At 42.1% G+C, this 1,029,750-nt stretch overlaps 7 protein-coding genes and 5 long non-coding RNA genes across 43 annotated transcripts; 7 read left to right on the top strand and 5 right to left on the bottom strand.

The window, feature by feature from the left end:
• Window positions 1-17,748: 17,748 nt before the first annotated feature.
• TNFRSF11A (TNF receptor superfamily member 11a) lies at window positions 17,749-179,602 on the top strand. 8 transcript variants are annotated; one of them, XR_014251745.1, is made up of 11 exons: window positions 17,749-17,905; window positions 41,563-41,644; window positions 43,452-43,577; window positions 47,332-47,475; window positions 50,356-50,449; window positions 51,603-51,694; window positions 53,392-53,505; window positions 56,361-56,413; window positions 58,509-59,268; window positions 77,985-78,102; window positions 179,494-179,602. XR_014251745.1 is itself a non-coding variant. In XM_082416922.1 (10 exons), exons 1-10 carry the CDS (start codon window positions 17,831-17,833, stop codon window positions 72,503-72,505), a joined length of 1,878 nt encoding a protein of 625 aa, XP_082273048.1. In that variant the 5' UTR covers window positions 17,749-17,830; the 3' UTR covers window positions 72,506-74,805. The 8 variants fall into 8 exon arrangements, 5 of the variants coding, with proteins under 5 accessions (XP_082273048.1, XP_082273047.1, XP_082273050.1 ...); XR_014251746.1 differs by lacking the exon at window positions 179,494-179,602 and adding an exon at window positions 162,636-162,701; XR_014251747.1 differs by lacking the exon at window positions 179,494-179,602 and adding an exon at window positions 97,234-100,265.
• On the bottom strand, window positions 163,896-165,859 carry LOC309639569. The gene is made up of 2 exons (XR_014251752.1): window positions 165,447-165,859; window positions 163,896-164,220 (listed from the first exon to the last, which is right to left on the bottom strand). It is a non-coding gene; the product is annotated as an uncharacterized lncRNA (long non-coding RNA).
• On the top strand, window positions 166,052-218,285 carry ZCCHC2 (zinc finger CCHC-type containing 2). 8 transcript variants are annotated; one of them, XR_014251740.1, is made up of 16 exons: window positions 166,052-167,344; window positions 179,494-179,605; window positions 182,203-182,279; window positions 184,559-184,630; window positions 187,661-187,773; window positions 193,313-193,407; window positions 196,002-196,085; window positions 198,002-198,059; window positions 200,141-200,276; window positions 201,756-201,820; window positions 202,211-202,305; window positions 205,563-205,691; window positions 210,244-211,737; window positions 212,658-212,730; window positions 217,054-217,167; window positions 217,995-218,285. XR_014251740.1 is itself a non-coding variant. In XM_082416920.1 (16 exons), exons 1-14 carry the CDS (start codon window positions 166,403-166,405, stop codon window positions 212,723-212,725), a joined length of 3,540 nt encoding a protein of 1,179 aa, XP_082273046.1. In that variant the 5' UTR covers window positions 166,052-166,402; the 3' UTR covers window positions 212,726-212,730; window positions 217,054-217,085; window positions 217,995-218,285. The 8 variants fall into 8 exon arrangements, 3 of the variants coding, with proteins under 3 accessions (XP_082273046.1, XP_082273045.1, XP_082273044.1); XR_014251742.1 differs by having other exon boundaries at window positions 212,658-212,802; window positions 217,054-217,085; XR_014251743.1 differs by having other exon boundaries at window positions 212,658-212,802; window positions 217,054-217,142.
• A 91,329-nt stretch (window positions 218,286-309,614) lies between these two features.
• Window positions 309,615-524,427, top strand: PHLPP1 (PH domain and leucine rich repeat protein phosphatase 1). The gene is made up of 17 exons (XM_082416908.1): window positions 309,615-311,336; window positions 418,948-419,144; window positions 425,464-425,589; window positions 443,850-444,016; window positions 465,793-465,939; window positions 466,555-466,785; window positions 472,278-472,480; window positions 475,304-475,364; window positions 477,951-478,046; window positions 482,028-482,183; window positions 492,248-492,448; window positions 494,967-495,129; window positions 504,928-505,058; window positions 509,446-509,550; window positions 516,849-517,043; window positions 519,478-519,706; window positions 522,273-524,427. The coding sequence occupies exons 1-17, from the start codon at window positions 309,827-309,829 to the stop codon at window positions 523,431-523,433; spliced, it is 5,079 nt and encodes a 1,692-aa protein (XP_082273034.1). The 5' UTR covers window positions 309,615-309,826; the 3' UTR covers window positions 523,434-524,427.
• Window positions 523,821-531,260, bottom strand: LOC309639574. The gene is made up of 2 exons (XR_014251757.1): window positions 531,164-531,260; window positions 523,821-531,129 (listed from the first exon to the last, which is right to left on the bottom strand). It is a non-coding gene; the product is annotated as an uncharacterized lncRNA (long non-coding RNA).
• Window positions 531,261-532,045: 785 nt separating this feature from the next.
• On the top strand, window positions 532,046-692,382 carry LOC309639571. The gene is made up of 4 exons (XR_014251754.1): window positions 532,046-532,085; window positions 532,486-532,780; window positions 618,700-618,818; window positions 684,753-692,382. It is a non-coding gene; the product is annotated as an uncharacterized lncRNA (long non-coding RNA).
• On the bottom strand, window positions 660,671-845,335 carry BCL2 (BCL2 apoptosis regulator). Of its 13 annotated transcripts, none has more exons than XR_014251749.1 (4): window positions 844,187-845,326; window positions 843,125-843,974; window positions 733,971-734,175; window positions 665,914-666,034 (listed from the first exon to the last, which is right to left on the bottom strand). XR_014251749.1 is itself a non-coding variant. In XM_082416937.1 (3 exons), exons 2-3 carry the CDS (start codon window positions 843,689-843,691, stop codon window positions 665,900-665,902), a joined length of 702 nt encoding a protein of 233 aa, XP_082273063.1. In that variant the 5' UTR covers window positions 843,692-843,974; window positions 844,187-845,311; the 3' UTR covers window positions 660,671-665,899. The 13 variants fall into 13 exon arrangements, 11 of the variants coding, with proteins under 11 accessions (XP_082273063.1, XP_082273065.1, XP_082273069.1 ...); XR_014251750.1 differs by lacking the exon at window positions 665,914-666,034 and adding an exon at window positions 721,866-721,963; XM_082416937.1 differs by lacking the exon at window positions 733,971-734,175 and having other exon boundaries at window positions 660,671-666,034; window positions 844,187-845,311.
• On the top strand, window positions 784,573-803,210 carry LOC309639572. Its single transcript, XR_014251755.1, has 2 exons — window positions 784,573-787,197; window positions 787,233-803,210. It is a non-coding gene; the product is annotated as an uncharacterized lncRNA (long non-coding RNA).
• A 5,886-nt stretch (window positions 845,336-851,221) lies between the features above and the next one.
• KDSR (3-ketodihydrosphingosine reductase) lies at window positions 851,222-890,230 on the bottom strand. Of its 4 annotated transcripts, none has more exons than XM_082416931.1 (10): window positions 889,164-889,522; window positions 884,045-884,134; window positions 881,978-882,034; window positions 877,582-877,647; window positions 877,294-877,389; window positions 869,876-870,067; window positions 864,207-864,290; window positions 861,457-861,540; window positions 858,847-858,948; window positions 851,222-851,544 (listed from the first exon to the last, which is right to left on the bottom strand). In XM_082416931.1, the coding sequence occupies exons 1-10, from the start codon at window positions 889,269-889,271 to the stop codon at window positions 851,542-851,544; spliced, it is 882 nt and encodes a 293-aa protein (XP_082273057.1). In that variant the 5' UTR covers window positions 889,272-889,522; the 3' UTR covers window positions 851,222-851,541. The 4 variants fall into 4 exon arrangements, with proteins under 4 accessions (XP_082273057.1, XP_082273056.1, XP_082273059.1 ...); XM_082416930.1 differs by having other exon boundaries at window positions 851,222-855,146; window positions 889,164-889,508; XM_082416933.1 differs by lacking the exon at window positions 869,876-870,067 and having other exon boundaries at window positions 851,222-855,146; window positions 889,164-889,552.
• Window positions 890,231-909,305: 19,075 nt separating this feature from the next.
• On the bottom strand, window positions 909,306-940,100 carry VPS4B (vacuolar protein sorting 4 homolog B). The gene is made up of 11 exons (XM_082416926.1): window positions 939,802-940,100; window positions 928,935-929,046; window positions 927,459-927,615; window positions 924,279-924,346; window positions 920,510-920,629; window positions 917,848-918,004; window positions 917,309-917,457; window positions 916,722-916,803; window positions 915,206-915,425; window positions 912,409-912,549; window positions 909,306-910,794 (listed from the first exon to the last, which is right to left on the bottom strand). Exons 1-11 carry the CDS (start codon window positions 939,826-939,828, stop codon window positions 910,693-910,695), a joined length of 1,335 nt encoding a protein of 444 aa, XP_082273052.1. The 5' UTR covers window positions 939,829-940,100; the 3' UTR covers window positions 909,306-910,692.
• Window positions 940,101-940,163: 63 nt separating this feature from the next.
• LOC309639570 lies at window positions 940,164-954,032 on the top strand. Its single transcript, XR_014251753.1, has 2 exons — window positions 940,164-943,679; window positions 947,728-954,032. It is a non-coding gene; the product is annotated as an uncharacterized lncRNA (long non-coding RNA).
• A 28,954-nt stretch (window positions 954,033-982,986) lies between these two features.
• SERPINB5 (serpin family B member 5) lies at window positions 982,987-1,007,382 on the top strand. 3 transcript variants are annotated; one of them, XM_082416927.1, is made up of 7 exons: window positions 982,987-983,131; window positions 989,048-989,222; window positions 992,022-992,159; window positions 994,687-994,804; window positions 997,555-997,697; window positions 1,002,159-1,002,326; window positions 1,005,626-1,007,382. In XM_082416927.1, exons 2-7 carry the CDS (start codon window positions 989,055-989,057, stop codon window positions 1,006,016-1,006,018), a joined length of 1,128 nt encoding a protein of 375 aa, XP_082273053.1. In that variant the 5' UTR covers window positions 982,987-983,131; window positions 989,048-989,054; the 3' UTR covers window positions 1,006,019-1,007,382. The 3 variants fall into 3 exon arrangements, with proteins under 3 accessions (XP_082273053.1, XP_082273055.1, XP_082273054.1); XM_082416928.1 differs by lacking the exon at window positions 982,987-983,131 and adding an exon at window positions 983,170-983,358; XM_082416929.1 differs by lacking the exon at window positions 1,002,159-1,002,326.
• Window positions 1,007,383-1,029,750: the final 22,368 nt, after the last annotated feature.

Below are 1,029,750 nucleotides of genomic sequence, written 5' to 3'. Positions count from 1 at the left end.
ACTGTAGTAGAATTAGTATGTTTATTACCTGGTGAATAAATATAATGTATTTTTAATGTGATAATTTTTATTAATTTGACTCCATTTATCTAAATGCTAATGGTTTTTTTGGAAAGGCACCAGCTAGCAAGATACACAATATATCTCAAGTGAGTCCCCCTTATTATGCTGTTAAATGTCTTAATGTCAGTATGACTTCCCATTTATTTTCAAGTTGATTTTTATGGTAAAATATGGATTCTTTAAACACAAGACAGTCATTAATCACTGAAACTGCGTGTGTTCTTCCAAAACAAGCTGTAAAACTCCCATCCTCACTCTTTTTAAACAGAAGTAAAAATGATACAAATAAAAGTTAAGTTTGCAAAGTAATGAAAAGTTAATTTGAAATTATGCTCCAAAGCAAGGCAGAGACTAAAATTTTTCAGAAATCCAGAAGTGCCATAGTTAACAATTTTGCTGACTTATTCCAAGAGCGATGCTTGAGTAGTAACACTATCTACCTCTCTATACATAGTATCCTTGACCTTCATTTGTTTCCATCAGCGCGCCTTTTGAAAGATTACTTTGCTAAACATCAGATTGACTTACAACCTGAATGAAGTTGTGAGTAATTTAAGTAATTTTAATGGGATATCAATTCAAGGTGCTATCAAACTTCCTTTTCTTACAGAAAAAAAAAAAAATTGGTTCAAATAGTCTCTGAACTAAAATTTAGGGAGGTGAAATCAGTGTGTGCTGAATTGTCTTTTCATGACCCTGATTTTTAACATAAACTATTTTAGACCATTATTTGACCTTTAAGGACATAACTTTGTCTAGACCTACCTTGTTGATCTTTGAACAGTGATAGCCAACTGCTGCTAACATTTTGTGCTGATTACCAATTTCTTAACTACTTTTTGTGTAAATAATGTATATTTAAAGAGCTTTGTAATTGGTTACTCTAATTCCTAAAATTCTCCAGATTGTCCAGGTAACAATATTCCAACTTTATTTTGGTTGTTAACTCTCTTACAAGCAAACTGTGAAATAAATTTAGCCTTTCATATGAATAGACGTGTTTGAAAGTTGTAATGTAACGTTGCGGTGTACTTGGTTTGGTTACTATTTTATTTCTGTACGTTTAAAAATAATAGGTTAAAGCTGTATGCTACTAATCAAAAATAGTAATTGTATATGCATATTGGTAAAATAATTGGATTTTAGACTATTTTTATACTACATAAGGATGCCCTGCATGCATTTCATCTGTGGAATCTGTGTTCTAATCACAATCTGAGAGTGCCACATCTCATCATTCCTATTTTCCCTTCAGGACTAACTACAGGAAACTTTGTGTTGATTGCCTTCTTTATGGTTTACTTTGTTTGTGTATTTAAAAACATCTTAAAATAAAAATTTCTATTCACTGTAAGAGCATACCAATCATAAAGTACACAATAGTTAATATAAACTTACCACAGTATTTTAAAACTTTATTATGTGTTTTTGATAGTATATAAATAATTCCTTCAGTTCAGTGTGGTGAGGAATGTAAATTATTTGCTTTTCTCCAAAGAGTCTTCAGTAATATCTGGAAAATTCTGTTCAAAGCATGTCTATATTAGAGGACTGTTTGCACGCGGGCTTTCTCTAGTTGCGGTGAGCGGGGGCTACTCTTCGTTGAGGTGCGCAGGCTTCTCATTGCAGTGGCTTCTCTTGTTGCAGGGCACGGGCTCTAGGCACACGGGCTTCAGTAGTTGTGGCTCGCAGGCTCTAGAGCGCACGGACTTCAGTAGTTGTGGCACACGGGCTTAGTTGCTCCGCGGCATGTGGGATCTTCCTGGACCAGGGATCGAACCCGTGTCCCCTGAATTGGCAGGCGGATTCTTAACCACTGCACCACCAGGGAAGTCCTGTTTTACTATTTTAATTCCTTTTATTTTGTTAAAGATTACTCCATTATATTTATTTCAATTAGATCATTTCATGAATAGATTTCTTGAGGGACTTTAATGTAGCAATATTTATGTTGTCTGTAAACTACCATTTTGTGTCATTATAGGTATTAAATTCTTTGTCAGTAATGTTATTTAGGGTTGTCATTTGTTGATAGCAGTCTGCTTTTTAAAATTTTAAACTACTATCTTAGTGGAAAAGCAACCCTCTCTTGAACTGTTGGCATTTGCAACCTTGGATATTTTTAGATATGGATTTTCAAAAAAGCTGGAAATATTATAAATATCTCTATATGAAATATGCATTGTTGAATAGTACTAATAATTTCTCATTGACTTTATGATTTCATAGATGCTTTATCTTTATTTCTGACAATTACTTGACAGTTCTTTAAATTTTTAGCTTTCTCTGTTTGTAAGCTGTCCGTCATGTATCAAATAACGAACTTATAATGAATGCTTTAATTAATAATGTAAATCATTTCCTAATTTATTTTTTATATGGATTTTATAAATATAGTCACCTTTCTAACAAATTCTTTTGTCTTACCATCAAAGAGAATGAAAATAATAATATGCTTTATATTCCTCACAAGACTTTATGAAAATTACATAATAGTAAACCTGAAAGTATTTTAGCACTTCTAAAGTTTTATGAAAGGTCAAAGTGAAATTTTAAATTTTAAATTACTGAATCACTAAAGTGTGGATAACCCCCTCCCTCATACTTTTGTTTTCTAGTAAGTGAACAGGTTACCATGCCAGGCATGATTTACCTAATACTGCAGTAGAAGGCAGAAACTACTTTTGATGGTTACTTTGGCCTACTTTAACCACTCCCAGAGTCACTTCACCTAGTGAAGACTAGTAAGGTAAATTTGCCCTTTAGGGACTTCCCTGGCAGTCCAGTGGTTAAGACTCTGTGCTTCCACTGTAGGGGGCACGAGTTCAATCCCTGGTCAGGCAATTAAGCTCCCACGTGCCGTGTGGTGAAGCCAAAAAAAAATTTTTTTGCTCTTTATTTACTGAAACTTGTGATTAAATTAAAATTTTTTCAAAGACCCAAGTAAATTAGTTTGATAGATTCGTTTTCCATTACGTAAGTTGTTTAGGTTTTGAAAAAGTTTTACCCTCTGCATCCCCACTGTTGTCTGTTAGTACACATTTGATTCTTATAGTAACTAGCTTCGACATGTAGTTTGAATTTCCAGGCTCCCTGTAACTAAACTTTTCATACTGAGGAAAGCAAAATAAGAACTGGCATTTCTTGAAAATAATTGGCTTCTACTGTTATCTAAGAGAAGGAAATCGTTCAGTTAACCATGGACCAATAAAAAAAAAAAAAGAATTCAGGTTTCTTGCTGAAGGTACGGAAGTCTTCATAAGGAGGTAAATGCTACATATCAAATTTGGAGACCATTTTGCTTTCTTTGTCATACTACAGAAATACTTAATATTGTAATCCTCAAGAAATTATGAAGAGGTGACAGAAGACTAGAGATGAACAAATGTCCTGATTTTTAAAAATGAGAAGCCAGTAGATTTTATAAAATGTGGATTCCCACATAGTTCTCAGTTTATATAAAGCCTCTTCAAGTTGGCCCTTTCTGACCACCCAATTCAAAGTAACCGTTGTAATTCCTTCATCAGCCTGGTTTATCTTTTTCATGATTCTTAGCAGCACTCGTTTTCTTATTTTTTACTCTCCGTCTCTCTCACTAGACTCAGCTCCATGAGAGAAAATGTTGTCTATCCTTTTCAACCAGTGTCTCTCCAGTACTTGAAGAATGCCTGGTATATGGTTGGTACTCAACAAATATTGATTGAATGAATTAATGAATTGTTGAGCTTGATATCAATTCTATGTAAGTTTTCTAATTAGATTAAAAGAGTGATTATGAGGATAATCAGAAGTCCCCAAAACAGTATGAGTTTACTGAGACTACATTCTGAACTAACCTAATGTCCTTTTCGTAGAGCCATTATATTTTGATCAGGAGAATTGTGTAGTCTTGTGCATTATGAGCTCAGCAAAGTATTTGACTGTTTCTCTTAATGTCTTTATTTATTTCCAACGTAGAAAATATGGGTAAATAAAATTGCAGATTAAGAGCTGTGCCATGTGCATATGGCCTAAAAAGCTCTCGGAGCTTGTATTCATATCTCTGGCTCCCTGGGCAGCGCCTTTAACAACAAACCTTACCACGTTTCCTAAGCCATTTGTAACTGTAGGGAAACTACCCCTTTCTAAGGATTATAAAGTCATTCACCATTCAACCTGCGTATTATTTTTGGAGTACCTATGTTGTGCTAGGCATGGGATGCAATGAATGAGACCAACAGAGAACAGAGCTTGCAGCCAGGCAAGGAAACAAACAGGTTGAGAGGGAAGGGCTCTGAGGAGGACTTACCTTAATTAGGGTGATTACTTTGGAAGGCCTCTCTAAGGTGACATTGTACCTGAAAACTAGGAAGAATGGGCTTTAACTATTTGGAAATAGGAAGAGAAGAAAGAGCAGTATATGCATAAGCCTTGGTGTATTTAAGGCATTGGAAAAAGAAGGCAAGTGTGGCTGGAGCATTTTGAAATGAGATGGAGTATCAAAAGATGAAATTGGAGAGGGGTATAGCCAGATCACAGAAGGCCTTGAGCACTATGATTAGAAGTTAGAAAGGGAAGCCTTTGCATAGTTGAAGTAGTAGAATGACTTGATCCAATTTGCATTCCGATTAGATATACTTATGCTTTGTAAGAATGCTTTGGAAAAAGGTACGAGTCGAGGCTACAGACAGAAGCTAATGCAGCAATCTAAGCAAGAGATGATGGCAGCTTGGACAAAAATGGAGGGAAAAAGGCTGATCTGAGATATATATATATATATACTTTTTTTGTGTGTGTGTGGCTGTGTTGGGTCTTTGTTGCTGCACGCGGGCTTTCTTTAGTTGCGGCGAGCGGGGGCTACTCTTCATTGCAGTGCGCGGGCTTCTCATTGCGGTGGCTTCTCTTGTTGCGGAGCACGGGTTCTAGGTGTGCGGGCTTCAGTAGTTGTGGCTCACGGGCTCTAGAGTGCAGGCTCAGTAGTTGTGGCTTGAGGGCTTAGTTGCTCCGCGGCATGTGGGATCTTCCCGGACCAGGGCTCGAACCCATGTCCCCTGCATTGGCAGGCGGATTCTTAACCTCTGCGCCACCAGGGAAGTCCCTGAGATATATTTTGAAAGTAGAATTGGCATGACAGGTTGGGTATGAAGAGTGAGGGAAAGAGAAAAACCAAAGATGTAACTGAGATTTCTGTCTGGAATAACTTGAATAAATAATGAGTGATAACAATAGTAAGGAAGTAAGGTAAAGAACAAGTTTTAGGAGTGAATCTACAATTTTGTTTTAGATGTGTCAAATTCGAGATGTCTGAGAGTTACCTGTCTAAATATCAGGAAGTTAGTTATACAGGTCTGGATCTCAACAGAGGTCAGGATTGAAAATATAGATTATGGAGTCAACAATATTTGACTAAATCCATGGAAGTAAATGAGATGGCCCTGGGGAGAGAGTAACCGTGGAGAAGAGTATCCAAGTCTGGGACACTCCCATATTTGGAAATTCAGCAGAGCAAGAGGAACTACTAAGAGGTTCAAGAGGAGTGAGGTAGGAGGGAAACCAAGAAAGTGTGGCATCTTGGAAGCCAAGAGAAGAGTGTTCCAAGGAGGGTCAATTGCTACTCAGTAGTCAGGATGAGGATGGATCTGAAATCTGGTGGAAGATTAAAGTCACTGATGACTTCAATAGTAGTTTCAGTGGATTGGTGGAAATAGAAGCCTGATTGGAGTGGGCTAAAGAGAGACAATGACTAGAGCTGACAGCTCTTTCAAGAAATGTTGCCATAAAGGGGAGCAGAGGTACTGGTAGCTAGAAAGGAACATGAGGTCATGTAGGTACGTTTTTTAACATGAGAAATTAGATCCTGTTCATATGCTGGTGAGAATAAGCCAGTAAATTGAGAGATAGTGATAATGCAACAGCAACAACAGGCAACAACTGCAAGAGTGAAATCCTTGAGAAGGCAAGAGGGGGTGAGATTCAGAGCACAAATGCAGCCTGGCCTCTTTTGTAATTGGAGAGAAAGCAGAGAATAGATACGCTTGGAGGTAATTTGGTAGATTTAGTGGTGGGAAGGTTTGGGGGTTTCCATTTAATTTCTTCTCAGTGAAGTATGAAGCAAAGATATTAGCTTGGCTGGCATGTGGAAAGTATTGGAGGTTTGAGGAGAAAGAAGGTAGAAATGGTTGTCTCCAAGAATGGTAGAGTGAATTATTGAGGGAATTGTAGGATTGCCAAGCAATTTTGAAAGCCCATTTGAGAATAGTAATTATGAATTTAAAGAAAGACAGTTAACACAGTTGTGGTTTTTTGTGTTTTTTTGTTTCTTCCAGACAAAATTAACTGTTCAGGAGCAGATGTGAAGATACACAAAATAAAGTATAACCAGGTCTGGGTTTTTCTAGATGCATAAGAGGAGGAGAAAAGATAAGGACATTAAAGCTCTTGCAAAGAAATGATTATAGTGATGGACCGTAGACTAAACTGGGAAAGGGGGAAAATGAGATATTGGAATGAGGGGGGAAATAAATAATCTGAGGGATGGGTCTCAGTAAAGTAAACAACATGTAAGTGAACTGGAAAGATACTTCCTTTGAGAGTAGAAATGGAAAGCAAATAATATACCTGTTCTATCTCCAGCCTTTAAAGTACAGAGGTTTGTGGGAACAAAATTGAAAAGCCTCCACTTTAAAGAATAGCAGGGAAGGTGATGTCTTAGGGGTAGTCAGGTTTCAGTTAGTATAAGATGAACAAGAGACTCTTCAAGAGAAGAGGTTGAGGAGGTAGATAAGAAATCTGAAAGCACCATGTGTTCCCATGTGCCCAGTGGGTGGTGGGGAAGGGTTAGAGATTAAGTAACTTTAAGGAATGTTCAGAGTAGCTCAGGGGTAAGAGCTCAGGTCAGAAAAAGCTTGGGCTTCTGATGAGTGAGGTAAGTGGGTTTGTGAAATGCAGTAGACTGACAGTCTCTGAGAAAATGGGCCCATTGGGCACCTGTACTCTCTGAAAGTCAAAATGTTCCTGATAGTGGCAAAACTTCAAGTTACTCACCATTAAGTATGCTAGCTAGGGTTTTCGTAGATATTCTTTATAAAGTTGAGGATGTTCCTCTTCTATTCCTAGTTTACTGAGTTTTTATCATAAATAGGTGTTGGATTTTGTCAAGTGTTTTCTTCTGCATTTATTGATATGATCATGTGGTTTTTCTTCTTTAGCCTGTGAATGTGATGGATTTACATAATTGATTTTCAAATGTTGAGTCAGCCTCTCATACCTAAGATGAATCCCACTTGGTTGTGGTGCATAATTCTTTTTATACATTGTTGGAGTCCATTTGCTAATATTTTGTTGAGGATTTTTGTGTCTGTGTTCATGAGAGATATTGGTCTGTAGTTTTCTTTTCTTGTAATGTCTTTGTTTAGTTTTGGTATTAGGGTAACATTGGCCTCATAGAATGAGTTAGGAAGTATTCTCTCTGTTTCTATCTTCTGAAAGAGATGGCAGAGAATTGATAGAATATCTTCTTTAAATGTTTGGTAAGAATTCACCAGTGAACCCATGTGGGACTAGTACTTTCTGTTTTGAAAGGTTATTAACTATTGATTCAGTTTCTTTAATGGATATAGGCCTATTCAGATTGTATCTTGGATGAGTTTTGGCAAATTGTGTCTTTCAAGGAACTGATCCATTTCATCTAGGTTATCAAATTTGTGGGCATAGAGTTGTTCACAGTATTCTTTTATTATCATTTTAATGTCCATGGGATCTGTAGTGATGTCCCCTCTTTCATTTCTGATAATAGTAATTTGTGTCTTCTCTCTTTCATTCTCTCTTTCTCTCTTTCCTGGCTAGAGGATTATTGGTTTCATTGATCTTTTCAAAGAATCAGCTTTTGGTTTTGTTGATTTTTCTCTATTGATTTCCTATTTTCAATTTCAATGATTTCAGCTCTCTTTTAATTTCTTTTTTTCTACTTCTTTGGATTGAATTTGCACTTCTTTTTCTAGTTTTCTAAGGTGGAAGCTTAGATGACTGATTTTATATCTTCTTTTCTAATATATGGATTCAAGGTTGTAAAGTTTCCCACTTAGCACTGCTTAATGCTGCATCTCACAAATTTTGATAAATTTTATTTTCATTTTCATTTAGTTCAAAATATTTTAAAATTTCTCTTGAGGTTTCTTCTTTGGCCCATATGTTATTTAGAAGTTGTTTAATCTCCACGTATTTTGGGATTTTCCAGTTATCTTTCTCTTACTGATTTCTAGTTTAATTCCATTGTGGTCTGAGAACAGATACATCTAACTTCTTTAAAATTTGTTAAGATATGTTTTATGTCCCAGAATATGGTCTATCTTGGTGAATGTTCCATGTGAGCTTGAGAAAAATGTGTTTTCTGCTGTTGTTGAATGAAGTAGCCTACAGATGTCAATTATACCCAGTTAATTGATGGTGTTGTTGAGTTCAACCATGCTCTTATTGATTTTTATGCCTCCTAAATCTGTCCATTTTGAGCGAAGTGTGTTGAAGTCTCCAACTATAATAGTGGATTAATCTATTTCTCCTAGCAGTTCTATTAGTTTTTGCCTCATGTATTTTGATGCTCTGTTATTAGGCACATACACTTTAAGGATTGTTATATCTTCTTGGAGAATTGACTCTTTATCATTACGTAATGCCCCTCTTTATCCCAGACAAAGTTTCCTTTGTCTGAAATCTGCTCTGCCTGAAATTAATATAGCTACTCTCACTTTCTTTTTATTAGTGTTAACATGGCATATCTTTCTCCATCCATTTACTTTTAATCATATGTGTCTTTATATTTAAAATGGATTTCTTGTAGACAACATATAGTTAGGTCTTGTTTTTTGATCCACTCCGACAATCTCTTTTGATTGGTACCTTTAAACCATTGATGTTTAAAGTGATTATTGAGGGACTTCCCTGGTGGTCCAGTGGGTAAGATTCCGTGCTCCCAATGCAGGGGGCCTGGGTTTGATCCCTGGTTGGGGAACTAGATCCCTCATGCCTGCTGCAAGTAAGAGTTCATATGCCGCAACTAAGAGTATGCATGCCACAACTAAGAGTTCATATGCCGCAACTATGAGTCTGTGGGCTGCAACTAAAAGATCCCACATGCTGCAACTAAAGATCCTGCATGCCGCAACAAAGATCCCGCACGCTGCAGCTAAGACCCAGTGCAGCCAAAATAAATAAATAAATAAATAAATAAATAAATATTTTTAAAAACAAAGTGATTATTGATATAATTGGATTAATATCTACCATACTTGTTACTGTCTTCTATTTGTTGTCCTTGTGCTTTGTTCATAGTTTTGTCTTCCACTCTTTTTCTTCTTTTTGTGGTTTTGATTAAGCATTTTGTATGATTTCATTTTCTTCCCTTTCTTAACATATCAATTTTACCTCTTTTTTTTAACTTATTTTAGTGGTTTTCCTAGAGTTTCCAGTATACGTTTACAGCTAATCCAAGTCCACTTTCACATAACACTAGAATGCTTCACAGGTAGTGTGGGTCCCTTATATTAACAAAATAATCCTAATTCCTCCCATCCCTTGTATCATTGCTGTCATTCATTTCACTTATATATAAGCATACATAAGCAATGTATATAATATATACATAAGCACACATATGTATATGATGTATACATAAGCAAACATTGATATTATTTTGAAAAATCTTTATCTGTTAGATTAAGTATAAGAAAAAAGTTTTTATTTTACCTTCACTTATTATTTCTTCAATGCCTTCCTTCATATAAATCTGAGTTTCTGACCTATGTTACTTTCCTTCTCTCTAAATAACTTATTTTAACACTTCTTGCAAGGCAGGCCTGCGGGCAACAATACCATCACTTTTTGTTTGCCTGAGAAAGTCTTTAATTCTCCTTCACTTTTGAAGGGTAATTTCACTGGTTACACAATCCTAGGTTAGTGAGTTATTTCTCAGCATTTTAAAAATGTCTCTCCACTCTCTTCTTGTTTGCATGATTTCTTAGGAGAAGTCAGATATAATTATTATCTCTGCTTCTCTAAAGAGCAAAGATTTTTTTTTCCTCTGGCTTCTTTCAGGATATTTTTCTTTATTTTTGATTTTCTATAGTTTGAAAATGATAAGCGTGTATGTAGTTTTTCTGGCATTTATCCTGATGGGTGTTCTCTGAGCTTCTTGGATCTGTGGTTTGGCATCTGACATTAATTTGGTAAAATCCTCCATCATTATTGGTTCAGTTTTTTCTTCTGTTTCTTTCTCTCTTTCTTCTCTCCTGATATTTCCATTATACATACGTTATAACTTTTGTAGTTGGGTGGTTTTTTTTCAGTCTTTTTTCTGTTTGCTCTTCAATTTTGAGGTATCTACTGATATATCCTCAAGTTCAGAGATTCTTTCCTCAGCCATGTTCAGCCTATTAATAAGCTCATCAAAGGCATTCTTCATTTCTGTACAGTGGTTTTTATCTCTAGCATTTCTTTTTCATTCTTTCCTGGGATTTCTGTCTCTCTGCTTACATTGCCCATCTGTTCTTGCATGCTGTCTACTTTATCCATTAGAGCCCTTACCATATTTATCATAGTTGTTTTTAAATTCCTAGTCTGATTATCACAGCATACCTGCCATGTCTGGTTCTGATGCTTCCTCTGACTCTTCACACTGTGTTTTTTGTCTTTAGTATGCCTTGTAGTTTTTTCCTGATAACCAGACGTGATGTACTAGGTAAGAGCAACTGTTGTAAATAGGCCTTTAGTAATGGAGTGGTAGGTGACAGGGGAAGAGAAACATTCTAGAGTCCTGTGATTAGGTCTTGGTCTTTAGTGAGCCTGTGCCTCTGGACTTCGAACTTCTCAAGTGTTTGTCAGCTTTTTCCTCCCCTCTTAGGTGGGACAGAATGGCAATAGTGGGCTGGAGTTGGGTATTTCCCTTCCCCGGGTTAGGCTCTTATAATACCCAGCAACTTAGGCTCTGAGGTTAACTAGTTTCCTAAGGGCAAGCCTTGTTAGGAAGAACAGAGCACTCTGGTGTATTTCAAAATTGTTTCTTCTCCCCTCCCCCTGCCAGAAGCACAGGAGATTTTTCTCTGACATCTGCTGTGAGAACCTGGTCAAGCTCCTGGAGGTAAAACTCACAAAAGAGTAGGGACCCCTCTATGACTGGGTCCCCTGGAGTTTTTAACTCTCAGACTTATCCACTCTGGGCCTCCAGCAATTGATCAATTACAGTTCTGGTTTTTCTACCCCTGCCCTGGTTCCCACAGAGGTTACAGCTTGTGAGTTTCTGCTCTGGTAACTTGTGATTCTCTGTATTTGCCTGTCAGTCTCTCCAATTTGGGGGGCAGTGGTGTGCCCTGTGACCTCCCTTCTCTTAAATGGATTTAGGAAGATTCACTGATTTTTTCCGTTTGTTCAGCTTTTTACTCATTGGGACAGAGTGGCAACTTCCAAGCTCCCTACATGTGGAACCGGAAACAGGAAGCAGCCCAGATTTTGTTTTTTAATGCAAAACACAGAAAAGAGGGTAAAAGTCATATGGGGCAGAAGGGGAGATGAGAGAGATTGGGCAGAAATGTTATTTGAAGAGAGAGTGGCTAAAAATTTTCTCAAACTAACAAAAAACATCAAGAAGGACAATGAACTACAAGCAGGATAGATTCAAAGAAAACTAAGCCTACATATGTTATAGTAAACCTGCTGGAAAGCAAGTACAAAGAGAAAATCTTAAAAGCAGCAACTGTAAGACTGATAGTTGGCTTATCAACAGAAAACAAAGCAATTATATTTTTTAAATGCTGAAAGAAAATAACTGCCACCCTAGAACTTCAAATGAAGGCAATTTAAGATATTTTTAGACACTGTCCCCCTAGAAAAACGCCCCCAAAACAGAATTTGTTACCAGCAGACTCACACCAAAGAAAAACCAGAAAAAGTTATTCAGGCCAAAGGAAAGTGGTCCTAGGTGGCATCTTAGAGATGCAAAAAGGAATGTGGAGCTATAAAAAAGATAAATATGTGGGCAAATTTTTAAATGTCTTATAGGATTTAAAATATACATACCCAACAAAAAGAGCACAAGGTGGGGACGGGATGTGATTGATGTTAAAGCAGTCTAAGTTTCCTGCATTGCCCAGGAAATAATAAAACTACTACTTTGCATTAGACTTTAACAAGTTAAGGATGCATGTTATAATCTCTAGTTTAAGTAACCATTAAAAGAATGTCAAGCTTGTAGACAGGAAGAATAGAATGATTTTTTTTTAATCTTTTTTTTTTTCATGTAATGGTTTCAAAATATATTAAGTAAACAATTACAGAACTGAAGGAAAAATCATCGTATAATCATAGTGGAAGTTTTGTATGTTCTTAACCCACTCCTCTCAGAAACTGACAGAGAACAAGCAGTTTAAAAATCAGGAAGGACATGAAAGATTTGAACAACACAATTATAAATTTGACCTGATCATCTTATGAAGAAGTCTGTTGCAAAAGACTTGTAGTTGCAAAATACACATTTATTTTCAAGTGTACATGGAGCATTTAACAAATGACGATACGCTGTGTCACAGAGCAAATCTTCTCAACAAGTTTCAAAGGACTGAAATCCTACAGAATATATTATCTGACCACAGCGGAATTAAGTTATAAATTAATAACAAAAAGGTAACTAGAAAATGCCAAATGTTGAAAATGTAAGCAATGTGCTTTCAAAAGAAACCATAGGTTAAGGAAGAAAGGGTAATGAAAGTTAGAAAACATTTTTATTAAATGATGAAAATTCAAAAATATCAAGCTTGTGAGACAAAACTAAAGCCATGCTTAGAGGGAGCTGTACATAAGCTTTAGATACATAGATTAGAAAAGAAGAAAGGCTTAAGGTCAATTATCTCAATTTCAAGAAGTTTGAAAAGAACTGCAAAGTGGAAGAATCAATAAAGATCAGAAATTAATGAAACAGAAAACTCAAAATACAATAGGGAAGATGAACAAAGCTGAAAATTTGATTCTAATTAATTGAACTCTGATTAAACCCCAGCAAGACTAACCAAGAAAAAGAGAAGGCATAAATTACCAGTATTAGACACTAAAAAGAAGAAACCCCTACAAACACTACATTAAAAATATGAGATTTTATGAATGACTGTATACCAGCAAAGTTAAAAGATTAGATGGAATGAACATATTCCTATTTAAAAACAAACACACATATGAACTACTTACCAAAACCAACACAAAAAGAAATAGAAAATCTCTGTGTTCTATATCTATTAAATACAGTGAACTTGTAATTTAAAACCATGCCACAAAGAAACCCCAGTGCCCAAATGGCTTCATCGGTGAATTCTACCAAATATTTAAGGAAAAAAATAACACCATTTATACACCCTTTCAAAGTTCTTCCATATACCTCAATCTTATCCAGCAAAACCCTGACACCAAAACTTGACAAGACCCAATTCAGAAAGGGAATGACAGGCCAATCTCTCTCACAAACAGAGATATGAAATTTCTTATTATATTTGGGTGTCATTATGGGATAGTACTGCACCTTGATTTATCTATGAGTGAACACTGATTTATCAATGGTTTACTTTTGTTTAAAAAGTGTTTTATAGGCAAGATGAGTGGAGGAGCAAACCATAACAGGGTAGGTAATAAAAACATTTGTATTTACTAGTAAGCTTTTACTGAAAGATTCGTGGTCTTACGTTTACTTAATAACTTCGCTTTTTAAGTGTTTGCTTTAGCTCTGCCCAGTAACTATTTTGTATCACCACGTGAAAAAAATTACATAAGCTGATTAATTCTCATTCTTGCGGACATTTATAAGCATTTCATTAACAAGATAGTGTCTATTTTCGGGTGCATAAATAAAGACCATTAAAATGTAATGCTACAAACCATCCACTAGAAACAAAAATGATAGCCACATTTTTATTTTACCTTTTTGATTCTGAAAACTAAACAGTTCCTGCAGAAGTGGGGAGTAGTGGGGATTTCCAGGGTGAGGTGTGCATTATCCATGTAAAATAATTTTCAAATAAACCTACAATGCCTGTATTTGTATAATGTGTTTTATTTTTCCCCAGTACAAATAAAACAATCCACTGTCACCTGATTACTTTTTTAAAATTGGAAATGTTTACCTTTAATAAATGTTAAAACATCTATTATTTAAAATGAATTTTACATTTATTACATATAACCAAAATTTAATTGTACATGTGCCTATAAATGTGGGGCTTATAAAAATCATAAATAACACTTAGTTTCTGTAAGTGATGAGCAATCTCTTTAGCTATAGTGTATGCATCCTTCACTTAATAGAGGAAGATAGTATTTGATTTAACTTACTTCCATGCTTCTCATAATAATGCTATTCATATAGGAAAGATAATGTCCTCAAGCTCATTTTAATGGATCTTGTTGATGACAAGTGTATTCTACATTAACCTTTATAAAATATTTGAATTGAGTGATAGTTCTGTAAATACAGAAAGAGAGTCTTTAAAAGTACTTTCATTTTTTTTCAATTAAACTTGTTTTAGTAGATTTAATATGTTAACATGGGCATTCTGTTGTTCAGAGTGCTTCCAAAACCAGCACACTCACCTCTGGGGCTTTCCAAGCAGAAGTTTTAAGTCCCCTGAACTTTTTTGAAAAAAGAAGGGGTTGATGTTGGAAATGTGCCAGGAGTAACCCTTGGTATTTCTCATAAAGTGCCACAGTGAAAGTACCCTCTCCCACAAGTCAGTTCCTTTTATCCAAATCATAATCTCACACACTACCATTTCCAGAAAGCTGTGTCCACATTCAAGACAACAGTAGGCCAGATAAATATTTTTTAATCTGTTATTTTTTACCATTCCTGTACTTACTTCATCTGGAGTTTTAACATCTGTTTACCAAATTTACAGACTTGTCAGTTAAAATGTAAAAGTACTTTTTCCTCAGTGTAAATAGCTTAGGAACATCAAAAGTTAAAATTAGCAGTTTCTCCTTTTCCTTTTGGAACTCACCTAATGTTAAAAATTAGGTGCTTTAACCTAAGTGTCCATCAACAGATGAATGGATAAAGGAGATGTGATATATATATTGTATGTATATAGATACATATACACACACACACAATGGAATAGTACCCAGCCATAAAAAAGAATGAAATAATGCCATTTGCAGCAACATGGATGGAACTAGAGATTATCATACTAAGTGAAGTTAATCAGACAAAGACAAACATGATATTGCTTATATGTGGAATCTAAAAAAATGATACAAATGAACTTATTTACAAAACAGAAACAGACTTACATAGAAAACAAACTTATGGTTACTAAAGGGGAAAGGGGGAGGAGGGATAAATTTTGAGGATGAGATTGACAGATACACACCACTGTATATAAAATAAACAACAAGGATTTACTGTATAGCGCAGGGAACTATATTCAACATCTTATAATAACCTATAATGGAAAAGAATCTGAAAAAGAATATATATATAACTGAATCACTTTGTTGTACACCTGAAACTAACAAAATATTGTAAATCAACTACAGTTCAATTTTTAAAAACCTGAAAAATAAATTGGTGCTTAGTAAGGCAGAACTCACACTCCAGAGCCAGATAGCCAGGGCTTGAATCCCAGCTCTCTCACTTTTCGGCAAGTGACCCTAGGGCAAGTTATTAACCTCTATGCCTCAGTTTCCTCATCTGTAGAATGGGACTAATGACAGTATTTCTTACAAAGCTGTTGTGAGGATTCAATGAATTTGTAAGTGTAAGGATGCTGTTAGTGTTTGATACTATTATTGTCTCTCCAGAAACTTCCTCTGCTTAGGTAAATAAATCATGTTTCTGATTATTGTTTACAACATGGGATGGAATTACTCTGTAACTTGTTTCCTTTACAATGATATGGAATTGCTTTGTCAAAGGATATTTGCACTTTTTTTTTTTTTTTTTAATCAACACTACCAGACTGCTTTCCAAAAAGCACAAAAGTAACTGGGCAGTGTACCAATCAAGCTGCACAGGAGGGAGTTACAAAGTAAAGCAACTAGCATGATTACAATAGCACAAAGGTGGGAGGGGGAAATGGAAGTATGTCATTCCGAGGTTCTTACAATATACCTGAAGTGGCAGAATTTTATCTGAAGGTAGACTATGATGTCATAGATACATATTGTAAACCCAGAACTAAAAAGAACAAAACAAGAGGTATATAAAATAAGCTAACAATGGGGAAAAACCAGAATCCTAAAAATACTCAAATCATCCAAAAGAAGGTAAGAAAAGAGGGAAAAAAGGAGCAAAGATGGAACAAACAGAAAACAAATAGCAAGACTTAAACTTCACCATATCTATAATCACATTAAATGTGAATGGCCTAAACACTCCAATCAAGAGACAGAGATTGTCAAACTGGATAAATTGAAAAAGCAAGACCCAATTACATGCTGTCACTTTAAATAGACATAGATAAGTAAAATGACAGAATTAGATATACCATGTAAATGCTATTCATAAGAAAGGTGAAGGGCTATACACTATCAGAGGTTTCAGAAACCAAAATTTAACCACCGATCAAGGAGGACATGTAATAACGATAAGAGGATCAATTCATCAAAAAGACATAGTAATCCCGAATGTTCATGCCTCTAATCAGCGCTTCAAAAACATGAAATAAGAAAACTGACAGATCAAGAAAAATAGACAAACCCACAGTTTTTGTTGGAAATTTAGTTTTCTCACAACAAGTAGACAGAAAATCAATATGGGTATTTCAACCAATTTAACCTAATTGACATTTATAAAACACTTCACCAGCCACAGTGAAATACAGTTTTTCCAAGTGCACACGGAATATTCACTAAGATACACCACATGCTAGGCCAAAAGTTGACAAGTTGGTGGTTCTGGAACTCAAAACAATACATTCTATTGACCTGAGGACCAGTTTTCACTCAAAAAAGTTATCTGTGCAAAGGCTTCGGTGTACGTGTGCATCCAGCATCCACCTGGCAGGTGAGGGCAGACGTACTCCTAAGCACGTGAGGCGGGGGACGGAGACAGCGTGGCGGCTGACAGCTCGGAGGAGGCAAGAGGAAGTGGCTTCTGGCCGGAAGACCGAACGAGGGATATGATGAAGCGTGCTCGACGCTATATTGGGTTGATCCTTTCACTGAGCCCTATGGAATCTCCGATGGAGACCCTCTCCTCGTTAACTCTTGGTCGAGGTGCACCTGCTTTGGGAGGCCCCGCCGGGAAGCCTGAGCGCGGGCGCGAGGCGGGCGCGAGGCGGGGGTCAGGCCGCCGGGCTGTCTTCCTTCCCCGGGAATTCGGCCCCGACAGTCCTGGGATGCAGGCCGGCTGCGTCTGTGACCATGAAAGACACCCGAAGGCAGGTCGCAGGCAAACCTGCGTACAGGGGCGCACAGTGCGGCAGAGGACGCGGGCGGCGGGCGTGGAGAGCACCACAGATCGCCCCCGCGACCCTCACCTCCCGGCACCCTCCCCGTCCCCCCCGCCCCCTACAAGGCGCGGGAAGCGGACACCACCCGCCTCGTTCGGGCCCCACCTGGCGGGCGGGCGGGCGGGAACAGGTGCCCGAGGCGGGGCGGGGCCAGGCGGCGGTGGGGCGGGGCCGGGCGTCGGCGGGGCGGGGCGGGGCGGGGCGGGGCCCGGCGGCGGCGGGGACGAGAGACACCGAGGCCCGGGGCTGCCGCGTCGCCTGGGCAGCAGAGGCCGCAGAGCGGGCCGCCCAGCCGGCCCCTCCGCGCCATGGCCCCGCGCGCCCGGCGGCGTCGCCCGCTGCCCGCGCTGCTTGCGCTCTGCGCGCTGCTCGGCCGGCTGCAGGTAAGGAGGGCCGCCCCGGCTACCGCTCCCCGCGCGCCCGGTCCCGCGCCCGACGCCTTCGCGGGAGCTGGGGAAGGACGCGGCGCGGCGGCTGCCCGACGTCCTGAGACCTGGACGGAGCCGCAGGAGCTGAGGATTTGGGGGCGGAGAGGGCGGAGAGCTGGGGGTGCTGCGGGGTGGACGGTGGAAGGAGGGAACGGGCGAGTGGAGGGGAACTGGGGTGCAGAACGGGGAGTTGCGGGACCCCAGCACCCGGACACGGGCGCTTCCGAAAGTCCCACTTAGTGGCAGGCTTTGGTGGTGTCGTTTATTCTCTAAACATTTCTGGAGCGTCTACGAGGTGCCCCCGCAGTGTAGCTGCTGCGGAGACAGCGGCGTGGACACAGACCCTTCCCCCGCGAACAGAAGGAGAAGCGAGGGAAAAATTCGGAGCCGCGGACAGTGTCCACGTTAAGTAACCATCCCACATACGACTTCTCCTTTCGGGCCATTTTGAACCCGCCGGAGCTCCCGGTCCTTCCCTCTAACTGGGCTTCACACCCTCTCCCCGCCTCAGCTTCGCTGGTAGTCTGAAGACTAGAGCGATGCTCGCCTCCCGGGAGTGTGGTGAAACAGGGTTTGGTAGTTTCTTCAGAAAGGCTGACATCGGATTTCTTTCTTATGCTCCCCTCTTTTTTATGTCTCCCTTCTCCCCTCCGACTCCTCCCTACAGTTTAAGGTCCACCGGCTCAGGTTCTGGCCCAGAATGTCATAGAATCACTTGTTCTCAGAACCCCTCTGATGGTGTTAGGACAAAATAGTGTTCACAGTTGGAGAAACCCAGGTACCTGGGGTGCTTCAAGCCAGTAGGGGAGCCAGAAACAGCCCCGTCCTCCATGCGCTCAGCCGGGCTGGGACGGGGACGGGCCGGCGGGCACAGCGGGCAGTGGTTAGTCTCACTGGGGCCAGGCCCTGCTGGCCTGGGGGTGCCAGAACAAGAGCATTTTCCCATGTCCTGTTGTCCTTCCCACCCCAAGTCCTCTCAGAAGAGATTTCTTTACAAGATCACTCGGTACAGTTGCCAAATAAATAAAACCAGTTACTGGTTTTCTGCCCTCCCTGGCGGAGAGCTGTAGTGTAGGAAGCCCAGCACCACAAATACTATGAAAGCCTTGTATACTTGGAAGTCCCTCAGAGGGAAGGGTAAATGTTGGTGGTTTTCTGGGTTTCAGCAGTTTCAGATTTCCCTTCTCTGTAAAGATTGGCTTAGGCTCTTGTTAACAGCTTTCGGGGGAACAGCTCGAAACCCCAAGAAGACAAGGGGAACGGCACTTGGAGAACTGTGTTTGGAGTGAGGAGAAGGGGGAAGCCAGCCTGGGATTAGAGCCTTGACAGAAATAGCAGGAACGTGCTATAAGGCTGGAGCAGACAATTCTCAGGAAGATTCAGTCTATTTCGTTTCTACTGGTATGAGTCTCTAGGAATGGTTGAGGGCAAAGAAGGCGGAAAAGCCTGCTGGAATTTTTCATTTTAAACACTTCAGGTGTTGCTTAATTAAGTGTTCAACAGGTTGGACAGGGTGCTGCCTTATCTGAACCACAGCACTAGGGCTCCAGTGAACAGCTAGCCACCTGAGAAAAACCTGCTCACTACACAGTTTAAAAAAAAGCATCTCACAGTGCTATTGCAAAAACTACATATGTACATATATGTGTAAAATGCAGTATGTTCTAACATGAACTCGTTTGCTATCAAAACATTTATTTCTCAGAGTTATCTTTCAGCAAGTGCTATCTTCCCCCCCACCCCTTTCCCTTTTGACTACTTATATTATGTGCATTTTTAAATCATACCTAAACAGGAAACAATCAAATGATATTGGGATAGCTCTAATCAAATGATATAAGTTTGTGCCCAGTCTCCCCAGTGGAAATCCGTTAATTCTGAAAGGTGGAGCTAGATGTAATGTTGCAGTATTATCCCCCAAAGATACTGTGGTTACAAGCACTCTGTTCAATTACTGCTTCTTTGGCCAACCTGATCTATTAGTTCAAAGAAAGGCATTGCATTGGCGATTAGTTATCACACACTGGGCAAGGCTTAAAGAACTGTTGAGTGTGGAGGATGGGGGAGGTATTGGTTTTGTAAAATAGTTGGCAAAAACAGCTTCTGGAAAGTGCTTTATCTGCAAGTATTGTATTTAGGTTCATTTACATTATATTAAATCGATTTAAACTTACCTGGGGGGCTGTAAGTTTTGCCTTTTAAAACATCTCTGTGATTATATCTCTCTGCGCCTGTGTGAAGGAATCTGAGTTCAGACATAAGAAGAATATTTGCCTACAGAAAAAAACATTTAAAATTGTTATGTTGATAGTTCTGCTGTTTATTCCAAGTAAGAAACTATAGGAGCAGGCTGCTTTCATTGAGGTAATTGATCACACAGCCGTGTTTATCCCTAGTTATCCAAGACCTAAGGGCAGATTCACTCGTGCCCAGGCCAGCAAACATATTTGGGATGTAAAACCTTGTGCTGGTGAGAAACAAGGCGAAGACATAGCTGGGTCTTCACAGGTCACAGTCCAGTCCAGAGGACGAGACAGGTGAAGCAGTGATAATAATAACGCAGACTATGATAACGAGAAGCGCAGAGGGTGGTGGAGGGAAGGAGGGAGTATAGTTGGAGGAATCAGGGAGGACTTTTGGAGGAGGGGGCTTCTGAAGAGGTCTTCGGAGGATGGGTAGGAAATCAAGGGTCAGAGAGGGAATGATTCCAAGAGGCTGTTGTGGGGAAGAAAGCTTTCTATCTGAGAGGGTGGCGTCAGTGGTTTAGGCCTGAAGGAATCTTGCCAAAAAGAGAAAATCCACATAGTTTTATGACTTTATAGATAGCACAAAACTATCTGTAAAGCTAGCTTAATTCAAGAAACCCCACGACAGACAGGACATTAAACATTTATAGTTTTTGAGATAACACTTGTATGGCCCTTGTTGAGATGGTAGTGTAGACTAATCAGAAACAGATAAGCCGCAGGGCCCTGGAAGGCCTGTGGGGAGACCCCGCAGAGGAAATCCCCTGGGTGGGACTGGGTAGGTAGGTGCCCACGCCTGCCCCGGCTGTCTTCCTGCCCTGCCAGCCCATCCTAGTGGGAAGGCTTGGCCATAAGTTACTACTTTGTTTGGAGAATCACAGACTTGGGGATCAGTGTCCTTTTCGTTCATTTTGTTGATAAATATTTCAAATGCCTTCCCTGTTATTTCCTTCCCACCACTTCCCCCGAAAATGGCACATCTGTAATATGAACATATTCTCCGTGTTGATAAGGAAATACGAGCTTGCTTTTTCAGTTATCTACCAGAAATTCATATGCCAGGAAAACTGAAACAATAAAGGTATGTCTTTGAAGGTCAATAAATCAGTGTTTTATGAGGCCATGAAAAGGGGAGTTCCAAACCAGGGCCTCCTTTGCAGAGAGTATTGTTTGAAGAAGGTGCCACGTGAACTTTCTCTGCCAGATCAGTATTAAAATTCCCCCCATGCTATTTTCCTATCTTTGAAGCGCATGGAAAAAGATAGTGGTGTTTTTTCCACATGGTGTGTCCAGAGGATGCTGTCTGGGCCGGTCTCGCTGTGGATGTGGATCTATATCCCGCCCTGACAGTTGCCCTCTCTACAAATGAGTCACCCCCCAGGGCATCTCCCCTCGGGCCAGGTGGCCGCCAGGACAGCTGTGGCCTGTCTGCTGTCTCCCTGCAGCGGCCGCACCCCAGCCCGCAAGGGAAGCGTACCTGACCCCACCTCCCGGCGCCCAGAGCCGGCGTGGGTGGGATTCGCGCGCCAGGTGATTCTCCCTGCGAGCGCCTGTAAATTCTCCACCTGGTTTGTAGGAAGTCGGGCACCTAATCTTCGTGTTTCCCTCTGGCTGCCACGTGGGAGCTTCCTGTAGGACCCACTGCTAGGAACACAGATTAAGCTCAACTCCTCCATTCTACCCCCCAAACCCAAGCGCCGAGCCTGAAGAAATCACGAGTGAGACAGTGGACTTCAGCAGAACAGAAGAGCGAGTGGGTCTGAAGTTCTCAGTGCGCTTTTGAGGTTTAACACTGAGTGGGCGGCGGGCGAGGTTACGCGCAGCCCAGCGGGTTCCTCTGCCCTGGTTCCGAGAGGCGCCGTCAGGCTGTTTCCTGCCCGCGAGCCCGGCGGGCGCGGCTCCCCGGCGCCCTGCCCTCCCTCTCGCCGGGCTCCCCGGCGACCTGCCCTCCCTCTCGTGGGCAGCGGCTGCTGGCCCCGCTCATCGCCCGGCAGCCCCGGCAGCAGTCTCAGCGCGTCTGCGTGCACGTGTGCTAACCCGCTGTCTTTGTCCTGTGCGCCACCGGCGCCCTCCAGCCTCGGATTTCTGTGGGCTGCCACGTCCAGGGCACAGCACTCAACAGTGAGAAAGAGGACTGCGTTTGTGTTAGATGTGCTCGTTTAGCGCAACGAAGCGAGCGCCTCCTCCAGGTGGGCCGCCCTGCAACAGGCTAAGGAGACGGAGAGCAGGGGCATAGCCCTCGTCTCCGGGAAGCGCCCGGCCTAGGTGCGTGCACACAGAATGCAGTGGGACACTCGAGCCATCAAGAGGGCTTTCAGAGTGTGGTGGGCGCCCAGGACAAGAGCGCTTTAACCGGCCTGGAAGTGTCGGCGGAAAGTACCCCCTTTTCCTTACCAAAGCACAGAAAGAGGGGCAAGGGGGCAGCATGTGGGCTAGGTGATCAGGACTGGTTTGTGCTCTGCCTGGTGGTGGGAACGGTGGGGAGGCCAGACCGAGTGCAGCGTTTTCAGGCGACTCTAACGAGGGCAGTGTTCCTGGGCTCCGAGGGCCGGCGGGGGGCGGGAGGCGGAGCCAGCACTCGAGGGCCTTCTGTGCAAGGAAAATAGTTTAGATTTTATCTCCATGTATTGTGAGCTGGGGAGGGACGTGATCAGATGTGGAGGTCACGGGGAAGGGTGCCATGGCGCTGGGGGGAGGAGGGGGTCCGGGGCGTGGTAAGGAGGCCACAGCCCCTGCTTTGGGGAAGAGCTGGTAAAGGCTTGAATCGGGTCAGGAGGGTGGCAAGAGAAAGAAGCGCAGGAGCGATTTCAGAGCCAGCAGGCTGTGCTGGGCGCCGAAGATACGGGGCAAAGGATGTGGTTGGACCTATTATTTAAAAAAAAAAAAAAAATGTGGTAGATGTCAGAACAGAACAACTGACCGTTTGCTTGTATTGTTTCACGGTTTATTAAGGAAACTTCTGTCGCAGTCCAAATCAGAATCACAGCAGGTTCAGGTTCAAGGAAAGAAGGATTGGTTTTTTCCCCAAACAAACAATAAAGAAGGTTGCAATTTAGGATATGGAATCGCATCTGCTTTGGATTATCTTACTGGGAGGCAAAGGTCCTTAGACCCCACTGAGGTAAAAAACAAGCTAAGAGCCCCAAGGCGTTGGCTCTGCAGGAAATTTGTGTGCTCTGGAATTCAGAGCCGTTTCCTGACCTAAAGGTGTCTTTGAATCAGAGGTTCAGGATGTAGGCAGAGTTTTAAAACTCAGGCCTAAAGAGATAAGCAGGCAGTGACCCCCAAAGAGTCCAGCATCAGAGCTGGTGTGGCCTGCGCCGTGGTCTTCCCACGCTGGCCTCAGATAGGTCACCTGCCCCCAGCAGAAGCAGTGTTTACCTTGGACCCACAGCTCAGCAAAAACTTTTTGCTTGCATGAGACACCTTTTCCTGGTGGCTATTAGTGCCTCAGCTGAGTGTTTCCCTTCCTCTCTGCCCACCCCCCTTCTGCTCCCCACTGCAAAAAGTCCTAGGCTAGCAGGTGACACAGAGGCCCGTCTGGCACAAGCAAAGTCAGAGAGCTGCCAGGTTTCCAAGTGGTAGGAAGAACCGACTGCAAAAACTACCCTTTCAGTTCATCGGAGTAATAATAACTCATTACATTTCCTGTGCAGTGTTGAGAGTACAAGAGCCACTTCCTCCAGCTACCAGAAATTTGAAGACTTTCCATTAAAAATGAGGAAGAAAAACTCTAACTTTTTGTGAATGTGATGGTTAAACCTGGCAAGCAGGGAGAGTGGACATGTGCTGTCGCACAAATCCTATTAGCACCGCAGCGTTTGCCAGCCTGGGTTCTCGTTACCCACCCCCAGAATGGGAAATGAGCCACTTTTCTAAGGTTCTGATTTTTAAAAAATATTTGTTCCTTCTTGGAACATACTTAGCAACTAACTTAGAAGTGTATCCTTAAGTAGCACAAACAGCAGCCAAATTCATATCCAGTTGAAAAAAAATCTGTCAAGGGTTCTCAATTTTGTACCCAAGGTAGGAAAACAGGATCATGTCTGAAACGTTCATGGTAATTGAGAATCTGTTCCATTTTTCAAGCCTAGTAGAGATTATTCACACCCACCCTTGCTATTCCAGTGCATTATTTAACAATTCCCAGTGGCAGGAACTTCCCTATAGCAGAATCTAATACTGTGTCACAATTTGACCCCGTTTCCTCAAATTTGTTCTTTCATGGGGGTAAAGATCAGTTGGCCAACGTCTTCTTTATTTTTGTGTTTCTCTCGTTGAAGATTGTCAGCCCACTACTTCCCCTTGCTCGGGTTATTCATGCTACTTCCTTTAACCTCTCTGTCAGCCTTTTTTCCTTTCAATTCTCTGGACCCTGGTTTTGCACTTCCATAAGACCCTCTGGAAAACATCAGACTTACCCCACAGCCTGTGCCCTGGAGAGTTTCCCCACCTAGTAGGGAAAATAAGACACCCCATCTTCAGTTCTTGCAGTTAGGTGGTCTAAAGCTGCCAAGAGCAAGACGTCGCGGGAGCGCAGAGCGCACAGGGTTGCCGTGGAGAGCTGGGCAGGTGGCGCTTGTCTGGGCCTGGAGGGACGGACATGAGTCTGAGGGCACAGTGAGCAGGGGAAGGGGCAGAGGTAGGACAAGCATAGCCAAACAGGAGAAACTCAAGTCCTGTCCGGTTGTCTGGAGCCCAGAGCTGGCCAGAGACCAGGAAAGGCCAAGGCCAGTTGGGGACGGGAGGGGTGCTGATTAGTCACGAACAAACCTCAGGAGGGAGTTGGACTCTGCCCTGTGGAGGGGGGGGCCCTGGACCCAGCATCCGCAGCTGGGAACTTGTTAGAAATGCATGTTCTCGGGCCCCACCCCAGGCCCACTATATCACACACCGTTTAACCACCTCTGCAGGGGATTCTGACGCACACTCAAGTTTGAGAACCGTTGCTGTAGACGTGGGATTCCATAAAAAGATTTTGAGCTCAGCTGTAAGTTAATATATATGGTGAATGTACTAAAAGCACCTGACTCTTGCTGAATCCATCCTGTGTGCCAGGCACGTGCTAGGTGCTTTACATAGATTTTCTCCAATCCTCACTCCACCTTGCCAGGGAGATGAGAAATGTGAGGCACAGAGAGGTCCAGTTTGCACAGCTCATAAGTGGCAGAGCTGGAACCCCTCCCAGGTGTCCGCCCCAGTGGCATGGCCTTAACCCCTCAGGGAAACTGCTTATGCAGTTGCCTATCGGACAGGTAAGCAGCAGAGAAAGAAACTTCCAGGACGTGGTGGGGGACTGGGCAGAAGCAAGCTCTTTTAGCATTTTGGGAAATAGCATAACCAGTTTGCATTCGTGGGGCTCGGCTCAAGGAGGTACATTCATTGAGGCCTTTCTGTTGTTAACTGTCATTGAGCAGAAAGAACACTATGACCTTAAGGCTGAGTTTAAACAGGCACCCTGAACATTCTCAGCATAGGGTCCATGTGCCAGTTGCTCCCTGACTCAGGAGGAAAAGAAATGTGACATTTTGAATCATCTCTGCCACTTCCTGAAGCAAAGGCATCTCTGACTCCTCTATGCCACACACACCCCCACCAGAAATAAACTGTACTGTACCACTGACGATAGCCCTGCTCCTGCGTTTGTCAAGACAGTTCATGGGCCATGTTTATCCCGCTTCTGCCACCTGCCAGGCTCTGTCCTGGATGGGGTGGGGTGGGGGGAAAGTGCCCCTTCTGATGGGCTTAGGTTTTCTGTGTCCCAGTTGGGATCCCTGTGACCAGGCCGTTGAGGTCCTACTTAGGTGTAAAATTACAAATAACCAAAGCACTAGAATGCACAACCAGTCATCTTAACTGCATGGAGCAGTCCTCACGGGCAAGGGAATGCGGGTGTGACCGGCACCCGGCTGCTCTGTGCCTGAACAGCGAGTCCAGGGTGGCCTGGTGAAAGGGGCCTCATCCAGTGTGAGAGGCATTCTGTTCCCAGCACGAGGGACAGCGTAAGAGGCTGGAGCAGCTGTGTTGTGTGTTGATTAGTCGGACCTGTGTTCTATCCCTATTAGAAAAGACAATTTGAGCCCAGGAAGAGATTTCTGATCTTGATTTTGCAACCCCTTTCCCCCAGGGTGTCTCTAATTTTGCCCCCAACTGGTGGAACCTTTCCAAGTCCATGCTTGGGAGTGTGAATTTGATTCAGAGCTAGTAGGAAACCATCATAGTTTTCTGTAAAGGGAAGTTATAAGATCACAACAGTCCTTCAGGAAAAATTATTCATTAATTTACCTAGAATTCGAGCATTTGCTCTGTGTCTGGCACTGTGCCAGTCGGCTTATCACTAACTGTCTGAATGGGCTGCCTTGTCTCTTTGTGAGGAAGCAGAAATATAAGGAAGGGAAAGCCTCAAGCGTGGTGCCTGGCACGCAGTAGGTGTTGCATGAGGGCCGACTCTTTCCCCTCACCCACTCAAGATAAATGGTGTCTGTCTCCAGGGATGGGCGAGGTGGTTCTCAATGTCCATTATGTAAATGGAGACAACTGTACAGCGTTTGGGAATATGAGAAAGTTCTGGCTCTCGGTCTTTAATGTAATCTCTGACCTTGCTACTCAAAGACCAGCAGTGTCAACATCACCTGGGAGCTTGTTAGAAAATCTGCATTTTAAAAAGATTTCCAGTTGATTCTTTTTCACGGTAAGGATTGAGAGGCACTGCTCTGTGAACATGGCAGTGGAGGAGAGTCAGATTCCCGTGCCTGGCACAGTGCAGCGCTTAAAGGTACTGAATAATTTTGGGTGGTTGAGTTCGTTTTTTGTATTTTTAAAATTCTTTATTGGAGTATAATTGCTTTACAATGTTGTGTTAGTTTCTGCTGTATAACAAAGTGATTCAGTTATATGTATACATATATCCCCATATCCCCTCCCTCTTGCGTCTCCCTCCCACCCTCCCTATCCCACCCCTCTAGGTTGTGACAAAGCACTGAGCTGATCTCCCTGTGCTATGCGGCTGCTTCCCACTAGCCATCCATTTTACATTTGGTAGTGTATATATGTGCATGCCACTCTCTCACTTCGTCCCAGCTTACCCTTCCCCCTCCCTGTGTCCTCAAGTCCATTCTCTATGTCTGCGTCTTTATTCCTGTCCTGACCCTAGGTTCATCAGAACCTTTTTTTTTTTTTTTTAGATTCCATATATATGTGTTAGCATACGGTATTTGTTTTTCTCTTTCTGACTTACTTCACTCTGTATGACAGACTCTAGGTCCATCCACCTCACTACAAATAACTCCATTTCGTTTCTTTTTATGGCTGAGTAATATTCCATTGTATATATGTGCCACATCTTCTTTATCCATTCGTCTGTCGATGGACACTTAGGTGGCTTCCACGTCCTGGCTATTGTAAATAGTGCTGCAGTGAACATTGTGGTACATGACTCTTTTTGAATCATGGTTTATTTTTTTAAAAAGTGTAGGTTAGTTGTGGCTGAGACAAGAGAAGATGAAGCGCAACTGTGTTAAAAAAAAAAAAAAGGAAGAAGAGGGACGAGTTCAAACAAGTCCAGGGATAGCACTAGGTGTGGGGTTTAAAGTCTTGAAAAGCAAGATAGATGAAGGGTGCCGAGCAGGGCAATGATTATTCCAGAGGCCAGGGCAGTGGTGTCTGGTGCCCCAGCCACCTCAATGGGGAGGGTCCCCCCGCTGCATCTCCCCCCAGGTCCAGCATCCTGTGGGCACCTGCTCAGTCGCCAGCACTGGCTTAGTCCTTCCGGGAACTTCGAATCTAGTTGAAGTCCTTGGGTGTGGCCCTGTGAGGACATCGGAGGGTGTGAGATGTGGGATACATGAGATACATGGTGGGATACAGGAAGGGTGGAGGGTCTCGTGGGTCAGAGTCCCCGGGCAGGGCTCCCCAGGAGAGGTGGGACGGGCCGAGCCAGGAGAGAGGGCTGGCATTTGGATTGGTGATAGAGGTGGGGAGAGCCGAACAAAGCATGGGGACAGGGTTGACGCAGGAGCAGGCGTGGTTAGTAGAGTGGCGTGTGGGTGGTCAGCAGGCCCGCGGGACACAAAACCAGGTTAGGGGGCTTGGAATGCCGGCAAGTTAACCAAGGATCCTGAGTGGGGGGTGACCCTGAAAGTGGTGTAGGGCCGTCTGTTGAAAAATGCTGGGGACAGGCGAGTGTGGGGAGGGGGCGGTGTGCTGAGGGCCTAGTTGCGAGCTTTCAGTCTACCAGGAGGAGCAGACACACGAAAAACAACCGTAGAGCATCAAAGGGATTGGGACAGGAGACAGTCCTGGTGGATGTGAGACCACCTAGCGCGAGGGGCTGACCAGTCTAGGTGTGAGATCTGAGGTTAAACCAAAGTAGCCAGTGTGGGCGAGTTCATGTGTCAGACTAGTTGACTCAGGCTCCAGGGTTGAGTAGGATGACACGGGTTGGCTGGACGAAATGGAGCGGGATGGGGGCCAGGGGCCGCAGTGTGTTTTAGGCCTAGGATCCAGGGCAGGGCTGCGAGGAGACAGTAGGAGGAGTGGGTTGAGGTGGGACTGAGCACACGCGCGGGCCCGGGGAGCCTCGCTGAGGAGCCGGACTTCATCTTGGCCTTGAACCATCTCTGACCTTGCCACTCAGCATCCAGCAGCGTGAGCATCACCTGAGAGCTTGTTAGAAATGCAGGGTGAGGCCCCGCCCCAGACCTACCCAATGAGGATCACCTTTTAATGAGATTTCCCGGTGATTCTGTGCACTTTTAAGAGGCGGGCGGGGGCAAGTCTAGTCCCTACCCCGGCCACTTTGGGGGCTAACCACCTTATTAGCTTGGTCCACCCCCAGTATGGAGGCAGAGCCGAGGAGGGTCCTTGGCGTCCAGCAGACCAGCACACGCTTGGAAGCACAGGGACCATTAGCGCTTACTACAGGAAAGAAGAGAAAGCAGTTCTCATCTCAAATGAATAGAAGTTAAACAACAAAAAAAAAAATTCAAGAATGGCAAAAAAAGAAATCCTTTCGCACTAGGCGAATAAAGGGGCACTCACTGGAGCCTGTGGGGTGACGGTGTGAGGACAAGGCAAACCCTAACCTTCCTTGGGCCTTCACTTCAGGTAGCCCACGGCTGCAGACTTTTCTCGCCCTTTATCTCCCCGGAAGACAAAGAAACTTGCAATTAAGGTTTTGAGATGCAAAGTTATTTCTTCATTTTCCCGTAGGCCCTATGTTTTCTGGTCTAGGAGCAGAGATAATAAATACATTGGGAGGAAAGTAAGAAGGAGAGTTGAAGAAAAATCAACAGACCTTTGATATGCTCCTGTCTAAATAAGTGCAGCACTTTTTTTCTTAAAGGAGCTTATCTGGAACCAAGGTGGTCAGAGAAGAAAAATACTGATGCGGCCATAAAAAGCAACTTTCAAGACAGCTCATGAAGTCACCTGTAACGTTTGCTAAATTGAAATGGTGGATATACCAAGACTTCTAATAGGCCACAATTACTCTACATTTTTAAGGGTTTTTTTTTTTTTTTCCTTTTTTTAAAAATCAAACCTGACCTGAGTCAGATTTTTTTTTTCTCTGTATAATATCTATTTTTTAAAAATCTGGTGGCAAAACGGTGAAGACAGTAAATTTTATGTTATGAGTATTTTATCACAATTAAGCGTAAAAATTAAAAACTCTTATGGCAAATATTGTATTTCCTGCCTGGTGATAAAAATAGTATGAAGTGCTTATTATTTAAAACGTTATGTCCACTACGAACCTAAAGTCAGTATCACACAGTCCTGGAGCTGCAGGTGCATATTAACTCACGATCTGGGTAAGTTATGTCATCAGTTGTGTGAGTTTATACTCCAGCCTCTCCTCGCTGCGCTAGTCACACAGGCCTTCCTGCTGTTCCTGGTCAAGCCAGGCACACACCCTCCCGGGACGTTTGCAAATGCTTTTTTGTCCACCTGAACTACTCCTCTACCTGACACTCGCTATTAATTTGGCTTGTTCCTTCACTTCATGCAGGTCTCCACTCAAAAAGTCATCTCATCTGATGAGACTCCCCCTCATAATCCCATCACCTCACTTATCCTGGTTTTTTTTTTTTTTTAATTTTTATTTATTTATTTATTTTTGGCTGTGTTGGGTCTTCGTTTCTGTGCGAGGGCTTTCTCTAGTTGCGGCAAGTGGGGGCTACTCTTCATCACGGTGCATGGGCCTCTCACTATCGCGGCCTCTCTTGTTGCGGAGCACGGGCTCCAGACGCGCAGGCTCAGTAATTGTGGCTCACGGGCCTAGTTGCTCCGCGGCATGTGGGATCTTCCTAGACCAGGGCTCGAACCCGTGTCCCCTGCATTGGCAGGCAGATTCTCAACCACTGTGCCACCAGGGAAGCCCGGCAGGCGGATTCTTAACCACTGCGCCACCAGGGAAGCCCTATCCTGTTTTATTTTTTTCATCGCAATCATTCCAACCAGATTCCGTTACATGTTTGTTTACTGTCACTCTTCTCCCAAAAAGTACAATATAAGCAAGGACTCTCTCTGTCTAGTATCTACTGTATCCAAAAAACTTAAAATTGTCTCTGGCACATAGGATGTGTTCAGTTAACTTTTGAGGAGTAAGTGAATGCATATTTAATTTGTTCCACTTTTAGGTTGTAAACTCACTGAGCACGTCTTACTTAAATGCTAAACCTCCTTGATTGTTTTCTAGAGAGCCATGCAGTGATGCTGTTTAGACTGGGAAAGTTCTTCTTAAACAGGAAAATCAAAGATTTCTTTCAAGTTGGTGAAAATGAACCCAAGGGTCCTACAGCCCTCTAATAACCATTCCAGTCCTATATAATAAGTCAGTGCTGTTGACAGCTAAATTGAGTCCTGTGAACAGGTCCATGCAAAATGAAATTACCCCATAAAAATGGGCAAAGGACTTGAGTGGACATTTCTCCAAAACTGGCCAACAGGCACATAAAAAAGATGTTCAGCATCATTAGTCATTAGGGAAATGCAAATCAAAACCACACTGAGAGACCACTTCATACCCATTAGGATCGCTATTACCAAAAAAATGGAAAATAACAAGTGTTGGTAAGGATGTGGAGAAATTGGAACCCTCCCGCATTTCTGGTGGGAATATATTAAAATGGTGCAGCAGCTATGGAAAAAAGTTTGGTAGTTCCTCAAAAAGCTGAACATAGAATGACCATATTTGTGTGCCAGTGTTCACTGCAGCACTACTCACAATAGGGAAAAGGTGGAAACAACCCACGTATCCATCAACAGATGAATGGATAAACAAACTGTGATGTATTCATACAATGGAATATCATTCTGCCATAAAAAGGAATGAAGTTCTGATATATGCTACAATATGGATGAACCTTGAAGACCATGCTAAGTGAAATAAGCCAGACACAAACAGACAAATACTCTATGATTCCACTTATATGGGGTACCTAGAATAGTCAAATTCACAGAGACAGAAAGCAGAATAGAGGTTACCAGGGGCTGGAGAAAATGGGGCATTATTGTTTAACTCCAGGGTTCCCAGGTGGAGGGGAAAATGGGGAGTTACTGTGTAATGGTTAAAAGAGTTTCTGTTTGGGGTGATGAAAATGTTCTACAAAGAGACCATGGTGACGGTTATACAACATCATGAATGTAATTAATGCCACTGAATTGTACACTAAAAAAAAATGGTTTAAATGACAAATTTTGTTTTATATATATATATATATATATACACATATATATATATGTGTATATATATATATAAAATTTTTACCCCAATAAAAAACAGTTTTTAATTAAAGTACCCCCAAAGTTTTTTTAAAAATGGGTTTTCGAAGGACTGGCATAAAAAGACCTAAATTCAGTGTTTCACGATGGAGACAGCCCTTTCTCATCTCCCTGAGATAAGCCACTTTCTTTGCTCCTCCTGCAAGATCCAGACTCCCTACCCTGTTTGTTCATGACAGCTCTTTACATGGCTATTCCTTCCATAAGACACCAGTCATTCCCTCCATCAGACACTGTTCATTGCCAAAAGGAGTTCGCACCTTCTTATTGGCCCTTCTCATTCCACCACTCTTTGCAGTACACTCCATGGCACTGCTAAAAATGACCCCCCTTTCTTCTACAGCTGCCTCTTCCCACAGCCCCACTCCCCTGCCTCCGCATCTGCCCCAGGTCTCACACTGCTCCTCCTCTCCCCCTCCCCCCTCCCAAGCCCCATTCTTCACTCCTCCGCCCTTGCCCCTGCCCTCTGGACTTTGTGCATCTCCCTCTGTGATTCCTTCCCATGTATCCCAGGCCGGGTTCCCTCCCCTTCCCAGTCCGTGAACAGTGAGGGTTGCATCCAGGGACTTGGTGGAACTTGGTCTTTCCAGTGCACCAGGTCTTGTGTTGTCCTGTGGGTCTCTGTCTGTCAGTTTTCTCTCCTCTCTGTCTGCCTGTGTCCTCTGCTGCGACACACTTTGAGAGGGTAGGGATGGACTCATTCCCTTATCCTACACAAGCCAATCCCTTGCACAAATACTGATATATGAGAGCTCAGTAAAGACAGCTTTGAAGGTGTGATGATAGCAGAGCTTTTTAAGAGACCGGTGCTTTGTATTATTAAACCCTAGACCAGGCCGAAATTTGTCTTCTGGTCATAATCATATGAAAAGTCATCTTACAAGATAAGGCAAATGACTCAGGCAAAGGAATGACTGGCCTTACTCTAGTGTCTGCATCGTGAGGAAATCAATTCACAACCCCTTCATGGGGAGTGGTCTGTATGTGGGGAGGGGGTTGATTCATGTTAGTGGGTTTTCAACGAGACCAGCAGGAGCTGACCAGCTGTGATGAACGCCTTCGAGTTGGAGTTCTGAATACTCTTTATCACTGGAAACACGTTCATAAAATGCATTTTAGAATGCCCCAAATCCCTTAGTAGCTGGTCAATTATTATAATAGTATTCATGATGGTCATCATTTTCTTCACATTCTTCTCAAACAGAGACACATCTTTTCATATTGTACCAATCAGAGAACAGTTGAGCCTCACTTTTTTTAATATGTAAATTATTTATTTTTGGCTGCATTGGGTCTTCGTTGCTGTGCGCGGGCTTTCTCTAGTTGTGGTGAGCAGGGGCTACTCTTCGTTGCGGTGCGCGGGCTTCTCCTTGCAGTGGCTTCTCTTGTTGCAGAGCACGGGCTTTAGGTGCACTGGCTTCAGTAGTTGTGGCACCAGGGCTCCGTAGTTGTGGCTCTTGGGCTCTAGAGCACAGGCTCAGGCTCAGTAGTTGTGGCACACGGGCTCAGTTGCTCCACGGCCTGTGGGATCTTTCCGGACCAGGGCTCGAACCCGTGTCTCCTGCATTGGCATGCAGATTCTTAACCACTGCACCACCAGGGAAGTCCCGAGCCTCACTTTTAGCAGCAGAATTTTTTTTTCAAGAGCTGTGTGTAAAATATATTTCTGTAAAGTGAATTGTAGTATTTTGGACACTCAGGGAGTTTTCTATTTAAACCCTCTGATTCTCTGTATCCACTTCCATCATGACTTAGACCACATACCTGGCTTGTATAACGTGGGGTCTTCACACTCTTAACATGTTCCACAGTTCAGTGTTCTCCAGGAAGTGTGCGGGGTGATCTGCTGGGGTGCACAGGAGATCCCCAAAAGCTGCTCCTTTATTTTCTTTGCCTCTTTAATAACATACTATCTTCATAGGTGCCATAGGTAATGTTCTGAAGTATGAAATGTGAAGCTTTGGTTTGTGCAAAAGAAAAACAAGTCTGATGTTTTCTTTGTAAACCTGTAAGCTTGAAATTCTTTCTGCTTGAAATTCTTTCTGCTTGAAATTCTGAGTTTTTCTAAAATGAAAATGTCTAGAAGGGCATTTGGTCATAACTCGATTCTGTCCCAGTTGACAGAAATCACTGACAGAGTCTAGGAAACGCTTTATCAGCAGAAGCTTTGAGTAAGCTCGCTCCTTCCCCAGCCCAGCTTCTGTCCCCATCACTGACTGAAGCTCCAGACAGAAAGCCGCTACCATGACTCGGGCCACCTGCCACCATTTCAGTCTCATGAGAAAGCACTTCTTTATGTGAAGTCAAACATGCTTTAAAAAAAAATAAACCTTTTGGATTAAAAACATGTTTCTCTGGGAATTCCCTGGCGGTGCAGTGGTTAGGACTCCACGCTTCCACTGCAGGGGGCACGAGTTCTATTCCCAGTCAGGGAATTAAGATCCCACAAGCCTCAAGGTGCAGCCAAAAAAAAACCCCCCAAAATCATGTTTTTCCAATTGCCCAGCTGAAACACTCTGCCATCAGCTTTTGTCATCAGAGCCATGTTAAAACTAAACAGGGATGGTACGCTCAGGAAAATTGCCAGGCCTTCAGAATTTTTCTACAAGTCCCTGGTCTCTTTTCCACCCTCTTTCCTTTTTCTGTCACACTCCTTTCCCTCTAGGCCCCCACCAGGGAACAATCTGATAAAAGTAATTGATGTTCACCGATTCTGCCCAGGTGCCCACAGTAGCATCCCCCCTACCGACCGCCATCCAGGTGCGCGCCCCTGTGCTGAGTGAGTGACACAATTCCCGTCCCACCTCATTCCCCCAGCTACCTGCTAGAAAGGTCCTTCGCTTCAGAGTGAGAAAGCAGAGCCTTCATTTTTCCTGAGTATTGCCACTTGCCATTGCTACATCATTTTCCATGAATTATACCATCTCATCCTCACTGCAGTGGGATGGGTGCAATTATTAGCCCCATTTTACAGGTGAAGAGACTGAGGCTTAGAACTGACTTTTTTTTCCCCTTGTCCTCAAATTGTAGAAATGTAGACAGTTTTATTACAGAAATGTCAGGCATTCACCTATCCAGGCCAATCTGGAAGCTCAACTCTAAGAGCTGCCCTGGGTGGAAGAATCCTGTCCTGAAGCCTGCCCTGCCCTAACCGACCAGGGGAGCTACCTGGCCAGGCAGCTTCTTCCGTCTTCACCAGCGCGCTGGTACCATGCTCCCTTCTCCCTGTGTCCTTCTGGCCCTGGCCTCTGGTCTGGTAAATCCCTACATTCTGGCATGTCAGACTTTACTTAAGTTAGTGTTTCATTTCTCCGTTTTCTCTAGAAACCTGCCTTATCTGATGTGCAAGCTCCAAATGATTCCTCTATGATATCCACTTCCAGTTCTGAACCGAGAAGCATGACAGTGGATGCTTTCTTTGCAGTAACAGACATATAACTGTGCCATGTTCAAGAGTAGTAAGCCGGATAAAATAGAGCAGGGCCACTGGAAGCTTCTGGAGAAATGGAGCTAAGAAAGGGACCAAACTGGGCAGGTCCCCTAGAACATCTCAGTTGAAAGGGTCTGTGTTTGGATTCACTAACTGAAATGTTTTTTCTGTTTTTTTAATTATTTATTTATTTATTTTTGGCTGTGTTGGGTCTTCGTTTCTGTGCTAGGGCTTTCTCCAGTTGCGGCAAGCAGGGGCCACTCTTCATCGCGGTGCGCGGGCCTCTCACTGTCGCGGCTTCTCTTGTTGCGGAGCACAGGCTCCAGACGTGCAGGCTCAGTAGTTGTGGCTCACGGGCCTAGTTGCTCCGCGGCATGTGGGATCTTCCCAGACCAGGGCTCGAACCCGTGTCCCGTCCATCGGCAGGCAGATTCTCAACCACTGCGCCACCAGGGAAGCCCCTAACTGAAATGTTTTGAGGGGAGAAACTTAGACCTCGTCTCTGGCCTGACTGCTCAGCCAGCTAAAAAAACAGACATTCAAAGAAATGGACAAGGAACAACATTTGTTTTTCGGTTCCTCTGGTCTGTGACTGAGACCTTTTGTTTGTTGTTCATTTATTTCTAAAAACAAGAGGCTTCAGAGAGAAACAATTTCCTGGTGTGAGACCCTCATAGTAAAGCCGCTTTCTTGGTGTTCTGGGGAACACAGGTCACTAGTCATTGATTTCTATTCTATTCTGGATTAGAGCACTTTTCATTCGTGACTTTCTTTAAGGATATTTTTTTCAAGGGCAGCAGAACTATTAGGTATTATTTTCACACTCAGTAGTTTCTCTCTTAAGAAAAACCACATCTTTCAGTTTGACTGTAACATTCAGAAATTTGATACCATCTTTACTTAATTTACAGCCAAATTCTCAAATATAGTCATGGATGATATCTTATAAAATGAAATCTATGGAAAATCCCTCATTTGTTCTTCTGGGTTGGGTTCTTTTCCCCTTGGTTTGACAGAAGGAGCCAAGCTTCTTTCTGTTTTGTTATATGTCAGCATGAATTTTTAGTAGAGCAGAAAAGTAATTTTAGTATTCGTAATGGCTTTCACTACAATTGGGTTGATTAACAGCACGAAAAATAAATATTTAAGTCCACCTTCCCTCCAGGATTCTGAATACAGATCCTCCGGTCTCTGCAGCTCAGCTCACAGAAATATTTTGTTTCTTCAGCTTGGGGTTTCTCAGGGTTAGACCCAACATGGCATTGCATTGGGAAATAAATCCACGGAGCTTTATAAAGACAATTTTGATTTACAATTTATTATCTGCCTCCGGCCTCCCAAAGCCTTGCACAGACTGTGGACATGCTTATTCCAGAAGAGTTTGTCAGCCGTTAAAATTAAATACCAGCCCGTATGCCCTGAAACAAATATACACATGACACAAAACACACAAGAAAGTGAGGCAACAGCTGGCCAATAAATCAGATGTATTGTCTTGCCATTTTAACTCCTTTATTTAGACGTTCCAAGGAATTTATATGGGGGGAAAGGAAAGGCAGGGGATGTAAAGGATACTTGCTATAAACAGACTCTAGTGTTTCTTTATACATTCAGGGGAAGTCTGTTAGAAAGCAGAAGTTAGTCGATGTAAACTCTGGGGGCCAAACATTACTTCTGTAGTTTATTGATTAAGAACTGTGGTAGGACATGGCTGGTTTTTTATGAGACTTCTAAGTACCATGCATGAATCAAATCGTATTCCCCAAAACACAAGTGCTGCAACAGACCTGATTTTGAATGTATGTGACTGTATTCTTTATTCAATAAATAGACAGTTTAGAAGTGGTTCTGCTTTATTTGCTTCATGAAACCAACGATGGTTCAGAAGCTCTATTGTTTTAGAGGGAAACAGGTCAATCCTGAAGGCAAACTAGACAAAAACGTAGGTAACTCAGTTTGTACGTCTCAACTCGGTCACCAAAGGCCTTCTCTTGCTACATCTTGGGCAAAGAGAGGAGACTGGAGGTGGTTGACAAAATCACCCCATGAACCGAAAATCTGCAGCCTTCTGCTGAATCCCCCCGTTCCCTGGGAGGTTGCTTCCAAAACACTGAAGCAGGAACATGTTTTTATCAAATTACTGTCTTACTAGGATTGCTACCAATAATAAGAGCTACCACCTCATAACCATTGGTAGCTTGGTCTTGGGGGCTCGAGTCAGGCCCAAATTCTGAGCTGTTGGGAGGCAAGGGCCAGAGGACCAGGAGGGGCTTGAGCAGCCTGGTGGCTCTCCCAGCTGCTGTTGAGATGGGAGATGTCAGAGCTAGAATCTGTAGGAAAAAGAAGGGGTCATACCGTATGCTAACACATATATATATTGAATCTAAAAAAAAAAAAAAAGGTTCTGAAGAACCTAGGGGCAGGACAGGAATAAAGATGCAGACCTAGAGAATGAACTTGAGGACACGGGGAGGGGCAAGGGTAAGCTGGGACGAAGTGAGAGAGTGGCATGGACATATATACACTACCAAATGTAAAATAGATAGCTAGTGGGAAGCAGCCGCATAGCACAGGAAGATCAGCTCAGCTTGGTGCTTTGTGACCACCTAGAGGGGTGGGATAGGGAGGGTGGGAGGGTGGGAGGGAGACGCAAGAGGGAGGAGCTATGGGGATATGTGTATATGTATAGCTGATTCACTTTGTTATACAGCAGAAACTAACACACCATTGTAAAGCAATTATACTCCAATAAACATGTTAAAAAAGAAAAAGAAGGGGTCAGACTGGGAGGGGCTGAAGGGCATCCGTTCATTCACATCAAAAAAACGCCAGTCTGGGGATGTACTGGGCAGTCTATCCAGACAGAGAGAGGCTGGTGTCAAGGAGATCCAGCTCAGGCTAACCGGAAACTGAGCCCAAGAAGGTTGGACGCGGAGACTTGGGATCGGGGAGGCAGGCAGGCAGAGCCCGTCTGGTGTGTATCATGGAGGGACAAGTGCGCAGGGGATCAGCAAAAGGTGACAGGCCAGGGTGTCCAAGATCTGGATTTCCTAATAGTTACAAATGCGGGGACTGCAGTGCAGAGAGCAAACCACAGGGTTCCTGGACGTGGAGCTCGGGATCAGAGTGAGACCAGCACAGGGCAAGCTTTACATGCTGTGTGAGGTCCGGGGAGCTGCACACCCTCTAATAAGAGGGTCATCGTAGAGCTGCAGCTCTGCCAGTGGGGGAAAGAAGCAGAGAGCGTCTTAGAAGCAGAGAGGCAGGGCAAGAGAAGGAAAAGAACAACAAAGGCACATCTTGCCTTCTGAAGGTGTAGGCTCCTACAGAGAGTTTTCCAGATTCTTATTTACCCACAAACCACATTTCCTTAACCATAACTATGTATGTATGTTGCCTTTTGAGTTGTATATTTATTGCCATTTTGAAGGTTTGAAGGTGTACTGCAAAGTATCTGATGTAACTCAAGAATAAAGTAGGGTTCAGTTTAAGCTATACCTTAAATTAGATAAATTCCATAATTTTCTGCCTCACCATAGCCAGTTCTCCCAGTAGCAGAATTGCTTATGCAACTTAAAAGATCTGTAATCCTAGAGCTGTGTCAAGCAGACATATCAGTTTTGGAGTGATGAAGGTGTTCCGGAATTAGACAGCAGCGGTGGTTGCACAACTTTGTGAATATACAAAAACAAAACAAAACACTGAATTGCACCCTTTGAAAGGGTGAGTTTCATGGTATGTGAATTATATCTCCATTTTTTAAAAAAGAAGACATGTCCAGGTGTAAAGGCACAGTAAGCTTAGGAGACAGATATGGATTCTAAAGAATAGTCTGTGAAAATCTGTTTAAGAGCTAGGACATCTGGTCACCTCTGGAATCAGTAGCTCCCCCATTTTTGCTAGGAGGTATTACGCTCCTGGGTTAGACGGTGGATGGGTTGAATGAATCACTGCCACTCTCCTCAACGTGTAAACAAATAGTCCACACATTCAGGTCAGTGATGCTCACCAGGTACCAGGATTTGGAGCCCCGGGCACAGCCTGTAGCACCTGACAGAGCTTCTGAGCTGCTGCTTCATGGGAGTCCTTTTACCAAATTCCCCTAAAAAGAAGCTGTGTCTGTAATACAGACAAAGTCTGTGCTTACAGAGACTCTTGCAGCTTTCTTATGGGTCAGAAGCAATCGACCTTTATCTCCAACCACACATTTCTCTTGTTTGCCTTTGTCATCAGCATCGCAGGAGCGCTCACATATCATCAGGCTCAGACAGATCCTGTTTGTGAGACGAAAGTTGCAGTGACCGAATTCAGCTTCACCGTTTTGCCTCTGTGCATCTTTCTTCTGTGTGCACACATTACCGTGCCAGGCACAGAGAAACAGATTCCTATAAAAACAAAGAGAAAAAGAGACCCGAAAGGAGAGGTGGGGTGCTTTCTGTTACATCATTCTTCCTAATGTTCAGTGGGCTCACTGCACTGTCCACCAGACCCCGTCCTGTGGTGAATGCTCGGGGAACATCAATCCATGTTATCAGGGCTCCACGGAGAGTGTTAGACAGGTCTCGGAAGCAAGTCCAAATACAACCTTCCTGGCATACCTGGCTCCAGAAGCACATCTGACCTTCTCATCAGCCTCAGAGTAACTGTCCCTGGCCCCAGCCCTCCTAGAAGCCCTTTACCTGGCCTGGGGGAGGTCGGAGAGGTCCATACTGGGGGCGTCCTGTGCACCCTACTCAGCTAGCCTGGGCTCTTCTGGGTGTGGTGCTCTCTCTGGAAAACTTCCTTCATAACTGAGGTATTGTGAGGATGCACGGCTTCTTCCAAGCTACACTATTTCTACACCTCCCATCCAAGCTCTTTAATAGGCAGGTGAAGCCCTCTGATTGCTCTGACCGTCCTTGGCGTCGTCTCCCGGGACTCTGCTGATGGTTTCCACTGCCAGCCCCACCCGACATGCCACTACAGGCCTCAGTATCCCTGTTTGAACATCTCATACTCTGCCAAAGACAGCTTCCTTGCCCTGCCCCCCACTTCCACGGGCCAGTTCCTTTTTCCTCATCTGGCTGAGTTCTTTTTTATCCTGTGAGCCTGTGCTCACTTGTCACACTCCTTGGGACACCTCCCCTGGCCTGCAGCCGAGGGAGGGACCCGCCTGGCTCCGTCATAGCACTCACCCTGGTGTGCGGAAGTCCCTTGAGGGCAAGGTTGTAACCTTGGATCCCTGGGACCCAGCGGGAAGCGGACCCTTGCTATGCACAGTGTGAAGTCTGTGCAGCTGAGCCCAACGCTTCCACTTCATCGTTCAGTCTGTAACTCCACTGCCTGCCTGTCAACAGGAATGTGCGGGTTTTTTTCTGACACTGAGAAAGCTGATAAAGAAAAGAGCTTTTCTGTGGCAAACTGATAAGAATCTCAGTGATTGTAGGGGACTTGGCTTTTTGTTTTGCTCTGCTTAGATGAGCAGCCTTGGAAATTAATATTGGTATTAGAATCATACAGAAAGGAGACAAGGTTCCAAGAGCTGAAGCAGCTTGTCGGGGATCCCTCAGCCAGCGGACGGTCGGTCAGGGCTCCTGGCTGTAAGCCAGAAGGCTTCCTGTAACCCCTTGCTGTCCCACTTTTTCAGATTCTCTGCATGTTTAAAATTTTAAAAGGTAAGCAGTATTAAGCATCTTTTTAAAATCAGAGCTAGCTTGTAAGACCACAGCTGGCCTCCCCTGGTATAAGACACGTATTAAGAGGCCCCACTCTGTCCTCCTACAGTTTTATGACCAAAGTGGACTGAGCAAACTGTCCACCATGTGATGACACAGAAGTGGGACCAATTTCGTACGTGGGTTGTGTAAAGCGGTTTTCAACCTTCTGTGTACCATTTGTAAATTTCTCTTTCATCCGACCTATTACCATGAGCATGACCGAAATTATTTTAAATGCTTAAATGGATTTTGGTGCCAGAATCATTGGTTTTGTACATTGTTAGGGAGAAATGGGCTAGAATAAGAAAGTGACATCTTTGGGAGGGAGGTGGTATTATCAGGACTGTTTATGGTGATTTCTTACACTTTTCAGAAATGTGAGTCAGTAATTCACTTTTTGTTTTCTCTAGAAAGAACTTGTGCCTAATCTCTACCTGATGCGCATTTTCTCTTTAGGTGACTTTTCAGCTCACCTCTCCGTGTACTAGCGAGAGGCATTACGAGCATCTGGGGCGATGCTGTCGCAAATGTGAACCAGGTTTGTGCTTCGAAACCTCCTGTCATTGTCCTCCAGAAGTGGGTGGGGTTCTTTGTTTAATCTAAGGAACCATTTCTATCCTGCCAGACAAAAAAAGAAATTGGGTAGGTGTTTTACGGCAGTGGCAGGTAGTGGTGTTTGTCACTCTGAAGACAAAAACTTTTCTCTCAGTAGATGAAATCACTTAAAAATCAAGAGCAATTTCAGAAACTGGTACTTAAATTAAGTACATGCTGGACCATGAATTAAGTACCAGCTTTCCAAAACGCTGTTTCTTGAGAAGGCAAGATGGTTGTGTTTTTTTTTTTTAATTAATTAATTTATTTATTTATTTATGGCTGTGTTGGGTCTTCGTTTCTGTGTGAGGGCTTTCTCTAGTTGCGGCAAGTGGGGGCCACTCTTCATCGCGGTGCGCGGGCCTCTCACTGTCGCGGCCTCTCTTGTTGCGGAGCACAGGCTCCAGACGCGCAGGCTCAGTAGTTGTGGCTCACGGGCTTAGTCGCTCCGCGGCATGTGGGATCTTCCCAGACCAGGGCTCGAACCCGTGTCCCCTGCATTGGCAGGCAGATTCTCAACCGCTGCGCCACCAGGGAAGCCCCCCAAGATGGTTTTTGAAACTCTGTTTCAGAAGTTTGTGATTCAAACTCTCAAAATATGAGATACAACTCTTATTTAAAAGTATTATTTTGGGAAATTCCCTGGCAGTCCAGTGGTTAGGACTCGGCACTTTCACTGCCAAGGTCCCAGGTTCGATTCCTGGTGGGAGAACTAAGATCCTGCAAGCCATGCAGTGTGGCCAAAAAAAAAAAAAGTATTATTTTCACAGAAATCAGCAGGGGATGGGGGTGGTAATCTATCCTAGAATCACTGCTAAAAATTGCCGAAACCCTGTTATAACTCCTCCGCACAATACCTGCTGAGGGGTAGATGGTGGACTGGTCACCACTTCCCCAAAGTTGTTCTGCCAGAAGGTGACCAGGTGTTTCTATGGCCTCAGTGAAGCCCCACGTCCAGAGGGTCCTCACTCACTCACTGCTCTGGGGAGAGGAGGAGAGCTTTGAGGAAAAGGTGCTTACCTTATAACAAGATCCTTTAGATATTTCAGCTACAAATATTTTTTTGGGTTCGTAGAATGAAGATCCAGTGATTTTCATGCACGCATGTGTGTGTTTTTATGTGTGTGTGTATTACTCTCTGATCAAACTAAGTTAACCGTGAGCCCACAGTATACTTGGGACAAAAGAAGTTAACTATCCAGGTTGACAGTAGAGGGGTTTTGAAGATGGGAGGGGAGGGGTGAGGGGAAGTTCCTCTTGCTTAGCCCCCAGGGAACCCCTCAAGTTCTGCAGGCACCAGTTTGAAAACCATAGTTCTTTTCCTTAGTCAGCAGAGGTTTGGGGTGGAAGGGGTGGTCTTTTACTTAGAAGATCTAAAAGACTGCCATGAACACAGGCAGAGCAAACCCAGGAGAGGTTATCTGAGCCAGCCCGGAGGCCTGAGGAGCCCTCACTGTGAGATGTGGTCTTATCTCATGTATCAGTCTACCTTTGGGGGATGTCCTGGGATCATGGTCATGTAAGGGCTCCAGTAGATTGGTGCTTTTTTTTTTTTTTTTGGCCACACCCCGTGGCTTGCAGGATCTTAGTTCCCTGACCAGGGATTGAGCCTGGGCCCACAGCAGTGAAAGCACGGAGTCCTTACCACTGGACCACCAGGGAATTCCCAGATTGGTGCATTTTTGTTGATTTGTTGGCTTTTTTGGGAAGGAGTATTTTTGATTGGTGCATGTTTCCCCTTCTAATTTAAGGAAAGTACTTGTCTTCCAAATGCACTGCTACCTCTGAAAGCGTCTGTCTGCCCTGTGGCCCGGATGAATACCTGGACACCTGGAATGAAGAAGATAAATGCTTGCTGCATAAAGTTTGTGATACAGGTGAGTCAGTCATGTTGGAGGCTGTGTGGATAAATGATATTTTTAGATACAGCAATACTGTCTCTTTTAGGGGCCATGGGAAGAAGTTTTGACCACAGACCCCCAGAAAGATGTGCTTCGGATCCCAGAAGGATTGTGTTAAAATTCTTCATGTAGAACTTCTGTTCTGGAATAGTTTTGTTTTGTTTTGTTTTTACTGAAGTATAGGTGATTTACAGTGTTGTGTTAGTTTCAGCTATACAGCAAAGTGATTCAGATATATATATATATATCTGAATATTTATATCTCCGATATTTCCTGTAAAGGGGTTATTAGATCTAGAAGGCTGATCAGAATCTGGGCTTTTCTGCTTGTTTTTGACAAAACTCCTTAAAAGGTGAGCATATGTGGTGATGTCAGTACTCACAAAGTAGCTGCTTCTCTCTCTTTTGGGTGACATTAGCAGCTGTTGATGATCATGGCCTAGATCCATTTTCATTAGGGGCTGCAGAAAGGTGATGTTCTAATTCCATCATCCCTTCTTCCTTTATTGGCTGGAATGCTTTCTAAAGAGAAACTTCCCTCATCAACGGGTTGTTACCCTGAAGTACAGTATATACAGGAAAGGCAGAATGAATGCTTGTAACTTTATTTACCACTTTTCAAAATAATGACTCGATCACCAAGTCGTCTCCAAAGGATTTGTATGAATATTATGAACTCATGCATTTACGTATTTGAGGTGTTTTAATCTGTTGCGGTTACTAGTTTTACTGGTGCTTGGATTATCTCACCTCTCCCAGGTGGCCCCCAAGTCTTTCGATGTGGCCCCCGGTGTCTTTCTGAGCTCTCTTGCTCCCAGCCTCATCTTGGACGTTTCCTGCCCTGAAGCTGGAATCAGCCATTTCTCCAAGGATTTCTCCTTGCTTTCAGCAGAACTTCTTATTTAGCAACTTCAGTCTGGGTGCTGGGAAGGCTCATTGCTACTGGATTGATCCTTGTATATAGGTTTGTTTTTTTTTTTTCAGTAGAGAGAACTAGGAAATAAGCATTTTTCTAAACATCGTAATTTTTCTAAAGTGTTAGAGATAGCTGGCAGATTTTGTCCAGAGAAGGTAACATGGAAACTCCATTGAGCAGAAGCATCTGATCAAGTCTTTTTTCTTTCCCACTGCTTAGTAATGAGCTTGACTCATTGCTGTCTCTTGGAAAGAAAGATTCACTCTGTCTACTGCCAAAATTGATTAAAGCCCCAAACCTAGTGCATTAAGATATTTAAAAATATGTCAAAATTGTTCATAACCACCCAGGCTTATATGCACTTACTTTTTTATGTATATATATAAATTTATTTATTTTATTTACTTATTTTTGATTGTATTGGGTCTTCGTTGCTTCACGCAAGCTTTCTCTAGTTGCGGTGAGCAGGGGCTACTCTTCGTTGGGGTTCGGGGGCTTCTCATTGTGGTGGCTTCTCTTGTTGCGGAGCGTGGGCTCTAGGCGCACGGGCTTCAGTAGTTGTGGCTCGCGGGCTGTAGAGGACAGGTTCAGTAGTTGTGGCGCACGGACTTAGTTGCTCCCCGGCACGTGGGATCTTCCTGGACCAGGGCTCGAACCCGTGTCCCCTGCATTGGCAGGAGGATTCTTAACCTCTGCGCCACCAGGGAAGTCCACATGCACTTACTTTTGAGTGGGATACCGGAATTCGAATTTTCCAAGGAAAATGACACTTGTCTGTATGTTCCAGACAGTATGTCCATGTTTATGCAAGTTGGTCTTGGTGCTTCAGAGCTGACCTGGGCCTCGGAGAGTGGACACAGAAGGGAGTGGAGACTTCTCAGGTTCACCCAGCTCTGGTCTGAAAAGAATGGGAACAGGAAGCATTCCCTCCCTGCTGGTTATAACTTGAGACAGTGAAGGAGGGAACAGGTTTCTGGTTTCTTTGTTTTCTCTTGGAACTCTGTCCTAGGTGGTTCAGGCTGCGATAACAGAATACCACAGATTCAGTGGCTTAAACAACAAATATATATACCGAACAGTTCTGGAGGCTGGAAGTCTGGGATAAGGGTGCCAGCATGGCGGGGTTCTTGGTGTGTCCCCTATTCCTTGTTTCAAGACAGCCACTTTCTCGTGTCCTCACATGGTGGTGAACAGAGAGAGAGCAGAAGCAAGCTTTATGCCATCTCTTATTATAAGGGCACTAATCCCATTCATGGGGGGCTCCACCCTCATGACCTAATCACCTCCCAAAGCCCCCACCTCCTAATATCATCATGCTGTGGGGGGGGGCGGTTTTAGGATTTCAACATATGAATTTTGAGGGGACACAAACATCAGTCCATAACAAACTCTGATAAGTATTCAGAAATATAAAGTACAAGGGCTGTTTGGACAATCCAGGTGAGATGGGGATGTCTAGGAGGAGTAGGAGGTCCGTTTTAAATAAATGTTATTGTGTTGTTTCATGTATGCATGTGTGTGTGCAGGTGATTCTTGTTATTCATGGTAGTTATGTTCTATAAAGTCACCACAAACACTGAGCTAGCAAATACTGAACCACCACTCCTGGGTGGGTGAACATAACCTCATTTTGTATGTGTTTCTGTTTAAAGACACCTTATTTAAGAAATATTTTGATTCATTAACAATGAACTCACAATAAACAGCCTTGAACAAAGTTTATCTGATGTATGGATTTTCTCCAGAAGACACATCATCGCCTTCTTGGACTTAGAAACACTCGACAGCACTTCAGCCCTATGCTTGGGGGCCGTTTTAAACAGTGAACTCACCAATAAAAAACACAAAAATGCCCAAAATAGGACACTAAATAGACCACAAAAAGGACTCTGATTTCCAGTGTGAGAGCTAAAACTAGAAGGCAGTGTCACCCCGTTTGCCCTTGGCGGGGGACATGCATGTCCAGCCAGTGACTCAAAATTTTCGCTGTTCTGCGTGTGTTGGAGAATAACTGCAAAAGCGCCAGGAGTTATTGATTTGGGGGTTACGATTAAATTTTAACCAGTAGGCGAAATTGCCAATATGAACCAGCGAATAATGAGGGTCGACTGTGTGTGAGCATTTACCTCTATTCCACAAAAACTGGAAAGGGCCAGGAGGTTTGAGATAAGGAGAGAGCACTTTGCTGTGTGTTGTGAGAAAAGAGACAACGAACGTGTTATCCTTAGTTTGGGGGGAGAGATTAATTTCCAAGTATGTCGCCAGGCCCAACCTCCTTACTTTGCCGGTATCTAATCCCACAGTGACGCCTGTTTTCAGGACTGAATAATCCTGCGGCCCTGCAGGATCCCAAGATGAACCCCCAGTCTCCAGAAACCCAATCTCTTAGGTCTGATCTAGCATTGGTGTTAAGAATGTTTATCACATTTGAATTTACTAAAACTCAAGAAGCTGTGAAGTCGACTATTTTGCATTCGTCAAAATAGTCAATGATCAGAAACTCCCCAGGCCTTAATCTTCCTACCACCATGAAAACTGACTTTTCAAAAACCACAAGACTCTTAATTATTGAGAGAGAGAGAGGAAAAAAAAACAACAAAACCTTCTGGGGTGTTTTAGTGCCAGCACAGGAAGTGTGAGGGGGAACTTGGGAGTTCCTGAATCCCGGCGTGCTGAGTGATTCATCCGTGCGCTGCGTCCGGGGGGTCTGGGTGGTTTGGGGCTGGTGGTGCTGGAGAGCGAGTGGCACGAGGTGGAAGGTGTGTATCCGCCCTTGCTCCCGCTGCCTCACCGCCCCGTCTTTCTCTCCCGCAGGCAAGGCCCTGGTGGCCGTGGAGCCCGGCAACCGGACGGCTCCGCGGCGCTGCGCCTGCACCGCCGGGTACCACTGGAGCGAGGACTGCCGCTGCTGCCGCCGCAACGCCGAGTGCGCGCCCGGCTTCGGCGCCCGGCTCCCGGGTACGAGCCGGGGTCCCGCGTGTGGCGGCGCTCCCCAAAGCCGTGCAAGTACCCCCAGGCCAAAGCGGCCTCTCAGACGGCTTCCCTGAGTCATCACACTCTGCGGGACCAAGGGGCGCTGGAGGGGGCTGAGGGTTCCCTGGGAACGGACCCCCGGTTGTGCGCCTCCAGGGGAATGTGAGAGCTCGGCCCACGCGCTCTGCTCAAGGCTTCTCCTTCTGAACCTTCCCATGCCCACTAAGGGGGGAACCGGATCATGCAGGGGTCCCCAGACTTTTTTTTAAAACATGTGCACCCTCTTTGGAGAATTTTGAAAAGCCGTGCACCTCCTGCCAAAATTTTAAATAGACAACTAAACATTTTTATTACAAATTGAAAGAGTCGCTTAAGGACTTAGTTTCCAGGGAACTGGAACAGCAGTAAGTTACACTTTCTAAAATATTCAGCGGAATCAAAACATGGGATAGCAACTGAATAGCCATCATCATCCATTTAAAAATGCACCGATCGTCTTTAACTGTTGGAAATTTTATGTAGTTCTTTTCTCTCCTTTGATTTGTACCCATTTCACCTTCCCCACAGAGTTTTATCCTAATGTATTTTTAAGCTCGGGGGGGTTTATACTAATCACCTTTTCATACTCTTTCACATGAAAAAAAATGCACCTATTTGAAATTTTAATTTTTAAAAATTTCTTGTGACTCAGGGTTCTAACCTTAAAAACATTTCTTCTGGACTGAGTTGTTACTACAGTTATTATTATACACAGTTGGTCCAAAAGATGAATATATTATATTTTGCTATACTATAATTATAAAAGTAAAACACAGGGTTGGGAGAATTAAAAATATTATTCATTTCATTTCGTATGGAGGAAAATGTCCATCACAGAGTCTGACACAGTCAGTCCTTCAATTAAACCAGACAGGCTTTCTCGTGGGAAGAAGTCTGACGATTTTTTAATTACTAAAATAAATCTCCCTATGACAGCCTGCTCCCTTCTGAATTCTGGTTCTGAGATATAGGCAAGACCCAGAGCCTTTCCAAAAGTTTGTTAGCTGCATGAAAAAAGGTGCTGGTCCCTTTCTGCTTTTTTTTTTTTTTTTTCTGGTCAGTGTTCTCTCTGCTTTGCTCCTTTGGAAATGGTGCATTCTTCAGCAATAGGTGGAGGGTAGAGGGGGTGACGTGGATGACTGAAAATTTTACCCCTGCCTTGCAGTATATTTGAACTCGGAACAACTGAACCTGATCCCAAATGCCCCATATCTGTTGTCACACCCTTGCCCTTAATAGATAGGGAAAGACAGAAGCTGTAATGAGGTGCTCTGAATGCAGGAGCTTTCCATCACCAATATTTTGACTTGTTGCTTTGTTTGGCATCTCAGAAGTTTGGCACTATGGTAGGATTTGGAGAAGGTATGAAGTGTGCCTTCTTTTGTAAAGTGGGAGTGTGATTGGGAAAGGAAAAAAGAGAAAGGAGAATGTGCAGGATGCCCCCAGCAGGTCAGTGTTACAAAGAGCAGACGTGAAAGTCGTGTCCCTTCCAGCTCTTCGTGCCTTGCAGCCCCTTTAGGAAGTCGCTTTGTTTTTAAGGGTTACTCTTCCAGAGGGTGTTTATCTTTGTAAAAGCTGTTTGAATTAATACGAGTGACTAGATGTTAAATGCACCTTTGTTGATATCATTTCAAGGCAAATCAAATTGCTAGAGTAAGGGGTGGGTACCCTACTTATTGAGGCAATTGCAGAAATCAAGAATGTACTTCCCACTTGACTTTGGACAAAGAAAATGTAATTCCTTATTTTAGGGTTTTATTCATGAAAATAAACCACAGAAGTGCTACTAATTTCAAGAGTAATTTGTGGTTTTGGCACAAGCCAGTTGCTTATTATGATATCACATGGTAGCCAGTGTCCTTCTTTACTGGAATTACCAAAGGGTCATCATGTGTCAATTGCAGTAAAGGTAATAGACATAGGAAATCTGAGACATTTCCTATTTTGATAATGTAGTTAGTGCGGAATATGAGGGAGGTGAAGACAGCTTACTAACCAGGATCAATTCCTGCTTTCAGTGCTATGGCTTAAGGCGGGGGTCCAAAATCCATCCCACCACTTGTGTTTGTGTAAATAGGATGTTATTGGAACACAGCCCCATCCATTTTTTTTTACTCATTATCTGTGACTTCTTTCACACTACAAGTAATTTGCAGAGACCAGAAGGCCTGCAAAGCCTAAGATATTTACTGTATGGCTCTTTATAGAAAACTGTTACTACCAGCCCTTGGTTTAAGAGAAAGAGACCTATAGTGTAGGTTGGTTCGTTTTTTTCTTTTTTCTTTTTTTTGAAAACTTTGTCAACACTCCGATACTTAGACTGGTGAGAGTATTGATCAGAAAGGGTCAAGACAAGAAGTTTCCTTTAAAAGCGGTAAATGGGCTGCCATTCTCTGTACCCAAAGCCTGGTGTAAGCCCCAAAGGGGAGACAGGGGAGAACAGACAGGTGCTTGACTAAAACAAAACAGATAGCAGGCTCCCTGGCCAGGAAACAAAGGATCGGTGACCAGGACGGTGGCTCTGACCGGCAGAGGGTCCGGACCGGAGAGCTGGATCTAATTCAGATCTAATTCAGATCTGGCGTTGGCGCCCTGACACTGAGCCAGTTCCCCTCTGGACACAGTGCTGTCACCTGCTGTGGGGTCTCGGGCCCTCTGAAGTCTGTGAGGACTTCAGCCACCAGCCGCAGGTGGTGAGGGTGGGAATGGGGAGGCAGGACACAGGCGGGGCGCTTTTGATCTCTGGTCCTCTGGACCGTCCTCCTGGCCGATCTCTAAGTGTCCTCGTTTGTCTTGTGTTCTTTTGTCCGTTGGTCTTTTTGACAGTGCAGCTCAACAAGGACACGGTGTGCGAGCCCTGCCTCACAGGCTACTTCTCCGACGCCTCTTCCTCCACAGAGAAGTGCAAACCCTGGACCAAGTAAGTGACAACAAAGGAACCCAGAGGGTTTGTTGATTTTAAACCCAACTCAGCCTCTGCTGTCTCATCTGTTTTGAAAACAGACTGATTCAGTTTGATGAGGCTTCCTCTGGAAGCCAGGTTCACAACAGAAAAAGTCTGTCAATTGGGCGTGAGGGAAATAAACCAGTGCAGCCGATCTTCACCCTGATGTGTGACAGGAGTTGTGTATTGCTTGTTAGATTCAGTTTGACTGAAGCTTTGACTTATAGTTGCAGCTGCTTTTTCCCTTTTTCTAACCTTATTTAGTTGCAAATTACTTAGGATGCATATTATCACTCACCAGTCCCACTTTTCCCAGCTTCCCAGCATCACTGGTTTACTTGTACAAAGATGTGTGTGTGTGTGGTGTATGTGCAAATAGAAGCCTCCTGTTTAAATAAATGTTTACACACTTGAGGGGTTTTTTTCCGCATAATATATCCTGAAGGAAGCTCATTCCATATTAGTTCACTTAGATCTTTGTGGCTTTTTACAGCTACGTAGTATGTCATCATAGAGATGTACCATAATTTATTTAATAAGCTCTCTATTGAGAGTCATTTAAGTGGTTTGCAGTCTTTTGCAGTAGTAAATAAGTTTGCAATGAATCATCTTTTCTATATACTATCTCATGCTTATGTGAGTATATCCAGAGTGAAATTCCTGAGTCCTTTCATGGCATGCTTGTTGTTGAATACTCATAATCAATGTCATGATTCTTTCAGTTCCCAATAAATTAATTCTCGTAAAATATTTATTTTCTGATCCACTTATCCAAGTTTTATTTTGAAAAGATTTTCTGTGTTTTCAGCTTCGAAAGGGTATTCATCCAAAGTTTATCACTTAGCTATGGTAATTGAATTTGGAATCTTCTTTACTGAAGACACCAATCTTTTCTCTTTTGGACCATGCTCTCAGAGTAGTTCTTAGAGAACACTGGCAGTAGTAACTATTGCCTTTGTCCACCTTAATGATGTGTGGATAGACACTGGGGATTCAAACATCCACAAAGACCTGGTTCCTCTCCTGAATGAGCTTGCAATCGAAAGGGATAGAATCTTTTGTAGCTTTTTTTTTTTTTTTTTTAATAAGACTATAAAACCAAAGCTCTTACCTACCTTTCCCCTCACAGCTGTACCATTCTTGGAGAGACAGAAGCACGTCACGGGACCGATAAATCAGATGTGGTTTGTAGTTCTCTTCCACCTACAAAACCACCAAATGGTATGTTGAATAGAGCAGGTTGGTTGGGTAGACGTGCCCCAGTCTAGTCAGCTCTTCTAGATTTCTCCCGAATTACATGCTGTATCCAGAGGCGTCCATTTCTCCCTTTTCATCTCGTCCTATCCGTGGTCAGCTCAGTATTTCATTTTTATTAGTATTTTAATTCCAGATATGTTGTTTATTTGATAATTTTCTACTGTGGAATGGATAACTAGTAATTTATTCGTATATGCCAAAAAAAGAAAGAAAACTGAGGTGCAAACATAAATTAAAATGCCCAAATGTGATAGGATGGTGGTGGTCACCGTGGTCACAGTAGGGTACCTATGGGAGATTTTGGTCACCAGCCAGAGTTAGCAACTTGTTAGAAGATAATTATCATTATTTCTGGAACATCCTGTGGATCAAATCAATCTCAAGTACAGTTTCAATGATTGACAGAAAGTTGACAGTTAATGGCGGAAGCTGCTTACCCAGGTGAGTGAGATGCTGTGAAGGTGGGTCCAGGTATCACAGCACAGGAGGAGGCATAAGTGGCAAGAAAACCTTTCTAATGAGGCAAGAGAACCTAGGCCACAGAGCGATGGGGTTATGAACATTGACTAAGAAAATCAAGGCCTTAGCTTTGACCTTTTGGCAAACAGGAGAACATCAAAGCGTTCTGGATAAGGAATTGCACAGTCAGAGCAGCATTTTAAAAAGACCATTAAGAGCACATTAAAAATAACTGAGGGAATAAAAAATTGTCTTAAAAAAGACAGAAGGAGAGGACTTCCCTGGTGGCGCAGTGGTTGAGAATCCTCCTGCCAATGCAGGGGACACGGGTTCAAGCCCTGGTCTGGGAAGATCCCACATGCCACGGAGCAACTAAGCCCGTGCACCACAACTACTGAGCCTGCACTCTAGAGCCCGTGAGCCACAGCTACTGAACCCGTGTGCCACAACTACTGAAGCCTGTGCACCTAGAGCCCAAGCTCTGCAACAAGAGAAGCCACGGCAATGAGAAACCCACGCACCACAACGAAGAGTAGCCCCCGCTCGCCGCAACTAGAGAAAGCCCGCGTGCAGCATCAAAGACCCAATGCAGCCAAAAAAAAAAAAAAAGAAGGAGAGGAAAGGCAAGAGTCCAGAAACCAGGTCATGTAAACCAAGAGCTTACAGTATAAAGGTACTAGCATTTAAGTGATCAAGGGGGGATGAAAAAAATGGTTGAGTCCACATTGTATTGTAGATGAAGTACCTGAAACACTTCGCAGGATGGCTGTGGCTCTGTTCTCATGACCAGCAAAACCCTGGTGCCATGTTGTTATTTGGAAAGAGATTTGATAAGGGGCTTCCTTTTGCCTCCAGAGCCCATCCCTGGAGAGAGTGAAGTGTTCTGTAGGTAAGCAAAGATGATGGATGGTGTGGTCATCCCTATTAGAGTTATTCTAAAGTAGAAGCATTTAAATACGGTCCTGGGCTGGCCCCTCAGAGCTCTGGCAGCCGGCAGGGCTGGGCTGCATTGTCGATGTCACCTTTCGGAACGGGAGCGCTCCCTGGCAAACCTACAGTCAGGGTCGGGGACCTTCCTATTGCTCGTATTCCACACCAACATCCTTGATTCTGGGGTTTGACTGAAAGGGTTATGTTTTTAAATGGAGAAAGTAAAAATAAACAATCTTTAATGCCATTTTTCTCATTTTCTTCCAACACAGAACCCCAGATTTACTTGCCCAGTTTAATTATTCTGCTTCTCTTCATATCTGTGGCATTAGTTGCTGCTGTCATCTTTGGTGTTTACTATAGGAAAAAAGGGAAAGCACTAACAGGTATTGTGCCTATGGTGGGGTTTGAAAATGAATCTTAAAGCCAATAGATATATTTCTAGATGTATGCTATGAAGAGGCGTATATTGCCCTCTGACTGCCTCTGGTGATCTGTTTAAACTAAGGTGACACACACTTTATACCTAGTTCATTGTTCTCTGGCAAAACAAACAAATGAACAAACGAACAAAAATCCATTGTGCCTGTTTATGTATATGCAAACAAAAATATTCTAGGTGCAGGAAACCAATGACTGTTGTATAGATTATATAGTGTCAGATATACAGAGGTTGCATTTATCCTAGAATACAAACATTTTTAATTACTTAAATTTAATTAATTACTTAATTAAAACAGACAAAATGTTCAGGTAAATGGCAGATGGAAAGTTTTGACTGGGGTGTTACCCTGATAGGTGAATTTAAAATTCTGAAATTAAGTGGTCTTATATTCAGTAAAATGCAGGTGCTTATTCTTAGAATAAATAATCAAGTGTCGTCTTATTTATTGGGAATAGTTTTTCCACAAAAAAAAATTGTTTGATAGTGTCTTTTAACATCACATCCTGTTTGACTTTTATACTACAAAGCTAAAAAGTATAATTTTTAAGAAAGTGTTCAAGGCTTCACTAGGTTTCCTAAACTTAGTGCACATCATTGTCTTTTGAAGCACCTGTGGTCTCACCATCCTTTCCCATCTTCAGTTGCTCACTTGTTTTGTCCGCCTTTGCTTTGCTGTGATTCCATCAGTTCTGTCACAGTCACGTCCATAGACTTCATGAAATCCTGCATCTCTTACTATTTCCATTAACATTCCATCGCCTAATGTAACACTGGGCAACCAAAAGATTAAAGAGGGAAGATGGTGACTGACGATGCCAGTGTTAAGCAGAGAGTATTTGAAGAGGAAAAGTTATAATTAACTTTTTTAAAAGTCTATCATTATTGAATATTGTTATTTAATGCGACTTCACCTCCCCAACATCGGAACTGGGGATTTGAATAATGCATGTTCAGAGATGCTGATGGATTGCTCACTCATATAGCCATGGTTTCATGAGATAAACAGACTCCCAGTGTTTTATTCTTTAGTTTTTTTCTCTGTGATAATCTCTTTTGGCCATATCTTTCCAATGCCAAAGGCAATGGGCCTGCCCATCACTGAGTCGGGATGTGGGACTGTCAGCTTTCTCTTCATCCCTTCATTCAGCACATGTTTTTTGGCCACCAGGGACTGGACAGACACTGGGGTCTCAACACTGAGCAACACAAACAGAGCCAGTGCCCTCATGGAAGAAGCTTCTCTGTGAGCAAGGCAGGGATTGGCCCATAGAATGAGGCTGAGTGTGGAAAAGGAGGTGCAAGAGCTCCAGGGGCGACGGAGTTGTCTGTCCAGCCTCGGGCTCAGCCAGGGCCTCCCAGAGCGGAGGCAGAGGACCTGAGATCTGAAAGACAAGTTGGAATGAACTAGCCCAAGGGGAGCTAAGGAGAATCAAAAGCATTCCATGCAAAGAGAATTGCATGATTGGAGGGAGCAGAGCAAGTTGGGGGGATTGGAAGGTTAGCGCAGCTGGAGCAGAAAGTCAGAACCAGTGTGACATGAAACTGCTACGAAGTGTGCTTCCATCCTGAGCAGAGGGAGGCAAAACAACCCTGTGGTTTTAGTATTTGGCTATTTTAGTAATTAAAACAAATTTGGGGGTACAGAAAGAGTGGATGCAGACCCACCAGTAAGGAGGGCTTTTGCAGTCAACCAGGAGAGAGATTATCATAGTAGTTATGAGTAATTACCACCTCTGTGTACAAATGTTATTTTTAGTATCATCTGTAACTGTCTAGTCCTGATCCCTAAAAAGAAAGAGCTGCAACTTTCCTTTTATTTGGAGTATCTTTATTTTTATATAATTTTAAAGTGATAGAAAATAAGCACGAATAATAATGACGATGATAGTCGTAACTGACATATTAAATATTTATCATGTACCAACACTGCTCTACACATTTTACGTGTCCTAAGTCTCCACAACAGCACTGAGAGGGAGGCATTATTATTTCCCCCATTTTATGATGCAGAAACTGAGGCTCAGAGAGGTTAAATAGACCAGGCAACGTCACATAAGAGGTATCATTACCTATTATGATGACGTCATTATCTTCCAGTGGAGAATGGACAACCTCTTAGCTTTAGTCTTTATAGTGAATTCAACATCAAATATTCAGTGGAGGTGGGATAAAATTTTATCTTTGTATTATATACATTCATAGATTTTTTTTAATTCATAGATTTGACCTTTTAAGCTTCATCAGTTCTATTTTAAAAAGTTAAGGAAGATATACTTTGTACACACCACAGAACATATTCTTTCTTCTGAGAAGCAGCAGGGTGGGGGAAAAGGATTCAGGGCCCACTGGAATTCAGTGGGGCCTGACACAGCATTCTGGCATGCACTTTACTTTTATCATACATATATTTGTGCTAAGTCCCCTAGACCCACGTCACCTTTGTTCCCCTACAATACCTAACAGGGTCCTTAAGAGTCAAAGAAAAATTGCTAAGGGCATGAGAATGTCTAGTCAGAACAGCAGCTCTGACAGCCCTCAGATGTGCCTGAAGGTATTCGATGGAACATTAGGGCATCATATTTGTCTTTACATAGATCAAAAAGTTCTGTTTTTGATAGGAGGAGGAAGATGCCTTCATAGTCTTTAAATTGGTTGATTTTCTTTTAAATGTTTCACTCTCAGATTTGCAGACGATTGTGTTTAAAGACAATATTGATCTGACATAGTGGTCAATAATACTGAATTAGAAATAGGAAATAATAATATGAAGCGCTTATCCTTACTTTGTTTTTCTAGCTAATTTGTGGCACTGGGTCAATGAAGCTTGCGGCCGCCTAAGTGGAAATAAGGTAAATTTAAAAGTCTTAAGTGCCTCCTTTAAGTACTGTTAACAATTTGGGGGAATTCCCTGATGGTCCCGTGGTTAGGACTCAGCGCTTTCACCGTCAGGGCCCGGGTTCCATCCCTGGTCGGGGAACTAAGATCCCACAAAGCCAAGTGCACGAGACCAAAAAAAAAAAAAAAAAAAAAAATTGGCTGATATAACTATTATTAGTCAAATAGTGAATGGGTACTTCCTTGAGAGGATGGAACCTCAAATCCCAGGATTGATCCCCACAGAGTAACCCAAAGCCCAAGTCAGTGCTCATCCTAAATGCTGTTTTCTTTGTATTGCATTCCATTTCTGTCATCTCTGTGCCCATGTACTTTTTATATTATTATTTTAGTGCCAATCTCTATTGCCTAGGACAGATTCCTAGGAGGGAAGAGCGGTCACATTCCTGTACTCTGTAGTTATTTTGGTGGCTTTTAATTTTGGTATAACTTCAAAATTGTCGGAAAGCAGTGAGATAGTACAAAAACTTCCACCTGCCCTATACTCAGATCCACCGATTGTTTATATTTTCACATTGCTTTATTATTTGCTATCTGTACGTTTGTATATGCATATGTATATTTTTTCTCTTGAAGCATTTTTTAAAAATTTATTTATTTAATTAATTTATTTTTTGGCTGCATTGGGTCTTTATTGCTGCATGCGGCTTTCTCTAGTTGTGGCTAGCAGGGGCTACTCTTTGTTGCGGTGCGCGGCCTTCTCATTGCGGTGGATTCTCCTGTTGCGGAGCACGGGCTCTAGGCGCGCGGGCTTCAGTAGCTGTGGCTCGTGGGCTCTAGAGCACAGTCTCAGTAGTTGTGGCACATGGACTTAGTTGCTCCCGGCATGTGGGATCTTCCCGGACTAGGGCTCGAACCTGTGTCCCATGCATTAGCAGGTGGATTCTTAACCACTGTGCTACCAGGGAAGCCCTCTTGAACCATTTTAGAGTGTGTGGCAGACATCATGTTCCTCTACCCTTAAATACTCCCATGTGAATTTCTTGAGAACAAGGACATTCTCTTATATAACCATAGTACCTTTATCAAAATCAAAAAATTTAGTAGTGGTACAATACTATTATATATCAATAATTTACATTTGATCTTAAAATTTCATTAATTATCCCATTATATCCCTTAGGTCTAGGTTCTTAGGTATAAAGATATATAAATTTTTTAAAATTAATTAATTTATTTTTGGCTGCGTTGGGTCTTCGTTGCTGCATGCGGGCTTTCTCTAGTTGCGGCGAGCGGGGGCTACTCTTCGTTGGGGTGCGTGGGCTTCTCATTGCGGTGGCTTCTCTTGTTGCGGAGCACAGGCTCTAGGCACGCGAGCTTCAGTAGTTGTGGCTTGAGACCTCAGTAGTTGTGTTGCACGGGCTTAGTTGCTCCGTGGCATGTGGGATCTTCCCGGACCAGGGCTCGAACCTGTGTCCGCTGCATTGGCAGGCGGATTCTTAACCACTGTGCCACCAGGGAAGTCCCTAAAGATATATAAACTTTAAACCTTGAGTTCATACTGATTTCTCCAATTCTGGTCCCAACACTACAGGATTTATTGTAGTCTTTCTGTAGCTGTATTTGAATCTTCCCTTCTCCAACAGTAAGAAACCCAGCTCCTATTATTCTCAGTATATTTACTCATTTACTCAGTTCCAGAATACACAGAAAGTAGTTTCAGAATCACTAAGCCATATCACAGCAAAAAGCAAAGCTACTAACCAGAGTTCAATATTTGTTTACAGGGGTTTTTAAAAATTTAGATTGAGGGTATAGCCAAAGTCCTGTGTTCTAAAGTTATTTGGGTCAGCTCTCCCCCTTGCTTCAGTGTAAACGTGCTATCCCATTGGAAATGCAGTTAGACTCATCTGATTCTGGTTGTACTCTATCTGAGGGTTCTCCCCACCCGCTAACCTTAAATAACCCAAATAAGGCGACATAGTGAGTGTTCCATCTGTGCTTGTTATGGTGGAAATAATTACTATAAACACCATTTTCAGCCACGTTTAGCAGACCCATGTTCTAACATCGCTGGTATTAATGCTCTGCCTTCTGAATTTAAATCAGCAGGAGTCCTCAGGCAGCAATCTTAGCTGCACTCGTGTGGAAGCCCCGAGTCAGCGTGAAATCTGTGAGGGTGTCTTACTGCTGACTCTGGAACAGAAGATGTTTTCTGAAGATACGTGCTGTCCTGACAGTGGAGGTGCGTGTGCAGGTGGCGGTCCGTGTGCGCCGGGAGAAGACGCTGGGATGCTCACCCTGGTCAGCGAGATTGAGGGGGACCCCTTCAGGCAGATTCCCACGGAAGACGAATACGTGGACAGGCCCCCCCGGACCCCAGACTCTGTATTGTTCCTCACTCAGCCTGGAAGCACATCCACACCGCCTTTCCCTGAACCCCTGGAGGTGGGAGAGAATGACAGTCTAAGCCAGTGCTTCACTGGGACAGAGAGCTTCGTGGATTCCGAAAGCTGCCACTTCGCCGAGCCTCCGTGCAGGACTGACTGGATTCCTATGTCCTCAGAAAAGTACTTGCAAAGAGAAGTGGAGGGTGGCAATTGCCCCCACTGGGCAGCCAGCTCCAACTCTGCAGATGGCTGTGCAGGCTGCAGGAACCCCGCTGGGGAGGACCGGGAACCCCTGATGGGTTGCCCCCAAAGTGGACCCTTGCCCCAGAGCGCCTATGGCATGGGCCTTCCGCCCGAAGCGGCTGATGGGGCAGAGGCGGGAGGCCAGCCCATGGATGGGGCTGATGCACGGCTTCCCAGCTCGATGAGGGGAGGTCCTGGCTCTGGAGGCCCTGCCAGTGACCAGCCACCTGCATCAGGTAAGTGACTCTTCTGGTTTCTCCCTTCTGAGCAAAAAGGCCTGGTCTCTGTGCAGTATCTGAGAACAAGTGTCACATGCCGTTCAGGAAAGAGGGACGCTAACATGGGAAAAGTTCAGCTCGAGCATTTTCTCCTGATAAGCCTCTTTACAGGCTCGGTTTTGAGTCAGTCCACGTGTTGGGTTTGTGGATCGTACCCCTGGGGCTCTCTCTCTTGGTTTATACGTGCCCCATGCCCTTTTGCATTCAGGCCTCTCACAATGGGATTAGACCTCAAATCCCAGCATTGACCCCTGAAGACAATGCCAACATTGACCGCAGGACTGGCTGAAGTCAAGGCATTGCCTCAGGTTTCTGGGTCTGGGTTTTTTCTTTAAAGCGACCTAGGCCTCAAATTTCCCCCCAAAAAAGCTCTTATAAGTTTCAGGACAACAAACAAAATTGTTTAGTTAATCGTTGATTAATTAATATTTATTGAGTGTAGCTTGTTGATTCCGGGCCAAATTAATGGGGCAGTGGCTGTCCTTTGATGCTTTTTATGAGAAGCCCCTTTTATAAACACTGCATAGGATATATTTATGGAACCAGGAGGATGGTTTTACAATTTAAAATCATTATAGAGATTTATTGCTGCACCACTGCTTGAGTGTGAATAGGCCACCAGTTGTAATATTATAACTTTTTTCTGAGAAGGTAAAACATCCTCTGTTTTATTATGTAGTTACAGGGAACTTTTCTGCTGATGGTGAGGGCTTCCTCTGGTTCTGGGGATTGTTTGCTGTATTATGGGAAGGGGTGGTCAGGGAATCTCTGAGAATTTTCTGAAAGCTATAGACCCTCTCTCCAGAAAAATGAATATATGCATATGTACTATTTAAGGGGCTTCACAGAACCCTCCCACTCTCCCAAACCACAAAGCCCGTTCATGGACCACCTTTATCCTGGGATGCTTTTTCTTTTTCTTTCCTGCCTCTTTATTTAGACTGCCACCGGGTCTAGCAGCTGGTCTTTGAATTATTTTATAACTATGAGGTAGCTCAATCGGGCCCTAAATGGAGACTGTTTTGCCCCATGCTGATGATGGCTCCTGGCTTATTGGGTAGAACAATGAATTTGAATCTGTTCTCCAAGGTTTGTGGTTTTGCTGCAACTACACAGATTCACTGATGGGTAAATTCTCTATCAGTTCTCAGTCAAACTGAAAGGAGGAGATAGGCCTGGGGATATTTTTCAAAGAACTGATATGTTTTTCCTCCAGAAGACCTCAACTTTTTTTTTCAAAGATTTTAAGTAATTTCCGTGTCTAAAAGTTTGGCTCTATGGTTCGTTTGCATTGGTCTCTTTCTTTTCTACAGGGTAATTTTCTTCCCACTGGTTGCACACACAGAGAGAACACGAGTATTTGGGGGTGTGGGGAGGAAGGAGGCGGAACCTCAGTGTGGCAGCTGCCACGTCTTGTGACACTGCAGGGGACAGACCTGTTTTTCAGTTGCTAACATCAGGAAGGTGATGTTTGCTGCTGTGTGAAAAGCAGCAGCAGTTCTTGGAAGAACAGCACTGGCCAAAGTGAAAGAGATCAATTTTTTCGTAGTGTCATGAAACCAAAAATGCGGATCCGAGCTCTCCTATAAGGAGTTAAAGCAGTGCCCATCTCTGCTTTTTTTATCTTTTTTTTCTCCAGCACTAAACATCTAGGCGTGGAAAGAAGGAAAAAAAAAAAAAAGTGTGTCATCAACTAAGTGGTATTAATTTGCAAAAAGTTTACACTGCTTTTTCTGTCTTAATCTGGTGCTCAGCCATATAAAACATCCATAGAGAGTTGCCAGCAAGTGGGCCAAATTCATGTTCGCCTGAGGAGAAGTAGCAGCCAGATTGATTTTTGAGGCTGTGCAGGTCTCTCCATAATTACTTCTACATAAACAGGCCTTCTGATTCCTGGTCAAAATAGCACTTTCTCATTATTGCTTTTTTTTAATTGTCATAGTTTATCTTCTATAAAATGTGTGAAAGAGGATGGAGCTTGGGTGAACGTTATAGGTGGGGTTAATCCTACACGATCTCCTGAAAGCCACTGTGCTCTCAGGACTTGAGGGAGGTGACCTTTTTATTGGCTTTTGGATTTTTATATGTGAGTATTTAAGAAGAAAAAAACTTACAACCAAATCAAGTGGTTTCTGCAGAAATGACAGGGTTGGGCGCCACCTAAGTAGGGAAAAGTATCTCCTTTACACCCAGCTTCCTTGTGAAGAGGATGATTGTTCTTCAAACAGCTCCACAAGCCTATCTTTCAAAAATAATACCCGACGGTAAGTCTGTCTTAGCAGTGTCACAGCTCTTAAAGCACAAGGAGAGTTATCAGCAAAAACCAATGAAAGGGGAAAACATACTTGTGGTTTTGTTTTGCGAAACCATGTCTTGATTTACGTCTTAAATTATCCTGATGACATGACGGTGGTTACCTTGGTTACAAGCCCTTTCACCTGGAGTTTGGAGAATTCTGTGTCTAGAAAATGATGTCATGTGAAAGAACAACTTCTTATGATTAATGTGTCACTAGTTGGCCTGTGACTTGCTTCTGGCTCCTGAGATCACTTAATTGGTTCAGACACTTCTGAACTGGAGAGAGGTGTTTGCTCCCAGGGCCCACAACAATTCTTCATGAGCACCAGCTACATGATTCTCTATCACATCTTTACTGAGGTTCCACTGAGACACGGAGACTTGGAAAAGCTTGGAAAACAAGTAGGGATTGGTGCTAGGGAATGGACAACACAAAGAGAATCAATAATTTGAGAAAGCAAGGCCCTCCATGGCCAGCCCCCCTAACCTGCAGCCTGTTGGCGCTCTTCACCTGCTCACCCACCTAAGTTTGGCCAACGCCAGCCTCAGCCATTTTTAGTGGGAATCTCTCACTTTCCTGCTTCTGCACTGTAACAGGTCTCCCCTAGTGTGGCCACTCTGTCCCCACACGGTCCCCTTTTCCAGAGCACCCAGCTCCTCCTGACCTTCAAGTCCCAGCTCAAATGCTGCTTCCTAAACCAGGGATGCATGTTAGCTGCCTGGGTGGCCACTCTCCCTTTCCGTGCCCTCGGCAGCCCCTCGTAATTCGTCTTGGCATCTTTCTCACTGAGCCCAGCACACTCGTACCTTTATCAACAGCCGTCTCTAGGCAGCCACGAACAGTTAGTTGGTAGGAATTGCCGTGACCTTCACCACTCCCGATCTTCCTCGTCTCTCCCATGGCAGCTTACTCACAGTATAAGTGAATAAATGTTCATAAGCTCATTCATTCATTCATTCATTCCTCCATACATCCAGTCATGAATAACTAAAGGAATAAGAGCCCATAGCTTCCTGTTTGTTCCCTAACTCACTCTCAGCCTCCTACCTCTTCGGTCTGTTCAGGGGAGCAGGGGGCCAGGCAGGGGATGGAAGGATGGCCGCTAGCTGTCCTGGGCAGACTTAGGTGTCCTGGGCAGAGGAGGCAGAGATGGCAGAAACAAGGATGCGCTGGTCCATCCAAGTGGCATAGACACACCTAGGCTAATGCCTGGGAGCCAAGGGCACTGGAGGATGAGAGTACACGCCTGACTCCATTGTCCCCCATCCTTGGTCTCCCATCCCTGGGCCCCACCCCGTCCTGAAATGACTATTCTTGACCATCCACTTCCATCCTGAAAGACAGATAAACATTCTCTTACCCCAGTTTTCTTCCCCTTCCTCCCCTCTCCCTGAGCAAAGGACAGTCCTCTGTTTCTAACTTTCTTCTCTCTCCTGTTGCAATGCCATCCACTAACTTGTGTTTGACTTTTAGCTAAGTATCGTAAGGGCAGGTATTAGCTCACTGATTCTATAAGTTAAAAATATTTTTTAATTCAGTTATTTGGTAATAAAATTCAGCATTCATTGATGCTAAAGGTCAATGCATTATTTCAAAATATAAGAAAAATTTGTTCACTGTATCTTTTAGTTTAGCCCTACTTCCCTTCCTTCTATTCTAATGGGGCTCATTTTGGAAGGGTTTCGTTTGTGAGCCATTCTAAGTAATTTTCAAGCATGATTCAGAATGGAACTATTAAATACTGTTTCCCTTCCCATATCATCATAGACCCAGTTTCTTCCAAATGCCTGAAACAGATCTTGCATTTCCATAAAAAGGAAAATCACATGAGAAGCATATGGGTTAAATATAAAATAAGTTTTTAAAAAATTCCAAAAGAACCCAATATAGCCTGGGTAATTTGAGTGGATTTGTGTATATTTTTAGTTCTTTTCCTTGGAAGAAAATCTACATGACAATTGGGTGATATTATTTGCTATAGTTCTTGTGATTTAATATTCATACGTTATGCATTTTAAACAACATAATAAGCCTTTGAGAAGACAAGTATGCATTACCTTGCTTAAAAAATGTAAATTGTGTCAAGGATTGAGTTCTTAAAAGGAATTTTGTTCTCTCTGCCGGAGAAATAGGGATTCCACGGGGCCTGCTATGCAAAGCAGGGGCTTAGCAAACTATAAACATCTTTCTGGTCATGATGAGACACTTCATTTATTCATTGTTTCTGTTGACTTAAAATGCTATTTTTAACTCTCTCAAGTGACCTGAAAATTTTTCTAGCTAAGTCACATTAAATATTAATGTTAAGCCAACCAACCCATTTTAAATGTTAGAAACTCTTCAGGTGTTCTAATTTAATAAAAACCCTCATGTCATGCTAGTTCTCAAATCATCCTTTTGGGTAGCCTTCACATAGAAGTCTATCAATCCCCTTGTGTTCAGAGGCACATTAAGCCTGTTCTGACATCCTGAAGGTTGCATTTTTATCAGTGACATTATAGGTATTAGTTACCAGGTGCTGGCTAAGTGCTTCGTGTAGGTATTACCTTCCCACTTCCTCACAGGAATCCTGTGGGCAAGGTCCTCGCCCAGGACCACAGAGCAAGTCAGCGATGAAACCATGACTCAACTATCTGATTCTGAAGCCTATGCCTTCAACCATGGCACTGTCTCCCCATAAATCAGTGCCAATGTTACTGATTTCATTTGTTTACCGTGCGCTGGAGAATCCTCACTGTGCTGTAGAATAAGGGCAAACTCGGGCTGGGATCATTGGCTACTCAGGCTGAGCACAGGGCAGTGGCCAGGCCAGGCCCAGAAGGTTCCATGGGAAGGGGCGCTAGTGTCTGTGCAGGAGGTGATGGCTACTTTGGCCTCTGAGTCCCCTTTTTTCTGTCAATTGTCTCAGGAAGTTACTGTTTTCACTATCACCGATTCTTTTGGGAGGAAAGCTCTTTCTTCCACGTGCCTCCAACCCCATCTTTTTTTGAAAGTAAAATAAAATTAAAATAAATGCCAGAGGCAGCTTGCTGGGGAAAGCTGGCGGAAAGACAGCTTCGGAGAGTAGGGAAGAGGGAAGTGACGGGCCTGGCTTTGCTCGTATTCCCATAGGTCTGTGGACTAATGGGACCTATGAAAGCCTTAAGCCTTCTTAAGGCATCTTGGACAAGCCTCATGCACCCCATCCCTCCCTTTCCACATTCCCCCCTTAACCAGCCACCAGCAAGGGAGAAGGTCTCCCCTGACATCAGAACATCCTGGGGTTTCCTTGGCTGTCAGTGGAGAGGGCTACCCCTTCCGGGCATGTACCAGCTGCGGAAACCCCGGCAACCATGCTCATTAGGGGGCCCGCAGCACCCACCTTGCTGACATGGGGTCCTTTTGACTCGCCATCCCTGGGCCTTGCCCTCTCAGGTCCATTCACACAACCGTGTAAAACCCTCTGAAAGGCAGAAAGCTGATTTCACGGAACGATTGCTTGTAAACAAGGACAGTTCATGACTGAGGCGTAATACAGGATAAGGATATTACCAACTCATTCAAAACCTTGACCTACTCTAGTGCTACGTTCAACTAGCTGCTGACTTGCATGATGAGAAATGAGATGGTGGGGGATTTGTGTAGAATTACATAGATGAGTGTTCAAAATGGAAACAGTCAGAATGATGGATTATTTCAGCAAAGAAAATAAAAGTTGGTTAGATTGCTAGAGGTAAGTGCCCTTTCAGTCTTCAAGGTATTTTGAAGTCCTTCAACAAGACAGGGATGGAAAGATAGCATGACCGCCCAGTACATTTCCCGAATCTCGTTTCCTGGGGAGTTCCATGAGCACAAACATTACATTCTGGGAGTAATGATGCCAGCATTGTACCTGTGAGAAATTCTGTGCTATTTCCCAAGCATTTTCAAATCCACTGTCTCGTTTGACCCTATGCCATCCTGCTGGCTATTCACGCGTTCATTTATTCATTCATTTAACATTTATCATATGCCTGCTCTGGGCGGCTGCACGCTGCCAGGCTAGCTGGGCTTGAAAATTGATGCTTGTTTCATAAAGAGCAGACCGAGTTGTTAGGTAGTTTGTCCCAATTCCACAGCTAGTGGAGGCCGAGCCAGGGCAGGACCAGAGCTTTCAGGGTCCTGCACTCTCCTCTGTCCCAACCCCATTTCTGTCCCTCCTGTACTTGGGCCGCCACTGAAACCACCACCCTTTTAGTCACCAGTCATGCTCTTCTTTTTTTTTTTTTTTTTAACATCTTTATTGGAGTATAATTGCTTTACAATGGTGTGTTAGTTTCTGCTTTGTAACAAAGTGAATTAGTTATACATATACATATGTTCCCATATCTCTTCCCTCTTGCATCTCCCTCCCTCCCACCCTCTCTATCCCACCCTTCTAGGTGGTCATAAAGCAACCGAGCTGATCTCCCTGTGCTATGCGGCTGCTTCCCACTAGCTATCTGTTTTACGTTTGGTAGTGTATATATGTCCATGCCACTCTCTCACTTTGTCCCAGCTTACCCTTCCCCCTCCCCATATCCTCAAATCCATTCTCTAGTAGGTCTGTGTCTTTATTCCCATCTTGCCCCTAGGTTCTTCATGACCTTTTTTTTTTTTTTTTCTCGGATACGACCCAGCAATCCCACTACTGGGCATATACCCTGAGAAAACCATAATTCAAAAACAGTCATGTACCAAAATGTTCACTGCAGCTCTATTTACAATAGCCAGGACATGGAAGCAACCTAAGTGTCCATCAACAGATGAATGGATAAAGAAGATGTGGCACATATATACAATGGAATATTACTCAGCCATAAAAAGAAACGAAATGGAGTTATTTGTAGTGAGGTGGATGGACCTAGAGTCTGTCATACAGAGTGAAGTAAGTCAGAAAGAGAAAAACAAATACCATATGCTAACACATGTATATGGAACCAGTCATGCTCTTAAGAGAGTGAAACACCACTCTAAGCTGCTAAAGGCTCTTTGCTGTTGAAGTTGAGACAGGTGAGACTAGGATGCCACAGATGTTAGTAGATTACTTGCAGGTGAGTCTGCATTGTGATGAGGCTGGAGAAAGAAGGCTGTTAGACAGTTTTCATCCCTGAAGCCATGTCAGTCATAGAGGGGGAAAAAGAAGCAAGCCTGGAATGCTCATCTGAGGAGGAACTGCGAGCTGGTGTTTGTAATGCAGCCAGCCTGGCACAGAGGGGGCATGCAGTAAATTCCGGATTTGAGGTGTTCCATCACTATTAGTATTGTAATAGTGATCCAGCTTAATCTTAATCTAGCTTCACTTAACCATAGATTAGCCCACATCCTCCTAACCTCTGTAGAGTGGCCTGACGGAAGCCGACAGCACACTGATTACTCACAGCTAATGGGTCACTCTAGGACACCCCGGACCTTCTGCTGCCGCCCACAGAATGGCCACGCTTACTAAAATCCACAGGTCTGCCCAGTCCTATGAGCGTGAGTTGATCCTGTTGTAATTTAAAACTTTAACTGTTGCATTAACTGGTTAAAAAAAAAAATGAAGTTGATAAGCATGAGAATTATTTCTATGAAAACTATTAAGTGCTTCAGGAAGATTCAAAGAATGAGCTGCTAAAATCTTTTTGCTGTTGAAGTTGAGAGGGTGAGGTGATGAAAGGTTGAGGCAATAAAACTCTAGAAGGATTCTGCACTTAGACTACTTGGCAGCTGGCTTGGTTCTCATTTCACTTTAAAGAAACCAAAACGAGATCGGAGGCAAAGCCTGACAGGTATAATTGATACAGTCAGCAGACCTTTTCTCAAAGGAACAAGCCTCAGTTCTCTATCAGAAAGTGGGTGTTGAAAGTTTTATAGCGGGTGGCAAGTGGCTTGAACACCAGGGAAACATCTCATAGAGTCCACATTTTAGGAGCACCGGTGGGTAGCCTCTGCAACTCAAGAGTTTTACCGAACATTGAGTTCTTTATCAATAGAGAAACTTAGATTGGCAAATGTGTCTGCAATATTGAAACATGTCCAACTTATAAGATGTTACCTCCAAAAAGGGTAACATTAAATTAGAGCATCAGTGAGGGGGGGAGGGGGAAACAGAGCAGCACTCCTTATAGCTGTCTGCCACCTGCTACAAAGTTTCCAGAGCCCAGTGAAAAGTGCATATATGAAGCCCCTTGTGCAAAAATTAGTAAGAATTTCAAGATGATGACAACAGAACATTAAACAAGCACGGGGCCCTTCTGAGCATAGGGCCCTGTGCGACTGCACAAGTCACATGCCCCTGAAGATGGCTCTGCTGTCACTTACTCTTACTGGCAAATAAGTAGAGCTTTTTAAAGTTTAGTCTGTACCAGTTTACTACTCTCATAAAAGTCAGTGTGAATGGAACAGACTTGGACTTGATCGAAGGTAGTTTTTGTCATTAATTGTACTTTCGATGAAGAAACACATGAAGAATAAAATTGAGAATCTCATACTCTTTCTAGGTAGCTTTTCTTTACATCCTAATCGTCAGGAATTTAAAGGCCTTTTTTTGGTCCTCCCCTCTGTACTGTGTCCCCTGCAAGAATAATATTCTTGATCCAGTCTATGGATCGAAGAATTACGAAATGTTTAAATATATTTCTTAGGAAAAAGGGTTTGAGTTCCATTTGGAAAAAAATATAGAAAATAAGGATATCGATCCTATAGAATATATCAAAAATATATTGTTGACCATGAGGCAAAGGCATGGAATGACATTTTTTTGTTTTTTGGTTTTTTGGCTGCACGGCATGTGGGATCTTAGTTCCCTGACCAGGGATCAAACCCGTGCCCCTTAACGTTGGAAGCGTGGAGTCTTAACCACTGGACCGCCAGGGAAGTCCCCTGGAATGAAATTCTGAAGAAGAAAAGTTTAACACAAAATCTTGATGTGTAAGATAATGGTTAAAAAAAAAATGGGTTTTTATCTGAGTTCAGACAAACTGAAGAGTCTGATGAGGAAGGTAAACAACAATGGAGTCATGATGATGATTTGCTGGAAAATAAAATTTTAAATGATGGAGAAATTATATATACCATGACATAAACAGATAAATCCATATGAAGAGGACAAAAAAGATATTAAATTCAAGACCATAGATCAATCACGCAGCGGCTAGCACTGCCCTGTGTGTAGGTTTACATGATCTTGAAGAACAATAGAATCATGATGTTCTTCAATGTTGTAATAATAAAAAGCTAAAGGAATTATACCATGAAAAAAATCATACTTTAAAGCAACTTAAATTTGCTGCTCTTATTAAATAATCATGGTATTTTATTTTTTATTTTTATATTTTTTTTTATTTTTTTATTTTTAAACAGTACATTTTAAATTGGAATATGGTCTATGGTATACACATATTATTTTTGATTTCTCACTTTGACTTTTTCTGTTAACTAGTGATCCCTCAACTAGGAAGACTTCTCCTGTGTTACTATGCTCATTCATGCTGCTGCTGCTACAGTAGAGACCTTATATCGGCTCTCAGTTAGTAGTTGTTGAGTTACTTGAAAAAGTCATCTACAACTTCACCTCTTCAACATCTTTTTAAACTTAAAACATATAACTTGCATTCACACATTGATTTTTTAGTATAGGGACATATGTGTTGGCTGAATATAGTTTCCTGAGCCTTTTTCACGTTAACCACACCATCTTAATTTCCAGGCATAACAAGTCTGAATGCAAACTCCTTCTGCATTTTTAAAGTCTCCTTTTCATTTTTTCTTTTAACAGCTGCCTTGCCCACGCCACCACACACCAGTTCAGCAGCTTGCTGATGCCTTTTGTTTTGCATTTAGTGGTTCACATTTATTTGGGTCCTTGCAAAGCATTCACTTTAGTTTTCTTAGAAACATTTGCCTTTTTTTCACACTTACTTACATTTCACAACTTTACATAAAGATACAGACAGACCTTGGAGATACTGCAGGTTCAGTTCCAGGCCACCGCAATAAAGCAAACACCACAATAAAGTGAGTCACACGAATTTTTTTGGTTTCCCAGTGCATATAAAGTTATGTTTACACTATACTGTAGTCTATTAAGTGTGCAATGGCATGTCTAAAAGAATAATGTACATACTCAGTTTAAAAATACTTATTGCCAAAAATGCTAACCATCATCTGACAATGCAGGGTTGCCACAGACCTTCAACTTGTAAAAAACGCAGTATTTTCAAAGCACAGTAAACCCAAGAGCAAGAAAACGAGGTACGCTTGTATTTCATTAGATTTCCTAATAGGTTCAACTAGTTAAAAACAGACTTAAGAACTAACTTGGTAGCTGGTGAGAGCAGAAAGACATAGGCATAATAGAGAGTAGACCTGTAGCGTGGAGTACGCGCGATGTTATGAGCACCTGTCTATGTTTTTTTTTAATTTTTATTTTATATTGGAGGATAGTTGATTCACAGTGTTGTGTTAGTTTCAGGTGTACAGCAAAGCGCTTCAGTTATGCATATACATATATCTATTCTTTTTCAAATTCTTTCCCAATTTAGGTTATTGCGAACATTGAGTAGAGTTACGTATGCTATACAGTAGGTCTCTGTTGGTTATCTATTTTAAATATAGTAGTGTGTATATGTCAATCCCAAACCCCCAATTTATCCTCCCCCTCCACCTTTCCCCTTTGGTAACCATAAGTTTGTTTTCTAAGTCTATGAGTCTGTTTCTGTTTTGTAAACAAGTTCATTTGTATCATTTTTTTTAGATTCCACATTTAAGTGATATCATATGATGTTTGTCTTTCTCTGTCTGACTTAACTTCACTTAGTATGATAATCTCTAGGTCCATCCATGTTGCTGCAAATGGCATTATTTCATTCTTTTTAATGGCTGAGTAATATTCCATTGTATATACGTACCACAATGGATTCTCTTTATCCATTCATTTGTTGATGGACATTTAGGTTGTTTCCATGTGTTGGCTCTTGTAAACAGCACTGCAACGAACACTGGGGTGCATGTATCCTTTCCAACCATAGTTTTCTCTGGATATATGCCCAGGAGTGGGATTGCTGGATCATGTCTGTGTATTTTAGAGGTAATGGAGAACATGGGTCAATCTGCCTAGTTGGTGAATGGAATACTAGCTGTACTTGCCCAAGTCACTTGGGGGAATTAATAGGCAAATAAATCCCTGCCACCACCCATCTAGGAACATCCCCAATACAACTGCCAACGGGAGAAAGAGTGTGAGTCACAAATCCTTCCTTGTGACTTTCAATTTGTTGCTCATATTTGAAATCTCTGTTTTCATTGAAATCCCTGTAATGGGCCACTGTGCCTGTCTCAGGATCTCTGAAGGTACCCTGTGGGTGGAGGGAAGGCTCCTGGTATTTCCTGAATGCTGTTGGTATTTCAGTCAGACCATCCAAAATATGCCTTCCACATCTGGGAGAAATCTCTTCATGGAGAGTAATGACAGAAACGATTTTATTTGTGTAATTATTATTAAGCTTTGTCACAACACAGAAGAAAAAAAAAAAGATGAGGTTAATAGTGAGGCACTGTTTTTATGTTCACCTTCCCTGGTCAGGCTGAAAGATTCTGCTTGTGATGCTGAGTGTTGGGGCATTTCTGCATCTGCTTGGTTTGTGGCATTTATTTTCACCTGGGTCATTTGTAGAGCATCAGTCTTTAACATAGGAGAATAAGAGGTAGTAGGTTTCCTAACAGTTGTTGAACTTTCTATTTGTTTTTCAAAAGGCCCACTAATTAAAGACTGGCTAAATCCAGTCACCCACAAAAAGTGATGGTAGAACCCCCTGAGGACAAAACACCTCCCAGGGATCAGAAGGAAAGAGTGATTTGTAAGATTGTTTTTGTTTGGTTGGTTGGCTTTTCTCCATTTTAGTCTTGTGAATCTCTTTTTTTTCTAGGAGTTTAAAAAAATGTTAAGGAAATTAATTTCTGCTAAATACTGAGCCCGGGTGGCCCCATGGCCCTCCAGGGCTGAGCTTAGGGACCGCTCCAGGGAGGGTGAAAAGATGTGAAAGAGTCTGGTCAGAGAGGAGGCTGGGCTGCGGTGGGCTCCAGGGTCCTAACGGGCAGCAACCTTCGCTGCAGCCTTTGCTTCCCTTCCTGATGCATTTGACCATTGCTGAGCCATTGGCTGTGTTTGCTGCGTATCCATCACGTGCGCACACCCTTTTGCAACATCTGAATCCCGTCTGTGATTCTGCGATGCGGGCGGGCTCTCCTGCCAGTGTCCCCCGAGGTCAATGTGGCCAACGACAGAACTTGAGGATGGCCCACTGTCGTGCTTCTCTTCCCTCGTCTTCTTTCTCTCTCCCTCCCTTTTTCCTTCCTCCACCTCAGTCAGGCCCGGTGAGACGGCAAAGGAAGGAACCCCGGGGAGCGCCCCATGCATTTTAGGAGACGGGTGGGTGAGGCGGGGCCGCCCGTGAGAGGGCTGGGGCGCCAGCGCCCCTCCATTCATTGGGAAACTTTGCTCTCACAAGACCAAGTTCTCGCCCAGAACTGATGATGACTCACCCTCTGCGTGTTCTCTCTTCCTCTCCCCTTGTAGGAAATGTGACTGGAAACAGTAACTCCACGTTTATTTCCAGCGGGCAGGTGATGAATTTCAAGGGCGACATCATCGTGGTCTACGTCAGTCAGAACTCGCAGGAGGGGCCGGCGGGGCCGGGCGGCGGCGCGGGGGAGCCGGTGGGCCGCCCGGTGCAGGAGGAGAGCCCGCCGTGCTGCGACTCGTTCGCCGGCCTCGGGCCGCGCTTCCCGGACACGTGCGCCGGCCTCGAGGTGGGCCCGGGGCTGCAGGAGCGAGGCGCCCCCGGGCCCGACAAGGCCTCGCGGCCGGTGCAGGAGCAGGGGGAGGCCGAGGCCGGCGCGCCCGAGACGCGGCGCTGAGCAGCCGAGAACCCGCTGCGGTTCGCAGCGCCCCTCGGAGCCGCGATGCAGCTGGGCGGGCACGGAGCTGCGGCCCTTCCATCCCGCCCTCTGCGCCGCGCACGTCGGGAGCCGCGTCCCCACCTGACGATGCCGCCGCGCATCCGCGCCTGGGCGGGCCTGAGGGCGGGGCCTGGGATGGGGCGGGGCCGTGGCCCCAGAGGTGTGCCTTGCCGCCCTTCCGTTCGGTACACCTGCATCAAATGACCGGACGTTCTTTATCCATTTTGTTCTAAATAGAATCGGGGACTTTAAAAACAAACAAGCAAACAAAAGTACATTTGCTATTACTACTCACTTCCATCCACAGTCACGTGTCAACTAATTGCACAGGTACACGTTGATCTCGGTTACTCCACTTTTTATCTCCTTCTATAGTTTTTCTTCTTCTACTTCCACCTCCCATTGTTAGTTCATCAGTAGTTTGTCTCTTTATGGCATCTGTTTTTATGGCTGTCCTGTTCTATTTGGGTCTGTATCCCTCCCCCCACCCCGTCCTCCATATTTGATATTTGTATTTCACTGTCTCTCATAACGTTTCTCTTGATACTGTCCGCCCTTTTTTCTTTTTGCTATTTAACGATTTTCTTGAAAAGTCACCTAAGGGTGATGGTCTTCTTTATACGTTTTCTTTTGGTCCCTTCTCACGAGTAGATGCCTGTGTTTGGGTGACGGCGGGGGTGGGGAGAGGTGAGGTATCTGCACTAAGCACTTTTGGAAGAAGGCTGGAAATGTGAAGCCTGGGGGAGGCTCAGAGAGCAAGAGGAGGGACTTTTAGCGTTCGAAAACTTTTCTGAGTTCTCAGTTTTCTAAACGAAGGAAAAGGGGAAACCCCATTTTCCCCCTGAATGTTTTTTAAGTTTGTGTCAATTTCTAGGCAGCACTAAGTTGCAATTCGTGTCTGCCTCCTTTACTCCATCTCAAAATGGTTCATTCCCCCCGGGTGAATGCAGTACCCTTCCCAGCAGAGGCAATCAGGTACTTGGGAAACTAAATCTCTAAAAATCCAAGTTGCTGCACTTGGCATTCTTATTCTTGATGTCTCCCTGGAAAAGATGTGGAAAATGAGTAGGACATGGGATGGCCTGCACACACGGTGAAAGGAAGGTGCCAGGAAAGTTCAAGAAAGGAAGAATAAAGTGCATTTGTTTTCTTTCTAAACAAGAATAGCATAAATGTGTTTAGGCAGTAGGCACCATTTTCTTCCTAAAAAATCGTGTATCTGTAATTTAGCCTTGTAGAAGTGGAAAACATCATTTTCCATGCGTTTACATTAAAAACCAAATCCTTACATTGTGAATTTAAGAAAACTTATCATAGAGGTGCTTTTCTCTTAGCGTCAGTGCTCTTGTGAGGAAACATACAATGTGAGTCAGATTGAAAGGAATTACCTAGGATGTTTCATCTGCTGTGGCCAGTGAGCATTTGTTCTCCTCAAATACTAAAGTTAAAATATCTAAGCACATTAAAATTAATTTTGCAGATCTGGTTGGTTTTAAGAGTGCTGATAGTGGTCACTGCCCAGACTTTAATGGCCACAAATGCCCAGCTGAAGGGAATGATCGTTGATCACTGGTTTCTCCCTGTTGGTTGCAGGTCTCTTGGAATTGCTAGAATAGTAACCATCAATTATGACTTTTAATGGAGAAGCGGAGGTGGTTCTATAATTTATGGGGCTTCTTAGCGGACATGAAAAACTGCAGGAAATAACTGTGTTGCCAGGATGATCCATCGGTGGGAATTTACTGTCTGTGCTGCCCTTTTAGTTCACATCCATCCAAAGAGAGATGTTATAAAAATGGAAGAAACCATTAAACCTTTTGACATGTTAAACAAGTATAGTTCACAAAGGAGAAGGCTGAGCTAAAGACCCAAGTTTCTACTGTGACTGTCATCATCTCACTGATACTTTCCTTTTTTTTCCTATAAAAAGGCACTAATTTTTGACATTTTCCCAAACTAGAGATAACATAAGGATGCTACAGTGAATGTTAAAGTATCTTGAGCTCCTTAAATAAAAGGTGCTAAATAAATACATAAGAATCTACTTTCAGAAAAAGGTAGTATTCTTTCCCACGCTGATCCCTACTGATTCTATATTGATCCAAAGACAATTAAATGATAGGAGGTATATAGCAAATATAGGTCTGTGTGTATTATAGAGATGTATATGACAAATGTAAACAGAATGAAATGAAGACAATAATGAAAAACTGGGGTATGTGATAAAGAGATTATTAAACTTATATTTGATGATAAAATTTTTTTTTCATGGCTTGTTTAAACAAAGCTTTTTGTGAAATAATGATCTGACGTCTTTCTGATCTCTATGATGTGCTGTGGTATCAAATGTTAGTTATATGGTGTCATTGGTAGAAACCTCAACAAGAGTTGGACAGAAAGTGCCTTGTTTTAATAATATATCTACCATTGATCTCATAAGTAAAATTCTTTAAAATGTAGGTTGGCTAGGCAGTGAAAGAGTTGAAACGGAAATGGAGTCTCGTGTTTTCTACCCACACCTAATTCAGCTATCAGAAGTAGGAAGAATTAATTTCTTCTCTCTACCTGCAAGCACAAAGAGTAGTTTGAATGTAAAGTATTGGAACCTTCCTATGGCAAGGGAAAAGAGGGCTCCTGCTGTGTAACAAGCTACCCCAAAACTTAGTGGTTTAAAACAACCACCATTGATCTAGCTCCCAGCCCTGCGGGTTGGCTCAGCTCGGTTGGTTCATTAGGCCTGGACGAGCCCAGCTGGGCTTGCTGACCTGCGTGCGGCCTGCAGGCTGACTGGCTGGGGGAAGGCTGGCCGGACTGAGCCCTGTCCACGCGGTCCCTCGTCCTCCCAGCAGGCTGCCCTGGCCTTCTTCTCATGGTGGTGCCTGGGTTCCGAGAGCAAACAAAACCATATCAGGCTTTTTGAGACCTAGGCTTGAACTGGTGTGCTGTCACTTCTGCCACATTCTGTTGGCCAAAGTAAGACACAGGGTAGCCAGATTGAAGGGGTGAGGACACAGAGTTACAGGGTGACACTGAGAGAGTGGTAGATACCAGGAGGGGAGAATGGGGCCCTTTTGCCCTCTCTACCACGGGAACATTGTTCATAATCAAATGGTGCTGGGGAGAGTGCAGCTGGGAGCAGGAGAGGAACGTTTCCCAGCCCCCAATAAGTGCTTCCTTCTTTGGTGACCAGATTCCTTTGATGCAGAGTACAGTCAATTCCTACAAATGAGAGACTTCCACGTTCATATGTAAGTATTGAGATTCCTTCCAAAGCCAAATATCCATGATGAGGGAACTGGGTCTATGGTACTACTGCATTCCATTGGCACAGATCGTGGAAAAGTGACAATTTGTAAAGTCAAGAAAACTGGTGAGATCCTTTGGGTAGAAGAACCTGCTACATAAACAGATAAACGATGTCCTGTTCACCCTTTAGGCTGATTCAACAAACAAACTCTTTATGGTTAGGTACTCGGCAAAAGGGTGAGCTTGAGCAGAAGTACTGTCTTCGGTGGAAGAGGCATAATTTTGAAATGTTTGCTCTTTGACAGTCTCTGATGGCACATGACTCTCCTTGGCCATCTGCTTTGGGGAGCTCTGGGCATGAGTTGCATAACCTCTTTTTGCGAGAAAGGATAAATCATTCAAAGGCCTAAACATTTGATTGGTGAGTCATCATTTTTATTTAATGTGCTTTTGATGCTTGGGCCCCGAGCATCCCTGAGAAAGGAGATGAAGATAGCTGCAGAGTTCCAAGGAGTCTGGGATGTCCTAGATTTCTGGGGAAGACTGTGGACATTGCTGTGCTCCAGGGCACAAGGAGGGGTTATCTGTGGAATTCCTGACTCCCCAGGGCTGTGCTGGTGAACAGACTACTTTGCAACTACTAAAGCCTTTCCAAAAATAGGTGGGTAGGACTTCCCTGGTATCACAGTGGTTAAGAATCTGCCTGCCAATGCAGGGGACACGGGTTCAAGTCCTGGTCCAGGAAGATCCCACATGCCGCGGTGCAACTAAGCCCGTGCGCCACAACTACTGAGCCTGCGCTCTACAGCTCGCAAGCCACAACTACTGAACCCACGTACCACAACTACTGAGCCCGCATGCCACAACTACTGAAACCTGTGCACCTAGAGCCCATGCTCCGCAACAAGAGAAGCCACTGCAATGAGAAGCCCGCGCACCGCAACGAAGAGTAGCCCCCACTCGCCACAACTAGACAAAGCCCACGTGCAGCAACAAAGACCCAATGCAGCCAAAAGTAAATAAATAAATAAATAAATTTATTTTTAAAAAAATACGTGGGCACCTGAAATTGGGCAGGGGTGGGGTCAGCAGTGGGCACAAGCATGTAAGGTGGTATCACTGAAGCCAAGCTCAGAAGTGCAGGGGAGCCACAGATTCTGGAAACCCTGGACCAATGCTCCCATGGCAGCCCCTGCTAAGGAGCTGAATTAATATAATGAAATGGGTTATTCCTTCCTTCATAACTTTATTCTATTTAATTTAAAAGAATTCCTTAACCCTTTCAGCCTACATTATGGCTTGGTATCACTGTTTATAGTGAAAATTTCTCTAAAAAACTTTTTGTATAGAAATAGTTATATTTATAACTTAGACCCTTCAAATATTATAGCGTAATACCCTTGAGATCCATCCAAGTTATTGGGTACATCAGCAGTTAGTTCATTTTTATTGCTGAGTAGTATCCTGTTGCATGGATGCTTATTCGCCCACACTTGGATTCTTTCCGGCGTAGGGCAATTACAAATAAAGCTGCTATAATAATTTGTGTGGACATGTGTTTTCATTTCTCTTGGGTAAATACCCAGGTGTGGAATTGTGGGATCATATGGTAAATATGTATTTAACTCTATAAGAAACTGTGAAATTGTTTTCCAAAGTGGCTGTACCATTTTACATTCCCTTCATTTCATCAGCAGTGAAGGAGAGTTCCAGTTGCTCCGTATCCTCACCGGCACTCGGTAGCATCAGTTGTTGGTTTATTTTAATTTTAGCCATTCTAATAGATGTCATTGTGACTTTAATTTAATTTACATTTTCAGCCCATGACTGAGCATCTTTTCATATGTTTATTTGGCCATCTTTATCTCTTATTTGGTGAAGTGTGTGTTCGAATCTTTTGCCTATTTTTTAATTGGGTTGTTTATTTTCTTATTGTGTTTTGAAAGTTCTTTATATATTCTGGATATGAGAATATATAGGTTTTTAGGGCCTTTTATTTCAATGACAAAGAAACCATGGAAAAATACATATTTAAAGCTTTTAGAGCATTCTGAAAGTATATTTAATACCGTTAGTAAAAAAGTAAAGATGTCACAATTTTTCATTTTATTAAAAAATTAAGGTTCAGGATATGTATAGCAGTAACATTTTTTCAGAGTAAATGTTTCTACAATAAAACCTCTTTTCACAGTGGGACTCGCAGTGTCAGGGCCCAGAGCCGTCGCTTGCTCTGTGGGCTGCTATGTCCTATAAGGCTTTATGGAATGCATCAGTCACGCTTCTAGGGAGCACATTCACCCATGGAAACTGTGAGTTTTGTGTTTTACATGCTGGTATAAATGTCTTTATTTGGTTGGAAATGTGGAATGTTTTTCTGTTGATATTTTCTGATTTCATTATTTTGTATATTAATAATAATATTATAATAATGAGGTGCTGGGAGAGGGAAACCATGAAAACAAACTCCAAATGCCACCGTCACCTATGTCTGGAAATAGAGGGAGCTGGTAGCCATGGGATAGATTTTGTTATCATGGGAAAGGTGGTCTGGTCTTATGAAGTTAAGGCCAGTTGGTATCTGTTGGCTGGAGTGTAATGGGATCCGTTGTGCCCTGACAAAAATGCTCCGCAGTTGCCCTTGGTCTGCAGAGCTAGTGGAGGGGAGGGCAGTAAGGCTGGGCTGCATGGAGGCCCAGCAGCCTCCTGAGACGTTCCACACTCAGGAGCTTCGTGAAGGATTAAGAGCATCCATGTGAGGTCCCCTGGGAGAAAGGACACCAAGGGTTCTGAAGAGCACTGGACTGGTGCTGAACAGTTGGGGCTGACAGGTGGACACTCCTGCAGGCCCAGCCACGTCCCACTCAGCTCTGGGGACAGTGGCTGAGCATGAGCGAGGTAAGTCCAGCATTATCCCTGGAGGCTCTCCTCCCCTCAACAGCACACAAGTATCTGTATGTGTGGGACAGTGCTCGACAGTGACCAGAGGCCGTGACAGACCACAGCTGAGCTCACTAGCTTTTCTCATCTTCTCTGGGGTATTTGGAAGGAGAACATTTCCCCTTGGGACCAAGTAAGACCTTGGGGTTCTTGGATGCCTGGAGGGGGAGGCTTTAGATGTGAGCTGTTTGACATATGGGGGCTCCAGCAATTAATAGGAAAAAGAAAAGAGGTGCAGCTGTATTTATACTTGCAGCTGGTGAAGCAGGCATGCCAGAGATGGACAGATAATAGAAAAGAGGAATCAGGACTTTATGAATTTGACCACAACTACCCCAAAGAGATCAAAACCTTTCACATGGACTCCACGGCCCGCAGCCCTCCAGGTTCATCCCACACCACCCTCCTCCATTCCAGCTACACTGGTCACCCAGTGCACACGCTGCAGAATGGTGCAGTCAGAGAAAAGAGCACGTGTGAAGGGGTAGGATGTGTGTTCCCCTGGTCCTGACTTCTTCCCTCTGAGATAGACTGGGATGGTATTAGTAGCTCTTTTTTTAACCAATCAGAAAACAAGGACAATCTAGATGGGGAGAGGCCATGCCATGGAGCAGGAGTCACCGATGAGAATGTGTCAGAACCAGGGAAGCTTGTCTCTCTGTGTGTCTGCCCTCCATCCTCCTGCACTCCTCCTTTCCAACTTCCCTGACCTCTTCTCTGTCCCCTAATTCTGTGTCGCTTTCTCCCTCTTTTCCTGTTGCTCAAGCCATTCTCTGTCTCTGTGACTCTTCCCCCAGGCACTTGGTCCACTTCCCCTTTTCCATCCTTCCATGTGGCTCCCACATTCCTTCTTGTTCCCTCAACGCCTCTTCTGTTCCTCCCTGCCTCCTGGGCCCTCAGAGCCTCCCCTGCCCAGATTCCTCATGTCCTGTGTCCGATCCCCGCTCTGGTCCCCTCTGCCAGGTCCTCCATTTCCCTCCTCCACCCCGGGACCTCGGGCTGCAGAGGGTGCTGTGCTGAGGTCTTCTTGCTGAAGCTAAACCTTCTACCCATCACTCTCTTAGAATGTGACTTTTTCTTGGAAATTACCCTGTTTATTCCTCTTGCACCGGTGAGCATATTGCTTTCATGTCAAGGCAAAGTCCAGATCCCATCTTCCTTAGGAAAGGACCCCTCAGACACAAAGGTGGGGTTCGGACTCGAATCTCACCATGCATGTATGGATCCATAGCATTGTGTTTTATTTATTTTTTAATTAATTAGTTTATTTTTGGCTGTGTTGGGTCTTCGTTGCTGCACGCGGGCTTTCTCTAGTTGCGGTGCGCGGGGGCTACTCTTCATTGCGGTGGGTGGGCATCTCATTGTGGTGGCTTCTCTTGTTGCGGAGCACGGGCTCTAGGCACACAGGCTCAGTAGTTGTGGCTCACGGGCTTAGCTGCTCCGCGGCATGGGGAATGTTCCTGGACCAGGGCTTGAACCCGTGTCCCCTGCATTGGCAGGCGGATTCTTAACCACTGCCCCACCAGGGAAGCCCAGCATTGTGTTTTAAATGGTTGTTTAAACCCTTAAAGCCTGCTCAGTGGTAGTTGAAACCAACAACTATTTCTGACTGCCTCAAAGTCAAGCTTGCACAAAGGAACCCACTGTGGTGAAATCAGGTCAATTCAGGGAGGGATTTCAAAAACGAACCTTAGATGTTGGAAGCGCAGGAAGGAGGCAGCTCCAGAGACAGCCCCTCTGTTCTTGCCCCCTCACGTTCCCCCTCAGACTCAGTTTCTCTCTGTCTCCCTCGTAGCTTTGCTATGCGTGGTGCAGGTAATAGCTGCTCTCTTCCCAAATCTTCAGCGCCCAAATCCTTTCATTTCCAGTGTCCACTACCCACTGGCCAGATGTATTTGTGTGTATGTGTATATGTGTATAGATAAACCTTATAGATATAAACTACACCCAGTTTATACATAAGACAGTTCCAAATTCCATGAGATACACTCTCGGTAGCTCAACACAACTTTCCAACCAGGATACCATTCATAGATCACATGGATCAGTCCAATCAGTGGCCAAGGAGGGCCACTAACATAAAACAAGGCACTTGTTTTATGGGACAGTCAGGCCTGTGGGCAGAAATGTGTCCAGAGGAAGATGGAGAATGCTGGACCCCTAAGCCATGTGTAGCCCCGACTGCTGAGGTCTGATAACATGAGCAAACACAGTGAGGACAACATCATTATAGGACTTCCATTCTCTTCCAATTTCTGTTCTATCAATAATGACTCAAGGAAAGATACATCTTTCTAGTTGGAAGACACAATTTAAGGTTCTGCTCTGAAGATGTTGGTGGGAAAGTGGGACTATTTAGAAAAGAGTTCTTTATGTGCCTTCCTTTTTAAAATAAGCATTTTTATTAAGCCAGAGCTGGCTATGCTTCTGAAGGTAAAGTAAGGATAGAGCAGTAATTCCTGACAATATATTACTCAGCCATAAAAGAAGAAGGCAATTCTGCCATTTGCGACAACACGGATGGACCTTGAGGGCAGTATGCTAAGTGAAATAAGTCAGACAGAGAAAGACAAATACTGTGTGATGTCACTTGCATGTGAAATCTAAAAAAGCCAAACTCACAGATACAGAGACCAGAAGTAGTTGCCAGGGGGCTGGAGGTGGGGAAATGGGAGATGCTGGTCAAAGTTACAAAATCCCAGTTATAAGAGGAATAACTTCTGGAGATCTAATGTGCAGCATGGTGACTCTAGTTAACAATACTGTATTGAATACTTGAAAGTTGCTGGGAGAGTAGATCTTAAATGTTCTCATCCCAAAAAATTATGTGAGGTGATGGAGGTGTTAATTAAGTTTATTGTGGTAATCATTTCACAACGTACGTGTGTATCAAATCATCACGTTGTATATGTTAAACTTACGCAATGTTATATGTCAGTCAATAAATCTGGGGAAAAAATAATTCCCAGTGATAAAAGAAACAAACCTTAGGTGCCACGAGAGTTCACATGTCAGGACTGAGGTGCAGTGTGACAGCAGAGCCAGGGGCCCTAAGCTCTGACCAGAATCCTTGCCCAATGCTGAGCTGTCATTCGTCACTAAGCCCCGGCGTCTCACACTGACAGCGGACTCTGCTCTTGACCTTCAATTCCTGCTGTAAATAAATCCACTTGTGGCGGCCTCCGGGGGAGGAGCAGCAGTGATCACTGACAGTCCTCTTACAGGAAGACAAGAATGTGGATTTGACTCAAGGTAAAGAGAGAGCCTCACCTCACGTGGGTTATAGGTAACGTCTGGGCAAATAACGACCATTTGTTGAAGCCACCTGCAAAGTTATATACATATATATATAATCCCATTTAATCATCACAGCAAATCCAAAGTGACTATTGTTATCTTTACAGTAGAGAGAATAGGGTCAGTGAAATTAATGAACTTCCACAAGCTCACAAAACTAGTGTGTGGGTTTTGCACCCAAGCCCCAAGATTTGCGTTCCTGCCCACTATTATAATGACTTTGTGGATTGTAGTCATGTTTATATCCACTCTGTTTTGCTTCCTCTAAAGTGTTCTGTTTTTGGCTATAGCAAAGTTATGTACACTAGAGTAGAACTGATGTAGGTGGAATAAATCAATGATGTGAATATTTTTTTAAAAACCCCAAACCCTCTTATTATAATCAGACTTAGTTTCCCAAATTCATTAGTGAGCCCTAAAACTTTGCATTAGACACTTTATATCCTAAGCATACAGTCTGTTGGCCCTGTGTCCCCAAAGGGATTCCTGTCTGTGAATAAGATGATGCGGGTTATCCTTTTTTCGCACCTAGAGCAAGTGTAGACTCACAGGCAACGTCAGAAGGATGAGCAGCCCCACTGACGGCAGCTCATGGGCACTTGTCTGTGATCGTATCCACTGGGTGAATGCTGCAGGGCCCTATACATCTGTGTCAATGACTGTATGTTCATTACAGCATTTATGATAAATAATGAAACAGCCCCCATGGCATGGTTGAGAGATCTTTAAAGTCGAGCAAATACAAACTCAGCAGTTATCTGACACTTCATATCTGAGCATCCATGGATGGTGTGGGTGGTGAGCAGATGTCCACGGGATCGAGGACCTCTTCCAGGAGGGGCAGATGGTGACCTCTGTTCTCCAAGAGCACTCCAGTCAGTCAGGGCCCTGTCAACCTGTGCATCTGTCTCCTGCTCAGACGGAACAAAGCAGCTGTAGCAGAACATCTGGGCTAGTTATTTGAAGAACAAAGGACCTGCCCGCCTTCCCCACACTTGTTTGCATCAAGAGTGTTAATGAAAGCTTATTCAACATCAGCATGATACTTAGGAAGTCACAAAATGACTGGTTTTAAAATCAGTTTTATTGAGTCAGTATAATTTAGTACCTGCAGTAAAATTCACCTTTTCTAGGACTGCAGTTCTATGAATTCTAACAAATGCATGTCGTCATGTAACCACCACCATAATCAAGACAGCATTTCAACATCTTTGCAAAAGTCCCCCCTTGCTCCTTTGTAGAAAACTGCCCACCTCCCACCAGCCCCTGCCACCTGCAGATCCGTTCTGTGTCCCTAGAGCTTTGCCTTTTCCACCATGGATGGAACCATACAGTGTGCAGCTGTTTGAGTCTGGCCTCTTTCACTTAGCACAGTGTTCGTTTTTGCATGTATCAGTAGTTTGTTCCTTTTTATTGCTGAGTAGTATTCTTTTTGCCTGGATATAGTTTGTTTATCCATTCACCAGATGAGTAACATTTGGGTTATTTTCAGTTTGGGATAATTGTGAATAAAGCTGCTATAAGTCTTCACATCCAGGATTTTGTGTGGATATAGTTTTCATTTCTCTTGAGTAAATACCTAGGAGTGGGATTGTTGGGCTCTCTGGTAAGTGTGTGTTTGCAATATGGCAATGTGTGAGAGTCAGTTACCCACCCTCCCTGCTCACCAGCACTTGGTATTGTCCACAACTTGGCTCTAAACACAGTTTCAAATGTTTACTAATGACGAGCGGACTTTGTATTGTTTTGTGTCCTAAAAGCAAGGCTTCTGAGGGCTTTAGATCTATCCGAAGAAGTTAATAATGAGGTAAATTATTCTGGGTAATTGCCCTCTTAAATTATGGCTTTTTCCCTCTTATTATGTAATTAAAACTTTTACAACCAACATCCTTGATACCCATGCAGTAAGTAGTCTAGCAGTTGATCCTGTGTTCAAGGGGTATTTTTAAACATTCAAATGAGGTTATACTTTCATTAAAAGGAAGCTTTCAACTTCCTTAATGCTGTTTTGAAAAGAATGTGAAGATTCCTATGCTCTGGGGAAAACTGAAACCATAATAAGAACAATGGTAACCTTGGACTGTTCTCATTTGTCTTGTAGGAAATGGCTTTTTTTTTTTAAAGCTAGCTGTGTATATGATACATGTGGATTATCTGCTTCCAGAATTCTGCACAACCAATTTAAAATACATACTGAGTTGTCCCCAATTTGCCTCTAATTCCCCTCATTGCCCAACTGATTTTTTCCTAGTCAATCCAGGCATGCTACAAACAAATTTTAAATAATCAGCATTAGTGCAAAGGGAACATAGTTAGAGAACCAACACTTTGTAATCAAAATAATTATGTAAACCAATATCAAGACAGAGATTCACAGCTTGAAGTAGTCACCATCTTTGGAGCATGGATTGGGCAGTTCTTGGTTACCCAGGGAAATTGAGAGTAATGTGACGTTGTGTCGGCCACAGGGTGACAGGGAAGCACGTGGAGAGCCACCTGGGCAGGACTCTCCCTTCCCCCTTGGCAGCAATTCACAAGCCAAGCGAACATTATTTGTAAAATCAGCACTTTACAAACAAAACATGGAGGCTTCTGTGATGATTTTAACTGATTGTCACTGGTAGAATTGTCGAATGTTTGAATTACTAGGAAGGCAAGGGGCTCCTGGTTTAGTCTCGCTAGAACGGCCTCCAGGTGGGCCCATTGTCTTCAGGCCTGAAGGGCTGACCCGCGAATTGTCAGTTGGGTTCTGACTCTGAACTACTGAAGCCCCACAGAAGCTGAAATGGAGAAGATGGAAGTTTCACAAGTGGCTAGAGTGCTTACCATATCCCTCAGAATTCCAGCAAAATTGTTTCCTCAGTGATTGATCCCAAATAAGAGAGGGAGATGTGAGGAGAGGTTGGAACTAACATTGATTAAGCAACTACTATGTGCTAATTTGTGCTAGAGTCTGTTTCATGAATTTTCAAATTTAATTCTATCAACCACTCATGAGGGAAGTGTTATCTCCCATAACTACGTAGAGCTGGAGAAATTGAGTCTCAGCGAGGTTAGTTAACTTACTCATGTTGCTAATTAAGTGACAAAACTCAGTCCCACCAAATCCGACTCTAGAACTTGTTTCCCACCACCCCACAACTGCCTCCCTGAAGACCTGACAGCATCCCTTCAAAAACCTGCCTTCACTTGGTGTCCCAGGAATACGCAGGCTACCCAGTTAACTTTTCAGATAAACGAGAAATACATTTTCAGTATTTGGATGGCCCAAATATTGCATGAAGCATGAAGATTCTAAAAATTATTCCTTGTTTATCTGAAATGCAAATGTAACTAGGCATCCTCTGTTTCTATTTGCTAAATATAGCAACCCTGGCCCTCACTGAGGCTTTTGGGCCATAATGGAGATGCCAGTAGTCTGCAGGTCACTCTTCACTGCAAAAACATTTTTTCCCGTTGTATATTTTGGGTGGTGGAGTGAGAAGGATGGGCTGTAAAGGAGAGTTCCATGTGAGCACCATCACATGTGTGAAAATAACAAGCATGTCCCTCTTTAAGGATCATAGAACTATGATCGGGCTGGAAAACGCTGGGCTGGATTTCCATGATCCCCACGTGCCTAGTTTAGAGCTTTGCAAAGTTTGTTTCTGTGGAGTCCTAGCCCATGAGCGATTTTGTGGAAAAATAACTTTGGGAAATGCTGCATACGGGACCCCCTGGGAGAGTCCTGGAGCACATTAGATCATTGAAGGTCCTGAGAAATTCTATAGGAAAGACTGCTGTTAACTTTCTGAAGCTGAGAGCTTCTCAATCTCTCCGAAGACCACAGTTGGAGCCCCTGCCTGTGGGATGACTGGTAACCCAGACCTTCCTCAGGTTCCCCTCTGAGAGTGTTTCTGAGAATCTGCAAGGAATATGTGTACGTATACCTTTTTATTTTGGGGGTCTCAGAATGGAGCTGAGCCACCAGTACTCAGCTGCTAACACCGAGCTTCCACAGTCTATAAACCCTTAGAGGTGTCGGCTCTCTGGGCCGGGCTGTCTCCACCTACACGTCACCTCTTTCCACCTTGTCACCTGCTTGCTCAGGCTGCTGGGCTCTGCCATATTGATTTGTCCTGTGTGTAGACACTAGCCTGTTCCTTTATTCCCCTTTTCCAGCACAGAAAAGACAGTCAGCCTGGGAAACCAAACAACTCCCAGTAGTTCAATCGCCTGCGCAGTGCTCCCCGTCAGTGGAGGGCTGGTAGATATTTAACAACTGGATGGAGGCGGCTGCTTTCTCATCTTTGCACTTCCCATGGTGTACATCCCACCATGGCCAGTTTCAAGCTGCCAACTGTGATGTCATTGAATGGAAGTTGGGAAGAGATGTATGGTAGCACACCCTATGTAACCTGATACAGTATTTCCACCAACTGACACATTAGACTTCGAGAATATAGATAATAGAAAAAGTAGTAAAATAATTATGAAGTGATGAGCTCGAGTATTTATTAACTTTGTTTTTAATATAATTTATTTAGTTACACATTTACATAATTTAATTTTTAATGAAGGTCATGTTTATCAATTAGCTTGCAAAATTCCTGAGAAGCTTACAATCATCTACTGCAAGTCCACACAGCCGGCTCTGGTACACACACTACTGCCTCTTCAAGGTGACGTCCTCCTTAGCCTTCAGCCTGGCTCCATTTTGCATGACCTGTAACTCCCACCACCCACCCCTTCCACTTCTCCCACCTCCACCCCAAGCAAAGGAATGCGCTTGAAACCATCTTTGCCCTACCCAGAATCCAGGCTCAACTGCTTCCCCCAGAAACAATCTGCAGATCAGTGAGGACAGATTTTTATATTACCTAGAGGTCCTTTTATCTTGAGCTACCCTATTTCAGAACAGGATATTTGCTCTACTTTCCACAAACCATCAGCGTATTTTTCCCAAAGCAAAAGAATCATCTGCCTCCAAAGATGACTTCTAGCCTCTAGCAGGGAGTCAGCACAATGGAGAACCATTGAGGCTTTAGAGTTTGGGGGTCACTTTTCCCCCCAGGATATCAAGGACTTCAGGATCCAGTCTTAGATGGGGACCCAAGTCTCTCACTCAGGGATCCCTGTCTTCAGTAACTATGGAAGAAAGGCTTTTCCCATATAGGAGGCCCATGGGGGTGTTGTAAGTTGAATTGGGTTCCCCCCAAACATGTTGAAGTCCTAACACCTGGCACCTATAAATGTGACCTTATTTGAGGAGTGGGAGGTTCCTGCCTCCTGTCTTACCACTGTGGACTGCATTGCCCCAAAGAATGTAGAAGCCCACCCAGGACTAAACAGATCCCTCTACATAATTAACCCCTGGGTGGTTCTGTCCTGATCTTAACTTTTCCTTGATTTGTAACCCATGCAAATGAGAATTCACCTCTACTCCAAAGGTTTGTCATTAGCCGTGAACAGCCCTCCTCCTCCCCGCCCCCCCCCATTGCCTCCCAAATAAATCACTTCCCAGAAGGGGCCTCAGAGTTCTGGAAGTCTCAGGATTTAAAATAGTTTACCTTGGAAATTCTTAATTCAGTTGACTTTTTTTTCATAGCAGATGTTATATAAATATTTGATTATTAAAGATATTCTCAATTTGCATAAATGTTTATACCATGTTAAAGGAGATGAGAAGAGAAATGATATAATTACTGCAAACTAATTTTACTAATTATTCAGAGTGTGACATAATCAGTGGTTTCAAAAGAGCAGAGAGAGGGAATTTCCTGGCAGTCCAGTGGTTAAGACTTCATGCTTTCCTTCGATGCCTGGTGGGGGAACTAAGATCCCACAGCAGTGTGGCCAAAAACACAAGAAGAGCGGAGAGAGGCCCCGAGTGCCGAGCGCTGAGGATTCGGGGTGCACGGGGGACCAAGCACTGGGTGTGTGAGGTGGGGGCAGCAGCCAGGGTCCTTCACCAGCGAACTCAGGAGCCAGTGGTGTGGCTGAGCCTTTCCTGGTACCGGCTCCCAGGCCTGCAGTGGTCCCCTGTCCCCAGTCTGGGTGGCCAGGCCCACTACCCCTGGAGTTCTAGGAGAAGATGGAACTCCTGAGCTGACCTAATAAGCTCAGAGGAGGTTGTTGACCAGAAGCCATCACCTCTTTCCATATATTGCATTTGATTATTAGGTCTCAAGTCCTTTTTATTCTATTTATCCTATTATAGACTTTTTTTTTAAATAATGCCATTGATTTGTTTGAAAATGAGTCGTTTAGCCTGTAGAATGTTGTGCATCCGGGGCTTATCTGATTCCTTCCTCGGGCTGTCATTTAACTAGTTCCTCCTACTGTTTCTCCTGTAAAAATAATATTTACAACTAGCATCACGATTAGATTCAGGTTTAATTATTTTAGGCAATTCCTGGGTGGTGGCATGTCCTACTTACTGCATCTTGTCGTGAGATATGTTGTGTCTGACAGTCTCACGTTCTTCTGATGCCTGTGTTCTAGATGGAGCTGCAGATTCAGCTGGTCTGACGATCACTCCATTAGAAAGACTCTTATTTTTTTTAATGGGAATGTTTTATTGTCTTTTCATTCTAGTCAGCAACAAATATTCTAAAGGAGGTCAATACCTCAGAGAAAGAGGAATCTGTATAAGGCAATTCTAAGTAGTCTGTGGTCATTTTTTTTTTGTATTTACTATTTTTTTATTGAAGTATATTTGATGTACAATATCATATAAGTTACAGGTGTACAATATAGTGATTCACAATTCTTAAAGGTTATGCTCCATTTATAGTTATTATAAAATATTGGCTATATTCCTCGTGTTGTACAATATATCCTTGTAGCTTATTTTATACCTAATAATTTGTACCTCTTACTTCCCCACCCATGTATTGCCTCTTCCCCCTTTCCTCTTCCTACTGGTAACCACTGGTTTGTTCTCTATATCTGTGAGTCTGCTTCCTTTTTGTTATATTTGTTGTATTTTTTAGATTCCACATATAAGTGATATCATACAGTATTTGTCTTTCTCTGACTCACTTCACTTAGCATAATGCCCTCCAAGTCCATCCATGTTGTTGCAAATGGCAAGATTTCATTCTTTTTTATGGCTGAGTAGTATTCCACTGTGTGTGTGTGTGTGTGTGTGTGTGTGTGTATATATATATATATATATAAAATATGTGTGTGTGTGTATATATATATATGCCACATCTTCTTTATCCATGTCTGTCCATGGACACTTAAGTTGCTTCCATATCTTGGCAATTGTAAATAATGCTACTATGAACATTGGGGTGCATGTATCTTTTCGAATTAGTGGTTTTGTTTTTTAGAAAGCCTTTATCTTTACGACGTTCTTTCCTAGAAGTGTCATCTCCTCCTGCCCTCAAAAGGCTCACCTGATGGTTGCAGCATCCACCAGTGAGTGCTGCTTAGTTCTATTATTTCAAAGTGGCAAAATGGCAATTATTAAATTCTATTATCCCCTCTAAGGTTATCGGCTAGAAGTCTTTTGTTAAAACAAAAAACCTCTCCTCATCAACTCTTGGGCAGGAATACATTTTAGTGCTATTCTTAAGTGTGTGATATTGCTTGATTAATGTTTATGAAGGTACCTCTAAAGAAAAGCATGATTTAAGCATCCACAGCAGCAGAGTTGGGGGAGAGCCTGGCCTCTGTGACTGTGTGCTTGATGCCTTTCTCTTCTTCCTTGGTCTTTCCAAGGTTAAGCCCTTGGTTAGTGCTTTAAATTGCATTTCCTGCTACATCACTTTGGACCTTCCTATAGCAGTTGTACTATTTGATCTTTGTCTTTAAACTCTATGTCTTGATAGTTTCTCTCCTCTGCCTAAAAATATACAGTCGTTTTCCCTATTCTGGAAAAAAATAAATCCTTCTCTTGTGCTCTAGTGCTGAATTCGTCAGCCTGGCATGAGGCTTCCTTCTGACCTAAGCCTCCCCGTCTCTCCAGCTTGGCTTCCCTTCGTCTCTTCTTACACCTCATGCCTTGGCCCAAACGAATCCTATTATCCCCCCAAAATGGCCTGTGCATTCTTTCCATCACTCTTTTATTCATACCTTCTTCTGCCAGTAACATTCTTCCCAATGTTTGTCAACCCTACCTGTGCTCAAAGACTTGGTTCAAATGCCATGTCTTCATGAAACCATTCCTGGTGATCCTGCCAGAAGAAAAAGATCCTGACCCTGATCGCCCCAGGAAGTGTGTACCTCTTCAGGATATAATCTACTAAACTTTTGAAGAGGATCAACTAAGTGAAAAACGGATTCAAAGAGACAATAACAGACATACACAAAATGTAATGAAATAGAAAATACAGATTAAGGAATAAAGAGGATGTAAGCATACCAACTATTCTGGTGAACAGAGTTGCTGGGCTATGGATCCATTTCTCAGCTTCCCAATAGCTTGAGAAAATGCTTAAATTCTGTGATTTTCATTACTGAAAGAAATCCCTTCAGTTCTGTGGTGTTCTGGGAAAATTTTCTTGGCCCCAATTTCTGAAACAGACTTTCCAGTTGGCTTTATATAGGTGGTGTAGTGAAGAATATTTTATAGCAACTACAGAAGCAAATTTCATATGACCATTTCCTATAGCAACATCAGATAAAAGCTAAGGCAATTAAAGATAATCTTCTAATGGGCTAATCTAATATACTTCAAATATCGAGGCTTCTGGTGTTCTAATCTGATCAAAGGGTAAAACTCAGAATACTTAAAGGAATAAATGGAATGCACAAGCTATATAGACAATCAGCTCTGTTTATCACATTACCAATCCAGTGATAAGAGCTGAGTGAATGCTAGTTTAAACTGAACCTATTGGTGAGAATCTAGAGTGCTTGTCTCCTGTATTGCTGCATGAGGATAGATGCATATAATTTGGAAACCAAGTAAATAGATGGTAGGGTTGATTACCCTCTAAGGGAGTTGAGAAGTTAATCTCTCTTTTCACTCAGATGGAAGGTCATTCTGCCTGTAATTAGCTGTCCAGAAAGCCAGCAGTCCCCTAAAAAGGCAGTTTTTATTGGCTCCTAAAATTGAACACAAGGATCTCTAGAAAAAAAAACATTTTAGGGCCTAGAAATTTTTCAGAATTAAAAAAAAATTCCTACAATAATATAAGACCTCGGTGGTGTTCTCCTAGAACAACTGATTCTCTGCAGTTTGGCTCCTGCCTGCCTCCATGGGAATGGCCCCATGCAAGCTTTCTTTAAGGAATTATTTCGTACCATCCAATTATTCAACATTGGATTTTGGAGAATATCTGACAAAGATGATGATTTGCTTGCTTTAATTTATAAAAAAATTTTATTCTGAAAGATTTCAAAATACACAAAAGTAGAGATAATGTAACAAACCTCCAGCTTCAACAATTATATATATATATTTTTAAATTTGCTTGTTTTTAATTATAACAGTACTAAGCACACATAATAAAAAAAAATCAAAGAATGCCAAAAGACATGAAATTCAAAGTCCCTTCTACCTTCTACCCCAAGATAACCACTTTTACAGTTTCTTGAGTACCCTTTCAGAAATGTTCTGTGTATGTATGTGTGCGCATTTGTCCTTTTAAAAGTTTGATCATAGTGGGGGTTTTTTTAGAGTTTTTATTTTTTCCTCTTTTTCGGCCATGCCCTCGAGGCTTGCGGGATCTTAGTTCCCGACCAAGGATTGAACCCTGACCCTTGGCTGGGAAAGCGCAGAGTCCTAATCACTGGACCACCAGGAAATTCCCATGATCATAGTGTTTTTATATGTTTTTTTTTCTTTTATGCATACTGTTTTTCACCTTTTTAAACTAATAATATACCTTGGAGAGAAAGCCATATCTTTATGTATAAATGCACTTCATACTTTTATTAATAACACTCTTATGTACTCCTAACTATGTACCTGCAATTGCTCATCTTTCTTTACATATTCTTTACTCTTAATTCTCACAACAGCTCTACAAGGCATGTACTATTATCCCATTTTATAGATGGGGAGACTGGGTGGGGAGGTAAAGTAACTCACCTGAAGTTACACAGCTGGTGAGTGTCAGAATCTGTGTCCTTAGCCACCACACTAGCCTGCCTCTGTGTAACACAATGTTGTACATCTGTGTGGTATTCCATTGTGTGGACCTACTATGCTTTATTCCTGTGGGTGGATGTTTAGGTTGTTTCCAATTTTTCTTGCTATCATAAGCAATACTGCTGTGACTTCCATTTAAACACAGATATTTGAACTTGTATTTATTGCCTCTCCCCACTGAAACCCACCAATGTGACAGTAAAAGTGTACACACACATACACACACACACGGACAAAGATAACAGGGAAAACAGATGAAAGCTCTAACATTTGGAAGCTGAAAAGCATATGACTGGATGCAGATGGTAGTTGACTGAGAGCAGATCAGAAAAAGTTGAAACCTTCACTGGTAGCGGGTGAAACCAAGAAGCAGGTCTGTTGGTGTTTTAGAATCCCAGAAAAGCTCGGGCACCTGGAGCCTCTGAAAGAAAGGGTGCAGGTGGGGCTGGGTTTAAAATGTTTGAGATGATAACACTTTAAAATGTTAATAAAGCAGAATATAATCAGCCCTCCAAATCTATGGGTTCTGTATCCATGGAGTCAGTCAACCTCAGATGGAAACTATTCAGGGGAAAATATTCCAGAAAGTTCCCAAAAGCAAAACTTGAATTTGCTGGGAATTCCCTGGCAGTCCAGTGGTTAGGACTCCGTGCTGTCACTGCCGAGGGCCTGGATTCGATCCCTGGGTGGGGAACTAAGATCTCATAAGCTGCGTTGCGTGGCCAAAAAAAAAAGAAAAAAGTCACCACAGAATTTGCTATGCACCAGCAACTATTTACATAGCATTTACATTGTATTAGGTATCGTAAGTAATCTAGAGATGATTTAAACTGTACAGGAAAATATGCATTGGTTACATGCAAATACTCTGCCATTTTATATAAAGGACTTGAGAATCCAAGGATTTTGGTATCTCTGGGGGTCCTGGAACCAATCCCCCAGGGATTCTGAGGGATGACTGTATTGTCATGTCTTTAAGGAAGGATTTCATAAAGAAGACACAAAAGGCACTAATCATTAAAAAAACAAAACTGGTAAATTCAACTACACTGAAAGAACTTCTCTTCATCAAAAGACATCATAGGGGCTTCCCTAGTGGCGCAGTAGTTAAGAATCCGCCTGCCACTGCAGGGGACACGGGTTTGAGCCCTGGTCTGGGAAGATCCCACATGCCGCAGAGCAACTAGCCCGTGTGCCACAACTACTGAGCCTGCACTCTAGAGCCCGCAAGCCACAACTACCGAGCCCACATGCCACAACTACTGAAGCCCGCGTGCCTAGAACCCATGCTCTGCAACAAGAGAAGCCACCGCAATGAGAAGCCTACGCACCACAACGAACAGTAGCCCCCATTCGCCGCAACTAGAGAAAGCCCGTGCACAGCAACAAAGACCCAACGCAGCCAAGAATAAATAAATAAATAAATAGTTTTTTTAAAAAATTAAAAAAAAAAAGACATCATAAAGAACACAAGTGAAAACCAGAATGGGAAAAAATATTTGAAATACATGTAACTTACAAAGGACTAGTATTCAAAATATGTAAAGGATTCCTGGCAATAAGAAAACAAACATTTAAAAAATAAACATAAGACTTAAACAGGTACTTCACAAAAGAGAAAATCCAAATAGTTGATAAACGTGTGAAAAGCTACCCAATGTCATTTTTCATCAAGAAAATGCAGAGTAAAGCTACAATGAGAGATCATTACATACCCAAAAGATTGGCAAATTTTGAACATTTCTAACAATAACAATGGCTGATGAGGAAACAAAGACACAGGCACTTTTTACACTGCTGGTGGGAATGAGAGTCAGGAACAGCCACCAAGGAGAACAGGCTGGTGTTATGACAAAGCTCAAGGTACATATCCCCCATGACCCAGAATTCACTACCAGCTGTACATCCTAGAGAAACCTTTGCAGACATGCAACAGGACACACGAACAAAGAGGGTCCGAGTGTCATTCCTCAAAATAGCCCCAAAGTGGAAACAACCCAAATGTCCATTAACAATAGAATAGATAAGTTCTGGCATAGTCCTTCAGTGGGATACTGTGTGACAGTGAAAATGAATATATGATTCATACAATAATATGGATGTACTATATAAAAAGTAGATAACAAATAGGGACCTACTGTATAGTACAGGGACCTCTACTCAGTATTCTATAATGGCCTATGTAGGAAAAGAATCTAAAAAAGAGTGGATATACGTATATGTATAACTGATTCACTTTGCTGTACCCTTGAAACCAACACAACATTGTAAATCAACTATTCACCAAAGAAACTTTTTAAAAATAATAATAATATGGATGAACTGCAGAAAAAGGTTGAAAAAAAGCAAGGCACACAAAAATGCAATATGATGCCACTTATAAATCTTTTGAAACATCTGGTAAGAGCTGAAAAATATTCTGATAACTTTATTTTATCTAGGTGAGCAAAACACAGAATCTAGAAGTCCCTCAGGGAAATACGTGGAGCCCGAGCTCCAAGCTGTGTCCCGTGGACCTTTCCCAGCATTTCTGTGAATCCCCGATCTCAAGAGGTCTCCTGGCCCTCTGCGTCCGGGCTGGTTCATGCTAATCTGGCCGCCTGCCAGAGCTCTTCTCATCTCTCTGCTGCACCACCCTAGGCAAGAGCCCAGCGGGGCTTTTATTGCCCAGCCCTCTCCCCAAAGGCGCACACGTGCGTGTGTGCGCGCACCGGCACAGCGGACCTGCTGACATGTGGTTGGGTGGGCAGGAGGGTGGACGGAGCCCTGGGCTTAGACTTGGGGTCCTGGCACCATCACCTAAAGGCGTTGTGATCCTGAGCAAGTCACTTAACCCTTTTGCACTTGCACTGTCACCCCCAAAACAAGCATATTAACAGAACCCACTTCATACTGGCTCTTGTGAGAAATAAATGAGGTAAACCACATAGGATGCCAGGCACAGCGTATGTGCCAAATAAATATTCAATATTATCAGCACCTGCAGAAGTACAAATAATGTAAAGGAATGTTATCCGGGCCTCCAGTGCTGGGGATTTCTCACGGGGCGGACTTCTCTGCAGCCTCTGTTATCTTTCGTGTCACTCCCACCCCCAGCCAAGTCTTTCCCAAGGCTGTGCTTTTCCAGTTCTGGACTTGCTTCGCCCCTAGGCTCCGTCTCAGTTCTGTTATTTCTGAGAGCAGTGTCGTCCCCTCCTCAGCCCCTGGCCTGCCTCGGCACAGCCCACAGTACCCGTGTGCCCCTCTAAGTGCAAGGCCATCCACTCCGGGTGACAGCCAACAGGTGAGGCTGAGACACTTCAGTCTCCCTGGCTCGCCGCCCCCCACTGCCCATCCCTCTACGTGGACTGAGCAGGAGGGAATTTATTTTCCCACGGAAATGAATGATGCCACTGCCCTTCAAATGGAGAGGCCACTACAGTCACCTGAGGTCTTAAATAACAAAATTTTCATTCTCGCTTATAAGTAAGCCGGTCCAGGTCCCTGTTTGATTTGCATCCACTGTCCTCTCAGCTAAACAATTCCCGGTGGCGTGGTGAGACTTTGCTCCTTCTGCTACTGTATTTGCAGCTCTCGTCCCTCTGTCGCTGGGTGGCGGCAGTCTATGGAGTCCAAGACTGGTCAGGCCTGAACCTGAACCTGAAGGCACACCGTGTCCCTCTTCCTCAGGAGGGCAATTAAACTGGGGGAGCGACAGAGGGTTCTTATTACGGGAGCCTGGGAGCTCTGGTCTGGCCCACTTGGTACTGAGATTAAAGTGGCCAAACCACAAGGCATGTCTCTGCGTGTTGCTTTTTGGATTTTTTCCCCTGTAAACTAGAAAAGAAAAGGACCTCAAGCCTTGGCGATAAGAAAATTCATTTTGTAAAATGCAGGCCTCTGGGAGCAGGTAATCATAACGTAGGAAAGTGACACGTCAGGACATTTGCTTTAGAAGCCAACCATGCCCATCTCCAAGCAGGTGTGAATTGGTTCCTCATTCAGGAGCAAAACATGTCCTATTACTATATTTTTTTCTAAATCAAATTAAACGTGACCCTGAGCCTCCACTTGACAAGGGTAGTGAGAAGTTCACTACCAGCCAGGTTATGGGGTGCCTCTCTGCCTACCTGGGGAACTGTGAGTCTGTCCAGAAAATGTGGGGAGAGGCCTTTGGTTTTTAGTCCGTCCTTGATGGGGCTCTGGATCCTCACAGGCTTACTGTCCCAGCTCCCGTGGTCCTCAAACGTGGGCTGCCGCATTCTTCCTGAGCGGAGCTTGCACACAGAGGTCTTTAGTCTCATGGTTTAGGGACTGGCCTTCTGGTTATCCCATTGGAATATCCCACTGAGTGCTGTATAGGAAGGGGGTGGGAGGAGAAGTGCACCGCACTCGGGCCTGGAAAATCTAACCCCTCTCTCGGGGGTCACACCGGTGGTTCCTCACTTCCTCAGCCCCCTCAGCCCCTTAGTCGGCTGAGTAATGGTCTCCTAAGATGTCCACATTCTAATTCCAACCTGGGAGCTCCTCCATGGGTGTCCATTTCTGCCTCCCATGGCCAGGGGGCGGGATAAGCCCTTTTACTCCCCAGGGCGACTCCTTAGAGATGTCTGGAGCTGACCCTTGTTCCAGTCCTCAGCACTGAGTTCAGAAACATCCCTGGACCAGGCTGTGCTAGCCTGAATCTGAGGATGCTGAGTGAACTGTGTACTGTAGCCTGTATAACTCTGAGATGGATCAGGTGCGCCCAGCGCAGGTAAGATAGTTCCCGGCATACACGCAAATTAGGCTACATCATGCCTGCTTTAACCATATATAAATGGTTAGGTTTCCAGAAGGTGTTGTGTGACGCTCATTCTCTCAGACCAAATATGCACACCTTTCCCTGATGAGGACTTAATAATCTAAATCTGGGCTGTGGCCATTTACATCTAAATGATTTAAAATTAAATCAAATTTAAAATTCATTTGCTTGGTGGCACTAGCCACGTTTCAAGTGCTCAACAACCATATGTGGCTGGTGGCTACCATATTCGACAGCACAGGTTCGGAACATTTCCATCATCTCAAAGTTCTGCAGGACAGCTCCGATCTAGATGCTTGTACCTCTGTCTTTGATAGTATTTCTGATTTTCCACAGGTCCCCTAGCTGATCTGACCTCCTTCTTGATCCTTTAGAGATGAAATCCTGTTGATGTCATACAAACCATCTCTGAATCTGCTCTTGTCAGAAGTTTGTGAGCCTGTGTTAACATTTGTCATCACAACGTAGACCATCATGCTTCATTTCTTAAGTGCTGGCTTTTCTGACATTTTTGCCGATTTTATATTTTATGCATAATATTTCCTTTCTCAGTCACAGTGATGAATGAAAAATTGTCAAAATTTGGAGAAAAATGTACAAAAACTAAAGAGAGCCATTAGAGAGATGCATTAGCTCGAGGTGTGGGTACTGACTGGCGACTTCTGCTGGCCGTTAGGCAGACATGGATATGAGTTTGGTTATTAATGAGGGCATCATTTATGGTAAAGGAGTTGTGACAGCAAGCGTTACAAGTAGTCATTATATGCCAGTGTTGACTAGACACACTGTAATCGCTACAGCCAACATACTTGATTTCAATGTCTTCATAGCTGGATATTCAAATAAATTGGTAGTTAATGAAGCCATGCCCATTGAAGATTTCAGTCTAGAGTGAAAAATCCATAGTCCTAGTAGAAGGGGATCACCGTGCGGATTTTTTCCCCTTTTCTACCTATGCTGGAGGACTCCTATCAAAGCATCTCAGACTATAGAAATTGCCTTCTCCAAGTGATTTTCAGGGGGGCAAAACCTGTTCTCCTAAAACACTACTTTTAACTATTCAATTAAATCCTCCTTGAAACGTATTTTTGTTAGTCAAATAGCGGCATCATTACTGCCCAGGCAATTCCCCGAGGATCCCCATTAAGGATATTTCTGGGAGTCTTTTTCCTGAAGAGGTAACTCTTTAAAAGTTATGCTCAGACACCTAGAATTTCCCTGAAAGATTACAGGAGAATACTCCTGGCAGGGGTTTGACATTACAGCACATGCTAGCCGGGCTAATAGTTACTACCCATCATCTTATGCAGGAAGGTGCTAGCATACTGTATGAATTTAAATTGAAATTCAGAAATATGACTGGTGTGGTAATGAAAAGATTTTGGCAGAAGCAATGTGGAGCCCTTGACAATTACAGTTGAGAAAATATAGTGAGATGGCTGGAACATCAATTACAAAATAACCTTCCAACTTGACATTTTTGGAATTTCATATTTTCCAGGGTTCCAAACGGGAAGACAGGCTGCTTTAGTAGTCAGACTTATCTTTCAGTATATTCAGTATATTGAGAAGCCAAAGTTAAGGCAAAAACGTAGTACATACTGGACAGAGAGAAGCAGGCAGACATGGGTGCTGGTTGACTGCTGTAGTAAAGGCAAATTCTTGGGGCCAAAGTTTCCAATCTTGTATGAGGTATGAGATAGTAGGAGGTTAAAGACATTGGATCAATCGTTTATTCATGCATTCATTAAATTATTTATATATTCAATTGATTATCTGTTTGTGGAAGAATGGAATTTTCTCTCCCCCTTACAGCCTGCCTTCCTTCTGCTTCTATCCCAGTGTGGAGAAGGTTTTGGAAAGACAGCCGAGCTAGGCAGACATGTTAAATACGATAATATATATTTAGTGGTCAATCTTAGCAAGAAGGGTTTGTTTTGTTCACATCTTGCTCTGAGAAACCCAGAAAGTCTTAGGACTTATGCTAAGCAGGGCAGCAGGGTGGGATGGAGCTCTGCCTTCCTGGACGGAGCAGGATGAATGGCCCCCATGACCCTGTGGGCTACTGCTGGGATGATGCCGGGATCCTGGGGAAGGGGGGGCAAAGGAAGGAGAAAAGGGAGCAGAGAGAGCAGGGACCCTCTCAGGAGCCCAGTGAGGAAGGCTCCCTATGAAGGGACACAGATGGAAAAGGAAAGAAATGTCTGACCCCATCTTTTGGGCCAGAAGGTTCTGTAACCAACACTTGGAAAATTACTGGGAATCATGAAAGAGGAAAGCTAGTATGAATTTTTTCAGGAACTCTTCAAACATAGAAAAGGAGTAGGAATAATATAATGAAGGTCTATGTAGCTATCAAACAAGTTCAATAACCAACAACATGTGGCCAATCTTGTTTCTTTTACACTTCAACCCACTTTCCCCCATCCTCAATGCATTATTTTAAAGAATATTCCAGACAAATATTTCATCTGAAAAATACACCAGTTTGCATCTCTAAAGATAAGACTATTTTTTTAAATTTATTTATTTATTTTTGGCTGCATTGGGTCTTCGTTGCTGCACGCGGGCTTTCTCTAGTTGCGGCGAGCAGGGGCTACTCTTCATTGCGGTGCGCGTGCTTCTCATGGCGGTGGCTTCTCTTGTTGCGGAGCATGGGCTCTAGGCGCGCGGGCTTTAGTAGTTGTGGCACACGGGCTTAGTTGCTCCATGGCATGTGGGATCTTCCCGGACCAAGGCTCGAACCCGTGTCCCCTGCATTGGCAGGCGGATTCCTAGCCACTGTGCCACCAGGGAAGTCCAAGATAAGACTGTTTTAAACATACCATAATATTATCCCATATAAAAATAATAATTCCTTAATATCATCAAATGTCTCCAATTCTCTTATGAACTTTTAACAGTTTGTACAATCCAGGACCCAAACAAGACTCGTACATTGCCATGGGTTAGTATGTCTTTTATGGAGGTTTTAGTCTCTCTCTTCCTCTTCCCTCTCAAAAAAAAAAGAGGGAAAATCGTCGTGCCATCTATTTATTTAAATACACTGCGTCATTTGTCCTATAGATTCTCCTACATTCTGAATTTTTCTGACTATATCCTTGGTGTCATTTAACATGTTTCTCTGTTCTCTGTATTTTTTGTAAAGATACAAAATACCTTTATAAAATTTTTGAAATATTGGCTGGAATTCTTCTATAAAGAGTAACTTGCCCTTAGCAAGTATTTGGTTACCTTAAGGTATCACTTACACAGAAAAGATAAGATACACACTTGATTCTTTCCCCTTATTTACCAGTTTTCAGAATAATGAGTGGTGCCCTAGCAATCTTCTAAAGCGACCAATAGAAGCTTTTTATGAACTCATGGATTTTAACATAATGTATGTGTTTCATTTTAGTAGTTATTATTCTTTTTGATGCTCAAGTTTTCCTATCTTTGGCCAGTGGGAACCACTTCAAACTAGTTTCTGTGTCCTTCAGGCAAAACTCGGTAGTCTTTGAGAGCTTCCTTGATTTCTTGTATAAGAAGATTTTCCAGCTTGGCTTATGCATCCCCTGACTCTGAACTGGAATCCACTATTCCCCAAGGAGCTTGCTTCTTTTTATTGGGAAACAGTATTTAGAGACCCACATTTAGCACTAGGAATACTCATACTTACTGGGTTGGTCATTGTTTTTAGACCTTTTTAATGGAATATCTAGGAAACATTTTTTTTAAAATTTACTTTTGGCTGCATTAGGTCTTTGTTGCTGCACGCGGGCTTTCTTTAGTTGCGTCGAGTGGGAGCTACTATTTGTTGTGGTGCGCAGGCTTCTCATTGTGGTGGCTTCTCTTGTTGCGGAGCATGGGCTCTAGGGCGCGTGGGCTTCAGTAGTTGTGGCGCGGCTCCAGAACGCAGGCTCAGTAGTTGTGGCGCATGGGCTTAGTTGCTCTGTGGCATGTGGGATCTTCCCTGATCAGGGCTTGAACCTGTGTCCCCTGCATTGGCAGGCGGATTCTTAACCACTGCGTCACCAGGGAAGCCCCTAGGAAACAATTTTTAAAAAGATACTGTACATTCTGAGTTCATACTGATATTTGCCATTCAGAATTAGGATTACAGAATTTTTGCTTTGATTTTTCACATTCTTTTCTCTTATACTGAAAATCTTGCTTCCTAATACCATTAACATAATTCCTTATTTGTTTTATCCTACAAATATGTTCAAAATATTAGTTCAAAATAACAATACCACATCATTACCAACAATATGGTTACTGAAAATAAGTTTTCTTTGCGGGTTTTTTTTTCTGGTTTTTGTTGATATTTAAGAGATCATATATATATGTGTATATGTATGTATACATATGTGTGTGTATATATATATATACACATAATATAATAATTAGTGTTTTAAAGTCATTTGCAATAATGACTTTCCATGTGATTAAATTATCAGGTCAACGTACAGTTAGGTTCAGTTGTTTCCCTTTGCTTTTGAGTTTTTTTAAGCTTTTTCCCCATTTTGATTTAATTTTGCTTTTAAATTGTTAAATATATACACAGTTAAAGGTCATAGCCATAAAACAAGGTATCTTTAGAAAAGTCTAGTTATCATTCCCATTCCCTCTCTTGCTTCCCTTTCTCTATAATAATATATTTTGGGGGGTTTTGATTTGCCTTCAATTTTTTTATATAAGAAAACATGTATCTGAATATATATGAATGTATATTTTTTCATTCTTTTGCCTCTTAGAGAAAATGTAACCTATTACATACATTTTCTGCACCTCAGCTGCACCTAAAAATAACTCCCAGTCCTTTTCAGTACATAGAGAAATGCTTCATTCTTTTATAGCTACACAGTATTCTAATGTGTGATGTGCTTTAGTTTACTCAACTGTTTCCCTATTGATGGACAGTTGGGCTATTTCCAGTCTTTTGCTTTTACAAATCGTGTTATAGTGAAAAGTCTTGTGCATATGCATTTCTTATTTTTGAGAGCAGACCTTTGGAATAGATTCCTACAAGTAGGATTGCTAAGTCAAAAGGTAAATGCATGTAGTTTTGCCAGCTATTGCCAAATTCTCATCTGTAGGAACTGCATCGCTTAGCATTTCCACCAGCAATGAGTATGTTCTCCCCTTTTGGATTATTGCCAAAGGGAGTGTCAAAGTAGTCTTAACAGTGAAGCTGAGTTTTTATTTCTTTTTCTATGATCTGTATACTAAGAATTTAATTCCAAAGAAGCAGGACTCCTTTTGGACAGTAACACCTTTGAGGTTGTCAGAGCAGAAAAATCACTCCCTGGCTACATTATATGGTATTGAATAAAGAAGTTTTTCCTATAGCTGGGCTTGAATTGCCAAGCTCTCATTCAGAGTAGCTCAGCCACGGGGAGTTTATACAAAAGGAATGGCCAAAATTCACGGAATAAGAAGCCTCAAAGGGCTCTTTTGAGCAACATGTGCCATTGGCTATCTTTGGAGGCATTTATACCCATCAAATAATCCATGGGCACTTTTTGAGAAGATTGAACCTGCTCTGGAGTTAGAAGTTCTTGGCACAATAAAGAAAACAATGGTTGATACTGAAGGATTAACCGGGTAAACAACATGGTGCTTTCAGTCAAAACTTTATGAAATTCTTACTCTTAAAAGCTCCATCTCATCCTGTGTATGCAAAAGAACCCCAGAAGGAATATTCACAGCATATTATATATATTACCTGTTTGGATTTCAATACTGTACAAATGCTTGCAAAAATATAGATTTGCCTTTCCCTTTCTTTTTGTTTATTTTTGATCAATTTGGCACTCAGTGCTATACCGTGGATCTTTTAAGTGGGGGACTGACTTTACAGAAAGGGTCAATATCACATGTTTACAAAGAAGCACTCACTGAGGATTTGTTTCTCTTGCACTTAATTTTACCAAGTTGCCAGTTAGCATGCTACCAATTTACAGAGCAGTCAACATTTAGTGATGATCTTCTATGGCGTAGAACTGTGCTAGAAGCTGGGCATACGAAGATGACTAATGCCTGGTTCCTTCCCTAGAGGAATTTACCATGTGGTCTGACAGACTGACAGGTAAACACATAAGTTAGAAGCACCTCTGACATGGGACCGTTCAGAATGTATGGTAATTGTTTACATATATTTCTGCTAATAGAGTTTACTCTTTCTTAGACACAGCTTTATTGGGTTAAAATTCACATACCATATAATGCACCCATTTGAAGTGTACAGTTCAGGTGTTTTGTGTGTTTCTGCACATTCACAGAGCTGTGCAATCATCACCACGTTGATTTTAGAACGTTTTCATCATCACAAAATGAGGAGAAACTCCTCATTTTCCTCCAACCTACTCCCCAGCCCTAGGCAACCACTAATTTTCTGTCTCTACAGATTTGCCTTTTATGGATCTTTTAGACAAGGAAATGAAAATGAAGTCACACAATATGTAGTCTTTTGTGGCTGTCTTCTTTCACGTAGCGTATTTTCAAGGTTCATCAGTGTTGTAGTATGTATCAGTACTTCATTCTTTTTTGGGGAGGCAAATAATATTCCATTGATGGATATGCCACATTTTTTGTAGTTGTTTACTGTTCTTTTATTGAGGTGACATTTGTATACAATGAAATGAGCAAATCTTAAATGTGGCTATACCACATTTTTTTATTCACTTATCAGCTGATGAACATTTAGGTTGTTTCCACTTTTTAGCTACATATAAAGTTGTTAAAAATGTTTATGTGCAAGTTTCCGAGTGGACACTTAGTGAAATTACTGGGTTTAACCTTTTGAGAAACAAGCTCACTTAAGGAAGGAGTGCATCTTCATATTCCCAGTATCAAGCGCAGTAGTAGAAATGTATAGTAGGTTCTCAACTCTGTGCTCAAAATTGGCATCCCATTGATTTTCCTGTGTTTTGGAATTGGGAGGGACCTTTGCTGTCAGAAGGCTTATGCTCTGAGTCAGGTGATCATCCAGCCCATGGTTGTGATGTGATATTATACAGTTCACAGTTCTCCATCTTGTTTACATGGTACCATGAGAGCCTTTGCCAAAATCCACATACCTGAGCTCTGTGACTGCCCTCATTTGCTAATCTACTAGTAATCCTATGAAACGGGAAACTGTGGTTAGTTTGGCCATGCCTAGAGCTGAAAACGGACGACTTAATGATAGATTCTAATCTTTAGCCTGGAATGAACACTTCCTTGTCTATCCTTCCCAGATTCCACCTTTCCCCTTTTTCTTAAATGATGACATCGTACTTGTCATTGGGATTTGTCATTTCTCTCTCATCTATCTGGTTCTTCAGACACCACCCTGCACTCACTTCCAGCCCCCCCGCCCCCTGAACATGGTTCATCTGAGCTTGGTGGCCTGTCTGCTCTCACTGTCTCATGAACTCAAGATGTTAAAGCTGGAGGGCCCCTCCCTCTCTGGGTTTCACATCTCGAAGCTTATTTTTATTTTACACTTCCCAGTAGAAAGATCATTTTCCATGATACAGAAACAAAAGCACTATTGAGTAGTTGAGTTGAAGTTCTGAGTAGTTCTGTATTCCTTCGGCAGGTATTTACACTGTCCCTCAAGCGGGGGAGTGGTCTTCCTTGTTCCTTGGCTCTGATTGATCAACAAAGCCCTTGGGATTGGCCACAGTACTTTTCACCAGCCCTGATTGCTGGAGTCTTTAGAACTTCCTGACTTGGTTCTTAAAGGTCCAGGCTCCTCTTGGGTGGCTGGCCACAGGGAAGTCACCCGAGGACTATTTGCCTGTGGGCGCTGTCTTAGAATAATTTCTGTGGTGGGGATGCCCCCTTGTTTCTCTTTTCAGTGGGTCCTAGGGCTGCTCTCCTTCTTAGCTGCCACCAGCCGCTTTTCCCCAGGCTTCCTTCTCCCACTTGCAAGAAGGAGCCCAGCTGCACATCTTTCTTGCTCCTCTCCAACTCTAAATAAGCTTAGAAAATATTTTTGAAGCCATTCAAGGCAATTTAGTGCCCGTAAGGACAGGAAAACAGTCAGAGGAGGGGATTAAAAATAACAGAAAAATTATAAGAAAGCTTTAACATCTATAATAGTCATCCTAGGAACCTATTGTGACAAGATTAAATCTGGATCTACTCTTTCTTAGTCCCCTCATGGGATCAGCAAGTCAGCTCTCCCCAGCCCCTCTATCCCTGTGTTCATTTGTAGGGAGCCCCGTGAGTCCTTCTTCTTATTTATACCTTCCTGCCTTAAATGAAAGATACAGACATTAGGCTATTTGGTTTACAGATCAGAAGTCCTCTCCAAATCTAATAACATTTTTCTTCATCTAGTTTAATTACCTTAATCAATATGTCCCCCTCCCATCTGAGAGCTGGCTGAGCAGCCTTACTGACTTCTGCAGATGCCACCCCATCATGTGGAACTCTGTGAATACTCCATATAACTATATGTGTGTGTATGATGGGTATATACAATTCTTCTTATTCACAGTAGTTTTGGTCTCTAAAGTCACCATGAATGTGAATTGGTGAAACCTGAACCATTGGTCCTAGGGAAAATACGGGCTGAGTTTCCTTCAAGCCTTTGGCCACAACATTTTCTTTCATCAGTGGGTCAATGCATTGCTTTATGCGTGTTTCTGTTTGAAGACACCTTACTTAATATATGTTGTTAGTTAATTACATCGAACTCACAACAGCAGCGCTGTAACTCGCGCCTGAAGGAAGCTTACCCAGCACACGTGTTTTCTCCCGAAGGCACATCACAGCCTTCTTGCACTGAGGAACACTCAACAGCGCACTCCAGCACTACACTGGGGGGCATTTTAAACCGTGAAATCCACAAAAAGCACAAAGGTGTAAAACATGGGACACTAAATAGATGGTGAAAAGGACACTTGTTTACAGTGTGAGAGCGGAAACAAGAAGGCAGAGCCATTGTCTTGTTTCCCCTCAGCTGGGAAGGTGTCACATCAAGTGATTCAATTTTTTGACCACTCTGCACATCTGGGCAAATGACCACAAGTATTGATTTGGGGTTTACAAATAAATTTTAGTGAGTGTGCCAGTTTGCAAATACAGTCAGTCCTTCGTATCGTCTGATTCTGATCTGCAGTGGGTTGAATCCATAGATGCAGAACCTGTGCGGATAAGGAGGGCAAACTGTACTACACCATTTCATATAAAGGACTTGAACATCCATACATTTTGGTAAATCCACGGGGTCCTGTAACCAGTCCCCTAGCAGATACTGAGGGATGACTGTACAGAATCCACGAATAATGAGGTTCAACTCTATACACACATGCACACACATACATATACATACACACATATACACACTCATACACACATATATACACTCATACACACACACACACACACACAACTCCGAGGGCAGATTTCATCTGTCTGTGTTGCACCTACCATGGCACAGGCCATGGGGTTATGTCATTTGGTCATCAGTGTATACACTATACCTTGACCAGCGCCTGGCACATTGTCCAGTGAGGTCAGTCACACACCCACAGAGAGACTGCACTCCATCTACCATCTACTCCAGGTCCATAAAGATTAAGTGTAATTTTATAAACGCTACCAAGTCTATTTAAAGTTGCCCATCACATCTTCAGCTTCACTAGATATATAACTTTTACTATTACAATTTTTACATTGATGTAGCTCTTTATGGATCAAAAACACACTCACGTAGTTTCCAAGCTTATAGTGTCTATTGTACATAGACGGATTGCTGATGTCAATTCCACGTGGCATCACTGTGGAATTTTATTTTCACTTTTAATAAAACCTACAGAAACACTGTGGTGAACAAGGTACTCCATAGGCCCAGTTTTGTGTGTTTTGACTCATTAGTAGTCTGGTTCTGGTTCTATAGCCATTTGGATTTCTAGCACCCAAAGTGGGGAGATGTGTTCACTAACGGATTGGGTAAAGAGTTCAAGATCTTTCGGAGGAGAGAAAATAGGCATATCTCCACCTAGTGGTCAAAAGTAAAATGTGGGAATGTTGAGATGGGTTTAGACCATTAGGTGTCAGTGTATGCACCTAAACTGGGGCTGCTTTTCTTGTGAGTCAAATGCTGGGGAGAGGAAAAAAAAAAAACTAGATTAGTCAAGGAAAATCCACCAGGATTACTGTGAAAAATATAAAGGTAGTCCAGTATGAGCTTTGGAATCATAAATTTGAATCTAAATTCCAGCTTCACCACTAAAGAGCTATGTGATTTGGGGCAAGATCTTAGTTACTCAAGTCTCAGCTTCTTCATCTGTAAAATGGGAATGACAACACCGACAGCATGATTAGTTTAAGAATTAAACAAAATAATGCATATAAACCAATCAGCACAGCGTCTGGAGCATAGAAGACAGTCAGTCAATGACAGGTATCATTATTATGTCTGTTTGAAAGGAGAGATAAAGTATTTCCTTAACACTTAAGTGTTGCATACATGCATGTGTTATCAGTAACAAGGCAATACGGACTGTAAAAAATATAAGTAATGAGTGCTATATGCTTTCGTGCAGTAGGACCTATTGAATTACCTGTCAAATAGATAATGTATTAAATAAGAAGGAATCCTAGATAAAAAGACTGAGAGGAAAGTTTCTACATATTTCACATTGACTCTCCATTTCAATGGAAATGCACAGATTGTGTTAAATGGGTCATATTTATTTTCTTTACGCCCACTAAAAATAAAGGGCAGTAAGTTAGTGACAGATATAAACTGGAAGGGTGTTCCCAATAAATAGTGGACCCTTATTTCCTTTCTAAGGAAACAGCATGTCTTTAAAATATATTTCTGGGACTTTCCTGGCGGTCCAATGGTTAAGACTCTGCTTCCACCGCAGGGAGCACAGGTTTGATCCCTGGTCGGGGAACTAAGATCCCGCATGCCGCACAGCGCGGCCAAAAGAATTTTAAAATTTAAAAAATATATATTTCTAATCCTATCGAAATAATAGTGCATATCATGGTCTTATCTGATGCTGCAAACATAGCCTCATATTACAGAGGTCTGGATGGATGAGAATGTGGGAATTCAGGAAAAGAACCACCAGCATCACCGAGGTGGCCCTGTGTCCATCACCTCTCCCTCACCCTTGTAACTGGCGTTGGTCTTGTGGTTTTCTGCCTGCCATTGTCCCTTCCTATTTCTTGTGGGTTAAATGTACCCCCAAAAAGATATGTTGAAGTCCTAACCCCCGTGCCTGTGAATGTAACCTTATCTGGAAATAGGATTTTGCAGATGTAATCAAGAGTGAGTTAAGATGAGGTCACACTGGAGGAGGGTGAGCCCCAAATCCAATAGGACTGGTGTCCTTATTAGAAGAGCAGAAGAGACCACACAGAGCAGAATGCCACGTGAAGACACCAGCGCGCACAGAGGGAAGACGACGTGAGGACACAGCGCGAGCACCATGTGATGCTGAGGGAGAGACTGGAGTGATGTGTCTACAAGCTAAGGAACAAAAGGGATGGTCGGGAACACCAGAAGCTGGGGAAAGTGCAAGTATCCTCCCCTAGCACCTTCAGAGAGAGCACGGCCCTGCTGACACCTTGATCTTGGACTTGGAGCCTCCAGAGTTGGGAGAGAATACATTTCTGTTGTTTCAAGCCACCAGTTCATGGTATTTTATTAAGGCAGCCCTAGGAAATGAATACACTACTTCTAGCAGAGAGAAATTCCAGAGTGGAATTTCTGGTGGTGGGTGTTTATCTGAACAGTTTTTAATCCCCTGAAATTCTTTTTTTTTTTTAAATTAATTAATTAATTTATGACTGCGTTGGGTCTTCGTTGCTGCGCGCGGGCTTTCTCTAGTTGGGGCGAGCGGGAGCTACTCTTCGTTGCGGTGCGTGGGCTTCTCATTGCGGTGGCTTCTCTTGTGGCAGAGCACGGGCTCTACGCATGAGGGCGTCAGTAGATGTGGCACGCGGGCTCAGTAGTTGTGGCTCGTGGGCTCTAGAGTGCAGGCTCAGTAGTTGTGGCACCCGGGCCTAGTTGCTCCGCGGCATGTGGGATCTTCCCAGACCAGGGATCGAACAGTGTCCCCTGCATTGGCAGGCGGATTCTTAACCACTGCGCCACCAGGGAAGTCCCTCCCCCCGGCTGAAATTCTAACCTTATAAAAGTATAGTGAGCTGCCGTTAAACAAGAGGGATGAGAGGATTGAAATCATTTGTGTTCAGACCACATTAAGCAACAGGTGATGTGCAAAGAATCTAAACATTTAAGATCTTTGAACAACGCCAGCCCGCCTGGGAGGGGAAGAGACAAGGGTTTTCCTCTCTTGATGGCTGAGAGCCAGCTTCTGAAGCCTGGGATGCCGGGTCACCTGTCTGCTTCTGTTTTCATGAGGATAATGCTCACTTAATCTGCGCATGCCTGATCTTTTACGAAAATTTCCAGGACATTGCCTTGTTCTCTCCTCTCCTTCCCTGCTACTTTCCCAGCTGCCTGGGACTCCATCCCAGTGTAAACAGGTCCACTCCGCTCCCCTAGTCAAGGGTAAATGGAACTCAAGCTACTAGGCTGTGAAGAGCCTCGCTCAATTAACGTCCAACTTGTTTAAATCCATAATATGTTAACTCGGCTTATTTGGATTTAGGAAGTGCCCAATCATCCTGTTGACACAGCGCCTGAAATAAGAAGCAAACGCCAAGCCCCTTACACAAAAGGGACTCCCTTGGCAGCATACTGCTGGTATTTGAAAGCACTTCCGCTAGGTGGCGCTCCATTGAAGGTTGGGCCCAGGATCCTGGCGCTTCCCTCTCGGTGTCGGCAGGTAATGGAAGCAATCCCGGAATGAATGAGGAAGTCCAGAAGGCTAAATTGCTCTGACAGATGTAGAAGACGACGTTACTTACCCTTAATCTTCCGATTAGGCAGAACCTCTGACTGCTTCCCTCATTGATAGCCTCCTTTGTGATCAAGTTCCTTCTACCTCCGTCCCTTGAAGGGCTCCGGATCAACACACAACCAAACCATAAGGGCAGGTGGAAACAACTGAACGGGGCTGCGGGGCTAACATAGGAGGTGATTCTCCATCGGGCTTAGCCTGGTGCCCGGCGTGGAAGTGGTTGGGTGGGCAGGGAAGGCTAATGTCAGCATCTCATGAGTGGATGCCCCCTGGTGCTGGCGAACCGGCGAGAACCCTTTGTGCCCATTAACACCCTCTGGATCGTTCAGAGAGGGACCAACTGAGAAAGCTGGGATATTTTCATGTGACAGGATTAAGTGCATTTCCGGTTGGATCTGAGCCAAGTTCTTGCATCCGAAGTATTTAAACATGGAAGTCAGACGGGGTCAGGCTAAAAATAAAAAGGACTAAAAAGTTTAACAAAACAAAACAAAGCAAAAAACAATGAGAAGAGTTCTCTGGCTGCCACCACCGTGTACCTTGAAAGAGGCTTCGCCTTGTATCGACTACAGAAGAGTTTGCGTTTCCTAAGCGACAATGGTTCTGTCGGACACCAGCTTCCTGACGTCCTCCCGATCCCAATTTCCGAGGCTGTAAGTTGGCAAAAATAGTTCTTTTCTTGTGGTGCTGTGATGAGGCCAGGAAGTAAAACATGAAACTCCCTAGCAGGTCCTCAAGAAATAACTCACTCCTTCTTTCCCTGCTGCTCTTCTGAGAAGTTTGGAGGAGAAGGGCTTTATAAACACAAGAGGTTGACATAATCAGTACATACCAATCACCAAAGCAAAGCTGCCAATACTCTGGTACAGATTTTTGCCCTACTTACAACTCGAGCAAATCCTGTCATCCCCACCTTCACCAGCTTCAGTGTTGGTTGTTGGTTTATGAACAGTGGAGAGGGACGCAGGGGGCTCCCTGTTGCTTTCCAATTTGCCAGCAGAATGGCTCTGGGGACAGAGCCAAAAAGACAAAGCCAGGTGTGCTGACTTCCTTAGAATAATCTGAGCACCGGAAGCTCATGGCAAGTGCTCAGTCTGCACCATCCCAGGGACAGGGTGAAATAGACAAATCTGATATTGGGTACCTTCAATTTCTTCTTATGTATCCCTTTCTTTACTCTCTCATTGAAATTGCAGGCCCCCATCGCCTTCCCTTTTCTCCTCTGTTAACACTTGGTCTCAGGAAAAAAATTGATTATCAGTAACCTTATGTCAATGGACATTTGTACACTGCTCTTCACTAGATGAGATTTTCCTCATTTATTCACCACCGAGAAGGTGGTAGGAGTGTTTTGGAAGACAGGGACCTTCTGGTGTCCCTGAAATCACCCCCGAAGGACATGTCTGCCCTTCACTCTACATAGGCTGTTGGAAGCGTGAATGTATTTCAGAAGCCCTTCCCCGGTAACAGGTGGAGGTTTGGAATAGTTGGATAATTGCTACTAGAATTCCTGAAAAATTGCAGCAAATATCCATAAATAAACATTAGATATGAAACACAGATGCTTGGCATTTAACATATTTTAAAAACACTTTACCAATTTCTTTCCTCTTTGCCAATCGTTAGAGTTGCCAAGTGGCTCTTTAAGATTTGACCTGGCCCCGCCTCTGCAATGATGAGACCAGCTCAAGGAAAACACCACCTGAATTCAAACAAGCCAAATGTATATTTGTGCTTGCTTAAATCTCCAGATTTTATTCCACTGCCATGTTGAGCCCGTAAGGAAAGGGTAACCTTAGGATGAAGGACACATGCTTGGCTTTGACAGCTGAGAAGCAAGGACAGGAATGGCAAGTATGGAGCTCCATGTGCCCGCATTCTCTGCTTCCTTTTCCATAGCAGGGATTACTAATCCATCTCATCCTTCCAATTAGAGCTTCAGGTGGTCCCTAGTGAGAGGGCCAAAGCTGTATTCCAATTGTTAAATTCTCTAAGACAGTGCAGAGCAGGTCTCTCAAAAGAAACTACTGGTTGCCCCTAAAATTCCTCCCAACTCCATGTTGTCTGATGCCTAAAATTCTGTCATTAGAACACCCCTTACTGGAGTCCATAGCTTTGGTGCCTACAGGGGCAGACACTATGCTAAGTCCTCTACATATGTTTACTCATTTAATTTTCATAATCTGCTCTTATCTCTATTTTACAGATTAAAAAAATCGTGGCTCAGAGAATGAATTGCCCAAGGTCATACAGCCAGTAAGGGACAGAGCCAGGATATCAAAACTAGGTCTTTTTTTTTTTTTTTTTTTTACAAAAAATAAACAAATTAACTTTAAAAATAAGCAAATTAACTTTATTAAGTTACACTTCAGTCCTTACATTGATTTGTTTATGAAAATATCAAAAACTAGGTCTACACACTACTAGATATAAAATAGATAACTAATAAGAACCTACTGTATAGCACAGGGAACTCTACTCAATACTCTGTAATGGCCTATATGGGAAAAGAATCTAAAAAAATAGTGGATATATGTATATGTGTAACTGATTCACTTTGCTGTACCCATGAAACTAATACAACATTGTAAATCAACGATACTGCAATAAAAATTTAAAAATACAACAAAGTAGGTCTATTTCATCCCTTAAGACCCTCGCTTTCTCCACTGTATCCATCACACGGCCTTCAGTAGGTGAGGATTTGAGAAGGCAGGTGAAGAAAGCATGCGAGGCAGAGGAATTAAATTCCTGAGACAGAAGAGAACAGAAGGCAGGCTGCAGGGCCAGAGATAAACCCCCCAGATTTCACAGTCCTACCTTGGGCTGGTCTTGGTTTGAAATAAGAGAACCTCAGAGTGGAAGATGACATTTCCCCCAGAATCAAGGTACCTGCATCCAACAGGATTCAGCAGACTTTCCCTTTAGGCAGCCCAGAAGAGAAGCAGATGGCAAATATCTGCTGTGTGATAAAGGGTAACCATAGAAATGTAAATATCAGTGTTGGTGCTGTTGTTATTATAAAATTATATATTATTATTATTCTCTTGATACGAGTGAATGTCACATTTAATGGGCAGAAACTCCTAGAATGTTACGCTTGTGCCAGTGGTGGACCTCATGTATTTCACACCTGGAGTGGATTCTTTTTAACAACTCCCCTATCATACAACAAAGTTAGTTTTAGTAATAATCATGAAATTAAAGTATCTATAACAGCAGAGAAAGAAATGCAGGCAATGACATTTTTCTTTTGTTAAACTTCACATAAATAATCATGGTAGTTAAATAAATAAATGAATAAATAAGTAAATAAATAGTACATTACCCCAAAAAGGGAAAAAGTAAATACTTTTAAATTAGTGTCTTTTTTTAAAAATGCCAACTACTTTATTCTTTTCTTTTAAAGATTTTTTTTTTTTTTGATGTGAACCATTTTTTAAAGTCTTTATTGAATTTGTACAACATTGCTTCTGTTTTATGTTTTGGTTTTTTGGCCACGAGGCATGTGGGATCTAGCTCCCCGACCAGGGGGTCGAACCCGCACCCCCTGCATTGGAAGGCGAAGTCTCAACCACTGGACCACCAGGGAAATCCCTTTTTTTTTTTCAAAGAAAAGGTGAAAACCCTTTGCCTCCAAGCTGGTAATAAACAGAACATTACAGTTTTTGTTTTTGAGACTTCTGCAGATTTGTCAACGATTTCATCAAAATTAATCATGAATATTCACATTCAGTACACAACATAGCCAGACTTGTCAATCTAGTTCATAGTTGATTGAGGAATATTTTTCACTTATTTTAATTCCTGAAGTTTTCTCTCACCTGTAACAAGGGACATATAAGTAGTTGGGGAAAGTCTGAAGCATAAAGATAATTTTGACAAAGACCCAGCTCAATCTCATGTCACAGCAAATTCCAGAATCGACAATACAACCTCCTTCTTCAGGATCGATTCTAGCAGCTTTCAAAGGTCTCTGCAGTTGAAAGTTTTTCACTAAAACCCATCACCAGGAAACATCACAAATTTCTGTTGTATTTGGTTCTCAAGTTTCTCTTCTGCCAGAATCAGGGAAAGTGTCGGAATGACGGCAAACTGGACTTATTTGAACCACCAAGTACTTGTCCAGATTCTGGCCACAGTAGCTCAGGCTTCAAACACTGCCCTTTCATCTGGCAAATGTAAGATTGACATCTTCAGTCATTTCTCCTAACATTTCTTCTTTGAATATGATTTTCTTTGAATTTGATTTTCTTTTCTATATAAAATACATATATAGTTTTCTATATAACTGTCCATTTCCTCACCTTTTTTTTTTTGGCAGAAGTAGCAGCCTCTTTCCAGTTTCTTCGCACTGATCTTCCAGGAACAATTTCGAAGCACTGTGTGCCTTGTTCAAGGTGGATTCTGACAGTTTGCAAATATTTTTGTACGCTTACATAGAACGGCAGAATTAAAGTCACTCAAGTTCGCACCTCTGTCTACCATCACCCCCACTGTTAAAGTCTCATGCCCTGTTTGGGAACAAACGCATGTAGCTGAGTCCCCTCCAGGTGACAGCCAAATTAACTTCCACGTGGAATATGTATTAAAGCATAAACAATACAAATGTGCTAATTGAGGCTTAAGTATAGAATATTAAACTCTACAGTAACCACAACTGTTTAGAACGTGGACCAACAAAAGATGATTTGGGGAGGAATCTTGTATCATTTACATTTAGAATTGCCAGTGCATGGTGGTAATGAAAGGCAGACCAACTTTTAGATGGTTTTACTAGCGTTTTAAAATTCTCTACAGCAGGGGTCCCCAACCTTTTTGGCACAAGAGACTGGTTTCATGGAAGACAGTTTTTCCACGGGGGTTGGGGGATAGTTGAGGCAATAACGGGAGCGATGGGGAGGGATGTGGAACAGCCGATGAAGCTCTGCTCCCTCAACCACCGCTCGCCTCCTGCTGCGCGGCCGGTTCCCAACAGGCCGAGGGCTGATACTGGTCCACAGCCTGGGGGTTGGCGACCCCTGTTCTACAGACAGCGCTCCCTCCTCTTCCCCCTGCACCAGGCAGGCTGTTCCCACTTGCCTGCCTTTAACTCACAACCTTTCACCAGAAAATTCAGTGGCCTCATCCCTGGGGTTTGGATCTCAGGACCAACCCCTTTTGCTCCCACGACCCCATGACTTCTTACCGTTAAGCTAGTTTCATTACACAGGATTCAACAGATTTAAACAACGGAAATCCCACAGGTGGATTTTTTTCCTGCTCAAGCTACCACCCTTTCCCTGGGAAGGGACCCGCGGGTATCAAAGTCCAGCTGGCCTCCCTCTAGTCTCAAGGCTCATCTCCCAAAGCCAGCTCTTCACAGGGAAGACGGGCTTTCCCTCCAGCTCCCTGGACATCCTCTTTTTTCCTGGCATGTGGAAAGTAAGGTTCTTGTCCCCTTTTAGCCACTCATTTGGGATCCTGGCAAAAATGACTTTTTCTACTGCTTCCTCACATGCAAACGTTTAACTGAGTAATTTCTAAAGCCCCTGATAGTGTCCTCTGGGGCTGGCCGTGAGGTCAGATGACCTTGGCCGCCGGTCCAGGGCGCCTGCAGACGGTGCCCACGTGGGGAAAGGTCAGCTCCTGGCACCGTCTCTCTCGGAGTGTTCCCCGTCCCGGGGGCACTGCTGACTTTTCAGATTATCACGTTTCCTTGTTTGGCATCCTCAGAACGGTTGGGCCCTGGAGACTTCCAGATGTCTCTCTTTAACAATCAGAGCCGGATTTCCTGGGCAGTGCCCTCCTCATACAAACATTCTTATTTGTCACGGCACTGCCCTCAGACTGTGCAGGAATGATTTCTAAAAGATAACTCCCACTCTGTTCCTAGGCTACACGACTGCTAAGGGTTGAAATTACCCATGGGGGTGCATGCAGCTGCCCTTAGGGACAGAACTGGGACTAAAACATTCCCATCCCCAATTTCTTATTCACTCATCCACCCCCCACTTCAACGAGCTTAGCTCAGGCCTGGCCCAAGCCCAGTAATCCTGGTCACATGTGATACCTAGCATGCACTCAGCTGGAGAGTATAAACAGACAAAGTGCCTTGCCTCTAAGAATTTACGATTCAAAAGTCAACTTGTACGTTGAGTATCAAGATGTCTTTAGAAATAAGAAAAAGTAGTGATAGCATAGAAATAACTTGTTTCTATGACTTTGTATGTTTTTATATCAGGACATAAAAATCTGTCATGTATGTATGGCAACAACATATTTAGGAAATGGTCCAAACAAAGCTATACACCAGGGATGACAGATTTGCGGCACGTGCCCCGAGAGTCCCTGGGGATGTTTGTGGCAGATGGTGACTTTATCGTGACTCTCTTCCCACTTAGCACACAGATGCAGCCTCAGAATCTTTCCTAACACAGCACTCTGCTCAGTCACACGTTTTCTCACCAGATTTCAACTGGATTTGCCATCCCTGCTACAAATTTTAGGTTTATTATTCTAGGAAATATGAAATGAGTGCAGTGTGGATGGTTGGCCCTTTCAGGCAGCTACTCCCTGGTTCTACCTTACCTTCTCTTTTCCCACTCACACCTCCTCCCAGGCCCCAGACAGGTGCTGGAGTCAGCGGATTGCAAGGAAGTGCGTAATCATGGTTTGAAACAGAAGTTACACACCTGAGATGTAGCAAACATTTGCAGGAGTGCCAGCATTTCACTATGGAAATGATTTATTTGCAAGGTACTCCTTCCTCCCACCCCAGGCCCCGGGCCAGATAAGACTCCCTGTCACATGATTCTAATTACCCCATCCCTTTGAGAATAGTAGCTTGAGAAATTATTTCTCAGAGGTATTTGCCGTTTCTCAGAGGACTGCATCTTGAAGACTGAGTCAAGTTGCTTAGAAATTGTTCATGGGAAAATTTCAGCCATAGGAGTAAGCGGTGAGGGAGGTACCAGCTATGCATCCCCTTCCGCGACATCCTCTCTCCCTCCCCTTTCAGCTTAGTCTCACTGTCAACGTTAGGTAATTCCAGAGTTAAGGATCCTTGAGCCCTGTGCTGGGTTGAAATTTCACATTCCCCCAGAACCTCAGAATGTAATTAAGGTAAGGATGGAGATGATCGGGTTCAGGTGGGCCCTAAATCCAACGAGTGTGTCCTTTTAAGAGAAACACGCAGCGCAAGGCCACGTGATGCACTTACAAGCCAGGGAATGCCAAGTGTTGTGAGCAACTGCCTGGGGCCTGGAAGAGGCGAGGAGGTATTTTCCCCTAGAACCTTCAGAGGGAGCGTGGCCCTGCAAACATCTTGAGTTTGGACTTCTGGCCTCTAAAACTGTGAGAAAACACATTTGTGTTATTTTAAGCCACCCAGTTTGTACTAATTTGTTACAGCAGCCTTAGGAAGTGATTACGTTTTCCAAATGCTCTATCTGCTCCCAATTCTTTACTCGGGCTCTGCTCTTGGGAAAGAGGAAATCCAAACCAAGACAGTAGGTATAAATATCCTGAGATTTCAGACTGGGGCACAGTTCTGCTCGCGAAGCAGCTGTGGGCGCCAGCACCTAGCCGTTTCGCTGTAGCCTTTCCGAGCTATAGCCCCTCCCCTAAGCGGCCTGCTCTCGAGCATCAGGGAGGCTGGATGTAAACTGAAGGCCCGCAGCAGCTTTAGGAGCTCGGCCAATGACTTGAGAAAGATGGGGGCAACCGTGGGCTACTGGGTGCTGGAAATAGGGACGTAAAAACATAGGATCCTTTTTGTATGCGATGGTTGCAGTGAGAAGGACCGTGGGGAAGTGGGGCTTAATTTCTTATACCTTGCCTAAACAGATCTTTAACAGGCTTAATCACCAGGTGTTCTATTTCACGTGTATGGTCGTTGGCTGTGAGGATACAGTTAATCAGAACATTTTGTCTGAGAAAACTGCTTTAACGATTAATAGCTCAGAAGGCAACACAAAGGTACTTTTCTTTCTCTTGTTTGATATATTTTTCAAGGTAACATTTCTTACTATTTTTTGAGAGCTCCTGGGTGCAACCGATATTTTGTCTTTAGGGGGAAAAATCCTCAAGCCGTCTTGCCTTTTCCTTAATTTACAATTATCACTAAAAATAATCGGAAAACATCAGCGACTTACGCTGTATGTTTCCATAAACTCAAATAACCAGTTGGCCAATACTCCTTCATCCCCTTTGGAAAAGAAAAATACCTTTTCCAATAAAGCAGTGTCCCCATGAATGATGATTTACATCTCCATGGCACTGTTTATTCCCCTCTGGTGGATGGGAGAGAGGCCATTTTCAGAGCACTGGTAGATTCTAGACAGGACAGTCACCTGGTGTCCTGTGCTCCCAGCCAGCAGGGGCTGGTGTCTGAAGACATCAGGGGTGGAGGGACCAACAGAAGCACATGAAAAGGAGGACAGGACACCTGCCAGCGGAGTCTCTGTGTCCTTGGGTTGCTGCATTTTCATCCACCTTCTTCCCTGGAACAAAGCCCACTTATATGTGCTCATCTGCCTGTTTGCTCCTGGTGCCTCTCTAAGGATGACTCAGAGGCACTGGTGAGCTGAGGACTTTCTGCAGGCTGGCATGGCAGCCATTCGAGCTCTGTAGCAATGATCCGCAGGTAGAGGAAGGCCTGACTGAGTGGGAAGAGAAGGCAGTGAGGCCTCTGGCCTTTCCAAGAAAGGCAGCAGGTGATATCACGCCAAACGAAAGACAGATTGAAATCTTGGGGCTGCTTGCACCTCCTTTCTAGTAGGATCCACTGCCCATCCCACTAACGGAAGAGCTACAGGAAAGCACAGAAAATGGCTGAATTATTGCCACCTGCTAAAGTGGGTTCAGGAAGGGCCATTGTGTATTCTCAAGATATGCACCAAACATATGCTTTATTTTCATGATTTCTTTATTTTTTAATTAATTTATTAATTTATTTATTTTTGGCTGTGTTGGCTCTTCATTGCTGCATGTGGGCTTTCTCTAGTTGAGGCGAGCGGGGGCTACCCTTTGTTGTCATGCATGGGCTTCCCTCTGTTGCAGAGCACAGGCTCTAGGCATGCGGGCTTCAGTAGTTGTGGCACGTGGGCTCAGTAGTTGTGGCTCCCAGGCTCTAGGGCGCAGGCTTAGTAGTTGTGGTGCACGGGCTTAGTTGCTCTGCAGCATGTGGGATCTTCCTGGACCAGGGCTCGAACCCGTGTCCCCTGCATTGGCAGGCAGATTGTTAACCACTGCGCCACCAGGGAAGTCCTGTATTTTCATGATTTCTGAACCATATTTTGATGAACTGGAGTGATTTATTGGTTACATTCCAAATAGAGGTTAATTTGCCCCACCCTGGGTTTCATATTGCCCAGGATGCAGTGTGGAAATTCAGTCACTCCAGAAGGATGGTACCTCCCAAAAAGTCAAGAGAGACTCCCAGAGCTGCCCAGGAAACTGCCATCGTATAGGGTGGGGGGAGGGGACAGGAGCCCCATGGGGGAGTGACCATGACCTAGTCTGGATCTTGACCCGGCTTTTCTACTAACTAGCTATTAACTACTAACTAGCTGTCAGCTGCGGAAACATCCCTCCCTTGGGCTCTGGTTAGCTCACCTGCTGGATGGGCAAGCTGTCCTGTGATTCCCCAGGTGCCAGCTATTCCTAATATTTCCTGATCTTGAAACCCTTTAAGCATCCTGGTTACCCTCAGACCGCTGGACAGAGGCCCAGTGGTTCTCTTGGATGGTTCAAAACCTTCCTAGCCCTGGAAAGCTCATAAATGAGAAAGAAGAGAACTGTATAGCTGGCTGGTCGCCCCTTCCCAAATAGTAAGCTTGAACAGCCACCTTCCTGAGGAGTGGAGAAAACAAATCAGTTAGAAATAAGGGGTAACAGTTCAGGTCAGGAAAGAATTTGCAAGGACAGCTTCAGGAGGGCTGTGAAAGAAGATGAGGGCTGTGGATTTCCTCTTCATAAACTGTCACAAAACTAGAGAAGCAAACTAATAATCATGTTGTCTACGGCATGATTCTGTCAACTGCAGCTGGGAAGGGGCGGGAAAAGAAAAATGCTACCCTCGGCTTCCAATTATGCTATGATAACTGTTTAAATTTTATTGAGTAAATAATTATCTCTGTGGGTTGAACAAAAAAACACAACACAGCATAACACCCATTAGTCATCTGTCTGAGGTAAGGCTTAAATATATATTTAACATATGCGTTTTTCTATTCAGCGCCTTGATGCAGAGCAAGGCATGAGCTATTCATACCTCCAGTGGGTGAATGACTAGTTATTTTGATACATTAGGTTTTTGTTTTCATCTCTTATTAGAATTTTTGTTTGGGGTTTTTAATTTATTTTGCACCAAAGGCCAGAATGGAGGGGAACATACAGGCTTCTCAGTGTGACCTAGGTGAGAACTGGGTGTGTTTTGTAGAAGAGATGCAAACCCAGTGGGTTTTCCCTGGGTCCAGCTCACAAGGAACCAGGGAAGTACATGAATGTGCCTGGAACAAGAAGGGAGGCGGACAGTAGAGCTTCAGACACACTGGTTAGTTTTTTTAAAGAGTAGTTAGAAGCCCTTTTATAATGTCTCTGCTGGGCTGAAAACGAAGGCTTTGTGGACAATAATAGCAGATGCAATGTCAAGAGAAAGGGGAGAGGTGAGCAGTATTTTTCCCTTTTGATTATAAGTCAGATCAAAGCCTGTGTGTGTGGTTGATGTCGATTCGGCTGTTGGTTTAAACTGCAGCTCTCTCTCTGATTAAAAAATGAAGGAAAGGATCATCCTCTGGGGGTGCTGGCCTCCGATGGAAGGTTTCCTACTCTGGAGTTGCTCTCGGTCATGACCACATCTGGGTATTCTCACCCAGCTGGTACAGGTTTAGGGAATTTAAATTGCCGTGGCTGGAAATGGGGGTGATAATGGGGACTTGGGGCTAAAAATAGTAGAGACCTGTCTGTCCTAGCCCAGTGGGGGGCTGTGGAGACTCTGGCAGAGAGATGCTGGAGAACGCAGAGACGGGGTCCCTTGGTGAAGATGGAAAAGTATATGTTGTCATGCTTTAGACAAGTTTAGATAAAGCTGAGCCATTTGATGGTGACAGGGAAGAACTTTCATGGAAATCTTGGGCTACGGGTGGATTACCTCATCATAGGACACCACTCCTTAAAGAACCCCTTCCTCTTGGTTTGCTACTGAGCCTAGTTCCTCATGGGAAAAGAAGGACAAATATATAGGTTTTTGTGCTTTCTTCACCTTTGTTGGCGAAGCCGTCTAGTTCCAGTTTGAATCTTCTGAAAGTGTGAATTGGTGGCTGTGGGTGCCCACCCAGGTGTTCTTTACCTGGCCCGTGCACCTGTCCCCCAGCTGCTCAGGGCACCCGGGAGCTGCCTTGCCTCAGAGGCTACCCCCTACTCCCAGAATCATGCTGCCCCTGCCAGCAGCAGCCTGATGAACTGCCAGGGCACGATGGCAGGGGTACAAAAAGCCGCTCCCCTTACATCAAGATGGCACAGCTCTGCCCTGCAGCTTGTGTTCCAGAGCTTTCTTCAAGTTGAATGAACTTAGATCCCAGTAATTCCTTGGAGAGCTTTGTGCAGGAGGTCATGGTGGCCTGGACAAAACATCCCAGCCTTCTGGCTAGGATCCTGCCTTCAGGACTAGAGGCCTGATTCTCTCCTTGGTGAGGGAGCTGCTTAAGATTTACTCTGACTGTGTTGGGAAAGTAGTATCTACCCTGCATAACCAGCTAACCCCAACGTGCAGCTTTGTAGGAGAATGGTCCTGAGAGTCGAGTGAAGCAGCTGACACAGGGAGAACAGCACGGTCTCCAAGAAAAGACTTGTTACCAAAGCCAGAGCTTAAGGCAGTAATAACAACTTTGATTTATAACAAGAACTATTTGTACATAATCACTAAACTCTTGATTGCACATTCAACAGTACACTTAAATTAGAGGCAAACCAAATCTGGTGACAGAATCTTATTGCAAACAGTCCCATTTAGCCCTTTCCTGCAGTAATCTGGGATCTTGTAGAGCACATTTCAGTATATTGAGCGTTGCCTTTGATGACCGTGGTTCATCCTCATCCTTAAGGAGCTCCTGGTTGAAGGCATAAAACAGTAAACATGATATAATGGCCGTTCTTTAAGTACAGACTGAGATAGGAACAGGGACGGAGGTGCAAATAAATCAGACAGAAAAGGTCAGGGAAAACATCAAAGACGAAGGACTAGGGGAAGGAGAGGAATCCAGATACAAGAGAAGGAATGCCAGGCAAGCCGGGATGGGAGAAGCTTTAGGGTCACTCGTGAGCTGCATTTTACAGTTAAATTCAAATTTAAATTCATAAGCACAGACTGCATATGGGCATTTAAGGTGTGATTGCCACCTGGCATCGTCCCTTGCTATCCTGCAAGGCCCCAGGACCTGCCCCCTACTACCACTTGGACCCCCGCCCGGTCTTTCCACCCATACAGACCTCTTTTCCAGGAAGTTAGATTTATCCAGTGCATCCCCACCCCTACCTCTGGGCCACGATACTCACTGTTCCTTTGGCCTGAAATGCTTCCCCACCCCCCACCCCCGCCCCAGTAGTTTCATGGGCTGTTCCTTCATCTCTTTTAAATCTTTACCCAAATGTCAATTTCTTGGCGAGGACTTTTCTGTCCTTCCTATTTAAAATACAGCTCTACTCACACCCGGCATTCTCTATCCTTTTCCCCTGATTTATGTTTTCAAAGTATTATGCTATGTATTTTATTTGTTATCTATTTTGTAACCTGTGTGTGGGCAAGGACTTATGTCTGTTTTGTTCACTGCCATACACCCCTGACCTAGAACAGTAATTGACTTGTGGTAAAGATTCAATAAATATTCAAGGATTAAATAAAAATAATCTCTTCAGCTATACTAATTTTCTCTTTTACCTACTCAATTGAGGTGTGTTTTGTTAACTTTTATAATTTTTCATTTTTCAAATTGACTTTTTTTCCCATAATCTTCCTCGTCATTGTATAGTCTCTTATTGCTTACTTATTTTGTGATTCCTTTGTTCCGCCTTTAAACATTGATACATCATTATTTTATATTTTTGTGTCCGATTAATTCATTAACCTGAAGGAAGGGAGTTTGATTCTGTGGTTCATAGTTTCTGCTAATTCTCACGCATGGTGGCCTGTTTGCCTGTATTTTTCATGTTGGTTGATTCTGAGCTCATTGGTTGATCTTAATCTGGGGGGCTCCCGAGGGCCTAAGATGGGGATGCTTTTATCCAGAGGAGACTCCAGCACCCCAGACTAACTCGAATCTCCGTTTCCCTTCCCCCCATCCCCTTTCACTGCGGCCTTGGCTTAGCCGGATCATGACGGGGCTAACCCTGGCGGCCGAGCTCAAGACAGCTCTGCCTTCCTTATTGGCTTGTTCCCCAGTGTTCCCACTCTGGGTTCGTCACACTTTTTTTCCCCCTTAACATGAGCCCCACAATGCAATAAAAAGTCTGTTGTATACAGGAGTTAGGTGTTGGATAGGATACAATACTGCTAGACTACATCTCGTTTGTCCTTCTCCCAGGCACTTCCATTGAATTCTAAGCTCTAGTTGGGGTGGTGCTGAAACTGTCTCACGCCTCTTGGTTACCTCTCAACACAGTGCTTCATAAATAGGAAGTGTCCCATTTATAACTCCTGGTGTGTCGGCTAACATTAAACATCAAATCGGGCAAATCAGCATGCTTCAGTTGCGCTCCTTTACGTCAGTGCTCTAGTTCCATGTGGCATGGCCTTCCCTAATTGTTTGAGCTTGAATTCTTCTAAAGAGCTTCCTCCCTTCGCTCACAAGGATTAATGCAATATGGTTGGTACGATCTCACCCGCCACCTCCGAGCCTGCTGCCAGCCGTGGTTTGGAGTGGTTGGGCCTGCATCCCGGAGGCCTGTTTGTTTGTCCTAGTATTCATTACTACTTGGCTCTCCTCCCACTGGCTGCCAGTGCAGAGTTATTTATATCAAATCAGGGAAGCCTTGGTGAGCTTTGCCGTGGTAACTCACATCCTCAGAATGCCTTGCCTCCCTGGGGACTTCACACGTGGTATCCTCGCAGGAAACCCCTACCCCCGGCCCAGGGGGATCTCCTGGTTTCCCTGGGAAGTGGCAGCTGCTCCATCCATCTGCTCCGCCGATAGGGCCTTTGCATTTAGATTAAGAGCTCTGGCCCACAAAACATACAGTGGAACTTATCCAAAGAGGTCGTGTCAGCTGAGTCACGGAGAATAGCATTTAAACTGCCGTCCTGGGGATAGGAGAGTGTCTCCCAGGAGTAGAGCTAGAGCACTGAGTCACGCCTCTCAGCCCAGTGTTACCTGCTCTGTGTCAAAGTGTCAAAGCTTCCAGAAGGAGACACTGCTTAGAAGCCACCAGTCTCCCCCATCCCAGGCTTGCTCTGTGAGCTCTGCAGTTCTGAGACCCACGTGGATCCCCTCCCCGCTCCCCCCCTCCCCCCCCCACCCCCCGCACCGCCCGGAATGATCGAGGCTCATCAATGTCACATTCTGGCTTTAATTCATCAGCCCTCATTTTTTCCCAACCAATACAGCTTCATTACAGTCAGCGTTTCAGTTAGACACAGGATAAACCCAAGCGAAGGTCCTCTGATGTTCTGGCAGCAATCTAACTCAATTAACAAATTAACACGAGTCTACAGGCACAGATCGCTCAAGAAATTAGATCAGCTCTGAAAGAAACCAGGCTGGGGGGAGGGGAGGGTCGATAATCATTTTAAACGAAACGGAACAGACCATTGATGGTCAAATCCATACTCTTGTTGGTGCCCGCAGCAAGCAGCGTCAGAGACATGACACTGGGGAAAGGGCCAGTAGAGAGAATGCATGGCCTGGCAAAATTCTGTGCTGAAAGTAAAATTTCAAATCAAATTAATTTGCAAGTCTGCCCCACACTATCAAATCACTATGCAGGGAAGCTGCTACGAGGAGAGCTGCTTCGTCCTCTAGCCTCTGGGAAGGAGTTTCTGCCAGGGGAATATTGACATTGCTTCACTAGCCCAGTGTTGAAGTTCAGAGGGTGCAGAGAGGTGGCCAGTGTGGGCGGCAAGTTTCAAAACATTCTTTTTGAAACACCCACGGTGCCTAGCATCACAGGCTCTGTGGCAGACAGAATCATCGGTGCTGTTTAACATCCATGGAAGATTGTTCGGATTCTCCCAGTGGGAGAAGACCATTCCAGTTCCAGAAGAGCAAAACTGGCTTCTTTTTCTCTTCAGTGCAGCACTTGTCTCGGTGCACTGTAATTGGTCAGTTTTCCCTTTGCTCTGAAAGATTCCCTCCTCGTTCTCACAAGATTAGTCAGAATAAATATTACAATTTGGACTTTAAGCTTAGAACAACCAGAGGTTAACTATCCCATCATTTTCCTTTCTGGAGAAAAGTAAATAGATTGTGGTTTGTGAGAGTTTCTCCAGAACTTGATGGCGTTCTTTGATAGAGAAACAGTTCCTGTAGACCGGCAGCTCATTCCAAAGATGAAACCTGATACGTAATTTATATTCATTGGTAAACCATTTTAAGGGATTTATTTCATTTGATTTTTATCGTAGAATATGAAAAAATTAGGAATAAAAAACCAAAACCTTTGAAATCTGATTAACCTTATCTGTTTCTCTCCTGTTCCCAAGCCTCCAATATTCTGCTCCTGTCTTAATTATCGGCAATTGGTCTTACTGCTCCACCTAGAAAACAGAAGTTCGTTTCTGATTCCTTCTATGTCCGCCTCCCCCAATCTATTAGGCTGCCTGCATTGGTCCCCTCTTGCTTCAGTTTCCTTCCATTACTCTGATGACCTGTCCTTCCTCCCCATACAAGGTATCCCATCCTCTCCTATCTACTTAAATCTTTGCTTCCATGAGTCTCTGCTCTCTTTTGAGCACTGGGTCCTTCCCACGAGCATACAAATGTGCTGTCATATTTCCTCTTTTAAAAAACCCTCCTGACCCCACGTCCCCTTCCAGCCACAGTCTCACTTCTCTGCTTCCCCTTCACCTCCTTTCTTCCCATTTTCTGCTAAACCCACTGAAACCAGCCTTTTGTTCTCATTACAACAGTGAAACCACTCTTGTCTAAGTCAAAATATGGTCCCCAACGCCAAAGTCCATGCAGTATCCAGTGTCTGAGTTGAGGGTGGTATCTCTACCAGGCCAGTTCTGGGAAAGGTTTTGGGGCATCTTTCCTGTTTCAGAAGCCATTGTCCAAGCCTGGTTCTCTAAGCTTCTGAACGTTGTTGGCACCCTTTTAATAAATTCCATTTTGGATTACATTAGCTAGAGCTGGTTTCTGATGTTTGTAGTAAAGAGCCCTGAACTGATTCACTGGGGGAGCTAGACTGACTTGGTTCTGTGGAGTCATTCTTGGAATACAATGATTTGGGGGATTTCTCCAGGCTCCGCACCACCCGGAGGGGTGGAGTAGTATTGTAGTTCCATCTGCTGAGGGCTGAAGAATGACCTATTACCACCATCAAGACAAACCAGCCTCTCTTCCCAATGGTGCCTCTCTTCCTCCATTTCAGGGTTGACCATGTTCATTCTGTCCAGATTTGGCCATTCAAAAATGGGGCAAACAACCTAAAAATTAAAGTGAGCAAATGATACGAACAGAAAGGGGTTCATAGAAGCAGCACCAATGGCCAATAAACACATGCAAAGATAGTAAAAATTAGTAATTAGGGGCATGCATATTAAAACCCATCAGATTAACAAAACTAAGTCTGGTACTACTGAGCTGATGAGGCGTGGGGCAAGGGGAACTAGAAGATACAGCTCTCTTGAACAGCAAATGGGCAGTAATTAGAAAAGTTAATGCTGTGCAGACCTTTTGACCACAGCTGTATAGAAACCCGAAGGAACTTGCACAAGACTATATGTAGCATTGTTGTTTTTAATGATGATAAACTAGAAACTACCTAAATATTCATCCTTAGAGAGTGGATGAATGGTATATACATACAAAGGAGTATTAACAGCAGCAAAAATCAATGAACTTGAGCTACGTGTTCAACATGAATAAGTTTCATGGACAGTATATGGAACAAAACAAGTTACAGAAAGAAGCATTCAGTATCCTTGTAAAAGTTACAATAAAAAAAAAAGGAAGAAATGCTACATTTTCTTTAGGGATACAAATGTGCATAGTAAAGTATAAGATACATGGGCATGATGGACACTAAATTAGGAATAATTGTTATTTCTGGGTACAGGGGTGTGAAGGTGGAAAGAGGAGGTATAGTAATGAGCAAAAGGCTTTTATGTTTAACAAGTTGGGTTGTGGGTTCACCTTTTTCACATATCTAAAATATTTCATAGTAAAAACTTAATGAAACAAAGGGATTAGGAAGAAGGGGTCAGCCAGAGTGGGTTTCCCAGGTCACTCAGGGGCAGCTACGGGTTTTGCAAACAGTGATTTTTCTAGAAGTTGCCTCGGGATTAATTTGGCCAACATTTCCACCAACATCACCCCATTTCCTGTTTCATGAACTAATGATGCTATTGATACTAAATCTGCCTCCTGCAGCTTAAATTACATGATTTGTTGAGAGGAAATGTGAGCAGCTAGCAATCACTTTGGTTCATTTCATCTTCTCCTTTCCATCTCTTTCCTGTTATGGATTGGATTTGTTTTGGAGAAAAAAAAATAGGTAAATGATTTCTGGCAATGTTTTCTTCTTTCTGAGCTCTTGGTCTTGTGCTCACTAGCCTTCTCCAGCAGCAGTGGAAGAAACAAAGCATTTGAATAAAAGAGGAGGTAGGCTGCTATTGCGGGCTATCGACATCATTGTCCTGTAACAAAAATGATGGGAAAGTTCCATAGCCTGTCCATATCAGGACAATGACCTCTTTCTCCATGAAGAGTCCATTCATAGGTTGGTCAGTTGTAATACAAGGGTAAGACAACACTAGGATGTGGAAAGGACACAAGTACAAACTCTCTCTGGAAATGAATTACTCTTTATCAAATCCTTTCAAATGCCCGTGCCCTTTAACCCAGCAATTCCACTTTTAGAACACTAACCAAAGGAAACAGTCAAATGTTATCAAATATTTATGCCCCCAAATTACAAAACAAACCTAAAGTTCCCAAAAAAGGGCCAGTTAATAAAATTATAGAAAATCCAAATAACGTACAATTAAGCAACCATTGAATATGATATGCATAAGAGTGACAGAGGAGATATAACAACAGTTTAATTGGAAGAAGCAGGATATGAAACTATAACTACAATATCAACTCTGTTCTATACATTTATCTACCATCTGTCTGTCTATGCAGATACATAGGAGAAAATCAGAAATAAAATATATAGGACTGTTAGCAGTAGTGATCTCTGGGTAAAGAAAGGGATTATAGAAATTTAAAAATATACTGTGATGCTTTTGCCAAAGTTTTATACAATGACTATGTACTACTTTAAAAATTAGGGGGAAAGTTATTAAAAGAAAAGCACATTGGATTGAGAAACAGGTAAACGAGGTGGGTTAGAGAATGCTCTTCCACAATTCTCTTCTGGGTCTCCTTGTTCCAGGCTGTAAGCAGAGACCTTAATATCCCTTCCTTGCCCTGGTAGGGAAGCCTGAACTGTATTTGACAAGATGCTGGAGGCTCAGTGTGGACAACTTTGAGAGTATAAACTCCAGAGAGATCCATTCACGGTTGGGGCAGCCGGGGGGGGGTCCCCAAAATACAGTGAGTTTTACCTCCAGGAGCTTAATCAGCTTCCTCTTGCTTCCAGCCGGGGGAAGGGAAAAAGGGACCATTCTGAAATACACCAGAGCGTTCTGTTCTGAACAGAGCTTCTGCCTTCAGGGGAAACTAGTTAGCCAGAGCCTAACCAACTGACCTGGGGAAGGGAAATACCCAACTCCAGGCCTCTCTAGTCATCCTATCCCACTTAAGGGGGGAGAAAAAAAAGTGAGAGACACTTGGGAAGTTCACAATCCAGAGGCACAGGCCCCTGAAGACCGAGACCTAATTGTAGGACCATTGACCATAGCCTCCCCTCCCCCTGCACCTCACCACCACCGAAAGGCCTGTTCAGGGAATTCCCTGGCGGTCCAGTGGTTAGGACTCCTCGCTCTCACTGCTGGGGCCCCAGGTTCCACCCCTGGTTGGGGGACTAAGATCCCACAAGCTGTGCGGTGTGGCCAAAAAAAACCACAAAGGCCTGTTTACATCAATTGCTTTGACCCAGTATATCATGTCTGGCTATCAAGAAAAAATTGTAAGGTATGCCAAAAGGCAAAAAAAAAAAAAAAAAAAAAAAAAAAAAAAAACCGCACGATTTGAAGAGACAGAACAAGTATCAGAACCAGACATGATAGGTATGTTGGGATAACATATCCCAACATATGTTGGGATAATCAGACTGGAAATTGTAAACAACTATGATGAACACGCTAAGGGTTCTAGCGGATAAAGTGGACAGCGGATAAAGAGCAGGTGGGCAATGTCCACAGAGAGATGGAAATCCTAAGAAAGAACCACAAAGAAATGCTAGAGATTAAAAAATCACTACCAGAAATGAATGCTTTTGGTGATCCTATTAGTAAACTGGATATGGCTGAGGAAAGAATCTCTGAGCTGGAGGATATGTCAATAGAATCCTCTAAAACTGAAAAGAGAACAAAGACTTAAAAAAAAAAAACAATATTCAAGGACTGTAGGACAAGTACAAAAGGTATAGCATAATGAGAATATCAGAAGGGGAGGAAAAAAGGTAGAGGAGAACTATTTGAAACAACGACTGAGAATTTCCTCAAATTAGTATCAAACACCAAACCATAGATTTAGGAAGCTCAGAAAACCAAGCAGGATAAATGCTACCCCCAAACTACATCTAGGCATATCATTTTCAAATTACAGAACGTCAGAAATTAAGGAAAAATTCCCGGACTCCCCTGGTGGCGCAGTGGTTAAGAATCCGCCTGCCAATGCGGGGAACACGGGTTTGAGCCCTGGTCCGGGAAGATCCCACAGGCCACGGAGCAACTAAGCCCGTGCACCACAACTACTGAGCCTACATTCTAGAGCCTGTGAGCCACAACTACGGAGCCTGCGTGCCACAACTACTGAAGCCTGCGCGCCTAGAGCCCGTGCTCCGCAACAAGAGAAGCCACTGCAATGAGAAGCCCGCGCACAGCAACGAAGAGTAGCCCCCGCTCACCGCAACTAGGGAAAGCCCGCGCACAGCAAGAAAGACCCAACACAGCCAAAAATAAATAAATAAATTTATTTTTTTTAAAAAAAGTGAAGGAGAAACAAATACCTTCTCAGACAAACAAAAACTGAGAATTTGTTCCTAGTAAACCTGCTGTGCAAGAAATGTTGAAAGAAGTTCTTTAGAGAGAGGGAAAAGAATCCAGGTCAGAAACTTGGATCTGCATAAAGAAAGGAAGAACATCAACATCGAAGGAAGAATAAGTGAAGATAACATAAACTTTTACTTTTCTTATTTTTAATTGCTCTAACAGTTAACATTTTGTTCAAAAAAATAATAGCAACAATGTATTCAATTATATTTGCTTGTGTGCATGTGTATATATATATATTTATATACATATATACTTATATGTGAGTGGAATGAATGACACCAGTGGTACAAGGGACAGGAGGAAAGAATCAGGATGATTTGGTTCTTATAAGGTACTCGTAACACCTGTGAAGTGGTATAGTGTTATTTGAAAGTGAACTTGGAGTCGTTGTAAAAGTATATTGCAAGTTCTACCCCACACACCCAGACTTCTGCAGGGGCATAGTTTATTTAACTGTCTGGTCCATCTTTATTACTCATGACATACCATCATACAAGTGACTCATAAAAATTGGATGCAAAGGAGGGTAGTGTCATTTTTAATCCCTTTAATGTAATGTGATGGGGAAATGAATCATTTATCACAGCAGACAATTGAAAACCACTCAGAAAGAGTGTTCTCTCCTTCCTGAAACTTGGCAGCGGAAGGCTCATTCCCACAGTTTTCTGAAATCTTTGCATCTTTTAAATCTTTGGCAAAGGAAACATCAGATAATTTAAATAACAAAGTTTTTGGGTTCTTTTATCTGTTTTTCGTTTTCAAGCTTCCTCATCAAGGGTCCTAAGAAACAAACTGAAAACGGAATGCAGGTGAGTTGGTCGTTCTGCAGCTGTCAGCATTTCGGGACTTCACTGCAGTGTGAAAAGAGAATAAATTACCTGCTAGCTACCCAGAAGAGAAGGCCCAAGTCTAATTCATCACCCATATTTAACAAAAATACTCTTCTCATCTCTAATGAGGACCTCAGAATATTTTGCAAAGGGAATTGAAACTTCACAGTGACCCAAGGGATAGACATAGTTCAGCTAAATTTGCAACAAAGTAGGGCAAAAAGCATAGGAGACAGGGCCAGGTCAGCCAGTTGGGCCATCCAGATTGGCCAGGCCCCTGCTCCAGCACCTTCCCAAGGCAGCTCGGCCTGAACAGTCACACCACGGTGGCTCCGTGCAAGTATATCAAATATCACTACCCTGAGAATACGCTCACTGTCTCTTTGAGGCTCGTCCTGGTCCCCGACAAACCCACGCTGGTCCTTGCACTGCTCACGCTTAGCACGGAGAAGCAGCCCAACAGAGGCCACTGTCAAGAGCCACCACGCTGTCTTCAGGAGCACAGCCAAGGTGACATTGTGGCAAAGCGGCCACTGGCTGCAGAGACTGATGCCACCGGTATTATGTGGAAGGCTCCTGCTGCTATGATAAGTCGCCAGCTTACCAAGTGAGGAGATTGGATCTGCTCCAGGCAAACCTAAAACCCCCAAAACTAACCAACCAACAACAAGGGGAGTCGTTAAAGCTACTGAAAGCAAACGTCTCCAGCCTTGTTGGTGCATTATGGATTCACATGGCAAAGCACAAGAATGTTTCCAAAGGGTTTTTGATTCAAGGATAAATAGTGGTTCCAGGAGTCTGTCCCTTCAGCATCCAGGCCCGGGAGAGCTTCCAATAAAGAATCTAATAGGCTGACATGAGTTACCCGAATCCAGCCGCTCTTTGCTAACTTTCATTGGCCAACTTCTTCCACCTTTGGTCAACAGGGTGTGAAATTGGGTGGACAGGCCCCAGAACATTGCATGTCACCTCCATCAACGCTGGGGCCGCTTTTGCTCACTGGTTTCTCCAGGAGATCTGTGTGGGGATGGCGTGTTGAGCTGGGCTCTCCAGGGGGCTCCTACGCCTCCCCCTCGGCCTTCCTGCCTCCCACTTTGGGATGCCTGCTGCCCTGGAGGACACAGTCCCTCCCTCCCTCCCTCAGGTTTGGGGTGCGTGATAGAATTTCTTCTCCTTTGCATTCTGTCAGCAATTTGTTGGGTGTCTACTGTGTGTCCAGTCCAAAGCAAAAGGAAAGACTTAGGTATACTCAGTTCTGGAAAATGTCTTATGTTACGTAGGTCCATGTATTTCATATAGAAGCATCCCTCAGTATTCAACTCTATTTACTTCCTGAGTTTTGGAAAGTGATAGCAAGAAATTAGATAGCAAGGGGTGTTCTGTCTCCAAACAGCCCTATTTCCAAAAAATTTTATCTAAATCATTCAATTCCTGAGTAATGAAAAATAAGAACATATCAGAAAAAGGAGGAATTGGTAAGATGCTTCCAGAAGAGCTAGCAAACCAACATCACAGCACAATATTAGTTATCTCCCTAAGGCTTTATTTCCAATTTTTAAAAACATTAATTTGATACAGGGTCCCTCCCAGGAATGGATTTTATGTATTTGTTAAAAATGCTTTATTGTGTCAAATATTAAAAATAACCGTAACTGAAATATTAAATCTTTAAAAATAATACAAAATTCCCATGACCTAACAAACCAACCATTTCATTTGCCATATTTCCTACTAGTCTTTTTTTAATGTATTCCTATTTTATACATAACTGCACAACATAGATGGAATTTTATCGTCTTTCTCCCGTTTTTACCTTAAATCGTAAGCATAAATCACAAATTTCCCATTTTTACCTTAAATCATAAGCATCTATATCAATTTCATGCTTATGAATGTTTACTGATTCATGATATTCAATCTAGTAAATATGCCATAACTTACCTACCATTATTTGCTGTTATAAATATCTGCAATAAAGATCTTCACGTGTGTATCATTTTTTCCTTTGGTGGAATATTTCCTTAGGAAAATTTCTACAATTAGGATTATTGGTCTAAAGGGTCTTTTAAATATTATTTTATTATTTTTGGTAAATTAAAATGTGTTTTGTTTGGAAAATTTCACAACAGCTTTTGAGGTCATGGGGGCACGAGGGTGTTGCAAAACCCAAGGCTGGTGATCCTAGTGGCCGGCGTTGAGTCTGCTCAAGCTATATCACTGGCATAAGGACATACCAGGCTGACCTTTACACACAAAGGAGGGTTTTTAGGAGGCAGACAGAAAAAGAGACTCACATCTAAAACAATACAGACATGGCATACAAATGACTAGACTAGAAAAATGATCTTTTGCCTTCATTGATTTTTGTTTTCTGCTGTTGTACAGCATGTTATGAAAATAGAGTTCCCAGCTTTCATTTATCTGTGACTCATCAGAAAATCTTTTCAACTATGTTCAGAGCCAGCAGTGGGCCTTATAAAAACAGGCACTCAACAAATATTTGTTGAATTGAATTGAAGGGAACTGAATTTTTATAATTTAAAAATTTTCCGATTTCTGCATTGGACATATAGCGTGAGCAAGAAATAGACCACTGTTGTTGTAAGCACAGAGATCTGGGGGGTTTTTGTTACTGAGCATAACCAAGACTCTCTGGGCTGATATACCACTTGTCGTGTGCTTTCTATGAAAAATGGCTAAATGTACAAAGGTATTACGTCATTGTTTATAGTTGCAAAATAAAAGAAACTGGAAATTATTAAGTAAAGGATGCAATTCCACTCAATTTATTATATAATCATTAAAATGAATGTTTATAAAGACCTTGAAATCACATGGAGAATTCTTATAGTGTAAGATTAATTTTAAAGGGAAAACAATATAGATATAGATACATAAAAACATGGTTAACATTACATTAAAATTTATACATATGGAAAAGAAATAAAAGCAATGCAACAAAATAACGATAGCTTTAAATCTGAGAGAACAGAGTTGATTTTTGTCCTTTTTTCTACTTTTCTTAATTTTCTAAGTGTCTTTTGTTTGTTTTTTATAAATTTAGTTTATTTTTTATTTATTTTTGGCTGTGTTGGGTCTTCGTTGCTGTGTGCGGGCTTTCTCTGGCTGCGGTGAGCAGGGACTACTCTTCATTGCGGTGCGCGGGCTTCTCATTGCGGTGGCTTCTCTTGTTGTGGAGCACGGGGTAGGTGCACGGGCTTCAGTAGTTGTGGCACGGGGGCTCAGTAGTTGTGGCGCACGGGCTTAGTTGCTCCGCGGCATGTGGGATCTTCCCGGACCAGGGATGGAACCCACGTCCGCTGCATTGGCAGGTGGATTCTTAACCACTGTGCCACCAGGGAAGTCCCTTTCAAAGTGTTTTTAAAGTGCGTGTCATTCTTTTTTTTGGGAGATTATTTTATTTTATTTATTGGAGTATAGTTGCTTTACAATGTTGTGGGTGCATCATTCTTATAATTAACAAAGCTTTTGCAAAAGACCACTTTGCTTGGGAACCCATTTTTTCTTATCTACTTCTTTTATAGTCATTTCTTCAAGAAATGTTTATTATTGAGCACTTTCTATGTGCTTCTTATGGTTCTACACACCAGAACACAGTTGTGAACAATACAGACAATAATGTTCCTGTTCTCATAGAGCTTACATCTAATGGAAAATTATAAGCAGAAAATTTCCATAATAATCACTTAGGTCAATCATTTTGAGACTTCTTGGAAGGAAAGGAAGGAGAGCGGTATCTATATAAATGGGAAATTGGACCTTGTTTTTTCACCAGATGTTTAAAGATCTGGGTTATTCGTTTTCTGTTTTAATTAAAGTCATTTGCTAACATTTTTTTAAAAATCTGCAATCACTCTTAGGAGTTGTGTCTATGTTTTGCAGTTTTACTTAATATTAATAATTGTTACTAAAATATAGAAAATAAGTTCCAATCAGAATGTTGCTAGAGAGTAACCAGTGTTCTCATCAAGATACTGACCATGGATATGTACAGTATGTGACAGGTATACATTTACTGGAATCCAAGTTTCACAGAAATGTTCAGCTTGATTCTCTGAACTCAGAATCAAAAGCTAGACTCAAAATAGCTGAAAGACATTGTCCCACTGCTGCAGGAAATGAGGGTAACAGAGATTTCCTCTAGCTCTTAGGGCTATCTTCCTATGTTCTCCAGAGCCAGCAAGGAAAGTTGCTCTGATTAACGAAGTTTTTCCCTGAAAGATGTATAAAACATGTAGAAATTAAAAATTAAAAATAATTAGTGGGGTACTCAATCTGGTTTTTAATAACTTTTATTGTTTTACCGATTATAAAAATATGTTCTTTGTAGAAAATATGAATAATGCAGAAAATTAAGAAGACTATAAAGCTCATCTGTAATCCTGGCACAGGATTAAAGAGAACCACTGTTATTATTATGGTGAACCTGTCTGCAACCTTTCTTCTAGAGCAGGGGTTGGCAAGCTTTTTTGGCATAGGGCCAGATAATAAATATTTTAAGCTGTACAGGCAACTACCCACCTCTGGTTAGTGGGAGAGCAGATGTACACAACACCTAAATGAACGAGCGTGGCTCTGTCCCCACAAAACTGCGTTTACAGAAACAGGCAGCACCCCTGATTTGGTCCCGTCCACAGTTTGCCGACCCCCTATTCTAGAGCGTTCAGTTTGGAGAGGGGCAAGCATGGACTTATAAATTCGTATTTCCCCTCGTGCCCTTGACATTTCCATTGCCGTCATCCTAACGGAAGACTCTCATCACTGTTCTCCACGTTCACTGGTCAACATTTACTGAAAGCCTGTGGCTATGTATTTGCGCCTAGAACGCGTTAAGGGAGCCCCCCCCCCAGCCCCCACGTTCCTGCCCTTCTAGGGTTACAGGCCGTCAGGAAACCATTACAGACATGTGAATAATGACAAGCACGCGCAGGAGAGCTGTAGAGTGCTCTGGGAGCGGGTAACAGGAGGGCCCAACCCCATCGGAGGTTCAGAGACAGCTTCCGTGGGAGGGTCAGTGAGGCTGCGATCTGAATGATGAGCGGGGGTGGCCTGGGCCACGTGCTGAGAGAAGGGGGAACAGCAGATGTGAAAGCGGAAATGTGGGACAGCTCACATGGCCAGAGCGCAGAGATGCCGGACAGCCAGTGAGAAGCGCAGGTGGCAGCCAAAATGTGCGGGGCTTTTACACCACCTAAAGCATTTGGACTTGATCCCGTGGGCAGTGGGAAGCCACAGAAGAGCTTTAAGCAGGAGAATCATGAGATCAGCCTTATTCCAGTGGATCCTGAACTCAGTACCCACACCCCAGACCACCAGGAAATCTCCCTTTCAGTCCTTTCGATGCATCGCTGCAGAGGGGTCTTTTAAGTATCCTCATCTTGTCATGGTGCTGCTAAGACACCAGCACCCCATGGCTGTGAAATTAAGTCCAGACTCATAGGTCACCTGACACACCTCCTTAGTCTTGCTTTTCTTCAAAGAAAGACATTTGCTTTTCCCTGTACATATCTCCTATTTCCCCGTCTTCATGATTTGGTGCAAGCTGTTTTCTCTGTCTAGACTGTTCCATAGCACCAAAGAGGAACACTAGAACTGGCTAAAAATTTTATTTTTTCTAAAAGATTTAATTTCCAAAATTAAAAAAATGTAAAGCCTAAAAGAATTAATAATAAACATGGCAATTTTTTACATCTTAATGAAAATATTTATAAAGAATGTAGACATTTTTAAAAATCAGAAATATATATATGGAAAATAAAAAACACCTATAATCTTGCCACCCAGAGGCAATCATTGTTAATATGCGGGGCATTTTCTTACAATTTGTATTTTAGCAGCATTCAACTTGGAAAGTTAAAATGGAACGACCTAAATGCCAGAGTGCTTCTTAGGGAATGAGTACTTTCGACTTACCTGCTTTTTTTTTTTTTTTTTTTTAATTGGCTTTGTTTTTTAAAATAAATTTATTTTATTTATTTATTTTTGGCCATGTTGGGTCTTCGTTGGTGCTGGTGGGCTTTCTCTAGTTGCGGCGAAGGGGGTCTACTCTTCATTGTGGTGCGCGGGCTTCTCATTGCGGTGGCTTCTCTTGTTGCGGAGCACAGGCTCTAGTCACACGGGCTTCAGTAGTTGTGGCACACAAGCTCAATAATTGTGGCTCGTGGGCTCTAGAGCGCAGGCTCAGTAGTTGTGGTGCACAGCTTAGTTGCTCCGCGGCATGTGGGATCTTACCGGACCAGGGCTTGAACCCGTGTCCCCTGCATTGGCAGGCGGATTCTTAACCACTGCACCACCAGGGAAGTCTCAACTTAACTACTTTTAAACAGAAGAGTATAGAGTGTAAATTTTTCTGCAGTGAAAGCAGCAGACTTCCTCCCCTGCCCTGCACATACGTCATTTATGAAGAGAGTGAAGAAGAGAAGAGAAATGGGGAAAGAAGAGAAAGAAAGGGGAGCAGGATGGAGAGAAAAAGGCAGGGGAGAGCAGGGCATGAGCAGAAGAGCAGGAAGTAGAGAGGGCAGAGGAGGAGACAGAAGCAGATTGAGAGTTTCCGAAGAGACAGAGACAGAAATCGATGGAGACATACTGGGAACGAGAAGCTTCCACACATTCTGAAGTGAGAGCTGGATTGTTTGTCTGTCAGCTGCTCAGGGCAAAAGGAAAATAAAGTGGAAACAGATGAAGAGAGATTCAAGTTAGGTAACAGCTAATTCGCCCAGAACTCAGGTCCCGGGAGCCCATGTACAGAGGGCTAACGTGAAGATTTGTTTGTTTGAATATTTTTTTTATGGTAGCATAACATATGGAAAAGTGAACAGGTCATAAATGCACAACTTGACGAGTTTTCACAAAGTAAACACATTAGTGGAACCACTACCCAGGACAGGAAATGGGGCATTCTTAGCACCCCCAAATCTCCCAGTTCGTTTCCTATCCTCCGCCCAGTAATGACCCCTCAAAAAATAATTACTATCCTAACTTCTACATAATGGATTAGTTTTGCCTGTTTGTTTTTGAACCTTGTATTACATTTACATGTAAATTAACTGAGATGGTACCATAAATACTTTTCAGGATCTGGCTTCTTTGGCTCAATATTATGCTTGTGAGATATGTCAGTGTTACTTTGGGTGCAATAGTTCATTGTCATTGACATCACAGTGTTCTGTTGCATGAGTATATAACTATCCCTCTTACTGTTGATGGATATTTGGGATTGTTTCCAATTTATGGCCATTATGAAAAATGCTACTATGACCATTCTGGAACATGTCTTTTAGTGCACACATATTATCTTAGAATTATAATATCTCTTTTTTTTCATACTTATTTATTTGGCTGTGCTGGGTGTCTCAGTTGCAACTCGCGGGATCGTCGCTGCAGCATGCAGGATCCTTCAGCTGCGGCATGCGGGATCCAACTCCCCAACCAGGGACCGAACCCGGGCCCCCTGCATTGGGAGTGTGGAGTCCTAGCCACTGGACCACCAGGGAAGTCCCTATAGTATCTTTTTCAAGTCTGTAAGATCTTTAGCAGCATCTCCTTTTCAGCCCAGATAATAGTGACCTGTGCTAATGGGAGAAGATAGTTGTAGTGTATTCCATACGTGTTTAGAATCTAGAATATTTAAAGAACTCTAACAACTAAAAGACAAACAACCCAATCTAAAATTGGCCAAAGACTTGAATAGACATGTCTCCAAAGAAGATATATAGACAACAAGCACCTTAAAATATGCTCAACATCATTAGTCATTATAGAAATGCAAATCAAAACCACAGTGAGATACCACTTCGTACCAAACTAGGATGGCCATTATAAATAAAGCAAAACAAAAACAGAACCAGAAAGTAACAAGTGTTGGTTAGGATAAGGAGAAATTGGGACCCCTGTACATTGCTGGTAGAAGTGTAAGATGGTACAGCCACTGTGAAAAACAGTCTGGCAGTTCCTCTAAAATGTAAACATAGAATTACCGTATGATCCAGCAATTCCACTCTTAGGTATATACTCAAAAGAACTGAAAACAAGTATTTGTACATGAGTGTTCATAGCAGCAGTATTTACAGTAGGCAGAAACAACCCAAATGTCTGCCAGTGAGTGAATGGATAAACAAAATGTGGTATAGCCACACAATGGAATATTATTCAGCCATAAAAAAGAGTTTGGTTGCACAAATCTGTGAATGTACTAAAATCATTGAAGTATACACTTAAAAAACTTATACTCAGGACCAAACCTGAAGTGCTGAGTGATTCACTAACCTCTAAGTGATCAGTCTATAGCTTATTTTGTACTGTCTCTGGGAGGATGTGAATAAAAAGTGGTTATAAGAAGGGTGTGTTCTAACAGACAGTAGAGCCATAAATTAAAATACTAAAGCTCTGGGTTAATTTCCCACCTTAAATCATGAGTCTGAAGTGAGGTTTGGGGTCTCCTGGAATAGCATCTGGCTGTTCCTAAAGGGAAGGCTCATTAGCTTTGCTTAAACCATTATAATTTGCTTTCAGACCTGTTTGACTTCAGTTAGGAAAGTCATGCAGTGAACAAGCCTGATTGTGAAATATTTATAAACCCTAATATAGCATTTACACTGCTGTTAAGGTATGTTGATAATGTTGAGACTGGCTCAGGGCAACACTGCGTCATAAGGATCATGACAGATTTAATACGTATGGGGTTTTACTCATCTCACCCTCAAATGTTCTTTCTGCCTTTTAAAGGAAATATCCCTCGCAAGGCATTCTTTTATGCTCTTCCCTTCCTTTCCTTTCATTCCGAAGTTTCTACACTTAATGCTGCTTCTCTCCACCAGCTCAAGATCATTCCAGTGTATCTGACGAGAGCTCAAACTTTTAGAAAAGGGATGTTGGAATGCCATCTGCCTAACCATTAGATGTGTCCAGGCAGACACATTGTGGATTATCTCCAGGAAGGAAGAAAAATAGAAGAGAGTCTCAGAACTATTTATACAGCTATACAGCAGGCTTTGGCCTGGAAAATAAGAAACTAGGACTTTAAGGGTTTTGATTGCATTTCCTCTTTCCGGTATTTCATGAAGTTTAAATTATAACCGTCTGTTTCAGAAGATATAAAAATCCTGAATTCCATCTCCTTCCATATTAACAGCATACTAACCCCTTGGGGAATCTTATATCAGTGGAGGTTCTCAGTAATGACTCTCCTAAAATCACAGTGTAAAGCAAGCACTAAGCTACATCTCATTACCTCTCTACCTCATTTGCCTCTTGAATGTAGTGATGAAAAGGGCGTCTAACTCTGAAATGCATCTCCTAATGAGGATGTTTGCCTGTGTACTAACAGTGACATTGTTTTCTGCTTGTTTAATGATGGTGTTGAGGACGGTGATCATGATGGTGATGATGGTAAAAGCTCTCTTTCCTCCAGCTCCTATTAAAGACCATTAAATTACCTACTATTTGGGGCTGATTCTTTTGCTCGTCTTAACTTTTCAAAATATCCCCAAATTATTCCTGGTGAATTCAAAGACATTTTATACTTGGCGATTAATTTAATTTGCTTTCATTCTTATAGCCTACAAGACATCGTGGATGGGAAAAACACCACTCTGAAATTCACCAACTGCAATGAGTCTGATCCCATTCCCCAGTCACCCCTCCCCTCTCAGTTTGATAGGTAATCCTTGGTGCATTTCCAATAAGCTGGAGGGAAAACATGGCATTGTAGCTGCATAAAATAACCTTTTCTGTGGTGCAGAAAGTCACTGAGTTTCTTTTAGTTAATGTGCTAGACTCCGATTTTCTTTCTCAATAGGCTTTCTCCATTCTTCTCTCAGAAACACTTTCTTTTCTTCTTCCCATTAATAAACCTTGATTGAGCATCTACTGTTTTCTAAGCACAGCACTGGGTACTGGAGACACAGAGGTAAACAAAACCTGGTTTTTATCCCTGAGTAATCAAAATCGAATATAGAACAAACCATGTAAATAAATACTCATAACACAGTGAAACAAGAGCCTCATGAGAAAAAAGTTGAATATTGTGGAGGAGGAATGATTCGTAAGCTATAAAATCTTGTTTTTTCTTCGACCATATATGGGTTTCTAGTATTTGATGGTGAATTTATTTTTATTTTATTATTTCATATACCTTTAAAATCTCTGTGTCTTCAAGGCTTATGTTTTTCACCTTTTATTATAACACTCTACCTTTTGTGGGTCTCACAGATAAATATAACCTTTTATTGCATCCATTGGACTTTTATTTGGGATCTAGAAATCAGGTAAAGAGAAAGATTTAGAATGAGTGGTAATGCGGGTAAAAAATCTTGCCGGCATTGCTGAGGTATGAGACAGAATATGCAGTTGTGTCCCACACCCTCCAATAAACATGCTTCAGGCTCTTAGGAGAAAGGCACAACAAAATGAGTCAGAATGCCTGAGAGGGAAACCTCCCCTCTAGCCATAAAGAGAAAAGAGAAAAAGAAAGCTTGGAAGGCTAGAGAGATTTCAGTCATGTGTCTTTCAGGAGAACAACAGGACACACTCCCATGTAAACAATTCACTGACTGCATCATTGTCAAGGTGAAGCATTTTTAAGAACTAAGATGAAAAGCAAGTGAAAGCTACTCAATACACTGTTCCTTCCTATCAGGTCCCTAAACCCATGGGGAGGCTAAAACCAGTGTCTTAGAACGAAATGTAAACACATGTGTAAGGCCTTTGTCTGGGCCTGGGGATGGAGCCAGGGAAGAAAATACAGAAGTATATTACCTGAGAAAGATTAGAGAACAGAAAAGCTCTTCTTATCTTGAAAAGGTAATCACATTCTTGCATAACTGGAATCGCTTAACAACTCATTGTGAGGGAAAGGGAATGAAATGAAATGAATACTAGAAAGAATATTCTGGAAAGCATTTAAGGCCTTGACCAACTACATCATCCACCCTCAGAGTGAGATGTAGAGTTCTAGTCGCCCCACTGTACCTGAGGGGGGTTCATCTTGAGAAGGATTCTTTGCACTGACTGGTGTTTAAGGCAACCTGGTGACAGGTCTCAGGGAAAGAGTCAGTAAGCTTCAGTAATTTTTAAAAGTCAGTTGTCAGAGGCAATGGCTGTCTGTCCATTGGGGCCAACAGCCCACACTTGGGGGCATAAGTAGGGGGTTAGGAATGCTGGCTAGAGACTGCGGAAGGTCGAGATGCTGTGCCTGTGCCAAGTGGCCGCACAGCTGGCGGGGCTCAGCCATGTGGTCAGCCCTGGGGCACTCCACAGGCTCCCCGCAAGCCCCCAAGGGCACCGACGTGAGGCCCTGTGGGACCGGAAGCCACAAGATCCCGCAGGCTTTGGGAAGCCTTTGTTCTGTGACTGCAACTAGATGTCACTGCTTCAGGGCCAGGCTCAGCGGGGCGGGGTTGGAAGGTGGGGAGGGCAGAAGGTTCAAGGGCCCGAGCAGTGGAAACAGCAGGGCAGGTACAGCCCTGAAAGCTACAGTGGAGGGCAGTGACTTCAGGTGGACATTCAAGTGAAGCACCAGGAAGTCCTTCAATGCGACAGACAGTCCAGGAGACCTGACGGTAGCTCCCAAGGAGGGACTTGCCATCACTCACTCCACAGCGAAGGCAGCACAGGCCCTAAGGACGATGGGCAACATTCTCACACGACACCACCTACTTCACGCTCTTCCGGGCCGGGAAAGGCAAAGTGACCTGCTGCTTGTGTTCTGACATCCACAGGATTTCATCCAGCCTGTTTCAATTAGTTGTTTTCACCCTGGCTGTTCATAATGGTGTCCCCAAACTTTCTTTTTTTTTAAATTATTATTATTATTTTATTTATGGCTGTGTTGGGTCTTCGTTTCTGCGCGAGGGCTTTCTCCAGTTGCGGCAAGTGGGGGCCACTCTTCATCGCGGTGCGCGGGCCTCCCATTATCGCGGCCTCTCTTGTTGCAGAGCACAGGCTCCAGACGCGCAGGCTCAGAGATTGTGGCTCACGGGCCCAGCCGCCCCGCGGCACGTGGGATCTTCCCAGACCAGGGCTCGAACCCGTGTCCCCTGCATTGGCAAGCAGACTCTCAACCACTGCGCCACCAGGGAAGTCCCCCAAACTTTCTTGATTGCGTGCTCCACCAACAAAAAAAATGTGAGCATGCACCCCAGTGTGCCTTTATTTATTTATAAATGAATTATAAACATAAGCTCCTGTATGGTATGTATGTTATAAACCATACACAAAAATAGAAATGACAAAAGGATGAGATTAAAAATATATATATAAGTAGAAGTTCTGTTATTTCCTTCCAGTACCCCAGTAAGGTTTCTTGTGCATCTATAGGGTACAGGGGCCCACTTTGAAAGTCACAGAAGATGAAATAGAAAGTATGCATAAAGCACTCTGCCATGTATCCAACCATCATGGTTATCTTCAGAAAAAGCACTTGTACCACCATTTAAGTGGTGAGCTGAACCAACTGCTTTCTTCGTGGAATATCCTTTTTACTTGAAAGAACAACTGGCAACTAGGGTTATTCAGACTTGACTGCTTGGTGGGCATTTTCTTGAAAATGAACCAAGTGAGCTTGTCACACCAAGGGAAAGCAACCGATAATATTTGTTTTGAGCTTTTAGGCAAAAATTAGATTTTTAAAAATCTCGTATCGGACATCATAAGCTTGACAGCATCCCAATACTTAAAGACTTTTCAGATGAGATTGGTGTGGATAATAATGAATGTGGTTTTTTGATATTGTGTAATGAAATGGGTCAACATTTGGAAGAAGTCCACAACTCAGGGAACCAATATTTTCCAAATAGTCAATGCATGATGTTATAAAATTATGCAAGGGTATGGACAGAAGATCCATTCAAAGTGCATGTGTTCCCCCCCTCCGCAATTCAAACACTGAAGCCTAATCCCCAATGTGATGGTATTAGGAGGGGGACCTTGGGAGGTGATTTGATAGGTGATCCTGTCCTCATGAATGGGATTAGTGCTCTGATAAAAGAGACCCCAGAGAGTTCCCTCACCCCTTCTGCCACCTGAGGACACGGTAAAAAGTCTGTGTACGAGGCTCTCACCAAACACTGAATCTGACAGTGCCTTGAACTTGGACTTCCCAGCTTCTAGAACTGTAGAGATAAATTTCTGCTGTTCATAAGCCACCCAGTCTATGGCATTTTTGTTATAGCAGCTTAGTTATAATGAAGTGATTGCACTCATTTAACCACTGGTTATAATTCATCATAAAGTTATAACAATTTTTTTCAGTTTAATTCCACAAAAATATATTCACTTTGTGTTCTTCCTCCATTTTTGCTTTTCTCTGAAATTGCTTTCTGTTCTTTGACCTACAGTAATATCTAAATCACTAAGAAAGACCATAGGACAGTCATACATCAAGAAGATGAAGAATTAAGATAAATACTCAGTTAATTTAAAGGAGAACACTTTGCATGAATGTTTTATGAAGGTTTCTGAGGACGGCAGTGGGGTGGCTCTTCTGATTGGTTGCCTGAGTTCTACATTCATTTAATTCCTCAATGCTGTTATCTGCTTTGAAGATAATGTGGGGATTTTTAAGTGAAAGCAAACAAACAAAAACCTTTATCACTAACATTACCAAAGCAGTATTGTGGAATCATCAAACTAATCTAGAGTAAAAATAAGACTTTTCATACAAATTGCACTTTTCATTCTAATGCTGACGGTGTGCACTGCACAGATCTTTGCTTTGGATTTTGTAACTCTTATAAACCTTGTCTTGGATACAAATAAATCTGTGGCATGTCCAGAGGGTAGCAGGACCACTGGAGATTAGGAAGGCTGTGTGGTAAAGACATTTTTTAAATTTATGAAAAATACTCTACTGTCATGCATACTGGTTTCCTGGGGTTATTTCCATCCTCTTCTTTCAGTACAAGACCCAATCATGTTTATACACAGTGTCTTGGCAAACACGTGGTATTTACCATGTCACGTACACTAGGATGAGAAGTTCAGTCTTGAACTGTACTGCCCAATATCGTAGCCACCAACCATCTGTGGCTATTCAAATTTAAAAGTAAATTAATTAGATTTAAATAAAATGTAAAATTCACCTCCTCATTCTCAACCAGCCACATTTCAAGTGCTCAAGACCTCATATGGCTAGTGGCTACCATACTGGAGAATGCAGATGTACAATATTTCTTTTGTCACAGCAAGTTCTATTGAACAGTGGTTATCTAGAACACAACCTGTAGTTCTCATTTTTTAATAGATGGCTGTATGATGATCATACCTGCTTTTTAAAGAATGTTAGTAATTTGAAAAATTAATTACATTAAAAAAATGAGTTTTTGGAATTCTGTTTACCAACTCATGTTTTTAAACTTAAGTAAAATGAATACAGCAAAAGCATGTATTTGCAGACCAGCTTCTTCCAAGTTGCCTGTTTCACTCTGCCAATGTTCACTGACTCATTCGAAAGTTATTTACCGAGTGCCTTCTGTGTGCCAGGTACTCTTCTGGGCTCTGAAACAAAACGAACAAAATCCCTGGCCTCATGGAGCTTACGGTGTACCCTGTGGGATGAGAGGCAAATACTATTTCTGTTTCCAGGTCCAGACACAAGTATCTGTTTAGGGTATTATGTGCCAAAGCAGGGAACAAAGTGAGAAGATTCCAATTCTCATGTTGTTGCTCATTAAGAAGTCATAGAAAGAGGCAAATACTAAGAATATAACTTCTGATTTTAAAAGACATTCTCATCATCAAAAACAAAACAGCCTTGTAAAAAAATTTAAAATACTAGTCCTGAAAAACCCCATTTGCCTGACAAAGTGTGCCAAGAACTTATGCACATTTTCCAATGTCACCATCTTCCTCCATGGGATCAGAGTATAGACAGCTAGAAGTGGTTTTAGCCTCTTCTGTTCCAGCTTCCCTCCCAGAGCATCCAGCCAGGTAACCGTTTCACCCTTAGCTGGGCACTTTGGATAGCAGAAAGCTCACCAATTTAATGAACAGCAGGGACACATTTTCATCAGTCCTAACTTTTATTATTATTATTATTATTATTACTACAGTATTACATATCCATAGTTCGAAGTTTAGAAACAACAGATAAAAATGAAAATATTAAATTAGTTTTATTCCTGATACCCAGAGAAATAATCACCAAAAGTGTTTTGATATGTTTTCTTCAAGAATTTCTCTCTCTCTCTTTCTCACTCTCTCTTTCCCACATATATATATATATAATGTATATAATATATATATTTCTATCAAACCAAAATGGCACCATTTGTATCTCACTTTTTTTTTTACTTAACCATATAGTACAAATGTATTTTCATTCAAATAAGTATAACTCTCCATCACCATTTTTTTTTTCTTGGTCACGCCACACGGTTTGCAGGATTTTAGTCCCCCAACCAGGGATCAAACCCAGGCCCCTGGCATTGAGAGCGCCGAGTCCTAACCACTGGACTACCAGGGAATTCCCTCTCCATCATCATTTTAATAGCTGTGTAATATTACATTCACTGACTATATTCAATGAGTTATTTAAGGCCTTGTTGTTGAAAGTTTACATTATTCTAAATGTTTCACCATTATAACCAATACACCATTAAACATCCTTGTACATATATCTTTGTGAAGTTGATTTAATTTCAGCGATCAAAATGTAGAAGTGAAATGCCTGGGTCAAAGGTTTGGCACATATTTAAGGCTTTTCATGTAAATCACCAAATTCTGTCCCAGAAAAACTGAACATCTACCCTAATTCCAGCAGTTATGAGAATGCCCCTTTCCCCAGGACTTACCCCAATACTCTTCTTGGGAGAACTTTACCTTTTTTCTAGTTTTCACTCATTTGTGCCCTGCTTGCCCCTGGGACAGCCGTTCTAGTGTTTGAACAAAACCGTCATGTCCCAGCAAAGTCTCCTCCTTTTTAGACCTTACCTCCCTCCAGTATGGATTAATAAATTATTGTCAGCCTGGCACCTGGAGGATCAATAGTTCTGTTCTTGATCTTTTACTGCTCAACATTCTGATAGATGACTTGGAGGAAATTATAAAAAGCATGCTTGCAAATTCTGCTCAACGTTTATTTAGTACCTACCAGATGCCAGGCACGATGCCTTGTTCTTAGGACATAAATATAGACGAGCTCTCTTCCCTGCCCTGGAGGAGCGCATGGTACTATCAGAGCGAGGAGAGTATGATGGGGCTGGACCAGGTGATTGATTTCCAGCATGGCTCACATAGGAAGTCATAATATTTGTGGCAGAGGGCACCGGCCACCCCATCCCTTCCACAGGCTGTAGCACGCTGATTGGGAGACTCTGCTCCGTTCAACAAGTATTTATTGAGCACTGTCTGTGTGTCAGGCTGTGTTCTCCAGAACGATCCCCTAGAAATTAGTTTTTGAAGTGTGCTGCCCTTTCCTCCAGAACAGACACAGCAGAAACATGTTTCCAGTACACTCATACCCAAGTGTCCCCTGCCTTAACTCTGCCTTTCCCCGTGCCGTTATTTATTTTCTCTGACAATTTCCCAAGAGAATTTCTGGCTGACTAATATAAAACCAAACGCATTTTGTAGAGTTCTAGGATGCAAACACATTAACCTTAAAGGGAGATAAGCTGTTTCGAATCCTTTTGGGAGGGGAATGAGGCAGTGTATAAATACCTAAGATGGTAATTCCAAAACTCCACTGTGAAGTATAAATTAGTCTGGAATAGAAAAAGAAATGCTCCAAACTCTAAAACATTCGGCACTTGGTGATTGACAGATGATTCCGTTACTAATATTAAGCCTCCAGGGGCTTCCCTGGTGGCACAGTCGTTGAGAATCTGCCTGCTAATGCAGGGGACACGGGTTCGAGCCCTGGTCTGGGAAGATCCCACATGCCGTGGAGCAACTAGGCCCGTGAGCCACAACTACTGAGCCTGCGCGTCTGCAGCCTGTGCTCCGCAACAAGAGAGGCCACGATAGTGAGAGGCCCGCGCACCGCGATGAAGAGTGGCCCCCGCTTGCCGCAACTAGAGGAAGCCCTTGCACAGCAACAAAGACCCAACACAGCCAAAAAAATAAATAAATAAAATAAATAATAATTAAAAAAAAAAAAAAACCTCCAGAAACTTCTAAACTGTACTCCGAGATCAGCTCTCCCCTATGTCCTATTTCCTTCTGTGCCATGACAGTCAGGTCTCAGATTTACGTTTTCTTCAGAGAATGGGGTTGTTGTACGTTGCAGGAAATCCTCGTGTCTGACAGGATTTAACATAAGAAACAGCTCTCCACTGTGGGCCTCCTGGTCAGATGTCCTGGCGGGGCCAGAAGGACATAGAAAAGTTTACTGTGCTTTGAACTGTTGGGCGTTGGATGCCAAAATCAACAGCCCTTCTTTCCAGAGGAGTACAATCAGCTTGTGATTTGAAGGTTGAAATAATGAAGCATCCCTCATTCAATTTCAGGTTTAAATATTTTACTCTTTGCATTGGTGCCTGACATTTTGCTGGATGCCACAATAGTTTGTGGTTGATTGGAGCAGAGCAGTTGATCTTTGTCTCTGTGTTTTATGAACCATGTCCCACTCACTAGAGGTCAGAGAGTGTGTGTAAGGCTGGCTTTGTCTTCTCACTTTCCTTTCCAGAATCTTAAAGGGAAAGAAACCATGTGCCTGCCTGTCTCCCCTTCCCCTCACTGGTCACGGCCATGAGTGGTTACCAACATTCTAAGCCTTCATTTTCCAAATCAAGCTTTGTTCATACGCTCCACAAACAGCCACCCCTGAGGCTACCCTTGGGCCTAGAAGTGCACACACACCAGCAGTGCAGGACAATTCACTCAGGAGGATGGCAAAAGGGAAAGGCCACGCAGGCCCCGGAAGTGGGCTGGAGACTATTTCCTCAGGGAATTCCAAGGCCTTGGTTTGGAAGGGGAAGCGCCCAGCAGCCTTAGGCAAGACCCCGTAGCCTGTGGGCTCCTTGTCCTCTGAGGAGGGGCCAGGCTGAAGGTGACCAGAGGGGGCTCTTGAGAGCAGACAGCACAGCACAGGGGCACATCTAGTTTGAGTATATGGGCCATACTGCAAACACACACACACACACACACACACACACACACACACTCTTTCTTTTAATTAAAATTTTTATTGAGATAATCGTAGATTCAAATGCAGTTGTAAGAAATTAATATAGAACTTGGACATGTTGCCTGGAGTGTCCACCCACATACATGAAAGGTCCTTCCTGGGGTAAGACGAGAAGAGTGTCAGGGTAGGCCCCGGGCAGAGGCAGGGGATTCTAAATTGGAACATACTTGCCATGTCATTGCGAAGTTATATTTGTCAGGGAAGGAGCATATGAATACCATTTAACAGTTTGTTAGCTTGATTTATATCTGGATTTATAGACCTATGGCATGTGGGCTTCCCTTTGTACCTTTCCCCTGCACCCCTGCAAAGGTTAGGGGTGAACCTAGGGCTGGAGGGGAGTTTATTCCTAAGTTAATTACCCCTAGAGATAGTTTGAAGGTTCTGAAACCTATCTAGAGCAACCTGTTGGGTCCCAGAAAACGTCCTATCCCTCCCTCGGAGAACCTTCTAAGAGTCTGGCAGCCAAGGAAGGAGTTTGCTAGGAGTATTGGGGATGGTGTGTGGAAAACTGGGGTTTGGAGAAAGATTCTCTTGGTAAGACTGAAATGAAGAACTCTTGTTCCCGCAAGATAAATGATCCATGTCTTTTTCTCTGCTTTGGTTGTTTCTTTTGTTCTTGCTCTTTTGGGATTTTCCCTTAGCATCCAAGTAAGATTTCATATGAAAAACTCCTACATGTCTCAGCTAAGCTGAGAGGCTAAGGGGGCGGTGCACTTGTGGGCTTGAGGAAGTGGTGAGGTCAGAGCCCTGGGACGAGGACGGAGGCAGTAGCCAGGGCAGGTGGAGCCCTGGAAACATTTTGTGACCTCTGCTGCCTACAGCAGCTTCAGGAAAGCAGGGTCTGTTCCTGTCCCACCCCGTGCCCAGGGCGTGTGTGTGCTCAGACAATGTTCAATGAACGAACAAATGTCCTCATCTAGCCTGCTACACCAAGTAAACCCTCAATAAATTGTTGAGTTAAAGAATTATTCTCAAGCATTTTAATTAATTAAATAGTACTAATAACTGTGATGAATAAATATGAATGTTACCTGTAAATATAATATATTATAATTATATAAATAATATGCATACACGGTAATAAAATTAAAATATAATTAATAATTGTTAATTTAGTTAAAATTTAAATAGTAAACAATTTATTTAGACCATTTCATTGAATTTATTTAAACTAAATTCACTCCTAGAAAGCTTCACCACTTCATCTAAAGAGAGAGAAAAGCAAATTATGTTACCAAACTGAAAAGAGGGGCTGATCTAAAATAGCTGCAAGCAAATGCATCATAATTTCTTCCTGGTTTAAGCATACGGAGAACTGTGGTCTGAACTGTTTGCAGTGTCCTTGATGGATGTGCCCTTCTGTAAGGTGTTTGCTTGAATCTGTAGAACAAGTTCAACCACCAAGATAAACACCATCGCTTCTAGGCCAGGCCTTCCAAGTATGGCTCCTCAGGTTGTCTCTTTATATATTTATTTCAGGCTCTTGCAAAGGTCCCTAAATTGCTGTCTCAGTATACGTGTTTGCAGTATTTATGCTTAATGTTAACAGCTCTACTCTTTTTTTTTTTTTTTTTTTGCTACAAAGCATTTTATTAGTAAAGTCCAAGATTGTTTAATAAATATATAATGAGTAACGTGTTTAATGTGTAGCATTTTTTTCCTCCAATAGAGATGATCAACACTATTCACATCATTATTTGATTTTTTGCATGCATCCATTTTTGCGATGCATCCTTATTTAGGTTCAATAGAGGACCTATCAAGTTTCTCTCCAGCCCTAAAATACAGGATGCAATTCTATAAATTGAAACTGAATTATTCCCAAACAATAGTGGGTATGTACAGCTCTACTGTTTTATCAAGTTTACCAAGTGCTGTGTATCTGATCTTCGGCCAGAATTTATTGATACATTACCATGACTCAGTGCAAGGCATTCTTATGCATATTTATCCACACCAATTAAAAATGATAAGACGTATAGATCAATGGAATAGAAATGAGAGTCCAGAAATAAACCCATATATCTACGGTTAATTGACAAGGATGTCAAGACAATAAAATGGGGAAAGAACAGTCTTTCAACAAATGGTATTGGGACAGCTGGATATCCACAAGCAAAAGAATGAGCTGGACCTCTATTTTATAGCATATACAAAAATTAACTAAAAAATAGATCAGGGCTTCCCTGGTGGCGCAGTGGTTAAGAATCCGCCAGCCAACGCAGGGGACACGGGTTCGAGCCCTGGTCTGGGAAGATCCCACGTGCTACAGAGCAACTAAGCCCGGGCGCCACAACTACTGAGCCTGTGATCTAGAGCCCGTGAGCCACAACTACTGAAGCCCGCGCACCCTAGAGCCCATGCTCCGCAACAGGAGAAGCCACCGCAATGGGAAGCCCGCGCACGACAAAGAAGAGTAGCCCCCGCTCGCCGCAACTAGAGAAAGCCCACGTGCAGCAACTAAGACCCAACACAGCCAAAAATAAATAAATAAATTTATTAAAAAAAAATAAAAATAGATCAAAGACCTAAATTTAGAAGCTAAAATTATAAAATTCTTAGAAGGAAATATAGGGGTAAATCTTCCTGACTTCAGATTTGGCACTGGATTCTTAGAAATTACATTAAAAGTACAAGCAACAAAAGAACAAACAAATTGGCCTTCATAAAAATTTAAAACTTTTGTGTATTAAAGGGCTATCAAGAAAGTGAAAAGACAATGTACACAATGGGAGAAAATATTTGAAAAAACATGTATCAGATAAGAGACTTGTATCCAGAACATATAAAGAACTCTTGGAACTCAACAACAGAAAGGCAAACAACTAAATTTAAAAATGGGCAAAGAGCCTGATATTTCTCCAAAGATATATAAATGACCAGCAGGCACATGAAAAGATGCTCAACATCATTAGTCATTAAGGAAATGTAAATCAAAACCACAATGAGATATACTTCACACCCAGGAGGATGGCTACAATTACAAAAAAAAAAAAAAAACAAGTGTTGGCAAAGATGTGGAGAAATTGGAACCCTCATTCATTGCTGGTGAGAATGTAAAATGGTTCAGTTGCTGTGGAAAACAGTTTGTCAGTTCCTCAAAAAGTTAAAAATAGAATTACCATATGATCCTAGACTGAAAATAGATACTCCAATAAATACATGTACATGAATGCTCATTACCACACTATTCACAATAGTCAAATGGTGGAAGCAACCCATATGTCCCTCAATGGATAAATGGATAAACAAAATGTGGTATATCCACACAAGGGTATATAACTCAGCCATAATACTACACTGCTATCTGCTGTATCCTACAATGTGGATGAGCCCCCCAAAACATGATGCTAAGTGAATGAAGCCAGACACAAAAGGTCATATCGTGTATGCTTCCATTTATACAATACGTCCAGAATAGGTAAATCCATAGAGACAGAAAAGAAAATTAGTGGTTGCCAGTGGGTATGGGGAGGGGGAATAGGGAGCGACTGCTTAATGGGTACAGGGTTTCCTTTTGAGATGATGCAACTAGATAGAGGTGATTGTTGTACAACATTGTAAGTGTACTAAATACCACTAAACTCTATACTTTTATTTATTTATTTTTTGGCCACGCTGCGCGGCTTGTGAGATCTTTGTTCCCCCACCGGGGATCGAACTGAGGCCCTCAACAGTGGAAACGCAGAGTCCTAACCACTGGCCTGCCAGGGAATTCCCTGAATGCTATACTTTTAAATGGTTACTTTTATGTTATGTGAATTTTACTTCAACAAAATAAAGGGCAAAAAAGACAACCACCAGACCCTTCCTTGCCCCTCTCCCAGGTGCCTCTGTGCAGCTGCTTCTATGGGAACGAGCCTCAGGCTCCACAAACTCCTTCAGGTGCTCAGCCCATCCTCAGGGGCAGGAAGCACAGTGCAGCCCTGTCCTACCATTTACTGGAGTTTAGGGAAAAAATCACGCACACCAGGGCAGTTCCTGGTCTCCCTGTGTCCCCCCTCTTCGTCTCCCCACCAGCCCTCAGCTAAGCAAATCTTGGACGTTGTATCAGGACTGGCTACACAATTTGGGGAGCCCAGTGCAAAGTGAAATTGCCAGGCCCTCTGTGAAAAGATTAAGAATTTCAAGATGGGGATAGCAGAGCATCCAAAGAAGCGTAGGGCTCTTCATTTCTGAGCATGGTGTTCTGTCTGCCCAGGTCATGTGCCCTGGTGGTACCCCACCCCTGTCTCCTGTTTCTGGCTCCGTCGTCACTTTATAGCACTATATAGACCCCCTCTCTGACAACAATGAATGTTGTATCCTGTCCAAGCTGCCTGGGACCACTCAGCTGTCCCCCCAGAGCCACCTTCCAAAGCCAGATCAGTTTAATGTCCTCCCAGCCTTTCCCCTCTCACCCCCTCCCTCACATTGCTTGGCATTCAGTTTGCCTGAGAACTTCAGTGGGCCCAACAGAAACCTCGGCTGCCTCTAGAACTCACTATAGGAACGGGAGAGATGGGCCCTGAATGTGAGGGGGCTGGGAGGAAGCATGGCAAGACTGAGGCCCTGAATCAATGGAGGGGGTCAGGCCTGCTGGTCTCTAAGTCCCCTTAGAACCCTGAGAGTCTATATTGAAACTAGGCCGACGTGTACCGTTATCCCTATTTTCACAGATGAGTAAACTGAGACTCAGAGAGGTTAAGTAACTTCAGCAAGATCACATAGCTGGATACATGTTTCATTTTGAGTCTAAATGTAACTTAGGAAAATTTAAGACATCTTTACTCTTGGTAATACTGGATAATATATAGTTACCTGCTAGAACTCTGTTAAGATCAGGACTTTTTTTTTTCAAATAGCTTTGCTGGCTAAGTTTCAGTTTCATTTCATTTTCTTTCTATCATTTAAGTTTCAGTTCTGTTGTCAGGATATTCTCTTTCCCTTTTTAGTGGTATTATCTGATCCTGTTCATTATAATTGTTCATTTGTGCCCTTGAACCTGGTTAAGATACACAAGTTATTCTATGGCAGATATTCCTAAACAAGAAGTTTAAACAGATTTAAAGCTTAGCATCATGCGTATTTATTCTAGCATTAAGCAAAATGCATCTACTTTACTATTACCATAAAGTTTCCCAGTAGCTGCTTCGGTGTCTATGCATCCATGGCTTAACTTACCCCATCTATACATTCCTTGATATGAAAAGGCCAGCAGGAATCTCTGACACCCTAATCAGCCTTCTGTGAATGAACCATATCCAGGGTTTCTGCCTTTGCCAGAAAAAGGACTGATTGAGAACTTCCTGAACTTGCTGGTATTCTGGCCATAAAGTGGAGGAAAGGAGCCTGTGAGCCTCCTCATTCACAGCTTATTCTCAAATCTATCAAAGCCAAACAGGCCAAGGACTCCATGGGACAACATGAACTGGAAAGTGTGAGGAAAGGACTCGAAATAGTGACCAAGTGGTTAGAAAGCTCTTCAGACTTGACAGCACTTAGGGAAAAAGAAAGATTGAACTTCTATTTAGATAGCCAACACATACTTCAGACGCTAAATCATTAAGATATTTAAACTCTAAAAAATTTCTGCTTGAAACTTGAATCCTTGATGACCCTCTATTTTTTAAAATTAATTAATTAATTATTATTATTATTATTGGTTGCGTTGGGTCTTCATTGCTGTGCAGGCTTTCTCTAGTTGCGGCGAGCGGGGGCTACTCTTTGTTATCGTGCACGGGCTTCTCATTGCGGTGGCTTCTCTTGCTGCGGAGCACGGGCTCTAGCCGCGCGGGCTTCAGTAGTTGTGGTTTGCGGGCTCAGGCTCAGTAGTTGTGGCGCTCGGGCTTAGTTGCTCCGCGGCATGTGGGATCTTCCTGGACCAGGGCTCGAACCCGTGTTCCCTGCATTGGCAGGCGGATTCTTAACCATGGTGCCACCTGGGAAGTCCGATGACCCTGTATTTGAAAGTACATGTTTTTCCTTTCCAAAATTAATATATGCCCCATTTTGACAATTTGGAAAACAGATGAAAGTAGAAAGAGAAAAAAATTCAAATTGTAATTTCACCATTAAAGGTAACTCCTCTTAACATTTTCAGGTATTCTTCTCCATTTCTTTTTTCTACTCATATTTTTTGCATATTGCCTTGACCATGCTACTTGTAAAATTTTATACTCTGATTTTTTTCACTTAACATTATATTATAGCATTTCCCTGTGTTGGTACAAATTTTACTAACCCCATTTTTGTAATGGTTACGTACTATTCTCTCATTTGAATATAATGCATTTGCCATTCACTTATTTTTGGACATTAATATTACAAATTATCCTGTTATGAACATGTTTGCATATAAAGTTTGTGTTTTTGTTTGTTTGTTTTGTTTGTTTTTTAGAATTATTTCCTTAGGAATCATTCCCAGAAATAGGTGTATAGTCAGGCATTCCGTATCTGCGGGTTCTGCAGACACAATTCAACTAACCTCGGATCAAAAATATTCGGAAAAAATAAATTTCAGAAAGTTCCAAAAAGCAGAACTTGAATTTTCCATAGGCTGGCAATTATTTACACAGTATTTACATTGCATTAGGTATTATAAGTAATCTAGAGATGATTTAAAGTATACGAGAGGATGTGCATAGGTTATAGGCAAATACTATGCCATTGTATATAAGGGACCTGAGTATCATCAGATTTAGTATCCAAGGGGGTTCTGGAACCTATACTAAATGGTACAAAAAGTTTTAAGATTCTTGACACATAGTGTCACGTTGCTTTACAAAATGATTGTAGCAGTTTACACTCTAAAGTAACCTATTTAACATCAAGGTTCCTAGCAAAATCAGTTACTTAAAGTTGTTTGAAGCAAATATTCCCTTAAAAGAAGTCTCCCACACATCTAATTTATACAAAAATGTCCTTTATTTTACCTATGCCTCTGAAAGGTTTTTAGCAGTTCACTACTGTGACCATATTTGAATTTAAAGATCAAGCTTTAATCAGTTTATTTGTGTGACATGGAGGCCTAAAGAGGAGTATAGAATGTGGTCTGTGTCCCATAGGATAGACAAGAATTACATATAGAAATAATTGGGGGGAAACAGCATTGCTGAAGTGGGTGGTAAGGGCCCCCATAGTTCGGAGGGAGATGAGACTCACGGGGACTGGAATGCCTGGGGAGACAGGTGAGTTCTGTTCCTCTGGAAGTGGTGGAATCTGACACTGAAGGACGGTAAGACCTAGATAAACACAGATGAGATGAGGAGGGCCTTCGAGACTGGGAAAACAGGATTTACAAAGAAGGTTTGCCATAAAAGGAAATGAGGAGACAGTAGGCTAAAATTTACAAGTGATGTAACCTACATTTGTACACTAAATTCTGATGTTCCATCTCCTGATTTGTACTCAAAGAAGTCAGTCCACATAAGCTCATCTGATTTTAGAGCTAGAAGAGATCTTAGCTCAGCCCAATATCTCCCGTATTCTATATTTTTCAAAGGAGGAAGTAGAAAAGAGTGAAGGATTAGAAGCTATATGTTCTAATTCCTAGAACAGTGCTTTTTCTATGGGGTCCTACACTCAGGCACACCAGATGGGAATCTGACAGAGACCAGGTTTATTTAATGCCTTATATTTATATGTTTAAACACACACACACAACATTCTTACAGAGCCTGGGAAAATAATTGGGGGGAGGGGGGTGCCAGGTAGGAGTAATTATATAGATGTGAAAAGGGGACTGTGTTTTCATCAACTTTAAAGTTTAGTTCCATACCCGTATTAGAATATTTTGTGTGGAATGATTAAATGACACGTAACTAAATATTAGAACTATTTATGTCTTTCATACTTAAGTATATTTAAAGAAAGAGTGCAAATATAATCATCACACAAATTAAACTTTTCCTTTAAGTCTTAATAGAAGTCATTCTGCTAAATTTTATGAGGAATGCAATAAATAATAAGATGGAGGGTGTAGCCCCAGGCAACTCACAATTTAACTGAGAAAATAAGATTTAGAAACATATATCTACAATGTGCATACAGATACACAGATAGCTTTGATACAGATAACTTTTACCTATCTTCTATCACATAATCAGTGTCTTACAAAGAGTAGGTACTTGATACATATTTGCTAAACAAATAAATGAAGGAAGGAAAAAAAGGCCATTTCCAGGTGGAATAGCAATAGGAGAGTTCCTGAAAGAGTGAAGATTTGACATTGGTCCTTGAGAGTGGTTAAGATTTAGAAGAATTAGGAGGATGTAAGAAACATTACAGACAAGGAATGAAACAGAAGTCTAATGTGCCTATTTTTGGCAAGTTAGATAAACGTGCTCTCTGACCACTAAAAATTAACTTTCTTCAACAGATAAATGTGGTATACACAGAGGCATGTGAACATACACGTAGGATAAAATTAACAGTACACCTCACCAAGAGGTGATTTTTAGGGCTAGGGGGAAAATACATTCTAAAAGATAGCACTGAAAAATAAATAAACTGTTTGTCCTCAAAAAAATAAACACAACAAAACAAAAAAACACACCCTGAAAACTTTTCCTCAATTATGTTGCTAAAAACTAGAATAGTCCAGAATAGAAAATATACCATTTCCTGAACAGCCTAAGGGATATTAATGATTAGTGATCACATAGTTGCAAAATACTGGTGGATGCTGATTCTCTGCTGGTGTAAAAGATCTGTCAGTTCAGTTCTGTGAGATTGCATGAGGGCAAAGGTGTTACAAATATACACAGATCACTCACTCTGCACACAATACCTTTGCCCCAAATAACCTTCTGCACCTTTTATACAGTGAAAGAATTAGAGCTACTATTCTAGGCACTAGTTCCTAAAATATAAAGTTGTTCTTTCCTCTTTGCAGAATTTTAAACTATAGGCAAAGACATGTGCTATTTATAGATGCAGAACACATGTAAAGAGTTTTTGTTATAACTTTTTTTTCTGCTAAAAGCATTCGTCTTATTTTGAGTGAAAGGGGGCTTACTAGTTATTTAATCTAAATCCTGAAAGTTGTTTGTACATGTGTGTATATATATGATAACACAGTGTAAAGGACAGGAGGTAGGGGTGTTTACAGTCTCTAAGTGGTAAATGAACCTACATATTCCATGACAAAGGAACCTATACAGGAACCTAAGCAGTAGTAAATCAACCTATATATAACAAGGTTTCTACATTTTGTATGAAGTGGAAACATTAAATAAAGTAGAATGAAAAGTTAGGGATGTATATTGTATCCCTATAGAAAGAACTGGGGGGGGGGCAGGGGGTAAGGCAGGGGCAGGATTACCCAAATGACTGAGGGAGAAGCACAGCAAATGTTTTCCCCAAACAGCAACAATAAAATTGGACAAAATTATCAAAAACAACCATCTCAGTACTCTGTAAATACAAAAAGTTGAGAAGAATTTATTTGAGACAACTATTGAACTTCAGTGAGATCAGTGGAAGTTTGTGGCATTTTAGCCTGGGGCTGCTCCCAGCCACCCCTTTCCTCAGCTTCATGGAGAGGTGGCTCTACTCAGGCAGAGTAAGTGATGAGAGACAGCTGCCAGAGCAGGGCAGCATCCAGTAACATATAAGAAGAATGATACATTATGACCAAGTGGGATTTATCCCAGGAATGTAAGGTTGGTTCAACATCTAAATATCATTTAATATAATACACCATATAATAGAATAAAGTGCATACACCACATGATCACCTCAAAAGACCCAGAAAAATATAGGACAAAATCCAATACCTATTCATGATAAAAACTCTCAGCAAACTAGGACTAGAAAGGGACCTCTGCAGTCTATTAAAGGGCATTTATGAAAAATGTACAACTAACATCATACTCAGCAATGAAAGTCTGAATTTTTTCCCCACTAAATTGGGAATAAGGTAAGGATGTCTACTCTCACCACTTCTATTCAACATTGTGCTAGAAATTCTAGCCAGTGCGGACAGGGAAGAAAAAAAAAAGGCATACTGATCCGAAAGGAAAAATAAAACTTGTCTTTATTCAGACTCATGATCCTGTACGTAAAAAATCTTAAAACACACACGTACACAAACACTCACACAACTAGTAGAATGAACAAGTCAGCAAGGTGCAAACTCCAAGATCAACATACAAAAATCAATTGTATTTCCATATACTAGCAATGAACAATCCAAGATTAAAATTAAGAAATCAACATAGTCTTAAGTTAAAAATGTAGCACCCACAAAACTATAGTGTATAATATATATACCCTGCACAGATATACACACATATGTGTGTGCATACTCAAACACATACAATCACAGGAAAATATTGGAAATAAATTGTATAACAGTTACCTCTAGGCTGTGGAATTATGGTTTACTTAAAAATTTTAATTTTAATCAAATTTTTTTTATTAATCAAAATTTTAATAGTGACTGTGTGTGGCTTTTATAGTCAGGAAACACGTGGTAAATTATTCATTAACTAGATGGTATAATGGTTGAAAACAGTGTAGGGTGGCCAATCAGGGTTTGAATCATGTATCAGTCACCTTCTAGCATGAGACCTTGGGAAAATAGCTTAACATTTTAGTCTCGCTTTTCTCATTTATAAAATGGCATATACCATTTTATAGAATGTCACGAAGATTAATTGGCAGGTGGATTCTTAACCACTGTGCCACCAGGGAAGTCTGATTTTGCACTCTTCTTTAGGAACATTTCTGTCTGAGGATGACCTTGCTTGCATTTGGCTGTGGCCCAGGTTTCCTTCAGAATGCACTGACAAACTGACTCTTGGGACACCTTATGACTCTGCAAGCCATTTCAAGTTGATTCTAACCAGCTTCACTCTCTAATTTTTTGAAAGGTCAATATACTGAGGTAACAAATTCGGAAAACCCATTCTCCATTAGGCTTGTGTTCCTTTTACAAATCTTATTATTCTATTTTATATATAGTTTTAAGGGGACTTTGATTAATGTTTTGTCCCATTGACAAGACCAGTTAATTAAGCAACTTTAGGGACTTCCCTGCTGGTGCAGTGGTTAAGACTCCGAGCTCCCAATGCAGGGGGCCCAGGTTCAATCCCTGGTCGGGGAACTAGACCCCGTGTGCCACAACTAAAACATCCCGCATGCAGCAATGAAGATCCTGCAGGCGGCAACGAAGATCCTGTGTGCCGCAACTAAGACCTGGAGCAGCCAAATAAATAAATAGTTTTTAAAAAGCGACTTTAAATGTGCTAAACTCCATTCATAAATTTAACAAATTTTATTTTTTTACTCATCCTGTGGATGTGTATTTGCAATCGCCATTTTTTCCCACTTTATTTTGAAAAAAAAAAAATCGCACCTAAAGAAAGGTGAAATTGTACAATGTTCACCCATATACCCTTCACCTAGATTTGTCTACTGTTAATATTTTGTCACATTTGCTTTATTTCTCTCTATATAATTTTTAAATTAAAAGATTAAATTGTAGATATCATGACATTTCAACGTTCAGTACTTTGGCATGAACCAACGGAAAACATTTTTCTATAAAACCATGATGTCATTCTCACTCAAGAAAGTTAGCATAGATACAGTAACCATATCAAATAAGAAGTCCATATTCAAATTTACCTAATTATTCCCAAAATGTCTTTTACAGTTTTTTAAACCCAGGATCCAATCATAGATCATGAATTGCATTTGGTTGTCATGTCTCTTTAGTTTTCTTTAAGCTACAACAGTCCCCTGCCTGTGTTTGCTTTTATGACGTTGATATTTTGGATGATTCAGGCCCGTGTCTCGTATAATGTCCCCAATCCAGATTTTGTCTCTTTCCCCATGATTAGATTCAGTGTAGACATTTTGGCAAGAATACTGCAAATAGTGTGTGCTTCCAATGACATCCATGACAGGAGGAGGAATGTTAGACTGTCTCATTATTGGTGATGCTAATCGTGACCACATGGTTAAGGTGGTATCCATCAGATTTATTAATGTAAAAGTACCATCCCTCCCTTTTAATTAAGTGAGGTGTTATTTTGAGGACCTGTGAATGTTTTGCTTCCCAACAACTTTGCACCCAGTGGTGAAAATGCCTGGATCAATTATTGCATTTGGTGGTTGCAAAATGATACTTTCCTCCTAAAATTTTCAGCTGGCGTTCTTCTATAAAGAAGCGCTTTCCATGCACCCTTCCCCCCCCCCCTTTTTCTTTGAGAATCCCTGTGAACTTGGATTCTTTTTTATTCACTGGCTCCATCTTATTCTTTTTGATATTCAAATTCTGCTAGATTTGGCCAGTGGGAGCCCCTTCATGTACCAATTTTATAGAGTTTGTTGGCTCATATGTCCATTTGACATATCCCAGTCATTCTGGGTTTCTGAACCAATTGGAGAGAAGTATGGGCTTTCCTGATTGGGTTACTGTTCAAGATCCACGGAGCTGGCAAAGGTATCCCCCAAGCCACACAGGGTCTTTGGGAGAAGCCTGGATACTTGAAGAAAAAAAAAATCAGGCTTCTTTTATGAAGATGGAAGGGTAAGAGATGGCGGGTTTAAGGTGGGCTGACAATCAACAGCTCACCAATAATCTGATGTTACCATATGTTTAAAGAAGTACACGAACTCAGCAAATTCCATTCCAGAGATGCTGCTGGAGCAGAGGTTATTTTTCTATCTAGCAAGTCAGCCTTCCAGAACTTCAATTCTACCTTTCCACAGGTCCCTAGAAGGCAGTGTGATTTTTTTTGGCGGGGTGGTGGTGGTGGGAGAGAGACAGCCCTTGCCTTTTTGAGCGATTGGGTACAAGGTCTATTTGCAAAGCTACCAAAGAACCACACAAGTGCCTAAGGTCATCCAGCTCCTTAATTTCTAACACAAGTTAGAAGCCTGAGGATTTTCCAAACCAAACCACTTCAGAATCAAGTTTATTTCTGGACAGGCCTCAAAGATTGGTGGATTTCAGGGTTTCTCTAAAAGTTTTGATGTACAAGTGGGAAAACTCGGGCAGCCTGGTCAATCTAAGTCCCTAAGAACCTTTCTGACAAGTGGAACCATAACTCCAGCGAGACTCCGAATTTTACCCGATGGTAGTCTTCCAGAAAAGGTGCCATATACCACAGTATTGGGCATGGACTTCCAGCTGATCAATGAGAATACTGTTACAGCATAAATACTGAGGATTTCTTTTTATCTCAAATCTGTCATATTGGGTGTTTCTGTAAACCTTAAAAAAACTTATCCTTTTAATTTTAAGTATGCAATATTTTTTTCCCTTAAGTTGTATGTCAATGAATAATTTACCTGCGTTGTTTGCAAGACTTTTAGACCAGCTTTTTAACTGTAATCTCTAAAGACAATTTAATATTTAATCTCTTAAAATAAATATGATGTAACAAAAGGAAAATATGTGACCTAACTAAACAAAAAATTGTCTTTGAGGTACCTTAAACTCATGACAACTTAAGTGATCAAAACTATAGATTGTAAGTACAATGACACTGGACACATGTGGGGTGCTTCCACAGCATCCATGTCTCCCTTCTTTCCAACAGCCCTGGATTTCTTTTGTGGGATCCACACAGTTCTGAAGAAGCTGCCTCCACTTCTCTGGCTCCAGGATTGATCAGGAACAGGCATGTAACCGAAGCCAATTCAGTTAGAATAAATCTCAGGACTAGCCTGGCAAGGTTGGGACGCTGATGTTTTCTCTTCCCTGCTAGAGGTGATAAGGGTTCAGGTGATCCCCGGAGCTGTTAGCAGTTACTTTTGGTCCCTGGAGCATTATTCGTTCATTGTTTATTTAACAAACATTTAGTAACAACTACTGTGTTCCAGATGTGAAAATATAAGAGTGAATAAAACATGGTTGTCGATGTTAAGATATTTATATTGTAATGGAGGAAACAGGGAGGTATAATGGGGGAGGGGGCAGATAGGTCAACATTCACAAAGACTAAGAGAACAAATTCTTGGTACGGATCAGGTTAGCTGTTGCAGGATATCATCTGAGGTAGACGTGCGTGTAGCTAGGCATCCTTTATATGGAGTAGATGTCATTACCAGTCTGCCTTGAACCATCCAATTAATTGTGGTTTCAGTGAAATTTCTTGCAGTAACTTAATTGCAAAAGGGTTACAAAGCCTCCTCAATCTTCAACCACTGGCTGGTGTCTTAATCCAAAGTATAATCTTAACTTGAAACCAGTCTTCTGGGTACACCATCTTTCATTGTTAAAGAGGCAAATAAAACAAAGTATATTGAATACGCATAAATATCACCTAGGGACAAGACACAATAGCACATTGTGTCCTTAAAGATGTCTTTTACAGGATATATTCCTCTGAAAGATCTGGATACAAACACACACCCACCATTACCACAGCAATACTATTTGGCCCATCTGAATGATTATATAGAAAATATATAAAATACCAGGGAATCTAGAGCAGGTGTTCCCAAAAGGTAGGCCCGGTGGGAGGAATACCTTCCTAGGATGTCTTATTAGAATCATCTGGATAGTTTTTTCCAATAAACACGCCCACACCTCATCTTGGGATTTCCATCTGGGCCCCTCCCTGTTGTAGTACATTGGTCTTAACTGAAGGTGTTCTCTCTCACTTAGGATGGGGTGGAAAAAAACAGAGGCCTGGTCTAATGAGTAGCGGTATGGAGAGGGACCTCTGAAACCATGTACTGGGGCATAAATAGCAAATTATCCAGCTGATGCATGATGACCAGAATCATTAAATCACTGTGTGTCATGTATGTGTAGGAGCTTTGATCACTGCATTTTCTTTTCTTTTTTTTAAATTAATTAATTTATTTTTGGCCGCGTTGGGTCTTTGTTGCTGCGTGCGGGCTTTCTTTAGTTGCAGCAAGTGGGGGCTACTCTTTGTTGTGGTGGCTTCTCTTGTTGCAGAGCACAGGCTCTAGGCACGCGGGCTTCAGTAGTTGTGGCACGTGGGCTCAGTAGTTGTGGCTCGCGGGCTCTAGAGCGCAGGCTCATTAGTTGTGGCGCACAGGCTTAGTTGTCCCGCAGCATGTGGCATCTTCCCGGACCAGGGCTCGAACCTGTGTCTCCTGCATTGGCAGGCGGATTCTTAACCACTGCGCCACCAGGGAAGTCCACTGCATTTTCTAATATGGACGAAAGATAGAAGGACAAAAGTAATCATCATTGATTACAAATCTGAATTCAGACCCAAAATTTATGGATCAAGTATCGTGGGGAGTTCATACCAAATGGCTTCTTGTTGCCAAGGAAGAGCTGAAGACTGTATGCCTGGACCACCTCGATCCTCATCTAAACAGGGTGACTCACTGTGGACCTGTGAGTATCTAGCAAGATTATTATTGGTTGCCTAAAGTATTTCACCCTAAGCTTCAGAAATGTGGGAACAGATGAGATAGAAGATTGCAGGGCAGGTGAGGTTGACAGCAAGAAAGGGGCAAGGACTGTAATAATAAAAGTCCTTGTAAAGTCTTCTCCTGATTGTAATGATTTCTACATCACACCAAAAGAACACAAGGAAATAGCAAATTACAGGAAAGAATGGCTTTCATGTATTTTACTAATCTCAAGTGTGTTGAAAACAATTGCCTCCCTATTTTATCACTGAAACTGATTTAGGCTTTAGTTCAGCCTTTTACTGAATTATAAATTAGCTTCTTAGGGCATAAAGCTGTGGGGTAAAGAGGGCTCAGCATATGCTCTCCCAACAGATGTCCAAATACTTTCAGAAAGACTTTCGTAAAAAGTGATTCTTTTTTTACATACTGCCACAATATAGCTATAATAGGACTTCCTAATTTAAAACATTAAGGATTTTTTTTTAAACCCACCTTTTTAACGTTAACCCTCAAAAGATCCAGTGGGACCTTAAAAATTTAGGTTCCACTGTTTTTTAAAAAGCAACAAACAGTGAGAGAGAGAGAGAGAGAGAGACATTTTGGAGGTCTTTAAACCTTAAAAATGCAACAAAACTTAAAAAAAAAAAAGAAGTTGAAAGCCTGTCAGGTCACAGGGAATTCGCACCGGCATGGGAATTCAAAATGTTAGCATTAGGCACAGAAACGTTTTGTAGCAAATAAAATAATCCCCCAAAGATGGGGGCTTTGGGGGGCTTTTGCTAACTGTCGTGAAAATAATTTCCAAAGAGCATTACAGACCAGAGGCAACTGTTAGGCCAGGGGCGTCCACACCAGCGCGTCCCGCTTCGGCCCAGAGGCCGTGGAACTCCCGCGGGTCGGGTCGCCCCTGCGCCCCCGGCCTCGCCCCGTGCCGCCCGCGGCCCGGGTGAGCGCTCGCCCGGGATCGAGGTGTCCAGGCCCCCCAGCCCACAGCCGCAGCCCAGCTTCCCCACCCTGTTCCCCGATCCGCAATCCGGAGAGTCGACACAGAGATCCCGGTAAAGCTGCGGTGGGAACTGTCCTGTCGCTGACTTCCAGACAGTCGGCCGGGCTGTGGACCGAAGAAGTGCGGGTTAGCGCGCTCCCTCCGGAGGAAGCCCGGTTCCTGGGACGCGTACCACGCGGCCGCGAAGGGAACCCGGCGGCGCTGTGGGGCGGCGGCCCCCACGATGAGGTAGGGCAGAGTCGGTAGTCACAAGCCGTGCTCGGGCCCTTGGAAAAGGTGCAATTCCCCACTTCCCTCTTCACACGTGGGCCTTGCACCCTCCTCGCTGCGCTCCTGCCCATCTAGCCGCCACCCACGGTCCCACAGCGTCCTCCCCACGACCCGCAGGCAACCACCAGACATTAGGACCACGCGGAAGCCGTCCAGAGGGAAGGCGCCTAGAGGGCAGTTGGGCGTGGCTTCTCGGAGAGAGGCGGGCCCCGGGGGCGGGGAGATCTACGCAACCATTGGTTCGGGCTGCTGATTGGCTGAAGTGCCTGCGTGGAGCCCGCAAGCGTCTCCGCCCGGACCAGCCGCTCCTCCTCTTCTCCCAGCCGCTCGGTCCGCACCGGTTCGCGAGGGAACCGCTCAGGTACCGCCGCCACAGCCCAGTGCGGACGACGGGAGAGGAAGGCGGAAGGAGGACACGCTCGCTCGCTTGCTCTCTCCCACCCGCACCCGGCGCGGAGCCCAGGGGGGAGGAGTCACTGCGGGCACGCCCCGCCTCCGGCCCGGGAAGACTACGCCGGCGACCCCGCTGGCTGGCCACCGCCCCCCTTGCCGGCCGAGACCCGCCCCCGGCCCTCCCTTGGCGGCATGGAGGGGCCCCGCTCCTGACGGCCGCGCCGCCGCCTCGGCCCCCGCCCCTCCTCCTGGCCCCTCCCTCCCGCCCCCGCTCGCATGTCCGCACCGCCTTAGCCGAGGATGCTGAGGATGAAGCTGCCGCTGAAGCCGACGCACCCCGCGGAGCCGCCGCCCGAGGCGGAGGAGCCCGAGGCGGACGCGCGGCCAGGCGCGAAGGCGCCGCCGCGCCGCCGCCGCGACTGCCGTCCCCCGCCGCCGCCGCCGCCGCCGCCGCTCTCGGGCCCGCCGCGGGGCCCCCCGCCACAGCCGCCGCCGCCACCCGGGGGGCTCGGGCAGCCTGTTGCTGGCGGATCGGCGGCGGGGGCGGGCATGCCGAGCGGCGGCGGCGGGCCCACGGCGGCGCTGCGCGAGCAGGAGCGGGTGTATGAGTGGTTCGGGCTGGTGCTGGGCTCGGCGCAGCGCCTGGAGTTCATGTGCGGGCTGCTGGACCTGTGCAACCCGCTGGAGCTGCGCTTCCTCGGCTCGTGCCTGGAGGACTTGGCGCGCAAGGACTACCACTACCTGCGCGACTCGGAGGCCAAGGCCAACGGCCTCTCGGACCCGGGGCCGCTGGCCGACTTCCGAGAGCCCGCCGTGCGCTCGCGCCTCATCGTCTACCTGGCGCTGCTGGGTTCCGAGAACCGTGAGGCCGCCGGCCGCCTGCACCGCCTCCTGCCCCAGGTGGACTCGGTGCTAAAGAGCTTGCGCGCGGCCCGGGGCGACGTCTCACGGGGCGGCGCGGAGGACGAGCCCGGAGAGGACGGCGACAACGAGGAGGACGCCGAGAAGGACGGCTCCGGCCCGGAAGGCGGCGGCGCCGAGCCTCAGCCCGGAGGCGGGCTGGGCTTCAGGGCCCAGGAGGAACTGCTGCTGCTCTTCACCATGGCCTCGCTGCACCCGGCGTTCTCCTTCCACCAGCGGGTCACCCTGAGGGAGCACCTGGAGAGGCTCCGCGCCGCGCTCCGCCGGAGCCCCGAAGACGGGGAGGCGGAGCCGTGCAACTTTGCCGGCCCCAGGGCCCAGGTAAGGCGCGCCAGCCTCCCTGCGCCCGCGGGGCGGTCACTGCCCCGGCGGCCTCCCCGGCCTGCCTTTCGGACGCCCCTTGGCCGAGCCTCACCCCGGCGCAGGTGGCTCGGCATCCCCAGCCCAGGCTCCCAGCCCCAGAACACTAATCTGCGTTTTGCTGGGCCGCTCAGTTGCACTCCGCCCCCCTCCCCCCGCCCCTACACACACGGGTACCCGCCATAACAGAATGCTCTAGAAGTCTCTTCCGTGCCGGAGTTGCCACGGAAAACATGGAGCTCTCAGCCCCGTCCCCCTCTCGGATGAAGGGTCTCGGGACCTTTTTGGCTTTGAGCATCTCGACGTGTTGGGAAAGGCGAAGCGCTAGGGGAGCCTGTGTGTTGGCCGCAGTCAGCCCTGGGCTGAGCTTTCCCTTTCCTGCCGCCTGGCGCTCTGGTCACGTTGTAAAGCTCTGCCTGGCCCCTCGGTGAGGCGTCCTAAAGGTGCGCTCCCGGCGTGTGGCCCTGTCTTTGATACAGAGGGGCTCTTTTTGCTCAGTGTATGCCTGAGTTAAAGGGAGTCGTAGGGTCTTTTGGCTCCTGCTCAGAGAACTTCATGTTCCCAGAAAAACGTCAGATGTGGAGACCCGCGAAATGACTCAGATAAGTCGTAGCGCAGGTTGTCTGGGTAAAGAAACCCCTCCTGGGGCGGTTGGTTATGCCCTTTGCCTCTGGCGTGTCCTGGTTTCTAACGGGTTTGAGTTGTGCTTACACATTTGGGTACGGGGATGTTTGTTGGTCCTTTGCTGAGGCATAAGTGTTTTCTAAAAAGTTATTAAACGCCAAAGTGTAGAAGACGAGAATTAAGATAAGTCATTTGTCGCAAACATTAAAGAAAATAATTTTATATGGCCACGAAAGCAATTTAATAATAATCTAGGCCCAATATAAAGTCCTTGAGCGTCACAATTTTATGGAGTAGTAGCTTTTATTTAGAGTAAAACCCGAACAGTAAGTTTATTTTCGTGGTTCACAACTATTTAAAAAGTATTTATTTGGATGCCATGTTTTTCAACTTGGGTGATCTCCAGGATGATATATTGGAAAGGGGGAGTTTTTTCACTCCTTGCTTGAAAGTTAATTCAACTTATATATCTGCTGCCGTTCAATACCTTGGAATTAAAACTGGGCATTGTATTTCTCTACTGGCTGTGTGGACTCAGCACCCATAGAATCAAAGGAATTTGGGGGCTGGAAGGGATTTAGGGATAATCTAGGCTGAACCCCTCCTTTTTAAAATGAGGCTTCTGTGAGGTGACTAACTCACATTTTAGGACATACTTTATCAAACTCAGATGTAGTAACGCTAGTATCCAGAATTTTCTTGGTGAGCTTGAAATATTATCTTCCAATGTCTATTTACTACTAGCATGCAACTGTGTATACTGATGGTATAAGCCCTTACCACTCTTCTTCAGCCTACTCACTAAAATAATTACAAAAAAATCTTGCGCCCGTCATTAAATTTAGAGAAGCAAGTCTGAACTCAGAAGCAGTACTTATATATCTTTAAAAAAATTTTTTTTCTTGTAATAGTATATATTGTAAAGATAATCTTAGAGCGTAGATATAATCAAAATGCCCCACAGTGGAGCAGTTTATATTATTCCATTCATATCATTCCAACAAGGGTAACCGATTTCTGGTTTTAAATGCTGAGTCTTTTTTTTTGCCTTTAAAATTTGCTTATAGTGTGTTGGAAGGTGACTAGACAAGGAGAGAGAAGCATGAAAACCACAGTAGTGAAATTTTTATCTTGACTGCAGTGTGTGGCCTTTTCTGGCAACCAGTGAGTGCTGGGAAGAGTGGACAAAGTGAGGCTGGGCATCCTGCTATTAATTTCAGCACATCATTACTTCTCAGGCAGTGCCTTGTACTGTGGCCATCAGTAGAAGTGGGGGAATAAATAATAGGGGATACACACACTACAGGTGACACTGAAAGCTATTTCTAGACGTTGGTGTTGTGATGAACTTTTTTTCTCCACTAGTTGTTTAGGGTTACCGTTAACAAGTCACTTACGTCTCACTAAATTGTTACTCCCCCACACTTTCTGCTGGTTGGCGTGGGCTCGGAGGCCCTCAGCTGTGGCTTGTTCTGGCCTTGAAGACATTTCCGTGGATCTTATTGCTCCCAGGCTCTCTCTCTAGAGGCGGCAGATGGGGGTGGATTGATTTCAGTCCCTGTTCACTGCAGTCCAACCCAGCTGTTCCGCGGCCTTGCGCCGTCGATGCACTCGAGGGAGGGACGGCCCACCTCCGAGTCTGCAGGGAGGTGCCCGAGGCTCGCGCCCGAGGGCCGCGCGGTCACGCGCCGCCGCCGACCGGCGGACGGCGACTGGGGGCCCGTCCTGCGGGGCTCCTCCCCTCCCCCGCCCTGTAAGATGGCGGCCGCCCGCTCCCACGTGACTGGCGCTGGCCCCGCCCCCGAGGGAGCGGGCTGAGGACGGGCCGCGCTTCCAAGGGGGTGTCCCTTAGGCCTTCGCTGGGCGAGGCGGAGACGCAGGGTCGAGCGAAGAACCCGGTGGATTGCATGGTGCCCTCTGGGAATGGCAAAGGGGAGTTCTTGTGGCAGCCTTTTTTGGCCCCGGAAGTAACCTTTTAGACCCATACTTGTAACTTTTTCATTGCTTAGGAATAATTCTATTTCTTCACTAGTGTTTTAAGCATCACCTATACTCAATGGATGAAGTAGAACTAATTTTAATTTTCTGTTGGAGTAAGGGTATACTAGCCATGACTTTTATGGGAAGTTTTAGGTTGGTTTGGCTGCAGCAAAGAATACAAACAGTTCACTTAATAAATGCCTTTTGGGAGAGGCTTTTAGAAGATCACAGTTAAGCAGTGATTATTTTAGTAGCAAATGGGAGCTATTGGGTATCCTCCTCCAGTTACTTACATTTTTCTCTGCAGTGGTTTCCTCAGGTAAGGAGAATTCAGGGAAAATCTCACTTATACCGTAAGTTAATATACCATTAATTTTTCTGCAAATTAACTCATGTAATATATATCTTTTTTTTGTTGTTTTTAATTACCTTTTGTGGATTTTTTTGTGGGGTAGGGGACAGGAAGTGTGTTGTAGAGGCTATCAAAGCGTTGAAGAGTGATAGCCATGTTTAGTAGAGCACTAGACTTGGAGGCTTAAATTCCAGCTCTGCCACTTACTTCGTAATATTAACCAGGCCACTTAAATCCGTGAGCCTCACTCTGATCTGTAAAATGGGAATAATAACTTATTCTTAAGGTTATGGTGATTGAATTAAGGAGATACGATGCAAAATAATTCACACTGTCTTGAGCACAAATTCTTTGAGAATGACGTTCAGTGCGTTTTCTTTTCCACTAAGATGCAGCCATCCAGATTGTTACATCAGTTGTTTTCAGGAGTAGGTTTTCTTTTCTTTTCTTTTTTTTTTTTTTACTCTAATAGAAGTCTATACATAATAGTATTTTCTATATTCTCTATTACCATACCTCTAAATTGATTGTTCAGGAAGGATAAGTAATTAAGCTGGTGTGTGAGACACATTTGGGGCAGTTTTGTTAATTCTTACATTGTAAAGATCTGGTATGCTACAGATAAGCCCAAAGGAAGCATTTCTCTGGGTCACAAATCATTAAAATATGTATTTTCCCCATATTGGATTTGGAGATGGGAATAGAGAAAATACATATTTTGAATTTGGATTATCATGAACTCCTGTGCAACCATAATCTACTTAAATCTTTTTCACATTTAGTTAGGATGATGTAAAGCTATTTTGCAGTTTTGTTAAGTTATGTAATTTTTCGTTTATTTCAGAGTACAGCCTGGAATCCATGGATAATTAAACATTTTATGCCTTTTTTATAGAAGCTATTAAATTGGCTGATGTTTAAGCACATTTAATATTTTTGTTCTTCTTGAGAAATATTAAGCTTAATTTTTTTTTTTAAGAAAAGCAAAAAAAGCCTGAACTACCCTCAAAGCAGACTGAGCTTCACTTTTATCAACCGTGTTTCCATTATGGAGGACTGTGTTGTCACAGCGCTCCTTTTCTTCACAGAGAGTGCTTTGTTACACAAGCCGCCTTCATTCAGGCTGTGTAGACAGTCACTCCAGAAGGGAAGTGCCTAATCGGGTGTTTATGTCACAGGTGGCAGAGCTGCTGGGCGCTCAGTAGTCCGTTTCCTTCTGTTCTTCCTATGCTCCAGGGAACGTTTGGCTTTAATGCCCTTCTAAATGTCTTAGTTCATTAGGCCTGTTTAATGCTCATTCAAGAAATAATTTGAGGTCAGGTTTAGGTTTTGAAGAGGTCATTTTTGCAAGTTATTTGGTTTTTCAAGTTTCAGACTGCCTAGTATTGAATGGGGGTCTCATAACCATTTATTGCATGTAACTGCTGTGAAGATGAACGTGATAACGTACATGAAAATGCTTGGTAAACACGAGTGAGATAGGTCAACCCATTTGTCTGTTGATGGTTCCAAGAGTGGATAGCACAATTTGGTTGCAGTGGATGAACAGAAATACAGAAGCCTGAAGAGATGATAGGGGTTGGGTTGCAGAGGGCCTTGAAGGTCAGATGAAAGAAACTGGTTGCAGTGGGAGCAGGTGGAAATTTGTGTGTCTCCCTGAAATGTTCACTGTCACTTTAAATTCATATGTATGAAAAGAATGCATCACTGATTTGTTAAAAAGAAAAAGATCTTCCAGACTCATCCAGTTTTCTCAATGGCACCATTATATTCCTAGTCACTCTGATTTGCTTGATAATCTTAATCCTCTCCACCCTCATATGCTGAATCCACTCTTTTCTCATCCTTGCTCACACCATTCTGTTCTGGGACCTTTATCTCTGATTCCCTTGCTTTCCGCCTTCCGACTTTTTACCTGTTGGATACCACTGCCAGATACATCTTCCTAAAGCAATATTTAATCATATCACGTTTTCTTACAGTGACTGATGGAACGTGGTCTCTAATAGGTCTTTGGACTCAAAATCTTTCTTCTGCTCCTTCCTCTCACGTCTGTTCTTTTATTTAAGGCTGACTCATGCCATCACTTCTTGCATGTTGTTCTCTGGAATTGTCCCTATGGTAATCTTCTCCTAAGAGTCTTTGCTGCCTCTGCATTCCAGTAGCGTGTATATTCTGTGTTACAATTTCGGTACGTATCCTATGATTCTCTTTTTTTTTCTTTAACTTTGAATTATTTTTAACTTAAAATCCAGGGGGGAAGGTCAATTTTATAAGTTCCCCAAAGACTCAGGCATGACGTCTCATTTTTTTTTGTCAACATTGCATATGTTGTAAGTGTTCAGTCAAAATTTCCTATGCTTAGTATATTTCAAATATAGCTCTGAAAAATACCATTATGATTAATTGCTCTAAGACAATTAGAGTGCATCAGGAAGTGATTTTTGGGGGAGGGGGGTTGGTGAATTATCAGCTACTTTATGGTTACTTGCAGCCATGTAGTATAGGCACAGTTGTTTTGGAAATAATAGAAGGAATTGTTCCTTTAGGTAGGAAGCATGGAGCAATATAGATTTGAACTGAAGCTTCAATGAGTGAATGCTGAATAGTTGTGCTTATTAATTATTCTTTCAAAATCAGGTCGTGTGTTATGTACACCACTCCCTAAATTAACTAAGCTTTTGTGTGTAGGGGTGCATGTTGGTGCAAACCTATGGGTGATGTTTTGATAGGACGGAAAAAGTCACAACTTACAAACTGTATTATTGTTTGGGTAGTTGTAGTTACTGTCGCCCAGTGTTGATCTCTGACTCGTGATTTGCTTGAGGGGTGGTGGGAGCCAGATGTGGAATTGAGATAGTACCTTGCTTATGATCTGAAAGTTAAAAACTTTGGTCACTCAAGTGAGCAGTTTATAATCTAAGAATTGTGGGGTTTTTATGTTTCTTGTTAGGAACGTTTAAATGGGGAGAGTTAAGAAGCATAATGTTCCCTCAGTGTAATGGATTTTTGTTTTGGGTATCAAACGCTTGAAATTCTCTAGTGGTCCTGGAAGGAACAGCATGGTCGTGTGTCAGCCACAGTGCTGTGGTGCTTGGAGAAGACTTCCTCAGGAAAGAGGTCAAACACTTACAGAGAGGGTGATGTTGAGTGGTTTTGTTAGTTTGGGGAAGGTGCCTGTTCTCCCAGTCGGTATTAAGCACAAGTCCTAATGCAGTGTTTCCCAACACTAATAATTACCGACCTGTAAGTCACTTTCTGTCAAGGATGCTTCATAAGCTTTATAAGCTACAATTTCCACATGGTCCCAGGAACATTTCTCCACTGGGGGTGAAGGCTGTGCTTCAGCTAGAAGTCCCTGCAGTGCCATTTGGCGGTCAGGCTCCTGAGCCCAGGCTCACCTCCTACCAAGATCCTTTGGTGTCTCCTGTGGGGTGGGGCTGTGTAGGAGAGGGCAGTTTGGTCATATACGGGCTGGGGAGGAGAGACACATCCTCGCTAGATCCTTCTGTACTCATGCTCATGGGTGCGTTCTTTTCAACTCACCCAAGAAACATTCTGGCAAAGTGGGGATTTAAAGATCTGGGGGCTGCTAGCCCAGGGATGTAGCAGTTCTTGTTCAGCCTCCTAATTCCAGGGTAAAAGAAGAGATCTTTCCCCTTCTGTGGTAGGAGAGCAAGAAGGTTGGTAAAGGAAACAGATGCTGATGTTAAAGGGGGGGGGGGTACCCCAGCTTTGGTCTAGGCTGGAAGCCATTACCACTACTCCCTGCATTCTATACCTTTGTAGCTTTGTGGTCCAATAGTTTATATTTTTTCACCAGTCCACCTGTCAACTACAGATGGCGCTATTGAGGTTCAAAGAGCAGAAACACAAAGGGAGTTTCATAAACGTCACACATCCAGGCTGGTTCTCGGGTAAAAACTGCTGCCCTCACTTCTTTCATTCTCTACTCTCCTCATCCCCAGTAGGCTTTTGTATCAGGGTTCTTCTGCTAGATCTTCCCTAATTGTGCATCCTACAGGTTCAGTTCTCTAGAAAAGACGATGACATCGACAATTTTAAGGTTTTTTATTTGTAATAAATTCAGAGCTCCCCAGAATACGTAGAAAGTTACAGTGAGTCAAGTTTCCCACTCCCATCTTTGTTTGCTGCACCCAGTTCCAGGCCACTCCTACTCTATACAGGTAGCCACTGTCAGTTCAGAGATGTCGTGTTAGGAAGAACTTAACAGAGCCAGGTCTTGTCTGTGGGCTGTGATGGCAAAGTGTATACATGGATTCAGTACATAGTTTAGCACTTCCTCCCACATTCAATAACTAGAGCGCGCTTACCCATGCTTTAACATAGTGAATTCTACCACACTCGTCTTGCTGAATCACCTTATTCGCACATTTCTAGTTAAACAGTAAATCACCTAGGAAGTGAGTCCATGATCATAGCAAGAAATCCATGGCATACTGTTTCTAAGCTGCTGATTCATTGCTCCCTCCTTTCTGCACTGTTGGGTCAGTTTTGTTCTTTGCGGCACAACTTTAATACATTTACCGTCCATGTTTCTTCTCACACCAGAACTTGCCTTTTATCAGATGCTATAGATGGATTCAAGGCATTTCTTTGGGTTGGGTTATACTGTTTCACTGAGTAAAGATGAGACAGATATCTGCTTTTCTACCACATCCTCTCAATTAAAGAGACAGACAATAATTCTTAAATTCGCCTCAGCTTCTTCCCTCTTTTTCTACCAAAGTAGATGAAATTTGACATCTCAGTAATGTTTCTAATAATGAATCATTTTCTGACATTCACAGGAAGAGTTTCTATGAATCTTGCTTAAATAATAGCATATGCTTCAGGTACAACCCTGGTTATTTAAAGAAGAGAATCTGATACCTAGAACTGTAACAGATTACCCCAAAACTTAGTGGCTTAAAGCAACAGCCATTTTATTATTATTTCTCATAATTCTGTGGCCCAGGAATTTAGACAGGTAACTAACAGCAGGGGCGACTTGTCTCTACTCCAGGATGTCTGGAGACACAGCTGGGGACTGGGGGCATCTCTCCCCCTCTCCTCTCTCTGCCTGGTCTCTGGCACGGCAGCCTCAGGGGAATTGCACTCCTCACAGGCTGGCTCAGGACTCCAAGAGCAAGTGTTCCCAGAGGCCCAGCTGCAAGGCTTCTTATGACCTATCCATAGCCATCCCGGAACATCCCTTCCATCCCATCCTACTGGTCAGTCAGGTCTCTAAAGTCAGCCCAGATCCACTGGTTGGGGAATTAGACCCACCTTTCAGTGGGAGGAGTATCATAAGTATTTTTGGCTATCTTTCCTCTACCACAAAAACTTAATAGGGTGTTGTTGTTTTATATACTAGTGTTAAATTCTAAGTCTGATTTGATGAGTGTAAAAACTTCTGAAGTTAGTAAAATTAGTAAAAAAAACAAACTAAGAAATTCATTTTCTGCTTTTGTTTTTTGTTTCTTTCTTAGAAAGAATGTCTTGGTATTTTAAAATGTACAGTCCGCATCAAAGGACTAGAGGAAACGTTTAGAACATTGGTAGGTGAGCTAAAATAAACTCTACCTACAGTTTGACCTTTGTTAAAGTAAAATGAGACCAGTGTGATTTTTGTTCCAATGATGTGTTTTCAGAGAAGAGTCTTTTTAGGACTGTCCAGTCACTTGACTATTTCACAAACTTTCTCCACATTTAAGAGATCGCAAGTATGTAATTGTGATGGCTCTACATGTGTAAAGTTGAAATCTGAGCAATCTCTAGAATGAATGAGATACATTACATGACATGTGGATTTGAGCTAGCCAGGAGCACGCCATAGGTCAGAAAAGGCTTTACACACTCAAATGAGTTATAGAAAGGAGAAGGGCACACACATACTAATGCTCTTTTTGTTCCTGTGCATTCTTTTGCTGGCTTAGAATTTTTAAACTTCGTCTTCTTAATCCAAGCAGAGAAAATTCTCCCACTTTCCACTTGGTCCTGATTCTTTTTGTAAAATGCCAATTCTGGCATGTCATCTATATTGCATTTGCATGGGAATCTGAACTTAATAGAAAAAGTGGGCATAATTCCTTCCTGTACGGTTCCATTGAACCACTAGTTTTCAGATTTTATGGCACCTTCTTCTACACAGAGTAAAGCACACGTGACATGGAGAGGGGAGACGGCAGAACCGACCCCCGTTCACGCTGGGACCGATAAACAGCGTGATTCTGATCTCTGTAGCTCATGAGGCGTTAAATTTTTGTTAATAAAATTTAAAATTTTATAGTTTATAAATTTAGTCTAAATGATTTTATAGCATTGGTACATGCTGAGACTTGGTGTTGGGAGGGGGCAGAAAACTTAATTAGATATTTCATGGGTTGACGAACTTAGGTCCTTGGATAGAAACTCAAATACCATTTTTCTGCCTATCTTATTAAACTAGGAGGCTTTTTACTTGGTTGTTAAATTGTGTTCTTTAAAGTAACTTCAGGCTTTAAAGATGTGATTTTGATTGTGAAGCAAACTACTTTCACACAGTTGTTTCAATATAAAATTTGTGGAGACAACATGATAAAATTATTCTTCTTAATTTTTTATTGCGGTAAAATATAATAACAAAATTTGCTGTTTTAACCTTTTTTGAGCATACAGTTCAGTGGCAGTAAGTACGTTCACACTGTTGTGCAACCATCACCACCATCCATCTCCAGAACTTTTCTTTTATCCCACACTGAACCTCTGTATCCATTAAGCAGCTACCCCTCATTCCCCTCTCTCTGAAGCCCCTGGTAGCCACCATTCTACTTTCTCCATGAATTTGACTACTCTGAGTACCCCAGGTAAGTAGAATCATACCGTATTTGTCTTCTTGTGTCTGGCTTATTTCACTTAGCATAATGCCCTCAAGATTCATCCATGTGTCAATTTTATTCCTTTTTAAGGCTGAGTAATGTTCAGTTGTATATATACCACATTTTGTTTATCTGTTCATCAGTGGACATTTGAATTGTTTCCACCTTTTGGCTATTGTGCATAATGCTGCTATGAACATTGGAGTACTAATTATCTGCTTGAGCCTCTGCTTTCAGTTCTTTTGGGTTTATACCTAGGAGTGGAATTGCTGGATCATATGATAATTTTATTTTTTTGAGGAACTGCTGTACTGTCTTCCACAGTGGCTGCACTGTTTTACTCTCCCATCAGCAATGCACAGGGGCTCCAGTTTCTCCACATCTTCACCAGTACTTGTCCGTTTTTTGGATAATAGCCATTCTGATGGGTATGAAGTGGTATCTCATTGTAGTTTTGCTTCGCATTTCCCTAATGAAAACTGTTGTTCCTTTTATATTTTGCATTCATTTATATTTAAAGGTGTTACTTATAATTCATGAACTACATATGAACAGTGTGGAAAATACTCTATATAAAATGGTTGACCTATTCAGCTAAACTTCCAATTTACACAAGTATTTGAGAGGATTACAGTGCTTTATTTTGATTTTTGAAGTATTTACAGCAATTTTAGGCCAATGTGGTTGTATTACTTTGTAGTAAATGATTATATGGTTTGGGTTAGGAAATACTTGATTTTGTTATTGTTGGAAGAATTCCTGTATCCACTTTTTTTTATTCAGTAATATTGAAAGTTGGTGAATGCCATTCGAAAGTTGGATGTTGACTTAAGAGGTCGGTGCTCTCCTTCTTAAGTGTTTCTGTGTAGACAGTCTTTATTTCCTTGGGTTTCTAGAACAAGACATACTGTAAGGCTGAAGCTTTGCTCCCAAGAGTATCTATTATGATGCCTTATTCCTAGAAATAGAGGTGTCAACTGGCAACCCATACTCATTGACAGGCCAGGATGAATGATGAGACTATAGAACAAAATATATTTTTTTAACATCTTTATTGGAGTATAATTGCTTTACAATGGCATGTTAGTTTCTGCTATATAACAAAGTGAATCAGCTATACATATACATTTATCCCCATTTCTCCTCCCTCTTGCGTCTCCCTCCAACCCTCCCTATCCCACCCCTCTAGGTGGTCACAAAGCACGGAGCTGATCTCCCTGTGCTATGCAGCTGCTTCCCACTAGCTATCTATTTTACATTTGGTAGTGTATATATGTCCATGCCACTCACACTTCGTCCCAGCTTACCCTTCCCCCTCCCCGTGTCCTCAAGTCCATTCTCTGTGTCTTTAAATTAGGATTCTTGGAAAGTTTAGGGTCTTCTGTTTACTTCATTTCTTTATACAGTTAAAAAAATTAATGTATATTATTTATTGCAGATTTGCAAAATTGTAATTGGTTCCTGTAACTGAGATAATTTTGGTCTGAGTAGTGTTTTGAGATTCTGAACATAAAGGGGAGGATAAGGTGTGAGTTGTGATAAAGAATTGTGTTAAAGCTGTTTTAATTTTTGGCTTACCCAGTGGGTTATAGTAACAATATATACAAGACAATACTTGAATTCTGAGCCCTGTGTGTAAGATTAGCATGCTCTTCATTACTCCAAGTAGCAGTTCTGGGGTAAAACTTACCTCTAGTTCACTAATAGTAGTGATTGGCTGAGCAAATTCAGATTTAGAGCACCCAGTTGCTATTAGATGGTTTAACATTAATAGTAAACTCATTGTCCACACACATTCTTGTTTAGAATTGTGTATTGATGATACCTTTTAAAAAACTTTTTCCTAACAAAGTATCTTGTTAGACTGTCACTAAGACCAAGTAATGAATAAAAATTGCATAATTATATAAAAAATACAAATACCCTTACATCTGGGGAATAGCATAAAGGGTACCATCTTTTTATATTTATTCCTTCGATCCTGGTTCACTTTGGTAAAGAACTGACATCATTGGCAGTTCTGAATAGCAGTTTGCAAGCTGTCCCAAGAAACTGGGACAGTGAATAATGGATAGAATATTGCCATTAAATGAAGATAAATATTGATACTTCTTTCCCCACTGCTCTGACACTGTACCTTTCTGCTCTTAATGTGTAATCACCTATTTTATCTCTAAAAATTGCTATTAAAATTATTGCTATTAAAAGTAAGACTTTAGTCTGGTTTATTTTTGTGCCATTCACTATTCTTAGTCTCTGATATAGATTAACATGTGCCCCTCTTTCTCCTCTAGAATGACTCTGCTCATGGTGATTATATGCAAAGTAATGAGGCCAGTTTAATGGAACAAGCCCCGATACCTCATGATGGACTTACTGTGGCACCTCATAGAACCCAGCGAGAAGGTATGCTGTATTTTTCCTAAACTTTAAAACATCTGTACACGAAAAGATTGCAGAGTGCTATTGACATTGGTTAACTCACTCCTCTTTCTCCTTTTTGAAGTAGAGATATCCTCCAGGTCCTGGGTTTAGCTCAAATGCCAGCCCTCCCACTTCCTTGAGTCTGTGTCTGGGCTCTGGCTCTGCAGCCCCTGGCCTGTCCCAGCCCACGCTTACTTGGTTCTGCCTTGTGGTCCCTTGTCTTAAATCTGATTGCATACTTCTGGAGGACAAAGACCTTAACCTACTCCCAGAGTATTAGCCTAGTGCTTTATCTGTAGAATGTGCTCGATGTGTACTGAAGAAATTAATTTTACGGAAGTTCGCTGCAAGAGAGTGAAGAAATTCCTTACAAGCCCGTTCTTCCTGCAGTAATGCAGTTTTCAGGAGGACCGGGTGGAGGAGTGAAAGGACGTTGCCACCTGAGAAGAAATGAGTTCAGATACTCTCTTCTCCTCGCATCTGGGGAGCCCGTTAGCCTGTATTGAGGGAAGTCTGAAATGGCAGATGTAGACTGCCACCCGGGCGGCCTCGGAAGGGTGAAGGATGTACACTTAGCATCACACTCAGTTATAGCAGCTTTGAATTGATGTCGTTTTGCTTCCTTTTCATTCCAGTAATAATCCTTTTGTGTGATGCATTTTTCTTCACGGAGGAAAAATAGGTGTGAATGTTTAATGTTTAGAAAATGTTTACAGAATTACCACTTCTATTCAAGACTGTTAAACTACTCGAGTCACGAATGAACTGCTTCAGCCAGGCCCAGTGAGCCTACCAGTAACCTAAAGCAGAGTTTGGTTTTGCAGTGAAGGTCCTTTTTTAAAAAAAAGTAAAGATATTAAAAAAAAAAACATAAAGACTACATCAAAAAGGTAACAATTAACTGTAATGTGGTACTCATAGATGGTTTTTCCTTTATTCTTAATTTGTAAACAAATGTACACAGTCCCTGCTTTTCAGTTTTAATTTATGAGAGTTAGGGGATCTCCCGTTATCAGCCATTTCTCACCACATACCCCTTTGTTTTCCTCATCTTGATTCTGATAGATCACAGCAGGTATAACTCGAAATCAAGGCTGAAGCCATAGCCGTGTTCCCGTACCCACACTGCCCCAGTGGTCCCCTTCCCTAGAAGTAAAGCTGCTTCATATTTTGGAACATTGATTAGTTCAGGTGGTTTTTATTTAATAGCATCATCCTTCATATAATTTAATAGAACAGCTTTTGGAAACAGCAGACTCTCCCTTCCCCACTTTGGCCTTTATCATACTGCAGCAGTTGTGAGCAATTGAAGGCTTCTCACCTGGCTTCTGAGATTTTCTTTTGTCCCATTCTCAACATTTCTCACCCACCAAGGGAAATTGGCCCAGAAGCAGGCCACCAAACACTATAGATTTGGAAAGTTAACACAAAATACTGGTAATGGTATCTCCTTAGTTTATTATGCCTGTTTACCAGCAAATTTCTGTAATCTTATGTTTCCTGCTTTCTCAGTGCCCACCTTCTGTGATCTACAGCAGTCTTAATTCTTCCTGTATACTTTTGTTACTTTGTATATTCTACTTCGCCTATTTTAACTTCTTCTTTTAAGGCAGAGTGAGTCCTTCCCTTTTCTTCTCCATCTCCTGTCCCCCGAATCCAACAGTGACCTTCTGTTGAGTCACTTTCCTAACTTCTTACCTGTGACCTTTATCATCTTCATGACTATTTCTTCTACTTACACCGTGAGCAACAATCTTTTTTTTTTTTTTTTCCTTAAGTCCTTATATTATGCTTAGTAGACTGGCTCTTTTCAATTTGTAAAGAGATTTGCTTGCTAAGGTGATAACTTTTACTGAAGGATGTATGAAATGAGTAGTTTGGGGATTTGCACTTCTGCTTGTTACTTCACGGGTAAGCTGACCATCTTATCTAATTCAATTCAGAGTAATTGTTCTTAAGCCATTAATGTAATTTATAATCACTATTTTATCTGTATAATAAGTTGTGAAAAATTTTGCTACAGTGAACCATCATAGTTCGTTATAATGTTAAGTTTGTGTTACTGTTATATGATATTAAGGGTCACATTCGAGAAAAACAGTTTTTAAATTCTCAATTGGAAGGAAATTTTTACCAGTTCATATTACTTTTGAAGGGTTTTTTCCCCCCAATTAAAAAACAAAAAAACAGAAAAACATTTTCTAGTTTACACCTAATATGCATAAATAACTGAATGACTCTAAAGTGCTGTATTTGTGGTAATCTGAATTAACAGTTCTGAAGATTTCATCTAGAACAATAATCTTCACTGCGGGCGCCTTTTATTATTTATCTTTGGTGCTTAGCAGAGTGCTTGAAATGACTTCAGCCACTCAGCATGCTTAGTGGATATAGAAATAAATTACTTCGTGAATGGACAGCACATTGCTGTGCTTCTGGGTTTTTTTGTTTTATTTCATGATTAAGGCTAGTAGTAAAGATGAAGATAAATAGCTTAATCGTTTGGCTTTGTCAGGTTGGGTAACTGAAATATGTATCTAGTCTCTGTAGAACAAGTCAGCATGTTTTCTTTCTTTCAGCTGTACACATTGAGAAGATAATGTTGAAAGGAGTCCAGAGAAAAAGGGCTGACAAATATTGGGAGTACACCTTCAAAGTAAGCTACTCTCACCCAAAAAGATATCTCATACTATGTTAAATGATCTTTCGGAAAGAATGAAAATTGATCTTTGGAAAAACTTAATGGCAGGTTTGCTAATTTAAGGGAAGCTATACACATGTCTGTGTTTGTCTTAGTTAAGGGAATGTACTGTTTTCAGTATATACTGCATGGTTTGCCAAGTGTTAAAAATTGTATCACATTAAAGTCACTCTGACAGTTTTATTAAAACGAAATAAGAGCCTTAGATTTAAGGTGTAAGATATATCTTTAAAAAGTGAAAGTAAACATTCACCAGTATTTTTAAAAATCAAGATCACAGGCATTGTCTTTTCCTGGTATTTTTCTCCTCCTCTTCTTTCTCCGAGGCTTTGATATTCTGGCCTTTGTTGGCTTTTCTTATCTCTGCTTGCTCTGCTGCCATTCTGTCCTTCACACGGCTTTCTGATTAAGTGCAGAGCCCAGCTCTGTTAGTCCCCACGGCTCCTCTTTGCCTGTTGACTGTGATGTGGATTCCGTGTCCACATCTTCCTTCCCCCCTGCTCGGGCTTCGCTGTCAAGCCCTTTCTTCTGACGTGGGACTGCCCACGCCTGGAAGCCGCGTGGAAGGACGCTGTGTTTCTCTGCATCCTCACTTCACTTCCTACCCAAAGGTGTTGCTTGCCCAACTTTAGCTGTACTTGCCTCACAAAGTCATTTCTAATCCTCCAGCAGAATGTTTTTTCATTCATCCCAGGTGTACCACCATCATCCCTTTCCCAGCTTCTTAATTTGGGTTCCATGATTTTTCTTTCCAGAAGGCTGTCATCTCATAGAGAGCAGGAATCTTCATCCTCTGCATCTCGCCATATCTGACTTGCTTCGTACATTAGTTGGAGTTTCAGGACTCTGGCTTCTGCCTTCTGTGAGAAATATCCTAAATTTTCAAATTTTAAGTCCTTATCTCCATGTTTCACCTATGTTTGGAACATTTAACACAAGCCCCCCTGCTCTCTTCATTCAGTTAGACCAGCTCTCCTTTTGTTGCTGGAGCTCTAAGCGCATTCCTTCCTGAAGGCCTTCAGTGTCCTCTGGCTCTGGAACGATATTCCCCCGGACCCTGGCAGAGCTGACGTCCCTTCAGCTCACACACAGGCTCGACGGCCCCTACTCTGAGGCCTTTCTTGGCACCCGTCTGACCTGCTTCTCCCACCTCCTGCTCCTGCTCCTGCTCCATGCCCAGCTCGTTTTCTTTGGAGCGCTGATCACTGATGGAGCTCCTTGTACATTCATTGGCTCTAATCTGACTCCTGCACTAGACTCTGACCTCAGCCAGCAGAGGCTTCACTGTCTCGTCCACTCCTGTATCCTTTCATAAGAACAGTGTCTGACACAAGTAGCTGCTCAACAAACATTTGAATAATTAAAAATCATTTAAAAGATGTGCCAGTTAATAAGGATATTTGTTTGAGGGTTGCTAGGTAGAATTTTGTATGTATTCTTAAGTATCTGGGTAACTGTGGCATGACTGGTTGGTAAGGCTTATGTATTAGCATAGTTCAAGTATCCACTCAGCTCAAATAATTGTGAAGTAGAAATTATTAGTGGGCTACCATCGAGTCCACTGAGGTAAAGGTATCCAAGAAGTAGGTGGGTAATAGATTTTAGTTCTGGCTCTTCTGCTTACCTAGAGTTGAATCTACGTAAGTTAACCTTTTTGAGTTTTAGTTTCTCCATCTGAAAACGGAGGTAGTCATATCTGCCCCATCTACGTTACTAGGATTGTAAAGCATTAAGATAAAGATGAAATCTTTTCATAAACCATAAGTCCCCATAAAAATGCAATACAGTACTACCAAAGAAGGGCAGTAAACTTGGTATTTCTCTTAAGAATGTATATTTAATAAGTTCCAGGAGATAGAGTTTTTCTTTTTTCTTGGGGCATAGATCTGTGCTGTCGAAGTGTCATTTTAGAGTCCCTACAACTTCACCAAAAGGAACGTAAGACATTTCCCTTTCTGAAAAATTACTAAAGTATAGTCACATTTTTAGAAGACAGCTTGTTTTGAAAACCATGCGCTTTGAAAGGAGTTATTAAAATTTTTTTAAGTAGAATGTCAATATACAGTTAATTTTAACAGTTTTGAAGCAATTATGACAATACCAGATTAACTTTATATTTCTAATTGTTAATCTTGATAACGTTAAATAAGGTCATTTGTTTTACACATGGCTTTTTTCCAGTCAGTTCCTGCCTAAGAAATAACTGTATAACGTGTTTTTTTTTTTTAAATCAGGTAAATTGGTCTGATCTTTCAGTCACGACAGTAACAAAAACCCACCAAGAACTACAGGAATTTCTGCTGAAGGTAAAAGTATAGATTTGTTGTTAAAATGATTTTGACGTGATATACAGCAGGGGTCCCCAAGCCCCGGGCAGCAGGCAGGTAGCGGTCCTCAGCCTGTTAGGAACTGGCCGCGCAGCGGGAGGTGAGTGGCAGTGAGCGAAGCTTCGTCTGCCACTCCCCATTGCTGGCATTACTGCCTGAACCATCCCTCCCGCCACGCCACCCCACCCCACCACGCCCCGTCCCGGTCCATGGAAAAATTTCTTCCACGAAACCGGTCCCTGGTGCCAAAAAGGTTGGGGACCGCTGATACACAGAATCCGAAAACCTTAGTACCAAAACAAACACCAGCAAAATTAAAGCATGTATATAGAGGCTGGCTTACAGCTCTTCATGAACATTGCTGTAGAAGATGTCATGTTATTCTAAACATAGATTTTGTTACCTTACATTACCAATATAAGGAATTGATGGTTTTCCACATTAAAAAAAAGAAAAAAAAAAAAGAGAACCTTATTCCTAGTTCCTTGCTGAGATGTATATTGTTGGTGGCTCTGCGCCTAGCGCCCGACGGGTCTCTCCTCTGGGTTTCCCTGAACTTTATCTACTCTTTGTCTTGACAGATTTCATTTTTCAGTCACAGAATTTCTCTAAAAGTTTAGGTGTTTTTTTAAAAAAAATGCAGCCCGAAATAAATAATTTGCTCTTCAGAATCACAGTAATTAATGGTCCCCCTGCTTAGCCAACATCTGAATATAGTGTTTTTTCCATAGGACCAATGCCTTATCAGGTTATATGAAATAATTGGCAACTAGCGTACTTCTAGGAACGAATTGCCGATTATGAAATATCCTTTCAAGTTTACCATGTCTTTTTTCCTTTTCATCTTCCTTTTAAAATCATCTACAAAAGGTAAGAGCATAAGCTGTCCGCTTGACAACCTGTACATGCTAACTAACGTCTTTGACTTCTGTGGAGGCGGTTGAACTGCACCTAAAGTTTGCTATAGTGAGGAAGGTCAGTGAGTTTACTATAGTGAGTTCGAGGTCAGTGCTTTCCAGTCCTTTTTTCCATATCAGTAGCAGCCTCTGTCCTCCACATCCTGGCCTCCTTCCCATGCTGCTCCTTGACAGCTGTGTCTGCCACCTGTGTTGTTTCTCCTTACCAGAAAGGAAGCTCCATGAAGGTGGGGTTCTTGTTTCATCCTCACTGCTGTATCCACAGTGCGAGAAACAGTACTTAGGACAGGGTCGGAGTTTGAACTCTATGTTGACTGAATGAATGAATGGATTAATGAGGAGAGTTGCAAAAACCAAATTGTAATGAGATTTTGTAGATGGTTATCCGTTAGGCCTCAGTGTTCTTAAAGAAGAACGTGTAGCGAGGTGTGAATGCCTTCCAGCACGCTGAGCTTGTGCTGTGGCTGAGCCGGGGCTCCGGAGGTGGGGGACTGGGTATGCTGGAACAAAGACCAGACAGGTGAGAAAGTTCGGGGGACTGGTATAGAAGACGTGTGTATTTTTAGTGAATGTGCCTTCCTCTAGCACTGGAAGTAGTCCCTGGATATCGAAGATAAAAGCACTTGAAAATAAATCCGTTTGCAAATACTGATGGCTGCATATCCGCACTCTGCCCAGTCACGTGAGCGGTCACTGACCAGGTGAAAATGTATATATTCTCACCTTCCTGTGTTGAGAAGAGCCATCAGTCATTCGGTAGTTGAAACAAGCTTCTCTGCTGAAGCTGGTTTTGGCCGTGTACAGATATTCAGGAGAAATTGTGTTTAAAATGGGTAATGTGATATATGCCTAATGTTCTAAATCTGTATTAAAATGATAACATCAAAGTATAAATACTGAAATGAATGGTCATTTCTTTGTTTGGAAAAATGTGTAGATCCAGAACATGTTTCTTCCTGTTAGTGGTCTGAGGACATGATTTACACAGTGGGTGTGTGGAATGCCAGCAGAGCGTTTGACCTTACCAGGTTAATAAAAGGACCAGGAAGAGCTTCATTCTGTTATAACATCTTGATTCCATAGTCTTACTGTGCCTAAAATAGTAATTCTTACGCTACCTTTGTTAAATGTTCCATTTCTGAATTGTTGACTCAAAATGCTTATTTGTCAGAAGAATATTTACTTTGGGTTCTCCAATTAAAAATTAATATGTAAACTGACAAATTTGTATAGATTGTTATATTCCCGTGGCACCTTAGATAAATGTGTTAATGGTTCTATTCTTAATTTTAGTGAAAGTGCCTGCAGTTCACGAGTTAATTACAAAGACTAGTTATCAAAAGTCAAATTTAAAACTTTGACTTCTTGAAAGACTTGGAAAATTAGTTTTATAAGGGACCAATTTATTAGGCATTTTAATAGGTAAACTAGTTAATAAAAACAAAGTTTTAAGTCATTTTATTTAATTTAAAAATTTTCTTGGTCAACTGATGATTTTTTTGTGATTTCTTGTGCATGGCTCTGAGGCCACCTCCATCACATTGAGGAAAAGGTTCCTAAACCTCCAATTACTCTTTTTATGTAAGATTCAGAGTTTTCACCCCATCTTTCACACCCAGGTCTTTATTTGGTGTGTAGCGTTGACAGCCTGACATGGCCTGAGGTTCACACGTGATACAGAAGGCACAAAAGTGGTAACTACAAAGGCAGAGATCACGTTTTCAGAATACTATTTGAGGATAAAAATAATACTCCCTGTGCTCTGTGAAAGGCTCCATTTCACTAAAGAACCTTGGTGCGGTGTCCTGGGATGGGATGGGAGGGGAGTGCCGGGGGGCCCAGAGCAGGCTTAGCGCTGCCGGCACCCTCGGCCCCTCCCCTTCCCTTGGGACCCTGGAGTTCCCTGTGCAGTGGGTTCCCTGTGCAGTGCCACTTCAGGCTGCAGCCCTATGTCGGGAAGATTTAGAAAAGGAACTGCTTCTGGATGATTTCTGAGTAGGAGGCATTCATCTTCCTTTTGTGCCTCTGGTGTGTGACATATTTGCCAGTAAGTGAGAAACTTAACGTTGGTCGTGCGGTTTTTCTTTCCTAGCTTCCAAAGGAGTTGTCCTCGGAGACTTTTGACAAGACCATCTTAAGAGCCCTGAATCAGGGCTCATTGAAGAGGGAAGAACGGCGGCACCCTGACCTGGAGCCCATCCTGAGGTAACGGTTTACTGGCACCTCCCCGGCAGCCTTACAGGCTGGGCCACGGCCGTCCCGGGGCTGAGGATGGAGTTCTAGGGGAGATCACAGAGATTCCTCCTCTGGAGTACTTTTCAGAATGGACTTTTTATCCTTGTGTTATTTAGATCTAGGCTAGTAGTAGACACCAAACGAATTTCTCGTATCATTGTACTTTTCAGCTGTCTGTTATCATAAAAGTCGTTTCTAAAGTATGCATATATTCAGTGAAACCTCTTATTTTCACCATAAAGTATTTATTGAAAGAGGCCCTTGTCCAAGAGCTCACCTTTGGAGATGGTTTTGGATTTAAGTTGTTGAGTAAGGTTAGGCTAATGGGTGGGAAAGTGAGGGGCGTCCGAGGTCTGCAGTGTGGTTTTGGTCATTGTTGGCGCTCACCCCTCTCTGAGGGCCCCCCTTTAGGAGAGAGAAGCTAAGGAATAACGGCCAAGGGAACAAAGGCTGTTATACTGGAAACTTGCAGTTATCAATAAGTAAAATAAGTGAAAGCAGTGTTGGCGCATATGTGGCTTAGAGTCGGGGCTTAGGTGAGACTGATCTGCCCTCTGAAGCTCAGCGGGCCCAACCTGGGAGGAAGACTTGCTGGGGCAGAGGTGCGGGCCATGTCATGCAGTGACCCTCCTCCCACCCAGGCCCCCTGAGTATTCTCAGGACGGGGTGGGGCTGGGGACAGAAGCAGAAATCCGGGAGGGAGGGTATTTCCATTGTATGACAAGATTTAGGGTGTGATTTGGAAGCAAATGAGGGAAACCAGAGAGGAGATGGAGGGAGTGACTGGGAAAAGGCAGCGGAGCAGAGAGCTGGAGGGTCCGATTCGAAGCCCCCCTATGAGCACGAGCACGATGGAAGGCGTGGAGGGACTGAAGAGTGACCTGGAGGCTGGAGCCAGACGTGGAGCGGCCGGGGAGCAGCTTCAGGGGAGCGCCCCTCCCGCGCAGCCCGCGCACCATGGGCTGTGAGGACTCAGAGGGCACAGTGGGAGGGTCCAGAGAAGGACAGGAGAAGTGGGAGGGGCTGGGTCTCTTGGGGGTGGGCACAGAGAGCATTCCAGGGCTGAGCCGGGGTGGGGTTGGGCGAGGAGGAGTTGGCTGAGCTCCTGAGGCCCCTGTGCTGCTGCTCAAGCATCGGGGGCGTGTGCATCCCTGGGGAGCCTGTTAAAGGGCGGAGTCGTGCCCCACAGTACTGGGGTGAGCGCAGTGCTGGAATTCTAGGCTGCTGGGGGCGCGGGGTCCGCAGAGCACGCCCAAGAGGGTGGCGAGTTCTCAGGCCCCCGCACATACAGGTGGCTCAGGAGGGGCTTGTGCAGCTGTGATACGGGGGTGGGGGGTGGCAGCGCGAGCCTGGTGTCTGCGCTGGGTGACAGCCTCTGGGGAGGGAAGTCATTCGCCCCCGGGTGACGGTGCGGGGAGGCCTGGCCTAATGTTCCAGAGGGTGCACACGTGACAGGTGGCCCGGCAGGGGCGTGAGGCCCAGATGGGGTCAGGAGGGCGTATGCGCAGGGCTCCGAAGGGAGAAGCAGTGACAGTGGGAGACAGATGAGCTTACTACAGGGGGATGGGCCTAGTTAGGGTGTATCTTAAGAATCATGAGAACCAAGTTTCTCTGTTGGAGAAGAGAGTTACGGTATGGAAAGGAGAAAACCAGAATGAACCCTGGAGTGTCTCATTGGAGTTGAAGATATCGGGGCAGACTCACAATTTTCAGTATATATAGGTAGATACAGAAATAGATATGGTTGTGTGTGTACACATGTGTTCCCTGGCTCTGGTCATTGAAAGGGTTGGAAAGCAGCCACACCCCAGTAGCGGTGGGCATCCCTGGTATCCAGAGCTTGACTTGTAACTCCGTTCTCCACTGAACAGAGCTAGGGCTCCTTGGAGGAGAAGCTGATTGCAGGGCTGGAGGAGGAAAAATACAAGATGAGCCCGTTGTGCCAGAGAGCAAGGAAGCGCTCAAGGGATGTTTGGCTCGGTCACGAGGACAGAGGCCAGCCTGAAGGGCTCCTAGTGGTCAAGTCTGGAGCAAATTGAACATCAAAATAAATAATAACAGTAACATTGAATGAAATAGGAAACCATGGGTCTGTGTTGAAATAAATAATAAACGAATAGATTGAACGTTTGAGGACTAGGATATTTACATTGTCAGAGTCATTTCCCAGTGCTTATTACTTCTAAAGGAGGGAGAGTAATTCTGGGTGGAGAAGTCTGACAGATGCTACTTGGATCCAGGAGAGCGAACTTGACTCAGGATCGCCCACCGCACAATAGGCTGCAACGAAGGAGCACTGCCTCACTCCTGTGATACTCCTGCTGTGAACCTAATCTCGAGGAAACAGCAGGCAAACCCAAATTGTGACCATTCCACAAAATATCTGCGCTGTCCTCTTAGAGCCAGGACAGTCGAGGGAGGACTGAGAAGGTAGCACGGCTAGCTGGATGCAGCACAGGATATGAACTGGGTCTTTGTGGTAAAAAGGATACTTTGGGATCAATTGGCAAAATTTAAATGGCATCTGGGGGTTAGGAGGTCATAATTTATCAGTGTTAACGTCCTGATTTTGATTGTAGGAGAATGTCTTTGTAGGAATACTCATGTTTCACCCGGTGTTGGGGCAGCAGAGGTCAGTTATTTACGGTTTAGAAAGAAAATTCTCTTTATTTGCAACTTCTCTGTAAGTTTGAGGTTTTCAGAGGGAAAAAAATACTTCCACAAGGAGCCACTTTCAGAAATTTGGCTCTTGGCCAGCACCACAATTAAGAAGTATGTGTTGGACTCCTTGTTATAGCTTTTAGGGTTCTCCTCAGTTATGATCTCGTGTGTGTGTGTGTGTGTGTGTGTGTGTGTGTGTGTGTGTGTGTGTATAGCCTTTTTACTGTAAAGATGTTATTCAAGCTATTTGTGGAGAATGCAAAGGAAGGTGTAATGTGAAAAGTCCCTAATATCCCTTTCTTCAAGTCTAGTCACTAGAAGTGGCCTTCATTAAAAACTTACATAGCTTTCTAAAAATTTTCTGGGCATGTACACATCCCTGAATTTGTGTATTTGTGTGTATTTCCTTTGCGCAAATGAACTCTCCTTTGCACACTTTTTTGCCATTTAGTCTTTTCATTAAATAATATTGGACGTGGTAAAGCATCAGTACATGTAAAAAGATTGCTGCCTCATTTTTTATTTGCTACATAATGTTCCATTTTTAGTTGTACCGTAACTAAACTAATCAGTGTATTTTATGGCTGTTTTGGTTCTTCCTAAATATTTTAAAACTACAAGAATATTACAGTGACTGTCCACATATATGTTTCTTAACACACTTCTCTGTAAGAGAAATGTCTGGAATTGGAATTTTTGGTCAGAAGTGCAGTGTGCATTTTTTAATATGCGGTACTTCCAGATTACTTCTCAGGAGGCAGCAGCACTTTATACCCTCAGAAGCCTCGTTTTTGCATCTCCTCCACACCTCAGCAGACATGAATACTCTCAGCTTCTCATCTTTGCCAGTCTCTCAAAAAGGAAGACTGTATCTCATTTTAATCTGTATTTGAGTGGCCATTTGTACTTTCCTATGAATGAATTTTTCAGTCCCTTTCACTTTTTTATTGATTACTAGTTTATAAGAGTTATTTGTTAGATAAAAGAAAGGAGCACTGTTTGTCATTATTTCTTGACCATGCAGAAGGTTTAAATTTTTATGTAGTTGGATTTATCAGTCTTCTCTCATATGGGTTCAGGGTTTTGTGTCCAGCTTGAAAAGACTTTTTCTCTTCAAAAATTATATTTTTAAAATGTTTTCTTCATAATACTTCCTTTTAAAAACATCTTTGATTCTTTTGCATGGCTAGCCTGTGGTCTCAACACCATTAATTGGATTTTAGGACACTTATTCTCAGTTTGTGAATTTTAGATTAGTATCGCTATAATTCACCTAAGAAATGTAGCAATTATAAAGGAGGGGGAGAAATGAAAGCGAGAGGTAGGTAATGAATTTATAAGTGAAGTGGAGATTGGATTGGTACAGGACATACTGTACTTCCAAGTACACTGTAAATTAGGAAGATGAAGATATGGCACTGAAATGTACATTTGGGGTTGGACGACTTGTGTTATGTCAAAATGTAATCCTGTTTTTCTTATTTGATTGCTTGAGTAGTTTATGGCCACTTTGGGTTCTAGTTGGGTATAACTGCCATCTTGTGGTTATGCAGCAATGAACCCTGACTTGAGCCTGTATGCTGATTCCAACCAAGCCCCTGCCTTTATCTCAGGTGTGGTTTTCCTATACTGGATATGCCTGTACTTTTGACCAGTTAATTTGGTTTGTAAATGTAACTGGGCAGTAGATGCCTTTGGATTTTAATCCTCAGCCTTAGGTAATGTGTTCAGACCTGGAAATTTAGATTAGCTCCATACTTCGTATCTCAATTTCTCTTCCATCTCTTCATTTCCTCCCTTTGTCTTCCTATTGAATGTTTACCTCCACATTTGAGAACCAAGAAGCAATTTTGTCTAACGTACAAGGCAACTTTGGTCCATAAGGGTCATCTCTTCATATGGTATTTTGATGATTTTTTAACTAATCTGAATGATAGGTCCAAAACCTTGGGGAGACATTAAGAATTAAATTTTTAAATGAGCATTTAAAAGGTTCAAAAGTAATGCAAGGGGGTTTGGATGTTGAGCAGGGTGACAGTTTAATATGCGTATACTATTGGAGTGTCATAACCTTGAAGAATGTTAGTATATTCCCTAAGAAGAAATCGGAACTGAAAGGCCAGATAACTTGTTTAGGGTGATGCAGCTTTTAAGTGATTGAGCTGGTATTCAGATCCCAAGTAAACTTTCCATTAGACTGTGCTGTAACTATGCCCCTTTTGGCAGAGTCCCTTTTGTAGGGAAGACCTCCAGTTGGAATCTTTTAATGACATTAATAAAACATGAGGAAAGCTGTTTTTTTAAAAATAACAGCTTAGAATTGTGGTATGATACATATTGAGGTGAGTCATCAGTCATACCTTAGTCTGTAGTAATACTTGTAACTAACCTGGCCGCTGCGTTCCGTTCGTAGTTCCCAGAACTCCTGCATCCCGAACTTCCCAACCTCTTACTTTCAGACTGTGGGAAGGTGCCTTCATGGTACACCCAAATGATGAAAAGTAACACCTATGAAGAAGGGTAAAGAAGCTGAAGTTGTTTTTCTGAGCAGAAAGGCGACTATTGGACCACTTGGGTAAAAGGCTGAAATAATACATAGTTGGTCAGAATTGAAGCGTTACCACTAGATTATATAAAATTAAAAATAAGCCTGTTCATTAGATTCTTGTAAATAAGTCTTCTATTCACTTCCTCCTATGGGAAATACATTAGAAAATAATATTCTTTTCCTTAGGAAGGCAATTTTTTATACCTGAATTAAACTGCCACTGGGTTTGTTTACAATCTAAACTATCTCGTGGATTTATAGTACATGAAATTAATGAATCTCTTTTCTTTTTATGTGCAGGCAGCTATTTTCAACTTCGTCACGAGCTTTTCTACAGAATCAGAAAGTACACAGCTTTTTTCAGTCCATATCATCAGACCCTTTCCACAGCCTCAGTAAGTGCCCCTCTGCTTCTCTGTAGAAATTTGGCCTTTTCCTTGCTTGGATGTCTTGCTTTACCATGCCATCTTGTATGGGATTGTCACTTTAGTTACGGTCAAGGAATAGTGGCATACAAAATTAGAAACATTTGTGGTTTTTAGTGAATTTTACACTGCAGTTTTAAAGAAAATAACAACAGCTAATGTGACAAAACAGTAATGACCTGTATGCAAAAAGAATATAAAAAAGAGTGTATGTATATATATATATATAACTGATTCACTTTGCTGTACAGCAGAAACTAACACAACACTGTAAATCAGCTATACTCTAGTAAAAATTTAAAAATTTAAAAAAATTTTAAAAAAAGCTAATGTCACAAAACAGACTGATCCCAAGGCAAGGGCCAAGTATCTCAAAGTCGTGTGCATACTGGATCCTCAAGTTCCTTGAGAGATCTGGCTTACAGGTTGTAGAGATGCTTCAGTGCTGCTTGCATGATGGGTAACCTCTCATGATCTGCCCCTGTTCCCATAATGACCTCCCCAGCCTCCCAGGCTGGAAACTCTGGCCTTACTCTTTTCACTTTTCCTCTTTGTATTCAGTCATTTAAAGGCCAAGCCATGCCAGGCAAAGGACATCATCCTTTTTACCCCTCCTCACCAATCCCATTGTTAGTTAGGTCTTTTTTTCACGCATAGACTGTGCAAAGCCTCACTTCTCTCAGATTCTGGTTTCTTACTGTACTATAACCTGTCCTGGGATTATCTCGGGGATCAATTTGTTAATCCTCTATTTAGAACCTTAAACGTTTGCTGTGAAATTCAAGCCCTGCCGTGGGCCCCTTGAGCCGCCTCTCACCTCTCTCAGGCTCCCACTGCTCGCAGGCTTGGCATCCACTCAGGACACCCTGCCGTTTCCTGTCCCAGGGTCTTGGCTCGTTCTGCACCTTATCTTTTGTTACAGCCTGTTAAAATCACACCTGTTTCAGGACCCAACTGAAATAACACCTCCTGAGGATTTCCTAGCTTTCTCTTACGTTCCTGTGTTTTGGTTTTGCCCGCATGTTTTAGCATTCATCATGGTCTGCCTGGAGTTTAGTTTTATACACGTCTATCTCAGCTGCCTTGTTTAGCAAATATTTTGCCAGTAACGTCGATGTGTGCTTTAGGAGAATTTCTGCTAACTTTAAGCACAGCCACTATGGCAAGTCGCTATGTATTTTTCTTGTTTTTTGAATCTTTCCTTCTGCTTTCAACAAAGCCATGTCTCCCTGTACCTAAAGGGGAAAGAAAATGCATTTTTCCTCAGTTTGAAGTGGGAGGAAAAAAAAGAGGTAAAAAAAAAAATAGTATGATTGGATATTTATTGTAACAAAGGGGTTAACTTTTAGTTTTTCTAATCATTTGTGTGTATGTATATATGCCTTAAACATTTTAAACAAAAAGTAGCAACTAGAATTAATGACTCTTCATGACTAAGCCAAGATGAACAACTCCATGTTTAAATTCATGTCTGAATAGTGGCAATAGCTTTTTAAAAAGAGACTCCTGATCATTCTAGAGTCGTTAATAGATTTAACAGTCAGTGCTTTCCACTTGAACCAAGTGTGGTTTTTAATGAATATCTATAAATAGCTTCTTATTCTAAAAAAGCATTGAAGCATGAAGTTAAACTTTTAATTCAGATTTTAGCAGGCTGCCTAGGAAAATGTACCCAAGTGAGTAAGTAGTACACACATAAATAACAGAAAACCCGTCTGGAGAGTTTGGCAGTATCTAAATTACATGAGCAATGCTAAAGAGGCTGGTAGATTTTAAGAGATCAAATCGTTATGAAATCAAAATAGTGTATTAAAGGGTATGTTTTGAGATTGTGGAAAATCTGGTCAGGATGTTCAGATTATTTCACCAAAGAACACATCATTGGCAAAGTTCATTTGCACTTACTCTTTTAAGAAATGACAGCTCTAACTTCCCCTGCCCCCACAATAGAGAGCAATATTCTGTATCCTGACAGCTGAGAGAACAAATGTTAAACTCCTGAATGACTTAAAATGTTGACCTCCAGAAGCCTACTGGTCTGTATTTCAATGGAGACATAATCCAGTGCATCAGGGTGGGTTCCGTGGGTCAGTGCTGGTCCATGATTGCCGGTCACTGGTCTGTGGTAGAAGAACAGGAACAGAGAGGAGACGCTGGGAGTAATCTGACGTTGCCACATTATACTGTCTTTCATAAAAGGAGCGATCCACACGAACTGGAAATTCTGAAAAACCTTACACAGCACAGATAGTTGAGAAGCACTGATCTAGTCCATCTCCTCATTTTGCACAAGAGCATGTGGGGGCAGGCAGATGTGAAGCAACTTGCTTCACCCCTGTGGCTTTTATGGGGAGAGCTGGCTCCATGCTTCAGGGTCCCCACTCCCAGTCCAGGGTTTTGTGCTATGTCCTCTAGCTTTCTTCAAAGTCCTAACTACTAGACATGTTCTCTTTACCATTAACTCTCCACTCTCATCCTCCGTGGGAGAAGAGTAATCATTATATTTGTTTTTCTCACTATTATAATTTTCCCGAAAAGTTAATGGTATTTAATACTTCCCGCAGATAACTTACAATCCAATCTGAAGACTTCTAAGATATTAGAACACTTAAAAGAAGACAGCTCAGAAGCTTCAAGTCAAGAAGAAGGTAAACGCTGATTCACTGGAATAAGTCATTCTGCGTGATATTGTCACAGGGATAGGTAAACAAACCATTAGAACAGATTAAGGAACTGAGAAACAGACATATGGGAACTTGGAATGTGACAGGTGGCCTTACAGAAAAGTGGGGAAAGAATATGCAATAAATGGTATTGGCTGGCTTTCCAGTCAAAAAAAATGTTATATAATTAGATCCCTACTTCTCTTGGGCACAGAAAATTTCAAATGAATAACAAATTATTTGCAACATATATAAACTTAATGTAATATGTAAAATGTAAAACTTAAATTTTTAAATGTTAATAGTCTGGGATGAGAAGGCTTTCTTGACAAGACAGAGCATGACCATAGTGGAGATCTTTCTAATGTAAATTAAAGCTTAACACGTGACAAGAGGTTACCATTCAGAGGACATTTGCAGGATATTTACAGGTGTAAAGACTATACATCCAGACTACAGATTCTTCTAAAAATCACTGAGAAAATCAGTCTGGTCAACAATATGGGGAAAGACAAACATAGGCAGTTCTCACAGAAGAACGTTGAATGGTTCAGCCTCACAAGTAGTCCAGAAAATGCAAACTAAAAGCAATGAGAGGGGCTTCCCTGGTGGTGCAGTGGTTAAGAATCCGCCTGCCAATGCAGGGGACACAGGTTCGAGCCCTGGTCCACGAAGACCCCACATGCCGCGGAGCAACTAAACCCGTGCACCACAACTACTGAGCCTGCGCTCTAGAGCCCGCGAGCCACAACCACTGAGCCCGTGTGCCACAACTACTGAAGCCCGTGTGCCTAGAGCCCGTGCTCTGCAACAAGAGAAGCCACTGCAATGAGAAGCCCGTGCACCGCAACGAAGAGTAGCCCCCCGTTCGCCGCAACTAGAGAAAGCCCGCGTGCAGCAACGGAGACGCAATGCAGCCAAAAATAAATAAATAAAATAATTAAAAAACAATGAGAGATTAGTTCACACTCATCAGATTGGCAAACCATTTTCAAGTCTGACATTATCAAAGATATGAAGTAATGGGAATCCTCATCTACTGTTGATGGGAATTTAAATTGGTACAACTGTTGGTACAACTATTTTGGACAAAAATTTGACACTGTCGTGAAGTTGGAGGTGATTAATGCTACTACCCAGCAGTTCTGCTTCTATGAAAATTGTCGTCCGGGTGTTCAGGGGACAGGGATTCAGGCTCTCCCAGCAGCTTATGGGTAACAGCAAGCACCTGGATGTTAACCCAAATGTTTCAAATGTTAATAAAGTTATAAACAGATTGTGGTACCTTCATGCCAGGTGGCAATTAAAATAAAGGGTATTTATAGTATATTCAAACATGTAGCACCACTGTGTGTTTGTGAATACACACAGGAGTAGTTAAAATAAAAACATGCACTAGATTATTTCAACTAGTTAACCTCTGTAGAGGGAGGGAGCTGAATGGAATGGAGGGAGGCCTTCAGTTGTTTCTGGGATATTTCCTTTCCTAATAAAAAGAGGCAAATACAGAGATACCTGGGAGGTGGGTTCATGGGTGTTGGTTTTATTAATATGTGGTTTTTTGATATTTGAGACACTTCTTTTTTTTTCTCATGGTTAAAAAAGAGCCTGAAATTGAATGTGTGGTTTTGCAGCTTAATGCTCATAGTCAAATTTCGTAGTCTTGGACAAAATTGATTTTGCTATTAGGTGGAACATATTTGAGAGGATATTTAAGGAAATTACTGTGTCTTACTGTGTCTTTGAAAAATTGTTTCTTTAAGGAATTTTCTGTGAAAAATGCTTGGAAGTGCTCTACGTGGTCTGTCAACACTGTTATGGTCACATACATTAGTTGCGTCTTCCTTTTGGATTTTGCAGAAGCATCTGGTATAATAAATTGTTTTTTTCCTCCACTCTAGATGTGTTACAGCACACCATAATCCACAAGAAACATATCGGGAAAAGTCCCCTTGTGAAGTAGGTATCTAGTTCCTAAAACATGAATGACTTTGTGCGTTTTTAAATCAGTGTCACGTTTACTTACTGATGTATTTGGCTATAATTTTGCCGTTTTACTGTTTGCTTGTTATTTGTCTCACCTTTTCTGTGTTTTCCTTTCTCTCCTTTCTTGCTTTTGGGCATTTTTTAAAAATTCTGTTTTTCTCTTCTGTTAGCCTTGATAGTTTTCCATACATTGTTTTTCGATTCTTCTGATGGTTACCTAGAGGTTTTATTCTACATCTTTGACTTAGGAAGGTCTGATATTTGTGCTTGTACCATTTCCCACGTGAGGGCCTTGGATCACTGTAACTTCACTTACCTCCTCCCAGCTTATAAACTGTAGCTGTCATGCATCTTAATTCTGTTTTAAACCTCATGAACCTTTTTGCGTTAATCATTTAGTTTTTACCATTCCACTGTTCTGCATTCCTTCCAGTGTGTCTGAGCGTCCTTCTCACTGAAGAACACTGGAGAATTCCCTGTCATCATATCTGCCAGTAATGAAATCACTTTGTTTTTATCTGGAAAAAAATGTCTATTTTGCCTTCATTTTTGAAAGACTTTTTTGTTCATACGACATAGGACTCCAGGCTGGCAGTTACTTTCTGTTAGTGCTAAGGAGCTCCAGTGTCGCTGTCTCCGGTCTAGTGCCCTTGGTCCTTCACATCATATCCTCTCAACCCAGTTTGATTTCTGCTGCAAGCCACATAAAATCATTTATGTGACTTCTGACCCCCCTCACACTGTGACCATCCCTCCGCAGGCCCTGCCTCGTGACTGTCCGCCTCCTGCCTCAGGGCCCGCGCTGATTCTGTGAGCCTGCTTAGCCCTTGAACCAGCCCAGTTCAGAGCTGCACGTTAATTTGCCCCAGGGGTCAACCCTCAACTGGTGGGGAGCTCCAGCTTCCTGCCCTTTGGGGAGATAATTCTGGGAGGTCCCAGCTGGTTTGAGCCTCTGTCGCTCATAGCGGCAGCCTCACTAATGGACCCACATGCTGGTTTTTCCTCCTTTCCTGTTTCATTCTCCCCACTCCTTGCTCCCACTTCTGGATCACCTCCCAAGTCAACTGTGTCATCCCCAGATTCTGCTTTTAGGGGCAACAGTGGACGGTGGGTATCCATTGTTCTTCAATCTTATTACTGCTCTTTGAAAGTTAGTGTGCTTTTCCAAACTGTGTTTTTGAATTTTCCCATTGTCTGGTTTTCAGCAGTTTCCTATGATACATTTGTAGCTTTCTTTGAATGAGTTCTGCTTCCGAAGTCTGAAGCTTGATACAGTTTTGCTTTAGAGAAGCCCAGGCCATTCTCTCTTCACATAGTGCTTCTGCCTGTTCTCTTGTTCCCTCTTCTGAGGCTCGGGGTGCTTACAGGTTAGACTTTTCACCATGTCCTAGGTGTTCTCTCAAATTTTTTTTGTTTTCCACATTTTTTTCCTCTAGTGTTCCCGTCTATTTTCTCATGGTCAGATTTCCTCTTCAGTGATTTTTTTCATCTGTTTCCATCCATTGAGTTCTTAATTTCAGTTTATTGTACAGTTCTAGAATTTAAATTTGGTTCTTTTTTTATATTTTCCAGTATTCTTCCAAAATTCTGTCGTCTTGTAGTCCTTGACCGATGTGAAACACTGTTAATTCAGAGTCCGTGTCCAATCCCTTCATTCTCTCTGGATTCTCTCTGAGTCTGTTTCTGTTGTGTGTTTCTCTTGGTTTTCAGTCACATTATCCTGTCCCTTCACTTGCCTTAGACACACACAGTACATAGTGGTTCTCTTGAGATTGGGGTTAACACCCCAGCTGTGAGTGGTGCAGGATGAGTCTAAAGACAGACTGTGCTTCTGTTGTCAACCTCCTCAGAGGCGGGTATTAATTATTAAATAGGTAAGAGGTATGAACTGGTTTATTCTTATAGTAGACTTTTTTCCTTAGAGCTGTTGCTAGGCATTCTATAAAAAACTAATATATGGAAGAAAGGGTTAGTAGAGCTTCTTCATTATGAGATGAGAAGGTTAGCTGACTGAGGACAGAGTTTCATACTTGTGTGAACTCTTCTTTTGATAGCACTATTGGTACAAGTTGTTCTCCATTGGATGGGCTTACCATGCAGTATTCTGAACAGAATGGAATCATGGATTGGAGGAAGCAGACCTGCACCACCGTTCAGCACCCGGAGCACTGTGTGGCCTTAGCTGACCAGGTACGGGGGCTTTGTTTTGTCTTCATGCCATACTGTTCAAGCATTGTCACTGCATGAGAGTCGAGTTCTTTAAGCATTATTATGTCAGGTACTGTATCTGGTAAGAAGTAATGAAGGAATGTTTGAATGTAAGACTTCAAAGTTAATTGGTGTACATGATCTAAGCTCTTCTGTGACCTGAAGAAGTGTATATGTATTACTTTATTTTTTTGTTTTTTGTTTTTTTTCAATTTAATTTATTTATTTATTTTTGGCTGTGTTGGGTCTTCGTTGCTGCACACGGACTTTCTCTAGCTGAGGCGAGCGGGGGCTATTCTTCATTGCGGTGCACGGGCTTCTCGTTGCGGTGGCTTCTCTTGTTGCGGAGCACGGGCTGTAGGCGTGCGGGCTTCAGTAGTTGTGGCACGCGTGCTCAGTCGTTGTGGCTCGCGGGTTCTAGAGCGCAGGCTCAGTAGTTGTGACACGTGGGTTTAGCTGCTCCATGGCATGTGGGATCTTCCCGGACCAGGGCTCGAGCCCGTGTCCCCTGCACTGGCAGGCAGATTCTTAACCACTGCGCCATGAGGGAAGCCCCGTATTACTTTTATTGCTCAAAAATATTAGTACATTTTATTGTGATGCCTAAAATGTTTCACTAGGGATGCATTGTTAAGCCAGGTTTTTTGCTTTTGAATTATTCACATTTCAGTCACTGTCTTGCTATTGGTGATGTGAATTTTGAAATGGACCTTCCCTCATGAGTTGTTGGGCCAGTTTACCAGCAGTCCTGAATGTACTTAGGAAATACTTGGTTCTTAGGAGTTGGTGTAATCAGAGAACAGAATGCTCTCAAGTGTGTTTAGGTAACATGGCACCACAGATACATGAGAGATACTTACTGGTACAGCTATGGAGAGAACCACCTTCTCTCTAGAAAATTGAGTTTTATTACTGGCCAACACTCAGATCCAAATGTTAACCTTTACTGGAATGTGTTTTTACGAACTAAAGCATTAAAACATACTTTGAGAAATTGTGTTATCGGAGTCATACTTATTTAATGGCCGGGTTTCAGGTCTGTGTGATTATACTTTTTCTCCCTCTACTTCAGTGCCAGCACCTTTTCTTCTTAGAGTTGACGCAATTGTGTGTTGCAGTTTTACCAACCTGAACTTTACGAGAATATTAGTAAACGTATAGCAAATACCGGTTACTTGACTGTGTTTTATTTTGTGATAAGAAGAAAAAATACACACTCCATTTTAAAAGCAAAATACGAAATAGATATTTTTTCTCATAATTAATATTAAGTATTTGTCAGAATATGCAGATTTTAGTGGGTCAAGTAGGTAACTTCAAAAAAGAGGTTGGAAATAAAAATGTGTTAGAATATACAACTGGGACTGCATCATTTTAATGTTTTGTATCAGAATAAGAGGATACCTACACGAGTATGGTCTCGCTTTAGTCTGATTTTTTTTTTTTTATTCTTTTCCCTAGCATTCAACTGAAAAACGAAGTTTATCTTCAATAAATAAGAAGAAGGGAAAGCCACAAATAGAAAAGTAGGTTCAATTTAATCTTTCCAGTAATAGAAATTGGTAAGAAGAGACAACATTTGATAATGGGCATGTTTAATTTATGTAGTATAAATAGTATTTTTCCATTAGTTTTCTTTATATTTTTACTCTGGACTTAATTTTTTCAGTTCTAAATAATTAACACATGCAGGTGATAAAAATAAAGCTATTGTCAAATATTATATTCAGTTTGGAGGGGCAAAATTCTCAGCCCCGTAAACTAAAGGGTGAATCTTGGATTTACATTGTACCTTACTAAACGTTTTTACTTTAATTATAAAAAAAATTTGAGGGGAATTTTATTAATACTGTACTTAGTGTGTTCTCTAGGGACTCTTATAAACAATGTGGGTAACATGTATACTTTCGGCTTAGGGAGAAAATTAAGAAAACTGACAACAGATTGAACAGTAGAATAAATGGTATTCGAATCTCCGCTCCTCAGCACGCCCACGGTGGTTCTGTGAAAGGTAAGGGTGTTTTGCTTTCAAATACGCGTCACCTAAATATATTTAGCAGGGTACCTATTAGAGTAGGTATTAGGCTGTTGTGTCAAAGCCTGATAACACTTTTTTCCTGCGTTGATGTGAATAGTGATTTCTGAATTAACTCCATTAATACTTCAGAATTGTTTAATGCAGGAAATTTGATTCGGCCACGGAGGTAAATTTCTCCTTTGCCACAGTGACACTCTGGCACCTTTTCCTTCCCCTGGTAGCAGCGGTCTCCTCGATTGTTTCCTTCTCAGCCAATCCCTGCTCCAGAGCAGAGGCCACAGGACCTGCGGGGTCTTTCCACCCTCGTGAAAGCCTGTAGTTCTTGTGTAAAGTCACTTTTAAAAATCTTGTTGACTTTTTCATGTTTTAATGACTGTCCTTTGTGGAGTTTTATGGGACTTCAGGGGAATTCAGACCCTCAGATTTTCGTTGTACTAGATTTGTGTGGCTTCCATCTACCCACCATTATTTTAAGGTCCTTTTATTTTTAAGTGAAAGATTTTATGTTCATTTGACTGAGAAATGTCCCTTGTGCTGGTTCATTGGTAACTTTTCTGTGTTACATTTACCTTCACCACTAATAGTAAAGATTTTTAGAAAAAGAATAAAAGCTCACAGACCTCTAGGAAAGTGTTTGTCCATGTGTGTGTCTAACACATAATGTTGACAGCTGACCCTACAAATACGATTTGTTTAATTTAAATTTTATTCAAATGTTAGTACCTTCAGTTGTGATGCAACATAAATAACCAGAATATATCCATTTTTTTAATGGAGTATATTTTTAAACTAGCTATTTGTTTAGAGAGATTTAATATTGATAAGGAAATATAGTTGCATTTTGACTCTAAAATCATCTGGCCCACTCATTGAATTAATTAACTGAGTGGTCTTTGGGGGGAAAATGACATGGGGGAAAAAACCATGTTTATGAGTATATTGTAACACTTCAGTATCTTTGAGGTTTCCTGTGGTGATGGCAGCTAAAAGGAGTGGGGAGAAGCTAAAATAAGGAAGACAAGAGTTCTCTGTCAGTGGATGATTAGAAATAGCTTCTGCCAGGCCTCCCTGTCTGTTTCCTCCTTCTGGTTTATTTTCTGCACTGTCTTCTAAAGCACACACTAAATCAGGTCATTCTATAGTTGAAATTCCTGTCAAATATATACCACCCTCATGACATCACTCTCTCTCGTCTCTCACATGATTTGGGAACTACGCCAAAAAAGCTTGTAACAGTTCTTTCCCTTTTAGCTTCATATTTTCAGAGAAGTGTGTGGACTTTGATCTCAGACAGATGTGGGTTTGAATCCTTACTCCACCAGTTTCTTAAATTTGTAAAAGAAGAATAATATCTACCTCACCAGACTGTAGAACTTAAATGTGATAACATGAAAAGCATTTAGCTAGTATCAAGCACAGAGGTGTTCAATAATGTGGTTCCTTTTCCCTATTCCAATAAGTTAGAAGAAAACATACGCTGTATAGGCTATTAAGAACTTTTTTTTTTAAACATCTTTATTGGAGTATAATTGCTTTACAGTGGTGTGTTTCTGCTTTATAACAAAGTCAGTCAGCTATACATAAAAATATATCCCCATATCCCCTCCCTCTTGTGTCTCCCTCCCACCCTCCCTATCCCACCCCCTAGGTGGTCACAAGCACCGAGCTGATCTCCCTGTGCTATGTGACTGCTTCCTACTAGCTATCTATAAGAAATTTTGATAACATCTCAGGCTCTAATTCCTTTATTTCTTTATTTTTAAATATTATGAAAGTACAATCTCAGGATTTTTGATTCAAGATTAACCTTTTCTGTCTATTTTGTTCTCTGTATATGTCACTGATTCATATATCTTTATATTTATAGACTACGACTATAAATACATATATCAATACTTTGTACAACTTGTCTTATTGTCTAGTATAGCTCAGATGTTTGCTGGCTCCAACTTAAAGGGAAAACCCTCTATTTATTAATTCCCCTTTGAAATACTAAGGAGTTACCTTTAAGTAGGTGATTACCTTTAAGCATTCAGTAAACTTAAGATATATTTAAGATTTTTTTTAATAGAATAATCACGCATATCATAAATGTAGATACTATATTGAAGCTGAAAATTTTAAATAACTCAAAGATAAGTATTATTTATTTTTAATTTAAAATTTAACTTCTATTTTGAATAATATACATTTATGTAGTTCAAAATTCTGAAGGTACAAAAGGGAACAAAATAAATCCCTCACTGCGTCCCTCCATGTTGTCTTCTCCCCAAAGCAGTCAGTGCTGTTCATCCTCTGTGTTTTTGCAGTATATTTGCTTTTAAAATCTCTTTGAGACATGATAAATAAAACAGTTTGTCTCTCTGTTTAAAAGGGCAATTTGTGGAATAGCCTTTGGCATAGTTATTTCATCCTCACCTTCCAGCCACACCTCTGACTCCAAAGGATCACATATTTTTTTATTATAAAAATTCCAAAGACTCTACACAATTCTGAAGCACCTGGATTGTCAGAAAGGGAAAATTATGTTCAGTATAGATTTACGTTTATGTATTTGGTTCTTTGAAAATTGCAAATTAATATATGACATTTGGTGATTAGAATATTTGCTAGCTATATAATCTAAACAAAATCATTTCATAAATTGATTTTGAGAAATAGCTGCCTTTTTTTATTTTTCTTTTTACATTTCTGAAACTTACTCTTTAGAGTTTCAAAGTCATCACTGCATTTTAGTGAGCAAATCTTGGCTCACTCTATCCCAATGGTTTTGTTTTGGTTTTTTTTCCCCCAGTCCGTCATTTCTGGTTCGAACTCAGGGGTTACTCAGTCTACTCGATGGGAAGCAATTTACTCTTTTAAAGAAAGAATTTTACAACATGCTCTGAGGAGTTAAAATGTATAGACTTAAGAAGTGGCTCAATGTGCTAATATTGGACAGATCCTACAAAGAATCTTATTTCTGATTTTTTGAAGTCGGTTATATTGATTTTTTCCTCTGCCTTTGTTTTAAGAATACATTTGTCCCCCCAAAAAAAAGTCGTCAATTATTTTCAAACAATATTGTGCTTCAGTAATGAATTTTTACCTAGGTCAGAGGCCAGCTTTTTAGGTAATTATAGAAAAACTTGGAAAAAAAAAATTTAAGGGTGTAACTAATTTCTGATGGTTCAATTCAGAAATTTATTTAACTAAACAATTCTATTTTTTAAAAATCACGTGATTTTTAGATGTGAATTTGGACATTGGATCTGGACATGACACATGTGGAGAAACATCTTCAGAGAGTTACAGTTCTCCGTCTAGCCCACGACATGATGGAAGAGAAAGTTTTGAAAGTGAAGAAGAAAAAGACAGAGGTTTGCTCTTTGGAGGGATTTGGGGGTGTCAGAGGAAAATGTGTGCTCTTAAAATCAGTCAAACATAAGTATTTTTATGTTACTGTAAATGTCATTATTGACTTTAATTGGTATAAAGGGTGTCTTGTAGACCACTGACTTAGCAGTTTCTAGTGATGTTGATTTTTTTAAGCCTATTTCACTTCATATGAAATTAAAGAGAAAGAAGACAGTCAAAACAAAATGTGGAGTTAATGCAGAAAGATTGAAAACTTGCATATTGTTAGATGCACATATATTGATAACGTTTATGTCTTCCTGATGGATTGACCCTTTTTATCATTATAAATATCCTTCTTTGTCTCTAATGACAAGTTTTGTCTTAAAATCTATTTTGTCTAATAATAATATAGCCACTTTAGCTCTCTTTTGGGTGTTTGCAGGGTACCTCTTTTTCCATCCTTTTACTTTAAGCCTATTTGTGTCTTTGACTCTAAAGTGTCTCTTAAAGACACCTTATAGTTGGATTATGGTTTTTTAGCAATTCTGCCCATCTCTGCCATTTGATTGGAGTGTTTAACCTATTGAAATTTACTGTAATTACTGATAAGGTAGGATTTACGTCTGCTATTTTGCGCTTTGTTTTCTGTATGTACTATGTCTTCAATTCCACCTTAAATGGAGGCTCAGAGTCAGCCAGAAATGAGAGTTTAGGGCCTTCTTAGGTCTCTCCTGGGCATGCATATATAGCCCTAGATATGAGCATGGCCTTTTAGATTCCCAGGAATATATTGAAGCTTTTCAGAGCTCCCTGTGAACATCTCATTTTCAGTTTTTCCTTTTAAGTTTTTTGGTCAGGCTATTGTTAGCCTCAACCGGTAATGCCAGCCCAGGCCCAGGCAGCCAAATTGTTAAACAGTTGCCACAGATTGATTGTGACAAATGCCCTGTGGGTAAGCAGCTGTTAACACAGAGTGAACTCAAGTTGCCAGACAGATAGTGACGGTTCCTTAGGAAGGTGCTTTTATAGAGTTCCAAATCCATGTTTCTTAGAGTGGCTGCTAGGCTGCTTGTTTTCATCGCTACTGTAGTTGCAAGACTATTCGTTTACAAGGCTACTTCAGAGATGGAGAATGTGAGCAAGAATTAGGGCAAGGTGAAATACCGCAGTGGTTGCTATTCTTACAAGATTCAGCTGTTTTTCTTTAATAAACACTCTTCACATCGCTGCAGGCCTTTAATTGATTTCCAGAGTTCTGAAAAAGTTGATTTTGATAGTTTTTGCCAGGATTTTTGTTGCTTTTATGGAGGAGTGGAGTGTCAGAGGTTCTTACCCTGCCATTCCAGAAATGAGGTGTCAAAAATGTATATGTTGGGACTTCCCTGGTGGTCCAGTGATTAAGACTCCCCCTTCTAATGCAAGGGGTGCGGGGTTTGATCCCTGGTCCGGGAGCTAAGATCCCACATGCCTCGCAGCCAAAAAAAACTGGAAACATAAAAAAACAGAAGCAATATTGTAACAAATTCAATAAAGACTTTAAAAGTGGTCCACAGACACACAAAAAATGTATATGCTGAATGAGGATGTCATTCTTTACAATGATAATGCTATCTGATAACATCTTGGCTATAAACGTCTGAGTAATAACTGTCTTGGTTATAAGGTGTGTCCATGCTGGTGGGCAGTAATAAATGGTTTCTCTTGGGCCACTTAAAGATCATAAAGATCCTTTGACAACAGCATTTCAGACACGTGGCTTTTTCCTGCACGGTCCACAACTCTTCGAGACCTTAGCCTTTGTGTTATAGCGTCAGGTCACATCTTAGGGAGCTATGACAGTGATTCTGCTGCATCACATACAGTTAAAGCCAGTTTTTACTTTGAAGTTATTTTGAAGTCATAACAAATGTAGCATGCAGTGACTACTGCCAGTTCTACTAATCTGAGGCAACACTGCACTTCTGATCTGCAGTTTCCTCCTGAAAGAAGAAAAATGAAAGTAACTGCCCAGAGCTCTTATGAAGGTTAAATGAGAGAATTTTTATGCCTTATCCAGAATAGAGAAGCTTTCCATATGCTATGCTCAGTTCTGTAGGATGTACCAATAATCCATGGCTCTTAAGCTAACAACGCAGATTTGCCTCTTTGTCAGAATTAAGGGTACATCTGCATGCCTAGATGACTTTGCAGCAGTCCTTTCCTGTCATCAGATAGGGTGAGTTGGTGGGCCTGTATAGAGGAGCTTGCCCTTTTTCAGATAGGCTCCGTTATCGTGTGACTAAATGAGCCTTCCCTAAACGAAGTATCATTAAGGGCTCTCTGAAACCAACCAGGGGGGAAAATGTCCACTGTGATAACAAGTGTGGATCATCTTTAGAATTTGGAGTGCATGAAAAGGTTGCTTTGAAAAGCATGGGGCTTTGTTGTTCTTGTTGGTCATAAAGGGGTTTTGTTGTAAGACTTCATACTTTTCAGAGTCAGTGCAAAAATGGAGGACCTCTCTCTAAATAGCTGGGTGAGTCCTTATAATGCTTAGAAAACCATTTGGGATCATGGGGCCATTTGCTATGACTTAAGAAGATTTAAACAAAGCCCAATTCCTATAGAAATTTAATTGATCATCTGAAAAATGTTACAGCTTCTTTTGAACTTAAATGTTTATTTTTAACTCTATACTTGTATGAAGGTACAGATATAAATACAGTGCCTTAAATAAGTTACTAATTTTTGGATACTTTGTGTTTTGCAAAGTTTAACAACAAACTCCTCAGCCATTAAGGAGAGTAAATGTTAGAACCATTTACTCATAAGTTTAATCTTTTCTAATATAAATTATTATTGTTGAATTAATAACATTGTTGACATTCTGTAGGTTGGTTCAGGTTTAACCTTTCTCCAGGAAGACTAGTATGATTTGTTTTTAGTATTGTTTCAAAAAATTTTAGCATCTTAGCTGAATATAACTAGTTATTACCTCAACAAATATAAACATTTTAAGTACACAATGCAATTCTGTTTATATTTGTGAGCAGAAAGATGTTAAATTAGGCACTACATTTAACTGAATGGTCTCTATACATAGTACTGCAGTATCTGGGTTTACGATATTTAAACATTGTGAGTTAGATTTTGTCTTTTGTCCCCTTTATACCAAAAGTCAAGAAATCCAGGGGAAGTCTAGATCGAAGTTATTTCTGTTTACAAGCAGAAGAGTGATGCAGAAATAAAAACAAATGCAGTACAATTTTGTATCTGCCACTTTGCTGTTTTGTTTTAGGAGAAATGGCACTGCTCTCATATTTGTGCTGCTTCTTGTGTTCTAGCACACTTGTTTTATGACTGTAATGGTAGCTTTAAATTTTCTTTCCCCCACTGAAATATTTAAAAGTAAGAATATTTATTCCATTCTAAGAAAACTCTCTTCCCTTCCCTATCTTTGGATATTTGAGTTAAATATAGTCTTTTTTTTTTAAACTTATTTATTTATTTATTTTTGGCTGTGTTGGGTCTTCGTTGCTGCACACGGTCTTTCTCTAGTTGTGGTGTGCAGGCTTCTCGTTGCGGTGGCCTCTCGTTGCAGAGCATGGGCTCTAGGCATGCGGGATTCAGGAGTTACAGCACATGGGCTCAATAGTTGTGGTGCATGGGCTTAGCTGCTCCGTGGCATGTGGGATCTTACCAGACCGGGGCTCGAACCCATGTCCCCATGCATTGGCAGGCGGATTCTTAACCACTGCGCCACCAGGGAAGTCCCGAGTTAAATATAGTCTTGATTGAACTCCTTTAAATTGTATTATTTATGTGAGACAAATGTGAAGACCTCAGGTTTAGTGGTACAGAATATAAATCAAGTGAATTGCCTAAAATTGATTAAGGTTAAAAATATCTGATCCCTTTCTCTGTAATAAAGGTCTGTATTTTATACTGTGCTTCATTCAGTCTCCATTAACGTTTTGTTTCTTACCTCTCCTTGGATTTTTTTTTAATTTAAGATTTAATTTTTTTAGAGCAGTTTTGGGTTTACTGTAAAATTGAGAGAAAGATGCAGAAATTTCCCATGTATTCCCTGCTCTCACACAGATATAGTCTGCCCTGTTAACAACATTGCTCCCTAGAATGGCACATTTTTTACCAAGGATGAACCAGTCTACTTTGACGCATCCTTATCACCCAAAGTCCATGGTTTATCTAAGGGTTCACCTGCAGTGGCTTTGGACAAATGTATGATGATACATATCCATCATTACAGCATCACACAGAGTATTTCCACTGCCCTGAAAACCCCCCGGGCTCTGCCCGTTCATCCTTCTCCGGGGCCCCTACCCCTGGCAGCCAGCAAGCTTTTATTGTTTCCATAGTCTTGCCTCTTTTCCAGACTCTCCATATGTTTACAGTGAAGTCCACAGAAAGCCAGAAATTAAAAGAAGTTCAGCTTGGTAGTCAGGAAGCTTAGGGATACATTTATTAGTCCAAACTTCAGTGTTTATTTTAGATACACTTAAATTTTATTTCTAGCAAGAAGGTTGGGAGATTTTGCTTGTGTTAACATCTACTTATGTTTGTTTCCCTCAGACACAGACAGCAATTCTGAGGATTCTGGAAATCCATCAACAACCAGGTTTACAGGTTATGGTTCTGTCAACCAGACTGTCACTGTCAAGCCACCTGTTCAGATTGCTTCATTAGGAAACGACGATGCAAGCCTCTTAGAAGATCCCTTAAGCTCACCCAAGTATCAGCATATTTCTTTTATGCCAACTTTACACTGTGTCATGCACAATGGTGCCCAGAAGTCTGAGGTGGTCGTTCCTCCACCCAGATCTGCTGATGGTAAAACAATAGGGGTGCTTGTTCCTAGCCCTGTTGCTCTCTCTGCAGGAAGGGAGTCCACGAACTCAACCCCCGTCGGAATACTAGGGCCAACAGCTTCTACTGCAGAATCAGAAAAGCACCTTGAATTACTGGCGTCCCCTTTACCTGTTCCATCAACATTCCTTCCACACAGTAGTACTCCCGCTTTGCACCTCACAATTCAGAGGCTAAAACTGCCGCCGCCGCCGGGATCTTCCGAGAGTTGCACAGTGAACCTCTCCCAGCAACCAACCGGGAGTCTGAGCGTCGGATCACCAAACACTGCCTTTATTCCTGTTCATAATCCAGGTAGTTTTCCAGGATCTCCTGTGGCTGCCACAGACCCCATCACAAAATCTGCATCTCCAGTGGCAGGACTAAATCAAATGGTGCCTCAGATTGAGGGCAACACGGGGACAGCCCCTCAGCCTGCCAATGTGAAGGTAGTTCTTCCAGCAGCCGGCCTCTCGGCCGTACAGCCACCAGCTTCCTACCCCTTGCCAGGCTCTCCCCTTGCGGCCGGGGTGTTACCCAGCCAGAATTCCACCGTCCTCAGCACGGCGGCAACGTCTGCCCAGTCAGCGGGAGCAGGCGTCAGCCAGGCCCAGTCGAGTGTTCCCCCCGCGGTTCCTACCCACACCCCCGGCCCCGCCCCAAGCCCGAGCCCTGCTTTGACACACAGTACTGCGCAGGGCGACAGCACGTCTTACATCAGTGCTGTGGGAAACACGAACGCCAGCGGGACAGTGTTGCCTCCGCAGCAGATGGGCTCAGGTCCTTGTGGTTCCTGTGGGCGAAGGTGCAGCTGTGGGACCAATGGAAACCTTCAGCTAAATAGTTACTATTATCCTAATCCAATGCCTGGACCAATGTACCGAGTCCCATCGTTCTTTACTCTGCCATCCATCTGCAATGGCAGCTACCTCAACCAAGCACATCAGAGCAATGGAAACCAACTTCCTTTTTTTCTGCCTCAGACTCCATATGCAAATGGACTGGTGCATGACCCAGTCATGGGGAGCCAAGCCAACTATGGCATGCAGCAGATGGCAGGATTCGGGAGATTCTATCCTGTGTACCCAGCACCCAATGTAGTTGCCAACACGAGCGGTTCGGGGCCCAAGAAGAACGGGAACGTTTCATGTTACAACTGTGGTGTAAGCGGGCACTATGCGCAGGAGTGTAAGCAGTCGTCCATGGAGGCCAGTCAACAAGGTAATCATGAGAGCTCCCAGAGGACTTGTTTCTGAGTGCCCGTTCCTCCCTCCCCTAGTGATCGCGGTGATCCTGTTGGAGCAGAAAGAGCTGTTGTGTGTTTGTTTACGGAGGTTGTGCTTTCGGTGACAAATCGTAAAATGCAAACGGCAGAACCTAGTGTGGACACACACAGGTCACACACACAGCACAAGGAAGTTCAGAGAAATTCAGTTTCCAATTAAGGAATAAACCATTAAGGCACTTCTTAAGGAATATAATGGGGATTTGCAAATCTCTTGCTAGCAGCACTTTTTTTTAAAGCTACAATCCTATGTCATAGAGTAAGCAAAATTTTTAAATGCTGAAAAACTAGGAAGTGATAGTCATCTGACATGGAAGATTTTTAGTTGTTTGGGTCTATCTATGCATAACCAACTGGCCTCATGCTATACCCTTCCTTCCCAGCAGACGTTTTTTTTTTTCAGTGCTATTGCATTTTAAAAGGAACAAAATATTTAAGCACTGGTTTTTGGAGTAAGGAAATTCAAACTAAGTTTAATATTATTACCACCAGAATAAAGAAATTGTTCTTAAATAAGTACGTGTAAGATACCAAATTCAGTGTAGACCTGAGAAACTGTTACCTTTCACTCACATTAGGCTTTTGTCATTTTGCCAAATCTCAAACAGAAAAAAGTCTTGACTTGGGAGTATGTGCTTGACATTTTTAAGGGAAAATTGAGTTTGATAGCTTTAGGTTGAACTTAAAGCACAAACTTCATTATTACTTTTTAAAAGTCATTTCATGAACCGTTTTGCGGTCAGAGTATTGCAGAAGGAGCAGCGCCTGAGGAGCATGCCCATTTGATATCTTGTAGTGGTTTGTGATGCATTGCATTGTACGCAGTGACTTAGCAGTTCTGTCTTTCCCATTTTAGGCACTTACAGACTGAGATACGCACCTCCCCTCCCCCCTTCTAATGATACGTTGGATTCTGCAGACTGAAACAAGTAAAGCTTGCCTACTTAATACACTGAAGTGTGGGGAGTCATGGTTGGGGTGTGGAGGGGAGGAAAGGAAAGGTATTTTGTTTGTGTTTCTTTGTCTATACATTTCCTAGATTTCTATGCAGTTGGGGTTTTTCATTTCTCTTGTACCAATGTCCAAAACAAGAAAGAATGCATTGCTTTTGAGCCTCTGGTCTCCTGGTACAACAACAGGCTTATCTGTATGATACATGTAATTTAAACATCCAGACAAACTACCAAAAGGAAAATGTTGATGCGTGCTTTTTTTTTTTTTTTTTTACACTGAATACTTGCTGTGTGCAATGTTTACTGAATCTTTAAAACTGTGTATTTGACCTTTTTTAATAACACTGGTGACAGTCCTATGGTTTTGAAAAGAAACTTTGCTTCTTCCCCAGTTTTTCTCACTTTGGTCCTACACTCCGCTTTTCTCCCCCGCCCTCACTCTTTCCAGTGGCCGCAGGAGTGGTTGGCACTGCATTGTCCACACTTTGTAAGCTGCTCTGCATATAAATTGAGGGTAGAATGTTTCACCTTAATCATAAGGGAGAATCGCATTCCCAAAATAGTGTGTATATATGTAATGAACAGCACCACGTAAATACATATATGCAGCGCTTGTTGTCCAAATAAAAATTAAAATAAGTGGAAGAGAGAGGAGGAAGTAAAATCATATGAAACTGAGAAAATATGACATGTGAAGTGGACAAAGAGCTTTTTCTTTAAAAAAAAAAAAAACAAACTTTTTACTTTATCATACTTTTTAGCCTGTTGCTTCAGAGAGACATAAAGTGAACAAACTAGTGTGAGTGTGGTTCTTCTGTGTGTTTGTGTTTGTCATGAAAATCAACAGCCAATTTTACCTGTAGTCTACCACTGTGTCATGTAAAAGAGACACTTGAGTCAAGATTTCTTTTCCTACACCAACTGTTACAGTGTTCCATTGTGTTAAAAATGTGTATGCTTTATTGCAATCTGAACAGAAGCTCTGCGTTTCTACAGAAGTCAGGTATTTGTTCCCTAACTTGTCTCGTAGCAAAGTCACTTTTATAACAGTTTACCACTATGCTTGATTATAATGTGAAAGACTGAATTCTGAGTGTGTTAAGATGGTATGAATCATGTCAGTGTCACATCACTAAGTTTAATGCTGCTGTTTAAAAACAAAAGTTTTTTTTAAAGCCTATCTATGTACTAAATTGCTTCCAGGTAATTTTTGATTTCCTAAAGTGCACTGAGGTTATCTGGAAGACGGGGTGTAGGTTTGGACTGCTGCATCCAACAGCAGTGAGCAGCTACCACTGTAGAGTCGCAGGTCGAGGACTTGGGGTTGGGTTTGTTTCCCCATCCTCAGTACAGGGCAGAATCGACAGATATTTGTTGTGTGGGGTCACGTTGGTGTGCAGCAGAGGAGGAACTTGAATATCATATCTGGTCTCGGTTCAGAAGCCTAACAGATTGCCAGACAAAAGGAAACACTTGAAGAAAGAAGCTTTGTGTAATGCTTCACAGATAGAATTTATATTTATAGCACCAATGTACATTTTGAAACCTTCTTTCCGGGTTGGGAGTTAAAGGGGAAGGAAGGTGGGGGTGTGAAAGGGGGTAGACGAAAGCTTTAATTTAAAAAGAGAAGAAGTCCGAGTAAAGGAAATTATTTTGATTAAATGTATTTTGTTTGATCTGGGTATTTTTGGACCACATTATTAAATTAATTGTTGAGCTGCAGTTGAGTTGTTCACGTGAGAGTTTTGATAAGCCCCATCTGGACCGCGTTGTGAACCACTTGCCAGTTGTACTTTATGGAGCTTATTTTATGATTTAAAAGACTGTACTGTACATAGGAGGTATGTTACCTTCTCCTTATTTGTATGTTTACCATATACTTTGATATTTGAAATGTTATGTACTGGAAAGGCCACTTATATTTCTAGAACAGATTGGATTTTATGCAACCTTTTTTCCTTGAATTAACAGCAATAAAAAAGTGAAAAACGGCTTAAGAATTGTGCTTTATTGCAAATTTTGTACAAGTGAAAGATAGGAGGACATCATACCTGGTGGGTTTGGGGTTTTTTCCCTTTTTAGAGAATCGACCCGTTATTTTCCTGCAATGTGGGTAGTGAATCCCGAAGTTATTTACCATCTGGAAATGTTTCCCACAAGCAGCCTTAATATATATATGGGTCACCTGTGTGACCGCTGAAAGAAGAGTCTGCACTTCTGTGCTTCCTGAGCACACACTGTGTGCCAGAGGGCACCATGGTGGCTCAGACAGAGTCCTTATCACCCGAGAGCGGTGTTTCTGGTTCAGGCCCTCCCTCACCAAAAGCGTAGAGGACCTAACTTACTTCCTCAAATTTGTTAATACCATTTTGTTTTCCAGGCAACTCTCCCAATACAGTACCTTTGATTACATTGGTTCTATCTTCTGTAATCCAGTCTCAAGTCAGTCTTTACACAATCAGTAATTTTATAAGAGATTGTGGGGAGGCGCTTTCCACGTATCCATGCATCAGTCATGTCCTCTGGTGATGACTGATGTCACTCGGCCCAGCCCCTCCAGTTGTCCCCAACGTTCTGTGCAGTGATGGACACTAAGAATGATTGTCCTGAGCCACCTAACGCACGTTCCCTCTGTACCCAGTTGGGCAGTGGGTTTGAAAAGATCACAGGACCCCTGATGGCTTTTCCGTTAGCCAGCAAACAGGCACCTACACGTAACACACGGCAGTTATGGACCCGCCTCCAGTTAACTCACACACCTCCAGTGTCATCACCTGTGTCCCTTAACCAACCCTTCTCCTTCCTTCCCCCACTGTGCAAGGTCACCACTACTATCAATTTCACTATTCCTCTTTTCCCCTCACGTTTTACATCCTCCTTCCCCAAACAGTGTATTTTTACTTTTCTTGAGCTTTATAGAAAGGGTACCCTTTACCTCGTCTTCTGTGACTATCTCTACTCATCTGGTTTTACAGTCCTGATGTTGCATTCCTTCAGTTTATTCATTTTCACTGACTTTACAATATTCCATTGCATTGGGGGAGAACAATACACAAACACACACAATTTATCCATTCTGTCAACAGACATTTTGGTGGTTTTCACTCGTTTGCTCTTGTAAAAGGAGCAGTTTTGTACCAGTCTCCTGGCTTGTATGTGCGAGAGTTTCCTGGGATATACATCTAGGAATGCAAGTGCTGGGTTGTAGGACATGCCAAGTATTCAGTTTTCCCAGATTCGCCATGTGGTTTACACTCTCACCAGCAGCCTGCATGCCCCTCAGTTCACATCCCGATGCTGTGATAGTGCCCGGGGCGGCTTGGCGAGGGAGAAGTAAGTGTAGGCTTGGAGGGGTTTGTGTGAGGCTTCATGGAGGAGGTGAGTGTGGGGGAGAGCCTGACATGACAGTACGGGCGGGGTTTGGACCAATGTGGACCAAGGGACGCGCTCTAGGCAGGTGTGTGTAAAGGCACAGGACCCGAGGTGATGGGTTGTGAGGTCGGGAGGTGACACAGGCAGCTGTCCTAGAGGGAATATCTTGAAAGAGTTACAAGATTTGTGGTTCAGTAGGTAAAATAGAGCCAGACTGGAGAATTTGGAGTTGATTGAATGAAAAATTGGAAGTTGCCAAGTTTTAAGTAGAGAAAAAATACGTTGACGATAGTTTTTGAAAGTGTCGGGTGGTTGAAAGAAGGCTTGCAAGTTGAGAGACCGGTTAGGGTGAGGCGACAGGAAGGAGGAGGATGGAAGGAGCCCTGGGCTTCAGAGCCACGTTTTCCCCACATGGAAGATGAGCTTGTAGAAGTTATGGCTGTGAGGATTACACGATACGTGGGAAAGGTCCAGCGGGATGAAGTAGCACCAAGGAGGCGCCCAAGTGTTAGTTGAATTCCGTTTCAGTGAACAGGAGGAGGATTGTGATTCTGTTTTCAGAGACGAGGAAAGTGCGGACGAGAGTTAAGTCTGTGTGAAGGCAGTGGTTCGCTGGGTGGCAAGGAGCCTGGTAACTGTAGTTCTTCATTATATTAAGCTTAGTTGTTTCAGCTCTATCCACTTACAAAGGACAAAATGTTTCTTGTGCTCAAAAAGTAAATCTATTTGGAGGTAGCTATGGGCTCTATCTCCATGGGCTGAGCCTTGCAGTACCAAAGTAGAACAAGGTCTTACAAGGCAAATCCGCATTTAATTTTTTATGTAAGTGCTAAACATCTAATTTTTCTGAGAAGTTTCCAAAAAGATTAAAGCACAGTGTAAAATAATTTCTCTCTCTCTCTCTCTTTTTTTTTTTTTTTTTAACAGGTAGCATCTAGTACTTGAGCACCACCATCCATGTGAGCTTGGAGGACACCTTTTTTCAATTCTACATACTGATTACAAAAACATTTAAGGTTAAGGCAGTGAAACCAAATGGAGGCAAGCTGTGACAGTAGTTAACCCCATAACCCTTCCATCTGTCCTCTCAAAGGATAAAGAAAAATGCTGACTCCCCCTGCCTACCCCACCCATAGAAAGGGCCCGTTTCTGTCCAGAGAAATGAGTTGAGGTCTGGGGGATGAAGGAAGAGAGAGGTGCCCTGACCTTAAACATGGTGCCTGCACCTCTGGACCTTTCCTCGGGGATGGAAGACAGTCTGAAGTTGGGTTCTATTATGAGAGTGAAGGGCTCTGGGGCCCGAGGTTGAGAGGCAGGTGTAAACTCAGATGAGGGCGTGTTCTCACTGCAGTGCCCTAGACCGCCTGCAGAGGGCAGCACCATCCTTTCCCAGAGCACGCCCATCCGCTTGCACGGTTTGGATACCTAAGGTCAATCGAACATCAGTATTTTAGTATACCACTGCTTATGAATCACAGCTGTTGTACTCATATGTGCAAAAATAACTTTTCCACGTTTCAGGAAAAATTGACCTAATTCTTAAATGCTGTCCTCTTTTGAAAACTGTGAGCCCCTGCATTGGAGCATGGGTACACATGAAGTGAACTCTGTGTATGCAAATGTCTGTCCATCTTGGAAGCAGGATAGCTTTAGGCTCCCTCTTTCCTGCTCTGGAAAGTGGGGTACATCACAAGTGTGGGCACCAAAAATCCTTCCTCCCTGCAGTCACACCTCTTCTTCAGTGACTGCTGGCCTCAAGTCTCCAGAGCTCTTAATTTCAAGATCCTGGTTTGCTACTTGAAATTTGGGGGTAGGGGTGAGGTGGGGGGCTGGGTGGCTCTTCATTGTCTTTCTTTTTCCTCTTGCAGCTCCAACTTGATCCACTGTAAAAGCTCTCGCACGGCCAGCCTCTCACCAAAAGAAATTGCTAATTGGGAAGTGGCGCCACCTGGTGGGGAACGAGGACAATGCAAACAAGCCGACATCATTGCCCACTTGACCTGATGTAGAGAAAATTGAACGTAAGGCAGAAAACATTTGAGATTGTAAACCTGTGCTCAAAACCTTAAAGAATGCAGGCAACTGGCCATAAAAGCAATTTGAGCGGTCTCCTCTTTCAGCCATTGCAATCTCAGTTTGTTATAAACATCTTAAACACATTGATGGTACTTCAGAGTTTCCTTTGCACTGTTCTCTGTGCTTATTGGCCTGCACAACTGTGAAGGGCATGGGGTCTTCCTCCTCCCTGTTTTACAGATTAGGAACTCAGGGTTCAGAGGGGTTAAGTGCCACAGACATGCCGCCAGTGATGAAGGCCAGGCCCCAACTTCAGATTAGTGCTTACCTCCTGCCCCACTTCCTGGCCTGCAACTGCTTCTCCACTGAACCCAGGGCAATGACCTTTTAAACCATACAAAGCGATAGGCACCCATGGTCTTAAGAACCATGGGGCTTCTGGATTCCTGAGAGAGGAGTGGGCTGGGTCCTGGTCAGTCAGAATGTCTCTTTTCTGTATCTCTGTTGAAGGGGTGAGGGAAAGTTTGCAAAGCTGGGAGACCTCAGGCCTTTTAGAACTAGGCTTTCAGCGTTTGCCTGTCTCAGATGAGTTCAAGGAGCAGCAACTGTTGCCTACATCCAAGGTTTGAAACATGCACCAACATACTCTGTTGGAACACTGAGTCTTGCTCTGCAAAGGTTTTTATTATCCCCAGATGTCTCGGTGACTATTGAGCATTTGGTGACTATTCCATTAATTTTAAGACTTCAGAACTTAAGAAATGCAGTAGCAGGGCACACAGAAAAGACACTTCACTGCTGATATTTGCAAAGCTCTGACAGTTATATATAGATTGTCCCAAGCACTCCCTCTACCAGCCACTGCAACTCAAAGACACTCCAAAGACCAAAAATGACGGAGGCAAAGTCACCTTCAAGCAGGAACAGTGACAGTCACACCCACCCCAAAAGCCTTTCTGGATGTTAAGAATGCCACCAGGTCACCTAGTACTCGGTGCACATTCTTGCTAGCGTATCAGGGTTGGGTATTTGTGACACGGTAACTCACTTTTGCATTGGAAGCCTCCATCAGATGAACTTGTACAAGAGGTGGCGCTGGTAAAGCCTTATTTTCAGCACCCACCCACAGTACGCATGACCTTTCTCAGGCTCATTTACAGAATGGTGATAACATCCACTTTGTTAGAATAGTTACAAGGATTGAATCTGGCAAAATACATAAAGCACTCAGCGTCTGGCACACAGTAGGTGCTCAGGAAATTCGTGATGGTGGCGACGCCTTCATGCCCAGCTGGGGGCAGACACATTTCAGCCTCACTGCAGCCATACGAGGTGGGTACTCCGCTCCACCTTACCGTTGGGGAGGTTGAGGCATGAAGGCCGCCCAAGTGTCTGAGGGTACAGAGCGGTTCAGTGGTAGGGCTGGGACTGGTACCCGCCGCTTTTAGCCCCCAGGCTCCTCTAATTCTTTGTGCCCGGGTCACAGGATGCCACAGGCATGGCGTGACAGTGCAGGGCACCCCACATGGGGGTCAGGTAGGCAGGACTCAGGCCGGCTCTGCCGTAAACTCTGTCGTCTTGAACACCTGGCCCTCCTGGACCTTCATTTTTCTTACCCGAAAGCTGAGTGTTGCTTGGAAAAGAGTGGTAGAAACTGAGCTAAATGACCTTAGAATTCTGTGGCTTGAAGCTTACTTTTTCACTTTAAGTGATTTATCAAGTTTTTATAATTCTTTACCTTTACACTTTTGTTTTAACTGATTTGAAGTCCTTTTTGGGTGTGGTCAGGAGCACAAACCCCAGCTGTCACCATGTGCTAACAGGACAGGAAATGTTTCCAGGTCCTTAGGGAACGGCGAGAGAAAAGACCCCAGTTGGGGCTGGCTGGGCACTAGGTGGCAGCACCGGGTTCTGACCGTGTCTGGTCCAGCGGAGGAGCAGGTGCTCTGTCCTCTGTCATCAAGATTCTAGGCTCTCCTCTACTTGTACTGATAAAGTTTTCACTTAGGCGGGCCTTCTAGTCAAAAAACGAAGCTCGCATACTGAGTCCTGTGCTGAAGGACACAGGGTTAGCCGTAGCTCACAGGTCGGCAATGCGTAGAGATGGACAAACTACAGTCCACAGCTAAGAATGGTTTTTACATCTTTAAATGGTTGAAAAGAATACGTTTTCATGACGCATAAAAAATGATATGAAATTCACATTTCAGTGTGCACAAATAAAGTTTCTTGGAACACGGCCACTCGTTTGTCTCGTTGTGGCTGCTTTCATCGGAAATGGCCAAGTTGAGCAGTTACGACACAGACCACATGGCCCTCAGAGCCTGAGGTACTGTCTGCGCCTTTATGGAAAAAGCTTGCCGACCCCTGACACACAGCAACCTTCTCTAAAGGTGCACTCTCCGGTGTCTTTCAGGTCCTACGTGCGAGTGCAGGAATTTCACTCTCTCCTTTTTGCTGCTGGGTCTTCTTAGCAAAATGAGATCACCTCTGGTGCACACATTCCATCAGCCGTTTAGCAAATATCTCTTGGCTGGGAGCTGAGTGTCACGAGGGGCATAACCAGCTACAGCCTGGTCACAAGCTGTGGGATCCCAGCGGGTGGACAGGTGAACTCTGCCTGCTGAGAACTGGGAAAGGGTTTCCAAAGGACAGCATTTCCACTGGGCCAGAAAGGAAGAAGTGAGATATTCTTAGTGAAGAGGTAAAGAGATGGCAAAGAAAATGTCATCGAAGATGGACTTCAGGAGTGTTGGGTAGGGAGGTGAGAGGGTGGGAGGAACAGGCAGGGGCAGGTGCGGGGCAGCAGGGCACAAAGATGGGAGGGAGCCAGGACGGGCAGGGGTTTGGAAGAAAAGAACATGGATTCTTTTGCTCTTGCTGAATTTGTGGTGCTTGAGTGACACCTGGTCATGCAGTGTTTGTCTCACAGTGTGGTCTTGGGTCACCTGCAGCAGAGTCACCTGAAGGGCGTGACTAAAACACGGACTCCTCAACTCTCCCTCCCCCCAAACACACACCTAGAGAATGGAAGTTCCCAATGTATATTTTGGTGGGTGCAGGGGAGGGCAAAGCCGATCCGTCAAGGAAGGCTGAGAAGGAGAATCCAGATAGTGGAGAATGTTCCCTGAAGACCGGAAGATAAACCTGGAGAATGAAATGGTCGTTATTGCCACATACAGTAGAGATCAGGAGGTATGGCCATGAGCTTGACAGTCACGAGGTCACTGGTAACTTTAAGATGACAGTTACAGGGGACTGAGAGGAGAGCCAGAGGAAGACAGACAGAAGGATGTGAGGATGGACAACTAACTTCACTCTAGTTGCTACTTTTTTTTTTTTAATTTATTTTTGGCTGCATTGTGTCCTCGTTGCTGCGCGTGGCATTTCTCTAGTTGTGGCGAGCGGGGGCTACTCTTCATTGCGGTGTGCGGGCTTCTCTTGTTGCGGAGCACGGGCTTTAGGCGTGCAGGCTTCAGTAGTTGTGACATGCAGGCTTAGTAGTTGTGGCTCACGGGCTCTAGAGCGCAGTCTCAGTAGTTGTGGTGCACAGGCTTAGTTGCTCTGTGGCATGTGGGATCTTCCTGGACCAGGGCTCAAACCCGTGTCCCCTGCATTGGCAGGCAGATTCTTAACCACTGTGCAACCAGGGAAGCCCATAGTTGCTACTTATTTTTAAAAGCAGTATAATGTAGTGCTTTGAATCCCAAGGTTGTCACTTGAGCCGGGGCCTCTGAGCAAGTTCCCTTACCTGTAAACAAAGATTACAAGAGTGTCAACCTCCTAGGGTTTTTGTGAGGGTTAAAACGTTCCAACGTGGTGCCAGGCGTACAGGGAGCACTAACACAATGTTATATTTCCTTTAAAAATATTTTCTTATTCAGAACCTGCCTTCCTATTTTAGAGCCTGTCAAAATTAGGCATGCCTCCCTTTGGATTATGACTGTGCTTTGTTCTTTTCTGTTAGCTGCTATTTTTGTTTTACATAATTACAGTCATCCTATACACGCATTTTATATCTTTTTTTGGTTTACAACTGATGAGCCAATATCGACACTTTATTACTAACTAAAGTCCACAGTTTTCATCAAGGTTCACTCTTGGTCTTGTACATTCGGTGGGTTTTGACAAATGTATGATGACATGTATCCAGCATTGTAGTATCATACAGAGTAGTTTCCCTGCCCGAAACATCCCATGCTCTGCCTATTCACCCCTCCCTCCCACCCCTGGCATCCACTGATCTTTTTACTGTCTCTATAGTTCTGCCTTTTCCAGGTGGTCATATAGTTGGAATCACACAGTATGTAGCCTTTTCAAATTGGCTTCTTTCACTTAGTAATATGCATGTAAGTTTCCTCTATCTCTTTTCATGGCTCAATAGCTCTTTTTTTTTTTTTTTTGCTCTGAATAATCCACTGTCTGGATGTGCCAGTTTGTTTATCCAGTCACCTACTGAAGGACATCTTGTCTGCTTCCAGGTTTTGGCAATTATAAATAAAGCTGCTCTAAACATCCATGTGCAGGTTTTTGTGTGGATGTAAGTTTTCATCTTACTTGGGTAAATACCAAAGAGTGCGATTGCTGGATCATATGGTAAGCTATGTTTAGTTTTGTAAGAATCTGCCAAACTGTCTTCCAAAGAGGTGCCCCGTTTTCGTTCCCACCAGCGGTGAACGGGAGTCCTTGTTGCTCCACATCCTTACCAACATTTGTTGTCGTCCTTGGGTGGATTTTAGCCATTACAAGAAGTACGTAGTAGCACCTTATCGTGTGAACTTGCAATTCTCTAATGACACATGATGGGGAGCATTTTTCACGTGTTTGTCTTTTTTGGTGAGGTGTCCAGATCTTTTGCTGATATTTTTAAATTGGGCTGTTTGTTTCCTTATTACTGAGTTTTAAGCATTCTCTATATTTTGGACACCAATCCTTTGTGCTTTGCAAATATTTTCTCCTTAAAAGCATTCTTTTAACCCTTTTTTCTTTTTATTGGGATGAAACGGGAATGTGAGGCCACCAAGGGACAGAGCCCAGAGGGTCCCCCTGCGTCTTTGCTCTTCTCAGACGCAGCGCCAGACATCTCCAGCGGGCATCCGGCAACATGTCAGAAGCAGGATCCCGCGGTGGTTGCCAGGTCCTCAGTCCAGAGCTGGGGGCGCACTTGGCAGCTGGGGTGGGACCCTGGAGGCTTCCAAGTACCTCCTCTGAAGGGACAACGGCAAGATTAAGCGGCTGGGCCACCGCTGGCCCTTTTATTACTTGCCCAGAGAACAGAAATTGTGGGTCTACAGCGACATCCCTTCGTAACTTCTTCAACCTTATTTGGGACACAGAGGACCGAGTTCCTCCCCAGTGTGTTTACGGAGACGTGCACGGCAAAGGAAGCAAGCCGTTTCCACGCCGGGCTTCAAGCAGGGCTGCCGGCGTTGCCTGTGCTCCTCGGTGTGGATGAGCTTCCTATCCGCCAGACACAAACAGACCTTGGCGGGGCCTCGGCGGAACAAGAGACAATAGTGCTTCCCCCAGGATGGAAAGTCGTCACCCCGCAGCGGACGGGAAGTTCAGTTCCACAGAGGGGCTTTGCCTGTGGGTCTTCAGATCCCCCCTCCCACCCCACCCACCTCAGGATAAATTGATGCAATGTCCTAATGCTTCCACATAGCTGAGTATCTTCTCTGAGTTCAGTATCAAAATAGGCATATTTCTGGCTACATTGAAAAACCTGGCGAGGAGGAAGTGAACTACTCTAGAGTGTGTGTGATCCCAGTGGAAATAAATCATTGTGCCCAGCTCGTTCTGAGTCCCAGTTTCCTCTTAAACCAGACTTTCCACCTAATGGAAAGTGGAGGTGTGTTTACTCTAGCAAAGATGGTCTCTTGATTGAATACAGTTGGAAAAGGCCCGTCACGTGGAGGGAAATTGGTGGAGCACGGTGTTTCTCCCAGTGCCGTCTGGGGAGCCCCTTGGGGGGCCTGTGAAATACAGACTCCAGCACTACCACCACCACCCCCGGCCCCCCCTGCACAGGATGCCTGGCGGAGGGCGCAAGAGCGAGCCCTTCACAAGCTCTCCATTCCGATGCACAAAATTTTGAAAATCATTAAGTTAAAAGCACAAACTTCAGAAGCCTAAAAAGCTGGCTTTAGATCTTGACTCTGTCACCCAGTAGCCGTGTGACTTTGGATAAATATTTAAATGGCTTCATTCGTATCTGCAAAATGGGAATAATAACAATGGGGTCGTGGAGACCCCCCAGTGCCTGCACAGCTACCAAAGCTAAAGTGCTTGAAACATGTACTGATACACACAAGAGGTCCTCAGAAGACAAGAAAAGGGGCTTCAGAAAGTGTAGGCTGTCCCCCTCCTCTACTGTGGGGTTTTGTTTGTCTTACACGAAGTAATAATGACTAGCTTTTATCTGAGTCCATATCATGCACCAGGCATTATCCTGAGCACTTCCACGTATTATTAACCCTCAAACAAGCCTATGAAATACGTATAATTATGATACCCACTTTATAGATGGAGAAGTCGAGTCAAGGACAGGTTAAGGAACTTGCCCACTAAGTTGCGAAGTCGGCATTTGAATGCGGGACCTCAGAGCCTGGAGCTCTCTTCTCCTTGGGCCTCTAGCCCTTAAAGACCTGACAGTAAACTGATAGAGAAAAATGGAAGTCCATTTTTCTGGACTTCAGTGGAAGTTTAACTCCTCTTCAGCAACCACATGGTAAGCATAGAATGTTCAAATAATTATTATTGTGGAGCCCAAGGCAGAACAATGTTTTCTCTGACGAGCCTTACAAACAGTATCCTTTCTGAGATGCTCAGTCTAAACCCGAGCTGTCCAATCTGGTAGCCAGTAGCCACAGATAGTTATTTAAATGTAAGTCCATCGATCCCTGGAAGAGACTAGAGAGTCCGGATATAGACCCACACATATGCCAAAAACTGACTATTGACAAAGGTGCCGCGGCAGGTGCAGCCGGCTGACCTCGGACGCCCAGGGACTGACCGGCTGCAGGGCTGCGGGCGGCGGCGGGGCGGGCGAGGAGGGTCCTTCTCAGCGACCCCCGCGGCCTCGGCCCCCCTCCCCCCGTCCGCGTGGACGCCCCTCTGCCCTTCTCCGAACCCATTTTAGGACCGAGAGAGCCGCCCAGGGGATCTTCCCCCGGCGCGCCGCCCCCAGGGGTGTTGTCCTGCCAGAGCTGAGGATGCTAAATGTCCTGACAGAGGCCCGCACCGCCAAGGACGGTCCCTCCGGAAAGGCGACCGGGCCCGGAGCAGGCCCCGCCCCTCCCGCCGGCGCGCGGGGTCCACGTGAGGGCCTCGCCTCGCCCGCCCGCGCTGGGTCCGCGTGAAGGCCTCGCCCCGCCCGCCGGCGCTGGGTCCACGTGAGGGCCTCGCCCCGCCCGCCCGCGCTGGGTCCACGTGGGGGCCTCGCCCCGCCCGCCGGCGCTGGGTCCGCGTGAAGGCCTCGCCCCGCCCGCCCGCGCGTGGGGTCCACGTGAAGGCCTCGCCCCGCCCGCCCGCGCGTGGGGTCCACGTGGAGGCGTCGCCCCGCCCGCCCGCGCTGGGTCCACGTGAAGGCCTCGCCCCGCCCGCCCGCGCGTGGGGTCCACGTGAAGGCCTCGCCCCGCCCGCTCGCGCCTCCTCGGCCTGCGCGGCGGCCCCGAAGAACCGAAGAGCCGGGGAGGTGGGCCCCAACCCCGCGCCACCTGCCCTTCGGAGCGTCAGTGTGTGCGGGTCTCGAAGACGGTGAGAAAGGGGCCTTTCCAGTAGGCTCGGGACAGTTTCCCCAGGGTTGGTCTAGAAAGTGCTCCGCGTCCCTTCAACTGGTTCCCGGCGCCGCAACTGGAACCGTCCTGACCGGGAGGCCAGGACACTTTCCCCTTGGATGGGCTCGTCCCTCTGTGCACGCGGCCCGCCCTCACCCCGGATCCTAATGCCTCAGACTTAGCGTCACAGCTTTTGGTTCCATGCTGAATTGAGCAGGGAGAGATTTGGACCTGGGAATATCCGGAAAACAAGCGGTGTCTGTATCTAACAGACTCTCGGTAAATGTTACAGGAATGAATGAAGTGAGGAACCATCCCCCAGCCGCCACAGTTCCCTTTGTTCTTGCACGAACCAGAAAATGACCTGTGTATTCTGAGTGGGCATTCTAGGACCGCAGCCCTAATGAGAAAGAATTATGAGGACTTTACACTCCTGGGGTTTTTTTTTTCCCCTTGAGACAAGAAAAGGATGTTCAAAGCCATTAACCTCCTTAGAACAAGCAGATAGGAAAGGCGGAAAGCAACGTTTTGAAAACAAAAGCAAATGGCCTTATTTACTTTTAAAAATGATACACGTAAAACATGAAGATATGTTCAAAAAGAATATATTTCTGAAAAGTGTAAACAGTTAAAATCCCTGGTCCTAGAGCCCCAGTCTTAATTCTCTCCCCAGGTGTAACCTCACCCCCCGGCCCTCCTTGCCCTCTGCGCAGCTCCAGCTGCGGGTTTCTGGCTGTTCTCCACGAGGGACAGTCCACCTGCAAGCCTCTTGCTTATTATTCCCTCCACCTGGAAAGCCACCCCCTCCCTTTCGTTTCCCTTTTTTGGGGGAAGGGGTATTTAATTTTATTTGTAAGATAAGTGCACAAAGTGTGCTGCTGGATGAATTTTTACATACTTTTCTGCATATATATTCACCCAGATTCAGATGCAGACCATCTCCAGCACACGAAGCCTGCCCCCCCGTACCTCCCAAAGTCAGTACCCTCCCCAGAGGTAAGCACTGTTCTGACCTCCACCGCGGCAGATTCCTTTTGTCTGTTCCTATAAATGTCCTAACGTCCTTCGGAGTCTCCAGCACTTTCTTTGGGAGCTCATTCCCATCCTCCAGGTCTCAGCTCAGATGTCATCTCCTCTCCTGTTCCTTTCGATACCAGTATCCATAGCAGTATCCTGTGCCTTTCCTTCAGAGCCCTTCACTGTTTGCAATTTGTTTACTTGTTTACTGTTTGTCTCCCCAACTGGAAGGTAAGTGTCCTCTCCTGTTCACTGCTGTCTCCTGAACCCCTAGCCCATTGTCTAGCATATGTAGACAGTCAACAAATATTTATTCAATGAATGCATACATGTGTGAATGAAAGGAAGAAATGCCCCAGGTATCAATTTGTATGGTCCTGAATCCAAAACTAATTATAGTCATCCAAACACGCCAGAGGCCTCTGCGCTGTTGGTTACAAAGACAATATTCACCAAATTCAAATGTGAAGATTTAGAAAGAAATACTGGAGTTGTTCCAGTCTGCCTGGAAGCAAAAAGTGGGCTAATTCTCCCCCTCTATAACAGGATTGCTTTCTCCACCAAGACTGGGCTTTCACTTTATAGTCTTGAATCAATGTTTTATAAAACAACTCCACTTTGGCTACATAAAAAGACTCTCTCAACAGCGGTAGACTCTGTTGGAGTGATAGAGGATGATGGTTTTAAAACTTCCTTTATATTTTGTCATGTTTTAAAAATGAGCACATAATACTTAAAAAAAATTTTTTTTAATTGTGATAAAATATGCATAACATGAAATTTACCATCTTAACAAATTATTTTAAGTGTACATACAGTTGAGTGGTTCTAAGTACCTTCACATTGTTGTGCAGCCCATCTCCAGAACTCTTTTCAGCTTGCAAAACTGAAACTCGGTAGCCATTAAACAAGTCCCCCATCCCCTCTCCCCCCCACCGTCCTTGGCAACCATCATTCTACTTTATGTCTTTATGAATTTGACTACTATGGAACCTTATGTAAGTGGAATCTGTAATACAGTATTTGTCCTAGTGACTGATTTATTTCACTTAGCATAATGTGTTCAAGGTTCATTCGTGTTGTAGCATGTGTGAGAACTTCTTTCCTTTTTCTGGCTGAATAATAGTCCACTGTATGTTAAACCACATTTTGTTTATCCATTCATCCGTCGATGGACACTTGAGTTGCTTCCAACCTTTGGCTATTGTAAATAATGCTGCTGTGAACATGGGTATGTGGGTATATCTTTGAGACCCTGCTTTCAGTTCTTTTGGGTAGTAACCAGAAGTGGAGTTGTTGGATCAGATGATAATTCTGTTTAATTTTTTGAGGAACTGCCATGCTGTTTTCCACAGCATCTGCATCATTTTACATTCCCAGCAGCAGTGCACAAGTGTTCCAGTTTCTCCACATTCTCACCAGCACTTGACATTTTCTGCCTTTTTGATTGCAACCATCCTATGGATGTGAGGTGGTATCTTTTTGTGGTTTTAATTTGTATTTCCCTAATGAAAAATGATGTCGACAGCATCTTTTCATGTGTTTGTTGGCTATATGTATATTTTCTTTGGAGAAATGTCTAGTCAAGGCCTGTGTCCATTTTTCATCAGCTTGTTTGCTTCTGTTGTTGGTGTTGGGTTCTGGGCACGTATTACTTTTAAAATCAGGAAAGAATTTTATTTTATGAAGAAATGGGAAAAATGCATATAGAAAGCCAGTTAAGAGAGTGTGGTGGTTAAAAGCTTTGGGCTCTGGAATTAGAACACTCAGTCACCGTAATTATTGAGTACCTACTGTATAAGTCGGGGTAAGGTAACTACTCTAACATACAACCCTAAAAGTGACCTAGTACGATAAACGGTGCTCGCTTACTTCAAGTCCATGGTGGTCTGAGGCAGAGGTGGGGGAAGGGCAGGACTTATGGAGGGACACTATGTCACTTGGTGACTCTGAGTGACATAGTCATTCAGGGACCTCGGCTGCATCCATCCTGTGACACTTGACATCCTCAACATGTGGCCTCCAAGGTCACCAAAGGACGGGATAAAAGGGAGGATTACACGAGGGCATCGTTTTAGGGACCAGTCTTTGCCTGTATCGCATCAACCTAAAGTTGTGCTTCAGCCTCACCCACTGCAGAAGAGACTGGGAAACATCCTCTTCCTGTGTGCCCAGAAGGAAAGGAAATGGCGTTGTCTCTGCCCCAGTACATCCTTTTGGTCACCAGCCATCTCATTCTCCTTCCCCTCCACACACAGTCTCATCCCCTTCTCTCGGGAGACAACCTAAAGTTACATCCAGGATCTCCGGGTCACGCATTCTTCTCCAGCAGGGCTAGGTTCCGATCCTGTGTTCTGGTGACCAGTGAACTAAGGGGGGGTGAGCTGTCTGCCTGCCCTCCTGACACCCAGCGTACAGAGCTGAAGTAGAAGTGACAGATTCCCATTGAGCAAAGGGAGGGCGCAGTAGCCCCTGGCTCACAGAAGTGACAGATTCCCATTGAGCAAAGGGAGGGCGCAGTAGCCCCTGGCTCACAGAAGTGACAGATTCCCATTGAGCAAAGGGAGGGCGCAGTAGCCCCTGGCTCACAGAAGTGACAGATTCCCATTGAGCAAAGGGAGGGCGCAGTAGCCCCTGGCTCACAGAAGTGACAGATTCTTTCCTGAGAGACAGGTTTTGTGAGGGTTCCCAGCCCTGACAAGGGGAACGTTCCCTTAGGTTTCTGATCTGGCCTCCAAAGGGCACCCCAGCTGCATCTCAAAGGAGTTTCTCCTATTTCATTATCTTCCCTGACGACACCTGAAATTCTCCTTGGGGAGTAAGCCCTTCTCCTTGGCTTCCTCATCCGGTTCTTGGAGCGTTCTTCCTGCTCAGGGAACCCAAAGGGATGTTTTAAGTCTGCTGTGTGCATAGCCAAAGACATTTTCAGGGTGACTTTGTGATTTCTCTGGCAATAATCTTCTCAGAAAGGTAGTGGGCTGAGCGAAATAGGGAAAACTCTGGGAAGGGTAGATTTGAGATGCCGACCGGAAATCCCTGCACAGACGTGGACTAGTTGGATGTAGGAGCCTGGCATCGGGGAGGAGTCCAGGCTGGAGAGATACGTGGGGAGCCATCACCATCTGGCTGGCATTTATCGGGAGGCTGGCACGTGTAGTCAGAAGAGAAGAGGTCCAAAGACTCAGCCTGGGTCCCTCCAGTGGCCAGAGGTGGAGACGAGGGGTGCGTGCCACAAGCCGGGAGATGAAAAGGAGGGCCTGGGAGGTAAGTAAAAATCCAGAAGAGTGTGGTGTCTCAGAATAAGAAAGAAGAACACGTCTCAAGGAGGAGGGTGTCCCCAACTACTCCAGTGGTGCTGAGGGATCAGTAAGATGAGGGCTGAGTGGACGCCTGAGGCGGTCATCGGTGACTTGGGCAAGAGCTGCTCCTCTGGAGCAGTGGAGTGGCAGTCCCACTGAGGTGGGTTCAGCCAACAGTGGGAGGGGAGCATGAGTGGACGTGACTGTGGACGGGGTGGTCTTGCTGTGAAGGGGAGCGGGGACGTGGGCAGGGGTCTGATGCGCAAGGGCAGCAGGGACACTTCGCCCCTGGTAACCGCCCTGAGACGGCGCAGAGGATGTGGCCGGAGCCGCCGGGAGACGGGGCAGCGAGAGCCCGGGGAAGCGAAATGTGTAGAGTGAAAGTAGAGCCAGGGCAGCAGCTGAGAGTGAGGATGAAGAGGCATCTCGGGGGTCCAAGGAGAGAGGAAAATGCTACGCAGGAGTGGTTGGAGAGCGGAGAGTGGGTGGACTCGGGACCTGTGACGCTGAGCGGCAGGAAGGCCCCCCGGACGGCCGTGGTCATGCCTTTAAGGAGAGACACCCTTGCCCCGTCCCTGTCGTGGCTGTGCCTCTTCGGCAGAGCACAGCCACGTGAGCACGGGCGTGGAGCAGGCAGAGCTGGATTTAACCAAGTTTGGGGGTTTTGCCACCGTCGGCTCCCCCGGTTCTCAGGCCTTAGGTTTGGGCTGGAACTACACGCCGGCTTTCCTGGGCCCCCAGCTTGCAGAGGGCAGGTCGTGGGGCTTCTCAGCCTCACCATTGCATGAGCCAGTCCCTCATAATGGATCTCTTTGTGTATATCTACATCCATCCTCTTCGTTCTGTTTCCTGGAGAACCCTGACTAATCCAAGGCGTATTGGGGGAGGTGATGGGGGGGGTGTGGCCGGCTCAGGGAGGAGGGGAAAGTCCAAGCAGGAGCAAGGAGGCGGGAGGACAAGTGTCACTTGAGAGGCTCCGGAGCCGCCGCGCCCGCTGGATGGAGCCAGGCTGAGGTTCCAATGTGCAGGTGAAGAGAGCATTCAGAGAAGAGGTTGCAGTTGTAGGAACTGGGGAACTGGGGGGGAGGGGGTGGAGATGGGGTCGCAGGGCCCGCGGAAGGCTTCGTGCAGTGGGGAAGAGGTTTGGATCGTAGATGTTTAATGAATGCACTGTCCTTCCTCAGGGAGGATAAGAAACTCACCCAGGGTCACCAGACTACTCAGTGACAGGGAAGCGGTCCTGATGCCAAAGCCTGGACTCTCTCCTCTGCGTCCAGGCTTTTCTATGAGAAACACGGAAATCGCTTGTCTGCCTCCTGTTCCAGAAAACCCCAGCACTCCAATCACCTTTCCTTTCCTACTATGGAGAGCCCATGTCGCTCTCTGGGCTCCCAGATCTCTTCAAGATGCTGGATAAAGTCTGCGGATTTTCCGCAGAAAAATGTGCATGTGCACAAAGCCTGTGCATTGCAGGGGTCGTGGACCCTTCAGGATCCATCCGGAGCCCTCAGGTTGACACATCCTGCCCTGTGGCCTCTGAGTGTCAGGAGGTGGAGCTGAGGTGAGCTGGACGTCGATCCTGAAACGAAATGGTCCAGCCGCCCTGATGTGACCGCGACTAGCAGCGCCCAGTTACTAAAGGCCAGGTGGCTAAGCCGCCATTTGGGCACCCCGCTGCCCTGTCGGGATCTCCCTGCAGTTGCCTGGACACCGGGACAAAGGAGGAGACGGCGGATGGAAGTGGGAGGAGTGCCCCTCAGTCGGGAGCCAGCGGTGTGCCTCTGCCACCCGCCGCAGCTCGGGGCTCTTCACGGTGTGTCCTGCTGCACCCAAGAGGTGCTGAGCAGGTCCCCTGGCCTGGCCACGAACTCTTCGGGGCTGCGTCAGCACTCAGCAGACCAGCCCTGTCTGGGAAGCTTCCAGGGACCCCTCTCTGTGGACACAACTCCAAGAAGCTAGGCCTGGCTGGGGGGTAGCTAGGATTTCTTCGTTCCCTGAACCCCAGGGCAGAGCTCCTCCAAGGATGCCTTATGCTCTTGTCTAGTCTCCAAAGTAACAGCCATCTGCACCTGGAAACCACTACTTAACACCTGTGAGGGCAGCAGGAAGGGCAGCCTGTCTGAGGCTTCTGAAAATGTTTGCAGCAAATACCCTCGGGAATTAGCAGAACCTTGAATTAGCTTGCTGGCCAAAAGTGCCTCATACTTCGAGATCCCGCAGGACTCCCTGGATTTCTCTGTCTTTTCATTTAATGCTGGAGAGACCCAGCCATTGTTTCTCGCTCTCGATTCTTTCTCTGGAAAGGAAACAATCCTTTTTCTTTCTCCCCATCCCCTCCTATCCACCCCCCTTTTCACCTAAGAAAATGTAAAAGCTCTCCATACAGTAACTACAGTGAAAGCAGTCCTTAATCTTATCAATGACGACAAGAATAAGGAACACCGAAGTAAAGCAGGTGTCTTTGTCATTAGGGTGTTGAATGTCCTCAGGCTGGATATGCTGAGAAACCAGGACTCGTGTTCTGATGAGAAAACCAAAGCCTGATTTCTAGGCAGTTATTATGTCACCAGATTCCTAGCACCCATGTAGAATAGATCATTTCCTAGTCCAGTAGGAAATGTGCTCTAGTTAGGCTCTTTTCATAGCAAGAGTCTTAAGTTACTGAAAAAAAAAATAAAATAATTTTTTTTTTTATAAAAGGGGGTTTATTTTAAGGATACCCATGACCAGCGAGAACTGGCCTGGGTCACTGTCGGGGGTTGTGAGGGCTCTGCATGGTGGCCGGCAGGACCCCGCTCTCCTGCTCTGAGCCTCTTCTTCTCCCTCTGCTGGATGTTCCTCTCTCCTCCACCCCACTCCCTCAACCGTCCACAGAGCCACTTCCTCAGGAGGTGGCCCATCCCACTCCCTCCCGACCTCCCAGCGTCACACCTCAGATTCCCCTTCCATGGCCAACGGCCTCTTAGCTCCAGTTGCAAAGAGAGAGACAGGTGGCCTGGCCCATGTGATAGTTTTCTGGGGCTGCCCTTGGCTCAGGCCACTTCTGTTCCAGTCAGCTGTGCGGAAGTGTGTCTTATGTGATACAACATGGTGAGAAGTGGGGACAGCTTGCTGCTCCCAGGAAGGGCGTGGATCTGAGGCCCCATGACACGCCTTCCACTACGTAGTATCAATATATTCCCTTCCAATATGATCCAGCTGTCAAAACACACCTCGTCGAAGGCCACGTCTAGTTATTGCCTTAGAATCAATAGGCAGGGCCATTTCAGAAGCCACCGCTCAGCAGAGTCAGTTTCACCCCTGGTTATGTTGAGATCCCTTCTAAATACCCCTCTCCATTCTGTAATCCAGGTACTAAATGGCTCATGTAACCACAGCCAATATAGATCCCATATGACAGTGGCACAGAACTGAAGCAATTGCATGGGCAGAAGGGGAGCCACCTCCTCCACTTGGCTCCTGGACCCACAAATTCCAGTGATGGCAGGGACAGCACCATCATTGTGACTTGTCCCCAGACTGCCCTGAGCCCTGCAGGCACCATCCTAGCCTCATGGTGTGGGACCTCCGCTGTCAGATTGACCACCTGTGGGTGGTGGGAGAATTTGGGAGACCCCATGTGAACTCACTTCTTTGTACTGCAGTGAGTTGTGGTTGCTCAGTGTGACTTCTGGAGCTTCTGCCTGTTGACACGGTTGTGCCACTACATCACAGGGAGAGCTGCCTGGCTTTCCAGCTCTGTTCTGAGGTCTCAGGATAAATTGAGGGACCAAGATTCCCTGCAATGTTTGAGTGAGACATACACCTTTTTATTAGGCTGAGGACTTTTACGATGCTACAGCGCCTGCAGAATGCCTGGGGGCTGCCCATCAGTTCCCATTCTGGAATCTCTTGGCTTATAGATGAATGATTTTGCTTCTCCAGGCGTTTGGATCACCACACCCTTTGGAGTCACCAGCTGTCATAGCCACAACTAGGTCCAAAAGACCACTGCCCTAAGGCCTTTGTTGCTTACCAACAACCTGGGCTGGCCTCCGCATTTTAGTGGAGGTGAGGAAGGGCATAAGAGCCTATCAGCTGAAGTGCTTTTCCTCCTGGATCTGACTTTGACCTTGTTGCATGATTGTAGGCTGGACAGCCTCATCATAGACGCTGTGGGTGGGACAGGCTCTGGGAACACACACTGCAGACTGTCATTATGTTCTATGAAATTCAGCGCCCTTTAAAAATAAACGCGTCCCTTCGGCAAGCTGTCAGTGGGGTGCCATTTCCATCCACGGTACCACCCCGCCCCTCCCGACGCCCCCTGGAGTTGTACACTCTGCTTCCCCAACTGTGCTCCAAACCATCCTCGAGTCTGCTTTTAGGATTCTGCATCTTATAAATGGGGAAACGGAGGCAGAGAACATTTAAGTGATTTGTTCAAGGTAACAGGGCAAGAGTAAGGACTTTAACTTCATAACTTCTAACCCTATTCTGGGCCTTTAGCTTGGCGGGAGCAACTCTTTACACTTTTAGCAGGGAGATGTGTCCACGAGGGCTGGTTCTCAAGAAAGAAAGGATGACATCCTTAGATGCTTAATTAAGAAGGTCACCCCCCTCCTGTCTGGCTCTGCTCCCCAGTCTTGGCTTCCTCATTATCTCGGTTAGAAATTCACTTTGCTTTCTTCCATGCTTATAACACACCGTTCGTTATGTTGGCGGCAGAATGAATAATCCACTCCCAGGCTTGGCCTCCCTTTGTTCCCAGCACTCTGCATCCTCCCTGCCTTTTTCCTCCAGAGATCAAACTCTTTTATGCCTTTTTCTAGTTTCCTTTGATGCGAGCCTTGATGGCTGCGAGGCTGTGCTTGTCAGTTGCTGTTTTAACAACTCAGAGGTCATTTCAGTCCCTGCTTCTGTAGAAATGATGAGTCTGGAGGGAGACAGCCCAGCGGCCTCCCCTTCCTCCCCTCCGTTTGTTTATGTGTTTGCATCAGTCTCTCCTCGGCAGTCATTGTCCTGTATATGAAAATGTGAACCTGATTTTGACAGCTGGCAGTGTCTTTGATATTGGAAGATGTCATTTGGGAAAGAGGGGGAATGACAGCAGATGGGCAGCAGCTGGTCTGCACGGCGGTTGCCCCTGGGCGCAGCTGTGGGTGGCTGGAGTGGGGTTTGGGGGGTGGGAGTGTGTGTGTGCATTTGTCTCTGTTTTGTGTGTTGCCAAGTTCCCCGGGCTGGATATCATCAGGCCACAGCACCGTGCTCCGTCTCGTTAGAACCAGGAGTTCCCGGCACCGGGGAAGAGGGAAGGAGAAAGCGCCAAGAGACAGGGGACGAGAGGAGAGGGGAGCAGCACCCAAAGGTGGAGTCGGAGTGGGGGGGGGCCGGGGGGGAACGGGGAAGACAAGGGGGTGGTGACGGGGAGCTGGGTGCGTGGAGGGGCTGATCGCCCAAGGTGGGCTTTGTCCTGGTCCATTTATAATAAACCTCCACAGACTGGGTGGTTTGTAAACAAGAGACGTTTATTTCTCACCCTTCTGGAGGCTGGAAGTCCAAGGTCAGGGGGCCAGCCTGGTCGGGTTGCAGTGAAGGCCCTCTGCCGTGGACAGCAGGCTCCTGGCTGTGTCCTCGCAGGGAGGAAGGAGGGAGCTCTGTGGGGCGTCTGTAATGAGGCAGCTGATCCCATCCACGAGGGCTCCACCGTCAGGACTAAGCGCCTCCCAAAGGCCCCACCCCTTAATAGCATCACCTTGGCGGGTAGGATCTCAATATGTGAATTTCAGGAGGACAGGCGCATTCAGTGCAGAGCAGGCTCTTTCCCAAGATCGGGCAATTCTCCAACCGTTTGTGCTGATCGGCATCACGGGGCAACTACAGCCTTGGCACAGGGAGAGGGGAGGCTTTAGGGCTCAAGGCTGTCCTTGAGGCTGCAGACAGGGCCCACCTGCTGCCGACCACCCACCCTCATAGCAGCCGGGCCAGGCTCCCATCAGCAAGTGAAGGTGAGAAGCAGAAAGCCATTCGCCAGCTGACCTGCTCTGCGGGCTGCCTGTCTGGTATCCTAAACCTATAAACGTGGGAGAAGTGACTTTCTAGCTCTTTCTCAGGGTCCCAAGGCAGCCAGCGAATGGTCAGTAAGGCTACGATGTTGCTGTTCCCTCAAGACTGTTGGCGCCTGGAGCTGCCTGGCACCGGGATCGGCTCAGGGTCCTCCCGCCCCACACCCCGCTCCTTCCCTCTCCCTCCTTCTGTTTTCGGGTTCCTGTGCTGGGTGGTCCTTGTCACCACCAGCAGCAAGTCCTGCTCTAAGGCCCACAGAGACCAGGGCTGTGCAGGGACATCTGGCCTAGCTCCATCCCTGGGTTTCAAGGGTCAAAACAGGAATCCCAGAGACAGGTGTCTGCTTTATTACATGCAGAGAGAAGCCCTCAAGTAGAGCCAGACACAGGTGCAGGAGTGGACACCCTCCAGGGTCCGTGCCTGGGCCGTCGGCCACAGGACATCAGGAAGGAGGCCCCCTCCTTGGCCTCCTGCCCACAGCTGCCGGAGCTTGCCGGTTCGAACCCAGATTTTCCCACTAAACCAGAGCAGCTGGGAACAAGCCTCTGACCGCAGAGCAGAACCGCAGCCCAGGAGTGTTGGTTGCTGGGGAGGCCCCGAGCCAGTCGGGGTCAGCTGCATCCTCCCCGCAGACTGTGAGCTGAGAACCTGCCGCCCTCCCATGGCTCCCAGAGTCCGGAGTCCCCGCCACTGTCCTGGCTGCATCCCTTCCTGGCAGCCACTTGCGACTCTGCAGGAGTGGGGGGGGGTGAGAGGTCGGTTGTAGGAAGCCTTTCCATCCATGTCACACACAGCTGATAGAAGCTGAGCAATTCCAGGGGGGATTTCTAGCACTTCCTTCAGAAAGTCCTGGCTACACGGCAGGTACACAGAGCGCTGTTCTGAGGCCCAGCTCTCAATCCCATCATCTCGGAGGGAAGAAGGAGCAGGAAGGTGGGAGGGAAACCCGTGGCCGGGGCTGACGCTTCCACAGGCTCCCTGCCCTTGGGTCCTTCTGGTGCCAGAAGTCTCCTGAACTGCTGTCACCTGCCTATGGCCCAGCGGGGATGGGGGCGGGGTCCTGGGGTGGGCTGGCAAGGGAGCAGCCCCCAGGGGACTGAGTCCCTCCTCTGTTCTCAGCCAGCCATGGGGGTGGCTCTGCAGCCTCGGCCGGTGAAACCCCTCCAGGGAGCCTTTGTCTGGCTGGTCTTCTGGACTAGCTTCTCCCAAGTGCCAGCAAGTCAGGCAGAATCCTGAGCTGGGGAAAGTATCAGGGAGACCAGTGGTCCCCAGCATTCAACGTTGCAGAGAGCTCAGGGAAGCACTTACCAAATCTCATAACTAGGAAGTCCCCGAGACAGAGACTGCAGAGGACAGCTGGCCACGGCTCCTTTGGGGATCTTGGCCGAGAAGGCGCGACGTAGGCAAATGGGAGCAGGAGGGACCCAGTGAAGGCATTTGAATGACAAGGAAGGAGGAAACGTAATTTTTTTAAGACTGAAGCGATCAGGAGGCACTAGATATTAGTATTTTGGGAACAGGGCTGCCATACATATCACGACAGTTCATCAGTTCCAACCTCCCTCGCGTGACAGCTGACGTTCACATGTGTGACACACGTCCAGGAGCCAGCTCGTAGCCGGGGAGTGACGTGTGACTCTGTCCCTTCTGTCTGCGCTAAAGAAAGCATCTCAAAACATACGCATCTCAAAACAGTCACATGTGGTAGTGACTTTACTATACAGACAACAGGGTTGAGTCACCTCTAAAATTATTATTAAACTATTGGAATAAACCAAAGACTGATACTTTAACTATTAGTAACAAACTACCTGCAACAGCCCTCTCAGTACATGAACCTATAAGAAGCCTAGTGAGGCTGAAAACTGTGATAGTTCAACCAGTACCCTTGCACACTCACTCTTCCCTTAAAAAAAAATTAATGCAAGCGATTTTCAGAAAAACTTGATAAAACAAAACAGCTATTTGTTTCATAAAAATTCTCTTTGGATACATAGTGATATACACATCAGCTTACAAAGCTATAATCAACATGTACCTATAGTTTCAGGTTCTGCTTTTCTTCACTAAATATTTCATTTACACATTTCCATTTATTGGTATATTCTCACAGTATCTCGTGTCTAAAAATATTTTATTGATTAACATTTTCCTATTATTGAGCATGGGTTGTTTCCCATTATTGTTTTATAAATAGGGCTGCAATGGATTTTTTACTAGAATTGTTGCCATTTTGATGTACCGTTTCCCAAAGTGAAACTACTGGGTGAAAAAGTGTATAAAGCCTTTGACACTGCATCACATATCGTCAGATTCCTCGTCTGCAAGAATAAACTTATTCTTAGTACCACTAGCAATTTATAGATTACCAATTTCTCTTTGGGCCTAACAGAGTTTTCTCTTTCTTTCTCTTTTTGTCCCTGTCCAACCCCACTTCTTTCTTCTTCTGCCTTTTCCTCTCCTTTTTTGTTTAGTAGATATGCAGTATTACATTAAAGAATTGTTTTAGTATTTCTGAAGTTGAAATGAGGGTATAGCCTGCGCTTCTCTTGCCACCTCTCCGTCCTGACAGCCTCATGGCATGCATGTGTTGAACCAAAGAGTGAAGTCTCTTCAAGACCTAAGCCCAGGCGTGCTCAGGAACGCATGTGGCCGGTGAGAAGGGACGTGTATGCCTGGCCCAGGGTGCATCCCCCACAACCCTTAATTCAGTACATGGCAAAGGGTAGCCGGTCAGGAGGTGGGAGGAGTAAGGAGAGTGTGGTGTCCTGGGCCTTTCCAGCCCGAAGCTACGTAGGCTATATGTGGGCTCCTACAGAGCTTTCCTTCCCCTGTCTTCCATTCTGAGTATGGCAACCACGTGTCCTAAATCTGGTAACATTTCAAACATTTGGCCCAGTTGTCCCCATAAAGGGCACCCCTTCTTTTCAGATCATGTGTCCCAAATTTGAATTTGGAAAGTATGGTTACTACTATTTTGGTATATCCGGCTCACCCACTCCACTAGAACGCAATCCTATTAAGAGCAAAGACTGTGTCTTATTCATCATTCCAAACCTGTATCATCCCTTTCCTCCTACCTACCCATCCTTTCATTCTAAAATTGGTTCTACTTGCTCTCTCGTCACTTAGGGAGCTGCTGTTCTTTGAAAATACAGATCCTAAAATAGCACCCGTCTCTCCTTTCTCTTCCGAGGGCTGTGCGTGTCAAAATGGGTTCAGAAAATGTAATTTTCCTTAATGTTTTATATGCGGCACCATAGAAGCTAAAGGCAATAATGTAACCAGTAAGCATTGCCTATCAAATTAATTCTTCTGAATACTTCATGGTGCTGTTGGCAACTGAGTGGTCCTTGAAAGTCACAAATTTCACTGCTTTTGCTTAGTATACAAATTAAAGTTGGCATGGCCAACGAAAGATATTCGCTGTAGGTGTCAATCATATAAAGAGCTTTCAGTGCAGTGCTATGAATTCATAGCTTTCAATAAATATTATAAAGATGAAAATGATAAACACTCTTAGAAATTATGTACTGGTGCAGCATACCCATACAGCAAATCCTCTAAGGTATCAGGGGAAGAATTCTGGCAAATGCTTTGAGTCTAAATGCTTTGCATTCCACTGACTTTATTACAGACCCCAGCACTTAACATTGTCTCCCAGATTCCTCCTCCTAGTATAAGTCTCCAGGAGGCAGTCTGGTTGAATTAGCAGAGTCTTCAATATGTCAGGAGACCATGGCCATCCTTCAACCTACAGCTCAAAATCAAGCTTTTGCTATGGACAGAAACATCTAAAGGGTTAGGTGAATAGGGGTGAAGAAGGTAGCTTAGCATTTATGAAATGGTAAACTTGAACTGGCAGGAATTGTCTTCCACTGTCCACTAGAATTTTTAATTCCCCACCAAAGAACTTGAACCACGAATTCAAGATTAATGAAGAAGCATCCTTTGGAAGGTAGACATCATCTGTCCCATTTGTAGGCTCCCCGGACATCAGCTTAAGTGACTGAAGTGAATCTAGGGTCGTACAAAACATCTTCCCCCGTCTCCTGACTCTACTGCACCAGCCCCAGATGCGGCCTTCTAAGTCCAGACAACTTTATATGTCGCAGCTGTCTTCTGCTGCCCAGAAGTCATGCTTGGACCACTGTGGCTTGCCTGCACTAAGGCCAAGGAGCTTCAGGTCAACCGGCAAGTAGTATCTGTTTTGTTTTTCTCCCAACTTTCTACATGACCTGAGCTCCAGACCTTAAACCTAGCAGGATGGAGCAGGTGGGGGACTCAGCCCGTGTTGGCTCTGAGTCACTGCTCCCAGGGGCCGAAGAGACGGCAAGTCAGGAACCCCAGCCGTGTCGAAGGGTGAGGGGGGGATGTGCACTCAGAAGTCCCAAGAGCACCCATCAGGCAGCCGTCCACATAGAACCCCAGCTGGCCCTCAGGACCAGGGAAGGGGTCTAACACTAGCAAGGAAAGAGTGGGCCTCCGGAGCAGGAAGGGCTGCTGGAGAGAACCGGCTTCTAGGCTGGGCTGCATTGCCAATCAGCTTCAGCAGAGGAGGGAGATTGTGTGACCCAGAAATCCCTATTGGGAGACACTGGCCCTAGTATGGTTCACTCATTCAGCATCTATTCTGAGCTCCTCTCATGGCTGGTCCGTGTCCTGGGAGCTGGGAACACAGCAGTGAGTAAGAAAGGCACAGCTCCTGGCCTTGTGGAAGAAACATTCTGTGAAGGAGGATTTTCAGGAGGAAGAGTTGGGCTCCACTGCAAAATTTAGCAGCTCTAACTGGGCCCCGGAACCAACACCTAAGCTAGTGACTTCATTCTCAACCTGCCAGATTCTTAATCAGTTCCTGCCTTCACCATATTTGGCTCCAGAACAAGATGGGACTGTCTGGGCGGGAGAGCATCTTTGGACTCAGCTGGGGAAACTGGGCAGACGTCTCCAGTGGATTCTGCACACCTGTGTTCATGGTGTCATGATTCACAGTGGCCACAGGTGGAAACAACCCAACCGCACGCTGATGGGGGGAGGAAGGGCTAAACAAAATGTGTCCGATACATACAACGGAATATTAGCCTGAAAGAGGAAGGAAATTCTGACACACGCTGCGGCATGAATGAACCCTGAGGACATTATGCTGATTGAAATAAGTCAGTCACGAAAGGACAAGTACTGTATGATTCCATTCATATGAAATACCTGGAACAGTCAAAGTCATAGAAACAGGAAGTAAGATGGTGGTTGCCAGGGGCTGGGGGAAAGGGCAAATGGAAAATTGGTGCTTAATGGGGACCAAGTTTCAGTTTAGGGGGTTGAAAAATTTCTGGAGATGGATGGTGGTGATGGTTATACAACAGTGTGAATGTAATTAATGCCACTGAACTGAACACTTAAAAATGGTCAGAATGGTAAATTTTATGTTGTGTATATTTTACAATAAAAAAAATTTTTTTTGAACTCATAATAGAGTAGGTAAAGCTTCCTTCAAACTCAAAATTCTTTCCCAGGCCACCTTCCCCACCTGGCCTGTCAACTCCTTGACGTTTGGGAACCTCCCAAAGAATAAACTAACATGTTCTCTAGTGAAACGGAACAAAACAAAACAAGACTGGGAAGAAGCAGAAGCCGGGGAAGTAGTGAGAGATTGACCCTGTCTGTGAGCTTAGCCTGTGCCCATGGCGCCCACGTTTTGTGCCTCAGAATCCCTTGGAGGGCTTGTTAAAACAAGATGACGTTTGCATCGCTAACAAGTTCCCGGGTGATGCTGACGCCGCCGATCCGGTGACCACACACTTTGAGGACCACAGGCCTCAAACCCAACGCTCTTTAAAGTGTCAAAACCACAGACCAGGGATTCTCAGATTTTAGCAAGAAGATTTACGTGGAATGTTGCTTCACTTCCAGAGTCCTGAGCCGTATAGACATGTGTACGTTTTGAAGCTTCCCCAGCTGATTCTGATGCAGTAGGTTTTCATTCCATGGGGTGGTAAATGCAGGAATTAGCCCAGTGGTTCTCAGAGTGTGGCCTGTGAACCAGCAGCACCTGGGCACTGGTTAGAGAACCCATTCTCAGGCCGGGCCCCAGACCTGCTGAGTCAGATACAGCCGGGCAGGGCCCAGCTATCTGCCGGAGCCCGCTTCACACTAACGTCTCAGAACCAGTGAGCTAGATCTTTCGACAGCTTCTTTTTCATTGATATGCTGATGACAAAACCAGGGCTCTTGGACAATCGGATACGTAGTTTCCCGGTGCGTGTAACCAATTCCTGGAAAATGGGACTGTTTATTTTTATTTATTTATTTATTTTAATGTTGACCTGGAAATGTGATTTGTATACTACCAGGGTTGGAAAAGTTAATGAAGAGAATTAGAAATACTCTGGCATCCGAGGCCGCATGTAGCGTAATTCATAGAAACCTCAAGGAGGCAAATTCTGGCTTGGTAAAAGGAAAAGCATTCTTCTGGTTGGAGGGCTCTGGCCGTCCTCTGGGAAGGGTTTTCTTGGGATGCAGTGATTGCAGTCTCACTGGAGGTGTTCCATCTGGATGCCGTGAGGAAATCTAAGAATGAACTAGACTGGGTCAGGGGTTCCCAGATGCCTGTCTGAACAATGTCGGTATCAGAATGACCTGGGGTTGTTTAGATTCTGGAGTCCCCCTCACAAACATTCTGGTTTGGCATAGCTGAGGTGGGACTCTGGCATTGCAGGTTAATTTGGAGTTCTAGGTCTGAGAATTGCTACACCAGACCTATTTGCTGTCCCTTTCCAATTGTACAAAAGAGGATAGAGACGTTAACTTCTAAAGGTTGGAAAATGAGAAAAAGTTAAAGAATTCTCTCCTTCAGAGAAGAAGTTTACATTAAAAAGTAGTGGGGATGGTGGTGCTTTTAGCTCTAAGGGCACCCATAAGACACAAGTTTACAGCAGAAAGGATTTGGATTAAAGGAAGAAAAATTTCTTAGCAAAGAGGATTATTAAACATTGGGATGGGCTAAAAGAGTCGATCCTGGAAGATTCTTCTCCAGAAATTTCTAAAGCTAGGAGGACTTCTCATCTGTTTGGAACCATGTTGGGGATAGTTTAAACCCTCTTCCAGCCCCGATGCTGATGTTCTGATTTACACAACAGGATAGTAAACTAATACAGCCCTCAAGCTTCCAGAAGAGCCGTAATGAAAGCTCCCCTCATTATTAGATTGTTAATAAAACAGTCAGCAAATGGTGAACAGATAAAATACTCCTGCACTTACAAGACAGGGTTTGAATAGGAGGACAATCCAGTTTCTTGTTTTCCTGTCACTTAATCCCCTGTGCACCCACAGCTTTGGTCTGAGCACTCATTCCGTGGGCACCAAGTCTCCAATGCAGAAAAGTAAGAAACTCCTACCTGACAGTATCTTTCTGTGGTCCTGATTTTGAGGTGCAGCTGGAGTTAGGCATCAAGGCCAGCACTGCTGAAAAGGGAAGATCTTAAGGCAAAAAGGGAGGCAGGAAGGAAGGCCCTGAACAAACATAGATATGAATAGCGACTGGCGAGGACAGGCTCCACCCTGGGAGGAAAGTGAGGCTCTGACATCCAGCCAGGGCAGGGACGTGGGACCAAAGGAGAGGCTGCAGTTGCTGCTTTCAAGTCTCTTAAGTACTTCTGCTTCAGGAAAGATAGTCGTAGGGAGACCCTCATATTTTTTCACGTGGAGGCATAAGCAAAACTGATGTCGAGCTTTTGAAAACCCTCCAGAGGTGTCCAGAAGGCTCCCTCAGTCAAGGAGCACGTTTACAAAGGGCAGCATCGCAGTTTAAAACACTGGCCGTGGAGTCAGATGGCTTGGGTTAAATCCCTCCTCTACCACTGGACTGTGGACAAGTTTCTTAACACTTCCAGGCCGCAGTTTTCTTATTTGGAATATGAGGACAGTAAATAGAACTGGATCATTGATGCGATTTCACGAGATGACAGTGACTGAGGGCAGGGGCTGGCACATAAGTGATCGATAAACCTTAGCTCTTAGCACTTTTCTAAAGAAGTGCAGGGCTGAACTCAGATTCACTGAAGCAGGGCCTCCCCAATGCCGGGCTGACACCTGGCACCAGCCTGTGACAGAGTTTTCAGCATCCCTTGGCAAAACGGGAGGGATAATGACAATGTCCTATGTGTGCATGTTGGCACTTGGTTGCTGATGACAGTTTTTTTCCTCAGAGAATGTACAGTGCCCTTTGCTTTTGGAAATAACGAGCATAGTAGGAGGTACTTTCAGTTTCATGTTCTTTTCAGCCTTGATTTTTTTTTTTTTTTTTCTGGTCTATGAAATTCCAAGAATGGGAACCATTCTTCTAAAAGTTAAGGTAAACACAGAGAGGGTTGGGGGAGGCTCTCACTTCTCCTACCAACACAGGCTTCTCAGGTTCTTCCTCCTTATTTATTCATTTTGTGTCCTTGGCCAATTTCTCCCTGCCTTTGAGTATGTTTCTAGGCTTAGTTTCTCCATTGCTTTTGCTCCTGCCCTGGGAGGGTAGCAGAATATGCCGCCCTAGAACATGCCACTTTGGCATAAGGATTATTTTGAGCTGAAGGCAATTGAGAAGAAGCAGATATAAGAAAAGCACTCCACCCTCCCCGTATTCACCTAAAAGCAGGACATAAATTTGTAAAGATGTCTCCCCTCCCCTCTCTACCAGGAAGGACAGAAGTTCAGCACTGGTGACAACTCTATACTCTTAGTAACCTACCTTACAAACTTCCTAACGAACCCTTATCTTCCGTTATTTCCCCATATACTTAACCTTCCCACAGTTTGCCACCCTAGAAACTCAAAGTCCTTTTCCTTTGTCTTGTCACTTCCTTAGACATTTATTTTTCTTTCGTTAAGATGCCATACAAGCCCAAGTTCTGACCACCCCGTGAATCACTCATCTCTGAGTGCCCCCTTGTGCATGTGCGATGCACATGTTAATAAACTTGTTTGTTTTTCTCTTGTTAATCTGTCTTTTGTTAGTCTAATTCACAGGGCCCCAGCCAATGAACCTAGGAGGGGAGAGGGAAACAAAGTTAAGTTTTTCCTCTTCTATACACTTCTGGCCATTTTCTCCCCCTTCCATGCCCCACGTTTTGTTTTGTTTTGTTTTTTTCATTCCCCCTGCTCTGTTTCTCCTCCCCCTCACACACTTCATTTCTGTTCCTGTTTTTGCTCCTGATTCTTTTTTGTACTCACATGCGCTGCATCCCCACGTGTGTCCATTCCCCCAGGTGACTGGTGGAGGACACCCAGGTGCTGTGCCCTGCGGGGCAAACACTCTGCCGTGTCCCCTCCAGACGGAGGTCTGTGCTGAGGACAGAACAACAAAAGAGGACCTTAAGACTGGTCTTGCCGTGTCCAGACAGTGACACGTCATTAATTGAGATGTTCTGTTTCAGCACCGGAGGACGGCTCATTGCCCGTAACCCTTCCAACAAGAGGGACACCTTTTGGGCAATGAACTTGAGGGAGAGAAGTCAGGCTCTGTACACACTCTGAGGATTTGAGCCAAGGCACAGATACAAATCTATGATTTTTGCAGTGTCCTCGAAATTTGGGGGTGAGACATTTCTCCCCTTTAGAGAACCAACTGAGCCAGTGTGTCCTGGTTTGCCTGGGACTTTCCTGGTTTCAGCTCTGAAAGTCCCATGTCCTGGGAAGGCCCTGGCAAACTGGGACAGTTGATCACCGGAGAGCCGATAGTGACCAACGCTCCACTGGACTATTTGTCCAAGATTAGGCACAGGTAGGCCTAAATCCAGAGAATGAAACCAATGAGAAGATATTAAAGGGGCAGCAGTCATTTAACCCAGAGAAGAGAAGGCTAGGGGCGGGGGTGGGCAGGGGCTGTTTTGGTGACGACCGTCACATGTGTGGCGGGCTGGACTGTGGGCACAGCTGCCGTCCATCTCCACCCGAGCTTGAGCTCGGAGCCGGAGGAAGTGGGTGTGAGCAGAGCCCAAACTTACTCACAACGCCGAACTTCCTGACAGTATGTATTCTTAGACACTAGAATGAGTTTCGAAGACACATGAGGTATTGTCCTTGGAGGTCTTCAGCACAGTAAATTCCTAAGGGCTTTAAGAGTTTAGGTGCGGCCCCATATGGTCACCTTATCTTTGATAAAGGAGGCAAGAATATACAGTGGAGAAAAGACAGTCTCTTCAATAAGTGGTGCTGGGAAAACTGGACAGATACATGTAAAAGAATGAAATTAGAACACTCCCTAACACCATACACAAAAATAAACTCAAAATGGATTAAAGACCTAAATATAAGGCCAGACACTATCAAACTCTTAGAGGAAAACATAGGCAGAACACTCTATGACCTAAATCACAGCAAGATCCTTTTTGACCCATCTCCTAGAGAAATGGAAATAAAAACACAAATAAACAAATGGGACCTAACGAAACTTAAAAGCTTTTGCACAGCAAAGGAAACCATAAACAAGACGAAAAGATAACCCTCAGAATGGGAGAAAATATTTGCAAATGAAGCAACTGACAAAGGATTAATCTCCAAGATTTACAAGCAGCTCATGCAGCTCAATATCACAAAAACAAAAAACTCAATCCAAAAATGGGCAGAAGACCTAAATAGACATTTCTCCGAAGAAGATAGACAAATTGCCAACAAACACATGAAAAGAATGCTCAACATCATTAATCATTAGAGAAATACAAACCAAAACTACAATGAGATCATCTCACACCGGTCAGAATGGCCATCATCAAAAAATCTACAAACAGTAAATGCTGGAGAGGGTGTGGAGAAAAGGGAACCCTCTTGTACTGTTGGTGGGAATGTAAATTGATACAGCCACTCTGGAGAACAGTATGGAGGTTTCTTAAAAAACTAAAAATAGAACTACCATACGACCCAGCAATCCCACTACTGGGCATATATCCTGAGAAAACCATAATTCAAAAAGAGTCCTGTACCACAATGTTCATTGCAGCTCTATTTACAATAGCCAGGACATGGAAGCAACCTAAGTGTCCATCAACAGATGAATGGATAAAGAAGATGTGGCACATACATACAATGGAATATTACTCAGCCATAAGAAGAAATGAAATTGAGTTATTTATAGTGAGGTGGATGGACCTAGAGAGTGTCATACAGAGTGAAGTAAGTCAGAAAGAGAAAAACAAATACCGTATGCTAACACATATATATGGAATCTAAAAAACAAACAAAAAGTGGTCATGAAGAACCTAGGGGCAAGATGGGAATAAAGACGCAGACCTACTAGAGAATGGACTTGAGGACACGGGGAGGGGGAAGGGTAAGCTGGGACAAAGTGAGAGAGTGGCATTGACATATATACACTACCAAATGTAAATAGATAGATAGTGGGAAGCAGCTGGCATAGCACAGGGAGATCAGCTTGGTGCTTTGTGACCAGCTAGAGGGGTGGGATAGGGAGGGTGGGAGGGAGGGAGACACAAGAGGGAGGGGATATGGGGATATATGTATATGTATAACGGATTCACTTTGTTATAAAGCAGAAACTAACACACCATTGTAAAGCAGTTATACTCCAATGAAGATGTTAAAAAAAAAAAAAAAGAGTTTAGGTGCGGCCCGAGAGCCGTGGGGATGGACCAAACACTTTTCCAAGTTTCCTTCTGACCCTAGGATTCCGTTTCCGTCCACACGTCTATTATGACTCTGATTAGCGTTCGTGTCCTCTTTTGCCTGTAGTTAAACCTAACGATGACCAGGAAAAAGTGATGTGATTGTGGTCTCGTGGGGAAGTCAGTTGAGCTTCTCCAAAGCATAATGGAGAGGAAAGGTTAGCGTGTTAGTTTGTTTTTCCTAAGGAATGCTTAAATCTAGACAAGGTTATTTATTGGTCAAACAATTTCATGATGGCAATATTAGGAATTTACAACAGGGAAAAATTCCCTGTGATCCTCTTTCTCCAACAGGCTGAGTGACCCACCTTCCCTTTCCACTCACTGGCCTGACATTTCCCCCTGACTTCTTCATGTTTAACCTGGCATCCAACCTGACCCACACAGGACTCGTACATAATGGCAACTGGATCATATTGAGTGATGAGAGTAAAAAGCAAAACAAAACAAATGAAAGAAAAATCCTATGTTATTTCCAGTTTTTAAAGTCAGCTCATTTTCCTTCATAGAATTGTTTCACATTCTGGGAAATCAAGCCGAGCCATCTGGTGAATTGTTGTGGTTAAAATGGTTAGGGTTTTGGGGGTGGTGGGTGCCTGTTGTTTTAGGGATGTTTCCCCCTCTTATGTAAACAGTTCTGTTTGTTGGAAATTGAGCACTACCTACACAAAATCTGAGCATCTTTCCACTATGCTGTTCTGAAATTGTTCCTTATCACTGATCCCAAACCACCAATCCTGAGGTCAGAAGCTGACGGCATACACTCTTTGTCTTCTGATCAACTCCTTACAGGAGTTCCTTGGTATATTAGCGTTCTCCAGGGAAACAGAACCAATAGGATATGTACATATGGAGAGAGAGAGAGAGAGAGAGAGAGAGAGAGAGATTATTTTAAAGAATTGTCTGGCAAGTCCAAAATCTGTAGGATGAGCTGTCAGGCTCATATCCAAAGGCCATCAGGCTGGAGAGAGGTCAGTCTCCATGTTCTTCAGGCCTTTGACTGATTGGATGAGACCCGCCCACAGTGTGGAGGGCAGTCCAATTAAAGGCCACCGATTTAAATGTTAATCTCCTCTAAAATCACTCACAAAACATCGAGAATAATGTTTTACCAAATATCTGGACACCATGGCCCAGCCACGTTGACACATAATATTAATTATGTGTCATTACATTGGATTTTGTCTGTTCCTCATGCTTAGCAGTCTCCCCCATCCTAACCCCGACACTGCCCCCACCCAGCCCACTACACGGACACCTATGATCTCCTCATGGGCTGCTCTCTGGGGAAGAAGGAAAAGGAGGGTCTATTTCACAAATTCAAATGGCTGTGAAAATCTCAACCAGATATAACCAAACTAATAAGACCAAAGCCAGGACAAATTCTTAACTAACCCAAGAAACAACACCTTATTTCTTACATGAGTGGCTGTTCTCAGGTAAGAATATAAAATAATTTTGGTTTCACCTTTGGATGTAAATTCAATGAAATTATACTCAAGAGAGGTATAGCGTAGGAGGCCCTGCATAGATACTGAATTCATATTTAAAGAAATAGTTGTTACAAAGCACAGCCGTAGAACAGAGTGCACTGTGGAGGCCAGTCTGTGGTAAGAGGGAAGGGGACCACTAGCCCTTTAATATATGATTTCAGCAACAAGCCTGGGAGTTCCCTACACGGATTCTTCCTTTAACAAGAGGAAAGATGCCTTTTGTCCTGTTTCGTTTTCCACTGGGCATCCATTTAGAGTTATAGGCTAACAGTGATGCTAGTGGTACCAGCAGAATGTTGCCGAAGTTGGGGAGATCACTCTGCGTTTGTTTCTACTTACATAAAAGAAGCTCTTTTTTGGTTTAGAAATATATTTTTACTTGGTCTTCCAAATCACAACTTTGTCAGTAAAACTCATGTTGTCGTAAGCAGTAGGTACACGTATAAAACTAAATTTCTGATTTTATTTTATTATAGTCCCTTAATTGCTCATATTATTCTCCTCTTATAAACATCCATTCTGGGTTTTATCACGTGTTCTTCTAACTCACCTTCCATGCCTTCATATATATAAAGTAGACTTTCATTCACATAACCAGTTTTGTGCTGTACGTCTCATTGTACTTATTTCTTCACTCGTCATGAGGTTTCTGAGATGTAACCATGTTGGTATAAGTCAAATTTATTTACTGCCTCTGACTGTTGTCTAGTTTTTCCATCCTGTGCATGTACCACAGATAACACGTCCACTCTTTCACTGAAGGACAGTTAGACTGTTTACAGCCATTTACATTGACAATGCTAGTGCAGACACACCGACGTGAGTCTCTTTCAGCACCTCTCAGTTCCTCTGGGCTGTCACCCAGGAACAGTATTTCTGGGTCACATGGAGAATATACATATACATGTTCTCACTAATATTGCCCAACTGACCTCCAAAAATGGCAGCAACAAGTGACTCCTGCCCATCTGTAGTGCAATAAGGACTTCCATTTCCCCACGTCCTTGTCAGCACTTGCTGTTACACAACATTATATTTTTTACCAGTCTAATGGTTATAAGGTAGTATCTCATTTTTTTATTGAAGTTTAGTTGATGTACAATATTATGTAAGTTACAAGTGTACGATATAATGATTCACAATTTTTAAAGGTTATACTCCACTTATGGTTATTATATAATATTGGCTATTTTCCCTGTGTTGTACGTTATATCCTTGTAGCTTATTTTATACATAACAGTTTGTACTGCTTAATCCCTTACCCCTATAATGACCCTCCCCTTTCCCTTTCCCCACTGGTAACCACTAGTTTGTTCTCTGTATCTGTGAGTCTGCTTCTTTTTTGTTATAATCACTAGTTTGTTGTATTTTTTAGATTCCACATACAAGTGATATCATACAGTATTTGTCTTTCTCTGTCTGACTTATTTCAGTTAGCATAATATCTTCCAAGTCCATCCATGTAGCTGCAAATGGCATTATTTCACTCTTTTTATGGTTGAGTAATATTCCATTTTATATATGTACCACATCTTCTTTATCCATTCATCTCTTGATGGACATTTAGGTTGTTTCCTTGTCTTGGCTGTTGTGAATAGTGCTGCTATGAACATTGGGGTGCATGTATCTTTTTGAATTAGCGTTTTTGTTTTTCCGGATAGATACCCAGGAGTGGAATTGTTGGATCATATGGTAGTTCTGTTTTTAGTTTTTTGAGACACCTCCATGTAGTATCTCATTTTTAACACAATCTGCATTTCTCTGATTACTAGTGAGTTTGAGAGTCTCCTCATCTATTTATTGGCCATTCTGCATTTACTTCTGTGAATTCCTTTTTCATATTTTTACCCATTTTTCTGTTTTTTTCTTGCTAAATTGCAGGAGTTCCTTAGATGTTCTGGATTTTAATCCTTTGTCCTAGTTTTGCAAAATATCTTCTTCCAGCACATCTCCTCTCTGTTACCTTTGTCTAGGGTTGTCTTATTTTGAAGAAAGTTTTACTTTTGATGTCATTAAATTCATCCTTTTCTTTTTTTTTCCTTTGCAGTTTCTACTTTTTGTGCCCCTGCTTGAATCAGCTACCTTTTGCTGTAATAACAGACCCAATCCAAAGCATAGTGGCTTAAGCCAACAGTGATGAATTGCGATGGGCTGGCAGGGTGGTCCTTCTGGACTGGGCCTGCTTCCTGGGGGTGGATGGTCGAGGTGTGGTCTCACATCATGGGGACCTCAGCTGGGATGGGTGGACCTCTCATCCTCCAGGAGGCTAGCCCAGGCCTCTTCACGTGATGATCTCGGGGTCTCCAGCAGCTGGGGACAGGGCAAGCCCCCAAGTACACATGCTTTTCAAGCCTCTGCTTCTTCAAATTGCTAGTACCCAGTGGGCCAAAGCAAGTCATATGACTAAGCCCAAATTCAAGAAGTGGCAAAAAAGACTCCACCTACCTCCTGATGGGAGGAGCTGTAGAATGTCTGTCTGTTTTAGTAAGCTTCATTTTTTAGAGCAGTAATCATTTCACAGTATATACATATGTGTATCAAGTCATCACATTGCACACCTTAAGCTTAAATACTATTATGTGTCAATTGTATCTCAGTAAAGCTGGAAAAAATCATCTTGAGATTTTGATTTAAATTGCATTAATTTAGAGATTAAGGAAAATTATCATCTATTCTGTGCTAAGGTGGCCCACTCATAAATATGGTACATATGTCAGCTTATTTAGGTGGTCTTTTATATCCTTTATTAGAGTTTTAAGTTTTTTCCATAACTTCATGTGATTTTGGGGGGTTAGGTTTATAGATATTTAACAGTTTTTGATACTTTTTCAACAATATCAAACAACAGGGTTTTTTGTTTTCTTGTATTTGACCAGATTTCAAATGTTATAGGAGGGGCTTTATGGAATTGTTGACATGTTGTAAAAAAGCTCTGAATCGAGGAAAAAGCATGTTATCTAGGGTTATAACAATATTAATATTTGAAGTGGCATCATTCATCATGCCTTCTAAACTATAACAAATGATTAGTTTCAAAATGAAATCAGGCTGTTGAAGTATTCACCCAAGAGATTTTAATAGATTTTTCTCTCCCAGTAATGCAGGAAGTCAGTTTTCAGTACAGCTCACAAAGGCATAAGGTCATGAACTGCTCTCTCTGAAATCTTTATTTCAGCAGCTCCCAAGTGTTAGAGAGAATTAATTGCTCAACTGTAAAAACCGGGTCCCAGAGAAGTTTGCAAAACCAGCCAGACGGGAGAGAGTTTTATGGCACACGTGGTCTTATACCCTAGCAACAAAAAAACAGGAAAAAAAAAAAAAGAGATTACGTTTCCATTGTTAGTGCAATGCCTTATAATTTCCCTTTGTTCTGGGATAAAAACTGAGAGATGGAAAGTGAAACTTATATACCTGAGTTTTCATGATGCTGGGTGCTAGGGATGGTCATCATTTGCTCAGAAAAAGATTATAACTGCTTGTCATTTTTGCAGAGAAAAAGGGAATATAATGTGCCTTTTGAGGTCTACATGTATAGACAGCTTGAGAGTGCTTTATCTTATGGATGCATAAGTGTGTTAAGCAGAATGATTACCTGGTCTGGGCAGCAAATGCCATATGCATTATATTTTTGTTTAAGACTTCCCCCCCTTATTTTTGCGTTTTTTGTTTTGATTGCTTTTTATTATATTTCAATCATTTTTTGCATTTATTTTTTAATATTTGGATCCACTGTATTTCTGTCAATGAGGAGTCATGCTATTTAGAACATGGGCAGCTCAGTTCCAAGTGCCAGCATTCCACTTAGTGGGACCTTAGGCAAGGATCATTCTCTGAGCCTCAGCTTACCCATCTGACACAGGAGGGGTTAGGTGACCTCACATGTCCTCTCAAACTCCAAGATTCTGCATGTCTTCTTGGACTCTTGGCCTTTGGAGATAATTCGTAAAGTTTCCATAAAGAAAGTGGAAACCAGCTACTTCTTTAAAACCAGTGAGAAGCTTAGGGAACACAGTAATCATGTTTCTGTAGTGCTCTTGGAACTGAATCAGAAACTGCCAGGATGATGGGGACTTCACATGACAGCAAGGAGCAAAGTGTATCTTTCCAAAGTCCACATTTATTCTTCTGGCAATTTCTTGGATTGCCATGAAAATTGGAATGGATGAGAATTGGAGTTTGTCAACAAGATAAAAGGCTCACGGATAAAGTGAGTTATCTGCCTTTTGTTCCCACCGAAAGGTGACTTTACTTGAAATTCTGCTGAACATCTAAGGAATTAATCTGGATGAGTGAGCTCAGCCTGACATTAAGATGCTCCGATGCCCTTCTTAGCAATGATGCTGAAATAGCAGCAGCTTCAGTTCGCTGAAGCAATAACAGCTGCCAGGGGAAAAAAAAGAGAGAAAGAGAGAAACTAGAAAAATCAAAGCCATTTCAAAAGTATAAAGTACCAATTAAGAGACTGTCCTCTTGAAAGTATTATTTAAGCAATTGATCAACCAATATCCATTGATTGCCTGCTGGTCAAGACCTCACCTCTGCGCTCTGTGCCTTCCAGGAGCTTACAGTTTAGTTAACAGCGATCAACTCTTCTGCAGACCAGTGACCCCAGTGCCTGCTGAGCTTTCGCAGACGGCACCACACCCCTTAGAACCAGCAGCAGCCCATAGCGCATATGTCTTTGTATCACTAGATCTTTGATTTTTCAATCCCTTTCAATTCTCAGGTCCCTACTTTGGGAATCCACCCACTGTTGGCTTTTAGCTGCCATATTTCTGGCTAACCACTCTTCATTCTTGGAATCCACCTCAGTTGCTATTGTGTTTGCCCTTCCATCTTCATCCTTTCTTTAGACCCCGGTTCTACTGAATCCTGCAGCTGAAGGCCTTCTCTGCATCCTTCCAGGCTGATGTGGCAGATTGAGGGTGCTTTCTTCTGCTTCTGCATCCCAGCTGGCCCAGCAGAGCCTCATCTGTTGACTGGAGCCACCAGGCAGCCTGTCCTCTCCTGGAACTTGACTTCTCCTTGGACCCACAGATGTGCCTATTCACAGCTGATGTGCTTTAGGTCCCTTTATCACTCTCTCAGGTCATACACCCCTGGACGTGCCCACTGTAGTGGCTTGCTAGACTCTGAGCAGAGCAGACCAGAGCAAGAGCAATACATCCCTTGTTCTAGGAACACTGCTTCTTCAGGGCTCCCACTGAGGATGCAAATTGAGACTTTTCTTGAGTTTGAGCTACAGAGGTGAATTCATTAGAGACGAAAGGTTCCAGATGGGAGAGGAATTGGCCTCCTCCAGACGTAAACAGTTTTCTCTGGAAGGCGAACTATAGTGACGAGAGAAAACGTTCATTCTTTGCTGCCTGACCAGCTAGAGGACACAGTCCCCCGAAGTCAGCATCTATGTAGGCTTTGGGGTTACAAAGTTCAGGGCAGACACAGTAGTTCGAAATTAACTTCATCTTTCTTACCCCATCATCCTCTTCCTCCTCGTGCGGGTGACATCATCATACAGCCAGTCCCCTGATCCGAAAGCAGCCTCCTCATGCTAATAGAATACTTACGAGTGTATCTGTAAAAGTGTCACCTCTTTGATCCCTCCTTTCTGTCACCTAGTTCAAGCCCTCATTTTCTCTCACCCAAGCCGATGTAATAACCCCTTCACCCTGAAATTTCCAATCCACTCTTGCCATTGCCTTTCTCCGCTTGGACATAATGGTTTCCCTTTGCCTCAAGAAAGGAAGTTCACATTTCTTAGTATAGCAGTCGAAGTTCTTCACAAGTTGGCCATCTCCCATCATTCATTACCATGTACCCTATGAAATCAGGTGAAAAAAGGCAAGATGTTATCCCTGGTCTGGTCTGGTCTGGTGTAGTAACTCTCATATTAATTTCTGCCCTGGCATGACAAATGACTTATTGCTTAAACATGCCCTGTATTTCCACCTCTGGCCTGAGCTCCTGCTATGCCTTTGCCTGGAATGCCCTCAGGCACCTCCCGTCTCCTCTCAAGCTGATCTCAAATATCCCTGCCATCCTGCAGATCAGAACAACTCTCCTCTTCTTTGTGCTCTTACTGCATTTAGCATCTTTGATCTTGTGCTACAAATGGTTGCTTACGTATCTATCTTTCCTACCAGCTTATAAGCTTTTTGCCTCTAGAGAAATGTAATACTCCTCTTCACAGTTGCCATAATCATTGGTACTCAAGGAATGTTTGTTGAAATGAATCTGCCCAAATATGTACACCTGGCTCTAGTGCTCGATACAGGCATACATGTACATTCAGACACACATGTACACCTGTGCATGCACACATATGCACATGCACGCAATGCACACCTACACTTGCTTACATATTCATTCATTTATTCACTATGTAACACCCGGGGCTGTCTCACCCTCTGCTCAGAGAAGATGGAGTGATTTGGCTGATAGGAAATTTAGAGAGAACAAACCAATGTGACTGGCTCAGCCCCTCTCTGTTTTCCTTTTTGGGAGCTACCCTGCCCTCAGGGAGACGTGAACTGAGCGGTGGGCTGGGGAGGGGCAGGGCAGGGTGGGAGGCTGCCATGGTCCAGGCTGCTGTGACTACGGTTCAGCACTGGAAAGTTTATTTGCTCGCAGATATAAGCTATGTCCTCAGTATCAGCTTAATAAAGGTGTCATTGTAGCCTTCACCTGCCATCTTTCTTGATCTGTTTCTCAATTGGCTCATAAAGCAGGCAAGAAAGAAGAGTGTTATCTCTTGGGGCCCCTCAAAGACCCTAACAGAAGTAGAAAACCAAGGCAGAACTTGAATAATTCTCCATCTGTCTGCTCTGACTGCATGTCTTCAATTTTACATAAGGAAAGGGGGCTGAAGAAATTGCTTCTTGTTATCAATTGGTGCATTTACTTCCTGCTTGTGATGTATACGACAGCAGTGCAGGTATTTGTCGTCTGTGTCTTGATGTATGATACTTCTATGATATATGACACATATATGATGCTTCTCAGCTTTCCCAGGGTTTAGAATCTCATTGAACAAAAGGACTCATTCATATTTACCTTGACTTGTTTACAACTGGTTTTGCTGGCAAGGGCCCTCCTGCCCTGTTGGCTTCATCTCCCTGGGGAGTTATGCTCAAACCCTGGGACGTTTGTGTTCCTCCCCTGGGTATGGCATCATTGTGTTGGCTGCGCCTTGTCAGGCATCTCATCCAGCAGGAGCTGTGTTTTCTTCATTGTAATGATATCCTCTGAAGACACAATCGAGTAGCCCTGTTTTTCACAGCATGCATAATTCTGGGCTGAGACAGTCCCTGTCTTTGTCCCAGTGTCACACCCAGCGCTGGTTTCACTTCTGTCCTCTTTAGGGTGAGACAGATTCAGGGAAGATTCCAGGATGAGGGATGGTTTAGAGTTCAGTTTTCACACAGCGCCAGCTAAGGAAAGGTTACGGAGAGGAGGATTATGGGAGGGACAGGGTTGAGGAGCAGGTTATAGCTGTGGTGGCCAAAGCCCTGGGGGTTATTTTACAGACTTAGTGACCAGCTAGTGTCCATTTCTGCTGAGAAAAGGAGAGGAAATAGCCCGAGGCTACAGCAGAGGGATTGAGTCTTGGCATGGGTGACACAGGGGCTCGGGTGGAGGGGTCTTCTCTTGATGGGCTTGACAGTTCACATAGATTTTAGTCTACCTGGAATGGTTGGCATTACTCTTCAAATAAGTCTCAAAGAAATAATAAACCCGTCACACTGCAAACATTTCACCACGTCCATTTTCACCAGAACAGGGTTTTTTAATTTGTTTGCTTGCTTTTTGATGTGGGGAATCCAGCAATTACTGCAGACTGCCCTCTCCCCAGGATCCAATCAAATATGAGCAATCCTGTGGAACCCATTGATATAAATGTTACAGTTATTTATGTCTCTAATTAAGAGTGTTACCCATCTTCGAGGGAGGCCTGTAATTTCTAGCTTCGGAGGAGGGCTGTAGAGCATATGTTTAATTTTTGAGTTATACCTAAATGAAACAAATGTTTCCAGAATTGTGTGCTAGTTTTTAGATTTTGAAACTGGAATGAGAATCTCAAAATGTAAAGGACTGTGCAGGTCGTGTGGTGTAATGCTGTTAGACGCATAAGTCCTTTTGATAACATCCCAGACAGCGCACTGTGGATCCTCTGGCCTCCACAGTGAGGTGAAGCCCCTGCTTCTCAACCCAGCTCAGAGTTTCAAGAATGTGATGTGTACCACTGCTGGTGTTCAAGGCAATTTCAGTGACACAGAGATGACCCTCTTTTTTACTTTAATACTTATGTATCTATTTTCTTATACATTACACAAAAAATAATCAAAGGGCGGACATTTCAAAGAAAAGTGAGGAGAGGCTGAGAGTAACATAGCAAAGGAACACAATCTGGCATGCATTTGGTATTTGCAAACAAGAGGGAGAAGAGTACTGAAGAAGTATGATGGGAAGACCAAGTTAAGATGTAGGGGAAATAAGATTAGACAGAAAATGTGGAGTCCGTCAGAGAGAACCTTAAAAGCAGTTAATAGGTGAAATAAATGGCATGTTAGAAATAGCAAGAACATGGGCTTTGGAGAAAATGGGATGCGGTTCTGAGATGGAGTTCCTTAACTCTCTGACCATGGCTGCAGTGATGACTTTTTTCCTTTTTTGCTGGGATACTTGTTGATCTGTGGGTTGTGGTGGCGATAAAGTTAAGGATGTTGAGATGGGCGGATTATTCTGGATTATCCAGGTGAACCCAGCGTAATCACAGGGATCCTTATAAGGAGGACACAGGAGGGTCAAAGTCAGAGAGAAATGTATGGATGGAAGCAGAGGTCAGAGAGGAGAATAGATGCTATGTTACTGGCTTTGAAGTTGGAGAAAGGGACAATGAGCTAAAGATAAAGACTATATGTGGCCTCTAGATGCTGTAAAAGGCAAGAAAATGGCTTCTCCTCTAAAGGCTCCAAAAGTCATGCAACCCCGTGGACACACTTTAGACTTCTGACCTCCAGAACTACAGGATAACAATTTTGTGTTATCTTAAGCCACTAAATTTGTGGTCATTTGTTACAGTAGCAGTGGGAAACTAATACTTGCTCCAAATTGGAAACAGCCCAAAATGTCCATCATAGGCAAAACGGATAAATAAATGGTGGTATAGTCCTATGATGGAATTAAATTTCTATGATGGGATTTCTATACAGAAATTAAAATGATAGATTACAGCTTCATACAACAACATAATGAATTCTCACAGGAGCTTAAGCAAACATGAGCTTGAGCAAAGAAGCCAGACACAAAGCGTACACACTGAATGATTCCATTTGTATGATGTTTAAAGCTTGTGCCCCCATGGCCTTCTTGGGTGTCCTGCAGATAGATGTTCAGCTGTTAAAGTAGGTTAAATCATATGGAAACCTCACTGTGTCCTTCAGGAATTTGGCAGTGCTAGCCATGGGAATAAGATAATTTGAACAAGTATTACTAGGAAACTCTTGTTTACATTAGGTTCTTGGCTGCTTTGACAACATCTATATTCAGAGGCAAGTCCTCCATAAAATTGAACAATGGGATAATAGGAGGAAAGGCATTCCCTTTGATTACCTTTCAGAGGTGAATAATGGACTAGGAAAGCTAACTGTTCTGCTTTCTTTCTAAATTGCCAAGCAGGAAGCAGGCTGGAGGGTGGGGCTGGCATGTCCCCACATAATAGGGGCCCTCTCAAGAAAGAATTTAAGGGAGTTTTGGCTGTTTTACAACACTTGAGTCCTAAGAATAATTCCTTAGGCTGCGGTAACAGAGGGCTTTGCAAATTAAGGGTCTTGAAGCAGATTGTCCCAGGAGGACAGCTGGGCACTGCTCTTGACTAGGGGTAGGCAGAAGCATGGCTTACCTGGCTGGGCACATTCCACCTGAGTCACCACATCTGAGGGGGACAAGGTGATTAAGGATCTGCATGTTCGGTCCCAAACTATTTTATAGAAAAGCAAGTTTGGAAAAAGAAAGTCACTGGGCAATCAGTCTCTACTTTCTTGTCTCTTTCGTGCACAAGACTCTAGTAAAACCCGCACACTCAAGCGATACAGGGTTGGGTTCCCACCAAAGTCTCGCCCATTTAATACCACCTTCTGACAGCTGGGATGGCACTTACGTACTCATCCCAAGAGGGCCCCCTCTCCTGCTGCCCATCTCTCTCTCCCAGGCCTGACTCATTCTGGATGCTTAAAGCTTCATCTTATGAATGGATAAAGAAGACGTGGCACATGTATACAATGGAATATTACTCAACCATAAAAAGAAAGGAAATTGAGTTATTTGTAGTGAGGTGGATGGACCTAGAGACTGTCATACAGAGTGAAGTAAGTCAGAAAGAGAAAAACAAATACCATATGCTAACACATATATATGGAATCTAAAAAAAAAAAAAGGTTCTGAAGAACCTAGGGGCAGGACAGGAATAAAGACGCAGACGTAGAGAATGGACTTGAGGACACGGGGAGGGGGAAGGGTAAGCTGGAACGAAGTGAGAGAGTGGCATGGACATATATACACTACCAAATGTAAAACAGATAGCTAGTGGGAAGCAGCCACATTGCACGGGGAGATCAGCTCGGTGTTTTGTGACCACCTAGAGGGGTGGGATAGGGAGGGTGAGAGGGAGATGCAAGAGGGAGGAGATACGGGGATATATGTATGCATATAGCTGATTCACTTTGTTATAAAGCAGAAACTAACGCACCATTGTAAAGCAATTATACTCCAATAAAGATGTTAAAAAAAAAAAACTTCATCTTAGTGCAGTGTTCTCTAAAGAAGAGTCCAGATGTTTTTCCTGGAGGTTCGTTCACTTTCTTCCCTATGTATGTAGTCATCTCGTAGAATGTCAGGTTGTTCCACCTGGTTAGAGAAAGACTTCAGATTTACCTCTTTTTTAAGATTTGGTGGTGGTGGTTTCTACAATGCCGATCCTAGGCCAAACTGTGGTGTGATGTGAGCCACAGTTTTCTCTGGAGCTCCCCAGCCTGTCACTGGAGTCTCTCTCCCATATTCTGGGTCTTAAGCTCTTTCCCAAACAAAATCCCTCTCAAGACAAACCCTGAAACTGCATCATACCAAATGTAAATGTCTGTCAACAACCCGCAGCTCAACTAGTTACCTCTAACATTTTGAAAGAGGTCAGTTTCTGAAACCAAAGGAATCATGTGCCTCAGTATTTTAGGGACTAGCAAACAAGTGAGAGTTTATTGCTCAAAGAAGCTCTCCTGGTGCACCAAAAATCACATTAAATAAGCAAATTACAGTTTGTAATGTTCCCTGCTTCCCTATTTTAATATCTCAGAATAGGCAAATTGGGATTTAAAACGGTAACGACCACTGATTCATTCACTGCCTCAATTCCAGCTTCTAGGCGTGATAAGGCTGCCCTCAGCCCTCAGTATAGCAACAAGCAATTTATACACCACATCACCTAAACATCAGATGCTTCCTTATGAAGAAAAGTTATATTTATAGCTGGAAATGATAATTTTATTCTTATTTAGTCCTCCAAAGGGCTGACCACAGAAAACTGAGCATTGCAAGCGTTCGAAGGCTGTTTATTGGATGAATATCAGAATATTACCCACTAGTGGGCTGTCAGTTATTGCCTTGATGTCTGTCTCAACACTGTGTTAACATATGTCAGCTGAAATTTCATACATATTTATCTGAAGGGGGAAAGGATTTTGGAGGGAAAAAGATATCCACTATTTTTTACTAAAATTTTGAATTTTCTGAGGAAGCCCAAAAAAGTCTATTTACTTGGACTGACCTAAATTGCAACACTTTTAATACCAACTTGATATATTTATGGCCAGGCTTCCAAAATCATGTTCAACTTTATTCTTAAATTGACCTCTACATCAGCAATTTTTTCCAAGTTCTTATTTTTAGCCATATTATCTTTCTTTTTCTTGCTGTTTTGGAAATGTTAATGATAATTAATACTAATCAATATCTATTCGTTAAGCCCTAGTGCTTTATTTCTAGTTTTTAAAAGTCTTCATGTATATTATTGATTTCACCTTCATACATATCTGTGAAGTAGCAAGAGGAATGAAGAGCTGAATGTTTATCACGAAGAGGATGGCATAGTTCATAAGCTGCTCTTCCGAGAGACCTAGCTCGGAGGGCGGGTGGAAATGCGGTGAGAAACGTACAGATAGGGAGGAGTAATGTGGGGGAGAGAGCACGATGTTGTTCTTTTCTCCACTGGAGGCATTTTTAAAATTTGGATTGTTCCTTGTCAGTTAAATACCCATATGCTTTTTGAGCCAAATCTGATTTTAAAGGAAAATATTTAAGATATGGAACCATTACAGCACAAAGATTAGTGCTTTCTTGCATACCAAGCCTCTCTGAATTCTTGCCAATCTTGGAAAATCTGGTGGCTCTGAGTTTCTGTGGACTCTCAACACCCCTCTCTGGTATTTTGGACCTGGGTGAGTTACAATGGAAATATATCCATACATATGCAGAAATGTCAATATTCAAGGAAAAAATAACTATACAGTATTTTGGAAGTTGCCTGGGAACAGATGCCATAGGTTTGCACAAATTGAGCCTGATTTGGGCAGATCATGAGCGGATATGAGGAGCGGGTACTCCTCAGTTCATATGTGGGGTGTGGCGCTCAGAAAGTCCTATCAGAGAACACTGGCTTGATGGACCATTTCCTGTATTGTTATGGGGCGTCCTGACAATGTATTTTACACATTTACAGCTTAAACTGGTAACATCCCTGAGGACAGCAATTTAGCTGTGGAATCAAGAACCACAGAAATGTTCATTCCCTTTCACAGCATAGTCCCATTCACTCCTGAAAATTGATCTCAAGAAATATTTTGTTAATTTTGAAATATTTTTCGTTAAAGATTTTTTTTTTTTTGCAGTGGATCTATAAGGAAGGATGGGTGTGAAAATAAGGGACATATCATAAATTATTCAATACTAGTTGAATAGCTTTATCAATTATAGCATATTATCCAGTAGAATTTTATGCTGCACAAGTTGTAATTATGGAACACCATAGGAGAATGTTGATAATATAATATTCATTGGGAACAACAGAATACAAAATTGTCTGTACCCTAAGATTATGTGTGTATGTGTGTGTGTGTGTGTATATATATATATATATATATATATATATATATATATATATATATAAAACACCAGTATCTCAAGAACAGAGCCTGGAAGGGAATGTAGAAAATCAGAACAGATGTTAGAATTGAGGTGGGGGGCTTTTTTCTTTCAAAATCCCTTTTCGTGTTTTTTTTTTTTTTTGGCTGCACCATGAGACTTGTGGGATCTTAGTTCCCTGACCAGGGCTTGAACCTGGGGCCACAGCACTGAAAGCACTGAGTGCTAACCACTGGATTGCCAGGGAACCCCCCCTTTCGTGTTATTTTAATAGAGGTTTTATAATAAGTAAAAATATAAAAAGATAAAATGCAACATTCGAACTACTATGAGGAGAGTCAAAATAAGAAGGCAACAGATTGTCAGGCTCAGAAGTTTTCAGCTCGAGTCACTTTTGTGACATGATTGACTATAATGCTGTTTAAGTGCCATTTGTCATACTGGGTTTTCCAAAGCAAGCGCGGAGAGGACGTGTTTAATTGTTTAGTGGATGTGCTGGAGGGGGAGGACTTAGCAGTGTCCCATGTGCTTTAATAAAGATCATAAAGATGTGCCTGTCAGCCTTTTTCTCACCAGACACACCGTATGCTAACGACTTTTCCCCTTCCTTGGAGTGGATCATAGTACCATTGTCCCCTTTGTAATCCTTTAGCTGTGAAGGAGTTCAGATCATGTCACCCCCAAAATACACCGTTTTGGCATGTTGCTTATTTTGAGTTAAAGGCATTTGAGAAACAGGTGGAAAGAAGAGCGCTCTGACCCTTCTTTTCAGCCTGAAAGCAGGAGATAAAACTCCTGAGTGAAAGGTGCCCTCTCTGTACCAGAGGAAGACATTCTTCTCACCAGCGATGCGGAATTGGGTCTGAGAATCTGTACAAACACACCTCACTAAACTAACCCTCATCTTCCTAGTTACTGCTCCACAAGTCACTACCCCAGCTCAAGCTCCTTTGTCCTGTCATTTCTCCACAAATTGATTGTTCTTTGCTGGAATTCTAAGTTGCCGGTTTCTGTTTTGTTTTAATTTTATTCATTTGTATTTATTTATTTTTGGCTGCGTTGGTTCTTCGTTGCTGCGCGTGGGCTTTCTCTAGTGTGGCGAGCGGGGACTTCTCTTCGTTGCGGTGCACGGGCTTCTCATTGCGGTGGCTCCTCTTGCTGCAGAGCACGGGCTCTAGGTGTACGGGCTCAGTAGTTGTAGCTTGCAGACTCAGTAGTTGTGGCTCGCAGGCTCTAGAGTGCAGGCTCAGTACTTGCGGTGCACGGGCTTAGTTGCTCTGTGGCATGTGGGATCTTCCTGGACCAGGGCTCGAACCCATGTCCCCTGCGTTGGCAGGCGGAGTCTCAACCACTGCGCCACCGGGGAAGTCCCTAAGTTGCTGTTTTGAGTTACCTTTCCTTTAGGTCTCTCCCGTGTGATGTGTGCTGCACGTGTTAGTAAACTGCTCCATCTCATGTTAATCTTTTTGTTAGAGTTCCAGCAGAAAATCTAAGGTGGGTGGAGGTAAAGTTTTGCCTCCCCTACAACTGCAAAAATGAATCCTAGAGGAAATATTTCTTGGGGAACTAGGGGATGGTAAATACCACGGGGAGCCAGGAAGCAGGCCCAACACATGACACAACATCAGTGTGAATGGTTAGGCTGCACTTTAGGTTACAGGGGGCAACGCTGTGCTGTAGAGGAGAGGGAAAGAAGAGAGTACGAAGGAGGTGGTTTGGGGAACCTAAACCTTGGAGTAGGGACAGGACTTCAGCAAAGGGAGATGCAGAGAACTTCCCAGGAGGAGAGAGCTCAGGCAAGATCCAAACCCTAGGGGAGTTCCGGGCGCGTCCCAGTCATGATTGGTTCTTAGGGATGAGACAACACATAACTGCTTTGGAAAGAAGGGAGGGGCATCATCTTGTTCCCCTGTTCATTGTGTTTAGCACAATCTGACATGAAGTGTGTACTCAATGATTGATATTGAGAGAATGAATGAAAACATGGACACAGGATGGATTGGAAAGAGTGGGAGCAGGGAACCCTGGGAAGAGGGGCAAAGACTTGAACCAGGGCAGGGTGGCCGTGAAAGAGACGAATGTCAAGGATGTGCAGTAGGAGAATTGATAGGGGAGTGGGAAAATAGCTTCAAGGTTGAAAACCTGGGAAACTGGGAAAGTAGAAGAGAAGGGGCAGCTGGAGCTGTGGCTAAAATCACAGAAGCAGCCATGGTTATTTCCATTACAGAAACATAGGAATCCTCTCAATTCATAGCTCATAAAATAAAATTAAAGTGTGAGCACAAAAAAATTTATTACAAGGTACTATTTTTTAACATCTTTATTGGAGTATAATTGCTTTACAATGGTGTGTTAGTTTCTGCTTTATAACAAAGTGAATCAGCTATACATATACATATATCCCCATATCTCCTCCCTCTTGCGTCTCCCTCCCACCCTCCCTATCCCACCCCTCTAGGTGGTCACAAAGCACTGAGCTAATCTCCCTGTGCTATGCAGCTGCTTCCCACTATCTGATTTACATTTGGTAGTGTATATATGTGCATGCCACTCTCTCACTTCGTCCCAGCTTACGCATCCACCACCATGTCCTCAAGTCCATTCTCTGCATCTGCGTCTTTATTCCTGTCCTGCCCCTAGATTCTTCAGAACTGTTTTTTTTTTTTTAGATTCCATATATATGTGTTAGCATATGGTATTTGTTTTTCTCTTTCTGACTGACTTTGCTCTGTATGACAGACTCTAGGTCCATCCACCTCACTACAAATAACTCAGTTTCGTTTCTTTTTATGGCTGAGTAATATTCTATTGTATATATGAGCCACATCTTCTTTATCCATTCATCTGTCGATGGACACTTAGGTTGCTTCCATGTCCTGGCTATTGTAAATAGTGCTGCAGTGAACATTGTGGTACATGACTCTTTTTGAATTATGATTTTCTCAGGGTATATGCCCAGTAGTGGGATTGCTGGGTCGTATGGTAGTTCTATTTTTAGTTTTTTAAGGAACCTCCATACTGTTCTCCATAGTGGCTGTGTCAATTTACATTCCCACCAACAGTGCAAGAGGGTTCCCTTTTCTCCACACCCTCTCCAGCATTTATTGTTTGTAGATTTTTTGATGATGGCCATTCTGACTGGTGTGAGGTGATACCTCATTGTAGTTTACAAGGTACTGTTATTGCCACGTGGGACCAAGAGAAAATGAGAAGATGGGGGGGAAAAAACCCTCCAAGGTAAATTGCTAAAGTTGCTTAGGAATAGGGGGGAGGAATCATTTTATGGAAATGAAGGGGTCTCAGGAGTCCCTGCACATTCGTAAGTTATATTGAGACACAATTCATGCTGCCACTTGGTAGAGCTGTGCCTTTGTCCTCTTTGTCTGTTGTCAGGGGCTACCAATCCTGGAGAGAAAACTAGCTCTGAAACAACTGATTAAATAAATTTAATTAACTTGGAAAACATAAATGGGGCCTCGTGGGACTTGTTTCTGTTTGGCCAGCCTGATACAGGCTGAAACTTGAGAACCACTGGGTTACAGTCTGGATAACTGTATTAGGGTTTTCCAGAGAAACAGAGCCAATAGGCTAGATATATACATAAGAGGAGATTTATTACAGGAATCGGCTCAGCGGTTACGGAGGCTGCCATCCCACGACCTGCCATCTGCAAGCAGGAGAACCGTGAAAGTCGGCAGTGTAACCCAGTCAGAGTCCAAAGACCTGATAATCAGGGGCTGATGTGAAGTCCTGATCTGAGTCCGAAAGCCCTAGAATCAGGATCGCCGACGTCTGAGGGCAGGAGAGGATGGATGTCTCAGCTCAGGCAGAGAGAGAACAGATCTGCTCTTCCTCCACCTGTTTGTTCTCTTTGGGCCCTCAGTGGATTAAATGATGCCCATGCACACTGGGGAGGGCAATCTACTTCACTCAGTTCACCAATTCAAATGCTGATCTCTTCCAAAAAACACCCTAAACAGAAGCATCCAGAAATAGTGTTTTATTAGCTATCTGAGCATCCCTTAGCCCAGTCAAGCTGACACATAAAGTTAACTGTCACCATAACTAAAACTGGTTTTTAGATTGAGCATCACAAATTGATTCCTTTCCCTTCTTTTGTTCATTCAATCACTGTTTCATTTCATCAGTATTTTTTGGGGTACTTGCCAGATATCACTATATCCGCTGGGATGATAAAGTAGTCAGGGTTTCTGCTCTCGGACAGAGTTGCAGATAAAATACAGGATACCCAGTTAAATTTGAATCTCAACAATGCAAACAATTTTTTTTAGTATAATGTTGTTCCAAGTATTGCGTGAAACATCCTAAAAGTGATTCTTTGTTTTCTGAAATTTGAGTGTAACTGGGTACACCGTATTTTTATTTGCTAAACCTGGCACTGTTACTCCGTGGCACTTATATTCTTGTGGGGAATACAGACCAAAAAAAGTACACTTACTTAAAAAAGCAATGCTTTTCAGTGGTGATGTATGCAATTGAGAAATAAAAAGGTATAATACGGTGAAGAGTGGCATTGGATAGGCAGGTTAGAGCAACCCTCTCTGAGGACCTGGGAGCCAGTTATGTGTAGCTCTGAGGGGAGAAAATTCCAGACAAAGGGAACAATGTAGTGCAAAGTCCCTAAGGTGAGAAAGTTCTTAATATGTTCTAGGAATTGGCCAGAAGTCGGCATGGATGAGCATAGTGAGGAAGAGAGGCAGGAGGTGGGGACGAAGAGGCAAACAGGAGCCCAGGCACTTAGGCCTCAGCAGGCCAGAGCAGAGAGTGACATTTACTTTCTCCTTGGAGCATTTTTAGCATAGAGGAGCCGCAAGACTGGCTCTGTGATTTTAGACGCTCTCCTAGCTTCTGCAAGGAGAATGGTTTGTAGAAGGAGCAAGAGTGGGAAGCAGGAGGAAGGTCAGGAAGGGCTTGTTGAGGTCCAGGGAGGAGATGGTACCAGCTGGGACACAGGGTGGTAGTAATGAATATGGGAAGAAGTGGATAAATACGGGTTAAGTTTTGGAGAGGAGTTGACAGGACTGGCTAATGGATGGCATGTGGTGGGTGGAGGGAAAGAGAAACAACATGGGTGATGGTGCTTTTTACTGAGATGGAAAAAGACTGGGGTGGATAGGTTTTGGCCAGAGGAAATTGACTTTCTTTTTGGACAGGTTGCATTTAAGAAATCTATTAGATACTCAAGTTAGGAAATCAAGTACATGATTTCAGGGCTAGAGATATAAATCTGGGAACTATCAGCACACACATAGTTTGTAAACCATGGAACGAATTAATATTACCTAGGGGAGCATCTTCAGATAAACGTGAAGGACCAAACAGGGCACTCTGACACTTAGAGGTCAAACCAAGGAGAAGGAGCCATCAAGGGGGCTGAAATAGGGCAAAACCAGACAAGTAGGTACCTTAAAAGCCAAGGAGGAAAGTCCAAGAGCAGGTGGGAGTGGTCAGTTGTGCTAAAAAGTCAAATAGAATAAAGTCAGAAATGTGGTCATTGGATTTACAACATAGAGGTCATTGCAACATTTAGAAGAACAGTTTTGATGGAACAGTGAGGTCAGAATCCTGTTTGCAGTAGGTCACAGAAATGAATGAAGGTGAGTAAGTAGAGGCACCCATTATGAAGAACTCTTTGGAGAAGTTTTACCGTGAAAGGGAGAGAAGTAGGAATGATAGTTGGAGAAGGATTGAGGATCAAAGGGGAAAGATGAGCGATAGAAAGTACTAAAACATATTTTATGTTGATGGGACTGATCTGATAGAGGGAGTGAAATTGATGCTACAAGAGAGAGAAGAGAAATTTGCAGGAGTGAAGTTCTTGAGGAAGAAGAGGGGATGAAATTAATAGCAGCAAGGAAGAAGATGCCCTTTGATGTGACCAGGGACAGTTTATCTGTGTAGTAAGAGAGAAGGCACAGAGTATAGATACAGATGCAGGTAGATTTGGAGATTTGGTTAGGGGACAACGAGGAAGTCCCAGGAGAAAGTTTTTTTTTTAAATTAATTTATTTAATTTATTTATTTTTGGCTGCGTTGGGTCTTTGTTGCTGCGAGCGGGCTTTCTCTCGTTGTGGCGAGTAGGGGCTACTCTTTGTTGCGGTGTGCGTGCTTCTCATTGCAGTGGCTTCTCTTGTTGCAGAGCACGGGCTCTAGGCGTGTGGGCTTAAGTAGTTGTGGCACGCGGGCTCAGTAGTTGTGGCTGACGGGCTCTAGAGCACAGGTTCAGTGGTTGTGGCTCACGAGCTTAGTTGCTTCGCGGCATGTGGGATCTTCCCAGACCAGGGCTCAAACCCATGTCCCCAGCATTGGCAGGCGGATTCTTAACCACTGCGCCACCAAGGAAGGCCCAGGAGGAAGTATTTTTTATTTAACATCAGCTTCATCACAAAAATTGTGTGTGTGTATAATATTGTACTGTGTATATATATTTGCAAATTATGTCAACTACCACTTCAGTTGAATCGAAGACTATCACAGCTTGGTTGGATGCAATTACAAATTATGTGTATGCCATGAATGATTTCAAATATATTTTTGCTCCATTCAGCTTCTTGTTTTAGAAACTGGGGTTTAAAAAAAAACATAACATGAAAACTGCCCTCTGAACAAAATTTTAAGTGTACAGTATTAACTATATGAACATTGTTGTAGAGCAACAGAACTTCGTATTGGATGCCTGAAATTTTTTTTTTAAAGGAATTCCTTTATTTTTATTATTTATTTATTTATTTATTTATTTTTGGCTGTGTTGGGTCTTCGTTTCTGTGCGAGGGCTTTCTCTAGTTGCGGCGAGTGGGGGGCCACTCTTTATCGCGGTGCACGGGCCTCTCACTATCGCGGCCTCTCTTGTTGCGGAGCACAGGCTCCAGACGCGCAGGCTCAGTAGTTGTGGCTCACAGGCCCAGCCGCTCCACGGCATGTGGGATCTTCCCAGACCAGGGGTCGAACCCGTGTCCTCTGCATTGGCAGGCAGACTCCCAACCACTGTGCCACCAGGGAAGCCCTGGATGCCTGAAATTTTTTACCGGTTAAATAACAACTCATTTCCCCCACCCCCAGTCCCTAGTAACCACTATTGTGTTCTCTGCTTCTATGAGTTTGACTACTTTAGACACCTCATATAAGTGGAATCACGCAGTATTTGTACTTCTGTGACTGGCTTATTTCACTTAGCATAATGTCTTCATGTTATACATATTGCAGGATCTCCATCCTTTTTTAAGGCTGAATAACATTCCATTGTATGTATAGACCATATTTTGTTTATCCTTTCATCTGTCAATGGACATTTGAGTCGTTTCTACCTCTTGGCTATTGTGAATAATGCTGCAGTGAATATGGGAATGCAAATATCTCTTTGAGATCCTGTTTTCAGTTCTTTTGGATAAATACTCAGAAGTGGGATTGCTGGATCATATAGTTGTTCTATTTTTAATCTTTTGAGGAACCTCTATACTGTTTCCACAGTGGCTGCACCAATTTGCATTTTCACCAACACTGTACAAGTCTTCCAGTTTCTCCACATCCTTGTCAACACTGGTATTTTCTGTTTATTTTATAACGGCCATTCTAACAGGTATGGGTTGATATCTCATTGTGATTTTGATTGGCATTTTCCTGATGATTAGTGATGTTGAGCATCTTTTCATACACTTGTTGGCCATTTGCATGTTTTCTTTAGAGAAATGCCTATTCAGAGGCTTTGCCCATTGTTTAATCGTGTTGTTTGGTTTTTTTGCTGTTGAGTTGTAGGAGTTCCTTATATATTTTGGATACTAACATCTTATCAGATATATGATTCACAAATATTTTCTCCCGTTCTGTGGGTTGCCTTTTCATTCTGTGGATTGTTTCCTTTGCTGCACAGAAACTTTTTCTTTTACCATAGTCCCACTTGCCTATTTTTGCTTTGTTGCCTGTGCTTTCGGTGTCATATCCAAGAAATCATTGCCCAGCCCATTTGGCTTCTTAACAGTATTAAGGGTGAGTGTATTATTTTGCCCATGGTGCAGTGCTCCTCCAAAAATTATATTCACATTTTCCTGCAAAAACAATTCATTTTATTTTTAATGGTGACCTCTGAAACTGAATTTGCAATAGAATTAGCAGTAACGTCAGACGTTTCATGTTTAATAGAATGAACTACAAAAACTTTACACTGATTCCATGAATTGTGTGAAACAACAACAGCAACAAAAAAAATCCATTATTGGTGTAAAGTTTTCTTTTTGAGACATGTGATGCCATATCAAACCATTATCATTAACCATCTGCAAAGTTTTGTTGCTGCTAATAGAGCCAACGCTAACAGTGATTGCCTCATTTCTCATTTCTGCAAGAAAATTGAAATAAAAGGAAGCAAAATTAACTTAGGAGAATAGTTATTTGATATAAACAAAAAGTCATGCTTCACAGAGTGATGTAGATGACAGCTACACATGTCACATTGTTATTTGGGGGAATAACTATTTAAAATCACTTCTTAAATACTACGTTGACAGAGATGCTGGTATTTCTTCAGGTTTGTGTCTTCTGGTTTTTGTGTGGTCAGTGATAGGTCAGCAACGCCCATGGTGGATGACAAATGTCAACAAACGCTCTGACCAAGCCATTTAAAGGGCTCACTCCCCAGGTTACTATTGAGACCGGTGTTTCTTATTCTGGTTCCTACATGTTACCTGCTGGTTCTCTCTGAAAGCTTTTCAGATTTAAAAAAACTCTGGTGTCTTAAATTTTACAGTGTTATGGTTCACTGTAAGTTTTTTCCATTCTAGGTGCTCAGTGGAACCTTTAAATTTGGGAAGACATGTTTATTTCTGTAGTCGAGATTGCTAATTGCCTACCTAATAAGTCTTTCCTTCTTTCTTACTAACAGAATATCTATGCATAGGATGGCAACATGACTAATTAGAGTTTCCCAGCCACCCTTGTTGGTAGATGCAGTCTTGTGACACAGTTCTGTCCAGTGAGATGTAAGTTGGAATCATAGTTGGCATGAATGATTTTGCCCCTCTTCTTCCTGATAAAAACACAGTTGCAAGGCCCGAGAAGGGAAGAGTATGGCAGAAGCTAACCAACTTCTCCAGGGCCACCTCATTGTACAGCTCCAGGGAGCACTGCTCACACTGTTCTCTGTGGAATGACGGTTCCCTGGAGTCTGCAATGCAGTGACCCTGCAGGGAAGGCCGTGCACCAGTGTACTGTCTCAGGGGGTGGGGAGCACTGGCCTGTCTTACATGACTTCCAGGAGTCTTGCTCTTTTCAGTAAGGCTTTGTATTCTTCCCTCTACTAAGCTTCATGTCCCCCGGATCAGAATATCTCTGGTTCAGCCTCCTCAGAGAGCAAATCTGTCATCTGTTGGATGGCGGAGGAGCAATAGCCCTGGCTGTGGTGGCAAGGCGGAAGATCTGGGGGTCTAGCTCTTTCTTATGAGTGAACCCTCTTGTTTTCAGCCGTATCCCAAACCCTGGATTCAGAGATGTCTGATGCTTTCATATCCTCAGCCTTTTGAGGATTCATCCTGGATTCCATTTATAGTTGGTTGGCTTCTCCAGGCGTAGACACTTAGCAGGATGGAGAAAGCTGAAGGCAAATTAGATGCCTTATCGTCTTCCAAAATTTTGTTGACTTCTTTTTTTTTTTGCATTTCCTCTCCCATTCGCTTCCTCTTCTTTTATTCCTTCATGGCTATCTTAGTGGGTTTGGAGAGGGAGTAGAGATAACGGTGTGCAGGGTTAACCTGAGGTTGACAGCTGCAGGTGAGAAGGCAAGCCTAGGTGAGTTCTTATCAGCGCTTGTGCTGAGAAGCCTCAGGCTTTTAGTCCACACCCTAGCCATGTGGACTGAAAAAACGAATAGCAAGTTATAAAGAAAAACATTAATCTAATTCACAGTTTTATCTGGAGATGCCCAAGCCTAAAGAAACAAAAATCTAAAATAGTTACCAAGTTTCCTCTTGAATGACCAATAAAGCAGCTGCATATAGTTACAATAATAAGAACAATTCACTCTCCTCAGCGCTGTGGGACTCCCAGCCCGTGGTCTTTCCAGGTCATTGTCTTTCCATTAGGACCCAACTTGCCTCGCACAGATGCTGCTGCTGGTGGTAAAGATGAAGCTGATGAGGATGAAAGCTGACACTTACACAGCGCTTAGTGTGTGCCCAGCGTGCTGAATATTTTAATCCTCACCACCATCCTCTCCTACGGTTACTAATATTATTCCCAACAGGGTAGGAAGGCACAGAGCAGTTAAGTATCTTGCACAAGTTCACGTAGCTAGAATAGTTCAAATAGAATAAAGGGTTAATATTTCAAATAGAATAGAATGATGCAAAGCCAGGATCTGAACTGAGGAGATCCTCCTCTAGAGGCTTTGCTTGTACAAATGCACTATAGATAAAAAAAAATACTTGAATTTAAGTATCACTTGACAACTTCAAAAGCAATTTCATTTGATTTCATTCAATCCCCGCGGTCGCATTGTACAGTCGAGAAAAGTGAAGCCCATCTGACTCCAGATAGTACTAGTAAGGTAACTTAACTCTTTTACCTAGCGACACACTGATGTATGTTGTTTTTAAGATTTCCAGAGCACTGTAGCCCTAAGCTCAGCTCTTGCACTAGTTCGTTTTGATGATCGTGAACATTCATTTACACAAAATTCCAAGAAGAGGCACTGTAAAGGCAGTATAACTACCCGAGTGCAAGTTATAGGTTGTTGGTTGAAGCCTCAGAAAGTATTTTCCCATAGAAATAACGTGAGTCACGGTAACTAGGTGCATAGGCTAACCCACAAAGGCCAGAATGTTACTTCTGTGACCACCGTTACCGCAGCTCTCTAGGGCCTGGGCGGGAGGAGGAGGGCTCTGGTGGTGGCGGCAGCGCCCCACACGGGAGGGATGAGGCGGGGACGGGCCAGTTATGATCTGAGTGCAAAGTGGGGCCACTGGGCATACTTTACACCTAATGGCCTCACTCAAACCCATGCCACTGATGCACAAGGGAATAAAATTTGCTTTTTTTTTTGTAGCCAAAAAAATTTTTTTATTGATGTATAGTTAATTTACAACATTGTGTTAGTTTCTGGTGTACAGTAAAGTGATTCAGTTATACATATATATGTACATATAGATTCTTTTTCATTATAATTTATTATAAGATATTGAATACGGCTCCCCGTGCTATGCAGTAGGACCTTATTGTCTATCTATTTTATATATATAAAATTCGCTATTTAATCAAAGAGTTTTCCAGGAACAACCCACACTCCCCATCTAGGGATACGGGAATCTACATTTCTGTGCTGAAAGAACCAAGGGTGGAGAGAGGTCAAGTGACAGGCCAGCTGAGAGCCATTTGTAGAAGGAACACTAGGTCCAAATAAGGCTGATTTCCCGAAAGCATTCTGCTTCCTTCCCTCTAGTTGTTGGGCCCCTAGTTTTACTATTAACCTACAGACCTCGTATAATTAGAGGCTCTGTTGTTCCAGGGTGACATTAGGAGAATCTTATATTCTGAGCTAATGTAATCAGTCATGTTAAAGGAAGACTTCTGTGTTTTACAGGCTTTCAAATTAGGGGTCCTTGGGGGATAACGCACTTGCCATCTTGACCCAGGATGAGAGCTGGGCATGATCATGCTTTAATTGATTTTTTTTTTTTTTAAATTTACTTATTTATTTATTTATTTTTGGCTGTGTTGGGTCTTCGTTTCTGTGCGAGGGCTTTCTCTAGTTGTGGTGAGCGGGGGCCACTCTTCATCGCGGTGCGCGGGCCTCTCACTATCATGGCCTCTCTTGTTGGGAGCACAGGCTCCAGACGCGCAGGCTCAGCAGTTGTGGCTCACGGGCCCAGTTGCTCCGCGGCATGTGGGATCTTCCCAGACCAGGGCTCGAACCCGCATCCCCTGCATTGGCAGGCAGATTCTCAACAACTGCACCACCAGGGAAGCCCTAATTGATTTTTTAAAATAAATTTATTTATTTATTTTTGCCTGCATTGGGTCTTTGTTGCTGCCCGTGGGCTTTCTCTAGTTGCGGTGAGCGGGGGCTACTCTTCATTGCGGTGCGTGGGCTTCTCATTGCGGTGGCTTCTCTTGTTGCGGAGCACGGGCTCTAGGCGCACAGGCTCAGTAGTTGTGGCGCATGGGCTTTTTGCTCTGCGGCATGTGGGATCTTCTCGGACCAGGGCTCGAACCCATGTCCCCTGCATTGGCAGGCGGATTCTTAACCACTGTGCCACCAGGGAAGTCCTGCTTTAATTGATTAATTCTAATATTTATAAAGATAATAGTCACTCGTTCATTCAGTTATTCATCTCCTTCTCTCATTCTAAAAATTATGTGAGGTGAACAAACATGACGATGATGGTGATGATCTGAGTCCGTGGATTCCTTGAGTCTTCTGCAATTGTGGAAGAGTAAACACTTCTGTGCAGGGACCTGGTTTTTCCTATTGTCCGTGCTGGGAGATCGTTTTATTTTACTTTGTATTTTTTTCCTAAGAGAGATTAAATAGGTTTTACAACCCAAGCTAACTCCTGGCCACAGAGCATCCCCACTGTTTATTATCAGAGGGGATCTGATAAGAGATCAGCCATCTTAAATTCTAGAAGCTTTGTAATGACTAGCAGCAGCAGTCAACACAGCCTTCAGGGCCCTGCAGCTGTAATGTTGAGAGACTGTAGCACCTTCTAAAGTCTTAGAAGAAGCAAAATCCACTTGAGAGATTTTTCTTATTTTGAGCTCAGGGAAAACCACACAAAAACAGATGCACTTTGAATCATCTGCTCCTTGCTCAGGAGTCAGACTGAGGGCTCCATGGCCCCTCCCTCCAAGATGAGGATGCTCAGTGATGAGTCACCATTGTGGTCCAGGCCATCCATCCATCCTCACGACACCACCACTGGTGACAGCTGATTGGCAGCCCAAAGGGAGACAACTTCTCTTTTTATTTTCACCGAGAAAATTGAGGCCAAATTTTGCCACAAATTGTTTCCCTCTATTTCTTATCCTTCCAGAGTATATAATGTTTACATCTAAAATCTATCCTGTCTTCTTTTTTGGTTCAAGGACAACTTTTCCATCTATGTTCTGACATTCTTTTCTTTCCCTCGACTTCCATGACATTTCCTGGTTTATGATTCCTGACATTTATCATGCTTTTTTCTCTTTCCATTTTATAATCTTGAAGTCTTCCACTCCTTCCTTAAACTCCAGTGTCCTCCAAGGCTAAACCCTCCACCCTCAGCCCTTGTTACACTCTCTCTAGGTGACCTCATTGTTTCAACCTCTATGCACTGATAACTCCCAAATCTGTTTCTCTAGCATTTTTGTTTCCCTCCCCAAGAAGAGGACTCAGATACCCTATTGCCTGTGAGACGGATAGATAGGTAAACATCTCACATGGGCCAAAAGAGAACCGAAACTATTCTTCCCACATTCTTGATCACAGATGGTATCACACTTGTCACTAGGTTAGAAACCTGAGTGTCATTTTAAGTCTTTCCTGCATTGCATCACCAACACCTAGATAATCATTCAGTTCTGCCCAGCCTCCTGGGTATTTGTCAGGTTTGCCCAGTTTCCTCCGCCCTCATTGTCCCGATCCAGGCCTTCATCATTCTCTCTTGGACCACTGTGCCAGCATCCTCGCCAGTCTCTCTTGCTCAGTCTATTATTACCTAATTCCTTCCCTCAGCTGCCAAAGAGGTAATCTTTAAATGCAAATGTAATCACATCCTTCCTGCTTTTGGTTCTTCGGTGGCTGCCTGTCTCCTTCAGCTTCTTCATTGATCAGGTCCCTAAACACCTCATCTGTTGGCACCTCCTGCCTTTATGTTACAGCAACCCTAGACTGCAGCCATCCCACTGCCTTTGCCACGCTTTTCCTCGCCTCTGTGCCTTCCCTTCCTCTCCAACTCCATAGCTCCTACTTACATCATCCTTGATGCCTTTTTGGCCCCATCCTCAAGGTCCCTACCCTAAGCTCCTGGAACCACATGCTTGTGGTGGCACCCTTGCCCTGTTCTGTACTGGTCTGTCTCCATGTCTTTCTCTTTGACTGGTTTGGAAGCTCCTTGTATACTCATCACTTGGCTCCATTCCTGCCATGTTGTTGATCCTCAAAGTTAATGGCATGAATGCATGAATAAATGACATACAGATTTCCCCCCCTTTCTGTGGGAAGGGATTGGGAAAAGAGAAATTAAAAGCGATAATTAGAAACAATTATGAGAAATGTCTCAAATAGAAAACATTACACTGCTAGTTAATCTGATATTTTTTTATCATGGTATTAAAAGTATTTTTAAGTGTAGCATTTGCCCTTTATGAAATTCTAAATTGGGAGGGATTATCAGAGGTCATCTGTCCCAACCTCCAGTTCTTAAAGTACAATAATTTTTTTAGATGGTCATTTTTTTAAATGCCTTTAAAAATAGTTTCATGTATCTTAAACCATCATTGGACAGTGAGCTTTCCAATATCTGGACCTGCTGAACTAAAACTGTTGAACTCCAATACTAAAATAAGCTCAAAAGGAAGCACTGGACAAGGTTTGGCGTGGAGATGTGGTGTTGCCTAGTAATTTAGAGGCAGCATTTGCTGTAGGCTTGCCCCTGCTGCCTGACATTCTAGGAACCTTACTTTTAGAGGTACTGATATCTCTGTCACCAGGAGGGCATCAATTTTACTTGCCGTTCTCACTCCTGCTGTTTAATAGATCAGTTAATAATGATTTTAAAATGTTCAAGATTGGTAAATGTCTAACACGTTGGAAGGGCTTTTATTTCAATACATTATATGGAGATGCAGAGGGTAGAGAGGAATAGGGAGATTAGAGACAGACAAACCAAATCATTTTACTCCCTAGTCTGGTGAAAGGAGAAGGAAGAGTGATGTCTAATCCTCCACTGATGGCTAAGAAAAAAGAGCAAGGAGACAGCAACAGGTAGAAAGACACATGACTTGATGCTGCTGGGAATGAAATACTAAGACATACAAATAGCATCACCTGTAAGTCACCAAACTTGAAACAAGAATCGGGCCACTGAACAGAGCAGCCATCATCATCATCATTAGCATCATCAGAATGAATTATAAATCAAGTCTGCCACACTGGCCAGAAAGTCATCTCCACATCTAGGTAGAGTTAGCAGAGGAAAGGAAGCCGTCAGAGTTGGAATTGTGGGGATGGGACTAAAATAGTCCAAAGGATGGATGTAAATAAAAAATTGAAAAGGGTTGAAAGGTCAATATAAGGCAGTGATTCTTAACTGGGAGTGATTTTGCCACCAGAGGGACATTCGGCCATGTCTGGAGAGATTTTTGGTTGTCACAGCTGGGTGGGGACAGGGGTGCTACTGACATCTGGTAGGGAGAGGCCACGAATGCTGCTCAACATCATATAACACACTGGGCAGAGAATCGTCCAGTCTGAAATGTCAGCTGTGCTAAGGTTGAGAAACCCTGAATTTTTCAACCTTATAAACAAACCCAGGGAGATTGACTGGATTTACCAGGGGCCACAGCACAAGCCCCCTTCTTACCTGACCAAGTAGTGAAGCCCACTTGTGCCAGCTTATAAGATCCCAATTCTGTGTCCTGCGACCTCACACTGGTAGCTTGAAATAGGTTAGTTCCACCATGGAAGTCGGCAAATACCACAAAGCAGGGCTTTGTGCCTCCACGCTCCACACCCTGGAAGGCTGGTTTTAAACATTTACCAGCATATCACTGCTTCTCAGTTACTGGAGGAATGAGACTAATCCTCTGGTTCTTTCTATCCTTCCTCCTTCCTTTCTCCTCCCTCCTCCCTCCCTCTTCCTCTCTCTGTTTTTAAAGAACACTACCCTTGGGACTTCCTGGTGGCGCAGAGGTTAAGAATCCACCTGCCAGTGCAGGGGACACGGGTTCGAGCCCTGGTCCGGGAAGATCCCACATGCCACGGAGCAACTAAGCCTGTGCACCACAACTACTGAGCCTGTGCTCTAGAGCCCGTGAGCCACAACTACTGAGCCCGCGTGCCTAGAGCCCGTGCTCTGCAACAAGAGAAGCCACCGCAATGAGAAGCCGGCGCACCACAACGAAGAGTAGCCCCCGCTCGCCGCAACTAGAGAAAGCCCGTGAGCAGCAACGAAGACCCAGTGCAGCCAAAAATAAATAAATAAAATAAATAAATAAAGGGCGCTACCCTTAAAGACACAAGCGCAAGTCCCTAAATCCTTAATCCTTGTGCTTCCAGCCTGAGGCTCTCAGAGGCCAGCACGTATCAGTATCACCTGGAGGGCTTCTTAGACCATAGATCGCTGGGTCCCACCTCCAGAGTTTCAGAGTCAGTAGGTCTCTGAGGCCCAGGACTTTGAGTTTCTCACAAGTGCCCCAGGTGAAGTTGGTGCTGCTGCTCTGGGGACCAACCACATTCCATGCCGTCTGAGAATGGCCTCACTGACTCACATCACTCTGCCCTTGGGAAGCAATTCAGTGGGATTTAAGGTGAAGTTTCCACGTCTCTCAAATACTCACATAAATGTAGCATTGCAAGATGTGAACCATCACCTTGTTTGGGCTGCCTGTATTTTTAGTAGTTTTATTTTTCTGGCCTTGGATCCTTGAAGATGAATCTTGGGATTATCACGTGTGACCGTTAGTGAAATGATCTCAGATATGGAATGCTAGGTAATAGGGCAAATTTGCAAGCTCCAGCCAGAGCCTCCCTACGCATTGTGACCTAGGAACATAGAAACATTTTGACAAGAAAATTTCCTTAAAAATATGAAAAAATGTTCAAAAGTGGAATAACTAAAAAATAAATAAATAAATAAAAGTTAAAGAAAATTTTAAGAAAGAGAAGACCATAGAAAGATGAGTTTTCAAAGTGCTGATGGGAAGCAGCAAGGCTGCCGGTGTCACAGGCACTGAGGTGCCACACGCCCCAGGTGGGGCTGTCTTTATAGGCACCCTTGTTCACGCCCCAAGCCAGTTTCAAAGCAGGGCTCTGCTCTTCCCTCTGTTCCCCATGGAGAAGATGCCAGCCCGAGGCAGGAGTGAGCCATTGAAAGTGTGCAGACTGTGAGAAGGAGCCATGTCACATACCACGCAGCATTTCACTCCCCACGCCCCCCTTATCGTATGTTTCCCGGTTTCTCTGCTTGCCTTCCAGCCTCAGAGCCTTCCTCTCTCTTCAGCCCCTCTCCCCACCTGCAGCTAAGTGCAAATCATGGCTGCCCTTTTCTTTGTGATGCTGAGCAGTTTAGCTGCTCTCAGCTCCCTCGAGCCCTGCCACCAGCTGGCCCAGGCCCGCAGAAGACTGGGGTGGGGGGGGGGGGGCGGGGCACATCACCAGAGCAGGGCACTTACAGAGGGATTTTATCATAAGCAGGATTTTATCATAAGTCCTGGCAGGAACAGATGGACCACTCCACTGGCGTAATTTGAGGAGAATTTAATTGAGGGACCATTTACAAAAGCATAGGCAGGGTTGCTGGTTAACAATTCCAAGGTAGGAAGAGTGGGCTGGCTTTCTACCCTGTGGCAGGCAGAATTCTACGATGACCTCCAATGAGTCACAACCTGGTCGACTCTCCTGCCCTTGAATGTGGATGGACCCCGCGACTTGCTTCTAGCCAACAGAATACAGCGGAAGTGAAGAACGTCGCTCCTGTGGTTGAGTTACAGGGTGTGAGGCGCTGTCTGGCTGATGGAAGAAGAGGTTCTCCTGCTGGCCTGGAGGAAGTGGGCTGCCCTGTTGGGAGAGGGCCACGTAGCAGGGAAGTACCGGTGGCCTCTAAGTGCTGGGAGTGGCCCTTGGCTGACAGGCAGCAAGAAAGCAGGGGCCTCCAGTCCCACAACTGCAAGAAACTAATTCTGCCAGTAACCACATGAACTTAGAAGTACCCCCCAAGCTCCAGAGGTTAACTGGCCCACGCCTAAGTTGTTGCCGTGGGAGGCCCCGAGCAGAGGAGCCAGCCGAGCCAGACTCCTGACTCATAGGAACTGTGGTAGAGACTGAATGTTCGTGCCCCCTCGTCCCCCAAATTCGTATGTTTAAGGCCTAAGCCCCAACGTGATGGTATTAGAAGGTGGGGCCTTTTTGAGGTGAGTGGCTCATGAGGGTGGAGCTCTCATGAATGGATTAGTGCCCTTATAAAGGAGGCCCCACAGAGCTCCCTCGCCCCTTCCACCCTGTGAGGACACAGTGAGAAGGTGGCCATCTGCAGCTGGAAGAGGCCCTCGGCAGAACCCAACCACGCCGGCACCATGACCTCAGACTTCTCAGCCTCCAGAACCGGGAGCAATAAATGTCTGTTGTTTGGACTTCCTTGGTGGTCCAGCGATTAAGACTCTGCGCTTCCAATGCAGGGAGCGAGGGTTCGATCCCTGGTCGGGGAACTAAGATCCCACATGCCCCGTGGTGCGGCCAAAAAAAAAAATTTCTGTTGTTTTTAAGCCACCCAGTCTGTGGTACTTTGTTACAGCAGCCCAAGTGGACTAAGACAATGTGAACTAATAAATGCGTGTTGTTTTAAGCCACTACATTTGTGGTAATTTGTTACGCAGCACTAGATAACTATTGCATACCCCTAAGGCCCCAGAGGCAAGGGGAAGGAGCAGTCACCCAAACCCAAAGAGAGGGCAGCCGCCTGACCAGAGCTGTGGCCTTTGTAGGCACAGCCAACCAGAGGTGGCCTGAGAAGGAGGGAGCTGGGGGATGGGGCCCTAACCTCACATTTGCCCCCTGTGAGTGCTCCCATTAGCAAACCCAGCCAGAAAGCAGCAGGGTAGGGCCGACAATACAGTCTGATGGATCAGCTTCTTGGGACATAAAGCCCGGTGGAGAAGGGTGGACCAAAGAGTTAGAGGGGCAAATGGAATATATATCTAGCACCAGGGGATTCTCAGACCAGCTAGAAGAAAAGAGTTTTCCGTCATCTTGTTACTTATATAAATGGACAGCAAAAAGCAAAACAAAACAGAAACAGCAAAAAAGCAGTGAGAGTTAAGGTTTTTGGTTCCATGGTAGAATTAGTAAATAAAAGTGCGCTAAAAACTAAAATCACTTAAATCTTGATTTTAGGTGGGCTAATCAAAGCATTATCTTTACACAACTTGCTTACTATAATTACACTTTAGACCCTAGCATTGTTCAAGGTCTACAAAGAGACAATTCATGTAATAAGGCTAGTTATAAATCAGACAGCTCTGTAATTACTGGGTAAATGAGATGGTCTCTAGAGAACAGTTTCACTGTTATTTTTTTCCTAGTTATTCCTTAGAGGATACAATTTATTCACTGCTCTGATAAGAATGGATTTGTTTAAACACACTCTATCTTACTTTACAGCTGTAGAGTTGAGGACTTATATTCGTTTCCTAGGGCTGCCATGACAAAGTACCAACAACTGAATGTCTTAAACAACAAAAATGTATTGTCTCACACTTCTGGACACCACAAGTCCAAGATCAAGGCATCGGCAGGGTTGGTTCCTTTAGAGGGCTGTGATGGGGGTGTCTGTTCCATGCCTCTCTCCTAGTTTCTGGGAGCCTCAGGCATTCCTTGGCTTGTAGGTGATGTTCTCTCTGTTTTCACATTGCTTTCTTCTATGTGTGTCTGTCTCTGTGTCTAAATTTCTGTTTTGTATAAGGACAGTTATATAGGATTAGTGCCCACTCTGATGATCTCATCTTAACCTAATCATCCACAAAGACCCTATTTCCAAATAAGATCACCTTCACAGGTACTGGAGATTAGGATTTGAGTATCTTTGGGGGGGGGTACATAATTCAACCCAGAAGAGGATCTAATACCAACCCACAGCTTAAAGGTAAAGTCATGTTCAAGATCATAGATTGGTGTCTTTCTGGTCTGTCCTACTCACTTTATCTGGGGAAATTGGGAAATATCCTTTCATGCAAACTGTTCTGGGAAAAGCTACTACATAAATGTTAAATAAGATAGTAAATGTGATGGCAAGGTGAGTGAGGAGGCCCTATTTATATATTTGCATTCTTTTTTTTTTAGTACTTGCGGGGCCATAGTTAAAAGGGGAAATAACATATGACACTGTGTGCTTTTCCTTTTAACAATGTTGGCTGCTGTGGAGGACACTTACGTTTCTATTCATTGATCTCTGTTCCCTCTTTGTTGTTCTAACGATAAGAACAGGGTATATAGGTTTTTTTCTAAGTGCAGTAAAATGGCACTTAGAAGAGATATCTATAATGAAGCAATTGGTTTTAAAAAAAAGGGGGGGAGACTAAACTGACCATTCTTAGAATGCTTTGAAGACCCCAGACACATCAGTCGTTCATCCTTTCCCATCCTTTCTATTAGGCTGTGTGGTCCTGGTTGCTATAGGCTCTGAACAGAATGAGTTCTTTTTAGTCAGGCTCCTCTGCTGAAATAATATTCTGTAATTGCTCAGTCCTCTGTGGCCTGAGAAGACTCACCAGCGTCACATTTGGGAAGCTGCCTCACCTCGTCCAGATCGTCATCGTACCAGGCCAGTCAGCCGAGCAGGCAATCAGTCGGCGTTCAGGCCAGTCAGCCGAGCAGGCAATCAGTCGGCGTTCAGGTCTTTGCACGGAGCCGCTGTAGTGTGCTCGTAGAGATTTTCCGGGGTGGCTTGGGAGTGGGGTAGGGGAAGGGGATTATTATTTTCTGAAAAATGTGTTTCTTTAGATCCAGTGCTTTTAAAAATGATATCTTTATTCAAATTAGCTGTAGCCAAAGGAAAGTACAGGGAAGCATTCATTAACGACAAGGCCTCCTGCTGGCCTCAAGCAAGTCTGTTTCTAAAGCAGGAGGCATAAAAATTGATCCAGCCTCGATGTGCCCAGTTACATTTACTAGGACATTATTAATTTGCTTAATGATGTACTGTCTACAGTTCTTACACGCAGTCGCCAAAAAACGAAGATGCTGCAACTTGTAGTCTGCAACTGTGATTTCTGCTTCAGTTCAGGGAACATGGAAGAATAGCAGATCATAGGTGAGGACGTCTAATCAAGGTGCAGCCTCGCAATTCCTCTTTAAGCAGCTTTCAACCTCTTTAAATTTATGCTACAATTAAATGTTCTCTAAATAAATTGATGTATCTGAATACATATATGTATGTGTGTGAACTTAATCATCTACTTTTCTGTAAAACAAAACATATTGGTAGCTCACATTACCTACTGAAATAGCCTGGTGACATCGGTTTCAAGTAAATTCCTCCCCAAGTTTTTTTCCTAATACTTTCTGCTCTAAGTATATTTGGTTACTGGTGTCTAGTCCTCATCCAACAACAGATAACTATTAGCAGCACCAACATAGAATGGGGGGAGGGGGTGCCAGCTCAGTCAGAGGTGTAATTAGATGCACATCTAGCCTTTCCTGCGCTCTGTTTCCAAACCCAAAGTCACGTGGTAAATAAACATGGGAGGTGAGATTCCAGCTGGCCGTCTTGCACTTGATCCATGCACTTGACCCCTGCACTTGACCCCTGCGCTCTAGTGGTCATCCTGACTCCTTCTCGCCAGCCTTACTCACTCTGGATATTATTATTTTGCCCAATTTTTGCCAAGCTGTGGTGTGAGATGGCAAGAGAGTGGTGCAAAATGAGTTGTAAAAGCATTTTCTCTGTACCCTGTCTCCAGGGGAAACACACTGCCTGGTAACTGATGACTAGGAAAGCTCCCAAATGTGACAGGGATGATAAGGGCTCGTGTAGCTTTCCACTGGAAATAGAGTTATAAGTAACCAACAAGCAAAATACTGAGGGATAGAAGTCCTCATCAAAAGGTGAAACTGGGAAGTAATTTCCCAGTTCCAATGCCCTCATGGGAAATGGATCACTTAAAAAAAAATTTTTTTTTTGCTATATTTCGTGAACATATTTTGTGCTTTGTATATTCCAGATAAAACCTCAAGATCATTACACATTGCAGTTTGGAGAAAGTCAATTTATACTCTTATCTTTGAATTTAAGAAGACAAAGAGAAATACAGTTATATGAATAATGTGTAGTAAAATACAAAATGAGTGTTTACTCAGGATTAATGGAGCTAATATTTATTCCACAGATCAGCTATACACAAAATAACAAAAGGTATTTAGGTGAAAGGACTTGTGAATTTGTGTGGTTGATACAGTGTTGTTGGTTGTGGAAAAGTTAATCTAATAAAAGAGTGCTTTCAGTGAGAGAGAGAGAGAGAGAGGCATGGCCACTATAATCAATATAAAAAGAACTGAGTTTGGTGTCTGCAAAGCTAGGCGATAATAACAAATTCCCAGAGAATAAACCTCCATACATATTCCAGTCATTTTCTGGAATACAGACTCTATTATACTTGAAAGGACAGCTATTGCAATATATTACCTCGTAGATTTTAAAAGAGAAAAGTTGGCAATGTAATGAGCATCAGCATGGTGTGGTGAAAAGGTGATGGTTTTTAGAGGCAGACAGCCTAAAATCCCAAATCTGCTACTACTTAGCTAGGTGAACTTGGACTCAGTGGAATCTTTCTGAGCCTCAGTTTCCTCTTCTGTAAAATGGGAACATTCATTCCTCACTCAGTCATTTAACCAACAGTTATTATGTGCCGCCAACATGCCAGCCGCTGTTCTCATCACAGCAATGAACAACAGAAGTCCAGTCTTAAGGACTATAGATTCCAGTGGGAGAAGAGAAAGACAACAAATCCACCAGTAAATATATAGTATGTCAGGTGGTGACATATTAGTTTCCTTGAGCTATCAAGTTTGGGTAACAAAGTATCACAAACTGAGCGGCTTAAAACAACAGAAACTTAATCTCTCACAGTTCTGGAAGCTGCAAGTCTGAAATCAATGTGTTGGCAGGACCAGGAGGTTCTAAGGAAGAATCCTTTCTTGCCTCTTCCCAGTTCTGGTGGTTGCCTGCAATCCTCGGTATTCCTTGACGCACAGCTACATCATTCCCGTTTCCCATCACTCACAGTCACATGGCCTTCCTGTGTGTATGTCTGTGTGTCCTCTTTTCTCATAAGGACCCCAGTCGTACTGGATTCAGGGTTCCTTCTAATCCAGTATAACCTCATTTTAGCTATTGACATCTGCGAAGACCCTATTGCCAAATAAGGTCACGTTCTTGGTGGCCATGAATCTGGGGGACACTCTTCAACTCAGTACAAATGCTATGAAGGGAAATACAGCAGGGTGAGGGGTCAAGCATGAGGGAGGTGCTACTTATTAGGGAGGGTCCTGCAGCAAGTGAGGGAGGGAACCTTGTCTCTCCTCCGGGTGAAGAGCACCCAGATGGGGGGGAGGGTGGACAGCACAGCAGCGCAGAGTCCAGAGGCGGAGCCTGTTTGGCGGCTTTGGGCCACAGTCAGGTGTTGCGTGGCTGGGCAGAATGGGGCAGCAGGAGGTGAGAAAGTTAGAGGGAGCCAGAGAGGCCACCAGAGCAGCAGCACGTGTAGCCTGGGAGACTGACAGGATTTTGGAGTGAGCCTTCCTCCCAGGAATTTTGCCAGGGTGAAGTGAGAAACTATTTGTTAAGCACTTAAGAGTACTCGGCTAAGTGTCACTTCTTTCCCACCCGGCTTTAAGAAATTTCTCTTTCTGGGTTTGGTTTGACTGACTCCTTCAACTGAGAAGTTCTTTCCTACTTATCTAGTCACCTGATAAGGTATCTGACATTTTTTCCATTGCTGAGGGGACTGCATTTCAGGGCTTGTATCAGTTAAACTCCATCAAGTAACCTTTCATAAGGAGAATACCTGCTAAACCCAGGATACCTGCAGAGCAAGTTTATACCTGCAAAACCTGCAGAGCAAGGATAGCTACTTGGGTTGGAAATAAACCTCTTGTCCTATGTTCTGTCCTAACCCCTAGTCATCTCTGAAGACTCTCTACACACACTGGAGAGGAGCATGGCTAGATTCTAGAAAACTTCCTTATGTCTTTTACTTCCAAAGTGGCCTTATGATTGATCTAAGTCAATGGACCTTGAATGTTTACATATCATTTAAAACTGATCTCATCATTGTACTTTTTGTTTGAAAAACATTTTAATGAGTGAAAGGAGTGTACTATGATGTTAGGTATGAATATATTGCCCATAAATGAATCCTCATTCTATCCCTAGGATTGTTTATCAAGCATCATAAACATTTGCAAATTTCTAATTAATCTGTGTCAATTTCATCACTCCCTCATTTGTGTTCAAAGTATGTATTTTGGAGTGATGTTTTGCTGCTTTATGGGAGTTCCTATGATTTGTTTTGGAAAACAGGCATGTACCGTGGTATTAGGAGGCATTCTAATGCTCACTCCAGAAACTCTGACCCTGGGGACTCAGGAAGAACTGCTCTCCTCACCCCTACCCGCCAAGACTATTCATTTGGTTGACACCGCAGGGAGGAAACTGCTACATATACTGGCACAAAAATGTTTGCTAACCAGGCTGTTTGGGGTGTAGTTAATGGACTTGGGTAAGCTTTTTTGAGTTCTAAATTGAAACCATTCTCCTAACCATTTGTCCCTCTGATATGTCTGAGATGGAAATGTCTGGAAGGCAGCAATAACTGACACAAGCAGTTGGGAAAACTCAGCAGTAAAGTGTCATGGTAGGCTTCTGTGAAACACAGAACTAGACCTTCTGTTGTGTTGCATCTGTTCGGAGGGTGTGGAAGTGTGTACAGCAATCTCTACTAGAAAGAGGAAATCATCTGTGGAGCGATTAGGGAACATTTGCTACCAGTTATGCTTTTCGCCCCCAAGCCAAGCCCTGACTTCGACTCAGCAGAATGAAATAGTGAACTCTTTCACCACGTTTGCTTTCGTCCTAAGATGAGATTTAACATAACATTTGGTTATTTTGAAGGTAGCCTTTGACGCACCAACAAGGAAAAGCACTTTCATTTGATTAGTTTTCTTGTGCTTCCATCTTGTTTGGGATGTCATAACACCATAGCCTAGGACAGGCAGCCGATCACCGGGGAAGTGCAGCCAGAAGGAAGAGCCCAGCCAAGCCATGAACTTCAGTTCAAATGCTCGTCTCTGACACAGACAATGCCATCCCTTGTGTGGGAAACAAAACAGGGACAGGGCTTTGTATGGGATTGCTAATGACAATATGCCCTAAGATTCACTTTCTTATTAATGCAGGGTTTATGTGACTGCCCCATGAAAGACAACTGTGTACTTACTGAAAACAGGGTCACAGTCATTGTTTGGTGTCCTGGAAAAACACAAGATCCTTCCAAAACCCAAAACCCTTTTTTAATTTAAGGCTCATTAAAGGGTGTGAACGTAATCCTTAGATTAGAGTACCCTCTTTAGAACTTTTTCATTGTTAATTCTAATGGTCTGGGCCTCTTTGACCCCCTGAGCACTTGACCTTGATTAAACTGCCCCCCCTTATTGAAACTCCTGTTTCCCTTGGTTTTCTTGGCTGCTCTTTCAATGGAGTCCCTTCCTCCACTGACACTCTAAATGGCATTTATAAAATGTTTGTTTTCAAGGCCTCTTCTCTTTTTTTTCTCAGGACCTATTTCCTATAGAGCTAATTTTCTTCCAGTCTAAATAATTATAAAATCTCTGTTCCAAACCTTGTCTTGCCTCCTGAGCTCTGATTGCCTGAATATCTTGCTTCTCCTGCAACTGCAAATTGATTTTAAATCCAACTTATTTCCCCTCTTCCCTCCTTCCAGCAAAAAATATGGCCCTTCTGATTTTTAAAACTTAATTTTTGTTTTCATCAATGTTATACCTAATGAATCAAAGAGTTTTACCTTCATAACCTGGCAGTTCCCTGCTCCCCATTTCCTTCACCCTAAAAGCAAATGCTTTCAATCCTTTTAGCTTTTTTTTTCTTTTTTTGGCGGGAGGGTATTTCCTCCTTGTCACAAACAACCTGTCTGTGTTGCTCCTTCTTGCATTCTTCCGTTTTAGGCATCACCTATCTCACCATCACCACACACGCTTGCACTCTCTGTCATGCGTCCTCCCCAAATACTTAAATCATGATTTTGGTTAGACCACCTTTCAACAGTTCTTTTGACTATGTACGTGCATACTGCTGAGTAAGGTAGTATTTTTAAGACTATTTTTCCTGTCTTGTAAAATGTCACTTTAATCCCACCTTCAACTGGGCTTAGTGTCCCCTGTCCCAGAACTCTCTATTTTACCTGCTTTTTCCAGAGAATAAACTCTGAAGTGCAATCAGTTTCACAGAGGGAAGGCGAGGGTTACAGGAGATCTACCGATATCACTGCTTCCTAAATGGATTGGCAACCTCCTCTTCTTTTAAAGTCCCACCTCTACTCCCTTCAAGAAGAGCCTGGGATCATGTTCCTAGGTCTTTAGGAAGTTCTGCACTGCAAAGGAGGCTTCCTCTCAGCTTTCCCCTCTGCTGCCTCAGAATTCTGCTTCTTCGTTCTGCTAATCAGTTACCACTCATGCTTCAGGTCTTCAGCTTCCAAAATTTTATTGCCATGCTTCTTCATTCTTTCTGTCTATCTATCTATCTCTCATTTTTTAAAGTCCGCTACCAGTTTTTGTGAGATTTCTTGAGAGATCAGAGTTAAATGAGTATTTCGGTCTGCTTTCTTTAGCCAGAACTTGGTCTCGTTATTAATAGAAGTTGTATAGAAGATGACTTTATGAATGCTTTTTCTCAAGAGTTTCTTCCTTATATTTGTCCTTTAACATATCTCTTTGGTCTTTTCCTGGTCTTTGCCCAGGTTCAGCACGGTGATAGCCAGTTTCTGCGGTGAAGGTACACATGGACAGTTGGACCGTTAGACAGTTGTCCTGCTAAATCGTGCCGCACACATTCAGTGTAAATGACATGTTTTTCTTGCACATCTGGACTACCTGGCCAGTTTACTGGCTTTTGTGCTGTCCTCGAATGACTGGGACCTCATCATTCTTTGAGATGGGCCTTGAACAAACATTGCACTTCTATGTGTTAGCAAATTGGAAAGAGAAGACGTAAAGACATATCTTCCTAGTAATGGGTAAATGTGCATTGAAGTGCCTTTTATGGTTTTTACTGGATGAGAAGCCACAAGGGGACTGAACTTTATTGTTGGCCACAAGCAGGATGATTTCTGATTTTTTATTGGTGCACTGGGTCACCCAGCATGAAAAACTGAGCCAAGGGGACTTCTCTGGTGGCGCAGTGGTTAAGAATCCGCCTGCCAATGCAGGGGACATGGGTTCAAGCCCTGGTCCAGGAAGATCCCACATGCCACGGAGCAACTAAGCCCGTGCGCCACAACTACTGAAGCCCGCATGCCCTAGAGCCCGTGCTTCGCAACAAAGACTAGCCCCTGCTCGCCACAACTAGAGAAAGCCTGAGCGCAGCAACGAAGACCCAATGCAGCCAAAAAAAAAAAAAACGGAGTCAAGGGATCATAGACTTTTCTAGATGAGAAAGTGAAATCCAGAGAAAGAAACCACACAGCAAGTTAGCCGTATGCTCTCCTGGGACCCCTTTCCCTTGACATGACTAATTTCCCTTGTCCCCAAGGACCCAGATCAGCATCACCTCTTCTAGGAAGCCTTCCTCCACTGCCAGCCCTCCCTTCTAGGTTGATGTAAGGATCTTTACCGATGCTCCCAGAACAACGTGTGCTTACCTCCATTGTTGAGGAGAACATCTTTTTCCTGGACAATATGGGTCAATTCTTATTCTTTGGATCCCTTCAGATTATAACAGTCCTTTTCCTAAAACATCCGTCTTTCAGGCAGTTGTATTACTACACAGTTGGCAAGGTTGCAGTACACTGTAATCACTTTGATTGAACTTGGAGAGTTTTCAGGTCTCCGGAGCAATATATTTACATCTTAGTATGGGCTATTTCTACAAATGTCTACTTTCAATAATTCTTTCATTTCAGAGACACTGTCCTCAAATTCTGTGAGTGGGAGCACCTAATCAGAACTGCCTGTATCCTGATGATGTTTGTCATTTATCTACCTCCCAGACTTGCTGGGAGAATTGCGTGGTGATGTACATGAAAATGCTTTGTCAACAAGAATGTGCTATAAAGATACATGGGATTGTTTTTGTGGCATATCTATTCTTTGTTTATAGTCCAACCTGAAAAAAAGTTTGGATTAGAAAATGACCTTTAATCTGGGAAAAAATTATTTAATAGACCTTTAGATATATATTTAATACAAGCTGTCTTATTATGTGTATAAAAATACAATGGTGGGACTTCCCTGGTGGTCCAGTGGTAAAGAATCCGCCTTCCAATGCAGGGGACGCGGGTTCAATCCCTGGTCAGGGAACTAAGATCCCTCACGCTTCAGGGCAACTAAGCCCGTGCACCTCAACTACTAAGCTCCCGCGCCTCAACTAGAGAGCCTGCGTGCCGCAAACTACAGAGCCCACACGCCCTGGAGCCTGCACGCCACAACTAGAGAGAGAAAACCCGCACGCCACAACTAGAGAGAAGCCTGCACACTGCAATGAAAGACCCTGCATGCCTCAACGAAGATCCCACGTGCTGCAACTAAGACCCGAGGCAGCCAGAAATTTAAAAAAATAAAGTACAATGGCTAGAGTTTTATCAGTTTTTCTTTCCTTCCATTTTTTGTGTGTGTGTGTGTGTGTGTGTGATGGGCTTGAGATTTTTTCATTTGAAAGTGCCTCTCCCACCCCCCCGCAATATTAACAAATAAATCAAGCTTGTTTGTGTTCAGTTCTATACAAAAATTATGATCATTTTGCAAGTGTAATTAATTTAAAATAGAACTGAAATAGACTGCAGACACCATAAAATACTATAAATTAATTTCTATTCTAGAAATTCTATGTAGTTTCCTGAGTCTTTCAGTCATGAATTATGAGTCTCCAACCTTAAAAAAAATTTTAAATACATTAACCAAAGCTTGTTTTTTTTCCTCCCTGTTTTTTTTTTTGGTATCACTAGTCACTATAAATCTTATCAATCAACTTTGGCTCTAATAGTATTTATGTACTTATATTTGAGTAGGGAAAATACAGATATGAACTTTCCCACTCTATTATCCTTCAGCGCCCTTTGCCTGATTTAAATCAACATGCATCAATTTCACAGTTAGGTTTCTATATTGAATACTTTTAAGTGCCAGAAGCAAAGTAGGTGATAATTCTAGAAAATCTGTGTTAATATTAGTATCAACCTTCAGAATACGAAAGAGGTATGAGAAAATGTTCATTCTTCGAAATATTCTGGGGGCAAAAAAACCTCTATTGTCAGATTTTGTTTTTCCTATTTTTAATTTAAAAACTGTATATATTATTATATATTCCAATTCAGTGGAATATTCTGCTCCTTTCTCCCTTCTTTCTTCCTTCCCTCCTGCCTTCGCTGCCTCCATCCTTCTTTGCATTTCCAGATTACGTGATTCTAAAGGAGAGAACAAATTCCAGTTTGAGAAGTTGATTCCTGATGAAGAGTTGAGTGCATCTACTTTTTTTTTTTTTTAATAAATTTATTTATTTTATTTTATTATTTATTTTTGGCCTCATTGGGTCTTTGTTGCTGCGTGCAGGCTTTCTCTAGTTGTAGCGAGCAGGGGCCACTCTTCGTTGCGGTGCACAGGCTTCTCATTGCAGTGGCTTCTCTTGTTGCAGAGCACGGGCTCTAGGCACATGGGCTTCAGTAGTTGTGGCACATGGGCTCAGTAGTTGTGGCTCGCAGGCTCTAGAGCACAGGCTCAGTAGTTGTGGCACACGGGCTTAGTTGCTCCATGGTATGTGGGATCTTCCTGGACCAGGACTCGAACCCGTGTCCCCTGCATTGGCAGGCGGATTCCTAACCACTGCACCACCAGGGAAGCCCTGAGTGCATCTACTTTTTAAAAAATTTTTTTGGCCGTGCAGCATGTGGGATCTTAGCTCCCCCACAAGGGATCAAACCCTCACCCTCTGCACTGGAAGCACAGAATCTTACCCACTGGACCACCAGGGAAGTCCCGAGTGCATCTACTGTTATGGGAGCAATGCTGGTTGGCAGGTGGGCATTTCTTCTTCCAAAGCCATTAGGTCCAAGAGGGGAAGGTCTATGTATGATGTGGCCATCACTGTATTCCTCGTACTTAGCAAAGTGCCTGGCACATACTAGATGCTCAGTCAGACTTTCTTGAATGAGTTAATCTGCATAACTGGACCATCACGGTTTGGATCATAATACTGTATTGCCCAGAGTTAATAAGTACAACTCAGATTAAGTCCAGATCTGTACATTCACATGGAGCTCAAATGAGGAGACACAGGTTCTGGTCCGTGTGCTTTTGCACAGAACATTTATCTTACAAGGAAAATGTAGAAATTAAGACTCATGGGCAGAGTTCCAAGTAAATGCCATTCTGCTCCTCTTCCAGATTTTGCTGCCAGTTTTCACGTTGTCTCCATGTATTCACCCAGCTTTCTCCTTCCCGGGGCCTGCCTATCCTGCTAGCACTCCCTTGTCTCCTATCGTGCGTGACCAGAGCCCAGAGTTTTATGTAATGAATATGTTAAATAAATCCAGTGTTCCTGTGTCTTAAACAAAGACAAAACCTTTTATTACAAGATTATGCATAAAGTACTATGAAGTTAAACACCTTCAAGCCACAATCAAGACTGAGAAATAGAATATTTATCAGTAGCCCAGAAGTCCCCTCCAGTCAGTGTGCCAGGCCAAGGTGAACTTCTGTTGTGACTTGTCAGATTAGTTTTGTTTATTCTTTTCTAAAAAATTGTGTTAAAATGTACATAACATAGGGACTTCCCTGGTGGCGCAGTGGTTAAGAATCCACCTGCCAATGCAGGGGACATGGGTTCCATCCCTGGTCAGGGAAGATCCCACATGCCATAGAGCAGCTAAGCCCGTGCACCACAACTACTGAACCTGTGCTCTAGATCCCGCAAGCCACAACTATGAGCCAGTGTGCTGCAACTACTGAAGCCTGCGTGCCTAGAGCCCGTGCACCACAACGAAGAGTAGCCGCCACTCGCCGCAACTAGAGAAAGCCCGTGTGCAGCAACGAAGACCCAACGCAGCCAAAAAAAAGATAAATAAATAAAATTTTAAAAATTACATAACATAGAATTTACTATCTTACCATTTCTAAGTGTTAAGTACATTCACATTACCATGCAACCAATCTCTAAAACTCTCTTCATCTTGCAAAACTCAAAACTCTGTACCCATTAAATAACAACTCCCCATTCCCCCCTGCCTGCCCCCAGCACTTGGCAACCACCACTCTACTTTGTCTGTATACATTTGACTATTCCAGGTACCTTGTATGAGCAGATTCATACCGTTTCTGTCTTCTGTGACTGGCTTATTTCACACTTTTTGCCTATTCTTAAACTTGATTCGTATACAGGAGTCATATAATATGTGTTCTTTTGTGTCTTTTTCTGTTCAACGTAATGTCTTTAAGATTGATCCCTGTTGTTGCCTGTTTCAGTAATCTGCTCTTTGTTACTTCCATGGTATAGTCATATGCCACAATTTATTACCCATTCTTCTGTTGACGGACATTTGAGTTGTTTTTCAGTTTTTGGCTATTTATGAATGAAGATGCTATAAAAAAGATGCTATATTTTTGTACTTATCTTTTGGTGGACATATTTACTCATTTCTCTTGGGGATCATACCTGGGAGAGGAATTTGGCATATGTTTGGCCATAATAGATATTGTCAAACAGTTTTCCAGAGTGGAATGTGGGAGAGTTCAAACTAATTTTGTGGTGTGGTACCTCATACCTCACCTGGTCCTGTCACAAGAGCAACCTCCATGGGGATCTCAGGAACACAGCGGGGGGCTGGGACTTGGTCATTTTTCCCTGTTTTGGCTCCACTCTGTCTCCTGTACCCACCTCCTCCAACACTGCCCCCACTGGCACGTCCTCATTATGGGCCTGGGGAGTTCCACCTCCTATGCAAGAGAAGTGGTGTATCTGCAGGTTTCGCCAAATGGCTTGTCTGGAAAGAATCTGCGTGGGTCGGGAAGGGGAGCAGTAAGGCTAAAAGGGGTCAATGAGGAGAAGCAAGAGAAACAATTCTGGTTGTTCTGGGACCCTGGTTGGTACCCCGCTGCGGGGCTGGGGTTGGCCCTGGACGGGAGAGGATGAAGATAACTTACACTGTGGTCCTGTTTCCTCCCAGGCTCCAGAGGAACCAGTTCTGGAAGGTTTGCCCTTTGATTACAGTATTTATTTCATATTTAAACAAACATATGACAAAAAAGCCCATCAAGAAACAAATACGCAGGACTTTCCTGATGGTCCAGTGGTTAGGACTCCACCCTTCCACTGCAGGGGGCATGGGTTTGATTCCTGATGGGCGAACTAAGATCCTGCATGCCACAAGGTGCGACCAAAAAAAAACAAAAACAAAAAACACCCAAATACCCAACACTCCTGGGGTTTCTAAGAGCGACTGAAACGAAACAGTCTCACTTGGCTTATTTGTCCTCAGAAAGTACAATGGTGGGGAAGGGCTGGAGGAGGGGGTGTGTCAGTGGGAAGCCTCTTTTTCCTGGGCTGCGTTTTTGAATCATGTTCAGTAACTTGACACTGTCACCTGGGTCCAGTTCTCATTTTTTTAAAAATTAGTACTCGTTTTTAACATAACAATACAAAGGAGTGATGAGCAATTTTAAAAAAGAAACAGTGGCAACAAATGAAAACCGAAAACACCCTCTCTCACCCATATTACCCTAGGTCTAGAGGATAGTCCACCAAATTTGTAACCCTAATCTTGGTGTCATAAAGCTGGGGTTTCTATCCTTACTTTGCCCCTTTCTAGCCCTGTGACCTTAGAAAAGATACTGAAACTTTTTGAGCTCTTCTTTACAATGATAACCATATAGAACTCTAAAAGGGGTCGAAGAGATTAAATTAGAAAATATACATGCAAGGCCTGGCAGTGCCCTAACCTTAAACCTAAAAAAACAGAACACCAGGTTAAATTCAAATCTCAGATAAATAACGATTTTTTTCATAGAAGTATGTCCAAATATTGCAATTACTGGGTGTCCTGTATTTTATTTGCTAAATCTGGCCACCCCATCATGGCATGTTATAGGCACTTGGTAAATGTTTCCTCATTTCCACTTCCTCACAAGCTCATCTAAAAAGGACTTCAGACGCTGCCCAATTTAAGTGTTGCTAAACTGTGGTTGAAGGATGGGGAGATAAGGAAAGATGACTGTGGCAAAATCGGCTATAACCATATTTTTATTTCCACAAGTAGAATAGTACAAAAAGCATAAATACTGAGGGCTAGCATGGCGTCCTACCTGATCATTAATTCACTCTTTATAGAGGGCTTAAATAATGGTTCTCCAAAACGATGCATTTTTATCTAGATATTTAAATAATGTTTATGGCAATTTTTTTCATGTTTACAGCATAGTTTTGAGTGAGAAAAGCAGGATAGAAAATTGTAATGACATTATGATCTCTACTTCATTAAAATACACAGAAAAAAGCTACAAGGAAATATGTGGAATTAACTCTGGGTCATTGGATTTTTTCGCTCATCCTTGCATCTTTATGGTTTTCAATATTGACCAAACTTTCTATAATGAACTCATTACTCGTAGAACAAGTAAAATTTAAAGTTCTCTCTTAAATTACATTAGATTTTTAATTTATTAGTTGTTTTAAATTATAAATAAAATTTTAATGAATTAAGTGGTGGGAAACTTAACATAACTTTAAACTTTTAATTATCGACAAAACGTAGAAATTCAGATTGTTAACAAAACCATACAGTTGATCTTAAAAAAACAAAACCAAAACTTTGTTCTGAAGTATAACAAAAACAGGAAAGTATATAAAACACAAATATAAGACAACCCATTTTTTAAAAACAGAGACCCAGGTACCCACCTAGGTCAATACACAGGACACTGTCAGCATCCCAGACGCCCCCTTCCCCTGCCATGTGCCCTATTCCCAGTCACAACCCACTTGCTTCCACCTAGTTGGTTTGTGTTAGTTATTTACTTTTCCTTTCATTACAATTTTACCACCTAAATTGTATCCCTAAAACGTGTAGATTAGTTTGGCTTGTTTTTGAACTTGATATGAGTGGGATCATATGGTTAGTATTTTGCTTGTCTGGCTTCTTTCACTCAACATGCTTTTTTTTTTTTTTTTTTTTTTTGGCTGTGTTGGGTCTTCGTTTCTGTGCGAGGGCTTTCTCTAGTTGTGGCAAGCGGGGGCCACTCTTCATCGCGGTGCGCGGGCCTCTCACTATCATGGCCTCTCTTGTTGCGGAGCGCAGGCTCAGTAGTCGTGGCTCATGGGCCTAGTTGCTCCACGGCATGTGGGATCTTCCCAGACTGGGGCTCAAACCCGTGTCCCCTGCATTAGCAGGCAGATTCTCAACCACTGCGCCACCAGGGAAGCCCCACTCAACATGCTTTTACGATTCATTCAGATCAGGAAACTTGCACAAGCCTCTTAGATAGCCTCATCCACCAAAGGGCAGACAGCAGAAGCAAGAACTACAATCCTGCAGCCTGTGGAACAAAAACCACATTCACAGAAAGATAGACAAGATGAAAAGGCAGAGGGCTATGTACCAGATAAAGGAACATGATAAAACCCCAGAAAAACAACTACGTGAAGTGGAGATAGGCAACCTTCCAGAAAAAGAATTCAGAATAATGATAGTGAAGATGATCCAGGACCTCGGAAAAAGAATGGAGGCAAAGATTGAGAAAATGCAAGAAATGTTTAACAAAGACCTAGAAGAATTAAAGAACAAACAAACAGAGATGAACAATGCAATAACTGAAATGAAAAATACACTAGAAGGAATCAATAGCAGAATAACTGAGGCAGAAGAACGGATAAGTGACCTGGAAGACAGAATGGTGGAATTCACTGCTGCGGAACAGAATAAAGAAAAAAGAATGAAAAGAAATGAAGACAGCTTAAGAGACCTCTGGGACAAGATTAAACTCAACAACATTCGCATTATAAGGAGAAGAGAGAGAGAAAGGACCTGAGAAAATATTTGAAGAGATTATAGTCGAAAACTTCCTTAACATGGGAAAGGAAATAGCCACCCAAGTCCAAGAAGTGCAGAGAGTCCATACAGGAGAAACCCAAGGAGAAACACGCCGAGACACATAATAATCAAATTGGCAAAAATTAAAGACAAAGAAAAATTATTGAAAGCAGCAAGGGAAAACGACAAATAACATACAGGGGAACTCCCATAAGGTTAACAGCTGATTTCTCAGCAGAAACTCTACAAGCCAGAAGGGAGTGTCATGATATACTTAAAGTGATGAAAGGGAAGAACCTACAACCAAGATTACTCTACCCAGCAAGGATCTCATTCAGATTCGATGGAGAAATCAAAAGCTTTACAGACAAGCAAAAGCTAAGAGAATTCAGCACCACCAAACCAGCTCTACAACAAATGCTAAAGGAACTTCTCTAAGTGGGAAACACAAGAGAAGAAAAGGACCTACAAAAACAAACCCAAAACAATTAAGAAAATGGTAATAGGAACATACATATCAATAATTACCTTAAACGTGAATGGATTAAATGCCCCAACCAAAAGACACAGGCTTGCTGAATGGATACAACAACAAGACCCATATATATGCTGTCTACAAGAGACCCACTTCAGACCTAGGGACACATACAGACTGAAAGTGACGGGATGGAAAAAGATATTCCATGCAAATGGAAATCAAAAGAAAGCTGGAGGAGCAATACTCATATCAGATAAAATAGACTTCAAAATAAAGAATGTTACAAGAGACAAGGAAGGACACTACATAATGGTCAAGGGATCAATCCAAGAAGAAGATACAACAATTATAAATATATATGCCTCCAACATAGGAGCACCTCAATACATAAGGCAAATGCTAACAGCTATAAAAGAGGAAATCGACAGTAACACATAATAGTGGGGGACTTTAACACCTCACTTACACCAATGGACAGATCATCCAAAATGAAAATAAATAAGGAAACAGAAGCTTTAAATGACACAATAGACCAGATAGATTTAATTGATATTTATAGGACATTCCATCCAAAACCAGCAGATTACACTTTCTTCTCAAGTGCGCACGGATCATTCTCCAGGATAGATCACATCTTGGGTCACAAATCAAAACTCAGTAAATTTAAGAAAATTGAAATCATATACAGCATCTTTTCTGACCACAATGCTATGAGACTGGAAATGAATTACAGGGAAAAAAACGTAAAAAACACAAACACATGGAGGCTAAACAATATGTTACTAAATAACCAAGAGATCACTGAAGAAATCAAAGAGGAAATCAAAAAATACCTAGAGACAAATGATAATGAAAACACGACGATCCAAAACCTATGGGTTGCAGCAAAAGCACTTCTAAGAGGGAAGTTTATAGCTATACAAGCCTACCTCAAGAAACAAGAAAAATCTCAAGTAAACAATCTAACCTTACACCTAAAGGAACTAGAGAAAGAAGAAGAAACAAAACCCAAAGTTAGCAGAAGGAAAGAAATAAAGATCAGAGCAGAAATAAATGAAATAGAAACAAAGAAAACAATAGCAAAGATCAATAAAACTAAAAGCTGGTTCTTTGAGAAGATAAACAAAATTGATAAACCATTAGCCAGACTCATCAAGAAAAAGAGGGAGAGGACTCAAATCATTAAAATTAAAAATGAAAAAGGAGACGTTACAACAGACACCGCAGAAATACAAAGCCTCCTAAGAGATTACTACAAGCAACTCTATGCCAATAAAATGGACAACCTGGAAGAAATGGACAAATTCTTAGAAAGGTATAACCTTCCAAGACTGAACCAGGAAGAAATAGAAAATATGAACAGACCAGTCACAGGTAATGAAATTGAAACTGTGATTAAAAATCTTCCAACAAACAAAAGTCCAGGACCAGATGGCTTCACAGGTGAATTCTATCAAACATTTAGAGAAGAGCTAACACCCATCCTTCTCAAACTCTTCCAAAAAATTGAAGAGGAAGGAACACTCCCAAACTCATTCTCTGAGGCCACCATCACCCTGATACCAAAACCAGACAAAGATACTACAAAAAAAGAAAATTACGGACCAGTATCACTGATGAATATAGATGCAAAAATCCTCAACAAAATACTAGCAAACAATCCAACAACACATTAAAAGGATCATACACCATGATCAAGTGGGATTTATCCCAGGGATGCAAGGGTTCTTCAGTATATGCAAATCAATCAATGTGATACACCATATTAACAAATTGAAGAAGAAAAACCATATGATCATCTCAATAGATGCAGAAAAAGCTTTTGGCAAAATTCAGCACCCATTTATGATAAAAAAACTCTCCAGAAAGTGGGCATAGAGGGAAACTACCTCAACATAATAAAGGACATGTACGACAGACCCACAGCAAACATCATTCTCAATGGTGAAAAACTGAAAGCATTTCCTGTAAGATCAGGAACAAGACAAGGATGTCAACTCTCACCACTGTTACTCAACATAGTTTTGGAAATCCTAGCCATGGCAATCAGAGAAGAAAAAGAAATAAAAGGAATACAAATTGGAAAAGAAGAAGTAAAATTGTCACTGTTTGCAGATGACATGATACTATACATAGAGAATACTAAAGATGCCACCAGAAAACTACTAGAGCTAATCAATGAATATGGTAAAGTTGCAGGATACACAATTAATGCACAGAAATCTCTTGCATTCCTATATACTAATGATGAAAAATCTGAAAGAGAAATTAAGGAAACACTCCCATTTACCATTGCAACAAAAAGAATAAAATACCTAGGAATAAACTTACCTAGGGAGACAAAAGACCTGTGTGCAGAAAACTATAAGACACTGATGAAAGAAATTAAAGATGATACCAACAGATGGAGAGATATATCATGTTCTTGGACTGGAAGAATCAATACTGTGAAAATGACTATACTGCCCAAAGCAATCTACAGATTCAATGCAATCCCTATCAAATTACCAATGGCATTTTTTACAGAACTAGAACAAAAAATCTTAAAATTTGTATGGAGACACAGAAGACCCCGAATAGCCAAAGCAGTCTTGAGGGAAAAGAGCAGAGCTGGAGGACTCAGACTCCCTGACTTCAGACTATACTACAAAGCTACAGTAATCAAGAGAATATGGTACTGGCACAAAAATAGAAATATAGATCAATGGAACAAGATAGAAAGCCCAGAGATAAACCCACGCACCTATGGTCAACTAATCTATGACAAAGGAGGCAAGGATATACAATGGAGAAAAGACAGTCTCTTCAATAAGTGGAGCTGGGAAAACTGGACAGATACATGTAAAAGAATGAAATTAGAACACTCCTTGACACCATACACAAAAATAAACTCAAAATGGATTAGAGACCTAAATGTAAGACTGGACACTATAAAACTCTTAGAGGAAAACATAGGAAGAACACTCTTTGACATAAATCACAGCAAGGTCTTTTTTGATCCACCTCCTAGAGTAATGGAAATAAAAACAAAAATAAACAAATGGGACCTAATGAAACTTAAAAGCTTTTACACAGCAAATGAAACCATAAACAAGATGAAAAGACAACCCTCAGAATGGGAGAAAATATTTGCAAAGGAATCAACAGACAAAGGATTAATCTCCAAAATATATAAACAGCTCATGCAGCTCAATATTAAAAAAACAAACAACCTAATCCAAAAATGGGCAGAAGACCTAAATAGACATTTCTCCAAAGAAGGCATACAGATGGCCAAGAAGCACATGAAAAGCTGCTCAACATCACTAATCATTAGCGAAATGCAAGTCAAAACTACAATGAGGTATCACCTCACACCAGTTAGGATGGGCATCATCAGAAAATCTACAAACAACAAATGCTGGAGAGGGTGTAGAGAAAGGAGAACCCTCTTGCACTGTTGGTGGGAATGTAAATTGATTCAGCCACTGTGGAGAACAGTATGGAGGTTCCTTAAAAAACTAAAAATAGAATTACCATATGATCCAGCAATTCCACTACTGGGCATATACCCAGAGAAAACCATAATTCAAAAAGACACATGCAAAAAAAAAAAAAGTAAAAAGAAAAAAGACACATGCACCCCAGTGTTCATTGCAGCACTATTTACAATAGCCAGGTCATGGAAGCAACCGAAATGCCCATCGACAGACGAATGGATAAAGAAGTTGTGGTACATATATACAATGGAATATTACTCAGCCATAAAAAGGAACAAAATTGGGTCATTTGTTGAGACGTGGATGGATCTAGAGACTGTCATACAGAGTAAGTCAGAAAGAAAAACAAATATCGTATATTAATGCATATATGTGGAACCTGGAAAAATGGTACAGATGAACCGGTTTGCAGGGCAGAAATTGAGACACAGATGTAGAGAACAAACGTATGGACACCAAGGGGGGAAAGCCACGGGGGGGTGGGGGTGGTGGTGTGATGAATTGGGCGATTGGGATTGACATGTATACACTGATGTGTATAAAATTGATGCCTAATAAGAACCTGCTGTATAAAAAAATAAAATAAAATTTAAAAATTCAAAAAAAAAGATTCATTCATATCGCCTAGCATTGTAATAATTTTATTCATTGCTGTTGTAGTGTTGGTATTTCAATGTACGGCTGCACTACCACTTATTTACCTGTTTTGCTGTTGATGGACATTAGGGTTGATCCCAGGCTTTGGCACTGTGAACTGTCGCTGCTATCAGCATCCTTGTCTGTGTCTCCTGGTGCACTGGGCAGATGTTCTAGCTTCTGTGAGCTGAACTTACTTTGTGCTAATGAGATTTCTACCCACCTGTGACCATAAAAGGGAAAACTGATAAAGACCCTGGAGTTTGGAAATCTGAAGCTGTGGATCTCGTTGTCGTGGATTGACTCCTATTCATGACAAATTTATATTTCAAGGGACTGAAAACCCAGCAGTTTTCTTAAATGTCAGAATAATCCTGCTGTTATTTTAAATGCATTAAAAATTCCTTTAAATGGCAAGAATCAGCCTTAAGAGCCTTTTTATTTCAAATTAATATCATCTAAATGTGAAGGCCTCTGCTTTGTGACTAACAAAAACATTTGCCAATATTCCAATTTAGACAATTTTGCTTTCAGCCAAAAATCAGAAGTTTTTTGAGCTGGGAGAGATTTTTTAGACACTAGTTCAGCTCCTTCATTTCATAAATCAGTAACTGAAGCCTCCATGAAGGTCAAATGCCTTCCCAAGGTCATAGTTAACTAGTTAGTATAGCACCAGGACCATAATGAGGACTTTCTGACTTCCAACCTTATATATTATTAAATTCCCCCAAATATTACATGAAGCCACCTTTCAAACTATGGAATGTGTAGAAGACTGAGAATGTTATTCTGCCATTGTCACCATCATTATATTTGACTATTAATATACCTACCTAAGCATGATCCCCTCTGCCTGATTTTCCTGGCATCCCATTTTTACTAGAGGTATGGTAAGATTATACATATGCTATGGCACTGGTGCAGTGGTCATTTTTTTGGTAATATTTTGATCCATCTGGCAGCAGATGGTTGTAAATTATAAAATTCCTGAAAGTCACAGCTCTGTGTTTACCATAACCATCCATTACTGGATACAGAACAGAGGAGCACTAGAGATGGTACCTCTTTGCAAACTCTACCACTGTGATTCCCAAATGCCAAGTCTGAGATGTGGTACTGGCTTGAGATGGCATTTTTCTTGATCTGTGGTAAGGCGAGAAAAAAAAAAAACAAAACAGTAAAAAGTTTTTCATAAAATTAACTTTGTTCAATTTAAAGGGAACCTTTTATGCTGAGATTTGTCTTTCCTACTTTTTCTGCATTAAATGTATTTTTATGGTATTTATAGTTTAAAATGTTTTTGAGGGCAGTGCTTACAACTGTTTTATTCACTATCATACACTCAATTCCTAGCATAGTGCTTGACATAAAACAGAGACTCAAAAAATATTTAAATGAGTGAGTAAAAAGTAAATAACCCTAGTTTGGACATCAATTTTTTCGGGGAGGCAGGACCGGGGGGAGGATTTTACTAATCCCTGAAATCTAGACGTCTGATAAATTTCAGATTGTCACTCTTGAGTAGCGATACAAGACATCTAGTGTACTGGATGGAGTGTCCCCCCAAAATTGGCATCTACCTGGAACGTCAGAATATGACCTTATTTGGAAATAGGGTCTTTGCAGATGCAATCAAGTTCAGGTGAGATCATAATGGATTAGAGTGGGCCCTGACCCAAAGACTGGTATCCTTATAAGAAGAGGGATATTTGGACACAGGGACACAGGGAGAAGGCCTTGTGATCTCAGACACCAGAGGGAAGAGATTGCAGTAATGCAGCTCCAAGGTAAGGAATGCTGGGCAACTACCAGAAACTGGACCAGGCAAGAGAGGATCTCTCCACCCAACCCTCAGCCTTCAGAGGGAGCATGGTCCTGCCAACACCTTGATTTTGGACTTCAGCCTCCAGACTTTGAGAAAATAAATTTCTGTTGTTTGAGCCATCCAGTTTATGGTACTTTGTTATGGAAGCCCTAAGAAACAAATATATCTATAGGAGTCCAGCCCAGTGGATTTGGTGGGAAATAGAGGGGAAAAGAGCAGGATTTCTAGGGGTTAAGTGTGTCTCCTACAATCTATTTTGGGGCAAAAAAGAGAATTCCCACGCTGATTCTTCAGGGTATAATTAATGACTGTAAGTATAGGGGAGTCATCTGGAGGACACTTTTCTATTTTCAGTCATGGAAGATTCAGGGGGGATGCTTTGGGATGATGTAGGAAGGATATTTGTTAGACACGAGTCTTGATGGAAAGAGGTATTAGGCACTTGTTAGAACCCAAAATGGATTTCTAAAAGCTGGGCATAAATCAGTTTTTACAATTAATATATTTTAAATGTATTAATATTATGGGAGCCCAGTATTTAAAACAATTTTATGATGAATTCATATAAGAGAAAGAATAAAGAAATATTTATAGCCTAATATATAATTTATATACCTAGATTTTGTTTCGTTTTAAAATTAATTATTAATTTTTATTTTTGGCTGCGTTGGGTCTTCTTTGCTGAGTGCGGGCTTTCTCTAGTTGCGGAGAGCAGGGGCTACTCTTTGTTGCAGTGGTGGGCTTCTCATTGTGGTGGCTTCTCTTGTTGCGGAGCACGGGCTTCAGTAGTTGTGGCTCATGGGCTCAATAGCTGTGGCTCGTGGGTTCTAGAGCACAGGCTCAGTAGTTGTGGCACACGGGCTTAGTTGCATGTGGGATCTTCCTGGACCAGGGATCGAACCTGTGTTCCCTGCATTGGCAGGTGGATTTTTAACCACTGCACCACCAGGGAAGTCCCTAGCTAGATTTTCATATATCCCATTTGCCTGAAACAAGAACCATCTATACAAAAGAAGAAAGTAGGCCAATTTTAACTAAAGCTTAAAAAAAAAAGACAATGCCTATATGTAAGCTTTCTTAGGGCAAGTATTTTTGTCTATACTATTTACTGAGCGTAAATGGTGCCTGCATATAAAAGCTTAATAAATACTTGTTGAATGAATGTTCCAGGTAATTTATATTGTTACTGGAAGTGGTGGGATTACATGCATGGCCTCTATTTTTTGATCTAATACTTCATTGTTGTGATGACAAACACATCTCGTTTATTTCTGTGAGGCAAGATGTGAGGAATGAGAAAGAGACAAAGAATTACAGGATAAAAAAGTGTGCACTAAAATCTGAAAAGTTATTAAGCCATATCTATAAAATAGACTACCTAAAATGATAGTGGTAATCTAAGCTCTTGATAGAGTTGAGATGATAAGTTTGTGAGGGAGGGGTGAAGCCTTAGAGAGCTGAGAAGGTCTCCTCCTGTCAGTGAGCAGGGAACATATGAATTCTGTTTGGCCACCTGGGGCCCATTTAGTGCACTAGAGCACTAATTTGCTAAATGGGTCCCTCATAGTAAAAATTAATGAGTAAATAGTGAGCAATTTAGGGATGGTAAACCACTAGTAGCTCAAGGGATATAGAAATGTGAAACTATAATTATATTCCTTGTTCATAATGTACTAACTAAATGTATTACATTGTATATTGCATCTTTCTGAGTTTATTTCTGGACACAGCTGAGCCCTTAACAATTCAGACTGAAACCAATCCTGCTATCAATTCATGCCTCCATTAAAATTCCAACTGCTTATATTAGAAAAAAAATTCCAAAGATGGTTTCTTTTATCTTGGATCTAAGGATGCGAACAGGATTAACCTAGATGCAAAACACAGCAAGTCAGTTATAAATCACATGGCATAAAATAAACTGTGGCAGTAAATTGAAAATTATGTTCTCTTTTTCTATACTTAACTGTGAAAATATTTTAACAAGTTGGCATCAGGGTTTGCAACTTTTACATCTGTTGTTTCTTTTCGGGATTATCTTTTAGCATTTGAAGATGTGGTTCTTTTAAAAGTGTGGCTAGTGAGAAATGTGGTATCAGATTGTACATTTGGAACATTTTAAAGGATGGGGGGCATTTGTGAGTTATGTGGTTTCAAGATAGTGGCCTATTCCCCACTCTACTTTTAAGTAGGAGAAGCTGCGATTTCATGGGTGTCTAGAAAACATTTGTCCTTAACTGAAATCCTTTTCTTATTCAGAGAAATTGTACAGCGTGGCTTGGCTGGGATGGTCTGGATGACGTTCCATGATACCAGCAAACTCCAAGTACAAGTTTCATTGCCCTTATTATTGTCTATTATTAAAACTCTGAGGTTCCAGTTGATCTGGTGTTCAGGGGACTATTTTTATGAACTCTCATTTCTTTCTCTCTCTCCTCTCACCCCCAAGTTTAGTAACTTTACTGAAGGTGTTTGGAGGTGGAACCAGGGATGGATCACACTGTGGATCCTTGGTTTTCTGCTCTCCCCTAAACTCTGATTTCTGTTATTTTGGATACAATGGAATATGACGTCTTTTAGATTATAGACACTATGCCTGAAATAGTTTCTCTGTGTAGAAATTATAATCTGCATTCTCCCCCCACCCACAAAAAAAGGACCCACTGTTTTTTGAGGCTGGAATGTACTTCCTTTTTCTTCATGTTGAGATACTTGAACATAATTCATTATTCCCTTTCTCCTCCCAATTTAGTAATCCCTCATACCAAGTCTGGCAGGTGTGTATGAAGACTCTTCAACCCCTCCCCACTCCAATACTTTGGATACTGAATTCTCTGACCAATGCTTTTTCTTTAATTTTTCCCCCTTGGAGGAGGTTTTTTGGTTACAAATAACTTCAAGGGGTAAATACAGTTCCTAGAGGATGAAAAGGCAAGAGTCGTGGTGATTGTGTAAAACTAAACAAGACTCAGAGCTTATTGAGAACAGTGCTATGATTTCTTAGAGAGGATGCAAATGGACATGGGGCCAATGGTGACAGAATTTCTGATTAGAACAAACTTCCCTTGAGTTTGTTACATTAGCTAAATAAAAATAACTCTAGAAAGCAGATATATGAGAATTAATTTATATTTCTTAATATAGAAAAAATTAAAGAGGTTTACAGGAAATCAGCTAAGGAACTAAAAAATATAAAGAAATGTAAATAGTCCGTGTTTTAGTGCTGAAATTTAACATAGTCTTTGCTTTTTAGCCTTATTAAAGTAAGGCTAAATTAAAATACTGTTCATTTCTAGAATAGTTTGTGTTAGGTGCTACTCAAGGTACATAAGGATTAGGCAGCTGAAATTCATCTTCAAGATCATTACCTCTTTCTCTGCCTCTTTACTTTCTTTCAGAGACTTATCCTTCAGCAAGTACTCAGCTTCATTTGTTCCAGAAAATTTCATCCCAAGTGAGGTCTCTATTGTTGGACTCTCTAGACTAGGTCAGTTCTCTTGTTTTATTTTTTTTTTTTTTTTTTTTATTTATTTATACATTTATTTATTTAGTTTTGCTGCATTGGGTCTTCGTTGCTGCGCCCGGGCTTTCTCTAGTGGCTGAGAGCGTGGGCTACTCTTCGTTGCGGTGCGCAGGCTTCTCATTGTGGTGGCTTCTTTTTTTTGTTGCAGAGCATGGGGGCTCTAGGCACGTGGGCTTCAGTAGTTGTGGCTCGCGGGCTCTAGAGCACAGTCTCAGTAGTTGTGGCGCACGGGCTCAGCTGCTCCATGGCATGTGGGATCTTCCTGGCCCAGGGCTCGAACCCATGTCCCCTGCATTGGCAGGCGGATTCTTAACCACTGCACCACCAGGGAAGCCCTCTTGTTTTATTTTTGTTTCTTCCCATGGCACCTAGTATTTTCCCCTCCTCCACATCCCTCTCACTTGTTGAACCTCTTTCTTGCTAATCTATAAGCTCTTTGAAGGCAAGGACAGTGTCTGATTTATTCAATTGCTGTAACAGAGTACCTGGCATATAATATGTTTATAATTATTTGTTAAATTAATTGACTTGACTATCTTATGTCTCTTGGGAGAACTTGCATTCTTCCTAATTTTAAAAATGTAACTCTGTGCTGTTGATTGAATTGAAATGGAATAAACATTTGTTTCATGAGACCAAGAGGTAATACTTCAAAAGAAAAATATAAAAAATCGTTTTCAGGAATTTCAAGAATCAAGATAAATATATATTTTTTGGTCCTGTAACTTCCTCCATTCCTCTTCAATGAAACTGTGTAGATAACCCAAGTACAACTTTCCCTGCCCTTACTAGTTTCTGTTACATCAGCTACAAGTTCCAGTTTCTCTGTTTCTCTCTCCTTCCTCTTTCCTCAAACCCCCCACCCCCAATTCACCCCCAAGTTTAGTAACTTTATTGAAGTTAAGGCAGGCCCTGGATAGTATGAAGTTGAAAAAGTCTCAAATGTGAAAATCCAGATTTGTAAAACAATGTGGGGGAATAGTAATTCAATTAAAAATTTACTAAATTCTTTTAAATAGTACGCTATTCTAATCTAGCCTACAGTATTGTTTCAACTGACAAGAAAGTGCAACTTTTCAGACCACGAATAACATTGTAGCCGTAGAATATAACTTTTTCTGAATGTTGAAAGAAAAAACAAGGGAAGGCGTTAAGAGAGAACATACAGGACCAGCCCATCTCATATCCCACTGTGTCTCCATTCCAGCGTTTCCTCTACTTTCCATCGCTTTCTGTGTCAAATGTTACTTGAAGTTACTTCAAACCTTAAGATCAACAGGGAAAAATGAGATCTCAGCCCTTTGCCTTTTTCCTTCTCAGATGTAGGAACTGGAGGATCGGGTCGGGGCTGCACGATTTCCACTAAGCTCGTTCAGTGGGTGGTGGAGGTGAACACCAAAGGCTGGGGACCTTTGTGCCGTTTAGAGTCCCTCAAAGCCCTTTCTTTCAATTAGCCGGGAAAACGAAAGTCTTCTGGGGAGCGGGAGCGGGCGGGCTAAGTACAAGTTTATGAACAAGAACATTCCCGGGCACGGAGTTCAACAGCAGAGGGCAGAATACCCACTGTCCAGGGCACACGGCTGGCTGCAAGGAGGGGCATAGTTTAAGGATCTCTGGGGCTTGTAGTTCACCACGTTTCCTTCGGACATGCCCGTCCGCGCACTGGAACTACAACTCCCAAGGTGCACCGCGCGCATCTGTCGTCTCTGCCTCTCCATCTCTGAGGCTCGCGCCGGAACCTCCCGGGAAACTGCCCCCGTACGCCGTCCCGTTTGTTTACCCTGAAGCCCCGCCTCACCGCCGTCCTCCTGCTCTCACCTCTTCTGCCTGGAATGCCGTCATGCAGGTGATGCATATTCATGAGGCCCGCCGAGGAGCTCCCGCCCTGCCCGCCTCCCGCCTTCCCGCTGCCGGCGCCTGATTAATATTCAATGAGCCCAGCTTCGCGGCGGGTTCGCCGGGGTGAGGCGGAGGAGTGGGCGGGGCCTGCGCTCGGCGCCCGCGACCCGGGCGGGGAGGGCGTGTGTGTGTGCGGGGGGGCGGTGGCGGCCAAGCGGGCGGGCGCGCGGGATGGAACACCGAGACACCGACGGAATGCTCCGAATTGCCACATAATCCCCTGGAACGGCCGTGCCGAACGCCATTGGCTTCTCCCTTCTCCCCGCGCCGCCGCCGTCTCCCACCTTCGCCTCCCCGCCTCTCTCTCTGCCCGCTGTCTCCGGAGCTGGGGGGGAAGCGCGAAGCCCCACTGCAATGGAGCCCGCCGCCGCGGCTACGGCGCAGCGACTCCCAGAGACCAGCAGGGAGGACCGAGCTCCGGCTCCGGCGGCGGCTGCAGCGGCGGCCGCGGCCGCGGCGGCTCTGGCGGCGGCAGTCGGGGGCGGCCGGAGCCCGGAGCCCGCGCTGACCCCGGCGGCCCCGAGCGGCGGGGCGCGGGAAGAGGCCCCCGGCGAGGCGCAGCTGGGGCCGCTGCCGGGCCGGCCGGGAGGCACGGGTCGTAGGAGGAGGCGCGGCGCCCCCCAGCCCACCGCTGGCGGGGCTGCCCCGGTGCCCGGGGCCGGCGGTGGCGCCAACTCCCTGCTGCTGAGGAGAGGGCGGTTGAAGAGGAATCTGTCCGCGGCCGCCGCCGCCTCGTCGTCCTCGTCCTCATCGTCGTCCGCGGCTGCCGCCTCGCACTCCCCCGGCGCCACCGGCCTCTCCGCCTCCTGCTCGGCCTCGGCGTCGCTGTGTACCCGGAGCTTGGACAGGAAGACGCTGCTCCTGAAGCACCGGCAGATGCTGCAGCTGCAGCCGTCGGACAGGGACTGGGTGCGGCACCAGCTCGAGCGGGGCTGCGTGCACGTCTTCGACCGCCACATGGCCTCGACCTACCTGCGCCCGGTGCTCTGCACGCTGGACACCACGGCCGGCGAGGTGGCCGCCCGCCTGCTGCAGGTGGGCTACAAGGGCGGCGGCGTGGTAAAGGTGCTGGGCAAGGGGCACCCCGACGCCGGTCCCCGGCTCCCGCCCGCCGAGCCGCGGGACTCGGGGCCGCCACCCGGGAGGAGCGGACTGGCCGCCGTCGGGGGGCCGCAGCGCGCTCCTCCCGCCGACCTGCCGCTGCCCGGCGCCCCGGACGGGTGGGCGCTCTGCGCCTCCCGCGCCAGCCCCGCGCCCTCAGACTCCAGCCTGGGCGAGCCGGGCGCCCCGCGGCTCCTGGACGGCGCGGCCGCGGGCCCGGCCTCCGACACCGAGAGCTTCAGCCTGAGCCCCAGCGCCGAGAGCGTGTCGGACCGGCTGGACCCCTACAGCAGCGGCGGCGGCTGCTCGTCGTCGTCCGAGGAGCTGGAGGCTGACCCGGCCCCGGCCCGGACCCCGACGGGGGCTCCGGGACAGCCCCGCCTGTCCCGGCTTGGAGCGGGCGCCCGGCCGTCATCCCCGACGGCCTCCCCGCCTCCGCCGCAGCCGAAAGCCCAGAGGGGCGTCGAGGGCCCAGGCGGCGCCGCCCGCGATCGGTCTCGGGAGGAGAAGGCGGCGGCAGCAGCGGCCCTCGGCCGCCCCCCGTTGACCCAGGACGGGAACGGGGCGACCGCGGAGCAGGCGCCTCCACCGCCCACCCTGTACGTGCAGCTCCACGGAGAGACCACCCGGCGCCTGGAGGCGGACGAGAAGCCGTTGCAGATCCAAAATGACTACCTCTTCCACCTGGGCTTTGGGGAGTTGTGGAGGGTGCAGGAGGAAGGCATGGACTCGGAGATCGGCTGCCTCATCCGCTTCTATGCAGGTAAGGAGATCATCTGCACTTTGACGCGTGGGGAATAAGCACTTCCAGGTCCCGAGAAATGTTTGGCCACCCCGAGAGTCAGCGCGGGTCCTCGGGAGTCTCTGTTACTTCTCTACAGCTTTCAAGTACGATCTGTGTGATACTAAATTGAGCAGTTTTAAAATCCGCGAGCTTTTGTCGTTCTTGGGGGCTCCGAGGTTGGGAAGCAAGCTGGGAGAGGTGGCAGGGCCACCAGGAAGCACAGGGAGCAGGCACTCCTGAAAGAAGCAGTGGTGTCTTTGACAGTGAAGGTGCTGCCTTCGGATGTCTGTTCACCGGTTTGTTGGGTTTGAGGCAGTTTGGGATTTCAGGTAAACATCACGTGCACGTGATACCTACAGAGGAAAATGACCTTGGGAAACGCGCTGGAACACCCTCCCTCCGTCTGACTGTCCGCGGCTTGCCGTTCCAGCCCGGGAGCTCGCTCCGCATCAGCTGGTGCTGCTCGTTTGCCCATTTAGTCCTCGATGGAACCCAGCAGCTGCGGTCCTCTTTAGTGATACTTTCCCTCAGCGCTTTTTGGCTTTATTTCAGTTTCCTCTGTAAGTTTGATTCTTGCGTCAAAAGTGGTTTTGCCTATTTCTTTCTCTCAGTTTCTTACTTCTAGCCTTTATAGCCAGACCTGACCATTGCGATGTGACTTGCAATAGGGATATATAGGAATCACAGTACGACTTGAGGGTGATCTAAAATCTTCCTTTTTTTTTTTCATTTCTAGATTAAAGGTCTTAAAAGGAGAGTTAAATCTTCCCAAGATTTACTAAAGTACTAAATTATTTCCCCACCTAGGTTGTATGTGGTGGTGGAAAAATAATCACACTTGTAATTTCATTAATCTGTAGCCATTCTTTCTAACTTAATATGTTTTGGGTCCAACTTGTGTCCCAGTAGCAGTTTAGTCGGTTTGAATGAAGAAATTACACATTGAGATATGCAAGACTGGTAGCATTCCTGGTGAGATGTTCCTTTACGTTTAATTGAAGTTTTTCTGTAATTCAAGTGGATTTCTGATGGATTTTTGCCTCGTAAAGAAAACCATATCATAATACAATAGCATTTGTAGTATCTGAAGATAATATCCCAACCGGATGACAAGCCTTTAAAAGCTTATGGCCTAGAAAATAGGTGATTTTTTTTTTTTTTCTTCCATGTAGGAGCAACAACTATATCATTTTCTCCTGTGGCTCATGTAATTTGTAAAATACTGTTACTTTACAAAAGCAGTAAATGGTAATCACACTTGGAATGAGAATATTTTCTTAACAAGAGAATGATAAATGCCCTTATAACCAATCAATTACATTGAAGGAAATATATATAAAGCAAGGGATATGTTAAATAAGCAGTATTGAACATATTTCGTATGGAAAGAGCTCTGCATCCCTTCTTTTCCTTATGACTGAATTGTTGATCATGATAAATGTCCATGGGAAGGGTTTTAGGTGTCCTAGTCATGACATTTAAATCTTTGATGCCCCTTGATTGTCTCTTCAAGTGTGTCTAAAATGTTCTAAGTGGATGATATATAGGTTTTTTTTAAAAAAACTTACCTCAGTATAAAGGTGACAGATTATCTTTCTGGTAAATCGCAAATTTCTGGTGTGCTCATTCTAATCTTTTTGTTTCGTTCTTTATGAAAAGCAGGAATTGTTGCTTCATTCTGAACTTATTTGCTTTATTTCTATATGCACAATATAAATACATATATACCTCTGTGAATATGCTTGTAAAAGTAACTAATTAAATGAGGAAGCCATACAGAGCATCCAACCTGTTCTTGAATGTGAAGCTGGTATGCAGGTGTCCTAGAAGGAAGATGCCTGATTGTTATAAAGATATAACAGTCTTTATAAAGATGTTATAAAGATGTCTAATTGCTTATTTTATAGCAAGTTGAGCTTATTTTAAGCCTAAGAACATAGCAAACGTCTGTGTTGATATTCATTTGCCATAGAACAAAATTTACCATATAGTGAGTCCACTTGAACTTTTGCAAGGAAGTTTAGTTACTGATGAACAAAAGGGCCTTGGTATAAGGTGGTCTCACTCATCACGGGAACATTATCAGGACTTCACATGTAGCGCAGGTTTGCACCAAGCTGGAGGAGATTCCTAGAAGTTACCCCTGTGCTGAGGCGGAATGTAGGACACCCAACAGGAAAGTGGCATGTTTTGGTAGTAATTCTTTTCCATAAGAAGAAGAGAATTAACGTTTGTTTTATATGAGATCCTTTGAGGGGGTGTTTTCCACCACATTCGTTTTTATAGTGTTACATATAACTTACTCTTAAATTTATTGCTGCGTATCTTTTTGTTTATCTGTGTATGTGGAGTTAAGGATAGACTAGGAAATTGCTTTTGAAGGCTTTTGAATATTTTCCTATATTTAAATTGAGCTCGTTATCTGTTGTTCATCTAGTTTATCTGTTCATCAGTTGCTTTTTTTTTGGAGAAGTTCTTGTCCAGTGGAGAACTTTCATTCTCTTGAGGTCACCTTTCAGTTAAATTTTAGTATTTATAACCTGGCCTAAGTTATTCTTAAAAGGCTTTGAAAGCCATTTGTGGTTGCTTTGAATATTTAAATATTTATTCAGGTAAAGTAAAATGGAAGTCTTTAATGAGCTAAAAGGCTTTGGACAAAAGGTACTATCTAATTACAGAGTTGTTGAGAAAAACTTAGTTTGAAAATTGTTGCTCCTCTGAAGCAACCATTCTCTTAGCTAACTTTAAATAAGAAAAAATTTAATTATGGCTCTATCTGAAGTAACTTGTGTAAAGTATTAAGTATATTAGGTACATTAACATTTAATTTTCCTTTAAGATCAGCCATCTTAAATTTTACCTGAGAGTAATTTTAGGTGAAAAAATATTCAAGAATTTAGGTTACTCGACATAGGTTACGGACTTAAAAACGTTAATGAGATTATGTTTTGTACTCCCTGGGGACGTCTGAGTCATTAATCAAGGGCAGTACTAAACTATATTTTTAATATTTTTGAGTCTCTTCTACTGCCTTTTAGCTTTAGTCATCTGGCTGTTTCAGTTTAAATTGTAATAGTGGGAAATGATGTTGACAGAATGGAGAGTACACCCACTGTGGCTCGTGAGTCTTGGACAAGATATTTTTATGTTTGACTTTTTGGGATTGCTCAGGAGAACGGACTCCTTACCCGCTCATATTTCTTCTCTTTTTCTCTTCTGGGATGATCAAACCTTACATGGTTTCCTACATGGAAACCAAGAAGGGGTGGTTCGGCATTAAGCTGTAATATTGACAAGAAGTCTCTTATTACTATAATTACAGCAGTATTGAGTAACGTGGTATGAACATGTGACACCAGTGTGTGCTTAAGCAGTCCTTTTAAGAACAAAGGGTTTAATTTTATTTTTGTTGCTTTTTGTATTTAAATTTTATACTTGTTTTTGATGTAAAGTGAGTGCTGTCTTGTCCTTCATAACTGTGGTTTGATAACGTCTATTAATATGTTGGGTTTATTATCTTCAAAAATCTTAAAGAGCTTTCACATAAATTATCTCGTTTGTCCTTTCGGAAACATTATTAGGGAGGAGTCGGTGTCAATCCTCTTTTCAGATAAACTGATGCATAGTTTTGATTCTTGCTTGTGGTTTTTCAGTTCTTGGCAGAGCTGAGAAGAGGGAGCATGCATATTCTGTTTTACAATTCATATTACTTTCCATGAATCGAAGTTGAATTTCATTTACACTTGAATTTTTCACTTGGTTAAAAGCATTCCGAAAATATGCTATTTTTGTTGGTAATGAGGTGATATTATCCTCTCGTCCAAAGTGGTATTCCTTGTGAAATGTGGTTGGTTCTATTTTTATCATGCTGCCTTTAACATAAAGAAGCAAGACTGGCAAATAAGTGGACAATACAGAAAGAGTACGAAAGTGTTCTAAATATTCCGGTTGCAAATAGTCGTACATGCATTTAAGTTGGCATGAAATAAAGCTCACCTAATGATTCTTTATTCTCTTACGCACGCCTCATTTGTTGAACTGTAAATCTTCATTGGGTATAGAGCATTAACACTTTATTTGAAAAGTGGATAACTTTTGAGGGTAGCGGTGTGACATTTCAGTTCCTTTAAAACATAGCTTTACTTGTAAAGTATCGAAAATAGCTATCATGAAAGGTTTGCATAAACCTTTCATCTTAAAGTAAACTTATTTGTACTTTAGTGATCAGTAGTGCTCTATTGATGTCACCATGCTGTTCATTTTTTATAATTCATATGTTATATAGAGTTAGAGAGTAAGCTACTCTGACTGATTTTCATAGTTATTCCTTAAATGGTGTGTTTTTTTTATGCTCATTGAAATAATTATAGGGAGAGGAGATGAGTGTAAATGAGTTTATGAAGTTTCTGGTTGAAAGTTTTATCTTTTTGTGGCTATAAGATTGTTAAAACAGCCACCTTAAATGACTGGTTATCCCAAGATTCTTATTATTTTTTAAAGAGTAAGGTGTTTTTGTTGTTTTTGATTCTCTTTCTTTATAGAATGCTGAATTTGATTTCTTGGTAACATAACATTCATTGATGTTGTATATGATCCAAGGCTAGTATAATACTTGGCATTTTAGTTTAAACATTTGTTGAATTGAATTTGCGGAATTTTGTTAAGCAGCTGGTGGTGTGTGTCCTGAATCTTCAGCCTTCCTTCCTGTTAGGGTCCCCAGGGGTTGTGTTAAACACACATACACACAGAGGCATTTCTCCCATGGCAGGAGGTTTTAGATGTGCCACACACTGTTAATATCTTCTATTTCACGTGAGTGGAGCTCTATGCGGATTTTGAGAGAGTTCGCTCTCAAAGGTTTCTTAGAGTTAACAGGTGTTTTTTTCCCCCCCCTTTTCAAAGGCATCTCTTACCTAAACTTTAAGATGAATTTAATGAGACATCTGTCAAATGAGGCGTTTTAGATTTAATGATTTTGTTATGTGCCAGGGTTGAACACGGTTCAATCTATCTGGACAGGAGAAGGGTTTAATTGTACTGTGAAAGTCGAGAAAAGCCACTCAATAGAAAGGCTTTTCCTTTAAAGACGCCTGGCATTTTGAAAAAGAGAAAAAGATGTTATCAAAATGTCCAAAATAGTCTGGGAAAGTGAAGGCTTTTTTTAAAAGTCCCACTTTCTAAAACCCACTCCACCCCTTGATCGCAGGCATCTGGTACAACACTGGTAATGAGGGGTTTTGAATCTACCTTCATGTCCCTCTGCTTCTTGGGCAAACTCTTTAATACTTACCTTTGGTTTTCTAAAGATAGTATAATTAAAACAAAACAAAATCGACCATTTGGATTCTTTAGACATATTAGGTATTTATAACCTAAGTCTCTGTGACGGGTTGTGTTTGGATTTGTTATGAAACTTTAACTCTAGGCTTTGGAAAATTTTGATAAACTGAAACTCAAGGGTCTGGAAGAAATAGACTTTAATGGTACTTTGATTAAAGAACATTAGGATATTTGGTTAACTATGAAATAGCGGCTCTTTCAAGTTGTGTGATAACTGTACTTTAGAATCAAGAATAATAACAGTTACCAGGTTGCTGAAGTGTAATTACATGTTGATTTCGAGATGGAATGGTTTTGTTATAGATATAATATATATGCCCAGTATTCCTGTTAGTATGTTAAGTGAAACAAAGCATAACCATCGCATAATGCCACATTCATGCGGAAATAATTGTTTCCCTGTTTATTTTTACATTTGAGATTGCTTTAGTAGGTTGTAAAATGTATTTAATGATACAGTGTCTTATTAAGGTACTGGTCCAATGACCTTTGAGTTTGGAACCTAGAAGTTCTCTTGGAAATGGAGTGAAATACTCTATTTGTAGGTTGTACATGTTTTGTGAGTCTGTAAATGTCAATACTTTAGCAAAAAACAAAAAAAAATCCAGAATTTTTGACATGTATTTTCTCAAATGAAGCTTGCTAGAAGTAACTTAGTCTCATTTCCAGTTATGTGAAAGCATTCAGTTGAAGACGGAGTAAAATTTGAAATAATTTGGTTTTGGACCATTTCAGTTAATGAATGAAAAAATCTAATTCGAAATTTGAGATACTTTGAATTGGTTGATTTTGTTTTAGTTTTTTCCCCTGCATTCTTTTCAGGCAGGAAGAGAGTTTTGAATTTGTTGCTGTCTAGTTCTACTGACTCGTACATCTGATGATGAAGAGCAGGTGGAGAGTGAATCTTTTCAGATGTCTGCCTTCGTTAATAATGTGTTAGAATGTTTGGCGCCTTCTTTTCAAATACGAGGCGTGTTCTTAAGTATAGCAAGAGAAAGTATGAACTGTATTTGTTTTCACTGTCTATTTAATAATTATCTGGATTTCACAATCAGTTCACTCCTGACACATGGTCCAAAGAGCAACATTTTATGCATAGAACCAGTTTTTGACCTTTTTGTCATGTATGAGAAGTATATCCCTGAGGAGTTCTTTCTTTGTTCCTATCCATGTATTTTGAGAGCCTTTGGCTGTACTTCAGCACTTGAAGAGGTGCTCCATCCTACGGCTTTTGAGTTTGGCTGATGTATCCTGGGGTTAGCTGAAAGTAACTTTGTTATGGTTTGTAATGTAAAGAGATGAGTCGGAGAGTTGGGAAAGTTGGTATGACTTTGGGCATTCATTTTAACTTATCCTGGGCTTTGATTTCCTCATCAGTAAAATGATGAGCTTGGAGTAGAGTAAGTCTAAAATCTCTTCCAACTCTTAACATTCTGGGGCTTCATTAGAGAGCCTGTTCTTCAAATTAGAAGGACTAAATGTTGTAGTGGTTTTAAGTTCTGTACAAACCTATCCATGGGTTTAAAAACAGCCAAATCCCCAGCTTTTTTTTGTCATGGAGAAAGGAACAGGCTTGGACCTAATACACACAAGTCAGCCTAAGGTTGTCAGCCAAAGAAGAATACCTTTTTGGAGTAGATTAGGACTAATGATGGAATAGATAGTGTTTGATTACCCTCTCCCTGCCAGTTCTACTCTTCAAAGTAGAATTCAGCACACTAGAGATGAATTTAAAGAAATACATCCTTTTAAAAGTTGAGGTAAGATTCTGTTCTTAAGTTGACTTGTAAAGTAAGATACTTTTATAATCCAGTTTATAAACTTTACTGTAGTGATAACTGTATTTGAGGGATCCAAATATGGGAAACTTAATGGTTCATTAACTTTAATTCATGGTGAGCTGTGTGTGCCTATCTACTTGTGCCTAGAGTCAGTAGGAGAAAAAGCACATAAAAATGTTTTTTGTGTTATTTTTGATTAGATCATAGAGTTTAGGATTCTGTAGAGATCCTAATATCTGTATTTTTATAGATGAGGAAAGCAAGCCCTGTAGAAGTTGAGTGTCTGGTCCAAGATCAGTGATAAACTCAGTCTCAGAATTAGGAATAGCACCCAGAATTTTGATTATCTGTCTAGTATTCTTTTTTTCCCCACACTGAATTTATATACTTACTATCTTTGGATTCTCCTTTATTTAGTATTCAAAATGAAAGTTTAAAAAATTGAGTGTGCTTCACACATTTGGTGCTTTCTCAATTACTTCAAGGTGTTTCTAGTTTCTTTTCATTCTAATCAGTGCTTATGAGAGGTTACATATCACTTTGACAGATTATGGGCGGGCTTCTAATGGAACAGTTGGATATTTTAATTGCAGAGAGGGAAATTAGATTTCATCAGTGATGTTACCCTTTGGGGGTTTTATGATAGAACTTTAAAGTTGACAGATGGTTGACTGAAAAGAGTTACAGTGCTAGAAAATCAGAAAATCAATGGTTATTTGTCCGGTCCTTTAAAGTTGAAATTGTTAGAAGAATGGAAATGTGGCAAACCACTGAATTTTAAAAAAATATTTGGAAGAAAAATTTAAGAATAGATCTTGAAAAAAAAATCCCATTCAGACATGTGTTCATTAAAAAGATTCAGTATTCATAATATTTTTTATTTCATTTTTTTTCAAGAAAAACGTATCTTCTCACAATTAAATGCACTTAGCTTATTTAGGTACACATACACGGCCCTACTTTTATGTGATATAAATTGAAACAACTTAGTTCAGTAATCTTTGGGCTTTTGCTGTTTGCTGGTTTTGGAAGTCTTTATTTATTTATTTATTTATTTATTTTTGGCTGTGTTGGGTCTTCGTTGCTGCGTGTGGGCTTTTTCTAGTTGCAGTGAGCGGGGCTACTCTTCCTTGCGGTGCGTGGGCTTCTCATCGCGGTGGCTTCTCTTGTTGCAGAGCACAGGCTCTAGGCACGTGGGCTTCAGTAGTTGTGGCACACGGGCTCAGTAGTTGTGGCTCAAGGGCTCTAGAGCACAGCCTTAGTAGTTGTGACACACAGGCTTAGTTGCTCCGCGGCATGTGGGATCTTCCCAGACCAGGGCTCGAACCCGTGTTCCCTGCGTTGGCAGGCAGATTCTTAACCACTGTGCCACCAGGGAAGTCCGGTTTTGGAAGTCTTTATCATGAAATCTGGTACTGCTTTGGATATCTTTGAGAGAGGGAGAGAAATGTCCTGCTCCTGTTAGCAAAAAGACAGTTTGTGAATATTTGTAGGGGTGAGAGAGAGATTCCCTTTTATATTAGGTTCCATTTTAATTTAATCATTTACCTTAAGTAAAAGTTTTATATGGAAATTAATCTCTGGAGTCAATTAATTCCTCAAAGATGACTGTTCAGTTTTTACTGGGAGGAAGGGAACTTGTAAAGTGCAGAAGTACAAATGGGTAAAAATACATTGCATCTGGCATATGGAATATGTACTCTAGCTGCTGAAGCAGAAAAGAAATTTCTCTTGATGGTCTCTGAGAGAGGTAGTATGGCTGGGGGTAGCTGGTGTGCAGGTTTATGTAATAAATTGAATGTCTCCTTCTGGAAAGAAGTAAACATCACTGTAGTTGGAGGAGATGCACTCTCTTCCTTACACACATCCCACACATGCGTACATGATACACTCACACATGCACGCACACACGTTCTCCACTGAGTGCTGAGGTAGGATGTAATGGGAGGTGGTAGCAGGTGGGTGGGGTAAGCAGTCTTGGGGGGAAAAGTCTCAATTTCAAAAAAATTATAGTTCTTAATTACGTAGATCATTTTTTTTCACATTTTAATTGGTAACTTATTTCTCCCATGAATGGCCTGTTCATATCCCTTGCCCATTTTTTTGTTTGATATTTGCCTTTTTCCTACTGGCTTATAGATTTGTTTTGGGGGGGTATATCTAGGGAAACTAGCTTTGTTTTGTAAGTCACTATTTTCTTCATCCATTTGCACTTTTATGTCAGTCTTTTCCTCTAGGTATTCAGGGTTCTGTGTCATGCTTAGGAAGGCCTCCCCCTCAAGATTTAAAAGAAATTTCCCATATTTTGGGGCCAGGGGACACGGGTTCCAGCCCTGGCCCAGGAAGATCCCACATGCCGCAGAGCAACTAAGCCCTTGCCACAACTACTGAGCCTGAGCTCTAGAGTCCGTGAGCCACAACTACTGAGCCTGAGCTCTAGAACCCGCGAGCCACAACTACTGAGCCCACGTGCCACAACTACTGAAGCCTGCGCGCCTAAAGCCCGTTCTCCACAACAAGAGAAGCCACCACAATGAGAAGCCTGCGCACCACAACGAAGAGTAGACCCTGCTCACCGCAACTGGAGAAAGCCCGCGCGCAGCAACGAAGACCCAATGCAGAAATAAATAAATAAATAAATAAATAAATTTATTTTAAAAAAAAGAAAGACAGGAAGTAGGAAAGAACAAATTGTCCCCACACTTTTTATTCGATAATTGAGTATTTCTTTAGTGACTTAAACTGTCACTTTTCCTCAGTTTATGCCTTTTTAAAAAAACTGATAGGCATTTATATCATCCTTACTATGTGCGAGGCACTGTTTTAAGTGCTTTATAAATATTAACTCATTTAATCCTCATGACAACCCTATGAGGCAGGTGATGTTACCACCCCAGGGTTACAGATAGGGAAACTGAGTTACAGAGCAGTTTAGTACCTTGTGTGGATTTGTCAAGCGAGCAAGGCACAGGCAGAGTGCAAGCCCCAGCATTTGCTGTCAGAGTTAACTAGTGTGTAATAGCTTGCTTTGCCGAATGTGGAAAACTTGTCCTTGATAACCTTCTGGGGCCAGTTTGGGCAGATCAGCATTTGGGAAGCATGGACTTCGAAGTACTTGAGGCTGGGACTTGCGTTCTGGCTGTGCCCCTGAGCCCAGAGCTCTACCTCCCTGTTTCCTTCTCTGTGGAAATAGGCAGTACCTGTGAGCCACACAGGGTTGTTGAGAAGATCAAATGAGACGAAGGAAAGTGCCTAGGACAGCAGGCCTCGGTGTAAACCAGGCCCTGGTCTTAGGATGCAGAGAGCACTGATGGAGGAACTAGGACCTAGATTTGACTGTGGGCTTCTTCTCTACTTGATGGGAAACCTATAATGAACCCTGTAATCTCTTTAAGCCTCATTTATTAGAGAGATTTAAAAAAATCCATCTCAGAGAACTTTGTGAGGTTCAGATTTGATGATATATGTGGAAGTGCTTTGTAAACTGTGAGATGTTATACAAATGTAGTGTGGTGGTGGTATCTTCAGCAATAGTAAATTGCCACAAATGTGAACTAGAGGTAATTAGGGCTCATTAAGGAAGATGGGATATGCTGCTGCCCAGTGACACTGGCAAACTATACGCTTTCACTCATTCATTCAATCCGGAATTACTATGAGTACCTACTATGTCAAAAGTACTTTGGATTCAAAGATGACTAATTTTAATTTTCTAGGATCCCTTGAAATACTTACAGCTCTGAGGGCATGTTTGTGGAAACAAGCGAGCCAACATTTAGAATACAGAAGTGGAAAATTTTCTAATAGAGGCAGTGGGGTCCACAGATGACTGTAGTAGCAGCAAAGGAGAGGCTCCTGACTCCACTGTGTGAATCCCTGGAAGGCCCTCGAGCCATCTTGAAGGACCAGAGGGAGTAGACTCTTGCCATAATTCTGGAATACTGAATTGTTTGAGGAGCAACCATAAATTACCAGTAGTTCAAAGTCCAGTCAGACTGAGTTTAGGATTAGTAATTCCACCTTAATCCTTTAAGATTTACCAACCCTTTCTATCTAGGCCTTTTTATCCATTTGAATCATTGGGGCTTCATTTGGTATCGTACTTTGTGAGGATCTAAGTTCTGGGTTAAGCAAATATTAGTTTTGCTTTCTTGAAAAGAAAATGCAAATGTGCACATGCTCAAGGTTGCCCTGAAGCCTGGCAGGGGGGCTACAGTACACTTGAAAGACGTTCTCTTATTTCTTTTTGTGAAGCCTTTGAGGGTTTTGCTTTCCTCAGATTTATAAAGTTTATGGGAAATGCCGTGTTCATCTTCTGGAGGCAGATACTTTCTTTTAGTTTAATGTCGTGTAGACCAACCACATTAATGTAAAATTTGGAAGATGAGGAATTGGTCATAACCTGAGGGTATTCTTAATTTTTTAAAAATAAATTCCATTTTTTGGTATAAATTTATTTATTTTATTTATTTTTGGCTGCACTGGGTCTTCGTTGTTGCACGTGGGCTTTCTCTAGTTGCAAGGAGCGGGGGCTACTCTTCATTGCGGTGCGCGGGCTTCTCATTGCGGTGGCTTCTCTTGTTGCGGAGCACGGGCTCTAGGCTCGCAGGCTTCAGTGGTTGTGGCTTGCAGGCTCAGTGGTTGTGGCTCGCAGGCTCAGTAGTTGTGGCTCGTGGGCTCTAGGGCGCAGGCTCAGTAGTTGTGGCGCACAGGCTTAGTTGCTCCACGGCATGTGGGATCTTCCTGGACCAGGGCTCGAACACGTGTCCCCTTCATTGGCAGGCGAATTCTTAACCACTACGCCACCAGGGAAGCCCCGAGGGTATTATTTTTAACTTTGCCCATCTACTGTCTGGATCTTCATTGGTGAAGGAATTTTTTTTAAAAACCTCTTGTGTGGACTAGGAGGAAACACAACTCTTAAGTGCTCATATAAGCAAAAATAACTATTTTATCCATGGCTGTAAAATCTGTACTACACTACTATGGTAAGTTAAGTCTTTACTAATGGCCTGTTACAAATTTCTTTTGTTTTAAGTGGAAGGTAAATGTCTCTGTGAAATATTGTCTCATGTAGTAATGTGAATGACAACACTGGAAAAGATCTTTATTTTGCGTTTTATGTTAGTTTTAAAAGTATGATAAACACCCTGTTTTTAAAAGAAGTTATGCAGATCCTGTCTGACTAAAATAAGTCATGCTTCTAATTCCAATGAAAATACTTCTAATTCAGACTAATCAACATTCAGGTTAATTACCTGCCATTGTGTATTTTCCACTGTGATTTGCACCTTTCTGCCCTCTGTGACAAATTTTTACAGAGACCTCAGTTAACTTATTAGAGCACTGTCAACACCCGACAAGCTGATTTTCATGGGGGATATTAACAGAAATGTTAGCATCAATGTAACCATAAGGAGAATAGTTATTAGCCCTTGTGATTATAAAGTAGACGCTAAAAATCCCTTGTAACTAAGTCGTAATAGAGACTTGGTGTTTTTAACCAAAATCTGAGTAGTATTGTCTCATTGATAAATACACAATGACAAAAGTTCTTGGAACTGCTAAAGATAATGTCATTGTGAAGATACCACACAAAAGTCCATTTCTGAGAATAGGGATCATCTTGTAGTCAGTACATTTGGAATGCTTGTTTTATATCTTGAATTGGCTTGCAGCTGCTAATAGAGAATTGGGAGCCATCATTGCTTCCTGCTTCTATAGATGTTCATAAGATCTCCCACCCCACCCCCAACCAAACAAAACGGTTGATAGCCTCTTGGTTCTAAGAAACTGATAGATTAACGCAAGTGGTATTAACCTCTAGATAATACTGATGGATAAAGGGAAGTGGTGGTGTTCACTTATCTTGAAGTTACTATCGTAAGCACAACTATATATACCCCCTTGCCCGGTATCTTCTTTATCTTTTAGAAACATTTGTAATACTGGAATAGACTAAACCAGAGTTGTCGGTAGATAGTTACTACTTCAGAACCTGGTGAATGTGATAATTGAAGTATTACCTGCTAGGGAATAGCTTTGCCAAGCTTCACAGGTGAAAAATGGGTGACAATGTCATGGATATCTCAGGGAGAGCATAGAATCAAAGCACTGGAAAGGACCAGGGGCATCTAATCCAGTTTCTTACCTAGCATAGAAATCTGTGCTTATCCAGTCCTGACTGATGGTCATCTGGCTTCTGCTTGTTGACTGCTTGCTAGATACATTATTCCAGGACAACACTGAGTGGAGATCTTGCTCCTTGAAATGTGATCTGTGGACCAGCATCGTCAGCGTCTCTTGGGAGTGTGTGAGAAATGCAGACTCTCAGGCCTCACTTCAGACTTACTGAATAATTGGCATTTTTAACAAGATCCCTAGGTGATCGTTTGCACAGTACAGTTTAAGGAGTGCCAGTGTTGGATGAATCGGGAGTGGGAGAGATTAGGATTGGAGGAGGGGAACCATTAGGAGCTTGCCTGGTTCAGTGAGATACTGAGGGCTAGAACTAGAGGAGTGGAGAGAGAAAAGGAGACAGATGTAGATGTTATCCTGGGCCTCAGTAGCTAATATAGAAGCTCAAAGATGACAAGTTTGCACTTTGAGTGATGGGAGAATTGTGGGTCAGTTCATGACAGTAGGAAGCAAGAGGTTGTGTGTGGGTATCGCTAATTAATTCAGTCAAGCTGGAGGACCAGGCACTCTAGTTAGGAGTTGGTGATGTGAGAATGAATGATGTGTCCCCTGCTCTTGATTTTTACAAATATTTTGCAGTTGAGCATGGATTTTGCTGAGGATGAGTTTGAAATGGTAATACACTTTAAGCTGACAGTAATCATTTGTTTAGCTGGTAAATGGACCTGACTCACCACCCGGCTTCCAGATCTCAGTGGACCCTTTTGCCTTCTACTGTTTGTCAAATAAACAATTACAATAAAACTTGAAATGCCTTAATGAAGGCATTTACAGAGTGCCAAGGGAACCCAGAAGTCTGACAAACCAGTTCTCCCTGGAATGCTCAGGAAAGGCTTCCTGAGAAGGACTCCCTGTGTGAATGGGGGACTAGCACTGCATGGAAAGGGCATGTCAGGAACTAAAGCATGAATGAAAGGGCAGGATGTGCGTAGGGAATGGGGAGGAACTGGAGTGGTGAGGTGTTAGGTGATGAGATTAAAAGTGGTAGGAGATGAGGCTAAAAAGGAGGTTGGGGCCAGATGATGAAAGGCCTCACATGCTAAGGACTTGATGTGATAAGCAGTGGGAGCTACTGAGCATTTGAAAGTGGGGAGTGACATGATTAGATTTGTCTTATGGGGCATTCACTGGTAGCCAGCTGGAGGATGGACTGGAGAGAGACTAGAAACTTGGAGACCGCCTTCGTGGGGCATTTAGTAAACATTTAAAGCACTCTGTTAGGAGCTGCAGATCCAAAGAAAGAATGGCCTTGCCTCAAGGAGTTCAGCCTAGTAGGAGAGAAAGAAATCATTGCAATATAGAGTCCCCTCCTTTGAGGTTTGTACAGTGTGGTTGTTTACCAAGTAGGGAGTTAATCAACTCTGCTGCAGGCGGGGTAGGTGGGAGATGGTTTAGAATATTAGAAAGAGCAGACCCAGCAGTAGGAGTGGATGGGATGGGCATTTCTGGCAGGGGGACCAAGGGGCTACCTGGGGGCTAGATGGGGGAGATCTAGACTAGGTCAGCGCAGATGAAGAACTGCAGATGTGGGAATTGTTCAGAATGTAGATTCTTGGATCTTATCGAATGATTACATGCTGGGGGAGAAAGAGTACTTCAGGATTTATTAGTCATTCCTGAAGTAATCTGAGTATGTCTTCCACATCAGGAAGTGTGTCACTATAATCCTTGCCAGGGATATAGTGTGAACAAGAGCAACAGGGTTTTGTGTGTTAGGATGACTTGGAGGTTTCTAGTTTGGTTGACTCTAATCCCATCAACCAACATGCAGAACGTCGGAGCAGGAATTGGCTTTAGGGTGAGGGGGAGAGATGGTGAATTAGATTTTGGATGTGTTAAATTTAAGGTGCCTGAAAGACATCCAGGTATGTCTGAAGAACTCAGGGATTATCTATGTTTAGATAGTTGTTAAAGTCTTCGGATTGAATGAAATTGCTAGATTAAATGGGTTGAGTGAGGAGACGGCTGAGGAAGCAATTCTGAGGGCTGCCTGTATTTAAAAAGTGGTGGTAGTAGATTATGTTGAGTGAAAGAATTCAATTATAAAAGAGAGACACTATATGACATTTATATGAAGGTCAGTTAACAGGCAAAACTAATTTTTGGTGACAGATCATAATAGTTGTTACCTTTCAGAGGGGTTATCGATGGGAAAGGCTTGAGCCAACTGCTGTTGATAATGTTCTTTGCATTTTTCTGGGTTTTATTTTCCTGGGTATATGCATACCCAAAAATTTATTGACTGTACCCCTTATGGTTTATGTGCTTTACTAGATGTAAGTTATACCTCAGTAGAAAGAAGGGATGTGGTCCTGAAGGAAGAAACTTGAACATTGTTTTTTGTATCCTGAAAGGAAAGAGAGAGGGGAGAGGCTAAGGGTGATGGACGAATGGATGGGGGAAAGTAAACAAGGGAAAGTCCTGGAAGAAATAAGATGGGAGGAATCAGGAACACCCAGTGGAGTTAACCGTGGGCGGGAAGAGGGCCACCTGTTTCTTTGAAACTGTTAGGAAGGACGAGTAAAGATAAAGATTCATTTAACTGACATTCAGGAAGTTGAGCCTCGGTTTTGTTAGTGAGAAGGTAAGGAGAAGCCAAGTCTCAATATTTACTGTAATATGCTTTTTCTTGAGTGACTCAATCAGCTAATTAATCATAGTTTATACCCTCTTTGGGGAATTTATGGCTGTGATTTCAGTCTGCACTGAATTTTCTGTAGGGTGATACTCTCTTAACTATGGTAACGCATCTGCATCTTACTGCATGGGAAGGGGAGGGGGGATAGTAAACAAGAGCTGGAGGAAATGATTGCCAAACTCAGGTTTACAGGTTTGGCTGTGCTTGGCAATGGGCAGGTTTGTTTTGATGGCACAGTTTGGGTTCCCTCCTCCCAATCTCTAAGTGTGTCTTTGGGGCAGGGGTTGGGGAGTGGGGTTGGGATGTGTAGGTGTGGAGACATGATGGTCAAAAACCTTCAGAAAAGTTGCAACTTTGACAAAGCTGGGATTGTACATTCTATTATGTCCTGTTTCCTTTCTGTTTAAAAATCACTTATGGAGTAATAAAACTTCTGAGATAGTTTTATTTTTTTTCTCATGGCCTACTACTAATACTTGCAGACATAAAACCTGGTTCTAAAGAATATGCTTTCCATTCCTAGACTGTCAAATTGACTTGTGGCTTGAATCTGTTTATAAAGTGAGCATGAAGACATAAATTATAAGTTTAGGTAGATATAAATCAGATTGTGTAGGGGACAGTTATTCTTAAATAAGAATTACTGTTAAGAAACCATGTTAAACCTATCATTTTTCCTCTTGTTAGTTATAATAAGTGTTGAATTTCTGTTTTGTGCTCAGTACGGGGCTAGATGCTGAGATTTCAAATTGTGGTTATTGAAACAAATGAAAAACACAGGTTGTTCTGAAGAATATAATTGCCCCAATATTTACTGAAGTATCTAGATCATCTGGTTATGTTATATTCCAGTTGCAAAGTTGGTTTCTGTAAATTTTTTTTTTTTAATAATTTTTTAAAAAAATTATTTATTTATTTATGGCTGTGTTGGGTCTTCGTTTCCGTGCGAGGGCTTTCTCCAGTCGCGGCAAGCGGAGGCCACTCTTCATCGCAGTGCGCGGGCCCCTCACCATCGCGGCCTCTCTTGTTGCGGAGCACAGGCTCCAGACGCGCAGGCTCAGCAGCTGTGGCTCACGGGCCCAGCTGCTCCGCGGCACGCGGGATCTTCCCAGACCAGGGCTCGAACCCGCGTCCCCTGCATTAGCAGGCAGACTCTCAACCACTGCGCCACCAGGGAAGCCCGGTTTCTGTAAATTTTTAATAAAGATGTTTTGGGGAATAAGATAGAAAGTCTTGAGAAAGAAACATAATTTTTAACTCTTCATGTCAAACATGGTGAATTGCCAAACAGCAAACTCCCTGAGGTAGGGAGCCCAGCATGTTTAAAGACCTAGAGGAGGGGCTCCTGTGAGTATAGTGTAGGGAGTGAGAGTATCACGAGGGAGGGCTGGAGAAATAATCAGGGTCAGATCGTGGGTGTGTGTGCTCTGGAGCCACGTTCTGCCAAGTTCAGAGTGCTTTGGTCATCATAGTTCCTCCCCAACCTCCCTCCCCCTTGAATACAAGACAGGTAGATATGCACTCTTGGTTGTGTCTGGCTGTAAGGGCCTTATAGGCTACAGTTAGTGTTTTGGAATGGATTTTAAGAATAATAGGAAACCATTCCATTGAGTTATCAAACATCATTTAGATTTCTCTCTTTCAAGGACAGGTGCCATGACTATCATTTTATATCTTCCTTTCATCTTATCAGTAAGAAGGATAAAGGCAGGGTAAAAGTAACCCTGTCTTTTCTATATTTGCTAAGCCTTCTATTCTGGACACCTAAACAGCCACTTCTCTGTTCTTCCTGTGTACACTCCCCACATGTGCTTTCTTCATCTTTCTAACTTTCCCTGGCCACCCAGGGCTACACAGTCTCTGCACTGGGAACCCAAGATGCTCCCAAATTACATGGGGCCTACTGATAACGAAGGCATAGCCTTTTTTTTTTTTTTAACTCGTCTCGCATTAATTTTTACAGAAAGCTTTATTTTACCCTCTTTTTGTTCCACCCGACCCACTCGTTTTCCCTTTCTTAGAAAAGAAAAATTAGTATCTCTCAGTGAGTGAGTATATAAACATTCCCTGTTGTACACTCTAACTTCCCCCAACTCACCCCAGCAGTTAAGCTGTGCTAAACATCAGGCGTGTTTGATTGGGGAAATTAAAAAACACCAATTCAGTGTGTTCTCTTGGCACTTTAGCAACCGACTTTCATTTTAATGAAAATGGGATACAGTGTTACAATTTTTATATGCTGTTAGGGATACATTCGGTGAGATTATACCTGCTTAGGATTCCTTTTTCGTACACTTTTTATCCATAAACGAGAGAGGTCCCGGGGTCATTTGTGCACAAAGTCAATTATTTTTCAATTAAGGGCAGGTTAATTAGTTTCTCTATAGTTACTGAAGCTATTATTCTGTGTTCTCCCTTTTCCCTCTCTTGGTCATCATCTTTTGAATCATTTTCCTACTTTTTTATGAGATCAAGTGATAGTACATACACAGGAAAGAGGTAAAAACAGTTCTTTATTTTAGGATTTTGTTGTCATTATAGAAAGCGTAAAAAAAATTTGAAAAGTAGGCAAAATAAGTGTCATGACCTCCTGCCTACTCATTGCTCAGCATCAACAATCAGTCACCTACTCATGGCCATTCTTGTTTTACCTCGAGCCCCTTCTTCTGCCTAGATTACTTTGAAGCAAATACTGGACATCATACCTTTTCATCTGTTCATTTCACTAAACTTAAGTATCTCTAAAACATAAGCACTCTTCAAAAACAACCATGATACCGTGATTTTGTTTAAAAAAAAATTAACACTAATTCCCATTTTTCAACAGTGTTCAAATTTCCAGTTGTCTTAAATTTTTGTTTAAATTATGATCCAAATGTGGTCGATACCTTTGTGATTTTTTTTTTTTTTTTTTTTTTTTTGTCTTTTCAATGTCTTTTCATTTTAGGTTTCCCTTCTCTCCCACCCTCCTCACCCCCGCCTTTTCTTTGCAATTTACTTGTTGAAAAAACCAGGTTATTTGTTCTGTAGTGTTTCACGTTGTCTCGATTTTTGTGAGTACATTCCTGGGGTGTTAACAGGAGTATGTTGAGGATTTGGATATATACTTTTGGGTTTTTTTTTCCTTTTGAGTTTTGCTTAACATTTATGATCTTGATCAGGTGAGTTAAGTTGGATCATCTTTTGGAGGACTTAGAACAGAGGTCCACAACTAATGCCATGTGTCACGTGTGGCTCACATGTGACCTGTTATGTTTGGTGACATGGTTTGAAATTTTTTCAAATTAATTGCCGTCAGTTCAATATTTTAAAGTTTCCCATAAAAATCTAGATTTTTGTTTTTCTTCTTTTTTTAAATCAGAAGATCTAGATCTTTTAAATCGGAAGATACAGATCTTTTAAATCAGAAGTCCTGGGCTTCTGCAGCGATGCCCACAGGTGTAGTGATGAGTGGTGGCAGCTCCCTCCCCGTCCTCTCCAAGGTACCCTGAGCGCTTCACTCATGTAGGTTTCCTGAAAGGGCTGGTAGGGTTTGTGAACCCTGACTTAGAGCAACAGGAATTACTTTTATCTGCTTGGTCTCGCTTAAATTTTATTCATGATATTGATAGTTTACTTTTAATCTCTTGCTACATGTTTTACTCTAAGCTGGTGTTTGGGCTATTTTACTAACAATCCATGTTTATTCAGATAAAGGTCAGAGCACCAGCTGATGTTCCCATTGTACTTTGTGTATCCATCAGAAGACTCGTTCAGTGCATTGTATTCTCATGCCCTGTGGAAATTGGTGTTTATAGTTTTAGAACCTAACAGAATGCTTGGCACATAGTAGGTACTCAATAAATTATTGTCGAATGAGTGAAGGAAGAAAGAACCAGTAAACCAACTACCAGATAAAACAGAAAAAAAAAAAAAAAAGGAAATCATGTAATGCATATCCGAGTTTGAGTTTCAGTGGTATTTGTACCTCTGCTTCTTTCATTAGCATGTATTATCAGAAAGTGGCTGAAATTATGATGTGTTATACTATGTAATACAATTTAGAAATAACTTCTATATAGATAATAAGAGGTAAGTTGGGGATAGATTTCCTAACAAGAGATTTCAATTTATTTGTGCTTTGGAGAACAGACTAGCTGGGCTTTCCTGTTTTGCCATAAGAATTTGGAATTTAATTTCTCCTTCGGTTTGTATCCTGTGTTAACAAGGACTTGTAGCAAGTGTGCAAAAGGAAAGGAGTTCAGCATGGACAGCGCACACAGACTTGAGGATCCTTTAGGCGTGTATCTGGCATAATTTGGTAATGTTTTTAAACCTGGCATTTGAATAATAATTTAAAAAATACTGTTGTGTTTTATGGTGTAATAATCTTATTTAAGTTATACATCCTTTAAAAATTATATTTGAGGTTTTTGTCTTTTTCTTGGTCTGTGGTAAGCCTGCCTGAACTTTTCCTTGCTTACTGACAGACACCTTTTATAAAAAAGTGTGGGTGAGGTCAAGTTCTGTACACTTCGACTCCAGGAGGATACTTAATTTATCAAGAGTAAAAGAACAGGAAAGATTAATACATGTTACCCAGTAGCATGCTCTAGCACAGTCTAAATTCTTAGTACCTGGTGGTAATGTGTGAAAATGTAGTTTGGATGACCCCAAGCCATCAATAAACTGACCTTTCATTAAGAAATCTGGCTCATTTTGCTCATCTTTAATTGTGAACTGAAAGGAACAACTAACACTATTAAAAGTAAGGAGTTTCAGTTTTAAAGAGTCCTTCAGTGGTATTTGTGGGTGGTGAAAAGTGATAAACTCTAATTGAAAGTGTGTGGTATCTTCACATAGTGAGGTTGAGTATTACAGGGAAGTGCTGTAATACTGAAAGAAATTAGGTTTTTTCCTGTTAGATGATTTTAGTAAGAACAAACAACAACAATAATATCGCCATCCTGTACGTACAGAGGCTTTACGTTTTTCAAAACACTTTCAATATTGAAATGGTAATCACTGGATCAAATCTCTGAGACTTTCCTGATTAAAAGAAAAATTCTTAATGTTACTGTTGTCCCTTTAACTCCTGTTGTTGTTTTTTTTTTTTAATTAGTTACCGTTAGTAAATGTTAACCAATGTTTCTTTTTTACATAAAGAAGAATCTTTACAATTTGGAGGAAAACTATGGTTGAAACTGAGGATTTGAAACTGAAATCATATACTAATTTCAAATGAATTGAGTCAGAGACAGACTGTGTCAGAGGTGTTAAATCTAGACAGCTGACCACCGGATTTATTCCATGGCCCCAGGGGAGACTATGTGCATGCCTAATGGACTGCTTTATGTATCGATAATTGGAGGAACGTAGTTGGAAGAAAAACTAAATTTTTTGTAGTGAGGCCTCAGATGTTAGCACTTTCCTGCTGTTGTTAAATAGTTATGTTTTTTTAAAAATGCAACGATTTTCTTCTTCCTTTTCTACATACTGCCTATAACGGCCTCTGAAAATTGTAAGGTAAACATTATTTGAATGATGTGCTTATTAAATAACAATTAATTTAGTTTAATTTTGCCCAAATAATTTTAGCTTTGCAGTATTTTTTCTTTAAAAAAAAAATTTCTTGTAGCTACTTCAAGCCTGAAGTAGTATAAAGAACACCTGTGTAACTGTCTCCAGCCTTGTTGAATCTGTTTTGCTTTATTTGCTTCACATGTGATGTTTTAAAGATGTAAACCTGTGTACACCTCATGATGTCAGCAACCTGGCACATGCTTTGTGAGATTCATTCCTATATGTCGTACCTTTTAAAAAACTACTTATTATTTAAAAAATTGTTATTTATTATAAGTGGTGGGTTCAGATTTTAAAATATTGTTTGGTGGTACATAGCGATGCAATTTATTTTTGCACTTCGATCTTAATCTAGCAACCTTGCTGAGATTTTGTTAGTTTTAGTATTTGTATGAATTATTTTGTGTAGTCACCCATATGTCTTGCAAATAGTGGTGGTATTATTTTGGGTCTTGTATGTGTAATTTCTTTTTCTTGTCACACTGGCTAGAACTTCTAATACAGTGCTGAAAGAAAGTGGTGATAGAAAACTTTGAATTTTATTCTTTAAAGGGAATATGTTTTGCCATTTAATTTGATTTGTTTCTAGTTGATAAACTTTATAAGGGTTAAGAATGGTATGAGAAGTTTGTTTTTAAAATCATGAAAGGAGTATTGATTTTACTGATTACTTTTCTGTAACCTAGGGATCTTATGGTGTTTTTTTTCCCCTCCCCTTTAATCTGTGGAATGTGATAAATTATATATTTAGATTTTTCTTATGTTAAGTGATCCATGCATTCTTTTTTTTTTTTTTTTTTTTGTGCCTTATATCCCCATTTTATTTATATATATTTACTATTACATACATTCGGGTGAAATGTGGAACAAAATACTGACAGAATAGGAGAAATATAACAGGAACATGTAAAAGGACAGATACAAAATCAAGAACATGAGCCAATTCTAAGCAACAACAATAAAAGAATAGAGAAATAGAACCAGAAGTACTGAATAAACATGTGGATAGAATAAGTCAACAAGAAAGCGTGAAAAGAGATAGGGAACAGGCAAAAGCATAATGATAAAATTAGTTAATATTTACTAAGCAATATCAGACCCTGTGCTATGTGCTTTACCTGCAAATCTTAGTTAAGCACCACAAAAACTGTATCAAATTAACACTATCTTGATCTCCATTTTGTATTAGGCAAGTGAACCTCAGTTAGGCTTGGTGAACACAGTTTACTGCTATTAAGATATCAAAATACTGCCATGTTTGATGCCAGTGGTGCTACTTGACATTCTCCTGTATTCCCACTGCTCAAGGCCCGACCCTGGGTCACTTCCCCTTTGACCCCTGTTGGCCCCTTCCCTTCTATGCTTTTCCGTGATCCAGTAACTCAAAGTTTAATGCTCTGCACGGCAGGAATTTTCAGTATCTGCTCCTGGGTTATGCTGCTATCTGGTCATGCCTCAACTATTTTATACATTTTAATCATCAGCCTCACTAGAAGTTAAATTTTCCAGCTGCTATGTGGTAAACTAGGATTTGAACTAAGACAGGCAGATTACTGGCAAAAACAAAAGCCAGATGGAGTATGTTCAACAAAACAATAGAAATGATGAACTGAATTTTTTTTAAAAATTTTAAAATAGTTGTGTTATGACCATTTTTGTTTTTTGAAAAGTCAGAGTGTCAGGTAGGAACTAGCAAATGAACAGCGACCCCTCCCCCATCCTTTTCAGCCAATTAGAAAACAGAGTCCATGATCCATGCATTCTTGAGATTTAAAAAATTACCTTGCTGAATTTAATTAGCTAATATTTTATTTAGTAGTGTTTTATTTATGTTATACAAGTAGAATTGGCTTAAACTTTCTTTCTTGAACTGTTCTTCCCTGTTTTGGTTTTACTCAGAAGGTGAGTGTTCCCACTTTTTATTTTTTTCTGGGACAGTTTGTATAAGACCCGAGTTATCTGCTAGTTCCTTGAAGGTTTGGTAGAATTTGCTCAAACTTTCTGGACCTGGTAGCTTTTATAGTGGTGTTTCACTTTATCTAATGGTTATAGCTATATTGAGGTTTTCTAATTCTTCTGGAGTCAGTTTTGGGAAGATGCATTTTTCTAAAAAACATTTGACATCTGTTTTTCAACATTATTGAAATCTCTATCACATTTTGCAATGTGCCTTCTCTTTATTGTTGGTCTAACCATGGGTTTGTAAGTACAATATTATTAGTGTTTTGAAAGAACCAGCATTTGGTTTTATTGAAACTTTTGTTGTTCCCCTCCCCCATACTTAATTAATGTATGCTCCTATTTTTAATTCCATTGATCACTTTTTTAGAAGTTCTGTTTCATTTTATTCCTAACTAAAGTCAGATGCTTAGCTTATTAATTTTCAGCCCTTCTTTTCTAAGACCATATTTTAGTCGGTTCGGGCTGCTATAACAAAGTACCATGTACTGTGTGGGTTACAAATAACAAAAATTTATTTCTCATGGTTCTGGAGACTAGAAGTCTCTGACCAGGGTGCCAGCATGGTTGGGTTCTGGTGAGAACCGTGTTCCAAGATATGGACTAGTGACTTCTTCTTGTATCCTCATACATCTGAAGGGGAGAGGGAACTGTCTGGGTCACTTTCTATAAGGGCTAATCCCACCCAGGAGAGCTCCACCCTCATGACCTAATCATCTCTCAAAGGCCCCACCTCCTAATACCATCACATTGGGGATTAGGTTTCAACATAGGAATTTTGGGAGAACCCATAACTGTCTATAGCAGATCATAAATATCTTTTAGTACCGTTTCAGTGGCATCCCACAAATTTTGGTATGAAGTGCGTTAGTTTTCATTTGATATGTAGTTAAGTTCTAAATATTTTGTAATTTTATTGTGCTTTTTTCTTTATTTTGTATGAAGTGCATTAGTTTTCATTTGATATGTAGTTAAGTTCTAAATATTTTGTAATTTTATTGTGCTTTTTTCTTTATTTTATGAATTATTTTGAAGGGCATTTCAGTGTTTTCAAATACATTAGAATTTTAAAAATCTAAATTGTATCATTTATTTCTAATTTTTTGGCATAATTGTCAGAGAAAGTGCCTGTATGATACTGATTCTTTGGTATTTGTTGAGGTTGAATTTGTGCCCTGGTATGTTTTTATAATTGTTCCATGTCTGCTTGAAAAGATATATTCTACTTGTAGGTTGTTGGGCTATAATACGTGTTGTTAGATCACGCTTGTTAGTTATATCATTCAAATTTTCTGTAGCCTTACTAGTTTTTGACTGCTCAATCTATGGAGAGTATGTAAAAATCTTTCTCAGTGATTGTAAATTCATTAAATTCCCCCTTTAATTCTGTTGATATTTGCTTTATGTATTTTGAGGCAATGTTGATAAATTACGGGTAAATTCAGAATTTTAATCTCATTGACTGCATCTTTTTCTCATTGTTGTATAATGACTATTTTTGTTTCTGAAAGTGGCTTTTGTCCTAATGGATATTTTGTTTGACATTAATGTGATTATATTAGCTTTCTTTTGTTAATATTTACTTGGTAGTTTTTTCTCTTTCCTTTATGTTCTTTCTGTATTGCTATTGTTCCCTGCTAAACAGCATATAGCGGGCTTAAAATTTAATCTGAGAGTCTGAAAATTCAGTCTGTTTACATTTCGATCTATTTATTTAGTTTTAATTTTGTGCTCCCCCCCATCTTTTTAGGTTTTGATTTTCTCTTGACAGGGTTTTCTTTAGTTCTCATTTTACTTTTTGTTCATCTGGAAGTTTTATAATTTGCTTTATTATTTTAGTGATTATCTTCAAATATTTAACTTGAATATGTGACCTAAAAAAGTTTGTAGTCATCATTTCTTCAGCATCCTCTCCTTAAAAACAAACAACAAAAGGCTTTAGACTAACTTTTATAATTAACCCTTCTCCTGTCATAGATGTTATTTTTCCTAGTGTTTTTGTTCTTTCTTAACTTTTTATCCCTGAAATTAGATGCTACTACTTCTATTTAGTCAGCACATGTTTAGATTTACCCATAGTCTTATTGGTATTCTAAATATATACATAACATAAGGGGAATTTGTTTTTAAGAATTCAAGTTTTACAGCCTCATATTATCAAACTCCAGACTTCTTGGGGTTACTTCTTATCAAAAAACATTGGTTACAGTATGAAAAAGTATATAGGAGAACGTATAAGTTCTGGAAACTTAGAGGTAACATTTTGGTTAACTATTTAACTTCTTCCTTTCAACTTCTTTCTTCCCTTTCGAGTTTCTCTCTTCCCTTCCCAGTTTCTCTCTTTCCCATTGTATTAGTTTCCTAGTGCTGCCATAATGATACCACAGACTGGGTGGCTTAAACTGCAGAAATGTTTTTTCTCACAGTTGTACAGGTCAGAGGTCCAAGATCAAGCGCAAGTTTGTTTTCTTTTGAGGTCTCTCATTGGCTTACAGGTGGGTCTCTTCTCACTGTGTCCTCACGTAAGCCTTTCCTCTGTGCACTTGCAACCCTGGTATCCCTTTGTATATCCAAATTTCCTCTTATAAGGACACTAGTCAGATTGGATTAGGGCCCATCCTAATGGCCTCATTTTAATTTAATCACCTCTTTAAAGGCCCTGTCTCCAAATAATAGTCACATTCAGAGGTACAGCGGTTAAGCCTTCAACATATGAATTATGGGAGAACACAGCTCATAATACCTGTAATACTCATCTTCCAACTTCTTTCTTTTGGCAATTGGTTTTTTGATTGCCTCTATGTGCAGATGTGTGTTCATTGGGGATGTAGATGTGAATGAGGCAGAAGCAGTTCACATCCTCACAAGACTTCATCTTAGAGAAGTCTAGTGATAATTTTTCTCCTTCACTCCCTCCGCCCTCCCCCTCCCTACACACACACACACACACACACACACACACGTACACTATACTTGTGTTGTGTTCACTAATATAACCACTCTGTTTTATATACATTGAGGCATTGAGGAAAAATCCTTTACAGTCTTGAAAACCTGGTCCTTACATTTTTATAGCTTTTCTTAGAGCTCTGCTTAGATTCAACTTGTCTCTAGATTTCTGACTACTGAATTTTTGTCTTTTGAATTTATTGCTCTTTTCTTTTTCCCGTACTTTCAGCTACTTGTGTGACTTACTGCTGTCATGTAAAGAATATTCTACAGTTCTAATTGTAAGAGGGTGAATTTCATAGGGTTTTACAAACTACTGGGGTCTCTACTTTCTTCTGCAGTTCATTAACACATTTTTTTCTGCATCTCAAAAAAAGCTGTTTCTTCCTCCCTTTTTAAAGTTTTAGATCTCAAGTCACCCCATTTTGGTGGAGGGCCTTGGCAGAAGAATGAAAAGAAAGAGAAAATGAAAGGGTTCAAGAGCTGATTGTTCAGTTTAAATACTGTTTCTCAGGTATCCCTGGTTCCGCAGGTACCCAAAGTGAGCTCTACATTTTTTTGTTTTTGAGTTTTTTCGGTTTGTTTGTTTTGTTTTAATGCAGTGTTAACTTCCATTTGATTTTTGAGTACTGCAACTCAGGTGAAGGTGATCCAGAGTGAATCTTGGATTGATTCTTAGAACAACTGCACATCTGACTGAGGTGTGTGGTAAGTTTTCCCCACTCCTTATCATAAGTCTAATAGGCAGAGTTGGTATTATTATTATGGTTTTAGAAGTAAGTGTGAAGCATAAATGTGTTTGTGGGAGGAAGGAGGTAGTCTTTCTCTGTTTGAACACTGTCTCTAAAATAATTTATTTGTATAGGAATCTGTGAAGGAGTAAAGCTTGAAGGTACCTCAGAACTTGACCTCTTGGTAAGGGAGAATTTGTACTTCTTAAGAGTGGATTAAATTATTATATCCAGCCAACTTCCTCATGAAATGTTTGTCTAAGAGTAAGAACAACATCGGCTCTAGGGACGAACTGGGGAGCGTGTAAGGGAGAGTCAGCTAGCCTTGTTACTGCAGTCCTTGGGAAAGGCTTTCATTTGTATGCTGCCTAGTTATACTGTAAAATAAAAGACTGAATCCATTAAAGAGCCAGGCCCTTTGTGTAGCTCCTGAACTCCTTTAATTTAGTGGCTGCATAGAAGCTTATTCAGCGCATTCATAGTCCTGTACCATCTTCCCTGTCTAGACGCCAGGCCCTTTGTGTAGCTCCTGAACTCCTTTAATTTAGTGGCTGCATAGAAGCTTATTCAGCGCATTCATAGTCCTGTACCATCTTCCCTGTCTAGACGCCAGGCCCTTTGTGTAGCTCCTGAACTCCTTTAATTTAGTGGCTGCATAGAAGCTTATTCAGCGCATTCATAGTCCTGTACCATCTTCCCTGTCTAGACGCCAGGTCCTGTCCATGGTGTTCTCACTGCAGGAAGTTCTCACATTCATCTGGGGGTGGCTGAAGGGGGGGAGGGGAAAGATGGGGAGGCGGCAAAGGACTGCGGGTCTTTTTCCCTCCATTTCCTGCTTTGCTCCTTAAAAGCAACACAAAACAAAACCCCAAACCAAAAGCAAACTCAAGAAGATAACTATAAAGGAAATTCTCAAGTGACTCAATGGATTGATAACTCCTGGTGTATCACAGAAAAGTTGTGTCTGCCTCTGGTATCTATTTACAAACAGTACCAGAACACCCAGAAAAAGCATTTCAGGTCAGATGAGGGTAGGAGGCATTGGAAGAATAGATGGCAGTGTGTTCCAAAGGATTTATTTCCTTCAACTGAATGTATTTTAAAGGACTTTTTTTTTTTTTTTTTTTTTTTTCCGGTAAAGAATAGCTCTAAGGTTTGTATTAGCAGTCAAGTTGGGCGCTGACACAGAGAAACAAGAGAGGAGTTCAAGTGAACGTCTGAAAATCTAAATGGGGGAATATAAAGAGGCTAAGGAATGCTTTTTATTTCCTCCTTCCACAGATTTTTAAAAAATAAGTATTATTTTAGATTTGGTTTTGAATATGTGACCTTTGATTAATAGATGCTGAATTGCTGCTTATGTTTCCAATTTTTAAAATAGGTATGTATTTAAGGAAGAGAACTGGACCGATCTGGATCTTGTTTTGTTTTGAGAGGCTGGTGGTGGTGGAAAATAAAGGAATAATGAGTGTAGATGGACTCTTGAGAGTAAATAAACAGTGCACCAGTTTTGAATTGCCGGGATGTTATCTTGGTTAATGGGTAGTTCTGTAAACCAAGGGAAGTTCGATTTTGTTGAGTTTTTTTGCCTAGAAATCTTGACAAACGGAGACGTTATCAGAGGGTGATCCGTGTTAGAGTCTATTCTTGTTACGTGTTTACTGTCTTCTTCAGGACTTTTAGGTATGTGGTGTCATTTCCAGTTTCTGATCTCCTGTTGTCTCAGTAGATCCTTATTGTAGCTGACTATGCAATTAAAAAACAAACCAAAATCACACCACCGCTCATCTCTGTTAAACCTTCAGAGAAAAACAAGGGGTGAACAATTAGATGAAAACTAAAGGAAAGTGAAGAATGTAGTTGCACGTTGTGCCGTGTTATGTACTGTGTAATAAATTTCTAAAAATTATAAACACAGAAAAAATAACTATTTAAGGGGTATGGTAGGAAGAATTCCTGACAAATGGAGGCCTTGACTGGATGCATAGGAAACCGAGTAATAGAACCAAGACAAAGAATTGAATATTCAGTAGTTTTCGTTGAGAGAAATAATGCAGAATTTTTGTTTTCGTTTTTTTGTGAGGTGGGAATGATAATGTGCTGCAACATTGTATTTCATTTAAGTATATAGTTAGATAATGTTGTCTTTTTTACTATGGGAAGCTGATAAAAATGTTTCTAGTTGTATTTGAAGTAAATGTTGCACCAGAGATTGTCTGCATATACTAATGAGTAGGTCTTAAAATAATTTACAAAAGAGAAACAGGTCATATTTTCATACGATATGCCCAAGCATTTTTATTTCCATGCCTTGGGAAAGTAATTTCTGAGATAAAACTGTAATGTTTAAATTAATTTCTTTCTTTTTTTCATTTCCTTTTTCTTTATCATATTTGCTAACAAATGTTATAATTATTGAGAAACTAGATCTCAGCTAATGTGCATATCCTTTATAGCTATTCATGATGTAATGTTTTTCTTTTAGGTTATGTGCTTGTATGAATGACATGTTAAGTTTTAGTTGAGTAGAGGCCAGGAATGCTGCTAAACATCCTATAAAGCACAGGACAGCCCCCTACAACAAAGAATTATCTGGCTCTAAATGTTAATAATGCTGACGTTCAAAAGCCTTGATCTAGAAAATGCCTAAGTAGAGAAAATAGAGATCTCTGATTTAATCCCATAGAATTATACCTGCCTACCAAGAACTTTAAAGGAAGAGGCAGGCTTTTATGGGAAGAACACTGCGATTCCCAAGACTAAAAAACAAACAAACCAATAACTAGAAAAATAATGCCATGTGAGGCACTTAATTAAACTGAAACAACCTGCAGAGTTGGAGCCTATTTTTATTTGTTTCTCATGCATGTATGTACCTTCTACTGTGTTTCAGGCATTGTTGGGCACTGGAGAGAGGGTGCAAACATGTGAAAGACTGGGCCCTTGCTGCACAGAAACCTTCATTGGCAATACCTCGTACAGGTGCTCTAATAGTGGTGTGTACCAGTTGCTGTGGCAGCACAGAGAAGGAAGGAATCACTCAGCATGGGGAGGCAGAGGGGCCATCTTCCTAGAAGACATGAAATTAAATAAGTGAAAGATGTGAAATTAAACTCATAGAGGACGTCTAGAAGATAGTAGGATTTTGCCAGGTGAAGAAAGTTGAGATACCAGCATCATTTTAGGTGGAGGAGGAAACTTGTACATCATTTTAGGTAGAGGGGGAGACTTGTACATTTTAGGAGGAGGGGGAAACTTGGGGAAAGTGGTTAGTGTCGAGTGGCTGGAATGAAGGCTGCGTTGGAGGAGATGGAAGGAGATGGCGATGGAGTCAGCTTGGTAGAAGCACTATGTGAAGGACCCTGTCTGCCGTGTTATGTTGAGCGTGGACTTTATTTTGTAGGCGTGGGGCAACATAGGTGAGTGACAGAGGGTATTCATTTCAGAAAGATGACTTTAGGGCAGAATAAGAGGGACAGAAGCAAGGAGACCAATTTGAATGTTGGTTGTTTAAGTTAATTTGAGAGAGAATGAGGCAATGAGAATGGAAAAGGGGATAAAGTAGATCAAGTTCAGAGTTGCTTAGAAAAAGAACCTACAGGTTTTGGTGAAACTAGGATGAGGACTTAAGAGAAAAAAAAATGAGATTGAATTCTAGCTCCAGTGGAAACGAAGAAATAAAAGACGCAGGTCTGAGGGGGCAAGAGGGAAGTGACTGGTATTAGGGAACTCTGTTTTCACTTACTGCTGAGGCCAGAAAGGTCAAGGATCTTATTTAAGTTCATGCAGGTAGGTTTGTGGCAGTGTGGGAATGGTATTCTGGTCTTTTCCCAGAATACGCTGTTGAACGTGGCTTTGTGCGCTGTGCACCGCATGACCGCGGGGTCGCCAATCGTGTGGATGCGGATGTAAATCCTGAGGTTGGGCTGCCCCGCAGTACTTCCTCCTTATGCCTAAAACGGAAGAGGCGTGGGTGCTTTCAATAAAATTTCAATAAAATGCACTTTTATTTAATCCTTATAATAACATGTTTAGATGGGTATAATTATTTTGAAGAACCTGAGATGTTAGGAAGTCCATGCTTTCCATTTTGGGTATGTTGAGCTTGTTGACCACAATAGTGTATTTGGAGTTGATCTTTTACTGAAGAGGAGAAAGTACATTATTAGGGACTAGACCACATATTTTATCATTTTAACTGGTCCAGATAGATATTGTTTGAGGATTAAAGAGGAACCATTTAGCAAATTTATCCTTAGATGAGGCAAGGTTTGTTTTATGTAGAAGCTCTCTTAGTTGACCTCTGTCCACGCTCTGTAACATTGTCTCAGCAAGGCTGGGAGGCTGTTTTCTAGTATGTTTGTATAGTTCTCTCCTGCCAACTGAGTTGAATACTTTATTGGCTCCTTCTTCAAAATATATCCAGGATTTGACTTATCTCATCAGTTCAAGTTCCGTCGTCTCGATCCTGGATTTATTATAATAGCCTCTTAATGTCCTATCTCCCTGCTTCCCAACCAAATGAACCTGGTAGAATTAAAGTCAGATCATGACACTGTTCTTAAAACTCTAATGGTTTCTGTCTCAGAGCAAAGGCCAAAGTCCTAACCAATTCCTACAACAGTGCTTCACTTGAGTTGGGCAAATGTTGAGTTCAACATTTGAACAAATGAATGGCTCCCACTTTAAAGAAACAGAAACTGAATGTTTTAGATAACGCATTATGAGTTTATACTTGGCTCTGCATCAAAAGATTGATAAATGAATACACATTTATCGTTTTAAAACATTTTATCACTTAAAACAAAAGACTGATTGTTAACTGGGTCTGTATAAGTCATATAAGAAGACTTATGATATATATGGAGAGTTTGATTACAGGAAAATAATTGAGGCCTTGTTTTAATAATAATTAGTATGATAACTCTCATGTATTGAGCCTATACAATGTCCCATAGGCTGTATAGACACTTTGCGAGTATTGTACATCTGCTTCTGTTCCCTGACAGAAGTCGGAATCCTCTATTCACTGCCACTAACAATTTGATCAGTTTCGTGTCAGGAAATGTGTGTAGATGCATTCAGGTGCCCAGCTAAGTCGCGGGATTTTCGAAGTTCATTAGTTACTGACTGCAGCATAAACATGGAAACGGGACACGCCATACCCATGTTACTGACTCTCTGGAAGAACTTCACCTTACTCAGGATATGACATGCATGGTGTGACTGTTGTTTACATACCTTCGAAACAGGTTAATAAGAGTAGTTTCCTCAAGATAATGACTTTAAAAGTTTGGCATTTTTTTTCTCTGCAACTTTGCTTAGAGAAATTGACTGTTCTATAAAATTTCTTATCATGGGCCAAAGAAAAAGATACCAGAATGATTTTTTGATGCTCTGGGATTGAGGCTTTTGCTTTTTCTCAAAGTCAGCTCTTTTGGAGTTGCGTTGATTTCCTTGAGCTGTCCCCTATTTCTTTCTATTTTTTTTTTTTTTTAAATAAATTTATTTATTTATTTTTGGCTGTGTTTGGTCTTCGTTGCTGTGCGCGGGCTTTCTCTAGTTGTGGCGAGCAGGGGCTGCTCTTCGTTGGGGTGTGTGGGCTTCGCACTGCGGTGGCTTCTCTTGTTGCAGAGCACGGGCTCTAGGCGCGTGGCCTTCAGTAGTTGTGGCACACGGGCTTAGTTGCTCCACGGCATGTGGGATCTTCCCAGACCAGGGCTGGAACCCGTGTCCCCTGCATTGGCAGGTGGATTCTTAACCACTGCGACACCTGGGAAGTCCCGTCCCCTATTGCTGATTCCCCATGAGGGCTGTGGTGAAAGCTTGTTACCGTCGTGTAACTAGCCCTTCAGCCTGCTGGTCCGGCCCCTTCTGTCCTAACCGCTGCAGTTGTTCTTCGGAACGGCTTTCCCATCTCACCTCCTCCAGGGAGAGCGTGCCCATTGTGCTCTGCCTCCGATAGGGCCTCTCCCTGTGCCTGAGCGGCTTGCTCAGCTGTTCCTGTTCTGCCGTGGAATTCCTCTCATCCTTGTGCAACAGGCGTTCCCTGTCACCTGTCTTGTCACTCTGGCACACTGTGCTTGGGCCAGGGCCAGGCGGTGGTTGTGTGTAAATGCTGGGGTAGCAATAGGGTGTGTCCGTGCACACAGGAATGCGTGTGGGGTCCTGTCTGTGGGTTTGGCCACTCCTAGAGGTGCAGAGGCTGCTGCCTCCATGCTTTTCTTCTCTGAACTGTTTTTCTACCAGGTATCTGTGTAATAAAATGTGTTTGGCTGTCAAAGGGATGGTCAGAGGGATGTGTTTTGCAGTTATGCTCAGAGAGGGGAGGGTGCTTTGGAGAGTGTGACGGAAGGGACTAAAAGGTATCTGAGAAACTTAGCCTACTTTGTGTTGACAGTATCAGAAGTAAGGCCCTCCTGACAGAAACATCAGAAGGCAGGGCTGCTCAGCTGTTGCATCAAAGGGTGATGGATGTTGTCGTTTCTCCTCTAATATGCTGTAAGGGTAACTTAATGACACACTCAATGTACCAAATTCCATAGGTAAATGAAGAGAGGAAAAATGCAAGTAGAGGTTGTCGTTTTTGTATTGTGTGATAGAAAGCATCAAATTGCTATAGTCTTTCTAGGATCCCTAATGTGTGTCTCTAGGGCTAAAATAGACTTCTTGAAGTTAACAACTCACAGATTCTTGTGTTTGAGTTAGCCAGCTAGCATTTTGAAATAACTGATGTAGTCAAATGAGCTAATAATTATTTTTTTGTAGGCTATAAAGGCTTAGACATTTTATATTCCTTTCTTTGTTGTCCTTTGGATAGCTGGTCATTATAATACTTTCATTCTGTGTAGATACGGAAAAGTTGAAAAGCACTCTACTTTTGTAACTGGCCGGAATGTCCAAAATCTGATCCCGTCATGCTCTGTCAGCCCATTGGCCCATTCTTTTCTTTTCTTCAGGTTCTTAGCAATACCAGTCTTCTCCATAAATAACTCCTTTCCCTGGAATGAAGAGGGATACGTTTAGATAGAAGGTTGCTTTCATATTGTACTGGTAAGATAGTTTGTAACTATTTTTGTTCTATTGAACTGGGCGTTTACTGCTAGGGGTTTCTTAGAAGGTATTATTCTCTCTTCAGGTGCAGTTCTCTCTTAGTTTCCCTTAGCCAACTCAACTCTTTTTGCCATTTCTTCACATCTGGGTAAACAGAAACATGATTTGTGAGATTATTTTATTTTTTCCTTTTTATTTGTGCTAACTGGGAACTCAGGTTAATGTTTCTTTCATTTGTTTTTATTTTTATTTTAAAATAAAATGTATTAGACCAGCTTCTGTTACACTACAAATTCCCAAATGATTTTACTGGCTTAAAATAACAAAGGTTTAATTCCTGCTTATGTTATTCATTGTGGATTGCCGGTGGGTGGGGGTGAGAGGGGATCTGCGCTTTATTACTCAGGGATCCAGGCTGATGGAACAGACGCTGTCTGGAATGTTGCGAGTTGCCATGTAGAGGGAGAAGAGAGAGTTCCAGAGGACTTCAGCTCACATGGCTTAAGTGACACAGCCCCACCCAACCATACGGAGCCGAAAGAGCAGTCCTGCCAAGTGCCCCGAAGAGGAGACCCACACCATGGTGTGGGTCACTTAGGATGCCTTTGGCTGCAAGTGATGGGCAGCCTGAATCAAGCACGCGTAAATCGTGAGGGAACTTAGTATTTCACAGCACTGAGAATCTAGAAGTTGGTGGGGTCCAGACAGCAGGTGGTGTGATCAGGAGCTCAATGACATCATCCAGGGCTTGAGTCCTTTCTGTCTCTCAGCTCCACCAGGTAGGCTTCCCTCTTGGTCAGAAGCTACTTCAGCAGTTCCAGTTAGCACTTCCAGAAATATTAATGTCTATAGAAGAAGAGAGTGCAGGAAGAAACATAATTTTTCTTAGGAGATCTTTCCCAGAAGCTCCCAGTTAGATTTCTCATGTTTCATTGGGAGTATTGTCACATGTCCATTCTAAAGCAGTTACCATGATTGGTTTAGAAATTCCAGTCTACTTGTTGGAGCTAAAACTAGAATGAACTTTCCCCTGAAGCACATGACTGTTGGCAGGAGAGGTGGGTACTTAAACAAAAGTGGGGTTCAGTCAAGAAGGGTGATGTAGAATGAGCCACCAACAGTGTCTGCTACACTCTGTGCAGCATGGGTACTTATGGTTGAGGCTTTCATTTCTAGAGGTGATGAGAGTCATTTTTTAATGGGTCTAAAATGGTACATAGAAGGGAGATTTGAGTGAACAAGGGGTAACCTTAACTTTAAAACTTCTTTTTCAAATAGTTCAGCAGACACAGAATAAGACTGTTTTTACAAAAGTCAACATTGTATGCATAGCACTGCAGTAGGTGCCAGGTAATGCATTATATTAGAAAGGACAGGGCTTCACCTGCATCATCAGTTTATATAATGTCATCAGTTTATAGAACTCCTACCTGATAGCCACCTACAGGAAACAAACCAGAAATGGGCCATTGCTTCTAGTAGCTCTGAAACAGTTCAGTTTTTGCTTAGATAAGATAAAACTCCAGTGTGAATTTAATTAGTTTTTATTTCATTTCTTGCTCTTTATAGAGTTACATCAGTAATGTTGTAGTGATTTTTCCTGCTGTGTTTCAAATAAGGCTTGATGTCTCTTTGAGGTTTTGAAAAAGGTGTGTTCCAGTTTCTCCTTATCTCTCTAGTGCAGGCTAGACTGGCGATACTTTCCACCCATTTGTATGGGGTGGCCACATTTTAACTTCTGAAACCCTTGTTTCTATTTTCTCATAGAGTTGAGCGTCACTCTCTATCTAGCCTCTGAGATACCCAGAAAGGGTGCTGATCCCTGAAACAGGCAATGTGCTGGTGGAGGTGTGCTTTATCTCTTTATAGCTTTATATTTGTTGCTTCTCTTTCTGATTCTTTAGCAGGACTCCAGGGGCCAGCCCAGCAGTTCCTCTGCTGGAAGAGGATACCTGATTGTCTTGGTGCTTGCTCTGGGCCACCCCATGCTTTTTTCCATCTTTGCCTTTTAGCTTTCAGCCCTCCTCCCTGGCTTACTCTTTCACCTGCTTACAGACCTGTATGAACAGATCAACCTCTGAGTAGTACTTCCTGCAAATACCTTTTCATCTTGCCTGTTTGGCTCTAAACCCTTAAGGTATCTGTTTTTATGAGCGAGGCCTTTTTCATTCATGTGTTTAGGATTTGAAAGAAATATGTTCAATTAGTTTTCATCTGTGGAAAGTTCCAGATTATGGATACTTCTAAATAAATCCTCATAGATTATAGAATGGTGAAGACAGCTTGCAGCTTGACCCCCATGAACTGGTTTCCATGGGTGTAAAATGCCTTTCTTCTCCAAGTACTTGGAAAAGTATTCTGTGATTGTAAGGTCCATTATTATCAGAAAGCTGTTGTCTTTTTCCCTATTCTAAGAAAATGTATTACTTGGATGGTAAAATTACTTGATTGTAGTGGTGAACTCTTTGTTGTTGTTTTTTTAACCTTTTAGGGTATGTTTACCAGAGTAAATCATACCCTTGTGATCCAGTAATTAATACATAGCTTTTTTTTTTTGAAAGACAAAATGGAACACCTCATTCAGAGCCAGTAAACTGACATTTCCAAGATGAGAAAATGGGTACCAGGAAGCTGAGTAACTTGATTAAGAATACGCAGCTAGTAAAGGGGCACCTTTCTGTACTCAACCACGCTGTTACGCCGCTAGTCTCTCCTGCATCTTTTCCTTTAGCTTTTTTTCTTTTTTTCTTTTTGTTTTTTTTTTTCTTTTGAAATAGTTCATATCTTGCTTAGAAAAAGTGAGAGGAAGGTCAGAACTATTCATTTCATCCACATTTTCATTCTTTTAGGCGGATGACCATTAGCACTTATTTTTTTAAGAAAAAAAAAACCAGATGAAACAAAAGCAAAACCTTTATTCTTCTGCATTTTTGGGTAGTTATAGAAACCCATAATTACCCAACAAAGGAAAAAGTCTTAATTTCTTTTTGCTGAAGTGAAGAGCCTCTGATATCTTAACTTTCTAAGTGTTGTTTAGTGAACTGGTCTGAGGCAGAGCTGAAACATTTTGTTAAGTCTATTACTTTCCTCAGTAAATCCATTGCAGAAAAGACAATTTCAGTTAATGTCCATACTTGAATTTTGCATGTAGAAAACCTTTACCACTGGAATGAACTATTTCCTTAAGAGTTGAAAAAAAAACCAAAACTAAGATCTCTTTTTTCCAACTCTGAAAATTCTTTCCTTCTAAGGATAATGAATGCAAATTAACTTCTTTTCATATGGTGACTTCCGTGATGGGAGGGTTGTAAGGTTAAATCTCTGTGCAGAATGGAGGCTCTTGTTGAATCCACTTCTTTATAAACCAAGAAAAAAGGAAAATTTTGTGTCAGATACCTATGCAATGTTTATTAGAACCGACTGTGATGTTTGTGAGTCAAAACAGGATTTATATGGAAATGTTTATTGGTTGAATTTTCGAATTACTCTGTGGGAAATATTGATGATGGGGAGAACAGTCCTTAAGGTAACTTATAGCTGCTTTTTAAACATCACCTAAATATAATAAGTGTTTTAGTTGATGTGGTGTAGGATCCAGTGCTTGTAGGTTTAAGTGCTTGTAATGATGTGGAGTATATCAAATGGCCGTGCCATTTAGTGAGAACATTGCTGTAGAAGAAGCATAGGTAAAAAAATTGTCTTGAGGCCTCAAATAAAGCTTGGAAAAATGTGTTCTTTGCAAGCTTAAAAAATCGCCATTTACCTGCCAAATGAAAACACTTTTTAACTCTTAGGCCACTTTATACTTTCTGAGATTCTGTTGTGTTTGCAGCTAAAATGTTTTGAATTTATTCACAAACATGTTTCTCTGAAGATGCAACAGGTTAGGAATGCATTGAGAGATGGAAAGAATTAGCTATACTGGATATGTTCTCATTTGTATCTTTCGCTTAAATAATCCTTGTTAAAATCCTTTGAACATACGAAATATTTCTGTTTTAATTTCAAGATCTTGCTTGAAATGTAACACACTGATACGCTTACTTTTCCTTGGCTATGCTTTGTTGGCTGAGATCAAGAGCTAATAGAAAATGACTAATTGTATACTTGGTTGGTAAACCCACAATGTAATATACTGGTTTTGGAGATCAGTTTCTTTCACCCTAATGTGTGGACCCCAATGATATTTGTTGGTTACTGGGTCTTTTATGTCTTACCCCATTTATTTGTTTTCTAAACCCCAGACTACTTTCCTTTTCAGGTCTACAGGAAGGATGAGTTGAACTAGTGATCTTTCCATTTTGATTTTAAAAAATAAACCACTTCCAGTATGTGTGTTCACAGTGAACAGCCATCAAAATACTGAAATAATTGGGAAAAACATAAATTTAATCGTTCAAAATTTTCCCTTACGTATCTACCCTGCTTGGTAATTAGATTTTTCTGTTGTCAACATCCAAGCCTCCCCAGGATCTAAATGTAAATTACAAAATAAAATTATTTTTCACATATTGGAAATTTCAGCTTTATCTTCCTGTTTACATTTTTGATGTTGCTTCAGAACTATTATGTATATACATATGTATCTTTTCAGGAACATCAGTGTATTTCTGAAACATGTTAGAAATTTATTGAGAAGGTGGTATGAGCCTGGGATTGCTCACCACTACCCAAATAAATATTAACTGGGTCAGAATTGGTGATATTACAGAGTTTCTATAACTGGTGGCTTAACTGACTCACTTGAGAGTAGGTTGTGCCTGGCATTAAAATTGTTACTATAAAGTTGGTTTGTTCTCCCTCCCTCTCTCTGTGCTCTCTTTCTTTCTTTAACTTTGGGAAATTCAAAACCAAAAAAATTGAGAATGAAACATATTGCTAATAACTAATTTCATTTTAGATTAAATAGACACGTGATTCGTCCCACTTCATAGACTCCAGCTTCTCTCAGACCTGTGCCTCATTGCCCTTTGGGTTCCCCACCTGTCTATTTCTAGTTCTGCCAGAAACAGATAGTAGTGCCTCCAGGTAGTAGTTGCAATCTACCAGTTTCAGGGGCTGGATGCTAGTGGTCCGCGGATTTATATTGTTTGAGCAGGACATGTTTAATTTTTAAAAGTTGGTTGTCAATATTTTTAAAAAATGAGTTTATTTCCAGTATCTCTCTCGAAAAGAAGCAGAAAGTCTGGCAACATCAGGCCCACGGTTCTGTGTGAAGTGAAGCATAGCTGCCTTCTTAGGATGATACACACCGTCTCCTTTTACCCAGTTCCACTGAGTTCCCTTCATTTTCTGTTACTTGCCTGGCCCCCCATAGGCATTTGCAACTTGCAGTCCTGCTCTAGAAGAATTCTTGCTACAGGTACTTCCCCATCTTTATGGCATTAGATTTTCTGCCTTTACTGCTGCTGATTCTGTGCTTACTATGGCATGTGAACTGTTGGGAAAATGTATGATTGGGGAGGCAGGTATACTTGGTTTTGAAACCTAGCTTAACCTTTTTCTGAGCTGGGCGTCTTTGGACAAGTCTTCTGTCACACACCAGACTCCTCGTAGGTGCACGGCTGCAGCTACTGCCTCGTGGAGTGGCTGTGGTGCTGTGTGCCGCTCCTCCTGTTGCCCTCCTCCGCTTTTCTTCCTCCACTTCCACTCTCCTGAAAGCTATGTTTTGTATTATTTTTGTTTGTTATTATTAGTGGCCTGCTTCACAAAACTTACTGGAATTTGCACAGTGATACCCTTGAAATGGGTGTCCCTCTGGTGTTTTTTTTTTTTTTTTTTTTTTTTTTTTAAAGATAGAGCTACCGTATTTTTTTTTTTTTTTTAGAAATTCAGGTTCTTTTATTTATTTATTTATGACTGTGTTGAGTCTTCGTTTCTGTGCGAGGGCTTTCTCTAGTTGCGGCAAGTGGGGACCACTCTTCATCACGGTGCGCGGGCCTCTCACCATCGCGGCCTCTCTTGTTGCGGAGCACAGGCTCCAGACGCGCAGGCTCAGTAGTTGTGGCTCACGGGCCCAGTTGCTCCGCGGCATGTGGGATCTTCCCAGACCAGGGCTCGAACCCGTGTCCCCTGCATTGGCAGGCAGATTCTCAACCACTGCACCACCAGGGAAGCCCCCCTCTGGTGTTTTTAACGAGGACATATGTGCAGATTCTTTGGAGATGAATAAATCCTTTTTTTTTTGGCCTTGCCACATGGCTTGAGGGATCTTAGTTCCCTGACCAGGGTTGGAACCTGGGCCCTGGCAGTGAAAGTGCCGAGTCCTAACCCCTGGACCGCCAGGGAATTCCCAGAGATGAATAAATCTTAAGTTAAAATTTAAAAGCAGTACACCAGTGGAATTCCCTGGCAGTCCAGTGGTTAAAATTCCACGGTCCCACTGCAGGGGGCCCGGGTTTCATCCTTGGTCAGGGAACTAAGATCCCACAAGCCGCATGGAGTGGCCCCCCAAAAAATAAAAATAAAAATAAATAAAATAAAAATAATACACCATCTCTTTTAATATTCTCAGAAGTATGGTGATTATTAAATAGTACAATTTCCTAAGCAAGGTGCTAAAAGAATATGGTTTTTTGAAAATATGAGAGTATCAAAAATATAATGAAAAAAATACAGGCATTCTGCAAATCTGAAATAGAGATACTGAGTTTATGATTCTATAAGCATTTTTTAAAGATTTAGAAAATACTAGGTTCTATTTTCATTTGTAATCAGATGATCTAAGGCCTAATAAAGATTGAATAAGCATTTTTTAAAGATTTAGAAAATACTAGGTTCTATTTTCATTTATCATCAGATGATCTAAGACCTAATAAAGATCGAATAGTTTTTGCTTAGTATGCGATGACTTAAGTGATAGCATTTATTATCTTTAATAACAATTAATATTGCTTAATAAATTATAGGTGCTGTGAGAGTGTTCCTGTCCAGCTAAATAGAAGCCTGTATTTGTTCTAGAAAATTAATTATCTGTGTTTGTAAAGCTGTGGTTCTGATGTACTTTGAATCTGGTCCAGCTTATTCATTGACAGTTGAAGAGATGGGAACATAAAGAGAGGGGCTTGATTGTTTAGGGTACCGCAAGTACATAATGATCGGCTGAGCCTGACCTGTGACTCACGTCTTCTCCGTTCAGTTTATATTCTTCCTGTAACTCCTCCCTAACTGGAAAAAAACCCAGTGTTTTTCTAGAAATCATTTCCGTTCTCTTGATGTTACATGATTTTCATGTAGATTTATGCTTTGAAATTAAATTTTAGACATTAGAACAGTTCTTTAATTTTATGACTGGGTTTTATGAATGATCCAAGTAGGATGTAAGTTGTTCAAAGGAAATGTCTATATTGCATATCTGTAATTTGTTTTAAGATATTGACTCTTATTCTAACTTTGCCGTAATGGTTTTGGTAGAGGTGTCTGTGGGAAAGCGTTCTTAGTTTTTTTATTCTGGAAATATTAATTGTAAAATTAGGTAATCTAAAACACGGTTGTTACTTTTTAACACCCTTTAATACCACCTTGCAGCTAAATCCACAAAACTTACCCACCCAACTAGAATTTCCATCCAGATATTTTCCCTGTGTGACTAAGTTACCTCTTTTTTGTTCTCTAACAATTGGTTCTGGCTTTGGAGTACGCATGAGCTCCCAGCTACTTAGGGACACGCTGGCCCCTGTAGCCAAACTGCTGCGCTGAAGGAGCTGAAGTAGCTTGTCTGCCACCCTCCTCCACTGCTCTTTGGGCATCTTTTCTCTCTGTGACTCTGACTGCTTCTGAAATAATTATAGTGTAATGGCCTGTAGCCATGTTGTCTGACCTCTTTTGGAATTCAGGAGGAAGCAGGGTGCCAGCAAGGAGAGGAGGAAGATGATGAGTGATTTCCATGTAGGTTACAAGTGGGGCTCTGAACAGCTACCGTCCTCAGCCTCTGCCTCTGCTCTCTGGTTGGGTACACGCATCTCGCCTGCAGGAAACCATGGGCACGCCTCATTCAGCCTCATGCAGACTATACTGAACCAGTGCTACCCACCCCACCCAGGGGCTGGGGCAGAAGGAAGATGGAGACTGCTACACAACTGCCGCTTCTGTCCCATCCCCTCTCAGATCTTACTCCTTCTTAGTCCCTTCTCTTTGGTGTCTCTGTTTGCAGAGTCAGCCGTCCATGGCACTGTGACACTGTTTTTGGTAGCCCTGTGCCTGTCTCTCCTGTGTGTCCTTCCCTACCTGCTCCCTGGACTCTTGATAGCATGCTCCTGCCCTCTAAATGTGACTTTTCCCAGTGGCCTCGGATACTTTTCCTACTGGGCAGACCTAGATTCTGTCACTTCAGCTGATAAACACTTAAAGTTTCAAATAGCCTTCATCTTAAAACAAAACAAACAAAACCCAAAACAAAACCCCTTTCACCTCCAGCTACCGTTCTATTTTCTCTCCCTCTGTTCTTTTACTAGCAAACCTTTTTTAAACTCTTCTTTCTCAACTCTCATTTGTTCTCAACCCCATCCAATCTGGGCTCTGCCTTTACCTTATTATGGAAGTAATCTTCTCAACGGGGATGGTAATACTACTTACCTTATTGGGTTCTTAGGAGGATTAAATGAGTTAATACTTGTGAAACTCTTAGGACAATGTGGCTGGCATACACTCAGTTGATGCCAGCCTTCCTTATTATTAGTTATTTGCCACACCCACTGTGTCTGTCCCTTGTCTCCTTTAATTATTGACAGTATTTGACACAGAAGATCATCTCATCCTTTGAAAATGCTTTTCCCTTCCCTTGACTGCTAAGACACTTTACTGTCCTTGTTCTTTTCCAGTGTCATATTGACCGTTTTCAGCTCCTTCATTAGTTTCTGTTCCATTTGTCCTTTTTTTTTAAATTTTTATTTGAGAGTTTTCATTTGGGAGTTTCTTTTAATAGTTCTTGTTTTCTGAAGAATAACCATTGTAAAATTTCCCCTTTTAAAGAATAGATCACAGTTCTAGAAAATGAATAAATGAACACCTATCTGATTTGGTTGCAATTCGAAACCAGTAATCATTTTAAGAATAATTTAAATGGTGACACGATTCACGTTAGAGCAGCATCTGGTCTGTAAAGGAAAGTACTCTTCTTTACTCATTCTCATGGCCATGGCATCCTCTCACTACATTATTATTGGTCATTCTCCTCAACATCAGAAGTGAGGATATTTTCTTCTAAATGTACTGTACTAAAGTTGGTTGCAGGATAGTAAGGATTTCCAAACTGTGCGAATCTCCTGAAGATACCACTATTGTGCTTGTATATGCAGAAGGAAAGTGTGGAAATTGCCAGAATTACTATCAGTGTCACTGCTACTGCAAGAGATATAATGCTGTGACTTGGTCCTTTTCCTGGATGCTCCTTCATTGTGTGAATATCTAAAATCAAATACAAAAAGTACTGAGATGAAATTTTCCTTTTAATCAGCAAAGGTATGTCACTACTTATAGCAGGGCTCAGCAAATAATGGCCCATGGATCAAATCTGGGCACCTGTTTTTACAAATAATGTTTTATTAGAACTCAGCCACACTAATATGTTTCTGTTGTCTATGGCTGCTTTTGTGCTACGATGGCAGTGTGACAGCAACCATATGGCTCCTACAACCTGAAATATTTACTATTTGGTCTTTTAAAGAAAAGTTTGCTGACCCCTGATTTATAATAATCATTATTAGTGCTCACAAACACATACATTGCTTTTTTTTTTTTTAAGCTGAAGAATCCCCATCCAGTTTCAGCACTGTGCTGCAATAAAAATATGAGTAAAATACAGTCCCTGCCTGCAAGGAACTCAGTTTTGTTGGGATCTGATGTGGAGTTAGTCGAGCAATGATAACCTCCCTGGCTTTTTGCAAAGATTTAAAAAGTCAGCACCCTCTCACCTTTTAATTAATTAATTAATTAATTAATTAATTAACCAATATACATTTTAAAAGATTTATTTATTTATTTTTGGCTGCATTGGGTCTTCGTTGCTGTGCATGGGCTTTCTCTAGTTGCGGAGAGCGGGGGCTTCTCTTCATTGCAGTGCGTGGGCTTCTCATTGTGATGGCTTCTCTTGTTGCAGAGCATGGGTTCTAGAGCACAGGCTCAGTAGTTGTGGCACATGGGCTCAGTAGTTGTGGCGCACGGGCTTAGTTGCTCCGTGGCATGTGGGATCTTCCCGGACCAGGGCTCAAACCCGTGTCCCCTGCATTGGCAGGCGGATTCTTAACCACTGCGCCACCAGGGAAGCCCCCCTCTCACCTTTTAGATCTCAAGAATCTTGGGAAATAAATAATAGCTTCTCCATTCAAAAAGTTAGAGGGTTCCTGTTTGAGGATTTTCTACTGTAAGAATGTGTCTTTTCCAAGTAGACTCTATATGAAAATTTGAACTCTGCTATTTTTGATTTAAACAAAGATCCAGAGAAATATGTAGGGAATGACCCAGCACTTGTCTTTTAAATATAAATATTTCTCAAGGATCTCTCCATCTAAGTGTCCTGTGCTGTTTGTGCATTTTTCTTTTTGGTTAATGCTATTACATTCTCTGAGTCATTCAGGATTGTTACCTTGAAATCATCCAAAGTTCCGTCTTCTCCTTCACTTACTTTCTCCAGACCACCCCAAAATCTAACCTTTTTCCAAATCCTGTTGATTGCACCTCTGTCATTACATGCGTAACCTTGTCATGTTCATTGCCACCATCCTGTTTTGGGTCTCAGGTCTTTCAACTTTCCCTCTCCACATTGCTACCAGAGTTATCTTTCTTAAAGCTCAGTTGTGATGTCACTCCCTATTGCTGGAAGTGGTGGTCTCTGAAGAGGGGTGCTTGCATTATAGGGAGAATGCAAATAGTTACATTTGGATATGGGAAGTAAATGTTAAAACTTGTGTTTATGCTTATATTAAGCTTTACTAATATTTGATGTGTGCCTTGACATTGGTACCGTCATTGGATCTATAAGTCATTGGGGCATGTGTCTTGAAATATCCCAAGGGAAGAATGCAGGTGAGTTAACAGCCCTCCATTGTTTGCTGCTTTTCAGCATATTGCAATCTATTACAGATTATGTGCCTGTGTAAGTGGATTTATAGAGTGTATCACTTAGTTTTCAATAAGCAAATGCTCTCAAAATGGTTAAGTGACTTACAAAGATTTCTGCAAAATAAGAGGACTGAAGATAGTATTAATAATGCACAACGAACAGGTTTTGGATGGGGGGGAGAGGAAAAGTGTTTCACTCAGAGAGAACAGTGTGGAGGAACTTGGGAACATCATGCTGGATTTAAGGGCGTGGTCCCTTTGGTCCTGCTTGTTGTATTAGAACCTCTTTTCTTCTGGTTCTGTGATTGCTGGTGTGGGATGGACGTTCATTAGGGTAATACTCCTGGCCTCGCTAGGAGCCTTCACTTACTCTTCCCTAAGGCAGGAGAAGTGACTTATCTTTCTGGTGTTTGGAAAAAGGAACGGGGCCTTTCTAGTTCAGCTTATTTCCTGCAGAGAAGCCTGCATTCTGCCCTGCCCAGTCATGCTCTCCATTTTCCAGGGCAGGCCTCTGCAGGACGGCCTGTGGCTGTTGAGCTGTACTGTACAGTTTGCTGGAGGGGCGGTGTAGGACAGGAGTGGTAAGTACTGAATCTGTTTCACCTCAACACCAAAGCCTCCGTTCTAAGTCATCACTAATCGCTAACTCTGAAGGTTGTTTTATGAGGGTAAAAGACAGCTGTTTTTGAAAACTAAACTGTCTACAAATGTATAGATTTATGAATATTCTTGGGACTGGAAAGTAGAAACAAGCTAGGACCTGTTACTTTCATAATTAACTGCCATCCGCAGATAAAATCCTAGCTCCTGCAGCCACCCCTGCCACATCCCTGAATTACTGGAAGTGATGGTGGTGGTGCTGGAGGGGGAGGTGAGTGGAAATAGCAAATAAAAAAGATCTCACTTCGAGTATAACTTAGATATCAGGCTCTTAAATTGTAGTATTATGATATCACAGAATATTGAAATGAGGCAATATCAGATTAAAAAAAATAATTTTCAAACAGGAATGGAGAAAGTTAAAATTAAAATAAATAATTTCAAAGGGAGGCACTAAAGCAGAGTTTGCCTCAGCTTTTCAAAAGTACCACAGTGTTATTTGGCCCTCTGTCTCACAGGGGGGAATGTGCTTGCATTGGATTATGGGAGCAAAACCACACGGCTCCCACTTGAGAAAGTCCTAGAATTTGAGCGAATATTTGTTGCTATATAAGACTAGAAAGAAAATCATTTGCAGTTTTCTGTTGGATTTGATCCTTTCCTCTATACGTGAAAGAGACAGCCCATACATGGCAGAACCCAATTCAGTTTTTGAGAGTTTTAAATGAAGTGATTTAATGGTTTGGAGCACGGCTCACCTGTGGCATAGGCATGACATCCTCAGTAATGACTCCCGAGAGTTGCTGCTGCCGCAGAGTTTTAGAACATAGGGGTGACTGAGTTCTCTGAAAATATTTGTATTTAATTTCATTTCTGACTAGGTAAGTAGGTAACAGCTGTTTGAATCTGGTGGTAGCATGTGTTTGGTGGTAGCATGTGAGAAGGTAGAGTGTATGCTTTTATGTCAGAGAAATTATACCCCCCACCCCAAATCTGGTCTGATAGAGCACAATAGCAAAAAAACTAATCAGCTCAAGAAGTGGCCCTTTAAATCTGGCCCCTTTATCCAAGAAGTGGTTTGGAATAAAAGATGCTGAGATGCAATATTTGTCTGTCACTAATTAACTGCATAGCATGTAGAAAAGAGGGTTGGATGTGAGTGAGGCTCCAGGTGTCTTAGGGCTCCTAGGAGAGGGATGAGCACCGCTAGTACTTCTGTATCTGGGAAAAAGGGTGTTGCCAAGAAGCCCTGTTTTGTAAATTTATTTAATGTCTATTTTAGAAGGAAACTACCCAGAGAAGCCTAAGGTTAAAAGTTTGAGAAGCCACAGCTTATATGCAAAATTTCAGCTGGTATGATTAAAGAAAAACAAAAACGAAAAAATATTACAAAGACAATATTCTCTCCCATTCCTCAAGCCCCAAGTCAGTGAGTAGGCGCCTTGAGAACCAGAGATTGAATACAATGGAGAAGATCCAAAAACGGAACCAGACCTGACCTGTAAGGCAGGAAGTACAGCCTTTTTGAGCCTCTATTGAAAACAACTCAACAATGATATCATTGCTGGGGCCGGAGGGGGCTATATTTTATAACACTCTGGAATATGAGTTTAAAAATTATATTACTCTGTAAACAGGAAAAACAACAACAACAGAATACTCTGTCACAACCTCACTCATGCAGCTGGAATATAGGCAAAAACAGGAAAATAGGCAGAAAAAATTCTTTGAATATCCCAAGTTAATGCCAGTAAGGTTTCATTATCTTTAAATATAATTCTGCTAAGCTTGGTTACGTAGGTATACTAGAAATATGCAGTTGGGAAAGAGGCTGCTATAGGCATTGACAGTGCTAGTATCAAGCAAGTATGTGGGTGGGGATGAAAAATTATATGATTACCTAATAATGAAAAAGCAGATAAAAAAATACTGTAGAAGCAAATATGAGGTTTTAAAATCTCAGAAGCTGGTTCTATTATGATAAAACAAACAATTTATATCTTAGCAAGCCTTTAAGTACCAGAACTACAGTTAAGTTACTTTATAGACATCAAGACAATGGTTTATAAGCTGTATTCTCTAGGAGGGTGGTGTTCGTGGGGATGGCAGTCTATTAGTGATGTCTGCTACACTCATTGATCAGCACTGCTGAATAGGAGATAAACTTTTGAAAGTTTAATTTATCAGGTATAAAATGATTGCCAATAATAATAATGATAAAGATTGAGGGAAAAAACTCTGTCTAGAAAATCATTAAGAATTGAGCATTCAGCTCTATTTACAATAGCCAGGACATGGAAGCAACCTAAGTGTCCATCGACAGATGAACGGATAAAGAAGATGTGACACATATATACAATGGAATATTACTGAGCCATAAAAAGAAACGAGATTGAGTTATTTGTAGTGAGGTGGATGGACCTAGAGACTGTTACACAGAGTGAAGTAAGTCAGAAAGAGAAAAACAAATACCATATGCTAACACATATATATGGAATCTAAAAAAAAAAATGGTTCTGAAGAACCTAGGGGCAGGACAGGAATAAAGACGCAGACATAGAGAATGGACTTGAGGACACGGGGAGGGGGAAGGGTAAGCTGGGACGAAGTGAGAGAGTGGCATGGACATATATACACTACCAAATGTAAAACAGATAGCTAGTGGGAAGCAGCCACATAGCACAGGGAGATCAGCTTGGTGCTTTGTGACCACCTAGAGGGGTGGGATAGGGAGGATGGGAGGGAGTTGCAAGAGGGAGGAGATATGGGGATATGTGTATATGTATAGCCAATTCACTTTGTTATACAACAGAAACTAACACAACATTGTAAAGCAATTATACTCCAATAAGGATGTTAAAAAAATAAATAAAATTTTAAAAAAGAATTGCGCATTCACTTAGCATTCTATATACAGAGTTTCAGAGATGATTATTTAGTTTAAAGAAACAACATAGTCAGTGTGATTTGAAGTTGTAGATTAGAAATACATTTGAATTTTAATAGGCTGTTGGATGTAAATCTTGACTAAAATTTTCAGTATTGTGGAATCAGAAGTCTGGAGATAGGAAGGGTCTTGAAGATTTCATATAATCCCTGGTTTCCAGGCTGTTTTACAGAGTTTTGAAGCCTATCATAAAAATTATTGACCAGTTGATAAAAATGATTTCTGATTTTGAAATGAGTAATTAGCGTTGATTGCTATGGGGAGGGAAGATAAGCAACCATAATTTTCAACAAACTCTAGTTTATTGTTGCTAGGATTCAAAAGTATATATTCTGTCCTTCCAAAAGACATCTTTTAAACTTTCACAGAGCTGACTCAAAGCTGCTTTATCGTCTATACATCAGGAAAAATAGTCCATTACCATTTACTGTCTGGGTTAAATGGCTCCTTAAAAATTTGTCTTTTTAAGCCATTTTACAAGTAATTTACAGAACAATAAAAGGATAGTGAAAAACAGCTTTATTAGGACTTTTAAATAAGAATTTAAGCATAGGGCTTCCCTGGTGGCGCAGTGGTTGAGAATCCGCCTGTCAATGCAGGGGACACGGGTTCGAGCCCTGGTCTGGGAAGATCCCACATGCCGCGGAGCAACTAGGCCCGTGAGCCACAACTACTGAGCCTGCGCGTCTGGAGCCTGTGCTCTGCAGCGGGAGAGGCCGCGATAGTGAGAGGCCCGCGCACCGCGATGAAGAGTGGCCCCCACTTGCTGCACCTGGAGAGAGCCCTCGTACAGAAGCGAAGACCCAACACAGCCAAAAATAAATAAATAATAATTAAAAAAAAAAAAAAAAAGAATTTAAGCATAGCAAACCCAAATTCTTGTTCCGTGTTTTCTAGGTTTTTAAGGTGTGTACATCCAAAGTGGGTAACATTCTCTGAATACAACTAACTGCTGGCCATCTGTTATGCGTGAATCCAGAAATATTCATCTTGTAAACAGGGATTCCATATTTCAAATATATCTCTAGTGGCGCATCATTACTTCTTGTTCTTCTTGCACTTGCATCGTCAAAGGCCATGCTTGAGGAATTTTTTGAAATCGTGGACAACTCGTAGTTCTGTTGAGAAAAAGTCGGCCATCATCTTTGCCCCATAATTGCAAAACATTTTTATTCCTAGGTTTGTAAATGCTAATTAGCATGGTCAATCTAATGAATATTTTCATTTCCAAATACGTATCACGTATTTCCTTTCAGTACTCTGTCTCTAACCTGTCAACTTGCAGTCTACTAACGAACCATATGAAGTAAATTTTGACATATAAGCATTGTAATAGATGAATAAATACAGTCACAGGCCCTTTTACCAAAATGGTATGGTCCAAGTTCTTGTAAAATACTGCATGATGTAGTCCTTCCTGTTGAATGACTTATTGGATGAGAACACTATACTCTCCTGTTGTACTTAGAAATATATTGTTCATGCATCAGTTCTTGTATTTGAGAAAAATTCATCTACGCTATCTTCATTTGAAGACTCAGTCTGAGAGTTTGCTTATGATTAATTTATCATCATCATTAGAATCTAGAGTGTTGTCGTCTGTCTCTTTGCATTATCTCCTGATTTGTCTAATTGTGACATGACCTCTTTTATCAGTTTTTTTTCTCTTTGCCATTATGGGCAAAAAATGAAAAATTCTGAGTTGTCAGTTGTGTTCAGTGAAAGCTAAAAGCAGATGACAAAGTTAGTGTCTTTAGTCTGAGACTTTCTTGAAAAATGATGCAATGCTTTGGACAATGCAGTAAGAAAACTGAAGGATGATACAGTAGTAATAATTTTCTTTCATTATTATATCATCCTTCTCTAGGTGATTCCACAATTCTTCTGTTTTCTTAGTTTTTTTTTTTTTAAACACAGGAATAATTTTTTAAAAATAATCTTTTACTCTAAAAAAAATTATTTTATTTTTTGGCTGCATAGCGGGTCTTCGTTGCTGCACGCGGGCTTTCTCTAGTTGCGGCGAGTGGTGTGCGGGCTCCTCATTGCAGTGGCTTCTTGTGGAGCACGGGCTCTGGGCACGTGGGCTTCAGTAATTGTGGCACTCGGGCTCAGTAGTTGTGGCACACGGGCTTAGTTGCTCTGCGGCACATGAGATCTTCCCGGACCAGGGCTCGAACCCGTGTCCCCTGCATTGGCAGGCAGATTCTTAACCACTGCGCCATCAGGGAAGTCCAAGTTGGGAATAATTGATTAGTAAAATATAGAATAATCTCAGGGTGATTTGTAAGCATGAAACACCTTGCAAATAGCAAAGTGTTTCAAGACACAGGAAAAATAAGTCACTAAGATTCCATATTGTATCTTAGATTTATAAGATAGTCTATTGGACCCATCTGGTAATTGCAAGATAGAATGAATTTTATTCTGTTTTTAAAAATAATCAGTTTTTCTGTTTGTTCTTTGGAAGACCCCTAAGAAAGAATAAGTCATGGAATACAAATAGAACTGCTTGAAAAAGAAACTCAGAAACTAAAATTGGGCACAGTGGACTCTGTTGGTATAATAAGGGCCAGTTGAGATGGTAAGCAGTATGTGATGTTTTAGAGCTGGATGCCAGAAACAGCATGAGCAAGGAAGGTCTGGATGATTTGGTCACACTGGAAATCCTAGACTGTTAGGGTTTAGAGAATATCCTTTCAGCATTAGCTTCTGTGGTACTGCTGAATTGGATCTACTCTAAGATGGCTCACCCCACCTTTTAATTTAAAAAAAAATTCTTTTTTGATATTTCATAGGTCCTAGTTGCAAAACTTTAAGAAATACAATGGGACGTTTGTGTTAGCAGTTCAATTATCTATCGGAGTTAGGTAAAAGGTGGGACATTGTCAAAGGCCTTCAAGACCTGTAATGTACTTTGGGGCTTTGTGCATCAGATTACTTTTTTGGCACTTCCTATCGACCTTGATTTAATTTGCCTTTTTTGCCTCTCTGTGGTAAAGTAGTAAATTTGAGACTGGTGTTGGTAAGAACTTTGGGTACGTGTAATGTTTTCTTGTTGTTAGTTTATTTGTGTGTCCTCCTTATTTGTACTTCTTTGTGTCACCACAAGGTGCCAGATTTGGGGGAAGGACTATTAAATATTTTTCGGCAGGGTGGGGAGGGAGGAGGATATTCTGTTTGTTTGTTCTTAGTCAAAATTTAAAGTATTTTAACTCTGAGGAAGCTCAAAGAAATGAAAGGCTGTTCTCGATGCTGCTGTGAATTTGGTAGAAAAATGACACAAACTTCTTGTGACATAAGTGTTAATTCATTGGTTCATTCTGCCTGTTGTACAAAATCTGATTAGCTGGGCTAGATTCAAGGCCATGTAAGTTGTGGTCCTAGGCAGTCTTTCCTCTCTTCCCACATATTACTCACTGCAGCTGAATGAAACTGGTCTTGCTGTCCTGGGATACTTCCACACTGTTGGGCACGTAGCATGGCATGGGGAGGCGCAAGGGGATTGGAGTCAGATCAGTTTCATTTTGAACCTTACTCTGCTGCTGACAGGATTTTTGACATGAGGAAAGTCTCTTGACTTCTCTGAGCCTCTCATTCTTCATCTACAAATGAATTGCAAAGTTGTGATGTTTCATGCGATGATAAATGTGAAAGCTTTTGACGTAAAGGTCGCTTAGTAAATTGTCTCTTCCCTTACCCTTGATTGAGCTAATATCATGAGGATCCCTACCCCTTCTTTTAAAAGACTCAACACACACACACACACACTTAAAATTGTAGTAAATTTGAAAGTTGTCTTAACTAGTTGAGATGATTATTTAAAGAAGCAATTCCAACTGTGTTCTTGGTCGCCCCTTTAGAAACCTTGCCTTTCTCTTTTGTATCACCAGTCTGCCTACATTGTGAGCTAATTCTCTCAGGCTACAAAAGCATTCATTTTTTTTTTCTATGTACAAGTCAAACAAAATAATATGTAAAATTAAATAAATAGCAAAAGCAAAATTCAAGCAAACAAAAATCCCTCCTCAAAAAAAAAAAACCAAAAACGTTCTTGGTTCTCATTCCTATTTACCAGCCTCTTTTTGTCTCCGTTATAAATGGCTTCTTCAAAAAATAACCATAACACTATTGTCACTTTAAAACTTTTTCCTTTCCTTTGTAAAACTGACTTCAGCACAGCTTTCAGCCCTATTAATATATTGAAACTGCTCTCTCTAAGACTCAGTGGCATAATCCGTGGGACATCATGTTCCATTCTTTTCTTGCTATCTTGTTCTCATTCAGTCTATCTCTGGCTGTTTTTTTTTTTGTTTGTTTATTTGTTTTGTTTTTGTGCATAAAACTCCCAAAGCTGCATTCAGCTCAGATTTATCTTTGGAAGCCTAGACGAATATTCATTCGCTTTCTTGGCATTACCATGTGACATCCCAAAAGAACCATAACTTAATGTGATTAAAGCTAAATCCACTTCAGCATGTACCTCCAGTTGCCAAATTTAGGTATAATTTATTGAGGTATGACTTATGTATGGTAAACTATACCCATTAAAATATATAATTTGATCAACTGTGACATATATACACCTGTGAAACCACCAACATAGTCAAGATACAAAGTATTTCCATCACCCTGAAAAGTTTTCTCATGCCACTTTGCAATCAATTCATCCTTCTTCTACCCTTGGCCCTAGGGAACCGCCGATATTCTGTTAGTCACTATAGATTAGTTTCCATTTTCTATAATTTTATATAAATGGACTCATATGCTGTATCAGTCAGGGTTCTCCAGAGAAAGAGAACTAAGAGGATAGAGATATAGATAAATAAAAAGATTTATTTTAAGGAATCGGCTCACGTGATTGTAGGGGCTGGCAGGTCCAAGATGTTCAGGGCAGACTGGCAGGCTGGGAGCCCATGGGAGAGCTGACGTCGCAGGCTTGTGTGTGCAGTCTGCAGGGCAGCCTGTTGGCTGCAAACTCAGACAGGAGTTGATATCATAGTCTTGAGTCTAAAATCTATGGGACCGGCTGGAAATTCAGACAGGATTTCTATGTTGTCCTAAGGCAGAATTCCTTCTTCTCTGAGACACCCCAGTTTTTGTTCTTATGCTTTCGACTCCTTATAATTGGATATCATCATGTGTTGTAAATTTCTTCTTCAGAAAGGGCTTTTTTTTTTTTTTTCCTTCTCCTGGCGTTAAGGGCTCTTTCTGTTAAAACTCTTTTGTCTGTGTTCAAGCCTTCATTGTCTTTGACCTTCACATTAAAGTATTCTTCTCATTGACATCCTGGGTATGGTGTCTTCCTTCTTCAATCTGTTTCTAGAATGCCATGGATTATTATTCTAAATCTCAGTCTGTTCATGTTATTCCCTGCTGAAGAACCCTCAGTAACTGTCCATTTCCCCCAAATTGCCTGAGTCTAGGTAGTGTCTCCTGATGAATTTCCATGTTATATATTGGCATGGAGAGAACAAATTAGCCAGTTTGCTGTGTAAAGGGATAATCCCCAGCTTAAGGGACTCAAGTATGACTTCTGTTATTATATTTAACATATTCTGTTGTTATTATTTATTTTATTAGCCTGAACTCTTTTTAACATATTGCCTTTGATATTCTCCTTAGCTCCTAACAGACCATTGTGATATAGGAGGCTTTCATACCTCTTCTTTTGAGGGAATAATCAGAGAACGTTTGGGAATTAAAACACCAATGGTGGAAATCATTGAATTGAAGACTAGACAGCCAATAATTTTTGGATGCTATATATATATTTTTAATTTTGTAGCTTTATGTGTAGAGGCCCTAATTTAAAGAGAATAATCTGGAAGAGTAAATATAGTCTTCAGTTTAATTAGGAAGTAACTTTTGTTGAACTAGCAGTTAAAGATGTGTTGAAGAGAATGATGAGAGTATCATTGGTTGATTATTCTGAATTTTTTTTGACATTGTATACTGTGGCTATTCTATCAGGGCCTTGTTTTGGTTTGAGACATAGCTTTCTAAGCAGCAAGATTACATATTTTTAGAAGTGTAGAAGCATGTGTTCAAATTGAGTTTGTCCTTTGGAGGATTTTTTTTTAATGGAGGTAGCATTAGAGTTGTAACAGGAATCTCCTTAAACTGTTTTGTGACTGCTATTCTAGAAAGTACACAAGCTAAGTATCCAGGAGATAGAATAATTTAGCCTGTGGAGTAACTGTGTGTCAATGTATTGTTTTAATGTCTGTAGCTTGATGATCTGGTATAGATTTCGAGTCATTTCTTAGCATGTCTGCTCACACTGTGTTATGGAAATATTTTAAATTAAGCCTTCTGACTCCTGTGGTCCCATGAGAGTTGCTGGGGGTGATAAACTCAAAGGTGTATTTAGAATTTGTAATGACTCTGTTGTATTCATAAGTAATCAGATCCTGTTGTGTTCCTATTAAAAACCTTCCAGAGGTTTCCCATTACACTTAGAATGAAATCCAAACACCCTTCTATGCCTGCAAGCTCCTGCCCGCCTCTCAGCCTTACTCCTCTTCCTCTTCCCCTCATTAGCCTGGCCCCAGCTACTCTGCCCTCTGAGTATCCCAGCTCATTCCCTCCCTCGGCCTTTGTACTTGGAATCACCTCTGCCTGTAATCTTCTTCCTCCAGACATTTCAGATGCCTTTTCAAGGTCTCAGATGAAATGTCACCTCCTCAGAGAGGTCTTTACCAGTGTCTCCTCCTCCCCCATCACCCTGCTCGATGACACGATTTTTATTGTCTCCACAGTCCTCGTCACTGTCCCTCTTGTTGGTCAGTAATCCGCAGGAGAGCCGGCACCTTGCTGTTTGATCACTTCCCTCACTGCTGTGTCCCTGTGTGTGGAGATACATAGTGGGTGCTTTGTAAGTCTTCAGAGAGATGAATGGAATCCTTGTAATTATCCTCACTGAATCAAAGTGATAAAAACAACGTGTGGCTAAACAGGTACTAATTCATACGATTGTCTGTTTAAATTACTCAATAATTGATTCATCGTTTCATTACATAGTACAGAATTCAATTATGTTAGAAACAGATACTGTCTCTTGGGGCTGGAGCTGGTATGCAGATACAAGAATCTATCTTTTGTTCAATTTATCAGGTCATGATTTCTGTCAATTCTTTAAGAGAGATAGCTGAATAATATATACTTTTAAAGTTTTATGTTCTAGAGGCTTTTTGGAAATTGCTAAAATGTCATTAGATCTTTTTTTATTAAGTTAAATCACGGCTGAGGCAGGGTGGTAGATTGAGAGCATTCTGGACTGGAGGTCGGAAGGCCCAGACTCTCGTTTTAGTTCTGTCAGTAGCCAACTCTCCACATGAGTCTTTTGGCCCTCTTTTTCCTAATTTATAAAATAATAGGGTTGAATGAAATGATCTTAAATGTCTGTTCTCTTTTAACAGTGTATAATTATCTAATTTCAAGCATGAACCAGTCATTTTTTCACTTTTGGGAATTTTTATAGGTTGTATGTATATGAGATAGTTGTCCAGATATCATTAAGCTTTTGCAAGAAGGGAAAGTCAAATTTGTTTAGTTTACCAGAATAGTAAAACATCTGAAAGATTCAAAAGCGGTCTGGTTTGTTTCACTTGCATTTTTTTTTTTTTTTTTGGTAGCACCTGCGGTAAGAAATACTAAATATGATTTACTGGAGGTATTGATTTTAAAATTAACCATATTATTTAAGTGGATAATAAAGATTTGTCTGTAAGATGCTGATTTCAGCTTTATCACTGTTTCAAGGATTCCAATCTTTTTCTTCTTTGGAGATCATCTAAGAATTTTACAATTGACTTGGCCTAATGTGTCTACTTCAGCGTGTCAGTTTTACTTAAAGTTCATATAATTCTTCATTGACATTAGATACATGTCAGTTTTAAGAAATACTGTAGAATACTGTGTCCCATTCTGTATTCTGTAGTTCACTGGTCCTCAGACTTTAGCAGGGGAGTCAAAATTGCCTCTTGGATTGTTAAAACACAGATTACTGCCCCATCCTGAGTTTCTGATTTAGTAGGTCTGAGATGGGACCTGAGAACTTACATTTCTAAGTTCCCAGATGCTGCTAATGTGAGACCAACACTTTGAGAACTACTGCTGTAGTTTGTCAAGTTCTTTATTTGTACTTGCTGCCAACATCTTGATCCAGAGGAGTGTAGGTCCTTCCATACTGTATAGTGATGCATCTCAATAGTACTGGCCCCCTTTCCCTCTTTACCTTGTGGGCCCTGGTATTATAAGGTATCTCACATCCTTTCCAGTCCCCTGGAAAGCGTGATACAGAACAAATGGTTAAATGCAGCTGGAACCCTTAAGGCAACATACTGCTAGTAGCTTAACCTTTTGGATTCTGTGTTTAAATGGGGAAAATGTGCATTTAGAGTTGATAGGCAATTTATTCTTGTCAGTTTGACAACACTGGCTTTAGAATCAGAAATACTTTGGCTCAGAGGTTAGCTCTGCCACTTATTGGCTATTTGAATTTGGGAAAATTATGTAACTTTTCCGAATCTTAGTTTCCTTATTTCTAAAATGGGTTGATAATATCTGCCTTATAGGATTTTTGTGAGGACTTAATTAAATAAGGTACATAAAGTACTTTGTAGGTACTCAATAATTACAATAATGGAAAGTCAAATTTGTTTAATTTACCAGAACAATAAAACATCTGAAAGATTCAAAAGTGGTCTGGTTTGTTTCACTTGCAAACCAAGTGGTCATAACTTCTATTTTTTTTAATAAATTTATTTATTTTATTTATTTATTATTTTTGTCTGTGTTGGGTCTTCGTTGCTGCGCGCGGGCTTTTCTCTAGTTGGGGTGAGCGGGGGCTGCTCTTCCTTGTGGTGCGCAGGTTTCTCATTGCGGTGGCTTCTCTTGTTGCGGAGCACAGGCTCTAGGCACCCGGGCTCAGTAGTTGCAGCACATGGGCTCAGTAGTTGTGGTGCATGGGCTTAGTTGCTCCACGGCATGTGAGACCTTCCCAGACCAGGGCTCGAACCCGTGTCCCCTGCATTGGCAGGCGGATTCCTAACCACTGCACCACCGGGGAAGCCCTGGTCATAACTTCTGGGTAGTTTTCTATCAGAGCACTGTTCATGGCTGCTCTGATGTGGGTTGCTCCCACAACCTGCTCGCAGGAGACTGGCCATGGGCAGTAGATGGGTAGCTGTCTACTGTGTTTGCACAGATCCCACTTCTCTTACTTGTTTGGAAATGCTGTGTCTTGTGCCTGTGTAACCTGGCTCTGTACCCCTGGTCCCTTAGCTCTGGCTTCTGGTGCCCGAATCAGGCCCTTCTTGCTCTGAGCACCTGTTGCGGCCTGTTTCTCTGCCTCTGCTCCTCGCTGTGTTCTGAGTGATCTTACGCTCCTCTTTCTGGCTCCACATGAAAACCAGTGTATTTGGAGGTATGTAACTCCACCCCTTCCTGGGATGGGATGACTTTTTTGATCACAAAAATAACTGTTCTCATATTTAAATATGTCTTTCAAAATGTGTATGATTTTAATTTTACTAGATTCAGAGAACACGTTTTTCTTGTGCATTTGAAGCTCCAGTTTTCATACTGGATGTTCAGTAGACACATAGCCCAATGAAAAGAACTTTGATTTACTGTGTGTCCTCTTAAAAAGTACCTATATTCACTGGATTTTAGTTAGTTGGGGATACCTTGGGGAAATTTTCAACTATGATTTCTGTTGATTGGGATGGAGAATCCCCTAAGAAACTGCTTTGGCCACTAACAGATGTTTGTGAGAAAGTGCCAGTTGCTCCCATCACAGATTATGCTTGGTGGCAGTGTTAGGGGTTCAATGGCTTTTCATTGTTCTACATTGTTTTTGGATATGACCATGAATTCTCTTGTTGTCCTAAGGTCTATTGTGATGATGTATTTTCATCCGTATTTATGATTTCATGCTTTTCAGAAACAGAAGAGGTTTGTCTTCGTTGCATATTTACACAAACACTTTGCTTCCTATTTCCTTTTCAGGGTACCGATGCTCATCTAGTTCACTGGCAGCAGGAGGGCGTCTCAGCAAATATATATGTGTCTGACTAGGCAATTGTCTCCTAAGCATGATTTTTGCTTGCATTTGCAAGTATGTGTAGAGAGAACAGAAGCATCAGATAGACTACCATTTATTTATATTCACAATTACAAAAAAAATATGATGGATGTAAGGAACAAGATATAGCCGTTTTACTTGATTGAATTGGGATATTTGGGTATTGGTAGAATGATTCAGGATTGGGACACAATATTATTGCCTAAAAATATATCACTTTCTATAGTCATATCTATATGATACTAAAAGATATGACTTTATAGTATGAAGGATTGAATAATACATAATGGAGCTCTCCCTGCCATTTATGTATTCTTGCTTAAAACTGTTTTATTATAGTGTAGGCATATCATATACAAATTTAACTTACATGAATTCAGCCATATATGCACTCCATCTTTTGGATAAACTATACATTTGTGTATGTCAAAGAATTTACAAGTAAAGGAATTTGCAAGGATAATTTCAGTAATATGTGATTTTTATACCATTCTTCTACCCCTAAGTAAGATGCAACCAAGAGTAGGAGAAGTAACAATGATAATTTTCAATGCTGAAGATTGTATAGCAGAGAGCAATGTAGTAGTAATTTTTGACAGATTAAGATAAGATGTTTTTGGAGCAAAGCGCTGTTTGTTTTTTGACTTGCAGTGTGCTTTTTTGACATCTATTTGTGTTGGAGTAAAATGAATTTATTTGCTTTTATAACGTTTTGAACACTTACCATGGTTTGGGTTGATTTCAGCTCTCATAAGTAAATAGCTTCAGTGAAAGTTTATGAGAGTCTCTTAAATAATTTAGGGGCCAATAAAACATCATTCTTGCCAGAAGATGGAAATGGTACCTGTAAATGGTACCTGTAAATGGTACCTATGCTAAATAAAACTTGATGAGTTAGAATATTTGTTTTTGGAGTTTAAAAAAATTAAAGGTAAGGTGAGTCACCTGTGTAGTTACTAGATTTTGATACTAGTCTTCACAGGCCTTTAGATAAATGCTGTATTGTAATGGTTATTGCAACAAGAAGCTGTTGTGCTGCACTCATGAAATGAATATCTTTTCTGATCCATGAATACCACCATTATCAAGGGGATACTTGAAGCCTTGAAGAAAAGTTTTTCTTTTGCCCTTTCTTCTTCATGCCCTTTTTTTTTTCCCCCTTTAGAGCAGCTACCAGTTTATATTTTTGAATACAGCCTAATAACTTATATCTTAATCTAATTAAATTGTCTCTCATACAGGGTGAAATGAGTGACTGTAGGCATGACAGCCTCTGTAATGGGGAAAAAAAGGGAATATTTATACTTGTCTTTTAGGAAACTCATACTTCTCAAAATCTTAATCTGATTTCTCGAGAAGCAGGATGGCCACAGCGAGGAGGGGCCTCCTGTCTGCCAGCCAGCTAGTCCGAACCTAAGCAGCTGGGTGCTCTAGTAACTCCAGACCCAGCCTCATGGTCTTCAAGGTTTCTAATCTTTAAAATTTGAGGCAATGGGAAGAATCTTGAATGCATTCTCATTCTCTGATTGCACTGTCCTCATTCTAGACTTGTATAGAAGCAGACAGACAGTGGAATATCTCTAAAGCAGTTGTTCTTTTTTGGGACAATTTTGCCTCCCAGGAGACTTTTTTGGTTTCATACTAGGGGGATTGTTCCTTGTCATTGGACAGCTAAATGCCCTATAATACACAGGGTAGCGCCTCAAGAAAGAATCATCTAGCCCCAAGTGTCAGTAGTTTCATGGTTGAAAAACCTACTGCTAAAGCATCATCTCAAAGAGAGAACAGAAATTTCTAGTATAATTAATATTCTCACCCTGAAGGGTAGTTTTAGGAAAGAAAACAGGAACAGGTTCTAATTTTAGTTCCTGCCTTAGAATGATGGAATAGAAATTGGCGAACTATGGTAAGTCATGACACGGGTTTTGTGGCCTCATCCACAAGTCCTCATCTTTAGAGGGAAGAAAAGTTTATGGTCTAAGTTCCAGTGCAGGCCATCTTGCATTTAAGTGAGTGGTGCAAATTCAGAGACTACTAAAGCCACAAATTGGTCTGAAGAAAAGAGGAAATCATCACCAAAAACCTCTCACTTGGCTTGCAAAATGGGATATAGCCTGCATCAGTATGTGTTACATCGTTGGATCTACAATTTCCTGTCATTTCACTCAGTCTTAATTTGACTTTTTCAGAGTGAATTGTAACAGAGCACAAGTCTACTTTCAGTGACACTTGAATCAACAGAAGATTATAGGTATCTTTTTTTTGAATTTAGTAATTGTGGCTTCTTTTTTGACGTAGTTGCCATAATCAAGAAATGGAAGCATGGTCTCCTCAGGGCAAAATGAGTCATGAAGTCAGAAAACATATAGATACTTGTGGAAAAAGATTAATATGATATAAGTAAGTGCTAGAGGAGGGGAGAATAATTTGAAAACTCGTTATTTATAACGAAGCAAATAAATCATAGTTCCAAAATTATGTTGTTATAAAACACGGAAAACCAGATAATTGGAATGTTTTTCTGTTTGACTCTCAATTTTAAAGGACTCTAATTGATGCATTGTGTATATTGTTCACTAAATACAGTGTTTGGATGATAGGGAGGGAGTGGAGAATGCATGTGATAGCAGCTCCGAGATGTGCAGTGCTTCTCCCCAAAAACAATTAGAGTGCAGCGGCTGCCAATGGTGATGTCACAGTCAGCAGATAAAGAGCCATTTAAGACTCTTTATAACCATCATTAGAAGGACAGAGAGAATTTGTGCAAAAGCTGAAGCGGTGTTAAGATTCCTACTGTGTTCCTCTGTTTTGTTGCCTTAAATGATAATGTTTTCAACATTTAATTACTTATATAATTTACCAATGATATTTAACATCATCCAGGGAAAGAGAGAGTACTGCTTATAGGGGGCAAAGCAGTTGCTCTCTTTGTTAGAGCAGAGCAGAAACTCAAAGCAGTACTTTGGGACTGAGATAGAGAAAATAATGCTGGTTTCTAACTTAGTAATGTGACTTTTAGAGGTGGTGTTGAGCAAGACTGACCTACCTAGGTTGTAAAACTTAATCCAGTTTATAGTTATGTAACATCCCTTTTTGGAGAGGAAAATGACATTAACATAGACTTAAGTGGTCTAAGAGGTGTAAAAAAAGCTTCCTACGGGCAGGAAGCGCCTAACTTAAAACTAATTTTCCAAATGCCAAAAGGCCTTCACCATCAGCTGTATACTGTGCTTTTTTGTCAAGTTTTTGGCATGTCTTTTGCCTGGATTATTACCCTTCTTGCTGGAGCTTCAGTTAGAAAGGAGTATGCTGTCTAGCATTTCTGTTTTAGAGATGAGGAAGCCGTGCCTTCATTTGGCAGGGCAGGGGTGGGCAGCTCAGGGGCAAGAGTGGTGAGTTTTGAGAACTAGGTAAGTTAGTCCTTGAACTGAATTTTATCTCGGTATTTTCAGTCCATAGCTTAGTACCTGACCCGTAAGAAGTACATAATTAGTAACTATAATAATTTATAGGTAGCGACAGGTGAATACTTTATAGGGAGATTACAACCTCCTAAATATATCTTTTATCACCCTCTTTTCTCTTTCCACCCCTGCCTTAGACCATCAATTTGAGAGAGAGACAGACAGACAAAGAGAAAGAAAATACCTATACGGAAGAAAGAAAACTAAAGCACATTGGACTAGGCTTCATAAACTTTCTTACACTTAATCGTCATAACCACCTTGTGATTAAATAGTATTCACATTTTATGGATAAGAAAACTGAGGTTTAGAGGTGTTACTCAATTTATAGTAAATAACAGAGCTGGGATTTGATTCCAAAGCAAGCCTCTCTTTTCTTTTGTGCAGTTTTCTGTATTTTGTGGTACTTTGGAATTCTACTAAGGACAGGGACTGGTGCTTATCTCTATGTCTCCATAATTTAGCAGGTTTAGTGATAGAGAAATGCCAAAAAAAGTGTTTGTTAAAGGTTCCGTTTCAATCTAGAAACTTGAATTTTCTTTGGAAGAATGGATGAAAAAGGGGAAGAGTTAGGGCCAGCCTTAGAGATAAGACAGAGGCAGAGAGAAGTTAGCATTTGTGGTACACACAGTACATGCCTGGCAGTGGCGAGCCTCTGCTGAGGGAAACATAAATCAGAAACGTAGCCCCTGAGTTGTGAAAGCAGAGCCACCGCTTATGGATGTGTCAGCTATAAGGGGTCAGCAGTGTACCGCCCCTTGGGGTGCCACTCACAAAGCAGTATGAGTTGTACAGGGTACGGCTGGGTGCAGTGGCTTGCATGGGAGCATCTAGGTGTGTGCCTTGAGGGGTGTCTCTTTCTAGAAAAAAGAAGTAGAAGTACCTGGAAGTCTTAAAAGTCAGGGTTGCTAAACAAAAACAAAACAAAAACAAAAAACCCCAACTCAATGAAAAATGAGCAAAGGACTTGAATTGACATTTCTCCAAAGGAGATGTGTAAATGGCCAATAAATATATGAAAAAATGCTCAACATCACTAATTAATTATTAGGGAGATGCAAATCAAAACAAATGAGATACCACCTCACACTCATTGGTATGGCTACTATTAAAAAACAGTGTTGACGAGGATGTGGAGAAATTGGAACCCATGTGCACCGTTGATGAGAATGTAAAATGGTGCAGTTGCTATGGAAAACAATATGACAGTTACTAAAAAAATCAAAAATAAAATTACCATATGATACAGCAGTTCCACTTCTGGGCATATATATACCCAAAAGAACTGAAAGCAGAGTCTGGAAGAGATATTTGTACCCCCATGTTCATAACAGCATTATTCCCAATAGCCAAAAGGTGGAAGCAACCCAAGTGTCCATTGACAGATGAATGGGTAAACAAAATGTATTTCAGCCTTTAAAAGGAAGGAAATTCTGACATATGCTACAACATAGATGAACCTTGAGGACATTATGATTAGTGAAATGAGCCAGTTACAAAAGGACAGATACTGGATGGTTCCATTTATATGAGGTCCCTAGAGTTGTCAAATTCATAGAGACAGAAAGTAGAATGGTGGTTCCCAGGGGCTGGGAGGAGGGGAGAATGGGGAGTTAGTGTTTAGCGGATACAGGGTTTCAGTTTGGGATGAGAAAGTTCTGTAGATGAATGGTGGTGATGGTTGCACAACAGTGTGAACGTACTCAATATCACAGAACTGTATACTTAGAAATGGTTAAGATGGTAAATTTTTTGCTGTGTATTTTACCACAATTTTTTTTAAAAAGAGTAACTACTCCCACAAGCTTTATTGTCATCTTCTCTTTTTGCCACAGACTTTTCATTTAAATATATAATTCTCTTGACCAATATTAAGGAGAAAACCGTCATCTATAATTTAAGAATGCAATTTACAAAGCAGAGGAATAAAATGTTGACTTTTCCCACATCCACACTTGAAGAATGTCTGAAGCCATTGCCCTGAATAGCAGCTACATTTGGCAGAATTAATTTGGAATAATGGTGCTGATGGTCTGCTCTGACTTTTCCTACTAAACGGCCCCCTCTGAAAGTTGCACAGCTGCCACTTGTGTCAAACAAGTGACGACGTTTTGTTTTTGTGCCTTTGGATAGTTTGTGTTGTTTATTTAATAAGATTGGAACTAGTATTTAGTCAGTTAATTGAAAAAGTTGGTCAAAGCAGAGTATGAAGTGCTTTAAGGTATTTTTTTATACCTTCCTTATCCGAGACTTTGTGTGGAGGCATGGAGGTATGATTCGTCTAAAGCATTATATTGAAGAAAGGATCTGAGAGGAGCAAAGAATAACAGTTTCTAATGTAGTATGCCTAGACTGACAGGTAGTTCCAAGAACTGAATCGGGAACAGAACAGTTATTTTAGTTCTTGCCTCAGAACCAGGGGACTAGATTTTTATTACTGCCCCCCCATTTACAATTTTTCCACAAACCTGTTATTTTGTTAATTGATTCACTTTGAGTTTCTCCAAAGCATTCAGTTTAGTTTTTATAGAAATAAATTTTCCTTTTATATTCATATTTCTCTGTTTATATTAAAGTTAATATAATTACAAATACTATTGGTATTATAGGGTTGGTTTGAACCTACCGCTCAGCAGGTACGGGTAGAAATGTGCCCTGATGCTGTGGGGACCTCAGAGTGCCATGGATTTCACTGGTGGGTTTTACTGCAGGGATGGAGATGTGGTTAATCCGGTGGGTTGGTTGAAAGGACGTTGGTTAAGAGAGTGTTTTCTCTGTTCAGAGTCTTTATCAAGTCTCTTGCCTTTGGGAGAATGTTTCTAGCTTTATCAGACCTCAGTGGCACAGTATTCAGTCAGTACCCTCCTATCATAAACATTTCATGTCTATTTTATGTTATTTGGTATTTTCCAATAATTTGTCAATGAAGAAGTTATGCCAATAACATTTTCTGTCTGTTTAAGGCTATGCTCTCCTGAGCTCAGCTGAGAGACCCTTTTATGTTTATTTTCTTTAAATTCCTTTGAATCAGTTGTTACAGAGAACTCTGGGGGTATCTCTGGGAGATGGATGTCTTTCACTGCCTGGGTTTTGTGTGGCTTGGCACACTTGTATGAGCTGGATACCGGGGGTGTAGGAAGCCAAGGTAGTCAAGTAGGAACTGGAGCAGTGGGAAGAGGGAGGGATGACCATTGTCAGAGATGGCCAAGACCAGGCAGGGCCTGCAGTGGGCGTGGGCTCCTACTGTAGTCACCCGGGATGAGCCTAACATGAAGTCAGCCCCTTCCCTTCTCATTTTATATTGGAATCGTGCCTTCTGGCAAAGGGTAAAAGCTTTTTCCTTTTGTATGCTATTTATAACAGAGCATCATTTTATGTGGTTCAAGTGAGCCTTCAAAAATAGATGGATAAGTGAGAGGTTTTTTTTTTTTATTAAACCTAGGGGCTATTCTCTTTCAGTCTACTGTGGTGTGTCTCCATAAATTGGAGTTAAAACTTGTTACATCTTGTGTGTTTAAAAACACCAGTCTTGAGTTTAAAATAACCATAGCTTCTGTTTTTAATACTGGATGGATAAACCTAAAACAGATTTATGTGAAAAGATATTCTGGATTTCAAAGAAAAGATGGTTTATTCAGGATGCCTGTTTCTCCTTTTTCTTTTTTTTCCTTTTGCTTAGCAAATTGCTCTCAATTTTTGAAATATGGTTAACTCCAATTATCTTTATGTGGACTGTAGGCAAGTAGAAACTTCCAGAATATCTTGGCCATTCCCACCCATTCTTTCCTTACTGTCTTTTCTCTTGCAGGCATTAGTTACTATTATATGTTCATGGAGTGCAAACTAATATTAATTTTGGCCCAAGCTTCAGAAAAATCACATTGAAGAATGATATTTTGGGGAGTATCCGAAATTTTACATACCATTCTTACATTCTGTTAGCACGCTTAATTGATTGTATGCAGAAACTTGTATCTTATATTCCTTTTTTTCTGTTTGTATTCTTATGTCTATTTCTGTGTTGTGCAAAGGGAACCAGTTCTCCCAGGCCTTCCATCATGGTGTTAGCAAATATGGAGAGAGTAGAAAACCAGCTTTAACCTGCTGTTGAGGTGGCTAGCTTGATTTTCCGTCACTGGAGATGCTGACGTTGTGGCGGGGAAGCCCATAAAACTCAATTAGACGAAGCGACATCGAAGCTTGTGTCAAGGCAACAAGCCAGACAGGGAGGGCAGCTCTGACACGGTGTCAGATGAGCACACGTGGAGAAGTGGGAGACGAAGGTTGACTAAAGATACTTTAGGAGTCTGAACGACACTGTGTAATTTCTTTCCTCGAGCGTTAGTGAATATATGTAAGACTTTTTGTCTGTTTTCACAGAAACAAACATTAGCAGTGAACATTTCATGTTCACAGGAAGCACTGCTGCCCTGAGAGATTAATTGCTTAAAAAATCGGAGATGGTTTTTTGTGTGTATGTGTAGCTATATATCAATCATATAATAAACTTAGTTATTTTTGAGTGAAAGCAAAACAGTGCCTTTATTTTTGAAGAAGCTAACATGCAGGTATATCTCAGATTTTGTAAAATCCTGAACTTTTACCAGAATTTTCTAGGCTGTTTTAGGAATGGTTTTGTGTAGAGGTGAGATACTGATCCTGCTCCCTGCCGTGAAGGTTGCACGTGCAGTAGGAAAGCCCAGTGGCCCCCAGTGGAGGCCCCCTCTCTCCACTCTTCATCAGCGTCTCCTCACTCAGCATCAGACCTTCTGCACCCCTGATGTCTAGTCTCCAGCTACCACGGTCCTGCCGTCTGGCTTCTGTTTCTTCATGCTGCAATTCCCTGATGCCCATGGAACGCAGCTTTTATCTGTGGCTGCAGAAATTCTCGTTCACAGTGGTAAATAGTTCCAGGCTGCACTTGAGACCAATTATATTTGTGTATAGTCCATATATATATATATATATATATATGTGTATATATACCTAAATTATAAGAAAACTAAACATACAAACCTTTAGTGCTTTCATAGCAACAACTTAAGCTTTCATAGCAACAACTTAAATTCTCTGGCTTTTTCTCTAGCACACTCCATATGTCATTTATTGTGGTTGTAGTTCTATGTGTAAATACACTTATTTCCCAGCTGATTTTTAAGTAAAATCTGTGTGAGGCTAGTGATTTGATGATAAAACAGTAGATAGGAATAACAGGAAATGTAGATTGCATACAGAGTCACTGCCTTCACAATTTTTCAAAGAATTTGGAAAGGCAACACTTTATAAACAAGTTTATAAATACAAGTACATCTCACCTTTTTGGTTATCAGGCAGTGTTACCGATTGCAAACACAGCCTTGAGCCAGGAGGCTAGTAAAAGGGCCTCTAAACAGCCCAAATAGACACTACAGAATTTAGGTGCAAGCACTTGGGGTATATCAAAAGTAGCAGTCATAATGTGGGAGTCAGCCAGCTCCCTGAGGACATTTTTATGAATATCATTTATTATACTCTTACATATCCTTTAATAATGATGACTCAAGGCAATCAAGAAAAAGTATTCACCATTTATTTGATTTTTGACAAGGCAGGACAAGCTATGGTATATTCAGAAGTATTGGAATAAAACTTATTGCCAAAAGAGTAAATTCTTGAACGTCTGTAAAGCTTGGTAATCTAGAAAAGCACATGATCCCTAGGTTTAGAAAGCTAAGATATTATCGTTATAACTACTACAAGGATTTAAAATGTTCCAGAGAAAGTCACAAGCTTTAGGTGAGACAGGAAGAGGGTCCCACAGTAACTCCTGGTAGTGGAGTGTATGCCGGAGTGTGCAGTTGGGAGGAACCAGGGGAAGGAAGGGTAGTTAGGTGGCTGTCGCCATAGTTGAGAGGGAAGTGGGGAGTTAAGGTGAAGAATTTGAACCTGGGTGGTGACATGGGGAAGAGAGAGGAAGGACGGATGCAAGAGATACTCTGAAGGCCGCAGGGTGAATTGATTAAGTGGATATGGATGACAAGAGGGAGGGAGGTTTTAAAGGTGACCCAGGTTTTGCAGCTATGGAGTCTGGGAGAATGTTGTTTATTACTGCAGAAATGGGACAAGCAGCTGATTTTGCAGTGAGGGAGACTGCTTTGTTTTCAGGTGGTGAGTTAAGGAGCTGGCCAGAGACCTGGCAGGTTTGGACTTGAGGCCTTTGGACTTGGACTTGAGGTCTAAGAGGCTCTTTTCAGCCGTGCCCAAGACAAGCGAAGACAGGCATGCTTTCATTGTTGCCTTGGTAAGTGCTTAGTAATTATTGGTTGGTTTGTACTTCTTTTGAGTTTTGTGGGATGATTGGATTTGCTTGAAAATAAATTTTGTTCAGTTACATAGTTTTTCTTACAAGTAAAAAGTCAGTAATTAGGCCTGCTCACGCACTTGGAGAGTAGGAACAGAAGCTGAGGCAGACAAGCTAGCCTGACTTTGCTGTAAAGCCTCAAGTTTCCTCTTGAAATGTTACGTAAAATCTCCGTTCAACTCCATAATATTTATTTTATATAATGAAAAAATGAAAGTATTAATAATCACCATCAATACAAAATAAAGTTTCCTACCACGTTTCTCTGTGGTTTTGCTTGGTTCTTCTTGGTCCTGCATAGGTATGCTTTATTTGAGCTGCAAAGGGAAATGCAATTTCCTGTCAGCAATATGATGGCTCTTTGGTACATCATTGAATGTTCTTGCTGTATTATTTCCATGATCTTTGGACAAATGTTTTAAATTAGCGGAGCATTATGAAATTCTGCTAGGAAAGCAAGATAGTACAGCTTATATTATTGAAACTTTTTTGTGGCAGGATTTGTAAGAGGGTAATAGGGAACGACTATTAACTTAAGTGGCTAGTTAAGACTTTTGTCTTTATTGAAAATGGTGCTTTTTATTGAAATGGATAATTAGTAATTGCACCTACTGTCATTAATGGTTAAGAATCCAAATAGATAAATAAGTGGATACGAGGGAAGTCAGGCCTTAGGTGACTTGGATTAATACCTTTTTTAAAAAAATCACTACCCTGCAAATTAATGAACACACTACTTTTTCCTGTTGTGAGACACTTTCTTTTTGAATAAAGAAATTATAAAAATCACATTATTTTTAAGTCTGAGTGTAATCAGCTTGGATTCCTATAGCCAAGGAGAAGATTCTTTTATTAGAAACTTTAGCACACATCTTTCTATTCAGAGCGATTAAATCAAACTCGTCTTTCCATGCTACAACCTTATTTCAAATGAATGCTACAGAAATAGGAAACTAAACTCAATGGGAGTATATAGTATTGGCTAAGCTTTACTTCTAGACTTGGAGAGTTTCCCATCTTTCAAAGTGCTGGAGCTTAAAGGCAGTTTAGAAAAGAAGTGTTTTCTCAGGCATAGCTTATTGAATCTCTAATGATTATTTTTCTGTGTTAGGGTAAAACTGTAATTTGCGATCACATTTGTGCTCCATGCACACCGATGTGAAACAGTTGACTTTATTGCTGATGTCCTTTTAGTATAAATGATTTTTCATAATTGTTTCAAATGGCATCCTTTTTTTTTTTCTTGGGAAAATAAATTCTGGTTTTCCTACCCCCTTCTGACTAAAAGACTGCTTTTGCTCTCTTCTCACTTTCTTCTAGCCTACCCCTTGACCTTTTTTTTTTTTTTTTGGTGGCCGCACCGTGCAGCATTTGGGACCTTAGTTCCCTAACCAGGGATTGAACCTAGGGCCACGGCAGTGAAAGCGCCAAGTCGTAACCACTGGACCATCTGGGAACTCCGCGCCCCCTCCTCGCCTTTTTTAATCAGTGTATTCTGATGATTTTTCTAAATATGGGCTTCCCCAGATCTAATGCAAAGGAACATTCGTTGATAAACAAGTTTAAAAACATGTCTTCTCTTTTATTATTAAGCTCTGAGCTTGAATTGGTTTTTATGATTCAACAATCCAGTAAGGGTTTTCTTTTTAAATTCCCCCTTTTTTCTTACCTTTCTTTTGAAAATCTGGGTTTTCCCCTAAATTTGATGCTTTATAAGTATCTCACAAAGAAATTCCCTTGCAATTAAGAATAAAATATACCCACTGAAATAGAGATGAGAGCATAATTTCATTAGAAAATCTGTGTAAGATTTATCCAGTGAAGGTAGATTACAAGGGGGTACTTGTCATGACCTGCAAGTCACTTAGATATTTGCAAAGAAAACTCAGCTCTGAAAAATGATTTAATAAATTAATTAGACGGGATTTTATGTGCTAAGAAACATGACTTTCGTACACTTTGAAGAGACTTTCTAACACTAATTGATACATATGAGGAACTAGATGCATTTAAAAATTTTTCCTCTTTAACACGGATTAGCATCTGCCTGCTGCTCGGCATTGACAGCAAATCACGTTCATTCATTAAGTACTGTGATGCAGAGATGAGTGATACAACCCCTGCCCTGGAGAGCATTCTTTTTTTTTTTTTTTTTTTAAATTTTATTTATTTATTTATGGCTGTGTTGGGTCTTCGTTTCTGTGCGAGGGCTTTCTCTAGTTGTGGCAAGTGGGGGCCACTCTTCATCGTGGTGTGCGGGCCTCTCATTACCGCGGCCTCTCCTGTTGCGGAGCACAGGCTCCAGATGCGCAGGCTCAGCAATTGTGGCTCAGGGGCCCAGTTGCTCCGCGGCATGTGGGATCTTCCCAGACCAGGGCTCGAACCTGTGTCCCCTGCATTGGCAGGCGGATTCTCAACCACTGCGCCACCAGGGAAGCCCTGGAGAGCATTCTTGAGCAGATGTCTCCACCAAGTTTTGTAAGATGAGAAGCGTAGCTAACCTGGTGAAGGAGGTACGGAGGGACATTCCAAACAGGGGGGCGTCAGTGAGAAATGAAAGCATGTTGGGGTGTTTGGGGTGCTGCCAGTGGGTCTAGTGTGACTACAGGGATGGAAGGTTAAAATAGAACATGCGGAGAGATGAGCCTGCAAAGGTCGAAGAACTCCCTTTGTGTGCTAGGAGTTTAGGTGAGGCAGTATTGTCCAGTGGTTAAGAGCATGGCTCTGGGTTGGATCCTGGCTTTGCCAACTCCTAACCTACTTTGTGACCTGGGACAACTCCTTTGGTCTCTGTTGCCTCCTCAGTAAATTGGAGCTGAAAATTGTACCCACCTCATAGGAAAGTGATGAGAATAAGTGCTCAATAAGTGTTAGTTCCTATTATTGTTGTTGTCGATATAATTATTGTTACTGTCATCTCAAGGTTGTGGAGGAATCATTAAAGAATATTTCACAGGAGAGTAACTAATGACATTATAGCATTTTAGAAAACCATTCCTGGCAAGCAGGGTGGAAGGATGAAGTATATTGACTTAAGATGGATAAGGCACATTATTGCAGTAGTCATCTAGGTAAGACAAATGAGGGCCTGAACTAAATCGGTTGCAGGAGGAATGGAGGGAGGAAAGGATGGATTAGAGAGATTGAGAATGGAGATTTGGCTGGTGATAAATTTGATATAGAGGGGAAAAAAAACAAAAAACAGTGTGTCCAGCATAACTAGGAGGTTTTAGATTTGAGTAACCAATGGGGAAGCCAGAGAGAAAATATATGAGGAGGAGAAGCTTTAGGAGGCGAGAAGATGGTGAGTTTAATTTGGATTTAGATTTCATATTTGTGGATCTTCCTAGAAGAGAGGTCCAACAGCCCGTTGGGTACCAGTATATAGTTCAGGAAAGAGATCTGAGCTGACCTTGAGATGTGGGAGTTAAGAGTGAAGTCACGGAAGTGAGTGGAGGTGAGGAGCGTGAGAAGCCAAAGCTGAAACCACGCGCATGTATAGAAGCTGCCATATTTAAAGAACTTGTTGATGGGGGCTTCCATTAGAAGGGATCCCATTAAAAAAGATTAAGAAGAATCTGGAGAAGTAGAAGAAAACTGGAGAATAGGAATGTTAACAGAAGTCTGGATGGGATGGGCGTGGGGCTGGGGCTGGGGAGAGTGGTTCAAGAGTGAGCATGTTCATGGAATAGTGGCGACCAGGACACGGGAGGTGAAGGTTGGCGTTGGATACTTTTCAAAGAAGTGTGGCTCTGAGGGAAGGAGAGATTCCTACATATCCACAGAGCTCCCTGCCCCAGTACCCCGCTAATCTGTGGCTGAGGTTCTTACCATTCTCTCTCCTGTCAAAGCCTCCCAGTAGTTTCAGCTCCACTTGGTATTTTGGGACCCAGCCTGACCAAGATCAAGGCAACATGGCTACTGGGTCCCAGCCATGTCCTTGTTACCTCTTTCTCGTGACTAAACTAAGCTCTTGCCTTGCTTCCGGGGCCCTTTTTCTCCCCCTCAAACTCAACTTAACTCCCTCCCTCCCTTCCTTCCTCCTTTCCTTCCTTCCCCTCCTCCGCCTCCCATATTGAACTCCCTTTCCTGGTTTCCAGCCCAGCACTTTAGTTGCTGGGAGACTGAGGTTCCACCTTTTCCTCTCAGTTCACTCCAACTCTTATGAATAAATCCTCAAAGCTGTTTTTTTTTTCTTTGTTTGTTTGTTTTTACCACTTACTGCTGATTTACCCTCATGTCAGCTTGCCTGCCTGTTTGAACCATCTCATTCTAACTGCCAGATTCACCTGGTGATGGAGCTTGATCAATCAGTTGTTTTGCCTTGGCCATTCCTAATACTGACTGTTCCTTTGTCCAGTCTCCTATAGCCTGCTTCTCAGCTCTGCCCTAACAACAACCATAGCCAGTATTTGTTGAACGGGGAGCTTTATATACAAACATTATAACATTAGTTTAGTTAACAGTGATTGAATGCTTGCAGTGTTTCAGGCACTGTGCCGAACACTATAGGTATATGATTTAGATGGCAGTTTAATCTATTTTATAGACAAATAAACTGAGGCTTGGTTTAGTAACTTGTCCAGGTTCACACAGGAAGAGGTGAGCCAGCACGCAAACATAGGCCCGTCTGACCCCTAAGCTTATACTCCTAACTATCATACCATGTTGACAGTTCCCTGCTCTATCTGCTGTGCTGTGGACTAGTTGAATGTTTCTCAGACTCGGGTCCGTTGGCCTATTGTTTCGGTGTTGATTTCCATTGTGTCCAGTCATACTTCAGACCTAAGTTTTACAGGTTTGGTTTCCTGATAGAGATGGGTCTCTGTTGTTGCTGTCTACATGTACAGTGACTTTTGCCATAACTAACTAATTTGCTTTCCTGAAAGGTAAGTTTTATTTAAGAAATTTAAAATCAACATTTTTATTCTCGGGTTAAGTGGCTCTCTGCAAGATTGTGATAAGCCTTCTTTAAAAACTTAAGTAGAAATGTCATAAGTAGACACATATACACATAATATATATTTCATATATATTTGAAGTGCTTGTTTTGTGTTTTGAGGTGAGGAGGAAGGTTGAAGTTCTTGCCTAGAACTTTTTATAAGTCAGTATACTAGTTTGATTTGGAGATGGGAAAAAATGACTTTTCATTCCACAAGCATATATTTTTGTGGATAGTTTGTTACTGTTTTAATCTACATTTCACAATTTCATGTATTAGTTTTTTTTTTAATACAAATCACTTGGATTTTATTTGTAGATTTATTGTTGATGATGAAGAAGGATGAAGGACTTTAAAGTGGTCCTTGTTGTTTAAATATTCAGAGTGGACTCTGTAGACCTGGGGTTTGCAATGCTGGGGAGGATGTTTTTAATGAGTATTACAGTTTTACTTTTATAATCATGTTAAGGATTATTAGGTAAATGGAGTAGAAAACAGAACTCTTCTCTTGAGGCAGCAGGGCAGAGAGTAGAGAAAATGGAAATCATGGACCTTACACTGTGCAACCCCTAACCTCTTCATTATGCATCAGTTCCAGCTGATTTTGGAATCTGCCTTCATAGTGCTTTAGGGCAGGAGTTGGCAGACTTTTTCTGTAGAGAGCTGGATAGGAAGTATTTTAGGCCTTTCAGGTCACATTGGTCTCTGTTGCATATTCTTATTTGTTTTGTTTTTGTTTGTTTACAACCCTTTAACATTTTACTTTAAAAATCTGAGTCATTCTTAGCTCTCAGCCATACAAAAACAAACCACGGGCTGGACTTGGCCCCTGGGCAGTAGTTTGCTGACCCTTGCTCTACAGGAACCTTTTCAATTGAGCCCCGTGATCACCTGAAATCAATGTAAGTTCATCTTCCATTCCATCCTCCAGAAAGTGTAAAATCCCTTTGCACTCCCAGTATCCTCTTGCTCCTCTGACTCTCAGACTTTTAGTATGGCCTCTCTCCCCCTTCCTTTCGAGGTTCACCATGTGATCTAAACCCCTATTACCCTGTTGCCTGGATTGTTAAAGTAATTGCCTGCTCTGCAGGTGTCTCTGCTTCCAGTCTTCTACTGGTTTAAACTGTCCTGTACACAGCTCTTGAAGTAATGTTCTGGAAATACAGTGATATTGTGTCATTTATTTTACTCAAGGTACATTAATTTCTTGTTGTATGACATTGAAACTCTTCCTTTGTATCTTTCTTTGAAAGGTCACGGAGCTTTCCATACATAGAACATTTTTCTTATTCATTTCCTATGTGAGCCCACAGTTTATAAAGCAGGTTATATCCTGTGATTACTTTCTGGACGCACCTAAAATTGTTAGTCATAATGGATTTTATTGAAGTAAATTGTTAAAAGTAAATCCCAAGTTTGTAAGACTTAAGGAGGCCAGTAACAATGGTAAATTCAAAGTGTCAGTCACTGTGCTTTCCAGATACATTGGCCTCTTTAGCCTTCACAACAAACTAATGAGGAAGGTACTGTTTTACAAGCAGGGCACTAAGACATAGAGGAAGTGAGGGGCAATGTTAGTTGAATCGATTCAAACCTAGGCTCTCTGGCGCCAGAATCCATGTTTTTGAACCACTGTGCTATATTGCTTCCACAATGAAATAATAGTTAAAAGAAAGACTTTGAACCTAGTAGAGGAAAGGAAGGAATCGTTCAAACATAGCTTTAACCTTCATCCCTTTCCCTGCCAAGGCCCCAGCTCTCTTTGTATTTTGTTGTTTTGCCAGATAGTTTGTGAACTTGGCTGAACTTCATAGATGGAAGTATTTGAACGTTTGAAATAGGGAAGAGTTGAAGGTTATCAGAACAGAAAAAGTACAGCTCTTTTCCCAGAGCACAATCAGGTACATTTAGATAGAGTGTGCCAGAGACTCTATCCATAGGCAGAGAGAAGAGAAAGCATTTGAATATGATTATTCATTGTGAAAATTTGTTAAAAACATCAACAAAGCACTGTTTTGGTCAGCCATCTGCTGGAAGATAGAAATGAACTTGTTAAGAATTTGCAGTTATTTTTGAAAACTGTTGATTGCTTGTTTTGTTTGTGGATTGCATATTGTCATCTGGATTGTTAATTGCTTGGGAAGAGAAATTCTATTTTCTGTTTCTTTTGCAATCTAAGCCCAAATTGCCGTTTCTTAGAATTCTGTATATAAGCGGGTGTTCTGTGAATGTTGACCAAGTGAGATACAGATATCTGATCTTATTGGACAATAGTTAACTTTGATCTTCACGCATTTGTTTAAGTTAAATCCTCAGATACTTAAGATAAAAAAAGCTGATAAATAAAATTCTTCCTTTCCAACCTGTTTGGTTAAGAATAGATTGTTCCTTTGTAACTAAAACACTTTTATCATAATAAAACATATCTTAAATATTAGCCAGCCATTCATTGTATGACTTTTTATGGAGGCCACAATGTGTCAGGCATTGAATGACTTCTCTACTGTAGGCACTGTTGTAGGTGCTCAGGATACAGCCAACAAGGATTGGTAGCTTATATTCTGGTGGAGGGAAGAGATCGCAAACATAATATAGAAGTAACTTATATAATATATTAAGTAACAGATGCTATGGAAAAGGGAAAAGTAGGGCAGCGTAAGGGGTGCCGGCACACTGGGAGGAGGCAGGCTGTGGTGCTATGAGCAGGGTGGTCAGCGTTACCTCGTTGGGGTTTGAGCAAATACTCGAAGGAAATGCAGGAATAGGCCAAGCGGCTAATTAACTATAAGTCTTGTTACCTCCTCTTATTTTATTACCACTCTTCAGCTTGTTGTAGATTGCCCGTGATTAATTTGAGTCCCTGTTTTATTCCACCAGTATAATCTGTGAAGGCTTATTTAGCATACGTTGTGGAACCCTTCGCCACCATAATCAGAGCAAATAAATTAAGGCTTAGAGTTTGTGTTACGTAGATGTAATTTATTTGGGCTAACTATAGGTTTTGTGGTTTGATTATTTTTAGCAAGTGCAGTCTTCATCTTTTAGAACTTGCTCAATAGTTATTAACGTTAAGTAACGGTGTACAGTGGTGGTCTCAATTTTTTTTTTTTTTTTTTGCCTCTAGATCGATCGCATGTCGTGCACGCAGACTCTCATCTTTAGCGTCTTTCATCATATGCAGCAGCTAAAGTTATTCTTGGGGGGGAGGGGACGTGAGGATGGCTGAAGAACGGGGCATTCCTGCGCGGGAGCATGTAAAAAGAAGGAAGGGTCCCTATTGTAAAAGACCCTTTCATTTTGATACTTGCCTTGGTTCCAATTATTTGTTTTATTGTTTAGAGTTTGTCTTATCTGCTTAGGATCATAATAATAACTTATTGGCCTTATTTTCTAGAGTGCCTAGAGGGTATCGGGTACTGAGCTGGCTTCTCTAGATACCTGCAGCCTATGCCTTAGTAGTGAGTCTTTGTAAACCCTGATAACATTAATCCTTAGAAGCAAGGATCTCTTGTCACTGCTGGTAGGAGATGTGCCAACAGAGAGATATTCAGCTGAAGTTTATTTTATGGAGTCTTTTTATTGTCTGCTTTCACTTAACCAGAAATTTCCCTTCTTGATATTTGTGCACATTAAGTTGAGAATTGAATTAAAGCTAATTTCAAATGTCATTACTGAGAACAATTAGTTTTTAACTGTAGCTTTGCCCAGGTGACATATTTTACATGGCAGGTTTGGTTGGCACTGAAGAGCTGCATCAAATAGAAACTGTCTTTATGTAATATACAACTTCACTACCAAAATTTTTCATTTGGACAAGTGAGACAAATGTGTTAAAAAGCAATTGTAAAGTACCCGGATAATTTAGTATTTGGGATGAGCTACTTGGGTAAGTGTGCCAACGTTTATCTTAAAAATGGGGTCTCTAGAGTCAGCTGACTTGTGTGGTCTGTTGTGAAACTGCTGAATGAGCCTAAGGATTGTGTTTTAGTTCTCATTTTCCTAAAACAATTAGTGAAATAAAGTACTACCGTTCGTATCAATGGTGATTTTATTTACTAAGCCTGTGAGCTTAGTAAATTTCAAAAGATTTATGTAAGTTTTTTTTTTTAAGTTCTTAGGATTTTTTTAAAATTTAATTTTATTTATTTTTGGCTGCACGTGGGCTTTTCTCTAGTTGTGGCGAGCAGGGGCCCCTCTTCGTTGTGGTGAACGGACTTCTCATTGCGGTGGCTTCTCTTGTTGCGGAGCACGGGCTCTACGCGCTCAGGGTTCACTAGTTGTGGCACGTGGGCTCAGTAGTTGTGGCGCATGGGCTTAGTTGCTCCGCGGCATGTGGGATCTTCCCAGACCAGGGCTCGAACCCGTGTCCCCTGCATTGGCAGGCGGATTCTTAACCACTGTGCCACCAGGGAAGCCCAAGATTTATGTAAGTTTTATACCCAGATTTTAAAAATTGTCGGCACTGTACCTTGTAAAATAAATTATTTTTTGATTATCTTACTGCTCATTTTGCTTATGATAGCCAACTGCTGGGAGGAGTACTTCTCTGTAGGTGTGCTCAAATTTCTTTAGTTATATATACCTGCTGTCTAATAAAAAGCTCACTTTATTGAATGCTTTCTGTGGTGCCTGACATTGTTCTGAATGCTTTACATGTGTCTTATTTCACCCTCATAACAATCTGGTTTAATGTAATCTTCATTTTACAGCTAAGGAAATTGAATCCAGGGAGGTTAAGTGTTTTCATTTATTTATTCAGTTGTTTTCAGTTTATACTGTGTGCCAGCATTGTTCTAGGTGTTGTACTGACAAAAATATTAAAACGAAGAAGAAGAAGAACAAAAAATTCTACCATTAGAGAGTTGTTAAGGAACCCGCCCAAAGTCGCAGAGCTCTTTTTTTTTTTTTTTAATTTTTTTTTTTTTTTTTTTAATTTATTTATGGCTGTGCTGGGTCTTCGTTTCTGTGCGAGGGTTTTCTCTAGTTGCGGCAAGTGGGGGCCACTCTTCATCGCGGTGCGCGGGCCTCTCACTATCGCGGCCTCTCTTGTTGCGGAGCACAGGCTCCAGACACGCAGGCTCAGTAATTGTGGCTCACGGGCCCAGTTGCTCCGCGGCATGTGGGATCTTCCCAGACCAGGGCTCGAACCCGTGTCCTCTGCATTGGCAGGCAGATTCTCAACCACTGCGCCACCAGGGAAGCCCAGTCGCAGAGCTCTTAACGACAGAGCTGGGATTTGGACTGAGGCAGCCTCACCCCACAGCCCATGCTCTTCACCGAGCTGGGGGGACGTCCCACTCTTTTATGCCCATAGTTTCCCTTCTTTCTTACCAAGTCTTAGACATTTACCTCTGTCTCTTCAGCATCTTAACACATTTTCACACCTATTTCCTGCCTTTCCCGTATTCCATCTTTTATATTCACCTCTTCTGTCATACTCACTCACATTCGAGCACACTGAGGCAGTCATTCCTAGTCTCCAGTAACACTGTTATCTTTGTGCTGTTTTGCTTTATGCCTACACCATTTATATTTTTACTTCCTCTGTCTCCTTCCTCCCCTTCCTTTACCTCTTTTCCTTTCACCTTCTTTTTCCCTCATTCCCCTTACTGCCTTCCTTCCTTGCCAGAGTGTATGCTAGCACTTAGAGGCAAAGGAGTGCTGGGGAACCAGCAGATCTAGTCGTTGATGGAAAGAGAGGCTCAGAGAAAAGAAGAGCACACTCGCCAGTGGTCAGTGAGGGAGGGGATGGACGATGCGCCCCGGGAAAGAGGAGAACGCTGGGTGTGCTGGTCTGAGGAGCTGAATCTGAGCAGCAGGAGGGCAGTTGAGCCAACCTAGGAAGCAAGTGGGAGAGACCTAAGTCTCCTTGGAAGAGGGTCCAGTGGGGAAGGGGGAAGATTAAATTCCGTGGAAGGAAAGACCAGAGTGGAACCTGAGCAAGTGGGGATTAACTCCCTCCCAAATAGAACATGACTTTACTAATTTGATGATTGAAACTGTTCTAAGTGTTGCAGTTATAGTATAGAACATCATACAGCTAACTAAGCTAGGTAGGAAGAGGCAGCAAGACATGGACTACAAAATGCAGCTGAATTAAAGTAACTTCATTTCTAATCTCGTAGCGAGGGCTAAAAGCCATAGATAAAATAAGCACTCAAATACTGGTTGAACTGAAAGTAATTTGGTCTCATTCTATAGCTTTTTTTTTTTTTTTAAATGCATATGTGCATGTTTTCATCCATCTTTCTACTGTGTGCCAGGCACTGAGAATGTATAAATAAGTGAGACAGTGCCCTCTCTAGGCACTTGGAGCTTAGTTGGGCAAACAAAGGACAACTTTTAAAGTTGTGTGAAGCGCAGAAGTAGAAACTTACTAATTATGCCTTTTGGGTGGCGATGTCCAGCGGCGTAGAATCCAAATGAAAAGTTAGATTGGGACAGGAGGTCAGGGAGGCCATTTCAGGCAGGCAGAATAGCAGAACTGAAGTCAGGGCAAGTGTGGAAGGGGTTAAGTGTGGAGGAAGCCCAGTGAGGGCTGGATAGGAGGTGAGTGGCAGAAGATGAATTTGCAGAGTACACTGGAGAATGGGGAATGCCCATTGCCTATGCCTTCATCGCTTAGATTTTTGTTTTGTATTTCGTGCCTTAAAAGTCTCTCTTAAATGAAGTCAGATTTTAAAATAATCTCAAAATGTTTAGTTCTGGAAGAGTATGCTCTCTGGATATATATTAAGGGTTCATACTGGTGTTAAAACTTGGAATACTAGAAACTTTAATTTAAAAATTTGCTCATTGTTAGTTTTCTAAGTCAAATTGCTTTTAGAGAAAACAAGTCTTTTTAAAATATATAACATACGTTCAGAAAAATGCACAAGTCTCAATCACCAAGTGAGACCTCTGAGCTTGAGAAGTAGAATATTACCAGCATCCCAAATCCCCTTCTACCCTCCCTACTTTTACTAAATACCTCCACCCTCCTCCTCTAAAGTACCCACTATCCTGATTTCTCACCCTGTCAATTAGTTCTGCCTGTTTGAACTTTGTATAAATAGAGCTGATCATATGTACTTTTGTGTTTAGCTTCTCCTGCTTAAGGTTGTTTGTGAGGTTCGTCCATGCTTTTGCATGTAGTAGTAATTCATGCATTTTAGTTTCTGTTTGGTATTACATTGTGTAATTATACCACAGTTTATTCATTCTACTGTTTATGGACAGTTGTGTTGTTTCCGGTTTTTTTCTAATTACAGTTAATGCTGCTACAAACATTCTTGTGCATCTTTTAGAGAACTTACATATGTATTTTTGTTGCGTAAATCTCTGGGAATAGAATGGATGAGTCCTAGGTTATTCACGTTTTAACTTTAGTAGATCCTGCCAGAAGTTCCAAAGAGGATGCACCAGTTTATATTTCTACCAGAACAGTATAAGTGTTCATATTGCTCTACATCCTTGTCAACACATGGTATTATTAGTCTAAATTTGGCCATTCTGGTTGGTGTATAGTGATCTCATTGTGATTTTAATTTGCATTTCCCAATAACTGAGGTTGAGCACTTTTCATGTGTTTATTGGCTCTGTGGATATGTGTGTGTATGAGAGAGAAAGGTTGCCGGGGGAGGGGGAACCTTTTTTTAATTAATTAAAAAAATAATTTTTTTAATTAAAAAAATAATTTGTAGAGATTCTTTTTATATATTCCAAATATGAGTTTTTAGGTAGTTATATATGTTGTATATATCTCTTTCCCATACTGTGACTTGCTTTTTTCACTCTCTTAATGTGTCTTTTGATGGCATTCCTAATATATCCTACTATGTCCACCTATTCCTTATGATGATTCTTTTTGTGTCCTATTTAAGAAATCTTTGCTTATGCTAAAGTCATAGAAATATTTTCTTATAATGTCTACTTATGGTGTAAGGTAGAGGTCAAGATTCTTTTTTTTTTCCTTCATCCATATGGATAGCCAGGATTGATTTTTTTTTTTTCTAAGTTTCAAATTATAGGGAATAAAATATTTCCAAATGTTTTATCTAATTCAGTCTACAAATAGTTTTAAATGACTTAAAATGCTCTCTTAATTGAAATAATGGTTGTTCTGTTTCTGGTGTGGTATCTGAAATTGCAAACAAACTGGTTTTTCTGCCTGTTCATCTACTTCTCTTCATCTGTCTATAGAGAACAAAACAAAAACTCCATCTCAAGAGTTTCATATAGTGTCTTTCTGCTCAGAAGTCATATCTTTTGTAGGACACAAGAAATATCCTCTAACTTTGAGGTCATCATTGGGTGTGTGTGTGTATGCCTATATAGGCAAATGGAGAATTGGTAAATAAAATTTTAGGTAAGCCTGTCAGGAAAACCAGTGATTTCTATTACTTGATTTCTTTCTATTTCATTCTTCTAGGCTGATTTATAGTGATTCCAAAAAGAATTTATTGATAGATTCAGAAAGAAAGGAAACCTTCTATGTTATTCTTCCTAGTGTGTATTTTCTGTGCTTTTTCTTTTCTCCTGCTGTCACCATTTTTAGGCATATGGCATAAAAATGACTATAACAGTGGGACTGGTGAGCAAGTATATTACACTTTCCTATTATTGGTTAGTTGAGTCTTTTTCTTGTTGTTGTTGTTGTTATTTGCATTAGTCCTAAGATTTTGAGAAAACCTTTTTCTTCCGAAAGGTAGATAATACTTCCAAGGCAAATATCTTGTAGGGAAATGAAAAGATGGTAAATAAGAATTTTGTAGTGCATTGTATATGTTGTGTGTACACAACTTTGGACTATCTAAATATTGTTTGCAATGTTGAAATGTTATCTTTGAGGATCAGTTTAACATCTGTCTTGAAATCCATAATTTCCTATTTATCTGAACAGAACTTTGCCCTCGGATCTAAGTATGAGATTATAATTCTTTAAGTCTAAAGCTCTTAAGTATAGTTTTATTTTCCTTATAAATTTGTTTGGCATTATATGAGCTGGAGTGTTGTCTAAAGGAGATAAGATAGAGTCAGAAGCTGTTTGAGGAAACTCCAAGAAATAAAAATCTTGAGGTGAATACTCAGTTCATCAGGAATTCATTTAAATTAGTATGTTATTTACCCAAACGTTGTCAGCTTTTAGTTTAAAATCCTTTTTATGAATAAAGTTTCTCTTACTCCCTTTCATAATAAAATCTTCTGGTTTAGTGTAAGGTGAATATATTATTTTTTTTTCAAGTTAATAATCGTTAGGGATTATTGTAGCGTGCAGCTACCAAACTTTCATCTTTATCATATGAAAAGGAAACTCTCACATCTCTATAACTTAGTTACTGGTAAAATGGAGGAGATAGTGGTGGTGAAGGAGAATTCTTATAAAATCTATCTTAGTTTGTCTACGAAGTTCTGTTTTCCATTAATTGTATTTACTCTAAAACTCAAGGACATAAAATTAAGGGACTAGGCTAAAATTTTAAGTAAATTTTAATTGTATATATTGAGCATTTATTCTAAGGCTTATGGTTTTGGGGGAGAAGCATAAACAAGAAGATATCAGTGTTGTACTCACACAGTTTATAAACTAAAATAGAACTAAGACGTTTGTGTATGTGGTTTATTCTGAGGTGAGCATTTGGAAATAATTGGTTCAGTGGTATATTCCAGAATTCTCCTTCTACTGTGTGAGAGGAAGGGAATGGGTGAGTCCAGTCTGGTGGAGAGAGAGTCCAGTGGTGTAGGATGACACGCGAGGACGGCTGCAGCACACGCTCACTTCAGAAGTGAGCAACATTTAGTCCTCATGTCAGGACTGGAGAAGTGTCCTCTCCAGCTGAACCTGCAAGCTGAATGGCTCAAGTAAAACTGAAGATGCAGGTAAGCAGAGGCTCATAAACAAGGACTGAGTGAATGAAAAACATTCATTCTTCCAATCTTGGTGTAAAAAAGCCAAAGCTAGTCATATAACTAAAAAGTTAATAATGCTGCCATAAAGGAGTTTGTCACCGTTAACAACGATAAATATGGAAAATGAAAGATTCTTTTTATTTAGTATAAGAAATGGGTGGATTTTGTCATATTCATAGTCTCTTAGAAAGTTCTATGCTTGATTTTCTTTGATCCCAGTAGTATATAATTTTGTATCCATAACTAGTAATTAGTTTTTCTTTGCTCCTAAAAATGCAAAGGTTTTAAATTTAATATTTTATTTTTGTGTGAAGGACAAGTTTTGTAATAGACTTGATTGGTTGTAAATTTACACTTCTTTCTGAATAGTCTATTAGCTAAATTGTTCTTCTTCAGCTTATTTTACCTTTATATCTTAGGTAATTGAGGCAGTTTCTTTAATATCTTGTTTATTATTAGAAAATACCATATGTAAATTGAATTTTTCTCATCACTAGAAGTGGTTTCATGTTTTCTTATCTCCAGTTAGTTCAGTTAATTTGTTTAGACTTTTATTGAATGCCTTCTGTGTGTTTGTCATTGGTCTAAGTCATCTGAGAATAGAAAGGTGAATGGCATGATTCTTGCTCCTGAACTAACAGAAGACAGAAAGGTTAATAATTTTAACGTTATATGAATCATTCCTTAAGTATGAAGTATATGTAAAGTGTTATGGGAAGACATGAGGGAGAAATTAATTCAATAGGCAAGAGAGGCACAGATATAGGGTATTTAAGCAGGGCCTTGAAAGATGGGTAAGAATTGGTTCTCTGATTTAAATACAGACTTTAAGAGAAAATGTGTTATATGAGAATTATATAGGCTGAATTCCATTACAACAAACATAACAAATCTCAATAATTCCTCTCCTCTCAAATTTCCAAATTTCTGTCAGCTGTCTTCTTAGATTAAAAAATATTCTTTTAAACAAGAAAGTTCAAATAATTCTCAGTAAGGTTTCCATAAGAGATGTGAGCAGACTTGAGACAGTTCTAAAAATATGTAGTTATAGTAGTGATCCATACTTCTGGTGTAATTTTAAGAAATCTGTGCTTTTTCTGAAAATAAGTTAATTCATTTTCAGAGTTTTGTGTGTGTGTATGTGTGTTTTCTTGCTATTCTATTGACTCAGGGCTTTTTTATCCTAGCTGTCGGATTTTAGCTAAGCTGATGAAACATAATGTGTAGATTCATTCTACTACATGATATAATTTAAAATTTTTACTCATTGGTAATTAGTGAATTAATTGTGTTAGTGTTAAGTACCGATAGCCAAGAATAAGTACCATTTAAAACTGCTTATAATTGTTAATATGGAAGGCTGCCAAGTCCAAATGTGAAACCTCAAAATTAATATAGAAGTTTTTAGGTGGTTAGCCTCAGAAGTTAGTGATTTAGAGTAGAGGGGTGAACAGAAATAACCAGCGATAACATTTGGGGGTGAGAATGGGTACAACTAGTTCAGATGCCGGGGCGAGTATGGTAGGACAGTGAGTCAGAGAGTTGGTAAAGGGCCAGATCAGTAGAACCTGCTAGACTATTACAGACTTTGGCTTTTACTCCGAGTTAGGAAGTCATTGAAGGCTTTTGAGCAGAACAGTGAACACCATCTGATCTGTCTTTAAAAGAATGATTCTGGGTGCTGTGTTGAGAACAGACTAGTGCTATGTTATGGGTTTGAAGGAAGGATGGAATTGCCTTTTCCAAAGATGGGTTAATCTTAGAGGAGTAGGAGGAGACATTCAAGTAGACAGTTGGACGAAGGAAACTGGAGTTCAAGGGAGGACTGGGCTGGAGATGCAAATATGAGAAGTTGAAAGTCTGATGTAATGAATCCATACTGTGGATTCCATTTATGCATGTAATCATGTAATTATCGCACTAATTATATGCAGATACTTGTTAATCTCTTACGCTAAGCATTATACTTGTCTAAAATAATTGCTTTCGTTTGGAATCAGTATCTAATGTGATTCCCTAGCACACTGTACTTTTTCTATCATGGTTTCTATCAATTTATACTGCAGTTGCCTGGTTATCTGACTAGACTGTAAGGTTTTTAAGGATTGGAACCTGTCTTCTTGCCACGTATAGAGGTGCTCATGTAGACCATATGGAACTCAATTTAATATGTGAGGACTGGAATACTGAGAGTTACTACATTTGAATTTTTTTCTTTTTTTAAAATTTTTATTTTATATTGGAGTGTAGTTGATTAAATTTGAATTTTTAAGGATATATATCTTATATGAAATCTAGAAACCACCATTTTTCCATTTACACAAAACTTTGTTGCTGCAAACTAAAAAACCTGGATTTTTTTTTTTTTCCTTTCTTTTCTCTCTGAAGGGATTACCTTTGGGGAGACAAGGCCTATGTGGTATCGCAATGAAAATTAAGTCATAACCATGTAACTTTTTAAAGGACTTCAAATCATTAATTTGAGAGAAGCTCAAAATGGCTGTACTGTGACTATCTTATTCTATCCAAAGTTGAGTATTTCTGAAGACATACATAGCGTAAGCATTGGAAAGAGTGAAAATGAAAGCATCATGTTTTCCCTTTTAGCATTAACTTTGACTCCTCACCATTATCCTTAATTATAATGCCACAGTTGGATGAGTAGAAGGGAACATCCTTCTGATATTTAAAAACTTGCTTGATTTTAGCAGATTTCACACAGGAATGATTAATACATTACAAAGACATCTGATGTGGTTCCTCTGCCCTCTTGCAGAAGAAAATAGTGCCAGTAAAAGGTATAACACCACCGAAGGAACTATTGCCATTATTTACAAAAGTAAGGAAGACTAGGGAGCCACCCTAAACACAGATGATTACAAGAATATCTGAGGAATGGTTAATATGTAAATCTTAGGAAGCTACAACTTTGTACCAAGAAGGACCCTTAATAATCTGTGTTTTCCCCTCAGAGCCCTTTCTTTAAAGGAAATATTATTTAGATGACTTCCTTTTAAATAGAAAACTGCTTTATTACGAGTTGGATTGAGAGAAAGATGGGACTTAAGACCACTGAGGACACAGTTTGGTAACCAGTGATCTAATCTGATTTTCCCATTTTCTATCCGCATTTGAGAGAATAAAGGCCTAGAGAAGTAAAGTGGCTTATCTAAAGACATAGAGCCAGTTAGTGGCAAAGCCAGCTCTAGAATTCAGGTTTCCTAACCTTCAATCCAATCTTAACCTTCTTAGTTCTCATTTTGACTTAAATATTTATATTTTATTTAAAGTAATAGTAATGTATTTATTATTAGCCTTTATTTAAAACTGTGAGAAATCTGTTCTATATATTAAGTTAAAGACATTTTTTTTTTCCTTTCTAAATCCATGAGAGAAACGAAAAATCAATACCCAAGATATGAACAAAAACACACAATTTTGTTTTGAGTTTAATTTTACTTGTGTACTTGACTGTGGACTCAGAGACTATATGTTGTTTGTAGGTGAAAGACTGTACAGAACCAGCACAGATGTAGTAGCAGTTGTTCAGTCAACAGCACAAAGCCCTGGGATGCGCTGGTGCGGTGGAGAGTCTAGGTTACCCAGCCTGTTCTCGTGCTAATGTGATTAAGCTAAGGATTTTGACATAGGATGATTATCCTGGATTGTCCAAGAGGACCCTGATTCTAATCCACAAGTGTCCTGATCAGGGAGAGTGAAGGGAGATTTGAGACACACAGAGAAGATGTGAAGACAGAGGTGGAGAGTGGAGTTATGTGACTACAAGCCAAGGAATACTGACAGCCTCCAGAACCTAGAAGCAAGGAACAAATTCTCCCCAAAACCTCTGGAGGGAGCGCAGCTCTGCCAACACCTGTTTCCTGGGGCTGTTGTAACAAACTACCACAAACTGGAGAAATTTGCTCTTTCATAGTTTTGGAGGCTATACGTGCTCCCCCTCAAGGCTCTGAGGGAGGATTCATTTTTCCTAGCTTCTGGTGGTTTCTGGCAATCCTTGGTGTTCCTTGGCTTTGCAACTGCGTCACTCCAGTCTCTACCTCTGTTGTCACATGGCCATTTTCCTTCTATGTGACTGTGTCCAAATGTCCCTCTTCTTATAAGGACACTAGTCACTGGATTAGGGCCCATTCTAATCCAATACGACCTTATCTTAACTTGATTGCATCTGCAAAGACCCTATTTCCATATAAGGTTGCATTCACAGGTACCAGGGGTTAGGACTTGAACATATCTTTTTGGGGAATGCAGTTCAACTCACAGCAGAGGATGTGGATGGCTGCCACAGTGACTGAGAGAGTGGAAGCAAGAGAACTAATTGGGAGTCGGTTGTTCTGTCGGCAAAAGATGACAGCTGTTAGATTCAGCTATATTTAGGGGACAGAGGTGATAAGATTTGCTGAGGATAATGAGGGAGAGAGGGAAACTGAGGATGACTTTTCTACTTTTATGTGTATACAGTTGCTGATACAAGGTAGTGAGAATGTTAGATTTGTAGTGATGACCTTGAATACATTTAAGTGATTAAAAATTTTATTGGCATTTCTCAGCACATCGTACAACTAATTGAATCTTGGGTACCATTTTTTGGTGATTTTTTTTTACCCTGGATGTTGGTTAAATGAGTGTGTATGCTAAATAAGTATCCTCTGTTTAGTGTTTTACAACTAATGTACACATCATTTGTACCTGTGTTGGCATTTTAGTTCACCCTCCAGTTGGTTTTTTTGATCGATGGATGCCAGCTTTATTTGGAGTTGTGAGTAGGCAGCAAAAATATATAAAATTGTTGAAAAAATATGTAAGACTGTGATAGTCTTCAAGGTGTTAATCTTCATGGGTTTTAAGTCCTCTTGTAGTGTCTTGAAGACAGTTAAATAAACAATGAGGTTTGTTTAACTCAGAGGGAAGTGAAGTGCTAACACTGTCAGTCTACTTACTAATGTACTGATTGTTGGACTTTAGCCAAGCCCATTGCCCTACTACAGACAAAAGTCATGGAATGCTTCATGTCTCTTCAGTAGTTTGAATTTCCGCATATAATGCTTAGAGACATGATACTTTTGTTTGCTGGGGCATTTTTACCTTTAAAATTTAAAAGTCAAAATGCTGTATTGTGCCTAGCATTCTTTTTGGAGCTCTGCTAACAAAAATTGCTTGATCTTAGGTGATACTTCATGATTAAATGAGTTGTATATGTAAACTGAATATATTGAAAATAACTCTGATAATACTGAAAAAGGTAGTACTATAAATTTAAAACACTATAAAATCAGAGAAAATTAGATTTGTTTAGATCAGATATCAAAAGTGTAGTAGGTGTCCTTCCAAAGTTCATGTCCACCCAGAACCTCAGAATGTGACCTTAGGGTTGTTACAGATTTAATTAGTTAAGATGAGGTCAAACTGGATTAAAGTGGGCCCTAAATCCAATGACTGGTTGTGCTTAAAAGAAGAGGATACACAGAGAAGGTGATGTGAAGATGGGGGTTAAGATTGGAATTACGTTGCACAAGCCAGGGAATGGCAAGGATTGCCTAGAACCACCAGAAGCGAGGAGAGAGGCATAGGGCACCTGCTCCCTCAAAGCCTCCAGAAGGAACCAACCCCACTAACACCTTGATTTCAGACTTTCAGACTCCAGAACTGTGAGAAAATAAATTTCTGTTGTTTTAAGCCATCCAATTTGTGGTAGTTTGTTATGGTAGCCCTAGGCAACTAATAGTTTATGATTCTAAGACTAATTTTCATTGAAATGAAAGATGGATCATTTGCTGTTTTCAGAGCCACTCTCCCTGCTTTTTAAGCTGCTGCTCAGAGTCACTCTTCTTGATAATTGGCTGCCATTGTGGTGACTGTAAGAAGTGCGCTAGCATCACGTTCACATGCCCCTCCCTGTGATAGGCCGCATGACTGATCACAGCTGTTTTCCCTTGTATCTCAGAAGAAGGATGGAAGCTTGGCCACCTACTTGTGCATATTGGGGTACCCAGTTCTAGAGGTTTGCTCGTGGGATATGACAGCAGTTTATTTCAGTTCCAGTTAGGGTGAAATTTTGATTTGAATATAACTGTGTTAGGGAAATTCTAGCTACTGCAAGAACCAACATACTGATCTTATGCTTTAACATAATACATGTTTCTTTTGTTCTCATGGTCAAGTCCATTGCTGATGTTTCTAGTCAAGCAGCTCCAAGCCAAGTGACTCAGAGACCTGGGCTCCTCCCATCTTGTGGTTCACCATCCCCTTGAGCCTCCTCAGAGCGTTCTTCTTGCACCATCTTCATCCAGCTGGTCAGTGGGTGGGGAGCCGGTGAAGGAGCACGGGCGGGGGGTATAGGCCACGTTTTGTTTGGCCAGAACCAGTTGCGTGGCTCTACCTGAATTCCAAGAGAGGCTGAGAAATGTAGTTATCGTTGTGTGTCCAGGAAGATGAAATGGGATTGTTGAACATGCAGCCAGTCTCTTCCAAAATAGCATATGTAATATATGCTAGTATATGCAAAATAGCATTTTGGTTCATTCATATTTTAAAAATTATCTTAATATATTTTGTAGCCATGAAGCTTTTCTTTTGTTTTATTATTTTGGATGTGCGATATAGGTTTTTCCAGCAAATGTTCTAAGTCTTTCCTCTCAAACTCCCCTGGGTGTTTTGAGTAATGATATTATATTATTTATTTATTTATTTATTTATTTATTTATTTATTATTGGCTGCATCAGGTCTTAGTTGTGGTGCACAGGCTCTTCGTTGTGGCACACAGGCTTCTCTCTAATTGTGGCACGTGGGCTCTGTAGTTGCGGCACGCGGGCTCTCTAGTTGTGGCGTGTGGGCTCAGTAGTTGTGACACATAGACTTAGTTGCCCTGTGGCATGTGGGATCGTAGTTCCCTGACTAGGGATCTAACCGCGTCCCCTGCATTGGAAGGCAGATTCTTAACCGCTGCACTACCAGGGAAGTCCCAGTAATGACATTTTATAATTTATTGCCCTACTAAAATTAAAACTTCTCTTTGATAATTTAGGATTGAAAAGTATGACCTGGAATTGCAATATAATTGTAAATAAATCCATTGCAATAATATATTGCTTCTATAAATCACGGTGAAAAGGAAAAGCTGACTTTAACATTTCTGGTATAAGGTTCCATAGTACCTGGAAATTCATGTTTCTCAAAAGTTTTTGTTTTTCTGGGCTTCCCTCGTGGTGCAGTGGTTAAAGAGCCGCCTGCCAATGCAGGAGACACGGGTTCGAGCCTTGGTCCAGGAAGATCCCACAGGCCGCGGAGCAACAAAGCACGTGTGCCCCAACTACTGAGCCTGCACTCTAGAGCCGCGAGCCACAACTACTGAGCCTGCGTGCCACAACTACTGAAGCCTGTGAGCCTAGAGCCCGTGCTCCGCAACAAGAGAAGCCACCGCAATGAGGAGCCCATGCACCACAACAAAGAGTAGCCCCCGCTCGCCGCAACTAGAGAAAGCCCGTGCACAGCAACAAAGACCCAAAGCAGCCAAAAATAAATAAATAAAATAAATTTATTAAACAAAAAAAGTTTTTGTTTTTCTGGCCGCTTTATTTATAGTCTGGAGAATGAGTTAGCAAATACTTCTTTTCTATTGCCAGCAAGTTTTGGAGGCAGATTTTGCTCTCTAATTTCCAGGGATACTAAAAATGATAAATGGACATTATCCCTGTTGTAAACACAAACCTTCATTTATTCTCATTTCTGATTCTTCCTGGTGTGATCCCTGTTACTCATCCTTTTGTCAGACCTACTTTGTTTGAATGTTTATATGTGTATTGGTTTATTATCATACTCATAATATACTTTATGATGAAAATGACAGGCTATTTTTTTCAAAACTGCATGTATACTGTAACTAATTCAGCTGAATGGCTTTCGTTTGCCTATTGATAACACCCCCTTTCCTTAAAAAAAAGAAAACTTTATGTTTCTAGAGAAGAAGCTTGAAATATTTGGCTGATAATTCCAGGCAAATGTTTTCTTCTGTAATATAAACTAAAGATTCTTAGAGACTAGGAAGTTGGTTTTGAGCCACCTATTTTCTCTCCTGTCCTTTGTTTTTCCCAAACACATAGCTATTGATTGTATACTTTTTGTAATTTGCTGTGTATGTTGAGAACTGGCTGTTTTCTCTGGCCTAAACATAGGAGTGTTTTCGTCTATGCAGCAGGTGCTTGTAGAGCACTTAGGCTATTGCAGATATTGTGCTGGGCTTTAGACCTGCACTTTGGAAAGAGCTGCGCCTAGTAGTAGACTGTGTGTTTGACCTACTCTGGAATCTACAGGCCAAGGGAGAAGCCCAGGAAGACTGAAGTTCTGGGGTTCTTGATCCCTTTGAAAATCAAAAGACTTATTTGTGAATAAATTCTTTGGTTACCAAGGAATTAAATCCGTATCTTAGATCTGAAAGACTTAATAAATGGTTTTTACGATAGCAAGGGCTGTAAAATTCATGCTAGTCAATTACAGCTATTTCCTTTTCATTGTAGTGTCTGGAAATACTTTTTTTTCATTGCTAGGTGTTCTGCTGCTCTTGAGAGTCACAATAAGTTAATGACTTAAGGCAGAGTAACCTCTCCCTCTGACTTTTCCCAGCTAGTGAAAAGCTGTTCTTTTGCAGGGTTGGGAGTAGAGGGGAAAAACAGTATGGAGTCCTAGATGAAATTAGGATGCTATTTGTGTACAAATACGAAAGTTTTCACCAGAAAATTATAGATTTTTTTGGTTTACTTTTTAGTCTGTTTTCTTTTAATCATTAATTGAGAAGTAGTGACTTCACATGTCTTATTCAAACACAACTACTGGTATCAACAATGTGAAACCTACTTTCATGGTGGGTGGTGGATATAGGTTCATTTTTATTAATTAAATGGCTTAGTGTGCTATTTTTTTCTTTCACGTGTTCTTAGGATGTCTGGAAAGCTTACTCATTTCTTTGAGAAAAGTACTCAGTAGTAGAAACATGCTTATTTTGATTTATAGCTGATTTATAGTTGCTGGCTAGGGAGAACTGGTAATATTGAAGAGGGATTAGGAGTTGTAAAAAGAAGTCATGCACTTTGATTTAGCAATTCGTAGAATGAAAATTCAGAAACAATTATCAATAATGAAGAAATGAGAAAACAAGGGATAGTTCTATGGAATATCTTGCAAGTCTTTTAAATAGAAAGGCTGAGAACTTGGGAAAGTGTATGATACAATAGGAGGCTAAATAAAGCAGGATATAAAATGCTGGGCATGTTATGATTATATGTATGTAAATGATTTGCAAATTTTTAAAAAATTCAGCAAAGTGTTTATAATACTGTGAAGAAAGTAGGATTATGTTTATTTTCTTGTTTTTAACTCCCCTTTCTTTTAAACTTTTGATGATAGAGTTGTACTTAAAATAATAATTGAAAAAATTTAAGTGGAACATAGTGGATTTTGTGTGTGTTTCTGAGAAAGTTTAGAATAAAGATCTTGAAGTTTCCTATAAGTAAATCATAGGAATGGGCTAAATGTGGGAGGTTTTAAAACTTTTTTTTAGAGATTTCTAATAAGTTGAGGAATTGTCATCTATTTGAATGGGTGAGTTTTAGACATTTCTGAGGTTATGTTTGTACGAAATAGTTTAAGGGCAGTGTTAGAACTTCTGAATCTAGACTCAACATTTTGGTGTAATCAACCTTGTAGGGGAAAGGGTAGGTAGTCAAATGAATGTTATCTAATGCAGTAGAGCGTAGCGGAAAATAAGGTTTTTAGGAAATTGTTTTGCTCTTGAAATCTTTGTTTTTGTTTTTAAAAGTCAAATTACATGTTATCAGTATGTATAATAAAGTGGAAAGTAAACTCTAACCCCATCTCTCAGAGAGAACCACTGTGGAAAAGAATTTTGAATCACATTGCATCTTACGTGATTGTGTAGATATTGTTCTTTGTTACCTTGTCAAGTCACCTTGGCTGAAGTCTGTTCTTCTAGGCAAAGCAAACTGAAATATAGTTTTGTTGTTTTGTTTTTTACTATGTCTTAGGAGAGAGGAATAGTGGTGTGGATTATCCGAAAATTATTCATGCTTGATTTTAGAATTTTTATTTTGGTGTTTGCATGTGTGTGTGTGCCTGGCTAGAATGTTCCAGCACTCCTAATAAAAGCATCTCACAGTGAAGACTTGATTCAGCTGGAGCTGTGGAGCTGTCTGGCTTCATCATCCTAATTTCCACACTCACAGCAGTGTGCATCACCTCTGACACAAGTCCCAATTTGTATCTACAGGAGGTAGTGAGTGTGTTGTTTATTCTTTTGGGAGCAGTTAGAGTAAATAGGGGTATAATGACCCTTAGGCATTCTCAGATTTAAGATTTAGTCATTCCTGAGGCCTCTAAAACCTCATGATATATAGTAATTTGCAGCTTTTCTGGGGCACAAATTTGAATCGAGCCTACCCTGAGGCCTGCTGCCCAGCCTCGTCATTTCAGTGAAGTTCAGCTGTTTCTCCTCACAAATGGTGTTTTATGCTTTAATGCTTGTGCCTTATGCCATTATTCTTTGTGGAGAACTACCACAGAAATAAAGGCAGCTGGGAAAGCAGGTGATGAAAATTCTGAAGTCTACTGAAGTGATGGTTTTTAGCCAGAAAATAGAAGGTGTAGGTAATTTAAGAATGTCGAACGTGGTAGAAGCTTAACAAACATATGGACCTAAACAAGTCTACCATTCATTATAATGGAAATGGCAACAAAAAGTTAGTGAAACTGTTTCGGTGATTGTTCTAGCCAAGGAAAAAAATGCTCATCAAATGAGAAAGAAAACTCAAGAGAATGTTGAAAAGGCTCTTGAGGTATGGTCTGGTCATGCACAGGAAAGATGAGACTGCCATTTCTGGGAAGTAACAGATGGTGAAGACATTGAACTGACAGGTGCAGGTTGATTTGATAAAGTTTTTCAAATGTGTATTTTTGCCAAATATGAAGTTAATGAGGGGAGGCCACACCAGCTAGGCATATAGTGCTCCTGGAACTGAGCTGAAGCAGCTCATAAAGCAGGGAAAGGTTGTAGTCTCTGTGAATGCAAAATTGTAATGAAACCCACATTTGAAGAAAATACCTTCTCTAAATACATGTCCCATGAAGAGACATGAGCATCAGATATTCAGATAACTAAGGGATAATTTTGATGATGGAGTGGAGGGAACTTTAAAGATGCCCAGGCAAAGAATCTAGTTCCCTGCGAGGACAGGAGGTGCGGGAAGGAAGGAGGGAGGCGGGGAGTGTAAAAGGCAGCACTGGCTCTCTAGTTCATTCCCAGCTGCCTCTCTCGTCTTCTCCCCAAATTGATTCACCTGCTTCTTTGGTCAGTGTTAACCAAAGGCTGATGATCCACCAGGTCAAAAAGGCATTGTTAATCTGATACTGTAACTCAGTGGGTCTCAAATTGTGGTCTTCAGACCTGCAACACCAGCGAAATCTCGGGCCTCCGCCCAGAATTACTGAGTCAGAAACTCTGGGTGGTGGAGCCTTGCAGTCTGTTTATAGCAAGGCCTTCCTGGTGGTTTTGGTGCATGCTACAGTCTGAGGCCCTCCGTTGTAACTTGTCTTCATGCAGCATTTCCTTTCAGCATTTTAATTTAATTTAATGTCGTTTAAGTTATCGTTTAATTTAATATTGTTACACACAATGTATAGTCATAGTAATTATCTTTATTTGATTTTTCAGATTTTTAAAATTTATGGATAATTTTACTGTAGTTTGTATTAGAGTTTGCTTTGGTGGATTTTTTAAAAGTTACTTTGGCCCTCTGTTTACATAATCTGTAAGAGTGTGAAGGGGTAGCGCACGTTTTCCAGGCACTGTTTTCATGAATATTATAGGGGGAATTATAAGCTCTGGTGGTATTCAAGAACTTAGAGATTAGAGGAAGGTTCAGGGCATGACATTTCTCAGGGATAAGGGTCTACACTAATTTGGGAGATATAAATAAACCTAATCAGATTGAGTGTCAATAAGAAGCAAGATTTACTGGGCAGTTGACTTTGTATATTTTGATCTGATGCGTAAATTAACTGTCTCCAAATATATTTAGCAGATGGTTGTCATTTCCATCAGCTAAAAGCAACTAGTCTTAAATCTGTTTCAGAGCTCCTGCCAGCACACCTTGCTGAGCTTGCTTCGACTTTCAGCTCTGAGACAAAATTCCCAGCTGCCAGTTCATGCTCAGGTCTCTGGACCTTGTTATGGAGTCGTCTAAATCCTTCTGCCAGCTCTTGAAATGAGCCTGGGCAAGTAATTTAATTCAGTCTTTCTGACACTTCAGGTAGTCAAGAAGGATTTAAGGATTTATATGCAGTAAGAAACATGCTTTGTAGTTTTATCAGTCTAAGCTCTAAAGGTAGAGAAGGTGAGGTGAGAGTTGAGTGTTCTCACTTATTCCTGACCATTTTCAGCTCCAGGGACCTGGTAAATTCTTCTACTATCTCCTATGTACTGATCAAACTTTCTTACTTTTTGGTGCCGTATTATCATGAATACTTTCATTCTTTAGAGTTTTTGAAATTGTGATTGCTTAATGTGCTGTTCTTATTATTGTTTTTGACTATTTTGGATTACACTAGGCCCTCACTAGGTTATACAAAGTCTTGTAAATATTTTTGTAGATTATTTTAGGGAAATGTAGGTTATTAATGTTTCACTATGTTCAGGTAAATAGAACTAAGTGAAACCAACACAGTAAAGTTGTATTAGTTATTGCCTCAAAACTCAGTGGCTTAAAACAGCACACATTTATCGTCTCATAATTTCTCTGAGTCAGGAATTCTGGAGTGACTTAGCTGGGTAGTTCTGGCTAGAGATTATCATGAAGTTTGCAGCCAAGATGTCCTAGGGGCACAGTTCTCTTGACACGGACTGGAGGATCTTTCCAGTATGGCTTGCTCACCTGGCTTCTGAAGAGGCCTCAGTTCCCTTTTGGCTGTTGGCAGGAAGTTTCAGTTCCTCACCTGTTGGCCTTTTCATAGGGTCCCTAGGGTGTCCTCATGGCAGCTGGCTTCCTCAGAGGGAGTGATCCTAGAGGGGGTAAGGTGGAAGCTATTTGCCTTTTATGACCTGGTTTCAGAAGTTACAGCAGCCATTGAGTCTGCTACATTCTATTTGTTAGAAGCTAGTCACTAAGTACAGTCCACAAGCAAAGGGAATGGGATTGGGCTCCACCTTTGAAGGGAAGAATTTAAAAAAATTTGTGGACATATTTTCAAACTACCACAGATAGACACTAGGATATATTTGGCAAAGACATGTAATTGGCAGCAACCAAATTTGTACTTATTTCTGTGTTGTTCAGTGGTCTTCTAGTTAAAGCAGGTGTTTCTGCTACTATATATGTTCCCGAAACTTCTCATGTTCTCCAAAGTTGAAAATTAAAAATAAAAGCGTTTATGGGAAAATAGAGTTGGAGAGCGGCAGGACTCTAAGTCCAAGCATCTTTATAACCAAAATACTAACAAAAATAATAATGGATACCTCAGGAGATAACCTGGACAGCCTAGGCAGGTAACTTATTGTGTCTGGAAGTTACAGACACAATATTAGGGAATATTAAAAATGCACAATAACATAAGAGTAGAAATGTTGGCTTGTGGACATCGAGACTGCATTTACCATGGGCTTTTTCCTTTGTTTTTGAAAGTTATAATTCCACTCCCAATATTCTGGCTCCCCTTGCCTAGAGTGAATCCTTATGGACCAATACTGTGCATATTATACTGACTTCATTCCCCTATTTATGATCATAAATGAATTAATTAGTATTAATGAAACATATTGTAGCAGAATGGACTGTAGTTAGTTTTCTTTAAATAAATACTTCTCTTCTAATCATGCTTATTCATTTATTTAATAAAATTCCCTTATGATAGATAAAACATGAGTAGACTTAATTTCAAAAGCTCCTGGTCAAAATTCTAAGTTAGTAAGATCCAAAGAAGTGATGTTTTATTATATTCTTCACTCCCCCTCAAAGCTGAAATTCTCTCATCTTGAGGAATAACATTTAAGTTCAGGCTTTTTTTTTTTTTTAAACATCTTTATTGGAGTATAATTGCTTTACAATGTTGTGTTCGTTTCTGCTGTATAACAAAGTGAATCAGCTATATGTATACATATATCCCCATATCCCCTCCCTCTCGCGTCTCCCTCCCACCAAGTTTAGGCTTTAAACTACAGAAGAGAAGAGAAGGTGAAGAGAGAAGAAAAAGAAAAGAAACGAGCAAAAACCCAAACTCTTATTTTTAAAAATGGAGGGGTTTGTCTGCTCATCACAACGATCTCTGTTCTTTGATCCAGACTGCTGTTTATATATAGGGCTTGTTAAAATACAGATTACTGGGCTTCATCCTCAGAGATGCCAATTCTGTACTTCTAGGGTGGGGCCTGAGAATTTGCCTCTCTAGTAAGTTTCCAGGTGATTCTGGTACTACTGATCTTGGGACCATACTTTTAGAACCACTCTGTCTGAAGCAACTGTTACAACAATCTGTCCTACTCCCACTTGAGTCAACAAAGGAGGTTATTTTAGAATTCTCAGGATTTTTCTATCAGAGTAGCTCTATCCAGTTATCTTAGTTATATCCATTAAGGTTGAAGTTCTAATATTTGTGACAGTGTAGAGAGATTAATGAACTATGCATTATTCTTTTTACATTTGTTTTTGAAAGGTAGTATAGCGACACCCAGTTTAACTAGAAGTGAATCATTCAGAAGACTGAACTATTTAGATTAATACTTATAAATATGCAAGTCAAGAAGGACCTCTGAGTGGAGGAAAAGACTTACCACAAAGTTTAGTCCTTTACTTTGAAAGAGGGTAGAGAGCTAACTTTAGGCCTATTGTTTTAGGATTGAATGTAAAGTAAGGTAGTAAATTAGAAGTTGCTTATACACTCATTACTGTCAATAATTGGAAAAGAAGAGCCCAAGAACTATGATAATACTGAAGTTTGGAGCTATTTTTGGACAAGAGCAGATAGCTCTCCTAGTCCACTGGTCCCACAGGGTTTCTCTGAATTTCTGAATATAGTAATATATTGAGAACCCACACGTTAAAGAAAATCTTTAATTATGTTAAACATACTTCTATAATTATAAAAGTGAACGGTATGTATGAGAAAGAATTAAATTTAAATATTTGGCACTTGGTTCCAGCCAAGATGGAGTAACAGAGACTGCATTTACTCTTTAACCTAAAAGTAGAAACAACTAAAAATCAGATGAAATATATGAAACAGCTTTCAGACATTGGGCATCAGGCAGCACAAGACACAAAACCCCACAACAGATGTGCTCCTTGAGAGAAAGGAAACAGATTAAAACAACCCTACAAATGTACCATCTTACTGATGGTGGGAAAGAGTTCCAGGATTAAGTTGTAGGGAGGAGGAACCCAGGCAGAGCCTGGTATTCACAGTGAGTTCAGGAGACAGAGCTGGGAGTCCATTGAAGCTAAGCAGTTTGAGTGTACAGAGTAGAGTGCTGGAGAGAAAAGAGCTGCTCAGAGAGTCCTGGAGATGTTCAAGGAGTCATCATTGAGCCTTCAGCTGAGTGCTGATCAGTCATTTATGTGAAGAAGAAACTATGTGAGGCTGGGGTTTAAAAACACTGAAAAGGAGCAGAGGGAATAAACCTTGAAGCTCACACAGGGCCAGGCAAAGTTCATGCTCCTGCCAGCCAGACTGGAGAATCTTATAATTTAGAGGATGTCAGTTACAGTATTGCTTGCTAATATTGCTATTATAAATCTAGACTTAAGGCTGCTCTGGTCTTATATGACAAATCCCAGAAAGCAAGCCTGGTAAGAACCAAACTGTTTTCAACTAACTTAATTGTGTCCCAGAACAAAACTCCATAATATTCATATAAATACAAAAATATCCAGCACTCAACAAGATAAAACTCCTAATGACTAGCATCCAAACAAAAATTACCAGGTGTGCAAAGAAGCAGAAAAATAAGACCCATAAGAGAAAATGATAAAATAAAACTGACACAGAAGTGATACAGATGATAGAATTAGTTGACAGGGACACTTAAGCAGCTATTATAATTGTTTCATATATTCATGAAGGTAAAAAAAGGCATATTAAGGAGTGACATGGAAGATATATACATATGTGTGTATATGTATGTGTATATAAGTATGTACCCACATATAGCCAAATTGAACTTCTAGAGATGAAAAGTACACTGGATGGAATTAACAGTAGATTAAACACTGGAGAGAAACGATTAGTGAACCTGAAACCACAACATACCAGAATTTGTGGAATGTAGCTAAAGCAGTACTTAGAAGGAAGTTTATAGCACTTAAATGCCTATATTAAGAAAAAAGAAAAGCCTCAAGTCAGTGACCTCAGTTTCCACATTAAGAAAATTAATCCTAAAATTAGTAAGAGAAACAATGATAAGAACAGAAATAAATGAAACCATAAACAGAAAAACAGTAGAGAATGAAACTGAAACCTGGTTCTTTGAGTTGTTTAATAAAATTGGAGGGAGGGGGAGGGGTAAGCTGGGACGAAGTGAGAGAGTGGCATGGACATATATACACTACCAAATGTAAAATAGATAGGTAGTGGGAAGCAGCCGCATAGCACAGGGAGATCAGCTCAGTGCTTTGTGACCACCTAGAGGGGTGGAATAGGGAGGGTGGGAGGGAAACGCAAGAGGGAGGAGATATGGGGATATATGTATATGTATAGCTGATTCACTTTGTTATAAAGCAGAAACTAACACACCATTGTGAAGCAGTTATACTCTAATAAAGGTGTTAAAAAAAAAGATGAATGACTTGTAAAAATCAAATCTTGTACTCTTTGCTAACTATTGTTGGGAGGAAATATGGGGCAGTAAAAAGACAATGAATAATCTGATCCTCTAGTTTTGTATATTGGTCCTGTATAAACCAACTTGTGACATAGGACAAAATAATTTAAACACTTTCTTTAATATTCTTATCTTTAAAATAAAAACAAAAACTCCTCCCTCCATTTTTTATGAGAAAAACAGATATAATAAATCCAAAGAAAGTTATAAAATGTAAAATGTTATTATAATAAACATTTTTATGTGAAAAAAAATAAAGTTGGTAATCTTCTAATCAGACTGATCAAGAAAAGATAGAAGTTTGTCTCCTAGAGTAATGGAAGTGAAAGCAAAAATAAACAAATGGGACCTAATTAATCATAAAAGCTTTTGCACAGTGAAGGAAACCATAAACAAAACCAAAAGGCAACCTACAGAATGGGAGAAAATATTTGCAAATGATGCGGACTGAAAGGGATTAATTTCCAAAATATACACACAGCTCATAGAACTCAATATCAAAAAAACCAAACAACCTAATTAAAAAATGGCCAGAAAATCTAAATAGACATTTCTCCAAAGAAGGCATGCAGATGGCCAACAGGCATATGAAAAAATGCTCAACACTGATAATTGTTAGAGAAATGCAAATCAAGAGTACAATGAGGTATCACCTCACTCTGGTCAAAAAGTCTACAAATAAATTCTGGAGAGAGTGTGGAGAAAAAGGAACCCTCCTACACTATTGGTGGGAATGTAAATTGGTAGAACCACTATGGAGAATAGTATGGAGGTTCTTTAAAAAACTAAAAATAGAGTTAACCATATGATCCTGCAATCCCACTCCTGGGCATATATCCAGAGAAAACCATAATTCGAAAGATATATGCACCCCAGTGTTCATTGCGGCACTGTTTACAGTAGCCGAGACATGGAAGCAACCTAAATGTCCATCAACAGACGAATAGCTGAAGAAGATGTGGTATATCTATACAATGGAATATTACTCAGCCATAAAAAAGAATGAAATAATGCCATTTGCAGCAACATGGATGGACCTAGAGATTATCATACTAAGTGAAGTAAGCCAGACAAAGACAAATATCATATGATATCGTTTATATGTGGAATTAAAAAAAAAGATACAAATGAAGTCATTTACAAAACAGAAGAAAAAAAAAAAGAAAAGGTATGTTACCAATATCAGGAATGAAAGAGGTGACATCACTACAGTTTTTTATTGATATTAAAAGGATAAGAAGGAAATATTGTGAACAACTGTATGTCAACTATATGAAAACTTAAATGAAATGGACAAACTTTTAAAAAGTCAAACCATGAAGGCTTACTCAAGAATAACTAGATAATGGAATAGCATAGCCCTAACTCTAGTAGAGAAATTGAAATTATAGTTAAACACTCTCCCCCCTGCCACACACAAAACAAAACAAAAAATAAACAAACAAAAACCAGAAAAAGCAAGACTCCAGATCCAGGAGTCTTCACTGGGGAATTCGACCAGATGTTTAAGGATGAAATGATACCAACTTCATCCAAATTATTGCAGAAAAGTAGAGGAAAGAATTCTTCAGCTCAGTCTGTGAAGCCAGCATTACCCTCACCCCTGACACCAAATCCAGAATGTTTTTAACCATTTTTAAAATTTTATTTATTTTTGGCTGTGTTGGGTCTTTGTTGCTGCACGTGAGCTTTCTCTGGTTGTGGTGAGCGGGGGCTACTCTTTGTTGTGGTGTGCGGGCTTCTCATTGTGGTGGCTTCTCTTGTTGCAGAGCACAGGCTCTAGGTGCACGGGCTTCAGTAGTTGCAGCACGCAGGCTCAGCAGTTGTGGCTCACGGGCTCTAGAGTGCAGGCTCAGTAGTTGTGGTGCACAGGCTTAGTTGCTCCGTGGCATGTGGGATCTTCCAGGACCAGGGATTGAACCCATGTTTCCTGCATTGGCAGGCAGATTCTTAACCACTGCACCACCAGGGAAGTCCCCCAGAATGTTTATTTATATTTATATATATATATATATATATATATATATATATATATATATATATATATATATAAATAAATATATATTCTTTTTCAGATTCTTTTCCATTATTGGTTGGAACTATTGAATATAGTTCCCTGTGCCAATTTGTTGTTCTTACTGGTGAAAAACTGAATGCTACTCCCCTAAGATTAGGAAAACGGAAAGGATGTCTGCTTTCACTAGTTCTGTTCCTTATTGTATGGAAGGTTCTAGCTTGTGCAGCAAGGCAAGAAAAAGAAATAAAAGACACCCTGATTGCAGTGGAAGAAGTAAAGCTGTCACTCTTCACAGGAGAGGACTCATTTTACCTGATTTCAAGACTAATTATAAAGATTCAGTAATCAGGATACTGTGATATTGGTTGAAGACAGACAAATAGATGAGTGGAATGGGAAGAACCAAGAAATCGACCCACCCAACTGTGGTCAATAGAATTTTGATACAGGTGCCAAAGCACTTCAGTGGGAATGGATAATCTTTTTTTTTTTAAATAAATTTATTTATTTATTTATTTATTTATTTATTTTATTTTTGGGTGTGTTGGGTCTTCGTTGCTGCCCACGGGCTTTCTCTAGTTGCGACGAGTGGGGGCTGCTCTTCGTTGGGGTGTGCGGGCTACTCAGTGCAGTGGCTTCTCTTGCTGCAGAGTGCAGGCTCTAGGCCACGTGGGCTTCAGTAGTTGCAGTACACAGGCTCCGTAGTTGTGGCTCATGGGCTCCAGAACGCAGGCTCAGTAGTTGTGGCTCACGGGCTTAGTTGCTCTGCGGCATGTGGGATCTTCCCGGACCAGGGCTCGAACCCATGTCCCCTGCATTGGCAGGTAGATTCTTCACAACTGCACCACCAGGGAAGTCCCAATGGATAATCTTTTTAACAAAAAGTGCTGGAATAACTTAGATAGCCACTTGTCAAAAAACAAAAACAAAAACTTTCTGAACCTCTACTTATTTCTTGCTGTGTACAAAAATTAACTTGAAATTAATCATAGGCTTGAATGTAAGAATTAAACCTATGGGGCTTCCCTGGTGGCGCAGTGGTTGAGAGTCTGCCTGCCGATGCAGGGGACACGGGTTCGAGCCCTGGTCCGGGAAGATCTCACATGCCGCGGAGCAACTGGGCCCGTGAGCCACAACAGCTGAGCCTCTGCGTCTGGAGCCTGTGCTCCGCAACAAGAGGCCGCGACAGTGAGAGGCCCGCGCACCACGATGAAGAGTGGCCCCCGCTCGCCACAACTAGAGAAAGCCCTTGCACAGAAATGAAGACCCAACACAGCCATAAATAAATAAATAAATAAATAAATTTGGGGAAACAAAAAGAATTAAAACCTATGAAACTTACAGCAGAAAACATAGGAGAAAATTATAGTGACCTTGAGTTTGTCAGAGACTTCTTAAATACAACAGAAAAAACACTAATTGTAAAAGATAAATATTTGGACTTCATTAAAATCGAAACTTTTGCTTTCCCAAAGTACTGTCAAGAAAATGAAAAAGCAAGCCAGACTGGGAGAAAATATTTGCAAATTACACATTTGACAAAGGACTTGTATTCAGAATATGTGAGGAACTCAATTCAATTAAAATTGGATACAAGATTTGAATTAGTCATCTCAGCAAAGAAGGTATGTGAATTGCAGATAAGCTCTTGAGAAGATGATCAGCATCATTAGGAGGATGCAAATTTAATCTATCATGAGGTACCATTACATGTATACTAGAACAGTTAAAAGTGTTGACAAGGAGGTAGAGCAACCGGAACTCTCCTGCCTTAGAGATGAACATGTAAAATAGTACAGCCCAGCCATAACAGTCCCACGTGTTTACCCAAGATAAATAAAAGGATATATCCACACAAGAATGTTTATCCCAATGTTTTCAGTCAAGATAAGCAAAAAACGTGGAAACAGTCCAAATGTCTATCAGCAGATGAATGGTTAAACAAAATGTGATATATTCATGCAGTGGAATACTACTCAGCAATAAAAAGGAATGAACTCTTGGCACACGGACAAAAAGTGACAAAAAAGCAGATGAGCAGTCGCCTGAGCATGGGAGGCCCTAGGTGGGGGGTGGGGGTGGGAGAGGGAGGGATCTCAGTGGGCACGAGGAACTGTTAGCGATGATCAATGTGCTCATTTTCCTGCTCATTTATAGGTGCATATGTGTCAAGTCTTATCAAATTGCCATGTGCCAAGTGAGTAAGAGAGGGAAAGCACGTTTTAAATCATCCTCTGTTGTGTTCAGGTTTCTCTCTCAGCTTGAAATACTTGCTTTTGCTGTCCATCTTTCATCCCAGGTCGTATAAGAAATGCCTTAAACCTGTAGGATATTTCTAAAGGAAAAGTTACAACAATGGATCCAACTTTAATTTGGTGGGCATTGGTTCCTTGTGTGATGTCAGTATTTCTTAGAGCATAGACAATTTGAATTCCTCTGAAATGAGAAGTTTCGAAATTGGCAGCGAGAGCTAAAATAATTCCTTACGTCATAGAATAAGGAAGTCTGACACAAAGGGGTGTGCACGGGGGTGACTGCCCAGCTGTATGTTACTTATTCATCTCCATATTCCCCAGAGCCCAGCGGGTACGCAGCCTGGTCCTGAGGGTGTGCCTGAGCTGGGAACACCTAGGGAGGGAGCTGACAACAAGGATATTTAAATTCACCCAGAGCAAGATAAGAGGGATTTGATTCAGACTGGGATGTTTAGGGCAGGGACAGACTAATCTTACCATTAGGTTCCAGGACTGCTCAGGGCCCTTGGGAATTTTTCTAAAGAGGGAATAAAAAGCCAGTATCTGTTGATGTCTCCATACTTTTCTCGTATGTATCCCTTCTAGCCTTAGTCCTCCATCTGGCAATTTGCTCTGGGGCTTTCTCTAGGATTTTTGTGGAGTTGGAGAATTGAAGGACTGTTCCTTATATACCTCTGTTGTCTTTTTCTTCAGTCTCTAATTAAATCACAGATCTCTATAAATGTGACAGGTTAACAAGTGTCCTTGAAGCCACTCTCTGATGTGGCTGAATAAAATGCCTGCTTCTTTGCATTCATTAGTGTGTGTGTGTGTGTGTGTGTGTGTGTATGTAAGTATTTAGATCAGATGCCTTGTTAGAGAATGTTAGTGTATTACAGTCATGGAAATTGGATTTTGTAAATCGTGTTGTCCATTATTTTTAGCCTTGCACATACCTTTCAGTTTTCTGAATCTCCTGTCCCACTTCTTCTCTACAGGAAGAGAGACTGTAATGTAGAGAGGAGCTCTTAGACTGGGAGCCTGGGCATCTCTCTCTGTGGGTGTAAATGAACTTGTGCAGAATGGGACAAGTGAATGACTGTGGTCTGATCCATCACTGGCAGCCTTTGGCAAGCCATATCTGTTTTAAAGTCTCCTGGGCTTCCTATCCCTTTGTGGGAGTGTTAGCGTTTGGTAGACAAACAACTCAGTGGAGCTCTCCACTGAGGATGCCAGCTGTGTAGTTGTTTGCTGGGCCCAGGTTCAAGAAGGTGGACCACTTTTAGACTTCATTCTAGCCTAGCCCCAGCAAACTTATGCAGTGTACAGTATTTATTTCATAAAACATTTTGATATACTGGGAGAAAGAGGAAGTGAAATTCAAACCTGCTGGTTTTGTTATTTGCAAACATCTCTGCCCAAAGGTGTGTATTGGGAGGGTTCAAACAGTTTTTGGATCTTCTTGAGATCTATTTTTGGTGCTGCTGTTCTTCCTGTTTCCTTCTCCAGTAGCTATTAGACGTCTACCAAAACTACTTGGCATTTATGTTAGTTTTTAACATTCATAAGAATATAATTTTTCTTGAATCTGTTTCTTCTGCTAGGCAACTAGGCAAACTTTCAAATAAATATAACACTTCTGACTTGGGAACTATTCGGGGACATGTGCCCCTCATTAATTTATTTGTGAGCATGGGCTTCAGTACTCTTTGATAAATATTCAGTGTCTAGAACTGGGAAATATTTTTCTTCTTGTTTATACAACTCCATCACTTATTAGTCACAGTAGTTCTCCCATTCAATTGATGGGGCTTGTCTGAATGTCATTCTTCCAAATTCACTTCCATCTGGGAAATGAAGACTCTTCAGAGCTTTCTCAGCTCTCTCTTTGTCTCTGAGTCTTAGTGCATCTTTCTCTGTCTCTTTGTTCCCTCCGTGACTCACAAGCACTACAGCACACAATCCTTCCTGGATTGGCACTAAGTTTATCTTTGAGGACTTAGCTTATGTTTATAGAGGAGTATTTTCTTACTAGAGAAGTCATTTTTTAAAAAAATAAATTTATTTATTTTATTTATTTATTTTTGGCTGTGTTGGGTCTTCGTTGCTGTGCATGGGCTTTCTCTAGTTGTGGTGAGCAGAGGCTACTCTTCATTGCGGTGCGTGGGCTTCTCATTGGGGTGGCTTCTCTTGTTGAGGAGCACGGGCTCTAGGCGTGCGGGCTTCAGTAGTTGTGGCTCGCAGGCTCTAGAGTGCAGGCTCAGTAGCTGTGGCACACGGGCTTAGTTGCCCGTGGCGTGTGGGATCTTCCTGGACCAGGGCTCGAACCTGTGTCCCCTGTATTGGCAGGCGGATTCTTAACCACTGTGCCACCAGGGAAGCCCAAGTCATTCATTTTTAATTGTCTCCTTAATAGTAAATGTACATTAAATATCTGTAGGAGGAAGAATATGAGTGGCTAATTCCATTAAAACTGATTAGTTTCATTAAATGCTAGATCTTGAATGTTATCTTTCTATATCAGTCTATAATATTTTCTTCTTAGTGTACTTAAATTAACTCGTATTCATGAAAATCTTGAAGCCATTTCTGTTTTAAATGTAAAATTAAGTTGTGAAGGGTATAGCAGAAAAAACTTAGGCTATAACAGAGGAGTTAAGATAGCTTTTTTCCTAGGGTTTTAAGGAAAAAACTCTTCACCTATATTAAAAGGTACATGTGGAGCAGATGTGGTAGTTCTTATCATGATTGCATTACTGCAGGTTTCAGATTCTCTCAATTATAAATTAGATTGTTTCCCTATAATTATTCTCTGTTGTCCAAGTAATTTATCTGGTAAATTTATCTGATGAGTAGCAAAAAAGCCCATTTCTTTAAGACTAAAATGTTTGCTTGTGTTTGTTGCAGGAAAACCTCACAGCACTGGTAGCTCGGAACGGATTCAGCTCTCAGGAATGTATAATGTCCGTAAAGGCAAAATGCAGTTGCCAGTGAACCGATGGACCAGACGCCAAGTTATCCTGTGTGGGACCTGCCTAATAGTATCATCTGTGAAAGACAGCTTGACCGGAAAGATGCATGTTCTGCCACTAATTGGTGGGAAAGTAAGTTTAAAACAAACCAAATACTAACAGATTTCCCAGTGTCATTAAGAAGCTTACTTTGAGTCATTTCTGTAATAAGGGGTAGATGGGGTTTTTTTTTAAAGAATTACAAGTAAAAAAAAATCTATTTATGTATTTATTTATTTTGGCTGTGCTGGGTCTTAATTGTAGCACGCAGGATCTTCATTGCGGCACATGGGATCTTTTAGTTGCGGCATGGGGGCTGTTAGTTGTGGCATGCATGCTGTATCTAATTCCCTGACCAGGGATTGAACCCAGGCCCCCTGCATTGGGAGTGTGGAGTCTTACCCACTGGACCACCAGGAAAGTCCTAGGGGTAGATGGTTTTTGACTCATCATTCCTGTTGTGCCTCCACCAGTGGACATTTTTGGTTGGTGGAGTTTTGGAAAATAACAATGCCATTGGCTCATGTGAAGTCCTGGTTATGTTCACTTCTTAGTACATGCGCCTTAACTATGTGACTGAAAATAGAGCAACTAGAATTTCACTGTTATATTTCAGACTGTAGGTGATAAATTATTATTTATGAGAAGATGTCTTTTGATTTTGTGAGCATGTATTTTATAGTATAGTACAGTGATCCCCAAGTCCATGACCTTAGGATCATTCAGGCGTGCTTATCAAAGGTTAGACTCTCTAGCAGGAATCTGTGATCCCGCTTTGCCTTACCTCTCTGTTTATTTGTGTTTAGTGACCAGTGGGGTTAGTACTTTTAGTTTATCAATATAGCTAGTCATGATTTTTGAACCTGAAATGCTACTCATTTCAGAGAAAACCTGTGATACAGCTGATAGATATTTCCAACATACTGGCTGCTTTTCTTTGGGCATGTTAACTATTTTATTCCTATCATTTATAAAATATCAACAGAAAGAACAGGATTGCTTAGGAAGATATTACATTCGTTTCTTTGCCAGATTTATTTATAAACTCCAAGCATTGGTAGGGGTATCATTACCATAATTATATGTCAGTATTTCCTGATTTTTAAATGATATGATAATCTGTTAATAAAGGGAAAGGTAAATTTGGATGAAGAAATGGGTTTTTGGAAATCGGGGGCATATTAAAAATTTTTCTTGATCGTTACTTGATCGTTTAAAAAAAATAGATTTGGCTAGTCTGTGAGGTGTGTTTAGGTCTATTTCATTCACCCATTTTGAAACCATGGCTTCTTAATTTCTGTCTGAGCATTGAAGAATTAGTGATAGTTTATTACTGAAGATCTTGTCCTTTGGATGGATCTGAAAAATTAGTCATCATTATTACTTCCATAACTCATCATTAAAAATGCATATTTAATGTTTGATGCCCCTATAGGGCAACAATCTGTTTCTTTCTTTATGGTGTTAGTCATTTGCATGGGCAAATTTAATATAACTATTTATTAAATATCCTCTGTGGGGAAGCAACTTTGCTTGGCGTCCCAGAAATACCAAGATGGGTAAGTCACCATCTCTGCCTTTGAATAGCTTATAATTACTATCTGGAAATGAAGGATGGACACAACAATATCTGCTCTACGAGAGGTGCAAAAAAATAGTGTGGAAGATAAGTGGAAGAGATTACATTTTGTCGGGGGAATCGGGATTTTGTGATGAAGGAGGTAGCAGTTATGATAGAACTTGAAGGGTGAAAAATCTCTTGACATATAAAGGAGATGGTCAGAAAGATTATTGTGCTCAGAGAAGCAGAGGCAGGGAAGTAGTGGAATGTTCAGGTAAAGTGAGAGAAGATCCAGTTATAATTAGCATTTTTATTCAGAGCTAGAGACTTGTTCTGTTTCCCAGGCCTATTACTGGATGTACTTCTACCATTGAGTGAATAGAAAGTTAACAGCTTCTTTTTCTCACAGACAAAGCTTGTAAAACCTGTTTTGTGCTACACCTTTAAAAATAATTGAGTATGTTGAAAAATTATATTAACCAAGTTAGGAAAAAATAATTCATTCTTTGCAATGTAAGTTTTCATTAATGTTTGTCTTTCCTTTTCTCATTCTGGTCTGTTGTTAAAGGAAAATCTGAGAGTAAATGGAAGGGGTTTTTTTGTTTTTGTTTTCTAATTTATATAGAAGAGCTAGAAATGAGGTGTGATAATCAATTTTGCTATAATTGCTGTGATAATCAATTTTGACACACTACTTGAGCATGATCATTAGTTTACGTTTTCAAATGTAGAATTCAAATATGAAGTTAAATAAAGCTCTTAAAGTTTAATTGTTGAAAAACATTTGTTTAATAAGTTTTTATTCATGTACAATTATTATATTTAATTTCTTCTTTAAAATTGAACATAAATTTTTAGATAACTTATTTACATTAATACTTTATGGAGTATTTGTTAAGCTATGAGGCATAATAAGCTGAGTAACTGTTAACTTACTACTCAGTTTGGGAAGTACAGCAGCATCAATACCAGTGTCTCTACCTGAGTTCTCTTTGCATCTGTCCCATTGCCTCCTCCTACCCCAGAGGAATCCACTGTCCTAGAATATGTATTCATCGTTTGCTTACTTTTTTGAAATAAATTTTATCATATAACTATGTTTTGCTTGTTTTGATCTTAATAAAAAATGGTATCATCCTGTTTGTAGTTTTCTGTGATTGAATTTTTTCACTCAATATTATGTTTCATAATAAGATTCCATATTACTTGCTATATATGGTTTTCATTTCTGTATAATGTTGCACTCTGTAAATGTTCCAAATTTCTAAAATTTCTTAAGTAATTTTCTCATTGATGGACATTTGGGTTGCTTCTAGTTTTCTGTTATAAATAGTGCTCTTGAGATAGTCTTATTTTGATATGCCTCCTGGTTTACAAGTAGTTTTTCTAGAGCAGCAGTTCTCAACTCTTGTCGCTGTGCCTGAAGGGGACATTTGGTACTATGTGCAAGCGTTTTGATTGTCAAATGATTGGGTAGTCAGTTGATGTAAGCTAAGTTATGCTGTGGTAACAAAACTCCCAGATCTCAGTGACTTATCATAACAGTTATTTCTCACTCACACCATTTGTCCAGTGTGGGTGGGTGGAGATTTCTTTTTTCAAGGAATTACGTACGAACCCAGCCTGTTGGGGGTTCTTCTCTCTTATAATATTTGTAACACGTGGCTTCCTTTGCTGCTTAGGCAGGAGAAGAGGTAACTGCAGGGTCATTAGCTGGCTCTTGTGTATCTGGTTGTAGAAGTGACACATGCCACTTCTGCTCATGGCTCATTGGCCAGAACTAGTCACATGACTCCATCTTAATTACAAAGGTTCTGGGAAAAGTAGATAGTGTGTTTGGTTAATACTAGTATCTTTTGCTGCAAGGGGACACTATTGGCATCTACAGGGCAGGGGTTCAGAGAGTAAAATGTCATGCAAAAATATTAGACAGTCCTGCATAATGTACACAAGGAACTCTTCAATCCAAAATTCCTATAATGACCTCCTTGAGAAATATTGCTCTTAAGAGTGCAGTCACTGGGCTATAGGACATATGTGCACATTTACTTTTACAAGATGATGTCCAATTGTTTTCCAAGGTTGTTGCACCATATCATGCTCATATCAGTGTACATTTCTCTACATCTTTGCCAAACTTTATTGAGGTATAATTGATATACAACATACTGCACATTTTGATAACAATTTGGTAACTGTATTATACTTCCATGAGCACAATTTGACAGATAGTCCCCTTGTGCTCCTTTGTACCCTTCTGTCCCTACTTTTCTGCTCACTCCTACCCATTCCCAAAAAACACTGCCTGATTTCTGTCGATATGGATTAGTTTAAATAGCATTTTTATAAAATTATATTTTCTCTTTGGTGTATAGAAACGTGGTTGATTTTTTTAGTGTTAGTCTTATATCGAGCCACCTTGCTAAATTTTCTTATTTATTCTAATGTGTCTAGATTCTTTGGAGTTTGCTATGTAGCTAATCATCTCATATTCAAATAATGGCAATTTTCTTTCTTCCTCAATACATTTCTTTGTCTTATTGCAATGGCCAGGACTCTAGTACAGTATTGAACAGAAAAAGTAAGGTAAGAGAGTGATATCTCATCATTAACATTGAAGTTTGCCTTACATAAATATCCTTTGTTGGCTTAAGTGAGTTCTTTGTGTTCTTAGTTTGCTTAGAGTTTTTATCATGAATGATGAATGGGTGAAGAACATCATCAAATGCTTTTACTGCAACTGTGGTGGTGATCATATGGTTTTCTTCTTTAATCTGTTAATGTGATTAATGACTTTATAGTTCCAATAACATTAAACCATCTTTCCTTTCCTGAGGTAAATCCAACTTTTGTTCTTGATATATTTTTTTCTGTATTGCTGGATTCTGATGCAACATTTTGTTCAAGATAAGTGTTCATGACTAAGGTTGGCCTGTAATTTTCCTTTCTCTTACTGTTCTGATCTGTTTTTGGTTATACTGGCCTCATAGAATAGGCTGGGATCTTTTTCTTCTTTTCTCGTTTGGTGGATGAGTTTGCACAAGTTTGCAATGATCTATTTCTTGGAACTTTGATAAAACTCACCTCCGAAACCATGTGAGCCTGATATTTTCTTGGTAATTAAAAAAATATTCATTTTCTTAAATGGTAATAAGACTATTTAGGCCTGTTTTTTTTCCCTTGATTTAGTGTTGGTAAAATAAATTTTTCTAAAAATTTGCCACAAAATTATTTATAATAATCTCTTTTTAATCCCTGCTTAATCTGTTGTGTCTCCCTTTTCATTATTAACATTTATGTCTTCAGTTGATATCATTGATCAATATCAATTGATATTCAATTTTGTTAGCCTTTTCAAAGAATTGCTGTTTTGCTTTGTTAATGTTCTCTATTGTATATTTGGTTTTCATTTCTTTCTTTTTTTTTAATTTCTTTTTTCTTTTTTAATTTTTTGGCTGCATTGGGTCTTCGTTGCTGCGCATGGGCTTTCTCTAGTTGTGGCAGGTGGGGGTTACTCTTCGTTGTGGTGCGTGGGCTTCTCATTGCGGTGGCTTCTCTTGTTGCGGAGCACAGGCTCTAGGGTGTGTGGGCTCAGTAGTTGTGGCTAGCCGGCTCTAGAGTGCAGGCTCAGTAGTCGTGGTGCACGGGCTTAGTTGCTCCGTGGCATGTAGGATCTTCCCAGACCAGGGCTCGAACCCGTGTCCCCTGCATTGGCAGGCAGATTCTTAACCACTGCGCCACCAGGGAAGTCCCGGTTTTCATTTCGTTAACTTCTGCTTTTTATTATCACCTTCATTCTGCTTTGAGTTCACTTCGTTTTTGTTTTTGCTATTTTTTCCCTAGGTTCTTGAGATACATGCCAATTAAATTAATTTTCTGCCTTCTTTTCTAATATGAGTATTTAAAATTATAAATTTCCCTCTGTGTACCTGCTTTTGTTACATTCCATAAATTTCAGTACATAGTATTTTTAATGGTTTAGTGCTAAGAATTTCTATGTTTTGATTACAAATTCTTTTTTTTAACCTGTGAGTTGTTTAGAAGTGTATTAACTTTCTAAATGTAGATTTTTAATTGATTTATTATTGATTTTTAACTTGATTTTATTTTGGTCCCAGAATGTAGTCTGTGTGATCTTTCTGAAGTTTTTTACACTTTCACTGTGACTTGGTTTGTGGTCAGTTTTGTAAATGAAATATAGGAAACATTCATTCTGTAAGTAAAACGTAAGAGTTTGTGTAATATCATGTTACTTTATCGTTTGGACTTTTTCTCCTTATGAAGAATTTACTGGGAGTGGAAATTTGATTTGACAATATCGCTGCATTATTGGGACTTGAAATTTCTTATGGTAGGATTTTTATTTCAGGTTAATCTCAATTTCACAATAAGCTAAAAGAAAAAAACTTATTTAACATGCTTGAAGACCTCTTTTAATAAAAGGTTGTAATTCAGAGTAATACAAAAGTCCCCTAAGTAAAAATTCACCTGCAGTAAAAATTCTTAAGTAAAATCTTCAGTAAAAGTCCTCTTTAAGAGGAAGTAAGAACCTCAGCACCCTATTGTGAGGGTATAGAAGGATAAAAAAGGGAGTCTGTTACAATTTTAAACAGGAAGAAGAGAATTTCACTATTGTGGGGAAATCTCTTGAAGGTAATAGTCCCCCTTTTGGTTTCCTTGTAATTCAGATTGGTTGGTCAGACTTAGGAGCTTACACGCTTTTAAGTAGTAAGAGGCACACATAAAGAGATAGATGCAAAGCTGTGCAGGCTCACTGGTCTAAGGGACAGTTAATGAGCTCGGTAAATATCCTGCTTTCTGACATGTTTTTGTCACTCTTTGTTTTTATAGGTAGAAGAAGTGAAAAAACACCAGCACTGTTTAGCATTTAGCTCCTCGGGACCCCAAAGCCAGACTTACTACATTTGTTTTGATACGTTCACAGAGTATTTAAGGTGGCTTCGACAAGTCTCCAAGGTAAGCATTTAACCAAGAATTTTGTTCAGCTTCTGGTTGGCTAAAGAGTTGCTTCTGCTTTACAAAATATAGTTATACACTCTTTTTTTTTTTTTTTTCAGATATTGCCAGTAGTTAGCAATTTTCAGTCTTTTTAAAAGCTCATTTTGGTGAAAAGTAGCTTTTTAAAAATTGTGTTTTATTTGCCCATTTTGTTTATACTTAAAAAAGAATTCAGTGGGTAGACTGTCATTATTATCTTAATGTTGTAGTGAAGGAACATGAGGTTGAGAATATTTAAGGGACTGGCCCAGGGTAGGACAACTACAAAACCACAAAATACCCAGAGAATTGTTACAAATTTCCCCTTTTCCTCTGACCATTTTTTCTTATAAGCAGTCTAATCTTGTACCATCTCCCTTTCACCTTTTCAATTTCTGCCTTTTGAATGGTTTGATTTCTTTTTTCGTCTTAATTATTTTTCCCATTTTATAGTCCTCTGTTTAAATAAGATTACCATGACCCATGAAACAAAATACCTCTGTGTGTGTGTATGTGTGTGTGTGTGTGTGTACTGGAACCCACAATAAACTGATAAATAAGATAAAGAAATGCTGGTATTTCAGGTGCTGTGTGTGAGAACGTTTTTATATCACATTTGTAGAATTATGTACAGTGGGTTAGATGGCAGTACTTTGTGCCTTGGTTTTGGGTGTGTTTATGAAATGATGAAACCTCCCTAGGGTTCAGAAACATTACAGTGGAATTTGCTTTCATATTTTTGAATTTATAATCCAATTTGTTATTCAAGTTCAGTGTGATTCAGACTGCTGCATGATGTAATTATTTGTCAAGTGAATGAATAAGGAATAACTTTGTAGAGCAGTTAAGAGAAAATTAGAGAATAATGTCTAGAAAGTCTTTTTGACATACTGGGCTCATTTGAATTATCAGGGGGAGAAAACTGTGTTCTCTGATGATACAATATACTTAGGAACATTAGTTTCTCCTTTTAGGAAGAAACAATGGACAGAGTTTAGGTTGATAGGACTTTGAATATTCTGCCAACCTAGTAGGCAAATGGAGGTTCTAAACGTACAAGACAGCACCCCTACTAGAGAAAAAGGGAAAGATGACACTTCTCCTTCAGACTTGCATGTAGAATTAATGTGATATTAGAGGCAACTAGTATATCTGTCTAGTTGTTTTAAAATTACTCTTGTTGTTGCAAATGTGAGGAGACAAATATTATATAATATCGTGCTTTTAACATTAAGTGGTTGTATGGGTTCAAAGCAATAAGTCAATGGCCTATACTCTATTCAGAATAAAATGCCAAACTATGGTCAAACTGCAGTTTAAATTTCTGTCTATATGGAGATGTTGATTTTTTAAGTAAACCTTTTTTTTTAGGAGTAATCTTCTATTTACAGAAAAGTTGCAAGGACAGTATAGAGAGTTTCTGTATACTCCTCACTTGGTTTCCCAGACATCTAATATTACCATGATACATTTGTCAAAACTAAGAAACCAACATTAGTACGTTACTCTGAAATTATTTGGATTTCACTAGTTTTTCCATTAATGTTATTTTTCTGTTCCAAGATCTAATCCAGGGCACCACAGTGCACTTGGTTGTCATTTCTCCTTTGTCTCCCCTGATCTCTGACAGTTTTTCAGTCTTTCTTTGTTTTTCATGACCTTGACAGTTTTGGGGACGTAGTGGTCAGGTGTTTTGTAGAATGTCCTATATGGAGATGTTTTGACCTTTTATACCAAATGCAGTGTAATAGCTGCTTTACATTCTTTTTCGAACAAGTCAGAGGTATAAATTCTTAAACAGACATGGATAAGGATGTAAATAAAAGTTTATGTAAATTATCAAGCTTATCAATGACAGATTGCTTTGATTGAAACAATAATAACAGAAAGATTAATAGGTATTGAATTTAATGGTCTTGTATATTAAACATCCACACAATTGATAAATCACTGTTCTAAAGCCAGCAAGAATTTATTAAACACCTTCTGTATGTCAGGTATGTATTTTATGCACTAGGATACAGCAAAGAACAAGTCCAGTTTCCCTCTCTGGGTAGGGCTTATACTGGAGAGACAAATGATAAATAAGTGAACAGAGAAGAAAGAAAATATCAGTTAATCATCATGCTATAATACAAAGTGATATGACAGAGAATGATGGGAGAGGAATAACTCTGAGGAGGGGACATTTAAACTGATACTTCAATGAACGAAATATCTGATTATTTAAAGATCTGGTGGGGGTAGCTTTGCAGGTAGTGGGAGAAGGGAGTGAGAGAGTCCTAAGACTGGAAGGAGGGATGGTGAAGGTCAGAGAAGACAAGGGTCTTCTGTTATAGAAGAGGATGAAAAGTCTGGATTTTGTCATTGGCATAATGGCAAGCCATTAAAGAGTTTTCTTCCAGAAGATTCCATGATCTCACATCACATTGGCTGTTGTGTAGAGAATGGATTGTGGAGGGCAAGAATAGAAGCAGGGGGGCCTGACCATCAAGAGGCTCTTGTGGTGTATTCTAGGCAACAGGTGAAGGTGGAAATGGAGAGAAGTGAACAGATGTGTTTTGGGGATCAAGTGACAGGTTTACTGATAAATTACATAAAGAGCATGAGGAAAAGGGAAACATAAAGAATGGCTTCTAGGTTCTTTGAATTGCTGTGTAGATTGTAGCCTCAGTCAGAAACCACAGCACGAATTAGACTCCATATTTGCGCCTTTAAAACTCTAGCAAAATACAGTTCTTCACTTCAAAGAGCTTCTGTTCCTAGGGAGACAGCAGAGAGGTGGAGTGCAAGAGGAAGATTATTAAATATCTCTTAAATAAGGTGTGAAAAATGTTGATTTCTAACTTGTGGCAGGTGATTGTAAGTATCAAGTGTTAGCTTGGTTAGTACTCTTCCCTGTTGCTGGTTGGTTAATATGCCATTTCTATGGTCTAATAGGGTGGTGTCTCTGTAATGAGGCTCTCACTCCGATTATCCAAACCTTGAACTGGTTCAGACATCAGACCTCTCAGTAGGAAGGGGTGGGGGGGAGAATTGTGACACAGGAGCACATGATGGTGGCAGGATGAGGAACAGGAATGTTGGTGTGAGTTTCCCTTTTCCCTCATTATTGTATGGCTGTTAGGAACCATCTGATAGGTACGTGCTGAAATGTAATGTAGCTACACACATGTACATACACAAGACTGCAGCTTACATTTCACACTTCCAGGAGGGAGGGGGGACTTTGAGTTAATTACCTTAGATTACTAGTATTAACAAGTACTCAACTGGTAGTTAACTGATATTAACTAGGACGAACTTGAATCAGAACCTTAACCTCCCCTCCCTTTAGAACTGCTCTGAATGTCTGGGGAGGCCAAATGGTGTAGGAGTAAAGAGTTTGAGTCTCAGCTAAGGAGACCTGGGTTCTAACATTTACTGGCCGTGTGACTGTATCTAAGTTTCTAAATATTAAGCCTTTTCATTTGATAAAGGAAATAATAATAGCACTTACCTCTTAGTGCTTATATGAAATATGCATGTCATGGGCTTACACTGGCACATAGTAAGTGTGTGTGTGTATGTATGACTGACTAAATAAATACATAAATAATTTTATGACCGTCATTCCTGCCATCATCACTGACTGGCTGAACAATATATTTTTTTAAAAATATTACCTGTTTTTATGTTTATTTTAAGCATAAGACACACATATGCTTAGTTTATCTGAACAAGGAACCTTCTGCTGCTCTTAACCAGGACAGCAGCCTTTTGGGGTAAAGTAATTAAGCATGGCAGACATTGGGGAGAAAGAAGATTTCTTCCTGAAAAGTCAGGGGTAGGGGATAGAGGGCAAATATTTTAATAAATGCAGATTTTAGATACAGTGTCTTCCTTTTCTTCAACCCTTAAAACCAGATACACATTTCAAAAATTTTTAGAAGTTGTTATACTTAGTGAATTAAAGGGGAAATGAGTTATAAGGGTCTGATTAAAGAGGTTAGGTATTATAGGAGGAATAAGTGCGAGAACTCCCTATTTGGGTATGAAACCCATATAAAATATGGCCACACTCTTTAAACTTTGTATGTTGAGGAAAATCCTATGATAGTGTCTTTTCCTTTAACCCCACATCCTGGGAGGGTAGGTTGGGGCTGCTGGAAAGAGGATTAGAACTCAGTCCCTTTGGGATGATGTGTGTATGGGAAGCGTGGAGTGGCACTGGCTGACAGACAAGCCACTTCTGCTTCTAGCTTCCCCTTTCCATTGTCTGTTCTTCCTTATATGTAGGTCTTAGGAAGGTATACAGTTTAGTCACACTCAGGGTTACTATGGAAACAGTTTCTTTTTCTTTTCTTCTTATTGAGGAACAAAACATTCACAGAATGGATTGTCCATATCCTGATGTTTAAATGAGGATTCGTTTTAATAATTGTCTGAAAGAAAGACAAACCAACAACAGAAAGAAATATCTGAGTTTCTGATTCTTAATGACCATCCTCACCCCAGGGTGGGAAGACAAAAAGAAGCAAATTCCAATGATTTTTGAATTAAAATGAATTAGATAATTAATTTAAAATAAAAATTCTTTATTTTCAGTTTATGCTTCTGGATCTTAGCTACAAGAAAAATGTTATTCTTTGTTCTAATTTTTTTAGTTGACTTTGTGAACATATATAAAAGGTTATTAATTAGCCGTGTTCTACCAAGACAGGCTCTTATATACTTATTATTTTTTAAACTTAATCTTAGCCCTTAGTTTTGCTTGCCAAAATAACACCCGAGGCTGTCCCTTTAGAGTTTTTAATTTGGGGCGGGTGTTAGTAGTAGTTACTGTGGAAGAAATGGCTCCTTTGGGAGGATTACAATGTTGATTTTAAAGTCATCCCTGAAATATTAATGCACGGCACGCTTTAAAAATTCAGCAAACATCCTGTTCTATGCTGTGTAGAACGGACTCTGCTAGCTCAACATGGGTACCTGTCCAGCGTGTCTTCAGAGTGGTTGGTGGGGCAGTGATGCGAGGGCGAGGGTAGTAGTTGAGGGAAGAACAGGAATTGCAGAAGTGCTCCAGTCAGGTGTACGAGTGACTTTACAGAAATGCTGCCCCGGCTGTCCCTCTTTGTGGCCCACTTTTTGGAGTACATTGGTTTTAGACATGTTGATTGATCCTGTGGATTCTCTTCAAAGTTAGTCTCATGTGAATCTATAGCCTAAGTCGTACTTATTTTTAATTTAAAGTCTTAGTCATTTCTGGGACACTGTATTGTCCCACATTAAAGTCTGTTTCTTGATTTCAAGGAAGCTTAAAAGGAGATTTAGATCACTGATTTGGTGTTGTGCATGAATGTGGGGTTATTTGTTTTTGTTGTTTTTTTTCCAAGTGAAAAACATTTATTTATTATTAGTTAATTAAAGTATGCATGAATGTGTTTTTAACTTTTCATTATGGAAAATGTCAAATATTTAGAAGTAGAGATAATACGCTCATACCTATTACTCAGCTTCCCCAATTCTTAGCTTGTGGCCAGTTGTGTTATATGTATATGTTGTATGGCCCAGTGGTATAAGTTGACGCCTCATAAGGCCACTTAGTTTGTCCACATATCTCTTTCCTTGTTGATCAGTGGTTAACAGGCTGGCAGTTGCCAGCGACGGTGGCTTTCACAGTGCTTATCTCTCTGGCTATCTTTCTTTTAGTATTAATCATAGTATTTTAATTCTAGGCCATCTTTTTTTTTTTTTTTAAATGAAAAAAAGTCACCACGTTAAAGTTTTGGTTGCCGTGATATTTTGGTTCACCCTTAATACGCATAGTGTAGGCAAGTCAGGGCAACATCTCATGCTGAATTAAAGATCACGTGAAATGATGAGTAAACATCACCCTTTAAATAAGCATAAGATATATTGGTGAATCACAGTTGAACTTTTGCTTTCATGTGCTTAAAAAGAGTGTTTTATTGTCCAGATTTTACTCAAAGAATACTTCACTAATCATAGAGTCAAATCAATCTGGTGGAATAGGATTGTTTCCAGCATATAAATTTGTGTCATTTGATGTAGTTGCAAGGAACCCTTTAAGATCACTTAGTCATCTTTTGCACATATTTACACATATTTTGTCTCTTAATTTGAAGTGTAATTTAGGGAGTATTCTGCTTTTTGTCAGCATGGTTAGTCACTTGTCTTTTAGGGATTTTGCTGTCACTGGTTACCTTGGGGTTATAAGGGTAAGAAGCTGTACTCTCAATCCTGTTCTGCTAAGGAGTCCAGGGCTTAAAGGGGCTTTTTTTGGAAACCCTCCCTTCACATTTTATACCCATTCTTTAGATAAAGAATCAAGGGCCGTTTGACCATGACAGTCTAGCAAGTCTATGGCAGAATCTGAAGTAGAATTGAGGGTCTGAGTGACATGGATTTTAGTTTATAAAATGTCACCCCAATCCCTAGAAAATTGCTCTTGTACCAATTCTGTAGTGAAGATATGAGAAAAGTTTGGAAATTCAGTGTATGAAATATTTAGGTACAGGAAGCTTCAAGGAGGTAATGAGCAAGCTGAGTTTGAAGGATGAATAGGAGTTCACAACAAAGACAAGGGGAAAGAGCATTTCAAGGAGAGATAAAATATCTACAAAAGTACAACTGTGTAAAATGTAAATGTGTAGTCATATCACAGATGTCTGAGCAACGTGAAAAGGGAAAAAATGGAAGCTAAAGTTAGAAAGTACTGCCCAGGACTTCCCTGGTGGCGCAGTGGTTAAGAATCCGCCTGCCAGTGCAGGGGACACGGGTTCGAGCCCTGGTCTGGGAAGATCCTACATGCCACGGAGCAACTAAGCCTGTGCGCCATAACTACTGAGCCTGTGCTCTAGAGCTTGCGAGCCACAACTACTGAGTCCATGCGCCGCAACTACTGAAGCCTGTGTGCCTAGAGCCCATGCTCCGCAACAAGAGAAGCCACCACAATGAGAAGCCTGTTCACTGCAATGAAGAGTAGGTCCCACTCGCTGCAACTAGAGAAAGCCCGCGCACAGCAATGAAGACCCAACACAGCCATTTAAAAAAAAGAATCTTCAAAAAGAAAAAAGGACTGCCCATCTGGATAGTATCCTGCTCATTCCATTTTATTTTCTTGGGAAAATTTGACTATTTTACCAAACATCATAATTAACTTTCCAGTATAGTTACATAAAAATTCATATTGTGGAATCTTTCCTTATTATAGATATAAATAGTTTATGAAATTAGGGAATTTAGAAATTCTACTTTGAATTTAAACTAAAGATAAAGTATTTTGGATTACATTAAATTTTGTTTTTCTAGTACATAATACTGTGATTTAGTGGAAATATTAAAATGGTCTCTTTGCAATTATAATTATGCTTCATCTTATTTCCACGTTGCTAATCCCTTCTTTTTTTTTCTATAGTAACTATTGGTTCTGAAATCCTAGTGAATATATTCCTAAAGAAGGGGTTTCTCCTTCATTCTAAGTCATTTCCATTTAAAATTATTTAAATTTATTTTCTTCAGAGCTTTTCAATCCACTTTTATACAAATGAAAAAGATACCTAGTTTGCTTACTGTATCCTGACAGAAGCAGCATGCTTTGTGAAACAGTGCTGACTTGTGTACTTTACATGTTAAACTCATCCCATGTGTCTCCATCTTCCCTTCTTCTGTCTTCCCACCCTCCCTCCCCTGTTCTGTCAACAGCTCTGTTGTTGGGGGGGACAGAAAGTAGTGAAGGGGGAATGAGAGAATATTTATTCCACCGTTTCTCTGTGCTAGGCATTCTTCTAGGCTCCACTTCTAGCGTCAGGACTTCAGCAAATGGAAGAAATGTGTTCCTCACGTGTATTTTATCTGTATGTTGTTATCTTTAGTAAAATACATTTTAGGTTTTAAGGGAGGAACATACAGCTGTGTTTTTTTGTTTGTTTTTTGTTTTGTTTTAATAAACTTATTTATTTATTGACTTTTGGGTGCACTGGGTCTTCGTTGCTATGCACGGGCTATTTTTAGTTGTGGCGATCCGGGACTACTGTTCGTTGTGGTGTGCGGGTTTCTCATTGCAGTGGCTTCTCTTGTTGTGGAGCACGGGCTCTAGGCACGCGGGCCTCAGTAGTTGTGGCGCATGGGCTCAGAAGTTGTGGCTCGGGGGCTGTAGAGTGCAGGCTCAGTAGTTGTGGCACACGGGCTCAGCTGCTCCACGGCATATGGGATCCTCCCGGACCAGAGCTCGAACCCATGTTCCCTGCATTGGCGGGTGGACTCCTAACCACTGTGCCACCAGGGAAGTCCCTACAGCTGTGTTTTAAAGTTACAGCATGTTATTTTAAGATTGGGAAGGGCCCTTGTAAAGTAGTCGCCAAAAAGGTAATATTACTTGTAGTTTTCTGGAACAGTTGCCTTAACAATTACTTGGCATTTTCTTTAAAAGTGTTCGTTAACCTTAAAGTCTAGTCATCATCAAGTGGCTCTTAGTTGAGAGAATTAGAATTTAAGATTTGAGAAGGACCTTGTGGACTCCCAGACTTACCTCCCTCCTGGAAAAAGGTCTACAGCCTTTCAGATACCTATAGTGTCTGACAAGACAGCTCTTCCTTCGAAGTGAGCTGAAGTCTTTACCCCTATACCTTTGACTCACTGACCCTAGTTTTGCCCTCTGGTTTAACAAAAGGTAATCGTACTCACTCTCCTATTTGATAACCTCTAACTATTGAAGTTTCTATGATTTCTGTGCCCTCCCCCACCTCTTAGCAATCTACTTTCAGGAGAAACATCTCTGGTAATTCCAACAATTTCGTCATCACTTGGTTTCCAGATGCCTTCTCTAGCTTTTTCCTTTGGGTGCTCTGCAGTTTCTTGATATACCTGCAGGTACTATCTGATGAGCACAGAGTATGTGACCGTTGTTTTCCTTGCTTTAGACATTATGTCCAAAGGGAGTTAGTTATTCATTCATGAGGTCAACACAAACATAAAAAGACTCTCTGTTTTTCCCCCCAAATTGTTAATAGATATATTTTGTTAACAATAAAATCATTTAGCCGACTGAATTGATGCAGTAGTGACAACAAATAGTGATAACTAACATTTTGGTAACTTTTTTCTGTGTGCCAAGCGCTATTCTAGATGCTTTATAGTATCCCTGTGAGGTCGGTGCCCATAACATTGTGTGAGGTCGGGCTTTACCACAAAAGGAAATAACCTTTGAGGAGATATTATCATCTCCATTTTGCAGATGAGGGAACTGAGATGTAAAGTATCCAGCACTGCTTTATGCAGGGAGTTCCTCTTCCTTGCTTTTTCTTTAATTGTACTTCCAATGTTTTACAGTGGCCTGAAGGGGCAAAACAAACCAAGATTCAAATAATAACTGAGATTTACTGAAAATGTCAAAGAGAAGTACTTCAAATACACAGTTGTCAGTAGAATCCAGGCAGCTCAGTATTAGAATAAAAGGTGATTTACCAGGCAGTCTATTGACTGGGGTGTGCTGCTAAGGACACTTGAGCATGGCCGCGGATCACTGATCTTCTTAAATAATGACCAAGACGTATTTAGGAAATCTGAGATGCCTTCTGAGTCACCCAAAGCAAATTAAATTGGTTTCAGTGTTGAGGGGACTACTGTTGTCTAACTTCAAAAACCGGTCAAGTATTGCTATATCAGGAACTTAGCATATATGATTAACCAGATCTCTACATCTGATCGTCTTATATTTTGAAGTTAAATCATTTTAATCTGATGAGTGTTTAGACCAATGTAAAAATACATAGTATCTTAAGAGTTTAGTTTCCGTGATATATTTACTTACCTTGGAAGACCCCAATATTTGTAACCCAGAGTATTGGATTATCTACAACTGCTCTGAGCAGTTAAGTTCTTCTACTCACTGGTCTGATTTATTTTATAAAGTAAGGAATACTGGAATAATTGAAAAAATATCAGCGAACTCTCTATGTTAAACATACCAGACCTTGTATGTTAGACTGGTACTTAACCAATGAGGTGTATGTGTCATTTGTATTTTAAATGGAAAACAAGTAGCCTGTTTCTAAGAGAGAATCATTTAAGTGTGCATTTATGTTACTTATTTTAATAGAAAGGTAGAATGTAAGTTTTTTGTGGTTAGCAATCTTTTCCCTTCTCCTTTTTTCAAGGAGATGCTCGCTTTGGGGGAATGCTGCCGTGATGGAGCTCAGAGACACTCTCAGGTGGTCATATTCTAAAGAGCTTGTTTACACATATTTTGCCAATAAGGAAATGAGGAAGGAACTCTGAGTTCAGATTTGGTCTCCACCCAAGCCAAGCTCTATTTTTCTTTTCTTACTGAGAAACACAGTGGGCTTTGTGTGTGTGGAAGGAAGATGACTGTTAGAGGGACACGGTTAGTGATTCTGGAGGCTGCGGGTACCATCTTCTCCGAGCCTCTCACACTCAGAGAGGGTGAGGTGCCAGGTGTGCGTTTCTAGTTTAGGCTGTACCACGAGCTCGTGGGACACATCCTGCAGCTCTGCCTGCTCCTGATGGTGTGGTGCCAGTCTCTGCACTGGTGCCTGGGAATACCTGCCCATCTTGGCGCGTGAGGGGACCGTCAGTGCCGGAACGGCCTGGGAAGCTCTGGGGTTTGTGTCCTGTGCTCTATGTGTTCCTACCGTACCATTGCATGTGCATTTTGGAATTATACTTGTTAGATGTCTGTGCCTTCAAGGGACCCATTTTTTGAAGGCGAAATGTGCATGTCTCCAATATCAAGTCCAGTGTCTGTTTCATAAAGACAAATGGTAGATACATGTTGAAAGGTGCACTCATCCCCTCTACTCACCTGCAAAGAGAAGTCGGGACGCCTAGGAGGAACTCTCAGTCTAAATTTCTCAATATTGTTTTTCTTTATTGTTATAGCCTGGTGCTTTTACAGTGAGCCATGTGTTTTATTTATTTGTTTGCTTATCTGTCAATCAGTCATCTATCTAACGCTTCTCTTTTCTTTCTCTCTTTTTCTGTCTCTCTTCCCCCCCTCCCTTCCTTCCTTCTTTCCTTTTCCAGCCTGCAGCTCTCTCCATGCTCTATTATTCTTTGGTCCCTTAACGATGTTTTAAGTGGTACCTTATAGTTTTAGTAAGCCTAATGTTAAAATCATAGACCCCTCCCTTCCCTGAATAATTTGCCCTCAGAGAGTTCCATCTCTCATTTTTGTCTGTCAATGATAGCCTCTCCACATCTTCTTGTTTGTCTTCATTGATTTGATTACGTCTGGTGGTTTGGAATGGTGTGTAAATTTGTGTATTTTATTTCTTGGGTTTAAAAATTTTTCATATCATTTACTCATTTAAGGCAAAGAAACGATAAAATACCAGAATTCCAGGTAGAATTTACTAAGTCCCAAATTGGCAGTTTGATATGCCCCTATTAGGACATTATTAATGTATATATTGTAATTAATTTTATAGGAAGGTTTTCTGCATCTACTGTTAAACAGATTTTATAAAACGATAATTAGTACAGGATCAAGAAATGAGATGTCATTGTGAAAATGTCTGGAGTCAAGTTAAGGCATTTCCTATATTTGTAGAATTTTTTTAAAGAAATGATTGCATGTTTTGGAGCAGTGACAGCTTAAAGTTTATTAAAATTGGAAATTTTTTGTTTGATATTATTATAAAACTTTATTGATGAGGATGAAATTGAAAATAAGTCATTAGAGTGCTTAGCTAAGAAAGATGAATAAACTCTATTCTAAATTTATATTCTCCTACTTCATGTCTTCCCAAAGCATCTTTGGGGGGTGAGAATTAAAACTAAGTCAGTTGAGGTTAAGAATTTTTTACAGAAGTTTGGTAAACTCCCCAGAGACTATCCCTGTAACCAGGGCATAGTTTCCCAAACCACTAAAGGCTAGGCCAGAGCAATTAATGACTCATAATGCCAGTTTACAGCAGTATTTTACTTTGCACAAGCGGAATTATTTGTGCTATTTCAGCTGCTTTGACCAAGCCTTTCAGAATCATTTTGTTCAATTTTGAGCATGCTTTGCACATAATAAGGATAAATCCCACTTCACTAAAATATAGTGGGGACAAAAAAATCACGTGAATGTTATTCTGAACTTTCCGTTGCTTATAAAAGAAGATTGTCCACTAAGTGAACATCAGGAATAATGTGAGTAATGCAGAGTGCAGTCCTGTTGCAAGGGAAGATGATAATTTTGAAAGCACGGAGGGGATAGGTTAGGACTAGGGTAGATATATTCGTTTAGAAATGCAACCCAGCTAGACTCAGAGCAGAGATACTTGATACAAGTGTGCTAACGGTTGGTAAAGAAACGACTCAGGAAAGTGTCAAGCTGAGTAGGATGTTAGAACTGTGTAGAAGCCCAGTAGGTAATCTGGAAAGTTTGTTGTTCACATTATCATTTTTATGGTTAATCTGCAATGGTCTTTGGGGGAAATATTTTGAGGGCCCAATGAGCTTTTGGTTCATATGTGTTCACAAGTCATTTGGAAAAGAAGACAACGTGAGCCAGTGGTTGGGATTCATGTTCATTTTAATGTATCTCCGAAAGTACAGAGGTTTATGGAGGAAAAAATCCCATTTGATTTACTAACTCTAAATTATTAGCCTTAAAATTTTTTGTTGTTAATATAAACTAGCACTGATTTCCCAAGCCATGGTTACTTGAACTGATCTTCTAAAACTTGAATCCATTCATGTGCGGTTCATTGATGGTCTGTGAGGGATGACATCAAATCGTCTTTGCTCTGGGCTGAGGGTTATGTTAGGATTTGATCGTGGCAATTAGAGGAGCCTCCCTTTGGGTAGGACTTGAACTGTGTTGGGGCCCTGACTCCATGGCATATGCTGTCATTCAAACTCTGCTGCTGCTTTCACTGTGTGACCTTGGGCACACCCTTTAACCTTCATCTTTGAAATGGAGATAAGTCCTTACTATGCTGAGTTATTGTGAAGATTAAACTTAACATTACATCTAAAGAAGAGTGCCCCCTAAATGTTAGCTGCTATTTTGTATTACTATTAGGAAAAAAAAAAAAAAAAAGCTAGACTAATAAAAGGCTACTTGCTCTGAGGTGTATACAGGTGGCTTTCTCTTTTTTTAAATTTCTTATCTTGAGGAGGATCTTAGTTTTAACAGGTGCTGTCTAGGTGGGTCACAGCCTCTTTGGGTAGCCCTTTTGGTAGTTTTTTCATTTGGGAGTGCAGCAAAACCTCTTTGTGGTGGTGTCCTTAGGTGCCCAGGCTGATCTGGGGGAAAGCGTTTAAATCTCCCCTTTGTTGCAGGGCGTGGCACTGGGCAGAGGTGCAGCTAGCGGTAGTAGCTCTTGTGGTCGCCTTGGCCGCTCACTGCCCCACTGCCATCACGGCATGTCTAACTTCTGTTCCCGCGGTCCCTGTTCCCCGCTCTGCTGCGACTCCCACAGACCACGTTTGCTTGCTGTAGCTTTGTTACTGTGCTTTCCTCCCCCTTGTTTCCAGCGGGAACAGCTTGCGGTCCAGAATGAGGAAAGAAATCAAATACCACTTGACATTTAATCATTATCTTGTAGCTGTCCAAAGAGAGTATTCAGTATGATGCTTCAGCTGAAATGGAATGTGTCCTCTACAGAGTAGTCCCCACGTGGAGGAATACACCAGATGGGTCAGATGCAAACTGGTGGGAAAGGAAGGGTTGTAAAGTAATCCCCTGTCATTCTTCCAGCAAATACTTCCTGAGGGTCGTACTAAGTGCTGAGCACAGGGCACATTGTGAACAAAATAGGCCCAAATCCCTTCTTTATGAACTTACAGTCAGAGACAGAGACTCTTCTGGAACCTTTCCACGACGGCCCATTTTGCTCACATGAAAAACCAGAATCTTTTTTTTTTTTTTAAATTTATTTTATTTATTTTTGGCTGCGTTGGGTCTTTGTTGCTGAGCGCGAGCTTTCTCTAGTTGCGGCGAGCAGGGGCTGCTCTGTGTTGCAGCGTGTGGGCTTCTCATTGCGGTGGCTTCTCTTGTTGTGGAGTGCAGGCTCTAGGCACGCAGGCTTCAGTAGTTGTGGCACACAGGCTCAGTAGTTGTGGCTCACGGGCTCTAGAGCGCAGGCTCAGTAGTTGTGGCGTACGGGCTTATTAGTTGCTCTGCGGCATGTGGGATCTTCCCGGGCCAGGGCTGGAACCCGTGTCCCCTGCATTGGCAGGCGGATTCTTAACCACTGCGCCACCAGGGAAGCCCAAAAAGCCAGAGTCTTTACAATAACCTAAGAGGCGGTACAAGATCTGCTCCCCGCCCGCAACCCCCTTAGCTTTCTGACCTCATCACAGGTCACTCTCCCCTGTCTTAACTGGTCTTCATGTTGCTCTTAGAACAGACCAGACACACTCCTTTTTTAGGGCCTTTACACTGTCTACTTCCTCTGCCTGGAGTGTTCTTCTAGATAAATCCTTTCAGCCAACTTCCTCATGTCCTTCAGGTCTAAATGCCACCTTTTAGGTGAGGCCTGTCCTGACCAACCTGTATAAATTACAACCTACAACCTTCCCAACAATCCTGACCCCTTTTTCCTTGCTCTATTTTTTCCATAGTAGTTACCAATTTTTAACATATAATATACTTATTTGTGAGATAAGTTTAATGAGGGCAGGGATCTTCTTATTGTTTACTGAAGCATACTAAGTGCTCACCTAGATCAGTAATAGGCATATAGTTGGTATTCAGTAAACATGTTGAATGAAAGAAAATGAAAAGTACTATGGAAAAGAATTAAGAAGGGTGTACTAGTTTCCTATGGCTGTTGTTAAAAATTACCAAAACCTTGATGACTTCAGACAACAGAAATCCGTTCTCTCACGGTTCTGGAGGCCACAAGTTCAAAATCAAGGTGTTGGCAGGGCTGTGCTCCTTCTGAAGGCTCTAGGGGAGAACCTCTTCCTTGCCTCTTCCAACTTCTGGTGGTTCTAAGCATTTTTCAGCTTGTGGCCCACATCAGTCTCTTCCTCTGTGGTCACATTGCCTTTTCTCCTCTCTCAAAATTCCCTCCGCCTGTCTTATGAAGATGCATGTAATTATATTTAGGGCCCTTCCAGATAATCCAGGATAAGTACCTCCTCTCAAGATCCTTAATCACATCTTTCGTCATGTAAGATAATATTCACTCTTTTGCCATGTAAACTAATATTCACAGATCCTGGGGATTAGTATGTGAACATACCTTTTGGGGGGCCGCCATTCAGCCCACTACAAAGGGTTAGGGGGATCCTTGAGTTACAGGGGGAAGAATCGTCTCTGATGCACCACGTAGTAGAACACTAGGATGCGAGGAAAGCCATGAGACTGCTGTCATCCATTTCCCCCCTTTTTACTGAAATTTTCATTGAGATTACATTATTTTTTTCCAATTAAACACACACACACAGAAGAGCACAAAGGGTAATATTGCAATTTCCACGTACCGGTCTTGGCCTCCCCAGTTGTTAACATAGTGACATAGTTCCTCCATATCTTCCATTCTTTTCTTTTTCTTCCATTCTTATTATAAGTAAATCGCATCACAGCTAAATTCCAAACCCCCTACACTCCCATTCCTGTTTCCATTTCCCTCCCTGCTCATCTAGAGGCCGCCACTGTCATTGATTTGGCATATGCCCAATGCATAGTGTGTAGCTTTACTGCACATATAACTATTCGTACATAATATATGGAGTCGTTGTGTGTGTTTATCTTAAAAATGTTTTTCATACATGGCATTATAGTGTATGTAACATTCTGCAGCTTGCTTTTTTTTTTTAATCAATCCAGGTTGATACATACAAATCTAGTTCAGTCATTTTAACTGCAGCTCTAAGTGGCAGGTTCTCTCTCTCTCCTGGCTTTAGAATATATATCCCAGAGAAGGCCTTTGATTAGCCTAGCCTGGGTCACATGCCAGTACCTGTTGGATCAATCTGTGGGTTCTGCACTGGGGGGCTCTGATTGCTCGAGCTGGGAATACATGCCTGCTGCTGTAGCCATAGGGTCAGCCTACGCTGCCGCTCTCGTCAGAATCACATGCATTTGAAGGATTGTTATAGAAAGGAGTGGAAAAGGATTTGGGGCTGACAGAAACACAGATTGCCACTTGAGTTTCAGCCTTGAGCTTGGACATCAGGTCCTCTGGGAAGCCTTCCCTGACTCCTTAGATTGTGCTCTGTGCCCTTGCACTTAACGATTATTGAAACCATTGTCAAGTAGTATATTAATTCACCTCTCCTTGAGGTGCACTCCTTTAGGGCAGACTGTGTCTGTCTTGTTTTACTCCTGTACCTCAGGAAATGGAAGGTCTGACACACCATTCCCTCCTCACCACATATTTTTGCCTGAATGATTCCACCGAGTATAACGTTCAACCTCACTTCCCGTGAATGGGTTCCTGCCAGGGAATCATGTGTGGCTGTGACATGTTTGCACCTACCTTTCTGCCCATTAAATTCTGGCTTTTTTTCACATCATTTGGTTTTTGTGGGTGACTTGGCCTGTTTTGGATTTTCTTTTTCTTATTTAATAGTGAGAATTCCAGGAAAGATGAAATTGCTAAAATGCAAACTCAGACTTCCTTTGTAAAATCTTTTGAGTTGAGCCCTGCCAGGCCTTCTTTCATCCCCCTGTCCCCTCAGCTTTCATGTGTGCACAGCAATTTCTTTCTAACCTCAGACATGCCATCAGCAGAATGTGTTTTATGCAAAGTTACTTCTGAATACCTTTTTTAGCATCAGGAGAATGTGGGTTCCAATGGGTATAAGATGTATTTGGAAATAGTTGTAGCAATCATAAATGGTCATAGCAGTCACCAATTACTGAGTGCTTTTTCTGACCAGGCATGTAGATGGAGGTGTCATCTTTATGCCTGTTATACAGGTGAGAAAATGGGAGCTTGGAGAGCTCAGTGATGCACTCAAGTTCTCTCAGCTCCTGAGTGGTAGAGCCGGGATGCGAATCCACACACTGACACCAGAGCCACACTCCTGAGGACCATGTTCTGCTGCCTTTTATAGTCACGAAAGAGTAAAGCTAGGGTTTGAAATGTAAAATAGATAGCTAGTGGGAAGCAGCCTGGCACAGGGAGATCAGCTCGGTGCTTTGTGACCACCTAGAGGGGTGGGATAGGGAGGGTGGGAGGGAGGGAGACGCAAGAGGGAGGAGATATGGGGATGTATGTATATGTATAACGGATTCACTTTGTTATACAGCAGAAACTAACACACCATTGTAAAGCAATTATACTCCAAAAAAGATGTTAAAAAAAAAAAAAAAGCTGGTCAGCTGGGGTTTGGAAATGGAAAAGGACATCGAACAGATCACAAATAAGGAACGGAGTTTTTGCCATAAAGCTTTGGTAAAGATAAAGAGCACGAGGAGGAATCAACCCAGATCTTAGAACAATAACCCCACAGCCTCTGTGAGGGAAGAAGGAGCCAAGGTGTGTGTACGTGGGCCTGAAGCCACGTGCCATGGCATAAACTGGCGCCACAGTCCCTGGAATGTGGGAGAGAGAATACACGCTGCCCAACGCTTTTTCCGCTTCCAGCATGCCCTGTAGCCCTGGGACTCTGGCTATCATAGGAGCCATTTAACCGGGAAAACTTTGAATATGTGGATAAACATTTAGACATAAAACAAATTTCACTTAGAATACCTATGTGAAGCAAAATGGAAACTGTGGGAGAGGCAATGCGAGAAGTTCAGAGCAGGCAAGCAGTGGAATCTGATTATGTGCTACCACTATTATTAAAATATGTACAAGGCCACTGATCCTGCGTTTCTTTGTGCTGTTTTAAATCAGTATATACAAGGGCTTTCGTAGGTACTGTGTAGATCTTAGTGTCTATCTCCCAACCCTGTATTTACTCTAAAGTCTTGTATTATTTAGCTCTGAATTCTCTTACCATGAATGTTTTCAGGAACATAAGCCCTACAGTTGGAGGAGATTACTGATATCACTAAACTTGATAGGATAATCTGTGCTCTTTGTAACCTGTGTCCTATACTAGGTTACTGTAAGTACCTTCCACGGAGGGACACTGTTTCCTGCCTTTGTAATACTTTGCTCAGTTCTATCTAAGTAAATACTCTTGGTTTATATTTGAATAATGGTGCTAATTGCATAGTGGGTCTGTGTTCCCAGATGGGGTTATCTTGTTTCTGTCCGTGCAAAACAGTTATAGGATAAAGGATGGTATGAAAATTGAGTTGTGTTTTTATCCCTTTCTAGGTTGCATCACAGCGTATTAGCTCAGTGGACCTCTCATGTTGTAGCCTGGAGCACCTGCCTGCCAACCTCTTCTACAGCCAAGACCTCACTCATCTCAATTTAAAACAAAACTTCCTAAGGCAGAGTCCCAGTCTACCAACTGCAAGGGGGCTCAGTGAACTGCAAAGGTGAGCATGCAGAAATGGGTGGATAATTAGGAAGGGGAGGGGGTGTCAGCTTCTGGTTGTTTCTTGAATATTCTGACTAAAAAGCTACAGTTAGTAACCTTTCTCTTTCAGAGGGCAGGGTAATAGGACTTTAGTAGTGAAGACATTTTCAGTTCTCATTCTGAAATATTTTTCAAGGTCTCTGCCTTTGAAATGAATGATTTATGATAGTCATTAACTGGATAGATTTGTATAAGAAGAACACTTCTCTTTAAATCACTTGTATTTCTTAACCTGTCTACAGATAGGTCTGTGAAAAGTTGATATTTGCTGTGTTACTTCTGAGCTATAGGGGTTTGGTCAGATTAATTACTTCTTTCAAAATTTACAAAAGGTCAGTTTTTTCCATGAAAAGATATTTCCTTAGAAATTTAAGAACGAAAGTTTAAATCCATTAATACCACATCATCTGGGTGATTACTGTATAGGTTTCAAGAGTCACATGTTAAATGAAAAGGGTCTGCTCCTCTAGTTAGAGGGAAGGGACTTTATTTGCATTTATCTGAAACAGATTTAAGAATTTACCATGTTCATTTCATTTTCTTTTTTGGAGCAATGATCAGTCTTGATTCTGTGGTAAATGAAACCTCTGATATATATTTGTTGCAAATATGTGAGACTATAACTACAGAATGATACAACTTTTAAATAAATAATGGATAGTTCATTTGTTCTTAAATGATTGATAATGATCAGAGATTAAACTATGGAAATTAACCATTATGATTATGTGTTTATGGTTTTTTAACATCCAGAAAGAATAATACAATAAGTATTTATATAAAGTTTGTGCAGACATGTAGAATAAAGGAAGAGTATTTTAATTTTCTTTTCAGATGATTGTGAATATTCTTTTTGATACTATACCAAAACTTGACAAGTGGTAATTTCTTAAATGTTGGTTTCAGTGTGGAATGTAAAATCCTATCAGTGGACTTTTAAAATTCTTTTACATTAGGACCCATTGATCTTTCTCGTACTTTGAATGGATCTTTGCCCATACATCCTTTTGTTGCATTAAGTATTGGTCATTTGGAAAATACTGGTTTGTTGGATAATAATGAGATTCCAGATGTTAATGTATTTCATTATGCAGTTTCAAAAAATGACAGTTGTTAATATCACCACTGATCCCAGCAGAAAAATCTTTAAGTATTGGGAAGTTGTCAGGCTCAGTGTGGAAACAAGTTTTCCAAAATTTTAAATTTCAGTTGAAAGCTTGAAGGCTACCCTTGGCAACAGATACTGTCAGTTGTTTTTCCTGAAGTGACCTTCTTACTTCATTGTAGAGAAAACGCCTGCCAAATACCCAAGTCTGAATACTGAGTTTGTCAGTTGTTCTTTCAAGTAAAAGTGGTATTACATGAACATTGTGACTAGTTTGGCTCACAACTCAAATAATCGTACAAGGGTTTTCCTTGGGATAACCATCATACTTTATATACAGCAGAAGTGCTTTATGTGTACTTCCCATTTTATCACCCAGAAAATAAAAAAGATATGTATTCAGCGGTTGAGATGTAATACAGATAACTTTCTTGCATCATCAAGGACATTTTTAAGTAAAATTGGCATTATGCAATTTTTTTTGAATTTTTGAATTTTATTTTATTTATTTTTTTATACAGCAGGTTCTTATTAGTCATCCATTTTGTACGCATCAGTGTATACATGTCAATCCCAATCTCCCAATTCATCACACCCCCACCCCCACCCCCCCGCAGCTTTCCCCCCTTGGTGTCCATACGTTTGTTCTCTACATCTGTGTCTCTATTTCTGCCCTGCAGAACGGTTCATCTGTACCATTTTTCTAGGTTCCACATATATGCGTTAATATACGGTACTTGTTTTTCTCTTTCTGACTTACTTCACTCTTTAGGACAGTCTCTAGATCCATCCAGATCTCTACAAATGACCCAGTTTTGTTCCTTTTTATGGCTGAGTAATACTCCATTGTATATATGTGCCACATCTTCTTTATCCATTTGTCTGTTGATGGGCATTTAGGTTGCTTCCATGACCTGGCTATTGTAAATAGTGCTGCAATGAACATTGGGGTGCATGTGTCTTTTTGAATTATGGTTTTCTCTGGGTATATGCCTAGTAGTGGGATTGCTGGGTTGTATGGTAGTTCTATGTTTAGTTTTTTAAGGAACCTCCATACTGTTCTCCATAGTGGCTGTATCAATTTACATTCCCACCAACAGTGCAAGAGGGTTTCCCTTTTCTCCAGACCCTCTCCAGCATTTTTTGTTTGTAGGTTTTCTGATGATGCCCATTCTAACTGGTGTTAGGTGATACCTCATTGTACTTTTTATTTGCATTTCTCCAGTAATTGGTGATGTTGAGCAGCTTTTCATGTGCTTCTTGGCCATCTGTATGTCTTCTTTGGAGAAATGTCTATTTAGGTCTTCTGCCCATTTTTGGATTGGGTTGTTTGTTTTTGTGATATTGAGCTGCATGAGCTGTTTATATATTTTGGAGATTAATCCTTTGTCCGTTGATTCGTTTGCATATATTTTCTCCAATTCTGAGGGTTGTCTTTTCATCTTGCTTGTAGTTTCCTTTGCTTTGCAAAATCTTTGAAGTTTCATTAGGTCCCATTTGTTTATTTTGTTTTTATTTCCATTACTCTAGGAGGTGGGTCAAAAAAGATCTTGCTGTGATTTATGTCAAAGAGTGTTCTTCCTATGTTTTCCTCTAAGAGTTTTATAGTGTCCAGTCTTACATTTAGGTCTCTAATCCATTTTGAGTTTATTTTTGTGCATGGTGTTAGGGAGTGTTCTAATTTCATTCTTTTACATGTAGCTGTCCAGTTTTCCCAGCACCACTTATTGAAGAGACTGTCTTTTCTCCATTGTATATCCTTGCCTCCTTTGTCATAGATTAGTTGACCATAGGTGCGTGGGTTTATCTCTGGGCTTTCTATCCTGTTCCATTGATCTATGTTTCTGTTTTTGTGCCAGTACCATATTGTCTTGATTACTGTAGCTTTGTAGTATAGTCTGAAGTCAGGGAGTCTGATCCCTCCAGCTCCATTTTTTTCCCTCAAGACTGCTTTAGCTATTCGGGGTCTTTTGTGTCCCCATACAAATTTTAAGATTTTTTTGTTCTAGTTCTGTGGAAAATGCCATTGGTAATTTGATAGAGATTGCATGGAATCTGTAGATTGCTTTGGGCAGTATAGTCATTTTCACAATATTGATTCTTCCAGTCCAAGAACATGATATATCTCTCCATCTGTTGGTATCATCTTTAATTTCTTTCATCAGTGTCTTATAGTTTTCTGCATACAGGTCTTTTGTCTCCCTAGGTAGGTTTATTCCTAGGTATTTTATTCTTTTCGTTGCAGCGGTAAATGGGAGTGTTTCCTTAATTTCTCTTTCAGATTTTTCATCATTAGTGTATAGGAATGCAAGAGATTTCTGTGCATTAATTTTGTATCCTGCAACTTTACCAAATTCATTGATGAGCTGTAGTAGTTTTCTAGTAGCATCTTTAGGATTCTCTATGTATAGTATCATGTTGTCTGCAAACAGTGACAGTTTTACTTCTTCTCTCCAATTTGTATTCCTTTTATTTCTTTTTCTTCTCTGATTGCCATGGCTAGGACTTCCAAAACTATGTTGAATAACAGTGGCGAGAGTGGACATCCTTGTCTTGTTTGGCATTATGCATTTTTAAAAAGAATATTTTTGCCATGATTGCCTGGCAGAGAAGAATACTGTGACAATGGGGACAGTTTGATGCTGCACTGAATTAGCTCCATAGGCAGTAAGAACTCCAGAAGGATATTGTGCTCGAGCACTTCCTTATTGTTCCCTGGAGCTGATGGTTACAGTGAAAGGGAACCACAGGAACTTCTTGAACTTAGGTTTTTATATTCCCTATGCACTCATAATACTATTTTTGCTGACACTACTGTAATAAAGTTACAATGATTTTTTGCTAAAGGGTTATATCATGATTTAATCTGTTTTTGAGGCTTGAAATTATTTTGAAGTATTCTTGTGTATTTCACAGCATTGTAGGCTTCTGCACTTCATTACAGAGCATCAAGAACTTTATATCATGCTATTAAATCCTGCTGTCTTAGAACAGAAAGGGGCATTAGAATTTATCCAAACCAGCGCTCTCATTTTCGAGATGAGGTAGAGGGAGATGTTAAATGCCAAATTCAGGTTAACGGTTACCTTCTGGGAGGCATTTGGGGATGAGATTAGGGAATGGTTTGAAGAGGATTTCAACTATATCCAAAATGTTTATTTCTTTACAAAAAATTAGAGACAGACAAAATGTTAATATTTGAAAAAGCTGAATAGTGGATACTTGGATGATCATTATTATTTTCTGTATTTTTCTATATGTGTATTTCATAATAATCCAAAAATTAAAGCCTAAACAAAAAGGAAATCAAAATGCTTCTCATAACATAGGGGAATATGATAGTCCTAAAGGGTCAGCATATATGGACTAAATAAATAAATACCCAGATGGAGGGATATTTGGGGCATTGCCTTGCCTGTTGGTGCTTTCAGAATCTCCTGATTGGTCCCTCGTATCTGTTGATTCTAAATCTGTAAATAGCTTTTCAACACGTCCACCTTTCTCATCTGCTTCCTCTGCTGCTTCTCCTCTGTCTCTTAGCACATACCCTCTCCACCCAGCTGTGAGGGGAAGCACTTCTCAGCTCTCACAGGGGCTATTGCAGGAGCTTTGGAGAAATGGTTGTCTTACTGTCATTTTCCCACTGCAATTCATCCTCTTTAGTTTTCTTGCCTACTATTTTGTGCATTTTTTGGTTTTGTTTTATTTTGTATTTTTAAAAATTTAAACTTTGGTCCCATCAAAGTAATATCCTATATAGAGTTTTAAAAAAATCTTAATAGGCAATAAGACATAAGAAATAGGAACTCCAGCCCATCCTTATACCCAAGTCCTGTTCCCTAGGCAACTACTTTTGATTCTCAGGACTCTTTTTGCTGTCTTCTTCCATCTTCTGAAATAGTATGTATGTACTGCTTTTTTTGAATTTTTTGTTATTGGACATTATGAGTTGGCATATTACAATGGAAGATGAGGATTTAACTCTTAGATTGTCTCACAGCCCCTCAGCCCCATGCCACATGCCCAGACCGCTGCTTCCCCCATCCTCTCAATGTACAGATATCCGTTTCTGGTTAAGTAGATGTTGAGGGCTCACATTATTTTGAACATGGAACTGTGATTCTCGTAAGCCACTTAAATGCAACGATTACATTTCCTTTCCTGTGCTGGCTGGATAGTAGTCTCTCTTTTTCACTGGTGTACTTTTCTTTTTCTCTAGTGTTGTTAAGGTGGCAGAACTCTACCCTCTTCTCAACACCTTTGTCTTGGAGACTTCTTCCCTCCTGGAGCCAGCGTAGGTACCTGCTCCATAGGCCTGCTACCGAGCTGTTGTCCCGGGGTTACCTTTTGTCATTTTCCTGGTAATTCCCTTTTCGTCTCTCCTGTGTTTTCTATATGTCTTCCTGTGTCTAGCGATTCTTTCTTGGTTTACTCCCTCTTTTTCATGGAATATCTTCTAGGATCTTCCTGAGAAAGGGGACATGGGAGACAAATTTACTAGGCACTTTGTATATCTAAAAATATATTTCTCACACACTTGATTGATAATTTGGCTGGTCTCTGGATAGGAAAACATGTTTCCTCAGAATTTTGAAGCCAGTGCACTATTGTCTTCTAGCTTCTACAGTTGCTATTAAAAAGTGTTATACTCTTGGTTCCTGTCTTTGTAGACCTTCTTTCTTCTTCTTCTTCTTCTTTTTTTTTTTTTTAATAACCCCCAAAGAGGTTTTAGGATTTTCTTTTTTAGCAGTCTTTATTCATTTCAGCAGCTATGATGAACACTCGATCTGAAAAAAATTACGTCCTTCAGTTCTGGAAAACTTTCTCACTGTGTTTTTTGATAACCTCTTCCCCCCCCCTTGGTTTTCTGTTTTCTTCCTCTGAATTCCTATTAGTTAGTCAGGACCTCCTCATTTGTCCTCTAATGCTGTAATTTTCCTCTTTGTCTTAACGCCCTACTTCTTGACAGGTTTTCTCTACTTTATCTTAACCTTCTGAATTTCTGCTGTCTGATATTTTTTAAGAGCTCTTTCTTGTTCGTTGGTTTAATCTGTGTGCATTTTAACAGCATTCTGTTCCCCACCCCCGCCATGGGTGCATGCCTTCTCTTTCTGAGGACATTAAATTAATTAATTAATTAATTTCCTTCTTGCACTGTCTTGATTTCTTTTTTTTCCTGTTTGTGTGGGTGTCTGACTTTTATGTTAGGAACTTGACCTCACTGTTTGGAGATCCTTTGCTCTCTGTTCCTATTTCATGGTGAGCCGCTGATAAGCGAGTTGGGTGCTGCGGTCTGTGGACAGCGCTTCTCCTCCGTACAGCTTCATTGCAGGGCTGTCGGGGGTGAGCCTTGTGGTTTCCTTGGGGGAACTTCCAAAGACAGTATCTGTGGATCTTGTCCCTAGGACGTGTCAGTTTTACTTGAGAGGAATCCTTTGGTCTTCTGCCTGGGCAGCACATGCCAAGATTCAGGGAGTGGAGTAGGGAAGAGAGCTGCAATCTCAGGGTTTAGCATGTGGATTTTTATTTGATCCCCTGTTTTCAGAACAATGTTTTCTACTATTCCTGATGTCTTTGAGCCAGGACTCTGGGATTCAGTTTCTTCCAGGGAATAAACTGTCTCTTGCTGGAATTGGGGAGAGGATCTGGGGTCTCATGTAATTCCTTATATTCCTTATATAATCTTTTGGAAATCTTTTTGTAGAAGTATAATGAGTGTACAGTTCGATGGGTTTCCACAAAATGAACACATGTGACCAGTGCTCATACTGAGAAATAGAAAATTACTAGCACCCAGAAGCCCTCCCTGTGCCCCTCCTCTTAGTACCCTAAAGATAATCACGGTGCGCACTTCTAACAACATAAAGAGTTTTGCCTGGTTTTGTTCATAATATAAACGAGTCATATAGTATGTACTTGTGTCCCGCATCTTTCATTTACATTTTTTTTAACAAAGCAGAACAAAGCATATCAAGTTACATATTACCAGCTTGCACTGTATAGTGTGTAGTATAAAGCCATGACTTTGATTTGTTTAAGGTGGGAGACTTTTCAGTTTTGCACTGCCACAAAGGTTTGTTAGGTTTCTGTTGCTTTTTTTTTTTCAACCTCTTAATTGAAGTATAATTGCTTTACCATGTTGTGTGAGTTTCTGCTGTATAACAAAGTGAATCAGCTATACGCATACACATATCCCCATGTCCCCTCCCTCTTGGGTCTCCCTCCCGCCCTCCCTGTCCCACCCCTCTAGGCGGTCACAAAGCACTGAGCTGATGTCCTGAGCTGTGCGTCGGGGAGGTAGGTTGAGGGGACTTGGATGCGGAGGCTGAGCAGCTGGTGAAGGTGATGTTGTGTTTGCCCTTCGGGAAAAACTAGGCTTTAAACCAATTTCTTTTTCTCCACATACTAATGTGAGATTTTTGTCTCCCATCCCCATTATTCATGAAAGATTTTATTGCCAAGTTTTCCAAGTAGTAAGTTTGTAAGTATATGTGTACACACACACAGATGTTCGATGCTAGGAATTGAAATTATATACATTTAAAACTCATTTATACTTCAAAAAGCACTAATGTAGCTTATTTAGGGTCATACAGTTAGTATGGTATTTTTGAGATATGCCATTTATTTAATTTATTATTTTTAGTTATATGTTTAAGGAATTTGTGTTGATCCTCTAGTGTATGTTTCACAGGGAGTATGTTAGAGAGGTACCAAAGGGTAATTTATTTTTATGTTTTTACCAAAGTCTCAAGGGATGAATTTTTAGGTTACAGTGTCAGGGCGAATATCCAGAGAGAAACTTTACATACAGAGCATTTATAACGCATAGGAGTTCTAAGACTTTTTCTCTTAACCACATATCCCCCTAATATTTTTCTTTCTATTGCAAATTCTCACCTTAAACAAATGAGCAATTTCCATAGAACATTTAAAACGGTATTTGCAGCAGCATTCTAATTCTGGAAAGATGGCATGCTGATGTACACACACAGGCCAGCAGTTTCAGAGGGAAAACATTGTTCTTGGAACTACCAGTGTTTGTTTTTCCTTTATTGGCATTGGAACTCTTCAGTTAGTTTTCAAAAATAGAGGCAAGGCAAAATCAGAGTAATTTTTGGTAGTTTTAATGGTTTCTTTCCAGATTTTGTATGTTACTAATAGTTAACGATGCATTATTTACCTCTATTTTATTAATACGTAGTATTTCACTTATATTAACTGTATTCCATTTAGATGACCCAGATGGTATTAGTACTAAATTGTTATTATTTGCAATGGAGAATTGTTTTAATAAAACATAGTAAGTTTCTTTGTAAAGTCAATGAAGAGGACAACCTTTTGCTGGCTTAAATTCAAGGAATATAATTTTCCTTCCCATGTCTTAATTTTATTGTTTTTAATATGGTATCAAAGCAGCTTGAACTTATTTGTACTAAATTATATTGGTGTTCAAACATTTCAAATGTACTTTTACATTTGAAAGAGCTAAATCTATCATTTATTAAAATTTCATGTGTCGTAATATCGTATTGACAGATCTAAAGTTTGTAAGGGATGATCGCTCACAGAGTTCTTGTATGGAGATACCCAGTGCAATGTTTACAAAGAGCAATGTCAAGAGCAAACTCAGAAGCCAAGTTTGATCGTAATAATTTGTATGTGTATGTTTCTGGTAGCTTTGTCCACCCACGGTACTTGGAAGGTTATCTGATTAGGTGTGAAATTTCTTTCAGCTGAAAAGACTAAGAGAGATGGGAGGGATGAGAATTCTTCAAATGGGAGTGAAGGAATGAAGTTGAGTTGGGTGTGCAAGTATGTGGGTGTAAAAGAATGAAAGTTATTGAAGAAATGAGCATTGAGAAACTCGTAATTATGCCTGGCATTTATCAAGTACCTTTCTTCTTAGAAAGCTCAATTTTCTACATTTTTAGTCTCCGTGAAATGGAAAACAAATGACCTTATTTCCTACTCTGTTCTTTTGGGGATCTTGGCATTCCAGAGCTACAGAGTTATTCGTTTTAATTACTTATCCTTACCAAAAGTTCGCATTTCCAGGTTTTTATAAAAAGAGAGATTTTAATTTTTGTTTTTATCAGTGATTTTATCAGTGACTCACTTTTAATGGAAACAGTGATGATTCATTAACATAGTGGGATCAGGAGTGGCATGCTAAAATATTTTTTCAGCTTATTTGCCAGGCATAGACTGCAGTACTTAGAACAGTTTCAGCTTCTTTAAAGATGCTCTGTCATATAAAAAATATTACAAGCAAACAAGAGCCACTCACTGCTGAAGGAAGGGCATAGCCGATGCATTAAAGACAAAACACTTAGCACAGTCGCTGCTCAGGGCTTGGGAAGGAATTTTCACTACTGGGTTTGGTGAGGCTTGCCAAATGTCTAAGGAATTTCAGAGACTGTATGGAATGCCCTTCTTCCAGTTAACTTTTCCCAACACTGAAGTTCCTTTCTTATACAGCTTTGCTTTTCAGATGGAGTTGTGATCCTCTTGGGAAGCTTTCCATCTCACACAATTCCCATTTTCTTTCCCTGAGCATTTGATCAAAGGAAAGCGTTTGCTTGGTGCTTGGGATACTGAGATTGTGTAGCCTTTGGTGCTCTCCTTGGCGACGGCTCTCGGCCTCATTTCTGGCAATAATAGCCTATTTTCTTCTGCCCTCATACAGCGCATTTAGAAGAGAGAGCTCAGAAGAAACAAAAGATTTATTTATCAACCAGACTATATTAAATTCAGTTTGCCCTGTTGCCTTCTTGGGATCCTTTAAGATGTTCTTTAACTTTTTTTTCCCCACTTAAATAAAAAGTGGGGAGAGATCTTCAGAAGCCTTGGCTTGAATCCAGTGAGGCTATTGTATTCTGGCCAATTCTGTTCTTCTGTTTGTTTTAGTTGAGCTCCTGGCTGTACTCTCTAAGTTTTAACTGTAAGAGTTTAATGTTAAACATAGAATTTGCAGAAATTTGCTATTCTGAGTGGTAACCAACTTTTCACTTTGCCTAGCTCTTAGGGGAAAAGGATAAGCATGCAGTGAGCGGGCCAACAGATGATTATTTTGTGGTTGTTGATGGTTAAATAGCATAGTAACTTGGGACTTGGGAACATGATTAACATCATTACTGATAACTTCTGAAATAATGTTTTGGTTGCTAGTGTGAGAATGCTGATGGAAACCAGTAATGTTCCTCTTTCTCCCTCTCTCCTCTGCCTCATGTCAGACAGACACAGCTAACAGTACAGCTAACACTGGAGCTCCTTCTCACAACACACACGTGTAACTTTTGAAAATTAAAGACCCATGAGGGTTTCTGTTTGTCCTAAGAGTGCCTGTAATTTTGATGTCACTCACCATGCGCTCTGTAGTAATAGAGCTTTGGATGGAAGAGTCAGATTCCTGTTGTCATTTCCCATGGCTGGGTTAGGATGGTGATGCTAGAGCTGGCAAGGTATTTGACAGAGGCCTCTCGAAAGTAGGGCACACCCATCCCTCCCCGGTGGTGTCTTTGGGACTCATAATTAACAAGAAACCTTAGGGAAAGTCTGACTTTCCAAATAGTTGTACTTTCCTCCAATTTAAAGATTTCTGTCAGAAGGCTCACTTTCACCCCACATAGAGAGATCGTGTGTGTGTGTGTGTGTGTGTGTGTGTGTGTGTAGGGGAAGCACAAGAAGGGAAAGGGAGCTGTTACTTGCTTTATGTAATACACAAATCCATGTGTTCTAGACTCCCCTGTTCAAAAATTTCCATAGGTAAATAGCAGTGTCTTCATCTGGAATTCGAGGTGCTCTGTGCATACTCTAAGCATCCTTTAAGACCACAGGAGTTCTTTCTGCTTAACAATATAGTTTGCTTAACGTTTTCCAAGAACACCGTGGAGTTTTTGCCCCCCAAATTAGTGTTTCTCAAAACGTGATTTATGAAATGCCTACATCAGAATCACCTGGGGTATTTACTAGAAACAGAGATACCTGGTGTTCATCCCAGACCTGCTGAATCAGAACCTCTGGTGATGGGGCCCAGGAATCTGCATTCTAACAATGCTTACTGAAGTTTGAGAAACAGTCACACCAGCCCATTCTTTTTGAATGCTGTCTTTTCAGTTCCCCATCTGCCTGTTGAACTCTTGTTCATGTCCCTTAGGTAAAAGTGAGTTTTCTCTTCTGCAAGTATTTATGGTATTTTTTTTCCAGTATATTTCATCTTCTGCTTTTTATTATAGCAGCTTTGCTCCCAAACTGTTTCAAGTTCCTGGAGGGTGAAAACCATGCCTGATTCACATGTGTATGCTTCACACCCTTTATGCCTAATAAGAACTCAGAAAATGTTTAGTGAATGAATGGTTCAGTCCTAGGATCGGACTTTTATTATACCTAGTAAACTTTGGGTATTGGATTTTTGATTTTTTTCTATGTAACTATCAGATATGCCTGGTCTGTTTGTGATGTGAGCTTAAGCTTTCCATGTCTGAGCATGTTTTTGTGACGTGATTATTCTTTCCGGCTTTAGCTTATGTTCACCTTCTCCTTTGGTAATCTAATATCCTTGATAGAGACATTACCTGGTTTTCATTTTTACATATCCTTGTATGACTCAACTGGGATTTTATCTAAGTATACTGTGTGGGTCTTCTCTGCTTTGAGAAGTGGAAATAGCGATCGTTTTCTGCCTGTTACAGAAATGTTCTTTTTATATTTTGTTATTTGTCCTACTAGTGTGGAGGTTAATATTAAACATCTCTTGAATAGTATCTCAATTAAATTGGCTGACTATGGGCAGATCCGTTGGTGAGAAAATGAAAAAATGTAGTCATGGATAAAGTGAGAAACTATTTCATAAGAGATGTTTAACTGTAACATAACATATTTCTTCTTTGTTTTTTTGATTGTTATGTTGCCGATTTATAGAAGAATCAGAAAATGACAGATTTATGCCACTGAGGACTTACTGTTTTCATGAATTTAGTTAGTGCACAGTTCCTGTAGATCTAGTGACTCCTCTTTCTGCATGGTTACCGTCTTGTGATTTGGAGTGGTTTTCTGTATAATGGAATTACTTGATTCATGGGAGCCTGCCCCTGCATGTCCCCCCCACCCCTCCCTCGCTGTGGGCAGGAGCTCTGTCTTGTTGGCTGTTGTATCCATAGGGTTAACTGTGTCTAGGATCTGGCACAAAGTAAGTAACCCATAAGTGCCTCTTGTTGGAACTATTTTAAAAGGGAGGATTAAAGTAAACATTTCTCTCTTTAGGGCATGCTTTAATTTGCCCTTCCAGCAACATGTCCATTGTAATTATTGCCAGCACTGAGTGTTCTCTATTTCCTTGATTATTATTTAGGAAAAATTATGTTTATGAATTGTAGCTTTGGTATACTTTTTCTGCTTTTTCACATTTGCCGCAATTCTTAGGAAAACGCTGCTCAAATGCTTTTGTGGCTGTAAATTTTTAATTTTATCCAAGTAAAATATGCATGTGTTTATTTTTGTTTTCTAGTCCTATGAGGAGGTGATATGCTTGTTTTGGTTATACTGACAGTCATTAGTGGTGCTTAGGACGAAGATGGGTGGTTTCTGTTTATTTTGCTCAAGTATTGAGAAGCTGGCTGTGTGCTTCATTAGCATTTGGGTGCGCTGAACCTCCCAGAAGACCCTGGAAGGTGCTAGCTGGGAACAAGGCCAGTGGGCTACTTGAGCCTTGGGACAGAATGGCATACGTAAGTTCACGTGGATTCATTTCAGAAGTGGTAAAGGGACAACAGGAAAAAAGTGCCGCACCAAGAAATGGAGAAGCCACCGATGAGAGTTCAGTTTCAGCGCAGTACAGTTTGGGGAGAGCAGTGTGAGAGCTAAAAGGAGATGAGTCATGCTTTCTGAAGGGTAGATGTTTGCAGCAATTCTGAAGCAGGCCCAAAGACTCAGATGTGTCTCATGCCACCACAGCTGCAGACAAGTCCAAGAAGAACATGGGGTAAAAGGTATCCTTTCTTTTCTCCTGAATCCAGGAGAGAGAGCCTCTTAACTGTTTTGCAGATTATTTGGCTTTCTTACATAACAGTTAGAGCATGTTCAGGTTGCCCTATATCATTCCTGGAGTGGGGCAAAAATATGAAAACATGGTGTAGGACTAAGTTCATAAGCCAGTAAAGTTCCATACTAAAGGAATTGGAACTTGAGGAGTGCATGGAAGACGAATCAGGAAGTTGCTGACTGATGTCTTTCATTCATTGACTTAACTAATGTTTCTTGAGAGGAAGTGCATTCGGTACACATTTTTAAAATGTACTTTAATACCCTTCCCAAGATTTGTCCTTCTAAAGATAAAAGAGAAAAGCTACTCTATCAAACTAATAATTTTATTAAAGCATTTTGCTGACTCAAAACCACAAAGTGGGCTCTTAGGAAGGACAAAAATACAGGCACTTGATTTTATAAATTCTCTTGGAAGAAAAGAAAAGAGAAAGAAAAAGTAAATGCAGCTTGTTTTTACCCAAGCCTTTTTCTTTGTCTGTTTTACTGGAATCGCACTAAGCTTCTCTTTTTGTTCTCTCTTCCCCTATTCTATGAAATTTATTTAAATTGAATGGAAATTGAAATGGATGGTTTATTTAATAAATGATATTGGCATAATTAGCTACCAGAAAAAAAATTGTTAGACCTCCACCTAACATAAAATAAATGTCAGGTGAAGTAAAGGTCTAAATGTGCAAAATAAAATATATAAATATTAGAAGGAAATATAGGAGAACATTTGTGCCACTTTGGGTTAGGGTAAGAGGACCTTCTCAAACAAGGTGAAAAACATAGACTCCATACAGGAAAAAGTGGCCACATTTGAGCAAATAAAAATTAAAATTAGTGTGTGGCTAAAGTCAGCATTAGCAAAGTGGGAAAAATGAAACCATAGGCTGGGGTGTCCTGTGACACACATGCATCATACGACACCAAGAGGCACATAGTTTTCAGGGAGCTCCTACAAATTGATAAGTAGAAGGTGAACAACCCAGGAGAAAAATGGGCAAAGAACATGACTGTGTATTTCAAAGAAGATGAACTTCACAACAAGATAAACTTCATTGAGAAATAGCAATTGAAATGACCTGATACAACTTTTTACCCATCAGATTAGCAATAATGCAAAGGATGCTAACATTAAATGGTAGTAAAGGTAGCGTGGAAAGAAACCCTCTCCTGCGTGGCCGATTGGGAGTATGAATTTCTACAACTTTTTGGTAATTTTGCCGTATGGATTAAAAAATATATATGGGGGTGGGAACTATACAAACTATTGGGTGTAAGATAGGGTCAAGGATGTATTGTACAACACAGGGAATATAGCCAATCTTCTGTAATAACTGTAAATGGAAAGTAACCTTTAAACGTTTTATAAAATATAAGAAAGGTTAAAAAAATTTTTAATTGTACAAACTCTTAGACCCACAGTTATACTTTTAGAAATACAGGTTCACAATCCCTCATCCAAAACTCTTGAGGCCATTTGTGTTTCAGATTTCAGAGATTTTCAGGTTATTAAAGATAATACGATGCCTATACTGTATATTGTATAATACCTCCCTCAAGGTTTGGGACAGCACTCCATAAGCAAACACGTTTATATTTCTAAAGGGAACAGATGAATATTCACATCAGTTTAGATCATTTTTGGCACCACATGAATCAAAGAAAAATTTCTGAATTTTTAGAGCTTGTTGGGTTTCAAAAATGTGGATGGCATTGGGCATCCATAAATACTGCAAAATAAAATCATTGATGCACAAACAGGCTGAATTATTTCTATCAGCAAAAGACTGGAAGCACTCCGTGTCGATCAGCAGAGGGGTGGAATAAATGGTGGCGCCTTTGTACTCTGTGTATTATGCAGCTGTCAAAAGAGTGAGTTAGATTTTAACGTACTGACGCAGAAAGATGATTTGTTTGTATTAGATGAGAAAACAAGTTGTAGAAGAGAAGCGTGTGGTACAATCCCACTCAAAAAAGAGGGAGGGAGGTTATCACCCACTTACGCATGTATGTGTTTTACAAGGAAGAAAAGCTTTGGGAGGATATATACCAGACTCTAGACACTGGTTATCTCAGGAGGATGAGATTTGGAAGGAAGTAGGAGACTGTTAACATTTTGTTTACATGCTTCTAGAGTTTGACTTGTTAAAAAGAGCATGTATTAATTTGGTCACCAAATAAAAGCAATTTTTCTCTTAGAAACAAATACAGTTTGTATTACAGAGCACTGAGAGTTGGCACCTCTCCACTAAGGTGCAGCTCTCCAGACCATGAGGGAACCTGCTCTTCACAATTAATAATTAATGGAAGGCAGAGGGCTAAGCCTGGAGCTAGGCTCACAGCTCCAGTCCTCAAGCAGGGCCTTCATTACTTAGTACCGAAGCCTAATAATCTCCAACGTGTATTAGCCTGTCCCCCCGCGGGAAAAAAACAAGTTAAACTTGGACTGTTACTATGATACGGAAATCCGGTCACCCAGGGAGTCTTTTTTTAATTGACCCACTTGTGGGGAATAATAACTCCAGAAAGTAATATTGATTTTTCTTTGACTCGTTGAGTAAGACAAATGTGGTTTCCGCTTCATGAGTGTAGTGTATGACACTCATTTTAAACACATTTAGAGTATGTTTAAAAATAGAACTACTTCTACCATACTGTCATTTTATTTTACAGTCAAGCTTTCCTAGTACTGTACCCTTAGTTCCTGGAAGGAAAATTACTAAAGATTTAGATGGATCTAAAGCTAATTAGTATTATGTCTCCAAATAGTTATCATGCTATTTACTTGGTTTTATTTCCTAAATATATACAGGCTATGTAGCCCTTACCTTTAACTCAGATGCAGAAAGAAACTTGTACATAAATTTTTGAGTGTGGATAGATTGAATGGATAAATGCTGAGAAAGGAGAAAAGATTAAGCACATCAGTGATCATAATAAAACAAGCCCAGGACAGGGCGGTATATGCAAATTGACAGCATTTGTGTGTTTGTTTTTCTCAACTGTGATATCTTATGTGGATGGCATTGGGCATCCATAAATACTGCAAAATAAAATCATTGGGAGCAGGTGCTCCTTAGAAAATAAAGAGAAGCCATTTGCTAAATGTGATACTGTGCCGTGTAACTTCATTTTGAGAACTAAGATTACTCTGTTAGACTGGATGAATGTTAACTTGATTTCTTTTCCCTACTCCGAGCTCTATATAAAACAAATGAACATGAGTTAATATCTCTTTCCTTAAAGCATTTTGCTTGCTCTGGAAAGTGAAGTCAGTCTTTTCAGGTTGTTGGGTAGTTTGGGAGCATGGGCTGTGCCTGAATTTGTTTGAAGGTAAATGTACAATAGTGTTCAAAATATTCATTATCCTCCAGGGCCGATAATGCCACCCTCTATAGAGGGAAATGAGGGTGAAAAAGGAGTGCTTTCCACACACTACTCTGAGGCCGTTCTTTGACCTGTGACTTAGAATTGTTAGTAAGTGATATCTATTTACATTTAACTCTTTAATAAGATGTAATAAAAGAAGGGCGGGAGAGATGAGAAGTAGTACTGATGTTGAAAGGCAGTAGATTCAAGTTGTATGTGATAGTCACACCATTTCTCTGAGCCTAGTTTCTTTGTCTATGAGCTTGGGAAATGAAAGGCCCCGTCTGTTCTCACTTTTGATAGCCCTGAGAAATAAGGAAGGTATATCTACTTTGAGTAGTTTTCTTTAGCCTTGGCACTGTGTGTGTGTGTGTGTGTGTGTGTGTACGTATAACAGATGTTTTTAAAAAACAAACCACACAGTTTCTTGTCCTTTTAGTTTCTACAGTATCAAAAAGAATCCTTTCTTGTTATTGATAAACTCATAACTGTAATTATTACAATCGTCATTAAAATAATTTTTATTAGTCTTAAATTTTGTGATGCTCTCTCTGATCATCCTCTACTTCCTATATTGAACAGCTATGAGGGGATATCTGCAGCCTGAGTGAATATAATGTAACTTCATTTCAAGGATTTTATTTTAAGGTTTAAGAACTGTAATATTAGTTTCAAAAATAAAATTATTTAAAATATTTCACCAAATATGCAATTTTTCCAAAGCCAGCCAAGTTTTATTTTAGAATCTGGGCCTGTGCACATTTGATAACTTATCTGTCTCACCTGTAAGAATGACAGAGCTAAAAGTCTTTAATTTTGTAGGAGACATAGAGATTTCTGGTCTTTTCTTCCGTAACAGTGTGCTGTCACCTTGCTCTCTCCTCTGCATTCTTTTAAAATGAAGGTAAAGGGAGGAAAGGTCACCCACTCCCCACTTTGATCTCTTATCTCTCTCTTAACTTAAACATTGCCTTCAGGTATCTGTTTCACCCATTTGAAGACCAGAGGGAAGTGGATTCTAGGTGGACTTTTATTTTTCTAAGAAGGGGTTTTTGAATTGGCAGATGCCTATGATCCGACTGCTTTCTACATAAATAAAGAAAAAGTGGACCTCTAAGAAGGCTAAGGGTTAGAGTTTCCAAAACAGATGAGTTTTACTGTGTTCTGATCAAGAACTTGAGTTCTCAGAAACAATCCGTGCTTTGTTTGCTAAACAAGTCTGCTGAACATCGTGTTCTTTTCTGGGAAGAATTTGGGGGATGGGCTGTGCAGGGCAGGCTACGAGGGAGGTGGAGAGGGAGCGAGAGAAACTTAGGACACTTATAAATCATAATCAGCCCTTAAAATGTATAGGTCTAGGGCAAGCGTATAAATGGAGGCCCCAGCCCACATATCTAAATATTTAATTTATAATTAAGCTAACAAACTGTTAAATAAAACACATTCTCGCCTCCTACCTTCACAAATATACTTTTATGATGACCTCTAGATTCAAATTTATTGAATTCTATCTATATACTCCTCAGACCCCTTGGGATTCTGCACTGGATATGGCTGCATGGGGGGAACTGGCTCAGTGGCCCGAATCTCATCTTTTCCCGTCTCCGACTCTATCCCTCATCCTGCAGGACACACAGCCCATGTGTCCAAGCTCTGTCCACTCCTAGGGCCTATGGGTGCACATACTCATGGGCGGGTGGGCCCAGGGAAGAGGCCCACACAAGCACTGAAAACAGATAAGATGTCATTTGGGTAAGGAATTCCAGGATCCTGCTTATTGTTAGTATGGAGAGAATGCTTCTCTAATGGAAATATAATGCGAGCCACATAAGTAATCTTAAATGTTCTGGTAGCCACATTGAGGAAGAGGAAGAAGAAACAGGTGAAATTAATGTTAATAATATAGCTTATTTAATTCAATGTATCAAAAGTATCAGTTATAAAGAATTATTAATAGAGTTTACATTCTTTTTTGTACTAAGTCTTTGAAATCCAGTATGTATTTTATAATTAGAGAACATGTCAGTTTTGACTGGCCCCATTTCACATGCTCGGGAGCCGCCTGGGTCTCGTGGTATTTGTACCAAACAGTACAGCTCTAGGCCAAGGGAGCCCAAACTCCTTGTTCTATAGGGGCACTTGGCCTGTACTTAACTATTTTTTTCCTCTTCCATTCAAGTTTGTCACCTGCCTTTTACTCATTCAACTCACTGCTGCTTGCCTTTCTTCTCAGGAATGGTATGGTCCTAAAAAATTTGTTTGCATAGATGAATATACCTTTTATCCCCCTGTTATTGACAAATACTTTTCCAAAAGCCAATGCTTCCACTTTCCATCTTGAGTAATTACTGGAATTGTAATCCTTCTGTTCCCCACTTTCTGAAGTCTTTGTGCTATATTGTTTTGGATAATGTCTAGGGTCTTTTTCCTTCCTAGAGGAACTTTTTAAAAAAAAGTTCAGTTTAATTGCATGCATATTTTAAAACTGTGGCCAGTTCTACCAAATGAGGATACAAATCTAGAAGGTAGGGTACTGTTTTTGTTTGGACTAGAACAGCAGTTTTATCTATTTCAGGATAGAGTTTCCAGAATTAGAAGAAGAAAAAGCATCTAGTTAAATTTGAATTTCAGAAAAAAAAATATATGTTTTTTAGCATAAGTATGTCTCATGCAACATTTGAGACATACTTATACTAAAAAATTATTTGTTGTTTATCTGAAATACAAATTTAACTGGATGTCCTGTATTTTATCTGGCAACCCTATTTCAAGACTGTTTTACTGTCTCAAAAACAGGGGACCCTAAGCAGCTTTTATTTCTGTGGATTAAACTATTGATATTTACTGTGTTAGAAATTTAAACTGAGAAATATTTTCATATATAGTAATTCATTTAGAAAAATAATAAACCCCATTCTTGTTAACATATGTATTTTTTATGAAAAATAACTACCTTCTATAACAAGAAAAAATAGGGAGAAGAATGTTCTTATTTTATATTGTTGCAACTCTTAACGCCTGGCTTAAGTAGAAGATAGTTGGATTCTCAAGTCTCTTTCTGTTTCTAATCAGGTGTGCTATCACAAAGACATGTACCATCTGGAACTCTCCACTGGACACTTGGGAGAAAATGAGAGTGGCAAAAGTCAAATGACATCTTAGTATTGTTATGAAAATAGTTTTGACCTTGAGAATCTCCTGAAAGGATCTAAAGGACCTCTTGCACGGTCCCCCAACCATGCTTTGAGAACCCCTGGGCTAGGAATAATAGACCCTCTAATTCTAGCTTGTGTGTTGGATAGATCATAGATAATCAGAACAGAGAATAAACATTCTTTGTTTTAAGTAGGACTAATGAATCAAATCATAAAATACAAAACAAATTTTAAAATGATTATTCACGTTTAGCGGTAATTCTTAAGTTTTGTTTTGTTTTTTACTTTAAAATTACTCTGTTGGCCGCTCTCACCTTCTGAGATGGCCCACACTCTGTCTGTGGAGTGTGCTTCTGTCTAAATAAACCCACTTCTTACCCATCACTTTGTCTCTCACTGAATTCTTTCTGCGATGAGACATCAAGAACCTGGGCTTCATTAGGTCCTGAAACCAGATACTGAAACCCCCGCCAGGTGGGAGAAGTTAACTGTATGCTGCCACAACAGGCAGACCACGGACTGGCTGGAACCAGAAGGTTGATGATGCTGACTTCCGCTTACCTCACCACCAACCAATCAGAAGAAGGTCCATGAGCTGATCACACCCTCCTCTTTGAACCATTACTATAAAACTCCTCACTAGCCCCTGCAGGTCAGGACACTCAGTTTTGAAAGCATTAGCCCTCTGTGGCCCCCTTTGCCTGGCAAAGCAATAAAACTATTCTTTTCAATTTCTCCCCCACCAAAAATAAATAAATAAAATAAAATAAAATTACTCTGTCAAGAAAATAGCTATCAATCTGTCAAATAGGTACATTGTCAGCTTTCTATTTAGAATAAAATTTATATAGCCATTTAGAACAAAGCTTTACATTTTTTATTATAAAATTCAATAAAGATGTCACATGACAGTTTCTTAAAATGCTGATTGGATTGAACTGGGTTTATTTTTAAGATGTGTCTGTTCTAGGCATAGTACACATTGCCTAGTATTTAGGCTTGGCCAGTTTATAAAATAATTAGCATAATGCAATAACTCATCTGATTCTCATCTCAAAATAGAAAACGTGTAGATGTTGGCAGTGGGCCAAATGCGAGAGTACACAGAGAAGTGCCCTCAAACTTAGAGGTGACTTCTTGAATTGCTTTAATTGCTTGGACAACAGAAAATGAAAGAGCCATTAACAAAAATAGAGCAGGAAGAAGTGCAGGTCTGGGATAAAGATGGTATGTTCAGTTTTGGACTGGAAATGTTGTAGGGTGGGTCAACAGAGAGGAGATGGTGTGTGATAGGGTTAGAGAGAGTTGTCCACAGAGTAGTAAAACGATTTCCAAGGAAGACAGTGTAAAGAGAGAAGAAAACGAAGAGCACATCTGTGAGGAGTTCCTAACTGTGGGGTAGGAAGGAGGAGATGGGGAAGAAAAAAGAAGAAAAGGAGGAAAGGTTGGAGAGAGCTAGGAAGAGGCTAGGTGAGGAAAGTGTCCTTAGAGTGAGATGAGAAGAGCTCTTCGTGGAAGGGTGTGTGGTTCGCAGGAGCAAGTATAGGATCGAGATTGAGGAATGGTCATTGGTTCTTCAATTTGGAACTGCAAAACTGGTACCCTTAGAGACAGTGTAGTTTTGATTAATTGTGAAGTTTTTATTTCAGGTTTGGATTGGAGAGAAGGGAAGCAGAAAGGTTTTTGACTTGTCTGGGGTAACAGAAATCCTAAAGAGCTACATCGGTGTTCTTTTCCTTCCTCTCTGTTGTCATTCACACGGGTGTTAATTAAGCTAGCCAAGGTGAAGCTAAAAAATTCACTCCAGCAAACTCACCGCCTCAAATATTCAACCTTATTTTAGAGTGACGTTTGTTCTTAAATATCATCTTTATATTTTAGGTAAAACGCTGGCCTTAGAGTCTGAAGATGTGCACTCCAGCTCTGCAGCTCTGCTTCTCGCTTACCCTCTGAGGGCTCCTTTTTCTGCTCAGCTGAATTAGAGTTGGACTAGATTATCTCTAAGGCTATGCCAAAATCATGTGATGTTATGCATCTATGACATCTGTCTTTTCTTTCGTTTTATTATAATAGGTTCAGCAAGTTGAAGAGTCTTAACCTTTCCAATAATCATTTAGGGGACTTCCCATTAGCAGTCTGCAATATTCCAACGCTGGCCGAGCTGAATGTGTCCTGCAATGCCCTCCGAGCAGTCCCAGCAGCCGTCAGAGTTATGCACAAGTATGTACTTCAAACCCTGCTGCAAAGTATCTCTCAGAAACCCCCAGAAAGCTGCATCAGGGTCGCAGCACATGAGATTAGTTAACTTGTTATGTTGGTCATATGTTGGTCTCTTGGTCCCAAATCAAGAGATCATGCTCTTGTGTAGAGTTCATTTGTTAGCTTCTTTCAGAATCTTGTAAAAAATTAAAATATCCTTGTTTAGAACGAAGACCCCTACAGGTGGGTGTGTCTAAATATGGGAGGAGGGGTTACTTTCTCATTTCCTGAGTTACGTTGAATTCTAAGACCTAGAAGTTAATTTTTTAGAATAACAATGAAAGATGGGTATTTGGGCTGATTCACACTGCAGTCAGCTCGTGTTGTTCTTATTTATGCCTATCCAAGTTGGGAAAATTGGTCATAATTTTCGTTTTCAGTAAAAGATTAAGATGTTTATCTCTGATCATTTCTCTCTGGTGTACTGTTGCCTCAGGCCCTGTCCTTAGCATTTTGCAAAGGATAGTATATTTTCTTTTTCTGGTATTATGATCTATACTTATGGAACTCGTATGTTAATAATAAAGATGTAAAATTTATACATTCTCTTTCTAATTCTTATGTTTTCTTTAATAGCTTACAGACATTTTTGTTGGATGGAAACTTTCTCCAGACCCTTCCTGCTGAGTTGGAGAACATGCATCAGCTTAGTTATCTTGGTCTTTCTTTCAATGAATTCACTGACATTCCAGAGGTATTGGAGAAATTGACTGCTGTGGATAAGCTTTGTATGTCTGGAAACTGTATGGAGACTCTTAGGCTACAGGCTTTAAGAAAAATGCCTCACATTAAACATGTGGATCTAAGGTAACCATTTTAAAGATATATATCCCATTTGAATGGTTGGCTTATATTTGGGGGGTAGGTTATAGCCCTTTTGGTGGCATTCTTCTGTCGAGGCAAGCAGGCTGGTTAGTTACAATAAGGGCCCGCTTTGCTATTTTTGCCCAGAGGGAAGTATAATGATTAGTAGTAGGGTCTGCTCATGCCTGAAACTTGTTAAAATTTTTTTTCTCACTGATGAGTGACCACATATCTTGAAGGTCTTAGTTGGTTTTGCAAGTTTGAGCCCAGTTTTAATTAGTGTGAATCAGTAGGCCCATCGAGTCAGAGAGAGCTATTTATGGTGAATGAAAACCGTATCAAGAGCCAAGTGGATATTTTTCTCTCTTATTCCTACTTTTCTGTGGCTTGAGGCAGTTGACACCATTGAGCATCTCTCCTTAATTTTTTTTCCCTTCCTTGGCTTCCTTAATATAATATATTCATTAAATTAAATTTATTACTTATTTAATTTACTTATTTTAATTTCCTCTCTCTCTCTATCCAGATGGGTCTGCCCGTAGTTTACAGTTCTTTACAAAAATGTAAAACTCATAATCTCTTGGTAGGCCCAAGTTTGGCCAGAATCTCCACTCTCAGCCTTTGCAAGAACAAGGGAACCTGCATTTTGAATCCTGATCGCACTAAACTCCAGCTGAAAACACTAACACAAGCCTTGCTACATCACAGATGCCCAGTAATCATCCCTTTGTATGTAAACTTCAGTTTTACTTTCTAATGCACAAAGAACCAATACACAAGGAGGAAGCCGTTCTAAATTTCTCTTTTTTTAAGGAAAAACAAGAGCCTGTCATTGGGCTTGAGTTCCTGCAAAGCAACCTATTAGGTTTAGGCCTTAATATTAACTTGCCCAATTTGATACTTTTTCAACCAAACTAACTTTCCCATTAGCCAGGGAGTGATGACCACATTAAATCTTGGGCGAAATATTTAATGTCTCTGTGCAGCTGTGTTCTCATCTCTAGATTACAGTTAATAATAGAATCTAATTCATAGAGTTTTAAGGAATGGAGTAAATGCCTCACTCTCCCAGCAAATGTTACATATTGTTATTATTACCTGCTGAGATCTTGTACTCATGAATCCTGCTCAGCTGTCCGTCTTGGCATCTTTTCACCTCTTTGGTTGATGGTTCTTTCCTTGTTTTACTACCTACTTTCCTCTCTGGTGATAACCCCAGACCCTCACTCAGGCCTGTTCATCAGTATAAAGTAGCATCACCTTTTGCTCCTCTCTCATCTCATTCTTACCCGTTTGGCCCCAGGGAACCCATTCATTCCAGTTCCACAAAGAGTTGATTTGCTTTACCTTTCCTCAGACTAAAGGAATCAAGCCTGTCGCACCTGGGGAAGTGTTAGCAATTTGCAGACCTAGAATTCTTAGTTCAGGGAGTTCAAATGGTAATAATTTATCTGACTTTGAGAACTTTTTGGAGTGTGACAGGATAGGGAACTGAACACTTTGTCTTGTTAACTTTCTTTCTAAATTGTTAACGTTATTTGCCTCTGAGTCACTTGGGTTTAGAAAACCTTCATATTCAAGAATTTGAGCCCTTTTTAAATTCAGCCACCCAGAGGTATAACGATGGTCGTTTTGACCTCAGGTAGCAAGCACGAGGGGATTTATAAGTTACCTGGTATGGATAAGAAAGCATCATTTTTCTTGATCTGAATTAGCTTACAAACGAGATCAATCTAATATGTTTGGAAGTAACTTCTTATTAAGAGCTTTGTAAACTCTTCAGATTTCTGGTTCTAATTGGGTCTTTTTTAGATGAGATTAGTTACAGGATATTTAAATACCAGAATAGACTTTTGTACATGTAAATGTGGAATGATCATGAGTAGGTAACTGCTTCCCTTCAGACCACTGAGCTGAGGGGGCAGAAATCTGGTCAGATTTGCTTATAATTCTGCCTTAATATTTTAAACTGAAACTAGTGGAATGATTTAAGGGGAGTTTCACTTAGTTTCTGTAAGCAGAGGGCTGATTTTATTGATTGAATTTTTATTCCTTCAGATGGAAATATTACATCAGATTAAAAGTAGTCATTTTTCTTTTAATCTTATTCTTTTTCTCATATTCACATTTTTGAGTCTGATACTATTCTATGGCATCATTAATAATTTCTCCTCCTCTAATCTGTCCAAAATGTGGATATTACGTCTTTCTCCTCGATCACCTCTCTTTCTGTTTTGTGCCTTGGTGGTTGGTTGCCTGTACTCACAGGACTTCATCATTTACCTTTCGTCTCCATGGTAAATATTCCTCAATTTTTCTCTAACTCTTATTTCTCTTCTTGGGATTAATTCCACTTCAGCTGCCAGCAGGATAATTTCACCTTGCTTTCTCCTGTTGACACACTCACCCAAATTACATGTGAAACAGAGTTTAATTTCTTTCTGTTCAACCAGTTCTTTCCCCTGGATTCCTAATTTTGCTGATAGCAACACTGCTTCATTGGTTATCCAGACACAAAATTTTTGACTCTATTTTCTGGTCTGCCACCAGATCCCATCAGTTCTCGCCCACTAGTTTGACTCCTTGTCCCTTCCTTTGCCTTCTCACTGCTGCTATTGTCTCCTAGCTGAGCTGTCTGCTGCCATTGTACAGCCTCTCAAGCAAGCACAGCCTTGCTCAGAGCCTTCAGTTCTCTAGTTCAAGATATTCAAGCTCTCGCATCTGGTTTCAACCCACTAGCCTGTGAATCCCTTGAGGATGAGGCTCTAGCTCAGAGCTGCTCAAAGTGTGGTCCTCCAGCCTGTGCTAGCAAACCTACTATTTGCCACTTTTCTGCAATGGGATATGTATAGAAATTGAGACTTAATATCTTAGAAACGCACAGTGACCTGACATTGCCACAATATCCAAGTAGACTCATGTAAGCAGACTTTCTCATGGTACAGGGAGTAGACTAGTTTCGGTGTTGGCGAACTTGCAGCGATGAACTGCTTGTGCGGTGCGCTGTGTCCTGGTATGTGCATATGACTACACATCAGTCTGTGATGGATTAGAAGTTCAGAAAATAGGTCCTTCACCCGAGATAACTTGAGAAGCACTGCTCTTATTTATGTATCCTTGAGTTCCCAGTGTTAGCGCTTAGTAGGCACAGTACTTGATAAATATTAATTGACTAACTCACCTTTGTAGCCATATTCTCACTCCTGTCACATAGCCTGCACTCCTGAGGGACCCCCTACACCCATGCATGAACCTCACCTTGTGCTCTTCTCTTCAGTCCAAAGGCCGTTCAGCAACTCCTCATGGACTCCTTTCTTCTCCCATTTACATCTGTTGAATTCTGCCTGCCCTTGGGATTCAGATGAGATGGCTCCTCTTGCACAGCATCTTTTTTGACCATTCTCTGTATTTTACGCCATTTATGACATTTATCACATACTTGTATCTTTCGACTTCGTATCTTAAAGCGTATCTGGTTCTCCTCACTAAATGACTAAATCTGTTGACAAGCACCTTACTTTATCCATCTCGGATTGATACAAAGCCATAGGTTACTGTCATCACCACCATGGCTTTGCCTTGTTCGCAGAGCACCAGCACATGCATTCATTTGATTTTCTCAACTGCCTTGTAGGACAAGGAAGGTGTCATCCCCATTTTACAGGTTAGAATTAGACTTAACCGAGACTTTGGTGACTTGCTCAAGGCCACATATGCAAGTGTTGAGCAGCAAACTGGAACTAGAACATTTTCATACTGCCGATCAACACATAGTAAATGCTCAGTGAGTACTGATGAAATAAATAAAATGCCTGTGTTCACTGAGGAGATTATTGGAAGAAAATTTTTACCACATTTTGCCTCTTTAAAAGGTCACCCTAAGTAGTTGTATTATTGTGTGAGCCTGAAAACTTTTGATATTTGCATCCTGATAAGACTTGGCAATTTAAAGTGAATAGTGGGACTAACCTCCCTGTCGTTATAGATTTTCTTTTGTCTCCTCATTAAACCAGCCCTTTAATTACGTTAGTGTTAATACAGTGGAGGGGGAGGGCGAGGAGATGATAGTGCCACGTGAAGATAATTTAAAGTGTAGATTAGGGAGATCATGGGACATTTTTTCAATTCCTGCAATCTCTTATATCCAAAATTAGATTTGGGGTTGTTTTTCTTTTTATTCTGTGTACATATTCTAGTAATCTAGTGAGCATTTGGAGATAGGCAAATTGCTGGGTTGAGGCCAGTTTTTTAATCTTACAACCTGGAATAGAAAAGAAAAGGAGCAAAAAAAAAAAAAAATCATCTTGGGGACATTTGAAGAGGCAATATGCTGTTCTTGCAGGTTGACAAGTCCTAGCTCTTTGCTGTCTTGTCACTCTTCCTTGTGTTTCAGTGGCTTTATGATACTGCTAGTAAAATTTTAGTTACCCTCATTTTATTTTATTTTCTCAAAGGGCAGAAAATCACTGCAGAGAAGACTTGGCTTTTTTCTAACCTCCTGCCTTTGTATTAATGCTCTTCTAACCAAGTGCATGATCTCAGCACTCTGTTGGCTTTGTAATGAGAAGCAGGAGGTTCTGTTGTTTGTTTGTTTGTTTGTAAAGGAGTTGGGCGTAGCCTAGCAAACTAGGAATTGAGATTTTCATCTGTTTTTCTCCACTTTGAAGCCAAATGTGTTTTTGTTACATTGATTCCTAGTCCCCATTACTACTTACTTATCTTCTTGGCAGCTCATTCATGGCAACTTTAGTCTATTAGCTAACTAGTTCTTATGACTGAGGCTCTGCCAGTTTTTCCCTGTGCCCTGAACTTGTTGATCCCCATTATTGTCCTTTGTTTTATGATTTCTCAGTGAATCCTACGTGTCAAATTTCAGTATTTTCTGCACTTTGCTCTTTCAAGTAGTATTTTAAAATTGGAGATAGTTTTGGTAATTAATCTTTGGTCCAGAACCAACTGAAAATTCAGATATATTTGCACACCTGTCTCTGGTGTGTATTTGGCGCCCATTCATTATTTTTTTTCCAAGTTCACCGATTAATTCTGTCCTTTATGGCCGCTCATCTACCTGCTCACTCATCCTCTCTCTTTCCTGAAATATCCATGTAGTTGTAATGTGCTTAATGGGTTATTCTGGGTTTTGCTTCTCGTGTTCTTTCAACCAGATTCTTTGGAAATAAACATTCAAATGATTTTTTTCTCCGTTGAAATGAACTAAGGTGAAATCAATATGCATATTTCTCTTCCAGCCTTAATGATCTAAATTGTGTTTCAGATTATATTGTCAAGGTTAAGACCTCATGGAATTGTAGCTAGAAATAGCCAGAGAATCTGGCTAGTTAAGGAAAGCCAGATACTGAGATTAAAGAAATCATGGAGGACCGTGACAGAGTGAGACCTGAGTCCTTCTTGTTAGTCACCATATGAGGGTGTGACTGTTTATTTATAACATTGCAGTTAATTATAGTCTCTATTTTTGTCCTTTTCCTCTCAAGACTGAACCTAATTAGGAAGCTAATAGCAGATGAAGTGGACTTTCTCCCTCACGTCACTCAGCTTGATCTGCGCGACAATAAGCTTGGTGATCTAGATGCTATGGTTTTCAACAACATTGAAGTTTTACACTGTGAAAGGAATCAACTGGTGACACTAAACATCTGTGGCTATTTCCTAAAAGCACTGTATACCTCTTCTAATGGTATGTAACAAAGACCACATCAGATTTTCTCTTTTGTTTTTTTTTTAAATTTATTTATTTAATTTATTTATTTTTGGTTGCCATGAGTCTTCATTGCCGCATGCAGGCTTTCTCTAGTTGCGGCGTGCGGGCTTTTCATTGCAGTGGCTTCTCTTGTTGCAGAGCACAGGCTCTAGGCACATGGGCTCAGTAGTTGTGGCACACGGGCTTAGTTGCTACACGGCATGTGGGATCTTCCCGGACCAGGGCTTGAACCCGTGTCCCCTGCATTGGCAGGCGGATTCTTAACCACTGCGCCACCAGGGAAGTCCCCAGAGTTTCTCTTTTGGTTCTAAGAATTTACTCAGCGCCATCTTCTCTGCCTCACTTTGATTTTTCTTTCCTCATTTAGGAAAATAAGTTTTTCCAATTTTGCTAAGACAAAAATCATAAAAGAAGAATCCTGGTTTGGTATTTAAAGGAATCAAAAAGGAAGATTTTATAGTTCCTAATTTGTTTTTCTCATATCGTGATATTTAGATAGGTTACTCCCACTTGTGATTTGGCTCTTCTCCTTGAAGGGCAGACGGGGGGAAGGTGGGGGGTGAACTGTTGATTGGGCTACCTTGTTAAGATAGTAAATCTGGGGGGCTTCCCCGGTGGCACAGTGGTTGAGAATCTGCCTGCCAATGCAGGGGTACACGGGTTCGAGCCCTGGTCTGGGAAGATCCCACATACCGCGGAGCAACTAAGCCCGTGAGCCACAACTACTGAGCCTGTGCGTCTGGAGCCTGTGCCCCGCAACAAGAGAGGCCGCGACAGTGAAAGGCCAGCGCACCGTGTTGAAGAGTGGCCCCCACTTGCCGCAACTAGAGAAAGCCCTCGCACAGAAACGAAGGCCCAACACAGCCAAAAATAAATAAATAAATAAATTAATTAAAAAAAAAAAAAAGATAGTAAATCTGGAGAATGAAAGTGAAAGGGAGGTCTGTTACGGACTCCATTCAGGGTCTCAGATTTCCCACTCCACCAACAAAGGAGCTCACCTTAAGAGAAACCCAAATTATATACCCACAGGGACACCACAGAGCAAGAGTCTTACTCATTTAATAAGGTCTCCTCCTTAGAATTTGGAAATCATGGCAGTTCTAAAACAGAAAAGGTCGTATGGGCATATGTTTGCTGAAGTGAAGATTTCCATTCCCTCCCATCAGACAACTGAATGGAAACAAGTACTTACTACTACGTGCTGAACAAATATTTATCAAGCACTTGTTTTACGCATAGTGTAGTGCAAGAGTGCTAAAGGATAGGGATTTTTCTTTTTCTCTTTTCTTTTTTTTTTTTTTTTTTTTTTTTTTTTTTTTTTTTAAAGTCTCTTTATTCTTTTTTTTTTTTTTTTTTTTTTAATTAATTAATTAATTTATGGTTGTGTTGGGTCTTCGTTTCTGTGCGAGGGCTTCCTCTAGTTGTGGCAAGTGGGGTCCACTCTTCATCGCGGTGCGCGGGCCTCTCACTATCGCGGCCTCTCTTTTTGGGGAGCACAGGCTCCAGACGCGCAGGCTCAGCAATTGTGGCTCACGGGCCTAGTCGCTCCACGGCATGTGGGATCTTCCCAGACCAGGGCTCGAACCCGTGTCCCCTGCATTGGCAGGCAGATTCTCAACCACTGCGCCACCAGGGAAGCCCTCTTTTCTTTTTTTTAATGAGATTACTGTCTTCTCACTGGAGAAACAAACCAAACCTCAGATCATCAAACAGGTCACCAAAGGGTTATAGGATATGGGTAGCCGGGAGGTGCGAAATGGGTGTTGAAAAGGAAAGAATCTGAATGTGGTTTGTTCGGCAGATGGAAGAACCCAGGGAATTCTAAACTCATAGGTACCTGCTGGAAAGTGGTGAGAAGTACTTATGGGATGCATGGCTTGGAGTGAACCTTGGTGAAGCTTTGAAGCTAGTACAGTAAGCTGTAGAGAACCAGTGGAGATTCTTAGTGGAGGAGGCATGTGATGGAAATGATGCTCTAAGACTGTTAACATGAAAGCAGTGTGCAGAGCGCACTTATGGGAGAAGAGTGGAATGATGCACTCTTCCACTAATCCAGGGTACTGCAGTGGTTTTTGTGTGAGCTGGTGGTAATCTGCAGTCAGGACTATAGATGCTGATTTAAGACATCTGCTCATAGGTGGTACCTGAAGCCACGGAAGTAAGGTAACTAGAAAAGAGAAGAGACCCAGTACCAAAAGTAGACCGCCAAAACCCTCACAGTTAGCTGGGGCCAGAGTAGGAAACCAGAGAGAAGCTGAACCTCTGAAGTACTTACTTGGTAAGGGTTTAGAGAAGCAGAAGGACATCTTGAAACTACTCTATCTGAGAAACAAAACCCTAGGTGTCATTTCGTACAGTTTTGAGGAAGGGCTTCCAGATTTGAGTAGAGGACGTCATTTGTGACCCTCAGGAGTGCTGTTCCAGTAGAGTGAAAAAGGCACAAGCCAGGGTGCATTTGATTTTATGGAAGGAACCCTGAATGTTTAAAACAAAAAATGGTATTCATACAGTTAATCTTCCAGATAAAATTTAGCATGCATAACAAGAGGAGTGCCACAGTAAGTGGATAAGAAAGAGGTAGGGAAGTAGAATGAGTGATTTATTTCAGTCTCTGAATAAGATCTTGTGATTAAATTAGAAGTTCTTTGTACTTTCCTATAGTTTCAAAGTTAAACAAATGGATGTATTTCCTAACCTAAACAAACCAGGGAGAATAAAGCACAGGAATGATATTCTACATATAAAAAGAGTCTCTGTGTCACTTGAATGGTAATGTTTTTGTTTTCTGCTTCCTAGAACTTGTCCAACTTGACGTTTACCCAGTTCCGAATTATCTGTCCTACATGGATGTTTCAAGGTAAGAAGGCAAGTCCTAGAGCACTCTGGGGTCTGCTTGAAAATTATTTAGAAGATTCTGTCTCAACTTTGGCATAAGAACTTTTTATGTATCTTGAAGGTATTCACTAGTGTTGAATACTTATCCTCTGAAAAATGCATGCAACTATCTGTCAGTTAAAATATGTACTTCATTTGTATACTATAGTTTACACCAGGAGAATCAAGATGTTGATGTGGACACCGGTTTGAATGCCAGGTTTACGCTTGAAAGATTAGTCAGCTGAGGGTTGTATGGCTGGAAGGTCCAGTACTTCTTTAATTATATTAACCATATCTTCATGTCTTTCCCTGAAATGTTGTTAATTTCGTTAAAAATATATGTTGTGCTATATATAGCTCTCTGATTTTTTGCCTCCGTTTTGTACATACATCTCCTTACTAAGAACTCTTAAAAAGTGGTGGCTGAGACGACCAAAGTAAGATTTCCATACAGCCTGCTCACTTTTCTCAGCTCACTTGTGAACACCTTTTACACAAATTCACTGCTACAGTGTGTCATGTGTACTCTGGTTCCCACAAATATTGTAGTAGACTTTTTCCTGAGGGCCCAAAGCATGTATTTGCACAAATTAGACTTTCATAATCTCAACACACTAAATTGAAACTCACTTTTAACTTAATTCCAAAGGTAATAACCAAGACTTTTCTGAATGACCACAGTACATGGGAGCATGTGGCCCTGTCAACGTGACAACTGTTAACTCATTTCAGTGTGTAAAATCTGATACAACTGATACGTGATGTGTCAGGTGCAGAATTTGCCTTTAGTCATGAAAGTACACAAACCTAGATATTTTAATAATATTCTCAATCATAATTATGTCAGAATGTGTCAGAGTTTAGCTGATGTGAGAATGATTACAGTTAGTTTTATTAGAAATTTATAATTATAAAATCCTTTATGAGTAGTGCTTCATACATTTCCTACTAAGTTCATGTCAGACAGTTCTGTTTAATGAATTTTAAGTCAGACACTACCTAAGTTCTTTTTTTTTTCTGTCAGCCTTGAATATTACTATCTTCAGCATTTAAATAAGAGTACAGGAGTGGGGTTTGCATACATGGGTGCATATAAATATCTTGAACAGATTTATTCGAGAGAATTGGCCATAGAGTGAATCTATTTTTCTTTTATTTATACTATATAATTGGCAAACGGTTCCCATTGAAACCCCTAAGTGAGACTGAATTGGAAACTCTTATGTCATGCTAGTCCCTGAATTCTGCACTTAAATGCTATTCATCTTTTTTTTAACTCGCGTGTCCAGAATCTTTACTGTAACATGCTCTGCCTAATCCACCTCCCAAACCGCAGGATATTCTCTTAGAAAAACCTCGGCTTCCCCTCACATAGCTCTGGGTATTTCACCCTCTCTTGTGTACTTACATTCTCTAAAGAAACTGAGCTGTTACTCATTATAGTGTTTACTAGGTTCTTAGAGCTCCTCAAGTTCAAAGTTCTAGGTTATTTTATCACTTAAGAGGAATTTTATTGCTATATGGTGAGGTTACTTATACTGAAGGGTACTTTCACTCACCTATCGTATTGAGATGTTTTAGGGATTAACTACTGTACAATAAAGTAATTAAGTGTGTCAATCTGTAGAGCTTCAAAGCCAGAACCGTGTGTACCTATATAAACACTAAACAGAAAATAATGCCTTCTTTTCTATGTTTTAATTGAAAAGTTGATATAATAGCAAAAACTTTTACTCTAATATAATCCTTGTTCCAAGCATCATACTTTTCACAGACTTGTTCATCTGTTTTTAAAGAATTGTAGTCATAACATACATACCATGTTAGATTTTTTGTGCCTAGTCATTTCACATATTTTAAAAAGAAGGTAAAAAGCTAACCATCTGTGACTAAGGAGACATTCAAATATAGTAGGTTTATCTAAGACGTGGTCAATTCATTTAACAATTTAAGTTACCATTGGTTTAGTTTACTTGTTTCTGGTAATTATAATTACTATCTAATGCCTAAGTAAATGTTTTCAAGTAATTAATTCTGAACTTAAGGGTCAGTGTATCTTTTCATTGCTGCCATTTCTTTCCATTTGTCTATGGCACTGCTCTCATGGTACCTTCTGGAGTTAAGAAAATTTTTCATGTTCAGGGTAAAAATGCAAATTGGAAAATAAAACTATTTTATACCATTTGACTATTTACCTTAACTGGAAGTGTGTGTATATGTGTTTGTTTGTTTGTTTTCCAATATAAGACATCTTCTCCCGAAGCTTACATGGGTTTATAGACATTTTGGGATAGTAATTCTGGGAACCAGACTTTTTTTTAGGCTTTAGAGATGATGCAGATGATGTGACTGTGTTCTTTGCTACTCTTTCTTTATTTCTTATTCCTTCCTTATCACAGTTCATCTTGCTTCAGATTAAAGTGAATACACATGTCCTTTTGATTGATACTCACTGTAATTGGGTATTTCACTTGAAGTTTTATTTGTGCTATATAATTATTTTGACTTTTGAACCATATTTTAAGCCAAATTCCAATCAAAAAGAATTGTATATTCTTATATTTAGGAACCGTTTAGAAAACGTGCCTGAGTGGGTATGTGAAAGCCGAAAGCTAGAAGTTTTGGATATTGGCCATAATCAAATATGTGAACTTCCTGCACGGTGAGTATTACACATTAAGTTAGAGAATCTCAAATTAGATGAGCAATGGAAAAAATTGCTGATTCAGTGTTTAATTTGTTATTATGAACCCCTGAAAGAGTTTGTTCTAAAACCTTATTTAGGGACTTCCCTGGCGGTCCAGTGGTTAAGAGTCTGCACTCCCAATGCAGGGGGCACGAGTTCAATCCTGGTTGGGGAACTAAGATCCCACATGCCACACCGCGCGGCCAGAAAAATAATAATAAAACCTTATTTAGTATCTTTTACCTCTCATGGTATCTTCGAGGCACAATCTTCCATCATGCAGTGATGGGTAGACCAAGGCTTTGACTCCGAGCCAGACTTCGCAAAGCCACGTGGCGGTTGATGCTTGGTGGAAATTTTCCAGTAAGCCAAAAGAAATGTTCAGAGACTCAGCAAACAGTATGATTTGTTCACCTCTGAAATCTTAATTCTTTCAGAATCTTTGCCTTCTGTCCATTGTATTACATGTCTGCCTTACCCACAAATAATTTTTGGTTTTATTTGAATGTAACCCTGAAAAAAAAATTGATTATTAGATCATTAAACCAGAAAAAGCAAACTAGATTCTGTTTTTCTTGTGTGAAATTTGGAGTAGAAGGTCGAAGAACTTCTCTTTCCTTCTCTTCTCTCTCTTAACGTGTTATTATTTTTATTTCATAATATTCACTTTAATGGCAAGATTGTAAAGCAGCCACATGATGATATCTGGTATCCATAGATCTAGACAGATATCTTCAAGTTGGCTCATTATGGCATAAAATATTATTGGACTGTTAGTGACCAGCCATGCAATTAATAACCGGAAGAGGAGTCTATCCCACTGCTGTCCTGAAGAACTTTCTGTGGTGACTGAAATGGTCTGTATCTGTGCTCTTCACTACAGTGTCCACTAGCCACATGTGACTGTTGAGCACTTGAAATGTGGACAGTGTGACCGAGGAACTGAATTTTAAATTTTATTTAATTTTAATTAATTTAAATTTAAATAGCCACTTGTGCCTAGTGGCTGCCACAACTCAGGTCTAGGTATTTCCACTATTCTCAGCCAGTCACTGAACAGAGTAAGTCGTTTATTTTTAACCATATATAGTAAAAAATATCAATGAAAAATTGTAGAAATATATCACTATTTTGGAGTAAACTTAGATACACGATCTTTAAAGGTTTATGATCGTATTCCTCTGTTCTCTTGTAAAGGACAAGGATCATGAAATACACCTGCTTAGTAAGCCCAGTAAATGTGTCAGAGTTCAGCTGTCCACTATGATAGCCAGTAGCCATTAGCTGAGGGGCTATTGAGCACTTAAAACGTGACTAGTCCTAACTGAGAAGTGCTGAAGTATAAAATATACACTGGATGCAAAATATCTCAATAATATTGTATATTAATTACATGCTAAAATAGTATTTTGGATATATTGGGTCAAATAAAAAGTGTACTGTAAAAACTAATTTACTTGTTTCTTTTCACTTTTTAAAATGTGGCTACTAAAAAGTTTTAAATTACGTATGTGGCTTGCATGGTATTTCTGTTGGATAACATTGTGTTAGAGTCTAGCTCTTGTGGAAGAAGTCCGAGTTACATTTTCAATCCCTGGAAAGCTCAGTTGATTTTTCTTTGTTTCTCAGCCATATGTTATACCTGTAAATTCAATCCATTTGAAAATGCTTTTTGCTTTAGAGTTTTATGTTGAGTGAGCATTTAGGTGACCCAGTATAGCCCGTCACCATTATCAAAAGGACTTTGGTGATGTGCCCCGTGGACAGATGTGTGTGTGTGTGTGTGTGTGTGTGTGTGTGTGTGTGTGTGTGTGTGTGAAGGAGGGGGAGAGAGAGAGAGAGACCCTTTTAGAAGACAAGCAGCAAAAATGAAAACAGGCTACTACTAATGAGGAAAAATAATTTGTTAAAAAAAAATCTTGTACTGTTATCTTTCTGTCTGTTTTTCTCTTCCCTACTTTGACCTCCCCAGTTTAACACATATAGCACGTTGGAGTCTAAGGCCTCTGTGTCACTGTATGCTACAACAAAGATATTATATAAATAAACCAACAATTAAATAAATACAAGATAACTGATATCTTACCCAGTTTTCCCCAGAGTTAATTAATCTTTGATTTGCTCTGCATTAGTACAGGCTTTTTTGGGATCTAAACAAATGCTTATTCAAAGCAAATCCAAATGCTGTCTTGTCAAAAAATTTAAACAGTGTTTGTTTTTGTGTATGTCTGTGTTTTTAACACATGGGACAAAAACAATACATGTTTTCTCATTTATGGTGTTGTTTAGTTGCAAACTTTATATCGGCCCTATCTTTGATCTAATATCCAGGCCAAGACAGTGATTGGTTAGAAGTTGGTTTAACATTCAAGCTTTGTTTGTCTAGGTGATGTGTGTGAAGGGTCTGAGAAAAGAGAAATTCATGTTTAGCAGTGGAGCTGTACTGAAAGGAAAAGAAGCTATTTGAATTATTTTAATTCATAGTATCCGAAAGAATTGAACAAATCCAGTTACTCGCATTTATACTCATCCCATAGTTATCAAATCTCCTTTCTTATCTGGAAAAATGAAGATAAAGATTTTGTAACCTGTCTTTCAGTTATCTATGTAAGGGTGAAGTGTGTGTGTGTGTGTGAGAGAGAGAGAGAGAGAGAGAGAGAAATAATCCCATTCTACTCTCTAAGAATTCTAAATTGTATACCAGACCCAGCAAGACAGTAAAATTGGTGGACCAAATCCCGAATTATTAGGTTGAAGTGAGCGTTACAAAGACTGGCCCCTGTGATAGCTGTGACTGAATGACAGTCCTGGACAGATTGTCTTGTCACATTAATATCTAAACCTGCAAAGTCAGGTATATCTTTAAGGGGGGCCCACGGTGTCACAGTGTTGAGACAGGTTGCTAGCATCTTTGTGAGCAAAGAATCTAGTTTTGATACTTAAAGTGAATAAAGTTACAGCTGTAATATAGAGTGATTTAAGAACTTTGGATGTCAGTGAGGTCAGAATGGTGGGAAACAGGAGGTGGGTGAGGAAGCCTCATTCTTTGACAGCAGTGTAAATGAGTTCTCATTCCAATGTGATCCGGATGCAAATTATAACATTTTCCCACAGTCCCCAGATTTCTATGTTTAACCCAGGACCTGCTTTATTCTCTACGACTGTTGAGGTCTTACGTGATCATAAAGCAGATTTACATAAGATTAACACATATTCATCATTTGTTGCAGTTTTGATAACCCGTAAAAGAAAAACACAGTCAAGCTTCCCAATAGCTTGTTTGATGCTCAAAAGAAAATACTGCATTGAGTGAGTTATATTCTCTTTAGGAGGGAGTCTTTACTTTGGTCTAGGATTAAACCAAAGAGAAAATAGAAAGATACAGATTTAGGGAAGTGAGGAAAGGGAGAAATAATTATTGTGAAATGCAACTGAGGAAAATGTAGCATTTTTTCAGTTGTCATTGGTAAAAGTTTAACTGGCCAAAAGAATCCTTACTGAAGGTTGACCTTGTAAGTAAAAATTGCTCAACTGTATTTATTCAGATTCTATTGTGGGTAAAACCCCCCGCGTTCCAGGGCGATACCAGATGTAATCCCTGCCTGGGGAAGCCTACGGCCTTTCACGGTTTGCCTTGTGAGTGTAACAAGACTAGGCTACTGCCTTTGGTGTCTTCTATGAAACCCGTTTTCTTTTTCACTAAGTAGAGCTGCTTTGTTAAATATTCCTTTTCATAGATTTTCCCACCCTCTTTTTTTTTTTAAGTATGGAAAGTATCGAAATATGAACAGCTCCAACTTTGAGCTTATGTTAAAGTGAATTTGCACTTGCTCTGAATGAATTTAGGTTTCTTAGAGAGATCATTTTAAGTCTTTTCCTACTCCTATTCATTTTGAAATCTTCATCCCAAATGAGCTCTCAGTAAGTTTCCTTCTGTCTTTGTCCCTGTTTGCACAGCTTATTTTGTAATAGTAGTCTCCGGAAACTACTGGCGGGACACAACCAGCTGACAAGGCTTCCCGAAAGGCTAGAAAGAACCTCAGTGGAGGTCTTGGATGTACAGCACAACCAGCTCCTGGAGCTGCCACCCAACCTTCTGATGAAGGCCGACAGGTAAAGCTGCTTGTTTGTTTTGGTTGTTCATCGACTTGTAAGATGCCCCCTAATTAGCATTCTTATCTTAGGTGATCTCAGACCATTTAAAGTGGACTTTGTGACTATCTATCTGTCCTAGATTGATGAAGAAAGTGGTATTGCCAGCCACTTCTGTCACCATTTTGTAGGAAATAGAGGCAGTAATATCCTAGAGAGTCTTTCTTAATTTCTCTGCTTCTTTAATTTTGATTCCTTAAGTGGGTTGAGTTGTGCATAAGCGTGAGCTGTGGAGGTGTTGGTATGAAACAAGGGTGGGAAGTTTGCTGCCTGGTCAAAACTTGTGCAGCCCGCTCTAGGCTTAGTGTAATTACCTTAGGATTCTCTGTTCTTGCTTTCACATATTTATGACTTTGGGTGACAGAGATAGATTTTCCTAGAGTTTTACTTTTTTTTTTTTACCAATTGTCTTATCTTTACCACAGGTTTACCCTTGCATTTAAACTATTTTCTTTTTGAACAAAGAGAATTTTTCTAAATAACTTGTTCACTAAGTATTTAAAGAAATTGTTCCCATCAACAGTGTAGGAAGGTTCCTTTCTAAGATGTTCAATAAATATTTGTTTAATGAAAGGTAAAAAATTTAAGGAATTTTAAATACTACCCTTGATCTTGGATTTGCATTTTTTTTCTTTCTCTCCTTTTCCTTTTTCAAAAAAATCTTTTTATCAAGATATAACTTATAGTCAAAAAGTGTACAGCTCTTGAGCGTACTGCTCAGTGAACTTCTACATACATATGTACCCCATAACCATCACCCAGATGAAGAGAGAGAACATGTCCAGCATTCCTTTCCTTTTCCTTTTCTTCTGTTTCCCTCATTTAAAAAAAATTTATTCTCTGTACTTAATGTAAGTTACAATGAATTCCTACTGGTATAATTATTGAGAAATAATGGAATTGTGGGGAAATGGGATTGTTACATTGTAATTGACTGGTGCTATGTCATTCCCCTGACAAAAAGAACAATATTTCAAGATAAGTTAAAGAATTGTTCTCGCTTTTGCATTCATATCAAAGGACAATGCACAGCCTATGGGTAGCTCTAGACGTGTTTCTTTTATTTATTTATTTATTTATGGCTGTGTTGGGTCTTCGTTTCTGTGCGAGGGCTTTCTCTAGTTGCGGCAAGTGGGGGCCACTCTTCATCGTGGTGCCGCGGGCCTCTTACTATCGCGGCCTCTCTTGTTGCGGAGCACAGGCTCCAGACGCGCAGGCTCAGCAATTGTGGCTCACGGGCCCAGTTGGTCCGCGGCATGTGGGATCTTCCCAGACCAGGGCTCGAACCCGTGTCCCCTGCATTGGCAGGCAGACTCAACCACTGCGCCACCAGGGAAGCCCCACGTGTTTCTTATTGTTACGAGTACTATAGGATTTGGTTTCTTCCCCTGCGGAGAGTTCTATGTCATATTGTAGCCTTGTGTTTTCTTTCATAAGGCTAACTAGGGAAAAATTGGGTGCAGTTTTATAATGAGAATCCACTTGTTCTCCTGGGGGATCTACATTGAATCGGTAGAAACCAAAAGGTAGATGGATTCGGGTTTTAGGAGTCTTTGAATGAGATAAAGCCATTTCTGAATCTGAGTCTTATAAGATCATGGCTAGTAGAGTAGGTAAATAGTGCTGGAACTCTCCAATAGATAATAATCATTCTTTATTCATTTCTGAGAATTTTATTTTAAAGGGGCACTTGAATATGTTTTTCATTCTCTAGAGGTGTCCCTAAGCAGTCATTGAGTCTCCCTGGTGCCAGCCAGATCTGACAGTGTGTGCCTGAGGTCACTCACAGTGTGGTCCAGGAGACTGTGTGTTCATGTTCAGATGAGCAGTAGCGAGGGGCAACTTTAACTTAGATTGTTCCACAGGCAATTCCGCTGACTCCCAGGGTCGAGAACCGCTGCGTGGACTGTTGACTTTGTGGCCCTGCACAGGTTTTCCCATGTTGTCTATTCTGTACAGTCCCAGATGGAATCTGTATGTTGGAAAAGGGGTGACTGTATGAACTAGAATATTTCTAGTCATGCAGTATGGAAAATTTAGGACCTGAATTGAGCCACTGAAAGGGAACATTGCTATCAAGGAGAGCAGAATAAGCTGAGCCTACAGTGTAAGCTAAAGGCATTTAGGCAGAAATACCCTAGTCTGAATAAATGGGCCTATCCAGAGCCAGCTGCATTTTGGAAAATAGGGGCTGGTGCGGGGGAAGTAGGCAGCCTTGGGAGGAGGGCAGGCCGTGCCAGATGCCCTTCCAGCATAGGGAAGTGCTGGAGTAAGGGGCTGAGTGAATTAGAAAGAGCAGGCATCCTGCTTTTATTTTATGAGAGAAAAGCAAATGACCAAAAGAGGCAGAAGTAAGAAACTTTTCCAAGAAGGCATATTCCAGTGCCTTTGTTTTCCAAGCAATGCAATAGCCCCATCTCCAGCCTTGTATAGCAACTGACGTTGTTGTCATGACTCTAAGTCAGAAAGGTTAAGAGGTTTGGTTCTCTTGGGCAGATAGGGTTATAAAGAGGGTGGGGTAAAGTCGATGAGATCTTTTTTGAACAACATTCTTGTATTATTTCACTCGTTGGAAGACAAGAAAAATAGAACTTTTTAAAATTGAAATGTAGTTGACTTTTACAATATTATATTAATTTAAGGTACACAACATAGTGATTTGATATTTTTATAGATTACACATCATACAAAGTTATGATAAAAATATTGACTATATTCCCTATGCTTTACCAAACTATTTACTGCTTCTTAAAGGGATAATACTTTTTCTATTTATCCCCTTTCCAAAACCTGAATAACTGAGGTTTTCTCTATCTAATTAAAAAAATTTTTTTTAATTGAGGCATAATTTACATTCAGGAAAATGTAGAGCTACTGTATATTTGGTTTGATTAGTTTGAGGGGAAGGAATAAACTACTACTGACTATTGTGGGAGCAGGTCAACCTAGAAAACATGAAGCTTAAAATATTAAAAGAGAGTTTTTTAGGAAAGAATCTTCACAAGCTCTTAGCAGGTGGTTTCTGTTGTGATTTGTTTTCATTTACATGGTTCAGGATGGCCAATGTCTTACTGACCTTGTAAGTTTAAGTCACTGTGCTGGGTACTGCAGGGGATTGAAAAATGACTAACATCAGTATTACCCTCAAGGAGCTTACAACCTAATGCTGAGCTTAAAATAACTGCACAATAAACTGTAATAAAAGGTGGGGTTGAGAAGGTAAAGGAGAAGGAAAATGATAGGATTGGTTTTAATTTAGGCTCCTGGTATGAAGAACAGCACTTTGTTGTATAATACAGAGCTTTGTGTTTGGCAGATAGCTCCAGGCAGTAATGAACCTGCTTCAATTCTCCTTCCATTCAGTTTGCTCCATAATACAAATCTTAAAAAATATATAGATGCTCACTTTTTCTTTTTCTTTTTTTTTTTGTGGTAGTAAATTATTGTTACCAGTTCTGTGTTTGGTTATATAACTGAGGAAAAGGCCTGAATACAAGTCTTCGTAAGTTAAAAATGGTTTCGTTTGTTCTCTAAGTAGAACTTGTGCTTGGAAGCTTCATGAGAACTGTCAGAAAAACATGTGTTATTGGACACAACAAAAGGCTGAACTTAAACTCTCTTTCTAAGGAGATTTCTTTAGCTCTGAATCTTTCTGCAAAAACACAGTGTCATGGTTTTGATTACATAATATTGTCTCTGAGATATTACAGCTTTAGAATGGTGTATTTTAATCTACTTTACCTGGTAGCAGGTAACCAGATAAGAGAGGGGAATCTACTTTAAATTAGATGACTTTTAGTGATATTTTTATCTTCCTCTGAAAACTTCAGACTGATTTTATTAAAATTCTTATGACCTGAATCAACAATTTAAGTTTATGAGTTTACCCTCCATATTCTTCTTTGAGTTTTGTTTCTTTTGACTGGCAGCTCAAAAACTATAGACAGATGTAAAATATGTTAGACCATATTTGCTGAGAAGTTGACTGTGATTTTGTACCTTGTGGTCAGGGCAGGATTTGGTTCTGTGAGGGGAACTGGGAAGTATTCTAAACTGGATCCTACCGGCCTAGATCTCTCATCTTATCCCTTTTTGCTTAGAGTTGAGAATTTTCTTGATGGAAACCCCCAAAAGAGTTTCAGATAATCAGTTTTCATCAACAGATGGGCGAGAGTGGGAGTAGATGTTCCCCATGGGTCACCAAGTTGGATGGATGAGGTACTGCCATCCTTCTGTCCTTTCTGAAATCTCGGCAATGGCTGGTTCCCTGTCCATTTCACATATGCACTCTCATGTCGTGGCCAGAGAGCTGCTCCTGATGAGGTCAGTCACAATGGGCCCTTTAAAGGAGAGTTATAGATTCCTATTGTGGGTGGGGATTAGAGTCTGTTTTTATCCCTGGTTGGAACAGAACAAGGTATTTTCAGGGGATAGGAATGGGGAGAGTGTATGTACAAATGAAGTACATGGTAATTATTAAAATATCCCCAGAGTATTAGTCACATTACAGACCATAACTTTTAGTGACTCAGACAGAATATGTGTAAATATCAAGGGGACTAAAAGGGAATAGAAAATTTGGGAGAGCGTGATCGATTAACCATGACAACTGGTGCCTTTTGGCAAAGATAGATATTTCTGGCATTTTGAAGAGCTAAGTTGCCTACACTATTTTTCCTAAGGGAAGAGAGCTATCTTGGGAAGTTCTGATGTTTTGAGAGCCGTAGTGAAATAAAATAGTGTTTCTCAGAGTGTTCAGAATCCCCTAGATTACTTACTAAACATGTAGATTTCTGGCCCTTATCTCAGTTCTACTGACTCAACTTGGCCAATCATCAGAATTCTTAATTCTATAGATTTTTGAAGACTTATGCTGACCTACTTAATATGAATATCTGGGAGTTGAAGTTGAGAATCACATACCTTCTGGAACAAAGGCACAACATCACTTCTGTGTGTTTTTGCCAGAAATGCATCACGTTATTCTAAATTCTAATGATGATAAAACATCAAACAAATCTAAATTAAGACTGATTAGAGGAGACAAATGAGGCATGATAAGGAAATGGAATGTGCGATCCTAAATTGGATTCTGGACCAGATAGAGAACATCAGTGATATAATTGATGAAATTAGGATATCTCTAGATTAATTTATAGTGTTACATCAATCTTAACTAATTCTTAATTAATTATACTTAATTTTTAAAATTAATTCTTTTCGAGTTCTTGTTCAGCAGTTCATACATCTGTATAACCTTTGTTCCTTTGCTCTGTAGGCTTATGATCTTTACTGCCCAAGCCAGGCAGATTTTCAGATCTTTCAAAATAATAATGTGTGAGTTCTGTTAGGCTATACGTACGCGCTTTCTCTTCACATGCAATCCTCACTATTAGGTGATGTTGCTAGACAGTGAATAATAGGCGTCCTTTTTTCAAACTGATAAGTGAGGTGTAGTAATTTAGTGGGTTTCTACCAGCACTTAAAAAAATGGCATAGAAAATATCAGTGTAAGATAGAGTAAGGTTAAGTATTGTTTCAAGAAACTTTTGTTTCATTTACACATGTATATGTCGCATCTGTACTGGGTGGTCATGTAAAATGTATTTTGTACTCTTGGTTGCCATTAATGAAAAGTTTGTAAGCCCCTGCTTTAAGAGCTATCAGTCTTCTGAAGATATCAATAGATGAAATTGTCAAAAGCGTTGTGTTGTATGGACAAATGATAAGGAATTTAGAGCATTTTGTTTGGCACCTCTGGAAGATTTTGGGGGCCAGAAATCAGGGAGTTATATAAAAGTCAAAGAATTTTGCTGCGCTTAGGGTCTTAACCTTTTGCATTTTCAATAGACTTACAAGTCCCAGTACTGATCTGCAGAAAAATCATTTGAATGCAGAATGCCTGGTATGCCTGCAAATAGGTAGACCAGTTGTGGTACCAAATCCTGTGCTTTGTTTCAGGACAGAATTTGGCTGTAAAATTTAAGGGTGTGCTGGGAATTACTGAAAAACAAAAACAAAACAAAAAAACCTAGATTAGCTAGAACAGACGAACAGAATGTGCCAGGGAAGAAGAGAGTAATTGCTCAAGAAGCAAGAAGTGGATTTGTCTCACTGCTGTCATGGGCAACTTTCCAAATGCTTCAGGGCAGGAGTCGTATGTGAGTCTTTTCTCTACAACTTTTGCACTTTCTGCTAAGAAAAGTTTTTGAGTACTGTGCTATTTATTAAGTTATTTTAGGAATGGAGTTTGAAGCACTGTGCACATGTGGTCTTCACACTACCCAGCAGGTGCCCTGCTTGACCTCCAGCTTTTTTGGAGAAGGCCTATGAAAATGTCCTCAGGAAAGTTTTATTATTACTGTTTTTATCAGTTGAATTGTGTTAGGAAATAGTGGACTCTTTAAGATTGGTGAGATCTGGGTTTATTTCTGGCTCTGACACTAATTACTGTTTAACAACAGCCAGGTAATTTGACTTTTCTCAGCTTCAGTTTGTCTTCTGTGAAATATAAGGGGGGCATCTCTGGGATGTTGGGAGAATCAAGTGAAACAGGAAATAGGAAAGAGCTGTGGTCTCTAGAGAGCACTTTACAAATGAGGAAAAGTGATATGTTACTGCATTTCTCTAATGATTATAAGAGGGTTGCATAGTGAAGAGGGTTCTATGGATGAAACTCTCATGGCACATTAAACAAGTCTTTTATAGAGTTATTACAAAAATCTATAAGGGAGAAGCTTGAGGAAGTTCTCTCATATCGTATTGAGTTGAGACCAAACTCAGTGCTTTAGGAATTTAGTTTTGGGGAGGCTTTGAAAGCAGGGGGTGGGGTTATACACCATATTTATTGAGTAAAACCATTACCCATACTGGAGAAATTTTACAAAATTAAAGTAGTTGCTCATTCTGATGGAAATACAACACCCAGATTAAACCAACTTAATTTGCCTCCTGCTGAAACGTGCGATTGTGGGACAGGTATTTTATTTTTAAAAGGATGGGTATTGAATTTAATTTCTCAGAGACTATTATAATCAAAAATGTTTTTAGCCCAGTTGTTTGCTCTTTGACTGTTAACTAACACGATGATTCAATCAGGCTTTATTCAGTTCAAACTAAATCCTTTGGAACCAGCCCGTGTAGTTTCAACTTAGTTTCATGTCCTGGAGGGGAGGGTGCGGGATTCCCCCCCTCCCCCCAGTTTCCCATAAAGAGTATAAACTTCAATACTGGCAAATTTCAACAAGATGAGAGGACAAGTCTTTTTGGAAATCCCTCTCTTCCCTTCATCAGATGTTGTAAGGAGTTTTTAAAGTCCCTTTTGCAGTTTTCTAGATGAGCATTCACTAGTCAGTCTTTTTTCCTTTCAAAACAACTTTCCCTCTTTTTCTGGCCTAAAAATACGCAAATATTCATGAGTTAATTTCTTTCTTTTCTTTTCATGTATCTATAACTACATATTTCCTAGGGAATTGTATTTTAATGAGATTGTCAGAGTTTCCCAGCCAACCCCATTCCAAGATGTTTTAGGGCAATACATTTTAATTTTTTCTAATTCTACACTGAAGAAATCTTAACAGGGTATTTAAGTCAGGTGATACAAATGGGACTCTTAAAAGTACTTTAAAGAACTATGGTGCTGGAAGGGGTTTCCTTCCTATGTCAAAACCATTTCAGAAACTGCATGAATGACCTTTATTTTCTTCTCTGTAGCACACACGACTATAATTTCCCATGACTATTTATGGTCTGTGCAGCCTTTTTCTTTTCTTTTTTTTTTTTGTACAGCCTTTTTCTAACTTCCCCCCCCCTTTTTTTTTTTTTTTTAATGTCAACGGAATACGTGTTTCTTTAATGGAAAATGTTCTATTTTGGGGAAGCTGCTTTTCCTTAGATAAGTAGTGGAGTTGGACTGTGTGTGTGTAAGTGTGTGGAGGTCGCAAGATTGGAGAGTATTAGCTTAGTGGGCTGAGGGCTTGGGATGACGGTTTTGGTGATGACTCCCGAATACAAAGCTTTCTTTTTATCCAAGATTAAAAATAACTGTACCTGGTATTCCAGAGTCTTCCTATTTAAGGAAGATTTTATTCTTTTTTTACTAACATATGGTAAAATAGTCCTGAATTGAATGCTGAACATTTCAAACCTGGCTGGTTTTGAAACGAGAAACGCAGTTCATTAACAGGGTAGTTCTAGGTAAGGGGTGGGGGACAAGTCAGCTTTGACCTTGGTTACTATGGCAGGTGGGTCCTGTGGGCTGGACGCTCTCCATGCTCGGGTCCCTGCAGCTTCACTGTGGAGCACACGTGGTGGAGACCCACCGTGAAGCGGCAGGGTTGTCTGCCCGTGAGCCATGCACAGTTCCTGCTCTGTCCTTCTCTTCCCTTTCCAGTGATTTGGAACTGATCACAGCAAGGATTCTGTTTCAGTCCTCCAGCTTTGCATTTTGCATTTGTCTGTGTTTCACAGTAACTATGGAAGGAATTACAGTTTTTGACAGTTTTAGTTATCTCAGGTGTAAAAACATTCTTCATAGTTTAGCTATTGTTCACGCTATCATTTGGATAACTGGTAGCATATACATCTCGTTTTAATGTAAGTTTTATTGAAGTATAATATAGATACAGAAAAGGGACCATATCGTAAGTGTAGCACTTGATAAATTTTTCTCAAAGTGAACACACTCATGTGACCAGCACTCGGATCAAGAACGAGAATGTTATCATATTGGAAAAATTAGAAGCTGTCTCCTACACACTGCTTCCCTTCCCTGACTTCTAATACCATAGATAAGTTTTGCCTGATTTTGAACTCGATAATTATGGAATCATGCAGTGTATGTATCCTCTGGTATCTGGCTTCTTTTACTCAATATTATATTTGTGAGATTCATCCTATTGATACATGTACTTGTTCTTCATTTTCACTTCTACATAGTATTACATTATTTTACTACAGAGTAAATTATCCCTTGCAGTTGTGAATATATGTCAGTAAAATATGGTTTGGGCATCATACTGAAAAGGACTTAGTCACTATGTGATTTAGTTGTATTGTGATCTAATGTCTAATTATTTTATTACTATAAGAGCTCTTTTATTTTAAAATAGGCAATTGTTTTTCCCTTTCTTAAGACAGAATATTAATTTTATCTTATCACTATCTCTTCGACTCCCCACCAGCTATAAAATTAATCACTTTCTCTCACCTTTGTGCTTCCATAAAAATTGATTTCTCTTTGTAGTTAACACAGATAGCTACTGTGTTCATTATAGACAGTGGAGTCACATATCTATATGCCTGCCAAAGCCAAGACTTATCTTTTTTTTTTTTTTTAACTTTTTATTTTATATTGGAGTAGAGCCGATTAACAATGTTGTGATAGTTTCAGGTGCACAGCAAAGCAACTCGGCCATACATGTAGATGTATCTGTTCTCCCCCAGACTCCCCTCCCATCCAGGCTGCCACATAACACTGAGCAGAGTTCCCTGTGCTATACAGTAGGTCCTTGTTGGTTATCCTTTTTAAATATAGTAGTGTGTACCTTGTCAATCCCAAACTCCCTAACTATCCCTTCCCTTCACCCTTCCTCCCGGTAACCATAAGTTCATTCTCTAAGTCTGTGAGTCCGTTTCTATTTTGTAAATACGTTCATTTGTATCATTTCTCTTTAGATTCCGCATATAAGTGATATCATACGATATTTCTCTTTCTCTGTCTGACTTACTTCACTCAGTATGACAATCTCTAGGTCCATCCATGTTCCTGGAAATGGCATTATTTCATTCTTTTTTATGGCTGGGTAATATTCCATTGTATATATATGTACCACATCTTCTTTATCCATTCCTCTGTCGATGGACATTTAGGTTGCTTCCATGCCAAGACCTATCTTTAAATTCATGTTTCTAAACCCAGTTTCTAATATGCCAGGTATCAATCAGAAAACTTCTAGGTTTGTTGAGGATTCTGGACTAGACCTGTGGCTTATCAGTGGGATTCTGTTGCATTTTTGTCATTGTAGCCTGAGATTCCTGAATGCATCTGCAAACAAACTGGAAACCCTTCCTCCAGCCACACTTTCTGAAGAGACAAACAGCGTCTTACAAGAGTTGTATTTGACGAATAACAACCTCACAGATAAATGTGTGCCCTTGTTAACAGGACACCCCCATCTGAAGATTCTTCACATGGCCTATAACCGACTTCAAAGTTTTCCAGCAAGGTAAAAGAAGATCACAGAGTGACATCCTTCATTGCATTTCTGAAAATGGATTCATAGATGGAAAGGCAAAAACTAACATGTTTATTTCCCAGATAATGTAAAGCTTGTTCCTACCGATTCTTATTCACAGTGTCTTTTATATAAGCCATTGTCAACATTCCCCTAAAGAGAAATGTGTTCATTCTTCTAATATGAATGTATCCAAGGACCCAAGTGCTAGAATGTTCTTATGATTTTGAAATAAGGCATGTCATCTAGCAGGTATATTTTTTCTTTTGCTTCCTTTTAACCAGTCAAATTAAAAAAAAAAAAAATTAACCTAGTATGCTGTGTGAGAATTAGAACGTAAACTAGGAACCTGAAGGTTCTCAATTAGCTAATAGCTTTTGTATTTATGCTTATGGTATAAAAAGCAGTGGTGGCCTGTGCATTCATAGAAACTGACATTACAAATAATTTATGGCTCTTAGAAAATTCTACTTTTAAGTCTATTTTAATTTTAATTTCTAATTTTGGGGAGCAGTGGCATTGTATCTTGCTTTGAGTGAAGCTTTAACAAGTTAGGTCTTAGAACTCACGCCCACACATCAAAGAAGCAAACACTACCCCTCTGTTATTCTGCTGCTAACTGCGACTTAGCATTGGGCCAAAGCAAAATATGGGGACTGCCTTCCTCTGCTAGCATCAAGGATACCAGTCTGTTGAAACCCTTACTAAAGGAGGGAGGCCCAAATATGCATTGACTTCAAGTATTACTCTATTTTTGTAGTATACATTTATTTCTTTACTTTTTCCCCTCATTTTATGTTACTGATTAAACTTTTCTTTCTTTCTTTTTTTTCTTTTAATGTACTTTTCTTTTACTATGGAATGAGATGATATTTTTGGAAGAAAACATAGTAGTCACATAACAGTAATATCTCTGAAAGGGCTCATGGCCCTCATTTGACGGTGAATGACTAAGCCCAGCAGGAGAAATGATCATCAGCTCAAATTCTGAGGGTATCCCCCAGAGACCCATGCCAGTAGTAATCACCCTAACTACAGAGAATTTTTTTTGACCACCTTCTTTCTATGTCGAGGGATAGAAACTTCTTTAACATATTTTCTTTCTTGGACCTGATGTCTATACTTTCAATCTTTTTTCGTGCCTGTTACTCATTGATTTCTCCACATTTCTTTTCACAATATGATGACAACATATTCAAATAATAATCTTACAAATTCAGGCTATCATAGATGGATTACTTCACAGTCTGTGCATACACTGTTGTTTGTAGCATATCCTAATACCGTGTTGAATGTTAATATATTAAAAGATCTGATTTCATAAGATAAAAACTTAGTTCTTGTATCTTCGGCGTATATTTATTTTCAAGTAAGCAAATAAGGTAACCTTTATTTTTGAGAGAAAACAGAAAAGCAATAAAGTGTTTCTTGCTAAATTTTTTAAAAGGTTTATTGTGACAAATGAAACCACAGCAAGGAGAGGAGATACCAGTAACTCTAAAATAAATGATTCAGATTGTAAGTTTGAGTTGCACTCACTGGGAATTCTGTACTTGTTAGAGTCCACCTTCACAAGTGGTGGAAAAAGGGCCAGAGGAGTGATAGATGCATTATAGATTTGTAGAGGCAGAGGGTTTTTTCCCTCCAGATTTATAGAAAATATAAGAAACCCTAATTCTGGAGTTTCTCTTTATCTGGTTACTGTAATTATTGATTAATGTAATTAAATAGTAATTCTACATTATAGGTTAAGATTGAACAATAAAAGACATTCTTAAACAGAAGTGTTCAATTATATTAGGACTTGTTATTAAGGTAAGATCAGAAAGATCCTTTCTTTGTTTAGCAGGAGTTGAGAGAAATTTCTTTTGGGTACAGATTGACTTTGGGCATTGCCAGGAGGTCGAGAGATGATCCAGATGACCTTTCAGCATCCTACTCCTCATGACCACCTTGTTATCACACGTGATGTCCAAGGAATTTGGGGAGTGGGGTTTCAGGAGAAAGCATATCTTCATATAAACCATACCCTTTTCTACTCTATATATTCCCTTGAGGTTTCAGTGCCAATACAAAGAAATCATAATCTCACACTAAGCTCTTTTAAAGCACATAGATTCGATTAATGCTAACTTTTGACCCATTTGAGTAGGATTTTCACTGGAGTTCAGACTAAGCTACATAGTAAAGTGATTGTTGTCAGGATAACGTAATTCACACACAGAGTTTTCATAGGAAAAGGACGTCCATTTTTCTTCTTGTTGCCAATTCAGAGAGCTGAAGTTAAGAGTTTCTGTTTTGTAGTAAGAGAGGAGGTATCAAAATACTTTGATACTCAAAAACAGTAGTGAAAAACTTGTCTGTTAAAATGACTAGTGCAAGTGAATCTTGAAAGAATCTTCAGAGTCATAGTAAATTATCTTTTGGTTCTCATTATCTATTATTTTCTCTCTAAATTTCCTTATAATTATTTTGTGACCTGCCCACCCTTGGATTTTCTCTTTTCTAGTAAAATGGCAAAGCTGGAGGAACTTGAAGAAATTGACATCAGTGGGAATAAACTGAAGGCCGTCCCGACAACTATCATGAATTGCAGGCGCATGCACACGGCGATTGCTCACTCCAACTGCATCGAAGTCTTTCCTGAAGTTATGCAGCTCCCAGAAATCAAGGTACGTGGGTCGATTCCATAAACTCCAAGCTTCAGGTCCACAAAGAGACTTGTTTTCTCTAATTCATCAGTTCAGGATGTTCGCACCCTTGTTGGATTTCCTCAGAATGAAGACTTCTCTGTTGTCCTTGCTCCATCCTTCCTCACCACTGGGCTACACCTCTGAGTCGGCAGAGGGAAAAAGAAAACAGTAATCAAAAAACACTGGACTGGGAGTAGGGAAAATTGTTTTCTGGGCTCTGTCCCTAACTAGCCACATAGCCACCTAACTCTTTCCCATCTGTCTAACAATGCTTGTCCTGCTTATTTCCAGGGTGGTTATGAGACTCAGAGACTGCATCAGGTTTGATAGCAGTTTGAAATAGTTAACAGTACCTCTGCACACCCCTCCCCCCAACTCCCCTAATTAAATAGCATCCACCACCCCAGCACCCAATTAGTAATAATTCCCTATACAGATGTATCTCATGACTGTTACCATTACCAAACATTCACTTCAATTTAATGAAACCTGACAGAGCAGATAGTATTCCCATTTGGTAGGTGAGGAAACTGAGGTGCTGAAAAGGAAGTGGTTTCTATAAACTGAAGACGGCAAATTGGTGGCAGAGACATTCTGCAGTTCCTGGCTCCTGACTCAGGGCAGTTTCATCGGGCGAAACCAGTTCGCTAGAATGAAAGCCATCTAACAACTTTTTATTCTTTTTTTTTTTTTTTTTGGAGCAAAGAGTAAGAAGTTCTTTCATCTTGCATTTTAGCATTTCTGATTATTAGTTTTGTGCTTAATAAAAAATAATTCTGGTTATAGACTAGGAGCATATTCTAATCTCCTAAAAAGGAACAAAAGTCATCCTGTTTGAAGACACTCTGAATAGCATGAATAAGTTTTCACCACAGGAGTTTTTGTACATTTACATGGTTGAGGTGTGTACAAGCCATTTGATAAGTGTGTGCATGTGTGTGTGTGTGCTTAAGCCATGAGATATTTTACTGTGAGCACACTGTCACCTCATACCTGACCGTGGCGTTTTAGAACACTTACTGTTAACTCGCAGAAATATTTCATTTTTACTTTATATACCTTTTACAGTAGGTAAGAGGTGGGGCTCTGAAGGAAGACAGATCTAGAGGTGGATCCCAACTAAGAGCTGCTTAATCGCTCCGTTTCCTCATATGTAAAATGAGGGAAAGAACAGTGCTTCCTTTACAGTATTGCTGTGAGGATGAAATGAAATAGTACATGTAAAGCATTTGAAATAGAAGTGGCACCTGGTAAGAACTCTGTAAATGTTAGCTATAGTTACAAGGCCTCGATAGGGTTCAACTCTGATATCGATTATATGGAGCAACTGTTTTGGCTGATGATCAACAAAATCCAGGAAATCTGTCACTTAAGCAAATGCTTCTTTGCTTCCATCCCAGGAACAATGTTGACAGCTAAGCTTTCCAGGGGCTGCTCCACTGCCCATTACTCGATGGGGGTTGTGGTGTCTGTCACGGGGCCTCATCAAACAGGTCTCTGTGCACCGAGGTCTCGAGATTAACCTCCTGTTTGCTGGTCTTACTTTCTGCACCTGTCTTTTAATGTTATATAACTCTTAATTGTAGATTCTTTTTTTTTTTTTTTTAAGTATCTGGTTTAAAATACAGATACAGATAGACGTTTAAACTTTTCAGGTTTTGACTAAATTTTGCAAAATACTAATGTTACTCTATGAAAGCAGATCTTCTCTTAGACCCTTGCTTGGATTCCTGGATTCTAAAATTGGTGCCTCGTGTTTCCATTTAATTCCTTCCCCTGTTGTCTTCTCCTGTACCCTGCTTTACAGCTCCTTTTAAAATTTTACTTTTGGTATTACTTTTTTTTTTTTTCTACAGTTTTTCTTCTTTTGTTCTTTGATTTTTAACCCCAGATATTGTATCTTAGCATTTTCCTTATGTTAAAAATGTCCAGTGTTTCTGACCCAGCTCTTCCATTACCAAGAGATATTTTGTTGCTGGGGTTTTATTTGGGGGGGGGGGGTGGTGAGCAGTATCAAGTCTCCTTTATGTACAAAATACAAACTTTGCAGCCCTGGACAGATAGTGTTATTAAAAAAGTAGTAGTTAATATTGTTTGAGAACTCTGAACTGATATTTTAGTGTTATTTCATATGAGAATATTTTCAGTTGCTATATAAGTATTTATGCAGATTTAAACCATCCAAGGACTTCCCTGGCGGTCCAGTGGTTGAGACTTCGTGCTTGCAATGCGGGGGGCGCGGGTTCGATCCCTGGTTGGGGAACTAAGATTCCACATGCGGTGCAGTGTGGCCAAAAATAAACAAATAAATAAACCATCCAAAAGAAAATTCCTGGTAAAAATATTTGCTGTAAACAGATGATAAAATACCTATGAGAGTCTTCACTGTAAACTGAGCCCTAAAGCATGTTTCTAATGGAAAAGAAATCATTTTTTTCCTAAGTTGAAATACTCCAGCCGCTATTAAAATATTATCATTGAGTTAATAATCCTAGATTGTATTCTTATTGCTTCTTGAAAATAAAGTACAATAATTATAAAGTATTTCATAGAAGGTATGAAGATCATTGCAATTATAAACATTAACAGATAATTTAAAGAGGGATAATATCCTGGTATATTTAGCGAGTTCTCTGTGAGCCGTCTCATCTGTTAAGACATTAAAGAAAAGTGCTTGTTCACTGCTTTGTTACGAAAGCTTTAAAACCAATTATCATTTAAAGGGTAAACAAGTTTTCTTACTAAAATATATATGCTAAAATGTAGTTTTTTATATTACTTTATTTTTTTTTTAATGTAGTTTTTTAAACTTGTAAAATCAGGCCATTATTCATGTACCCCTAAAGCAGAGACTATATGCATCCCCTATTCTTGGATAAAATTTAGGTCTGGCCTTTTCTCATTTTGGTGCATTTGGTGAGATCTGTTAAAGTGATCATCAGGCATCAAATTCTGTACTTGGGCAGGAAGGTCATATAAATTCGTAGGAAAAAAAGTATATTTTTTAGAGCTTTTCGATGAGCTTAAGTGCACCCAAAGTCCTAGTAGTTTTGTTCCTTAGTATTGATATTATTGTCTTCACCTTTGTTTAGCACCTTCAAATTAGTCTTCCAAACCCCGCCACCAGTCCTGTGTTCCTGGAGCAGGTCATGTTCTGTTCTGATTCTAAAATAGACAGACCTCCCTCTGGGTATAGATCAGCTCTCAGTCAGCTAGAGAGGAAAACTTAATCCTAGAGTCACCACATAAGCCAGACTTGGCTTGGCTGGTCCCAGACCGAGGTCCTTACGTAGGCTGCTAGAGCTGATGAACCTAAAAAGCAAGGTGGCCGCGGGTGTGGCACTCGGTTTCTCTTCCTCAGGGGCCCTTCGCCGAACCACATGGCAGTCACATTGATAATACAGGAGTTTTGCAACAACACCAAAGCTTTTAGTTGAGTTACTTCCAATTGGGGACATAGTCCTACCTTTTTTGAAGTGTAGTTTAAGCAGATGAAATAAATGTGTGACACATACAGTGAATGAAATTTGAAATTTAAACACCATATATCAGCAACTTTTGTCAAATTTTCCATTTCCCTGTGGTGTCCTGATTCTGATTACTGGGTGAACAGCATCTTTTAAAATGTTTTAAATTCTCTTCAGAAGGTTATTTTCATGTTTGTGCTATGCAGTAATAAACCACTTGGATAATTTGAGTGACTTCATCTTTAGGACTATTATTTCACTTCATGGAGTATGAAGTATTTTTAATATGCCACACTCTTGAGAACAATGGCTACAGGAAGTTGAATTTCCCTTGGAATCAAGCCATGTTGTTGTTTCTAAAGTGAGACGAGAGCGAGAGAACCAGCTCAATCATAGAACACAAAGAACATGGGGAAACGGCTAGGTCAGAATGGATGAAAGAAAAGGCATTAATTCGTTGGAAAGTAGGATAATGGAAATAAAGACAGATCAGGGACCAGTTAGATGTCAGTTTGGTAGAGTAGTTGACCTACTAGACTTAAAAGGTCATCTAGGAACTGCAGTATCCAAAAACCAGGAAGCAGGAGCAATTGTCATTATGGTCCTGGAATCTGGGTAATGGTTATTTAGGAATTCTTCTAACATTTGGGGAATGTGGCATCCATTCCTGTTTGGGACAAGAGCTAAGGAAAAAGGAATGAAGCAGTGTCTACCAGGACATGGCCATTTAAGCCACTTTTCTCCCTGCCTCACTAGCAACTCACCAGCAGGAAGCTAGGACTGCATAGTGTCTGTCTTTCGAAGTTGGGATAATATATTAACTCAGACTAATTTGTTTTTTTAACTCTAGTTTTAAAAATTATTTCAGCAGCCCTTTTAAACACAAAGCCATGCCTTTTACAATGAAATACTGCGTGCATCTTATGAAGTGGGTTATGTGTACATACAGATAAACAACTGGTCCTCTGTGAGCTCGTGCATTTTGAAAGTATCCCTTTAGAGATGCTCCTGGAGAAAGGAGCACTTGTGACCATGAGTCCTCAAAGCAGTTGGCTGTGAAGTGGTCACTATCCTGCTCTTCAGAGTCTTCTGTCGGTAAGGAAAAAGAGAAGTGAGCTCATATGCCCCCAAATCTGGAATACAGCCTGGAAGCATCTGTAAATTTCTTTGAAGTCTCCTTTTTGATCTACAATTACATGCTAATTTTGTGTTCTACTTTTTACCATTTCTTTTAGTTTTAATGTCAAAGTAAAGGCTCTTCCTCTCCATAATCTTTGAGTAACACTGAAGCCCCCAGAAGCATGGGCCAGGTGTCCTGTAACTTTGTGATACACCACTGAGTCTCCCCAAGGGCACACATAACCAATTTTATGAGGTAATGATTAAAGGAATTGCTTAGTTTTTAAAGGATGCATTTTCTTAAAGTCAGATTTTATAAATAATTTATTTTGGTGTTTAAGGGAATTCGCTATTTGGAGGAATGGAATACTATTTGATGGATCGAGGATTTTTTTAAAACAAAGTTTTACCCTGATTGTCATTTTTGTCAAGTAGTTGCCAATAAGGTTTCCTAAATCTAAAATCCACTTGAGAAAAATCACAGATACTGTATATAAATTTAAAAGGAAGAGTCTGTACAAATTAAAGTTCTTCTTTTGCAGCTTCCTGAAAGTTGGGGAGGTTTAAACAATATACATTCCTGAATAATTATAGACAAATACACTATGACAGAGAAAAACCGAACTTCAACCTTGGCTCTAGGGTCTGTGTTTAAAGTAAAAGATTCAGACTGGCTCTCTTAGTTAATAGGTTTACTTAGATGTGTGAACATCCTACAGTGATGATGACTTAGCCTTTTGCAACATCAAGAATATGTAGTTAAGTGTTAAAAGAGAATTTGACTTAAAGTTATATAATGAGAAATACTACACATGTGTGTACATGTATTTTACTCTAAAGCTAAAAGTTCGGGTTCCTATAGAACTCTGAGAGAGGGAGGTGGTATAGACGACTTCAGCGTGAGACACAATCTGTAGTTCACCGTTTGGCCCCTACCTGCCTCTCCAGCCTCATCTCCTGCTCTCGGGCCCGACCACCTCCAACCACACCAACCACTCTTGCTTCGTGTCCTGGTATACCGTGCGTCACTCTGTCTCCTGCCTGGTGCACGTGCTGTCAGCGCTTGCTAGATGCCCTCCTGTTCCCATCTGCCTCTTTATCTTTAATTTGGATTCTTCACAAAAATCCTCCCCTGGAAAGCCCTCTCTGTGGTCTCAGTAGCTGCCCCTTCACTGTCACAGCCACGCACACTTGTACACATCGTTGATCATAGCAGCTGGAGGTAGGTAGTGGTGTTTATTTCCCCTTTTAGCCTGGGAGTTCCTCAGGGTGGGGACTGTGTCTGCCATCTCTCAAGGTCCCTGATGTCTGGCCTATTGTCTGCCATTTAGTAGATGCTAAATAAATGTTATTTTGATTGAATACTTGGATGTATTTTCTTCTTTTGACTTCAAAATGGAAATTAGTGAACCTGTTCGGAGAGGGAACATGTTATACATCAGCGGCTTTCACCTTGTGAGGACTAGGGAGTGTAGAAGGTGAGTGGGAGCCCCACCATTTGGAGCTGTCAGAGCTGTTGAGTGGCACGGGTGAGGTGGGGGACTAGCTGTGGTCTGAAGAAGGAAGAAGCAAGGGGGTTGCAGAACCTCAGAGCTCACTAGCTCTGTTAAGTTGCTGATTCAGGGCAGCACAGGCAATTATTTGGCAGATAATGAATAATACACTGCTGTGAAAATTGATATGTTTATTTCTTTAGTAATGTTTTGTGAGGAATCATCATAATTAAGATATTGCAACTTTTGTGATAATTACACCTGAACTATACATCACATTGTATTCCCTTTTCTTTAAGATACACTGATTATTTTCCTATACTCATATCTAATTGTATTAGCAGTCATTTCCTCTAAATCATGAGTTCCTTCTCAACTATGAGTTATCTCACTTTTTCTGAGGGTTGGATAATTCTGTTTTGAGTATTCTTACCAGAGTTTTGCATTATAGCAGAGTGATTTTTGTTACCTATGTCCTAGAATGGGCCTGAAAGAGGGGATGATAACGTTTTAGATTCAATATTCTATTTCACAATATATTTCCAAGAAAATTTTAGTGCACTAAATATAAATACATACATTAAACAACATAGAATATGTGGGTACTATTTTTTTCCTCAGGTCTCACTTCCAAATTTTCTATTTTCTTGGTGGTCGCTGTTACAATTATTCAGTCAACAAGTGTTTGTTGAGGACTATTAAAAGAATAGGAGATAGTACTTGTAAGTAAAGCACTCACTATCTGCGTTAACACCAGTAGATTGGCACCAAGTACCAGTGTCCTGTAGTTTTTAGGAATAAACCTCCTTCAGTGTGCAGAACTGTATAAAGGTGTTTCTTCGCTTATCTGCCCTTAAAGAAAAGAGTTTCCTTCTCATGCAGAAACAATAGCATTTAAAAACGTTATCAACTGCTTTGCAGTGCTACTTATTCTAGACTGAATTTAACCTAAATATGTGTATCTCAGTTCCCATCCTAAGAAATTTAATTACTGAAGAACCTTCTTATAAGATCGATTCATTTATTCATTCAACAAATAATTGTTTACCAAGTGCCAGGCAATCGATTGTTTATTTGTTCCTCTTTTCGGTGAAGGCATCTATTGAGCCTCTATTCTTTGCAGTGCACTGCACTTCCGATATAGGAGGAGAAGAAGCAGTCCCTTCTCTCTAGGAGCTCGTGGTCTAGTGAAAGAAATAAATAAGCAGATACTTATAACAGGGGACATCTAATTGAAACGGGCGCTGTAGTGGAATTGAGTGACATTGTAGTGGCGTTGAGTCTTAAAAGAATAAGGCAGATTACCAGGTAGAAGGCAAGGATAGCTTGAAGGGTTCCATTCACAGAGAATAGCATGTGCAAAGGCACAGACAAATGAGAACATGACACATGCAAGAGTTAACTTTGACACAGCTGAATATAGATTGTGAGGAAGCAGGTGGTGAAAGGTGGGGTGAAGGCCTTAGTTGACATGCTGAGCGCTTTGGTGGCAGATTGAAGGGTAGTAGGGAGCAACAGAAAGACTGAAGCTGGAGTGTGATGTGATAGAACAAACCACATCAGAGAATCACCCTGACAGCATTGTGGGGAATGCATCAGAGGGAAGTGAGACTGAAAGCAAAGTTCGGACGCCATCGTAATCCTCCAGGGGAAACGTGATGTGGGTCAGAACAGGACTGCGGGAACTGACTGCCATGAATTAAAGACTTGGTGATGAAATGGGCCTGGGCGGGGGTAGTGCGTAAGCACCATCTCTTAAGATCTGCGTTACCATCGCCAACATTATCTTTATAAATGAATACCCTATTGAACTCATAATTTGATAATTTAAAGAATGAGCAATTTTACGTCTACAGAACTGTGAAAGTTTAAATCTTTAGAGGTAACATTAGAAAACATTGCTCACCAATTTCAAAAAATTCAGTAATGTTCTAAAATGTCTTTACTCTTTCCCCGTAATGCATGCTCTGACCTCTGAATTCGTTTGTGTCAACCACTTACGTTCTGTGTTGCCCACACCTGTCAGTCCTTAAGCTCATGTTTCATCACCACCAGGAGACTGTATTGACACCATGTGTTGTTTTATCTGTACTGATGTATACTGACCATACTGCCAGAATAGCCCATTATGAACCAGTATTATCAGTGTTTCATTAAAGTCCAGTTGGCTATTCATGCAACCATTATTTATATTTGGAAAAACAAAAAAAGGAGATGACCATGTCCCTGTTGTTAACGTTTAGGTTAAGTGAATTCTTGTACTTCTGTTGAAAGTATTAAGACTATAAAAGGTGTTGGGAGTGAAGATATAGAATAAGTGAAATGTAATGGAATTGTACCTACATTTATGGGTTTTAAAAGTTTTTTTATATTAATAGTAAGGCTAAAAGAAACAAAAATAGAATTCTAACACTGGTTGTATTCAGGTGTTAAATTTAACGGTAAGTTTTCTAATCTCTGTCCAACTTTTTATAATGTGGTTATAATGCTGTCATAATAAAAAAAAAATTACAGTGTATCATTGGTACTGTTTCAGAGCAAGGGTATGAAACAATTTGTGTGGAAACATTGTATTGTTTGAATTCAACTGAGGATATATTTCTCCAAAAATAGAGGTTTTCATTTTACCCAGTCTCTACCCCTCCCCAATCCATAACAGATTTAAGTTCTTTAAAAAATTTTCCAGATAAAGATGAATTTGTCCACTTTAAGACTGAAATTCTTGGATACAATTTGCCTTTCAGTCCACCTTAAGATTTTTAATATGCTCTTTAGGCATTTAAAAAAATTATAATAAGGCACCAGCTCAAGCCAGATAATTGAATGCTTTCTCCCCATTCTGCCAAATTGTTGGTTACACATTCTCTTATCAGAAAAATTGCCAACTGTTCTCTCTTGTGCATGTGATCCTTCTTCTACCCTGGTCCCCGCTCCCATAACAGAAATGCAGCACCTCCTTTTGGGACTTAGCTCATTTAAGCCTTACATTTTGCAAGAAAGGTGGTGTTATTCCCATTCACAGATAACACGTAAGTTTTGTTCTAATTGGTATGCTGAACCTTTTTGTGGCAGTTTTCCAAGTGAGATTAGGCAGGGCTGTTGGAGAGTCCAGGTATTGGATGCCTGGAGTGCAGGATCTGTATTTGACTCCTGCCTTTTTCCCGTGCATATAGTAGGCAGGCCCACCTGCTAGTCTTTCACCACTTTCTTATTTAGCTTCTTTTGAATTATCTTCCCATTTTGAATATTCGTTCTCTGCCTTCTCCTCATTTTGCGTGTTTTTTGGTTTGTTTTAAAAACCAAAGACAAGCCCTTTAAAGTTCCATCTTGATGTTGTAACTGTAACCCTCATGGCCACAGCAAGTGCGGAGATATTGTGAACAATGTGAGTGAGACACTATCTTTAGGCTTTTTCAGTTAATGCTTAATTTTTAAATGTAGAGATGATGTAAAAGGATGAAGCTGGGGAGTATGAAGAACATGGAATTTGTGTTATTCAAAGAAAGTAAAATTTTAATTACATTTAGCAGAGTCTGTTTTAAATGTTTATGGCAGAATAGCAGACCAACGTAGTTTCTGCATTTGGCCATCATAGTACAATGAACGGTCACACTGATATTCCTGCAACGAGTAGGGGCATAGAACTACCTGAACAACTTCTCCAGGCCATCTCCTCGTGTTTCCGCTTGTTCCTTCAGTGCGTGGACCTGAGCTGTAATGAGCTAAGCGAAGTCACTTTACCAGAAAACCTGCCTCCAAAACTGCAAGAACTAGACCTGACTGGAAACCCCCGACTTGCCCTCGATCACAAAACCCTGGAGCTGCTGAAGTAAGTATTTTGTGAAGCGCTGCAGCCCCATCGCTATTCACTGAAAATGACATTTATCACTTAGTCAAAACATTGAATGGAGTATGAAACATCTGTTGACTTATTAGGTCTGTCTTCACACCTTTGAAGTGAAGTGATTTCTGAGTCTGTAGTTCACCAAAATGGACGGATGGCCAAAAAAATTTTCAAATAATTGGATACTCGTGTCCTTTCAGAAAGTTTTTGAGAAAGTGTCCAGACAAAAAGAGATGAGAATAATGAAACCAAAGAGGAAAAGGGGATTTAAAGACACAGGGGAGAGCAGTGAACAACCAAGAAATAAATATACATCTCATTTACGAATAATATGGTGTGATGCTTAATGCAAATGTTACAAAGGGATTTTGCAAGAGATTCATAATGTGGGGTAAATGAACAATTTGGAACTAAAATTCAGGTTGTTTAAACAAAACTGGGAGAGTAGGGTAGTTAGATCTTGCTAAGTTGTCTTCCTGTTTTGGGAAGAGAGTTCATTGGTACTGTCTCATGTTTTCTGTTGATGGAGAATAACAGGTTGGAGTTCACTATGTAAAACATTAAAGTTAACCTTGTTAGAAAAGATGTCTTTATAACTGTTCATCACAGAACTCTAAATATCAATAAAATTAAATTATGCTTCACATAATAGATATTATACAGCTACTAAAAACAATGATGTGGAGTTATATTACTAACTTGAAAGATCTCTGCATATGACGTTAGGTGAAAAGAAAGTTTACAAAGAAATTTGTATAGTGTAATCCCGCTTTTTGTAACATAAATTTGTGTGCATTTGGGTATGTGTGCGTGTGTGTGCACATGCACAACTAGAAAATTCCTAAAAGGATATAAAACAAAATGTTAAAATGATGCTGTTCTCTGGATAATATAATTATGGATGGTCTTTACTTTCTTCTTTAAATTTTTCTGAATTTTCAGAATTTTTTGCAGTGTATCTTAAAGTAACAGTCCTAGACATCGACACACATTAGACATTGTGTATGCCATCTGTGCTTAAACCCTGTTGTAATATCTGTTGCTGAAAGTCATCTTCCAATATCTGAGAAAAAACTGAAAAGGAGAAGAATTTTGAAAAGAAGAGTAATATTGGTGGTCCATTATTATTATCCTAGGCTTTAGTACATATCAAAATTTGAAAATCACCTAAGGTGATTCCTGGTTGGAATTGGCTTAATTAGTGCCTGTTCGTTGATATTTTAAGTACTTAATGAGAAAATTGATTTAGTTGAAGAATATTGCCTAAGTACAGTGTCCTTGGGAAGCCACAGGGACCCAGGCTCTCTCCACTGTGTATCAGTATGTAAAGCCTTGGCCCAAATCCCTCAGTGTGTGCAGACCTTAGTTTTCTCATCTCTTAGGGAGGATGGCCTACACACTGTCTAAGGGACTTCCAGAACTAAGAATACATGGATTAGCAAAACCCGTTTGAAACCCGTTTTCATCTTTATAACGGGTAACTTTTTGAGTTTTTACAAATATGACATAATTTTATGGTAAAAATAATTATATAAAAATCTGTTAATAAATGGAAGTAGCTGTTTGGAGAAAAATAAAAGTTGAATTTTTATTGCACACCAACATAAATTCCAGCTAAATTAAAGAGTTAAATATGTAAAATGAAATAATTTTTAAAAGTAAGAAGAAATCATATGGATATATTTACAAACTGGAAAAGGACTTTTTAGGCCAGAAAAGGGGGTGGGGGAAATCACAAAAGAAGTCAATATGTATAGAGTGGTTTTGATATTTATGTTATGTATATTTTTATATAAAAATACTTTTTTACATAAAAGTTTTAGATATCTATTCCAAAAGCTATCAAAGGTAAATCTAAAAGGCAAATGATAAACTGAGAAGAAACGTTGGCAAAAAATAAGAAAAATAAAAGCATTAATATTCTTAATAGAAAATGTTCTTATGAGTCAGTAGTGATAAGTACTCACTCAAGCAGAAAATAAGTGAAGGACATTAACATTTAATAAAGTATGGATAGTTACATGAAAAGATCATATTCAGCCTTATTAGTGTATCAAGGAAATATTAAATAAAATATTTAAATGATAACATTTTTCTCCCTCAAATTGGTGTTGATGGAGGGTTGTAAATCGATATAACTTTTTAAAAAAGCTTTTGGCCCTGTGTATCAAGCTTTTAAAAGTATTCATATACTTAGACCAAGGTTTTCTGTGGTAAAAATTTATTCTAAAAATTAATCAGAGATATGGTATTTATTTTAGGTACAGAGATAGTCATCAAGATATTTCTAATTAAATTTAGGATGAATATAAAATGACATGGAGAAATGTTCATGATGTAATTAGAAAAAAGATGCAAAACCATATATATAATAGAATGACCCCATTATTATATAGGCATAAGACAGTATCTGTTACAATTCTCTACCAAAGGACATATGTTACTGGAGTGGCCAGAGCTACTACAGTGAAGCACATGTGTGCTCTCAGATTAAAAAAAAAATTGGTAACGGACAGTGAAATCATAACACTCTTAGGTAAAAACGTTACCCTCTGTTTAATATCTAGAAGGTTGTGGCTTCTTAATAACTTGGGAGAGTTTCCACATCTAATGTATTACTTGCTCTTTTAGAGGCTTGGCCTGTTTGTGCTACATGAGGCAGGCTTAGGCCATATGGCAACTCTTCCGTGTGACTGAGCTCCGGCTCCCAGATTCCCTCAGACTAATTTCAAGATGTACGAGAGTCAACATCCAGGTCACTTCAGACAGCTGCTCGGTCACACTGTGTTCAGCTTGGCGGAAATGAGAGATTGCTGCTTCACTAGAAAGGATTATGGGGGAGTTTAAGGATTATTTTTTTCTTTAATAATCAGGCTAGGAAATGGAATTATTTCTTTGAAGGCTCCCTGTTCTGTAAAGAGTATAAATGTCTTTAGAAAGGAGTCTTCCGTTTTTCTCCAGAACTCAGAAAGGTAGGAAAAATGTAGGGAGAACCTTAAGGTATGCCTTAAGAAACCCATTGCATTGCTTACCATTGTACGTGGATCAAATTTGGTACCAGGTCATATGGAAAGCAAACAACAGCAGACTATCTTTTTAAATACACCTTTTATTGATGGGTTTGAAAGGAGGATATATCACCCTGCTGTAAAATGAGGTATTTGATTTTGAGGTTTTCTGTTGACACTACCTATGATTTTTATGTTTTTCAGCTTTTTTAGGATAAAGGAAAAGGTGAATGTTTTCTGGTAATTAAGAGTAGAAATTTTTCTTTAATGAAATATTTTTAAATTAAAAAGAAATTGCCACCAAATATTTCTAGAATCAAAGTGAATATTATTAGACATTGATTTACTTCTGAGTTGAATGGTTCTTAGGAAAGGTATTCAGTATTTATTATATTTTGGAGTTAATGAATGCCAACAGATAATTTAAATTCTTGGGCTCAGGACAAAATTGTTTAGGTGTTAAGAGATATACATAATTCTGTTTCTCTTGTTTAAGTAAGGGGGGAAAAAACTAGTGGCAATTTACAAATAGGGATTTATCTCACCATGTGGTAGGCGGCCTTTTAAAAACCTGCTTCACATCTGTATGACTTCCTGTTTGTGAGCACTGAACGCTTTCTAGTAGGCTGGTTTTTAATGAACTGCATTTGAAGGTTTACTCTTTTAATATTTCTGTTTTGGGTCCTTTTGGACCAGTTATAGCATATGAGAGCTGAGGTGAGATAAGAATTTGTCTCCCAGTTTATTTATATGTAGTTAATGTGTAATTTATTGAATACCCCTCATTTACTTCATAATTTTATGATATTGGTCTCAGCATGGTTGTGCAGGTGAGGAAAGAATTGGAAGCTTCAGGGGATAGCAAGTCCCCAGTAATATCTGTGACATATTTGAAGGGGTGATGTGGGCAGATACTGGATTTGAGGATGAGTGTTGCAGAATTCTCTCATATGATCCAAACACAGTACAGTCGTGGCTTGGGTTTCATTCTTTTCAAATCTGGGCTTCATGTTGTGAGAAGACACCTAACTTAATAGTTAAAGTTTCTTTTCTCATGCCAAGGTTGAGAGCTGTCCCTTTCATCCCCAGGAGAGGGTAGCCATCTAGGGGTGGTGCGTGTGTGTGTGAAAGTGCCTAATAACCAATATTTGATGCTGATAAAACTAATTTTCATGCTCTGTATATATGCCCCTTTGTTTTCATTATGATGAGTAGCTAGTTCTTGTTGCTGATAAATATTTCAGACACATTAAACACAAATGGTAAGTACAGAGTGCTTAGGTGTTTTTCATTTCTCAGGTAAAGGTAGCAATTTGCACATGTTCTGTTTTAATGATTCCTGGCCCCTCCGTTTCTCTGGTTAGTAATATCCGCTGTTTCAAGATTGATCAGCCTTCCGGAGGCGATGCATCTGGAGCCCCAGCTGTCTGGAGCCATGGCTACACCGAAGCTTCAGGGGTGAAAAACAAGTAAGTGGGGTGAAACTTTGGAGTGAGAACCGCTGCCCGCCCGCCCGCCCGCCCGCCTCCCTGCTTTAGTGGGGTAGAAGCCCAGTGCTAGCACACACTTTCCCCGTGTCACATTTATTTCAGCATGTTTCCCCAGAGTGAGGCCACCTCATGACTTAGGCTGGAACATTAGGCTAAGCCCTGCTTGGCATCACATACTCTCTCTTTGTGAGGATGTTGCTAGGATACGGTGTAACTGACACATTATATCTATGTGAGACTCCAGTGTTTGGAGAAGGCAGAAGTATTGAAATGCATCCCTGCTCCTTTGAAAAGCCCCTTTATCTTTCTCTGAAGCCTGTTTACCAAGCAAAACAGGGATAGTATTAAAGGAGTAGAAGTAGCCTTGATTGTCCATATTCGAGATCCCTTATGTTATTGACAGTCACTGTTTCTGTGGAGCTGTTTTTTACAGTCTAAATTACCTTGTCAGGAGTTTGATGTCCATTCCCTGTAATGTCAGCTGCTTGTCTTGCCATCAGGTCTTGTCCATCTTAATTTCTTTTTCTTCCCTATTTTCACCAACCTTCCCTGTCACAGATGCAGATGTTGATTTCTTGAGAATTGTAATCCAGCTCTTCAGGCTTGGTTGCTTTTTATGAAGGGGTGCTGATAATCAGTACTAGAAAAGCAAAGGATCCTATAAATTAGAATAGTCATAATTTAATTAGCTAAGGTATAAGAACATAAAATATTGAGAGCAGGGGAAGAACAGGAAGCGGAGGATGATCCCATAATAGCTAACAGCGTTCAACCCTGGGTGCACATTAGAATCAGTCAGGTGAGGAACTTTAAAGACCATTTTCCAGCCTAGGCCTGTTAAATCAGAATGCTTTAAAATCTCCCCCAGGTGATTCTAATGTGCATCCAGGATTGAGAACCACTGACTAGCTTGAATACCCTTCATGGAAAATAAAAGGTGGAATTGTGGTTGCCATGCTGACTGCTTTTCCTTGGGTCAGAAAACAGAATGAACTCACATTGTGCGTCTGACGCATTGATCCTGTCCTCTTTCCCTGAAAGTGTGCTTTGGCATATTAGAGAAGACGTAGCCCCCATTTCAACATCTCTGTTCCATTTGCCCCCCGCAAAACAGGTAGAATAACCAGTTGTGTCTGGGCTCTGACTGCTTATTTCTATGTACTTTGTACTGTATATCATTATATTTGGGGGAGAGAGGAAGAAACTATACATTCTTTGGAACACTCAAAGTTCCTTTCTAGAGCTCTTTCTTTTTTTAGATTAAAAGATCTTCTGTCTTACTTATAAACACCAGTATGTGAAACTGCTCTCTAATTCCAGAACACTGATGTGAAATCCAAGATTGGTTTTTAAACCTCTCTGGATATTAAAATGTATTATCTACTCATGTATATTAATGAAGCAGTGACCAGTTAGGTATTTTTTCCTACATAATTCCCCCTTCCACAATTCCTTTTTAAAAAAATTTTTGCTATATTGAAGTGTAAGATAAACGGTAAGCATACAACTCTACGAATCGTCCTTAAGTGAACCAGCACCTAGATTGAAAAATAGAACATTACCAGCACCTCAGAAACCCCATGCCATCCCTGGCCCTCACTTAATTTTCCTTTGCTTTTTTACTCTTTGGTTTTGCCAGCAGAAGTTTCTCAAGAGTTTTCTTTTTGAATTGTGGATAAAGTAGATATATAAGCAAGAAGCTTGCTGCTTTGAAGGAAGGAGAGATATGCAGTTGTCCCTGCCCCCAAATCTCAATAGACATCTATTCTCTTCTCTCCCTCCCACCTTCCCCTATGGGTACTGGTGCTGTGTTGCCTCCCTATCAGGTCATTTCAGATCCTTTGGGAAAATCCAAGCAGGGAGCTGCAATCCTATAATTTAGGTTCTTCCTCAGACTAAAAAACAAACAGGAAGCTTCAGCGGAAAAAAAAAATCACCACTGTACTTTGAAAACACGTTATTTTTTTCATACCCCCTGCCTGATTCTTTCTAGCAAGGGGAGCCTACAGAGGAAGACAGAATTATAAGATGATTTAATATTATATAATTAAATTTTACTTTGCCACTAATTGTCATATAACTAGGGATGACTTTTTTTTTCTTTAATAAATGGAGGCAAGAATTTCAAAGTACTGAGGTAAGAGCCAGATTTCCTGGCTTTGAATCTGGGCTCTATACTTTTTTGCTATGTGACCTTGAGCAGTTACTCAGTCTCTCTTTAGCTTACTTTCCTCATCAAAAATACTACTTGTCCTTGTAGGGTTATTGTAAGGATCCACTGACTACATGCATGAAGAACTTAGAATAACATGTGCCATATAGTAAACTCTATGTAAATGTTAGTTATTGTTATCATTAATGATAATGATTATTGCTATTGTTATTTATCCCCAAACTCCTTAAGATCAGGAATTATATTTTTAGGTTCATACCGCTGTTACCTAGCCATGATACATATTAGGTGCTTAATAACTTTTTTCTTTTCATTAATTTATATACAGTAAGAAGGTATAATTTATATTCAACAAAATTCACCCTGTTTAGTGTACAGCTCTGCAAGTTTTGATGAAAGAGTATCATTGTGTAATCACCATTATAATCAGATTATAGAACAGTTCCTCAAAATGCCTCCACGCCCCTCTGTTGCAAATTCTTCTCCCCACTCCCAGCCCCTGGCAACTCCTGATCTGTTTTTTGTACCATTAGTTTTGCCTTTTCTAGAATGTCATATAAATGGAATTATACAGTATATAGCCTTCTCAGTCTAGCTTCTTTCACTTAGCATCATGCATTTTAGATTCATTTGTGACGTTGCATGTGTTAGCAATTTGTTCCTTGTTACTGCAGAGTATTATTCCATTGCGTGACTATGTTACGGTTTGTTTATCCATACACAACTTGAAGGATAAATTATTTAGATTGTTTCTATTTTTTAGCAAATACAAATACAAATCCCATAAACATATAAACCTGCATACAGGTTTTTGGGTGAACAAATGTTGTCATTTCTCTTGGGTGAATACCTATGAGAAGGATTGCTGAGTCGTTATGGTAAGTATATATTTAATTTTATAATAAACTGCCAAACTGTTTCCCAAAGTGGCTGTACCATTTTGCATTCCCAGCAGCAATGAACGAGAGTTCTCGTTGCTCCACATTCTCACCAGTACTTGTAAGATCAGGTGGTGGCAGTGGTGGTAGTGGTTTTGATCATTCTAATAGTGATATTTCGTTGTGGTTTTAATGTTTATTTCCCTAGTGACTAATGATTGTTGATCATCTTTTCACATGCTTATCATCCATACCTATATCTTCTTTGGTGAGAATGTAATCTTTCACAATTAAATATGATGTTAAAAGTGTTTTTGTAGACTTCCTTTATCAAGTTAAGACAATTCCCTTCTATTCCTAGTTTGCTAAGAGTTTTTATAATGTGTATCAGATTTTGTCATAGGCTTTTTCTGCATCAATTGAGATGATCATATTTTTTCTTTCTTAGTCTGTTGATGTAGTGAATTACATTGATTTTAAAACGTCGAATCAGCCTTGCATTTTCAGGAAAAAATTCCCCATGGTCATGATGTATTACCCTTTTTTATATGCTGCTGGATTCAGTTTTCTGGTAATTTGTTGAGCATGTCTGTATTCACAGATTAGCCTGTAGTTTTCCTTTCTTGTGGTGTCTATGTCTGGTTTTGGTATCAGGGTGATGCTGGCCTCATAGAATGAGTTGAGGAGTATTTCCTCTTCTTCAGTTTTCTGGAAGAGTTTGGAATTTATATTATTTCTTCCTTAAATGTTTGGTAGCATTTACTAATAAATCCCATCTGGGCCTGGAATTTTCTTTGGTTTATAACTAAACGTACAATTTCTTTAATATAGGATTATCTCTTTCTTCTTGAATGAACTTTGGTAATTTATGTCTTTCAGAGAATTTATGCATTTTCATCTAGTTTTCAAATTTATTGGCGTAAACTTGATCATAATATTCCATTATTCTCCTTTTAATGTGTATAGGATCTGTAGTGATGATGTCTCTCCCCTCTCTCATTCCTGATATATTTGTCATTTGTCTGTTTATCCTGATCAAATTGGTTTGAGTTTTATCAGTTTTATTAATATTCTCAAAGAACCAGCTTTTGGTTTCATTGATTTTTCTGTTGTTTTCTGTTTTCTATTTCATTGACTTCTGCTTTTATTTTTATTATTTCCTTTCTGCTCGCTTTGGGTTTGTTTTGCTCTTAATTTTCTAGTTTCTTAAGGTAGAAGTTTAGGTCATTGATTTGGGCTTAAGGTATTAATATTCTATGCATTTAGAGCTATAAATTTCCTTCTAAGCAATTTTTCCAATATGGTTAGAGGACATACTCTGAATCAGTTGAATCCTTTAAACTTACTGAGACATTTTCTGGACCAGAATATGGTTTATCTTGGTAAATACTCAGTGTGCATTTGGAAAAAATCTTGGGTAGGGTATCATTTAGATCAAGTTGGTTGATATGTTGTTCAAGTCTTAAATATCCTTACTGATTTTCTGTCTGCTTTTCCATCAGTGACTGAGAGACTATAACTATAGTTTTATCTGTTTCTCCTTGTAGTTCTCTCAGTTTTTGCTTCATGTATTTCCAAGCTCTGTTATTAGGTGCATAAACATTTAGAATGTTATAGCATTGTGATGAACTGACCCCTTTAACATTATGAAATGACTCTTTGTTTCCTTGTGCTGAAATATATTTTGTCTGATATTAATGTAGCTATTCCAGCTTTCTTTTGATTAGTGTTTAGCATAGTTGACCCTTGAACAACGCGGGGGTCAAAAAACACAGTCAAAAATCCACATGTAACTTTACATTCAGCCCTTTGTATCCGAGGTTCCACATCCGCAGATTTAACCAACCACAGATTGTGTAGTACTGTAGTAGTATTTAGAGGAAAAAAAATCAGCACATAAGTGGACCTGCACAGCTTAAACCCATATTGTTCAAGGGTCCACACTGTATATCATTTTTTATCCTTTTGCTTTTAAGCTATTGGTCTCTTTATTTTATCTATTTTTTTAATAAATCTAGTTTTTTTTTTTTTTTAGTAAGTGTATTTCATTTATTTATTTGTTTATTTATTTATTTAGGCTGTGTTGTGTCTTCGTTGCTGCATGGGCTTTCTCTAGTTGCAGCGAGCGGGGGCTACTCTTTGTTGCGGTGCGTGGGTTTCTCATTGCAGTGGCTTCTCTTGTTGCAGAGCTCAGGCTCTAGAGCGCAGGCTCAGTAGTTGTGGCGCACGGGCTTAGTTGCTCCACGGCATGTGGGATCTTCCCAGACCAGGGATTGAACCCGTGTCCCCTGCATTGGCAGGCAGATTCTTAACCACTGTGCCACCAGGGAAGCCCCTGTCTCTTTATATTTAAAGTGTATTTCTTACAGGCAGTATTTAGTTAAATCTTGCTTTTTTATATAATCTGACTTTCTGTCTTTTTGGGTGGTGTTTAGACCATTTTTATATTTAATGAAGTTATTGATATGGTTAGGTTTAAATCTGCCAGTTTACTAGTATTTGTTTTCTGCTTGTCTCATCTGTTCTTGATTCTCTCTTTCTCTTTTTCTTCATTCTTTCAGATTGAATATTTCTTATTCCATTTTATCTCCTTTATTCTTATTAGTTCTACTTGTGTGTGTGTGGTTTGTTTAGGGTTTACAGCGTAACCTTTACCTTATTAATTAATAAGGTTTACCTTCAAGTAATATATCATTTCACGTGTATTATAAGAACCTTACATTGTGTACTTCCATTTCCCCTCTCCTAGTCTTTGTGCTCTTGTTGTCATGTGTTTTACTTCTACTTTTGTTGTAAACCCCAGGATACATTGTTAAAATTTTTACTTTAAACAGTTATTCTAAAGTAGTGTTTCTCCACTTCAGTATTATTGACATTTTGAGCCAGATAATTCTTTGTTGTTGTGGGGCAGGGGAAGGAGGGGGGTGCCCTGTGCATTGTAGGATATTTAGCAGCAACCCTGGCCTCTACCCACTAAATGCCAATATTACCACCACTCCCAATCGTTACAAGCCAAAATGTCTCCTGGGGGCAAAATGTCCCCCGTTGAGAACCACTGTTCTAAAGTGATTTTTAAAATAAGAAAAAGAAAATGTTTATATTTACTCACCTATTTGTCATTTCCAATACACTTCATTCTTTTATGTAGATCCAGATTTCCATCTGGTAGTATCATTTTCTTCTGTTTCATGTAGTTCCTTTTACATTTCTTGTAGTGGTTGTCTTTTATTTGTGCGTCTGAAAATGTCTTTTTTGCACCTTTACTTTTGAAAGCTGTTTTCACTGGTTTAGAAATCCAGGTTGACACTTTCTTCCCATCAGTACTTTAAAGATGTTGCTCCGCTGTCTCCTGCACTGTTTCTGATGAGAACTCTGCTGTCATCCGTCCTTTGTTCCTCTGTAGGATATGTTGTTCTCAACTCCCCAAACCCCACCTTTATCCCTGGTTTTCAGCAATTTGATTTTGATGTGCCTCAGTTAAGTGTTTTTACGTGCTTTTACTTACTGTTTGTTGAGCTTCTTGTATCTGTAGGTTATAGTTTTCATCAGATATGAAATATTTCCATCCATTGATGCTTCAAAACTTTTTTCTGTCTGTCTCTCTTCTCTTTTGAAGATTCCAATCCCCTGTGCGATGGGCTGCTTGAAGTCATCTCACCAGTTACTGATGCCCTGGCTTTCAATTTTTCTCCTAGTCTTTTATTCATTTTGGACAATTTATGGGACACAGTTACATTACTTGGAAACAGTCTGATTAAGTGGAGAGACTCTGCAGGCCTCTAGAGTGCCCTGTGCAGCTCTCCTCCCACCAGTATATACTTTTCCTGTACTTTTCCTAGTGTTTTAGTTGTTACTCCATTTTTGCTCCATGTGGAAGTTCTCCTTGATAAATGTTTTGTGAATGAATGTGAACATATGCATTCATAATCTGGTGTTATTTCCCATGCCTCCTACTGTCTTTCTTTCACTACCATTTAAAAATAAAATCATCAGAAGAGAAGAGTGGGGGAAAGCCATGAAGCATAAATATGTGCTTATCATTTTTCTTCACTCACAGAAATTAGTTGATATAAATTAGTTGGGGTTAGTTTACCTATTCTTAATCTATGTGGAGTCAAGAAGAAAGAGACAAGACTGGATTAAGCAAATCTGAAAAAAACTCAGTTGGTTTGGGCATGGAGAAGGAAAGATGAGTCAACTTAGCACAAAGCATTCTTGCTTTGCAGGTTGTGTGTTGCAGCCCTGTCGGTGAATAACTTCCGTGACAACCGGGAGGCCCTGTATGGTGTATTTGATGGAGACCGGAACGTGGAGGTGCCCTACCTTCTCCAGTGTACCATGAGTGACATTTTGTCGGAAGAGCTGCAGAAAACAAAAAACGAAGAAGAATACATGGTCAATACGTTCATTGTTATGCAAAGGTAAAACTTAGAGCACCTGCCCTGTGTTTTCTTGCTCTTCTTTGAGTGTTTGCCATCTGGTTAGAAAAACAGGTGTCCAGTAATCTCAAAGCCTGTTGTTGAATATGCGTGATTCAAGATGCATTCAGGCGATTTGGTTTTGCCCAAGTATCCGGGCTGGACTGTGTTCCGTTTGAGACACACTGATGTTCAGACAACTTTGTTGGAGGCCGAGTCAGTGACAGGAATTCAGTTTCTCCCAGAACCGGTCTTATAGGCCTGTCGTGATTCCAGATTTTCACCAGATCGTTTACGACACACTCCCCTCACCCCAAATCATGTGAGCGCCAGACACTCTTTAGACCTTCTGGCGTGTGGACTGCTCTTTGAAATGGACTGTTTCCATCTCGGTTTGTTCCCCCTTATGAAACACTGTCACTGATTCAAGAAGTGCCAACCTTCGAGAACTTGAGATGGTCAAATTTTAGGCCAGGAGTTAAATCATTCTTCATATATTGTTTTTCCCGCTTTATTAAATGTTCAGTGTTACTAGTAGAATCCTAGGCCATTCCCTAGAGCTTTTGGTCACCGTGGAAGTTGTGGAATGTTGTTTCTAACTATGAGGGCTGCATGTTATGAGCATTCCCACATTCGAAGACTTGCTCGCTCTTTTGTCACTTTAAAGGCTTTGTAGGTTGTAAAGGAACTGCCTATTAATATTGTACTGCAAACACTTGCTCTTGTGGGACCAGGAAGTGGAGAGTGCTCTAAAGGTCATGGGAACAATGACTATCTTTTCTCTTTCTCTCCCTTTTCCCTGCCTTGATAATCTGCCAGAGGAAGTATCTTTGCAACAGGAGTAGAAAAAGTGTCTGCTAAGGAATGCTGGCCCAGAGAAGCCTTGAAAGTTCCCCTAAGTCATGAATACTCTTGAAGAGCTCATTAGAGGCAAGCCCAGTGGGGTTCTTTGCTGCTCGACTCACCTGTCTTTCAGATTCTCTAGTGGGCATGTGCAGTTAATAATTGATGCTGATAACAGTTAATATTTAGTGAGCCCTTAATATATACCAGTCATTGTTCTAAATACCTTAATGCCATAAGGTATAAGACAGGGACATCTATCTACTTTGCTGTTTTGACCACCATCTTGTTTTAGGAAAAAAGCCAACACATTTCATATATACAGACACACGTAACACACACACACACCCTTCACACACTCCTAAGCGGTCTACTTTTTATAGACCCTCAAACACTGGATGAGAATTAAGAACTTAAGAGCCTCAGACTCTGATTACTAGCTGTACTTCTCACAAATACCATCCTAATTCTGGCTTTGCTGGGAGGAATCATTGTGCCTTTGACAGGAAGAAAGCAGTGCTGCCTTGGCAGGGCCTGAAGTCCAGTCTGGTCGTAGATGTGCAAAAGTTGGAGTTTAGAGACCCAGATTGTCAGCCCATCTCTAGGTCATTTGCTGGCCTCTTACTTTCCCTGTTGGTTAACAGGATGTGGGGTGTGTGGTGATCTTTTCAGTCCTCAGGAGAACTGTATGTTCTCTGTGCCTGACATCCTAATTTATATGAACAGGCAGCCCTGGTTTCCATCGCTAGCGGTGCCCCTTGCCTAACCTAGACAGGGTCTGCCTTTGTAAACGGGGGCGTCTGTCCATCTTAACCTTTTGTACCACCCAGGATCCGTCTGGGAGGCACTGCCATCTGTGGGGCTTCTGAGAAGAGTTCTTACCTCCTTTTGATTGTTAGAACTTGCAGGTGTCTTGTGTATTCAATACGTGTATGGACTGCTGGTGAATAAAAGCACTTTGGAGCTTCATTACTAGAATGTCCTTTCTGTGAATATTCTAGAATAGACATCACTCATCTAGAAAGTCTGCACTGTATAGGACAAGAACATGAATGGTGCCGCACTTGAAAGCACGTCCCAGCAAACATCCTAATAAAGAGAGAGGGTGGTCAGGTAATTCTGAAGTGTCAGTGGGTGTAGTGTGTTCACACCTGCTCCTGTTAAGTGGTCACTCCGGCTGTCCTCTCTCGGGAGCAGAGGGGATTTAGAGAGGGGGATGAAGAGAGAAGCGGTCATTCCCGCTGTCTCTGGGGCACGCCGATACGGGAGTGGCAGGCTGGATGCAGCAGGATAAGGGCTCCTTTATTCCACAGCAGCTCCTTGGGTCTTTCGTGGTGAAGTGACACCTGCCCCAGTTGTGAGCAGACACCTCTCCGTGTGTGTGTGTGTGTGTGTGTGTCTGTGTGTGTATGTGTCTGTGTGTGTCAGATTCCACAGGCTCTTTTCCTGAGTTGAGCAGTGCCTGCGTTGGTGAAAGAGGCCTGGTGGAGCCCCAAGTTCTGTTTTTCCTCCTAGCCCCGTCCAGTGGTACAGTCTGGCAAAACTACATGTGACGGGTGTGTGTGGGTTTTTACCCCGTCTCTTCGTTTTCCAGGAAGCTTGGAACTGCTGGACAGAAACTTGGAGGTGCTGCTGTCCTTTGTCATATCAAGCATGACCCTGTGGACCCAGGAGGACCCTTCACCTTGACCTCTGCTAACGTGGGCAAGTGCCAAACGGTTCTCTGTCGGAATGGGAAGCCGCTGCCTCTGTCCAGATCATATGTTATGAGCTGTGAGGAAGAACTGAAGAGAATCAAACGGCACAAGGCCATTATCACGGAGGTGAGGAAGAGGGATTTTCCTCAGGATGGGGGAGGACAGGGCCAGGGTCGTGGCAGAATCAGCCAGGGAGCATTTCCCGCCAAAGAACATTCTTTAAACATTGACGTTAAAATTCCAAGTCCGTAGTATCGTAGAGCAAACTCTGTGTGTGATATGTCTGAAGACATTATAATATACAGAGTAATAAAATAGTTACCGACGGCCTCTCCGCACCGAGGGCTGTGCCGTGATACCATCTCATCCTCACAGCCGCTCTTCGGAGGCACTTCGGCGGGGGCTGAAGCCCCCAGCCCTGAAGTCACGCCGCTGGTCCTCCTGTCCTACATCTGCTGCTTGCGGGCTACGACCTTTAAACCTGAAGCCTCAGACTCCTCCTCCGTAAAGTGGGCATGGCAGCGTATCTGTCCTGTCTTACGAGGCTCGTGTGCGTATCAGTGTAGATGTAACTAGTAGTGACTTTGGCTCATGCCTCCTGCTCCACTTGAGTAAGGCAGTGAGTGGTTCTCCGCCAGGGGCCGTTTCCCCCCCCCCCCCTCCCGGCAGGACACTTGCTAACGTCCGAGGACACTGTTGTTGTCACAACAGAAATGCTTGGGGCATGCAGCAGGGAGAAGCTAGGGATGCCGCTAGGCATGCTACAGGGCGCAGGACAGCCCCACAGCAAAGAATGATTCGGCCCAAAATGTCAGGAGCGCCGCTGTTGAGAAACACTGGTGTCAGTCTTCGTTACAGAAGATTCCCTGTAGCGCAGCTTCCAGAATGGGCTGGAGGAACTGTGCCCCACTCACTAGCTCATCCTACAGTGTGGGTCACCTGCTGCGCGCCGGAAACGCGATGTGGGCTACAGGCAGGATCCCCGGAGACACACGTCTGCCCCCGGGAGGCGTCCAGTCGTGTGGATGAAAGCCCTGGAGGCATGTGCGGCTCGGGTAGACAGTGGTGAGCGTTTGCAGTCCGGTAGAGAAAGACTGTGACTCCCGGCAGGCTGTGACAAGGGCCGTGGGAAAGATGCAGACGGGATCCACCACGCAGGGCTGGCAGAGGAGGCCACGTGCAGATTGTAGTTCCCAGCTTGTTCTAAGAGCAGAGAGGATTCAAATGTACGCTAGACAGTCTCAGGTGGGATTGAATGAAACTATTAAACATATTGAATTAAATGTTCAGCATTACACGATGCAAAGATTAACCATTTCTGCTACATAAATGCGTCACAGTTGGTGCTTCAGAGGTTTCTCCTGCTTTCTCTGCCTCCCTCTTCCTCGCTTTGTCTGTATCACTGCGTTGGTTTTTTAAATTTCCCTGCCATGAGGTATGCCCCCCAAATACACACACAGACACACACACACACACACACACACAGACAAAATCATTGATTCTGATGTGGTGAGAACTTAAAGGGCTGGGCAGAACAGCCAGGGTAATTTTTGACAAATTCCACATTTTGGGGAAGAACAAATATATTAGGAGAATTAAGAGAGTTGAAAATTGTGCTTGAAGCCCCGCTTTAGTAATTTTACTTCGAATTGTGCTGCCTGCTTGTATGCGTGGCGGGATTGTCTGCCGAGCTGGGGGGCGCCCCCCCAAATGAAGGAATGTGGTAGGGTTGGGAAGGGAACGGGTATTCTCCGGAAGAAACACTTGCTTCGAGGGAGATGGTTAGACCATCACTATTCCCTCATCCCAGACACACATAAAAGTTGTCCTAATGGAGCCTCCTCTGGAAAAGGTGTTAAAAATAGGGGCATGTAGAGGCACGTCCTAGACCCGAGAACCTCAAACTTGAAGAATAAAGAACAGAGCAGGTACACCCTGGGATTATCTCCCCTCCTCTCCTCCAGCTTCAGAGTAAAGGCTTTTTATTGGCAAGTGGTCTGAAACTTTGGTTCGTGGTTTAAGTGGCGTGAACTCAGCTGGACTGAAGCAGGAGACTTCGTCGTCTCCATTTGCTGCCAGGAAAGTGAGTTCAGGCAAGCGGTAGGAGCTGGCACTTCTTAAGGATCTACCTCTCCAAACGCGATCAGTCGTACCCAGCTAGTCACCCCAAGATTTCCCCACCAATCGTTTTTAACCTTCTTACGTTTAAAACAGTGCCTTTCCCCTCACTTCTGGACCTTCAGACATTCCCGCCCCCGATGGTTGATGTGCTTTGGGGAGTGACCTAAGATTCCGGGCGTTATCTGGAACGCACCTGCCTCGGGGGCTGCTCGGCACTGGCTCATTCAGCAAGGCTCTTCCTCTCGGGACCCCCGTGGGTTCCAGGAGGCGCTAATGCTGCCATGTTGCTGTGTCAGGTGATGGTCTGCTTTGGAGATAGACGGGTCCCAATAAAGGGAGTAACTGAGATACTTTCCATTTGTCCCTCCTGCTTCTTACCTGCCCCGGGGCTTCTGCCCCAGGGTTCTGATGACAGGTGGGCATGAACCACTCACAGGAGGGTGGGCAGCCCCTCCCCCCGTGGACCGCGTGTCACGCTCCGGTGGTCCCCCAGGCAGGAGGCCCCAGGGAAGCCGCACGTCGCCCCGCGTGCTCCATGGTAACGTCTGTTTGGAAACCCCTCTTCTTCCAGGATGGCAAAGTGAACGGAGTGACCGAGTCCACGCGCATCCTGGGCTACACGTTCCTGCACCCCAGCGTGGTGCCCCGCCCCCACGTGCAGTCGGTGGCCCTGACTCCGCAGGACGAGTTCTTCATCCTGGGCAGCAAGGGCCTGTGGGACAGCCTGTCCGTCGAGGAGGCCGTGGGGGCCGTGCGCAATGTCCCCGACGCCCTGGCCGCCGCCAAGAAGCTGTGCACGCTGGCGCAGAGCTACGGCTGCCGCGAGAGCGTCAGCGCCGTGGTGGTGCAGCTCAGCGTCCCCGAGGACAGCTTCTGCTGCTGCGAGCTCGGCGCCGGCGGGCCCGTGCCGCCGCCCAGCCCCGGCACCTTCCCGCCCTCCGTCAGCATGGTCATCAAGGAGCGGCCCGCCGACGGGCTGGGCGTGCCGTCGTCCAGCAGCGGCCTGGCCTCGGAGATGAGCAGCGAGCTCTCCACGTCCGAAATGAGCAGCGAGGTGGGGTCCACGGCCTCGGACGAGCCCCCGCCGGGCGCCCTGAGCGAGAGCAGCCCCGCCTGCCCCAGCGAGCCGCGCTGCTCGCTGCACCCCGCCTGCCCGTCCAGCTCCTTCCAGCGCCAGCTGTCCAGCGCCACCTTCTCCAGCGCCTTCTCCGACAACGGCCTCGACAGCGATGACGAAGAGCCCATCGAGGGCGTCTTCACCAACGGCAGCCGGGTGGAGGTGGAGGTGGACATCCACTGTGGCCGCGCCAAGGAGAAGGAGAGGCAGCAGCCCCTGCTGCAGCTGCCGGCCGAGGCCAGCGACGAGGGCATCGTCATCAGCGCCAACGAGGACGAGCCGGCCCTGCCCCGGAGGGCGGACTGTGCCGCCGTGGGGACCATGGGGCGCCGGCGGGCTAACGGCTCCGTGGCGCCCCAGGAACGGAGCCACAACGTGATAGAGGTGGCCACGGACGCGCCTCTCCGCAAGCCGGGGGGCTATTTTGCAGCCCCGGCTCAGCCGGATCCTGATGATCAGTTCATCATTCCCCCGGAGCTGGAGGAGGAGGTCAAAGAGATCATGAAACACCAGCAGCCGCCGCCGCCGCCGCCGCCCTCACAGCTCCACGTGCAGCCGCCGCCGCGGCAGTGCCCGGTGGACCAGCTGCCGGACTCCTGTGACACACCGCTATGACCCACTGCGCGCTGCTTCAAAATAAACTAACCAACAAAGGCTGAGTTGCCAGAGCCTCCCGGGCTCCCATTAAACCAGGGGTTTACTCCACGCCCTTCTCCCATACGCTTTCCCAGCCTGTCTTTGCAGCCAGTCTGTAGGGTCCCCTTCTGTTGGTCATTTTTTAAAATAATTACCACTTTTCTTCTCGTGATGCTGTACCAATATGATTTAAATTTGTTAACTTCTTCCCCTAACATATCAGATGTGTAAAGACAAAGAACAAAAGGTTTAATATATTACAGAGAAACAGTTAATGTTAATACTTCTTAAAGTGGCTTTGTGTTGTTTTGTTTGTCTGGAAGGCAGGGCAGGTTGCCAGTGCTAAATGATTTAATAATACTGTAATTCTGTATTTCTTTGCGGGAGGCGGGGGGAAGCCTTTTTTTTTTTGTCTTGAAAATGATAGACATTTGTAGAATATGGAGACTAACTCCTAGGAGTTGCTTTACTCTGTCAGGTGACCTAAGTCACTGGGATTCACTAATTTTCTCTGAGAGAACAGTTGATTGAAAAATTTCTATTGTAAATAGCTCAGTGTTGTATAGTGATGCTTCACATGTTTTGTAGTTTTGGCATAAGGGACTAAACAACTGACTTCCCTCCCCTCCCCCTCTGACACACCTTCCCGCCCACACACCCCCATCCCCCCACCTTTTTAATTCACTGAATGATGAGCCTGAGCATTGCTAAGAGCATTGCTGTTCAAATAAGGTGGACCTTAGGCCACTGGAAACGAACCTGCACCCGAGGGGCCTCGGACCCTTTTTCTTCCTCTCCTGTTCCCACCCAGCCTCTTTTGCAGACACTTTGTAATTGTGTTCCTTAATGCTGCCACAATCAGCATGATTGTATAGAATTCAGTTAGATCATTTACATACCAAGAGTTATATTAAAGCAGAATGCACAAATGAACATGTCATTTTTGTTATAATAAATATAAAATTTACAAGTATTGGACCCATCTGCTTTTGTCTCAAGAGCCAGATGTGTCTTGCAGATGATCACACCCAGCTTGGGTTTGGAATGAATGCATGTAACTTTGGGGTCATCAGATATCTCCGACTTTGATTTTTTTTGAAGGGAAAATACCCAACAGGTTAACCTACATTGAACGAACGTAGTGAAATCAACCCTGTGGTTAACAATACGCGTAGCTGGTCTTACAGCCTTTCTGTTTCTTCTTGTTATTGTGTAGGGTAGATGGTAAAAGGGGAATAGATGAGGTTGCATAGAGGAGATCCCTGGAAAACTCCCAGAAAACCAAATTGGTTTCCAGTTCTCTCAAGGCCCCCTCAGTCACCTGAACATGTTAATAGATCTTTTTATAAAAATTGGAGTATAGTTGATTAACAATGTACACCGGAGCTGGTTGCCTCGCTCTCTACCCCTAGCAGAAATAATGTCAGTGCAGTGGGGTCCACTAGGAAATCCGGTATTCCTAGCTGACTTACTGGCCCCATTTACAGACTCTAGTGCCCCACCCCTCCCCGCCGACCCTGCATCTTGTGAACCATGTTTTGGAGATGCTGCAGGTCTTCTCTCTTGTCTCATGTGGACCAGCTTCCCAGGTAGAATGGTTTTCCTTCTTCAGATCTGCCCTCCAGTGGTACCTGGCTGGTTCAGTGACAGGACATGGCAACTAGTCTTTCTTGTAGACTCGGTAATGGCCTGTCCGTCCCCTGACTAGGTGGCCAGATCAGAGGACCCCCCCCCCTTGTCTTGGTGACGTCCGTTCTTCATTCCGTGTCAGGCTACTTGTACACCATGTACTTTGAAAACCACTAAGGCTGTGGAAGAAGATTGAGTTCCTCTCAGCCCCATAAGGGACCCAGTGACCAAGGGACGAGACTGCCCAAGCCCGGGCAGAGCTCTCTGCTCTAGAGCCGGAGCGAAACCATCTCAGGATCCCTGCGCCCAGCCCCACCCCCCAGCACCTTGCTGCCCAGTCGCCCCTCTGCTCCAGGCGGATCGGAGCAGACTTGAGAGGCTCTGGGTTTTCACCCCGGAAGCTTTAGTCACTACAGAAGATCTGGGCTGGCTCTCTGACCTCCTCGGTGCCTAAATCCCCTGTGGACAGGGCTCACCGGTTGCCTTGCGCGGGGCCTGCCCAGACGGTCAGTGTGGCTCCGATTCCACGGCAGCTCCCTTCCAGAGGAGCCAACACGTCCACCCTGAGCATGGCCAACAGAGGCAGCAATAATTTGAGGAGTCCACGATGGGTCCCACAGCAACTGCTTGTGCCAGGGGCAGCCGCTGGGCCCAGCAAGTCCCAGGTGGGGGCTCACCTCGCGTCCTAACGTGTGTGGCTGACTGGGAGAAGGGGCACAGGCCTGGCGCTGCTGTTCTCCTAAGGCCGCCAGTTCAGTGAGTGCTTGCTTCTCAGTTTCTTAGACCATTCAGTCACATTGAGCACGTGCCGCATATAAGGTACTATGGAGATAAAGGACAAACCTTTGCCCTTTGGGAGCTTGGGGTAAATAGGCATGTGGGTGAAAAGTAAGAGATGAGCACATATGAAGCGGCTAAAGATGCGGAGACCTACTACTGGGCCTCCTTGCTCTTGCCTAGGGGCCTCCCAGTTATTGCCTGAGGAGGAGTTTCTTTTCACTTCTGCTCAGCAAGGTAGCATCTAATAATGTACGCAGAACTGCTTATAAAACTGGGAAGTGCTTAATTGAAGATTCCTCAAAGCCACGCAGGATCTCCAGGGTGAGTATGAGGGGGAAGGGCATCCCCCAGCCCCACCCCACACTCTGTCCTTCCTGCTGGGAAGGCCAGCGAATTGGGAAAGGGTTGGCGGGTGGGTGGGTAAGAGGTTGGAAGCTCTGACGGGGCTCGCAGCCTTGCTAATAGACTCAGAGCTCCCTACCGAGGACCCTGGAAGTTGCTTGGTGTTGGGTCAGCCACAGGCTGCCACGTGTGTGCCCACAGAATAGTGGCTTTCCAGAGGGCACCAGGGCCAGGCTCCGGAGCCCCGACTCCCAATCTGACCTGGTTTCTCTCGATTGCTTTTGTCACAGCACCACCTGCTGGTGAGATTAGATTTTGGGTGGAAATGGGCATGACTCTTGGTCTTTCTCTTGCCCCTCTTCCAAAAGAAAGTTTCAGTTACTTTCATTCCTAGACACCTGACAGAAAGCAATCTCCAGCACTGTTAGGTAGTCAGAGAAATGTTAGGGACACTGACGTGCAGATATATCAAGATGTGTAGCCGGAATCATAGCATCGGCCTGGGAGAGAGGAAGTCCGTCTCCAACATCCATCTAATTCTCCATTCCCCACAGGGAAAAATAAATAACTCCCCCTAACACGCCTTGGATCTGATAGGGCAACACCAGCTCATTGCTGGCACTGCCCAACGGGGAGAAAGAACCATTCCCACGCGAACACTCATCAGAAGGCACTTTGAATTGACTCTGACACGTCAGGAAACAGAATTTTTGTACAGTGTGGGGTTGTGGTATCTGCCCTCCCTTCCTCCCAACCACGTAATTTATAGATAGTAAAGCCTTATGTAAGTGGAAGTATTGTCATTGTTGTAAGTAAAGAACTAATAAGGGTGGTCAGATAGAAAATAATTGGGAACACAGCAAAAGTAGTTTTTTACATTAAAAACTCCCAGAGAGGGAAGAAAACAAAAACTCCTAGGAAACATCTGCTGGAACTGTTACAGGAGGGAGGGATGATGTCATGGTAGAAAAAAATAGGCTTTCCTCATTTTTTGCCATTGAATTGCATTTTCTTTCAGTTCATCCCCCCAAAATGCATTTTGTGCAAATGGATCTGTGCAAACTTTATTTCCCTATTGTTGTTCACCTGTTGTGAACTGATTCCTGTTGCTGCGTCTTTGAAAGATGGCTCTCAAGGTTGTCCCCTCACCCCACCCTTACCAAAATCGCAACCAAGTTCAGACTTAGCTTGGCAGATCCACTGCCCTGATCGGTAACAAAGCAGGAACTACATCTAGCAGACGAAGCTTTGGGCGAGTGAGAGGAAGCAAGCTTGCCTCACACCCACCCGATTCACCATGTCCGTTCGCGCCACGCGTTTGGGAAGCACCAGCCAGAGCCGCCACTGTGCTCAGCTCTGGGCCCCTGCCCAGGACCACAAATGCAGCGGGGCTTGGGTGCCACGGTGGCTGTGCTGACCTCCTGAGGTCTTGGTCTCAGCCAGGTGAGGGCAGACTACAGGCCCTACATGTTGCCCCCTGCCTTCTAGAAGACTAAGGTTGAACCTTGACAGGAGGAAAGGGGCCAAAGGGTCCCCGAGGCCGCCTTCCACTTTTCAGGCTGTGTGGTAAAGTAAAAAGCCACGCTGTCCCCTGCCCTGAATTTAAGGACCCATAAACAAGTGCTGCTTTTGTTGGGCTCCAGTTCATTAGTCCTTTCATTTTCTTCTAAATCAGAAACACAATGTTCTATCCTGTTCAAAGGGGGAAGGGCAGAACACGTGGAGAATTTTCTCCCGTCTGCTTATGACTAGAACTTCTCCCATTGTCATTCCTCTCTTTTTCTAAAGCTGTGGAAGTAAAACTGGCTTCAGACTGAAATTTCAAGTACTTTTCTAGTCATTACTATTTCTTAGGTCTTATTCCAATAAACTGAACTTCCCCCTAATTCCTAATCTTATCTATTGGAAGAAAGTTGAAATGGCAACTAAGATCATTTTCCCAAATGGTGCAACTCCAGCTGTTGCCTTTTCCTGAACTCATTTACAGGTCATTTGCCTTTCTGAGTCTTTAAGAAAACTGTTTTGCAGTTGTTAACATTTGGAGGTTCTTTTTTTTTTTTAATGTGGACCATTTTTAAAGTCTTTATTGAATTTGTTACAATATTGCTTCTGTTTTATGGTTTGGTTTTTTGGCCCCGAGGCGTGTGGGATCTTAGCTTCCCAACCAGGGATCAAACCCGCACCCCCTGCATTGGAAGGCAAAGTCTTAACCACTGGACCGCCAGGGAAGTCCCATTTGGAGGTTCTTAAATCAGTTTTCCACTTAACAGAAATTGCCCTGTAAGCCAGGAATAAATCATGCACGCAAAATAAAGTCTTTTGTTTGTTTGATGGTCTACAATGCATTTTAACAACTACTCAAATACTCCTTTTCCTAGAGGTTTCAGTAGGTTAAAGATAGTTCATTGAAATGTGGCCCACCCCTGCTTATCCTAAGCACAATCACCCCCACTGTTTCCTCAGGAGCTGAAACCACCATCTCTCACAGGTAAACCCACAGGACTTTTTTCCTGGAAACTTCATTAGGCATGTGTTTCAATGCTGTCTGCAAATAATTTGCATATACCCTTCATGTAAACATTTTTGAGTCCTCCAGCTTTCAAATTTAAAATCTCATCATGATATTCCTTAGATTACAACATGTTGGGTTTTGTCTTCACTCCTTTTCTGTTACCAACACATGTTCTAAGGGATGAGACGCTGCGTGTTGGGGAAAGGGCCACGGGCAGGAAAGCCCTAGCCCACCTGTGTGACCACAGTGGCGCCTCTCCTGTCCATTTCCATCCATTCTGAGCATCGTGGGGCAGGAATGATCTCGAGAGTTCACCCAGTGCCCACTTCTAGGCAGAATCCAAACTGTTGCTCTGCAGAGTGGAATTTTGTTTTTTCCAAAGATAGAGGCTCTCTGACCTCCTTCATAAACTGTTGACCACCTACAGGCAGAAGTTGAGTCCCCACTCTGTGCAGAAGTGCCAGGGTGGGCGGAGCACAGTGAGAAGCCCACAAGGATGAAAAATAAAGCACATTTTAAAAGATAACGCTACTGGACTTCCCTGGTGATGCAATGGTTAAGAATCCGCCTCCCAATGCGGGGGACACGGGTTCGAGCCCTGGTCCGGGAAGATCCCACATGCCACGGAGCAACTAAGCCCGTGCGCCACAACTACTGAGACTGCACTCTAGAGCCCACGAGCCACAACTACGGAAGCCCGCGCGCCTAGAGCCCATGCTCCGCAACAAGAGAAGCCACTGCAACGAGAAGCCCACGCACCGCAACGAAGAGTAGCCCCCGCTCGCCGCAACTAGAGAAAGCCCGTGCGCAGCAACGAAGACCCAACGCAGCCAAAAATAAATAAATAAATTTAAAAAAAAGATGACGCTACTACTGCAGAGACCCACATAACCAAGAATGCAGGGAGACGGGGTGGGTCTCCAGGTCTGAGATCGCAAAGGGCCAACCCCAAGCTCGGAACTGTCTGTAAATCCCAGCCCCGCAGGGTGGTCACTGAGATCCAGTGCTGTGAGGAGTTCTTCCCGTCCACCAGCGGCCTTCAAACGTTCCTGCTGTGACTTCCTGAGGGATGATACTGACTTCCCACCTCCAGTGAACAAAGAAGGGGGAAGGGCCCACCTGCCACCAGCTGCTCCTCATTAACGCCCAGCTCGGATTCCTTCCTGCAATGGAGAGCCAGTAATAACCTTGACCGCTTCTACCCTAGAAGCCTTGCCACAGAGCCTCTTCCAAGTGTGCTGAGCGCAGAGGGTGCAAGGATAGAGCAGATGGACGCTGGGCCTGCTTTTACGGAGCTCTGAAGACTCAAACTCTTGGGACGGAAAAGAACAGAAAGACCAATGCTCCTTTGCTCTGCCCATCAAACACCATCACAACCATTTCCTAGCTGTTTTTCTCCAATAGGCAGGGTTTTATTTTGAGCAACTCTGAAATTCTACACACCTGTGGAAGATAGACACAGCAGCTGTCTCTAGTACGCTGACCTCAGAGCTCCCTCTGCTTCACGTTTAATTCCTTTTCTGCAACCCATCCCTTGGTACCATACCTGAGATACACACGCCCATTTGTTTAAAAAAAAAAAAAAGTTTGCAGCCTTTTCCCCTCCACTCCAGCACACTGAGGATGGGCCTCACTCACTTGCGGAGGCACAAGGCTCTCCACATCCAGGGTTGAAGATGGGTCCCTTGGCCTCCACTGGAAATCGCTGACTTGTTACTTTAGCGGGGCTTCTGCTACAAGCCGCCTCAAGATGTCCAAGCGCCTGTCCTAGAGATGAGTCCAGCCCTCCCCCTTTTCACTTCCAGCTGGGCCAGAAATAAAACCACTGGTTCATGCAGATGGCGCCCTGCCTACTGTTTGCAACTTCCAGCCGCCTCCATCCCTTCGGTCCTGGCCTCCTCCCCTCGCCTCTCCTCCCCATTCACGCCCTCCCTCCCAGCCATTCAGCTGCCCTGGTCTGGCTGCTGCTCACCGCGGTCACCGTGGCGGGAGGGAGGATGGGGCTGGACGTTGCAGCGGCTGCCACAGCCGATCACTGCCTTGTTCAACCTCTCCGCTTTGGCCCCCATCCCTCTTGCTTGGCCTCTGAGCCGGCTATAACTGCTGCTTCTCCGCCACAGTTTGCAGGCTCTTCTGCCAGATCCTAAGAGATGGGTTCCGCGCTCCTCCCTTCACCTCTCACTCTCACTCAAGGCTCGTCCTGGGGGCGCTCATCGTTCCCCCCCCACCGCCCATGTCCACACCGCCTCCTGGACACCTCCCTCGCAGGACTCAGGCGCCACAAACCCAACGTACCTCAAACCTGCACCTCCTGCAAGCCCGACGCTGGCCGAACCTGTCATCGGTCACCAAGTCCTGTCAGTTCTACTTCCTAAACCCTCCTGGTGGAGGAGATGGACAGTGAATAAGCACCTCCTGGTGGAGGAGATGGACAGTGAATAAGCACATCTTTAAAAATGAACATGATTATTTCAGATGTAAAAAAAAAAAGTGAAGAAAACAGAAGAGGAAAATGGAATCAAGAATGATATTTGACCTAAAACCTGATGAAAGGAAGACAATTAGGATCTGGAGGCAGAAAATTTCAAGCAGAGGAAACTGCAAGGTCAAAGCCCCGGGGTGGGGACCGCGAGTGTTGGGATATTAGGGGAGGGGCCCTTATCAGCTTCCCTCCTCCTTGCCCCGGCTCTGAACCAAAGGCGAAATAAGAGGAGCAATAAGCAGAAGGGGCAGAAAGGTCACCTTTACTGCTTAACGCTGACAATGGAGAATGCGGGCTGTGTCACTGGGTGAGGGGGCTTCCGACTACGGAGCCCCCTCAGCAGGCAGCCGCTAGGCGGAGGCGGAAGCCCTCAGGGCTCTGGGGCAGAGAGCGCCCCCTGGGGGCGGGGAGGAAGCTGAGAACGCGGCTCCCGAGGGGGCGGGGCGCGGGCTGCGCATGCTCAGTGTGTCCTCTCAGACTCCCGCGAGGGAACGCTGGCGCCGCCCTGCAAGACGCGTCCCGGGGCTGCAAGCCTGGCGTCCTCAGGCTGGCGGCGTGGTTAGAGCTCGGGAACCCAGGGCCGGAGGGTGTGAGATGAGGCCGCAGACCTCGGCCAAGGCCAGGGGGCTGAGAGAGAAGATCTCGTCTTCCAGGAGGTTGGCGCAAGGCAGGTGCTTACTAAACAGTTTCTCAAGGGTCCTCACGCTCAGGCGCCGTCCGCTCGGCCTGAGCCCTCCGGCCCCCGACGCGCAGCTGTGCGCCTCGCGCCGCGGCCTCTGGGCCCCATCCCTGCATTTCCCGTGCGATGCAGTCACCGTAAATGTCCACCCAGTAATGGACGAAAATCCCAATTCGCCTGATTTCAAACATTTGGAAACTGCCTCCTGTAAGTCCTCTCACACTGGTCACGCTTGGGGTTCGGGTTTTTGACTGGGAATTTGTGGCCCCAGCGCTGTGTCCCCGAGTCGGGACTGGCCTGGGTGGCTTTTGAGCAGCACAGGGACTCGGCCTTTACTGGGCAGGGCATCACTCTTCCCCAGGCCCCCGAGGCTGAGGTGTGTGGGCGGCGGCGGGAGGAGGAGAATCACCGGAAGTTCAGGATTATCACCCGCTCTCCCCAGGAGACTCCCAGGAGGTCCGCTCAGCCTCCGCCAGCTCCTACCTGGCCCCGGCGACCTGAGAGCAGGAGGGAAGAGCTTTTTAAGCCAGGGCCGAAATCCGGCCTTCCTCTGGGTGGCTTTGGACGTGTGGATTCATTTATTTTCTCCTCTGCTTCTATTTTGCAGCGCTTTTACCCAGGGTTGTGAGAAAGAAATTCAGGGGTGCCCGCCGTGGTGATCTCTCTGACGGAGTGAGAACCAGAACTAACTGCGAGTTTCTGATACTCAGCAAAATGTTACTTTCCTCCCTGGATTGATGAACATGACTCGTGTTAATTCAGCTATTGGCAGGAGCTGCAAGGTCACGCGGGGCACTACGGTTTCGCTGGTCTGCAGACAGTCCCTTCCCTTCGGTGCGGAGAGACCCTTCCCCTGTTTGAGTCCTGCTGTTGGCCCTTCAAGCGGCAGCGCGTTGGCACAGGTATGAGGTGGAACCCTTTTCAGCTGTTTGGGCGGAGTAGACATCGGCCGCATCCCCACATTTCCTCTGGTTGAACTTAGTAGAGTTCTTGGCGCTGTGAGAGATGCCTGGTGAGCTGCTCCCACCCACCCACTCCAGGGTCACCTGCCCAGGGTGTGTCTGTGAATTTCCTGGGGACGGATGACTTTGGCCGTGGTTAGGCATTCCCCTGTATCTCTCTATTTTAAATTGCTGATTTGACCCAGGACAGGCCATTTCACATCCTCCGTGATCAATAAATATTAAGTAAATTATCCAAAACCAAGTGGAAACCGCAGTCTGGACAATGAGCTGATTTATGCCTTTAGTGAATCTCAGCCATTGTCACCGCGGTGAGCAGCCTTGGGCGCTCGCTGCTCTCATGTCATTCTTCACATGACATGAGCCGAACAGGCACCGTTTGGGGGTTTTCTCAGGGAGCAGAACTCTTCCCAGCAGATGAAATGCTTGTGGCCTGGTTGCATAAGATTGCCCTAGGACCGCTGCTGGGCCCCAGGGGAAGGTGTGTGGACAAAGCTGGCGCCAGAGGGACACCAGCGCTATCAGCGGAAAGCCTTGTGAGGAGGTGGGTTTCTTCTGGCCAGTGCCAGCCGGGGAGGGAGCACGGAGGACAGTGTGGTCTCCCCAGGGGCGTGTGTTCAGCCCTGGGATGCGCCAGAGGAACCACTGGGTGTGGGAAGAAAATATCAGAACTTCCCTTTTTGTTTGTTTGCATTTCTGAAAGTTGTGAGAGTTAAATTCATACACGGCGTCGGACACTTGCTTTACTTTAGTGGTTGGCTTAATCTTGACAGTAGCCCTGGGAGGTGAAGACTATTATAATCCTCATTTACACAGGAAGCTGAGGCTCAGAGGGTTCCAAGGATCAGCCCCGGGTCAGGTCACCGCCAGGAGGTGTCAGAGCAGCCTGGCTGGCTCCCCACTGTCTCTTATCACCATTTTTTAACCATTTCGTGGATGAGACCATCTTCACCATGTGGTACACGTATGTAATGTATTAATACACACGCGCACGCACAAGCACACACACACATACTGCAGGCTGCAGCTTCGTTTTTCTCTGAGAAGTAAAAGTTTGAAAGCCCTGGGACCGAGCCCTCTGTGAGAATAAGAGCCAGGTGCCTGCTGGCTCTGACCCAACAGTGGGAATTCAGGCAAGTCCCTTGGGCTCTGGGGACCTCAGTTTGTAACAGGAAGGCTGTGGATGCAGCAGCCTTGGGTCCTTTCCAGCTCCGTCATTCACTGCTCCCAGGACAGCACTATGGCAGGAGATTAATCCCCCCCCCCGATTATTCCTTAATGAAACAAAAGTTTGAGTTTAGGGCAAGTAGCAGTTTTCCATTGCATTTAACTGCCTGTCTCACTGGGAGTGCTTCAGGAATCGTCAGCACTTTGGATAGTTTGGGACCTTTTCATGCTAGATGGATCTGATCTTGCAAAATTTAGCTTGAAAAGGAAGAGGGCTTTGGGGTTTTTTTGTTGTTGTTGTTGGGTTTTTTTGTGTGGGGGGCGGAATGTGTCTGTGGATCTATCACTAGACAGGACTGTGTTCTCGCTGCCTTAGTGAAGAGGGACTGCCCAGGAGAGCAAGGGGGCAGGCTGGTTTGTACTTGGGGAGGATCCAGGATGTCACAAACCAGATGACAGCACGGGAGAGGTCTCATGACTGAAAAAGGAAAGGTCTGTCGAGTACGATGCAATTTATGGATAGGGAGCTACTTTTTATAGGAGGGGGAAGTATAACTCTGAGGTAAGACTTGAGCACAAACCATATTCGGGAAATTTCTGGTGTGTTGCGTTACCTTCCTGTGGAGGGTACTGGAGAGGGAAAGGGGGGATTACAGCCAGACCTTCGGAAGGTTAGGGCACAGATTTGCAACCAACATCAATATTTGGGACCCCCATTTATGTTGTCACTCTTTTACACTTGGTTGATTGTTTAAATCACTAGATAGATTTTTTTAAATGATGATCATAGAAACGTATTCATCTTTAAGGATTTGGGTCCACCTTTCTTTACACATTCTTTTCTCATTCTAAGATTTTAAATGGGCATCTTATAAGCTCCTTGAAGGGGAGACCTTGTCTTACTAATATCTGTATCTCAGGACTTGCCCTGCACCTAGCACATAATATTCTTTCAACACATTTTTATTCATAAAAGAATGCACCAACTTTGCAAACACCTTGTGGGCTTTTTAATTGGTACCCTTCCTTTGCAGCACTAGAAATGACTAACTGTCTTTAGAAAGGTGCCAGAAATGGAACAAAGGCTTCTCTCACCCCAGAAGCCACAGACACATTTTAAAATATAACCAATAATGTCTTTTTCTGACTAGAAGATAATGCACACAAAAAGCTGGAAAAGTTAGGAAGCTTAATGAGGAAAAAAGCTGAGCCATGATCCCATTAACACATTGCCATTGTTTTATTTCTTTCCAGTCTTTTGTCTATGTACCACTTTTTTTTTTTTTCCTTTTTCTGAGCAGAGAAAGGTTTATTGCAGGGCCAACCAAGGAAAATGGGTGGCTTGTGCTCAAAAAACCCAAACTCCCTGATGGTTTTTAGGGAAAAGTTTTTATAGGCAAAATTTGGGGTGAGGGCTGCAGGGTGTGTGACTTTGTTCTGATTGGATGGTGGTGAGGTAACAAGGCAGTGTTCTGGGAATCTTGTAAGTGCCACTTTTTAATACACATTGTGGTTATGTTATATTCAATATCCTTTTTTTTCCAATTATGTGGTGATCATCTTCCCTTGTTAATAAAAATTCTTAGTAAACATTTTAAAAAGCTGTTAATATTCTGTCAGGTGAATGTATCACAGTTTGATCAACTACATCAATAATGGTGGTCATTTGGATGGTTTCTAGCCTTTTGCTGCTTTAAATAACACTGCAGTGAACATCTTTGCTATTATCCTGCTTAAAATTTATGAACAGTTGGAGCAAGAGGTAGGGAGCTAAGCTGTTACTCTCTGTAGTGTAGGAAGATGTGCCTTGGTTTCCAGATGTAGAGTAAATGCAGCCCCATAACGACGGTGAAGGTCAGTGTGTGGGGCGGTGTTATCTGAGGGAGGACAGTGATGAGGTCAGAACACCTGCTACAATTTATTTATTATTATTATGTTTTATTTTTGGCCATGCTGTGTGGCTTGCAGGATCTTAGTTCCCTGACCAGGGATCGAACCCGGGGCCTTGGCAGTGAAAGTGCCAAGTCCTAACCACTGGACCACCAGGGAATTCCCCATAGAACCTGCTACAAAAGGGGAAAGTGATATATTTTTTTTCTTCCTGGAAAAAGAAAGGAAATTCAGTAAAGAGAAAATTCTGATACAGCTTTGGGCTGATTTTTAAATAAACATCTCAGCTTCAAGAAGAAAAATCAAGATTTTTACTTTTCCTCTCTGCAAAGTGTTCCTTTAGTGACTGGTGGTTTATAGCAGATTTCAGTGGCCTGGGTTGTAAATGCCTAGAGACTGAAACTTGTAGCTGTGATTTCACGATAGGATTTCAAATGTCAAGACTACTTCCAAATATGGGGCACTTTGCAAACCTAGGACACTTGGTATTCACCGTGAACCCAGTGTGGCTTGATTTGTTCTTTAAGGACTTGAAAGTCTAGTGGAGGAAAAAAGTCATTGAAAAAATAATAGGAGCAGGAGTTCTGGAGCAGACAGCCTTGAGTTCAAATCCTGACTCTGCCTCTGACTAGCTGGGTGACCTTGGCAATTTCACCTCCCAGTGCTTTAGTTACTTGGTCTGCAAACTGGGGTTCATAGTACATAGTCATAGCACTCAGTGAGAGGATATGACATTAACATAGGCCTGGCTTGTGGGAAGGACTGGATTTCAAGTGTCTCAAACGCACAGAGAAGAGCAGCCACTCGGGTCAGGAACAGAGATGGCTTCACAGAGGGGCACTTTCTTCAGTGGTCCTTGCGGATGCTTGGGAGGTGGCTCACGGAGAAGTGGGATAACAGCAATCCCACCAGGGGAGCGATTGAATCAGGAAAGTGAAGTTGGGGTGCCAGAAAGAAGTTCAAGTTCTCTGAGCCCTGATTCTTAACTACTTTTGCTGGATCATTCTGCGTTTGTCAACATCTTCTTAGTTCACATTGTCCTGCCTCTTTTAAAAAAATTATTCTTCCAAGAATCATATATTATTAGAGCTTAACCAACTTTTTCTATGCAAACTGCAAGAGGGAAAAATGTTCCTTTTTTTTCCCCCTTTGATATTGAAGTTAGTATTACTGTTTAAGTAGTCTACTATAAACCGGCACACAATTGATGGACTTTAGTGTAGCTTATCTACTTTAAATACCATCTATATGGTGATAGCCCACTGTCTGCCGTATCTCTGCATGTGGATGTTTAATAAGTGTCACAAACTCATCCCATCCAAAAACAGCTTCTGGTTTTTTACCGCAAACAAATCCTCTCTTAGTCTTTCTCGTTACAAAAATGTCACAAGTAACCATCCAGTTGCTCCAGCGAACATCTCAGGAATCATGCTTGATTCCTCTTTCCCCCACCGCTGCACACAAGCCAGTTCACCGACAGAGCTGTCTGTTTCATCTTGAGAGCATATCCCAAACCATCCATGTCTCTGCATCTCCCCTGCTCGTCCAAGCCACCCTTCTCTCTCGTTTGGGCTTCTGTATGAGGGCCTGTTGTGGTACCATTCCTGTCAGTTTTCCACCAGAACCATCAGTGCAAAATAGAGAAGAGCATGCCGGGTTCCAGAGGAGCAGTCTTCAGTGGCCTCCATCATTCTAGAGTGACCCCAACTTCTCATGAGGGCTGCACAGCCCAGTACGGCCCCATCACTTCCCTGCCCACCTTTGCCACTCTCACCCTCGAGTTTACCCTCTAACCTCAGCACCAGTGATGTTTTGGTCCGGATAATTCATCATGGGCGGCTGCCCTGTGCACTGTAGGATGTTTAGAGTCATCTGCAGCCCTACCCACTAGCTGCCAGGAGCAACCCCCCACCCAGTGTGGCAACACAATTGTCCAGTATCCTCTGGTGGGCAAAATCGCCTCTGTTGAGAGTCACCAGTCACTTCACACTGGCTTCCTTCCTGCTGAACAAGATGAGCATCTTCCCACTTAGATCCATTATATCCTCTTCCTTAGATGGTCTCATGTCTGCCTCCTTCTCTGTTCTGATCTTGGCTCAGATATCACCCCCTCAGAAGGCTCTTCTTGACCACCCACACTAAGGGGGCCCCTTCGAAGTCACCCTGTACTGCATGGCTGCATTTTAATTTCTTCATATCCGTTGTCAGTACTGAAACGCGTTTGTGTATTTCTTTGTTCAGCATCCCTTCATTATGTTGTAAGCTTCATGAGAGTAGAAACTTGCCTGTCTTCATGAAGTATCCCAAATACGACCAACAGTACCAGGCCCACAGGTGGCAGGTGACAATAACAAATGTCCAACAGATACATAAATGACTTCCTCCTCCTTCACTGAGACTTTTTGGAAGGTCGAGGTGGGATTACAAAATGCTTGGGGACTTCCCCGGTGGCGTAGTGGTTAAGAATCCGCCTGCCAATGCAGGGGGCACGGGTTCGAGCCCTGGTCCGGGAAGATCCCACAAGCCGCGGAGCAACTAAGCCTGTGTGCCACAACTACTGAGCCTGCACTCTAGAGCCCACGAGCCACAACCACTGAGCCCATGAGCCACAACTACTGAGCCCACGAGCCACAACTACTGAAGCCCACGCACCTAGAGCCCTTGCTCCACAACAAAAAAAGCCACTGCAATGAGAAGCCCACGCACCGCAATGAAGAGTAGCCCCTGCTCGCCACAACTAGAGAAAGCCCATGTGCAGCAACGAAGACCCAACACAGCCAAAAAAAAACCAAACAAAAAAATGCTTGGGATAATTCCAGGACATGATTGCTGGAGAAAGTCTAGGGAGATTTTGTTTGACAACATCTTCTAGCCTGAGCTTTCTTAGTCTGGTGAGCTAAGTGCCGGGGGTCCCAGGTGAGTGACCCCATGGATCCAGTCTTCTTACTGAGGAGGTTCTGACCGAAAGGTCACTTCTGGGACAACCCAAGCAGGAGCCTGGCGGGTGGAGAGTATTAAGGTCATGGAGAGGTTGTTGACATAAAGGGAACATTGACTTCCAGGAAAGGGAAGGGGCCCTGATGGGAGCCAAGGTGTGGGAGGGCGGAGGTCATGTCCTAGGCGGCTGGGGGCACCTCTCCCTCCCCCGGCAGTGTGGCGTCCACCCCATCCTCCTGACCACTGCGTGGTCACACACAGCCCTCTCTTCGTCTCACAGGATGCATTTCCGGGGCTTCCAGCCAACCTCTTGACTCTCTTCTCTTTGCCAAGTACAAGGGCCAGTTCTGTCTCCTTCTGACCTCTCTGAAGCTGCTGATTAAGTGAATCACTTTCTATCTTCATTGTCTTTCCCACTCTTGGCAGGCTTCCTTACAGAAAAAAACCCTTTTTGCAAGATGAATATTGACCACAAAGGATATGTTTTTCCACTTTTTTTTTTTTCACATCTCATTTTTCAATCTCAGTTGATTCAACTTGTTGCAACTACAATACATTACAATTAAATATTGGAGGCAGAAGCTGGGGACAAAAGGCAATATTGATAGAATGTATGTTAACTATTGACGTTTTCAAGATAAAAATGAATCACTTTATTATTTCCTATAGACATACAATTGCTCAAAACAGCGCACTGCCAGGTGGCAAAAGCATCGATTAGTGTATAACGCGTGCCCACAGGATTGAGCGAAGTGTCCAGCACTCTTTGTGGCTTTTGTTCCCTTGCTGGAGAAACTCAAGCAAGAGTCTGTAGTTCTCTCTCTGACAGCAGTGTGCAGGGCTGGGATATCCGGTGTCTGGACTTCTGAGAATTTGTCATGTTTGCAGCCCTGTGGTGAGCTCATGCTGAGGAATGCTTTGCCTCCAGCTGCTGTCCCACCTGGGTAGAGCTCGGCAGCTCTAACTAAGAGTTTTGAAATCTTGGTAGAACATACTGGATTCTAAAACCTGCTGGGAGACTTTTGTCTCAAGAGGCTAAAGCCGGTGTGTCATTTTTGAGGATGACTCCAATACTAAATCCCTTTCCAATCCACAAATGTAAAGAACGGTTTTGTTCTAGGAAAACCATGAAGTAAGTTGAATGCACATGTTCAAAGGAAAGAGTCTTCTGTCTGAGATGATAAAGCTGTACCCACACCCCAACCTCAGTAACACATGTCCCCCTGTGTAATCCTCGTGTTCATATGTTCATCTGATGATATTGTCAGCATGCAGATCTCTCTTTATCAAGCAACTGCATATATAGAATAAATCCCCTTTGTTGTCTAAACCAGTCAGAGTGGGTTTTGGTTGTTACATGTGCAAGCATCCTAACCTGTAGAAACTCACTCGGAGGAGAAACTGAAAAACCAGGCCTGAGTTTACCTCTTGTCTTCCTTTCCTAGACCTGCCCTGATAAAGTATCACAAACCGGGTGACTTAAAACAACAGAAACTCATTCTTCCATGGATCTGGAGTCTAGAAACCAGACCGCAGGTTGGGTCCGGAGACGGGGCTGGCCTGGCATCTGGAGTTGGATTCAGTGCCCTGGAGGCTGGATCTTGTGCCGGGAGGGTCAGAGGTCAGGCAGAATTGGGAGCCTGAGAATAGCCACTCCAGGAAATGAAGGGCAGTCTTGACGAGTCCTAAACAAGTATTGGAACCGCACATCTGGCGCTGCGTTATCAGGGCTGTTGGTGTATTTTCCCCCACAGTGGTTCTCAACCCTGGCTCCACACGGGAATACTTGGGGTGTATTAAAAAATACTGATGCCAGCGTCGCACCCTGAGAAATTCTGATTTAATTGGCCTGGGGGTGGGACCTCCATGAGTATTTTTTTTTTCATTTATTTATTTATTTTTGGCTGTGTTGGGTCTTCGTTTCTGTGCGAGGGCTTTCTCTAGCTGTGGCAAGCGGGGGCCACTCTTCATCGCGGTGCGCGGGCCTCTCACTGTCGCGGCCTCTCTTGTTGCGGAGCACAGGCTCCAGACGCGCAGGCTCAGTAGTTGTGGCTCACGGGCTTAGTTGCTCCGCGGCATGTGGGATCTTCCCAGACCAGGGCTCGAACCCGTGTCCCCTGCATTAGCAGGCAGACTCTCAACCACTGCGCCACCAGGGAAGCCCCATGAGTATTTTTTAAAGCACCCTAGGTGACTCTTTTGCTTCCAGAGTGGAAAATCATAGTTGTTGAAGGACAAGCAGAGAAAATGGAGAGTTCTTTTTCCAGCTCCGGGTGAGGCAAGGACTCAAGAACCCCATTTAACACAACTGGAAACTAGAGCACTAATTATCACAGAAAAACAAGTTCTGACAGATTCCTTCACCTCTGGAGCCTCCTTTGGAGTGGGGAGGATGCATCCTGGCAGGGCCGCCAGGTCGCGGAGCCAGCTGGCCCAGAGGGCAAGGCCTCTTCCCTGGTAAACGGCAGCTTCCTCTCAGAATTCGGGTGTCTGCAAGGGAGGGTGGTGACACTGACGAGACTGTGGCCAGAAAATAGCACTGGCCCCAGAGTGGCACCAACTGATGTCCGCGGCAGGAGGACAGATGAGCCCCCTGGCAGGGCCCAGAAGGCACCACTGGCAAAACACCACAGGAGCGCCCTCGGGTGGCCCCCGGGGATAATGTAGGGGATGAGGACGGGGGTGGGGTGAGCGCTGCCCCTGTGGGTGGGTCACCCGCATGGAGAGAGCACCGCCGTCTCTGACTTCTGCTCAGAAGGAGGGCACGTGAGGCGTCCAGCCAGTGCTTCTAAATTTTGGGCCTGGCGCTTCCGTACAGGGCAAACTAATTAACCTTCCAGCCTCCGCGGCGGGGCGGGGGCAGAAAATACCAAGGCACCCTGCAGGCTTTCCAGAGGTTAATTATTTCCCATTTCAGCACCTCCGGGAAAGCACTGAGGTCCCTCATCATGGTCTCTTCCCCACCCTGTTTCCTCTCTCTGCACCCTTCCTTCAGGCTTGATCTCACGTTCACTTGAATTAAATTTCAGCCATCTAAAATGGCATAGCTGGCTGGAACTTAGAGTCTGACATTAGGAAAGCACCAGCGTTTTTATTCACTCCAGTCTCTTTCACCAAGTTAAAAGTCCAAGGCATCCTGTAGCAGAGGTGCCGATATTTGTACAGTGCCCTGCAGTTTACGGAGCACTTACATATGTATGATCTTGCCAAATCGTTAAATTCTGAAGACAGATGTAAATAGATCTGGACCTTGTACCATCTCTGCATTATTGGGTACAGGGGCTTCTCATCTCTAGACCACCTTACAATGAGAGATTTTTGGTGCTCAAGGAACTAACTCATTTTGCTGGAATTCAGATCAGAGCCGCCATATTGTGAACCTAAACTCTAAGGAATAGTGTTGAATCAAGACACACCTGTCTTCCAGGGTCCATCCGAGCAGACACGGCCCTGGGTGGTCATTTTCTTACGTCCAGGAGCAGCCCCGCTCCCTTTATGCCCTCCCTTCTCCAGCCTGTGCATTTAACCCCTGCAGACATGTGGTAAGAACGCACCCTTCCATCAGGGCTTACTGGGCGCTCGGATAATTCCCAGTAGGTCCTGAAGAGCCCTTGTAGTTGACCAGTGCCTGAGCTGACTCAGTTGGCCCCCCCATCCCTCCTCCCCCGGTCTGGCCCCCTCTGGGGTCCGTCTGTCCGGGATTTTCCTCTCCTGAGGAGGAGTGTTGTGCCAGTTCCTGGTAAACCAGACTTTGTAATAAAATCCTGCAGAAACGTATCTGCTCCGAGCATTAACCATTTGTATTGGCGTCCTGTCCTCCTGTTGTAGAGCCTCAGGACTCAGCCCGTGGTCTGTGCAGCCAGGGCCCTCGGGGTGAGGCTGTGCTGGGAACACGGGAGCCTTCTCCACGTGGAGTTTTCTGAGCGGAGCCCACCGTACGTGCCCTGGTGACTTACGCCTCTCTTCATGCACACATGACAGAGCTTTGCACAATGGGACTGCCCCATCCAGATTCCCCACCCAGTAGCCTGCTGACCCAGCGTTGTCTTTTCCCAGGCTTGTCTATATGCACACCCACCATAGGCCTGTGTGTTCACCCAGACACGTAATCCACATATGCAAACCCCAGGGGGAGCTAATATTGTCCAGTGGGTTCAGAGCGTGTCAATCATCATTCCATGATGGAGTCATCCACCAGCCTTCCACCGAATGGTCTAAACATGGACTAATGACACGGCCTAGAGCCGTCATTCCATTAGATGTCACAGATGGTGATTTTCTAGCTCTGTCATTCCTTCTGAAATGATTGGCTGGAATTCTTCTAGGAAAATAAACTTTCCCTCATGAACTTTTTTGGCTTTCCTGAATATAGTCTGTATAGGAAAGACAGAATAAATGACACCCTCATACTCTCCAATGGTGACCAGTTTTTTTCAGTATAATTATGAATTCATGGATTTTATATATTTCATGGGTTTCAATCCATTGCATTCATTATTCTTTTAAATGCTCAAATTGCTCCCACTTGGATCAGCGGGAGCCCTTTCAGGTTTTAGCTCCCGTGGCCAGTTTCCAATTATTTTGTTGTTCTTTCTTGTCTTTAAGGCATATTCCACCAGGTATACACAGTCAAAATACTGCATTGAAAAGCCACGGAGTCATTCTTTCTGTGTGAGGTTCTGCCAGCTGTTTTAATGTACATTAGGTTTGTTATACATTTTTTCTATGTCTGTATGCTTGACATTTCCATAATGTAAAGTTAAAAAGCACATGACCTCTAGAATCCCATAGAAATGAAAGGTCCGACGTGTAAGGATGTTTGTCACAGCAGTGTGCAGTGACCTGGAACCAGGAATATGGGGATGCGTGTTAATAATTTTGTGTTTATTTATGTAAACACTCACATGACCCCAACGTGAAAACTATGAAACAAGGTACATCTCAAGAAGTCTAGCTTCTGTTCTTGTTTCACTCACCCAGTCCCGCCTTCCCCCAGACAAGCTTTTTATATTCATTTTCTTTTTCCTTCCATTGTTTCTTTTTGAAAAGATAAGCCCCAAAGATGGTGTACTACAGACACTGTTCTGCACCTTGATTTTTTTTTTTTCACCTAACAATATATGGGAGATCTCTCCATATCCAGACTTAGAGATCTTCCTTGTGACTTTTTACAGTGCCACACATAGTGCTTCATGAAGGTGTACACCTCGTTTTATTCAGTCTGTGGATGGATATTTGGGTTGTTTCCAAGGTTTTGCTATCACGCATAATGCCACCATGCCTTGCACAAACACTGTTTTGCTTTTCTTTCCAGTGTCTCTTTGGGATAGATTTCTAGAAGTGGGATTACTGAGTCAAAGGAAAATGCACGTGGGATTTCAGTAGGCATTGCAAATTCCCTTTCCTAGACGTCGTACTGGTTTGCGTTTTTAACAGCAGTGTATGCGAATGCCTCTTCCCCAGGGCCTCTGGTCAGAGTGCTTGTCATATTTATGAATATTTACCAATCTGATAGGTGAGAAATAGTATCACAGGATAGTTTTAATTTGCATCTCTTTTACTTGAATGGAGTCTAGGATCTCTTCATGTGTTTAAAGGACATGTGCATTTATTTTTTGTGAATTAGCTGTTGTATCTTTTGCCATTTTTTTCATTCATATTGTTAGTCCCTTTCTTTTCAATTTTTGACCCTTTATACATTCATGATATTTGTCCTTTGTGATAAAAGTTGCAAATATTTTTTGTCTTTGACTTTGCTAATTTTTTTTTTTTAATTAATAGACTTTATTTTCAAGAGCAGTTTTAGGTTTACAGAAAAATTGTGCAGAAAGTAGAGTCTCATATACCCTCTCTCCTGACACACAGTTTCTCCCATTATTACCATCTTAGGTTAGGGTTACAACTGATAAGCCAATATATTTGCTACAATTGATAAGCCAATATTGATACACTATTATTTGTTTATTAATTTTTATTGAGTATAGTTTACAATGTTGTGTTAGATTCTGCTTACAGCAAAGTGAATCAGTTATACATATACATATATCCCCTCTTTTTTAGATTTCCTTCCCATTTAGGTTTTTTGTGTGTTTGGGTAATACAGTTTATTGAAAGGCAAACTCGCTTTCTCCGGAGTTCACTTACATGGAGGTAGCTATCTAAGAATGTCTCTTCCCTGTGACAAACCAAGGCAATCAAACCATACCCAAAAGCAGAAACCCAGCAGAATAAGCCTATCGGCTTTGTCGGATGACACTCAGAAGCAGGAAAAAAATTATAAAGCCATATGATTGTCTCCTCAGCACTGCATTTGGCCACATACTTGTTTTTTAATAAAATATTTTTTTTTCTTTTTAAACTAGCTAAAGAAAATATTCTCGAGTAGGGTTAGTTCTTAAAGCAACAAACAGAAAAAATGTGAAGGAAAGTTTAGTAGTTTATTTTTATTGCTGAATAATAGTCCCTTGTATGGATGTGCCATGGTTCATTTATCCATTCACCTCTGAAAGACATCTTGGTTGTATCCACATTCTGGCACTTATGACTAAAGCTGCTATAATCACATGCAGGTTTTTGTGTGGCCATAAGTTTTCAACTCATTTGGGTAAATACCAAGGTGCACTATTGCTGGATTATATGGTAAGAGTATGTTTGGCTTTGTAAGAAACTGCCAAACCATTTTCCAAAATGGCTGTACCGTTTGCATTCCCACCAGCAATAAATGGGAGTTCCTTTTGTTCCATGTTCTCTCCAGCATTTGGCGTTGTCAGTGTTTTGGATTTTAGTTGTTCTAATAGGTAGCGTAGTGAGATCTACTTGCTTTAATTTGCAAATTTGCCCAATTGCATATGATGTTAATGCATCTTTTCGTATATTTATTTGCCATCTGTATGTCATTTTGGTGAGGTGTCTGTTCAGATCTTTGGCCACTTTTTTGTTGAATTGTTTGGGTTTTTTATTGTTGAGGTTTAAGTATTTTGTTTGTATATTTTGGATACAAGTCCTTTATCAGATATGTATTTCACAAATATTTTCTCCCATTCTATGACTTGTCTTCTCATTCTCTTGTCTGTGTCTTTTGCAGAGCAGAAGTTTTTAAATTTAATAAAGTCTACCTTATCAATTTTTTTCTTTCATGAATCATGTTTTTAGTGTTGAATCTAAAAACTCATCACTAAACCCAAGGTCACCTAGATTTTCTATGTTATTTTATAGAAATTTTATAGTTTTGTCTTTTACATTTAGGTCTGTGATCTATTTTGAATTAAGTTTTATGGAAGGTCTAAGGTCATTGTCTAGATTCTTTTTTTTTTTTTTTGCATGTAGATATCCAGTTGTTCTGGCACCATTTGTTGAAGAGACTAGATGTTCTCCACTGAATTGCTTTGACTATTTGCCTGTATTTGTGTTGGTCTATTTCTGTGGTCTGTATTCTGTTCCATTGATCTAGTTGTCTATTCTTTCACCAGTACCCCACTGTATTGATTACTGTAGCTTCAAAGTAAGTCTTGAAGTCAGGTAGTGTCAGTCCTCTGGCTTTATCCTTCAGTGTTGTGTCAGCTATTTGGGGTCTTCTGCATTTCCATACTTTAGAATCAGTTTGTTGACATCCACAAGATAATTTGCTGAGATTTTGATTTGGATTACATTGAATCTATAGATAAGGGTTGGAAAAAATGGCATCTTAACAATATTGAGTCTTCCTTTCCATGAACATGGAATATCTCTCCATTTATTTAGATTTTTCATTTCTTTCATCAGTGTCTTGTGGTTTTTCTCTTACAGGTTTTACATATATTTTGTTAGATTTATACATAAGCATTTCATTTTGGGGTGCTAATGTAAATGATGTTGTGTTTTTAATTTCAAATTCCAGTTGTTCATTGCTGGTATATAGGAGAGCAATTGACTCCTGTGTACTAACTTTGTATCCTTGCAACCTTGCTGTAATTGCTATTAGTTCCACTTTTATTGTCACTTTTTTGAGATAATCATCTCACCCTCAAAAACAGTATTCCCTTTCTTGTCTTACTGCTTGATTTTTCTTCCATATGACCTTTATAATCAACTTGGCTAGCTCTAGAAAACAAAAGAGTGCACCCATGCACACACGTGTGTGCGCACACACCCACTCACCCAATATCACACTGAATTTATACATAAGTTAGAGAGATTCACATTTCTATGGCACTGAGTCATATCCCAAAATATACATGTGTTTCCATCAAGTCTACTTTTGTGACTTTTAGGAGAATGTTATAGTTTTCTCATATACGTTTTACACATTTCATGTTAGGTTTATGTCTAGCTATTTTATTTAAAAATATTTTGATATTATAAATCCCTTCCATTATATCTTATAATTGGTCACTGTTTAAATATATGAAATATTGTTTTTTATAAGCTAATTTTATGTTATTTTTGCTGAATTTTCTTATTGTTTATAGTAGTTTTTTCACTAATTATTTTTTGTTTCCCAGGTTTTAGCTTTTTTCCTTTGTTTGTTTTGTTTTGTTTTTAACATCTTTATTGGAGTATAATTGCTCTACAACGGTGTTTTAGTTTCTGCTTTATAACAACGTGAATCAGCCGTACATATACATATATCCCATATATCTCCTCCCTCTTGCGTCTCCCTCCCACCCTCCCTATTCCACCCCTCTAGGTGGTCACAAAGTATGGAGCTGATCTCCCTGTGCTATGTGGCTGCTTCCCACTAGCTGTTTTACATTTTGTAGTGTATATATGTCAGTGCCACTCTCTCACTTCGTCCCAGCTTACCCTTCCCCTTCCCCATGTCCTCAACTCCATTCTCTACATCTGTGTCTTTATTCCTGTCCTGCCCCTAAGTTCTTCAGAACCATTGTTTTTTTTTGTTTGTTTTTTTGGTTTTTTTTAGATTCCATGTATATGTGTTAGCATACGGTATTTGTTTTTCTCTTTCTGACTTACTTCACTCTGTATGACAGACTCTAGGCCCACCCACCTCACTACAAATAACTCAACTTCGTTTCTTTTTATGACAGAGTTATATTCCATTGTATGTATGTGCCACATCTTCTTTATCCATTCATCTGTCAGTGGGCACTTAGCTTACTTCCATGTCCTGGCTATTGTAAATAGAGCTGCAATGAACAATGTGGTACATGACTCTTCTTGAATTACGGTTTTCTCAGGGTATATGCCCAGTAGTGGGATTGCTGGGTCATACGGTAGTTCTATTTTTAGTATTTTAAGGAACCTCCATACTGTTCTCCATAGTGGCTGTGTCAATTTACATTCCCACCAACAGTGCAAGAGGGTTCCCTTTTCTCCACACCCTCTCCAGCATTTCTTGTTTGTAGATTTTTTATGATGGCCATTCTGACTGGTGTGAGGTGATACCTCATTGTAGTTTTGATTTGCATTTCTCTAAGGATTAGTGATGTTGAGCATCCATTCATGTGTTTGTTGGTGATCTGTATGTCTTCTCTGGAGAAATGTCTATTTAGGTCTTCTGCCCATTTTTGGATTAGGTTGTTTGTTTTTTTTGATATTGAGTTGCATGAGCTGCTTGTAAATTTCAGAGATTAATCCTTTGTCAGTTGCTTCATTTGCAAATATTTTCTCCCATTCTGAGGGTTGTCTTTTCATCTTGTTTATGATTTCCCTTGCTGTGCAAAAGCTTTTAAGTTTCATTAGGTCCCATTTCTTTATTTTTGTTTTTATTTCCGTTTCTCTAGGAGGTGGGTCAAAAAGGATCTTGCTGTGATTTATGTCATAGAGTGTTCTGCCTATGTTTTCCTCTAAGAGTTTGATAGTGTCTGACCTTACATTTAGGTCTTTAATCCATTTTGAGTTTATTTTTGTGTATGGTGTTAGGGTGTGTTCTAATTTCATTCTTTTACATGTAGCTGTCCAGTTTTCCCAGCACCACTTATTGAATAGGCTGTCTTTTCTCCATTGTATATTCTTGCCTCCTTTATCAAAAATAAGGTGACCATATGTGTGTGGGTTTATCTCTGGGCTTTCTATCCTGTTCCATTGATCTATATTTCTCTTTTTGTGCCAGTACGATACTGTCTTGATTACTGTAGCTTTGTAGTATAGTCTGAAGTGCAGGAGCCTGATTACTCCAGCTCCGTTTTTCTTTCGCAAGATTGCTTTGGCTGTTCAGGGTCTTTTGTATTTCCCTACAAATTGTGAAATTTTTTATTCTAGTCTGTGAAAAATGCCATTGGTAGTTTGATAGGGAATGCATTGAATCTGTAGATTGCTTTGGGTAGTATAGTCATTTTCACAATGTTGGTTCTTCCAATCCAAGAACATGGTATATACCTCTCCATCTGTTTGTATCATCTTTAATTTCTTTCATCAGTGTCTTATAGTTTTCTGCATTCAGGTCTTTTGTCTCCTTAGGTAGGTTTATTCCTAGGTATTTTTATTCTTTTTTTTTTTTTTTTAATTTATTTATTTATTTATGGCTGTGTTGGGTCTTCGTTTCTGTGCGAGGGCTTTCTCTAGTTGTGGCAAGTGGGGACCACTCTTCATTGCGGTGCTCAGGCCTCTCACTATCGTGGCCTCTCTTGTTGCGGAGCAGAGGCTCCAGATGCGCAGGCTCAGTAATTGTGGCTCACGGGCCCAGTTGCTCCGCGGCATGTGGGATCTTCCCAGACCAGGGCTCGAACCCGTGTCCCCTGCATTGGCAGGCAGATTCTCAACCACTGCACCACCAGGGAAGCCCCGGTATTTTTATTCTTTATGTTGCAATGGTACATGGGAGTGTTTCCTTAATTTCTCTTTCAGATTTTTTATCATTAGTGTATAGGAATGCAAGAGATTTCTGTGCATTAATTTTGTATCCTGCTTCTTTACCAAATTCACTGTAGTTTTCTGGTAGCATCTTTAGGATTCTCTCTGTATAGTATCATGTCATCTGCAAACAGTGACAACGTTACTTCTTTTCCGATTTGGATTCCTTTTATTTCTTTTTCTTTTCTGATTGCTGTTGCTAAAACTTCCAAAACTATGTTGAATAATAGTGGTAAGAGTGGACAACCTTGTCCTCCACCTGATCTTAGTGGAAATGGTTTCAGTTTTTCACCACTGAGAACGATGTTGGCTGTGGGTTTGTCATATATGGCCTTTATTATGTTGAGCTAAGTTCCCTCTATGCCTACTTTCTGGAGGGTTTTTATCATAAATGGGTGCTGAATTTTGTTGAAAGCTTTCTCTGCATCTATTGAGATGATCATATGGTTTTTCTCCTTCAGTTTGTTAATATGGTGTATCCCATTGATTGATTTGCATATACTGAAGAATCCTTGCATTCCTGGGGTAAACCCCACTTGATCATGGTGTATGATCCTTTTAATGTGCTGTTGGATTCTGTTTGCTAGTATTTTGTAGAGGATTTTTGCATCTATGCTCGTCAGTGATATTGGCCTGTAGTTTTCCTTCTTTGTGATATCTTTGTCTGGTTTTGGTAATAGGGAGATGGTGGCCTTGTAGAATGAGTTTGGGAGTGTTCCTCCCTCTGCTATATTTTGGAAGCATTTGAGAAGGATAAGTGTTAGCTCTTCTCTAAATGTTTGATAGAATTCGCCTGTGAAGCCATCTGGTCCTGGGCTTTTGTTTGTTAGAAGATTTTTAATCACAGTCTCAATGTCAGTGCTTGTGATTGGTCTGTTTATATTTTCTGTTTCTTCCTGGTTCAGTCTTAGAAGGTTGTGCTTTTCTAAGAATTTGTCCATTTCTTCCAGGTTGTCCATTTTATTGGCATATAATTGCTTGTAGTAATCTCTCATGATCCTTTGTATTTCTGCAGTGTCAGTTGTTACTTTTACTTTTTCATCTCTAATTCTGTTGATTTGAGTCTTCTCCCTTTTTTTCTTGATGAGTCTGGCTAATGGTTTATCAATTTTGTTTATCTTCTCAAAGAACCAGCTTTTAGTTTTATTCATCTTTGCTATCGTTTCCTTCATTTCTTTTTCATTTATTTCTGATCTGATCTTTATGATTTCTTTCCTTCTGCTAACTTTGGGATTTTTTTTATTCTTCTTTCTCTAATTGCTTTAGGTGTAAGGTTAGGTTGTTTATTTGAGATGATTCTTGAGGTAGGATTGTATTGCTATAAACTTCCCTCTTAGAACTGCTTTTGCTGCATCCCATAGGTTTTGGGTCATCGTGCTTTCATTGTCATTGTTTCTAGGTATTTTTTGATTTCCTCTTTGATTTCTTCAGTGATCTCTTGGTTATTTAGTAGTGTATTGTTTAGCCTCCATGTGTTTGTATTCTTTACAGATTTTTCCTGTAATTGATATCTAGTCTCATAGCGTTGTGGACAGAAAAGATACTTGATACAATTTCAATTTTCTTAAATTTATCAAGGCTTGATTTGTGACCCAAGATATGATCTATCCTGCAGAATGTCCCGTGAGCACTTGAGAAGAAAGTGTACTCTGTTGTTTTTGGATGGAATGTCCTATAAATATCAATTAAGTCCATCCTGTTTAACGTATCATTTAAAGCTTGTGTTTCCTTATTTATTTTCATTTTGGATGATCTGTCCATTGGTGGAAGTGGGGTGTTAAAGTCCCCTACTATGACTGTGTTGCTGTCCATTTCCCCTTTTATGGCTGTTAGCATTTGCCTTATGTATTGAGGTGCTCCTATGTTGGGTGCCTAAATATTTACAATTGTTATATCTTCTTCTTGGATTGATCCCTTGTTCATTATATAGTGTCCTTCTTTGTCTCCTGTAATAGTCTTTATTTTAAAGTCTATTTGTCTGGTATGAGAATTGGTACTCCAGCTTTCTTTTGATTTCCATTTGCATGAAATATCTTTCTCCATCCCCTCACTTTCAGTCTGTATGTGTCCCTAGGTCTAAAGTGGGTCTCTTGTAGACAACATATCTTGTTTTTATATCCATTCAGCCAGTCTATGTCTTTTGGTTGGAGCATTTAATCCATTTTCATTTAAGGTAGTTATCGATATGTATGTTCCTATTACCATTTTCTTAATTGTTTTGCATTTGTCATTGTAGGTCTTTTCCTTCTCTTGTGTTTACTGCCTAGAGACGTTCCTTTAGCATTTGTTGTAAAGCTGGTTTGGTGGTGCTGAATTTTCTTAGCTTTTGCTTGTTTGTAAAGGTTTTAATTTCTCTGTTGAATTTGAATGAGATCCTTGCTGGATAGAGTAATCTTTGTTGTAGGTTTTTCCCTTTCATCACTTGAAATATGTCCTGCCACACCCTTCTGGCTTGTAGAGCTTCTGCTAAGAAATCAGCTGTTAACCTTATGGGGATTCCCTTTTATGTTATTTGTTTCTTTTCCCTTGCTGCTTTTAATATTTTTTCTTTGTATTTAATTTTTGCTACTTTGAGTAATATGTGTCTTGGCATGTTTCTCCTTGGATTTATGCTGTATGGGACTCTCTGCACTTCCTGGACTTGACTGACTCTTTCCTTTCCCATGTTAAGGAAGTTTTCAACTGTAATCTCCTCAAATATTTTCTCAGTCCCTTTCTTTTTTTCTTCTTCTGGGACCCCTGTAATTTGAATGTTGGTGCGTTTAATGTTGTCCCAGAGGTCTCTGACACTGTCCTCCATTCTTTTCATTCTTTTTTCTTTATTCTGCTCTGCAGTAGTTATTTCCACTATTTTATCTTCCAGGTCACTTATCTGTTCTTCTGCCTCAGTTATTCTGCTGTTGATTCCTTCTAGAGAATTTTTAATTTCATTTATTGTGTTGTTCATCATTGTTTGTTTGCTCTTTAGTTCTTCTAGGTCCTTGTTAAACATACCTTGTATTTTCTCCTTCCTATTTCTAAGATTTTGGATCATCTTTACTATCATTACTCTGAATTCTTTTTCAGGTAGACTGCCTATTTCCTCTTTATTTGTTTGGTCTGGTGGGTTTTTGCCTTGCTCCTTCATGCTCTGTGTGTTTCTCTGTCTTCTAATTTTGCTTAACTTACGGTGTTGGGGTCTCCTTTTGCAGGCTTCAGGTTTGTAGTTCCCATTGTTTTTGGTGTCTGCCTCCAGTGGGTAAGGTTGGTTCAGTGCGTTGTGTAGGCTTCCTGGTGGAGGGGACTGGTGCCTGTGTTCTGGTGGATGAGGGTGGATCTTGCCTTTCTGGTGGGCAGGACTGCGTCCGGTGATGTGTTTTGGGGTGTCTGTGACCTTATGGTTTTAGGCAGCCTCTCTGCTAATGAGTGGGGTTGTGTTCCTGTCTTGCTGGTTTTTTGGAATAGTGTGTCCAGCACTGTAGCTTGCTGGTCGTTCAGTGGAGCTGGGACTTAGCGTTGAGGTGGAGATCTCTGGGAGAGCTTTCGCCGTTTGATATTACGTGGGGCTGGGAGGTCTCTGGGGGACAAATGTCCTGAACCCAGCTCTCACACCTCAGGGGCACAGGTTTGACATCTGGCCAGAGCACCAAGACCCTATCAACCACATGGCTCAGAAGAAAAGAGAGAAAAAAGGAAAGAAAGAAAGAAAATAAATATATAAATAAAATAAAATAAAGTTATTAAAATAAAAAAATTTTAAAAATAAAACAATTAGAAAGTAATAAAAAAAAGAGAAAGAAAGAAAGAAGAGAGCAACCCAACCAAAAAACAAATCCATCAATGATAACAAGTGCTAAGAAATATACTAAAAAAAAAAAAAACGACAGACAGAACCCTAGGACAAATGGTAAAAGCAAAACTATACAAACTCACACAAAGAAGCATACACAAACACACTCCCAAAAAGGGAAAAAAGGAAATATATATATATATATATATATAAAAGGAAGAGAGCAACCAAATCAATAAACATATCTACCAATGATAATAAACTATTAATACTAAACTAAGATAAACATAGAACCAGAAACAAATTAGATGCAGAAAGCAAACCCCAAGTCTACAGTTGCTCCGAAAGTCTACCACCTCAATTTTGGAATGATTCGTTGTCTATTCAGGTATTCCAGAGATGCAGGCTACATCGAGTTGTCTCTGGAGGTTTAATACACTGCTCCTGAGGCTGCTGGGAGAAATTTCCCTTTCTCTTCTTTGTTTACACAGCTCCTGGGGTTCAGCTTTGGAATTGGCCCTCAGTTTTAGCTTTTTGTTTCTAATTATTATGCCTCTAATTGCTTTCTTTTGTTTGCTTATTGGCTGATATCTCCAGTACAATTTTGTTTTTTGTTTTGTTTTGTTTTTTGAATTTAATTTTATTTTTTTATACAGCAGGTTCTTCTTAGGTATCTGTTTTATACATATTAGCATATATATGTCAATCCCAATCTCCCAATTCATCCCACCACCACTACAGCCGCCCCCACTGATTTCCCCCCTTGGTGTCCATACGTTTGTTCTCTACATCTGTGTCTCTATTTCTGCCTTGCAAACCGGTTCATCTGTACCATTTTTCTAGATTCCACGTATATGCATTAATATATGATATTTGTTTTTCTCTTTCTGACTTATATCACTCTGTATGACAGTCTCTAGGTCCATCCAGGTCTCTGTAAATGACCCAGTTTCATTCCTTTTTATGGCTGAGTAATATTCCATTGTATATATGTACCACATCTTCTTTATCCATTCATCTGTCGATGGGCATTTAGGTTGCTTCCATGACCTGGCTATTGTAAATAGTGCTGCAGTGAACATTGGGGTTCATGTGTCTTTTTGAATTATGCTTTTCTCCAGGTATATGCCCAGTAGTGGGATTGCTGGGTTGTATGGTAGTTCTATGTTTGGTTTTTCAAGGAACCTCCATACTGTTCTCCATAGTGGCTGTATCAATTTACATTCCCACCAACAGTGCAACAGGGTTCCCTTTTCTCCACGCCCTCTCCAGCATTTGTTGTTTCTAGAGTTTCTGATGATGATGCCCATTCTAACTGGTGTGAGGTGATACCTCATTATAGTTTTGATTTGCATTTCTCTGATGATTAATGATGTTGAGCATCTTTTCATGTGTTTGTTGGCAATCTGTATATCTTCTTTGGAGAAATGTCTATTTAGGTCGTCTGCCCATTTTTGGATTGGGTTGTTTGTGTTTTTTTGATATTGAGCTGCATGAGCTGCTTGTAAATTTTGGAGCTTAATCCTTTGTCAGTTGCTTCATTTGCAAATATTTTCTCCCATTCTGAGGGTTGTCTTTTCGTCTTGTTTATGGTTTCCTTTGCTGTGCAAAGCTTTTAAGTTTCATTAGGTCCCATTTGTTTATTTTGTTTTTATTTCCGTTTCTCTAGGAGGTGGGTTAAAAAGGATCTTGCGGTGATTTATGTCATGGAGTGTTCTTCCTAAGTTTTCCTCTAAGAGTTTTATTGTGTCTGGCCTTACATTTAGGTCTTTAATCTATTTTTAGTTTATTTTTGTGTATGGTGTTAAGAAGTGTTCTAATTTTATTCTTTTACATGTAGCTGTCTAATTTTCCCACCACCACTTATTGAAGAGGCTTTCTTTTCTCCACTGTATATTCTTGCCTCCTTCATCAAAGATAAGGTGACCATATGTGCGTGGGTTTACCTCTGGGCTTTCTGTCCTGTTCCATTGATCTATATATCTGTTTTTCTGCCAGTACCATATTGTCTTGATTACTGTAGCTTTGTAGTATAGTCTGAAGTCAGGGAGTCTGATTCCTCCAGCTCTGCTTTTTTCCCTCAAGATTGCTTTGGCTATTCGGGGTCTTTTGTGTCTCCATACAAATTTTAAGATTTTTTGTTTTAGTTCTGCAAAAAATGCCATTGGTAATTAGATAGGGATTGCATTGAATCTGTAGATTGTTTTGGGTAGTATAGTCATTTTCACATTATTGATTCTTCCAGTCCAAGAACGTGGTATATCTTTCCATCTGTTTGTGTCATCTGTGATTTCTTTCTTCAGTGTCTTATAGTTTTCTGAGTACAGGTCTTTTACCTCCTTAGGTAGCTTTATTCCTAGGTATTTTATTCTTTTTGTTGCAATGGTGAATGGGATTGTATCCTTAATTTCTCTTTCTGATCTTTCGTTGTTAGTGTATAGGAATGTGAGAGATTTCTGTGCATTAACTTTGTATCCTGCAACTTCACCAAATTCATTGATTAGCTCTAGTAGTTTTCTGGTGGCAGCTTTAGGATTATCTGTGTATAGTGTCATGTCATCTGCAAACAGTGACACTTTTACTTCTTCTTTTCCAGTTTGTATTCCTTTTATTTCTTTTTCTTCTCTGATTGCCATGGCTAGGACTTCCAAAATTATGTTGAATAGGAGTGGTGAGAGTGGACATCCTTGTCTTGTTCCTGATCTTAGAGGAAATGGTTTCAGTTTTTCACCATTGAGAATGATGTTTGCTGTGGGTTTGTCATATATGGCCTTTATTACATTGAGGTAGGTTCCCTCTGCCCACTTTCTGGAGAGTTTTTATCATAAATGGGTGTTGAAGTTTGTCAAAAACTTTTTCTGCATCTATTGACATGATCATATGGTTTTTATTCCTTAATCTGTTAATATGGTGTATCACATTGATTGATTTGCATATATTGAAGAATCTTTGCATCCCTGGGATAAATCCCACTTGATCATGGTATATGATTCTTTTAATGTGTTGTTGGATTCTGTTTGCTAGTATTTTGCTGAGGATTTTTGCATATATATTTATCAGTGATACTGGTCTGTAATTTTCTTTTTTTGTAGTATCTTTGCCTGGTTTTGGTATCAGGGTGGTGGTGGACTGAGTTTGAGAGTGTTCCTTCCTCTGCAATTTTTTGAAAGAGTTCAGGAAGGATAGGTGTTAGCTCTTCTCTAAATGTTTGATAGAATTCACCTGTGAAGCCATCTGGTCCTGGACTTTTGTTTGTTGGAAAATTTTTAATCACAGTTTCAATTTCATTACTTGTGATTGGTCTGTTCATGTTTTGTATTTCTTCCTGGGTCAGTCTTGGAAGGTTATACCTTTCTAAAAATTTGTCCATTTCTTCCAGGTTGTCCATTTTTTTGGCATAGAGTAGCTTTTAGTAGTCTCTTATCATGCTTTGTATTTCTGCAGTGTCCATTGTAACTTGTCCTTTGTCGTTTCTAATATTATTGATTTGAGTTCTCTCCCTCTTTTTCTTGATGAGTCTGGCTAGAGGTTTATCAATTTTGTTTATCTTCTCAAAGAACCAGCTTTTGGTTTTCTTGCTGTTTGCTATTGTTTTGTTTGTTTCTATTTCATTTATTTCTGCTCTGATCTTTATGATTTCTTTCCTTCTACTAACTTTGGGTTTTGTTTGTTCTTCTTTCTCTAGTTCCTTTAGGTGTAAGGTTAGATTGTTTACTTGAGATTTTTCTTGTTTCTTGAGGTAGGCTTGTATAGCTATAAACTTCCCTCTTAGAACTGCGTTTGCTGCATCCCATAGGTTTTGGATCATCGTATTTTTGTTGTCATTTGTCTCTAGGTATTTTCTGAGTTCCTCTTTGATTTCTTCAGTGATCTCTTAGTCATTTAGTAACGTATTGTTTAGCCTCCATGTGTTTGTGTCTTATATATTTTATCCCCTGTAGTTGACTTCTAATCTCATAGTGTTGTGGTTGGAAAAGGTGCTTGAAACGATTTCAGTTTTCTTAAATTTACCAAGGCTTGATTTGTGACCCAAGATATGATCCATTCTGGAGAATATTCCCTGTGCACTTGAGAAGAAAGTGTAATCTGCTGTTTTTGGATGGAATGTCCTATAAATATCAATTAAATCTATCTGGTCTGTTGTGTCATTTGAAGCTTGTGTTTCCTTATTTATTTTCTGTCTGGATGATCTATCCATTGGTGTAAGTGTGGTGTTGAAGTACCCCTCTATTATTTTGTTACTGTCGATTTCCTCTTTTATAGCTGTTAGCATTTGCCTTATGTATTGAGGTGCTCCTATGTTGGGGGCATATATATTTATAATTGTTATATCTTCTTCTTGGATTGATCCCTTGATGGTTATGTAGTGTCCTTCCTTTCTGTTGTAACATTCTTTATTTTAAAGTCTATTTTATCTGATATGAGTATTGCTACTCCAGCTTTCTTTTGACTTCCATTTGCATGGAATATCTTTTTCCATCCCCTCACTTTCACTCTGTATGTGTCCCTAGGTCTGAAGTGGGTCTCTTGTAGACAGCATATATACAGGTCTTGTTCTTGTATCCATTCAGCTAATCTATGTCTTTTGGTTCCATCACTTAATCCATTTACATTTAAGGTAATTATCGATATGTATGTTCCTGTTACCATTTTCTATTGTTTTGGGTTTGTTTTTGTAGGTCCTTTTTCTTCTCTTGTGTTTCCCACTTAGAGAAATTCCTTTAGCATTTGTTATAGAGCTGGTTTGGTGGTGCTGAATTCTCTTAGCTTTTGCTTGTCTGTAAAGTTTTTGATTTCTCCGTCGAATCTGAATGAGATCCTTGCTGGGTAGAGTAATCTTGGTTTTAGTTTCTTCCCTTTCATCACTTTAAATGTATAATGCCACTCCCATCTGGCTTGTAGAGTTTCTGCTGAGAAATCAGCTGTTAGCCTTATGGGAGTTCCCTTGTATTTTTTTTTGTCATTTTTCCCTTGTTTTAATAATTTTTCTTTGTTTTTAATTTTTGTCAGTTTGATTACTATGTGTCTTGGTGTGTTTCTCCTTGGGTTTATCTTGCCTGGGACTCTGCGCTTCTTGGACTTGGGTGGCTATTTCCTTTCCCATGTTAGGGAAGTTTTTGATGATAATCCCTTCAAATATTTTCTCTGGTCCTTTCTCTCTCTCTTCTCCTTCTGGGACCCCTATAATGCGAATGTTGGTGTGTTTAATGTTTTCCCAGAGGTCTCTTAGGCTGTCTTCATTTCTTTTCATTCTTTTTTCTTTATTCTGTTCTGCAGCAGTGAATTCCACCATTCTGTCTTCCAGGTCACTTATCCGTTCTTCTGCCTCAGGTATTCTGCTATTGATTCCTTCTAGTGTATTTTTCATTTCAGTTATTGTATTGTTCATCTCTGTTTGTTTGTTCTTTAATTCTTCGAGGTGTTTGTCCTTTAATTCTTCTAGGTCTTTGTTAAACATGTCTTGCATCTTCTCGATCTTTGCCTCCATTCTTTTTCCGAGGTCCTGGATCATCTTCACTATCATTATTCTGAATTCTTTTTCTGGAAGGTTGCCTATCTCCTCTTCATTTAGTTGTTTTTCTGGCGTTTTATCTTGTTCCTTCATCTGGTACATAGTCCTCTGCCTTTTCATGTTGTCTGCCTTTCTGTGAATGCGGTTTTCACTCCACAGGCTGCAGGATTGTAGTTCTTCTTGCTTCTGCTGTCTGCCCTCTGGTAGATGAGGCTATGTAAGAGGCTTGTGCAAGCTTCCTGATGGGAGGGACTGGTAGTGGGTAGAGCTGGGTGTTGCTCTGGTGGGCAGAGCTCAGTAAAACTTTAATCTGCTTGTCTGCTCATGGGTGGGGCTGAGTTCTCTCCCTGTTGGTTGTTTGGCCTGAGGTGACCCAGCACTGGAGGCTACAGGATGAAACTTTCCCCAGAAGTCTCCTTTATGTCCCTTCCAGTCACAGCCCTACTAAGGGATCCTTATCCTCCTGACTGCGAATACTATGGACTACTTTTGCCTAGTTTTGGACTATATATAAATGGGGTCACTTTTGTATCTGCCTTCTTTTGTTCAACATTGTGTTTGTGAAATTCACCCATTATATCATGTGTAACAGTGGTTTGTTCTTTTTCATTGCTGTATAGTATTCCATTTTCTGGATTATACTGCAATTTATTTATCCATTCTGCTGTTAATGGACATTTTAGTTTTTTCCACTTTGAGGTTATTATGAATAGTGTTGCAATTAACATTCTTGCTGAATTTCTGTGGGGGTTTATACCTAGGAGTGGAATTTCTGGGTCATAAGGTGTGCATAGTCTCAGCTTAGTAGATATGGATGATTGATTTTCTGGAGTATTTGTACTACGGTATGCTCCCATTATCAGTACATGAGTTTTAGTTGTTCCAAAATCTCATCAACCCTTGGTACTCTCTGTCTTTTAATTTAATTTAATTTAGTTTTGTGGTGATGTCTCATTATAGTCTTATTTTAATGTTGAGCACCTTTTAGTATGTTTATTGGTCATTTGGTTATATTCTTTTGTGAAATAACTTCTCAAGTCTTCTGTTCATTTTTCTGTTGGGTTGTCTCTCTTTTTCTTATTGACTTCTAGGACTTTTTACATATTTGGAAGATAACTTATTTGTTGGGTATATGTATTACATATGTCTTCCCACACTGTGAGGCTTGCCTTTTCACCTTCTTAATGTTATCTTTGATGAATAACAGTCCCTAATTTCAATTAAGTCTAGCTGACCAGTCTCTTCTTTTAGAGTTAGTGCATTTTAGATATTCTTCTATGTTTTTCTAGATGATTTAGTATTTTATCTTTTACACTTAGTTCTACAAGCCATCTGGACTTTATTTCTATGTGTAGTGTGAATTAGGTGTCAAGGTTCATTTTTCCCTCACATGGTTATCCAATAGATCCAACGCAATTTATTACAAAGATTGGTCTTTCCTTATTGTACTGCGTTGTCATCACTGTCATCAGTCAGGTGACCATATATGTATGGGTCTGTGTCTGGACTTTCTATGCCGTTTCATTGGTTTATTTGTCTGTTCTTATGCCTTTCTCAAACTGTGTTAGTTGCTGTAGCTTTATAACAAATCTTTTTTTTTTTAATTGTGGAAAAGTACACATAACATAAAATATCATCATTTTAACCTTTTTTAAGTATACAGTTCAGTGGCATTAAGTACATTCACAGTGTTGTGCAACCATCACCAGCATACACATCCAGAATTTTTTAAATTTTAAACATTAAAAATTAAAATTAAAAATTAAACATGTTTAAAATTGTGGTAAAACATATAACGTAAAATGTACCATCTTAACCATTTTTAAGTGTACAGTGCAATAGTGCCATGTATATTTACATTGTTGCGCAACAGATCTCCAGAACTTTTTTCATCTTCTGAAACTGATACTCTATACCCATTAAACAACAGCTCCTTGTTTTACCTTGTTCCCAGTTCCTGGAAACTTCTATTCTACTTTTTATCTCTATTAATTTGACTATGCTAAACACCTCACATACGTGGAATCATACAATGTTTGTCCTTTTGTGTCTGGCTTATTTCACTTAGCATAATGTTCTTAAGGCTCCTTTATGTTGTAGCAGGTGTCGGAATTTCCTTCCTTTGCAAGGCTGAATAATATCGTATGTATAGACCACATTTTGTTTATCCATTTATCCATTGATGGACACTGGGTTGCTTCCATCTTTTGGCTATTGTCAATAATACCGCTATGAACATGAACATACAAATATCTGCTTGAATTTCTACTTTTGATTCTTTGGGGTAGATACACAGAGGTGGAGTTATATAGCAAGTCTTGATATCTGGTGATGTTGATCCTTTAGCTTTGTTCTTTTCCTTAAAGAATATTTTGGCTCTTCTTGAGCTTGTTCATCTCCCAATGAATTTTTATTATCAGTTTGCCAGTTTAAAAAAAATCCTGACATTTTGATTGGGATAACTTTAAATCTATAAACCAATTTTGAATGATCAACATTTTTACAATATTGAAGTATCCTTTCTGTAAACTTTGCATAACCCTCCATTACTTAGGTCTCCTTTAATTTTTTTCAATAATGTTTTGTAGTTTTCAGTGCAAAGTCTTGAACATCCTTTGTTAGATTCACAGCTGGTGAAGGCAAAGGAGTCTCTGGCCCTGTGGACCTCAGTGACAGGGCTGTCAGACCCTGAGGGGCCCCGGAAGGACCCTCCCTGCCCTCAGGTCTTACCTCATATTCTACCTCAAGGGCAGGGTCAACTCCTCTTGGCCTTTGCGGGTCGGGGTGGCTCTGGGCTATTTTTACTCAGAACACTCTGATAACAAAGGTTTTTTCCACCCTAACAATGATTTCTCCAACTCTCTGGACACCAACTGAGTGGCCTACAGTTGAATTCAGGTCTAACACTAACCACCTGGAGTTAGTGTCAGATTCCGCAGATCTAAGGGCTCAGTCCTACAAAGCCCCACTTCAGACACCTGTCACAAGTCCCAGGCCACCTGTACTTCTGACCAACCAGCTATAGGTCAGGAGTTCCCACGATCCCTCCTCAGGTTCCATAATTTGCTAGAGTGGCTCACAGGACTCAGGGAAACACTTTACTTAGGTTTACCAAGTTTATTAGAAAGGATGAAACACAGGAACGCCAGAAGGAAGAGATGTACAGGACAAGGTATGGGGGTGGAGGGCGCGGAGGTCTCTGGGTGTCACCCTCTGAGTACTTTGATGTGTTCACCAACCCAGAAGCTCATCACATCTCTCAAATCAAGAGGTTTTATAGAGTGTAAACTCCAGCCCCTCCTACCCTTCCTGGTGGGTGTGGGTGGGGCTGGAAGTCCCAACTCTCTAATTACTTGGTCTTTCTAGTGACAGTCCCCATCCTCAGTCTATCCAGGGACCCCACCCTAAGTTACCTTATTAGCAAAAGTCAGGTGTGATCTAAGGGGCTCTTTATGAATAACAAAAGACACACCGAGCACTCAGGAAATGCCAAGGGTTTTAGGAGCTCTGTGCCAGGAACTGGAGACAAGGGCCATATCCACAGTCAGCCCTCCATCTCTGTGGGTTTTGCATCCACGGATTCAACCAATCATAGATCAAAAAAAAAAAAAAATTTTCCAGAAAGTTCCAAAAAGCAAAACCTGAATTTTCCATGCACCAACAACTATTTACATAGCACTAGGTGTTATAAGTAACCTAGAGATGATTTAAAATATACAAGGGGATGTGCACAGGTTACATGCAAATACTGTGCTATTTTATATAAGGGACTTGAACATCCACAGATTTGGGTATCCATGGGGAGTAGGGGGGCATCCTGAAATCAATCCCCAGGGATACCAAGTGACGATTGTATTTCTTGTCATACTACAGTGACCCTGCCCAAACATGTGGTCACTTTTTTCTTCTTCAGGAGACACTGTGGGCCCCTCAACACCCATCTCTTAAAGTGTCTCCTTCTGGTTCTTGCTCTGGGCTCTGTGTCCAACTCCTAGTAGATGACTCTGAGTTTAGGGACCCCAGCAGAACTCGCTCATACTTGGTCACCTGCAGGTCCCAGCAACATCTGCTCAGGCAGGCGAGTGTCCTGGAGCTGAGTGTGGAAGAGAAGAGGGAGGCTGTGTTCAGGTTTGTGGTCCCCAGCCAGCTTGGCTTTGGTCAGAGGCTTATGGCTCATTCCTTGGGCACACAGTTAGAAACCTAGTGGGGTAATCCATTCATATACAAACTTTGTTATTCATCTTATATTTTTCCCTCCCGCCATCTCATGTACTCAGAAAGGCTCTGAGTGGCCTCTCCTCAGGGAAGGTTTCAAGATAAGTCTGCTTAATGTCAGTGGCTCTGTTTCTTTCGGGATTGCTTGAGGAGTTGCCTTTAGGGGCTTCAAGAGGGAAGAGGAAAAAAGTTAGTAGGGTCAAGACTAGCAAGACCCAGGTCCCTGGTGAAGTAGCAACACTCCAAAAGGATGCCTGTGTAGGGTGCAATATTGTCTGGGCCCTGGATACTAGAGTTGCCAACAATGACAAAGAGTTTGGAGCCCTCAAGCAAAGCATGGGTGGCTGGCCATTGGTTTGGAGAGACCATGCAAGCATGGGCACTCAGCAGCAGCCAGGAAAGACAAAAGAACAGAGGGGTCTCCCAAGTGCTTTGGGTTGGCCCAAAACATCAGAAGCTCAATCCTGGGATAGAGGATATGGGTGTGTGAGTGTGTGTGTGTGTGTGTGTGTGTGTGTGTGTGTGTGTATGTATGTGTAGTCAAGGTGGGATTTCCTGTTAATTTGGCAGGATGGAGATTATTGTGGGTTGAATTGTGTCCCCCCAAAAGATATTTTGAAGTTCTAACCTAGTACTTTAGAACGTGACCTTATTTGGAAATAGGGTCTTTACAAAAGTAATCAAGTTAAAATGAGGTCACTAGGGTGGGCCCTAACCCATTATGACTGGTGTCTTATAAGAGGGGAAATTTGGACAAAGAGACATACACACAGGGAGAACACCATGAACTCCAGAGCTGTGAGACAATACATTTCTTTTTCTTTTCTTTTCAAGTATAGTTGATTTACAATGTTGTGTTAAGACAATACATTTCTGTTGTTTAATGTACCAGCTTGTGGTACATTGTCACAGCAGCCTTAGGAAACTAATATAGAGATTCGGAATTGGATTTAAGGAGAATAGAGAAAGGCAATATTTCTTACACACCTGGATTTGTCAACCAAGTTTCCCACTAGCTGGCAAAAGGAGAGCTAATTTCCTGAAAATCCATGTGATTTTTTGGAAGAAGTTCCCAAGATTGTATAGTATCCTTCAGCTGTCCATTCAAGGTTATATTATCTCCTCTCTGGAAAGCCCTTTCCCCTCCTTTAATCCTTCCAAGCGTGTGATGAGGTAGATTCCACGTCACCGTTGAGCCAGAGGGGGTCGAGGCCAAGACCGCACTTTTGATTCTTGGCCCCTGGGACGTCCCATCACTCTTTGCTGTCAGGAAGTTCTCTCCTCTATGGTCAAAATCCCTCAGGTTGGAATTTCCCTCTATGGTCACATTATGATCCAGTCCGCTGGCAAAAAACAGGGATGAAAAGAAAATTCCCATGATTATATTGAAAAAATTAGCCACAGTTAGGAGGTCAGAATGAGAGAGGCCTGGCTTGGCCAATGGAGATGTGAGGGTGAGCCAAGCTCAGTAGGAGCCAGTTGGATGCCGCGTTTGATAAGGGAACTAGTGCAGACTCGGTGGCATGAATAATGACGTCATTTGCATGGTCATACCTCACCAGAAGTAACAGCCGTTGGTGCGGGTCTGACCGCACCGCGAACATCACGTTCAAGTCTAGGATCCGGTTCCCTGGGGGCTCCACTACACTGATGTGACGTCAGAGCACAGGCAGGAGTTGGGCGCTGGCAGCCAAGGCAAATGAAGGAGGGAACTGTTCTTGGTCTGGACAGGAGACCAGGGTGTCCGTGGAATGACTGCATCTCGTGAAGGCAGGCTTAGGTCTGATGTGGGAAGTGCCGGCTCGTACAATGCAGCTGGGAAGGAGGTGAACATTTCATGTTCGATGGAGCTGTTGAGCAGGGGGGGGGGGTCCCAGAGTGGCAAACAACTGTCCCAGAAAATATTTACACCAAGGGTGGATGGCCGAGGATGCAGCCTGCAAGGGGAGGAGAGGGGATCGCTTCCTAAATTCTAGGTTCTCCATGTCTAGGACGATGCCTCTGACTGCACACGTAGTTTCTAGTAAAAGTGCACTTTATTCATTTCACTTTTAGCATAGGAAACTTTGAGGTTGTAGCAAGTTTAAGAAAATCTTTTTTCATGAGCAATAATAAAAACAGAATAGATTGAGGGCAATGTGGAGGGGCCTCCAATTTGTCATGAGGCCACTAGGGGGCAGAGGAAGACAGCTCTTTGGAGCCACTAAAAACCACTGCAATCCCAATCCTTTTTCCGCACCACAAAATGCTTGAGTAAAAGAAGGAAAAAGTATAGCACAAACCAGAAATGGCTTTACCATTATCAAGAGTTTCTAGTATTCGGAGGTAGTTTATATTTTATAGCTAGAGTGTTGAGTATCAAATGGAACACTACCTTTAACTGGAATTCAATGAGTCAAAATTCAGTCACACCTACTATTCAGCTCCACGCTTACAGCTTGTGTACAAGTACATATATGCAGTGATCACTGTCCTTAAAGAGTGTTTGATCAAGCTGGTAAAAAGGAGGACATTTAGAGCTGCTTTTTTTTGGCTGCTGCAATTTGATTTTGAAGGAAATCTGTCTCAGGTACAGCCTTGGTCTCAGAAAAGTCTGAAATTGTTACTACATGATGGATCTTTAACATTGGAACTATTTCTGACTCACAAAGCACAAGGAAAGCAGATAATAACGTATGGTGACCCCATTGCCAGGCACAGTGGAAAAGCACAGTGATGTACCTCTGTTGGTGCCTCATACTTTGTAAGGGACCTTTAGTTAATTATCATATGCAGGGAATTAAGCATTTGATGCAGTGGTCTTATGGGTTTAATTAAAGCACCCTTTGATCCTGAGGGTCTATCCCCCAAATCCTGTGAGGTAAGGATGAAAGATAACATCCCATTCAAAGAAGCTGAGGCTCTGAGGCTTATTTCTCCAAGTTCATTCAGTCAACAAACATTTATGAGCTCTGTGCTAGATCTGATGAATGTTGAGGGGCTTGTAGAGGAACTGAGGAAACAGATACATGGCATGAAAACAGAGTGTTGTCTGAGGTGCCATAGGAGTGTGTACAGGGAGCTATGCGAGCAGAAGGGAGAGGTTCCAAGGCTCAGCTGAGGAAAAGGGACCCAAGGAGGCTGTTTAGAGGTGGTCATTTTTTAGCTGCCTTGACTCTCCCCAAGGCACTAGGCAATAGCGAAACCAAAACCACTATGGAGGGACACTTCTGTTTTCCAAATTGCACAGAATTCCCACAGAAAACAAAAACAGAACAAAACAAGATCATCCATCCCTGTGGAAGACAGCCTTACAGTAAAAATGAAAACTTATAAAACGCTAAAGGACACAGTCACCAAGAATAAAAGTAAGTGTCCATACCAAACATTGTAGCTTTCAGATAATAGAATGTTCAGATAGAGAGTATAAAATAATATGTTTAACATAAAAACCACAGAAGAGAGACTAAATATGACCAGATGGACTTGAAGAAGAGCCAAATAGAACTTCTAGAAATGGAAAAATAGGATTATTTAAACACTGAGTGGATGGAGTTAAGCAGCAGCTTAGACACAGCTAAAGAGAGTTTGTAAATTGGAAGATGGAGCCAAGGGGAGGTAGAAAATATTAAAGAAAGCTTAAGAGGCATGGAGGATAGAATAACAAGAGCCGTCATATCCTTGATAGGAATGTCAGGCAAGAATAGAAAGAATGAGAGAGTGGCAATCCTCAAAGAGATACTGGCTGAGATTTTTTTTTTTAAGAATTAATAGAAAACATGATTCTTCAGATTCAAGTGGTAGGGAGTCCTGAGCAATATAAATAAAAATAAAGGCATACTTAGCAGATGAAAATGAAACTGCAGAACACCAGAGAGGGAAAAGAGATTTAATCTCTCTGGATTAAGAAACCAGAGATTAAAAAACAAACAAACAGACTTGCTTACAAAGCAACGACAGTCCAACTGAAAACCGCCTTCTCAATATCAACAAGAGAAGTCGGAAGACGAGGCACATGCTGACAGAAAATAAGTACCAAGGTGGACTTCAAAATCTAGGTAAACAGTTATTCAAGAGCAAGGATACAATAAAGACATCTTCAATCAAATAAAAATGGAAAGTTTACCCCTAGCAGATCCTCCCTAAAAGAAACTCTAAGAAATATACTTCAGAGGGAACAAAATAAATTGAATCTAAAGGAAATGAGTAGGCTGCAGGAAAGCCTTCTGCTTTTCCCCTGCCATCCTTCTCCCTCCATTCTCATTCCTCTGTCATTATTCCTCCACCTCCTACTTCACAGTTAGGAGGGCCTGGCGAGGAGGACGCTCACAGACGGCGATGGCAGGAGAACGTAAGAGGCCCTCCCAATACACTGCCGTTCCAGCATCACACCGTCTCCGTCTACCTACACGTGTGTTCTGAACACCTCTGGCCAGGGTTCCCTATCAACTCATCACTCCTGGGACAGAAGGCAGCAGCCCAAGGGAGCCCAAAGTGCATCAGAGGGCCCCCAGACTGTATACTATAGCTCAGGCTATATAGAAGGAGCCACACTTTTTGATTTTGGGAGGGAACCTCCCAGCTGGCCAGTAACTGTTCCTCCACAACAATATCCCATTGGCAGAGGTAGGCACCTGTCTTTGTTTGGGTTCTCTCTGAATCTGACTCTAAGGCAGAGATTCCAGATGGAGTAGTTTATCTGGGAGAAGATCCCAGGAGATGCTGGCAGGGGCGTGGAGAAGAAAGACAGGGAAGGGAGGACAGCCAAGAAAGCATAAGGCATGTGATACCAAGCTGGCTACCGCTGTGGGCGACTGGAGCTTGTATCTGCTCAGAAAGCTCTGGAAGCCAGTGTAGAACACACACCTCAGTGTTGTCCTGCCTGAGGGACTGGGGAGCTGGGGTATTTATACACCAACTCCTGTCCACCGTTGTTGGGAGGCTGCTCCAGGGGTATCAATTCCCTGGCACTTGGGCGTGCTGCGCAGGTGGCAAAGGGGTGGCTCCAGGGCAAGAGAAAGTCTTCAGGTCACAAAATGAGGTGCTGGCAGTTGGAATTCAAGCCCGTCAGCGCTGAAGGGGAAAGAAAAGGGTATGGACAGGGCTCAGGCAGCATCTGCTGTAGCACCTTGATTCAAAGCCTTTTGGAGAATGCACTTCTTTCATAGGTGAAAATAAAAAGACCCCAACAAATTCAATGCCATGGCCAGGTAAAAGGTGCTTTGGAACTTCCTGCTGCTCGCTGGCATTTTCTAAATGAACGCTGCCTTCAGCTCCTAGTTCTCTTGCACACTTTGGGAGGGCTTGCAGGAAGCCTGGAACTTTTCACTCTCATTACAGTGACAGAATCTAAAAACACCCAAGTGTGTGCTTTGTCCGCCAGCTTTGCTAATAGCCTGGCAGGCAGTCCAGCAGGTAGATGTGTGCTCGGAAAACCGTGCAGGTGCAGCTGGCACTGCAAACAGCAGGTGATGCATTCCAAAAGAGCAGGAAATTCAGGGTTCTTGAACTTCTGGCTGACTTAAAATAAAAAAAGAGGACACATTTTTATATTACTGATATTTTCCCAGGTTTGGGTACTATAAAAAGAACTAGAGGGGAATAAAATTAGAAACACACCTTTTGGTACTCTTAAAATAAAGTGGAATGAAAAGTTTTTGGGAGTGACAGGAAGAACACCAGGGCAGATGGCATTACACACTGCAATTTAGCCTTGGCGGTAACCACAGTGGGATGACCTGCCCCATCCCTTTGAATGGTTTTAATGACTCTGTTCTCTTCTTTTGTTTGTTTCTATGGTCTACAATTTTATTTTAAATGCCTGGTGTCTTATAAAGTCTCTAATAGCTTGGACATTCATTATTTGCAAGAGGGTTTCAGTTAGCGACCTCACCTGTAAAATAAAGATGCTACCTCTTGCACCTCCTCATTTCAGACTCTTACTCTCTTGGCCATTTTCTGGTTGTGAAAAGGAAGGATCGCAGTGGAGAGCCCTGCTTCGGTCTCGGCAGCTGTTAATGAGACTAGTATATGAAGCTGTGAAATTTCCATCCTTCCTAGAAGAGAATTATGTCAGCAACTCCTCTGTCCCTAAGCTGGAACAGGCCACAGTACTTGAATGAGAGTCTTGTTATACTTTAATACCAACTTCAGCTTTATCCATTTATTCCATCCATCCATCAATCTAGCCTTACGTCCACCCACCCATTATTCTATCACATCCACCGAGCTAGGGAGCCAACCATCCTTTCTTCCATCCCGACCATTCTTCCATTCATCTTTCCAACCAAGCCTAGCAGCCTCCTTCCCTCCCTCTCCCCTCCCTCCCTCCCTTCCTTCCTTCCTTCCTGCCTTCCTGCCTTCCTGCCTTCCTTCTTTTCCTTTCTTCCCTCTTTCAATTAATGCATCTCAAACAATCATCCTTCCATCCATCCATTCATTTATCACAACCATCCAAGATTGAGTGCTTCTGGGAGAACTAAGCATTGAAATGCAGAGGTATAAAGAGTTTACCCTCAACACATTTACCCTTTAATAACATTTTAAAAAATCTGTAACTGGGGATAATCTTTTTTTTCTTTTTCTTTTAATGGAAATCATTTCCTCTAGAAGTATTTGTGAGTCTGCCCACATTCAGTGGTAATCATATTCAGGGAAAAGTGGAAAGAGAATTCTTGAGAATTTCATTGCAGTTTAACATGGGGCCCTGAAGCAAGTGTCTCCTGAGGGATGCTTCTTCATGTTGGTGAGCCCTTCCTTTTGTGGATTTTTATTGGGCATTGCAGACAACCTTGTACACTTTCCTAGTGGAGTAGGAATTGAGATGAAGCCTTCCAGATGTCTGGGAGGATTCTGGGAATGTGCACAACAGGCAGAATGAGCTTCCCTGGGCCATGTGTTAGAAAACGTGGTCCAGACGCAGCTTCACTTTAATGGCTCGGAAACTCCCAGCAAACCTCCTAACCTCACGAGTCTCTGTCTCTCCATATGGAGTCATCATTGCCCTGCCTGCTTTTGCATAAATTGTGTGCAAATAGTCCAAAAAGACCTTTGAAAACCACCTACTATTTCTTTTTAAAATTGTTTATTATTTCTTAATTACATGAATTGCTGACTGTTGAGAGTAGAAAAATCAGAAGATCCAAATGAGAAAAAACTAAAACAAACAAACAGACATAAAAACCTTTTAGTCCCACCTCTCATTTTCCCCAAGATATGTTTACTGACAGGAAAAGGTATTGATTAATGAATGCTCAAGCTGAAAAAAAGCAGATTGTGTAACTGGATATATGCTAATGATTCCATCATTTAAAACTGTATTTTCAAATATACACATATATCTGGAAGATTATTTTAAATTAACTTTAATTACAATATTGATACATAATATCAAAAAAGTCAGATAAGTAAAAGATAACAATTTAAATTGATCATGACCTACTATGTAGCTGTAACCACTGATGACATTTTGATGTATTATCCTCACAGAGTTTATTTATATCTATATCTACATTTTTACAAATATTGTACCAGAGCATACAAACAAATATGTAACCTGCTTTTCCATTCCATGATATAATATGACCAACTCTCCATATCAATATATATACAGTTGACCCTTGAACAACACGGGTTCGAACTGCACGGAATTTTTTCAAAACATAGGTAGTACAGTATTACAAGATCCACAGTTGGTTGAATCCTTGGATGCAGAACCACAAATAGGAGGGCCGACTATGAAGTTATAAGCAGATTTTTCACTGCAGGATGTGGGGTAGTGCCCCTAACCCCCAACTGTTAAAGGTCAGCTGTACTATATGCTATTTTAATTAGCTTTTAGTGTCCGGTCCTATGACTGTATCACAGTTTATTCAACCCATCCTCTGCTGTTGGATATGTATATATTTTTTCTCTCCCTCTTTTTTTTTTAACATCTTTATTTGAGTATAATGCTTTACAATGGTGTGTTAGTTTCTGTTGTATAACAAAGTGAATCGGCTATATGTGTACATATATCCCCATATCCCCTCCCTCTTGTGTCTCCCTCCCACCCTCCCTATCCCACCCCTCTAGGTGGACACAAAGCACCGAGCTGATCTCCCTGTGCTATGCGGCTGCTTCCCACTAGCTATTTGTTTTACATTTGGTAGTGTATATATGTCCATGCCACTCTCTCACTTCGTCCCAGCTTACCCTTCCCCCTCCCTGTGTCCTCAAGTCCATTCTCTACGTCTGCGTCTTTATTCCTGTCCTGCCCCTAGGTTCTTCGGAACCTTTTTTTTTTTTTTTTTAGATTCCATATATATGTGTTAGCATATGGTATTTGTTTTTCTCTTTCTGACTTACTTCACTCTGTTTGACAGTCTCTAGGTCCATCCACCTCACTACGAATAATTCAATTTCTTTTTTTTTATGGATGCGTAATATTCCATTGTATATATGTGCCACATCCTCTTTATCCATTCATCTGTCAGTAGAACCTTAGGCTGCTTCCATGTCCTGGCTATTGTAAATAGAGCTGCAGTGAACATTGTGGTACATGACTCTTTTTGAATTAAGGTTTTCTCAGGGTATGTGCCCAGTAGTGGGATTGCTGTTTCGTATGGTAGTTCTATTTTTAGTTTTTTAAGGAACCTCCATACTGTTCTCCATAGGGGCTGTATCAATTTACATTCCCACCAACAGTGCAAGAGGGTTCCCTTTTCTCCACATCCTCTCCAGAATTTATTGTTTGTAGATTTTTTGATGATGGCCATTCTGACTCGTGTGAGGTGATACCTCATTGTAATTTTTTTTTTTTTAATTTTTAAATTTATTTATTTATTTATGGCTGTGTTGGGTCTTCGTTTCTGTGCGAGGGCTCTCTCTAGTTGCGGCAAGTGGGGGCCACTCTTCATCGCGGTGCGCGGGCCTCTCATTATTGCGGCCTCTCTTGTTACAGAGCACAGGCTCCAGACGCGCAGGCTCAGTAATTGTGGCTCACGGGCCTAGTTGCTCCACGGCATGTGGGATCTTCCCAGACCAGAGCTCGAACCCGTGTCCCCTGCATTGGCAGGCAGATTCTCAACCACTGTGCCACCAGGGAAGCCCCCCTCATTGTAATTTTGATTTGCATTTCTCTAATGATTAGTGATGTTAGGCATCCTTTCAAGTGTTTGTTGGCAATCTGTATGTCTTCTTTGCAGAAATGTCAATTCACGTCTTCTGCCCATTTTTGGATTGGGTTGTTTGTTTTTTTCATATTGAGCTGCATGAGCTGCTTGTAAATTTTGGAGATTAATCCTTTGTCAGTTGCTTTGTTTGCAAATATTTTCTCCCATTCTGAGGGTTGTCTTTTCGTCTTGTTTATGGTTTCCTTTGCTGTGCAAAAGCTTTTAAGTTTCATTAGGTCCCATTTGTTTATTTTTGTTTTTATTTCCATTTCTCTAGGAGGTTGGTCAAAAAGGATCTTGCTGTGATTTATGTCATAGAGTGTTCTGCCTAAGTTTTCCTCTAAGAGTTTGATAGTGTCTGGCCTTACATTTAGGTCTTTAATCCATTTTGAGTTTATTTTTGTGTATAGTGTTAGGGAGTGTTCTAATTTCATTCTTTTACATGTAGCTGTCCAGTTTTCCCAGCACCACTTATTGAAGAGGCTGTCTTTTCTCCATTGTATATTCTTCCCTCCTTTATCAAAAATAAGGTGACCATATGCACGTGGGTTTATCTCTGGGCTTTCTATCCTGTTCCATTGATCTATATTTCTCTTTTTGTGCCAGTAACATACTGTCTTGATTACTGTAGCTTACTGTAGCTTTGTAGTATAGTCTGAAGTCAGGGAGCCTGATTATTCCAGCTCCGTTTTTCTTTCTCAAGATTGTTTTGGCTATTCGGGGACTTTTGTGTTTCCAAACAAATTGTGAAATTTTTTGTTCTAGTTCTGAAAAATGACATTGGTAGTTTGATAGGGATTGCATTGAATCTGTAGATTGCTTTGGGTAGTATAGTCATTTTCACAATGTTGATTCTTCCAATCCAAGAACATGGTATATCTCTCCATCTGTTTGTATCATCTTTAATTTCTTTCATCAGTGTCTTATAGTTTTCTGCATTCAGGTCTGTTGTCTCCTTAGGTAGGTTTATTCCTAGATATTTTATTCTTTTTGTTGCAGTGGTAAATGGGAGTGTTTCCTTAATTTCTCTTTCAGATTTTTCATCACTAGCATATAGGAATGCAAGAGATTTCTGTGCATTAATTTTGTATCCTGCTACTTTACCAGATTCATTGATTAGCTCTAGTAGTTTTCTGGTAGCATCTTTAGGATTCTCTATGTATAGTATCATGTGATCTGCAAACAGTGACAGTTTTACTTCTTCTTTCCAATTTGTATTCCTTTTATTTATTTTTCTTCTCTGACTGCTGTGGCTAAAACTTCCAAAACTATGTTGAATAATAGTGGTGAGAGTGGGCAACCTTGGGCAACCTTGTCTTGTTCCTGATCTTAGTGGAAATGGTTTCAGTTTTTTACCATTGAGAATGATGTTGGCTGTTGGTTTGTCATATATGGCCTTTATTATGTTGAGCTAAGTTCCCTCTATGCCTACTTTCTGGAGGGTTTTTATCATAAATGGATGTTGAATTTTGTTGAAAGCTTCTTCTGCATCTATTGAGATGACCATATGGTTTTTCTCCTTCAGTTTGTTAATATGGTTTATCACATTGATTGATTTGCATATGTTGAAGAATCCTTGCGTTCCTGGGATAAACCCCACTTGATCATGGTGTCTGATCCTTTTAATGTGCTGTTGGATTCTGTTTGCTAGTATTTTGTTGAGGATTTCTGCATCTATGTTCATCAGTGATATTGGCCTGTAGTTTTCTTTCTTTGTGACATCTTTGTCTGGTTTTGGTATCAGGGTGATGGTGGCCTCGTAGAATGAGTTTGGGAGTGTTCCTCCCTCTGCTATATTTTGGAAGAGTTTGAGAGGATAGGTGTTAGCTCTTCTCTAAATGTTTGATAGAATTCGCCTGTGAAACCATCTGGTCCTGGGCTTTTGTTTGTTGCAAGACTTCTAATCACAGTCACAATTTCAGTGCTTGTGATTGGTCTGTTTATATTTTCTGTTTCTTCCTGGTTCAGTCTTGGAAGGTTGTGCTTTTCTAAGAATTTGTCCATTTCTTCCAGGTTGTCCATTTTATTGGCATAGAGTTGCTTGTAGTAATCTCTCATGATCCTTTGTATTTCTGCAGTGTCAGTTGTTACTTCTCCTTTTTCATCTCTAATTCTGTTGATTTGAGTCTTCTCCCTTTTTTTCTTGATGAGTCTGGCTAATGGTTTATCCATTTTGTTTATCTTCTCAAAGAACCAGCTTTTAGTTTTATTGATCTTTGCTATCGTTTCCTTCATTTCTTTTTCATTTATTTCTGATCTGATCTTTATGATTTCTTTCCTCCTGTTAACTTTGGGGTTTTTTTATTCTTTTTTCTCTAATTGCTTTAGGTGTAAGGTTAGGTTGTTTATTTGAGATGTTTCTTGTTTCTTGAGGTAGGACTGTATTGCATTGTATTGCTATAAACTTCCCTCTTAGAACTGCTTTTGCTGCATCCCATAGGTTTTGGGTCATCGTGTTTTCATTGTCATTTGTTTCTAGGTATTTTTTAATTTCCTCTTTGATTTCTTCAGTGATCACTTCGTTATTAAGTAGTGTATTGTTTAGCCTCCATGTGTTTGTATTTTTACAGATTTTTCCTGTTATTGATATCTAGTCTCATAGTGTTGTGGACAGAAAGGATACTTGATACAGTTTCAATTTTCTTAAATTTATCAAGGCTTGATTTGTGACCCAAGATATGATCTATCCTGCAGAATGTCCCGTGAGCACTTGAGAAGAAAGTGTACTCTGTTGTTTTTGGATGGAATGTCCTATAAATATCAATTAAGTCCATCCTGTTTAACGTATCATTTAAAGCTTGTGTTTCCTTATTTATTTTCATTTTGGATGATCTGTCCATTGGTGAAAGTGGGGTGTTAAAGTTCCCCACTATGATTGTGTTACTGTTGATTTCCTCTTTTATGGCTGTTAGCATTTGCCTTATGTATTGAGGTGCTCCTGTGTTGGGTGCATAAATATTTACAATTGTTATATCTTCTTGGATTGATCCCTTGATCATTATGTAGTATCCTTCTTTGTCTCTTGTAATAGTCTTTATTTTAAAGTCTATTTTGTCTGATATGAGAATTTCTACTCCAGCTTTCTTTTGATTTCCATTTGTATGGAATATCTTTTTCCAACCCCTCACTTTCAGTCTGTATGTGTCCCTAGGTCTGAAGTGGGTCTCTTGTAGACAGCATATATATGGGTCTTGTTTTTGCATCCATTCAGCCAGGCTATGTCTTTTGGTTGGGGCATTTAAACCATTTACATTTAAGGTAATTATCAGTATTTATGTTCCTATTACCGTTTTCTTAATTGATTTGGGTTTGTTATTGAAGGTCTTTTCCTTCTCTTGTGTTTCCTGCCTAGAGAAGTTTCTTTAGCATTTGTTGTAAAGCTGGTTTGGTGGTGCTGAATTCTCTTAGCTTTTGCTTGTCTGTAAAGCTTTTGATTTCTCTATTGAATCTGAATGAGATCCTTGCTGGGTAGAGTAATCTTGGTTGTAGGTTTTTCCCTTTCATCACTTGAAATATGTCCTGCCACACCCTTCTGGCTTGCAGTTTCTGCTGAGAAATCAGCTGTTAACCTTATGAGGATTCCCTTTTATGTTATTTGTTTCTTTTCCCTTGCTGCTTTTAATATTTTTTCTTTGTATTTAATTTTTGCTACTTTGATTAATATGTGTCTTGGCATGTTTCTCCTTGGAGTTATCCTGTATTGGACTCTCTGTGCTTCCTGGAGTTGATTGACTCTTTCCTTTCCCTTGTTAAGGAAGTTTTCAACTGTAATCTCTTCAAATATTTTCTCAGTCTCTTTATTTTTCTCTTCTTATTCTGAGACCCCTGTAATTTGAATGTTGGTGCATTTAATGTTGTCCCAGAGGTCTCTGAGACTGTCCACAATTCTTGTCATTCTTTTTTCTGTATTCTGCTCTGCAGTAGTTATTTCCACTATTTTATCTTCCAGGTTACTTATCCGTTCTTCTGCCTCAGTTATTCTGCTCTTGATTCCGTCTAGAGAATTTTTAATTTCATTTATTGTATTGTTCATCATTGTTTGTTTGCTCTTTAGTTCTTCTAGTTCCTTGTTAAACATTTCTTGTATTTTCTCCATTCTATTTCCAAGATTTTGGATCACCTTTACTATCATTATTCTGAATTCTTTTTCAGGTAGACTGCCTATTTCCTCTTCATTTGTTTGGTCTGGTGGGTTTTTACCTTGCTCCTTTATCTGTTGTGTGTTTTTCTGTCTTATCATTTTGCTTAACTTACTGTGTTTGGGCGTCTCCTTTCGCAGGCTGCAGGTTCATAGTTCCCGTTGTTTTTGGTGTCTGCCCCCAGTGGCTAAGGTTGGTTCAGTGGGTTGTGTAGGCTTCCTGGTGGAGGGGACTGGTGCCTGTGTTCTGGTGGATGAGGCTGGATCTTGTCTTTCTGGTGGGCAGGACTGCGTCCGGTGGTGTGTTTTTGAGTGTCTGTGACCTTACTATGATTTTAGGCAGCCTCTCTGTTAACAGGTGGGGTTGTGTTCCTGTCTTGCTAGTTGTTTGGCATGGGGTGTCCTGCACTGTAGCTTGCTGGTTGTTGAGTGGAGCTGGGTCTTAGTGTTGAGATGGAGATCTCTGGGAGAGCTTTTGCTGTTTGATGTTGCGTGGGGCCGGGAGGTCTCTGGTGGGCCCATGTCCTGAGCTCGGGTCTCCCACCTCAGAGGCTCAGGCCTGACCACTGGCCGGAGCACCAAGACTCTGTCAGCCTCACGGCAGTGAGCTGCTGCAGGTGAAAACGGTGGCGGTGGCAGCTGAAGCGACAATGCCCTTGTCTTCTCTGAAGGCTACAGAGGCGACACTCTCGTTCCTTCGCCCGTGTCCAGCCAGGTGGCGGATGGTGTGCGGGCACTGGGAGCCTCCTCCTCCTCCTCGGTGACTGGGCTCTTAATCCTCTGCAGTAGCCACTGAGGAGCCCAACAGGTGAGGGGAGGGGACGCTGGGCTGCAGGTGAGGGCGCTGATGTTGGATATTTAACATGTCCGTCTTCCAAAAATTTGGAATTTTTCCCTATGAACAACATATAATCAGGATCCTTCCAGTGAAATTTTTGTGTGCATGCATATTGCTGAATTTGCTGAATTGCATTTCAGAAATGTTGGACTATTTATTCTCCTATTGTGATGTATGAGTATCTTCCCTACCCCCAGCCCCATTAGAATATATTTATTTAGGGAATTCCCTGGAGGTCCAGTGGTTAGCGCTCCGTGCTTCCACTGCAGGGGGCATGGGTTCAATCCCTGGTCAGGGAACTAGGATCTCACGTGGCATGGCCAAAAAAAAAAAAAGAATATATTTATTTAAGTCTGAATTGGTAACCCCTTCTTCCTTTCAACAGTCAATACAGAAAGGGGAACATGGAAAGTGTGTCTCCAAGCCTTACCCTGTCCGTCCAGGTGCCCCACCTGGCAAGTAACCTCTTTAGGTAGTTTTTTCCTGTATCTATTCGGATTTGTCTTGCAAAACCAAGAAAATACAAATATAAATTCTTATCTTCTGCCCCTTTTGATACAAAAGGTAGCAAATTATATGCACTGTCCTGCCCCTTGCTTATTTTTCTCAAGGGATACAGTAGAGCACTTTCCACACCAGTACTGAGAGCACAGCCTGCTCTCTGTTTCATCAGTGAAGTGGTCCATCCCAGGGAAGCATCAGATCCGGAAAGAGCCACCTGCTGTTTCCACTGTTCTTTATCACAAACATGGTTGCAGTGAACAATCTGCATATGTCCTCTTCTGTGCATGCCCGATGCCACAGAATACATTCTCAGAAGTGGGATCATGTATTTGTAATTTTTTTTTTTTTTGGGCTGCGCCGTGCGGCTTGTGGAATCTTAGTTCCCTGACCAGGGTTTGAACCTGGGCCCCTCGGCAGTGAAAGCATGGAGTCCTAACCACTGGACCCCCAGGGAATTCCCCACGTATATGTAATTTTTGATGGATAGGCCACATTCCCCTCCCTAATGGAAATACCAGTTTACATCCCCACCAGCAATGTTCCACAGTGCCTGTCTCTCCACAGCCTATCCAACAGAGTGTGGTATTAAACATTAGGATTTTTGCCAATTCAGTGGATGAAAGTGTATTTCAGGGGTGTTTTCTGTCAATGCTGCCCACATTTTCTATTGGGTTCTCTCTCTCTTTTTGTTACTATTTCTAGGTGCTCTTTTTGTATTAGGAACTTTTAGCCCTCTTTTGTCATATGAATTGCAAGAATTTTTTTTTTTTTTAACATTTGTCATTTAAAAAAATTTAGCCTACAGTGGTGGTTTTTTCCTTTCCGTGCAAAAGGTTTAAACAGTGTAGTAGAACATGTTAGTCTCATCCTCCGTTCCTCTGGATTTTGAGTCACATGTTGGAAGAGGGTGGGTGAGAGCACATTTTAGGCCTCCAGGAGCCCACGGCCAGCGCCCAAGTCCCAGATGGCACTGCAGCTCCTTGGGTTCTCAGAAGCAAGCTGCCTTTTTCTTTTCTTTTTGTTAAACCTCATTTCATGGGAACAGGAGCGGTGTAAATATCTCACAAATCCATTTAGAGAGAACAGAGGGAACAGAATCGGGAGTGGGCTTATGTCTGGGAAACATCATACCGTCAGGCCTGTGCCTGCCCCCCTCCCCCAAGCCCTCCTGAATGGGTGACTTGGGCTGCAGTTCGCAGACTGCCCAGAGGGGCAGCACTGATAGTGGAAGGAGATGCGCTTTATGGTGTGTGTAGACCGTTCCCGTGCACACTTCACGTGTTTTTAAACTGCACTCATCACAGCCCAACAGCCCAGTAGATTATAAACCTTGTTCTACGGAAACTGGGAAATCATTGGACATCCCTGAGTAAGTAAGGGTGTGCACGGGCAACATGTTTCACGTGCATCTTTGCCGTTCCTCCTGCCTCTGATGCAACATTCTAGAAGAGTACTGGGGCTTTAAGAATTGTGCAAAAGGATTGTAAGAGTCCAGCAAGCTTTAGTGCCAGCCAGAGAGCCTCCCTCTGAGGCAGCTCTTTCAGCCCTGTAACGTTAACAGTGAAAACACCCACTTAGCACTGCGGTGCCAGGCTTGGAGACACTGCCATTAGCCTGCTTCTCACAGGTGGGAACACGGAGGAACAGAGAGTTTAAGAAACTTGCCCCAAACTGCCCACCTAGTATGTGGCAGAGCTGGGCTTTGAACCCAGGCAGCCTGACTCCAGGGCACAGGCTCCTAGTCAGTACACAGAGTGTCCTCAATTAATTACAACTCCAAACCTAAGAGGAGAAAATACCATTTAGAAGGAAGATGGGAAAGACAGTTAAAAAGAAATAAAGGAAGAAACCTGTATGAGTGGTTCCCGGCACCCCTGCGCCTGCTGTAACTGCCCGCCACTGTCAGCAGTGTGGTTTCTATTTCTGGAGAAAGCTGGGCCCGGGAAGCAGACCTCAGGGTTCCAGGCCCAGCACCTCAACTCCTGTAGCTCTATGACCTGGGGTAAATCACTTTATGTTTATTTATTTTTCTTGTTTTTGTTATGGTAAAATATACATAACATAAAATTTACCACTTTGTTCTATTTTCAAGTGTACAGTTCAGCGGCATTCAGTGTATTCACAATATTGTGCAACCATCACCACGATCCATTTCCAGAACATTTTCATCATCTGAAACAGAAACTCCATTCTCATTAAACAAGAACTCTCCATTCCTCCTTCCCCCAGATCCTAGTAACCACTGCCTACTTGGTGTCCGTGAATTTGACTGTTCTGCATACCTCGTGTAAGTGGAATCGTACGGTAGGTGTCCTTTCATGTCTGGCATATTTCATATAGCATAACGTGTTCAAGGTTCATCCCGTTTAACGTGTATCAGAATTTCATTCCTTGTGAAGGTTCAGTAATGTTCCATTGTATACATATTCCACCTTTTGTTTATCCATTCATCTGTTGATGGGCAGTTGGGTTGTTTCCACCTCTGGATGTTGTGAATAGTGCTGCTGTGAACATTGGGCCTGAGACCCTGCTTTCAGCTCTTTGGAGTCTATACCTCAGAGTGGAGTTGCTGGGTAATATGGGAATTCTGTGTTTAACATTTTGAGGGACTGCCAAACTCATTTTATTTTCAAAGAGGAGATTTTTTCCCTCACGACCCTGGGCATAAGCTTCCTAATCATTTCCCTGGGCCAATGAGCAGAATTTTTCCAGCCCCGTCTCCCTGAAGCATCAGCCCTACGACGTCTAGTGTGTGTGGGGCTCACACAGGCTGAAGGCCACAGGCCCCGTGAATTAAATGCTCGGCACCTGCATGTGGGTCCTCCCGTCTCCTCACTTGGCACCCTGTGGACCACCTCTTCCTTCTAGGGTCACTTTCCACGTCCGTTTCCTTCATAGTTTCTCCCTCTCCACAATACAAGTTCTGTGGCGGTGAAGACATTTCTTTCTCTTGTTTTCTATTATATCATCGAATTATAAGATGGTAGCTGGCACATAGTAGGTACTCCAGAAGTAAGAGAAAATGCCAAGCCTTTGTATACATTGCCTCATTTAATCCTTATAACAACTTTTATCCCCTGCTTCACCCTCCAAAAACAGGACCAGATAGTTTAAGTAACTTCTCTAATGTGGCACAGCTAGTAAAATATATATTCGATGTGTGATCTACATGGGAGTGCAACAGATGTGCACCAGCGTGGCTGAAGGAAACCAGTACTCCTCCAGCTACCCACGAGCTATTCTTGAGTCCCCAGGGATGCTGCGCCTGCCAGTGGGCACGCTCCTGCCCTTTCCGGGGTCTGGACTTGAAGACCCTCGTCCTGGGGCATAACTGACCTCAGGGGCCCCAGGAAGGCGCCCTCACCCCCAACTGCTCTATCCTCAGTGAGGACCTTGTCCTTAAGGTCCCACACAGAGCAGAGGCCAGGCAGTGACATCGACTGGAACTTTACTGACAGAGCGAGGATAATGAAGGCACGCGCGGGAAATGAATTACGAAGTCCTCAGGCTCAGACCCTCACCCAGGGCTCCTCATGGCACCACCCGGCCTCGCTACCATCCTGGACATGAGCCAGGAAGTTCACGGCCATCAGTGCTCTCCAGGCATCCCCCCACCGCCGCTGTCGTAGTTTGCTAGTGCTGCCAAAACAAAATACTGCAGACTGGGTGGCTTAAAAACCAGAAATTTATTATCTCACATTCCTGGAGGCTGGAAGGCCCAGGTCAAGGTGTGGCACCATTGGTTCCTCCTGGGGCCCCTCTCCTTGGCCCGCTGATGCTGTCTTCTCCCTGCGCCCTCACAGGTTCTTCCCTCTGTGTGTGTCTGTGTCCTCATCTCTTCTAAGGTGGACACTAGTTGGATTGGATCAGGGCCACCCTCGTCACCTCATTTTAACTTAATTACCTCTTTCCAAATACAGTCTCATTCTGAGGTGCTGGGGGTTAGGACTTCAACATATGGATTTGGGAGGGGACACAGTTCAGCCCACGACAGCTCAGCCAGAGAAGCACGTTTCTCCTCTTTCCTAGGAGCGTAAGATTTTGCTCCAAGTCGCAGCCATCTCCTTGGCCTCTTCCAAAGACGACTGCTAACAGCACCTATTCATTTCGGTTTTTCCTATCAAGCGGGGAGGTTCTCCAGCCACATGGTTATGTGTAGAAGAAAATGTGTCTGCTGGATATGATGGGCTAAAGGGGTCTGCCACGCTATAAAGTTGTGAAATTCTGTGTTTCAAAAGTATTTCCAGAGAATGCGGGTTATGAGATGATGTGGAAAGGGGTGCGGGGTCAAGAGCTGGGATGCTGTAATCAGAAGCCCATCCTCAGTCCAGAATTCTCCTCTTCCTGGAGTCTAAGCTCCTCATTTTAATGCTGTGAATGAAGCCATTGCCTATCCTGTAAGAGCAGATGATCTTGCTTCACACGAACTGATGTGGACCACAAAGCATGGCTTTCTTCCTCTCCTGGAACCATAAATTAAGGCCTGTTCTGCACTCATCTGCTCGCCAGGTCTTGGCAGCCTTCTCTGGACCTTGGGGCTCCTTGAGTACTTACAGCCTTTGTTCAAATAAGCAGCCTCCCGATGGCTGGCCCAGATGTGAGGCCCACATCTGGAAACTATCCCTAGTCTTGGCCCAGGCCTTCAGGCTTAGGAGATGTGTGTGTGTCAGGTACAACCCCGCCCTGCCTGGTGATCCACACACAAGGCCCCGTGTAGGGCAGAGGTCTTGGGGACTGGCGGCTGGGTTTGGAGACCGTGTGTTGGGTTAAATCCCAATGGGCTACCTGCCAACAGCACCACATTCGTGTTCCCATCCTACCATCCTTCCTTGATTCTCTGGCAGGGCCCACAGTGCCAGGCCTGCCACAGACATCCAGCATGCAACCCACCTACCTTGAGGCATCTCACTGATGCTGCCACCATGGCTTGGCCCGTGGATGGAAGTGGTTGTCTGAGCCTGGAACTGGGTCTCCCAGCTTGAGAATTTATACCTGAGATTTATGGTGCAGGCATGAGGGTGAACTGTTTGTACATCACAAAGTGCTTAGTTCAGAGGGGGCTCCAACGCTTAAAGAAAACCCTGTGCTCTAAAGCCAGTAATACAGCATGACCCACTTTGGACCAGTGGTGCCTGTCCAGGGAAATGCCCTGCCCACCATCCGTAAGGAACAGTGAGCACCAAAGAGTGGTTTACGTGCAGGAAGGAGGTGGCATTTCTGGTAGGACCAGAGTTTGTGCAAATGCTTCTATCAGGTACTCGTGTCAAGCTGCCGGCTGCTATTGACAGATTTGAGGTCTGACTGACCCTCTGGGCCAAGAAGGATCCTCACTGATGTGTCTGCCTGGCCTGACCTATTGGTTTTTGGGTTTTTTTCGTCGAATGCATTTTACAATTTCCCAACTAGAAAATTTTAAACATACAGTAAAACAAAAGAAAAAAAGTATTCCTCAAATCCCAACATCATTAACATTAACATTTTGGTTTCTATATGCCAAATCTTTTCTCATATGTATGTATAAATAGTTTCTAAAATAATGAAAGACAATCATCCCATAATACTGTTCTAGAACCCGCTTTTCTTTCAATATCTCATAATATTTCCATGTCAAAAATATACAACTACATCAGCGGTCTTAAGAGGAGCAGTACTGCCACTTAGGAGAGGACTGAAGATCTGTGAAGGCATTTTCAGTTGTCACAATCATGGCAGAGCAGGAGAGGGTGGGTGGGAGATGTGCAGCTGGCACTTAGAAGGCAAGGGACCAGGAAATTAAGTGTTCTGCAAGGCTTAGTCCAGCTCGGATTTTGAACATCCTGATGGATATTTACAACAGTGGGAAAAAAATTTATAATAACTTCAGCCTAAGACCTAACTCCTTTTTCCATATAAACACAAAGCTTTTTGGCATGGTTTTAGTATACACAGAATTTTATAACAATGCAACTAATGAGTTTTGTTTTGTTTACACTTTTTACTATGAATTGTCAGCTCAACCATTTGGAAAATCTCATCAGCAACGGCAAAGCCACTCCCAGCCTCTGAGTCAAGGTTATAGCCACCTGGATCTATCTGTATTGTAGTCATTGCATTTAGAATGAGTGTACATACATGGGAATACACTTACCAGCCTTTTGTTTCCAAACGTCAGATGCAGAAAGTATCTACAAACGTTTTGTGGTACAATTGTCTTACTTCTATTAAGTCCAACTTATTTAAAAGCAGATTCAAACATCTGGTTTCTTCATTATATCTTCAAATGTAGTTGCGCCTAAAAATTTGCAGATTGCAACTGTTATCTGTCAGCTTTGTACCCCCTTCTAAGCCCTGCTCTCCATCACTGAGGTTGGAAACCTCCAAGTTATATCTTCCAGATTCCTTCCCATCTGGCTTCTTTGAGCGTCTGCCAATGGGAGGCACTGGGGGAGGTTGGAAGAGGAGATCAGGGAGACGCTATTATCCCGGGGCTTCTGGGTTGTGTAGTGTGCACAGTGGCAGCTGCAGCAGCCTGGCTGTCGGAGGCTCCCGGTAACTCTATTTTCCCTGTTGCTTCTCCAGTTCTAGGGAGCAGTGACTCCTTGTAGTTCCTAACCCTGGACAACCCTACCTTCCCCTCTGTGCTCTTCCAGCCCTTCCCAAACCTTTATAACCAGTTCCCTAGATTAACTTACTTCTGTTTGAAATACCTAGAATGCTTTGTTTTCCTGATTAGACACGAAAGGATAAAAAAGGCTTAGAATTGTATTCTGTTTGACTTGTTTAATATTGTAGTCAGGCCATTATATCCCTTTTTGAAAAAAATTATGCACTTGGGTAGGTATATTGCCTGTGAATTCAATTTCAGTATAAAAAGGGGGGTATTACAAAATATTTATTACTATAAAAAACTGGTTTTGAGCTTGAAAAGAGTTGAAAGCAATCCATGCCATCGTTTGTAGTGACCTCTTTCATCTTTTCCACAACTCCCTATTGTTTGACACTGAGAATTATTTCAGACTTTTCATTATGACAATGGCGCTTCCAGGAATATCTGGTACTTAGAGTTTCCAGTGCATTTCAAAACTTCTAAGGACAACTGTTTCTAATAGAACTCATTTCTGTTGCAGATCTCATGTCCTTCCTGGATGTGAGTTTTCGTAAAGAAAGACCAAAAAAAATTGCACTTGCAGAATACGCTGTGACAGCCCTGATGGGGAGGGTGCAGGTGGCAGGTGGGCATAGGAGGGGTGCAGGACAGGGCACAGGATGGAAAGTCAAGATGAAAAAAAATCATATACTAAGAAAACACTAACCAAAAGAGAAATCAAGTAGTAATATTAACATCAGGCTAAGTAAGCTTTGAGATTAAAAAGTGTTACTAAACATAAAGGTCATGACATAATAAATGATAAAAGGTCCAATTTTCCAGAAATATATAACAGTTCTAAATCCGAATGTAACTAATAACAGAACCTCAAATATACATAAACAAAAAGTGACAGCTTTACGGGAGAAACTACCAAATTCACCATATCTCTGGGAAGTTTTAACACCTATTTTGGTAGCTATTTCTTTTGTTTGTTTATTTGTTTAATTTTATTTATTTATTTATTTACCTTTGGCTGCGCTGGGTCTTCGCCGCTGCACGCGGGCCCTCTCCAGCTGCGGCGAGCAGAGGCCACTCCCCGCCGCGGTGCACAGGTCTCCCACTGCAGTGGCCTCCCCCATTGCGGAGCACGGGCTCCAGGCGTGCAGGCCTCAGTAGTTGCGGCACGCGGGCTCAGTAGTTTTGGCTCACGGGCTCTAGAGCACAGGCTCAGCAGTTGTGGCACACGAGCTTAGTTGCTCCGCGGCATGTGGGATCCTCCCGGACCAGGGATCGAACCCGTGTCCCCTGCACTGGCAGGCGGACTCCCAACCACTGCACCACCGGGGAAGCCCGGTAGCTATTTCAAAGGATTGATGTCATACAGGACATAATCTTTAATCACAATTCAATTAAATTAAAAATAAAAAGATAACTTTTTAATCCAAACCCCATGTCTTTGGAAACATACATAAAACACTTTAAATGTAATCATGTATTAAAAACAAAATCACAATAGAAATGAAAATATTCAGAACTAAACAGTAACTAAAAATTATGTACCAAAATGTTCCAGATGCAGCTAAAGTGGTACTTAGAGAATAACTTATAACTTTAGATGTTTATGTTAGGAAATAAGAAAATCTAATAACTTAATAAGCCAAAGAGCCAACTTAAGAATTAGGGGAAAAATAGCAGCATAAGCCCAAAGAAATAAGAAAGATAATGAAGGTAATGTAGAAATTAATGAAATAGGGCATATATATTAGAGAGGATCAACAAAGACAAAGTTGTTTTGGGGGAGGGGAAAAAATAAATATCTAGCAATATTAATCAAGAAAAAAGAAAACAAACATGAATAAACATCAATAAGAATTTAAAAGGCGATTACAACTACAGGTGATGCAGACCTTAAACAGATAACTGGAGGATATTATAAGCAACAGTGAGTGGTCGTGTTACCAGTCAGTGACTTAGATAGGCCATTCCTTCTTTGATAAAATGTTTGAACTAGCTGATCTCAAACATAAAGCATAAAGCAGCGCTGCTCATTAGTTAGTGACTATATTGTGAAAATACAGATTCTGACTCAGTAGGTCTGGGTGGTGCCTGAAAGTCTGCATTTCTTTTTTTCCTATTCCTGAGTTTTGTTTTATTTGCTTATTTATTTTTATTGAAGTGTAGTTGATTTACAATGCTGTGTTAGCTTCAGGTGTACAGCAAAGTGATTCAGTTTTTAATATATATATATTCTTTTCAGATTGTTTTCCATTGTAGGTTATTACAAGATATTGAATATAGTTCCCTGTACTATACAGTAGGTCCTTCTGTGTTTATCTATTTTATATATAGTAGTGTGTATCGGTTGGTCCCAAACTCCTAATTTATACTCATCCTTTCCCCTTTGGTAGCCATAAGTTTGTTTTCTATGTCTGTGAGTCTATTCTTAGGGTTTTTTTTAATAACAAAATTATATTTGAAGACATAGTCCATGGCATTTACATAAGAATTCTTTTTTTAAAAAAAATTTTATCATGTATTTAACTATTGCTTTGGCCTTTATGGCAGTCTTTTTTTTAAACATGTTTCAATTAAACTTTATTTATGGATATTGAAAGGTGAATTTCATATAATTTTCACATGTCATAAAATAATATTCTTTTTTTGAAGAAATTTTCAACCGTTTAAAAAATGTAAAAAGCATTTTAGCACATGAGCCATACAAAAATAGGGGATGGGCTGGGTTTGGCCCATGGGCTATTGTTTGTTGACTTCTGATCTAAACCAGTGCTTCTCAAACTTTTTTTTTTGGCTGTATAATTGATGTACAATATTATAAGTTTCAAGTGTACAACGCAGTGTTTCACAATTTTTAAAGGTTATTACTCCATTTATAGTCGTAAAATATTGGCGATTTTCCCTGTGCTGTACAATATATCCTTGTAGCTTATTTATTTTATAAACAGTAGTTTGTACCTCTTAATTCTCTACCCCTATCTTGCCCCTCCTCCTTTCCCTCTCCCCACTGGTAACCAAAGTTTGTTCTCTGTATCTGTGAGTCTGTTTCTTTTTTGTTATATTCACTAGTTTATTTTTTAGATTCCACATATAAGTGATATCATACAGTATTTGTCTTTCTCTGTGTGACTTATTTCACTAAGCATGATATCTTGCAAGTCCATCCATGTTGTTGTAAATGACAAAATTTCATTCTTTTTTCTGACAGTATTTCATTATATGTATACACCACATCTTCTTTATCCATTCACCTGTTGATGGACACTTAGGTTGCTTCCATATCTTGGCTATTGTATATAATCCTGCTGTGAACATTGGGGTGCATGTATCTCTTTGAATTAGTGTTTTTGTTTTCTTTGGATATATACCCAGGAGTGGAATTGCTGGATCATATGGTAGTTCTACTTTTAGTTTTTCGAGGAACCTCCATACTATTTTCCACAGTGGCTGCACCAATCTACATTCCCACCAACAGAGGGTTCCCTTTTCTCTACATTCTTGCCAACATTTGTTATTTGTGGTCTTTTTGATGATGGCCATTCTGACAGGTGTGTGGTGATATCTCATTGTGGTTTTTGATCTGCATTTCTCTGATGATTACCAATGTTGAGCATCTTTTCACGTGCCTGTTGGCCAGAGAATCTGTATTTCTAACAAGACCCCCTGAGTGGTGTAGATGTGCTGGTCCATATTTGAGTAGCAAGGCCTTAGGCATCATTGTCTCATACACCAGCATTACTGTCTTTTTAGGCCGATTCTGTCCTGCAGTCTGTGCTGCCTTTTTTCAGTTACTCCCAAACTCCCAAATCCTTCCCATTCCACCCAGATATAGTAAAGCTAAGTTTCATCAGTCGAAACCTGAAATAACCTTGAAAGAAGCAGAACAAAAAACATAAAACAAGATGAATACCCTCTAATTTTACTATAAGTTGCAACTAAAAAGACATCACTCCTAAAAGAGAACACCTACAGTCAAGCCCTTTTTTCTTTCTTTTGTTTTTTGTTTTGTTCTGTTTAGATGAACCAATTTTCTCTGTATTATGGGAAATGGGTGAATTGAAAAGTGCTATATAGACATAATGCCTGCCAATAATTATAATGACATACAATTATATAATCCATTCATTGACAATAAACACTATGAAAATTTCTCTTTTAATTATATAAGGGAAATTTCTGTTTGTCTTCATAAAATGTTTTAGAGGCTTATCTTAATTATCCCCATATCATTCACGGTTGAATAAAAAGTCAGTTTGATGTGCAATGTGGGATTAAAAAAAGTCTCCTACATAATGCCTTCTAAAGCATGAACTTTAACTTCAAATTCCCTTTGTGTAAGTCAAGGAGAAATTGATGAAGTCATTTTGCTTGAGTGCACAAAATGAGAATTTTACTTATAGTTTCTGACAATAATAAGGTTGTCATCTTTAATATTTAAGCTCAAGGCTGGAGGGGAAAAGATATTTATGCACATATATGTACAACCTAGCAAATATTAGTCATTTGTCCCCAGATACCTGGAACCAAGCAGAAAAATAAAACAGGGTGCTCTGGCCATCCCAGAAAATGTGTAAGGTTTTAGATAAAGTATGACATAGTCTTTGGAGTGACTGCCACCCTGGGTGTCCCTCTTCTTGTTGCTGCTGACATTCTCCACAGCGTCCTCATTTCCACCTTGGGCCAGTGCTGAATGAGCAGGAGGAAATATTTGATAGATGTCAGGCCTGTCACTGGAGCATTACAGGCAACAGGCCTGCAGGAGTGAGTGTCCAGTTATTCATGCCATCTTCAGCTCAGTTCTAATTAGCTGCACCTCAACATAAAGCTTGACCTAGAACCAAGTAGGCCATTTACAAATTCCAAAACACAAGCACCCAGGGTAATCAATTTACGCTATATTTTGAGTATGATTCTTAAACACCAAGCACTAGATAATATGAGTGAAAGACCCAGGGCCTAGACCACAAAGCCCGCAGCCACTGAGAGCACAATTTTGTGGCAGCCTCCTTCTTGGTCATGGAATCCCAACAGAGACATTTGTGATGAAACCCTGGGTAGACACAGGGTAAGTGGGAAACAAGACAAATCATTTCTCAAAACCGTGTTTCTAAAAACCTAGCACAGGTTTCAGACCTCTCAATAGGCTTTCCCAAGGAAATCTAATCTAATAGCTAGTATCAGGGACTTTTTCCATATCTGGTTTAAGAATTGTGGCCCAGAAAAATGGCCATACAAAAGCGTTCCCTCATGAGACTCTCCTGACTATCCATGAGGTTGGAATGCTCCCACCTTTCTTCAGGTGAGCGCCCTGAGGCCCAGACAAGTAGGTGACGGATCAAGGCCCAGGGGCTGGGTTAGCGCCTCCATTCAAGCCCAGGGCTTTCAAACTCCAGAGTGTTTCTGCTCCACTGTGCTGCCCACCTTACAATAACATAACACGCAGCTCAGAGATGGATCTGCTCCTTACAGGTGCCAGGAAGCTCTGAATAAAAATCATAGAATCATACTTTCAGTAATCACATCTAGGGAATAAGTCTGTTCTTCCCCTGAAGTATCGTCCTTATGTATTAAACAATTTAGTCACTGAAGCCTTTTAGACATAATCATTTGTTTCTTTCTCCAAGGTCCATAAGAGGGGAGATTCTGTCTCTCTTATTCACAGCTAAATGCTATGGCCAGACGATTCTTAGCACATAGTTTGTGTTCAACAAATACCTGTGACTGATAGCGTAAGAACTACCTGTTGAAAGAATTCATTAATGAGTTCAGGAAAGGACAGAAAGGTCATCTGTGAGGTCACCCAGAGGATTTGGATTATGACATAAGCCTAGTTCTTGGACTCCACCCTTCTGAATATTTAGTATAATACAGACATGATCGAATATATATATATAAAATTAAAATGTACAATCACTGTATTCATTTTCTAGGGATGCTGGAATAGGATACCAGATAAACTGGGTGGCTTAAACAACAGAAATTCATTGCCTCACAGTTCTTAGGGCTAGAAGTTCAAGATCAAGGTGTTGGCAGAGTTGGTTCTTTCTGAGGAACTATTGACAAATCTCACCCTTGCATACAGATCTTCAAATCAGCCTTTTATGGGCCTTTAATCCTGGACAACCAAGGATCCTCAAACACACAAGGAGAACCACTAACACAAAGAAGCCCCAAGCAAACAACTGCAAAAAAGAAGCTGGAGGAAATGGGATGAATCAGGGAAGAGAGAAAAAATGTAAATAACCCCAAATAATATCCTTAGAAACAAGAAAACACTGCAGCTTTAAAGCAAAGAGTAAAATTCTATAAAATGGTAACAATTAGAGATTAAGAATAAGCTCTTGGAAAATTAAAACATATACAACAGCCAAAATAAAAATATTCAACATGGGGGTTAGTAGGTAAAGTTGAATAAATTAATACAAATGATAAAAAGATGGAAAGTATGATAGAAAAGATGAGACATGGAAGGTTATTCCTGAATGTCCAACATCTGACGAATAGGCGTTCCAGAATGAGAGAACAGAGAAAATGGACAAGAAAAAATTTATTGAGCATTTTCTAGAGCTGGGACTCAGGTCTCCAGATTGAATAGCTGACCATGGGGAAATGATTCATACCCAGGTAGCTGCTATGGACAACAGAGATAAATGAATGTTCCTAAAACCCTCCTAAGGAGAAAAAAAAAAGCATCAGGCCTCTCAACATTATATGCAGAAAATAGGGGAGCAATGCCTTTTAAATCCTCAGAAAAATGAACTCAATCTAGAGCTTGGCTCTCTGATAAACTCACTCGAATGTGAGGCAAAATAGATTTTCAGTCATCCTAGGACTCAGAATCTCTACCTTCCATTCATTTTGTCATAGAAAGTGAGTGATGTTTATGCTCTAGTCAGATGGAGTAAAGCAAGAAAGGCAATGAACTAGGACCCTGGAAAGAGTGGATGTAACCCAGGAAAAGGGTGAAGAGAAGTTTCAGGAAGACAGCAGAGCAGCAGACTCACCTGGAGCAGGAGGACAGAGGGTTCAGGGGAAGGAGACCCTGAAAGAAACAGGGGGCTCCCTAGAATACCTGAGATAACAGATCACTAGGGTAAGATGAAAGACGGACAGATGGCAGAACTGATGGAGCACTTGAAACAAAATACGTAAATTCACATAGTCATAATAATATGATTTAATTTAAAATAATGATCCATCATAACAGATAATAGATACCATCAAAAACGGATAAATCAAGAGCAAGCCATATAAGCATGTCATATAATAACGTGAAGGCAATTGCCAGAAGCAGTAGCTAAAAGAGTTCAAAGTGGTTCCTCCAGGTATTAGAACTAGAGTGGGGGGGGGGGGGAAGCAGCAAGGAGGGGTGAAGGGTTGCTGTGATTTATTACCAGCCTTGGGGCACTATTTGATTCTTAACTCTATGTAAACATGAGTTTGGTAAAAAATTTAAAACTAAAGGAAAACAAGCACAATGTGGTAAGTGCTACCAGAGCGGGAGTGGAGAAGAGGAAGCTTTGAGTCTGCAGTGGTGCACTGAAAGGAAACCTTCCTAGAAGAGGCTGGTCACGGTTACGTGATGCCAGAGTCGGACCTGCCAGTTTCATTCATTCATTCACTCCTATACCGTGCTCTAGACACTGCTCTAAGTTCTGGGACTAGAGCAGTGAACAAAGAGAACTGGAGAGTGTATGCCATTTTCCCAGCTGCCAGTGAGCAACTGACACTCATGCGTTCGCTTCTAATCCCCACATAGCACTTTGAATAGTGCCGGAGTGACATGGCCAATGAATCCTGGTTGAATGAGTTAACGAATGAATGAATGGTGTAACCTGTAAAATCCACAGCCATGTGAATGGGCAAGTAGCCATGAGGATAGAGAGCATTTTCTGGACTTGAAGTGTAAAGAAATTTCTCCTCTAATCAAATGGCAACATGTTTAGAGAAAATTTAGAAATCCAATATCCCAGGCAGGAAGGTCGTGGGTCCCCACTTAGCTCAGTAACTGTGTAGCCTTTGTTGTCACTACATTTCTCAATATTACAAAAGTCTCATCCATAAAATGGGAATAATGGTAATACCCCATAGCATTATTATAGGAACCAGTTGAGATAGTGCTTTGTAAACTGTAGAACACTATAGACATTTGAATTGCTTTACCCTGGGGATTTTTAGTAGACTTTGCCTATTACTTTTAGAATAACGGGAAGTTAGAATCTTGGAGTTCATGGAATCCATCCTCTCATTTTATTAGAAGAGGAAACGGAGGGCCAGAGTGGGGCAGTGGGTTTCCCAAGATCACACAGCCAGGCTGTGCAGTGTTCAGACACGCATGTCTCCTGAGTTCAGTGCTCCTTGTTCTACCCAGTTTGTCCCCTTTGGGTTCAGAGATTTCAATTCAGAATCATTTGGAAGTGCTGTAATTTAGAAGTAGAATTCTGTCACTTAAGAGTGAAAAAAAAAGAAAAAACTAGTCAAGCGTGAAAGAACTCAAGGTTTTGCATATCAGAAAGTCCTAAAGCCCAAATGAGTAAGGTTAGCTCTTGACTCCAAGAGAATCTTCCGTCTTATTTCAAATGATGTGTCCATCCCTTATTTCTTAAGAGCAGAAGTGACACCAAAAACGTGACTGCTTTATGAATTACTGTAGGATGGGAAGCCTGCTGCTCTGGTTTCAGGAGACTATGCATGGTTGTGTGTATTTGATACCATGCTGTGTTCTGGAAGGATTCAGGAAGAAGTTAAGTTACAGAAAAGGGATTACATCTTATAGTGGCTTTGGAATTCTCATTCAAAGAACTTTATTCCCAAAGCCATGAGTGAATTTATATTTTAGAAGGTAATGACAAAAGAACAGCCATTATTTATTGAGTGCTTCTTTTGTGCCAGATATTGTGCTAAAAACCTTATGCAGGCTTCCCTGGTGGCATAGTGGTTAAGAATCCGCCTGCCAATGCAGGGGACATGGGTTCGAGCCCTGGTCCAGGAAGATCTCACATGCCGCAGAGCAACTAAGCCCGTGTGCCACAACTACTGAGCCTGCGCTCTAGAGCCTGCGAGCCACAGCTGCTGAGCCCGCATGCCACAACTACTGAAGCCTGCGCGCCTAGACCCCGTGCTCTGCAACAAGGGAAGCCACCACAATGAGAAGCCCGTGCACCGCAACAAAGAGTAGCTGCTCGCCGCAACTAGAGAAAGCCCACGTGAAGCAACAAAGACCCAATGCAGACAAAAATAAAATAAATTTATTAAAAAAAAAAAAAAACCTTATGCATGTTGGCTCACTTAATCCCCTTAACAACCATTTTGAAAATGAGAAAGCTAAGGCTCAGAAAGGTTAGGTGACTTTCTCAAGCCAGAGAGCAAATAAGTTGTAAGGGTGAGGTGTAAACCAAGCTAATGTAGTTCTGAAGCCTGTGTGTTTAGTCCTTAGACCATGTGGCATAGAAGAAAGCTTGCTGCTGATGCACTTGAGTTGGACCTTGATAATGTAGCTGGAAGAAAACTAAGGTTGTTGGGATATTGAAAGCTCAAAATATACTAACTGGGTTGAACAGGAAGGAGCACTGAACTCAGGAGACATGGGTGCCTCAACATTGCACAACCTGGCTGTGTGATCTTGGGTAATCCACTGCCCCACTCTGGCCCTCAGTTTCCTCTTCTATCAAGTGTGAGCATGGATTCCATGAACTCCAAGGTTCTAACTCCCCATTATTCTAAAAGTGATAGGCGACCAGACCTTCAAGATGACAGAGGAGTAAGACGTGGAGATCACCTTCCTCCCCACAAATACATCAGAAATACACCTACATGTGGAACAACTCTTGCAGAACACCTACTGAACGCTGGCAGAAGACCTCAGACTTCCCAAAAGGCAAGAAACTCCCCACGTACCTGGGTAGGACAAAAGAAAAAAGAAAAAACAGACACAAAAGAATAGGAATGGGGGCTTCCCTGGTGGCGCAGTGGTTGAGAGTCTGCCTGCCGATGCAGGGGACACGGGTTCGAGCCCTGGTCTGGGAGGATCCCACATGCCGCGGAGCAACTGGGCCCGTGAGCCACAATTGCTGAGCCTGCGCTTCTGGAGCCTGTGCTCCGCAACAAGAGAGGCCGCGATGGTGAGAGGCCTGCGCACCATGATGAAGAGTGGCCCCCGCTTGCCGCAACTGGAGAGAGCCCTCGCACAGAAACGAAGACCCAACACAGCCATAAATAAATAAATAAATAAAATTAAAAAAAAAAAAAGAATAGGAATGGGACCTGCACCACTGGGAGGGAGCTGTGAAGGAGGAAAGGTTTCCACACACTAGGAAGCCCCTTCGCGGGCGGAGACTGCGGGTGGCGGAGGGGGGAAGCTTCGGAGCCACGGAAGAGAGCACAGCCACATGGGTGCGGAGGGCAAAGCGGAGAGATTCCTGCACAGAGGATCGGTGCCGAGTAGCACTCACCAGCCTGAGAGTCTTGTCTGCTCACCCACCAGGGCAGGGCGGGGCTGGGAGCTGAGGCTCGGGCTTCGGTCGGATCGCAGGGAGAGGACTGGGGTTGGCTGCGTGACCACAGCCTGAAGGGGACTCGTGCGCCACAGCTAGCCGGGAGGGAGTCCGGGAAAAATTCTGGACCTGCCTAAGAGGCAAGAGACCATTGTTTCGAGGTGCACGAGGAGAGGGTGTTTGAAGCACCGCCTAAACGAGCTCCAGAGACGCGCACGAGCCACGGCTATCAGCGTGGATACCAGAGATGGGCATGAAACGCTAAGGCTGCTGCCGCCACCACCAAGAAGCTGGTGAGCAAGCACAGGTCACCATCCACACCTCCCCTCCTGGGAGCCTGTGCAGCCCACCACTGCCAGGGTCCCGTGATCCAGGGACAACTTCCCCGGGAGAATGCACGGCGCGCCTCAGGCTGGTGCAACGTCACGCTGGCCTCTGCCGCCGCAGGCTTGCCCCGCATCTGTACCCCTCCCTCCCCCAAGCCAGAGTGAGCCAGAGCCCCCGAATCAACTGCTCCTTTAACCCTGTCCTGTCTGAGCGAAGAACAGATGCCCTCAGGCGACCTACACACAGAGGCGGGCCAAACCCAAAGCTGAACTCCGGGAGCTGTGCAAACAAAGAAGAGAAAGGGAAATCTCTCCCAGCAGCCTCAGAAGCAGTGGATTAAATCTCCACAGTCAACTTGATGTACCTGCATCTGTGGAATACCTGAATAGACAACGAATCATCCCAAAAGTGAGGCAGTGGACTTTGGGAGCAACAATATATATATATTTTTCCTTTTTCTCTTTTTGTGAGTGTGTATGTATATGCTTCTTTGTGTGATTTTGTCTGTACAGCTTTGCTTTTACCATTTGTCCTAGGGTTCTGTCTGTCCGTTTCTCTTTTTTTTTGTATAGTTTTTAGCACTTGTTATCATTGGTGGTTTTGTTTTTTGGCTTGGCTGCTCTCTTCTTTCTTTCTTTTTCTTTTATGATTTTTAATTTTTTTTATTTTTAATAATTTTTAATTTTAATAACTTTATTTTATTTTATTTATTTATTTATTTTCTTTCTTTCTTTTTTTGTCCCTTTTCTTCTGAGCCATGTGGCAGACAGGGTCTTGGTGCTCCGGCTGGGTGTCAGGCCTGTGCCTCTGAGGTGGGAGAGCCGAGTTCAGGACATTGGTCCACCAGAGACCTCCCGGCTCCACATAATTTCAAATGACAAAAGCTCTCCCAGAGATCTCCATCTCAATACTAAGACCCAGCTCCACTCAATGACCAGCAAGCTACAGTGCTAGACACCCAATGCCAAACAACTAGCAAGACAGGAGCACAACCCCACCCATTAGCTGAAAGGCTGCCTAAAATCATAGTAAGGTCACAGACACCCCAAAACACATCACCGGACGCGGTCCTGCCCACCAGAAAGACAAGATCCAGCCTCAAGCACCAGAACACAGGCACCAGTCCCCTCCACCAGGAAGCCTACAAAACCCACTGAACCAGCCTTACCCACTGGGGGGCAGACACCAAAAACAACAGGAACTGCAGCCTGCAAAAAAGGAGACCCCAAACACAGTAAGTTAAGCAAAATGAGAAGACAGAGAAACACACAGCAGGTAAAGGAGCAAGGCAAAAATCCACCAGACCAAACAAATGAAGAGGAAATAGGCAGTCTACCTGAAAAAGAATTCAGAATAATGATAGTAAAGATGATCCAAAATCTTGTGAAGAGAATGGAGAAAATACAAGAAACGTTTAACAAGGACCTAGAAGAACTAAAGAGCAAACAAAAATGATGAACAACACAATAAATGAAATTTAAAATTCTCTAGAAGGAATCAATAGCAGAATAACTGAGGCAGAAGAACGGATAAATGACCTGGAAGATAAAATAGTGGAAATAACTACTGCAGAGCAAAATAAAGAAAAAACAATGAAAAGAATTGAGGACAGTCTCAAGACTTCTGGGACAACATTAAACGCACCAACATTCAAATTATAGGGGTCCCAGAAGAAGAAGAGAAAAATAAAGGGACTGAGAAAATATTTGAAGAGATTATAGTTGAAAACTTCCTTAACAAGGGAAAGGAAAGAGTCAATCAAGTCCAGGAAGCGCAGAGAGTCCCATACAGCATAAATCCAAGGAGAAACATGCCAAGACACATATTAATCAAACTATCAAAAATTAAATACAAAGAAAAAATATTAAAAGCAGCAAGAGAAAAACAACAAATAACATACAAGGGAATACCCATAAGGTTAACAGCTGATCTTTCACCAGAAACTCTGCAAGCTAGAAGGGAGTGGCAAGACGTATTTCAAGTGATGAAAGGGAAAAACCTACAACCAAGATTACTCTACCCAGCAAGGATTTCATTCAGATTCAGCAGAGAAATTAAGAGCTAAGAGAATTCAGCACCACTAAACCAGCTTTACAACAAATGCTAAAGGAACTTCTCTAGGCAGGAAACACAAGAGAAGGAAAAGACCTACAATAACGAACCCAAAACAATTAAGAAAATGGTAATAGGAACATACATATTGATAATTACCTTAAATGTAAATGGTTTAAATGCCCCAACCAAAAGACATAGCCTGGCTGAATGGATGCAAAAACAAGACCCATATATATGCTGTCTACAAGAGACCCACTTCAGACCTAGGGACACATACAGACTGAAAGTGAGGGGTTGGAAAAAGATATTCCAAATGGAAATCAAAAGAAAGCTGGAGTAGCAATTCTCATATCAGACAAAAGAGACTTTAAAATAAAGACTATTACAAGAGACAAAGAAGGATACTACATAATGATCAATGGATCAATCCAAGAAGAAGATATAACAATTGTAAATATTTATGCACCCAACATAGGAGCACCTCAATACATAAGGCAAATGCTAACAGCCATAAAAGGGAAAAGTGACAGTAACACAATCATAGTAGGGGACTTTAACACCCCACTTTCACCAATGGACAGATCATCCAAAATGAAAATAAATAAGGAAACACAAGTTTTAAATGATACATTAAACAAGATGGACTTAATTGCTATTTATAGGACATTCCATTCAAAAACAGCAGAATACACTTTCTTCTCAAGTGCTCATGGAACATTCTCCAGGATAGATCATATCTTGGGTCACAAATCAAGCCTTGGTAAATTTAAGAAAATTGAAATCGTATCAAGTATCTTTTCCGACCACAATGCTATGAGACTGGATATCAATTACAGGAAAAAATCTGTAAAAAATACAAACACATGGAGGCTAAGCAATACACTACTTAATAACCAAGAGATCACTGAAGAAATCAAAGAGGAAATCATAAAAAACCTAGAAACAAAGGACAATGAAAACACGACGACCCAAAACCTATGGGATGCAGCAAAAGCAGTTCTCAGAGGGAAGTTTATAGCAATACAATCCTACCTCAAGGAACAAGAAACATCTCAAATAACAACCTAACCTTACACCTAAAGCAATTAGAAAAAGAAGAACAAAAAAACCCCAAAGTTAGCAGGAGGAAAGAAATCATAAAGATCAGATCAGAAATAAATGAAAAAGAAATGAAGGAAACGATAGCAAAGATCAATAAAACTAAAAGCTGGTTCTTTGAGAAGATAAACAAAATTGATAAACCATTAGCCAGACTTATTAAGAAAAAAAGGGAGCAGACTCAAATCAATAGAATTAGAAACGAGAAATGAGAACAAACAACTGACACTGCAGAAATACAAAGGATCATGAGAGATTACTACAAGCAACTCTATGCCAATAAAATGGACAACCTGGAAGAAATGGACAAATTCTTAGAAAAGCACAACCTTCCAAGACTGAACCAGGAAGAAAGAGAAAATATAAACAGACCAATCACAAGCACTGAAATTGTGACTGTGATTAAAAGTCTTGCAACAAACAAAAGCCCAGAACCAGATGGCTTCACAAGCGAATTCTATCAAACATTTAGAGAAGAGCTAACACCTATCCTTCTCAAACTCTTCCAAAATATAGCAGAGGGAGGAACACTCCCAAACTCATTCTACGAGGCCACCATCACCCTGATACCAAAACCAGACAAAGATATCACAAAGAAAGAAAACTACAGGGAAATATCACTGATGAACAGAGATGCAGAAATCCTCAACAAAATACTAGCAAACAGAATTCAACAGCACATTAAAAGGATCATACACCATGATCAAGTGGGGTTTATCCCAGGAATGCAAGGATTCTTCGATACATGCAAATCAATCAATGTGATACACCATATTAACAAATTGAAGTATAAAAACCATGTGATCTTCTCAATTGATGCAGAAAAAGCTTCTGACAAAATTCAACACCCATTTATGATAAAAACACTCCAGGAAGTAGGCATAGAGGGAACTTACCTGAACATAATAAAGGCCATATATGACAAACCCAGAGCCAACATCGTCCTCAATGGTGAAAAACTGAAACCATTTCCACTAAGATCAGGAACAAGACAAGGTTGCCCACTCTCACCATTATTATTTAACGTAGTTTTGGAAGTTTTAGCCACAGCAATCAGAGAAGAAAAAGAAATAAAAGAGTCCAAATTGGAAAAGAAGAAGTAAAGCTGTCACTGCTTGCAGATGACCTGATACTATACATAGAGAATCCTAAAGACGCTACCAGAAAACTACTAGAGCTAATCAGTGAATTTGGTAAAGTAGCAGGAGACAAAATTAATGCACAGAAATCTCTTGCATTCCTATACACTAATGATGAAAAATCTGAAAAAGAAATTAAGGAACCACTCCCATTTACCATTGCAACGAAAAGAATAAGATACCTAGGAATAAACCGACCTAAGGAGACAAAAGACCTGAATGCAGAAAACTATAAGACACTGATGGAAGAAATTAAACGTGATACAAACAGATGGAGAGATATACCATGTTCTTGGATTGGAAGAAGCAACATTGTGAAAATGACTATACTACCCAAAGCAATCTACAGATTCAGTGCAATCCCTATCAAACTACCAATGGCATTTTTCACAGAACTAGAACAAAAAATTTTGCAATTTGTGTGGAAACACAAAAGACCCCGAATAGCCAAAATAATCTTGAGAAAGAAAAACAGAGCTGGAGGAATCAGGCTCCCTGCTTCCGACTATACTACAAAGCTACAGTAATCAAGACAGTATGGTACTGGCAGAAAAACAGAAATATAGATCAATGGAACAGGATAGAAATCCCAGAGATAAAGCCACGCACATATGGTCACTTTATTTTTGATAAAGGAGGCAAGAATATACAACAGAGAAAAGGCAGCCTCTTCAATAAGTGGTGCTGGGAGAACTGGACAGCTACATGTAAAAGAATAAAATTAGAACACTCCCTAATACCGTACACAAAAATAAACTCAAAATGGATTAAAAACCTAAGTGTAAGGCCAGACACTATAAAACTCTTAGAGGAAAACATAGGCAGAACACTCTGTGACATAAATCACAGCAAGATTCTTTTTGACCCACCTCCCAGAGAAATGGAAATAAAAACAATAAACAAATGGGACCTAATGAAACTTAAAAGCTTTTGCACAGCAAAGGAAACCATAAACAAGACAAAAGACAACCCTCAGAATGAGAGAAAATATTTGCAAACAAAGCGACTGACAAAGGATTAATCTCCAAAATTTACAAGCAGCTCATGCAGCTCAATATCAAAAAACAACCCAATCCAGAAATGGGCAGAAGACCTGAATTGACATTTCTCCAAAGAAGACATACAGATTGCCAACAAACACATGAAAAGATGCTCAGCATCACTAATCATTAGAGAAATGCAAATCAAAACTACAATGAGGTATCACCTCACACTGGTCAGAATGGCCATCATCAAAAAATCTACAAGCAATAAATGCTGGAGAGGGTGTGGATAAAGGGAACCCTCTTGCACTGTTGGTGAGAATGTAAATTGATACAGCCCCTATTGAGAACATTATGGAGGTTCCTTAAAAAACTAAAAATAGAACTACCATACGAAACAGCAATCCCACTACTGGGCATATACCCTGAGAAAACCTTAATTCAAAAAGAGTCATGTATCACAATGTTCATTGCAGCTCTATTTACAATAGCCAGGACATGGAAGCAAATTAAGTGTCCATCGACAGATGAATGGATAAAGAAGATGTGGCATATATATGCAATGGAATATTACTCAGCCATAAATAGAAATGAAATTTAGTTATTTGTAGTGAGGTGGATGGACCTAGAGTCTGTCATACAGAGTGAAGTAAGTCAGAAAGAGAAAAACAAATACCATGTGCTAACACATATATATGGAATCTCAAAAAAAAAAAAGGTTATGAGAGACCTAGGGGCAGGACAGGAATAACGACGCAGACATAGAGAATGGACTTGAGGACACGGGGGTGGGGGAAAGAGTAAGCTGGGATGAAGTGAGAGAGTGGCATGGACACATATACACTACCAAATGTAAAATAGATAGCTAGTGGGAAGCCGCATAGCACAGGGAGATCAGCTCAGTGCTTTGTGACCACCTAGAGCGGTGGGATAGGGAGGGTGTGACGGAGACTCAAGAGGGAGGAGATATGGACATGTATGTATATGTATAGCGGACTCACTTTGTTATAAAGCAGAAACTAACAGTATTGTAAAGCAATTATACTCCAAAAAAGATGTTTTTAAAATAAATAAATAAATAAAAGTAATAGGCAAATTCCACTTATAATCCCAAGGATAAAGTAATTAAAATTTTTATAGGGCTGAAAAATTATAGGGCAGACGTGAGTTTACTTTAAAAAAAACCCACAAAACCTCTCACTCAGTTGAAATTAGATGGCATCATGCATCTTGAAGAGAAAACCCTCTATTAACAAGGAAAATATGTACTAATCAAAAACTTGGAGAAGAGACTGAGAAAACTCCTTTCTCCAAGGAAAACCTAGTCCTGGAAGCTGCTGTTTTAAGAACAAGGTAGAGAATAACATGCAAAACATCTAAAGATTTAGGATCCCATCAGGGTTAGTAATGGTGACTCCAGGCTCCATAGGCTCCCTCCGAAACCACTCAGCAGAAGCACACAACCTAACTGTTCCTGATGGGTTTCCAAGTCTTCAGGATGAGTTTACCAGAGCTCCACCCCTCCCCAGTGTCTCTTCATATTTTTATTTTACATTTATTATATATTATAGTATAATTTTATGTGTTGCATAACATGTAACATATACTATATATAACTCATAGACTATTTCTATTATCTTATATTTATAGGAACCACAGCAATCTAGTTGTAGTGGGTCCAGTTGGGATGGATAGAGGCCATAAGCCCAGGTAACCTATGTTTGAGGTATTTAGAAACAAAGCCAATCATCAGAGGTCCATCCTGGATGACTTAATAACTTGGATCTTCTATTCAAATCACTTTAACAAATGATGGAGTCTTACCACGAGGGCCGGGCACTTTGCCAGGCACGGTGAGCAATTGGGAGATATTTTTGCTCTGGGTTGCTTACAGTGGATTAGATGGAAAGAACTTTCCATGACCTTTCTTCCCTACATGTCTTGTTGGACCTGCCTAAATTAGTAAGATTTGTACCCGTTCAGGTTGTAGGTAAGAGCTGAGATTGCGGTGTTCGTGTCTCAAACTGAGATTTATGGAACTCTGAGGGTCGGAGGATATGATAGGGGCCCATAAGTTCTCTACCACAGGTATTTTATTAATTTCACATTTTCATTTGGTTGCTAACTTTAAAAAAAAAAATCTTAATGGAAGTAAACCCAGGGTCATTTGATGACCACTTTAAAAAATAAATCTTGCTCTAGTACTGAGGTGCCTGCATTCGTGTTTAAAATCTTTTTGTCACCCAGGAGCATATAATTGTCCTGGGCTATTGGATCAGGACAGTGGGATCTGGTAGAGGAGGGATCTTACTGGGTGAGGCCCAGGGACACCACTTACTGACATCACCTGTGCTGACTGTCCACAAGGGTTTCACAGTAGTCGAACAGAGAAAAAGGGAGACAGCCAGTGAGTCATTTTACAGACCCCAGGAATAAGGGAACGTCAGAACAAAAGCCACGACAACAAAACTGGCGACCCCAGCAATCAGTGCTATATGCTCACGGAGAGCAGCAGTTTAGCTTCAGTTGTGTTAACTAAAGTTTTCATTTTGTTGGTTTTGACGTTTGTTTTTGATTGTAAATTTGTCATTATAAATCAGTGTATAAGGGCTATGAGTATAAAGGATCAAATATGGAGTAAGTAACATTACTGTGGAAATAACTTAAGCCAACACAGAGATCCACACAATATTTTCCCTTTAAAAGGGTCCAAATGTTGCTCAAGCTTAAGCAGGAAGCAGGAAAGGGGACATTTAGTCCCACATGGCCCCTGGGAGGCAGGTTGCTTGTTAACAGAAGCTAAGGGGAGGAGAGAGAAAAACTGTCCTGTCTTATATCAAGAAACCTGAGACTCTGGGAGCAGTGGATTTCAAAGTGTTCTCTTGGAGCTTATATAATAATTAAAACAAAACAAAACTAGATACTCCTCACACTTTTTTTTGTTTGACATTTAAATTTTTCATCATAAACTACAATAGTCACAAAAGATGTACTTTCCAGCGTGCTGTAAACATTGGCATTTGAAAAACAAACTGGCTCAGAATGCTTAAACATGTATAATGGAGTCCAAATACCACAAGAGATGAAAACCTCCATCATTCATTTAAAAAAGGATGTGAACCCCACTCTTGTTTAACCCTTGGGACGTCTGTGTCCTCCCTTTTTCTTCTCAAACTCACATTTCCATTCTATTTCTCCCACAGAATTTTATCCCAATGTAAAATCTGTGCTTCAAAGTAGTAATTGATTACCCGATTATGCTTCTCTGCCACAGATGTATGTGTATAAATTGAAATTTTTCACTGTTTAAATTTTCCAGTGACCATAAGGCACTAAGCATTCACTTTTATCTGGATAAAATTGAGTTATTGCTATAATTATTATTAGCTCACAATTGATCAAAACAATATAAATATATTGCAAATGTTGATTTGATATATAATTGTTACATATAACAGTAAAATGTTATTGGAGATGCCTCTCTTAAAGAGGTGGATTCATCCATAGGTGAATATTACTGATTGCTAGAATAAGACAAAAGTTCAGCTTCAATTCTCTTCCTAGTTTTCATTCTTACACATGTAAGTTCTACAACTCTCTGTTCCCATAAATAAATAGCAGGCATTTTGTTACAGCAGTGGCACTCAGTTCTTTGAACTTCTTCCAAGAGATATTTCAAAAATCACATACTAATCCATCTTCAAAAATTATTAATCTATCAGCTGACAACTCAATTAGGTCCTCCTTCAATTTTATTAAAAGCCAAAAAAAAAAACCAAAAAACCCACAAGGAAACCATTTGATTTACAAAGAGATTTGTTATCCAGTCATTGGAGTTATTTAGTTTCTCAATTTGGGGAAAATATAACCAAAAAGGAAGGCTATATTGAGACTTAGTAAATGACAATTAATTATACTTATTATTTATCCCTTAGGCATTTTATTCCACCCAATATTAACGAAAAGATTTATGAAAATCTAAATTTTGTTAATTTCAGTATGCCTTTACTAATAGGATATTTTTGATAAAATGCTATTATCTTATCAAGGACTTTTTTTTTTTTTTCCCAGAAAAGTATACTTTTATTTTTTGACCTAAAGATCGGTGTTTGATGAAGTTATTGTAATCTTTAGAGCACCATCGTGTTGTCTTTCTTTCCCATGTAGCCTCCAGCTTCTGTGATTGCAAGGACCATAAGTGGTGCATCTGTGCTAGTACCTAGCACAGTCTCAGGAACATGGTAGTTATCCAGGACTTTAAAATCTATTTTATTCAAGACACTGGAGCAATCATTTAGTTCATTTAATTTATGGAAATCAGCTGCCATATAAACGAATTAACAAAGTCAGTCTTCTATTGTCCAATCAGTCAACCAAGTTAACTTTGGCTTCCTGTTAGAAGAAAGAGTCTGCCTTCCTTTCTCAATTCAGGTGAATGTGATAAGCTGTGTCTCCAGGATTACTTCTCACTTCACAGAGAGCAGCGGAAAGAAAGCATAGAGCCTGCCCCCACTGCCTATGTTCCTGCTTTGCTTTCCCTCCAGAGGCAAGTGCTCTGTCAGTAGTCAGGGGATATGAGAGGAGAGATCTTTAAAGTAGTCCGAACACCTGACTTGGACTGAAAACCTCAACTCTGAAGCTATGCTTCTCCTGAACAGAAATATGTGTAGATGGCAAATTTATGATGCCCGATTAAGCACCAATGTGTCAGATGCCCTTGGTTTGGAATTCTAATTCTTATTCTGGGGCATCTATGAAAAGCACGCTTTTCTTCTGTAAGGAGGAAGAAAAACAGTTGGAAAAGGAGGTTGTCAAAGGAGACCAGGTCCTTTCTCAGAGAAGATTAGCACCAGGCAGAGTGCCCGGAAGTTGGGAATCTGGAAATCTATTTGCATTAACCCAACTCTGGAGTGTCTACTGCTGCGGGGACCCAAAGACTTTCAGGAGAGATACAAAGAGTTGGGTTAGTAAAATACACCCCCCAGATCCCCAGCTTCCTTGGGAGTCTTCCTGATGCTGGTCCTCCTGACAGAGTCCCTAACACCCAGAAGGCTAGAGGGTGGCCCTTCTGTCATCCTGCAGAGTTCATGGATGAGCCCAGGGGCTGCAGATCCTCCCCCAGGCCCACTCGGCCTGCACCCTCTCCAACCATGCGCCCAAGGTTGGCAACAGTCAGATCCGTAGTGCCTTTAAAGATGCACTTAGAATGCACTGAGGGGTGCGAGTTAGGACCAAAATGATTTAAAATATATTTTTCATTCTAGTAGAAAATGAGTCTACTGAAATAATACAGGCGAACCTCGGAGATATTGCAGGTTCAGTTCCAGGCTACTGCAAAAAAAAGCGAATATCAAGATAAAGCAAGTCACACAAATATTTTGGTTTCCCAGTGCATATGAAAGTTATGTTCACACTATACTGTCTATTAAGTGTGCAATAGCATTATGGCTAGAAAAAAGTACATACCTTAATTAAAAAATGCTTCATTGCTAAAAAATAAACCATCACCTGAGCCTTCGTGAGTCATAGTAATAACATCAAAGATCATTAATCTCAGATCACTAGGACAAATACAATGATAATGAAAAAAGTTTGAAATATTGCAAGAATTACCAAAACGTGACACAGACACAAAGTGAGCAAATGCTATTGGGAAAATGGCACTGAGACACTTGCTCCACGCAGGGCTGCCGCAAACGTTCAATTGGTAGAAAATGGAGTATCTGCGAAGTACAATAAAACAAGGTATATCTGTACTGCAGATTTTAGTTCAGCCTAATAAAAGCTCCAAGTAATTATTGGTCAAGGTTCTAATCCAAATTATGGAGAAAGATTCTTTGCTGGGTTCACACATCAGTGGTTTTGTAAGTAGGCATGAAAACCCAGCAGTAAAGAAAAGTAACCAATAAAGTAACACTGGGAAGACAGCTCCACTGGCCTCCAGCAGTCTTTTAAACAGAACAAGGATGCAGAGGGCCCATGAAACACATCCTTCCTGGAGCAGAGGTTAGAGCACTTCTCTCAGAAGGACTTTGCTTGAGGTGTATTTCAGAGGGAGTAAAAATACCCATGAATCGCTCTAGGCACCCTTGAGCACCACAACGAAGGGAGATCAGGTTATCTCGAACTCGCTTGGTGGATGGGGGTGTGGAAATCTGTAGGAGGCCAAAGAAAAGAATGTGCCTGTAAAGTTTCCATGTCTCAGTGCTTCTGAAATAGGTGGAAATTACAGCTCCAGTCAGTCCTTTCACCATGGGAACATCTGGGATAAAAGTACTTCTGTGCATATTAAGAGGACTATTTATAGTTTTCTACGAATGTTAGGGAAGACAATTATGTAAAGCACTACTGTATTATTAGGTATTTGAAAAATACCAGGCTTGCAGTAACTGTTTGCAAAGATCTAGAAGCAATTTAGACGTCCACAGATCTGCGCACTCCAAGTGGGAAAGCACTGGTTTATTTTCCTGATGCAGCAACACCACCAAACTTCAGCTAAAGTCTCTGCTGACAGCAACAACAGAGCGGTGTCACCAGGCATGTCTGCCCTGCTGAAGTCATGTTTGTGCTGGTTCTACACGCACAGGGAGCCAAGGGGAAATAAGAGCTTGAGTCACTTATGGGACGATTTGGACAATCCCCCTGCATAGTAGGGTGGGTGCTCAGACCTACAGGACGGGCTTCTTACCTCCTCTGCAGGACGCTGAATAGAAGCAGACAACTGCCCCGGGGGGCAGGGGGTGGGACAAGAGCCCGTCCAGGTGTTCTGTCCACAGCCAGTCCCAGGTTTGCACAGCTCCCGAAAGGGGATGGGATGGAGCAGGGTTTCCCGGGTCCAACTGGGCAGAGGGATGATTTTTGACAACTTTGCAAATCAGAACTTGATTTACACATGGTTGTGTCACAATTTTCTGGACCTTTTGCTACTTCTTAAACATCTCCATTGTATCAAGCCTCATTTTCTAAAACAACTCAGGACAACTTACAACTCTAACCAACTTTCCTCTGTACCGCGACTTAACGAAGTGTTCCCCAGCCCTTTGAAATAAGGGTGTGAACCTTGATCTCATGGGGAATATGACTGTGCAATCCTGCGTAGTCTTTTCTTGCCCCTTTGTCTTTGAATTACATAGTGAGAAATGGCCAGAGAGAAGAAATTAAATTCAAAAGTAAAACAGTAGAGCTGTGAGAAGAGACCCTTATAGAGGAGAAGGGTGGTCTAAATCCCGTTGACTTAATAATGAAATAGAAAAATGTAGATGTAAGAGGAGGGTTACAGAGCTATTAGGAGACTGGTCACCAGAGGGGCAATTAAACCAGTGGCTAGAGATGGGGAGGAGGGGTACCCCTGCTGATGCTGCTGCAGGAGATGAGGAACTAGAAAATCGAGAATGAAGCTTGGAGGTTGCTTATAATGCAGCCTCCCCAAGCATGTGATTTAATTTCGTCTTGAACCACCCAAATCCTCTCTTGAATATTAGGTTCCACTGACTGGCATTGTTTGTGGAATTCTTTTCTTCGTCCATGAAAGAGGAGCAAAATTACAAAGGCCAACAGTAATTACATTTTAAATAAACTTAAGCCACCAATTCTTAAATGGGTCTTTTTAATTTCAGTGCACAATTTTATACTGAACTATCATCCCTCCAGATTCTACTTCTTCGTTTTAGCCGTTGAGGATTAAGCGACCAATCGGTTGTTAATATTTTTGCAAATCGGAAATATGATTTAAAACATTTAAAAGACGGCCACGTCCTAAGTTAAACAAAAATGCAAGTTAAATGTCTTAGAGAAAATAGTGTTTGATATTCACGATGTTATAATGAACCTGAGTGCCAGGGTCCGAGGCTGGCCTTTCTTCAAACAGACAAATAAAGCCCGGATGATTGAAGGCAGCAAATCCTGCGGGATCCAAGGCCAAGACTGATGGCGTTGTCCTGACTGTGGTGCCTCCTCATGTTTCCTGAGAACAGATAACCCCTCCTCATGGCAGAAACACAAAACCCGACTATCTACCTTCCAAACCTGGAGCCTGGACTTTCCCCCTTTTGGACACATAAACAAAGAATGACAAGGGTAGAGAGAAAATAGGGATGCTTCTTTACTGTAGCCTAATGAACGAGTCTCCCAATGAGAAGATGATTCCCCAGGAAAAAGTCGCCCCAAGGGTCCCACTTCATAGTAAATTACTGCCTTAGTGTATTAAATTGTACCCTAGAGGCCAAAAGGAATTATGGAAAACTGCCTGATTTACTTTTACAAAGTGATTTACACACGGAGGTGTAATCTGTCTCCATAAATCTGAAGCGTCTACAAGGCAAGTCACTCCTAAGGTAATACAGAGAAGGCGATTTCAGTTATGTAGTTATTTACCACCACTCCGTGCAGCCTCCCTCAGAGTCAACACCGGAGACAATGAACACAGGCCTCTTCAATTCATTCTGTCACATGAAGACCATTTTTCTCATGTGGAGAGAAAACAAGGGGAAATGCAGTAAAAAGAATCTCCCTCCCTTCCTCTCGTCTTTCTCTCTCTCCGAAGCACAGTCTTGAGATGTTCTGAGGCTTGTATGTTCTCAGACACTGCCAGGGGGCTTTTTACAAAGGACATGAAGCTCTTGGGCCCACAAATGACAGAACAAAGGATGTCTCACTTTCACCAGGACTGCTCTTCATTTCACATTTACCCGCCTATCCTTTGGTTCTGCAATTGGATTCATAACTGAAAGGTGAATCTCAAGTTCAATGAGTCAACAGTTCATTTCCTTGAAAACAGAAATGGCATATGCAAATAGATTCTAAAGAAGGTCTGTCTTCTGTTACTTCATGTATGAGTCCGAGTTCACAAAACTCTTTTCAAATTTAATATTTATTGAGGGCATTTCCCCAAAGAGCATTTGCTAAGATTGCTGCTGCCAGAAGCTGAAAATATAGTTCACTTAAAAGCAGTTTTATTTATACAACTTGAGGATATTTATGACACGATCATTGATTGAATGTTCAGCCCATTTTCTTATCAGCAGTGCATCTCCCCAAAATGAGAAGAGGTGAGAAGGAGCTGTGTGGACTGAAATATCCATCAAGTGCGACGGAACTAGGTCTGTATTTAGGGAAAGATGCTATAAGTCTGGAAGAGGCTGCCCGAGCAGAAACCATCTCCTCTATGTAGTTGATCATAATAAAGCTCTGATCAAATTCCAAATCCTAAGACACACACTCAAACTTATTCAGACAAATTACTTCTCTTCCTGAAAACCATTTTGTAAGCCTGGAATTTCAGCAGGGAAAGGATTCTAACCATTTCAAAGCACGTTAAAAAAATCTCCTTTCCCTTCCTTACCTCACAGTTCTTCCTAACACAAAGATGAAAACCCCAGCAAGACCAAGATGGCAAAGTAGGAGACCCCAGCCTGGGTCCCCTCTCAGAGATCAGTAATTAGACAGCTATCCATGGACAGAAACAGCTCTGGGAGAGCTCAGGAGTCCACTTAAGAAACTTCAGCAACACAGTAGGAAAAACACCTGAGGATAACCGTGCAAAATGGGAAGAAAAACAGCTTCATTTTGCCTGCGTCATCCATCTTCTAGGCCAGCCCTGCTCAGTGCCCAGAGGGAACTCCCCACTAGAAAGAGTTCCCCTCGACAGGAAAGGAGAGTGGGTGAGTGGGCAGCCTTCCCAGCTTTTCAGGGCACAGCACCAATGATCTACTTTGGTTTCACCCCAGCCAGAAACCTGCAAAGCTGAGACTTACAGAGATGGTTAGGATCAGGGAGAAGAGCAGGGGCTACAGGGAGTGGCTGCAGTTCCCAGTGACCAGCTCTGCAGAGGACCCCGCAACTTGCCACTGAAGAAACCAGTGCCCAGCACAGCTGTCAAGAACCCTTTGCAGATTTCACAGGTTTTCACCCCACAGGTATTTGCATTCGCAGATGCCAGAAGACTGAATCCCTCCCTGCTCCCTCCCTGCCCTGCCCTGCCCGAGCCCGGGATCTGCACCAGCAGCCAGCCCAGGTCTCTGTGGCTGCATGAGTGCAAGACGCCAGCTTAGACCCCTATGGCTGACTCCCACTATTGTGTACATACTTGGGGCTAGCCCCTCCAGCTGTGTACCTGCATCCCGCTGGCCCGATCCCTGTCGCTGGCCTCCACTGCCCTGTGCACACCTGTTGGGAGACCCTGTAGCCACAGGAGTGCATGCTGACAGCCAGGGCCCTCACAGCTGCCAGTGTGCCTGCAGTTGGCCCTGGCCTTTGCTGCTGAACCTGACCCCTAGCACTGTGTGTGTGTCTTCAGCCAGCCCCTGCCACTACACAGGCCCCTGCAGCTGAGTGGGTGCATACCACTGACTCTGGCCACCATAGTTGCCTGCCCTGGTCCTTAGCTGCTGGACCTGGAGGTGCCACTGAGGACCCTAACAGGCCTTGTAGCCACTGTGGACCTGCTGCAGTACTCACAAAGGACCACACAGTTTTTGGTGCTGTGGACTCCGTTGGCCTGAGCCAACAAAACATCATGCTCCCTGGACCCAGAGCTACCACATACCCTTGCAGTTGGTGCCCTTCACCACTAGACCCAGGGGCACACCATATTCCAGTATGCCTTCACCTGCAGCAGGTGAAGGTCTTTGCTTACCAAAGTTAGTCCATAAACGCTGGAGGAGGTGTCTGATTCTTCAAGTGAGCAGATACCTGCACAAGGCTGCAGGCATCACAAAAAATCAGGAAAACATGACATCACCAAAGGAACACAGTAAACTTCTGGTAACTGACCCCCAAGAAATGGAGATTCAGGAATTACCCAGCAAAGAATTCAAAATAATGGTTCTAAAGATGCTCAGAGAGCTACAGAAGAAACAACTCAATGAACAATTTAATGAAATCAGGGAAACAATACAATAACCATGTGAGGAGTTCAACTAAGAGATAGAAAACACAAAAAAGAACCAAACAGAAATTTTGGAACTGAAGAATACAATAACCAAATTGAAGAATTCAGTGGAGAGCTTCGACAGTAGACTGAACCAAGCAGAAGAAAGAATCACTGAGCTTAAAGACAAATCATTTGAAATTATCCTGTCAGAGGAGCAAATAGAAAAGAACGAAAAGGAATGAGAAAGTCTACGGGACTAATGGGGCAACATTGAAAGAAACAATGTACACATCACTGGAGTCCCAGAATGAGAAGGGAGGGAGAAATAGGCAGAAAACTTATTTAAAGAAATAATGGCCAAGAATTTCCCAAACCTGGGGAGAGAGTTGGACATTCAAGTTCATGAAACTAGGAGATCACCCCATAATTTCAATCCAAAATGATCTTCTCAAGACACATTGTAATAAAACTGTTTAAAATCAAAGATAAGGGGGATTTTTAAAGCAGCAAGAGAAAAAAAAATTCTCTTATACAAAGAAACTCCATAAGGCTATCAGTGGATTTCTCAGCAGAAACCTTCAGGCCAGGAGAGAGGAAGATTATCTATTTAAAGTGCTGAAAGAAAAAAAACTGCCAACCAAGAATACTTTACGCAACCAATTTGTCCTTCAGAAATGAAGGTGAGATAAAGACCTTCCTGAACAAACAAAAGCTGAGGGAGTTCATCATGACTAGACCTGCCTTACAAGAAAGGCTGAAAGGAGCTCTTCAAGCTAAAACGAAAGGACACTAATTAGTAATATGAAAACATCTGAAAATATACAACACACTGGTAAAAGTAAGTAGATAGATTCAGAATACTCTAATACTGTAATATAGTAGTGTGTTAACCACTTAACTCTAGTATAAAGGTTAAAAGAAAAAAGGACTAAAATAGCTATAGTTATAATAATTTGCTAATGCATATCTGAAAGGATGAAATCGTGACATCAAACACATAAAATGTGTGTGGGGTCAGTGAATGGGTAGAGTTTTTGTGTGCAGTGGAAGTTCAGTTATTAACAGCTTAACATAGACTGTTATATTTTATATATATCAAGGAAGCCTCAAAGGGAGGCTTTGAGGCTCCTTGATATATATAAAATATATACCCTTTCCCTTTGGTAGGTACACACAAGATAAAGAGAAGGGAATCAAGTACACCACTGTGGAAAATCATCAGTTTACAAAGGAAGATAACAAGAAAGGAAGAAAGGAACAAAGGAAGTACAAAACATCCAGAAAACAATTAACAAGATGGCAATAGTCAGGGAGATGGCTCAAGCAGCCATAAAGCAGCCCCAATGTCGCTCTCAGGAAGGGCAGCCAACGTGGAATTTATTGTCCCCAAGGTTCCCTCAAGGCCCTTACACACTTTGCTATGACCTAGCTCATCAGGTAAATGGCTTCTCAGGGACAGAAATACTGTATCACTGTTCTCAAAAGAATGGGTGAAGCACAAAATCAGGATTTTCTGTAGCTCTAGCAGACAAGAAAGATCTGGGGAACACAGAAAAGGCATTTCCAACCCCAGAAATCACACCTCATACAAGGGTCATGTTGGGGTGATGGAGGAGTCACAACAAATCCATCTCAAGCCCCTGTGTAGAGCCATGTGATTAGCCATGGACTAGGAACCCCAAGATAAAGAATACTCAGCCCAAGCCCCCAGCCTGTTTTCGGGCTGGAGGTTACCTTGTTTCCCAGTTGGCAGCAATGATGTTTGTTGATGTGGTTTCCAAATGTAAGCAGCAGCTCAGCCCGGGATCTCCTGGTTGGGCTTGACTGGCAGAGGGTGCAGGACTCCCATTAGGCGAGTGAGGTGGGCCTGGGCAAGGTGACCAACCACCATCCCCCAATAAGGGCAGAGGCAGCATTACAACCCCCTGGCCTCCTGTCCTTAGCGATCTGGCACAGTTTGGAATTTGGCTTGAAAACTCACAGCTTGTAAAGATTGGGTTTTTCTGTTTTTGCAAGGTGTTGTTTCATTTGGTTTGGTTTTGGTCTTGTTAGAAGAAATTCCAGATTCTGCAAAAGGTACATAGCATTAGTTCATAGGCTTTTTAAACATCCCCTTTACAGTAATGGAGAAGTCTTGTTACTTATGGTGGAATTAAAAAAAATCTCAAAAGCTGATGCTCCTGAAGACTGTTTTGAAAGATACACTGGGCTTTCATTGCACATAGAGGCAATTCGAAGATATAGATTTGTTCACTGTGTGGTTTGTTCATTTTATTTTTAAAAAATAAGTTGGCTACAGAATAATCAAACAGCACTGGTACAATGTACACGAGGTTACCTGCTTTCTGATGAAATATAATAAGTGCACCCATCAACTGTATAACATTCTGGCCCCAAATGTTTAACCTGAATCTAATCACCAAGGAAAAATTAGACAACCCAAGAGGTAGAAGATTCTATAAGACAGTTTGTGTGAACTTAAAAAAATCCAAGTAATATAAAACAGATAAGACAAAACAAAAAGGTGGGGGGACTCTTCTAAGTTAAAATTTTTTGAGACTAAGAGAGACAAGAAAACCAGAAACAAGTTACGAACCCAAGGGTATGATAAAACGTTTTAAGGCATAAAAGACATTTTGAAGACGCTTGTGGAATTTGAATATGAACCGTACATTAGATCTTATTAAAGTTAATTTTCTTCAGTGTGATAATAGGGTTGTGGTTGAGTCGCAGGATGTTTGCTGAAGTATTTAGGGGTAAATGCCATGATGTCTGAAGCTTACTATCAGATGGTTCAGCTAAAGCACACATATGTAAAAGAAAAATAATATGTTGCCCAGAGAAGAGATACAATAGGCTGCAGTTTTCTTGGGGGATAGAGTGTATTCTAAGGAATTCACTTGGGCTGGTTTCTCACCTTGGTTCCTGGCAGTAGATTGAGATAAAAAATGCTTGATGGTTTGGGCTTGATTCATACCAGGGAATGAATTTAATTCTGTAACTCTGAAGAACCAGATAAGCAACTTTAGGTGCCAGAAGTGAATGCATCTTCCTTAGAAACGAGAATTCGTATTGTGGCTTTATGGGCAAATATGCCGCTGAGCCTTGTTTTTATTTCTCAGTCTGAACTGAGAATCGGCCCTGTTTCAGAGGACAGGTTAAGGCTGGTCAGACTTAAGACCAACGTCGTGAATGCTTTGACAGTGGCCCCTGACTGCTTTGAAACCACTTCCATTTGAAAAATATGAAGCATCCTCTTACTATTTTGAGGATAGATTTGGAGCAGGAGGAAGCAAATTATTTTGAGAGTGGCTCTCCATTTCTCTTATGTACCAGCCAAGCTTTGGATGCTGGAACCCAGACAACTCCTCTGCCTTCCCTTTCTGCACAGGCCACCGTGGGACCTGTGATCAATGTGGAGGAGAAAGGATTGAATTCACTCCCTCGGGACTGGGAATGAGACCAAGTCAGATATTGGATTTGAGTGCTAAGTGTGAGGTAATACCCTCTGGTTGCTTTGCCAGTCGACTGTGTTAGGACTATATCAGGGCCACTACCAGAGTTGAGACTTGAAAGAAAGACACTGCGGACTTCCCTGGTGGCGCAGTGGTTAAGAATCCGCCTGCCAATGCAGGGGACACGGGTTTGAGCCCTGGTCCGGGATGATCCCACATGCCGCGGAGCAACTAAGCCCGTGCGCCACAACGACTGAGCCTGTGCTCGAGAGCCCATGAGCCACAACTACTGAAGCCCGCGTGCCTAGAGCCCATGCTCCGCAACAAGAGAAGCCACAGCAATGAGAAGTCCGTGCACCGCAACAAAAGTGTAGCCCCTGGGGCTTCCCTGGTGGCGCAGTGGTTGAGAATCTGCCTGCCAATGCAGGGGACACGGGTTCGAGCCCTGGTCTGGGAGGATCCCACATGCCGCGGAGCAGCTAGGCCCGTGAGCCACAATTGCTGAGCCTGCGCATCTGGAGCCTGTGCTCCGCAGCGGGAGAGGCCGCGATAGTGAGAGGCCCGCGCACCTCGATGAGGAGTGGCTCCCGCTTGCCGCAACTGGAGAAAGCCCTCGCGTAGAAACGAAGACCCAACACAGCCATAAATAAATAAATTAATTAAAAAAAAAAAAAAAAAAAAGAGTAGCCCCCGCTCGCCGCAACCAGAGAAAACTCGTGTGCAGCAATGAAGATCCAATGCAGCCAAAAGTGAATAAATAAATAAATAGATTTATTTAAAAAAAAGAAAGACCTGGATTTTAGAAGGCAATCTTGCAAATATTAAGATAACAAGCACTCTTTCAGCTTACACCATGGATGCTCATCAGCTCTTCAAGTGGCTACATAAGCATTGACCCGAAGGAGACATGCACACACGATTTTGTTGAAAGCAACTTAGTTGAGTCGATAATTTCTAAAAATATTAATTATAATTTGGTTGAAAATGAATAATTTCTAATCACTGTTGGTTGTTTTCTTTCTTCCTTCCTTCTTCTCTTCCTCCCTTCCTCCTTTCCTCCTTCCTTCCCTTTTTCTTTCTTTCTTTTCTCTCTCTCTCTTTTTCTTTCTTTCAACAAATATGGGCAAACTGTGTGCACCAAGGGGCATTATTAAAACACTTTATTTCTTTAAACAATTTGGTCTGTCTTTCCAGAATTTCTCCAGTTGTTTTCCTCCTTTCCCCCCTCCTCTATTTGTGATTTATTTTCATCCAGTTATTCTGACTTTGTGTTGGTTTGTTAGGGCCAAGTTGGAAGCAACCAAAATGTCCAACAATAGTTTAGTTGGAAACAACTCAAAAGGCTAACAATAGTGGATTGCTTAAATAAATTATAAAAGGTGTTTTACATTATGCCAAAACACTTTGAAAATGGTAATATTCAATTTTGCCCGATTCTAAAATTTCATGAACACATTGGCAGATGAGCAAAGCAGGTTAAAGGTAAATCAGACATATGTATATGTATGGCTGATTCACTTTGTTATACAGCAGAAACTAGCACACCATTGTAGAGCAATTATACTCCAATAAAGATGTTAAAAGAAAAAAAAGAAATAATAACAGTAAGCAAGGCTATAAAGTAAATTTAAAATGTTCCCATTGGAATTTAAATTAAAGTACTTTGATTAGATACCCAAGATATGAACTCAATATAGGATGTACTTGTATGCTTAGGAAAAAAAAAGTAAATCAGAAAAAATTTAAACCTTAAACAATTCCAGATAATTTTTTTCTATTTTATCATCTATGATTTAAGATTATTTTATTTTTCTAAAATCAGCTGACATTCACTAGATTAAAAGAGGTATAATCAAGCAAAAAGAAGATAATAATGGCAGCAGTATTTTTAGCCTTCAGGTGACAACCACGATTATCTTGGTATGATTCCAACCAGATGATTTTCTGTGCATTGATCCATCTTTCTCCTCCACCGCTCCACCAAAATGGCTTTTGTCAAGGTCAACAATGACTTGCATGTGGCTGAAGTCTCAATCCTCATTCCACTCGACAGATCCATCAGACACGGATGATGCTGTCTCCTCCTTGAAGCACTTTCTTCACCTGGTTATCAGACCAGCAAGCGCAGTGTCCTGGTTCTCCTCTTCCTCCCCAGGTGGCCCCTCCCCATCTCCCTCACTTCTCCACGGCCGAGCTCTCCAGAGCTTGGTCCTGGAATTCTTAGTCTTGATGCGCTTACGCCATGCTTTGTCTTAAAATACCGTTTTTCTATGATGCATTCATTTATTGATTCAATACATATTTATTAGGTATCTATTAAATGCCAGGCATTGTTCTGGTCACTGATGATTTTTTTTAAAAGAAAAGGAAAAAAATCCCCGGTCTTCATGGTGCTTCTTAAACAGTTGCATGGGAAGAGGGCTTCGAAAATAAGCAAGATAAATTTAAAATATCCTGTGTTAAAGGGTGATGTACTGGATTAACTAGGGTCCCCCCACAATTCATGCTCACCCAGAACTTCAGAAAGTGAGGTTATTTGGAAATAGTGTATTTCCAGTTAACTGAAGAAGAGGTCATACTGGATTAGGTGCTATATTCAATGATTGGTGTCCTTATAAGAAGGCCATGTGGGGGCTTCCCTGGTGGTGCAGTGGTTGAGAGTCTGTCTGCCAATGCAGGGGACATGGGTTCAGGCCCTGGTCTGGGAAGATCCCACATGCTGCGGAGCAACTAGGCCCGTGAGCCACAACTACTGAGCCTGTGCGTCTGGAGCCTGTGCTCCGCAACAAGAGAGGCCGCGATAGTGAGAGGCCCGCGCACCACAATGAAGAGTGGCCCCCCGCTCGCTGCAACTGGAGAAAGGCCTCGCACAGAAGCGAAGACCCAACACAGCTAAAAATAAATAAATAAATAAATAAATAAATAAATAAATTTATTAAAAAAAAAAAAAAAAGAAGGCCATGTGAAGACAGACACAGAGGGAAGAAGGCCATGTGAGCCAGGAAGTGGAGGTTGAAATGATGCAGCTACAAGCCAAGGAACACCAAGGACTGCCAGCAACCACCAGAAGCTGGGAGAGAGAATGGGAAGGTTCTCCCTGAGAATTCCGTAAGGAATTCACCATGCCAGCACTTGATTTTGGATTTCTGACCCCCAGAACTGCGGGAGAATAGATGTGTTGTTCTGAGCCACCCAGTTTGTGGGAATTTATCACAGCAGCCTTAGGGAACTCATCCAGGTGAGAAGTGCTATGGGGAAAGTAGGGATGGAGGAGAGAGAATGTCCAGTAGAGGAGGAGGTTTGAAATTGTACTTGGGAAGGTCTCGTTGCAAAGGTAATATTTGAATAAAAACCTAACGGAAGTGAGACAGAGATTTATGGGGCCTCCTGGGAGAAGAGTATTCCAGGCAGAAGGAAAAAACCAGTGCAAAGGTCATGCTACCCTCGTCTGCAGCAGTGGGTCTCAAAGTGGGATGCCTGGACCAACAGTAGCCACATCACCAGGAATTCGCTAGAGATGCAGATTCTTGGCTGCACCCCAGACCTCCTGAATCAGAAGTTCTGGAGGCAAAACCTAGGACTCTGTGTTTTAGCAAGCCCTCCAGGGGACTGTGATGCAGCTCCAGTTTTGAGCCCCACCGTAAAGGATCGTCCTTGCACGCGAATCACGTGGTGATTGTTTCCACTTTCTACCGAGTCTTGGGAAGCAGAAGGCGGATGTCCATCTTCACCCAGTGCACAGCTGTGAGCCTGATGGCTGCAGCTTCTGAGCAGGTGTGGAGTGCTGTCTACCTGCGGCTCAGTCATTTCATGCATCTGTTGAAGTGGCCCTCACTCCATCATGCAGGGGATCAGGGAACGTGGAAAACATAAATCAGATAAGCCAAGAGCCTCGTCGTAGCCACTAGCACCGTAGCACTGCCATTTAGTGGAGTAATTTGAATTTCTTCTCTTCTCTTTCCAGTGGAGGATCTGTGAGCAGAGCACCCAAGTGGAGTGTCCTGGCAGCGAGAGACTCTGGACGTAAGCGCAGAATACAGGTCCAGCTGAACTGACAGACCTGGATGCTTTTTGCCCAGAAATGTGAGTTGATGTCCTAAAGGCAGCAAAGGAGACCATAGGATAAAAGGCGGAAATCTGGGGAAGCAGATCGGGCTCAAAAGAAGGAAGAAATTTTGTTAGCACTGCCAGGGAAATGAATTTAATTCTTAGGTTGTCAAATGTATTTAGAGATTGTTTTATAAGATCACATGAGTAATCAAACTAATAAAGCAGGTAAGAGCTGAGTTCCTCTGTTTGGTAGACCCTGTAGGACATGGCCGGGGTGGCACCCTGACTCTAGCACATTGTGGGAACTATTGGCTTTGTTAGCTCATTGATTACACTGTGAAATTGAGTCTTAGGGTTGGATTTAATTTTACTTAAAAGAAATAAAAGGAGCTATCTGTGTCAGATTAGATAATCTCTCAGGTATTGTTTGACAGAAATGTTGTCTAATATAATGGACTCTCAAATCTCCTCCTTCAGAATACCATGCTTATTAGTCTCCTCCTCTGATTGTCCCACCACCAGCTAAGCCCCACCTTACGTGTCTGCCAGCCCCTCCTCTTCCCGCAATGAGTCTCTCAATGGCGTCATCAGTTTCTTCAAATTCAAAATGGATTCACTTACTCTCTCCTAGCTCCCAATTCTCCTCCATTACAGCTGAGCTTTCCAAGGGGGCGAGACCATGTTTTATGATTCCAAACAGTATTGGGCCCAAAGTAAGTGATTCATGCATTTATCAGCTTAAAAGCAAGAGTACTGGGGAGGAGGATTACATGGATAGGGAAGGAAGGAGAGAAAATTTGTCAGTGATAAGAAAGCAGGAGACAGACAGAGGTCTAGAAAGAGGTTTGAAATATTGAGATATTAAGTTGTGTTTATCCTCACTATGACTTTTCCTTACCCTTATTCCCAGTAGGTAGGAAGCAGGTAAGAAAGTGGGAGCTCCTTCAAGACAGCCTTCTTCCTGACTTCTGTTCTTCTTGAGGGACTTGTTCTGGAAGTGAGGAGTAGATGTAGAAGCTGTGAGGAAAAGAAGAGACATATCCCTAGATTGGGAAGGGCAGAGGTTGTTGGGCTGCCCAAGTTATGGACAATTAGGACTCCTTTCATTGCAGTTGCAGAATCCAACTTAGGCTGACTGTTAAAGAGAATTTAATGGCTCACGTAATTGTGGATCTAGCTTCAGGCATGGGTGAATTCTGTTGCTTGGGAGGACTGGTCTCTTCTGATCTCTCTCATGGCTTGGCTGCCCTCTGGGCTGGCTTCATTCTTAGTCAGATTCTCTCCATGTAGGATAATCCCACTAAGCAGGGAGTCCTCAGCACACCAAGCTGAAGCCCAGCAGGCAGAGCTTCCCAGAGAGCAATCCCAGGGGCTGACTTTCCTTGCTTTGGATTGGCTTAGAATTTGGGTCAGGAGCTCAGTCAGTCACTTATGGGGAGGATGGTTTCCCAAAGAGAAATTGAAGTGCTGTTGCTGGAAGAAGGGGAAATGTATTGGGTAGACAAAAATATCAAATATCCACTGCCATATTCCATAGAAGCTGGTGACACTCAAGGAGTTGAAAATTCATCCGAGGGGAGTGGCTACAGGGGCAGCCTGGGGAAGGTCAGAGACCCCCAGCCTGTGCAGGGATCCCTGTATTCCACCTGGCATGGCCCCTGGATACCGCGTGGAAATTGGATACCCATATAGGAAAAAAATGAACCTCAACCTCTGTTTCACTCCAGCTTGCCTTAAAGGAAATGGTCAGGCTTGATCCTTAAGGATGTCAATTGTTCCCTTTAAGGACCAGAGAATAGAGTCCCCACCTCCCACCTAGCCCTTCCCTCCCCCCACAATTTTTCAGCCTGCTGAAAGAAAGATTCTCTTGCAACCCCAGGGAGGGAGAAATCTTAAGACAGACTTGGATTGATTTTCCTACCAGCACGGAGGTATAAGGGCTTAAAGGCGGATTGAATTTTTTTTTAATAAATGTATTTATTTTATTTTATTTATTTTTGGCTGCGTTGGGTCTTCGTTGCTGCACGCGGGATTTCTCTAGTTGCGGCGAGCGGGGGCTACTCTTCGTTGTGGTGCGCGGGTTTCTCATTGCGGTGGCTTCTCTTGTTGCAGAGCACAGGCTCTAGGCGCGCGAGCTTCAGTAGTTGTGGCTCACAGGCTGTAGAGTGCAGGCTCAGTAGTTGTGGCACACGGGCTTAGTTGCTCCATGGGCATGTGGGATCTTCCCGGACCAGGGATCGAACCCGTGTCCCGTGCACTGGCAGGTGGATTCTTAATCACTGCGCCACCAGGGAAGCCCCCGATTGAATTTTAGTTCAAGAAAAATAAAACAAATGTGTCCTTCTTTTTTTGTGTGGAGGAAGGTTTATACCTGACACGTTGCTTCCTTTTGGTGTCTGAAAATATTGTCCCCCAAAGTACTGTAATTTAACAAGCACGTGCTTTTATTTTCTCAAAACCAAGGATTCTCTATCACTCCCTTTAAAGGAAAGACTGAAATTTAGGAAGTCTTGAAAAGCCTACTCTCCAGGTGAGTGTGTTGCTTAAAAAATTATTTCTAGTGACTCCAGATATAGACCCACCCATAGATAGTCGATTGATTTTTGACCAAAGTACCAAGTCAGTCCAATAGGGAAAGGAAAGTCTTTTAAACAAATGTTGCTGAACAAATGTATACTCATATGGAAAAAAGTGAACCACAATCTCTGCCTCACTCCATGAATACAAATTAATTTGTGCTGAATTACAAACCTAAATATAAAATCCAGAACCATAAAATTCTAGAAGAAAGTATAGGACTCTGTCTTCATAATCCTGTGGCAGGCAAAGATTTCTTGGCCAGAACCCCCAAACCATTAGCCACCAAAGAAAAACTTGGTAACTTAGTCTTTATCAAAATTAAAAATTTCTATGCATCAAAAGACACTGCTAAGAAAATGAACAGATAATCCTGGACAGACTGGGAAAGAATATTTGCAGCACAAATATCTGACAAAGGACTTGAATCCAGGATTTATAAAAAACTTACAAATCAACAATAAAAAGATGAACAACCCAGTTTTAAAATGAGCAAGACTTGAGCAGTCGCTTCACAAAAGAGGATGTACTCATGGCTTTAAGACATGAAAAGGGGCTCAACATCCCCTGTCATCAGTCACCATGCAAGTCAAAACCACAATGAGGTAGCATCTTGTATCTGCTAGACTGGCTGAAAAGGAAACAAAACCAAAAAATGGACAATACCAAACTTGGGAAAGAATGTAAAGCAGCTGGAACACTCATCTATTGCTGGTGGGAACGTAAAATGATATATTTTTGGGGAACTTAATTGACAGTTTCTTATAAAGTTAGACATATATATAACCCAATGATACAGATGTTCCATTCCTGTGTATTTCCGCAGGAGAAGTGGAAACGTGGGCACGTAAAGATTTGTGCATGACTCTTCACAACAGCTTTTTTAGTAAAAGACAACAACTGGAAACAACTCAAATGTTTATCAACAGGAGGTTGGATAAACAAATTCTGGTACCTCATACAATGGAACTCTACTCAGTGATAAAGAAGAACAAACTACTGATTCATGCAACAACATATTAATAGATGAACATTATGTTGAGCTAAAAAAAAGCCAGAACCCAAAGAATGCAAATTTTTTGACTCCTTTCATATGAAATGTAAAAAACAGAAAGTGATAAAAATCAGAAAGTGATTGCCCCTGGGGGATGAGGGTGGGAATTGCCTGGAAAGGAGCACAAGGAAACTTTCCTGCGTCATGGAAATGTTCTATATTTCGATCGAAGTGGTGGTTACATGGGTATATACAATTGTCAAAACTTAATAGACCACTTAAGATCTGTGCATTTTTCTGTGTTTATTATACCTGAATTTTTAAAAACGTTGGTAAATGAGGTTATTCAGACGTGCGAGTGATTAACACGGGTTTGACTTCTCCCAGTGGTGCTCTGGAAGACAGAGAGGAAGGCATATGAGAGATAGCAGTACCTTTTCTGTAGAGTGTTTTCCTTCTGTGGAGTGTTCCCTGGGGAATTCCCTGGCGGTCCAGTGGTTAGGACTCCGTGCTTCTACTGCAGGGGCCCTGGGTTCCATCCCTGGTTGGGAACCAAGATCCTGCAAGCTGTGCGGTGCGGCCAAAAAAAAAAAAAGAGTGTTCCCTGGAGGCTTACAACATCTCTCGCTTGAAGCGGGCAGTCTGCGGTTCCCAGGGGCAAGCTGAGCCGCCCCACAGGCCGCATGATCAGGAAGGGCAGACATTAGGACCTAGGTCTTCTCTTCTCTAAACTGAGATTAGGGTCTGCTCGGAGCTTGGACCTTGACCATGGTCTTCTCTTTTCCTTTGATTCGAGTTTGCCCATCATTTCTCCACACTGAATTGTGCTTGGCAGCCAACACCGAGGGCGCTAGTGCCCGGTTGTAAAGCGGTAACAGCTCTATTTGATTAGACCAGCCATAATTTATTGCTGCTTTAACCTCTCTGTTGCTCAAGCAACCAATATCCTGAATTCAGACTCAGGGTATTTTAGTTAAGTTTAAAAATTTATTACCTTACAACCAGTCAGCCCATCACTGTGCTCATGTCCCACTCCTGTGAGTCACGCTGACCCTTAAGAGCCACCTCTAACTCTGCATTAACTGAGACCTGTGGCTCGGGTGCCTGTGAAGGGCTGGGACAAACGCACCGTGATTCATGTGTGCAGAGCGCCCTGCTCTCCCCTGGCTGAGCACACCGACCAGAGCCCACCCAGGGGACCTCCACGTTGACCTTTCAAGGAGCCTTGCCTTTATTGCAGGATGACAGTTTACTGCCAAAGAGGCAAGCTTATGCACAAAAACTAGGTGGGCACACGGTTTATTCTGTAACTTAAAAGGTTTGCCAGTGCCAAGGGTTAGTGAAGAAAACAAGCACACAAACAAACCCGCTTGGGAAAGCCAGCCTTGCAGTGGATGTTGGCTTTGCCCTCTCCCTACTGCTTGTGGGGAACACGTCCCTTTGCTCTTTCATCTTCTTCTCTAACTGTCCCTTCTCTCCCGTCACCACCGCATCCTAATCCCAGCTCCCAGCACCCCTTGGCTGGACAACTGCTGAATTCTATCTTCCTACCTCCACCGCATCGTGGCACGTCGTTCATTTAGCCAACATTTATTCACAATCTGCTCTGTCCTCCACGCTGGGGACACTGCACAGCTCTTAGTCCCATGAAAGAGAGAGACGAGTGAGCAAACTGCAATGCATGGATTAGACCATAAGCTTCAGGGCCAGGGACAATACCATGTTGGTTGTAGGCTTTGTGCCTAGTATTTTAAATAAATGAACAATTTTTGAAAGTTATAACTTAACACATGTTCAAAGAGCTATGAAAAACTTCAGAAGACAGGGGCTGACTGAGTCAGCAGAGGAAAGGGACTGGCTTGGCTGGGCCAAGTGCAGGATGGTGAAACTGTACAAGGAGGTGACACTGACCCTGCAGTCTCGCCACAGGTGCTGTCCCCTCCAAAGCTCTTCCTGGACACTGCAATCCTCGGGGAGTCTCCTCTTCTGAGCTGGGCCCTTTAAAATATCTTGGCATGTCATATTCCTAATGACAGTGTTTTCATATGGATGTGTCATGTGTCCCTCATTAGGCTACAGTCTCTTTTAGTGATTACAGTTTATTTCCCACATGCATAGACCAGATATTCATAAATCTAGTCACTTTTTAATAGGATGTATTCTACTTTGGGAATGCCTTATTGTATATTTTATTTACTCATAAGACAAAAGGAATGCTTCCCTTTAAATATCAGTTTCTCTGGGACCTGTAATCGTTAACTTATAAACCTTTAATTACTTGCTAGAGTCTGGAACAGGGTCAGAAAGAAATTTTAAAGTGCCAGGTGTAACTGTAAGTCGTGGTTCAATTCAGAAATGCAAATAAAGTATCTTTGGGTAAGTCAAAGGAAAACTGCAATTTGATTTACCCAACACTTTGATTTTTAACATGCATCGGCCCCATTGAAAAAAACAAACAGTTTTAGCTAGGTTTAAATACTAGTGAATATGTTGTTAGTTTTAGCAAGTGATATATCACAGAGATCTTCTGAGTCTGTAAATGGAGCAGTCGACTTCACACAGCTGGCGTAGAAACGGATTTTGAGAGTATAACTCTCAGAGGGCTTTGTTCTAGACATGAGTGGGTGCTCCATTTTTAAACTGCTCCAAAATAGTTTGTTTTGATTTGATTCTGGAATGCAATTAATAAAAGACATATGATTTCAATATGTGATGTTCAAAATCCAACTTAAAGGGATTTTAAAAATTAGAACTCATAAGATTTGAATCTTCAATCTTAAATGGTTGTCATGTGTCTGTTTATGAAAAAGAGATTTTTTTTTTTTTTCCTTCATTCAGCTCAGCTTAAGCAAAAGTCCATTGTAGCACAAAACCAACAGTGGCATCCTGTGGCTTGGCCTGTGAATGACAAGTGTGTGTCACAATTGTGGTCTTGGGAGGCTTAGATTCATAGCTACACAAAGAACATGGCGATGCCAGGAGAAAAAAAACAACCGTTAGTTATTTTTTAAGACCTAAAGTCATTATAAGTGAATCTTCATGGTCTTTTCTCTTTATTTCATGAGAGGGAAGTGCATGTATGATTTAAAATTGAATTGAAAATAAAACTAAGGAATTTACTTATTTTTTTAAAAAGCTTATTTTGGAAGGAATCCAGCATGGGGATTCCCCTCTGTAATCTTTGTACAGAGAAAATTCCATTATTTTTCTCATGTTGTTATTGCAACATCTTATAACGTATAGATCAAATGGTGAGTTTGTCTTTCTCATGTTTTATAAAAGAGAAAGAAAAGAGGAACATTTAAAAAATTGTAATTCCTATGTAAGTGTGGGAAATGGAGTAGAAGAATTCATAACCAAACCATTAACAACTGCCGACGCTTTATCTTTTTTTTCCCAGGAGTAAAATACAACTAAATCTTTGGTGTTCTTTGACACCCGCAGCCTTGTCTTGAAGGACGTCACTGTCGTAGCTTCCCTGTGCAAGCTTCAGTCTTCTCACTTTTTTTTCACATTTTTAATATTTTCATAAGTGATACAGTGTTGCTTTATCCTATTTTAAAAACTTTTTATAAATAGAAATATGGTGTTCATATTCTATAAACTTTCACTCTCAAGATGTCGTGGAATTCTCATAAACGCCTACCTTGAGTGAAAAAATTTATAAAATATGAATGCCATAATTTTATTTAAGTAATCTTTTAAATAAGAAATATATATATACACACACACATACATATATATATAATAAAGGTATTTGGATTTCCACTTTTGAAAATTACCTGTTCTCATTTTTTCCCCACTTTCCTATTGGAGTGCTTTCATTTTCTTATTTGTTTATTTATTTATTTAGGTTCTTTCTCCCTTAAATATAAATTCTCTGATAAAATAAAATATGTATTTATCAGGTCCGTTGTTATAGATCGTGCAACTGTCTTCTCTAAGCCTGTTTCTTCTTTTTTTAATCTCAAACTTTACGATATATTTTGTTATAAGAGTGTTTCCGTTTTGAGGGAATTGTATGTTAATTATATTTATTTAGGACTTCTAATCTACATTTATAAGAGAGATTACCCTATAGTTGTTGGTTTTTTCCTCTTGTACTGCCCTTGTTTCATTTTGGTGTCAAGCCTATACTAGCTTTACAAATCTAGTGACCTGCTATTCTTTCCTATTGTCTGTAAGAGCTTATAATGATGATCTTTTCCTTGAAGATTTGGTAAAATTCACTACTAAAATCATCTAAGACTAGTGTTGTAGGGGGAAGGTGGTCAGGAGGTGGGAACGTTTGTCAAATCAACTTTTTTAATGCTAAATTTGCCTTCTTCAGTTTTCTGTTTCTTTTTCAGTGTCAGAAAGTTATATATTTTTCTAGAAAATTAGCAATTTTATCTATATTTCCAAATTTATTGACATAAAATTGTGCAGCAGATTCCCTTATGAGTTTTTTCATTTCTGTTGCATCTGGGATATATCATATTTTTCCATTCCTAGTGTACTTCATTTATTTCAGTGGCTGAATAATATTCTATTGTATGGAGAGCCACAATCTATTCAATTATCAGTTGACGGCTATTTGGGTTGTTTCCATTTTTGCCTATTATGAATAATGCTGCTATGAACATAAGTGTACCAGTTTTTGTAGACATAGGTTTTCATTTTGGAGAGCATATACTGAGGGGTATAACTTCTATCTAAACACAAAAAGGGAGGACATTATTAAAGATGTTAGTCTGCTTTTCTGCAGCTGGTCATAAGAATAAGGTTGGTCGAATAACTACCCATTCTACCCCCATATTTCCCTTGCCTTTTACCAGCACCTCAATTGGTTGATTCTTTGCTTGATAGCATGATCCAAACTTTTAGTTTTGAGGAGTGTGACTCCTTGGTGATTCTGCCCATATGGAGTTGATGTAGTCCTTTGTTAACCTTGACCATGGGGCAGGAAGTACAAATAGACACCCTTAGGGGTAAGCCCCCAGCTTCTTTGAACACTGTTCCTTCTTAGTGTAGTAGCTCTCTTAGCTCCCCTGGATAGTCAGCGCCAGCCCTGCAACACTCACCCTGACCTCCCCTCTTTCTTATTCTCTTTGTGGCCTCGGACATTGAAATGCCAGGGAGCAGTTTAGTTCCAATTCAGGGGAATGGGCGGTGGGTCCACTGGTGATGGTGGAAGATGAAAGGAGCGGTGGGGATTGTTACCTGTGTGTGTTACAGTGTTGAAAAAAAATAGACATGCAAAGTATAGCTACAGTGCTTTCTAGCATCAAATGATCTAGCAATTCCGCTCCTAGTATATACCCAAGAGAATTGAAAACAGGTGTTCAAATAAATATATCTGCACACATGTGTACATATGCTCGTAGCAGCACCATTCACAATAGCCAAACGGTGGAAAGAGCCCAAATGCCCATCAATGGGTGAATGAATAAACAAATGTGGTACATATAATGGAATATTATTCAGCCATAAAAAGGAATGAAGTATCTATACATGTTACAAGGCGGGTGAACCTCAAAAATATTATTGGGTTGGCCAAAAAGTTCGTTCGGATTTTTCATACGAAGTTATGGAAAATCCCGAACGAACTTTTTGGCCAACCCAATATGTTAAGTGAAAGAAAGCCAGACACAAAAGGTCACTGTGTGAGTCCATTGATATGAAATGTCCAGAATAGTTAAATCCACAGAAACAGAAAGCAGATTGGTGGTTGCCAGGGGCTGGGAAGAGGAAGGGTTGGAGAGCAACTGCTTAATGGGACGGGGTTTCCTTTTAAGGGAGTGAAAATGTTTTGCAAGGAGACGGAGGTGGTGGTTATACAACATGTGACTGTAGTAAATGCTACTGAGTTGTTCACTTTAAAATGGTTATTTTTATGTTACGTGAATTTCACCTCAATAAAAATGAACAAATAAAACCCTCTATGGTTTTACATTCCCTTGCACATTTAAGCAAGGGGTTATTCCCAACCTTTATTTCCTCTCACAGATGTTCTTTTCTCTACCATCCCCTTTTTCTTATCTTTTAAGGGTATTCTTTAGATTAAATGTAGGCTAGGAGTTGTTAATAATTTCAGGATAAATGTTTAGATTAGATAAAAAGATATTTGAAAACAAAACAAAACAAGAGACAGATCGAATTAGCATTCCTCTTTGGTTATATGTTATAGAAATCCCTTTGAAAGAGCTGTGTTTTTAGTGAGAAATTAACACATAAAATCATTTTTCCTTATAAGCTTGGAGCCCTACCAGACATCTTTAACTGGGCGGAATTGCTTCATGTAATGAGTGATTTAAAGCAAAAGTAACAACCTAAATGTTAGAGAGTTACAATTGGTCCATTTGAAGAGAACAAGCCTTGGAGGTGGGAGCAGCGCCGCCAGGAGAGCACAGATGCCCTTTCCATGATGAGACCCCCCCTTAAGGACCATAATACAGACCAGTTAGGTAGAGAAAAACGCAGACGTGTCTCAATTTGTCAGAAGCCTTGCTCTGTTTCCCCCACATGGTTGGGGTCTGATAAAATCCCATACATGGTTTGGTCCAGCACATTCTTCTCAGTATTTACATCCCAAGGGGAGTTTTAAGGGACATTTAATCCTCATGTTTCTGGTTCATTTTCCCTGAACTCATCAAAATGAGGTTATGAAAGATTGCTTTGATCTTTACCAGGACTTGTTCACGAGAGACATGAGGCCATTACTTTCAAAACAGAAACCTCTTCTCTGCCAAGAGCCTGGAGGTTAACAGCATGATGTCAGAGCTTCATTCGAAGCCCCCAACCTTTGAGACCCAACTGGATCCTAAACTTGGCTTGGGGAGGCCTGCTGCCCTCCAGCCTAATAAAGCCCATTGATTAACTGTCAGACCAGCTGTGTAACGAGTGAACTTTTAGTGGCTGTGCCATTTTCTTGGTTCCAGGCCAGAAATGATTGGTATAAAACTTACACCATTAGGGAGACATTTCAGAGAGAAATTGGTATTTGCATAATGAAGGGCTGCCTTCCAAATAAAAATGTGCCTTGCAGGACAAGTATTTTTTAATAATGAAAATGTAAATAAATCTGTTAACGGCAGCCTTCTTTGGGTTCTTCCAGAGACCATACACACTTGAGGGTGAATTACTATAAGGCTAATCACAGATTCCCTGTCCCGTTGCTTTAATATTTGTGGAGTTCAGTGCCCAAGGTGTAAGGATGGGAAATAAGTATATTATAAAACTATGACCAAAATTCCTGCTTCAATAAACTTGAACAATCCTCTGGTGAGATAAGACTGTAAAAGGCACTAGACTTTAGACTTTAGGGGTCATAGTTAAAGTTCTTCAATTTGTCAGGAATAGAAACCAAGTCATGCCAGATTGGGCAAGAGGAATTTGTTGGAGAGATATGGAGATGTCTTGCGGCATTAAAGAATGATCTGGACACAGTGTTTAAGAAGGGCAGGGGCTGCACCAGGGCTGCTGGGGGTCTCAGTTGCTAGTGTTTCTTTTTCAGATTGAACTGAGAACTAAAGGCAGAAACATCATAGAGGATTTGGCATGGGATACGATTTTGTGAACTGTGTCGAGGACAGGCTAGGTAATCCCAACTATCATCCCCCCAAAATGAGGTAGTTAAATATTTAAATGACCAGAAAAAAATCTTAGAACCTGAGCTGAAAGCGTCCTTTAATGTCACCCCTTCTTCTTTAGCCCTGACACCTGGGCATTTGGCATCTGTTTAAACACTTCCCATGAAGGGACACTACTTATGAGGACAGCCTATTCCATTATTGGACCATATGAAATATAAAAAGGTCTTATATTGAGTGAAATTTGACTTCTACCCTTTGGTTCACTATCTAGACTTTGAACACGCAGATCAAGTCTTACACAATGTACACAAGATAATTGTTTATATGTTGAAGACAAATCAATGCCCTGGCCTCTTGGCTTTCTCTTATTCTAGCTAAGCATATTTAATGGCTTCAAATAGTTATCATATACTCACATTTTTCCCCCTGTCCAACCTCTTCTACACATAATTTAGTCTCAAGTGGCCCTCTTAGAATGTAGTATCTAGGATGGAATATACACTCCAGACATGGTCCAGACAGCAAACTTCTATTCATGTGGCTTTGGGTTGTATTACCATTATGGTGTTGACTCAGGTTGTGATTGTGGTCCAAGCATGAACTGTTGCTAAATCAGCTCTCCCCTCTTACCCTCTTGTGCAATTAATTCTTTAAACATAAATGCTGCCAAAAAGGAACAATGAGTAGTCATTGCTCAGATTATTTTGACTTTTGTCCTTGCCTTCTGTTCTATTAACTGTCTTTCCACCAACAATTGATAAGCATGGATTTTATCCCTTACTCCAAGTCATTGCTTAAAAAAAAAAAAAAGTTGAACTGACCAAGGCCAAGTACAGAGCCTGTCGATCTGGATTGGAAATGTCTCCACAAGTTGACACTGAGCAGTGGTCTCTGAGTACAGTTATTCAACCAACTGTGTATCAGCTCAGATGCAGGGTTTTGCAGAGTATGTCTGATGGAAGAACTGTTTCTTTAAATATTGATAAGGTTTACTTTAAAAGAAAATGTTCTGAGTTTTTATTATTATGCCCAGTGAATCATTAAGAATGTGGAATACCCTTTTACGTGTGTCTGTGTGGGGAGTATTATCTGGTGGAGTCTCATAACACACTCTTGGGAAACACTGACTGAATACTATTAGCGTGAGCACGCGCGTTTCCGATTGGTTCCACTAGGATTTAAATGAGAGTCTTGATCAAGTGCTCTGCTATAATCAAGATAAAGTCTACGGCATGCCTCTGTGCTACCAGTCTATCAGCTCTGTCCAAGGAGGAGAGAGTTAAGAACTGAGCCCAAGAGTGCAAGAGTAATCAAGGTGCATGTTGGCTGGGAGACTTCAGAGACATGGGATCTCAGGTCTTAAAATGGCCAAAATATTCAGCTGAAGAATGAGAGACAAAGGTTGAATCAAAGGCTGAGCCCATTCCCAGCTAAGATCCAGAAGGAGAGCCCAAGCATGGTGGCCAGGACAGTCAGTGGTGCTCATGAGCGGTGGCAGCTGGGTTTTAAATCAAAGTCCTGTGGCATCTGGGTCTACCCTTTAGGGCCAGGATTCTGCCTGAGCGGACACTGGACTTGACAGCTTGAGGGTTAAGAAGCTTCTTTCTGTCTACCTGCTAACACTCTGCTGCCTGCCCCGTCGGGTCTGGTCTTTCTTTGTTCTTCTAAGCTAGGCGTGAAAACATAAACTCCCTCTGTTGTCCTTAGGATACCCCCCCACAAGCCTTGATTCCATTTGGCTGTTAGCCTTCCTGACATTCTTCCTCTTCTTAGGTTTCCTTCCTGGTCATCTTTGGTTCTTCTTCCCATCTTTCATCTTTAATACATTTCTACATTTTATTCTTTTACAAGTTCTATATACTCATTAGCATCTACATTTGCTCTTGGGCCATTTCTACTAAGTTCAGCAGCAATATCCTATAGCTGGATTTATTCGTACAGTGGATATATTCCTGAAAAAAATGAATTTCAGTAAATTGAATTATATTTTGACTACTCACAGAGTTTGAAATTTATAGATTCTTCCAATGGGTATTTTTCTTTGTAAAGTTGAAGAATGGTTTTGTAAGTCAAATAACCTCTAATTTGCCAATTGTGTAAGTCTGTAAATTTAGTTTTCTTAAGTCATGGTTAATCTACATCAATAAACACTGCATTTTAAGTTTATCAAGTGGCAGAGTATCTGGTCAGTTGACCAGAATTAACTGATGTGATTTCATGACTGTGTTCAGCTTTACAGTATGATTTAAGGTTTACACTTAGTAAATTAAATGAGATCATTTTATAACTACTCACAGTAGGGGCTGACTCAGTGTGTGATGTACGCAATGGAATAATGAATCTGCACTAGCCCAGATGGTACCTTCTGTTGTTGCCCTTCATGTCACTTATTCATTCACCAAACATTATGGAGTGCCTAGAATATTCTGGAAACTTGGAATACAAATGCCGTGGGTTTAATTCCCATCAGACAGGTACTTAGAGTAATTCGCTGCCAGGCACCCAATCCTAAATCCCTGCAAATATCTTAATTACTAATTAGATGGGGATTGACACAATCCAAGGAGACAAGCAGGCGATCTGGAATCAAGCTGGAAAAAAGCACCAATGGGAAATTCACAGACGCTGGACCATACCCAGTGGCTCTTTGCTTGGACGTGGACGGGCCATGAATCCATATTGAGTGTATGGGAAAGTAACAAACATAGGTCCAATTCTGGTCATGTCTCCATGGCCGGGGGGGATGATAATAAGAATATTATATTCTTATTATATTATATTCTTATAATAAGAATAATCTAATATTCTATTAGAATCTGCTCCCTTCGTGCCAGACACTATTCTAAGCACTTTGCGTGTATTGACTCATTAAGTCCTTACAACGCCCCCCATGGGGTAGATTCTGCTACAATTTCTGTTTTACAAAGGAGATGACTGAGGGCACAGAGGGGTAGAGTATTTTGTCCAAGGTCGCACAGCATGTAAATGGTAGGGCTGGGGTGCATCCAGGCAGGTGACCTTGGAGCTCATGCCTTGGTGGTCACAAGGCTCAAGTGAGGTAGCAGTCTGTGGGAACCTCTTGGCTCTGTGATGCCGCACAGGTGAAGATACTATTAATAGTGCTGCAAATCACCAACACCGGACCTCAGACTCTCTACCCATACAGATGCTCTTGATTTACTCAGTAATAATCAAATGATTTATACACATCCTCTCCTGGAACAAGTATATAGCAACCTAGTTCTGGTGGGTTATGAAATAGATTTTAAAAATCCAAATGGCTTACGGGGAAATCAGATTTTACCCTGGGACAGGGGTGATAGAACACCTCAGGTCAGGGGGACCTCAAAGGCTCCCTGTTCAGAATTCTCCCCCAATTCCCATTGTACACTTGACTCTCTCCCACATCCCCATAAATCTGAGTGCCCTGGGTGTCTGGATATTGGATTAGAGATGGGTATTGATGGATGAGGACAGACAGAACAAGGCCTGTAAAAAGTGATTCGTTAACCTAGGCAACCCTTTATAGCTAAAACTTTCAAAGCTGGGGCTATCTTTCCAAGACACAGATCTAACCATGTGTCTCCTCTGCTGAAAACTTATTAAGGGCTCTCCTTTACCACAGGGTAAATTCTCAAGGTCATGCTCAAGGTCCTCCGAGAGCTGACTCCTTCCCCCGTTTCCCCCAGCAGGCCCGGCAGGCTGCGCAGTCCAGGCGAGTCCTGCCACCCTCCCCGCACCCCCCAATCCCGCCACCCACCCTCCTCCGCTGACCCGGGCTCCTGCTTGGTAGGCCCGGTGCAGATATGCCTGCCCGGGGAGCTCCTCTCCAGAGCCCAGCCTGTGGCAGAGTCAGGTCCCTGTAGGTCAGAGCCCAGAAATTCCTGCGACCCAGAAGGTGAGAAACAGGGTCCGAAGAGCCCGGAGGAGAAGGGGAGGTTGGCCGAGGGCTTGGCCTTGGGGGGGGGATCACAGGAGGAGGGGCCAGCCCCCTGCTGCTACCCTTCAGGCTCTGTGGTCACATCATAGGGTTGTCGCCAAACCCTGCCATGTCCTGCTGGGTCGAGAGCTCACTGGAGCAAAATCTGCAGGGACAAGTGGGATGGGGCCCAACAAATGCGATAAAGGCAGGGAACCCCACTGCACCGCAGAAGAAGGGCCCGGGCGGCCCCCCAGCTGACGTTTCTCCGACTCCCTGGGGTCCTGGTCACAGCACCAAGCGCCCACTGAACCGAACATGAGGCGACACGTGGGCAGATGCCCCACCAGGAGCTCACGCTCTGTCCATGCTGCCCTCCTTTACTCAGCTCCTTGACCTTGTGTCCCAGGCGCTTTGTTAGGGGGAAGGACAGCCCCTGCCCCCAGGATCTCCGGGACACCGGGCCCATCGCAGGGAGGCACAGAGGGAGTTGTGGCCCACCCACCTGGGAAGTGTTTGGACTGAGGCCTGAAGGACGGGTGATGTTGATACGTCTGCAGGTCTGGGGTCCTGGGGGAGCGTGGAGGGCAGAGGGCTGCTCCAGGCCGAGGGAAGGTGGCTTCTCGCCGCATGTGGCCACACTGTTGGGACTTTGCTGTCTTCCCCCCTCCACGCTCCCCCCTGCCGCTTCTTCCTCTCCCCATCCCTCCCGTTCACGTTCTGCTTGTCTTTCTGGGTCAGCCTCAGGTTGCACGCGCACGCTGAGCCGACCCCCAGCGAGTCCCCCCTGCCGCTTGTCCAGGAAAGCTTGCTGGGGAAGGCCCTTTGGAGGATGGAAGCAGTTTGCAGATGGAGCGCGAAATCAGGCCGTGGGCTTTTGGAGGAGGAAAAATTATAATTTGCATTTATCTGCGGAGTGAGAACTCTGCAATTTAGGATTTTGCCTAATTGCTCTTCAGCGTTTTTCCCAGGCACTGCTTCTCCTGGGCGGCCCTGTGATTGTTGGAGAGCTGCGCCGTCAACGGCTCTGAAGCTCCATCCAACCACGGCTCAAAGGTGACTCAGGTAGAGAGCAGGGCAGTCCTGAGTTCGGCTTTTTTTCCGGAGTCCTGATTTGCTCAGCATCTGGAAAAGAGGGAGGGGCGCTGGCACTGGCGAGAGGTTCCGCGCGCATATCTGCGGCAGCATCTCCGGCCTGTGGCTGCTCCGCTTTCCGCTCTGAGCAGCTGGTGGCCAGGACCGAGGGGACGCCGAGGCGGGCACGTTACGTTCTCTCGGCAGCGGGGCTCTCCTCGCCCATGCGTGTGAGGCTGAAGCCCCTCTGTCACTCATTCACACTACGGACATTTGGGAAAGTTACCTACTTCCTTTAAAAACGTATTTTTTAGTGTCCCTAAGTGGCAGTAAGACTGGCAAGCGACAACCTGGAGTACTGTGTGGGGAATCAGGTCCCGCAGGCTCCCCTTCTCCCCGTGATCCCCACGCAGGTTCAGACCCAACCCAAGCTGTGCTGTCTCCCTCTGTCTGAGTTCGAGGTATTGCCAGCAATCTTTTTCTTATTTATTTATTTATTTATTTATTTATTTTTAAATTTATTTATTTATTTATTTATGGCTGTGTTAGGTCTTCGTTTCTGTGTGAGGGCTTTCTCTAGTTGTGGCAAGCGGGGGCCGCTCTTCATCGCGGTGCGCGGGCCTCTCACTATCGCGGCCTCTCTTGTTGCGGAGCACAGGCTCCAGACGCGCAGGCTCAGCAATTGTGGCTCACGGGCCCAGTTGCTCCGTGGCATGTGGGATCTTCCCAGACCAGGGTTCGAACCCGTGTCCCCTGCATTGGCAGGCAGACTCTCAACCACTGCGCCACCAGAGAAGCCCTTTTTCTTTTTTAAATGAAAGGCACACCAAAAGAACGGAAGTTACGGCCATTTTTATCAATCACAGGCAAACGCCTTGGCAAGCAAGGACACTTTCCATTCAGCTTCAGCTCTTTGTGGTTGTAAGTTAAGGCCACAGATGTTAAAGCCACAGGGAGCCATGTTTCCAGGTGGGGCAGGGGCCAAGCTAAGAATATGATGTTCTTCAACAGTCCTACCTCTATCCAGGGCCATCGTCCAATTCAAATCCCTTCACACGTGGCCAGCCCTTTTATACAGGTAAGCTTGGCTGAAAGGAACATCCTGGAGGTTTTGAAGTGGACAAAAGCACATCAGACTTTGCTACAACATAGCACAGGGCTATGCACAGAACAGAGTGTGTGTGTGTGTGTGTGTGTGTGTGTGTGTGGGAAGCAGGCATTGCTTACAGGAAAGGGGTTCTGAACTAGCTCATTCAATGTTGCAAAATAATGATAAAAGTCACTATGTCTTGTTTGCCTTCTACCATCCAGATGCTTTGCATACATTATCTTTAATCTTCAAAACAACTTTATAAAAGTGTTACTATCCCAGTTTTACAGATGAGGAAACTTAGACTCAGATAATGTATTCATTTGCTAGGGCTGCTATAACAAGGTACCACAAACTGGGTGGCTTAACCCAACAGAACTTTATTCTCTCACAGTTCTGGAGGCTGGAAGTCTGAGCTCAAGGTGACAGCAGGGCCGTGCTCCCTCTGAGATTCTGGATAGAACCCTTCCTTGCCTCCTTCTACCTCCTCCTGGTGGCTGTCCATCCTTGGGTGCTTTGTTTTTCAACTGCATCACTTTGATCTCTGCCTCTGTCATCCCATGCATTCCCCCATATGTATCTTGGTGTCTGTGTCATCTCCTCTTTCATAAAAGTCGTATCGGATTAAGGACCCACCCTACTCCAGTAAGACCTTATCTCAACTAATTACATCTCAATGACCCTATTTCCAAATAAGGTCACATTCTGAGGTTCTGGGGGTTAGATCTTCAAATATCTTTTTGGAGGACACAGTTCAGCGTAGAACACAGCAGCGAAGTATATTGCCTAAGGTATCACTGCAAGTGCAGAGAAAATTTGAACCTCGTACTGACTCCCAAACTCCTTTTCTTTCCCGTACACTAATTTATGCAATTGATGTGTGTAAGTTACTCGGGCTTATTCCAGCTTTGTATTTTCTTATCCACAGCCTGCTTTTCAGCCCCAGTTACTGGTCCCTGAAGTGGGGAGATGAGAAGGAAGGTGGAGGTCAGGGCCGAGGAGCTGAGTCAGGCTCAGGAATTGCATCTGTATGTATCAGAGGTCCAGTCAGGAAAACAGAAATTATAGTAGGTATGTCAAACGGAGAGGATTTAATACAGAAATTTGGTTATAGAAGTACCGGAAGGACTGAGAGAACAAAAACAAAACAAAAAGGGGTGGGGAGAGACTATAGTAGGAACAAAAAAGAGAGTCTATGGTAAGAAATCATGTGGGTAATATGGCAGCTGAGGTTCTGGAGAAACCTCCCTTTGATAACTTCACAAATGTATGGCTGTGGTAAAGAGAAAGGATTAAAGCCCTGAAAGGATATAAGAGAAAATCAAAGCTGCCATTCACCCCAAGGCATTCACCATCCATGGTGTTCTAGATCTTGGACTTTAAGAGGCTACGGCCCTGAAGGCAGTGGGTAGAGCCTAGGACCACTGCAAGCTGGAATGTCAGACCAGAGATACCTATACAAGCTAGGTCCTCTGATGAGTACCGCTCTTGAACTAGAGAAAACCACCAGACAGAACAAAAAGAAGACTTGCTCGTCTAAAGCTAGGCTCTGAGTGAAGCAAAAAACAAGACTGAGACAAGGAAGGAGACATATTGTGTCATATGGGGGCAATATGGTGGTCTCCCTCAAGGGAGAGAAGCAGAACCCAATTCTGTCTCCCTGGCAGTGCCTGGTGACAGCACAGAACTTCTGGGGAGACAGCTTGTGGGACACCAAATGAGGCTCAGTCTTGGGCCCTGGGGCTCCCAGTCTTGGCAGAGATCCCTGCCCAAGCCTGACCCAGAAGCAGTAGGGTAACTTGCCTTCAAGAGATCACCTTGGCTCTGAGAAATGACATCATTGTCAGCCACAACGAACTGGAGATCTTGGCTCATCCTCCATTTTTAGGCAAGAACCTTCTGGATTCTTCTAGGGAAAGGGAGAACTCCTCTTACCAATCAAGAATGAGATGAAGTTTTCTGCCAGCCTGCTGTCAGGGTGTTTTAGAGTCTTAATTTAATTTCATTTCAATAACATAAAGATATGTGTTACTTCTTGCATATCTGAGTTTGTGGAATGAGAATTGTCCACACTACACAGGCAATAGCTATACCTCAGGGGAATTTGAAGAAGGATTTCCTCCATTTACGCCAGGGAAGGTCACCTGAGGGATGATCGGTGTGCTTGTTCTTCGCAGAAATAGGGTGTGCTCGCCCCACAGAAGTGAAATTCTAGATCTTCTACGAGTTGGCTACAAGAGGGGCCAACCTTTCCTTTGTCTATGGTATTGACGGGATTGTAAAGCTGATGGGAGGGCAAGGAATAGGAAGGACATTTCATAATATGGTAAGAAGATCAAAGTACCAACTCGTTTGCAAATTGTAGGCTACCAGAGAACAATACTTCCAAGCACTAGCCCACCCGGGGAGTAACTGTTTCACAAGAAGATCTAAGAGAGAGTCTAAATATACCATTTCATGTTTAGAAACAAAAGTAGAAGTCAAGTAGCTGGGTCTTATATCTTTAATGTTCAATTAATTTAAGACACTCGGAGTATTTGATCCAGTGTCAATGGTTTTGACTACCATTGTTAAGGAATCACCTGCAGAAGTAATTTTATCCCAAAGCAGGATCCATGGTTATACTTATTTATTTTTGTCCTGACTCTTCCTGGGTGAGAGAGCTTTTAGTTATACTTGGTAGGGGAAATTAACTACCCAGAAGAAAATAGGTTATTTTCTTGGGAAAAGAAAGTTCTAGAAAACCAAAAATTTTTGAGGTTTTTTTGTTTGCTTTTTTAAAAGAGCATTTCTAAGTGGGGTTTTCACATTTCTACTATTATCGGCTTGTTTTTCTTGATGGAAAGAATATTAGGGGTTAAAAAGAAAAAATGAAAGGGAAACATAGCAATTCAAAAGTGACTATGTTGTCCATGTATCTCTACTTCCAACAGTTGAAGAGTGGAAAAGTTGGTAAATAAGCCCCAAATTCCACGCATCTTCTTAACCAGTTGTCTGGTTTTGAACAGACAACTGAGATACAGTGAGAAGTTCTTGTATTATCTTCAATGCCAGTGATTAATACTAATTTACTTTGGGCATTTCAGTGGTGTCTTGTGGAGCCTGAATTGGACCATCAAAAATAAATGTTGCACAGTATTTTCCCACAAGGGGCACTGATGTACTTGAGACAAGTCGTCCTTGGCAGGCAGTATGAAGTCAGAAGGAGCTTCTGCCTCTGGCCCACAGTTCCCATTAATAAACCTCCAAGAGCATCATGGCTCCAACCTTCGTGATTTCCATCTCCCACCTAGACTAATAAATGGATCTCTTGGAAATGAACCACGAGCACAATTTTAAATTTAAATATTGTGTCACCCAGATCGAACATGCTTTCTTTCAGTCACGATATTAACTCAAGTGAAGGACGTACTGAATTGAAGATCTGGCTATGTTGGCAGAGGCCTTTAGCCTAATCAAGAAATTTATGGGCAGACAAATTTGTTAGGGAGCCAGACATCTTCTCTAAATCGAAACATCTCGAGTCATTTAGCAGCTGATCTGTGGTGTCCCTGAGCTTCCTTGAGGTCAGTTAGAGGACCTTATCCATTTAGTGCAGCGTTATGACTTTAACAAATGACTGCTTTTTTTCTTTCTTTCTTTCTTGGTTACCAGAACTAATAAAAACTTCATGGAGATTTAGAGACACCTAATGAAACCAGGAGTGTTGAATTCCATGCCTACCTGTTCTAGTTCTTCCTGGGAAATTCCACATGCCCAGCTTTGAAAAACAGAATGGAAACCAGTCAAGGAATTGGGTATATTGCTATCTAGCCTACCCAGATGGGGGAGAGCTTGCACATTCAGTGTCTGCCACTCAACACGGAGCCTGTCACATGTTATCACTCACGGATGCGACAACTTTTCTGGCTTCTGCCTCTGAAGACATTCAGTGAGAGTTGGCAACTTGGTTGGTATTTCAGACAAAGAAATGAGGGCATGGATTGAAAACAGACAGGGCTTGAAGGCTTTAAGAATGGCAGCTTCATGTCAAAATTCCAACAAAAATATTTATCAGCTGCCACCCTCCCTTTTTTTTAAGGCAGCAGGAGACTCTAGATCCAAAATTCTGTATAATCCCTCTCTACTAACAACAACAAACAGCTCTTTGGCACTGTTTATACTATTCTTGGCAAGGCACAGAGCTCAGGTGACATCAAGTGTGACTATATAGATATATATATACAGTGAAGTCAGCTTATAATTAATTTCTGCAGATTTACAAATTTAACTGCATAGGAGTTAACATTTCTGAGAGACAGGAAATACCACAAACAAATAGATAATGGCATATGACACACATGAGACAGAGTGCTTATTTCCTTAATATACAAAGAGCTCTTAAAAGTGAATAAAAAGATAAGTAACCCAATGGAATAATGAGCTTTCACATATGTTATAAATATTCTAATCTGGTGTGACAGTTACTCTTTAACCTTATTTCTGTGACTTTCCCAGGCTTGTATTTTATGTGGTCAAATCTATGTCTTTCTTTCACTTTTACACTTAGAAAGGCATTCCTCATTCTGAAATACATCTGTTTGATTTTGGATTTGGGAGGGCATTAATTTCTGATCTGTCCATTTTCCTATATAATTAGCTGGTCGTTCCAGCTTCATTAATGGCCTGGTCCTTTCTTTCCCCACCTATGCATGGTGTCACCTTGATCTTATATTAAATGCTTACGTGTGCTAAAAATAACAAGTCCTTTGGGTGGAGTGCAGTGGATGAATCGGAGGCGTTTGCAGAGGTGGTGTTTGCAAGATGTGGACATCCTTCCTTTTCCCTCTGCCCACCCCCCTTCCTCCCCAGAGATTGCAAACAGAGGGAAGGAAGCCAGGAAAACATTAAACAAGGTCTGTTGCTCTGGATAATGTCTTGGAAGAAAAAATGCAGGCGGGGGTTTTATGGTTTAAAAACGCTTACCTGCTTCAAGAACCCTTCGAGAGGGACCGTAGCTGCCCCATACTGGGCGCTCACTTGACACCAGGGCGCTCACTCTGAGCACCTACAGGACGACATCGCTCATCCTCAGGACCACCCACGACATGGGTGCTGTCATCCACCCCAATGTTAGAGATGAGGAATCACACCCAGAGGCCTCAGGTCGCTTCCCACCAAATCGTTTGGAAGGACAACAGTCTAAAATGTGGCTAAACCAGCCAATCAACAAAGGTGCTGGAATTGTCACGTTCTTCAAAACGGTTCCTCTCAACAAAGACATCAAGTGTCACAAACACTTGACCAGGAAGGTCCCTGCAGCTGGGACGCAGTGCTATCTGGTGGAAATGGTCCTGGGTTAGAAAGTGATCTAGCCAGGTGACTTGTACGGTTCTGGGAACTGTGGACCACCATCGATTTCTAGGTACTCACTGAACTCCTGTTCCTTTCGCATCAACGCTTTTCCTTTCCAGGAAAGCGAAGAAAAAGGCTTTTCATCTCTCTAACTGGCTCAGGGGGGCACGGCAGAGACCTTTTTACCACAAGATCCTGTGGTAGCTCAGAGAATTCTGTATCTAAATCTTTGGAGATTAGTGACCTTTGAGTGTGTGTTTTCATAATTTATAGTCAATTGTTGAGTTTGCAGACTTTCACTGAGTGACTCAGTGGGCTGGTAAGGTGACAGGTGTCGTGAGCACGTGGTAAAGCGGGGATGAGGCCCCCCGGTCAGGGCAGTGCGATATGGTGTAAGGCACAGGTCCCCAACGCCTGGGTGGCGGTCCACTGCTGGTCCGCAGTCTGTTAGGAACCGGGCTGCACACCAGGAGGTGAGAGGCAGGCGAGCAAGCGAAGCTGCATCTACTGCTGGACAGCATGTAGATCCCCATCGCTCCCCATCGCTCGCATTAGCGCCTGAACCCTCCTCCCCCCCCCACCTCCGTCCGTGGAAACATTGTCCTCCACGAAACCGGTCCCTGGTGCCAAAAAGGCTGGGGACCGCTGGTATAAGCTATGGTGGCACGTGACTTGGGAACCTGCTTTTCTCTCCGAAACGGGGCTCTGTTCACATAAATTCAGAAGCACTGGACACTAGGTTTGGATCAGGTGTCAGGAGTCCTGGATTCCTGAGCCGGCTTTGTAACTGGTCTTCATAACCAGACCCTACTTCAGTGTTCTTATCTGGAAAATAGGAGTATCGACATAGCTGTGCGTTTCTCTGTAAGTGACTGCAAGCCTCACATGTATGTGAACGTGTCTTGAAGTGTGTACGTTGCTCTAAAGATGCAAAGTTTTACTCCCAAAAACAAGAAATATTGTTAGTTGATTGTTTTTTGTGGTGGTTGTGTGTGTATGTGTTTTGTGGCTGTTTGACCATCTTGGCACTAAGCAACTGGTTTGGCTGATCCAGGCTTGACTGTTGGCTCCAAGTCAGAAAGACACAATCTCTTGTTCTCGCCTCCCCACCGAGGAGCCTTCAAGCTCCCCGATGAGGAATGGGCTGCCTCATTTTTTTGTCAGTTCAAACCACATCCTGCCCATTTCCACTTTCCATAAGACAGCTCGTGACACTGGCGGTTTTAAGATGCGGCAGGCTTCTCCGTGAAGCGATAGCAGAAGACTTTTTAACAGAAGTGAAAATAATTCATCCAGTGGTTAACATGTCAGGTCTAGGCATTGAGTTTACCCTCCACCCTTCAACTTGATCCAAACCCCTGATTCGGGGGATGAATGGCTACTCAGCCTTCTCTCACGGTCTCGACTCTTACAGCTTTCTAGACAAAAACTAAGTGCAAGGCAGGAAAGACAGAGGTGTCCCCGAGAGAGGGCTGTGTACTGTCCAGCTTGGGCCCGAATCCAGTTGATGGCACAGTCTTCAGTAGGTGGAAGGGACCTGGGCGATCTTCTAGTCACTGTACAGATGAGGAAACATCTTCATTTTACCACTCAGGAAACCGAGTCCAGGGACAGACAGTGCTTTGACCAAAGAGACAGAGCCCGTTAGAGGCAGAGCCTGGACTGGTCCCTGGGTCTCGGGGCTCCTGGCTCAAGTTCATTCTAAGTAGACCAGTTGTACCCATATCTTTAATTTAAGGACTGTTGGCATCGCTAGAATGGGTGAGTTCGTCCTGGTGCCTGGTTTGGGTCCTGGTGACCAAGGGGCACTTCTCACAGCTGGAAGCTGTTTGCTGAAAGCCAGGATGGGACCAGCACCAAATAGCAGATGAAGCCCATGCTCAGCTTAGCCATGTCCCAAGCAGGAACACCAAGTGTTATAAATGTTTTGAAAGAATTTGACACTTGAAGAAGGAGAGAAAAAGAAGAGGAAGAAGCAACGGCATTATTATTTAAGTAATCATTAGAGAAAATCAGAACTCTGGGATTCTTAAACTGATGGTGTGGAATCATTTTTATTTTTAAGCGCACGAATGCAGACACCACAATCTTTCCAGTGTTCATGGGAAACTGGGCCAAGGAGCAGGGCTGCAGCAGGAAGCCGGCCAGGCGACAGATTCAGGACCAGCCTGAGGGGCGAGCATCCCCACAGCGGGCACCCCGCGGCCCCATGCTGTCCAGCGGGTGCCCAGGGCCGGTCTTTATGCTTCCGTCCGGGAAGCCTGGAAGGCCCAGGCCCCGCTGACCGTAGGAAACAGCATTTTCCAAAGACACCTGCCTCACAGGCTTCTGACCTTGGACAATGTTTATCCCCAGGCTGAGGGCTCCCTTATCTTTCAAGGGTAAGCGGTGGCCTGTAAACGGTTAACTTATTAACTCGACTTTTGATTCTCTCTGGGAAGCCAAGGACTACACGGCAGTCTCGCAGGCGCTCGGTCAGGGTCAGGGTCAGGGCCAGGGTGGCGGGCGTGAGTACCAGCAGGCCTCCCGGGCCTCTGGGAGCGGCGGGAGCCCTGAGCCCGGACTGGAGGAGCACCGGGGCAGCGGGCACTGCTGCCAACAGCCGGCACCCGGAAGGGCCCGTCCCAGGCCGCCGGCTCAGAGCGGCCCCGCTGCGAGCAGAGCCCCTCCGCCAGTTTAACTGGCGGCCCAGATAAGGGTGCGGGCTCCTCACACGTTGCACAATCAACCGCTCTGCCAACGGAGGGAAGAGACGAGGCTTGTCCAACCCCTCTGGTCAAAACCAAACTTCCTCGAGGGCTGTCTTCTCCGCCATCTCCTCTCCATCACCTATTTTTAGTTTCCAAGTTGGTCTGAATTAGGTGTGGCTGTATTTTTGTGTGGGGGGAGGACGGTGGCTGATTTCCCTTTCACTCATTCAGGCATCAGCCTGGGGTCTGGCCTGGGCCCCTGGCTTCCTTTGCGGGTTCAGGATGTGTCCGGGGCTGTCGTTGAAGGGCTCAGGCCGCAGGTCCCACTTGGGAAGAGTGGGTGAGCCCGGCCGCGTGGCTGACAGTGAGTTCGGCGCTGCCGCGTGTCTGGTGGATTCACAGAGGCTTTTGCTCCATCAGGGAGGAATAGTCTTTCTGACAGCTGCGTCCCCAAACTGCCACCCAACAGCTCGCCAGTCAGGTCCTCACCCCGCCCTGAAGCTCTTGCCGTGGAAGAGTGATTAGCCTTCCCTCAGATGAACTCCACGAGTGCCCCTCGCTCCTGAGCAATTGCTGTTCAGTTATTTCCTCTCCGTCACAGCCCTCTGACTGGGCGGCCAGTGTAAGACGTCATGGAAGCAGCGAAGCTATCAAACATGTGTTTTGACCTTATTATAAGGCAATTCAGCCATGCCATCCTGGGCTTCTGTCTTACCTGTGGAGGGACTGTACATCCCAAGGACCATCCACGGCAGGTTCTTTTTCTTTTTCTCGGCCACGCCATGCAGCTCGTGGGGATCTTCGTTCCCCGATCAGGGATGGAACCCTGGCCCAAGGCAGTGAAAGAACCAAGTCCTAACCCCTGGATCGCCAGGGAATTCCCACGGCAGGTTCTTTCTAAATTCCAAAGTAGGATAAGCCAAAGCGGTGATCACACAAGTTCTAGGGCTCAAGAAAAAAGAAAAAGAATAGGAGAGACAAAAAAAAAACCCTCAAGGGACTGAGAACAGGAGAGAGAAAAGGAGAGGGAAACCGGAGTGAGGGGAGCATGGGGAGGTGCCACCCAAGTTTGCACAGGGGCGACCCCAGCCCAGGGCTTGCTCAGCCTGATGCTGCAGCTCCTGCTGCAGGGCAGCCCGAGGACGCTGAGACCAAGGAGAGCCGGCCTGCCAGGGCGTGGACCCCGGGGCCCTCTTCTCCACTAGGTCTGCTGAGGGCACTGCCGGCATTGCCCGGGGACTGGGCACAGAGGAATGACCGGCTCAGGGGACCCGAAGTCCCCCGCTGTCTGCTCCTCTGTGCTCAGCTATGAGGGACCAACAGCCGGGCTCTGTGCCATAGGGCAGGGGGACCCCTGCAGCCTGAGCCCGTGGTCCCCTCACCTCTGCCCCCTGACATCAGGGGGAGGCTCACTGAAGCTCCAAATCCCTAACTAAACTGGGTTCGACAGTTACGTGGCACATTCAAGGACGTTGAAGCCCCGACTGGAATAAAGGCCCTGAGGAACGGAGGATGCTTTAAAACAGACCTCCATGGGGTGCGTGCACGTGTGAACTAAACATTGCACTCACGCTGTCCCTGCATCTCACCCGGGGCCACAGGTGAGCCAACTAGTGTCCCTGACTGCCTGCTGCAGCCTCTCTGCACGGGTCACCTGATTCTCGTTCTTTCCTGGGCCTGGAGCCCTGGGGAGCAGAGGGACCCGCCCTCTTCCCACACTGTACGGAGAGCCTTCTGTGTTTGGCCATTGCCGAATTTACACAGATGTGGTCCAGCAAGGCACGTCCCCAGTCTGACCCCCGGGCTCTGCTGCGCACATCCAACCTCTAGCACCACCCCCCAATCCACCTTTCTCGTCTCACCGCCTCTCCCCCCCACCAGTTGCTCACCAATAATTTGGTGAGGAGACTCTAAGTGCCAGCGGTTTATCTGCTGTGCATGATTCCAAGAATTCAAGTGGGAAGGAAAGGTCGAGGGAGAGAGACTGATCATGAAAGTTCACGGATAACTTGTCCAAGGTTCCCTGGAAGCCCTGGGACTGGAAGCGAAGCCCAAGCACCTCTTTGTCGTTCTGGGGTCCCTCCATCATCATGACATCTTTTTCTGTCCAGCGTTTGTGGCTCTTCTGAGGGTGTTTTGCCTGCCCTGTGTCTCCACTCCTCACCATGGCTCCTGACACCCCCAGAGCTTGCTCGCCTGTGCCCACCTGGGAAGCCACAGCTTCTTGTCACCACACGGTGGGCGAGTGGATGGACATCTGCTGTGTAAACAGATCCTCCTAGGGTGTGGAGGTGGGAGGCAAAGAATCTCCTCGTTTCAAATCAGCTCAGCGGTAATGAAGAGGTGCTGACAGATAGATAAGAAAACCCCAGCCTTTTCTGTTGGGCATTGCAGTTTATGCTGCGCAAAGTTGTCTGCGCCCACGATGAAAGCTGGAAGGAGGACAGTGTCACAGATTGGAATGCGGACGTGGCGGGAGACTGTGTGTGCCTGCGTGCATGTGTGTGCATGTAGGTGTGCGCGTGCGCGCGTGTGAATACTCCAGGAAGAAGGAGAAGGGAGCAGCCCCACGTGGCTGGAGAGGGCCGGAGCCATTATTTCGAATGACGCTGGTTAGTGATCTGGAGGAGACAGGAGACAAAGTTCTTCTGAGCAGGGGCGCAAGGCTAAGAATAAAAAAGGAGAAAACCCTTTGGCTTGGACTAGAAGCTGGTTCAGGAAGGCTCCTTTGGATTCCCTGGGATCCCAGTGGGGTTAGAAAAGACCTTGTGTTTTAAAATAGAATTTGGAGAAAATCCCCTATTGCATGAAAAGGGTCAGAAGAATCAGGTAGTCCTCTGAGTGGGGCACATCCAGGCCCGCTTCAGCAGAGACACGGCGGCGGCTTCGGGAGCCTCCTGGCGAGGGAAGAACGGAGTCTCTCCACCTCCTGAGGGGCAGGGCTGGTGGTTGAGTGGTCCCGGGGGACCCCTGAAATGAAGAGAATCTTCCAATGGGTTACTTCCCTTTGGTATCAGCTGGGAAGCATTTCCTAAGTGGACCAACACAGTAAAAAGACAGGGGATGCCTGAGGTCAAGACCAGTGAAACAAGCCTTTAGCTGGGGAGAAGTGAGTGGGCTGAGGGGGTCACACCTTGCTTTCCAGCACCTCCAGTGCCCCCTAAGGTGGAATTACTGGACCATGTTCCCTTTGCTTGTTTCCCCATGTGTGGCAGGAGAGGGTGGGGATGCTGGGAGCATGGGGGTGGGAACAGGCTAGTTGAACAAGTCTGGGTGCTTATTTCAGGTCCCCTAACCTGGGTCCTTACGGTTAAGGCTCCTTCTAGCACAGGTTTGACCAGAGCCCCGGAGAGCGCTCTGCACGGAGACGGTGCTCACCGAGTGTATGTGGACGATGGTCCCCCACATCAACTCGCTGCTTTTCCTTCTGGTATTTGGGATATAAAAAAAGAGTAGGTTTTTGAGGTTTTTTTCTTTTTCCCTGGAATATGCCACCAAGGTCAGGTTTCAAAAGTTACAGGAAATTGAGAACTAACAGGGCTTTCAAAGGGCCTGGAGGAAAAGATACTAGATTCATCCTAGTGTGACTATTTGACCCGGTCAGCTCCCCATCTCTGTAGAGCAGGGGTCCATGGGACCACATAGATGGCAGGATGAGGCCCCGGCCTTCAAGAATTTGCAGTCCTGTTGGGGAACCAGGTGAACGTGTTTGGAAACATTAGAGGACAACTGAGGCCACGAGCGCAGGAGAAATCCAGGAGGGGGGACTGCTGCGCGGGTGTCTTCAGGGAAGGATTCACAAGGCGGGGGGTGTGATTTGGCCCCAGAAGGATGAGGACGGTCTGGGTAATGGATAGGAGGGGGAAGGAATTCTAGAAGGTGTATGTATGTATCAGTGTGTGTGAGAGTGTGTGTACGTGTGTCAGAACAAGTACAAGTTTGGAAGCAGGGTCAACTGGGGACATTGGCTAAGAAGAGTGGTTCACACTGGTTGAGCTTCCCACCTGCCAGGTGACACGTTTACCCAGGTTATCCCACCCCATTGTTACAACAGCCCTGAGAGTTGATTATCATGTTCGTTTTGCACATGAGAAAACCAAGGTTCAAAGAGGCTTGGGCCACGGGGTTCCTAAGGGAAAGAAATAGAATGCAAGCTCACATCTATCTCCAAACCTTTGTTCTTAATCACACCGCTCATGAGACCTGCCTGTTGGAAGTGGAGGGTGTAGAGCTGAGTGGGGAGACGTGGGTGGATGGAGGGGTCCGTGTGGACACTGGCGACAGGAGAGGAAGCAGAAGAGCCCAGTCTTACTTCAGGAGGCCACAGGGAGTTGTGGCCAGTCTTTGAGCACCAGAGAGATGTGGACAATGGTGTGTTTAGAACACATGCACGGCATGGGGGGTGCTTTGCTGGAAGATGCCAGAGGGCAGAGAGAACGCTTAGAAGGCACTGTGGCCCCAAACCGAGGTGGAGAGGGTAGCAAAAGAGAGGCAAGGGCCGAGCAGAAAGGCATCTCAGAAGGAGACAGAACTCGGCCATCGAAGAGGCCTCGGGCGGAGGAAAGTGCCTGGAGAGGTGACACCACAAGCAGAAAGGAAGCTTTCTGGAGGGGAGGCCCCCGGGACGTGAGAAATGACGTCAGGCTGGGACACCACGGCCGCATCTCCCAAAGTGGGTTCTGCGTCCCCTGCAAGGAAGGACCTACACCTGGTTGAACTTCAGGAGCTCTGGGTGGAACAAAGTAAAGGGTCTTCATCGTGGAACTTCTCATAGCCTTCGATATGCCAATGTGACTCGACAAGAGGGGAATGTAAAACGTGGTATTTCTCGAACTTATTTGACTTATTTCTCAAAGTGTGGAGCTGGCGTTCCACAGAACACTCTTTGGGAAACGGGGGTAACATACCAACCTGGAAATTCGGGTGCAGAGCCAAGGCTCTTGTTACGCTGACCTGTTAAGTTTTCTTGTTTGTTTTGTTTTCTTAATCGTGCTTTGTCCCCTTCTAGAAGCTGGGATTCTGTTCCCTGGAGTCTGCAGCTCAGGGAGCCTTGGGATCATGGGGTTGCTCTCCGTGTGACTGGAGAGCAGGCAGGAGTGGGCTCACCTGGGCAGCGGCCCTTCTCTAGGCTTCCTGAGGACAGGGCTGACCTTACCCTGCGTGGCAAGCCCGTGCCAACCTTGGGAAGGGCTCTCCCCAGCTCCCCACCACATCTGTGTGCTGGTAGATGTGGGAGAGCCCTGCTCTGTCCACATATCATTCTGCCTCGGGGGAGATAACCAACAGGGACTTTAGAACAGCCTGGGGGCTACGGCCAGATCGCAGTAAAAATAATCATCTGACTTCTTTGCTATAGAAGAGAGTTCAGAATAAGAAGGATCTTGGATTCCATCCAGGTGGTGTTAGTTACAAAGGAGCCAGAAGAAGCGCGGGAGAAGGTCTCACTGGTGCGGCAGTTCTGAGCCCTCGGGGACTGGACGATGGTGAAACCGGGGGGTATTTAGGGAGAAGGACGCGTCTGTCGGCATCCTTACTGGTTGCACGGTGCCCGTGGCGAGTCCCCACTGGGGACAGAAGGATTGGCTCCAGGGACGATTCAGCAGGTTGGGAATCTAGAGACCAGATCTTCTAACCCGAGTCCAGCCACCGATGGGCTGGCTGACCCCAGGGCAAATCACTTTGTGTGGTTTCCTCATTTGGAAAGAAAAAAAAAAAAGAGATAAAATCTGATCTACCTCCCAGAGATTCAGGGTGGTTTCTGTTTTGCTTTTTTGCGAAGAGCAACTAATAAAAATGATACCAAACTCCTCTGAAAATAAATACAGGCTCTATGCGTTTCTAGCAATAATAGCACGTATTCTCCTTGGGATCGTGGCTCAACTTACCACGATAAAATCACTGGTAAATTTCTAAAAAGTTACCCCTTTGTGCACATACCTTCTCCATAGAAAATGGTTTTCTGTTAGAAAAAGTTAAAGGATACTCCAGGCCTTTCATTTGGGGTTTATGTATTTCTTTTCCCTCGTTGAATAAAACTCTCTTTCTCCAGGTTTCATTTTGGTCATATTTCAGAAATGGCTGAACTTCAGATTCTGAACTCCCAAGCATGGGAGGGTGATTTGAGAAAAAATAATGAGATTAGCAGATAAGTAAACAAACATTTTAATTGAGACTCAAACTGTAGAAATACTTTGGGCAGTATGGAATTACATGTTTCCATATTCTTTGTTGATTTGCATGAAGCCAAAACCCAGAAGGTTATATTAAACGTAATCACCTAAACTCCACGGGGCCTGGAAAGTGTTTTTCATGTGGCAATTTAAAGGCGAGTGATTGTGCAAAACACAATGGCACAAATGAGTGTTTCTGCTGCTTTTGTTTCTTTCAGAAAGGAAATTAGCTCTGGGGGAGGGCAGAAAAGTACCATATTTCAGACCCCTACCCTGAGAAAGGGAAATACCTTGAGGGACCTCACTGATCCCTTAGGAAAGGTGGATTAGGGTCCAACATGGAATGAGGTCTTAATGCAGGTTTTATGTTTTGAGAACCAGGTCTCTGGCTCTTAGGAGTGCTTCTAAGTTGAAAACTTCACTGTATTTGATTTTTTTTTCTTTTTTCTTTTTGCATCTAATACATATTTCATAGACTCCTGTCTTAAAAGCTTTCTGATTGATTGGCGGCAGGGAGCCAGCTCTCTTATCTAACTGGACTAAGTTCCCACCTTCTCTCCAAAAACCCAGAACATCCAGGAAGGCCAAACGGATCATGGAAGAAGTTGCTCTGTTCTTTCTCATCTGATGTCATGAGCTACCGAGTGGTAACTGAAAAGTGCTCACCCAGTTCCTCTCTCCTTTCTCCACTGGATGCTAAGTGGACTCGCCCGTCGTAAAGCAAGCGTGTGGTTTACTGGGCCTTGCAGCCTTCCCTTCCTCCCTCAGCTGGAAGTGTCTGAGAGCAGAGGCATAGCGCCCTGTAGTCGTAATAGCTAATCGTAGACCCAAGGCCACTCAGTCCCAGCACATCAGCCTTCACCCCACTTGTAATTTTCCCTACGTCAATCTGGACCCCTTAGAGTTGCCCTGTCCAATGCACAGCTACTAGCCACGTGTGGCTATTTAAATTTAAATGAAATAAAATTAAATGAAATTTAAAATTTAGTTCCTTGGTCACACTAGATGCATTTCAGGTGCTCAAGGTGGCTGTTGTTTCAGACAGTTCAGATATAGGACATTCTGTCATCACAGAAAATTCTGTTGAACGGCGCTGCCTCAGAGATTAGCCAGACAGGGACTTCATCTTGGCTGAATTTTAAGAAACTGAGACCCAAAGAGGTTAAATGACTTTTCCAAGGATACCCAGGAATTTATGAAAAATATATTTCTTGGCTGTTTTGGAATCCTCAGGATATCCTATATTTCGATCTTGATTTTTACAATTTCTACATCAAATGCATATTTGATTTTTGCAAGTAAAGGAATCTAATATAACGATGGTCTTGCAGTATAAAAACACTGATTCTTTTTGGAGATGCTCAACCTGTTATAGTTAATTATGTTTAAATTATTTTTCCTGCGTTTAGTGACCTGTGAATTTCACAAAAAAAAGGAAGTCTGGATTAAGTTTTGGAGAAACATTGCGTTATTTATTCCCTATCCTGGATTGTGTTAGTAATATTGTTGTGCTACTAAAGACACTCGGAAAACTGGAATCAATTACCTGAGAAGGCCGGGGAGTCACAGGACCCATCACTGTAACACCCACGGTCAGTTAGCATCATTGGTCAGACTCAGGGTGGGAAGAGAGTGCTAGAGACTTACCACACATGTGTGTCCCAAATGTTCTTCGCAGACTCTTAGCTTCACTTAGAGCCAAAACAGACAATAAATGTCTCTCTCACTCAACTGTGTCCAGGATTTATGCAGTGCCTGGTGTGAGATCTCACTGCAGACCAGAATTCACCTTGGGTGGCAGGGCTGAAGCCTTGCTCAGGTTCAGAAATCAAATGCAAAGAGCCACAGAGCACTAGAGATGGGGAACTCAGGACTTGGGGACTCCTGAAGAAGGTCCGTCCAGAGGAGGGGCCCAGAAACTCCTCTGAGATCCACCTTGCCTGCTAGGCTCCCTTGGATACAAGGAATTTATCCCAGTGGAGATCAAAGGGGATTCTGGACCACTGTTTTAAGTTATTAATTAAGTGAAATTGATCTGCAATTATTTCAAAAGCTAACCAAACCATGGTATAGAGAGAAGATAAAAGAAAGAATCTGGGCTCACCACGGCTCTTATTAACTTCCTCTTTGTAATGAATAGCTCTCCTTGTGTTCCACCGAGCCCTTGCCTACCCACGTGCAAAAAGGAAGCACCAAAGAAAGCAGCAAGGCATCTTCTCTTGTCACAGTGAGTTGTGTTTCTCTAACTCTGGGGCTTAGACTTGTTGGCGAAGACACCATAAAAGGCTGATGTGCCCCTTGGGTGTGATTTTTATCGAACAGACACTGAGTGTTGGGACAGTGGAAGAACTTCTGGCCAGTGTACCGGGTGAATTACACGAAAAGGAGGTGCATCCCAGAATAGCAAACCAACTGGGGAGGACTCAGAAAACAGGAGACCAAGTCCAAGAAGAACAGATGAGGCACGGAGCGTCCATCAGATACCACAGGGCGGGGCAGATAAGGGCCAGAGCCCAGAGGTTGGAGGATTAGCAAACCCAACAGTAGTATTGTGGTCTCCTGTAATTCTGCCCGGCATGGCTGAGCAAGGGCTCCCTGAGTTCTCTTATGGTCAAGAAGGAGGGTTAAAGTGGCGCAGAAGGCAAGGCCTTGTGGCAATGTCAAGAGCCCTTCTCCTGCCCAGACTCAGCCTGGACATGTGCTATGCGGTCTTTGGAGTGGGTCTTCTAGTCTGCAGCACCCTGACCAGCCAGGGGCTAGTGCATCCGTGCTCCTTGGAAATGATTATCAGTTAAACCAGATATTCTTCCTAACTCCTGATGTATTTTAAGGAGGAAATGGAGAGAGAACCATCTGTAGAAAAGGCATTATCCCTGTGTGCTCTGAGGACAGAGCATGGGAAGAATCCTAAAGGCTTGCAGTGGGAGTGAGGCGTGCATGGAAGATGCACAGGCAGCAAGATGAAATGAAACCAGAGGAAACTGCTGGGCGGCGGCTGGGAAGTAAAGGCTGAGCTTTGCAGAGGGGCAGCTCTGGCACCAGACCTTGACCCTGCAGATGATGGTCTCTCTGAATGCCGGGGCTTCTGGATCAAGGCGTGTGGATGACTGGGAGCTGACTGTGCGGGCTGGTGGTCACGGGGACCAGCATGACTGGGGAAGTGCAGGGGTGAAGATTATACTGTACACATGTGACACTGTGCTGAGTTTGGCCTCAAAGGCATTACTGGTGAACTCAGAAAGGGAAGTCTGATGTAGTTGGAAAACTCAAACCTCAGCTCCACTACTACGAGCTGTGAGGCTTTGTGAAAATAAATTAACCTCTCTGAACCTGGTTTCTACTGTGGTAGGCTGAATGATGACACCCCCCCACCCTCCCGAGATGTCCACATCCTAATCTCTGGAATGTATGAATATGTCACCTTATATGGTAAAATGGACTTCGCAGGTGTGATTAAGTTAAGGCTCTTGAGATGGGGAGAATCCTGGGTTGTCTGGGCGGGTCCAGTGTCATCATAGGGTGCTTATGAGAAGAATGCAAGAAGGTCAGAGTGAGAGTGAGAGAGGGGTGTGATGAGGTTGGAATGATGCAAAGAAGGGGCCATGAGCCAAGGATGTGGGAGGCTTCTAGAAGCTGGAGAAGGCAAGGAAGTGGAGTCCCCCTAGAGCTGCCAGAAGGAACATGGCTCTGACGACACCTTGATTTTAACCCAGTGGCGCCTATAAAATGCAACGATAATGGTACCCACCTCATAGGGCTGCTGGGACAGTTTAAATAAGACAATGTATCTAAGGCACTTGACAAAGTGGATGTCAAGTAAATCGTAGATGGTTTTATCATGTGTTTTATAAAGTCGTATTATGAGAGCCAGGGCTGGATCCCACGTCTGACTTAAAGCACACCCACTACACTGTACTAAGCCAACTTGGCGTGGTTGGAAGTGGCTGCATCTCTTCTTAGAAATTATGGTACAGCATTTTAGGATTGCCGGAACCCAAGGAGATGCTTCTGAGTCCTTTATCCCAGAAGGCTTTGGGGCCCCACAGACGTGTGACTGAAGTCCTGCATTCCAGCTCCGCACAGCCACGGTCTTGGTGGCATTTGAATGGCTGTAGGTGCACCTAAGGCACTCAGATAATGTGACAGTGGCAAATGAAAAATGTCACCAAGCCGTGTGGCTGTGAAGCAGGCAACTGGCGGGTGTGGATTTCAGAGTAAGAACATGCTCTGTCCTCCTGGACATGGACGTGGATGAATTTGGTCACATGTGGACAGATGAGAGTGACAACAACTGTGGCTGAGGGAAGCCCAAGACCCTTCTTGGTTTCTGTCTTTGTGGAGCGTATGTACATGACTTCCCCACGAGTAGGGAATGAGTGTGGTGACATAATGACTAAAGTCTGTTCGAACTTGAATTAGTTGTGGTACCGCTGGGTGGAACACAGGGGAAGTAATTAGTGAAGGCAAATGGGAAAAGTCCAAAACTGGAATTTTGTTTTTAAGTAACACTGAGCAGAGAATCATTTAGGAATGAAGACAACATATTTCCCTAGTCCCCTGCACACGGATCTCATTTTAAAGAAAACAATGAGAAGGTAAGTTTTAAGTGGTGTCATAGGAAATGTTAGAAGCTAATGTTACTAACCTGAAAGCTATCAGGGCAAGGAACTATCCAGGTGGTTATGGGGTAGAGATACTGCAGGAACTCTCCACAGACGTCTCAAATTGTTGGTCTTTGAAAATAAGGTCCATGTGCAATGTTCTCTGCAGTGTCATTGTCAAGATACTTACTAAGTTTATAGCTAGGCATTATCAAGATGGATTCTCATGATGAGTACCTGTCTCCAAGGACCACAGTTGATTATTATCCTGGGGGTCATTTATCATTCTCTCCCTTTCTGTGTCTCTCTCAGTAAATAAAATTGAAAAGTCAAGGTTTGGAAATAATTAAGAAAATTGTTGACCTTGTAGGTAATTATAGGAATTTGCTTCTTTGATTCAGCTTCCTAATATAAATCCTTACTCTGTCTTTGTAAATATTGCGGGCTGTTATTTTCTGTGGCTGCACAGCTTTTAATAGTTTGGAATAATAAATAATGTGATTTTCTATTTTGGGTGGCACCTCAACCCCTTCACATTCACCATTTGGATATTCACACCACTGCCTCAGCAGGTTGGTAGGATATGACAGGACAAACGGTACAGTTCTGCTGAACTGAGGAGAAACCTAAGATTCAAAGAGGTGGAATGCTTTACCCAAGCTCATACTTTTAGCCAGCCACAATTTGAATCCAGATCTTCTGATAGCAAGTGTTGGAAGCCCACCATTAGGGCTTGAAATACTTTCATTGAACATACCGCAATCTTGTTTCCCTTCTGACCTAACAGCAAATGTTTCAAAAGTAAGAATTCTTTTGGGAAAGTCTGGAAAAGAGGGTTTGAGGTGTTGCAGGAAGGGGGACTCCTTCCAGGGCCTGCCTGAGAGTGGGCTCTTGCCTAACACTCGGAAATGAACTGTCCGAGGAGACACACGTGCTGACAAAGCAAGAGACTTTATTGGGAAGGGGCGCCTGGGCGGAGGGCAGCAGGGTAAGGGAACCCAGGAGAACTGCTCTGCCACGTGGCTCGCGGTCTCAGGTTTTATGGTAATGGGGTTCGTTTCCGGGTTGTCTCTGGCCAGTCATCTTGCTTGGCCCATAGTTTGACTCAGGGTCCTTCCTGGTGGCGTGCGCATCGCTCAGCCAAGATGGATTCCAGCGAGGAAGATCCTGGGAGTTGGTAGGACATATGGACTGGCGTGTCCTCTCTCCTTTTGACTTTTCTGAAATTCTTCTGTTGGTGGTAGCTTGTTAGTTCCGCGTTCCTTACCAGGAGCTCCTGTTGTAAAGTAACTCATGCAAGTGGTTGCTTTTGTGCCTGGCCAGGGTGGGCGGTTTCCGTCAGTGGTTCCCCTAACAGAGGCAGTCGGAGAGAAAGATGCTTTTCAGCCTTCCCAACTTAATTAGCATGGGGGTAGGGGAAATGGGGGCAGACAGAGGAAGGCATTTTACAGGCATGTTGTTCGTGTGTGGGCGGTAAAACATCTGTACACAGAGTCTAGAGTGGTGCCATTCAACATGGTAGCCACCGGCCCCATGCGGAGATTGAGCCCTTGAAATCTGGCTCATTTGAATTGAGATGTGCTCCAACTGTCAATTCCACACCAATTTCAAAGACTTCATATAAAAAAGGATGGAAATGACCTCAGTCATTTTCATATTGATTATATGTTGATATATTGGGTTAAATAAAATGTTATTAAAATTAATTCCATGTACTATTTTTAATTTTTAATGTGACTACTGGAAGATGAAAAATCACAAATGTGGCTCACATTTTATTTCTGTTGGATGGCACTGGTCCAGAGGTTTCCCGTTTGGATAAGACTTGGTAGGTGAGGGTAAGTGAGGCCTGGAGTCCAGCTGGGTCTCAAAGAGGACAGAGAGTCCTGCAGCAGAGGGCCAGGGGAGAGCTGGTCCACGCTGCCCTGGGGAATGGGGCCTTATTATGCAAGAACATTAAAGAAGCAGCAAGAGTTCCATGTGGCAATTTCAATGGAAACATTTTCACTCCTGAGACCTGGTTTCTTTCCTAAACTCCACCCAAGGCAATGGGATTATTGCTTCCTGGAAACTCAACTAGGGGACTTGAAAGTATCTCATATTAAAAACAGAAAAACCCAAGAAGGAGACAAATAATTATATTTCTAAAAACTTTTAGAACAAATGCTTGCTTGTGAGAAATAATTTTCCTATAAATATTTTATTCCTCCTTTTCTTTCTTTTGTACCCTGGCTGAGGAGTTCCACATGGACACAGGAGATGATGTCCCCCTTGGGAGAGATCAAAGCCGCCCTGGGTCTATTTGCTGTTGAATTCTCCTCACGGTCTTTGCAGCTTCTACTCCCTCCTGCTTACTGGCCTCTGAGATGAAGTGGGCTCAAAAGTTTGGAAAAACAGAGAGAGAATGCAGAAAAAAAATCCACAGCTATGTAGCATCTAAGCCAGTTGTTTCAGACAGAAAGTTCCAAATCTTGGCTAGAAAGAGAGAAATGTTTACGTTTTTTTGTCGGTGGGAACCTGCACGTAAACAGCCCACTTTGAAAGAGAATGTATAGTCGTGTAAATAGCAAGTTAGCCTGATTGATGTAAGATGACCCCAGAAAACAAGGAGCTTATTCAATTGGACTTGATAAATATTTTATCAAGAAAAAAAGAAAAAAAAAAAGCCAAACAGACAAGACACTAGATAGAGAGTTCCTGAGGCTAAGGGCTGGGTCTTAATAATTCCTCAATCCTAGAGCTCTGTCCCACACCTGTCCTAGGAGCAGAGCTCAACAAACGTTTGTTGGACCACTGGATCCACTCATCAACTTGTGGGAGACCAGTCAGAGTTCTCCAGGGGGTGAGGAAAGAAAGAAGGAAAGAACAGGCCCTGATTGCTTTGGGATTTGCCTTTCCTTATAGATGTGGGCTCAGATATTTCAGCAGCATAGATTAAGAATGATACAGGATCATACAACCAAGGACACACAGACAGACAAATGACAAGTGGGGTGAGGTGGGCAATGAGCTGCAGGTCTGTGGTTTTTTAATGCGAAAGAAAAAAAAAGGAATTTTAAAACACAGATTTGCAACAAAAATAATACATTTAAAATTGACTAGCCTCTCATGCTTTTCTATGACAGTAGTGAGCCTGTGCATTTAATTGAATTTTGGTGACGCTAAGGCTTTGTTTTTATTTATTTATTTATTTTGTTCCTGGAATGAATATTTATTACAATTATCATTACCCAATTACCTGCTGGGTCCTGGGGGGAGGGAGTGTATCCTCTGCCCCTCCCCCATCCACCTTGGGGCTTCCAATAAAGTCCAGGGGGAGTGCCTAGAGGGGCAGACAGGGCAGGAGTCTTCCAACAGTGGCGAGTGTTCCATTAAAAGGAGTTTGAAAAGGCATTTACCACCCTTCCACATGTTCAAGTTGACATTTAACTTTTAAAACTTAAATATAAATAGTTGCAAAGGATTTTCTTGCCAATGCATTGTGAATAGTATGGGAAAGCAAATTGTCCCGAAACTATCTGTGGCAGAACTTTTTTTGTATGATGTAATTTATAACCCTTTCCGTGAAGTAATTATGATTCTTGATAAAACGCTTGAGTAATTTCCAGATAGACTTTAATGGGATTAAGAAATCCTGAGAAGTTAGGCTTCCCCATTCACTATCTTAAGACACATCAGTCAGACTCTGGGCATTCTTTGGTTGTGGGACCACTTTTTTTTTCCTCTGGATTGTCTCTGACAATCCCTGAATTGAGGCCAGTTTGAAATAGAATTTTGACACATACTAATAGCAAGTTTGTCTGAGAAGTTATTTTAGCAAATGGCATTGTACAGATAACTTTGTTGCATCACTTTTTCATTCTAGACAGTGGAATCTGAATACGATAACAATAATCATGCATAATACTCAGCGTCAATTACATGAAAAAAACAGGAACAAGTTATTTTTGGACCCCAGGAAGTTTTACATTTTTCCTTTTCTTCCCTAAAATTCATATTGCTACCCTCCATTTTATCCTAATATGATATGTCTTACAACTGAAAGTTTAGAATTGGTTAACCTGTCATAACTTTCTACAACGAAAGTAAACTATGAATTTTTGTGACTGTAAGGCTTTACATTTTTGTTCCTAGGTTGAATAATTGAATAATTACAATTATTATTATTACCCAACTAATAAAAATATACAAATATATTACACATTTTGATAAACCATTATTAAATCTAAATTTTTGATTTTATTGGAAATACAAGTGTTAATGAGATAAATGGGGCTGGTTTATCATCCTCCCCCTCCCCACCAAGAAGGACAAGTATCTATAAATAGAAATGACCTGTTACTAGAAAGAGCTAGGGTTCACCATCAAACCCATTCTTTGTTTTTATGGATGTAAGCTTCGAGGAGAGCTGTTCACATACCAAGTACGAGGGAGTGGAAGGAGTTTTGTATAGTAATGTTACACAACTCTGGATTTCTGAGTTATATTCTGAAATCATATTTAAAAAAAAAAAAAAAAAACCCACATCCTGCCAGCTTGACAGGTGGCCGTCTTGACTAGGTGTTCTTTCACCTTTGTTGAAAGCAACCAATTGGAAAAGTGATTTGCAAAAGGATTCGTTTCCCAGGCATTAGTGTCTAATACAGCCCAAGGATTTCACATCATACCTTTTGGTAACTGAAGGGTTTTAAATCCCCAGGACAGTGCCCAGAGGTGTGCAGGTAAATTGGCTCTCTGGAAAAAAAAAAGAAAAAGAAACAAGAGGGGGAAAAAAAGCTCTATTTTGTATCTTGTGCGCATTTCCATGGTGTAAATACTTCCACCAGGGCCTATTTCAAGCTACCAAACTTGACTTCACTGGAGTTGGGAAGAGACAGGCGTGATTGGCCCCCGTGGCTAGGGCAAGGGAATCACAGCCAGATTCCGGGAGGGACGGCTGTGTGCGCCTCTGTTTTGTGAGCTGTGACAGATGATTGCGAAAGGGAAGGTGGGAGATGAGAACTGGCCTGACCTCAGGAGTGTTCTCACGGAGGACAGTTTAGGACGGAGCATCCCTGGCATGCCAAGAACGTTGATTCCTTTAAACACCCCAAGCTTGCTTACCCCTTGCAAATGTGGTGCCCCAAGGCTCCATGTGCAGCCTTTTGAAGACCACTGATAGAAGAGAAGCAAGGGCCTGGGAGGCAGCCGGACCACAAGCTCAAATCCTGCCTCTGCAGTTCACGAGGTTTGAGGACTTGGGCATATTAACTTTTATGAGTCTCAGATTTCGCCTATAAAACAGGAGAAGCCAGTACCCACCTTCCAAGGTAATAAGAACTGGTGGTGTTACGTGTACAGGGCTGGCAGCCAGCAGATGCTGCTATCGGAGTCCTTTTAATTGAGTTGAAGGGAAGAGCCTTGGAGGATTGATGCCTTCCTAGGGTAGCAGTATAAGAGGGAAACATAGGTGCCCGGCTGTTTAGGATGTCTATGCTCCAAAACAAGTGACTGCTTTGGTTATCTTAAAACGCTCACTTCAAACCAGAATTTTTAGCTTCTTTCTCTCCTTTTTATACCATCTTTCATCTTACGGAGCAGAGGTTGGGATCTTCACTTGGTATGAGGGATCACACCGGGCAGCAACAATGGGAGTAGAACTCAAGGCTGGTCCACCTTGAACCAAACCAGAAGGGTTAGTAACGAGGAAACAAAACCTCCTTCTAAGGCGGCTTCACCCGCTGAGCAATCCCATAGCCTGGCCCCCCCAGGGCTTCATAACCAGTCAGGCTCCGGGTGGCTCTACTGGCTTGTTAAGAAGGTCTTTGAATGACAGGGCAAAATCACATCACCGCATCACAAACAATTCCAGGGTACAACCAATATCTCACATTGTACTTTATTTTTCTTCACAATATTAACTGGACAGACAAAGAAAGTTGAATGGCAGTGGGGCTTTCCCCAACAACACAAAGAAAATGCCATTATATTTAATGCTTGCCAACCAGAGACTTACTTTATCTTAACTATCTAAAGTACACTTATCATATAGTTTTTTGTGTGTGTACAGTGTTGCAGGATATCAGCCACCCCTTAGAAGTATCCGTCTTAAAAACAGCCCATGGAAGGGAGAAGTGTGAACATCTTGATAACAAAAGCTTTCAATACAAAACCACTTTTTATACACTTATTTTTATTGAAAACAAAAATAATCCCAGTAACTCAAAACAAAAGCTAAACTTGGTTGAAAACTTAAGAAGATAGTATAATAAACACAAGCTTCCTCCAAAGAAATGTGATCGGCTATCATTCCTTTAAATGCTACCCCAGAGGCAAAAACTTAATGAAATGAGCTGGCTGGAGGGCTCACTGCAGATTCCCTAAAAGGTTTAGGGACACGGAGTTACTAATATACTCTAGTCATATTTAGTAACAGTCCCGGGATTTTTTGATTAAGCCTTTCCATCTTCCACAAGTGTTTCTATCTGCTGAGCTTACCTTGGGACCCAAAACAACCTTGTCATCAATAGGATATATATTGCCTTTCAGTTATTTTTCTGGGGTAGTCATGATGAATTGGGGCAATACCATTCATACTCCATCTGGTTTTCTTTGTGCCCCGTGGGATGCATATTTCATGGTTGTCTAAGGCCAGTCCTATGAGCACAGACATGGAACAGAATGATTCTTTGGGTAAGGATAAGGAACTTGTATTATTACTTACCCAGTTCAGTCTCACTTTTTTTCTCCCTGTATTGTGCATAATAAGTATTTAGAAATAGATGTCCCTACCAACCAGAAGGTTTTCATTAAATATCCTGTTGGTTAAAATTACAAATTTATTGTTTAAATAGCCATTAGACATGTCCAGGCTTGAAATTAATACCATTACCATTGATGGCAGATGTTTAAAAGAGTTTTGGTTCATCTGCACTGCCATACAGAGCCTGGACTTTGAGTTGTTTTGTTGTCTCTAGAAGCTAAATATACCACAGAACTTGAAAATGTTTCTTGTTTGTTGCATAAGGTCCTTCACCGAGGCATCACATTGATCCTAGTGAAGTTTTCACTTGTTTGCATTTCACATCCTACAGTCCTGGCTATTCTGAAAGCCTCCACACCCTGATCCAATTTGGGAATGTTTTGCTCATTTGAAAATTCTTCCTCCCAACCCTGCAACAAATGTTCTTTGTCCCATAATAATTAAAAAAAAAAAAAATCCCTAGGAAGATTCAAATTGAATAACAATAAAGATCTGATTGGAACCTTCATAAGCTTAACAATGTAGAATTGTATTTCTTAAAAGTGTGTAACCACATTTGTCTGGGCTGCAAAAGACACCACAGAATAAGATCAGAATAGAATTTCAACTGACTCCCTAATTTCCTTAGAATGGCTTATATTTCAAGCCCTTCCTGTTTTTTTCTGATAGAGGAGGTGTCCATTACTAACTATAAGTGATAAGGAAGTATTAAAAACAGCCGCTGCCTTAGAAGTACAGTCGAAATTAGAATTTAAGTTCACATGTATAAGTTCATCATTTTAGCATAAGTTTAATTACAATATAGACAATTTGCAATTCTATTTATCCCATAGATCCTCGATGCGAAAAACCCAGACGTGTGTTGGGACTGTCCTACATATTTAAGTCTAATCCTGATTATTAGAACTCCTCTTGATTTATGATCACTTCCTAATTTCCCACCTTGGGCCAGGACTAGGTCTTTAAGTGATGATAAGCATAAACATTTACTAATGAAATAAAGTCACATCTTAATGGAAGGTCATATCGGAATAGACAGAGATAAGTGAGCTGGGGCAGAGGCTGTTGGTTTTTGGCTTGAACTATAGCAAAGTGCTTCCTTCATTCGAAATGTGACTTTAAGCCACATCTGAAGCCTGCAGAATCTGAGATGAGTGTCTGCTGCGGAAGGTGCGAGCTGTCATTTTGATCTCTCTTTCGGGCTGTCTGTGCAGCGAGGGCCTGGGAGGACCCAGGAGGTTCTTGGGTGCTTTTCTCCTTGTGGCTTTTTTTAGAGCCCTCGACCTCCGTTTGGAAAGTGCACGTGCTCTATTGAACCCTGACCTGGGCCAACATGTGCACCACGCTGATGGTAATTCAGGTGTGAATCCCTCCTCCACACCTGTTAGGTAGGAATGGGTCTCTGCTGTCCAACTGCAAAATAATTGAGACAATGCAAAAAAGGAGGAGAAAAAAATGACTAGTCGAGGCTTTTATATACATTCATTGCTTCTAACATGTTTTTAACAACAAGAAAAATGCAACTTCAACTACTCTTAGAGAGAGTGTAGCCACAATACTGTACAGTTCTGGGGTCAGGTGGCCGGGAACATTTATCATTAAAACCAGATAATGTAACCCTACAGCAAAAGGAAATCAGTCAGAAATTAGCCCCTGTGACCTTTTTTATATATACATTTTTAGAACACTCTGCAAATCCCAGCTTGAACAATAACAATAACAACAACAACAACAAAAGACAAACAAGCTTTATATTAAAAATGTCCGTGTTCTTCATGGTTACTTCTAAAGCAGCTTGGAGGATCTCGCCACTTGGAGTGTACTGCAAACCGACTCCATTAGAATGATCTTGGCAGGATAGCAGCACAGAATTTGATATTCCATATTCATCACTTTTGACAATGTAAACCTTTCATAAGATAATATTTTGCTTAAAAATTAGAATCATTCAAAGGTCTGATCGTCCTGTTCCCTGAGGCCCGCCAGGGAGGTCTGGCTTCATACCATGGGTTTCTTGCTTTCTCCGTCTAGGGCGTAAGCGCCACTGCATTTCAGGAAGGACCTGAGGACGGCCACGGAGAAAGGCCCTATGGAAGGAGGGTGGGAGGGCTCCAGACAGGTCTCCGTGGAAACAAGCACGGAAGCCATCTCTAAAGGGCAAACCATCGGAGCCAGAATTTAATCCCCTGGTCATTTTCCATCTGGATTTCCAGCCGAATGAACCTCATGGGTTTAACCAAACATGTATGCAATCCTAAATGATGTGAGTTAAATTCTGATTTGGCCAAGGACAAGTAAACCTAAGCAACAAGGTCAAAGGGACAACAGATACGTCCCTCACAATAAATAATTCTGTTGACATGGAAGTGGACGTAGCTCGGTTCAAGCAAAGTGGCTGGGTGGCCGGCATGCTCCAGGGTTTCTCAGGTAGCTGAGACCCAGGGCTTATCTCACCTCCTCAGAAATGCTTTTAAAGAATTAAGAGCCAAAAATCTCAAATGGAAAAAATGATCATTTTTGCTAACAAATAGTGTAGAGGCCATAACTAAATACAATTTTTTAAAAAGATGCTGAGATGCATGTAATCTTTTTTTGTTTTAAAGCAGCTTTCGAAATATCAACCACAGCATTAAACATTGAACATAAGTACATTCCAAAGTTAATACAGATAAATGGTATATAATGCAATAATGCCACAGTTATTCCACGTATGTCTCAAGGCTGATTCTAAACTTGAAAAAATATTTCTAGTTTATGAGCTGGAGATTTCACTTCTTTTGCTACTTCTCTAGCGTTTTCCAGCACTGATTTTTTTTTTCTTTTTTCTTTTTTAACGCCCCAGGATGTACAGATAATCCCCACATTCCACACCTGGAACTTTTTTTCCCCCCCTCTGTCAGGTTTTTCAAATAAAACCAAACTACAATGACAAGATAATGTTTTACATCGTAATTCCACAGACATAGGTCAGTTAATCCATTTTAACGCTTCCTTTAGGATTTATGACCCTCCCCAAAGTCTTTTAAAATCTTGCTTTAAGCTGCACGGGCAGGCTGGCAGCCGCGTGGCCGAGGCGCACGCAAGCGTCTCCCTTGGGGGGCGGGATCCCCCGCCATCACCGCCTCCCTCCGCGAGCAAAGGCGCAGTGCCTGTTTCCTTCCCTCCACAGTGATAAACGCCCGAAGAGCCTTGGCTCCCGGGTTCCACGCTCCACGTGGAGAGGCGCCTAACCAGGGGGCCCCAGGGTAGCAGGCCCAGGCCTCCTGCCTTCTTTCCTTGCCCGCGCGATTCTGAGCTCCGTCACCTTCCAGACATTCGCAGACCACACCGCTCTGTTTAAAACCCCTCGAGCAGGCCAGCGAGTGCCCAGGCTGGGTTCCAGGACGAGGTCTCCGAGATGGGGCAAGGCAGAGCAGGCCGCGGCCTCTTGCGGAAAAGCAGGCACTTGTGGCGGCCTGATGCTTCCTGATGCCGAAGAAGTCACCGAAACGTTCACTTCCTCGCATTCCAGAGGATTCTGTTTCTTACACAGAGCCAGTATTTGGAGGGGGAGCGTATCCAAAATATATGAATATACACGTCAGGGCTTAAGGTACTGGATGATATTGTATAAATTGCTAAAATGCTTCTCGGCACAATTGGTAGCTTAAAAAAATACTTTCCTATGGTTTAAGGGCATTTTTCCCAACACTGTCCTTCGGGGTGGAGATCTTGGCAAATACCAAGTCCATCTGAAGTTCCCGATGGTTTTCTTCCAACCGGGTGTGTACCATATGCAAAGTGCCTGTTCTGCAGGCCAGGGAAGAATGGTCTCCCCTACAAGGACCTTCCCTCTATTAAGAACACAGCCTCCAGGGCAAAAAAAAAAAAAAAAAAAAAAAAGGCAAAGAAAGTGAACACCTTCTTCCTAACCTCCAGCAGCCAGAAACCCGGCTTCTGGAACAGTCAAGTCCTTTGTCAATTTGTTTGCTTTTCAGATGGTGAGTCAGTTGGGCCAACAACATGGAACAGAAATCCGTGTTTATAGGCACAGGAGACCAGGTGGAGCCATCCAGGTGGGGCTTAGTAATTAGTGGTAGGGTTTCCAAAGACAGGAGGTTCAATGGGACTGTCTTAAATAAATAAATCTTATTTTTCTTAATAATGTAAAAAATAAATTGTATTTCCCTTTGGCAGTAAGTAGCTGATTCGACGTTGAGCCTGAAAGCTGTTTTTTCGTTGTTGTTGGTGGTTTGTTTTTGTTTTTAAGAGACCACAGCTTCGCTTCATGGTACATCAGTGACAATGCATATTATTTCTACTGCTTTAGTGAACCTTTTGCATATGTGTTTGTGGCAGGCCTGTAGACTTCACTTATGGCCCAGATAGGCACCCAGGGTGACGCAAGCTCCCACCAGGGCCAGACTGAGCAGTGCCTTCAGAGACAGCCAGGAGAAATCAAACAGAGGCCGCATGCTGGGACCATACAGCTCCACAAAGGCATCCTGCAGTGGGGAGAGGAGGGAAGAAAAAGAATATTAGAGCGGGCACAGACGGAATGCCAGATGACAGGGAGAAAGGCATCTGAAGTGCCTGGGCACGTTCAGGAGGGTGAGGGGAAAGGTCAAACGCACTTTGGGGGCAATGATTTCAGACCCACTCTTTTCACTTTCATTCAGGAAATGTTTTTTGAGACCCTACTTATGTACCAGACACCGTAGAGATACAGCAGTGAATGAAATAGGCTAAAAGCGCAAAAGCTTTGACCCAGTGGAGTAGGATAGACAGTAAACAAAACTACATGTTTCATATAGTGTATTAGAGAGTGGTAGGTGCTAAGGGAAAAGATAAAACAGCAAAGGCAGTTAGAAATATGGCAGGCTTTGCAATTTTAGCTAGCATGACCATTCGTAAAAATAATTTTTAAAAAAACCCAACTACTCCTTTATTGAGTGCTTGCTATATGCCAGGCACTTGTAACAAATGCCTGACATGCATTATTTTATTTATTCTTCATACCCATCTTATGGATTCATTTTCTTTGTTCCTGTGCTGTAGGAAAAAAGCTGAGACCATTGAATGCTCATTTCTTAGATTTGTTGGGGAGGATTAGATTCCATGTTTGGACCCAGTGGGTATTTGGACAACTCTAAATATATCTGAATATATAAAGCAGTAAATGAAATGTTGTTCCCTTGGTGTGATTAATCAGGCATGAAGAGGAAAACAAGATGTAGCTCCGGTTAGGCCCCCAAACCTGGAATTAGAGCACACGATTTCACGATGGGAGACAGTAACATACGGAGACGTCCCAGCATCATGGTAGGGAGGAGGGTCTGACGACGTTTACTGTGTTTTTGTCTGTTTGGGGCAAGTATTGCAGTAGAGGGACCAGGTATCATCTTTGTCTCCCCAGTGCTATGTGTGGTCTTGGTACATGTAGGTGTTTGAGAAATGTTTGTTCAATTAAAGAGTAGTTTTCTGAAGTCAAACATTGGTTTGAATTCTGTGTTTGGCCTAATACTTCACCTAGATGCTTACTCTGCCTTCTTGAAATTATTCCTTTTGTATACAAAAACCACTGGACATCTTGCAGTAGTCTCGAGAGTTTAAGGCATCATTAGGGAAAAGTCCCATGTTATTGAATATAAACTTACACAATTATTTTTCATGACTGCATAGTATTCCACCATATATGTTTATATATCTATATCTATGCTGTACTTTATTTAACCAATTCTTTATTTGGGTTGTTTTAAACTTCTGATCTCATAAACAACATTATGATACAGCTTTATACATAAACTCTTGTCTACTTGTTTGGATTTTTTTAGACAAATTCCCAGAGGTGAACTCAGTTGACCAATCATCAAAATTGCTCCCCACAGTCACGAAAGGTTTGTGTTGAGCCATCCTCACTCTCTCACTGGTTGCCCTGTGACCAGTGGCACCTTTTACACAAAGCAAACAAGAGGGAATTCCCTGGCGGTCCAGTGGGTAGGACCCGGCACTTTCACTGCCCAGGGTGTGGGTTCAATCCCTGGTTGGGGAACTAAGATCCTGCAAGCTGCAAGGTGTGGCCAAAAAAGAAAAAAAAAAAAGGCAGACATGGGTTTAGGGCAGTGGGGCTCACTGGTCTTGTCCCCCAGGGGACATTTGGCAATGCCTAGAAACATTTTTGGTAGTCATGGTCTGGGATGGGCGTGCTGTTGGCATCTAATGGGCAGAAGCCAGGGATGCTGTTCAGTATCCACAAGGCACCGGGCAGCCCTCACCACAAAGAATTATCCACCCCAAAGCGCCAATGGCGCTGAGGCTGAGGAGCCCTGCGAAGAAAGGTTTAGAAGAAACTCTGTAATCACAGCCCAAGGAAGACCCAATGGTCCACCTAGTGTGTCAATAGCTTTGGTCAAATTAGTACAAGATTACTCAGTTAGTCTAGACAGATAACTGCTCCCCATAAGTGAGTGAGCTATACCTTCAGATGTACTGGATTAACTTTTACCAGGAGAGGGCGCAAGGGTTTTCTTCTTTCTTAATCTATTGTTAACATTTTCTAAGTTTGAGCCTTAGCAAGCAAGGCAATAGACATAAATGAAATATGTGCTTAGTACCCTTAGCTCAAAGCTGAGCTAACAATCACGGCTGTTTGTCAAGACACCTCCTACTTTCCCTACATGTAAGTGGCATAAATGGGGCAGAAAGGGGTCAGGATCTATTTAGAGAAACTGCCTCTTGCAAAGTACATCCCAGGATCCCACAGACACAACAGCAAACGTCTAACAAACAGCCCTCCCCTCCATGCTCTTCTCCCTAAGGGATGGGCAGGCTGGAACCCGCAAGAGCCCAGCCAAAGGGCACCCCAAATTCCTCAGAGTACCAGCACTGGGCAGTATGCAATTCGGCTTGATGTTGAGAGGGTCAGTGGTTGGACCCAGCATCCCTTTAGTTATCAATGGAGTTTTCTGTGGAAGAATATGAAACAGACTAAGGCCTAGGCCATCTGACCTTTCCAGACCAGGAGCCATCCTGGGAAAGTGGAGGAAGCAGCGACAAACTCAGGCTGCTTTGTCTGGTGCACAGTACCAGCAGGAGAAGAAACAACCTCTCCAAATACCCCCAACTCTCTGGGGCCAGAATAATTCCCTCTCCCAAGCCCCAGCCCCTCACATTAATAACTAAGCTTCTAACGGACCTCATGGCCCATTTCTGATGTGCACTATAAAGAAAAAAATCATTTCTAAAGTGGAATGAGCTAAATAAGCATCTCTTAACCCAAAGAATGAGCACAGAGACGATGACGCAGCCCCAGGGATCTGGGAATTAGCTCTGAACTCGGGGGAGAGGGTCTGGGTGAAATCCCAACTTTGACATTTTATTGCTTATGACCTTGAACAAATTACCCAACCCTGAGCTTCATTTATTTCACCCATAAAATTGGTTGTTGTGAAGATAAACATAGGTGACTGAGGCCATTTGTAAATGTGGCCCAGAGTGTGAACTAGTGGAAACAGTACCTTGTTCTCTGGCCTGTCCTCTTGCTAACCTGCTACATCCCTCCTAAAACTGCCCTTCCCTCCAGATGGTCTACCGAGCCTGCTAATTTCCAGAAACAATTTACTAGCTCCCTCTAAGGTGTCAGCTTTTGGTTCTGAAGATGCTTGGTGATTTCTATAGAAACTGTGAATTCAAATGTACCCGTCATGTGTTCTGGTGATAACACACACCCAACTCTACTTCCTCATAAATTATTAAGTCAGGTTGTAGGGCTGAGGGGCGTTCTTTAAACCCCCTGAGATGGAATCTGGCTCCTACGGTTTGCCCATCTGTGATTCTAAAGTGCAGAGCAGACCCTGTTGTTTCAGGACTGAAGATCCTAAAAGCTACTTTCATGGAGAGTCGTCTTCTTGCTTTTTCAAACATCCTGATTAGGGTGATTTCCGAAGTCTGTTTGAACAGTCTGTCATTATTTGTTTAAGTTTGAAAGCTGTTTTAAATAAACACATGCTCATTTTATGTATTAAAAGCAACAAAGAGGGAAAAAGAAAACCTGGGCCGTTGTCATGTGATTCGGACAAAATCCCAGCCTATATATTCAGAAGGCACGGCAGCCCTTGCTCATGTCAGGACTGGCAAGGGCTCTGCCTGACCTCAGGGATGGGCACAGCAAGTCCCCAGGGAAGGGTCCTTTCTCCTGTTGGCCTCTCACATCATAGAGAAGGCAGGCAGTGCCCCAGCTCTGCGTGCTCTTTTGCAGACAGCTTCCCCACAAACTACAAATTCAGAGGCCACAGATGGTCTGAGTCTGAGTTCCACCCAGGGCTGGCATCAGTGGGGCAGGGCGGCCAACATCCCAACCCCGGACCCTGGCTGCAGGGTTGGAAGTAAGCCAGGGAGATGTGGGCGGGACAGACGGATGGGAACAGACCAGACTCAAGACTCCTAAGCCAGGGAAAGTTGGGGGGAGGCGGTAAAAGTATCATCCCTCCTGCATTGTGACCACTCTCACCCCCTTCTCCCTCTTCCTCCCTCCCTCCCTTCCTTCCTTTCCCCTCTTCCTCCATTTCTCTCTCCTCCCCGCCTCCCCGACACAGACATACACATACAGGTCCCTCAAGGCAGCCCACCCTCCAAAATTTTCCTTTCCCCTTCAGAATCCTTCAAAAAGTTTCGTTTAAACCTGATTCCAAATAAAACGAGATTTAAAAACGAATCAGATTGGCAGAAACTGAAAAAGAATACTGAGTTCTCCTGAAAAGGATGGGGTAGGGATGGGGGTGGGAGCCCCAGATACTCTTACACAACTGATAGACTCCCAGGTAGAGGTAAATGGAGAGACCTTTCATATTTGGCAGTGCGTAGCAAAAGCTTTAAAAATATTGTCGTTTTGTTAGTAATTCTACTTCTAGTTATTCATCTTGAAAAAATTAATAAAACCTGAAAACAACAAAAGTATATGAAAATATGATAATGGAATATGGGTCGGTCACTAAAAATTATACCCTATATTTATTGGCAAGGAGAGATGTTCCCAACATAACACTGAGTGAAACAGGTAACAGTGAAACCAGCGTCTGTAAGTCCAGGCCCCTGGCTCCATGCTGGCTCTCACTGCTCCTTGCACCGTGGGGAAACTTAATGTGGTCTTGGTTGGCTGTAGACAAATCAGAAATTCAGCTACATTCCACAATCTTTGAGCTGACTTGTGTGGATACATTATATCATCATGGGAGACCCTAAGGGGGGGAAGTCATCCTGCCCACAAAGAGCTTCCAATCCAGAGAGGGGATGCCTCTGTGTGCACATTGAACTAAACTAAATCGAGGCGTGCTGCCATTTTCTACCCTGCACAGAGCGGAAGGTCCTGTCGGCAGAACAAAAAGAAAATCAGATGGTGCTAACAGGAAACTGAACACTGCTATCAAACGCCTTTCATATTTTCTATTTGTCATGGCTTTATCATTTTGTCTCCATGGGGATCACCTCCCTCATGACAGCCTGAGGGCAAGGGTTAGAAAACAGAAAAGACGATGGACTTCCCTGGTGGTGCAGTGGTTAAGAATCCGCCTGCCAATGCAGGGGACACGGGTTCGAGCCCTGGTTTGGGAATATCCCACATGCCATGGAGCAACTAAGCCCGTGAGCCACAACTACTGAGCCTGCGAGCCACAACTACTGAAGCCCGTGCGCCTAGAGCCCGTGCACCGCAACAAGAGAAGCCACCGCAATGAGAAGCCCACGCACTGCAACGAAGAGTAGCCCCCGCTCGCCGCAACTAGAGAAAAGCCCGCGCACAGCAACGAAGACCCAACGCAGCCAAAAACAAGTAAATAAAATAAATTTATAAAAAAGAAAGAAAATGGAAAAGGCGAACCATAGTAACTCAAAACTGAGCGGGCAGTTACCTCCAAGTAAGTTCAGATCTCCTGCACTGGTGTGGTAACACCTAGTAATGATAACGCCCTTTATATAAATGAGGCAAATGAAGTGTAGACTGGGAAAGTAAATTACTCACAGTGTGTGCTGATACGCTGCTATGAGGCGGAGGAGGACGAGAGGCTGCGTTCGCATCCCCGGCCTCCTGTGCTCGGTGGCTGAGGACCCTGGCAGGCACTTGCTCTGTCCCCCTGCGCCCCTCCTCCCTGCCTCCCTCACCCTGCTCCTCCCATCCAACCTTGACCCCATCCTGCCCCCCAGTCACCTCTGGCCTTCCAAGCGTTGCTGAAGAAAGTCGTCTGGCCAGGCAGATGGGGGCTGCTCTAAATTCATGGTCTCCAGACTCAGTGAGTTCTAGAAAGCACTGAGCACTCCCTTACCCTGGGTCAGAGCTTGGCTCTGCTCCTTTCCATGACTATTCCAAACTGCCACCACTGTTCTCATGTGTCCCCTCACTGTTTAACAGCTGATGTCACCTCTTTCTTCTCTGAGAAAATCGGGCCGTTGGGTGAGAATCACCCCAGTTTCCTGTCTGGGAGCACCGACTAACTCACATCCCTATCTGTCCTCCCCTGTTCTTTACACCCCGCTCCCTTATTCCACTGTCTCCTGTTGCTTCTGGAACCTTCCTCCATCAATTGCCCCAGCTCCCAACTACGATGTCAACCTCATCCACCTTCTGTCTCTTATTTCCTTGGCATATAAACATTCAGATTTCCTCAAAATGTCCACGCAAATGCTGGGTTCCACCCTAAACATTACCTTTTCTCTTCTTTCCCCCCAAGACAAACTGCTAACCTACTCTCATCAGCTGCTTTTCCACCACATTTTAATCCACTCAGCCTGGCCACTTCCTCCACTGCGCTTTTCTTTTTTTTTTAAAGAGAGAAACTTTTTTTTTTTTAATTAATTAATTGATTTTTTTTTTTAGCTGCGTTGGGTCTTCGTTGCTGCGCGTGACCTTTCTCTAGCTGCGGCGAGCGGGGGCTACTCTTCATTGCGGTGCGGTGGCTTCTCTTCTTGCAGAGCACTGGCTCTAGGTGCGTGGGCTTCAGTAGTTGTGGCACCTGGGCTCAGTAGTTGTGGCTCGCGGGCTCTAGAGCATAGGCTCAGTAACTGGCGCACGGGCTTAGTTGCTCTGCAGCATGTGGGATCTTCCCGGACCAGGACTTGAACCTTTGTCCCCTGCATTGGCAGGCGATTCTTAACCACTGCGCCACCAGGGAAGTCCTCCACTGCGCTTCTGAAACCACTCACCCGAGAATACCAATACCCTCCATGTGGCTAAATCCACTGAATACTTTTCAGATCATACCTGACTGAGCATTTTGACACACTGGATGCTGAGATCACTGTAAACCTTTGCCTCCTGGAGAATTTCTTCTCCATCTCTTCATGGGCACCTCCTCTTCTGTCTGCCCTGATGGGTACCTGATGCTCCCTGAGCAGCCTGGACTGTCTCTCTCTCTTCGGCTAATCTTCACTCTCATGGTCTTAAACAACCCCCCCATGATGATGTTTCTGAAACCTTTATATCCAGCCCCATTTGCTCCTCTGACAGTCAGATTCCTATTCCAATCATCTTCTTAGATGACCCACCAGAAGTTACAATACAGCCTGTCCAGACTGTAGTCATCAAAGCCCCTCCAGCAAGCCGGCCTCTCTTCCCACCTTTACAGTGTCCACGCTGTCAAGTAAACCCACACCCTGAGAGTCTCCTAGATAGATGTTTCCTCTTCTCCCCCATCCATTCATTCACAGGTAAATCCCACAGTCTTAGGTTGGGTTCCCCCAGAAGCAGACCCTAAGAAAAAGACTGGAGTGTAAGCAGTTTATGTGGGAGGTGATCCCAGGAAACACTAGCAGGAGAGTGGGGAAGTGAGACAGAAAAGGAAAAGTGGCCATGAGTTACCTTGTCAAGCAAGTTACTGCTGCTGGCAACTGGAACTGAATCCTGCTGGGAAATCTGGGGGTCAGTGCAGAACATGCACCTTTCATTATTCCAGTAAGCGGCTAGGGAGCTGGGATATTTATACACCACCTCCTTCCATTCATTGGCTGAGGGTTGCTCCTATGGAGGTATCAATATCCCAGCACTTTTGGCCAGCAGGTGCACAGGTAAAGTGGGCTCTAGAGGCCAGAGAAAGCCCTTGGGGCAAGAGATCCAGATGCTGTATCTCCTGTAGTTGGAGGTCAAGCTAGAGAGCTCTGAAGTGGTAAGGGCAAGGGGATTCCACAGGACAGTATATGTACCACTGATTTCACCACCTAACTATTTCTCTCCCCAGGATTACTGCTAGGATTTCCCATCTGATCTCTCTGCCTTTAGTCTAATGCCCTACCCTTCAATCTCCTCTCGCTACTGCAGGCAGAGTGATCTATTCAGAATCAAATCTGTCACTTCCATGCTTAACTCCAAATTCTTTAACATGACATCCAAGGCTCCCGATGCTCTGCCCCAACCTAGTTTCCTGCTCAGCTCTGTCACATGTAAGTTCATTTTAGTTCATTCAGGAATTCAGTGCAATCGTGTTTTGCAGGCAACTTTCTCCAAGCCCCTGGGTTGAGCTGAATAATCCTCAGCTAGTCCCTGTTTACATGTCTGTCTTCCCCCATTCAACGATTAGCACCTGGAGGTGCAGGGACCATGTTTTATTTATCTTTGGATCCCTGGAGCATGTGTCTGTCACATATTCGGCACTCAGCAAATGTCTGTGGAACTGAAATACACTGATTTCTTTTACTAGAGAACAGGTTTTCCAAATGTATCTTAAGAGACGATATTTTTTAAAAGGAGCATGTTCAAAGGACAAATAAATGATGGGCTTAAACAAAATCCACTGCCTTTTTCTGCAGCAGCAGCCTCTAGTGTCTTCCTGTGAGGAAGTGATGTTCAGATGGTTCATAATGGTCAGCGTTGGATCTCACTGGTCAGTGTCTGTGCCATATCGGTCGCTAACTATTTTGAATATCATCCCACACGTATGCCCTGTGAGTCTCCAAGGGGGGGATAAGCTGTTGGGCATTTTCCAAACTCACTGGACCATTTACCCCTCTGTCAGGGAGATTCCAGCTACGTTATGAAGACTGAAAATGCTGCCTAGAGATGAAAAAAAATAATCCTGGGCACGACAAGAGAGGCAGCATTGGTGCCCGTTATACAAGACAGGGGAGATGATCAGCGGCCCCAAGTTGATCCTGGACCTTCATGGGAACATAAAGACTGCCGGTAGTGGGGCTTCCCTGGTGGCGCAGTGGTTGAGAGTCTGCCTGCTAATTCAGGGGACACGGGTTCGAGCCCTGGTCTGGGAGGATCCCACATGCCGCGGAGCAACTAAGCCCGTGAGCCACAACTACTGAGCCTGCGCGTCTGGAGCCTGTGCTCCGCAACAAGAGAGGCCGCGATAGTGAGAGGCCCGCGCACCGCGATGAAGAGTGGCCCCCGCTTGCCGCAGCTAGAGGAAGCCCTCGCACAGAAACGAAGACCCAACACAGCCATAAATAAATAAATAAAATTTTTTTAAAAAAAGACCGCCGGTGGTCACTAGTCTTGGATTCTACTAAGGAGTCTGAGACTCATTCCCAGTAAACACGATCTATGGTTTTCCAACGCCCAGAGCCAACTGACATACAAGCCCCAGGAGAGAGGGGGGCACACACAGCAGAGAGGAGGGCTCTCCCTAAAGCCCGGAGGCGGTGATGCGCCGACGCCCACTGTGGCTGAGATCAAAAGGGGAAGCAGGCGGCCAGGCCGCTGGGAGCGGTGGCCAGCACAGCACACGCGAGGAAGTGAGGACTGTTTCTACCTGAATAAAGCAGCTGGTAAGGAAGTGACTCCATTTCCCCCTTATCATTGGCCCGGCAGGGTTTCCTCTGCAGCCACTTGGTGCTGAATGAGTCTGGAGGGTTCCGTCTGGAGAACAGAGCTGCTTTGGGCGGTTGCAAACTTCTGTCCCCTGGGGCTCTTCCTCCCTCCTCCCCATCCCCTTTACTCCCAAAATATTGATTCCGGGTTTGGGGGAAAAGGAAGGAGAAAACAACCCCCAACAACCCCAGAGCATATAACTGAAGGACGCGCAGCTGCCTGGCCTGCAGATCGAGGTGCCCAGTGAGCGTGAGAAGCAGGGTGATGCTTCCACAAGGCCTGCAGGGGCTGCCCCCTGAGCCCCCTCCAGTGAACGGGGCTTGATCTTGGAGGGACTCTGGCCCAGTGGGAAGGGCTAGTTGAATCATAGGCCAAGGACATAAAATGAAACCTAATCTAAGTGTCATCTGGGTGTAACCAGAAACCTGCTAGAGAAATGGCAGGAGATGAAAAACCCAAACAAAACAAAAAAACACAACTTGCCTGCCTACCACAGCGGGTCCAGGGAAGTTTGGGTGTATTTTGTGATGCAAATTGAGCTGAGGATGCAAATCAGGCAGGGGCCCTCAGGAGTGAGGGAGGGCAGAAAAATGAGAACCCCAAGGGTGCCTTCCCTTCTAGAGCAGGGCACAGTTTGAAACTAATCTGCAAAGGCATCTGTTGCTCTGGGGACCCTGCAGCCACAGGGCCAGGTCAAAGGCCGCTGGCCCTGTCCACCTGCTGAAGGAGTCTCGGGAGGCTCTGCTAGTCTAATCGCCCTGGGGCTGGGGCACACTGCTATCTGGAGAGAAGTACAGTGGCAGATTCCCGGCTGCACTAGCCATGCAAATACTGCAGGGAGTGGGGACCTGGCCACCTGTGGGCTTAGGTCCCTCCTGCCAGGAGGCGAGACCAGTCCAGAGCTTCAAAAGATGTCTGTGGAATTGGGAAAAGTAATGCATCTATAGCAAAATGTGCTAAAAACTATGTTAAATGATTGGGTCATTTGGTTCATCAGGTTCGGATAATAAACCAAAATGAGAATAAAGCCGTATCTATACGAGACCTCGAAATCTCATCTTTGACTTGCTGATGCATTCGGGAACCAAACATTTTTTTATAAGGTGCTGAGGAGTCTTAAATCTAAATAAGACACAGGCCTGCCTTGTAAGAATTGCTCCTTGATATTCTCACGCATTCACAGCAGCTTTGGTGAGCTTGAGAGTTCTCTGAACACGTTCAAAGCACTTTGTGTGTGTAGGTGCGTATACCCTGCAGCGCTCTGGGGAGGAGGGGGGAGACCAAGTCTGCTGTCCTCGTTTGAAGGGTGCCTTCCACAGGACCTCACAGGCACAGAGGCCACAGGAAACCGCCTTGCAGTGTTTTGGCTTTAAAACAAAGTTACTTCATTTTTCTTCCTGACCTTCCTCATTCCACTACCTTCTTTTGGCTAGAGTGCCCTGCCTTTTCTGGCACTTGACCTCTTCTTGCTTTGGGCTTATGCTATTTTCACTGTTTGGGGGGAAATATCACCTTATGATATTTTGTTAGGATGAAAGTACATTGAGCAAAAAAGTTGTAATTATTACAACTCAACAATAAAAAGACAAGTAGCCTAATTAAAGAATGGGCAAAGATTTGAATAGATATTTCACCAAAGAAGATATACAAATGGCCAATAAGCTCAAGAAAAGACATTCATCCATCATTAGGGAAATGCAAATGAAAACCACAATGAGATATCACTTCACACCCACTAGCATGGCTTTAAAGTAAAAAGTGGACAATGGCCAGTGTTGACGAGGAGGAAGAGAAACTGGAGACTGTGCACGTTGCTGGTGGGAATAGAAAACGGTGCAGCCTCTGTGGAAAACGGTGGTGGTTCCTCAAAGGGTTGACCAGTTATCCCATGACTCAGCAATTCCACTCCTAGATATATGCCCAAGGTAACTGAAAATATATGTTCACACAAACATATATGTTCACATTTGTACACAAATATTCACATCAGCATTATTCATAATAGCCCAAAGTGGAAATGACCCAAATGTCTATCAGCTAATGAACAAATAAACAAAGGGTGGTACCATCCATTACCATGGAATACTATTCAGCCATAGAAAGGAATGAAGCATTGATACAACCTACAACATGGGCGAACCTTGAAAACATTACGCTGAGTGAAAGAAACCAGGCATAAGTGGTCACATATTGTAATGATGCCATTTCTATGAAATGTCCAAAATAGACAAATCCATAGTGACAGGAGTAGATTCGTGGTTGCCTGGGGCTGGGGAGAGAGAAGACTGGAGAGTGACTGCTAACGTGTACAGGACTTTTTTATTCCAGAGTGATAAAAAAGTTCTGGAATTAGGGAACAGTGATGATTGTACAACCTTATGAACAGAAAAACCGAAAACCAGTAAGTCAACCACTTTGAACTGAATTTTAAGGTACATCAACTATTCTTTAAAAATTATATTTTTTACAACTACATGAAGAAGGGCACTAAACTATTTTTATGCCACGCGGAATTGGACAGAAGGGTTCACTTGTTCTGTAACCCTTGCTCACAGGTGTGGCCCCCTCGCCAGTGTCCAGGCCTACCTGTATGTGAGCATGAATTCATCCCTGTGCGCTTGGCGGCAGGTTAGCACCTGCGCTCCCCGGAGGTCACTGTCTGGGCTGTGCCTGCCACGTGGTCTGTGAACGCAGGGCATGGCCAAGGTGCCTACCCCTCTCCCCCTCTCCCTGCCACTGCGAGAGTTAATTCATACACCAAAAATGGGAACTGAAAGCAGATGCTTGCTGAGTTCTGCAGCTTGGCCTAAATGCTGTCATCAGGACACTGCTGCTGGGGGACAGGGGGTGAAAGAGGGTCCTTCATTTATCAATCGTGGAGGACCAGAGTCGAGGGCCGAATGTCTGATCCTCACTTGTTTAAATCAGCAAGTGTTGACTGAGGATGGTGGTGGCGCAGAGTACAAAGAACCCGCATTTCCTAATAGGAACTTGCTGAAAGTGGCCTCAGACCTGAAGGGGGTGTGTCAGAGTGAAAAGAGCAAAGCAGAGTGAGTTGGGAGGGTGCCATCCTGAGCGGGGCTCCGCCAGCCTCCAGCCGTGCCTGCTCTGACACTTGCTTTCAGGACCGGTTAAGAAATCAGCCCGGGCATCTTTTCTGGAAGCTCCACACCACACTGGCCGTTGCCTTGATGACAGGCTTAGACATCTGTCCAGGACCCCATCTGCCCCCAGCCCACGCCCCGCGATGCTGCTGGTCCTGGTGTTCTCAGTCTGCAGCAAGTGAGTCGCCAGCTCTGCTTAAACCTCCCAGGACGCTAGCTTGCATCGTGCTGAGAAGCACCTCGGGATATAATAAGCCGCACCCTCGTTCCCGCTCCCCAGCTCTGCAGCCCCGTTGAGTCACTGTGTGATGGTGAGAATGACAAGGGGATCCCCAAGCAGCCCGTGAGAGAAGCCTCTCCCGCACACCACGGATCCGTCCACCTCTCAGTAAGAGAACAGCAAGCCTGCCCTCCACGCCTGGGGACAGGGGTGGGCATGGCGGTGAGCTTGCTCCGTCGGCTCCATATGGGTGTGCTACGAAAAATCTGCTTTCACTTTGTAGTTTATGATTGAGTTCAGTTCACCTGGAAAGACTCAATGGGAATAAAAACAGACGCATTTCAAGGTGCACGGCCTGGCTCTTTGACAGCCCTCTTCCTTCCGCATCAGACAGTCTTCCTGCGTCCAGGGAGGACAGCAGACCTCCCCATCACAAGGAAAACGCAAGGCCTCCGTTCGCGGCAGCAGCTGTTATTGCTGAGATGTACAAACCCGGGCAAGGTCAGCGCTGTGGTTCTGGTTTCAGGCTCATTAACAGGGATCCAGATATGCTGGTGCAGCCACTCGTCTAAAGAGATGCTCACGGTGAAGGACATCTGACAGTGTGTGCTCTCTGTTGCCAGAACGATTCAGGGCCTTATATACAAACAGAGAGAGAGGGACACTTATAGGGAGAGACAGAGAGGGGAGACAAACAGAGAAAGAGAAGAGAGAGACAGAAACAGAGAAAGAGGGAGACAGAGACAGACACACAGAGACAGAGCGAGAAGGAGACTGACATATACACAGAGAGACAGAGAAAGACAGAGACAGAGATAGAGACACACACAGAGATAGTCACAGAGACCGCAAGACAGAGACAGAGTTACAGAGAGAGGGAGATGGAGACAGAGAGACAGAGACAGACACAGAGAGACTCACAGGGAGAGACAGAGAGAGACAGAGATCCTGACAGCAACCCTGGGTCTTCCCTCAGCACAGCCTCCAGGGGACTGCTGACTCCACACAAGGACGCCCCTCGCCGTGAAGCAAGCCTGCTGTGGAAACCAGCAAGGTAGCAACATGACGTGTGCGCCCTGAACAGGCCTGCAGTGTCGTTGGCAGTGGGCACTGAGAGGGGGAGGCCACGCCCCTGGGGCTCCACTTCCCAGGCCACTGGCACTCCGCCACGTGCTCAGACACACGTGCAGCTGGCCGCGCGGAGCCCATGGGACCCACCCGCAGAGACGCTTGGGCATCTGCTGGCTGGACCTAGGATGGGCTCCTCCTTGGCGAGGGGCCAGCCCAGGACCCCCAGGTGGCCCCGGCAGGTTGGCGGCCAGTGCCCCGTTCACGTGCCAGGCCTCACAGCTCCTCCTGTCACTGATGCCTTGGAGCGGGGCAGCTGCAGCCGATCTCCACGATGCAGGCATGCAGCCGGCACCTGCTCCGTGCCCAGCACTGCGCTCGGCGCCCAGGGAGAATGCGGGGGACCGCGGCGTCTGTATGACAATGCATTCCTCCAACCCAATTCCTCCAACCTCAAATCAAGGACTCAGCAAACACTCTCCCAGTGGGATGACTCAGAGATGGCAGTGTCCCACTGGAAACACTGCTCACCCCTAAGGTCATAAGGAGAAGTTCAAGTTTGGGCTGGCGAAGCCTTCAGGTGGGACTTTAGTTCTAACAAATTGTTATTTCCACCGAGGGAACCCCTTGGCCAAGTGCATGAACCATGGATCCACGTGCAACATGCTTTTCACAATAAATTCGGCACACACTCACTCACTTTGGAAGGCTCTTGGTGGCACCACATGGGGCTTTTTCACAAGTACGGCCCTGGTTCCTCTCACTTTGATCTCTCCAGACACATCTGAAGCAAGCAATCCGTCCACAGTCAAACCACTTATCCAAGTACTTCTTTAGTGTCTACTTCCGGGATGAGGAGCGAGAACTACCTGTGTGCCCACCCCCATGAGGCGGTCTCATAAACGATATTACACAGAAGAGACTGGGGTCAGAGAGGTTACACGACTTGCCCAAGGTCACACAGCTGCAGTTTGAACTGTGCAACTCCTGGTTATGAGCTTTTTCAACTCACTTTCCTTCTCCTGTTGGAGACAGAAGTAGGAGATCCAGGCTTTGAGGAGACAAGCAGTAAGACAGGTTAAACAGTCCTGAAGGGTGACAGGGAAGGCTCGATAAACCCGTCAACAGTCTTTAAGATGGGCTGGAGGGGACAAAGTTAGACAGGAGCCCAGCCTGAAGGACTTGCATAAGGGGAGGAAAGAGGTGCTGGTGTTTCAGGGCGAGGGATTCAGGTCGGGGTCGGGGCCACACCGTGGCGGGTAGGCTTGTGTGTGCAGGTGCGGCCGAGTGGAGGGAAGAAGCCCCCGTGATCAAGGAGCACATGCAGGTCCCAAGCCCCCCACCAGCCCAGCTGCTCTGCAGTCTGGATCCCCCAGGAGCGTGTGCGGCTTTCTGGAATCCCTCACTGTGTGGTTTGGCCCTGTGGCTGCTCCTGCACGTGTCACCTCAAGAGTATTTAAAAATGACATGTAGACAGAGACGTGAACCCCAAAGGAGAAACTCCTCCCACAGTGCTCGCGAAAAGCCCTCCTACGTATGGGGCTGCTTCGCCGGGACATCTGGAAGGTGAAGGAGAATGTTTCCTTGCGTCACAAAAACAAATCCAGCCAGAAGCCTATTTAGGATGTTAAGATAGGAGACTCCAGAGCCTCCACGGTGGGGAGTGGATTTCGACCCTTCCAAGGGCTCTGCTCAAGGGCTCCTGCCGAATCAAAGTGTCCCCAGCAGCGCCCCCCTGACCCCGGTCTCGGGCAGAGAGAGAGGCAAGGAGAGCCAGCCGTGCGGTCCAGGCCCAGCCCGAGAGCGCCTGTGTGATCCAGGCATCACCCACTCCATCTCATGACCGCTAACAGTTTTCTCTGCTGACTTCAACTTGGACATTGTTCAGAACTCAACAAAGCCAGAGGCCTTTAAATCCCTAGGAACCTCCCCACAGAGCTTTTTACAAAACCCACCTGCTTGCTGGGTATTTAATCCTTTCATGTTCGGTTTGTTTCTGGAAAGCTGGAAGTTTGAGAGGTGAGTTTGTGATCACCACAGTCAGGCCAAACTTAGAATGGCTTTTTTTTTTTTTTTTTTTAAACGTTTCAGGAGTTGCGGCTGAGAGAGCATATGTTCAGGGCAAGGCCTCTAACACACCAAGCTAAAGATGGGCAAGTGGAGGAAGAGTTGCTTGTATACGCGGTGGCTCTGAGCTCAGCCCCCCTGAGCACGCAGGACCTGACTTCCCACCAGCGGGGCGCGAGGGACGGGCGCTAGAGACGCTGGGCCTGAGCTCGTCCTCGGAGCCTCACCGCCTGGCTGCCTGACTCCACCAACCCAGGCAGGACACCCCCCTTCCGTCCCAGAGCCCTTTCCCCCACAGTCCCCTTTCTGTTTTTCTTCTTTGCCTTGGTCTTTTGTGTGGCTTTGCTGTTCTCTCCTTGTCTTGCGTTTTATCGGCTGAGGTTCATTTCTTAGTTCCAGTGTTTTGGTTCCTGGTCTCCCTTCGTCTGCCCTTCTCTGGGACACGCCTGCTCCGAGTTTCCTGGGAGACGGTGAGTCCCCACCCTCTCGGATGTGTAGAGGGCTGCACGTGGGCTATTTGGTGAGGTCTCTGCAGCCACGGGAAGGGCTGCATGGGGACCTCCCATGGAGTGACCTGGTGGAACGACCCTGGTCGTGGGCACCAATGGGCCTGAAGCTTGCAGGAGATGGTGCAGGGTCAGGCGAGGCATCTCTGTTGCCCTCCGACCGTGGCAGCTGGATAGGAGGCCGGGCCTGAGATCCTAGCTGGAATCTGTTAACCCCTGCAGGGTTAAATGCCTGGGGTAGTGGTGGGGCAACTGGAGAGGGATTTGAGTAGGATAAACGGGCAGAATGAAAAACATCTAATTGCATATTTTCTTTGTGAGTTTTCACTTCTGTCGAATTCTTGGAATTCTTGTCTTACAGTTTTACCTGCTTTTCATTTCCGTTTGAACCTGAAACATCACTTAAATGTCTTTTGAGGTAATCCTCACCAATTAAAACAACCCCCAAAACTGGCAAAAAAAATATTAAGGTTATTCCATTCACACTTGGAGGGTTTTTCAAGGATATCTGACCCCCGGGCATAAGTTCATGGTTGATGACTTACAGATTCGATTAGGTAAGTTTTACTACTTGGTACATCAGTTGGAAAAGGTCATTTTATTAAGGGTCATTTTATTTTATTATTATTATTTTTTAAACTTATTGATTTATTTATTTATTTTTGGCTGCCTTGGGTCTTTGGTGCTGTGCACGGGCTTTTCTCTAGTTGCGGCGAGCGGGGGCTACTCTTCGTTGCAGTGAGCGGCCTTCTCATTGGGTGGCTTCTCTTGTTGCGGAGCACAGGCTCTAGGCGCGCGGGCTTCAGTAGTTGTGGCTCGTGGGCTCTAGAGTGCAGGCTCAGTAGTTGTGGCGCACGGGCTTAGCTGCTCCGTGGCCTGTGGGATCTTCCCGGAGCAGGGCTTGAACCCGTGTCCCCTGCATTGGCAGGCGGATTCTTAACCACTGCGCCACCAGGGAAGCCCTTAAGGGTCATTTTAAATGTTAAAAATTATAATGTCACTGCCATCATGTCTACAATACCTTTTATACAAACTTCCAGATGTAACATAAGTCCTGGGATGTAACGTACAGCATGGTGACTGTAGTTAATAATACTGTATAGTATATTTGAAAGTTGCTAAAAGAGTAGATCTTAAAAGTTCTCATCACTAGAAAAAAGTTATAACTATGTGTGGTGATGGATGAATTGTTAATAGACATCGTGGTGATCATGTTGCAATATATACGTATTCATTTTGCAATATATACATAATCACTGCTGTACACCTGCAATGAGTATAATGTTTTACATGAATCATGTCAGTTAAAAAATATATAATTTCACTGCCATCAAGTCCACAAGGCTTTTGGTAAGAAAGTAAGAAATTCCAAGTTCTAATGTTGGACAAGGGAGCACACCCTTTCAAAGACAAGAGTCTGAGCAAAGCTGTGCCTTGGCTCAGAAGCCCATCACACCATCCTTGTTGTCATGACAACCCACACAGTGGGCAAGCTATGGGGTCTGAGTGTCAGCTACCCCAGGCTCAGGCCCTCCTCCTTGCCACCAAGGGAGTCACCTCTCCAGGTTTCAAGGGCCTCATTTGTGACAGGAAGAGAAAGCCCCCACCTGTCTTCTGAAGGCCCTTTTGGGTCCTAAAGTTCATAACTTGTAGATTCGGGGACTCCGTTTTGTGTTTGTGCATCAAAAGCAGGGAGGAAAGGGGTTACATAATTGGGAGACTGGGAGAAACAGTCCACTAGGGCCTTTTTGGTTCTTATTACAAGTCCCAGAGTTGCCATTCCATCTATTCTGGGGGCAATGGAGGCCTGAATCCTACAGCTGGTCACAGTGGAAGAAACCGGAAGCCACAGCCCTAACAGGGAAGCTAGGAATGTGCCTGCTATTCTAGGCATCAACAGAAACAAGCACCCAGACCTTCAAGGCACCAGAAATGAGACTCCCGGGCAGGGTTCCTAAAGTTCCCACTATCCATTCCTGCTTAGGACTCCGTGCAACAGCGATTTAGGACTACAGTTCAAATGGAATGAAAGCCGTATTTCAATAACGCGAAGATGATTTTGTGAAAAACTAACAGACACCTTCCCTGGATGTATCCTGCTTATCACTCATAAATAACATTCATTAGTGGTAACTTTCAATGATATGTTAATACATCAACCAAAGGAATCATACGGGCTTTTTTCATCCCTTTTCCGTGGATTATAGATCCCTATGGTACTCAAGATTACCATGTTATTCCTTTGTGGCCCCTCCAGCACTTCTTGGATCTCCCAGAGCATCCCTTGAACTGAAATTCTCCTCCTTAAGTCTTTCCCAGAATGTCTTCCCACCCTCCACCCCCGAACCAAGAAGTTACAGAGCAAATGCCTTCAAGTCATTTTTGGGTTATCAGGCTGTAGAAAATTTGTTTCTCAATCCAGAAGATTGTTGAACTGCTTTTTTTTTTTCATTTCAGATAACTCAAAACTGGTTTGGTTCCATGACATCAACCTTGGCATGTATGAAGAATAAGGGAATGAAGGCTTTGTCTTACTTGGAACCAAAAGAGAGGAATCTCCACTTTCTCTGTCTTTTCCATTTTTATTAAGACAGTATTTTTTCCTTTTAGTCGGATGATGTATACTTTTAACATTCCAGGGGAAAAGTGTCAGTGATATGCAAGTCATAATAAAAGAAAATCAAAAGAAATGCAATTATAAGGGACAGGGAACTTCATCATTTTTAGTATGAAATGCCCAAAGGAAAATCTAATTTTAAAAATTACCAGCACCATATAAAGGAGAAGAGAATATACAGAAAGATTTGTTATTTTAAAAATTAACTTAATCCTTAATCTTTCTGGCTCTTGGCCTTTTCTCTTTATTTTTAAAGGCCAAAAATTATCATTTGGCGCTGGATAAGGAGTAAACCTCACACCATTGCAATGTGATTCTAGGAAGTGGCAATGGAATCCTCCTGGTCTCTGGTTTGCTGGCTGAAACACAGTAGGACATAAAAAGTGTTATTAAATAAAGAGCAAATGTATATTGAGGATGAAACCATAACTGTCTCTTTCCCATTAATATAACGGTACCTATTAAAAATGGAAACGAGGGCTTTCCTGGTGGCGCAGTGGTTAAGAATCCGCCTGCCAATGCAGGGGACACGGGTTCGAGCCCTGGTCCGGGGGGATTCCACACGACGCGGAGCAACTGAGCCCGTGTGCCGCAACTACTGAGCCTGCACTCTAGAGCCCGCGAGCCACAACTACTGAAGCCCACGTGCCACAACTGCTGAAGCCCACGCGCCTAGAGCCCGTGCTCTGCAAGGAGAAGCCACTGCAATGGGAAGCCCATGCACCACAACAAACAGTAGCCTCCTGATCGCCGCAACTGGAGAAAGCCCGTGCGCAGCAACGAAGACCCAACTCAGCCAAAAATAAATAAAATAAAATAAATAAATTTATTTAAAAAAAAATGGAAACGAATATTCACGGGGCACACTGCAGTTGATAAAATTCGTCCATATCTATCAACTGGTTTGATCCTCCCAGCAAGCCATAGATAAGTCATGACTCTTGTCACCCTCACTTTACAGATGACCCCAAGAATAGGTACCTTTTCCAAGGACACATAGTTAACTGATGGCGGAATCAGGACTCAGACCCAGAATCCTGACAGAAAGCATCTTGCCCTTCCACTCTCTCACACGGCCTCCCTGAACGAAGTTATGACTCCCAGCTAAACGTGCTTGCAAAGAGCCAAGATGTCATAAGTTGAATACAGCCATGACTTGCTTATTTATAACAGCTCTGTCTCTTCAAAAAAGTAAAAATTATGAGGAAAAAAAATGAAGCTCATTTATAACATAAATGTTGGCTGACATTAGGGGCCTTTGACTTGTTTCTAAGTTGCTTCTCTAACCCAGCGAGATTTAATTCACCACCCTCAACCCATATTAAGAGAAATTGGAATCATTCATATCTTCAGAGGGAGAGTCCAAATAATATTGCAATAACACAGCCTTCCTTTAAAAGACTTTTCTTGATGGAGTCTCTGATTTTTCCTTTCAGGCATGAAAAATAACACTGTTATTATAGTGGCCTGGCCGAGGGTTAGCAGTGAGGAAGGAAGGAGATGGCACACAAAATATTGATTTCTAACCCTTTATCTAATTACTGGTTGGAATCAAATTCAGTGTTTAACGCTATGGCTCTCTACAGTAAGCGTTCTCTTGACATAAGTCTTTTAGATTTGAGGAAATAAGTTTCCTTTGTCCAGATGTGATTTTTCCCCACTTTGCTTGAGTCAGCCTGAAAATGGAAGACATGGAGATCTGGAAGAAAGATTCCTAAGGGTTTTCTCCTTTTCAAGAGTGGATTCCACAGAAAGCCCTCTGCTCTCACCTTCTAGCAATAGTGGTGGTCTAGGAGGGCCCAAAGAAAAACAGAAAAGTCACTTTTCTGTCCATTGCACATTGTAATGATTTTTCTTCTTTTATTGCTATGTATATCTACTCTTTTTTTTTCTTCCTTTATCCCTCTTAATTTGCTATCCTCCCACTTTCTCTTAGCGTTTGTCTTTGCTCCCATCTATCTTCTCTCAAGGCATAGTCTCCCTATGCTGTGAAACTATCATTACCAAGCCTTTCCTGAACTCCCAGAGCCTCGCACAAATTCTAGAACCAGACTCTGCTCAGCCTTCTAGTGAGCTGTTCTAGGCTAATACACCAACAGTCTCCATGTAGGGATAAAGAGGTAGATTTAGATGGGGAGTCCTAAAAACGCTGAAGCTTAGTGAACAACGTTTTGGAGAACTTCTGGCAGTAAACGTTCTAGGAATGTTGGAATCTGGCATAACATTTACTGCTTAGGAAGGAGTTATCCAGATTGCGAGAATGGAGATGAATTCTCCAACCTCCACTGGGCGACTCCTGTCATATTCTTCCAATTTGACGGGCAACACTCTTCAAAGAGTCCTAAGCCGTATGTCCACCGAGAAGGCAAACGGGCCTCTTTCATCCTGACTACACCGAGCTCTCATGGTAGCTTCAATAAACTACTTGAGAAGTCATCTGGGTTTCCTCTTCTGTAATGCAATAAGGGACATTCCCTGCTTCGCTTTCACCTCTCTCATTGCTCAAAGGGAATTTTCCCCCTTCTTGTGCTTTTTCTATAAATTAGCCTAAGAGATGGGTCAAATTAACCTGTTCAGACTTTCCACCAAAATTCCCTTCCCCACACCGACGGTGTCTGTCGTGACCCTAAGCTACTTCCCCCCGTGGCTCATCCGCCGCCCACCACACCGAGCCACCCCCTGCCAGACTAGCCGTCTGTCCTGCGTTATTTCCTGGGCATCAGTTCTGTGACTAGCACGACCTCAATTCTGGGGTGACCTCAGGAGACAATCGCCCGTCCTCTCGCTCTAGTTGGAGTCAAGTTTATGTGGGAAGCCAAGAGGGAGTGACACAAGAAGCAAGGCCCTAGGTGGCAGAGGGGATGGCACAGACACATGGGCCTTGAGCAGGGTTCCTAGAAAGATGGAACGGGGTGCACAGTTCATGCAGGCAAGGTGGCCGGTAGTGAGTGAGGGGCCAGGGTGAGAGTGACAGCACAAGCTGGAGGGGGAGGGGACACATGTACATGAGGAACGCCTGGCTGCAGGGCTTTCCAAACAAAATCTCATGGAAAAGATCACTGAAATGAACGTCGGAGCCTATTCCATTTCTGTAGGCCCAACCCAATGTCTCATCCTTCCCAGCCATGTGGATACGTGCTCATTTCCTTGGCAGCCTTAGCTAAAGCTTTTAATGTGATTTGAGTGCCTTAGAGATTAGCATGATTATAAATATAAATGTTCACACACAAGCAAGTTGAAACCAAATACCCCTCAAACACTGGCTCTCTGTGATATGAAGGTTTTCAGTGGTGCCTTGAGCCCTTGGATGAACGAGCTAGAAAACAGAGTGAAATGGGCCCATCAGTGAATTCTCAAGGCCAGGCTCCTACACAGAAAAGAGGGGGCTCAGTAGCTGCTCCCTGCGGATGTCACCTACAGCAGCTGGCCGCACAGCTTCGGACAACAATCTGAGAAACATGAATTCAGAACTTCAAGTAGGGGCTTGGGTGGGAGGTAGACTGATCAAAACAGATGGTCTTTACTCCACAGCCAACCTGCAAAACATCCCCTTCATGTTCTAACTGCTTTGTAGAGCTTAGGGGAGACTCAGTAACGAATAGTTATAAATAGCCATCAAGGACTTTGTTTATCTAACTAAGAGAAAACAGTGTTCAAGATTTTTAAAAACATGCATTTGACACCAAAGCGATGTAACTGCCATGGGTGCAGAAACAGAGCACACCAAACTGAGCCTGCTGTTTTGATGTGGTCACTATTTGCTAAACAGAGCTGCCACTTGGCAACACTTTGTGTGCCCAGTTTTAGGTATTTGAAAATTTAAAAACATACCTCTTTCAAGAAATTCTAAAATTATAGATTTTGTCATTAATTTGTCAAAACCTTCCCCAAAATTAGTCCAAAAGCCTGAGATTTTACCGTCAAGTCACGTGAAGGCAGAAGGGATTATGACGACCGAATCTCTTCTTTAATCTCCTAGCATTTGTGTATCAGCTTTTGTCAACCTAACCGAGCAACTTATCTACAAAGCACTACTCTTAAATGTTCTTACTGTTAAATAATGAAGTGCAAAAAGTGTTCCTGGGAGGCAAAAAGATAATAACAACTCACGTGCCTACTGTCAGCACCTACTTTCTTATTGGAAGATATAATCATGTGGGTTTGGTGAAACTGTAAGATACCCATTGCATCAGGATGGTGGATAGTCAGGTGGTAATGCCTCATCATGTCTTCAATTTTGGTATTTTCTACCTATGTATCTGACCATGGCTCCTTCAGCAGTGGATACAGGAGGCTAGCATACCCATATAGCCTCAGCTCAGAACTGGCATCCAATTTGCTCGCATGAAGATCCACTGCCTGCTACTCTCCGTCACCTGAAAAACGATTTCCCTTGGCCCCTGATTCTGCCACTCCACTTCCACCCCTTCAGGAGGCAGCTTGAGGGACAGGATGGAGCACAAACATTAGAATAAGACAGAACTGGGTTGGGGCTTCCCTGGTGGCGCAGTGGTTAAGAATCCGCCTGCCAATGCAGGGGACACGGGTTCGAGCCCTGGTCCGGGAAGATCCCACATGCCGCGGAGCAACTAAGCCATGCGCCACAACTACTGAGCCTGCGCTCTAGAGCCCGCGAGCCACAACTACTGAGCCTGTGTGCCACAACTACTGAAGCCCGCCTGCCTAGAGCCCATGCTTCATAACAAGTGAAGCCACCGTAATGAGAAGCCTGCACACCGCAACAAAGAGTAGCCCCCGCTCGCCGCAACTAGAGAAAGCCCGCGCACAGCAACAAAGATCCAACGCAGCCAAAAAAAAAAAAAAAAAAAGACAGAACTGGGTTGGAACCTCAACTATGCACATTCCCAGCTATGTCAATGAGTTGGATGAGTTCGTTGTTCTCCTTTCTTTCCCTGGAATGCTTAAATCTAAGTCAGTAGATGAGGTCTTCAATGTCTCTGAGCCTCCATGTCTTAGTTCATAAAATACAGAAAATAGTTCTAGAGTTGTCATTAGAATAAATGACTTCCGTGAAGCGTTCAGCGCAGGGACTGGCATCAGTCATTGTGATTCCCTTTCACTCATCTTTCCATTTAACTGTCAGAGATCTCAATTTCCCTTCCCTTTCTGGGAGGTGAAAGGAAATGCAAATGTGAAAATAGCGGTGTGAAAAACTTGAAGCTGGTAAAGTTCTTTTTGCAGGATTTGTAGTTTTTGATTTGAGGATCTTACTTACTTACATCATTAGTCAAGGAAAGTTCTTGAAAAAACAACTCCAACCAGACTCAATACTTTTGAGCTACCAGATGCAAGCCTGGAGGAGTTCCGGAGGCAGCGGAAGCTACTCCTTCACGACCTCGGTGCAGAAGGGCGAGCCTGTCCTCATCAGGAAGGGATTTCCAACCCAAGAGAAAGAACCTCTGACCTTGTACTAAGCCATGAGGTCCCCCTCTGGAATATTCTATGAGAGCCGGCTACTTCAAAAAGCCAATGGCAGGTCCAGAGGGAGATGGACAGCTGACACAGTCAAGGGGAGAAGAACCTTCTATAAGACAGTAATATTTAAAAGTCAGGTATGGCCCTGGAAAGGGGAAGCCTGAATGCAGATGCTGGAGATATTCATGAACTCTTTAACAGTGCACAGAAAGGATGAAAATCACTTATTCATCACATACCTGAACCTCCCAACTCTGGGCTATTGGAGTTTAGGGACAAAGTTTAGTTTATGGACAAAGATAATGCAATACTATTCCACACATGTTTATGGAAATGGCTACCTACCTCCCCAAGGAGTAGAGACCTCACACCCTTCCTGACTTCAGCTACAACCTTGCTAAGGGGCTTTTAGGCTGTTGGTTCCCAAATCTCTTAATGAGCCTTCAACCCTAATTTAGAATCAAATATATCCACATGTAACTCAGGTACTTCAAACTCAACGCACCCCAAAGGGAGCTCATTCAGCTTTCCCCAAATCTCTCTAAAAGCCCAATCAGCTCCCCTGATAACCTACAACCCAGCTGGAAACCCAGACGTGACCCTCAACTTCTCCCTCTTCCCTCCCCACCCATGCGCCATCACTGCCATCTCTGCCGTATGGATGTCTCCTCTTTCTAGTCTCACCGCTGCCAGATCCCTCTGCCCCTCTGCATCGCTGCTGATCTCCCTACCTCCCCTTGTCCCTCCAGCCTGCCCTTGGCACTGCTCCCAGGGGCTTCCTCTTAAACAACAGAGCAGTTGCGTCCTTCTCTCTCATTCCAATGCCCCGAGCGCTTTCCCACTGGCCACAGGGTGAACTGGCTCTGACCTATGCCTCCAGACCCACCCCTCCCCATGCCCACCTCCTGCCTTCAACTCCCTGTGCTACTGGCAGCATCAGCCTGAAACCTCACACCTCCAGCTGACCCCGGCTCACACCACATCCTGGTGCCTCTCAAGACTCTGCTCAAACACCACCTCTTCTGTGAAGCCTTTCTTGACCAAGCCCCATCACCTCCGCACCACACCCATTTCTTACTCTGCCCATCTCTGCTCGCTCTTGAGCTCTCCACTACGCGTCTGCTTCCTCTCCTCAATGGCAGGGCCTGTGTCATCTTCATCTTTGTCTTCCAGGTTCTAACGGTGCCTGGCACTGCGGGTAAAAGCTGAGTAAGCATTTGTGGGGTGAATAAGTAAATAAATTGAAATCAAAATGATTTAAACAACACAATCCAAAAAGATTGTGCCATGCCCAAGGAAGATGGACTCATGACACATTGTAAGAGTCTCAGGACCGTTTGGAGTTGAAAGCAGCGTAGTGTGCGGTAGAGTCTAGAGTCTTGAGATGGATTTCATAGCTTTAAGACCTTGGCTGAGATGTCTAATCCCTTTGAGCCTCAGTTTATTCATCTATAAAAAATGAGGGGGATGGCAGCATTGGCTGCAAGGGGTGGGGTGAGAATGCTGTGACATAACGTTCGCCAAGGGTCCCTCGGAGGGGGCGCCGTGGGCAGGAAGCAGACGTCAGCGCCCTCTCCATGCATCAACAGAACTGAGCACAGACCCTGAGGTCTGTGGGGAAACAGCGGGGGCAGAGCGTAGCTCCTGCCTCAAGGGGCGGATGCTCAACTTGAAGAGGCACAGTATCCCCGCTGGAAAGGCTGAGAAACCATACTGCGAGTCGATACTATCAGACGTGTCATGAAGCCGACAACAGCCCCTAGCCAGGCTGGCGTGGGCTGTGCGATGCACGGAGTGGGGAGGGACGTCTCGGGGGGTTGAGGGTGAGGAGAGACGCCGGTGGAAGAGGAGGGTCTCAGAGACCCAACCTGCTGGGATGGAAGCCTCAGGGCGCCCTGGAGTCTAGGTGAGGGGCTGGTTCGGAGACCGGGTCTGTGGCTTGTGGGCTCTGTCTGCTGCTGTCTGCTGCCCCCTGTTGGTGTGGAGAGGGAAGGGGAGGATGGTGGCTGAGAGGCAGAGAGAGGAGGGCAAGCCGGTGAGAGGGGAGGGAAGAAAGGGGGGCAGGCCGTGGAAGTGGGGAAGAGAGCAGGGCCTGCCAGGGTCCACTGGGGCCCTCTCCTCCTTTGTCCCTGGAGTGCTTGGCATAGCCTCTCTCTTCTGCCCTCGCTCCCCGCTCCCCATTTTCTCTTTGCAGGTCGGAGGTTCATCACCTGGGTCTCCGGGGACCCTGGTGTGGCCCACTGGTGTGACCGAGGAAGGTGCGTTTAGCATTCTTGGGCCTCCGGGTCTCACTGCTTGTCTTGCCTGAGGGTATTCCCCAAGTAAGACCAGAAGCCCTTTTGGCCCTGAATGCCTCAGTTAATATTCATGAAGTTTGTTGAGGGGAAAAAAAAAAAAGAAACGCTGAGGGGGTAGAAGACAGGGGCGGGGTGGGGGGGGCACAAAGAGGTGAAGGAAGCAAGAGTTAACACCAAGCCCCCTCCGGCAGCAGAGAGGGATTGTCCCTTGCGGGGAAAACTGCAAATGACTTTTCCCATTCACCTCAGCCCAGTGTTTTCAATTTATAGAATATGACTAGGCTTCGGGACTTAGACCATCCCAGATACGTCCTTGTTGGGAGAGGCATTGTAGGATGTTCAGTAGAACCCCTGGCCTCCACCCACTAGATTCCAGTGGAAACCCCTGCCTAGTTGGGACAACAGAAACGTCTCCAGACCTTGCCACCGTGCCCCGTCTCGCGAAGCCCTGCCTCAGAGCATTGGGAGGTTGTACCCAGACGCCAGGAGCTGTGCACCTCGCCCTGACCTGAGTGCTGCAAGGATGCTACGTGCCCGCCCACCCGTCCACCTGCCACTCAGAAACAGAAACGAGGCCAGGGAATCCCTTCCCAAGTCCTGATCTGGGGGGCCCCTCTCCTGCTCTGCTCAGGACCTGCAAATCAGTGGACTTCATAACCCCAAGGGGCTCTGCACCCAGAGGGCTGGTCTCCCGATTTCTTGGGTGACCAGAGATGCGGGTCAAAGCGTTTGCCCAGAGGCAGCTCCCTCCGGGCTGGAGGAGTAAACCAGTGGAGACTCTGCCCTCCATCTTCTCCATTTTCTCTCCTCTGAGCTGGCTGCTCTGTGAGAAAAAGACACAGCAGCGACTCATGTGAGCCCAAGCCCGGGGCCACCCTCCAGCACATGCAGACGGCGAGTCCGGGAGCTAAATAAGAAAGCCTTCACACAAATAAACAATTACGTTAATTGTGGGTCGGACAGTTTTTTTTCCTGAGGAACTAAGTACTCAACCAGGGGTTGGCGTCCTCTATCTATCTGGAAAAACCAGAATGCAAGAAGATGAAGGAAAAGGGGCCAAGTCCCTTTATTTTTTAAGCAAGGAAACTTGAGTCCCAGAGAAGTGAAATGTCAGCCAGCATGGAAGCCAGGACCAGACACCTCATGAGGTGGAGGGTGGCCCCAGGGAAGGGAGGTCCTCAGAGTGTGTGTCACCAGTACGTCTGTACCTCGAGAGGTGGCTTCTCTCTTGGAAACCCTGTGCCTGGGGTTGGTCTATAAAATAACGCAAGTGACAACGGAAGAGAGTCCCCCAGAGGGGCACCTATGCCCGGCTTTGTGACCCTGTTTTCAGTGAAAATTAGTATCAGCTGCTTTTGGCTTTAACCTTGAACTCCAGCTGGCTTTATCTTCTCTCACTTATTATAATTGTAAGGCCATGCACGGCGTAAACGTCACACCTGGGCTTATACGTCACATGTCATCAAAATACCGTGAAGAGAACACTATGTGGTCTCTATCAGAAGACAGAAAAAAAAGAAGAGCAAGAGGCAGGTCCGGCTTCTGACTCAGGGCGGCTTGGCCCTCCTTGAATACCGAGACGGGCCCGGGCCCACCATGGCCATCGGAGGCTGTCCAGGCCAAGTACGCACTGTTTATTGACAGAGAGACAAAGAGACACCTGCCTGGGTTCAGGGTGACCGGGGAGTTTCCAATCTGGATATGAGAACACTTTTACACTCTACCAAACATTCTTTTTTCTTTTTTTCAAAAGCCAAAATTAGAAAGAAAACAAACATATTCGGGGCTCAACGTAGCAGGAAAAAGAAACTCAGAAGTCAAGACATTTCATAAGAAAAGCTCCGACTGGGTCTAAACTCACCTGGCCTAGAGTCTAGGGTTCCTGTGATTGGGGTGGGAACAGGCTGTGGCCCCCGGAGGCATGGGAAGCTAGTTGTCCCCAGACAAGTGCCCAGGTAGGAGGTCCACCCTGGTTCCCACGCTGCAGGAGTGGATGGGAAGGATGCTGGGGGAGTGAGAAAGGCAGAGGGCTCCTGGAGGGGTATTTTTCTTGTCTAACCTAGCGGTGCCTTGAGGTGCGATTAATAAGTAACTGCCAAGAGCAACTCGGCAGTGAAGGCACTGAGCCACTGCCCCCCTCTGCCAATGCAGAGATAGCCCAGTACTGTTTACCTGGCCGCCCAGTGACCCGGCCCTAGCAGGCATCTCGCTAATTAGCATAGTCCCTCTAGCCCGGCCTTGGGGCTGGCAGTCACACACTCTCCCACATTCCAGGCCTCAGTCTGTGCCGGGCCCTCCGAGCCCCCCAGGCAGCCTGCCAGCTGGTCCCCAAAGCTGCGGTGAGATCTGCCTTCCTCCGGGGGCCCTTCCACCTGCGGGCACATGGGACATAAGCCTGTCCCAGCCCCAGGATCCAAGGCCTACATCCATCTTCAAGAAGGCATCCTCTGAAGCCGTGTGGGAAAAAAGCTTTTTTGCTTGAGAATCACCTTGTATCGTACTGACTTGAAAACAGGTCGGTCAGCTTCCATTCAGCCAGGGTGGAACTGGAACTGAAGGGTATCCATTAACACACAAAATGCCAGGAGTATTTTATGCCATTCAGGCAGTGGTGAGTCATTAGTTCACGTGAGATTCATCCGTTTATAAAAGAGACTGGAGAAATTAATTATTTAAAATTCTGTGACTATCGATTTATACTCACGTTATCTACTTACAAAAAAAAAAAAGTATCTCAGTCGGGCTCTTTTTCTCCCAAGCGGTGAAAATCAAGTTATCCTTCCTACCGCCTTCTCCAGCCTCTGCTCTAAAGAGAGCTGGGATCAGGCTTAAGCAAACCAGAGGCAGGGCCGAGCAAGAGATTTTCACCAAAATTGCAAAAACACAACTGAAAGAGAACTATTCTTAAGAAAGACTCATGTACCATAAAAGGGGAATTTCCAGAAGCCTCTGATATTAGCAATTTGCTCTTCCATTCCCTTCCTCTCTAGTTTCAAGATGAGATGATGACAGAAAGACTGACTTGTCAGAAAAAAAAAAAAAAACATGAAACTCCGTATACAAACGTGTAAACGGTCACAGTTTACACTTGCGGGAATTTCCACACCTGTTCTTCTGAGTGGCCATGAAGAGGAGGAAAGAGGGAGAGAAAGCAAAGGAAAGCTCTGCCCCCATTCACCCACATTCAGACAGAATCATGAACCCTGTTTTCTTACTTTAAAATAAATAGCACTACTTACTGAGCACATGTTTTATTTTTCTTATGGGGCAAAAATAGTTTTTCCAAAGTCAAAGTTCTGAAATGGATTTTTTTTTTTTTTTTTTTTTTTAGAAACAGACATAGCTAGGAATTTTCTGAAAACTAGTGCAAGTAGGGATGTTTCTCCTTTCACTTTCCATTTTTACATATGCATTTAAGGCCAACATGCACTGGCTAATTTCAGTAGAATGTTCCAGAGCAAGGGGAAGCACTGCATCTCAGGGGATGGGTGGACATTTATTGGGCATTCACTTTCTATAGGGCCTGCGATATTTGGGACTATGGGGGAGTCATATTCAGGAAGTAGAAAAAAAAATCCAATTAAACGGGAAATAAGCCAAACAAAAATGGACATCAAGATAAAACACCACATATGAAAACACAGACGCATGCACAGAACCAGCTGTAGTTTCTACAAGCTGGGCTGAATCTGCTCACCTTGCAAAGATTTCCCGGACGGCGGTACGGAGGATGGCGGGACTGCTCACGAATATTTCTTAGTTTCTACCGGCTGACTCTTAACGTTTCTAAATCCCTTGAATGGAGTCACTTTTAGTTTCTTCCCAAGCTCAAGCCACTTTATTATTTAAAAAATGTTCATGGGGGTTTAACTTACAGACAGCAAAATGAACACTTTGTGTGTGCGTACAGTGTGATGAATTTTGACAAAAGCAAATACTCCTGGAACCCACTCCCCTCTCAAGATATGGAACCTTTTCCATCCTCCCAGAAAGATCCCTCGAAGCCACTTTGTTTTAAAATTATTTGCATCTGAATGTTTTAGCGTGGAGATTATCAGAGCCAAATGTGTGGGAAGCAAGCCTCATCATCAATCATCTACTGCAAACACAGGTTGTGAAGGTTCCGAAGATGCTGCGTGAGCCTGCACAGACACGTCTGCAGGGATGGGAGCTCGTAGTAAATGCCAAGGGGCTTTTCAGGGACAAGCACGTGGGCCCCTCTCAGCAGCCCAGCTGGCAACTTGACCATGCAACTAAGACCCAGTGGGTTTCTTTTCTGGTTTTGTTCTTTAAGGCATCAGGGTTTACATGTTTAGAAAGAGGGAAGTTGAGGCGGGATAGTCAAATCGACCATATTCTCAAAGGAGCCAAGGCTCTCTGATGAGGAGGGTTCAACCCAGCTCAGAGCACTCCTTTCCAAAATTCTATTGCAACATCGAAAGAGGAGTTCACATGACCAGGCAAATTAGAAATTTTCTTCACATTTCCTGTTTCCCAAATTTCCGAGGAGACCTTCAGGGAACGTCTGGCCCAGAGGCACACATTCAGGGTGAGGGACAGTAGCTCCACTTTGCTACGACCTTCGCCCTCCTGGCAAGGCAGGGGCGGGGCTGGGGGGAGAAACGAGGCCAAATGCGCTTCCTTTGGGTCCAGGGAACCAAAATTCTGGCAGAGGGGCCAGGAGTAGAAGCCCAGATGCAGCAGACGCCTGCACCTCTAGACTTCTGTTTTCTCAGGAAAGGTAGAGCTACTTCACGGACATTTGAACTGTACATCTTCAAAGCTAAAACAGAATGAAAAAAGTCCCGGAACATTATGTAGGAAGCAGTTTCTTTTTTTTTTTTTTTTCCTGTTAATCACTTTTCCAAGATGGTGCCGCGAGGTAATCCTTTCTTAAATCTTCCAGCAATCAAAACAATGTGGTCACAGAAGTTTACAACTTTAAAACCTTTCAAAGGTCACCTCCCTGCCGCACACCCTCTCACATTAAGAGCATAACGGATATTTTGAGTCACACATATTGTTCTTTGTTCAATTTGCATTTGGTGAAATCCCTCCTTTGGACCAATTTAGTAAGCAGTGCTTTGGCCTCCCTTGGTGATGGTTCTCTTGTCTTCTCTATTTTCGTGTGTCAAAAAAGTTTAGACTCCCAACGGATAAAATGAAGGGGTAACCTTTGTCATTTATGCTTTCTTTTTGCTCAGATGGTTTTTCCATCTTGCTTGGGATGGAATTCCTTCTCCTTCACGAGGAACTAAGCCCTTCAAGACTCAGCTGAAGTTCACGTGCTCCATGGTGCCCTTGGACCTCCTCTCCTTGGCCCTGCCCTACCTGACCTTTCGCTGAACTGACGTACTTCTCCATATTTCAGGCTCAGACGGCTTGGTCTCCACCACTAGACTGTGTTACTGAAGGCCTTAATCAAGAGTTCTCATGCCAATTACCAAGTGAGACGGTGAGAGAAAGACTGTCTCAATGGGAAGTCGATCCCAAGCACCCACTGCCCCAGTGCAGGGGTTCCCACTGATGAAGATTCTCACCTCCAAATACAACACGCGGCAAAGAGCTCTCAGGCCCGGGACCCACTCTTCCCACCAGATGCACTGTGCAGGCCAGCTGTCACAGGAGGCCTGAGTGCTTTATGAGGCTGCCTGCTCGCTCCCCCGGCTTCGTGTGTAAGCCAACGGTGCTTGGCTTTTAGAAACATATTTCCTTCTCTATGAGTAATTTAAAAGTGACTCATGCTCAGCTTCAACAGCCGGTCCACGTGACCCGCAGTGCTGGTTGAGTGTATCTATAGATGTGTAAACCAAAGCAGTTCTTAGAACACAGGTTTCCCCCCTCCCACGTGCTGTTTATTTCCCTCCACTTCACAGGGACCGAGCGATGATACAGACGAGCTGCCGGGCACCGCCTGCTCCTTACTCAAGCCTGGAATGGGCCCAGGAGGAGGGACCAAGGCACAGCATCCAACAAGAGAAAATAAAAGACCAGTGAAGGAAAGAGACAGGCAAACGAGCTAATACATTTCTCTCGTATGAGTCGATGATCAAGGAGCTCTGAGAAAAACTCATAAAAATCTAATACAATGAGGGTTCATCTAAACAAAAACTACTGTGTCTCTTTCTGTTCCAGTGGAGGTTCAGATGTAAAGAAGTAGAACTCGCACCCTCACCACCTCCAAACAACCCACCGCTTCGCTTCCTAAAACAGAAAAACATTCCTGGGATGTGTTGTGGTTGGACTGGATAACTCACATATCTTAAAATGTTTTAATTTCCCCAGCTTGTCTTCACTCCTCTGCCGCTGGAGAATGCGCAGGGCCCAGCTTGGGGACACTGCTGCCGCAGGAAGGACGTCGGGTGACACAGCTGCCAAGCGCACCAGATAGTGGTTCCTACCTCCTTCTCACTTCCTTTTTTCTATTAAACCAAATCTAAAAACTCATTTGCCTGCTTTGTGAAGACCTCCATAGTCTGGCCTCTCTCACTTTATTTTCCGGTGCTGTCTATGTTAACTGTGCAACGTATCCGCGGCTACAGCCTGGGAGTGTCTTCACTGCTTCTCCAATGAGCTGAATCGGTCCCACCCCAGAGCCTCACCCACTCCCTCCGACCTCCCAACACCCTGTATCACCACCCTCCGTCTCTCCCACCCCACGGCACCTTGTTACCTCCATCACCCGAGTCTCCACCCCGTCCTCAACCTCAGCTCATCCCACCTGAAAACCTTCCAGGGAGTCCGACTGGACCAGTCCAGCTGTCTTAGCATCTACGTCTCCTCAACTCCTCCCATATTTCATTTTGTCTGCTCTCCAGTTTTATTTTGCCACGTGATGTACGATAGTCATGCTTCTCCAGTTGGACTGCAAAATCTTTGGGGAGGGGAATCACATATCTTATTCCCATTTATCCCCACAGTACCGAGCCCCACGGCAATGGGCAACGTGAACTTCCCAGTTAGAAGAAATATTTTATTTTTGCCAAAAAGGTGTTGTATGCAAGGTCTTACCAAACTTTTAGTTCTCTGTTCAATGTGACTGCATGCCAGCTGAAAGACAAACTTTACTGTTCATCCTAGTTGGAGGCTATGTGGAGAGGAATAAATATTTTGTTGAATTTTCAACAAAATGACAAACATGGGCAATAACAGGCATTCACAGAGCACTATGTTTAAGCATCTGACAAACATCAATTCATCCGAACCTCATGCTGTATGCAGTAGGTACTGTTATTAACCCCACTTCTCACAGGAGGAGACTGAGGCAGAATAGGTAACTTGTCCAAAGCCACATGGTTAGAAAGTGCTGGATTCAAGCTCAGGTCATGTGGCTCCAGGCTGTGCTCTTAGGTGCTAGGCTGTACTCCTATTAACAGGTGCGTTTTAGGTATCCATCTTCTACAGGGCTATCTTGTCCCAGTTAGGTATACTAAAAACTGTCACCACTCAAGTCCAACGTAAACAGAACTGATGGTTAAATGTCATCTTGCACGGAAACTTCAAAAAGAAGTATGGCTATGTGGGAGCTAAATAAATAGCATCTTTAACGTGAAGGGTATAAAATCTGCCAGTCCCTCCTGGGGACCCCACGGAATGGCACTGACCATGCTCAGCAGAAATTCCAGGTTCAAACCTCTGGGCAACCTTGAGGTAGAATCCCCTTCAGACCAATGTTACTATACACCCAACAGCATCTTCCCAAATCCTTAATTTCTCAACATAAAGAAACCTAATACAATCCAAATCATAGCTGCAGTTAGATCTGTTTACTATATTTTAAATATGACCTTGCAGACCCACACATGGCATTCTTGAAAACATCAGATTAGACACAAGAAGAAAAACCTCATCCTGGTGGTCAAATCATAGCAGGAAATGATGCCACCAGCAATTATTCATATATTAGCAGTTGCTTAAGTACCATAAGGCTTTTAGGGGAAAAGATTGTGAGCCAGTGGTTGGAAATGAAGCCCCATTATTAATGTAGTCAAGCTATTCAGCTGGATTCAATAAAATAAAAAGCCCTGCCCAGACCAGTGTCTGTAGTAGAAGATGCTAATAGCTATTTTTTAAAAATCTGGTTTTATTGAATCCAGGCTTTATACACAGCAGTCCTTCTTCCCAAAGGGCTGAAGAATCATCCCATGCATTTTAAGCCATTTGAGAGGAAATGGACTTAAGCTGTGTCAGGAAAGCACAGTTAGATTTAAGGAGAGAACTTAATAATATTCAAGGTGATAGAAAACTTGGTAGCCGCTGGATATGCTGTCAAAACAGGCTGTGAAATCCTCTTTTATCAACTCAGTTCCGGTTAAAAACCATTCCTGGGAGCCTGCTATGTGCCAGGTCCCTTGTAGGCCCTGCGAGGCCCTGAGCATCCCAAGATGAACAAACTCTAAGCCCTGCTCATGAGGAAGTTACAACCCAGGGGAACAGACAGGAGTTCGGGGCTGACCAGTACTGGGAGAAGTCGTCTCATTGCGATGAATGTATTTGGTATAACTCCGTCTGTCCCTCTCCCCTGGACTTGCCGCTGTCACTTTTTATGTCTCTGGCTCTATATTCATTGTTTTGGGACGGTTTTGTCCCCATCTCCCAGGCCCCAAGCCTCAGACCTCCTGGGTCTGGGTAGCCCACAGGGCACCATCTGTGTTTATCCCTCCAACCACATCCTCGCCAACTGCTACCCCTGCCTCTACTGCCCTGCTCAGTGGCCTTGTTCACACCAGCCAGTAATGCTGGGAGACCTTTCTGACCCCAAATCTCTCTCATTCTTGTGGGCTGTACCCCTGAAAAGAAACCACGGGAATAATTTACTCCTTGGGTGAAGGCATCAGGCCCAGGTGTTTCACATTCACCTGCTCGACAAACATTTACCGAATGCCAAGAGCCAGGTACCGATGGGGAGAAAAGAAAGATTAGGTAAGACTCTGTCCTCGAGGACCTTTGGATCTAATAAAGGAATAAAAAGGACCTCAGCCCAGGGGAAAGTGCAAATAACAAAACCATAAGACAAGGTTAAAAAATAGAGATGACTCCCAGGGAAGGTCTAATTGGACCAGTTATCGTCAAAAACCAATGTCCCAAATGAGCAGAGTTCTTGTACCAGATCTCCTGCCAAGCTATGCTCTCTACCTTAGAGCAAGCCCGTTGCCTTTTTGTTAAACCATGGGCCTTAATCCAGTATCAGTTATGGTCAGGGTTGCAGGCCCACAAGACACAAAGCCTGGCCCCCGGGTGTGAGAAAGCTGCTGGCTGCCCTATCCAGAAGGGACCATGGGGTGACAGCCACTCAGGGCTTTACAGACTGCCCAGTATGATGCCCCAGACAGACAGTCACTGGGACAGAGGGACATAAGGGGGTGCTAAGGAGAGGAGAGACGGCTCCAAGGGAAGGAGAAGGATACTCCGCGGAGAAGGAGAAACTTGGCCAACCAAACCTTGGATTGAGTCTTGAACGATGAGAAGGTTTGGATTTGGGGAAAAGGAAGGAGAGTCACCCAGACAGATTAGCTGCTAGGAGCCCTCGGGGGGGAGGGATCATACATGCGTATCCTTGACTGGCTCGGCGACACGATCTCGGGCATATAGGGTCACAGTGATGTCCCCACCATCACACTGTCACTTCCCATTCTCCTAGAACCCCAAGTCATGCCACACCTCCAGCCCTGATTCTTCCTCAGTTCCCTTCATGTTCCAATGGTACTGATGATGTCCCTCGCCAGGTCACAGGACTTCCCAGCAAACCTGAACTTCCAGCTGATCTTTGCTTCATTTCCCTTGACTTCCCACGAAGTGGGAAGTGCTTCCCAGCATTTGGAGCTGGTCCTTTCACTCCCATGCCTTTTGTCAGCCATCGTGTGTCAAACGCAGAGTGTCAGAGAAAACAGAACATACTCAAAAATAGAAAACGCAGACAAAACTCACTGGCTGAAGACATTTGTAGAAGGTACTCTCATAGTCACTGGCCGAGAGGATACCTTACCGTTTGTCACACCAGCTCTCACTGGCTGAGACCATACAACAGAACTATGGAAAACGTATACATATATAAACAATGAGCTCTAACGAAATACATTTGGGAGGAAATTATTGCAGAGAGAAACATTATCATAATGAATTGGTATTCCTTAGAAAGGTGTTAAATGGGGTTAAGTATTAACAAACGCTTCCAACACCGGGCAGGTTATATATATAATCGTATTGACTTTGAGTGTGATAGCTAACCGCTGAGGGGAAACAGGCCATCAGGTTAAGTTCGGGTAGGAAAACGTTGATGATTACAGCATTAGGAATGACGCACTCCTTAAAGGATAGAAGTTTATGTATCATATTGGTTGACCTACCTACCTCCGTCTCTTCTTCATTCCTTCATTTGTTCCTTCCTTCCTTCTTTCCTCCCTCCCTCCCTCCCCTCCTTCCTTGGAGCTAGGCACTGGGCTAGATGCTGAGACTAACGAGAAGAATAAGATATGATCTCTGCCTTATAGGGCTCACATTCCAGCTAGGGAGACCAACAGCTACCCCGTTCTAATGTTGCAACACCGTAAGGTGCTATGATAGAGGCATGTGGGAAATGCTTCAGGAGTATGACGGAAGGTGGCATCTGCTTTGAATGGGTTTTAGTGGACTCCCTGGCAAATAATTCTGTAATAAATATTTCTCTTATGTCTCATTGCTAGGGGTTTATCTTTCACAATCACCTATTCTCACTCTTTCTCTTCTTCTGTCTCTCCCTCTCTCTCTTCCTTCTTCCATCATCTATTTATCTACTACCTCTCTCCACCCATCATCTATACCTATCTACCTACCCATCCATCCATCCATCCATCTATAACATTTTAAATCATGTAACTTTCTAAGATAGGCTCTTATCCTTGCTGCAGGGACAGCCTAGTTACCAAAGATCATTTTGCTGAAGTGAAAGTTGCCCAAGGGAGTCTAGAGTTCCTTCTCCAGAGGTCTTTGAAAGAGGATTCTTCTCAACTGTCTGAAATGGTTAGATGGTCCTGCCTAAAGGCAGCCGGGCTGACTAGAGGACATTTCAAGGGCTCCTATATGTCCTTGTTTCCTCTGTTGCCAAGAGCCCCTAAGTGTCCTTGGACCATAAGCAGCTGCTACCCTTTCAGCACTGGGACCGGCTGCCCAGGCCAAAAGCTGAGCTGAGAAATGGCAGCCCTGGAGGGTCTGTTTCCATATTCTTAGAGGTCACTGTTGCAGCTGGCTGCTGTTCTAATAAAGGCTGCCAACTCTGCATTAAGAGTCACACCTGGGTTACAATCATTCCTAGCTGACATCAAGAGCCAAAAATCCATGAGATGCTTGGACTCAGAATCTTGTTACGTAGCTTGCATTTTCTGATGCCTTAAAGCTTCTGATCTGTTTCCAGTTGGAAGGAAATGGAGACTGCTCCTTCGCTGGTAAATTAATTTGGCCTCTGTAGCATTAATTTCCACAGGTTCCCTCATCTTCTGTTAAGTATAAAGTCTTCCGGGGATAGCAGGGCTTTTTAGGTGGTCTGCATATCCATGGGAAGAGGAAAGGAAATCCGAGGGTGGTATCTAGAGACATTGTTGGCCAGTGGTTACTGCACTTTCTCTAGTGCATCCAAACCAAAGGGGCTGGTCACCCTCAACAGCTAAACATAAACAACATGGCATCCTGACACCGGCAGCCTCAGTGGGCTTGAGTCTTTATCTTGGGGTCTTAACTATCTTTGATAAGAACTGCTTATTGGCCTAACAGCACTGAATCAACGGGTCTGATTCTGAGGCTCTGGTTTACTGTCTTGGAGGAACTCCAGCGACTCCTGATCCTTAAAGTCTGACAAGGGCTCCACAGGTCTCTAGGCAACGTAGACACCCAATAATGTCTAGTGACATGAGTTCTTCAGTTGATTCCATGGGGGACTTTGGAGTTGTCAGAAGGAACCGGGCCTGTTTTCTCAATTCAATGCAGACAAAGAGTTGCCTTTTCTTTTAGGGATAGATACCAACAGACATCATCAAAGTAATTTTAACCCTATTTAAAATTTGATCTTTTGGGGACAGCAAAGGTGACCTGTTTACATTCTTTTACATTTTTCGATGTCCTCTTTGTGATTACAACGACCAAACTCATATAATCAATAGCCAGATTATGATTATAATCAGTGATCAGCACCTGAGAGGAAGCCTGACATGGTGGCTGAGAGCATAACATGGGTTTCATCCTGGCTCAGCCACTTCCTACGGCATGCTCTTGGGCAAGGTGCTAAATGCATCTCTGGGCCTCAGTTACTTCATCTGTAAAGTAGGGATAATGACAGTACCTGCCTCATTAAGTTCTTGTGAGGATTAAATGAGTCATTGTATGTAATATGCTTAAAGCGGTGCTGGCCCAGCACACGGTAAGTGCTGTATGTTAGCTAGTATTGTATTAAGAATGAATCAATCATGGAGCTAATCAACACCTAGCAGACAGGGCAACATCTAGGAATCTGGATTTTAATTTAATTTTATTTATTTATTTTTTGGCCACACCGCAAGCCTTGTGGGATCTTTAGTTCCCCAACCAGGGGTCGAACCCCCGTCCCCGGTAGTGGAAGCACGGAGTCCTAACCTCTGGACCGCCAGGGAATTCCCATGAATCTGGATTTTAGATGAGATACAATAATACAGCAAAGAGCTTGGAACAGTGCCTGATGCATAGTAAGGGTGCAGTGTTAGCCATTTATACCCTGGGCAGCAGGGACCTACTTCTATTTTGATCTGCTGTTTTCGACCTTGTCTTATCCTTGCAGAGCTCTGTGGCACCACATTTTGCTTCCTCTCTGCCATCCCTGGTGTTCAGAAAAGGCCCAGACCCCAGCCCCAGGTCAGGGGGAATCCTCCACTAACACGGTGAGATGCAGAGTCACAGTCTGATACATGACCAGTAAGTTGGGTCCCATTTTGGAGTTCTTTTTCCCTGCTTCACTGTCCTTCTACAAGTTTTCCCTCGCATCCTCTCTTTATACTTGAGTCTTCAAATCATGCGGCCGCCTGCACCCTCTGAAACCTTCATCCACTTGTACTTCTCTTTTGCACATAAGGAAACACAGGTACAAATGATAACATGAAAAGGGTGTATGAAATCAATCAGGCTTGTCATCGAAGGTCACTGTGTTGCTGCTGGCAGTTGGCTGGGCATTGGTACAAAGAGAATTATACCAATCAGGTGCCTTCTTCCAAAAACTGAGAATCAGAAGACAACCCTTCATTAGGTATTCCTGGTAAATAGACTTTTTTGAGAAGATTGGAAAAGGGTTAATTTATCTTTGAGATAATGTTAATAAAATATTACAAACTGAGTTTCTGTGGGATTTTCTCACTGTTATAATCAATGTTTTCTTCTACTGTGGATTCAAAGTGAACTTTTTTGTATAAGTCTAAAATCCATGTTTTTGCCTACATATTCACAGTCATGTGTGATGTGGAGCTATCACCCTGCCGATGGTTTAATGTGTACTTTTCAAGTTTTAGTCCCCATGTTGGCCTAATGGGTTACAAAAAAAAACAAAAAAAAAAACCCCTTAATTTCAAAGATCTGGCCTTTTAACCTTTTAGGAAGTGAAAGGCTTTAAATAGTCCACCAATACATTTCACAGTGTCCATCTTGCAATTCTACAAGCACAGTGTGAATGAGCCCAATTCACTGCCCTGGTTAGGGAGGTTAGGAGATCCTGATAAATTCAGATAAAGTGTAATGAAAATGCTTAGCAACTGGGGGCCCAGTAGGGTTCAGAAGGCTTGCAAAAGAAAAGCACTTATAATCATGAGATGAGAAGGGATGTTACTGGCAGCAACCAACAGATTGATAACGTCATTTATTCTTGGACAAGTCTAGTTAAGTGCATTCACAAAAGCACTACACAGTGCAACGGGTAAAATGAAACTGGAGAACCTTCTGGAAGAAAGCTAGCCAAATATATATGATAAACATGCTTCAAGTTCTAGGAGATGGAGATAATACGTAAAATGAATAGAACCGAGATTTCAACTCTGACCTGCAGTTGGGCTAAGGCATCCAAGGCACAGATTTTTCCACTGACCCCCAAGATGAAGAGCCCTGGGCTTCCTCAAGGTCTATGCAGTTAAAAACCCGGCGAATGAACGCAATCTGAATGAACACGTTCTGAAGCCAGGGGAGCACCTCCCTGGGTAACTACTAATTCATTCTTATTAGTCCTCACTTATCTGTTTACGGAGCAGGAACAATGTGGACATGAAGGCTGCTGCGACTGCTGGCCCTGAACAGCTGGTGACATGGATCTTGCTTTTTAATCAAAAGATAATCATTTTCCCACCTAGGATCTGCAGGGAGCCAAGGCTCATGCTCTCAGAGTAAGGATCAAAATTGAATGTGATGAATCCTAAACCATCAATCCTACCTGAAAATGTAAAAAGCCTCTTAGGAGATCATGAAGGCAGAAAAGTCTATCTGCACAAACGGGGCTCAACTCAGCATTCATTCCTCTTCTAGCTCATCTTTTTCCTCATTTGCACCATTATCAGCATTTCCACTGGCTCTGCACAGGATGTCTATAAATAGCACTTAAAAACTGGGGAAAAAAAAAAACTGGGAAAAAATGGCAGTATATTGTCTAACTTGAAATTACCTTTCAAAGCTACATTAGCTTCAATATAAAAGTTGGGCTCAATTGTTCTCTTTGTCTTATTCCTGGAAGAAATTAAGGAAAGATGAAGAAAAATTCTGTTCTAGTGTATACCTTATGGGCTCACTGTTAAAATGCACCAACGCCAGAAATACCAACTCTACCTGAACATTTTGGGTGTTATTTGTTTAAACATGTTTGTTTTCTTAGTTAAGCTAAAAATATTTCCCCCTGGTGTTTCTGAAGGGACATTTAGACTAAAATAAAAATAAAAATAAATGACATGTTTAAAAAGTTATATTCATCAGACCTGGAGCAGACTACAGAAAACGGATGGAGGAAGTGAATTTTAGGACCTGTGTAGTGGTTTTCCTATTTTGGTTGCTCTAAATAGATGTGGAAAAACAAACTGAAAGAAAAAAAGCACATCTCCACCCTATGCAAGTGAGGAATGAAAAAATATTCCTCATATTGAGTTAAGGTTAGAAATAAATTAATAAAAGTTCTTCCTGTTATTATATATCAAACCCTATTACTATGAACTATTATAATTATATAAAGCCTTTTTTTGTACCAGACTTTTTAGCATTTGGTATATTCTTTTCTTTTTGGCCACGCTGAGTGGCACGTGGGACCTTAGCTCCCTGACCAGTGATCGAACCCGGGCCCTTGGCAATGAGAGCACGGAGTCCTAACCACTGGACTGCCAGGGTATTCCCTCATTTGGTGTATTCTTAACTGAGCTTAGAAATCTTAGGGGGTAGTGATCATAAATATTTATTGTAGAATATGGACTACAGTCAAATTTGACTTACAGTTTCCTTTTAAGTGAGAAAAACATAATAAGGATTTTAGCAGAGAAAGGAACATACGATCCAGGGTTTCTTCCCTTAGATAACGGAACCCTTTATTAGGATGCCTATGGCTTCAGGGAGTCCAGAAATTCCCTGAAAATAGTTGGCTAAGTTTCCTGTGTTCGTGAATTTTTCTGGGGAGAAGGTACATAGCTTTAGTTTAATTCTAAAGGGAGATATATATATATATATATATATATATATATATATATAAAATCATGTACATACACTCACATATACTCATTTAATTCTTTATAAAACCCCTATAGAGTCAGTATTACTTGACCCTCATTTTATAGGTGATAAATTGAGGCCTAGCAGAGGTAAATGACCTGTCCAGAGTCATATGTCAGATGGTAGCACAGTCCATTCTGAAAGCCAGATTACTTATTTTCTAGGGTAGCAGTTGTTTCACTGAAAGCTAAGGGACCCAAACAAGACTATGAACCCAAAACATTACTCACTGAGAAACAAGATTGGAACTTAGAATTTCTAGCAGGTGCCTCAGCACGATGGGGGGCGGGAGTAAGGGGATGGCCGTGTTTGCTTTTTATTTTTGTCTCCCTACTCTTCTTTTCCTGATGCACACGGATGTGTCTCCCGTTGATTATATTCTAGTCTAAAATTAAGCACCAAATTGTGCCTTTCTTTTCTGAGACCCAACTGAAAAACGGAACATCATTTTCCATTATAAGTGGCCTAAAGAGGGTCTCTGTGGCCCTCCTTAAATGTAATCACAGCTCTTGTCATCTCTAGCAAAACGCTGAATTTCATGGCATTCCATTAAGAACTACAGAGCACACCCCCGCGAGGGATATGGGATCTTAGTTCCCCGACCAGGGATCGAACCCGTGCTGCCTGCAGTGGAAGTCCCCATACCCCTTTTTAAAAATGTTTATTGTCTGCCCTTTCACCTAAGATGTCATGCTGAACCACCAATCAAAGTGAAGGAGTGTCCTGACATTCTAGAGAAGTCTATCATATTTTGTCAAAAGTCACCTTGCTCAAATATAATCTTCACTCAAAAGGCCAACATGAGTGGTCTTTCCGTCACTCCCTGAGGCTCAGAAGTGGTTCATCCCCTGGAAAATCAGGAAGCCAAATTCTTAGGACTCATGAAAACATACTAGATAAGAATGTTTGAACCTAAATGTTGCGTTACTTCTCCTTTGTTGAACCTTAAAAGGTAGAGGCTAATTTGAAGATTACTAATCTGTCAGAGGATGGAAAAATATATATAGAAAAATATAAAGTTAAACTTGGCAGTGGTGACTACCCAAACGCCATCATCAAACTAGCTGTTCGTGTGCTGTACTGTCTACAAGCTCTTTCACATAAATTATTTCCAGGAGTCATATCAAAATGTTTAACAACCAGCATGGTGTGCACCCAAGCCAATCAGAATAGACTTCAGCTGGCTGTACACAGCTGTGCTGGGGCATCCCAGATGAATTCCAGCCCTGTTTAGTTCATTTGAGGGCCCTTGTTGGTACTAAACTGTTTTACCAATGGGTTTAAGAAGAAACTCAAAGGTGAGGAAACCTGAGCTCAGAGATGTTAAGAAGTGGCCTGGGGCTTCCCTGGTGGCGCAGTGGTTGAGAATCTGCCTGCCAATGCAGGGGACACGGGTTCGAGCCCTGGTCTGGGAAGATCCCACATGCCACGGAGCAACTAGGCCCGTGAGCCACAATTACTGAGCCTGCGCGTCTGGAGCCTGTGCTCCGCAACAAGAGAGGCCGCGATAGTGAGAGGCCCGCGCACCGCGATGAAGAGTGGCCCCCGCTTGCTGCAACTAGAGAAAGCCCTCGCACAGAAACTAAGACCCAACACAGCCAAAAATAAATAAATAAATAAAATTTAAAAAAAAAAAGAAGTGGCCTGGACCAGTCAGCCAGTTGATGGTAGAGATAAGATTCAAATTCAGATTTTCTGACCCCTGCTCTCTCCTCTTCCCATGACACGTGACCAAAAATATTTCCAGGGAGACTAGGTTGCCTGGAGCCCGTGCCACGTGGGACCGTGAAGCTATTGGGGCCACACAGGAGATGATCTATTTAGACACGTTTTTAGAACCTGTGGGACAGGGGAGCTCTGTTCTCGAGGTTTCTGTGGGGCCTGCGCCCCTCAGAACAGAGTGACCAGGGGCTGGGCCAGTAGCACTCACTTCACTGGAATCCTTGAAGCCTCACAAGGGAAGTTCTCACACCAGAGATTTGACTTAGGCTAAAGGGAATGAAGGTGACTTGGATGATGGGAATGAAGTTGATGTGGGATGATGGGAAGGCGGGGGAAAGCTGTGGATGGCGTTTTCCAGCAAAGCTAAGTCTAACGAAATGATCTCAGCTCGCGCTACTGCCACTCTCGTCTGCGTGTGTGCTCCCCCGGACAAGCCGTGCAGTTTGTGCCCGTCAGCGTTCTGCACGGTCCACTAACAGGACATCGTGCTACTGAAACAGGGAGCAGGGGCGGGAATGGAAACCAGTGTCCTGAGAACCCTGGTGATAAAATCACTTGCAGACTAATCAGTATTTTCCATAATGATGAGACCTGGCCGGAGAAATGGCTCTGCCTCTGGTCCTCTTTCCACACCTTTCTGACTCTAGGAACCCACTGAGTGTGTGGACGGAGGCCTAGGAGGCCAATGCGGGTGGTCAGGCTTCTGAGGACTGGGATTTGAAAACCTTCCTACTGTTGGCTCGTGATAGGAAGTTTGTCGGCCTAGCAGTGTCCAGTGCACAGTAAAAGCTTGCTCAGGAAATGTTTGTTGAGTAAGTGAGTGAGTGCATGAGTAACTGAAATAATGAATGAATGAGTTAGTGAATAAGTGAGTGAAGGAGGGAGTGAGTGGTAGGTGTGTGGTAAGGGGCAAGGGCAGTAATACCCAGACTTCAGTCAATTCCTGGGACCCCCCCCCCCCCACCGAGCCCCCCGCTCAGGTAGAATGTACCAAACACGCCTTTGCTAAGGGCAGGTGAAGGGTTAACTGTTCAGCCACACCTTCGCACATCTCATCTCATTCACCTCTACCACAATATAAAGAACAGTACACAGAACCCTTAAAACACCAAAACCTAACCCGGGGCCTCTGATTCCAGGCACAGGTCCCCTCCAGGATGATATGCCAGAGGGTTCCCTGCACTTTCTCTGAGTATCCACCCTGAACCTCCCCCATCACGCTGTCCACTCAGCCTGCAAATCCCTTTCTTCTCCCTCACTGCTCTCCTAAGCAGCCCACCTCGGAAGACCACGGGCCACTTCCCTGTCGCCCGAGAGGCCCTCCTGGCCACACTTCTCACCGCCCATCTCCCCGGGCTCACCTTCTAAACTGGACGGGGAGTTGGCCAGTGTCGGAGAAACTAGCGCCAGGCTTGACGAATGGATGTTTGTTGATGAATAACAAAGGCATTCTGGCCAGTTAGAGTTGCCCTTCAAGAGTTTAGGCTTTCACGTTTTTAGTGACCCTCAGGACACAGCCCTGGGCTCTGGGGTGAGCAGTGGTGATGTGCTCGCAGAGGAGCTGGAGGAGCAGGGCCACCAGGCGTGTCTGAGGGGTCGAGCTTCCGAGCCTCCCCGTCTGCAGGTTGGCCATTCACCAGGGAGGGGCATGCCCTCCCCGCCAGGAAGAGACAGCAGTGGAAAATGAACCCGCCCCTCCTCTTCCTCCAAAGAACAGCACCACCAAGCCCACCGGCGTGGCCGTGTAGGATGGACACACCTCTAAGCAGTGTTTGGCCATCAGCCGCTTCCCCAAGCACCCAGTGTCGCAGGGCGGCAAGAGCATCGGGGACGCTGGGGTCCTCCTGGGTTGTGTCCCCTGAGCCAGGGGCCTCATGATAAATCAACAGGAGACCAGGGGCCATGAAAACACTTGGCTGTGGCATAAACTACCAGCTAGTGGCAGATTATGGTACTTAATGGCACGGCCGCGTAACAGATTTTGTCAATTCTTACTCTCTGGAGATCACAGGCCACCTGGCTACGGCCAGCCGCTTAACAGGAAAGCACTCCAAGATTCCAAGAGACTAAAAGGCTCATAACCGTTGTTTAGAAATGTAAATGGCCTTCAATTACACCCAGAGAGGGAAATGCATCTAGGGGGAGGGAGGGATGATCTGTAATCCCATCTCAGGGTTGAATCCAAGGCACAGGGAGAATACAGACGGTTTAAAGATGTGGGCAAAGGTTCTCAGGGTGAAGAATGTCCATTTCCATCCAAGATTAAAATGCGGTTTGGGAAAACAATTACCTGCCTGGGATCCTGGGAAAGTAAAACTTCCTGGTTTCTCTGCCAGGAAGAGCGATTGTAAAACAAGGGCTGAGAATCGCACAAACAAGATTTTAGAATTTTATCCAAACAGCTGCAGTTCACCTTCGAGGAGCCCAGACTCACTTGGGTCTGATGGATGTTGCGACACCGAATTCGAGGTCTCCCCAGCCTGCTGCCAAGAGCTGGCCCCACGGGACAAAGAGAGAACAGTTGCTCTCTTAATGGGAGCAGAAAACAAAACTCTCCCACCACCCAACTCCCTGCTTTGTTGTGAAATTGTCACTGTGCCTTTGAGGGGAGATTAAAATCCGAGCCATGTCAAATTTAAAGGGCAGGTTCCCAGGCAGGGAAGGGAGAGGGTTTCAAGGGGGGAAAACGCCAGTTGCATGTGAATTTATGGAGGATTTGGGAATCACAAAAGTCATGGGACTTGACTCAATTAAAACGAATGGAAAAGCACAAGCCCGTAATTTAAAAATAATACTAAAGTAAAGCAGCAAGGATATTCTGGCTTGCTCTCTGCTCATTCTTGAGCCAGCTTGGGAACCTCGGAACAGGTTTCCTGAAGCACAGCATGGGTGCCGAGCAGCTGTTTTTACCTACTTTCCTGCACTTGACACACAAAGATTCTGCAATGGAGAGCGAGAATGAACGGTCCCCCAACCAAAGAACATTTCCTGAGAACCAGGGAGGTGCTCAGCAAAGCTGCTGCAGTTGGGGAAAGAAAAAGTATTGTAGTTTTCAAGGCATGGGCAGAAGAGACTAGAGAGTTGGAAACCAGCTATAGGAAAGCTGCCTGCTTTGGCAGCCTTGCCAGATTCTCAGACACACAGGACACCTTAGCTTTCCAGAAGGCAGCCCTGGATGCCTCCCGAGCACCTGAGTCTGTCATGTGGTTCCACGTCTTTGGAAGAGCCCACGCCGGCTCTATATAGGAGCCCTTCCACACGTCCCCTCCTGGTGCCATTTGTAAAGGTGAGGAAAGATGGATGATGCCGGAGAAGTTCGAATCCCATAGCTTTGTCTCCCAGAGAACCACGTGTTGGGGTGTGGGAGGGAGAGCCCCCAACTCCACCTTAGGAAGGAAGCACATCTCAGCAAGGGGCCTGACTGTGTCCAGGTCTGAATATTACCATTGGTCTTTGCATGGATATTGACATTGAAGACCTATCCCTTGACTACTCGAGTCCAGAGATTTTTTTCTAGTTGGCTCATCCCCCTTTCTAAGAGGAGGATAATAAAAGGATCTACCTTATAGGTTAGAGTTCTTACGGAGACGAAATGAATGCTTATGAAGATGTGCGGTGCTTTGAATGGAACTCGGCACACAGTAGGTGCTCAGTAGGTATTAAATTTCATTACTGTCGTGAGTGCCATTTTTCTGACTGTTCATTCATTTAGCTTTCTGTTTTCTCATTCAACGAGAACTGTATTTTGACACATATCAAAAGCTATTTTTATGAATGTTTAATACCCCCTTCATTTATGAAAGAACTCCAGGATCTCCCCGTTAACTAAGTATATGGCAATCTATGCTATCTATCAATTAAGCACAATTTTTGACATGATTTTTAAAGCCTTACATTTCTGCAACATTCCTTCCCTCTTTTCCCGTCTTCCCTCTCCCAAATCCTCTAAAGATACCTAGCAGATATTTTATTAACCCCTGATAGATTATGGGAAATGAGTTTCAGTAGTAGGAAGATACAGGTCATTTATAAAGTTGCTTTTCAAACACCAGCACCCTGGCCACATCGCGAAAAGCAGGAGAGTGATTAAAATCCCGCCCATAAAGCAGAAGCCCTTGGTGCTGCTAAGAATTCTTGTCCTTAAGCAAAAACTACAGCATGAATCCCTACCCCCGCCCCCCTTCATGCAATGGAAAATGAACCACTGGCCGCTCCCCTGTGAGACAGCGCAGCGTTTACTCCCCTGGAGCGGGGGTGGAGGCGGGCTGTCAGCCCACCCCATCGGGCTTAGTCTCCATGGCGTTTTCCACTTTCCCAGGCCGACCAGGGCCATGTGAATGATTTGCTACCAGCAGCCAAGTGGCCGGGCTGCTCTTAGTGAGAACTCTGCCTCGGAGAAGCAGCGGGGACCACAGAGGAGAGGAGGCAGATCTCCCATCCATCCTCCATAGACCCTCTTCTAGCTACGGGGCTCCGCCAGCAACACTCCACGCCCCTCCAGCTCCCAAGTCTTTGGTGCAGGGCCCCTACAGTAGCTGCTCCTATGAGCAGACACACCCTTTTTCCTATTATAGTTACAACAAAAACAATAAGCAAAAAATCCACTGAGGGTCCTTGTGGGCTCCCACGGACCGACATTCTCACGACACCCATGGAAACTTGTCAGCGCACTGACCCTTTGATTCACTGTGGTCCAAGGGGCTCCTCATGCCTTTAAAAATAAATATTAATGCTGAGAGGGTGCTTTGTTTCACTTTGCACTCTCAGAGCTGATGATCCAAGGCTACGAATGAGACGCTTTCAGGGCCGTCAAGTACAAAAAGGGAGAGAGACAACTCATTCTTGCCTCTGCAGTCAGAAATGAAAAGGCTTTTGCCTTGTTTGGCGAGGGGTTACTAATTCGGAGGATGCCAGTTTTAGAGTCCGTCTCAGTTTGACTTGTAAATGAAAGGTGGAACCTCGCCAAGATTACCCTGCTGTGTGCCTGCTGGCCCTCTTTTCTACGTAGGGGTGGGGCAGAGGTTCACCAAAATCATTAGAAAGTTCAGGAAACTAGGAGGGAGAGCAAACCAAGTAGAAGGTGGTGAGGCTCCGTTACAGAGCGTCCCCGGGGCCTCCATGCGATCCTTCTGTGTCCTCACTACAGAGGGTGAGGACCCGGCTTCCCCTTTCAGAAAGGCTCCCCGGCTTTGGCTGTACCAGAATCACCCAGGCGGCGGGTGAAAATACAGGTCCTTCTGTGAGCCTGGCCTCTATACTTTGTATTAGTGCTCCGAAACCAATTATTTCAGAACCGCTGCCTTTCAGGAGAGCAGAGAGAACTAACTGATGAGAAGAGCTGGTAAATTTTTATTGAACTATTAATAGACATTCCTTCTAATGCTTCTTATTATGAAGCTACACTTGCAGAACGCCTGGCATGTGCCAGCTTCACCATCAAACCCATCCCACAGCCCCGCAGGGAGGATGAGAGGACCTGGAACCTCAGGGAGGCTCAGGGGAGCCCCGTGTCCAGGCACACACAGCTGGTAAATAGTTCCATCTGATGGTAAGACCAGACGCATTCGACCACAACTGGACTCCAGCATGGCCTCGGTTCCTCACATTCATGTCCGGGGGGCTGGGGGCTGGGCTGGCACACTGCCCTTTTGTGGGGAGCACCGGGACCTTGCCAGCTAGGGACCACCTCTCTCCACCACACCTGGGCAGCCCTTTGTTTCTTCTCTCCTTCTCGGTCCCCTTCTTTCCTCTTATCTTGCTTTGCCTGCATCCTCTCTCCTTTCCTTACAGCAGTGAGTCCCAGGTCTTGCTAACACAATCACTCACACAGTCACTCAGGGAGTTCCGGGTCCCACCTGTAGAGAGTCTGGAGGAATTTGTTCAGGATGCAGCCTGGGCATCAGGCTTTTAAATACGCCTGGGTGATTCTAGCATGCGGCTAGGATGGAGGAGCCCAGCCTTATTGAAAGCTGACAGACACAACCTGAAGAATCCAGAAACTCACCTGAACACACTCATGGCTGACCACCTGCCACTGTTTTAAACTGAGCACCATGAAGAAGCATGAGGTGGCCTCAGGTGACACTCCAGCCACATCCGCCGAGAAAACACCCGACTACACCAGCTGACCACACGGGGAGAGGATCCAGCCCTAGACGGGCAGAGTGTGCCTTGTCTGGTCTCTGCAGAGGGGCTCGGGGAGAACATACGCTGCTCCCTTGGGACCGGGGAGGCCATGGGGTGGGTAACGGGAAGAAGCACAGCTACCATGGCCTCCCTGCATATCAAACAACCTGGAACAGGAGTGGCTGTGCAAACTCTCTCCTGGTGAGATCAACACCATAAAGAAGCCCATAAAACTGGCTTGATCACCCATTCTGCAAACCAGCTGCCCAGTTTCATTACACACACCCACAAGAAGGACAGGAAATCTTACACAGGGCTCTGCTCCGCACCAATCTCCTTAAGGAAGTCTTTCAGACCAACACAATCTCATGTTCCCACTTTGGTCATTTGTCTAAGTATAACTCATTGCAAAGGATTCCCCATCTAATACGGACTGCAGCCCATCAGGGATGAGTGGGCTGGAAACAGAGCCTCACTAAAGCATTAGGAGGCTTCTGCGACCCAGTGAGGTCGCGGCACTGCCGCGGAGAGCATGTGTCACATCTCCAGCGCGTGGTGCAAAGCCTGGTGCACGCAGGTCACCAGCGACTGGGCAAGTCCATGTCATACTGAATATCCATAGTGGGCTCAAACCCACTAGTTGCCACAGACCAGGACGTGCTGGGGAAGGATAACAAGCACGAGGCTTTCCACGGAGTAAGACCAGCTGGCAGATGAGAGTGCAGAAGGGGCAAGGGCCTGCCCTGAGAGCGGGCCGCCAGGGAGAGCAGGGCAAGACCCCTCCGCCCACCCCTCTCCTGGGCTGTGGGCCAAGATCGAGGAGACAAGAGCAGAGGTGGGGTGTCTGCTCCTCCAGGCCCCCCAGGTGAGGAAATCGGGCCTCCTGTAGGACCTGCTGTTGTGGGACCTGCCCCCGACCCCACGAGACTCCACTTCAGCTGAGCCACTGCCGCAAGGGGGGTGGGGGGCACAGAGATGCTTAGGGACAGTGGGCTCGGGACAGCTGTTCCTCGTGAGAGACAGCTGCAGAGGGGGCCCCCCTCGTGGCCGCCAGCTCAGCTGTGCCCATGGGTACCTCGGAGAGCTGAAGCTCTCTTGCTTCTACATGAGAGGAGTTTCAAAGACATCAAGAACTAAACCAGCTCTGAAAAAGGTGACCGAAGACGAGGGGTGGCATCTGAATGGGGACATGTGCGGCAGGAGTTCAGAGGAAGGGGAAGTCGTGACATCACCCTTTTCTATGAGGGTTGGGGGGCTTGAGCAAACGTGTCTGAGGACTCGATATGGACATCTGTAATCACACAGCTGGAAGAGTAAACATTTGCCTGGAGAGAATCCCTTTGCTCTCTTCTCCTTCCTATCTCTTGTGTACTTTAAGTGGTGTCATCTGTTTTAGCAAGAATAACTGTACCCCTCTCTTCTTGCCCCACTATGAGCTGCATTGGAAGGCGGCTTGCCAAGGAGCACCAACACTCCATTCCACAGGCAAGAGAGGCTGCCCTGGGCCCTGGCCCTCAGATATGCACCATCTCCAGGACCACACAGGCACGCATACATGGCGGCCAGAACGGAGAAGTAAACGCACTTTAAAGAAACCTAATGTATCCGATCCTGAAATCTTTGACTCCAACCCGACGAGTGTACGTAGGAGACGACCCTGCCAATCAGAATGGAGACTTGTCAATTGCTGGTCAGTGAGCCAGGGAGGCCAACCTTGGTCCTTTCCATGCCAGTCTTGGCCAACTAACCGAGGCAATCTTAGGAGTAAGCACGCGACGTCATCTTGGTGGCATTATCTTTTTTTTTTCAATTTATTTATTTATTTTTGGCTGCGTTGGGTCTTCTTTTCTGCACACGGGTTTTCTCTAGTTGCGGTGAGCGGGGGCTACTCTTCATTGTGGTGTGCGGGCTTCTCACTGCGGTGCCTTCTCTTGTGGTGGAGCACGGGCTCTAGGCGCGTGCGCTTCAGTAGTTGTGGCACGTGGGCTCAGTAGTTGTGGCTCGCGAGCTCTAGAGCACAGGCTCAGTAGTTGTGGCGCATGGGCTTAGTTCCTCCGCAGCATGTGGGATCTTCCCGCACCAGGGTTGGAACCCATGTCCCCTGCATTGGCAGGCGGACTCTTAACCACTGCACCACCAGGGAAGCCCTTGGTGCCATTATCTTGAAACCAACCCAGTCTCCTAACTTTCCTTGTTCAGATTCTGTGCTCACCAAGCTACCTCTGAAGCCTATCTGGCTTCCGAAGGAAACCTGCCCAGAGAGAGAGCATGGGCTGGGGCAGGTAAGCACACGACGTCTCATTACAAATGAATACACTGGCCTTCTGGTTTGAACACCTGTCCAGTGGGCTGTTAATGGGAGTTGGTCCCCAAGAGACGGATCTGTCCTTGAGGAATGAACAAATCAGATCTTCGAGTTGCCAGGATGAAGTTCAGACCTTGGACTGTGCTGAATTCAGCCAGTAATGCCACCCTTGGGAGTCTCCTGGAGGTCACACTTTTAGTTTCCCCACGGTGACAGCCCAACAGATAGCTGAAAGGCTTCCATGGCTACTTCTTGGATTACTACACTTTTTCTTGAGTGAAGACTCGATGTAGATTCAGAAATGGCCTGCATGTTACAGGGCTTGGGTGCTGTGCATGATTTCTGCGGAAGCAGTGAGCATCTGTTCCGCTCCTTAGGTATATGGAAAACTTCACAGCTGATATAGATTCAGATCTGTTTAATCCTTCAGCCATGTCCGATTCTGATATAATCAGACTGAAAGGCAGTCAGAAAGGTTGCCCAGAAGGAGTTATGAGAGACGCTTCCTCTCAAAGAACACAGGATTTAGTTGGGGAGATACAAACTAAAAAGATCAAACATATGCAATGTCACAAATAAAAATATAGCTCAAACGGATAGAGGAGTGAGCCAGAATTGGATGGAGTTGAACTCAAAAGGCTTTCTGAAAGAGGTATTTCTAAGGAAAAGCAGCTTAGTGTCATGATAAAAAGGATGGGTCTTGAATCAAATAGACTTGGGTTCAAATGCTTGACTGTTTGTGACTTCATAAGGTACAGGCAAGGCTAAGTGGGGTGGGAACAAAGCGCCTGACACATGGGAAGTGCTCAAGGAATGGTCATTGACAAATATCCACACGGAAGGGAAAGGATGAGAAAAGACATGAGGACAGTTTACACTCTCTCCGCATCAGGCACTGTTCTAAACGCTTCATTGTATTAGGTCATTTCACTTACCCAACAACCTAGTGAGGTCAGTACTATCAGTAACCCCATTTATTGATGAGCAAATCAACGCACAGAGAGGTTAGGTAACTTGCCCAAGGTCAACACAGCCAGTAAGTGACAGAGCTGGGCTTTGAATCCAGGCATTCTGGACCCTGAGTTTGTAATGTTAACCACTTTGTCTTTTTCCATTACTTATGCCACACTGCTTCTCTTTGAACCAGATATATTACCAAACAAATTGTCAAAACAGCTTGGATTTTTAGGATGAATATTTAAAATATTATAAATCCCTTGCTTGTAGGGGAGTGGTCGGTTGGAACAGTTTCTGCTGATCACTCAGGAATCTGTCCAGGACAGTAATGTGTACAGACTATTTTTGTCTCAGTTAATATACAGCACCATATAAACATTGGCTCAACCGAAGAGCCTGAACAATAAATTATCACTAGCCCAAGTGCTAAAATAGCACTTGATTTTCTCTCTGCCTGAGCATGCTATCTATTTATACTTTGCTTACTTCTGTGGAGTTCAACGTGCTTTATACACATTTCATCATAGCCATACTTATGTCGATTTACTGTCTTTATTATACACATGTGACTAATGTACCCTACAATGCTTAGTATTTACTACAGGATTCTCAGTTTCCAACTAGGTTTTTTTTTATCTAAGGGAACTACTGATTCTCTTTAATTTATAATTAGTGGACATTTGTTGTCTATTAAAAGAATAGCATTTTACTGTTTCTCTTTTAGCTAAATTCATCTTGCATATGATATGACCATTCTGTCCCTGAATATTAATTGTATATTATTTTTTATCATTTCTTTACAATTCCACTTATGGCTGACCTTGAACCAGAATAGATCTGTCAGTTTAAAGCTGTAATATAATTGCCTCTTTTTCTCAGCTGACTTTCTGAAGAATATATATATATATATATATATATATATATATATATATATATATATATATACACATATACACATATATATTCTTATCTTTTCAGGCTGATTGGTGCATTGGCACACATGCATTTTCAAATTTGATCTTCACTCTTTCAGTTTTCATATTCATGGGCAAAAAACCAAATTTAGGTGTTGAAATAGAATAGGGAAAAGAACTCCAAAGAAAGATTTCCTTGAATTGCTGGAGAGTAGATGAGAGCCCAAACTATGGCATATATAAACTGGGAAACCAGGTTTATGCAGTGTCAGGAGTTAACACAATGCAAGGTTTAGAAGCATGCCTTAGTGCTGGACGCAGGGAGAGAAGTGAAGGAAGAATTGCCATTTGATGTTTCCATCAGTGACAAAGCAAGCCCAAACGCATAGCCTAAGGCTGGGGTATTCTGTTTTCTTTTGTCCTCTCCTCCTGTGACTATCCATCTTCATTACTGAAAACAGAAACTCCAGCCTTAAGCATTTCCCTGTTTTTGCAAAAAGGTATCACACCAACAATCCCTTTTCAAGAATCGGCAGTTATCGTTTCATTCTACACAAGTCCCTAAAGTTTTCTCCTTGACCAAGTACGTCATCTGCCAATGTGAATTTAGGAAGATGGGACAGATACGGAAGATGTAGGAGTCATAAATACTCACACTATCAGTAATGATGTTGTAGGAGTTTTTAGAAAAAAAGTCAATTATTCCATGAATGTTTTTGTACCCTAGTCACACTGATATGATATGAGCCTTTAACAAGGTCAAGGAGCTAATCTGTAGTCAATAACCTCATTCAAAAGAGAAGGTCAGACGCTTGGAGACACAGCTGCACAGATACACCGAGTTCTCTGGGAGAACCTCGGGGCTTCTACACATTCTGATCTCTCTTCCTAGATAACTGGACGCCTCTATTATTTCTCTTTCAGGACTCAGAATCATTATCATTTCCTCTAAATGACAAGCCTTTCCTAAAACTGGGTCAGATGCCCATTTTATGGACATAGCCCCCTATGCCAACCCCACTTATCTTACGGGGTTGAAAATGCCAGGATCACCTTCAGATAAAGACCAGATCTCAGGAAAGAGCTGAAGGAAAGAATGGATGAAAGACAACAGAAAAGCAAGAAGGGAGATGGGGGCTCGGAAGGACTGTCCTGTGACTGGTATTGTTACAGCTACATGGCCACCGTGGGTGAACGCTATGGAACTGTGGAAATCTCTAGAAGCAAAACCAGGCCAAGCCTAAAATTAGTTCAACTAATAAAAATTACATTACTTGAATGTTTTCAAAAGCAGATTTCGCTCTTGTATTTTTCTTTGTTCTTTATTTCAAGAAAATAAACAATGGTATGGCATTCGCATCTGAATCAGGTCCAACCCTGAAGGCTGGAGAAGTTCTCAGATGGCACACTGCACTGGGCCCCGAAAACGCCGGGTTGGTTCACACTATGGAAATATCAGCAGAATCAAATAGGCTTGGGAAGTTTCCAACAGCTTCGTAAGCATATGTTCCAAGTTCAGACAAATGTGAAGCGCAGAAGAAATAGTTAATAACAATGATGAGTGGAATGTGCTAGAAAGCAAGAATAAGAACAATTAAAGCATGTTTTCTGTTCATTTTTTTTTTTCAAAATTATCTGTTTCAACAGCAAAACAGACTCTCTGAAAAATTAAGTCACCAGTGCCACATATCAGGCAGAAGGACCTATGGAAATAGTACGGTCTTTGGAGTTAGACCCAGTTTGACTGCTAGTCCCCAAACTTCCTGGCTCCAACTTCCTGGCGAGTAACTTAAGTTGGTAGAGTCTCTGTTTCCTCATCATCTTTCAGAATTTTGTGAGGTCTAGAGAAAATATAAGTACAAGTGTTTGGCACATAGGTGGGCGTTCGATAAGTAATGACCAGCGTGATCACCACCGCCTCCTCCACTGTCAGAGAAATAGTCAAAGCATCGTTCTGGAAATTATGAATGACCCTAAGCTGGACTGAAGTTTAACTATGTACGTGACATGCATAAAGGTCTGAATAAGCAAATTAGAAGGCAAACTAGAAAATCCTTAACGAACATAAAAGAGCAAACTTATAAGTAATTTAATAGTACCCATTTTACTATAAACAATAGGTGTATATCAACTAGTCTTAATTTGTATTGATTTGTCATAATTATTCATTGTAACTCATAGTACTCATAACTATTAAGTTATACTATAATAACAGAACAATATACTGTATATCCTTCCAGAAAATGTTATGGGTATACATGCATACATACATGTATCTATTTTTTTCCCTCATGTATGAGATCAAATACTCTATAGAGACTTCAGCTTTTCCGCTCTACAATAATTGGGCATCTTTCTATGTGACTTCACGTCTATTGATCACGTTTTTAACAGCTGAATTTTAGTTCATAGAAACAATTTACCATCATTTAGCCAGTCCCCTACACAGATATTTTTCTTTTTTCCCCCCAGTTTGCTTGTTGGTTTTTTGGCTTTTGCTGCAAAAACAAAATAAATAATGCCGCAATGGATGTCCTTACATGTATGCAGGAAAACCTCCTAGAAGCGAAATTGGTGAATCAAAGGGAACGTAAACTTAGTATTTTCAAAATTAAGGTCAAATGACCCTCCAAAAAATTTATAAGACTCTACCCTTCCTCTAACAGTATGAAAAAAAAAAAAAAAAAAGAAAAAGAAACCTAGACTTTTTCACACTTGCCTAATTCTCTCTCTTGTCCCAGAGATGAAGGTACAATCTGAAATCATAATATTAACTGATTTCACTATTTACCCTTAAATTCATGATAGTTCCTTGCAGTTCTCATCTGCAGACGCTTCATTTAAAAAAATGTAAATAATGCCAGCGGTCCTCGCTCAGGCAAATAAAGTTCCTCCAGCCAAGAAGGAGGTGTGGGAAGAGCTCTCCGACACCCAGAAGAAAAAAGCAACAATTAACCAAACGAATCACAGATAAACGTGTTCAAGTCACCTTGCCTTGACTGAGGGTTTCTCTGTGTGTTCAACTCAGCACTAAATACTTTACATACATTATCTCACTTTAGGGTCTGTGTATTTGTGAGTATTTATAAGCCCAATAAAAGCCTCACAGATTGCCTGATGAGACCTGGGAAAATAAGAACTGTCCTTCACCTCTGACCAACGGCAGTGATGATTCAAAGCTCCCCACGTCCCTCCCTCTCCCCCATCCCTCCCCCAAGGAAATGCAAGTGCTATTTCCAACCAGCAGTAACAGGCCAGCCTTCTCTCAGCCCTAAATCCCTACCAACGGCCACGTCCAACATAACTGATGTGTTTCTTGATGACCCCGAGGCTTGGGGAAACCCTCAAATATCTTCTGAATCATTCAAAGAGATATACATGTGTCTGGTGTAGTTTTGGGGTTAGGTGTGTTTTGTTGTATTAAATTCTGTAAAAACTAGTCATAAAGAAGTGGTCTAGGTTAAACAGAGGGTTGAATTAACCAGAACACCTCCCTCTTCTAGCTAATGCGAGCCATTTACTGTACTTCAGACAAACTGGAATTTACCATGTTACTCACCCCTGATCTCACCATCAAAAGTTCTCATTCTTTTCTTTACCATCAAACTGAGCAAAAGAATAGATGCCCACCGCACCCCACCCACCCTGCCAACCAGGATAAAAAATTTGAAAAAGAGCTATTTCCCATCATTCCCTGTAGTCAGAATATCCCAAGTAACTTTGTTAAATCCACCCTTGATAAAGATCTCCCAGTTAACAGGACACCACTGAGATTAGAGTAATTAAGTCACTGGTTTCGATGCAAAGCTTGACTAAATGATTTTATGCCGCAGTATATATTCTCTGTGATTTGCTAATATAAACGTAGCCCCTCATTTATTTTTTTTTAAATTTTCTAAAAGTTTTGCAAAAGTCAGATTTTTGAAACTCAATCTACATTTCCTCCCCAAATTAATAAGGTTACACCTCCAAGCACAAAGACATGTTCCATAAAGCATCAGAAGCCAGACACCAACAGTATTGTGAGAGTTAAGTCTCTACTCACCAGAGACCACATTTCATTTTTCAGAAAGCAGGACCACAACCCCTGTACCATCTCTTCCCCCTGCAAGGGGAGAAGGCCTTCTCCCAGCCCCCTTTCTGAAGGTCAAGGCCCTGGTGATGGTTTCCAAGCTCTAGAAACCATGAGGATGTCCCAGCAAATGAAACCACTTTAAGAATCTGTCTTTTAGTAGCTATAAATCCCCTTGGTAGGTCTATGATAGGCCTATCTTTGACTGTATCCCACTTTCTAGCCAGAAAAATTTTCATGAGGTTCCAGGATATTCAGGAACTTATCATTTGTATTCAATAGTGTCACCACTAACTTACTCAAAATGAAAAAATGCTTTTTTTGTGTGTGAAATCCATCAAACTCTATTTGAGCATCTGAGGCAGGTTTCAGGGAAATCACTCACTGTGGGTATCCGTGCAGAGCAGCTGCTTGCAGAAGAAGTGAAACCAGTCCTGAAGTCCAGGATAAGCCCTAAAGTTTCCTGATGCATTAAGTGGAGATTCTGAAATCAGTGCCAGGGAGTAAGGTTTTAGGATGGTTTGTTTGCAAAGCGTGAAAGAGCAGTGTGTTTGGATGCCCTTAGGACAGGCCGTTGTATATGACTGATTCATCTCTGACCAATCAGAAGGAGCTAAATGTTGAGGTGAGTATGAAATTTTGAAAAAAAGGACCTGGCTTTTATTTCTTTCACATTATTTAAAAAATAACCTAAAACAGCCACTATGGAGAACAGCATGGAGGTTCCTTAAAAAAACTAAAAATAGAGCTACTGTATGATCCAGCAATCCCACTCCTGGGCATGTATCTGGAGAAAACCATAATTTGAAAAGATACATGCACCCCAATGTTCATTGCAGCACTATTTACTATAGCCAAGACATGGAAGCAACCTAAATGCCCATCGACAGATGAATGGATAAAGAAGATGTGGTACATATACACAATGCAATATTACTCAGCCATAAAAAAAAGAATGAAATAATGCCATTTGCCGCAACATGGATGGACCTAGAGATTGTCATACTGACTGACGTAAGTCAGACAGAGCAGGACAAATATCGTATGATATCACTTATATGTGGAATCTAAAAAAACGGTACAAATGAACTTATTTACAAAACAAAAATAGAGTTACAGATGTAGAAAACAATCTTATGGTTACCGGGGGTAAGGAGCGGAAGGATACATTGGAAGATTGGGATTGACATACACACACTGCTAGATATAAAATAGATGACTAATAAGGACCTACTGTATAGCACAGGGAACTCTACTCAATACTCCATAATGACCTATATGGGAAAAGAGTCTAAAAAAGAGTGGATATATGTATATATATAACTGATTCACTGTGCTGTACAGCAGAAAGTAACACAACGTTGTAAATCAACTATACTCCAATAAAAAAACTCCTAAAAACATAGCTTGTGATATTTAAGTCACCTACAGTTTGAGGACCTCCTTCCTTCATCTGACAGCTGTTCAATCAACTACTATGTGCCGCTGCCCTGGGTGCTGGGAGGTGTTGTAGAGAAAAAGACACGCATGGCCCCTGCTTTCAAGGAGCTGAAAGAATAAACATGCCAAGCACTGACTGTATAATATGAAAATATGCAGAAGATGAAAGTAGGGTGATAGGAGTGGGGAGGGCTGGGTGGTCAGCGGGAGCTTCTCTGAGGATGTGACATTTAAACAGAGACTTGAAAGGCCAGAAGGAGCAGTCCCAGGACAATTAGGAGGACCATAATCCCGGCAGAAGTCACAGGTAGCAAAGGCCCTAAGAGGGGAGCTTGCTGCGTTACGGATCAGCAATCAGCCCACGTGGCTTGTGAGCCACAGGCTTGAGAGTTGTGAAGGGGTCAGGCGGTGAAACACTTTGCAAATCAGGACGAGGAGTTTGGGGATTACCGTAAGCGTGACGGGAAGTACTGGGGGTGATCAGATGAACTGAAAAAAAACTCTTCTGCAAAGACCCCAAACTAGAGAGACGACCAGAGACAGTGGGGAGAGGGGGCAGCTGAAGAGCCCCTGTCTCTGGATACCCCTCCCCCAATCAGTGAGAAGCACGGAGGGCAGCTGGGTTCCTGGGATGACATCAGCCTGTGACACCACGGCCACAGCACAGGCCAGGACATCAACCCTTGTTTGGTCGAGACCAAAGTCAGCAAAAGACCTTCCCCCTGCCACTGCCCCAACTTCCAGAGATAATCCCGCCTCTCACTCCTCCCCAGAAATACGGCCCCAGTCTCCTCTCTGCGTTGAGACACGCAGAAGCATTTGGGTCCCCAAGCACTAGCAGATCCCATACTTCTGTTAACTACTTCTGGGGACAAAAATATCTCTGAAATCCTTAATGCATTTCATCAAAGAAACGAGGTTCATCAATTCTGCAGCTATACATAAACATGTTTCATGATATGAAGAAGAAAACTCCCAAGTATCAGCCCCCCATGATGAATGTCCCAATCAACCATTAAAGACTTATTTTTAGCAGTCAACCACTAAGTTCTGAGCCGAATGCAAGGTCATGTGTTATCTGAGAAGCACATGTCATTGTGGTCATTAAACAGCTAATCTGGGGTGAGGTGTTCTAGGGAAGATGCTTGTTATGAAAGGAGAGGGTATTACAGTGATTACTGCTATTCAGAAACTTAAATAAATGCACATAAATGGAACATGGACTTAATAACTAAATTTCAAATATTTCAAATGAGTCCACTGAAATAACATTACTAGATATATATTATTAACATTGGCAAAAATGTGCCCTAAGGTTTTTCAACCTATCTTTCGATGATAGTACGGTGGCCAGACATCAAATACATGGTTCTAAAATGATATGATCACATCTAGCATGTTAGTGAGAAGACCAATGTAGATTTATTTCCTTACTGGCCTGACCTTGAGCAAGATAGATTACATTCCTAAACCTTGGTTCCTCATCTGTAAAAAATAAAGATAATCATATCCATCTTTCACAGGGTTGTTATGATGATTATATGAGATAAAGTACCCAACACAGCACATGGCAAAGTTGTAGATACCCAATTACTGTCAGCTCACTATTCCTTCAGTGTGCTGCTTCTATGGTAATCCACATTTTTAGCAAGCTAAGAGTTTTACTTTGGGGGGCACATTTATTAACACCATCCAATGGCATTTAAGCAAAGGGCTGGAATTTTTCTCTGTTCAGAGCTGTATCTTCAACACCCAGAAGAAGGCTTGCCTTACAGTAGGTGCTCAATAAATAGTCACTGAATGAATGAATGAATGAATGAGAGGTTACAGTGACACAAGGTTAAATTTAAAGGTCAATTATCTTAATAGCTGAATTGTCTGGTATGTTTTTGATGGAAGAGATGTATTCTGAAAGTGCATTCAGACAATCAACTTACAAATGCAGCCTTCTTACAGAATAAGTGATCAAAATCATCTATGGAAGAGAGCAGTTGTTCAACTATCTATTGTGATACTTCAACCTCAAATCAATGGGAAAAGTCTGGTCCCAAGGGCTCCCGGATCAGCAGGTCAATGGTCCCCAGGAAAGTGGGAACCACCATATATAACTGGCCTTGAACTCAACTTCCAGGTAGCTGAGGGTCAGTCTGAGGGTGCCCACAAGGCCACCTCTCCTGTCATCGCCTCTCCAGGGCTGGGGCTGCCCCGACATCAGAGTGGTTAGGAATTGACCAGAGTGAGTCTCGAACAGAAGAAAACATCATCCTGGGGAAGAGAAACCTACCTCGGTCGGAGAGCTGGGGATAAGGAGCTGGGTCTGCCACCAACAAGCTGTGTGGCTCCGGGTAAGTTCTTTAATATTTGGTCAAGCAGGCCTTGGTTTCATTGAGTTCAAATGATCAACACTGGCCTATTTTATCTCTGAAAGTTCAAAAGTCCCATGCCTGGACTATGGCAGCCCAGCCGGTATCCCTCCACATGGCCTTGCTGTTGTGAAAAATTACATGTACAGAAACCACAGATGATAACAGGGGAGCAAATAAGGAAGAAAAAGTCACTCCTTCACCCTCTTTTCAAGAACTACTGCTCACAATTGCTCACATCTGGCACGCCTCAACAGTAATCATTTGCAAGGTTCAAAAACATTGAACCTTGAAAGTGAAATAAGGAGCTTTATCTTCAAAAGGAAAATTAAAGACCTGGAGCAGACCCCTTGGGACCTTTTTATTATACCTGGATAATGGCAGGTATTATTACTCTATCCAGCAGTATATTTTTATGAATAGGCTAACACATACCCTTAGGCTGTAAAATTGTGCTTTAGGATATAACATGTTGATTCAGATACAAAATAAAATACTGTTTGTATGGTGGGTTTTTAATGAAAAGTCTAAAAACACACCTATTTAACAAACCTCTATTTTTTATAGAGCCGGCCTAAAAAAGCCTGCTTAAAAAAAAAAAAAAAATCTAACTATGGGTGGTCTCACACCTAGAAGTGGTACAAGAATCCTTTGTCAGATCATGTGTCTTAATTTTTGGTATGGAAAAAGTGGTCACCGTAATTATAAGCCAGAGAAAGTAAAGAGTTTAAGAAATTCTGTGCAGGAGGGGAGTAATAGTTCGTTATTAGCATTCAATAAAACTGTAATTTAACCAGCTTTTAGGTCTGTAACGATCAGCTTTAAAATGACAGCACTTGACAATTCTCTACGTTACCTTTCGGCTATTTGTCCAAGTGTCTTATTTCCCCCACAAAAGCTACGCTCCATGAAAAGCCCTAGAACTACCTCCACTCCACGGCCCACCAGACCTGGTACACGGCTTGTTTTTTGTGTTTACTGAACCACAAAGAATGTTTCAGGAACAACCTCAGGAAAATCAGGCGAGAAATAATTCAGGGTAAGAGGAAATCAATGCGTCACTTGTTTAGAAGCTATTCCCTTAGGCTTCAAGATATTTCAAATATATCCTTTAAAAGGTTCAGTTATGGAAAAAGTTCATTTGTGCAGATTTTGAAATGAGTTTTAGCCGAGAAAAGAGTCAATAATAATTATTAATGAAGGAGGAGGGGGAAAGTTTAGTTGTGTAACTTAGTCATTTGGTTCCTAAAACCTTTTTCCTGATTGAAAGGCATCATTAGGGGTTGAAATACACATATTGGAGGAAGAGATATAATGTGATTGTTTCTCCCTCTATATGGTCTTTTGGGGCCTTCAAATGAAATCATCAAAGTCAAGTGAGCCAATGGAAAATTAATGAGAGCTGAGCATTTTGTACTGTTAAGATGCTTAGTTAACTCAGGCAGCAAGAAAGAATCACACGGGCCTTTATCACACGGGGTAAAATACAAACGCCCTCCCAGAAGGCTGGGGCACAGATGAACCTGAAGCATTATAGCTATGACTTCCCTTTGGCTTGGATTTCCTGGATTTCTTAATTCCACGTTGCACCAACTTTTCTTCTTAATCATTTATACATATATATATATAAATATAAATATATATAATTCATATAATCCCAATCTTTTAGCATCTAACCTCTATCTCCCAGACTGCACCTCACAACGAGAAGTGGCCAAGAACAATTCTTCAAATCTTTCCCTTGTTTTGATTTCTTAGAATAGGAAATAGGATGACGATATCAAACCAGGTGAGAAAAAGTAACATTTTCCTGAAGCAGGTAAGAAAGTTATGGCTTGGTGACACGTGGCTGCCAAATTCATAAGGGTTGAAATGGACCTGAACGTGCTCCTAAGTGCTTGGCTTCTTCCAAGGATGCTGCAGTGACAAGAGCTTGGCCTTCAGAGTCTACCCTGGGCTCAAGCCCCAGGCTGGCCCTTCGGAGCTGTGCCATCGGCCGCAGACCATTCACTTTCTCTGAGCTTCGGCCCCCTCGTCTGAAAATGAGGAAAATGCCCGTACCTGCCCGCGGTTTTCGGGACTCAGATAGTGCAAGGCAAGCCCCTAGCACTGTGACCATCATCTGGTGAGAACTCAGGACCTGGGAGCTCTTGTGGTACCACCTTCTGCGGCAGTCGGGCAGGATGCATTGGGAAGCCAAACTACTGCCAAACTTTCTGTGACATTCCTAGCAGGGGGCGGGGGGCTGGGGGCTGCCTCAGAGGGACACCGCCTGTGAGCTGACGATCACGGCTAGGGTTGGCCTTTGCAAGCTCACATCTGGGAAGCGAGGGTAACGACAGGAACAGCGATGGAGAGAGAGGAAGGAGGCAGGGAGGAAAGCTTCCATAAGATAATGTCGCGTTCAAGCTCTCATCCTCAGCCTTCTCCCATCACCACCACATATTTTAAGTTCAAATGAAAGCCGTTCATTACCGGGCAGATATGGAGAGGTGGGATGTGTAGTCAGTGAGACAGCATCTTTCGTTGGCAAATGGGGGCAGGGGGTGGAAAAGAAGCACAAACAAGCAAGAAACTCAAGCTAAACTGGCCTGTCTTCCTCAGCCTGGGGTGGGAATTTCTCCACGGAAAATGTCTATGTTTTTAATATTGGGTCATGAGGTAGATTTTATTTGAGCGTTTCAGATTATTTGGTCTTTATTTTGTAAGGAAGTCGCTGTGTTTGCTTTCACAACAAAGTGAAGTAGTTTCAGTTAGAGGAAAAGAGAACAGTGATGCTGAAGGAAGGTTTAGCCTGAAAATCCTAGGTACCTGTGTCCGCGCCAACACACACACAGACACACATGGACACACAAACACACACAGACACACACGGACACACAAACATTCAGAGACGCACAGACAGGCACATGGGCACACAAACACACACAGACAGGCACATGGGCACACAAACACACAGAGACACACACAGACACACATAGATACACACAGACAGGCACATGAACACACAAACACACAGAGAAGCACACATACATATACACACAAACACAGAGACACATGGACACACATACACACCAAGACAGAGACGCATGCAGACACACACAGACATACATACAGATAGACACATACAGACACACACACACACACACACACACACACACACACACACACACACACACGGCTAGCTGGGCTCGTCCCACCTACCCCGTGCTGCGGGCAGCGGCATCTTATCTCCCCTCCCCTTGTTATCAAGAAAACCCTGACATCTGCAACCGCACACGGGGTAAACATGGTAGTAAGAACCAAAACCAAAACATAACAACAAAACAACACCCTCCCGCCACAAAAAAGCATCTTTCAAGCAAGCAAGCAGGTCTGCAAGGAAATTTTCAAGGACCGTTTCAAGATCTTTACTGCTCGGGAAGCACACATCTCACTGTTTTCAAATATGTTCGTGTTTTGTTTGTTTGGATTTCTTTTTGCCTTCGTTCTGCAGGAAGCCTCACAGATATGACAGGGTGATTTAATTCGGTACAAACCTCGCCTCCCTAATTCTTAGAATGTAGATAGATACCACTACCGGTATTCTTAGAGTTACACAGCCTCTCACACCAAATCTAGCTAAGTAGAACCCACATTTCTTTGGAATCCCTACTTTTAGTTATTCGCAGGTTTTTCTTTACAACACAGGAAACCAAATATGAGGCAGTGTTGTAGATACTGATAAATGGGCTTCTAAAATGTTCTCAATGGCTGGCAGAACAACACCTGATTTATAGCCAAAGAAGGGAGATAACGACTCACCCCTTACCCCTGGTAGAGGAAAGTTAGTCTAGTCACTCTTTTGTCAGGTGTCAGAATTTATTCCTGACAACAGATTCTGGCAGATGCCTCTGTGAAGGCACTTGCGAAAGTTTCTCCCTGCCGTCCCAGACAGTCAAGAGCCAAAGATGATAGAAAATTGACAGTGTACCACGTGATGGAAGAAAAACCAAGCTTTGAAGGAAGGGGTGGCGTTCGCCTGAGTGTCTGAATCCGCTGAGCCCTGAGCCCCATCGAGCAGGGGTTTGGAACAAGTCAGGCATCTTCTGCTTGAAGCGGGCAGTGAGCCTGCCGCACTGCAGAGGAATCAAGCGCAAGATCGGGGCCTCTTCCTTAAAGACTTATGCTCCGCCTGCTACACTGATATCCGGTTCACTACAGTGCACAAAGCCAATGCTCAGCCTCGGGCTGAATTTTCCCCACCAGGCAAGCTGCACCTTGAGCGGATAACAAATCACTCTAAGAAAAGTCCATTTTTTTCACCTAACACTGACATGTGAGACTTTCTACAAGATGGTCAAAATGTCTTGAAAGCCAGATTCCTGAAGATCTTTCAAAAGACACTAACCGGATATATGCCCAGGAGTGGGATCTGGAGAAAAACATGGTTCTAAAGGATACATGCACCCCAATGTTCACTGCAGTGCTGTATACAACAACCAAGACATGGGAGCAACCTAAATGTCCACTGACAGATGAATGGATAAAGAAGATGTGGTACGTATATACAATGCAATATTATTCAACCATTAAAAGAATGAAATAATGCCATTTGCAGCAACATGGATGGACCTGGAGATTATCATACTAAGTGAAATAAGTCAGACAGAGAAAGACAAATACCATATGATATCACTTATATGTGTAATCTAAATAACATAATACAAATGAACTTATTTACAAAACAGAAATAGACTCACAGACATAGAGAACAAATTTATGGTTACCAGGTGGAAACGGTAGGGGGGAGGGATAGATTGGGAGTTTGGGATTGACATGTACACACTGCTATATTTAAAATAGATAACCAGCAAGGACCTACTTCCCTGTGTATAGCACAGGGAACTCTGCTCAATATTCTGTAATAACCTAAATGGAAAAAGAATTGGAAAAAGAATAGATACATGTATACATATAACTGAATCACTTTGCTGTACACCTGAAACTAACACAACATTATTAATCAACTATGCTCCAATATAAAATAAAAATAAAAAAACAAAACAAAAACAAAAGACACTAACCAATTCATCCTTCTAAACCCCCCTTTTCCCACCACCCCCGACAGGATGTACCTGCTGGAGTGATCTCTACAGTCAACAGATGTTTAGGTAAATTAAGTGGATCATTTTATGTGACTTGAATGCATGAGTAACTTTTAAGTAAGTTTCTTTTAAAAGGAAATTAATTTACTCATTCCTTCCCTTAACTTCCGTTAGAACGTTGGCAGCCCAATCCGCAACTTTACTAAGATTTAGAAGACCTGGCTCTGCCAGGCGAGCAACCCCAGGCCGTTTACCTAAACCTTCGTGCGCCTCAGTTTACTTGTCTCTAAAATGGGGAGCCTGGGCAAGATGGTTTCCAAGGTTACTTTGAACCTTAGCATTTGGGGATTCCACACGTATGTGGAGTCTACTCTATAACAGACACTCTGCTGGACGCAACAAGGAGGCAAACGTGCAAAGACACGGTCCCGACGCATCCTGTTTACAGTGTCATTGCTTGGCTGTATTTCCAAACTTCCGTCATAGGTTCCGTTGACTTGGGATCAAATTTCTTTCTTCCTTGAAGTGTATGCCTCTCTTTGATGTGCAGAGATTCTTAGTCAGACGGGGCCCCCTCCTATCTGCACAGGCCTGGCCTAAGCATCCGTCCACTCACCTGCATATCACAGTTCCGCAGGTTTTTTCCTGGCACCCGGCGCCAGCAGGAGTTCTCTCGACAACGATGACCTCGGCCTGAGCTGCCACGTTTTCCGGAATTCTAGAATGTGGGGTGGTTCCTGATCCATGCAGCTTGCCCTGCTCCCCGATCTGGATCCTTCCTCCTCTCTCCTGCCTCAAGAACAAACGTCCTGGCCCGCAGCCTGAAGCCTCGGGACGAGAGACCTGGGTTAAAATCTGGGCATGTCGGACCTGTCATCATCCAGGCTCCGGCACACAGGCTGCCCTTGGGCAGAACAGCTTTGCTCATCAATCAAGCTTCAGGGAAGTGGGTGGTTTGTACGTGGGGCCCACTTTGCCGTGACCAAGCCCCTATGAAAACGTCTGAGTGTGAATGAAAAAAAAAAAACAAACCTCAACAGTCTACTTTCTATGTCTGCTGCAGGAGGGCCAAGACAAGGTTTTATTTAAAAATAACTCCCTCCTCTTTCCTGAAGGCTGAAAGCAAGCACATGAGCTTAAAAAGAATTCCTCTTTCAAGATTTACTAGTGACTCAGATCAGGAAACGCAGCTCTCAACTTAACGATGTCACATGCAAAACAAGAGAAAACTTGAGGGATGTTTCCCAAGTATTCAGAACTTAGAAATGACCTATTTCTAATTTTTAAAAAAGAGCCTCCTGAGAAGACATCTCATGTGATTGGGATGTATTAATGTGTCAATCAACAAGTGGAGCAAACGAATGTCATTTGAGGCTAAGCTGAGACATGACACAAGTCCCTACAAAAAGAGAGGTAGTTCATGGGAAGAGGTCAAGTTTCTTGTCACAGGGCTGGATACATACCCTGGCTATAACCTGCTACTGGGGCAAGTCATGTAACTTCTCTGAGTCTTAAAAAAGAAAAGAAATATAAATATATATGTATGTTATACCTACACACACATGATATATTGATATAATATACAGGGGCCAATTATGCTTTCAACTCATAGAATTGTGAGAACTAAGTGAGACACTATAAGCAAACCGTTTCTACACTGTAAACACAACAGAAATGTAAAGCAGTATTATAATAATAGACATATTCATTCAAATACATGTTACTCTATTCAAAATTATTTGATATGTAGTCTAGCTTTTGTCCTTTTTCTTATTTTAGGAATGAGTTTCTAATTAATTCAGTTTATACGTATTTCCTATCTGAACTCTTCACATTTTCAAAGCTCCTACACAAGTGACAGAAGAATACAAGTTTAAAATAACCAGAGAAATAACACCACAGAAATAGAATAGAGAGACGATTTAAAAAGCATTTACCCTTTGCCGCAGCAACACTGTGGTAATGTATCCTGCTCACATATGAATTGACTGATGAACAGTGTTATCTGTTAAGGCATTATCTGTAGTACCAAACGATTGGAAGTAACCAGGTGCCCATCACTAGGGGTGGTTAATTAAACATGTGGAGAAGATAGTTACATGATGACCTCCAACAAGTCCCTCTTCCCGGTGTTCACTCCCTTGGGTAGATCCTTCCACACTGATGCTGGGCTGGGCCTGTGACCTGCTCGGGTAATGGAACATTAGCAAATATGCTGCAAGAAGAGTCTTCATAAGCCCTTTTTTATTGGGGCATAATCCCTCTCTGCTTTTGGAATCCAGTCACCATGGGAAGAAGCCTGGGCTAGTCTCCTGGAGACACCTAATCCAGCCGGTGGTGGAATCTACCACCGACATGTGGGTGAAGCCATCCTGGACCATCTAGGCCCAGCCAAACTCCCAGATGACCTCATCCATATGAGTAAATCCATGAAAAATCACTCAGCTGACCCCGGTCCAAATAGCCCACCAAAGAATTGTGAATAAATAAAACCATTGTTTTAATTTAAGCCACTAAGTTCTGGAGCAGCTTGTCATGCAGTGATAGATAATGAATACCACCATGATATTCCCCAAACAGTGAAATACTATGAAGGTAGTAGCCTACCCATGAAGAAAGAAAAAGGATGCACTGACATGCTACAGTCTCCAAGATACAGAGATAAATTAACAGGCCCAGTGAAGAACAAGGCTGCCTTTTATGTAGGAAAAAGGAAAATTTTAAATACATATGTATATATATATACTTATTCTGCATGAAGAGACACTGGATATGTACTCAAGAAATTAACATACATAACTACCTGTGTCAAGGGAGTTAGGGGGTAGTGAACTGGGGTAGATGGGGACTCGGTGGGAGTGAAACTCATCAATAAAAATGTTTCTAAATTGTTCCAGTGTACGAACCATGTACGAACCATGTGAATCTATTACTTACTCAGAAATAATATTTTTTAAAAAGTGAAAAATCAGGGACTTCCCTGGTGGCACAGTGGTTAAGAATCCGCCTGCCAACGCAGGGGACACGGGTTCGAGCCCTGGTCTGGGAAGATCCCACATGCCGCGGAACAACTAAGCCCGCGTGCCACAACTACTGAAGCCCGCACCCCTAGAGCCCGTGCTGCACAACAAGAGAAGCCACCGCAATGGGAAGCCCGCGCACCGCAAGGAAAAGTAGCCCCCACTCGCCCCAACTAGAGAAAGCCTGCAGGCAGCAACGAAGACCCAACGCAGCCAAAAATAAATAAATAAATAAATGTATTTTTAAAAAAGGTAAAAAATCAGACTAATCCAAGATAGAAATGACAAAGGTTGAAAAAGTAGAATTTCAAATTGATTATTATAATTCTACCATGATGTCATCCCTTACAACAGCGTTCCTTTGAACCAGAATAATCCTCTCTTTGTAATACGTAAGGTGATTTGTAAACACAGTTTATCTTCCCTGCTACGTTGTAAGTGTCTTGAGAGTAGGGATCAGGTCTCATGCATTTCTGTTTCTTCTGAAACTGGCAAGCATCGTGCAGGGCACAGAGTAAGTACTCCATAAATGGTTGTTGAGTCAAAGAAATAGATAACATTTCTGACATCACCAAAGGTCTCCGTTGTTAATGCTGGTGAGTTCTCGAACATCTTCAGCCTAACTTCTCCCATCCATACACACACTCCACACACCATCTTTGAAGAAAATGGTGAGAATCCATCATATTTTGGGTTGGCTTCTCTCATCAACTTACTCTGAACTACTGGGCAGGGTATACACAAAAGCTAAATTTGAATGCCACGAAAGGAAGAAAAGCAAAAGAAACTCCCCCATTTAGAAAGAAAACAACAACACCCATAGAGGAAGTCTAGAAAAAGAAAGATCTTTTATTATTTCTCATCAGTAACAAATTTCATTTCTGTGGTTGAGTAAGCAGCGGCCTGCCGCCAGCTAACTCTGCAAAGCCAGCCAAGCGATCCAGATAAGTGGGCTGTGGGAATGTGGAGCCAGAAGGTCCTCTTCCCCATCCTCAGGCCTCCAGAGAAGTCGGTGCTCAGGCCACTGTGAAGAGGTTGTCTGTTCCGACTCTAGCATTTCCAGGAAAGAGGAGGCCACATCTTTCTCCGTAACTCGTTTCGGGGCTTGACAATTCTCCCTGGAAATCGTCACTTACTTTGAACCTGTAACTTCCCTCCTGTCCCCCCCACCCCCCGCCTCTTCTGTTACAGTTTGCTGTCTCCGGGTCTGACTCAATGAAAGCTTAACCTCTTGGAGGAGGAGGTCTGGGTCACCTCACCTCCATCCCTGTGTCCACATCTCCCCCTCCAGATGTGCTCGGTCACGGCCATCCCAACCCCCGGGCGTCCTGGACCGCGCCCTCCAACAGCATCCCGTGGTGACCCTGGCGCTCTGTCTGTGCTCCTCTAACACAAGCCAAGATAAGAGGAATAACACGGGCAATACAAGGCAGACGGTCCAGGGCTGAGTAGTAAAGGACACGCATAATTGGTGTGTATACCACTGTCTCAAGAGAGCCAGGGCACCAAAATCTTCCCCCTGTAAGTTCTCACCATCTCTCTTTCTCCCATATCAAATAATTCCAATTCCTCAACTGCTCTCTCTGATTTCATCTCCCAACTTGTGGATCCATTTCACTGTTGTCTGCCATGTTGCACTTCCCCCAAAGCTACGACAATGGGGACTCTGCCACCGCGGGGATCATCCTTCGGAGGTTTCACAAGGTAAAGAAGGTCGGAAAGCTGAGGCTGACAAACTAAAAGGCAGCTATGCTTTTGCCACAAGAGATCAACAAGCGTTGCTTATGTGCCTGCTGTGTGCAAGGAGGTGAGTTAGATGCTGTCAGAGACAGAAAAGAGTAAGACATCATCTCTGCCACTTAACAGGAGGAACACTGATAAGATGGCATTTAAAGAAAGGAATGTTGGCTTGGATGCGCAGAGCTCACTGACGGGTCAGGCAGCTGGGCGGCCATCAGGACCAGGTAGAAGGGAGGCAGTGGAAATGGCAAAGAGGAAAGAATCAACGAGTGGGTCAGAGGAAGCCTGAATGCTGATTCCTGGGTGCAGAGGAGAAATGTATGACGGAGGATGCTTTCCAGATTTCAGGTCTGGAAAAAAAAGGAAACCTATGCCACTCCTGACAGAGGCAGAGAGCGCTCATGGGGAGCGGGCTGTCCTGAGGACCCAGTGAATTTTGGAGAAAACAAGAGGAAATAGAATACTCAACTTCAGATGAGACACTCGGACTGGGGATATAGTTTTATGATGGAAGCCATGAGAACAAAAGCCTTTGTGGAGGAGCGAAGGCACAGGAAAGGAGAAAAAGGGACGGGCGCGGGGATCACTCCGCATGCTCAGCGTTAGGACGGAAGAAGCAGAGGCGGAGGCGGGGCCGGTCACATCCATCCTTGTAGACGTCCCTGCAAGTGGGCGTGGTTCTGCCCCCCACCCCTCCCACCCCGTAGGTGCTCCATGAATGCTTCATAACTGTTTGGAGAGGGAAAGGGAAGTGCAGTGGTCAGAGAAGCGGGAAGAAAACCAGCAACGGATCCAAGTCACATCAGTCAAAGGAGAAGAATAACTCAAAGATGGTCAAGGGCTAATGCTGCGTGGAGAATTACATGATTTTCTGAAAACCCAAGGGCACACCAAGGGTTCCAGGCTGCCTGGTCCCCCAGAGCGCTGGGTGAGTGAGTCCATCACCGGGAGGTCCTGCCTTCACCATAAAGTCTGCACAGACTCCCCAGGGTGGCGCTGCCTTACTTGGCATCAAAAAAAAATCCCTGGGATTTATAATATTTTCAATTTAATTTCTGTGCTGTTTCAGTTTTGACGATGAGATCTGGAAACACTGAATAAAAGTCTGAAAGGAAACTTGGGATGTTCAGGCTTGCATGGATTCCACTGACACTGGTTACTCTAACCTCGACTTTGGAAAGAGAAAAACTGGCATGGGAATTTCCTTGAAAAAAAAAAGACTAGTATTCAAAGATGCTGGCAGTTGATTTCACATCCGAGGGAAGGTACTTGATTAGAGGGACTCTTAACAAGAAGAACTGAAGACCTAAGTAAATATTCCCCATCTGCTCCTGGGCCTGCCACCTGGCCATTATCCTGTCTGCGCTGCTGATAGGTTTCAACCGACCAATTCTGTTTTATTTGTGCACGTCGAGAAGCCACCTGTCGTGGAATAGACTCACGCATTAAACAAAGTGAACATTTCTTATTTCCGTGCTTCCCATATGATTTTTTTTTTTTTTAAACACAAAGCACTCCCTTTCACCTTGAGCAGATTTAAGAAATGCTGACTCCGAAGAACAGGTACAAACAAGGCAATCTTTTGTGTATGAAGATTGTTAACAACCCACTCGTAGAAGGACTCCTCCTGTCCCCAACACTGGTGAATTAATCCATCCACACTTTTTAGCTCATTTCCCTGGTTGTTACAAGTGAAAGTGGAGCAAAAAGGTTTTAAAGGGGGCATGGTATATTTGTGCTAAAAACAGGCACCACACAAATCCAGAGATGGGAGCCGAAAAGAAATTCCAGGTGTAGGGAACAGTGTAAGAGCAAAGCGAGAAGAAGGGAGGTGCACGGTGTTTGGGGGACTGTACGTCAGGACGGAGGGGATGCAGGGAAGGGTACTGGGTTGAGGACTTGCAGCCACGAAGGCTGGGAGAGGGGGGGATTCTTCGTAGAGGGCCTTTAACGATCAAGCTGAGGAAGGATGACCTCTTCCAGAGAACTGGGCACCAGCGGAAGGTTTGAGCCAGGGAACAGGGAGGTCCCAGTGGTGCCTGGGCGGCACCCAGGAGAGGGAGGGGAACACAAAGTGCTGTGGGAATGGCATCGGAGCTAAAAGCGCAGGGATCCCCTGATTCCATAAGCCGCTGGTCTCACTGGTGGCCCAGAGTCTGGTGGCTTTGGGTCTCCTGGAATTAGTGTCAGCTCAGCGCCCACGCCCAGCAGTCCTCAAAAGGTCTAGTGTTTCCTTTTCCCCAGTACGCCGTCACCCTGGTGAAAGGCTGTAGGTCCCTTTGGGGAAAGCTGGGAGAAAGATTAAGAGTATAAATTTGGGGCAGTGTAGCAGGGTGCTTCCTCAAGGGGAACCAGCCTCCCCTTCGTTCAAGAGGCCCTGGGTCTGTAAACTGGCCCAAGTCTGGGAATTGACTGAGGGGCCATGACTTTCGGTTTTTATGATTCAAGTTTGACTTACGTTCACTTGACCTAGAACTGTTCTGCTTATACAGATCAAGTAAGAATTTAGTAGCCTGTCCATGGATTTCACAGCTAGCAACACCGTGAGGACAGAGTTGGAATTGGAGGAAATGAGGTGAGAGGGTTTGGGTGTGGAAGAAAGAGAGAAGGTGGAACCAAACTTGGCTGAGACGTGGGACCAGGACGAGGTGCCCCCGTGACCAGAGACTGGCAACGTCAGGGCGAGGGGGCAGTTTGGGGGAGGAAGAGGCAGAGCTGCGTTGGAAATGGTGATAGATCATCCAGTGGACGTGACCAGCAGAGAGTCGGAAATATGGGACGGAAATGGGAGGACTGTCAGGTCGGGAGGTAGGGGGTTTGGAACCATCTGCATACAAGCAGAAAGGCTGAGCGGGAGGAGACGCGATCTGAGAGAGGGCGACAGCAGAAGGCCGACACCAGGCTGCACGTCTGGATTTACCCGAGTAGGAGGAGAAAGAAAAGCTGGGGAGGACTTCCCTGGTGGCGCAGTGGTTAAGAATCCGCCTGCCAGTGCAGGGGACATGGGTTTGAGCCCTGGCCCGGGAAGATCCCACATGCCGCGGAGCAACTAAGCCCGTGCACCACAACTACTGAGCCTGCGCTCTAGAGCCCGCCTGCCGCAACTACTGAGCCCACGTGCCACAACTACTGAAGCCCACGCGCCTGGGGCCCATGCTCCGCAACAAGAGAAGCCACCGCAATGAGAAGCCTGCGCACCGCAACGAACAGTAGCCCCCGCTCGCCACAACTAGAGAAAGCCCGCACGCAGCAACGAAGACCCAATGCAGCCAAAAATAATAAATAAATAAATTTTTAAAAAAAAGAAAGAAAGAAAAGCTGGGGAGCTGGTCAGATGGGCTGCTCGGCAAGGTGGGAGGAAGAATGAGGCTTGTGCAATAGAGGCAAGAAAGTCTAGTGTTTCAAGAGGGATGTTTCCTGGGGTCCCAACTGCTGCGGAAAAGTAAAGCAGCATGGCTCTGGATGTCCTCGGAAATTGGTAATCCCCTTGTAAGACAGCTGTTTCAGGAGAGCGATGGAAACAGAAGACCCACTGGAGAGGTGGGAGGGGTGGTGGGAAGGGGGAGTAGGGGGTGAAGGGCTGGAGTTAGAGACGGACGAGCCAGCTTTTAAGAAGCTTAAAAACATGGGGAGGAGAGATGATTGTAGTCCTAAAGGCACAGCAGAGTTAAAGGCAATGTTTTCCAGGATTTGGATGCCCTGAGTATACTTGTGGACAGTGAAGGGGAGATGGGGAAGATTCTGGAAGGTTCTGGAAGGCTGAGGAGCCCTGGAAGGGCCTGGACTATTGAGCAGAGGACAGATGTGAGTGTACAGAAGGTCCTTCATGGAGGCCTCGGGGCTCACCCCCTGGTTATAACCTTGGTGGTAGGGGAGGGGTGCAGTGTGGACTCAGGGCCCAGGAAGAACAGTCTTTTATTTTTTACAAAATAGTGAAGGCAACATTAGCACTGAGTCTTTATTATCTTATCGCTGGCTTCAGATTTCATTCCTGTGTCGCACGTTCCCAGTGTGTTTGCTTAAAACTTCCTTAGTCTGTAACATCCTCATCAGCAAGGAGTTTCCAGCAGCGATTCCGGGAGCAAATGTGTTCCCCTAAATGCATACTGCTCTTTTGTGAATGAGACACAAAGAAACTGAACTTCTAACTAATGAAAGATACTGGATTAACAGATAATATTTTATCTGGGTTTCAGTTCAGTCATATGTCTCGGAACGAGCTTATCTTGCCCTTAAGCCTCCTGCTTTCCTCAGTTCATTTTTTTCCCTGCCATTCAGACCGGGTGGCGGGTTCTTATTTCTTGCCACTCACTCCTGCAGGACTCCTCGGAATCAGTCCAGTTGCTTCGTGCTGAGCCCGACTTTGAAGGCGGGGCCCTTGCCTGTCACTCCTTGTAACCCACGAGCTCCGTCCTCACTCGTGATCTGATTGTTTCCTGACCCGGTTCTGAATCTCCGGCCCTTCTCTTTACTTCTCTCCACCTCGCCCCAAATACCAAGTCTTAGGCTCAAGCGTTGCTCTGTCCTCTGCGTGTCCGCCGTCCCGCTGTGGGCTGCAGTTCCTCTGCATCCTTCCAGAGCCTCAGAAAACTGCCTCTTGAGTATGGCTGGTCCTGTTCTCCCCACCCAAACCTTCCTCTTCTGCTTTTCTGAGCCCACGGGAGTCTCTGTGGGTGGCATCCTTTATTTCCAGTTTTAAGCCAGCTCTGCTTTTTAAGTGGTCACCTCAATCCTTTGCTAAAATTCTCTTTGGTGGAACACTGTAGTTTTGGTAACCCCTTAATGTCTACATTTTAGGGAATGGGGCCTGATTTTAGTCCTTCAGACACATACAGTGAAATCGGCACCTGACAGTAAGAGATGTTGGTGACAGGCATAGTCTTCTTCTCCTGAATGTAAAATATCACGGCGCTTGGCGTTACTCTAACTTAGCTGCAATCTCTGGCTCTCCCTGGCTAAGGACGCCCTTGCCAACACAGCAGAGCCACGCCAAGCAAAGGCCCTTCTACGAGGTGCCAGAGGGAAGCTCTTACATCATGAAAATCAGGGGACAGACCATCTCTGATTCTCCTGGTCCTTGCACAGGTTTTATCAGAGATGTAACCAGTTTGCTCTGGGGGTGGGGGATTTTAATGACTATGAGAGTAGAACACTGCATTTCTAGTTGCTCTCTATGGTTACAGGAAACTTCTAAGTGGCCCTAAAAATACTGAATTTAATAGTTTTGAAAATTCCGAGTTTCTCCAACGGAAAGGAGGAAAGGGAAGGAAGTTATGATGCTTTCAATGGGCACATGAATTAGGGTGTCCCATTTTACAGATTAGAAAAGCAAGGCTAGACAGTGAGTCTCATAGTGATAAGTAGCCACAAGCCACAACTGGGACCGAGGTATCTCAGGTCTGAATTCCAAGCCTTATCAAATATAGGTTACTACCTTTACAAAAAGGATGAAAAAGTGTGGAAAGGAATTGCAGGAAGGGGGAGTGGGAGAGAGAAAGAACATATAGAAAATTCAAACTTGTTAAGATACATGTCCCTTAATTTATACATTGCTCTTGATTAAGACTAAGTGACCTGAATTCTTACACACAGTGAAAGGGAAAAGCAGGTAAACAGATTCATGCTGACTGAATATGTTACTTTCCCTCCCCAAACTATAAAGGTTGGTTTCAGATTCTCAAATAAATATGTATGTAAAAACAGTAAAACAGGCAAATCACTTACTCTTGCAGCCAGTTGTAGTGACTTGGGTGCTTTTCTTGACAAATATTCACGTGTCACACACCAGCATCACATGCTCAATACTATTTCAGTCACTATGACTTGTGTGAAAGTCACCTGAATTGGGGGATTGTTTGATCTTAGTATCACCGACAGGGCCTCACACAACACCCCTCACTGCTAACAAACTCAAAAGAAAGACTTTAGTTTAGGAAACTAGCATTTTCTTAGAAAAGGTGGGGGGGAAAGCAGTTCTCAGTAAAAGATAAACCACAGACCTACTGCGTTCAGCCAAGTTGTACATATTAAACCACACACACACATACACACACACTCACACTCACACAAACATACACTATCAAAATAATGTTTAGGCTCTGTCTAATCCACGAAGGTGAGTAAATTCAGAATTAAGACGTTAAAACCAGAATCCTACTCAAGACTTTCCCTGACATTGAGACTATACTGAAGAATGATAGAACTGGATTCTAGATCACCTCGTTTGTTCCCCATGCAACTCTAATAACCCACATTAACCCAGAGGGTCTTTTCTTGGTGGGACACCAAGAGCCAACATTCTTTTGCAGAACAGGCTGGTCAGAATTCTCTAGAAGACAGAATCTATTTCTACCTCGAAGTACAGGGAAGCCTCAGGCTCTCAGGGACTCAAGGTCCCAAAATGATGTTAGATAAAAAATTAAAGGGGGGGTGCTGGGAGAAACTTTTCTGTCAGGTGGAGAGCCTATCAACAGAAAAATTAGGGATGGAAACAGCTAACACAGGCCAATGACCTTGAGGTTATATCAAAAATGATATGGGAGGGGAGGCTTGCTGGCCTCAAAGCGCCATCTCAACGGCAGGCATTGGCTGCAAATGCCAAGCCTCTTTGTGGGAAAGTGAGAGGGACAGAAGGGAAAAGAAGAAGAAAAGCAAGAAGGACAACAGAAGTGGTGGCAGACCTTGGCATCCAGGATAAGAGTAGAAAGCACCAGACAGTCCAGACTTAGAGGAAGACAGGCAGTGGGGAGGGAAGAGAGGGGTTGAGCTGCCATCTTGGAGACGAGCAGGTACAGCAAACAGCCCAGCTCAGGAGATGGTCTGTAGGATCCAACCCACCCACTGCTTGCAGACTTCTGACACCACATGGACGGTTATTTTTAAAGCATTGGAAATGTAAACCATGTTATGAGAACTCTTACTCAGATCCCATCTTGCCATACATCCATGTGCGTTTGTTTTTTTTTTTTAAGATTTTTTTGATGTGGACCATTTTAAAGTCTTTATTGAATTTGTCATAATATTGCTTCTGTTTTATGTTTTGGTTTTTTGGCCCCAAGGCATGTGGGATCCTAGCTCCCAGACCAGGGATCAAACCCGCACCCCCTCCACTGGAAGGCGAAGTCTTAACCACTGGACTGCCAGGGAAGTCTCCCATCTGCGTATTTTGAATGCAAAGGTTCAGAAGTTGTGTGTGATGTGTTTCACCTTTTGAATTCTGCCAAAAACTGTAAAGAAAAAATGAAAGCCAAGAGGAAAATTTCTAGCTGCCATGCTAACCAAATGTTGTCAGGTTAAAAAAAAATCATCCTAAATATAAAATAACACTTCAGGCCATAAGATTCATTTCCATAAATATTTCTTCCCCAGAACCCAATTCTAGAAAACCATAATCTCCTCTTAATGAATTCTCTTATATATATTACTGTGATGGTCTTATTGTGGCCCCATGTTTGTCTTGAAGTTTGGGACTTCAAAGGGACCCTGTCCCCCCATCCTTCCCTGCAATTTAGGGGTACTGCTCCTTGGTGGTGACAATGTCACAGCCACATAGAAGGATGCAAAAAAAAGGTACTTCATACACTGCTAGTGGAAACAGAAATTGCTATACCATTTAGCAAGCAATCTGGAAATATCTATCCAAATTCAAAAATACCATCATTGATGAAGTCATCTCATGCCCATATGACCACAGCACTGTTTGGAGTAAAATCATTCAATAGGTTATGCCATGGTCAACCAAGGAATAGTATGCAGTCATGAAAAAGAAAGAACGGAGGAATTTCAACAATATATCCTGTGAAGTGAGAAAAAAACAAGATGCAGAGAGGGACATATGATATGATCTGATTTTTATAAGGTAATGACCAAAATCACATGTTTCTGTGCCTATCCATCTATCTACCTAAATGTTTGATATAATTATATGAGTGAAGTGGAGTGAAACACAGAAGGATGACACACAAGGTTGATAACACTGGCAACATGGGGGAGAGGGATTAGGGTGGAAGGAAGGAAGGGAGTGAGAGGAAAGAAATAAGTGAAAATGAAAGAAGGTAGCAACCATAAAAACCACATGGATGCCACGATCTCATTTATAGGAAATCATGTGTGTGTGCTCAGGCACACGTCTATAAACAGAAGATGATGAGATAGTCTGCAAAATGTCGATGGTTTTTATTTCAGGGTGTTGAGATGTTTTTAAATATAATTTTTACTTTACTTCTTATATATATTTTGAAAAATATTTACAACCACCTGTATTGTATATAGAATCAGAAGAATTCATTGAGAGAGAAATATAAAAAGTCCCATGCAAGGCAATACAGGTCCCCAGAGAGGAAGCAACTAGAGAGAGAAGGCTGCAACGTCAAGCTGGGACCAGACTGGGAAGGCTCTCAGTAACAGGAAAGACAAAAGAACAACTTATAGGCTGTGTACCAACATAGTAACAACAGGTTGCTGTTTTGGTGGTAGATTATGAGTGATTTTTTTTCTTCTTTTTGCTTTTCTCTATTTTCTGGATTTTCTGCAAAAACCATATCTTGCTTTTGTAATCAGAACAAAAAAAATGTATTATTTAAAAAATTATGCCATGAAAGTTTTTAAGTGGGAAGGGTCACTTAATGATTAATGATGAGTGATGTTTTAGGATATTATGCAGTGGTCCTCAAAGACAGAGATTAAAAGCCATTTATAAAGGAGTAGTATCAGTGAGAGTTGATAATGGCCCCCAATTAAGAGGAAATGGTGGAAATGGAAAGGTACGTAGTGGGCCTCAGATGTTTTCTAAATAAAGGGATGAATAAGTGAAACATTGATGAAGAAGAACTGCTAATCTCAGTGGTCCTTTGTAAAGTTTATATGGATGCCCGCAAAAACACAGCCAGATGTCAGTCGGCTGATTTAATCCAAAATTACAGACAACTGTAACTGTACAGAGAGACCAACCCACTGTGAATATCACGCCCCTAAATGCAGCCACATCTTGCAAACCATGTCAAAGAAAGGTACAATACCCAAGGGAAAAGACCAAAGTGGTAGAAACCATAGGCGATAAAGAGAAATTATGTGATACGATGATGTAAAAAGCTTTCCTCCACCCAAAAAAGACAAGCTATTGACAAGCACTGCATCCAACAAACACTGGAATGTTGTAGATCACATAAAAATATTCCCAGGTAACTTCTGGCTTGCATTCATTTTATGCTGTAGCCAACTTAAAAAGTTTCTGATGTGTTAGGAGAAATTAATTTAAAATCTTTTATCCAATTGTGGTTTGCTTTTTTCTAAAAGTTGGCACATTCTGAGAACTCCCCTTCATTCGAAGTATTCAGGAAGAGGATGGGTGGCACCGTGTTTGAGAAGGTGGTAGTAGAAGGCTTCCAAAGGACTTCCCAGCTTCAAGAGTCTCTGAGTCAAGAGGAGACATCATGCCAACTGCCAGATTTTGTGCCTTCTCTCTCTCAGATGTTCCAATTGAGGTAGTTTACTAAATAAGCCATGTTTATGTTTTTCTGGCATTCCTGAAGCAGATGTAATATAACTGAAGGCAAACAATTTTAGTAATGCCAATTCATGCACTGCCATCTAAACACCACGTAATCATGAAACTAAAATATTTACCCAATATCAAAGACCGAGGCAAAGAAACCAAAAGGCATTTTGTAAGACAAAGTACTGGCCGGTACTTCCAATAAAAGGATTTATGGAAAGTTATCCTGAAATGGCTCAAGAGGAAAAGTCGATGTGACTTAGTTTCTAATCACACAGAGGACTGCCCTGCTGTTTTTCCAAATGGTCAGAAAAAACTGGGGAGGGATTGGACAGGTTGTCACAGAGAACCAGGGTCCTCCCGACAGAGTTTCGAGGTGGGCTCGTCAGAAAGTAAGCCACAGCCCAGCCGCCCCCCGGAAGACGCCGCCCCCTGCCGCCCATCGCTGACCCAGGACATTTCTCCACCTGCGAGACCACCTCTGATGGTAATGGGCATCCTTCCCGTTCTCCATATGGGTGGTGTGTTCCCTTCCGCCTTCCTGCCTTCTCGGCGGCTCTTCATCACCCCACAGCCCTCTCTTCCTCCAAGTCTGGCTCAAAGCCCACCTCTCCTCAGTCTGATACCAACCAGTTCGGGTCTTTCATTCTATCTGAGTTCTCTCCTGGTTTGTACGCTCAATTAACATGAAACAATTGGCAAGTTTTTTTTAATGGGAAGAGCCCCAGTGCATGATTCCCGTTGGATCTCCTAAAACCCTAAATATCCCACAGAGAGGAGAGAAGAAGAACTTCCTCCCTTCCCTTCCTTCCTTCCCTCCTTCTTTCAATGTAGTGTTTATCCAACATTTATTTCATGCAAAGCACCTTTCAAGGTTTCTTCATGTACTATTTCACATAATCTCCTCACAAACCTCCCTAGGAATCAAGGGCACTCTCCCAGCCCAGCTCTGCTCTTCTCCAGCTTTCCATAGTCTTGTCCTGGGGTCACCATCTTCTCAGTCCCTTGGTGTCCTGTTTGGTTCTTCTTTCCTCCTCAACCCTACATCCAACCAACTGCCAATTCTCTATCTCCTATCTGGCTCCTCCTTTTTTACTCCCCTGCCTTGGTATCTCTCCTGAACACCAAAACCTCTTCATTACCGGTCTCCCTACAACCAGGCTATCATTCTAACACATGAGTTGCTTGGTATCACTGCACGAATCCAAAACTTTATGTAATTCCTGTTGTCTGCATGATATAACCCGAGTTCCCTAGTTTGACATTAAAGGACATCCCAACTATTAACACGTATCTTCCAGACACACAGGACTTCTTCTGATTCTCCATACACGCCAAGCAATTGGACTCTTACAGGTTTTTGTTTTTGTGCCATTCCCTCTCTGTGAAATGGCCTTCACCCAACTCTGTCCTCGGGTAAAATCCTACTTTTCAAACCTAGCTCACATGCCACCTGACTACCCCAGGTCAAAACTGATTGTTCTTTCTCCTGAACTTTCTTAGACTTAGTTGTTTACAGCTCCAAGGCTGCCTCTAGATATAAAATCCTGGAGGAAGGAGATAGTATCTGTTTGTCTTTGCATTCCAACACCACAGCCCAACCACAACAGTACTCCCTCAGCACAAGCGGGAATGGAGTTACCAGCATTGGGAAGTTTACTAGCCGCCACTGTCTCCCAAGTGTTCCTCGGAATTGCAAGCTAACAAACACTTATGAAGTACCTACTCTATACAGAGCACTCTGGCTGGAGCTGCAGAAGCAAGCCAGCTAGCGAGGCATGGTGTTTGTAATGCGTCTTTTTAAAGACCTACCTCACCTATTATGCTAAGCCACCGAATACACCATTATATGAAGACATATTCAGGCTTGAGGGCCAACAGCCATTCATAACCCTTCCCTCTATCACTGGATGTACTAGAGGTAAGATCCTATGTTTCAAAAGTACCCAAGAAAACAAGGCTCAGAGCTCTCAAAATCGGGGCTGTTCTTTTTTTCCAGGACAGAGAATGGGTTGATATGGAAAATAAAGGCATTTGTCTGTTAGCAGCACTAATTCTCGAACCCATCATTTACCTTAACTTCAGTTATAACAAGCACTTAAGGCCAGGAAATTAGCTGAGAAAACATGAACGTCTGGGAAAACTAAACATTCTCTTACCTGTGAAGTCATGCTGGTGGAGGAAAGCTCTTGCAAGGGATGATAATATTTTTATTTGAAGACTGGTATTTTGACAGCAGCTGTGCAAAGTTTTCTGAAGAGCTCAAGGTGATCTATGACATAAGGTGACCATATGTCCCTGCTTGTCAGGAAGAGTCCCGGTTTACACCTGTTGTCCCTGCAAAATTATTAATAGTGCCTCCCCCTTCACTCTCATAACTGTCCCCATTTGAACGATAAATTATATGACCACTCTATCTACACGTGTACTGTCGGACCACAGCGGCCTGTCCATACAAGGTAAGACGGTTTGCTCAAATTCACCAGGGAGCTGATGCCAAGAAAAGGGGCAGAATCCAGGCTTCCTGACACCAAACCCAGGCTCTATCTCAGGGAACATATTTCCTCTAAGTTGTTTCCTCATCAATTAATCACGAAAATCACTTTGGGAAATGGTAAAGATACATAAGCATGGCTTCTGCAAACTAGCACTTACGATTTAGTTGAGGAGACAAAGCACATACACATTCGATAATTAAACAGGGTCGGACAGATTCGTAATATGGTGCCAATCACATGGCTCAAATGACAATTTCAAAAGGAGTTAGAGAAGGGAAAGAAAAAAAAACCCTCGATGGGCTGCAGGGAAGGTTTCTGGGAGATGATGGAACCTGAACTGGGTCCTAAAAGGGAAAAAAAAAAAAGGAAGAAAGGAGAGGGAAAAAGGTATTTTTCTTTGAAAAAAACAAAAGACAAAATTGGGAGAGGAATAAACCACTTAAGTGATTCTATAAGCTCTATTACTTTACAGTCCAGAAGATTTTAAAATGACAAAACCAACACAAATGGCCTATGTGTCCTTCCCCAAATCTCACCATGATTTAAGGCACAGCCATCATCAGACTGGGGAGTCTTGCAAGCAGATGAGTGCTGGTGCTAGACGACAGCGCTCCTCCCTGTGATGTGGTGAGAAAAAAGTGGCCACCTTGACTTCTACCCTCAGCTTTTTCACTAACTGGCCATTTGTCTGTGGGCAAGTGGTTTCATCAGTTTTGAGCCTCAGTTTCCTTAAATAAAATGCTAGGGTTGGATGAAGAGATCTCTAAGAACCTTTCAATCTCTGGCCCTTTACAGTCAATTCCAGGTTTTAGTTTAATTTAATGAATCTATTTATTTATTTTAGATTGAGCTCAATAGTGGATGTTGAGCTATTTCCAGCAAAATGGCAAACTTTGGGCTGATGGGTTCCTTTCCACTACAAAGATACGAAATTCTCAAGAAAAATCACAATGCTGCGCCTAGAAGGAAAGAAGAAAGGGAGAAAAGCATAGGCTCCAGGAATGAAGAAAAACTGAAGCCAGAGCTTTCACAAAAAGTTGACTCTGTGGGGTCCAAGGGAGTTTCAGAGCCCCACAAATGCCCTTGAGGATCTGGGGATAGTGATTAGATTCTAATGCCTATGAAGAGACGTGGCCTTGGTCCTGCATAAGGTGGAGGGAGGGAGGCAGGACGGAGCCCTTTTCATAAATCTTAAAGTCACCCATCCATGAAAAAGGGACCAAAACACTGCCTGCTGGCCTCAAGGTGAAGAGCAGACAATTGCCTTGTATCCAGCGCTTAGGGAGCCTCTGAGAAATCAAAACCCTAAACACGAACCACATTCAGTTGTAGGATCAGAATTTACATTATCTGCATGTGGAGGGGTGGGACAAGCAATGAATATAAACACAATTCCAGGACCATCGAAATGCCTTTGATCACCAGAATAAACAAATACGTGATCACTACATAGGGACGATTTCACAACTCAGGACTTACAAGATTCCCATAGAAGGGAAATGTCTATGAAGATGAACTTGACAACACACACACACACACACACACACACACACACACACACACACACACACACACACACATATAAGGGAATTAACTACCATGAGGGACAGTTGTAAAGAGAATATTTTTTAAGGTAAAATCTAAGAACTGGAAAAATACTACAATTTGAAACAGACTACGAAATAAGATTTCTTAAAATCATTAAAGTGATAAAAGAAAGACTAAAAACCATAATGAAATAATAGGAGTAAATAAAAAAAGAAAATAGCAGACCTGAAAAAGAACAAAATAGAACTAAAAATAACTCAATGGAAAAGTTAGACAGTAGAGTGACACAAATATAGAATTAGTGAACTGGAAAAAGAGATTTGAGGAAATCAACCAAAATGTAACACAGGACTTCCAAGTAAAAACAGAGAACTGAACACACCGTATCTAACACTGGTATCTCTGAAACCTCACTAAAACTAGAGAAAGTGACCATTTAAAAGACATAAACCCAGAAGGACACGAAGAACAAGTGAAGGGGTAACAGCAGTAAGAGTTTGGAAGATGGAAAACAGCTGGACAAGTGGCAAGAGAACCAGCAGAACAGAAGAGGCAGAATCCTAAACTAGGAATAAGGAGAGTTAGGAACCAAGTAGCAGATGCTCAAAGGGTCCAGGAACAGAAGGCACTAGTTACCTTTGGAAATGGGAAGGGAGGGGAAGGGAGGAGTGACTAAAATGAGGAGATGGGATGAAAGCCGTTTAAGAACCAGTTATATCCCCAGACCCCCAGATCCCCTCCTCTTCTCCACCCTTCTGGGCAGCAGCCTCTACCCCAATGGGTAAAACTGGAGGTATGGTCTCTGGAGACAGGGTTCCTGGATTGGGAGATGCCACACATCAAACGAAGCAGAAAATATGTATATTGAACGCTGACCTCTCCAGTCTGATTCCTAACCTCAGCTCTCAGCACTGGAACAGGCAGAGCTTCACCGTCCAGGGGAGAGTTTGGAAGGGTGTTCCCTGGAGAATCTCACCATCTCTGTAGGTTCTTCAGTAGGAGACTTTAGGGGTTGACATTAGGAGTTCCCCAACAAATGGCATTATCATGTTATTCTATGATAGTGCTCAAAGTCAACAAGCCCTGCACATCCTGAGAGCTTCCAATAAACTTATTAGTTCTTCACTCTTAAACATGACCAGACACTCAAGAATTACCAGACATGCCAGGAAAGCCTCTATAAGGGAAGACAGAGTTCAAAACAAACAGAAAAAGGCAACACGGAGGAAATAGAGGCCATGAATGGAGAAGAAAATTTCAAAAGAGAATAATTTTTTTTTTCAGAATGCTGAGAGAATGTCACACACATGAAAACAGAACAGAATGCTTAAAAAAACCCAACTATTTATAGATGAAAAGAGGAAATTTAAAACAATAACAGAACTGCAAACCCAATAGACAGGTTGGAAATTGAAGTTGAAGAAATTGCCCCAAAAGAGAGCAAACGATAAAGAGATGGAAAACAGGAGAGAAAAATAGGAGGAATTTAGAGGACTGGTCTAGAAAGTACAACACCCACATAATAGGAGTTCTGGAAAGAAAGACGAGCTAACAGAAGCACATTCAACAGATTGAAAGAACACACTGATTGCCCAGTATAATAGAAGTAAACAGACTCCCACATAGGAAAGTCATTGTGAAGTTTAGACTACTGGGGGAAAGAAAAGATTCTACAAGGTCCCAGGAGAAAGGAAAAAGAAGGTCAGGTACAAAGCATCAAGAATCAGAACCGTCTTAGCCTTCTAGCAGTAACACTGAGAGGCAGCATGCAATAGGGCAATGGCTTCACCCTTTGGCAGAAAATTTAGTTTTGACCTAGAATTCTTTGTACCAGACGGACAAGCCTTCCAGTGAGAAGATAAAATAAAGACATTTCGGACATTCAAAGTGTGAATCTATCTCTCTTGGATCCATTTTGGAAAGGCTGCTTATAGATTGGTAGCCACAAAAATGTGTAAGTGGAAAAACAGGAAATGTATGTGATCCAACAAAGGACTAAAGCAGAGGGGTGATGTAGTGAAGGGAGAGGACTGGACTAGTGGATCAAGAGAGAGATAGTGAGAGCCACCACTAGGGCACCAGGCTGTAATTCTGATCCTGCTGGAGGATGTGCTTCCTCAATGAAGCAGATCACGATAGGGGATGCAGCTCATAAGAAAGGCCACGGAAAGTTCTAGAATAACAAGGAAGAGAAATCCCAGCACGACAGCTGTGCAACAGGCCTGAAGAAAAGTCCAGAAAAAAAGGGATGTTACCAAGAAAAGAAGAACTCATGGATTTCTGATGTGATCGGCCTTGTGGAAATGTGTACAGGGAGACTATGAAAGATATAGGGGGAATATCTTTCCCTACAAGGACAAAGAACACTAAGGAAATTAAGAAAAAAAAACAAGACAGATATTAACATATGATATCACTTATATGTGATCTAAAAAGGGGTACAAATGAACTTAGTTACAAAACACAAGTAGAGCCACAGATGTAGAAAACAAACTTGTGGTTACCAGGGGATAAGGGGGGAGGGAGAAATTGGGAGATTGGGATTGACATATACACATTACTATATATAAAATAGATAACTAATAAGAACCTGCTGTATAGCACAGGGAACTCAACTCCATACTCTGTAATGGCCTATATGGGAAAAGCGTCTAAAAAAAGAGTGGATGTCTGTATATGTATAACTGATTCACTTCGCTGTATACCTGAAACTAACACAACATTGTAAATCAACTATACTCCAATGAAAATTTTTTTTAAAGGCAGATATTAACTTCATAAAAATAAAAAAGTTTAACTGCTAACACTATTTCCATAGGCCAAAGAGTGAAAACACTAACAACTGATTTAACCCAATATTGCAATATAATTATATTGAGAGAAAGGGGTTGGAAAAGCAGCAGATATGGTTATGTTAGAGAGCTAAATGTGTATTTACTATAATAGGAAGTTAAGACATCATGAGTAAAATTGATAAAAGATCACAGCATAGACATTATTTAGAAATGCCAGAAGAAAAAGCTAAAATAGAGACAGTAATGTTCTTTGGGAAGTGGGGGTTAGGGGAAGTAGGATGGGGTAGAAGTTGTTCCCATAGAAATTAAGGAACCAGCACATAAGTAAATATGTATGAGGATGTTTTTATATACAACATTTGTGTCGACATAAAACTGAAAATAACCTAAATGTTCATCAATAGTGGAACAGCTGAATAAATTGTAGTATAGCCATACCATGGAACTTACTTAGCTATTTTTTTAAAAAATTAGTTAAATTTGTATCACTTATCTGGAAGATATCCTTAATGTACTATTAAGAGAGATAGTAAGTTGTAAAGTAATGCACAAGGTATTATTGGATTTTTGTGTGTTTATATATGAGCTTGGAGAGACATGTGGAAGGATGCATACCAGATGTTACCCTTATATACCTTAGGAGGACAGGAATGGAAAGGGTAGGGGGAGACTGAAAAGAAATAGACCACAGAAAAGTAGAGATGTGGGAAATATGAAAACACAGGTTAGCAGACATGAAGAAGAAGAGAAGAACAAGATCTAATAACCTACAACAGAGGACTGAGAAAAAGATAATAAAGAGAGCTGGGAGGAACAATATTCAGAGATTATGACAGTATTTTTCAGAATCAATGAATATCAGGAATCCTTAGATTCAAGAGTATACTGAATCCCCTAACAGGACTGTGGTGAAACTGCAGATCATCAAAGACAGGAACAAAAAGAAAAACAAAGATATTTCTTTTCACTAAAAAAGAAAAAAAAAAACCTTCTAAACAAAAGACAGACTGACGCTGACTGCACCTCATCAATAACAGACATCGGAAGACAATGAAATAATATTTTCAAATGCTGAGGGAAAATATTTCTGTAAAATTCTATACCTAGAAAATTATTATTCAAGACTAAGGGTGAATTAAAGATATTTTCAGATAAGAGACGGACAGAGATAGTTTCATATCCCCAAATCCTTGATGAAATAACAACTCAAAGATGTACTTCAGTAAGAAGGAATTTGAACTGAGAAAGGGGGAATGGAATCTAAGAAACAACATCAATAACATTTATTGAGGGCTCACTCTGTACTGTGTACCAGGCACCATTCTAAGTGATTTATAATTAAATTGGGATTCAGATTAAGGCAGTCTGGTTCTGGATTTCATAGTCTTACCCACAATGTGAATAAAATGACATCTATTTTGATAAATTTTAAAAAGTAGACTTGTAAAAAAAATAATTGTATGTGGACAAAACAGACAGAAACAAAATGATAGATGATAATAAAATAGCTGACGGTGTCATAACAGAATATGTGAGAGAGAGAAAAGCTGGATTAAAGTGTTCTAAGTAATCTGTATTACATTGTCTGGGAAGCAAAGAGATACAGATAACACTTTAATTTTAGACTCTGTGAACGCAAATATAATTTTTAAGGTTTAAGGGTAACAGCTGAGATGCAGAACAAAACATATACATTAAAAATCAAGAGGGAAACAGTAATCATTGTCTTAACAGTATGACTATATTTTTGTGCTTGGGAGGCAAGAGGAAGGAGAAACTTCAACAGGAGAAAGGTAGGGGGAGGTCTGGAGTCTCCAGTAAGAGGCAGGGAGGTCTCTACTGAGCCCATCACAGAATGAGAGGAGAGTCTCAATACATCATTTCCTTTGATTCTCCCCTGGGCTTCCTGAGCTTCTTGAAGTTCTTCAGGATGACATCATATATAACACAGCACAAGCTTTGTGGGTCTCCATGATCATCAGTGGGGTCCTGGTACTCTACTTCACTGTGGGAGCCTTCCAGCTTGGTGTGAAGGGTGTTCATCAGCTCAAACACCTTCTTCAAAACTTTTCCCATCTTCAGTCTCAGGTATCTGCAGCTGCAACCAGGTGGTGACCCTGTGGACTGCTCAGTGACATCCGTGGTCCCCAGCTTCAGGCCCTTGCAGGAGGACTTCAATCTTCTCCTTGCCATTCACAGGGCCACTGGGAGGACCTTTGCCTTCATCTTCCCCTTTTGTCTTTTCATCCCTATCCTCCTTCTCCTGCTGTTTCTTCCATTCCTCCTTTTCCATCTTCTGGACTGAACAGGCACCAAGATGTCCAACAGAGCCTTCAGAGAGCTCAGGTTGGCTTCTTGAGAGCTGTTTCCTTCAAAAATTCATCCAACTCAAAAATCTTCCTGAGGAAATAGCTCCTAGGTAGGTTCTGTCTTTTGCACTGGTCTTTGTGAAACATATCCACCTGGGCTTGGGCCCCGGGCGTGGCTATGGCTGGGGAGCCTAGTGCCACACAAGGAGCAAGGAGTGGGCATAGGGAAGAGGAAGCAAAATCAACAGGAAAACTCAAGTAATCTAACAGAAGACAGGATAGGAAGAAAAAATAAGTAAAGAAGAAGCATGGCAGATGGAAAACATTCGGATTCCTCATGAATTCCAAATATATGACTTATCATAATAAACGTAAATGGCTTAAACTAATCCATTAAAAGGCAGAAATCCTCAGACTGAATTTTGTAAAACTCCAGCTGTTTATAAGAGAGTAGCCTAAAACAAGTCACAGGAAGGATAAACATGAAAAAATGTATTCAAATAATAAGTGTTCCTACAAATAATAAATGCTCAATAAATATTGATTTTAGTTGAATGACTCAATTAATAGGATAAAATAGACTTTAAAATAGCCAAAAGCATTTGGGGGGATAAAGAAGATCACTGCTTAGTAAAAAAAATACATTCACCAGCAATCCTTCCATATACCTAATCACACCGCATCAAATATATACAGCAAAACTGACTTAATTATATGAAGGTAACAAATTCAAAAGTATAGTGAGAGATTTTAGCACATATCTCTATGAAATCAATAGACCAAGCTAAAAAAATAGGACAAATGTAAATAATGCATATTACTAACTTCATTTAATGTCTGTGAAGAAACCCTCCACGCAATAAAGAATAAACATGAAATGTTTACAAAAATTAACCAGGTTCTACGCCACAGAGCAAGTCTCAACAAATTTCAAAGAAGTGCTAACATTCAGACCACACTCATCAACCAAAATACAATAAAAGTTGAAATCGATAACAAAACCACAGTCCCCAAACCCCAGTACATCTTGAAATTTCAAAAACATGCTGTTAAATTATTAAATAAAATCAAAATTAAAGTAACAAAATACTTGGAACTGAACAATAATTAAAACCCTAGATATCAGTAGAAGGAATGTTTAGCATTAAATGCAACAACAGAAAACAAAAAAAATTTTAGATTAAGAAAATAAAAAATTAAGCAATAAAGTAAACTCAAAGACAATAGGAGAAAATTCTTTTTCCACAAATGGATAAAGATAAAGTAGTAGGAAGGCAATAATAAAGATAATAACAAATCAATAAAATAAAAACAAAGAAACAATACACATAGGGACAAAACAAATGTGGATTCTTTAAAAAAACGAATAAAATAGGTAGATATTCCACAAGAATGAGGAAGAGAAACAAAAGAAGGCACAAATAAACACTATTAGGCATGAAAAGGAGCCATAACTAAAGATTTTTTTTTTAAGCATGAGAATTCGATTCTCTGCTTTAAAGCAGAAAAACTAAAAACAGATGAAATGGAAAATCTCCTAGAAAAATATGTTACCAAAATTGACACCAAAAAAACAGAAAAAGAACAAAAGCTCCTGTATTTGTATTTTTAATACTTATAAATACTTATTAAAATTATATTTAATACTTATTATATTTAATACTTTAATACTTATAAATACTTATAAAAATATATTTTTATAAGTTCAGTCTAAAGCTATATTTTAGAAGTAGACAGTACAAAAAAGGAAAGCAATAGGTCAATCTCAGTTAAAAACATCAATGCAAAAATCCTAAATAAAATATTAGCAAACATACCCAGCAGTGTAGTGTGTGTATAAATGTATATTTATTTTAAAATATGTTTTTTGATATATACCTCAGGTATCATATATATCATGATTGCATGTATCATATTTATCACATGGTAAATATATGGTGTGCGTGTGTGTTGTGTGTGTGTGTGTGTGTTTGTGATGACCAGTAAGGTTTATCCCAGAAGCTCAAGGAAGATTCAACATTAGAAAGTCTTACTGTAATTCACCACACTGACAGATTAAGAAAGAAAAACTAATCATCACAATAGATGCAGAAAAAACATTTATCAAATTTAGTACCCATTCACAATTTAAAAGTACAATAAAATACCTAGCCAACCCAGAATATAAGGAAGTTTTTACTAAGCAGTTTCTACTAAAGATCTATGATAAACCTTAGGAACATATTTCCTTTAAAGTCAGGAACTAGACAAATATGTTTTTTTCTATCACCACTCCACTCATCATTGTGTGAGATATCTGGCTGCCATAATAAACAAAGGAAAAGGAGTAAGAGAAATAAGGATTTGAAATAGAGAAACAAAAGAATTATGTGCACATAAGATTGTCTACATTGAGAATCCATGAGAAACTACAAACAATTACAAGTCATAAGAGAGTTTGGTAAGAATGCTGGAGATAAGATTAATATACAAATATCCATGGCGTCCTTATCAGCAACAACCAATTAGAAAATGTAATTTTTAAAAGATCCCATCAGCAATAGCAATAAACTATGACAAACCTAGATTCAATCTAAAGAAAGAGGTGCAAGAGTTAAATGAAAGCAAATTACAAAAGTTCACTGAAAGTCCTAAGACGTAAATAAACAGCGATATATCTCATGCTGAGAGATGAAAAGATTCAACATCAACAGCAGTTCCTCCTAAGTTAATACATAAATTGAATGTAATTCATATTAAAGTCCCAGAAAGGTTTTTCATGAACATTTTTAGCTGGTTTTACAATTCATATGGAAGAATTAAGGTCAAAAAACAGCCAAGACAATATTGAAAAAATGTAAGATGGACACTTGTCCTACCAGATATCAAGACATTTATTAAAGCCTTATAATTAAGATACAATAGAATTGGTGCAGATATAGATTACTAGACCAGCGTAATAGAGAGAGTCCCTCTGCGTATAGGAACTTGGGATGTGACATTATAAAACTGTGGGAAATGACTGAACTATTTATTAAATGGTCCTGGGACAATTGGTTATTTACAGGGAAAAAAAAAAGATCTCTAACTCATGCTATATCCAAAAATGAATTCCAAGAGAATTACAGTTAACTTTAAAATATTTAGGAAAAAATACAGACACTATTTTAATAATCGCAGACTAGGCAATGACACAATAGCACAAACCATGAAGCAAAAAAAGAAAAAAATGTTGACCAATTTGATTTTAAAACTTATGTGACAAAAGACACCAGAAAACAAAGGTTAAAGGCAAGAAATGGAGACAGCAGTTTTGTTTTTGTTTTTGTTTTTTTTAAGTATCCAGGATATATAGTGAACGTTTGGTAACTGTAAGGAATAAAACCAAATAACCCACTACAAAAAATGAGCAAGATCTATAAACTGGCAATACATAGAAAAAGAAACCCAAATGACCAACAATCATGAGAAAGAAAAGCATAAATCACTAGAAATCAGAGAAGTATGAATCAATACCACAAGAAGATACCTTTCAATCTAACAGATTAGCAAAATGTAAAAGCCTGATAATGCCAAGAGCTGGAGAAAATGCAGAGCAACAAGAACTCTCATACACGGTTCTGGAGTGTAAATTGAGAGCAATTCAGCAACATCTACCAAAGTGGATGATCTTTGTCCCCCAAGACTCAGAAATCCACGTCTGCATCTATACCTTTGAGAAGCTCACATGTCCACGTGGAAACAAGCCCAAAAAGAAGTACACAACAGCTCTGTCTGTAAAATGAAAAGGTGGAAACAATCTAAACTCCCATCAATTAGAGAATTGGATATATTATGATATATTCATTAAAAGGAATTAATATAGCAGGTAAGGAAACTTGCTCTACATCAATTAATTAGGATAAATCCTAAAAACATAATTTTGAGTGATAAGGCAAGTTGGAGAAAGATGGATTACTGAGTAAGAACACTACGGTAAATGTTTTAAACTCACAAAATAATACTAGTTATTGTTCATGACGCATAGCCAGGAGCCAAATGCAACAACATGTATGTAACAACACAACTTTGGAAGACTGGCTACCTCTAGGAAAGCTGTAGGGGAATGGGATCAGGGTGGGTTAGAAAAGAGGCTTTAACTGTAACATTTTCTGCAAAAAAAAAAAAAAAAAAAAAAAAATCTTTTAAAAATGTGGCTAAATGTCAACATTTATTAACTGTGAGTAGAGGGCGACTACTGGTTGATGTATTATTCTCTGTGACTTTTTTCTTTTGCATTTCAAATAGTTTGTCATTTTTTAAAGTTACATTTTCAAAGGATGTGTGGATGCGGTATTCATTTGCCCGTTTCCCCCATCTTTCTATCTAGGTATACAGTTGTGCTAGCAGTCTGGAGACCTGAAGAATAGTCCTGGTTCTAACACTACTACACTGTGTGACACTGAGCAAATCACTGAACCTCTCTGGGCCTCAGTGTGCTCATCTGTAAAATGGGGATAGTCACAGTGCTTATGTCTTCAAGAGCACTCTGGAATTAGATGTGGACTTGTTCCAGCCCCACCACTGGGGCTGTGAGACCTCAGTCAATTTACTTCAACTCTCTAAAAGGTGCTATCTTCATCCATAAAATAGGAATAGAGATAGGATTTAGCTCACAAACATGTTATAAGAATAAAACAGGGCTTCCCTGGTGGCACAGTGGTTGAGAGTCTGCCTGCCAATGCAGGGGACACGGGTTCGAGCCCTGGTCTGGGAAGATCCCACATGCCACGGAGCAACTAGGCCCGTGAGCCACAACTACTGAGCCTGCGCGTCTGGAGCCTGTGCTCCGCAACAAGAGAGGCCGCGATAGTGAGAGGCCCGCGCACCGCAATGAAGAGTGGCCTCCGCTCGCCGCAACTAGAGAAAGCCCTCGCACAGAAACGAAGACCCAACACAGCCAAAAATAAAAATAAAAAAAAAAAAGAATAAAACAAAATGAAAAACGAAAAACTCTTAGTACATCATCAACAAAACAAAATTACAAAACCAAGAGAAGATACATGCTATGCCTATAATAGACAAGGGATTGGTATCAAGAATACGTTACATACTCCAATAAATCAGTAAGGAAACAAACACACCAACAGAAAAATGGGCAAAGGATAAAAAGAGAGAATTCATAGAGGAGGAAACCTAACTTCAGTAAGCAAGTGAAAAGATACTCAACCTCGCTAGTAATCAGGAAATCACATCTAAAACCTACCCGGCCATCAGATGGGCATAAGATAATTTTAAATATGGTGATGACCCACGCTGAGAGACCACGTGGTGGTGAACTGGTACCATCACTTTGGAGAGCAATTTGGCAACATGTAGGGAAGTTTAAGATGTGCTAACTTTATGACTTTGCTATTGGGTGTGTGTGTGTATATATGTGTTCATGTGTGTATGTATGTATGTATCTATCTGTCTATCGATACATCTCCAAGAGAAGCTCAAGTCTCCCACATGTGGGCAAAGAACATGTACATGTTGTAGCACTGTCTGTAATGCCAAAAAGTTAGAAACAGCTATAATGTTCTTCAAACAGACATTTTAAAAGTTAGAAACAACCTTAGCATCCTTCCTTTGGTAGAATACTATGCAGCATGGATGAAGTAGAGGTACATGTTTTACAACAGATGAATTTTACCAACATAATGTGGAACACAAAGCCAGTGATATCATTTAGATAAAGTTTGAAAACATTTAAAAATGTAAATGTCTATGGATACACATATGTGTAAAAGATGTAGTCATGCATGGTAATAATGTACATCAAAGTTAAATTGATGCTCCACAGAAAAGGGGAATGGGACTGGGGAAGTGCTTTCTCTCTCTCTCTCTTTTTGAAGGTAGGTAAGAAGATCTGAAGCAAATATGGCATAAAGACATGACAGAGCGATGGTACATACACATGCACTTGCTATCTTATTCTCTATATTTCCTGTTTGCTTGAACTATTTCACCGTATAAGAACCCCGTGTTTTGCATATTTTAAAGATATCGATAGATATGATCATTTGTTAGGAGGTGCCCCTAAGGCAGGTAGGGCAAGTGTTATGATCACTTGACAGAGGAAGAGGTGAGGGAGGGCTGGGAGCGGTGGGCACAAGGCTTATTGCCTGCGGGCTCAAAGCCCTCCTCATCAGATTGCAATGCTCACGCCACTCATTCAGTAATCTATACACACAGGGAACTGGAACTCAGTGCAAATGAGGGTGGGCGGATGAAGGGGAAGACGACCTCTTCCCTTCTGGAACAAACCGCAGCCTGAGGTAGGGCAATGGCATAACTCGATAAAAAAGGGAAGGAGGCGGGCTGCCCAGGTCATCTGACAGCCTTTCAATGAATCTGTAACTCACTCGTGGAGGCCATCCCCCGTGCATCTGCCCAGGAGGAGGAAGGGGCTGGAGGAAGTGAGAAAAGTGACCTCAGGGCCAGAATCACTTCGCCCCCAGAGCACCAGCCTCTGAAGGGCAGGATCTCGCTGGGCTGGGGGCATAAGACCTGAAGTCTGGTCCGCGATTGGTCCCTCATGCTCTCTGGCTTTCAGCTCTTCTTATTTATAAAACTGAGGAGCTGAGCTACCATCTTGAGGCCAGTGAAATTCTACAGTCTGTCTCCCTGAAGGAGTTTTTCCTTAAAACTTGGATCTCTTAAAATCCAAAAGAGAAGGTTCGTATTAATATTTACACATGGTTGTGAGGCTCATTCCTGGACGTGTCACGACAATGTCCTCTCTTCCTGGTGACGTACACAAAATGCTGGGTAACAGTACCTGGTATCTGGACGTCTCAGTAGCGCTACTCCTGCCTGCCACCAGCCCCAGCTCCACTCTTGAGCCCTGGGGACCGATGGGCATGGAGGTCAAAGTGATTGTGGCTTCAACCTAGCAGCAACTCATATGCCCCATCCCACCCTCGGAGTCATGTATGCTGTGGGGAGATGCGGTGGTCCCCACCAACAACTTAGCCTCTGAAGCAGCACCACGTGCACATTTTAGGCTGGAAATAAGAAAAGAATTTCCTGACAGTACAGATTGCCAGAGAGGAGGGTGGGTAACCAAAGGAGGTTCCAGAATCTCCTCTGGAGATCTTTAAAAACCCGAGACGATCCGACATATCTGAGATGATTTTTTTGCAATCCTGCCAGATGGTCCTGGTGCCTATCTTCCCAGGCATACCCGGTCCTGCCCTTTGCTTTCTCTTTCCTCTCAATATGACAGACGCCTCCTGTATATTTTCCTCCCCCCCGCCCGGGGGAGGCACACTTGCTACAATCCCTTAGGCTTGTTTTCATTCGATTCCTTGCCTCCTCACACCTTTCCTTGTTATTTTATGGAGAGCTGGTCAAAGGTCAGAGTTGCCCAGTTGCCCACACAGAGTTGGGTGGTGGCATCAGATACCCAGGCAAAACAGGCCGATGATTCCAATTCCAGCCTAGACTCCAAAGCTGGATGGAAACGGAGAAAATTAGCTGTTGCTAACAATCCACTGTAAATGAAAATATGATCCCAGTAATTGATTTTAAATAGATTTTTTAAAGAATCCTTGGCCGCATTTCATCAAGAATACAGAGTTTCAAAAGCGTTCATTCCAGGGTTAGATTTTTTCCCCCCTTCCTCTGGCTTAAACCCCAAATGGCCAAGATCCGAGTCTGAATAAACAGTGTGGGTGGTGACTGTTCTGTGAGGCCCAGTAGAGGATGCAACCGCTTTCTTATTCGGTTCAGCGTTAAATCATGTGAAACTAGCCTGATGACTCCACAGAACTTTTACTCAGTAACAGAGGGCAACACAACATGTCCTGTTTCTCCGCTTCTCAGGGAGAAAAAAAAATCAATTCTCCTAACTGCGAAGGTTTAATTATGCATAAAGTTCATTGACCTCACAGGCGGCTGTCAGATGATCTTTCGAAGGCCCGTGAAAGGCATCCCAGGAATGCGGTGATGTGGGCAGAAACCGTGGATTCACGCCACCGAATGCTTTAAACAGGACAGAACCAGCAGCCGTCCAGAAAGACTCCAGTGCAAACAGAACTTTAGGAGAATCAGTAATTTCATCTCACCTAAGCATTTCTAGGCCTTCGAAAGTGATCGTTATCAATCAGAAGCGCAGGAAGAAATCCCGTAGGGACGGGGCGCAGTGACTCTATGTGCTGGTTCCTGCCGCAGCTGCAAATGTATGGATTCAGCGTTCTTTCCCCATTTCAGAGGTAATGCCTCCTGACTTCCCAGCTACTGACACGAAAAGCAAATGAGGAAGCAATCCCATTCATAAATACACGGCGGGGCTTGAAGGAGACAGTAGAGTCAGTGTTTTTTTAGACGGTTTTGATAGAAGACAGCACCCGCATGTGTCTGCAGTGACTTTATCTATTTGCCAGTAAATGCCCTAAAGTGTGTTCTTCATAGGCCAAGCCTGCATTTTCCTCTTCGGGCTGAGGGAGAGGAGGGGACAAGCAAGATGAGCTTCCGGAACGTGTGTCCCTCTTCTAGCCTTTACCTGGGGACACCCCCTGTCAATTGGAACCCAGGCTACTGTGAAAGCCGGGCACTGAGGAAACCCTTGAGGACATGGAAGGCTGATTTGGGCTCCTTGGTGACGGGAGGCCAGAGCCCCAGGGGATGCTGTCGGGGGGGGGGAGTAACTTCAGGGACCCTGTGACTCAGAAGGAGGAAATACGAAATATTTCGGCTTGGTGCTTCCTAAGATTAAAATTACCTGTTGGGGTCCAGTATCATTTTTCTTTCAGTAGCTTCCTCACCGAAAGCTTTATTCACTTTATCAGTCAAAATATTATGATTTCAGTGGGTGAAACGTCCCAGGGTTGTGTTCTAACCTAAATAAGCTGCACTCGCTCTGTGGCAGCGTTATTGTTATGAATATAGAGAATGGGTGGCCAGAATTTAGCCAACGTTTTTGATCCTCTGATGGCAGCAGAATGGAAAGATTATCACTTGCTTCATTTTTAGATAAACCCGCAATTCTTGGGTCCTTTACCCAAATCGGTCACCTAGATTTTGAATACACAGTGTCAGTCAGCATTCAACTCGCTCTAACTCAACAGATCCTTGGGAAACAGAAATAGTGGAGTGGGCGCTATTGGTGATACAGAAGTCAGAAAGGGAACCCTGCCCTCAAGCAGGTCACAAATGAAGAGGCAGACATTAACCCCAACTGAAGGATTCGGGAAGGCTTCCCGCGTGGAATCTTCCAGGGTGAGGTGGCATTTGACCTGAACCTTCACCCAAAGCTCCCTTCACACTTGTTGGCTGTGTCCTTCTGAGGGTCACTGAGTCATGCTTATTGATGGCTGGGGGTCTACAGTTGCGCCTTGTTTTGAATCCATCTGATATTTGAGGGGTTTCCTGCCAAGATCCCTCCCCTAAGAGTCATACCATTTAATATTACTTTCTTCAGGGAACAGTAAAGTAAAAAAGAAAAGGAATTCCCTCTGTCTTCCCACTCTGAAGAAGGAAGCCTTCCTTCAAATCTTTAAAAATTTTCTAGAAATACGATTATCCTCATAGTTACAGAGGAAATATGCTTCCAGATAAAGAAATCTGGACGCTAAGCAATATCCTAAATCATTTCCACCCTTTGGATACAACAATTTATAAAATTCCATGAAGGAAATGACTCTTATTTCTCATGAAGTTCCCACTGGGAAATCATGGGGAGCCACAGTTATGAAAGCGATATCCTTTTGCTTATCCCAAATTCCTTCCCTTTGTCCAGGGCCTCCACCATCTCTGAACTACACAGCAATTTAGTTCTTTCTCATCTCGCATACATGTTGCCAGAGGTGGCAATTTGGGCCCATGACTCGTCTCCGTTACATGGTAAGTTCTTGGACATTAGGGACTGCTTTCTTTTCTTTCTTTTTTTTTAATTCCTCATAAATTTTTGTATTCCAGAAGTGCAAGATTAATTTAAAACAAGTGACTGATTTAAAAATCAATCATTCTAATTTACCATTTAACAGAATGAATGAAAGAAAAATTATATGGTTATTTCAAGAGATGCAAAAACATTATAAAATCTAACACCCATTATTATAAAATCTCTTAGCCAACCAGGACTAGGAGAGAACGGCTTGAATCTGATGAAGAGCATCGTTCAGTTCCATTTCATGTGAGATTGGGAAAGAGACAAGAAATGCCTGTTCTCCCCACTGCTGTTCAACGTGCATTAGTTTTTTTTTTTTATCTGTTTTCTTCAAATATAGTTGATTTACAATGTTGTGTTAATTTCTGCTGCATAGCAAAGTGATTCAGTTATACATATACACTTTTTCATATTCTTTTCCATTACGGCTAATCACGGGATATTGAATATAGTTCCCTGTGCCATACAGTAGGATCTTGTTGTTTATCTGTCCTATATATACTGGTTTGCATCCGCTAATCCCAAACTCCCAATCCACCCCTCCCCCACCCGCCCTCCCCCTGCTTTCTTCATCTCTACATTTCTCCCATTTCTTTAACAAAGTTGGTGTTCACTGAACAAATGAATAAATGAATGAGTGAGTAAATAAATATCATAGAGATGTCTCTGATGGGTTGGAAAACTTTCAGTAAAGGACCAGAGAGCAAAGGCATCTGGTCTCTATCGTAACTACTCACTCTGCTGTTATAATAGGAAAACAGCCACAGATAATCTATAAGCAAATGAGTATGGCTGTATTCCAATAAAACTTTATTTACAAAAACAAGTGGCAAGCCAGATTTGGCCCACAGGCCATAGTTTTCTGAGTCCTCATCTATGGTGCTTATCTTTGTCCTACATCTCAGTATATTCTTTAAATTTTCATATGGCACCTGTACTTTTCAATAATTAGATGTAAACATTCAAGAGTTGTTTTGGAACTCCACATTAATGCATTCATTAAAAACAAAAAACAAAAAAATAGGAAAGCACATACAGAAATTAGCTGTTACTCCAAGTAAGAGCTTGGAGTCACTTATTTTGTATATTGTACGCCTTTAACAGGAACAATTCTTATTCCCCAAATGAGGGTAGTAGTTTTGCCATCTACATCATGATTATTGAGTAAACTTGATATGAGATCTCAGAGTTACTGGGTGAAGGGTCTGGTGCTGGGGCATGGTGAACTTGACACTTTCCTGGAAGGGGGAATAAATGCCCCCCCCCCACCCCAGCAAACCCGCCATTCCTGTTCTCCACCACATCATCTGGTCTCTGATTTTACTGCTAAAATCCTTCCAAAGGTTATTAATGCAGAGGATACGCCTTTCTCTTGATGACCCTCTGGAAAACATCCAGCTACAACGAGCAAAACAGAATCTGAAAAGCCCGGCAAACACACAGAGTAGTAGGGGGCAGCTACGAGAATCTGATGGAAACAAGATGTCCAGCATGTCACCCGGCCTGATTTGAGAGTGCCCTGCCCGTCATTACTCTTTGCCTCACTATCAGCCCACCTTTTGTGTGTGATGCAGTTTTGTTTTGTTTTTTAATCTGCAATCTATTTATTTATTTGGCCGCACAGCATGCAGGATCTTAGTTCCCCAACCAGGGATCGAACCCGCGCCCCCTGCAGTGGAAGCACGGAGTCCTAACCACTGGACCGCCAGCGAAGTCCCAATAGGGTGTTTTTAAAAAGGATTTGGATTTGAATTATGGTGTAAACTCAAAGGATGCTAAGTGCTAAGGTCAATTGCTTGGTTTGGAAAAATTCAACTAGCACTTTTCGAGGTATGCGGAAACGCACAGCAAACAGCACACAATGAGCACCTCCAGCTGACAGTGCCTGAGACGGGCTGCTCTCAGGTGGGGATCTTCAGACTGCACCAGTCATCGCCAGGGTGTCATGCACCCTTCGAGAGATCTCTTGAAAGAAAGGAAAATGAAATTGGAGCCTTTCCCTTACGCCAAGCATCTCCTCAGCACCCAGACCAAACAAGTAGAAAGACTCTGTGCCTTAAGAAAATCAGACCCTCTGACTCGCAAATGGAAGGTACCATTGCGGGGGTCAAAATACTGAGTTCAAACCTACCACGTACCAAGTTCAAGTCGCCTACGTGACTTGAGGCAAATGATCTGATGTTACTGGAACTTGCCCTAACTTTCAACACAGGGCTAGGACATCCACCTTATAGAGGAGAAAGCTGGGAAACAGGGGATACTCTTGTTTCTGGCCCGATTTATTTCTGCAAGCGTTGAGTCTATTACGTGCTTGCGTTGGAGAGTGGAAAATGAATACGCCACAGATTCTGAGCACAGAGAGCAGGTGATCATCACTTACTGCTTGTCTGCAACACTCTAGAGCCACCAGGCCTGTTATCAGTCACTCTCACTGCAGCATCCCCACCCCCACCCGCCGCTGCCAAACACTGAGGCCACTGTCATCGCCATTCAGAACGGAGCTCTAGCGAACAGCGTCGCGCACGGGAAGTGATATCATTTATACAAACTTAATTTCTATTTGATACAATTCCAAGTTGTTGACAACATATGTGGCAGTGGCACATGCAGAGCTCACTGCGATCTTGGCTGGGAGTAAGATGCATAAAAATAAAGACGAGTTAAAAAGAGGGAACACGTGGAGGAGACACTGAGCGGGAAGTGTAAAGACAGTTACTGCGAAATTTCCAAAAGGTTGTTGACAATAATGGAGGACAACCTCCTCCATCTCAGTTATGACAGTCTTCCGGTAGCATGGATCAGGTCCCTGACACCCCCAGGGGAAAAATCGCGGAACGTGAAGCATAAACGTATCGGCCTCCTGCTGCGCAGACTGGGTGACGAGGAAAGGTGACATGTGAGAGTGGAGAGTAGGACCCTTTACTCACAATCCTCTTTGGCTTCCACTCAGAGAAACGGAGAACGGGCCTACCTACAGGGAACACTTGATCTCTATTCCCTTTGTTCATTTTTTTTTTTGAATTTTATTTATTTTTTTTATACAGCAGGTTCTTATTAGTTATCCATTTTATACATATCAGTGTATACATGTCAATCCCAATCTCCCAATTCAGCACACCACCACCCCTCCCCACCCCCTGCCACTTTCCCCCCTTGGTGCCCATACTTTTGTTCTCTACATCTGTGTCTCTATTCCCTTTAAACCAGCCTCTTGGGCTGTGCCTACAGGATAAAAACAAGTGACTCAAGGGAAAAAAATAATGCTTAGGTTAGGGACTTATCTGACAAATTTGAAGTTCAATCTAGCATCGAGAGAGATGCTCTTCATCTCTTCTGAGGCTTCACAAGAACTTATCTGCTCCTTACTTCTGGTCTCCAGCTTCTTTAACACTGAAAAATTCTACTTGAAATACGAAATCTTTAAAGATTCCGTCTGGAGATTTCCAGAGGTTTTGTTTAGCAAAGTAAATGGGCTCCTCTGATTAGTGTGTCTAGAACAATCCAGGTAAAATGTCCTTTAAATCAATCATTCTAAAGTTAGCTTCCCAGGAATGCTACTGCAGCATCAAGAAACGGGACCGTATGAGTTATTTCATCAGACCCTGGCAGCATTCTGGGCAAAGCAAACAGAAAATCTCGAGGAAAATAAGAAACTTTCAGAGCCCGCTTCGGGCCCCCTCGCATTCCTTTTTTAAGCATTACAAGATTGATCCTAGGCCACAGATGCAGCTTTTGGATGTCAGATGCAGGCAGATGTTTTCCCTTAAATCCGTTGTCTCTCCCTCAATCTGTTTATAGCTGTTTCCCTTTCGGCCTGCACCTCAAGTTCTCTCTAGCTGCACGTCCTAAAGGTTTCTTCCCTCCACATGCAAAGAGGCATCTTTCTATAATTTCTTCTCTTTTCTATAAGGAATGCACCCACTCATGAGGTAACTTGTATACCCACTACCGGTGTGTTTTCTTACTCGGCCATCTTCAAGAAATATTGTACTAGAAGTCCCCTATATCTTAAGTCCCCAAAGTTACGTGGCATCAAAAAGGGTTTTATTCTTAGAAGTAAACTACTGAGGTCACATGACTGGTCTTAGCCTCTTAAATCAACTAACGGGCTCCCTTGCTAAGGTTGGGGTTATTTATTCAAACCTGTGGTTTTTTGTTCTGGGCTTATACATGCTCTTCCTACAAGTCAGACCAAGGATCGCCATTGATAAGTCAATTATGCAGATTCCATGGCAGCCAAGCCAAGCGATAGATTTCAGAGATTTAGCCAACCTCTCTCACTGCAGATTCATCCAGAATATAATCCAGACGAGAAGCAGGACAACATCTGCTGCGATTTCTCATACACGAAAGTGCCATGAGACAAAGGGTGTTTCTCAGAGGTGATGGAATAGTTCTGTATCCTGATGGCAGTGGTAGCTACAGGAATCTGGACATGCGGTAAAGTACCCATACACGCAGACACACACAAACAAGCACATGTAAAAACTGGCGAAATCTGAATAAGGTCTGGAGATTATACTAATGTCAATTTCCTGGTGTTGCTAATGTATATACTCTAAACATTATACTCTATGCCATGGTTATGCAAGATGTTACCATTGGGGGAAGCAAGGTGAAGGGTACATGGGACCTCTTTGTGCTATTTTTGCAACTTCTTGCGTCTATATTTACTGCAAAATAAAAAGTTTAAAAAGTGCCATGAGAAAGTTCGTGTTTGTCTGGCAGTAGCTTGCGCAACTTCGCCTAATTGTTTTTGAAGTTCTAGGCTGCTTCTTTTTCTAGTCAGAGGAGTTTAAAGGATTTCCTATGACTTTTCTCTAAGAAGCCTACTGTATAGCACAGAGAACTACACTCAATACTTTGTAATAACCTATAAGGGGAAAGAATCTGAAAGAGAATACATATATATGATATATATGTATATTTGTATGTATAACGGAATCACTGTGCTGTACACCTGAAACTAACACAACACTGTAAATCAACTATACTTTAACAATAACCACAACAGAAAAGAAATGAAGTCAACCTAGCTTCTGATCTGCAGCCTGTGTGAATAAGAAAGCTGGGGGCGTGGGGAGGGGTAACTAGGTTTCTGAAAGCTTCATACTGGATTCAGCAGGTTGTGTATTACGACCAGGATTCCAATAAGACAGCGTCCTTCTGTTGTTTCCTGGGTGTTCCCAATGACACAGGGGTTTAAAGAGCAATCAGGTCGTAGCCTCAAGCGGCAAACATACACTTGAGGTCACCGGATGAGGAAAAGGGAGGGAGGGGAGAGGGGTGGAACCAGGCCAAGATTTTGTTCTTCCTTCTGTCTCCAGAAGTTTCCCCCAGGACGTTTAGGGCCCCTCCTCATCTTACAGGGCTGGGGTCCAACAACATGTCCAGGGATGCTCCCATCTAAACCAGTTCACCCCTCCCCACTTACCTGGCGTTACTCTTTTGATGTCTACCGGCTCCTAACTTTCTGGTTTACTTATGTATTATCTGTATCTCTGCCTTCACATATGAGCTCCACGAGAAGCCTGTGGCTTCTGTTCACCGGTGAGTCCCAACACCAAGGAAAGGACAGTGGGTATTTGTTGACTGACTGAAGGGTGAATGAAACACCTCCAAAGCAACGGCCCATTCTCAGACTGTGGCAATTCTCAAACCCACAGGTCATTATAAAATGACACAGAAATCATTCAGGCTGATTTACGGATGTCAGGGTCATTCTGTTTGGCCAAGAGGATAAACATGACAAAAATGTGACTGATGTTTTTAATGTGAGCAGCTGAGTTACAAGAGCCATGGGGATCCCAGCGAAAAGACATGATTTTCTATCGAATTTTCTCTCTGAGGCTGAAAGAGGCCAGTAGTTGGTAAATAGATGGGGAGATAGCAACAAATGCGTATCTACACACACACACACACACACACACATTTTCTCGTCTTCAGTGATGTAATGGGATCTTGGTACTTCCTTTACCTGAAGTGAATGGGGAGTCCTCTACCAGGGGCAAGGCAGAAAAGTACCAGTGAGACAGGTGTGGAGGGCACATGTAGGCAGAAAGAAGGGAGAAAGAACCCCTGTGAGATACTGAGAAACACGTGAGACACAAGAGTCGTGAGAGGTCAGGAGTGAGTCCAGAGCTGTCCTCCCCTGAAACACGTCACACCCCTGTTCAAAGCAGGAGAGGCTTTGGACACCCCACCATGCGCAAGATGTCAGAAGAAAACTCTTAGAGGGTTGTGTTTTCAGAGGTGGTGAAATCATTAAAATAAATGAGTAACTTTACATGCATCTGCTCCAGTGAGAAAAAAAACTCCCCCCAAAAGACCCCTCAAAATCGTGGGAATAAGAAACAAGGAGGCCAATGACCCCTTCACTTGAAAAGTCTCTTTGAAGCCAAGCAGCCTGAAGTCCGTCTTCTGATACCAAAGTCAGCCTGTGCTGACTCCCCTTCATTTCACGCTTCTCTTAAAAGAAAACAGGCCGGACTGTTTCAGTAAATAACAAAAGGTCAAGAGAAACGCTACTCACAACATGAGCAAAATAACGGCACAACCTGCCAAAATGTTTCCTAAGGCCTGACCGGCAGAACAATCCAGCGGTGAAATAGTCCACAGATCCGACTGTGAGGCTGAAAGGTTCGTCTCAGTAAAATCTGCCACGAGGCCCTAGTTTGTATTTCATCCATTAGAAAGGCACATGCAGATTATGCCAGCAGGTTCAACCGCCATTTAAGTACCACGCCTCGCATAACGGAGTCGGTTGCCTGTGTGTGTGGGGTTTGTTTTTATAGGCTCCTCTCCTGGGATTATATTTTGACGTGAGAGCCGAGTGTCAATGTGATGGTGACAACCGGGCACCGGTGGCCTCTGTGTCTGCGTGTTTCACACCCGAGATTCCACCAACCGCACGTGGAAAACATTCCGAAAAAAAGATCCAGAGAGTTCCAAAAAGCAAAACATGAATTTGCCGTAGGCTGGCAACTATGTACACAGCATTTACACTGTATTTACAACTGTTTACACAGCCTTCACACTGTATTAGGTATTATAAGTAATTTAGAGAGGATTTTAAGTGTTTAGGAGGATGTGGTAGGTTATATACAAACACTAGGCCATCTTCTATAAGGGACTTGAACAGCCTCTGATTTTGGTTCCGTGGGAGGTCCTGAAACCAATCCCCCCGAGGGATGACTGTCCTCCAAAAAGCTCAGAGTCAATTCTGTAAAATCTCCTAAATGAACTTCCAACTGGTTTGACCCCATTGCCTGAGGTGGGGCACCAAACGTTCATTCTCCCTTTGGAAATGCTCTAATGTGAACAGAATAAAAAATACCATTATAAGAGTTTTAGAGAAAGAGAAAAATACACACAAGGCATAAACCAGGACTCTTCACCCTCAGGATGCTGCCTCAAGTGACTCTGCATCAGCAACCTGCTGGGATACTGTCTTTCAGGCCATTCCTGCAGCAGCCACGCCACCAATGCCACCCTTGAAGCCCGGTCACCAGACTTGCTGCGGTGACGGGATCTTACTCATCTCTGGCCTCCACGGGGCCTTGCAATTGGTCAACACTCTCAGTATATACTCAGTATATACTCAGCTCAGCAGGTTGAGTCAATGGTACCTGTGTTCTACCACATTCCTGGTTTAAAACCATAGAGCAGCGTTTTGCAAAATACCTCCCATGAAATACTAGTCCAGCAAGAGGTTACCTGGGTGCAAAATAATTCTGATTTTATGATGAAATACATTTTGGAAAAGCTTCAGACTATATTCCCCCATTTCAGAATCAGAAAGCATGTGAGCATCTGAAAGACTCAGAAAGGGCCTACAGACAAGAAACCTGTTTAAGTCAGCATTTCCCATGTGATTTTCAGAAAGCTTTTCTCAATTCATACATGTTACCATCTTGAGGAACTAGTGTTTTGTAGAGGACATACTGGGGAACTCGACTTCAGAGCAATTTCTGATTCATGTCTAATCACAACTCATCTGTCCTTAAGTCTAATTGACTCTTCCTTCGCTATACGTTATTGTGGTCGATTCTGCCCATTTAACACCCTCTTGTGAGTTCCCTCTTCTTTAACCTACTGCTTCATAATATCATCAACTCACAGAAGGTCAGATCTGGAAGTGCTCTTAGAAAAGAATCACAAAGTAAAGGTTAACCCCTGAATTTAACAGAGCTGTTAACCAAGGCCCCTACGGTGAAGGGACCAGCCAAAGATGTCACAGTACAACACAGTTTGGCTCTCTAAAGGCAAGGGTGCTTTCAGGCACCTGTGCTCTGCCATCCAGGTACACTGCAGTCAGGGCTTACAGCAGCGGGTCCCCACTGGGGGAGAGAAGGAGAGGGAAGCAGGGAAGTCTTAGAGAACCCTCCGAATGCCATACACTTACACTGCCATCCTCCCACTTAACTCTTAAAACATGTCCTGTCTCAAAAGTTTCAACAGCTCCTGGGTCAGGTATTTGAAAGACGAGACCAGGCCACACAGTAAGCAAGCAACTGTGCCAGGATTTGAGCCAAGAACAGTCTGACTCCAAAACACATCCTCCTGCTAGTGTATTCCACTCCCTCCACAAAGAGGCCCTCAAGAAAAGCATGTGGAATTACATACGAAGCCAGGAATTTGCATATCTGAAATCAGTAGCAGAGACTACGGCCAGTGCTGCAAGGAAGAAAGAACACACAGCAAGCCTTTGTTCCATCAAAAGACTCTATTACTTGTGAATGTGAAGGAGAGAGCGAATTTTTGAATTCACTGTTAACGAAATGAAAATTTTTTTAATTAATGAAAATTGAACCAACTGAATCAAGTAATGAGAACTACATTCTGCTAGTATTGACTATCACACATAATATATTTGCAAAGTTTTGCATGACCACTTAACGTTAGAAGTTACTGGCTTCTCTCGTTAAGTGTTTGGTTATGTTTCATGAAATCTACGATGGGCACAAGCCCAGTTACTACGATAATGATGGTGGTGGTGACATATTTTCATTTTATATCAAAAACATACACTCTTCAAAACTCTTACAGTTTTAATGAAGAAAGAAGACTTTCAGATATAATCAACTGATAAATACGAGTGTACGTTCTCATATTCATTTCTCAGTAATCTAAATTTAAAAATTCAAAAACTTTTTATTTGCATTTTTGAGGTATTTTGAACACTAATAAGTGAGTTTTCCACTTACTAGTGGAAGTAGTGTCTATGGGGGAGCTTCTGAAGCAACATGTGGTCCATAAGTCCGAGTAGTAAAACTGACAACAATAAACTAACAACAAATAATAATAGTCACAAATCCACGAAAAATCAAATTAGACAAAATACTGGCCTGGGAGGATTTATATTGCTCTTTATAATAATTAGTGTGCAACTCAGCTTATGGATAACATGGAGTTTCAATATTGGTAGAAGGGGAAATTTTTAATTTTTGCACATAAAAGTCAACCATGACTGTGTAACCTTAAGAAAAAGAATGACTAAGGAGGGTATTTTATACTTGAATGTCAAGATACGTTTTTTAGTCAGTGTTAGATAGTGCACTCATTAGGTTTACCACCTGGAAATTTTTTAAAAAGACAAAAATGAGTTACAAGAGTGAATTTATGCCTCTACCAATCTTTTATCCTTCAAATATGAAAAATGCTAGTTTTTCTTATATCTCTAAAAAGTCATCCATGAGATCTTCGTTCACTAAGATTATTAGATATAAGAAGCAAAAATTTACAAGGAATCAGAATTTGTTAAATCTTGATCATTCGTGTCATAGTTTATCGACAGAAAATTTACTTACAAGCAAATTGACAACACCTACTCTATCACTGGCTTCATTAACATTCCAAACGCGCTTTATTTATTCACTTTATGCACAAGTCCTCATGTCTTAGTGGGAAAGCGCCTATACCACATGCCGCAACTAAGGAGCCCGTGAGCCGCAACTAAGGAGCCGGTGAGCAGCAACTAAGGAGCCTGCCTGCCGCAACGGAGGCCAGGCACAACCAAAATAAATAAATAAAATAAAAAAAAAAAAAGACTTGAAAAAAAAAAGTAGTATTTAGGGACTTCCCTGGTGGTCCAGTGGCTAAGGCTCTGCACTCCCAGTGCAGGGGGACTGGGTTCGATCCCTGGTCAGGGAACTAGATCCCACATGCATGCCGCAGCTAAGAGTTCTCATGCCGCAACGAAGGTCAAAGATCCTGCATGCCGCAACTAAGACCCAGTGCAGCCAAATAAATAAATTGATTTTTTTAAAAAGTAGTATTTACTTCCTCCCATATCCAAGTAACTTTGAATGGGTCAGTTCTGTGTAGGTCCGGCACAGAGAAGTTCTGCCTAGGAAATCTATCAGATCTAGTTCTAGAAGAAAAGAGATATAGCAGGTAGAAATTAAGAAGGAAGCAGAACAGGCAAAATAAATAGCTTCCTAGCATCTGCTATTTCAGATCTGTTTTTCTTTATATGAATGCATAGACAACAGTTACCAATTCTATAAACAAAAACATATTTTAATGGCAAATAGAATCATCCCTGGAGGAAAACACAGTTCCTTGTTTCCCTCATGGTGAAAATAACAATAGCTGTCACTGACATAGGGTTTAGGGCATGCCAGGCACTGTTCTAAGCTCTTGACTCACATTAACTCACAACAGCACTTATGAGGTGTTATTATTATAATTGGCACTTTGCAGATGAGCAAAAGGAAACATCGAGAACTGGGTCGAAAAGGACAGAGCTGAGGCTTGAATCCAGGCAGGCTGTCTTGGGTCCATGTTGCTAAGACCTGCCACCAACTACGGAGCTTAAGCTGGGTTTCCTATTCTGACATGCCTGCATAAGAAGTACATTCAAAGTAGTTAATAATCACGTCCCATATAAAAATATATATACAAGAAAGGGTTAAAATATTCTGTGATTCTACCACTACATCGCATAACTGGGTCAGCCTAATCACTGGAGAGAAGGAGGTTTCTAAGTGCTACTTCCAAACATCAGTGACCGGGGCAAACCAAACGTCCCTAAGAACATCAGCCGTTTACAGTAGAAATTTGGGGAGAAAACTATTTGAGGTGAACATTAGAGACTTCTGTTATTATAACAATTTGATTATTTCTTTGACCTTCTAGATGTGAATAATTGAATAATTTAATTGCTAGAGTTAAAGACTTGCCTGTTTTTTAGGAAAACGAGATTTTTATCTGGGATTCCCCAGTATATTAGAAAGATGATTCTTCGTATAATTGTGGGCAAGAAGGAAATAATATACATATTTGTGGCTATGAGCAGCTAACCAGAAAAAAAAAAAAAAAGGAAAGAAAGAAACTGTCTGGACTTGCACAGTTCCAAAAACTACTGAATGTTTTCTTTTTTTTTTCTACCCTACTAAGCATTTCTTTCTTATCAAGGAGGATTCATTTCCCACCTGTGTCTTTTACATTTTTGAAATACATATAAAGTTAATGTTTATTTCCCACCCACTGAAAGCTTGTTTCAATTATTCTGTCTTTGGGCTTTACTTTTAGGAGTTACAATTGGTTTGGCCAGCTTTGGCGTGAGAGAAAGCTTCCTTTTATGTGCAGCAAATTCCCAACTATTTAGAATGTTTGCTTCAGAGATAAAGTGATGCCTGGTGGTTTTTCTACTTTATAACAATTCCCACGTACAACATGACAGGACAAAAACTAAAATTTGCTTGCACTGAATTCCATCTTTCTTTGATGAGTACATCTCATAATTGGGGTCAGGATCATCAATGCCAGTTTGTTTTTTTTTAATAGTCCAATGTTATGTGAAACTTCCCAATGTTTGTATTATGAGTTAATACATATATTCCCAATATGGGTTGCGGAAAAGATGCAATATGAGGTGTTCCAAACCTTTGAGTTGCACTGTCTTCATTCTGCACCCTAAGAATTTGACTTCAACTCCAGTGCAGATCGTATCTTCAGGTAGCTTGCCACAAGGCACCATCCTGACAGCACACCTGTGGCACATTCCCTGGATTTCAGCAAAAACCGTGCGATGGGAACAAAAAGACAGCGAGGGATGAGGTCTTCCAAAGGTCACGGGGAACTCGGGCAGAGACGAAACATAGAGGAGCAGAATGCGAAGCTACTGAGGCTTGCCCTGCCTGTACCTGGATCTGGTCCTCAGGTTGAGGACCCCGGCTGCTGAGTGCTTAGACCCGGAGAGCATTTGGTTGCAAGTCTGATTCCTCTTGGGGGCGTTTGGACGAATCAAAGTACATACAGTGGGAAAGTCTGGTCTGGTCCTCGGCTTTTATCGTTTTCATCGCTTTCCCATTTTACTGATGGCACAGCTGAGGTCCAAAAGAGCCAACTGGCACAGAGCTAGAGCAGTGTAAGGCCAGCGCCTGTCACCTTTTTCAGCTCCATTGATTATAGCCAGATCTTTTCCGTAGTATCTGGTACTGGTCACCAGTGAAACAGGGTGGTAATGAGGACTGCTCGATCTAGGCCATTACTCCTAATAAACAGACCAAGCTCGGTGATGCAGCAAGTTTAGAGCCCCTTCCCCCTCGACAGGGGCTGGGTTGCCCTCAGGAGCACGACAGCCAGCTCTCTCTCCGTTTCTTGGAGCGCCGAAACCTCCAGGGACACAACTCTGTGCTTCTACTTGGAAAGCCATGCTTGATTCATTCATTCAACTGTCAGTTGTTCACTTCTTCAAAAACCAAAATGGTCAAGTGTGACTCCTGCAAGTCGAGGATATGGACTCAGAGAGACACCACTTGCTAGCCAGGATGGGCCATGTGGTTTCAAGAGACTGGACTTCCTTTTCTCACTTTGCAGCTGACTTGTTGAGTAAACTTGGCCTACTCGCGTCTTAACCTTGGTCTACCTTGGATTTCCCCTGTGTAAAAAACGTGGGAAGACAATGTCTAACTACTTCTCAGGGATGTTGTAAAGATCACCTAATCAGTGTCCTAAACCACATGGTCCTAGGGCAGCACAAGGTGCTATACGTTACCCTCACTATGATCGTCTGTGGTCGGTCACGGGCACACACACCAACATTTTTTACCAAAAAGAAAAACAAAAACAAAAAACCTCACAGCAAGAAATTAATTCTGTTCTTATTTGAGGGACTTCACAAAATGTCATATTAAAAACATTAACCTGGGCTTCCCTGGTGGCGCAGTGGTTGAGAATCTGCCTGCCAATGCAGGGGACACGGGTTCGAGCCCTGGTCTGGGAAGATCCCACATGCCGCGGAGCAACTGGGCCCGTGAGCCACAACTACTGAGCCTGCGCGTCTGGAGCCTGTGCTCCGTAACAAGAGAGGCCGCGATAGTGAGAGGCCCGCGCACCGCGATGAAGAGTGGCCCCCGCTTGCCGCAGCTAGAGAAAGCCCTCGCACAGAAACGAAGACCCAACACAGCCATAAATAAATAAATAAATAAATTTAAAAAACAAACAAACAAACAAACAAAAAACATTAACCTTCCGAAAACTAAATTCAATTGTATGTAGCAAGGGAACATACTAAAACCTTGCAACGGTGATATTCAATCTACAAGTGCTTCAAGGAGAGAAAGAACTTAATCAGATGGTTAATTAATCAAATTTATTTAATGGGACAAATATAGTTGGTCATCTCATTCTGTTTTAGATTGAGTTTAGTTTAAGAATACTATAAAAATGCTGTCATTGTGCAACCATCGAATACTTAAGTTTGCCAGTTACAGAACCTCAGTTACAAAATGACACTGGGAGAACACAGATGGGCAGATACTGTCTTGTGACCACTTTATGGAAAAAGAAATTAAGGCAGGGTTAGAGGGTGACTCACTCAAGGGCTACATACAAGTGCTAGATCTGCATATGTGGACTTAAATCCCTTCCACCTGTTTGCTCTCATACTCAACACCCACATTTATGAGTTGGCTCTGGTGGCCTGGACTAGGGGTACACAGTTGGGGATACAGGGATTGATTTCTAGCTTGGGGTCACAGAATAGGGAGCACAACCTTTTCACCCCATATGGAGCCTGTCCCTAGGAACTGAGTGTTTTTCATAGCAGGTGCTAATGAACCAATCTAAGCAGCCAAGAATAAGTGGAGAAATTAACAGTTATGTTCAGGGGCTTCCCTGGTGATGCAATGGTTAAGAATCCGCCTGCCAATGCAGGGGACACAGGTTCGAGCCCTGGTCCGGGAAGATCCCACATGCTGCGGAGCAACTAAGCCCGTGCGCAACAACTACTGAGCCCGCGCTCTAGAGCCTGCGAGCCACAACTACTGAGCCCGCACGCAGCAACTACTGAAGCCTGTACGCCTAGAGCCTGTGCTCCACAACAAGAGAAGCCACCGCAATGGGAAGCCCCCTCACCGCAACTAGAGAAAGCCCGCGCGCAGCAACGAAAACAAAAATAAATAAATAAAATAAATAAATGTATATAAAAAAAACATTTACGTTCAAACATCCATTAAAACGAAACGTGTGTCCGTGAAACAAGGTTGATCTAGGATACCCTCCATCCAGTCTGGTTTTACCAGTCTAAACAAAATGGGGAAAATAGGGAAGGTAGTGATTTTTTTTAAGTTAAATTCATTCCATTTAAAATAGTGTAATTTATTCTAAGATTATGCCCTTCCTATTTTTGGTGTTAAATAGTCTTTATTTTACCAGCGAGAGTAAATAGTAGCTGATTTCTTAATATCCCAACTTGGCAAAATAAGAAGTTAGCACCTCTATATTGGCCCTTAAATAGAAAAAGTAAAATAAAAAGACTTGAAATCCGCAGGTTTGGCTAGCTCTGCCTGAGAATGAGTTACCTGCTGTTAGCAACTCTTAAAGAGCAGAGACCCATAAAGAGTGGGTATTATTTCAGGTGATCAAATGTTTCCTAATAAGGCACAAAGCTTCATTTCAACCTGTAATGCAAAAGGATTTCAAGCTGTACTAATGGAGTTTCCAAACTAAGCTAGAAAAGTATGCTGTCATCTAAAATCAAATGAAATGTAGATTCTAAAGTACTATAAAACATACATTTACATTGTCATTCTTCAAAAGGTAGAAAGCACTTTCGTTAAAACCCAGAGGGCATACAAAGACAATATAATCCAACAGACATAGGCATAATAATAAAGAATGAAAACTCTGTTTACTGGTTTTCCACTGGTAGATCCTCTCTATAGAAGCTATAGACAAACACCGATTCTGCATCTGGGGACAGATGGCAAAGGATTTAACCATTCAGTTAACCAAAAAGAACCGAGGTCTTACCAACCTTGGCACTAGTTGATGGAGGCTGGGAGGTGGGAGAGGGGAAGGGAGTCAGAAGAGCTAATGTTCTCATTTTTTAATGGATCATTAAATGATAATCTCTACGATTAATGGAGTAAGAAATGAAGACTGTGTTTGAAATGTTAAGCACTGTCCTTTGAGGTGAGGGACTGGGAAGGATGACATAACCGTGGAGGGAAGACGCTGGAGGGAGAAATGGGGCTGATGAAGGCAGAGAAAAGCCATTTACCCTGGAACGAAGTTAACAAAACCCAATGTTTACAAACTGAGAAAGAGTGGTGTTAGGGGTTGAATTGTGTCCCCTTTTGATACATTCCAGTCCTAACCCTGGTACCTGCCAGTGTGACCTTTTTTTGGAAATGGAGCCTTTGCAGATGTAATCAAATTAAGATGAGGTCCTTGGAGTGGCCTCTAATCCAATGACTGATGTCCTCACAAGAAGCGGGAAACACCATGTGCAGACAGACAGAGGGAGAAGGCACGTGACCACAGAGGCAGAGATCGGAGAGGTGCAGGTGCCTACCAAGGAATGCCCAGGATGGCCAGCTGCCACCAGAAGCCAGAAGGGACAAGGAAAGTTCTCCCCTGGGGCCTTCAGAGGGAACATGTCTCTGCCCACACCTTGATTTTGGACTTCCAGCCTCCAGAACTGTGGGAGAATAAATTCCTCTTGCTTGAAGCCACTCTCTCTGTGGTACTTTGTTACAGCAGCCCTAGGACCTTAGTCCACATGGTATACATATATTATTTAAAGAGTGAAGGTAATCACCCTAAGAACTTTTAAAAAGCGTGGGAGGCTTAAAAGGTATTGCCTCTGGGAAGCAGGTCTAAAGCAGGAGAGGAAGCAGCACAGGGGCCGTTACTTTGTATCAAATGCCTTTTGTAGCAATATTTGGCTTTTTAACCCCGCAGGTGGGTTACTCTGACCTTTAAAAAATCTAAATAAAATAGCCTTGGGATGGCATCCCAGCGAAACCTGTTCAGCTTTCTCCACAGCCGATGCTATACTCTGGGGACTGATGACCATCCCCTCCGCCCGATCCCCTGGCCCCGTCCTCACCCCTGCAGTGGACACTCCCTGGACACCGTCCCTGTCTGTCCTCAGGGACGCACAGCGGCTGAATGTCTGCACACATGTGCACTCACACGCCTGCCGGCCCCCTCTCAAGTACTGCTGGACTTTCTGTGGGTTTGTATCATCAATGACAGTAATTTTCCCTATTGACTTGGATGATTAAGACTCCACGACAATGAAAACAGAGAACCTCAGAAAGCCTGTCACTGGCTTCCTTCTCAGATTAACATGCAAAACAATGCCTGACAAAGATTTCCATGATTACGCTACACAGTATTGGAAGACCTCACAATGGAGCTTAATCACAATCATTTGCTCATCAAATTTTATTTAACCCGCAAAAAGAAATGCCAAGTGCTCCCCGGTGGCCTGGATCAAGTCCCTTGGATCTGTGATGCGAGCGATGACTTTCCCAGAGGGACAGAAGGACGGAAGAGGTCCCATGCCCTCTGTTCGCTCTAAGAAGAACGGTCACATTGAGCCCAGCAGCCTGTGATGTTGTGGAAAAGTGTGTAGTCACCTCCCACATGAATAGGCCTATTGATGACCGTGGAACCCGGTGCAAGGGCGCCAGCCCCCGTCCCAGAAGGAGCAGGACAGCGGGGCGGTGTTCCCAGCTCGCCCAGGGAGGGAGACAAAGCAGAAGACAAATACGGTGTGTGTGCCCGAAAGGTCTCCACTCACGCCCATGGGCACGCGGCTCCCGTGGCAGCTGGGGAGCAGCTCGCCATGTGCTGGCACTGAAGCCGCACCAGGTGATGAACACTGAACGACACACCCACCGGCCACCACATGGACGAACACGCAGGGAGCGGAACAAAGGGGCGGCGTTTTATCAGGACTCGGATCCTGACTGCGGTCAATGCCCTGCCTCCGGGGGAACGTGTTTGCTTTTATTTCCATCCCAGCACTCAGTTTCCGGGTGACCCCTCCCAGCCACCCAGGGGGTTGCCTGCCCTGCCCTCCTGGCTATCAGACGTCCAGACTCAGCGAGTGCTGTTGTTCTTTCCGTGTTGCAGGTGGCAAGGTCACCCCGAGAGGACTTCCCAAGACAGGTGTGAATCGTGCCCACGAGAAATCAAGTCACAACTGGCAAAGCCACTGCATGCGTGAATCTATACTGAACAGAAGGAACAGGTTGGCTCGATTTTTATTATGTGGCCTTTCAGGGAACTCTCCCTCCGGCCCTACAGACAGAAGAGAGTGTGGCTCCATTTAGAAGGGGCTCCATTCAAGCGTACACATCTGCTTTCTCACTGTCTCAGTTACCATTCTCCACAGCTGGCCTTTCCCCCCTTCTTGCTTTTAAAACATCACCTCTCAACATATCGTAATAAAGACCAAACCCTGAGACTCACATGTTCCAGAAACCTGAGCTATTAGATGTGCTTTGATCATGTCTAGCTCCTTCTCATCTGTTTTGTTCTTGATCACATCAATACTGCCATAAACAAGTTGTCATTTTAGTTATGATGTAAGCCTAACAAGTCTTGCCCTATAGCACCTGACATTGGACTGTCTCCTTTTGCTCAATCCATACATACGCACACATGTGTGCACAGACGAGCACGCACACAGCAACGTACCACGTGAGGACACAGGTGGAGCTCCCTTGCAACGTAACTGAAAATATGCCAATACCCTTTGGATCACCAGGTTCTGGCTTTATTAGGTAAACTGTTTAAGAGGCACACAACGGAGGGCTTCACAACCTCATTTTACGAAAAAGAGAATTTGGTAGCTCCTATTCTTACACTACAGGGTGCCTCTGTAAGGAGCTGCCCCATTCATGAGCCAGGCTCACCTTGGTCAGCAGGGGTAGATGATGGCACAGACCCCAAAGGGACAACCCAGCCAGGATGCTTCCTTAATCGCTAGGAAGGAACATACCAACTTCTTGGGGGTCAGATTTATAACTAATGAGGCGCCACATTATGTAACAAACTCACTAGGGAAAAGGTGACGATTTCTTAAAGATGTCCAGCCAATTGACTTTTTAAATTAAAAAAAAAAAAAAAAAAGGACCAAGTGCATCCTCTCTCTCCCCATCCCCCTGGCAGATGATGGGGACTGACGGAGTGGGAGCAGTAAGAGGAACAATAATTGTATAAACAAGAAGAAATAAAACAAAAAAGAAAAACAAACATGAGCTGGATCAGGAGCAAAAAAAAAAAGGCAAAACAAGCAGAAATGATCTTTTGATAAGAACGGTATTACATAATCCAGCGCCTATAACATGGAAAGCCACTTTGCACTGCAAATCACTTTTCCACCAAGAATTGAAAGAAGCAGAACAAACGCAAATATCAATTAAGGTCCAGAGTAGGGCTCCGTTCCCCCTCGAGGGGCTTGTTCTTATCCAAACACTAATGCAGGTACTGTCCGGCTGCCTAGCAAAGGATATTTTTTATTATCACTTGAGCTGGTCTGTCCAGGGAGTGATTTTCCCATTTTAGTTTGCAAGGAAAGGTTAAATAGGAGAAGTAGAATGTCTTTCACTTAGAAGATAATACAATCTATCCCAGTGCTTAAGGCTCATGGGGCCTCTGTGGGTGTATCAGCTTCCAAGGAGCCCTCCTGGCTGTACCAAGGACTGGCTACCAGCGCGTGGGTTAGACCAGACATCGCCCCTTCCTCCAAGGGTGAAAACTGCACTGCTGTTCCAACCTCTCCCAACAGGAACAAGGCAGACTTGGAGAAAACCAGTGCAGTGCTTGGCCCAAAGGAAGCACAAAAATCATATTTACTGAAGAAATGAGGGGCAAGAAAGATATCTCTGATCCAAAGAGATAAAATACCAGAGCCAATGAGCTCCTTGTATTAGCTACAGACCAGCCACGCAGGGCAGACCTGCCTTGCATAGGACAACTCAACGTGTATTAGTCCAATAAATAAGAAAAGGGGATAGCCTTGAAACTTACACAGAAATGTAAACATTCTTGGGGAATAAATCATATTTTTATTATTCTATCTGTACCATTTTGAACATAGTGGTAAATTTTCTGAAAAACAAACTGTCCTACTTTGTCTTTTTTTTTTATTTATAATGTACAAGTAATCAGATATCTTAAGCTATGCACAATACCTTAGATTTCACACTGCTTTTTTTTTAATGTTTATTTATTTTTTTCTTATTAGTCATCCATTTTATCCACATCAGTGTATACATGTCAATCCCAATCTCCCAATTCATCACACCACAACCCCCCGCCGCTTTCCCCCCTTGGTGTCCATATGTTTTTTCTCTACTTCTGTGTCTCAATTTCTGCTCTGCAAACCAGTTCATCTGTACCATTTTCTAGGTTCCACATATATGCGTTAATATACGATATTTGCTTTTCTCTTTCTGATTTACTTCACTCTGTATGACAGTCTCTGGATGCATCCACGTCTCTACAAATGACCCAATTTCGTTCCTTTTTATGGCTGAGTAATATTCCATTGTATATATGTACCCCATCTTCTTCATACATGCGTCTGTCGATGGGCATTTAGGTTGCTTCCATGACCTGGCTATTGTAAATAGTGCTGCAATGAACATTGGGGTGCATGTGTCTTTTTGAATTATGGTTTTCTCTGGGTATACGCCCAGTAGTGGGATTGCTGGGTTGTATGGTAATTCTATTTTTAGTTTTTTAAGGAACCTCCATCCTACCTTGTCTTACAAAACTGAATTTTTATAACGTTGGGTTTGCCTAAAGATGGGAGAGCACATACTTCTCTTCTTTGGAGTAAAAGTACAAGTACCCTGTACAAGTACAATAAAGGGAAATGATCAGAAGTGCTTTCTTGTTCAGGGTATTTGTTACCAGTTAGTTGTTGCTGATCTGGGTGATGGACCTGAGAACGTGCAAATGAAGCTGGTGACGATAAAACGCTACAGGTCGGGAACTCACGCCAGGGTCACGACTCAACCTCCTGTTCAGGGTAAGTGCCGTTTTTTTGGGACCAAATTAGGCCTCCTTGGACCTCTGGGGTAGCCCTTCTGCATTTCCAGGCAGGAGGTGGATAAGGGGCTATTTCGGTCTGTCTGCCCATCTGGTCCCTTTGTATCTGGCTAGCTCAGCCACTCAGCTCAAGGTCAGGCCAGCAGATGCGGTGCCTTTGCTCTGACCAGCCATCCATCCCACTACGACACGGATCACTCACTGGATACAGAAGAGACCCAATAAGAAAGTCCCAGGGGGTGAGGCACCCTCTCATCCCCACGACACCCAATAAGAAAGGCACCCTCTCATCCCCACGACACAAGTGCAATTCCAGGCTGGGGGTCTGCAGCACCCTTGTCACTTAGGAAGGGGAAAGGACATCAGAACTTGACAGAGGAATCAGCACCAAACTGTTGTCCCCAAACAAAGAACTCATATCAACAGGGAATATAAAAATGTTATTGAGAACTTCTGTTCTCAGATGTTTAATACAAAGGAGAGATTCTTGTGCCAGGGAACAAAGTGATCCAGTATTCACAAAGCAGGAATTCTCCCACCGTACATTTTGTTTCCAAAACACTTAGGAGACTACAGCAAGTTGGGGTAAAGAAGCTACTTCTGGAAGCAAGAGAGGAGATAACTGAAATCTTTCACAGAGGAGCTGAAATCCTTCCAAGAAGAAGCACAGCCAGTGTCAGCATTTAGGGGCATCCAGTGTGGATGGTGAGCTGACCTGTCCCCTAATATGGGGGGGGGGGAAATGAGCGCTGAGAGTTCTTAAAGCTACAGAACATTCTAGTAACATACCATGGGAACCCAGGAACCTCAAGCATTTTTTAAAAATTAACTCCTTGAGCCCGGGGTTCCAGGCAGTGCCAGTGTAATTGTACTTCCACCGGGATTACTGCCAGGAAGGAACAAGCAGGGCTTCTTTAGTACATATTTTAAAAACCTGTTTTGTGACCTGCAGGGAAGTCAGGTGGTAAGGAGCCTTCTTTTATCAAGGTGGGAGCTGGGGAGCAGGACAGCGGATGAGTGACCTTTCTCTCTGGCATGTTCACCATACAAGCTGCACGATGGAATTTAGAGCCAAAGTCGCCAACCAGAAAGAGAACGCAAGGGTTATCAGTCGATTTCTCTTATTTTCATGTCATTATTTTTACTTTTCACTGAAAACAGTCACATTGTTGTTTGTCCCTCTGTCCCCTTTACCAGGCTGGACGTTCCTGGAAGGAAATGCAAAATGGACGAAGACCCCGGGCTTTAAACCAGGGTCACCGTCTAAATCCTAGCTCTGCGACCACCATGCGGCCAGTGTCAACTTCTCTTCAACTCAACTTCCTTACCCATAAACTGGGAATAAAGACGCCCGTCTTTTAGGATTGTGGAAAATCTCAAATGTAAAATTATAAGTGAAGTGCCTACACACAGTAGGTTCTGCCTTTGAGTTCAGGGGCTGTGACTTACTCACCTTGGTATCTATCCCCCACAGCACTTTGCCCTTGAACCCTCTCCCGGGCAGTGTACCAGCATGCTTCCAATTAGTCATGACTAAAATTTGGTACAGCTCACCGTAAAACTCGACACTTGTACTCCAAGCATTATTTTATTAATGGCAAAATCAAATATGAGATGATCTTACTGCTTTGCTGCATCTCCTACCACTGGAACGTCAAGGGGACAATGTTAAAATAAGTACACAAAGGAGATACTTAAAGAGGCAAAGGAGGAATTAAAAGAGAGCGACAGAGATGCAAGTCAGGAAATTAAGTCTTAATTCTCAGCTCTGCCTCCAAAATACCAGCGTCTTTGAACAGCTTGCGTAATCTCAAGCCTTTTTTAAAGAGTTAGCATCTAGGAGCTAGCATCTGTGACAACTAACTAAAATTTTAGTAAATATTAACAGAAGCTGACATTATGGAAATTTTTAGGGCCATCATCCACTAAAAACCTTACTACTTGGGATTATCCTTTCTATATGGTCCATGGGAATGGAGACCACACCAAGTGGCTTACGGCTCTTACAATCAATACCTACACTCTCCCACCCACTCGGTCACAGTCTTTTCTGGGCACGTAGCATGTGGAGTGCACTGTATCAAGTCCTCTCCGCCTGTGAATGAGAACGGGAGAGGCACCAGCCCACCGAGATACAGCAAAGGGAGAGGGGGCGACTGCATACGCGGCCAGGGGAAGATTGTCCACGGAGGGGAAGGCACAGAGGCGAGGGACCTACAGTGCAGGGGCCGCGAGGTGGCTCAAAGGAAGAGCAGGACTCTCACTGATGACCCACAGAGAGAAACAAAGCTTCAAGATACGGCGAGGCTCCGGGGCTGGGAGAACAGATGCGTGACAAGTGGGGACGCCGTGGAGAAGCACCTGTGACACTCCAGGTGGCTCCAGCCAGAACTCCAGCCCTTTCCCACTCGAATCAAAATAAACACTGAAGCAATCAAAGAAGCACTCATGCGCTTCCAGCAGAGCCCCAGACTCAGGCTGGGAGTGGGGCGGGTAAGGGCAGGGCTTGACGGGGCCAGAGGAATGCAAAGGAAAGAGGAGAAAGGGCTTCTGTCCTCCTGCAGCTATTACGGAATTCGGAGAGAAACAATAACACAATAAAGGCAGCCATCAGTAATCAAACACAAGACACTTCCCTGTGTTGTTGCATCTGATCGTCATAGTAACCCTAGGATGTAGATATTAATAACCCATTTAAAGATGTCACCCAAGATTACAGAACTAGTTAAAGATGAAACCAGGGCTAAAAGTCAGATCAGTCTGACTCCAGAATTCGTTTTCCAAGCTCCTATACTCTACTGATCCTCTCTCTGAGAATCTCTCTGAGAATCAGAACTTTATACATACATGCATGCACATGGAGGAGAATTGTATAATCTAGGTGTGGGGCAGGCCGGCCTCACTATGACTCAGACCCCAGAGGCTATAAAAGAAAAAAACTGATAAATCTGATTACATGAAAATAAAAATTTTCTGCCTGGGAAAAAATACACCATAAACAAAGACAAAAGACAAACCAGAGAACTCCTGGGAACATAAATCATAGGCAAAGGCTAATTTCATTAATATATAAGGAATGCCTATAAATCAATACGAAAACATCCAACAAGACCAAAAGGACATTCAGCTGATATAAAAGAAAATCAAAATAGTTCACGAACACATTAAAAGATACTAAACTTTCCTCATAAGAGAAATGCAGACTAAACAATATATTAGGATTAGTGAACACTGAAACGTTTTATTCTACCAGCGTTGGAGAGGATATGAGGAAAGAGGCGCTCTCATAAATTACTAATGAGAGACTAAATGGATACATCCGTTACGAAGGCAATCTGGCGCTATCTATCAAAATTATAACTGTCTTTACCCTCTGACCCAAAATGCCAATTCCAGGATTTTATCCTGAAGATAAACTCATACACATGCAAAATGATGCCTATAGAAAGCCAATATTTGCAGCAATGTTTGTACCAGGCAAAGTCTGAGAACCACCAAAATATCCAACCAAAGGAGACGGATTAAATAAATTATGGCATCTCCCTATAATGGCCTATTATTTAGCCATCAAAGAGGAGAGGAAGCTCTTAATGTGATGATATGGAACAAGCCCCAAGGAATACTGCTAAGCAAACAAAGCAAAGTAAAAATGGCAAGCAGAATATGCTATCACAAATGTCAAAACACAATTATATAGAGTATACATTTGTATTTCTGTGCACCCCATGGAGAGACACACAAGAGACTTGTTACACTAGGTTCTTCCAGGGAGAAGGCTGGTGGGTGGCTGGAATACAAGGGTAGGAGGGAGACTTCCTTGTCATTGTATACTTTGTATCTTTTGAATTCAATAACATGTACTTATGCCTATTCAAAAAACAAGTTATACACACACACCTATAGAGATACACTGCATAGAAATCAAAATCGAGTGCCAAGCAGTGGCAAAAGCTGGCTTCTGGCCCAGACTTGCAGCCAGTGGGCTAGTGAGAAAAGCTCCCTCACCAAAGTCTCAGTTTCCTCATCCATAAAATGGGATACTTCTTCCTTCCTCTTGTGCTTTTGAGGAGTAAATGAATGAATATACCTAAAGCCCTTAGACCGGTGCCTGGCACACGGCAAATGTACACAAGTGTCTGTTAAATAAGCACCATGTAAGCCGAGACCAGAAAGATCCACAGGAATTAGACCAGGAAGACAGAAGCAGGGGGAAGCAGAATGTGCCACTCAGAAGGAACAGCACATGCAAAGGTCAGGGGGTAGGAAAGCACACTGCTGTACAGAGGGCCTCCTGGAGGGGAGGGGGAACCGGAGAGACGGGGCTAAAGGAGTGAGCGTGGACCAGTCCGGACAGTTTCTCTGTGGGGAACAGGCAGCAAATAGAGCATTTCAGGCAGGGGAATTCCATGATTGGGCAGGCTTTCCTAGAAAGAGTCCTCTGGCAACCGTCTGGAAGACAAGTTGGAGAGAGGCACAAACTGGGTGGCAGAGAGGCCACTTAAACATTGTTGCAGCAACTCAAGAAAAATGGGGAGGCTGTGAGCCAAAATGGTGCCAGCGGGGAAGCAGGAGAGGAAGGATTCGGGAGACACAAAGGAAGCCGAATCCACCTGGCTTGTGGACCTGGCCGGGGAGAGGGTGGAGAAGATGCAACCAGGGATAATTCCCAAAGGTCTGACTTGGCTTATGTGGAAGCCCAAGACGCAACTCAGTGAGAAAAGTTCAGAAAAAGGAGCTGGTTGGGGGGTGGAGGTAAGATGGTAGGTTAGGTCCCAGGTTTGTTGAGGTTCAAATGTCTCCTAGGTAATCCACGGTTAGCTACAGGCATCTAAACCTCAGATGACGGACTCTGGCTGCACATACAGCTTTGGGAGGTACCAGACAAATCTGTAATACTTAAAGGCTCTGGACTATGGTTAAGGCAGCTGCCACCAAATGGCAACGGTCCCTTTGGTCCAAGTAAGAGACTTTTGAGAAGATACATGACCTGTGATGCAGGTAAGACCCATGCTCCTCCCTCCATCCCTCTCTTCTGCTCTCCTTCCCTCTCTCCCTTCTTATACTCCCTCCTCTCTCTTCTTCTCTCTTCCCCCCTCCTCCTTCCTTCCTAAAAATGGGAAAAAGTTCTCCTAAGAGGTTTCCTTAAATGCTTCACATGAAGCAACCCACTTCTGACAGTCCCAGCTAACTGGTGACGAAGGCTTTATTTTTTCCAACATTCCTGCCCTGCTCGTTTCTCTCTTTACACACAGCAGAAGTCACTAGAAAGTTGTCACTGTCCTGTAGACGCATCTCCACGTGACGGGGAACATCCCTGAAGACCTTATCTTTCCACGTGTCTGTCTCAACGGCTGCACTGTCTAGGTGTGTCTTAGAAAGGGCATTCTGCGGTTTCTCTCTCCTCCTGAGGGGCTTCAGTGAATCCAACCCCATTTAAAGACCACCTCCCAAAGCGTTTTACTAAGAGATGTTAGAACTGACTTCTGAAAGAGCATACTAAAAGTACGCTCTTTTTACTTTTCTACTAAAAGTAAAATCTTGTTTAAGCAAGATTTCTGGAACAAGTTAGGCAGGATCCTGGGGCCAGGATTCAGGAGTTTCCAGCTTTGTTACTCACTCACTCACCCGTTCACATGATCCTAAACTTCCCTCAGCTCTGGTCTCCTCACCTACAAAATCGGGGTCAATTGCTAGACCACCTCCAAATCTCCTTCTGGCTCTAAAATTTTGCGATGTCTAGATTGGAGGGAGGATGGAAATTGGTCTCATGACAGTGTGGACTATTTCAGCAATTCAAACGTGCCACTAAACATTGAAGGCAACTTCAGTTTTAGAGATTAGTTGATTTCCTGGCTGGACAATAGAAATATTCCAATTTTATCATTCACCAAGTCTGTTGCAATGGCCCATATACTTATCCCAACGGGAAACCCCAACTGTTATAACCCAGCAAGTGCCACTCACTTTTCAAACTCCTACTTGGCCAAAGAAGTCACCTCTTTTCCTGAAGAAACCACAGCTAGGGACTCTGAGGGGAGAGAAAAATGCCATGCAAGGCATGGAGGACTACTCAGTCTTTAACTATGTAAATTATAGGCCTGCCTTTTTAAAATGCAAGATAGTTCAGTCTACCAAGACATGGACAATGTATTTTCCCACTTATAGAGGTTTATGTGACTTGTGAGAACAAGGCAGGAATATGAACGAGGAGACCTAACCTGATAACAGACTACCTGCCTTCTCTCTCTCCCATAGAAGTCATGGGATCGTCCAGACGAATTCAGTTATTATAGCAAGGCAACAGCACAAACAGCCACAAGAGATTTCATGCAGAGCTCAACACAAAGAAAACCAACCAGGAGAAAGTGGCCATTTTTTATCTAAAAAGAGTTTTTTTTCCCATCATGTCTGTCAAAATGTGATTTCCCTAGAATCTGTGTACTTTTAGTAAAAAGCAATATGTCAGAGTTTAATTGACTTAAAATATTGTATCTTAAAAGATATCAGGTAATGTACCCTCTTAAACCAAAGCCTGGATTAGATTAGTTTGAAATGCATCATGCTCAAAAATAATTTCAGTGGAAACCTGATTTCAGCAGTGTGCTTTGGTAATCATATAAGGGAGAATATTAGGTATCTTACAACATGCATAGAGTATTTGCTGTCAATCACACAGCAATATAGAAATTAGCTGTCTAATTTACTAGAAACCAGATATAATTTATTGGTGTTTTGACGGGATGCACAAATAGGTTTCCATCTTTGAAATTTATACATATATATATACACACACACAAGTGTTTCTCTTTAAATTGTTCACTATACCCAACATCACTCAAAATAAGAGAAAGGACGGGATAAATTAAACCATAAACTGAGTTATTTCACCTATTGTTTTCACAAATGTAAAAAAGGCTGACGACTAGTCAGACAGCTGGTGGGGCTGTAAACTGCTAACTCCTACGGAGGGTGATTTGACAGAACCAATCAAGATGCCAAACACACTCACTTTTGGTTGCAGCAATTCTGCTTCTAGGATTTCTTTCTATAGACACACAAAATAATTTAATACAAAGCTATTCACTGCATCATTATCTGTCCCAGAAAAAATTGGAAACAGCCTAAATATCTATCAGTAAGGGACTAGTGAACAAGCCATAGTAACAAAGAAAGAGGACGCTCGCTCATCTTACTAACATGCACTGAATTCCAGACTGTATTTAAGTGAAAAGCCCATACGCAGAACAGCATTTATGTTCGCCATATATAAGAAAGGGGAAAATAAGTATATTCACATACGTATGCATACGTGTACATGTACGTATACCCATATATACGGATGCATATGTGTATACGTAAATATAAATATACACACACATAACAAGACTCTGATAACACAGATTCTGGGAAAGGCAACCAGGTGCTTGGACAGAGGAATAAGTGGAAGTCCCTCCCCTGCATACCTTTAGGGACCTTTTGGGGTTTTTGTTCGTTTGTTCATTTGTTATTGAAGTATAGTTGATTTACAATGTTGTGTTAGTTTCTGGTGTACAGCAAAGTGATTCAGTTACATACATATACTCTTTCTCATATTCTTTTCCATTATGGTTTATTACAGGATATTGAGTATAGTTCCCTATGCTATACAGTAGGACCTTGTTGTTTATCCATTCTATATATAATAGTTTGCATCTGCTAATCCCTTTTGGGACCTTTTGAATTTTGAACCATGTGAGCATGTGACCTATTCAAATAATTTGACAAACATAAATAATAATAAATAAATTGTTCACGGGTAAGCAGTAAATACACACTCATATGTATTACTACTTAATACGAACATGAAGGACCATATTTTTTAATCAACAAAACATTTAGGCCAAGATTGGGTTTTTAAAATAATGCTATGAAGAATAAAAATGAGGTGTTCTTCCTCTTTCTATTCTCTTGGAGCTCTTATAAAATAATAAATGACATATAGCAGTTTGGAGGGAAACCAATTAAAGGGACATAAATCATCATTAACCCCTTCCCCAGATGAATGACAAAGAGACACATGTTCTAATTAACACCGAGTAACATTGTGTGAAGAGCAGTTTGCAATGGAAATGAACAGACGGCAAACAAGCATATGAGGTAACGGGGTGCAAGACAGAAAGCTTGATCTGACACTGAAAACTTCAAGCAAGTGAAAGAAATTGTACCTGAATGAAAACCGCTCTAAAAAGATGAACGAGCTCCCCTATCTAACTTTCTCTAGTTTTTAGGTGCATTTGGGGGGGTTTTGCTGCTTCCTGTGTTCAGTCCCCACAAGGCAAATACTATTCCAAAGCCCATCCCACTTTCTACATAGGCAAACACACCCACACACCAACCACCCAGCCACCTTTTTACAACAGAAAGATTTCCTATCCCCAGGCAACGGATGGCTCAGTTCATTTCAAATCAATCTAGCATTTCAGTTCAACTAAAGGCTTTGGACATCATCTTGGAGTTTGATGTAATAAGAGCTGACCTAGAGGGTTATGCTTTAACAACCCTCTCTCTTCTTTCCTTTGAAACAGAGATTTACGACAGGAGGCAGAGAAAGAGACAAAGATCGCAGGGTTGATGAAACCCTCTTATGATGCACAGAGCAGGTACCAAGGGGCTTGTGCTTCTGACTTCTCTTTGCTCAAAGGGAGACCAAGTAAGGAAGGAGGCACGGTTTCCTCTTGTTTACAAGTTCATCCCATTCTTAGACTTTTCTCTGTGGAAACAAGGATGCCACAGCAGTGGCAGTTTCATTAGCTGAACCCTCAGCAAAGAACCAGTGACCGACTCCACATGTGGGAGACTTCAGCCCAGCTGACAGATGCTATTTCTCTCTGTCCCCATTGACCCAGACTGGGGAGACAGCACATTTCAGACAGGATGCCCTCCCAAAGTCGTGATGCAACCCTGAAGAAAAAAAAATCTGTTCAAGATCCAAAACCAGGATCTGGTTTCTGCCAATTCAGAAGGACAGAGGCCAGTGGCTAAGACACTGTCCTTACAGAAGGTATGTTGAAGTTATACATATTTAACATCAGCCAACACTTCATACTCTCCCGTCTTCTATTGTTTTACCTACATCTAGGGTTTTAAATGTACATTCTGTAGTGAACAACAGCTGGATAAAAAAACATAAAACTTTGAGTAAACACCAGATACAGTTCCTGCTTTCCAGGCAAAAAAGCAGAAAAGGTTTTTGTTTGTTTGATTTTGGAACTCCAAGTAACTACTCAGAGGAAAAAATGCACATAGTGGGATAACCAGCTATACGAACAACATTTAAGGCCAGGAATTAGAAGTATAAACGATTTGTGCAATCTGAATTTTTGGATTTAAACGGACACTTTAGTTCCTGTGTTTGAGAGGAATATACATGTATTACATACATATATACACACATACACAGATTTACATATCTATTTTACACAAAGCAGACAGTTTCCGCTAAGCTATTATTCGAAGTATTTGGATTCAAACTCAGTTCCTTTCTCCATCTGAGACAACAGACTCCGCTGGTTTGAGGATATTTTTAAATATAAAAACTAATTATCCTATTTCACTGCCTATAAATTCAATTTCTATTTCTGAGCCTGCTTCTGCTGTACGTCTCCTGGTAGCGCCCTTGCATTATGGCTGGTTTACAACCCAGTCTCAAATCACAGGAAAGACGGGGATCAAATAGAAGTGAGCTTTCCAGCCTTTTAGGAGGGTTTGCTAATGCAGCAACATTTCCATAATGCTATAGATTTTTCAAACATCAAGTCCACTTTCGATGAAAGGATAGTTCTTTTCAAGCGGTCAATTTTATAGACAATGTAGAGCGTATAAATTGGATGCATAAAGAGCGAGGCTAATGCCAGCGTCAGAACGCTTTGTCTTGGTGAGATTCTCCTGCAAAACCAATCAACCAGTGCACATGGAGATGCATCAGGCAAACTTTTGCAGACCGGAGTCCGGGTTTTGCTTTGTGTCAGCCTACTAAGAACTTCCAAGGCCATTCTGGACTGGATCACAGAGTAGAGGTATGCAATGTACAGCAAACACTTTTCCCTTCTCAACCCTGCTAACTCCTTAAAAAGAGAGGCCTTCACAAACTTGTCCAGGAGAGCAAATCAACCACCACAATTTACGTTGCCCAGCTGGGGTGGTGAAGGTCAAAGGCAAACCAAAATAAGCTGTCAATGATAAAGAATTAAATCAGCCTACGCTTAAAAAAAAAATCCTTCAAGTCCATTCTACTGCCTCTGTTTCAGTTATGTGAGCCTATCTTCAGAAAGCTCCTCATCAAAAATCTGCCCTTAGATTGCTGGCTTGGCCACCAGTTAGCTGGCTCAACCCCTGGCAGGCTCTTTCACTCTTGAGACCTTATTTTTCTTATCTATGAAGTGAGGGATCTGGGCAAGGTGACTGAGGTTCCTTCCAGCTCTAACCGTCCACGGTTTGTGATCAAAGGCTGTGCCCACACCCACTCGGACCCCCCCATCCCAAGCCTTTCGCCTGACTCATCTCTTCCGAGGCTCGGTCTCCACGGTTTTCTGGACCCCGCAGCAATGGTAGCAGACGAAAACGAGATCTTTCTTAGACGTTCCTGATCAAGATGCTTTCTGTTTCTTGGATTTACAAACATCTCAGATCAGATGAATAGTAAGGAGAGGGTCCAAAGGATGAACTAAGATGATTAAGATGACATGCCTCCAAAAGGAAGAAAAACACATTTGTAAGGAGGACAAAGCCACTTCTGGAAATTCTGGTCTTTTGTTTTTTGTTTTTTTTTCAAGAAGGGATCTAAGAGGACGTTTTCATACTCTACTCCCTCAGTCCCAATTTCTGAGGCTCTGATTCTTCTTATTTCCCATCCCCCACAGGACCAGGAAAGATGGACAGAGAATTTCTTTCTCACTATCTTCTGATTTAGCCAAATGGGGATCATTTCTTCATGACTATCATTTCATACACTGATTTCTGAGACCTCCTGGTAAACGTTGACTAGGCCCACCTACCATGGACTTGACCTTCTGTAAAGGTATTTTAAACAACACTTTTCCCACACTGGATATCCACAAAGGCTGATATCTGGATTCTTCCCACCCTTATTTTTGGCGCAGTAAAGTTTTCTTCAAGCTGCCACATATGAGTGAAGGCCCTGTGTACCGAGCCGGCAGAGATTTCTCCCACAAGTCCCACCTTGCCCCAAAAGAAGAAACTTCCAGGCCCTTGGCTGAATCCAGGTATTTGTCAACCTAATTGGTACATCTAAATAAATGCTTGATTTTTTAAAACAGAAAATTCTAAGTCCAGCTACACGCAAGCCGTAAAGAGCGTAGCCCTGCTATCATTACCTTCTAGGACCCAAACGTTCGTTCACCAATATACTCAAGAACAGAAAGAGGTTCTGCCTTCGAAAGTCCGTGTGTGGTCCTCAAGGAAGTATTTATTCAATTACTATGGTATACACATCCACTCTCGGGCTCCAATATCCTTTTACATCCAAAAATCGGGAAATAATTTTTGATGGCCAAAGTTTGGGTGACCTGAAGACCATTCAGTTACTGAGGCCACGGTCAATAATGTTAGATTTCATGAAAACTCTGCTGTCCACTGCAGGGTGGCATCCCAGTGGGGTCCTTTGACCCCCAAACCCTGCCCCACCTGCACCCAAGCATGGCAGGCTCCAAGGGGCACTACCCTTACTGGCCTTCAACCCAAAACCCATGGGGCCACAAGATGGAAGAGAACTTAGAACATGCCCTTCCACTCTGGTGCTAAATACCATACAGCCCTGACTTTTCTAGAACACTTTGTGAGAGTGCCCTGGGTTTCACGACTAATTGAGTTTCCCTGTTGTTGAGAAATAAAGGACAAGTTTTAAGTAGTTTCACATGCAAACATCGCCGCTCAGAGAAGCGCACACACTACAGTACATGTAGTTTTCTTTGTTATTGTTTGCAGTTTCCAGTTTAGGACTTATCCAATTATCTACCTATTGTCTGGTAGGCCTGGCACAGGGGATTCCAATTACAGGAAACGCTTCTGCAATCGCGGGCCCAAAGCAAACCCTGGAGCACATGGCAGCTCAGCCAGAGGGCGCGTATGCGCCGGGGGGTGGGGGGCGGGGTCCGGCTGGAAGGGAGAGGCTGCCTGGCAAAACAACCCAAGTGTGAAGTTCAACTACAAAGCTACTTCCAACCACTTTGCATGGATCTGGTCTTTGCTGTAGGAAGGGGAGTGAAGACGGATTAGGGGTGTGTATGGGAGGTGATGCTGTTGAAAGCTGCTTGAGGTGACAGCCAACACCTGCACTTACAAAGGGTCTGGGGCTCAGGACCACACAGGGATGCCACCCTGCAGTGGACAGCAGAGTTCTGCTGAGATGCTTTACGGATGCCCTGGGATGGTTGATTTAGATGCTCTGGGACAGACAAACAGACTCTGGGCGGGAAAGACTAAGGTCAGCTCGCACCTCTGCAGCTCTCTTGGGGGGTGAAGGGCGGGGTGAGCTCTTGCCGAGAAACTCTGAAACCTCAGTCTCCCCGGATTGCTCTTCTGCAGGAGTTTCCTTTAAAACCCAGATCACTTCACTTCCCTGCTCAAAGCTGTCCGCTGACTTCGCATCACACACAAAACAAAATCCAAATCCCTGCCAGAGTCTACCAGGCCCTACCGTGGTTCCCGATGGGAACAGAACCGCCTTTGGGGGCACCAGGGGAACCCGTAGGGGCTGTTCCAGACGTCACACAACAACCGGGGTCATTAGTGGTGCTTTGGGGGTGGACAACCTGAAACGCATGGGATGGTCCCACACAGCCCAGAAACGCCCCAAGCCCCCTGTGAGCTCCCGACGCCCCCTGGACATTCTTAACGCCATTTTACACTTCATGTCAATGTGAAGAGTTTTGTCCACGATTTTCATGAACACCCAAATGCTAGGAATGCAACAGGGAACAACATACTTTGTTTTGTTGGGAACTTGACTAAGAAGTATTCACCATATCAGAAATATCACATCACTAATAGCAACACTGACTGTCACTGAATCGCGATATAACACATCTGCACCCCCTGCCTTTATTGCTGCCACGTTCCCAGGGATCTTACAAGGACGTGCAAAAATGTGACCACCTGTTACGACTTCCCATGTAGTCGTGCCTCCGCTGACATGTTGAGATGCTTATTATAAGTGACTGTCCTTTTGTATTTTCTTTATAGTACGGTTAAGGCATTATATTGATGGTTTGTAATTTATGTGGATGGACAGGTTGTATTTTCCACAAATTTCATTGCAGGAGAGTAAAAGGAGTGTTACTAAATATCTGTTATGAAAAGCAGGGTTTGGGTCTGGCCGGGACCAATTCGCACCACCTCTCCCCTCATTCTGAGCCCCTCTGTTAGGCTCTGAAGGTGCCCTGCTCCTGCTCTAGGACTTCACCTTGGCCTCCCTGGAAGGCGTGTCTCTCAGACATCCTCAAGGCTACCTTCCTCCATTCCCTTCCACCATCCCTTTACTCTCCTTTTTCTTCTATAGAGTTTATCATTGCTCGACGTTAAATTTTATCCTTCATTGTTTATTGGCTTTCTCTGCTACTAGAACTAAGTCTGTGAGACCAAGGACCTGTCTATCTTGTTCCCCAGCACCAAGAACACTGCCTGACATGGAGAAGGCACTTATTAACATCTGTTGACAAATAAAGGAACAAACAGACAAACTGAAGTTGGTCCTACCAAGGGGCTCAGATTCCCTGGGAAATAGCAAATCCTCCCATGACCGGTGTTGCAAAATGTGCTCTTTCTTCCACTGGCCATGTTTCTCATGCTGCACCCTTTTCTTAGCCAAAGAGCAGTAAAAGAGAAAGAACCAGTGAAAAGGAGGAGGGTAAATTCTTTTAAATAACCATCTTTGCAGGACAAGCTGTATGGGATGGACTCTTAACAAGGGGACCCCCCCCTAATCTTCAGGACATCCTGCCCATCCTCTCTACCCACTGTACAGACACACACTGTGGAGGCAAAGGTTTGATTCCCGAAGAGCCCAAAGTCCCTCAAAAAAGAACCAACTTCTACAATTCCATACCCAATAAATGCAACTCAAACCAAAAGATATTTTAAGAGGGCTAGATCCTGACTGGTGATGGCCAAAGTGTGTCCTCCTTTACTCTTTTCTTCATTTTTCGACCCCCCTGTTCTTTGAAACGAATTGTATTCAGAAATTATCAGGAAGTAATGCTCTTCAAATCAAAATCCCAATAGGTATTTTTGTGGAACTTGATGAGCTGACTTTGAACGTCATATGGAAGCCAAAAGGCCAGAGACAGCCACGATACACTTAAGAAAAAGAAAATGAGGCAAAGAACTTACTCTACTGGATGTCAAGACTTATAAAGCTATAACAAGTAAGAGAGTGTGCCACTGGTACAAGTGGAAACAAACAGACCAATGGAACAGAACAGAGAGCCCATCAACAGACCCACACATACAGAGACACCGAATTTTTGAAAAATCTAACACCACAGAGCATTAGGAAAAGATGCTTTCCCCAGTAAACGGGGTTGAGTTGATTGGCTAACCATGTGGGAAACAAGAAAACTTTGCTCTCCCAGCTCAAAACCTTCATGTAACTCAATTCTAGGTGTGCTATATAAATGTAAACTTAAGTGGCAAAACAATACAACTTTTAGAAGTTAATATTAGAGAAAAATCTTCATGACCTTGGGATAGCAGGACACAACAAGCACTAACCATAAAGGAAAAGATGATCAATGAGGCTACATTAAAATTAAGAACTTCTTTTCATCAGAGGATGCTGTTAAGAGCGTAAAAAGGTAAGTCACAGAGGGGGAGAAAGATATTTGCAACCCATACGACTAGTGAAAGGTTCAGTCCAGAAGATGTAAAGAACGCTTACAAATGCACAAGAAAAAGACAAGGCAACACAGTTGAAAAATGGCTAAGAGACCTGAATAGGCATGTCACAAAAGAGGACTGTCAAGAAACATATGAAAAACAATTAGTAATCAGTAATTGATAATAAGAAAAACACAAAGAGCAAAACAAAAACAAAAACAAAATGACACTGTGATACCATTATAAACACAGCAGATAGGCTAAAATAAAGAGACTGACCATTCTAAGTTTGGAGAGTAAGCAAAATATCAGGAACTCTCATACATCTGGCGGGAGTGTAAACTAATTCAAACATTTTGGAAAACTGTTTGGCATTACATCTACAACAATTCTACCATTTGATTGGTACCCAACAGAAACGTGGTCTATAAATACAATGGGATATTATTCAGCCTTAAATAGGAAACTCTGACACAGGCTACAACATGGATGAACATTGAACACATGCTGAGTGAAATAAGCCAGTCACAAATATAATCCCACTTATATGCGGTACCTAGAGTAGTCAATTCATAAGAGACAGAAAGTAGAATGGCAGTTGCCAGGGGTTGGGGGAGAGGGGAGGATGGGAAGTTAGTGTTTAATGGGTGCGGAGTTTCTGTTTGGGCAAATGAAAAAAAGAAATGGCAGCAACTGTTATTGTAAGGTACGTCCCCAAACCAGAAGTTAACTTTAACATATTCCCAAGAGAGAGAAGCCAGCACATCCACATGGGCTCACCGTTATTTGGCTGTCAGTAGTTTCTTTTTTTTTTTTTTTTAAATTCCATCCCATACTCAACATAAATACCAACATGAGTTTCTTACGGTAAAGTGTGAACTAAAATTAGTCCGTAGCAGTAACTAATGCTATCAGATTTCCTAAGTATTCTATTTGTACTTGATTGTAGCCTTCATTAGCTAAGGTGAGCTCAATGCTGATCAGGTAAATTAAAGATTATAGTTGAGTAAAAGGGCATTGATATTACCTGACTTAACCACTCAATTCAATAAGGGTTGGTATCTCAAGGTCTTGCTATGTGTGATTAAGAAAGTTAAGCTCTGGGCTTCCCTGGTGGCGCAGTGGTTGAGAATCTGCCTGCCAGCGCAGGGGACACGGGTTCGAGCCCTGATCTGGGAAGATCCCACATGCCACGGAGCAACTAGGCCCGTGAGCCACAACTACTGAGCCTGCGCGTCTGGAGCCTGTGCTCTGCAACAAGAGAGGCCACGACAGTGAGAGGCCCGCGCACCGCGATGAAGAGTGGCCCCCGCTTGCCACAACTAGAGAAAGCCCTCGCACAGAAACAAAGACCCAACACGGCCAAAAATAAATAAATAAATTAATAATTTAAAAAAAAAAGAGTTAAGCTCCAAGTCACCCTTTGATGATATTTAACTGCAATTCTGATTATCTTTAAACTGCAATTCTAATCCATGGGATGCAGCTAGCAATTATTTCTCATGTACCGAAGGATCAGAATTTACCCTGGAAGTTTATCAGAATTGCTTCCAATCTTCAAAACCCCAGATTTGCATGCTATAGCCTATAGTGGCCTTGAAAATAATCTGTCCAAACACCCAGTTTAACCCATGGTTTAAGCTAAAAAGAAAGTGGACTTCACTTATTTTTCTTTTTTCCTCCTGAACGGAGGTCCAATTTGTAAAGCAGGTCGATAGAATGGAAATCTGATTTTCAAGGTTAGCTTTCACATACATCTAAATAATATTTCAGATGGCAGATTTTACAGAATCATATTACAGATTATACTTAACTCCAAACACCAAAGAGTTGGCATTGGGACCCTTCCATGATGACTTCTATGAAAGGCACTGAATCTTTGTAATCACGAAAAGTAAGATCATGAATGTCAAAACACAGGCCCTGGCTCACAGAAAAATGCTTAATAAATGGCAGTAAAAAAATATATATATAATAATAGCAAGAGTTGAATGTGCATGGTCCATGTAAGCTAAATGTCTTATCTCATTTTAGCTGAACAGATTTTAGAACAGTCAGTGATTCCATTCTATTTTGTAAATTATTGAGCTGCACCAATTTGGAAATTCTTCTGAAACTCAATTCCCAGGCATTTGGCTTTTGTTCCTGGGATTTCCACTGCTTTAGAGGATCCAGCTTTAATGGGTTCTTTCTGAGAAACCCTCCACAGGTTCTGAGAAGTACTTTTAGTGAATGCTCCATTTAACTTCACTTTGCAATTAATGAAACTTTCAAGACATATTTCCCCTCCCCTTTTTTCTATTGGAGTGATTTGTTTTTCTTGCCTTCTGGGTAATTAGGAGCAGAAAACTACTCCCACTAGGGCCTAAAGGCCATAAATATGGCACCAAAAATGCCAAACGCCAAAACAAATGTCATTTGCAGGGTTCTGAAAAGCCCGTCTCTCAGACTTAAAAATATTCCACGTTACTGGTAAAGGTCTTTGGTCGGTAGGTATCAAACGGATCACTTTCTGATTTCAGTGAAATTCAACCAATAGTAAAGCTTTTTGAGTTTTCAGTCTTCCTTGACGAGAATACTTAACCTTTACCAGTCTGGGAGCTAGACTCTTTCCTGCCTTTGCAACTTGACCAGTTTGGTAATAAAACAAACAACCAATTTAGTTGTTTATTTTCTTAGCATAAAAATGTTTGCGTGTTTAACTGAGTGCCAGTGTACTGTATTTGCTCTTCTTCTTTTAAAGTTTTAAACAAACAATCACTGGACATAACCAGGAACAATCCTCTGCTTGTGAGACACGTATCCCCCATCTAGAAACACGACAGAAAAGAATGCGGTTTATAGGGACCCGTAGTCTCTCCAAATTACTGTTCACTGTCTGGTGAAAAAAACTGTTTCAATCACTTTCCCAGTCACCCAATGCACGACTCCAGAATTTTCAGTTCAATTATAGACCTAGGAAGTCACAGCCCCTTTGGTGATGGATAAAACCACAAGGCTTAGTTCAGAGGAAGCAAAGACACATCCAAATGTGAGAACTGCTCCCACAGGATTCTTTATACTTCCTAGTTTTAGGTAGATCAAGAGTACTTTTAAAATAAACTTGGCTTTTGTTTCCTAACCCAGTGGAAAAATCTGACTTCAGACTCTGCGGTGACAGAAAAGAAGCCTTACTTTCCTGGGCAACCAGAACCCAGTCGTCACAGGAACTGCAGCAGGTCAACAAAAAGGGTATGATGTCCACTTGAGAGCCCTGATGAAGGTGACGGTTCAGCCTTGCCTGGGGGAGCATCTTCGAAACTTTAAAATACGCTGATTCCTGGGTCCCATCCTCCACTCCTCTGCCCCCCCCCACCCCTGGGTTCTGACTAAATTGGTGTGAGAAGTGGCCTGGACATTGGGATTTTAAATGTTCCCTGGGTGGTGCTAATGTGCAGCCAGGGCTGAGAACCCCTGTGTCTTACTCCATTCGGGCTGCTATTACAGAATACCACGGACTGGGTGACTTATAAACAACAGAAATGTATTTCTCACAGTTCTGGAGGCTGGAAGTCCAAGATCAAGGAGCCAGCAAATTCAGCGTCTGGGGAGAGCCCACTTCCTGGTGCACAGACAGCCATCTGCTGTGCCTCACGTGTGGGAAGGGGCGAGGGAGCTCTGTGGGGCCTCTCTTCTAAGGGCACTAATCCCATTCACGAGGGGTCCTCCCTCATGACCTAATCACCTCCCAAAGACCCCACCTCCTAATGCCATCACATTGGGGGTTAGGCTTCAACATATGAATTTGGGGGTGGGGACACAAACGTTCAGTCTGTAGCAACCAAAAATGTGGTCAAGATGTCCCAGGCCATTTAAAAATAAGCTGTAGGATGGGCCAGCGGGGGTGCCCCCTGGGCCCAGAGCTCAGGGAAACCCTATGAGATGAATGAGACCAGGTCTGAGCTGATGCTGCTGGGAAGGGGGGGATCCCATGATCAGACACGGTTTCCTCCCGGCTAAGAAGGCCAAGAATCCCCCAAACGTGGGAGGTGGGGGCTTGGGGGCAGGTGGAGGGGGTCACAAGTAGTCCTGCAGGGCTCTTGAGCAAGGATCCAAATGTTGTGCCCATCACTCGCCCCTATTTGGGGCCCCAGAAGTAGACATCCCTAGGATCTGAGTTGTACCAAAAATGTTCAGGCCCTTCACAAGGGTCATTCACAACAAGGTGGTCTTTGCTAGGCTGGGCCCTGGGCCCTGTATGCCTGCAACAGACTCAGCCTTTGCAACGCTTACCCCACAGGGCTCCCAACGATGAACAGGGACCGTATTTAACGTTTTGAAATTTTAAATCCAAAAAAGCTAGCTTCAAATACATGATTCAAGAGCATAAAACTTCAGAGCAGAGAACTCTGTGCTTCCCTGGTAGTTTGAACATCTTATTTCAGAATGGCATGGGGGCATCTTGATTAAATTTTTGGTTGCAGTGTATTCCGGGTGAAGGAGGGGAGAAATGTGAGTGTTTACTCAAAACTACCCTCCTCCCCCACCAGGCCCAAGTTAGGTTTAAGCAGCTCCAGCTCCAGACTATGAGAATCCTAGAAGGATACAGGCGCTGGCTCCCCTCAGACTCCACTCCAGCGAGTGTAGACGTCAGGAAAAAAGGGAAAGGTGTTTTTGGCAACAGGCTGCAGCACATCCCTAAGGAAGGAGCCTCCAGAGGTCTCTCAGCCCAGGCTCCCCACCCCGCTCTGTCTTTCAGGGTCCACCACGGCCAGCTCACCTGCAGCTATACCACCCCAGGGACTGAGGTGGGGCTTCTGTGAGCTGCTGGAGGGAAAGAGGCTGGAGCAAGGATTCTTTTTAAATGGAAAAATAAAGATCATTAGGGGAACTTCTCATTCTTCCAAGAGCCGTGTGTATTCAGCTCCCCTGGCAAGGAAGGAGGGTTGTCCTTCGCCACTGGAGACCATTGCCCTGGAGATGGGCGGGGTGAGAAGAGAAATGTCGGGGAGGGGGGTCTCTGTCTTGCTGCCTTCTCTGGCTGACCTCTGGAATCGAGCCCCAGAGTAGGGGAAGAGGCCCTTGCGATCCCCCTGACACTTCCCCGGGGATGCACGGCCTTCGCTGGAGCTGATCTGGGTGGGAGGCAGCTGCAGACTGTATCCTCCCCACTATCTTGGGAAACGGAACATATGCAAATACAAGATGGGTAACTGATGCTGAGGCACTGGATGGGAAAAGTATTCTAGAGGCCTGTGTGGGCCGCAGACTGAACATATGTCAGCCATGTGCTACGGCTCTTACCCAGGAAGAGAACCCTGAGCTTGGGTTTCACAGACAGGCTCACGGTGTCCGGGGAGACAGTGAAGTGAAGGTGGTACCAGTTTACACGGAGGGCGAGTGTGTGTGTGTGGGGCTGCTCTGCATCTCAGCATGGGCTTGGAAGATACTGGAAGGTCACCCACTCAACTTCCTTAGCAAGCACGTCTCTGTGTTCCCTGCCTTCTGCCGGCAGCTTAAATTTGACAGCACACACGTGACTGGATGGGGACGTAGGGGCAGGGGCCGTGGCGTCAGGTTCCCAAAGCCCTAAGGGGGCCTTCTCCCCCAACCTTCTGCAAGAGCAGCCTGCCTGGCTTTGTCAGTGCAAGGATACCCTTATTTCTCTGGGTCTACCTGGACTGTGTCCTAATCTTGGGCACATTAAAGGGTCACCTGAGGAGCTCTGACCGTATGACAGCTCTTTGAAAGCAGACCGCCTGATGTACTCACAACTGCAGGGAATCTGTAAGAGCACAGCCTGCCCCGTCACAGGCCTGCTACGTGAACATAAAAATGGGAGCGCGATGGGGGGAAAAATGCCTTACTTTCCTTTCACTATTCTCAGAGTTGCTGTGATTATTTAGGAATTAACTTCATTTCATCAGCCATGAATTGAGACCCTTTTACACAGCTCAAGAGGGAGGAGAGAGACATAGGTGAATAACTATGATACAAAACCTATGTACTTTATAAAAACAAAGGAAGAACGTAGACAAAGGAGAGATTAATTCGGATTAAAGGGGGGAGAGGATTCAACAAAATGGAGGTGAACGCAGTTGGAGCACGAGATCGGGGCAGGAAGCAGAGGAGACAGAGGTGAGCTGGGAGGAGACCTGGTGCCAGCCCAGGAGGTCAGCCCAGGAGGTCCCTGTACACCAAGCTAAAGAGTTATTTGGGATCTGGGGCAATTTGGGGAAGAAGGGCAGGACAGGTTGGAGATGGCACAGAACTGTGGGAAGAGGGTCAACATTTCCTTAGCATCCAAAGTCTGCCAGGCACGGTGCCCACTCACTAAACCCTGATACCTTCATGATAACCCCGTGCAGTGGATGTTATTGTTCCTGTTGTAGACCTGGGTCCCCTGACTCCCTTCTCAATATGAAGACCCATTCCAAAGGCACCCCGACAGCTCTGGGGGACTTGAGGGAATGTAGTCTCTAACGAAGGGGTCCTGAGGGCACCGGGAGATGACCTGCACACTCCACGACACTTATCCTCACCTTCCTCTGCAGACATCACTGCCCCCAGTGGTCTGGTCTGCTGCCTATGGGTAGCTGCTTCCATCTGCCCCTCTGTTTCTTCTACCCCAGTAGCTCCAGGGCACCATTTCTTACTCAGAGCAACTTAACTGCGTTTCTGGCCTCCACATCAGTCACTCAAATTAGCAGGACAATATGATTTTCCATGAGTGTCCATAAAAAGAAAACTTTTGTTCTGTTTATCACCAAAAAAAAAAAAAAAAATTAGCAAGACAAAGGGTCTTCTTCAGGAGCCAACCTTCATAGAAAGTATTAGAATTCTTCAGGCTAATCATTTTATACTCTTGCCCTGTCACAAGGAAATGACAGCTCAGAGAAATTAAGGATTTCTCGAGGTCTAGGGCAGAGATGTGTTTTAGGAAGATATGGCATTGATGAAAAGAAGGGACGGACTGGCAACAGGCGCTCAGAGAGAGAAAGACCAATTTATATGACATTTTGGAAAAGGGATGGAGAAGGGTCAGTGGTTGCCAGGGGCTAAGGGTGGGGGAGGGTTTGACTATAAGGGGCAGCATGAGAAAATTTTTTTAGGGGTGAGGAAACGGTTCTGCGTCCTGCTTATGGTGATGGCCATGCCTCTATCCACCTGTCAAAAATCACCAACTGTACACAAGAGTGAATTTTACTGTATGTCGATTTAAAAATTATTTTTTAAAAAATGACAGGGAGACCAGCTGAGAGATTACACAATAGTCAAGAAGTAATGAGAAGTTGAGTCACAGCAGTAGCAGGATTTAAAAAAAAAATAAAAGAGTGGGTGGGCGGACTTAGGTGAGAGAGATTTCAGAGGTGGGATTCAAAAGCGTGGAGCATACGTATAAAGGAGGAATCACAGAACTACAGATGTACGGGGATTTAGAGCTGGAAAGGATCTTAAGAGAAAGATCTGCCTCCAAGAAAGCTCTACCCTACAGATGAGAAAACTGAGCTGAAAACGACTTAAGGGTTTGGGCTTTGTCTGGGTAGACGGCGATGTCATTAACCAGACAGAACAGAGACGGAGCAGCGGGTTCAAGGAGGAAGTTGATGAGTCCACTTGTGGATATTTTGAATTTGGAACATTGATGTCACCAGGATTTCTTTTTTTAGTTTTCAGGAATTTGAAAACCAAACTGTTGGGTTTTGGCATTGAAAGCAATCTCTCTCCACAAATACAGTTTCACTGCAGTTACAGTAAAAAAAGAACTCATGACTATAAAGTCCTACATGAAAACGCACATTAGAGTAGTCTGAGTTTGTGAGTATGTGACCCACAGTCATTCAAAATCACAAATAGAGAGTCGTCCTGATCCAATCCAGATTTTAGGCACATCCTCCATTAATGCATTTGCCATTAACACTACCATATTTTCACACAACAGTCTTTTCTTCCTCATCCATAACATACAGATCAAACTTTGAAAACCAGTTGCTTTCCATTGTATTGATGCCAGGATATAGTTCACTGCTGTTTTATTTTTGCTTTTGTTTTATAAGATGTAGCAAATAACCAAAGGAAGATGAGCATCGACTTGCTACTAGTCAACCGGCAGCAGCCTAGCAAGAGTTTCAGTGCTGCAGGTAAGACTGAAATCTAGGAGACCTTTGTCACTGTTTCAGAGCAATTTGCAAAATGACTCGATTTCCCAGGCAGGCGGGGAAAAGAAGTAGAGTTTTCAACATCCTTACAGCCACTGGGACATGGAACAAATTTTAAGAACCAGATCCTCAAAGCTGCAAACGACCAAGAAGGCATAATGTTCTTGGAAACCAAGTTTAATCACAGAACAACAAACTATAAAGTTAATCACATTTAAAATGACTGCTTCCTGTTTCTTCAAGAGATGAGGAGGGTGAATTCAAGGATGGCTTGTTTTAGGAAGAAGCTAGAATGTAAGCAACTTCTGGGCGGGGATCTTTGTTTTGCTCAGGTTCTCAATTTATGATTGTTGAAAGAATGAATGAAGCATAGAGAGAAGTAAACAGGTCTTAAATAAGAGATGGCAAAGCTACTATACTTCATTTGTTCATTCATTCGTTCAGCAAATATCATTACAGGTACGAGACTATTTTTAGGCAACATTGTGGATACAGAAACGCAGAAGACATCAACAGGTTTATAACCTCAGCCAGGAAGAAAGAAAAGATAGCGAATGTTTGTGTATCAAAGCCATATCAGAGAACATCTCACAGAGCTTTAAAGGGAGTCACAACAAAGGCTGGAAGGAGGTAGAGATGCATTAGTCAGTGGGGTCACCTTCCTCCAGGAGGTCTGAGCCTGAAGGGATAGAGACTTTCAGAAAACTTGGGTGGAAGCAGAGCCTTCTGGGATGTAAAAATAGCAGGAAAGTATAATGCCCAGAGCAGAGAAGACAGGATGGGTTTAAGGAGTAGGAAATCTTGCTCAGGAGTAGCAGGGGCTGCTGAATGCTGAAATTTCACGATTAAAAGGTTCTTAAGCAGCAGAATCCTTTATCTTGGAGGAGAGAAGGAGCCTTTTTTTTTTTTTTAATCAGGGAAGAATTTTGATCAAATCTGTTACAAAGCATAAGATAAACTGGAGTAAGGAGAAACTGAAGCGGGTTAACAGAATTGCCTGGGCACGAATTAGGGGTGCAAGATGAGTGAGGAACCGAGGAACTTCGTAGTGAGTGAGCAGAAGAATTAGGAAGATGCAGCCTCTGCTTTGCGCCTGGGAGACCAGGAGAACAGTGGTCAACTGAAGAGAAATCACTGAGCCCAAGAAAGGCGCTGGAGGGATCATGATGAGCTTAGTCCTGAATTAAATATTCTGATCATATGTAAAATGTGAGCTGCCAACAGGATATCCAGGTGGAAAGGTTCATCAGGAAATAGTATATGAGCAGAACTGGAGTTTGCGGAAATACCCATCTGAGAAGCAGCTGCATATGGGTGATATTCAAGCTGCGGGGATGGAGGTCACTCGCAAGAGTCAGAAAAAGAGAAAGAGAGAGACTGACAGACAGAGCTGTGTCAAGGTAAGCAGTATGAACGGACCTTCCAAACCATTTCCTCAACATTTTCCTCCAGAACATGTTTTTCAAAGCAAAAGAGAATTCCTAAAACTCGTTTTTAACTTGAAATAAAGAAAACACCTCCACACCTCATGCATAAGAAGGGCGAGAGCTGCAGTTCTTTACGACAAAGCTCAGGCTAAACTCCACTGCTGGCATTTCGCTTGAGAGAGCATGAGGGAAGGAGGGAAATAAATATAACCCATTGCTCTGGACAGCTCTCACTTCGCAGACTTCATTCACGCTTCAGTCGGCGGGGGAAAAAATGGAACGTAGGGCTTATACCAGTACTTCTACTTAGTAGAAGGCAATGGAAACAAATACCCCAATTCATTTAATCTGCCACAGCACAGACACAAAAACAAGAGAAGATGTGAGAGTACCGTGTAGGATGAATGTTTCTTTCCTCCTCCCACTGTCATCCCGCCCATCTCTCTTTCCCAGGTAATTATCAACACATATCAAACACCTCGAAGATGTTGATAAAGCAGCTCCACATCTGCCAACTCCTCCTCCACAGAACAGTGAAGCATCTCAAGAGCAAACCTTCCCACCTTTGCGCGGAACAGAAGCCTGACTTCTACCATCGGCACCCACAGCTGTTTTCCACGAATACAAAGAACCTAGCCAACCCAACTGGCTCTTTGAAGGTACGCCATCCTTTTCCTGTGGCCTACTTGAGCTGCAGATTGAAAAGTGCAAAAAAGCAAAAAATGGATAAGGTTTTCACAAGAGTTACTTAGGAAGATGAAGCTGATTTTCTTCCAGTATCAAATTCTTGAGGCATGTTTGTTTAGTTTCCATTCTTCTCTATTTGTTGAAAGAATCCCTGAATTGCTCCCTAAATGTATTATTATTTTGACTGGGCAGATGGAAGTTTGTGGTTACAAAAGAAAATTTCTACATTTTTCAAAAAGTCATCACTCATTCTTATCAAAGACTCACAAAACGGTGTTGATGGGAACATTACCTAGTTGGGCAGCTACTGTCACACAGGGCCTGACGCTCTTCAACAGATCATCATTAGCACTGGAAACCAACACTGACATGGATTCAGGGCCCTGCGCTGGGCATCACCCACAGAAAGTGAAACAAACAGAGCCCCTTGGAGTTTGCAATTTAAGTCAAAGAATATCTACCCCAACCCGTAGAAGTGCAAGTAGGGGCAGGTTCAACAGCACAAAGACACGCCAACAGTCTCGGAACTACTTAGTATGTTTGGAACCCTTTTTGTCACACTCACAAGGTCCTGGGGTACTCAAGAGTATTCTTTTTTTTCCCCTCAGTAAAACAGAAAACAACTGCTGAAAGGATTTTTCAGATGCATTCCTTTCTCATGTAGGAAAGGTGGAAGGCAACCTTACTGAAACGGTTAGACACAGAGTCTAGCTTATGTCTCTTCCTCCTATTCTTAGACTCCTAAACAAAGAAGTGGATTTGTATAAGAGAAGAATCCCATGGGAAGGAAGTTCAATTACAGTCCAAGAAGGCTAGAAGCCACTTTAAAGCAGTGCTGAGCTCACAGGGGAGCAATGCAGTGGGAAAATGCGAGGTGGCTGCATCGTGAGGGTGGAAATGCAGTGTCCGGATAAGACCTAGTAAAAGACTGAACAGATCAGCTACGGTAGTTCCAGTGAATAAGTTGGGAAGGTGATTTATAAGGACGCAGAAACCTGTAAAACAGTTCATTTGGTTTTCGGAAAAATGCTGGAAGGACTCAGCACAAAACAGGAAAAAAAAATCATGTCCAATCCTTAAAAAGATGGATATGCCCAGTGTTATTACTATAGGTGCCAGTTTGCCTGGGACCATCCCAATTTACCCTGATATCCCAGAGTAATAATTCCTAATACCTCTTTTCACTCTCAGAAGTATCTCAGCTTGGACAATAAATTTTATGGTCTTCCTAGATATGAAAGAATGGCAGTCTAATAGGTTAAGGTGAACATTGAAACAAACAGACAAGTTTTAGAAAATTCTAGATTGTGCAATATATGTAATAAATAATCCAGGCTTCCTATATTGCACTTACATATATAATTCGAGGTTGGGATTTGCAGTCTGATGATAAAGAGCGGGGCTCACACATAGATGTGTGGCACCCAGCAGGTGCTCGGTACCTGGGCAGCAAATAGAATGGTCTTTGAAAGAAAGCAAAGACAGAACCATCTTCACCAGTGTCTTGAATGAATGGTTCTTCAGCCACAAGACACACCACTGAGGGTTGGCTTAAAAGTTCTGGGTGATTCTGTGAGTGAAAGAGGTGTGTGTAGGTGGGGGGAAGGACTGTCAGAAAAGGTTTCTGTTGCAGAAGGTTCTACTGAGTGAAGCGCCCTCTCACGCCACGCACTAGGAGAGAAGAGCAAGCTCTACCGCATGCAGTAGGCAAGTGGGCCCCCAGACAGAAGACTGTCAGGCCCTGGGCATCTCCCTCCTGTTGCAGGTAACAAGTAATGTCCACAGTGGCTCTCATACCACGACCTGGTGGCTGCTGGAGCCTCCCTTTGGTTGGGGGTATGCTCTGACGGGGAAGTTCCGAAAAGAAGAGTCATGCTCAACTCCAAGACGCCCGTGAACACGTGACATGCGCACGAGCTGACGCCAGCCCCTGGTCGGACCCAGCCCTCCTCCCATCAGGGCCAAGCCAGGCTCTCAGTGGCCGTCCCCCTCCGCCCTGCAAGACAGTACGTGAGCCGCAGAAATGGGAAGGAAGAGAAGGCAAAGTTTAATCAGAGGAAATCAAAATACTCCTCTGGGCTGCACTGCCCAGAATGAAATGTTCTCTGATCCACTGAACATTTTAAACCAAAACATACTCAAACCCCGAACATCAGCGCTCCACTTCTCTTTTTTGGGGGTTGAGAAGGGAGGGCGGGGTGCTGCACAGAATAACAATTTTCAGCGTAGGAAAATCCCCACTACACGGGCTGACACCTGCTTTCTCTACTCTCCTCCCAACAGAGTTCAGTCATCACAAACAGCTCTTAGCGAAAAAGCCTCGGCAGGTTCAGAGATGGGAGTGACCAGGAAGAAAACGCGCAGGCGTGGGGTGGCGGAGGCGTGAGTGCGGGCTGGGAACAAGGCGATGCTCCCAGCAGAGGCGACACGGGGCTCAAAGGAGCCGCAGCAGGTAAGAGCACGGCGTCTGGAGGACCCTGGAGATTCGGAATACGCACGAGCGTGTTTGTACAGGGCCTGGGGGAAGATAAGTACACACGGAAACCACCTGGACCACTTTTCTTCTGTTCACACACAAGCACAAAGGAAAATGGGATTCAACTGTAGCAAGGCAACCCGAAAAGTCCCACTTCAGAATTCTAAGATTTCAAAATGGGAAACGCTTTCGTAGCTCACGTCAATTCATGGAGACCCTTCCTCAACCGGGCTCCTGACCTTCTACAGGTACCAGTTATGGAACAGTTCAACTTTACATCTTTCTTAAGAACAAGCTGCCTGCTGACCAGAGATCGTCAGGTCTACACTTTTTTAAGTCAAATCTAGCATCTCCTTTCTATGTGATACCGTGATACTTAGAGCTGGCAGAGCAAAAGCCTGTCATTCTTAAAGCATGGGAAGAATAATTCAGCGCCTTTTTTGTGATCACAGAGAATGCAATTAATACGCTGGCTGCCTTGGTATGTAGACCAAACCTTCTGCCACAGTGTTTTGCGGGACTGTTGTCTAGGGCGGCTCAGCCAATCTTTTCATTCCAACAGAAACCGTGCCAGGCTTCTCAGTGCTGAGCAGAGTAGATGAGGTGGGAGAGATGGCTGGGGCCCTCCGAGGGGATATGTGCCCCTGGAGCCGTGCTCAAAAAATACAAAGCTATCTCAAGACCCAAGGGCTTTTGTCTCCCACACCTACTAAGCAATTGGAATATCGTCTTTGAGAAGAAAAGGTAGTTAAATTCTTACGGTGTTCATCTGTGGCCCAGAAGCTTTTTAACTCACAGGAAGTAGAGGGTAGAGAAAATAGTTGCAGACAGAAAACAGCAGTGATTAACTAAAGGCTATGATCCATGTGGGAAAACGGCTACCTGTGTAATACTAGACTCTCAAGATACGAGATGAGAAATAACTATAAATCACAGAAAGTATCAGGAGGAGGAGAACACAGAGAGCCAAGAAAGACAAATAAGTATACATGTTTTTAGCTATTCCACTACAAAACGTGTGTACTGGCCACAGTTGTAAGGTAACCCTAGACTCAACCCGTCTCATTTGGGACCAAATGAATGGTCCAGACCAAGGACTGTATTTGCCGTGGCTCTCAGTGGCCCCAAGTATATTAGACAAAAGGAAGAACAGCGGTAGAAACCAAACCCCTATGCTATGATGGATAGCTTGTTAATATTATACCTGCTGATTCTCTGGCCTTCAAAACTCATAGAATCACCAAAGTTTAGTGACAGACCCTCTAACCCAACTCCCTGGTTTGCATATGAAGAAACTGAAACTCAGAGTAGTGTGTGACTCATACAAACAGCAGGTTCCTGGGAAGACCAGGAGGATACAACGCAAGACCCTTGGCCCTAAGTGCCCTCAATACTGCAGCACTAATCTCACTGGCCATACCCACCTCCTGCTCCTGACCTTGACAGCTCCTCTTTTCTTCCCTAGAAGTGTACCTCTCCATCCTTTGTCCATATTGGGTGTGTGACATTGTGACATAATAAGAAATAGGTATTTGGTCTTGTCTCCAGTTCCTGGCACAGAGCTCCTAAAATCCTTGTCATTTCCTGAGTGATGGGGTGAGAGGATCTTCTGTTATAGTATTTGGCCTTAGTCCCCAGTTCCTGACACAAGAGCTTCTAAGACCCTTGGAATCTCCAGTGATGAGTGTCTTTTGTCTGCTAATGAGATGGCTGGGGCCCCTAGATCACTTCAGGATGGAGGCTGGTCACCAGAAAGGCCAAGGCATGATTAGGGGGTTGGAACCCCCGACCTCCCAGGGAAAGGGGAGGAGCTGGAGATGGAGTTAATCGCCAATGGCCAATGATTTGATCAATCATGTCTACATAATGAAACCTCCATTAAAACCCCTAAACTACGGGGTTCCGAGAATTTCCAGATTGGTGAGGGTACTGAGGCGCTGGCAGGTGGCACAGCCAGAGAGGGCATGGAAGGTCCACAGCCCTTCCTCCATACCTTGCCCTATGCATCTCTTCCATTTGGCTGTCCCTGAGTTGTATCTTTTATAACCAACCAGTCACAGTAAGTAAAGTATCTTCTTGAGTCCTGTGAGCCATCCTAACAAATTATCGAGCATGAGGCAGGAGTTATAGGAACCCTTGGGTGTCTCAGACTTTCAACTGGTGTCTGAAGCGGGGCAGTCTTGTGGGACTGAGCCCTTAACGTGTGGGATCTGATGCTAACTCCAGGCAGTCAGTGTCCAAATTGAACTAAAGTGCAGGACGCCTCGCTGATGTCCAGAGATTTGGAGAATGGCTTGCTGGTGTAAGGAAAAACCCCACATGTTTGCTGTTCGACGTGTTGAGAGTAAAATACCTCAGACGTGACTTCCTGGATCTCATCCCTTGCCTCTTTAGTCCAGGGTCCTGCTTTGTCCTTCCACCCCATGGATGACCGTCCTTCCATCCCGTGAACGACCGACCTCAACCTCAGACCTTCCTGACTGGTGAGACCCAGCAACCCTGCTTCGTGCTGACAGGAATCTGACATGACAATAGCTGACTTCCATCAGAAGAAAAGATCTTGTCATGACAACATGCCCTAACCCTCCCCTGACCTTGACCTGATGGATGCAAAAATTCAACATGAGTCAAATCTTTCCATTGAATATCAGCTACAACCTCTGATTAAAGCATCATATTAGTCTGCAGGATATTCCTGTGTCCATTTACATACACAGACACACACATATTTACTTCTAAATCGGACCCCGTTCTATTATCTTTGGTATAGAAACACAAGTAAATATTTCCATGGGTAATTTTATTTCTTACCGGCATTGGACTATAAGTCAAAAGTCTTAAATTATGCTTGATTGAAATTATACTTGAAAAATACTCACCTATAAAATAAGCGTGGCCAGGCCTTCCCTCCCTACCTCAGTGGACGGACAATGGGATCAACTAGAACCTGTGTGTGAACGTACTTGGTGAAGTTACACAATGTGCCACGAAACTGTCTATGCTGCACTCCATCTGTGGGAAAAGAAAAAGTCTTTCTACCCTCTTCTACGATAACATCCAAATATGGGAATCAGAAGGGACCACACTGTGTAATAAACAGTTAGCAGTCTAGACCAGTGCGTCCAATAAAAATATAATGTGAGCTCCGTATGTCATTTTCAGTTTACTAGTAGCCACACTGAATATATTTTATTCCAACCAATATATCCAAAATATTATCATCTCAACACGCAATTAACAGAAAAATGACTAATGAATAGTTTGCATTCATCTTTTCATATTAAGTCTTTGAAACCTGCTGTGTATTTTATACTCCAATCACATCTCAATTCGGACTGGGCACATTTCACATGCCCCGTAGCCACCTGTGGCTAGTGCTACCAAACTGGACGGTACAGGGGCAGATTTTAGACACGGCATTTGGGTTCCACACTTTGATGGCGCACATGAGCCTTGGATCAGTACCTAGCACACTGTCTTGTAGTGAGTCAATGTGTGGGATGCGTAAATGATGGGATGTATACTGGGACCATGGAACATCTTTGGGATGAGAAGAAGAATAAAGGGCTTTAAAAGGCATTAGTCTGGGAAACCCCTAGCAGTCCAGTGGTTAGGACTCCGCGCTTCCATTGCCAGGGACCCGGGTTCAATCCCTGGTCGGGGAATTAAGATCCCGCATACCGAGTGGTGTGGCCAAAAGATAAATAAATAAAAGGCATCAGCCTGTGTTGACCTTTTCCTGTTCTCACAACATGGAAGTCTTGGTTCTCAGGCTGCCAGAGGGAACGCTGCTGCTCAGGACGAAATGCCAGGTGAGGTCTCTACCGATGCTGTGAGCCCTTGCTTCCCAAACTCTCTTTAACCAGCCTCACTGCAGACTTGTCCTTGCCTCTAAAGCGGCCGCTGCTAAAAGCCCAGGGAGAGGGCTGAGAACAGATGAGCACTTATCCCTGGGTCCCATATTCCTGCGAAATCATTTGCATCCTGTTAAGCAAATTTGCATAAAGTTGGAGCCAAGAGAGCTTGGCTGGCTTTCCAGGCTGTGCTCTTCCTCCACACTGCGCTGGCCACCATGCTTTATCACTATTTATGAGGGTGGGAGAACAAGACAGACCCCCAGTTAGAATCAGCATAAAAATGGACTCCTTCCCCACACTGCCACGAAAATCAGTGTCCTCTGGGGTACGCGAGTGAAGGAACTCTGAGATGTAATCTGGCTGCTGCCTCCTTTGTTATGACAAGAGTTTATTTTCTATGACTCTGACCTGTGGCCTGAAAACACAGCCTCTGCTGGGGTTGTATTGATCCAGGCAGGCACACGCACCTGAACGTCATGGAGCGCAGATTCTGGCTCGTGGGCCACCGGGGAAACCAAACTCACCACCCTTCATTCCAGAAAACCACAGGCTGCCACCCTGAGAGCAGCGTTGACCCCAATGGTCCCGTTCTCGCTTCAGCCAGGTGTGTGGAGGGCACCCTCGAGGTACAGGAGCGACTCGGGACGCACACACCGGTCTCTCTTCCTTCGGGACCGAGGGGCCCAGGCTGCAGGTGGCAAGTGAACAAAGTAAACGGCACAACTGGGCAGGCAAGTGTCGAGGGGAAAACACCCGGAAAACAATTTGATACTATTTAACATTGCTCTTATTTTATTTCAGCTGCCTATCTCTTTCTAGGACGATTTCCCAGAGAAATTCCATTTTCATTACAAAAGGGGTTTCTTATGCCAGGGAAAAGACTGTGGCACTATTATTGCACTGTTACTTCTACTAAGGTCATCTCAGATGGTATGTCTACGTCTACGGGAGATAAATGGTTTGCTAAACAGGCTTCTCCACATCCTGCCGCGGGTTACGTCTGCCCCGAATCATCACTCCTGGGGCCGTGATAGAAGCAGCTTTCTGGAAACTGCAGAAGAAGGGAGGTGACAGAGAGTCGTGAGGAAGAGCACCAAGTACTCCATGGACACCTGGGTTCAAATCCCAGCTCAACCTGCGCGTCTGGAGCCTGTGCTCCGCAACAAGAGAGGCCGCGATAATGAGAGGCCCGCGCACCGCGATGAAGAGTGGCCCCCACTTGCCGCAACTAGAGAAAGCCCTCGCACAGAAACGAAGACCCAACACAGCCATAAATAAATAAATAAATAAATAAATAAATAAAATAATAAAAAAAAATTTAAAAAAAAATATCCCAGCTCAACCACCAAAGCAACTGTAATTAGTCGCCTCTCCAAGCCTCATCTGCGAGGCGAAGGACAAAACCACACCAGCCTCCTCCGACTGTCAGAAGAAATAAATGCGTTAATGTAGACAGAACATTTAGCAAGTGTCTGGCACGGAGTAGGCATCCTAGGAACACCTGCTTTATCACGAGTATAGCTGGGGCGCCCCGTTAATGCTGCTGGTACTGTGTAGTAGGTCCACACGGGCAGCTGTCCATGCAGTCAGTCAGCTGGCATTACTGGGCACCTACTCTGTGCTCGTCCTGGGCTAAGCCCTGAGTATTCAGTGATGGTCCAGTCACATTCATACTTCTCAATTCCTATGAACCTTGCTGACTCTACCTTTGAAATGACTGGCAGGGTTGTCCCATCTCAGTGGGAAGATGGGGCAGGTGTGCAGGGGCAGGTGCCCAGCTCCATCCCAAGATGGACACCTGCCCCATCTTCCCATCTGCCTCCCTGCAGCCCTCCCCCCAACACACACACACACACACACACACACACACACACACACACACACACACACACACCACCACCACCACCACCACCACCACCACCATCCTGCTAGAAACCTTCACCAGCTCTCCACAGCATGAAAGATCAAATCTGAATTCCTTAGAGAGACACTCAGGGCCTTGGTGAGTCAGCCTCAACTGGCCCTCAGCTTCACCTCCTTCACTCCACCCCATAACACCTATATTCCAGTCACGCTGACCTCTGTATCACTGCCTAGCTTGTCACAACCTTCCCTGACTCTGTTGATTTGCACATGGTAGCCTTTCCCATTGTCCATGGAGCAAGCTCTTACTTATCCTTCAAGACCCAGGCCAAATGGCTCTTCCTCTGTGAAGCCATCCTTAACTTTCTCAGGAAAAAACTCACTGGATTATCATATTCGTTTGTGTGTCTGTCTCCCCAGGAGACTGCCCTCCACAAGGCCAGAGATCACATCCAGATGCCTAGCAGGCACAGAGAATGTGAAATGAACAAAGGACCACATTTTATTGTAGGATGGCTTCAGATTGAAGTCCTGAGTCAGATGCTCAGAGTTAAGGCATTGTAAGGCAGCTCCTCACACGAGCCACTCTGCGTGTCACGCAGCTACTCTAAATATGCAAACAGTGTAATGTATACACATTGAGGAAAATTTAGGTAGAGCAATACAGCAAAAATTCCCCCAGAAATCACAATATCCATATGCACTTGGGTCAAGTTCCTATTAATTCTCCACTCAAAAAAGTGAGGTAGGGCTTCCCTGGTGGCGCAGTGGTTGAGAATCTGCCTGCCAATGCAGGAGACACGGGTTCGAGCCCTGGTCTGGGAAGATCCCACATGCCGCGGAGCAACTAGGCCCGTGAGCCACAATCTCTGAGCCTGCGCGTCTGGAGCCTGTGCTCCGCAACAAGAGAGGCCGCGATAGTGAGGGGCCCGTGCACCGCGATGAAGAGTGGCCCCCGCTTGCCACAACTAGAGAAAGCCCTCGCACAGAAACGAAGATCTAACACAGCCATAAATTAATTAATTAATTAATTAATTTTAAAAAAACTTAAAAAAAAAAAAAAGTGAGGTAGGAGAAGAAATGGAATGTAACAGGTAAATATCATTTAAGGTCTTTTGGTCTATTTTTAACTTAATTTTTTTCACACTACTATTGCTTTGCTTCCTCTCTTTCATCCTCTGGAATGAATCATTCCACTTAAGTGGATTTTTCAGATGACTGAAGCCTAAACTTTTAAAAAAATTTTAACCATTTGGAATGGAGATGCTTCTGAAACTTATTCCCCACTTTCCCTGAACTCTTTAACGCTTCCTACAGAAAATAAGCCTGTCTTGATGAGTCAGCAGCACCCTTAGGAATAAGTAAGACTGTCCCCTGCTTACACCCCACTGCTAACCTCGAGGGCGGCTGAGATCTTCATTACTGTCTGCCCCACACAGAGGGGCCTCACATGGCTGTGTTTTTTAGTTCCTGGGCTAGTCTTAATAGCGTTGTTATCCTATTTCTTATGATCAGACGCTTAAAGTAATTTTTTAATAATTTGCTGGCCTCCTCTGCCAGCTCAGTACTAATTAACTCTATTTGCAGTTTCTATTGGCTGCGGAAAAATGATAACTAATCTTGTGAGGAAGTGTATTTTTTGAATCGGGTGGAAAGTTATTCAGCCTTAAAAAGAAATGAAATTCCCACACACGCTGTAACAGGGATAAACCTTGAAAACGTTACATTAAGTGAAATAAACCAGACACAAAAGGACAAGTATGATTCCACTTATTTGAGGTACCCAGAGTAGTCAAATTCACAGAGACAGAAAATAAAATGGTGGTTACCAGGGCCTGGGAGGAGGAGAGAGTGGGCAGTTATTGTTTAATGGGTACAGAGTCTCAATTCAGGGTGATGAAAAAGTTCTGGGCGTGGATGGTGGTGTGAAGGTGCTTAATGTCACTGAACTGTGCACTCGGAAATGGTTAAAATGGTAAATTTTAGTTATATATGTTTTATCACTAGATACACACACATATATATATATACTTAAAGCAAACCTGTTAAGAATGATGGCCACGCTCTTATGAGTAATGGATGTGACCTTTAATTTAGCACGTGAACTTTGTGACATCCTTCTGCACAGCAGGGGTTGAAATTACTTCCTCGTTCCTAGCTGGATTGAGGATCATCAGAATTGCTTAAACAGAGATCTCTGCGGGCGTTAATGGACTTTGCGGTCATAAAGGCCTTTTATTCACAAATGACAATGCTGGTGACAAAGGGGTACTCTTTATTTCCATGTGGACACTATGAATAATCCCAGGGAGAACTGGGACAGAGGAAAGGAGGGCTTTCTCTTCACACCGGAAACCAAGCAGCCCATCCTGGGCACAGATTCCAAACCTTTCTCTTGTCCTGAGATCAAGCCAGAAAACCCCAGGGTCACGTACTTACCTGTGAGAAGAGCAAAGATCCTAATTATCTTTAGGATTTGTAAAAGATACATAAGGCATCCTTTTAAATATTATACTGTTGGGTTATAGCTCATAAATGAAACAGTTTAGGTTATATTGGACCAATATTTTTAAAGCAGTCTGGTCCATAAAAGAGAGAGGGTATAGCTGGTGGGGTTTCAGTTCGGTGAACACAGAACCCAGGGTTGGGGGAGTTTGGTGTTGAACTCTGTCTCGCTTAGTGAAAGGTTACTGTTGTCCCTCTGCCTGAATAATAATTCCCCTTCCTTTTTTGCGTTCTTATGAAACACCATGAAGTTCTACTCTAAAAGTTATACATGTTGTGCCTGGGAGAAATGTTTAATTTTTAAATTCATATATGCTTTATTAAACAAACCTCTTAAAACAGTTTTTTTTCCCTCCTGAATTTGAGTTACTTCATTCTGCACATGAGCCTAAAAGTAAAGATTCCATCTATATGTGTTTAATAACACCAAGAGATATAAAAATTAAAGAGACTGCAGGGGAAAAAAGAGATTGCTTAATAAGGAGCCTAGTAAGAGTTTCCTATCTTGTCAGAATTTGGTGTTTAAGTTTCTTTTAAGAAAATAGTTTCCTGGCCCACGAGGACACTCCCTGAGCCCTGCAGATCCTGGTCAAATGTTATGATGGAAACACTGTGCTGTTCTAGGCCAAATGTACCCAAATTAAACCAAGGGGGATGGAAAGAACGGCCCCTTGATGCACCGTGGTTGCTGAAGGTGGGTTTGTTTATGAGCAGAATAAAATTTACAGCTAAATATAAAAACAGATACACCGTCATCGTATAAACTGGAGTAACATGTCATTCCTCCTCTGGACTCCTGGAAAAAAACACGGAGGTCATGCCTAAAATAAGAACAGTGAAGGGCCGGGGATCACACCAGGGGTAAAACCGCAGACTTTTCCCACTTTTGATTAAGGCATTAGGCAGGTTACAATCGGACAGTGAGCTCATTTCTCTTGAACCAGGAAAGCACTGTGGGTTTGTTATTCCAACACACACACTGACCCCGGGGAGAGTTTCTGAATCAGGTGTCTAGTCTTGGTATGAAGCAGTGATTACTACTTATTTTTCAAAGGCTATTTATACAGACTATTGGAGCCAAAAAGGAGAGAGACAGAAACATTTTGTTTCTGTGTGTGTGTCTCTCTCTTTTCTTTTTAACTATAAAAGAACTTTAAAAAGTCCATGTAGTGAAAGATTTCACCTCCTAGTTACTAAAGTAAAGACGGCTAATTGGCTTCCTAAAGAGACACAAAAGAAACCAAAAAGTCACATGCATCAAATTGTTATTTTTCATAGGTTTCTGTTTTAAATTTTCAAAAATTTCTCCAAGTTTCAGAGGACATCAATGACCACTTGGATGGCCTAAAAAAGCATCTGGTTTTGCCTCTTACTAGGCAGGGTGACTTGATTTTGCAGAACCTCTGTTTCCTCATCCGTAATTCCACTTCCTACCCTCGGGGGAGGTTACTGGGGTTAAATAATCTTCTATCCATAAAAGTGTTAAACCCAGAGTGTGGCACATATTGGGGTTCAATTAATGTTAGTTTCCTTCCTTCCTCCTGACTGTCAGTGACGGAGCCAATGACCAACATTGTGGGAAACGGGAATGGGGATCTGGCAGGGTCAGTAGGGGTTATGGGGAAAGTGCTCCAAACATTTGAGCCCAAATAGTAGGTCTTCTTTAATCCTATATTGAGCATGGTAACCCATTTTAAACTGATGTACGGGCTGTATCATCCTAATATATTAATTTTAAGGCAGAACACTATGTTTTCAGCTATTCATTTTTAAAAAGCCCTTCAACCTCCTCCGGGTAAACTGCGATACTACTAGAAGAACCTCAAAACGAATATACGAAGTTAATATTGCCCCATCAGCACTCCTGTATTGAATTCCCCTGTTTTTGTTATGTTGTAGCCCCAATATTACATTGTTAATTATTTGCCTGTTTACTGTTCTGACCTCCCCACAATGCTGGATTCACACGAGGTATGAGAGACAGTCCACAGCTGTTCTGTTTTCTGTTACAGCCCCAGCACTCTTACAATTATTTGTTGAATGAACAAAGCTGAACTAATGCATAAGCCTCATGGCCTTTAGGAACTGAGGAAATCCTACTGATGAAAGCTCCACCATTTTTTCAGTTCAAAAACCACTTCACTCACCAAATTTATGTTGGTTACCTAAAGACAGGAGCCCGATCTTAAAAGTAAATAAAAACATAGATTGCTAGATAGATGCCAATAATCAGAAACAATCGTTTATATATAATTCCATTTGCCCCCTGCTGAAAGGGGCTGTTTTCTAGAACCCTCACGTCGAGTTTTAGCAAATTCTCACATCCACCATACTACCGTCCCCTTAGAAGGCGTTTCAAGGTCAAGTGTGCCCAGCTCACAAGCCCATCCATGGGCATCACATGGCAAACAGTTAGATGTCCCTCTGCCGTTAACATGAAACACATCTCAAAAGCTGTATCAAAGGAAGGAAAATAACCTGAAACGCGAAACTACATTTTAATTTTCCTGAAAATGTTTGAGATAAAGAGCAGCAGAGGATACTGTTTTCCAAAATTAGATATACTTGATTAGGTTTCTATTGAGGAATCGGTGTCCTTATGAAAACACACCCTGAGAAGCACCACAGTATAAAGAAATATCCTGGAGGCTGGCACTGAATTCCCGCTTCTCTTGACTTACTGGCTCTCACGTAGCTTTGTTAGTCAAAAGTTTTCTCTTCACGTGTGAATAAACAAATAACAAAAACAACGTGGGAAGAGGAAGGCAGAGAGAAGTGGGAATATATCAATAATACCGGCCTTACCTAGAGTTTTGTGAAGATCAAATGGGCCAACAGATCCGAATTCCTTCAGAAACTTTAAAATCCTCCATCAAGGCAAGAGACTACTGTTGTAATGTTTTCACCTGGAAAATAATTCTCTGGAAACTGCCTTTCATAACTGAATTCTTTCTTCAAACACACCTTTATTAACTGATTGTTAATGAAGATTTATTGCAATGTGAATTCCAATAAAATTAAGTTTTCAACCAGGCAGCGTTAATTTAAGACAATGGCAAATTTAAAAAATACTCTTCTATAAACAGAACGTTGACCATATTCTTTTCAAAGCGACGAGAGAAGAAAGACCGCTGTAACTGAAGAAGAAATGAGCAACGCTCTGAAGCATTCAGTCAATCACTACATCTTCCTAAAAACCTCTCCACTCCAGTCCTAATCATCGCTCAAAGCTAGCAATTCCCTGCGCTCCTCACCACCGTCCCTCTTCATCAGGAACACGGTGTCTGCTCGTTTACTGAGTCAACCTCCCACCTGTCACTAACATCGCCGTCTCCTTAATCAAGTGGAGCCAGAGTGACCTTTCTAGAATAAACCCCTCCATGGCGGTACAACTCCAGCCTCACCTTTCTGGTCCGCCTCACTGGCACTCCTCATGCCAGCCAGGCTGGGCTCCTCCGCCCCTGCAACTCCCCACGTGCTCTCTTGCCTCTGGCCTTTGTTCTCGGGGCTCTGTCTGCTGGCCATCTCTACTCCTCCTCCCCACACCCCTAGGTTACTTCCAGCTCATCCTCCAGGCTTCAGCTCCCTTTCCTGGGAAAACTTCCCTGACTCTAATAAATGCCCCGACTGGGGTTGCATTTCTTCACCCCCCAGCTTCCCCCCTCCCCAACCCCGCTCTTCTGCAGTTGCTGTTTCATGAACTCCACCCCCCCAGACTGCAAGCCAGCTCTCTGCAGCTCTCACCTCCCGAGGCTGGCCTACAGCATGCAGCCAATGGGGAAAAAATGTGCACGATAAAGGAATAACCCATCTCCTGTTCTGTCTGCTTTAACTGTGTGATCCAACACACACACACACAGAGCAATTATTTTCTGGAAAACACAGAGATGCAAGTGGGCCCTTCCTAATATGAACGAGGACATCTTTTTCAACTTCATTCCGAGCCAAACAGGTAGAGAGCTTTGAAGGAAGAGTCAAGTGTCTCAACTCGTATTAAATTTCCCCAAAGTTTCCATATTTGAAAACCACTGATTTACTCACTGGCCATGCCCTTTCAATATTCCCTACAAAAGGTATTTTCAAATTCCATTTGACATGTACTTTCATCAGTTAATTTTTAATTGAGCCAAATATTAAACGCTCACATTAACCGGACAAAGCATGTTTAGCTACTGATTTGCAGTGACAGCTTGTGTTATTCTCACACACAGGCCAAGCATGAAATAGAAAACTAATAACCCCTTAAGTGTATTCTCAAAGTATCATTTATGGGAAAGAAAACTACATTCAAAGGAAACTTGTGCAATGGCTGTCATTTTTTTTCCCCTCAGCCGCAAGCTGTTACAAAGCAGGGAAGCTCATTTTCTCACGGATCCGGAGGAGCTCAAGAATCCCACTGTCACTGGACGGATTCATTAAGAAGGAATCTGGCAGCAGCATAGGGGACAGACACTTTGGAGAACGGGCCAATTATCTGGGTGTCCTTTATAATTTGAAGTTTCTGAATTCACTTATAGATAAGCCACTTGAAGAGGGTCTGGCAGTGGTAACATAATGCACAGATGGCCACGGAAGAAACGAGAGGGAAGAATGGAAGATGTGGGGGAAAAGAGAATTTGCTTGTGGTTTCATTCATGGGGACAGATCTGTAAGCTGACACATCCCTCTTTTGAAAAAGCCCCTGGAGAAGTATGGTCAAGCTTCATTACAAGTAAACAAATCATACAGTCTTTCTCCAACAGATGACAAATGATGAGCAACGATGCTTTGGAGTTTGCTTCACGCCAAGGAACGAGGATTCTCAAAATGCAAGTTCCACCAGTTCTTAAAAAACCACAAAAAGGCTGTGATGCTTGCTTCAACCAGAACAGAGAACTTAGCCCAAAGCTGCCAGGACAGTGGTTTGCTCCGTGCCACCCTTGGTGGTCTTCTTGTTGGTCAGTGTCTGGAGAAATGAAATCCTAGGTTCTCTTTCTTCTGGGAACACTGAGCTGTACCAACTCCCACCTTGTACTGGCTGCTTGTTTTTAGGGGAGAGTAACTAGGGGACCATTTATCCTTGTGACTTTTATGCTATAGTTCTTTTATACTTTAACTACAACAATAATAAGAGAGGAAAAACCACTTTGTTCCCACTGTGAGAACCATGAACAAGCCCTGCTTTTTGTAATGATAAGATAAAAAAATAATGAATAATTTTAGATAAGACTTTGACTCTCTGAACTGGGCCTGAGACGAGAAACACGAGAATTGAGAGCAACTGTGCACATATATGCAGACTGTGTGCACGTATTTTTTGTATAAACAGACACAATGTGACAATCAATGGGCTAGTCTCTAATATTAGCATTAAGGACTTTCGTGAAAGTTGAATGTTTATTATAAAGCAACATCTAGAAGATTCCTTTTCGGGTATGAATGACAAACTTTTTCAATTCAATGGTGAAGGATGAAATCAAAACACTTCAGGTATTTTTCTTTGTTCATTGTTACTAAATATTAATGGATCAGTGGGATGGGACATTTGGAACACATGTGTCCCTATAATGGGATGTTATAGAGTGGGACACACATACTCTATTTAATAAGTGGGGTGGGACATTAGTCGGTTAGGGTGACTTTGATGTTCAAAGTGATCAAAATCCATTTATTCAATCAACAATCATTCTGTGCACCTATTATCTACTATGCTGGGTGCAGGTTAAATGTAATAGGAGGACTATTTTTTTTAATTTATTTATTTTTTGGCTGCGGCACTCGGCATGTGGGATCCTAGTTCCCTGACCAGGGATCGAACCCACGCCCCCTGCAGTGGAACCTCGGAGTCTTTACCACTGGACCGTCAGGGAAGTCCCAGGACTATTTTATTAAGCAAGGAATTGCCAGTGAAGGAGAACACCTTGACTGTTTAAGACCCCTACAAAGGGAGGACACTATTAGGAGGCTGAAACGACACTCATCTGACTCAAGGTGAATTATCTTTTAAGTAGGCAAACTGGCTGTGGGGAACCAAGCTCTGAACAGTAAAACTTCAAGTTAATCACCTTCATTCAATCCACAGAAGTCCTCAGAGGACTTTGGGGGAAAGGCGGTGTAGAAACAGCAGTAATAAAAGAAGGTAGAATCAGCAGGGGCAGCTAGGACCACTTTTGGAAATAAAGAGGAAAATGGGAAATCTACCTGGTCTGGGGAAAAGGCATAGGGTATTCCTGCCCCAACTTCTCTCTTCTAGATCCTTAAGACCAACTGCTGCTGGGCATTTCCACTTGGATATCCTATTGGGAGCTCAAGTTGAAAATGTCCAAATTAAGTTCATCACATGTATCCCACAAAACAGTCATTGTTCTTATCTTTCCTTTCTCTCTGAAGGACAATATCATTTTTTTGAGCCAGCTGGGTTTTGAACTTGTGTCCTCTGCTTCTTTCCCTCCCTCATTTCTCACGTTCAATCTGTTCTCAGTCCTTTGGGTCCACTTCTCCACCAGCCCCCCACACCTGTCCCCATTCCCCCACTGCCATGGTTCCAACTTCCTGCCTGGCCTCCCACTGTCCAGCCTCAGTCATTGTCAACCTTCCACAAGCCCACACATCCCGCCTTGTCTCAGAACCCTTTCGATATCCTTTTAACATCTACCAAGTTAAACACCAACCTCTCAACTTAGGGCCAGTCTTATCTCACCAGAGATCTCTCAGACTCTTTACAATCCCCCAGCAACACCTCATGCATTCCTGCCTGCTCTGCATCCTCCAGCCCAGCTACCTGGAATGCCCTCTCCCCACATCTCCCAACTATTATCTCCGGCATAAAGCTCTTCCAGATCCCCTTCTACCTGGCCTGGATCACTCTGTCCACTAAAGTGTGTAAAGGATTACAGCACTTTACACAGTACTTGTCTTAGTCTCACTATTGGTAGGCAAGTTCCTTAGGCAAAGGTTATCGTCCACATTTTTCACTCAAGTGAAACATCTGGCATAGAGCTTTGCACATAGTAAGCCCTCAATAAACGTTTTCTCAATGGAAAAAGGTAGTGTGCATGCTCTACAAAATAACAAGATCTTTATAATACTTTCCGTTCCCATCACTGCCTTGGTTGCTAGGAACTCCTTGGGGTTAAGATTTGCAAACAACTGCTCATTTTCCTTGATTAAGACTTCTTCTTATTGTTTTCTCCTTTTTTTTTTAAAGGGATTATTTATTTATTTGTTTGTTTATTTATTTATGGCTGTATTGGGTCTTCGTTGCTGCGTGCAGGCTTTCTCTAGTTGAGGTGAGCGGGGGCTACTCTTCGTTGCGGTGCGCAGGCTTCTCATTGCGGTGGCTTCTCTTGTGGAGCACAGGCTCTAGGCACACAGGCTTCAGTACTTGTGGCATGCAGGCTCAGTAGCTGTGGCTCGTGGGCTCTAGAGCACAGGCTCGGTAGTTGTGGCACACGGGCTTAGTTGCTCCGTGGCATGTGGGATCTTCCCGAACCAGGGCTCGAACCTGGGCCCCTGCACTGGCAGGCAGATTCTTACCACATCGTTTTCTTCTTATACTGTTATTTAAATATTTAGTAAGTGGCTCTGCATCATTATACTTAAAATTTTGTTAGAAAATAGCTCCAAACCACCTCTAAAAGTTTTCAGCTTTAAAAAGAGAGAGAGAGGTAGATAGACACATATCCCAGCAGGAATTCATAAAGAAAATAGCTAGGAGAGACTTTCAAGATGGCGGAGGAATAAGACGTGGCGATCACCTTCCTCCCCACAAATACATCAGAAATACATCTACATGTGGAACAACTCCTACAGAACACCTACTAAATGCTGGCAAAAGACCTCAGACTTCCCAAAGGCAAGAAACTCCCCACGTACCTGGCCGTGTGGCTGACAGGATCTTGGTGCTCCGGCGGGGTGGCAGGCCTGTGCCTCTGAGGTGGGAGAGCTGAGTTTAGGATACTGGTCCACAAGAGACCTCCCAGCTCCACATAATATCAAACGGCGAAAGCTCTCCCAGAGATCTCCATCTCAATGCTGAGACCCAGCTCCACTCAACGACCAGCAAGCTACAGTAATAGACACCCTATGCCAAACAACTAGCAAGACAGGAACAAAACCCCACCCATCAGCAGAGAGGCTGCCAAAAACCATAATAAGATCACAGACACCCCAAAACACACCACTGGACGCGGTACTGCCCACCAGAAAGACAAGATCCAGCCTCATCCACCAGAACACAGGCACCAGTCCCCTCCACCAGGAAGCCTACACAACCCACTGAACCAACCTTAGCCACTGGGGGCAGACACCAAAAACAGTGGGAACTATGAACCTGCAGCCTGTGAAAAGGAGACCCCAAACACAGTAAGTTAAGCACAATGAGAAGACAGAGAAACACACAGCAGATGAAAAAGAATTCAGTGTAATGATAGTAAAGATGATCCAAAATCTTGGAAATAGAATGGAGAAAATACAAGAAACGTTTAACAAGGACCAAGAAGAACTAAAGAGCAAACAAACAGTGATGAAAAACACAATAAGTGAAATTAAAAATTCTCTAGAAGGAATCAATAGCAGAATAACTGAGGCAGAAGAACAGATAAGTGACCTGGAAGATAAAATAGTGGAAATAACTACCACAGAGCATAATAAAGAAAAAAGAATGAAAAGAATTGAGGACAGTCTCAGAGACCTCTGGGACAACATTAAATGCACCAACATTCGAATTATAGGGGTCCTAGAAGAAGAAGAGAAGAAGAAAGAGACAGAGAAAATATTTGAAGAGATTATAGTTGAAAACTTCCCTAACATGGAAAAGGAAATAGTATATCAAGTCCAGGAAGCGCAGAGAGTCCAATACAGTATAAATCCAAGGAGAAACACGCCAAAACACATATTAATCAAACTATCAAAAATCAACTACAAAGAAAAAATATTAAAAGCAGCAAGGGAAAAACAACAAATAAAATACAAGCGAATCCCCATAAGGTTAACAGCTGATCTTTCAGCAGAAACTCTGCAAGCCAGAAGGGAGTGGTAGGACATACTTAAAGTGATGAAAGGGAAAAACCTACAACCAAGATTACTCTACCCAGCAAGGATCTCATTCAGATTTGACAGAGAAATTAAAACCTTTACAGACAAGCAAAAGCTAAGAGAATTCAGCACCACCAAACCAGCTTTACAACAAATGCTAAAGAAACTTCTCTAGGCAGGAAACACAAGAGAAGGAAAAGACCTAAAATAACAAACCCAAAACAATTAAGAAAATGGTAGTAGGAACATACATATCGATCACTACCTTAAATGTAAATGGATTAAATGCTCCAACCAAAAGACATAGAGTGGCTAAATGGATACAAAAACAAGACCCGTAGATATGCTGTCTACAAGAGACCCACTTCAGACATAGGGACACATACAGACTGAAAGTGAGGGAATGGAAAAAGATATTGCATGCAATGGAAATCAAAAGAAAGCTGGAGTAGCAATTCTCATATCAGACAAAACAGAGTTTAAAATAAAGACTATTACAAGAGACAAAGAAGGACACTACATAATGATCAAGGGATCAATCCAAGAAGAAGATATAACAATTGTAAATATTTATGCACCCAACATAGGAGCACCTCAATACATAAGGCAAATGCTAACAGCCATAAATGGGGAAATCGACAGTAACAGAATCATAGTAGGGAACTTTAACACCCCACTTTGACCAATGGACAGATCATCCAAAATGAAAATAAATAAGGAAATACAAGCTTTAAATGATACATTAAACAAGATGGACTTAATTGCTATTTATAGGACATTCCATCCAAAAACAACAGAATACACTTTCTTCTCAAGTGCTCATGGAACATTCTCCAGGATAGATCATATCTTGGGTCACAAATCAAGCCTTGGTAAATTTGGGAAAATTGAAATCATATCAAGTATCTTTTCCGACCACAACGCTATGAGACTAGATATCAATTACAGGAAAAAACCTGTAAAAATTACAAACCCATGGAGGCTAAACAATACACTACTAAATAACCAAGAGATCACTGAAGAAATCAGAGAAAATAAAAAAATACCCAGAAACAAATGACAATGAAAACACGACGACCCAATACCTATGGGATGCAGCAAAAGCAGTTCTAACAGGGAAGTTTATAGTAATACAATCCTACCTCAAGAAACAAGAAACATCTCAAATAAACAACCTAAAGCAATTAGAGAAAGAAGAACAAAAAAACCCCAAAGTTAGCAGAAGGAAAGAAATCATAAAGATCAGATAAGAGATAAATGAAAAAGAAATGAAGGAAACAATAGCAAAGATCAAAAAAAGTAAAAGATGGTTTTTTGAGAAGATAAACAAAATTGATAAACTATTAGCCAGACTCATCAAGCAAAAAAAGGGAGAAGACTCAAATCAATAGAATTAGAAATGAAAAAGGAGAAGTAACAACTGACACTGCAGAAATACAAAGGATCATGAGAGATTACTACAAGCAACTCTATGCCAATAAAATGGACAACCTGGAAGAAATGGACAAATTCTTAGAAAAGCACAACCTTCCGAGGCTGAACCAGGAATAAACAGAAAATATGAACAGACCAATCACAAGCACTGAAATTGAGACTGTGATTAAAAATCTTCTAACAAACAAAAGCCCAGGACCAGATGGCTTCACAGGCGAATTCTATCAAACATTTAGAGAAGAGCTAACACCTATCCTTCTCAAACTCTTTCAAAATATAGCAGAGGGAGGAACACTCTCAAACTCATTCTACGAGGCCATCATCACTCTGATACCAAAACCAGACAAAGATGTCACAAAGAAAGAAAACTACAGGGCAATATCACTGATGAACATAGATGCAAAAATCCTCAACAAAATATTAGCAAACAGAATCCAACAGCACATTAAAAGGATCATACACCATGATGAAGCGGAGGTTTATCCCAGGAATGCAAGGATTCTTCAATATATGCAAATCAATCAACGTGATACACCAAATTAACAAATTAAAGGTGAAAAACCATATGATCATCTCAAGAGATGCAGAAAAAGCTTTTGACAAAATTCAACATCCATTTATGATAAAAACCCTCCAGAAAGTAGGAATAGAGGGAACTTACCTGAATATAATAAAGGCCATATATGACAAACCCACAGCCAACGTCGTTCTCAATGGTGAAAAACTGAAACCATTCCCCCTAAGACCAGGAACAAGACAAGGTTGTCCACTCTCACCATTATTATTCAACATATTTTTGGAAGTTTTAGCCACAGCAATCAGAGAAGAAAAAGAAATAAAAGGAATCCAAATTGGAAAAGAAGTAAAGCTGTCACTGTTTGCAGATGACATGATACTATACATAGAGAATCCTAACGATGCCACCAGAAAAGTACAAGAGCTAATCAATGAATTTGGTAAAGTAGCAGGATACAAAATTAATGCACAGAAATCTCTTGCATTCTTATACACTATTGATGAAAAATCTGAAAGAGAAATTAAGGGACCACTCCCATTTACCACTGCAACAAAAAGAATAAAATATCCAGGAATAAACCTACCTAAGGAGACAAAAGGCTTGAATGCAAAAAATTATAAGACACTGATGAAAGAAATTAAAGATGATACAAACAGACGGAGAGATATACCACGTTCTCGGATTGGAAGAATCAATATTGTGAAAATGACTATACTACCCAAAGCAATCTACAGATTCAATGCAATCCCTATCAAACTACCAACGGCATTTTTCACAGAACTAGAACAAAAAATTTCACAATTTGTATGGAAACACAAAAGACCCTGAATAGCCAAAGCAATCTTGAGAAAGGAAAACAGAGCTAGAGGAGTCAGGCTCCTTGACTTCAGACTATACTACAAAGCTACAGTAATCAAGACAGTATGGTACTGGCACAAAAACAGAAATATAGATCAACGGAACAGGATAGAAAGCCTAGAGATAAACCCACGCACATATGGTCCCCTTATCTTTGAAAAAGGAGGCAAGAACATACAATAGAGAAAAGACAGCCTCTTCAACAAGTGGTTCTGGGAAAACTGGACAGCTACATGTAAAAGAATGAAATTAGAACACTCCCTAACACCATACACAAAAATAAACTCAAAATGGATTAAAGACCTAAATGTAAGGCCAGACACTATCAAACTCTTAGAGGAAAACATAGGCAGAATACTCTATGACATAAATCACAGCAAGATCCTTTTTGACCTACCTCCTAGAGAAATGGAAATAAAAATAAACAAATAGGACCTAATGAAACTTAAAAGCTTTTGCACAGCAAAGAAAACCATAAACAAGACGAAAAGACAACCCTCAGAATGAGAGAAAATATTTGCAAATGAAGTAACTGACAAAGGATTAATCTCCAAAATTTACAAGCAGCTTATGCAACTCAATATCAAAAAAACAAACAACCAAATCCAAAAATGGGCAGAAGACTTAAATAGAAATTTCTCCAAAGAAGATATACAGAGTGCCAACTAACACTTGAAAGGATGCTCAACATCACTAATCATTAGAGCAATGCAAATCAAAACTATAATGAGGTTCACCTCATACCGGTCAGAATGGCCATCATCAAAAAATCTAGAAACAATAAATGCTGGAGAGGGTGTGGAGAAAAAGGAACCCTCTTGCACTGTTGGTGGGAATGTAAATTGATACAGCCACTATGAAGAACAGTAAGGAGGTTCTCTAAAAAACTAAAAATAGAACTATCATACAACCCAGCAATCCCACTACTGGGCATATACCCTGAGAAAACCATAATTCAAAAAGAGTCATGTACCACAATGTTCATCGCAGCTCTATTTATAATAGCCAGGACATGGAAGCAACCTAAGTGTCCATCGACAGATGAATGGATGAAGAAGATGTGGCACATATATACAATGGAATATTACTCAGGCGTAAAAAGAAACGAAATTGAGTTATCTATAGTGAGGTGGATGGACTTAAGAGTCTGTCATACAGAGTGAAGTAAGTCAGAAAGAGAAAAACAAATACCGTATGCTAACACATATATACGGAATCTAAAAAAAAAAAAAAAAAAATGGTTCTGAAGAACCTAGGGGCAGGACAGGAATAAAGACGCAGACGTAGAGAATGGACTTGAGGACATAGGGAGTGGGAAGGGTAAGCTGGAATGAAGAGAGTGGCATGGATATATATACACTACCAAATGTAAAATAGATAGCTAGTAGAAAGCAGCCACATAGTACAGGGAGATCAGCTCGGTGCTTTGTGACCACCTAGAGGGGTGGGATAGGGAGGGTGGGAGGGAGATGCAATAGGGAGGAGATATGGGGATATATGTATATGTATAGCTGATTCACTTTGTTATAAAGCAGAAACTAACACACCATTGTAAAGCAATTATACTTCAATAAAGATGTTAAAAAAAAAGAAAATAGCTAGGAGATAGCCCTGAAATTTTAGATTTACAGGTGCCAACTGGCATCCTTTATAGACTTTCTTTTTTTCCCAAGAGATAAAATATCAGTATCTGAAGATGATGATATAATTTGTAATTAACTTTATTCCTATGCTAATTGTAAGAAGGCATTGAACTAAGAAGACTAAGTTTTTGTCCCATATTCCCTTTGAAAATTCTAATGCATCTCAGTAGACTATTCGGCTGCAATTGAATTTCAAAGGTAATACATAGGTATGACATTCATCGTGCTGTAAAGCAGAAGAAATCTTAGTATTTGTGAAGAAGAGTTGGAAAAAGTCAAGAAAAGACAACCTGCAACACTTATGCCTTGTTTGGTGCTCCAAGCATTAGAAGTCATAAACTCTCCATATTCTTTCACAGCTTAAGAAAAGACATTTTAAAAATAGAGAAATATAGTAATTGGAACTGTCACAAGAAAGATGTATTGGCCTCAATGGTAAAATCTCCCTTGGAAAATTTAAGCTTCACTTGACACAGTGGGTCCTTGGGCTGGTTTCAGGAGACAGAGTAAAAAGGAGAGTGGGGTCAGTCATAAGCTTCTGACTCATTACGTTGACGCTGCAGAGAGCTGATTAGCCAATTATTAACTAAAAATGGAATATGGCTCCATCCCTGAAATTCTGAAGGCAAAACAAGGAGCAGAATGGAAATACTGATGCCAGTGAAATTGCTCGTAGAATCTGGTCAATCGCCTAAGAAAATCAGCCAAGTAGTCCTTAGTGCTTTTGTAACTGCTACCAATGGCCACGCCAGCATGTCAGAGAGATTCTCTTTCTAACATGTTTAAGAGGGCGTTTGGGGAAGTACTCTTTAGTATAAGCTATTTTAGTTGTTTAGTTAGTCAAACTTTATCTAAGGCTAGAGTATAACCCTCACTCTACTCTCACATTGCAGAGATCAGAGGTAGTACAAACTCCTCCAGCAGATTCTATGTTTTCCCTGCACAGGGTTGGAATTTATGATCTCTGGAGGGAAAGCATCATATCTGATGACAGAATTTTTCCTTGCCCGGTTGCCTGTAGCAAGATTGGAGTAAGGGTTATAATATTCCACCTTGGGCAGACCCCTTTTCTGCCCCCTCTTGCTGGTTATCCAGACATAATGCTCTTTCCTTCAGGTGAATCCCACCCTTCACATGTTGGAAGGTGACAAGGAGCTACCCCTTGGAGGTCTCCCTGTGGTGGGGTGATGGGCAGGTAGGGGTCAGTGATGGAGGCTGGCAGGAGAGGGGAGGGTCCCCGATGAGAAAGCCCACACGGCTCTGGAGAAACAATCATTCCGTCATCATTCTCACTGAAGGACAGCTGGGTTTATCTTTTGTCTGGCAAATAAAGAGCAGAGAAATCGTGTTGGCACTACAAAATCGAGTACAGATCAGAACATGCAGCAATCTACGAAAATACTTTTAGAAATGAAAATGGCTTTGTCGTAACTTCAAAAGTTTTACAACCTCCATTTAAAGAAAAAGGACCACGCGTAAAAGATGTTAGATGGTAAACACCTGCTCTTCAGGAACACAAATGTCACAGTGGACTAGGAATTTCTATAAGTAGCGTTTTGGAAGAGAAGCCTCTTAATAAACAGAACAGTGCTAGAACCTAAAACCAAACCAAAACAAAAGCTTTTGTTTTCATCTCTCCCCTGTTCTGGTTCAAATCCACTTGGACTTGTCTGCATACCAGAATGATTTAAGAAAGATAGTTCTTCAAATTAATCTATTCTAATCAACCTCATCAGAGTCTCGGGTGTCTTTTACCAAAAAAAAAAAAATTAATGAAATACTTTAAAAACTGCAGGCTAGTGTTTATTAAGTCTTCATAATATGTAGAAAGAGCACCTAATGGGTAAATATTTACCAAGGGAACTCCCCCTGCCTTTCAGTTCTCTTAAGCGTACGTCCGTGTAACATAGTATTTTTTAAATCATCTATGTTTCTCCTCCTAGTTAAATCAGGCCTAATGCACACATGAACAACCATATGGTTAGAAATAACTTTTTCAGACAAAGATTGAAGTGTATGCAAAATAACACATCCTTAGGGTTTTGTTTTGTTTTGTTTTGTTTCTTCTTTTTCCCTCTAAATCTGAGAGTTTAGAATCATCTTGTCAGGCTGTGTGGCAACTGAGTTCACAACGACATCTCCAGCCCTGGTCTGTGAGGGCATCCAGGGCAGGGGAAAAGCCTTCCTCCCTGGACCCCCAAACTAACCCAGGGCCGAGCACATAGAAGACTTGCAGTCATGTCTGTTGAATAACTGTCTCCGTCCTTGGCTGACTCTCATCATTAACTGCGTTTCGATGTCAAGCACTGATTTTGTTTGAATTGAACCTCAAATACGATATATCTCTGGGGGAAAAAAAATCCTTTTTACTTGTACACTACAAATACAGGGTTGTTTTTCCAGCACAAATGCGCTTCTGCTGAAATACTGCTTTGCTAAAGTCTTGCAAAGACACGATGGATGACCTCGGAAATGGGTGCGGGGACGTGCTGAGTGGGAGAGACCACCATTAATACCCACAGCACCCACACACCTGCTTTATGAGTGGGTTTGTCATCCTCCAAAAAGCTGACTAGGACTGGGAGTCGAGATAAAGAAAAACTGTTTAAGAGTTTGGCTTACAAAAAAAAAAAAAAATCTGTGGCTTTCTGTTACCTGGTGTGCTGTGTAGCCTAATAACATTTAGCAATTCTGAAATGTACCGGTTCAATCAAGGATTGCTAAAAAGATCAATCAGTTCTCACTAGAAAGCACAGCTAAAAGTAACAGGATGCACAGAAGAAAGCCATGTTTTCGACCGACATTAAACAGCAACAAAGGCCCTAAAACAGAAAAGAGAACTGAGTGAACTATATAATTTTACAAAAGTCCCCAAAAGCAATCGCTCAACAGCACATAACTGCAAACTCTAGGAGCAATAATGTATCTTTCTCTACAAAATAAATTACTGAAAGAGGTCATGTGATTCTTAGCAGGCAGAAAGATGCACTTTCCCAAGGAAAGTTCGTCATTAAATATATTATTTAAGACTGGATCATCTTCAGGCTATTTTTAATCCTATCATTTTGCTGCCAAAATTGGCTATAAGCAGCTGAAACTCAGCCACTAGAAAACTGAGGCTTTTTCATGTATTTTGTACACTGGCCTGAGAAGAGTATTGCTTTCCAGTTAAGCAAACGTTTGGGTAGATGTGGACTACGTACAGAAAAGAGAAACTGCTTGCTGACCAACTAATAAAAAGGAAGCCACCCTCTACTGGATGTGGAGAAGTAAGTTCCTGTCTTCCTAAACCACAAAGACCAAATGACAAACAAACAAAAAAAGTCGCACCACCATGTCATCAACAGAATGAAGCCAATATCCAAGTTACGGCATCGCATTCTTGCAGCTGTCAAACATCTCACTCTCTCCTAAGACATGAAGCGAAATGTTGTCACGTTTCTCAGTTCGGAGGGCGCCATCAATGTTCATTCACCATCAACTTGCCCAAATCTCAACCCTCTGCTTGCAAGAGCCCCTTGGTCGTGAAGCGGTCTCAGGGCCCCTGAACTCATCTACAGAATTTGAACTGTGTTACAAGGGGATCAAACAATACCGAATGGAGCTATTAAAAGAGCTAAATTTCCTGTCTTTAACTGGAGTAGAAAAGCTATCTTACTTTCATGGGGTCTTTAATGCCAACACAAATTGTATAGCTACCACGCAAAACATTCTTGAGAGGATGGAGCTTATAATAATTTCTCTCCTGTCTCTCTTGCATTCCAGTCTATTTCTTCCAAGGGTCAGATCACTCTAGCGGATACATGGGAAATATTCAGCATCCTAGGTAATATTATGGACCCGCAGGGCCACTGGAAAGGTACACTGTAGGATCCATCCCAGGTTGCCGTTTTTCCTAAAAGGCGTCCACGAGAATCGATGGTCAGTGATGGCAGCCAGCATCTCTAACTCTCACGTGCACACAAACACCTGTAGACGTGGTGAACCACAGAGTCTGACTCAGAAGCTCTGGGGCGGGACCTGAGACTCTGCATCTCTAAGAAGCTCCCAGGTGACACCCAGGCTGCTGGTCCCTGAGCCACACTTGGAGTGGCAGGGTCTCGGACATCTCCTAGAACTGCTGCCTCCCTCTGGAAGCCTTATTCAGACTTAGGAATAAAGCCATACTCCACTCCACAGCCAACTTCTTCTTTAGTCTTTATATAATTTGTAGACTTCTAGGACCATCTCTCAGACACCTATCATCCAAGGCCCTGCTTTCTCCAAGTTATGGAACATGGAATGCAAACTGTTTTTCCTCGGTCTCAGAAGTAGCAGCAGCAAAGAAAAAAAATGTGACTTAGAATCTAAAGCCCCCGTAAGAATAGATTCAGTAGATGAGCTGATCCACTGAGTCTTGTAGACAGTACAAGTCATTGTCCAACGTTAAAATAATGTGCTAGCTCTCTTCTGAAATTTTACCATCCTTACTGAGTCCTTTACACTGCAAGACGCAACATATTATTAGAGATGCAACACTGATTGGTGCAAATTTGGAGGAAAATCTGTCTGTATGCCAAATGCTTAAAATAAAAATTTAGGTTCATAATGCACCTTTGAAAGGATAAGTACATCAGGCTCTCAAGTACTACCACTTTTATTATTCCAAAGTGTCCATTTATGATTGCATTTCCTGATATATACTTTTTTTTTGCCAAAGTCCTCTGCTTTCCTATTTAGTCATCCATCTATATGTTGTCCTGAAAGCTACACATTTTACCATCAGCTATTTGTGCTTCTATATGATTTATTTTTACTATAAGAGGTTTTGTCAAAAAAAGTTTATCATGTTCTACGGTACGTCATTGTGGTTTGGCATCATAAAATGTAGCCTCTACATTTATCAACCTCAGATACCTGTTGACCACAAAGATAGGCTCTACTAAGAAAACTCTATTTTGAAAGGAGGAAAAGGTGAGCCTTCACTTAAAAAGAAAATTCAACTGTATGAGATGTTAATATACCACAACTCGACAATAAAGATCAAGATTATATCTTAATTTCTATCATAAACATATGTCTCCATTTCCCATCTTTTTATTAAATTACTTGACACATGACAGTTACCACCATGGATTTCTTTCAACTAGAAAGAAAATTTTTTAAATTTTTTTCACAAAAATATGTAATAGTCAACTGTTGTATTAGTTTTACTTTGGTCTTAAAATGATCCTTTTGGCGTCTGGAAGTCCCTACCTCTTTGGTTATGGTGGTTAAAAATAAAACCACCTACTTAACCAAACATTTAACAAAAATATTCTTTACACACTTCACTGAACTCTTCCAGAATTACTAAAGATCTGATAATACCAGATCTCGAAAAACAAACAATTCTCAAAAAACATTTAAATGTTAGAGATTAAATGGGGATGTTTTACTTTTAAACACTGAACAGTGGCATCAATATTTTGTCAACTTTGGTCAAGTAGGATCAGATGTTCATGTCAGTCATCTACTTTTCTTGGCCTTTTCTCTTTTTGGCCCCTTACCATTAGCACACTTTGTAAACTGTAGTAAAATATGTAATGTGCTTCTTGAAATCGAATCCACCTGTAGTGACTTCTAAGCTTTTTGCTCCTGTTAGGTCCTATAAAATAATAACATTAGTAATTCTCCCTAGAGACTGTGAAAGGAAGCACTGAATTGCATCCTTTTTCAAAGACAGTTCTTCAGACTAAAAGACAAGAATTATTCCCCTTTCACTTTTTCACAAATTAATCACTTCAGATATAAAGTGTAGATGTCAATTACACTTCTTCAGTCTTAGGATCTGTACCCCTCCCCCAAAGAACCACACACACAAAAAAACTTTATGGTGACATGATAGAGGCTCTATCTAGCACAACAGTACCAGAAAAAAAAAACAGTTCACAGATGTTCCTCAAAAATACAGGCATCAATCACTTCAGCTAAAGTCAGAGCACGAGAATCCACAGCTACGAATCAATTCTTCTACACTTTATATAGATACTCTAGATGCAAGTTTTGCCAGCAGAGGGGACCACCAAATCACGTGGATTCTAGGTGGTGAAAAGTAGAAGATACTAAAATTCCAGTAAACCTCAAAATCACACACAAGTTATAGAAATAGAACACAAGGTACGCAGCCAATGCAAATTCTGTCACTGACGAAATAAACAACCAGAGCTGAGTCTTCTTCAAGACACTAGGTCATGCCCACTAGGAACATGGCACACATTGGAGGCTGGAGTCGCCAGACTTTTGGAAAGTCAACTTACAGCTTACCTCTTTACAAACATCCAGGTGTTCCAGGGAAAGGGGCTACACTGGTTTTCCTCTTTGGGTAGATCTTACCAAGTGAGTCAGAAAAGGCATGCCCTTGGTCCTCTGGGAGAGTCTGCTCTTCCAACTGGATGGTTCTCAAATTTTAGTACAAAGAAGACACCCCCAGGGGAGCTTATTTCTGATGCGGATTGCCAGGACCCAGCCTGGCATCTAGTTTACGAGTTGTCCCTGAAATGTCCCATTTCAACAGGCTACTCAGGCCAGGTACCATGATGAGGGGGATACTCGGACCCCCAGTTTGAGAAACCCTGAAGGGATGCCATTTACCCCAAGATCCTACTGAACAGCAAAGACTGGATCTTTGAACCTCAATGGCTGGCAAGCAAGGGAACCAATTTTGCCGGGAAGCAATGATCACAGTTGGGTTGGCAGGGAGACCTCTGTACAGGGAAACAGGGAGGGAAGCCACAACCCTGATTTTATTTCATTGGCTCATCGGCCTCCCTTGGCCCAGTAGCCCACCCAGACTCCAACCGCCGCATCTCAGACCCGAGAGGTCCAGCCCAGACTCACATTCAACCAGACATGTACCTACCCAGCCTCCGTTATCCTGGATCCAGGTGTGCAGGTGTCGGTTCAGGTACTCAGTCATCCACAGGGCGATGTTGTCCACCAGGGGGGACATCTCCCGGTTGACGCTCTCCACACACATGACCCCACCGAACTCAAAGAAGGCCACAATCCTCCCCCAGTTCACCCCATCCCTGAAGAGCTCCTCCACCACCGTGGCAAAGCGTCCCCTCGCGGTGAAGGGCGTCAGGTGCAGCTGGCTGGACATCTCGGCGAAGTCGCGGCGGTAGCGACGAGAGAAATCATCACCGGCCTGGCGCAGGGTCAGGTGGACCACAGGTGGCACGGGGCTGAGCGCAGGCCCCCCGGCGGGGGCGGCGGGGGCGGTCTGGGGCGGCGGCGGGGAGGTCCTGGATGGCGCTGGGGTGCGCCCAGGCTGGGAGGAGAAGATGCCTGGCGCGGGGGCGGCCCCCGGGGACGCGGTGCCCGCGTCTCCGGCATCCCACTCGTAGCCCCTCTGCGACAGCTTATAGTGGATGTACTTCATCACTATCTCCCGGTTATCATACCCTGTTCTCCCAGCGTGCGCCATCCTTCCTCCACGGAAAAGCAGCCGGGTACCAACAGCACCTCTCGCCCCCGCTTCCCGCCCCACGGCCCCGCACGGGAGAAGAATAGTTATAATCCAGCTATTTTATTGGATGTGCTTTGCATTCTTGGATGAGGGGGTGTCTTCAGTCACGCGGAACACTTGATTCTGGTGTTTCCCTCTTGGCATGAGATGCAGGAAATTTTTATTTAAATTCCTTTCGGATCTTTATTTCATGAGGCACATTATTAGTTATTGTTAATAGCAGTCTACTTCTTCCGTGATGCTGAAAGGTTAAAAAAACTAATCAGTCAAAATCAGGTGCATTTCCCTTTATACACTGGGTGAAAGCAGGGCACACACACTACACGTTACACAGCTAAAAAGAATATAATAAACTGCCTGGAAATTAAACTTACTCGAATGCACTTAAAGTTAAAATCTCAACTGTTTCCACTGAAAGTTACATGAAACCCATTTCCTGTGCAAAGAACTTACTTGTATTTTTTCAGGACAGCATGATCCTCTGTCAAGTTTCCTTTTCCGTGAAAACAAATGCATAAGGCAAAGATTCCATCAATCTTCAGAACTCTCCAGTTATAGCTGCTGTGAAACTTGCAAATGAATCAGGAGTTGGGGGCGGAGGGTGTAAAAATTAGGAGAATTTCCAGTTTGATTCCCAGACTTCTCCTCACAGAAATGTCAATCCGTAGGAATCCCAACCGGAGATCTCAAGAGCACGAGCAAAGAAAGGCAGCGGCGGCGGCAGATGAATTACAATTTTCAGTCCAGTATTTGCAGAAGTCCTGTGATTTTCCCCCTCTCGGCAATTTACACGCGCACACACACGCGCGGGCACAGACATGGATCTCTGTCCGCGGGACCGCTTCACGCCTCCACGGGAGAGAGACAAGGACCGGGGGCCGGTGGACGAGCCGGGGACGGGGGCAGGAATCCTCTTCTGATTAAACTCCGAACAGCGAACGCATTTTCCGAAAAGCTGCTTGATAAATGAAGGCTGGACGCGCCCGGCCCGCCGGTGCCGAGCGCGAGAAGCCCGCGCTGTGTGTGGTGCGGCGAGGGCTAGGGAGAAGGACGTGGTGGGGGAGGGTTTTATTTTTTCCCTCTTTTCCTAAAAAGGATGACTGCTACGAAGTTCTCCCCCCTGGACCCCCTCTTCCGCTGCACCCCACCGGCGCACCCCGCCTCCGGGCTGCGCACCCTTTCTCCTCCTCCTGCTCCTGCGCGGCGGCGCTGGCGGCGCCCGCCTCCCCCGCGCTCCCGCCGCGCACCCGCTCCGGGCGATGACGGCCGCGCCGGCGGGGAGGGCCCGGCGCCCGGCACCTTCGCTGGCGGCTGCGGCGGCGGCGGCGGCGGCGGCGGCGGCGGCGGCGGCGGCTCGGCGGGGAAACCGAGAGCGGCGGGCGGGAGCGCGGCGGGAGCGCGGCGGGCGCGGGCGGGGGCGGGGGCGGGCGTGAGGAGGAAGGGGGCGGGCGCGGCGCGGGGGGGCCTGGCCTCTTCATTCTCCTCTCGAACCGACTGGTTTCCTGTACGTACGTCACACGGTTCATTCAAAAAAAGAAGAAAGAAAGAGCCCTCCTCGGAGCCGCCCCGCCGCCCCCTCCGCCCCCTCCGCCCCGCTCTCCTTGCCGGGTTAAAGGAGCCGCGGCCGGCCCGGGAGTGGCGCGCCCCGCTGGGGACTCATGGCGCGCAGGCCCGCGGCCGGGGAGGGAGCGCCCGGGACGGCCCCCGCCCGCTGCGCCCGCCCGCTGGGCCCGGCCGGTGGGTGGCGCAGGCCTCCCGCGCGGCCGCGGCGCGGTGGGTGTGCCAGGGGCCTCGTCGGGCCTGCGGCGGGCCCGGCGCGCGCTCGGAGTCTCCGGGGCCCGCGAGGGGCCGGGGGCGCCCGGGGAGCCGCACGCGGCCGGTCGAGCGGCTGCCGGGGCCAGGAGCTGGGGGGACGCCGACAAAACAAGCGCTGGAAGAGCGCCGGGAATCGCTTCGACCCTTCCTAGCCGTGCGCGCGCGGGGTGTGTGTGTGTCCGCGTCCACACATCGTGTTACCAGGGATTTCGACCCTTTCTAGCCGTGCGCGCGCGCGGTGTGTGCGTGTGTGTGTGTGTGTGTGTGTGTGTGTGTCCACACATCGTGTTACCAGGGACCTCAGCGCTGCCCTCCCATCAAGAGAGGCGACGCTGCACGTTCATCCGCGAGGGAAGCCCCAAGCATCGTGTTTACTTTCAAGCTGCTTCCTAGGTGTCCACGCACAACATACACTCTGGAGACACCATCCGTGACCGAGGCCACACAGAGCTCTCAGCGGCGCGGCCGAGGGATTAGTGAGGGATACCAAGGGCTTTCGAGTGGTTAAGTAAATGTTTTTCCTCTGCTTCTAACAATTTCGGCACTGGGTTAGGGCTGAACGCCACGGGGGGCTACAGGGCAACTTTCAGGCCCGCAGCCCCCCAGCCAGGGTGGGTGGGTTTCTAAAGGCCTCCGCGGTCGTCTAGCAGCCAATCTTAGATGTCCGCACCTTCTCGAGTTATCTATACATACACAAACCTATATATTACACACACATATGTACACATTTTTTTAAAAAAAATTCACCAGGATGAATAGCTCCCAGGAGAAAAGCACATAGGGCAAACAAGTTGCATGTGTTTATTTTTATCTCTAAGAGTCTTTGACAGAAAAAGTGCCAGGAAAAAAATAGCACGGCGGCTTACCTAATAGGACTCAAGTACAAACATATAGGGACACTGGCCTGTTGAGGTCATAGAAACATGACAAGTGAGTACTGCCATGTGTACAAATATGTTCTCACTATATTTTGTCTCATTCCTAGTCTAAAATCAAAGCATTCATTCTGTGGCAAAATAAGCACGGCAAATTATTTTCATTTCTTCATTTTATCAAATACAATCGGCCAACATGCCAACCTCTTGCACATAGGAATGGGTGCCTAGTACAAATGTCTTACCCAGGCAAGAGGGAATGAAGGAAGGTGGTCCTTCTTGCCTTCCAACTGCTGTAACAAAGTCCCCTTTTATCCATGGCAGTGGCAGGGAGGTGTGCTGGCCTGGAGAGAGACACTGGGAAAAGACTGACCTGGATATATGTTTTCACAGAATAGCAGAAGCCCGTGTTAATGCCACACATCATGGTTTAGGGATCTTCTCAGAACCTTGTCCTAACCCCCCAAAATTACTTAAGAGGAATTCAAAGCCCTAGTGCTTGAGACCCAGCACATCAGTGAGGAAATGAGAGGCCATAGCTGGAAAAAAGATTGTACTTCTGCAAAGACGGAGACCAGAAGGAAACATATCCCATTCCCAGAAAAAGGAAAGCTGCCTTTTTTTCTCCTTTACTCCACAGAGCCTCACTTTACAGATTCCTCCACACTTAAGTGGCATCTTGACCATAACCAAACATTCTCCAGACAGGTCTGCATTATTCCTTGACTAAGGCTATCTATTCCCTAGGAATGTTCTGGATACTCTTTCAATCAAAAGAGTGAAACCGTTCCTCCATTCATATTGCATGCTTATTAGATTCCACCCAAAGTGTAAGGACAAGTATTCTTTGGAGGTGTGTGACTTAACTATTTGTCTGTGAGTATTGGTGAGCTAGTGGAGGGAGCACCGGTCTGAGTCAGGAGTCCTAGGTGTGAATCTAGAGACCTTCCGATAACCTTCAAAATGTAGGCACTGTGGGCTTTTCACTTCCCAAGACGTCTTCCACTTAGAGCCAATGGACGGTCCTTTTCCTGGTTTTGCCTGGCTGGTTTCTAGCAGTAGGGTGGCACCGGGAAGAGAAAAGAACAAGATGCAGGGAATGGAGACTGTACCAAGAGTCTGAAAGGCCTGTGTTTCCCTTCTTTATTCTCCAATCTGCCAAACAAAAAGCTTTTTATTGCCAGTTTTTGCCACCTACTGGTTGATGTTTAACAGTATCATTCAGAAAGTTCTCTTCATCCATCACCAATATAAATCTTCCCGAAGTTTATGAAATTCAAAAAGGACATTATTCTAATCTGAACATAAATACTAATATTTAATATAGGTATGTATCAAATCTTCCCAACTATTAAAATTTTTATTTAAAACGAGGATAGAAAGACAGTGTTTACTGAGAGGGAATTGACAACTAATAGGTAAGATGAAAGAGTTAAAAATATAAAACATGACCCCAAACCATTTAGGCAAACTGACGTGAAAATAAATCCATCAACAAAATGAACTGACTAGGGAGAGTAAAAACAAGCAGATAGCCTGCATAAAAGAAAAAGGAACTGCTTAAAAAATAACATCTCACAGGCCTAGATAAGCAATCCAAAACACGAATTTCCAATTTCAAGTATCTTCTACATTATTGTTTCCAACTTTATTGAGATATAATTGACGTAAGTATCTTAAATACTAGAAACTCTTATGCTAAATAGGGCCATATGCTTTAAGACGGTTTACACACTTTGTTGGCAAACATTATATAATAATGTTATTACTATAATACTAATTCCCTGTTAGTATTAGTTAGTAATACTAACAGTAATACTGTTCCTGACTCATTTATGCTCCAGAGCCCCTCTTCTGTGTGATCGCATCCAAGGAATCCACTGTGTGCTCTCAAACCATCTTTGTCCTCATCAGGAAACGCTTATACCAAATCTAAACCAACACGCCTTGGTTTAACTGAAAAACCCACCTGGCTAATTTTTGGTGGGTCCTAAGCCTCAAAACAATGTTTGGAATCATTAAGCAACAACTTTTGAAACCAAGCAAGGAAGTGCAGGTAAGTCATTCTGTTGCGCAAGTTTAACAGCCAGCAAATAATGTTTACGTTTGGTTTACAAAGGAAAGCACAATAAACTCACTCGTGGCAATTTTTTCCTTTCAAATTAATGACTTGGCATTTAAAGTGAATCAACTGAGATTAGGAACTTGTCTTATACATTTCAAATGTTTACTGCTCTTGTTGGATTGACATGAAACACCATAGTATTGAGGGGAAATAGGCAAAGAATATACATTCTTATGTTCAATAACTAATGTTTATTCTCTTATGCTCTTTAGCACAGAGCACAGCATCTCCCAGACATTAACTCTTGATGAACACATTTAGAAAAATCAAGGTTAATATGTTTGTTATCTAGAGCAGCAGTAACAAAGTACCACAGACGGGGTGGCTTAAAGCAGAAATTTATTCTCCCACAGTTCTGGAAGCTCAAAGTCCAAAATCAGGGTGTCAGTAGGGCCATGCTCCCTCTGAAGGCTCTAGGGAAAAATCTTTCCTTCCCTCTTTCTAGCTTTCGTTGGGGGCTGGCAATCTTCGGCTTGCAGCTGCTTCACTCCCATCTGTACCACTGTCTTCCCGTGGCATTCTCCCTGTGTGTGTCTGCTTTCTCCTATTTTTATGAGGTCACCAGTCACATTGGATTAGGACCCTAATAACCTCATCTTAACTTGGTTATATCTATGAAGACCCCATTCCCAAATAAGGTCACATCCACAGGTACTGGGGATTAGGAGATCGATCTTTTGATTAGGACATCATCTTTTGAGGACACACAGTTCAACCCATAACAATATGTTTATCTTCTATCTTAACACGTTTTTTTCCAAACTAATGAGAAATGTTTATTCCAAGGTGCAAGGGCTCAGCAACGCCTGAATTTCCAAGGGAACCATGATCTTTCTAAATCTTGCCATTTCATATTTCTGCTCAAAGCTCTTCAGAGGCCGAAATCTCAACTCCTGCGCATGGGATGATGTGGCCCAAGCCCAGCCCCTGGACACCCACCCAATCCTTCCACTTTCCCTTTTTTTGTTTATTTATTTATTTATTTATTTATTTATTTTTGGCTGTGTTGGGTCTTCGTTTCTGTGCGAGGGCTTTCTCTAGTTGCAGCAAGTGGGGGCCACTCTTCATCGCGGTGCGCGGGCCTCTCACTATCGCGGCCTCTCTTGTTGCGGAGCACAGGCTCCACACGCGCAGGCTCAGTAGTTGTGGCTCACGGGCCTAGTTGCTCCGCGGCATGTGCGATCTTCCCAGACCAGGGCTCGAACCCGTGTTCCCTGCATTAGCAGGCAGACTCTCAACCACTGCGCCACCAGGGAAGCCCGACTGTCCCTCCTTAGAGCTACATCACCTCCATGTGCTTTCTGGAATATGCCAAGATCTCACATGCCTTTTGCCTTTGCACATCTGCTCATCTCCCTGAAAGGAACCCGACTTTCCTGTGGCAAATTCATACTCATTCCCCAAGGTTTACCTCAACAACTTTCTCCCTGTGAGATCATCCCCAACTATCCTGGGCAGTCCTAGGATTCCACTTATGCCATTAGAAGAGGTTTCGTAGGGAGGCTAGGAGCTTCAAAGACAGAAAACTGGTGTGGATCCTGGCTTCATCGCTTTGCAGCTGCGACCTTGACCTAGTTACTTATAACCGCTCTGTGCCTATGCCCTCATTTATAACATGGGGATATAAAGGTACCACTGGTAGGGTTAGTGGATGATTTAAATGAGTTAAATGCAAAGCACTCAACAGTGACTAGCACAGGTTACGTTTTCAAATGTTATGATACCTTAATCATAGCTATTGTTGGATCACCATGTAATTTCTGACATGTGTTTTTCTCCCTAGATTATAAACTATTGAGGGCAGGGACCATATTTGCCTTTGTGCATTCCCAGCCTAGAATAGTGCCTGGCATTCAAATAATTGTGGCATAAAATTCAGAGGCCTCAAGAAAGGAATGGGGAGTGGTTCCCCTTCCTCTCCTAAGACTTGTAAGAGCCTTCAGAGGGATGAAGAAGGGGGGAGGGAAATAAACAAGAAATGTAATCGCCACGAGGGAGGGACAGATTGTTTATGCAAAGTCATATCCCTGGCGCCTGGATACCGAGCTCGTCACAGGCACTCAATAAATACATGTTGAAGGAGGAAAAATGGGGTGTACAAAATCAGGAGTGGAACAGAAGTCAGGAAATGTTTTTCTTTTTAAACGTCCAAACATAAAAAATTATAGAAGTGATATCCTATGCCATTTACATATATAAGTTGCTCAAATTTAAAGAAAGGTTAAGTTTGCCAATCAAGACATTCAAGGCATCTCTTCTCAATATGACCAAAATTTTTCTGTTTAAGGACGGAGAAATATTAAGGCGTGTTCTTTCCCATATCTCTCTTCTATGCCCTTCAAGAGTCTAGGAGATATTTCATTGCTGGAATATGAAGGTTTAAAGTATGGGAAATCAATTTATTTGTGTATGAAACATAACTACTTAAGAAATTTTCTTAAATTCCACATTTCTTACCCTTTCACTCATATATCCCACATTGGAGTCAAACACTGAACATATTTGAAACAAGGGCCCAGAATACGAAATACTTACTGTGAAAATATTACTTCCTAAAAAATGATATAAATCAAGCCTTGTCAAGGGTTTAAGATGCAAGGTTAGGATAACATTATGAAAGAGGTTTCTGTTTTGTTTAAACATCTCTTTAAAGAAATGGACATTTCTAAAAAAGAAGTTTTTGAATCTGTAAAGCGTGTTCCCCATTTATTTCTTGTTGTGATTCAGAAATACAAGATATGAAAATCAGGTTACAATTCTGCCACAAAAGCTTCTAAAGTAGCAAACACAGGTTCTAATATATATCAAAATAGCCATATGCACTCTTATCAGTTGAAAAATGTCTTTAGAGTTGTCACATCAAGCAAGTGTAAAATATAATAGCTATTACCTCCTCTTCAAAATACCAAATCTGCCATCACTGGTCTGAACTAAACAAGATTTAGTCCAGAATACGGAAGGTTATGGTTAGTAGGTATTTTTTCAAAGCTGAGTCACTAAGAAGATAAGGAAATGAGAAAGATTCAAAACATTTTATGTCAAAAGTATGAACCTTTTAAGTATCCTCAAGTGAGTTAAGACACGTTTAAATTGGAATATGATATAATAAAATGAAATCTGTTGATGATACAATTCAGTAAGAAAAAAAATTATTATGGTATTGACTTCTTCTAGAAAGACAAAGACATACAATTCTTTGCATCTAAGCAACTATGATCAAAATGCTCTTGTCATCTAAATATTAGAAATGGTCTCTCAAATTTTTACTTCTAAGAATCAACAATATATGGTTTAACAGATCCAAATAGAGACATAATTAAACATATATGTGTTCGTATAAAGGGGCCATCACTAACAGCATTTTTAATTTCTTCTCCTTTCAGGTGTGAAAATTAAATTTTAAAATATAAAGAACAACTCTCTTGACTTTGTTTTTGTAAAAATAAATGAGAATTGTTTTTATACCTTTTTCAATGATAGAGGGTCCTTGAACATATTTTGGAATTTCTAAGGCTGAATAATGTTAAGCATTTTAAAATAAATATACTCACAAATACATTATAATAAAACAGTACACCCCAACCCAGCAAAGGCAGACACTTGGAACTGAAACTCACATAATAACCTATGTCTCACATACAGAGAACCCACATTTCAAAAGAATTATGATTGAACTTCTTCTGCCACAAGTAAGACATACCCACTTCTGGGTACAATAGAAAGTGTTGAATCAATGCAATCCTTAAAAAAAAAAAAAGCCAGTAGTTTCCCTAACAATCTGACTCAGGCTTTCTCTTCTTCCCCTGAGCAAAAAAGCAAGTCAGTATAAAAAAAGGTTGTACAAGAATTGAACCAAAAAAGATAAAAAATAGAATTTGCCTTGTAATATTTTCATGTTTTGGATGAAGCCAGATCGTTATGTGATGCTGCTGAAGTGTCTACAATCCCTCATCCAAACCCCTTCAGGCCAGATGTGTTTCAGAATTCATCTTTTTTTTTTGCATTTAAAAAGGTAATATGGGGCATACACTGGATATTACAAAACATCTCCACAGAGTCTGGGGCAATCCCTGTAAGTCAAACCCATTGGTATTTCTTCAGACAAAATTAATAAACAGCCCATGGAGTGGCATAAGTAAAAACTATAATAATCTCAAGTCAGTTCAAGTCAGGTTTTGCTATCAAATGAATTATGGCACCAAATTTAGGAAGAAAAAAAGGAACACCTCAGTTTTCAAAGCTTTTTGGGTACAAGAATGTAGACCTTTGCCATCTCTGACAAAGAAGCCCATTCCCTGATACTATAACCTCCACAAATCTGCTCTCATGCCTGAGCTTCATTTGGGTTGGGGATATCTCCCCGCCGTGGAACAGGGGCTTGTAAATTTGTTCAGGCAGTAGATGACCTGGAGTCACAGTGCTCTCTCTGAGGATACCTTGAGAAAGGTATATTGAAATAACTATTGCAAAATAGTTAATTTTATTAAATGAGGCATCACCTGGGACTAGATTTTAATACAGACCTTCAGTAGAAGGTGCCAACATTCAAGAAACATTTATGAGAAAAGAATAAAATTGAGAAGCACCCAGCTATTAATTTGTATTCGTGAATTAGGAAAACACAGCCTTTACTCCCTTTTAGAGGCTGCCCGATATGACTCAACTTTGCAGACGATGGCTCTCTAAGGCTGAAAGATTCATGAAACCATTATGGGTTCAAACCACCCCCATAAACTGCAATGAAGTCATCCCAAGCAACTTATATATTAAATAATAGTTTCTTCTGTCTTTGTCAGTGTTTGAAAATGTGCCATTCTCATGTCTTTTAAAAAGACACCATGGATTAAAGCCATTAGACATCTTACTTTGTAAAAATTAAGTCATTTTAAAGTCAAGAGTTCAAAAACTCAAAAGCAAAAAAGATTTGCTATAATTTTTAGGTCTTTAATCTTTTGTAGAATTGTATTGTTTTGTATTGTTACCAAAACAGTCTTTTGTGGTTTTTTTTAAACAATAAAAAAAAGTTTCTTCTTCAACAGCTGTGGTCTTTTCTCACCAAAAGGAACTGGAAGGTGGTAATGTATAAACTTACTGTGTATGCAAAGGGGAGGGGACACAGCGTTACAATGGAGATGTCTGCCCTCAAGTCAGAGGAACACATACAATGACAGAGCGAAGCAGGTAGCGGTGGCTAAAACTCATCAGAGGCACTTGCTGTGGAAATCCAACCAATGGACAACGGAGCCTGGCATCTCGAAACAACACTCAGGGGACCAACAGGATTTCCAGGTCTCTACAGTGAGAGTGATGGCTGGGCTTTCTTAACATGTGGTACAAAGAGGATGTCCTCAGGGTCAGTGGGAGAGTCACAGAAAGAACAGGGTGGTCATTTTATTTCAAAAACGGTATCTTCAACATCGGCCTTGTCGTCCTACATTTTTTTTCTTAATGAATAAAACTGAAACATGCTATCATCAGCCTTTCTTAAAAGCTACATATATGCTACGAGGAGATGAAGGTCATGCTTTCTAATTTTTTCATTTGCTTTAATAAATTCATTCATTAATTTAAAAAGTCAAGTCAAAAAAAACTGGTCTTCTCTTTTTTTTCACAAAAATATTATAGCAGTATAAGCAAAATTGGAAAGGAAGACATGGGAAGAATAAGACGCTACAATGGAATGGGTGAGCTTCAGGTCATCATGGCTACTGAAGATATTGTAAACTTTTAAGCTTCTAAGATTTGACTTCGCTTCAGAAAACATTTTAGGAGCCTGCCTTTCCCGGTGAACAAAAAATGCACAGTGCCCTAAGCATTTGAGTCTAAAGAAGACAAGAAAGCATTATTTTTTCCGACTGGAAAATATTTATCTCCTTTGTTCCACTGCATTGCCCTCTCCCATCCCCCTTGTAGTTTTATGGGATCAAAGAGAAAGAAGCCACAAGAGTCCACCAGCAACAGAGTAAATGAGGGACGTTACTATGCACTCAGACACAGTGGCAATGTATAAAATGCATCTGGAATAAAATACACCAAGTTAAAAAGAAAAAAAGAAAAAAGAAAAAAAAAAGGCCCCAGAAACCCACAAACTGCCTCTCATGACAGGTTAAAAAAGTGCTTGGAAAGTACATTTCTGGACTTGATCTCTACTGGGGAAAAAAAGAATAAATAGAAAAAAAATTTCAGTGATCACTCTGGAATCCTATCCTTTACCCTGCTCACACGCTATGAATTCCCTTACCATCACTTCTCCGCCTCGGAGAATCAAGTGGTCTCCTGCTCCGAATTTGCATAGTATTAATAATATTCTCTGGAGTTGAACGTCTATCCCCCTGCTTGCAGCCAGGTTTCTGAAGAGCACTGGTCCAATCTCACAGATTCGAAAGCAAGACATGAATGTCTGCAGGCCAAAAACTGCGTCCTGTTTAGCAGCAAGCTGGTCAAATTATTTAGAAAGTCTTTTTCCAAGGGATAAGAATTAGGCAGTTTTGTCTGCAATTTCAGATTTCGCTCTCTGCATCATGCAGCGACGAACTATACTGTCGAAGCTTCCAAGGTAAAACAAAGCAATCGTACGGAAGAGGCCCATGGTGACTACCTGCAAGACAAAGAGACCTTTGAGCTCGTGCAACAGGACGACACAAGCATCCATTTCAAGGGATTTTAGGACATGTCTCTGATAAATAGTTTCTAAGTCGCATCTTCCAATCTTCTCCAAGGATAAGTACGTATAATGAAAACTTCGTAAGTGCCAGCAGAACACGGAGAACAGAAGGTGTCTGCTCTGAGCCACTGGACAGCACAGGGCCTGCCAGACAGGTAACGACAAAACATTTGTCCACTTGATATATGCAAATTATACAAAGAACAAAATAGGGATTCTTAGTCGTCTTGGGGTTCTCTGAGCTAGGGTAGATCCAGCGCAGCAGCTCAAATATCCAAACTACAATCAAGGCTTTTTGGTTTAAAGCTTATGTTCTGATCATAAAAGGCAGACCCTACTCTAGGCGCTGAGAGCACTGTGGTGAGAAAGACCGGTGCCGGCCTCCACCAGCTCACTCCACACCAGGGCAGACAACCAACTGAAAAAAGGCAATTACTACTTCAGGGTTAAGACAGCAGTTAACCATATCCATTAATTTTCACTCTTTCCACTAAAGAACTCTCACTACAACACCTGTAAGTGGAAATTTTAAAAGGCGTAAAACTACAAAGAGAAATATTTTCAGATACACAAAGCCTCAAAAAATTTGCCTCCCAAGCACCCTTTTTTTAGGAAGCTACCAGAAGAGGTAAACAGCCAAAGAGAGCGGTGTCAACAAAGAAAGGCAATGTCCTGTGATGCAGAAGGCAGGGGAGCCAATACCCAAGAGAGGCAGAGGGGTCCCCCAGGATGACCGTGAAGGGGAGGCCAGGGTCAGCTAAGCACCTGACTGGGGGCAGCCAGTCCTAACAGGCAGGTCGGAAGGCACCAGGAGGCATTCCTTCCGGTGGTGAAACTGATAGAGTATCTGATATTTCTGAGAGGAGATGAAGACAGTCATTATGAATAATACACAGAAATAATACATAAAAAAGGCCAACAATAGTTTCGGGGAAAACAAAAGGTTGTATAAGAAAGGAAAATTAGTTACGTGCATTACAGAGCTCAGCTGTGAATAGCATTTAAATAGCCCTAAGGATGGTTATCTCAATACAGATCTAACCAAGATCGCAATATCACTAAAAAGGGAGGGTGGGGATAGAGGAGAGGCGGGTGTGAGCAGGTGAACAGGGTGAAGAAAGGAGCGCTCCATCCTCATCCTTCAGAGCAGAGCTAACACCTGATCCCGAACTGAGAAATCAAGTGGAAGCAGCCGCGTTAAGTATCTGCCTAGAGATAAGGAGGTGAAGGTCAGAAGGTCCAGCTAAGAGGACAGCCTGACTGCTTCTGAGAAAGGTGAAACGCGGGATATGGGGTGAGGGTTTGCTGTTTCTCATAATGAGTCTTAAAAACGATCTGATTCTCTGAAGTGTGCGCAAGGATAATTTTGAAAAATGTAAAAACCAAAGGGAAGCTGGAAAAGGCAAACTCTGGAGACAGTAAAAAGATCAATGGTTGCCAGGGGTTCAGAAGGAGGGAGTGGGGGATGAATAGGTGGACACAGGGGAATGTCAGGGCAGTGAATAGTCTGTATGACACTATAATGGTGGATACGTGTCACTCTACATTTGTCAAAACCCACAGGATGGATGGATAATGCCATGAATAAACCCTAGTGCAAACTATGGGCTTCAGCTGGTAATAATGTATCAATACTGGCTCATCAATTGCAACAGTGCGCCACACTAACGCAAGATGTTAATAATGGAGGGGGGGAGGGGAAGAGAGGGTCTGCAGGAACTCACTAATTTCCGCTCACATTTTCTATAACCCTAAAACTGCTCTAAAAAACAAAGTCAATTATTTTTTTTTAAACTTAAGGGAATGAAAAAAACAACACACAAAAAAGCAATTATACTACAGCATAATAAGAGGCTAAAATAGGGGTGAGTCCAAGGCATTTAACCCAGTCATGGAGATTTCTGGAAAAAGCAACGTTTAAGATGAGACCTTGAAGGAAGGTTGGAAGTTGGTCAAAGGAAAGTGGGGATGGAGGGACGAAGACAAAGCAGCAGAAAGAAGAGGAAGGGCAGGAGGAGAAGGAAGAGGGGGTGACAGGGCCGGAGGTCAGAGGGCCGTGCCACAGGGGCTGGGAGTCTGTGTCCTGTGCACCCGTGCCAGCCGGTGACGCCAGGTGAGAATGCAGACCCTGGGCTGCTGGGTCTCCAAGAGAAGTCCGAAATCTCGACTTTGAACGTAAATCTAATTTTGAAACTATTCTATTTCCACACGCAGGCTCATAGCAGGTGGACCAAACAGAACGTTTCACAGGCACGTGGCTCCCCAGTTCACAACCTCTGGCGCACAGAGCCTCAAGCACGGAGTGTCCTGGTCTGAGCTGCAGGAGCAGCGACAGAGCCAGGAAAGTGGGCCGACCCAGGACGAGAGGGCGGGGGGACAGAGCGGCCCCCCCGACGTGAGGGGCAGGAGAAGCTGGGTGGGCGATGACACGCCCGCTTCTGGTTGGTCTCGGAAGTGAACGCGAACACTGATCACGGGGACAGGGAACACAGAGCTGGTGACGGAAGGCAGGGGGCAGGACGCTGGGGAAAATACTGTAAAGTCTTCCCGTGGACGTGTTGAACTTCAGACGTAAAGTCACAGCCCAGGGAAAACATCTAAAAGAAATGTAGTGTCTCGTAATTTTTTTTCTTTTTTTGGCCACACGGCATGCAGGATCTTAGTTCCCCGACCAGGGATCGAACCCGCACCCCCTGCAGCGGAAGAGCAGAGTCTTAACCACTAGGGAACCACGCCAGGGAAGTCCCTAGCGTCTACTCTTAAGAGAGAATCAGAGTGAGAAGAGAAGAGGGAGGAAAATCAACACCTAAGTCCCGGGGACTTTCCGCCTGGACGTGGTCGACTGCACATCGTGTAGCGCTGTGTCATCAACTGCCCACTAGTGGGGGCAGTCCCTGCTCAGTGGCCTTCCCACCCCTCCCTGCCCTCCTCCTACCCTCCATCATCCTCGGCTTGGTCTTTCTAGAGCAATCCCTCTGTTATAACTCTCATTACACTGCACTGTACTAGCCTCACCATTCTTATCAGTCTCTCCCTCTAGACTGCAAGCCCCCTGAGGTCAGAGAGGTTGCCTTACCTCTGATGCTCCAGTAGCAAACACGGCACCCGGCTCATCAAGGAGCAGTTAACTTTTGTGTGTGTTCTGGACAAACTATAATTTCCGTGAGGGCAGGGATTACGTTGAATCCCTGACTTATCTCCCTAAGCTTCTGTGGCCTGACTCACAGGAAAGTGTTCCAGTCTAATATCCTAGGACTTTTAGGCAAGTCCACCCCATCCCCCTAGTGACAGAGATTTCCATTTTTCAAACACAGAAGATGAGTGATTCTCAGAGGAGAACCCAGATTAACACCCCAATAGCAGAGACAGTGTTTTCTCTCTATATCCACAGTACCCAGCATGAAAGTCTTCTTCCCAGACTAAATTCCTCAAGTTACAGCTTTAACCTACTTCCTTTTTACTTCTCCCAGGTAAAGGAAGAAAAAAGTTGATACTTCAATAAAAATTCTTCACATCCTCATGTAAAGTTGCTATGTCTTCCTTTAGCCTTTTCTCATTGAGGTTCACTGAGAGGTGCCTGTTGTCTGTCTGTGTGTCCATCTGTCCGGAGGCCTAAGCACACAGCTCAGCTCACCTGCTGGAGCCCTTCAGTGATGGAAGTTACTGGAGCCATTCCACAGGTCAGGGATGAAAGCATGTACCCATCTGAGCCGATGGAACTGTTGAAATTTCCTTGCTAAAATAGAAGGAAAAGAAAAGACAGAGGCAATAGTAGCAACATGGGAAGGAATCAACTCAATCACATTGGAAACAATGACGTGTGTCTGTTCACTTCAGGTAGGAGGAGAGGGTAACAAAGCACATGTCCCAGCTCAGAGACGAACGTGGCCTCAGCAGATGGGCTGGGATGGCTGGACAGGCACTTCTCAAAACGTGGGTCCATGGACCCTGAGTGTCCTGAGACCCTTCCACGAGGACAAAATGATTGTCATGATGATACTAAGACGTTAAATGCCTTTTTCACCCAGTGACACTTGCACTGATGGGCAAAACTGCTGTCTCATTAGCACAGACCACACTGGTGGTGCCTCTCCACTGCCACACACACTTGCAGTGATAAATAAATACACAAAGAAAACAGAAATTGTTTAAATCTCCAAAAAATTTTTAAATGTCAGTTTTGCTTAAAAATGCCCTTGATAAAGCAGTAAAATTAATCGTTTAGTTAAATCTCAACCCTTGAGGACATGTCTTAATGTTCTGTGTGAAAAATCCACATGGAAGGGGACAGATGCCTTGAAGAAGAGCCCTCCTCCAACCGTGTAAGTCAGGAAAGGTCCTGCTTTTTCTGCAGAACACTATTTTTACATGCAAGAACCATGGACTGACAATCTGTGGTTACTCAGACACGGGAATCTGGAAGATACTTCGCAGAAAATGAATGAAAGGACTGTCACGTCAAGGAAAACTGGCAGCTTTTGTGATCAATGTTCAAATCTGAGATTTCAGGGAAAAATTAAGAATTGGGAAAATGTATATCTGCCATTTTGAGACTGTCAGCTTCCCAATACAGAAAGACTTTTATAAGATCAGCAGTGATAGTAATGAATGTCATTTTTTTGATAACTCAGGGAATCCATATTTTCCAAATGACTAATGCATAATGTTACAAAACCATGAATGGGTACAAAACATTCAAAGTGCAAGGCAGACCAATGGATTTTCATGTAACAGAGAACAAGAAGTTCATTGACAGAGTTTCAATTTCACATTGCAACTAACCTTTAAGAAACTACTATTCATCCAGTTGAGGTTTTATGTCCCCCCAAAAAAATAAATAAATAAGAATGTGCACAATTATCTGAGAAGCCTATAACGTATTCCTTCCTTTTCCAACTATATGTCTCTGTAAGGCCAGATCTACTTTATATCCTTCATTCAAAATAACATGTTACAGCAGATCAAATGCAGAAGCTATGAGGATCCAGTTGTCCTCTATTAACACAGACATTAAAGAACCAGCGAAATGTAAAACAACGCCACCCTTCTCACTAAATTTTGTTTTGAAAAATAATTTTTGTTATAAAAAATGTTCATTAAAATATAATGGATTTATCATTGTTATTTTAAATGAATACATATTTTTAAAATGACGCAGTTTCAATTTGTGATACGGCAAATATTGATAAGTATAACCCATGGAAACAAAAGTTCTCTGGGGTTGTCGACAACTTTAGAGTCAAGAGATGAAAAAGCGTGAGAACCGCCAGATTAAATGAATCCTGCCAAAATACGAAGAGCTGCTTCAGATCATTAAAAACATGGAGTGTGTTTGCTTTGACTTGAGATAAGCAGGAAAAACAAAGTCCGCCCAACCCGCTGGTGCCCTCTTTCTATGCCTTTGAACACAATCAGGGCAAAGTTCTCCCCACGTCTGCAGATATTTTAATAGCCTTCGATGCTTCCTGTGTTCTGCTCAGTTCGGCCTGAACATGCAACGGCACAGACGTTCCTTCCAGGCCAAGGCCCAGCCTCCCGACGCTTCTCGTTCCAATCGTCCCCAAATTTCCTAAATTCAATGGGTCCTAAGGTTTACAGACATCCCCTGTACATGTACACTTTTCTGCATGTGGGTTAACGGGAATGTTGCCAAAAAGCTTGTGGCACATACAGCTGTCCTACAGAATAGCACCTGGTTTCTAAAAATACCATTTTTGACTCTGAATAAACTCAGTAGCCTGGAAGTGCATTAGCTGAGTGGACAGGATGATGGCCCAGTGGGCTTGTGGCACTTTCTTATTAGTAAACATTTGGCAAAAGGATACTGGGAAGCAGGAAGGCGAAAGAAAAATCCTTAATCAACACGTCTGGCGGTAAGACACCTAAAATAATCTATAACTGAAAATACCTCAGGAAAGAAGAGGACAACATGCCGTATACAGTAGTACGGTAGTACATACCGTTTACACGTCACAGGTTAAGTCTCATTTTCCTTTCAAGGAACCAAAGTTCTCAGACTGATCAATCTGTTCCTAAGATGAAGATATATTACTAGTTTCCAGAACCTACTGATCAACATGGAATCAATAAGGGAAGAAAAGTACAATCTAATATTAGATACGATGAATTTAACTGACCAAATAACCCCAATAATTTATATTTTGAAATAAGCCCTGAGAAAAATATCTTTTTGTAAATACAGTACTGTTAACTATTAATAAAAGGAAACAAGGATTTTACTTACTATGGCATCTTTAACAATTTGTTTGGCCACTTGTTCTGGTTTGCAAACAGATGTGGTCTCTGAAATAAGACGAGTCTCCAGAGGCTAAAGGTGAAAAAAATAGACATATCAATACCATTACTGCCCACCGAATTAAAAAATAATTTCACAGCCCTCCTCCCCCAATTTATACATAATTCCAGTTTTCTACCTTTGAACTGATTCCTGTTTTTAGAATTAGCTCTATCTAGATTTCAAATCAGTTTACTGATTACTGGTTACTGTATAAAATTCAGCCCAGTAGCTGAAGCAAGACAAGGAGGGCCCAGCTACTCTCTGTGGGATGTGTGTCTCGGTTCCAATGAGGACCATCAGAGCTTAAGTTTAAAAAATGAAAAAAAATACCCTGCCCTGTCTTTATTTTCATTTTTAAAAAATCTTCTTTGGAGCGACATGCAACACATGTGCTCAAAAATTCTTTAGAAGGGAGTTTCAGTTAGAAGTTTCAAAACTTAAGCCTTAAATGGCATGAAACAAATTTTATTTACCATGTAGGCTTAAAAAAATAAAATAAAATAAAAACCAGAACATATTTTCTTAAAATAGAATAGCATAGTGCTCATAAAAGTCAAGTGTTTCTTGATGAACCTAAATTAACAGAAAAGCCCTTTTGAAGGTGCCAACATTTGATTCTTCCAGACCCCCAGGCTAACATAACCATGTGTGGCCAGATACTCAGGAGATTTAAAGGCACTATGGCGCCCCCTACGGGACCCGCAGATCAAGGTAGAATTTTATTTACCCAAAGAAGTCAGCCCGACATTTTAGTGGAGGAAAAACAAAAAGCCCCAATTTAACAACAAAATCAAATCTTCATGGGGAAATCACCGTCCTTTGTCAGCTTTGGCTTCTGCCTAAAAGACCACTTACCAAATGTTGCAAATCTGCTTAGCAGATTCCCCTTATTCTAGAACAGGGCATTTGGCTTAAATTTACTTCTTTGAAATAGTAGTAATTTTTAAGAGGCAGCGCCAAGGAGAAATGAATAGGAGAAAAAGCTTCTAAATCATAAACATCTTTTTGCAAATATACAGCCCATGGAGCATAAGTGCCAATTTTTATGCTGTGCGGATTCACACTTACTAAAGCATCACTATAAAAGAGAAGAAAACACATCAATACCAAGTTCAAGGGGATAAGTTCTGATTGATTCCTTCCTCCCCCACTTTGTTTGCTCAGAGAGTGCCTACCACCGTGTCAAGGCAGGTTCACCTGAACAAAGTGCAGAGCTGGCATTCAGCTCAGGATGACTGACAGTCACTGTATTAATGTTAACGTCCAGAGGCGATGAACACTATAGAGAAAAATGAGACAGGGAAGAGGATTCGCATCTCACGGGAAGGATACTTGAGATAACAGAGGGTCAGGGAAGTCCTCTCCAAGGTGAAGGCTGTACAGAGATGGAAAGAAGCACAGGGGGAAGATCCGTTTGGATATCCAGAGAGAGGCTGGCAAGAGCAAAGCCCGCAGGTGCGAACAGGCCAGGCAAGCTCAAGGAACAGACGGGGCTCCGGTGTGGCTAAGGCCGAGGAGAGGAGAAAATGCTGAGGGCAGGCGGCCGAGGTCCGGACAGTGCGGGACCCAAAAGGCTCGAGGCTTCTGGATCGTATTTCAGGCACGCTGGGAGCCAGGGGAGCTGCACTCTCTGATACACAGCCAACACCAACGTGTGCTATTTAATTCTAACTTTAAACTACTTAAAATGAGATAAAATTAGAAATTCAGTGCCTTGGTCCCACTAGCTGCACTGCAAGTGTTCAACAGCCACAATGTGACTACCATACAGGAGCGTGCAAGACCATTTCCACCATTCTAGAACATTCTACAGGACTGTGCTGTACAGGAGGTTTTGATCTTTTGGGGTTTTTTTTTCAGTTTTGTTTTTTGGCTTTTTTTTTTTACACAAGAGGGGGGTTTGACCAGGGGATTGACAAGACCTGACTTGGGCTTTAAAAGGATCACTAGCTACTTTATGAAGAACAGACTCCAGCGGGGTAAGAAAAGGAGCAGGCAGACCAGGCTGAAGACCATGAGAGCAGTTCAGGCAAAAATATGAGCGGTTCTCACTGCTGGGATGGTAGTGATATTTGCAGTTTAAAAAAAAGGTCCGATTTGGGATAAATTCTGAGAACAGAGCCCAGAGGATGTGCATGTCAGCTGGATGTGTGGTGTGAGAGCAGGAATCAAGGCTGGCCTCGCGGTTTCCAGCCTGAGCAGCTGGGGGAATGGTGGGCGCCTGGTAATGAGATGGAAAATAATAAGGGGGGAAGGAGAGGGAATTGCAAGTTTTGTTTTGGAAATGTTAAGTCTTAGGCGCCCATTAGACCCCTGCGTGGAGACAATGTATCGGCAACCATTTCAGGTGTCTAAATGTGTTTAAGGCCAGGGGAGAAATTATTATTTTTAAAGAGTATTATCTTGTTAGTTAAAATACCAGCTGTACTGTTAATCAGAAAACAAACACCTTATTAATTAAATAAAGCTTGAAGATTCTTAGCAAAAATGGCCTTTGAAAATAGGGCTACATCCTCCAAGATTCCAAATGAAAGTTCCAGAAAGTTCGGAGGCCTCTTGCAAGCACATAAATTGAAAGGAACTCAATTTTCTGACTGATGAAAATGCCCCCAGGCCGAAGGGTGGAAAGACAGAAAATGGGAAAAGGGGTTTCCTATGTTCAAAACTCGAAACAGGGCACAGCGAGGCATACTTACCTTGGTTTTGTTTTCTTCTGCAAACCCGGGGGTGTCTGTGTCTGGTGGGTAGGCAACTGTGACATAAACATTATAGGGCTTCACCTGCATTTCAGAGACAACATGGACCCCTTCAGTAAACAAGATACAATTTCGCATCCTCCCTCATCAACCTGCACTGGCTTCCAGGCAGATGTTCTAAATACGGCCCTGATTTTCTCAAAAGGTGGTGAGACCAACAGGGTGATTCTGTAAGAGGAAAACTACCACCAGGTGAATCAGGAAACTCTTGGCCCTGAAGATCATTTAGAAGTAAAGGCAAAACGCTCACCCCAACCTCGATTCCAGAAAACAGCTGGCCCTGAGCTGGGGAGATTCGCCTCCTTCTAAGTTCCTTCCACTCCCGCTGACCAGGGGCCTGGGAGCTGCCCGTGAGGACAGCAGATGGTGCTAAGGGGAAATCCGCTCGTCCTCCCTCCCACCGCACACCACGTGGGCTCGGTGGCTGACGCCACGGGACAGGTCTACTCCTCGGCCATCAGGAAGGAAAACGGGTTTGTTTTCCTTCACGGCTGCTTCTCAAACCCTCGTTATGTTGATTTCATTTACAAAATATGTTGAGATCATTCAAATCCCTTCCCCAATGCCCTTCGTGTGCCACCCCAGACCCAGGTCTAGAATTATATCCACCCCCTGAGAAGTCTGCTGGTTCAGGAACTCCCCTGCCAATGAGGGGCTCAGGGGTCACGTCCTCCACCACAGAACCAGCAAACAGGACGCTCCCCCGAAGGGACCCCCCAAGTCAGACCAGGACAACCTCACCTGTGAACCATCTCATTCCATATCTATATGTGGAAACTCCTTCCCAGCTTCTCTTCCAGGCCCCCTGGCTCTCTCTGGAACAGAATCCTAGGCTTGTTTACCTCACTGCTGGGTCTCCTCACTCATAAACACACCCCCGACAATTCTAGAAGATTCTCCTGCCGGTCCGACAGGACACACCTTTCCCACTGACCCCCTGCTCCACACTTGTATCTTGCCCTGATGCTTAGTGACGCTAAGCAGGATGGATTAAACCATCAAATATCTGCCGTGACTTTTGTTTGCTTTTGGCTCACTGCTTAGCCGCACGGAAACGCCTGAGGGAGTTGGCAGCAGACAGGCAGCTGGTCGTGAGGAAGACCGCTGTGCGTCTTAAGGAAGCTGCAAGTGACAATACTATATTGCTTCCTCATGCAACAGCCTCGGAGAGCATCCCAGGGTCCTGTGTTACATTTGGCTTTTTTTCTCCCTACTTCCTTCTGTGCAGCACGGTCCTGAGGGCTGTGGAGGAGCCGCAGGGGCAGGAGAAGCATGCGGGCAGAAGAGCCTGGCCAGCCAGCCCAGGAAGTGCAAGAGCAGAGGACGATGTCCCTGCTGGTTCAGTTCCAGGCACCTAGGGCGCGAGAGTGCGTTCACTCAACGTCGCCGGGGCATGCAGCTTCAAGGCCCGGCCGTGCTGGTAAATAGCTCTGGATTCGGGCCGGCAGTCAGGCTGATGAGTAAGCAATTCCTCTTCCACTTGTTTTTGAGACGGTGACTTTAAAAACTGTCTCCCACGGCCTTGCCCTTTGCTGTGCACAGACCAGAGAGAAACACCACCAAAAAAGAAAAGCCAATACGCAGTCATGAGACAGCCCGCCCAAAGCCTGAAGCTGACTGCTCAGACGATGTCAAAGCAGTGCTTCCCCAAGTCAAGGTTATGGCCGAGCTTCCAAATGGTTAAAACAGCTTTCCAAAACAGCTTTTTCCCAGGGTGGGCACAGATTGTCAGGGTTGGGAGAAACCAGTCCAATCCCTTTCTGGGTACTGGTATCCTCCCGACGATCATGGAGCCAAATGACTCTCTCAACCTATGGCTGGATACGTCCAGTGGCTAGTAACCTAACTGTTGTATTTATTTATCCAACAAATACTTACTGCATTACTACTATGCCCTCGTGGAGCTTACAGTCCCCTGAAACTCATGGTCAAATAATTTGTTAAAATCTATATAAACCATATCTACAACCTTCCTTTAATCGACTAATCCCATAACCCCAGCAGAAAAGGAAATGAGGTTAGTTTGGCTTCACTGGTTCTTGCTAAGACAAGTACTGACTACTCAAGACCATTTCTGCTAAGAATTTATAAGCCAGGACTTCACTGATTCCCGTTTACGTAGCCCCTGTCTGCGTTTCCGTGTTCTCCTCACTGACCGTTCTGTCTCCCCCACTGCTCTGCCCTAGTCCCATCCTGTTACCATTCCCTCCCTTCTACCTGCCCTCATTCTCAATCAGAAAGACGCCCACTTGCTCAAGAACTGGCTTATTACCAAAATTATCTCACCTAAGGTGTGCTGTTCCTCATTCCATCAAAGCAAAGGCATGGGGGCTGGAAACAGGATTACAGCTGTTGACATGAAGTTCCAGAACTTAAGCTTTGGCTTACTTGTGGGCCATGGCGGGGAAAAGACAGGATTGGTGGGCGGGGCATGAGGCCAAGGGAAATAGAAAGGGGGACGCCTAGTTTTCTTTTACTTGGTCTCTGCTACCACATCTTTGGCTACACCCCACCTCAGAAGTCTGCTTTCCAAAAAGATCAACTTCTAAAATCTTTAAATGATGTATTTGTACCTAAAAGACTGAGTCAAAAAAGGATGACCAAAAAAAAAACCAAAAAGCCAGCAAAGCATTCTTTCAAGTTTAGTCATTGTATGTAAAACATTTCTAGGTCCAACTTTAGTCTGAGGGTCAAGGGCTGGGGTGGAGAGGAAGATTTAAGAGTTCATTAAACCAAAAAAGAATGATCAACAGCACTTAGAGTCTGACTAAGTCTAGACGGTTTCATTCACAAAAACACAAAAATCACCTTGGCCAAACAGACCAAATGATCCAGGTTTCAAAAACACAGGATAAGTTTGGATAAGTTTGTAAGGAAACAATTGTTTTGATGCAAGTTCTGCTATGAACAAACTAGATTTTGATTACTGAATTTACTTCCCCTCAAACCTACTTTCCATGTACATGTTTACTTTAGTTTTTGTTTATGTGAGGGCATTTTTAATGGAGTCCAAATACGGAGCGAAGTCAAGCTGACCAGCAAGTCCAGACCGGCCACTTGCAGCCTGTGAATCACACGTGTCATTAGGAGGCTTCAGGGACTCGTCTGGGCTAGCACCTCCTGTCTTTTCCCTCTTCTTTATTAACATCTTCTTTCTACCCGAAATGAAACCAGGCCACCCAGATCACACACTTTGCCCTAAATGAGTGAATCCTGAAGTCATTCTGCAAGACAAGACTCGGGGACAAAAAGCCCCCGTGCACAGACCTTGCAATTCCAAACTATCCCTTCTCCTACTGGGTTTCTGAGACCAACATGAAGGGGTGAGGCAACCCCTGACCTGAATTATAGACACGTTACAGAGGCAGATAGGCAGCCAAAAGGCGGAACCAGAAGGCATGGACTTTGTTACTATTTCTGTCACAAAGTAATGACGCGGCTCTGAGCAACCCAATGGCTTTACTGAAGACTCAGTTTTATTACCTAGAAGGTGGCATAACAACATCTGCCTCGTATATTTCACAAAACTGTTATAAAAATAAGATGGTTATTCATAAAGGGACTTTTCAAAGTAAAAACTACAGAAGAAATACCGGTGTTCTTGTTGGAAATTTCACAGGCATACGCGCCCCACTGGCTGAGCATATATGACAGTGACCTGTTATTGATTAAGAGTATCAAGGACATTGATGACAATGAAATTTGTGGCTGGTTCCTTTGGGATGAGAACAGCACAGTCTACCAGTCCCTAAGTGGCAGGTCGGGATTCTGTCACTGACCCGAGAACACGTCTGCACTGCGTTGCTCATCCAATATCTGGGCAGCGTGGCACTCTGCCATGTACCATCAAGGGCTCTTCTGGGGGCTCTCTGAATCAGGGGTCAGCAAGCTATGGCCCTTTGCCTGTGTTTTTACTGGCACATAGCCACACCCGTTCGTTCATATAAATCTTGCACAAGGCTGCTTTCCTGCTATCCCAAGAGATGTGAGTAGCTGCAATAGGCACCATCTAGCCCTCAAAGGCTAAAATATTTACTCTCTAGCCCTTTACAGGAAAAAAATTTATCCACCCTTGATCTTAATCATTAAATGGGATTCTCAAATCGCACTCTTACTATAAGAGGATTGGCCACAGTGAAGTTTCCTGTGGGCTTCTTGACATCATGACGTAGTGTTATATTTCAGTATACAGCTGACCCTTGAACAACGTGGAGGTCAGGGGCGCCGACTCCCTGCGCAATCGAAATTCCACGTATAACTTTCCAGGAGGCCCTCCGTACCCACAGAGCTGCATCCACGGATTCAACCAACCTCAGATCACCAGGTACTATAGTCTTTATTGAAAGAAATCCACAAATAAGTGGGCCTGCGCAGTTCAAACTTTGGATGTTCAAGGTCAACTGTATATAGAAATAGAAAGAACTTTACCTTAAAGTACGTGATTTTGGAAAGATATGTGCAATGCTCACTAAGCATCCCCATGTCACAACAACGCAGAAGCCTACTTCACGAAGCTGAGGAGGAAGGTTATACACATCTGACAAGTGCTTATTTTATGCTAATCCTAACCACATCCTCCTTCCACAAGATGTTCTATTCACTGTGAAGATAAAACGCACTCACATTTATCAACATTTCTTTAGGATATTAAAATATAAGTATCAGGAAAGCCAAATTGCAATTTTTAGTTTCTCATTTTTACAAACAAGGAAACTGAGATCAAGTTAAATGAATTTGTCTAAAAACTGAGAGCTACACAGTAGCTCTTTCTTCAAACACATTAGTTTTATTAGTCAGTCATAAAGGACAGATCTTTTTGTTAAAACAGTATCTTTAAAAACGTTAAAGAACAACAACAACAAAAAGTTAAAGAATAAAATATCTTACAAAAACTCAAACAGTATTAGGCCAGTAAAGGCGCACCTCATTTTATTATGCTTTGCTTTACTGCGCTTTACAGATATTGCATTTTTTTACAAATTGAAGGTTTGTGACAACCTTGCCTTGAGCAAGTCTATTGGCAACATTTTTCCAACAGCGTTTGCTCATTTCGTGTTTCTAAGACACATTTTGGTAATTCTCCCAATATTGCAAACTTTTTCAATATTATTATATTTGTTATGGTGATCTGAGATCAGTGATCTTTGATGTTATTACTAAGACTCACTAAAGGCCCAGATGATGGTTAACGCTTTTTAGCAATAAAGTATTTTTTAATTAAGGAATGAAGGTACATTGTTTCTTTAGACATAATGCTATGCACTCTTAATAGACCACAGTACTGTGTAAACATGGCTTTTATATGCACTGGGAAACCAAACAATTCACGTGACTCGCTTTAGTGCGATATTCGCTTTATTGTGTCCGGAACCGAACCCACAAAATCTCTGAGGTATGCCTGTAATGCTGCGAAGATGTTAGTAGTGCTAACCGTGTATTAAATTTTTATGCAGTGAAAAGCATGTTAACTGCAAAGTTCAGGGGTTGCGTCAATTCTCCTTCACTAATGCCAAATCTACAAATCTCGAATTTAATACAATGATACGTGTAAGGAAGTTACCAGCTAAAGGGGAACATGTATTGCTGGGCTGACTGAAGACAGCTCTTACCTCCATCTGCAAAGCTTCCGCCAATCCCCTGATGGCAAACTTGGACGAAGAGTAGGCTGTGAAACCAAATAGGCCTAACTGCCCCGCCTGGGAGGACACGAAGACAACCCGGCCCACGCGGCGCTCCTTCATGGTGGTGATCACTGCTCGGCTGGGGTACACGCTGCCCAGGTAGTTGACGCTCATTAACCTCTGCAGGGAACAAAGAGGCCACGAGAACTAAGCAAGGTCAGCGCCCCAAGGCTGCATCCCACGGGCATCCTGCCTTCTCACCAAGTCTGAGCTAGTCAGTGGAGCCCAAGTGACTGGGAGCTCAGCCGACCTGCTGAACGAATAAAGGCCTAATGATCCTGTAAGTGACCGCGACACACAGGACCGACCACTGGGAGCCTATTTCGATCTAGCCTTACCTTCTCACGACGACAGCACTTACATCTTTGCTGAAGACTGGTCAAAATTAGTCTTCTCCTTATTAAAAAGTACACTGCATGTTGCAGGTAATGCTTTTCGAGAAACAGTTTTGAGGAAAGAGCTTCTAAGTATTTCCAGCCCTATTAGTTCTAAGTGACAGAAAGATCACAAAGAGACGAGGACCGGGGTTGACAGCAGGGACTGTGGTGTAAAGCCTGGTTTCTACCATTTACTGCCTATTTGATGATGAACAGAAAAGTCAGACACTCTACTTATTTCCTCAGTGAAAACAGGGTTAATATGGGTGTGATCTCACAGGCCTGCAGCAAGGATTGAAAGAGGAAACACAAGGCAAGTGCCTGCACAGCCCCTGACCTACAGCAATTACTCAATAAATGTCGGCTCTTATATTATGATGGGTAAGAACTCACAGAGGCACCAAGATCTACTTTCCCCTCATCCTGGGAACTCTTAAAAACCTTACATTTTCAACCTGAAAGTCTCAGGATACTGCCTTACAATGTTTCTATATTAAAAGTCTTGTAAAAATACTAGATCTATCGCCATGTGAAACCAAACACTTCATTGGGAAACTTTAAGTCCATCATGAAATGTTAACTCAACAGCATTAAGTAACTTTTAGAAACAATGACCAGAAACACCAGCAGGCCAGGGGGAAATACTTAGAAGTTTACAAAAAGCAGAGGGCAGACAGTACTTACACCGTGACTGCAGCTACTTTGAATATTAAATAAAAGTACATGTGCACAGGTACAAAACCAAAGAAATGTAGAAAATTGTAAGTGACTATGTTAGGATTCTGGGATTCCCATTTTTTCCCCCAAATGTTTTTTAATATCATTATATTGGTTTGACAAAAAAGAAGGCATACTGAACCCATGTGTAAACCTTAGCTCCCTTCGGAGACCCCACTAAAATCTCAATAGAGATTTTTTTCAAGGCAAGAATCCACATGAGCAAAGAAAATAGCAGCAATGACATTTTGGAAGTTGAAAAGAATGACGAGGGAGAACTAACCTGGCAGAAAGCTGAATGTGAGGTGAGGAGCAGATAAACTAAAAAGCAAGATTAAACCACAGAAGCCCCAAAAGGCTCCAGCAGCACCAAGTACCTCTGGGGGCAGGAGGGCAGGCATGGGGCTGGAGGACAGGAATGTGGACTAAGGGTCTGTTTAAAAAAGTCAGATGGACAAACCCACCCACCGCCATAATCAGAGATTTCAGTACCCCACTTTCAATAATTGACAGAACAAGTAGACACAGTAAGGAGACAGAAGACCTGAACAACGTTATCAGCCAACTGGACCTAATCGACACTGATCGAACACTCCACCCAAAACAGCAGAAAACCATCAACCCTCGGTATCCATGGACGATTGGTTTCAGGACACCCCCAGATACCAAAATCTGCAAATGCTCAAGTCCCTCATATAAAATGGCACGGTACAGTCAGCTGTCTGTATCCTCGGATATGGGGGGCTGACCCTATATATTCTTTTCAAGTGCACATGGAATGGCTATAAGATAAACTATATTCTGGGCTATAAAACAAGTCTCAATAAATTCAAAAGGATTCAACTCATACAAAGTATGTTTGCTGACCACAACGGAATTCAATTGGAAATCAAAAAGAGAAAGATTTCTGGAAAATCCCCCAAATATTTAAAAACTAAGTAACACACTTCTAAATAACCCAAGGGTCAAAGTGACAATGGAAAGGGAAATTATACAATATTTTTAACTGAATGAAAGTGAAAATACAACTTATCAAAATCTGTAGGATGCTGCTAACGCAGAACTTGGGTGGAAATCCGTAGCACTAAATATCTGTGTTAGAAAAGGGAAAAAGCCTTAAATCGATGACCTCAGCTTCTGCTTAAAGAAACTATAAAAAGAAGAGCAACTTAAAACAAAAGTAAGCAGAAAAAAAAAGAAATAATAAAAATACAAGGAAATAAATGAAATAGAAAACAGAAAAAAACAACAGAAAAATCAATAAAGCCAAAAGCTGGTTGTTGAGAGATGAACAAAATTGATAAATCTGTAGTCATACTGCTCAGGAAAGAGAAAGAACACAAATTATCAATATCAAAAATGAGAGAGGTGACATCACTACAAACTCTACAGATGTTAAAATAATAATAATAAGGGAATATGATGAATAACTTTTGTCAATAAATTCAACGATGTAGATGAAATGGACAAATTCCTTAAAAGAGACAAGCTACCAAAGGTCACTCCAAAAGAAATAGATAAGAAGATATAGATGTAGCCCTACTACATCTGTTAAAGAAACTAAAGTTAGAAACCTTCCCACAAAAGAAACCTCAGGCTTCACTGGTGAATTCTACCAAACCTTTAAAAAAAGAATAAATCAATTCTACACAAATCCTTCCAGAGAACTGAAAAGGAGGGAATATTCCCCTACTCATGCTATAAGGCCACCTTGACCCTTACACAAAACCAGAAAATAACATTACAAAACACTACAGCTAATATCCCTCAAGAACAAAGAAAGGATAATAATAATCACAACCAAGTGGTGTTTATCCCAGGAATGCAAGGTTGGAAACATTTGGAAACTAATCAATGTAATTCACCATATTAACATACTAAAAAAGAAGAACTCTATGATCATCCCAATAGATGCAGAAAAAGCATCTGACAAAATTCGACATTCATTCCTTATAAAAACTCTCTGCAAACTAGGATAAACTACTAAACTTGATAAAGGGCATCTACCAAAAACAAAAAACAGTGAGTTCCCTGGTGGCCTAGTGGTTAGGATTCTGGGCTTTCACTGCTGTGGCCCTGGGTTCAACCCCTGGTCAGGGAATTGAGATCCCATAAGCTGTGCAGTGCAGCCAAAAAAAAAAAAAAAAAAAAAAGAATTAAAAAAGAGAAAAAAAACAAAAACAAACTACAGCTAACATCATACTTAATAGTAAAAGACTGAGTACTTTCTCCCTAAGGTCAGGAACACGACAAGAATGTCTGCTTTCACCAACTTCTATTCAACACTGTACTGGAAGTTCCAGCCCATGGAATAAGGGCATCCAGATGGGAATGGAAGAAGTAACACTTGCAGATGACACGACCTTGGATGTAGAAAGTCCAGTGAGCGCTAGAATTAATAGTTGAGCTCGGCAACACTGCACGACCAGTACACAAAAACCAATTGTATTTTTCTATATTAGCAATGAACACTCAGAAATTGAAATGAAAACAACCATTTACACTAACATTTACACTAACAAAAAATATGAAATACTGAAAAACAACGTGCAAGCCCCATACACTGAAAATTACAAAACACTGCTGAGAGAGATTAAAGAAAACTTAAGCTAAATAAATGGAGATATATATTATGGTGTAAGGGTTAGAAGACTCAACATTATTAAGGTGTCAGTTCTCCCCAAATGGATCTATAGCAGCAGTGCAATCCCAATCAAAAACAACTCTCATAAAGCAGAAACTAACACACCATTGTAAAGCAATGATACTCCAATAAAGATGTTAAAACAAAAAAACTCTCATCGTTATCTACAGATAGATAAAACAAGATACAGCTCCAAGAACCCACAGAGAAAACCACTGAGAAGGAAAATTAAGAGAAGTGTGTTGGCGCGCCCCAAGACCACCTCCAGCGTGGGCAATTCGCTGGAAGGTCTCACGGGGCTCTGCGCACAGCTGTGCTCGCGACTGAGGCTCGTCACAGTGAAAGGACACAAAGCCAGACCAGCCGGGGCAAAGGGCACAGCGGCCAAAGTCCAGAGGAAACCAGGAGCACATTTCCACGAGCCCTCTCCCTGTGGAGCCTCACAGGAAGTGCTTAAATTAAGTCCCCCCCCCGGCAATGAGTCATGACAGCACAAACTGTTGTGTACCTGCGATTTACATGCACGTGAACTTCAGTAAAATTAAAATGAAAAAAAACTCCAAACAAACCAAAGAACATAATTGAGATAGAATTCATCTTAAAGAAAAAGGAACTCTTATCTTCAGAAAATGCATCAAACGTGGTAGTGTGTGTTCTAACAGGGCGTGTCGGTGATAAGCCCACACCTGGACTTGACCAGAACAAGGCAAGTGACCAGACCGAGGTGGGAGAGAGCAGAGGGGCGCGTGATGGCCTGCGAAGGGGACGCCCTCTGCAGCACGGTGGCCTCCTGCCTCCTCTCAGGGCAGCCAGGGGCAGAGGGGCGATGGCCAGAGACGACGGGGCCCACGGCAAACAATCCCTGGAACGAGGCCCTGTCACTGGAATAGAGCAACAGGTTTGGGGTTAACCAGCCTTCCTCTTTAAAGCCCAGTCCTTTCAGAGGTGAGGCCAATTCTGACATCCCCTGTCAGCTGCTTAAGCCCCTGCACCGTGCTGACCTCTGTTCTCACCGTCCTCACTCCACGGTGACCCACGCCGGCACCTCCATCCACTTCCCAACACCACCAACCCTTGTCTTAATCCCCCTGACAGTCCTAAAAGTCTCCTGACACAGCAGGCAGAAAGGGCCTCTAAAAGCTGCGATGCAGATCTCACTACTCCCCAGCCTGGCTTAAACCCGTTCAGAGGTTTTCAACTGAAATCCAAAGTGGCCCCATCCCACACGCCCAGGGCTCGGGAAGCTCTGGCCTCCTGGCCTCCTAGTCAAGCTCCTGGAGTTTGCCCGGCTCTTTCCACCTCGGGGCCCCTGCAGCCACTGGCTCTGCGGACTGGATCTCCTTCTTGGCGTCTCTGCACCTGCCCTTCGGGTCACCTTCCACACTGTGTGAAAGAGCCTCCTCTTTTCCTTTCCCAGTTCCGTTCCCCCGAGTAGCAATACTTAGCGCATCTGTAATCACACTGCTGATCCGCTGGATCCTGCCTGGTCTGTCCCACCTTAGCTGGGCCAGGGCTTTATTCTCCTGCTCACCACAGCATCCCCGGGCCCTAGAATGACACTCGATTCACTAGAGGCTTTCTCGAATATTTGTGGGTTGAATGAATAAAAGACGAAGGACGTTAATATTTACACACAGCTACCCTGAGCTGAGCATTATGCACCCAATTATGCTACTTCCTCCTCATAGCCCTGGGAGCCGTACGTCCCATTCACAGAGATGGAGGCCGAGGATGGAGGAAACCCTGAGGCCAGAAGGAAGAAGAAGGGTTTGCCTGAGATCACAGTTAGTAAACGGTTAGACTTGAAACCAGTTGTGCTAAGATTTAAAACTGGTTTAGTCTGATGCCAAGGGCCAGCTTTTTTCCTACTGTCCCATGCTGCTGGGGACAGACCAACAAATAGTCTGTGTGCGTGGGTACTGGTGTGGGTGGGAAAGAAATCGATTGTTTTTCTAAACGAAAGAGAGAGAGAATGAGACACAGACAGAAGGAAGGAGATAGTGTGATGGAGACTGAAGGTTGAGAATAAAGTGAGTTTTTTAAAAAAGATTAGATTTGTGCTTTTTTATAATATTTCAGCATGCTTCATATTCTATACATGTATTTTACTTCTTCCTTCATCTCACCTGCTTCATGTTTTCTCCTTGTCATTGATACCCACACACAGTCACCTGGTCTTTTTTTCTTTTTTTTTTGGCCATACCGAGTGGCACGCAGGATCTTAGTTCCCTGACCAGGGATCGAACCCGCACCCCCTGCAGTGGAAGCGAGGAGCCTTAACTACTGGACCGCCAGGGAATTCCCACACAGTCACCCGGTCTTATACTCTTAGTTCCTTCTGTTCTTCTCAGTTATAAATCCCCACAAATCATTCACTCCATTACCTTCGGACTTCCATCAGACACACAGATGGAAACAATCCCTCCCCTTCTGTCCCTGGACACACCCCGCTTCCTGAGGTCTTAGCTTTACAACTATGCATTTATTTATTACAGCCACATAACTACTTACACCTCGATCCCCTTTGCCGTCCACAGCCGGTCCAGGTGAGTCTGCTGATTGACTATCCCTTTATATCATCTTTCACACACACACGCACACATGCACACACGCATGCACACACACAAATGTGCACACACACGCACACACACACACATACTCCTATTTCACTGGCCACCTCTGAAGTCTTTCCCCTCATCATTTCATGCCTAGACTACAACTATTTCCCCCAACTGATTTTTTACACAGCTGTTGAGACAATCTTCAAAATCTCCCTGTCAATACTTAGAGAAAAAGGCATACAGGTCAAGACAACTAGCTTTTATGCCGAGTTGATAAAGGAGTCTTAAGACACTAGAGTCCCCGCTAAGGCATCCCTCTGCTTCCATCTCCATCTGGACCTGCCTAGCTCGCCTAATCACAGAGTTTACGGTGCTTTTCCACAGTCCGCCAGAAGCAAGATGTCTAAACTGCCGCTCCTGGAGTCTCCTCGTCCATAAAAGGGGGATGCATTTTAACTTCACAGAGCAAATCATTCAAAACCCATGGCTACCAGGAAGGCTCTGGAGACCAGTAAGAAAGAGATGGTTGACGCAATGTCAACAAAAGAAAAACATGTTTTGCACCTAAGAAAGACTTCAAATCTGATGTGCATTTCTTTGGCTGACCTTTTTAAAAACATAAATATGAATATGACGCATTATCTTTTGTCTCTTGGTTTCAAAACTCTAGAGTCTGCTCTTCACCTTTTTTGGGTTTTCATTGTTAAAACCACTGATACTTGACAAGAAAATCCAGCATCTCTTGGCGTACAAAGAGCTCTCTTGATGATATGACCTCAGTGAATCAACGCAGTAATCTGTGTCAGGTTGAAGGTTTCATTCCCATTTTACAGCTGAGGAAACCAAGGTCCAGAGACTTGTCTAAGCTTCTAAGGCTAGATGGTCACTGTGACTAAAATCTTGTCCAGCCTTCCTCTAGTTTTCTAAAGCTTCTGTGAAATCTGAACGCATTTCACCTATTTCATTCATAAAGCCTTTAGCCATGAATGAGTTCTCCCTTTCAGTGCATGGGCTACCCCAATGAGGAAAAAACAAATTTTTACTTACTTCAAAAGTACTAACTTCAAGATCTTCAAATTTTCCTGCAAGTGACATTCCTGCACAGTTTACAAGCATGTCCACTGGGCCCAGTTTCTCCTGTGCCTGGAAAAATTTATCAGAGTGGGCATTAAGAAAGAGAAAAAAAGAACCCCTTAGTAGCCAATCAATGCCAATAAATAAAATCTATAAAACTATTAAATCTACAGGGAAGATATGTCAACTCCAAGCCACACACCAAAACGGCAAACCAATCAAAAGGCGAGCGGATTAATTCCAATTAACCCAACCTCTTACTTGTTTTATGACATTCTCTACTTGGCTATAGTCTTGAGATACATCAACTGATATACAAAGCACCACCTGTTAGAAAGAGAAAAAAATAATCAAAGCTATGCAGGGGTCTGAAACCACCTTTAAAAGAACTTTTTTTTTTTTTTTAATTAAAGGCAATTTTTTTCCAATAGATAAGGAGTCCAGTTCTGGAGGTACAGATTGCAGGGTTTGAAATCTGCTGACAGTAAAATTAGGAGAGGCAAATGGGGTGGGGGGAGCACTTTCTTGCAGAAAACTCTTTTGAGCAAACTCAAATGTTTTAAGAAATGCGGGTCGGAGGGTACAGACTTTCAGGTGGGAGATGAGTAAGTTCTGGGGATCAAATGCCCAGCATAGTGACTACGGTTATTAATACTGTACTGTAGACCTGTAATCTGCTAAGAGAGTAGATCTGAAGTGTTTTCACCACACACACAAAAACGGTAACTACGTGAGGTGTTGGCCGTGCTAATCCACTTGTTTGCAGTCATTATTACACAGTGTAAACGTATATTAAATCGTCATGTTGCAGACCTTAAAGGTATACAATTTTTGTCTATGTATGCCTCAGTAAAGCTAGAAACAGAGAAGAAATGTAAAAACTCTCCTCTTAAAATGCAACTAGCCTACAGTGACAGAAAGTACATCAGAAGCCACGTGCACCCAGGAGTAGAGGGAGAAACGGGGTGCAGAGGGGCAGGGCAAACTCCAGGGGTGATGGAAATGCTCTGTGTCTGGATTTCAGGGGTGGTTTCACAAGCATATATTGATACATCGGTCGAAAGCCATCCAACTGAACTCTTTAAATTGGCGTGGTTTATTGTACACAAATCCTACCTCAATAAAGTGGTCAAAAAATAATAGCAAGCTCAATAAATACGTTTAAAAAAATATTCCTTTTGGAGCAATATGAGAGCTATCACTGCCCTCTTGGGATTCAATACCAGTAGGTGGAATAAAGAGATAAGTCAACAGGATCTACTCCCAGAAGCCTCCTTAGTCCAGCCGGGCTGGGAGGCTAGGCTGGCGGCATCATCTTACTAGAACAAGGGCAGATCTGGGCCTGTGGGAGCCGAGGGGGAGCCAGGTCACATTTGGTTCACTCTGAGGTTTGTTTGAGGTCCCTGACTCTGGACTGACCTGCCAATTACAGATTTTCTAGATGAGGGGTCACCAAGCTGAGTCCAAGCCCACCTAGTACAAACCTGGCCATGTTTAGGGATGCACAGCACAGAGGGATGGTGGGAAGAGCTCAGCCATTTAGTCTTTGAAAAGGAAGGAAGGGAGGGAGGGAGGGAAGGAGGGGAGGGAGGGAGGGAAGGAGGGGAGGGAAGGAGGGGAGAGAAGGGAGGGAGGGAGGGAGGAGGGGAAAAAGGGGGAAAAAGCATGTATCTCGGTGATTACTTTGTTTGGGGTATGTATGTATGTATGTATTTATTTATCTATCTATCTATTTATTTATTTATTTGGCTGCGCTGGGTCTTAGTTGCGGCATGCGGGATCTTTTTTAGTCGCGGCATGCATGCGGGATCTAGTTCCCTGACCAGGGATTGAACCCAGGCCCCCTGCATTGGGAGTGTGGAGTCTTAGCCACTGGACCACCAGGGAAGTCCCTCGGTGCTTACTTTGATAGAAATTTATGAAATAGAAATTAAGAACACTAATGGGGACAGTGGGCTACTGTTTTAATTTTCCTTTTCAGACAATGTTTTCAAATCAGAGCTTAGGCCTCCGACTTAGGAAATGTTCTATGTTCCCAGGGAGGTCACTGAGAGAAGCAGAAGGGTGTTTGCAGTTTCTCAGCCTTTCCATGGTTTCCTCCCTGTTGAGACTGGCCGCCAAGCTAAGAGGCAGACAGAGCATGTGTGTATGGAAGGGCACACACACCCACGATAGGCACCCAGGTGCAGTTGCAAGTCCAAGGTCGTGTGATGCGGTGGGAAGAACAGGCGCAGCACTGGGGTTACAATCCTGTCCCTTCATTCACCAGCTGAGCGGAACCCGAGACATTTGCAGTGGTCTCACCTGTACGGTAACAGTGTCACAGGCTAGTGACGAGCAAGACCCCTTCCAGCTCTAAGAAGCCACGATGTGAGAAGTGAGGCCAAAGGGTTGGATAAAAAGAGCCCCGTTGCCTTAGGACCGATACATCAGGCAGGAAGTTGTATTTAATGCAAGAAGGAACCCCATCCTAATGGTCTAAATTCCTATGAAAAGGAAACAAGCCCCTTCACAAACGTAACCTGGAATATTCCAGACTAGAGGGCTTGTCCTTGAATTTTATCCCATCATCGTACAGAAGACATTTTTCAAAAAAGAGAGTAGGAATCATACAATTAATTTTAAACATGCCTTTTCATACAGTATTAGATCATTTACTGTGAATAAAGCCTATACCACAGGTCAGTGACGTTTCAAAAAAAATGTTTACAAACTACCAGGAAAAAGAATGTCCCCAAGGCACTGCTTTTGCTAAGAGGAGTAACAAGCCAGCTCTGGGCCCAGTGGCAGGACCGCGCTCCCACTTGCCCAGCCCAGGCCGGATGATCTTCGCCTTCCTTGATGTGCAAGTCAAGAACTTTGCACATGACCTGAAGCCTTCTGATAGATGAAGGAGTGGGAATAATGAGGAAGAAGCCCAGAGCTGAGATGGTGCTAGCAGCAGGCGTGACTGGCCTTCAGCCAGGACATTTCAGATCTGTGGTCCCGGATGATGTTTCATTCTCTATCAGAAGTTACAGGGATATTTAAAAAAACAAAAAACTGGGGAGATTTGCTGAGCTGGCAGCTTGCCAATGTTTGTGGGCTTCAGAGAAGGGGATACAGGCAGAGGCCACGGTACTAGAGAAAAACTCACATACGTGCACAAAGAGAGGTGGATGAAGATTTTTATGTGCAGCATAGAATGCAAAAGAAAAAAAAAATACAAGTAGCCAACAAGAGGCAACAGATTAAATAAACTCTGGGGTACTCAATATTATGCCACAGCAGTTTTAAAAGATGAGGCCGACTTATTTATATTGACATGCAAAGTTCTCTAATATATTCTTGTGGGAAGAAAAGAGGCAATCAAAACTACAGTGAAACACCATTTGAAACTCATCAGAAAGGCAAAAATTAGAAAGTCTGCCAATACCAAGCGTTGGCAAAGAGTCAACGACCACTACTGGTGAGAGTGTAAACACTTTGGTGATGCATACGCTCAACTCAGCAATTCCATTTCTAGGTATATTCCATTCTTGCACAAGTGCACAAAGAGATAAACTTCAGTAATAGCAAGAAACAAAGCAAACTAACAAGAAAACTGGAAACAACCTAAATATCCACCAACAGCAGAACTGATGAATGGAAGGTAGTCTATACATACGAGAAAACACCAGACAGCAGGAAAAAAAAAAAAAAAGAATGAACTACTACTTCATACAGCAACAGAGAGGAATCTGAACAATAGTTATCAGGTGAAGAAATAAAGTTGCATGAGAGTACACAAAGAATGATGTCATAGAAACCTAGAGAGAGAAAGTAGGTTAGTGATTGCCTAGGGCTAGGAGGGGGTTGGGAGAGAACAGGGAGTGACTGTTAATGAATACGGACTTTCTTCATGGGACGATGAAAGTACTCTACAATTGATTCTGGTGATAACTGTGCAACTCTGTGGATAAGCTAAAAACCACTGAATTGTACACCTTAAATCAGTGCATTTTATGGTATGTGAATTATATCTCAATAAAGCTATCAAAATAAGAATGATGCCATAAAGTTCAAAAAGAGGCAGAAGTAAACAATACTCTTCTTAGTGTCACACGCACTTATGGTCAAATTATTTTTAAAAAGCAATGGAAGAAGTAACACAGAAATCAAGTTGGGGGCTGCTTCTAGGAATGAGACAGGAAGATGAGGCTGATGAGGGGACAGAGGAGTCTTCGGGGGCCCTGGTAAATGCCGTTTCTTAAGCTGGTGATCAGTGTGTGGCTATCAATTTATTATTACGTTTTATACTAAAATACACATTGTATATATACACATACCATTTTATTCATCAAAAAATCCCACAACCAAAAAAACAATTTTAATACCTCCTTCCCCTTAATTTAAATAAATAATTGAAATGAAATCATTTTCTAGGAAAGCATTCTGTTATTTGATCATTTGTGTGTGTGTGTGTGTGTTAGAGTCTATACGTTGTTTTTGGTAATAACATGAAATCCTAGACAATTCAAATAATTTCATCTTTTTAAAGACAGCCTAATATGTATTTTAATTAGGAAAAGCTTACGTGCTTTCAGTGAACTATTCACAGTTGAAGTACCTCTTCTTTTCCTCTGCACACCTGTGTTGATTAGTATAGAAAATGCGTCATGAGGACAGTGATTTTTACCTGTTTATCATTAATAGAGTGTTTTTCGATTTCTTTCTTTGCCTGCAACAGTTTGTCCTGAAAGTAACAGAGAACAATTAATTCTACTGATTGTCTATTTGTCCACTTGTTTGTTTAAAAGGAGAGAAAAAGCAATTATTTGTACAAGGATTTATTAAATGCCAAAAAACACGCAGGACAGCACCCATATTGCAGAGCTATGGTGGACACACAGCTGTAACGTATGCTAAGCTATGACTAAGTGAAAGCAAGTCTTTAAATTCATTGCAGAGAAAGATAATAATAAAAATTAATGAACCTCAAAATCCCTATTGTCAGTATTAATTGCTAAGGGTCACCCTATCAATTCTAATAAATGTTTTAATTTGACGTCACTTAGATATGAAACAAGAACAACCATACTGATATGCAGTGCTTCCCAAACTTAAGGGTACATGTGATTCCATGCCAAGAATGCTTTCCTACGAGATCGTCCAATGTTTTCCTCCTCTACTAAAAAGCAAATATAGTCAAAATCAGTTTTTAGACGGACTAGGTAAACCTATGCCTGGATACTTGCAAAGATACTCTGAGGACAAGCAAAGCTAACCCATGTAATTGTGTAATTCTTCCAAGGTGTCAATGCTGCTTGTTTTAGTCATTTTCAAGAAGACAGAGATCGGTTTACAGTGCCTTAATTTGCTATAAAAGCTGAAATTTAAATACATCATGACAGCAGAGAAGAACAAAAGGAGGGCGGAATCCTTCTGAAAGACAAGTGGGTTTTCTAAACAAGAATGCGCCTATAACAAAATTATATTATTCTATTAATAAAGATGTACACCACCTGACTTTGCCAAAATCAGAAGAGAAAATTACATTAGAAAATAGACTTTCTCAGTGCCAGAAGGCTCATTCACCTCCAGCAATGCCAGGACCACAGAATGAGCTTCTGAGCACCTGAAATGCTGGCCTCCCTGCCTCGCTTTTCATCTGCCTTTTGTCAAATATCAGCACTGTTTAAATCTCACAAAATGCCATTTTATCACAGTCGTGCTTTCAGTCACGGAAGGTGGTTTCAATGCCAAAGCAGGTGCGTTGTTGGAGGGGTCAGGGGATAAATAAAAGGTAGCTAATTCTGCCTTTCTTCATTTTGAAAAGAAATGATAGACGCCCAAGCCTAATTCTGTGTCATTATTTGCACATCTCCCCCGGGCCCTCCGTGACCTGCCATCCTCACTGGGCCCTGCTCAGCTGGGCAACCCTACCTGGCAGCCACCGCAGTACCACCCTCCTTGTTCCCAGGTGAAGCCAAAACCCCCAATCAACAATGCCGCCCTGGAGCGCCCACTCTCTCCATCATCCCTCCCTTCCTTTCTTCATCCAACAAAGATGTCTGGAGCACCCACTATGACCCAAGCAATTAGGCCAAGCACAGAACGACAGCATTGGGCAGGACAGCCGTGGTCCTTCCCCCGCCCATAGAGCAAGGGGACGCCATGACTGCTCGTGGGAATACAGTGTCACTGCTCTGGGCTCTGGCAAGAATAACAGACACTTAAAAAAAAAAAAAGAAAGAAAAACAGACGTTGTGACTCGGCACAGAAAGACACATGTTTTGCTAACCTCCTGGGGAAGAGTGAGATTCCCCTGCAGGGTCTGGGTTTCACTAGAGATGGAGATCATGTCATAAGCAAATTATAGAGAAACATCTACACGCCATCCTTCAGGACTCAGGAACCAGCCCCACGATGGCCGCTGTCAGCACCTCCGGGGAGGTGGCGGCCCCCCGGCTTCCTGTGGCCAGGTGTGCGCTTAACTAGGTTTTGGCCGCTCCTAGATCTGCAGTGTCCATGATGTTGCCTAAGAGGTGCTGGCACTGAAAAAATATTTGTGGATCTAACCTGACTTCAGCCAAGAAGTCTTTGTCCCAAACACAAGAAATAACCAGTGGTTCAGGAATCACACCTCCAACCACAGACGTGAGCGATTTCCCCACAGGTGTGAACACTCTGACGGTCGCATAGCCTCTGTGAATAATGTAACGTTGAATTAGAAGGTGAATAGTAATGAACCTAGAAGACTTACCTCATTTCGTGCAACCAGAGTTATAAAAGCTCCTTGTTTATAGCACTCGATAGCAATGCACTTTCCGATGCCACTGGAGCCTCCTGTAACCTAAAAGCAGAAATTAAGAAATCTTAGCACTTGAAATTTCCCTTCTGTGGGAAGTTTATTTAAAATAACTATGATGGGCTCTAAAACCCAACCTACAGGAACTAAATCTTCAGCTATTATAGCATCTTCATCCCAGACCTAATGAATGGAGTTTAAGTGCAAACATGAAAAGATTACACTGTCAGTGGGGCCTGCATTGTTTCCAGTACTGAGCTATCAATTGCACACCTAAGGTATTTTTCTGAGTTCACTGTGGTGGGGGTGGGGGGACGAGAGGGGAAAGTGCCCTGTACATCTAGCTAATAAACAATACATTAGTCTGATCATTCGAAAAGACACATGCACCCCTATGTTCACAGCAGCACTATTTACAATAGCCAAGACATGGAAACAACCTAAACATCCATGAATGGATAAAGAAGATGTGGTATGTATATACAATGGAATACTACTCAGCCATAGAAAAGAAAGAAAGAATGCCATTTACAGCAACATGGATGGACGCAGAGATTATCATACTAAGTGAAGTAAGCAGACAGAGAAAAACAAATATCATATGATATTGCAATATGTGGAATCTAAAATATGACACAAATGCATCTATCTATGAAACAGAAACAGACTCACAAACACAGAGAACAGACCTGTGGTTGCCAAGGGGGCGGGGGGTGGGGGAGGAATGGATTGGGAGTTTGGGATTAGCAGGTGCAAACTATTATATACAGAATGAATAAACAAGAAGGCCCTACTGTATGGCACAGGGAACTATATTCAATATTCTGTGATAAACTGTAATGGAAAAAAACATGAAAAATTTTGCTGTACAGGAAAAATTAACATCGTAAGTCAACTATACTTCAATAAAATAAATTAAAAAGTAAAAATTTTAAAAAATGCACTAGTCTGCCTTTGAGTCCAAACCCAACTGAACCATTTCTTTACTACACATCTCCTATGCATGACCAGCTCTACAGGAGATGAAAAGAATAATCACTTGCACATACTTAACGATATTTTAAATAACTGCTTATTATAAAGTAATACAGGATCACATGGAAATACTGAAAAGTAAAGCTTTTCTTCTTGCACTAGTCTAACCCTCACCATCTATAGCTCAGCCATACTGGCTGTCTTTTGGGTCTATGCTCTCTCCAACCACAGGACCTTTGCACATTCTATTTTCCCTCCCAGGAATGCTCTCCTCCCCTCTTTTCATCTAACTGGCATCGATTCACCCATTAAATCTCAGCTCTACCTCACTACCTCAGGAAAGCCTTCATGAACTGCCCTCTACCCCACCGCAACCCACTTTTCAGCACTGCATCCTTTTTTTCTTTGCTTTACATCACTCCATAATCAAACAGCCATGCCTTTACTTGTGTGATTATTTGATTCACAACCATCTCTTCCATTACCACCCCATAAACTCCATAAAAATACCAACTCTATTTTGGCTCCCCACTGTATTCCTAGCGCTTAGTACAGTGCCTGGCATATAGGAAGGATTCAATATATATTTTATTTAATAATACGAATGTAACATTATCTTTCTAGTCATTTTCCCTATACACATCATATAACATGGGCCAGGGGAGTGGGGGGCCTGGATTTGTCAGGTGAGGGGGGAAAGCAAGTGTCAGAGAGGCAACTGTCCTTACACGCTTTTGCATCCTACTCTAAAAAACATTATATTGTAATGTCTGAGGTTAAAAAACTAAAAGGCTTTACAATAGTCCATTAAACAGTCGTATCAAAACATATTTAACTATTTCCCTATAGTCAGACATTTAGATTATTTTGAATATTTTACTATTAGATATAAATCATGCTGTAAAGAACATCTCCGACCAATCGATCTCATGATTTTAAAATCATCATGACACCCTCCTACACAATGTACCTATGTCCATGGGACGCCCCTACTTTCTCTTGAGCCTCAACTTCTCACTAATGAAGGGATTTCTTTGGGAAAATTAACCAATTATCTACCAGTTACTGTAAAAATATACCTGCTGCCCCAGCTAGCAGTTGCCTCTGAGGACCTCTTTGCTATTGAAATATTTCATGGGTAGTTTTGGCTTATTAATTTTCACCAGATATTCCAATTCCATAGTAATTAGCAAGATCCCTAAAAATGTCCTTGGCTGTTTCATGATGTTGTTCCTGCTGCCTAGAGGTCCCTCCACTCAACATCTCCCACACAGCTGCATTTCCAAATCCTACCTAACTTGCAGAGGCCAGTTCCAACGTCTCCTCCTCCAAGAATTTTTTCCGGACTCTGGCCCTCTGTCCTGTCCTTTGCCTGTCACTTTCTACCTCATGCAGTTACTTCTGTATCTGCCTTAGCTCCCTCGCCAGACTCTAAGTTCCCCAACAACAAGCACCAAGTCCAAGTTATCGCCCTCATTCCTAGCACAGCACTTTGCATAAGCAGTTGCTAAATAAATACTTGCCTACATTAATTTGCAAAATGGTGTACGATGCCATTTCCCTGAAAAAAAATACAATGCCAAAAAAAACTTGTAAGTAAAATTTCCCTATTTGTTATTCAATGAATTGATAGAAGCTGAAGTGATGAGGTTATTGAGAAAATTTATACGCTCTGAAGTGCCATGTAGATGCCAGCTATTCTGATTATTGCTGGCTTTTTTCTAGACTGTAATAGGTAAGCGAGCTACGTAAAATTACTGCACAGCAAAGAACAGGGTTAACCTTATAAGATCTGTCCATAAAAACAAGAATAAGACTTCAACTTTTGGGTCAGGGTTCATGGGAAACTGACCTTCTAGGCCAAGCCAGCTAATTCATAGAAGGTATCTAAGAATATATATAAGTCCATCTAGAGTATGTTACTTTTGAATGGTATAAGAAAACATAAGAGATTTTCCTAATGGCTGAGAAAAATGGTGACTATGTATTGAGTTGCCCAGCCATTGGTAAATTGAGATGTGAGACCCTAAGGATAACAGTTTAATTCCTTTCTTTGTCACTCCCTCTTACTGTTCATTGCAAATATTGTTTTAAATGTTACTATCTCTTTAATCGCACCATATACCTCTTACTGAGGGCAACAGAAGGGGTGCTTTGCTGCAAGGACAGCTACTCCCACCCACCTCTCCAAAAGGGAGGACTTGATTTTCTAGTTCTCACCAAGTCAATTAAACAGCATTTTTTTAAAAAAACAGCTGATTTAAATAAGTATATACTGTGTAAGACTTGCTGAATAGGTTTACCACTGTAATTAGAGAGATAACATTAGTTTATCAGAATTGTTCTAAAAACATAACAAGTTATGACCTAAGCCTGCTCATGCTTCCCCATCAGCAAGACGTTCTAAACACTGGCCCCTTTTCTAACACGACTGGTCTAGTCGTAACAAATCTCAAGAAAAAAAAATTACACTTTCACTCGTTTTATGACATTAAAAAAGAAGACAGATGGTGACATCATGTGAATTATTCATGCCATCCTCACATTATTTATAGTGGCATATTAAAACGGGATGGTGAAAATAAGAAATTCTTCGGGATCTACCCCAGCAGATGTGTTTATTATCTTATCTACGGCCTGCAGAAGCATGATGGGGCTGGTAGGACCAGAGTCAACATCAACTGAAAGTCCCTTATAAACACTGAATGAAATTTTTCATTACTGCTTTGACTTTCCATTTTTACAAGTTATGCTCTGCAAACACCACTTCTGAAAAATCCAACTTTTAAAGCCACGCTTTTGAGGCAGAAGTCTTCTTGCAGATGTGATACTTTCAGACTTTAGCGTGATTGTAAAATTTTGCTCCTCTCTCCCTCTCTAATGAATTTACACTCACTTCCTCCTCTATCTTCCACATCAGAAATAGCAGGAGTTGGAAAAACACTAATAGTTTTCTGAGAGAAATTAAAGAAAATATATGTCCCCATTCACAAACCCTGTCCCGATTTAAAGCACACTAAAAGCAATGACCATTCCATCCCGTCCCAGTTCAGTGAAGAAGCTCGGATTTTAGCGGAGACACCCATATGTCACCTCTGGCACCAGGAGGATTTGCACTGCCAGCTTAGTAACTAATTTTGCTTATTCATAACCTCCCGCCTCAATGTCCCCGGGGGCTGTGAGAAAATCAAGTAAGAAAACGGACCAGAAAGCCACAGCAAAATGTGACGTGCTGGGCGCAGGTAAGAAGGCATTCCCTCTGTTTAAGAAAGGTGCCCCACCTGCAGAAAAGGGATCCTTGAAGACATGAGCTTCTGGTAAGAAACAAACCAAATCCATCCACATCCCCTTCATTCCTAAAGCACTAACTAGCCAGGTCGTTCGGCTCATCCCTCTGACTCCAAAACGATGGCAGAGGATTGCACTGGGACAGCAGTCAGCCGACCCCAGGCTGAGCTCACAAGAGACAGGCAGTGTAGACTGGACAGAAGCGACCCAACACCGCTAGCCAGGACTGCCAGCCCACCGGGTTTAGAGCAATCCCACCCCACCCCCCCAGGTGAGTCACTTCCTGGATTCCTTTGGCAACTGTCACTCGCACAGGCGACCTTCCAGTTCCCAGCTGCCTCGGCGGGTCCTGGAGGCTGGGACCCGGTTCCCCGCTGCCCGCCTCCTTGCGACCCCGCCGGGACCGCGCGCCTCGCCGGGCGTCGCCACCGACCGCGGTGTCCTTGGCAAAGTTTCTCAGCCTCTCTGTTCTTCAGTTGACTCATCGGGAAACCCGAGGACAAAAATATCCAGATCCCAGGGATGCCCCGGGGATTAACGAGCGCCTCCCGAGCCCCTGCAGTGCGGGGACCCAGCTCGCTGGCGCTGCCCGCGCCACCCCGCTCTCCGGCCCCGGGAGGAGCCAGAGGCAGCGGAGGGCGGGTCCCCGAGGCCCTCCGAACAGACAGTGCCGGGGCGGACGGCGGCAAGTGACCCTCCATTTGGGGAAGGGGACGTCGGCGGCCCGGCCTGAGTCGCGGACCGGCGCGCCGGGGTTCGGGGCGGCCGAGCGGGCCGGGAGGCGGCGGCGCAGCAACAGGAGGCCACTCACCACCACATGCGCCCCGGGCAGGGCGAGGGGCTTGGGGCTGATGAGCGGAGACACCATGTAGAGCAGCAGCACGAACGCCACGAGGAAGGCGGCCGCCAGCAGCAGCATCGCTCGGCCGAGGCCGGGGCCTGGGGCGGGCGGCGCAGGCACAGGCGCGCAGGGCTCCGCTGCGCCGGCGATCACGCGCGGCCGCGCGCAGTGGGAGCCCGGTGTTTGGGTTCGCGGCGCGGGGCGGGGCGGCGGCCAGAGGGGAAGAGGCGGAGCCTCCGAAGGGCGCGACCGCGGGGGGCGGCGCTTCCAGTGGCTAGAGGGCCGCGGCCGCCGCCCAATGGAGCGGAGGGTCTCTTGGGGTCCCCGAGCTCGCAGCGTCGGGACGGGGTCCCGCACCCTCCGCCGGCGAGATGGGCTGCCTCGAGCGCGCAGCGGACGGGGCCCGGGCGGCGCCCCCCCGGCGCGCCGCTGGGTGACGCTCGCGGCTGGTGGCGAGGGTGCTTCTTAGGACCGCGGAGAGCGGGCGCCGGGCCTTCCCGAACCGCGCTCCCGGGGGCCGGGCCGCTCCGCGCCGTGGCTCCGGGTGCCGTCCGCCCGAGGCCGGAGGAGGCGGGTCGGAGCTTTCTAAGCCCCGGTTCCGGGATGTCGGCACCTCGTTAGTGTATGGAAGGCCGGGGATCGAGCTCTGAAATCCCGGGCTCCATTTCATATTTTCTTGGCGTACTTAGAAAATGGTCACAGCCCACTTTCGCTTTGCAGAGGACCGGGAAAGCTTTAACATGGAGTTTTTTAAATCGCCCAGATCATTCAGTTTCGTTGAGCTCAGAGTTCATCTTCTTTACCAAGGCAGGGTTTAAAAAAGAAAAAAAGCTTTTTGAGATCTAATTTGCACACCAGACAATTCGCCCATTTAAAGTGCATAGGTAATGGGTTTTGGTATAGTCAGGGTTGTGCAACTGTCACCACTGTCAATTTTGGAACATTTAGTTACACCCCCCAAACGCGCACACAAATCCTTACCCATTCACAGTCACCCCCAGTTCCTCCCCATCCTGGCCCGGCCCTAGGTAATCACTAATCTTTCCGTCTCTACAGATTTGCCTATCCTGGATATTTCATATAAGTGGAATTATAGAATGTGGAGCCTTTTGTGTCTGGTTTCTTTCACTTAGCATAATGTTTTCAAGGTTCATCATGTGGTACAATGTATCAGTACTTCATGCTTTTTGTGACCAAATTATATTCCATTCTGTGGACACACCACATTTCATTTATCCATTCATCAATTGGTGGACCTTTAGGTTGTTTCCGCTTTTTAGCTACTATGAATAATGCTGCTGTGAGCATAGACATTCATGTATAAGTTTTTCATTTCTCTTGGGTATATACCTAGGAGTGGAATCGCTGGATCTTCTAGTAACTGTTTTACCAGAACTGCCAGACTTTAACAAAGCAGCTGTACAATTTTACGGTCCCCACCAACTGTATATAAGGGTTCCAGTTTCTCCACATCCCTACCAACACTTGCTATCATTTGTCTTTTTAATTATAGCCTCCATACTGGGTGTAAAGTGACATTTCATTATGGTTTTGGTTTGCATAAGGCACGTATTTTTGTTTGCTTGCTTGCTTTTCCTTTTTGAAGTTATTTTTAGAAATCCTAAGGAGCTCGGGAACAAAGGAATTGATCTGAGTTTTCCTTCTTTCTTAACTTATTGCCCAGAATTAGCCAGATTGCAAGATTTGAGGGCACAGTCCCCAAGACTTCTGACATCAATTACAAGTTTGGAGGAGGGGCTCCCAAGCCACCCTCAAGTTTGATAATTTGCTAGAAGGACTCAGAGAGCTCACTGAGAGCTGTTTTACTGATGGTTATGGTTTACGAGTGTCAGCCAAGGGAGGAAGTGCACAGGGCAAAGTCTGGAGAGCTCCAGCTGTGAGCCTCCCAGCACTGGGGTGTGGCAGGATCCATGGAGTGGTGCCAACCAGGGCAGCTCACCAGGGCAGCTTCTCTGGCATTCAGAGTTGATACTGGGGCTTCATTAATAGGCATGATTGATTGATTGCCCATGTGGCTAAAGGCAGAGTCCAGGTCAGCTGATAATGCATGACAGGAGACTTCCACCTAAATCACATGACCGGTCTTTCTGGCATGACCACCCTAAAATCCAGTATGGCCAGCCCTCATCTAAACAAGGACACTTCTAGCAGGTCTGAGATGGAATACCTCCAAGAAGCCAACGGCAAAGGCCAGACCTTCTCCTGGGGCAAGGCCATCCATCCAAAGCTCTTCTACCACAAAACAAATATATGCCTAACATTTGAAGGAGGCAGTGTGGAGTAGGAGGTTCTTAATTCAATTTCCCAACAGATTTTTTTGACCATCAATATCAGTATTGCAATCTTGCTGCTAAGACGATGCCAGTGTTAGCATCTTATCGAGGTGTGAGTAGTAGACAGAACCTGAAAAATAAGAGTCAAAAGAGAGCAGCACATTTGCTAGAGTTCCACTCAGTCATCAACAACTGGTCAAGCTTAGCCTATCATTCAACCAAAATGTCTCCCAAAGCAATGCCACTCAGGTTTGCAGGTTTCCATTCGACTCTACGCGTTTCCCAAAACAGGAGTGATCTTCACCCATCCAGACATCTTCTAATTGAGCTCTCTTCAGAGACTGTATCATCTCTTGCTCTGAGCCTCCTTCAAGGGATTTATGTAGCGTTGGATTTTCCTTGTCACATAATCTGTTTTTTTATTCCTTTCCCCTTGGCTACCGTTTCTCCTTCTATTTGTGATTTACTTTTACTCAAACTTCTCCCCATTGGAAAGGATGTTATGTGCAGCCTAGCACTCTGCTGTTCTGGATTGCTGGCACGAATACTAGTCTAGAAAAATCCTCCTCTCAGTCCACTCCTACTCATGATATAGGGCAGGGTGACAGAGGCACACAGCTAGTGGGCTTTGCCAACCACTAGGCAATACAACTGCATTCATGATCAATCCCAACTGTGTCAGGTAGAGTGAAGGCAAAATTCACTCATCAGCCTCTTAGGAATTCTGGTGTAAAGGTTTAAAAGTATAGTTAAAATGTCTTGCTTGGGGATCATCCCTGATTCCAGCATCTACAGTTGGAGCCCTGGTCCTTGGGACCACTGCATCAGGCACAAAAATAAGAAAGTTGAGGCAATGTGGAGAAAAAAGAGAGAAGTGTAGTCGTACCACCATCTTGTTTCCATGGAAAGAACTGCAGAGGCATAGCAGCATTCTCCCCCGCCCCTTCTCCTCTGGAACCCCCAGAAAAGTGGAGAAATCTACCTACTGGGGACCCTTTCTTGGTTTTCCTCGTGGTAAGTGTCAGCACACACTCATGAAGGCATGTAAATCTGCCCCTCCGCCCCCATTTGAGACTACAAACGTTTCAATTGCCTGTTCCAGTTCTCTATTAGACCTTTACTCTGAGGATGGTATGCAGCGTGGTACATCCGTCTGATGTGATAGCTCCTTGCCCATCGTTGAACATTATGGGCTTATTTTTACTTTTTTTGCCATTTAAAAAATTTTTTTTAATTTATTTTATTTTATTGGACACTATGGGTTTAGTATAAAGTGTGTTCTTTGATCTGAAGAAATGTAACTTGGAAGTCCAAATTCATGCAATATCTTCTGGTCCAGTCCTTTTATAGTATTTTGAGCATTTGCATCTACCTCTGGGCATGCAAAGCCCAGTCCAGAGTATGTCTATTCCTGTCAAGACCCATTTGTAGCCTTCCAGGGCTACCAGCATCAGTCCAAACACCAGCTCTGTGTTGAGCCTTCCCCCCTGGGGAATCTGCCCCATAGCCATCTGCAGCCCCTGCCATTCTTGTTGGCAGATCAAAAAAAAAAAAGTTCTTATTGGCATTTTGTGATCCAGAGGGTACAAGAGGACAATGTCAGATTCATCCCATCTCTGAGCTGCTGCCCCCCAATACCCACTCATTTCAGGTACCCAGGTGGCCACCTCAAGTGGGCACACCAGGATATCCACTTGCTGGTTCCAATCACCTTCTGATCCTAGAAGGAGGTTCTTCTAATGAACAGTGACATGCTCTACTTTAACGTACCCCTGAAGCTCCCACAGTGATTTCCCCAGGGCCGTGCCCCCTACAGGCATCTCTTTAATGGGCCAGTTTTCTGTTGCCCTTCTACCCAGCCACATGGATAGGACGTTAGCCGCTGCCTATGAGTTGGTTTCAAAACCCAAATCTAGGGACTCACAGCAGGTAACTCAGCCCACCAAGCTGATGTTTTCATCTTTTTCAATCAGAGTTGTAGCCTTTCCAACGCGATGCTGTCTACTTACCTTGAAACTGCCATCCATAAACCAAACAACTCCTTTTTGGTCAATAGAGAGCTACTCAGATGGCACTGCCCAGGTAACTACAGGTTCAGCCATTCCTCAAGTGGTTCCAAAGTCGGTCCTAGGGCGAAAGAGTCTACCTGCTTGTGAACACACGTGCACCTCTTTACATTCCCCTGGTCCGTGTGCCTGCAAAACCAGTTCCATTTTCTTATGGAACCCTTCTGGGCACTGCCTTCTCCATTAGAGTGTTTCTTTAACATCACCCAAGACAACATGTGTATTTCAGGTTTCAAGATTATTTTAGGTACTTCTGTCATTGGGGCAGTTTCCATTAATGTCCAATAGCAAGCTAGTAATTGCCCCTTAAATGGCAATTCTCTGGTCTAAAATCTCAGCAGCCATTGACAGGTGGTGCTCACAGCCTTTTGCCATAAGCCCCAGTCTGAGTAAAGATTCCAGGATTTCTTTCAAATGGTTTTATGGATAAGATCTAGCAATATTTCCAGATGAGGAATATATGCACCTCCAAAATTCAAATAAACCAAGTAGACACCAGTCTTACAACATGTTTTGTCAACCAGGTATCCCATACTGGTTTTTTTTTTTTTTTTTTTTTTTTTTGAGGGGGGTGTGCCCCGCGCGGCTTGGAGAATCTTAGTTCCCAGACCAGGGATCGAACCTGGGCCACCGGCAGTAGAAGCATGGAGTCCTAAACACTGGACCGCCAGGGAATTCCTTCCCATACTGTTTAAAATTAACAGCCTGTGTGGGCTCAGGCAATGGTATTGGTTCCCATTTAGCCTGGTCAATCAATATTGAAGGGCAGATTTACCTGCCTTCTGATTTACAGTGCGAGGTAGGGGAAGCTTTCCCCAAACAGACACAAAATCCATCCCCATAGTACATTCACGTAAAGGAGACACAACCACTTTACACAGAGTCTGCCCCAACATTCCAATTTTCATCCAACCTTTCACCTTAATTCTGTCAACCTCTGCAGCCCCATCGCCTCTCACCCGAACTGTAGAACTGTAGTCTGTGTTGGGACTTCACCAACAGGTTTTAGAACCACCTAAATGTCCATCAGTGAATGAATGGATAAAGAAAATGTGGTAAATGTATAAAATGGAATATTAGTCAGTCTTAAAAAATAAGGACATCCTGCCAGTTGTGATAACATGAATGAACCTGGAGGACATTACACTAAGTGATACATGAAAAGATTTCACAGAAACTTTGCGACGCAGAAAGACAAATATTACATGGTCTCACGTATACATGCAATCTAAAAGGAAAAAAAAATCCAAACTCAAAGTAACAGAGAGCAAAATGGTGGTTACCAGAGTCTGGATGTGGGGGAAAGGGGAGATTAAAATTTTTAAAAAAAGAAAAAGAAAAGAGAGACAGTAGAATGGTGGTTTCCAGGGGCTGGGGGAGGAGGTCATGGAGAGTCACGGTTTCATGGGTACAGAGTTTCAGTTGTGCAAGATTAAAAGAATTCTGGAAATGAAGATGGTGATGGTTGCACAACAATATGAATGCACTTCATACCATCAAACTGTTCACTTAAAAATGATTGGTAGTAAATTTCATGTTATGTGTATTTTATCACCATAAAAAAATTTGGAAAAAGTCAGTTCTCCCCAAACTGATATACTGTCTCAATGTACTTCCTATCAAAATCCCAGCAAGATTTTTTTTTGTAGCTATAGACAAGATTATTCTAAAATTTATATTAAAAGGTAAAGAAACTAGAATAGCTAAAGCATAAAAAAAAAAAAAGTGGGAGGAATCAGTCTACCTGATTTCAAGACTTACTATTTAGCTACAGTAATAAAGACAGTGTGGTATTGGCAGAGGGAGATATACATAGGTCAATGGAAGCCAGAAACAGACCCACACTAATACACCCAACTGGTTTTTGACAAAGGTGCAAAAGCAGTTTGATGGAGGAAAGGTAGCCTTTTCAAGAAATAGTGCTGGCAGGGAGATCAGCTCGGTGTTTTATGACCACCTAGAGGAGTGGGATAGGGAGGGTGGGAAGGAGGTGCAAGAGGGAGGGGATATGGGGATATATGTATATGTATAGCTGATTCACTTTGTTATACAGCAACAACTAACACAACAATGTAAAGCAATTATACTCCAATAAAGATATTAAAAAAAAAAAAAGTAATGGTGCTGAGAAAATTGGACATCCATCGACAAAGAAAGGAAACTCGACCTCAACTTTACAGCTTCTGCAAAAATTAACTCAGGTGGTGTGATGGTTAATTTTATGTGTTGGCTTGATTAGACCACCAGGTGCCCAGATATTTGGTCAAAAGTTATTCTGGGAACTTCTGGGAGAGTGTATTTAATGAGACAAACATTTAAATCAGTAAACTGAGTAAAGCAGATGGCCCTCCCCAATGGGGGTGGGTCTCATCGAATCCATTGAAGGCCTAGATAGAACCAAAAGGCTGACCCTCCCCCAAGGAAGAGATCATTATTCCTGTCTGATGACCTTTGAACTGGAACATTGCCTATTTTTCTTGCCTTTGGACCTGAGTTGAAACACTGGCTCTTCTTAGGTCTCCAGCTTGCCAACTTACCATGCAGATCTTGGGATTTGCCAGCTTCCATAATCACGGGAGCCAACTTCTTATATTTTATATACATGTACATGTATATACATATCTTCTATCTGTTCTGTTTCTCTGGAGAGCCCTAATACAGAAGGGATCATGAACTTAAATGTAGAACTATAGAAAAAAAACACTGGATTTAAAAGAATGAAGACTTTGGTCAATCAGGAAAAAAAAAAAAAATCAGGTCCTTTGTTTAAAAAGGAAATCAGGCTAGTCTCAGATTTCTCCACAGTGACACTGAACATGAGAGAACAATAATACATCTATAAGATCCTCAAGGAAGGAATGTTGAGCCAAGGTTTTCTATCCAGCTAATCTGTATTTCACCCATTGAACATGTAATAATTAAGGAAATATTTTTCCCATGAGTGCTTCTTGAGAAAAGTGTTAAGGCTATTATCTTGGTCTGTTTGGGCAGCTATAACAGAATATCATAGACTGGGTGGCTTATAAACAACAGAAATCTATTTCTCACATTTCTAGAGGCTGGCAAGTCCAAGATCAAGGCACTGGCAGATTGAGTGTTTGATAAGAGTTCACTTCCTGGTTCAGAGGTGTGTCTTTTCACCGTGTCCTCACCTGGAGGAAGGGGGAAGGGAGCTCTCTAGGGTGTCTTCAGTGAGGGCCCTTATCCCGTTCATGAGGCCATAATCACCTCTCAGAGACCCCACCTTCAAATACCATCATGTTGGGCCTTAGGATTTAACACATGAGTTTGGGAGACACAAACATTCAGCTTATAGCAGGAACTTCAACTGGTCAAAAGATGACTGAGAAAAGTAAAGTAAAAGGACTGTCTTTTGAGAATTTGGCAAATGAATATGTCTAACTGTAGAACGAAGACTAAAACAAATGTATGGTCTAGGGTAAAGATGGTATACAAATGTTATACACCTTAACAATGTAGAAATAATAAAAGAAACGTGTTTTGGGAGGGGAAGGAGGAAACACGTGGAAGGTAGGGTGACTTTACTAATTGCCTCATTTATACCTGACGTCCAAATATACTGGTTAAAATTGACAAATCAAGTAATAGAAGTATAAATATTTACCACTATAAAGGTAAACATTAAGAAATATATTATTGACTTAAATCAGGTGAGTTGGGAAGGAAGCAGTATATAAATTTTATTGCTGCTTATGGTGAAGGATTAACAGATCCTATCAAAGGAAGCAGATATGGGGCTAAATAAGGTCTAATTATAGAGGCAAACAACTATACTACAAACTATCCTAATGAGAGGTTAGTTAAAAAGGCAGAGGGAAAAATAACACTACCACTCTTTACAGATGATGATTACGTTCTCTGCTGCCTTCCACAGCAAGTGCTGTTTCCGAGTCTCGAGAATTCCCCACGTTATGCAGGACCGATCGGCAACCATCAGGCAGTACTGCCCTTTTCACTCTTAGCTGAGACCAGTGCTTCTCAAATTGTGTTGAATGTCCAGGTTCCTTTTTTATTTCCTTTCTGTTGCAAACCAGTTAGAAAAATGAAATGAAAACAAACCAAAACAAAGACATGCAAAATATAATCTTTAACGATTTACTATTAAAGTCAACAGACTTAAAAATACATTAAATAAATATTATCTGAACAAACAGAGAGAAAAAAGAATGACACAAACTGTATAGGCTGTTCATAGAAAGTATGCATAGGGACTTCCCTGGGTTGAGAGTCTGCCTGCCAATGCAGGGGACACGGGTTCGAGCCCTGGTCAAGGAAGACCCCCACGTGCTGCAGAGCAACAAAGCCCATGCGCCACGACTACTGAGCCTGGGCTCTAGAGCCCGTGAGCCACAACTACTGAAGCCCGTGTGCCTGGAGTCCATGCTCCGCAACAATGAGAAGCATGCGCACAGCAAGGAAGAGTAGCCCCCGCTCGCCACAACTAGAGAAAGCCTGCGAGCAGCAACAGAAGACCCAGTGCAGCCACAAATAAATAAATAAAAATAAATAAATCTATAAAAATTATTTAAAAAAAGAAAGTATGCATAAAAGCGGTTAATATAGAGAATTATTTTTGCAACAAACTATATTTTCCAAAGATGGCTGCCATGATATCTCCAATCCATGTGTTCTTTTATAATATGACCTTGATGCTCATTCCACTGAGTGGTGGGGTCTGTGTCCCCTTCCCTTGAACTTGGGTGGACCTTTGCGACCGCCTTGACCAATGGACTGTGGCAGAGGTGACACTGCGGGCCTTATAATTATAGCTTTGAAAAGGCCATGTAGCTTCTCCCTGGTTTTCTTGGGACAGTCGCCCTTGCATTTGATCCATTGTCCTTGAGTAAGCTCAAGCAGTCTGTGGATAGGTCCATGCAAACAAGAACTGAGGCCTCCGGCCCACAGTCCAGTTGACTCCCAGCCAGTAGCTGACGCCAACTTGACAGCCATTTTCAAAGTGTACCCTCCGTCCCCCAGTGACAACGCATGGAGCCCTATCCGTATGGCAGATTCATGAGCAAAATAAATGGTTGCGGTTGTTTTGAACCACTGAGTTGTGGAGTTATAACTGGTAACAGAAGCAGATAACTGAAACACTATTACATTGGCAGCTTTCTATTATTTTGCTTTCATAACAAAATTGAGTGAAATAGCAGTGACTCATATTACATGCCTATAATCACACTATGTAGCATTTTTATCGTGAGAAATGAGCTTTCTTCTTTCTTGTTAACTTATCTAATGTATTATAGGTTGAGTTATCAACAATGCAACTCATAAGGGATAATGTTTACCAAAGCTATTTGAAGGTTTTGTTTTAATACATGCTGCATTAATAAGCTAGATACTAAAGGGCAAATGTTGTAGATTCCATTTATATGAGATACTTAGAATAGGCAAATTCACAGAGAAAGAAAATAGAATAGTGGTTATCAGGGGCTGGAGGGAGGAGAGAATGGGGAGTTATTATTTAATGGGCAGAGAGTCTGGGTGGAAAGTTCTGGAAATAGTGTTGATGGTTCTGCAACATTGTGAATGTACTTAATGCCACTGAATTGTACACCTAAAAATATTAAAAAATGGTAAATTTTATGTTATGTATATTTTACCACAATAAAAAAATCGCTCACTTCATAAAACTTAGAAAATAAGAAAATAAAGAAAAAATGTTTAATTAGTAATTCTACAACTCAGAGAGAGTTGTTCTTAGCTCTAGACTTTCCTCAAGACACCTTCTTGGGATGACCTCACAATATGTGGCAGGGTTATTAAGATAATTTTTTCTATTTTCTCTTCCCTTGTTCGAAGATAGCGGGCTTTCTTCGTATTTTGTAAACAGGCAAAAACATAATCTCCTGTACAATATTTTCCTTTCTTCTGGCTCCCCCTACCAACAAATCCTAATCTCTCATGTCACTAAAGAGATTAAGCTAAATACCTTTGAGAGCAACGGGAGAAAAAGGAGATTTTGCAGGCTACCGGCAGGAATGGGGACAGATTTTTCACCTCACATCTGAGGGTTGGAGTGACTGGCTCCCCCCAGTGGCCAAACCTCAAACAGGGTGGCACTAAGATTTTCAGCCTCAGCGAAGATTCTCTCCTGCGTCACTGGTGCGGAAGGGGATAGCAGTGGGACGTCTATGGACTTGAATAATAAAAATGTCAGCAACACTGTTGGACTGGAGATTTATCTCCTGTTCTGAGCACTATGTAAGCCTTTTGGACTTTAGAACAAGCTTTGGAGGAAGAGGTCTAATAAAGACTAACAGTGATTTTCCTGACAGCACAGTAGATTTAGGTTTGATTTAATGATAATGTAGAAATATGATATTTTAGTCTACTGGAGTTTGTGAATGGAAATTTACACTCGCCATTAGCGAGTTCCCATAATTGCAACATCCCCTAAAGTAACAGGAAAATTTGTCAACGTGTTTTCTCTACTTTGTAGCCAAACGTATAGCAGAAGGAATCTGTGAGAACTAATGTTCTGCCTCTTAGAGGAAAGGGGTGTGTGTGTGTGTGTGTGTGTGTGTGTGTGTGTGTGTACTTTTATATAGATTCTAGACATATCGCCTTGGAGATTAACGGCTGTTGAGAGCAGACAGCCATACTCATTGGCCAGGGCTGTGCCCACAATATACCCGTTGTTAACCATTTTTATCATCGCTCTTTCCACTTTCATGTGGCTGCTACCAATTTCTTCCATTTTCAGTTTTAAAGTTTTTATTTCATAACCTAGAGTTCCTTTGATACTTTGTAATCACTTTTTAATATGGAATGTTTAAAGGCTTCTATAAAATTGTCAGTGGATTCTTAAAGGAATTATTTATGGTCTAAGACATCATGCATTGCAATTAAGTACACGAAAGCCTTTTAATGTTGCAACGTATGATGTCTTAGGCCATAAATAATTCTTTTAAGAATCCACTGACAATTTTATAGAAGTCTTTGGGAAAATAGGATATAAGGCTTAAGAGTTTTGGCAACTTTCCAAGATACAACTATTCCCATATCAAGAATACCTACATTCAAATGCTTTGTCATTTCAGCCAGAATGGTGATCACTTGTATACAGTAAGCACGGTTCCATGACCTTGTTCATAGATAATTCGTGGGTCTGTGTTAAGTGCTTGGGAAATATCAAGATCAGTCAGTGATGGATTCTACCACTACATGTTTTTAAAGTTGGCTCTTAAATTTCATCTCCTCCAGAAATGATCTTTAATCCTTCAGTCCTAGTTATTTACTTAGTCACATTTGCTTTTTGTGGGGCTGTGAATGTGTGTATGTGCAATTTCAAAATAAGTTGCAGACATCATGGGACTCTTGTCTCTCATCCCTGTATGTCCGTAATTCAGGACGTATCACCTGAAAATAAGGGCCCCAGAAACACCAGTATAACCACAATACCATTATCACACCCAAGACAATAGCAATTCCATATTATCTGATATCTAGTTTGTATTCATATTTCTTCAATTATATCCAAATTGGTTTTTTACAGCTGTTTTTTCCTCAAATCAGGATCCAAATCAAGGTTCTCATATTGCATTAAGTTATTGGGTTATGTGTCTTCAGTTTCTTTTAATCCAGGAAAGTCCTTCAACCTTTTATTTATTTTTTGTTTAATGACATTGACTTTTTGGAGAGACCAGGCCAGTTGTCTAGCAGATGTTCACATTCTCTTTGGACTGATTGGTTCCTCATGATGTTATTTATTTCCCTCTCCCCTGAATTTTCTGTAACCAGCAGTTAGGTCTATGGTTTGATTGGATTCAGATTACATATTTTTGGTAGGAACACTTCCTAAGTGTATTTGGTATTGCATCCCACCAGGCAGTGCCGTCAGGTTGCCCAAGCTCAATTTGATTTCTTGGGTAAGGTGGTGACAACCATATATCTCCTGGTAAAGATCATGTTCCCCTCTGCAATGAGCAAGTACTCTGGGAGGGACACTTGGAAATGTTGGTAGATTGCCACCACCAACTCCTCCCATTCCTGTTTGCAATTCCTCTACCCCCGACAAGAGGTAGAATCTATTTCTCATCCCTTGAAGCTGGATTGGCCTTGTAACTTGGTTTGACCAATATAATGTGATAGAAGAGGTATTTCTTTATTTCTGGTCCTAGGCTTTAAGAGGCCTTGAAGCTTCTTTTTTCCCTCTCGGGATTAAGCCACCAAGTAAAGGAACTCAGGGTAGACTCTGAATGATGAGGGACCACATGAAGGGGAGAGGCCCAGCCAGCCCAGCTGGAGGCACCAGACGTGAGTGGAGCCATCTGGATTCCTCCGCCTTCGTCAAGCCGCCCTCACCAAACGCCACGTACAGCAGAGGCAAGCCCTCTCCAGGGAGCTCTGCTAAACTGCAGTCATGAGAAATAATAGACGGTGTTTTAAGGCACTGTGATTTTGAATGATTTGTCTTATAGGAAACAGATCTCATGTAAATATTCTTTCATTCAATAGTTTTAGCATCATCAATGATCCTTGCCTGGATCAACTATGTCATTGGGGTTGCCAGAGGATAGTTTAAAATCTGTTATTCTCTCTACGTTCATAAGCTGGCTTGTTTTATTGAGAGAGTGAGTGAGCAGGGGGAGAGGGGAGAACACCAGCTTTCCCTCACTGACTAGGTATAAACTAACTGTACTGTGTCTTCTAAAAATGAGGGTAAATGCTTACTCTTTCCCATTAGTTATTAGTTTCAGAATAAAAAGTTGATGTAATATTTACCTCCAAGGATGATAAATCAGGTTCTCTCCAATTCTTTTCCTCTGGTCTTGTTTAGATGTCGCTCCTCCATAGTCACATGGCACCCTATGTATAGCTCTGTCACTGAACTCCAAGTGTTGCACTGTATTCATCTGTCTATCCTGTTAACTGGACTGCAAGTTTCATTTTTTTCCTTTTCTGGCTGCGCCATGTGGCATGTGGGATCTTAGTTCCCCAACCGGGGATCGAACCCAGGTCCCCTGAAGCGGAAGCAGGGAGTCCTAACCACTGGACTGCCAGGGAATTCCCTGGACTGTAAGTTTCTTGAGGGCAGGAACATTGGAGGCTCAGACTCAAATACACACAAAGTTCTTAGTGAAACTAGATTTCTGCCGTACTTCTACTATCAGTTTTTTCTTCATGCATATATCTTGCATAGTTTAGATAATAATTTATAATTTTTTTATCCTGCAACTGTTTTTGGCTTGGTTATCTTGATTTATTGACCTTAGACATGATTCTGTTTCCTATTTGATAGATGAGCCCTTAGCTCACTTACATTAACCCTTCTCTTCTCCCTCCCAATTTTTGATAGTAAATATCACCATTTAGAATTCTTTTATTGGTTACATTTGAAACTTTTAATATTTTAAAACCACTATTTCTTCATCAATTTTTGAAACCTTGCATTACTATCCATTTTTTTAAGATTAAGCTTATATAATGTCTGCATCCTTTTTTAAAAAAGGATTTAAGATATGGGGATATATGTATATGTATAGCTGATTCACTTTGTTATAAAGCAGAAACTAATACACCATTGTAAAGCAATTATACTCCAATAAAGATGTTAAAAAGAAAAGGATTTAACTTTTATTTTTAAAAAATATTTTATTGTTATTTTTTTGGCCGCCCTGCGCAGCTTGTGGGATCTTAACTCCTCACCACGGATTGAACCCGGGCCCTCAGCAGTGAAAGTGCGGAGTCCTAACCAGTGGATCACCAGGGAATTCCTGTCTATATCCTTTTTAACACACCTCTTTCAATACTCAACGATCTCAGATGTATCTTAATGAAATATTAGGCAAACAGAAGAACATATAAAATGTAGGCCCTGATACTCTCTAAAACTCACTTTTCTGCACTGTCCATCCTGAGGAGTTAAATGGGTCCCTGGTAGATAACACCACACAGCATCTTCCATGTTCTGAATAGTGGCATGAATTGGTGTGATTTCTCCTAGGTTTGTAAATACTGCTTTACTGTTTTTTCAGGAGAGGGGAGTTCCCGGGGCCCTTCTTTTCCTATTAACCTTCACTCCTTGGGCCAGGGAACTGCTGTGGTGACTCTGACCACTGCTGAGGATACTTGTGCAGAGTGCCACTGGGCCTGCTGTGGTGCAGACTCCAGTCAAAACTCCACCTCACTTATCACTGGCCTCCCATAAAGGCTCTCTTGAATAGTGGACCACAATGACTTTCTGATTCTCTGGTAAAGAATATTAGCTCAGGAACTTCCCTGGCGGTCCAGTGGTTAAGACTCCATGCTTCCAATGCAGGGGGCGTGGGTTTGATCCCTGGTCTGGGAACTAAGATCCCACATGCCGCATGGCACATCCAAAAAAAAAAAAGACCACAAAAAACAAAGAATATTAGTTCAGAGCCAGTGTCCAGTAATGCTGTATGCCCTTTCTTTATTTCACGGTAGCCTTAAGCAGCGTCAGACCCTTTGGGGAAAGCTGAAGGGAAGCTCCCAGTGCACCTGAGATGTTCCTGTAGGATCCTTCCTCAACAATACAGAGTCTCCACCTCTTTCAAGTGGTGTAGAGTCTATGACCGGATTGTGGTCTGGAAATTGAGTGGGGTGCGCCATCATGATGGGCAGACCTCTGCTTACCAGCTTTTTGGTTATACCAACACAGCGGCCCTTAGTGATGATCCTAAGGACCCTGCCACCCTTGAATCACTGGTCAAGATCTCTGCAGGAAAGACCACCCTGATTATCACGCCAGCCCTGCAGCCTAATGTGGTGACCAAGTCCACCTGGCTTGTGCTGGCTAATTGCCACTACTTGGCTTCTGCAACCGAAAGATCGTTTCCAGCTCCAATGAAATCAAGGACCCAAAAAACACTCTGGAATGCATTCCTTTCATCTATCAGTGCCTTGGTTAAGGGGCTGCGTTGTGGGTCTTCTCCAGGAACTTGTGGCTTTGTGAGTGATTCTCATGTGATAAATCCACTCCAGCATTTCTCCTCCTAGATATTGGGTTCTTTCTTTCACATCACCTTAACTGGAGTTCAGAGTGGTCGACTGTCAAGTTCAGTTTCTTCAACCAGTAAAGCAAACAATTAAAATCACTCTTGGCTGCTCAAACCAAAATTCTAAATTCAGAACCTGTTGACTGAACCCGTACTGATAGATTCAATCATATCTGAAGTCAGACTCTTTTCTTGGGTGACCACCGACATAATCCATTCCCACGCATAGTTCTCGAGATACTGCCTGATACTCAGAACCCTCCAAGCTCTCACAAATATACATATTTCGATAGTATGGATCCTACTCTACTAAATTTCCTTACCTTCACATAAAAAAAAATCTTGGTGAATCTGTGAATTCCACTGATATAATTTGGCAACCTACAGGATCAAATACTGAGTTTTGCTTTTGATTACTTTAGTACGGTGAATACGACAAGTGTTGCTTTTAGCACAGTCATGGCGGATCCCTGGGTTTCCAATTAGCAGTCCTTGAAGTTCTCATGCCTTCATTTTGTTGTACAGCAGCTGCAAAGTAGTTCCCCTATGTCTTGTCCTCACTGGACACTTCATTCCATGAGACCATAGGCAATAATGTAATTAGCCGTGTCACCATCCAGTAGATGCTATTGATGCTGCTGCGATCCTGTTTTTAATGTCCTGCCATCTCTGTGGTGCTCAAGATTGAAGGACCTGGGTGGCAGCACCTGATAAACCAAGGGCCCACATGACGTCTGCCACCTCATGAAGAAAAGCAGGATCTCCCCCTTTGGTTCCTATAGAAGGAAGCCAGGGCCAGTCCCAAAACCAGGTAGGCGATTTACATGAACATTCCTCCAAAGAACATTTGTTTGATGAGTATCTTTTCTGTTCTTCTTTTTGACAGGGAAATAGGATTTACCGGCAGACAGGAGTAAGGAGGGGACGGTGCCAAGGCGCTCAGGAGCGCAGGGCCCGCCATGTGTCCAGGGGTACGCCTAGGGCTGTGTTCGACCCCACAGTCCTCCGGGGTCATGAGCTGCTTTTCAGCAACCATGTTTTCAAATTCATCCACATTAAACTTAGTATATCCCTGCTTCCTGGAGATGTGGATCTTCTGGTGGCCAGGGAACTTGAACTTGGCCCTGTGGAGGGCCTCAATCACGTGCTCCTTGTTCTGCAGCTTGGTGCAGATGCACATTATGACTTGGCCAATGTGGACCCTGGCCCCTGTGCCCTGGGGCTTTCCAAAGGCCCCGTGCATACCTGTCCAGAGCCTAGATTGGGGACAGCATGTCAGTCATGAATGTCCACTGGGAAGGGCTGTCTTCAAGGTACCTTAGGGTAACCTGTACAGGCAACAGGCTGCTGTTTGCAGCTACTGCACCCTGGGCCCCCAAGGGGAAAAGAGCACAGTCGGCTGAATTGGAAGCAAATGCTGTCCTTTTTTCTTCTTTCTCTTCTTAAAACCTTTTCTGTTATTTCATAGAGTTCCAGAGGAGACAAATTCCTGTGATCAGCTGTCAAGCTGACTGTAATTCTTACTTAAAAACTTTTACTTTAATTTTTGGAAATTAAAGTGTTTAAAGATAAAAACAAAGAAAAAAATAAGTATCCATATTTCTATCATGCAGATTTAGCCACTGTTAATTGCCTGATGTATTTGTCTTCATTCCTAATTTTCTTCTCTTTTAAAAGAAATAAAAATTGCAGGGTAACAGGGAGAGAGGGAAAAACTATACATGCTCATTGTAAAGTATTCAGACTTAGAAAAAATACAAAGACTCATTCACTCAATAAATATTTATTGAACACCCATCAGGCACCAATACTGTTCCAGACACTGAAGGTACAGGAGACAATAAAACAGACAAGACAATCCCAGCTTTCATGGAATATACATGTTAGGAGGAAAAATTACAAATAAGAAAAGTAGTAAATTATATAGTATGTTGGATGATGATAAGTGCTACAGAGAAAAATAAAGCAGGGATTGGGGTATAAGGAGAGTCAGGACCAATTGCAATTTTAAATAGGATGACCAGGGAAGGTCTCAGTGGAATCTGAAAATAAACTTAAAGGACCTGAAAGAGGTGAAGAAAGGAAAAAAATCAAGCCAAATCTCACTACCCATAAATAACCTAATGAACGTAAGGTGAAAGTAATTCCAGATATCTTTCTATGTATATGTACAGACATCTGGATGAATGGTTATGATGAATGTACAGAAAGATACAGCTGGGAGAAATATACTGTTACAAAAAATGAATTCACACTATAAAAGATTTCTTTTCAATCATCAATAATCTGTTTATTAAGCACCTATTTTTGTTTCTGGAGACATACATATATACATACATATATCTGTATCACCCAGATGTGGGTTTGGGATTGCATTAAATCTAGAATCAATTTGGTTAGAAATGATACATATATTTTAAAAATTATTTATTTATTTATGGCCTGCGGGACCTTAGTTCCCCAACCAGGGACTGAACCCAGGCCCCTGGCAGTGGAAGCACGGAGTCTTAACCACTGGACCACCAGGGAAGTCTCAGAAATGGTATTTTTCATAAGAGCCTTCCAACTCATGAATGGGTCCCATCACTCCATTTATTCAGGTCTTCTTTAGTTTCTTGTGGTAATGTTTCATAATTTTCTATGCTGAGGTCTTACACATCTTTCAGATTTATCTGAAGGTATTTGATGCTTTCTGATGTTACTGCAATCAGTACTGTTTTAATTTCAATTTCTAATTGTTGCTAGAATATAGAAATACAATTATTTTTATTTATTAGCCTGTATCCTGTAATCTTCTTATATTCAGATTCTAAGTTTATTAATTTGGATTTTCTACATACACAATCATGTCACCTGAGAATGACAATTCTGTTTCTTCCTTTTTAACACTGGCTAGAATCTCCTGCACAAAACTGAAAAGGAGTGGTGACAGCAGGCACCTTTGTCTTCTTCCTGATCTCTGGGGAGTTAAAGTTTTCAATAATTCACAATTAAGTATGATGTTTGTTAGAATTTGTTTGTTTCTTTAGTGGATGCTCTTTATTAAATTCAGAAGCTCTCTTCAATTCCTAGTTTGAGTTAAAAAAAGAAAAAGCACAAACGGGTGCTGGATTTTATTAAATGCTTTTTATGACTCTATAAAGATAACTTTTTCCCTTTATTCCTGTAAATGTGGTAAATATTAATTTTTCAATGTTGAACTACAGTCCTTGCTTTGCGTTGCAGCATGTAAACGGAAACTTGCTGGTTTCTGTGGCGTAAATCACTTCCACCATGGCAGGTTTCAAGCTACCAATGAGGTGACTGAACAGGTGGGCAGAAATGTGTAAAAATGGTTCTTGTGAGCCAGTATGAGCCAGCTCTGGCACACCTCTGATTTCAGTTCCCAGTAACGAAAATGTACCACAACCTCACTAGACCAGCAGGAACAAAGCAACTTCAAATTACCTATTTTATTAAAAGTCTCACAGACAATCTAGGAAGTAGATAAAATATGGATATAACTCCCTTAATTTTTTCAAGCCTTTATTAAGTACCTAATAAACAGTGTCTAGCACTATGCTAATGCAAAGGAAAACATAACTGTTTGAAGAGCTTACAATCTAAACAAAATTAACAGAGTGTGCTTGACACTTGGAGAAAAATCTTAAGATAGTCACAACAACTCGGTGCTAAAGAAATCCAAAGGTTGGATGGGGTAGTTTAGGAATTCTTCCTGGAAGAGATTATATGGGTCATAAGCTAGGTCTTAATGGAAATCACGGGATTTGGACCAGCAGAGGAAAGAAGAAAGGAGGCAGGAAATCACCCGGTACCCGTGAGAGCTCACAAAGCTGGGCAACATTTCCAGCACTGTGTTAGGGAGGTGTGCCTCCATTTCCTACCTGTGCCGCTGCAAGTGGCTAAATGATACTTCACATTAGTAATCAAATACACTCATTCTGTCTCTCTGCATGTTGATGACAGTAAACTCAAAAACCAATTTCCTACTGAAATACTTTTATAATTAAGGTCCCTATAGAGTTTTCAGACTGAGACAAAAAAATGTTCTTAAACATCCAGGAACAGCTGGCTCATAGAGTTGCTCAAGTAGGGTTTACTTGGTGGCTCAGAAAACATCTACCCAAAATCATAATGGCCAAGGTCCAGACAGAGCCTGAACATTGTTTCCTCTTGAGTATTTATCTGCCCATAAAGAACACATGGAAATGACTTATGCTCTACCATTCTAAAATAAGTCTAAAATTATTAGATTCTAGAAACAGTTTTAAAACCAGAAATGTGGAAAATGGAGCTATGGCTAGAAGTGACATGGATACTGAGGCACGGTTCTCAGAGCACATGTAACAACTGAGGGATCAAGTATCCACTTATCATCAACACTGGACTTACACACTACTTGGCCAATTTAAGTAAAATACTTCCTCAAAACAAATTTTGGATTCACAAAAAAATCTGGATTTCAGCTATTATATAGTTATAATAATATAGTTATGTTAATTCTCCTAATGATATGATTAATAGCAATACTGTATGATTCTGAGGTGGATAAAGTAAAATGTCTCGTAAGACATACGCAAAGAACTCAGTGTTGGTGTGCCAAGTTAATTCCCAACCCTCACACAGAAGTTACTGAAAAATAGAATTTTCATGCATACATCCTTAATTAATAATTTTTAATGATTTCTTTGTATCTAATCAATTTAGATAATATTTTCTCCTATACGGAAGATCCCCAAATAAAGAAGCACACACAGAATATAGCCAATAGTAGGTTGTATCAATTTACTTCACGTAAGAACAGCATATTTCAGGCCTACGACTTCCATTTAATATCAACGAAAACAATCTGTACAGAAAACCCAAAGGCAACCATATAGCACAATATGTAAAATGTGCAAATATACTTTAAAAGGCAAGTTATTCTATAGCATTTTCAAGGCAGAACTTTATAGTAAATTAAGGAATCTACCTCATTCTAGCTGACTTAATAATCCTTTGCATGTAGAGCCAATGCAAATGTACAAGGCACAACTTAGTGTTGGTGCTCAAGTATATAACACACACCCTCAGATTATTTATTTGAAGATATTAAAATAACACAATATCATGTTTGTATTTTATTATTTAAGGAGACATCAGCTCATTTCTAAAGCTTCATGAAACATTACACTGATAACATACGTGTGGCCAGGACGAGCTGTTCCCTGAACTTAAAAGGTAAAAGACAAGACTCTAGCTAACCTACATTAAAAAAAATTTATATGTATGTACACACAACCCCCCCCCCCACCACACACAAGAAACTTCCCATAATCCAAAGGGAGGCTGTTCCTTTCAGCAAAGGTTCCCATTACAGTATTTCATGGCAGAATTATTTAAAAAGTACACAGTTATTAACCACCTGTTTTGGTCAATCTTGCTACAAAAAGACACTGAAATAGACAATTTTCTTCTTCAAGATAGAGACAATGCCTAATTTAGAGAGTCTTTCTCTTGAGATTGCACAGTAAAAGGTATTATTTAATTAAATATAAAAAAGCTTGCTGCTTTTATAGAAATTATTTAAATCTACATGGAGAAAAAAGCCAACCTATCAAAAAACCAATGAGAGCCTTGGCTAGAACACAATTCAAAATCTTTCAAACCCAGTCAGTGCTCTTTGCTGTTTTACTGCCCATCCCTGAGAGTAAATCATTTTTAATTTTTTTAATAAAGTAAATAAATTTTACACTGATGAGAATGATGCTTAAGTCTTTTTTCAAAATATGAAATAAGCCCCATTTCATTTTAGTTAAAAAATAAAAAATGAATGCTCTTTGCAAAGACCACTATTTATAACAATTTAAAATATTTGTATCTCAATCAATTTTAATCTTCTTTTTACTAGGTAATTTCTATGTTTTTGCTATTTATGTCACTCATTTGCTTATAACCCATTATTTTATAATTTTTGTTAACAGGAGGATTTAATTGGTAATGGAGCAAAAGTACATATAAAACTTAAAAGAATGCTGAAGTGAGAGACCTCTATTTTCCTGCAGTAAGAGAGTTTTACTGGAAATAATCTGACTGCCATCCAAGAAAGGCAAAAATACCTATGAAAGAGAGAACACACATGGTAAACGTCTTCCTTGTTGTCTTTGGTCTAGCCTTCTTGGCCAAAATCTTCTGTAAACTTCTTTAATTTCAACAAGTCGTGTTCATTGACTGTGGGCTTTGTGCTAGATAGCGACCGTAACATATCCGACTGTCAGGAAAAAGAAGGGGGGGAGTATTTGTAATAGATTTGACAGAATAAAAAACATTTCTTTATCAACATTCCTAACTTTTGCCTAAGGTTAAATCTGAAAATCTGCATCGTGCCATAAACTACTGACAATAAACTCTCTTGTTTTCCTGAAGGACATCTTTGACTAAGTTATTCCTTTGCTTATAAACTTTCAGTTGCTTGCCTTGTCCCGATCACAACTTTCAAAGGCTCCTCAGCACCCTAAAGAAGTACAGTCCTCTTAGCCTGATGATCAAGGCCTCCAGAATTAAGTTCCCGATCGCTTTTCTGGCCGTATCTGTTTATTCTTAAACAAGAGAGCAGTTGGCTAAGTGCAACTCAAAAGGAATACAGTCATTCACTTATACTTACGTGAAACAGAATAATACCATTTAATCAAAATCAACTAATCAAAAAGTTTAACTGTTAGTTAAAATTACAATCAAAATGGTAAGAAAATATACAAATATCAAGGATTCATTAAAAAATTAACTTCTAGGCCATGTCTCCTGTAAAACAGTATGGAAAACAGTCAAAAGAACCAAAACTTTAAAAAATAAACCAAGGATTGCAACAAAAAAGGATTTCTGAATAATTTCACAGGTAAGCATTGTGGTTGATTAACACATAAATATATCTATGTTTACAGATATATTTCTCTCTCTATATGCATATAAACTTATATACATATATGTACATATATGTCTATATATCTAGGTCTACATATCATGTGAAAGTTTCCCCTTTGAAAGTTACTGTTAATTTTGACATATAGAGTTAAAAATCTATAACTAAAGCAGAAGATTTTAAAAAATGACTGTTCATCAATAAGAAAACATAAACATAATAAACGTACATTTTCAATCACAGTAAGTTCCCTAAAATTAATATGGCTTACAAAATAAAAAAGTCTTATGAATTATTTTATTTCTTCCAATAGAAACTACAGAAATGTAATTTTTATGAATATTTTAATTCCTCTAATATAAACAGAAATATAATTTTTTATAATAAAAATTTTGTTTTCAGAACTTTTTAAAAGAGTAGTGCATTATTTAAACTTTCTATGAGGCTTTGAGAAGTAAAACAGAAAAATGCTATTATGAATACTATGATTCATGCATTAGCGTTTCTGGATATTTTACAAAATCTGAGATTCAGGGAAAAAAATTTTTACCAATCCTACCATTTTGGTGATAATATCCCAGCTATAAGAACTATAATGTCAGAAACCTGTATGTTTTTAAAAATAGCTTATTCACTTAAAATTTCCTCGAAGCCCAAGAAAACATTTTAAAGATAATTATTTTTTATATTTTACATTCAACTAATCTTTAAAACTTTTTAAGTAGTTAGTATTAACTTTTTTGAACTAATTTTACAAAACTGAAAATTTTATCTGACAAATTATAAAATATAATTTTTTTTTTTGGCTGCACGGTGCAGCATGCGGGAGGTTTAGTTCCCCAACCAGGACTCGAACCCATGCCCCCTTCACTGGAAGCATGGAGTCTTAACCACTGGACTGCCAGGGAAGTCCCCATAAAATATAACGTTTTAAAATTTTTCTTAAAAGCAAACAAAATGTCAAACCATGCAAACAACTGGCTCCAAAAGTTTATCCCCAGGGACATCCATCCACGTCATCTCAATGGCACCAGGATCACCTGGAGAACAGGGCGTTAGCAGATCATCTACTATGTTGTTAGGATCAGCTTGTGAAGGTCCGCGAACCTGGAATAAACAGTACAACAACAGAACAAATTAAATAAACATTAAGATTTAGACCATTATCAGGAAATCTGAAAATGTACTATTATTTTATGTTTTGTTAAAATGCTTACTTCTGAAAATAAACAGAAGGGTATACAACAAAAAGTGCAATTAGCTCTGGGTGATGGGATAGATTTTGCTTGATTTAAATTTTTTTCTTGGATGATTTTCTATATTTGAAATTTCCTACAATAAATTACTTAGATGATCATAGGGAGAAAATAAGTTAAAATAAAGTAAAGAAACAATTACCTGTAGCTAAAATTTTCTTTTTTTTTTTTCCTAATGATTATTAAGTGGTCATAATCCTAGAGACCAAAAATAGACTTACTTAACACACTGCTATATTTAAAATAGATAACCAACAAGGACCTACTGTATAACACAGGGAACTCCGCTCAATACTCTGTAATAACCTAAATGGGAAAAGAATTCAAAAAAGAATAGATACATGTATAACAATCACTTTGCTGTACGAAACTACCACAGCAATGTTAATCAACTATACTCCAATATAAAAAAAAAAAAAAAAGAAAAAAGACCTACTTAAAAATTCCTTTAAGTTACTGTTTTCCACAGCCGAGAAATTTCTGTGATCTTTGGAAGGTTTATTACTGTGAAATTACTGAATCTTTCTGTCTTTCCCCTCAGAAACTCCTTCTTCAAATATAAGTACAAAATTAAATGCTAAATGTAATTTCAGTGCTATCTTACAATTCATAACTGATTTAAAAGAAAAAGTTTTAATAACATCCAGAAAAAGAACCTTTGTGACATAGAGTCACATATAATATTTAGAAGGCAACACACTTGTATCAAACCAGGGACTGCTTCCATACTTAACACTTGTTTTACAATGATCGATCTTAAATACTGTCTCAGGATTGGGGCAGGGGTAGAGAAATAAATATTTTCACTTTACTACGTGTATTTTATTGTCTGCCTTTGCTCACAACAATTTCAGTGGCAGGGATTTTTGTGTTTTTTAACTATTGTACTCTGACTTACCTCTGGGCCCAGATTAGTACTTATACATTTAATAAATAAAATACACAGGCAAACTTGTTCTTGCTAATTGAAAAATGGAGTAGAAGATGGAGCCACAGAAAGATCTACTATGGTTGGTGACACAAAAGGCCTGATGTTAAAAGAGATTTGCCTGGGAATTCCCCAGCGGTCCAGTGGTTAGGACTCGCCGCTTTCACTGCCGGGTTCAATCCCTGGTCTGGGAACTAAGATCCTGCAAGCTGTGCAGCACAGCCAAAAAACAAAAAGAGAAAGAAAGAGAGAAAGAAAAACGAAATTTGGCTGCTTCACCTTTATCCTCCTAACAAGGGCCTGGCTTTAGGGTCATACAAGCCATCCCTAGTAGCTATACAGAGAACTGAACGGAAAGTTCTGAGTATGGAAGGACTGAGTTCCTTCTAAATGGCCAAGAGAATTTAAGAAAAAACACAATGGTTGTGGCATAAACTTGATTCTGAGCTAACCATATTTCTCTCAGTAACGAAATGGCTGAAGAAGAGATGAGTAATATTTACTGGGCTGTTCAGGTACCATGACAGCTGTTGTATGAATATTCCTTCATTTCATTTCCATAAGAGCATTTCAAAGTAGTATTATCATCCTTACTTAAGAGATGATAAAAAATGAGACTTAAAAAGGTAATTCAATTTGGTCAAGGAGATAAAACAAGTAAATTGTAGAGTCAGGCTTCAAATTCAGGTTTTAATTCAAGCGCCTCATTTTTTTAAAAAAATTATTTTACTATGGTATATAACAGACATATATGTGTATCAGAGTCATGACATATTAGTTTGTCATATATCGATGGATTAGGTTTGCTAACAGTGTTTCAGGATTTTCATATCTACGTTCATAAGCATACTGGAGACTGCTGTCCTCAGCAAGAGAGCTGGTCCAAATTACCTAGTCTACTGTTACTTAAATTGAATATCCCAAGACCATAGTCTTTTCACAAAATTCTCTCTCAAACCATATACACTCAAGTCATTCATGCAGACCAAACAGTGCATGGGAGGAGCAGGAGAGAAGAACGGTTGAGGCTTCTGAAGTACACCTTACCTAGAGAAAAATCACACCTCCAATCCTCTCTAGTTGTACCTTGGCAAACTGTGTTAAAAACATCCAAGTCCCAGTTTAATCATGTTAGTCTAGGACTAACCATCAACAGGTGGCTATATGCACCTTTTGTAGAGCTTCTGTGAGGACCAAATAAAATAGGAAGATGATGGAGCAAACACAGTGCTGGGCACGTGAATCTTTAAACAATATTAGCTATTATTATTTTTACTTTATTAATGAGGTGTAAACGTACCAGATTCTGCTCGAGGATATTCTAGTTACATCAGAGACAATCATAGATTTAAGTTTCTATACTTACATCAAAATAATAAATACTTCAAAAATCACTGCATACAAAGTTTTAAAACACTTTGGGAGAACTTATTTTCAATGAAACGGAAACGTAATCTTTTATGTAAATCTACTTATTATACAAAACTGAAATCTTCCTAAAATTCTTCAAAGACAAGTCAATCATGGTCTCAAAACTTGATTTTAAAAATATATGAAAAGATGGATTAGAGTTCCTTACCTTTTTAAAATGAGTAGCTGACTGTACTTTCCTAACTGGCTGCATAAGTGCATCACGTACAATGACACTTATGTCTGCCCCTGAATAGCCTTCAGTTTTCTTCCCAAGTTCCCGGACATCTGCTTCTGTTAGACTGTTCTGAGTGGTCCCCAAGTGCAGTTTAAACATTGCTGCTCGGGCGTGGGCCTCAGGCAAAGGAATATAAATTCGTTTCTCAAATCTTAAAATGAAAAGAAAAATTACATCAAGAATATTACTATATAATAATATTTAATTTCTATTAAAAATCAGTTTTTCAAGAAGAAACAAGATATTTAGATATTCTCATTTATACAAAGTTAAGCTGAATAAAATAAATGGGCCCACATCCATCAAGTTAAACAGATGCATATTTAGGTTAATACAGGGAAAATATCCAGAACACATTAACAAAAAACAAATAAAACCAAAATAGCCAGGGAACCAGTCTGGAGTGCTTTAGTTTTTCTCACATGATTTTTGAATTATTTTGGCCAGAGTGTTTACGTGTCTGGAATTCATGACACGACATGTCCTTCAGGATTACAATTTCCTATAGAAAGACACTCTGAACTCCTGATCAAGGGATTAATATGATTAAAAGTGTGAAATAAGAGATGATAAAAGAATTACCTAAATTCTAAAGAGTAAAATTACTCAGAATCTTATAATTTTGCTTGCCTTCTTAGAATTTCAGCATTTGGAGATAAGGAGGAAGCAATGAGGGACAATTTAAATGGGTCTGTGAAGACATTTTCTTCTCCAGGTAATTATTCTCTGTGGCAATAAGAAGAATTTTAAAAGTTTCCACCATCTCTAGAGATGGGTTTAGAATTAGGCCATTTTTCAAAAATAATCAGCACATTTCTTTTCTTGATACTGGCTGGTAATCTAACATTCTGGCAAACCATAAAGTGAATGGGGTAAAAGCAGCAAAAACTGAAGTGTTCATTTTTACCATGCACAATTAAATCAACGGGATAGGGGATTGTGAAGCAGTGAAAAGTAAGGAGTCTGTATACCTTTCCTGTAGCTCCAGTTTCATATTCAGTTAAAAAATTATAGACAGAACTTTTTAAACTGAAACTATATCTTTCTTAGCATACTTTAACTTGTAGAATTGTCATTTTGCTAAAATTTTATATTTAGCAAAATGGAAAAACCTTCAATGGAAGGTTTTTCCATTGAAATATCAAACTATATATGTAAATTTCTGAAGCATCAGTGCACCTACTAAACTTAATTAGAACTAAAGTAAGCATTAGGTAACATACTTTCCAATGCAAAAGATTCCAGTAGGTGTAAATCTTGGATCTTGAACACAGGAGGCAAACAAACAAATGCCTGCCTCTCTTCCCCAAGGCAGGGGTCAATAGGGTTCGAGCACATTAAAAAACATTCTGAAGTTATCAGAATGCCTCCTCAACTAGACAGAATGGCATTAATATTCACTTATTATATTGTAATTAGAAATAAGATATTTACTGTATCATCATACCTTCGCCTAATGGCAGAATCCAGAACCCACGGTATGTTTGTAGCTCCCAGAACCAAAATTCCATCATTGTCCACACCAACCCCTGCATCAAAATAGGAAATGTTTTAAATAATCTGTCATTTCAAGTGTTCTTTGAACATCATCTGCATGTTCTCTTATGAACGTGGTACTTTAATGTTAAAATGCCTCATCTTGAGACTTTCTCTCTGACAAAAACTGTACTTAACCACATTTCTTATTACTAGAATACGATGCAAATATTCCCTAGAATTTCCTAAACTGTGGGAAAATACTATTAATATTCTTTTCAAAATATTTCTTGAAAGATTTAGCTTAAAGTTTACATATTCCTTTTATTGATATTGTTTCTGGCATGTTATAAGTGAATATATTAATCTCTTCACTATTTATACCAACGAGATGATTACAACTGGGTAAAACTTATGTATGCATATGGATCAGAATGAGACCGGGCATAAGACTTGGCCTATAAGAACGGAGAAATTCTGCTTGAAATTTTTTCCATTACTATCATAATAATGGTTACACAATAAAGAGAAACTATTTTAAAAAATCAGTAACACTACCTTGCATTTGAACTAGGAACTCTGTCTTAATTCTACGTGCAGCTTCACTTTCATTTTCACTTCTTGAACCACACAGAGAATCAATTTCATCAATGAAGATAATGGAAGGTTTACTCTCTCTGGCAAGTTGGAATAAGTACTTAACTTGCCTAAAAATAAATAAAGGTTTCAATTTCTAAAAAAAATAGTCAATGACACGACAATGAAAAAACTAAAACAAAACAATATACCAATATTATAGGAACTCTATAGATTAAAAAGTATCATCACGTTTTGATCTATAAAATAAGATTACTACATTTGGATAATTCATTTTATGATTTACTAAACCATACACATATCATATACGCTATCTTCTCCCTACGAAATAAATTCCAAACTAGGGACTAATCTAACAGAAATGAATACCACCTGTATTTATAATAGCACTTTTTTTGAATGTCTATTAATGATATAAGAAACCTATCACTTTATAGACTGAAATGGTGACTACCAGGCAAAGAAAAACTTAAAAAAAAAAAAGTCAATTTACTACTTACTTTTCACTTTCACCTAGCCACTTAGAAACAAGGTCAGAGGAAGATATTGAGAAAAATGTTGAGTTGTTTGCTTCTGTTGCTACAGCTTTGGCTAAATAGGATTTTCCTGTTCCAGGTGGCCCAAATAACAGGATTCCCCTCCAAGGTGTTCTCTTGCCTAAAATTTGCATTAGAAAAATAACATGAGACTTTCAAGACTGTTAACTTCCGTTACCAGAGACATCATCCACAGTGAAGAATACCGTGAAGAGGTTTCCACTCTAAAGCTAGCCGTAGAATAAAACAAAATTTAAATAAATCAATCTAAGGTAAGTATGTCCTAAGTGTACTTTGCTTTTTCTAGAGACCACTTTGTCAAAACTGTGTTTATATAGCTATAATCCTTCTAAGAGGAAGTTCATTTGCTTGCTCACTCATTCAACCACTACGTATTGAAACCACGACATGTAGGCAGAGAACTATGAATACAGAATACAAATTGAATCTCTGCCTTCCAAGGCTTTCCAGTCTATTAAAGAGAAAAGAATTCAGTTAAAAGGTATTTCCTGATCATCTACTATGTGCACTGCTCAACATCAGAATATTGTAGGAGAAACTATACTCACAGGGGAAGGGCAGCTGGAAATATTTTTTTAAAAATATTTATGACCTTTGGAGGAGTGAAACTAACACAGTTTGGATGACTCGTGAAGTTCTACTCAATTCCTGATTCCACAAGGAAGCACAGGTTATTTCAGGTGGCAGATTCCCATTCCAGTGCTTGGGGAATGATAAGCGGACTCTACCTTAAATACTAGTTTTGCCAAAACATAATAGCAAGTGAACAACTAAATTCTTTGTATCTCAATTCTGCTAATGAGAAATTATAATGCTGCCTTAAATAAACCAGGCTGGGTTACGACTGGCAACAAAATATCAAATACACATTAAAAAAAACTACTAGGTGTAAACTGTGGGTGGACACACAGTGTCTCTAAAAGAATGATATACAGATGACTGATGGCAAAAACTAAATATCATGTTTATTGTTATGAAAGCCTCAACTTTTACTTGAATTCTATTTGCCTATTTTAAATGTCTGCAATTATAAATCAGTGTGCCCTTAAGTGTGGTACATATACCATTGGTGGCAATGAGATGCTTTTAGGTGGTATACAAATACTTTTCAATTAAGTAATTTTTAAAATGCACTCTATAAAACCACTACATTGTCCATTTATAGAGATACAAAGAAGTCTTCTAAAATAAAGTTACTAAGTAAAAACAAGTGAGCAGAACAATCTACGGTATTAGAAGTCAAATATGGGCAAAACAATCTATGGTATTAGAAGTCAAAAGAGTGATTACCTCTGGGGAGGAAAGAGGCAGAGAGGGATTTCTAGGTTACCAGCAGTACTTTTTTATCTGGGTGATGATTATACAGGTATACTCTGATAATTTATGAAGCTGAACACTTATGGGTTCCTGCATGTCTTTGTGTATTTATGTTACAGTTTAATAAAAAGTCTGCTCTAAATGTGAGTGATTTAAAGAAAAATAATGGTACACGTATATGGAAAAATTCATGAAGATGACACATATAGGACTCACGTTTGGGAAACACTGGTATAAGTAACACAACATAAAATGAGTTCAACCGTATTTTTGTACCTTTATAGGATTATGATGTCAACTTTTACACTGTTAGTTTCATATTCCTGAAGTGAGGTTGTGAGTCGTACCTCGAAGCTAGGTGGACAATGGGTGGCCCACGGGTTCTTGCTCTTCATCACTGCTCTATACGACATCACTGTCTGGACCTGTTCAGTTTGAGGCCAATGTCACAGATTTGCTCTCTACATAAACCAGCTTGTTTTTAAAAGGAAAAACCTCTGTTTCACTGTTAGACTGTGGGTATAGCCATATCACAAACACAGGCTATCAGTCACAAAAAGGACAATGTGAAGGAACGGTTCAGCACAGACAAACCACCTACTGCTGGAGATGTTAACTTCAACTGTACCCAGATGGTGGGTTAGCAATATTCTCCTTGCAGTGATAAAGAGCTACTAGAGGATACGCCCTTCATATGAAACTGTTAAATAATTTTAACTCCTCTGTTTAAGAAATGGAAATATTCTTATAAGACTAGTACATGTCCACTGCAAAAAAATTCAGATGAAAGTCAAAGGAGAAAGTAAAAATCACCCATAATCTCATCTCCTAGACATATATTAACATTTTAATGTCAAGCTTTCCACACCTATTGCTCAGCACACACAGTTATTTAACAACGCGGAATCATACTACACATAACATGTAACTTGCGTCTTGATCGTTACAATATAGGTGGACATTCTTCTACGTCACTTATAATGTAGGTCTAAATTTCTTAATGTAGATGGTATCCTATATTCTAATGAGTGCACAGTATTCTACTGTATGTCCATGATTTACCCTATGCCCTACTGCTTGACATTTAGGTTTTTTTGCAATAAATATATTGCAAATATGTATATGCATATGAAATAAGTATCTGTGTAAAGGTATATCACTGCCTTACAACAGAATTTAAGGTAACAACTCGTGATATAATGACAAGAATTCACAATACTTTACTTCAGTCATCAACACATTTTTAAAAAAAAAATCATCAAAAATAATTATTTAAAAGTCATCTCACCCGTAAAGAGATGAGGAAATTTAATAGGCAATATCACAGCCTCTTTCAGTGCTTCCTTGGCTCCTTCGAGACCGGCAACATCGCTCCATTTCACATTTGGTCGCTCTATAACAATGGCGCCTACAAAAAATTAGGTCATCTTTAAAGAGGACTATTCCATCAAATTTAGAAGACAACATGAAATAATGATGAAATACAGAAATGCATTATAACTTTGTCTGGAAAAGTTCTATGTATTAAAAACATTTCTGAAAGTGTGTGATGAGGACGAAGTTGTTAGGGAGTAGTGAGAGGGAGTCAGGGCCTGGGGTGGGGAGCCAGATAACCTGGGGTAAAGTCACTTAACTTTTCTATCTCCACCTCCTCATGGTGAAATAAAAACAATACCATCTGCCCAAACTACTTAGACAGGTTAGTATAAAGATCACATGACGTAATGAATATTAGAGTGCTTGGAAAAGCACCAAACATTACAAAAAGTAGTTGTAATGTTTGAGTACGTTGATTCTGGAATATCTCCTATTTCTCCTTTTAACCAAAAGGAACGGTGATCTAATGCTCTCCTTAACTACAGAAAGAAAATACACTTAACAACTTTAACTGAAGATAGACAGGCAGATGGATGGATGGACAGACACATAGAGGGAGAGGGGAAGGGAGGGGCGAGGAAGGGACGAGGACAATGGAGAGGAGAAGGTGTACTCTTACAGACTTGCAATACTTTCCCAAGATTTGCCAAATTTTCTATTCGGCTTCTAAATAGACCTATTTACAATTTTTGTACATTAACAAAGTCATTCAAATGATTTAGTTTTTGGACTATATTCAAAAGCCATAGCAAACTGTTGCAGTAAGGAGAAGTAAAAATCAGTAAGAGTCTATAAAAGATTTCTCTTACTATAGCGTGCTGGCAAAACTTTCCAGATCTTTTATCAAAATCTTTCCCAATTTTCAGTATATAGAAATTGCTCAACTACAAACTACAAAGTAGCCTGTTCAAAGGTGATGTGTAATTGTTTTAAGTATAATATCACCACTCAATCTACTGATTACCTATGATATTAGTTTTATGGGTATTTTTTCTTGTTTTGAAAGATCATCTGTTATTCTAAGAATGCTATACTCTGCAACTTACTTCCCTAAATTATGAAAATCTTTAACTATACATTAAAATGAAATGAGGGACTTCCCTGGTGGCGCAATGGTTAAGAATCCACCTGCCAATGCAGGGGACATGGGTTCGAGCCCTGGTCCGGAAAGATCCCACATGCCCCAGAGCAACTAAGCCTGTGTGCCACAAATACTGAGCCTGCGCTCTAGAGCCCGCGAGCTACAACTACTGAGCCCGCACACCTAGAGCCCATGCTCTGGAACAAAAAAAGCCACCGCAATGAGAAGCCCGCGCACAGCAAGGAAGAGTAGCCCCCGCTCGCCACAACTAGAGAAAGCCCGCACACAGCAACGAAGACCCAATACAGATGAAAATAAATAAGTTTATGAAAAAAAATAATGAAATGAAACCATAAACACTTTTAGCATTCTAAAAGTTCAGAGCAAGTATAAATTAAGAAAAAAAGTCAATTCACTTTTTCTTTTCTATGTCCCATACAGATTAGTAACCCTACATGAGAAAAATATTACATCATCTGATAGGATTTTGTGTCAGTTAAACAAAAGTAAATTTATATATAAGCATTATCTGGTCAACTAAAATTTTTTGTTACGAATTTTCTAAATGTGTCATAATTTATCTTCACATTTAACTAATACTTTTCTCTTTAAAAGTTCAAGTTAGGTGACTTTGGAATGTCAGTGATAAAAGACTATTTAGACAAAAGTAGTATCAATTATTAGACACTGATTAATGATTTTTAAAATTAAAAGAGAGGGATTATTAGGAAATAAAAGCCAAATAATTTGATAATTCCCAATTGTATAAATTTATCCATTTTTTGATTATACTGTTATACTAATATGTTATTTAACCTCAAAGTCACTGAATATCAAAATTAACAGAAAATTCAAATCATGAACTTTAATTTTAATAATAAAATATTACACTTAATGTGATAACCTAAAACAGAAGTAAAAAGATTTGGAAAATTGTTTCAGGAAAAATGAGGAAAGATTCAAAAAAGGATATTATATGATGAAATCCATCAGCAAACCATGAAACTAAAAGATGGAGAAAAAGGACTCTCAGATACAAAAGGCTAGGACTCCTTCATATTCTATTTCATCCTGAAATTCCAAATAAATTTCCTCATTTAAATGTTTTAAGCATCTGTATTTTTATACATCCCTGGGCCTTATTATTATCAAAGGAAATGTAAAAAAAAAATTCCTTATTAAAAATTATATCTTTTTCAAAATTAAAGATATAATCCAATTTTTACTTCAGTGGGGCAGAGCCAGAGAGAGGAGGAACAAAACCAAAAGAACAGATAGAAAAATGGTTTTTGCCTTACAAGTAAAATAAAGCCACTTGGCATGGACCACTGGGTTGCCCAAAAATACTCACTGAGGATGAAGCATGACCACACTGTTCGAGGCAGTGGAAACTCAGTTACTGCCCTTGGACTACACCCACCACTGAAGCTGGCGTGTAAAAATACCCTCGTTAACTGTAGTGTTTTCAAAATACTATCCTTATAGTATTACCCTATACATCCCAGAAGGGTCGGTAAGACAGAAATATTACCAAAATAGAGATCAGAATAGCAAGATTAGAGGTCTGGCCAAGCTAGGTAAGTTCACCAATCACTAACCAATCATTATATAGGCTGAGCCTATATAATGGATATCTTTCCCAGATATGTGTTCTATTCAGCAAGATTCAAATGAATAAAATACATGTTACCCATGACTGAGCAAAAATTCAACTTGAAAAATCATTAGATAACATATCAAAGAACAATCAAGTCTCAGTAACTAAAGAAGCCAGCAATTAAATAGATGCCTTTTTAGATACACAGAGCTACTATTTATTGAGTCCCTAGTACTGTCAGATGTAATATTAGGCAGTTTTTACATTGTCATTAACCTTTTAATTGCCCTGAAAGTATTCTTAACTTCCATTTTAGAGTTGGGTCTCAGACTCTGAGAGGTTAGGGAACTTGCCCAAGACTAGACAGATTTAAGCAGCAGATCCCAGAGTGGAATCCAGATGTGAATGGAGCTACAATCTATGCCCTCTGGATAAGGCCACTTCACTACAGTAGAGGAGAAAGGGCTTTTATCGGTGTGGAAGGTAAAAAACTGAAAGCAGAAAGAGGGAAATGTAAATGGGAATGCTGAAATAGGATAAAAAAGCAGATTAGGAAGAGCAGGTAGGAAACATGAAATAAATAGCATCAATGAATAAGCTACAGCAACAGCAATAAAAGCCAAGTGTGAGTCCTAATGCATTCTGTTCCTCTGACAGGAAATTTCAATACCATCAGATTTTATAGTAAGCTAACAGTATAACTGCTACCCTCTCTAAAAGGGGGCAAATAAGAAAAAATGAAAGAGAGTAAGCTTTTTAAGGCAGATATAAAATGAAACAATATTTTTACTGCATGGAAAACACCCAACCCATTAGAGACCCTATAGAGCAAATCTTATAAAAATGGTCTCAACAAAGCCAGCATGTGACCACTGGGAACCAAAGCCAGTTCTTGAACCTCATTTAAATACAGGTGGGGAAAAAAACCCAATTCAAATAGACAATTCACTATGAGTTTTTTAAAAATAAAATAGTAAATTTAAAAATGAAATCTAAAGCAACCTTGAAGTTGACTCTGTAGTTTCTTTTTTTCAGGATCATCAGATTCTCCTTCCCCATCACTGTCATTCCTAATAAAAAGAATTTAATATATTCAAATGATCACTCATTGCTATCAAACTAAGGCAAAAAATAAAGGAAAAGATTAACCTGAAATATCCGTAATTTAAGTGGCAAAATAAGACACTCACATTAAAAGTTAAGCTTGTTTTATTACTTTTCAGAATATACTAAACAAAATAGTAAGCAGGCATATTACCCATCAAAATGGAATCATGAACAGGAAATGGACAAAAAGACCAGAATGAAGTCAGGAACTAGCTCCAAATTCCCACAACATACCTATTTATGTACTGATATTAATTCATAAATGCATGACCCACACCTCATTCCACAAAAGATTTAAGATGAATTACAGGAGTGTTGTAAACAATTAACAATAAAAAAAATCAGGACCAGGCAAACTATATATTAGAACAAGAAGCCATAACTAGGAGGGAAAAAAACCCCCAAAATATCAACTATTTAAGGTACAAAGGTGCATAACCCTTAGCCTGGGGGTTCCAAAGGATGGATGAAGCTTTTGATGAAAATGAACGGACCCCAAAGAACAAGGAGATCAATGCACACATTTCATATCTAGGGATTTATTCTGAGGAAACAATTTTAAATGAGTTCAAGGATTTGACTACAAGGAAAATCATGCCCATATTGTTTGCAATAGGGAAAAAATTAGAAATAATGTATATTCAATTATAAGGATTAGCATGTGACAGAATACACTGCAATCTTCAAAGCAAAAAATATGGCATTACATTATTTTTCACATATAAGACATAAAGGGGAATAAAAAGATTGACAGGTTTTATCTCAGAATGGGCTTGCTTGGTTATCACAGGATGGTGGGGTTATTTATGGGTAAGGTGGAGACTGCAAACTGATTCACCTTGACATTCACTCCAACCTTCTTCTACTGCGCTTTCTTGTACAGTAAAGACTGTACTTGTTATAAAACTGCCCTTCCCAGGCTCCCCTGCAGCTGAGGCTCCACGGGAGACCAAAGTCCTCCTGGAAGGCAGAAGCAAGCAACTGAGGTAGGGGCTGCATGCGAGGAGACGCCTGTAGGTGAAAGCACTGCTTTGCTGAGGGCGCTGTGGCAGGGCCCTCTGCCCACTCCCCGGCACCGGAATGCTGGGCAAGGGAGTTGGCAGCAGTGGGACCCCTGCTGGAACTACCCTGGTGGAGGGGGCATTTCTCCTAGCCATACGGAATCCGAACTTGACTCCCTGGCCCTCGAATTCTGTAAGGGAATGCACTACAGGGATCCCTGCTTTCCCAAAGTTTGCTTCATGCCACTTTGCTTTTACAAAAGACCTACATTAGTACCCGTTTTCAGTAACTGAAAGATATCCAAAGACGATTATTGCTTTTATGAAGAAAGGCAAAAAACGAAAATAGCATTTAGCGTTTGTTTTGCAGTGAGCTCTTATGAGGCAGCACACACCCTGAGCGGTGAGAGCGGCCCCACCAAGCGCCTTCCGAGAACCACACTCCATCTCGGCACCAAGCTGCCACAGCTTTGAACTTGTCTGTCAGCATCTGTGCTTTATCTCCATTTATTTTTGTGCATCCATTAGCAAGACGTAATTGCTTCTTTGCTTTACCCCATTTCAGCTTAAAGTGGGTCCCGCCATCCAACACAGAACTGGCATCCCCCTGCTAGGCAGATATCTTAGGAGGGACACTACACGGTCTCCAAGCAAGACCAGGTGAGGCTCAACTCCCAGCGGAGAGGACGTTTCTGCTGGCCAGGGGGTCTCAGTGAGATCTGGGGGTCCAGGTACTGGAGGTCAACTGATCCTTCCCCACAGTTTTCATTTCATTTTCATTTGGGGTCCCAGTCTTACAACACATGCCCCAACTTTCACATAAGAAACCCAGTGAGGTTCAACTGATTTTGAAATCCAATAAGCTACGACATCAGCTGGGGTCTAATTTTTGTCATGCCAATGCTAGAGCTATAAGATAAAATATTCTCAGGGTATCAAAGGAACTCCCTGGTTCCCCGACCATGTCTTGAACAGAGAATATAAAACCTTGAGCTTGTAAGTTTTTTCAAACTCTCCCATGTAGTTTGAAGCAGGCTGTCAACTCTAGTTCTTAAAATGGCCTTTTGTAGTAGCCACAAAGCCCCCAAAGCACTGCCTTCAAGGCACTCCATGCCTGGTGACCACGGGGATTATCTAAGTAACTTGTACCACTGCTTACCATGAACTGTAAGTATTACATTCTATAATGCTAACCAGAATTTCCTGCCTTCATATCCAACGAGGCCAGATAACCCCACCCCAGAGTCCTGTTTTCTCAGAGTATGTTGTCACTTGGAACCACTTCTGGCACCAATTAATAGAATGATCAGAGGATCTGGGTAGAGTATGTTCCCACTGCTCAGCACAGAGCCTGACATGCACACATTAGGTGCTGAATATATAAATTCTGCATCTGTAAGTGATATATCCCCCATCTAGGAAGACATTTCAAAAATGGGTTTTGATGTTTATAAACTATGCTGTGTTGCTTTCTTTCTATGATAAAGCAAAGCAAATCTGATGCAAATCCACATCAAAAAACTTATATATCCAGAATTTGTTTTACATTACCAGTTGTTTTTCATTTTGTCCGTGTGCTTAGTACTAAGTCAATAATACTACTTGTCAAAGATTCAATTCACAGATTACTCCTACAATTTTAAACTTCATTACATAATGGCCAGAGGGTAAAGAATTGAGTAGCATTCCTACCAAATGTTTTTTCTACTACTACCAGGCCATCAAGGAGAGCAATTTGAGGTATATCACCCCCGAAGCTTGGTAAACTAGGGGTCCACAAACTTTTTCTGTAAAGGACCAGACAATAAATATTTTAGATTTTGTAGGCCATACGGTCCCTTGTCACAACTACTCAGCTTTGCTGGTACAGCACAAAAACAGCCACAGACAACAGGTAAGTGAAGGCATGAGGCCGTGTTCCAATAAAACTTTAGTTACGAAAGCAGGCAGCAGGTCAGATTAGGCCCATGAGTCATGGTTTGCCAACACCTAGTTTAAACAAAAGAAATTTACTTCACAAATTAAATTTTATCCTGTAATTTGATACAATACAATCTCACTCTAAAATACATACCCCTTCTCATCAGCTGGACTTGGCTGGCCCTCTTTCACTGGCTTCTGTCGTTTTTTCTCCTTCTTCTTCAGGTACTCCTTCAGTTTTTCTGCTCTATCAAGATACTCTGTACACTTTGCCCTGATACTTTGCTTGGCTTTATCACCCTGCGCTTCATCTATTGAAGGGAAACGAGAGAGTTTTCCTTTAGTATTCTTTACAGACAGGTATAAACTCCTAGACATACTTTCCCAACAAGGAAAATCTATTTTGGAGGAGAGAGAAAAGATCATCTCTAGCTCATCATAATCCATGATTATCAATCTTTTCTACTCCTTCCCCCAGCAGGGTTGGGGGCCAACAGTGAGTGTGAGTCAGAAAGAGTTCTGAGCAAGACACTAGGATATCTTAAGCTAATGTTAAATAATAATAAGAAATTATTTAATATTCTGTGGTCTTCATACTCTTCCCTTACATTCTGTGCAGACAGCTGAAAGCTGCTTATCTCATACAAAACCAATTATAAGACAAATATAAGTAAAGCAATATTAACCATTTCCATCAATGTCTACATAAGCTTTATTTCAGAGTATAAAAAGTGACAGAAATCCCATATATTATGAGTACCACCAGTAGAGTAATTTTACTAAAGGCCCCTGTGAGAGCTGTTTGAATAGGAGACTTCAGCAATATATGCAGTGTATGGGATTAGCCCCACCTATCTTATATGTTATGATTCATTCTTAGTTTCACTTTAATGTGACAGAAAAATCTCAAAATTAAATAGGGAAGCTCAAAAGAAAATCCTAAATTATCCAACTGCTAAAATTTTTATTTAAAAAAAAAACTAAGTTTGCCAGAAAGACACTTTTTCAATGTCTTATTTCACAGATGTGCAGCATTAGGTTTAAGATCCATGAAGGCAGGGGTCTTTATCCATTTCTTCCTCACCGCTGTATCCCAGTGCCTAGAACAGTAGCTGGCAGGTGGTAAACACTGAATACATATTTGGAAATACACAAAATGTCTCCCAACCTGTTTTTGTTTGTTTCTGTTTTGGCTGCGCCGCACAGCATGTGGGATCTTAGTTTCCCCACCAGGGATCGAACCCGCGCCCCCTGCAGTGGAAGCGTGGAGTCTTAACCACTGGACCGCCAGGAAAGTCCCCCAACCTATTTTTAAAACATCTATTTTCAAAGAGATGTTTAGAAAATGAGTAGGTCCAGATTACATAATCTGGGTACATAACCAGTAAAATGAAAACTTTTTTCCACTGACTATATGGCATTTTAATATGTTTAGGTGTACAAAGTAATAACTATGACAGCTGTGCACATTTGTTGGCTGAGTACTTAAAAACTACTAAGAAGCTAGTAGGACTTTTTTGCAAATTGATGGTTTATAATTTTCTGGCATTGTACTTCAATTTTTATAAATGAAATAGAATAACCTTTTCTTTTAGTGTTTTTTAAATAAAAAAACAAATGATGACCTTACATTTAACTACATGGAGAAAATACTGTACAGCGTGTTGGTAGAGTTGAAGGGCTTCCTCGTAGTTCCCAGCTTTGTCTTCCTGGGCTGCTTTGCTAGCAAGATCTATCGCTTTCTGTTTGAAGGGAGGCAAAACCATACCATCAAAATCAAAGCATAGCATAAGTTTGAATTAAATAATCATGTTGAACGTTTTCTTTAAAAATGAAAGCAACCTTATAACAATCTACCTTTTTTTCTAAATCACAACTGCATTGTATTATAAATTATAATTATTTATAAAATGCAAATTACATTTCTTCTACAGGTAAATGCTATCTGAACACCTCTTTATCTAGTACCAATCACTGAGATTCTCACATAATTTTTCACTCAACAAAAGTCAAGCTCAGGGCTAGTAAGGAATAATCAAGTAACATGAAAATTCAAGTTAAAAGCATTTATGGGAATTCTCAAAAATCAAATGTCTAAAGCATATGACAACAGTAAAATTTAAATGGGGTAAAACCCCTTCAGAAGCAATAGGGCAATGAAATACCAAGAGTCTGAAAAATACCGAAATCTTTTAACTCAGTAATTAACTAAAAGGTTTACTGAGCAAAGACAAACCAGAGAGGTCTTTTAAAAAAACAAAAACAAAACTTGAAAACTTAAATTTTAAATAGCAAAAAGATGCCACACAATATAAAAAGTAGAATTGTTAAAATAATATTAAGCAATATTCGTAATAATATGGAAAAATGAATAATGGAAGTTTTTAAAAAGCATTATACAATTTTTACATATAGCATGAGATCAAGTATTTGAAACAACGGCAAACAAATAAACTTTTAAAAAGCACAGAAGAAAGATGGGAAGGAAATTTCACAAAGCTTATCTTTGATAAGACTCAATTTTTTTCATTTTCTACTTCTTCACATCTTCCAGAAATTCCATAATGAAATGGGCAATTTTTGTAGTATTTTTTTTTTTAACTTTTTATTTTATATTGGAGTAGAGTTGATTAGCAATACCGTGTTAGTTTCAGGTGTGCAGCAAAGTGATTCAGTTGTACATATACACGTATCTATTCTTTTTCAAGTTCTTTTCCCATTTAGGTTGTTACATAATATTGAGCAGAGTTCCCTGTGCTATACAGTAGGTCCTGGTTGGTTATCCATTTTATTTTACTTTATTAAAACTTATTTTATTTTTTTATTTTTGGCTGCGTTGGGTCTTTGTTGCTGCGCGCGGGCTTTCTCTAGTTGCGGCGAGCGGGGGCTACTCTTCGTTGCGGTGCGCCAGCTTCTCACTGCGGTGGCTTCTCTTGTTGTGGAGTACAGGCTCTAGGCTTGGGGGCTTCAGTAGTTGTGATGCGTGCGGGCTCAGCAGTTGTGGCTCGCGGGCTCTAGAGCGCAGGCTCAGTAGTTGTGGCGCAGGGGCTTAGTTGCTCCGCAGCACGTGGGATCTTCCCGGACCAGGGCTGGAACCCGCGTCCCCTGAACTGGCAGGCGGATTCTTAAGCACTGTGCCACCAGGGAAGCCCAGATCCATTTTAAATACAGCAGTGTGGACATGTCATCCCAAACTTCCTAACTGTCCCTCCCGACCCCCGCAACCGTAAGTTCGTTGTCTAGGTCTGTGAGTCTGTTTCTGTTTTATAAGTTCAAAAGTTGTAAATAACTTAAAAAAAAAAAAAACACAACTACCAGAAATAGATCCATACAGCTACGTCCAACTGAATTTTGACAAAGATACAGAAAGGCAAGTTAATGGCAGAAAGATAGGCTTTTATAGAAATGGTTCCAGAGCAAATGAACATCCATAAGCCAAAAAAAAAGAGAGAGGGAGAACACGTCAAACGAAACTCTGCACTCTGTACAAACATGAACTTGAAATGGACCACGGCCTTAAATATAAAATGTACAACTATAAAATCCTTAGGGAAACAAAGAGTATCTTCACCATCTAGGGCTAGGCAAAGAGTTCTTAGACTTGACACCAAGAGCACAATATATAAAAAGAAAAAATAAAAACAGTATATTGGCATAAAAAAAGACACATAGATCAATGGAACAGAAGAAAGAGCCCAGGAATAAACCAACACATATGTTCTCAATTAATTTACCACAAAGGAGCAAAGAACATATGATGGGGAAAGAACAGTCTCTTCAATAAATGATGCTGGGAAAACTGGACAGCCAAATGCAAAAGAATGAAAATGAATACTATCTTATACACTACACAAAAATAACTCAAAATGGATTAAAGATTTGAACATAAGACCTGAAACCATAAAACTCCTAGAAGAAAACATAGATGATAAGCTCCTTGACGTTGGTCTTGGTGATAATTTTTTGGATTTGATGCCACAAAGGCAACAAAAGCAAAAATAAGTGTGACTACATCAAACAAAAAAGCTTCTGCACAGCAAAAGAAATAATCAACAGAATGAAAAGGTAACCTACTGAATGGGAGAAAATACTTGCAAATCATACATATCTGATAAGGGGTTAATATCAAAAAATATAAAATACTCATACAAATCAAGAGCAAAACCCAAAACAATTTGATCAAAAAATGGGCAGTGGATCTGAATAAACATTTTTCCAAAGAAGACACACATCTGGCCAACAGGTACTCAACATGAAAAGGTGCTCAACATCATTAATCATCAGGAAAATGCAGATCAAAACAACAATGCGCTATCACCTCACACCCATCAGAATGGCTATTATCAAAGAGATAAGAAAAAGTGTTGGTGAGGATGTAGAGAACAGGGAACTCTAGTGTACTGTTGATGGAAGTATAAATTGGTGCCATTACTATGGAAAATAGTACGGAGGTTCGTCAAAAAATTAAAAACAGAACTACCATATGATCCAGCAATTCCACTCCTGGGTATTTATCTGAAGAAAATGAAAATATTAACTTGAAAAGATATGTGCACCCCCATGTTCACTGCAGCATTATTTACAACAGCCAAGATATGGAAACAACCTAAGTGCCCACCAACGGATGACTGGATAAAGAAAAAATATATATATCAAATATTATTCAGCCATAAAAAAGGAAATCTTGCCATTTGCAAAAACATGGATGGAACCTGAGGGCATTATGCTAAGTGAAATAAGTCAGACCGAGAAAGACAAATACCACATGATCTTACTTATATGGGGAATCTAAAAAAACCCCCCAAAAACAAAAACAAGAAATGAGCTCACAGACAGACGACAGACTGGTGGTTGCCAGAGGTGGGGGGTGGACGAAACGGGTGAAGGGGGTCCAAAGGTACAAACTTCCAGCATAAAGTAAATCAGTCATGGGGATGTCATGTGTAGCATGGTGACTATAATTAATAATACTCTATTACGTATTTTTGAAAGTTGCCACAAGAAAAAAATTTTGTAACCATGTATGGTGACAGATGTTAACCAGATGTACTGTGGTGATCACCTCACAATATAAACAAATATTGAACCATGTTGCACACCTGAAACTAATATAACGTTATGTATCAATTACACCTCAAAGGAAAAAAAAATAATGATAAATTGGACCTCATCAAACTTAAAAATTTTGGGTCTGTAAAAGAGCCTGTTAAAAGGATGAAAAGACAAGCCAAAGAGTGGGAGAAATGTTTGCAAACCACATGTTTGGGAAAGGACTAGTACTTAGAATACAGAAAGAACTCTCAAAAATCAAGTTTAAAAACAATTGAAGTAGAAAATAAGCTAAAGACATAAATAGACATTTCACCAAAGAGGATATACAGATGGCAAATAAGCACATGAAAAGATGTTCAACATCACTAGCCGTTAGGGAAATGCAAATTAAAACCACAGTGAGATATCACTAAACACATACCAGAATGGCTTAAATTAAAAATAGTGACAATGCCAAATAGTGGTGAGGATACAGAGAACTGGATCACTTATTCATTGCTGAGATGTAAAATGGTACAGTCACTCTGGGAAACAGGTCTGTTTTTTTTACAAATCTAAACATGCAACCACCACATGAATCAGCAACTGCACTCCTGGGCATTTATCTCAGAGAAATAAGACTACGTTCACACAAAAACTTGTACTTGAACATTCCAGATGCCCTTCATGGTTAAACCGTGGTACACCCAGACCAGGAAGTACTACTCAGTGACAAAAAAGAATGAACTACTGATATACACAACTTGGATGAATCTTGAGGGAATTAAGCTAGGTGAAAAGAACCAATCCCAAAAGATTACGTACTGCATGATTCCATTCACATAACCTCAAATGACAAAACCAGAGGTGAAGAACCGTTTAGTATTGTCAGGAGACTGGAATGCGGGGGGAAGAGAAAGGGAAGTAACTGTGGTTATAAAAGGGCAACGAGAGGGATCCTTTTGGAGAGAACTCTTCTGTATCATGACTACGGCGGGGGATACAGGAATTAACTCGACGGAACTCTGTGTACACAGACACACACACACACACACACTTAAGACTGGGGAAATCTGAGTAAGACAGTAGAATATATCAATGTCAACATCCGGGTTGTGATACTGTACTATAGTTTTACGAGATGCTGACACTGGGGACAACTGGGTGAAGGGTACACAGGCCCTCTCTGTATTATTTCTCCCAACTGCATGTGAATCTACAATCATCTCAAAATAAAATTTTCATTAAGAAAACTATCTTTAATATTTTAAAATATGCACACACATACAAATTAAGAACAAGCATGGTTTACTGAAACATTCCACCTGGATTAATTTAGGTAGTAAAACTATTCAACAGAAATAAGAGCCAGTAGAAAAAAATAATCATGGTTATGCTATATTAAAAATAAGCATACAATTAAGATAAGAAATTATTCAAATAATCCAAAAACTAATCATATGTTGAAAATATTATATTTTGAAGCAGTTGCTCATGGACTGCATAGAGATGGGATAAATGGGAGGAACAGGCCCTCCCTCTTCTGTGGCAGGAGGGAAGAAAAATAAACGGTGTGTCTCAGAACTGATAAAATGTAGCAGTACATGTTTCACAGTTCAAATAGCCTGAACTTCCAGCTAAATTTCCAAGTTTGGTGAACTCAGCAGGATATAAAGGGCGGAGTCACAGCACCTGGTCAACTGGTGGTTTGGTGTACCTGGTCTTATAAAAATGCATCCAGAAGGCTCAGAGGCTAAGTCACGCAGCAGAAGTAAGTCCTTCCTTTTTCTGGCTATAATTTCCTTCTTATGCTATTTTGAATTGCTGTGCCACTCACCTCTTCAGCTACGCATTCCCCTCATTTGCTGTCAGCCCTCTTTTAGGAACCAAAATGACATTTGTTAAAACTCGTACAGTCAGTATTTAATAATCTAGCTCCAAATATGGTACCAATCACTTTAAAGCAGCCTTTTCTCTGATGATGGATGCATCTGTATTTGCACTGTCCAATACGGGAGCAGATGGCTTTTGAAACTTTTGGCTAATGTGACTGAAGAGTTTTAAGTTTTATTTAAGTAAAATTTAAATTTAAATTGCCAGGTGTGGCTACCATACTGGACAGCACATGTTAAACCTTTAATCAAAGATGATGATTGGAGGATATGCATCTGTTTTTCCCCTGATGAATGCTCCACTTCACCCTTGTTTCTGTTAGCATTTTTCATTTGAAACAAAATTAACTGTCTTGCATGGTTTGGGAGTGCCAATTATTCTTTCAGAATATAATCCTGACCACCTCCATTGCTACCACCCTAGCTCAATCCACTATCACATTTGTCAAACCTACCGCCTAGCCTCCTCTAAGCGGCCAGCCTGTTTCCACACTTGATACGGAAGTCCACACAGCACCAGTGAAGGGCACCCTTTGATGGCTTCCCACTGCAAACAATAAATCCCAAATGCTGGGTCGTGAACTACCTGGGCCCTGGCTCTGTCTGGGTCTCACCTGAAACCCTCTAGCCCCCCTTCACTCAGGCAGCCTGCGGACTAGGACCTCTCTGCCCACAGCACTCTTCCCTGCTCCTTCCCCAGATGGATGCACAACGGTCTCGTTTTCACTCACAGTTCACATGCCAAGTCCTCAGAGAGGCCCTCCCTAATCTCCTACTTCAAAGGCTGCACCCCACCCCTGATCTCAGCTCTCCTCTCACTCTGCACTTTTATCCCATTGCTGTGTTTATCATTATTCCCCTGTATACTCACCTATTGGCCATCTCCTTTAATATACAGGGAAGCTCCACAAGGAAGGGGACTTCCACCGCTGGCACGCAAACAGCCCTCCTTTGGCTATCCCTGACACTAAAACCCCCTTCAGCTTGCTTCTGTTTCTCTGCTACCTTCAGAACCCAAATCTCACCAGAGCAGTCTCTACTCTTTCCAGTTCCTTTTTTTCTACTTACCCTTCAGCTGCCAATCTGGGCTTCTGTCCCTTAGCTTATCAATAAAACTGCTCATATCAAGGTTCTCTGTGATGCAGATCCAAAGACCAGCTCTGCGTCCATCCTGATCTCTCGACAATATTCTTCCCTTCTGGAACACTGCCCTCTGCTGAGCTCCCAAGCACCACTTTCCCCGTTTTCCTCCCACCTCTGACAGCTCCTGCTCAGTTTCCTTTGCTGATTCTTCTTCTTGCACCTGACCCTGAAACATTAGGGTTCCTCAGGGCTTGGGCTTCTTTCTGTTTACTCCCTCCCTATGTGAGCTGTTCTCAATGATTGAAGCTGATTATCTTTAGGCTGATGATTCCCAAATTTATTCAATTTTAAAACACACCACTCTTCTGTTTAAAATCCTTCCAGTGGCTTGTTTCTGTGCATGTGGGTTTTGTTTTGTTTTGGTCTGTCCTCTCCCACTAGAATATAAGCTCCATGAGGACAGGAGTCATGCCTGTTGTACTGGCTTTTTTATATTCTGGAGTCTTGCAAAGAGGCTGGCACAAGACTGACTGACTCTCAGGATCAGCCAGGATCCAGTCATCAATATGGAGGCACAAAGGCTGGGAACACCTGGGGCTGTCCTTCTCAGATTAGGAGACCATGATGTGTCCACGCTAGAACACCCTGGGAAACTGGGTAAATTCCAGACCCACCCACCTCAGGAGGAAACATGTCTCAGCCCCCGTCTTTCAAGGCTGATTCCTTCCCTGGTGCTCTGGAGCCCATTCCTACCTTCCTCCTCAGACATTTAGTCCCCTCAATTATATGAACTCAACTGTTCTCCCCAACCTAACCTTTCCCTTTTTTGGGGAGCATTCCTTAGCATAAAAATGTATGCACATCCTATCTTAGACTCATAGCTACAAAACACCAACAGAAACACACCAGCTCTCCCCAATTCTAAGGTCCCCATGTAGCTACCATCTTATTCAATACTTACCTCCTCACCTCCACAGCAAAGTCCCAAAGAGAACCCGAAGTTCATCTCGGTTTCTTGATTCCTCCCACGGCAATGCTTCCTGCTCCCTGACTGCCAGATCTCTCACTTATCTAGTTATGGGTAACTACGTGAGCACTTAGCCCTCGTAAGAGACACCTCACATGGCCTCCTTTGGCCATCAAGGCACCATCCTCTCCAGGTTTTGCTCTTGGCTATGTCACGATTCTTTTTCAGGCTCCCTTTTCTCTCTCCTTAAACGCTGATATTCAACTGGGTCTGTACCTTGGTCCTTGTCTTTCCTCATTCTATAAACTTTCCAAGACGGCCACACCTCTGCTACCAACCGTATGCTGCTGACTCCCAAATCCTTATTCCCAGCCTAGCCTAAGTTCTAGACATACGTACCCAGCTGCTCAATGGACACTTCTACCTGACTGTCCCCACAAGCATTTCAAGCCCCAGAAGTTCAGGACCACCCTGGCCCCAAATATGCCCCCTCTTCTTGTAATCCCCATGTCAAGCTGTGCCCTGTACACACACAATGGTTTCATTCTAAAACAAAAACTTGAGCTTACTGCCTCCTCTGACTCCCCATCTACAGCAGGATGGGGACCAATCACCTCTGTGCAGCACACACTGCTCCTTGTCATGTGGCTTAACTAGGCTCGACCTCTCACCGGGCACACTCCGTTCCCGTCACACCAAACTACAGGGCAACCCGGATGGCTCAGGCTTCGTACCTTTGTGTACAGTGTGCTCTCCACCTGGAATACCCTATCCCATTGTCTCCCTGTAAGACTCCAGCTTCTCCAACACTCAGCACAGTCATTGTGGTCCTCCAGCATGTGCATGTCCTCCACATGCAAAGTCCTCCCCAGCACCCCCAGGAGGCCTAGCCTATGCTTCCTCTAAATTCCCACTGCCTCTGGTACATCCTTCCAAAGGTCACGAAGTATCCTAGTAGTCCCTTTATATGTCTGATGTTTTCACATCAGAATATAAGCCCTTGGAAATCAAGGATGATACATTTCTTTTATGATTCCCCAACATGTAGCAAAATGCATGGCATAGCAGACTCTCAGAAAAGTAAATATTCAGGACTGAGTAAACTTTGAGTCCTATACACAATGAACTTGCAGTTTCTCCCAACCCTCTCTGAGGTTTGTTACACTTCTAGGCTGAGGCATATGTTGTTTTTCTCTGCTTGGAATGCATCCCACTTTCTTGTCCAAGAAGGCATGACTTCATAGTGAAAAAGCACAAACTTATAAGCAGAAAGCCCTGGATTCAAAACTAATCCAAGTCTTCAATACTAATTAACTGTATGTCTCTGGGCAAATCATAAACTTAATAAGCTTTGGTTTCTTATACTGTGAAACCGGAGTAATACCTTGAAGAGTTGTTTTGAGGGCTAAATGAGATCACATCAAACACCAAGCAGACAATTAGTGTCAGTACCTTTCACTCTTATCTAAGCTCACATCATCTTCTCTGTGGAACATTTCTCATTTATCCTTGATGAGTTACACAAGCCCTTCCTTTCTGCCCTCCCACACTAACCTTTAATTCTATTATAGCATTACTGCATTATTTTATTTTGATTTTTAATTATCTGCATTCCTCCATTTGATTATAAGCATCTGGCTATGGGGATTTTGCCTTGTTCAGTGGGAAAGTTATTCGTTAGTTGAATATTCTTCATCCAAATTTCCTACATTAGAAGGTGGAAAAGCTTGAATGAGAAAGCACACCTGTGACCCAACCACTGATAAAAGTATAACTCATTATCTCTCCCTCTGTTTAACACTACCAATTATGCCTTTAATATGGGTCAATCTCGAGCTGATTCACTGAAGAACATACACAATCCAATTCAAATATGATGCAAAGGATTACAGAATGAAACTGCAAATGTTGCAAAATTTAAAAATCAGTAAATAGATGAAAATTATATTGTAGAATGCCCAAATCACATGCAAACTCTTGACAAATGAAAAGTTGGTGTACTATGCATAAAACAGATGAGCAACAAGGATATACTGTATAGAACAGGAAATTACAGCCATTATCTTGTATTAACTTTTAATGGAGTATAATCTGTAGAAATACTGAATCACTATGCTGTACACCTGAAACTAATATAATACTGTAAATCAATAAAACTTCAATAAAAACGTTTTTAAAAGATGGTCGAATAAAACTATGCAGTTAACTGACAAACCAACAAGGATGAAGACAAGATAGGCACTTCAAAAGAAATCACCTTTGATCCTCAAAGGAACAATAGTTTTATAAAATGACCAATACTTTTTCCAAGTACATTTACCAAAAAGACCCCTTCTGAATGGTGCTACAAAAACACTAATGTTAAGTGAAGATTGTTGCGTCTTAGTTTAATGAAATCTTGTTGGAAAAAATACACATAAATCAACACATGACTTATTCTTTATTCTAAGAAATAAGTCACGTTGCAATTATATTTTGTTAAAGACATAAAACATTTATTTTCATAATCTTTTGGGTCGATTTTCACGATAAAAGTCCCAAGCAAGTGCCCCACCTCCTTTTTGGTGAAAATCTGATCTCGATTTGAATCAGTCTACTTTCAGTGATTTTTCTTCAGGATCAATTATCCTGGGCTAAGTAGATTCTCTATTAATTATCCCAGGTGCCTGTACCAGGCACTCAACAAAAGCCTTTTCAACTGCAAGATCAAGACAAAGATTCAATATAGGGATTCACGCTACTCTTTTGTCCCAAACTTGACTAGTGCACTGGAGCTCTCGAGGTTAAGTCACATTCTAAACTCCACTGAAGCCCCAGGTCCATTCTAGGGATGGGAGCCACTGTTTCAAACATTTCTCATCTCAATGAATTCCATTCCACAAAGGTCTAACAATTAAGTCTAAAGTATCAGGATTACATGCTTTATGAACAAAACACTGAACTCACTGCGGTAGGGGTGGGAAAGAAGTCACAAAGGAGTTTAAGAAAACTCCACGATCTTATTTATATACTATATTTTGGGAGCCATTAGCGTGCACCTGAACGTATAGCTCAATGAATTCACGGATTCCTCAGATTCTGAGACTGTGCTCACGTTTCTATTCACCTGACAGCTCGAAAAGAAAGGCTTTGCTACAGCCGCTTGAGGAACTAGGAGAGAACTCGAACCACCCTATTTTCAACTGGTCCAGCGTAATGCACTGGATACATTATGTTCCTTCCTCTCTCCCTTACACGGACTGCAGCGTTCGTGCCTCTGTTCAAAGCTCTGCCCAGCTCGGTTCAAACTCGGCTGGTTTGAAAAGGAAAAAACAAAAACAAAAGCCTCAACAAAAGTCAAAAGTCCCACAAAGCCAGTGGGCTTGGGAAACCCCGGAAGCAGGCGGAAAGCGTCCGACTCCCCCACCTGCCTCTGGGCCGGCGCACCGCCGCTTCCTCCCTCTTCCCCGCCCCCCCACTTCCCACCCCATGCCCAGCGCCTCCCCTTGGCTTGGGCTCTCCAGGGGGCGGGAGGATGGCGATACCTGGAGGTTGGTCGAGGTGGATGCCATGGCGTAGATACGAGGCGGTTCCTCGAGGAGGAACGAGGGCAGAGGAACCCTACAGTGGCAACGTCGAGTCGAGCCCGGAGCTGCCCCAAACGTGCGCAGGCCGGTGGCTCTTGGACCTCAAGCGGCGGCCTCCTCTCCGGAACTTGTTCCAAAACAACACTGCGCTCCAACAGCCGGCGGACCACCCCCCCCACCCCGCTTCACAAAACTTCCGCAACCCCGAGCCCCTCCGGGCTCTCGTCCGGCCTCCAGCCTCAGTACTTCCGCTTTCGTCATCACCACGCGCGCCACCCAGTCCCGAACTAAACCCGTCGAGGCCTGGCGGAAGTCAGGCTGCGCGCAGGCGCACTGTGGCTCCGACCTACGGGCAGTGGGGCCGCACGGGGTCCAGAACCGTTCCCTTTTCTTCCTTCTACGGATGTCTTAGCCTTTGAGATGAGTTATTGGTTCTGGCTTCTTTCGCTTGACGGAGCATGGAGAGTGCGCTGTCAATCTATGGCTTTTGTGTGAAAAAAGGTATCCCGTCTCCAAGACCCACTGGTTGGTGACTTTGGGTCCGTTACGATTTACTCCTGTGTAAAGTGGAGGTAATTAAAGTACCTATCTCAGGGTTGTGGAGAATGCTAGTGCTGCGCGGTTAGGCGCATTGCACAGTGATAAGCGAACAGGAAGGTCTCAGTACGCCTTAGCGCTTGTACGCCTTAGCACAATAACAAGCTCTACACTTGTACACTTCATCCCGCAAGCATTTTCCAGTGGTTATTGTCATGGCTCTAGGAAGCCCCGAGAATTTCAATAAAAGTTATGTATGGCGCTGCCCTCAAGGAGCTTACGGCAGTCTGGTGGGGATGCAGGCTTCTGAACACAAGTCTTGTGAAACTGTTAGATCAGATATTATTTATTCCAGTTAACGTTACAGGGAAGGTTAATGGCTTGAGCAGGTGAGTGCTTTATGCGAGACCACAGATGTCAGGGATTACTGGCAGAACTAAAATAAGACCTTTTTCCAGCATTCTGTTGTTTGCGGGCACAGTCCTCATTTTTTTCTTCCTTTCATTTAGTTTAGCTTCTCAAAGGAAAGCGAAATAGATGTTCAATCACTTCAACGTTTTATTTCCCACTCATTCCCTAATTCTTTCCAAACATCTGGTGTCTTCTAAATAAAGAACTTCCCTCTCTCGCTTCTTACTTAGTATCGTCAACTACCCAGTTCTTGCAATCTCTTCCGGATAGTGTCCTAATGTCCTTTCTCTAACCTCTTCACTTTCTCCCTTCTTACTCTTAAGGGCAGAATTTCCGCAAGAGTCTGACATCCTCTTCTTTCTCACTACTCAAGCTATGCTCATCTTATCCCCTTCCTGGGCTCCAGGTAGCAATAGAATAGAAATGGCTTCAAATTTAAATCTCTAGGCCTGCCCTGTCCTCTGCCCAGCATTTATAGCTACCTCCCAGAGAGCTCCAAAAAACCATAGGGTTTTCCCACAAGAAAAATTCAACACGTTAAAAGCCAAATTAATTATCTTATACCCCAAACTTCCTTCTCTGATCTCTCCTCGGAATAATATATCACCAAATCTCCATCATGCAGGCTCAAAGCTAAAGCCCTCTCTCTGCCTGCGTCTATCAGTTCTCCTTCCTTCCCACACTGTCCCCTTCCAGTTACTGATAAAATACTATAGGGACTCCAGCCCTTAGAACATCAGCACATAATAGACATTTAATAAATATTAAACTATTTAACGGAGCTGTTTAAAATAAGTTGCTGGTTCCTTAATGACTTTCAAGCTTGATTTTGCCTGAAGATACAATCAGATTCCAATTTACCTTTCAATTCAATCCCTAAATGTTTACTGAACACGCACTGAAGACAAGTCTACTGGGCATTAGGAACCTACAAAGACAAATAAGGTGTGGTCTTTGCCATTTAGGATTTTACAATTTAGTGGAAGGCAAGACATGTAATAGTGAAAAGAGAATTCATTTGAGTACCACAGTTGAGTACCACCATGTGCCAGGCTGTTTTAGGTGCTGGATATGAACCAAACAGTCAAAAATTCCTCTTTTATCACCAATACAGTAATAAGTCCTGTTGATACCATGTGCTTCCTGATATGCAATGAGGAGAGTGTCACCTGCGGTATTTTAAAAGATCTATAACCTCAGTCTCGTCATGAGAAAGTGCCATACAAATACAAATTGAGGTGTTTTTTTTTTTTTTAACTTCTACAAAATACCTAACTAGTGCACTTCAAAAATGTCAAAGTCATGAAAAAGCAAGGAAAGACTGAGAAACTTGTCACAGATTGCAGGAGACTGACAACTAAATGCAATATGGGATTCTGGACTGGATCCTGGAACAGAACAAGACAGTGGAAAAACTGATAAAATCTGAATAAAGTCTGTATTTTAGCTAATAGTATTATACCGGTGCTAATTTCTTAGTTTTGATAAGTATACCATAGTTATTTAAGATGTTAACAGTAGGGGATGTTGGGTGAAGCATATATGGGAATCCTCTATATCTTTGCAACTCTTTTGTAAATATTATTTTAAAATAACATCCTTCTTTAAAAAGTCCTGTTCTTTGGGAGCTTACCTTCTAATGGAATAGAAACTTTCTACCTTTTACATGTGTGAGAGAAATAGAAAATATATATTGGTCTCTGCCCCTGGTTCCTGGCACAGAGCTCCTGAACCCTTGGAATTTCCTGGGTGATCGAAATGTCTTTTGTTCTAATGAGGTGACCCTGGGTGGGCTCCTGGATGAGGACTGATCACCACAAAGCCCAAGCCATGATTAGAAACTTGGAATTTTCAGCCCCCCACCTCCACCCTCTTGAGAAGGCAGAAGGGCTGAAAATGGAGTTAATGATTGATCATGCCTATATGACGTGATGAATCCTCCATAAAAACCCCCTAAGTATGAGGTTCAGGGAGCTTCTGGGTTGGTGAACGTAGAGGTGCTGGGAGAGTGATGGGCTCTGAGAGGGCCTGAAAGCTCCTCGCCACTTCCCAAATACCTTGCCCTATGCGTCTCTTCTATCTGGATGTTCAACTGTATCCTTTATCATAACCTTTTATAATAAACCGGTAAGAGCAAGTAAAATGTTTTTCTGAGTTCTGTGAGCTGCTCTAGCAAATTAATTGAACCTGAGGAGAGGGTCATCGTAACCTCCGATCTATAGCCAGTCGGTCAGAAGCACAGCTAGCATCCCTGTTTTGTGACTGGCATCCGAGGAGTGTGTGTGTGTGTGTGTGTGTGTGTGTGTGTGTGTGTGTGGCAGTCTTGTGGGACGGAGCCCTTAACTTGTGGGATCTGACACTGTCTCCAGGTAGTGTCAGAATTGAATCAAATTGCAAAACACCCAGCTGGTGTCACAGAGAATTGCTTGGTGTGAGGAAAAGCCTTCGAGTATTTGGTGACCAGAAGTATCAGAAGTGAAGTACGGCATGTGTAGGTAAAAAAGACAGGCAGGGAAGAAAGACCTGGCAGGGAAGAACTGAGTTTTTCCAGTGCAACATGTTTAAATACGTAAATGTAAAAATGTTATATTCTCAATGGTTTACAAAGTATTTTCACATATATTTTCTCATTTCCTAATTCTGTGAAGTAGATCTTAAGTATCTCATTTTTACAGATGTGGAAACCAAGCCTGAGAGAGAGAGAAGTTCCCCAATCCATGCAGCTCTTAATTGGCAGAGCTGGAGTTTGAACCAAGGGAACCTGACTTCGGGTCCAGTATCAGAAGATGAACGGTGACAAGTGCTGGAACGGAGGCAGGTCACACCGTGGCGCCACAGAAGGGAGAATGCTGAATTTGGAAGGAGTGCTTAGGAATTTCTTAGGAAAGGTATCAGTTAAACTGAATCTTCAGATCTTAAAACTGATTTTGACAGAGGCTAGGCCGTTTCAGGCAGAGGAAAAGCATGAATACAGGCATGGAAGGGTGGAGTATATGACGTGTTTGAGGGATGGCTGGAATGTAGGGACCCAGGGGAGCTGCGGGGAAGGAGTGGCCGAAGAAGAAGCTAAAAAGGCACCCGTGGGCACTGCCAGGTGTTCAAGGCTTTGGAGATAAGGAGTCTGGACTTTGTAGGGAGTAAGGATTCATTGAAAAGTCCCCCCACCCCCTTTGTCCCTCCTTCCCTCCCTGCCTAACTTTGTTCCTTTTAGAAGAAAGTAGCTAGTAGAGTCCTGACTTGGTCAGATACAAGTTTCCCGGGCTCTCCAAAGAGTATTCCTATGAAAGCTTCATAAGCCGACACGGCGTAAAGCAAAGAAACCATCACCTTAGGGCACATCTTGCTAACAGACACAGAGAATAAATCGAGATAAAGCACAGGAGCTGACAGACACAGTTCAAAGCGATGGCGGCTCGATGCTGATATGCTGAGTGTAGTTCCGGGGAAGGAGTTTGGCGGGGCCACTCTCCGTGGTGGTAGCTCTGTAACTCACTGCGAAACAAACACTGAACTATATTTCTTCCTGATTTTTCCGTAAAAGCAAAAATCCTCTTCAGATTTCTTTCAGTTAGCAAAAACAGGTACTAACTCAGGTCTTTCGTAAAAGCAAAGTGACACAAAGCAAATTTTCAAAAAGCGGGGGAGACCTGTATTGGTTTTAGGAAGATGAATCTCGCGGTTGTTTCTGTAGGAGGGACCAGGGAGAGAGAGGAGGCAGGAAGGTCAAGCAGGAGGCTACTGCGACAGTCTCACCTTTTAGAAAACAGGGTCTGCAGAGCCAAACGGCATATTCCCCATTCCTGAAGCACAGGTGCAATTTGGGCTTTAATTAATACATCCTCCTTCCCTCAATTGCTTTCACCAATTCAACCTATTAAAATCATACCCATTCTTCTAGTGCCTGTTCCAATGTCACTTGCTCAAGACACCTTCAAAACCTCTCTGAACTCATAGCACTTTGGGACCTTGAATTGTCCTGAGATAATGCAGGCTAAGTGCCTGATACGGTGCCTGGAGTGTAACAGATACTCAGAAATTGTTAGCCTCGCCTGCATAGTGTTCCTTCTTTCTAGGCTGTAATGTCACCAAGGCCTAAGACTTCATCTTATTCATTTTTATAACCCCTTCCCCTCACCCCATGCCCTCACTCCCCACATATACACACAGAGTATGTGCTTAAGGAGCCAAGGTGTGTTAAACAAAATGAAGTCTCCTTGTGAATGATCATTGGCTGGTAGGTGGCATCTGTGGATTCATCTTTCCACAGGGTCTCACATCCAGCCCATCCAGGACCAAATCCATCTCAGACCATCTTAAAGGAAATGCTGATTTCCTTTAAGGAATATTGAAGGCCTCACAGCATGAGTGGGTAACTGCTCATGTCCACTCAGGAGTCAGGTCTCTGCTTGTTGTGTCACCAGCTCCCTCCCTGACCTGGGACATAGCAATAAGGAAGGCAAAGCACTGACAGGGCTGATCATGTGAAGGAAGTGACTCATTGGGGATCTCAGGCAGAAAACCTGTTCTCCACATCAGGCAGCATACCTTTCTGAATGTGCTGGTCACCTGGAGGCCCAGCCCTTTCCCACTTGTTGCTGTTCCTTTTATTCATATGAAGCCACAGAGAGTCCCGGATTGATAGGTGGGTGTGGGAACTGACCCATTAACATCAGTCAGCCCTGTGAGGATGGGCGTGTGGACTGAGGCATCCATTCTTCCCCGTGGATTATCTAAGGTGAATATGCTCTAAGGCATCAGCTCAGAAGAAAAGGTGAGGTGCCTGCCCTCTAGAAGTTTGCAAGCTAAGTCATCATCCCCCAGACTGTGGGTCCTTAGACCACAGATAATGTACATATATACCAAGAGTGGATTTCAAACACCCCACTCCTGCTCAACCCAAGTCTCTTCCTGAACATTTTCTCCAAGAATGTCTCCTTTGCTCTTGTGCTGGATTCAGTATTCAAGTGATTTTGGCTGATAGTGTTCTAATTGTTGAAGGAAGGTGGAAAATATTTGATCTCTTCTCAAAACTCCCTTTTCCCTCTCAGAGTATGAGCTATATTTTTTTCAGCTTTCTCCCTCTCTCAAATTCCAATTCATTGATCTTTACCAATAGAATAGGAAACAGCATTTTATAGCCTTAGATATACTCTCTGATATATTTACAGATAAAATGACTTGCTTTGTAAAAATGCAGTGTAGCGGTGGGTAGGTTGAGAGAGAGAGAGGGGGAGGGAGAGTGTGTGTGCGTGTGTTATGTGTGAAACAAGAGATGGTTTGTTGACCGTTGTAGCTGTGAATAAGTGCAGAGTGTGAGGGGGTGTTCACTGGACCAATTTCTCTGCTTTTCTGTATATTTAAAATTCTCCACAACAAGAGATTTTTTAAAAATTGCATTTCACATTTGTGTCGAACTCCTATTTAAATTCTTTGTCCAATTTTCTACTGTAGTGTGCATCTTTTCATCTTTCTCTTACTGATTTATTAGTCTTTTGTATATTAAGGAATTTCCTCTTTTGTGATATGTGTTGCAAATATTTTCCCATTTTATTCTTTCAGTTATTACCTGTTTTTGGTATGAGAATGTAAGCTTCAATATAGTCACATTTATCATTCTTTTTCTTTTTGCTATGTTTAGAAAAACCTTACTCATTACTAAGTTATCTGAAACCACAGTACAACTGTGTGTTCTTCACGTACTTTCAAGGTTTCATTGTTTCATTTAAATCTTTGACCTCTCTGGAATTTATTTTGGTGTAACAATTAAGCTCAGGGTCTAGCTTTGTTGTTTTACTTTTATTTATTCCAAATGGGTGGTCAGTTCCCCCAGGGTTATTTACTGAACATCCTTCTTTTCTCTACTCATTTGAATGGCTACCTTTATCATATACCAATTTCTCACAAGGATTTGTTTGTCTGAAATCTTGATTTTTTAAAATATTCCTTTTCACCGCCTATTCTTATGCCAGCAAAACTGTTTTTATGACAGTAGCTTTGTAATACAGTATCTTGTGGAGCTGCCTGCCTGATTCACTCTAAGTAGAATGGAAAACTAGCCAAGGGCTCAGGCTCTGATGCTAGAAGGCTTGGTTCAGATCTTGGCTCCAGCAAGTGTCAGGCAATTAACTTAGTTTCTCTAAGCTGCTATTTTTGCATCTATAAAATGTGGAAATAATACTACATGTCTAATGGGGGAATTAAGCGAAACTAGCATATGGCAGAACTGGGCTTGGAACATGGTTAACACCCACTAAATGTTAGCTATCAATACTTTTCTAGATAGTTAAGACTTTCTCATATTTACTTTTCCAGGTTACCTTTAGTATCATTTTGTCAAGGTCCAGCTAAAAAGCTTATTGATTTTGTAACTGAATTGATAGATTAGTTTAAGGCAGATGGGGATCTTTAAAATATTGAATTTCCTTCAGGTTTCAAAAACATGTGATGTCTTTTTTGTCTTCTTGTATGCTTCTTAGTAAAGTTTCATTTTTTTTCTTCAGATACTTTCTGAACATTTCTTTTAGGCTTATTTCTAGGTATTTTATTGTGCTATTGTTGCCATCATAAGTAGTGTATTTTCTTCTCAAATTTTCTAGCTGGTTATGGTTTATAAGTAGGAAACCATGGGATTATATGTAGGTTAAATTGCCAGACATGTTGTTTCTAATAGATTATCAATATATTCTCTTGGAGTTTCTAGGTAAACAATAACAGCATCTGCAAATAACCATATCTTTGCCTCTTTCCCATACAATGTTGAAAGTGTCAAGAGTAGTCATCCTTGACTTTTTCCTAACTTTAAAGGAAATGCTAGTAGTGCTTCATAAATAATCATTTTTAAATGTTATTGTGTAAGTTTTCTATTGCTGTGTAACAAATTATCACAAACTCAGCAGCTTAAAACAACACATTTTTATTATGTCACACTTTCTATAGGTCAGAAGTCCAGGAATGTCCTAGCTGGGCTTTTGCTCTGGGTCTCACAAGGCTGAAATTGAGATGTAACCTGGGCTGTGTTCTCATCTGGAAGCTCAGCTAGGGAAGGATCTACTACTTTGAAGCTCCCTGAAGTTGTTGGCAGAATTCACGATAGCTCACTTCATCAAATCCAGGAACACACACACACACACACACACACGAGTCTCAGCTGCTTCAAGTCTCTGACTCCAGGGAAGGCTCAGACCCTCTTTTAGAAATTTTTTGTTTTGGCCTGTGAGGCTCTTCAATGCGGCACGCAGGCTTCTCTAGTTGTGGTGCGCAGGCTTAATTGCCCCCAGGCATGTGGGATCTTAGTTTGGGATCTTAGTTCCCCCACCAGGGATCAAACCCTTGTCCCCTGCATTGGAAGGCGGATTCTTAACCCCTGCACCACCTGGGAAGTCCCTCAGACCCTTTTTTAAAGGGCTTTCCTGATTAAGTCAGAACCACTCAGGATAACCTTCCTTTTGATTAACTCCAAGTCAACTTAGTAGGACCTTCATTACATCTGCAAAATCCCTTCACCTTTGCCATATTCTGTTGGTTTGAAGGAAGTCACAGTTTCTGTCTGTACTCAAGGGGAGGGGATTATACAAGGGTATGACTCATTGGGTGTCCCTTAGAGTATGTCCACCACAGTAATATTTTACAAGACATCTCTATAAGGGAGATAGGAAAAATTAATATTTTAACATAAGAGAAATATGTAAGATTTCATATTATAAATACTATATAGAATTTTTGTTGGTTCTCTATCTAATTTATGTTTTACAGGACTTTGATAAGTATTACATTCATTAAAATAGGCAATTAGAAAAATGGAGTGACTGACAGAAAGAAAAATACTGTATTTTATCACATATATGGAATCTAAAAAATAGAACAAATGAATGAATATAATAAAACAGAAGCAGACTCATAGATATAGAGAACAAACTAGTAGTTATTAGTGGGAAGAGGGAAGGGGGAGGGGCAAGGTGGGGAAGGGGATTAAGAGGTACAAATTACTACATATAAAATAAATAAACTACCAGGATACATTGTACAGCACAGGGAATATGGTCAATATTTTATAATAACTTTAAATAGAGTGTAATGTATAAAATTTTTGAGTCACTATGTTGTACATCTGAAACTAATATAATACTGTAAATCAACTATATCTCAACTAAAAAGAAAAAAAGTGGAGTGACTAAAGACAGAAGCATATAAATAAAGGTTTCATGAAACATCGCTGGCTTGGAAAATTGTATGGAGTAGAGCATTTGGTTTAGAAAGAGGAATCACCTCTTCGTACCTTAGAGAGATGCTGACCAATACATATTCTAACAGTAAAATTGGTTTAGCTATAGAAGCTCTTATTGTCCACTGAGAGCTCCTTCTCCAGAATGACTCGTGCCTGTTGTCTTTTGAGCAGGCAAAGTCTCCCAAGATTGCTACCACCAAATCAGCAGAGATCGGGGGTGAGATTGTGGGGATGGAATCATTTTTAGTTCAAAAATAAACCTCCAAGTACTTCTCATGGACTAGTTTTAGGAGAAGGATTTAGGAGAGTTCAGGTTCCATTTCTAATAACACCCAGCATGGGATAGCATGATTTCCCAAATAACAACATTAACAACATCAAGTAATGACTGTCTAGATTAGCAAAGGAATTTTGCCTATTGTTATCTAAGCCAACATTTTCCCAAGAATTACAGTCTAATTTAGTTGTTCATTGTCCCATTTGATTGCTAAATTAAGTCAACCCTACAACAAGATTAAGCAGAAAGAAAATGAATACACTATAAGAGTAGCAACTATGTGTTTTACAGGAGAGGGTTCAAATATGATGTCTGTTTAGTAGTGTTTTTTTTCTTCTTCTGAAAATAGTGTAATGCTCTCTTCACTCCTTTATAAACTCATTATTATCAACTTTAAGCAAATCTGTTGAGACCTTAAGCTTTGTTTCCATCTTCCTTTTCAAAGTGTGTAGACTTACATCTGCAGACATTTTCAAAGAGATATCATTGTGTCAGAAAAAAAGAATTGGTTGTGGTTTTGTGTACGTGTCATGATTTAATTACTAGCTAAACAGTAAGTGGCACTATGGTAAATTTCTGAGTAATGATGAGAGTAATACTCTGGGTAGAGGGGGGTGTTGAGGCAGGATTGGGGACCCCTGAGTAAAAGGTCAACCTGACCACTGTAAGACAAAATAAGCTGGCAACTTTCTTCTTCGTGATTTATCTGTAATTAAAAACAGATTTGAAAAGGATACATTTCAATGGTGAAATGAAAAACCAAGAATCACCAAACCAAAAAATATTTTATTGGCAGCTTCTGTTTCAACGCACATTGAGGTCAATATTTTAACTAGATAAAACATTTAATACTCCTGTTTCTATTCTATTTGTAATTGTGTTGGTCTTTGGAATTAAAGCATGTGGGATGGAATTCTTATTTATATGTGTAAATAAATGTAAACCCTGGGACTTTAAGAGGAAACAATAGAATTGGTGACGTACCTATGCTTGAACCAATAGTACTTTTCAATCACTCAACCAACTGGTACTGATTGAGCTCCTATTAGATAGTCAGACCTGAATCTGATGTTTCAATGAATCCAAATGAGAAGTCAAACATGACCCTTTCTCCCCGAAACTTCTAATATAGTTGGAAAATCAGAGCAGTTACAATCAGAAAGCCGTCTTCACGGGGCAAAATGAATACTAAATACAATGTAGACCTTATGAGTGAAAAAAAAGTGGTGAGAAATGTTGACTGCTGTGATCATAGAAAAGGTTGAGTCTGAACTGTGCCTAGAGAGGACACTTTAGAAGCAACGAAGGAATTTACATTTGTTCATAAAAAACACTCTGTGCTACTGAGGAGGGTTGTCCTTTCTCATTATTCAAATTATAATTACAAAATGGAAGTCTTGAAAGCTCAAGTGTTTATTCATAATCTTGGCCAAATTCCACCTTGGAAGAGTAAGCATAGGTTAAAAACCACAGCCAGTTCAATTATTTAATTTCACTGTATTAAAGCTCAAGGTTGCCAAATGATCTCATTACCAAATTATATCCTAAGGTCATGCTGGGAAAATAAGCTATTCTATGCCAGACAAACTACTCCCAAGGGCAACTCCTGGCCAATGATATTTTTGAAGTTGCAAAATGGCTGTGTTTTTCATTGCAAAATTCCATCCTCCACCCCTGGTACTCTTGGAAGTTTCCTAGGCTTACCCAATCTAGTGAAACAAAGCGCTGGGCCAAACAGTTATTTAAAAGACACTCAGTAACACATGAATGACAACTAGTAGCAATCTGAAAAGCAATTTTGTAATAGACTTTACAATGGGACAACTTAGGTCTATAAAAATTATAGGAGAAAGCAGCAAGTTGTAGCATTAATGACAAGTACCTTCCACATATTGCTATGATCAGGTATTTACCGGTTGTTAAAACACTATAGTAAGAGATGTCAAGCTGGGGGAAATTACAAATAAAGATGTGAAAAGACTGGAAAGTTCAGCTTTCATTCTTCTCGTTTTAGGACCTGTTTTTAAAATGGTGGGACTCTGTAGAAGCAAAAAGTTCAGGTTCCCTCTTAAAAGAGAAAGTATATACCCCTATCAAGGCAAGGAATACCCCCAAAGAAAGTGCTTTTATTGTGCCAGTGAGAAATTCCAGAAAAGGGATATTATAAGAGCCCCTAAGGAGTAGATTCAGGTCAGGGGAAATATATACCTTGGAGAGAGATGGAGACATTAACTTATTTAGAAGCTGGCTCTCTTCAAAGACCCCAGAGTGTAAAGTATCATGTAATTGATCCAAGTGGACAATATGTCAATCAACAAATCTAAATTGAGTTGACTATTATGTGAAAGGCATCTAACCCTCCAAGCTCCTTCTAAATTTTCCTAATGAAAAAGGCCAGCATTGTGCATTGATTTTCTAAGTAATGGGTATTACGACACAAATGTGTTTGAGAAATGCCCACAGAGATGTTGTAATTTTACTGTGTAGTGTCTGCACACTGTCGTGCGGTAGAAAGAGCTCCCTCTGGGCTTGAAGTCTTGATGTCCTAGGTTCTAATCCTGACTCTCCCACTCAACAGCTTCATGGCCTTTCTTAGAGAGTTAAGAGAAGAGTTTGGATGAAACTCGGTGTGATTTAATCAGAAGACCCCAGGTCTATACTCAGCTATGCAACTCCCTTGCTTTTTGACCTTAGGAAAGTCATTATTAGCTTCTGTTGTTTTTAGTTTGCTTGTTTGTGACGAGGACGAGCTAGATCATCTCTAAAATCTCTTATTGCTTTGCACCAACCCTTCAAAGTGTAGCATAATAATATTACTCGAAATTACTGTGGATGCTTAGAGACGTATCTTTGCTTTTATGCCAGATTGTTGAGGCACTGTGATATAACATTAAATATTAGAGATTTTGAGGTGAGACCCAAGGAAAGGCACTTAACTGCTCTGAAACCTAGTTTTCTTATCTTTAAAACTGGACTAATAACTCCTACTTTACAAGGTCTCTGCAAAGGTAAGAGATAATGAACTACAATGTCTGGCCCATTGTGGACATTCAATAAGTGGTGGTGTTTTTTATCTTCACCTCCGTGAACCACTTTATGCCAAAGTGTAGCATTATTCCTGTGGGAAAATAAAATAGACTTCATAACAATCTACAGTTTCTAGGGGAGCTTTGTGGTAGACAGCATAATACTATCTTTTGTAATGGAGATGGTGATCAGATACGAAATTTTAGGAAAACTTACTAAGGGACTCCAGTAAGAGTCCATTACTTTACAAAAGTATTGGATGTTACCTCTGTGAGACCTTTTACTCAGATCTTACAGTTAATTCTGACACTTAATGCCCATGGTTTCCACCGGTAGTTAGCTCCAGCAGGCCCCAAATTAACTTAAAGGGCTACAGTGTGGACTGGGTGAATCTTCTCACCGTGACATTTTTCTTTATCATTCTTTTCAAGCTCCTATTTTTCGCCACCAATCCTGACATGTTGCTTCGCCACTGCTCTGTGCTTCTACATTTTAGCCACATCTGGATACTGTTGGATGCTTCCTCTTTCTCGCAGGCAAACACAGAACAGCAAGCAGGTTTCTGCCAACCTCGCCACTTCCCTTCATCGTGTTTGGAGCAATAGTGATCCTTGTAAGGTGCAAAGTTAGAAACCCTTCACATTTTACACAGTAACGCTCGATTCTGGAATCAACTTTGAATTAATTAACTTATTCCACTTTTGAGCATCTGTCATTCTCTGTTCTTGAACCTGGGACTTCTTGTTGGTTCTCATAAGTAAGCACTGATTTGTACTTGTTTTGATGCTTTCACTGGCAACTCCCTGTATAAGGCACGATCCCTGTTCTCAGAGTTTATAATCCATTGCTGTATGGGGAGATTAGGAGTAGACAGTCCCGAGACACAAGTGTGAGTTGAGTGTTACAGGCAGCGGATGCTGCAGGCGTGAGAAGAGATTGCTCTGGGCTGGGCCAGGCTGCCTACTGAGACGCATGAACTCTTGAGCTGGCCCTTTGCAGCGGGAGAGGAGAGGAGATGCCCGGGCCTGGCGTGGGGGCAGGATGGTGCCGACCACGTGGTTTGTGCACAGAAGTTTCACAGAAGATTCTTATTACGCAATCAGTTCATAAGCTCATCTCTGCTGTGGACATTCTTCTTAGCCTAACACAGGGAAGAAAAGTGGGTGTCATGTACTGGATACATGAACTTGGTCGGATGATATGTCCACGTAAAGTCCAATTTCTTCAACAGTTAGAACCAACATCAAGGATTAGTGGCACAATTTAGATGGAACACGTTACTGGGAGAGAGCAGCGCCTTGGTATATGTGAGGTGCCACCTCTCCCTCTGCTGCACATAAATATACATATGCGACGGGTGGGGTTGGCTCATATTTATCTCTACAGTTTATTCATTTTATGTAAGAACTTATTCACTAATTAATTCTCCTACTCATGTGAATAAATCCAAATGTAGTAAATCTGTAGATTTCCTGGCTCTTTGTTATTTCTGGAATATTTCTGTGATGGATTGGAAGACGTTAAAAAATAATTTTAAAGAAACCTTGTCAGATGTCTAAGCACAGAAAGCAGGAGATTGTCTCTGGGGCTTCTGGCGATTCAGCTCCCAAGCTACTCTGTCTCTTTAAGGGGCTCCCAGTGTTTTAGTGTCCTGGTGCTGCTGTAACAAAGTAGTCCAGACTTGGTGGCTTCAAGCAAAAGAAATTTATTATCTCACCATTTTGGAGGCTGGTAGCCGCCAGTCGAAGTGTTGGCAGAGCCATGCTGCCTCTGAAGGCTCCACGGGAGGATGCTTTCTGGCCTCTCTTAGTTTCTGGTGGTTGCCTGTAACCCTTGGCGTTCCTTGGTTGGTAGGTGAATCACTCCAGTCTCTGCCTCTGCTGTCACATCGTTGTCTCTTTTTTTATTTTTATTTTATATTTATTTATTTACTTATTTTTGGCTGCGTTGAGTCTTCATTGCCGCACGCGGGCTTTCTCTAGTTGTGGCGAACGGGGGCTGCTCTTCTTTGTGGTGTGCGGGCTTCTCATTGCAGTGGCTTCTCTTGTCGCGGAGCACGGGCTCTAGGCCCGTGGGCTTTAGTAGCTGTGGCACGCGGGCTCAGTAGTTGTGGCGCACGGGCTTAGTTGCTCCATGGCATGTGGGATCTTCTTGGACCAGGGATCGAACCCACGTCCCCTGCACTGGCAGGCGGATTCTTAACCACTGCGCCACCAGGGAAGTCCTACATCGTGTTCTCTTCATGTCTGAACCTCTGTGCCCAAATTTTCCTTTTCTTATAAAGACCAGCCATCTTGGATTTAGGGGCCATCCTAATCCATTAAGACTTCATCTTAATTTTTTTAAAAAATTGAGATATATTGACATATAACATTATACTAGTTTCTGGCACACAACATGATGATTTAATATTTGTGTATATTGTGAAATGATCATCACAGTAAGTACGGTTAACATTTATCACCACACATAGTTACAAGTGTACCTCATCTTAATTTGATTACATTTGTAAAGCCCCTGTTTCCAAATAAGGTCACATTCATGGGTACTGAACGTTAGGACTTGAACACATCTATTTCGGGAGGACAAAGTTTAACCTACAGCATCCAGATTGTCCAAGCAGCGGGGGGGGCGGGGCCGTGCTCCTCCATGTGGAGGTGGCTGGCGGGTAGGGGCACAGCCTCCCTGGTGGACAGAGCATGTGAACTTACAAACTCAGCTTGGGCTTTCTTGTCTGAGTTTGGGATCCTAAGCAGGTGGCCCAAAGCAGCGAGGTGGACTCCATAAACAACCAGCTGTGGAGCGCATGGCCGTGTGTGCGGGCGGGTGAGCGGGCGGGTGTGCGGGCGGGTGTGCGGGCGGGTGAGCGGGCGGGTGTGCGGGCGGGTGTGCGGGCGGGTGTGCGGGCGGGTGAGCGGGGGAGGTGGGGGACGTTTCTGGCCTCCTCTGGCTCCTGCTTAATTCCTGAGCTGAATTCTCTGGGCTTCCCTTCAGTCCTGTCATCGTCCTTATATCCTTTCACCTAATTCCCTCTCCTTTTTTAAAACTAGACAAAGTCAGTTTTTCTTGTTTGCAGGCAAGAACTCTGAGTAATAGCAATATCAGATTAAAGTAATTTATTATCCAAACATTGCCGGAAGGTTCCAAGGGGCAGCAGAATCCGGGGACAATTAGCTTCAGAAGAGTAACTGCCATTAAGAACATTAATTGTGGCAGGACATTAAATATTGACTACCAGGTCACCCTTTTGTTGTAAATATTTTATACAAACGACAAAGGATAAAGCTCCTTTATAAATAAAGGAGTTACATCAGGAAATTTCAGAATTTTACTCTTCAGTATCCAGAGGTCTGAAAGGGAAATTCAAATCATTTTTAAAATTGTAATTCTAAGAGTTTATGGAATCAGTTCCCCAATGGCAGGTCCATCTGCAAATTTTAAAGAAATTCTTCCACTCAATATGAATTAATTAATTTTCTTAGTTCAACCGATCTATCTGTTAATCAATTAGCAATCTGTTAAAATAATTGATACTCCAAACAGATTTCCCGGTTTTTCAGTCCTAAGTGTGGTAAGAGGTCCCTCTACTGGCTACTCACAGAAACTACAGCTCTCTACCCATGCGGCTGTTAACACAGGAATTCAAAAGTAAGCAGTTTACCTTTTGTTGTAACCCCCTCGAAAATTGTCTGAGGTAGTAGCCTCAGGGCAGGAATAAGAAAAGGCACTGATTAGGAAGCCAGCTGTGAAGGAAATCTTGGCCTACAGCTCTCTGAAAAATGAAAATGAAAATGAAAAATGCATCCCTATAGAATAACGCTCTTCAGTAGAAAATATTGCAAAAGCCACAGGTGTGAGCCATGTGTTCATTTTTAAATTGCTTAGTGGCCACATTAAAAGAAGAAGTAAAACAAACCAGGTAAAATTCATTTTAATTATGTATTTTTATTTAACCCAATATACCCAAAATGTTATCACTTCAGCTTGTAATCCGTATAAAAAATTAATGAGCTATTTTGCATTCTTTTGTTGCACTTAATTCTTTGAAATCTGGGCTGTACTTTCCACCTGTAGCACATCCCAGTTTGGACTAGCCACATTTCAGGTGCTCCATAGCCCCGTGGGGCTAGTGGTTGTTAATTAGACCGCATGGGACCAGGGAAACTCCAATAGCAAGGACAGGAACGCAAGAGATAAGGTATTAGCTGTTTCATAATTTACAATTCATAGCTCAGGGTGACATCTCACAAGCTGTCCAAAACCTGTTTAGAAAAGGAACGTCAAAGATGAATAAACTGGCTGTCAAGAGCTTAAAGGTTCATGTTTTCTTTGTATTGTTGTTGGTGATACTTGGTACAAAGGGCTCTGGATAGTGGTTTGACATCATGTATCCAGAGCTTTCAAACATTCAGAGCTTCTAGACCAGGGTTCACACCTGTGGGAATGGTAGCAGGGGAATGTGGGCACAAGCCAGCCCTGGGTGTTAAGTTCTGCTGGACAGTTGTTATGGCTCTTTGTCTTTCCATCTGGCACGTCTCTGTGGGCTCTCAGGATGGCTGCAGCCCTCAGTGGTAGAGCTCTACCCATGACCCGCAGGAATAGCCTTGAGACTGCCCGCCATCACACTCTTGGCTGGCTTTCCTTCCCCCTTCTTGTGGGGTCTGAGGCTGGGTGGGCTAGCGAACAGTAAGATGCATACATAAAATTAAACTGATGAATTAATGTATATAATTTAACTAATTAAAATAAGTATATAATTAAACTAATGAAATTTACTATTGATTATGAAAGTCTTTGTCCTCAAGGGCATTTTTGGTGGGTCCGGTTAGAAGGAGCCATGGGTTACAGTGGAAGAGCATGGCTTTTCCAATGGAGGTGGTCAGAGGTGCACCGAGACTCCTGGATGAAGCTGTTCAACACGCCTGATGTTATTAGGGAAAAAGGGAAACAACTTATTCAACAATAGGGAATTACTTAACAATGTATCTCCATATAATGGATATTATGCAGCTTTCAAAGGAAGGTTCCGATGAATGCTTTTCCTCTTTATATTTATTTTTCGGTTTTGTGGGTGTTACCCAAGTTGTGTATGGTTTGTTGTGAAACTTCGGCCCCGCCCACCGTTTCCTTCCATTTTCCTCTTCCCACGAGGGAGAACAGGGGAAATTCACCTTCCACTAGAGAAGATTATAAGGGATGGGGTGTCAGTGGGAAAAAGGCAAATTCCAAGTAATTTAATGTATGGAGCTAGAACAGGCATACAAGGAAATGTTTGAAGATACAGGGTAAATTATGCACGTAATGTGATGAATTTCCAAAAATCAGACATTAAAATTGTAACTATTTTGACAACTGAATTTAGCTCTAAATATAGAGAAAAGAAAATAGTCTGGCTTCTTATAAGTCAATTCATCTACATTCAGTAATCTGGAGGGGACGTTACTGATTTAAAACTTTGTGACACTCAGAACAAACTCAGTCACATGCAGGGAGTACCCTGGGCACTCTTCCATTCCCCAGGATAGATATTAGGCTGAGATGGTTTTGTATCCCAGCTGTGTAAGGTCCCCGGAAGAGGGTGACCACGGCACTTCAGATGCCCTCCTGTGCCTACACACACTCTCGGACTGCCGTTTCCCCTGCAGGGCTGCCACGAGCTGGTAACCCCAGGGAGAACTTCTCTGTGGAGCTTGCTGTATTCCTGGGCCTCCTCCAGGGTTTGAGGCCCCGGCACTGCCTGATCCTGGATTCTGAAACTTCGAGGGAGGCTTTATCTCCCTCTACCTCCAAACGACCTGCCGCGGGCTAGAGAGCTTGTGGGATTCCCAAGCTGAACGTGACCTGCTTGCTTCCTTTCCTGACCTCCCTCCTTCTTCCTCCCAAATGAGAGGGTCTTCATTTTACTGGAGTAGGGGTAGGGCCTAAGGGAACTAGCTCTGCTCTATGATTTCTATTTTCACATCCTTTCTGCCTTACTCCTTTCAACCTCTTTGTTCTCTAGTTCAGGCCATGCTGGGGCTGGTGGGAGGGCCAGGGAGTGTACATGACAGATGCACATGAGCGTGGGAACCACATGCAATGACATCTAGCAAATCTCCCCCTCCCCTCCTCTGTTCACCAAAGCATAGGGATTCTGAAGTGGCCCTGCGTGGTAGGGTGGTGGGTCAGGTGACATGGGTCTTGGGGAGCACCGGAGCTAGTCAGGACAGAGAGGCCAGCCTGGGAAGAAATAGGAGCAGAAATCTGCACCCTCAGCGATGGCAGGTGTTGGAACTGAGGGGAACTGAGTCAAGAGAGCATCGTGGTAGGACAATTCAGAGTGGACAGAACTTAACCTACGTTTATGGACCATTTGTCCCATGGTTCTAAAAGTTTATTTCTTCTTCTTTTTCATTTATTTAACTTAGAAAGTGTTGTGGTTGGAAACAGATTGCTTATTATTTCTTGGGCATTAAAACTTACTTTCTTTTAACCCTGAGTAAATGCCTAGACACTTGAAAATGCAATAAATTAAAAGCATGTGGTAGCTTATAGAAATATCCTCTCTCTCTCTCTCTCTCACACACACACACACACACGTGCACACACCCCCAGTATGTCTGAGCGGGTCAAGTTGAGGGAATGTCTCTCCGAAATGAGCTGTCTGACTGAGGTGACGATGATGTCACTCATTGGCAGTGAGCTCATGGGGGCCGTCATCGAGGCTGACAGGAAGTTAGAAAAACGAGTCCCCAGGGAAACACGTTGCTCTGCTTCTAGTTCCTTGAGATGTAAACATGTCTCCGAAAATGAATAGGTGTGTGCGTTCTCTCTTATCACCACATACAAATGTATCCCTGAGGTGGAGTGAATGTCCTGATGGGTCTGTGGTCTCAGCATTCCTTCCTCAAAGGTGCGCCCTCATTCTTGGGGTGGCTGGGGACCTGAAATGTGATCTGTTTTTAAAAATGTATTCCCAGATTCCTTCCCCGCCCTTCTTCAAAGTGTGAGTTCATTGTGTTGAGCCAAGATTCAATAAAGAGAGGCTTGCCCCACACCCTGATGAAACGTTCTTTTTGAATGAGTAACAGAAATGCAGTCATGTCTAGAAACTGGAAGCCGGTGATTCTCTTGTAGGGGCTTGCTGGGGCTTGCTGGGGCTTGCTGGGGCGATCCTTTATTGCAGCAAACCTCACTGGGAACTGTGCCCAGTCCCTGGGCAGAAAAGCTGCCCGATCACACTTGCATCCCAAAGCCAAATATCTTGTCTTATCAGGAAATGAATGAGGTCTCCTAGACTTTTTTTTTTTTTTTAAACATCTTTATTGGAGTATAATTGCTTTACAATGGTGTGTTAGTTTCTGCTTTATAACAAAGTGAATCAGCTATACATATACATATGTTCCCATATCTCTTCCCTATTGCATCTCCCTCCCTCCCACCCTCCCTATCCCACCCCTTAGACTTTTTATAGGAGCAGAAGAGGGGGTGGATTTGACCAGGGTGAGAGAGAGGAAGGAAGACTTGGAGAAAGAGAAGAGCAGATCCTCACTGGTTTAGAATTATCCAGAAAAAATTGAGTTTGGATAGGGAAAATTCTGAATTATGGAATACTTGAAACATACTTTAATGTTTTGAAACACCATATATAACAAACTAAAATACTTGTGGTTAGTAGTCAACTAAATGAAAAATGGACTTTTCGGAGTCCTACATCATATGTTAATACATGCTAAATATGAAAAAATTATTTTGAGCTTTTAAGCAAATATAATCACAGTACCATATCTACATGAGAATAAGTTTCAAATTAGTGAAGTCAAGATCAATGGAGCTATTTGGCTTATTACTAATACTGAAGCGGTTATTGCCTAATAATCAAAATGAGAACTGCTCTAAGGTCTTTGAAGACATTTGAGAGGTGTTCCCCTTTCCATATACCCTGTTGGTAACAGACTCAGATACCAGGAGTGCCGACTCATATAAGTGTAATTTTAGTGTTCGAAGAAACTACCAAACTGTTCTCCAGAGTGGCTGTACCGTTTTCGATTCCCGTTAGCAGTGTATGAGAGATCTACTTTCTCCCCATCCTCATCAGCATTTGATGTTGTCACTGTTTTTTCTTTTAGTTGTTCTGTGTGCAGTTCCACTAAATCTTTTCTAATGCAACAAAAACATTATCCCACTGAAAATAAAGTTTGTGGGATCTGTGGAGATGGGGAAACTTGACAAGTTCAGGGGAAAAAATCCATAGGAATGTAATGTGATAAATGTCAGTCTGTAAATGTGAAATGCAAGCATTTCAACAGAAGCCCATGCTTCCAAGGGGAGCGCTTCCCTGAGATTTTCTTCTTCCTTCAGTGGATCTGGCACATGATACATTTCGCTTTCGAATCCCTTTGGTCTCCTGCACTGTGTAAACGGTCCTCGGTCCTCCTTAATTTTCGTGACCTTGACACTTTTGAAGATGACAAGCCAGTTATCTGGTGGAACGTCTCTTAGCTTGAGTTTGTCTGATGTTTCCTTATGATAGGATTCAGACATTTTTTTGGCAGGAATATCACAGAAGTGATGCTGTGTTCTTCTCAGTGCATCCCACCAAGTGGTACATGTTTGTCCCATTACTGCTGATGTTAACTTTAACCCCTTGGTTAGACCCATTTAAAAAAATATTTTTTAGAATGGTTTTCATTTCACAGCAAAATTGAGAGGAAGGTGCAGAGATTTCCCACATACCCCGTCCCCACACATGCACAGCCTCCCTCATTATCAACATCCTTCACTGAAATGGGACATTTGTTACACCTGATGAACCTACATTGACACAGCGTAATCCCCCAAAGTCCAGAGTTTTACCTTAGGGTTCACTCTTAGTGTTGTACATTCTGTGGGTCTGGACAAATGTATAATGACATGTATCCATCATTATAATATCATACAGGGTATTCCCACTGTCCTAAAAATACTCCGTGCTCTGCCTATTCTTTCATTCGTCCTCCATCCCCCCACCCCCTGGAAACCACTGATCCTTTTACTATGTCCACAGTTTTGCCTTTTCCAGAATATCATATAGTTAGAATCATACTGTATGTAGCCTTTTCAGATTGGCTTCTTTCACCTATTAATCTGCATTTAATTTCCTTCATGTCTTTTTGTGACCTGATAGCTCATTTCTTTTTAGCCCTGAATAATATTCCATTGTCCAGATTACCACAGTTTATTTATCCATTCACCTGCTGAAGAACATCTTGGTGGCTTCCAAGTTTTGGCAATTGTGAACAAAGCCGCTATAAACCTCATGTGCAGATTTTTGTGTGGACATATCTTGCCAAGAATACCAAGAAGCATGATTGCTAGATTGTATGGTAAGAGTATGTTTAGTTTTGTCTGAAATTGGTCTGTAGTTTTCCTTTCTTGTAATATCTTTGTATGGTTTTGGTATTAGAGTAATGTTTGCCTCACAGAATGAGTTAGCAAGTACTCCTTCTACTTCTGTCTTCTGGAAGAGATTGTAGAAATTTGGTACAATTTCTTTCTTAAATATTTGGTAGAATTAATTAGTGAGCCCATTTGAGCTTGGTGCATACTGTTTTGGAAGATTATTCATTATTGATTCAATTTCTTTAATAGATATAAACGTATTCAGATAGTCTATTTCTTCTTGTGTGAGTTTTGGCAGATTGTATCTTACTGGGAATTGGTCTATTTCATCTAGGTTATCAAATTTGTGGCTAGAGAGTCTCTTGGCCTCAGTAAACCCATCTGTAAAATGGGGAGGCAAATTGCTGCCTGCTTGGTTCATGAAGAGGGAGGATTGTGGATTAAGAGCATGGCCTTCTCACAGCAAAGGTGTTACATACATACAGGTCTTATTATCATTAGTAGTAACACTATGTGTTTTCTTTTCTTTCATTGACTTAACATGAAGATTAAAATTTGCTTCTCCCTTGACTCAAAGAGTCGTGAGCTTAATAAGTCTTCACGTGAAAGGTACTATGCAAACGGTGAATTGCAAATACTGGGATGCAAGAGAGTCAGATCCAGGCATCCTTCCCCGTTGTCGAGCTGTCTGCACTTGGACAGCTGCTTGATTTCTTTGGATCTCAATTTCCTCATCTGTAAAGTAAGGAAAATAAGATTTTGTCTACTTGAAGGTGGTGGCTGGTCCAGTCTATCTGGTTTTTTCTCTTCTATTTATATTTAATTACTGAAATATATTTAAAATCACATGTTATGCAAAACAACATATTAATTTAGAAATACCGCATTTTTCCAAACACAGTTTGGAAAGGATTTTATTCAAATTCCTGCACAGATCTTTACACTGACGTCCTCTTCATCACTAGAGCCACTTCCCGAGTCACACAGACGTCTGTCTGAATTATTTTGAAGTAGTAGCTGGACTCCAAGCCCAAGGACCTGTTCACATGACTGACAGGCTTTTTCATCTGCTTTATAGGTATGGTAGCTGTGACCTCCACAATGTGACCACCTATTTTATTGCTTACTTTTGAAATTTAATTTTCATTTTAATCAAAATAACATACAGGCATAGTTTAAAAAGTCAAATTGTATTCACATACTCACTAAAGGAAGTTCTTACTACCCAGAAGCAACCACTTTCAACTCTTTTTGCCTCCATTGTCACATGGCCGACATCCTGGGCTATCTTCCCATCATCTTCCCTCTGTACATGTTTCTGTGTCCAAACTTCCCTTGTCTTATAAGGATACCAGTCATATTGGATTAAGGCCCATCCTAAAGATGTCATCTTAACTTGATTACATCTGCAAAGATGCTATTTCCCAATAAGTTCACATTTAATTACTGGGGGTTAGAACTTCAACATACCTTTTTTGGGGACACAATTCAACCCACAAGACTGAATGCCTTCCTTTTATAATAGATGAGAATTTTATATCTCTTATGTCCTCACCTTATTTCCCTGTCCACATCTTCCCAATTCCTGGTTAAATCTACACTTGTTGCTTTCATTATTATAACTATACAAATATTGTTCATAACTGAAGCAAGTATATATGCTATAATTATATTTCTTGTAACTCATCTTGTTTTTCTTAGAGTTTATTGACTCTTTTTAAATGTTCTTGGTTTTTCCTTTTTTTTTTTTGAATGTCTGGTTGCTTTCCTACACCCTCCAATGGCCCTGGCCCTGCGAAATGCTTCCAACTAAAATTTTCACTGTAGTCAGAACTGTCCAATTATCAGTAAGTTCATGTACCAGTTTTTGAAATTTTTCTGGGCTTTTGCTCTGTGGTTCTAGTAATTCCCTAGGTCTACTCTCAGTATTTTGGGGGATGTATCAGACAATATTTTGTTAACTGAAAGAGTGCCTTGTAAATGCCTAGTTCACCCCCATGGGTAGCTTGTAAAAACTGAACGAGCATTTCCTGAAGGTAATACATAGACTGTTGACCACAGGCGAACAATTACTCCTTGTGTTATCTTCTGCTGAACGCCGGCTGAGGGTGTGCAGAGGGTAATGACTTCTGCTTCTGGTGGGGAGAGGGAAAGGAAGAAGACTGTTGGGCCAGGCACTGTAGAAAGAAGACTTCTCCCGTGAGCTAGACCTTAAAGATGAGTAGGTGTTCACTGGTGAGGAAGGGGAAATGAAATTTTCCTGGTGTACTGAAGGAAATGGCACAAAAGCAGGAAAATAAATGTTTTATTTGGGGAATGGGGCATTCCCCTTGACCAGAAGAGGGGCTCCAGGTCAACTTGCTGAAAACCAATTCAATGCAGGATTAGCTCACCAAAGGAATTAATAATTATTCTTGAATAAATTCAATGAATAGATATATGTATGATATATATGTATGTATATATGAATGTATATGTATGTATATGTATATGTGTGTGTGTGTGTATACATGTAGATGTAATTCTAATGGCTATGTTGGTGAATATATTCTTTTTGAATAAATATATTACTTTTGTGTCTTTTCTCTCCTTGAGCTGGAGAGGCGGAAGAAGTTCAAAAGAGAGGGAAGGTAGGGAATCCCAACATATTATTAACTCACATTCCTTCCCAACTGAATAGGCAGCTCTGTCTCCCACCTAGTCTTTCATGTTGAAATGTGATAGTTAAATTGGTTTAGGAATGTCCTCATCCTGAATACAGATTTTGGATCAAGTATCATTCAGGTGGTCCTTTCTATCTGAATGATGGAAGTGGTGAAAATCTACATAAGTGATCCCCAAACCTCAGAACACTTGCAAAGATACAACAGAAAATCATCTTTTCTAGGGGTGAGGCTCAGAGAACTGTGTTTTCAACCGGATTTGGAAAACATTGGCTACCCACCAACCCTTCCGGTCCTGAATCTCAGTGCACATTCTAGTTAACTGGGGAAGTTGTTAAAGACGGAGATTAGGGGCTCCTCCCACAAATTCTGACTCAGTGGGCCCATGGTGGAGCCACACCCTGGAGTCCTCATTTTACAGTCAACCCTGGTGATTCTGTCAAAACTGACCCCTAGCACACAATTTGAGAAGTGATTCTCAACCCTGGTTGCTATTTAGAATTGCCTGGGAACTTCTAAAAAATACTGATGCCAGGGCCCCACTTCTGGATCAATTACATCAGATTTTCCGGGGGTAGAGCTAGGAAATTGTCTTTGTTAAACGCTCCCAGGTAATTCTAACATGTAGCTTGAAAGAGGAGGATCCCAGCCAAACAAGGAATGTCTAGGGAGAGGTTCTCGTTTGACTGCATACTCAGAGAGCTTGGTATTTATTTACAATTTAAGATGTTTATTTACATCTCACAACTATTCTGAGTTCCCATTTAATAGATGAAAAAAACCAAGGCTCAGCAAAGTTGTATAATTAATCTGAGGACACATATCTTATGAGTATTGGAACCAGCATTGGATTCTGGGGCCAAAGATCTCTCCTAATACATCTTGCTGCTTCCTTCCACTGAGAGATGCTATGGAAAAATGAGAACAAGTTTGTTTAATTCAATTTTGGAATTAAAATTAACTGATGACCAAAATGTCTTTGTATAAGGCATATATAATGTTTTATAAGATTAAGTGGGTCGTGTGCATGTAATGTGATGAATGATTAACCAATGGGACACAACACTAGTCAACTGCTGACTTATAGGCATCTTGACCATGTGAAAGAGAGTGAGGTCTGTTCCCCCGAGACATACCAGTGACTTTTGCTGGAGATCCCCTTCCATGAAAGCCAGTCAGTTCCTCCCAGGCAGGGGCTGCCTAGAACAATTACCACTTGCTCTCTCCAGTCCATAGTTGTTTTGAATCTCAGTGGAACATTAATTCATGCATGAAAATGGAGAGAGAATACTTAATCCCTTGTCCCACCCTTTGCAGTGTTTCACATCTGCTCTGACACAACCTTTATGGAGGGGTGTGACCATAGCCGTCATCCCGTCCTCTGCCTCGCCTGTGATGTCACTGGCTGCCAGACTAATGGAGCTTGTCCTTGACTTTGGGCAGATTCATGCTTACTCTCCAAGAGATCCCAGTAGCCTGGGGCTTTTTGGACACCGCCATTAACTGCCCCACCCATTGCTCCCTTAAGTCACCTATTAGGGGAGGGAATCTCTATGGGATACTCCTTTCAATTAAATATAGGACTCGAATATCTTCTGCACTCACATAAGTTTTGATTAGGTGCATTTTTCTTAATGCATCACAACACAAAAACTTTGATTTTGAATGTAGACTTTGAGTTTGAAAGAGGGACTGGGGTTATTCCAAGAGCTAGGAATAGTCTAGGTTTTAGACTTTTGAATAGTGCTCCAAATAACTAGAATGTTACTGAGAAGTGCTATTTTTGTATGATGTGTGATTGCAACCCAAGCCACCCCCCAATGCCTGTATGTCCAGTGTAAGTTTCTCTTTCCTCCTTCCCACGGTCTGAAGTGACAACTTCAACCTGAGGGCTGAACGGCTGATCCTGCTGCCCACAGGCTCCCCCATTCTATCTTCTAGTGATTGTCTCAGCACTACCGTGTCCCATTTCTTATCTTCTCTCCAGAGCCTCTAAAACAGCCACCGATTCTATCAGGAAGTGTCCAGCAAAGCATGATTTCCTCTAGCCTTCAGTTGGCTTAATACTATTATTTATGTGTCACTCGGACTTTCCCTATAGGATTCTTTTTAAAAAATAATAGCTTTATTGAGATATAATTCACATACTATAAAATTCACTCCTTTAAATTGTACAATTCAGTGTGTGATTTTTTTCAGGATATTCACAGAGTTGTGCTACCATCACTGCTACCTAATTTTAGACATTGTCATCACCCCTAAAAGAAACCCTGTACCCCTCAACAGTCACTCCCCATTTCACTCTAACCTCCCCTCTCCTCTTCCTAGACAACTATTGATCGACTTTCTGTCTCTGTAGGTTCGCTTATTCTGGGCATCTCATATACAGAGAATCACACAATATACAGTCCTTTGTGATCGACTTCTTTCATTTAGCATGTTTTCAAGGTTCATCCATGTTGTGGCATGTGTCAGTACCTCATTTCCTTTCATGGCTGAATAATACTCCATTGTATGAATATAACACATCTTATCCCTCCATTCATCAGTGGATGCACATTTGGGTTGTTTTCATTTTTGGTGTTTATGATTAATGTTGCTATGGACATCCATGGGTGAGTTTTTGTGCACATTTTCGGGGGGTATATACTGAGGGCTTAATTGCTAGGTCATGCCTTTAACAATTTGAGTAACTGTCAGACTGTTTTCCAAAGCAGCTATGTCATTTAGCATTCCAACTAGAAATGTACGAGTGTTCCAATTTTTCTGCTTCTTCAACACATTGATTTTTCTTCCTTTTGATTATAGCCATCTTAGTGGGTGTGAAGTAGTATCTTGTGGCTTTTGTTTGCATTTCCCTAGTCACTAATGAGGTTGAGCACCTTTTCATATGTTTATTGGCCATTAGTATAACTTCCCTGGAGATATATATATTTTTAAAGTCTTAGCCCATTTTTAAAAATTGGGTAGTTTGTCTTTTTATTGTTGAGAGGCAAAAATTCTTTATACAGTAAGTCTCGTACATATGAACCTTCAAGTTGCAAACTTTCAAAGATGTGAACGTGCATTTGCACGTACAATCGTGTAAGTTAGTTCATGTGTCTGGTGTACATTGTCACGTGCATGCATCCTCTATAAGCGGTTGTGCTTTTGTGTACTTTACTGAACAGTACTGTATAGAGTACAGTAGTACAGTATCTCTATTTCAAGCTAGATCTGCAAGAGGACGACTTCATTGAACTCCTTGCTGTGCAACACGAGGAGCTTACTAATGAGGACCTGATGGAATTGGAGTCCCAGAGAAAGGACGAAGAGAGACAAGAGTAAGAAGAAGTAACTGAAGAACCAAAGAGATTCTCGATGCAGGAAATGCAAGGGGATTTTCTTTATTTGAGGGAGCACTGTTAGTTTTTGAGGCAAAGGACCCAAACGTAGAACGGTACACAAAGGTTGCAGCAGTTGTTCAGAACACAATCCAGTGCTACCCTGTCATCTATGACGAGAAAAAAAGAGCTACTACCCAGACATCACTGGATCGTTTTTTCAAGAGGGTAGATAGAATTGAATCCAGCAAGGAACTGGAACCTGTGCCATCGATGTCAGGCATGAGTGAAATTGCAGCTTCCTCCGTCTCCTACTGCTGACAATCCTTCAGCTCTACCATCTCCCACCTCCTCTCCCTCCTCCAGTCAGTAACTCTTCTTGCCTGTTCACTTGATGCCAGCCACTATATGCCAGCTGTTGTACTGTACTACTGTACTTTTCAAGGTACTGTACTGTAAGATTAAAAATGTTTTCTTTATTTTTTGTGTTTGTTTTCTAGGTATTATTTGTGTGAAAAGTATTATAAGCCTATTACAGTACAGCACTATATAGCAGATTGTGTTAGTTGGGTACCTAGGCTAACTTTGTTGGACTTATGAGCAAATTGGATTTATGAATGCACTCTTGGAATGGAACTCATTTGTATGTAGGGGACTTACTGTATATTCTGGATACAAATCCCTTATCTGGTTTGCAAATATTTAGTCCCGTTTTGTGGAGGAATTTTTTGTTCTGTCTTTTTCGCTTTCTGATGGTGTCCTTTCTAGCACAAAATTGTGATGAAGTCCAATTTATTTATTTATTTTTCTTTTATTGCTTGTACTTTTGATGTTATAGCTAAGAAACTGCTTAATCCAAGGTCACAAAATTTACTCTTATGTTTTCTACTAAGAGTTTTACAACATTTGCTCTAATATTTAGGTCAATGAGCTATCTTGAGTTAATTTTTGTATGTGGTGTGAGGTAGGGAGTCCAACTTCATTCTTTTGCATGTGGATGTATACCTCTCCCAGCGCCATTTGTTAAAAAGACTATTCTTTACCCCACTGAATTGTCTTAGTACCTGTATTAGTCAGCTTAGACTACCCTATCAAAATAACATAGACTGGGTGATTTAAACAACAGAAATGTGTATTTCACAGTTTTGGAGGCTGAGAAGTTCAAGATCAAGCTGCTGCTCCATTTGATGAATTTGTGAAACAAATTTTGGAATGTGCTTACAAAATGTAATGGTGGAACAGGCATAGGATAGACATTCTCATTCCAAAAGGGAGAAATAGGAAAGAAGAAAGGGCGATGAGTCCCAAGCTAGTCCAAAATCTAGCAAGGCAAATTCCATAAGATTTTAAGGCTTATAAACAATAGAAGTTTGTTCCTCACAGTTCCAGAGGCTGGAAGTCCAGGATCAAGGTACCTACAGACATGGTATCAGTGAGAGGAACTGTTTTCTGGTTCATAGGTGGCTGTCTTTTCACTGTGTCCTCACATGGTAGAAGGGGCTGGGGAGCTCTGTGGGACCTCTTTTGTATGAGCACTAATCCCATTCATGAGGGCTCCACACTCGTGACCTGAACAACTCCCAAGGGCACCACCTCCCAATACCATCACATTGGGCGTTACGTTTCAACATATTATTTTTTGGAAAGGGAGGCATAAATATTCAGTCCATAGCAGCTAGTTAACTCAAGTGCTTCTCTGCGTGGCAGACAATTCCGACTATATATGTGTATATATACATAATATATATAATGTTCATATATCTATGTAATGTTTTTCTTCATCATTCTAAAATTTTCTTTCACACTTGAACATTTTCTAGTACTATGAATTACTAAACATTTTGGCTCTAGGTAAGATTACCCAAAGGCACTACACAACTTAGGTGAAAATCACAGCTTATACAAATTGGATTTTAGTTATTGACAAATGTGTTATAGATTAGAAAAGATACTGAGAATCCACGGGTAATCACTGTGACTGCCTACGCCTTTCCATACACACGTTTATAATACAGTGATTTATGACATCAATAGTTCTTTCATAGCTGTTAAACATTTTAAACTATAGCATTGTAAAGATGAGACCTAGATTTTGTTTCCTCTATGTATTCAACCTCATATATAATCATTTGTCTCAGAGAATGCTAGAAAAAACTTATTTTCATATGCATAAAGGACTCCTGTAAGTTTGTGTTCTAGCTTTACATGATTTTTTCCATTGTTATAACACATCTAGGTATTATTTTGACTAAAATTGCAATTAGTAACTATAACACATAAATTTTTATCTAGAATATCTTCTTGAAAGCCAAAAGTATTGGTTTCTCTTCTTGTCACTTGTGCCATGGGGTCTTAAAAAATTATAAAAACTGTATATGTTAATTGAAATACATTGGAAATATAAGACAATGAAGAGAAAAACAGAAATATCCTATAAAGAGTGGCTACTCTTGACCTACCTAAAATTATATTGCTTTGTTTACTCTCATCCTTATCATCACAGCCTGGTTCCAGAGCTTCCTTTTAGCACTACAGTGGGGTAAGGAGAGCAGGGAGGGGGGATGGGAGGTTGGAAAAAGGAGCTTGATTCCTTCAGAGCTCGGCTTTGGGTGGGAACGACCGGCCCCTGATTTGCCACACCACACTCTTGTTCATTGGAAGGGACAGTTCTTCAGACCCTGACCAGTGGACCATCCTGGTTTCTTCTTGCCCAGGTGGGACCTCCTAATTCTTTCTAGGCCAGTTCTGGGGCTCTGCTTATTTGAATATTCTATCTCAGCTTCACAATATCTGATTTGTTGTTCCCAATTTAATTGTTTTACTGTATAAGTGAAATAAAGTCACTACTAAAATTTTAAATTTCTACCTATTTAAAGTTGCTCAAATAGATTGTTTTTAACCTTTTCAGCCTTAGGGAATAATTGCAATAATAATACAAAGACTTCCCTTGTATGTTTCACCAAGTTCTCCAAATGTTACCATTTTACCATATTGCTACATCATCTCTCTTTCCCACTTGAGAATAATCACAGACATGTTGCCCCATTACCTCTAAATATTTCAACGTGTATTTTCTCAAAGACGTTTTCTTACATATCCATAGTACGACTATCAATATCAGGGAATAACCATTAATATAATACAGTTACCTAATCCATGGACCTCATACAAAAATTTCCCATTGTCTCAAAGTCTCAATAATGTCCTATAGAGCTCAAGAAAAAAATATTTCCCACCTCCTTCCTCCCTCCCTTCCTTCTTTCTTTCCATTCGTCCTTCCACCCTTCCTTCCTTCCTTCCCTCCTTCCTTTCTTCTTTTTTCCGGTTCAGGATCCATTACGGAATCACACATCCATTCAATTAGCTGATTGGATTTTTATAAATTACCTTTATTGAGATATAATGTATATAATACAATGTACTCTCTTTTTTAAATGTATAGTTCAATAAGTTTTGATAAATGCATGCTTCTGAGTATCCACCACTACAATAAAGATATGGAACATTTTCATCACCACAAAAGGTTGCCTCTTCTCATCAATCTGCTGCTCCTGGTCCCAGGCAACTTCTAATCTCTGTCATTATAGATTAGATTTATCTTTTCTATAGTTTTGTGCAAATGAAATTATACAGTATGTACACTTTTATGTCTAGCTTCTTTGGCTCCGTATGTTTTGAGATTCATCCATGTCGTTTCATGTCTTCACTGTTCATTTAAAAAATTGCTTAGTAGTATTCCTTTGTATGGCTATTCTAATATTTGTTTATTAATCGGCTGATGAATATTTGGGTTGTTTCCTTTTGGTTTTGCGGTGACAAATAAAGCTGTTACAAATATTTTTGAACAAGTCTTCATGTAGACATATGTTTTCATTTCTCTTGAGTGGAATTTCTGGGTCATATGCTAAGTGTATATATTTTTTTATAGGAAACAACCAAATTGCTTTCTAAAGTAATTTTACCTTCCAATCAGCAATGTATGAGAGTTTCAGTTCCTCCACATCCTTGCCAACATTGATGTGTCCACTTGTTTTAAGTTTAGCAATTCTAAGAGTGTATAGTGGTATCTCATGGTTTTAATTTATGTTTCCCTTATCATCAATAATATTGAGCATCAGCTGATTAGATTTAAAAATCTATAAATAATAACAATAACTTTTATCATACATCAACAATATGCTAAACTATGAGCACTTTACTTGTATTAATTCATTTCATCCTCACAATAACTCTATGAGGTAGGTACTATTATCATTCCTATTTCACAGATGAAGAAACTGAGACTCAGAGAGGTCAAGCTTTTGGCCCAACTGCTTCTCTTGAATTTTGGTTCTCTCCCCGCCACCAAGCCCGTCTCCACTCCTGCCTACTTCTGATCACTCTGATGCTACTCATTCCTGAAATCTTTCCTGAATTGGAAAAATGATCTGTCTTCAAAATTAACTCATTATAACTAGCAGTTTCCCCTGCTTCTTGTATCCAGAGGCTGTATACTTCTTTCCTTTTTAACTCTTACATTCTTCCTCTCTCTTTCTTTTTAAACCTTAAGTATGGAATATTTCAAATGTATTTAAAAGTAGAGAAAATACTATAATGAACTCTCATTTTATCTGTAAAAATATGAGGTGGTATCTCTGATTGAGAAGGATTTAAAAGAATTGTAACCCTGATATAATAATCACACCTGAAAAAATTACATCTGTTTTTTTAATATCATCAGTATCCAATTAGTCTTCAAATCTCCTCTTATTATCACTATCATTATTTACAATTTGTGTGAAGCACGATCCAAATAATTGTGATTACTTGACAATTTCTTCAAATTAATAGGTTCCCCCTTGAACTCTTTTTGTCCTTGCAGTTTAATTGTTGAAGAAAATAAGTCATGTGCTCATAGAGTTTCTTGTAGTCTGGATTTTGCTGATGGAATCTCTATGGTATAAAGTTCTCTTTTATTTCTTATATTTCCTGAAATTTGTAGTTAAATCTAGATGCTTGATCGTATTCAGGTTCTACTCATTTTGGTTAAACTGCTTCGCAGGTGATGCTGTGAACTTCCATCCAGAAATACACAATGTCTGATTAAGTCTTTTTTTGTGATGGTATCAACCATTGATGATCATAGCCTAGATGTGTTAGTTTATTAGGAGTTATAAAATGGTGTTCCAGTCTTATAATTTCTTCTTTATTCATTAGCTGGAATACGCCTATAAAGAGAAAACTCTTTACCAACTATTTGGTTATCTGAGATTTGCATAGGAAAGGCAAAATAAATGTTGGGTTCTTTCTCTTTTGCATCTGTGCTCAAAACAGTTGGTTAGGAGAGTGTGTATTCTTTAAGAAGAATGCAACTATAGACTGTGTTTGCTCATTTGCCAAGAATTAACCGTACAAACTCTCTTAGTACCGTCTCATCTTTGGTTTTCCTGAAGAACACGTCAATGCAAATGGAAAATTCACATCTTCTGCCAGACAATTAGCACAAAGAATAATGTGGTACTTTTCATCTTCAAAGCATTTCAGGGCTAATTATTTCTCCCATTTCCCCAAGAAGTAGATGTTATTAACTTCATTTTAAAGATAAGAAAATGAAGACTTGAAGAAGAGATGAGAGTAACTTGCCCCAAGCTAAGCGGGCGTCACCATGAAAGATGAGAATATAATTTGTGTATGGCTTATTTTAAAGTTTCATGCCGAGGAAGAGAGATACCAGGAGAGTCAGAGAAAAGGGGAGCTAGAGACCACTGACTCAATTCTGACACCATAAGTTGTGCAGTGTGCAGAGATTCGAGGACAGTCTGGGCCATGGGGATTATCAATGAAACATTTGATGTTGTAATATCTGACGGATGGTAAGTGATGAGCAAATATTTGTCAGACGACTAAAAACAAATAATTTGCCACACTTTGCCTATGGGTATCCATATAGCGTGACAAGGACAGAAAGCTTTCCACTAGATCCCAACTCCTCAATGATTGTACACCAGCAGTTGGAAGACGATAGTTGTTTTTTCTCTAAGTCAGAAGTATTTAGTGTATGCTGATTACTTCTTGTATAAAGCAAAGATAGTATTTGCACTAAACTTTGAATATGCTCCGTTCAGGCTGACAGATAACATGTAATTGTGAGGCTCCATCAAACAAGAGATGATATAATTCTCGGGAAGAGTCTTCTTAACTCTGGGGTTGGCACTCAGATTTTTCATGGTAGAGATGTTGAAGTTAAAATAATGCCAGCACTTTGGAGCTGGAACATACAAAATTTGTGTTCTCCACCCAGATTAATTGCCCCAACAGCCTATATAATTGCTTAGACCTTGGCTAAGATTGTCTCATTAGCACAAACACTGCTGTCTATGGTGGGAGAGTGAGGGGAAAAGCAACATAAGGTGTTTTTCAAGACGAAGAAATCCAGAAGCCTCTTTCTGACACTAGGTTTGTCTTATTAGTCACCTAAAAACACCTCCTAACCTAAAACCCATCTGATGATCTTTTTTTTTTTAAAATAAATATTTATTTATTTATTTTTGGCGGTGTTGGGTCTTTGTTGCTGCGCGCGAGCTTTCTCTAGTTGCGGCGAGCAGGGGCTACTCTTCATTGCGGTGTGCGGGCTTCTCATTGCGGTGGCTTCTCTTGTTGCGGAGTACGGGCTCTAGGCGCGCGGGCTTCAGTAGTTGTGGCACACGGGCTCAGTAGTTGTGGCTCGCGGGCCCTAGAGTGCAGGCTCAGTAGTTGTGGTGCACGGGCTTAGTTGCTCTGTAGCATGTGGGATCTTCCCAGACCAGGGCTCGAACCCGTGTCCCCCGCATTAGCAGGCGGATTCCTAACCACTGTGTCACCAGGGAAGCCCCCATCTCATGATCTTTATAATGACTTGGTAATTTATCTCCTCCTTGAAAAGACCTGCTAATACCTTCTGTGTTGTGTAGATTTTTAATTCAGGAATCAAATGCTAGGTTTGATTTATCGGGTAAGAAATCTCAGTTTAATTTGCACCTCGTGTTTCTTCTTTCTATTTAATTCTCAACTCATGTGCCAATAATCCTATTTATTGATTTTTTTTTTTTTAAAGGAACTGCATTCCTTTTTAGGTTTTCTTTTTCCTAACTGAAAGCTAGCCTTGCTGTTATGGCTGCTCAGCTATTAAAGGCATCCTTGTAATCTTTTGGGCAGGTAAAGAGGATGGATCTTGCCATTCTCACACAACCTCCTTCTACTCCAAATCTACTCAATGACTTGCTCCACTTTCCTCAGGCTCCTCCTTCTCTGGCTGATGGTCTCTTCCTGTGAAGCCATGACTGGTAACAGTAGGTAAATACTAGTATGCTCATCGAATCCTGGAATACTAAGAGCTTGAAAAAAATAGGTGTAAAACACATATCAAGGACGCATTATGTTACACAAGGAGAGTGAATACAGCATCTTTGCAATACTAGCAAGTGGTGTAGCTGACAGTATAATTCAGTTTAGGGGTGTGCAAGAATCCTGGCTCCATAATAGAGGGACGTGTGGGAGTCACTATCACAGAGGGCAGCCTTGACCCTCTGCCAGTGAATGGCGCTGAGCACTGAGGGGCAGGACTGGGCTTGATTCTAACCAGGTGAGCAGGATGGTGGCTCAGCTTGTGGTGAGTTGTCACTTCCCCTTCAAAATCTCCTTTGAAAAGAAAAGTGATAATAAAAGTGGAAGGTATTCTCTTTGTTTCATTAATTTTCTTCCATTCTTGACTCCATATTTATTTAAAAGAAAAATTTTTTTAAGCATTAGAGGGCAGTGTGGTATTTGAACAGGCTTAGTGTTTTGAGTCTGAGATCTGGGTGTGAGCTGGACTCTATCTCCTACTATTTGTTATTTAAATTTCTTGTTTTTGTATCCATTCGGCCAGTCTTGTGTCTTTTGGTTAGAGCATTTAATCCATTTACATTTAAATTTCTAATATCACTTTCCTCACTTGTAAAATTGGAATTATAGTCCATAACTGACTTTGAAAGAGATAATGTACATACAATTTCTGTGGGGAAAAGGCTGGGTATGCAATAAAAACCTATGAACTGCAAAGCATCAAAATATAAGTCGTCATAGTGATAGTAATGAAAAATGTCCATTATTTAATATGAAATATTAGAGTCCCCTCTTCCAGGTCTTCATCCTCCTCTCTCACTACTAGTAAATTCCACTTTTATTTTTGTTTTTCATATTTATTCCTTTGTTGTTGCTCTTTGCTGTTTACAAGACACTCAGACCTAAATGTAGAAAGTGGAAATTTCACATGAATTGTGTATGTATGTATGTGTGCCTATGTGTGTGTGCTTGTATGTGTGTGATACAGTCAATTCTTAATTTCTCTCAAGTTTTAAGACTATCAGTTTTTCTTCCAATTAAAATAAAATCTACCCCTTTTTTCCTTATGTTTACTATATGGGAAAAATAATCTCTCTGAGATTTATAACTTCTCTACAGTTTTTAGAGAGTAGAAATCATGATAGTTAATATTTACTGGACATTTATTGGTGGCAGGCACTATTCTAAGCACTTTACATGTATTATCTCATTTAATTCTCATGAGGAGTTGCTACTGTCACCCCCATTTTACAGATGAGGAGACTGAGGCAAAGGGAGATTTAGTAGTTTGCTCAAGGCCATGGAGTCGGTAAATGGCAGAGCTGGGAACCAGGCGGTCTCAAGTCAGAATCAACACTACTGGGACTTCCCTGATGGTCCAGTGTTTAGGACTTGGCACTTCCACTGCTGGGGGCTTGGGTTTGATCTCTGGTCAGGGAACTAAGATCCCACAGCTGTGCACTGCTCAGCGCTATTGGATGGCCTCTGTCGGTGTGTAATCTTCCAGAAGCCTGTAATTTTGAAAGCACAAGCTGTGAACAACCAGTTCTGAACTACTGGGAGGATTTCTGATTCCAGGGCCTAGACCCATCGAATCACAGTCTCCAGGGATTTGGGTCTGGGAATGTGCAATCTGATCATACTTCCTCTCCTGATTCCCCACTCCCCATCCCTACGTGATTCTGAGGCACGATGATGTTGAAGAACCAGTAGCATAAATATTTTGATCTAATTGGGTAAAAAAGAAAACTTTGATTTACCTACTATAATTTTTAATTCTTTACGTTCCTAAATATTCAAACAGCAACTTTCTTTCTTGGAAGTGGACACCATTTCCTTTCATAATGATCACTGTCTGCACCACACCATTGTTATAAATAATTTATTGCCTTCTACTACTAGATATCCTCTCACGTGTCCTTTTACAAATTTAAGACGTTTATTTAATGTTTAGTGTGCAAAGCACTGCGTGAGTTCTAAGGGATGTATAGATAAATAAAACGTGGTCCTGCTCTCCATGTGGCTTAGGGTCTAGGGAGGGACCAGGCTCAAATGCACATAAGAAGTGGGTGTGTATGAAGTGGTACAAGTACAGAACGGGGCACAGCGAAGAAATGTCTGGTCTCAAGTTTTTCAATGAATGGATGTGGAGCTACAACAAGCAAATCACAGAGTCCTCCAGGTGTGGGAACAAGAGGACACTGGATGGAAGGAATCACCCTTAAATCCCATCTTAGGAGGTAGAGACCAGGACTTAACAGTTCTCATCTGAAGAGCCTGCCATGGGGCCTTACATACTACACAGTGTAGGTTGATTCATACATTTCTTCCTCTTCCCCCAAATTCTTTGGAAGCCTCCTTGAGAATTTCCTCCCGTTCCATGTGAAGCTAGTTGATTTCATGTTTTTGAGACGTGTGAATTCTTACATTCTCTCTCTCATTTAAGCGGTCCTGTCATCACATAGGACTAATGCTTATTAGAGGAAGGAGTATTTCTTATATCCCACGTAATATAGCCCACACTCCTCATTAAATGGGTACATTTAATCTCAAATTAAACACAGGACTATGGTGTTTAATACAAGTGTGCTTATTAAGAGCACTGCCTGGATTTAAATCTGGTTCCACCATTTACTAACGTTGGGACCCGGGGGAAGTTACTCACCAACCCTGTGCCTCTGTAGTTTTTTCCTTTTCAGTTATAAACTGGAATAAAAATAGAACTTATGTAAAATGGTTATGACAAGGCGTGTAGTTAAAGGTCTTACTCATATCGCTTTTAAACATGTGCACACAAGACACTGTGGGCTTAGTTTTCGCCAGGTGCAGACAAGGGATTTGGTTATTTATTTATTTCTCTATCTATTTATTTTTTGGTAACAGCTTTATTGAGATATAGTTCACATACTGTACAATTCATCCATTTAAAGCATACAGTTTAGTGACTTTTAGTATATTCACAAAGTTGTGAATTAACTTTTAGTATATTTAGTATATTCACAAAGTTGTGAAATAACCATTCTCATGATTAATTTTTATAACATTTTCATCACCCCAGAAAGAAACCTTATGCCCTTTAGCAACACTGCCTATTTCCCCTAGTCTCCACCCCGAGTCTAGGCAACTACTAATCTACCTTATATCTCTATAGATTTGCCTATTCTGGACGTTTCCTTTTAAAAGCATGTTATGCTTCTTTCTCTTAGTGTAGTATTTCCAAAGTTCATCTATATTGCAGCATGTATCCATAATTCATTCTTTTTGTGGCTGAAAAAATTCTATGGTATGGATATACCATATTTTATCCATCTGTTCATCAGTTGATGGACATTTGAGTGAGACAGGGATTTGGACTTGGTCACAGCCAGGTTTCCTTCAGAGCTGACCATCGCTTCTCCTTGAATGCTTTATTGCATCAGGTAGTGAGGCAGAGATCACAGTGGCAACTGAGTCAGCACGTGGGCTGGTGCTGTGGAAGAGGAGGAAGAAGGAGGAGAAAGAGGGCCAGGTGTGCCCCACCTGTGCTCCCTTCCTGCTGGGGGATCCTGTGCCCCAGACCCTCAGGCTCCATCTTCCCTGACCTGGCTCATCTTGAAAGGGTCGGGGTTGCTTGCTGGTCTGGGGTGTGACATCAGCTTCTGCGGGGCCACTGAGCAGTCCTAGACCTCATCAAGGGAAACTCTGGAATTGCTAACTTCTTAAGAAGCACAACTTTTTTTTTTTTTTTTTTAAACCTGTGTATCCCTTTATTAACAACTAAAATAGAAGGTATCTGTTGTAATTGGCTGATGGGAGATTTATTATGCGAAGGCCCAGTTGTGGCAGACAGCTTTTGGAAAGTAACTTGTCAAGAAACATAACCTTTGACATATATACACTAATATGTATAAAATAGAAAACTAATAAGAACCTGCTGTATAAAAAATAAATAAAATTCAAAAATTCAAAAAAAAAGAAACATAACTTTTTAGTCATAGAAATGACATATGATGACTGTAGGAAATTTGGAAGATACAGGAAACTATAGACAGAAAATAAAAATACTCTTTAATTTCATTAGCCAGAAATAACTACTGTTAAAATTATTTTATGCATTTTCTTTGCCCTCTAAGTACACACACACACGTAATTTCTTAATATAAATCATACAACCTTAAGTGCATTACGGCATGAAACAAAAGTTTCCATATACATATTTAATATATATATATATTTAACCTACTCTTAGACAACTTAATTTTGTGAGTATTAGTCTTAGAAAACATTTTTTTAGTTATTTGCTTATTGATGGACATTGAGCTAGTTTCTAGTTTTTCTGTTATTAATAGTACAAACATGGACATTTCTGTACATTAATCACTGACCTTATCTGTAATTATTTCCTTAAGACAGATTTCTAAAAGCTGTATTATTGGGTTGAAGGAGATGATTACTAATAAGGTAACATATTGCTAAATTATTTCCCAGAAGAGTTGACCAATGTACATTCCTACCAGTTGTATTGAAATTCTTATTTCTACTGGATATTTTGGAAAGGTTGCATTTTGATTCTTCTATTTGTTCCTTTTGTCCTATAAGAATTATATAAGAAAAGAAAATGGTAACATAGTGTATATATGCAAATATTTGAACAGCTGAATGTGAAGTCACCAGATCATATAGCTCTGTTACCTCATGAATTAAAACCCAGTCATTAATGAACTAATATGTTTAATTTTTATTTCCTTTTTATGTCACATCCCAATGTATTCCATACTATCCATTTTCAAGAGTAATTGAGCTCTGTTTGGTTAGGTAAAGGCAGGCTTTCACTCTTTGACCTTTACATCCAAAAGGAACATAAGGACAATGAGTCCAACCCCTCCCTCCTTTTTACTGTGAAGGATTCCGAGGTCCAGAGAAGTTAAATATTTTGCCGATGATTAACACCCAGTGAGCAGTGGAGTGTGGCTCAGAATCAACTCCGAGATGCATTCTCTTTCCCACACTGTCATCTCTCTTTTCTCTACATCCATCAACCAAATCTAAGTGATGTGAATTTTCTGCTTGGATTATGCCTTTACACACAGTATTAAGGATTTTAAAGGCAAATTATGCCACCTATGCCATCTGGTTGTCTGTGGTTTATCTCTGGATTCCTGATCTTTATTTTTTTCACTTAGCTTTTTTCCCCCTTAAGTTTGCATCTTAGTAAAATTTCATGTAAATTCATGTACATTAGCAGAATTCATGTAAATTATTTTCCAGAAAAGGTTGTTGTTTAATATAAAATTTCTTCTAGATGGAATTTTAGGCTTCTCAAACACTAGATGATGATAAGAAGTATGAAAACACGTTAAGCTGTTGGATTCTCGAAATGGACATAGTCAGGGTTAAGGATTATAAATCTGGGGTTTTGGAAACTTTTTTTCTATCTCAGAAACTCTAAAGTGAAGTTGCCTTATCTTTCCTGACTCAGTTTCTCCATGTGCAGAAAGGAGATTATAGTCCTCAGTGAGTAGAGGGGAGCCTTTATTGTGCAATTTCTGTAATTTGTTGAAAACGTGTAAGATTCGGGTTATTCCTCTGTTGTACAGGAGAGCTGTCATAGGCGTCGGTGGGAAGAACACTGATCAGTGGGAAAAAAAATCCACTTGATGATTTGTAGGTATTTGGGGAGGGTGCTTAAGAATTTGCGGCTGAAATTCATCTTCTTGGAAGAGAAGAGAGAGAGGGAGAAAACCACTCTAAGCGTGCTGTAACAAAGCTCCTCTGAGTCATTCTGGGAGTGGTTGGGTGTACCAAGCCACCGCCGCCAGAATGCTGAGCAATCAAGTTACAACATTTGGAATATTTCAACCTACAGGTAAAGAAAAGCACAAACAAAACAGTCTCCTAGGTTATCAAATATTTGAGCTGATGATTACTGTTGTTGATCTAGAGGAAATTATTGCTTGATAAAGCTGTATGATGAATGAATGACTAATTCATTTTTTGAGCTGTATTTCGTCCCTCCCACACACAAAATCTACTCTTTTAAATACAAAGTCAATAACATGTTTTGGTTTTTTTTTTTGTGGCACATAAAAGAGAGAGAAGACAATTATAGATTCGTTTTGGAATTATAAAGCAAATGCTTCTTCCTACAAACAGTTATGTCATTTCCCACTAAATATTTTTAAAGAAACATTTATTTTCAAGAGTCAGAGTTACGTTCAGGCTTCCTTGGGTATTGCTGAATTCCTGTCTCTGGAAGTGTTTCTGCCCGGGTTAGACAAGCCCTGAACAGGAGAGTTGAAAAGGGAATTCAGACATCAAAAGAGAGAGTGGACAAAGATTTCTGATTTAAGTGCAAGTCTCTTTAAATCTTTGGGACACAGTAGCAAGCAGGTACCAGGTGTTCAATAAAATATGGCAGTGAATTAAATGTGAATATCCTGCACCAGCCTTTTGGCCATTATGATTATTCCCTGAGCCTGCGCCTGCCTGGAGAATAGGCGAAATGCTGATAATAACTACATGCTATGGGCCAGACACTTTATGTGCATTGTCTCTTCGTGTATATATGTGTCTCATTTTACAGATGAGGAAACTGAGGCTACCGAGGTTAATCACTTTGCCTAGGATTTCTCAAGCAGCGAGTTGTAGAGTCAGTTTCTAAATTTATGATTCGGCCCGTTTAAACCCACCTTTCCACACCACAGCTGGATAGTGTCATTTTCGAGTGGTATCCTGCCCACATCACCCTGTTATGACCTTCTTACCTCTACTTGCTCCCCTGATGCCTAAAATTCTACTTTAGGAGTTCAACTCATTTAGTTTATGACTTTGATCCTGGTTCATAATAAAATACCCAGGGCATGGAGAGAAGGGAAGCTATTAGTCACTCTTAGTTTAGCAAAATGAGTGGCTCCCTTTCATTTAGTCAACAAGCATTAATTGACTGCACATTGTCTATCAAGACCATACCAAGTGTTGGCATTACAAAAATGAATGAGGCTTGGTCCTTACCTTCAAGATTCTCATAGCGAGATAGAGGAGATCGTACAATAAAATAGATTATTATGAGACAATGTGGGAAATGAACAACAGGGAATATTAAATCAGCACAGCAGATAAGTAATTGGCTCAGTTTCAGGTCCTTTTCTGGAGAACAGATTCGGTAGGAAGGGAGGAGTTCCCACCGAAAGAAGGAGCTGCAGGAAGGCAGGAAGACTCTGGAATATGCAAACAGCAGACTTCGCAAAGAGATTCCAGGGGAAAATAATCCTTTATTTTTCAAAGGCTTTTTTTGTTTGTTTGTTTTGATGTGGACCATTTTTAAAGTCTTTAATTTATTAACAACAAATTTGTTTAGTTTTTATTGAATATTGTTTCTGTTTTATGTTTCGGTTTTTTGGCCGAGAGGCATGTGGGATCTTAGCTCCCCAACCAGGGGTAGAACCTGCACCCCCTGCATTGGAAGGCAAAGTCTTAACCACTGGACCGCCAGGGAAGTCCCTAAAGCTGGGTAATCCTAATCACAATATTTTATTGGGAACCCCATCAACAATTTGTCCCATCAATTTGGTATTACATATTCTGCTAAGTATAATGTATTTAATTTATATATTCTTTACTTTCTTTTGTGATCACCTTTCTGTTTAATAGGTATCTAGCTACCTCTTCGGCGTCTAGCAGAATGAGCCATGGAGGTGAGGGTGCTTTCTGTGGCACCACCATACTTGAAAAGTACGAATTATTACGACCATCACATATTCCTTCTATTTTATATAATATTTCACCTTCCGGTCCCACAGTGGGCTACTAGGGTTGCCCTTCTGTATGTATGCGTGTATTCAGCCTAAGGCACGATCCGCCGACAGCCCTGTCCTGCCTGAGCATGTTGCAGGCCTTTAGAAGCTGTGCAGACAACAGCAACTTCAGCGTGAATCATTTTTTCCAATCACGGACAAGCTGCCAAGAGGCATGAGTAAGGGCCAGGGCAGAAGTGGGAGGGACGGAGGGAGGGGAGGGAGGGCGTGGTCACAGTGGGCGTGGCCCCGGTCGGCGTTCAGGTGAGCAAGCAGCCTGCCTCTGCCCCACATCGAGGTCCTACCGCATCCGGTTTTCCTTTTCCCTGGCCGTGCGATCGCTGTAACTTCAGGTAAGCAAAGTGCAAGTAGCAAGGTGGTGATTTCCCTCTTTTTGGCAAGTCTTAAAAGAAAATAGTTCTTTGAGATGGTGAACACAGTGGGCAGAATGGCTTATTTTCAAGAGTAGGCTGTCAGCTTCAGTACGCCTGTCGCCCCCTACATGGGCAGCATTTCCAGCGCCCAGCCCTTTGGGAACCAGGCATGCCGTGTAGGGAGCAAAATCACTTAAAAGCACAAGGCAAGAGCATGAAGAAACAGCATGGCCGGGAGGTTTTGGTGTTGGGAGGGCCCCACAGTGATTCGCGGAGGAGAGAGTATTTCCGAGGACGTTTCCAGCCCTACCTTGGAACTCAGAGTGAGTTTTGCGGAGCTGGTTTCGGAAAGGGTGCGGTGCCCCAAACCTGAAGAAAGGGGAGACGCGCAGGAGTGTCGGGCTCACCTGCTTGGGCTGGCGCTGTGGGCTGAGATTCAGACTTCAGAACTGCTGTTCTTTCTGGCATTTTAAAGCATCCAGTGGGTGTCCATTTACTTGCAACTGCGTTCTTCCAGGCAGGAAGTATCCTCCCTCCCTCTTCCTGGGCTTCGAGATACTTGAAGCAAATTACAGATTTCAAATGTGTGTTCTTGGACGACTTTTCGAATAGGTTGGCTCATAGTTTCTTCCTCATAGAAGCTACTGTTTTGATGGCTTTCTTTAAGCGTGTCACCCTAAAGAGCAATTTAACAGGCCAGGCTGTTCTGTGGGCTCGTAATCAGATGAGGCTCAGATTCACAGAGCTGAGGGGTCTTATACGTCCTTCGGCTCACATCTCCCCCACCCCCCATTTTGTGGAGGAGGAGGGGAGGCTCACGGAGGAGAAGGGGCGTCCAAAGTCCCCTGGCTTATATCGGGCGGGATGAAGTGGAATCCAAGTCTTCAGACTCACGGCTCCTGGACTTTCCCAGGTCACCATGAATTTTCTTAACAGCTTTGTCACCCCTACATTACTGAAGAGGTTTTGAATAGAATTGGGTGCGTCAAAACCTCAGTCCCCACCAACATATGCAGGTGTTTGGTGGGTTCCTGGATGGGTGGAGAGATGGAAGCTTGTCTGAAGAAAGAATTCTCTACGTGTGAGTCAGCGGGTTTATATCTTTGCTTCTTAGCACCTGAATTCTGCCACTTCAGTCCCTGTGGGTTGTGGGTTCACTTTGAAGGTATGAAGTCTCAGCAATCTTGGTCATCCTGGCATGGTGAGTCTGGCCCTGTTTTACTGTTTTAGGCAGCGGTGGGATGGCTCAGCGGTCAAGATCAGGCTTCCAACCAGATGGGAGCAGATATGATGGCTCAGAATATCTGAGCAAAGCAGAGGCTCCCCTGCCATTGGAAATTAAGCAGTTGACCTTATTACTAAGAGCCACATTGTCCTTTCCCGCTGACAAAGCACTTTTCATGTACATTTACTCATTTCATCACCTCATTAATCCTCATGCTATTCTTTCACATGGCAGAAGCTGCAGGATCTCCTGTTTTCTTGATCTGCCTCTGACTTTTTTCCTTGTGAGGTTAGAAAGTGAACAGCACAGACTGTATTTTTAGACATTCCATTGTAGTTGTTGTAATAGGCAAAGGTATTGCCTAAGGATTGTTTCCACCAAATGGTCTACAGATGAAAAGTTTGGGGAATATTGGCTTAGATGCATTAGAAAACATTAGAAAATCTTGATGCAGGGGCCAGTGAGCACCTGTGAGTCGAGAGAATTGACCTCCCCACGCCTCCTCACACCCCAGTGCACATGTCTGCATTCATCTGGGGACTGCTTGCTGTCTCTGAACTAGCAGTTCTCTGGCACACATTTTTGCATGGCTAACTCCTCCTTATTCTTTAGGACGCACCTGTAGTGCGACTTATTTGATGTCACTGTCTCTGAGGAGAGCTCACTGAGATTTCTAGTATGAGTGCGCTGTCTCCCCTAAGGGCTGCATGATAACTTGTGCCCCCGTCAAAACACCCATCACACCTTCAGCACATATCATGCCACTAGGTGACAGCTCTTCGGAGGCAGGAACCATGCTATGTTCACCTTTGATTTGTTCATGTCTAGATCAGGTGCCTGACACGCATTATTAGGTACTCAGTTAATACTTATTAAATGAAAGCAATATAAGATTGATAGTTTGCAACACAGAGAGTGGAAAGACAACATGAGTTTCTGCCAGTTGGAAAATCAGGAAAAAAAAGGTTTTGTGTTGATTTAAAAAAAAGAAAACATGTAAGAAAAAAAAAAGAAGAAAACATGTACGGTATCTTGGTATCTCTAAAGGGGCAATCCAGGACACGTAGGATTTTTGGAACTCGAAAGACTCCTGAGAGAACAAATGCCAGCAAAGACACAATTACCAAGAAGGAAGGTGATACGTGTGGTCAGGAGCTACCAGGCTGGAACGTAGAAGAGTGAGTGCCAGGTCTGGTTTGACCACTCTCACTCCCCGAGCGGGTGGCCTGGGAGAATCACTTCGTCTCTGTGTGCCTCCCTTTCCACACCCGTAAACTGAAGAGATGGGGCCAGACTACATCCATCCAAGTTCTTGTCCCCCTTTAAAGGTTTATGGCTTTAGGATGTATTGCAAACAATAAAAACAAAACAGGCAACTTTACAATTAAACTCTTACAACTTCTTGTTGTTTGTTTGTTGCATTTCTTTGTTGTTTGTTTATTACTACTTAAACTTTCATTTCACGTTTCCCTGATTAAAAGTGGCTTTTAAACATTTAAGTCAATAAAAGATGTGGTGTTTTCTATGTTGATGCTGTAAATGAAATTCTCCTTACTTGTTCTAATCATTAGAAGATTTTCATGAAAATGAGAGAAGTTATCTCTGTAACAATGGAATAATACAATGAAAAGAATCTGCAGCGATTTTAGCACCCTGAACAGGTCATTAGATATGTAAATTTACTACGCAGGAATTGCTAATCTTTACTCTTGTACCCACAATTTTTATAGCATTTGCTCGTGCAAAATGGTCTGCATAGGAACCTGACCCATTTTCCTGGGTGTGTATTGCTAAAGTTGCTGAGATTTGTTTAAATGCTTCATCTTGCACCACAGTGAGGTGGTAGTTGGCTGTGGCCAAAATCATCCCTTGAACTATCTCAGACCAAATCAGCTTTACAGTGTTTTTAGGTCACTTGCCACTAATCACCAAGCAACTGATTAGATTTACCAGGCAATATTTGATTGATTACATAGTTGGTGATCATTTACCCCTATAGACACCTCAGATGTTAGGTGTGCCCTGACTTACATTCTCCAACAGGGACTGAATCTAAGCCTTGAATTGCAACTAAGTGTTAATTATATTGTGTAATATATAATATGTATGTATATATATATATATATTACATATAATATATAATATGTAATATATATGTAACTGTACTTAAAGCCACCATGATCTTGTATTCACATAGAGCCATTTAGATGAAACGCATTGCAAAATGCTATAATGAATGAAGGAATAATACTTCAGTGGAACAAAACGGCATTTCCTTACACTTTGATCCACTTCTGGGATCTACTTTTAGGTGTCTGCCGTCAAACTCCCTCAGCAGATGACTCCAAGGCCTTAAAAACACAAAAGACATCAAACTTCAAAGTTTGTTATAAATGATGCAAAATTATTCTAATTTCTCCTCCTGGGTGGTTGGAAATATGGGCTGGGAAGAACTACTTGGGCTTGTTAAAACATAGTTGGTATGTTTTCATACTATCATTGGTGTGGTTAGGCCTTGAGTTGTTGAAGCTTTGAGAAGTTCGCAGGGGTTTGGGTTTAGGTTTCTCTATTTGGTGAAGAAATACCTCATTTAGGCTTTTCTATTTGGTAGAGAAATAGCTCCTGTTGAATTTTAGTCATAGATGAACTCAGCATTATCAGTGTTAAACTTGCTGCTGGAGAAAGCCAGTTTTCTTGTCCTGAAAGTCCGTTTGGGATTCCCAAACAGACTTTTAGGAAGTTTCTTTTAATTTCCCTGTGGTGGACACATGCTTCTGTTTCTGTCTCATTGCCCTCTGCCTTCCTCATGCCGGTCTGCTTCCCCTGAGAGTTCACTCTCATCTCATGGCCCCCAGCTCTCCCCAGATGAGAGAGCATAAGGTAGTAGGCCTTAAAGAAATGTAAGATGCCTGCCCTGACTTCAGGTTACCTTATTGTAGGTGCGTAGTGAGAACACTGAGTTCACTTAGCTGTACTTTTTGGACAAAGGAGGAAGCAGCCGTTGGAGATGACCAGTGAGCATGAACGGCTCAACAAAACTTTTTTTTTTTTTTTTTTTTTTTGCTAATGAGCTTGTATTTACAGATTCCAAGATATATTATAATCTTTTTGATTCCATCCTACACACAAGCCACATGTCCCATAAAAGGGAGAATTCCAAAGAACTATTTGAAGATCAAGGGCCCATTCCTTGATCTTATTCTCACGTCTTTGCATTTTGAATTTCTGTTCAGGTATAAGGTGCAAAATTGAGATCCTATTCATGCATTCGACTTTAACACATCCTTGAGTTCCGATTGAGGGAAGCCCTCTGTCTTGAGTGGTGATGCTTTGTCTGGCACCGGGGAGCACATCCTGCCTGACGACCTTCAGTGTCACGTCTTCTAGGGGTAATGAGAACGAGAGTTCTCACACAAGACCAGAGGCTCACTGCTGCTATTTCCACTTTACCCGGCCCTGTATTTTTAGATGAAGCTGCCCTCTCTTTTCTTTAGCTCCCATGTTACTTGTTCCACTGTTCACATGGCATGGCATTCTGCTTATTTGTATACATATCTGCCCAAAGAGGTGGAAAACTCAGAGAAAGGGAGGGGGTACTCAGGTGATCCTTATAATACTTTTCGTAGTGTCTTCCACATAGTAGATAATGTACTAACAACAAAAACAATAATAGCTATTATTTATTAAATATTGCTATGTGCCGGGTGCCCTACTAAGGCATTACTTACTTTATTAATCTTGTAGGGCTGCTGTAACAAAGTACCACAAATTGGGTGGCTTAAAACAGTGGAGATTTATACTCCCACAGTTCTGGAGGCCAGAATTCTGAAATTAAGGTGCTGTCAGGGCCTTGCTTTCTCGGCACGCTCTAGGGGAGAATCTGTTCCGTGCCTTTCTCTTGCTTCTGGTGTTGCCAGTGAACTTTGGTGTGCTTGGCTTGTAGAAGCATTGCTCCAATAATCTCTACCTCTGTCGCCATATGGTGTTCTCCCTTGTGTCTTCACATCATCTTCCCTCTGCATGTCTGTCTTTGTGTCTTTTCCCCTGTTCTTAAACAGACACCAGTCATATTGGGTTAGGGCCACCCTGATGACCTCTACTTGATTCAATCTGCAAAGATCCTATTTCCAAATAGGATCACATTCACAGTTACCCAGAGGTGGGACTTCAACCTACCTTTTGGGCGGGGGCGGGGGTTGGGGGGACACAATGCAGCCCATAACACTTACTAAATATTAACTTGAATCACACAAAACTGCTGTGATTTGACTATTTTTGATCTACAAAAAATTCAATTTTGTATGCTTTAACCTAAATCCTAATTGAAACAATATGGATAAATAAAACCAACTGATTTTGATCAGTGCTGTCCATTGTTCTGACCACGTGCAGAGGCCATTGTAGCCAAGTGGGCTCGAATTTGGAGATTCCGGGCAGAGCTGTACACACAGAGGACCTCACATGTTGGGTGTTCAGATCTTAGGACATTTGTGCAGGAGTTTCTTTACCACTGGCTTTTAAATTTGCATTTACTGAAAGTTCCATCCTTCCTCTCTTCTACCCAAGACCATGACTTTGTTTGACGAGAATTCTTATTGCGTTGGCAAAATGCAGTTGAGAACACTTCAAGGATGATTTAGAAATAACCTCACTCTTGTCCTTTGTTCTAGGCCCACAATGGATGCCCTGCGACTGGCAAATTCGGCTTTTGCAGTTGACCTGTTCAAACAACTGTGTGAAAAGGAGCCAGCGGGCAATGTCCTCTTCTCTCCAATCTGTCTCTCCACCTCTCTGTCACTTGTTCAAGTGGGCGCCAAAGGTGACACAGCAAACGAAATTGGACAGGTAAGCCCCATGCCTTGTTTCTGCTTTGAGTGGAAGCAAAGTTATAAGAACACACAGGTGGTGCCTGGGGAAAAAGGAATGAGGCTCTGTGGTCAGAATTGCTCAGGAATAAGTGTTTTGCCATTTCCAGCACTCTCTTAATCTATTTTTAAATGTGAAAGCTCATTTATCTGTCCTGCAACCCATGTTTAGAACAGGTACTATGTTGTTGTGGAGAACGCGGGGATCTGCTAGGCAATCACGAGTTTTCCACTAACAAGTGGCCTTTGGCAAGTCACCTGACATCTTTCTACCCATTATGTTGTAAGCATCAATCAAGATGATGTTTGTTAAATGTTCCACTGCAAATATCCTGACCAGAAAGAGTGTAAATCTACAGCCCCGTCTTACGCACGAAATTTATTTACAGCATCATCCTTTATATTAAAATGCAGCCTGAACTATATTCTACTCTATAATATATTCTACCCTATTCTATATCCTTATTGGATAGATAGAATATATCCATGTTTATTTCAATACAGAAATAATGTTTGAAATTATCTACCTTTAAGTAACATGGATAAATAAGAAGATGGATTGTGCGTACTTATGTTTTAGAATACTCCCTGGGATTTGAATATCCCATTTGAGAAGAATGGGCTAAGATGATGTTTTACACACACACACACACACATGCGCATGCACGCACACGTATATAGGAGTATGTATATATATGTGTACACATATAAATAAAAAATTTTTAAGAATCCCTTTTTGGCTATGGTTTACTATCTTTGTAAAGTTCTTAGACCTTCAAATGAGATGATTTTCTATACTGTTACATTTTAAGTCCTTATTTACTTTTATTATTTAAAAAAAATTGAGGTATGATTGACATGTACCATTATATTAGTTTCAGGTGTACACTATAATGATCAATATTTGTATATTTTGCAAAATGATCACCACAGTAAGTCTGGTTAATGTCTGTCACCATACACAGTTACAAAAAAAATTTTTTTTTTATGATGAGAACTTTTAAGATCTACTCTCCTAGCAACTTGCAAATATACGGGATTATTAATTATAGTCACTATGCTGTACATTATATCCCCATGACTTATTTTATAACTGGAAGTTTGTACCTTTTGACCTCCTTCCCATTTCGAGCAGCTCAGCCTCTTACCCCCTACCCGCCAATCCTCGCCATTTACCTTTAGATAATAAGTGAAAACCCTTCTAATTCCGTTCCATTATTATTCTTCCATTGATCGTTCCAGTTCAACAGAATCTCTCTTTTCATGAGCTCATAAGCATTTAAAAAGGGAACATCTTTTATCTATAAACCCCCAGAAAATATGACCCACAAAATGTTATTTGTGTCAGGATGGCAAATTTACGCTTGAAACTGAGTGGGACTTGAGAAGGAAGCTTCCTTTGTGGGAAGAGGAGCTGCACCTTTTCATCTGTCCTCCTCTTTCAACTCCACCCCACAATCCCTACCCCATCTCTCACTCCTCATTTCTCATCTCCCACTAGAGAAGAGATAGAAAAGAGGACTTCCTGGTAGTGGGTCTGTTCCTCAGTAATAACAACAAAGGTCTTTTCAGTACATGCGATTGTTTCCCCACAGTGGTTACGTGGGTTCTTTAATTTTCTGGTCTTTTTGCCTGTCATTAGGCATGAGGGTTATGTACAGCCTCGGACCAGCCAATTTGACCCTGCACTACGGAGGTTGTGTGACTCGATGGTGCAATGTGCCCATTTAGTGATCACCTGAGGTGTGGCATCAGGGCATGGTTCTTATGAGTTAGGAGTGAGGAGAAAATCACCTTATCCTGACATCATGTTCTGGGCACCATGGAGCAGAGGAGATGCTGAGCTATTGGTTGAAACAAAAGAAAAGTTAGGAAAAAAATAAAAGGATTTAGGTCTTACAGAAGATAGCATCCTAGTTTTAAGTGGCTTAGAGTATTACTATAAGAATACTTATTAACATTTTGAATCCATACGATATTTTAGGTGTCTTAACATATAATATCTGTAATCCTCATAGCTTCTCAGAAGAGTAGGTGTTCTCAGTTCATTTTACAGAGGGGAAAGTACAGTTCTGAAGAGTTGGGCAAGATGACATTTCTAGTAGGTACAGGGTGGGATGCAAAGGCTACCTAACTGTAGCCCATCGATGGTATGGCAGCTGCCTACCATAAATGACATATCAGCCCATTTGGCGCTTGTTAGAGCAACTAAAGGGACTGGATAGGCTCTGGCTAGGGACACCTCTATCCTGGAATCTGATACCTGCCTAATGATTGTCTCTCGGTATTAATTTCTCTCTTCTTATCTCTAAATTGGATAGAAATTATAACCCAGCTTCCTTCTTTTCCAAGTTTGGAAAAGAACATGGAGGCATCACTTTGAAGAAAGGGCTAAATTTCCTTATAGTTAAATCAAGAGAAGTGTATCTTTATGGCAGTGTTTCTCAACTGGGAACAATTTGCCCCTCCCCTCCCTCACCCCTCTCCCAGACATTGGACAATGTCTGGATACATTTGTGTTGTCACAAATGGAAGAAGGAGTGCTACTGACACCTAGGAGGTCAGTGATGCCCAGGACAGCGCCCGCCCCCGCCGGTCCCCAAACAGAATTATCCAGTCTGAACTGTCAGCAGTGCTATGGTTGAGAAGCCTTGCTTCTGGGAACAACAGAGCCAGGAGATACTCAAGACCAACCCCGAGGAGGTTGACCATGACCATGTGTCCACTGCAGTGGGAAGAGGCAGTGCTTCACAGATAATGGATTTTTTTCTCTTCACAGGTCCTGCATTTCGAAAATGTCAAAGATGTGCTCTTTGGATTTCAAACAGTAACATCGGATGTCAACAAACTTAGTTCCTTTTATTCCCTGAAACTAATCAAACGGCTCTATGTAGACAAATCTCTGAATCTTTCCACGGTAAGTGGTTCAGAGCAATTAGCAAGATTCAACTGTTTATCAGGGGTGACACGTTCTCATGGTTAGACCAACAACTTTTTGTCAGTGAAAATCATTCCTAGGATGCTCATTTACGATTTATTTAAAACAAATTAGTCCTAACGGAGAGGTTGAATCTAGAGGGAATCAATTGCAGTCACATATTTTAACTTAAAATATAGAGAAGCTGTGAGTTTCCTTTTCCCTCTAAAACATTCACAGATCCCACCCTTCCTCTTAGCTTCCTCACTGAAAGAAATGGAGAATGGGATTATTACTCTCTAATAAATGTCTCTATAGATGCAAGACAGCTCATGATTTAAACATCTTTGTTCTTGAACAGCAGGGCATATAGCCTGGGACAGCATTTTAAGTTCTTTACCTTATTTGTTCATGCACACAATGTTCTCCTGATATTTCTCAAAATCAGTGAGAAAAATCCTAACTGTATGAATTAAAAGTTTTCATCGGTCATAAACTGGTTTTGTTTGTTTTATGAGGCTGTTCAGGTGGGTATCTATACAAGGTAGAGGTGGTAATTTCAGCTATTTCTTGAAGGAATCATATAAAGAACACATATATATTCTTAAATTTGATCCAGAGTATATCATAATACTTTAAAAAATATGTATTTGAAACACATAGCCAACATCCTCGGCTGCATAGATGTTCATTCTCTACTGTAGTAATATCGAGTTGATTCAATTTGTGTTTGGATGGTCAGAATTTCAAGCTTTCCAAATCTAAAAGGTAGACTACCAGTTAAATATTTTGCCATAGTTTTACTACTTTCAGCAATAGGTATTTGTTTTTCTGGTGGGGATCTTTTGAGGACATAAGTCATTAGATGTTGTGAGTTTATTCTTACTGCTTAAAGACACATATACACAGCCATTCTTCTTCCAACAATCACCTGGGGAATTAAAGAAATACTGAGATGTGGGTTGAGGCCTGGGCATGGAAAGAATTTAAAAACTCCCTAGGTGGTCCTTAGTGATGCTTAATGCATTTTGTTGCTGGCAGTGAAGATGGTGGAGGCCCTTCATCTTGCTGAGTGTCTGGAATGTTCTTAGCTCTGTCAGTAAATGGTAACACTCAGTCCCAAAGTTGGGTTGCAATGGACAGAATCAAACTGGGCAAGCCTGTAGTTGTTCTGAAAAAAATCCAAGGAGTCCTGTGCTTAGGAAGTGAAGTGACATGACATTTAATCAAGCTGTGTTTAGTTTGGTTGACTTTCCACTCAACATTTTGAATTATTTCAAACCGGGAGTTGCAAGGGATTTTTTAAAAGGCTGTTTCCATTGTTCCTGTTGGTTGTATGTCATCTATAATTTTACTAGTAATAGTACAAACAAGTGTGGTCTGAGGAGGGCCACCTGTATCAGAACTACCTGGGTGTTAGAAGTGCAAATTCCTGGCCTTGGTTCACTAGAATCAAGATCACCAGGGACCGGATTTAGGGTTTTCCTTTTTTTTTTTTAATGCCTTTTCTTTTTTTTAAAAAATTATTTATTTAATTTATTTCTTTTGGCTGCGTTGGGTCTTCGTTGCTGCGCGCGGGCTTCTCTAGTTGCGGCGAGCGGGGGTTGCTCTTTGTTGCGGTGCATGGGCTTCTCATTGCAGTGACTTCTCTTGTTGTGGAGCACGGGCTCTAGGCGCGCGGGCTTCAGTAGTTGTGGCATGTAGGCTCAGTAGTTGTGGCTCGCGGGCTCTTGAGCACAAGCTCAGTAGTTGTGGCGCACAGGCTTATTTGCTCCAAGGCATGTGGGATCTTCCTGGACCAGGGCTCGAACCCGTGTCCCCCGCATTGGCAGGCAGATTCTTAACCACTGTGCCACCAGGGAAGTCCCAGGTTTTGCATTTTTAACAAGCATTATAATTAGAAGAACTGCTCTGTTCCTTACAGCACTGTGTTTCAAACTTTAACATGCAGATGAATCACCTGGGAATCTTGTTAAAAATTCAGATTCTGATTCTGGGGTGGGGCTTGAGATTCTGCATTTTAACAAGGTCCCAGGTGATGCTGCAGGTCTTGGTCCTTGGACCACACTTTGAGTAGCAAGCATCTTTAGAATATTTATTTATTTCAGTGTGGATAAGATTTTTCTTCTCACAGAGTTCTCTTTTCTGTACATTTCTTCCATTCTAAGACATACATATATAAATTTACATTTTATCTGTATGTACATTTTAATGTTTCTGAAATTGAAATTCATATTATAATTGTTGTGTGCATGTAGCATAATGTTTCTTTTCTCCCCCAAAACTGATGCTAAATTGATGGAGGCATTTAATAATTGATATTGTCTTAGAATTGAACAAATGAAACAATACAAAGAAAATTCATTGATTTTTACATAATGTTTCAATTTATATAGTGTTACAGATTTTGAAGGAGTATCCATAGTAATAGAGATTTAAAAGTCCTGTGCTAGAATTGTGTACAAACATAATGGTTTAACTACAGACTTTAAGGGCTTTGTGATTTTATGAACTGGATGTTTTTCAGGAGTTCATCAGGTCTACCAAGAGACCCTATGCAAATGAAATGGAAACTGTTGATTTCAAAGATAAATTGGAAGAAACAAAAGGTCAGATCAACAACTCAGTTAAGGAACTCACAGATGGCAAGTATCCTTTACTTATTCTGCTATAAATCACTAAATAAACAGACCATATCATCTCATGAATCTGCTAAGTATAAGATTGAACATCTGGAGGATTCCTTGAATGTTTTTGGTATACAAGCTAAATTCTTGCCCATCAAGCCATTTCAACCACTTGGATTTCTGGGCATTTCCTGCATCATATCATCAGTTGGCAGAAATTCTGAGTACTTCAGGTTTAGTCTGCTAAAATGGGCTGCCACATGCCCTTCTGGAGGCTTGGATGTGCCTCTAACAAAGTACGGCTCTGGGCCAGTTCCGAGGCTGGTTTTTCAATCTGGAAATGAAGGGCTTGGACTATAGCTTGATGATCCCTGAGGCCACTTTTGGCTCAAAAATTCTACAACTTTGTCAAGGAAAAAAAAGACAAAAGGTCTTAGATAATCAAATACACATGCAGAAAAAACAGAACCAAACAAACCATGGTGGAAGCTTGTCCCAGGTCTCACAACTCTCCTTACCCTTGGCCCTCTGATAGCCCCGGGGCCCGGGGTCTCTTCTGCAGCTTCCACCTGGCCCTGCCTCTTGCTCAGCGCTTCCCTCAGGCCTCTCCCTTTCCCGACTCCTCCCTCCATTAAAACTCTCTGTGAGGTGCGCTCCTTGCTAGAAAGGAATTGGAGCTAAGATGAGTTTGGGTGCAAATCAGTGTTCATGTCCCCCTTCCCAAGGGACGTATTTGTACAGTATTTGTATAGGGAGGCAGCTATTGGGACACAGCACCTCACTGTGAAAGAGCAAACTGGATTTTTCAGGTGCCACTGCAGTCACCGAAGTCTGGGGAGGGACATACTGCTGCGGCAGGAGAGATACACTCCCTGTGAGAATGCCAGGGCGGCCCTCTTGCCGCACTGACTCAGGAATGCCGGAGCCCCCGCTATAAATGCAGGGTGAGGCCGTGGAAAGAACATGGTCTGGGAGTCGTTCAAGACCTAGATTCAAATCCAGACACTGCCACTTGTTAACTGAGGTAGTTGGATATGGAGCCTCAGTTTACTGAACTGTAAAATGGGGCATATATTACCTGATTTAACTTTCACCTGGTTGTTGTGAGGATTAAATTAGATCATATATGCTAACAAATAATATATGATAGCCAAAATAATATATGGTAGCCATAGATACATATGCACACACAAATGTGTACATCGATATATATTTATTAATGAAATGAATTTTATTTGGCTTCATATGTAAAGAAAAATCTGGTCTAACTAATACCAGGTTAGGCACAATTTTAAAATGTATACGTGAAAGGCAGCTCCCATTTAAATTGCTGTGTGACGGTTTTGCTTTTTTTTTTTTTGGCCGCCCACATGGCATGCGGGATCTTATTTCCCTGACCAGGGATCGAACCCGTGCCCCCTGCAGTGGAAGCTCGGAGTCTTAACCACTGGACTGCTAGGGAAGCTCCCCAGTTTTGCTTTTACAATTGTTAATGCATTGCATTTTCTCTCCAAGGGACTCTCTTTAAAAATCTTCATAAATTTGAGTTTTTTACTGGAGAACGTAGTTTAGTGAAAAGACTTCTGAATTTGAAACCAGAAGCTCGAGGTTGAAGTTAGCCAGCACTTGCTAGCTCCCCACTTCTTCAGTGATGCTCTTACGTATTCGACCCAGCATATAGCACTGACAGGACAGATTACATCGTTTGTGGGTCCCAGTACAAAATGGAAACACAGGGCCCTTTATATTAAAAACCGCATTAGGAATTTTAAGATGGCGACAGCAGAGCATGAAACCAGTGCAGGGCCCTTCACACCTAGTCACAGGCTCAGGAACTGGGCCTGAGCAGTGGTATGAAGATCTGAGAGATTAGGTAAATGAAATATCCTTAGCAAAAAAGTCAATGCTATTCAAAGGCGAGGACTTAATTTTATTAAGGGTTTATCACCACCTAACTGTTTTGGCTGTTGGGGATTTGAGCACTACGGTCATTACAATTGTTACGGAGTTTATGGTGGTAATTACAGCTGACCAGGATGCAAACAGAACAGTGTGATTTGGGGAGGGGGCAGTGAGCTGTGGGGTAAAGAGGGGAGCACTGACCTGGTGTCTTCAGACGTGCTTGGCAGCTGAGTGAACCGGGAAAGCCACTTGGCCTCTCTGAGCCTCCACGGCCTCAACTATGAGATGGGGATAATGACCTTTGCCCTACAGGATCATCATGAGGGAAGTGAGATAAGACACGTGACAGTTCCAAGCACAGGGCCCGGTGGAAAGTAAGCTTTCTTGCATTTTCTTTCCTGAGCACAGGCTCTGGAGTCACAAAGACCTGGCTTTGAATCCTGAATTCACCCTTGCTCATGCATCATCTTGGGCGAGGGACTTAACCTGGAGTCTCAGCTTCCTCATCTGTAAAGTGGGGAGCAATGCATGGTACCGTGCATGTGCATGTCTAGCACATGGCCTTGGACAGCATGGGCGTTCCACAGGGGTAGCTTGTGCTTTTCTTCTTGCTCCTCTTCCGTCTTTTTCCCCCTCCCTTCTCCCCCTCACTCTGCTCGCCAGGTCTCTTTGGAAAGTCTGGTTGAGGCAAGATGCAAGGAGAAAAAGGGGTCCTTCTTAAATGAGATGGTCTGGGCTACCAGGCTGTACATGGCGCGGCTCTAGCCAGGGTTAAATGCCCAGTCAGTGGATTTGCATGGGGACATCAGAGGTGGTTTGGAAGCATAACCTCGTGCAATTTTGTGGTTTCCTAACATTGTTTGCAGGCCGCTTTGAGAACATTTTAGCTGACAACAGTGTAACAGACCAGACCAAAATCCTTGTGGTTAATGCTGCCTACTTTGTTGGAAAGTGGATGAAGAAATTTCCTGAATCAGAAACCAAAGAATGTCCTTTCAGAATCAGTAAGGTATGTGGGCTGCGTGTTGCAGTCAAAGGATCCCAACTATAGATCTGAAAAATTATAGCAACACGAGGGACCCTAGGAATTCACTCCAATGAGGAAAATTAAGGCACAGGAGGTAGTGTGCTTTTCCTTAGACAACAGCGGGGAGGGGCAGGGACTGTTTAAGTGTAGAAAAAGAACCATAAGCCAGAGACTCTCACTCTTTTTCCAGAATGTCCTCAGGGTCTGATCTGAGTGAGAGTTTATAGAGCTTCTAACACAGTGGGTAAAGCTAAATCACCAACCAGAAAACAACTACAGATGTTTGGGACCATTAGTAGGAAAGGAAAAGAAAAGAAACAAACCAAATCCCAACATTAGAGGCCTTTGGATCATCATGAAACATTGACCATTTGGGAATCTTGTTCCAGGTTAATGAGCTCCTCTGTGATCTCATTTCTCACCTGTTAATAGTGAAGTAAATGGTTCTGATATTTTAATTTAAAAGCTGCTTTGAGGTACTCATTGGCTGTGAAGGAAAAAGCATAGCTTACTCGTCTGCAGTGCTGGGACTCATTATGGGGAAGAATTACGATAACAACCTGTATCGCAGGGAAGTCTCATGAATACTACTGAGTGAATAATGAAGCCATATCCCATGCCAAAAATAATTCATATAAATAAGTAAAGTGCCTCCTCCATAAACTAAACCAAAGAACTGAGACTGGAAAACTGACCCATTTCGTTAGAGGACCTAGGAAACCCCAGGAATCTATATGATGGTGTGATTTGGTCTCATTTGATGAGATCTGGCTTGTGTTAAGGATGCAGACTCAGAACTGTGCGTCAGTCAGCACAATCTCGGAAGGAAGCTTATTTACCCTGTAACTCTTATGCATCAATTCTAATTTTCAGGTCTCTCCCAGCACCTAGAGTACTTAGCATTAATCACTTTTGTTTTTGCCAAATATTATCATTGTACTTTCGTAGTGCTAGAACCCAGGAAGAAAAGACCTTCAAGATACAGTCTATACCTGAATTAGCTGGACTGGTTTCCATGTCTTATTGTTTGTACCCACAGCGTTTGTATTCATAGGCCACACCCTCCCCTCCCAAATCCCCTGCCCCAGCTGTGTTTTCCACACTGAAATCTAATTATTTATTCACTTATCTAGATCTCTTACCAGTGCATGGACTTTTAAGGGCAGGGATAATGTTTTGCCCATCTCAGTTTCTATAATTCCTGGCCCAGTCCTTGATACATTAGTAGGTGCTCAGCAAATGTTTGTTGAATGAATGACCGATCTGTAAGGATCAGTTTGATTAAACAGCCAATAGCAAACAAAACCTTTTTGGCTTTTGGGACCACCATGGGTTCCTGTGCAGGATCCATGGGCCGTTTTCACTGGGACAGGACAGTAATCTCCTTACCTACTCAAAACCTCCGTGGTCCTAGGGAGGGAGCCAGGTCCCCATCTACTTGCTCTGCCTCCATTTGGCTTCCCAGATTACAGTGGTCTTCTCATTGCTGCCTGCGAGGGCCAGGACTGACCCTGCACACAGGGCTCTGTCTCAGACACCAGGCACCAAACAATTACTTCTTTAGACTCCGTATTTTTCACATATGGGTCCCTGAGTTTTAAACACGGCTTCTTGACTTTCTTAGTGTTGCCTTTTATTTGGAGCTAAAGTTGAATGTGACTGTACATAGCCTGTGCTGTGAGCGGGGACCAAGTGTTGGCCCCAGTGACCCTCACACGGAGTGTCCCCTCCAGAGCGGTTAGGGTTGGCTCTCCTCCCTGGGAAGTGCTGGCAAAGGGGCCTTGAGAATGTTTAAGTGAAACGTGAAACATGGTGCTTCTCATACCGGCTGCAGGGCCAGCCCAGAACATCATTATGACCACCCTCAGATCTGCGGCTTTTACATTTAAGAAAATGTTAATGGGTGTCTTTTATAAAGGGAGGAAGAATGTGTGCAATTCCTTTATCCTTGTCGTTAAATCATAAAGCTAGGTCGTATCACGTCCTGGAGACTCAGACTCTAGGAAGAGAATTAATAAGGATTTAAAATGCCATTGATCTCTCAGCGGTTCACCAAACAAAAAAATAAAACACTATTCAAGGCTGCGTGGGGATATACCCTGCTTTTGAATGCAGGCGCTCTTACTTTTCCTTTGTTTCCTTTGAATTGCTTTTGTCAGCTCCTGAACTTTTGGGGTGATATTACTAAATCTTTTCTCATATCCTTTGGTGTCTCTTTTAAGGGTTAGACTAAATTGATGAAGTTATATTATTAAAAGTTTAGTACAGGGCTTCCCTGGTGGCGCAGTAGTTAAGAATCCACCTGCCAATGCAGGGGACACGGGTTCGAGCCCTGGTCCAGGAAGATCCCACATGCCGCAGAGCAACTAAGCCCATGCACCACAACTACTGAGCCTGCGCTCTAGAGCCCGTGTGCCACAACTACTGAGCCCGCGTGCCACAACTACTGAAGCCCACGCGCCTAGAGCCTGTGCTCCGCAACAAGAGAAGCCACCGCAATGAGATGCACCGCAAGGAAGAGTAGCCCCCGCTCGCCGCAACTAGAGAAAGCCCGCACGCAGCAACAAAGACCCAACGTGGCCAAAAATAAATTAAAAAAAAAAAGTTTAGTACAGTACCTATCCTGACAATGTGGACACACACAGTCACGTGCGTGCGCACACACCCACATCCCCCCCCCCCCCCACACACACTGTATTGAATATTTTCTGGGATGGTCGTTACTTAGTCCTGTTTTCAGAAGATACATCTTAATTTATGTTTTAGAAAATGGGATTATTGTATCCATAGTCAGTGCTGATAAATGAAATAGATGACCGTTTTTGGTGGTCACAGCTTCTGTGAATTCAGAAACTATTAGTAATCTAACCTGATGGAGATTTTTAGACAAATCTATACTTCTTTGAGGGAAATACATGGAAGAATTACCAGTTAATTTAAAAAGTAGTATGTTTATTTTAAAATCATAATTTTGTTTCTGGTTTTACATAGAGTCAAAGTCTTCAATTATTTATCAACCAAATATTTAGTGAGCAATTACTGTGTGCTGGGACATACCGAGATAATAAGAAATGGTTTCTGCTTTGACTGTAGGCTAGTTGGGGTGGGGGATGGCACATACATACATTTTCTAACATAGTGACAAGTGTTAAAATACAGGTATGTACAAAAAATAAAATAAGTAAAGTCTAGCTTTGCTTGAAGATAGTGTTGGGTAAGGTTCAGTTTACTGTTTGAAGATCCCGGATAAAAGCTTTACTGTAATATTATTCCTGCAGACCTGATACAATGTTTGAAATTTCCCCCCAAAGAGGTTCGGTTAACAGGCAAATATCCCATGGGAGGTATAAACCAAGACAATAAATTGCACTAAATTACTATCAGTCTTTTACTCCTTAGTATGAATTAATTTTTCTTCAGAAAATGAGTCACCTCTGTAGCAGAGACACGAGGTCAGATATTAATGGGGACATAGAGGAGAAGAAAAGTCCTGGGATGCTGCCTGGAGGGAAAGGCCTGAGTGATAGGAGCTGGAAGAGACTTAGAGATAATTTTGTTTGTTATCATTCTTAATTTTTAAAATCATGAAATATTTCAAGCATACAGAAAATTATAGAGAATAGTATAACAAACACCAATGTACCAACAACCACCTTTGTAAAATCTTTATATTTTGCCTTATTTCAGATATTTTAAAGAAAAAATATAGCAAGAATTGCACTGTCCTGTGTAGCCCCACCACCCCTCCATCTCCTTGCTTCCTCTCCAGAGGGAACCTTCATTCTGAAATTTCCAATCCCCTCATTCCACTGACAAGGAAACTGAGGCCCAGAGAGGTTAAGTGACTTGCTGAAGGTCACAGAGTATGTTTATGTCACATTTGAGACTAAAACCAAGGTTCTTCTCTCTAATCAGATCAGAGCAGGAAGAGGGGACCGAGGGAGGGGTGACTAAAACCGAAGGCGGACGGAGAACAAAACAAGCATGGTTTTTGTTCTGCTATACGTTAACTTTTCCATATTAGGCATTGTATAAGGAAAAGCTACATAAATGGATACGTGGGTTTGCACTGGAATTTACTTTCAAGTGAGCTCTACCAGGAATGGTTTAAAGATCTTGTAATTATAGGCATCTATAAAGGCTAAGTTAAAGTTTGCCTGTATTTCCAGTCATCCTGTCTTATTTTTAATGTTTTATATATGCAAATACAGTATTATATTATGGATAGTTCCTGTAATTATGAAGCACATGAATAACTTTTCAAAGGTAGTCATAAACTCTTGACAGGACAGTCTCTGATGGTGTGGATTACCTGCCTGCCTCTTTAAGCCATAATGATGTGAAACTATATCAGGAACGAATTTATGAGTATGTGTGTGTATAGAGGGGTGTGTGGGTGTGTGTGAGAAAAACAAGCACAGCAAATTTCTTCTCCTTTTTTAGACGGACACCAAACCAGTGCAAATGATGCACCTGGAGGCCACGTTCTGTATGGGCAACGTCGACGGTATCAACTGTAAGCTCATAGAGCTTCCCTTTCAAAACAAGCACCTCAGCATGATAATCCTACTACCCAAGGATGTGGAGCATGGGTCCACGGGCCTGGAACAGGTGAGGAGGGAGGCGGGCGTCCAGCGCGCAGGCGCAGCGGAGCCAAGCTGCTGCTCGGGCGGTGCTTGTGGGGCTGCGGCAGCCTTGCCTTAACGATTCACTTGCTCAGTGGTCTCTAAGGGTTTCACGGTTCTTTGGGGGCCTTTCGCCTCAATGTTAGAACAGCTAATATTTATTTGGTACTTATAACGTGCCAGGAGCTGTAAGTTCCCCATGCGCACTGGCTCATCTAATTCTCACCGCAGTCCCAGGAGTTAGAAACTATAATATTACCGTACTCACGTTTACCAACGAGGGGCCGGAGGCACAGAGGGTGGGTAGCTGGTCCAGGGTCACGAACTCGTGGGTGGTGTGTAGAATCGGAAGGTGAGCCCAGGAAGTTGGAATCTGTGCTCTTAACTCCAGGCTAGAGCCCCTACTGGTAGCATCTTGCGTTAGTGTGGTGCATGTGTTACAATTGACACATTCACTCAAGTCCACAGTTGACTTTGGGGCTTGCGCTTTGTGTCGCACATTCTATGGGTTTTTGAAAAGTTCTTTTAATGCACACACGTATACAAGGTTTTATTATGCTTTTATACAGGTAGAGACACAAGGCTTAACTGACAGTAGAGGTTTCACCTGCCTGGGAATGACTTTCTAGCTTCCCCTCTGTTCTGTCAGCCCCCTGCAGCCCCAAGACCCGTTGTTCTCCCTCAGTCCTGCCCTCCGGGCTTCCTGGCTCCCTCTACCTGGGCCACCCTCTGCCAGGAAGAAGGAGGGGTTCTTTGACCAACCCAGGATTCACCTGCTTTATTTCCGGTCACAACTCAGTTACTCCCTGACTTTCCAGGGGACAGTCTAACTTGGTCCCCATCCTACCTGCTACTTTGATTCTATGTTTTATCCATCACTTTATTAACTGAATCATAATTCCCATCTTCATTCTTCCGTTCACTCCTCTCTCTCTTTTTTACTGCACTTCACGCCTTAGTCTCATTTTCTTCTTGCAGCCATTATTCAGCTGTCTCACACTTTACTTCCTTAAAATACCCTCACACCATTTTTTTTTTTTAAAATTAAAGTACAGAACGAAAGAAGATGATCTTTTGAGTCTCAGAAGGTATATTCAAGGATACAGTCGTCTTAGTTTACTAGGGCTGCCATAACAAAGTATCACAAACTGGGTGGTTTAAACGACAGAAATTTAATGTCCCACATTTTTGGAAGCTAAAAGTCCAAGATCAAGGTATCTGCAGGTTGGTTTCTTCAGAGGGCTGTGAGGGAGAATCTGTCCATCCTAGCTTCTGGAGATTTGCTGGCAATCTTTGGCTTTCCTTGGTTGTAGACACATCACTTCAATCTCTGCCTTCATCTTCCAAGGCATTCTCCCTGTGTGAGTGTGTGTCTGTATCTGTGTCCGGAATTTCCTTTCTTATAAAAAGGACGCCAGTCATATTAGGTTAGGGCCTAATGACCTCACCTTAACTAATTACACCTACAAGGACCCTATTTCCAAATGAAGTCATATTCCAAGGCACTGTGGGTTAGGACTTCAATACATGAATTTTGGCGGGGAGCGGGGGCGGACACAATTTGACCCATACAATGGAGGAAAAAGTTTATTTTTTCTTCTTAATGACTTTTGACTTATGGATGAATTTTCTTCTGTCTTCTCACTCTCAGGTAGTAAATGGCCAAGAGACTATACTTTTTGGCTCGAAAATTCTAGTTACCTATGACAATCTTTTGGTCTTGATAATTTGTCTTAAATAAAACAGTATCCGTGAAAAAATACTTATCATAGCTTAGCAAGAGAATCCAATGGTTCCCTCTCCCATTAAAAAAACTTGTGACCAGCTTGTGACCTTGTCATCTCCCTGATTTTTATAGGTTTCACACGAGTGACTTCAGTGCAGAATTGCCCCATGTAGTAATAGTCAAGGTAGTATCATTGTCTGTTGTACGTGTATTTCTCCTCTAGCCAGTGGGGAGACTGTAAGGGCAAGGAGCAATTTAAGATTTGCTCAATGAAGAATTTTATGACTAAATCATTTTATGTGTCATTGCATATCTCTCATTTTAAAAATAGCCAACTGAAATAGATGCATTCATCACCCATGATCTTAAAGGATGATCCTAGACAGTTCAAATTCTCATTTTAAAAAAGAGTAACTTTAGCTTTAATTTGAGTTATGAAATTTGATACCATGTCTAGGGCACGAATATTCTAGATTTCCTAGTAGAGAAATTAAAATAAGCATTCAATAAATATTATGCATAAAAACTTTTCTAGTTTTATATTTATTTCACTATTATCCATGCAACATCATAATCCATGCATTCATTTCTATAGAGCTACTCTATAGTTAAAAGAAATGCCCTCATAAATTTCAGAACAAAGGGACCATTGTCGTGGAGTGAGCGGAGGAGACCAATGCTAGGTAGCTGGGTAGACCATTTTTATTTTTAATTAATTTTTATTGGAGTATAGTTGATTTACAATGTTTTGTTCGTTTCTGCTGTACAACAAAGTGAATCAGTTATACATATAGATATACCCACACTTTTTTAGATTCTTTTCCCATATAGGTCATTACAGAGTATTGAGTAGAGTTCCCTGTGCTATATAGTAGGTTCTTATTAGTTATCTATTATATATATAGTAGTGTGTATATGTCAATCCCAATCTCCCAATTTATCCCTCCCCCTGATTCCCTGCTTTCCCCCGTGGCAACCATAAGTTTGTTTTCTACATCTGTGACTCTATTTCTGTTTTGTAAATAAGTTGATTTGTACCATTTTTTTTAGATTCCACATATAAGTGATACCATATAATATTTATCTTTCTCTGTCTGACTTACTTTACTCAGTATGTCAATCTCCAGGTCCATCCATGTTGCTGCAAGTGGCATTATTTCATTCTTCTTTATGGCTGAGTAATATTCTGTTGTATATATGTACCACATCTTCTTTATCCATTCTTCTATTGGTGGACATTTAGGTTGCTTCCATGTCCTGGCTATTGTAAATAGTGCTACTATGAACATTGGGGTGCATGTATCTTTGTTGAATTATGGTTTTCTCTGGATATATGCCTAGGAGTGGGATTGTTGGGTCATATGGTAGCTCTACGTGGGTGGACCATTTTTAAGAGAACCTAGTCACATGCCAAAACTGCAGGGCTGATTCCATCTTTGATGAACCATCTGTACTGCTTCCAAATAGGGCTCACAATGACATTTTATGCTTTTAGTCAAGGAGGATCTTTTACAATTGGAAATAAAAAAAAACAATTTCCTCTCCTTTTTGTCCTTCAGGTTGAAAAACAACTCAACTCAGAGACGCTATTGCAGTGGACCAATCCCAGCACCATGGCCAATGCTAAAGTCAAACTCTCCATTCCAAAATTTAAGGTGGAAAAGATGATTGATCCCAAGGCTAGTCTGGAAAACCTAGGGCTGAAAAACATCTTTAATGAGAATGCATCTGATTTCTCTGGAATGTCAGAGACCAAGGGAGTGGCCCTCTCAAATGTCATTCACAGAGTGTGCTTAGAAATAACTGAAGAAGGTGGGGATTCCATAGAGGTGCCAGGATCACGAATCCTGCAACACAAGGATGAATTCAATGCTGACCACCCCTTTATTTACATCATCAGGCACAACAAAACTCGAAACATCATTTTCTTTGGCAAGTTCTGTTCTCCTTAAGTGACAGAGCCCAGGTTCCCAGGTTAAGTCCCACCCTACTTCTCTGTAAACTCTGCAACTGAGAATCATTTTCTAAATACCATAAATTGTTAATAGGAAGCTGCTGGTATTCACACTAATAGGCCTTTTTTCCAATTTTTTGTTTGTTTGTTTGTTCTTCTTTCCCTCCCACCCCCTTAAAAGACAATACTTTTAATGAAAAGGAATCACCTTAGAGAAAAAATATGTATTCATCATTTGTCAAACTATCTAGGGTTTTTGGCAGGAATACAGTCTTTCACAAAGAAAATTCCTATAAGGACGATCTGGAGGATTTTATTAACAAAGCTTAGCCTTCCATCACTGGGATACAGAATGTTCCAGACATTTTCTTTTCCCTGAAAGACTGAAGAAACTGGTACATGGGCTCTGCAAAACTTTCTTGGCACCAATGAAACTTGGACATACGTTCAGGCTACTGTACGTCCACAGCTCCTTACATTAAACCCTGCGGGACAAATATTTCCTTCAAATTCTGATTTTTGTGGATTTTAGAAAGATAATATGTTGCACATACTGTATGTTGTGGATCTCCATTGATAGAGACTGGAGCAGCACCCTATAAATCAACACCTTAATATTTCTGCCACAAAATGTAGAATATCCGCACAAAATAAAGACTCCAGGTAGCCCATAAGTATCAGGTTTTGCTGCCAAATCAGTGTGCCTCCTACTTATGAAAAAACTTTGTTTTCAGAACTTTTTGAAATTTTGGAGTGTTGGACCTGTAGTAACCAAAGGGCAGCACCTCAAGGGGAAGTTCAGATCTTATTAAGAATTCACTTTCACTTTTGATAGAACCCCTACCTGGTTGTTGGGTTGGCGAGAGACCACTGGAAGGGAATTCTAACCGACTCACAGGCTTGTGGATGTCTGACCACCAGGGCTTAAATGCACAGGGACTTTCACAGTAGACAATAAAAGAATTTTACGAGTGTTGAAGGAACTTGTCTCTCTGTGTACTGTGATAGTGGGAAAGGGGGAGGAACTTCACGCTGCTAGGAAACGTGACAAAAGCTATTGATATGCTCACACTGCTGTGAATCGTATTTTTCCAAAGCCTATGGGTTTAGTTACTGTAGACAGCTAGTTGGGAACCTACAACGATTGCAGTTTTTAAAGATGTTTCTGAGAAGTTATTTATGTCACCAGTTCACGTGTTAATTCACTACAGAAACAGGACAGCATGGAAGATTTGGATCTGGCGACAGCCCTTCCCTCTTTCTCCTCTGGCTTTGTTGTAAATAGGTTCAACTTTCTTCTTACTCCGAAGGTTCAATATTGAATTTCTTTTATGCTGTTGAAAATAAAATATTATTGAATTACATGACTTGCTTTTTTCACCATTTTGAAATAGAACCAAACCCTCCATTGACAAAATGCTTTGGGGACGGGGATTGATGTCGAATAAAAAGGGATAAGAATAATGACTGCCCCTATTTCCTGGTCTTCCTTCCTGCCCACCAGCTCTAGCTTCCTCCTTCCAGCCCCTTTCATCCTGGGGAGGGAAGGACCAGGGAAGTGGTAGAATGACTCCCAATGTCATAAAAGTGTATCATGAAAGCAGAGGCCTTGTAGGAGGCCATGGAACTTTTCTCCAGCCTTTCCCACTTTGGGCCCTACCTCAAAATGTAATTTTATCAAGTTAAGCTGTATATGCCTAAAATGTTTTCTTATTAAGTACTTTTTTTGGGTCAATGTCATGTACATTTGTTTTGAATCAATTATGGTATCTGTGAACCTAATATTCAACACAGTCCTTTTCCTGTCTCTGCAGAGTGCTCAGATAGAATGTTCCCCCCCCTTGCAATAAACGTTGAGTACAAAAAGTGACAAATGCCTCCACATTCTAAAAAGAAAAGACCATTTGTGTGGGATTTCTGGGGGTGGCCAAAGCCAGGTTTTACCACTGTTGGCTTGTTATCCCCCTTCTCGAGGCTGTGAAATAGAAGGTGTGGGATGATTGTGCAAAAGCTTAGTGAGTGTTTCGAGGAGAGGAGAGATTAGTGCCTCTTTAAGCCAAGTAAGTGTTCAGGGAACTTAACCTGTCTCCTGGAATTCAGAGAGCACTGAAATTTGGACTTAACTCTTGCCTGGGATAGTCTCAGCCAGTGGTTTTCACCCAGGAGCAATTCTGCCCCCTAGAGGTTATTCTGCAATGTCCGAGAACATTTTTGTTGTCCCAGCTAGAGGGAGGGGTGCTACTGGCATCTAGTGGACAGACCCGGGAATGCTGCTGAACCCCTTACAATGCCCAGAACAGGGCCCCAGAGCAAATGGTACTCACAGGAGCAGATAGCACCGAGGTTCAGAAACCTGGGACTCTACCTAAAGCACAGATGCTGGCTGGAGGGATCCCTGAGTCAGAGCAAGGGCAAAGGTCTCCAGGGGGAGTGGAGTCTGCTTGCTGTCAGTTACAGTGAGATGTGCAGGTAGCCAGGCTTGATTATTTTGAGACTTTGCTCCGACGGTTGGCCCAGGGAAGGTGTGGGGTCTGCAAAGAGCCCAGAAGAACACCCTGTGAGAAAGAGTTACTATCAGACACTTCTTCTACGAGATCCTGGATTACGTCTTCCCCTGCCAAGTTAGGTCCTTACTTCCTTACCTCTCCCTCCTTCCTTTGCCCCCACGAGTCAGGTGCTGTAGGGAGGAGCAGAAGAGCCAGGTAGGTAAGTGATGGTCAAGCCCCCCTCTGCTTCCTTTCCTCTGTGGTCAGTGCACCCAAACCAGACCCCAGCTGTGATGGATGGAGAAGCTTTTAATCAAAAGACAGATTGGAGTTCTCTGGACACTGTGGGAGTCGGGCACTTTGTGTCCTGCACCCAAATAAACAGGGCTCTTTCCTTTCTCAACAGCCTGGAGTTGATGGCTGAGTTTGATCCAACACTGAAGGCAGGTTATAGGGAGCTGGAATGAGCTGTTTTCCCTTGTCCTTAATTCTTCTTCTTTGTTGACTTAGGGGAAAGCAGGAACTGAATGAGTAGGATAATTAGGTCAATGGCTTTCCAGGTAGAGAACAGGTTTTCCCACCCCTGGGGAGGCATCATTGCGAAGTTGCAGGAGAGTCAGCCTGTCTGAGCTGGCGAATGTGAGACCTTGCTGAGTGTGGTTTTCTTTGCCATAAAATTCATCCCAGTGGGACCACGGGCACCAGTTATGAATGGAGTTACAGTAGGCAGTGAATGAGATTTGCACTTCTCTTTTCAATAATTTTAAGCATGTCAGGCTCGAAAATGAAATATTTCTTCATTAAATAGAATTGTGTTGAGCATCTATCTAGTAGGCAAAACTGTTTGCCCACCTAACTGTGAAACAACCTGACCAGACTATCATGTCCTATCGCCATCCACAAAGTTATCAAGAAAACTTTCATCGACTCATTCGTTCATTTATTCATTGGATAAACATTTATTGTCTTAGACACTGGCCAAAATGTGTGGGATGAAAAACATGAATAAGACACACAGTCATACAGAGAATGAACAATCAGGGACTTCCCTGGCGGTTCAGTGGTTAAGACTCCGAGCTTCCACTGCAGGGGGCATGGGTTCGACACCTAGTGGGGGAATTAACATCCCGCATGCTGCGCAGTGTGGTCAAAAAAACACAACACAACACAACACAACAAAACAAAAAGAAAGAAAATGAACAATCAGCTATAGTAGGATTGGTGGGGGAATTAGAGCGTGCACTGGAGCACAGAGGGAGGGTGCCCAGCTCAGTCTGAGGGACACTCCAGGATCTGAACTGAGTCTTCCAGGACGAGCAGGCGTTATTAAGGCAAACAAGGGAGGGAACAGCGTATGCTGGGCAGACCAGCCCGGCCTCAGGCCTGGTTGTTGGGCGGGAAGTACGTGCGGGACTCGTGAGAATGGAAGCTGTCTATTTCACTCAGCACAGTGCTCTCCAGTCCGTCCACGTTGCAAAAGGCAGGATTTCTTTCTTTTTATGGCTGAATAATATTCCATTGTATGTATACACCACATTGAGAAGGGACTTTGATGCAGCACCCTGGGAAGTGTCATTTTTCATTCAGATCATGTGACTTTTCTTCTAAATTAATGAACTCATTTTCAATTTCAAGGGTTTTGTGTGTGTGTGTGTGTGTGTGTTTGTGTGCACAGAGGCCAAGGAAGCACTAGCTGTAGATGTTTCAGTTCCATTAGAAGACGAATGCCCCGAACAGTTAAATGATGACAGCTTTATATCAGTGTCAGGAGCTGTTTCAAATAGAAAATCATTTATCGTAACTTCAGTCGTGGTTCCCTTTTTCTTTTGTCTGGTTCATAAAGCTTTCGGAATTTCCATCTATCACATGAAAAACATCTGAAGTATTATGAATCAATAATAAATTTAGTTAAAAAGTGTCAGCATTAAAGATAAACTTATTTATTTTTCTAGTGATAACAAATAGAAACTTTGGTGACCTCAATGGTATGATGAAAACAATTTTCTTTTCTAAATTTAAGAACACCCTAATGAAATAGCAGTAGAGCTGAAATTGGTTGTGGTCTTCATAAAATTCATAATTGTGTCCAAATATGCTGTGTTATTCTACCAAAACAGAAGTCGCAGTTGTAAAAAGTATACATTTTAAAATGTATACACAAAGTAACTACGGAATTCTTTGTAAATCCACCATCAGTTGGATTTTAGAAATACTTGAATCTTTGAAGAACTATGTTGTAAACCAACTCATGTCCTACAATAGTCTAAAACTTTTGTCCTTGTTTTGGAGAATGACTCCTTTACCTTTTGGTTGCATTATGTTCACTATTGGGGGAAGTGCCTAATCAAAGCATATAAGGAACAGACCTCCCCACAAACCTCAGCTTTTGGTGCTTTTGGCTAATTGTAATTACTGAAAACAAAACTTGCTGACAGGAAGACATTTAAATTAATTCCTGAAAAAGAAAGGGGGAACTGAACAAGTTTAAGAACAAGAGGTGCTCAAATGTGTACAAGATTTAATTTTGAAATTCTGTAACTGCACTTGTGGAAACTATCTTTTGATAGAACTTGTTTTTTTAAAAATTGGATACATTTATATTTCTTATCAAATAGAATAAAACGGAGGCTGTCAATTTTGCATAATCTAAATTTGATGAAACATTCAAGAGACTCAAAAACTGAGATAACTTACTTGACACATTTTGGCTTGTAGAATAAATGTTCTCTGAATAGAGACACAGAGACTGTCCCTGTGACAATACTGGAGCTGGATTATTTAAGCGTTGCAATAAAGTCTGAATTCAGACTATTCCTCATGTAGCAGAATTTGCTCTGAGCTTAACAGGTACTTCAGCACCTAGAGAGAGACTATTTTCTCAAGAATTTAAATTTTATTAATCATCAAATGCAACTTTGAAGATAATTTCTGGCAATTTTATGAAAGAGTTAAAAATACATCATACTGAAAAACTACAATCTTCAGAGAAATACTAGTGACCGATTTAGAGACCAATATAATTAAGACAATGCTTAAACTACACGACAATAATGATTCTGCTTATGTTTATGTTATTTTTTTAACGCTCAGATAATCGATTCTAGGAAGTTTTTTCTTTCTCCTATTTTGCTTGTGTGCACAGACACATGTTATTTTAAAATAACATTTTATTTTTGAAAATAGTTTTTGTACAGAAATCTTGCAAAGCCCACCAATAAAATAAAATCAGTTTGTCAAGTAAAGATTTCATATATGTATATATATATGTATATCTGTATTTTAATTAGTTTTGGTGTCCTTTTCACTTTCAAAAGTGTCTGGTTTGGAAGATTAACTATATGGTTACACTTTCTATAAAAGATAGTATGAAAAAAATTGTCTGCTCTGAAAGTGTCAACAAAGACAGAAAAGATAAGGGAAACCCATGTAATGTGATGGAATAGTCAAAATACTGTCAAGAAAAAGCTTTCTATTGCTCAGTTCTTCATCTCCGTGTTGGCCTTGGGTGAGGTGTTTTTCATTTTTGCTGAGTGAGGCTGATTTCGGTTGTTATCTCAAACCTGGCCCCATGGAAAGGGTTTGTTTCCATGCCTGGATTGATGCCAAGGCTGAGGTAAAGGAACAGCCCTATGAAGTGGAGTTGAGGATAGGAATTCACTGGAGGAAGATTCTGGAACCGGAGGTGTCTGAGAATTCATATACGCCTTGGGAAGGCATTGGACATTTCGCAGGGCAGGGAACCCGGATTTGATCCAAAACTTGTGCAGGTCTTAAGGAGCTGAGAGACCCCAGGACTCCTTGGTCCTGGTTAGTCCGGGTGCGAGCGCTTTCTGTCATCTGCAAACCCTTTGGAGGCAGTTCAGTGTAAAGAGGCTACTGGCTTGGGATCTGACAAGCCACGTACTAGTCCTAGCTCTCTCACTGGAGAGCTGGCGTAAATTTTGGGGAAATCAAACTTAGCCCTTGTGACCTATGTTTCCTCTGTACAGTATTGTTTCTAAAGTTCCTTCCAACTCCAACAGACAAGAAAATCGGTCTTCTCTTGTCTGTTCCTCTTACCTTCCACTAGATGGCGCTGTTTGTCGCACTCTAACGGTGCCGCTCAGGATCTCAAACTTAGTCGTAGTAGCTTTTAAGACACGTCCACTCAGGCAGTGCCTTAGACCTTCTGCCCCTGCTTTTCTGGGGACGTTCTTGAAGTGCTTGCTTCCCCTTGCCTCGAAGACACAGCACTCTGCAACTTTCCCTCTGCCTGCCCCTTAAATGTTAAAAATCCTTAGAGTTTTATTCAGGGGCCCCATTTTGTTTTTGATACAATTCCCTGGCTTCAGTTGCTAGGTCTCCCTGCTGGGTTCCAGCCGCATATCCAACCGCCCCGTGGGCACCTACAGGTGCCACAGACACACCAAGTTAAGGACCCACGCTGAATTCACCTTCTCTTTTCCTGTTCTCTTTCTTCGTATATGGCCACACCATCCACCCAGCGGTCCAAACTGGACTCATATCATTTTCCACAAGTTTCCCACCTTCACCTCACACAACCAATCGCTACATTCTGATATGTCTCAAATTCACCTACTTCTCTGCTGCTACTATCTTGATCCAAACTCCATGTCTCTCCTCTGAATAATAGAAACAGACTCTTAAATCGCCTCCTGTTTTTCTTTTCCTCTGTTCGTTCATATTGCAGTCATATATAGATACTACATATGTGATATATACATACATATCACACATGCATCTACGTATACATATATATTCTTGTATGAAGAGATATTTGTAAAGAAATGTATGTAAATATTTTGTTTATTTACAGTTGTCTACTTCTCACCACAGTGTAAGGGCCATGAGGACAGACCTCTTGTCCATTTTGCTTTGGGCTGTTTCTCCATGTCTACAACACTGCCTGACACATAGCAAGTGCTCAGTAAGTAATTGTTCAAAAGACAAATTCACTGCCACCAATAATCGTGGCCAGAGGAATGCTGTATGTTGGTTGTCTTAGATATTGGTTGTATATGATACTTAGAGGGCTGGAGGTGATCCGAGAGACAGCATCAGATATTGATTTCCACCCTCCTCATTTTGTTAATAAATATGAAGTCTGTTCTCTTTCATGACAAAGGACCCACCATACCTGGGGGCTAATCTTATGTGTGGGTGAGTTAGGCACTTATATCTCTCATTACTCATCCAGCAAGGTAGGGCCCTCAAACTGAGGTTAACTGAGGACACTCAGAGCTTCTCTCTTTTCCCAGCCCTTTCTGGCACTGTGCCTTGGATTCCAATAATTCCTCAAGGCACATCTGTAATGTAAAGTTATTTTAAAGCGTTATCAAATTGGGAGAGGCAACCCAATAGCTCTGAAAATATATAAGCAGTGGCTGGTTTATCTGATCCTTTCTTTATCATTCTCTGGTATCTTGAAGGGGCTGGTTTGGATGAGGATGTGTGTCTAATGAGCTTGAATAGTCTGGGGACAGTGTGGAGGAGATGGGCATTTGGAAGCCTGGCAGAGGATGCTTGAAAATGAGAAAGGCATCTCCAAGAATGGGTAGGGCACAGAAGAAAACCTTCTATTTTATAATTTTGTTTGGCTCTGGTTCTGCTGATAAGGTTGTGCTTTCAGAAGCTATAGAGTCACGTACTGGGTTGGCCAAAGTGTTCGTTCGGGTTTTTCCGTAAGATGTTATGGAAAAACTCGAACGAACTTTTTGGCCAACCCAGTATTTCATTGGTTCTGGTAATTTCCCAGCCACTGTCTCTTCCAATTTGCCTCTCATCCATTTTCTGCTCCTGGGGCTCAAAATAGACATCCTTTTATTCTATTTTCCACATCTATTAATCTTCTTTTTTATATGTTCCATCTCCTTACGTCTTTACACTTCATTCTAGGCTATTCTTCATATCTATCTTTTATCTCATTAATTTTTTCTTCAGCTGTGTCTAATTTGTTAACCGTCTATTCAGTTTTTAATTTCAATACTTGCATATTTCATCTCTAAAATTTGTGCTTGGTTCCTTTTCAAATATGCCTGGTCATATATACTTGTTCATTCTTGGGACTCTAACTTTTATTTTGTTTTTTAAAAACATTTTACATGTTTATTTATTTACATGGCTATTTTATATTGTCTATGCGATAATTCCAATAGCTGAAAACCTTGGGCTCTAAATCTGTTTTTTTTCCTTTTTCTGCCAACCTTCTTTCGTGGTGGCTTATTTCTTTGTCTGTTTGGGGATTTTTATTGTAAAACCATAGTTGGTTGTTATTAATCTGTGGGAATACTGGAGGCATTTATTCTCAAATGATTTGCATTTTCCTTTTCTGAGGGCCAGGAGGTGCTACTGAGCTGTAATTGATCTAGCAGCCTTTCAGAGTTCCAAAGGTTAATGTGGGAGTCTAGGGATCGGATTTCCCTTTTTTTGAGTTTGCTTACCCTTTAAAGCTCAGATTTCAGTTCACGAGTTTTGTTTTTTTTTTTAAGATTCTGAAACCATGTTGTCCATTATGATGGCTACTAGCCATATGTTGTTAGTAAATTAAGTAGAATTAAAAATACAGTTTGTCTGGGCTTCCCTGGTGGCGCAGTGGTTGAGAATCTGCCTGCCAATGCAGGGGTCACGGGTTCGAGCCCTGGTCTGGGAAGATCCCACATGCCGCGGAGCAACTGGGCCCGTGAGCCACAATTACTGAGCCTGCGCGTCTGGAGCCTGTGCTCCGCAACAAGAGAGGCCGCGATAGTGAGAGGCCCGCGCACCGCGATGAAGAGTAGCCCCCACTTGCAGCAACTAGAGAAAGCCCTTGCACAGAAACGAAGACCCAACACAGCCATAAAAAAAAAAAAAAAAAAAAGGACAATAGTGACTTTACAATGAAGAAATCTAGAGAATACCACCCAAACAAATGATCAAAGTTAAAATCACTAGTAATAGGACAAATGGACTTCATGTGCTTTTGATATGATGCCCTGAGAAGGGCACGATATTGCTTAGGTATTGTTCCTTGTAAAAACGCATAACTTGAATCTAATCAGGAGGAAACTTCAACAACCACAAATTAAACTGAGGGACACTTTACAAAATAATTCTCCTGTGCTCTTCAAAATGTCAATTCCATGAAAGTCAAAGAAGGGCAGAGGAACTGTTCCAGATAAGAAGACAAAAGAGATATGACTGCTAAATGCAGCATGTATTCCTGGATTGGATCCTGAACTGGGAAAAATTGCTATAAAGGATATTTTGGGGGCAATTAGTGAGTTTAGAATGTGAACTGTAGGTTAACGATTGTATCAATGTTAAAGTTGCAGATTTCAATAACTGTACTCTGGTTATGTAAGAGAATGTCGTTTTTCTTAGGAAATATATGACAAAATATTTAGGGGTAATGGGCCATGATGTATGCAGCTATTTACCAATACTTCTGAATATATGATATATGTATATGTATATATGAGAGAGAGAGAGAGAGAGGCAGGGGTGGGGTAGAGATGGAATTATAAAGCAAATTAGACAAAATGTTAGTGATTAGTAAATTTGAATAAAGACTATGTAGTTATTCTTTGTATTATAACGTTCTTGCAACCTTCTGCAAGTTTGAAATTAGTTCCAAATGAAAGTTGAAAAAAAAAAAAGAAAAAGTTTTCCTAGAAAAGTCATAAAGAAAAAAGATTTAATAAGAAATAAAAATGACTATACTTTGAATGAAATAACAATCAAATTTAAAGGTCAAATAACAGAAATGGAAAAACAATAGATGGAGTTAATATGTATATACAGCGTCAAATGAGCATCTCTAAATTAATAAGAAAATATAAACAACTCATACTTAAAAAGTGCAATGGATGCAAAGATGCATTTAACAGAAAAAATATAAATGCCAATGACTGAACAGATGACTAATTTATAACTAATCAGAGAAATGCAAATTAAAACAGGGCAATTCTATTTTTACCATTTTTGGTGAATTTTATTTAAAAAAATTTTTAAAACAAAATTTATTGGAGTACAGTTGATTTACAATGTTGTGTTAGTTTCAGGTGTACAGCAAAGTGAATCAGTTATAGATATACATGTATCCAACATTTTTGGCAAATTAAAAAAAATTAATAATGTTAGGAGAAATTGGGGGCTTCCTCCTTTTTCTACTCCCACAAAGGAAGCATAGATGTGTTAACACTTTCACCTCTTTCCATTACTGACCCATTCCAGCCAATGGTGGTTAGTTAGATTAGACAGAACCTGATCTCCCCTGGACTAAGAAAACCACTGTTTTTTGTTGAGAGCTCTTGGGCACTAGGCACAGTGTGGAGTACATTATGTACACACATGATTTCATTCAACCTGTAAATCAATTCTATAAAGTTGGTACTATTATTATTTGTCTTTTATCAATGTTTAACTTTATTATATAATAAAACTAATTGGATGATAAAACTAATTGTATGTCAATCATACCTTAATAAAGTGGTTTAAAAATAAACAAATATGGAACTAAAAAAAAGAACCCCAAAACACCCCCTAATTTTTTTTGTTGTTGTTGTGATCAGATTTCTTGAATTACTGAACAGAGGACAAATGTATCTTGGCTTTGGCAAGGCAATTGTTTAGACTCCCGTTATATCATAGACAAAACAGAGTGATGTGGTCTTCCCTGATCCCTTTGTCACCAACTTTGACTCCTGGCTCTCTACTTTGTCACCCTAAATTCCACTGTCAGTTCCCACTTCTTTTGGTGGTGCCCAAATTCGGAGTTGACATGTATTGACTGTCTACTTTGTACATTTCTTTTATCACCTGGTTTTGAAGGATCCAAAAGGCTCAGTAAGTGTTGGTGAAGAAACTGAGAGTCAATAAGTTTTACTGACTAGGTAAATCTCACACAGTGAGAAAGTCTGGCAGGAAAATTTCTGCAAGTATCCTGATACTTCTCTTAAGTTTGAGCATAGTTATTAAATTGGACTGAAGCATATATTTTTTGCTCTTGGGGTTCTATGCATAACCATGTGCCTTTAGCTTTACTGGATGTTGCCTGGGAACTTCATAACATCTGAAATAGAGAGGTTCACTTGAGACAAATTAAATGAGGCAAATCCCCTGACTTGGCACGTAGTTCTTTACTCTTTCCTCAAAAGTCCAAGGTAACCGGATGAAATTTCATAGGAATGAATTATCCTTGAAATTTCCCCCTCCATTTCTGGTCGGTATTTAAACTATGGATCCCCACCTGGGATGGCTGGGACTACCACTTGTTCTCTCTGTGAAAAAGAGAACCAAGGTTCCACATTTACCAGAGGTGTTTCCTCTCTCCTGGCATTGTTTCCTCTTTACGATCGTGGCTCTTCTCAAGAGCTCCAATAACTGTCATCAGCAGCCACTGCCAAGGCCATTCCAAAGGCCCAATCAGAGCTGATAAGGACGTGTGAAACAAGAAAGCATGCGCTTACTGCCTGTGCAATTTTCCACTTAACCTAAAAATGCTCTTAAAAATATATATATTGATAAAAAAGGATGCACAAAATGTTTACACTTCAACAAAGCTGAGTAAGCACTAGGAAGCACTGCATGTCACAATGTTTGTTTGTTTATTTAAATCACTATTATCTCCAGATATGGGGAGAGGGGTGTTCTACGGATGTGGGACAATGCCAAAGGCTTTGTTTCCTTTCTGTGCTGGGTCAAGGAACTGATGTCTGTCCTCTCCATTCTCCCCACCTTCTTACCTGGCCCCCCTCTTCTACTCTCAAATAAAACACCAGCAAAATCCTGTCATTCTACTTGAGTATTCAGACCAATATCTAGTGTAGGGTTTTCTAAAGTGAGTTACATTCCCCATGCACACCGGGAGACAGATGGTGGTGTAGTGAATGCTCTTTGAGATACTTACGGTAGAAGAGAGAACCAGCTGGACATTAGCCAGGGTAACTTGCCACACAGGTAATCTTCAGGTGCACTATTTCTTTTTACTCTAATTTTTTAAATATTTTATTTTATTATTAAAATTTTTTAAATTAAATTATAGTTGATTTACAATGTTGTGTTAATTTCAGGTGTATAGCAAAGTGATTCAGATATATATTCTTTTTTGCATTCTTTTCCATTATAGGTTATTACAAGATATTGAGTACAGTTCCCTGTGCTATACAGGAGATCCTTGTTGGTTATCTATTTTATGTATAATTGTGTATATATTTTAATCCCAAACTCCTAATTTACCCCTTTCCACCCCCCCACTTTCCCCTTTGGTAAACATAAGTTTGTTTTCTATGTCTGTGAGTCTATTTCTGTTTTGTAAATAAGTTCATTTGTATCTATTTTTTTAGATTCCACATATAAGCGATATCATATGATATTTGTTTTTCTCTGACTTACTTCACTTAGTATGATAACCTCTAGGTCCATCCTTGTAGCTGCAGATGGCATTATTTCATTCTTTTTTATGGCTGAGTAGTATTCCATTGTATATATGTACCACATCTTCTATATCCATTCCTCTGTCGATGGACATTTAGGTTGTTTCCATGTCTTGGCTATTGTGAATAGTGCTGCTATGAACATAGGGGTGCATGTATCTTTTTGAATTATAGTTTTGTCTGGATATATGCCCAGGAGTGGGATTGTTGGATCATATGGCAACTCTATTTTTAGTTTTCTGAGGAAGCTCCATACTGTTCTCCATAGTCGCTGTACCACTTTACATTCCCACCAACAGTGCAAGAGCGTACCCTTTTCTCCACATCCTCTCCAGCATTTATTATTTGTAGACATTTTAATGATGGCCATTATGGCCAGTGTGAGGTGGTACCTCATGGTAGTTTTGATTGTTAGTCTAATTTTGATCTCTAATATGACCAGCTAAATTAAGTTTGTGAGGCTTGTCTTCTAAGTTTTGCAATGGCATATCCTATTGGCATAGAGTAAGTAAGTCATTCCTGGGTCACTGGAGAAACTTAATACCTGGACATAGAGAATTGCAGCAGGGTCAGAGTCACAGGGAAAAATATGAGAAAGGTGTCCCCTTAATAATACTCAAAAAATTAGGTGGTCACACCCTGTCCTGTCCCTGCCCCACAGTGAGAGACTAGTTGAAGAAGGCTCCAAACCTACTTGAAAGAATCATAGATGGTCTAAATAGTCACCCATCTAGTTGTGCAGAGTAGTGATTTATGTAAGAGGAGGTGTGACGAATGCTGGCCTTTTTCATTCCTCTCTCAGGGACCTTTCTTAGGAGAGTGAAGGTTTAGTTACTAGGTTTTAGGAGAGGAAAAACTGGTTAGCAAGTAACAGTGGAAAGGCAGCCCTTTCTCTGTACCACTGGTGGGATTTCTCTGGAGTACATTTTAACATAAAAATGTTAATAAATGTTATCCATTAATTCAACACCTAGATCTCTGTGCTAAGGAACAAATCTGAGATTCCAGTAAAGAGGCTAAAAACAAAGATTTTTAATAGCACTATTTATATAAATTGGAAACCACCTAAATGTTTAATTAATAAGGGAATGGATGAGTAATTTATGGCACATTCACATAGCCGTTAAAAGTAATTCTTATGAACAGAAAATTTTAAAATATGGAGAAATATTTAGCTCAAAATATTAAATGAAAAAAAAGCAGGACGCAAAAGTACAAATGTAGCGTGAGCTCAATTATGTAAAAAGAGAGTATATGGGAAAAAAGGAAATTGTGAATTTTGATGGGCTTATAATTATCTTTATTTTTATTTATATTACTAAATATCTTTAATGTTCTCAAAAGACATGTATTATTTAAAATACATTTATAATATACTCCTCAAAATTTCGGGCCATCTCCCTAATTCAAAGCTGTTAATGCTTTTACATTTATGTTCTTAGTTATATTATTATTCTGTGAATTAAGGCTGACTTATGGAAACCCAATTTCATATTTGCAAGTTATATGCTACTTTAAGTTTCTTTAGACTCTCTGATTCTCTGGTTTATAGGTGAGAGCTCAGCACTTTAACATTTCACAGACCTGTAGGGTTTTCTTTTGTAGTGGGATAGGTTTTCATTTTTGGTATAATACAGACAGTATTTGCTCCTCAAATTATGATTCTCACTCAGTCATGGCCCAGGGATGAGTTTTTACAGAACACTGAGTGTACCGTTCTGAAATTCCATAAAGAGGAAGAGGCTTTCTACGGAAATTCAATGGCATAGCTTTGCTATAAGGCTGTAAAATGAACTAAATGACCTCTAAATATTTCATAAATCCTCCAAGGATGTGTTAGTTTCCTTAAAATATGAACCATGTTTTGAAAAAGAGTCAACGTTGCTATATGATGATAGGTAATATCTGGTGAGTTGTGCAAGTGAATTCATTGCTCTGAAATAGCCTAACTCAGAGAGACAGACAGAGAGACAGACAGAGAGAGACAGAGAGAGAGAGAGAGAGGCCAACGGGAAAAAGGTTTGGGTGGGACTGACTGAGGGATAGGGAATGAGCAGATGAGGAAGACAGAGATAAAGAGAAGGAACCAGGGAGATAAGGGAAGAGGGAAGAAAATTTGTTCATCTGTTAGGTTTTGTCTGAGATGCCAGAAGAAAACAATAAGCACTGGTGAAGATGTTCAGTGACTCGTCCTAGACAGCTGTGGAGTTGCAGTTATAACTGAGTGGGTCATAGAGGCATAGAGAAAATAGTTTCTAATACCTGACTTCTGTCTCAGCTACACTTTACTTTGCTTCACACTTAGTTGAGACCATAGAGTTTTGTTACCATTCAATTCATTTGCTGGGAGTGGATTGGGATAAGATATGAAAATCATTCCTGTTGGGTTTTGTATATTCCACTTACAAACTATGAACTCATGGGGTCTCACAGTGCTTCAAGTGCTCTGTAAGGTGTTTAGGGAGAATAAGGAGCAGAGATAGAAAGTACAGTAAAGAAGTTGTGGTAATATATACAATGGAATACTAGTCAGTCATAAAAAGAATGAAATAATGCCATCTGCAGCAACACAGATGGATGGACTTAGAGATTATCATACTAAGTGAAGTAAGTCAGAAAGAGAAAGACAAATACCACATGAGATCACTTATATGTGGAATCTAAAATATGACATAAATGAACTTTTCTACAAAACAGAAACAGACTCACAGACATAGAGAATAGACTTGTGGTTGCCAAGGGGGAGGGGGGTGGGAGAGGGATGGATTGGGAGTTTGGGATTAGCAGATGCAAACTATTATATATAGGATGGATAAACAACAAAGTCCTACTGTATAGTATAGGGAACTATATTCAATACCCTGTGATAAACCAAAATGGAAAAGAAATGAAAAAGAATGTATATATATACATATATATCTATATATCTATAACTGAATCACTTTTCTGTACAGCAGAAATTAACACATTATAAATCAACTATACTTCAATAATAAAAAAAAAGAGAAAGTCCAGGCTTTCTAGCAGCCCTTTATAAAGTCTTCCTCTGTAACCTCTGGTTTCCAGGAAATGACATGCTGTGGGATACTGTGTAAAGAGAGGCTGTGTTAGTGGGATGTTCTATTCTAAAGGAGTGATAACACAGAATTAGAGATAATTAATTTAAAATTAATTGAGCTAATGACCACAAATGCATGTCTCCCCTTGCTGTCTTACAGGTTAATTATTCTGATTCATGGTCATTATTTAAAAGACATAGAATTACTTGCTTAACACCCATCCTTACTAGTTTCCACAGGCTGTAGGACTTGGCTGTTCCCTTCTCTGCATGACCTTGAATTGACTTCCTCAGAGCAAAAACTTTAGCAGGAGACAGTCCTCACTGGCTTCCAGGTATGTGCTAGGACTGGACAAGCTGTTAATGGTAGAGGTGCCTTTTGGGGCTAGTTGTCTTGGTATTGAAGCTCTATGTGTTGCAGATCTTTATTCTTGGGATCAGAGAGGCAGGGAGGTGCTGAAGTTACCATCCAGCTATTTTCCAGCATCATGACTGTGAGCAACTTAGCTTGCCTGGGTCCTAGTGTTCTCATTCGTCACATTGGGATAATAATGTCTCTCTCCCTGACTTCTTGGAAGGACTGAATGAGATAATGGGCCTGGAAGGGCCTGCTACATGTTAGGCCCCCCATGAATGTTTACTATATGTAGACACAGGTCATACAGCCTGGATCGTAAGCTCTTATCGCACTAGGGGTCATGCGTGCAGGGACAATCACAGTCTTGTTCATTGTATACCCAGTGCCTGACCTATAGTAGGTACTCAACACATAGTTATTCATCAAATAAATGTCTGGATTATTATTTTACTGCAATACTCAAGGGGCTTAGAGTTTTGCCTGGGGTAAAGGTCAAACCAAGATGCATATTTTTTATTACATTTGTTCTATGTAAGGAGAGGTTATATACCTAAGGATATAAAATTTTCGTAGACTTTAAAAATTATAATGTGTCACCATTTAAAGCAAGGATTAGCAAACTTTTCAGTGAAGGACCAGGTAGTATATATTATTGGTTTTGCAGGCCACACGGTCGATTCACAGCTGCTAAACTCTGCCAGAGTAGCTCCAAAAGCAGCCATAGACAGCAGTAAATGAATGGGCATGGCTGAGTATCAATAAAACTTTATTTACAAAAACAGGCAATGGGCCAGATTTGACCTGCAGGCTATAGTTTGTGAACCCTGATTTGAAGGATGAAGCCCCCTTTTCTAAAAAAAATTTATTAAAAATTTTTTTATTGGAGTAGAGTAACTTTACAATGTTGTGTTAGTTTCTGCTGTACAACGAAGTGAATCAGCTATATGTATACATATATCCCCTCCCTCTTGGACCTCCCTCCCACTTCCCCCATCCCACCCATCTAGGTCATCACAGAGCACCGAGCTGACCTCCCTGCCCTAATTTACAATTATAGAAGAAATAGATATATGTCATATAGAATTGGATAAGACATAAAACAAGTTTATGTAGTACTAATTCTATTAATAATAATAATAATGCTAACATTTGTATAACACATTAGAGCAAGGAAAGCCATATTATTATTCCCATTTTTCTTATAGGTGAGAAAACTGAAGTTCAACAGGTATTTGCTCCAGGTCTCAGGCTAGTAAGATTCAGACCAGGATCTGGATCCTCTGATGGCAAATGTACTGCTCCTTCTGTGATGCATTCTGTGCCATCTCATGGCTGTGGCTGTCTTTGGTTCCTGTGTTTCTGTCCCATTGGAAAGGCAGTTGGCATTGTTTCCAAGCTTGGAAGCTTCAGTTCTGGATCGGAGAGAACTGAGGTCTTTCATTGAAAGGGTAATGATATCTTAAGGATGATTCCAAGTTTCAAAATAAGTTTATTATGTTTTGTCTTTATTATTATTGCTTTTTGTCATTTTAATGGAACTTTCTTTCTTCTTTGGATTTTATAAGTACCCAGGCTTTCACACTTGGAGGATAAAATGACGAACATCAGATCAACCATTTACTTTAGATAAATGATACACTTTTTCATTAGATCGAAGGTCTCCATGCTGATATTTTCCCCATAAACATATTTTATTTCCTCAGTACTGTAATGTAAAATCAGATGAAGAAGAGCCCCTTTACAATATTTCAAAAATACCGCCTTTGCCACACAGTATAATTTTAATCTTATTGTTCTGCATCACAAGCTGGCAAAGACTTTGACTAGCGAATCATTCTAGCAGCGCTGAATTTTAAATTCCAGGCAGAAAAAGACTTATTGACTAACTTATTGAAGGGTTAAATGATTGTCTCGTAACTCATGATGAGTCCTCACGTATCTAGGTGGAGTCGTCTAACCCAATTTTTACAGCCTGTTGACACAGAAAAACTTCTTTACCTTGTCTTGAATAGCACGGACCTCCAAAATTCCTTCAAACTCTAGCATAATTCTCTGATGCCGTAAGTCACTGATATTAGAGAGACTGACCTTCTTCAGTCACCCAAGTGAAATTATGTATGGAAAGTTCCCAATGGTGCTTGACACACAGTGGGCGCTCAAAGAATCCTCCCGCTCTCGTTAGTGATGTATCACAATACCTAATAATATCTAATACCTAATATTTAGCTACATTCAGTGGAGAGTTTCATCATTATTGATTGAACAATCATACCACACCAAATTTTTTAGGCTTGTAGGGCACAGTCATCTGTAATCAGACCTTCGTTGGATTATTTGAAAGGATGAAGAGATGCAATCCTAGATGAAAGATATTCAAAGAAACATTGGATCTGCCCAGGCACCCAGACTGGGTGCCTGACTCATGTGACTCAACAATAACAAACGTGACAACCAGAAATCCAGGGAACCAGGCAAAAAAAGTCATCCTGTTCTAAATGTCAGTCGTACCCTTTTTGCACGGCAATGCTGCACGGAAACCACAGGACGTAGTTATTGACCAACTGGAACGAAATAGTAATTGATTCACAGGTTAAAATTCTCCAACCCCTTGTCAATCATAACCGATGACCAAACTCAACTGAAAAATGATGGTTTTTAGAAGTTTGCGGAAACAGAGAAAAAAAAAAACCGTAAAAAAACTCTAATGAAAAAGTGAAGACAATTCAAAGCATAACTGAGTAACCAAGGATGGCCAAGAGAAGATGGGTAGATCTGATCTACAATTCATATGCCCAATTATATTTGGGTATAAAAGGTATTCTTTTTCTCCCCAACTTTACTGAGGTATAATTGATAAGTAAAAATTGTGTATATTTAAGGTGTACAAATGTTTTGATATCTGCATACACTGTGAAATAATCACCACTATCAAGATAATGAACATATCTATCACTTCACATTAAAAGGTATTCTTAAAGTGCTGACTATTATCTACGTAAGTTCACCTCATTCACTTTACGGACTTGCTGACTGAACCTTTTATCTCCCTCTGTCTCACCACTTAAATGAACTTTCACCAATCCTTATTACAAAGGATTAAACAGAAAAGGAAATTAACAGCACCTTTATTTTCTACGTTTCTATTGAGAATTCAGACACCCTCTCGATGTTGAGCTACTGATTTCCATTGGTCGATATCTTACCTTCTAAAAATGTTTTTCACTTGTTTCATTTATACACCATCTGCTTAAGTAGCTTGTATTCTCCATATAAGTTTACATACACACAGAGTATATATAACAGCTTATATTCTCCTTAAAGGCAATATCCTCACTTTAAAAAGTTTTCTTTTGAATGTCCCTATGTCTAATATAATCATATTTTTGGGATTGGAGCTCCCATAATAGTGTGGTCTGACAAGAAGTTAGAAAAGGAAGACAAGCTGTCAAAAAAGGAACCAAGCCATAAAGGAGTATTTATTTTGACTCTAACTCATGTTGACTGCAAGGTTTTCACTGTTCCTAACTTTCTTCTAGCTACAACCTTTATGCCCTGTTTACTGACCCCCATGTTTAGGGTCATAAACAAATCAGGATGGTGGAATGTTAGAACTAGAACAACATCAGAAGTTATTTGGTTCAGTTTTAAAACTTTGTTTTTTCAGTTGTGGGAATATATTTGTCTCATGAACACTTTATTGGGAGCCAGATAAGGAAGAAAAAAAAGAAAGGAAGGAAAGAAGGGAGGGAGGAAAGAAGGAAAGAAAAGGAAGAATGTGGGAGCATCTGGGGCTCTAAAGTCCTTTCAGGAATAAATAAAATAAATTAAATAAATTAAATAGCAATCTCCAACCCGCACTCCAAGGCTGCTGCAGGAAAAAACACCAAAACTTTGAAAATAGCTTAAAGCACATTTTGCAAGTCTTGTGTAATAAATCAAAAAAAGGTTAGAATAAACTACAGAAATTCAAGTATAAGAGAAAGTCCAAGACAATGGGTATGAAGTAAAATGGTTCTTTGCATCTTTATTAATCTGGTATAAGGATTTGGGTTGAAAGGTGTGGGTCAAATATTACTATGAGCCTTCTATAAAGAGACCCAGTTGGAAAGATCAAAGAAAACATAAACATAGTAAGTTAAATATTTAATTTAGTTGAAGGCACAGAGTATGAGAATTTGTTTAAAAATATGTGACACACATTCCTTTTTTTTTTTGTCATCAGTGACAATTTTACCCTGGATTCCAAAATAGCACTTGGAAAAATGCCATTGTGGGAGGGGCAGAGTTCATATATTTCTGTTCTTGACAGGGTACAGATTGAAATTTACCTGGCCGGCTGTTAGGAGCAACTCTGAAGGCAAGAATGTAAATGCTAGCATTACCTAGCATCATTTTTAGTGATGAACATTGCACTGGAATTTTACTTTAAATGATAGAAACCCAAAGGAGACTTGATTGAAACCAAAGGCTATGCAATTTTTATTTATTTTTATTAAGTCAAATGTCATTTATTTATTTATTCATTTAAAAAATCTTTATTGGAGTATAGTTGCTTTACAATGTTGTGTTAGTTTCTGCTGTACAGCAAAGTGAATCAGCTATACGTATACATATATCCCCTCTTTTTTGGCTTTCCTTCCCATTTAGGTCACCGCAGAGCATTGAGTAGAGATATCTGTGCTATACAGCAGGTTCCCATTAGTTATCTATTTTATACATAGTTTCAATAGTGTATATATGTCAATCCCCACCTCCCAATTCATCCCCCCCCAAATGTCTTTTAAAAAAGAGCAATTTGTTTTATGATGTTTTGAATTGTTTGTAAATGTGGCAATACCTGTTAGGATATAGCAGAATCTGTCACCTCCCTCAGCCCCCAAGCTCCTGGTCAGATGTCTGATGTATCTGATTGAGTTTTTAAAAATGTAGATGTCTGAATAATTTTTTTTATATTTACATACTCGACAGGTTATATTTCATCTTTTTATTATTTCTGAAATATAAAATGGTATAATACTTAGAATATCTGTATTTTAAATAATATGAGTTTAGATTTCTCTTTTGCAATGTAAGTTGGAAATGCTTTTGAGTGCATCTTTCATAAGTATTTCTTTGTTTACAGATATTGTTTATCGTTTAGTTAATTATAACCAGGTTTTAGATTTATTCCTGCAGAATAGCATCTATCTTTGTGAACTTGGAATTTCATTCTTGGGTTTTTAATAGCTTTCTGGAAATTATGGAAATTGTAAGACATGAAATAATTTTGGGATATAAATTTTTTCTTTCTATACTATCTAGGTAAGAATAATTTCACTCAGAATATTTTGGGTTGTTAGAAAATCTATTTAGTCTAATCTTTTACATTTTCACTTTAAAGGAAACCATATTTTAATAAGTGAATAATTTCTAACATAGTAGGAAATTAATCAAAAGTTAATTCTACTGTATAATATCTCTATTGATTACAGCTGCCTGCAGAATGTATACAGAGTTAATATGAAATACTGAACTATCATCTAATATTTCAAACATTAGAACTATTTACAATGAAAGAGGAGCAAATGATAGCAAATAAATCCATAAAAACTTATCAAGTGCTCGTATGTGCCATCATTCTTTATGACAGGATGCAAAGATGAATGAAAAACATGGAACCTACCCTCAAGAGAATTATGTTTTGGAAGCAAAGATAGAAATATCAAAAACAGACAGAGTGATAAGGGGAAACAAATATACAAACGTGTGTGCTTCTTATATATATATATGAACAAATATAAGTGTGTTTCATATATACATATGATTGCAAGATTAGAAAGCACATGCAAAAATAATTGCAACTGATTTGTCAATATTGTGAGAGCAAAATTCGAATTTGTTGTACTTGTATAGCACAGGGAACTATACTCAATATCTTGTAATAACCTATAATGGAAAAGAATCTAAAAAAGAATAGATATGTGTATATATGTATAACTGAATCACTTTGCTGTACACCTGAAACTAACACAACATTGTAAATCAACTCTATTTCAATAAAAATTAAACAACAAAAAACCAAAACCAAAAATCCCCAAATTTATTGTACAAGTGGTAGAACCTCATTACCGATATTCTGCCGTCTGTACAATAAATGTGAACTTGAGAATAAAAGTTCATCTTTTACCTCATTAGAGGTTAAATCACTTACTTGGGAAGTATTATAGGTAAAAATATGATAATTTGTTATTGATATCAAAGTGATATCTTTTCTTTCCTGAATAAATATTGCCCATTAGCCCCTCCCTATATAGCTATGGCTGGCAGGAGGTGCTATTGGGACTGTAAATATGACATTATGTAAGTCAGTCCCGATTTGGGATAAGGTGTTGGCAGTCTTGCAATTCCAGTCTATATTTATGATACATTTGCATAGATTTCAATGCAACGTGGAAAAGATTTTCTGGTAAATATTCAATCTAGAGCAGAACTCCTGGGTAGATCACAGGAGTCTTGGAAGGACAAACTGGTGCCTGGGTTGCCCATGGGCAGAGAGGTAGTTCAGAACAGCCCAGATGGGCGCGCCACACTGGGTGGTCCTTTCTGCAGCCCAAGACACTGGTCAGAGACATCAATACAAACACATACCTGCTGGAGGCATCTTCCTGCCATAGAGCTGTGTGGTGGGTCACTCAGGGCGCGGCCTTTTAGAGCAGGAGTGTTATCTGCTCTCGAGGGCAATGTGGTACAGGAGGAAAGAGGGTGGTGTAGGTTGAAATTGGGCTAAACTGACCGGTTTGTACACCAGCTGCATCACTTAATGGTTGGATGTAAAATAAAGATAATTTCTAACTTATAAGATTTTTTGAGAACTAGAGACAGCATTTATGAAATGCCAGGCACATTGTAGGCTCAAATGAAGTGATAGCTATTACTACAAAGTCATCGTGGGTGAAGGTAGTACTAATTCCTTGAGCTGAATAGATTTTTGAGGCACCTTTCCCTCTTAAAAGGTTATTTCAAGTCTGAAAATAATGATGACTGCAGTAAATTTACGTACAAGTTTTTCAAGTTGTAGCTTATTAAGAGGCAGCCTGCATTAGCAATCAGCCTTTAGATTTATACTTAGCCAAACAGTAACTTTGTGTGGTGGATCCTTCCAGAGTAGAGGTAAAGTACATCCTGTTAACACTTAGGGAACAGGTCCTAACTGGATCTGGAATCAAATTTCATTGTGAGAAGTTACTCTTGAATTTTTAATGTAATCTTAGTTCTCGTGTTAAACACAAACTTGCAATGCCTCAAAATTAACTGCCATGCTTAGTAATACATCTACAGTATATTTAAAAATTATATATACATAAATATAATTTATATATATAAATTATATTTGTATGTATAAATTATATATTAAACTTTTTAAAAGTTATATATAAC

The sequence above is a fragment of the Balaenoptera physalus genome (assembly GCF_965194825.1).
Source record: "Balaenoptera physalus genome assembly, chromosome: 12".
NCBI classification, from domain to species: Eukaryota; Metazoa; Chordata; class Mammalia; order Artiodactyla; family Balaenopteridae; genus Balaenoptera; species Balaenoptera physalus.
The sequence above is the reverse complement of the archived record's forward strand: the minus strand, read 5'-3'. Positions and strand labels throughout refer to the sequence as shown.

Coding starts and splice junctions, on each gene's coding strand:
- TNFRSF11A (XM_082416921.1), top strand. CDS start 17,831: ATGGCCCCGCGCGCCCGGCGGCGTCGCCCGCTGCCCGCGCTGCTTGCG. Junction 47,476..50,355: donor CTTCGGCGCCCGGCTCCCGG/GTACGAGCCGGG, acceptor TCTTTTTGACAG/TGCAGCTCAACAAGGACACG. Junction 59,269..72,164: donor TGACCAGCCACCTGCATCAG/GTAAGTGACTCT, acceptor CTCCCCTTGTAG/GAAATGTGACTGGAAACAGT.
- ZCCHC2 (XM_082416919.1), top strand. CDS start 166,403: ATGCTGAGGATGAAGCTGCCGCTGAAGCCGACGCACCCCGCGGAGCCG. Junction 182,280..184,558: donor ATTGGGAGTACACCTTCAAA/GTAAGCTACTCT, acceptor TTTTTAAATCAG/GTAAATTGGTCTGATCTTTC. Junction 205,692..210,243: donor TGAAGAAGAAAAAGACAGAG/GTTTGCTCTTTG, acceptor TGTTTCCCTCAG/ACACAGACAGCAATTCTGAG.
- PHLPP1 (XM_082416908.1), top strand. CDS start 309,827: ATGGAGCCCGCCGCCGCGGCTACGGCGCAGCGACTCCCAGAGACCAGC. Junction 482,184..492,247: donor CTTCTGATGAAGGCCGACAG/GTAAAGCTGCTT, acceptor TTGTCATTGTAG/CCTGAGATTCCTGAATGCAT. Junction 517,044..519,477: donor ACGTTCATTGTTATGCAAAG/GTAAAACTTAGA, acceptor TTCGTTTTCCAG/GAAGCTTGGAACTGCTGGAC.
- BCL2 (XM_082416934.1), bottom strand. CDS start 843,691: ATGGCGCACGCTGGGAGAACAGGGTATGATAACCGGGAGATAGTGATG. Junction 737,032..843,124: donor TCCAGGATAACGGAGGCTGG/GTAGGTACATGT, acceptor TTTTCTTCAAAG/ATGGTGTGTGGAGTGTGTGT.
- KDSR (XM_082416930.1), bottom strand. CDS start 889,271: ATGCTGCTGCTGGCGGCCGCCTTCCTCGTGGCGTTCGTGCTGCTGCTC. Junction 864,291..869,875: donor CGGAAGCTTTGCAGATGGAG/GTAAGAGCTGTC, acceptor TCTGAAATGCAG/GTGAAGCCCTATAATGTTTA. Junction 861,541..864,206: donor CAGAAGAAAACAAAACCAAG/GTAAGTATGCCT, acceptor TTTCACCTTTAG/CCTCTGGAGACTCGTCTTAT.
- VPS4B (XM_082416926.1), bottom strand. CDS start 939,828: ATGGCATCCACCTCGACCAACCTCCAG. Junction 915,426..916,721: donor GATTCTGCCATTAGGCGAAG/GTATGATGATAC, acceptor TTTCATTTTAAG/ATTTGAGAAACGAATTTATA. Junction 912,550..915,205: donor CAGCTACTCATTTTAAAAAG/GTAAGGAACTCT, acceptor TGTTTATTCCAG/GTTCGCGGACCTTCACAAGC.
- SERPINB5 (XM_082416927.1), top strand. CDS start 989,055: ATGGATGCCCTGCGACTGGCAAATTCGGCTTTTGCAGTTGACCTGTTC. Junction 992,160..994,686: donor AATCTCTGAATCTTTCCACG/GTAAGTGGTTCA, acceptor GATGTTTTTCAG/GAGTTCATCAGGTCTACCAA. Junction 997,698..1,002,158: donor GTCCTTTCAGAATCAGTAAG/GTATGTGGGCTG, acceptor CTCCTTTTTTAG/ACGGACACCAAACCAGTGCA.